At 36.5% G+C, this 1,153,433-nt stretch overlaps 5 protein-coding genes, 3 long non-coding RNA genes, 2 other non-coding genes and 1 pseudogene across 23 annotated transcripts; 4 read left to right on the top strand and 7 right to left on the bottom strand.

Annotated features, from left to right (window-relative positions):
* Positions 1–22,986: 22,986 nt before the first annotated feature.
* On the top strand, positions 22,987–138,612 carry GPR63 (G protein-coupled receptor 63). Of its 7 annotated transcripts, none has more exons than XM_064486833.1 (14): positions 22,987–23,221; positions 61,706–63,139; positions 66,330–66,950; positions 67,711–67,777; positions 70,150–70,340; positions 70,478–70,572; positions 71,400–71,468; positions 81,362–81,490; positions 114,040–114,142; positions 130,719–130,805; positions 133,392–133,529; positions 133,619–133,724; positions 136,440–136,568; positions 137,417–138,612. In XM_064486833.1, exon 2 carries the CDS (start codon positions 61,855–61,857, stop codon positions 63,112–63,114), a length of 1,260 nt encoding a protein of 419 aa, XP_064342903.1. In that variant the 5' UTR covers positions 22,987–23,221; positions 61,706–61,854; the 3' UTR covers positions 63,115–63,139; positions 66,330–66,950; positions 67,711–67,777; positions 70,150–70,340; positions 70,478–70,572; positions 71,400–71,468; positions 81,362–81,490; positions 114,040–114,142; positions 130,719–130,805; positions 133,392–133,529; positions 133,619–133,724; positions 136,440–136,568; positions 137,417–138,612. The 7 variants fall into 7 exon arrangements, with proteins under 7 accessions (XP_064342903.1, XP_064342905.1, XP_064342906.1 ...); XM_064486835.1 differs by having other exon boundaries at positions 133,619–133,705; XM_064486836.1 differs by lacking the exon at positions 133,392–133,529.
* Positions 138,613–171,864: 33,252 nt separating this feature from the next.
* Positions 171,865–208,807, bottom strand: FHL5 (four and a half LIM domains 5). The gene is made up of 6 exons (XM_010983920.3): positions 208,613–208,807; positions 185,065–185,235; positions 183,807–183,981; positions 181,842–182,011; positions 178,208–178,394; positions 171,865–174,155 (listed from the first exon to the last, which is right to left on the bottom strand). The coding sequence occupies exons 2-6, from the start codon at positions 185,221–185,223 to the stop codon at positions 173,992–173,994; spliced, it is 855 nt and encodes a 284-aa protein (XP_010982222.2). The 5' UTR covers positions 185,224–185,235; positions 208,613–208,807; the 3' UTR covers positions 171,865–173,991.
* On the bottom strand, positions 181,216–181,289 carry TRNAT-AGU (transfer RNA threonine (anticodon AGU)). The gene has a single exon. It is a non-coding gene; the product is annotated as a tRNA-Thr (tRNA).
* Positions 208,808–216,229: 7,422 nt separating the features above from the next.
* Positions 216,230–249,823, bottom strand: UFL1 (UFM1 specific ligase 1). Its single transcript, XM_031456055.2, has 19 exons — positions 249,667–249,823; positions 248,326–248,471; positions 247,229–247,257; positions 246,481–246,578; positions 245,821–245,935; positions 240,935–241,065; positions 235,916–235,974; positions 233,805–233,951; positions 232,340–232,515; positions 230,922–231,101; positions 229,089–229,209; positions 226,635–226,751; positions 223,479–223,596; positions 222,167–222,330; positions 221,953–222,083; positions 219,848–219,928; positions 219,456–219,541; positions 218,718–218,898; positions 216,230–218,124 (listed from the first exon to the last, which is right to left on the bottom strand). The coding sequence occupies exons 1-19, from the start codon at positions 249,741–249,743 to the stop codon at positions 217,906–217,908; spliced, it is 2,376 nt and encodes a 791-aa protein (XP_031311915.2). The 5' UTR covers positions 249,744–249,823; the 3' UTR covers positions 216,230–217,905.
* A 107-nt stretch (positions 249,824–249,930) lies between these two features.
* On the top strand, positions 249,931–480,965 carry LOC105092261 (uncharacterized). 4 transcript variants are annotated; one of them, XR_010381303.1, is made up of 8 exons: positions 249,931–250,018; positions 250,093–250,253; positions 260,049–260,162; positions 322,645–322,704; positions 386,576–386,629; positions 451,637–451,771; positions 455,531–455,629; positions 457,379–458,318. It is a non-coding gene; the product is annotated as an uncharacterized LOC105092261 (long non-coding RNA). The 4 variants fall into 4 exon arrangements; XR_010381304.1 differs by lacking the exons at positions 250,093–250,253; positions 457,379–458,318 and adding an exon at positions 480,264–480,965; XR_004138182.2 differs by lacking the exon at positions 250,093–250,253.
* FUT9 (fucosyltransferase 9) lies at positions 431,651–593,601 on the bottom strand. 3 transcript variants are annotated; one of them, XM_064486841.1, is made up of 3 exons: positions 593,560–593,601; positions 509,384–509,470; positions 431,651–432,749 (listed from the first exon to the last, which is right to left on the bottom strand). In XM_064486841.1, the coding sequence occupies exon 3, from the start codon at positions 432,739–432,741 to the stop codon at positions 431,662–431,664; it is 1,080 nt and encodes a 359-aa protein (XP_064342911.1). In that variant the 5' UTR covers positions 432,742–432,749; positions 509,384–509,470; positions 593,560–593,601; the 3' UTR covers positions 431,651–431,661. The 3 variants fall into 3 exon arrangements, 2 of the variants coding, with proteins under 2 accessions (XP_064342911.1, XP_064342910.1); XM_064486840.1 differs by lacking the exons at positions 509,384–509,470; positions 593,560–593,601 and adding exons at positions 451,219–451,287; positions 451,608–451,740; XR_010381302.1 differs by lacking the exons at positions 431,651–432,749; positions 509,384–509,470; positions 593,560–593,601 and adding exons at positions 442,281–442,380; positions 451,219–451,573.
* LOC135321591 (uncharacterized) lies at positions 543,289–549,425 on the top strand. Its single transcript, XR_010381459.1, has 3 exons — positions 543,289–543,315; positions 547,502–547,578; positions 549,322–549,425. It is a non-coding gene; the product is annotated as an uncharacterized LOC135321591 (long non-coding RNA).
* A 343-nt stretch (positions 593,602–593,944) lies between the features above and the next one.
* Positions 593,945–927,169, top strand: LOC105092262 (uncharacterized). 3 transcript variants are annotated; one of them, XR_010381308.1, is made up of 8 exons: positions 593,945–594,504; positions 609,722–609,840; positions 669,602–669,749; positions 716,504–716,601; positions 736,032–736,098; positions 771,564–771,706; positions 772,025–772,139; positions 925,522–927,169. It is a non-coding gene; the product is annotated as an uncharacterized LOC105092262 (long non-coding RNA). The 3 variants fall into 3 exon arrangements; XR_010381306.1 differs by lacking the exon at positions 669,602–669,749; XR_010381307.1 differs by lacking the exons at positions 669,602–669,749; positions 925,522–927,169 and adding an exon at positions 772,549–772,666.
* Positions 605,000–608,279, bottom strand: LOC116154255 (ferritin light chain-like; annotated as a pseudogene).
* Positions 817,431–817,536, bottom strand: LOC116154523 (U6 spliceosomal RNA). The gene has a single exon (XR_004138498.1). It is a non-coding gene; the product is annotated as a U6 spliceosomal RNA (small nuclear RNA).
* Positions 870,382–930,484, bottom strand: MANEA (mannosidase endo-alpha). The gene is made up of 5 exons (XM_010983923.3): positions 930,389–930,484; positions 920,477–921,058; positions 903,009–903,118; positions 875,373–875,449; positions 870,382–874,679 (listed from the first exon to the last, which is right to left on the bottom strand). Exons 2-5 carry the CDS (start codon positions 921,018–921,020, stop codon positions 874,022–874,024), a joined length of 1,389 nt encoding a protein of 462 aa, XP_010982225.1. The 5' UTR covers positions 921,021–921,058; positions 930,389–930,484; the 3' UTR covers positions 870,382–874,021.
* Between the last annotated feature and the right edge of the window lie 222,949 nt (positions 930,485–1,153,433).

The following is a 1,153,433-nucleotide window of genomic DNA, read 5'->3' on the forward strand; positions in this document are numbered from 1 at the left end:
CAGCCAGACTGAACTATTCACCCCAGCCCCTTTCATTTACCTCACAACCTGCTTTTGCTCTCCCAAACAAGGAGTTATTTGTGAGATTTTTCTTCCACCTAATTTTCTGAGAGATCAGGCTTCTTCCTTAAGTGTGATGAATTGCACAGCCAGACTCCGTGCTATTCTTCAATCTGGAACCCGTCTGCACTGCATCCAATAGGTATCTCCTGAAATTTCTGGTATTTCAGTGGTTCATTCCCAGTGCTGAGGTGTCCTCTGTCTCTGTTTCCACGCTTCCTTAATTGTTTTGGTCTGCGACAGAAAGGGGGAGTTGTCTGTCTCTACATACTGTCCGTCTCTACACGGAATTCACAGAGCCAATAGCAATGAAACCAGACCCCGGAGGGTGTAGCACAAGCAAAGGGACAGGATGAGAACAGGGTACGCTGAGGAAACTGCAGGTAATTAGGCATAGCTTGAAGATGTTCCAGGAATATAAAGTATGTGCCCTTAAGCTCTAGTTGCACCTCCGTCTACTACACACACAGCCAACTCATGCTTGTGGCAGACATCACTGATAAATTAGGGAGATGACCGCATAATCCCTCTCCACAGACTCCTCCACCAGCCGTCATCTGTGGGTATTAGTTTAGAAGAGGAAACTCAGTTTCCATCTCAGCTATAAAGACTTCCCTGAGGTCCCAGGTAGAGTTGGCCACTACCTTTGTAGTGTGACCCCGATCTATTGCAGGCATGACAGTACCATGCTGACAATATTCAATGGGTGACATTCACTCTAATTTATTTAGTAAGCAAATATCTTCACTAATCATCCTATACATCCTTGGCAGGAAAATGGCTGTCCAAGGAAATGAAGATTGCTTGAGATTCTGGAAAAGATCATTTCTATGTGGTTGAGAAAGAAGTTCAGGGCTGAAAGTTTTGTTTCAACTTAAGAGGGAGAGGTAGAGCCACTTTTCTCTGCTGATGTATAATTTATCTCTTTCGTTTCCCACATTTTCCATTGGATCAGTATTTCTTTTTTTTTTTGTATATATTTTTTTAATTGAAGTATAGTCAGTTTACAATGTGTCAGTTTCTGGTGTACAGCATGATGGTTCAGTCACACATGAACATGTGGATCAGTATTTCTTAAGTTTACGGTTTTGTATTTAAGTATTGTATTTATTGTCAACATTTATTTGCTGACAAGATCAACTTTAAAGACATGGAAATATAGGGCATTTAAAAATGGATGTTTTAGTGTTAGAAACTATTAAGTTAGGAACCCAAGATGTTTATTTATAAAGTTATTTTTATTTCCAAAGCAATTAATATGCACATCTACATTTGACAGTCTACTTTTTCTCTTGAATAAATAGACTCCTGGAGGTACTTACAGCCTATAAAGCCGCTGGAATTATGGGCTGAATTTAACTCTGAACCCTTCCGCACTATTTCACGTTCTCAGTTCTGTTTTCAATTAAAAGAGCTTTTAATGATCATCATTAAAATGTTTACAGTTAAATTTAAATTTAATTCTTTTTAATGAAATACCTTAAGCAACATTTGAATTAATAAAGAGAAAACAATATTTTCCTATAATTTTTATGTTTTTAAAATTTATTGTCCATGAGGGAAGGGTATAGCTCAAGTTGTAGAGTGCATACTCAGCACCCAAGAGGTCAGGGGTTCGATTCCCAGTACCTCCTCCAAGCGGAAATCAGTAAAGGAACCTAATTACCTCCCCCTCATAAAACAAACAATACAAGCTAAAATTTATTGTCCAAACCACATAAAACCAAAATAAAGGGAAAAAAGTACCCTCTCACAATCTTATCCTCCATCATCTCCATCTGTTTTCATTTTTGTCTGTTCTCTTTAAGTTCTTGTCTCTATATAACAGAAAACTTAAAATTTCACTGTAATGGAAATACAAAGTTTATTTCTATTACAATAGGAATTACATTTTACATTTCATGACCAAGGTACAAATCTTTAACTATTAGCTTTTTTTCTGGTGTCATGTTTTTCATACTGAGATTTCTTGGATTCTCGCCAGACTCCTTTTGTGGTGTGTTCTCTTCCTGAATTCACATGTCATGTGGCCTCATCACTTAGGAGATTATTTCCTTATTCATTCCATAAAGTAAAAGGCAAGAGAGCTCTCCAATTTTGAGTCTGTTGGCTTTTTGGAATAACCAAGGGTAGTTCAATCTTCCTCTTTTCTAATACTGTAATTTAATATTTCCTGAATTTCTGTTTTTAAAACATGTCATTTATATTTTGATAAGCCTAAAATATTTAATACTGGATGAAACTGGAATTTTTTAGGCCATCCACTCAGCCGATCCATCTTGGCTGAGAAAAAGAGGAAAAAAGTAATAGGTTTGTGCCCTGTAGATGGCTTAGCTGTAGAACTAGGCTCTGAGGCCAGTAACCCAGGATGGCTTGGTGAGGAGGATACTTCATCCCATCCTTCATGGGTACAGGAAACTGTGGCCACAGAAGGGCCTGAAGCCAAGATGTTTGTTTCCCTAAAATACAATGACCTTGAAAGCAGGGTAAGAGTTAGTTTTATTCATGATGGCCCTGAATGTAATTCAGGTATCAACTCTTACCAGATTTGTGCCACAGAGCAACTTGTGAAAGGTTATTTTTAGTTTTATTTTTTTTTAACATTTTTTATTGATTTATAATCATTTTACAATGTTGTATCAAATTCCAGTGTTCAGCACAATTTTTCAGTTATTCATGGACATATACACACTCATTGTCACATTTTTTTCTCTGTGAGTTATCATAACATTTTGTGTATATTTCCCTGTGCTATACAGTGTAGTCTATTCTACAATTTTGAAATCCCAGTCTATCCCTTCCCACCCTCCACCCCCCTGGTAACCACAAGTCTGTATTCTCTGTCTGTGAGTCTATTTCTGTCCTTTATTTACGCTTTGTTTTTGTTTTTGTTTTTTAGATTCCACATATGAGCGATCTCATATGGTATTTTTCTTTCTCTTTCTGGCTTACTTCACTTAGAATGACATTCTCCAGGAGCATCCATGTTGCTGCAAATGGCATTATGTTGTCGGTTTTTATGGCTGAGTAGTATTCCATTGTGTAAATATACCACATCTTCTTTATCCAGTCACCTGTTGATGGACATTTAGGCTGTTTCCATGTTTTGGCTATTGTAAATAGTGCTGCTATGAACATTGGGGTGCAGGTGTCATCCTGAAGTAGATTTCCTTCTGGATACAAGCCCAGGAGTGGGATTCCTGGGTCATATGGTAAGTCTATTCCTAGTCTTTTGAGGAATCTCCACACTGTTTTCCATAGTGGCTGCACCAAACTGCATTCCCACCAGCAGTGTAGGAGGGTTCCCCTTTCTCCACAGCCTCTCCAGCATTTGTCATTTGTGGATTTTTGAATGACGGCCGTTCTGACTGGTGTGAGGTGATACCTCATTGTAGTTTTGATTTGCATTTCTCTGATAATTAGTGATATTGAGCATTTTTTCATGTGCCTTTTGATCATTTGTATGTCTTCCTTGGAGAATTGCTTGTTTAGGTCTTCTGCCCATTTTTGGATTGGGTTGTTTATTTTTTTCTTATTGAGTCGTATGAGCTGCTTATATATTCTGGAGATCAAGCCTTTGTCGGTTTCACTTGCAAAAATTTTCTCCCATTCCGTAGGTTTTCTTCTTGTTTTACTTCTGGTTTCCTTTGCTGTGCAGAAGCTTGTAAGTTTCATTAGGTCCCATTTGTTTATTCTTGCTTTCATTTCTTCTAGGAGAAAATTTTTGAGATGTATGTCAGATAATGTTTTGCCTATGTTTTCCTCTAGGAGGTTTATTGTACCTTGTCTTATGTTTAAGTCTTTAATCCATTTTGAGTTGATTTTTGTATATGGTGTAAGGGAGTGTTCTAGCTTCATTGTTTTACATGCTGCTGTCCAGTTTTCCCAACACCATTTGCTGAAGAGACTGTCTTTGTTCCATTGTATATTCTTGCCTCCTTTGTCAAAGATGAGTTGACCAAAAGTTTGTGGGTTCATTTCTGGGCTCTCTATTCTGTTCCATTGGTCTATATGTCTGTTTTGGTACCAATACCATGCTGTCTTGATGACTGTAGCTCTATAGTATTGTCTGAAGTCTGGGAGAGTTATTCCTCCAGCCTCTTTCTCTCTCTTCAGTTATTTTTAGTTTTAAAATCAAGATTTACAATTTCTTCTATATTACCCAGACTTTAAATTTTCTTAATATATGTGAAAAATCCCATTGATTTCTATAAGATTTATTAAAGTTTTGTAAAAGATTTATTTTTATAGGATCTTTTTAAATAAGATGTATAAAAATTTATAAGTTATAGCAGTATCTAAAATCAGGAAGGGTTTATAACCTGTTAGGCACTTGTCTAACAATTTTTTTTAATCCCTTTGATCCTCCTGGGAATTAGGCAGTGTTTTGTGTTGTTGTCCCCACTTTGATGATGACATGACTATTGCACAGAAAGTTTAGGTGGAGGGGCCAGAGGATGAACCAGGTGGCCTGGATCCTGAGCCTACAAACCTACCCACCAGCTGCAGCAGCCTCCCAGCATACAGCAAGGCACAGAGCAGGAGACTCGTTTGCAAGTTGAGGAGTCTGTGAAAACTTGTTAAGGAGGCCATGGCTGCATGAATAGGAAATGAGCATTGATGAGATGATTGAAACATCACACCCGTATTAATCTTGAATATACCAGAGAAGGTATTTGAGTTTCAAATTATTTGTGGAATGTAGCAAAGCCGCCCCTATTTTTTAACCTTGCATAAGATGCAAAGGAACTGCTTGGTTGCGATACTTCAGCAGACGGGGGGACGCCTTCCAGAGTTTCAGTGGAAGCCCTTTCAGGCGCATTTTAACCTCAAGTTCCAGATACGTCTCTGTCTCTTCACACCATTGCACCACCCAGACCCTCTTCCCTAGTCTTCGCTGTCAACATACAGCCTCCTACCTAATGTTCTCCTCCAGTTAATGGTCATGAGATAATGTGCGTCGTCATCATCACTCTAAGCATCAATGCTTACGATCCAGCGGGCTGGCTCAAGCTAGGTCCAAGAAGAGTTTGTTAGGATATTTGGGGTAAACTGAAATTTCAGGCCTCTAAACAAATTCCAGATCAGAGGTGATTGTGTCGAAAGAAAAGAGAGGCTGGGAACAAGTAGCTAGATGTGAGGGAGAAAAATAATCCTCCCTAAGATTTTGCCCCGAGCCCATCAGGCTGATACATTCTGCTCCATACCTCCTTCCTCCTCCTCCTCCTCCTCTTCCCCACTTGGGTACAGCTGGTGGGGAGGAGGCTTGCTTTTAATGGAGAGTCAACTATTTAGATTCTTTGAACTAAATCAGAGGTGTCAATCAGAGTTACACTCCATCCTATCTAGTTAGGATCATTTCACTTCTTTGGTTTTTTGGGGTTTTTTTTCTGTTTTTTACCTGGGAGGGGATTAGGGTTATCTATCTATCTATCTGTCTGTCTGTCTATCCATCTATCTATCTACCTATCTACCTATCTATCTATTTTAACCGAGGTACTGGGGATTGAACCCAGGACCTCATGCATGTTAAACATGCACTCTACCACTGAGCTATACCTGCCCCCCATTCACTTCTTTATGCCCCATGATAATGGTGAAATAAGTCATCTCTAAACCACTGGAGTGGGCCTGCGCAATCCTTTGTCATTGGTTTAAAGCTCAGTACAGTGGGAAGAAGCAAGCTCAAGCCTATTGCTGCTGCATTTTTAGGGTTTGTTTAGGTTTTTTAATTTTTATTTTTAAAAAACCTTAATAGGTGAAAAATAGGTGAAAGATAAAAAATCTTAAAGATGAAACTATTTAAGATTCCAAATTTGAACTTTACTTGGTTTAATAAACCAAATGCTCCCATGTGGAATTTAAACAAGAATTTAAAAAAATAACCAACTCGATGCTGCTAGTGAGAACAATACCACAGCAAAAACAGGAAACTCTTCTTTCCCGTAAACAAAGGCTGCTGAGTGGAAAAGTGAAAAACCCAGGCTGCACCAAGAGAGAAGTCAGCTGGTACACGGACACAGCTGAGAAGCGAAAAAGAGAGACTCATGGGTGCTTGCTGATGCTTGGCTTCTGTCCTGCCCTTGGGTAGGTTTCTGTTACTTGCAGCTAGAATTACCTTTACTATGATAATAAGTAATATCAAAAGCTAGGAAGTCTTAAAAATGTAATTCATGACATACCTTTTGCTGAAAGGAGCATGTTGGAAACACTCAGATGCTGAGATTTGTTTACCTTTCAAGGTTGAACGTGAGTGTCCTCATGACAGAATACTAGGGCTTTTCAGGAAGGGCTTGGGAGTCAGAGTCTGACAGGGAGACGCCGTCAATACCAGATCTCTTATCTTGACAGCACTTCTGCATCCCATAAGATACTCAAAGAAACCAGAAGTAGAGACTGGAAAGAGAAATTGAGAATTGAGCATAACTTGAGAAGACATAAGTAGATTTATATGGGTGAAATACGAAAGAGTATCTCATCTTGAAATTGCTTTAACTGGTAGACGGAGAATAGATATGAAGGTGGGTGGATTTTCAGGCACCTGAAAATTGTTTGAGGAAGGAAAACGAATGGGTGGATGAAGATAATGTGGAACTAGTGTGATTGTGAGGCACATAAAAATATATGACTTGAGACAATAAACATGGAGAGGGCAGGATGTGAATGTTCAGACTTGTTCAATTTAAATACTTCATAAATTTTGTTTTGTTTTCTCTTCCATGCCCTAGAAATGTAAATGGAGATATTTCCTCACCATCCAGAAGTTTGAAGAGACAACCCTTCCTACCCTTGAAGAAAGAGAAAATAGTTTTAAGATTTAGGCTCTGGGTATAATGGGCCTTCACAGCTCATTGCGAAAGAACAAGAGGGATTAGAGTGTTTGTAAAAAACAGAATAGCGTGGAGTAGCTGAGGCAGAAGGGGGCTTCCTCCACCAGAAATGAGGTTCCCTAGGAGTAGGGAGTAGTGGGGCGCAGAGCACGAGGAATCTGTAGTTCCAGGAATGGCTGCAAGGTGAGCCTGTGGAGGTGAGATCCGAAGTACCAGGGTTGCCGTTCTCTTGGAAGATGCCCATGTCCTGATCAGGGCACGTGAGCAACAAGTTTAAGAGACTTTGTCAGGCTCGATTAACAAGGATGCCTGCAGCAAGCCCAGCAAAAGGGATGCTAGAGGTCTTCTTTCTTCAGAATCCCAGAGGGACTTCTGGTTTCTGACGAAGCCCTGAGATGGGATTAGGGGGCCTAATAATGACCCAAATAGAATTGATCTCCCCTGAGATAGGCTCAGAGGTGGAACTTGGATTGAATTCATGAAAATTAGATAATTTTTCCTTTATCTTAGAGGTTACGGACTGAGTTTCTTACTAGTGGCATAGTTTTACCCAGTGTTGGCCTCTGTCCAGACACTAACAGTACATCTGCTCTTGTTTTCTGTGAAGGTAATTTAGATGCACCCTTTCCTAGGAAGTCTGTATTGTTTTCCTTTTGGAACCCAACACCTGGCCATCTCGCTCTTTTTTTTTTTTTTTTTTTTTGTCTTATAGAATCTAACAGAAATACTGAGAGTGAATATAATTACCCTTGATTTATAGGATTACTCAAATATATGGACGTATTCCCTACCCATCATTTCTTTAATTCTGGTTTAAAAGGATTCAGTGTTAATGCACATAATGAGGGTTTATTTGATAGAGTCAGGCTTAACTGCATTTTGTCACTAATTTCAGGTGTCCCATCTTCTAAGCAGACTGGACACAGGGAATTCAGATTTATACACGCAACTGATCTGTTTTGCATAATTGGAAGCCTAGAATTTAAGTAAACATGTTTTTGGCTGAGGTCATTCCTGATTATAAAGTGATATCAAGGTCCCACTTTGTCTTTTTTGTGTTAATTCTCAGATAAAAGGCCTAGGGTGTGGAGTAGTAAAGTTTTATATCTCTGATGACAACTCAGTGGTCTTGCCCTGAGAGACATTTCTGTGATGTAGAAGCAGCAGGGGGCAGATTTGTATTTGATTTGGGCAAATGCTACGAACAAAATGCTGAAAGCTTTGCAAAGGAAACATGAACTCCAGGGTGGAGCCAGCACTGTTGTAGATGTGGTTGTGTTTATAAAATGTGTTGGGTCAGATGTGGAAGAGGGAAGGAAGGAAAGATACTAAATTTGTTTGAAGAGTTATTGTTTCCTAATGATAAAAGTATTCCATGCTCAATTGAGGAAAATGTAGACAAATATAGAGAAGAAAACAAATCTAGTTTCATCCAGACATAGCTATTATAAACATTCTGGTGCATTTCTATGCAGTATTTCTCTTTCCCTCTAGATATATATAGAAATACCTGCATACATTTACATTTATACTGATATTCCATCAGAAACAAATAGTGTAACTTACTTACCCAGTATGCAGCTTTAGGGGTAGCTTTATGGTGAAAATCATTACACATAAACCTTAGACATACTTTGATTATTTCTTATGACAGTTTAGTAGATGTGGAATTACTTGGGGAGACTGAATATATGAACTTTTCATGGGCTTTTAATTTATACTATGAAACTGTTTTCATAATAGTTATAATTTATATTATGAAACTGTTTTCTAGAAGGTTGTACCAGTTTATGCAAGAGTGCGCATTTTATTATACCTTGAAGGTCCAGAACAGTATCTTCTGAAACTTTGCAGTTCAAGCTGCTTAAATAATTGCAATTGTTTGAATTTGCATTTCTTTGATTGCGAGCTTGAACACATTTCATGGTTTACAAGTCACATACATTTCCTCTTCTGTAAATGTATCTTTTCCTTGCTTTTCTGTTGGGGGTTTTAGTGTGTTTCTTAACACATCTATTGCTATATACTGAAGACAGTAATCCTTTGCTATATTTATATGGTATGAATTGCATGGTATGTGTGTGCTTCTGAACTAAGACTATACAACTCTTTGTCTTTCTGGAATTTATTTTTGTCTCGTGTACATTGCCTCTGCTGAAGTTCTTATCAGTTCTTCAAGGGCCAAGTCAAATCTTACATCCTTCTCAAAGCCTTCCAAGATCCTTGAGGAGAAATGCAGCTCCTCCTCTTCCACACCACCATGATACGTGGTTTCATGACTCTATTCCACTTGTTTCCAACCGCTTTGGAAGAAAGCTTCCCCCCCTTTGCAAATAGCCATTGTGCTTTACTTAGTTTGATATCCCTTGCAGTCCTTTGGACAGAACAATTGTCCAATATATGCTTCTTGTGTTAAATGAAGTGACATCAAAGCCATTACAGCTTAACTTTCAAAAAATAATAGATACTTATCATCTTGCAACTGCATGTGCATTAGACTTGACAAAATCAAGTGACCGAAAAAAAAAAAAAAAACTCACCATGAATTTTTCTCTCATAATCCAAGAACCGGCTGTGGAACTTACGACTCTATCATAGTTTGGCTGAAGTTAGTCACTTGTATGAGCTTTTTCTGAACTATAATCTTGAGCCCATATAATTAAATTTCACTGGGAAAATATATCATAAAACCCACTCTAAGTAACACAGTTATAAAAAAGAGAAATAGAAGCCAGGCAGGCACACTTAAGCAGAACTTCTAACGAGGTTAGAAATATGAGAACAACAACCCAAACAACGAAACATCCAGGGATTAAATTTGCTGAGTTAAAATTGTCAGGAGTGACTGTCTGTGAGTAGTATAATCTTGTGTTATTGGTACCCAGGGCCTTTAAGGATACAGAATAGAGTGATAAACATAACCAATAAATAGGACAGTACTGGTGTAGTGACAGCCTCTTCACCAGGAATGCGGACATAAACGGCTTTGACTGCTCAATTGTAAAACTCAGGGCCTCAGTTTTCTTCAAGAAGCAAGAATTGTCTTTTTTTTTTTAAAGGAAAATTTATATGGATATAGACCTAAAAGATGGTCCACAAGTGGAGCCCAAGAGTACTGTTAAGATGTCAATGAATAGCAGAATCACTTGTGCCCAGTCTCTTTGGCTCAGAAAGAGGAAGATTCACCTGGTGTCTGGGTGTGCTCACTCCTCCAGGTTGACAGAAGCTATCCCCTGAGTTGGAGACCACTGTTCTTAGCGGAAAATGATTTCAGAGTAAGTGCATCCTCTAGAACTTGGAAATTGAAAAAGAAGGAAACCCTTAATGGGAGACTTGCTATTTTCTTGAGCTTTGATGTTCTAAGTGTACAGTCTATGTGTGAAGCACAAGACGTCTGGGACAGGCACATCAATTGTTCTGCCAACAAGATGAAAGTGTTCTAGTATGGAGCTACAGAGATGGAAGAGAAGTAAAGTTATGTGTAGCACTCTGCCTCTCCAGCCCTCCTTCCTTTTTGCCTTCACTTCCTCTCCCAACAGCACACTTTTTTATTTGATGGGGGAATACAGTAGAGAACACAAGAGGAGCTATCCCCCACTAGTTTTGAAAGATCCCAAAGTAACGAGAACTTTTTCTCGGCAAATTTTCCCAGGCCATCAGCCATGGGAAGTCTAAGAAATGGTGGTGAAGGGATAGTGGCCCCATGTAAGTGTTCACCTAAAAGATAATAGTATTATGATCAAAATTTAAATGCTACACTGGCATAGTGGTAGAAGAATTTTAGAACTGGAATGCACTTCAGTGATGACCTATTCACACTCTCACATTGTATATTGTAGGGATGAGATGGTCTGACCAAAAAGATTAATTATGTACCAAAGCAACCCAGCTCATTGGTGGCACAGTCCAGATTAGAACCGAAGCCTTCCATTGCCCAGGTGTCCATGCTCTCCAGGGCCCCAACTCCCCATCCTCCCAGGGTTTTTCAACTCTTAGCCCAAACATTTCTTGTATAGTTTTGCATTTTAGAATTTTTACATAATTAATAATATTTTATTAAGGTACATATATAAACAAAGTTATTTTTAAAAAGAAAACCAAAACCCACAGAAGGACTAGGAAGAAAAATAACAAGCCTGGCTCTAAGTTTCTTCTGTTCTACTCTACAAATGCAACTATGTTAACTGTTTTTTCCATTGTTCTTCTGATAAACCTTTTGGCCTTTATCTAGAAATAATATACTGATATGTTTATTGCTTAACTTTTCAATTTCAGATTTTGCTTATAATTTTATAGAAGAAAATGTAGTTCATTACACCCACCTTCCTGTCTTTCTTCTACAACCCACATAATCCATCACCATTTATTACCACTGACTCTCCTTACCTTTCCGTGCAGAGCATTGTGTATGTGGCTCATTCTCTTTATCACAGACCCTTGTGGAACATTGTTGTAAATCTTTTTCCTTTGTTTTTTTTTCTTTATTGTTTTTTAAATACATTATTTGATATGTAATTATATGTGGATTATAGACTTAGTACAGTTTTAACATATAGATATCTGATGCTTAAAAATACATGGCTCAGTTTTACTTGTTTTTGAGCTACAGTAGCATAGTGTAAGTAGTCTTCGTGGACTTGCTTTCTTCACTCAATATTATGTTTCCAAGAGTAATCAGTTGTGTTGCATTTTTTTTTTTGAGTTCATTGTAACATCTGTATGATATTCCATTATGTGAATGCACTACAATATATTCATCCATTCTCCTGCCGTCTCTATGGACATTTTCTTTTTTTTCCTTTTCTTCCCCTTCCTATTAGGAGCATTGAGATGAGGAGCATTTCTGGGTCTCTGGTGTGCCCCTGCCCAGACTTTCTCTTGGGTGCATAGTTAGGAGTGAGGCTGCTGGGTCACCCACTATAAGTAGGTTTAACTTTGAGAGAGACCACCAAATTGGTCTTCCCTCTCGGCAGTGATGTAAATGTTTCCATTGATCCAACAGCTCTGCACAACCACTGTGAAATGATATGCTAATGAGGTTGAACTATTTTTTAGGTTTTATATGTGGAGTGGCCATTAATTTTCCTCTTCTATGAAAAGCCTACTTACATCTTTTGTTGATTTTTTTTTATTAGATTGTCTTTTTCATATTGATTTTAGTAATCATTTATGTATTATGAATACAAATCTTATGTTTGTTGTGTGGTATAATCAGTAAGGGTCCCGTCAGGAAGAGATACCTCACCAATTATTTGAACAGGGAAAATTTAATATGAAGAATTATTAAGTTGCAGAAGGTAGTTACCTACAAAAGGGGTGAAAGATGAAGTTAACAGGTCTAGAAGGAGCATGCTTATAGCCCCCCAGCTGCCCACTAGTGATTCGGACATCTTTGAAGAGAGAAAGTTCTCTTCCAGGGCCTGCTAGTGATGAAGAATGTTTTGAGAGGGTGCAGCTGCAGCTTGTCTGTTAGAAACGATCATCAGTTCCGAAGGTATTGGTGAGCTGAGTGTGGTCTCTAGAAGTGACTCACCATTGCTGGAGGGCAGAGGTGACAAGGGGACCTTAAGGCCTCTTGGAGGGGTGAAGTTAGGAGGAGGCTGAGAATATTGCATATACTAGAAGCATTCTAACAGTTCCATTTCCCTGAGTTTTCAGATATCTTCCTCTATAGCTCTGGTTCTCAAAGTGTGAGTCTAGTACCAGCAACATCCACATTACCTGGGCACTTGTTAGAAATTCAGCTTTTTGGACACCAACCTGACCTACTGAATCAGAAAGTCTGGGGTGAATCCCCAAAATCTGTTTTTTTCAAAAAAATCCCTCCTGAGATTCTGTTGCATGCCAAAGGTTGAGAACTGGTGCTATGCATCTGTGAAAGCACACTATCTAAGCAGTCCAGCCATCCCGAGGCCACCACACTGGAAAGGTTGTGCAGAGAGACTGCAGAGGAAGATGCCCGGGGACCCCCAGCTGACCCAGCCCCTGGCTGTTTAGTATTCACTTCTAATGTTTTTTAATGTATCTTTGGGTAGATATATGACTTTGAGAAGCATGTAGTGTCATTTGTATGTATATGTTTTTCATTTACATAGAGTATTATTGCCTTGTATTGTTTCTTACATTTTTCACTTAACAGTATGTTTTCGTACATTTCTCACTGCTACATTACGTGGTAATTCATCATATATACCTACTACATTTAACATTCATCCTCCAAATGAAGGGCATCCAGGTTGCCTTCAACTCCCTGCTGCCACAAACCATGATCAGCATCCTCATGCATGCCCTGCCCCACTTCATGAACCTGTGAACATTTCTACAAAGAAACTTTTGGTAGAGAAAGACTTAAATTCCCATTTTTAATTAGAAATAATTCTATTAGAGAACAAGGCTTTTCTGTCGGAAATTTTAAAAGACTGGGTGGGAGATAGTCAATACAAAGAGCCTTGGATGTTTTCCTAGTTGATATATATATAATATATATCACATCCACACACACAAACATAACTCCATAGTCCATATTCTTGGGTTTCGGGTGGAAAACAAAAAAGTCATCCAAGTGACATGTTGTTAATAGCTATGATATTTTCTACTGAAGTCTATTCTAACTGATGCTTTTCTTGCAAACTATGTACACGTGAAACCAGCTGAGGAGTGGTGTTCCCTATGGGAATGTGAATTCCCTAGAGGGTCGGCAATAGCATAGTCTTAGTAAATATATAACCCGTTGTCAGTGAAGGAGCCGTGGGCTAGCACGAAGTGCTGTAAGACTATTCACGGAGTTATCTACTAATGTAATAGCAGGTCATTCTTCAGGACTGATATTGGTATCTGTTACTTTTGTGAACTTTTTAACTATTAGAAATGAATGTTGTAATGTCCTCAGAAGTAAAACCAGTCTATATCCTCCATAGGCCTCTTGAACACACTTCTAGTTTATTATGTATTATTTAAATGTGGGTATCTTGTACAAATCAGTTAACTCTCTATTTCCCATGCCTGAAGGAGAAGAATGAAAAATGACTGTTGTCAGCATAGAGTTTCCTCAGATTCCGCCACTCTGTGTCTTTTCTGTGAGACTCCCTGCAGGTCTCTTTATCTCCATGTAGAAGAGGCTGTCACTGCCCTGCTCCGTCCCCTTGGTGTGTAATACTTCGATGAAAGCCAGCTACACGTCTTTTTTTTTTCCCCTAATATATTTTTATTGAAGTACAGGCAGTTAACAATGCTGTGTCAATATCTGGTGTACAGCACAATACTTCAGTCACAAAGGAACATAGCATACATCCGTTTTCATGTTCTTCTTCACCACAGGTTACTACAAGATATTGAATATAGTTCCCTGCGCTATACAGTATAAACTTGTTGTTTATCTATTTTATATATATTCAGTATCTGCAAATCTCAAAGGGGAGAAATTGGGAGTTCGAGATTTGAGCTACACTTCTGATTGTCAGAATCTGCACTTCTGCCCGAGGGCTCTTTCTCACCTCTGGAGTCAGTTCTGTCCCAGCACTGGACAGGGCGGAAGTTCTAGAGAAGGACCACTCCCTCCTTAACCAGTGATTGGCAGGGAGCTAAATATCCTAGCTCCCTCACCCTTGGGAGCATTAACTCTGAAGTGCCTGCTCTGCCCTGGCCCCCAGAGCTTCTCAACAGTATTCAATTCTGGTTGCACCCAGGGGAAACGTGCTTGAAAACACACCCTTTAGTGAGTTTCTTCCCTTCCTGTCTCGTTTTCCCACCTCTGCAATTAACTTCTTGCACTCAAGCATCCTTGTCAGGATATGCTTCTAAAGGAACTAAGACTCTTTATGTGCCTCGAGTTCCTTAGCTGTAAAAAGTGAAGACATTGGATGAGGTGAATTCAAGAATTCTGTAATTCTACTGAATGATAGTAAGTGCAACCAGACATCAAATGGAACCTTCTTGGCCCTTAGGAACCGAATAAAATGAGCTCAACACCATCAGCCCCAAATTCATGGCCATGGAAGTCCAAAGCCTTCTCAAGAGTTCTGAGAATTCCTGAAGGACTTACGCTGTAATGCTCACGTCTGCTTTTTAAGATACTCTAGTGTGTACCATGTAAACCTAGGTGGGGACTTCAATTATGAATTATCTTAAAGCAAACAAACAACAACAACATAACCATGTCCTACAAGCATGTGTAGCTTAGTCAGAGTTTAAAAATGAATTTCTGGAGAGAAGATGGAGGAGTGGTTTGGGTCTGGAAACAAATAAAATAGTTACAAGCAGAACAGCTGTCGTCACAATCTTAAAAGGTCCTTTCAGAACCTACTGCTGGAAAGGTTCCCTGATCCTTCCTCACCTAGTTTTAGGCTTTCTCCCTTTCTTCCTTCTCTTTGGCTCTTCAGTGTCTCTCTCCCTGTTACTTCAGGAGCGACAACACCTGACCCCCTGTCCATGCAGTCCAGCTTCTCCCTTCTGGAGTAGTCTGGCATGTTTGTCATCTCAGCCTTAACAGCCTTGCTTATATCAACTGGCCTCATCAGTTTACTCTCCCAAACACACTTCTCCTTACGGAGACTTCCAGTTCAGTGAACCATCCCTTCCCTTTCCCCCAATCCCTTCTTGTAGAAGTTAAGACAGTTCTTTTCTTTCTCTTCCTCTAGTGGGCACTGCTGTTATCTCTTTGAATTACCAAACCAGGACTCAAACATTAGTTTTTACTTTTTCTGTTTCATATTCTTCTTTTAAAAAAAATTGATGTTCTAATTGGTTTACAATATTATATTAGTTTCAGGTGTACAACATAGTGATTTGATATTTTAAAATATTGTGCTCCACTAAAAGTTATTACAAGAGAATGGTTGCAATTCCCTATGCTATATGATATATCCTTGTTGCTTATCTATTTTATATATAGAAGTTTGTGTCTGTTAATCCTATACTCCTAATTTGTCCCTCCACCTTCCCTCTCCCCATTTGTAACTGCTAGTTTGTTTTCTGTATCTGTTTTATTTTTTAGATTCCAGATATAAGTTATATCATGCAATATTTGTCTTTCTATGACTCATTTCGCTAAGCATAATATTCTCTAGGTCTGTCTATGTTGCTGCATGCAAATGGCAGAATTTCATTCTTTTTTATGGCTGAGTAATATTCCTATGTATATAGGAATATTATATCTATTATATATATATCATATCTTTTTTATCCATTCAGGTTTGTTGAATGACACCTGGGTTGCTTCCATATCTTGACTATTGTAAGTAGTGCTGCTATGAATATTAGGGTGCATGTATTTTTTCCAATTAGTGTTTTTATTTTTTTCTGGATATATACCCAGGAGTGGAATTGATGGGTCATATAGTAGTTCTATTTTTAGTTTTTTGAGGAAGCTCTTTGTTGTTTTCCATAATGGCTGCATCAATTTACATCCCACCAACAGTGAACAAGGGTTCCCTTTTCTCCACATCCTCTCCAGCATTTGTTATTCGTAGACTTTTTGATGATAAACATTCTGACAGATATGATGTGATATATTCATTGTTGTTTTGATTTGCATTTTTCTAATAATTTGCAACATTGAACATCTTTTCATGTGCCTATTAGCCATCTATATGTATTCTTTGGAAAAACATCTATTTAGATCTTCTACCCATTTTTTATTGTGTTTTTTTTTTTTGATATTGTATGAGCTATTTATGTTTTGGATAGTAACCCCTTTTTTGGTCATATCATTTGCAAATATTTTCTCCCATTCCATAAGTTGTCTTTTTTGTTTTGTCAATGGTTTCTTTCCTTTGCTGTCCAAAAGTTTTAAATTTAATTAGGTCCCATTTGTTTATTTTTGCTTTTCTTTCTTTTTCCTTTAGGAGGTAGATCCCAAAAAATAACGCTGCAATTTATGTCAAAGAGTGTTCTGCCTATGTTTTCCTCTAGAAGTTTTATAGTATCTCATCTGACATTTGGGTCTTTTATATGTTTTGAGTTTACTTTTGTATATGGTGTTAGAGAATGTTCTCATGTCATTCTTTTACATGTAGTTGTCCAGTTTCCCCAGCACCACTTATTGAAGAGACTGTCTTTTCTCCATTATATTTTCTTGCCTCCTTTGTTGTAGATTAATTGACCTAAGTATGTGGACTTATTTCTGGGCTCTCTATTCTGATGCATTGATGTTGGCCAGTCTCATGCTGGCCAACATTACTATAGTTTTGTATATAGTCTGAAGTCTGAGAGGGTTATGCCTCCAGGTTTGTTCTTTTTTCTCAAGATTGCTTTGGCAATTTGGGATCTTCAGTGGTTCCATATAAATTTTAGGCTTATTTGTTCTAGTACTGTAAAAAATGACATGGGTATTTTGATAAGGATTGCATTAAGTCTGCAGATTGCTTTGGGTTGTATGGCCACTTTTAACTACATTAATTCTTCCAATCCAGGAGCATGGGATATCTTTCCATTTCTTTGTATTCATAGTCTCTTCTTTCTTTCTCCATACGGCTAATATCTTTAGTCCTCTTTTCCAGGCAGTTCTTAATGCTGGTCTCTGCCTGATTGTAACCACGTCAACTTTTTTAAAAGTTGCAGATGGCTTCTCACTATTTCACAAATAATGTACATGATGGTCCTTCAAGGAAGTCTTGAGTATTAAGAAAAAGAAGTAGGCACTAATTCCTTGTGTCCCTAGGCTAGCTATGCTACAACTTCCCCACACTTTGTTATTAAATCCTAATTATGCTCTTATCAGTTTCCTAAGTGCCAGCTTCATGTTACCTGAGTTTTTTGTCTTTGCCCAGCAAGAAGCAGGCACCAACGTAAGTTTTGACATTTATGGTGGAAATGTTAGGGAGAGATAAAGAAGAGGAAGGAGGAAAGAGGGAGAGACTTTAGAGCTTTGTCTTCACTGTGCAGTGAGCTGAACAGTGTCTTGAATGTGCCCAGTAAATACTGGCCATGAGATTTATAATAAAAGACTTCTGAGCCTAGAACTTCATTTCTAAAGATACTCAAGATGCAGCAAGGCCCACACTTACATATATTTATCACTGTCCTATTGGCAAAACCAAGAGAAAGAGTTTAATAAGAGGTTAACTCAACATCAAATACATCAAACAGAAAGTTTATTTTTAAAAATAACTTTATTAGGGGACTTTCCAAACATACGCAATAATAGGAAGTATGAGACAATAAACCTCCCTGTATCCATCTCCCAGCTTCAAAAATTGTTAATCATTTCTCATCTATTCCTCCTTCTGTCTTTTTGCAGATGATAAAACTCTTCAGTATTTACCACTGATGACAGTTCTGTTTTATACATAACTGTCATGCCATGATCACATCTAATAAAATTAACAAAAATTCATTTATAGTACCTAATACTTAGTCTATAATCTGATTTTTATGACTGTCCCAAGGGTTCTTTTCAGAGGTGGTTTGGTCAAAACAGAACTCAAAGTCCATATACTGCATTTCATGTTACGAATTTAAATCTCTTTTACCCTTTTATAATTGGCTCCCTGTTTTTTCATGCCATTGATTTGGTAAAGAAACCAGGTCATTTTTCCTTTATTGACTGTTCAACATTCTAGATTTGACTGATTGCTTCCTTGAGGTTGTTTTAAAATTTGACCCTCTGCCCTTGTATTTCCTTTTAGGTCTAGAGGCTTGATTAGATTCAGATTCAGTTTCTCAGGCAAGAAGACCTTAGAGTGGTTCTGGGTACTGATTTTTGTCATCTGATGGCCATATTGTCTGGTTGTTGGATTTCTTAGTTTTAGGTTTTGTTTCTTGTTTCTTCTTTTTCTTTCTTACTTAGTTGATCTGTTTCTTTGGTAAGATTCAAAATGATGCTACACTTACTATCTTTGCCTAACCAAATTAAAAAAAAAGTTGAGATTTACATAGACAAAATGACTAGGCAAAATACCAGTGGTTCTGAGTCTCTCAGCCAATTTGTATTTGAAGAAAGTTTCTGCTTCATACCCAAAGGGATTGACTGTACGAAAGGAAAATTTATAAGATAGGAACACTTAAGAGATTGCTGAATGAAAAATTATGAAAAGCACATCACTAATTACTGTATTTAGAAGTGAAACTATTAAAAGTCAGGATGAAAATAGCTGTAATGTAATGAGTCATTTGCCAATTATTGAGCTTATGGATTTCCAATGCCACTTGCTTCAAGCCCTTTTCCTCTTCCTTAGGTAATTTTTGGTGGCATTTTAGTGTTTTCTTTTTTTTTTTTTTAACACCTCCAGAAATTGCTGTGTGCTGATAACTGACCATAAATTGTACATGTGGAGAGACACATAAGAGATTATGACTCAGGATCCATGCTGTGTTATTGACTGAGATACACCATGAGCGGATTGCACCACAGCTGAAGATTTTCAGAGCAGAAAGTAGTTAGAATTCTGCTGACTACCTACTATGCTATCTAGTGCTTGGTAAAGAAATAGAAACATAAATCATGAAGGTCAGTGTGCTCACTGGAGAAGAACAGTGCATCACCCTGCTTCTCAGGTGCTAGGTGTGTTTGGTTATCGGTCTAGGCCATGGGTTTGCAGCCATGATTGCACCTGGGCAGCTTTTAAACCTGCTGATTCCCAAACTCTACCCCAGAACTGAGTCTAGGTCTCTGAGGCTGGGTCATAGGCACTGGTATTTTGAAAAAGCTCTTTAGGTGGTTCTAATATTGAGCCAGGGCTGAAATTTAGCCAGCAAATAAAAGGTGCCATTTATGGGTCTTACTCTGTGCAAAAGACTATATCGGAAATCTCTTGCATATAAAGAAATTGATGTTTGAAAAGATGTTATTAGCTCACTGTCTTGCTACGAAGAATTTCACATCTGTTCAGTCTGGATTCAGAACTAGGGATTTTGAAACTTTGTGACCCAAAGTAAGACAGGAAATTTACATCATAAGCTAGAACACTCAATGTAATGAAACACAAGTTTAACAAATAATCTTATTTAGTATGAATGCTCACTGATCTTTTCTGTTTTATTTAATTTAAAAGTTACTGTTCAAAACCCACTAAAATGATTTCATGACTTGCAGTTTGAGACACTCTTCTAAACCATGACATTGCAGATTTCCTGTTTCAAACACATTGCAAGATCTTTTCCCCATCAATGCCTTCTCATATTTTGTCTTCTCATCTGGAAAGCCCATTATTTTATTCTCTGCATTTTTTAAAGGTCATTAAGTTGATTCCTGACTGAAAAGCATTTCCCAGACTACTCCAGTTTATTGTGTTTCTTATTCCAGTGCCTACAGTTATCACACGGAGCTCATCACACATTTGTTTACACTAAATTATATAACATATCGGGATGCTCTGTAATTGTCTTCTGTCTTAGATGGCTTTGTCTCCTTGACTAAATTTAACCTTTCTGAGGGCAGTGATCAGATTGTATGCTTTTGCTTCTGTACTTTTCGACATGTCAAGCACAGAGCAGGGAACATGGCAAATGCTAAAATCAGCCCTGTGACCCTAGACAAGTCAATCTCTGAGCTTTTATTTCTTCCTCCTTGAAATGAAGGAGGCTGTTTTAGGTTAATGCTAAAGTCTCCCCCAGGTTTTTAAGTTTATTTGTCTATAGTATCTATGAACGTCTTCTATAAATACAGGAATGAAGGGAAAAATATTAAACATTTTTATGAGCAATCAAAGAAAAGTTCTTGTGTGGAAAGAAAAAAGGCTGAAACTATTTGGCATTTTTGATAGGCAAAATATAAACTCCTCCATGCTAGCTCTGAAAAGATAAAGAACTTATTGGAGTTTGGAAATGGAGTTGGGCCTTGTGTCATTTGGATACTGAAATGTGATTATTCACAGGCTGCTCTTCTTTTTCAAGTTGAATGAATAGAGAGGTAGCAAGAAATATCCACAGACTCTTATCAAGCCAAACTGATTACATAATAACACAAGGTTTAACAATGAATGTAGGGTTGGGCTGTGTGGAAACAAAGGCAGCATGATTTAGAAGAATATTGAATACAATTACATTTTAGATATTATTTGTTTTCAAGTGGTAAGTTAACATCACTGAGGACCTGCCCAGTGGTTTCTGAGGCCAAAGGATGTGGCTAGCTGGTTCAGTTACTTGCATTCTTCTGAACTGGAGGCTGCTGGCAGGGGAGTCAGAGAGGTAGTTGCCGTGTATGTGTGTTAGGGAGTGGGAGGTGTGGTGAATAGATCATCTGTGGTCTTTACCTGCTTAACATTCATTTCTTCTTTGTTAACAACACTCCTTGTCCTTTGAGGAACCTCCTCTCTCCTGCTCAGTCCATGTGGTTTGGATGTGTACTGGGGGTGGGCAAGCTGTCTCCCTTGACTTTTTTCAGACAGAGGCACATGACGCAACCTGGCAGTGCATATTACAACCATGGTTATAATGGTTAGTTCAGAGATGGGCACAGGATCTAAGTGAGTCCAACAAGACTCATTCTTTGACCTGCTTTCTTGTTAACAGGACCAATTGCTAAGGAGGTTGGGGGAGGATGAAAGCCTTGGGCTGTAGGTCTTGGCCCTTATTAGAGAAAACAAAAGCAGTGCAATGAAACCATAACCATGATATGAAAAGAAATTGAGTCCTAACACTCTTTGAGCACTTGAAGAAAAAAAAAGAATTTTAAAAAGCATTTTTTTGGCCAGTCCTACTCTTGGGATTTATAAGCACCTGAGCCAATACATTCCAACCTCCTTCACTGTAGGGTTTCATAAGTCAGTTTGAGTTGGGTACCTATTACTTACAACTATCCTGACTATACAGGAGTTGATTCATAAAACCAGGATATCTTCACTCTTGCTCACTGCTAACCTCTCTCATCTTATCGTTTGGTCAGAGAGTACCATGTCTTCTGCTTTTATAAAGCCCAACACTTATTTCTTCTCCATCTGAGAACAGAAGTTTCTCCAACCTTTTGCATCTTGTCTCCCTGCCCTCTTCCTCCACAAGTCAGCATGTGTCTCACAGTTGCAGGTGGCAGGAGAGGAAGAAATGAGGTCCAGTCTCAGGCCATGATGCCAGTTCCTTTGTGTGGATTAGAAAACACCTCTCCCTCAGAGGCTCCCTCCACCCTTCTTTGGAGACCAGGCTGGATCTTAACCCTGAATTGCTTGCCACACCTCTTCCTCAGCCAGAGCACACTGCAGGGTACAAATGACACAACACTGTGCTGAGGCCCCACAGTACTAAGAAGCAAGAGGTAGAGCCAAGAAGTAGAAAAACAAGCCCTCTGCTGCCCACACCCACTATTATCTTCCTGCAGGTGTTGACAGCTGTAGACTCTGTGTCCCTAGGCATCCCCACACTGAGCGTCCCCCACCGTGGTCTCAGTAATGATCACAAATGCTGATGATAGCTGGAAAAACAGTATCACTTGTCACTTGAAAGCAGCGTTTCCCAGTATCATTTTGGTCTTAAAGTGGTATCTTTTCTGGAGGGCCTTCCTGAATTCAGTTTGGCGATCTTTACAGCCAGTCTTTAATGACGAAAGTCAATAGTTCAAGAAGTCCAGTGGGAGGTCACTTGGCCACTGACCACTGGAAGAGAACAGAGCACATGGTAAAACAGAGCATTTGGCAAGTCTCCGACAGCACATACCAGTGACACCTTCAGGAGTCATTCTAGGGGTCCTAGCTAGTCTTTAGTTATTTCAGTTTCCTGCGGTCCTGAGGGAAACCCTCATCACTGTGTTGGAGATAGTGGAGGAAAAAGCAGGAAACACGGGAGGAAACGGAATTTCACTGGGCAATCTCCAGTGGCGCGCGGGTGACACCGCAGTGCAGGCGGGAAGACAAGACCCTAAAGGGGATAAGGGCGGTTGGGAAAAGGGGCGAAGTTCCAAGGATCGTCATGGGGCGCAAGCCAGGTCCCAGCACTTTAACTATTTTTATCCAGGCAGAGGGGCGACTACACTCGGCGGAGAGGAAAGGCAGCCCGGATGGTGGTCCCTGGAATCGCTCCCTCCCTGCCGGCCCCCTCCCCCCTTCCTTGCAGCCTCCCCTTCCCTCCTCTCCACCCCTCCCCGCCCGTACTAAAACAAGGCGGGCGCCTTTAAGAGGGAGCTCGGTTACCCTGGGGGCGGGAACCCCTCGGCAGATCGGGAGGCGGCGGCGCTCGTCCGCGATGCTCCTCACTTTGTGCCCCAGCTCCCGCCACCGCCGCCGCCGCTGCCGCCTGGATCGCCACCGCCACCTCCTCCTCTCCCTCCTCCTCCTCCTCTGCCTCGAAGCGTCGTTTTCTGCAGCTGAGGAGAGAAGTGCTATGTCAGGAAAGTTCCGGCAGGGACTGAATGGGGCCATGCTCCCTAGGCTCTCCTGCGGGCGCCCGCGCGCAGCCCTTTGTATGAGGTGAGACTGGGGGTCCCCGGCCCCCGGGACAGGTAGCCGCCCGGGGGAAGCGCTCTGGTGTGCCGCGGTGCGCAGGGTGTGCGGTTGGGTGGAGTGTGCGGCGGAGGAGGAGGCTTGTTAGACCGAAGTTGTGCCGGAGAAGCTCGGGTTTTCGGGAAGATTTTTGCAGCTGGACTGGAGGGATTTCAGCGGCCAGCGCCACACGGTGGGGCCCGGCCGAGACTCGGTGTCCGCGGGTGCCGCCTCGCCTCGCCTCCCGACACCCCTGCCCCGTCCCCTCCCCTCCCCAGCGGTGAGGCCTTCGAGGAAACCGGTCGGCTGCAGGTTGGCACCCACTGCCGGGCTCTCTCCTCGAGATGCTGAGCGCTGGGAGTGAGAGGAAGGGGACGGAATCCTCCTGAACTTTTACACTCTGGGTTCCGTCACTCTTTAGGGGCGAAATTCACCTCGTTTGCCCAAGTCGGCAGGCTCCTTCCGCGCTCCAGCAGTTCTGAGAGGTCGCCGCTTACTTGCGGGTGAGCTTTCGGCGCTGTGAATCTCAGCCTTGGTCGGTGTTCAGCGTTGCACTGATTTTAGTCCTACCTCCTCCGCCGCCCCTTTTGGGAAACATCTTTTTTTTTTTTTTTTAAAGAAAAAAATTTCCTGGAGGATTAGGATGCTAAAACAAACAAACAAGCAAACAAACAATAAAACCCAGCAAGGTATCTTTGTGAAATTTACTCCTAGGGCTGATCTAAATGTTCAAAGTGATCATTTAGTCCCCATGAAATATTTAGACTTGGTCTTAACACTTAATGAAATGCAGGTATCCCTGTAGTAGGATGCAGGGTTTTTTTTTTCCCCAGTGAGCTAAGAAGAGGTTTTAACCACGTTTTTTAAAAAACAAGATTTTCTCTTTGTTTATTGGTGAATTTGGTTTTCTTAGGTTAAGAAGGCTCCAACTAATTTTTAGGAGTAGTAATTCTAAGAATAGTAAATAAAACCTGACGTTTCTTGCATAATCCTACATTGCTTAAGATAGTTTTACTCTTGAATGAGCTATGTAATGTGTATAATTATTTCATGAAACCCAATATATAAATACATTTGTTGCACAATGGGTAAATTATCTTTTTTCATGTATCCTGTGGGTGAAGGAAGCCCATTTTCTCACACCTCCAGGTCTCTACCACACCTGTCTATTCCTGTTTCTGTCTTCTCCATTCACATTGTATATGTCTAATGTCAGCTACAAATCAGAGGTGCTGATGACAAGTCCCTGTATTTTCTGAAATGTTGCATAGCCAAAATTTTAGTGATGTCATCGATTATATCATCCAGATTATTTTGAAAAATAAAAATAGAATGTGGCAGCTTGTTTAAAGAGAAAAATGTCATGAAGTATTTAAATTCTTAGTTATATTCATTACATATAATTTGTATGTGGAAAAATGTTACCAAAATAGAGACTATGGCATAAGACAACTTATTTGAGGAAATTCTGAAAGAAAGTCATTCCAGAATAAACATTAATATCACAACATTTTGTTTGGGATATAGGTTTTCATCTCTGAGCATAGATTTGTCCCTTTGCTGTCAAATATACCAGAACTGAAACTTTAAAAAAAGATCTCACCATCTCAAGCATTTTCTGAAAATTTGCAGCAAACTGAACATTCTTGGAAAAAAATTTACTTAGAGACAGTCCTTTGCTTAAAACCCTAACTGCAGTTACTATTTTACCTTAAGCTGGCTGGGTTCCAGGCAAGAATGTACTGCATTCAGTAAGGATTTGGGGTTCTAAAGTGGATGTGACTGAGTTCTTAGAATTGTGTTGGTTAATATGAGTACCTTGAGATTTGGTATGTGATTTATTTGATTTGAGATGATTATTGTGTGAATGATTCTTTTTGAAAATAAATATATACATTCACATATACATCATATATAATACATATCACAAGTATATATCACAAAACCCATATCTATGTATAGATATGGGTATACATATACTTATGTGCATCTGTATATCTATAAAAGGGAAAGCTGTTCAGGGACTCGGTAATACTCTTGCACTAAGAACAGCAGGTCTGAAAGATCAGAATCTAAAAATAGTTCATGATAGGACTTGTCATTTCTTCAGCATTTTCATCAATATCAGTTAAATTAAAGAATACTGTGTTTTCCAGTTTTTCTTGTTTTCTCACAAGGCTTGGACCAGGGACCCAAATGCCGGTGATACACATATTTATTAAAATGGACTGAATTATCCCACCAGTGGATGATTGATCAGTCATTTCCTAAGCTTCAATAAAGTATCTTCAGTAGCTTGTCAATATAGTGTTTTCTTTTAATACTTCAAAAATGGCCTTCAGGGCATTCCCCATGGGTCTGGGCTTAGAGAGGAGACCTCAAAGGCATGGGAGGCAAATCTCAAGGAAGTTTTGGTACTCCAATGTGTGAAATGACGTCCTGAGTATTTGATTTGAGGGAGGTACCCAGTGTTGCTTGGGAAAATAGTACCTGTGATAGGATGCTCCAATCACACAAGCAATGCTTTGGATATTTCTTATCATATTCCACAGCTGAAGCTGCTACATTTCAGCATAGGTATGAAAATTTTAAATGAAATGATTTTTTAGACTGACTTTTTCTTTAATTTGCTAGGCATTTACCAAAAATGTATTCTTATTTGCTACAAATGCCCTTTACTTTGTTGCATGTAGCAATTTTTCCTTTTTCTTCTCTTTTTTTTGAAACTATGACATTTGTATGTTTAGAGTGAGTTCTTAGTGTTTGCTTGAAACAGGCAGTACCATATTTCATGGAGTTGGTGTTGTGTCTCTTCGGCTTAAAAAAAATAACATTTGAAATGTTTGAGCCTGAGATCACAGACTTTCAGAACTGATGGGATCTTGGTCAATTATAGTTTCAGTTTCCTGGGAATTTTCTGTTTAAGGCCAGATGTGGCCCTGATTTGAACTGGATGATCCACAAAATAGGTGCTTTTGCAACCACAAAACATGGAGAACATTCCAAATAATTCTGCAGTGTGGGCAGCCCAACATGCTTTAGTGTTTAGTTGGCTTGAGGCAGTATGCCATGCTTGTAAAAAATGGTTTTTGAAGCTGACAGCAAGCTGTTTCAGGCTTTGAGTTTGACACATAGGATAAAGTGCCTTTTCACCTCTATGCCAGTGAATATGGACAGGATTGGTAAAAGTAATTTGTTCCCATTTCTGCATGACAGAAGATTAAGGAAATTCAAGCATGAAACTAGCTTAATATACTGGAAAGCTCATTCATGTTCATTAAAAATGTAAGGAAGAGTTGAGAAGGTAGGATTTTAACACAGCTTTCAGGTCTTGGGCAAAAGAGTGTATTTGCAATTAAGGTAATTTAGTGGTCACCTATTGAAATGAATAATAACAGTGTTATGAACAGTATTTCATTTGAGTGATAATCTTTCCAGGTCCAAGTTTGATTAAAAAACATCCCCAGCCAGATACTGTACCAATCACCTAGCGTGTATGTTCATTGATTCTTAAATAATTTTCAGTTGAAACTCGTGCGTGTCATAGGCATAAGCGTTATGTACCTTTGGGGTTTTCGACCAAAGCATCTTGGTTGACTTCTTTTCTGTAAGTTGATGAAACCGAACCTATATCATTGAAGTATTTAAAAAATATTTTAGGCAACTTTTTTAATGTGGAAATTTCTAAGGATTTGCCTTGGGTAGGAGGTACAGACGGGACAGGATTCTTTATTGTAGCTGTTATCTCCCAAAGGAAGGTGCCTTCACTTCTTATCTTTTTTGGAACAAAAACAAATGCATAGGTAATTTAAGAGAAAGAGCATTTGCAGGCATTTAAAGATGCTTAAAGTTTGGGTTTCATCTCAAAGTTACCTAAGAATCAGTTAACATCTATGCCAGGTGTTCAGTACACTTTCCGGCTGAGGGGGCCTTCTGCTGATCTAAGGTGGTCCTGGGAGGATGTAGATTCACAGGGAGTTGGACTACAGTATAGCACAGGGACTACTGTATATTCAGTGATGTGAAGTAATCTGTAATGAAAAAGAATATGAGAGAATACGTATATATTTATATGTATAACTGAATCAGTATGCTCTACACCAGAAACTAATGCAACATTGTAAATCAACTATACTTCAATAAAATAAAGTGGGAAAGAAAAAAAAAGGAGTTAGAGTGGAAAGGAGCTAATTCCAGGCATAGATTCATTGCCTCCCAGAGGGAAAATGTTTGCCTAAGTGTGTACTTCTAATAAAATCCACTTTTCACCACTTTAGTTTATTTTTTCCATTTCCTTCAGGCTGTATATGAAGTATGGTTCCTGCTCCATTTTGATTAACCTTGCACAAACCATGATGACTTCTAAAGTTTCACAATGTTCAGCACTAGCAGAAATTCTGTTCTTTAAGCCTTTCAATTTTTTTCCCAGCAATGCTTTTCAAATGTTTTCCTTTCTTTTAAATTATTGAGTTCTTTAATGATACATTATGAGTTTTGAATTTAAGTTTCTGCCATTTTCCATAATAAACCTTGATTAAATGTGCTACAACTTAAAGGAGCAATGATGTTGGGAACTTCACATTTTTGTGCCTATATTTCATGCATAGTTGCTCAGGTTTCAAATCTTTAGTCTTTATTTGTATGTATAGAAAATTTAGAAAATCCAGACAAGCCAAAAATCAAAAAACCAAAACCAAAACCAAAAACACACACAAACCCCCACCCCCAATAAAAAGGAAAAGGATAATTATGCCTAGAGGCAACTGTTGTTAACATTTTGGTATATATTTTTATATACATATTAGAAAAATCCCATATTTCATTTTCTGAAAATGATACTTCTTATATGTATTTCTTTAAATTTTCATAGAAAGATGAATTACATTCCATATCATCTATGTCTTTTGTAAATAGCTGGATCTTTGCTTTTGACTGGAGAGTTTAGTCTTTCTGTGTTTAGAATAAAGACTGAAATACTCAGATTTATTTATTATCACATTATGATGTGTGTTCTAGTCTGCTTTTTCTCTTTCTAGTTTCCTTTGTTGCCTTCTTTTGGGTAGGTTGATTCCCTCCCCCTCCTTTTTTTTTTTTTTTTTTTTACTTTTTTTTTGTATTTTGAGGGTTAGGGGACTGGCTATAAGCTCCATGTCTATTGTTTTAGTGGATGCTCAGGCAGTTTTACTATGTATACTCATTTTAATCTAGTCTAAAGTTAATCGTATCTTTGCCTTCTGCTGTAGACTGAATTGTGTCCCTCCAAATTCATGTGCTGAAGCCCTGACCCCCAGTGTGATTGTATTTGGAGATGGAGCTTCTAAGGAGATAATTCAGGTTAAATGAGCTTGAATGGGTGAGGGCCTAATCTAGTAAGACTGGTATCCATACAAGAAGAGGAGGAGACACCAGAAGCATCTTTCTTCCTTGTGCATGTGCACAGAGGAAAGGCCATGTAAGGACACAGTGAGAAGGTGGCTGCTCTTAATCACTCATGTTGCCTTTATCATTTTAAGGTTTTGTGATTTTTGACTATGAGCTGCTCACTTTCCTTAGAACTTTATTGGTGGTAATTCTTTCAGGCCTGGGTTGAAGGTGAGTTCCTCCAGAGGGGAAATATATTTAGCTTCTGCTACTAGATTGGACACTCTGTTGACCCAGGTGCATTTTAAATCAGGTTTCTGCTTGAGGGCTTTTTTTGGTTTGTTTTTTGTTTTTAATCTCAGGGATAGTTTGTAGTTACACATCCTTAGGGGAGATCATTTTCCTTCATTAGTCTAGATTTGAGAACTGCAATTTTCTATGTTGTCTCTTTTGGCCTGAAGGACTTTATTTTTTGTACACATTTCACATAGTGAATTAGCCCTTTGAAGTCCTGGTTGCTGTTTGGGATCTTCTAACAAATGTAATTCTGTAGTCACAACTCAAATGATTTAAATTTGACTTTATTAAACAACTGTTTTGTTTCTGAGATTATGGGCATGTACAAAATAGGATATCTTTGTTATTTAGGTTAATATGCAAACCTTAACTAACCACTATAGGGTGTTTGCTTTTGAAAAGAAAAAGCAGGTACTAATGTGTTAAGGTACGATGGCAAAATGCTTACTTTTCTTTTTTCCTTTTGACTCCAGTTTTATAACTTATCGTTGTCCTCTGCTATACATTTTGAATTTCTGCATAGGATATTGATATCAGCCTCTTCTCTTCCTAAATCCTAACCTTCACCTTATGTACAGTCATTTAGTATTTAGTTTATATTTTGTTCTTTGGGAAGTTAGTGCGGGCAGTTTTAAACTATTTGGTTACATCTGTTTACATCTTCAAGCTTGAAAGATACAGAAGCCAACAGGACTAACAGCAAAACCTTACTGAATAGCAGCATCATTGGGGCACTATCAATGGAGAACCCAGTAGCAAACAAACACCACAGCCTCACCCCGGATTCTTTCTCCCTTGTGATTTTGTGATGCATGATGAGAAATTGTTCTTTGGTGTTTAGAATACAACCATTTTATCACCTTGATTTATTTTTCATTTCTAAAGGTTCAGAGTGAATAGTCCAGACTTTCTTTAAAAAATTTCTTTGCTAAGACATGATTTTTTGATGGGCAGCGCATAGGGTAGTTGTTGGGAGATGATATACAGAACTTTGAGTTTAGAATGACAATTGCATAATGATTTTTACTTAGCGCATCCTTCCCATTATTGGATGTTCAGCAAACTTGATTGAAAATTAAAATTTAGAAATAATAGAAATGGAAATAAGATTGTGTTAAAGGAGATAATCATTTTTATTCATGAACTCTGCTTTATGGCAGAATTTAGTAGAGAGTCCATCTAGTGAGGTTTCAAGAAACATTTTCTTGAATTTAAAATTGTTTGTCAACAACTTGGTTTTAGACTTTTTTAAGGACCACATGCATTTTGTAAAATTTTATTTATTCTTGCAATGAAAGATTCCTGCTTTTAGTCTTCATTTATTTGTTTTATTTTACCTCTTACTTCTTATGACCTACTTTCTCCCATCCTTCTCCCATCAAAAAATAAATTAAAAAGAATACAAAATAAACTGTAACTTCAAATCTAAAATGTATAGGCATACTTATTGCAGGTTTGGTTCTAGACCACTGCAATAAAGTGAATATTGCAATAAGTCGGGTCATGGATTTTTTTTGTTTCCCAGTGCATGTATAAGTTATGTTTACATATACTGTACTCTATTAAGTGTGCAATAGCAATATGTATAAAAAAATGTATATCCCTTAATGAAAAAAATACTTCATTGCTAAAAAATACTAACCATCATCTGAGTCTTCAGCGAGTCACAGTAGTAACATCAAAGATTATTGACCATTGATCACAGGTTACCATAACAAATATAATGTATAATAATAATAATATAATATAATTATATAATATATAATGTAATATGATCATTAAAAAGTTTGAAATATTGTGAAAATTACCAAAATGTGGTACAGAGACATGAAGCGAGCACATGCTGTTGGAAAAATGGAGCCAAAAGACTTGCTAGACGCAGGGTTGCCACAAACCTTCAATTTGTAAAATGAAATAGCTGCGAAACACAATAAAGCAAAGCATGATCAAATGCCTGTACTAATCTTCAGCCTAGCACATTTGGATATTTCTTAGTGGATAATATCTTTGAGTGTGGCATAGAGAATGTTGTGAGAAAATATGGACAAATAAATGAGGAATTATGTTTCCTCTATTTTCTACTCGTGGGGCATCCTGAGTTTTTCTTCACAGCACACACAATATGATGTAATCTAGTGGTTACTTTGTGTTTATATGTGTGTTTGGTATGAGTCAGGGTTCTCCAGAGAAACAGAACCAATAAGAGATACATGTGATTTATTATGAGGGATTGGCTCTTACGTTTATGGAGGCTGAGGAGTCCCATAGTCAGCCATCTGCAAGCTGGAGACCCAAGAAAGCTGATGGTATAGTTCTGTGAACTGGAGGGCTGTTTGTGTAAGTACCAGTTAAGGGTAGAGGAGTGAGGTCCCAGCTCAAACAGGCAGAGTTCAGATTCCGCCTTCCTCCCTCTGTTTAATTTATTCAGGCCTTCAATGGATTGGATGGGCACTTGGGGGAGGGCAGTCTGCTTTACTCAGTCTACTAATTCAAATGCCAATCACATCTAGAAACAGCATCACAGACACGCCCATAAATAATGTTTAATCCCCAGGCACCCTGTGTCCCAGTCAGGTTGACATGTAAAATTAACCATCACAGTGAGTCTTCCCACTAGACTTGAAAGTTACATAAGATCAGGAGATACACCTGTTTTGTTCAGTGTGTGCTGTGTTTAGTCAGAACTTGGTTTAGAGCAGATGCTTAATAACTTTGTTAAAGGAAGGGAATGAACATAAAGACGTGTGTAAGTTAAGTTGAAAAGCATCTGTCAAAGATTTGTATAGCATACGTGGACACCGTGGTGGAAGACTGAGTATCAGGGCGAGATATGCAAGTGAGGGTAATTGTAGTCAGCACAGGACGATTGTGTTGACATCTCCTTTGTCTTTATTTGGTGGCCGCTTTGAATATTAAAACTAAAGCCTTCGTAGATTTATGAGTTCTGAGTATTTTAAGTGTGACCTTTAGATTTTTCAGAATCTTCCCAAGTTAAACAGAATTATTTGGATCATGGCCGTGAATCAAGGTCAAAACAGACTTGCCATTACTTATAAGGATGAGTCAGCTCTGCTCTTCAGCAATCCTGTTTTGAAATGACATGCCAGGAGCAGAACGTTCTTTAATTCTGTGCTGTTTCTCTTGCATTATTTTCTAGCTTCCTGCTTAGGAAAATGTTTAGTAATTGCATATTTTCTTTTGTGTTCATTATTGGAATTTGCTATGGTAATGAATTACATTCACAGGACCAAGGGACCGAGGATTTTAGCATTTTTAAAAAGGTATATATATATTATGTATATAAAAGATATGTGTGTGTGTGTATATATATATACACTTATATATATATATATATATATATATATATATATATATATATATATATATATATTTGACTATTGTATATACTAATACACACTCAAGAGGTTATTTGAGGTATCTGGTGATATCTTTAAGATCTCCCAAGTCCACATTCTGTAACATTTCTATTATACCATGGAAGATGTGTCCAGTTGGTGCTGGTGGGGTAGGATAGGAAAGTGGTAGGGGTAGAGAAACTTACAGACTGTCTTATCCAAGAAAGGATGCTTGAGTCACCTCAGGCAGGGTCATTGCCCAGATGTGTAGGAAGAAAGAGGAAACCATGGTATAAGCATATATGTCCCCCATTTGTTAGACTGATAGCATGTCACATGAATCTCCAGCAGCTAGCACAGTACCAGGCACATGGTTGATGCCTTAAACATTTTTGTTGAATTGACTTGGCTGGAGCTCTCAGGGGCAGTCATAGTCAGCAACAAAAAGTGTTGTTCTGAAAAACAAGTAAGCTACACTTCAGTTGCACCCACAGGTAGAGGAATAAACTGGGCATGGTTTAGGGGTTTGTTTCTAGGTCTAGGAAGGAGTATATACACTTCCACCAGGTTTGGAGCAATGACAGAACAAGAGAAGCTGCATCTCTTCGGTCCTGCAAAGAGACTATTGAAAGTCGTTTTTCTGAAATAAAGGGGGCAGAAACTGGAGTGGAGACGATCAGAGGAAGGAAAACAGAGGTATCATGTCAAAATCACAGTGTAGAATCTTGAAGTAAGAAACAGGTTTAAATTCAGTTTGGGTGAGACATGGAAAATAGTCATTTGCAAGGGTGACGGCGTAGAACACTAACTGGAGTACTCGTGTTGGGGAGAACGTGGTTTTCTTTTCTGGCCTACATAGAACTTCTAGCTCATAAGTATTGGGCACTGACTATGTGCCAGTGCCTTACATGTGCTGTTTCATCTAACACGGCCCCACAACAGCTTCATGAACTACATGAAGCTAACTAGCTACATGATCGCGCACCACGATCATCTCCATTTTTCTAAAAAAGAACCTAAAGAAACGAAAGATTAAGTAACTTAACCAATGACACATAGTTCATGAACAGTTACCAGGTGCTCTGACCCCTGCTGAGGTGGACACATTGGGCATCTGGAGGAAGAGCATGAAAGTGCTCAATAAAAAGCTTATTTTGGTCCTGACTGACTTGACTCCCTCCAAAGGACATGCCCAAATCATTTGTAGTTAAGAGGCAGTGGAGAAGAGAGGAGCAGCATTTTTAGAAGAAATACCTGTAGAATGGTGGAAACTTTTAGTTTGATTAGATAAAGTTATTTTAAGGCCTTGGAAATTTTCATGGTGCTAACTTTGTGTCTATTAAAGAAAAATTAAATATCTAATCTTCACATAGATAGGTGTATGGGGTCAGATGGGTTACAGAGTTGCTTAAGGAAACAGTGATAAAAAGTGGACAGGCAGGGAGAGGGTATAGCTCAGTGGTAGAGGGCATGGTTAGCATGCACCACGTCCTGGGTATAACCAACCAACCTAATTACTCACCCCTCAAAACACACACACACACACAAATGTAATTTAAAAAGTGAAAATGAAATAAAAAAAAAGTGGAGGGGTAAGCTGAGCTGTACCCAGAAATTCAGATGACTCTGAAGCTGGATTTAAAAATAATTTGCAGAATAGCATGAAAGCAAACAAAAATAAGCAGGTTTTTAAACATTGTCTTCAAAATTGCATTGATTCCCAGGGAATGTTGGTGGGAACCAGAAAGGTGATCTGATGTGAAAAGGTAGGCACTGTTGTTGTAGATTAGTAGGTAAATAACTAGTGGAAATATGGGATACTTTAAAAAGTAGTGACTGGAAATTTACCATATTTAAACTTTGTGCTCTGGGGGATGACAAAATTCTATTCTACTCATAAGTCTGTTATGCCCTTTACTGATGAAAGAACCTTCCTTGTATGACAATAGTAACACTTGCCTAAAGGATAAGGGACATTTGTGTAACCCTGCTTGTCATTGTTTTCCAAATTTTTAAACATTGTCTTCTGTTCTATTCATGGACAATACGCGTGTTGAGATAGTCAGGAGAATGCTTATTTTGCTTTCTTATTGTCTCCTAAGAAGTAGAGTTGCTTTTTTTTTTAAGGCATATGTCTTATCATTGAAAAGAAATATTAATGTATATGTTATAACACATGAAAATGTTCTTTAAGAATAATTCTTTCTTGAATATAAGAAAACTATTGATTTTATAAGATTTGGAAAATACAGAAATGTGAGAAAAAATGTATCACTGATAATCCTACTGGTCAGAAACATCTGTTAATATTTTGATGTGTTCCAATCCCTTTTAGGATCTTGGAAAAACATGTCAAAAGAGTACTGTATCTGCGGCTTTGTAGTCTGTTTTCTTCACTTAACATGCTCACATAATATTTTCTGTGTCTTTGTTAAATACTCTTCAGATACAGTTTTAATGGCTACATACCATTCTATCATATAAATCACACAGTTAACTTAATCTATTTCTTTAATGTGAACCTTTAGGTTAGTTCCATTGTCTTGTTATCATGTACATGAATTTTTTAAACAGCTTTATTAAGAGGTTTATTTACCGTATTATAAAATTCAGCCATTTCGAGCACACAGTTTACTGGTGTTTGGTAATTTTACCAAGTGGCACAACCATCACCATCATCAGTTCTAGAACATTTTTTCTCCTCCCCAGTAAGATCCCTCGTGCCCAGTTATAGTTAATTCCCTTTCGTCTTGAGTCCCTGGCAACCAATAATCTCCCTTCTGTCCCTCTATGATTTCCTCTTCTGAACATTTCATCTAAGTGGAGTTACGTAATATGTGGTTTCTTGTGACTGGTTTCTTTTGCTTACCATGGTATTTTTGAGGCTCATCCATGACATAGCATGTATCAGTATGTCATCACTTTTTATTGCTAAGCAGTAATTCATTGCAGGGGTATAGGGACATACCTTATTTTATTGCACTTCACTTTATTGAGCCTCTCAAAAATTGTGTTCTTTACAAATTGAAAGTTTATGGCAACCCTGCATTGTCAGATGATGGTTAGCGTTTTTTAGCAGTATTTTTTAGTTAAGATATGTACATTGATTTTTTAGACATAATGCTGTTGCACACTTGGTAGACTACAGTATAGTGTAAACGTAACTTTTATATGCACTGGGATACCAGAAAGTTTGTATAACTCTCTTTACTGTATTTGCTAACATTTATTGTGATGGTCTGGAACCAAACCCGTAATATCTCCAAGGTATGCCTGAAATACATTTTGTCTATTCATTCACCAGTTGATGGACATTTAGGTTGTTTCCAGCTTTGTGCTGGAATAAAGAATAACATTGCTATGAACATTAAGTTCATACTTAACATCGACATGCAAGTCTTTTGTATAGACATATGTTTTCGTTTCTCTTGGGTCAATACCTAAAAGTAGAATTGCTGAGTTCTGTAGCTGCCAAACTGTTTTCCAAAGTGGTTATACCATTTTACATTCCCATCAGCAATATATGAGGGTTCCTATTTCTCCATATCTTCACCAACATTTTTTATTGTCTGTCTTATTTATTATAGCCATTCTCGTGGGTGTGAAATATCTTATTATGGTTTTAATATGCATTTCCCTAGTGGCAATGATGCTGAACATCTCTTCATGTGCTTATTAGACATTTTTATGTGTTCTTTGTTGAAACGTCTACTCATATCTTTTGTCCATTTTTCGATTTGATTTGAATGTTATTAAGTTATAAGTGTTTTTTGCAAATTCTGGGTACAGGTCTTTGATATGTGTTTTGCAAATACTTTGAGCCTGTTGCTTGGCTTTTAATTTTCTTAATTATGTCATCTGAAGTGCAAAAATTTGAATTTTGATGAAGTCTAGGTTGTTAATTTTTTCTTTTATGGACTTTTTAAAAAAAGAAGTACAATCATTATGGACTTTTTTTTTTTTTTTTGGTGTCATGTCTGTTGATTCTCTGCATAACCCAAGGTCTGGAAAATTTTATATTTATCTTTATTACTTGAATTTTTAAAGGACATTTAAAAATATTTCTAAATGATGGATCCTGAGAAGTGAAAGTTCTAGAAACTTGTAACAGAGTCAACCTTTCGTATCCGTGAGTTCTGCATCTATGGATTGAACCCACTGGGGGTCAAAAATATTTGAAAAAAAAATTCCAGGAAGTTTCAAAATGCAAAACTTGAATTTACCATGCCCCAGCAACTGTTTATATAGAATTTACATTGTATTAGGCATTATAAGTAATCTAGAAATGATTTAAAGTATACAGGAGGGTATGTATATCTTATATGCAAATACTATGTCATTTTATATAAAGGACTTGAGCATTCATAGATTTTGATACCCATGGGGGGTCTTGGAACCAGTCCCCCACAGATACCAAGGAATGACTATATATTTTTAATGAAGTTTTTTTTGAAATGTTACTTACAACTGGAAGATGTACAAATCATAAGGGCAAAGCTCTATGAAATTTGAAAAAAAAAATTGAACACATGTATAACTACCACACAGATCAAAGAGAATGTTACGAGCACCCCAGAAACCCCTGAGAACCTCCCAGAAGCCCCTTACGAATCATCACTCCTACTCTTCCCCAAAGTTAATCGATAATTACTAACACCAGAAGTTTATTTTGCCTGTTTTTGAGTTTTATATAATAGGAATAATACTATACATACATTTTTATGTCTGTGTCTGTTGCTCAGTATTTTAAGAGATTCATCCACGTGATGTGTTGCAGTAGTTTGTTCATTTTCATGGTTGTATAGTATTTAATTTTGTGATTACATCCCATATATTTATCAATTCTACTATTGATGGATATTTTTGCTGTTTCATTTTTGGGTTTTTTAATAGTGCTGCTAGCAGAATACTTGTACCTGATTTTTGGTGTACAAATGTGAGCATTTCTGTTCACTGTATACTCAAGAATGGGATTGCTAAATCATAGAGCAGGCATAACTACATATTTACCATAAATGGCAAAACTGTTTTCCATAGCCAGTTATCAATGTCCACTCCCAGCAGCAGATTATGAAAGTTTCATTTGTGCCACATCCTGACCAACACACGATGATTTTTTTATCTTTTTAATTTTAGCTATTCTGATGGATTTGTGTCTGACTGGTTTTTATTTGCATTTTCCTGATGAGTAATGAGGGAGAGCATCTTTACTTTTGTGTGGTGTGTGTGGGGTGTGTATGTGCGTGGTTGTGTGTGTGGCTATTTGGATATCTTCTTTTGTGAAGTTTTTGTTCAATTCCTTTGCTCCTCTTTCAGCTGAATTTACATTTTATAGGTAAATTTATCAGCATATATGTGTATGTATGTGTGTGTGTGTGTGTGTATATATATATTCATATATATATATGTATATATATATATATATATATATATATATATATATATTCAGGGTATGAGTCCTTTGTCCATTATACAGTTGCAATTGTCTTCTATTGTTTGGCTTGCCTTTTTTTATAATGATGCCTTTTGGTCAACTCTTCAGCCTTTCATTTACAGCTAGTGCTTTTGATGTCTTATTTGTGTCTTAAAAATAAACTTAATTTGGAGACTTCATTAAAATTAAGAAACTTGAACTTGAGCTAATTGGAGGCTGGTGTTTGGTTGTTATGAGGGCTCTCCAGTTTCCCGTCCATGCCTGTTCCAAGGGTGAAGTCCTCCAGAGGTCGTTTCCCTCACCCTCCCGTGGCCCCGAACACGGCAGCTGGCCTCTTGAGACCAGGTACAGGGTCTGCTCTGCTCAGCTTCTCAGCCTCCCAGCTGTCTCTGCGACTCAACTTTAAGCTTCTCAGCTGCTTTCAGCTGCCACTTTTCAGGCTGTCAGCCTCTCTGCTGCCTTGAGAAAACCTCTGGCCCAGGCCTCCAGGGGAAAAGAAATAGCATCGAATTCTGAGCTGCCTCACTTTTCTGTATTTGCTGCTCTCTGAGATCCTGACCTTTCCAGTTCTCCCTGCTCTGGTAGCTCTTAGATGCTTTCAAAGAGGTTTTTAAAAATCATTTAGAGTTTTTTGGTTGTTCTTGGTTGGCGCATAGGTCTGCCACGGATTGTCTTTCTTTTCCAGGAGAGGAAGCCCCTAGGAATGTTTTTTTAAGGCTGTTGATAAAGCTTGTTGAATTATTGTCAGGTTGCATTTCCACTGATGGAGTATTCGTTTGCCAGAATTATTTTCATCTTCTTTAACCTTTGAAAATTTGCCAAGCAAAAAATAACTTTGTATTTTTGTTTTAATTTTCCTTTTTATTCTGGTGAGACTGAACACTGTTTCAAACAATGGTTGGTCTTCTGCATCTTCCATTTATGATTTACCTATTAATCTCCATGAATTTTTATTGATTTTTAAGAACTATGTAACATTGCTTGTATTAATAAGTAAGAATTTGAGCATCTGAAGATAAAGGATTATTACCTTAATGAACTTATAAATAATTGTCATTTCCATTGATCTTTACAATGTTTCAAGACTTTTGAAGTCAAGGTTTGTACCACCTTTTTTGTGTGTGTTCCTTTCTCGGTGTCTGGTGAACGGTATAGTCCAGGTTACCATGAAGGAGGTTGCATTAAAAAATAATGCAGAGGTAGGATGAGGAAGCTCTTAAAGACTGTTTCCTATGTCCACTGTGAAAATTTCCTTTAGTTACTGATTTATATGATTTCATTTAGGAGCATGGCCTCAAGTTTAGTTCCATTTTTGGATCATTCTCTTCTTTCTCACATCCATCCAAATCACTAATACAGGATCAAACTCTCCTTTGTGATGTACCCCACTTGTTGGGCGTATCTGCTTCATAAATCCCTGCAAATGTAAAAAGGGAATTATATGTCTTACCTTCCTCACATGAAGTTGAATTACTGTCATCCCTAGAAGCATCATATAAATGCTGAATGGCAACCTTGCTGGCTGTGTTTTGAAGGGGGTTGAGGTTGAGACAGTTTGAGACTGACTTCAGAGTTCTAAAGCATGCGTGTAAAATTTTTAAACATCAAAAGCGCTCTTCATCCACTTCATTCACACTCTGACCAAGTGTTTGCATTTCAAGAAATTATCTAGACAGTGTAATTTTTTGTCACATTATGAAGACAGGGTCTGAGGATGAGGGGTTGTGGAATTCGCCTTATCATCTGAGGCATGCTTTGCCTCTTTTAATTGTGGAAATATAATTTTACTCCCCAAAATGTCCTTGTTTTAGTCACTGCCCTATCTTTTTTTTTTTTTTTTTTTTTTTTTTGGTCGTATCATCAACTCTGCGTAAAATATAATAATTGCTCTCCGGCTCCTGCCTCTGGCCCTCAGGGAATGGTGTTCTATGGGGAAGGCTGGTCTAAAAATAAAATCCTCTAGGTGTCAGACCAAGGATGTGGGCCAGATCTAGGGACAGCATTTGTAACACTGCAGATTGCTATAGTAAATAGAATAAAGAGGTTTTCTCTTTCTTGGTGATGAAGGAGGCAACAGAGCATTTTGGAAAGAGCAGGGACTTTGGATCCTGGCTGCCCTGGTTTCCAGGTCCAGCTCTCCCACCGGTTGTGTGATTAGAGGCATGTTGTGCTCTGAGCCTTGGTTTACTTGCCTTCAAAATGAGAAAATAACTTCTTTCTTTGGGGTGGCTTGTCAGGAATAGCAATCATATATGTGAACGTCTGGCACATGGTGGGTGTTTAAGAAATTGTAGCTATAATTGCATGTCTTAAATTTTCTCTCTTATTCTGGCATAAGACTTTTTTCTTCTCTGACGTTGTAATGATTCACGGACTAGAGCCAGGTTACCTAGGTGCTAATGCTAGCTCTGCTGTTTATTCGCTGTGCGACCTTCGGCAAGTTACCTACTTTCTTTGTAGCTCAGCTTCCTCATCTATAAATAAGGATAGTTATGATGCCCACCTTCTAAAGTTGTTGCAAATATTAATATTTGCAAAGTACTGGAGTAGTTTCAGGCTAATATGTAAGCATTAGGTAAGTATTTGATGTATAAAAGTAAATGCTCAAAGACAACATTAATTGGTTATTGTTATGAATAGAGGTAGTAACATCAGAGATCGGACTAGAGGCAGTATCGCTGTGTGACTGGTGATGGCCCGGGGGTAAGAGAAATAGGCCTGAAGAAGTTTAGTGAGATAAAAACTGGCAGTTCAGCAGCTGTCACAAATTTAGATGGCTGCTGTTGGTCTGTAGGAACTTCAGAGTGGTGGGGATGCTTACTCTTAACTCATTCTTATCAGAATATTCTCACCAGAGTGGTTTCTGCTGCGTTCTCCACTGTCAGAGAGAGACCTAAAGGAAAAGGAAGGAAAAGGAATATGACTTGGGCAGAAAATACTTTGACACAACGCTCAGCTGACACTGGTCCTCCACAATCCCCATACATTGTCTCCATACATGCATACATATATATATGTGTGTGTGTACAAATAGTGTACTTCACATATAAAGTTGGAAGTTGAACATGTCTGTGGATTATTTCCTGAGAATCATTGGAATGTAAGGATGAATAAAATGTTTTTTTTTTAAATTTTTTTCATTTGCTCTGAATTAACATAAATAATACCAGAGCTGTCTTCTTTTTTGTTGAACTTTTATAATAATTTTCTTCTATAGATTACATTTCAAGTAATGCCAATCTTCACCCAAGGCTTTGCTTTGTTTTTAAGCTTTTTTGGGGGGAGATAATTGGATGGATGGATTTGTTTTATTTATTTGTTTGTTTGTTTGTTTGTTTATTTATTTTTTATAATGAAGGTATTGGGGATTGAACGAAGCTATACCACTGAGCTATGCCTTACCCCTAAGCTTTTGTCTTAATATGAATAGAATGTCTGGTAGACTCACACAGGTGTTTATATGTTACCATCCTTCACAGCTCAACCTTATGTTAAAAAAAAAGCCATAGCTACTGCTCAGAAATAAGTCAAAGAATAGCGACATCTTAAAGGTAAAACAGACTTGTAAGAGATACCCAAAAATATGTCTATAAAATGAGAAATGAAATGCTGTTTATGGCAGAGTGACTTTCTTTCTGTCTCAAATATTAATTATTTCTTTTTAAAAGAGAGAGAATAAAAGCAGATGGGCTCAATAATCTCTTAGCGTGAGCACTGAGAATACTTTTACGACTAGGAATTTTGGGGAAGTTCACAACATCTTGTTTTCTGCAGGCTGACATTGGCCAGAGTAGGTATTTTAAGAGTAAAGATTCACAAAGTTGTCTAACTGCAGTAAGTGGATGAGGGAGAATGAACAGCTAAGCTGTGCCCCACACTTGCACTGTTTTTCCTCTGCCTGCAGCCCTATCCTGTAGGATAGAGCAGCATTTTATCCCTGAGTTGAAAACGAGAGACTTCTTCAGAAATCAAAGGAGCTGCCTAGGAGAGAATTGGGGCTGATAAGGGGAGTGCATATGCCCCAGTAATGCCCTTGGGTTTTTCCTGTTTGATCCCCTGCTCACCCTAGATAAAGACTGTCTTTTGATGATTCCAACATTTCCTTACACAGAACTCCCTGCCAGCTGCCTTATCATAGGACAGACTCAGAAAAGCAGAGGAAACCTGCATCAACCACAGAGGGGAAAGGCATTCTCTCTTTTATTCAGAAATATCCATCAGATATATGGCAAGAAACAAAAGAATGATAGAACAGAACAAACATCCCTGGAAGAACTAGGTTAATTAAGGAAGAGAATATAAATGAAAACTTTAGGGACGTTCCAAGAAGAAGACATCTGGAAAACAACAGGATGCAATAAAATAGGAACATCAAAGAATAAGCAAGAACTGTTAAAAATTAGGCGTTTGCTGAAATTAAAATAACTTAATGGAAAATTTGAAAGACAACTGTAAGGATTCTCCTAGAACACAGTGTAAAAAGAGAGGCAGAAAACTTAAAAGAAAGGCAAAGAGACAGGCTCAGTCAAGTTGGTCTGTTATCTAAATACTTGGAATTCCAGAAGATGCAACAGAGTAAATGAAGAGTTGAATATATCAAACAAATAATAGAGGCTCCTCTTTTGCTCTGGGAATGAATCCAGATATCCAGGCTGACAGGTTCTGAGGGCCCAGCAAAATGGAGGAAGGCAACTTCAAATTCAGACTAATTTCTTGTGAAATTTGAGAGTGCTAAGTATAGAGAAAGGATCCTAAAATCTTCTGGAGGGAAAAGTGAGGTTGTCAAGTCTTCATTAGTCTTTGAGCACTTCTTTGCTTTCTGGTACAATGAGGTAAGTTCAGCCTCAGCCCGTAACTTTCCTGCCCCAGACCTGGAGTCAGCCATGTTTCTCAGGAGCTTTGGTTTCTTTTAATGGTGAGTGTGTTTAGAAACCAAGACACCCTGGGAGTTCATTATATCTGAAGTATTGGTGGTTTCTGGTCCCTTTCAGTGGGTAGAACTGGGTGGGGAGGGGGTAAATGTATGTATGCTTTAGCCTGTGGTACATACGAAATAGTTTTACCAAATATCAGTATCATTGCTAACAACAAATAAGCTAACCAAAGTTCAGAGTTTCTTTGCAAGTTTTTTTTTTGTCCTTAGAATGTAGGGTGTTCTAAGGGCATACAATCAGAGTGCTATGCTTCAGTGTGATTATCAATTTAATAATAGGTTGAGGTTCATTTATTTTTTATTGGTTAAATTTTGAAGGCTTACATTTTTATCCCTTTAATATTAGTATTTGCACATGTAATATATTTAAATGGTTCAAATATCAAACCTATAATAAAAATATACTCAGAAGTGCCTTGTTAATATCTCTATCTTTTCCATTCAAATACTCCCTCACTCCCTATTTTTCAAAAATAAGTGAATACATGTATATATTTTTTCAAAAATAAGTAAATACATGTATATATTTATGTTTGCCCTTTATTTCTAAAGATAGCACATTAAATATTCTCTTACACTTTGCTTTAATTCACTTTATGATATATCTGGAAATTTACTGAATTCTTGAATCTTTTTGACAACTCCATAGTATTCCATTATGTGGATGAGTAAAATTTATTCGCCCAGTCTCCTACATGAGCAATTAGATTGTTTTCAGTATTTTGCTTTTACAATCACTATTGCAATGAGTAATTTTGTGCATATGTTGTTTTGTACTTGTGGAGGTATTTCTTTAGGGTAAATTCTTGAAACTGAGCTTGCTGGGGCAAAGGGTAAATGCATATATGGGTTTGTTTGCTAAATTCCCCTTCAAACGGGTTATATCATTTTGCACTCCCACCAGCAATATGTGGAGTTGACTAACAGATTTACTAATATCAGGCATGTAAAAATTTTTTGCCAGCCTTCCATGTGAGTAATAGTATCTCTGAGAGTTTATTATTTGCCTTTTTTTTTTTTTGTGAGAGTGAAGTTGAGCATCTTTTCATACATTTGTGGGCCATTTGTGTCTTTTTTTGTGAACTGTCCATGTCTTTTGCCCATCTTTTCTTTTTTTTGGCTTATGAAGATATTCCTTTTATAAACTTTCTTTTTGTTGTGTAACATGCTCATATAATAAAATACACAAATAGTAAGTGTCTACCTCAAAACATTTTTAATTTGTAACCACTAGCAGATCAAGATAGTTGTTGTTTTAACTCTCATTTCCCTAAATGAATAGTAACACTGATAACTTTTTCATAAGCTAACTGTATATTTGTATATCCCATTTTATGAAGAACCTATGAAATATTTTGGTCACTAAAAAAAAAAAACCTGGGGTGTCTTGTTTTTTATTTACTGATTCTGTAAGTTTTGTATGAATTCTGGATGAGTCCTTTATAAATATTTCTCCCTGTTTGTGGCTTGCCTTTTCACTCCCAGTGATGATTTTTGGTGACCAGAGGTTGTTGATTTTAATGAAATATTATTTAACCCTATTTTCCTTGAAGGTAGTATCTCTTGTGTCTCTTTGACACAATTTTTCTCCAAAATTACCTTCTAGACCTTTCATATCTAGGTCTAAGGTTCCATCTGGATATGATTTGTGCGTGCAGTGTGAGTTAGGAGTCAAGGCTTATTTCTTTCTTTATAGATATCAGTTGATTCAGCACCATATACTGAAACACTCATCCTTCCCCCATTGAATTGCAGTGACATCTTTGTACATACAGTGTATGAATGCGTCTGTCTCTGGACTGTCTGTTCTCTTCAGTTACTCTTTTTAATGTTAGATATGATGGAAAGTTTCAGGGGCCTGTTAAACTTGTACAATAAACTGTGATATTGACAGATAGCAAATAAATGAGTCAAAGCCATATTCTTCTTTGAGCAAAACCCTTGTGTAATTATTCTGGTTCTCCCAAGTGTTCTAGGAATATGGAGTTCATTTCCAAAGAAAGCCTTGGACATTTCAAAAATGTCTTAAATAAGGGGAATCAGTAAGTAAATTAGCAAATATTCACTGAGCAGTCACTGTGCTGTGTGCCTGTCCCTGCACTGGGGTCTGGAACACAGTACCTGTTTTGTTTTGTTTTTTGCTTCTAACTGACCACAAAGTAGCATTTTATAAAGAGTGGAAAGTGTCTAGAAGTTCATTTCTTTCCATCAGTAGGGAAGAGCCCCATCCTTTCCAGGTCCTCTTGGACATAGCATAGCAAACAAGCAGAGGAAGGACATATAGGAAAAGTGGGAAGAAGGCACATTGCCTAGGACCCTTGGGACTTGAGGAACAAAATAGCCACGAGTTCCCTGTGTGTCCTTACTGCCTCTGATGTATCTGGGACAGGGTGCTGCAACCTGGGAATGGATGGGGAAAAAAAGCCCACTTCCCTTAGCCAGAGGATGGGGAAAAGAATGGTTGTAAACAGGAACCCTTTTTGTCAGAAACCTCTTTGCTCCCTTCTTTTTGCAGACATAGCCAAGTTATTCTAAAATCTAGACGGAAAAGCTCTCAAATAGTTAAAACAGTCTCGAAAAAGAAGTGGGAGGAGTCTCTCTACCCAACACTTTATTGCTAAATTATCAAGGTAGTGTGTTTGTGGAAGAATGAACATATAGAACAATGGGACAGAATAGAACCCAGGAGTAAACCCACAAAATGTGCTCAGCTGATTTTTGACAAAGGTGCAAAAGCGATTCGGTGGGGAAAGGTTTGCTTTTCAACAAATGGTGCTGAATCCATTGGCCATGCATAGGCAGAAAATGAACCTCAACCTTAACCTCATACCTTATTTAAAAATGAACTTAAGTGGACCATGGACTCGAATGTAAAGTATAAACCTATAAACCTTTTAGGGGAGAAAATAGAAGGAAATCTTTAGGATCTAGGGCTAGGGAAAGATTTGTTAAACTTGACACCAAAAGTACCACCCATAAAAAGAAAAACTGATAAATTGGATCACATCAAAATTAAAACTCTGTGTATTGCCCAAGACTGTTAAGAGGATGACCAGATAGATTGGAAGAAAATAGTTGCAAACTGCGTATCCCACTAGACAGTATGTAGATATATACAGAACTCTGAAAACAGTAATAAAGCAATTCAGTTAGAAAATGGGCAAAAGACATGAAAAGACGTTTCACTGAAAATGATGTACAGATAGAGAACGAGCCCATGAAAAGATTTACGCACCATTAGCCATTAGGGAAATGCAGACTAAAACTACAGTGAGAGATTACTACGCATTTACTAGAATGACTAAAATAAAAAAGTGACAACACTAAATGCTAGTGAGGATGCAGAGAAACTGGATCACATGTACATTGCTGGTGGGCATGTGAAATGGTGCAGCCACTTTGGAAAACTGGCATTTTTTTTTAATTAAACATGTAAACATGCAACCATATGACCCAGTAATTGTATTCTTGGATATTTAAGCTAGAGAAATGAAAACTTATATTCACACAAAACCTGTGTTACACATGTTCAAAGAAACTTTGTATGTTATATAGAATATCTGGAAACAGCCGCCATACCCTTCAGAGGGTGAGGGGTTAAACAGACGTGGAGATTGGGGTATCATTCAGCAAGAGATAAGAGCAAACTCTCTGTCCATGAAACGACTTGGATGGATCTCCAGAGAGTTATGCTGAGTGAAAAAAGCCAGTCCCCAGAGATGACATACTGTATGATCCTATTCATGGAACATCTTTGAAATTGTGTCATTATAGACATAAAGAATAGATTAATGGTTGCCAAGGGCAGGGATGACAGTGGGAGTGTGGGAGGGAGGGAGTATGACTATAAAAGGGCAACGAGGATCTCTCTTCCTTGGTGGTGATGGGACTGTTCTGTATCTTGACTCTGTCTTTATCAGTATCTTGTTTATGATATTATACCAGAGTTTTTCAAGAAACTCAGGGAAACTGAATAAATAGGATCACTGTGTTACTTCTTACTACTCTGTGTGAATCTAGTTATGTCAAAATAAAAAAAATTTAATTACAAAATTAAATGTTACTTAGTTTAGTGTTGGGTTAAGATTCTGATATAAATATAGATGTGAGTCTAAAGGAAAGGATTTTTTTAAAAATTGGAAGAAAAAAATTCCATAATCGATTTAAAAATTAATGTGTTCACTGTAAATGTTTGATTATGTGAGGAATCAATTCATACAAAAACAGGAACTGGAGGCCTTTTGCATTTTCTCAGTGTTTACCTCTTCTAGAAACTAGTGAGGCCGTGAACAAATCAGTGAGAAAGTTTTTTTTTCTCTCCTTTCCATTTAGTTTCTCCAGTTTCTGAAGATTTGATTTATATATTTAAGTACTTCAGAAATACAGGAACGTAGTGCAGAATTTAGTTTTTATGGATTTTGGAAAACGTGCTGAAGCAGCTAGCATTTTAGGAATTGGTGACTAATATTTTATTTTTCCAGAAGTCCAGGCCAGTACCGAGTTGAGCTTATTTAGCCTCACTTGAAACCTCAGCAGCCCCTGGAGAAGGCCCTGTTCCCAGAGCACAGATGGGGACAGTCTGCATGTCCTCACAGCTCCATCCCCAGTGCTAGCTGCGAGTAATGAGCGTGCTTCCTGATTTACCGGTGAAGTGAAGACCAGGCATAATCGCTCCATGTTTCCTAATGTTAGAACAAATTTAAGTGTGTCAGTAGAGTTACCAAGGTTTGGCAACTGAAACAACCTAGCCAAGGACCCCTAAATAAATACTTCTGTCTCACATGCCTGGGCATCACCCCCGGATCTTTTTAAAATGCAGGTTCTGATCCAGCAGCTCTGGAGCCTGATATTCTGCCTTTCTAACAAGCCCCCGGGGAGGCAGATGCTGCTGGTCCACAGCCCAACTGCCCTTGGAGCAGCAGATTTCTAGATGAATTTGCAAATTTTCTACTTTTTCATTTGATATTCCAAAGCCAACATGATAGCAATTGCCTTGTATTAAAAGTGTATCCCTTGATGCAAATCAAAAAGTATGAGTGAAATGCTAGGAGATAGAAGACATAGGAAAAGAAGGAGGAAAGAGGGGCAGACAACCAGGGCCATGGAGAAGTTCTTCCGAGAGCATCAGCAGGCAGCCTGCACCACAGGAAGCAGGAGCGCTAATGAGGGTGGAGACTGAAGATACTTAGACAAGAGGAGCAGTCAAAAGTAGATGTGGGTACCCAGTAATCCTGCTCCTGGGCATATATCCAGAAGTAACACTACTTCAAAATGACACCTGCACCCCAATGTTCATAGTAGCACTATTTACAATAGCCAAGACATGGAAACAGCCTAAATGTCCATCAACAGATGACTGGAGTAAGAAGATGTGATATATTTATACAATGGAATAGTATACAGCCATAAAACGACAACATAATGCCATTTGCAGCAACATGGATGTTCCTGGAGGACATCATTCTTAGTGAAGTAAGCCAGAAAGAGAAAGAAAAATACCATATGAGATCTGTCATATGTGGAATCTAAAAAAAAAAAAAAAGAACATAAATACAAAACAGAAACAGACTCATAGACACAGAATACAAACTTGTAGTTGCCAAGAGGGCTGGGGTGGGTACAGACAGACTGGGATTTCAAAATGTAGAATAGATAAACAAGATTGTACTGTATAGCACAGGGAAACATATACAAGATCTTGTGGTAGCTCACAGCAAAAAAAAAAAAAAAAAAGTGACAACGAATATGTGTATGCTCATGTATAACTAAAAAATTGTGCTCTACACTGGAATTTGACACAACATTGTAAAATGACTGTAACTCAATAAAAAAATGTTAAAGAAAAAAAAAGTAGATGTGGCAATAGCTCTGCTGGGGTGATGGTGGAAGGTAGGGCAGAACATCTCCTGCTCTTCTCTGCTTGAGCTGAAAACACACATTGGGAACCTCCTTGAAATGTGTGCCCCAGTCTGGCCTTCCATGCAGTTAGTTCAGTCACCCTCAGGAACAACCATGTGTCACACTAAGGAAAGCCACCACTCAGAAGCTCTTTCTGCAGAGTTTTGGGAACTCTAAAGACATCCAGCAGGAGACCAGCTGTGACACTGAGCCCTGTGTCCTGCACATATGATCTATATCTTTAACGACATCCCAACATAGTTAGACAGGCTAGGAAAGTGACTAGTGCTTGTCAAAACATATCTGTCATCAAGGTGGTGAAGCTCATTCACTCCACTCAGTGTTAACTGGATCATCTGGCTATAATGAATTCTTACAGACTTAGGTTTTACTCTAATAGAGTGTTAGTGAGGCATGGCTTTATGCTTTCTTTCAAATGCATTGAAAATATTCTTTGGGATTCACATTATTTTTATTCTCTCATAAAAATAATAAAAACACATTAAAACGTAGAAAGAAAAGGAAAAACCCACATTCCTACCACCATTAACATATTACTTTCAGCATTTGGGTGATTATTTCCTTTTATGCTTCTATGTGTGTGTGTGTGTAAAATAGTTATATGTTATAAAAATGAAATACTCCATCCTGTTTTTTATGACTACATTTAAAGCATTTCCCCATGTTTTTACAGTCTTAAGAAACAAAGTGGCTGAATAATGTCTTACTGAGTTAACTATGTCTCTAAATATTGGTCATTTAGGTTGAAAGATCCTTAAAGAGCTGTCAGCATTTGGAATATATGTAGGGGCATGAGAACTAAAGGCAGATAATTAGGAAAAGGAAATATTCTTTCTTTTTGGTAGCTTTTTTTTTTTAAGTTTAAAATTATCTCTGAATCTTAAAGTGTGAGACAGTCCTGTTACTTTATTACAGGGATTCGCAGAGATGGGTATTTTACTTGGTGGGTAGTTACATTTAACAGACTGTATTTAATACAAGGGAATCCCAGATTACTTTTTAGAAATCAGCCTTCTCTCACCCCCTGGCTTAGTGAAGACTTAATAAAAATTTCCTAAAAGATACCTTGTTCCTAGGGAGAGAATGTTACTGTAACACCGTGCTAACGTGGGGGTGTGCAGAGAGTACACTTGGAATGCAGAGACAAGATGCTTAGTCCAATTTGCAGCCTTGAGAAGGATTTCTGGAGAGATTGAGATCTTAGAGGAAGTGTAAGAGTGTGTAAGAGTGACCGGAGATAGAAATGTGGAAGGTCCTTTAGGGAGAGGGACCAGCAGGTGCCATGGGCCTGTCCGTCCCCAGACCTGTCATTGCATGGAGATGAAGTACTTGGAAGTCACGTGGCTATTTCCATGGCCCAGGGGCCCTGTTCTTCCTGGGTGATGGGAGAAAGGACACTAAGAAAACAACAAAACAACAACAGCAACAAAACCCACTTAGGCATATTATCATCTGGGAGAGCAGACAGAAGGGAAGCTTTTTCCAAGTACACATGTGTCTTTCGGAAACTCCCATACGTGTTTTTTGGGTGCCAATCCTTCCATATCACCCTCTGTCCCTGAATTCTTATCAATTTATGAATATGTTGGATCCCTCAGGTTTGTTGAGGAGGAAAAAAAATTGCTGTAGTGAATGGAAATCTATTCAGTGTTTACGTGATTAGGCTTGTGATTTTTATAAAAAGTTCTCCTGACTACAGTTTGGTGGGTGGACTTAAAAGGGGAAGGCAAGACTAAGGAGGACCTCTATTCAGGAGGTTCCTACCCAGACAAGGTCATAGGGGTGTAGAGGAGGGGAAACAGAGACCTACTTAGGAGGTAAAATTGGCAGGCTGAGGCGACTGGTTTGGTGCTGGTGAAGGGGCGAGAAGAAACCATGTCTGACTCCCAGGTTTTGGGTTAAAGTAAATGGATGATGAGGTCATTAACTGCAGTTTGGGTATAGAAGAAAAAGAATAGTAGTAATAGTATCATTTTAAATTAGGACCTCTTTTTTCTTTTTCCTTTAGTTCTTTTTTTTTAATTGAAATATAGTCACTTTACAATGTTGTGTCAGTTTCTGGTGTACAGCACAATTCTTCAGTCATACATATACATACATATATTCTTTTTCATATTTGTTTTTTTTAACATTTTTTATTGATTTATAATCATTTTACAATGTTGTGTCAAATTCCAGTGTTCAGCACAATCATATTTGTTTTCATAGTAGGTTACTGCAAGATATTGAATATAGTTCCCTGTGCTTACAGTACAAACTTGTTTATTTTATGTATAGTAGTTAGTATCTGCAAATCTCAAACTCCCAATTTATCCCTTCTCATCCCTTCCTCCCACCCCCACCAGGAACCATGTTTGTCTTCTATGTCTGTGAGTCTGTTTCTGTTTTGTAAATAAGTTTGTCTTTTTTTTTTTTTTTTTTTAGATTCCACATATAAGTGATATCATATGGTGTTTTTCTTTCTCTTTCTGGCTTACTTCACTTAGAATGACAATCTCCAGGTCCATCCATGTTGCTGCAAATGGCATTATTTTATTCTTTTTTATGGCTGAGTAGTATTTCATTGTATAAATATACCACAACTTCTTTATCCAGCCATCTGTCAATGGACATTTAGGTTATTTCCATGTCTTGGCTATTGTAAATAGTGCTACTATGAACATTGGGGATTAGAATCTCTTTTTCAGTGCTTTTATTTTTCTTAGGTGGAGTTTCCTAGAAACCATAGCCTGAGGCAAAGCTAACCTAATGGAAGGGCTGTGCAATCCCAGGGTAGCAAGAGTGAGGGGAAAAGAGAAGTGAGGCAGGGAGGGAGGAAAAGCAAATGCAAAGTGGTATGTTACTGATCTGGCCACAGCTTCATCAGCTGAGTTGCCTTCTAGACAGGTTTTTAAGGAACCCTGCATGGGCCTGGTGGTTAGTCAGGGATGTAAGGAAGAGACATCCTTTTTGTCTTGTATGCCTCCTGGGCCAAAATTCACCCCAGAGTAGTTCGACCTCCACTCTTGAAGGAGCCACTCTGGGCAGCCAGTGGAAAGCCAATCCCAGGCCTACCAGTGTGGTGAGTAATATGAGCTGAGAAGTGGATGGAGGAGCTGGAACCTTTGTGGGTTGTATGGAGTCAGATTTGGGCAGGCAGCTAACGTCCAGGGGATTTAGGGAGGCTCAGGTGGCAGGTGGGGCTGAGTGAACAGATAGGCTTGTAAACAGAGTCAGAGCACTTCCCAGCTTCTCTCTCCCTGTTCTCATGTCCTAGTTTCCCATTCATAGTCTGTAAGAGTTGCATACTGCTCTGATTTTTATTATTCTTTTATATTTATATTTTTAGTACTGCTCAGGCTTTAATCCTAGATTCATATTCCCCTAGTTTCTGTGAATCTGCTGCTTCCATTCACATAATTTCTAGACCGTAGATTTTCACATACTTGTGTTCCTCTGCTTAGTCTGTTCCAGCTGCTGTAACAAAATACCACAGATTGAGTGACTTATAAACGAGGGAATTTGTTCTTCCCAGTGCTGGAGGCTGGAAGTCTGAGATCAGGGTGCTAGCATGGCAGTATGGTACTCTGAGGGCCCCTCTCCAGGCTGCAGACTGCTGACTTCTTGCTGTGTCCCCACATGGCACAAGGGCCAAGGGAGCTTTCTCAGGCCTCTATTTTCAAAGCAATAATCCCGTTCATGCGTATTTTGCCCTTCCAACCTAATCAGTTCCCAAAGGCCCCACCCCCTAATACTATCACATTGGCCCATTAGGTTTTCAACTTATGGATTTTATTGGAGTGGGGTGGGACATAAACAATCATACTACAGCAACTCACTGGCTCATTACTTAGAGAGCAGAACACTGCCCTGAGACTCAGATCCCACCAGGAACTTGATTGCATCCTTTCCCTGTGTATTACTATGCTAATCTCTGCAGCTTGCTTCCAAATAGACAAGATGCACCAAACGTTTTAATAAAGAAGTATAAAGGTACTGTTGTAAACTCTTTTTGAAGGGTTTCAAAAACAGAGAATAAAAGGAGGTACTGAGTTATAAATGTGATGGCAGAATTTTTAGAAGTAATGACTCACTAGCTTTTTATTGAGTGTATGCTATATTGCCAGGCTGCTATCTGGGTTTAAGGATACAGTGCTGAGCAAGAACAGTCACACCTCTGCCTTCCTGGGTTTTTCTCTCTAGTCAGGGCAGGAACAGAGCAGGCCTGGGCACAGGTATGGATCTAGGGATGCTGTGGGTAACTGTGAAATGATTGCTGATAGAGTGTTATCACAGAGAAGTACACGTGGAAATGAGACAGTAGGGTGGGGGTAGGGGTTGGCTTGGTCTTGGCCAGAGAAGATTCCCACAGTGATGGAAGAGTAGGCATTCAGAAAGTGAACAGGAATTGGGGCTGGGTGAATAGTCAGCAGCAGGCTGTAATTCACTTAGCAAATGTTTACCAAACATGGACTGTGTGGCAGGCACGGTTGTAGCTGTTGGGAATCAGTAGCAAATAACGCAGGCAAAAATTCCTGCCTCATGAATCTTGCTGGTAGTTTTGAGTTTGGACCAGGATGATGGAGAGGGATTGGAGAGAAGTAGCCTGATAGAAATAATATTTAGGAGTTAAAGTTGACAGTTCTTGGAGGAGGGAATGAATCATGGCTGAGGCAGGAAGCTGTCAAGGTGACTCTTCAGTTTCTGGCTTGTACAGCCGGATGGGTGGCACTCCAGTCACTGAACACAGGAACTCTGGTGTGGGGTCACTTTGAGGGGGCAGGAACCATCCCCCTAAGTTTAACTTGGGCATTTAGGGTTTGAGGTGCCTTTGAGATATCCAGTGCAGATGGTAAAGGAGCAGTTGGGTACTGAGCCTGGAATTCAGAAGTAAGGTTTGTGCTATTGAAACACATTTGTCAGGTATCTGCATACAGGCAGTAATTGAAGAGTGGGCAGGGAGGAGATTGCTTGTGGCATGAGAAGAAAAGAACCAACCTTTTAAAACTTTTTTTTTCTTTTTTATGTGTGTTTCTCAAAGTCAGACTAAATTACATTGGTTTTAATTAGTATGTGGATTTCAGTCTGAGTACCTGTGTACTCCCTTTGGTGTGAAAAACAAAACAAAATGTGTGGTCTATACAAGTAGTTTAGAGGTGGTAAAAGGAGATATTCAAGTTTTGACATAGCAGTTATAGATCTAGGCAGAGCTATGATTTAAGATTCCAGGCTCATTACCTAATGAGACTCGGTATTTCCTTCCAATTGTTGAATTTACTGTCAAGCACCACTGTGAGAAACATCAGTGGCAGGTAAGTAATGTATCTGTGAACTGTTCAAAAAGTCTGATGGAATTAAATTGGCCTGCATTTTCCTCTGTAATAGGCAGATGAAAATTCTTAGCAGAACAACGGCTTAATGAATGTGAGCCAAAGAATAAGAATTAGGAACAAGGGACAAAGGGAAGATGAACAAACGCTGTCACCCATGGGGCTCATCATTTCTGTTGCTTTTTGTATTTCTAGAAAATGTTCCAGAAGGTTAATTCCATGAGCTACTTAAAAAAAATACATTTTTCTAGTTTTTAATGACAATTAATTTACTTTTTCTGTTAAATGCTGACCTTTCTGGCCACTTGAGTTTCCCTTTTAATTGTCATCAAAAGTCACTTAGAATAGTTTCCTCTGAAACAGAGCCCTTACTGACACTTAGTTTAACTTCTCCATGGTGATTGTGGGGAAAAGTAACTCAAATGCAAATAAATCCTCATGTTTAATAATCTAATTTTAAAAATGTCTATGGGAGAATGAAATGTTCCTTTGAACGTTCATGAGAAAAACTTTTTGTGGCGAATATTCTGGTTGGAATCAGAAATATATTAGGAATGGAACAGTGTTATAAATAGAACATTGCTTGTGGCTCATACTTAAAATGTGCACATAGCATTTTTTTCCCTTTACCTTCATTGCATATAGGTTTTAAGTTAGATATACCTTGAAAATAAGAGAAATTTTGATGAAGTCATGAATTTCTCATTATAAAAATGACTTCAAATAAGCCCTCCCCTACCCCATCCACTTTACTTGATTGTTAAATATTCTCTTTTGATTAGTTTGTTCAAAGTTTCCTTTTACTCTACCTACAGATAAACCAAAAAATAACAATTGAGCCAAAAAAAAAAAAGGTAGACATTGCTATAGTGATATACATTTATTTGTAGACTTTTTTTTTTTTTAAATTTTAAGGCAGGATGCCCAACGTATGTGATTGCTTTTTTTTCTTATGAAATGAAGTTGAAATTTGGGCTACCTCTGAGGTGAAATGCCTGGTTCTTTACTTCTGGTTATGTCTACCTATACGAGAACTCAGGAGTAGACTCAGGATATTTGCATCCATCCTGGTGTGTCTTTGTCTACCATTCCCCTTTTCCTGTTAAACTCTCTAGACGAGTAGTAAGGAGTGGATTTATGTGTGATACATGGTCTCTTTCCTCTTAGCTTTCAATTTATTTCTTTCTTGAATGAGAGGAAGGACAGGGGTGGAGGGAGGAAGCCTTTGGGAAATTCTTGGCTGAGAGTGTGGTGAGTATCAGAGGAGGCCAGCGGTGTGGCCTTTTCTCCTCCAGCATCGCCTCTGGCCCAGAGTGGGAGAGAGATGCTCTGTAACCCAGGACAAAAGTGCTCCTTTCTCTTAGGCATTTTCCTTTCTTTTAGATTTTCACTATGTTCAAGACAAAAGCAGACAGTCTGAGTAAGGCCAGTATTTCAAATTCTTACCTGTTTCTATTCTGCTGTGACAGTTATGAATTTGCTAGGACACCTGGGTAATCCTATTAGTCCTCTGGTCTTTACATGCAGCCAAATATGTGTTTAGTTCGCTCCTTAAGGGACGGAAGAGTTCTAGAGCAGCAGCAATTATCTCAAAATGGTGTTGCTCAGCCCTTCCCAGTAGCCTGGGCTCAGTGGACTCAAAGCCAACTTTAGAGCGGATCCAGTGAGCAAGGCCCTGGGGTGCTGGGAGCCCTGAGAAGCCTGAACCCAGGGCCTTCACTGAGCCCAGTCATCAAGGATCCACAAGCTAGATGGCTTGCTTCTCTTGTCCGTGGTTAAAGGGTGCTTTAAATGGTTATTGCATTTTTTAGCATCACTGGTGTACAGAGCTTTGTGTTAGGCTGACAGGTTACAAAGAAGATAGGCTGCCGCCTGCGTCCTGTTTTATTTAGGAAACAGTAAAGAAAAGCTCGACAGAAAAATAAAGATCAGTACTTGCTTACTGTGAAGAGAAATTTTACAAAGCCAGAAGTAAATAAGGAAAATATATTTTGCACCCTTATTTTCACACTAGAGAGGAAATCCTTTTCATCAGTTGAGTATATGTTCTTCTATTTGTCTGTCTAAACATACGCATATACATGTACATACACATGTGCATACACACACGTGTACACACATCTACATACCTGTACAACAATGGGACTATGTTGTGTGTCAATCTGCAGGTTGATTTTTTTCGCTCAGTGTATGATAAATATTCTTTGGTGTCACTGTTGTAGATTAGCTTCTTATATGTGGTAGGTCCATGTTCTTTCTCGAGCGTGTGTGTACTATAATTCATCTAACTATTATTGTTGAGCATTTCGAAGACGGTCTAGTTTTTCACTCTTGAATAATATCTGTAATAAATATCCTTATGTGCATGTTTTTACTATTATTTCTAGAATACAGAATTCCAGATAATATTTAAATTATTTATTTTTAATGTAGAATAATACTTCCTATTTAACCACCAGAAAGTTGAACCAGTTTATACTTCTGCCAATGGTGTACAATAAATATATTGATTGCATAAAATAATTGAAGTGCCATAGAAAGATCATGGTTATAATACATTTTTTTAATGGTACTTTGTATTTTATAATCCACTTTCACCTATATGTTTTTTAATTTTATTTTTAATTGAAGTATAGTTGATTTACAATGTTAATTTCTGGGGTACAGCATAGTGATTCAGTTATATATAAATATATATTCCTTTTCATATTCTTTTTCATTATAGGCTATTAGAAGATTGAATACAGTTCCCTGTGCTATACATAGGACCTTGTTGTTTGTCTATTTTATATATAGTAGTTAGTATCTACAAATCCCAAACTCCCAATTTATAGAATTCACCAGTGAAGCCATCTGGTACTGGTTGGGACATTTTAAATTACTGATTCAATCTCCCTGCTCATTATTCGTCTTTTCAGAATTTCTGGGACTGTATTAAATCATTAAGTCTTGGTAAATTGTATGTTTCTAGGAATTTACCCATTTCTTCTAAATTATCTAGTCTGGTGGCATATAATTGTTCAGCTTCCTCATACTTAAAATGGGGATTATAGTAATAATAATCTTGCAGAGTTGCTGTGGAATTTTTTAGAAAGCTTATATTAAAAAAGCTTAAGACATTCTTTGACATTACCCTTTTTAGCAAAACTCAGGAGACACTAAGTTACTCTCTTTAAGAATAGAAATTCTCTTTTTGAGTACTGAGTAAATATCTTGATATGCTTCTAAGTACTTAAAAAACAAAATTCTAATTGTTTCAGTTTTGAATTTCCACTGCTTTTATTCCAAAAGCATAACTATATAGGTAGAAATTTTTAGCTTTCTGATTCATTTTCTCTGACACATATAGGATATTCTGTGAAAGAAAGGAAGTATATATGCTAAACATACTGATCTTGTGATTGACAGTTTAATTTGATAAAATTATCCAGGATATGAGTATATTCCAATAAGAACAAAGTCTTCCATGATGGAAGTAGTCCATGTAATCAACCTGCTACCAGATGGCTGGCCAGTGCCCCAGGGAATGATGCCATATTCAGTAAGTCCAATTTTGGTCTCTATGTTCTCAGTTGAGTACTCAGTGGCTGTAGCCAGATTAGTTTTGGTAATTGAAAATCCCATGTTGCTGAGCCCATGTACAATCTCCAGCTCTACTTCCATGGTTACTTTGTTCATAATCCCTTTGGGGAAGAACAAGAGTAGAAAAAGAAGTTGGTTAACTTCTGTAGAATGTGTCATCTTGTCTAACAGATTGTTTAGCTCCTTAGTTTTCAAGTTGCTATCTGGTGAGTATTTACATGGCCAGCTGGCCAGATCATTAGCTACTGTCCATGGATAAGTATAGATCTGTACCTCTGACATGTTTCCTTCAAAATGGAACAACCAGGTACAGTCAGCCCTCCATATTGACGGGTTCTGCTTCTGCAGCTACAACCAACCACCAATCAAAAATGTTTGAAAAAAAACCCAGGATGTTCCAGAAAGCAAAACTCGAGTTTGCTATACACCAGCAAACACTTACATAGTATTTTCATTCTGCTAGATGTTATAAGTAATCTAGAGATGATTTAAAGTATACAAGAGGATGTGTGTAGTTTATATGCAAATACTACACCATTTTATATAAAGGACTTGAGCATCTTGGATTTTGATATCCACGGAGGCCCTGGAACCAATCCCCTGGGGATTCCAAGGAGTTCCTGTATACTGTTCAAAGTTTTGCCCACTGGGAGGTTTTCCCTTTGCCATGTTCTTAAGGGCTCCTGAGTGGGGCTGTAGTGTTACAGCTCTTCACTCTTGGGTGGCACCAACATGCTGTATAGAACCATTTCTAAGTCACACCTCAATTTTTCTTCTTTAATTAACTGGTCGTAAGGAACTCCTCTTGATGAGGCCACAGGAGAAGTTTGAAGAGAGGATCAATGTAGCAAGAATAAGAGCTATGGGAATATGAGCCATTTGCTTATATTACCTAACTATGCCCACAGCACCCATGAGATCTGACTTCACATATACCACTTCTGTTTAAGGTGAAGAGCTCTGTGCACACCTGACTTCATGGCTTCAGGTCAGACAACACCAAGTTCATGTGGAATGCTCATGCTGTGTGGCTTTGTTCCAAAATCCTAAAGGTCTCTGTTCACCTATAAAGGTTGTAATTCACCGATAGGGGGCCCACCCCATGCCATGCAGAATGCCTGTCTGCCACGGACACTTAAAACACCAGTGAATCTGCTGGGCTACGTAGCCCAAGTGGTGGAGCAGCTGTCATGGCACTCTGGACCTGTTGCTGAATCTTCTCTTATTAAATGTCCCACTCAAACCTGGCAGCTTTGCAAGATAAATGGGTCAGAATAACATACCCAAATAAGTATACGATGCCTTCCAAGTCCAAAAGAGCCTACTAAGTGCTGTGCCTATATTTTAGTGGAAGGAAGAGCCCACTATCACCTTGGAAGAGCTATCTCGACATGCTACAAGATCCCCAGAAAATTTACAAAGATGGCAGGCCTTTGAATTTTTGGAATAATCTTATCCTGCCCTTTGGGACACCTGGCTTTACCAAGTATAGAGTAGTAACTGCTTACTGCTCAGTCAGCATATTGTGGAAAGCATGCCATTCTATGGAACGGAGAGGCAGTCAACGTCCCTGTGGGCTGTGTTGTGAGAGGGTGCTGGAGAGCTGATAGAGCCCTGGGGTTGGATAGTGGGGTGCCAACTGGAGCCAAACTGCCCAGGTGTACTTTGCTAACACATATAAGGAAAAAAATAATAATTTCCCCAATTAATAGCTATGTACCAGGGAATGTGCTGATTTACTCCAGCAATGAAATCACCGCTGGTACAGCATCTGCACTGCGCATGATTTATCTGTTTTCGGCGGGTGTGTTAGGGATAATCACCGTCATCCTTTAGGTCCTTGGTGGTGACACTATTCTACTCTGTTCAGTTACCACTCCACCATCTGCCTTTTTCCTTAAAACGTTAAAAAAAAGCCCTCTTATCTAATGACGTATTTTTCATACTTCTTGTCCTTTGGAGTTGTACACTTTATTTAAAAAATCTTTACATTACTGTCATTTCAGTGTAATTTTGAGATTCAGGGTCTATAGTTGGTCTGTCCTGCTAAATAAAGGTTTGATGAATGAGTAATTGAATGAATTGAGTTAGAGATTTTTATGGTAATGGCAGAAAAATGTTATGACTATATATGTACATATATCAACCTAAAAAGCATCTTTTAAATTATGGTTTTGTTTTGGCTCCATTACAGCCTTTGTTTTTGTTCCTCAACACAGTCAGGGAAACTAAGTGTTTAGAAGTGCGTACTGCTTCAGGATGGATGTGTTTGTTTCCTTGATCAAGCACAGTTACAGCTGTGACCTTAGGCTTAAGCCACACATTTACAATTTTTCTCTAGAGATAGCATGGTATTGAGACCGATTTATGTAGTGAGCACAGTCTTTATTCTTATTTGTATGTATATGTAGGTAGTTACAAAGAGACTTACGGTGGTGATCACGGTGTAAAGCCCCCAGTGCCCCTTTCCCCACTGGCCCTTTGGGTAAATAAAATTTGAGAGCCACTGGGCATTAGTAGGGCAGCTTATTCAGTTAAGTTTTGCATTTCAAAGTGAATATGTGAGGATGGATAATACCTAGCAGGGACAGAGAAATTAAGTCATAAAAGTGAAAGTACATGGTAAAACTACTATTTTGAACAAACAAGTATTCTCCTTATTCCTAAAGGCAGCCCTGGACAGCAACGGGGACTGTAGAGGGATCTGAGTATGGTAGAGAGCCCATGGTTTGGCTTCAGTGCTGGATCCTGGGTCTCGTGAATGGGATCCTTCTACCCTGTATGTGACAGGAAATGAGTAAATGAACTTTTGGCATTTACCGCTAAAATCAGTGACTAATTATAAGTTCAGATAATGAGAAAATTGCGGCATTGTCTTAAATGTCTGCAATTCCCCCCCCCCACCACCAATCTTTTGTATTATTAAAGGAATCTACCTGGAAATCCAAAGGGTGTTCTTTCCAATGAAAGAGATTAAAGTTACCTTTCTAGTAAAGAAGGTAGAAACCACATCAGAAAAGTGGGATAGTAAGATAGTAGATTAAGAAAGTTCCTTAAAAAAAAAAAAGAAAAAAAAAGTTCTCTACAGAAAATTCAAGGGTTTCAGAAATTAAGAAGTTCGGAGTAAGGATAAGAGAAAGATGATAACAAACTTTTTGGAGCAAGATAACTAAATATCTTTATAAATTTTCTGGAACTCATTTTCCATACCTGAATTGTCATTAGAATCCCCATTTTTCTTACTTGGTTGACATCTTCTATCAAGTTGCTGACATACAATAATGTCAGTCTTGGAAAAAATTGAGGAGACAGAAGTATTTGTATCAGAAAATAAAGGATGGAAATGGGTGGGCATGGCAAAGAAGAGAGAATATGAGAAGCAAAGAAACTTCAGAAAAGGAAAAGAAGTCTTGAAAATGTGACCAAGACGTTTTGCAGATAAATTTTCTACTCTTCTTGAATAACTTCTCCAATAGAGTTGTGTTGGGATTTATGGGAAGAAACACTTAGAAAAAAAAAAAAAATAGAAAGCCTTGGAACTTTCAGATCCTTCATTGAAAATAACCTAGTGCCTACTTGTGAAAGTGTTAAAGCAAAAGTGTGTGATTATCATGTGTTAAATAGGAAACTGATTTCAGGGTTCTTTGCCAACTAGTTCTGTGCTAATGTAAAAATGGAATACGAACCTGTACCAAAGAGCTATCAAGAAAAGCGCTAGTACTCTCAGGAGAACTAGATCATAGAATCTGTATTAATAGTGACTATGGAAAGGCTACGCTGCTTCTGGAAATTTAAAGAAAAATTAACTGTAAAGTTATACTTTTTGCCATTGAGACAGTAATACATTTTGATTCTTTTCCCTTTCACTTTATATATGAATGTCATGAAAGTTCCACTCTGGTTGACTAAAAATAAAAACAACAATATTTTAGTGCTGACTAGACTAGAGAACTATATATAAAATAGATAAACAACAAGTTTCTACTGTATAGCACAGGGAACTATATTCAATATCTTGTAGTAACCTATAATGAAAAAGAATACGAAAAGGAATCTATGTATGTATATGTATGACGGAAACATTATGCCGTACACCAGAAACTGACACAACATTGTAAACTGACTATACTTCAATCAAATATATATATATATATTTTTTTAAACAGTCAAAAAGAAAGCAACACTGGTCCTTCCTGATGAAAGGTAAGAAGTCAAATGTTACTTACAAAGCTCATTTCCCATTTTTGTGTGTGTGTGTGTGTGTTTTGGGCTTGTTTTCAGGCAAAAAGACTCCTGTGGAAGATGGAACTCTTGGTCCGTTTTCCGGAGTGTGTTTCCAAGCCCATCAATGAAACTTGATACTGCTGCTCTGTGTTGAAGTGCTTGAAGAACATCACCTCTCCGCCGACGCCCTCCATCCTGCTGAAACCATGGTCTTCTCTGCAGTGTTGACTGCGTCCCATACGGGAGCATCCAACACAACGTTCGTAGTTTATGAAAACACCTACATGAATATTACGGTCCCTCCACCCTTCCAGCATCCCGGCATTGGTCCACTGCTTAGATACAGTCTTGAAACCATGGCTCCCACTGGGATGAGTTTGTTGACAGTGAATGGCACAGCCGTGCCCCCAACACCAGCAGTTTTTAAGGGCCTAAACTTGCCTCTGCAAATCATCCTTTCTGCTATAATGATATTTATTCTGTTTGTGTCTTTTCTTGGGAACTTGGTTGTTTGCCTCATGGTTTACCAAAAAGCAGCCATGCGATCTGCCATTAACATCCTCCTGGCCAGCCTGGCTTTTGCAGACATGTTGCTTGCAGTGCTGAACATGCCCTTTGCCTTGGTCACTATTCTCACTACCAGATGGATTTTCGGCAAATTCTTCTGTAGGGTATCTGCCATGTTTTTCTGGTTGTTTGTGATAGAGGGAGTCGCCATCCTGCTCATCATTAGCATTGACAGGTTTCTTATTATAGTCCAGAGGCAGGATAAGCTAAATCCGTATAGGGCTAAGGTTCTCATCGCAGTTTCTTGGGCAACTTCTTTTTGTGTAGCTCTTCCTTTGGCAGTAGGAAACCCTGACCTGCAGATACCTTCCCGAGCCCCCCAGTGTGTGTTTGGGTACACGACCAGTCCGGGTTACCAAGCTTATGTGATTTTGATTTCTCTCATTTCTTTCTTCATCCCCTTCCTGGTGATCCTGTATTCGTTTATGGGCATACTCAACACCCTTCGGCACAATGCCTTGAGGATCCATAGCTACCCTGAAGGTATATGCCTCAGCCAGGCCAGCAAACTGGGCCTCATGAGTCTACAGAGACCCTTCCAGATGAGCATTGACATGGGCTTTAAAACACGTGCCTTCACAACCATTTTGATTCTCTTTGCTGTCTTCATTGTCTGCTGGGCCCCGTTCACCACTTACAGCCTTGTGGCCACGTTCAGCAAGCACTTTTACTATCAGCACAACTTTTTTGAGATTAGTACCTGGCTACTTTGGCTCTGCTACCTCAAGTCTGCATTGAACCCACTAATCTACTACTGGAGGATTAAGAAATTCCATGACGCCTGCCTGGACATGATGCCCAAGTCCTTCAAGTTTTTGCCGCGGCTCCCTGGTCACACGAGGCGACGGATACGCCCCAGTGCTGTCTACGTGTGTGGGGAACATCGGACGGTGGTGTGAATGTGGGAACTGCCTGACATTTGGGGTGATGGATCTTCTTTATCTGACTTCGAATTTCCTTTCTCATGGCTTCTTCACTTAAAATATATTGTTTTTCATAGGGTGTGTGTATGTGTGTGTGCAGTGTAAAGACAGAATGGTGATTAGTTACAATTCTGTTACCAAGGATACACAGTAGGGATGTGATCACAAGTGTTACCTCCAGGGTTCAAGAGAAATCCTTGATTTAGGGTGGAGAGATGGTTTTCTATTCCTTCGATCGATTTTGTTTTTGTGGTGGGAATCAGGATTGTGCTTTACTGAGCCTGCAGTTACACTGAATTGTAGGCATTTTGTATGCTGCTAAGAATATGCTTAGTTGAGTTTATCAGTTCTTTTATTTTTTCTGGAAGACACTGCTGCTTTTTGTCATCACATTGGAGCCAAAAACCACATACATCTCAGTAGATAAATATTTAGTTTTATTTTAAAAAGTAACCCATGGGGGTTAGTGACATTTTAAAGGTCATTAATATTTACTTTGGTGCACTTTAAGAAACAATGTATAAACTAATTCAGTCATGTTTTTCAGAATTGTTTTTATACATGACGTGCTTTAGGAAACATCGCATTATTTCTAGTAAGATAGTTTTTTTTTTTAATGTTTTATTTGCATATACAGTCTTAAAGGGGAGAACATAAAAATGTAGAACTTTTTTCCTAAGCACAATAGCTTTAGAGCAATAGGGCAGAGTCAAGGAGACAGCAGCACCCTTGCAAATTTAAAAGGGATGCAGTGAGGGGGTGGCTGGTGCAGGCTATGATGATTCCATTTACTCGAGGATTCTCTGAGTCCAGTGCAGAGAAGGGGCACCATTTATTAGACGTCTGCCATGTGCCAGGCACTGTGCATCACTTTATCCTCACAGTGTCCTGTGAGGGAGGGATTATTTCTGCCTTTTTACAGATGAAGAAGGCAAGTTTCAGAGAGACTAAGCCCTGCCCAAGGTTCTCTAGACCTGGGATCCAAAAATCTAGAGTCCTGGGTCTTTGCAGTTCCACACACTGTACCACACAGACACCTCCTTCAGGTTTGGACGTTTCATAGTCAAGAGGAAACTATGTGTATCCTTTCATTTTTTTTTAAGACTAAAACTTTTTTGAAAATAGCTTCATTTTTTTGTTGTTGTTGTTTTACTAAAAGAAATGTGAAGCCATTACAGAAAGTCTGGAAAATAGAAAAAAAAATCACTCATAACCACCTTTTTAAAGTGGAACTTAAAAATCTTGACTAAATAAGGCTATAAGGAAATAAGGCGCTTTTTTGGTTTGCAGAACGAGTGACAATTATTGAGAACTTAAATACAGCTGTATATAGGTCTTAGCCTTGTGGATCTGGATGTTTTCAGTTGTCCAGCTGTATTTCTCAGTGTTCTGGGCAGAAAGGCGTTGTCACCCCCAGTGCTTGCCCGGAGCAGAGCTGGCCTTTGTGAATGTCCTCAGAGGCGTGTCTCTAAAAAGAGGTGAAGATAAGCAGTGGTGCGAGCCTAGAGCAAGTTTTCAGCAGGTCTGGGATTTGGAATGACCTTTCTCTTGCTCAAGATCTGCCCCTGCCCTGCCCTGCCCCAGGTGCATCCTGAGCCTTAGGTGCCCTTCTCTCTCCAGCCACTGGAACACTTTGTGAAACAGCCCTCAGGGATGGGGCTTCAGACCGAGGCCGTAAGTGCTGAAGTGTAGCCTCGTGGCTACATTATGGGCTTTATAAATCGGCAGGTTAACCAGGAACACTTTTTGGATGTATAGTATCTTTTCAGAATTTTAGTGCTTTGTGACCAGTAGAAAGCGAGCCTTCGTTTCTTCAGTTGTACAACCAGAGAGTTGGATTCTCTGAACCTTTAAGGTCTTGTCCAACTCTGATGTGAAAGTAGAGATTTTGAAGAGCCCAGCTGACGTCAGCATTGCTCTTTGGTCTCCAGTATTATTTCTTTACATTTCACTTCAGTAGATGTTTCTTAAAATTGAACGTCTGAAGAGCACATGGCACCATATTAGGAGTTAGGACTTTGCAAGGTGGATGACATCCTGAAGGACCTGGGAAACCCTGCTCTTGGGCAATGGTCATGGTATGAGAACCCGTTTTCCAGTAAACTTCCTTTTTGGGATTCAAGCACATTATTCAACATGTTGCTTGGGGGTCATCTTCTGATGATAGTCGCCTACCTCTTTGGTTTCTCATTCGTATTACTCACAGGTAAAATTGCTTTTATCCATAGGGATCTTATAGGGCATAAACACTGTAGTAGATATTAGTAGCACTTTGAAGTGTATCATGCTTTTCATTTTCAATATAAACTAGATTTCAAGGAGATGTTAATAAGTATATTTGAAATCAGACTTTCTCTGGAGGAAAGTCAGCATGATTTGCATTCATCTTACGTACTGGCAGTGGGTCTTGAGACTCCTTTTGTGGTTGGAGTTGAAACTGAGCTTCGTTGTCTTTGTCCTGTCTTTATGAGCAATCCTTGGGTAGTTTTGTGCTGCCTGGCAGGCGGTGCATCGTCTGGTGAGAGCTCGGGAGTGCCTGCTAAGAGGCTCGGTGTTTGTGAAAGAAGGCCACCAAGGGCCTTTGGAGAATTCAGGCATAACCCCGGACAGCAGCTCTCTTTACACTGGATCGTCTCGATCTGAGGACAGTTTACAAACCATTTTGAACGTTTTTATTATGTGTACATTTGGAAAGCTTTAAAACAAAGTACTGTGGTGTACCTTTGAAAAATTTAGGTGCAGAATCATATGCTGCCTATTCTTCTATATTTTCTTGAGGGAAATAAAGTACCACTACTGTTATCACCACAGGCTGAATAATCAGAAATGTTTTTGCTTTTGTTTTTGTTTCTGGCTAGTAAGTAAGAAGCATGAAAGAGAATGAAATATCTGTGGTCAGAAGAAAGAGTCAAAAGAAACCCCCAATAGTCTGGAATAGTGATACTCAGACTTTAATCTGAATTTGTGTCTAAGCGTTCCCATGGGGGGCTTGTGAACAGTTCAGATCCCCAGGGCCCCTGGAGGGTCTGCAATTGGGCTCAGGAATGCAGACTTTTATTTTGTTGGGTGTTTGGCCTGATTTTGGTTCAGGTGGTCTCTGGGGCATATTCTAAGAAACACTTTCCTGTGGAAAATATATCCCCTTAAATATTGTCTGTTTTATTCAAAAAATGTCTCTTTTGTGTTGGAAGCCATTATCTCCTAGTCCGTGGGTAACCCGCATCAAGAGGAACATCTGTGTATCTACCATTTGCCACCTCGTGTGTCTGCGCCGGGTCTCACCAGCATCGGCTTCACCGTCTTTCAACTGGCAAAATTCTGATAAACCGTATAGTTTCACAGTAGAACAAAAAAAGTGACTTAATATTTGAAAGTCTCTCAGGAGTCTGATTCCTCTAATATTTCTTTTTTCATGAGATGGAAAGAGGTCCTTACTGTGTGTAACTTCCTGAAGGGGATGAGAGGAGTGCAAAGATTCACGTGATTCCTGCTGCTCTGCTTACGCCAGTCCTGTTCAATGGAAGCATGAAGAAAATAAAATGACCATTTTAATCTACATATTTCGGTTGCTGACAAGGATATTTAACTTAATTTTTTCTTGATCTTTGCTTTTGTTTACATGAAAATATTTATGTATAGATCACAGGAAAAAAAAATGTTCACTGGCTTGACATTTTTATTCTTCCATGATTTTTAGTTTAAGTTTAAAGAACTGCTTAATTCCAATTTATTTTCACAACCATAGTCTTCATTGAAAACTCAATTTTTATAATAATAAATGAAGACATCAAAGCACATGTTTGTTATTACAGGTAAATGGTAATACATTTCTTAGGTATATATTGGTACTAGTCCTTTGTAATTAAAATTAATTTATTTTACAATAGTACTGACCTATATGAAAAAAACCACTTTGAATTTTGGGTTGGTTGTAACATTAAGAAATCAAAAATTATGATTATTTGTGTATATTCTTATTACAGCCAGGAAAAGAGCTCCCAATAAGAAGATGAATAAATGTTTACCATTTCTAAAAGTTGAGTTTTTTTTTTAAAGGACTACTTCATTTATCTTAGAAAAATTTGTCATGAATAATACTTTCTGTTAAATTAAAATCTGAGTTTAGTTTCAAATCTTGCCTCCTTTGAATTTTTACTTTCAAATTAGCTCTCAAAGCCTGTGTGTGTATAACTATATTCTAGTTTTAGAAGTTCTCAGAGTAATTAAGGGTGAAATGAAACTTGGCAAAAGATCATTGGTATTAAGAGACAGTTTTAAGAAATTCTGCCTTAGAAGAGTTATAAAACTTTTCCTGCTAAGTCATTTGAAACTGGATTGTCACTAGCAAAGCAATGACAATGTTTGCTTCTATTTTGATGAAACAATTTCATCCTGCACTTCCTTTTCTAAAATCTAAGGCCTTTCTAAAACCTACTTTTAAATCTTGAGGAAGTATCATTTATTTGTATATGAGTTTTAAGTTTTGTCATTTAGACCTGAGGGCTTTATTTTGTCTTTTTTTTTCACTCATATGCAATAGCTAAATATATTTCTTATTTTTGAATTCCAAAGGAAGGTTGGTTTACAAAAGAAGGTTGTCATTGAATCTACATCTGATAGTTCCTCCTGAAATGGAAAGGTAAGAAAGATACAGCAAAATAGAGGAACACGTCAAAATAAAAGCATTTTCATTCCTACCATGGAAATAATTAGCCCCACTCAACCCATTCATAATAAAGAGAACCTTTAGAAGTGTCTAACTTCTACATCAAGGTGCAATCAATTAATTTAATGGAAAAGAAAAAAAATTCATGGCTGTATCAGCCAGCATTTAACCCAGGGAAGCAGAACTAGTAGCAGATGTTTATTAAGAGAATTATTGCAAGAACTGGCTTACATGATTGTGGGGCTGGCTAGGCAAATCTGAAATCCAAAGGACAGGCTGTCATGTAGGACAGGCTGGAAATTACAGGCACAAACTGCAGTCCACAGGTGGAATTTCTTCTTCCTCAGAAGTCCCTCAGTTCTGCTTTTGGCCTTTCAAGTGGTTGAATCAGACCCAGCCAGATTATCTAGGATAATCTGCCCTAGTTAATGTGGACTGATTACAGACGTTAATCACAGCTACAAAATACCTTCACGGCAACACCTAAAAATATAACAACACCCTTCTATGATGCCATAGCGGTGGTAGAAAAAGCTCAGTCACGTCGGTCTCAATGTGGAGATTAATGTAATAACCAAGACAAGTTCGTTGAAGAGGCTGGGAGACGTTTTCTGACTGCATTATATTCAAATGGACATAATCACAGGGCACAATATTTATCTCTGGATTTCACTATTCTGAAACTTCTCCAAAGGGAGTAATCAATTGATCAGATGATTATGTAAATTAACTTCCTTTCTGTGTAAGCTTTAATTCTTTGTGACACTTGCCAAGGATGATGCCTTCTAAAATTTTAAAGCATATATAATTTAAACAGTACTAACTCAGGATAAAAATATGCTAATAGTAATAATGATGGGTGCCATTTTTGGGGCTACTTATTGTAGTCAAAATATACTTTATTTTAATCTACAGTATTTTCCTCTTTTTTCCAGTTGAGGAAACTGTTCCCAAGAGATTAAGTAACTGTTTCAGGCAATACCTTGGATTCAAATCGAGGCCTAATGCCTAAGTTTTATTTCTCTAAACCACCTTGCCCATCTTATTCCCTGATAACAGAGCTGAGTTTCTAGTGAGACAAGCTTACTAAGCATCATACTAGATGTTTACCCTCTCTCTATGCATGAGATAAATACTCTTAGCAGAAGAACCCATACGCAAAGTTGTGGACATCAGAACAAAACCTAGGCTGGATTGTTGTTGATTTTACATCATTAACTACATTTGGCTAAATCAGAATTGAGACTCTCAAGCTGACTGGGCTCTGGTGGGGTACACCATCAGAGATGTCTCAGGACCTTGCTGACTGGCAGAAACTTGGGGGAACACTTCCATACCCACTTCCCTTAGATTGCATAGGTCCCACAACGCCTTTTGGAAAAAGTTTCACGCTGGTGCACAGTTGGGGTTCAGTTATGTACCCGATTTGTCTGAAGTACTGGGGTTTATAGTAGCCAAGACCAGGGCAGCAGAGGTGGTGAAATCAGGAGTCCTGAGGTCTTCCTGCCGGTTTGTCACTCCTGCTGTGTCACCAACCCGGACTCCTTTAGCCTGACCTGAAATGGCAGTGTTTTAAGATACTGATTAATTCATGATTACTATAGTAATTTGAATTGCTTAGTTGATTGAATCATTTGTACGAAAATAACCCCCTCAAAAAACTCTGTAACTATAGTTACATATTTTTGCAAATGATGAAAAAATTTAATTGTGTAATTTATCTTATTGACCTGTGTTCCGTGACAGTACCTCTGTTAAGAAGTTTTCTAATGCATTACAGCTGATCCTTGAACAACAGGGTTTTGAACTGCACAGGTCCACTGAAATGTGAAATTTTTCAATAGTAAATACTGCAAAGCTACAGGACCTGTGATTGGTTGAAGCCCGGGGCAGAACCCTGCAGCCGGCAGGACCGCCAGCCAGAGGGGCGAGGAGCTGGCTGTAGATTCTACGTAGATTTGCCACTTCCTGCAGGGTGGACGCCCCAAGCCCCGCGCCGTTCAAGGATCAGCTGTATTCCCTAATAAGCAGATGAAGAAACAGTTTTAGAACAATTAAAAGACGTTCCCAACTTCTCGCGGCAGTTAGGAGGTAGATCTGGGATTCAAACTCAGCTCGACAGCTCTCAGCTTGAGAGCTCTTCACCGTTTCACTTCAAGTCGGCGGGACTTTACCGTCAGAGAGCAAAAGGCTGCGAAGTGAGGTTGTGAGGTTTTGAAAAAACAGTAATCAAGTAAGCAGAGTTCAGATAAATAAATTGAGTAGGTGCATTTTCGTTAGTTGAAAGAAGACTAATAGAATGTTTACATTTTTAAGGAAATAACAGGTTTTCTTTCTTTTTTAAGTTCATCACCCAAGCTTTACCACTAAAAAAAACAACTGAGCTTGTGGACAAAGGACCTCACACAGGCAGGTCAGTGTGAGGAGGCCAGGAGCAGCTGCTCCCCAGTGTGGGGGCAGGCGGTCTGTTGTCTGCAGTCTGGACATAAACCTCCGAGGGCATCTGAGCTGGGTCTCCATACCCACAGCTTGTCTGGTGAGTATTGCTGTTGCTGTCACTTTGGCGTTTCTGGACTTAGGCTGGAAGAGCTTTTTCTTCAGGGATGCCAGGGACTCCTTGGGAAAACTGTCAGTACCCAGGGAATGTCTTTCTGCTCTCACCTCCTCTTCCAGGATTCATCTGATGAACAAAGTAGCTGCAAATGCACAGAAGACGTTTCTCTCTGATGGGAAGAAAGATGGAGTTTTCTTGGATGACTTCCCCAAAGGTATTTATAGTCTCAAATGCTATGATTAACTCACAATATTTTATGTTCATCTGTGTGAAGGCTACCATTGCCAAGCAACAGGTTCTGTTAGATCTCTCTCCAGGGCAAAAGGCTTCTCATGAAAACAAATTTACAGCATAATAAGATGACACTGATGGGAAATAGAGAAATATAATCTGACAGAGACACAATGACAACCAAAAAAAAAAAAAAATCCAACACCAAGAAACACCCAGACATCAGCTCAGTCTTGATGTCTTGATTTTTAGCCCTACCTTTCCCCCTGGAGTTCTCACGTTTCTTTCCCACTAGGCACTAAGCTCCCTGAGGACAGGGCACTGTGCTTGTTTACTTTTTCTCCAGCACCCAGCCTGGTGACTCACAGAAAAGGCTGGTTCTCAAAAGTCTGGAAATGGACCTTTTGATAATAGAATCTTGGTGTTTAAAATCATCCTGGACTGCTCAAACCAAACAGGTTCTGAGTAGCAAGAACTAAGATCAGCACACAGGGCTTCAGTCTCCAAGCCCAGTGACCTGCCCACTATATAAACCTGCATCCTTGATTTAGGGGAGAAAGTAATCAGAGGGTTTCTGCTATTGTGTTTAGGGAAGTTTGGGAGATGAGTGTGTGGAGTGGATAGGGCTGCTAAATTTTTATCTGCTAAACCTGGCAACCCTGAGAGTCATGCACATATGTATCTAATTTTCTGACCCTATGATGTGCAAGTCACGGCATGGAAGAGGTCCTCTCTTCCTCATATTTGTGAAGCTAATCTGTGACTACGTCTATGATCTTAACTAAATGTGCTGGCGTTTGGGCTTTAAAGGGTGGAGGAGGACATGACTCATGGTGCATTGAGGAGCAGACACAGATGGACTGATAACAGAAGTAAAAGGTATGTTTTGTAACTGTTTTGGGTAATCTCAGTTTGTTGGTAAACGAATGATGATGGTGATAGTGACAAGATGTATTCAATAACCACCTCCATCAGGGAGATTTTGGTTGGGAAAAGTTTTCTTTTGCTAGAATTAGACATCCGTATGTTGCATGCCATTTGAACACTTGCAACAGAAATTCAGAGTTTAAATCACTTTCACCATAGTTTTGGCAGGACTAGGAACACTTTTTTTTTTTTTTTTTCAGCTGTTCTTCCTGATGGGAGCTATAAATAGCTTTGGGGAAGTATGTAATTATCTCAAAGTAGAAGCTAAAGATAAAAAGCTGCTTGAGATTTTAAAGGAACATTTAATAGTTATTATTATGTAACATTTATTAAGTATGCTCACTGTTCTCATTGTCTTTGCCAGAAAGAAAGTCGGAATAAAAAGTCAGTCCAAGATGTGACATGTATAAATAGACCAAAAGGTATATTAACATGGTGCCAGAACAAAGGGTGGGTTTAATAAAAATGAAAATTCAGGGGAACAAAAAAGGCAGCCAAATCAGAGCAGTGTTGTGTAGAAGTGAGGAAAACTTATATTTAGTAACATATCTTAAAGCACTAGCAGTTTGAAACAAAGATGCATAGCCACATAAAAACAGGTAACATTATGGCACATGCATGGGTAATACTGTGTTTTTGGCAGCTGGCTTAGCCTTTCATATATAAAAGGAGTTTACTTACTCTGATCAATGAATGGATACTGAAAGATTTAAGTACTAAATAAAAATTCTTTGTTGGCTGAAGCAAGGTAAGTGTTATAATGATTCCAGTCATTGGCTCCTGGCTAAGACTTATTGCTGTTTAAAGCCTATAGAAAGTCCACAACCAAGTAGTGCATCACTGGTATCCACCCTTTATCCTGCTAAATGATGCAAGTACTGTAACTATATAAACATAAAATCTCTAATCTTATAATACTTCCAGGAGGTAGATGTTCAAATCCCTCAAGGTTCTCAGTAGTTAAACGAATTCCAAGAGGCCACAGGACTTAGGAAGTAGAGAGAGGAGAATTTAGTCCCACATCTGCGTGAACACCAAAACTTAGGCTTTTTTTTTTCACATTGTAACACCATCTATTCAACCTCTTACCTATGCTTTCTTGTTTCCTTCACCTTATCTTTCTTTTGCTTATGAAGGATTTTCCTTTAGAATCTGATTGTCCTTCTCAACCGATTTTGGACTTCATGATTCACCCTGTTGGCTCTGGTCTTGCCGTTGGCTTGTCCTCAACTCTTCTATGATCTTCTGGCCCTAAGCTGTGGTGATCTGTCTACATTTTTCATCACGTCTTCCTTTTGGTATATACTAGGTTCATTTCTCAGTACTGATCATTTGCATAGATGCTACCCCACAAGGTGAATATCCTTATTATGGTTTGAAGGCATGTGTTTCTCATTTGCAAACAAGAAGCATGGAAACCCAAAGATCCTTATGAAGCATTATTGGCACTTATGTCCTCAGAGAACCTCCTAATATAGGGTAGAAATCCAGGCAGACACACAGCTCCTGGAGGCCAGGGCTAATGGAAGACTTATGAGATCTAAATAATTCAAACAGTAAACAAACAGTAACTCTTGGTGTTGGGGTTTTTCCTTGGAAGAGGAAGCACCCAGATGAGCACCCAGGCTGCCGAAGAGGGCAAATGCCCATGAAACCCTGCTTCTGAGACATCAGGAGCCCGTGACAAGAGCCACAGGCCCCTAGACATTCCATGATCTCTTGGCCAAGCTAACATTCCTGAGGAAGAAAGTATCTGTATTTGGGTTAAAAGTCTGAGTAGGAACTTCACCAGCCTGACCTCCTCCCCACGGTCAAATCCTGCCTGCCTTTCTGGTGGTCACCATGTCTGATTTTTATGGGCCAAGCCTGGAGGTGCCATTCATCACTTCTCTTCCATATTCCATTGGATACAGTTCACCCACATAGGTATACCTTCCTGCAGTAGAGACTAAGAAATGGGGTCTAGTTGCGCACCCCTGATGAAGAAGAAATGACTTTTGGTGAAAACAGAGCATTTTATGCCACAGTAGAACTAGCAGCAACCTCTTTGTTTCTGGCCAGAGCGTCCCAAAGAGGAGAAACTACGTGAGACCTTGAGCTCCCCTCACTGGTGGTGGCCCAGGAGAGCTACCCCACATGCAGGCCAGCTTGTCTTTGACACTCTCAGCAAAAAGACTTCCCCTGACACAGTCCAGCACCTCAGTTTCCTTATGCTGTTGATGCACTCTGTATCCTAGACTGTGAAATTCCTGGGTGAGTCAGAAAGAGCGACAGTCTTGATATCACGGCTGAGAAGAGAGACAAACAGGTGAGCAATCCCACACTCATGACCAGCCAGACACCTGAAGCACCGTGCAGGATTTCTGGAAGTATTTCAGGCCATGTCAGGTCATCTGACCTGGCAGCTAATGCCTCCATCATCTATCACCTCTCTGGGGGCATCAGACAATGTGTTGCCATGTATAGGAGTTCTGGTTGTGGGTGTACTTCTTATTCGAGAGCAAGGAAAACCTGAGTGTGTCAGGAAGGCTTTCTGGACACTTACATGACTTATTAGTCTAGGCCACAAAGTCAGTTGTCTATGCATGGAAAGTCAGCGGGCAAGCCAGCTGTGTAATCTCATTGGCTGAGGACTGGAGATGGGCTCTGTGAGTGGAGGAAGCACAAAAGTGCAGCCAGTGGGTATGTTTACAGTTGTACCTCAGAGGAACCAGCTACTTCTGTAAACATTCCCCTCTGCTTATTCGGGGTACCCTTTACTCAGTGATGGGAAGTATGCATCCTGCTCTAGTAAGTGCAGCTGCTGGTTTTTCTTTTCTCTCCTCCTCTAGCTCGTTATTCTCTTCTTTCTTTTTCCCTGTTCTGTTTATTTTTATAAACCAGTGGACTCTGGGTGCTCATGGGACTGAGATGGGGTGGGCACAAACTCACAGAGTGGTAGCTGGAAAATACCCTGTTTTCTGGACCCTGCTGCATAGGCCCAGCTGCTGGGCTGCCCCAACTTTGTGCAAGTCTGCGTAAACACCACTGATTCCCAATGATGGGTGGACACTGGGGGACAGCTCATGACCCGTGAATGTCTGGGTGGAAGATCACGTGGAATCCCTGGTGCTGGATGTCAACCATATGACACAGCCATTCCCCATGAAAGCAGAGCCCTATCTGTCTGCGACCCTCACATGTGTGATAGCTCATGAGTAAGATTCTCCTACCTTCTGATCACATTTCTCAATTCTTCCGTTTCTGAATTCACTGTACTTTTAGGATCTGGTGCTTGGCTATAAGTTCCTGTTGTGTCTCCTTGGTGATAATTCATTTTATGCCCCTAGAATCATGGCTGTAGGCTTCCTTGGGACAATACTTCACCTGGTCCGAGATTTCCCCCAGATTGCTGCAGATCACCTAAGCCTTAATCTGCAGCTGTCCTGCTGGGGCTTCCTGGGCCTCAGGAACTGGAGATGGGCAGAAGAGACCACTTGAACAGATAGGACAAACCCTCAGTGAAGGTCAGCGCCCTAAGTTGCCTTTAGCTCAGATTCTTTTGCCCCTGAAATACTATATCCCAAATATTGGTGTGTACATGGGTTAAGCCCATTTAGCTTATTAAAAGTACAGAGCTCTGCCAAGACCTACTGAATCCGAGTATTTAATACACAGTTTGGTCCCTAGTCTGTTTTCCAGGCGAGAATAGAAAACAGTCTCTCGTCCATTACTTTCCATGACTACCTATTAGATGGGTGTTGGGGAGAATGAGCTGTCTATCAGTGCCATCTTGGAGCATTCTGCTTTGGGTTAGGAAAGGTTCAGCGTCCTAGGAGTTGATTTAGAGTTCAAGCAAAGCAACTTCCTTTACACCTTAGTGAGACTCCCTCTCACTCCCTGGAGTCCATGGGCTGGCAACCCAAAGTCAGACATCGTGTCAAGGCATAGTTTTTGAAATACGAAACTGGGCTTGGGAATTTCAGTCTCTCAGCAGCTGGTCTCGCCTTAGTCTCAGATGTTGGCTTATGCACTTGACTCTCAACTAAATGGCCTTCATGTTGGTCTCTGCCTAGTGATAGCATTAAACAATAGCTGTGGTATGAGTCACTAGTCATTTTTCTCTCACTGCTAGGCTCCATCCCAGCTTCTTTGCAATTAGCTTAGTTGTTCCCTTTGTCAGTCACTGCTAGAGTGGGTGACAGATAGTTCAGTGGGAACATATCCCAATTTTGTCTCTTGGAATGACTCCTCCCTGCATGAGCCTTAACTGACAGCCAAGCATTCCATCTTTTCCCACCCCTAGTTTCATTTCATTGGATTTTTAGCCAACTCAGATTGCAGGTCACAGGTAGAAATGGCTTCCATCAGCATATTCATAATTTTTTTTTCCTTTCTGCTTTCAGACAGGCCAATTTCAGCCTAATCAAATCTTTTCATTGTAGGACCTTACAGAAAGCTACAATAAATAACAATCTTTGAACTCTTAACTATTTTCTTATCAAGTCTTTCATTGGGAAGATTCAAGAGGCACATGGTCTGAGCCCCAAGATACAAGGTTAAATATTTTAGTACTTTTCATCAGGGATTATCATCTTTCCTGCCCAAGATGAAAAGTCTTCTTTCTACTGGAACTTTGCCTCTTCCATCTTTTTTTTTTTTTTTCTATTACTTGCACTATGTTACTTCCAGTTCCATTTAAAAAAAAATTCATTGAGGACTCTTTCCGTTGTAAGTGACAGAAAACTGAATAGTCTGGCTTCGGCCCAGGGAAGATGCTATACTCTGGAGCCCAGAAGTGTATGGGCTAAAAGCGAGGAAGGAGTGGGTGGTTCTCTAGAGAGAAGTTGGGATACAATGATTAAAATGATGGTCTGTGAATATTGGGTGGTCAGAAATCAACAAATTTCTATTACATTTGATTTCTCAGCTGAGCTGCTGAATGCTGCTGGAGAATATCACTATCACATAACGATAAAGACTGGTGACATTTCAAGTTCATGTTCTCCAACTTTATTTTGACTTCAGCAGTCCTCAGCAAACTTTTCACATTGCCCTGGTCATGTCTTTTATAGGTTCCAAAAATCACTATTCCTAACTTCACCCTTCTTTCTTAAGCTCAACTCCCCATTCAGCTTTAGCAGATAACCTTGCTGTTTACTTCCTACAAAAAACTGTGGATAAAAGGTGAGACCTCCCTCAACTTCCTGTTTCTACATACACAGATTTGTCTGTATTGAAACCAATGTTACCGCCTTTCCTGCTCCCGAGTCCTACACGTCATCCTTCCGTCCTATAAAGGAAGCCCCCAGTTTGTGCCCTCTCTGTGAGATTTGCAAAGTCTTCCTTTCTACCTGCAGTTCTCTCACAGCCACAGCTGTTATCACTTGCTTATTCTTGCCCATAAGGCTTATCATGGACTAGGTGTACCTTGATGTCAAACATTTAAAAAATATCAATCCTTTTATATAGTCACTGGAATATGTTGTTCTCCAATAAATATTGACTCAATTACTGCATGTGGAAATACAGTCACTGGAAAATGTTAATAATGAGGGTTATTGGTGTAAGTAAATGTCCTGTGGGGCGGCAGATTTGTGTAGAAGAAGGAACACGAGCTTTGACCTGAAGCAGATCTGGGTTCACATCTTGACCAGTTGTTTAACTTCTGAGGCTTTGTTTTCTGCTCTGAGAAGGAGAGAAAAGAAAACCTATGCTTCACTGTTCTTGAGAAATTTGGAAGTAAAATAATGCTTGTTAGGCACCTGGCCTACAAAGTATGTTCCATTAATGGTAGTGAGAATGAATAATAATGGGGATGAACTTGCATCCCACGTGGGAGTTAATTGTCCATCCTTTCAGCAGTTGCTGCAGTAGAACCAAAGATTGTTGTCCCTAATTCTCTCCCACATCTCACCAATTTAATTACAAAGTAAATATTTGCTTTAAAGGAGAAATTGCAGGATACAGACATCTTATCCCTTTATTATATGACAGACATATCCTCTTTTCTTCTGGACATGTGACATGTAGAAATCTGATTCTTTCTATCAGCTGAGGACAAAGTCAATGCACAGAGGAAGGGAAAGCCAAGAGAATCTCAGTGAAATGGAGCTGGAGTCCGTAGATCATGTCACTCCTGAAACTCACATCCCTGCTGGACTTCTGGTTATGTGTGCCAATAAATGTCTTTATTTAAGCCAGTTTGAGTTGGGTTTTCTACTGCTTGTAGCCAAATGTACTGTATCTACTCTATGTGACCAGTTCCTAGTACTCAGCGAATACTGACTGAATTGAACAGAAAATTCTCTCCCACAGATACATTTATCTTTCTTGGTATATAGTTGTTTTTATCTTTTTACATTTTTTGTTTTGTTTAATTATAAGATGGTAAATATTCATTTTTTGATAATCAAAGCAATATAGACATATGGAAAAGAAAACTTTAATCTCTACTTTCTTCTTTCTAATCACACTTTCCTGAGGTAACCAACTTAACCATTGGCTATATATACTTATATATTTTCCTCTATGCTTGAAAACTTATAAATATCTATCATGTTCAGTTTTCTTTGTTTAGATTCATTTTACAAAAAATGTGGTCATACTGTATACCTTATTCTACAGTATCTTTGCTTTTTAATTAATAGATCATAGCTATTTTTACAGGTCAGGCTACATAGATATAACTCATTCTTCTTAAAAACTGCATAAAATGGCTATATCTCTTCGCATCTTTGCTCTGCTTAAATGTTTTTCATAGAGTTTTATTCAAATTATTTTCTTTAACTGTAAGTCTGAGCCTTTAACTATTTCCTCTTTTATTTAATTATGTCTCTGAATTTGGAGCATTAGAAGAAAACAGTGGTTGATGGAGTCAGTTAGGTATTGGGAAGGGTATGTAAACCCAAAAGGTATGTGATCATTAAGGCATCTAGTCTACCATTTTGAAATTTTATTCATTTGTTTGTTTATTTATTTGTTTGTTTGTTTTTTCATTTGTTTAAAGCAGGCTGTCTTTCCTTCTGCTTGTCATAATTAGAATTTTTTTCCTCTGTGCCGTTTATAAGAAACCACACCTGAGGAATAGTCCCAGAGAGACTTTTCAGCTGCCAGCGATAAAGTAATAGTTTCCAAAGGATCCAGAAATTAGATGAAAACAAGAAAGAGCTTAGATTTTAACCCTAACCCAGCAATTAAGGACTGTGTTCTTCTTTAGAATTGAAAATTTAACTCTTAGGTCTATTAATTTACTTATTACCATTAGGGGACAAATATACATTTTATTTTTTAATATAAATTCTTACTGATTGGGGATAGTTTAATTTCTTGTTAGTAGCTATGCTGTAGTTGAAAATGTGAGTAGTAGATGACTTTATGATGTCAACTATGTGTCAGTTCTCCCCACCTCCCTTGGAAGGTGGAAGAAGATATGGAAAAAGAGAAAACAGTGATTTTTAAACCAAGGGAAAACTAAAATGACCTGGTGCACTTATGCTCTAGGTGACATATGATCAGGGTTTTTCCTGGTTTCCCTAAGGAACAATTCATTCTTGACAACAGCAAAACCTAATGTCAGAGAGAGAAAAAAAGAGAGAGAGAAGGGAGAGGTAGGATGATATGAAGCAAATTGGACAACATAATAAGGGCAAGACACAGGTAGTCACAATATTTCCAAGCAGTTTTTAGCAGCTAAACACCAAGGAGGACCAAACAGAACACCCTGTGGTAAATTAACCTATGAGCCAGATAGATAAAGGCAGCTGCGGTTTCTGTGTAAGTTCAAAGCACAGATGAAAATTAGCTCCTCTGGGTCTAGTCATTTTAGACTCTAGAAACACGGGTAATTTTCTGAGGTTAGAAATATTGCAAAAGTCTAAAGCTTGATTTTTCCTGAAATAACTGGACTCGGCTTGTCTAAGATGAGCCAAGGCTTAATAAGAATAAATCCTGAGTTGTTCATGAAGTCATTGAAAATGAAAACAAACAAAACAATGACCAAGTAGATGAACAAAGGAAGACCCAAAGTCCTTTTACTTTTATTCCTAGGAGAGATATAAACATATTTGGGTTTTCTTCGTTTTGATTTTTTATCACAATGAGTGGAGGTTTTATTTTGTGAAGTCCACCTTTTCCCGGGTAGAGTATACTGATAGTCTTCTGTGGGTGGAGTGACACAGAGAGAAGTTTGAGAACAGAGGGTCATTCTCTCCACTGTACAATAGTCTGGAATTTGCAATTCACTGAAGGTTAATGGACACAGTTTACTAAGTAAGTACTCTAAGGCACATTGGATGTAATGGTAGTTTTCTCTTCTGTAGCCAGTGGTATTTTGAAATGATATTCCAGGTAATGTTAGTTTGCTCTTTGAGTGACTGTATTGTAGCATATTGGGGCGTATATCTAGGAAGATTACATTTTGAGCACCTATACCTACTTAAATTTCAAGGCTCCATGTTTGTTGGCTTCAAAGCAGTTATCAGCAGATAACTTAACTTTAATAACTTAAGCTTGATTTAACCAAGTAGTAAGTAGTTAGCAAGCCAATTGCCAGTCTGAAAAGAATTCTGATGTGCCTTGACTCTTGTCCTACACAAATTATCACAAGTTTCTGGTCAAGTTTTATAGGTCAGCACGTAGTGAGAAGAGTTTAGTGAAATTCTGGTGCAGATGGAGTAATCTTTCTTTACTTATTCATTTAATTTGAGTCATAAATTAGATTCAGTGGAGTTCAAATCCTGGTGTTTTTGCAACGTTTAAAAGAATGAAAATTGAAGTAAAAATGTATTTTAAGATGTATTTAGATGACAATACAATCGACACAATTCAATAAGATAAATTAATTTAAGGAAGTATAGGGATAAGAAGAGCAAGGTTGTAAGAGAGTTGGGAGTAAAGTGAGCATACGATGTGCATGTATGTGGCACAAACTCTAACCTGAGCTTCCTTACAACCAATTCAAAGAGGGAAATGTGATCATTCAGAAGAGTCAGAGTCCACAAGGTAAGCAAAATTCAGTCTCATTAGGAATAAAACTATTCTTGACACTGAGACCAGAAATCACTTTGAGTTTTCTTTTGAAGAAGACACTAGGGATCATGTTGAATAGCGTTCTTAGTATCACCCTAACAGAAAACATAGTTTTCTAGAAATGTCCAGAGCTTTTCCACTATAGACTAAGAGCATCACTTAAGATCAAATTTCGGTAAGAACAATTGCCCAGGAGGGAGAACCATAAAGCAGGATGGGTACTTTCTGCCCTGTCGGTCTGGCTTATACTGGAGCTAGATCTTACTAAGAGGGGTTGATAAAGTGCTGACCCTTCAGGAAGTCCTCCCTAAAGAGTGCTCCTCTCCAAAGAGCTTTTGAACGTGATGAATTTGAGATAATATAATATCAACTTCATAGAGGTGTTGCGAGGATAAAAATATAGTTAATGTAAAGTGTTAGATATTACTGCTTTTCTTATTTTTTATTTTTGTGGCAAGCGAGCAGTGTGGTATAATGAATATTGCATCATCTTCAAAGTCAGATTTATCGTTGGGTTTGTGTGTTCTTATACAATTTACTTAATATACTTATAGCTCAGTGTCCTTTTCTCTAAAAATGGGAGTAATTTGGCTACTAGCTAGGATTGTGTAAAGTTTGAAAAGGACAATATAATCATATATAACACATCTGTGTACCTTCCCTAATATGTAAAGAGTCCTTAAAATTCTAAAGACCCACAGAAAAATTAAAAGGCAGGAGCAGATAGATAACAGAAAATAATAGGAATGCCATAAGCATGTGAAAAAGTGTTCAACCACACTCATAACATGAGAAATAAAAATGAAATATGTAATATACCGTTTCTCATCTACCAGACTGGCAGAAATCTACAGCTTTGACAACACTGTGTATCCGTTAAGTCATACACCGCTGATGGTGGCCAGTGTAGCACAATGCTGCAGCACCTGTGGAAGATCATCTAGCAATCACTACCAAAATTATAGGTACGTTATACTCTTTGCCCCAGAAAGCTCACTTCTGGGAATCTGTTCTATAGACACATGTGCACAAACACAGAATGGCACAGGTATAAACCTGGTCATTGCGGCTTCATCTCCAGTAGCAAACGACCGGCAATGTGATTTTTGAAGTGTATTAATACTGAAATTATTGAATGAACATCTGTAACCGTCCTTGATCTACAATGCAGGTTGGTGCTCTGTGTGAATAAGCTTTCTCAAGAAACCTGGGAATTAACCTAAGTGTATATAATCCTCCTTTACAATCAACCAGCAGCTGCTTAAGCATACAGTGTGTTAAACATGAAAAGAGGGATTTTTCGGACTCATGAGAAGACTCGTGATCTCATAACTTATCCAAACATGTGTACTGTTTTATAACATTTTTAACCTTCATCTAAAAACTATTTTAAGGTTAGCTCATTGACTGGTAACTATAACTTGGAGTGTCTTTGCTTTTTACCGAGCTCCCAGAATGCTTTCAAGCAAAGCAGATTTTATCATATTTAAATCATTGACTGGTAACTTCCTTAGTTAAATTCAAAAGGTGTGTTGTAGAAATGAGAGGAGAGCATCTCATTGAGGCGGCAATAAACCAGGTGAAGAGCAAAGTCTATCTTTAAACCACGGACGGATTAAATGAAACACTAAGGAGAAAAACCCTTGGGCGGTTAAAAATCGTTGCTCAAGAACACCACTGTGTCGAAGCTCTTTTGATCCCTCTTGCTCAGTTAAATGTCTTTAAAACATTTGATTCATTTTCAGAAGTGAATGTGAGATGTTTAAAAATATTTCCTTTTAAAATTGCTTTCCAAATTCCCAAATAAATTGAACATAATTACTACTGTGATTATATTATGAATATAATCACTGTAATTTTATTCTTATTCATGTATTTATTCTTTGAGACATAGTTGCACCAGAGTTAAAGAATTGTGGTTAATATTAATATATAAGAAATGAGGCTGTGGTTATTTAATCAAAAGGTGGTATTTTGTAGCTGTGTAAAAGGCAATTCCTCCCACTCAGTCATTTTGTTTTTTTCCAAGGTTAGTCAGTCTTTATAATTGAGACATTGGATATTCAGAGTGTGGATTAAAGATCTTTGTATTGCTTGTCCCCTTCTGTCTCTTGACTGGTGACATTTGAGTGCTGGTCCAGCATTGTCCATATATGTTAACCTAGAAATTGTACCTGTGCCATGCTGTATGTTATGCTCAACATTTTTATCTAATAGATTAAATAACTGTAACTGGTATGGGGCTGCACCCCACAGGCCAGCAAGCCCTGTCCTTGCCCAGCCTCAAGACTGAAGAAAGAGCCCAGAGTCAGTGACAGAGACGTCAGCGGTTTAATGGACGGGGGATCTCACACATCCGAAGCAAGGGTCCTGGAATGGCACCCCCATGTGCAGCAGAGGGTAGGCAGGATGTGGGATCAGTCTTCCTTGGAGGGGGGTGTTACCATTTATGGGGGGGATTGATGTCAGGTTGGCTCATCAGTCACCAGGGAAACCAGAAAAGGAGCACGCCCCTCACCACCCCTTTGATAAGCTGTCATGGTAGAAATGTTCTGATTTAAAGATTGGAACAATCACTAGCTGGGGCAGGCAGGTCTGTAGGCATTACTGATTAGGTCTGTGCGTAAGAGGAAAGGTCAGTCACGCGAGTAGGTGTGGGTGAAGCAGGCACTGGCTGAGCAGGGGATGTGCAGAGAGCAGGAGAACAGCCATCTTGGGTGGCCCGATTGTACACTGCTGTTTTCTTAAAGCATTTAATGAGAATTTATATTACATAACATATTTTGTATCAAACATTTCGAATAAAATTATTTCATTAAATTTTTACAATACACTTGTGAGTTAAACAGAGGGAGTGTTCACATTTGTGAGCTAGTGTAGAATGTCTTCTGGGCTAGCTGAATTTACAGACAGCCTATTTTGTTTATCCAAGTGTGTTTCAACAAATTATACTCTGAACACAAACCCCAAGAGAGAAAAAAAAAAAAGACCGCACCTGCTAGCTCCTCGTGCTGGAGGCTTTTTTTGATCTGGACCCTGTTGCCCTGGGTGGACAATGCTGGAGGTGGGCAGGACACTGATGGCTCCTGCAGAACACTGCTTGCTTTCTTGGACCCCCAAGTGCAGTTAATTAGTGTACCCTTAGGGCAGTTGTCAACTGCGTGTCAAAGTTCTGCCTTCTGGCAGAGGCCTCCACTGAGCAGCTGTTCCTCTGAGCATTTATACAAGAAGAGAGCAATATATGAGGATATATGAGCAGTGAGTGATTACTCTTTATTGATTTTATTTCCTCCTCCACTTCCAACTGGAGGAATGAGGGTTCAGTGATGTTTGGCTCCACTATGTCAATCTAATCTAGAGGTAAGGTTAGCAATGGTAAACGCAAACATTTCTTTGCCAGGCCATTTTTAATAGTTTGAAAATAGTCCCTGATTCATGACAATTTTGAACCAAAATGTGTTCTTGTACCCTGAATCTTAGTAGGGCTTGGGCTTCTAGTTTTCAGAGGGAAGGGAAATGAAGTTTCTGTGAAGGAAAAACCGTATTACACAGGCTGATACCAGTTTTGCCCTTTGATCCCAACTAAGGTAAGATAATCACAAGCATGGGAAATAGCTAGAATCAAAACAAAACCTGACCGGATCCATCAAGGTCGAGTGCTCACGCTGCTAACCCAACCAGTGCCTCGTGCCTCCCGAGAAGATGCTGACCAGTAGCTACTGCTGAGCGGTGGGGGTGGGAGTGTGCGGCTAGGATGTAATGTGATATTCTAGCTAAGATAGAATTCCACCAGAATATACTCTCCATGTGGGCGAGAAATTTGCTTCATTTAGTGATATATTCCCAGTGCCTAGGTCTTCAATAATATTTGTTGAATGAATAAATGACTCTAAAGGTATGTAATTTGCATTCAGACAAACCACATATTAGCTATGGCAAAGTATTTTGATTTCTACGGATCTCAATGTCCCTGCCCTTTAAGATGAGGATAATCATGTCTACCTTATAAGGCTGTGGTGAAGACGAATTTCAGAAACAAGTGTTTATTATAGGTAGAGAGGGATCAGTCTTAGATTTAATTTGAAAGATAGATTTCTCAGAAGCAGGGCTTCCAATCTTAGGTTCTGCGTGAAGTTCCCCGACGAGCCACGAAGCTCTATGAAGTCGTACCTGTCACACTTTGACACCATGAAGAGACGATGTCCAGTCAAAAGCACCAGTTTTTTGCCTTCACCTGAGTATGGCAGTTGCCATGATTGCATTGGCTATGCAGTATGTATCAGATAATGGCAAGCGAACATGTCTTTGATTAATACATGGGGTAAAAAGTAAAATGATAGAAGTTCAATTTGGGGAGGGGCAGGAGAGACACTGATAGAAAAAAAAATAAAAGAATGAGAAAGAGAAAGGATCTTAGGTTCAGCTTTGCTAGGTTGTCCCCAAATCCATTCCAATTATCTAAAATTCACTTCTTACGATTTTCAAAGTCAGCTGGTGGAAGTCACCCATGAGGAGATTAACTGTAACACTATCTCATTTCACCTCAAAAAAACAACAACAACAAAAAAACCACCACCCGCATAGACTGCTTCATTGTTAGAGAATGTCATCTAAAACACTATCTTTTATTGAAGTTTAAAACATTTTAGTCTCCCTGCCTCTCAATAGTATTATTTCTGAGTTTTTTTAAACCCGTGAAATTTCCTTCAGAATCTTTCTTTGATCTCTGCATTCTGCCGCCAGTGCTAACTTGAGTGCCACCTATTCAGGAATACAGTCCCTATGCTCCTGTACTTTCTAAAATGAGGGTAGCAACCCTCCCATCCAAGGTGATGGCCTCACCTTCCCAACCGCTCTTTGCAGCATTTCTTCAAGCCCAACAGAAACCCAGAACTTGCATCAATCTGTGCTGTCTCCATTTCCCTGCTGTTGAATTCTTTAGTTCTTCAGGTTTATAACCCTTGCTTTCCTGAACAGCGGTGCCTCTTGTTTCCTCATATGTATCCAATTTCTATTTCTGGATACATTTTTAAACTGGAGCTCCAACTATGGTGCTGTGTCTCCAGCCGGCACCCTGAGGGACCCTCTGCTGTGTGCTATGTCTCCCCCAGACCTGGTCTTTCCTCTGCTTTTGAATTCCCTTGCTTTTGAATAAGTGTCCTAACTTTGATGGCAGCACTAAAATGACTTCCTGTCGTCCCTTCTCTCCGGATTTCAGCTGGGAAATGGGACAAAAGGGAAGCTGATGCTGGGGCATCAGCGATGTAGAAGCCGGTACACCGAAGCTCCTGTGTTAGGCTTGCCCTGGCCACAGAGACAAGTGGCAGTCCCGCAGACCTGCAGCTATTCTTGCTGTCTCTGTCCCTGCCGACACTGCCAGCATGTATGTACGCAGGTCAAAATCTCCTCCCAGTTGTGGGAGCTCTACTCTCTCCACGTGGGACTTTGCCTCCAAGAAAGCCAGCTCTTTCTGCAGGTTCATGTTACTGAGTGATCCAGACCCCAACTCACCTGCATGTACCTGAGTCTGCCTGCTAACCTGAACCATGCAAAATGGTCATTTTTTGTCGGTCAAAAATGGGCAAAAAACCAAAGACCTTCGGTATAGCACAGGGAACTACATTCAATGTCTTGTAATAACCTATAATGGAAAAGAATCTGAAAAAGAATAGATACGTGTATACATATATACGTGTAACTGAATCAGTGCTGCACACCTGAAACTAACATTGTAAATCAACTATACTTCAGTTAAAGAAAAAAAGAAAAAATAATGCTGCAATGAGAAAAATGGTCAAATAACTTCAATTTTATGATTCAACATAACATATGCACTGTTTGTAAAGTGAAATGTGTGACTCTTTGTGGGGGCCGTGAGATCTTGTGCTGCCTAGAAAAAGAAAGGTTGAAAGAAGGCTGAGTGGCTTCTGTGTCCTCTGTAACCCACCTTGGTTCTGGCTTGAGCTTCTAAAGCAGGCAGGAAATAGTGGGTAGACCTCCTTCAAAACGTACCTGACATTAAATATAGGAACAGGTTATGGCTTCAGAAACATGGCTACAGGACCCTGGACTAACAATCAAGAAAAAGACTGGTAGATTTAGCTACTTAAATATTTGAAACCTCTTGTGATCAAATGCAGCAGAATCAAAATAAGCAAAATTGGAAAACATACAAAGATTCTATATATATATATATTTGAAGTGTAGTCAGTTTACAATGTTGTGTCAATTTACAAAGATTTAATGTTAATATATAAAGATAATACACAAGTCTGCAATAAAAAGCACAATTACCTAATGGCCAATAAGCACCTAGAATACATCTAACTTCTCTAATAACCCAAGAAATATAGAACCAAACAATTTTTTTGGCCTTGCCTTTTTTTGAGTCCTTTTCTATTTTTCCAGCCGTATTTTGTATAAATGACATATCACAAGCTGCAGGTATTTGAAGTATATAATTGGTGAGCTTTGACATGTATACTCCTGGGAAACAACATTATGATCAAGAAAATGAACACATCCATCATCCCCAAACTCTCTTCTTTGCAATTCCTCCCTAAACTTTAAAAAATAAAACCAGTGTGGGAAAAATTAATAATACCAATAAAAACCAGGGTTGGTGAGAATGTCAGGAAAAAGGCCATTTTGTACACTATTTTAATGAGACTATAGACTGATATAAACTTTTGGAGAAAAATCTGGACGTATTTAACAAAAGCTTTTAAATTACACATCCCGTTTGACCCAGCAATTCCAATGTAGAAATGTATGAAGTAAATAAAGCACATAAAAGTATAATAAGAATGTTTATTAAAGTATTTCTTATAATAATCAAAAAAGAAATGTGAAAACTAAGTGAACTTTAAAAGTGAATTGGTTAAATAAATAAGGAAAATATATACTGAAGAAATTTACATTAAAGAAGATAAAATGTGTGTATAGACACCGAAGTATTTTAGTAGTATAATTAAATGAAACAAGATGAGGCATGTTGTTTAAAAATGATTGTTTTTGTAAAGATATCTCTATAGATAGTAGAAAAATCTGGAAGATATCAAGGAAAATATTAGTGCTTATTTCTAGGTGAAGACATTAAGACCAATTTTATTTTTTAGTAGATTTTTGAATTGCATGGAAATTATTTAAATTGAACATTTATTATTTTATAATCTGAAAAGACATAAAGTTATTTTTGTTTTGAATGAGATAATTATCTTAATAGCCAGCTTAGGGATTTTGAAGAACCATTACGATCTGTGAATTGTTATTTTAGCATATTTGCATGGACTTATATTCATTTGATTTCATTGCTTAATAGTTCTGTTTGTGAATAACATGGTGTTGGTGGATTGTTTTTTCTCAAGACACAGATCTAATTACAAAGTTACTGACGACACAGCTATAGCAAGCAGCCCATTTAGGCTAGGCAATTATACAATTAAAATAATTAGTTGCAATTATACCTAAATTTACAATTTAAGGATTAATTTCCCTGTGATGTGTAGAATCAGTACATCTTAATATTTAACTTTAAGAAGCTCAACTAAAGAATCTATGGTATCTAAGAATACCTACTTTACTTAGCTTCCAGTCAATGAATTAAGCACATTTAAGTTGAATTTACCATTCTTTTAAATGGAAGAATAAAGCATTCTCCTTTGAGAATTTCTTCTAAGTTTCTTCTGCTGAAAATTTTTATGAATATGATGAATAAAATAATTCAGTGAATGGCTGAAATATGCCTCATTTCTCTAGGCTGAGCTGTTAGGAAAATAGCTGCTAAAGACATTTGAATGATTTTGAAATGCAGTGATCTATACATATTTCTTCTCATCTTTATATTAAAAACAGAGGTGAAATATTGCATTAATTTAAAAAAAAAGATTTCTCAGTAGAAACTATATCCACATGTGATTTTTTTTTTTTTTGAGACTGTTATTCCCTTTTTTTCTTTAAGCGAGGTGGAAAGCTGAAGATACGCTGTTAAGAGCAGGTTGCAGTCTACCTTTAAACGGATATGATCAGAAATAGTAGCACTGGACCAATCAGACACGGTACAGCAGTTGGAGAAAGAGACCTGAGAGGCAGCAGCCTCAAGGGGATATAGTCAATTGTTAAAGCTTGCGTTTCCTGTCTGCTGCTGATGGAAAGATGTTAGAGCCTTCCTGTAATTGTATTATAGTGTGACTTTGGGAAGTGTCGATCATTGCAGGTGTTGACTAAAATCAAACGCACAACCTAAAAGTTGAGAATTCAGTTTTGTTCTATGGACTTTCTGAGGACTCTAGCCCAGGAGGCAGCCCCTCAGATTGCTCTCAGAGACTGTTCCACCCAGGCAAGGGAGAAGCCAGGATGTATAGGAATTTTTGCAACAAAGACCAGGTAGTCAGAACATCAAAAGATTACCATTAATTAAAGAAAACCAGATATCTCAAGTTAAAGGAATTAGTTCTTTTCTATGTATGGAAAGGGGCCAAAGTCTGGGCTCATTGAGATCATTCCTTTGTTATGCACCTGGCTCTCTAAGGGCCAGTATCCTGTTCTTCTACATTCTGAGTTCCCTCAGGGGGCACAGTTGTGGGTGGCAGCAGAGGCTCGGCTGCCTGCTTATCTGCATCCTGAGTTCCCTCCACTCACTGACGAGGGTGGCGGTGGCTGATGATGACGTGATGGCCACAGCATCCTTTGTTTATTGACATGGCTGGCAATATTTTTCATCCACACAGATAACATAATTAGTTCTCTCTACATCTGTTATTCAATTAGACTGTGAGCTCCTTGAGGGGAAAGACTCGTCATTTTTTACTTTGTTATCCCCGGCACCTGGTGGAGGACCCAGGTATTATAAGCAAACAATAAAAACTGGTTGAATAAAGGATGAAAGAATATGGAAAAATCATAATCAGTAACTTGTCTTCTCTTTGTGCTAAGTAATTCTTTGAACTTTTCCTGAAGGCTTAGCAGTTGAATCTGAATTTGGAAAATGAATAAAGGAGCACTTTGTCTGACATTGTTAAGGAAATGAGATATGAATAAAGGCATTTTCCAGATAATGAAAGTTTTTCCCTATGAAGCCTAACTATTTCAGTGGAAATCTAGCCCACAATTCCCTATTTTAGCAAAAATAATTTTGGAGAATTGAAAGATTTTTAAATCAGAAGGTCATCATTTAAAATCCATCATTGTGTTGTACCTTTAGGTTGTTACACTTACAGGTGATAATTCTTATTTTTCTTTTGAGTCTCAGTTTAGACTTCTCTACCTCTGGAAACCTTTCCTAACAGCCCACATATGGACCTCAGGCAACAGCCATAGCACCCTCTTCTTCTCATTTCATACCTTATCCATCCTGATGATAATCATCTGTTTACTTGTGTGATTTTCCTAGTACACCGTAATTTCCGTGACAATAGGGATCTCCACGGCCTTGTTTACAGGGAACAGTGACTGATGTGTATGTAATAGACAATAGGTAAATGTGGCAAGTTGAATACTCCACATTTAGTGTAAGAATGTCACATTTTACTAAAAAAATTTACTAAAATATTTACTAAAAAAATATTTACTAAAATATTTACTAAAAAAAATTCTTAAAAAAATAATTTAATTCTGCTTTGAGTTCCTTTCTTCTCATCCCTGGCTCACAAGAAATTCAATCTGAGTTCTGAATGAAAATGTTCCTCCTTTTATCCAGGATCTTGCAATGATCGTAAGAATCTCAAATTATGACAGACATTTAGGAAAGAGAACAGTGGTCTCCAGCCTTCACTGGTCACCTTTAATGTGCACATTTTTCCAAGCTCACAAAATCCTTCAAAGGCAGGAGAGTCCACTGCTTCTTTGCCAAGCTTGGCCATAAGGCTCTTTGTGAAATCACAGGCCCAGCCTCCCTAGATGTGCTATACAGCCCGTCCCTCCAGTGTCTTCACCTTCCTTCAAAAGGTTAAATGCTAAATAAGCCTCTTGCTAGTCTGGCAATTTAAGAATGTTCCTTCAAGGACCTGAAAGCCATCTCTCCAGAATGTATTACTGAAGAAACTACTGCCCACTACCCGACCTCCCAGTCTCCTGGGAGACTGGGAGCCTAACTTCAGTTGTCACCTCCAGATTGTAAACTTTACCTCCGGTCATAAGGATAAGAGAAAATTAGTAATTTTATATTGAGAACATGATTGTCCTGGGTTGTATCCACTTAGCTATATAAAAGCATAAAAGACTAAGATTTTTTTTTCTATTTTTGCATTCTCTTTTGCCTGTGATTTGCATTGCATGCATCCTGGTTAAAGCTTATTCAATAATTGCTTTCTTTCTGTTCAGTCTTTGTGGAGAGATTTTCTGGGTTGGGAAGAGATTTTGTTTTTAATTTTATTTCCCCAACACTTGGAACACTCTACAGACTCTTGTTCCAGCTACATGTGGGACACTCCAACAGCCAATCATTTGCCCAGTCTCTGAGTAAGTGACTACATTATCCTTCTTCATACTGGAAACTGCCAACGGCCAACTGCTGCGTTTGGCCAGCAGCATGAAACCCCCAAGGCAAGCGAACATTGCAAAGGTGTGAGTGGGAAGGGCTGAAGACATGTGACTTAGAGAACAAAATTCAGATCCATATGATAGTAAGAAGATACTGGATGAAACTGGAGTTTGTGGTGAGAATTACTCTTTCAAGGACAAATAAAAATTGAAAATAAGAAGCTTAATTTTATTGAAAGTAAGAGAAGAAACTTCTCCCTCCTACTTTTTCCTAGAGCATTTACTTTGGAAAACTGTGAGTACTTCCTCCTCTCTTTGAAAAGTATGTATATCTTTTTGGAGACTAGATAGGCTTTTTCATTAAATTTATGATATTTATGACCCAAGAACGTCCTTTTCAAGGTTTGGGGAGCCGTCTCTCTGAAATGTAAACATCAAGCAGATGGCTTCTCCCCGGTTTCTGAGGGAGGGTAAGAGCCCAGCTTCAGTGGACACCTTGCTCCAAGTTGCAAAGCTACCTCCTGTCATAAAAATAGGAGAAATTTGTTTCTTCTCTGGATAAAGTGTATTCTTTCTCTGCTACCTTTGTGAAGAGGATTTCTGGGCTGGGAAAAATTCGATTTTTAATTATACTTCCTCAACACTCTCAAATACAGCCTAGTTACCCACATATGGTGGACCCTGAGCAAATATTTTGGTTTTTATTTTTTTAATTGTCAACTGTAGTCTTCCTTCCAAGCATCCTCACTGGTGATTCTGACACTTCGTAGACATCTGGGTTGCCTGCTTTCTAACCAACCATTTGTCTTATTCTGTCAAGTAATTAGGCCGCTGCTAATAATCAACCCAAGATCAGACAGTTGTATAGAAAATTCTTATGTTATTGATGCCATCTGTTTGTTCTGATCAGTGGGTTTGTCTACTCCAAAGATGTTGTAGACGTGTGAATTCAAATGGAATTTTCAGAATGAGGACAGTGGCAATGGTGAGAATGTAAACGGCTCTTGACTACTTAGGAAGCATATCAATTGCAGAGTAAGAAATGGATCTTAGCTTGTTTACGTCCGGTGAAGACTTAGAGCACCCCAGCCCAGTGATTTACCTGTAAATATACTCCAAATATTATTTTATAAGTAGATGATCTTTAAAAAGCCAATGGGAGTTGATTTGCATAAGTAATTACATTATTTAACTCCTCTCCCCTCTACCCAAGATAAATTATTGAGAGCCTGAGTTTGTTACAGGAGGAGGGAGGGGGAGTTGTGTGATGATGCAAGGTTGATAATAATGAGTAATCTTCCCTAGTAGCTGCTGTGGTCAGAGCAGCAGTAACTGTTCTCTAGACGCGCTTCTGTTTGTTCTTAGAAAGCTAACTTTGACTAAGCATAGTTCCTATGTCTTCTTTGCTATTCCCAAGCTTTTAGAGATATTGTAAAACTTCTGATAGAACCTGGGGAAAATGTCAAAGGAAACAGATGAAATACCTGAGTAAATCAGAGTTTGATCTATGTGTATATGTATATGTGTGTATGTATAAACATATGTATGTATGTGTATGTGTATATATGTACATACACACATACACATACACATCGAGAGAGAGACAGAGATAGAGAAAACCACTCTCAACTTTTGTGTTTGAGACTCAGTGGTTTCAGCATGGCCTCAGGAGCTTTCAAAGATCAACAGGAAGAAACTAAGTCTCATTCTTTCACAGGCCATATCGAGAGCATGGTAGAGGCCAGTCCTCTCTCCCTTTATGTGTTATTTGGATTCCTGATCATGTCTCGCTTATTACTGGACTCTCCTCTTTTGGACGGCACAGAGTGGTGATCACATCCTCCTGCTGCAGAGTCCTAACTGACTGTTCTTATTTGAGAACCTGTGTGAACCAGGACAGTCTATGTATAAGTGGGCTCCAAGACACCTTTATTATTACTGTGACCAAACACTCTAAAACTTCTGAGTGAATAGTAGTCACTGGAACAGCAAGTAACCACTAAGAAAATGTGAGAATCTGATCTTGAACTGTGTTCCTGTTGTAAGGCTCAGAATCTTATAGGGTGATGGCCAGTAGAATTCCAATTATCTGAATATTTCATCTGCATTTCTTACTCAGAGAAAGGCATCACTGTGCAGACAAATGGGGAAGGGGTGGGGAGGAATAGAAGGCAGAAATAAAAATGAAGTCTGGTCTGATAGATGAGGGTTAAAAGAGGAACGTACTTGTGATTTCTATTTCTTTTTCCCCAGAGTCTTGAAGCACAGACTCTCTGTCATTTTAAACGAATTCTGACTGCTGCAGAAAATAGTTTGGCAAATCTAATTTATAGCCTCTTCCTATTGTTTTCATTAATATTGGAATAAAAGGTGGACTTATCAGGGCCTTCTGACGTGCATGAACATAGCATTGGAACAGATTCCGTGATGAAAGGGGCTTGTTGTAATTGTCTTCAGCGAAGTGTTACAGCAACAGCTCTTTATCACTTTTTTCACAGCATCTGCCGAGGAGCTCATTTCCTGGCACTCTGACATCATTTCTTGGCCTGCTGACACCACGCGCAGTTGCAGGTGGGCAGCATGAAATGCAACCAGGCAACAAGAACACGGTTCTTAGAAAGCCACTTAGCCTTGTTCACGCTCTCTTTACAGGTGCTTTTGTTTCTGAAAAAGACTTTGTTTATATAGTGAAGAAAGAAGTCACGGAAATTTTGACATGTCTACTAGCCTTATTTAAGTAATAATCTACTGATTAATGCTTATGACTATCATTTAAAGTTGGAGACACCTAGCTCTTGTATTTCTGAATAAAAGCAAAATGTTCCATCAATGACTCAGACTATAATGCTGAATGAGGAAAATATTTTCTAACTGTATAAAAGGAGAAATATGACTAAGTAGTAATGACAATCATAGTAGTTGTTGGAAATAGAGTTTTTCCAGGAAAGCCATCAGAATTTTGCTGTCATACCTGTTAATGAGGAAATGAGCATTTCTTCAGAACCAAATCTTCTTAGTGCATTTGACTTGGTTTCTGAAACCTGCTGATTACCTTTGTTCCATATTTATTATCCACCTTTATTTGCCTTCCCCCATCTCTCCATGTTTGTTTTTTAAATGTAAATAAGGCCTCTTCTAGAAATTCAATTCCCTTTTCTCATCACTAGAATTAAACAAACAAACAAGCAAAGCAAAATAAATGAACCAGACACAAAAAACTTCGTTGTAATTTCTTCTTTGTCTCTCATTCACGTAAGATTAGCTCCTGTAAGGGAGTGTTGTCTGCCATGAAAGCTAACCGATGTAAGGAGCAGGAAGAATTCTTAGCATTTCTATTCTCAGTGGTTCAGGGGACATTGGTGGTCTTAGGAAGTCTTCACAGAGAGATATTTCATTCTCTTATCTATGAGTGGCCATAATATGCATTTTCCCCACTCAACACAGGTTAAGTGTTTCTTATGACAGTTTCACCATTACACCATTCTCCCTAATCTCAGAGAGGGTATTTGTTTGGCTGGTTTGTTGTTTTTGATATAGATGAGGTAGAATAATGGAGTTAAGTCTTAGATGAGGTTTCAGATGAAAAGTCATGGGACTCTCAGAAGACATCACGGGAAGCTGCTGGTCTGGGCTCCTCTCACGACTATTTCTTTGATGAACTTATCAGAAAGTGGCCTCGGTCTTTTTAAAGGATTAGAAACCTGACTTGTCAGTACCCCCTAGAATAGGTTCGTTTTTTAAGGATGAGTGTGTAGTAACCAAGCTCTAAGAGTGATATATAACCAGTAATTCCAGTTTATTGGGTTGTATAATGAATGGTAGGCACCACATACCGTAGAATATTCCTGTACATTCTCTCATATACTTGAAGCAACTAGAGGTCAGTACTGGTGTCTAGCAAAGATATGTTCAGCAGGAAAGGGCTGCTCTGTTTTTGTTTTTGTACTCACCATGGTCTGTCTCTAGCTCTCAGGAGTAAGTCAGAGAAGAGTGTTTCTGTAGGGGGAAATGGGTGTCTTCGCTGACCCCTGCAGCAGAACCTAGTGCAGGGCAGGAGAACTTCCTCAGTACATGCTCATGCCAAGCCTGGATAAAAATCTGGATCAGGCTCATCTGTACATTCTGCCTCAGATTAAAAAGACGTAGCAATGGGTATCTCGTTGACTTCAGCTCTTGTTTGTCTCTCAAGTCACACCTAGTCACAGCTGAGATGCTAAGGTCTTCCTTTACTACCTTCCTTGTGCTTCCCTTCACTGTTCTCCTGTATTATAGCTCCTGGTTCCTGCGTCCCATGTCTTCTTCTCTCTTGGCTTTTCTTTCTCATTGTGGTGAAGTACGTCCTTAAGGGACTTCTTAAGAATGGGGTCATGGGTGACAAATACTTTGATACCAAGAAAGTACTAAAAATGTTTTTATTCTACCCTCATATATGATTGGCAACTTGGTGGTATAGCATTCTAGGTTGGAAATTATTTGCCTTCAAAACTTTGACGGTGCTGATCTATTGCTATTGGTGTTGCTGCTGAGAACTTCAAAGCCACTTGATTCCTCATCTTTTAACATGATCCTTGTTTTCCTTCCTGCCTCCGTGGAAAGTTATACAATCTTCTGTCTTCATTTTTTTTCCTTCTAACTTTTTTGTTGAAGAATAGTTGATTTATCATATTATGTAACTTTTAGGTATATGACATAGTGATTCAGTATATATACAGATTATACTCCATTAAAAGTTATCACAAGATAATGGCTGTAATTCCCCTGTGCTGTACAATATATCCTTGCTGCTTATCTATTTTGTACATAGTAGTTTGCATCTCTCAATCCTACTCCTATCTTGCCTTTTCCCTCTCCCCTTGCCCCACTGGTAACCACTAGTTTGTTTTCTGTATCTGTGTGTCTGTTTCTGTTTGCTATATATTCATTTGTTTTATTATTTAGATTCCACTTAGAAGTAATATCATACAGTAAGTCTTTCTCTGTTTGACTCATTTCACTAAGCATAATATTCTCTAGCCCCATCGACATTGCTGCAAATGGCAAATTTTTTTCATTCTTTTTTGTGACTGAGTAATATTCCAGTGTGTGTGTGCCTGTGTGTGTGTATACCACATATTCTTGATTCATTTATCTGTTGATGGACACTAGGATTGCTTCCGTATTGTAAATAGTGCTGCATGTATATAGTGTATACATGCATTGGGATGCATGTATCTTTTTGAATTAGTGTTTTCCTTTTTCCACATATATACCCAGGTGTGGAATTGATAGATCATATGGTAGTTTTATGTTTAGTATTTTGAGGAAACTCTATACTGTTTTCCATAGTGGCTGCCCCAACTTACTTTCCCACCAATAGTGTAAAAGGGTTCTCTTTTCTCCACATTCTCACCAACATTTGTTATTTGTAGATTTTTTTGATGATAGTCATTCTGACAGGTTTGAAGTGATGTATTTCATTGCTATTTTGATTTGTATTTCTCTAATAATTAGTGATGGTGAGCATCTTTTCATATGCCTATTAGCCATCCATATGTCTTTGGGAAAATGTCTATTCAGGTTTTCTGCTCATCTTTTGATTGTATTGTTTGGTTGTTTTTTTGTTTGTTTGTTTGTTTTGTTTTGTTTTGTTTTGATATTGAGCTGTATGAGCTATTTATGATTTTGATAGTGACCTCTTATTGGTCAAACCATTTGCAAACATTTTCTTCTATTCCATAGATTGTCTTTTTATTTTGTTGATGGTTTCCTTTGCTGTGTAAAAGCTTTTAAGCTTAATTAGTTCTCATTAGTTTATTTTTGCTTTTCTCTTTTTTGCCTTAGGAGACAGATCCAAAAAAATATATTGGTGCAATTTATGTCAAAGAGTGTTTTGCCTATGTTCCCTTCTAGGAGTTTTATGGTTTCAGATCTTACATTTGGGTCTTTAATGCATTTTGAGTTTGATTTATGTTTATTTTTATGTTTTGTGTGACAGAAGTTCAAATTTCATTCTTTTACACATGGCCGTCCAGTTTTCCCAGCATCGCTTACTGAAGAGACTGTCTTTTCTCCATTGTATATTACCTCCTTTGTTGTAGATTAATTGAGCATACATGTGTGGGTTTATTTCTGGGCTCCCTATTCTACTCCATTGAACTACATGTCTGTTTTTGGCTAGTCCGATGCTGTATTAATTATTGTATCTTTGCAATATAGTCTGAAGTCTGGGAGGGTGGTGCCTCCAGTTTTGTTCTTTTTTTCTCAAGATTGCTTTGGCAATTTGGAGTCTTTTCTGGTTCTATATAAATTTTAGGGTTATTTGTCCTAGTACTGTGAAAAATGTCATGGGTTAGTTTTGATAGGTATTGCATAAATCTGTAGATTGTTTTGGGTAGTATGGCTATCTTAGCAATATTAATTCTTCCAGTCCAAGAGCAAGGATACCTTTCTATTCATCTGCATCATCTTCAGTTTCCTCCATCAGTGTTTTAGTTTTCAGAGTATAGGCCTTTCACCTACTTGGTTAAGTTTTTTATTCCTAGGTATTTTTATTCTTTTTAATACAATTTTAAACAAGATTATTTTTTGCTTTCTCTTTCTGTTTCATTATTAGTGTGTAGACAAACAACAGATTTCTGTGTATTGATCTTGGATCCTGCAACTTTCCTGAATTTATTTATTAGTTCTCATTTTTTTTGGTGGAAGCTTTATGGTTTTCTATATATGGTATCATGTCATCTGCAAATGTTGACAGTTTTACTTCCTCCCTTTCAATTGGATGCCTTTTGTTTCTTTCTTTTTTTTTTCTTCTGATTGCTGTGGGTAGGACTTCCAATACTATGTTAAATAGAAGTGGCAAAGGTGAATTTAGAGGAGAGGCTTTCAGCTTTTCACCGTTGAGTATGGTGTCCACTGTGGGTTTGCCGTAAGTGACCTTTATTATGTTGAGATATGGTCCCTCTATACCAACTCTGATGAGAGTTTTTATCATGATTGGATGTTGAATTTTGTCAAATGCTTTTTCTGCAACTATTGAGATGATCATGGGTGATTTTTAGCCATCCTTTTGTTAACGTGGTGTATCTCATTGATTGATTTGCAAATATTGAACCATCCTTGTGTCCCTGGAATAAAGCCCACTTGATCAAAGTTAATATTTACTTTTCTTATTTTTTTCTTTCTTATTTTTCATTATTTTGTCTTTTTGCTCTACTTTGGGGTATTTACTCAAAATATCTTGTAAGGTTTCAACAGTAGTTTAAAAAATTCTGCTAGAATATTTTTAAATTTGAAGTTTTTTCCTTTTCATTTTAAATGTCCTCCTGTTCTTGTTTCATGAATGCAGCATTTTGTCTTATGTCTCTGAGATTATCCATAATGGTTGCCTAGATTGTGTTTCCTCATAGTTGTTCTTGACAGGTTGTTTGTTTTGATCTCTTCTATCCTTGTTTGAGACTTTGCTTAGATACTTAGTAGTCCTTAATTGTCTACTCATGATTTACAGTGAAGGAATAAAAGATGATTAGGGATTTTAAATGCATGAATGCCATTTTCATATTTGAATTTCAAATTTGACCCTGAGTGAGTCTGTTGTCAGGGAACTCTCTAAGGTGTTTCCTTTGAGAAAGTCAGCTTCCTACAATGAGTGCCCAGCTGCTGGGATCTTTGGGGGCTGAGTGTAATCAGAGAAAATGTGGGGTCTGCAGTCAACTTTCAGTGGGTTCAAAGAAGTTACTTCATCTGCCTATAGTTGGCGCTCTTCACTCTGCCTCATGTCTGCAGCCTCCTTTACTTTAAACATTTACTGTAGTTTTAATGAAGTTTGGAGAAGTGAAATAAGATATAAGTGTTCAATCAGCTGTCCTAACAGGGAACATAGGGGAAGGTTTTCAGGCCATCTCTATCACAAGAAGGCCTACTTTAAAACTGCATTTAACTGACATTTAAAGAAGATAGAGGTATTTGGCATAACATTCTAGTTTTATAGATTAGGTAACTGAGGTAAAGAAACTTTATCATTTGCTGGGTTGAGAGTAACCCAGGCTCGGGAAGAGAATTCTAGCATATTTGTTTTATCTTTTTGAATGACAAATAGGGATGTCGCCAAGAGGAAGTATGAAATACCAAAATAAAATGAGGTATAAAGGATATAAATTTCAGGTATGTTATGTTCAAGGTTTTTACCATGACCTTCATCTTTTATAGTCAAGAAAATTCCTGCTCATTTGAGGCCTTTAAACCCTGATTGATATAAAATAATTTTATTAAAATCCTGTATCTAAGAGTAAATTTAAATATAATATAGCAGTGGAATACCTTGTGCAGTTTTTTTTCCATACACATTTACACTGGTTTTAAAATTATTTTGCTTTGTAGGTCCATGCCATTGAGCTGTTTTTGTGTGAAGTTTTCTGGGTTTATAAGCAGGAAAAAAAGTGTGGCAATAAAAAGGAGTGTGGGGAAAACTGGCAACATACAGCCTTTGTGGGTGGTCATATTTTTAAAACAGATGGAAAACTAAATATTTAAAGCCATGTTTTCTAGTGACAAATAAACATTTGAGTAAGACAATTACATTTTGAAAATTATGATGAAAACCTTTTTTGTCTAAGGACTTGAATTGCTCTTAAGCTGAATATGATTTTTGAAAACCTTCTAAAAATGTTGTACAGTACAGGACATTTTGTCATTTTGATATTTCAATTATAGCTTTCCTGGGAGACAGAGTTCTTTGTGCTTTTCTAAATATACAAACATCTTGCTGACATACACAATCAGGTTCGGGGCTCTGGACATCAACACCACTGAATAAATATTGCCCAATTGACAGAGAAAATGGAGGATGCGATGTAGAGATATTTGAAAAGAATTTTTTTAATAGCAAGCTTTTGAGAAAATTAACATAGAGAGTTCTTAAGTAAAAGTAGAAATTAGGCCTTAGTTATATAAAGATTTTTTGTTTTTGTTTTGCTGTTTTTCCATGTTAATTGCATCATGTCTATAGGAATACTTTCACCAAACATATTTAGGGAGTTTTTCATCTCAATGCTAAGATTACTCTGAGTCTGCTGTCACAGCTAAATAAATATAGTAAGAAGACATTTATTCACAATATGCCTGTGCAAACGACTGCCAGCAGTCTCAGTGACCAAGAATGCATGTGTTTAGAATTGTCTCAAACAAGGAAATGAGTTCTCTCTGTGTAGTTGTTAGCTGTAGCCAAGTTCACTTAAAACCTTTTAGTGTTACCAGTTTGCAGGCAGAAAGTGCTATCTTCTGTTTCATCTAGCATTCATTTGAAAAATGTCTGATTTATATGGCATAACAAATGATAGCCCCATGAAGACGCTCTGGATGTACATTAAAGGATTTCAGGAGAGCTGGCACCGAGCCAGTCAGCTGGCTGACTCATGCTTATACCTGTGGGGGGACATTCAGAACAGTCACTGCTCTTCAGCAGGATGCGGGCTTTCATTCTCTACGTTCTAATCATTCCTTTGGTCTTTCCAACACCTAACTTGATTTTCCCAGCGTGTGATTTCTTCGAAAAGGATTATCTAACTGTAATAATAGTTCCTCTACTTTGTTCCAACCCGGGCTCTGTAGACAGCACATGTGTCCAGAGAGATGTTAATAGGTATTCTTGGGGAGTAAAGAGTTTTAGCTGGAATCAGCTGGGGCATACCGCTGGCTGAGTCCTGGCTTGGAGGGTCTCGGTATCCGGGCCTCTTTGCCACTCGAGCCCCTGCTGGGGCAGCCAGCTTCATAGGCTTCACCCAACAGAGGCATCCGGTCTCTCTCCAGATGCTCCCACATGCAGTCTGGCAAGTCCATGGGGTTAACCCCTTACAGGGCCAACAGGCAATAGGACCCAGTGGGTAAAGTCTCCCTTCTCCACCTCTCAGCTGCTGAGGGCATTCTGTGGCTTCCCTTCCAGAGAGATCTAGCCCAGTTTCCCACTGCTTACTGAAGTCTCCTGAGAGCTCCTGCATGAAAAATAAATAAATAAACAAATAAGCACACACACAAAACAAAGTCAAAGACTTGATCAGCATGATTTCCCAATTTATAGCTGAGGAATAAAAAAAATTTTTTTTTGACTTCTCTTGTTACTGAACACAGGACAGCTTCAAAACCGGGGCCAGGGTTGGCTTCATGGGTATATCCTATGTGGTAACATCGGGCCCTGCTCTTAGAAGGGCCTTGAGTTTGGTTTAAATCTCTGCTGCCAACTTTTTGAAGTTCCTCATAATTTATGAAAAAAGGACTTCACATTTTTTATTTTATTTTACTTTGCACTAGGGCTTGCAAATTACATAGCTGGTTCCGGGCTGAGCTAAGTTGAAAGAGATTCAGACCATGGACTGTGCTCAGGAAACCTTTTGCAATCCTGTCAATCCTTGTAGTTGAAAGATCCCCGCATGAAAGCCTGGATCTGCAATCCTTTCTTTGCTGCTTTGTATCTTATGCAGGTGGGTTAGTGAGTGAGCCTGCCTGGGCTTCAGTTTGGCTGCTAATGACTGGTGGAGAAGACCGCGGCTCTCAGTCCCGACAGCCCATTAAACCGTCTGAGGAGCTTTGAGAAATATCAAGCCGGGATGGGGCTTTCAAGCAGCAGTATTTTAAAGCTTGCTCCGGTGGTTTGGATACTCAGCCAGGGTTGAGAACCCAGGGTAGAATGATGCCCAAGCTCTGGTTCTGTGTGTATGATGTTACTTGCAGGCTCAGGCTAGACAAGCTTTCATAGTTCTCATTTTATAACAGAGTAAATTATCAAGAGATCATTGAAAGCTGTTCGAGGGACTGTAGGGTTTAGGGAGACAAGTTTAAATTTTCATAGGGTCTTATTGTTAGACAGTATATTGGAAGTTTGTAGCCCATTCTTACACCTGATATGAACAGTATTTATAATACTTCAGCTGTACACACAGATGCAATAAAAAGAGTTGTAGGAAAGAGAAGCAAAGTTCAAAAGAAAGGGGAAATCCAGTTGGCTTTAGTGTGAAAACCGACTTCAACATGTTATGAAAACAAACAAACAAGCAAGGAAGGAAGTGAAGAAACAAAACCACGTGTTGGATCACCCTTCGTTTCAAGGACAAAAACATAGCTCCAGATAGAAGCATCACCAGGACCATCTGGAGGTTTGCAGAACTTTGGGGGAATAGAATGCTCTTATCTGGGGGAGAGGATAACTGAACCAAAGAGAAGGCTGAAGGAAAAAGGAAAACAATCATGGGAAAAGATGAATTAATTAGCTGCCTTCATCCAGAATGTGGCAAAGCTCTCATTGATACACAAAGTAAATTCATGAATAGTATTTGATGGATAGAAAACATACATCTGAATTCTTTCCCAGATTTTTCTCTGATAATATAGAGGAAAATCATTAATAATTTGCTGTCTGATGGAAGCTGGAGTCATTTTAGAACCTAACTTTTACATTATTAACACATGCTTCATTGTGTTTTCCCCCCATACCAATTATTTTTCTGGGAAGGAGGAAGTTATTTGTTTGCCATTCTTCTAATAAAATATGTTGCTGTTTTCTCCCCCTGGGACCTCTGGACCCTTGATGAGAAGAAAAGTACTTTTATTTTTCATCACCCACAAATGTTTATCTACTTCAGTTCAGAGTGCATCAGTGAGAGGTCCATAAACGTAAATCTCTGTTTTAGTTTCTTTTAAAAAACAACTGTGTAAGACCAAACTCTGTGCCTGCCTTCCCCTGCTGGTCTCTGCACTGACTGTGGTTCTGCAGGGTGTGCGTGTCACTGTGCAGAAGACCCTTACTCAGAGCACTGCATGTGCTCGTCAGCTGTCAAGGACACCTGAGATGCTTGTTCTGTTTTCTCAGTCTTTTTCAACTTCGGAAATTTTAGTCCTCTTAAAGCATCATCAGGTCCACGAATTAGATGATATCAGCGGCAAATCTTGTGTCCTTTTTCTGTCTGCCAGGTTGGTAACAAGGTCCTCCTCTGTGCTTCCTCTGTGATTCTGTCTCTGGAGAACGTGTCAAGCGTTGGATGAGTCCACACACCCTCAGATATACTTTCAATTCAAAACCTAATTTTTGTTTGTTGCTGTGAAGGCTCAGGTGGGCTTTATTCAGTTTTGGAAAAAGAAATGAAACTAACAGTCCTAGCTGTCCTGTGGATCAGGAGGATAGGCTTTTATTCAGAAGTTAACGAAATGAAAAAAGAACAGGTCACAGCTTCAATTTTCATTTTTGTAGAATCCCAACACGGGAACTTCATTGATATTCTGGTTATTCAGATATTCAGAGCATATGTCAATGGAATGACATGCTGAAGTGATTACACTGTGGGGAGAGAAAATTATTCTGAAGGAATCGAGGAATGTTTTCTGATTCTTCACTCCATGACTTAGCTAGATTTCATGTCTTATACTTAGGGAAACCAACAATAAAAGGGTAGCGTATTACCACCTAAGATTAATGTGCTATATCTTGCTCTAGCGTATGTGTTATGCCCATAATTTTATAAATATTTATAGTATTCATATGTATTTCATAGATGGAGAAACTGGGGTTCAGAAAGCTTAAATATCTTGCCTGTAGTTGCTTCATCTAGAGCTCATAAGTCTTTTTATGTAAGTATTTGCGAGGTTGATCTCTCTGCTTTTCAGATAGTTTTATGGTCTGAGCCATTTTATTCTATATGTATTATATATATATTTATATTTTATTTTGTATATATAATTCCAGAGATACTTTTTCTCTTTTATATCTATTATATTAGAAAAGTATAATCTGCCTACCTTACTGAGTATATTTTTATGGTGAAATGCTTAACTGAAACATTGTAATTATTAGTGACTTTTATAGTGACCAGTAAAGTAACTCAAGTATAAACTTCAATTCTTTGAGTATGTTGAAGTGGGCTTTATATATGTGTGGTGTATAATTTACCTTCTCATTAGTTCCCTTTGGCATTGATAGAGTGTTTTTATAGCATAGACCTTGATTTGAATTCCCAAATTGACATATTCCCATCTTAAAACTTAGCAATTCTTGATACAACAAAAGTGTTCTTTCTTATATTTCACAGTTTCAGTAGAACGATAAGAATTTCTTCCAGCCTTGGAATTTTATAGTAAGGCCTAAGAAGACTATCTTCTGAAATCACAATAACTTTGGTGTGTTTTAAATGGAGAATTATGTAACATGCAGAAGACAGTGATTGAGAGTGAATTTTACGCATATAAAAAGGATATACTTTAGGAGGGTGGCCGTGTATCAGCTTGGTTATCTAGGGATAAACATGAAATGAATAATGAGTGATATTTACATAGGGATAATGAAAATAAATATCTGGTCTTTCTATATATATACACACACATATATAAATATACATGTATTTACCATCTATGGTTTATTTCTGTTTTTGGCATAGGAATAGACTAAGAAGACAATATTTTACCAGGAAGTCCTGGTTGGGATAATCTCTGGATTCTAATCCACATCTGACCTCTCACCCACACCTGTCAAATGTTAGCAGTTACCTTGCATTTGTCAGAACCTGGGACCCCATTTGGGGCTCCATTTTCCTCGATCTCTTTAATTTTTTGTTTTCCACTCCTCTCCTCCCTGGGAAAGGTTCTCTTTCTCTTGGACGTGGGGTCTCTGAGAGCTTGGTTCTCCTCCTGTCTCCATCTCTGCTTTTTCAGCCGAGGCTCTTTCCTCTCTCTCTCCTGCTCCTGCTCAGCTCTTTATTTTTTCTTTTTTACAGCCCTTTGGCTCTCATCCATGCACTTGTCTTCACCTTTCTCTGCTGCCTCCCTAGACAAATAAGGCTTTTGAAATGGCTTCCGATGGATTGTCCTCTCTCAAATATTTCTTTTTCATTCCCTGTGATCCAGTCTTACAAAGGCTAAGTCAGAGACCAAGGATTATTGCTCCAAGGAAGGAAGGAAGAGATACTGTCTACAAGCAAGAAGTCATTACTCACCTTTGAATTTCAAATCTGACATTTTTAAAGCTATAGAGAGGCAATAGGTTTAAAAGCTAAGGGGCTGTTTTTAAACACTCAGATAAATTTGGAGGATTCAGGACTTTCAAAGGTATAGCCTGAGGGAGCCTGTGTGACTCTCAGGGAAGTCCATATTGAATGTTACCCTGCTCACCAAGATATGGGAATGGTTAGGTAACAAAGAGGAGGGCAGGTGTCCCAGGCAGTTGGGCTTGATAACAACTTCCCTGGATGGAGCACACATCGGAATGATGCAGAGAAAGCAACTGAGAATTCCAAAGTCCCTAAGAGGCAGTGGACATGGAGGTGCTGAGAGGAATGCAAGAGGCCTTTGATAAAGATGAGGTAGTTGCAACCACCTGGCAGCTGAAAGCTGTGAATAAAGGTAACATCATGATTCATCTTCAACATGTGAATTTACTTCCATCCCTATCTTAGAAGCATCAATGCATGCAGAGGACATTCCTGATTATTTAGTACGGCTGTCAAGTTTCCTGATACCTTATTAGTAAGGTTACACATTTCCACAGGTAGAATGGCTTAAGACAGCACACATTTAATCTCTTCCAGTTCTGAAGGTCAAAAGTCTCAAATCAAGGGGTTGGCAGAGCTGTGTTCCTTTCAGGGAGAATATTCCCTTGTCTTTGCAGATTCTAGAGGTCACCTGCATTCCCTGGCTCATGGCCCCTTCCTCGAATCATTACAACTTCTTGCTTTTATTATTAGCATCTCTTTCCACTCACTCTGATCTCCTTATGTCCCTTTTTAAGGACCCTTATGATTACACTGTCCCCTTTTGGGTAATCCAGGATAATCTCCTCCCCTCAAAATCCTTAATCACTTCTGCAAAGTCCCTTTGCTACATAAGGTAACATTCATGGATTTCAGGGATTGGGCATGGATGTCTTTGGGGGCCCTTACTTTGTCTGTCACACCCACTAACCGTTCTAGGCTGTCTCCCACTGTATCCACCTCTGCTGTAGCCAGAATCTTCCAGTTGCTGCCCCATGAATGCACCCTGTGCTTTTTCATATCAACACCTTTGCTCTTGACTTTTCCCACACTTGGAAAGCTGTTACTTATGGACACCAGTGGCTGAAATTCTGCTCACTCTTTCATTCTCAGCTTTCTTTCCTCACTACTCCAGCCCACAATGCTTTTCTTCTTTTCGACCTTTTCTAATCACTATTTTACATATATCATGTGAGAAAGATGATATTTACTATATTGTATTTTGCATTGTTATTATAAGTATCATGAAAAAATTTTAATCAGGGTCTACTATGGGTAAAACATCACTTTTAAATATTAAGGGGAGTACAGACATGTAAAGGTGATTCTTGACCTGACAGAATTTACAGTCTGATAAGAAGTGAAAAAAAAAAATTATTATTAGGTCAATGTGATCTGTTGGGAAAAAATATAGATTTTTTTTTCATCATAACACCCTGTATTGAATTAAAGCTCTAACTTGGGGGCAAATTACTTATCTCCACTGAAATTCAAGTCTTTTCATCTATGAAATAGAGATTTTTCACTATATGATTCAAAGTGCAAAGAAGTGATAGTTTGCAAAGTCTGGTTCATAATGTAAACTCAGTAAAGTTTCCTACATGATTTTTAACATTAAAGAAAAAGTCGGTGGGTGTTCAGAGGACAGAGCGAACATCAAGTGGAGTAAGTGGGATTTGGGTTAGGCTTTGAAATCTGGACATAATTTACTTCTTGGAGATATAAAACAGGATCCTGGACATGGGAACTTGGTTCCAAATGATATACACAGGCAGCTGGTGGGGGGGGGGGGGGGCGGAGGGTGGGAAGCACAGTGCACTCCTACAAGGAAGGCTTAAGCACAGGCTGAAGAATTTGAAGGATGGGCTAAGGGTTCAACCTGTTGTCAAAAGAGGGTGATTTGTTCATGGTCCTTTGCTTAGGGCTTCATCAGTTCTTACCTGTGATATTAAAAGCTCTGTAACAATAGGAACTGCATCTGTTTTGCTCATTGCTGTATCCCTAGCATCAGGACAGGGCACATATTAAGCACTCAGGAAATGTCTGCTGAATAAATAAATGGAGAATCACAAGGAGATAAACATTACGTATAATTATTATTATTTTTTTCCTTTGATGCAGAACAAAATGATCTGAAGACATAGACATCTTGTACACCTTTTCCAAGTTTTAACTCTTCTTGAAAATTGATAGTGAGGACTATAAATATGAGTAGATAAGTTATCTGCTGTGTTGGAAGCTGGGAATACCGACAAACATTTGAGTGCTTTTAAAAATACAATAAACAAAAGTATGTTGCCTTTTAAGTCTCAAAATCATTTCTATGAAAAACTATTAGTTATTAATCTTATTTCTCTGATTCTGAAACTTTGATTTGATAATTTATGGTGATAGTTTTGTATGTAGACTCAGGAGGATGGGTTTCATAAATAATTGAAAAGAATAAACAGATTCAATTTGCTGATACTTTATGGCTTTTAAACAAATGTATATTTTTGCATAATTTATACACCAAGTTTCTCTCTTCCCTGGAAGTTATAATAACTGTATGATGCATAAAATGCTTATCCCTTTGAAGCCTGATTGCTGGAGTTGGTGAGGGAGAAAAATACACACACACACACCATGGACATGAGAGAAAAATCTGTTGAATATCAGAGTCTAAACTGGTTTCTAACATCCAAACTTTTGTTTGAGAACTTTGGGTCTTACAATCTGCTAATAAACTTAAGCCTCTTTTCTGCTTTTAAACTATACTTTCTAAGGTGCATAAGGAAGCGAGTTTAATCATTAATAGGTAGGTAACCATGGCAACACCATAGTTACACTGCTATAATCAGCATCATTTTCTATCTGAGCTAAGAATAGCATAACATGTTGAGAGTTTTGCTTTAAATATGATTTCTAAGACTGGAGGTTGGTAGATGAGAAGGTTTAAATGCCACATTATAATTGTTCAGACCAATATTTCCATTTTTTCAAAGATAATGGGAACACGGTATTGAGATGTCAGTGAGATCTACATCAAAAGTTAGTTGGTGTATTTCTACCACCTTGGGCTACATCTTAAAAGAATGTGTAAGATTTTTAATTAATAATATTTTTTCTACTCAGGATTAGGGAAGTAGCCACTCAGAAAGTGAAAAAGAAATGAAAAAGCTCACAAACTTGGGGCAATATGGAAGCCTATTTTTTTATGTACATGGCAGAGTCTGCATCAAGGTGGTTACCATGAGACTAGTTCTTGCCAGTGAAACATGCAAAGTTCTAAGTGTCAACATCCAAGCTTAGATGACCAGACCAGGTGTCCCTTTCTTTTATCACTTGTCAGCTGTCCAGATGCAGAGGATCTAACAAAGGAAAGAAGGTGGAGTCACTAGATAGGAGGGTCTGTGGTCCTGGAATCATTACATAAAGCAGAGCCCACTGCCCACCCTCACTGCACCGTTACAGGGATTATCCTGAAACAAGGGATGGAAGACTGAAAGTCAAGGCAATCTTGTCTTCTTCTGATGGCTCAGACTCATGAAATGATGTTGGCATGTGCATCAAAATATGTTCACAGGAATTCATCACTTTTTTCTTCATCCAGTGAACCATGGCAGAGGCTGTGGCTAGTCTGACCCACCCTGTCTCTTTGCTATGTTTCTGAGGTGCCTGTTCCCAACCAACAAAGGCCACACCACATGCCCTGCCTTGAATGCATGATGTAGAACTGAGCATGGTGGAAGTGAATTGTCAAAACCATTACAAGTGGACAAATCAAGAAGTTTAGCTAAGCTGCTACTTAAAATCCATTAGCACTGCTTTTTTTTTTTTTTTTTGCTAGTAACTATAAAACCAGTGAACATAGCTTCATTTCTTTTCTTATTTATGACTGTTTGAATCTCTGTATCTAATTTTGTTTTTTATACAGTGCAGAGATAGTGATAAAATCTTTTATGAAATGTGGATTATTTTATATAACATCCTTTAATAGTATACCTAATCTCCAAGGAGGAAAGCAATTGACAACTTTTAATTTAGTGTGCAAATTTTTTGGCGTTTGGTAGTTGTGAGTAAACCTTAGGAATATTTATTCCCATGTATGAATTTTTTAATTAGCCCAAAGTTCTTTGCTTTACTTTTTAAATATTTCTTCAAGAAATGTAAAATGGGAAAGTCATATAATCATCTGGCTCTTGGACTTAAATCTGAAAAGAAAATATACTTTCAGCTCTCTCTTAAAAAGTCATCTATGAAGGTGTTGCTGAGAATATTTGTAAGAAAGTGACCCAAGGGAAGATGACATAGAGGATGATGTAAAAGTAGCCTTTCTACATAAAGTCCATTCCATGCCCACTACCCCAGTTTTGGGATTTGTGGCTTCCATCTGCTTGGTTCATAGTAAGAAGGATCTACAGCTTCAAATCCAGGCGTCAGTCATGTGTGCATCCTGTCTCTTGCAGAACTGAGAGTGACAGATGATCTTTGATCAAGGCTCTGAGAGGCAGAAAAGGGCAGGGAAAAGGCAGACAGAAAGAAGTGAGAGTGTATGGGTGCTGCCTTCCAACTTTTAGTGGTTTAAATAACATGATCTTTTAACTTAACCTTTGGGTATCATTGCAAGCCCATCATGTCCAGTTTGGGCAAATGTATCCTTAAGAATTAGTTATATAATTTGCTAAGGAATGATTGTTCTTAAGACCCCTGGAAAGTTTCTCTTAAGAATAACAACTGCAAAAGGGTTGTAGAGAAAACTTAGCAAAAACAGTATTTTGCTTTCTTTTGTCTTCAGAAAGAAAGAGACAGATCATGACTGTGTGCATGCCTGAGTGTGTGCAGCTTGGGTACGAGGCACATGTAAATAAATAGTGTTTTACTGCCCCAGAGGATTGGGGATTATTTTAGTTGTCTGTGTAAGGAAGCACCTTTCTCCTCCAATTTAGTGGGATAAAACAACCATTTTGTTAACCTTATACTTTCTAAAGGTCAGGAATTCACACAGGGCATTGTCTTCGCTTCCCCAAAGGTTGGGGCCTCAGCTGAGACAACTCAAATGGCTGGGGCTGGGATCATGTATCTGGTTCCTTACCTGCAATGGCTCTAGGGCTGTGTCTGTTGACCTGCGCCCCTACACGTAGCCTCCTCATGGCATCCTCAGGGTAGCTGGACTTCTTATCTGGTAGATTAGGGCTCCCAAGGAAGGTTTCAAGCAAATCAGGTGGAAGTGCCAGGCTTTTTATGATTTATTCTCAAAAGCCACCTTGTGTGTCTTCCTACATAACTCTATTTGTCAAAGAAGCCACAGCCTACCACATTTAAGGAGAGAAGACATAGACCTCACTTCTTGATGGGAGGAGGATGGAAGAATTTACGGCCTTGTTTTAACATTGGCCACAGAAGGAATAGATGCAAATGAAACTTAAAATCCAACAGATTATTTATCTAGGTCTCTCAGTATTCTGAAGACCAGGTGTTTGGATATTAACTTTTCTCCTTTGGTCCACTCCTATCTTCCATTCCCCTACGTTTTGGCTTCCTGAGAATGCTAATTTAATTTTTTCTTTTTGTTTCTGAGCTTTAGCAAATATCCAAGAAGTAATGTTAAGCGTTGTTTGCTTTGTATATAACTGGTAACGAGTATCCTTACCAAGACTAGAGAAAGTCTTGCCTAGGGAGTTGGACACTGATACAGTGTTATAAATCCCCTGGAAGGAAAGGAACCACTATTGATCTTACGGTGGGGGAGGGTACACCTCAGTGTGTGATGGGCTCCCCTCCACCAGCTTACCCACAGAGTGGATTGTTTGCTTCCTCAGGGTTTCTTTCATAGGGTTGCTTCTCCTATATGAGAAGAGTAATGCAGACTGAATGGTGGCATCCAGCTGCCTCAGCCTTCAAGGCATGGACTTGATGTGCCTTTCCATTTATCCCTGCCTTTGTCTTCTTTTGATTATATACCGCCTGGTTTCTGTCTGGTCTTCTAGAAATATTCCACGAGCCTGATCACTGGATACATCATTCAAAGCCTTCAGATCTGCTCCCTTTGTCTGACTGTCTTGTTCTTACAACTCTCCTTGTGTATGTGACAAGCTGGCCAACTCCTGAATCCTGGTGTTTCTCTGTTCTCTTGTCAGAAACTGTAACTTCTCCCTGCCTGATGCCACAGAGGCTCACCCTACCCACAGTCCAGCATGACAGTAAAGAACAGAAGGCTAACCTATGGAGAAAATGTTCCTACATGAGTCCTGGCCAGATGCTAGGACTCATGTGGGAAGGTTTTTTTTTTTTTAACAAATTGCAATCATCAGTGTTAGTTAGTGTTTTTACATTTTAATTCTAGTGTGTGATAGGACCACACACACAGTCCCATGAGGTAACTACTACCTTTCTAAAGAAAAATGTCCAGTCCTACGCTTTTTATTTGCTTGTGAAACAATCAGGGGGGTTGTTTATTTGTTTGTTTGTTGTTGTTGTTGTTAGTTATCAAATGGTTTAAATCAATTGTACTTGTTATCATAATGGTTTCACATAATTAAATAATATGTAAGTGAATGAAATATGATTGCAAAAAGAGAGCTGTAGCTTCTTGGGAAAACATATTAAATGCATTAATTGCTTTATTACATGATTTATTGAGCAAAATTGTTGTAAAATTAAGTGAGAGAGAGATAAGTATAAAAGGTAGTAAAATAATTGTTAAAATGTAGAAGGTCTTGCACTAATTTGTTACCTCATCTGAGATTTATTGTATCCTCAATAAATGATAGCTATTATGTATTGTATTTAAGGATAAATAACCAGGTGGGCAAAGTTAGTACATATTCGATTCCTTTTCTTTTGTTGTTGGACTGACACTTGAAAAAAAAAAGTGTCTCTACCTAGCATCTTCTAATTACCTTCTCAGGAGGCTGTGTTGATTCTTCCAAGCTTCGATGGGCATCAACTGTCAGATGGTGATAAATCATATATCTGTTCAAATAATGTGTCATGGATCCAAGTTCTCATAACAAGGAATTTTTGTAACCTAAAATTGAACAACAAAAAGGTTTCACATGATGCAGCCTCATTTCTGTGGGTAAAATGTTCACCTCTAGCAGAGCCGTGTGATTAAATGTGCGTGCAGTGACGAGAAGTGCACAGAACAGTGAGGTTGTGCCTAACCTTCCTATGTAAAATTTCAGCCCTCACCCCGTCCCTCATCCATGGTTCTCCCTACCCTCTTTCCTGCTCTTGTTTTTCCCCCATAACAATGATCACCTTCTTATATACCGTACAGTGTCCTTATTTATTTTATTGCTTCTCTTCCCCCACAGCCTAGATTGTAAGTTCACAGAAACAGAGATTTTTCATCTGTTTAACTCATAGCTATACTATAGCATTAAGAAATATGTGACTCCATATGGTAAATGCATGCTTATGCCCATGTGCACACACACAAATTTATAAGTGAATTTATGAGTGAATAATAAATGTGAATTAATTAGTAATTAATAGAATTTTCCTACCACATAATAAAGCTTGCCTTGAAGTTACCCCAGGATTATTAGATTATCTAGATGAAGTTAGAGTATAGACACAGACATAGGCACACAAAATCAGGAAGCAGCCGATGATAAACGTTTAGGTCCGTTAGGGTAACTTTGAAGGTAATGTCTAGAAACAGATTCTAGAAACAGAAACCCATCTCAAAATGGCTTAAACAATAAGAATGCTTATTGCTTTATGTGACAAGAAGTTCCAGAAGCAGTGCTGCTCCACACCGTCTAATACAGGAGTCCAAAGAAGACATCATGGACCCAGTTTCTCTGAGTCTTTCTGTGCTTCCCCTCTTAAAAGTTTCAGATTTGTTCTCAGGCTTCAAAGTGTCTGCAGCAATCTAGGCATTACCACCAAACACAACAATGTTCAGGAGAACAACAGACTATTTGCTTCTACACATTTCCTTTTAAAAATTCAGAAATATTTCCTGGGAGCCTTTCAGCAAAGTTACCCTCATGTCTTATTGGTCAGAATTGTATCACATGCCTACAGTACTAACCAATCATTGGTGAGGAGAATGGGATCCCCATGTTGGACCAATTAAGAGTCACCCTCTGGCACCCGACCCATCCTGAAACACATGGCCAAGAGAAGGCAGAAACTAGAACAAATAGATTTTGAGGGGGCAGGGATGGAGGGGACAGGAATAGATGCTTGATAAATGTTTGCTATAACACTAAATCACCAAATGCATTTGTATGTGGAGTTAAGGCTAAATATTATAGGATTATCTGAAGTATGTAGTTTAAAACAATGTAATAAAACCAATCTCTTTAATGGTTTTTATATATTTTTTATACTTAACCAACGAATTCTCTTTGTCAGAAGAGACGTTTGTCTGATTTCATAAATTCTTCAATTTTATTTTAGTTTTAAAAATTACCCTATTATTTAAATTCAAGTAAAATTAGATTTCTTACAGAAAATGTTACATATATTAAAAAGTTATGTATATATACATCCATCTGTCTCTATTATTTTCTGTATATTTATGCATAAGTAAATATCTGGAATGAAGCTCATTTAATGTTAATGAGAGTTATTTTTAGTTGTTTGTATTTCATATGTATTTTTTGCTACATTTTTTGTACTTTTTTGGAGAGCTTAAATATTTTGGAATGAGGCTATTTCATTCTTATGAAAATGATCATGACATTGTTCTAAAAGTAAAAAAAAGATAACTAGGTATGTAATATTGTAAAAGTATCTCCATATTGTTAAGTCCAATAAGCAAATTATTTTTAAATGGGTAGTATAACCCCATTTCATGAATGAATGAATAAATAAATAAATAAGGAAAATTGTTATTAGAGAAATAGAAAAATTCTAGACATTTACGTCTAAAACAGATAAAAATGCTTGTCTCTGAGAATGATGCTGGTTACTGAGGACTTGCACTTTTCACAGTTTCTATGTTGTGTGACTGAGTCTTCAATGATTGTATAATACTTTTATAAGTATTAAATATAGTCAGTATAAATGTATGAATAATAATAATCAGTCCTTTTTGTTGGGTTACTGTCCCACAGCTGCTACTTCCTGCTGCCTCTGCAAAGGCCATCCTCAGCCTGTCATTTTCTGCGGCTCCACACAGCCCCTGACGGTAGAACGGCTGTCCCCAAGGTTACGGAGGTGAGTGACAGGTGCCTTCCCGCTTGCGGTAAATACTGATGTTCTTTGCTGCTGCTGAGGCCAGTTCAATGGGAGGCCAATGGTGCGGCTCTGGCCTTTGCACTTAGACTCCCCACTCTGCCCTCCCCGAGTTCTGACGGGTGGTGACCTGGCCAGAGCATATGGTGAGTGCACACTGAGTGGTGGCTCCCTTCCCTTCTAGTGTCTCAGGGCCATCCTGGGCCAGGCCAGCACTGTGCAGGCAGTTGGAATTGCTTTACAGCTGAGCATTTCAGACTCAGATAGGTTGGTTTTTAGGCATCTATTTCCTGAAGTAAGTGTTGGAGTTTGAGCCCAGTCCTCCCCAGCACTGTCAACTTTACTTCTCCTTTTTTGGTCTGAAAGATTAACTTTTCAGCAGAAAATCTTTCTGAATGCTTAATATATTAGATTTGAGAATTACAGAGTGTCAGCTTTAGAAGCACCAGGCACGCATTTCTAACTTCCCACTGAAATAGCAACAGATACGTGCACAAAGACGGAATAAAGCATATACCACCTCTAAGACAGTTTCGGACAAGTTATTGCTAAATTTGGGTGACATTTCGTTAAGGAAAAAAAATGAGGGAACTGCATTGAGAACTACTGGCCCTCGTGAATCAGAGCATTAAAAAACTTGTGGGTGAAAATAGGGATTGCTCCTACCTGAGTAAACATAACAGGCTGCCGTAACAAAATACCAGAAGCTGGGTGGCTTGATACAACAAAAGTGTATTTTTTCATGACTCTGGAGGATAGAAGCCTGCAGTCATGGTGTTGGCAAGGCCATTCTCCCTCTGAAGTTTCTGGGGAGAATTCCACTTTGCCTCTTCCTAGCTTCTGTTGCCTTCCGACCATCCTTGCTGTCCTTGGTTTGTAAATGGATCACTCCAGTCTCTGCTCATGGCCTTCACCTGGCCTTCTTCTGTCTTCACACGGCCTTCTTCCCTGCATGCATATCTCTGCGTGTTCTTCCCTTCTGCTCATAAGGACAGCAGTCATTGACTTTAGGGCCAACACTTATCCATTGTGACCTCATCTTAACTTCTGCGAGAACCCTATTTCTGAATATGTTGACATTCACAGGCATTGGGGGTTAAGACTTAAACTTATCTTTTGGTGGGGGGGACACAATTCAACCCACTATATTACCTGAGGCCAAGAGGGCTACACCAGATCCTATGTAGTCAGAGTTCAGTCACAAAGGCAGCGGTGGTGAGACAGCGCTGAAACCTGGGACATAGAATAATAAAGATTTATTTGTGGCTTAAATTGAATGTCATCTATGGGTCTGCAAGGCTTTCCTTCACATATCTTCTTCATCCTTGGATTCAGGATGAGAAAGCAGTTGTGATGTGGGACACTATTACAGGATGAATTGTGTTTCCCCCCCCTCGTAAATTCGTATTTTGAAAACTTAACCCCCAGTGCTTCAGAATGTGACCTTATTTGGAAACAGGGTCATTGCAAATGTAATTAGGTAAGATGAGGCCATTAGAGTGGGCCCTAATCCAATATGACTGTGTCCCTTATAAAAATGGGGAATTTGGACACAGACACACGCAGAGAAAAGACACTATGAAGACACGGGGAGAAGATGGCCACGTACAAACCACCTGGAACAGACATCTCTCTCACACCCTCGGGAGGAACCAACCCCGATGAGATCTTGACTTGGACGTCTAGAGGACTATCAGACAATAAATCCCTGTTGCTTAAGCCCCCAGTTTGTGGCACTTTGTTACAAGACCCCTAGGAATCTAATGCCAGTCTCCTGGCAGAGGGGAAAGTATGTATGAGGAAGCTTGCAGTGACTTTTGAAGCTTCTGCTCAGAACCACTTACATAAATTCCTCTCATGTCACTTTGGTCAAACCTGCCAGTGGGGTGACTTGAGTTGGAATGTGGAGGAATGGGGAACACACGGGTCTGCTGAGTGCTGGGCCACCAGGCACGATGGGGCCTGGGCTGAAAAGTAACACGAAATTTCCCACAGTCTTTTTAGTAGACAAAGCCCTGCTGGAGGAGCAGGCCTGTCAAAAACACAGGCTCAGCCTCCAACAGTTGACACTAAGGTGAGCTGAGTCTTATCTAAACTGTGTCCATCTCGAGTCCGCTCCGCTCTTGGCTAGAGCCCGGTGATCAGCCTCTCACTTTACTTGCCAGTCAGAGGAAAGGCAAGTCTTCTCTGAAGAGTGTAGGGCGGGGATAATATGCACTTCGGTTTCTACTATCCTCTTATACACAAATATCTGGAATAAAAAAAGACAGGGAAAGACACGCCATGAAGCAGGAAAATGTAATTAATCAGGTATTGAGTTTGGTAACAGGCAGAGGTTTTTCCCCTGTTGTGTTTTAGGCAGAAACTTTTAGGCATCTGTGTCAACTCAGCGTCCCTGCAGACTACTGTGTTTGTGATCCATCTCTCTGCTTAGGACATGAGGCCAATATACAGTAGGACAAGGGAAATAATACATATTTAAAGTTTCGAGAATAATTGTGCTTCTAATCATATACTTTGAAATTATCAGAACCAAAAGAAAATTAAAGCAAACTCTCTAGTATCATCCATACTCATTAATTTATTTATTTGTTCAACACACATATGCCAGGCACTGTGCTAAGTGTTAGAAATCTGGGAATGAACAAGACAGACCCAAAATGTGTCCCAGTGGAGTTTAGACAAGGACAGGCAAAACCATTGACTAAGTAATGAAATTGAAGGCTAAAGGCTGTTAGGGTTAAAAAAAAATACAGGGCTCTATCCCCCAAAATGGGGTTTCTGGATCCCAATGCCTTAAGGAGGGTGGGGTCTGTCTCTCTCTTGTGAGTGGGCATTTCAGGGGCTGTGGCCCCAGCCTCTTCTTATGAAATTTCTTTCCCTTATGAAAACTGATTCTGGGGAAGGATTTGTCCCTCAAACTCGTAATTGTTTCAGCTGGAGAATCCCCTCAGAAGATTTCTGCATAGGAACTTGCTTCAAGAGCCCGCGTGTAGATCCATGCCCGGGTCTGTTCTCCGCAGCTGTAGGACGTCAGAGGCCTTGCTTGACTAGCGTTTTTACCCTTTATTGTTTTCAGCCAAAGTGAGATATGTTTCTATTAACTTGTCTTCCTTTTCTTTTCTGCCCCTGCTATTTTTTTTTTTAAATAATGTGAGAGAGGTAACTTTTAGATCTATTTATTTTTTAATGTTTTAAAACAAAAGTACTAGGAATTGAACCCAGGACCTTGTGCATGCACTCTACCACTGAGCTATTCCCTCCCCTCGGCTCCTGCTTTTTTAGGAAGTCTCTGTGGTGTCTAACAGTTTATTCTGCTTGTTATGTTAGTATCTTTACTTCTGTCAACAATAAGGATAGTAACAATAGATAACAGTGAAATATTCCATATGCCACTGCCGCTTTAAAGACTCCCCCTACATTAACTCATTTTATCCTCATACCACCTGAGAATAATGCTTCTTTATTATTAGTTTATTGTCATAAACTGTTATTGTTTATTGTTATACTCTCCTCATTATTGATTTATTCTGGACCTCAGAATCTCATGCCTCCTTTAATATCCACATCTGTCTCCTCAGATCGTAACCTTTCTCCCGAGGAGAGTTCTTTCTTCCTCCAGTTTCATGTCTGTCTTCCTTGATTTGTTTTCATTCTTCCACAGCCCTTTGTCTAATACTGAATCAACTTCTTTTCTTTTTTTTCTTTAAATGACTCTCAATTTCTCCTTGATTCCTGAGCAAACTTGATTTCTAGAGGCAGAAAGTTCCAAGCACAGACTTTATAAATCACTGTCTTTGTTTCTGCAGTATTTCTTTGAGCCCAAGAAGGTAGCATTTGTCTCTGACTTAAAGGCCCTGTTTGTTTTTATTTATTAATGAAATATACCAGTCTCCTATGAATTTAGCCACAATTTGAGGCTTGCATAATTTTTAAGCCTTTTAAGAACTTAAATGATTAACAATGCAGAGCCAGCTTGAGGCCATCCTGGGGGGAGATTTGTAAGGCCCTGTGGACAAGCCGCGTGTATCCAAGCTAAGCTTCTCCACCACTTCCACGTTTTCATGAGTGAAGTTCAGAATGGCATAACATATTTCAGAATTCAGAGAAGTCTATCTCGTTGCCAACCTAGGCCTCAAATGAACAATTTAAAGCTAAAAATTCACACCCTATTTTTCTGTAGTTCCTGTAGAACGTAGTTATAATTTATGATTTGATCTTGTTAGTAAAACAAAACAAAAAACAAGTAAATAATAACCTAAGCAAAAGCATCAAATAATTTACATGACCCCCCAAATATCTAAGAAGCCTGACGTAGAAGGGCTTTTTCTCTGTAGTCGAATCTGCTCACTGTGGTCCCCAGCGCCCACGTACATGTGCTGAGGTCCCAGCTGCCCCTTTTTGTGGGTCCTGGCATTTGTGCAGGTTTGTGGTTAAGCTACAGCGGCACCCAGCCGGAGTCTGAGTCTACGACAGCCTGGGAATCAGACCTGTGCTAAGAGCAAGGCACCCTGTGCTTTTGCTGAGGCAGGCTTGAATTTTCCTAATGCCAGTGAGATGTACAAGATAGCTATTTGCCTTTGAACAAAGTTTCCAGAAGTTTCTGTGGCACGTCAGGGAAAAACAAATTTGTGCAGCTTTAATTGCTCCCTTTCCCACCCGCTCCTCCACGCCTCAACTCTTTCACTGTTATTTGTCCCCCGAAGTTCAGCTTCTTATCTTTTTCTGAAGTTTCAAACAGATTTTGGGGTTTGCTGAATCCCAGTGAATGATTCCCTTGCCTTCTCTACCCAAGATTGGACCAGTTCAGAGAGACAAAAAAAGGCAGATAGAGAGCAAAATATTACCTGCATCACTGATAAAGGGTTTCGGGTGGCCTACGTGAGTGGCAACAGTGGCTTTCTAACTTGGAATTAGGCAGACCTCCACACGGGGTCCCAGGCAATGCTGGGAAGCCCCAGGCCTCTCCAATCGAGCTGCTTCTTTAAAACTTACAGCAAAGAGGGCCAGATAAGACAAGTGCTTCCCACGGTTTCTATTATGAAGGGCCAGGGATGTTGGAGGAAGAGTGAAGCAATACTTGCCCAGTTCCTTATCCCAAACTCACTAATCAGCCATTCTTCATCCCTAGGGGTAGAGGGAGCATGTGTGGAGGGGAGTCGGGTAGAGAAGGGGGTTGAGGGACCAGAAGTGTAGGGGCTCCATCCACATAGATTTGGTTTGGCCTAAATATTTGTGTCCCCAGAAATCCCAAGGCCCAGGATAATGTACTGGGAGGTGGGCTTTGGGGAGGTGACGGGGTCATGACGGTGGAGACCTCATGAATGGGACTAGTGCTCTTACCAGGGGAGCCCATGGAGCTCTCCAGCCCCTTGCACCAAGTAAGGATACAAGGAGAAATCTGTAACTGGCCCGCACCCAACCATGCTCTGCTGGCACCCTCATAATGGACTTCCAGCCCCCAGTCTGTGGTGTTTTATTCCAGCAGCCCTAATGGACTAAGACAGACGGAAACAACAAGGGTGGGAAGGTACCCTCCTCTATGTATATGTCAGTAAAGAAAACACTAACAATGGTGCTCACTGGGCAAAGGAGAACAGAAAAAGAAAATTTTCTATAGGAAATTAGGCAAAATACATAGACAATTAACAGAATAAATTTAAAGTATAAATAAGTAGCTTAAAAATTGTCCAATTCTCTTTGTTGTCAAATAATTGAAATTTAAAATAATGATGAGTTACTTTTTTCCACCAGAGGTTAAAAAAACCAGAATTTCTAGAAAATATTTTAATCAAGATCTTACTGTATTTTGATGAAAAAACTTTGGTTTTTGAAATATAGGCCAAGTAAATAAGGATAATATAGACAAGTATTTAAGCACAAAAATGTTTCTTTTAGTGTAATTTATATTAGCCAAAAAATGGGCTAACATCTCAACATTCCAGTGAGGGAAATTGGTGAATTAACTAGGGCATGGTGGAATATTATGTATCAATTAACACCAATTTTCAATAAAATTTAACAAATTGAAGAAATGCTCATGATTAAAGTTTAAAACAATCAAGAAGCAAATCTATCTATCTATAAAATGATGACAATTTCATTGAATGTCAGAATGTACAGAAAATATACTTGGAAGAAATTTAGGAAAATAAGTCCTAGTTTATTTTTCTCTCTACACTTTTATGTTTCCAATTATATAATCTTAGTGAGTATTCCTTTGATTCCTAGTGTCCTGCCCACACTGTCCTCAGAGCCTCTCTTGAACTAACTCGTTAAGTCCTCACAACAGCTCTATGAGGGATGTACTATTATTATTCTTATCTCGTGGTTGATAAAAAGACTGAAGCAGAGAGAGATTAGTTGACTGTCTGAGTTCAGAGGATAGGATCTGATTAAGGACCATCAGATCCTAGAGTCCATACTTTTAATCTTGATGTTCCACTGCCTCTATCCTGGTTGTTCGCCTGTATTATGGTCCAGGAAGGGACTTTTAAAACAGCAGGTTCTCTTTTAGGTGCTTTCCCTATACCAGTTCCTTTATTGCCATATTAACTAAGTGGCTCCAGAAGTTTGGCAGGGGTCAACTCCAGGATCTTGGAATCCAGATTTCATGTTCTTCCTACTTTACCATGCAGAATGCCAGGAAAGCTATTTCTTGTTATTGTAAGAATTAATTTTCTTATAAGAAGACTAGTTACACTAAGAGGCCACCTTTGCTCTGTCGTGGGTAGCATCTTCGTACACACACTGCTGATTATTAAAGACAGTATTTTGAGTCATTGTGAACCATTTCTGTTTTAATTTTCAGGTGGATTAAGAGAATGCTGTAAACTAATTAGAAGGCCAGATTGCATTACTTTAAATATTAGTATTTAGCTAGATTGTGAACATTGATTAAAGGGAGTAGGACATAAGAAAATCAACTTCCAAAGTTGAAGAAACACATATCCCTACCTAGCTTACAACTAACAGTAAATTAGCCATCAAATTTTGGAAGTAACATCTATGGATTAAAGTATCACAGTGAAAAAAATTGTGAACTCTTTCAGTCTCCTGAGCTTTCACATCCCCCTTACTAAAGGTGCCTAAATATGCCAGTTAACTGTGGTCTGAAAATAAATGATCTTTCCTTTCATTGTGTCATAGTAGGAATTCGCTTTGAGAACCCCTGAAAACACTGTCAGTACAGAATGATTTGAGAATAATTTAAAAAGCAAAATAAATGACAGCCCATTACTCTTCCTAGTTAAAACAAATTAATTACAGAAACTTGCTGTCAAAGTGCTATACAAGGCAGGTGAATATACTCTAAATAGTTCATTGATTGCAAAAGAAATTCAGATCATATGGTTTCATTCAACAGCACTAGGTACTTAAAATCTTTGTTACAACTGACAGTTTCATACTGTGTTCTCATAGGATTTCATATTTTTTTCAAAATATTTTGCTTTAGTGAAAATTACAGTGTTATAAATGCAATCCATGGACCAATTCTTGTGTTGTATGACTCCCCCTCCCCACATCTTTATTCATGGTATCAATTCTCAGCCATTCAAAGAGAGAAAATTATTTTCATAATGCCTTAGATGGTTTTCTTTTTTCCTGTTCTAGCGAGGTAGCCTGTTATTGAATAAGCTTGTTCTTGATAAAATTTTTATTTTGATATTATCTTAGGCAACTTGCAAATGGGAATGAGGAAGGATTATAGCAGTGAAATGGATGGATTTGATTAAAGATCAGCCTTGAATAAATCTTTTCTGCCAAATCCCAATATGGAGAGATGATTATATCGAGGACTGGCTGATCCTACCCAATGCCTCCCTCTCACTCCTCTCACTCCACACCCCATCAGAACAGGGATGCAACTCCCGGGAAACTGACTGAGATTAAATTTCTACTACTTGGAGGCCTAGAAGCTAAAAATAATAAAGTTTCAGAAAAAATGAAATTTACATAATTTTTTTTTGGTATGCAAGTTTGCAGACCAGTGAGAGAGGAAGAAAAAAAAAAAAAAAAGACTGAACTGTATATCTTTCAAAAAGCAGGAACTAGGACTGACCTAAACAGTGCCTCTGTTTTGGCAAACATGCAATAATATTGTACGTGGTGTGATCCATTGGTGTGATCCATCCAAAACATTTTTCTCTTCATTTCAAAAAATAACTAAAAATACAATCATGACCAGGAACTTATCAAGGAAAACTAGTATAAATTTTGGACAAATTTAAATGGATGAACTTGTCCATTGCAGTAGTATTTATAATTATGACCATCATGCACTGGGATTTGGGCTCTGTGGTAAGAACCTTGCAAGTGTTATCCCTAGTGTGTGCCAGGTAGGCACGATGTTATTCTCCTTTTGTAGGTAAGGGAACTAAGGATTGGAGAGGTTATTAGTCATGGTTCTCCAGAACCAATAGGATGTGTGTGTGTGTGTGTGTGTGTACATATATATAAAACATTATACTTTTTTATTTTGATTTGCATTTATTTGCATTAATGAGATTGATCCTTATTGATGACTTTTCTAACTATATATTTTTAATTGAATTATCTATTGGTTTGGGGCATTTTTACTTGGTGAAGTTCTAGTATTTTATATATATAAGATCTGTATCTATATCTGTATCTCTCTCTCTGTTTCTGTCTGTCTATCTATCTATCTACCTGTCTATCAAGATTTATTTTTGGAAATTGGCTCATGTGATTGTGGAGGCTTGGCAAATCCAAAAGCTGCAGGATAGGCCAGCAGGCTGGAGACCCAGGGAAGAGTTGCCCTTCAAGTCTGAAAGCAGGCTGCTGGCAGAATTCCCCCTGTGTTTGTGTCCTAGTCTCTTCTTATAAGTACATCAGTCATATTGCATTAGGACCCACTGCAGTAATCTCATTTAATCTTAATTATCTCTTTTAAGATCCTGTCTTCAAGTACAGTCACATTCTGAAATACTGGGGGTTAGGATTTCAACATACAGATTTGAGGTCAACCCTGTTGAGTTCCTAGCAGAGATTCATTCATTTGTTTAATGAACATTGATGGAGAGCTTACTATGTGTCTCTCTGTGTGAGATTCTGGAGAAAGAGTCAGTGGCATGTTTAAGAACAGGCAGGCGATTACTACAGAAACACTGTTTGATATCAAAGATGTGTTCCTAACCACTTTACTGTCTTGTAATGGGGAAAATCAGAAAATGAATTAAGTATAGTATTTTATAACCTTTTGTTGGAATACAATACAACTTAAAAAGGTTGATTATGAAGGTAAGACATATGGGAAACTGCTTTTGGCATAAATAGAAGGTCTGGTTATCTATCTATATGTATGGTTATTAGGACTACGTCTGTGCACAACTGCATAGGAAAAAAAAAGCCTCAAAAGCAAGACATCAAAATATTAATAGTTTTTTTTTTTTTTGAGCAATAAATACTCTCGGTGTTTTTGTTTTACTTTCAAATTTTTTGTAATACAATTTTCTGAAATCTTCTAAGAGATTAACTAACAAAAGGTTATTACTTTTGTTACTTATAAGACTCAAAAGTCTGAATAATTTTGACATAGAAAAATCTCTTTTGGGACATTGGTTAATCAAGGAACCATGAGTATTAGAACTGGAATATGAATCCAAGGACAGTTAGTAAGTTAATGATGCTAACTAACTACTGCCTGTTTTATGAGCTAATAAGACTCATTGTCATCAGTATCTAAGTGATCTAATGATGCTGTTGACCAAAAATGCATTATTTAATTCTTCAGCTCTGTTTACTTTAAACACATGTTACTGCTTGAATGCATCTGGAAAATCTATGGTATTTGAAAAAAATATTATTTGTATTTCTTTCACTTCTAATCATGGAAACTTAATGAAGTCTTTGAGAGTTTATGAAATGGTTAAATGGCAAAAGATGGATGTATTTTTATGACTCCCATAAATTTGTTCATCTTACTCTTCTGTAATGGCTAATTAATCTTACTTTGGTAGCCTAGTTACAAAGCATGTACCTTTCCAAACATTAACTATCCTCAACGTCCTTCTCCAGGGTTTTTCAGATTAAATTAGTATCTGTTACAGTAAAGTAAAAAAAAAAAAGGATGGCACAAATCATTTACTATTCAGTAAGCACATACAATGTTCTGACCACTGCATATTTTCCATGGCAAGTTAGCCAGTGCACTGGGCTAAACTTCAGCATTCCAGCTAATAACAAAGGCTGGTCCTTTTCCTATAGTCATTCACCAGTCTTTACCCACACACTTAACTCAACTGAGGGCTGGTTTTAAGTAGTCACCTTAAATAAGGATATTATATTGTGGGGCACTATAGAATACAACAAAGAGAAAGAAATACAAATATTTTTCAAGTGAGTGAATGCTTGTGTGGCAAACCACGGGGAACAACAAAAGTGCTTATTACCTCCAGCAAAAATTCCCCTCAGTGAAACCTTAAATCTTTCTATTAATGATTATTAAATAATCCTTTGGTACTTGAAAGTAGTCACAGTTAGGATTCTATGACCTTGGTGTCAAAAAATTGTTAAAAGCCTTTTGTGTGACCCCAAAGTAGAAGGCAACATCCATGCCCAGGCAAGAGGAGCTGACTGGAGAGAGTGGATGGGCTGCTGAATGAGGAAGACTGATGATGAGGAGGGCAAAGACAAATGACCCTGTGATGGTCTGAATGTTTGCGAGCTCCCAAATTCATATGTTGAAATCCTAACCCCCCAGTGTAGTGGCATTAGGAAATGGGGCCTTTGGGAGGTAATTATGTCATGAGGATGGAGCCCTCATGAATGGGATTTGTGCCCTTTCAGAAGAGATCCCAGAGAGCTCCATAGCTCTCTCCTCACCATGTGAGGATACAGGGAGAAGACAGCAGTGTAGAACCAGGAAGAGGACCCTCACCAGAACCTGGCCATGCTGGCACCTGAGTTTCAGCCTCTAGAACCATGAGAAATAAATCTGTGTTGTTTATAAGCCACCTACTCCAAGGTTTTCTGTTATAGCAGCCCAAACTGACTAGAACAGATCCTGACCTCTTGAGAGCACCTGGTGGTGAGTCTTGTCCCACCCAGCAAAAGTAGATTTGGAGAAGGAGTGAGAGAGGAGGTGGGTGGGAGAGACTTAGACCTTAGCACGTATCTCTGGATGCCAAATGGAAAGAATTACGAATAATGTGGCAACCTCAATGCATGGGCTAAAATCAATTTCTCTTATTCTAAAGTGAGGCCTATTGGGACGTAGGTCTGGTGTCTGTGAAGGGTGGAGGTAATGTGATGGAAGAAACTGACCCTCTAGGCTTGGATCATGTCAGTGACCCACACCGTGCCCCTTGGGCCAGTGGTCTTATAAAATCCATAGGTCTTGACCTCAGTGCCCTCTTGATTCACTTTTCATTTTTGATCCTCGTTCATTCCATCCATTCTGTTTATGATGTAACTACAATAGCTACGGGGACTTTGTTATGTCTCCCACAGAAGGAGGGTGAATTTGTACATGAGAACTTAAGAAAGGGGAAGCCATCAAAAATTGATCATCAAATCTGAATGGGGGCAGGGAGGGGAGAAAAGCAGAGAAAACGGTGGCTATTGCATGAATGGAAACACAAGTTTTCCTTCTCTCTACTCAAATCCAGGGTATGTTGTCTAGTGAATTTTAGTGCATTTGAAGGGTCAGAACATGATGGCAACAACCAGGCCAGTGTGTGACTCTGTTCTGCCTAGGTGACTTGGGGGCAATTACTTAACCTACCAGCTTCCTTTCAGTGTCATTATCCACTTCCTGCTTGGGAACTGAATGGATGATGTGGGAAGTACATTTTGCCCAGCACCAGACATGTAGGGCTCAAGTCGGGGCTCACGTAAATGTTTACTGACTTCAGTATTTAGAGGAAAGTCCCCCTGGACATATTTGCCTGAAGAACTGGTGTGGCAGGCAAAATAATGCCCCCATCCCCACTCAAGAAATCCATGTCTGAATCCCCAGAATGTAGGAATATGTTACCTTCTATGGCAAAAGAGATTTTGCAGATGGAATTAAGAATAAACTCCTCGAGATAGGGAGAGTATTCCCAATTAGCCAGAAGGGCCCAATGTAAATACATGGTCAGAGAGAGAGGTGACTATGGAAGAAGGGTGAAAGAGAGATTTGACATTGCTGCCTTTTGAAGATGGAGGAATATGGCCACGAGCCAAGGAATGTGGGTGGACTCTAGAAACTGAAAAAAGCAAGAAGATGTGTGCTTCTTTAGAACCTCCGAAATGGACCTCAGCCCTCCTGACACTTCTTGAGCCCAGTGAGAGCTGGAGTTCTTACCTACCTGGAAGAGAACAAGAACAGAAGTAATAACCCACATCCACACTGTGCTGGGAGAGACATGGACCTTTATCCACTGGCCAAGTGCAGTTACTTAAGCCAAGTGCCATAGGGGCACAGAAGAAGTGGAGATGGCTGGGGACTTATGGAAGGGTTTTGGACAAGTAATGGAAAGGTAAATGACACAGATTTGACATATTTCAGCAGATGTAGAAGTGAGATGAAAATTAGTCGGAGGAGCAGCACAGTGGACGTTTGAGAGGGTCGTGCACGTTCCCCGGCTGGAGTGCTTGCCCCAGAGGACTGGAACTTGGGGTGGGAGGAGAGAAGAGTAGAAAGTGGGGCATCTGTGAAGCCTGGATGGAGAGGCAGCTTTGTCCACAAGAAAGCGCACAGCTCTGGGGGCAAAAGACCATGGTTGAAGTCCTGGGGTTGAGCTCTCAAAAAGATAACCAGAGGGAGCAGCTGCAACCCTGCTCCACCTAAGTGCACCTCTGCAATCTGAGCAGGGCACTTACTGAAGTGCATTCTGGCACTAATGGCCTCAGAGGATTCATTCCAAGCTCTCCTATAAGTGACTCACTGCATGTGGGCACTTTGAGAAAACACAGCAGGAAAACACCGACTTGATTATTTCTCTAAAAGAGCCTTGGAAGTAAGCTTTAGTCCATTTTTCTTTATGTTATTTCCTACCCAAACCTCCAAACTTTGTACTTCCGAGGATATATTTATAAAGCCCATCAAAATTAGAGACCTCCTTTCTTTACCCCTTGCTTGACACATTTTCCTCGTATGAGTCAGATGTACTTACCTTCCTTCTCAGTGCGGCGCCACCAACTGGGGCTGGGAGGACAGTTTGCAAGCCGTGCAGAGTGAGAAAATGTGCAGCATGGCAAGTCGACCCCCAGACTAATGCAATGTCCTGTGAGATCCAGGCTCCCATTAGGCAGCTCAGACCTTTCTATTTTTATTCTCGTGCTATTCCCTCGTGAAACCTGCAAAGCTGAGCCATCCATGCAAACTAGGGATACAGATCCAGTCAATGAGCCTAGAGACTGAAGGAAAAAATGGAAATGGAGTCTCGGGTTGACAACAGCTATGAACAGCCTTATATGTGAGCTCTCCTAAGCTGTTTTGTCGAGCAAGATGAGTACTTTGCTCTGGCCTGGTCTGTGCCATGAAAGCTGTAAATGTAGATGCCAGTCACTGGAAATAGTTGGAAAAAGAGACAAACTGTTTGAATAATTGAAGTGATTACTCGCACTTTGGATGCAAATTTACAGGGCTTGCTGCATCGCAGGATTCCCAGACAAACATTCTCCAACCGAGTCTGTGAAATTCCTCTCCTAGTCTTTCCCTGGGTCTCCCAGTCTCATCATAACCAACACCTCTTGGCGGAGACAGCCTGATGTCTACATTTACTCCGTCGTGAATCCACGCAGTGGACTCTGTAGGAGGCAGATACAACTAGGGGGTCTAGGTGGGATATAGTTGGCTATAATTCCTGGGACTTTATTAATAAATTTATTTTTTTAAAAAGCCACTTGCCCTTTTTCTAAAACAGAATTTCTAAAAATGTGGTCTTTCCCAGAACTGCATTAGCCTCTCCTAGGGAATGATTATTAAATACATATCCCTGGTCTTACCAGATACACTGCACTTCCGGGGGATGGAGATCTGGAACTGCATTTTTAGAAAGCACCTAGGCAATTTTGTTGGACACCAGTGCTTGAGAACCATTGTTAAGGCAAAGGAATAAAGCCACCCTTTTTTTCTCTCTCAGATTGCCTTACAGTGAACATTTTTTTCCCATCAAAGTTGCCTTTGAAGGTGTGTCTTAGTCATTTGGGCTGCTATAACAGAATATCATAGACTGGGTGCTTTATAAACTACAGAAATCTATTTCTCACAATTCTGGAGGCTGGGAAGTCCAAGATCAAGCCACAGGCAGATTCAGTGTCTAATGAGTACATGCTTCCTGGCTGATAGAAAGTGGTCTTCTCACTGTGCCCCACATGGGGGAAGGATGGACATGGGAGCTTTCTCGGGTCTCTTTTATAACGACCTCCACCCTCATGGCATAATCACCTCTCCAAAGGCCCCACCTTCAAATGCCATCATGCTGGGATTAGATTCTAATATATGAATTTGGAGGGGGCACACTGCCAGTCTGTAGCAATGTGGGTGTGAGGGTGGAGGAGATGGAGATAGTAGGTGGCAGGGAAGAAGCAAGGAAGTTTGATGAAAAGGGACAAAATTCAAGATTCCTTCCTAATCTTATCTTGACATCTGCAATCTTTCCCTAGGACTTCAAGCACATAGATTCTGCCTTAGATATTTTTAAAATGAATCTTTGCAGCTTTAATGCAGAATTATAGTTATCACATTTTGATGTCTCTGATTGCTGGAGATAAATTTATTGGAGGCTGATGATGAAGAGAGCAGGAAGAAAGCTATAGCCAACCAAAAAGCATTATATTTGTTTCAGGCCACATTTGGGACTTAGATGATTGATTGCATGTGTTGTGTATACTTCAGGGACTATCAGGATTCTCTGCATATTTACAGTATATTAATGCTCATCGTATTCATTTATGTATCAGTTCAGTACTTATCCCATTGTGAATAACAGGAGTTCAAGAAACCATTTAGTGAATGCACGTTCTTTGTTATGTTTGCCATTTACTTGGTGCTGAGCTGTTGATCATGAATATAATCTCAATTATGTTGCTGAAAAGATGGTGAGGTATAAGGGAAGGGGCTCAAACTTTGTCTACGAGGATCGTGGTTAACATGAAGTAGGAGAGCGTTTAAAACTGTGTAGCAGAGTTGCTGGGGACATAACCAATGACAACAGTTTGGGTCCTTTAGCTTTAATCTTAAAGCAAAATATGATCCCCATTATAACATCCTAAAAAGCGTCAGGTAGAAACAGAGAGTTTAGACAGACTGATGAGGTGATGAAAACCCCAGTGGCTAATAGGGCTGTACCGCTGGATAGAAGGCAGCGTGAGACGCAGTGACCTTTCTCAGCGAGTGCAAGAAAGGACGAAAGACAGCTCTGAGGAACCCAGTTTCCATCTCTCCTGGGTATATGCATGCAGATGACAAGCAGAATTAAACACACACATGTTGTACAAAGGATATACACTTTGGAGACTGTGCAGGTAATTTTTCTGTTAACTGTTCACTCCAGATAACAAACAGAACTTTACGCATCTTTCCTTTTCCACTGACTCTTGGATGAAAGCTAAAATATAAAAACTTTGTAGCAAAGTTACATGGGCAAACTAATAACCAGCATGTGAAAATAACACCAAAGTAAAATCATTAAGAAAAAGAGGACTAGTTATCTGCTTTTTGATAACTTACTTCACTCCCTTTTAAGACTTCTTTTATATATTTGTAAAAATGGGAATAATAATACCTAAAGAGATTTTGTAATTATTAAATAAAAAATGTATATAAAGTACTTAGCACAAAATAAATGCTCAACTAATAGGAGCTATTTCTATTACATGGGATAATATGGAATGACTAATAGTAATCAGAAATGTTATCAAAATATGGCTGTGAAAATAAGAATGGGGGGAGGTGTTGAGTTTAAAACTGGATTTATTTTGACAGCACTCTGTAGATATTTCCACTGCAGCATGTGCAACTGTCAATTGCCTTCTCTTCCCACTGACACACAGTATTTTCAGTGCAGAGGTAGGTTTTAAAAATGGCTCATGGAAGGTACTTGACTATCTTTCTGAAGTTACTGTAATAACACCCACAATCCCCTCAAGCCAGCGATGTTCTCTTATCTGAGTAAATTGATTTAGCGAGTCATATGCAGTTTCTCAACAGTAAACTGCACAGAAATTTTGATCAACATATTTTATGGTAAAAATTACACTTTTGGAAATGATTTTTTCCCCTCATAGATATATAACTTGCAGACTATGCTTAGAATTATGTGATTACTCTGAATCAGTTAAACCAGTAGAGATGAAGATGTGAATGGAGTTCATTTTTTGTTTCAAATCTTGTTGCTTTTTCAAATAAATACTTAAATTAAAGAGTTAGGGAAAATATTTTAAGGCTTCAGAAATTATTATATATCCTTATATGTGATGGTTTGGGTGGTTTTAATTCAGTTAAATGAACCCATGTGTTTATTGCATTGGCAAAGGTATGAGAATAAGACAAAAGTCCTTATCTAAAGGAAGAAAAATAATGATACAAATAATCCATTTCATTTAGTAAAAACCAGATGAGATGTGCAAAGTGGTACGAGTGAAGTACACAGCTGTAAGGTGCTGAAGGATGAGGAAATGCTTCACTCAGAAGGTACGTTGACCTGGGCATTAGAAGCTCAAAAGGATTGGTATTCTTGAAATGGGCATTGCACTTGTCAGAAAAGGCATCAGCAAAGCTACAGAGAGAAGAAAATACTTGTCAAACTAAGGGCATAAAAAGATAGCCAATTCTGGCTGGTGCGAGGGTCACTGGGAGTCATAGGTAATACGTCGTAATTGTAGGGTAATGCTATATGGAGTTTCGCATCCTCAGGAATTGTAGTCAAATGAATCGTTGTGCTGAGAGGTAGTTCTGATGGAAATTGTTCATTGAATAGTGTTGGGGACAGTAAACAGGTTGAGAACAACTGCTCTAGTCAATGGGAAATAGTTCTTTCGTTAACAGAAAAGCTTTCTTTTTTCCTCTCTTTTTTAATTGACATATAGTTGATTTACAATGTTGTGTTAGTTTCTGGTGTACAGCATAGTGATTCAGTTACGTGTATGTATCATCTTTTCCATATCTTTTTCATTATAGGCTATTACAAGATATTGAATATAGTTCCCTGTGCTATACAGTAGATCTTGTTGTTTATCTTTTTTTTATAGAGTAGTTAGTATCTGCAAATCCAAAATTCCTAATTTATCCCTCCCCTCTCCTTTCCCTTTTGGTAACCATAAGTTTGTTTTCTTTATCTGTGAGTCTCTTTCATTTCTAAACAGAGAAGTGACATGATCAAGGAATTAGGAGATTGTAGCAACGTACCAGACAAGAGGAAATAAAGGCCGATACTTAGTTAAGCATGCAAGTAGGATTGAACTTCAGCCCCTGCCCCAACCCACACTAAAATGACAGTGAAGAGATTTTTAGCTCTTCAACCTAAAAAAACAAAGGAAATGGAGAGGGGCCAATAGCAAAAATTTTGAAGCTGGCAAAGTAGATGGATGACCAAAGACTTAATTAGCAGACCTGAGAAATGTGAGGATCTGAAAAGTAACCCAAGTTCCACTACAGAATTCTCCATGGGTGAGGAATTGGTGGCCCTGTATGCCTCTGGGAGTGTAGGTGAATTTGAGACTATAAACAGAAGATTTAATTGAAAGCTTGTTTGGGTAGAAGATTGTCCTGTAGTGGGGGCAAAATTTTACCTCTACCATCTTAGGTTTTCAGCAGGAAATTTTTAACACTACAGATTAACAAGAGAAAAAACAACAGTTTATTAATGTGAACTATACATATCAGCAAGAAAAACCTAAACCCAAAGAAATCCAAAACAGCAGCTTAGAATCCCAGCCTATGCAGCATCTTCAACAAAGAGCAGTACCTTTGTAGAGAGAGGACATAGCAAAGGAAGGCAGTTTTAGGCTTCCAAGGGCATCAAACTGTGGGAAGGTAAATTTGTGGGAGGAAATTAAAGGAGTAAAGTTTGTTTGCAGATTCCTCTGGTGCCATCTCTGGGCTAAGAGTCTGTCTTTAGTAAAAGGAAATTTATATCCTGCCTTTAGGCAGGAAATGGGGAGCTTTTCCTGGGTTTTCTGCCTCTTGATTGCCCTCAGGTCAAAATAATTTTTATGTCAAAGAGGCCTATTTTGGGGCAACATACTCTGGTTTCCTTCACCCTCTCTCTTCATTCTTCTTCTATTGCATGAAGCCGAGACAATCCCCTCTTTTAACCAAGTAGACGATCAGAGATTTATTGTCTAAGGATTGTAAAATACAAGATCTTTGGACTTGGGAATACCAAGCAGATTTGAAGGCAAGATTATTGTATGAAAACAGGGGCATTAAGTGAAAAATTTACTCTGAATCTGACACCCTTTGCCTTCTTTTCCCTCTCACTTACCATTATGCTGGTAGCTAGGTTTATACCATCCAAGTAGACATTGCAGGCTTTTCCCTGAGGAATCTGATCAGCCAAGAAGAAAAGTTTTATAGAAATTAATGTTAGATATTTCTCCTCAAATCTGATCTGCCCCTTTGAGATTACCTTTTAGTCAAACTCCTCATTGAAAACCCCATCTATTCATTCATGGCTTTCAAATAGCCTTAGTGAGCCATCCTGAAATATAAGCAGACACCCCAGGATCATCACAAATTTAAATAAAACCTCTGATATGGAAGATAGAGAGCAAGACAAAACTTAGAGGAACAGACGATGCAGGGAGAAGAAAGCCTCAAAGAAATTAATCGTTAATATCCTCTGAGAGACAAAAAATAATTGCATCCATGAAACAGGATTGCAAAATGGAACAGAGAAAAAAAAGTATTACTGAAAATTTAAAATAGAAATGAAAAAAAAAAAAACCCACTAAGAGTGGCTGGAAGTAAAAGTTAAGAAAATCTCCCAGAATACAGAGCAACAAAAGAGAAATATTCAAGGCAGTTTAACATCAAAATATTAAGAAGTTCAAAAAGAAAAAAACAGAGAAAGTGAAGGGAATAATTTTTAATTATATATATTTCAATCATCTATAATAGTTTAATTATTTATATATGCAATATATAATCTGTACAAAGATATGTATATAATCACTATTAAAGGACATAAGTTTCCAATGAAAGGGCTCTCTGAATTGAGTGCTCAGCAAAATGGATAAAAATAGACCCATGCTAAAGAACATCTCTGTGAAATTTCAGAATACTGGAGATAAAGAAAGATCCTACAAGTTCCCAGAGAGACAGAAAAATAAACAGTAGGAGGAGGAGAGGGAGGTTCCTACAAAGAGGATCAAAAATAAAAATGTCACAGACAGAAGTAACACTGGAGACTAGAAGGTACTGTTTTCTAACCTCAAAAACAGTATCTATACATACTCTTAATCAAATGTGATTTTTAAAAGTCTCAAAAATTTACCTTTTTTCAGGATGCTGCGTCAGCAAAATGAGAAGTTATAGCTAGAAAGAAGACACGGTGTCCAGAGAACAGAGGTTCAACTCAAGAGTTGTGAGAAGTGAAGCATCAGGATGATGGTGAAGGGAGACCTTAATGTGGGGGGTGCAGCTGGCCTGGGGTGGGGGTGAGGGGTGGGGGACGGTCTTCATGGAGCACGTCTGAAGTTCCAGTGAGAGATGTCACTAAGATGAAACTGAAAGGATATCTGAGCTCTTTGAATATATTGAGAAGATGCTGACACAAGAGGGGAGAATTCGTGGTTGAATTCATGATAGAAAATCAGGCCAATGAAACTCTGGTGAAAATAAATTGTTCAATAGAGAAAGACATCATATTATGCTATTTGGATCAATAAAAGCATTTACTTGGCCATAAAAATATAAACATTGATCCAATCAAAATTATAATACGTTTGTATTTGAAGGATGAAGATTGCAAAGTGTGTGGTGGGAGCAGAGAAGAAGGAGAGCTAAATCTTCCTCTTCTCTTGTGAGAAATCAAGTCAACACCCAACATGGAGAACAGTAGCAGCAGACACGTGTCATTGGAAGTGAGGATGCACAGATGCCAAAAGAATCATTTAAAAGAGCAGAAAATAGTTGGTTCTGGGATGAGGAGAAGGAAGGAGGAGGTCTAAAAGTGGATGAGAGGGTGAGGTGAGGAAGGAGCAGTGGAGAAAAGAGACTTAGGACTGGATGAGAAGGATGTATAAATTTAAATCTGTAGGACTGGGCAACTAGTTGGATTAAGAAAAATAAAAGAGTAGGAGAAAGATGACCAGTGTTTCAGGTGGGGTAACTGAGAAGACAGTGAGGTTACTAACAGAATTAGGAAAGCCAGAGAAGACATGGGTTATAGTGGGAGCAGAGAGGGAGAGACAATGGAATATAATAGAAAATGTAATGGCTCAGAAATGTGAAGATCCAGATTCTGCCACTTCGTCTATGTGACCACGGGCAGACCACCTAATCTCCATGGATTACAGTGTCCTTACCTATGAAGTAGGAGATGGAGAAGAGCATAGTGATGAAGACCCCAAACTCTGGAACTGGATAGCCCAGGTTCAAATACCAGCAGACCCCATTCTTTTATCCCATTTACTATCCATGTGGTTTGGGCCATTTACTTAACTTCTGTGTGCCTCAGTTTCCTCATTTGTAAAATGGAGATAATAGTATCTGCATTATATATTTATTTGCAGAAGTAAATGGGTTAATACATGAAGCACTTAGAACAAAAAGTCCTATAAATGAATTTGTTATAAGTAAACTCTAAACTCTTTTTATTATAAGTAAACTCTAATGTCCATTCCACACTAAGTTTTTATGAATACATATTAGGACATGTTGTATTTGAAATTCCGGTGGAATATTCAGGGGAAGGAACAGGACAAGCAGTTATAAATATACTTCCAGAACTTGTGAGGGGAATCAGGATGATAAAAATTTGCAAGTTATTTGACTACAGTGATTGTTGATGCTGGGAGAGTGAATTAGATTGTTTAAGGATAAGAGAGAAAAAAACCTGATACTACAAAAGAAAAATACCCAATTGAACATAAAATATAAATGGACTAAATCTGAAAAATAGGAAGGAAACTGCAGAAGCATCAACAGATTTTCTCCCAGTAGACACCAGGTAGCACCAATAGATCGTAGCAAGAACTTGAGCCTTGGACCTGAACAGACCAGGGTTTGACTCTTGATTCTCAAGCCGTGTAAGCTGGGGAAAGTTATTCATCCTAGCTAAACACATTCTACCTCAGCTGGGAAACACATAAAAGTTTATATGAATTAAATTACATATTATGAGGAACGTGTCCAAAACTGTGCATATCACAGAATATACACTGGGATGTCCTACACATACAGTGTTGCACACATAGTAGGAGTTATTTACCCCCACGAGCCTGTGGATACCTGGGGCCGTCGATGTTTATGCCGTCTGGAAGTCAAGCTGTTTCCTTCCCTCTGTCCATCTCTTTCCTAGGTTTCTTCTCTCCTCATTCAGGCCTTCATTTCTCTTGGAGTCTCTGTGCAGCCATAACTTAAGAATAAGAGTCATGATTCTGTTGTCTGCTCCGTAAACAGTGTGAACAAATGCCCCAGTTCACAGAGCCACGACCAGGTGCAATGCAACATCTTCAAAGCAGGCGTAGTACTTTGCATCTGCATGCTGACTTCGTGCCTGATGTGCCAAAGAACTTTCAGAAGCACGGTTGGAGTTGAGAGTCCCCTGGTTTGATACAATAATGAAGGAAATTCAAACCCTGGAAAATGATAGGCTGACCTGACTAACATCCAGTGACAAAGGGTGCAGAAAACAGTTAGGTTTGATAGGTAGGATATGAAATCACTAGGGATTTTTTGCGAAAATGAAACAGTAAAAGCAGGAGTTCAATACATGCTTGTTTTATTGACTGCGCCGTCTCTCTACAATCCAAAGCGTTGATCTATGTGCTTGAGGAAAGCAGAAAAAAAATTTAAATTATAACGAAATAGAAACAGATAGAATATAGTTCTTGGGATAGATTGAAACAGGGATAACTAACTGCAAGTTAGGACTCACGATATAGATTTACACTAATTATTGTGGAATATATATGGTCACATCATAATATCTCAGCCTTTCCTTCCTATTTGAGCATTTTGTGCTTCTTCAAAAAATCTTATATTTTAGCATTTAAAAAAATGTATATCCAAGAAATCAAACACAACTCAAAGACTATCTATTACACCGTCCAAACTGTCTGTGTAATCATAACGCTGGGTTTTGAAATTGTGTCTTTGCAGAAGCAGAAAGGCAAAAGGGAAAATCCTTCATGCCCTACAAGATGCGTCCCATTAGGAGGACCAATCTTAGAGCAAGAGAGATGCAGGAAAGAGAAGCCAACGCAAGTTTGTCTCATTGCCCATCAAGAAGTGAGTTCTGCAGGTGTCTGCTTCCAGGAACCACAGCATCATACCAGTGGGTTTATGCTCACTTTATGCTCTAGGCTTAACCCTACTGGCAAGGATTCTGCTGCCAATCAGAGTTAAACCAGTACTCAGCACTAATGAATGATTCTGAAGGTTTTATGTGTGGAAGAGCTGTGGCCCAGCCCAAGCCAGTCAAGGGGGCCAGAGTGGCCTCCAGTGATTGACAATATTTTGGTTTTTATGCAAAGTTTCCTGCCGCGAATAATGAATTGCTTAGATCCAGCAAGACACATGCAGCTGGGAAGGGAGTTGGCTTTGGAGGTAGAGAATTCATGTGTGTTAGATGTCTTTGCCCAGTGCTTAAAACATTGGTTCTTTCATCTACAAAGTGAGGCCAATAATACTTTGCAGGGTTCTTATGAAGCCTAAATGATTAAACATAAAAAAGTGACCACCTCAGGGTCTGGCATATATTTAGAACTCCATAAATTTTAGGTATTTCGTTTGTTTCTCTCTGAGTGGAAAATGGTCTTAGATAAATGACTGCAAAGCTGACCTTTGTCTACCTGAAAGTAGAGACGGGCGTACCCTTGTAATCACATTAGCCCTTTTCCATTTTATTGTGGCCGGAGAGGTGGATGTCTGTTGGCCCTGCTGGCTTGAATCTGCATAACGTTTTGGTTTTTCAGTGAGGGAGCGCGGAGAAAGGCAGTCTTGGGGAAAATGCCAGACACTTGTGGCTGCTCAACTGATGTTAATTAACCCTCACTAGCAGCATTTTGGCAACAGACCTTGACTCCTGTGACCTTTCATGCTGGATTGAATTACTCTCCGATGTTTCCTTTTCTCAGCCAAACCCTTCAGAACCTCCTCCGGCTGTTGGCACAATTCCATGAGCACTACAGTTTCCTGAGAAGCCTGAAGCTGGCACCTTAAATGTGTTATTGCTAAATAAGTAGAATGTGAGACATTACATATCCAGTTTTGGTGATGGAAGATACCCAAGTAATCGTCATAAATATGCAAATATTCCCACCCTGAGCTCTGTGGAGGCTCAAGAGGATGGATTCAGGAGCGTCTTCTGCCTCCTGCCTGCAGTCCTTCATGAGCCTTGTGGGTACGGAGCAGGTCCACTCACCAGGACAAGGAACGTGGCTGGCAAAATGACTGCTTCTCTCAGAGGATCAGCAGCTTAAATTTGGTGCCTTGGGTAGCATCAGCTTTATATTAATTTTTAGTCCTCCTTCACTTTTTCTCCTGCTGTTTATGAAAAGGTGTTTTATTATGTGATTTGATTCTGTGTTTGAAATGAAGGCAGTAGGAGTCCCAGAGCTGAAACAAAATGCTGGCACTTGCAGCCCACCTGGGTCTCTTTCTGCCTGAGATGACAGTGCCCAGGCCCCAGCTATGACAAGGAAGGAACATGTCAGGTTCTGATCATCCTTTGCATCCCCACCACTGCATTTTCTTGTAGAACGTGTTTAGTGCAATTTAACATTCTACTGTAAAGACAATTTTCAATAATAGTTATTATTTTGTAATTGGAGGTTACTACTGTTACTCCTGTTAATGCATTTTCTTTCCTGGAAGGATACAGCACTGTCACAACATGTCGAAATGGTCAGTTTACTTTTCTCTCTCCTTCACCATATTTAATTTTTTCCCCATTGTTTCTGAATCACCTGGAACTGCGATGGGTACAGAGCAAACTGTTCAATAAATATTGGCTGGATAAGTGAATGATGAGGTCCTACGAAATTAGTGGGACACAGATGATAGCGTTGCAGCCAAATATTTACAGACTTAGTCTGGTGAAAAGTAGTATTATTTGCATGTGTTCTCCCCCACCTTCAACCTGCTCTTAGTTAACCGCATCATATCCTTTGGAGAAAATGAGTTTCTCAGGGAAGCCTTCTTTCATGCTATTTATCTTTTAAGCTTTATAAGTGCAGAGACCAAGGTGGTTTTTGCCCAACATTCTATTCCTGGCACTCAGTAGAGAGCCTGGCATATTACAGACACACAATAAATATTTGCTGAAAAATTACTCTACGCTCTGACTGCGCCTCTTTTCTCTACCTACTATCAAAGTGTCTAGACACTCATCACGTTTCGTTTAGAACACTTCCGTGATGTTCCTGCCGGACTTTCATCCAGCCAGTCCACACTAGAATTGGATGCACACAGCCGCCAAAGTAATTTTCACCAAGCTGTGTTCACGCCATAAACTTCCTCAAGTCACTTTCAAATTCCTCCTATTTATTAACTTGTAAACAGGGACATTAAAGTTTTACACCAGTTGGTCACCATTATCTTTTGAAATCTCATTTCTCCATAGAAGTTCTTTGCACCACTCAAGCCATTTTTGCTTTGTCTTTAAATGTGTGCCTGCTTCTCTCTGGTTATACCGACCATCTTGTCTTTCTCTCCATCATGAAGGTTCAGGTCTTCAGAGTCATGTTGTTTTGCATATCCCATGTGCCTTACAGATGTGGAAAAGACCCGGTACATGTTTTAGCTCTATGGAAGATGAGCCCTCAATATTAAACAGCAAATAACATGAGGAAATGAAGCACACAGAGAGAGACTTGAAGTTATCCAACAATCTCCATGAAACTATGAAATAAGCTGATCATAGGAATAAAGCCTTCCTTGACTCCAGCAGAGAAAAGGGGAGAAAAGGAGCAGAAAGCGGGGGTCCCCACAGTGCTGCATCACTGCTGCTGCACTGATGCTCTGAGCTGGAGGAGGGGGGGTGGAGGATGAGTCTTGGAAGTGAGTGGGGGCACCTGGGGGTAGTGGTGGTGGAAGATAAGTAAAGGCAGCTAAGGATGAGCTCAGCTATGTTCAATCGGCTGGTGGAAGTGAAGGGCCCGCAGCCTGGTGAGAATATCCAACTATTGTAGAAAGAAATCAGAAGTCTATCTTTGAAGTCTTGAGAAGTCCATCTTACTAAAACTAAATTGCCACTCAAGATGAGTGGTGATATCCATGGTCTATCCATCATAGTTTTTGCCTTTTTTAATATGATAGTTTGCCTCCAAAGACAGTTGGTTTTTTGAGACTATAAGATGATTTTACCCCTTTGTAGTCTTTGCCTTTAAGTGGTGTATTTAGATCATTCACGTTTAAAGTGATTATTGATACAGTTTGCTTCATACCTGGCATGTTTGTAACTGTTTTCTGTCAGTTGCTATGTGGTCAGGCCATTCAAGATGACTGTTCTCTTGCTCTCTGTACATCACCTGCTCAACCAGTGCCTGCCTCACCTACAGCTACTCACGCGACTGACCTTCCTACAGACTTGCCTCGGCCTCAGCTGGTAATTGTTCTAAGCTTTAGATTATAACATCTCTACCTATCAAAAGGGTGGTGAGGGGCGTGACCCTCTGCTAGTTTCCCTGGTAACCGATGAGCCAATCTGACATCAATTCCCCCTATAACTGGCAACCCTTCCCTCCTCTCTGGGAGCAAAGACTGCCGCCATGTCCTGCCTGCTGTCTGCCACACGTAGTGGGGTGTACTTCCAGGACCTTGCTTCAGACATGTAAGTTCCCCCTATCCATTAAACCACTGATTTCTCTGTTACTGACCCTGGGCTCTTTCTTCGGGCTTGAAGCTGGGCAAATGGAGGCCTTACAGGCCTGCTGGCTGCAGCCCAACAATTGGTGGAACCGCCAGGAAAGCTAGGAAACTCCTGTGAGCGCCAAAATGTCAGGAAACAAGGATGGGGAATGGAAAGTTGCAGGGGCCATCCACTAACATGTGTGGCCTGGAAGTTATGGGTGTAATTCTGAGGTGGCCATCCACTAACATGTGTGGCCCAAAAGTTCCAGCGGTAACCCCGAAAGTTTCAGGGGTCATCCTAGGGTGGCCATCCAGGAGTATGTGGGGCCCTGTGGTGGCTGTCCTTGGTGAGTGGGGGCCACCAAGAGAGTGCAAAGTCAGAGACTCCCCCTCACCAGGCTGTGGTGGAGATGTTGGCTGCCACTGCGGTGGGGAAAGAAGTTAGGCCGTGGGGCAGTGGCCGCAGCTGCAGGGGGCTGTTGCTTTCTGTATTAAGAAGGGCCACAGAGGCTGAGCTAACAGTCAAAGGGAAGGTTAACTTGAATGGTGATTCTTGTTCCTCTGAAAGTGAGGCATGTGCATGTGAGTGAATGATACGTATTATTGTCTATTACTGTTATTTGTTTAAACTGAATTGCTATTTAGAAACTGAAAAAAATTCTGGAAAATGGCCAAGATGGGACTCTTTTGACATTCTAAAACTGGTTTTTGCATATGCCTTTGAGGGAGTTAGCCTTCTGGGAAGAATTGTTGGTATTTTTCTTCCTGTGCCTTTGAGATGTAAATGACCTACCTAGGCTCTCGAGAACTTTAATCACTTGTGATCCCTGAGAGTGAAGAAAAAAAAAAAAGCATTATTAAACTCTAGCAGGAAAACAGATTTCTGTGTCTATGTAGATATATGGAGAGAATTCGTTGACTATCTGGGTCATTTCAAATAGGATAATAAAATATTGGAACATTAATTTTTAGGCAGGTCTAAGTTTGCCTACCTTTGCCTTCTTGGGAGAGGAAGACCAGAGTATAAGTTTTCCAATCAGGAAATGCTGGTATGACAAATAATTTACAGTTACCTGCTTCTTGGCTTTTGCCAAAGATTAAGATTTTTAAGGATTAAGATTATAATCAGTCATAATTTTAGCTATTGTAACCAAGTTCCTTTACCAATTACATGGTAATCAGCTGTTTAATCATGCCTTTTGAAGTCTTTTTTCATTTATGGACAGTTACTCTCGTACTCTGATACTGTTGCAAACGTGCTTCATCTTCAAGAAGATTCATAGGAAGGATCTTTTGGCAAGTATAGGTGTCCTATAAATTTCAGGTCATACCGCTGAACAGGGAAAGGAAGTTAAAGAATCCTAATGGAAAACGTGATGGTTTCATAAAAAGTTCACAAGAGGACTGGCTACTGAGTGAACTGGTGAATATGGTTATAACTTTTATGGTTCTTGTCTGGGATATTACTGGTTTTGATCTGTGTTTTTTAGATATAGGGAAGCCCCTCCCCTCAAGTTAGTTGTGACTTACAGCAATTTGGTAAACTGCACCTGTGGGTACAACTGAAGCATTTTCTTTTCTCTCTGTCTACTCCCTCCGGAAATTAGAGACTTTTGGGTTCCAAGCAATCTTTCCCGGTGAATGAAAAAGACTGTCTCCTAACGTGCAGGAATCTCAATATTTGGGGGATCTCTAGAGAGAAATCCACCAAAGCAGTGTGATGGGCAGGCCTTTGGCATGGCTTTCCTGGCCTTGAGAGGCCTTTTGGGAATTCAGTCCTTCTGAGAAATTCCACCACAGCCAGTTTGGAGCAGTCTATGTGGTTGATTGACCAGACTTATTTTGTAAACAAATCACTATTGATTTGGCTGAGTTTGGTGGAGATGAGGGTAATTTTAGGGAGAAAGAATTAGTATACTTCAGTGGATATTAAATTCTAGGTCTGCTAATGGAGGTCTGTATGTATGAAAGTTATTGTGTTAGCCAGACTTCTGCCCTGATGTTCAAGATGGAAAGAAAATTCTCTAAGTGAAGTTGAAACAGAGAATAACTACTCATGAAGTGTAACACTGCTTGCTTGAAATCTGCTGCTAAAAGCACATGTACAATGCTTGTGCAACAACTCAGTTTAATTGATAAAATATATAGCCTGTAAAATGTTTCCCCGTCAGCATACTTCTGAGCTTGCTCAGGGTGTGGTATTGTCTCAGGATGCAGTTACTGCTTATATTTGCTTAATTGTCCTGGTCTCCCCTGTGTTGCGCCTGTTAGATTAGATATCTTACGTTTTGTTCCGATCCTGAGTGGGGGAAATCTCTATGAGGACTAAGCAACGACAATAGCCTCATTGTGAAATGAGTCTAATTGCTGGTAAAAGGAGTCTACAGCGAGATGCCATGGTCTTCTTCAGAGTCCGTGAATAACTGACTGGCTGATGTGACTATGTGGGGAGGACTGACGGTGAGGGGGAAAGACTCTTACCATCTTCCTGTCCTGCAAGCCAATACGTCAGAAGGATCCTTGTTGATAAATGATACCGTATAACACGTCATACACTTTGCCAGGGTGACTGGCTATGAGCCCCTGTGGGCTATGCTGTGTGGAGTGGAACAGGCTGGCTTCTGAACACACAAGTCCCAACTAGCATGATTAACTATTTTTTTGTTTGGAAAGACCTAATTGGTCCACCCCTAATGGCGCCCAACATAACATGGGGTAGCAGACCTATATTGTGACTGCTGACTCCTGGCTCGGCCACCAGAATGTTTCTTTTAGAACCACCCATGGGGGTTGCTCTGGGTTTATGAAAACCAGGGTGGCCTTACCTTCCTTATAACTGGACAGGGTGCCACTGCCATTGACTCCCTCTCCATTGACCTGGTAGGTACTAATCTCCAAGATTTGCCCACATCCTGGAAAATGGCTGCTGTTAGCCTACAAGGTATCTTATTCTTGATACTCTTGGCTGCTGCTGTGTGTATTGTATTTGTGGTATCTGGTTGCAGTGCCCACCAACACACCTGACACATGGAAGAGGGATAGAGCAAGGTTGTAAGGGTTGTACAGGGAATGTACGGGTGGAGTGAATGATCAGGCCACTCAATATGGCTGTTCTCTTGCTCTCTGTGCACCCCCTGCTCGACCAGTGCCTGCTTCACCTACACCTGCTCACGTTACTGACCTTCCTACATACTTGCCTCTGGCCCTAGCTAGTCATTCTTCTGATCTAAAGATCAGATCAGGTCAGAGATCTTCTGATTTTCTAAAGATCAGAACATCTCCACCATGATAGCTTTTCCAAGGGGTGATGAGGGGTGTGCCCCTCTGGTAGTTTCCCTGGTAATTAATAAGCCAACCTGACATCAATTCCCCCATAAATGGTAAGATCCCCCCCCACACCAGTAGCAAAGACCATCACCATGTCCTGCCCACCGTCAACTGCACACGGCGGGGGGGGGTTGTCCCTCCAGGACCTTGCTTCAGACATACAAGCTCCTGCATCCATTAAACCACTGATGTCTGTGTTGCTGACTCCAGGCTCTTTCTTGGCCTTGGAGCTGGGCCCGTACAGGGCTTGCAGGCCCGCAGGGTGTAGCCCAACCGTTGCCCTTGCTCTTTGCTGTTTTTGGTCTTCCACTCTTCCTGCTTTCCCTAGTTTTATTTGAACATTTCATATAATTCTTTTTCCTTCTTAGCATATAAATTATATTTGTTTTAAATTTTTAGTCATTGCCCTAGAATTCGCAATATATATTTATAACTAATATAAATCTGCACTCATATAACACTATATTATGCTTTATGGGTAGTGTATGGCCCTTATAACAGAGTATTCCCAATTCCTCCCTCCCATTCCTTATAACAGAGCTGTCATTCATTTCACTTATCCACAAGCTGTATCACTGGACACATCATTGCTATCATTATTTTGAATAAACTTATTTATTGATCAATTAAAAATGAAAGATCTTACTTCACCTTTATTTATTCCTTATCTGATTCTGTTTCTTTCTTTATGCCAGTCTGAGTTTTGAACTGTATCATTTCCCTTCTCTTTGGAGAACTTGTTTTAATGTTTCTTGTAAGGCACCTCTACTGCCAACAAAGTAACAGAAAACAATAACTTTGCTTACCAGAGAAGTCTTTATTTCTCCTTCATTTCTGAAGGATAATTTTGCTGGATACAATTTTCTAGTTAGTGATTTTTTTCCCTCAACACTGTAAGTATGTCACTTCACTTTTTTCTTGCATGCATGGTTTCTGAAGAGAAATGTGATGAGATTCTTATCCTTGCTTCTCAATTTGTAGGAAGGGTTTTTTCCCGCTAAGATTTTCTAAACTTTCTCTTTGTCTTTGGTTTTCTATAGTCTGGATATGATGTGTGTAGGTGTAGATAATTTTTGTATTTATCCTGCTTGGTGTTCTCTGAGATTTCTGGGTCTGTAGTCTGCATCTGTCATTAATTTGGGGAAATTTTCAGCCATTATTATACCAGAGACTATCAGAGAGAAAATATCTTAAAACTTACTAGGGAAAGATGAACAGAGAATGACAATTAGATAGAAGCACATTTCTTATTTAGAAATAGGTACTTGAACACAGTAAAATTGTATCTTTAAAGTATTGATAGAAAAAACCACTTTTGATAACAATAAGCTATGATTTAAGAGTGAGGTCATATTAAAAATATTTTCAGAGAAAGACTTAGAGGGTCTACCAGTCCTTTCTAATTCTTTTAAAAAGAGCTACTAAAGCATATAGTTTAGTAAGAAAAAAAAAAAAAAAAAGAATCCAAAAGGAATTCTGGATTCTGCCAGAAGCAAATTGATAATTTATGTTTGTCAGTAGGAGTCACTACATATCCTGAAGAATATCCCTCAACAGAACACAGACATTCTAAACATATATGATAATTAATACATATTCACTTGAATGCATAGGTTAAAGTAAAAAAACTTAGCAGTTGAGATCATGGTTGTGAGTGATCACAGATGCTCTGACTGCCCTGAGAGTGTTTATTGAAATGAATTTGGGTTTAGTGGATTACTCAAATTAGACACAGGGCATAGGAGAGAGAGTTGGAAATGCCGTCCCTCTCCCCTCATATAGCTAAGAATCTTGTGGTATATGGCGTAATTTTTCCCAGTTTTTCATCCCTCCCTATATCCATACCCTTTGCCATGTTGAAACTGTGTGAGAGGCAATGCCCACTGAGGCAGGTTTTGGCTATGAAAATCAGGATCAGTTGATAAATCAAGTAATATTCTAGCCAACTGTCAATATATTTCATGTATTTCATATATAGTTCTCGGGGACACTCTGATCTACTAGGTCACCAAACATCCCTGAATCAAAATATTTTGACCACCACTAGGTGCCTAAGTCCTTTAAAAAAAAAAAAAATCCACCTTGTCTTTGGCAGCAAAGTGCTAAAATTTGGTCTCTGATATTTTGAAGTCTCCAATGTAATGAGGGAATCCATCTCAGTGTCAGTATCCAAAAGATCATTATTGTCTAGAAATGAAAACAAACACAGGTACTTCTAAGGATATCCTCATTAATATATATCCCAATGCCTAGTGAAGGGAGGGAAGGATATAGTTGGTATGTGTCTGTGTGCAGATTATTCAGGATAAATCCATTCTAACAGTCCTGTCTTCCTAAATCCTTATATTCCTTTCTCTACATTGTGCCAGGGAAAGATTGGCGTTTCAACTTCATTAAGCATAGGTTACCATTAAGTCCAAGTTTGTACACATTTATAACACATCCTAGCTGCACAAATGAACACGTTGATTTCAGCATCTCTAGTAAGTGCACCCACATTAAATAATTCAGCCTGGTATAGTGGTATAATCTGTCCTCCTTAAATAACCTTAAAAGCTGTTCACATACATATTCCCCAGGATTCTCCAGTGTACATTAGCAAAATACTGCAGTTCTTTTGGTGTTTAAACTACTTCCTCTTTGCTCATACTTATACTGGGTCCCCTGGAGCAAGTTTAGATTTGACTGTAGTTATGGCTCTGTTGGCAAAGGGGTGGTTGCAGTGCACTTTGAGCAGGACAGGCATCCCGGAGTAAAGCACCTCTCTGAGGTGAGGTTATTACAGGGTTTACAAGCAGAGGAAGGAGATTCTTACAAGGAGAGTAAGGGCGTTTTCTTCGGGAGGAAGGCTGAGATTGACTCAGGGTTTGAAGATTCTCAGTTTTGTCTAAGTCGAGCCAGATATTCATTGTCTCAGTTTCAAGGCTCCATTCCTTGCTAAACACTGCCCTAAATTTTACCTGAGAAACTTGGCAAGGCTTCACATTCAACCATCTTTGTACTTTTGCAAACCACCTATTAAATTTTGTATTCAATTTTAGTTAACAATTCCTTAAATTACATTTCTCCAGTTCAGATTACTAGCGTAATCTGTCTCCTGACCGGATCCTGACAGGTACCAAATGTGAATTGCAGAAATGTTTGCTAAAACATTGACTTAAAGATGATGTCAGCGTCCAGTGGCAATGATGACAAACAACACTGATGAAACAAAAGATTTTATTGAGTCCACTTGATTTTTTACATAAAGTAAGTGACAAGCTCAACTCAAGTATAGTCTGAGGACCAGAGAGTTAATTTCTGGAAATCATGGGACGATATTGCTGGAAAAAAATCTTTCTCCTCTAGTCTTCTCCCTCTAAAACCCACTTTTAGCAGAGCCTCACATCAAGCCAACTGGGAAAGAAGAAAAGTAGTTTGCAGAGTTCAGATCCAGCATCATAACACAGGGAAGAGGCAGGTGGGTTTGTCTCTGAGAGGCAATAAGATAAGGACCTAGGCAAACCTATAACTGGCACAGATAAGCAGCTTGAAAGTGAAATAAGTAAATCCAGTTCTCACTGAAAAAAAGCATAGATTCCTCTGTGATTCACAAGAAGGGCTTTAACTTTTGTATAGCAAGGGAGAAAAAAGAAATTCATGATTTAACCACTCCATTTTATAACCATTTTCTTATGTATAAAAATTCTGATAATGTAGAGCACCACTGAATGTAGAATTTCAGAGATGCAAAGTACTAAAAATTTTTTTTTAGTTTTCTAATGAATCTTCTTGTCTTTGGCATGTCTGGATTGCACGCTATGATTTAGCCCGCTGTATTCAAGCCAAAATTCTTAACCTAATGAGAGGTGAAATCAAGTCAGTTTTTACTAATAGTTGGTCAGTAGTTTGCTCTTATTTTTTTAATTGGGTAACTATATTGACTCCTTTGGCTCTTTGTTTCTTTACCTGTGAAATGAAAGTTTGGAGGTTTATCATGACTCCACACCTAGGAAAGTACCTCATAGGATGTCCCCGCTTTCCACTGGGATTAAAAGGGGTGTCTGTAAAAATAACAAGAGTCAGAATCACATTCCCAGTTACCTGTTTTGCCAGACAAGTGGTAAAGGGGAGGAAAAAAAAAACAAACCTTTTAAATGACCTCTGTCATAAACTTTTAATACTGAGAATGTACAGATGCACAAGTGTTTGTGGGTTTTATGATAATGGGTCAGGTTATCATGTGTTGGGATTTTTCAATGTACGAAAAATGTTACTGTAGCAGAATTAGAGAGTATTTAGTGCCTCAAAAGACAGAAGCGGCAAAATACTAAATTCCTTTTTTTAGGTTTCAGATTTAACTGTAGCACTCATGAATTTCTAAGGTTTCAAACTTGACTATGTTCACATCCATATTCATGATGCTGTTTTTGTCTGTAAGTGCTACCCACTAGGTTTATTTTAGATGATCTTGTTAACACCCTGACAAGCAGTGAACCTCTTGGCTTTAGGACTCAGAAATGTGAAACAAAGATTTGATGTGATGGGGAGGGTAATAAAAAGAAAGAGGATACAGGGAGGAAAAAAACCCTTCTATTCATGCTCAGATATCCACATGGAAAGATTTCGGTGGGCAGAAATGAGTCTGAAATTTAATAAAAATGTATACAATAGATTAAGATGTATATGTATAAAATAATCTAGTGATTTTGAGACTCAGAATATTTAATTCACTATATTAAATTAATTTAAGAGTAGAGGACTATTTTCAACTATATTAAGATGTAATTCTCAAAGATATTTTAAGTACTTTAAAGGAACGCATTTGACTATTTAAAAAGAAATAAAAATCTGAGATCACTGAAGGGTCAGTAATCATGCCTTTTGATCCATGACTTTAGTCTTGATTAGGATATTTTCTACCATTTGGTAAAAAGAAAAGCGTTTTTATATAATGATGAAAATATAATATACAAAGTAGATTTTACTGATTTTTAGGATAATCCTTCAGCCACAATAATAATTCAACCTTGAGGCAAACCTACTTCACATGTTAATTTAGTTTCTATTTCTGATGCCTATTTATTCATTGTTTTTCTTTTAAAATGCTGGAGTCTTTGGTAGATGTGTGTGTTGGTGTAAGAAAGAGAAGGAAAGAGAAAATTTATTTTAAAAAACTGATCATAAACTGTAAAATGATTAGTTTCTTTTTGCAATTTAATAACTTCAGTAACATACTTTTAAAAAAGTACAATCGAATATGTCTAACAGTAAAGATGTCGATTTGGGGTTATATCATCAAATTGCTCATTCAGCTGTGGAACTGAGTTTGGACCATTGGTCCACTTTATGTTTGACAGAATAAATGACACGTGTAACTTGTCTACATATAATGTGAACAGTGTTCAAGACCTGTTTTGCTGGACGGCCTGCAGAGGCATTGCTGAGCAATTCTGGTTCCTTTTTTTTTTTTTTTTTAATTTTTTTTTCTTTTTTCTTTTTTTAAAATTGAAGTAGTCAGTTTGCAATGTTGTGTCAATTTCCGGTGTACAGCATAATGTTCCAGTCATATATGTACACACATATATTCCTTTTCATGTTCTTTTCATTATAGGTCACTACAAGATACTGAACAGAGTTCCCTGAGACTGAAATTGTAGAGCTTTTGAGAAAGTACATTGAGGAGTGAAAAAGAAGAGTTGAGAATTCTCATTTTAGTATTTTTGTTGTTTAAGTATGCCTTATTCTTACCAGGGTGAAAAACAACTTTCCCACCTTTATCCTGCTGGTCATTTTCTCCCTGAGCCAAAAGAATCTCACAGAAATGGCGTTTTTATGGCGACCTCCAGAGGTGTGCAGTGACAGTGGTGTCTGGGTCCTAGATCAGAGTGTTCCCACCACTGGCAACATGAATTAGCATGACAGACTCAAATGGATCTTATTTCTACCCCCTCACCACCTGAGTACTTATCTCATTTTATTGTTATTGTTTAATTTTCTGCTTGACAGTGTAAGTGAAGTAAGGGCAGGATCCATATGCACTTTATTTTACACTGTTTTTACAGTACTTTTAGTACAAGGTCTGGCTCATGGTAAATTGCTAATAAGTATTTGTTGAATGTAAGTCTGAGGAATAAATAAATGAATAATGCTATGATCTCAGTTGCTAATGCAATGCTCTACTAAGTGGAGGGCAAAATTTTTATACAAGAGAATTAGAGTCTACAGTAAGAATAATCAAATGATCAATCCTTGACCAAGGGTGAATGGCTAAGCCAGTAATAGTCAACCTGCTGGGAAATTCTAAGGTTTAGTCATTTGTTAATCATCTTTTGAAAAGCACTTATTGAACACCTATTATGTACTAGTTCCTAGAATAGCCTCTAAGGCAGCAATTCCTGACAGTAGCAGTACTCAACTCCCACCTCCTTTCCTGGTGGCGTTTTGCAATTTGTGGGATTCTTTTTTGGTCACAAGCATGATATTTAGTGGTCAGGAGCCAATAATTCTAGACATCTTTCAATCTGTAGGACAGTCCTTCACGGTGAATTATTGTCCAAGGTCCCACAAGATTTTGAAATATTTGGCAATATATTCATATACCATATTTCAATTCGATATAAGATACCATTGATTTTTTAAGATATATCATTATTTTATGCATAACTGAGAAAGGAGAAATGCTGTAAGTTGTGACACATGCCTTTACACTAGTTCTATACGAGATATGGCTCAGTCTCCATAGCTCTTGTTCTCTTGCCTACTCTGAGGGACTTACAAATTCCCCTGCATTAAGTAGCATGTGTTGGGAATCTTGCACATATTTCATTAGGAGAACATAAGCCACCATCATTTTATGGTGTCTACCTTCCTTAAAGAAGCAATGTGCACTTCTTTCTTAAAGGAGGGAGCAATTTAGATGTTCCTTTGGAAAAAAAATATTGAATGCGATGGTCGTTCTTCAAATGATTAATATTTTAAAATTTCAAAATGATCCCCAGCTACACTGTTTCCATGCCTTTGAATAGCTATTTATCTCAAGGCTGAATCATAGCATGATCTTTTAAAATGACCCACAAAGCAGATAACGCAACTGAAGTGACAACACTATGATCAAGTTCGCTGATCTTGGATGCCACCTGGTTGAAAAAGACTGTAAGAAGCCATTGACTGTAAGATAAATTTCCTAATTTCAAAGAGATTAAAATGTGAGGGAAAAATGTACCCAGAGACAATAGGGAAAGATTTGTTTTCATACTTATCTGGGTCCAGAACCTATATTCATTTTATTTATGTATGCTGACTTTTCCAAGAATGCAAATCCCCTTGTAAATCACAGTGAGATTGTGTTCTGCTTTGTTCAGAACATGCTGTTTATCATTGTGGAAGGTCAAGTCACTGATAGAAAAGACATTTGTGGTATTAGTGTCTCTGACATCACGCATCTGTAAATGTTGGTATTAGGAGTGACTACATTTAATGTAATTCTTCATATAGTTGCAAATACCTGACTAATTCAGATTTTGTCCTATTCAAGGATTTATATATTGACATACAGCCTCCTTAATTATGAATAATTTTCCTTTATTACTCCCTTATAGTAAAGCAAGGGTATTTGTTTGGTTTCTTTTGAACACAGTTTGCTGCTTTATTATATGTATAACAATATAATTTCAAAGTTTCATGATTACGTTATATGTTATGATTGATACTTTTATATACAAAAATAGTGACAGTATTTAGATAATACTTGAAATTCACTGACATTCTTCATACAGATGCATCCACATGTTTTTCTAAGGTCTATAAACTTTTAAACTTTATTCATAATCTTAGAATTTTCACACATTCTTCAGGAGTTAACTAAGCTCGGGAATTTTTTTTCCTAAAAGAACTGACCTTTTTTATTAAAGCAATTACCCCCCACTCCCCACCAAAGCAGCTGCTCTTAGTGATACATAGTAACTCATAAGATACTGCTGGCTTTTACCTAGTTCCTTTCTTATTCAGAGCAAAAGCAAAAACTTCCAACTGGGCATCCAGACCACCTCCTAAAGACTGACCATATCTTTGACACAGAACTCATTCAAAGGCATTTCAGATGGCCATTTCCATTGCAATAGTCAGATGAGGATTGTAGCCTTCAATCTGAAAACCTTCAGTTTAGAGGTCATTAATCACAATTTTTTGAGGATTGTGAAGTTGGGGATAGGTCTAATTAACTTTCAATGGTTCGGTGTGATTTAAGTTGTTATGAGCCTTTCCAAACTTGCAACATCACTTGGCTTCAGATCTTTTGTGTGGAATCATGTAAGTGATGTTCAAAGAACCCTGGGGACCATGTCTCCTGTCACCTGGTGAAGTTCACTCTTCACCATAGAACTGGCAACTGGCATGACACAGAGTCAACAAAGGGAGTTTTTTTTTTTTTTTATTCTGAGTGCACCTAATGATTCTTTTGTCCTTGGGGTTGATCTTGATTATATCAGTAACCTCTGGCAGCTGGTCTACTTCTTTATCTGAATCGTCTAGTTCATCTCTTTGCGTTTCATCCCAGTGTCTCTACAGAAAAGCTTGTTCCTAATCTCCTTCTGGTGGGGAATCCCAGACTGTTCAAAGGGATTTTGGGGATTCATTGGTATAGTCAGATTTACTCTCTTGGAAGACAGTTCTTCAGCATGTGGTGATGCCTTGATGACCATAGTAAATCCTCCAAAACATCCTCTCAGAACTGGTTTGTCCATCCTGAAGCCACAGTGGGAATGTGCTCCATCTTTCCAAGGCACTGCCGCTGGCAGCAAGGGTGCGTCTCCGGCCCTGGCAGAGCCGGCCAGCAGGTGCCAGGAGTCTGCGCTCCCCTCCTGTGCAGCGGGCAGCCACCTCAGGCTGCTGCACATGCCGTTGGGCCTACTGATATTGTATTTATTTTATTATTTTTGTTTTTTATTGTGCTATAGTTGGTTTACAATGTTGTGTTAATTTCTGGTGCACAGCATAGTGATTCAGGTATACATACATACGTATATTCTTTTTCATATTCTTTTTCGTTATAGGATATTACAAGGTATTGGATATAATTCTCTGTGCCATGGTCATCTTTGGGGAGCAGGCCTGGAGCTGGGGTGGGACAAAGCAAGGAACTATAGTTTTAATTGCTGCTTTTGTGTACTAAAATTGGTTGAACATCAGCAATTTCATATAGCTCAATTTAATAGATATTTTCAAACCAGGTGCCTGTACTGGTATGATTAAAACATTTGTAACTGCAAAACAAAGAAAGATGAGACTGGGAAGGGAGACAGGTGTCATCTTGAAGGACCTTGTATATATATTGTGATAAGGAGTTTGTAGCTGGACTTGGTCAGATTGGGGTTATGGAGATAACTCTCACAGTAATGTGGAGAAGAGGGCTGAAAGGGTAAGAGTCGGCAGCTATACTAAACAAGAACTAGGCTTTTATGGTAATCAAGTGACAGATAATAAAGATTAAACCGAGGCTACTGAGGAGAGGATCAGGTCAGGAAATGCCGGAGAGCTGGAACCAACAGGGCTGCACTGCCAACCGCAAGAAGAGAGTGGGAGATGGAGGAGAGGCAGGACGGCTGAGTGGTTCAGGCCTGTCTCTGGAGTCCTTCCATCAGCGCCTGTCACTCCATGTTTGACTTTGACAAGACTCATAAGGATGCGCTGCTTCCCGTTCCTCCTCTGTAAAATGGATGCAACAGTAGTACCTCCTTCTTAGAGTCGTGGTGAATATTATGTGCAAGAGCCCATGTGAAACACTTAGCCGACTGCCCAGTGCAGACTGAGGGCTGAATGAACGCCAGCTCTTATTCTCTCTGCTGGGTGATCTGTTCATAGCGAGGAAGCACAGGAGCAGGCTCAGATGGGGAGTGGGAAGATCTTAGACTCTGTTCTGGAATGTGGAGTTTGTGGTCTGGCTATCCAAGTGGTTTGTCTGCTAAAGAGGAAGAACAGAAAAGTTGCACTACACAGAGGAGTCATTGGTATCCAGGTAGAATTTGAATCTACGGGAATGAATTAATTCTACATCTAAGAACAATGCAGAGTGAGGAGAATGATTTAAAAAAAAAGGGCAGGAAACCAATATTGAAGAGAAAGGGAGGCTTCGAAGAAATGAATGAGACATCAGCGATTCGGGAGGGGAATATAGGGAAGTAGCGCTTTCAAATAGTCTTTGTGTATGCTCGAACTTGGCAAGGTTGTTGGGCATGTCCGTTGGCTTTAGCGCCCAAGGGGTTGATGCCAACCTTGTGTGCCAAGGAGCACAGGAGCCAGGAGGCAGAAAGCAGGGGCGCTGCAACCTGAAGGAGGCAAACTGAGCCCTGGACTTAGACCACTCTTCCCAGAAGCTTGCCTGGGAATGAAAAAACCAGGAGAGACTTGAGAACACGCACACATGGAAATAAATGTCAGAAAAGAAGAAAGAAAATATAGGGAAAAAAGTACACATGAGAGAGCAGGGTCCCTGAGGATCTGTTCTCCTCTGATTCTTGTTTTGCTTTCCCAGATAAGTAGGATTTGAAAATCCCAAACAATGAATCATTATTCTTGGCACTTACTTACATAAGATCTGTCTTAAAGCCCTCATGGGAGCATGTGTTTTGTCCTGTTATAGATCCTTTTCCTGTATGTTTTCTTAAAATAAATAATAACATATTCAAAGGAGCAGTGAGAGAGAAAAATCAATCTGAAATGACATCACATGTCTAAGGATTATTTTCTAGCCTCAAAAAAAAAAAGCTCTTTCTGATAGCTTTTCCTACTAACATGCCACCTCTAGGAAGAACAGGAAAGTGCTGTGCCTCACAGTTAGAAAACTATTATCTATTTTAACTTCTCCAAAAAGGTAATAGACTGATTTCATCTGTCTATAAAGGTAGCAGGTGTATTTGTGTGTGTGTGTTGTGTGTGTGTGTGTGTGTTTCAGAGACTTGGGAGTTGAAATTAAAAGTCTTTATATAACTAAAGGAACATTTTTAACTGTCATTGAAAACAGTCATACATAAAGATATATTTGATCACAGGATGTGACAAAAGGCATTTCTTGTAACAAGCAGAATGCATGCAGCCTGCGAGGGGGCTGCTGTGCTGAGCTCTGCCCCTGCAGCTCTGGTGGGCAGCCACTATAAACAGAGACAGTGCACACAGGAGAACCCATATGCTTTTCTGCATCAGCATCTGACTGATCCCAGGAAATGAACTCCTGTTAAAGCTGACGACAAGAACTGGATGATGATTTTAACATTATTTTGAACAGGTTTTCAATGCAGATGCTACTTGACATGTAAGGCAAAGGTGATTGATGTACATGAAGAAAAGCTCAGTAAGAAATGGCCTTCATGACTACCAAGGACATGTCCTTCTAGGCAAAAATACCTCCTGTGTCCTTCTTGCTGAGGGTTGTCCAGCATAGACTTGTATGATTCCTGGTGATTCCCTGATTCCAAATCTTTTTGAAATCTTTTTGTAAATTTCCCATAGTTTCCTAAAATTTTGTTATTATTTGCTACTTTATTTCTTAATTACTATTTTTATATTATTTCAAACTCAGAAATATGAGAATAGTACAAAGAACTATGTCCATACCCTTAACCAGATACACCAATTGCTCACATTTTCCACATTTTCTTCATCATTTTCTCTCACTCTCTCTAAATGTTTACTTTTTTTCTGAAACACTTAAGAAGAAATCTCAGACATCATGCCCCTTTGTCATAAATACTTAAATGTATGTATCCTAAAAACTAAAGATAATCTACACAACCCACATATCCACAATTATAAAATCAGGAACTTAACATTGAAACATTACTATTATCTAATGGTCCTTATTCAAATGTCATCAATTGTCCCATTTATGTTCTTTATAGTTATTTCTTTTCCTCAGTCTAGGGTGGGTCCAGTCCAGAAGCAGACATGGTGTTTAGTTACCATATCTCTTTAATCTGGATCTGTTCTTCAGTCTATCTTTGTCATTTATGATTTTGACAATTTAGCTGTTTGATGGAATGTCTCTCAGTTTCGGTGTGTTTGATATTAACTCATAATTAGACATTGGATCATGTGTTGTTGGCAAGAATACCAAAGAAGAGATATCTCGTTCTTGGTGCTTCATAGCAGGTAGCACACGATTTGCTTAGTCCCATTGTTAATGACCTTGATTTTTACCACTCGGCTAACATGGTGTCTACCAAGCCTCTCCTCTGTAAAGTTATTGTTTTTCTCTTCATCATTAACAATTAGTGGGGCATCCATTGATGATTCTTGCCCAAATCAATTATTACTGTGACATTGCAAAATGGTGATTTTTCTAACTCTTTCCTTCTACAGTAAAGAACTTTTTCTCCCCGTTATGTATTTATTCACTTACTTATTTTATATCAGTTTGCACTCATGCATTTTATTTATTCAATAAGATACAATAATTCATTATCAAATGAGGTAATTGATGTGTTAATTAAGTTGATGGGGAGGAACCCCTTCACCATGTATATATAGTAAGTCATCACTTTATACTCTTTAAATATACTTTTTCTTCTCGATGATACTTCAATGAAGCTGAAAAAATACATTCTCATAGTATGAAATTTTATTCTATTTAATATATACAAAATCAATGATGCACATAGTCAATGATTTTGAAGAGTGATATCTTTGTTGGAGTTAGTGTATAACTTCTCAGACAATCTACTAATAGTTCTCTTTTTTAAGCTAGTGTAGTATAAAGTTCACTGTCAGTAGGGGGATTTTCTCTTGTAGATGTTAGGTTCTGGTAAATTCATATTAGTCACAATATTAGTCATACTTTATGTAAGATTTTTGTATTTTCTTTGCTCAGGCACCCTCCTAACCTCAAAGAAGGACAACTTGATAGGTCAGGAGTGGATTAAAATATATGTTGATAATAAATAGTTGCTTCTAATTGTTAATTATTGGTTCATTTCTCCATGTGGTTTAGTCCAGAAGCATTAAGCATTTGGATGCTTAGCAGTCTGTTTTGTTTTGGATGTTTTCTGGTCAATCTCTCTGAAAACCCTACAATGTAGAATTTTCACATTTGGATCTTATTTGCTTATGTAGAAATCTACAAACATATGACTGAAAGTGAAATGACGTAAACTTATGTGTGAACCTATTGATTACCGTTGCTTCTCATATTGTCACTGAACAAGAGTGGCTTTGAATAGTTTAATTGAAGTTGCACCAAGGAAACTCTATGTAGAATTGTTCAGAAGCTGAAGGACAAGGAATCTTATAACCGTGAAGCTTCCTGGAGAAAAATTACCTGGAAGAAAATTAGAGTTTGGAAGGATTTCAAATGTAGGTCAGAAGTATGGAAACATATGCAGCACCCTTTTGACTAGGCCTCTTCTTGGACTTAGAGAAATGGGGTAATTAGGAGTGAAGAAAGGAGTCTGCTGGTTGAGACATTGATACAGGACTGTGTCTTCCATTTAGCAGGTTACTTAGGGTTTGTATCAGTTTCGTGCCTCGCCCAAATGAGGCATTCTATTGCTTGGGGAAATATTTTCTCTACTGTAGATATTCTAAGCCTTTATTTTGTTCTGTAATAATTTTAGAAAATAGCCTTGGCTTTCCATTAGAGGGCGGTTTACTCAAGTGTGCAAGTTGTTATTTTAGACGGTGAAAGCCACAGGGATGTACAACGTCACTGTGTATGTGGTCTTAGGTAGAACTTAGTCTTCATCATATTTAGATACTTCTAACAGAAAAAGGTTTTCTTTGTTTTTAATTTTAGAAGAATGGTATTGGTTTGGCAGTGGCCTATCTGAAATGGTACTGGAGTTGGAGACAGCTGAATGTAGTGAATTCACGCTTATTTGCCAGAATGGCTGATGCAGAAGATTAAGTACGCCTGTGCTTCCTGCAGCAGTATATAGAAAATGAGCTCAGATGGCTTTCATCTGTCTCCAGGTGCTATGCTTCCGTTCTTCCCACACTGACACAAACAACCTAAAGAACAAGTCAAACCGTAGTCACTGAAAGCAGCTACTCTGGTCTGCGGGTGCACAATGGCTTCCTGTGCAGCCCTGCAAAGCTGCCAGCAGCGCAGTGATCACGCATCCGCTCCAAGGCAGAGAGCTTCAGTCTGAGCTTGATGAATCCACCCAAATTCAACAGTGCATTGCTCACACTCATTGTAATTGTTGCCTGTATACAACAGGCAACAGTTTCTTCTTCACAAGAATATAAGCATTTATTTACAGTTGTTTAGTCAGGAACAAAGCATCAGGTAAGTAGGGGACTGTCTTTACATTATAGACTGCAAGTCAATTATTTCCTCATTTTTATGACCAATTGATGATTAGTTTCAAGTTAGAAGCAAATGTTGGCTGATAATATCATATGTATTATATATATTACATATACCATTTTAAATATAATATGGGCCCAAAACATGAAATATTTCACTGAAGCGGATATACAGGTGGCAAATGAGCACACACATAAAACTATGTTCAACGTCATTAGCCATCAGGGCAATGCAAATTAAAACCGCACTGAGACACCACTACCTATTAAGATGGCTAAACAAAAAACTAGTGACAATACCCAGTGCTGGTGAGCATGTGCAGAAAATGGATCACTCACACCGCTGGTGGGAATGTCAAATAGCACGGCCACTCTGGAAAACAGTTTGATGGTTTCTCATGAAACTAAACATACAACTACCTTGTAAGCTGATAATCGCACTCCTGGGAATATATCCCAGAGAAAGGCAAACTTATATTCACATAAAAATCTGTACCTGAATGTTTATAGTGGTTTTGTTTAAAGTAGACAAAAGTGAGGAACATCCACTGAGTGAAAACTTAAACGAATGGTATGTCTATGCCAGGAAATACTACTCATCAGTAAAAAAAGAGTGAGTTATTGGTATAAGCAACAACCTGAAAGAATCTTCAGAGAGTTGTGCTGTGTGAAGAAAGCCAGAGCCAAAAGCTTACATAATACGTGATTTCATTTGTATGACATTCTGGAAATGACAAACATCATAGAAATGGAGAACAGATTGTAGTTGCCAGGGGTTCGAGAGGGGGAGGCAGTAGGTAGGAAGTGGGTGTGGCTATGAAGAGGACAGCATGAAGGGTCCTTGTGATGATGGAGATGTTCTGCATCCTGACTGCATCAGTGTCAACATCTGGTGTCATACTGTGCTACGGTTTATACGTTTGTTAACAAAATCCTGTAACAGTGCTATGAGGAATGTTGTATTATCATACTCAGCTTTATTTTTCTCATCTATAAAATGAGTGAGGTGAACAACTTTCCCAGTGTCACATAGCTTGGAAGAGAGGTCTTTCTGACACCAAAGTGTATGTTCTTTGCTGTTCTGCTCATGTGACTGAGGAGTTATGAGCAGAGCAGAGGTGATGCCGTGATTAATGACGTGTAGCACATCTTCAGACGAGTCCGTGGGGAGACAGGTGATGCCTGGGCAGCCCCTGGACCAGATTACAGTGGTCTGTAAAATGAGATGTGTGAGGCACCACAGACGCTTGGGTCATCACAAAGGAAATGTATACTGGATAGGAAGAATGAAAAATACTTTGTCAAAAAATTGAACATGGGAGAAAAGAACAAAGCATCTGAGGTTCTGTACTAAGGAAAAGTACATGGTGGTGCTTTTTATTAGTAAGAATTGGTAGTAGAGTTATCTTGGTTAATTAAAAAAAAAAAGGAAAGTAATGCTTTGTATTGTCTGGTTCTGCTAGATGTGTTTGGATGTTGTTCAGACAAGAAATGAGGGAGAGGACTGGCTCTCTGGCAGAAGGGGAGAGATTGGTGATGTGAGGGATGTGAGGAAGTCATGACTCAAGACAATTAGAACGGCTAAGCCTGTTTTGATAGCACATTTGGAGGGAGAAGGACAGTGTCAGAACAAAGATGAAGAAAACCAGGCTCCTAAGTTAGAGAGAAAGAGGGGGAATGAGAGACCACGAATCAGTGCAGTGATGGATTGATAGATGTGAAACATCTTTGACAGAAAATGTCAGATGTGTTTTGCATAACTGTTTAAGGTAGAACGTTTCACTGTGCCGAACGGCATCAGGGCATATTTTCCGATTAATTTTAGGCTGATGGAAATAGCATTTCTGTGGAGCCTGCTGTATCTCACTTCTCCTCGTGTTTGGATTTCTGCTGGCGAAAGTGCACTCTGGGGACCAGTGCCATAAACGAGTGCCAAGTCCCATTCTAACTCTAAAATGAACCACGATGGCCCTTTGGGAATGTCAAGGATAGAGAGACTTCAGTTTTAAATTGTCTTCTTTCCTTCCTGCACCTCTTCCCTTGGTGAGGCCAGAATTTCTGCCTGACTCTCTCAGATAAGTGTTGGGTGGCTGCCAGTCCCAGTGGGGACAATGGTTTGGAAAAAGCCTCTCTCACTGATTTCAGGGAGTTCGCACGTACCGTGGGAGAAATCCTCCCGGCTGTGGCCCAGCCCTCTGGAATTCGTGGACCAAGGGACTGCACATAAGGAAGCTCTGGCTGGGGAGACGGCCTCTGTGTTAGTCCAGTTATCTTCAGGAGAGAAAGTCTGAGCCCAAAGAACTGTTCCTAAGATTATCTCCTTGTTGAGGGGCCTTCCTTTAAAGCCAGCCTCCTTCCTTCACCCTGTCCAGATGCAGTGGAAGTTTCTCAACAGCTTAAAAATTACACCCAATCCACAGTTTAGGGGATGTACCGTAGACTTCTGTGGCTTGTTAAATTTCCATAGTCCAATATCTCACACAACATGTGCTATTGACATTTAGCCCAGAAGAAACAATTTTCTCTAAAAGTAAATGATTACTAAGGAGATGACAACTATTTGACAAAAACCAAACACAGTCTAATGTTTAGACAAGGTGCTGGGGGCAAAAGTAAACTGTGGTTTCGTACTGAGAACTTTATATTCCTCCTGATTAAAATTTGCCTGAGAAATTACTTTCTGGAAACAAAATTTAATTCCTCAGTGCTCACCTACAATTCTTAAGACCAGGGCATTCAGTAATGAATAGATAAAATGGGTTCTAAAAATGTAAGTTTTACTTTCTCAGATAAATGTTCCGTTTGCTTACAAAACAGCCTGTTGCTTTTAGAGATTCATACTAAAATATTTACAGATGAGATAATATAATGTGTGGGACTTGCTTCAAAATAATCCATGTGTGAAGGGAAGGGAATAGGTAGAGGTATAGAAAATAGGAGATTGGCCGAGAGTTAATAGTTAATTGAATTTGGGTGATGGGGATATGAATGTTTATTGTACTACTTACTGTACTTTTGCCTATGTTTTCCATCATAAAAAGTAAAAAAAAAAAAAAAAAAAAAATCACATAATGGCCACCCTTAGAGGCAGTTAGTTCTTGTGAATATGACTACTCTCCTCAAAGTCAGATCATCCAAAATTGCATAGCAACTGTACCTCATACTTACTACTTAGTTCTGCCCCCTAGGTCTTTGTTTAGCAAGAAATGTTGGCCAAAAGTATTGATATCTTTTCAAGGAGGAAGCTCCAAAGAATTCAGCTTGAGAAGCCGAATGTGGAAGAACCTGTATCACATCTACTGTGTTTCTAAAGAATTGCCCTGCGCTGGGTCAAGAGACCTATGTGCTTAGACGCCAGGAAAAAAAGTGAGGTTCTAAGAAGAGAAGACAGAGTGTGGATAGAATTCAGTTTTGATTTATCTCTATGAGCCTTGGAGTCAAATTCATGTCAGCGAATGTTTAGGTCTATTCAATTAGAATTTTCCTGAAAATTCTAGTAAGTGCATTTCAAATTCTCTTGCAAAATACCAGGGACTACTGAGTTCAATCACAGTTTCATCCAGAAAAACAACAACACTCCCAAAGTACTGATTTTTTTTTTTTAATAGTTGGCCTTTGCCAAAGCTCAGTTCCCAGACAGGTTATGCCAGTTTTCCAGCCAGATGGGCAGCTACGGCTTAAGTAACAGTATTGGAACCATGATTGTTAGTGTAGGTGCAATTTTAGATACAGGCAGAAAAACAGAGAGATGGATGTCGTTTGTTCATTAATCAACCAACCATTTATGAGGGAATGATGGCATAATGTTGTGTGCTCGGGCTCTGGAACCAGACTGCCGGGCAGCATCTCAGCTTTCCCTCTTACTGGGTGACCTTGGGCAAGTTACGAAACCTTTTTGTGTCTCATTTTTCCCCAACTCTTTCACAGTGCAGTGGATTAACTAAATGAATATTCGTAAAGGACCTAGAACAGAGTTGGCTCTTACAGTATAGTATAAGCTCATAAAGCTTATAGTAATAGATGTGCTGTTAGACATCAGCCCCAGGGTGTGGGAGCTTGAAAACAGACTAGAGTGTCTAGTCTAATCCTCTTATATTAGAGCTGAGGAGGCTTGAATGAATGCCGGTGTCCAGGCTCCACCATCAGAGAACTGGCATCTGGCTCAGGGCCCTCGAGCAAGTCTGGGGTGCAACCAGAGGTGAGAATGGTGACTTGAAAGTTACAGATAACTGTCCTACTAAGGCTTTTCTGCCTAACTCTACCATCTGGCATCTGGATGGAACATTCCGTGAGGGCTCTCGGCCTTTCACCCAACATATCTGTGCATCTGTTCCTATTATGTTAAAACAAAGCAACACAAACATCTAATGAGCATGCTCATACCTAATATTTACTACCGTGAAAACCTGATTTTTCCTTCCCACCTTAAAAATAGTCGTTTGCTTTAAAATGCCATGCGTGAAAAGATCAGCATTGCTAAGGGTAGAGGTGAAAGCAGTTTGCATAAATCTGAAGTTTAGCCAAGAGTCTGGGCTAATCCAGTAATGTTGCTTCTGACAGTAACAATATTCTGCCACCTAGTGGATAATTCAAAAAATAAACCATGTCTTTATTTGTTATTTTTTAAAAAATCAACATTATCACAAAGCTATGACTTCTAAGTGTCCTGCTACTGGACAGAAATGTTTTTGTGTTAGTAAGACAAATAGTTTTCCACAAGCTGTCTGAAATATAGTCTTGTATTTTTATTGATTTATTGACTTACTTTTTCAATGTAAAAAAATTCATTATGTGCCATCACTTCTCTTAATGTTACTAACAAAAAATTGTGGACACACAAAATATGAATCCAAATATGCTCAATTCCTAAAAGTTTGCATACTTCTAGGCCTGTGAGATAGATAAATGTGTTTATATTTGGCTCTTTAAAAAATTTATCCCTACTGGAAGAAGTTAAAATGTTGTCTACAGAAAAACTCTCAAGGAATCTATAAAAATAGTCTTGGGACCATTAAGTGGGTTTAGCAAAGTTACAGATACAGGGTCAACACACAAAAATCAACTGTATTCTTACAAACAAGTAATGTACAAGGGAGAATCAAAGTTTTAAAAAATACCATTTACAAAATCTCCAAAGTAACTGAAATTCTCAGGTATAAACCTAACAAAACGTGTATAGGATTCGTACACTTAAAATAACAATCAAACTACCACTGGCAGGCAAATAACTATTCTGCGACTCAGGCAATTATCTATCCACCAAAATATAAATAAGACTTGATAAAAGTTCAATGACAAAGTAACATCCAGAATAATAAACACATTACTTTACTTTAAAAAAAATTTCTCTTTTCCAGTGTTGGGGGCAGTAGTGTCCAAGCTTAAGAGCATGAACTTGAAACCCAAACCTCCTAGTTTAAAACTCAGGCTCTCCCTTGTACTAACTGTGGGAACTTGGAGAATATCACCTCCTTGTGCCTCAGTTTCCCCTTGTGATAAGGAAAGTACCTGCCTCCCAGGGCTGCTGAAAAGATGAAATCCACACAAAGTCCTTAGTGTTCAAGTTCATTATTATTTTTACTGTTGTTATTTCCATGTGTGTCAGTACTTACTGATTATGGGGAAGAAGTTCTTTTTTTTAATTTTTTTTATTTTTGGGGAAGAAGTTCTGAAGTGGATTGTAATGAGATCCAATTCAATTCGAAAAATTAACAAGCATTTATTTAGGCTTATTTTACACTCAACATTACAGGGAATACAAAGCTGAATAAGACACTGCCCTGTTTTTGAGTCAATGTTCTTGTAAATCAATGGGGGAGAATTAACTATAATTCAAAGCAAATACGTTGAGTGTGAGACTGGAGTTATCATAAAGTGCAGAGGTGAGGGAGGGTGTTTCTAGCTGGAGAAGTTGACTTATGAGCTGTAACTTAAATAATGGATAAATTTTAATTGAAATTAAATTGCTTAAGTGGAGACTGTAGGGAGGACTCCAGAGGTATATATTCTAAGCAAAGGAATCAAGTTGGGGGAAATCTAGGATTTACTTATTTTGGATGCAGTGAATAATAAGATCTGGCTAAAACATAAGATTTCTTCATTCTTTCACCCAACACTTATTTGAGCATCTCCTCTGTGACAGGCTCTGTTTGAGGTACATGTATGATGGTTTAATGGAAGAGACAAAGATTCTGTCCTCAAGGACAGAATTCCAATGAGGAAGGACTACTGAGAGAGAAGTCTGGAAAGAGAGGTGGGGCTAGATTTTGGAGGGGACCTAGTGAAGAGCCAGCAAAGGCTGCTGAGCAAGATGGAGCCATGATCAGGTGTTACCCAAGAAGGATTTATCTGGTGGAGGAAGTGTGTGTGACAGATGAAAGGATGAGGCCACAGAGTCACAGAAACATATTTCAGTAGGATACAATGTAAAGAGTCCAGGTAAGAGGTAATGAAGCTTGAACCACAGAAGTGAAAAGGAGAAAACAGACTTCAGAGACCCCCAACAGGTGGAGCGGGACTTGGGCCAGCAGGACGAGGGCATGTGAGGAACGAGGCAAGGTGATGCCAGGCGGCTCACTGCAGGGAAGAGGAGGCGGAGCCGTCCAGTGTATCGTCAGCATCACTGGCATCGCAAATGGGAGTCACACCCACCTGTATCGGAATGACTCAAGCCGATTATTTTCTCTCTTTAAACCTGTTTCCTCTTTAGCACAATGGGAATAATTAAGGCTACCACCTTATTAGATTGTTGTGGAAAGTAAAGACAAGTACTTCCTACATTACTGTAGACGAGGTGAGTACTCGGCCCCGGAGGCTGTTGTCAGGGGAGTGAAGGAGGCTAAGCAGAGTCACCTACCCCTGCCTGTACTTGGCATCAGATGTGTTTATAGGGGATGGTGCTCTCTCCGTAAGGTTGACAGTTGTTCACAAAGAGGCGAATTAGTCAAGAATTTTTCCCCCCAACAATTGTTCCACATTAGAAAATGAACCACAAATTAAAGGACCTTATTTTGCATTTGGGTATCAAAATAGTTGTGAGTTTTGGTACTGTTTTTCTCATAAACTGGCATAGGCTTCATTTCAGCAGCTAGAAACATACCTCTTATGAGGGTCAGAGTTCATGAAAAAACCTCAAGAGTGAGAACTGGACTAAAGTTTCAATACCCCCAATCTCAGGACCGGTCTCTGAACATTGGCCAGCTGTAGCCTTTGATTACTCCCATCTTTAGAAGCTACATAGAGAGTTTAATATCCTGCAGTAGAATTGGGGGTGGTCGTTAAGGACCAGGCAATGTGGATCAAGAAGTGTGCCTAGATGTCTATTTTCTGGCATTCCTTCCAAAGTAATTATGTGAATAGTCTGAGTCTATGTCCAGGGGGACTTCATGCACGTTAAGAGAAAGAGAACGCTGAAATAGGAGAGGTGAAGTTGTCAAGACAAGGGGAAACTTACTAAGGAGGAACAAGAAAAATGCTGTCCCCTGGGAGGGCTGAGGCAGCCCATTAATGCTGTTCTGTCTGGTATGATAAGGGAATTTAGGATGCCCAGAGCTACACATGCTCAGCAATAGGTTAAAGTAAAATTGTCTGCACTTTTGAGAGACACAGAGAATTCACTTTGCATTTTAAACATAGTAAACACAATTACATTTCTAACTGTCTGTAAGAACATGATACAAATCTTTTTGGACCAATTGACTCCAATTTGGCAGGCATATTTGGGATGGTCCGGCTTAACATAAAAGCAACTCTGCGTGCAAAATCTATGTTGAGGGCCCAAGAGGAAACTTCAAATGTAGGCAGTTATTCTCCAGAGCACCTGAAAACTAAGTGTCTCAAGACACCCATGTGAATGCTGGTTGAAAGAAGCCCACTCTACAGATCAGTAGTCTCTGGACAGAGGCAACGGCGCTATCAAATTTGAAAATTCAAAGCCGATGCTTGAAGTTGCAGGTGTTGATTTGCAATCTAGCTACATCTCACACGGACAACTTTATATATCATGATCAAGATGAGTAGCACAAAGGATTTACATATTTATCATGGTTACTAAGAACATAGAAAGAGTATTATTATAACAATAATAACAGTTTCACAACTAAAATTTAATTCAGTAAGTATTTATCGATTGTCTACCAAGTGCCAGACATCCTGCTAAGCACTGGGTTTGTAAAAGATGGATAAAAGCATGATCTAGGGGTGGAGTGAGGGTGGAAAGGAAGGTGAAGATAACTGATGTTTAATAACATTAATAAGTTAAATATGTTGGTAGATGTGAAACAGTTTGCATTTATTTCATTTAATGTTCGGAGCAGCTTTTTGAAGTTTATAATTAATATCCCCAATTAAAGATGGGAAAACCGAGGCTCAGAGAGTTCAGTAACTACTAAACGTCACACAGCAAGGAAGTGGCAAGGTCTGAAGCTAGTTTATCTGGCTCCAGAGACCATCAACTTTTAATTCGATTTTCTCCCATTTCTAACTGTACTATAAATCACGGAATTGTAAAAGATGTTGAGGCAAATGATTAATTTTTTCTAAGGCATATTAGTAAAGATTTCACATAGGAGGTAACTTTGACCTGGGCTTCAGAGGTTGATTAACATTTGGACAGGCAGGTAAGAGGAGGAGAATCCTAGGCACACAAAGTATAAAGGGATGAAATGTTGGGGAAACAGGGAAAGGCTTGCAAAGGAAAATATTTAACTAGTAGCTTTTCTTACAGGAATTAGATGTAAGACATTGGAGAGAGGGAAGATCTAAGATAGATTTTTAAAAAAATAGCTTTATTGAGATGTACTTTATCATACAGTTTACTCATTTCAAGTACAATCCAGTGATTTTTAGTTGTTTTACCAAGTGGTGCCACCATCACCATAAACCAGTTTTAGAATACTTTCATTCCCCTCAATAAAGGGCCCTCACATCCATTTACAATAAATCCCCATTCCCTCTCCCGCCCTAGGAAACCACCAATCTACTTTTTGTCTCTATAAATTTGCATGTTTGGACATTTCATATAAATGGAATCATACAATATGTGACCTTCTTTTGTCTGACTTCTTTCACTTAGCACAATGTTTTCAAAGTTCACCCATGTTGTGGCATGTTTCAGTACTTCATTCTTTTCTATGATTGACTAATATTCCATTGTGTACTATGTTTGTTTATCCATTCATCAATTGAAAACTTGGGTTGTTCCACTTTTTGGCTATTAGGAATAACACTGCTATGAACATTTATGTGGACATAGGTTTTCATTTCTCTCCGGTAGATACCAAGAAGTAGAATTGCTGGGTTGTCTGGTAGTTTTATAATTAACATTTTGAGAAACTGCCAAACTATTTGCCAAAGTGGCTGTATCATTTTACATTCCTGCCAGCAATGTATGAGGGTTCCTGTTTCTCTGCATCTTAACAGCACTTGTTATTGTCTGACTTATAAATCACAGCCATTCCAGTCTGTGTGAAATGGTATCTTACGGTTTCAATTTGCATTTTCCTAATGACTAATGGTGTTGAGCATCTTTTCATGTGCCCAAGACATAAAATCTAAAGGCTATTTGGATAATGCACTTAACTAAGATGCAGAACATAAGAAAATCAGTGGAAATTGCAGGAAGGATAATAAAGTTGTGAGCTGTCTGCATAATATTGAGTTGCAGATGTCCACAAGTCAGAGAGAAACTTGGATCTGGAACTCAGAAGAAAATTTAAGGCAGGACACAAAGATTTGGGCTCAGCTACATAGAAAAGGCACTTGAAATTAGAAACTGGATGAGTTCATTTACAGAGAAAATGTAGAGCAAGAAATTTGAGAATATTTAGGAACATCTGTTTTAAAGAAATAGATAAAGGATGGTGTACTAGCAGGGGAGACACAACTTTAGGAGCCATGAGAGACAGGTAGCGTGGAAGAAAAATTTTTAATTTTGCTAATGTTGATATTTTATTGTACTTCTTTGCAGTGTTTTTTTCACCCAAAAATTAATAAATTTAGTAACATTGGAACATAGCATGCATGTTGTTTTATAACATTTTATTTCCACTCAACCTTAGGTCGTGAACACTTTCTTCATGTCACTGAATCTTCAAATTATGGCTGCTTTTTAAGTATTTTGTTGTACCATAATTAATTTATTCTCTTATTTTGGACCTTTAAGTTGGTTTCTTGCTGGGGGCTTTTTAAGGAACACTGCAACAAACATTCCAGTACAATAAATCTGTGGGGCTCTCTCAGTATAAGTTCTTAGAAATCTGGATTTCTCGGTCAAAGCATATGAAAAAAAAATGCTTAAGGTCCTTTTGTTATACATTGCTAAATTTCCTTCCAAAAATACTTTTCTTTCCCCAGCAGTGTATGGAAATAATTGGCCAAATGTATTGGACATGAAAAACATATCTCACAAACGTAAGGAAATTATTTAATGTCACTATTATTTTAGAAGATCTGTTTCCAAGATCGCTTTGAGCACCTGTTGATGGGAACTGCCTGGAGAATTTTATAATTTTTTAAAGTTATTTCATTTAAGGTGTACAACATGATAATTTGATATATGTGTACACAGTGAAATGATGACTACAGTCAGATTTTGAAAGAACAAAGAAAGGCCAACAATAGCAAATACCTCACAACAACATAGGAAGGTGAAGATTATTGATGTTGGTGACTGTGTGCCTGTTGGTGGCATCTGAGAGAGTAATTTTTCCTTGAAAGGGAGAGACAGATACCAAATTGTAGTTCTCAAAGTCAAAAATTTTATCAAAATTTTTCTGTTCCTTTTATTTATTTTGCTTTCTTCAAATGCCTTGTGGTTTTGAAAAAGTTTTATGGGAAAAAAGCTTTAAAACTTCAATTTAATTATATATATTTTTAGGAAGTTTTTTTTTTTTTTTTTTAATCACCACTTTTTTTCTTCATTTCTTCTTTACCCACACTCATTCATTTCCTGTTTAAAACTTGGGTTTGAGATCTCAGATAAATAGCTTCGTAAATGATGCTACAGAGAAAAATCAAGGATAGGCTATCATTTGTAAGAAGAAAGAATAAGCTTTGAGGTTCAGTGTGTGGATTTCTATAAATGTCAAACTTAATTTTTGTTTTTGCGTGTGGTGGGAATAGCATTGAATGTCACTGTTTGAGTCACTGAGTGGATGTCTGTTGAGCTCATTAATGCTCCCCCTTTAGAGAACCCTTTATGGACATCTACTCCATAAGTTTATTACCATTCGTGGGAAAATATTTGACCCAAATACTCTTTGCCTCTCAGTGACATGGATCATGATTCTATCACAGTGAGCTGTTCGCTTTCTCAACCACAAAGATATACAATCCAGTCATTCCAAATACACAGGAACTCGGTTCTTTTATAGACTCACACTTGAGCATGATCTCTTCTGTTTCTTTCCCCTCCTTTTTGATTTTCAATTTGAGAAATGCCTCCTCCAACCCCATATTCAGCAGGGTATCTGGTCCTAAAGCTGGTCATCAGGGAAAATTCAGAATGTTCAAAATTTTGAACCAGAACTTCTCTAATTCTCTCTGGATGATGCATTTTTAGGACTATCTAGGAAGCCACATGGATGACTGAGTGGATGGACTCACTTCTAATTTCTCTTGAGTTTGATGACCCTTGGTATCTTTGTTCCTTGGTGTCCTTTTGTTAAGTGTTGGCATAACAAAATCCAGATACACTAACTTCTGAAAAGTTGTAAGGTCAAATCTATCTTAGGACATTGTCCCCAACTCTTACTAGGTCTCCTTTACCTCTCACTGGAAAGAGGGCCTCAGAGTTCCCCAAACATTTCTTTACATTTATCCCAGCTGACTCTTGGGAGTGGTTCTAGTAGAATAATGAAAAGCTAAAGAAGGTCTTATGCTTATGGGGTAAGAGGTTCAGGATGAAAGTAATATCCTAGCAAGTATAACTTCTAGTGATGTGCTGACTGTTTCATTGAAGAAACACCATTCTAAGGCAACAGTTAATCTTTTGAGTACCATAAGAATTTCATATTTCAGAGCCATGTGGTCTTTAAAAAATGACCTAGAAGTGTTTGGTGAGAAATGTTCTTCTGAATCTTTCTTGGTGGAATGCATTCTGACAGTAAATGAATAAATAATCTAATGTTAACTCTGGAGAGAACTTAACTGATGCTTATAGTGTGGATTAGCGAAAGTTTCATGAAGCCTGCATTACAGACCCAGAGTTTGCTTTAGATAAATAAGAGATTGAAACCACTGAGGGTTTTAACAATTTCTCTGATATACAAATAACAAGAAACTAGCAGAAGGCTACCTCAGTCAGAACAGGAAAATCCAACTGAAGTGGGATATTTCTGATGGAATATTTTTAGAATCACAGAAATAATAATTAAAATAATTCTTCTTCGCTTCGAATATTTAAAAATTTTATCACTCTTGAAAAAGAGCATCGATGTGGTGGCATTACTGTTTGGGTCAGACAGAATTGAATTATGCTATATTTGTATTAATACCCTGAAATGATGTTTGAACATACAGTTAACTTAGGTGTTGTAAAAATGATGTAAAAGTCAGGAAGATAAATGTCATTATGTCCCCTTTTGTAATAGAAGTAGAATTACTACTAAGTTATTCCATATCTATTTTGCTTACTGCACAATTAATGTAAAAAAAATGAATCTCTAAAAACAACTTGAGAAATGCGTACTATGTAAATTTATTCAGCATAAGAAACTTCTGAAAACCAGAATTTGTCAAACAAGTAAAAACTGTATTATCATCGTAATAAACATATTTGAGAATAATTTATGTGCTCAAGTGAATATATCTAAAGCATACTATAACAATCATTTTCTTATTTAAAATATGAGTTATTACCAATCCACCAAGCAGATTAAAAAGTACTTTTTTCCTTAAATTCAAAAATGGTGTAACTAACATCAGACCTGTTTTTAGGCTGACTTTTCATTTGTAGTGCTAAGTTTTGCAGTGACATTTAACCAAGGCCATTTGTGCCAGGGTTAGGCATTTTCACAAAGGTTGGCCAACCTTTCACTCCAGCGTACATACACCTTAATGTTTCTTTTGTTAAAGTTATAGTGACCATGTAGGTTCTGAACCCGTGATTGTAGCGCTATGACACTTCACTTAACCACTGGGCCCAGATCATCCCAATATGACATGTTTATGATTTTGTTAAGTGAAAACTGAACCCTTGAGCACCCTACCTGTTATCACGGAAGCAGAAATTCTCTTCTGTGTTTCTCTTTTTCATCTCTAACCCCAACATGACAAGGTAAAATATTTGACTCAGCGATTGTTTGCTCATCTGTATGGACAGATACAGCTCTTGGCCTGTGTGACCTACTGCGTCTCTTTCTTCACTCCCGTAGCCACTAACCAAAGTCTCACTGTGGTTGGAGGCCTAACCTTTGGAACCTCGCCCTCTTCAGCTCTAGGCCACACAGAATCCTTAGCACCCTGTTCCTTAAACACTGTTGTAATGTTTTTCTCCTCTATTTAAGAACAGTCAGTGACTTTCTGTTGGCTGTTCTATTAACTATAAAACTTTTATTTTAAGACTTCACATTCCCCCTTCATCTGACCCTTTCTTCTCTAGCAGTCTCATTTCTTCTTGCTCTTTGGCAGAGTTTCTCTATTTCCAAGCCATCTGGGCTGTTACTAGCTCACAGGATTTGCTTCTAACCACTTCCCTGCCTGTGCAGATGTTATGCCCTGAATCACTGGGAGCCCACAGCTTCCTAAGGCAGCCTGTTCCATCTCTGGGTAGGTCAGTTAGCTTTTCTCTTTACTGACCTAAATCAACCATAGTATACAGTGTATGATCTTTACTTTCATCTTTGTGTGTGTCCGTCTGATGGTGTCTCCTTTCTCAGTTGTTGTGTGTTTGTGTGTTACCTTGACAGTGGCACTTTGTGTAAGCTGTAGGGGAGGCTCTCTGCATCTCCCAGACTTCCATAGCCTGATCTACCCTCCCACCACCCCAGAACTACAGCAGCTCGAGCTCTAGTGTGCACAGCACATGTTTAATATAAATTTGATGACTAAGCTACCTTCTAACTGTGGAATTATTTATATGTGAAAGTATATATACGTAACTTTACTTATCAAAAGATCACAAAATCTCTGTCTTGCAAATGGTTCTGTGAATTTTAATTGGAAAGATTGAACACAAGCCTGATCACGTGCATACTTACACCAACCCCCGCAACCTCCCACAGCAAAATGCCTAAACGTTACCAATTGTTTAACTAAGAAAAACCATTACATTTTGTATGTTTGTTTATAATTGATTAACTGAGACAGTATTACATGTGGTATATCTATCCAGATTCAGAATGGCTTGGTTTTCTGTGTATATAATACATGGTTATTTTCTGGATCATAGAACAATTGGCATATTCAGTTCCACACGTGCAATTTCAAACAATGCAGGAAAAATATCGATACTTTTGCCTACATTTAATAATGTGAATATGAGGAAATATCTTGGCAAAAAAGACAATTATATTTTTCAAATAGCCTACGTACATCCTGACCTTTAATTAGTATCTCTAAATTGCTAGCATCTCGAAATGTCCTTGCATTTTAAACTGTTTCAAAACTTGTGCTTCCATAACCATTTAAATTGAATTTCCTGTGATACTATTTTAATCCTTGTAATCAGCCACAGCATATAATTAGATTTCAATCAGAACCTTTAAAGCTATGCAGTAATCTGAAAGTAAACACTTATAAAAATGTTAGGTCAATGTGAGTTTCTTCTCCTGACCTCTCTCTACTCCATCCAAGTGACACTCTAACCGAAGGTGATAACTGAGTGTGGAGAACAGAGCTTGCTTTCCATTTATTCCACATAATGTGGAAAATATTGTCCAGGGGCAGCCAGGTAGGGTCATCATCAATAGATGTCTGGTATAAACACATGGTGACGGGCTTTTCATTAAGGCTGTGACCAATAAACACTTGTTGTGACTTGTTTGTAAGCTGGCAACTGAGGGCTGAGTGTACCCCTCACAGTCATGCAAGGACTGAAGCTCTGGGACAGGGTTGTCGCGGGCATGGTGGCTGGCACGGGTGTGGCAGGCGGCACGGTTGTGGAGGAACATTGGCAGGGGCTCATCTACAGACTTTATTGCTGTATTGTGCTGCTTTGCGGGTCTTGAATTATCAGCAATTAATTATTCTTTTTCAGTTCTTATTATTACCAGATTTCTTTAAAGCCCACTTTTATGTCTTCCCATTAATCATCTTTGTAATTTTGGAAGGCAGAATGCATGAGGCTCAGAGCTAATTATGCATTCTGTTATGCCTTTAGTTATCTGGATGAAAGTCATGTTCCAACACTCAGTCCCTTCCCTAAAACTCATTTCCACAAGTGATGATTTAATGATCTATTTACTTTAAAGGTTTGCCTTTGGGGACAATGATTACCCTGGTTAGCTCCTTTGAAAGAATAGACTTTTCTTTCACAGAATCTGTAAGTATTTATGAAAAAAAAAAGCATTGTGGGCTTTGAAGATGCATTTAATATTAAAATGTGTTGAAACCTATGCTTTGACCATCCCTAGGTAAAAAGGACTCTTTTATATCTATGCAGAGAATGAGAGTCATAGTGTCCAGAATTCTCAGATTCCATTGATTAAATATGGTAACCAACCAGCTGTGGAAGCCGGGTGGATGAGGGCAAATGGCAGCTTTGTTTTGCAACTCCAAAGTCAGTGTGTGTGAACAATAAAAGAATGATAAAATGACAGAGTACTTAAATGTGATGATTACGAATCAGTTCCCCTGATTAGTTTTGTTCTTCTACAATTCATAGCAAATAGCTACAATTAGCTAGTTAGGAATGCAAATATTAATCTCACGTATGACTTTCAATTTGATCTCTTCATTTCCTTTTTACTCTGCAGTTTTGAGAAACATCAGTCTTCAGTATTAACATCCCTGACTCCTAGGTATAGGTCATACACTCGATTACAATAAAAAATATTTTCCTAAATTTCTAACAGCAGAGTGCAGTATATTGCAAGGAAAGGTGCCTATGTGATTTAGTATATATTCATATTTCTGTTAGGCTGTGCTTTTTTTGAACTCTTATAGTTCAATCAGAATGTGTGCAAAAACTCTCTCACTATAAACTCTACATTAATTTTTTTCTAAAAATTAAGTCAGAAAGACAACGCCAATCAAGTCCTGGATTTAGTGAGAACAAAAGCAAGGTGGATTTCAGTTGGGGAAGGACTGTCTCCTTCTAGATGTCAGTGTCTACCCCAGAGCCACATTTGCGGCAGAAGATTTCCTTGTTCTGGGTCAGGAAGCCTTCCCCCACCAAAGAGACTGAGCACTTGCCACAGTTAAAGCATTCGCTGTGCCACTGGCGGTCTTGAAAGCAGATAAACTTGGCACCTCTGAGACCTGTAAAGGAATTGGAAAAAAAAAAGGATAATCTATTCTTTCAACAAATAGATGGATCATTCTATCAGGGGCTCTTCTGGGAACTGCAGATACAGCAGTGAGCAAGACCATGTAGAGGCAAGTAACCTAAAAAGAATGCTGCCCCCAGTGGGGGCATTTGGTAATGTCACCATGGGCAAGGTCTTCCTGTGAGAGCCAGCCAGATTCCCGTTTTTCCATAATCTACAGAAGTAGGTAGAATCTGGTTATACAAAACACAATATTTTTGGAGACACTTAAGGATTACCTAGGACATAGAAAGTACAGGGTAGTGCAGTGGAAAGAGGGTGTATGTTTTGAAGTCAGACAAATTGAAGTACAATTTTTTTCCCCTCTTTTTGTGATCTGGTTTACTTAAGAAGCAAACTTAGGATAAAGTCAATGTCTACTTCCTAGCCTGGTGTCTGATGTTTTAATGACTTTTGGTTCTCTTCTCTTCCTTCTTTTTCCATGTTTAATTTTATTTAGGATAAAGTCCCATCCTCATGTTATGGCCTGGGACACAATTTCCAAAAGTCCCAAAGAGAGAATTTCATCCAAACTCTCCTGTAGCTAACCTTATGTGATGGCCTATGACCTCGCCCAGAGACGACTTCAGCTTAGGCTTGCAACAAAGATCTGTGAATCTGATCCCTCTGGCCGCTGAGGCCACGTACCCACTGGTTAGTTTCTAGGAGGCGCTGTCAGCCTCCGCCACTTCAACCTGAGCCTCACTTGAGCCGTAGGGTTTCTAAGAAAGGTAGTAGAATTTGAGTCTTCAGTGAGAGTGTATATCCCTGATACAAATCCATGGCACAGTTCAAGGAACTGCTTTTGAGGAACTGATAGAAAAGGAGACAAGGTCTAAGGATTTGGGATGCCCTAGGCTTGAGTCTTCATTTATTTGCCAAGTTTCCTCCAGGTGATCCTCATGCTGTGAACTTTCTATGACTTGCTTATCACCCAGAGAGTAAGGCTAAAATAGATCATGCGCTGATGCGTGTGTAATTTCCAAATATTCCATTTGGGATGTTGAAGCAAAAAGGGTAAGTCTTCTATTTCAGACACATCCTCCTTAAATATTATAATGAATGTTTGTTTCCATCCTTGAAACTTTTTTTTTTGATGTCTTCACATACAATTTACTAGTTCAGGGGTAAATTTACATCAAATTCTTGTGCTTTCCTTGATTAAATTTATAGCTTGCTTTTTTATGATGCTATTATCACTACTTTTTAATAAGAGTAAATCAATAATATACCAACTAATTCCCTTGATGTTATTCAAAACATGAATAAGCCGCAAGAATAATGTTCTATATATACATAAATCATCTCTGTTCATAATACTAATCATTATGCATCTAGCATTTTGATATGCATGAGATTGTCTTGTTTTTTTTTTTTGTTTGTTTGTTAAGCCTTGTACAGGTGGCAAATATACAACTAATTCTTCTAGAAATTTACAAAGAAGAAGAAAAAAAGAAGCATGTGGTAGCAGGAATGATAAGAAAGGCCTGACTCAACATGTGAGATGACTGTAAATTGTTTTGATTTTGGATATATTTACTCCCTCAGATCAGGAGGGTCATTTGCAGTAAGAAAGTCATCCAGGAAGCAGGTCTCTGGCACCTGTTTTATCTGGCTTCATTTATCCTGAAAATTTAATAGAACAAGAGCTAGCATTTGGGGAGCACTTGATGATGATCCAGTCACTATTCTAAGCCCTTTACTTCATATAACTCTCCCCTCACGGGGTAGACATTACCATCAACCCGAATTTGCTGACAAAAATTGATGACTAGAGAGGTTCAAGCACTTGGCCAAATCACCCAGCTGGTAAATGGCAGATCTGGGATGCAATTTGAGGCCATCTGGCTTCAGAGCCTATGCTCCTAACTTCACCAAATTAAGTCTGAATTTCCTTTTGTAAGGAACATAACCAGCAACCTTAAGCATCCCTTTCTGAAGAAATCAGCATTTGAAACTCCTTTTACAAATAGTAAGCAGAAAGGGAAGAAAGCTAATACGTGATCTTGTTCATTTTGCAAATAATGTGAATGAGGATCTCGGAGGTGACTTGAGTCCCCGTGGTCACACGGTAGTCAGGGTCGGAGGTGAGACCAAGGGCTTTTACTCCCTAGACCAGAGCTCTTCCCACTAGAGCACACTGCTTCATTTACCCCAGAAAGATTGAAAGGTAAATCCTATCTTAGAGAAGGAGAAAAATAATTGTAGTTATACCTTAAGTTTGCCCAAATGAATCAAATTCATTGTGATGGAATTTTAAAAAATTACACCTGGTGACTTATAGATTTAATTTAAAGTAGTGTGTTTAAAACATCGTAATGTAGTCTCTTAGGATAACACTGTTTGCATGAATGTACAACTTTCAGAAGACAGGTATATGGCAGTGTAGTTCCCTATGCTACGTTAGTTCAAGTGGCTCAGTCTTAAAGAAGCGCTACTTCAGGGCCTACGTATGTATTTAAGAGTCAGATCAAAACATATTAAAATGAGCTGCAAGGTTTTGCAAGGCCTCCTGCAGCCAAGAGAACAAGCCACCATCTCCACTAGTTTTAGTTAGAGATGGGACTCCCAGCAACGCAGCAATAACTACACCAGAAGTGTAGAAGCAGAAGAGCAGGGCGGTTAAGAGTGCAAGTTTGGAGAGCAACTCTGGGATTGCCAACATAACTCCCTGGAAAGGCTGGGAAGGTGACATAGCCGAGTGATGGAGACAAGGTGGGAGGAACAAAGAGGGCATGCCCTACACAATGGGCCAGCCGCTCGGCTCCAAATGACATCGACCTAGCCAGGAACATGAGGGCAGTCTACTCACCCCGGGGAAGGCTCTTTTTTTTTTTTACTCTTGGCTGCAAAGATGGATTGTACATTTGTTGTTTCCAAACATGGGCAGGCCAAACCAAACATGCAAACCGGTCAGATGTAGCCCACGGACCATTGTGTGATTCTGAAACACATGGTGCCTTGTGCAGACAAAGAGGACCGTGCTCTGTTTCTCCAGGAAACTCTCTCTCTCCCTTGCAAGTAAAACCTATCAAGCTGGGTTTACAGCAAAATTCTTTTCTTTATTTGGAGATGAGTAAAGATTTAGCTTTTACTTTGTGATAGATTTGGAGATTAAGGAGGAAGAAAGGGATACAATAATCTTTCATTCTACTTCACATAAACAGCACTGGGACTAAAGGCTAGGGGTACAGTTCTGCCAGGTCACCCAGTGACCATACATTGCCTAAAAGGATAGCTGTTGGGTTTCTCAGGTGTGATGTGGGCTTCAGTTCTTTTATACCCTGTGGGCTTAATGTTTTAGAAGTATCTCTGAGGAAAATATAATTTTTTTTTACCTTGAAAATCCATCTAACACCAATCAGTTTATCATTTGTGTCATTTTCAAACCATGTTACGTATGTTTTGTTTCTTCAATAGAATACTATCTTGTTTTATTTCATCTATCCATAATTGAAACTTGTTGTAAGTGAACAGAAGGAAAAGAGAATAATACATTGTTAGAAGCATCTTAAATTGAGGTTTAATTAATTCCTGACCTGTGCTATCCTAATTATTACAGCTTCAGGTTTTTGTACAATACTTGTATTTAATTAAAACTTTTTCTATGTTAAGGTCCCTTCACCCTTGTTTGGAATTCAGCAGGACTTTGATTTATAAGTATCCCTTCCCCCCACTCAACTCAAAGTTCTGCCTCAGATCAGGCCTTCTTTTGAGGAAGGTCTCTAACCACTCAGCTCCCTCTTCCCCAAATTACTACTTTACCTGGAGTCAGTACCATTAGGTTTAGTATGAATTACCCTCTGTAGAGCAAAGCTAACTTAATTATACTCTCTACCTGCCTTGAGGGTTCTGTGTCATACTTCTATTTATATATGGGTACCCATGTTTATTTCGTAAGAGAAAGATCAGCCTTTTAAAACTTGCATTTCCTAAATTAACTCTGTAGTGTTTACATAGTGAGACTTGTCTCATGGGAGGCCTGTGTGACCCCGAGGAACTCACCAGTAATGGGTCTGGTGCAGGCGGCACACTTTTTGGCATAAAGATGGTTGTAGCAGTCCAGGCAGAATGGATAGTCATCTTTGGACATAAACTCTTCTTCACAGAGCTCCTTCCGACAGCCGCTACACAGAAAACACTCTTTATGCCACGGCTGGTCACGAAACGTTATCCCACCTGAAGTGATCACCTGGCAAAGGATCACAAAACAAGGCCATGACCATGGAAACTCAGTTCAGACTTCTTGTGATTCTCTTCTGTGTCCAAGGGTGGTACTGCAGGCCACCCTATTACATTGTGTCAGGATGTCTTTTCCCTGTGATTAAAAAAAAATTAATCTGAGAAACAAAAGGTTATAGGTATTAAACAGAACTGGTGAGAAATAGCCTCATTTTTCTCCTACAATGGAACAGAAAAGAAGCAGGGCCAGAATGAACTCAGGAGGATGAAGAAGAAATAGGCCTTGATTCCTTTGCTTGTCTTTCTCTAAGTTTCTTGTTGGTCTTCAAAGATCTGCCATTAGAACTAAGATATTTTCTATGTTATGTTCTTACTTCCACATCTAACTCTTAAGGATCCTTTAAAAAAAAATAATTTTCCAAATGCTTTATTCTAGCAGCAGCAACCCTGAAAGAAATTGATAAAAACCATCACCTGCTAATAATGGCTGACATTTCTTAAGTGTTTTTTTTTTTTCCCCAGTCTTCAGTCCTGTGTGTAACCTTTTCTTAACATTGTCAACATCCTGACACAGTAGGGACTCTTACACACTTTAGAAATCGGCAACTAGTGAGGGTTAGTTACAGTGAAGTCACTTGCTAGGGTCATACTGAGCTAGCATCTAAATCTGCACAGTCTGATCCACATCCCGTGCACTTAATCATGAACACAGTACTGAGGCAAGACTGCTTTGCACTCATAAGTAGTTGACAAGTCTTTGCTGAATGAATGAACAAACATCAAGGGAGAAAAATCTTCAGAAAGCAATTCCAATCTTGTATCCAGCAACGATGGGGCTGCTGTAGGAAACTGCATGAGTTGTCAGCATTAGGGCAGGAAGTCATGAGTGTTGGTTGTACGTTGAACCTTAATGCGTGACGTGCTAGGGTTCTGCAGAGATGCTCATTACTCTTTCATAAGATTTTTTTTTTTCCTAAACCAGTTTAATCTATGATTTCTAATTTTTAAAAAGCTGAGATATCTTCATTAATAATCAGATGGAAAAATATTAGACAGATCTTTTTGTGTAGCAATTGTTAAGTCATAGTGTCTTTCAAATCCATGGCTATTGAGCTCCTGGAGGGGCTGCGGAACCTGGGATGTGTTCCTGGAAACATCTTAGAATGACTGAAGCAATGTGATGTCTGAGATGGTTCCTGTCATCTTTGTATTCAACATAATTAGCTATAGAAAATGTAGAATCTATTCTAAACCACCTTATTGTTGGCAAATTAAAAAATATTTGTCTAAGCTGTAAGCTTTTGAAAAGATTATTCTAAAAATATTTTAAAATATTACTGTGACTATCTTAAAAATTAAAGGTATTTGATAGAAGTGTTTTTTTTTTTTTTGTAAAGGAGAAAAAGTTTACTGTTCTAAATAAGTAAATGGGAAACATAAAACCTCTGAAAAAAATTCTGTGGGCCTGGTTGTCAAGCAGTTTTGCTTATTTTCTTTTGTTTTATATTTGGTCTTTGGCTTGGGTTGAAACAAATTGTTTTTCTTCAGTTGGATCATCTTAATCAAAAATATTTATATCCAGCTTTCCTTAAAGGACTTGTGGTTTTAAAAAATTAAATAGAAAATAATCTGGCATGTGGTGATCTATCTTCTACCCAATATAAACATTTTGTAAATTTTTTGGTGACTTCAAATCATGTCCTAAATATAGGGTAGGCTCCTGTAACCTGGGAAATGCCCAGTGCTTTGCCCCAGACAGAGCTCCACGCTGATGTACTAGAGAAGTTTCCTTGAATCTTTACAGCACTGGAAAAAACTTTATATTATATGCCCACCAAATGATTTTAAGATAATTTCCACAAGTCTCATTAATATTTTAACGTAAGTCCTTAGGAAACACAGCCTAAAAATGGCCAACTTAGTTGGCCCTCAAAACTCTGAGCTAAATCTTTCCATTTTATTTCCAGCCTCTGTTTCTAAACACGTGTCAGTGACTGATGATTTTTCAGAGGTTCATCTGTCCCAGGGTCATAGGCTTTGACTGTTTCTTGTAAAGTCTTTTTCTGAGTCAGTGTTTGTGACAGAGTAATGGAAGTCTCTGTGTACAAGATGATTTTCTGTCATGTTACTATCAATTGTAATTTTCAGCGGCCATTAGAGTGTAATTTCATAATCCCAACTTAGGAGTTTATTGATGTCGCCTCAAATGCAACACTAGTATTTTAAATATATGTAGAAAATTACTGTGCATGGGCATGTGTATGCACGTGTGCATGTGTGTTTGTAGACGCCTTTGTAGAAAGTGGTAGTGAGTCTTCCACCTGTCCAGATGCAAGTATACAAATCACCTTAAGTAGAAAGTAGCCCATAGATCAAAAATGTTTAGAAACCATTATCCTAATCCAATAGGTTTCCATGATTCAGCTTTTTCATCACAATTTATAGGGTTATTTAAACTTATGATGCCTCACAGGTCAAGGATTTTTTTGAGAATATCAGTATCTATTTTATGGACTGTAGGCAGGTTTTATCAAGGTGATAGAGATGAGTGACTTTTTCACATAAAAGCTTAGAGGATAAAAAGACTCGGACAAAGTTTACTTGAAAAAAAGGACTTTTTTCCTTTTGGAAAATAAGTTTTGAATGGGTATCACATTAAAGGCCCTCATGGCACTCTGGACCTGGAAGTGAAGGAGACCACTTGCAGCTCTACTTTCCATCTTTTTTTTTTTTTTTTTTTTTAATATTTTTCCTTTTTTTTAAGTTCTGTTTTTTTTTTTTTTAAGTTTTTTTGGGGGTGAGGGTAATTAGGTTTATTTATTTATTTTTAGAGGAGGTACTGGGGATTGAACCCAGGACCTCATGCATACTAAGCATGCACTCTACCATTTGAGCTATACCCTCCCCCCTACTTTCTGTCGTTCTAATGAAGTTTCTTAATGATCTTTTCACTCTCTTGGGCCTACCTGTCTTCTAGACTTTAGAAATATAAAAGCTTCAGGCCAAAAACACATTTGTGTTGCTGGGACATAATGTGAGAGGTAAATATCCTTTTAAAATTGGTTCCCTTAGTCATTCTGAGACAAATCCGTATTTCCCTGAAATTAAACAGATCAAAAATTATTTTCTAAGAAATATTCTGTATTCAAAGAGAGACGTGTGCCCTTTCCCAGAATACATGAAATCTTTCGTTAACAGCAGTGAATGGAACTGAAATATCAAATCACTTGATTTTGGAATATTAAGTTCATGTTCTGAGTGGAATTTTGTGTTGATAAAATAGATGGCTATCCTCACTTCGACAGGCAGGGCTTTTGAGCATGATGGAATTCAAAACTGACATGAATGTGTAAAGACAGGTATAGCACAATAGTATCAGTTCATTCCAAATACCTAGTGCAGCTAAAATGCAATGGTCTGGAAGGTTCTACAAGTTTTATCCTCTTTAGATAATTACCTTCTTACAAAAGCTGCAGTAGTGAGCAAACTTCCTCTCAAAACAAGGCACACAATAGTTGCCACTCTCTTTGGAAATCAAAGGTTTTGTTCCTATCGGCTGTCGGCAGTGCTCACACAAAAAGCAGGTTTCATGCCAGTAGTTCCCCTTAAATTCCATTTTGCGGGAACCTGTACCCCAAAAGTAAGAACCTGTTAGTCAAAATCAAACATAGTTATGTTTTCTCTTAAGCAAAAATGCATCAAGTCAGAGCACTTAAAATACATATTAAAGTTAAGGCGATTGACTAATTATTCTTACAGAAAAAGTGTTTTGTTTCCAAAACATTTATCTGGAAAAAAAAAAAAAAGAGGTAATTAGAGTTCAGCCATGATGATGGTGAATCATTCTTTCACCGAAAACTTTTGTGCTGTGTAAGCTACTGTTTTGAGATGTGAAAATGCAATAATGCTGCACGTGATTTAGGTAAATTGGGCCTTGCCAGCCATTACAGGGACATTAGGAAATCCCAGGACACAAACTCTGGAGACTGATGTTGTGCAGTTACGGTCTCCCAGAAAATCTTTGTGTCTCTAATAAGAAAATGAGAAAGAATTGTGTTCTTAGACTGCTGTCCTTAGACACTGAGAAAAAGATCAAAACAGAGAATTAGTACTCACCGAAAAGTGTAGAAATTTACATGGATTCTTGTCTTCACTAAGAGAAAATAAAGATGACTAACTCTCAGACCAGTTTGGGTCAAGCTACAGGATGATGGTTGGCCCCGTTCTCCTATGATGGATTATGCTTTCTGATGCCATTGGTTATGCCTCGGACAGGGTGTTTAATGCAGGGCTAGCGTTGTTGGTATAGATCGTATCTTTATTCCATGGCTCAGATTCTGGTTTTAAATGTTTCTATGAACTAGATTTATAAAAATACACAGAACCCAGTAATTTACTCGTTGAAGACATAAAGAATAATCTATTTATTTCTGAAGTATCCCAAATGAGATAAAGAGATAGCAAGAATGATGCCTTTCTCAGAAGCAGGGATTTGTACCCTAGTCCTCCTTTATCTGTGGAGGGGGGTACTTTCGAAGACCCCCAGTGGATGCGTGAAATCGCAGATAATACCAAACTCTGTATACACTGTTTTTTCTTATACATACAGACCTATGATAAAGGTTAATTTATAAATTAGGCATCATAAGAGATTAACAATAGTAATAATAAAATAGAACAACTGCAACAAAGTACTGTAATAAAGTTGTGTGAATGTGGTCTCTCTATCTCAAAATATCTTACTCTACAAATTTAATGCCTTCTTTTCCATGTTAACTAAGCACTTATCCTGCTCCGTGGCCGTAACTTTTGCAGTGTGAGGTGTGACAGCAAAACTGGCAGGAACTTCTTTTTCCTTCTTCACAATTTCATGGATGGAAAATTCATTCTTCCGTTAGATCTTAGCAACTTCAGCATACAATTTCTTTTCTTTCATTATTAAGTCGAGAATTTTCACTTCTTCATTTAAAAGAAGCACTTTACGGCTTTTCTTTGGCATATCTGAACTGCCAGCATGACCACTCTTCCTCTTTGGGGCCATTATTAAGTTAAATACAGCTTTCTAGAGCACAGGCACTGTGACAGCGCAACAGTCTGATCTGCTATCTGAGAGCGCTCCTAAGGGTCTGCCAGGCAGGATACTCTGGACAAAGGGATGATTCACGTCCCGGGTGGGACAGAGTGGGATGGTTTGAGATTTCATCACACTGCTCAGAACAGTGCACAAGTTAAAACTTATGAAATGTTTATTTCTGGAATTTTCCATGTAATATTTTCGGACTGAGGTTGACCTTGGGTAACTGCAACTGTGGAAAGTGAAACCACGGGTAAGGCGGACTATTGCACTACGCTCTTCATGTGCTTGGGTTTAATTCAAAGTACTGCAGCTTCAGCTCTAGATCAGAACTCCCTGTGACCTTACCAGGCATGATGGTCTTCTTGCAGTGGAAGCACTTGGAGGAGCACTCGTTAGAATAGCACTCCGAGCACAGCAGGCGCTCATCCTTGGCAACAAAAGGCTTTTCTACCAAAGAGTGATTGCATTTGGCACAGTTGAAGCATCCTTCATGCCAGTGACGGCCTTTGTAACAAAGATCCTTCGAGACAGTAAATAAAAGTTAATTAAAAGTATTTGCAACCAAACAGTCCATTTTATAAGACAAAACTCAACACTCCTGGGACTCTGGTGCCGGTAGTTTGTGTTGGTAGCTCGAGGGAATGTTGTTATTGATATTCTTGCCCAGAGAGAGAAGACGCTGGGGCAATTAAGAGCTAGAGCCTGGGGCTTCTCTGGTTGATCACCAAAGACAGATGGAAAATAAGTGGACCCTCCCCTATTTCTTCAAATTTCCTCTACTTTCCTTTTATAAATTATGAGAGATTATGGAATGATTTTTATTTTTAGGTTGTAATATCCTATTACTGTTTGAAATTTAACTAAACAAAATCTCAACACTACTTAACTAAAGCAAAGGCAAAAAGAAGAGGAAGGAGAAAGATACAATAATGTACACTGTGGGAGGAACAGGCTGTATGTGCGGGAGGGATCAGGGCGCACTGTGTTTAGTGGAGACGAGGCTGATTTGAAGTCAGAAAATAGAGATTTTTGAATCTTTATATCTCCAATTATTTAATTGTATTTATTCATTTGTGTTCTTGTCATTCCAGAAATCATTCAACATTTTTTTAATTCTTTTTTTTTTTATTGAATGTAGTCAGTTCACAATGTTAGCTTCAGGTGTACAGCAAAGTGATTCAATTATACGTATACATACATACGTATTTTTTTTTTTCAGTTTCTTTTCCATCGTGGCTCATTACAAGAAATTGAATATAGTTCCCTGGGCTATACAGTAGGTCCTTGTTGTTTATCTATTTTATATATAGTAATGAGAAATCACTCAACATTTTAACTGTGTAACTTTGGGCAAAAAGACTTAAACTCTTTAATCTTTAGCACCCTAAATTATCTCCTAAAATCATTGTGAGGGTTAAAGTATATCTTATATTTCACTGTACCTAAGCATACTGCCTGGAACTTGATTGATGGTGGCTTTGAAAATTCTTAAGTCCAATAGCAGAGCAATAGAGTATTAACAGTCAACACTAAAGAAAAAGCATTCCAAAGCATTTGTCTGCTATTCGTGTGCAATAATTCTGTGAATTGAGGTAACACCTACCTTGGAATCTGATTCAATTGGTTCTTTGCACTCCTCACAATAGTTAGAAAATACACGGTCATAACATGAAACACAGTATGGATTGTCATCCTTTAGTACATACTTCTTCCCAAGAAGTGATGCTGTGCAGTATTGACAATCAAATTGAGCAGTTGTCATTTTGGTTTAATCCTGTGGGTAAAAAAATGATTTCATGCATATAAAGGCAAAAATTTTTTGATAAGAAAAATTATAAAGTCTCAATACAATAGGAGTCAAGCCCCTGAATGGACTTAGTTTCTTATGTGAAAATCCACCGATTTGCGAAATAGGTTGTAGTCATGGTGATACTTGGAGCGATTTAGGAAAGGCTACTCTCTCATCTTGGCAATTCTGTGCATTTTGCTAACAGAATGCATCAAGCCCGCAGTCAGACTGTGAAAAACATGTTGTATTCATCATTCACTAATGTGGGATTCACTAAGAATGTGACGTGTTGTCATAGGATTGTTTCACCCCAACGACGTAAATATGAACTATTGACAGAGTTTTCACTGTCATCACTTACTATCTTGTTGAAGAGCTCTGAAGGTTGGATTTCTATGGAAATAACAGTCTTTGTTTTACTCTAACTAAAATAGAAATGAGTAAGAACATTGTCATTTTCTACGCCATTCTTCTATTTCCCAAGTTTTTATTGGGTACCTGATGAGGGTTCTGCACATTAGTCCTAAGGTCTTCCTGTACCAAAGACTCTCCCTTGGGTCATCCTCCTGGTTACCTGTGTTTTCCATCTCCCCAAATGTCCTGTTGACTCCAAAATCTCCAGCTTTAGCCTGTTCATCATTTGCCTCCTGGGCATCTCTATTTAAATGCCCTACACCTACCTGGTTAAATAAAATGCAGCAGGGAGGATTCAGTCAAAGTGCTCGGTCTTTGAGACTGCTGTTGAGCAATTATCCAGCTGTAGACTTGCAGTTAGAATCATCAATGGTAGGAAAGAGGGACAGGCTTCTTCAGGCTTTAGGGGTAAACTAATGTGTACACATAAGGAATAACAGCAGCAGCGTCTTACAGGATGAACAACTGATATGAGACATAAAGCCAAAGCCCATATAAGAATTCTAGTTATTTTATAAATTTAGAAAAACCATTAAGGGACACGTGGATTTCAAAAAGGTTTACTTAGGCATTGAACATGAGTTTTCATGGTCACCAAATCAGATTTTCTTGGAAAATAAATATATTAGGAGCTATGAATATTTTCCAATTGTCCATCTCAGAAATTTGTTTTTTTTTTAATTTTACCAAAATCAGAAAATCAATTATTGTAATGCTTTTTATAGCATTTTTAATGCTAGTTTTCATTTACTACGTTCAAATTGTATTTCTATGCATTTTGCCTTCTTTTATTTTAAACATGAAGTTTCCAGCTGAGTGTCTTGATGAATATACATTGTTATTAATTCTGTTTTAGTAGATCTTCACTAACAGAGAAAAGACTGAGGGTTTGGAACATGTGCATCTTTTCCCAGGAAAGATGAAAATTCAACTAGAAAGTTCCCAATGGAACATGCCAAAATTATTTGCCAGGAATACTGAATTCCCTATTTGATTAATTCCACAGAAATGTCCCTTTTTTAGTGAATACAAACACATGAAAAGTATTATTGAGGGCTTGGAAACAGGAGGAAAATAGATCTGATTCCCTTGCAAGATTTTAAAATGCAAGTTTTATTCATATTTACGGTGATTGTTTATCTCTTAAGAGTGAAATAGGGTATGTAATTTAACTTTCATCACTTAATATGGAAAATGCCATTTTCATTATTAACATTTACTTAGTTTTAGATGTATAAAATAGCACCATGAAACAACCTCCCAGGACTTAGGAACTCTTAGACTACTTCCATTTTGTGAGGCTTCTAGTATATTACAAAATGAAGAAATAGCCAAAGAGCTCACAAAATTGGTAGAATTTCAAGTGTTTATTTTAAACAACACTTTAAATGCAGTATTACAATATCTGTACCTCATTTGGTGATCAAGTTAGAAGTCTAAATATCTAAATATTTAAATATTTATTTTATAAATATATACTGATATCAAAATATAGATCAATGAATATATATACTCGTCTAAATGTCAATACAAGAAGAGACAGCCTTGCCTCATACCCATCCTAATCACACAATAGGCCTTGCTCCATGGAAAATTCTTAACAAAATGAACCATATTTCCTTCATTTTTAAAGGAGAAAGGTACTTCTTATTACATCTATTTGTTTTATTTAAAATTAAAAAAAATGTTTCATACATAGTTTTTTAAAACTTCTTTTTTTTTTTTAATGGGGTGTCCAGGGATTGGACCTAGGACCTCATGCATGCTAAGCATGCACTCTGCCACTGAGCTATTTCCCTCCCCTGCCTTTCTACAAATTATATAAAAATTTTTCATCTATTTTTTTTTTTTTTAAAAGCATCATCAGGGAGTTGGGGAGGGGAGAAAACAGTCAATTCAATATGTCAAAACTATGTGATTTTTACAGTTTATAGAACTATGCAGTGAGAGTAGGCGTTTCATCCAGGTCAACCTATATTAAATATCTGCTCAGTAATAGTTGAACTCCCTGCCCTTAAGAAGTCTAGATTCTCTTAGCTCTTCCCTTGGTAACAGTGAATATAATTTGAGGTAAGAGAACCAAATAAATGTTCACTCTCTTATTCTTGGTTGGGGAAAGTACACTAAGAGACTCAGTCCTCATTTTCATGAAGCCTATCATTTAACCATGGATAAATGACCACATCCAAATAGAGTTTCTTAAACAGAGGTGGCAGAACCACAAATATGATACACATTCCACTAAAACCGTATAGAATTCTTAGCAACTAATAGGAAGGAGTGAGGAGGAGAGGGAGTTCTCCTATACAGGATACACAATATGGGGAGACCTTTCTCAGAAGATTTTAAGGAAGTTGAGCTTTCAAAACATCTGTTGGGAAGGCAGGAAGGGAAGAAGGATCTTGGTTGAGCAGGGAAGGAAGGAGGAAAGACATGGGAGAATAGCACAGGATTACATCTAAAGTGGGATATGGTGAGTCTCTCACCAATAGATTTTCACCCAGGTACATTCAGAAAAAAAGGAAGACCTTGAAAGTACTTAAAGCTTTTTAAAGCTACTTGAACCTTTAATACAAGCAGTTTTAAGTAGGGTGGGGGCAGGCAAAAGAGTCAAGAGTATGAATTTTTCCTATCAGGTCACTTTTTACCACCTTTTCTCCTAAATATCATACTGTGCTTTTTCTTCTTCTTTATCCCTCACATTAATATTTTTGAATACTCAGGGAATAACTTGTGTCCACAAGAGCAGACCAAGTGGCCTGTTTTTAGTCATTCCCTGATAGGAAAAATTGTAGGAAAGGGGATGAGACTACGTGATTCTTATCTCGGGAGCCACAATCTGAGGGTTAATTTGACAAAGATATTGGAAAATTTTTGCTTTCCAATATTTAAAATCCTTGAACAAAGCTGATTTATAATTATGAGTCATAAGAAATCTTAACATTTACAGTATACTCTAATTGGATAGTGCTTAACTTTTCTAGGCATGAACTTAGAAATGCTAGTATTAATATCAATTAGACATTCTTGTCAAACTTTTCAAAGGGATTTTATATATCAGTTAGATATATTATTGTCAAACTTCTTTCAAAGTCATTCTGCAATTATAGAACAGTTTAAGCACAGATTTTTTTATCATTGCATACTGGGGTTTTAGAAGATTTAGAAGTACGTTGATATATCAAAGAACCTATGACAACAAGATAAGTAGCTCAGGAGTTCAATGTCATGAATGGACTTGGCTTTCTTTTTGCAGTTCCCTCCTTTAGATTTTAGATCTCTGCCTTAAAGGATGTGAGTTTATTAGTCAATGCTTCCATAGCTGAGGATGCTGTTTCTTAGATGTTATTTTTAAAACCAGGAATAATTTTATATCAAGTTATGTTATGTGGTGAGTTATTGATGAGAAGGCTAATGCTGAGAGCAGTATACTCACTTATATTTTCACTACGCTGAGCAGAATTAATAGATACACAAGAAATATACTTTAGAGAATGTTAAGCAGGAGAGAAACAAGGACTTGAGGGCTATGCATGGTGTCTTTAATATGATTTTGTTTGCAAGACATCACACACCATTCATTCATTCATTCATGCATTCGGTAAACAGGTAATTATTTTCTATTTGCAAAGTAATCTGCTAGAAGTTGTGAAAGATAGAAAAACTGACTAGACTCAAACCAGACAATTTAGTTTCCCCATTAAAAATAATTTCCTTCTTCCGTCTCTTGACTGGTGGTTTTTAATGATCACTGGACATTAGAACTTCTTGTGAGCTGAAAAACACTCATTCTCATTCTCTACCTCGAGAAATTCTGGTTTAATTGGTTTGAGATAGGGGTGCACTTTGGAAATTTTAAAAATTCTAACATGCATTGTGTTTAGAACCATTGCTCCAAATTGTTATAATCTTTCATTTATCCTTATCACTTCCAAACTTTCGTTTATTTACAGAATGTCCTTACTCTTCCTACTATATATTTTGATAATGAAGGTTAAAAAAAGAGATATTTCCAGACACTCAGAAACTGAATATATCAATAGCACACCATATTAAAATAAACACCAAACAGTGTTCTTCAGGCAAAAGGGCACTAATCTCAGATTGAAGCTCAGAGATACAGGGGTGAAAAAACAAGAAAAAATTATAAATATATAGATGAACCTGAATAAATATTAAGACAGAACAACACCTCTGGAGAATTTGAAAATTTAGACAAAAATGAGAAACTTCTAAGACGAGTAAAACATTAGAACTGACATGGGAAGAAATATAAAATTACAACTGGTTGGTAACTATTAGAGAAACTTGAATTTGAAACTAAAAGCCTGCATACAAAGTAAAATACAAACCCACATGCCTTCACTAGTGGATTTTACCTGGCTTTTAGGAAGAAATAACACCAGTCTTAACAAATTATACCAAATAATTAAAAATAAGAAACATGATCCAGTTAATTTTGAACCCATTAAAACTGATACCGGTATCTAAAAATATTATGAGAAAAAAATTATAGGCATACTCATAATAGTAAATTTTATAGTAAATACAAAAATTTTAGCACTAATAATAACTAATTGAATCCAGTCATGTATGAAAAAGTTAAAATCATAGTAAGTTGAATTTTTCCCAGGAATGCAATTTGGTTTAAAATTAAAAAGAGATTTGACACAACATTGTAAAATGATTATAAATCAATAAAAAATGTTAAAAAACAATTAAAAAGAGAATCACTCACATCTACCAAATAAAAGAGAAAGCCATATAATTATCTTAGCAGATGCAGAAAAGGCATTTAATAAAACTGTACTTCAATTCACGACTAAAAACTTAGCAAACTAAGAATAAAGAAACTTTCTCAATGTAACTAAAAAATATAGCAAACATTATTCTTAATGGTGAATGTCAGTAGCTTTTACTCTGAGGTCAGAAATAGGAAAAGAACGTCCATGATTATCACTTCTATTCAGTTTCATACTGAAAGTCATAGACTGTGCACTAATACAAGAAAAAAAACGTTTAAGAATTGAAAGGGGGCAAATAAACTCATTATTTGCTGATGACTGATTTTGTGTGAAGAAAATCCAAATAATTCTATAATAAATTATTAGAATTTATAAGTGAGCTATCGGAGTTGCTGGATAAAATGTCTATGTATAAAAATCTATTGTATTCTTATATAACAGCAACAAAGAGCAAATGAAATTTTTTTAAAAATACATAATATAAGATGACATTAAAAACCCCTCAAATACCTTGTAATAAATCTAGTAAGAATATGGAGACCTTTATGTGGAATACTTTGAAGGAACATAAAGAAAATCCAAATAAATAAGTGGAAAGGTATTGTACGTTAACAGACTTGAAAACTCATGTTGTGAGGTGTTATTTTTCTTTTAGCCCTTTCAGAATATAGGGAAATGTTTTCATTAACTTGTAATAGGGAAAGCTTTCTTAAACAAGGCAGAAAAAGCACTAGCCACATAGGGAGCATTTAACAAATTAGACTACATTAAAATTAAGAACCACTATTTTTCAGAAGACACAAATACAACACAATACAATAGCTATAGAGTCAGAGGAGGTATTACAACTCAAGAACTGACAAAGGATTCATATCCAGAACACACAAGGAGAGTCTACAAATCAACAAGAAAAAAACCAGATAATGTGATAATGGAGCAAGACTTGAATAGACACTACACCAAAGGGGATAATCAAATGACTGAAAGAGTTTAGTAAGTTCCTTGATACAAAATCAATGCCTATTCCCAGAAATACAGTGTTTTAAAAAAAATGTTGGAAAGCAATAAAAAATATACTTGTATTAAATGCAGCACAATATATCTAAAAACTTTATGATAGTAAGAGAGTTTGTCATATGAAACCCCGAAACTTAAGGTGATATAGTATTGGAACTGGATAAACCTAAAGACCAGTGAAATATAACAGAAAACCAGATCAGACACATATGTATATGTCTATCTATATGAATAATCTAATATTAAAAATAATATTTCAGTTTAGGAGAAAATTTATTCAATAAATGGTACTACAATAATTGGTTATTTATATGGCAAAAATCTAAATTGGTTTTAGTAATAGATCCTACCCTACATTATACACAAAATATATCATCAATATGAAAAGCAAAACTGAAAACATAGGAGGAAATTTCTATGATCTCAGGTTAGAGAAAGTTTTTTTTAAAGATACAAAAACAAACCATAAATAAAATGATTGATGATTTTTAAAAAATTTCTCATTGAAAGTTAAACTACTAACAATGAAAAGACAAGCCACAAAGTAACATATTAATAGATGACTTGCCATACATATAACTGATAAAAGATTCCAGTGCAGAATATAGAAAACATTCCATGAATCAACAGGAATGAAAAACTCACTCATGGAAATATAGACAAAAGATACAAGCAAAAATTTTTCTTTTTAAAATGACAAATATTTTAAAGAAGTCTCAATCGACTCAGTGAACTCTGAATTGATCTGTTTAACAAACCATGATGAAATCATTTATACTCACAAAGTCAGAAAAAAATCAACAAATCTGACAATAAGAAATGTTGGTGAAGATAAGGAGCAATGGAACTCACACTGAAATATGAATGAAAGATGGGTGGATAAAACAATTCTTCACTACATTCTAAAGTTGAACTTTTACCTTCCATATGACTTGGTAATTTCACCCCTTACTGTGTGACTCATAAAATCTTGCAAAGCTCAAAAAAAGAATGCTCTAAACTAAAAGAATGCTCATGGCAGCATAGTTTATAGCAGCTCTAACAGCAGGAAACTCTGAATGTCTATCAAAGGGAAATGGATAATTAAGTAGATGTTTGGTCATATAACATACTGCTATATGGCAATAAAAAAAATGAGTTACAGGGACCCTCCTCAACACAGATAAGCGTCACAGTGTTGAGTGAAATAAATAAGTTATAAAATAGTAAATACACTAGGATTGCATTTTAAATAAAGTTCAAGAACAGCCAAAATTGATTATTAGGAGTTATAACGAATATATTGACATGTTATTAAACATAATAAATATGTTATTAAAGCTATTTAAAAAAGCATGATGGTGTCAGACACAAAAATTGGGTTGTAATTTAAGGCTAACTCCTGGAGTAGATGGGGACTGAGAAGCTGCAAAGAGGGTTTCAGCTTTGTAGAAAATATTTGATTTCTTAAGCCAAATTATTTTTTATACTTCACATATATTAGAAATAGTCTTTTCTATATATGTAATGTTTAATTTTTAAAAGTTTTAAAAATGAGTGGATAATAAACAAATAGAAGTAGTATGTATTAAACCATTCTTTCCTTATGTTTGTCAACAGAGAAGTAATCTAGGTGGATGTAGCAATATCCAGAGAACATTTTTGTGTGCTGATGGTGGTCATGGAATTTGTTGTCCAAACAGGGAAGATGTAGAGATGACTGTGGGCTAAATCAAAGGGTCAACTGCTCAGGGTGATCATTTTAGATGTGAAAGAGAGAAGAGGGAGAAAAAGTTTTCTCGCTCTTTAAATATTCAGTTACCATGAAAGTGTGCAAAGCCAAGTGGTTCCAATATGCATGAACCTCATGCATGAGCACTGTGCAAATGAAGGACAACCTGTCTGTGTCTTATTACTTTCCTGCCAGAGATGACAGGTTTTAAAAGCAAGAGGGCTTTTACCTTTTATCGTGAAGTTGAAATGTACTAGGATATAATTTGGGCCTTCTGGTTTTCAATAATGTCTCTATTTTAGTGTCATTTTGAGGAATTTTATTTACTTGAGGGAGCTGAATTACCATATAGCCTTTATTCTAAATATCAAATATAATTTGTTACATTGATTTGATTATGGCTTTTTCCCCATGGAGGCAGGTAATAACTATATAAAATCATTGCATTGCTTACTTGCATTAAAATAGAGGATATACATTAAATAGTATTTAAGATTACTTCCATCTCTGTGCTACATGATCTGTAAGTTTTGCTAACTTGATGAAAATAATGCCACAACCCCTACTTTTGCATATATGTAATAGGGCACTGTTCTTTAATGCAAAGTTTGCCAGACTTTCTGGCTTAATTTTCATCTGGTTATTCAAAGCAGCTTCACTCAGCCTGTATAAATACATCTCTGCTCATCTGGGAGTGCTGCTCAACTATTTCAATTGCCCATTCAGGTCCCTCATTGATTCTGTAAACTAGATAAGTCTCTGCCTTTAAGAAAGAACTTGGAAGAATTTAAATGGCACGTGGAACATTAAAGTGCTCTTGGGAAATGTTAGCTCAAAACATTGAAGTCTTTGAAACTTGTGTGATTGATGTAGCGAACTTGGGTGAAGTTAGAAAGTGGATGAAGAATCTTAATTTGAACTATGTCTAAATTTTCCCATTTAGGATTTTAATTTGAATTGTTGCTCTGAGGGCAGATAGAATGGCCAGTTAAGAACATTTTGGAAGCCTCACTGAGCAAGGTATATTGCTCTATGCTCTATAAACAGTGATAGAAACCATCTACAGATTGACTAGATGTTCAGTCCACCTAATCTGCCAAGGCAGTCGTTTCAATCATTATCTCCTCCCTCCCTGCCTGTGTCCCCTACATATATTTATTGGGTACCACATCCTATTGACTCCATTTCAGAAGCATTTCTTAAATCTTTGTTTAGGCCCTCCTCATATCTCTGATAGACCATAGTGGATTACATCAATCTGAAGATATTGAAAGTTTCTCACTCTATTGGGTGGAACAAAACACATTTCTACAGCATGACTTTTGTCCTCCAATAATAAGCTCAGTTTCCCTGGGGAGTTCCAGAACATCCTCCACAATGGTTGAGAAAAATCTTTCTCAGATTCATATGCTCATCTTCTTTCCATGGAGAAAATCTCCAACAGCTCTTCTTTGACTAAAATATGAAGCCTAGACTCCATTACTTAGTATAGAGACCCTTTGCTACTTTGTTTACTTTTCTATCTCTCCATCCCTTTTCCAACCCGGTATCGTCTCTCTCTCTCTCTCTCACACACACACACACATCCCACCTACACTTTAGCCACTTCCCATGGCTCCCTATTCTTCAAATATACTATGTCTTTTACACCTTTGAGCCTTCACATGTGACTTCTATCTCTGATGACTTCCTCCTGGTCACCCAGCTACCTTGTGCACCTGATGATTCTTCTCATCGGTCAAGGACCAGTTAAAATCTTTCTCTCTGTAGCGTCTTCAGATCTCTCAGGACAGAGAAGTTGCTGTCATTAGTTCATATATATGTCTTTTCCTTTTGCCACATTGGGTAATAGCTGTTGGGTACTGCATCTATCTCTCTCACTTGTTAGCTCCTCAAGAGTAAGGATGTTGCTTGCTTCTGTGTATCTCAGGCCTGAGCATAGCAGGACCCCAGAACATACTTTATGGCTGAAGAAATAAATGAAGGGAAAACTTCCTGTTCCCCAAGAGCTTGGAATCCAAGACAAGTTCAAATGAAAACACATATACAAAGAAGATTCTATCAACAGGATGGAAGATAAAGGCTCAAGCATAGAAAAGTTAAGAATCTGTATGTGTTCACTTGAATAGTGAATTCATTCATGTCTTTTATATCTGTGGCAAATATGTCCAAGGGCTGAGACAAAGATTAGGGAACAGAAGGTGAAGCTCTAAGGATCTGGCCGTGTCAAGGAGAGTCCTTTCATTTTCCCTGGAGAAGACAGCTGCAGTTCCCTTTGAACTGAGGGAACTCTGGCTGAGGAAGATATCAAAGAAGCAGCAGAAGATGGTTAATCTGTTGGCATTATTAAAAGGTTTTTCTCTAAACTATGGGCACCAATAAACTTTCATTAACAGTTTTTGAACTATTTGATCAGATACTTCAGTTCTCTGTTGGAAGATGTACCAGCCTTTCTGGGGCTGTGAACATGATTTTTGGAGGCAAGTCATGTCTTTACCAAGATTGCAAGGTCATTGCCTCTAAGATTTATGATGTTAGCTGAAGTATTGTTTCACTGAAGTGTGAGTGAATTTGACAAAGTTTGGGTGGAGTTAAATGAAATGAGATATATATACAAAAAAATCCGCCAAAGTCTGTGTAAACTAGACCAGATGAGATAAATATATATTCTATAGTAGCAAAATTTAAATTTACATGTTTAAAATACCATGGAGTTAGAATAACTAGTAAAGTTCTACTCTTAGGTTTTTCCTCTGTTTCTTTTCCTAGTTCTGAGGGTGGAGTTGAGCAGACTGTGTATGCTTCCTTACCTGTTTTCTGCTTATGATCCAAAGCATAACATACTGAGAAAAGTATTGGGTTAGAAACCATAGATGGCTGCACTGGTTGCTGTAGCCCTAGCATGTAACTTATGCGTTGTTATGGAAACCATTTCACCTTCCTGGCCCTTACTTTCCTGAACTATGAAATGATAACATTATCAGCTACTTGTGATCCCACTCAAGGATCAAGTGAGATATAAGCACGGAAAAGCCATGAGTGAGCAGGTTGTATGTATATTCGACTTGATGGAAAATATGCAATTATAACTGTCATTTCCCATTTTGAAGAAGGAGGCTATTTTCTTGCCCCCTCAAATACAACTTTTTAAAACTCAACAAACAATTTTAAAAATAACTAAAGCCATAACTTCTGGTCATCAATCAAAAATAACCTAAAAAAAGCATCATAGAATTGTGGTGGAATGTTTGATATTAGTCCCTAGGGACATATTCAAAAGCCCAGTTTGTTGGAAGCTGAATGTCTTGTGTAGGGAGGTCGAATAAGAATTCTCCTGAGAGCTGATGCACTCCTCTCCCATGAAACAAAACAGCTGACGAGAGCTTTCCATCTGGTTAATTTGTTCTGTGGATGCTAATGAAGAAAAAAGTGCTTTGTAGGAGTTTTTTGGAGGGATTGCATTCAGAATCATGTAGTTATAGCAGCCATTACTGAAATAGAGGTAAAATATAGTTCATGGTAATACATAAGTATAACCATATTTTATCATTCTATCCTTTACAAAATAAAAAAGTAGGTTTAATACCATCCTTGATAGTTTTCCTTACTGTGGTATAAGAAAAATTTCAAGGCAAAAAGAATACCATCTTTTCAGGTGACACTGAATTATCTAGATCTCTGTCTATCCAGATATCAACTTCCTGCTTTTAAATCCAACATTAGGCTTACCTCAATTTTCATCCCAAAGGAGATGAAATTTCAATAGGTATAAGCTGAGTCTTTCCTTCTACCCCTGTAAACTCATAGTTATTTCTGTAAAAGCTTCTAGAAGAGCAAATTCAGTTCCTAGGTTGCCTAGGGATCTCCTCAAAGTCTTGTTTGGGGTTTTGATTTAGTGCCAAGGTTTGGTATTTACAAGGACTGAACTAAAAGAAATAATTTATCTAAATGGGGATTACCATTGCCGGGTCAGCACATAGTAGGGATAGTGAATGTGAATATATGACTCCCCCAAATCAACCCCATTTCCTAGAAATGGAGTCTACGAGGACATTACAGATCTAATGTGAATATTAGTACTTCCCTACTCCCTCTGTGCTTTTTAAAAACTTCAACAAGTACCCTATGGAATTCCTCAAGGGTGGTGCTTGTGTCAGTTTTGTTGTTGTTCTGTTTTGTTTTGCTTTGTTTTATTGGTCTACTTGAAGATCGCTCTCATCATGTTCATTAATTACTATCAAATATCTGAGCCCTGGTAGCTGTTTTCTCAGCAGTGGGGAGGAAGTGCCATTGACTCATCTACTTAATACTTCTTCTACCTGATTCCTCTCGCATCTAATGACAAACAAGCTTATTTAGCAAGAAGTGTGATCTGCCATTTGTAGAAACGAAGCATACTGTGGAAGGACTGAATCTCTAACACATATTAGTCAGCTGAATAAACCCCACAGGGCCAGGTATTTGAGTGCACAAGATCACATGAAAAAATTTGCTATGGTCTAGTGGAATATACTTCATCAGAGAGGAAATGTCTTCTGTGCCTTTTTTCCTTCACTTTTTTGAGTTCAGTATCATATGTTATAAGGACATTGTGACTTGATCACCGTAAACCAAGACACCTATTTTATTTCCTTGGATGTTTTAAAATAAACTCTAATTTCTTTCCATAATTAGTGATGAGGAAACCCTATCCTTACTCAATTCATCTTAAGAGGATGACAAACATATTCAATTTACACAATGGCTTGAGAGCAGGTTAGGTTAATAACCACGGATCCAGGAATTTAGACGAGCTGTGCTGGGTGCTCCAATCACCACAGTCCAGTCATTGCATCTTAACCTTATATCATCTTGAAAACCTAAAAGTGCATGCTCCTTATCACATAGAAGAACCAGCAAAAAATACTTTCTGTAATTTTCTTTTCAATAAATATATTTTTAAATATGAGAAATAAACCATTTCTATTCTGACAAAAGATCGTATTAGAAACTGTTCAATGAAATGAAGAGTGTGCTTTATTTGGAAGGTGGCCAATATACAATGATAGATATATTCTTTAATAGAGCCCACAAAGTAGTTTTCTAAATCCATGACTTAACTAAATGACAACTCCACTTAAGCAAATTAGGAAGAACATTTCACTCAGAGCACTAAATAAGATTTTACAATCAATCACATAATTCTTTCCTGAGACTAAGACAAGTCTAACCATATCATATATTGGCTTTCATGTATCCTGGCATTAATGTGTATTATAGATTCTGTTGGTTTATGACCTTCTTCAAATTCATAAAACACAATGATGAAAGAAGAGCTCATTTCTGGGCCTTCAGAAATAGGGAGAGTCTGTCAACAAGTTCTATTTCACCTCTGACTTAAAGCTGCAGGCATTTTTGATTTTAAGATATATGAGGGCACATTTATAAGTTGTATTATGATATGTTCTATGAAAGCCCTTTGTGTTTCTCTTAGATAATTTTTATATCCTGCCTTGTATTATAAATGGGGGGGGGGGGTGTTGTGTCCTTTTGACCGTAATGTGGGCTCACCGAGAGCAGCTATGGTGTCTTACCCATTCCTGTACTCCCAGTGGAGCCTAGCAGTGCCCAGCACTCACTGGCTGAGTGTTTACAATGTCTCAGATAGAACTTATGGCAGTTTTAAAAGGATTTCTACTTTATTGAAAGTCGTGATGGCTCAAGACCAGGAAAACAGGCTGAAACACCTCTTGTCTTGACTTTTCTGTTGGGAGACATCATTATGACTCCCCAGGGACGAGAAGTACACGAGGTAAGCGTTCTTTCCTTGATTTCTAGGCTTTGGATACTCTCCTCTTTTCCTCTGAACTGGTAGGGCCAGACCAAGGATAAAAAGGGTCTTCTCTCTTTGCAAGTCTACCAGTAATTTTATAGAGGAATGTAGGGGTGGAGTGGGTATCTCTTTGGACATTCTTATTCTGTTTTCAGAAACAGTAGTCTCTGCAGCTTTTAGACTCCTCCGGAGCCTGGAGCAGGAGCTCTCCCTGGCCCTTGTCAGACCGGGGGTGGCGATCCCAGCAGCCTGGCAGTGAGCGCTGGCCAGGAGGCGTATGTGCCGCCTGTCATCTGCACATCATTTCCAATTATTCTCCAAATTTTTAACTCTCAGTTGATCATTTTCATGATTTAGGGGGAGAGAGATCATAGTAACACTTTATAAAACTACTCCATTATCAGCATCCCATTTGGCATTTTGGCAGCATGTAAATACATATATGGCAAAAAAAAGACATTTATATTTTGCCTTATAAGGGAGAATATTGTAAATTATACCTATAGATGGTGCTTTAGGGCAAATGAGAAAATTTGTATCAAAATACCTTAAAAACTATTATGAGTTATGGAAAAAAACCCTTACTGAGGATATATAGGAATTAAAGAAATGGCAGATAGAACATTTTAGGAAGATATATGATTTGAAAGTACTGTAACTTTGGCACTGATCAAAACCAAATTTACCTTCTCATCAACTGATATTTAACTTAAAAATACCTAATCTCTTGAAGAAACCACAGAACAGTGATGAAGAGACAGGAAGGTAGTGAGATTTACTTTCCATTTGTATATAGCCTTTTGTAACTTTTGAATTTTGTACCAAATGTATGAGTGGCCTATTTTAGAAATTAAGTGAAATCTTAACACAAATCGAAAGGCTAAACTTAGTTCCCTTGAATCGCTTTTTCTTAACAATAAAACATAAGAACTAGAAGAGATAGCTCCTCATTTTACAGGGATAGAAACTAAATTCCAAAGAGGCTATTCATACAGCTGTGTTTCTTTCCAGAAAAAACAGGAAAAATGGAATATAGCTTCCAAATAAAATTTTGTAAATACTTAAAAAATACCCACATCACTAATCAAAATGAATTTTAACAAGCTTCTTTTTAGATTAGATTACTGGTTTGTAATGCGTGAACTATTTAGGATCAGATTGTTAAAATAGAAATGAGATTTTCTTTAAGATCGGCAAAATGGGATGCCAGTTTAGTGACCCATTTAAAGAATCTTATATTTACCCCCATTTTGGTAATTTTGCACAATTTGTTTCTCAGCTATGCTCTGTGTGACCTCGTTTTCTCAAGGAGAAAGGAAGAATTGAATTCCACTCTCCAATATATTAGTTGCACCACCAGTCTGTTCTGCAAGTTTACTAAAAAAAATTAAACCTCAGCCATTAGAATGAGGAGGAGGAGGAGAGTTAAAGAGAAAGTGGAAGGAGGGAGGATGGGGAAGCACAGAAGAGAAGTATAGAGAAATTCAGGACAAGGAATCTCCTCTAGCTACAATTAGATATTTAGAGAGAAGGTCTCTTAGTGGGGCAGTCATTTTTATATTTCTTTCTTCCCTGTAAAAATATGCTTCTGATCCAAGCCTACTTTTCACAGAAGCACCAAATCTAGAAGCTGAGGGATTTTTGAAATTCTTGATCTGTTCCTCTCACCTATCAAGTGAGAAAATCTGAAGTTCAGGAAGCAAACTGACTTTTTTTTTTTTTTTTTTTAAGCCAACAGAGTGGTTAGTGAAAAAGCCTCAACCAGAATTGAGATTTGCAGGCTTTTAATAGAAGCCATTTGTTGTTGCTGTTTTCAGACATAAATAGGCAAAAACTTTGCATGGCATCACAGCTTTGGTTACCAGTGCAATTCTTTTAAAAAAGGAAGACAAAAGCCCTCTCTTATTTGTATCTGGCACTCCAGCTTTTAACTGCTCACCAGGTAACAGACTCACATGCCCGAAGGGAGTTCACTCTCTGCCTGAAGCCAAGCTGCCACTGGCTGCACAGAACCGACCCGTTATCCTAAAAGCAGGTACACGTTCCCTCCAACATACAAGGCAACTCAATTTCTACTGTTTTATGTTTATGATCATTATTATTGGTTTACTGTGGAGTTGGGAAGAAATGCTCAAAACCACATTTTGCTTTATTTTCTGGATCATCAGCTGAAAAGATGAGGTAGTGATATGTGTGCATGTAGGGTATGTGTGCATTATGAGTCTGTGTGCTGTGAGGAAGGTGTTTGGGTTGGGGTTGGAGGGAGGATGGAAGGTGGTGTTAACTAGTTTTCCTAGTATTTATGCCTGAAGCAAAATAATTGCTTTCCTACCGGGATGTGATTTAAAAAGATAACAAGGAACAGCTACGTCCTGTACTTTGTTGATAACACGATTCAATAATTATAAGTTATTGTAAGTTTAAAGTCTGTCCGTGATGGAGGGGGTGGCCAATAAATGGTTGTATGGTGATATTTAATACCAGCTTTAGTTTAATTTTTATCTGTTCTCAGTCTCTGAGATTTAACCAAAGTTGGGTCTTGGCATCCGTGAAAGGAAAGTGACTGGGGCCAAAGTACTCAGAGCCTTCACTTGGCAGTTGTGGGTTTACAGCTTTGGAAACACAATGTGTGGCTCTCAGGTTGTTTATGCTAATTCTGTGTCTGAAGTAAAGGGAAAATCTGTTATCATTCCTTTGGAAACCAAATATTCACAGCGTTAGTTGACAGATATTGGTTACAGTTTCTTGTTACTTTTATTTTCACCCCAAGCCTCATTCAACGTGTGGATTTGTAAGACATGCCAGCGTGTCACACAAGCAGGAGCAGAGACCTTCCCTGCCTGGTTCAGGGCTGTGTCCCTGGCACCTGAAGCAGAGCCCAGCACAAGTGTATGTTGAATGAATGCAGGAAGAAGGTCAGATGTTTGGCCATGGAATCCTAATGGTTTAGCGCCAAACAGCCACTCCCCTCCTGTTTTATAAATGGAAACCAACCCAGAAAAATAGTGTAAGTGAAGTAGCAATATGTATTTTAATAATAATTTATGGTTTACAAAGTGCTTTCATGTATGTTATCTAGAATAGTAATTCTTAAACATTTTTAGTTTAGTTTAAATATATTCTTCTGAAGAATATATATATGCCTGTGTTCATATAACTTTCCTAAACCTGATGAAGCCAGGGTTCTTGGAATCAGGCTCTCAAGTGCAGGTTGTCAACTACAGCCCAAGGACCAAACTCTAGCCCCGGCCTGTGTTTGCATGGCCTGGGGCCTAAACATAGTTTTTACATGTCAAAAAAATATGAAAAGAAGGATAAAATTTTTTGACATATGAAATTACATTAATTCCAATTTCAATGTCTATAAATAAAGTTTTATTGAAACACGGCCACTGTCATTTACATCAGTCTGTGGCTGCTTTTGAACTATTACTGCAGAGTTGAGCTATTTTGAAGTCTAAAATATTTACTCTCTGACCCTTTACAGAAAACATAAAAAAAAAGTGTGCTATTAGTTATATTTTGCTGAGTATTATTTAAATTATACCTAAGTTTAGGGTTTGAAAAGAACTTCTGCATACCACTTAAAAATATAATTGTTTACTAAAACACTTTTAAAATAATACTATAAATCATTAATGTGGTGTTCAGAAAAGTACTTAATGACATGGCAAAATGCTTCTGATATTGCTTTAAGTGAAAAAAACCAGTATGCATTAAGTAATCAATGTGATCTCAACCACATAAATACTTCTAAAGAGTAGAAAACAAGTTTAGAAGAAAATATGCTCAAACGTTAAGTAAGACTCAATTAAAGTTATAGATTTCTTAAAACGATTTTTACTGTTCAGTACATTCTAAATTATAGAGTGCATAATGTACCATTTTAATAAGGAAAAATAAAATACTGAAAAAATTATAGTCGTTCAGTTTAAAAAAAAAAATCTCAAAGTGTAGACTCTTCTGTGATAGTATAACTGTAGAAATGTTCACAAGAACAAATGAATAGAAGGAAGGTAATTGCAAGACCAGAAAGCATTTTTCAATCTTGCTTCACTTAGGTTGCGTGGCACCGTGGTGTCAGGTGCTTTTTATTTTTTTCTGCATGCAAATTATACCCATGAATCTGCTAAAGATGGCAAATTTTATGTGAAGAATAAATTTTATACATAATCAAAGCATTATTAGTTCTATATTGAGAGGTCTTTGGTTATGATTTATGATAGGCCACCCCTTGTTCACAGAAGACCCATGAAATGGTCATCAGCACAGTGCAGAGATTCACAATGTAAGCAAAACTGAACACCTTGATCAATGTTTCTGTAGACACTGTGCTGACTTGATCTACTTGATGAATAAATAAGCAAATATATGAATGAATGAATAACCTGCATGTATGACTTTTTGGCTCTGTCAAAAAATGAGAGACAGCTTGATACCTTGACCAGGACAACTATGAGAAAGTCTTTTTAAAAGTATTAGGAATTAAATGATCATGACGTTACTTAAATTATCTTGTGAACAGTAAGAATCATTAAATATAAAAGATCATTAAAGAGAACAGATTTAAGCTTGACAAAAAGAACCCCAGAAGCCCATTTCCCCACCATCTGCAGTATGTACTATACTTGCAATTCAATTGAAAATAAAACCCAAATATGTTTTCTTAAATAATGTGAGCGGAGAACCTGATACATCAAAATGATCTACTGAAAAATATAACTCAAGACCCATTGATCATACTGCTCTGGCAAAATGAATAAGCAAAGGACTATCTCAGAGCTTTGCTAACAATCAAGTAAGATGGGTTTAAGGTCCAGTAGCAACAGAATTGTAACAGCAGAATTTGAGGAGAAATAAAAACATAAATGCCTACTGTTAACATTGCTCTAATACAAAACTCTACAAGATGGGTGTTTTTATCCCAGCTTTAAGGTAGTTAGGCAAACTAATTTGCCTGAGTTCCCAGGGAACTCAGCATGGACCAGACTTCAATGCTTTGACTCACTTCTCTGTATCACACAGTCGCTCTTGCACTGACTTTCTAGCCTTGCTTATTTATTTAATGAATTTAAAAAATGTTTTTCTTTTCCAGTGGGTTAACAATCCAACCCAGAGGCAGTATTGAAGAGAAGCTCATTCTATTATCTCCAATACTTCCCTTTTCTCAAATAAGATCTTAAAGCTTTCTATCTATTCCCTGACTCCATGTCTCATTTTACAAGTCTTTGGAAATGTGTCCATCAAATGCATTCATTCTTACTGATCACTTGAAATCTGCAAAAGAGTGTGTGGGATACTAGAAATTCAGTGGTGATTGCCACAGTTCCTTGCCCTAATGGAGTATATAGCCTTATAGAAGAAACAGATAAATAAATGAGATTATAATCTGAGCCCAAGAGGGCACATTGGTAGTATGGGAATACGCAGAAGTAATACCACATTTAAATTTGGGTGGAGGGTGCTCTGTAAGTTCTTTCCAGAGGAGAGGGCACCTGAAAGCGAGTAAGGTGAGTTGGGTCTGTTTGCAGAGTGCTCTGCAGAGAAGTGCCCATGGAGGCCCGGCAGAAAAGAGGCATTTGCTCAGTTCTTAATTTGCTGAAGGTCATTTGGCTTGATTGAGCAATAGAACGTGTGCGTGTGCACATCGATGCCATGGTAAAAATAGTTTTGGAGAAGAATGTAGAAGCTAAATTATTGAGAGTCTTGACTAATAATAATAATAACTAGCACTTAACACTTACTATGTGCCAGACACTGTTGCAAGTAATTCTAATATAACACATTTATTCCTCATTCCAAATCTAAGAAAAGTTATGCCATCATGATCCCCATTTCCTATACAAGGAAAATGACACACACAGAGGCTAGGTGACTTCTCTAAGTTCCCAAACCTAGTGAGAGAGACAACTGTGACTTGAGCTCCAGCCAGTCTGGCGTGAAAAGTGTTGTTCATGGACTAGTATTATCAGCATTGCCTGGGAGCTTGTTAGATGTGCAAAAACTCAGGCACCAACCCAGAACTATAGAATAAGAATCTGTATTTTTAACAAAGACCCAGAAGTCGTTCTTGGGCACCTTAAAGTTTGAGGACAGCTGCTGTAATCCACTAAAAGCTACTGCTTCTCTTTAAACTTGAGAAGGAAACTGGATTTTATCCTACAGCCAGTGGAGAGTCAGGAAAAGGTTTAAAATAAGAGACTGACAAAACCAAATCTGTTTTTAGACTGATGGTTTTAGGTCAGCCTTCATGCTGGCTTCAATATGGAGAATGCAGCAGGAGAAGGCAACTCTGGAGGCAGGGAAACCCGTGAAAGGGCTGCTGTTCACCAAGTAAAGGAGATGGCAGCCTGAAACAGGGTGATGGCGGTGACAAAGGAGAGAAGCAGCTGAATGTATGAGGGAGCACTGACAGAACTTGGCGATTCAATGAATTGAGGGAGAAGTGGAGTTAGTTCATCTCCACTTTTTGGCTGGAGCAAGTGGTTGCATCATGGTGTTATTTTCTGGACCAGAGTATACTTGGGGGAAATAGAGTGGAAAGTAGGAGATGGAAAAGAAGAATTTACTTTTAGATTAAAATAATATTTGAGAGGACTGTGGGACAGCCAAGAAGAGCTGTTCAGCCAGGACCAAAGAGGGCAGAGAAACCACATAAATTAATCGGACATTTTGGAAGGGGTCCCAGAGAAAATTCTGTGTCCAGATTTTTACCTTGCTTGCCTCTGATGTCCCTCCCCTTCCCTCACAGTATTTGCTGGAGTCCGAGTCTGCTCTGGCACTCCTGTATTCAGCAGACAATTGGACATAGAGGTTTGTAACTCAGAAAAGATATTTTAGCCGGAGATAAATATTTTGGATTCATAAGCATATAAAAGAAATGATAATCGAAGCAATGGCATTGCTCAGAAAGAGAAAAGGAGTCTAGGATATAGGGGAGAGGAAGAGGAATCTGTGAGACAGACAGAGAATAGTGGTCTTAGAGGTGGGAGGAAAACCAGGAGTTTGCTATCATGGAAGCCCTAGGTAAAGAGTGTTTCCAGGTAAGTGGAGAACAGGGTAAAATGCTTCTAAGACACCAAGAAGATAGAGGATAAAAAATGTCTGTTGGATTTAACAATACACTAGTGATTGATCACCTCAGAGAGAGCTGGGGAAAGCTGGTGAGGACCAAAGCCAGACTGCAATAGACTGGGAAGTGGGGGCTAAGGAAGTAGAGATTCTTAACAGAGTACAGACAGTACTTTCAGGAGACTGATCTATGAAGCTGAGGAATGAGGGTAATTGGAGGAGCTCAGTAACGAAGGAGAGGCTTTTCAAGATGAGGAATTTGAGCATGTTTAAATGGGTAATTGGAGGAGCCCATAAGGAAGGAAAGATTAGAGACGGGTTTGAGATAACAGGCACTTGATTAGATCTTCCCTTTTATATCCCAACCTCCCAATAGGTCAGTAAGGGGATTCCGAGAATGGCCAGAGAGACAGGAAAACCCCACTGCAGCCACCTGTTCCATATTCTGGGGTCTCCAGAGCCTCAGTCCTGCCATCTTTCCATTCTAAGCCTTACTCTCCACAGAAGGAACTGTTCTGTTGCCTCAATCTTCTGCTTTTATTTTCATGGACGCACTGCCCAGAACAAGTATGGCCACAAATTAGCTAAGCACCTGCTTTGAAAGTTAACCCTTAAACATCATCTTCAGCTAAAATTCTGGCCTTACCCTTACCTGTCCTCATGTGAGGACAGTTTAGAGATAGTTTAGGCATACCTTCACCTAAGCCTCTTAAAGATTTGGTGAACCCACCCACCCTAGGGTATGTCCGAAGCTGAGGTCTATGGCTTCATGGAAAACAGAGGTTCATAATCAGGACCCCCTAAGAATACTCAAGGACAGGTTTCAGGAATCTATCAACCCTAGAAATGTCATTGAAAAAATCTATTTGCAATGGGCTTTTTTTCCTGAGAAGAGGGTCCAGTGATTCTACCAGGTTCTTAAGGGAATCTGTGATCCCAGGGTGGTCTAGTGTGGAGAGAGATAAATGCTTAAGCTGATCATTTTGGAGGGATTTGAGGTGGAAGGGCAGGAAGGAATCCTCCTCCTCCTCCCCTTCCTTCTCTTCACAGCTCCTTCCAGGGAACCAAAAGTTAACCAAGAAAAATGATGACAATCAGGAGAAAGATAATTACAAGAACATGGAAATGTATGGTTGTTTAGCTGACATCTTACTCAGAACTTCACACGTGAACCCAAGTATTTGGTTTTCAATTCTGAAGAGGTTTCCTAGACTGAAAATATTAAAACATCCAAAAAACAAAGCTTCCCCCAAGTGTTCTAGATACACATTTTATTTTCAGTATTATAGTAGAAAGTGACTAGGCTTGCCTGAGGAACCCAAATTAATGCAGCTTTACTCAAAATGTTTTTGGCAAGTACGATAAGAATAAGAGGTATGCTTGTCAATGAGGTGATGTTACATTAAACACAAGCCTGCTGCTCTTGTTTAGGTAGAACCGTCCCAGAATTGGCAACTAGTGATAACATATGGGAATAAACAGAACCAGCGTAGAAAACAGACATCAGAGTTTACCCCATCAAGCAATTCGGATTATGGCTTTAGGCACATATCATAACAAACATGTTAAGAAATATCTTGTATGATACACACGTTTGCAATATTTGTGTTAAATTTTAATCCATATATTTTGCTAATAAAATCCATATATTTTGCTAATATTTTGCTAGAATTTTTACACGACAGTATTGTGATTGTGAAATGACAGCTGAAATGACATGAGGAATTTCTTACATCTTGTTTATAAGAATTACATGTTTTATTAATGATTCTTGTTAGTTCCCACATTTCTGAAACCCAAATTGACAAACTGAGGAATTGCATTTGGTTTTCAAATAGATGACAGACACCAAAGAAGATCTGATTAAAATAGTGAGGGGAAAAAGCATAAACACATAAGGAAAACATACTTTTCTTTACACAACACAATCTCAGTTTCAAGAAGCAATGCTTTAGATTCACGTAGTGTATTATGTATCTGTGTGGGCCAGACACACGCATTTTCTTTCAATCTTAGGAAGCCTAAGGTTAGGAATTGTCTGTATACCTGTTTATGGAACATAGGCAGATTTCTTTTCTTTTTTTGGGGGGGAAAACAGCAGGAATCTCACTAACACAGTTAAAATCTATAAATGACTTCAAATTGTCCTTTGAATATATAAATCCAATCATAAAATATCTTTAGCAATAAAGTTAGTCATTCAAATAAATTAAGCCAAATAAAACCTCGAATCCATCACCCTTTTTAAAAAAAGAATGCAATAAAGCTATGCCACCAATGTATAAAGCGATTTTCGGAACTTATGAGGCAACTCCAAAGAGTTATCTGGTCACTATGTTGCCTCCACACACATGGCATCCAAATGAGAAATCTGAGAAGCTCAGCTTATAAAATTTGATAACTGTTGGCTCAAATGACTCTTAAAAACTTTATAAGAAACTTAAAGATGTATACTACTTGCTAAGTAAAAGTTTTCTCTTAAGCAGCCACTCAAAAGTTTCTCAGAATCTCTTGTACTTAAAACATTAAAGAAACAAAAATACCACATAAAAAGCGCAAAGGAAACGTAAAGGAAAAGAAAACAAAACTTACTTTTTCTTAAAGCTGATTCTTCCAATGCTTTAAACAGTATGAAAGGAGAATATATGATGATTTTCCCCCCCTCCTCCAACACATTCATATGTCAGCTCCAGCAGGAACAGAATGGGCCACCAAAGCTATCGGAGGGTCCCTCCCAACTGCAGCTTTTTTAACTTTGTGGAAGAAAATAGGAGGGCGTGTGGGTGTCCTCAAAGTCCTGTGACGTGCACATAGCTGACTCCTACTGAGCTGGAAAAGCACTCCTTGTCAATTTTTATTTAAAATTATGAGTAACAAATTCCCTGCAGGATACCCTTAAAGGGAAATCTGCCGGAATTGGTATTTGAAATGTCTGGATGATCTCCAGGAAGTTTAACATATGAAGTGCCCATACAGACATTCACATCCACACTGAAGAAATTTCCACTGCCTAGGCTAAAGTAAGGGCATATTTAAATTCTAAAAAATTCCGTTAAGGATGATGTGTTTTCTGTTTCCTTGGTTAATCTGCTTTTTGTTTTACCTTCAGTGGCAAGCAGAATCCCTCTCATAGGTTAGGGATGGCTGAACTACACAGAGCTCAGAACTATCTGGAAAGAGATGAGGCCAGGCCCCATGTTCTCACCTGCAGAGTTTGGGGTAGCTTGAGAGATGAACGGTGGTTTTGTGACCTGTATCACTGCCTTCCTGGGAAATTTGTGAGCTTTGAACCTTGGATTTGACTACAGTAACTCAAAACAGGCGCCTGCTTCCTGCTTCTACACTGTGGGCCGAGCATCCCCGCTGCTGCCTGTTCCCCTGTGAGCTGGCACTGATTGTTATGTCACACCCGCGGCTGTGTGACTTCATTTAAGCACACATGCATGGCTAGAGCTTTCAAGAGTTGGAGCTAAAGAAATGTTTGAATATTGAACTAATCCACAACAGGAATTCTCAGTGGTTCGAACTGATTCATAAAGCAAGTGACATTTGCTATCATATATCTATCTATTTATTCATTCTTTCATTTATTTATATTTTTTAATTTTGTTTTAGAATGAAAAGTTGTCCTTATTTTCCTTTTTCTAAGGTACTGAAATTTATTTTCAAATTACTAGTGGAGTCACTGCTATATTTTACAAGTTGGAAACCTTGCAGAATCATAGGCTGTGAAATATTTTGTATATATTTTATTACTGTTGCAAATATAACATAGTAATTCTATCTCAACTTGACAAAAATTTATTTTTAAATTAATTTCAAATTTTATAAAAACTCTTTGCTAGACATCTCCATTGGTGTGGTGATGATGATAGTGATTTTTAAAAAATATTTTTATTGAAGTATAGTCAGTTTACAATGTTGTGTCAATTTCTGGTGTACAGCCTAATGCTTCAGTCATATAGGAATTTATATATATTCATTTTCATATTCTTTTTCACCATAAGTTACTACAAGATACTGAATATAGTTCCCTGTGCTGTACAGTATAAATTTGTTGTTTAGATTATGATGTTGATAACAAATGCTTATCGAGCCTTACTGTGACTTTGCTCTTAAGCTCTCCATTTGAGGTCGTTTCTTCAGTCTGGAAAGGTGGGTGAGGGAAGAAATGCTCTGCCTTAATTCCCTTTATTCCCAGACCAAACTTGAGCTGTCCTTGTTCTAAGTGCCAAAGGGATGGTATGTTAATATTTTCTGAGGTCAGATGCAGTTATATACAATCAATAAACTTGAGCTAGGGAAACACAAAGCCAATCAACCCTGTGCTTTGTTATTCACCTGACTTTGATGATGAAGATATTATGAAAATGAAAGCATGATTAGCAGCAACAAGTTGATTCAGTGAAAAGTATGCAAGTATGTTCGCTTGGTGATAGATTTTAATCCTCATGACCCAGCGGCTAGATGGGCATTCTTCTCCTTTTATAGGTGCGGAAGTGGAGTCTAGGAGATAAAGTTGCTGGGTCCCCATCTAGTTTTGGAGCTATCACCCTCTTTGTTACACCTGTGCTTCCTGAGAGGGTCATCTCCACCCACTGATCCAACCTCTGATCCTTCTGCTCCTTCCTCAGACTACTCCACTGGAGCTTCATTAATTTCATAAAAGATCTTAATTAGCACCCCAAAGAGTACTGTCTTTAATCTTACCTGAAATTTCTTATCTCTGCCTTGTCCATTTTTCTTTTGAAATCCTCTTGCTTTGGTTTCACTGTCACACTCTTGATTTTCTCCTGGCTCTTAGTTTTGAGCATCCTCAGCTTCCTCTTCCTTTATTCACCTCACCCTTCCCCAGAGCTTCATTCTCAGTGCAGAATGCAATGCTTCTCTTTACACCCTCCTGGGGTTCTTTAGGTAAACAATGAACAGTGATATATTATGACTCCCAAACCTGTATTCTTAACTAGTATCACCTTCGAAGGTTCCAGACCTGTATCTTGTTGTCTGTTGGCCATCTTTGTCCAGAGGTCTCCAGGCATCTCAAACTCAGCAGTCCTAAATAAACATCTTCATCTTCTCCCCACTCCCCATCATACAGATAATCTGCTGTATCTCCTACCTCAGGGCATGGCCCCGTCTTCCAACCCATTATAGCTTGGGCTCCTCCCCTTCCTCACTTATTCTCCAACATCCCCATCCTCAGCTTCTACTGGTTCTACTTTGTTAACTATTTCTCAAATTCATCATTATCCCTGCATTCCGGTCCAAGCATTTCTCACTTGGATTACTATTATCAGTCATAAAATAATTGGCATCTGCCTCAGTCTGAACCCCTTTCAATCATTTCTCTATATCACTATGAAACAATGTTTACTTAAAGATATCAGTTTATTGAATTTCTGCCTCTTGCAGAAAGTCTGGAATAAGAATGAAAAAAATTAAGTTCAGAATGACTTGCAAAGAGACAGTCACAACTCAAAACTTCACCCGCATCTCTTTAGAATATTAGGTATTTATATAAACATAATATACATATTTAGTATGCATACATATAGCTATAGAAAGAAATGTTTATGGAAATGTTTTCCTGTAGATGTTGATACAGCTATAGTTAAATATATTTAAATTAGAAAACCAAGACCACATTGTATATAGTATATCTTTTTTACCTAATATACTGTGAATGATTTTTCCAAATCAATTAAATATTTTTAAAGTGGGTGTGATAATGGCTGCAGTATAATGAAATGTATGATGGAACAGTGCTTCCTCTTCTCTCTGATTTGTTTTCTTCAACACCAAAACTTGCCCTGAGCATTTATAACGTATGAATTGCAGGACTTAGATTTAAGGTGGGAAAGAGGGAAGGAGGAAAATATAGACCTCTCAGTTTTTTATTTACATTTACTAGAGACTATTTAAACAACTATATATTCTGTACTAACTGTGTGTCATGCCTTCAAGCAATTATCCAACCTGTAAGTCTATATGATAGACGTTTTAGGTAAGGACAAGTTCAGTAGGAAAACAATTTGATAAAGTGCTTTTTCCTTCTTTACATTGAATAACAAGAAACATAAGTGAAAACCTGTGGGAATTTTGTCTTAGCTTGATTAATCAGAGAAAGGGTTTTTCTTCGGCAGGTTAGCATCTGAACAAAAATATTTCAGAACCAAGAAGATAGCCTCCTTTCTGTGTGAGACACATCATCCATGTACCTCTTCTACCAGAGGCTGGGAAAAAGATTTGCACACATTTTACTGCTCAGAAGGTGAGACATTGATTTCACAAATAATACATACATTTTAAAGAATTTTGGAAAACTGTCAAATTGCCTTTCAGAATGAATGATCTTTCTAAAAGACAAAGCTAGTCACCTTACTTCCCTGATTAATTTAATCTTTAAAAGCTACCCCTGTTTTTAGGAGGATGGGTACACTTCTCAGCTTAGCGTGTAAGGCATTTCACGTTCCCCCTCTGGTCTCTCCAGTTTCATCTTATACTGCTTCCTCATACCATTTTTCATATATCTCATACTTTAGGGATTCCCAAATGTCTCATTGTTTCATATTAATTCACCTTGGTACTCCTGAATCTCCTTTCCTCTGCCCAGAAATACCCATACCATGCTGGTCCTGCTTTTCCTTCAGGAATCAGTTCAGGGGATCACCTCCAGGCTGTTCAGTTCCCCTCCCCACTGTGCAGACAGTTTGACCTCCCATAGCATCCTCTGCTTGCTTCTCTCAAAACATTTTATTGAACCATGATCGTTGATTCTTGCCATCTCCTTGAAAGCAAAGCATGTTTTTAAGATTTACAATCATATTCTTTATACTTAGCTGTTTTACAGGATCCAGGAGATTGTGAGCCAAGGATTTAGATTCACCATGTCCTCCCTTTCTTCCATCATACCCCAAAATAATCCCTTCCTTCCTGCTCTTCACACATCCCGGTTAAGTCTTACTACTAATCACTGAAGAGGACCAGAAGTGGAAATACAGTCAAGCTTGATAAAACAAATGAAACACAACACTGGGACCGTAAAAACAATTTCATGCATGTTTAAAGTAGTTCCTTTTTTTGTGTGTGATGTAAGTGGAATAAACACTGTGTTTCTGAAGGCCCAAAAGTCAGGATTTCTTTCCTAGATGGTTTGGAACAAGTCTCTCCTGGGCTCTATTTTTTAGATTAATTTTTTATTAAGTATAGTTGATTTACAATGTTTCAGGAGTACAGCAAAGTGATTCAGATTATATATATAATATACATATTATATGTAATATGTCTATGTATGTATATATTCTTTTCAGGTTCTTTTCCATTATAGGTTATTACAATTTATTGAATATAGTTCACTATGCTATACAGTAGGTCCTTGTTGTTTATTTATAGTAGTGTGTATATGTTAATTCCAAATTCCCAATTTATCCCCTTCTCCTTTCCCCTTTGGTAATCATAGGTTTGTTTTCTATGTCTGTGAGTATATTTTCCTTTTGTAAATAAATTCATTTTATCACTTTTTTAGATTCTGCATATAAGTGGTATCATATATTTGACTTTTTCTGTCTGACTTACTTCATTTAGTATGATAATCTCTAGGTCTATCCATGTTGCTGCAAATGGCATTATTTCATTTTTATGGCTGAGTAATATTCCACTGTATAATATACACACCATTTCTTCTTTATCTGTTGATGGATATTTAGGTTGCTTCCTGGTCTTGGCTATTCTAAATAGTGCTGCTATGATCATTGGGGTGCATTTATCCTTTTGAATTAGTGTTTTCCTATTTTCTGGATATATGTCCAGGTGTGGGATTGCTGGATCATATGGTAACTCCATTTTTAGTTTTGAAGGAATGTCTATACTGTTCTCCATAGTAGCTATACTAATTTACAGTCCCACCAACAGTGTAGAAGGGTTCCCTTTTCTCCACACCCTCTCCAGTAATTTTAATGATGACCATTCTGACCGGTGTGAGGTGGTACCACATTGTACTTTTGATTTGCATTTCTCTAATATTAGTGATGTTGAGCACATTTTCATGTGCCTGTTAGCCATCTGTATGTCTTTGGAGAAATGTCTGTTTAGGTCTTCTCCCCAATTTTTGATTTTTTTTTTATATTAAGTTGTATGCGCTATTTATATATTTTGGAAATTAAGCCCTTGTTGGTCGCATTGTTTGCAAATATTTTCTCCCAGTCCTTAGGTTGTCTGTTTTGTTTCCTTTGATGTGCAAAAGCTTTTAAGTTTATTAGGTGCCATTTATTTATTTCTGCTTTTGTTGCCATTACTCTAGGAGACAGATCCAAAAAAATACTGCTGTGGTTTATGTAAGTGTTCTGCCTGTTTTCCTCTAGGAGTTTTATGGTTTCCAGTCTTACATTTAGGTCTTTAATCCATTGTGTATTTTTGCATATGGTGTTAGAGAATGTTCTAATTTCATCCTGTTACATGTAGCTGTCCAGTTTTTCCAGTGCCACTTATTGAAGAGAGTATCTTTTCTCCATTGTATATTCTTGCCTCCTTTGTTGTAGCTTGATAAGTGTGTGGGTTTATTTCTGGGTTTTCTGTCCTGTTCCATTGATCTATTGTGTGTTTGTGGCAGTACCATACTGTTTTGATTACTGTAGCTTTGTAGTAGTCTGAAGTCGGGGAGTGTGATTCCTCTATCCCCATTCTTCTTTTGTAAGATTGTTTTGGCTATTTGGGGTCTTTTATGTTTCCATACAAATTAAAAAAATTTTTTTGTTACAGTTGTGAAAGATGCCATTGGTAATTTGATAGGGATTGCATTGAACCTGTGGATTGCCTTGGGTAGTATGGTCATTTCAACAATATTGATTCTTCCAACCCAAGAACATGGTATATCTTTCCATCTGTTTGTATGGTCTTCAATTTCTTTCATCAGCATCTTATAGTTTTCAGAGTACAAATCTTTTACCTCTTTAGGTGGGGTTTATTTCTAGCTATTTTATTATTTTTGATGCAATGGTAAATGGGATTGTTTCCTTAATTTCTCTGGTACTTCATTGTGAGTGTAGAGAAATGGCATAGACTTCTGTATATTGATTTTTGTATCCTACAACTTTACTGAATTCACTGATGAGCTCTAGTAGTTTTCTGTCACCATTTTTAGGATTTTCTGTATGTAGTATCATGCTATCTGCAAGCAGTGGCAGTTTTGCTTCTTCCTTTCCACTCTGGATTCCTCTTCTTTTTCTTCTCTGACTGCTGTGGAGTCCTGGGTTCTCTTTATTCTTTTGTTTGCTGAGTATGGCCTTCAGGATGGAGCAACCTGTGTGAATATGTAGACCATTTTAATAGCCACTTTAATAGGACTCCCAGATTTTGTGAAAAATACACATCCCGAAGTTTATAAATGTGTTTTTATTTCATCTGCCATGTACACTGGGGCAAAGGCTTCATTAGTAATAAACAAAGAAAGCAAACCTTCCATTGTCCCCATCCTCTACCCAACTCATATAAGTTAGTTTTTGATAGAAAGAAATTCCATTTAGCTCTGGGTCAAGTGGCATTTTGGAGGAAGGAATGAATCGTTCCTTCTCAATCTATAGACACACTATACTTCAGATCACTTTGACCTCATCCTTGGTGCTTCACAATCTGACTAAAGTACATTCTCTAAAAAGTTCAAGATGGTTCTACATTCAGGTTACATTCTACATCCTACATTTATTGTTTTAATTTAGCATTAAGGTCTTTTCTGAAAATATACTCTGATTTTGGTAAGATATGTCACTCTACACTGAATTTTTCTGATGGTCAGAAGTGGGTTTGCTTTGATTGTTCAAAAACATACGGTCTGGAGATGGAACACATGAACATGAATACCTGAGCACATTGTTAAACTATCTCTACTGTTACCTGCAATGATAGGAATAATAGATAAGAGAGTTTAGCTACACATTTGCTGAAATGTAGCCAATGGAAATGATTTACTAAGGTGAAATGGTTCATGAATGGCAAACTTTCAAGGAAAGAAAGACACAGAGGACTATGGACCTATTTTTGTGTAAGAAAAATATAATAAAATCCTTTAAAAATGTTCAGAATAAGAATTTTAAATTGTAACTATATTATATATGTATCAATTAATCCTAGTAATTAAAATGGAAGCTTCAAAGTACCATATTTAATAGAAACAACAGGCCAGTTTATTTTAAATAACATTCTTAAATCTGTCCATTATCATAGAAGATAACAATTTTTATTAATGAAATTAGATTTTTACATACAAAATCAGCTATATAATTTTATTTACAAAAAACAATAAAAACTGCTCTTATTTACTGTGGAAAAATAACCATTTTGATAAATGAAAAAATTTTATGCAAACAAAATAAGAATGGCTTTATTTGCTTCATCATCTCTTCTATTTTTATTTTCACAAATTAAGAAAGAATGCTTTTATTTGCTTCACTGTCTATGATCTAGTTTGGATACAAACATGGATTACTTTGGTATCTCTTGAAACATAAATGGTAAGGTCCTTAAAGACAATAAAAAATTAGGTTGGGTGTTCAATATTTTGGAAGCTGAATCAACAAATAAAACTAATAGGAGTTTGTGGTCACAGAGGATTTGTCATTTTTCTTCCTTTGCTCTTATGAAAATACATTAATAGAAAATTACCAATGGAAGATATTTTAAAATTTATGTTATATTCCTATCTACTTTAATAAAAATGCTTAGCAAATTGTATTAATTTCTTTCAAGCAATAAATACTTTATTTAGAATTAGAGGTAGACCAATCTTTGTATCCAAACATTTTAAAACAGAGTTTTAAATGCCATATAAGGAATTATACAAAATAGTACTTTTTAATATTTGAGATTTAACTTCCTATTATATTTTAAATAAATTCTTTTTTGATATATAATAAATTGTTGCTTGAAACACATTTGGTTGAAATGATTACTCTAAGGAACTATTTTAGTTATTTTTAACTACTAATAATCTTTATAAAACAAGAATACATATTTTTTAATAAGGGTTCCCATTTTTTAAAAAAAAAAGTTCCAGCAATTTAAATGTACTTGGAGATCCCCTTACAACAAAGTATTAAGTGCTATAAAAAAATGAAATTTAGAAATGCAAACTGGGTTAAAAGAAACCATTTGTATTAAATTTTTAATTTACAATGTTAAAATGTGACTTTTATCTATCAGTAGTAAATTATATATTTTTCTTTCACTCTTGTTAGCATCTTGTTACAGATTAGAGCACAGCAATGCTTGGGCCCCTCTGGTGTTCTGCACCTGTAAGTATCCCTTAAGCCTCCAACCACATAAAAGTTCACTCCTGGTGAGGAGATGGGAGGCCCTCTATCTGACAGAAATAAAAGGGCTTAGTAATAAAAAACAAACAAACAAAAAAGCAAATTTCTGTACTTTAGGTTTGAAGCTTTCTCTAGAAATTTTAAAATAAAATACACTATTTTCATTTGACACCACAGGGTTTTTTTTTTTTTAAACATGACTACATTTTAAGTTTCTCCCCAATATATGTAAATATAATAATGTCACTTGAAATCCAATTAGATGACAAGTAAGTCCTCTCCTAGAGAAAATGATACCAGAAAATTTATTCTTCATTCAGCATCTAGAAAGAAAATAAACCTGAAATGTGTAATTTTTAGAATTACAATGTGAAAAAGAAATCTTCCATGGAGAACCCAATTTACAAAAATTCACATTTTTATAACATTTACAATGAATACAACACTACTGTTTTTAACTGAATTGTGACTATGGAAGGCCCTATCGGGGATTGTGAAATGAGTATTTTTTGGTAACCATTCACCTTTATCTTTGGGGAAAAAAATGTTTACTCTATGACAACACTAAGTAAATTAAAATCATTACTCTTCTGTCATTGATGATTTCCTGGATTTAAGGACAAGGTCTTTAATGGACGAAGAAAGTTCTTGAAGGTCTTTACGAGTAGTACTGGTGATATCTTCTTGTTCTTTGTCTAATTCATCACTCAAGGGATCTTCTCCCTGCCCAGTTTTTTTACTTTGACTCACTAAATGCTTTACAACCAAACCTTGATACTTTACCAAAAGAGTATGCTGATCCTGTGAAAAACAGAAAGAAGAAAAGTTAACAGATTTAATTTTCTGTGGAACAAAGTAGGATTTGTTCAACCAATACACACTGAAGGTTTTCAGCTTTACAAAGTACAGGACATAGATGTAGAAAGCTGAATCTAGTAAGGTCCTTGCTCTCAAGGAGTTTATTATTTGGAGGGGACAAAATATGAACACAGATCACTTTAATATAAGTTGACTGAGCTAGGTTCTATCACCAAAGATACAAAGTGATATGGAAGATCAAAGAAGCCAAATTACTTTTAGCTGAGGAGTTTCTCAGAAGAATTTGTGAAGCATAAGACTTTTTGAGCTGGTTTTTAAAGGACAGGTTAACCTGCATAAACTGAAATGGAAGACTGAACATTATTCCAAATTCAGAATATTCTTTACCATGGATCTTACAGGATCCTGAAAGATTCCTGAGCTATGGTGATAAAGTCAACCTCCTCATTCCCTGCTTGCATTCTTGGAAGCAGGAAGATGATGTTAATATGTTTTGTGTCTTAGTGTTCACAATGATTCAAAATATTCAAAACCTGAAAGCTTTAGAAGTTTCAAGTGCACTGAGAATGTAATACCTCTGGAATTTTACTGCTCAGAAAAGCTATGATCTGTGGGACACATCTTCCAGGAGCATGGAGCATGCTGTGGGTCGAGAACTGAAACAACAGGACCGATGTGAGATGCAGAATAAGAGCAGGGTCTTCTGTGACTTTCAGCTGTTCAGCCAGGGCTTGTCGATGTTGGAACAGTATCTGCCTAAACAAAATCACACAAACACATTACCATATTTTAACAAGTTCTCATCAATTTCAGTTCTTCCCTTCTGTATTCATTTTTAGCTTCTCTAGTTTAATTATCCAGTTCCATTAACATTTTAAGAGATCTTTAAAAAATATGGAATACAGACACATATAACCCTACATGGCATGGAAAAACTAGTATGTTAGAAAATGACAGAAAAAACTATACACACACACACCCCCTATACATATGGCAGGGATACTCAAAGTAAGTATGCTTTTTATTTGGACTAGGGACCAAACAGAAGTACACTGGTTTAAATAAGCTCTTCTGTGAAGATGGAAAGCTAACAGGAAGTTCCCATGCTTGATCAACTGTGGGATTAGGGAACTCTGCTATCTTACTCATTTGGGTCAGAGAGGGACAATGAAGACTGACTATGCTTAAAGGTCTACAGCTACTTAGATACAACAGTTCTCTATGAAGATTCAGATAGTCAAATTCCAATTTCAGACAAGAAATATCACACATCTAAGAATTAATATTAATAATACAGATTAATTCAATGTTACCTTTCCCTTTTTTTGTCTCCCCTTTTTACCATAATATCACAAGCTTCTGCTGCAGAATCCAGACAAGAAAGGAAGTCTTCTATGCTCTGAAAAAGGTATTTAATAACATGATTTACTTTTATAAACAGTTTGCCTACAGGAAAGCAGTTCATTTAATTCTGTTCTATAATTTTATAATTTTAAAAAGGTCATTTTTCCATTAAAATTTGAAATTATGATTTAGGACTAAAGAGGGTTAAATGCCACCAGCATGGTCTCCTCCTTCACCTCCAAAAGAGGTGTCTCAGTGCAGGATACTAATTTTAGATTTAGTTTACAATTACTCTGATAAAAATCTACTCAAAGACCACAAATTTTAACCCAGTATCTAAATAGAATAAAACTTTACTTACCTTTTCGTTCAGAGAGCTATGGAGTTTTGTGAGAGCTACTTTAGTTTCTTCTGATAATTTACTTAGAATTTTTTTTCTTACCTATAAGGCAAAAAAAATTCCTTTGAGGTTGTGCCTTTGACATGTATGAGTATAAGTTCAAATAAAACAAACAAAACAAAAAATGTTTATTTACTACTATAACAGAATGCAGAATGGAATTTATCTTTGTTCTTGAATTTTATACTACAAATTAGGGCTAGAAATATACTAAAACACTCTAAAATCAGACAGCTAGTCAACAGCCAGTCAGCCAAAGAGGTCAGATACAGCTCTCCTCCCTGCATCTGCTCCAGCGGTATAAGAGGAAGATGAGAGAGAAACAGAGAACACGCACCATTCATCTTGTTAGAAAAACGATTTGGGGTGAGAGGCTGCTCCCTCTCTTTTTCATTGTGGTGGGAACAGTGTTTTTCCCTAAGACCAGCTGAGGGGACCCCCACTTATAAAAATCATGGATGCCTGTAAGTGAGGGGATTTGTGCCGTGGATGGATGGATGCCTGTTATATTGTCTGGTGTGGGGAATGTTTTCAGCACCCTCTCTTCACATAGATGTGTTTTGTGAAGTTTGGTGGCATTCTTGACCAGAGTCTTATGGCTCCTCCTAGTGCAAAATTTCTGGAAGCCTTACTGGAATGGCTTGGTCAGCAGGCCCTGAAAATTACAGTATGTCTTGGAAGACTGGACCAACCCACTGACTCCTGCCCTATGCTACACCAATCCTTCTGTGGCCCTTGAAGGGTAGAGGACAGGACCCCATGTATTTCTCATAGCAGAGGCTGACACACAGGCAGGTATATGAACTGTCCAAGCAGTTGGGAATCACTGCTCAAGCCGAAGAATGGACAGGGAACAGTACCTTCATGGGGTAGGAGGAAGAGATAAATGGACCTCTGTTTGGAGGCTTAGAAAGAGTCTTTGCTATGAGAGGGAGTAACATGATATTAAAAACATCCCCCTCAAACCTATGTGACAATGGCCACATCATGAGAGGCCACAAGCATTAGACTGATTTCCTTTGACCCAGATCAATGCCAGTGATATGCAGTTAGTCGCATGAATGTACTTGTGCCTCTTTCATTTTCCCTAAATCTCCAACCTTAGTGGATCTAGGGTGAGGAAGAAGGAGAGGAGGAGTTCGAGGGACAGACCATACACTTCCTCCTCTGGGCAAGTGGGAGCCATAGTTCCATCTTACATTGCAAGAAGGCAAGAATGAGCTTTGAATTCGAGATTAGAATTTAAGAAAATGAACTGGAATTAGCCTAAATAAATGAGATGGTGTCACTAAATGAAAATGACTGCAGAGTTATAGAATCTGGTCAGAACATTGATAAGGGACTTATAACTCAGCAGGAAAAAGGGATGTAACACAATAATAATTAAGAGAAATTAAAACTGTTGATTCCAAAGTAATTAAGCATTATTACTTTTTTTTCCTCCTGTGTTCTGGGTGCTTCCTGGAATTCTAAACTGGTGTGCTAAGCCTAGACCTTTAAGGATTTGTTAAAACTTCAGCTGCTTTATTTCCTGCTTCTATGATGGACATCTCTTCTCTCTGAAGATCTGTGTAAAGTGAGTCAGTTCATTTGTCCTGTCTCTCCATCCTACCTCCTTAAATAGTCACCTTCACACTTTGGATTTAATTTCACCATGTGGCCTTGCAATCTGAGTCATCTGTTGAGCTAAAAAAAGATTCTGTAGACCACTGGATTTATTTATTTATTTATTTTTAGAGCTAATTCTAATGTTCTCCTGTTGCTTTCTACATGATAATAGGAAGCAGAAGGCCAAGCATGCATGCTGTGATTTTTTATTACAGGCATTTCCAGACACAGTGACTAGTGTTTCCTTACTTTTATTACTACTTTTAATAGACTGGTTATATCACCCATCCTGGTAGCAACTGTATATACACTATACTAAACTTGAACTAAAAATCTGACAGATTTTTCCCTAAAAACTCCTTCCTGAATTTTAGTTTCCTCTTAGGTGTGAGAAAATAAAACATGCTCAGATTTCAAATCAAAACACATCAACAGTGGCAAGAAAATCACTGACTTACTTCACTTGTAATGGTTGCAGGATCGTCTACTGCCATCATTAAATCCGAAGCTAAGAAGTTGAAAATGAGATTCGTGATATCTGTACACACTGTCTTCAGCAAGTGCCTGGTAAGAGCAGCCTGGGTATCATCTGGAAAATAAAGGTGCTTTACTAAAATAAATGTCCAAAAACAACTATGAGGACCAATGAGAAAACAATATTACGTATAATACCTGTAAAGAACTTCATCCCTTTTTCAAATAATCGAATATTATTGTAAAGGTTTGAAACCTCTTCTTGCAAGTCCTTTATTGTGCGCTTTCTGCCACTTCCAGAGGCAGAAGTTGAAGACATGAACACTGAACGTACCACCTCAAGGTAAGTTTTATTTAGAGGTCTGTGTGTGAGATAAATATATTTAGATTATTAAAATGTACTAGGTTTACACAGATAAGAAATTTTGCTTCTATGGAAATAAGGCTTTAAAAAATCTTTTTTTTTAAACTAGTAAGATTTATTTGGAGAATAGTTCACAATGATGTTTCCCTCAAATCCCAGAAATTAAAACTTAAATGAATTATTTTTCTCAGTTTTTAAGTACTTGGTTACTGCACTAAAGCCAACAAAAAAACAATAACAAAAGCTTCAGTTCAAATTCAATTCAAAGTGGCTTTTTAAAGTTACCTTGGAGAATAGTAGACTATAAATCTGACCTCTATCCTCAGGATTAAAAATTTACATTCTTAATTTCAAAAGTACTGTAATAGACAATGTATTTAAAAAAATTTTTTTCTGCCCAACAACTCAGAATAGATTATTTTAAAAAGTAATGGCAAATGATTAATAGTAACTTTCATCTTTTTAGATATGAAAAATATAATTATGTAACGTGTTCATGCACAAGAATGTTCACTTAAATTTAAAAAAAAACTCACTACAAAAAGCTGTATTTCTAAATTCAGAAAGTTAGATGCACTAGGATCCTGGATTACATTTAGAGAAGCTTACACACAGAGACTATTTTGAGAGAAAACCATGTTAGTTAGCAATGGTCAAGTTATACACAATTTTTTAAATTTCTGTATAAAAGGAAATTTAGCCTGGCTCATCTACAAGAAAGTAATTTCTAAATTTATCCTCTTTGAGGGTAGTTTGTTACTTCATTTTCTCCCTAAAAGTGCAGTTTAGTCTCTGTAAACTCTCTGTAAAGATGATCTTTCCTTCATTTCAGACGTTCCTTTTTGTGCAATGAAGAGACCAGCCCATGATCGGTGCTGGTGTTTTTCTCCCAACTAGGTCTGTAAGATGAGTAAGTGAGAATTGCCTCCACACTCCTGCCTTATATTTCTCATACTGCCTTGCCTAGAGCACTTAAATGTTTGTTGAATTCCTTCTGTAGGCAAACAAAATCTGGCATTTGGTGACTGGGTTAAATTCTAAGTTTTGAAAACACTTAAATTATGTTTTCTATGATCTTGATAAAAATTTTATTTAATAACTCACTAAATTTCTATCATAAAACAGAAAACACATTCTTACACTTACTTTATTAAGTACTCAGCAAGTTCAGGCATAAACTCATCAGGGGCATCTTGTAAATGTTTTCTTAAAAAATCTTCAATCTCATCCTGGAACATAAAAGTGATCTCTGGCTTCCTCTTTACTATAATAAAAATGAGCCATAGGGAAAAATAATAAAAACAAACAAGTAAGCAACCTACAAGCAAATAAGTTTCCATTCACATATTTAATAAGATGGTAATTCATTCATTGCTTACCATAAAGTCTGTTATTAATTTTTACCACCAAAATTGACAGTATCAAGTAGCAGTAACTAATGAAAACACTGTTAAAACAGGATATACAGTGGCATTCTTTTAAGTAATGATTTTCTAACTTCTCTACAAGTCAATCAAAAAATAATAGATGATTTTCCCCCCCCAATCTAACTTGGATGATGCAAATAGTTGGAAATAAAAACAAGTGGATAGAAAAACAACTTTTAGGATAGGAGAATTTCTTTTTGTTGAACAATGGATTCTGAGCAGAATTTCCTTCTTTATAAAAATAAATATTTACTAAAAATCAAATCATCTTTACAACTTATGTAAGTTTTTCAAGAAAAATCTTAATAATCAAGTGAGCCTAAACTCCAGTAGAATTAAGCTAAAAATTGTCTTTTGGAAAGGCATGGATGAAAAAAACAACTTAGAATTTTACACCCATAATTTATTTTTGCTCTCAAAAATGATTGTATACCAAGAAAAATTTGTATGCAGCTACTGTAATGGAAGTAATTGTTAACAGTGGAAATGTCATGCCTACTCACTTACTTGAAAAAGTATGAGTTGCAAAGAAAGCTAACAATATGTCCATTATTAATTGTAAAAATATAAAAAAGTGATTATTTCCAGTTAAATTAGGTTGCTGACTCTAAAAGTGAAACCTTAGAAATAAAAATAGAATAGCTCAAAAACCAATTTTCACGAAGCATCAAGATCTAAGTAGCTGAGATCACAGCTTTAGAACAGATGGAAAAGTGCTATCCTTTCTTTTGGAGATCTGCTATCCATTCCTGACCTTTCACTCCAGATAGTATCTGATTTCTCTGTTTGCGTCCTGAATGCATTTTACTAGTTATTAAACTGTGTTTCCTTCTAGTAATCTTTCACACTGAGTTGGTCATATATTTCAGCTGAGAACCTAACTGCATCCTCCATTTCTGAGATTACAACACAACCCTTTGTCAAAAGCACTGAAATTACCTTTTTTTTTTTTTAAGGTGGGATGGTTTTACTCTTTTATAGCCCCTCTCTCATACTATACACAAAAGGAGTATCACATGCCTATTTAACAATTATTTAAGGCTACAGGTTTTAGAGAAGTATTTTCTTAAATACCCCTTCACTCTCACTCCTTGTATTACATCTGGGGAATAGGAAAATCCATTTAGCAATGAAAAATAAAAACTCACATAGAACAGTCAATGCTAGTTAAAATAAGGATAGAGAGCCCATAGTTTCTAGGAAGCTACTTTCCCTTTAATTAATACTGTTTAATGTACACTGAGAACAGTAGCTATTTTTACCTGTCTTAGACTACTTTAGACAGATCTTAAGCAACTGTGCCGTTACAAGTAGTAGCACATTAACACCTGAAGCCTTGTCACTTGATATTTACATGTCCCAGCTCAAACCCACACATAATAAATTCTGTGGAAGAGGTAAAAGAAAATCTCAAATTATCATTTCAAATTGTCTTCTCTTTTTGTTGGGGAAAAAGAGATATCATAGTTTCATTAATTATTTTTAAACAGAAACATAAAAAAATCATAATTTTATTTAGAAAAACAAAGTAAGATGCCTCTTCCTACCTTAACCATAACAAACACTAACAAGTCGAGGAAAAGAAAGATTCATATACTTAATTCTCCTGCTTAGATAGAAGCAACCAACCAATTAGGTGTTACCATAAAAATTAAATGTGCATAAAAAATTAATGTTTCCTACTTAAATTTGTGGAGATTCATTTTTCATAATATATTTTAACTTGTTTTGCATGGAAGTTGGGAGACCATAAAAATGACTATGCAAGCTGAAACGGCAAAGTGTTCTTAATAAACAATGAGAAAATTTACGATTGTTCTGTAACCTTTTAAAAATGTTTGTTCTGAAAACATTCAGTGCTCTTATTGCTGGTTATAAATGTATAGAGAAATAAAACGTAAGAGTAATAGTTCTAATTTAGTACACTGTAATTTTGTGCATCAGAAACACTGAGAATGAAAATGTTTTCTTTGTTGGTAAAAAACCTACCGAGAATAGTTTGAACAGTGCTTGCCTTCTCATCCTGTAACTTAAAATACAGAGCAAGCATCTTTTCTATGCCTGGACAAGCTGTCATACTCCTTTTTTAACTCTGGATCAGCTTCCAACATTTTATCCTTTGCCCTTTCAGCATTGTGAAATATCTCTGAGAATTCCTTTAATGTGAAGCTTTTTGCCAACTTCACATCCTCTAAGACATTTTTATCCTTTTTATCATGACCATTTTCCTCATTTACGTCAATAAATGTGCCTTTACCAAGTCCCTCTGACTGCAGCACTAAAGTCTCCTGAGCAGAGGCAACGTCAACATTCCCACGATCGGTCAGGTGTTTCTTCTATAACTCCACTTATTCTTGATTCATGTTTTATTTCCAGTGTTACCACTTTTCCTTTCTTTGTTACACATTTGTCTTTGTTGGTTAACTCCCTCTTTTGATTATTCATTTTTGTAAAATGCCACACGATTTATCACTGGGGGACAAGGACGCAACACAACTACATGCTGTGTTTTCTGTGGATAAAGCGAGTAAGAGATGCACAGTGACCAATCTCCAATAAACTTTGAAATAAGTGATGGGATTGTCACAGATCATCATGCATATCTGTAATTTATGTGTTGATTTGTGGACTAAGGAGCCAGTAGCAAAATTTGCGCTTTATGCAATTGCTCAGAGTTAATATACACTGGTAACTGCAATAGGAATAGTGTTGTTGGGGGACTGATGTTATCTAACTGTGAAATCTGCACTCACTTAAACTATGCAAAGCAAGGACCTTCTGTATAAGCACAGACACCTAACCGTATGCATCTTAAGAAAATACGCTAAAAAAAAAATCATGCGCATTCAGAGAAGAGTGAAATAAAGCTACAAACCAGTGTGAGATGACTCATCATCACTATCGTCCTCTTTTTTTCCTTTCTTCTTGGTTTTTTTAATTTTGTACTCTCTGGCATTGCCGCCACCACCGCCTCTCACGCTTCCACTGCCCTCTGGTGGAAAGTGACATTCGTTAGTATTACCTAACTAAATTACCATTTTTAGAAAAAAATGACACTATATTGACATATTTAATCACTTGCCTTTTATTTGTCTACTGTAAAGTTAAACTTTTACTCACTTTTAAGGCTGTAGTTCCCTTATTAAAACAAGTTTTATGAATTCAATCAATAAAAATAAATAATAAGATATGAAATCTCTTGAATTTGAGCAACTCACTTAGATAGCCTACCTGCTCTGAATGCAGTCTCTTCCTCTTTCTCTAATGACACCATTTTCTGTAGCTTTAACTGACATTTTCTTGGCCAAACCCATTCCTTTACCTCCTCTTCTACCTTCCCCAAAAGTGCCTTAGTTTGTTCATCTGTTACCACAGCCTCACTACTATCCCCTATTATAGTACCTCACAAATTTACTAATACTTGGTTTTGTCTTCTTGATTGAAAAATTATTTATTACCGAGGTTTACAGGAGTCATGCTCTCCTGCCACCAAAAATGATAATGAACTTCTTGAAAGCAGGGAGCATGTCTCACTAATGTTTGTTTTCTTGGGGTTAAGGCAATGCTTATTTAACACATAACAGGGGCTCAGTAAATGTTGACCAAAAATATTAAACTGGTTAAGCAGAAAAATATAGTTAAGTTAAAAATATAGTTACACTGGCTAAATGAAGACTAAAAAAATATAAACTATGAAATAAACTAAAACACTAAAAAAATTAAAAATGTTATTGAAGTTTTTCTGTGCTATTAGATATTTCATTTAAAACATCTTTTAAATAAAATAGAATACTTATCTAATGTGACTAGCACTGAAAAATATTGAAAATATACTTCTTCATAAAAATTTTTTCAATAAAATAATTTATATAAAGATCTTTTTCTAAACTCTTAAGTAGAATTCCCTTAGAGTTCATCATATCCTATAATTATAAGTTCTTTTATTTTCCCTTGCTCTTATTATAGAAAAATACAACTTTCAAAAGCAAAAGTCTAAAGTGAATGTGTTTCTTACATTTGGTAATAAGTTTCTTATGGAGAAGATGTTCATGTCTGACATTATTCCATGAACTGTAATTAAGCTATTACAATACTGTAGCACTATCACTAAGAACAAAACACTGGATGACTGAATTTTTAGAAGAGTATAAAACAGACTTGTTATATTGACAATAAGTACAAAACCAATTGATGAAGGTGGATTTGTAACTATACATGCAAATAAAATAAAATATTCATGGTTATGAATACTACTATGATTTATGATTTATTGCAGTAATTTACTATGCAGTTTTTCTAGAATAGAGAAACATTTCAAAATACTACAGAAAGATTCTATAGAAAAGGGTTTTTGAAGAGGAAACAATCTCAAAGAAATAGGAGTGAATTCTCACAGCAAATAAATATTAAGTTTTTATAACACATATTCAATATAGCTATATTTATTAACGAGATATAGTAAATATCTAATTTCTTTAACCCTGATATAGCACTATTAAAATTTTTCCTATCATAGAAAGTACGGGACATATATGTTAATTTGCAAAGCAAGTTACTAGTATATCAGTGCTACCTAGGGTAATTTCTAGTAACTCTAAACTAAAAAAAGAAATTTAAAAAAAAATCTCCTTGGGAAATTCATTCACTCAATAAGTATTTATGGAGAACTTAAAAAATACCAAGGAATGCTTTAAGTACCAGGGAAACAATAAATGAGATGGAGAACAGTGATAAAAGTGATGTAAAAAAAACTGGGAAGATATTACGATGGAGAGTGACAGTGTGTGTCTACTATTCTATAGGGGGCTAGGGAGGCCTCCCTGAGGATCTGACATTTAAAGGTGAGCTCTTAATGAAGAGCTCAGTTCTTCTAAGAAGAAAACAGTTACTTGAAGTTCAGCAGAGAACTTTCCAGGTAGATGGAACAGCTTGTACAAAGGCCTTGAGATGAACACAAACTTGCAAAATTCCAGACTTAAAAAAAAAACCAAAAAAACCCCGCAAAACCAAACCAAACCAATAAAACTACTGGGAACATAAAGGCTGAAGAAAACAACAGAAAGTCATAAAATTAGCTTAGTTCTCACAAAATAAAACACTGAATAAGTAATCACCAATATTTCCATCTTCATAATCAAAAGTTAAGTCAGTAGTGAAAGATCTGGTTAATATTAGCAGTTAAAGGCAAATCAACCAAACAAAAGTCCTTTCAAAGGTCTGATAAATGCAAAGTTCACCACAACAAATAAAAAACTTTTCTTGAATCTTCTTTGTTAACAACAACAACAACAACAACAACAACAATAATAATAATAATTTTCTTTGTTACCTGTTGCTTTCCTCCTTCGCTCATCTTTCTTATCCTTTTTATTTGTATTAATGCTTTCTAAAATGGAGACTTGTTTCAGATCTTCTTCAGTGATTAAATGAACAGGATTAGTTTTCATTTCCTGAAATAAAGCATGCATTTTTTTTTGTAGGCAAAAATATATAACATTAAGAAAAACATAAAATAAAAGTTTATATATTCATATCCTAATTCTTGTTTGGTTTCATTGCTAAGAAACTATAGAGCTTTGTCTCAGCTGCCATGCTGAGACTTTCTCCCCGTAATCAGTCTCTTCCCTTGCTGTTCTTGGCTTTTTGTATCTATTACCAGCCAATGAGAAATCCATTTCAGTCACTGAACAACTGATCACACAGCATCAGATGCAATCCTCTTCAACCATTATTGACTGGTTTTATCACGGCTTAATGGGTGACACTTGCTCCCTTTCTTTTCAAGACTCCCAAGTCCAATGCCACTTGGAAATCTGAGATTACTAAAAAAAATAATGAAATCTTTATCCACATCCCACAATAATGATCATATGAGTGGCATACTTAGTCATGTAAACTTTTTTCCTCTTGATCTCTGCTTTTATAATATTATGTTAGAAACAATAAACTATTTTCAAGTTCAGAAACTGGTTCTTTATCATGGGAAAGAGTTCTAAATCTGTAGTGACAAATGTACATTTTCATGTGTTAAAAACAGTATTTCTTTTTTGGTTTTCCAAGGAAAAATATTTACAATGTTGAAAGTTCAAACAAAAGAATCACCTTTTTTTCTGAATTCATTTCTGTGCTTGGAGAAAGGAGCACAAGGAAAGAAAAAGACTGATGATTGTGTTTTCAGTTTAGCAAAAGATCACAAATAAAAATAATGATGTAGTCATTTAGTAACTGGTAGCTAACATACCAGATATTTTATTTACATTGCCCCTTTATTTACATTTATCCCTGGGGGAGCAGGCATCATGATCCTTTCTTTGGAGATGAAAAACTGGAGGTCTATTGTCCAAAGTCAAACAGAGAGTAAAGAAGTTGAAATTAGAACTCAGGTTTACTGGTATCAATCCTGTATACTTTTTACTCCTCTCTGCTGCTTTACAGGCCAAATGTAAAAAGATACCTCTTTTTTAGACTATTATTGGAGCTTAAAAGGAATAGGATAAATATAAATTATTTATATATATTTAATAACCCCTCATGAATTTACTAAAAGTCTAACCGAGATAAATTAGCTTGTGCTACCTATTTGTGAGCAGGCTTTATAAGTAGACGGTACTACTAAATAGAAACATGAATTAAACAGTCATTAAAGCAGACCTGGCATGACTTCTCAGCACTTCAATAGCAGGTTCTAAGGAACTGATCAATTTTGTTAATAATTTTTTTCCTCAGTAACTTATCCTGTTGGTATACCCCAAATAGATAAAATTAACGAGGCTCTGCTAGATTTAATAAATATGCTGTGTACCAATTAATAAATGTACTGTATATTTATGTATATAATCCATAGATACTATTTTTATGGATTTTAATGTTGGACCAATACCCTCAGGTGACTTAATTGTGAAATGTGTAATTTCATTTATGTGATTTCAAGTTATAAAATCAGCTCTCTTAAGTTCTAACTTTTATGTCCTGATGGGAATGAAGAAGGAGAAAAACAAATCCAGGAGAGGAAATAAAAAAGGAATGATGCATTGAAGGAAAATGACTTATGAAACACTGTTCATTTTTGGGTATTCTGCTAACCCCATTTTTCAAAAGTCGTAAGATGATTCTTATGTGATAACACGGTTGAAATTAGTAGGTGAAAGAAAATCTGGCATACCTTTTCAGCTTTTTGGTGCATCAGTTCACTGAATAGTTCCATACAGTCATTTAAATATTTTTCACTGACTACAATAGTATCGCTAAAGACCACAGCTGAAGCCTGTTTGCTGAGTGACCTCATCACGTGTTGAAGCAATATTGCAGCATCTTCAACTGATAAAGAACTGGGCAGCAGAGGCTAGAATTACAAGAAAAATGAAAACAAAGTATAAATGCAATATAATACAGATAAATCATTTGTTATATATATATATATATATATGCTCTCCCTAAGTGATCTCATTAAGTCCAATTGCTTTCATAACCATCTATATGCTGACAAACTCCCAAATTATATTTCTGCATTTATCATCACTCTGAACTCCGAAATCACATATCCTACTGTTTCCCTAACCTCCCCACTCATACTCCTCATAGGCATCTCAAATTTTAACACATCCTGTTGAAAACAATGTGGATTTGTGCCTCCTGCCCCGACTCCCAGCTCCCATATTCTCTTCCTCATCATTCTTCCATCTCAGTTAATGGAACCACTCTCCATTCAGCTGATCTGGTCCAAAACCTACAAGTCACACTTAGTTCCTCTCACAAACTCACAAGCAATCCAACTTCAAGTCCTGATAACTCTGCCTCCAAAATACATTTCTTCTTAGCTCTTTCTGCTATCCGAAATTATTATTTTCATTAACAACTGCTCCCCACCCTCATGAAAGCACCCCTCCTGAAAGCTGGAAATTTGTCTGGACAAAGCATTCCCAACAGGTAAAATGGTACCTAGCACACAGAAAGTACTTAATAAAATTTGAATGAATAAAGACACCTGGAATCTCTGGGAAACATGTCTCCAAAGCAAAGTACTTTCTGCTTTATAAAGAGAATCTGGACCCTGAGTAGTAAATAATGGATTGGCCTCCCACTTCTTTCTTATCACCTACATTTACCTTTTTGGCATAACAAAGACAGGTGAATACTGAACACTGAAGTAAAACACTTATCAGTGCTAAAGCAGCTTGTGTTAATTCATTAGCAGAGATTAATGGATAGGAAACAAACAAATGCTACATGATGCCTGATGCCAGTAAAGCTGTAAATGCTTGGATAAGACTGTGAGAAGTCTCATCAATTCCTGTATGGCAGGACTGATATGAGTGTTTTACTGTCTGCTTATTTATTTTGAGATTCACAGAATTCTGGATGTTGACTATCCATATGTAAAAGGTCCCTCTACTTCAAAAGCTAGAAAGTCTTTAAACATAAAATAATTAAGATTATTTCTGTCATAACAATGACTGCTAGAATTTAGCTCTAAAGCCATGATTACCTTTATGTATCCTAATTTTAAAATGGCTGCACGCCAGTGAAACATCAGTTGTCATCGGTTTAAAGGAAAATTAAGAAAAAGATTTTTAAACATACTGCAATATCAACCCATGTTCCAGAGCTGATGGCTTCCTCTACTGATGCTTCCACCTGATCCACAAGTCCTTGACCAACACAAGCTGCTTTCAAAAACAGGAGCTGGGTAGTCTTGTATCTTTTCTTTATGTAGCTCACAGCATCTGGGATTCCAAGTCTGGACAAAGCATCAAATTCTAGAAATATCACAAGGTTGGAATGGAACTGTCAATCATTCACACCTTTTAGAAATCATAGGAAAAGTTAAGTTCTACAAAATCTATTCTTCGTGAATGCATTGTATTCTAACATCTTTTTTTAAGAATAAAATATAGAAGTGTACCACAGCCTATTTCCTGGTTATTCTACCTTCTCAAATTTTTATTACTAAACATATATTTAGAACAATTGGTTGAAGTATTTCACTATGTCACTATGTCACTTTCTCTCCAATTGAGGAGTCAAAGGGAAACATGAGAACTAAAGAGCAATAAAACTAGAAATGGGGGTAAAAGAATAATGATTTAAGTAGAAAAACAAAAACTGGAATTTATTTTTCCTATTAAAGAATGGAATTTCAACTGTTTCATTAGACTACTGAGGACAAAGCAATTCTCTAGCCTAATTTAAACTAGTAAAAGACTTAGCATATAAAACAAAATTAAAAAGTTAAATTTGCAGCCATTAAAGCTATTGGAGATATCTACCATCTTCTCTCTGTCCCCAGATAATCATATTGAAGAAAATTAATTACAACAAAATTCTAATCCAAGTCCTTTGATGAAAAAACTGAAAAGGTACATTACAGAAAGTCAAGAAAACATAAGCCAAGCCCCATATTCATTCTAGCACACATTTAAACTGAACACTGATAACTTACACGTTTACTTATTTATAGCTAACTGATCTTACATAGTTTGACTTGGGCTATGAAATTGATCAAACTAAGTGGGTTACATATAAATATATATATTTGCTAATTGTTTTAATGATTAAATTCAATCAATCTACTTTATGTAAATGACAGAACCTCAGAAACAGAATTTAGAATAACTTCAATGTTTCTGAAGTACCAGATAACTAATAAAAATGAACATTGTAAAACAGTCAATGAAATATTTCTAAGATTATGCAACTAAAAACCAGCTAACTTCCTAAGTTATGAGATATAATAAATATAATTATTTTTTATGAATTAAAAAGTACTTGAAGTATTTTATATATAGTATCACATTACTAGAAGGCTGGTGACAATCGATACCAGCTTTTGGCTTTTCTACATTACAACTGTTCAATAATTACAGAATTAAACTCAGTTACATGATCCACAAAAACCTGCAGGTCCCTACTTTTATACTCAAAAAGAACCATTATAGTCTGCTGGACAATAGTAAAGTACATGTGTATTCCCAGGGCTAATAAAATCTTTCTAAGACTGTGTTTCATACTAGAAATGAGTTTTAGTTAAACAAATAAAGAAAGTTACCGAGATAGCCATTCTGCCTGAAAAAAGAATCCACCCAAGTACTTTGTGTCCTGGAGTAAATATCAGGGACAAACACCGCCTTATCCTGTCTCCCACCAACCACAGTGCCTCGTAAGCGTCCACTATTAACAAGTTCCTCAAGAACAGCTTAAAAGAAAACCAAACAAAGAGAAATAGAAATAAATCAGAGCAAGTAAAAAATCTCCAAAAGTAAAACACTTCACTATTTCACAATTTACTCATTCTTACCCTTTAAAAAAGCAATTTAAAGTTTAAATTCCATACTAAACACAATATTTTAGACAAAACTTACCTGCCATTTATGAGAATATTCAGGTCATAAATTCAGGAAATTTTGGCAACTAGCTAAATGTGCTGAACTTGTAATTCAAACTAGTTAATATTAATGTTGAGTTTTTCAGTCTGAGTAATTTTGGGGAAAAAACACAATATGCCATTATTATCTCATGATTAAAAGTAGATGAATAAATACTTTGAGAATAGGTAATATACAATCACTAGTGTTATCAAGTTCAATTTTCTCATAAAGAAAAATCAAGATACCCGGATCCTATGAGAATACACTGTGTGAAATAAAGCCATGAAAATTTGTCTAAATTATTACATTCCACTGATTAAACTGAAGCAACATATTTTAACCCTATCCATAACAGAAGTATAATGCCATGATTAAGAGGATGGATCTGGACCCAGACAGCTTAAGTTCAAAACTCCACTCTGCCACCTACTAGCTGACAAACACTGGGGCAAGTCATTTTACTGATGCCTTTATCTTCTCATCCTTAAAATGGGGATAATAATAATATTTATCTCACTGGGCTATTGTATTCAATTTAGTAAAGTGCTTAAAAGAGTATTTGGCATATAACAAGCACTCAATAAATATTAACTAAATAACATCACCACTACCATCAAAATCAAAAGACTGAAGTCAGTATGAAAACTGGATAGTGCTGCTATTAATACCAAATTTATGCTTTTTATTTAAACTGTAACATTTGACTATACACTTTGTTTTAAATATCAAAATTCCCTAATAAAAGACAAAGCAGATAGGAAGGAGTTATTTCTAAGTGAATCAACAAGAACATTCAAAAGATGTCTGGCATAAAAATGGTTTAGGAAAATTTGCCTTTAACAGAAATAAAAATGAATTTACACATGAATTTCAGAATTTCAATGCTGAGTAAATAGAGTATATCAGAAAAGTTTAGATTTCTCAATAGACTGCAATATATAATTTTAAACTTTGTGTGATTGTACAACACAAATCCAAGCTAAATTCAGACCAAAGTTATCAAGTTATCAGTTATTACTTCAAGAACTTTACATTATAATGAAATTCTACCAACCCCCGTTTATGTAGATTTCAAAATATGTCACAATTTAATTTTAAATTTGTCTTAAACAAAAAATTTAAATTTAACTCCATATTCTGAAAAATACAGCAAATAAAATTAATTTTTCATTCTGTACTTGAATTTCTTTTCCATTCTTCATTTTAATTCTTATATTTGCACAAATACCTGAGTTGAAAGATTAAGGCATTGCTTTTAAAAATTATTCCAGAAAAGCTTAAAAAAAACCCCAAAAACCATCAAAGCCTCGTAAGAGCTTCACAAACACACAAAATGGGCAACGGACCAAAATTATTTTGGAGATAATACTATACTATTCAAATGCTAAGAATTTATTTTTAATGCTATAAACTTTTTGCAAAATTTTTTTTAGCCAAACACTATTTACTTTCATAAGAAAATGTAGTAAAAATCTGTAAGAAATAAAGTGAAAATTATTCTCAATCCTAAAATTTTAAATCTCTGTCTCTCTACATAGGTATACACATAAGATTATGTGCACACACAATTTTTTTTAATTCCACTCCTCTTGAGGTACCCACCACTGAATATTTGGTGGGTTTAACAGATAGACATATATATGAAAATTGGAATAGAGAAACTTCACAACTTGAAATATTTTAGTTATGTAAGTTTTAAAATTAAAAGAGATAAAGACATTAAAATTAGTAAGTTTTCTGTTAAGTCTATTCAACAGCTAATTAAGTGATACATAACTTAAAGCAAACTCACAGTAAAGAAGCTGCTCCTGAAATCCATATTTTGAAATCAAAGAATTCACTGCTGTAGGCCTTTATGGAAAGGAAACAAACCAAAACAAAACAAAAACCTTTTTACTCATTATAGAGTTATACATTTATGAATGTAAAAAAAAACTAGAATGGTTTATGAAAAATACAAATTAATTCAGAAGAAAACAACGAAGGCAAAAATTACACCAAATTTTATGTCCTTATTCAGAATTATGCTACTGTGACACCAGGGGAATTGATCTGTCTTCCCAATCTGGGATCAATTTACTCTCCCAACAAATTTTCACCTAAAATTTAGTGATTCTTAATTGTCTGCCTTGCTCTTTATTGTACGTTTATTTTTCTTCATTCCATTCTTTCTGTCTGGAAGGCTCTTTCCCCATCTGGGAAGTCAGTGAATGTTATACAATTCTATTTTTGAAGAAAAATAAGGTCATATATACTGAAAGGAATCTGTAATGACGTACTCCAGTTGTACGCCTGGGGGAGATTCACTTTAAATGCTCTTTGGCTCATTAGTATTTTCTGTAATGATTACACATTTCTTTTTAAAAAAAAAAAAAACAGTTTTAGTGAGATATACATAATTTACATATCATAAATCTACCCAATTCTGAGTATACATTTTAATGATCTTTATTTATACAGTTGATCAACCAACACTACAATCTGGTTTTAGAACGTTTCCATTACCCAAAAAGTTCCTTCTAGATGTTTGCAGTTAAATTCTGTTGCCAACCCTGGACCTAGAGAACCATAATCTGCTTTCTGCCTCTACAAACGTGCCTTTCTAGAAATTTCTTATAGATGGAATCAGTATGTGGTCTCTTGTGCTCTTGTGGCCAGCTTCTTTCACTTAGCATGTTCTTGAGGTTCACACATGATGAAGCATGGATCAAATATTCCTTTTTATTGCTGAATAGCATTCTGGTTTATGGATACACCACATTTTGTTGTTTGTATCCATTCATCGTTGATGGACACCTGGATTATTTCCAGTTTGGGGCTATTATGAAAAATGCTGCTATAAGATTTGTTTTCATGTATTTGTGTGGAAATATATTTTCATTTCTTTTGGATAGATCCTTGTGAATGTTTTTCTTTTATAATAATTACAATTTCTTTTAAGTAAAAGGAACTATAAAAAAAGATCTAGACTTTTTTCTGGCTTCAATTTTTTCTTCCCTATTCATTTTAAGCCAACAATTATGCCAGATCTATGGTTTAGGGTATGATTTTATTCTTATGCATATAATTACAGATTTTTAAGTTTTTCCAATTACTTGATCCTCTCTTGCTATTTAAGATGTTATAAATTTTCTCTATGACAAACCTGGAAGGGCAGAAACAGCTGTCAATTCATATTTAGAATTGATATTAAAACTGCTGTGTTTGGGGATATTTGACTAAATTATTATTTTTACCAAATTCTTGTATAGATCAATTTGGTTTTTATTAAATTATTTTACCCCAAATTTTCAGCTAAATTATCTAGAGCTCCCAAACCAATTAGGTGAAGTTAGGTGCTCTGTGAAGTTTGCTCTCCTCTGTTTATAACAACCTTCTTATGTTTTGTTTTTTGTTTTCTGTTTCCTTCTACGTAAACACACTCCTACGAAAATACAGAGCTCCTTGAAGAATCTTAAAATTTCTGTGCGTAACTTATTGTGGGTGTTCAATAAAAGTTTAATTGAATTGCACAAAATGTCTAGCTTTTTTTGTACAATAAAACTTAGCTGCTGATTTTTTATTTCAATCTGCAATACAATGTAGTTTAGTATACCTATGTATCTCACTCTTCTCACTAATTACTCCTGCTCTTCTTCTGGCTACCTATAATAACAATAAATAGAAACTCTTTTTAATCAGAGATGCAGGTTTCTCTGAAAGCAGACCAGAAAAGTGAGTTAGTTTCCTATACTTAAGAGGCAAATGTGAAGATACATTACATTATGTGGAATTATCTGGAAGCTACACAGTCTAACAACCTCTTTTGAGGCTCAGAATTTATTTTGCTCTCATGGTTTGATAACATCTCCATATAGAAAAACACAGGGCTACTGAGTCAGTAAAATATTATTTGCCGAATCTGATGATAACTACACCCACCACAATAATTAGTCAAAGAAAAAGAATAAATATTTGTTAACAGGAAGAATATATTTTTAGTTTTTAACTAAGCAATCAACGTACAGGATCCAAAAAAGTTACAAAACTGAATCCCCTTCATTCCTATCACTCAGCTACTCAGTTCCTCTTCTGGAAGCAACTACTGTTACCAGTTTCTTCTGTCAGGACGGTGATCTGGTGTGTCTGTGTATCCCTTAGCTTGTCTGAGGGGAGGGCTTGAGAGCAGGAACAACTAAACAGCAATAAGCAATCTAGTGTCCGGAACTTGATTTCTAAATACAATACTCTACTAAAAGGAACCAGGCTCCTTGGAGAAATGGCTGATTACAAGATTGAGACAGGGAAAGTATAAATTGATCCTGGAACTTCTTGTTGTGCTAGAAAGAAGTGTTGGAAGAATGATGGGGACATGTCAAAAGGACACAGAAGCCAATCTGAAGGGCCTGCCACCAGCTAAAAAATCAGAGCCAATTTGAAAATCTAAATAATGATAACAAAACAGATTATAATCTAACGAATAACATAGGAAACCATAAGTCCACAGTAATTTAATAAATGAATAAACTGAAAATTTGATGAAAAACTGGGTAACTCACATGATCTCAAAATGCCCTCCTCACAAATACTTAATTATACACGGAAAATAAGTAGCTTTATGAGAAGCCTAGCAGATATCTCCTTACTAAGAAGTTACAGTGCATCTCATCAGTAACTGGAAAAATGTAAATGGTATGCCATCTGATAGGGCTCAATGACAAGAACACAGAATCACTTCTGTGATATTTCGGCCAAGGATGTATAACCTGAACATCAGCTTGAAAAAACAGCAGAAAGGAAAAATGTAATATTCTACAAAATAACTGGCCTGTGATCTTCAAAAGTGTCAAGGTCATGAAAGTCAAGGAAACACCAGGTAACTGTTCCAGATTGAAGGTGACTAAGGAGACATGACAATTAAGTGTGTGATTCTGGACTCGATCCTTTTTCTATAAAGCATATTACTGGAACAATTACTAAAATACGAACGGTGTCCAAGGACTGGATGGCAGTAATGTATCAATGTCAATTTTCTGATTTTGATGTTTGATTATAGTTCTATAGGACATTGCCCTTGTTTGTAGAAAATACAGACTAAAGTATTTGTGGTGATAGGACATTATGTTAGCCACTTTCTCTCAAATGGGACAGGAAAAAAAAAAGGTTCTCTTGCAACTTTTCTGTGTGAGATAAAAAAAGAAAGAAAGAAGAAAACTGTTGCAATAGATTGCAAGCTCTCTCTTCTAACCTAGTCTTTTGTTCCATCAGTGTCTTTCATATACTAGGTATTCAATAAGTGCTTTTGATTGGTTGAATGACAAAAATTAATTACTAAGGCTGTCATGTAAAAATTACCCTGAAGGGTAATAAGAGTAGAAGAAGGGAGACTTGTTAGAAAGGTGCTAAAACAGTCCATATAAAAAATGGACTGGAGTGATGAGAATGGTGATGTCAGAGAAGTAAAGATTACACAACTATTTAGAAGACAGAACTCAAAACATGTTGTGTTATGGAAAGGGCGGTGAGAGAAAGGATGGTATACAGGATGACTCCTAGTTCTCTGGCGAAACCAGCCTGATGATGATGTTTACTGGTAAAGGAAACACAAGTGGAAAAATAAATTTAGATGGGGTGGGGAGTGGGATAGCTCAGAGACAGTGAGTTATTTTAAATATGCTGAATTTGAGGCACTTGTAAGACACTTCAATAGACATGCCGTACAGGTGGTATGAGTCTGAAATTTAAAAGAAAGGTAAAAGCACCTAGGAAGACAGTGCAGGACTGGGAAGAAATGAAGGCATGAAACAAAACTTGAAAGGCTAGGGAAAGGAGGAAGAGCCAGAGTGACTTACAACGTACAGACAAAAGAGGTAAGCAGAAGCCAGTAAAGTAGGGTGTTAAAATGAAAACAAGGGATGAGAACATTTCAAGAAGGAAGGCGTAACTGGAGTTTAATGCTGCTGCAAAGTCAAGTAAAACAAGGAGAAAAAAATACCCATTAGATTTAACGATATTGACATCACTGCTAAGTAAGCGGCAGAAGCCAGATGGGTGAGCTGAGAAGTGACAGAAGATAAGAAAACTGAGACATTAATGTAGACATCAATTCAAGAAGGTTCACTTTAAGGAAAGGAATAAACAAGATGGTAGAGGGAGTACAAGATGAGGTTGAGAGAGGTTTGACTGTTAAAATGGGAGAAGTCTGGACATACTTCAACAATAATGGGACTCCAAAACCACTGAGATAAACTTAATGACACAAGAGAAAGGAGATAATTGAGAATGCAGGTTTTCTTAATTCCACACTGGAGTTTGTCATACAGGCCCCAAACTTTTCAAAAATTCTTACTTTAGAAAGGTTAAAGTGATTTTGAATGTAACACTGTTAGTCACTAGAATTCTAGAATGTTATTTAGTTAAAAAAAAAAAAAAAGAAGTTCTGAAGTCATCCAGCTCCATCTGAGTCCCAAAGAAGTTTGGTGACTGACTTACCCTCTTAAGGTCACATTGTTACCATGTGATACAGCTATGACTCAAGGACTTTTGACTTTAAACTGCATGCTCTTTCTTTTATCCCAGAGAGACTTTATATATGACCTGGATGTTTTCCCAAAGTGCATCTGGGGTCATGAGGGTGGTGAAGGTAGGGACAGAAAAGAGATGTGGGATGGAAAGAGTGTGGCTACATCTACGGCTCTGGAATCCCCATTCCTATTTCATAGAAGCTCCCCTTCTGTCTAATAAACTAGTCTTAAATCAGATTTTGCTTGAGGAAAAAAAACAAATCATGATCAAGAAGTGTAAAAATATACATATTTTAAAGCGTGCTTACCGGGTAATAGCACTGAACAGCCCACGGATGCGTGCTTTATGTCTAGCTACAAAAGCTTCAGTAAATATCACTCCTCTGTTATCAAGATCAATGTGTCCATTAATAATTCTACCTAGTCGATGAGTTAGTGCCTGAGGGTAAAGATGGATGAAAATTTTTATTAATTTGAAAGAAGAAAATTATACATTTACATTTGTACAGTCTTACTAAAGTCATGCTGCATGCTGATGCTGTATTAATCAAATGACAGAAATTTCAGCAAGCATGAATTAACAAGATATATAAGGTAAAATTAAGACTTAGGATCTAGGAAACTTCATAATCTTTCGGCAGAGTGGAGAACTGAATGAGTCAAATAGCTGATATGTTAAAAGGCTCAGCTACTTGCTAACAAGGCCTATCGCTATTGTAAAATAAACAAGATTGACTAATCAATTTTCTAGATAGTAGGCAGCTTAAACACAGAAAGGCACGGCATGTTCATAGGTCTTGGAGAAAATACTATATGGATCTTTTAACACTGATGGAGAGAAATAAATGTTATTCCAAGATTCTGTCACCTGGGATACATAAGACCTGAAAAGTTACCTCCTGTGATGCAAATATTAACAAACTATCTGTGTCCAGAAATCTAGACTGACAGACAACCTAATTTCTTGGTAACCTCAAGAGAGTATTCACAGCTACACTATTACCGGTATCAGGTATGTATGAAATAAGCCTAGACATATTTCACATTCTAGGACAAGTTAAATATATTCAAGTTGGACTGGCTGATACTTTAGAGTACAGAAAAATGCTTTTCAAACAAACTTAATGAGCTTTTACAATACTATGATACTTAGAAAAATTAAAACTGAAAACCTTAAGAAACCATATGTATTTCTAAAATGTTATCAGTAGCATAGTTTTATAAGAAATCATCTGACTCTATTCTGATACTTTTAAAAGTGTTTAAAAATACTTCTTTTCACTTTCTGTGATTTACATATATTTGCTCAGGAACTTAGGCTACTAAAATGCTTTGTAAATCAGAGCTGTACCCTAAATGGTATTTTAGACGTAATTAGGGGAAGTCACTCTCTTAAAATGGGTGAGTAAATCTATTTTATTATAAATTAACCTCATGCAATTATGATTTGGTACATTTTTGTAAGCTGGATTTCCTTACAGTGATAATATACCTAAAAAGAGATTTGGCTTTTCCCTTAGCTGTTCCAGTAAATACAAAACAAAACCATCATTTGTTGAGTACTTCCACTGTACCAGACATTTCACTAGATACATCATGTATATAAGCTCACTGAAGTCTATGAAAAAGACAATTATTCCCACTTTTAGATATGTAACTTGAAGCACAAAAGAGATCAAATAATTCCCCTAACACTGAATAACTAAGCAGTGCCATAGACAGAATTCAAATCAAGGTCTGTTTAATTCCAAAGCCCATGAACTTTCCACTGTATCAAATGGACTTGAAGAAATACAAAAAACCTTAAGACTATGAACAATTACATACCAACAAATTGGTCAACCTAGAAGAAATGGACAAGTTTCTGAAACATACAATGCCCACCAAAACTGAATCAAGAAGGAGTAGACTCTACAGAAATGAAATAGAATCTACAGTAAAAGAAATTTCCTGCAAACAAAAGTCCAGGGCCTGATGGCTTTACCAGGGAATTTTACCAAACATAGAAGGAAGAACTTACACTGATTTGTCTCAAACTATTCCAAAAGACTGACGAGGAGGGAACACTCCCAAAGTCATTCTATAAAGTCACCATTACTGTGATACCAAAATAAAAGATAATACCAAAAAAAAAAAAAAAATTACAGGCAATATCTTTGATGAATATAAATGCAAAAATTCTCAACAAAATATTAGCAAATGGAATCCAACACCACATAAAAAAGATCATATATCACTATCAAATTGGATTCATCCCAGGATCACAAGGATGGTTCAACGTACGCAAATAAATCAGTGTGATACACCACATCAACAAAAGACAAAAACTACATGATCATCTCAATAAATGCAGAAAAAGCATTTGATAAAATTCAAAATCCATTCACGATAAAAACTCTTGCCAAAATGGGTACAGAAGGAAGATATTTCAACATAATAAAAGGCATTTATGACAAACCCACAACCAACTTATACTAAACAATGAAAAGCCGAAAGTGTTCTCTCTAAAATCTAGAAGACAAGGATGCCCACTCTCACCATTTCTATTCTCAACATAGTACTGGAAGTCCTAGCCACAGCAATCAGACAAGAAAAAGAAATAAAAGTGATGAAAATTGGAAGGGAGGAGGTAAAACTGTCATTATATACAGATGACATGATACTATATATAGAAAACCCTAAAGACTACACACAAAAACTACTAGCGCTGATAAGTGAATTCAACAAGGTAGTAGGATACAAGCCTAACATACAGAAATTTGCTGCATTTCTTTATACTAACAATGAAATATCAGAAAGGGAAATTAAAAAAAACTCTCTTTTAAAATCACATTGAAAAATAAAATATTTAGGAATAAACCTAACTAAGGAGGTGAAAGACCTATACGCTGAGAAATATAAAACATGGATAAAGGAAATCGAAGCTAGTTCAAAGAAATGGAAAAACATCTCCCACGCTCTTGGATTGGATGAATTAACTTTGTTAAAATGGCCATGCTACCCAAAGCAATCTACAGATTTAATCTGATTTCTATCAAATTACCCAGGACATTTTTCAAAGAACTAGAATAAATAATTGTAAAATTTATCTGGAACCATAAAAGACCCAAAATTGCCAAAGCAATCCTGAGGAAAGTAGAACAAAGCTGGCAGCATAACTCTTTCAGACTTCAGACAATACCATAAAGCTACAGTAATCAAAACAGTTGGTACTGGCACAAAAACAGACATATGGATCAATGGAACAGAATAGAAAGGGCAGAAAAAAACCCCCACACCTCTATGGTCAATTAATTTTCAATAAAGGAGGCAAGAATATACAATGAAGAAAAGACAGTCTCTTCAGCAAGTGGTGTTGGGAAAGCTGGACAGTGGCATGGAAATCAATGAAGTTAGAACAGTTCCTCACATTGTACACAAAAATAAACTCAAAATGGCTTAAAGATTTAAATATAAGCCATGACAGCATAAAACTCCTAGAAGAGAACATAGGTAAAACATCCTCTGCATAGATTGTAGCAATGTTTTCTTAGGTCAGTTTTCCAAGGGAATAGAAATAAAAACAAAAATAAACATATGGGACCTAATCAAACTTACAAGCTTTTGCACAGTAAAGGAAATCATAAACAAAACAAAACAACTTAAGAGACTGGCTGAAAATATTTGCAAATGATGCAACCAACAGGGCTTAATTTCCAAAATATACAACTCAATAACAACAACCCAAACAAAAAATGGGCAGAAGACCTAAATAGACATTTTCCCAAAGACATACAGATAGCCAAAAGGCATATGAAAAGATGCTCAACATGGCTAATTATTAGAGAAATGCAAACCAAAACTATAATGAGGCATCACTTCACACTAGTCAGAATGGCCATCATTAAAAAGTACACAAATAATAAATGCTGGGAAGGGTGTGGAGAAAAAGAAACCCTCCTTACTGTTGGTGGGAATGTAAACTGGTGCAGCCACTATGGAAAACAGTTTGGTGGTGCCTTTAAAAATGGAGTTGCTGAATGACCCAGCAATCCCACTCCTGGGCATATGTCCGGAGAAAACTCTAATTCAAAAAGATACATGCAACACCAGTGTTCATAGTGGTACAATTTACAATAGCCAAGATGTGGAAGCAACATAAATGAATCGATAAAGAAGATATGGTGATATGGTGTATATATATAAAATGGAATACTACTCAGTCATAAAAATAATGAAATACTGCCATTTGCAGCAACATGGTAACATCTAGAGATTATCATACTAAGTGAAGTAAGTCAGAGAAAGACAAATACCATATGATATCACTTATATGTGGAATCTAAAATATGATATAAATGAACTTGTTTAAGAAACAGAAATATGACTCACAGACATAGAAAACAAATTTATGGTTACCAAAGGGGAGAAAGGGAGTGGGGAAGGGATAAACTAAGAGTTTGGGATTAGCAGATAGAAACTATGATATACAAACCACATAAACAACAAGGTTCTACTGTTTACCACAGGGAACTATATTCAATATCTTGTAATAAACCATAAGGAAAAAAACATGAAAAAGAAAAATGTTTGTATAACTGAATCACTTTGCTGTAAACCAGAAACCAACAACACTGTAAATCAACTATACTCTAATTTAAATAAAAATTTTAAAAAATAGAGGAGGAAGAAAGGTGACATCAAAAGATGTTGGTACTGTTGACACTGTAGGCAAGAAAACTGTTGCAGGGACACTCTGTGCACTGTAGGATGTTCAGCAGCATCCTTGACATTTATCCCACAAGATGCCAGCAGCAACCCCTCTAAATTATAACTGCCATCAGTTATTTCTTAAAATATAACCAGACAATCAGAACTGTAGATATCCTGGTTCAAGTTTCTGTATAACTGACATCAGAAGCATTAAATAATCCTATGCCCTTATGGTATACTTGCTATTGCATCAAAGCAGGCCTTGAACTTAAGTCTATCAAGTTTAGAGTGTCTCTGCCTTCAGGAAGACTATAACCATTTCTAAACAATCTCATTAGAGCCATCAATGTATAAATATCCCCTAAATATACTGCTATAAGACCAATAGTCAAACACTTGCAAAAGAGCAATTACTGGTAAGAAAGTCTCGTTTTTTCCCTCTCATTAAAATTCTTTGTTTATTTATCTAAAAAGACACATTACACTATTAAGAAAAAAATACCTGTGTCAGAAAGTTTCCAGGAAGATCATAGGTTTTACATAGGTCTGATATGGTTACCTGCCCACTTTCTTGTAATTTATCATTTACCTCTTCTGCTAAGTGATCCAAATAGTTCCTAGTAGTTAAAAAGAAAAAGAAAAAGAAAAAGGAATCAATCAATAAGGGATAATGATTTTCCTCTATCTTCTATGTTTGATTTCTGTTACAATAAGGTATGCCCCAAAAGTAATGAATATGGTGTGTTCAGGTGAACACCATTCATTTCTCAAATTCTGAAAATTATTTTCTTCTTATCAGTGTTAACTAAATATAAGGTTAATCAAATAATAAATGCTAGAATTGTTTTCAACAATTAAAATTCTGTAGTCATTTTCATTAATATTTTTGGAACAATTTTCCTTTCAGATTTACAATCATATAGGAAAGATGATAAAAATTATATTTTATGTTGCTTTAAAATAATAGAAAAAAATAGAAGTTTATATTATTTCCAAGTACTCCACACAATTAAGCACTTACTTTTTAAGTACAATGATCCTTATAATGAAAATCGTCACTAGAAGAGTTCTAAACAAAATGCCGAAGGGGCCACAATTGTTCTAAATTTAAATGTAGATTAACTTATAAAAAAAAAAAAGTGCTCTTAAATATTGTACGTACTCATCTATCAGTTGTCCCAACACTAGCTGAACATGTTTTTCTGATTTAACAATGTCACCAATTCTATTTTCAATATGAGTCAGATCCACATTAATTACCTGGAAAACAAGTACAAATTCTATTAGTGATAAGTTCATACTGTTTCTTAAGCCTGGAATTACATATTTACAACTCTCTTTTTAAAAACTTACTTACCCTTAGGTGAATTTCAAATTGATTTGAAATACTGTAAAAAGTCTAAAAAAATTAGAGGCTTATTGCTTATTTACTTTCATTTCTGAAAAATTACAATTTTACTTGTTAAGAAAGTCTGTATTAAGAAGTTATGCTTTCCTCTAACAGGCACCATTTCACACAAGATTTGCCAGTTTCTTGTATATGCTGTAGTATACCTTACTGATAACATGTACACTTATATTTTCTAAAAATATCTTCTTTTTTATATTTCTCTATTATTTACACATACTAAAAACAAGTAAACATGAAACTAGTGATTTTTCTCCCAAAGTTACATAAATCCTGTAATTATGTAAAATGACAACTATGAGTTTATTTTGTAAAGAATAAAGAATAAGCAAGTCAACCGCGAAAGAACTTATTAAACTGATTCAGTGTATCTGTGAGGGTTATATAATTATTTTACAAACATACAAAATATGATACCAGTATCAGTAAATACTTAAGGCATTGAAAAAATTAGTAGTATCAATAAATTGAGGAATCAAAAAGTTTTAGAGCTGAACTTTACCTGTTGCAGATCAACAATGTTTACTCGACCTTAAAAAAAAAAGACATGAATTTTAAGTTACATGTAAGTACATACCAGCCAAAAATCATAAATTTCAACAGATTTATGTTTTGGACCATCAGGGTCCTCTTTCTACAAAACATAGAGGCCAAGTAATTAATGTCTTCAAACACAAACCAAAAGCTGAATAATGGCTGAAGATACAGATGATAATTTATTTTCAAAGTTTCAAGTGTCACATCAGACCAATTATAAGCATCAACCGATACACGAGTTTGGCCAGACCAATGGGGGTTATTTATCTCACTTCACAATTTATTTATCATGACAAAGAGATTCTGACAACTAAATTCAGATAAACTTTTTTCAATTATTTGAAACTGGTAGATTTCCACTTATTAGCAAAAATGTATCTGTTAAGTATTCTAAATTATATCCAGTATTTTATTAGGCCTATGTAGGAAGATAAAAAATAAACACCAAGGGTAAGGGTATATCTAATTACATCTAATGAGTTGTTTTCACAGTTGCATGTACTTTAATCAAATAGTGTTCAAATCTGCTCAGCAATTAGCTCAAATTTTAAAAAGACAAAGGAAACAAAAACTTCTTTTGTATGCTTGTAATAGCATTTCCTACAATCTAACAGATGTAGCACCATATTAAACTGTTTCCTAATTTGCAAATATTAAAGTTTAAAAAAAAACCCAGCATGATAGGACAGCCTTGGTTTTTAATCCGTAATTAAAAATCTCTGTTCTCCCTTCACAATTATCACCTGGTAACAGGCAGTTAAGTATCCACCCCTGAGTCATGCAATAAATTCATGAACTATGAAAAGCAGATGATTAATTCACATATCGAACACATAACTCAAAATAATAAAAAATATTATTTTGTAAAGTGACAAGATTTGACTTCATTTAAATTATCTGATCATGTTTACACAAACCTTTTAAAAATATTAAGGCTGATTAGCATGTTAACAATCGAGAAGGGTGTCCTAAAACCTCCAAATCATTTATGATTTATGGTTTTAAGGTCCTCCCTATCCCCTTTTCAAAGAACCAGAAAAAAAATACTAAGGAATTACTTACCACCTCGAACATGTAGCTCATCTCTCATTTCTTTACTAATTTGGGCTGGAGTAACATATTCCTTCCCGTCAAGTGTGTGAACTACTTCTAGCTGTTTCTGAGAAATCAGTTTATTCACAATCTCAATGCAGTTCCGCTCTGACAACCTGAGGGAAAGAAAAATTAAGTTTAAAAAATGCATTTGATACATTCAGTGTTCAATAAATAACAAAAACCTATGAAAACAGGCTTTTAAAAAAGGTTTGGGTACAGAGTCTCTAGATTCTACATTACAAAATCTATAAACTTTATTAGTTAATTAATACTAATTCAGTAAGTTTAAAAAATTTCTCCAGAGTAAGCGGGTTTACATACACTTAAATCAAGTAGTTAATTGTTACAAATCTATTACAGATTTCAAGTTTGCTCTCTTTTAGGCCTGCTTCTCATCTTCAGATCTTAATAGAAAACCGAGGATATATAATTTAGATAAGGCAAAAAACCTGCCGTACTTTTATTTTAATTTTCACTTTAACTTCAGTTAAAAAAAAAAAACCCAAATTTTCTTTTAAATGAAATGTATAATTGCCTCACTCGTACAACTGCTCTGTAAGCAGGAGAGCTGGCCTAAGAAAACCATAACAGCAACTTATAGTTAACCAAAGCACTTAAGTGTCCTAGTTTGCTGGCAGTGTTACAAAATACAGCATCAAGGGATTAAGGTCTTCATCCCCAGAAGGAACAAGGCAAGAGATAATCAACGGATGAAAAAGGGTTCTACTAGCATTTGATGTGTTCTGTAATGGTGAAAAAGCAGAGTCAGGGTGCTTTTTAGGATACAACCCAAAAGGTTAGTGGGTTTGTAGGAAATGTCAGTGTCAGGAGTCCCTAAAAATGACAAGTGGGACCATGGCTCTGGCCTAGTATATCTGTTCTGGTAAACAAAAAGGCAGAATGTTTAAAGAGTCAACACAGTATTTGCAAAGTACTATATTTTGGGGTTTAGCCTCTCCCTTCAAGTTCTTTCTAGGTCAGTAAGCGCACAGCGGCTCACTGACAGGTAAGGATCAGAGGGACCCTCTAAAGACTGCTCGGGGTCACCAGCCCCAGCTATCGTGGGGGCGGGCCGCGGCTGCACCTGGCTGGGACTTGGGTGTGGGCGTAGGCGCAGTAGATTTTGGTCTTCTCGGACGAAACTATTCTGGGAACCGCAACCCAGGCTCAGGGAGGTGGGGGGAGGCGGGAACCGTGACAGGGGCTGGGAAAGTCCGGGCTCCAGGGCGGGGGTCTGCGGCCTCAGATCTCGGCGTGACCGCCCAAGGGCTAATTTGGACTCCACACGGGAGAGGGAGGGTCGGGCACCTCTGCGTGGCCTCTGCGAACTGCGCCCGCTGGAAGTCAGCCGCCAACCGCCTAATTTCTTCCCAGGCGTCCGCCATCACGGCCCTACTCGCCGAGCCGCCGACGTACAGCAGACACGTCAGCCCGAAGGCAGCGGGAGCCGAGGCGGAACGGGCCGCGCAGAGGGACAAGACTCCTCCCGCACGCAGCTCCGGAACGCGCGCGGCCGGCGCCGGCGGGGGCGGGCGGGAAGCGCCGAAGCCCCGCCCACCCCGCGCGGGAGGTTTGTGCTCGGCTGCGTGAGGCCGGCGGGCACTGCCGAGAGCCAAAGCGAGGTGTCTGACGGGCCGCGGATGGCATGCAGGCGAGCCAAGTTAGTAGTGTTACTTTAGGTTTTTGTTTGCGTTATTCCTAACGATTTGGCACAGTGATAATCAAATTAACCAGTTTTTTCTGCCCTCCCTTTGGTTTTCGGGGAGGGGGTGCGGCGGAGAGGAGATGAGCCTGTGCCTGCAGTTGGCATCCCCCCAGCTGTGACGAAGGGCAGCCCCGCTTGCATAGGAAATCATGCTGATTTCTGCTTGGGCTCAAAGCCTTGCCCCCTTTGGGTAATTACTTTATTTATTTATTTATTTATTTATTTATTTATTTATTTATTTATTTTCCACAAAGGAGAATAATTCGGGTACCGTAAATACTGGGAATTGCTTTCACGCATTCTAGAGCCTTTCCTGTTTTCTTACGGGAAAGATTAGTTCCATTAAATAATGAAGAAATATAAACCTAAGATAATAAGTGTGTATGGCCAAGGATGGAATGGAAGAAGCAAGGAGCACTTTTGTTTTACTTTCTCCTACACTGATACCAGTAGAAAGTAGATATTTACTCTGGTTACCTTTCTTCACTCTTCACTTTAAAAAAGTGTGTCTATTATACATACATAATTCCTTTTAACCACACACCCTATGGATTTGGTGAAGGGGAGTTATTTCAGTTACTTTCCCATCTCGGTATCTTATTCTGGGTGATTCAAAGCCAGTGTCACAAATGTTCTTGACTAGTAAAGTTCCTAGCTTTATTTAAAATGCAGAGAACACAGTAATAAAACTTGTCACTAAGGACTATCACCAAACAGGCAAACTGTTGGGCGATATGACTGCAAACGGAGAGATGGAACACCAGAAGTTAAAGGAGGTAACTTGGAACTGCATAGGTGGTGTGGTCCCAAAGGGCATCAAGCTTCAGAATAAACAAAAACATTCATTTGTGTAACAAATACTTACTGGTTACCAGATACCATGAAGTACAGGCTGGATAAGGCAGACATGATCTTGCCATAAACAACTTTTAAATCTAATGAAGCAGATTAAAAAAAAAGTATTTAGTATAAAGTATGGCATGTAAAAATAGGGGAGGTATAATGTACTATGTGACTAGTTCACATCCAAACTTCTTACTTACCATTAAAACTCTCACCATCAGTATGGAGTCTACTTGCCAAGGGCATCCTCTGCCCTGTGCATCACACGTGGATTAGCTTACTGTGTCCTAGATACACCAAGCCCTTTTTGGGCTTCACGTCTTTTCTGGAATGCAGGTCCTCTTCCTCACTCCTCCCTACCCCCATTTATTTTGTAATTTATTCTTCCATGATGTCCCAGTTTAACTAAAACTCTTTGATGAAATTTGTTAATTCGTGTGGTTATTCTATATGCTGTGTCCGCACAATTCTCTATTCAGTTGTCTTTAGCAGTAAGCAAAATTGTATTGTAATTTTTACTTACTACATTTCTCAATAGTCTGAACTCAGGGAACTCCTAAATGCTCTTTAGCATTTAGTATGACAACTGGTACATAGTGCCTTGTATTTTCCATAAATGGTAAGTGAATAAGTGAGTACAAATGTGTTGGTGCAACGTTATAGTTTGGTACAGTAGCAACATTTACATTTATTCTTAGAATAATTCCTAAAAAGGGAGGAATTCATGATTGTATTTGTAGAGACTAGGTTTGTGCTGTCTAAAACAATAGCTATTAGACATATAAAGCTATTTAAATTTAAATTAATTAAGGTTAAGATTATACCAGCAATGAACAAGTGGAACTGGAAATTGAAAACAATACCATTTTCATTAGTAACCCCCAAAATGAAATAGGTATGAATCAAACAATATATGCATGAGATCTACATGAGGAAAACTGTAAACTCTAATGAATGAAATCAAAGAAGAACTAAATAAATGGAGAGATAGTCCAAGTTCATGGAAAGATTCAATATTGTCAAGATGTCAGTTCCTCCCAACTTGATCTGTAGATTCAGTGCAATCTCGGTCAAAATCCCAGAAAATTATTTTGTGGATGTCAACAAGCTGTTTCTAAAGTTTATGTGGAGAGGCAAAAGGCCCAGAATAACCAACACAATATTGAATACTGAAGAAGAACAAAAGTGAAGGGCTGACACTACCTGAATTTAAGACTTACTACAAAGCTACAGTACAGACAGTGTGGTATTGGTGAAAGAGTAGACAAATAGATCAATGAAACAACAAAATCCCAGAAATAAACCCACATATATATTGTCAACTAATCTGTGACAGAGGAAAAAAAAATGCAGTTTAATGGAGCAAAGATATTCTTTTCGACAAATGGTACTGGAACAACTAGAAATTCACATGCAAAGAAATTCTAGACATAAACCTTACACTCTTCATAAAAATTAACTGAAAATGCATCACAGGCCTAAATGTAAAATGCAACTATAAAACTCCTAGGAGATTACAGGAGAAAGTTTAGATGACTTCCGCTACATCAATAACTTTCTAGATAGGACACGAAAGGCACAATACATAAAAGAAATAATTGATAAGCTAGACTTAATTAAAATTAAAAACTGCTTGGCAAAAGTCCACATCAAGAAAATAGAAGACAAGCCACAGAATGGAAGTAAATATTTGCAAAAACACTTCTGGTAAAGGACTGTTTTCCAAAATGAAGTCTTAACATGCAACAATAAGAAAATAAAAAGCCAGGTAAAAAAATGGACCAAGGACTTTAACAAAGTAGATACACAGATGGCGAAGCAGCATATGAAAAGATGCTCCACATCATATGTCATCAAAGAAATGCAAATTAAAACAATGAGATACCACTACACACATATTAGAATGGCCAAAATATGAAACACTGACAACATCAAATGCTGGTGAATATGTGAAGCAGTAGGAACCCTCATTCACTGGTGGGAATGCAAAATAGTACAGTACTTTCTTACAAGACTAAACACACTCTTAACATGTGATTCAGCAATCATGCTCCTTAGTATTTACCCAACGGAGTTGAAAACTTATGTTCACATAAAACCTGCTCACAGATCTTTATTCATAGTTGCCCAAACTTGGAAGCTACTAAGATTTCTTTTAAAAGGTGAATGAATAAATGAGCTTTAGTACATCCAGACAATGGAATATTATTCACCACTAAAATGAAATTAGCTAGCAAGTCATGAAAAGACATGGAGAAAACTTAAATGCATTTTACTAAGTGAAATCTGGAAAGGCTACATACAATATGATTCCAACAGCATGGAATTATGTAAAAGGCAAAACTGTGGGGACAATAAAAAAGATTAGTGGTTGCCAGGGGTTGGGAAGGGAGGAGGGATGAATAGGTGGAGCACAGAGGCTTTTTATGGCAGTGAAAATGTTCTATATACTACTATAATGGTGAACACTTGTCATTCATACTAGGTCACATCAATGGAAAATACAACACCAAGAGTGAGCCATTATGTAGACTATGGACTTTAGGTGATTCTGATGTGTTGATGTATAGTATCAATTGTAGCATATACTGCTCTGGTGGGGGAATGCTGATAATGGAGAAGTTATATGTGTATAGGGGCTGGGGTTATAAGGGAAATCTCTAGTTCCTCGAAATTTTGCTGTGAAGCTAAAACTGCTCTAAAAAAATAAAGTCTTAAAAAATAGATATATAAAATTTAATGTTAGTCTGCTAGTCACAATTCGCAGCTTTCAAGTGCTCAATAGCCACATGAGGTTCATGGCTATCTCATGGGACGGTATGAAAAAACAATTTTATCTTCCCTGAAAGTTCTGTTGGACAGCTCTGGTTTAGACCTTTGATAAGGATACATACACATATATTCAGACTCTGAGATCGTGAGACTCAAAGCAACCACCTCCACATAGTGACCACATAGCCCAACTACAGTTTCAGTTATTTTGAATGGGGGATAAGAATTTGGGGAGTATTTCATTGTTGGCCAACATCTGATACATTACCTGATAGAATAATGGTAAACAGCTCAAGTGGCTACTGAACATTTGAGAGATTTCTTTTAAGACCGAACTTTGTGTAGACTTGAAACACAGAGCTTCAATTTTCTAGAAAATTTTCTAACAGTTTTTGTGACTACAAACTTAAGTCAAATTTTGACATGTACATTATGTGGGAAGGACTCAAGGTCTTTTCAGCTACACTAGGTACGTGATTGTGACACTTAGATTCATCTTAATTTCAAAGGCTAATAAACTATTCTGACATCTGTAATGTGGATTGTTGGTTTCACTGATCTGATATGAGATGTGATCCTATAAAGTTCCTCCAAGATAAACTTCCTCCAACTTAACTACGAAAATAAAACTAAACAACTGCAAAATGGGTATTTTCAAGCAAATCAGTATTTACTATTTTCATTATAGAGAGATTTCGAAGACGTAGACAGTGTTACACAGCTGACATTATCTTGTTGTAGTTAGGGATTTAACAATCACCTTAATCCCACCACCAAAAGTGGCAGTATAATCCTATACGTAGAGAGCATCAATGCCTTAGGAAACTGCTATGATTCATGGGTGGAAGTAGAGAAAAAGATCAGTAGAAAAGAAGGTGAAATTGAAGAAACAGAAATAAGGGAAGCAATACATTATAGGGAATGGAATAGTTAATAATACCTTTTCACAATCCAAGAAAGTGTAAATAAATGCAAGCCCATTGGCTTTTAGAGCAAAGAAGTTGTGACTTTTAAGAGGGATTTTTTTTTTCCCCTGCGATGGTTGCAATGAAAGTCAGATTGTAGGCCTACCTCAAGAGCAAATGAGAGTGACGGGAGAAAGAACAAAGTGAACTTATCAGGTATTAAATGAAAAGAAGATAAATTAATGAAAAGAGAGATGATGATGTTGAAGAGGGGCAGCAAATCACTTGGGGGTCATAGAATCAGAGACTATCAGGGCAGGAAGGCTCTTCTGATCATCCATGCTAATACCCAGCCACAGTAAGGATTTTTCTGCAAGGCCCTGGCAGATTATGTACTTTTTGCTTGAACACTTAAAGTGATGAAGCGTTCCCTTCTTTGCAGGGTAGATTAATCCAGTCTGGGACAGATTTAACTGTTAGAAATACCTTTGTTATACTAAAGCATGATGTGTCTCCCTGGAGCTTCCATATTCTTTCCTTGGGTGATTCACAGAATGACTCATATATATCTTTCCCATGACAACTCTCCAAACATTCAAAGCATGTCCTTCCTGTTTTCTTTTTCCAAGTTAAACATCTCAAATCCTTTGATTATATCTCCTGACAAGATTTCCAGACTTCTAAACATCCTGGCCACCCTCTCTTGTTAAACTCCAGTTTGCCAATGTCAGCTTTAGGAAGTGATGCCCAGAAGGAATTTGGTATTTTACACATAGTCTGACTAGAGCAGATGACAGTGAGATTAATTTCCCTAGGTATTATACTTCTGTTAATTGGACTCTTGGCTTAAATTGAGCTGGTAATGAACTGTATCTAACTCATATTTATCTAAATTGCTATCAAACTAAAGTTAGTCTATTCTGTACCTGAACAAATTAACTTTATTTGATAAATTTCACCTTGTTAGTTTTGACCTATTCATTCATTCTTTCAACAAATAGTGTTTGAGGTCTAGTATATGCCGGGGTTTGTGGTGTACCTTGGAGATACCAAGCAGCACAAACTATTCTAACTGGATGAGATTATTTCAGAGATTGACTGTGTCAGTCAACGTTTGTATTTCTGCCATCATCTGTCATCTGTAAATTTGATAAATATGATTAAGTCTTTATGCAGCTGAATAACAAAATTGATTAAGAGAGAATCAATGACATATACCTGTGATAAGCAGTGACGTTCATACAATAGGATCCTAGATTTAAAAAATTTTAGAGCCAGAGGGGAATTTAGGAATATCTAACAGTGTGATTCATTTATTTTATAAAAGAATTAACATGTACCTTTGAGTATAATTATCTTAAATATCATATTTTCCTTTTGTTTAGAGGAAGATCATTGAATGACACTTTGTTTCTGGAATTTCAGAATTCAAATTTATTAATCTTAGGAGGGGTAAATTTTTCAAGATTTATTCTTAAGGGAACTCATACTGTTTTCTAACAATCACCTTTTTCTTTATTTAAATCCTACAAAGCCATCTATTTAATTATTTATTTTAGAATATGTCCTTCCTTAGTATATTTTTTCTTTTGTATTCTTATTCCAAAATGAAGCTTAACATCTCATTTTGATATTTGTAGTTTTTGTTGGGAGGTGAGGGAGCAAGTGTCTGCTCACTGTGACCTTTCAACTCATCAGTAAATCAATAACCAGCATTGCTTCTGGTTCACATCACTGTCTTTGGTACATAATCTCTGTAGTCTGACCTATGGATTAAAATACATGTAAATGCTTTTTAAACTATAAAATTCTCTCTATATAGTCATGCCCCCCAGTTTATTCCTCACTTGTGTTATTTGTGAGTATATTGTCAGAATTTCATTTTAGAGCCACACTTTTGTGAAAATTGTGCTGCAAATATATATATTTATTCTAAAAGCACTAAGCATTCTTTTGTTTCCAAGGGAACAAATTCTATATTAGTCTTTTCAGGTTTTGCTTTTTTTTTTTTCCCCAATTCTTTCACAGTGCTGTATTTAGAGCCAGATTTATTAGCTCGAGGCAGCACTTGCTTTCCTGTGTACACGTCTCCACAGTATAACTCCCAGGCAAAATGACAAAAAAGCAAAATCACAAGGAACAAGTTAGTGCTTTTGTCAGTGCTTGGGCTTTGTTCTCAATGGAGCTGAAAATTTTTATGTTTCACCAACAAAACACTATTTAAAGGAATATAGTGCCAGCTTGTATCAGTGCTAAGGTAGTGGTATACAGAGTTAATAGTCATAGGAACATTCTCTAAAGAAATATAGTGTCTGCTTCCTGCCAAGCAAGGGAAAAGTCAGACTGGCTCAGATCTCCAGGAAAAACTTAAGGCTTTCTCCTTCCCACCTTCCCCCACTACACCAACTCCCAACCCTTACCTCTCGGGCAACTGCCAGTCTATTCTCCGTATCTATGAGTTTTAAAAAAAATTTTTAGATTCCACGTATAAGTGATATCATACAGTAATTGTCTTTCTCTCTCTGGTTTCTTCTTTATCTCTTGCCCCTTCTCCTCTCTCAATTTCCTCCTCCTTCTTTCTCCATGTATTAATTATTAATTACACCAGCAAGATGACATGTTGTAAAGAAATCGAGGACTTGCAGCAGATGCCACACTATCGCAGCAGCAGTGACAACATCTGGAAGTTGTCAAGAGCCACAGCTGGCATCCCTAAAATTTACCTTCCTAAATTCCATTCTGAGGAGGATGTTTCTGAAAGTAACTTCTGGCCCAGCTCTTAAAGTGCCAAAATCAAGGGTAGTTGGCATCTATTCTAGTTTATATGAAAGGTAGAAATGTCTTCAGTATGTACATAAACAGGCTGTGTTATTGCAAAACTTCAATTCTCCTGCTCTTGTAAATTAGTTTCTTTGAATCTGAAAATTTATGCTTGTATTTTAAGCAGATGGAGCTTTTTTTATGAGGGAGATATTATTGCTGATATCTGTTATTATTATTCATCATAGTAACTATGTTTCTATGTAATTTTTGCACTGACTAAACATTTATTGTCTTGCTCTGCATCTGTTTGACCATAGTACTTCCAATTGATTTCATAGGGTCAGCAAATACATGGCACACAAGCTAACACTTCTTTCTAGCACCCAGGGAAGACCACTAATCAATGATGGCATTTGTCTTGCTAAGCCTGGAAATGCCTCCGATTTCTTCTCAAACAATGTTCCAGCCAACCACTAACAATATATCAGAGTTGGCACTTACTATGAAATATATTTACCATTTCTAGAGCAAGGCCATATCTCTGAGAAATAGCCTCATGTAAAATGCTCTGTGGGCAGTGGCATCAGAAATAAAAGTGTCGCCAATCTAGTATGTCAGAAATCTCTCTGAATGGGGCATTGTGCCAGGAGAATCAGATAGAGATCCTAATTTCTCAGGAGACAGGAATTCAGGGAAGGTAATTCTGGTTTAGACTTGGAGTAAATGTCAGATGGAAGTGAAAAGAGAAAACAAACTTTGGAGCTGTATCTCTAGACCTATATATTGTCTATCTGTGTACCCATTACTGAGATTCCTTTCATTCTACTGGGCATTTTTTTTGTGTTCCAAGGTGGTGCTAAATTGTGACATCATGAGTGTTCCCTGGGACTAGTGGTCCAAAGGAGTAGTGAAAGAGAGGACATTTGTTTTTGATTTTGTTTTCCTACTACGTAGAGGAAGGAGCTCCTTCTTTTAACCTAGTGGTTCTCACTTTTTGGTCTTAGGAAATGTTTGTGTTCTTAAACATTTTGAAGATCTCCCAAGGAGAGCTTCCATATATGGGTTACATCTAACAAGATCTACCATGTTAAAAATTAAAATGGAAATAAAATAAAATAGTTACTGAAAATGACTGCAGTAAATCCCTGTTAACATAAATAATATACTTGTTGTGAAATTATCCAGTCTCCTAGAACAGAAAAATTAATGAGAAGAGTGGCATTGTTTTATGTTTTTGCAAATCTTTTAAAATTGGCTTGTCAAAAGAAAATTCAGAGAACTTTACTCGATATAAATATTTTATTGAGTGAGAAGCAAACTATTTGTGAACAGGGAGACTTCAAAACTTAAAGTGGTAAAAGGTTGGCTTTATAAAGTTTATAAAGCATTGTTTCCTATTGGGATTGGTAACTAGAACCTTACATTTCTTTTAGGGTAATAGCACCGTATAAGGTGATTTGTATGTTTATATGTTCACTTGATTGGCTAGGAAGCTATAAGGTGATGCTGATTTGAGGAAAACTTAAGTTTTGTTTAAGGTCAGAGTCAGCATTTCAGGGAAATCAGAACAATTTTGAACTTTGGTTATATGACTGTAAGTTTTTGGCCTAGAGGTGTATTCAAACTTGCTCCTCATTTTGGTTTTTTGTTTTCTTTCTAACAGGCTTAATAGAAGGCAGCTAGCTTCTGCATTCAGCTTGTTATGCTATCACACATCATGTAGTCTCTGGAAAACTTTACTATACATTCATGAGAAAAAAAGTGTGAAAAACACAACTGTCTTAGTACTATTTGGGAAATAGTTTTGGCCTCACATTCCCCCCGAAAGATTTTGGGGATACTAGAGGTTTCTGACTGACGTTTTGAGACCTGCTACCTTAACCCATTCTGTGGTGACTGCTGATGATGTAAAAATGCATACGGACAGTCTCTTGCTAGGGCTGCTCCTAGCCCTTCACCATTCAAATCTTATCAGGTCGGTGGAAGCAATATTTATCAACTGAGATAATTTTTTTTCAATTAAATGTTTATTGAAGATATTTTTATAACTTCCACAACATCTGCATCATAATTTAGAGAAAGTACACTCCATAACTATTGATACAGAAAATTATTTCATCAAGGGTAAATAAAGAATAATCAGGTGCAGGGAAATACAAGTAAAAATAGAAACCCAAGATCGGAGTGAAAAAAATAACAATGCGGATAGCCAGGCCATATAACCCTGTAAAGCTGGCTTACTCATTTATTGAATAAATGTTTATTTAGCACCTGTACTAGGTATAGGGATGCATACATGACTAAGGCAGCTGTAGTTGTTACCTTCGTTGAGCTTACATTCTAGTTATGTAACTTGCATCCCAAATATGACTTTAAGCAAAACAAATACAAAACAAACCACCAAATATGTCAATTACAAGATTATCATTGATACAGATGGAAAGGGCCCCTCTCAGGAAGCGAAGACTTTTAGAGGTAGACTAAATAGTTTCCTTACGGTAAAATGTCCTAGTGGACTTCATAAAGCTATTTCTTGTAGCCTCCATTGATGAAAGTGGACAGCATGAGAACAAAATGCAGCTGAGAGTATCACAGAAACTGCTTTTTGTGAGACGAACATTATAATGCGTTTATTGCCAGTCTTGTGAGACTGTGATTCTAAAGTGAAATTACTTTTCTTTTTTATATTCACATTTTCATAGTACAAGCCCCAGCCAGTCCATTAGAACTGCATACTGCCTACTGAAAATTAGTCCCAAGGCTCCACCTTATAGCAAGAGGGCCAGGAAGTGTGGAGGAGCCCAGGATATTTGATGGTAAGTAAATGTCCGATACAGCCGGTGCCTTGAGGGAGTAGTTCTGTAGAAGGGAAGTTTTTGTTGTTACTGTTATTTTCCAGAATGGGAAAGAGTGGTCTGTGCTATGGGCTGAATTGTGTTCGCCCCAAATTTATAGGCTGAAGTCTTAACCTCAGAATGTGACTTTATTTGGAGATGGGCGTCTTAAAAGAGGTTATTATGTTACAATGAGGTTGTTAGGGTGGGCCTTTAATCCAATAGGACTGGTGTCCTTACAAGACGAGGAAATCAGGAGACAGAAATACACAGACTGAAGACCAGGTGAGGACAAAGAGAAGACAGACGTCTATTAGCCAAGGAGAGGGGCCTCAAAGGAATCAACCCTGACAACACCTTGCTTTCAGACTTTTAGCCTCCGGAACTGTGAGAAAATAAATTTCGGTTGTTTCAGCCACCCGGTCTGTGGGACTTTGTTATGGCGGCCCTAATAAATTAATCCAGTGCGATTCTGTGATGAGGGAGGAAGCCACTGAGGGGAAGGAGTCAAAGATCCACGCGAAAGGGAGGTGGCGGCGGAGGGGAAGGGTGGGAACCGGAGGGAGGAAATCTCAGCAGAGCAGAGAAGTGTGGGATGAAATCACAGGTCGATGGTGTGGTAGGCTGAAAAAGACGTCCACACCAATTCCCTGGAATCTGTGAGCACGCCTTTCTGTTGTGATACAGTTCAGGTGTGATAAAGTTAAGTCTCCTGAGAGGTTTACCTTGGATGATCCGGGTGGGCTCTCGAGACAATCATGTGTATCCTTATAAGAGAGAGGTTGAGAGAATTTCAAGACAGACACACAGAAGAAGAGAAGGTGAAGGGATGCAGCCTTCAGCGGGGAAACACGGGGAATCGCCAGAAGCTGGAAGCGGCAAGGAGAGAACACATTTCTCTTGTTTAAGTTTGTGGTAATGTGTTCCAGCAGCCACAGAACACTAAAAAAGAGGGACTAACCTTGGATGTCAGAGGGGAAGTTGTTTCCTTTTAGATGGGAGGTACAAAAGGAAGGGTGCTTCTACAGTGATTATCTTGGAGGTGATGGATATGTAATTGATTTTTTTTTTTGGATGTTGTGCTATTTATTACCAAAAATAAAAACGTTTAAAAGGCAACTACTGTTAATCAATAAATATCCCTCCTTTTCTGTACTAGATCTCTGGTTTTCTCCAGGCTTCTCTTGCCAGACTGTCCATTTTGTAGAGAATGAGTCTCAAGAATTTTTCTGATTTTTCACTAGGTAGAAAACCCAGAGTTTAGACAACCCTAAATATAATAGAAAGCATTAAGGTTTTTTTTTAAAACTTTTTATACCAACAGTAAAGCTTCTTATTTTGCTTCTTTAAGTCTTTAGTTATAAATAAAACATCAGACCAACAAAGGGTCAATAATGAAATACCCAGCTCCTCAAGGTATGTACGTTTCATAAGTTAGAAATTTTACTTTTCCTGAGGTTGGAACAACTTTCATAACAAGATTGCTTCTTTGAAATACTGTTAACAGTACAATGGTCTAGGTTGTGATATACTGCAATGTTATAAAATCTAATGGTTTTTCCTCATAAAAATCCATAATATTACTATGATTGAACACTGCTATAGAACTGGGTAAATACATTGTTTTTCTCAAATCTTGTATTTGTTATTATACTTATTCTGACAGGTGGGGGAACATTTGGGTGAATGCTTGTTGTTAACAGAAGGATGAATTAGTTCTGCAGCATGAGTTGGCATTCCGTAAAATCCATTCACAAAATAATTGCTTTCAGGAGTTTTTCATCATTATAGCTGCGAAAGAGAGGCACATCTGTGCTCCTTGCAGTATGAGACATTTATCTTTCAAGCAAACGATACATGCTAGAATAGATTGGGATACGGGAGAGAAAAAGATTCAGTTGTGCTAGTTGGGACTGATTCTAACCTTAGAGGCAGAATTGAGATTCAGCTCTACAGCTATACCACAAAAAGCCACAACAGCCATATGGAGGCTTCACACATTCTAATTCTGTCTATGATAGCTTTCTTTTGGGTAATTTGGTAGAGAAAGACAATATGAGGAAGAAACATGTTTAGAAGTCCATAAAGTATTACTCATTATTTATTGGCTTGGTTTTAGAAATTTGATGTGTTGCCATTTTCAATGAATAAGAAATGCTCTAGTTTAAACATACAGCGTGAAATTCTAACCCCAAATGTGTTTTCTCTTGCTGATGACATTTTTGCAACAACACACAAGCCAAACAATGGATAGGGACATTGTGTGTGTGTGTGTGTGTGTGCATGTGTGTGTTGGGGAGGGGCTAAGGAGGTGCAGGAAAACCAACTACTAGAAGCATTATCTGGCACTTTTTGAGCTCCAAAGATTCTTTGCCTCTAGTGTCTGACATCCTTCACTTCCTTTCAGTTCTCTCTACAACCACCAGCAACTTGCCTTTATAAATTCCCTGAATCTAGGGACAAAGTCATTCATTTTTCTTACTCAATAGATGGACATAACACAGTGCCTTGAGTTGAAATACTTAATTGTCACCTTATACTTGATTTTTACAATAGTTACTTAACTGTTTTGTTAATTTCACTTTCTATATCTACAGCATATTTATATTATATTTATATTTAAAAAATAATTGTGTTAAAGCATAGTTTAAGTCATACCACTTGTGCTTTTTAAAACAAAACATTTAATGGCTCTTCATTGGTCAAAGAAATGAGGTGTAGACTCCTAGAAATCTCCTGAAATAACCCTACACAATCTATCCCCTAAATCTTGCCCCAGCTGCAGCCTCGTCTGCCTCAGCACCATTCAGGAGGGCTGGGATCCAGTCATGTGCCACATTGTTGCCCTTTTCAAAACCTGCAGGATTCCTGCAGGGCTCTGCACATTTGTACATGACAGTTTACCTCTCTAAAATACCCTTTCCCTTCTTTTTCATCCCTGACAAAGTAAGTTTCCCCTTCATTTTTACTCTAATAGCCTTTATCAGCTCTCCTCTTGAATAATATAAGGATCTTGGAAATTTTTAATTTTTCTACTTACATGATTTTTAAATTCTATTCCACCATTTTTATTCTCCAAATTAGTCAAGGGTTTAACATTGTCTTTTCTCTGAGTTTAATGTTCCATCTACTTCTTTCCTGTTTCCAATTGCTTTATTACAAAGTAGATTTGTTAGTAGTACTTTCTGCAAAGAGCTATTAGTCATACTATTATAGTCTTTAAATGTTCATCAGTCAATCCCATCAGCTCTTCAAAATATCTGCAGAATGCAACCACTTTTCACAGCTTCTACCACTGTCATCCTGGTCCTCTTCACACAGGTGATGGGAACAGCTTGCCAGCTGATCATCCTGCTTCTGTTCTTCCTCTCAGTAAATACTGCTAGTTACTTACCAAAGATCTAGCCTTTCCTCTTCTGTTAACAAATTGTATCCTAACTATATTAAAGTGACAAAATAACTAGATAAAAAATTACAATTCCTCACATCTATTGCAATGAAGGGGTCGAGGAGGTGCCAGAGTTGTCTTTAGGGGAAGAAGCTCTTTGGAGGTGATACATCTGGGAAGAACATTTTTCTCTTGCCTCTTCCTGCATCTTAACGCCTGTAATGTGGATGTGTTAGCAAGAATTTCAGCAGCCACTGAGGCCACAAAGTAAATCCAGGAGAATTACTGAGACTTTGACACTGATATCTTTGAGCAGTGGAGTCTATACCAGCAATCTCCTAACTGATACAGTTTATCTAAGACTCTTGCCCACATACCAGCCAGAGAAATCTTTTGAAAATGTGGGTTTCTAAGGGAAAACATCAAAGAATGGTTACATAACTTTGAAGTAGGCAAAAATTGTTTATACATTACCTCCAAGAATATTAACCAAAAAGGAAGAAAAATGACAAATTGAAATACATTAAAATGAAGAACTTTCATCAAAAGATACCATTAGATATTGAAAAAGCAAGACCCAGCATGGGAGAAAATGTTTTCAATACATATATCTAACAAAGGGTTTATATGCAAAAAAATGTAAAGAACTTCTACAAATCAGTAAGGAAAATATTGCAACTCAATGGGAACATAAGCAAAAGACTTAATGGACACTTCACAAAAGAGAGTATCTAAATGGCCATTAAACATATGAAATAAGCTCAACCTTATTAATTTTTAGGGAAATGTAAATGAAAACTAACTTTAATAAAAGCTAAAATAATGAAACAATGAGATAGCAATATACACCCACCAGAATAGCTAAAACTAAGAAGACTGACAATATCGAGTGTTGATGTGTAAGTGACCCACTGTCGATGGAAGGGACAATGTAGAAACACTGCTTGGCATTGTCTAGTAATGCTGAACGTACTAAATATCTAATACTCCAACAATTTAACTCTGCAGTAAAATCCAATAAAAATGCATACAAACTGGGGTAGGCTTAGAATAGTGGCTCTTTGAAGATGTCCACCTCCTAATCCTCAGAACTGTGAGTGTTACCTTATGTGACAAAAGGGACTTGGGAGGTGTGATTAAGTTAAGGATATTGAGATGGAGAGTCTATCCTTGACTATCGGGGTGGGCCTGATGTAATCACAAGGGCCCTTATAAAAGGGACACTCTAGAAGTCAGAGTGAGGGGGGAACAGTGTGATGGCTGAGCAGAGTGGAGGGATGTGGCCGGAAGTCCGTGAATGCTGGCAGACTCTAGAAGCCAGAGGGGGCAAGAAACAGATTCCCCTGGAGAATTTAGAAGGAACCAGACCTGCTGACATCCTTCCTTTTGCCCCATGAACTTCACTTCACTTCAAGCTTCTGACCTCAGAACTCTGAGAGTGGGGGCTTTACTTGTTCTCATTAATACCATGTCCCTGTATCTAGACAGTGTAAGTGTCCCAATAACAGTTGTTGGAAAACAGTGTGTGAATGAATGAATGCAGTGTCTTTATTTCTCTCGTATTTGTTAGGTAAGTTGCCATGGTTTAAAATTCTAGGTTGGCAGTTTTTTTTTTTTCTTTTTCCCAGCACGCTATAGAGGCTTCTGGCTTCTCTCTTACCTCTCAAGTCTCTCCTTCCATAACTTCTACTGGATGTTCTACCCTCTGTGTCTCTAAACTTCTTCATTGTATCCATCTCTTTATTTCCTTTGTTGCTCTCTTGGTAGTTTATTCAAATCAACATCAAATTAATTAATCCTCTTTGTTCAATTTATCCACACAAAGTGCACATCATAAGACTAAATCTCATTGAATCATTTCAGAGTAAATTTACCTGTAACCATGACCTAGGTCAACAAATAGAATTTTGCCAGCACCCAAAAACCCCCTCATATCCCGTCCCAATCACTATGACTGTCTTCCTACCTAGAGGTAACCATTATTCCTTTAATATTTCCATTAGTGGAATCTGTTAAACAAGATCAGTGGGTCTACTGACAACAGATTCTCTTGTTTTAGTCTATGAATATCCTAATTCCTTAAAGATGTTAGCATTGATTATAGAATTTTAGGTTGACAGTTACTGTCTTCTGGCATTTTGAAAATGCAGTTCATTATCTTCTGGCTTCCATTACTTTTATTGAAAAGTCAATGGTGAGTCTTATTATGGATCCCATCAAGCTGGTCTGTTTGACTTCTCTATAACTGACTTTATGATTTTGCTATTTTTCTTCCTTTTTCATTGATTTCACTGTAATGTGCCTGCATGTAGCTTTCTTTGTATTTATCTCTTCTGGGTTTCCTAATGCTACCTGAACTTGTGGCTTGATCTCTTTTGACAGCTTTGAAAATTCCATAGCCACACTCTCTTCAACTATTTTTCTGCCCCATTTTTCTCTCCTCTCCTTCTGAGATGCCAATTACACATCTGTTCAAACTTTTCACTCGATTCCCTGTCAATCTCCTATGTAATTATCTCTATTTTTTCTTCCTTTTGTTTCTCTGTACTTTATTCTGTACGTTATTTTCTGACCTATTTTTCCAGGTGACTTACTCTTTTTTTCATCTGTGACTAATTTACTATAAACCTATATATTGAGTTATTAATATTTGATCATTACATTTTTCATATCTAGAATTTTTGTTTGATTCTTTTTAGTACAATTTTTAGTTGACTGACAGTATTTTTAATCTTATTTTTTATTTCCTTGAAAATATTAAAATGTATTTCTGGTAACTATTATTTCGATATTCTGTTTCTGTTATCTGTTTTTCTCTTGGTTGTGATCATGTTTTGTCTCCCTGTATCTTGTTTATTTTTTAATGTAAACTTCACATTTAACACAAAGTGATAGAGATAATTTAAGGGTATAATGATACTGTTTTCTATCAGAGAGGATTTACATTTTCTTCCAGTAGATGGCTAGAAATTCCAGATCATCTTAATTTAATGAAAGTTTGAGATGATTCTTATCTGGGCTTCAGTTCTTATAAAAGCCTGTCTTTTAATGATAGACCCTCATTCATAGGGTATATTTGTTTGTGGTCCCAAACCAATATCCAAGGTTTTTATCATTACCCCTGTCTTGGGCAGGTAGTGAACTCCAGTTTTTGTTCCCTTGGCACAATGAATCTGTTCAAAAATCTTGCTAAGTCCCTGATTCTCTCAGATGTTTCTTCTGGTATAAGCATGTACATCAAGGTAAAGTGACCCCAAATACAGATCTCTTCTTTTTTATTTCATCCCTTAGGTCTTATTCATTTAATTAATCCCTGCTTCTTTCATCCTCAAATGCAATCAATCAGATTTAATAATTTTTTTTGCCAATTTTAATAATTGTTCTTAGCATGAAGGTTGATCTGATTTACTTTGCTAATAATTACTAGAAATAAAAATCATGATCAATTTCTGGGTTTGTCATTTATATAAGTTCTGTTTTATTCTTTGGAAATTTTTTTCTGTTCTTTTCTGTAAAGTCTCCTTTTCATGTGTCAAACTCCTTTTATATGTCTTTCATGTTTATTCTAAAGATAATTATTTTATAGTGTCTACTCAATAACTACATTACTAGAAATTCTTGGAGGATATAATCTTGCTGCTTATTGTGGTTTTAAAAAGGGAGTTCTAGATTTATGTGTTAGATCCATCCCTTAATTGTGTGTGACCTTAGGCAGTTTGCTTAAATTTTTAAGGCTTAATTTTCTCCATCTCTTTGGAATGGAAATTATGTTGAATATAATTTCCAAATTTAGATGTGCAATGTAGATTTTTATTTTTACCTGTTCTATTAATATAAAGGTGAGGAAACCTGTGCTAATTTTTTGCTTTCTACCAGAAAATAAGTTGCAATACAAATGTCTTGCTCTGTAGGTATATAAAACTCAGTGTTTTGGAGCTCCCTGTAATCATAATGATTCAGTTTGCCATTACCGTGACAGACAGAACTCTCATCTTTACTGCTAGAGAAACGGGGATTTTTGCTTCCGGCAATATGGAGGGCTAGACCACCAACTACAAAATGAGCTGGATATAATGCAACAATTTTTAAAGTTCACAAGGGCACTCCTTGTTGTTCAAAAAGAAAGAAAAAGCAGGAATCTGGCATGATAAGCCAATACAGGATTTATGGTTGCATCAAGGTATTTTCTGAATCAAGGAGACTTGTGTTTTCGTGGCTCAATAATACCTTATACTTATGCAAAGTGATTCCTGTAGTCAGTTCTTTCAAAGGGGTATTTTATTAGTGAAAAGAAGCTAGGAGAATAAAGGCTTTCTACAGCAAAAATACATGACAAAGTCACTTCTTTGTCCTTGGTTCTGGCTACTAGGTAGGGCAAAGAATGTATTTCTTAAGAATTCCTAAATAAAACCCTGACTTAGTAGTTAGGTTTATATAATCCTAAACATAGAAATTAAAATAATATGGTTATGGGTATCTGGCAGAAACAAATAAAATTGCTCTCTAGAAAGACCCACACTGATTATTTCCATAGATTTGGATTAGCTGAGCTCAAAGTTCAAAATTATAAAACATTGAAGAGATAAGTCAGCATGAGTGAGAATCAATGTGAACAACAAACAGTGGAGGCTGTAATGTGGTACATCATCACTGGAAGTTTTTGTTTTGCTTTGTTTTGGTTTTTTTGTTTTTTAAGATGGAATAGACTTTGAGTGTATTTCTAGGTCAAGTGGAAAAACTGATTTAAGATGGAAGAGTCAGGGGAAATAATTGATGGAATTCCTGCCAGTACACCAGAAGAGAGAGAGAGAACAGAGGTTGAAGGGAGTGGGCCCTTTCATCCCCTGAGGAAGGGAAGCTGATGTTGAAACATTGAGTTAGGAATGGACCAATCCTTGACAGATTCATGGTTCAATTTTCTCAATGTTAATAGGAAGACCAAGGAGGTGAGGGTGGGTAATGGAATCGGAAACTTGAGGATATAGGTAAAATTTTAGATTCTGTGCAAATTAGGAGAGAAAGATGAACAAGAAAAAGAGAAAGGCAGCTGATCAGTGTTGACAGCCTGAGTGTGGACATGAAAATTTGAACTATATTCATATTGTGAGGTTGTGGCATTTTGTGAGGTTGAGCCATGGAAACATGGAGAAACTGTAAAGACCACAATGAACAATTAAAGGCATATTCAGAGCAAGAGCAAATGAGTAACGAGAATTCTTGCATCAAGAAAAAGTTGAAATTCTATTCAATGTTCAGATTTTAAGACAGAAAGAAATTGTGCACAGGAATTTTGAAAGCTTTCACTGAAGGTGAAATGATTATAAATTTAAATGTTTTTATGCTAGAAAGAGTAAAGATTAATTATCTAGACAATTGACTTACATGGACAAATACTGGACATATGAACTCTGAATTTCTTTACCTGATTAAACTGATTGCTGAAAATTTAAATGTTTTTTTCTCTTTCTCTAAATGTGTACAGCAAAACATGGGGAAAAATCAATCTTAACCTTCTTTCAAACAACATATTCAGAAAGTGGTTAGGTACTGTGCATGTTAAGTTTGAAATCTTGAGAGCCAAAGAATAAGTGCATGTATGAATTTTAAGTGGTTTCCTATATCATCACTTCAGCGCCACTGGAGTCATTCACTGTGTTAGGTGTTCTAATCATTTATTGATCTTCTGCTAACTATCATGGGAGCTGCAACAAAAGCCTTACCACATTTCTATCCAGAATTGCTGCTGCACGACAGCACCTGCTGTGAAGAAAATTAAGTATGGATGAGAGATCCTTGCTGATTTCACTCCCAGCAGGTTCCATATGGGAAAAAAATACTTTGGTTCAGGAAATCCTGAAGTAAGAGAGAAAATGAGAAGAAATGAGGGGGATCTGTAACAATAAAAGATAAAGTGAGTTGAGAAAGTAAACAAGGTACGACATCGTTTGAAAAAATTGTGAAATTCAGAGACTCTAAGAAGAAAGAGCATCTCCAATAATGGTTTGGTGGAGGAGCTCGATTTGGGAAGTGTCCAGAATTAAAGGAAGCAGGGAGTTGATCTGATTCCACTGCTCTTGGCATCTCACACAGCTCTTTGGCACAAAAGAATCCACTGGAGGCTGCTAACTGCTTAGTATCCCTCGAGGGGAGTTTATGAAGAACATTAGGTAATATACAGCCTTGTTTAACTTAGTTGCTACATTCAGTTTTGGTACTAAGGATTTCATTAGTTGCCAATATTTTCTTTTTGTTATGGTAACATTGTGATGCTTGTTTTGAAGGGCAGTGAGAATTACTTAGAATGTGGGATATTTTAAGCCTGACTGAAATATGATCAGGGCCAAGAAGCTTCTCACCAAAAATCTCTTAGGCTCATTGTTTTGACTCAAGAGAAGAAGTTTAAGGAAGCTCCTATTTCCAAACCACCCAGTTGTTACATGCTAATCCCTCGACAGTGTGCTTCCTCAGTTCGTCTGTGCCCTCCTTCAGCTTCTGCCTTAGGAAAAGGAATTACCTAGTGAGGGTTAACTGAAAATCAACAGAAGAACACTCACTGAAAATATGGTTAAAAGAGATAAGTTTTTATTTATGAATGTGGCAAAGCTGACTGCTTCTTACAAAATAATGGTGGTATACCATAAAAATAGAGCCTCTGAAGAGAAAGAAAAAAAAGCATCCCAGTGTTTAAACATCACATCATAAAGTTCATATGCTTTATTTTACAGGAAATCCCCTCAGATCCTCATCCAGAGGCTACTGAATATTGTATAACATTCTTGTATACCTGATTATCGACTGTTTCAGCTTACACATGATATGTGGAATAGATAAATCTTGATATTCATGTGAAATCCACTATCAAGCTCTATGAGGGTATAGGCCATATTTATCTAATTCCGTTTTGAATTTCTAGTACCCAGCATATGCCTACTACACACAGTAATGGCACAGGAAATATTTGTTTAATAAATGAATAGAATGAAAATTAATCAAGGTTATAAGGAAATCTAGATCTTTCCAATGAACCAGATGTGTGATGCATTCTGAGAGATCTGAAAAAAAAAAATCTAAGTTGTGATGCTAACAGTGTTGCCTTTTAGAAATAATTGGAATGGAAAATATTCACTATTTTTCCTGAGGTCTGTCGGCTCTGTCTTGAACGACCTAAACTGTGAAATTTGTAACTGAGAATGTTGGCAACTACTTAAATCAAAAACAAACTCAGTCATATTAAAAATTGTGACCTCTGAGTAGAAAATGGGTATCCTTTTATTATACTCTTAAGCCAGGCTTATTTTTATGTCCTTTATGTTTAAAACACAGCTCTTACCAAACTGAACTCTAAATTATGATGCATATGACCTAAATATTGTCTCAACCAAGAATCTTTTAACCAATCTGCTTGTTAGCTTAATTCAACATAAGAGAGCTGGTGTTTCTGAATCCCAGAGGGCAGTTCCATGAAAGCAGTAATCCTTGAGTAGTGTAGATTTTTTAGGCTTCTATTTCAAGAAAGCAAAAATGGAATGGAGTCATATCAATATTAATTCCATCAACACCTTGGTTGTATTCTCTGTCCAAACTGGGCAATTATTTTACTACTAGTCCTATCCCATGATGACTTCACGTGGGCCTGGAAGAGATTCAGTGCTGATTCCTCTTCCCCACCCCTCAACCCTACCACCTTCCCTTAAGATGGAGACCAAGCTCCTTGGTGTGATTCTTGGCTTAGACCAATGTACTCTATTTAAGTGGTCATACTCTTGAACAGAGCAGTCAGCCATTTAGCTGTCTACCTCTATTTTCTCCTCTACTGAGACCTGTTTTCCCTCTTGGGTGACAGTTTTGGACTGGATATATGACAATTCCCAAGCTTGTTCCCACTAATATGTGGCTGCATCTGTCTATAGAAAAAGACATGCATCTTTATGCAGACTAACCCTAAAGCAGTAGCATCTCTCTTTGTCACCACCAGAGCAATCTGCTGGCATGCTCTTGTCCTTCAGAGTCACTGGGCAGGTGTCAATCATTATTGGATCCCCTAACTCTGGGGAGCATATCAAGCCCTTTGAGGGTTCCTATTGAAGATCCTCTGGCTCCCTCTTGGCTCACGGCATCATAGGAACTCCCCCCTCCACCCAAGTCCTCCTCCCAAATCCTTTTTCCAGTCTCACTGTTAGAAGCAGACGGAACTTAGGATCTAACCCTTAAAAGAAGACACTCATATGCACAGGTGAGATGCACATTTATATGACTTTTTTTTAAACGCAAGTCACTCTGCCATCTGCATGGTAATAGAGCATCTAGACTTAAGCAGAAAACTGGGATACTATTGGCTTGAGAAATGAGAGGATGGAGTTCAAGGATGCCAGAATGACTGAAAATTTCAGAGGACAACCTGTAAAGGAGGAATTCATAGAGAGGGAAACTCAAAAATATGAAGCTGAACTCTCTTCAAGACCCTTTAAATTATTGAAATTAAAAAAAAAATCACCAATCTATGATTCTATATCTAGTGAAAATACTCTTCAAATATGAGGGCAAAATGTAGATGTTTTCAGATAAATGAAAGCTGAGAGAATTAGTTATCTTCAGGCCTATGCTTTCAAGAAATACTAAAGAATGTCCTTCAGGCCAGAGGGAAATAACACCTGAGGAAAACTGAACCTACTGCCAGGAAGATGAGAACAAGAAACGGCAAATATATACATAAATATGAAAGATGACTATTTCCTTCTTTTATTTCCTTTACAAGATAAATGAGTGAGGTTTGTAAAACATTTACAATACAAGTAAAATATAAGAAAACAATAGCACAAAATAGGGGAGAGTTAAGTGGAAGTTTATTCCTACAAGATTCTTAACTTTACATTAATTGACACACTAGTAAGTCTAGGTAGGCAGTGATAAATTAATCCCTAGAATAGCTACACCCAAGTAATACAGACAGGTAGGTCTATCTAGCTAAAAAGTCAATACACAGATTAAAATTTAATACTAAAAATCATTTGATTAACTCCTCCTCCCTCCCAAGAAAGGCAGGAAAGGAGGAACAGAGAATCAAAAAACAGGACAAACAGAAACCAAGTAGTAAAGTGGTATACTTAAATCCACCACATCAATAATTGAACTACACTTAAATGGTCTAGCAGATCAATCAAAAGGCAGAGTGGATGACAGTAGAGAAGAAATGAAAAGGATGAAACAGAGAGATGCACTGGGAGTAGGTGCTGGCTACTGTTGCTCAGTAGAAGGTGTATATTGTGAAAAGTGTCTGATATAACATGATATTGTTATATTGTCTATGTTAGAACTTTCACTGATTTGTCAGGCCTAACTTTAGAACAACGAGTAGAACTCACTGTTGTTACTGGCTTACTTCATTGCCTGCACACTGGGAATGAAAACACACATCCAGGTACTAAATTATCTTTCTCTTGGATGTTTACAGTCTGGAATGCATTGAAATAGCTAAAGAACAATGAAACAAGGGAACTGGGGCCAACACCCCTGGTTATTTCTTTCCTGAGTTATTGCTTTCCTTTATATCATCCAGCACAAAATAGTGTGTATCTATTTTTAATGACACCCGGGGGATAATATTCCTCTTGGCAACTTAGAGCAGTGCTTAGCAGGTTTCTCTGGAAAGGAATGCTTTATACATAGCACGAATCCGTTGTGTTGCTTTTTGAGTTTATTTTGAATGAATTAAGAATTCGTTGAACACCTGCTATGTGCAGTACATTGGGGAAGGGCAATTAAAGGCAAAAGTAATTTTAAAAGAGTGTCTCTATCCTTATTAAAGTCAAATATGTGTGGAGAGAGAGATGTAAATATTCAGGTAGTTAATTAAAAATACAAGGAGTATGATAAATATTAATTGGTTAGCAAAGACAGTAAATGCAATACAAGTCCCTAGTAAATATAGACAACTGTGAGATGAGCTGATTAGGGAGAGCTTCAGAAAGAACATGTGACTTTCCCTGAACCTGAAATCATGGATAGGATTCAGACTGGTAGAGAAAAGGATGAGAACTCATTCCAAGCAAAGAATATTGGGGAACAATGCTGTGCCATAATGAATCTACACATTGTGCTTGAAAACAAAGGGCAGGCAAGCCCAACCTGAACAGAGTGACCATCACCAGTGTCTGAGACAAGAAAGGCAGGTTAGGCAAAGCCTCTGGGAGGGATGGAAGGCAAGTTAAGCTGTTTTAGCTTTTACCAGAAAGTTACTGGACGTGGTTGAGGAGAAAAGTAACATGGCAGACATTGTCATGAAAATTAATTTGATTGTGAAGTGTTGTGTGGATTGGAGACTAGACGATTCCTCTTATTTTGCTTTTAGTATAGTCAGAGAAGGATTTGAATAAAAAAAATTGTATTTGAGAAAAGAATAAATACATTTACTATAGTCTACCTTTATAAAGCAGATAAGGAAATGCTAATGTTATTCATTGTAGAACTGCTTCAATGAGAATATTACACATTGTTGAGTATCTATGAATTTTTGATCAAGAAAATTTATGTGACCTTAGTTATGATCTATTAGTAATCATATAGTTATATCTTCTAATAGCCTGGAACTCATTTTGGATAAGCTGTATTGAGTCCCCAGGAGAAGGAGCTCAGAATTTAAAAGTCTATCATTGGCATGACTTTATTAGCTCTTCTTTGTTCATGGGAGATGGAAGCTTTCTATAAAAACTTAATTTTTTTATTAATAAAAATGAATTAATACTGCCTCCATAGAGGCTTCCATTCTGTGTTTCATTTTGGCTTTGGGCTTATTTCAACCTTCTTTGTGATAAAGTGGAGGCACATTTTTTGTCTTTACTTATTTGCTATGGAAGATTTATATACAGGTACCAAAATATCTAGAACACCTGCATGAGTCTGGAAACTTTATAGTGCTAATGGTAAGATGGTACATCTCCAGAGAAGCACTCAGGTGGGACTCTTAGAAAGAAACATCAAAAACTCTTCTTCAACTTCTCTTGGTAACAGTTTAATTTATTTATGAAATGTTGGGTATGGGGTTAGGGACTAAACTGGGAGGGAATTGGAGGAGATATTTTAATTTTTAAAAAATTTAGAGAAAAATTTAATCTTTTGGTCTTTGTTGTGATATTGTGTCATGCGGTTCCACGATGCTAGCGATCAGTGAAATTTCCTGTGAATTCTACTCTGCGTTGCTTATGTCACCCTGGTGTATCAAGGAAGCTCTGTCTATGAAAGGAAATCCTGGGAGCAGTATGGGTAGGACTTTGCAATTTGATGACGTAATGACACTACATATTAGATCATTTTAGGGAAAAGTTTGGTAATCATCAGGCTGATTATGATTTATTGTACTATTATGGATGAATATGCTAGGAAACCATTGAATTCTGATTTCTTTTCATTTTTAGCCTGTACATGCTATTTTGAATCACAGGTGTTATTAGGACTTGGTGAATGAAGAGATCACTTAATATTATGCAGAATTCTACAAACCCAGTACAGTTTGGATACATTGTAGATGGTCAGAATTACTGATCACTAAAAGAATGACTCATCCTATACATCAAAGTAATTTTATATGCAGAACAAAGCTTAGTAATTATAAGGCATAACTTTTCAATTATTTTTTGGCTCTTACATAAACCTAGCTTTAGAAGAACCATTAAGAGAAATTAGGGAAAATTCTTTTGCAAAAAGTAACCCGTTTGTTAGAATGTGGACAAATCCTTGGCTAGGCCATTCCCACCATAGATAAATTCTAAGATGGTTATTCTCAACTAGTCTTTAAGCATTGTAGAGAGAGTAGCCATTCAGAAAAGGAAAACATTTTATTCTGTCCTCCATCCTCTTTTTGTTCTGAGATTTCACATAAGTAAATTTTCAATTTCTATGAAATGGAAGCTTCCCACTTATAAATATGAGGGACAAACATGCAAGCATTCACATGTTGACTTTTATCTGCATTTCTCAGTGGTTTAGAGATGTCTTACTGTGTCATGACTGTCTATTTCTGATTATTTTCATTTGCATTTGTGAGTGTGTGTGTGTGTGTGTGTGTCTGGGTTTCTCATCTCAGGAGTGCTTTGCTGTACTTTTGTATTTTTTCTCCTTTTTGCAATTTCACATAGCTTATGAATCCTTTCCTCATATATTTTATCTACCTGTTTGAAGTAGAATATTAACAAAAGGCATTCAAAAGCACTACATAAAAGATATTATAAAATAGCTTCAAATACTCAGTGCAGTGTGGAGTTTGCAGAAGAGCTAGAACCTGATTTGCATTCTTTTCAAGGAAGTGAAATAGCCCCAAGTTTGACTGTAGCAGAGCAAAATAATAATAATAATAATAATAATAATAATAATAATAATAATGAAGAAGAAGAAGAAGAAGAAGAAGAAGAAGAAGAAGAAGAAGAGGAAGAAGAAGGAAGAAGAAGAGGAAGAGGAAGAGGAAGAAGAGGAAGAGGAAGAAGAAGAAGAAGGAAGAAGAAGAGGAAGAGGAAGAGGAAGAAGAGGAAGAGGAAGAAGAAGAAGAAGAAGAAAGAAGAAGAAAATTAGAGAAACCTCATCACTTACATTTTTCTTGTTCTTGATCCAACCTTCCAGAATAAATGTGATACACTATTACCTTTGTGATGCCTGTTTCTCATTGAAATCTGTAATTGTATTGTGGTCACATTTAGACATACGCACTCAAATCCTGTCCTGTTGTGAACATTGAGATCCAAGTTTATATCTCGTCTGTGAATGCATTATGTACTATACGAGAGTTCAGCCACTAACTGGGAGGGAGGATTGTAATGATCATACCACTTCTTGAGGTTAAGTAGGAAATTGGGTTGCCACTTGGCCCAGTGTCTGATGAAAGGCATGCAGATTTTCATTCCTTTCAGATACTTGGCCCAGTGTCTGATGAAAGACGTGCAGATTTTCATTCCTTTCAGATTTCCAAGTACCTGTTAGGCAGTATCTATTACACTGTTTGAGAGTTAAAATTTTTTGTATTTTTTCCTAAATGTAACACTTTTTCTGTTAAATGACCTAAAAATATCTCTGATATCTCCATGACTGTCTTAGTCTCTTCTCATTGTGGGCATGACAATCGCACATAGTATGGACTGAGTCTACTCCCGGAGTTTGTAGATAAATGCAAAGTGGACCAGAGCATAGGGAGGGATTAATGGTGAAAACAATGAAAAAATAAAGTTTGCTTCACAAGAATCAAAGATAGTAATCGTTTCCAAAATGACATGTCAGCAAGAGTGATTGGAAGGCTGGAAAGGAGGCACTGGTCACACAGTAATGGAAAATGGAAAACTTTGATGTATTTATGGTTGGCATTTTTCTCTTTGCATAATGGACAGTATTGGCAAAACATTCTTTCTTGTGGGATGGAAATAACAAATTAAAATTTTTTTTCTTCTGATATTCATGAAATCTCTAATGGTAACCAAAGAACTTATGTCCTGTCCTCCACCATGTAATTTCAATCCTTCAACACTAAAAATAGTTTACCTAGAGGTGTGCACTGAGAGAGACTTGAGAGAGGTTAGGAAAGCCTGTAGCTGAGGCTCTAGAAACTACCCCATGCATACACCATCTGCTCTCTGTTCACCTGAAGAAGTATGTGGTGTATCAGGGCACAGCAGCCGGTACTTTGACCCCCAGCCATGGGTGGCTGACTGGAAAGCAAGATGTTCTGACTCCTACGCATTCCCATTTTGTCCCGAGTGAAGGATGATTCCAGTCATGAAAACCAAAGCAGTACGTTGCCTGTGATAGACAACTGGTTTAAAAATACTCATTATGAAGGATGCTATTTATTTCTACTTTGAATTACTTTCACTTTTTTTTGCTTGATACTATTTATTTTACATGAAATAGGTAAATAACCAATTTATATTGCAGAATTTTAAAATGACATTCAGAATGCGTGTCCAAGTTGTATTTTAGTGGTCCTTCTTCATCATTCCTTTTGTAACAATTATGAAATAGTTGTCTCTAGGTGGCAGCATTTCAAGCCTTTATAACACATACTTAAGATACACAAAAAGAGGTGTTCCTGAATGTGGCTAGTGGTGATTTGGAGGAAGCTTGGTAAGACAGCCTAATTTGCTGAGAAAAATCAAGGGCTTGTTGAATTTTCATGTTATATTTGGCATTAACCAAAGCCAAACTGGCAGGAAAATAACTCCCCACGAAATAAAAAAAAGATTGTTTTTGTTCACAGCGGGGCTTCCCAAGGACCATCATTGTGATTCTCTATCCACTATGCTGGCTAGAGCTTGAGTGGAAAGAAAATCCTCTCCAGTCATCCTTCTCAAAGTGTGTGAGTGCAAAGAGCATTCTCTACTGTAGCATCTATGTGGCTTCTTAACTATTTTGGGAAAGGGGAGAAATTAGGACCTTGCCTGGGCTGCAAGCCCTCAACAAGACCAGATTGGATGCCTGTCATTACAGCTGTCATTTATTGACTGCTTATTATATGCCAACTTCAATCTATTTGCTTTACACATGGTATGGATTTATTTCTCACAATAACCTTGACAGGTTGGCACTGCTCTTCTCCAGTTTGCAAATGAAGTACTAAGGCACAGAGAGGGTAAGTGACCTTGCCCAAAGTAACACAGTTAGAAAAGTGGCAGAACTAGGATTTTAACTTGACCATCATGCTGCAGAGATTTTGCACTTATCTGACATGCTGTACTGTATAGCCTTAGCTGGGAAAGGCCTGGAGGGAAAAGTACAGCAGCAGGTGTCTGTAGCTTTATCGGGCTTAGGGGAGAAACATCACTTCTTTATGCTCGAGGCTCTGTAGAATATTCTTCTGAAGGTTTTGAGTCTACTCTCTGACCTGGTACTTAAATTCAGTTCAGCATACATTTATCAAGTGCCCCTTGTGATCCAGGAATTATGTAAGGCACTAGAGACAGCAAGATACAGATAAGACTATGCTAAATCTGAGAAAGACGTTCTTTATTTTATAAATGTCCTCAGATGGCATTCTTTGCTGATGCCCTTAAAGTAGCAGACTAACACAGTGAGAATGCAAAGTTCCAAATGCAGGCTTATTTCTTACTAGAGGTCAACCTCCCTTTTTGTTCACATCTCAGGTCATTCAGTGAAGTACAACTGGAGATACTCATACCAGATGAATCCAATTCCTAGTGTCCTCTCTGGCCATCAGCAGCAGCCATGGCTGCTTAAAGCTGCTTATTAACCTGCCAACCTATTGATGAGCTTCTTAGACCACAAAGATGCAATAACTTAAATGGAAGAAAAAGAGTTAACTTTCTTCTTCCATCCCTTTATTTTAGATCATTTGGTTTTGACTCTTGACTTTACCTGTTCTCTAAAAAAGCAAACAGCATGTAGCAAAAGCTATCATCTGATAAATAGTCACACAAAAAATACTGCCTCTCTAGCAATGAAAGCATCATCCAAAATAGTATTTGCTACCACCAAATTCCATGCACTACATAGAACACTAAATACATGGAAACCTCATCCTTTAGCTGTTTAGCCTCAACTGCTGTTCTTGATTCTGTGATTATTTTCAACAAGTGATTTTGAGCAATTGATGAGAAATTAGATGTGAAAGAAGACGCTTGAACTTCACAGATAATATGTTCACAAAAAGGACTTGGAAAGACTATTTCCAGGTCTCTAAAATCCATGGAAAGTGGCAACTTTATAGGTGGAGATAACTTGGGGCCATGCTGTTGGTGGCACTCCGAGTATTTCATGATAGTAACAACACCAACCAGCATTTATTGAGTCAGGCCCCAGGCTAAGTATTTAACATTTAGTCTCATTTAATCTCGCCAAGCACCTATTTTTCATACAAGGAGGCTCAAAGAAGTAATTTGTTTAAGGTTCCATTGCTAATGTGACAGTGGGACTCTCACACTGGGAGATTTGTCTAACCAGGCCATGCTCGTGGTTCTGTCCCAGGCACTGTAACCAAGTCATTCTTACTGACTCTAGTTAGAGGCCACCCATGGAGCAGAGCCCAACTGTAAGCCCTTCCTGACTCCCTGAATTTCTGTGGATTTATTATGAGAAATAAATTCACCCTCAATTACATACTCTCACTACTCCAGAGACCTTTTCATTTTACATTTTATTTCAGATTTATTTCTGTTGGGATTTCATTAGTGTCAGTTATCCATTGATGTAACAAATTACTCCAAAACTTTGGTAAAGCAAGGAGTTCCAGCTATAGACACTATTGACTGGCTGTCTTACATTCGTTCCTCCCACTTCATTGCAAACAAAACTGATGTAATTTAGGTATATGACTGAAATGTGAGCAGATAAAGGTGGAGTTCCACTCATGCCTCCTAGCTTCAGGGAATAAACCATGAAGTGAAGCCCACACTCTTCTTTCATCCCTTGGGAGGTGTAGTCTGAAAGTAAGAGGCTTGGAGGTGCTGCAGCCATTTTGTGACCATGATGGCAGAGCCAACAAAGTAGCAGGGAAGCCAACCCAGAGTCCTGACATTTTTGAGAAGCTAAAGTAACCAACTCTGGAACTTCTACTTCAAGAAGTCTTGATGAGTGAGTTACTAAAATATCCTTAATGTTCAAGCCGCTTTAATTCACCTGTTTTGTTAAGTGAAGCAGAACTCCTCCTAAATGACAATTCCTATGAAAACAACAAATCATATTTATTCCTCTTGGCAACAGAATAAAAGTATATAACTACTTGCTCTCATGAACAGCAGTAAAATGTGAATTAATCTTGAGACTGTTATAATTTATAGTTTTCCTTTTGGAAAGTCAGTGCCAATAACACTGTTTGGAACTTCTAGGTCCCTGAGGCCATAATGACTGTGTGTTAAAGGTACATTTAATCAAGATTAAATTAGAAATGGTTTTCCCAAGTTTTGAACTTAATGCTTTAAAATATTAGAGAATATAGGGAGAAAGCTCAGAAGATTTGAGCAAATGATTTAGAAAATAACAAGTTGGTAACTGGAAATGCTACAATATGTAAGAGGAGCATAGTCTGCTAGGCTGGGGGTCATTTTGTGCTACCGAATTGTGTGCAGGACTCCTGTGGAGTCAATCAGAGTCATATGCAAAAATAGATGTCAGCCTCTTTCCCTGAACCTGTAAATGAGGAAAGCAGAAAAACCTGAACTATTTCTTTATAAACGTGTGGGAACGCACCAGCTTTCAGCGAGGTCAGGTGTTTGATAGAAATGAATGTGCTTGAGACTCTAATATTGCTGGATAAATGAAAAGAAAGAGAATCTCATTCACTGTCTTTAAACTTGAAATGATTTTTTTTTTCAAAAAAGCCCTCAGAATTTCTTCAGTTATTAATTTTTCCAAACAGTTAAGTGTTTTAATGAATACTCTTTGAATAAATGGTATAAGATTAGACTTTTTTCTTTCCAATAATCCTAGGAAAAAGTTCCTTTCATTTTAGGCCTAAATTTAACCTGTGGGTCAGAGGTTAATCTCTGTGTGCTCTTGTTTCTGGAGTGGGAGGTATGAGTTTAATATGCATGGCACCAACCATTGTACTGTCCATCTCCTTGACTGTTGGAAAAGGGGTGAGGAAGAGGCAGTGGAATATTTGGCGATGTCGAGTGTCTGAAAACCATTTTTAAAGTTTTGCCATGGAGATTCAAGGGAAGAATTAAAAATCATCTTACAAATCCTGATATGGTTATACAATTTAAGCAGAAGTTGTGATGTATTAAAGAACAATGTTTTAATTGACTAGATATTTAAAGAGCCAGCACATAGAATCTTGCCTGAAGTCAGTGTTGATTAGAAGGCGTTCTTATCAGTTATATTTACAGAGGGAATTTTTTTAACCTTGATTTTTTAATCTTTAGTGATGAAAATTTTCTTAGGCGTTACCAGGCCAGGTCTGTAATTTATAAGCTCATCATTCATGGGGACAAGTGGTTATTGTATTTCTGTTGCTATTGCTTTCTTACGGGACACATTTCATCATTTTTATTAGAATTTTATCACTCTATAGTATTCATTAAATTGATACCAGAGATTTACACTATGCATCATTTTAGGGTCTGCTGTATGAGGTCTATGGCAATTTTGATAAAAGTCATAGTATTGATCTATTGATTGAAGGATCCGGTTTTTGTTGTTTATGTAAGAGATCAAAAGAAGTTCTTGGTAAGATCAGAGATATAGACAATCTAGTATTCGTAGACAGAGCCCTCAAGAAATTTGCAGAAAGTGAGATGTTTATAGAATAGTGTGGAATTTGGGCATTACAAATCATGTGTTCACCCCTTTATCTTACATTCGAGGAACTGGAGGATCCCCTAAAAGTTCCATTATCTTGTCAAAACCCATACAGTGGGTTAGTGCAATAGGAAGGGAGCCCACATCTTTTGAGTCCTGTCCAGAGGTCTTTAGACTATGTCATAATTTCAGTCTCAAATAGCACGAAATTCCCCTAATAATCTACTCCCCAGTAGATTATCATTTTATAGTTATCTAAACCCTTGTTTTTCAATGACATTTGTAGAGTTACATTCAATTAAATTAATATATTGGTACACAAAAGTTGCGTTCATTATTTTTGTCCTAGAACAATCTCTTTAACATTTCAAGCTTACTTCTGGTTCCAGTGTTTTAGGATTTAGAATATTACCACACGATCTACTTATACTCTATAACATAGCTTTTCTGGGTTTCAGTGGACTCATTATAAAATAAGAATGTTGCTGTAATTGAATTCTCTTAATCTGTATACAGTTTCCACTTATTCTTGCAATGAACTCTTCCTGGTATTAGTATTTCCTTGTGTTTCTCTCATTGGGGAATAAAGGCTTTCCTTGTGTATGTGAAAGAATTTTAGGCGTGAATGGTTAGAAATTTTTTTTTTTTGGCAAGTGTCCTCTTTATCTTTGAATTAAATTGGGCTTAAGACTGACCCTGAAGATAAAACGACTGTCGTCTTTTAGAATGCCCTAGAGTCTGGATTCCAAGTAAGGTCTCTGGGCCAGTCTCTGTCTTCTGCGTCTTTACTGCAAATCTTTCTTTCCTGACGTCTCAGTTCTTAAATTCTAGTGCCAGAGATGCAGAGCCATTACTCATTCTCCCTTCATCCACCACTCACACCTGTCTTACGTGTTGAACTAACACTCTGGATGAATCATGGCCTCATTCTCCAAAGTTCCTAGGGCCTCAAGTCGTCTGTTGCTCAGAGATCCTGTGTATGTCAGGGGTTGTCCCGATATTAGCTGCTCAAAGCCTTCTGATTGTGGTAACGGGCCTGGGAGAACACTGATGTACATGAGCTCATATAACATCAGCGCTCCGGCGTGAGGTGAAGTCAGTGGTACTGCACCTCCAGGGCCTGGTTTTTCTAATGTGTCAGCACAGTGTCAGGGTGAGGGTGATTATCCTGATGGTGAGGAGAACTAAACAGTAAATGCCACCAGAGAAAACTGGAAGTCTGTGTTCATAAGAGACAAAACATAAGGAAGAAAATTCAAAATTTAGCTTGGCTATTAAAAAGACACTAAGTATAGGACTTTTGTGACCTAATTTTAACTTAGGTTTATTTATTGAGCAGTAAAATAGCAATTAGGTATTATAAAGCTAAATATACCACGATACCACATGAATTCTTTGCTAAGTTTTATTGATTCCAATATTCAGATTTACTCAGTGCTCATCAATGTTCGTATAATCTAGTCCCTTACTCGTCCAATGGGATTATTGTTTCAGATCTTAAAAAAAATTAGATTGCATCCTGACCAAGGTAATTTTGAGCGTAAAGGATTTGTGTGAATGCTAATGAGTGCCACCTGAGACCTTTCGGTACCTACAAGCAGGTCTTGAGAATCGTTTAGGAACAGAGGGCTTTTAATCACACACAAATTCTTTGAACAGTTTTTAAAAATATTTTTTAACATTTTTATTGATTTATAATCATTTTACAATTTTGTGTCAAATTCCAGTGTACAGCACAATTTTTCAGTTATACATGATAAAATATTATTTCTTATTTTTTCCTATCTGTTACATGTTCATTCCACAAGTAATAGAAATTGAGAAAACTTAATAGATGAAATAATTACTTACCCTGTACCACAGGTAGATAAGCCCCAGTGATGTTTTGGTGTAAACTCTTTTTTTTTTATTAAAAAAAATTTTTTTAAGTGTGCAATCAGTGGTCTTGAGAGTGTTCACAAAGTTGTGTGCAAACATCACTGCTAATTCCAGAACATTTTCATCTCCTCCAGAAAAAACCCCATACCCATCAGCAGTCAGTCCCTATCCCTGCCTCCCTCCAACCCTAACATACACTAATCCACTTTGTCTTTATGAGGTCTGCCTTTTTTACACATCTCGTTAACGTGTGGTCTCTGTGACTAGCTGCTTTAACGTAGAATAAGGTTTTCAAAGCCCATCCGTGTTGTAACATGTTTCATGGCATTTTTATTGTCAAATAATAAGCCATTGTTCGGATGTACCATGTCTTGTTTGTCCACTCAGCAGTAAACTCATAAATTCTTTGATTCACACACATTTTTTTGGATGCAAAATTGCTCTCAGTCTATTTCTTTTATTTCTACTTTAAAATAGTAACTTTTCTGGGTTTCAGTAGACTCACCAGAAAATGAGGGTGTTACTGTAATTGATCTCTGAGGTCTAGCCCCTCTCCTGCCATCCTATGAATCTTTGTTAAAGTTTCGCTTATTCTTTGGATAAAAATTTTTGCACACCAATATAAAAATTCTTTTTAATTCACCATTTCATACCTAACAGTGCTTTATGAACATATTTATGGCATTGAATATTATTTGATATTATGATTTTTAATGACTTTATATTATTTTATTATACAATTATATCATAATGTTTTTACCAATCTTTTTTTTAAACATTAGAGTTTTTTTCTAATTTTCTTGTTATATTTTATGCTCAATTATTGTCTTTGTAAAGAAACTCCTATGCAAATGTCCGATGATTTGTGCATAATAAATTCCTAAGTGTATAATTCATGGGTCAAAAGATTCCCCAAATTTAGGTGTTTTATAAATATAGTGAACATTACTTCCAGAAATAATGTGCCAGTTATGTACTCCTGAATTTTAGCTTAGCATATTATTATTTAAAATACTTATTAATCAAGTTTAATATGATAGCACATTGTTTTATGTTTCTTTGTTTATTAAATTTTCCCATATATTTATCACTTGTGTCTCTTCACACATTTTTTTTGAGTATTCATCTACTTTATTGGTTCCTTCACGTATTAACATTTTGTCATAAGTTTGCAGCTATATTTTCCTGAGCAGATTCCTTGACATACTAGCTGTGTGATCTTGGGCAAGATGTTTGTCTTGCCTGTGCTGCAGTTTCTTTAAATTAAAGTTGGACTGATCTCGCTCATCTCTTCAGTTAATGTTTTCTGAATCTGGAAACGAGCTCAGCCTTTGGGACTGAGTAAGACTGTGACTTTTTACTGGAGGGACCACTCTCACCTTCCTGCTTGTCTGTTCTTGCCTTTTTACCTGGGTGGAGAGGTTAAGTAGCACCATCATTGGCTACACGTCTAGAGGGGCTAAGCTCTATTAACAATTCCTGACAGGTCAAAGCCCCTGGGTTGCCTCTCCTGCCTTGCCAGTTGTCCAGGTAATTGTGGCCCACTGACATCTGCTGCGAAGCACCACCCGCTGGACTCTCATCTCTGCAGATGGTAATAAACCCAACCCTGTGGCCACCTCTCCACAGGCAGCTCTGCCTTGCAGAGAAGGCCACCGTAGAACTATTTAGTGATGCTGGCAGCCCTCTTACCAATGCATTCCTCATGGCCTTGCTGAACAGTTCTTTAATCGGTGTCCCCTTCTTCCAGGGGAACATCATCCTCTGATGAGAGTTCTAGCCTTACGTCACTCCAGCACGCCGCTTCTCTCAGCCTCTTTATTCTTTACTCTGCCATCTGTTCAGCGTGGGCCATCACTTCCTCAGACTTGCAGGAGCCATTCTGGTAACAAATGCACCCACTCCCTGAGGTTCCTGCCAGGTTGTTAGATCACATGCCCTGTGAAAGTGCTCCAAATCAATAAATCCGAGTTTATCTGGTCTTATATTCCGGCCCTTCGGTTAAGCCCCCTCTAAATCCGATGCCTGGTGCACTCTCCTGGCTCCTGTTGGTGCTGCAGCTCTGCGGGTGTTTAGTCTCTTTCTGCCTTTGTTGCGCTCCGCTTGGCCCCGTGGAGGTGGTGCTGGGATTTAACCCTAGTCAGCAGACTGGCAACCAGGACAGGAGGTGTGGGCAGCTTCTGAGGGAGTACCTGTTGCTTCACGTGGGAGGGGCCTCTGTAGCATCTTGTAGCAAGAGACCTATGCATCAGGGTCTCTTGATTTTCCACCACAGACCTTCCTTGGACTGTTTAATCATCAGTGGAGCTCTGCAGCTTTAACTTTCAGAGCTGCAGTGTGCTTCTCAGTTGTGTCTCCTCTTCCACTTTGTAAGCTATTAAACAGGCCAGTGGCTTTCACACTTAGCCCTTCACTGCTTTTTAGCAATGCTCAGTTTCTTATTATTCCTTTGTAGTTAGCAATACAGTTTATGAGTAACCGACCAACTCTGCTGTCCTTGTAGGTATTATTCCTCTTTATCTTCCAAATGCCTTTTCAGTTTATCAGTGGAGACCTTTTGCAACTGGGCTGCCTTGTGCCAGGGACTGTCCCTGCCCCATATACCACTCAGGATGGCATCATCTTAGCCTGCTGGGCAGTGAGTGAACCAATCCCCAAAACTCATCTTATGGCCACGTTTCTTGGACTATGGATGGTACCATTTGTGTCAGTCAGGTCCTCAAAAGCAGGCACCGAGACAGAATTAGACAAGTATATTAGTTTTCTATGGCTGCTCTAAAAAATTACCATAAATTGAATAATTTCAGACAACACACACCCATTCTTCTGCAGCTCTGGAGGCCATAATTTCCAAAATCAGCTTTCCTGGGTTGAAATCAAGCTGTGGGCTGAACTGCACTTCCTCTGGAGGCTCTAAGGGAAAATCTGTTCTCTGCTTCTTCCAGCTTCTGGTGGCTGCTGGCATACCTTCCATTACCAGCGTCTTCAGATCTCTCTTGCCGTTGCCTTTCCTTCTGCTTGTGTTTATGTCAAATCTCACTTGGCCTCTCTCTTACAAGGGCATTCATGGTAGGGCCCACCTGGGTAATGCAGGATAATCTCCTCATGTCAGAATCCTTAACCAGCCACAGCTGCAAAGGAACCCTTTTCCAAATAAGGTACGGTTACAGATTTCAGGACTATGACCTGATATCTTTAAATATTAAAATATAGCCCCCACCACAACATGCAAGAGACTTATTGGGGGAATACTAGTGAAGAAAAAAAAAGGAAAGGAAATGCAGAGCCGGTGTGGAAATGCAGTTCTGGCATCTCAGAGAGAGTGAGAGGGAAGGCACAATGGGTATAAAGTGTCAGGCTGCACTGCAATTCCAGAAACTGCCCAGGCTGACAGGGAGTCCTTGAGCCAAAGTACTTCATGTATAAAGTCCTGTGTCTGCAGGAATGGGTCTGCATCCATAAGCCCATTGTGCAAAGGCACTGGCTCAGTGCAGCCTGGGGAAATGTGGCCTGGACAGGAATGTGGTGGTGGGTCCAGAAGAGCGGGCGCTCGGGCCATCAGTCAGTTACGCTCCATGGAGCTAGAGAGCTGAGCAGGGCATTTTTCATGGCCACCACGCCCATACATATACGTTTCCCTCAGATCTTATTGCCATCAATCTTCTCATTTCTCAAGGTCCCTGACTAGGCAGCCCATTAGCCATTAACCAATGATTAGTTTAGATTTGTACCCATCTACCTCTCCTTTTACAAAAAGTGGGGCACAGATTATTGCCTGAAGTTCTGCTCAGCGGGAGAATTTCCCTCTCCTGCTCTTGTTTAGGGATACCCTTGTCAGGGGCTGACATAAAGCAGCAGTCTATCCTTGGCTGGCGACATGATACCTTGTAGACTCACCTCTGAAAAAGGCCTGTGCATTTTCCTCCTGTGGGAACTAGCCATAAGGCAGTATTCTGAGTTCAGAGGTGGTGGTGAGGGAGAGGCATCAAGGCAGCAGTAGTAGGTGCCCTGGGGTCTGATTCACCAACTCATGTGACTTACTTGTGCTGTCTAGACCATCTTGAGCCTGGTCGTGAGTGTACCATTTCCATTTAAGTGTGGAATGTTGCTGCACATGTCCAACTTCAAAATTTGGCGCATCAAATAAGTCCTAGTTCATGATGGGCAGTCCTGGTCACATTGTCACACAGTGTCTTGTGTCTCTGCCGGACTCCGTTCAAAGCCTAGACCTGCTTTTCAAGTGAAGGAGACTTGTTGGAGGGAGATAGCATGTCCTTGTTCCCAAATCCTGAAGTCTGTGTTGTAATTCTTCTATTGAGCCTCTGTTTGCCAGAGACACTTCAAGTATCATTGAATGTCTTTGGTCATAAAGCCTAAATGACAGGACCACTTGCACCACAGCTTGTGCCCAGCATCCCCAACATCGAGTCTTCTCTTATTCTGGAACCCATGTAAAACTGGCAGCTTTATGTGTTACTTTGTAATTGGATTCAGTCACATCAAGATATGGTATATGTTCTCTAAAGTCTAAGAAGTTCTACCAACCACTGTGCCTCTTTCCTTGCAGGGGAGTGACAAGTGCAGCCAACTTTTCTCACTTTAGAGAGGCTCTCCTCACCTGCCACAGACCACTGCTCCTCTAAAAACTTATCTATGTGGCTGGTTTTGGAACTTTTGTGTTTTATGTCACTCTCTGGCATGCATGTGTCTTTCAGAAGTATCTCCTTTGCCTACTTCCTGATCACCAGGTCTGATTAGCATATTGCCATCAGTGTAATGAACCACCGTGATGCTCCGTGGAATAGCAAGTCAGTCAGCGTCCCTCTAGAATATAATAAGACTAAGAGCCAAGCTGGCATAGCCCTGAGGTGAAAGAGTGAGGGTGGATCACTTCTAATTTTCTTTATTCCCTGGTGTAGGAAATAAATATTTGCTAAGTCAATGCCTGCATTAAAAGTGCCAAGAGCTGTTATGATTTGCTCTGGTGATGATACCACATTGAGAAGAGCAGCTGCAATTGGTGTCACAACCTGGTTAATTTTATGATAACACATAGGTATTCCTGAACATATATCTGACTTTTGTACCAGCTAAATAGGGAAGTAAAATGAGGATATGATAGGAATCATTACCTCTGCATCTTTCATGTGTTTGATGGTGGCACTAATCTATGTGATCCCTAGGAATACAGTATTGCTTTCAATGATGGGAGGTGGGGGGCAAGGTAAAGGGGGCTTCTTACCATAATGGTGCTTACACTGTGGATTACAGAACCCCCAGTTCTGTTCTGGGGGTGCAGATAACCCCAGTTTTGGAGGGAAATGACCACAAAATGGGTCTGCAGTCCCTGTGATTCAACTATGAGATAGACTCAGGCCTAGACTCCATCTATCCCCTTACCTCCACAAGCTCCTCTGACTGCCTGACCCTGGTGGCATTTTGGGTCTCTGGGGTGAGCATCCGTTTAGAGTGCTATCTGATAACCTCTGAATGTCTGAGTATTTCTCTTTCTCCAGTACACAGTCATCCTGGTACATGGCCGCATGTCCCTCTGGGGAAGACTTCGAGGAAGAGTTTTAGTAAACATTCATGGCCATATGCAAAGTCTTCCTCTAATCAAGAGACTCTGGGTTCAAGAGCTGGCTTAAGTTTCAGAACCAGATAAGTGATCCTTTATCCCCACTACAGTGACTCACATCAGGTTTCTGTCACAGGACCTAGAATTTTTCCGTTTTTACATGTCGAGCAGTATTTTAATGGCTGCCCATCTATTTTATTCCTAGGGTTTTGTACTCAATTAGCTACCACCAGAGATCATTTTAGGTTAAGAGACTTTGATTACTTCTCCACCCCATGGCTTATTATGGTAATTGCACGCAGCAAGTTTCTAATAACAGTGCTACCTGGTTTCTATCCATCTGGAAATAAAACCAGGGAGCCTGATTTTATGATGGCATGTGCCACTATCATCTCTAGCCTATGGAGAACAGCTTCCGTAAAGCTTTTTGAGGATGTTGGTCTTCCCCACACCAATGCATTTCTTAATACCTTGGTGAAGGAGATGTCCTCTGGCCCTACCAAGAGATGTGGCTGGAGGTGGCTGAGCAGATTGCACATGGCAGTGTTATTCCAATACTCTCTCCCTGAGTCTTTATACTCCTTCCTCTGTTCTGTGCCAGAGTCTGGCGTCTTATCCTTGTTGTTGGGAGGCCACTAATGAGCTCATATTTTAAATTTTATCCATCATTTCCTAGGTGTTTTATATTTGGAATTATTTTCTGGTTATATAGTTTGTTTATATTAGTTAGAATCCTGTCTACATTTATTCATTATTTCTTATTTCTCTTGACTACAAGGACCTCATTGTACTTTAATTATGTGTTAAATATTCCTTACCATATTATTAATATTGTTTTAAAGTTTTGGAGTGTAGCCTTCTATTATCAACTCACAAATAATTTTTAATCTTGGTTTCTTTCATGTTTTCATAAATGTCTTTGATTCTGCTCTGCATTTTAGTGAGTTTCTTAATACTGCCTTCCTACTTATTAATTCTCAATTTGACTGTTTATCCCATACATTGGAATTTCTCATTCCAATTGCTATATTTTATATTTCCAACATCTTAATTTTAAAATTTAAATGTCTCTATGTTGTTTCTGTTTCCTTATCATTCTTTTTCTTTTCTTTTAAAGTGATACCTTTGTTTATCTCATTGGATACTTAAAATATATTTATTTTAAATTTTTGTTGGATTTTTAAAATGAGATATGGAGTGAATTCCTGTATCAGTTATTGATTTTGTTGGTTGACTATCCTAGCACTGGAATTTCTATTAGTCTTTTATTCTTATGTAACAAATCACTACAGACTTAGCAGCTTAAAACATCATTTATTTATAATCTCACACTTACACTTTCCATGTTTCAGAAGCCCAGGCACAACTTAGGAGAGAGCCTATGATCGGGGTACCAGATGAAGGCTCCTCTGAGGCTTAGAATCTTTTTTCAAGCTCAAGCAGTTGTTGGCTTAATTTATTTCCTTGCAGCTGTAGAACACATGGTGGCTTGCTTCTTAAAGGCCAACAGGAGAAAGCACCTCTGACTTTGCTTTAAAGAGCTCACATAATTATGTCAGGCCTATCTAGGATAATCTTGCTTTTGAGTGTCTCAAAATCAACTAATTAGGGACCTTAACTACATCTAAAAAATCCTTCCACCTTTGTCATATAATATAACCTAGTCACTAGAGTGACACTCATCATATTCTCAGGTTCTTCTGTCAGTCAAAGGGAGGGAATTACATGAGGTGTATACATCAGGAGATGGGAATCTTCAGGGTCATCTTAGAATTCTGCCCTTCTCACATATTTTAAAGACAACTTTTAAGGGGTGGATAAACTCATTTTCAGTGGGAGATTTTATCTCTTACTTGCTTTTTTTATCCGTCTTTGAGGAGTGGTTTTGCTGCTGCTCCCACTGATCCTATTTAACCCTAACCCAGAACCAGGTCTTATAGGTTTTTTTTGTTTTTTGTTTTTGTTTGTTTTTGTTTTTTTTAATGCTAGTTTCCTGAGATGATGTTGGGGATCCTGAATACAGTCAGAATGGTGGGGGAGAGGAAGATTGTTGGCCTTAGGTACTTATCAAGAGGCTCTTCTATGTCCTCTGCATCCCTAATTTGGACTATAATTCTAGGCAGCATTTTACAAGAGTTTTTTGTTTGTTTTATGTTTTTATTACTTATTAACTTTTAAGCTTTCTTTAGGACTTGGTGCAGCCAAAACCTAGACTCTGGTTTCAGAAAGTGAGGCTGGCACTGGTTTTATCTGGCACTCTTACAGTTTCCTTTATTCCCACCTTCAGCTTCTGGACCAAAGCCCAACCATTCTGTGAATTCACTTCCCACTGATCATTTTTCTTATCTGTCCATTTCTAGTACATCATGATATTTAACTGTTAAGTGTTTGATTTTCCCATTTTTTATTGGTCTTCAGTCATTTAAATATCAGAGACAGTTTTCAAAGTATGAACTCATTATGCCATTTTCATCCAGAAGTCCTTCTGTGTATGTGTGTGTGTTTCCTTATAAAATATATTTAGTTTGTCATTGTTTTTGGTCTCAAGCATTTTTGTGATTTAATGAGAAAATTTAACCCATTACATTTATCACTTTATAAACAGATTTGGTCTTTGTGTTGTGTTGGCCACGGCTCAGAGTCCTGTTAGTGGCCATGCAATGTGAAATGGCTACTGGAGATCTCATTCATGAATAGAGGTCTGGTGAATGGGTTCCATCCCTCTGGACTATTGTGTTAATTTTGCTCCTTAAGAATATTTGAACATAAAAAAATTTGTCACAGTCTCTGTTACTAGAAGAAAGTTAATTTGTTTAAAAACAGAACACTGTAAAATGTTGACGTAAGAGTTAGTGTAAACTAAGTCTTGATCTTCCTCAGAAGAAGTGCCAGTGCTGCTAGCTGCTCTTTCCTGCAGAGCCTTTTGGTGTATGCAAGGCAGCGGCTTATTTTAGCTGTTTTGTCTAATTGCTACCCAGGGCTCCAACTGCCTACTTCTTGAAGGCAACTTTACTTGGTAAGTAAAGAGATTTTTTTTAAAAATAAATGTTTAATTGGGAATAGTCTTAGATTTATAGAAAAGTTGAACACAAAGATAATGTAGAGAGTTCCTGTATACCCAAAATCCAGTTTCTCCTAAATCTTATACCTTTTATTACCATGGTACATCCAAACACAAATGCTGCTTTACTTTAATTGAATTTTAGACTTCATTCAGATTCCATCGACTTTTCTATTAAATGTCCTTTTTGTCTTTCAGGATCCAATCCAGAATACCAAATATTACATCATGATGAATAGATTTTAAAATCTAACATAGATTCAAAAGGTTTGATTTGACAACTCTAGTGCAAACTGTAGCTGTGCCTAGGACACATAAGTTGGAAGGTGTGATTCATAGGGACTACTGACGTTGCCTTCTGTGGAGAGGCTTACTATCAGGGCGATAGACAGCATCTTATATAAGGAAGCATTTCATTTCCTCTTGGTTGTCCTGATATTATGGAGTGCATTGAAAGTGGAGAAAACAAAGATACCAAGGCACTGGCATCATGTTTAGTGGTGCCTTCCGAGGATAAAGATTTGTCACTAACACAGAAAAGAAGTATCAGGAATTTAGCACAGGTCAAGCTGACCCAAAGGAGAGGCTCAAGATGGACAGCACACCATTTAACACCCCAGAGAGCTGGACTCTCTAAGCCGGTTTCCCTGGTTACTGGAAGACTCCCTACTCTGTGTAGTTGAATAACAAATTGTTGAACATTTGAATAAGTGGTCAGAGAATGTGCTATGTGGAAGTACTGGGGGTGCATAGTTACTAAGAAACCAACCTCTCTTCAGAGGCCTATAGGTAAATGAAAAAATATATTCTTCACAGAGATACAGTCTGGTTCATCAGGAAAATCTCCCCTTTGTGTAATTTTGAGATTTTTTTTTTTTTTTTTTTGCCCTTTCTAGTAGCTAGGAGGCATGGAACTTTTCAATATTAAAGGCCCTTACTCTTAGCTGACCAAGTGCTCACAGGATTCAGAGGAATGCATAAAATAGCCTGTTAGTCTTGAGATAGACACTCCAGCCCACACAGAATCCAGTAGAATTTAGGGGCGGCTTTCTCTGTTCCTATTCATCTCATGCATCCCACTTTTCAGGTTCAAGTTTTGAGCTGCCTTAAGCGGCTTCCCCTTTCACGGTTATTAGGAGATGCAAAACCTCTGTTCTTCTGATCTCTGCTTTCTCTTCACACCTCCCAGCTACCACTGGCCCGTTTTCTCCTCAGCCTCAGGGGAATTATTATGCAGTCCAATCTGTTTCTATTTTAGATAGGGTTGGGATTGTGTGTAGCCGGTGGGTGGCTGCATTTTGGATTCTGTGGGAGGGGAAGCGGCAAAGCAATGAGACTTATTACTCAGACACATTACAGTGCATATGTCCTGTGCACGGTTGTGCTAAGAGGACCCTATTTAGATGCAATACCAAATGTTGACTTTTCTCCTCGTTGCTTAGATATGTAACAAGAAGCAGGAAAGGAATTGGCATTTTCTAGAAATCAGGAGTGGAAGGTGGGGGAAGTGGGAGGAGGATCAGGAAGAGACTTCGTTCTGCTTTACTTGTTTTAGCTTTTGCGTTCTTCAGACTTGCCAGTTTCTTTCTTTTTCTTTCTTGGATTCCTATTTGGACTCAGTGTGTTGGCTTGTTTTCTTCCTCTGGGCAGTTGGGAAGTCTACATTTTATTTTTATTGTACTATTGGTTATTTTTTACTTTTTATACCACATTTAAAGCTCTTTCTCTCTATCAATCAGTGTCAAAAATGAGAGAATGTCCATTGCAGAGCTGAAATGCATACCTAAGCAGTTTCATTCCAGCACTGCTGTTCTTAATTATTAAGGTCTTAAACCTATACAATGATGTTTCAGTCATCTTATCCTTTAGCCTTTATTTTTAGCATTATTCCTAGCTTCTTTAACAGAAATTATTGAGAGCAAGGTTTCTTGAACTTAGATTACATACTCCTGAAGTGTTCCCTTATACATTTATTTTAGTCAGTGAAGGATGGTTTCTTTTACTGGAATGATGTTTATCTGAAGACTTGGGAAAGTATTGTTGGATCTTTGTTGCCATATGTATTTACAAGGGAATCAGCAGGATTCCAGGTCTGTATGTATTTATCTTTTGTATGCAGTGTATGTGTGTGTGTGTGTGAGACAGAGACTACCTAGAAGGAAGAAAATATGCAGAGTATATGGAAAACTTTGCACTTTATGTATTCCAGGAAACAAGTGGTATAGGGTTTCTATGTGGATGAAGGAAGGGGTGGTCTGCCATAGTGTTGAAAACATATGCTACTGTCATTCAGCCCCATGGTTTTTCCAAGGCTGTCAGACAGAGGAGGAGGGGTGTGTTAGTTTCCTAAGTCTGTGGGAGTCCATATAACTTTTTTAAAAATAAAATTTACCGCTTTATAAAACATTGCTTCTTTTCCCAACTTTAATTAATTACCAACCAACTGAAACTTATCAGTTGAATCAACTGAAATTTGTGCTGAAATTGTGCTTTATTCAGTGTTTGTTTATAAACATATGATTTTTCTTCTTTCCATTTCCAGCCAAAGTGAAGTCCCTTTTCACAAATGTCTTCAATTGTTATCTTTTATTATTTTGCTTGTCCTCCTTTATCTTACTTAAATGTCCTCATGTACCTTTTAAAATAAAAAATATATATATATTATCTTTGTTTGGAACTAGGATCTGTGATGCACAATCATGACTAGAAAGTACAAAGCATGATAAGGAAATTGAGAACAATATGAAATCATCATAGATTGTGGTAGATGAAGGCATTATCCCTAAGCTTCCCACACTGAACTTGACAACAAAGAAGATGATAGCTCTCCTCAACCACAACCACTAAATTGATGCCAAGCAGTAGTTATCAGTCGAAAGAAGCTTTCGATGCACTTCGATGCCAATTTAAAAGTATAGGCTTTTATTATTGTAGAGATGCAAATGAACCTAAAGTTTAGTGTCTTTTATGTAAGAAAACAATGAGTGATAACTTCATGAAATAATCATTCTTTCCACACCATTTACAAAAAACTGCATTTTCTCTCTTTGTGCATGTAAGGTTTTTCTTTTTTTCCAAACACCAAGTTCAGGATTTCATCAGAATACATCTAAATATACATTTTTCTCATTAATTATTCCTAAAACTCTGAACTTTTTAATCTTTGATTTGCAAACTCAGGTTTTTTTTTTTTCCAGTGAATAAAAATCTTTCCTTGATTAGCTTTTAGCTTTTTAATTGTTTCTTCTCTTCTGTTCATCTTATCTTGAAATTCCTATCATGTATAGGTTGAGTATTTTATATTTGTCTTCTAGGAATCATCATTTGTATCTCTTAAACTTCTCTTCCTCTTTAGGTGATGTTCCTAACTTTCTGTCTCCTATTTAACATATTTGGATCTTCCTAGACAACAGTTTCTGCTATTTTGGGGTTCAAAAACAAGTTTTTTCTTTATTTCTTTTAGCAATACGCTATTTGATAGAGTTCTGCTTCCAGAAATGGTGATCTAGCTTCTTTGGACAACTGAAGAACAAGTAAACAGGGTTGTAAAACAAGCAAAAGTGTTTTGTAGAAATATGAAACAAAAAAATCTGGTTGAAGGCATTACTTCAAAGGACAACAATGAGCTGACAATTGGCTTTGCAGAAGACAAGGGAATTATATCTTCAGAGTGCTGCAAGAAAATAATTACCAGCACAGAATTCTATACCCAATGGAAATATTCTTCAGAAGGAAAGACAAAGATATTTTAATATAAACAAAAAGTGAAAATTAATCAGCAATAAACCTATACAGTACAGGAAATTCTAAAGGGAGTTTATCAGGCAAAAAGTAATGATGATAGATGAAATTTTGGAGGGGAAGAAGGAAGGAGTGTATCAGAAAGGAGAAATTTCAGGTAAATGTAAATTATCTTTTAAACAACGATGATAGTCTTATGAGGCCTTAATATACATTCAGAAATACACACACACACACACACACACACACAAACATAAAAATGTTCACTCTCTGAGAAATGGTTAAAAAGAGATAAAACACGTAACTAAGTCTTTAATAAATCAAGTAGTCAGACTGTGATCACGGGTAACAGTTCACTAGTTCAATGAGGATGAAAGAAAATATATAAACTACACATAGGAGAAGAAAATGATTTAGAAATATTTAGTTGATCCAAAAGAAGATAAAAGAGAAAGACAAGTACAGAACAAATAGAATAGAGATATTAAGATGGTAGCTATGAACAACTACATGTCAGTAATGGTATTAAATCCAAATGTAACAAATACTTTAATAAAAGCAAAGACTACAAAACTGGATTAGGAAATAAATACACTATATTCTGCTTTTAAGGGACATTTAAAAAACACAAACATACAGGATGGTTGAAAGTAAAACTGTGGAAGAAAATACACAGTACAGTTTCTAAATAAAAGGAATCTGTTATAGTTATACCAGTATCTTCCGTAAGTAGAATATGACTAGATTTTATTCTTTTATGAGCAGCAGCTCCACTCATGGCCAGACTGTCAATGAGTGACCAGTTTCAATATCTCCTTTTAGGTTCTGCTTCCAAGGACCACTCCTGAGACCATCTGTCTTAGGTTGAGTCCCTGGGAAGGAGAATGGGGTGCAGAGGGTTTGGGGACATGCTCTTGGGCACAGCAGTAAGGGAATGTAGGAGCAGGACTGTACAGAGAGTGAAATTGAACTCAGATGGCGTCACAGCGGAGGTCTCAGCCAATCCCATGAGGATCTCTGAAACTGGGATGGTGTCCCAAACTGAGGCAGTGCCCCTGGCCTTTGAAGCCCCGTATCTACCAGTGTAGGATCCAGGCTCTCTTTGAGAGAGTAGTGTGCTGTTGGGCCACACAGCTGTCTTTACTGGAGGAAAATTTTGGCGGCAGGACTCAGCTGTGAGTTATCTGGGTGACCCAAGGCCAAGTTGGTTTCTTGGTTGGTACTTGAGTTTCCTTATCCATAAGTAACTATGATATTTCTCTCATAGGAGTGATATAAGAAATACATGAGATAGTAAAAGCAATGCTAGACAAATGATAAGGAGCCATCCAACATGAGGTATCTTTTAATAGGTCAGGTGGCTTTGGCTTTGTCAATTTGGAAGGAAATTTAGACATGCCATCTCTCTGTTTATTTTGGCTATAGGTTCTGGGAGGAATTCCTGCTGTTTTAATTTTTGGTTATTACAGATTGGCAGTGAGTGCAACTCCTGGGGAACCCTCATCACCCTGGCTCCCTGTCAGCTGGGTCTCTCTGCTCCGATGCTTGTTCTCAGTCCTCTAAGTCAGTGGTTGTTATGGGTGGTTTTTAAGGTCTATTTCATTTAATTCCTAGGTAAATAAAGCTTTCTACATCTTTCTTTTCTCTTTCTATCAGAAATTCCAATAAATATTGATAAATGGAGAACATCCCCCAGAATTTCTCCCATGTTTATACATTTAGCTTGTTCCATAGTAATATGGGAAAGGGGATTTAATTTCTGTGATGGCCTCTTACCTCTGGGTGTCCTGGAAGGTGACTATGGAACACACAGGGTCAAGAGGGTACAAAGAAGAAAAGACAGCTGCTTCTGACCTCTAGGAGCTTACAATAGTTGCCTCCTGAAATGATCCTTTACATAATTCTACCTGTAGAAGGGAGATTATTAATATTTGACAAATACTAATAGACTAGCATTTCTATGTCAGGAACTGGGCTTGGAGTAGGAGATACACGTGACAATCTACATTCTGCATTCTATCCCCTTCACCATTTAGATCTACTCCTGTTCCTTTAAGTTTCACTGTGTCCTGCCAGAGCTTCTTCAAGGTGGTGGACACTCAGAACTTCTGTCAGCAACGATTTACAATGGGAAGGCTGGTAGGATAAGCTACACTCTCTGGGGCTGCAGCTGATGCTGAGGCCACAAGTGATACTCATCATCCTTTTCATTTACCCCCCATTCTGTATATTCCTCACTCTCGGCCAGCATTTCTGTTGATCTACTCTGCTTGGCCAGTGAGGTAACTCAGATCTTTACTTCCGAGGGACCTGACATCCTGGTTTCTGCACCCTTGTTGGGGCAGTGGTTGCTCCAGTTGCCTCCTAAGTGTTGTCCCGCATGTGGAAGTATGCAGAGGTAGGCCAATGAATCTGCCAAGTCCCAGACATTCTGCCCGTGTGTCACAGCAACTCTGTCTTCTCAAGATAATCAAGCTTAATTACTCCTGGGATAGTATGTACACATATAGAAATTATTATTATTATTATTATTATTATTATTTTGCCTTCTGGCATGAGGAACTCAACAATTGCCAGGTGTAAAACATTTATTTAGATTTAGTGGACACCTTACTGTGCCCCTGGTAGAGGTAACCCCTTCTCCACTGCCAGGAACCATAATCTCTAGACAAGCAAAGCCAAAAATTGTGGGACCAGAAGTGACATTTAGGTAAGCCACTACTGTTTCTACCCTTTGGTTCCCAGACCTCACTAGCAGGGACATAACACTATAAACTAGCCATTGGTTTGATGTATATCAAACCTGAACTTTGCAGGACAGTGCTGCACGTGTAAAAGCTGGAATCTCAGTGTGTCATTACAGCATGAAATCAAGAAGTCAACTTTTGAGTAATAAGATGCGTGTATATGAACCAGAGGGTGTGTGTGTGTGTGCTCCTTATTGCACCACCTTTCCTGTGGGTCCCTTGGCCTGTGGTGGCGTTAGGAGGGGTGCCATGATGATAAATTGGACACCCTGTAAGCGCTCACACAGTGCTGCTATCAAGAGCCTGCACACAGGGACAAACCTGTACCCAGGATAGGTACTGATTCGGTAAAAGAAAGAATTGCTGCCCTTCTGGAGTAGAAAAGATTTGAAATAACCAATTTTCTATCACAGTGGCTGGTTGGTCTCCTAGGAGGGTGCTGTCATACTGAAGACTTGGTGTCAGGCTCTACGGCTGACCAGCTGGATTCACAGCCGTGGCAGCAGCCAGGTCAGCAGAGGTGAGAGGGAACCTGGGCTTTTAGACCCACGTGCAGGCTCTGGTACAGACTGAAACATGGTTTGACTGGCCTTTCTAGGCTGAGAAGGGCAACAGGAACTTCCTTTTAACAGCACAAGCTCAGATTGAATTCTTCTGGCCATTCCTCTGTAATTGAATATTAATCCTAGAACTGCACTCACATTCATACTCCCGGCGTTTATTTGAAGTGGATACATTTCAACCTGGGGTATATTGCTTGCTCTGTGTTTTCTATTTTTAGGTGCCCTATTTTCAGTCTGCATTTGTCTCATGAATTGTTCATTGTAAAATCCAAGAGGGCAAACGTTTTTTTCTTGGTAATTCCCTCTGAATAACATTTATTAAATATATTATAACAGCAATATGTCAGTAGCTATTGTTACTGAACAGTGGCAGGTGATATTCTTGAAATATAAGTTTCATAAGGGCAGTGATTTTTTTTTTTTTTTGCTGTGTTTATAATATAGTCCAAAACCTAGAGCAGTATCCAGCACATAGTACATGTCAAGAAACATTTATTGGCTAAATAGATTTTCCATAATACTTCTGTAGAGTATTATTATTCTTATCTTACTGTTGTAAAAGTTAAAGCTTGAAGCGTTTAAGTGACTTTCGAAAAGTAACACATCCAGTGAGTGACGGAGGGAACATTTGAACCTAATTCAATCTGACTTCAGAAGTCTCACTTTTCCCACCTCTCAACGGGGATTACAGGGTGACCCTGACTGTCAGACAATTCACCTGTGTTTCCCAATATATGGAAAACCCAATGAGGGCAGGACACATCAGATTTTGTAGCTCCAGAAGTTAGGAAGTGGCTTGACATAAAATAAGCCTTCCATAAATATTTGTTGAATAAATGGCTCTGATTTCCTCAAATAACTAAGGTGAATTTGCTGCCATGGTGGGTCTGACTGATTAATTTCGCTGTGTCTATTTAGTGATCATGACAGTGTTCTTTGTGTGTAATTATTTTGCCCAAGTTTTTGGTCCCTTCACACTGGTTTAAAGATGTAGTCTCAGACACAATGAATGGGAGGCTTATTTACCTACTGATCTTGGAAATGGGAAGGTATGGGGAGAAGAAGAGATAGGTTCACAGTCTTCTCCCAACATTATAGAACCATAGAAAAAATTCCTAAAAGCTTTGACACAAGTATAACCTATAATCCTTGGTTAAAAAATTATCACTAATCAGGTATTATTCTAGATTAACTTTTCTTTTCATGGTACTCATATGATCCCCAATGACTGGAGTTTTATCCCCTATAAATTAATTCACATGGAATTGGATTCACTGTAGAACTTAGAAATGGGAACAGAAAATTTCTCCTTGAACTTGGATTAAGTGACTAGACATTTCTAAACTAGCATATTCAGAGCAGAGAATCTTCTATGCTTGTATTTATTTTCTGTAGATCCTAAATCATTTGAGATTTTTTATTGTAATGTGGGAATTAGCATTTAGTTTCCAAGAGACATTACTGAAAACCTTTTTTAATTTTCACAGAATTCACAGGCATAGGTTTGTTTTGAAGTTTGAAAATAACTTATACAGATGTGACAAAAACGTAGGAAAAAAAAGAAATATTAACAAAATCAAGGTGTTTGTGGGATCAAGAAAAGTAAGGGATAGTAGTTCTAATCACAAAAGAGAAAAGAAATTAAGCAAAATTATCAATCAATTTCATGTTTTGATTCAGTAATTCAACATAAACTTATATTTTCCCTAATGAAAATATAACCAAAAATATTTATTTGATCAATCAACAGTAAGGCTCTCCCTATGATTATAAATAGAAGGAGGACTAAAACAGCGAGGAACAGCTTTTACTAGTAACAGTCAAACCAGCCTGACAGACAGACCACCTTGGAATACTGCCCCGCTGAGACAATGGGCGTTTAAAACATCTCCTTCAAATACCAGGAAAGAAGCAAGTAGAAATTTTACCTTATTTCTTTTACTTTGGGATTTTGACTGTCAAAAGTAAGATAAAAAGGAGAAAATACCACCAGGAAACTTAGATTGTTTTAGCAATGTAAAATTTCCTAGTTCCAAGAAGGAAAGAAGAAAATTGAGTTTCCTTGACAGTCAATTCTCTGATTTTACACTTGAGTGTAGGTCATCTAAATCCCTATTTTAATATTCTATCAGGTCTGGATAGTTACTCTATATGTGTGTGTGTGTGTGTGTGTGTGTGTGAGAGAGAGAGAGAGAGAGAGAGAAAGAGAGAGAGAGAGAGAGAGAGAGAAAGAGAAAGAGGGAGATGGAGAGAGAATGAGAAAGAAAGTTGGGTGTATTGCTGGTTAAATCTGTCACATGTCAATTCTGCTAGGATAAACTTTTGATAGATTTAGCCTGAGGAATATCACTAGCTATTATCGTCTTTTTCAACAGTACGGGCCAAAGTATGAATGCATAACATTAGACTGTATCCCAGTGGAAAAGAACTGAGAGATGTTTCTGAAGCAGAGTAGGGAAATTTGCACCGTTCTGTTATAATTAATGCCTTTCCCGGTCTCTGGATAAAGAGGCATTTATTGCCCTCTGCTCTAAGCTGGCATCCTCTATGATGAATTTGCTTTGAACTGTAAAACAAAGAAATTTTTCAAAGTATAGACTATAAAGAGAGGAAAGTTGCTAAGCGGGTGACCAGTATGATGAGAGAAATATTTCCATTCATCATGTAGGTTTATATTTTACTCTGTGGGATTAGAAAGAGAAAAGTACTCTTTTTGCAACAGGATCAGTGAAATAAATCTCAGTAATAAATGCAAAGTTGAACTTTATAATTCCAAGTTAATGAACAATGATGATAATAAAATGTAGCTCAAATTCAAATTGGTCAAACATTTAAAGCAATTTAAAACCGTACGTCACATTAATACCACCATATGAATATTGTCAGAATAATATAAGAGGCCCTGGTGGGCCAGGTGACAGGTAGATCAAGAAATCCACAAGGTATTTGTAAGAGATAACATCCTAATAGGAACCATGCCCAAGCACCCCTCATTATGGGGTTCCTCAATCTGATGGTTTCATCTACTCAGTTCCGGTATCTCTACTCACCAGCACCTGAAGAGATCCTTTTAACTTGGAACATTTAGAGAGGCAGAGTCCACAATATGGCATGAAATATATGGAGTTGACCAAAAATCAAATAAAACTTAAAATACGGCATGGTCAAGGGTCAGCTAGAAAACCCTTCATTACCCATCATGGCGTGAGGCATAAAACTTCTGAATTCATGAAAGTGGAGGAAAGACAGAGAAGCCAGGCAGCAAACAGGATGGAGTATTTGAGACCCAGGATATGCATGGGTGGAAAGGGGCCAAGACTGCATGCCAGGATTGAGCACTTAGTGGAGAGCTGAGCCAGGGCAGCACGTTTGCCAAAACAGAAACCTGGAAAGCAGGTGAGGTAGGGGAGGTAGAGACACTGGGTCATCTAAGTTAATTAGGTAAACTGCATTTCTCCCTGGCCTGGGGCTGTTTATAATAGGCTGGCTGGCTGCATGCTATGGTAAGGGGCTGACTAGTACTGAATGCTAGAATGCTGCTGAGACCATCGATAGGGTAATGCCAGTAATGCCGCCTCAGAGTCAACACTTTCTGTATGAATCGTTCTCTGCTACTGCCTCTACTTCTAAGGTCCATATGCCACGTTTGTCTGGCTGCTTCCTTATATCTGCATGAACTTTTTTTTTTTAAGTAGGGAATTTGAGGTTGACTCTAGAATAGACAAGTTTTGAAGGGAGTTCAAATTAAGGAGCTCAAGAAGAAACACCCAGAATATGAGGTCTTGTGGGAATAAGAGCGTTCTGGTTGAGTAAGGGCATAAAAACACAGGGATCCTGAAGCCTGGGTGGAGTGAGCACCAAGGAAAAGTCTCTGTTCCTTAGCTTTCCTCCGGACATCACTCACTGTGCAATACTCCTTGTAACCACATGGTTGAGTAGAAAAGTGTATCAAGGATGAATTATGGTTCAGTAATGTTTCCCATTGCTAGGGTCTATAGTTTATAATTTGGGGCTAGGAAATAGTAATTTTATTCATTAATAAGTTACTAAGAGTGAGGGAAGGGGAGAGAGACAGAGACAGAGTCAGACTTCAGAGATAACAATGATGGAAAACCAGGCTAGGGTGGAGGTTTTAGATGAAACTTCCAAAAAGTAGTGGTACTGGGTTGAGTTCTGACAGCTGAGGGGGAGTTATCCAGGGAGAAAAGGTGTGGGTGGGTAGAGATTTGGGCAGAGGGCTTTCCAAGTGGAGGGGAAAGCCTGGAGATGAAAGAGTGGGACACATTAGAGGGACTACAAGTAGTTTGATGTGGTGCAGTGAGAGGAGGAGGATGGAGAGAGGTGAAGTTGGAGGCATGAGAAAGATGAGAAGGGCATTGTTTGTTTGCTTGCTGTACTAGGGAACTTGGACTTCCCCCTCATGACTATGGGGAGCCCAAAAAGATTTTAAGTGGTAGAATGTCATGATCTGATTCCCATCTGATTCCCTGGTGGCACCAGGAAGGATTGATAAGATGTGGGTAGGACTGGAGAGAGGAAAGCCAGGAAGAGGCACCTGCAGAAGTCCAGGAGGGACTCAGTGGTGACTAATCTGTGGTATGAGAGTGGAACTCAGTATTCATAGGTGGGTTGGAGAGATTTTAAGGAAGAAGAATAGGCTTTTTGACTGCTCTGTTTATTTCTGTTTAAAAAAAATAGATTAAAATTTTTCCTGCTCTATGAAGTATAATTGACAAATAAAACGGTAATATTCTTTAAGTGCACAATGTGATAAATTGATACATATATACGTTGTAAAAAGATTTCTCCCATTGACCTAATGACACATCCATCACCTCACATATATACCTTTTTTTGGGTGAAAACAATTTAAGTTCTACCCTCTCAGCAAATTTTAATTATATAACACCGTGTTATCACCATGTTATACATTAGGTCCTCAGACCTTACTCATTTTATAACTGAAAGTGTGTAATCTTTTGTGAAACTCTCCCTATTTCCCCCACTCCCCAGCCCCTGGCAACCACTTTTCTACTCTCTGTTTCTACAAGTTTAACTTAAAAATTTTTTTTTTCAAATTCTATGTATAAGTGATACAATACAGTATTTGTCTTTCTCTGTTGGCTTATTTCACTTAGCATAACACCCTCCATCTTCATCCATGTTGTTGCAAATGGCAATATTTTCTTATTTTTTAAGGCTGAATAATATTTCACTAAATACATAAAATTATTTTTATCCATTTATTTGTTGATGTGGACTTACATTGTTTCCATCCTTGGCTATTGTGAATAATGCTGCAGTGAACATGGAAGTACAGGTATCTCTTCAAGATAATGGTTTCATTTCCCTTGGACATATACCCAGAAGTGGGATTGCTGGATCATATAGTAGTTCTGTTTTTAATTTCTTGAGGAACCTCCATACTGTTTTCCAAAGTGGCTGCACCAATTTATATTCCCACCAACAGTGCACAAGGGGTCTTTTTTCCACATTCTCGCCAGCATTTGTAGTCTTTTGTCTTTTTGATAACAGATACCCCAGCAGGAGTGAGGAGCATCTTATTAAGCTTTTGATTTGCATTTCACTGATGATTAGTGATGCTGAGCACATTTTCATATATGTGTTGGCCGTTTGTATGTCTTATTTCTTATCTATTTCCTACTATTTAGGTCTCTGTGATGCTGAATAAATAAGGATGTGGCTTTCTCTGCTTTCTCCTCAATATGAACACCTCTGCTAGTGCTTTCTGCAGAAGGCCTTCTATAGAACAATACCTTTTGTGACAAGATGGATGGATTTCATATACTTGTATGAATCTGAGTGGGAAAACTTTTTCAAAGACAATGTTCAGTAGAAGGATTCCATTATTTAGATGATTTTCTTTCGGTGCCTGCCTGTTATCTCACGCCATCAACTACTCTCTGGGTACTCCAAGTGAGTTTCAAGCTTTTTGCCTGCAGCATTATGGAGGTCATTTTGGCTGTTTGTTTCATGCTCAGTCATGCTGAAAAATACCCTCCCCAAGTCTAAACTAGTGTCTCTGATGACATTTCAACAAGATCAACAGTGAGCAAACTTTGGGTTCATAAGAATCCCCTGGGGAGCTTGTTAAATAAAGAGTCCTAGAAGCTACCTTCAGGTATTCCGACTTAGTAGTTGTGGGGTCAGAATCTCCATTTTTAATAAGTGCTCCAGGTGACTTGGGAACAAATTATTTGTAATCACATTACCCCCCCCCCCAAAAAAAAACCCCTACAACCTATTCTATAATTTGTTTATATTTTACCTGATTTCTGAAGTGGAACTTAAAATAAGTCTATTACAGTAAATAATGAATAAAAACATGACTTTGCATTATATTCATTTCACTATTCTTTTTATAAGCTATAATCAATTTAAAATAATGAAGGTCTGGAGCTTGTTAGGTGAATGGTGTGGTGTTGCAGGATGTTGAATGTGGCCTTGCACGACATTTACAAATTAGACTAGCCTGACGGTAGATAGGGCAAGGCACAGTTCTGTCTTGCATGTGTTAGAAGTGGAGGTGTATTCTGGGGCAGTGAGAAACAGGGGATGTGTTCCGTAGTTAGGTGGCATCCGCATTGCCTGGGAGGTTACTAGAAATGCAATTCTCAGCCCCACCCTGATGTACTGAGTCAGATCTTTTGGGGTGGGGTCCAGCAGGCTGTACTCTAGCAAGCCCTCCAGGTGATTCTGATGGACATGGACATTGTGATTAATGGGTCTAGTGCACTTACGCCTCTCCATGGAGACTTACCTGTTTCGATTTTGTAAGTTTAGTCGTATAATCTCAAACGGTGGAATTGTTGCCTGACTTGTTTCTCTAGAATAAATTCACATCTTAGAGAGTGATTTAATTGGGATTTGGTTCTATCTAAAAAGACAAGAAAACAAAACAAAACAACAGTGCATTTGAAAGGTAGAAACTACTTTCTCTCTTAAAGCACAAGTTAGATAGAGCAATCTAGGCCTATGTGACCCTCCATGACATTAGAGACCCAGGTTCCTTTCGTTTGGTTGCGCAGTCTTACAAGCACTGCATCCCCAGATTCATGCATTACCTCTGAAGGCTGCTGTGGCCAGAGCATGTACCTCTGTGTTCCAGCCAGCAGAGGGAAGAGAATGGACACATCACAGGAAATGCAGACCCCATTGCCACTTACAGTTCATTGGCTAGAACCGAGCTGTTGGTCGTTGTTAGCTTCCTAGGAGGTGGCAATATATAGTCTTAATTAAAAAAAAATGATATACCCAGCTAAAAATTCAAAGGTTTTATTATTGAGGAAGAAGAGGAAAAGAGGAATTGGGCAAGGAGTTGGGGGATGGATTGGTTGCTTCTGCCACGGTGGGAGTCAACATGTCAGGGAAATCTACATTTCTGATGTGTGCCTTTTCTTTCTTTCTTTTTAAGCTTTACTGTCCTTATGTGAAGCTTTTAATTCATATTTTCCATTTTCCACTTTGGATTTTAATCTAGTGCTTTAATCATTCTCAATGATTTGAGGAAAAGGTTGCTTAATCTCAGGGAAGTTATAATGATGAGACAATTCTATCTATCTGTCTACATATCTATCTATCTCTATAGCTGTCTGAATGTGTACATAATGTTTCCATGACAAACTATTGCTTCTTTGCTGGTGTATGTTATGTATGTGAATATATAAGGGAATTCCCATTTTAAAAATAATGCTTCTAATGGCCCACTTTCTCAGAGTTTATGAGTTATGCCATGTCAGAGAATGATTCTAGAACCTTTAGGGAAATATCAAATTTACATGATGATATCAGTGACTTATTTTAGACAGCTTTAAATAATTCGTTTCTCATTTTTTTCCAACTTAGTATTTCCTGACATTTGAACCAGACAATGGCTGAATACAAATGTTTTATGTGCTCTTTAGTGGAGACACCTACTGTAGAATGGTTATTGAAAAACCTATGAATCATCTCCTTCTCTAAAATATTCAGTTCTTTAAGGCTGATTGCTATTAGCGGATCATATTATTTTAATTAGAAGAAAACATGGCTGCTGAAAATCAGCCGAAGGTTCTATAAATAAAAGTATCCATCCTGCAGAGTCAAATTTTAATTAACCTTTTAGCATGCCAACCTTTCCACTAGAATTTTCGGGGCTTGCAGACATTCATTTTGTTCAAAAGCCATATGGGCTATTTTTCATCTCTATGTAATCCAAATCTGTGAGAGAGCGCTCATAGAATACAAACGCACTGTTCATCAGCTGTCACTTAAATACCTTTACCCAAATGGAAAGACACCCCAATCAATGCAGCATGGTGTGGTGGAGGGGGAAATACACAAGATGGAATAAAAGAACTATCTCTTCTTTTTCCCATTTATCTCCTCATTTGAGCCACCATTTGTATCCTGACCTGCTCTGGCCTTGTTAGTGTCTTAACGACAGGCTACTTACTGGTGATTAAAGCAACGTAAGGCTGTAATTACCGGGAATCAGACAGTCTACTTTTACTCTTAGTTATTATCTACATGAAAGGTGTTTTCATAAGCTATTTGTTGGAAAATCCATATTTGACATAAATAAGCATTTTCTGCGGATTGATTTTTATGTGTTACTGTGACTACGACTGTGAAAAAATGCCAGATCAAAGTACAAAAGGTGGCTGGACCTGAATTCACTTCAGTTCCTGGTTACCAGGAAAATCAGTTTTCAGGAAAAATGTTTCTAATTGTTATGCAGTCAATGAAAGCCATCAGACACAACCATAGCAACCACTGTCAGAACCTGACCTTAATAAGCAAAGAGGCCTGATAATTAATTCAGTTTCTATGGTTATATTCAAAATAAATGTGATATTTTCTTATTTAAAATTTACAACTTTCACAACCCTCTGTGTTTATTACAGTAATCAACTGTATCAAATTTACTAAACCTACTAAAAGCACCAAATGACAAAATTGCATTTTGCAAATAGTACCATAGATCTTCAGTGGTGAATTGGTGACTCTAATTTTAAGTGGAAAACACAAGGTTGACTGAATGTTTGAAATTACTCGTCACTATGATCCTGCATTATCTGGATGCTTCTAATTCTCTGACCATTGCTTTTCTGCCTTTTGGTTATATCTCTTCCTGAAACCTGATTCCTTACAGGAAAATGCTTTGTTATCTGTATGCACACCAAGATGTAAATGTTAGTTATTGCTCTTGGGCAAGACAGAAAATTAGACAATCAAGCAAATAGTTAAAACCAAGAATTTAGTGAGTATAGAACCTTATGGAAGGAACAAAGTGAGAGTCTAGGGTGTGGGATTGAAGGAGACAGAAAAGGACAGATGTGGGTTTATACTGCGAGCGGTAGAGCCAGGAAGGTAGGCAGCTCTGACAGGGTTCCCAACATTCAGCTCTCTCTCCTCCAATCTCTAAAAACACTTCCCCTCCCCCTCACCGTAAGCCTGCTTGGTAGGCAGTCTCTGAAATGAGCCTGGATGATCCCTACCTCTTGGTATTCACACCCTTGGGTAATTCCTTCTCTAAATGGATTTAGTGACTTGCATCTATCTGATGAATAGAATACAGCAAAATTAATTGGATATGTCTTTTGTAATCAAATTTCGTAATTTGATTACAAAAGACAGTGACTTCCATTTTGCTGGCCCTCTGTCTCCTACTGGCATGCTCTTGTGCAATGTAGCTCGTTTACCCATGGACAAGCTGCAACGTTGTGCTGTGAGATGCAATATGGAGAGGTCCACGTAGTGTGAACCGAGGGAGGCCGTCTGGCCAACAGCTCATGAGGATGTGAGGCCTCAGTCTAGCAGCTGCGAAGAACTGAGTCATTCCAACAGTACTGTAAGTGAGCTTTAGGAAGGATTCTTCTCAGCTGAACCTGGGAGTTAAGCCACACCTGCACTCCTGACCCACAGAAACTGTGAGATAATTGCTATTGTTATTTTAAGCTACCAAGTTAGGGATAACTTATCACCCAGCAATAGATAAATAATAGAGCTAGACTCTGGAACAGCTATACGATCCAGCTACGCAGAGAGAAAGCAAGGAAGGGTTGGTGTGTGGAACAGAAGGGTCCTCTCAGCATACAGGCAGGGATCAGTGTCTAGAGACACAGATCAGGAGGAGACAAAAGGAAAGAGGGTGAGGGAGAGAAAAAGAGAGAGAAGTATAAAGCATAATCTTACTCAGAGGTCAGGGTTTAAACTTGAAACAAGGACGACATGGACATAATCTGAAACCTGAGAAAAACTTGGCTCTTAAGATTGGAGCAGTTTGCAGGATCTCCTGCTCCTCCTCACAGGTTACTGCAGACTTGAGGAGTTACAATTAGAGAAATAAAATCTACCATGTTCGTGATAGATCTCTCCACAAGATCCTTGGTTTAAAAACTAACAATATCTATATTGTTGCAGGACAAACAGAACTCAGACCTATGAATCACAAGTTATGAATCTCATATTTCATGTCTTATAGTTCATATTTGATTATAAAATGTTCCTTCTCCTCCGATTCATGCAGACAGCACAGGATGATGTGGGTGGAGTGTGTGTAACATTGTCTGAGGAAAGTGCACTGTGATGTGCTATCTGAAGCCACTTCCTGCAGGCGTCCCCTCTGAGATGCCTCTCACTCACAAAGCTTGGTATTTGCAGGGTATGTCACTCACAGAAAAGCTTATTTCTGCAGACATCTGTGGCTTGGCTGATAATAGCAAAGAGCTTTCTGCAGTTGTCAGCCAACACGGGATCCAGAGAATTCTCACAATTCCATCAGGGACTGTTGAGGGAACTGTTTCAGGAATATGGTGAGTGGTAATCTTAGGTCTCAGATATAAAATTTCCCCTTAGGTCTTTTGAACTGGAGGTTTTTCCAGGAAGACTTGCTTCGCGGCCTGTGCCTAGGTCCACCAAGCAAGTAGCTTTATCTAACTGACTGGTGGGCTTTCAGCACACCCCACTTATTGTGTCTTCCAGATTTTCTAAGAGATTTGATGGCAGCATGGGTGGAAGTGACACCTGTAATCAGGGTCAGCCGTCCTTTGCCCCAGCTGGTGATTTGGGCTTCCTGAAGAGAAAGACATGGCTGGATATCCTTGCTGAGGATCCACTGGGCCTGCACACGGGGTGGAGCTGAACCACACTCAGTATCACGTGCTCTAAGTGTTAGCATTTTCTCAGTATTTACTCTAGTTCTGCTTTGCTCGCAAATCTCTATAGCCAGTGGGTGAACTGAATTCTCTTCCACATCCTGACCGAGATGGAGTCACCAGTGTTGGCAGGCAAGAAGCCTGGGGGTCTACTTCACGTACAGGCCTCCAATGCCTCTGGGCTCTTGCTCCCCATATTTAAGACATGGTGCTTAATGGACACACTCTGACAACTCAGTGTAATTTAAAACATCTCTCTTGATCTGCTCATCTTCTCTTAGAACTGGGCTTCCATGGGAAGATGGGAAATGGGCAGTGTCTCCAGGTATGTCATTAGAGATCCAATTCCCAATTATAGGCGTATAAAGGTATGTTTATAAACTATCTTTGAGTATCAATTTCAACATTATCTATGACCTTCTCTCTGAGTGACAAAATTTTATTTCACCTCTACCATCTTCCTCCTTTTTTCCCCTTTCCATATAGTTTTATCACTTTTTATTTTCTATCTTGATTACCTCATAATTTTAAATAATAATGCTTAAAATTTTGTTGATTTTTCATTTATAGATTGTCTCCCTTCTTTTCTATATAGATGAGCTATTATTTAAGTTATAAGGAAACAGTTTGTCAAATTCTGGCAGAAATGCCTGTGTATATGTATATTTTTCATTATACACTCCTTTCCAACAGCTGCCTAAGAAGCGAAGGAAAATTTTGTAAATCTTTGCATGTCTGAAAATATCTGTATTCTACTCTTATCCTTAAATGAAAAAAAATCTAGATTAAAAATTATTTTCTCTCTAAATCATTGGGTGATGATTTTGAAAAGTTTGAAATAATTGTGGTTTTCATTCTTTGAATGTAATCTCTTTTCACTATTATTGATTAGGATTATTTCTTTAACATAGTATTCTGAAATATCATGACAATATGCTTTGTTTTGGATATTTAAAAAATTAATTATACTGGTAATTTTTGGTTTTTTCAATTTGTAAATGTACACTCTTTAGTTTTGAAAAAGTCTGTTTTTAAATATTTTTATGCCCATGACCTTCCTTCTAGTCTCTTATGAAACTCGTATTAGTCGGTTATTTGAGCTCTTGATTTGATTCTCTTAGTTTTAGCTTTTCTCTTACATTTTTCATCTTCTTGCCATTTATTTGCTTCTGAGATTCTGTAGAAATTTTGGTTTCAACTATGCTAACTAAGAATTTTTCCTTCTAAATATCATCCATTTTTATTGATGCAAAATTTCAGTCCCTCTGATGTATTAATTTGCATTTTGTGTTTAATTTTGAAATGTTCTTGCATTTCCTGCATTATCTTTCCTCTGAATTTCTTTCCTGGGTTTGCTTATTGGCCTCCCTCTTATATGCTGGAGGCTTTCTGCATAAGTTCCATGATTCCTGGTGACTATTTTTATTTAACAACAACGCCCCCAAAGTTTGGCTGGAAGTTCTGTGATCTCTCTGCTTATAATGGGTAGTACACTCTTGTGAAACTGGCCCAATGATGGACAGACACTCAGGTCCCCAAATTTCAAGGCAGAGAGATATCTATCTCTGGAATCTTTTAGTATCTACAGGAAAAAAAAAAAAATCTCCAGTCTTCTGCCTGGGGCCTGACCAGTGGTTTTTAGTAATCTGCATAGGATGGGGCAGAGGTCTTGAAATCAGTCTGTCATGTATACAGTAGTTCAATAATTATTTTTAAGTATGTGCCTCATTCTTGGTCTACTATGTGCCTCATATTCCAGTGATTTTATCTTCATCTGTTACCAGTGATTAAACCTTCAGTTTCTGGCCCTTGGGGTTGGGATACTTGACGAGTTGTATTCCGTGTGTGGGAATTGGGGAGGAGAATTGAGGGGGCTGGACATAGACTTTCAAGCTACCTTCCATCTCCCTCCTCCACCCACTCCCCCACAGCCTGTTTTCTGTAATTTTCTGCCCTCTTCTATCAAATGCTTCTGAATCCTGTGCTTTGCTGCGGTACTGAAAGGGCTGGTAGTGAAAACCAGCTCATTTTTTTAATCAACATTCCCCTCTTCATGCCAGTAGCCTGAGACTCTAACTACCAATGTGTTTTTACTGCTCTATCTGCTAAAATTTTTCTGAGATCTCTTGTTTCTTGATCTTGGTGCTGATAAGCATGTGTTCAGTCTGGTATTCTCAACTTGAAGCTGTCTAATATGAAATAAACTACATATATGGATACCACTTATTAAGCACTTATGTGCCAGACATTGTACCAAGCACTTTATATGTTATTCCATTTAGCATTCATCATTTCCATTTTACACATGAGGAAACTGACAATCAGAGAGATAATAAAGGTTGATATAATTATAAGATGTCCAATACAAATTTTTATTCCAATGAAAATTAAGTGTTTTACCTCAGAAACATTTAATCAACTGTAAGAAAATTGACTTATATTAGTGAGAATGTCTTTCATCCCACGAGACTAGCCTGAGCTAATGACAAGACTATGTGAATGTCCACTTATGAAAAGTTTATATCTTAGGCATTTTATATCTAATGAATGACAGAAAGTGTCACTTCAAATATATATTGCACATCTGGAAAAGAATGGATAATTTATTATTATGGATTTTTTCAAAGGGTTACTGAGGGCTTATCTGAAAGATACATATTCTTTTCAGTGTCACTTCGTTATAAATACTACCTTCAAGAGTTGAATTCTAATCTTAGTTTATTAGTGAGTGTATTACTGAAAGACATGCTATAACTTACCACATAAAGGCTATAGACCACAAGATATAAATGAATAGAAGAGGAAATTTTCTAGCAAGGAAAAGGATGTAAGTGTCCTGGGACCCATTCCCAGCAAACTCAGTCCGTTTTCTTCTCAAACAAAAAGAATCTTGATCTCATTAAACAGAATGCTTAAACCTCACGCAGTTAGTGATAGACAGTGCCCGAACTGCTGTGTGCATTGCGAGTCTTCAGAATAGCTGTAGGCTTACAAATATCCAGCTACTTTAGAAAAAGTTTTCCTTATCATTTATAAAAAATGCATCAAAAATGTTTCACCAACAATAAAAGAATTTTTCTCCTAAGGTGAAAGAATAATCAGCTTGATTCTTGCTTCCTCACTCCTACTCTTGCAATCAAACAAGCTAGAACCAGACTTGAGATGACGGCGCGTATTACCTTCAGGGACTTTTCCTAGTGGAGCGAGAGAGGCGCTCTTTTCCGTCCTATGTTTAAGAACTAGCTTCCAAAGACCCTGGAGCTAGAAACACTGGAATTTGTACTGTTCTTTTTGACTCACTGATCTCCAGTGGACAGCTTTTTAGGGGGGATGGAGTGGGGATAGGGTCTAGCATATATTTATCTATTTGTTTGTTTGCAACTTTTTATTTTGATATGCTTTCAAACTTACAGAAAATTTTCAGGAATAGTACAAGGAGCTAGCAATACCCATGTAAGCTATACTCAGATTCATTTATTTACATTTTGTCCTATTGCTTACTCTCTATGTAGTTGCATATTATTATTATATTTTCTGAATCACGTGAAGGTAAATTAGGTAAATTTTTACCTATAAATAATTCACTGTGTTTCCTAAAAACGTTTATCATAGCTACTGACGATATAGTTATCAAGATGAAGACACTTTCTTAATTTTCCCCATTCAAGATCCAAACCAGTCTCATGGATTGCATTTGTTTTTCATGTCTCTTTGATGTCCTTTAGTTTGAAACAGATCTCAGCCATACTAAATGTTTTTGGCTTTAAATTCTTGAAGGGTACAGATCAGTTATTTTGCATAATATCTCTCAATTTGAATTTCTCTGATGTTTCATTATTGTTAGTTTCAGGTTATGCATTTTTGTCAGGAACTCCACTAAAGCGATAGTTTGGCTTTCTCAGTGAATCATGTTGGAGCACACAGGACGGTATAATATTATAACACACATTCTAAAAATTCTATCAGAAAGTAAAATGACACATTAAGAAAATACGTATTGGTTTTTCTGGCAAAAATAACTCAGCCTATATACATTTTTTCTATAAAGTAAATTGTGTGCACTTGGAGTTGTACAGTGGCAGTATAGGTGTTATGGTCCTCTGCTACCAAAGTCTAACCTGGCTGGATGCTAACAGTAAGAGCTACCATTTGCTTTACTGCCTACACTTCTACATAATTTAGAATGTTTTTGTTAACATTAATTGCCTCTTTAACTTTTTTTCGGACATTAATATTTAGATACAGCATTAGCATGTGACTAAAGAGAAGCAGGTGTTGGGCAAAAGCAATTAGGCATGAAGAACACTAAACACTGTGCTCTTTTTTTTTTTTCTGCAAACTGGCCTCCTAAAGTCCATCTCCCAGAAAATAAAACAGTTTTTAAACTTTTAAATCTAAATTAAATTAGTTTATGGACACATACTGATGCTGTTTCATACAGAATTGACTCAGATGGGAAATCAAGATTGGAGCCCAGAAGGCGAGGGGTTGCCAGTAGGAAATCTGTGTTTTTAAAGTTCCCCGGGTAATTTTAACATATAGCCAAGGTTAAAAACCTGTGTGCCAACCTCTGGCCTCAGGGTCTCACCTTCTACCTTAAACTGCTTTTCCCCAAAAGAATATATGGTACCAGATTTTCAAAATAAAGGAAAAAATCATCTTCCATTTTAACATTGTGAATTAAGATTATTTAAAAAAAGCTATTTAATAATAGATTATACAGAAACACTCTAGCTGTCGTGGAAAAGCAAATAATCTACGGAAATAATTACTTAAGAACCACCGGTTGACCAAATATTTCACATTTTGTCACATACTGCATTTTCTGGGACCTTTTACTTTTCAGATAAGATTAGACAAGTAATGTCAGTGAATGTCCCCAGAGCCATTCCTGAGACGGGGAAAGCCATACACTTTGGGCAGATGTATCTCCAACTTAGAGCAAAATTACTCTCCTGCTATCTACTTTAACTCAAGTCTGTAGTAATTGATTTGATCTCTGGCAGAAGTGTTAGGAGTGCATATCAGCTGTTCCCTGTTTCTTTTTAGCTACTTGACATCTCTTCACCGTCACTGACCAAAAGTCTTCTGGATGATTCTATAGCTACTGACTATCACAAAAGACTGCCTTGGGGAAGTCATGTGGAGAATAAAACTGTATTTTCTCTTCACTCTGGAGGTGGAGTAGGGAGGTGAATTATGTGATATATAGATACGTATATATATATAATACTTTTGGCTACAAATTGGTAGTTAAATTCTGAAAACAAGGAAGAATTCTTGTAGCTCTTTTAGCGATGACTTTCCGTGAACATCTCCCCATTTTTTCATTAGATTTGCTTTCTGATAACACCAGGACTAATAAAGTATATTCATGATTCATAATTAAGGAACAACTTTAGAAATAACTATTTTTACATCGAAGTGTGGTGGAAGAAAGAAAAACGTGGTTTCCCTTTCCTTGCATACAATGTCAGAACAGCAAGCTTGCAGGCTGCTCCATCCAGAATGGCACCCAGAGGAGAGGGAGGGGGAGAAAAAGCGCCCCTATTACTGAGGCATTAGAAATCCCCCTTCAAGTAACTCCTCAAACAAAGTGAAGCTAGAGAAAGGTTTCTGAAGCCTCTGTTTCTCGAGGGGGCCTTTGCACCTTTCGAGGTAACTCTTTCACTCTGATTTCCCTTTAACGAAGCAGGTGAAAGGCCATTTGGCACCGGCGGGTTTCTTTTACCCCAGCTGCCTGTGAAGAGCGCGGTTGCCAGGCAACCAAGTCTCCGGCTCTCTTTGTGCCTACATCAGGCTAGGAAATTTGGAGGGTTTTAAAGCTGTTGTCTTTTGCAGACAACTTACACTGAAATGCCTATAGGTTTTTAGGACTATTTTTTAATTCCTTACACTGAAACTACATTATCTCTTCTAATTTTCTCTCCTTTGTAGAAGAGACTATTTAGAGTGTATATGGCTATACTTCCACAGGAAAATATCAAGACCTTGATTTCAAAATCAGAGGTAATTTACATTTTAAAAGAAGAGCAAATGAGCATCACAGCTGCGTTTCGTATGTTCCTTCCTGTCAGCTTAATTTCTTCTCCCTTCTTTTACTTTTTAAATTTTTACTTGCTTTCTTCATTTTTCTTCATTTCACCCCATTTCAGCTGTTTCTTTTATCTCTTATTTTCTCCAGTGACTTGAACTCTGTGTTAATGTATTCATCTTTAATCAATTGCTTATCCAATGAATTCCAAGCGAATCAAGCTTTTTTTTTTTTTTACAACCCCACTGGTTTATATTTTCTTCTTACTTCTGAACTCCCTTTATTATGATTTTAAATCTGTTAAGGGTTTAAAGAGGGAGGGTTAAGGGGAAATAACTGACAAAATATTCTCAGGTGTTATGTGGACTTGCTCCTGACACAGAAACCTGCACCACTGCTCTCTGAGCTCCCAGCGTGGCCTCTCTGCTTGTCCTTTATGGTAGTCCTCTTGGCGCATTCCATTAACCTTGAACCCACAGAGTTCTCCAAGGTATTTTGGTCCTACATTAATGTAGGACATTGTCTTACATACTTAATATTAGGAAGATATTTCATTGAGTGCCATTCAGTTTTAAAAGACATGAAAAGGCTATGCTTCCTTTTGTTCTATATCTCTGAGTCTGGCAATGACTCATAAAGTAAATAAGAGCAAATTGGCCCAGCTATGCTTTTACTATCAGTGCTGACTCTGCTGCTGCAAGGGAGATAACACCTGGTAATGAGCTAAGAAACGAGATCAGAGTTCTCCTGAAAAGATGTACACTCAAGACAGTAATGCATTTCAAACTTGGACACCTTTGGTGATTCCCCCACCTCCCCAATCAAAACAACCCTCAAGCATCCTGATATTTATCACCGTGAGGTAACAAGTAGTTTAAGGATTTTGGTTTATTTGCTCACTGCAGACTCGTTATAATACAGTAGTGGACCTACTCAACGTCATTGCCTGAAAATCCACTCTTGCAGATAAATACGTCTGTTAGAATTGTTAAAATAAAATGAAAATTGGGCTTAATTGTTAACATACTTACTGTTGTGACTTTGAGTTAGTAGGCATGCAACCAGTCACATATATTTCTGGAACTTATAAGTACAAACTTCTCCCTCTGTGATTCAATATTATGGTCTTCCATATTTGCTGTGAAAAACATAATAGAAGTGTTATATCCTTCTCTGTATGGTAAAATCAGGGTACTGTATTATAGTATGCCAGAAGGCAGGAGGTATGAACTTTAATATGAGTTCGATGCCTAACTTGTGTTTTGACTTTGGGCAAGTCCTTTAATCTTGGTCTCAATTCCCTCTTCTGTAAAGTTGTAAGGTAGGGATAAATATTCTCTGAGATATATTCTGCTATTAAAATTCTATTATTGAATTTGAAAACCAATAACCTTTTCAGTGAGTCTGATTAAGTAAAGGGATGATATATATTTTTTTCAAACTAGTAAAGTTTTTAAGTGAAAAAAAAGTACTTAAACCTCCTTATATTTGTTAATTGAACTATTTTTTACTTAGACATGCAAGTTAAATTTTCGTAACTATTTTTGACTCTATAGCTAGAGGTTAAAAAGTACAGTTGCTGGAGACTGCCTGTGCTTCAACCTGCCATCATCATTTGCTAGTTATGGATCAGGGGCATGCTCCTTACTATTAGTCTTTGTGCTCAGTTTACTCATCTGTCAATTGGGAATAATAATAGTATCCGTAAAGGATATTGTGAGGATTAAATGAGATGACTCACTTAAGCTCTGGGCAAATGACTAGAGCATTAACATATTCTTGATATGTGACAGCTTTAACTATCACTGTGCTGTCACCAGCTATCCTACGCTATTATCTCTCCATACTTTATTGGTGTAATAATAGCCTCCCAATTTTAAAGTCTTTCTTAAAAACTATTCTATACATTCCTCCCAGCTGAGACTCCCCCAAACACAATTGTCATAATTTTACTCCCCTGCTAAAGACTGTAGCCACAGATGTCAGTGAACCTATACCCAGTAGAACTGAGTGTAAATTAACCTGGCATTTAAGGCTCCCACTAATATATTTGTTCAATTTATCTTCTCAGCCTCATTCTATTACTTTCTCACATATAAATGCTCTGCCTGAAGGGAACCTCCCAAATGTCCCCGAGAACAAGTGCTCTGCTCACTGTGTTAAGCAGTTCAGGGCAGAGGCTGTGAGAAGTCTTTATAGCCCGGCCCATCCAGGACCTGACACACAGCGGGCGTGCAGTATTTGCTGAACTGAACTGCTTCTTCTCGTGCTGTTTTCCTCCCGGGAGCCCTCTCCTGTCTTCACCTGTGTAACACCTATCCTCCCAGGTCCCATCTGAATGTTGGGAGTTACCACTGTCCATAAGCTACCTACTTCCTGTCATAGTACTGTCATGAATCTGTCTGGTAGTACTTACATTCTGCTGTGATTATAATGATTCTTGTCATGATCTTATGTCCTAATTTTTAAATGGGTTTGAGAGCAGTGTACTATGTCTTACTCAATTTTATTTCCTACAATGCCTAGCATTTTGCTTTGTTAACTACCAGTGGCTAGTTGTCAAGTGAATGAATGTGATGAACAGACTAATAAAATAATATTATCTATTGTTTTGTTGCCATTTTTAGAAAAGAATGATCATATTTCCATAGAAGCAAATCTGCATTCCCTACCAGGCTTCTCAGTCTCTACAAGTGTAATCACATTTTGCCTATTCAACGTGACTTTAGGTGGCTGCTGAAGTCATACTGGCTTTCTCATTATCCCATGGACATGCCATATTCAGTCTTAGCCCATCCTTTCCTGATGTTTTCTTTGCCTGAGTGCAATCCTGTCTTCTTTTCAGCAGCCAAGACCTTACTTTAGGTTCCATCTCATTTCCCAAATTCTCCATGGAGCACTCCATGATGACTTCAGCAATATTTCTTTTCTTTCATTACTGAAAAGAGAAATTAATGCACTTAATTTAGTACTTAATCATACAAAGAACCCCTACACTTCCCAGAACAGTGAAACTGGAAGAGAAATTATAAGTGTGGTACTATAGAGATTCTAATATGGAAACTTGAGAGGGGCTATTATCATATTTTTATTAACCATTTTTAAAATTTCAGTATAGTTAATTTATATTGTGTTAGCTTCAGGTGTACAGAAAAGTGATTCAGTTATACAGACCATATATACATATATTCTTTTTCAGATTCTTTTCCATCATAGGTTATTAAGAGGTATTAGATATAGTTCCCTGTGCTATACAGTAGGTCCTTGTTGTTTATCTATTTTATATGTAGTAGTGTGTATTTGTTAATCACAAATTCCTAATTTATCTCTTCCCCCTACCTAATTTCCTCTTTGGTAACCATAAATTTGTTTTCTGTCTGTGAGTCCATTTCTGTTTTGTAGATAAATTCATTTGTGTCACTTTTTTAGATTCTACATTAAAGTGATATCATATGATACTTGACTTTCTCTGTCTGATTTACTTCACTTAATATGATAATCTCTAAGGCTATTTCCATATTAATCCACTCTTGGAAATTCCTTTTTTCCTCCTCTTTGGGTTACCCATATATTATCTATACAGATTCATTCTTGGCTGTTTGTTTTTAAGACATTTAAGCAACTGAATCACCTCTAGTAAACAGTATGACTTTACATGTGATAAGTGCTGATTATATTTTAATTCAATAGAAAAATATGGTTTAAATTTTTGTCTCAATTTTTTATGTGTTTTAGTCTTTTAACACGATCAGATATTAGGTCCTTGGGGCAGAGATCAAATCTGGAACTTCCTTTAAATTTCTCGTATGAACAAACATAATACTAATCACATTGGAGATTTCCAGTGCATGAACAGTATTCACTGTTAGATGAGATCTACCTGCCAAAATGTCCCAGTTCATTTTAAATTTATTTCACAATAGGTGACACTCTAACTTCATTCTGTTTTTCCTGGTCTATTGGTTCTAAGCTACTGTCATACAGTTTTTTCCTGGTCTGTTGCCTTCTAATTTATTGTCATACCTACTGGACTTCTTGGTAACTAAGGCAACTAAAGCTGTATCTTTGTAGAAGACTTACACAGATACTTCTTGGGGGTAGGTACACAGGGTGGGATAGGATTTGATCTCTCTACTGTGTTCATACTGTTTTCACCTTCTGACTGAAGAAGAAAATGGGCTGCGTTATAAATATTTGCTGAGAGGCTTATATAAAGAGCAGTGTGTTAGACCCTTTATATACACTGTCTAATTTTACCTTCTCAACAAGCCTATGTGGTTGATATTAAGCTATATTTATAGACATGAAAGCTAAAGCTGAGGAAGAAGTAATTTACTCTGGTTTTTATCCTTAAACTTTATTTCAATCCTGTCTGATTCCAAGTTCCCTGCCAACAGAAGGGGATAAGACAATGGATCTCCAAATTCAGTGAGCAGAATAGTCACCCAAGGAACTCCTAAAAATACATATCACTGGGATCAATTCCAAATATTCTAATTTGTTAGGTTTGGGGTAAGGCCTAGGAATCTGTATTTTAAGAAACACAAAAAGGGATTCATTTGGAAAAATTTGGAGATAAGGAATAGTTAAGATAATAATTGCCATAGTAGTAGTGGCAGTAGTAATCATCATCATCATCATCATTCAACACACGGATCAATACCACTCTGTCTACCCGTTAATGCACTGCCTTACTATTTGTCAACCTTACTATTTGTATTGTTAAGCACTTATGGCATATTTTGTCATTTAATTCTCACAACCACCTAACAAAGTATATATAATTATCATCTCCCTTTTACGTGAGGAGGGAACTAGGGTCAGAGAGGTAACATAGTTGGTAAGTGGTGGGAAAAGCGCATGCATACCCACAGTTCTATGAAAGAGGCAGCCAAATAAAAGGAAAGCCAGGGAGGCTGCTGTCAGGGGGCCTGAAGGAAGAGAGCATCAAGAGCAGATGATGTCAACACCACAGACATAAGAATACATAACGGAAGTGTTCCCTTGTTCCCCGTATTTGTAAATGAAGAGGTCATTGCTGCTCTCTGCAGGATCGAATTGAGTAAGAAGATGGGAGTAGTAAGGCAGAATTATAGAGAGTTAAAGAATGAAGGGAAGATGTAAAAAATAGCTTACACCCTCACTTTCTGAATTTCCAACAGAAAGTAAGGAAATAAATGAGGGTTATTGTAGGGGATGATGCAAATTTGGTGAGAATTTTTTTTTAAATATGGGATAGTCATGAAAATATTAAGGGGAAGAAACAATGAAGAAAGGGAGGTGGATAAGGATGAAAGGAGGTACAATTAATGAGTCAGTCTCAGAGAAGATGGGATGGATCCATTATCTTTGTATAGAAGCACTTATTTGTCTGGGGTAGGCGAGGAGGGGGAGAGATGAGCACAGCTGTGGATACAGATATGGATATTTGACTAGAGATGCTGGCATTTATGTGCAGGGAGGTGGGAAGTTGTAGCACATATGTGATGGGTTTTATTTTTTGTGTTGGGAAAATTAGCAGGGTATTCAAGCAAACTGGTGAAGATGCAGAATAGCTGCTGTGAGGAAACAGGCAGGGTTGACTAGAACTGTATAAAAGGACTGCTGTGAGGTTAAAAGCCCAGCTGAAGGGTAAGATCATATATTGTAGTGGCAGTGATGTGTATGCTTGCGTGGTTTTTATTCAGTGCTGTTCTGTGGAAGCAGAGAAGTAGACACCAGGATTGGGTTCGTCTTAGCTGAGGGGTTTAGTAAAACAAGTGGTGTGGACCACAGTGACATGCACATGAGAATGTTGACAGTAGGCTTGGTGAAATAAAGGACTCTGGAACCGGAAGCTTAGGGAAGACAGTGAAGCTAATAGAGGCTTATAGATATGGAGAGCAGGACCAAGCAGTTGGGTTTGAAAGAGATGGTAAAGCAGTACACAGTGAAAGTAGTGAAAGAACTGGGGAAGCGGGCGGTTGTGGGTGAAAATGGGAATAAGTGGGACCTAATGTATTTTAGTTACATGGCAGCAGCCTGTAAGGAATGTGAAATTGTTTAGCTCCATGATCTAATCTATTTTCTTCTCTTACTTCTTAGGAAATCTGAGATCCTGACATCTAAGAAGAGACCTGATTTTGGCCTTGTGTTTCCTCTCAGGTACTGTGAGCTTTTCAATTAACTGGACCTTTATTCCTCGTGTCTCCGTCGCTATCAATTCGGCTCTCACTCTTTGTTAGTCAAATTAGGACAGAGAAGTATTTATTTCTTTAATTTCTAGAGTAATGACCACACTGTGTAGGGCCATGCATCAGGATCACCTGGAGAGCTTGTCAAAATTTTATATTTCTGGCCTTTACTCCAGACGTACTTAATCACAGAATCTCTGTGGGGGTAGATCTGTATTTTTAATAAGCTCCACTGGAGATTCTGACTCATGTGACTATGTTAGGAGATGACAGTTTCACTAAGGCAGAGTTTATTAGATTTTTCTCCTTTACCAATTCATACTCAGTACATTTTTGCTCTTGACTCCTATTTGTTGAACAATAATGCTGCTGGTGGGTTTTGATGTTGGGGTGGAGAGACAAGAAAGCAACAATTCCATCTTGAAATTGGTACATTTTCTAGATTTCTTTTATACACAGCACCTCACCCCCACTTATGTATACCATATGTCCATCCAGTGTTAACACTAACACTTAATGCATTTGGAAAAGCAAAACCAAATTAGAGATCAAACTGGAAAAGACTGATAGAATTATGAAACGTGACTCTCAAAAGCTCCAAACAGTAGAGATGATTACAAGTAAAAGGGGAACAGAGATTGGGTGGGTGTAAAGAATAGAGAAGCAAGTAAGAGTTTCAATTCAGAAAGAGGTAGAGTTGTGTTGATGGTGACTACAGATGTACTGTTCTGCTTTTGGTTGAAGTAGACGTGAGGTAGATGCCCACACATTTGAAACCTACTGCCCCAGTTACCTTTTGCTTTTTTTGATAGTTCCATGATCCATTAATAATCAATGAATTCTCTTGGCACTGAACTCTTATGTTGTTGGATTTCCCACACTGAAAAATTTCAGTTCACAAACAAAAAGAAATCTTGTTTTTGGTATCTTGGTACCTAGAAGTTAGTAGAGCATACATTATTTTCTTCAGGATCTGCTGACAGTTTTCAAGGAACAAAGGCACAGTGTTGCATCTGAAATCTCCCCTTAGTGACATAGAAGTCAGGCTTCTGTATGTTGGAGTTATGAATCACATTCATGATGAACTCACATTAACTCAAATGAACCCACTCACGGATGAAAGGAATCATCGCTTGATAATATTCTGCGTGATGATATCCTAATCCATAAGCAATGAAAATATTCCTAAAGTATCCTTTTGAGGAGGAACTATATCTCAGATATATTTTTATACTTGCAAATTATGCTTTTATTATATATTTATTAATGATTTCAGTTTAACCTAACACAAAACCTCTCTCTCTCTCTCTCCTTCCGCCTGTCCTCTCTTTCTCCTGTACTACCTCAACAATTTTTTTCTGTTTCTCTGTGTATGTAGGTTTATTAAGATCTTTATTCCTTCATGTTAGAAATCTTACTACAGGAAAAACTAGTATGAAAAAACTCAGAATCGCATAACCTGAATAAGATTTAGAACATAGATTATGCCTTTCTTTGATGAAAATTAAGTGAACAGATAGCAAAGATCACGCAAGTTATTCTTCACTTGATAAAGCTAAATGAATTAAGTTTTAACATGGAGCATGTGAGTTTCACCTCCCTGCAATGAATCACCATCATCTCATCCCTTTGCTTCGAGTCCTAGTGCCCACGTAGGGCACTGTGTGCAGGCAGTACTGCACTGCAACAACAAACATGATCATTCAATTACTTATTCAAGCATCATTTTAAATTGTTCTTACTCCTCAGTGAGAGAAGTATCTCTTAGGTTTGGGTTCAATTGAGTCATTTAATAAATTTTGTCCAATATTATATTTTTTAAATGAACTTGCAGCCTCTCTTTTGTAAAATCCACAATTGAGTTGCCCTTCTTACCTTGGACTCAGGCTAATGATGCTCGTATCCTGCCCCTGAGCTATGTCTCTTGGATCTGGTCCTATTTAGGAATCGTGCCGTCTCTGGAGTAACTAACCCTTGCCCTTGACCTTGTTTCCATTTTCAGATTCTGGGCCTTCTCACTTGTTCTTTCAGTACTCTGGCCCCAGTGTTCTCTGATCTGAATTCTGGGGCCTTGAATGAGACCAGCACTGTGCTGCTCTTTATTGTAGTCCCAAGACGTCTGACTTTGTACTCACTATGTAGTCCCTTCTCATACTATAGCCATCTACCTTCAGTTAGGTGCAATTACCTCATACCTTGATAATGCAAACATTCTCCTAAACTGCCTCTGCCGTACTCCTCTTAAATCCATTGCCTGTATTACTGCCAAATTAGTAGTCCTAAGTATATACTTTTACTGTAATACATTCCCTAGTGAAAAACTTCTGCGGCTCTGCAACGCTTACAAAATCAAATTGGCATTCCGTAGTGCATCATTTTATGTCTTCATCCACAATCCATTTCTTGCCTATTTTTTCCAGCCTTATCTTTAGTAATTTTCCTACATAGAGCTTTTACTATGACTTTCTTGATGTTGTTGGATTATACTTTTACTTTTTAATTTATTGTATTCTTTCTCCCTGAATTACCCTCCCTCTCTAATTCAGTTATGAAAATCCTACTCATTTTCTAAGTTTCAATTAAATTCTTTTTCTGTCATAAGATTTTCCATCATTTTTGTATAAAGTTATCACTTTTATCTGAATCCCTGTAGGTTTATGTTTTATTCATTTGATACTCACAGATATTACCGTAGCTATTTTGGAACGTAACATATCTACTCAACCAGATAGCAAACCCTGAACAAAGGAAACTTTTTTATATACCTTTGTATATCAAACAGAGGTTCGGGTCTAATAAGTACATGGAAAATATTTTTAATGAAAAGCAATGGTTAATACATCAAAATAAGATACCTTTATGAAATAGTAAATGTTAATTTTAGGATAATGATGATCATCCTTAATGCATGAAGGTTGAAATTTACTGGTCTATAAGAACATTTCCATGATGCCCATATAATTTCAGTAGTGTACATTTTGCTTTCAAAACTGTTTCCAACCAGCATACCGTAAGGTTTAATTAGAGTTTACAAAAGGGAGTACTTTCTTGGTTTATATAGAAAGAAATGCTAGAACACCCTGGGATTCATTACTTACTAGATGTCAACCTTAGCTTTATTGTTTGTAAGAAAAAAAGTGCCTCAAAAACAAATAAACACACTATATAACATTTGGTTTATGGATTCATTAATTTATTTTATCATTCATCTAAAAATGCTTGTTGAGAATTGACTATGTGAAAATCACTGAACTTGGAACTAGGGATATGATGGTAAACTGTTTCCTGGCCATGGTGAATTTGGGGAAAATTACAGCATTAAGGTATTATTATCATATGAAGGGAAAAGAAAATTTATCATATGAAGGGAAAAACAAGTTTATGTATTATAAAGATACACAAGAGAACATGGGTAATTTTGGGAAGATAAGTGACATCATCAAATTTTGTGAATTCCTCAAAAAAAAAAATTAAACACCTCCTATGTGCCATAGCTGTGCTACGCAGTGAGTGTAGGGCAGCTGTTGTGGTCTTTGTTATTGTTCAGCAGTTCATCCTCCCCTTCTCACTTGGGCCGAGTATGGCTCCCCATTCCATTGATTTCAATCTTGTTCATGTGATTGTTTTGACAAATGAGATGTGGGCAGAAGGGATAGGGTGACCATTCTTAAATGAGACTTGAGAATCATCATGAGTTTCTATTTCCTCTTGCACTGTTGCCATTTGCCATAAAACCATGCCCCATGTTGTCACTGTTCCTTTAGTTTTTGTTCCAGAATGAGAAATTTGTGGAGCAGATATGAACCCATCCAGTAGCCTAGAGTTATGCTTAGGCAAGCCCAGCTGAGGCCAGCTTGGCCAAGCTGTAGGCATCACACACATGAAGAAGAAACAGGTTTCTTGTTCTAAGACTCTAAACTTGGTTGTTAATGCAACAAAAACTAAATAAGGCAGCAGTGAGTGAGGCAGCATGTCTAGTAGAGAAGAAAGACATTATTCAATGGACAGTTATCAATGCCCTTTGTGTTTTGAGGAAATGGAGTGTTTCTAAAGGTACATACAGTGGGTGAACTTACATTATTCTGGGGGAAGAGGAAAACTTTGTGAAGTGGATAGTACTTATATATAAATCAATTTAATTTAGCTTCTAGTCATCACTTAGTATATCCCACATCAACTTCTATAGGGGAAGAGATGCACCTTTGAGAAACTATATCCCAGAAAAATCAGATGCTATATCCACAACAGAAAACAATTGCTGTTTTTACTTCATGTAGTTGTTCTGCAGAGTTATATATTATTTTAATGAAGGACTAAAGGATACAGTTCTGTATTTTCACTTAAGATCAATATTCTTGTAGCTTCTACATGAAAGGTAGCCACTGTAGGCACAAGCTTATTCTGTAGTAATAAAGAATATTTTTCTGAAAGATATAGGCCATAGGCTATTTAGATTGGTGCAGTCCTTGAGATGACCTGGCCAACAGCCTCATTTTGCAAGCCAAGCAGCTGGGGTCCACAGAAGCAAAGTTGCTTTTCTAAGGCTCCTCTGTTGGAGTTTGGAAAGGGTCAGATACGGAGGTCAAGTGTCCTGATATCCGGATCACAATGCCTATAACTTTGAAAAAAATGTTTACTTATGTAATTATCTTAAGATAAATTTTAAGGAAAGAATTGGTTATAAATATTACAGGTTCCTGGGGTGATTCAACTTACAGACAAGAGGTAAATTTTAGAGGCTGAACATTTATATTAACTGTAGGTCAAAAGAATCCTTAGGCTATCTACCAAGTTTTCCTATATTTTCCTGCCAACCCTGGTCATATTACACATTTTTATTTATAGTATTTTTCATGGTTTATTGTTACATAATTATTTGTATGATCACCCAATTAATACCTATCATGTGTATAATTTTTCTTCTAAGCTCCATTAAGGCAGAGACAATGTATCTCCAGTAACCAGCACAGTATTTGATACATGCTAAGTACTCGAACACTTTTGTGGGATTAATGAACAATTTTTCATTTATCTCATACAGGTAGAATGATTATGCTTCATCTTATGGTGTGAAGTATGTCCCATGGTAGATAATCTCTTGTCGCCAAATTGTCAGTAGAATATGTTTTTCATAAAGTCTGAGGGAAATGAACTAATAGGTTACTTTAGGCAATTTTTATTGACAGATCACATATGGAATATAACATTAAAATACAACATTATTAATAACAATAAAATATAAATTGGCACAAAAGGATCACATTAAAATTATTTCATTTAAGAAGAAAATAAGGGTGTACAGTGACTCATTAAATGAAGATCTACTCATGGAATTAATAGAATTACTAATAAAAGATTTCAAAATTATTTGAATGACTAATGCTTACGATATGGGAAACTAAAAAGGCAACAGTGTCCTAATTTACCATCTTGATATTTAGAAGAAATGACTGTTGGATTAAGGTAGCCTCATTGTTTAACTCTTAAATGGTGCATTACTGAGTCATGTAAAAAAATGAAGTTTTAAGGGGAATAATATAGATCCCAAAAACTTATTTTGCCAAAATTCTGGGGACTCTAGGGCTAAAAGAATAAGAGAAAAGGGAAAACCAACATACAGCTTCATAACTGCTTTCATAGCCCTGCTGTCCCTGAGTAACCAGCTCCCCAGATGATCTCCACTCTGCTTTCCTTGCTGTGAGGCCTGCTGCATTCCCTAAGAGATCACCATGGGCATTTAAGAATGGCGGGAGGATCCTTGGCATCCAAAATTATGACAACATAGAATAAAACTTGAACCAACCAGAAAACATTTATTATTAAGTAAAAGTTATACATATGTACGTATTATTGTAAAAGGACCAAGTCTTGCTGGAGTTTTTGAGGAGGATATTATTTATTAATGACATACATACATCTTTCTTACATGATTGCTGAATGATTTGAGAAATAAAACAAAAAATGAATAAAAATATGAGCCAAAGTGCCACGTTTATCACTGCAGGGGGCACGACCCCACTTTTGGCTTTAGGTACATTAGCCAAGTGGGTTTGGTACCTGAATCTCAGAATGAGGGACTTTCACCCATTTACAGAAAGCACTGGACTTGGGGAAGGTCTCCTCTCATCACACCTATCCCAGAGTTGGCTCCTGCTGGACTTCCAGCATGAAAGTGCAAAGGAAGACTGACAGTCTCTGGGGAGGCTGTCTTCAAGAGGAAACAGGAGGGTGAAGTGTGTCTAGTTATTCTTCCTATGTTCGCAGAAAAAAACACTTTATCTTTCTAAGAAGAAAATGACTAACAACAGCTACAAAAAATACCAAAAAATGCATTAGTTGAACTCTCTCAACACAAGGAATATTAAGAGTAGAGGGAAGTTTACCAAATTACCTATGATGAAGGTGCCTTTAGTGGCAATATACTAATGTTCTTGTTTCAAAAAAAGCAGGGACAAAATTGGATATCACATCTACTCTTTTCAAAAATAAAAAAGACCTCAGTTGAGAAATGAAAAGTAATAAAAATTTCTGGCAAGATATTTATTTTGATGTGGACTTTAGGACTAGGAAATTTTCTATTAAAAATTAACAAATGGGGCATAATTAAACTTAAAACTTCCGCAAGTGAAGGAAACCATCAATAGAACAAAAAGACAACCTACTGAATGGGAGAAAATACCTGTGAATGCTATAACCGATGAGAGGTTAATATACAAAATATATAAGCAACTCAGACACTCAACATCAAACAAACAAACAACCTGGTTTAAAAAATGGGTAGAAGAACTGAACAGACATTTTTCCAAAGAGGACATGCAGGTGGCCAACAGGCATGAGAAAAGATGCTTGATATCACTAATCATCAGGGAAATGCAGATCAAAACTGTAATGAGATATCACCTCACACCTGTCAGAATGGCTATCATCAAAAGAACACAAATAGCAGATGTTAGTGAGGATGTGGAGAAAAGGGGATCCTCGTTATGTGTTTTTTTACGTGGTTGTCTATATATTTTCACATTAGATCATGGGGACCCTGCAATTTTATGACAAAAGAAATTCACATGCATCTCAGTCTGGAAAAGGAATTTACTAACGTTTAAATGAAGAGACTTTCACAAAGGGACTCCAAACAGAAGTGTGGTTAGGATTAAGAAACAAAACAGGGGATATCGGGTCATCAGAGACTTGCAACAGAGGAAGCTTTAGGGCCCAATGGCCAGAATAAAGGCTTAGATTTCCCCACTTCTTTCTCCTCTCATTGCTATTACCCTATTCAAGCAGTCATCTCTTTTGCTGGATTAATGCAACAGACATTTTCAGTTCTCATCTGGTTTGATCTCTTAGTAGCCTGCTGTTAAATATCTATTAATTTATTTTTTTACATTTTAGTGACCATTTTTCTAGACTCTCCATTTGGTTTCTATTCAAAAACATCTGAGTATTTTTCCTCATAAAATCTTTATTCTTCACGGATTCTCTTGCTGCCTTGATCTCTCTGGATATTTTAAACATACTTGTTTTAAAACCTCTTGCTGATCCCTTTGATCTCTGTTTCCTTGGTATGAATGATCCCATTATGGCTTTTCCCAAGCTTGTGTCCAGTGGGAGTTTGTTTTTTTTTTTTTCTCTGAAAGACTTGGACATTCCTTGCATTTTGCAGGAGTCTCTATGTTGCAGTTTCAATGTTACCAGGACCTACTGGGTCACCACTTGAAGACTATGCTTTATGCTAGTTCTTGTGCAAAGTTTCTCTACCTCAGGGGGTTTTGTGAGTTTGGGTCTCATCCCCATGAAAGATAAAGGCCTTGGTTCTATTTTGTAGGGGCTTTTTTCTTCTACCTCCAAATCAATTTGGCGTTTTTGTAGTCCCTACAAGGACTCAGTTTTCAAATCAGTTGGATAAATTCCCTAAGAGAGTGATTAGAGTCATGTGATAAAATTTATTTTGTAAGAAACCTCCAAACTTCTTCCAAGTGTCTGCAGTATTTTGCATTCCCACCAGCAAAGAGTGAGTTCCTGTTGCTACACATCCTTGCCAGTAATTAGTATTTCAGGCTTTTTGGATTCTAGCTCTTCTAATATTAGCATCTTATTGTTGTTTTTATTTGCATTTCCTTAATGACATAGCATGTTGAGAATTTTTTCATATGCTTATATGCCACCTCTGTATCTTCTCTGGTAAGGTGTCTGTTCTTATTTTTTGACTTTTTTAAAGTTGGGTTGTTTATTTTCTTATTATTGAGTTTCAAGAACCCTTTGTACATTTTGGATACAAGTCCTTTATCAGATAATGTATTCTGCAAATATTTTCTCTGAGTCTTTGGCTTGTCTTTTTATTCTCTTTCACGGAACAGATGTGAAATTTTTAATTTTAAAAAAATTATTTAATTATTTTTAAAAATTATTTTTATCTTTTTAATTATTTTTGATTGTTGTAAAGTATAAATAACATAAAACTTATCATTTTAACCATTTTTAAGTGTGTAGTTCAGTAGCATTAAGTACATTCATATTGTACAACCATCACCAATATTTACCTTCAGAACTATTTTCATTTTGCAAAACTGAAATTGTGTCCCCAGTAAATCATACTTTCTATCCCCCTCTTTCCCTAACATCTGACAGCCACCATTCTATTCTCTATCTCTATGCTTTTGACTACATACTTCGTATAAGTGGAATCATAAAATATCTGTCCTGTGTGACTGGCTTATTTTGCTTAACATAATGTCCTCAAGATTCATCCATCTTACAGTATGTACCAGAATTGCCCTCCTTTTTAGGACTGAACAATATACCATTGTATGTATATACCACATTTTGTTTATTCATTCATTCATGGACATTTGGGTTGCTTCCATGTTTTAGTGATTGTGAATTATACTACTATGAATGTAGGTGTATAAATATCTCTTTGAGTTCCTGCTTTGAATTCTTTTGACTATATATCCAGAAGTAGAACAGCTGGGTCAAATGGTAATTCTATTTTTAATTTTAAGCGGAATCTCCATATTATTCTCCATAGAGGCTACACCATTTTGCATTTTCATAAGTTGTGCACAAATTTTCTAATTTCTCCACATCCTCAGTAACACTTGTTATTTTCTGTTTTTTGTCTTGTTTTGTTTTGTTTTTGATAGCAGCCATCATGATAGTTGTGAGGTGGTATCTCATTCTGGGGATTTGATTTGCATTTCCCTAATAATTAATGATGCTGAGCATTTTTTCATGTGCTTATTGGTCACGTGTATATCTTTGGAGGAATGTCTATTCAAGTCTTTCATGCACTTTTAAGTTGGGTTGTTTGTTTTCTGGTTGTTGGACTCCAGGAATTTGTTATATATTCTGGTTACTAATCCCTTATCAAATATATAATTTGCAAATATTTTCTCCCACTGCATGGGTTGCCTTTTTACTTTGTTTTTTTATGTCCTTTGATGTACAGAAATTTTAAATTTTATTAAAATCAATTTCTCAATTTTTCTTCTTTCATGGATGATGCTTTTAATATTTTGTATCTAAAAACTCATCACCAGACACAAGGTCCCATAGATTTTCTCCTATTTCCTCAAGAAGTTTTGCAGTTTTGCACTTTACTTTTAGATCTGTGATCTATTTTGAGTTAATTTTTGTGAAAGGTGAAAGGTCTATGTCTAGATTCACTGTTTTGCATATGAGCATCCAAATATTCTAGCACTATTTGTTTAAAAGACTATCCTTTCTCCACTGCATTGCCTATGCACCTTGTTGAAAATCAGTTTACTATATTTGTAGATCTATTTTTGTCACCCTATTCTATCCCACTGATCTATGTGCCTATTCTTTAGCAAATACTGTGTCTTCATTACTGTACATTTATAATAAACCTTGAAATGTGAGTTCTACAAATTATCTTCTGCTTCTTCAGTATTAGCTGTTAGCTATTCTAGGTCTTTGCCTTCCTATATGAACATTAGAATCAGATTCAGTTTGTATTTACAAAGTGTCTTGCTGGGGTTTTGGTTGGGATTACATTTACTCTATAGATCAAGTTGGAAAGACTTGACATGTTAACAATATTGAGCCTTCCAATTCATGAACACAGAATATTTCCCTTTCTGTTCCCTATACAAAGATAGAAAAGTTCTCATAGCTCTAAGCTTTTATTTTTTAATTCTAAAATGCCAGTTTCCAGTCCTTTTCTAGGTCTAGGCTTAAGACCTCAAGTCTAATCCATATGCTTGTAAAACTCCATGTCTCTAAGGTATATATCATGTCTTTCCCACTTTCTAAACCATATCTTCTTTCAACTAGAACTCATTGATACACCTCTGAATGCTTCAGCAGACTAGATTTATTTAATTTGATTGAAGTACTTTACAGACTTTTCCTGTGGGCTTTTAAAATGCTAATCATTTCCCCTAGGATCTCTGCCTTTTTCTGGACACTCATCTTTAAATATGAGTTTAGGCACCATATTCTCAGTGAGGTGTCTTCCAACTCCCTGATTAGGTTGAGGTCCCCCAGGTGTGCACTCCCTGGTCCTTGTATGTTCTAGTGCTTATCAACCAGGCAGGGGAACCTGAAGTAATTTGAAAAGAATACAGAAATCCTTGACTTGCATTTATCAAACATCTTGAAAGGCACACAAAATCATCAGCACAACCTCAGATTTTTTATATGCTTCTGTTCTCAAAACCATGAAAAAAACTCTTTTGACTCCCAGGAATTACTAGTTCCTGTAACCAACACCTCCCCTTTCCATACCTTTTGTGTTCTAGATGTTTAGGTTTTCCTTGGGTTTAGAAGCATATGTATAATTAAAATATTATAGTTCACTTGCACTAACTTAAGATACTTTTTGTTTTTTTGCTGCTGATCATTCTTGACTTTACTCAAATCTTATGCTTCAGTTGTTCAGAACTGATTTTACTCATACTGTTCTCCCTCTCTGGAATGCAAACTATATTGCTCAAATCTTCGCTGCTTCTACAAATATTGAATTTCCAAGGCACAATTTATGATTTCATCTCTGGTGATTTCATTGCATCTCACTCATACATTTAGAACCAGTTCTCCCACTGGATTGTAACCAGTTGTGTACGGTTTCTTCCTTCACTAGACTGAACACAGACAGAATGAGTATCACTGATAATCACACATAGTGGCAGAATATGAGAAATTTATCCTTATGCTATGACCTATTAAGTTGCACATGATTTTTATAATTCTACCAGAAGAGTCAGTCCTGGGGAATAGGATGCACTTTAGTCTGCTTAGAATATATGAGAAACAAATATTTATTAAGTCCTGTTATGTTCCAGCGAAACTCAAAATCACCTCTGACCCTAAAGGAGGCTGAGTGAAACAGCCAATTTGAAGATCCCAGCCACCCAATAACAACAAAGGAAACCTAAGTGATGAGATGCTCATGGGTGGGCTGTGCTGTAACCAGATTAACCATTCCAAGGAAGGAGAGTAATTTACTTTCAATTGCTGCATATAATTGCTTAAAGAATAGAATCCCAATTTCTATTTGCAAAATGAGCACTACCATTTAATTATTTTAATAGTTACTATATAAATACTAATTGTATAAATGTTAAAATACAGTTAAGTTATAAAATGAAAGATATTGCAGTAATACTGAGAATTATTAAGTGTCTTCCTGAAAAACAAGGCAAGACATACATTCATAAAGTTTGCTATCATCTAGCCTTCACTGGAAAGAGAGGAAAAAGTGAATCTCCTACAGATGACTGGGCAGTTTATAAAATGAGTAAAATGTAATGAAATACCTGTGCAGAGCTAAATACCTAGGAGGACGGAGGAGTGCATTAACATTAAATAGCAAGGAAAATTATATTTCGGGGAGTGTAAAAATAAGTAAGTTTCATAGTTAAGGAGAAGTTAGGAGAGGATGCATAATGTGAAATAGAAACAGAAAGAAAAATGTAAGGGTACATATTCTGAAGCGTCAAACTGTGAACTAGCTAGGTGACAATTCCTTTCCATTCTGCAGTGAAAATGACACAGCAGGAGATACGACTTTTCAGTTTCCCTAGGATTTTTGCCATTTAGGAAAGGGATATGTGAAGGAATTTATTCTACTTGAAACAAAAATGGAATTTTTAAATATGTCATCATGAAGCTAGATTTGAAATATTAATAACCTGATTTACAGTCTGCCTCTCTGGAAAAAATGTTAGCAACAGAATTGTCATGAAGCTCCAGGAATTTGAAATTAGCTTAAGGCATGGCACATTACTGCAAAATCTTTGAAGACTGTAAGCACCAAGATGGGAAGAAGAATGCTGTCTGATCTAAAAAGGAATAATGAAAAGAAATAGGGGGAAATTGAGCAAAGGCAACTTTATACTAACCGTCCAAAAAATTGATCAACAGTGACAGGGGAACAGAGCCTGAAAGAAGTGCTAAAAGGTTGATGACATGAATAATTATAACCAATAATTGCATTTCGTTGAATAGCATCTTTAAAAATCATGCAAAAAATACTGCCTAGGCTTGCTGAGAGAGGCACCATGTAGCCAGCATTATTTTTCTCTGATTTGTGGCGTCCATAATAGATCAGGTTCGCATATACTGTGCAGTTATTATTGTTGTATCTGGAAAATGTGAATGCTTGGCACATGGGGAAAAGCCAAAGAGAATCAATCATTTGAAAATTGGAGAGCTGGAGGAGTCTAAAAAGAAAACTTTATAACCCAACTTGTCACTTCAGATTAAACAACAACCCAACCAACTAGCCAACCAACCAAGCGAACAAAAAACAGAAAAAAATTCTGAAAACCTAATGTCTGAGAATAAGTGACTCTTTGAAGGTTGTAGAATTAGACTGTGGCAAAGCCAAGACTGTGACCCATATTTCCTGACAGAAAATCTAGTTCTCTTGCTAACTCTACTCTCTTGGCTAATTAAGCATTTCTGTCAACTGCTTAGTAACTGGATGCCAGGCACAGCTGAGGCTTCCTATATTCCTGAACTTTAATACAGCATGTCTCCATGGCCAGAGCTCCTTAGGATGGCTTAGAGCAGGAGCTGAAAACTCAGATGCTACTTAGACCATATAAATTAGCAAAGGGGATAGATACTCAATATCAAATAAAAATAAATAATTCTCATTTATCTCAAAGAGATATATACCTTGTTTTCTTAAAACATGTCACCATTATGACTGTATTTTGCTTTCCTACTTTTTATTATTCATTCAATTATTCAACAGATGTTTAAGTCAGAAATAAGTTTGATATGTTTGAATAACAGCAGAAGGCCAATGTGGCTAGAGTAGAATGATCAAGGCGAAGAGTAATGGGAGATGATGTCCAAGAGAATAGAGATGCAAGATCATGTAGTTGACCCAGTACATGTTAGGGGCTTTAATTTTATCTGATTTTATTTTATTCTGTACATAATAGGTAGTTTGCTCAGGATTGAAGGCATTCCTGGGACATGGGAATTTCATGTTAAATCTAAGAATGTCCCAGGCAAACTGAAATGATTTGGTCAAGCTAGTGATGGCAAACCATCTGGTGGTTTTAAGCAAGAGCCATAACATGGTATGATTTAACTTTTATAAAAGTCACCACGGTGGAGACCTGACTAGGAAGGCGAGACTAGAAGCAGGGAGACTTGTTAGGTAACAATTGCTATTGTCTAAGTGAAAGATGATGGTCATCTTTACTAAAGTTTTAGTGGTGATCCTTAGTGAGATGTGGACAGATTCAGACAAGTATCTTGAAAGGAGTGTGAGTAGACTTGTTGATAGATTATATACCAGGGATGAGGAGAAAAGAAAAGTCAAGAATGAACAACTGGATAATTGTGGTTCCTTTTACTGAGATGGTGAAAGCTAAGGCAAGAGTAGGTCTGAAGAAGAAATTCCAGAGTTTGGATTCAGACTTGTATGTTTGAGAGCCTAATCTGTATGCAAGTGCAGATGCTGAATTGAGTACAGAGTTCAGGGTAATGTTTGAAACTAGAGAATTCTTAGAGTCATCAGTGTATAGAGAAATGTTTAAAAGCCTATAGCATGAGTAAGGTTAGAGAAGAAGAGATATGAGGACTTAGACGTAGTGTGCTAAATGTGGATGGAAAATTAAGCAGTAAGATGCAGATACATTGAGGAGAACCCTCTGAAGAAGCCTGAAAAGGGTCAGTGAATTAGGAGGAAAACATGAAAGTGTGGTGCCATGGGAACCAACAGAAAAGTTTGTAAACAAGGATTACTGGAGAACTTTTCAAATGCTGATGAGATGTGTAGTTAAAGTAACAACAAAAATTGGTTTGGGAATTAAGCAAGATGGAGGCTATTGGTGACTTTGATAAGAGAGTGGTTTCAGTGGAGTGGAGGTAATAAACGCTTGACTAAAGTGGTTTTGACAGGAGATTAAGAGAGGGAGGAGAGACAGCTCACACATCAATTAGTTGAAATTTTGCTGTGAAAGAGAAATGAAGCAGTAGTTTGATGTGGGATGTGAAAAAAGTGGAGTGTTTTAAAGATAGAAGAGATTACTGCATGTTTGCATGCTGATAAGAATAAGCCAGTTGAGAGGGAAAAACGGATAGTGCAAGAAAGTGCAAAATCTTTGAGTATGCAAAAAGAAAATGGAATTCAAAACACAAGGCAAGGGTTGGTCGTAGATGGAAGCCTGACATTTTATCCATTTCAGCATTAAAGAAGGTGGGGGAAATGGGTACAGATAGGGGTAGATTGAATACAGAAAATATATCTGTATTAGAAGAGACAAAAGAACAGAGCCATAGATGTAAACCACTTGACCTTATGGTGGGATGTCCGTGCGCAGTGGAAGCACGGAGCAAAGTGAAAGCTCATGCCCTCTGCCCCGGGGCAGCTGCTGCTTGGCTCTACACAAGTGTTTTTTTTGTTTGTTTGTTGCCTGATCTTTGGATATTTCAAGAGAAATCTGGAATGTGGGTTATAATGGGAGATCTAATTTTTAAATGTTGACTTAAATTATGTAAAACAAAACAAAGAACAGCAGCAACAAAAGCACGATGCAGGACAGACACTTCTGATGTCTGAATCTAGCCTGGGGGCCATGAGTTCGGAGCTTCTGTTCTGCAGGCTTAAAACCTGGTTTCCCATCTACAAGGGCAATTGGCATTTGTTCATTGCTTCGGAGGAACGTGAAATCAGGCAAAAAACAGTACATACCAACCCTCACTCTTGCTTCCATTCTGAGAGGGAAAATTTCATTTCCTAGGGAGTCCCTAGTTTCCCCGGTACTTGCCTGAGCAGTCCAAGGGGGACCTGTGTGAAGCTGCAGGTTAGCCGCATGCCCGGACCATGCTCTCTAGAGAGATTTCTTTTTATTCATAAATGGGTAAATGGGAAAAATAGGTATAGGAACCAAGAGAGAATTAAATGATACAAAAAAAAAAAAAAAAAAGAAGCAGGATTCTGGGAACTCAGAAAAATAATGTTGTCCAGAAGAGCTATAACCTAGAAACCAAAGAATTTGTTTACATTTGCTTATAATCCCAATAAATATTAATAATTATAAAATGGTAATAGGAGGAGGATGAGTGGCTACTGCCGAAATTTATTGAACGTCAGTATAAGCCAGACACTGTTCTAAGTGCTGTGAACGAAAAATACTGCAAACCGTATCAGTAAACAAAGAATGCTGAAACCGTCAAGTCATCAGTGGCTGCCGCCACCCCTCAATGAGGACAGGCCTGCAGCCCAGCCTCTGCAGCCACTCACAGTGTTGCACTCTGAATAATAAAGGACAAGATACTGGCCCTAGATAGCTAGATGCTTGTCAAAGGAATGAATTCAATGAGCCCAAAGGTTTGCTTCCTCCCATACATAGAAAAGCACTAAATTCTTTAACTTGAGATGCCTGATTTTCTTTAGATAACCAGTAATCTTTTATTGTTCCAACTACCTGGTCTTTGTTGTAAAGCTCCTATATATCCTAGCTCCTCCCTACCTCTTCGGACAGTCCCTCAGAGCGATCTGAGAGGCTGTCATCCCGGCTCGAGTCCTCCTGCCAAATAAAACATAGCTCTCAACTTTTAGGCTGCGCATTTATTTCAGCTGAAAGTGCTTAACAAGTGTCAACTTATTTAAAACTCACATCAACCCTGCAAGGGAAGTACTGTCATTATTCCCATTTTATAAATGTAAACTGAGGCACAGAGAAGAAAAGTAAATATCTCTAGGATACAAAGAGTTAAATGTAAAATGAGCTAGCAAATACAATACATTGCCTTAATTTACTTTAAAATGTTACAGCATAAGAAGTGCTGTTTGTGTGCATTTTGGTTTATATGCACCCCTAGAATGGTTATCACGAGGTGGGAGGGTGGGTGAGAGAGTAATCAGAATTTGAAAGACTTCCTTTAAAGTCATTGTCCATGACTCCACAGGCAGCAGCTACAAGCAAATGGACCCTCTTTATCTCTGGTTAGAACTAGATAGTTTATTAATCAGTATAAAACCACATGAGAAATTATCTTCATTGATGAAATTACCGATGTTTAAGATTTGTAGGCTGGCCAGAGATATTAATCAAGTGCCAGCGCCTTTGCATAAATAAGGTTTAAAATCAAGATGCGCATTCTTTTGGAGGAGTAGCTGAAGGCCTAGATTCAAACTGGCCCTGAGATGATCCATGAAACAAAGGATCCGTCACCTGATGCTGATTAAAACCTGGCTGCATTCTGCCACTAGAAAACTGTCGCATCTGCCTCACGTGACTCTTCTTTATAAGGACATAGAGTGTTTCAAATGACAGGATGCTGGGACTTCATCAAGCTTCCTGGGAACAGGTTGTAGTCCCGTTCTTATGACACTTGGCTGTTAACCCGGGCAGATGCTGCAGGATTGAGATCAGTCCCCCTTCACTGCAATATCCAGCCTGTTTCTGGGTAGTGAGGTAGGGCGTGTAGTCCTCCCCAGTCTTGAAGTACTTCAGGCCTTCTGAAATACTGCCGACTGAAGAGTCTAGCAACCACTGGGGACCAAATTGATTTAGTTCGCAGTAAACACATCGATTGAGCAAAAGAGAAACCAACTGTCAGAATCAAAACAAAAATGTTCTCCCTCCAAATTCTATACTATATTGTATTGTTTGGAATATACTAAATAACATCTATTTATTCATTTATTTTATGAAATATTTATTGAATGTCTACTAGTTCTCAGATTTTGAAACTGGTCATGGAGATACGACACATCAGTAAGACAAACACAGTCCGTGTGCTTCTTTAAACTAGTAACTTTAAACTAGTAACTACACAGATAACTGCAGAAGTACAGTTCTGGTACTGAAAAGTGCGAAAGGATAAAAACAGAGTTCTGCGAACATGGAGGAACGTGGAGTATGTAACTCTGAGTGGCAGAGGACAGACGGATGATAAGTGAAACCTCCCCGGGGAGAGACTAGAGATTAGGTGGCTGATCTGATGTCCTCCAGGAAACACAGCTGTGGTGAACTTGGGAGGTGCCCCACCATATTATTAAGCAAGAATGTTTAACACAACTTAGAACGCTTTACTGTTAAACATATAAATTAGCAGGTGAAATTATTCATATCAATAGTGAATTCCTCACACCACAAAAATATCATAGGTTCCTTTAATACAGCACATGATCAAGTATTAGTTACAGATCATTAAATTCTCACAGAGAGAGACCCCCAAAGCTGAAGGTTTCCACAGCACCTGCTGCATAGGCATAAACCAGAAATTTAAATAAAATGAATCTCAGTGATCCTAAAAAGGGCTATCACTCATGAGGTGATTTTATTATTTTGTTCAGCTGACAAGAAGTTGAAATATTGAATACTGTGTTTCAATTCCAAATAGACTTGATATGTGTCAAATCCTTCAGAACAACCCAAAGAGATGTATACTATTACTCACCCATTCTTACTGTTGGGGAACCTCACACGTAAAGCAGTAAACTTACTTGCTAAATCTTACATGTTCAGTAAGTGGTAGAACTGGAATTCAATTCAAATCCAGAACTGGATTCAAACCCAGGTACTCTGACTCGAGTCGGCTCTTAACATCGAGCTACATTTAGTAGGCTGTGTTTTGTGCTAATATATTTAGAAACTATTCATATGCTTTTATACGCCTATGAAATACACATATATGTATATAGATTTCCAAAATATCCTTATGTAGAAAATAGAAAATAACAGGTAAAACTTGAGAAAGCCATCAAAAAATTCCACTGAATGCTCTGGAAGCAGAATGCCTAACTGGTAAATTCTTTTGAACTTTTGTGTCATAATTTGTATGTCATATCCAACACTACTAGTCTGTGTGTAGGTGGAGTATGGTCCCATCTTGTTTCACAGAGTTAACACAGCCTTGAAGCCCAAACTTTTAAAGATGACACAAAATAATAAGTCATCCCCACCTTACTTTTCAATATAGTTGTAAAAAAGTCAAAAAAATTTTAGGAAATTGTTTGAATATGTAAATATAATATATCACAGATACATATGATTTGCCCTAGATTGCATAGTTAAATACCATATTAATGAATGAATATATCAATATCATATAATTAAATTGGTAGTTAACTGAACACTGCTCAGATCCTTCCCCTACTTGCCTCATGGAGGCCATGGCTACCAGTGATATTTCCCAAGCTGGTCTTTCTCAGTACTCTGTTCCATACAGTGCTACGAGGCATTAATGAGTGTGCTGTGAAAGAGCAGTTTCGTGCTCTCTTGACACCCTGTTCTACTACTCACCCTGCAAGGTTTGGTTCAAATGCACTTCCGTCTGGGCTGTCTTCCCTGCCCCTGCTCCTCCCAAGCAGGAAGGAGACCCTGCAGCCCCATCCGCCTTCATGGGCACCTTCATGGGTGCTTTTAACTTTCGTCTTGTGTTAGAGTTATTTGAAGAAATGTGTTCCCTTTTCTTTTCGAGTCGAGGTTCTTTGCGTCCGTATCTCAGTACCCTCCACACACAGAATCAAGCACTAATTGTACCTCTCAATAGAAATCACATGGTTATCTGAAAGCTAGAAATGGAAGTCCGATAGTCATCTAATCCTATCCTGTTGTTACTTCTCCTTTCAGAACAAATCCAATCCAGAAGGAAGTTATAAAAGCCACTTAGATCTATGTGAATGCTTTTTAAAGATTATTATGTAAGTCTAGTTCAGGCATTGCCAATCTTGTGCAATACTTCTACTGATTGATTTTAATCCACTTAAAAAACCTGCCATGATACATAATGAATATGTTTTCTAATACACAAAACTAATGGTTTAGAACAAATTTTCTTTCCATAGAAATTACCCAGTGAAACAGAAAAATGAAGCTTTATAGAGACATAAAACAATAAGCATAAAATATTATAAATGAGGTGTCTGGGGTATAACCTACCATTAGCTTTCTATTAGCAAGGGTTAGAGAGAGTTCTGTTTGTTTTAGGAAGATGTGTTATATAAGGAACTGAAATCCTAGACACAGAAGGGAATGTACATTGATTTCCTTGGAAATGATTTATGATTTAGGCTCTGGTGGGAAAACTTTTTTTTTTTTTACATCTCACTTGAAAACATTCACCTAATTTAGTCCAAAATGTTCTTTTTCTTTCCTAAAACTGTTAAGTGAAAATTTTTAGAAAAATTTTACATTTTCTGTTTGTTTTAGAGTTCACAGTTTAAAAGAAATAACATGGACCTTGAGTCCCTCTGTAATTATATTAAGAACATAGATCAATTGTAGCTTAGTGACCAGCTTGATAATAGTCTATGTGCTGGGGGGATGAATTTAGTTCAAGCTGGTTTTGCTTATGGTCAGAAAGCTATTCTAAAGTAGTTCAATAAAAATATCTGATTTACCTGTATGGCTTATATGAAAAAGGATTTTGCTCTATAGATTTTAACAGTCTAACTAGTTGTTTTATTTAGAATCCTCTAAACTTCTTTGTTAATGGTATTTAATATTGTATCATTTTTACCATTTAATGATATTTAATTTTACATCATTATTTAATGATGTTTAATGGTATTTAATTTTACATCATTATTACTGATAAAGTACTGATATTTTGTGCATCTGATAGTAGAGAGAAGATATTTGAAACTTGCAAGCTTTCTTGAAAGTTTTAGGAAGCATATATAATTTCATGCCTATGAGTATGTCAAACCCATGTAGGTCAATAAATTAAAGTAAAATATTGGTGACTGAATATACAATTTGTTTTGCATGTGGTCAATTGAGACATTAAGATAGGTGTATAACTTTGATCTTGTTTAGTATCTTAACTAGGATTATTTCTAATTGATAGCAATCAGATTGATTGAGGATTGATTTTTTAAATATTTACAAGCTTGCATTAGAGTTTAGTTTCGATAGTTCAACTTTCCACAAACATGGAGTAATATTATAGAAGTCTTTAGTGTACAGAATTTCCCCATCCAAATACGTTAACTTTGGAACAAATTGGGAAATGAGACGCCTTTGCCTTTTTAGGGCTCCCTTAAAATAAAACAGAAAACAAAAAGTGAAATAGAGCCTTGGAAACTCCATTTGAATAATCTATTCTGTTTATGGTGATCTCAGCAACTTATGAGACCATTCTAGACTAATGTTTCTACAACGAAACTTAGCTTTCTCTGTCTTTCTCGAGATTTTTCAATACTGCAAAATGCCAGTTTTTTTCATTACACTTAGAGAACAAATACACCACTCTTCATTGAAATCATGGAAGCTTTAACTTGTGCTTTCTTTGTCTCCTGTGCCACTCTTAGTACTCCTTGGCACTTTGTGAAAACCGGCATAGTGAGTGAGCTCCATTAATATTATTTATTCACCACCTTGAGACCTCGAGTAGCTCATGAAGATACCCCTTTCAAGACCATGTACAAGGTCATAGTTTTTAATGACCAAGTCATGAAAGGAGTCACAGTACTGTGCAATAAAGATAACCTTTCCACAAATGTTTATTGTTTATAATAGAAAAATGCTATTAATATGTGTGCAGTCAGAATAATGTGCTGTCAAAACACTGCAATAGGTTTTTTTTAAATTCTTATTTTTTATTGAAGTGTAATCAGTTTACAATGTTAGTTTCAGGTGTACAGCAAAGCGATTCAGTTATATATACACTTAAAAATATATGTATATATTTTCAGATTCTTTTCCATTACAGCTCATTACAAGAAATTGAATATAGTTCCCTGTGCTATATAGTAGGTCCTTGTTTATTTTATATATAATGATAACACTGCAGTGCTTTTGATATATGAATTTTAAGCCTAAATGAGAATGTTTCTCTTTCCTAAATTAAATTAATCTTTTTTCCCTTAGTAATTCCCTTCTTTTATACCTCCCTTCCCCTTACATTTGCTTAAATATATTTCAAGAACTCTGCATTCTTGAATGCCAACTCCTCTCGACCTGCCAACCAAAATTCAAAATAAAAATTGCAAACTAAATTGTTAGATTTTGCTCTGTCTGTAGATTATAAATTAGATGTGAAGTTGGTTTTTAACCTCCAGAAATGTGAATTAAAACATGTTCCTTAGACTTCAACTACTATCTGGTATGGTTGATTTATTTAAATGACTGAAAAAAAAAACAAGTCATTAACAGTTAGTAGAAGATATCCAAAGGTTAAAAGAAAAATGTGGCTAATATAATTCATTATAAAATTTGGAATTTTTAAGCTTTTGGTTTCATTTAATGAATAGAAAGAAATCAGCGAGAATTCAGGGGAAGGAGTTATTGACTTCATTTATGTACCTTTTTACTAAGAAAACTGTTCACAGCCTACAGACTGATTCTACAGAGAACAGCTGAAGGAGTAAATTAGTATGCCGTAAGGGCTGGTTAAACTCTCAGCTTTACCACTAATGTATTTATAGGTGTGTTAAGGGAGGCATTCATCACACAGTTATGATTTAAAACTTTAAATTTTACATAATTATAGTTGGATGACAGTGCTAGAATTTCTCTTTGTTTGTTTCATCAGTCATGTTAACTGATACTTTAGCTTGGATGCTAATTTCTTAGTGCTCAAAAGACCGTTGTATGAATGTTATGGGTTAAAGGGAGACAATGCAACATCAATTTGATTAATATTTTGAGCTAAGGGGAAAAGAACGATTGATTTTAATCTCCTTCACTGAAACCACCATGCTGGTGCAATGCCCTGCAGAATCACCAGGAAGAGAGCTGCCATGGTGCTTCTAGAGGAGGCAGTGTTGCCACACAGGCCAAGAGCTCAGACCCTGCGGCCTGACACCTCATGTTCTGATGCTAGTTTGACATTTGCTAGTGCCTCAGTTTCCATATGGATTTATTAGAGATTAAATATGTTACCAATAAAGCACCTGAAATGACACTGGCACCACAGTGTTACACTGCTACAACAAACCCACTGGAATGACTAAAATGAAAAATTCAAATAGTGCTATGTGGGGGAAAACATGTGGAATACCTGGAACTCAGACGTTGCTGGATGCAGATAATAGAACCTCAGTAAATAATATGTGAAACAGAAAAATCCGTTGGCATTCACTACTCAAAAAGGTAAGTTGGTATTATCAGGGCATGTTTAAATTCACGTTAGAATAACTTATTTCCCTTTCAGTGCGGTGTTAATGCCGTCAGGGCAGTATATCTCACTATTGCTGGGAGATAACTTACTTCTAAGAAATTATTATTGCTTAGAATAAGTTTTCTGTATTAGATAAAGAAGATGAAAATTTGGAGCAAAGAATATTGCTTAAATATTTCTTTCACTTAATGAAGAGATGGGATATGTCAACAATGAAATGGTATAATTCAGGAAGGCCTGAGTTATATATGAGCATTATTCAATGCGACCTCTTCTCCCCTAAAAACCTTATATTTTTCATATGAATATTGTAACAACAATAAAGAGATTAGAAAAATTTTCTCTCTCTTGTTTCACCTGATTCAAAAAATTGCTTTTAATCTTGCCGTGTTTCCCTCTGTTGCTGGAATCTGTGTATGTATACATACACAGATATGTATATACACACATATATATGCATATATGCATGTGTATGCTGAGCTTAGATTATATTTTCTGTTCTTTATTTTTAACTTAAAATGATTTACTAAAGTGTCATTATTTTCAGAGTTTAAAATTGTTACAGAGCAGTTCATTGATCTATTTCATAATTTACTTCTCTGTCCTTATTTTTTACTGTTTAGAGTAGGTTTTTTTTTTTTGTTTGAATGACATCTAACCTAAATTTGTTTTTTGTTTGTTGTTTTTTTAAAATTGCAGTATAGTTGATGTATAATATATTAGTTTCAGGTGTACAACATAGTGCTTCTGTGTTTTTATAAATTATACTCCTTTAAACTTATTACAAAATGATGGTTGTATTTCTCTGTGCTGTATGATATATAGCCTTGCTGCTTATCTATTTTATACCTGGGAGTAATGGAGATACAACAATTAAGCCTTGCTTGTTTCTGTTTTGTTACATATAATTGTTTTAATTTTTAAATTCCACATATAAGTGTTATAGAGTGTGTGTGTATATATACATATACACACAAACACAATGGAATATTAGATCAAGTTCAGTCACATCCTAGTGATGAACTGACATCCTGGTCAGTGTGAAATACTATCACTAAAGAAATTACTTTCACCACTTTATCAGGTAATAAACACCGTATTTTAAGTTTAATTATTGTGGTCAATATGTGGTTATATATTTTCTCAAATATTTACTTAATAATTTGATTTTTTCTTTTGAATGACCTTTAATGTTCTTTGTCTATTTAGCTATTTGAATCCTGTCTGTTGTATGATTGTTATAATAATCTGTATAATGTTGGCATTAGTCCTTATCTGCCATTATCTGTGAGATTCTGTTTCATTTTATTTTTTTCATAATATTCAAAGTCATATATGTTTTCCTCCTTTGGTCAGTGTATTTTCACACCAACAATACAATTTTTTTCCTAATTTTTCCGCTCATTAGTGCCATTTTCTTTAGTTTACTTCAATTTTAATATTTTATACTTAACTCTTTAATTATCCTAAAGTTAAATGTCTCTTTAATTACCGTAAAGTTTTTGTATATCTCATCAGGTGTGACCTAAATAATTTTCCTAAACATTTTTATCTTCACTTCATATCACCAAAACAAACTAACTAAACCAAACTAAATTAAGCCTTGCCCAGATGTAGGGGTCACCCCTGATTTTGACAGGCACCAAATACAATGCGATAATAAAACTGAGAGGCAAGAATTCTCTGGTGTCAGGTTTATGTTTTTATATTTACACTTACGATTCATAAGTCAACTGGAGTCATGACATTTCTAGAAAATTAAATACAAATTGGGTTAAACTTCTACCACAAAAATGATGAGGCCAGTGTTTCTCTTAATGTGTCAAGACTGCTTGGAGGAGATGGGCTTGCGTAACTTCTCATCTTTTCCTGCTAAGCTTTAATTTCCATTAAATTCACAGTCTTATCTAGCTGCTATTTTTTAATGCTTTAATGCTTTCCTGCTAAGCTTTAATTTCCATTAAATTCACAGTCTTATCTAGCTGCTATTTTTTAATGCTTCATCGATAAATTATAAGCCCCATCACTTCTCTTTCTCATGATACCCATTTGCCCAGAAATTGTACGTGTACAGCAAATGTTGGTATTTTACCCCCAAATTTTAGGGTTTTTTTCCTTTTTGACTCAATAATGATTTCTCTTGTTAGCAAATAAAATAAATTATATTAAGCATTACTGTTCTCTAAAAGATTTTAGAGACTCCATCATCAACATTCTCATTTATCTCCACATTGTCCTAATATTCCTGCTATGCAATTTGAACTAATTTCTTCCTTATCCACAAGCTCTTCCCCCAATTCCAAATTTCTGTTAAATGTCTACATAGAACCCTAAATCAAGTTGTGTCTTGTTTGTTTGTTTGTTTGTTTTCACTCTGTTGTTTCCATAAAAAACATAACTTTCAGGCTTTGGTGTTTCCCTTCTCAGAGTTCTATTAAATTATTTCCTAAGCAAAGGCATTTATCTCTGGGAATCTGAAGCCAGCTGTTAAAATATGCCTTTATTTCTAGTTGCAAAACAAACTACTCCTTGTCTGGCCAAAATAGAATGATATAGCCCTCTTTGGTCCATTTGCTCACGGATGATGAAAGGAATTTAATTGCGTAGGATAAGGCAGGGTTTCAACTTTCAGAGTTTATTTTTTTATTCCCTAGATCTGACATCTGTTAAGATGAACAACGGGAAAGATACTGGTATTAGATACTTTTAGGAAAGATCACAAGTCACTGAACTAGTTTAAATTTCTACAGTAAGATAAAAATCACAGACTGGACTGGGAGACCCAAGACCTAAGTTCTGTTTCTTGGCATTCCACTCTTTGTAATTTGGGGGAAGTCATTTTGCCTTTCTAGTGTTAGTTTCTATTGGTAAAATGAAGAAATTTGACTAGTTTAAAGTGATAATTTTGGCCTATTTAGAATATCCTACTTTAAAACATTAACTTTTGCTTCCAAGCTTGTGACCTTTCTGGTTTACCTAAGATAGTATACTTCTCTACATATTCAGTAGTTTCTTGGCTATTTTTAAAATGACATTTTATTTTTTAAATTATAGAACAGTTAGGCTGTGTAGGAAGAAAATCTTTCTAACTATAGAATATAAATTTCTACCACAAAGAACCTAATCGTGGAACAACCAAATTTTTCTTAGTTTATTTAATTCGTGGATTCAATTTACATAACTTGGAAAGAACTGGAAAAATACCAAAAAAAAAAAAAAATTGTGGAGTGAAGATTACAGGTCACCATGGAGAGATAACATTGAAATATTACTACATAGTGTTAATACATTTTGTTCTGTTCTGAAATTTTTGTAAGGCATTGTTAACACAGTCGTCTGTTGGTTTACAATTAGGGAAAATGTGAAGTTTACTACTTAAAAGAAAATGTCCATCAGTATTTTCGATGACATTGCTCAAAGTCCTTATTTTTGGGTTTTTCAGACAGCAAGCTAAGCATGTTTAAGAAAAAGTGTTCTTTCTTTCTCGAGGAACTTTTTCAATTTTGTTTCTATACAACTAATGAGAATGTTGAAATGTTGAGAATGTTGAAAATATGCCAATACTCATGTCTGATAATCCTGCGTGCTCGTAGGGTGGGTAGTTTGGGGTGAGGTGACAAAGTGAGGAGGAGACAGCTCTGGTTGGTGAGTAGCATTTAGAATCTGGAGTGAGAAACCTGAGTTCCCTGAGAATAGTACTGCACATTTCACTGGGCTAGCTTTAGAAAAGATGAGGTCCTTACAAAGAACAATGTGCTGTAAATAGCATCAGTACGCGTGAATTGCTGTGATGGGCTTTTCTTGAAACATTTTGTTCCATAGGTCATTGTGTTTCCTCTTGGGGCTCTGGGTTTGCAGCTGCAAGGGTGAGGGAGCAAGCAGGTTCTTTCTTCCATTGAAATTATCACAGACACAAACACCAAGTACACGCTCCTGACTTCCCAGATGAGTGATGTACTCTGAACAAGGGGGTAATGCCACTCCAGTGTTACAAAGAATTAGACACATAGGGAGATGGCTTCTGGCAGACACAGGGGGCAAGGAGATTGCCTCATTTCAGGAACGGTTAAAATCCAAAATGCCTTTCAAGTCTTTGCTGAGGTCTGTGGCAGAGTAGGGGTGGGAGAAGGTAAAGCGGCTTTTATTCTGAAGTCTCTTTTGACTGATTCTTGCTTCCGGACAGAGTCCTTTATCTTTGCCCCGGGGTTGATCCAAATGTGGAAACAGCTACATTGGGATCATAACACTCCAAAGCACCACAGATAAAAAGAAATTGCGCGAAGCAGCTTTTTTACTAAAGCTTTACTAAAGGGTCAGCTTGCTCACCTCACAATGACGTAAAATCACAGTTTATTTCCCACTTCGAGCCCACTGTGGCTGTTCCTAGCCAGGTAGCATCTTGGTCGACTGCCAACTTTCTTGCTCTTCTCCTGACCTTTCTACCCCTTCTCCTCACCAACCTCTCACTATTATATAGAGCAATATTGACCTCTAGTTCCTGGCCCAAACCTGCAAATCTACACCCATAAAAATGCACAGAGTACAGATTAACAATATCCCTGCTCCTTGGAAGGTACTTGTATTTATATATAATAGTTATTTTTTCTGTGAGGCGTAGGTGGCATTTTCTATCTGTAAGTATTTTTGTAGTATTTTGCGTTGGCTTATACAAAGCTGAGATATAAACTACTATTGGGGTCACCTCATAAACATGGGTGTATCTGGACTTCCTGTGAAAGTGACAATTAGAGTGAGATTCCTTTCCAGCTGTGCCTTGAAGGGTGGTTTGGAGGTTGTGTGAACTCGTTTCACATTCTTCTGGGATTTCTTAGTCATTTTTATCCTGAGTGTCAAGCCCACATTCTGGATATTTTTCCTTGTCAACTTGTATGGTGATACCACTTGTAAATGCCATGCCTTAGTTTTTCTTTGTTGTGGAAGTGTTGATGTAAGTCTAAGAAATTCATTCCCTGTGTTGTTGACTTTTGTTATATAAAAGTACATTTTAGCATTAGAACAGCTAAGCCATTCACATTTGCAAAACATCTGTCATATCATTTGTGATTAAATTTTGATTTTTTTAGCATCCTATACACTGATATCATAGTTGTTGCCAATCTATATATTGGTAACATAAGGACTCACTCATTTCCATATCGGTGGCATCACTGCAAATCATGATGCTCTTTGAGCTGAGTAAAGACAGTCTAATCTTAGCAATATCCTTGAGTATATTTAAAGGATCTTCTAAAATGTCAGCTGAGAGCTCGAAGATGTAGAGAGCTGGAAAGGACATCACTCCCACCCTTATAACAAGAAAAAAGCTGGACAAACTGCAAATTAAAGAATTTTCAGAGCGAACAACTAACTCCAAAAAATGTGAGAGATGGAAAAACAGGACCCTGGAATTTGATTACTTGGGCAGAAGCTGCCAAAAACTATATTATCCAGTAAGAACATGCAGCGAAAATTCTTTTGAAGGCATTGTTAAAGGCCACATATGGGCCAGTGTGAGTGTGAAGCTTTTGGAGGCCACAGGCATAGGTAGTTTACCTCCTTATAGGCTCTTCCTCTATGACAGCCATCAAATGCTCACATGGAAGATTATGAAGAATCCTAAGAAATGTTCCCTGTAGTTCTGCCTGGGAGAGGGGAACAGCAGTCAATGCTGAAATGCTGAAATGCCACCCACATCCAGGTTCTCTATTTCACCTGTGGAGTAAAAGCCTTTGATATATACAGGGGAGAGCAGTAAAAAGTGTTGCATTGGAGCACTGGATTTTTGCAGAAGGGGGAAGAAAATGAGGAGAGGAATGAAGAAAGCTCCACCTCTGGAGAAGGGTCAGGAGTACATGCTAGACCCAGCATTACAGCCGGAGGAGGAGCAGAAATAAGGGTGAAAGCCACAATATCTAGACATAGATATTGCCTAAGAATGAGTTTGATCAGAACATCAGAGAAGGCCTTTCTTCCCAGACCACCACCCTTCAGGCTAACAAGCATCGATTAAAAACAAAAAGAGTGAAGTATATCTGAGACAGATTCTCTTGAGAACATGGCAGAGAGAACCAAAGCCAAATGGGGAGCAAACACTGAGGAAAACCATCTAACAACCAGCCCACACTCTAAACACAAAGTATCAGCAGAGGTATGTGAAGCCTCTCGTGTATTTTGGGTTACTGTAGCCACAACAAACTTCAAACACAGCCCCTCTGCTAACCAGATTAACAAAACCCTTCACTGATAGCCTAGCAGAAGAGAAGGTTTGTTCATCTCCAAGCATAAAATATATTACCACAGTATCGACAGGCCTGTACTTATGTATCACTTCAACGAAAGTTATGTAGTATATAAGAAGGTAAGAAAAAAAAAGTCTGAAATTACAAAGCAATCTTTAGAAGCAGATTCAGATATGACACAGATATGGTAATTACCAGAGAGGAAATTTAATTATTTATATGCTTAAGGTTATAATGCAGAGGATCTTTGAAAATATCAACCAAGTTGATCAGCCTCTAGCAAGACAGACCAAGAAAGGAAGAGACACATTTTAATAATATCAGGAATGAAAGATAGGGCATTATTACAAACCCACAGTAATTAAATGGATAGTAAGGGATTATTAAAAACATCTTGCTCATGGCATTAATGAAGTAAAGCTTGACATCTTAAAAAATAACAAACATTTTTTGTGCCTGTATATCCAACAACTAAGATAAAATAGACTAATTCCTTGAAAGACACGAACTACTAAAACTCACTGAAGAAGAAACAGAAAACCTGAGTAGTTTACTGCAAAAGAATAAATAAAACTATAGTTAATGCTTTCCAAAAAACAAAATTCCAGGCCTAGGTGATTTCACAGACAAATTTTATCAATAGAAAGAAAGAATACCAGTTCTGCACAATCTCTTCTAGAAGATAGAGGAGGAGGGAATGCTTCTAATTTTATAAGGCCAGTGTTACACTAGTACCAAAATGTGAGAAAGACATTACACTAAAATAAAAATACAGGTCAATATCCCACATGAACCTAGACATAAATATCCTCAGCAAATATATGTAAATCAAATCTTGCAATATATATAAAAGAACAGTATATAGTGATCTATTGAGCTTTATTCATAGAATAAAAGATTGCTTCAAAAATTTAGAAAGTCAGTGCAAGTCACCATATTAAAAGACTGAATAAGAAAAAAACATGATATCAATAGATGCAGAGAAGCTATTCAACAAAATTAAATTTCCCTTTATGATTAAAAAAAAATTCCCAGCAAGCTAGGAATAAAGGAAACTTCTTTTACCTTATAGAGGGCATCTGCAGAAAGCTTATAGCAAACATCATACTCAGTGTTGATAGTTTAAATGCTTTTTTTGTTAAGGTGTGAACAAGGCAAGGATGTTGTCTCTCACCAATTCTATTTAGCAATATACTGGGAGTCTTAGCCAGTGCAGTAAGACAAGAATAAGAGATAAAAGGCATGTGGATTGGATGAGGAAAATAAAATGATTTATATTTGCAGACAACAGGATTATTGGCCTAGAAAAATCCCATGGACTCTACAAAAGAAGTCCCAGAGTAGATAAGTGAGTTTAGCAAGTTTGCAGACTACATGGCCAATATCAAAAGTCAATCATTCCTATATACCAGAAATGTACAATTGGAATCAACTTTAAAGATACTATTCATGGGGGGCAGAGAAGAATAAATTAGGAGTATGAGATTAACAATACATACTACTATACATAAGGAAAAGCAAAGGAACTAGGATAGTCTGACCATTTTGGAAAAGGAAGTTAAATTTACAAGATTTACTATTTGATTTCAAGACTTAACTATAAAGTGGCAATAATAATTCAGTATAGTAATAATGAAAGAAGAGATAGATAGATAATTGAAACTTAATAGAGAGCAGAGAAATAGACTCACACAAATATAGACCACTATATTAGTCAGCTCATTTTGAAAAAGTTACAAAGGCATATCAATGGAGAAGGGATAATCTTTTCAAATAATGGTGCTAGAACATTTGGACAATCATACACAAACCAAAACAAAACAAAACAAAAACAATCTCAACACACACCTCAAACCATATGCAACACTAACTAAAAATAGATTATAGTCCTAAATATAAAATGCAAAGCTATAAAATTTCTAGAAAAATACAGAGGAGCAAATTTGACTCAACTTGGGTTTGACAATGAGTTTTTAGGTATCACGCTAGGAGCATGATCCATAATAGAAAAATTTATAAGTACTGTTTTATTATAATTAGAATTTTATTCTGTAAAAGACAATGTTAAGAAAATGAAAAAACAAAATACAGAATGAGAGAAGATATTTGCATATCATATATCCAATAAAGGAATCATTTTCACATTATAAAAAACTTAAAATTCAATAAGAAAAAAATAGACAATGAATCTGAATAGATAATTCACCAAAGAAAATATACAAATGGCAAATCAAGATATAAAAAATGCTCAGCAGCATGATTTATTAGGGAAATGCACATTTAAAACCACAATGTGGTATCACTTCATACCTGTTAGAATAACTATCATCAAAAAGACAAGAAATAACAAATGTTGGAGAGAATATGGAGAAAAGGGAACCCTCATACACTGTTGGTGGGACTGTAGGTTGTTGAAGCCACTATGGGAAACAGCATAGAGATTCCTCAAAAATTAAAAGTAGAACTACCATATGACAGAGATATTTCACTTCAGGGTATTTATCTGAAGAAAACAAAAACACTAATTTGGAAACATATATGCACCCATATGTTCATTGCAGCTTTATATACAATAGTCAAGATATGGAAATAATCGAAGTGTCTATTGATGAATGAATGGATAAAGAAATAGTGGCATGTATATACACAATGGAATGCTACTTAACCATTAGAAAGAATCAAATTCTGCCATTTGCGACAAAATTGATGGACCTTGAGGGTACTATACTGAATGAAGTAAGTCAGATGGAGAAAGACAAAAAAAAACCAAACATAATTTCACTCATATATGGAGTCTAAAAATAAATAAATAAACAAAATAAAACAAAAACAAACATAGATACAGAGAACAGATTAATGGTTGCCAGAGGGGAAATAGTTTGGAGGATTCTATTCATTTGTCAAAACCCACAGAACTGAAAACTACAAAGAGTGACTTTTATTATGTGCCAATAAAAAAAATTCAACAAAATTTGGGGCATCCCAGAATGGAATACAGACTAGGACAAAAAAATTCTAAATCTATTACAAATGCATGGCAGGGTCTCACTGAAGGCAGTGGGGAAGAAAAAGACAGCTAATTTTTTTGTTTGTTGGTTTCATCTAAATACTGTAAGACTAAAAGTATAAACTCTCCAAAAAAGCCCGTACTCTGTCTGGTAAATTTGTTTCTCACAAGGGTATGGTTTCACTGTCCTTAAGTTACTTTTCATGTAAACTAGGATTGAACAAATAAGTAAATATATTGCAGATATGGAGAGCCAAATTTCCAAATGCCCTGGAAAGAAGTTATAAATCAACAAGTTAGCTGGAGGCTAGAATGAATCCTGTGGTAAGGGATGAGAATTGGTGATATCAGGATGAACTAATGTCTGTTTTCGTATACATTCAGAAAGATACATACAGAAATAAATAATGGGATCACTAGATTTAGCAATTAAAAAATACAGGACATCCAGTTAAATGTGAATTTCAGATAAGTAAGAAATATATATATATCTTTTTTAAGTGTAAGTATGCCCCATGCAATATTTGGGACATACTTTTACTAAAAAATTCAGTGCTATTCTGAAATGTAAATTTAACTTAGGATTGTATTTTATTTAGCAACCCTAAATTATAGATATTGTGTACATATATGAATGAAGATACATATTTAAATTTCCTAGTTCTAGCCTCTGAGAGAGCCTGGAAGCATGATATCTCAGTAGCCACAATCACAACTAACACTCAGATTTTGGTTTCTAAGTATTATTCTCCAGTAAAATGATCAAAGGTTCCTTAAGGGAATGGCTGATTAAATATTTGGGTAATATAGAAATAGACATGAGATTGGGTTTTCTAGTTTTGTAGTTTTAGAAAGTTAGGAAGTGCTTAAAACAAAATGAAGAAGATGATAACAACGATGAAGACATGTTAAAATAAATTGGAGCCATTCTAAAAGAGGTCTTGGTAGCCCAAACTGTGCAATTAGAGCAGCAAACTAAATGATAGTATTGGATTATAAGTCATAAAGTAAAATAAATATCCTTGAGTATATACTTCAAAAATAAATGATTGAAGAAAGAGAGAGAAAAGAAAGGAGGAAGGAAGGAAAGAAAGAAGGAAGCAAGGAAGGAAAGTGAGAAAACAACAAACATTGCTTACAGAATAAATATACAAAGAATGAAGGAAAAATGATTCTTTTTGTACACCACTATAGTAATTGCAGATGAAACACTGATGAATGCTAAAGTTAGTGGACAAAATAATTAAGGATTAAGAGAATATTTGCATAGTCTCCACCAAAATATTTACTGATTACTATAGTGCTTTTAGCATGTATCTACCAATTCTCTGATAGTTGTCTTATTCTATAATGGCTGCTATACAAAATGCCATAGACAGGGCAGCTTATAAACAACAGAAATTTATATGTCACAGTTCTGGAGGCTGGGAATTCCAAGGCATTGGCAGATCCCATGGCTGGTGGGAGCCCACTTCCTGGTTCATAGAGGACTGCTTTCTTGCTGTGTCCTGACTTGGCAGAAGGGAGCTCTCTGGGATCCCTTTTATCAGATCACTAATCCCATTCATGAGGGCACCACCCTCAAGACCCGGTAACCTCTCAACAGCCCCACTTCCTAATACCTTCACACTGGGGATTAGGTTTTTAAACATGAATGTTATGAGGACACAGATACTCAGTCTGTAGCAATAGTTGTCCCTCCAAGATGTGGAGCTTAGTTTCGCCTCCTCTTGAGAGGCTAGACTAAGTGATTTGTTTGTAACAAATAGAGTCGGAAGGGAAAACAATAATTTTTACATTGGAGAAAACTGGCAGACACCACCTTGACCACTGGTCAAAGTTGACCTCACTGGTAATAAGTCAGGCTGATGTCATATACACCCAATGCGATGCCATGAGACGGGGATGTCACCTCTTTGTTACTCTTCCAAAAAATGTGTTACCTCAGTATAATCATTAGACAATGTAAAAAAAAAACAAAAACAACCTAAATTAAGGAACATTCTATAAAATGCCTGACACTTCTTCAGAAGTATCAAATTCATGAAGACAAGAAAACAACAACAAAAAACTACCACAGATTGGAGAAGACCAAGGAGATATGACCATGTGATATCCTGGGTTGGATCCTGGAGCAGAAAAAGGACATTAGTACAAAAATGGGAGTATCTGAGTAAAGTCTATAGTTTAGTTTAGGATTGACTGACTGAGAATGGTGGGCCAAATCTAGCCCATCACCAGTTTTTATAAAATTTTGTTAGAAAAGAGCTGTGTGCATCTGTGTTACCTATTGTCTATGTCTGCTTTTACAGTGGCAGCGTTGAGTAATTGTGACAGAGGCCATCTCACTCACAGAGCCTAAAATATTTATTATCTGCCCCTTTACAGAAACAGTTTACAGATTCCTAGTATATGACTATTTTTTTTGCACATAGTCTTCCATAGATCTAAAATAACTTCAATATAAATTTTTTAAAAATTGTATGATTTAAATCATCAATCCATTTTAAACTACCATTGTTTGAGAGCTTACTCTTCGTGAAACACTTTGCTAAATGTTTTTCGTGTAACTACCCTAATTAATCCTCTCAGCAGCCCTTTATAAGTTATCCTGTTATTATCTTTCTTTTACACCTGAGGAAAACCAAGGTTAATTAAGTCGAGTGACTTGCTGAAAGGCAGAGTTCACATGGTTGAAAATGCAAAACTAGAATTTGAACTGAAGCCTGCCTGAGACCAAAGTCCACACTATCTTATTCTGCCATCTGTATGCATGGGTCAGTGGCAGATACCCAGTGTCACCTTCATATCAAGTTCAGAATTCATTTATTCAACATGCTGAGCGCCTACCGTGTGCCAGCTACTCTGCATGTTTAAGGTCAACATGCCCAGTTTTCAGAGATCCATGGAATGACAATTCCATTACCCATAGCACCTCCTGAACTTGCCCTTGCTCTCTCAAAGCTCTGATTAGATTTACAATTATGGATATATCCCTCCCCTGAGCTAGTTTCCTCTCTTACCCTTCCAGTTACATTGACTCAAATAATAAAATGCATACCAAAGAATAAATCTACATCACCTTTCCCTTATCCTTTTTATATAGTTTTCTAGTTTAGTGGCCTTGATGTCCCTTGTTGTTGTCCTTGATAATCTTACTTTTTTGTTAATCAGTAAACAGATATATCCAGTCTTTACTTGAAAGTCATTTATAGTCCAGTTTTCTTGTAAAATCTTGAAATGACAGGTTAACTTTTTTTTAGTCCATTAAAACTTGTCTAAAACACCAGTTGGCTATTTGCATTTCCAGTAAGTGAGCATTTATTATACTTATTTTTTCTAATTATTAAATATTGCACATTAGTTGTAAATATATCCTTTGAAAACTAACCATGGAAAAACAAATCTATTAGATATCTACTCACACTGAAGAGAATTTGGTACTGCAATTTCCACTAGTTAAAAAAGGAAAGGAAACAATCTTTTTGATTTCTGTGGATACTTTATGGTTGGGGAAGGGGGCACGCCTGGAGGTTTGTAATTCATTTTAATGGAAGTCTACTTCTGGTTGACAGGATACTTTCAATGTGCAGATAAATGACTGACAAAACATTAAGCCCCATTGAGCACAGTTAAGTATTCTTGCTATCTGAGCCTTGGTTTGACATAAGCAGAGAATAATTTTATTTTAGCCACACTTAGAATTCATGACAAGTTCACTTTCAAACACTACAACTCTGATGGCATTGCTGTCTTTACATAATGCTTCAATTCCCTTTTAAGAGGTTACAGTACCTGTCTGGGTTTGACAAGTAAAGCTAAAGTTTTGGTAACTCCAAAGGTGTACCATCATTGGAAAGGAACTGATGAAAGGTTTAAAAGAATTATGTGAAAAGCGCCTTATTACTTTCTTATCAGAATGCAGTTAAATGAAAAGCAGACAATTTCATTACTGTCAAGAAGCACATGTTCAACTATACATTTCTATAGCAACATCTCTATCTATAGCAACACTTCACTGTTTAATTCAAGATACAGATCACATGAGGAACATGTTTCATTTGCTTATTCTGTAGGCAATTCCTAACCCTGCTTAGAAGTGATATCAACATACAGACATTGATGAGAAACTCAACATGACAGTTTGTTGGGTGGAGGAGAAAGAATCATGATTCAAAAATAGTAACATTATAGTTTACTACTAAGGAATAACGCTAAATCTGGTATTTAACGTCCTCCTCAAGGATGTCCACTCTTAAGCGATTTCACCAAGTTCCTTGGGCTACCTTGTCAGCATCTGTCTCATCCTCAGAATCCACCTTGCGCTCCTGAAGATCACAATGTCTTTATGAGCATTTTTGTGACTTCCTAGAGGGCATATGCTTTCTTTTTATTCTCTAGTTCTAGTTGCTGTTTTCTTTCTTTTTAAAGATTAATTTTCCATCTTTGTTGTGTGGTCCCTGGTTCATGCTATATTGATCTGAAAGTGAAACCCAATACCTTTTCTTAAATTTTGCCAAACAAACTACTCACACAAAGGCATTTGAGTAGATGGATTTGGCAAAGGTTTGAAAAAATGAAGGCACATGGCAGCAATAAGAACCATTTCAAAATCAAAAGTTAGACAGTCCTGGTTTTAAAAGTCTCTTGGCTATTTCAGTAATGAGGTGCCATCTGCCTGTTGTATTACTTCACCTTCTCTTTTCCTGCATCAGTATTTTTCCACTTTTCTAATTTCCCTTCCTTCTTCTTGAGCACCCCAGACCCACTTTAGCTCTCTCATCTACAGCCTCATTCCAGCTGAACCTCAGGTTCCATCTACTCCCTAAATGGTTCCTTAAGTTTTTTTTTTTTTTTTTTTTAATTTGAGTAAAGGTAGATTTATTTAGAGAGATACATCGAAAGACAAGAGAAAGGCCATCAGGTGTGCGGGTTGGGTGCTCAGATTAGAGTAAAAGTAGGTACACACTCCATAGACAGAGTGCAGGCTGTCTCTGGAGAAGGAGGGGAGACAGGCCGTGAGGGGCAGTGTTGCCTGTTTTTTATGGGCTTTGTTAGCTTCATATGCAAATAAGTGGAAGGACCAGGCTAACTAGCCTGGGGAAGGGGCTGGGATTCCCAGGAAGTTGGCCATTTCCCACTCATTGACCTTTTGTGGCTAGCCTTGGGACTGCCATGGTGCCTGTGGGCATGGTATTCACCCTGCTAATGTATTACAGTGGGGTGTAATGAAGCTCAAGATCTGCTAGAAGTCAAATCTCCCACCATCTTGAGCCTCAAGGCCTACTGGGGGTTGAATCTTTCACCATTTTGATGTTAATTGCTGTGGCATTCCTTGAATGGCTGTGCCCTGCCCCTTTCTTGTCTCATTCCCCTCTCAGAGATTTTACTCCTGTAATTTTATGGGGTTGCAGAGGGGCGAAGGTTCGTCTTCTGAAATTGCTTCCAGGCCAGGCTGAGTATTGATCCAGGCAGGTGTTGATCCTGCCTATCAGGGAGTAAAAATCTCTGAATGTCTAATCTAGGGGCCTCAAGGGCAGGACAGCCTTTTGTTTTTGCATCCGAGGTTTGAGGATGTGGGTTGGAGTCCTCACATAGCCATCGTCTGAGGTGGGACTGCTGTAACCCACTGCTTCCATTGACTTCTGATGAATGTTCTTAAAGATGAAGCCCCTTTGTAATAGCAGTTTGACAGTCTGTAATGAAAAAAAGACTTAAAAGACATGGTTAAACACCTGCAGTTGATAAAGAGACTTGTTTGTCATTACTAGAATTATGACTGATTATATTTAACTTAACATATTAAAAAAAAAATCTTAGTTAACTTAATATCTAAGATGCCTCAGGTTTCCTTTAAAGCATCTTAAAGTTAGCTGGGGCTACAAAGAACTTTAAGAATTTGTTAAATATTGAAAATCTTGATTATGAAATTTTTTAGTATTTCTTTTTTATGAAACTCTTTTACTGAAAACATGCATCTTACTCTTTCACTGTATATTCCCTTATTGGGAAGAACTTTAATGAGAGCTCTTAGGATACTTACCCCATCATACATGGATATCAGAACAATTTCATTCAAGGTCAGTGTGATCATCAGTGTTTTTGGCTTGATAATCATAAAGTCACTGGTAGCCTGGCTCAAATTCTAGATTGTCTATTCTCAGTGCCATTTCTGATCTGTTTTAAGTGGAAAATAACCTTCCTCATAATATGATTTTCAAAGTTAGTAAGTTCTCAATACATCCTAAGTTCCTTTCCACCCTTTGTCTATACATTTCATGGGTTCAAAATTGTATGATCAGAAAGTCATTTCCTCTGAGCCCATCCATCCCCTGGTGGTGTCCATGTGCTGATTACAGTCTTCCTGTCTATACTGGCACACCTGACGGGGGCAAGCTTTCTTCTTCCTCCCACTCATAGACTTGGTTTTGCCACTCTTTCTTGCATTTGGTTGGGGTTGAACACCTTACCTGCTTCGTGCTGAATTATTTATCTGTCATCATTTCTTTCTTAGCACTGTCAGAGCACTGTCAGGTTTGTGGACAGCTGAGGAGTTGGGCTGTATTGCTGGGATGGCAGGTGGTGTCTCAGTGGCCAGTGCTTGGATAGGCAAGGCACCAGTTACGCCCGCCTTGTGGGCCCTGATGAATGTAGCTTCCTGACTGCTCCAGCTGTGGCTGTTCTGCCTCACCTTACGCCTTCTTGAGTTCTCCCCTTCCCTGTTCCCAGCCTGTATGTCTACAGTAGTCTTCCCTGTCATAGGCTTGCTAACTCTAATTCCTGATTAACTGTTGTCATGAGTTTTCTTTTTAATCACTCTTTTACTGGTATCTCATGAAGTCATCTAACAAAATAATGCAGTACAATTAGGGTGTATTTGAGAATGATTTCAAAATCCGTTGAAGTTCTCAGAATTTACTGCAGGTATGTACTGTACATGTAGAGTGCTTAAACAGCAGATACTAGCACAGTGGAAACTAATTACATAGCTGGAGTAAGAAAACAGTGAAGTCCAAAGTTATAGGTTGTCACTTCGGTTTTTAGTGCCTTGTAATAGGAGGGGAAAGCTTTAGTGTGTGGAAAAGGTGCTTACAGTGACTTGTGTTAAAATTTAGATTCGTATATACAGAGAATAAACTGGTGTTTTGCCAGAGAGGAGGGAAGTGGGGGTTTGAGTGAAATAGGTGAAAGGGATTAAGAGGTGCAAACTTCCAGTTATAAAATAAGTGAGTCTTGGGGATGTAATGTAAAGCATAGGGAGTATGGTCAGTAATATCGTAATAACTTTGTATGGTGACAGACAGTGTTTAGATTTATCATGGTGATCAATTGGTAATGTATATAAATGTCAATCTGTATGTTATATACCTGAAATTAATGTAATATTGTATATCAACTATATTTCAATAAAAAAGAAAAAGAAAAAATTCTAACTTTAATAAATTAAATTTAAAACCAACTCTTTAAGCTTAACTTACAATTCTTATTTTTAAAATAAATCCATTTTTTTTTGCTTTAATTACTGTTCAATTAGCTTATAGATGTATCAGACTAAATTCCCTAGATTTTAATACAATTTAAATAGTTGATTAATGAATGCCTTTAGCTATCTCACATTAAAATCTTAAATCTTTTGTATTTGATTCTCTTAAGAAAATTAAATACAGAGTAAAACAGATCTGTAATTTGAACAAAAAGGACTTCATAAGCTCCTAAATGTGTCTTACGAACCTAAAAGTCTCTGTATATGGATTTAATAAATTATGTTTTCCTTAGCTGCTGTTTTAAACAAAAATTACATATATTTTGCATTAATATTGTAAGTGTAACTCATGTTATCTTAAAATTTTTTTTAAAAGTAAGTCTAATACTGTAACAGTCAAGACTCCATTTAGAAACTACAGCTACTGTGAGTATTTCACACGGAAACCTATTGAATATAGGGGAAGTCCTTGAAAGAGCTGGGAAGCAGGGCATAGCTAGAATTACTGAATTGGAAAACAAACCACAAAACCTGCTGTCCAAGGACCAGAGATTTCCTGTGTCCGTGGGCACCTCTGCTGCCCAAACTTTGTCTCAACATCCATAAAACTGAAGGCTAGACTCTGAATGCCAAGTTCAGGTACCACATCCTCCTTCCCTTTTGTTTCCACAATACTATTTGTTAGGTGGGTACAGTAGCAGAGGGTGTCCTCTGTTTCTCTTCTACCTTTCATGGCTCCTGAGTTTATATCTTACTGGCAGAAATGATTTCATACACAGAGTCTTAGCTGCCAGGGAGTCTGAGTGCTGTGATTTTTATTTCTTGGTTTTTAAGAATGGAGGCACATGGAAAGGTAGAACATAGCCTAGTGAACCACACAGCCTAGTGAACCAAAGACTAGAAGGGTGAGAATTCAAACATGTAAACAAACATAGAATGCAAATAACCTTTTTTTTTTTTTGAAATGGAGGTACTGGGGATTGAACCTAGGACCTCCTGCATGCTAAGCATGCACTCTACTACTGAGCTATTAACCTCCCCCACAGCAAGTAATCTTTTTATTGCCTGATGCAGAGAAATAATTCCACCAGTAGTGGAACTAAATTTGTGTTATAATGAAATATTTTTCAACATGGTTTTGCTGAATATTGTTCCTTCTATGTGTTTTGAGGTAGATATTCTCTTTAGGAAAGTGAGATTTAACTCTTGAAAATTACTCTTTCTGTTGAGATAATAGACTTGCAGATCTTCTTTATCTGGTCCATAATTGTGATGTGCATGTTTATCCTGGCAAGTTAATACTGGATTTTACAGACATGGTAGTATTAGATATCGGCTTAAGTAATAATTGCTCTCTTAGCAATGGGGTTTGTTCCTCTACTAAAATTACTGACCACTCTTAGGTTTTTTTAGTCAGCTGTTTATGTATATATTTACACCTCTACTGGACTCTAAGCTCCTTCAGGACAAAACCATCATTCTATATTCTTACAGTATCCAGCAGACGTGCGGTGCACATTGTAGATCAGTGCTTTTCAAACCTTTTAAAAAACTTACTCCATTTTCCCTCAACATAAACATCTTATTCTTTCTTTGAATGTTATTTAAAATTTCAAAATAAACTAAATGTATGACTCAAATCCAATTTTTAAAAATGCTAATTTCAGAGGAGAAACATTTTGATCTTAAAGGCTGTTTATCTCTTATTTTGCATAATATCAAGATGCTTATTGCACTGCCTGTTTTCAATCCACTTGATATCAAATGCTTATGTTGTACTTATTACATGTCAAATATTGTCTTAAATACTTTGGATGTGCTAATTAATTAGTTATCATGGCACTCCTATGAAGTTGGTACCTTCATCATCCTCATTTTACAGATGAGGAAACTGAGGCACTTAGACGTAAAGTCACGGGCTGAAGGTCACACAGCTGGAGAGTGATGGAGCTGGGATTCAAATCCAGGCAGTAGGACCCCAGACTCCACACGCTCATCCATCAGGCAATGTTGTCTCTGAGTCTTTAATCAGATCCTAGATGCTTTGAATGTACTTTCTAAAGGTACATACCTCTCCCCACAGAGAATCATCATGCTCAACAGAATAACAGAAGTGCTTAATAATGAGAATCAAAGACAAAGATTAAATTTACTATTTATTCAGTACTTTTTACTGAACACCAAAAATGTAACAATGTACATTATTATGCAGGTTGTGTACATTTTAATTTGTATTATTATTTTGTTACTCTTTTTATTTAAGTGATTTTTCTAATATATCTAAATTTTTAATTTCAATTTCTTTTTCCTCCATCAAAGAAAATGAAGGCGAAGGGAACTGACTTTTATTCCTGGCCCTTTCTTTGGTTATCTATCAATTCATTTTCACAGGGCAAGATCATAGTACCTAGTGATTGTTGGCCAACAGAGTTGTGTCTTGTTCTTCTTCCAAATATATGCATTTACATTTAGATTTGAATTGATCAGAGTAGACCACTGTCACATACCAATTTTTAAAAAACTTTTTCATAAACCTTTTATTTTATAATGGATTTAGATTTACATAAATGTTGCTAATATAGTGCTGAGAGTTCCAATACACACCATACTGTTTTTTCCTATTATTAACATCCTATATTAGGTATATTTGTCACAATTAACAAATCACTGTTGGTGACCTTATTATAAGCTAAAGTCCTTACATTACTCAGATTTCTTTAGTTTTTATCTAATGTCCCTCATCCATTCTAGGATCTTATCCATGATACCATATTAAGTTTAGTTATCATGTCTCCCTGGGCTCTTGTAGGCTGTGACAGTTTCTTAGATTTTCCTTGTTTTTGATGACCTTGACTGTTCTGAGGAGTACTGGTCAGATATTTTGTAGAATGTCATTCAATTGGGATTTTCCTGATGTTTTTCTCACGATTAGATTGTGGTTATGGATTTGAGGGAGGAAGGTCACACAGGTAAATACCATTCTCACCGAATTGTGTCAAGGGTACATACTATCAACATGATTCATCACTATTGATGTTAACCTTGATCATGGCCACGGAAGTGTTTGTCGGGTTTCTCCACCATAAAGTTACTCTTTAACCCTTTTTTTCCCAATGGTGTTACTGTGTGTAGCCACACTTGAGAAACTGGGAGTTATGCTTCATCTTTTTGACAGTGGAGTATATACATACGTTATTTGAATTCTGCACAAGGTAACTTGTGTATTCTCTTGTATCTATTTTTGTCTATTATTTATTTAATCACTTATTTATATGGGCATTATATTTATTTATATTTTAACTCATAGTTATTTTATAGGTTTGGTTATAATCCAATACTATTTTACTTAATTTCTTGTTCAAATTGTTCCATCTTTGGACATTTGGAGCTCTTCTAGTTGTCCCTTTGACATACTCCTTCATTGTGGATTTTTTTTGGGGGGGATCACTTCTGAACTTTCTGATACTACATAATGCTTTTCCAGGATCATTTTATATTTTCTGCCTCAGTCCTAGAACCAGCCATTTCTCCAAGGAGCCCTGTTCCCTTTAATCAGAGAACGATACTGGAAATCAAGATCCAGATGCTAGGTATGTTCCTTGCCACTGGAGTGTCATTGTTTTTAGGCCCTTTCAGATGACAGGGCAAGAAAATATGTGTGCACAGTAACTCATGTATGCACACATATCTGTGAGTACTTTCATACACACTTGTATTAGTTTCTTAGGGTTGCATTAACAAAATATCATCAACTAGGTGACTTAAAACATAGAAATTTATTTTTTCATCATTTTGGAGGTCAGAATCTTGAAATCAAAGCATCAGCAGAGCCATGCTCCTTCTGAAGGTTAGGGAAGGAACTTTTCAATGCCTTTCTCCTAGATTCTGCCGGCCTCAGGCATTCCGTGGCCTGTAGCTGCATCATGTCAATATTCCATCCTCATATAGCATTCTCTTTGTATGTCTTAACATCATCTTCCCTCTGTGTGTGTCTCTCTGTGTCCTTTTCCATTTTTCAAAAAGTATCCTGGTTGGATAGGATTAAGGCCCACCCTTAAGAGATACTAGGGGATAGGACACCCAAACGTATCTTTTAAGGGAGACAATTCATTTTGTAACAGTATCTACCTGCATTTATATTAAGCTAACTTAACATCTTTAACTCTGATTCATTACCATGTAGATAATGATAGTCTCCTCCCCTTGCTGGTCTGTCACTTCTCAATCCAACAATGAAAAAGCCGACTCCCACCTGCCACCATCCATTTACATAATTGTTCAATTCCAGTATGCAGGTATGGGGGTTTCAGAACTATTAACCCTTTCCCCAGTGAGAAACAACTTTACCAACTAGAGTCCAGTGCTTGGTTCTTCCTCTTCTTATAAGGACACCAGTCATATTGGATCAGAGGCCCACTCTAAGAGACAGCTTTTTAAACTTAATCATCTCTTTGAAGACCTTATCTCCAAATACAGTTACTTTTTGGGGTTGTTACAGGAAAAGGAAAATAAGAATTACCTCAGTTCTTAGTTACATGAAAAAAGATTTTTCACAAGAGGCAAAAAGCGTAATATAAGCAAGATTTTTATTAGTGAAGTAAAAAAATAGTGAAAGATAGTGCACTCCTGAGAATTGGGAGCAGGCCAATACAAGAGAGGAAACATGGCGCCGTTCCTTTGTTTTTCCTGTTTTTATATCCTGGTTTCATGATTGATTGATTGATTAATTGACTGATTGACAACTCAGGTTCCCTGCACTCTGGTTGACAGCTCAGGTTCCTTGTGTTTTGAATTGTTCTTTCCCCTTCCTCTTCCCCTGCCCAGTGCTCATTTCTGTCTAACTACCTAACAAGGTGATAGGGGTTGAGATTTCAGATATGGATTTTGGGGGATTACAATTCAGCTCAAGCAGTCCTTCAGCTACTCAACCCTCCTTTCACCTCCCAACGCTACCAATGACTGAACTCTTTAACATCCATTTAGTTTTGGCTTTTCCAGAATGTCATTTATGTGGATTCCTGTATTAGCAGCTTTCCAGACTGGCTCCTTTCACTTATAAATATTTATTTAAGAGACATTCATGTCTCTGCATAGCTTGATAGCTCATTCTTTCTGTTACTGATTAGTATTCAGTTTTATGGATGTATCATAGTTTGTAAATCCATTCACTTATGGCTTTTGGCAATTATGAATAAAGCTGCTATAAAATTTGTGTGCAGATTTTCGTGTGGACAAACAATTTCAAGTCATTTTAGCAAATACCTAGGAGCATGACTGGTAGATTATATGTTAAAACTGTATTTAGAGTGTGAGAAACTGCCCAACAGTTTTTAAAGTGGCTGCACCATTTTGTATTCTCACCAGCAATGAATGGGGGTTTCTGTTGCTCCAAATCCTTACCAGTAATTGGTATTGTCAACTTTTTGGGGTAACAAGCATTCCAAAAGATGTGTAATACTATCTCATTGCTGTTTTAATTTGCATTTGATTAAAGACTTATGATGTTGAGCAAATTAAAACAACAAGCAGAGTTCCAGTTTCTCTGCCAGCAACTGTTACTGTCAGTTACGAGGATATTAGCTATTCTAATAGGTGTGTAGTGGTTTCTTAGTGCCTAATGGCAAATGATCTTTTGTGGTGAGATATCTTCAGATCTGTAGCACATTTAAAAAATTGGGTTTGCTTTCATAGTGTTGAGATTTAAGCATCCTTTGTAGGTTTTGGATAAAAGTCCTTTATCAGATTTATGTTTTGCAAATATTTTCTCCCAGATTGAATTTGCTTATATTTTGTTGTGAATTACAAATGGCAAATGGACATACATACATGAGATTCTTAGTATTATCTGAATGAAAGAAATTTTTGAAAATGCAGATTTCCTAGAGAAGTTGTTGGCTAGAGCCAATTGAATTGGAGAATTATAGAAAAATGTGATTTCATTCTATGTTACTGATTACAAAACCTGTAAACTTGATTTCAGCCTCTTTCAATCTAATGAGGCTGGTATAATTTTTGTCATTTCTTAGTTTAGGAAGCTGACCATTCACAGTTTAAGAAGGGTGTAAGTAAATTGCTTAAGATCACCCAGCTGATAAGTGGTGGAACTCTGTTTTATGTCTGGATTTTTATGCCTTAAAAGTCCATGTTTTTCCCACCACAAATGGATAATCTTGCTAAGAGTAGGAGAGATGGCAAGTTGATATATTAAAAGCCATAAAGCCAATCAGGAGTAAAGTTTCAAAATGAAATATATTTATTAATGATATCTGTATTAAAACCATCTGTCTAAGGTATGTAGTCAATGCTACACATGTATATATATGTATAACTATTTTTTAATACTCAGCATATAAAATATATGTTATAAATGCTGAGTATTAAAAATACACAAAATATGTATATAACTTATGCAATATATAATATACCTTATATATTACTATAATTTATATTAATTATGCTATTACTAACATATAACATTAATACATTATATATTACATATGCTGAGTATTGAAAATAAACTTCCTAAGCCTCATTCTAGTGAAGAAGATTGGGGATGGCACGTGGTCATTTACTATGAGAAACTTATATAGAGTCTATACAACACAATACTATGCTTCTTTTAAAACTGAAAAAGTTTTTTGTTTCCCTGAACCTCAAACTCATTTTCTCGGACACAGTGTTCTCTTATTCAGCAGTGTCTTCTGTGGAAATTATCAATGCAACACTATTAATCATTTAGCAGCTGGGATAAGAGAGAGCTTTTAGGAGATCTGGGTTGATGTACAATTCAGAAATAATAATTTGCTCATTGTGCTGCATGAGATGCCTGACACTTCATTCAGTGAACCAGAGACACATCTTACATTTTTTTGCCCTTCTAATTTCTGAAATTGGAATGCTTAGTGTATGTTTCTTTAATAGGCCTTATCATATTTATAATTTAGTGCTATGAGAACAATATGTGACACTCTTTTGATGAAAGATTAAAGGTAAAATGAAAGAAAGTTAGCTTTCAACTCTGTTGAGGTGGTTCATTTTTTGTCAATTAATGCAAAATAGCAGGGAAATGTTTAACTAAGTTTTACAAAAGGAACTGGGCTTAAAAAAATGTCCCTTTAAACTAAAAAGTTTCGAATATGTAAGATGACTGTGAATTCATGAATATGGAATCAGCTTATTAAATTTTATTTTAATATCACGAGGTGCTGTGTTTATTGTATGGTCAAAGCTTATATGCTGAGACATTTAATATAACAATAAGACTATAATCTGGACACACTTTTTAAGAATTAGTTATATTACTAATGCTTGTATTTAGAAAAAAATGAGTTTATGTGAGATAAAAATACTTGGAAAGTTGTGGATGACATTCATTTAAGTAGAGGATGAACATTTGCGGTAATCTCATATTAATTGCCCAAAATAAATTTGTGTTTTGCTTATGAAAGTAAAATTATTGACTCAGTTCAGTTTTTTAAATATTGAACTTTAAAAAAATCAAAAATTTTTCTGGTAAAAAATCAGAAATTGTCCTTTTCCCAAGTGAGTCCTTCTTTCCATCAAGTCTTCTCACATGTGTAAAGCTCTTTAACAAGCAAGACAGGGCTCTGCCCTTTCAGTGATTCTCCCAGCAAACAGCCACAATCTTGAAGGATTACCTCAGCTGTTCAGGTAATCTAGAAGCTGCACCTGGTGGAGCCCCATGCAAGGAGGGCTAAAGTCAGACAAGTCAAGTCTCAGTGCCATCACATTAGTCTGTAGCTTGTCACAGTCTAAAACCACAGGGTCACTGAAGAGTGTAAGTCCTTGGAAAGAAGTGACACCAAGTAGTGGCTAGAAAGCCTGGAGTCAAACTATCTGAGCTGAAATTTTGGGCTCCATCATTCACCACTGGCTGACCTCAGGCAAGCTACTTAACATCTCTGTGCCTTACTCTCTTCATATCTGAGTGCAAATAAAAGTGGTACCTATCTCATAACATTTTGAGTTAAATGAGTTAGTCCACGTTGCTGTGTGGTAGGAGTAGTCCTGGAAGCACCGTATAAAGCGTACACTCACAATTTCTGTTGTTCACCTTCTTTCCACATTTCCTTTGCTGTGTCTCTGCCTGCTTCAGAAAATAGAAGATGATGGTTTGCTTGCGTAATATAAATTTGAAAATGTCTTGTGGTGTCATTTTCCAAGGGGAAAAATACTTTCTAAAATTCCAATTACAGTTGATCAATAAACCTTTATAACTAAATAAAATTTAGATATTCTCATTCACATTAATTATCTGCTAAGCTTGAAAAACAATGGGAAAGAGCTCCTGTGTGATGGAAAAATTATGAACTCATTAGATTTCATTTGCATTGTTGGGAGAAATTTTAAATCTCATATTTAATTGCATTTTATCTTTTGTAAGACAGAGCATTAGAATTAAACATCAAGTCCCGCTGCAGAATAAGAGGAGCTCTAAGAACTCTTATTTGATTAACAATAATTATTTGCTAATTATTAACGATGTATTGCTCCACCTATCAGTTATTTTAAACATTCCAAACATTCCATACTTAATTTGATTCATACAAAGTTCCTCACATCCAGCTCCTACCTAGCTTTTGACCCATATGAATCAAATTTGTTTCCATTTCCAGTTAAGACATACTTTGATTCGTGACTTCATCACTCATGAAGAGTTTAAGTTCCTCACAGGTGTTTTGACTGAGATGGAGGTAAAAGGTCATAAAGAGGTACAGTGTGGCACCTGTGTCATAGCCACAGCGAATGTTCTAAAGAGCAGATATATGTCATGGTTGTGGCTTGCCTGATACAGGTATTTTAGCACATATTCTCTTTGATAAACATAAATGTTTGTTCTAAAACACTTGAACATAAACATTAAATAATGGACAGATAATTCAAAAGAAAACCTTTAAAAAATATTTATATCATTTGAGAACATTAATTTTTAACAGTGATTCACCTTGATCTTGCCCAACCTTATTTGTAAGATCCCCAAAGAAAAGTTTGATTGCTTCTCTCTCATGTGATGTTAAAGCACCAGTTTTGTGACCTCTGTTTCCATCATCTCACGTCCTTCTGACTCTCCTGTCCTTGCCTCCCTCCCTCTCTCACTTATAAACATCATTGTGCTAATGTTGGGCCCACTTGGATAATCTAGGATAATCTCTGCATCTCAAGATCCTTAATTCAATCACATCTGCAAAGTCTCTTTTGCCATATAAGGTAACATTATTCATAGGTTCCAGGTATCAGGACGTCTTTGAGGGCACATCATTCTGCTCACCACAGGGAGCAATGCCAAGAGTGGGTACTGACACCTGCATCTGTGTCAGGGGCTGGTCCCCTACTCAGTTCTCGCTCCTTTTTTGTAAATACCAATTTTTATAGATTTGAAAAGTATCTATTCATGACTCAATAATTATGCATTAGATAAATTGCTATTTACCAGAATGACATTGTTAGTTACATAGAGGTCACCAAAAATATTGTACATAATTGTACAAAATTTTTATTCAAACTCATATCTTAATCAAGGGAGAGATGAATCCAAGTTAAAAATGGAATAATAAATAATTAAAAATCAGGCTGTAAATGTCAATATCAGTCATTTTAGGTAAATCTAAATTATTATTATAAATACTGTTTTTAAAATAAAATACAAGTCAGTATTTTTGAAAAAACAAAATGATGAAGCTCAGAGCAGAGCAATTAAGCTAAGACAGCCATGGGTTCAAATTTAAGCCATGCAATATAATAGTTGAAAATAATGTTCTCACATGGTTAAATCGTTGTTCACTGATGATGGCAATTTGAGAAATGAAATGTAAAAGCATATTTTAAAGAAGTTATGATAAACATTAAGACAATTAAATTCAAATTGTTAGCTTTGTGAAAATTTCTTGTGAATAATAAAAAAAAAATCCATGAAATGTTACAGAAATGTAGAAATTCACTTTTCTATAACGGCTCCACTTTTCTAACAGCTAGTATCAACTCTATACTTGAGCTTGTCTTATGCAACAGAGTGAAGCCACTTGGTTAATTTCATTGTAGTAAACTTGGTGCGATAATTTTAAAATCAGAGTTGGAGTCCTTATTGTCAAGTGTCCCAAGCTAGGTACCAACTGCTCGTGTCACTCCCTGACTGGTCTGTGGTGCAGGTGTACCCCAGAGTTGACTTTTGAAAGTGGCCCACTTGGGGACCAGCTGGGCATCTGCCCTCCTGCTTGCCCTGGGGCATTCTAGAGAAGCAGTCCAAAGAGCGTGACCCCCAAAGTCCTGCTGATACAGGCTTTATCTCTGCCAAGCTGTTCTTGAAAGCTGGCAAAGCCAGCCCCTTTCTTCTTCTGCGCCTTCTTTCTACCTTCCAAACTGGCTCAAGTCCTGTTCCCCTAAGAAAACATACGTATCCTCGCACTTTTGTGAAAATCTTTAAGCATCCTCTCCCTCTCTTAGTTGTAGCTCTATAGGTACGCTGTGTTGTGTTGTAGGGGTGTGTGTGTGTGTGTGTGTGTGTGTGTGTGTGTGTGTGTGTTACATACATGCTGGTACTTGCTCTTATATCATACTTGGGCTTATTTTTCTTTGGCACAAATTGGCTAAGCATCAGCCTCCATGATGGCTTTAGATGAGAAGTGATCATTACGCTTCTGTTCCAAACTGCAAGGGAAATTCTTGGGGTGGGGATGATCTGGGCCGAGGCACAAGTCACCTCTATATACAACAATTAAGCACGCTCCCCCCCACCCTCCCCTTTCCTGTGCCTGGCTGCGGGCCAAGATTTGCCTTCTTTCAGTTTTACTTATGGACTCACTTCAGGTGGTTGGGGGAAGACAAAACCAGTTCTTTGGTTTTCTTTACTGTTTTAGTTTTACATCTTGCAGGATAGTGTAGAGTTTAGTTATCTGTAATTTGGGACCTAACCTCCACAAATAGATGGGGATAGTTGCAAGGGAAGACAAGATGACCTAGGGCTGGTAGTTGATTTTTCTTGATGACAAGTTACCTACTAATGTCACTCCATTAGAGCTCTGGCGGTCAACAGTGTGGTACTGACAGAATAATTAATGTGCAGAAAATGGAAGGGTCTATGCATTGATGGCTCTGAATTAAGCATATACTAATGGAGGCCCACTATAAACCAGTGCTGAAGGGATGTCTTTGTTTAATTAACGCATGTAATGGGGAAAAGTTATTTAAAGATAGATTGAAGAATTAAATGGGAGAAAAGTATGAAGGAAAAGAACTCTGAAGGTCATCAGGTTTTTTTTTTTTTTTCCAAAAAAACAATATTTAGCAATGAAAGTGAAACATCTTTATTTTCTGAGGCTCAAAAAATTTACCACCCAAAGACTGCCTTTGAAATTACTCTTGGAGAAAGTCCTCTAGCAAAAAGAAGAATGAATATAGGAGGAAGAGACACTATAGGGTGATAGCCTCGCAAGTATTAGTATTGTCTTAATAAGAACAACAGTAAGCAAACAGACCCCACAGCAATCTAGAATTAAAATTCCAGGTGATCCTAATATGACTTGGGCTACAAGGGATGTTGGACATCAGCGGGGGCTGAGAATAGTTTAAAGAAAATACATAAACATTAATAAATTTAAGAAACTGCTGGTTAATAATAAATGCAAATTTAGACTTTAATTAGAAGTAATCACATAGAGACAAAAAATAGCGTGTCTGTTATTTTATGTAAAATTCAAGACACCATCAATTGGAAAATACACCATTATTTTATTTACCACTGTGAAAGGAAAAATGCCGTCAGCTATGAAAAAGGGCTGCCAATCAAGACACAATGCTTTCTTAGTTAGAATTTTTATTCATATTGAAAGCAGTCTTTTAGACATTATCATCCTTATAAAACTACAAAAATGAAAACCAAAATAAAACCAGTAAACGTGTTCCTAAAACTTTTTCACACTGAGTCCAACTCTTCTAAGTGACTTTTTAGAGCCATTAATGTTTGTGTTTTTCTGCACAATATAATCCTCTGTGCTATAAAGAGTGGTAATGAAATATTTTTTTAAAGGATTTATAGAAGTAAAACTATCATGCATGGCAGGTGGAACTGGCCTCCCTTAGACTTCTCCCGAGGAAAGCTGCTGAGTATGTCCAATTCATCACCCACGTCAACCTCTTTCCCCGTATCATTTGGTTCCTTTTCTCCACTGTTTTCTCTAGGATTTTCTTCCAAACTGCTGACACCAGTCTGCAGGTTATGATGCTGGCACTTTTGATATCCCTGCGTGCTCAGGGAATGACAGCTCTGTCACAGCTCCGGCCTGGCCAACAGTGATCCTAAAACACTAATGACTTCAGACCCCCCTGATTTTCAAGATATTACATTACAAAATACAAGCATTTTAAAACCATGAAATATAACTTTCAGCTAGCAAAATAATAAAAAAAACCCCCAAAACTCAACCTTTCTAAAATAAGATAGGAAAGTAAGGAAAAAATAAAGATAATATGGTCATATAGAACTCTAAGCATTGCAAAGAAGAAAACCCCATCATAAGAATAATTTCAATAAAAATGAGTTCAACTCAAAAATGTAAATTAGAGACACATAGATTGGATTTGGAATAAGATTTAGCAGTATGTGGCTGTATTAGTCAAGACCCCCGAAGAGAAAAAAAATTCCAAGTATTTAGAGAGGATTTAATACAGGGAATTGGTTATATAGATGCTGAATGAACAAAGTACATTAGATTAGCAGCAGAAGCAAAAAAGGAGGAGTGATACTCTGAGATCAGTTAAGTTTGCAGACGTTTCTACACTGAAGCCCCAGCGTCCACACTTGCTGATGAACTGCTGGAGATGCTGTCACATCCTGTTTAGGATCCATCGAGAGCTGCCCCTTTGGCAGGGTTGGAGCAGCGGCCTACATGTGGCTACCACCAGTGCTGTCGCCACTGTTGCTCTGTCACTCCTGCTGCTGCTGCCACCACCCAAGACGCTGCCAGAAATGGGAAGCTGGCTGAGAGACATGTTCCCCTCCTCCACCTAACAAATTCCTATCAGGACTCCTGTTAGCAGAACTTGACAGGAAGCCAGTTGGTAAGAGATCCTGGGAGATGTCGGTTGCAGACTCCCAGCCCGCTTTCACACACAGCAGAATACAGAAGAGGCCTCGGACAAACATGCAATTAACTGACACCATTATCTACAAGACATGCATTTAAAACAAAGGGATATGGAACTGTTTATTTAGTCATTCACTCAACGAATATTTATAGCATGCCTTCGAAGTGTCAGCTCCTTTTCCAGCGTTGTGATACAGCAGGGAGCCAAACAGAATACTTGTTGCCTCAGGGAAGCCAGAGAGCACACAAAATGAGTAGTTAAACCTGCAGTATTTGGGGACATGATAAACGCTATAGGAAAAGTAAAGCAAGGAGGAGGAGTAGGGAGGGCAGAGGATTGCAGTTTATTAAAACAAAAGCCTAGAAAGTCGTCGTTGAAAAGGTGACATTTGAGCAAAGATGAAGGAGGAGAAGAAAGAAGTCAGAATGAAATGAGTAATATTTATTTTAATAATACACTGGTAAGGATTAAGGTGAAAGTGCAATAGGAATAAAAAAGGATGTTGCTGGTTGGTAAGAGGAATCTTAGATCTGGAAGATACAGTAATGTGGTAAGGTACATAATGTGTAGAATGTCAGTGCAGCCCAGAAACATAAACAGCAACAATGGCCAGAATAAGGAGAAATGGGGATGCCAAAAATTGTGGTTTAAATTGAAGGATTTAGCAGACAAAAACCCTTATTATAGTAGATTTGGGCAACACGGTAAGAAAATGTTAGCTTTGTGTAAAAAAATCCTTTATATTTGGAACCTAAAATAAATATTGCTTCTATTAAAGAGAGATGCATGGGAAATTATGAAATGCTGAATGCAATAAAAAGTACTACATATCAATATTTGTGAGATTTAACCAGAGTAGAACTTAGAAATTTGTATCTTCCAGTACATTTAACCAACACCGAGAATATTGGAAAACAAAGACATTAGCTAACCTCAAGAATATAGAAAAAGAGAAATAGTAAATACAAAAACTTAAAAATAGACTAAACATCTCTGAAGTAAGGAACCGAAACAAAAAAGTGTTAACAAAATTTTAAAAAATATTTCAAAATAATGAGAAAAAAAATCTTTGGTAAGACTAATCTAAAAAAAGAGAAGATACAAATAAACTACAGAACAAATGGAAAGGAAATAACAATAATCATGAGAAATGTTAAAGTAAAAAGGGCCTCACTAATGAACACAAGTAAATTAGCAAAACTACAATTAAAGCTGTTGCATTGTACTTACCTTTCTCCCTTAGAGTTCGGCAGTGACCCTAAGCAGAACCACAGGGGCTGTACCTCAGTGTAGGACATTGGTAAGAGCTTGTTAAACCACTTTTTCTCCTGCTTAGCTCATTCTCAGGTCCAGACTTCATGGGGAATTCAGAGAGATGCAAAAGTAGAGAGCTGGAGAGAAAGGGTTTCTTTAAATAGAGAACTGATGGAGTGAGGTTGTATTTCTCCCTACTCCCAAACACATGGTGAGTTCTTTAAGACCACCTGGGGGATTTGATTTGCGTGTCTCTTGGAACTTGGGAGACATAGGGCTAGTATTTCACTTTGTCTTGGAAAAATATTTTGAAGGTGAGACTGTGATGAGAACAAACCTGTGGTGGTAGAACTAACATTACCTAACAGTCTTTATAGAGCTTGAGGGGGCACTGGAGTGAATATGTGCTTCCTCTAGGCTCCTTCATTCCAAGAGGAGACATGAAGGCGTGAGAAAGCCCCCAGTGGTGAGTTTGTGTGGGGTGCACACCGGAAACCAATAACTAAGGAACGAGTCATACATAACTTGCTGCCCAGAGACAGAATGTCCAATATCAGGGACCTGTAGGTGGTGGCTCCCCAGAAACAGATCCTGAGTGAACCCCCTAAGTAAGTGCTCCCAGAAATAGTCAATATTAGTCATGGGCCACGCTCAAAAGCCATCACTAGTAGATTACAAGGGTACTGGTCAAGGGAGATCTTTTTGCCTTTATCTCTCTTCTTCTGTCTTCTTCCCTTCACCTCTGGTGACGTTAGAGTCAGCATAGTAATGACTGGAGGGAAAAAAAGAAAGAAGAAAAGAAGAAAAAGTCTCTGAAGACGAAAGAGAAAAAACTAAATCAGGCTTGAACTAAGCGAGGAGTGGTTGTTGAAGACAGTGCGACATTAATGTTAGCTGAGCATTTAACTGAATAACTGGCATGAACTTCTTTTGAAAGTTGGGACTGATTTTGTCATCATATCGTTGTGGTATTACATACGGAAAGACACAAACAGTAGTTTTCAGTGTAGCATTATTTACAATAGTAATAAGGAAAAAAATTAAAACAACTCCAGGTATCCATCATCATGTGAATAGGGAAATAAATTTTTGAAGATTTAGACAAAGGAATATTATACAGCATGTAGAATAAACTAGAGCTAGAAATAGAAACTGAAAGACTAAAGCTTGAGTGCTGAGTGGAAGTCATTTTTATTGTAAGGCAGAACCCAGTCCAAAATAGTAGCTAAACTTTGTTGGATGGGGTTTGAAGGAGGAAAATGTGGTTAAGTCTTTAAAAACTGAAAAATCTCGAATCATCTCTGTCCTGTATTAAGAAAGCAAAATCTCATACATATAACCCAGGAATCCTGCTCCTGGGCATATATCCTGAAGGAGCCCTACTTCAAAAAGACACTTGCACCCCAATGCTCATGGCAGCACTATTTACAATAGCCAAGACATGGAAATAGCCTAAATGTCCATCAACAGATGACTGAATAAAGAAGCTGTGGTTTATTTATGTTATGGAATACTATTCAGCCATAAAAATGACAACATAACGCCATTTGCAGCAATATAGATTTTCCTGGAGAATGTCATTCTAAGTGAAGTAAGCCAGAAAGAAAGAAAAATACCATATGAGATCGCTCATATACATCTAAAAAAACAAAACAAAACAAAAAAACATAAATACAAAATAGAAACAGACTCACAGACATAGAAAACAAACTTGTGGTTACCAAGGGGGTGGGAGGTGGGAAGGACAGACTCGGATGTCAAAATGTAGAATAGATAAACAAGATTATACTGTATAGCACAGGGAAATATATACAAGATCTTGTGGTAGCTCACAGTGGAAAAAAAAATGTGACAATGAATATATGTATGTTCACGTCTAACTGAAAAATTGTGCTCTACACTGGAATTTGACACAACATTGTAAAATGACTGTAACTCAATAAAAAAAAATTAAAAAAAAAAAAAGAAAGCAAAGTCTCAGAGTGCAGCTGGTCAGCTGGCAAAATCTGCAGTGGCTGGGGAAGGTTTCCATGGCGCATCTCATTTTGAACTTTGGGATTTTGGGTGCCTGGTTACTGTTGTTGTGTAGATGACTTTCTTGGTTTGGAATTATGACATCCAATTATCTTTTAGTAAAATCAGATCTGCCTCACTTTCAGCAGGCTAAGTACCAACATGGGCAGATCTCAGGAACACAATATTGAATGCAAAAAGCATATTGCAGAATCATTGGGTGGTAGGAGTCTTTATGTAAATTATGTAAATTTAAGAACACATGCAAAAAACGTGGCATACTGTGTTATTTAGAGCATATTTAAGAAGAATATTCTAGGGATGGTTATTAGCCACTTGTAGATTGTGTTTGCTTAGTCCTCCTAGACACTGAAATCAGAAAAGAAACAGCTAGGCACATATGGCTGACTGGATTTGTCTACCATTCCATCAAAACAAAAATACACGAGTAGCTGCTTCTCTCTGACAACAGTTTAGAGCTAGCACCACCAGGCACAAGCGCCTTGGCTGATTTGGTGAGTCAGGGGTTGGAATTTCAGGCTAGCGCGAGGCTGTGCTTACATGCTCTATTCGGAGCTCGTGAATTGACAATGCAGGAATGATGGCCCTGTCCTCCCTTCAGTATTTCCACATTCTGCCTTCAGTGCTGAAAAATAGAGACATGAAGCTCTATGTTAGAGCCAGACAGACTTCTCTGGAGGAGCCACTGCCTTTCAGGGATTTCTGGGGAGAACTCTAGGCATCAATATTTCCTTTTCATCCAGTGGCAAAAATTCAAGGACCCGGGGAATCATTCAAATATTTATAGGAGCTACCTGCCCATACCAATGCCTAGGCTCTCATCAAACTTAAAGAAAGGCATAGACCTTGTCATCAAAGGCAGGTACTTTTAAAAGATAAACAGCATATACTCTCATATATCTTTAATGCAAAAACAAATCTTCATATTTCTGCTAAAGTGTTGGTGTCCGTGGGATAATGATCTGTTTTCCTAGCTCAGGAAATAAGGTTGAAATTTATTCTTCGATGGGAAATTTCTTCCCCTTCAGGAAGAATGACCGGAGCTTGACCAAGCTTCCCGTGAAATCCTTGTCTGTCCTCTCTAGTTAGTCTTTTTCAGTAAGCAAAGCCACCGGTCAAGGTCCCCAGATCCCCTGCTGCAGCTGCCTGAGCCTCCCTGGGTGGGCAGACCCAAGACCGTTCTTTTCCTTGCCCTAACCCCAACCCTGCAAACCACAGGCACAGCAATTCAACTGCAGAAAACGTGCCCCTTTGCTCTTTTGCAAGGATCCGCTCTTTGCCATTGGATAATGTAGGTTGTATTTTCCTATGTTATTTACTTTGTTTTTAGATTTAATCAGTATTGTCAGAGGTTTTTATTTTCACAGCCAGACCTTGTGTGTTCTGTGAAAGCCCCTCAATGGACCTTTACAGCTTATGTGACCTGCTTTCTTTTTTATTTTCATCTCTCTAACTTTAAAAAACTCAACCCATTTCCTCCTTTCAGCTGTTTTAGTGGTGCTATGTAGAACAGGATTCAATACTCTTCCTAACTGTTTGCTGGCAGCCTTTTAAACTGAGTGTTTTAAAACTTGCTTTTGAGCCAGAGTTTTACTAGAATATAGTAATTATTCTTTCATCCTTGCTGCATATTGTCAATGAAATAAACCAGTGATTGTACAGAATGTTTAATAGTGATATAATTATTTATGGCCAATATGTTAATTTACTTAGTAGATATCTAATCCATAGGTACATTCAATAAATACCAACTCTTAGATTAGTTGATTCTGACTATATTTGTGTGCACCCAGTTTGTTAAAAACTTTTCAAATCAATTTAATCAGTCAACCAATTAGATCAGTTGAGGCAATATTACCAACCTGATATGATTGCCTGTTTTGCCTGAATATATTGTCAAATTCAAGCTATTAAAACAATAGGCTTTTTAATCTTTTTGTTGTGGTCCCCACCATTCTAACGGCTTTACGTGTAACCTGGATCACAGCCAGAAGTCATCAGAGCTATTCTGCCTTCCTCCACACTGATTCTGAACAATGGAAAATCAGTCATTATACTTAATTCCTAATCCTGTTGTCAAGCCATTTCACCACCTCCCACTTCATCTATATTGTTTCTTTCTTAGTGCCAGTGTTTTTGTGTCTGCTTCATGGAGTTTAACATTTCTGTCTTGTGAGACAGGCCCCCAGCAATCTCATGCAGAGGACTTAGAGGACAAAAACATCAGGCTCTTAATTCAAGATAATTAAATTGTTATTAATTAAATTAAGTAATATTATAATTTAATGTGTATTGATTAAACATTAATTGGTGTTAATTCAATTCATTATTTTTGCTTCTCCCTCCAGTTTAGTTCTGAACTGCAGGACTGTAGTCCCCACAGAGAAGGGAGTGTGTTCGCTCTAGCTTTCCCTGCTTCATGGCCTGCTCCGACCTCTGCTGCTCCTGCTTCCTCTGGGTCTGGACCTTGGGAAATAGTGTTTAGAAGGAAAGGATAAAGGCCTGCCTGACTGCTTTGCACTGTACCTTTCCCTGATGCTGGGGTGTTTTAGCAAGCTCCTTTCAATATCATCCTAGCTCTGCTAACTTCTGAGTGTTCACTTGGTCCCCAGAAAAAGTTACTACCTCTCTCTGTCAAGCTCTGAATTTTTAGGCTTTTCTCAATTACGCTATCTCTGTTCAACTATCAAATGTGCTCCACCCAGCCTCTAATCTTCACATTCATCCTAACTGGTGACAAGCACCTGTTTCCTTTCACTCCCAAGCTTCAGAGACATCTCCAGTGGTCTGTTCTAATCTTACACGGGGGATATGGCTTTTTGCAGCTTATCCATCATCTAACAAGAAATAAGAGGCCAGTCTTGCATTCTGGAAGATGTTGCCCCAAATATTGTAGCAAGGCACTCATATTCCCCTTCTTACTTGACTAGGAGAATGGGATAGAATGGAGAAGAAACACCAAGGCATTCTCTACTCCTGTACATTTCTTTTGAAGAATCTTCTCTCCTTTTCAATAAATTCTCAGATGTGTGATGGGATCCTCTAAAGGTTACTTGGGCTTTTGTCATGTCTTAGCAAGCCATCAACCTCAGATTAATTTAAATAATTTTGTGTTATGATAAATAATGTATTTTGGCTGAAACTAAATTGCTGTAAGCAACACAAATATGGTAATGATGATTAAGACAGATTCTGTTTTTATTTTATCTATACTGTGTGGGAACTTATTTCCCCCATTTCCTTGCCCTGTTCAAACTGCTAGGCACCACGATGTTCTTGGCCACTAAACAGACTGACTCAGTTCTCTTAAGGGTTCAAAATTTTAGTTTTTGATCCTTACATGACTGTAAACAACTGTAATTTAAGATTTTCCAACTTCATAGCAGTTATAAGATGTTCATTCAGCTAGTTAAGAATATCTTTGTTTTTTAGATTATCGCTGGATTGCAGACTTGAAATATGTAGATGAGCCCTAATTGAAAAGCATTGACATGAATCAAATAATTTTGTGTTCTTTTCCAAATATAATCACTATAATTTTTACAACATAAAATATTCCCTTGCAATTAGTCCTTTATGTGTCTGAGGATACTCTGGTGTTGTCAAAATCAAACTTGACCTTTAAAAACACCTGACCTGTTTCCTTTTTATAGAAGGCCACCCCTTTCTAACATTTTTTTTCTTTATGAGAGATATGCAATATAAATTCCATAATCATATTAGAAACAGAAGATAAACTTAGTTCTCACGGGTATCTTATCCCAATGTCCAAGTGTTTTTAAAACATTTTTGAAATGTTTTCTTACCTTGTTAAAGTAATTAGGATGCCTGATTCTTTTTTTTAATTAAAAAATTTTTTAATTGAAGGATAGTCTGTTTACAATGTTGTGTTAATTTCTGATGTGCAGCATAGTGATTCAGTTATATGTATATATGTATATTCCTTTTCATATTCTTTTTCATTTTAGGCTATTACAAGGTATTGAATATAGTTCCATGTGCTACACAGTAGGATTTTGCTGTTTTTATTTTATATATAATAGAATCAATAAATCTCAAACTCCCAATTTATCCCTCTATCCCACTTTCCCCCTGGTAACCACAAGTTTGTTTTCTGTCTGTGAGTCTGTTTCTGTTTTGTAAATAAGTTCATTTGTGTCATTTTTTAAGATTCCACATATAAGTGATATCATATGCTATTTTTCTTTCTCATTCTGGCTTACTTCACTTAGTATGTCAATTTCCAGGTCTATCTTTGTTGCTATAAATGTCATTATCATTTGAAGTATATCCTTGTAACTCTCAGGTTTGGAGAAGCATTCAGGTGGAAGAACGGAAAAGAAAAAGACGGTAAAAACCACCTCCCTGTTCCTCGGTCATAGCTGCTTCATCAGATGTTGCTTTCAAATGTTTCAGCACCAGATGAAGATTTTACTGAGCACATTAAGGTTCCAAGAACCGTACTTTCCATTTCACTATATGCTTCACAGTTTTCATATGTAGATATGCATGTAGAAGTCACTCTCAGTAGACTCAGGATGTTCAGATAAATCTGAATATGGTTCAGCTAGTTGCTGATAGGCTTACAAGGAAATTTTCTGTGAAATCCCAGTTCAAATATTTTGTAATAAATAAACACAAAAGAATAATGAATGGTCTTAACTAAATTTTACTGTTTGTTTTTTCTGAGCTCCACATGGAAGAAGATTTTCCAGAATAGATCATTTTAAAACCTATAAAAAAAAAACCCAGTAGGAAATCACTGGTTTCCCTTCAAGCAGCATAACTCAGGGTGTAGAGTCTTCTGGTTTTAATCTCTTGTGCTCGGCTCCAAGATGCTCCCGCTTCTTATTTGCAGCCTGTGGTCTTGATTTCGACAGTCTATGATTTGTAAGCATGCAGTGCGGGACACAGTGACACTGTGTGCCTCTTATCAAGGGTGCAAATAGAGGAAAGTGATTGCTTCCCAATGGGTTGGTCTCAAGAATTTGCAAATGTTGTAGCAATAACACCACCAAAGTTCCCAGGAAGAGCCTTCTGTGTTTGCTGTCGTGTATTTCTTGTTTTTCCTAGCTGGAAATTTAGTAATGAGTTTTATCTGGAATAGATGGGTAGAACTTATTTTTATTTTCATCTGCCTATTTCTACTTAAAATTAAATTGTGTTTGTACTATTTTCAGTGAGGAAATTGTTTTACAGTTGTTTATTAAGGTTATCATTTTCAATTCCCCTTTACTTATATTTACACTAGAAAATAACCCAGAAATATTTAGCTACAGCTGGCAATAAAAATTTTACATAATAGCCAGGCCAATAAAACTCTTTAGCTCCCAAAATAATGTTCATGCTAGTTATATAAAAGCTAGGAACCATGTTTGACTTTTTAAAAAACTGTCCTTGTGATCAATAACTAGGCATTTTAAAGAATTAACTGATTTACAAATAAGGCATCATTATTTTATAGTTTGAGTTATCAGGTGTAATTTACTTACTATAAGGCAATTTTTGGCTGATTTGAGCTTGCTTATTTTATATACAAAATCAATATTCACTATCACATGAGTTTTTCAGTGTGTATTGTCAAGGTGTATATTATACACTACGTTCAAAGCACTATACACAAAAAGGAAAAAAATATAGTCCATGAGAATTACGTAAGTGAAGTGAGTATCTTTAAGCCAATAGCTCAAAATAAGTGAGTCGCATAAAGCGACTAATCAAAATCAAAGGAGAAAAACATTCTTAGCACCATTCTCATTTTCTCTTGATAATTGGTTTTCTTTCTTCATACCTTTGGAATTAGAGGAGACTTAACCGTGGAAGAAAAAAAGGCACACAGAGAAAATGAGAACTTGACAGACCCACAGGATTAACATCGGCTTTCTCTCCAGATTTGTTAATGACAGACTTGCTCATAATGCCCGTAACTTTAGGAAATCTCATTCATTGGCAAGCCACTTTCAGTGTTCTTTGTGTTTGCAGCAGATTGTGTATATTTGACTGCTTTTCTTCCTTGCATTTTCTTTTTTTAAATACTGGTCTGATATATTAGCTTTGGAATGTTGAAATAAAAATTGTCTCTCCCTGGATTAGCCTTTGAAAAACCAGAGAAACTTTAAAATGGGGGGAGAGTTGTGTCTTTCTTTAATACTCTGCTCTGTGTGTGTCTCTATTATTTCTTTGCAAGCAACAATGAACTGAGTGTTTCATAGTAGATATCAGTAGACCCCTTAAGAGATGAACCACCACCAAAGGAGAAGTTCGGAACTCAGGAGTAATGGAGCAGGAATATCTTTGTACGAGGAATCTGGTCTATTCCCTTGGCTCTAGTTTAAAACTATTCCTCAATTACTCCCAAAGGCTAGCAGCCAACCCTGTACCTATGAATCCCCAGAGGAAATGCCACAATTCTCTCAAACTTTATAATTAGGATTTCCCCCCTATTTCACTTCTTGAATTTAATCCTTGATGATTACTTTTGTTTTGTTACTATAAAACGTGATGAAAGTAATATATTTTTTGGAGAAAATGTGAAGAACAAAGAAAAATAGGGAGAGCAATTAATCTCATTCAAAGATGGGTCAGTGTTAATCATTCTGATATGTGTTTTGCAAGATTTATTTGTATGTATACATGCACTTACCACATATGTTAATATCTTGGGGGAGTAGAGCAGTACAGTATATGCTCATAAATGCTTGTTGAATGGTCCATTGAAAAGTAGAGATCGGTTCAGGGCAAGTAGGAGACCAAAACAGAGTGAACGTAAAAGGCACAGATCTCAGGAAAATGAATGAGCGACGTGAGGAACTATTATATTCACAAGACTTCCTTTTACCTTCCATGCTGAATTACCCAATTTTTAGCTTAGGGAGTGTAGACATTGAAATCCTGATCTAAAGCCTAATTTCTGGAAACGGGAAGCGTGTTGACTAGGGCCGTCCTTGCCAGGGGCTGTCTCATCTCCTTTGCACTGTGTCTCATTTTGTTTAAGGGCAAGATACCCACTTTCCCTGCATGCCCCAGATATACAGTCTCCTCTTATCCTGCTCTCTAAGCATCTGACTTGAAGGAGTTTGGGGTTGCTTCATACAATTCTGTCACTTTGAGGGACAACAGTAAAATATCTGAGGATAGTTGACAGAATCGGCGTCGATCAAAGCATGAATCAAAGCAAAACTCGAATAGAGATCCGAATTTGAGTAAGTTTTATGAAGGAAAACTTGTAAATCTTTTAAAGTATTTCTTAAACTTACTCTCAAGAGATTAATCTCATTTCATATTCTTCACTGAGCCACATAAATTTCCTCTGTACATAACAGGACCTTTACCAGAAGCACTCGTAACTGGGGCTCACTTTTTTCTCTTGGCCATATGTTTTCTTATCTCATAGGCTGTTCGCTCTATGCAGTGAATCAGGGAGAACACAGAGGTGCATTCAATTAATTTCTTAGCTCAAAGGCATCAATCTGCAGTTTCTTACATCCATTACATCTGTTGGCAGGGCTTTTTATGAAGACTGACTACCATTTCTGAGACAGCACAAATTTAACCTGAGCGCTTGGACAGGTTTTTTGATGACATGGTTGATTTCCAAAAGGATTTCATTTCACACAAGGACATGATTTTGAGAAATGGTAGAAAAGGTATTGTGGAGCAAACTTGCTTTGCAAACTCTTTTGAAATCCATTTTTATTAAAGTCTAAGTCTCAAAGCAAGTGACACAAGTTTACATGGTAAGTTTCACCAATATGGTGAAAAGTTTTGTGATTAATTTTTTAATAGGCTTTACTTTTTAGAGCAGTTTTATGTTCACAGCAAAACTGAACAGAATATACAGAAGTCTCCTTTATGCCTCATGCCTCGACACATGCATAGCCTTTTCCACCATCAACATCCCCCACCAGAGTAGTACATTTGTTACAACTGATAAATCTGTATCAGTGTCTCATCATTACTCAGAGTCCATGGTTTATATTAGGGTTCACTTTTGGTGTTGCACATTCTATGGGTTTGGACACATTTATAATAATTTTTTTAAAAATCCTGATTCATTCAGCATATGTTATTATTCTCATACTGCATGCCTGGTGCTATACTAGAAACTGAGGTTGCAAAATAAAAGACATTTTGTTTTGTTTTTGTTTTTGTTTTTCCTCAGAGGAGAAGACCATATGGTGGAGAGACTGACGTGAAACCACTCTAACAAAATAAGGTATATGTGTACATGTTGCAATAAGGATGCGTACAAAGAGCAGTGAAAAGAAAACAATTGAAGACATCTTAAATGTTGTGTTCTTTTGTTTTGGAAGAAGAAAAAAATAAGCAATGGCTAGGATTAGGGAGAAAACAGGAAACAATCATGCGATGGGACAGGTATCGCAGTTACACTGGAAGTTGAATGATATTTAGTATTTAATTTACAAAGTGACTAAGGGCACCTTCACAATGAATTATCTGCTTTCATTCCAAACCTACGTTACTTACATTTGGAAAAGGAAATAAGACTCTTGCAAAATGAAATTTCCCATCTTATTTGGCTGCTCCCTGTATTAACTGTTTTTATTTTTTGATAGTTAATCTATATCTGTTCTTTGAGTATATTGCTACTGATCAGCAACAAGAGGTTTTTTTTCATGCAAAGTAAAACTCTGCCTAAATTTGAAAATAAGGAGGAAACTGACTTCTGCCAGCATTATTGCCAGCATTTTTACAGGAAAGGAGGTTACAATTGAGGGGATAATCTAAAATTATTAGGATCCTGTGAGGAAAGAGTGATCACATCTGGCTTGGTTGCTCAGTGCTTGCATGTCTCCTCGGCAAACTGGAATCAGGATTTGACTCTTGACCAATCACTGGGAATGTGACCATAGGAAGGTTCTTTATGGTAATGATTGATGCTTTTGCTGTGTACACAGGGAGCCACAGACTGTGACATAACAGTATGTCCAGATTGCTTCACACAAACATCAAGATTGATGTGCACCTAATTTCATTGTTGGGATCCTGAGTTTTAATTGTCATGGTCAGTTACACAGTAGAGTGTCTATGTGACCAACTTCATCAAAACCTTGGACCCTGTGGCTCAAATAGAGCTTCCCTGGTTAAGAACATTCTGCACATGTCTCTAGTTTGATGCTAGAAAGAAAACATGTTCTGTGTGGCTCTGGATGGGGAAGAACTTGGAAGGCTGTGCCTGACCGCTCCCTCTGCTCAGGACATCTCTTCTATTGCTCTTACTGTACATCCCCTGATGTATTAAACCTTAGCCATGAGTATAACCTGCTGTTGAAACCTGTGAGTCCTTCTGGCAAATTGAGGGTCATCTTGGGACCACCCCCAAACAGATCAATCATAAACATTTAAATCTCTTATACATTTTACTGTAACTTATTATAGAACTCAGTTCAGGCGTTTTGTTAAGCAACACAGTACAAAGAATAAAAATGTTAATTCCATATTCTGTAGCGCTAGTTTTTTGTAAGTTTCATTGAGTGTACCGTAGATATAAAAAAGTGCACAAATTATGAGTATCCATTGAATGAGTTGTCACAAAGTGAACACACCTGTGAACAAGCCCCTAGATCAAGAAACAGATGTTACTAGAATCTCAGAAGCTCCCTTGGGCCCCCCTTCCAGGTATCGCCCCTCCCAAAGTTAACCACTATCCTGACTTTACTGTGATAGTTCAGCCAGTTGTGTTTCAGGAATGGATTACTACAGCTTGTACTGGGCTGTGATGCCTTCTTTTGATCAGCATCATGTCTGTGAAACTCATTCACGTTGCTGCGTGTAGTTGTGGTGGATTCACTCTCATTACTCTGCAGTTTTCTGTCATGTAAATATATACCACAGTCTACCCATTTTATTATAGATGGATATTTGTTTTTCCTTCTTCTTGGCAGTTGCAAATAGCACAGCTGTGAACATTCTTATGTATGCTACTTGGTAAACGTTTCTGTATATATATACATAGGAGTGGAATTGCTGAGTCATAAGGATTACATATGTCAAACTTTAGAAGACACTGATAAGCAGTTTTCCCCAGTGATTTTACTAATTAGCACTCTCACCAGCAGAAAGAGACTACCAGTTACTCCCACATCCTATCAGCACTTGATACTGTCTTGTTTTTTCTTTTTCTTAGTCATTTTGGGTAGTAGTTTAGAGAAGCATATATTTTGAAGGACTTAAAAAGTTAACTGTAGATGATTATTTCACAGTGTCTATGTGTATCAAAACATCGTCATACCATTGTGTGTAATTTTTATTTGTCAATTGTTTAAAAAAGTGGAAGAAATAAAAAGCTGACAATAGTGTGTATGATATTACGAGTCAAAAATTATATGGGTACTGAAATGTAGCTTTCCTCATTTTTTTGGCTGAGTTCTTACTTCTTTCAAGCTCCACTTCTACCAAGAGTACGGAAAGAGCTTAAACCTACTTATTGAAATTAACTTAGCCTCTATCATCTTAAACAGTCCTTTTCAGGTCAGTTTAAGATTTCAGTCCTTTTTAGGAATTTCTGAGCTCTCAAAATGTCTCCTGGTCCCATGATGGTGTCTGTGTAGAGGAATGTATCTCAGGATAGCAGTCAGTCCTCGCCTTGTCTCCTGGCCTGCGCCAGTCCTCTTGCTCCTGGATCTCTGGTTGAGGTGTGGTTCACCTTCCCTTGTCTTTGAAGCACCGCCACTTTTACAGTTGCACTCAAGGATCAAATGTCAGAGGTATTCTTTCTTTCTTTCTTTCTTTCTTTCTTTCTTTCTTTCTTTCTTTCTTTCTCTCTTCTATCTTTATATCATATTCCATCTGTCATATATGTCAAATTGTTTTTTCAAATGTTGTCATTTTTCCATCACTATTTATTAATTTTCTCCTTTGACTCAGTAATTCCACATTGACTAGTCTTCCTAACAGTGGAAAAAATGACATTCAACAAACATATATGCTATAGTGAAAAGCTGAAATAACATCATGGTTAAACAAAGTGAATGGTAAATACATTCTGGAACATCCTCATGTGCGAAATTATGTGGCAAGTAAAGATTATGTTTTCCCAAGAATATTTAAGGTTAAATATTCATGAAAAGAATTACATTAAAAAAGTTGGACACAAAATGATGCACAATATCTCTGTACCTATACTGTACACATACACACACACAATAATTTCCTTAACTCTTCTTCCAGATCACTCAGTAGCTATTTTTAAGACATATGCTGTTTGAATCTCCAAATGCTGTATTTTTTTTAACTTTACTATGCAGTAATTTTGCCTTTATGTACCATGGCTACTCTCTTTTTGCCACTGAATACTGTAAGGTTTGTTAAAACTCATATTGCTAGAGTAGAGAGTGAATAAACAGTCCATGGTCTTGCTCCTGTTCAAGAGTGGTGATTAAATCTTTTCCTCAGATTTACAAAGAACAGGTTAATTCGATGCACCCTTCCTAGTTCATATTCCAAAATCTACTCAGCACTCACAGGTGCACCTCTGCGCTTTTGCAGTTTATCATCCTCCTGCCTCTGTCTCTGGTTATCTGCTTTTCTCAGAAGTCACTAGAAAAACTGTACTATTCAATATGCACAGCTACCAGAGTTCTTCCTGTGTCTGCTTCCAAGATAGTAATTTTGTTTTCAGATTTATTATACTTGGGTCTTTGAGTTAGAAGAGAGATTTAAGAGGATGTAAGAAATATATTGCTGCAAGTAAGCACTTTCTTTCCAAAGAGACAGGACTGGGAACAGATGCACAGTTCCCTCACTATCTATCCCTGTTTCTTTAACTAAAACACATTACAGACTTAAAGAAGAGATGAGATCACTTGGGCTGCTAAGGAAGTCCTCATAGACTTGAGCGAATAGTGGGACTTGGTAAGTGGAGGACAATTCACACAAAAGAAGAACTGAGAGCCTGCTTAAGAGTATGATCCCAAATTATGCACAGTGTGTTCAGGAGACAATTGTCACTTGCTAGAATGGACGTGGAGTTGGGGACATTTATAAATAAGTGATGAGAGGAAATTTGGAGCCAGATTCTGGAAGACATTAAGTATTTTGTTTTTTTCTCATAATTGAAGCTAACATCGTATTTTATTTATTACCAGGACTAGAGAGGTTTGAGTTCTTTAAGAGACAGTCAGCATCTTTTCATTGCATTTCAAACTGTTGTCACAAATGGTGCATGAATTGGGATTTGTTAGCTTGTTCTTCAATAGATGCCGAGATCTGGCCACTTTTCATTACCCCCACCTCAACCAGTTAGCTGAACTCACCATCATGGTTCACTTTGATTATTACCTGGGAATTCTTTTAGCTGGTCTAACTGGATTTTGGGGTTCTCAGGCAGAAGCCTGAGCCAGCAGTTAGCTGGAGCTGAGCAGTATCCAGCTCTGTAAATGGGGCTCACTCCATTTAGTTTCATTTCCCAACTTGCTCTGCTGTCCTCCACCTGCTTGCTTCTCTCACTTTGTTACCTCCTCGGCCAGAAGGAATGTGTTGCAGCCATGCCTCTAAGCTGCACTTTTTTTTTTTTTTTTAATGCAGTGCTCTTACATGAATATTCTTTCAAAAAGCATCTATGAAAATTCACTTGACAATGTCATGTGCAATTTTGTAAATAAAGCTAAATGACTATGTAGCAACTTTTACGATTCATTGGAGGTTCCTGCTCAAAATAATATTGGGAAAGGACTATTTTTGTGAATTATTCTCTGTCCAAAAACTTCTCAACTGAAAGTGGGGAATGCATACTTTAATGAAAATAGTCTGACTTTTAACTGTCAAAATTCTGGGTTATGGCACTGTTAATATTTTATTAGTTATACTTTATCAAAGGCAGACACAGCCTCTTATGCTGTAACTTAATTTTTCTTTTTCGGAGATCCTACAGAGAAGTTGTTGAGAAATTTCCCCTTGTTTAGCATGGAGGGCACTCAACTGGTTTCTATCTAAGATCTATGGTGCCAGCTTCTTCAGGCTTTCCAACAATTCGATTGAATTGCAGCCTGTCTGTAGCCTTTGTAAAGGCTATTCAGCTGCAGGGACACAAGAGCATGCAGCATAAGGGCCTGCCTGCCTCTTTGATCTAATTGGGTAGAGCTGCAATTTTGTAAGCTGCCTGGCTATCTTTGCTAAAATGTGAAGACTTAAATGTGTGAAGTAAATTGTTTTGTTTATTCTGTTCACATAAGGTGAGCAATATGATGATGTGGCTGAATGAATGAGTAATTAGGCTCTTGCTTTTCAATAAGTGAATTTAAAAGCGAAAGAACTCCTAGCTGAACCTGAGTTAGCAGAAACACCTGTGCCAGTCTGGGAGCCAGCACTTTATCTGAGTGAGAAGCTTTATTTTAGGCACAATTAGACTAATTACACCGCCAGGTTTCCTAGAGGTGATAGACTTTTCTGTAGTAGTCACATAAGAACCTTTTGTAACATTGCATTTTCTGTATCAATTTACCAGGAGGTGGATGCGAATTTTAATATACTTTAGAAATATTTTCATGATATAATTGATATAGCAAATGTCATAAAGTTTCTTCTAGATCTGCAGAAGAAAGTTTTGTGTTTTTAAACCATTAAGTGTAGAAATGAAGTCTTGTCAACTACCACGACAAGGTAAAAAGTCACATTAAAGATGGTTGCCAGTCATACTTTAGTTTGGATGAGAGTCTGTTACTTTGACTAGAGAATAAAAGAAATGGCCAGCTATATCATTCAGTCATTTAAGGTGTTTCCTAATGTTAAAGAAAATGGGAGGAAAAATACAATAACAGTAGATGTCTGATGTGAAGATAATTTTCTTATTAATGTATATGATTCTGATACTGTTTCCTCCAAATCTGGAGCTCTCTCTCTTCTACGTAAGCTATCACTTATTAACAATTAAAATATAATGTGTATACTCTATTAAAAATATTGGATTTATGTTCATGTAATATATAATTTTAGCTTAGCATATTGCAAATCATCGAGTGACCAACTTAAAAGTACAATGATTCGATGTGTTTTTTAAAGGCACTGGGTCATAGTGAAATCTTGGCTGTTGGTGAACCATCTTAACATCTTTACAAATACAATCACTGTGATGGGATGGAATTCAAGGGGTCATTTATACCAGAGGTTTCCAATGTGAGGCAACTGAGCCTGTCTGTTAGGATATGCTAATATTTAATTTAAGGATAGATGCTGGCACCCTCAGCAGGCATGCATGCCATAACTAAGCTATCATGAGCTATCCTGAGGGAGGTTTAGGTGTCTTGAAACAAAGGTGTTGACACAAGCCTTCCGTGCATTCATTTGAGTTCTGCATATTGTGATTATTGCAATCTACTTGTGCTTGATGAGGTGGATTTGCAGATTATATTAATTAGTTTTGATGAAACTAAGCCTCTCAAAGTGAACAAATGGTTTAAAAAAGATCCCTGCAAAGAAATCATAGCTTGAGTATGTTACTAATAACACAGGTGCAAATAAATAAGAAAGTGGCAGAGCTCACACTTCTAAGACTGGCACTTCTTCGGCCACAGTTTGAGCTAAAAACAAAAACATCATAATAATACTTGAGATGTTGATAAAAATAATTTAAATTATCAAGGAGACTATTTGAAATTTATACATCCAGTGTCGTTAAGGCTTATTGTCCTGTTTATTTAGCCCTGAGTTACTAGCTAAGCACAGTGTTAAGCCATCACGAGTAGGAGGACATTGAAAAACTAAGCATTTGGAATAAGATGACCATTTCTTCAGTAATATTTAGGATCATAAGATAATCCAGCACTTTATAAAATTTAATCAAATATACTAAATATTTGGATGACAATTTTGAGGCTTCCTAATAGCAAAGAACAAAATGCCACATACCATTAGGAAAACATTTGTTCTTGCCCTGGTTAAAAAAAAATAGCTAAAATATTATACAGAAGTTAATATGAAGACAAAATGAAACCCATTATTTGTCAGAAAATTCTATTAGAACATGCATGGGAAATACTGATTAAAATAAAAACACTATATTAAATAAATATATTTCATAAATTTGTGGAAGTTCATTATATGGATGGATAAATGTAAAGCCTTTTCTAGCATTCAGACTACTTGTACTTTGTAGATTATATTTCTTTTGTGAGCAAAGGGAGATATCCCACAGAAGATATATTCTCAAAATAAATAACTAGATTAAAAAAAAAAACTAACTACAACTATTTGTTTTATGGACAAAGTCTGTACATATAACTACTGATAAAATTACTGATTTGTTTGGAATTATAAACAAGGTTCCTGGTTATGGTTATACAAATATTTTCACAACTGAAACCCATTCATTTATTATTTGTAGAGAAGACTTTAAAAATAAAATTGTACCATATTCTAATGTTATTAATATATTTAGGTTTATAAAAACAAGACTTTTGAACAGCAGAACTCTTCGTATTTTTTTTTTTTTAATACAATAGGAGTGACCATGAAAGTCTTTTTCAACTCAGCAATTTTCTGGTGGTCTAATGGCAAGTACTTAAAGGAGTTGACAACTTTAAAGAAAAAAAAGAGAGAGAGAGCGAAGGAAGTTTTTTTTTTAAAAGGACAAATGTTCCAAATTTACTGACCCTTTTAGGGTAGAGGAGGTATAACACTACCTGGAAGTTTTTTTTTTTTTTTTTAAAGAAATAAACACATAATCTGTCTCTCATGTTAAAGGTGACATTTTAACAAAGAGTGAGAAAATGCTTTTTCAAAGAACCTCATGTTATGACAAGAGAATTTTGAAAACAGGTACTTGGAAATGTTCTCATCGATATTATGTTCCTTTGTTGACAAATATAGTTGTAAACGTATCACCTATAAACTCTAAAGTCTGTATCTCTGAAAACAGAATTTTTTCATCTCTTTAAAATCTCCCCAAACCAAGAGCTTTTGTAGCTGCTATCTCTATGTTTTAAATAGAACATTATGTTTATTGTTTTGTAAGACCTGATCGATATCAGGGAAGGTAAAATTTACCAGCTCAATTTCATAATTGTCCTTTCTGCTGGACAAGGTAGAAAAAAGGTGTCATGGTTTAGTAGAAGCAGCCAGTGAAACAGTTTTTTCATTTGAATCTAAATGTCTGTGTGGGATGTCTTTTCCAAGTATATCCACCAAGTATCGAAACAAACTGAATTTATAAATCAGACCTCAGAATTAGTATATTGCAGAATTTAATGCAAATACTAATACAAGTAATTTCTAAATATTATACATTGCGGTATATGTTCACATTTTTTTCACCATTTGAGTTCAGGATGCAAATAGCCGGATACCACTGGTCTAGGCACGGCTGTCCCAGAACTGAGCTAACATCATGGATGAGACAGTCCCATGGGAGGTCCTTCCATTTTCCACAACAAGCTTCCTGCACAGTTCACTTCAAAACAAAATATAAGATATTTCTACTTGATTTTTTTTCTTTAGTCTAGGAGAAAGCATTATCCTTCATTAAAAGAGGTGGAAGAGTAGCATACTTAACCTTTGACGGTATTTTCTTCTCAAAGCTAAACTCTTCACCTATCCTCACCACACCCCTCTGCAGTTTCTCCCTTTCTGTTTCTCTCTGCCTTCAGGTCCTTTTCTTTTTTGTTTGAAAACAAACCTTGACCTATCTTGTACTATACTTCAGTTACCATTTGCTTTGAATTTCCATATTGCCAAAGCATCCAAAACTATGGAGTCTTTCTGTTCCAAAGTCTTCACTATTCCTTTTTCACATCCCCTGAAAATACACCCTCTGTTGTTTGTACTCAAAGATCTTCTGTTTTCTCTTAAAGGTCGCTAATGCCTGTTTGGTAATTAAATGCCCTTTTCTTTATTCTTTGTCTCTCTGGCCTCTTTGCAGCATTTCACCACTGACTGAAACCTTCCTCACTCCCTCTTTTCCCATCATTTCTGTGATGCCGTAACATCTTGTTTTTCTAAGTTCCTTACCCTTCTTTGTCTATGTCCCCAAGATCCCAAGTGTCAGTGTTCAATACTGTCTGGTTCCTGACCCTCTAGATCAAAGAGGAATCTTTTCTTTATATAAAACCTTTCCACGTCCTCCCCCTACCCCCATACAATATTTCCCATCATCTGATTTAGTCATGAAATATTCAGGAAACTAAATTTTTGCCCAGATTATTCAAATGAAGAGACTGAAATGAAAGGATTACAGAGGTGTTGTAAGAATTAAGGGCTCAAAAAAAGGATGGTGTGGTACTCAGAGAATAATGGTATTGGGAAATTTTCTCCACCTCAAGGGCTGATGGAAAAGGGGGAATCTAATTTATAGGAGCCTAGTGAGACCTGAAAACTGGCAGGAGGTCACTGCTAAGTGGGCACTATAATCATGGAGGGAACCAGTTACTGTCAGAAGCCAGACTTGGAAGCAAGGAAGAAATACCCTGACTCATTCCTGCTCGTACTGCCCTCTGTAATTCCCTGTCTATGCTTCCTATGGGATAAACTCAACCTGAAGCCACCTGGTAAGCAAGACTGGGCGTTCTACAGAGATCAGCTTCCTGACATGCAAGGTGGGCAGAGAAGAGCAGACAGACCAATGTCAGGAGGGGGCAAAGAGTTATCTCTGTGCCGATGACTACAAATATTTTTTTTTTCAATTGGATTGCTTACTTTAATCTAATTTCCAGGTCAGTTGACCACTTACACATGATTGTTTTTTGGTATCCCTTGAAACATGATATGTCTAAAAGCAAGCACCATTTCTTTTTGTAAACCTGTCGCTGAACTGGCCTTCATTTCAATTCGTGCTGTGCTTGCTTTAGAATTTTCTCTGACCTGAATCCAAGTTCCACTATTTTAATTCCAGGACCATATTCCATTCTAGTCCTACTGTAATCCTGAGATTCGATCTCTACTTTGAATTACACTTCTGGAAATGTAATGCCCTATGTTGTTTCCAATGCCCATCTCATCTTGCCTTTCCTATTACTCATGTCCTTGGGGACTGAAGTTCTGTCCTAGTGGCTGGAATGTGGCAACCAGCTGATGGTTATCTGAGTAGCTGTTGTCCATCTGGCCTGCTTGAGTCTCTGAAGAGCCACTATTCTAGGGGCACAGCTGTCCTTCCTGCTCCGCACATCTGTCAGGGCATCTTCAGGGTGGGCATCCCAATGTTGATGGCCTATCTGGGTGCCCTTTTTGTGGTTAGTGTTAGTCTCCAGATACACATAATGTCCCATTTGTGATTTTCTTTCTGAACTTCTATTCAAATCTGTACTCCCCAGGGCCTACCTTCTTCCTTCAGGCTAATCCAGTTCTGGGTATTAGTCCCTCCCACTGGGTTCTTTAAAGTCTTGGACTACCGGGATCTGTACTATGACTTCTTAACTCCAGTTTACTAAGCCAGACAATTTTTAACATTTATTTTTCTAATCTAAAAAAATGCAACCTAATTATAAAAATATAGGATGATACAAAAAAAATCAAATGCAATCCACCTATATTTATAATGCTGACATCCAGAAACAAAAACTAATAATTATATATACAAATTAATAATATATTAGATAAGTATAACATATTGTAATAGATATATCATTAAATATATGCATATATAGGCAAGTGTTTATATAATGTTTCATATCTCTTTAGAACGTACTATATTCATATATACAATGTATTCATGAACATATATAGATGAACATATATGAGGATATACTATATGTATAGCTATGTGGTATATATTGTTGAGTGCTTATATTGCTTCCAGCTTTTCCAATAGCATATGTCTTTGTGGAACATCAGATTTTTTTCCCCCTTTAGGACAGAGCCTTCAAAGTGGAATTACTGAGTCAAAGGCAAGTAAATTTGTGGAAAGGCTCTTAAGCATATTTCCAAGTTGCTGTCTTGACAAAATGGACCAACATGCTCCTCTTCTAGTAGTATGTATGCACACAGGTCCCAGCATTCCTCTCTTGCCACACCCTTTATTACAGCGAATATTTTTATGTTTACAAAGGTCCTCAAGTTGTGAGGCCAGAATTTCCTTATAGTTTCAGTGATGTTCCTCTTTGTTTCCTCATCATGAACAGGAAAGATTTTGAAGAAACTATGTCTCTTACTCTGTCTCACGGTCAGAGCAAAATGGAGGGCACCCTACCTTACCCATGTCCCCTCTCCAGCGTATTTTCCATGGAATGGGTTCTATCTGTTTACTTCACTAACAAGAAGCCAGGGGAGATTTGTACTTAACCGCTGAAGAAGATGGAAAATGATGAGAGTGAGCAGCTAAAAAAGAGTGGACACCATCACTGTAAAAACAACCCTGGGATCTTCCTGGACACATACACTCAGGAAGTTTGTGGAGTGTTCCACCATTAGAGGTCTCAACTGGGGGCCGTATCTGATGGAAGAATTTGGCTCACAGCCTGTGACACTAGCAAAAAACCCGTTAACCTCCTTTTGTTCTGTGATAAAACATGTAGAAGAACAGAAGGCCTTGTGCAGCCTTTTAAAAGCTATGTTGAGCCTCCCTCCCCGCCCCCACCCCCATTTGACAAATATGATCCTGGTTGATGGAAATATGAAGAAAATGCAGCACTAAAAAGTTCTGTGGTACTTTTCTTAATTTTGAGAATTGAAGTGTGACATTCTTCAAAGCGTGGCACTAAAGGTGATAATGCTGTCCTGTTTTGGGAATTAGCTCCGTAAACCTATTTCTAATGTTGCCCATAAAATAGCAAAGCCATTCTCTTCAGTTTGTTCCACGGAGCTTTACTTCCATTTATCAGCCATTCCCTCTACATGCAAAAGAGGATCTTGAAGATAAATATGAATGCATTGCTATCTCACTTTATTAAGGACAATGAATCCTTCATGTGAGAGTTGATAGTATGAGCTGTATTGTCTCTGTGACAAATGAAAGGTAAGACAATAGCAGTAAATATTTATCTTAGTCAAAATAAAAGCTCAGAAGTCCTCTTCTTGTGTTGTTAATTTCCACCTTTCCCTGTTGTTAGCTCTGTACTACTTCTTGTCAATTTCACACTGGGAAATAGTGCGAAACAAATGGAGACTAGTTTCTGGCATGCCCTCTCCCTTAAAAAAAAAAAAAGAGAGAGAAAAAAAGAAATCCCATCTGAAAGCAACACGTAAATCAAGCTTACGGTTGTACCTTTTGATATTAAAAAAATGTTTTCTGAGTTATAGACTGAAAACATAGATTTAATCAAAAGCTTCTTTTCTTATCAATTTCCATTTTCTTTTGGAAGCATTTGCTAATTTTCAAAGTGAGTTAGTAATTTCCCTGATTTGTGTTTTAAGGCTGAAAACTGTGTTATCTTGAAAAGGAACATTTTAGAAAGAAGCTATACATGCTACTTAAATCCTTTCCATCAGCCTTCTGTACCATATGTAGTGAATTATGTCCTTCTTGAATTCATAATTAGAGGAGGGAGCAGATGGCTGGGACTCATTGTAAAATCATGTACCATTAGATAGTAACTTACGCATTCCCAGTGACTACTTTCTGTAGTGGGGTGAGCCAGATATTTAAGGCGATTTATTTTTTTAAGATAAAACAAAATATATTTTCTCTTTTAGGTTAACTTGCTGTGTATATCAGAATTACTTCACAGTTAAGTTTCAAATTGCTGTACACTAAGTGTGCGGGATTTTTTGTTCCAATTCTTTTTCATAGATATTGTGACAGAGATACTTTTGGAATAAAAGTCCTTACAATACAACCAGCAATTTTATCCCTTTCCACTTATTTTCAAACCCTTCCTCTATGAAAATTATTTTCAAAGGCATTTGACCTACTTTGTAGAACCTTACTGTTTCTTCCAAAAAAGATACATTTGGGCAGGTGCCTCGTTAGGCTGTGGCTAGAGGCAGGTGAGCTAGCCCATCATTTTCTGACTTTGTTCTAATTCTACTCAGAGGAAGTGTTGAGGAGAAGTGCCAGGGGTGTGCCCCTGTCTCCTAGTGTCATCCACACATTCCCAGAGGCAGGTCAGAGTCACTCATTCTTGTGCAGAAATGCACACTTGTTGAACACTTGTGTTTAACAAGCACTTTTTACTTTCTCTCTGTGTGTATTTTGGGATTACCTTCTGCTGGCTGTAGGTGGACAAAGCATTCTGATCTGATAACAAATGAAGTCTGAGGATAGTCAAGTCTAATCCTTTGGAAGGCAGTTTTATTATACCTTTAACATTCAGCTTTCAGACTGCAGAATTGTCAGTATGGCTTTGGCACTGCAGTGGCTACATCTCTGGAAGGAAGTTCTACTTTTTCCACACACCCAGGCTTTTGTTGGTATTTTACCTCTGTTTTTTTTTTTTTTTTCTCTGCTTAGAATGTTGTTTCAGAGAAACTATGGAACCTTACCTAGTGACTTAGTAAGGCAAGAATTAAAAATCATGATTTCCATTTTTATCCCTGCTCTATGTTTTCATGTTAGTTAATATGTAATTGTTCAAGAGTCTTTGTCAAAAAGGAAGGGATATTTGTATTATATAACAACAATTTCATGGAAATTCTGGAAATCTCTGCTTTGGCATTTAGTGAAGTAAATATATAGCTGCATAATTTACAGTAAAATATGTCAACAAAAAGAGGTTGCTCAAAATGCTGATGGGCATAAAATTAATGTTTTCTTAACTGTGAAATCAGATACCCTGCAAAGATTTTTTAAAAAAAATTATTACATGTCTTTTGTTGAGAGAAAAATATTTCTGGGCTACTTTCATGCAAACAATGAAAGCAGCGCAAAGAGGGGAGTGATGTTGTATTTGCAATAAGGTCTAGCTGGGCCTCATTGGTATTCCTAGTTATAAAAATCCTTGCATTTTTTAGGACCAACTACTTAATGAATCAGCTCTGAAAGCAGAAAGCAGGTATTTCTGGAGGACCTCCAAAATGACCTCAGTCCAGACCTCATTATCGTCAAAGACTACACTGTTTAAAGAACAACAGAAGTTTAGGGGCTATGCATTCTAGGAGGATCAGGACTTTGCCATAGATTTCTTCTAGGCTCAGAATCTCAACTTTGGCCTAGAGCTTTCCTTCTGCAGTTCCAGAGATCTGCGTTGACCAGTCCATTCACCCAGGACTTGAATTGATCTAGGAAGCATGTTAAGATTTTAGATCAGAACTCTCTCCCCCCAGATTTCTGGGGGTATCCTTCTTTAAAGAATATGTAGATATGAGATTTTAGTGGAAATGATACATCCATTTGTTTCTTCTCCCAGTTGGTCACTGTTTTCATATGACATGTGCCCCTCTGACTGATACGGCTCTTGTGTTTGATACCTAGGACTTGGGCCATGAGTTTAAGGACTCCTTGGAAGGTGCTCAGCATGAATCCTGGGGGTGGCATCCTGTAGACTAGCAGCAGTAATTGGTGTCCAGGTAGACCTGTGACTCAGCAAAAAGAAGAGTCAGTTGTGATTGACATTAATTGCACTGGCTCTGTGAAGGCAAAAACTTTCAGTTAACTATTTTATTTTATTCATTATATATTATCTATGTGTATGAGACTATTGCATGTCTATATTATATATAAATATACATTATATATATAAACACATATATGTTGAATGGACACTTCCATTCTAATCACCCTCCCACTCATTCATTGCAAACAGAATATTATATGCTTTGTGATAATGTTTTGGACATTTTTAATTTGGCTTAACATTCTGTGATTTTTCTCTTTGGTTTCCATCTTTATTGTTCTTTTTCATATTTTATATATAAATATATATGCTTATACATATATGTATCATATATTTGTATAGTCATTTGTCTTTTTTTAACTCCAGAAATTTCTATTAGATAACTTGGAATTGACACAGGCACACCTTGTTTTATTGCACTTTGTTTTTCTGTGCTTCACATACACTGCTTTTTTTTTTTTTTTTTTTTAACGAAATTGAAGGTTTGTAGCAACCCTGCATCCAACAATTCTATAGGCTCCAGTTTTCTAACAGCATTTACTCATTTCATGTCTCTGTGTCACAGTTTGGTAACTCCTGCAATGTTTTAAACTTTTTAATCATGATATTTCTTATAGTGATCTGTGATCTGTGATCAGTAATGGCTGATGCCCTTACTGCAACAAGATGATAACTTGCTGACATCACAGAGGATGGTTGCCATTTTTTAGAGATAAAATATTTTAAAATTAGGGTATATACATTGTGTTTCTAGACATAATGCTATTGCACACTTAACAGACTACAGTACACTGTAAACACAGCTTTTATATGCACTGGGAAACCAACAAACTAGTGTGACTCTACTAATTGGGATATTTGCTTTATTGCATTGATTTTGGACTGAACCTTCAATATTTCTGAGGCATGCCTGTACTATCTTTTTCTCACATTTATTGCTTCCAGTAAACTATAACTATATACAGTAAATTAGCCAACATAAAATTAGCTTTTATCTTCCCTTTTTAATTTTTTAAAAATTGCTATGGAAATTCTAATCTAGGATAGACATTATGTGGAAAAAAATTATATTACTATGTTATTGTTTTTTTCTCTCAATATCTAAAAGATCAAATTCTTCTGGAATATTGTTCAGTACTGGAGGGAAATTTGATAACAGTTTCAGGGGAAGTAACTTGAAATTTAGACATAAACATAAACCACCTTCCATCCGAAGAAACTCAGAATGCTCAGCTAAAACAAAAAAGGAACTTTATCTAGAGACTAATTTATAAAATAGGAACATATGCATTATCACTTGTCAGTTCTACATCCTCTGTCTGAATACACATTATACAGTAGTCATTTCTGATAAATCTGTGATGTGTGCATGTGGCTGGAGATTTTCTAGTGCACTTCTGACTTTATATAGGTCAAGGTAAGGGGCTATTTATTTTTATAGTGCTGAAAATACGGATTTCTAGAATATATTCATTAAAAAAAAAACAATAGTCTCTCTTAGAAACAGACCACTAAAAATAACTGTCTAAACTAGGACTTGACTTTCTCTCTGGGAATTCCTGACTTGCTGGTTTTCCCAGAATTGCATTCTGGCTTTCCTCCTTGTGCTGGGCACCACAGCAGCAAATAACCTTCAGGAGCAGATCTTAGACATCCTCCCTCAGTGTTCAGATCCAAAAGCATGGGGCTCAAAGCCTGTTTTCTCACTCTGAGTTTGAGTTTCAGGACCTCTCTCTTTAGAAAATCAATGTTTGTTCAAGGGTTTTTATTCAAGGGTTGGTCAGTATCGGAGGTCTATGACACTATTAAAATTTGTTTTTAAAAAATTAGATACAAATAAAATCCAAAGGGTACTTTTATATGCATGCAAGTATTTAAAACCTCCATGATAAACACCTGTGTATCTGCCGCCCAACATGGAAAGAGCACCTTGAGGTCACAGGTGCTCCTCTCTGAGTCCTCGTTCCATTACCTTCACCCTCAGATGAAACCACTATCTTGAATTTTGGGTTTGTTATTTCCTTATTTTTCTATATAGCTTAATTTTTATGCTTAGATCCCAAACAATCTATTGTTTAGATTAGTACGTGTTTGAAGTTTATGTGACCCAGTTGAACCATACTGCTGTTTATTTTTCTACAATTTTTTTTTTGCCATTCAAAATTATTTTCTTAGGATCTCTTTATGTTGCTGTATTTAGCTGCAATTTATTTATTTTTTCTGCTGTTATCAGATTCCATTTGTAACCATTTGAAACCACTTATTTATAGATTCTACTGTTGATGGATGGATGCATGGCATTTTGACAAGATAATTTCTTTGTGTCCACTTTCAGACTCAGGACTTTTTTCATTTCCATTTATTTCATGTCCCAACACACAAAATCATTGCATTTGGAGCATTTTAAAATGGCTATTGATCGCCCTCTCTGATAGCACACCCTCCCCTGATTCCCTTCCATCCTGAGCATCCTTCCTTTCCAGGCATACATGTTATGTCACCTTACTGTGTATGCTGAGAGCCGTGATGTCTGAAAAGTTGAGGCTAAAGAAAAGGGTGTGTCAATAATTTGGGTAATCTGTTGATAATAATAACTTCTAAAAGAGTAAAGTTTCATCCCTATCAAAGTGTTCTTTTTCAGTGTCAGCAACTAGTATTTTTAAATAAATAAAATGTCTGGGTGAAAAGTCATGTCAAGTCACTGAGTCTGATGCCCTTTCCACATATAAACACACAAAGCTTAGATGTTAATGTATTATTTACTATATAATTTCCTGAGGGTTCATTTGCCTGGCTGGAAGGACCTGAATTTTGTTCTTTTTTTTTTTAACTTTTATTTTATGGGGAAAAATTGCTATTGCCACCAAAAGAGTAGGACAATCAACAGACTTTTCTTCTTTATTTTCAATGATTTTCTGAGAAGGGAGTTAATTCCCCTGGGATGATAATACTTTAAAAAAATGAGTAAGAGCTTATGGTGGATAAGGGAAATGTAGTGTTATCTTGGGGAGAAAGTGAATGAAATTTATAAGGGAGATTAGAAAAGGGGCTGAGATTTTAGCCAAAAAACAGAGGAAGTAATTAACTTCACAGAAGAGATAACATGGCTCATATCTTAAGTCCCTATTGAGAATTTATAATTTTTCTTTATTGGTTGATTTACTGCATTATATATGTCAGAAATAAATGCAATGAGGCTTAAAATGGAAATGCCTTACACTGCACATTGAGTAATTTTAAAGTGTACTTATGCGCTACTTATGTTTAAAAACCACAAGCAAAAGCTTGAGTTTGGGAGTGAAAGGCTGTCACCACCTGCTCTGTGAATCTGTAACACTGTCCTCTTGTACCACGCGGGTTTCATTCTGCAGATAGTCACATCCCATTGTAAGAAAATGAGCGAGGAAACATTCTAATGATTTTCAGGAGAAACAGCAGCTTTTTTCCTCTACCCACTACTGATATCTTCCTATGACAACATGACTCTTGTTAAATTGTAGCACCTTATACTGAAAAGCAAGAATTTTCATTTCCTGTCCTTATTTCTATGACATACCAGCAAGTTTCTCTTTCTTTGTTAAACACGCACACACACACACACACACACACACACACACACAGAATGGAATGTGATTTTGGGAAAGTATGGCCTTGAAAATACAGCTCATGTGTCAGTTTCTTATAAATGAAGGACTTGAAACTAATCACTATTCAGCCTGGAGTACAAATTGTATTAGTTTGTTAAACTTGCACAGAGGTGGGCAATGGGCTTAGTCACATTCTCAGGAGGGAGCTAACGCTGGAACAGGACAGGGACATTTGTTATGGCTGAAATGCCTTTGGCCAGGCCAGCAGGCCTGAGCGAGAGCGCAGAGGGACAGCATGATACAAACTGGACTGATAGATATGTGGTTGTGCAAATGGCCTGGCTCTACAGCTGGGCCACGTGAACCGCTGGGTTACATTGACCTTAGGTTAGTGATAACCTTTGCCTTCCATCTACTCATCTGAAAGTTGCTGGAAGCTATACCTGACCTATCTCTTTACAGGATTCTAATCATTGAATAGAAAAACATATGAAAGATTGATAAACTTTTAAATGTTATACATTCATTTAAAAAATAATAGCAGAATTGTTTATGTTCATTTGGTTTTCACAATGGTAGAAAGTATAGTCCAGGTGTTTTTTTAGTTGGAAATGAAGCTCACAGAGTCTATGACTTGTCAAATGTCACATATAATGACACTACTTATATGCTTGGGGTTTCATTCTAGGGTACTCCCTATGGCTTCTATTATATAAATGTTTCAAAATAGAGTAGATTTTGCTGAGGTGGGGAGTTGTTTGGTAATTATATATTAGGTAGAACACTATTTTAGCTGCCAGTGACAGAAACCCCAAATATGATAGCTTAGAAGAAAAAAATGGGCACTCATCCTTGAAGATGGCTTCAGTGACCCCCATTTCCTGCTCTTTGAAAGTCATGGGGTCCTCCCCTCCCACACTGGTGTCAGAGTCAGTCTGTGTGACCAACAGACAGCAGCAGTGATGATGTGCAACTTCTGAGGATAAATCATGAAGGACAAGGTAGTGTCTACCTTGCTGTCTCGTAAACTGCTCACTTCAAGGGAAGCTATCTGCCTTGTCATGAGGACACTGAAGCAGCTCTGTGGAGAAATCTGTGTGATGAAGCACTGAGGCCTCCAGCCAGAAGACGTGAGTGAGAAACGTTGTAAAGAATCCTCCAGCCCCAGGCAGGCCTTCAGATAATGCTCTCCCCAGATGACGTCTTATGTGCAACCTCATGAGAGACCCTAAGTCAGACCACCCATCTAATCCCCTGCTAGATTCCTGACTCTCAGAAACTATATTAAAGTCATTCATTTTTGCCATTTTAAGCTGCAGTGTTTTAGGCTAATTTATTAGAGGGAAAGACTCCTAATAACTGACAATTGCAACAGTAGGACTTGCTGAGGTACATATGGATTCTTATGTTCAAAGCTTTGTTCAGAGCTGTATTTGGCTTCAGCTCTTGGTTCTCCATTTCTCTGTGTTTCTTCTATTCTCAGACTGTCCCCTCCCTGTGGAAGAAATGATGAAAACTGGCAGATTCTGGCTTGCATTAAATTTAAGCTTTAATTCAAGACTTTAAAAAATCATATTCTCTTTTCCTACCCCTTTGATAACTATAATTTTATCCAGGACTGTTAATAGTGCTATTTGGGTCATATGCTACCCTTTAGCACACTTTGGGCAGATGAGTACCATTTTGGGAAGATGAGTACCGTTCTTGGCCAGACCTACATCATGGGTTCAGACCCACCACCACAGAGGAAAAGAGGTAAGTTAGAGACAGTCCTGCTAGAATCATACTAAGTAAAGGTGGGGAAGTTCCCCAAAGAAAGGGGAATCGGATAGTCAGACAGCACACATTCATCACAGGATAGGTGGTCATTTGATTCTCTTTATACTTTTATTAGGATACGGAAAAGTCTCAGACAAGACAGCTATCTGTCAGATTGCAGAGACAGACAGACATTTTCTCTAAAGGACTGCTCAGCATGTGCTACTGGGAAAGAAAAGACAACACTTTTTTTTTTTTTTTTTTTTGATAAAGGCATCTGTAATGCTTCTTTGGTTAGAATGTTAAAAATTAGTTTGCAGACAGAAGTTTCACAGGTTGCTTGTCAATTGAATCAACTCTATGTAGGGATGAAGCAGTGGAATTTCTTATTTGGATAAAAAGTTGGCCCAGGGAGTTCCCTGAGTGCCTTGTAGTACTCCCGTCCCTCTGAGCTCAACACAGTCCAGGGCAGTGTTTATCTGAGGTCCTGGAACTTCCTGTGCTCTGAATGACAATTCCTGTTCCCATGCTCTTCTCTGTATCTACCACAACATTGTCTGAATTATTTAACAAAATTGCTTTAGCAAATCCATCCCTCAAAGAAGAGGCTGGAACTGGCACTGGAACTGGGTATCTATTTGCCTTTAAAAGATCCTCAGAAAAAATGCCATCAGACCTGGCATCCTTGTTTACCTCCATTACTAACAGAAGTTTAATTCTCCCCGAGGTACCTCTGTACATAAGTTTCAGTACAACTTTTTTGTCAGGACTCCACACCCATCTGCCAACAAGACCTATTGGCCATACCTTAAAAATATACCCTTTATTCAACCACTTCTCACTACTGCTACCCAGCATTCTAGTCTAAGCCACAGTCATCTCTGTCCTGGACCTGATTGATAGGAACTTAATTGTCTGTTCTCTTACCTCCCTAATGTCAGAGCTTTACTTTGCAACTGAGCTGGATGAACCTTTAAACATGTAGATCGAATCATGTTGCTTCCCTCATCAAAATCCTTCTACTGCTTTGTATTATAATCTGAACAAAATGTAAAGTCTTCATCATGACCTTCGAAGCCTTACATGATCTGCCCATGAGTATGTCTCTAACCCTACACCCTACCACTTTCTACCTCCCCACCCCGTTAGCTGTGGTACCTTCTTGGCGTTCCTCAAATTCCCCATGGTAAAAATCTTCACCTCAAGTCCTCTGCACTTGCTGTTTTCCATGTTTGAAATGCTCTTTTCCCAGCGTTGCATAGTTCTTAATACCTTCCTTTATTTGAGTCTGTCCTCAAATATCATCTCAGTAGGACTTGCTTAGCCATCATAACTAAAAGAGCTTCCATACCCATTGTTCTGCTTATTCTATAAGGTCATTCAGTAGTTTTAATAAATAAAGCAAATTAAAGGGTAGTGATTATGCATCTCAATCTATAATATAAACTAGCATGAATGGCTAGCTTGAAAAATGTGTAGAGCTGAAGTTCATGTTAAAACACTGTAAAGGAAAATCCAATGGCTGAAGCAAGGCCATAGAGGTCACTCTGGGGACCTGAGAAGGTTGGTGGGTACATCTGAACAGGGGGCGAATATCTACAACATTAAAACTTTCCAGGGTCAAGTCCCAGGGAATTCTATTAGACCTTAAGTAAGTGTATTGATGTTTTATAAGTAGATTAGGGAAATACATATTCAATGCGATGAGACAGCAAAGTCCTTAAGAACATAAACAGAGAGAATTTGTACATACTATTCATCCTTCCTTGGTGCAAATATACACACATCTTGTAGGAAAAAAAAGGAACAATGATTTTGCCAAATTTACCTAGAACAATGGAGTTAGATAAAATGCTCTTCCCATAAGTAGGAAAAATTACTATATGGTGATAGGGAGTTCTATGCAAGGAATTTCAGACCCTAAGGAGAGATTTTTTTTTTTGATGATCCCTATTATAATAATTAGTTACTGTCCTATCATTGAAAAGTTTGCTTATTTTCTGTTTTTCACTATTAAAATAATTTTTCTTTTAGGGTCTTGGCTTTTATTGGCCCTTCCTTCTTCCACATACATATTAGAATCAGCTTGCTATATACCACAAAAAATTCTGTTGTTTGTTTTGTTTTGTTTCATAGAAATGGCATTGAATGTTTACTTACTCTCCACGGAATGGTATATTTCTCCCTTTAGGTCTTCTTTATTTTAACACATTTCATATTTTTTTTGATAAAATCTTATATATCTTTAGGTGGAGCTTATTCCTAGCAAATTGCAGTTTCTAATCCTTCCTCCTGGTTAATAAACTTTAACTGACTTTTTATGTAATCTTACATTCAGGAAATTTTACTACTCTCTTATTAAGTCCAGTAATATACCTTTAAATATTTTGAGGGTGTTCTACATAGAAAATCATATTATCTGAAAATAATGATAGATCTTTCTTTCCTATCTTTATTATTTTTTTTTCATAGTTGTATTAATTAACTATAATGGGAAACCATAGTTTATAATTGTGGGAGACCAAATTTTAAAGGAAATGCTTTCAGTTTTTAATTTTGGAATATGGTAGATAATCAGTCTTTTTTGTAGGTATCATTTATATTTAAGATGGATTTCTTCTTTGCATCTAAATTTTAAGATCCATTGACTTGAACTTACTCATAAGTGGGGGAGGGTGTAGCTCAAGTGGTAGACCACATGCTTAGCATGCGTGAGGTCCTGAATTTAATCCCCAGTACCTCCTCTAAAAATAAATAAGCCAATTACCCACCCCTCCCACCCACCAAAATAAAATAATTAAATAATACAATAATAAATAAAATATTTTAAAAAACTTATTCATAATACTCTTTTGTTGGTTTTAATCTCTTCTGCACATGTTTTGCTTTTTTTGTTTGTTTTATGATGGGGAGGTAATTAGGTTTATTTATTTATTTATATTTGGAGGAGGTATTAGGGATTGAACCCAGGGCCTCATGAACCCAGGACCTCATGAATGCTAAGCTCGTGCTCTACCACTTGAGCTATACCCTCCCCTCTCTCCCCTCCGCTCACCAGTTTTAATCTCTTCTGAATCTGAAAATGTTCCCCTTTTCAATATTCTTGAGTGAATAATTGGCGCTCTTCCCTTTTATTTTTTGATCAATATTGAAAAGGTTTGCCAATTTTACTAGTTTTACCAAAAGCCAAATTTGGCTTGATTATCCTTTGTAAGGTCATTTAAATTTTTTCTATTTCTTTTATTTCTTCTCCTAGGTATTAACTCTACATTATTCTTTTCAAATTTATATGCTTAATTAATCTTCAGCTTTATTTCTTTTCCAAAATTAATGTTTAAAGATAACATTTTCTTAAGTACTGATATGGCTGTGTCCCAATAAGTTAAAAGAAATATTTTCATTATTATACAGTTGTAATTATTTTCTCGCTTCTATTATAGTTTCTTCTTTTATTAACAATAAAGTTTAAAATTTTAAATATATTGTTTTTAACTTATTGTTATTAATTCTTAACTTAATTGCACAGTAGTCCATAAAACATGTGCTTTGTGATATAGATTCTATTAATGTGTTAAGATTTAGTATTTTTGGCCTAGTTAATTATCAGTTTTTGAAAATGTTCCATATGCTTAGAAATTAAAAAGAGTTTTCTCCAGTTGTTGGCTATAATAAGTCTATATACTAAGTCAAGTGAGTTGGATTGTAATTTTTAAAATCTCCAATCTTTAAATTTTGTCTACTTAAGCTATCAACTTGATATATTCCTCAATTTATTCTTGAAGTCTACACATTTTTGTTTTATGCATTCAGTCTTTATTATTACATTTACAAAGATTTAGACTTTTATCTTCATGTGAATCGAACTTTGTAGTTTCTGAGATTAACATTTTCCACATCCGCATATATTTTCCTTGTCCTTATATTTTATGTTTACACCTGTATTCTGATGACATTATAATTTTATAATGTATTCAGTGTTTATAGCTTTATTACCCAACTTACTATTTTTCTTTGTCTTTTTTCTTTTTTGCTTTTTTAAAACACCTTTTGTGGTATGGTTTCTGTACAGTAAACTACACAGACTTCAGATGTACACTTTGGTGAATCTTGATAGATACATACACCAATGAAACCACGACCACAATCAAGATAGCTAACATTTCCATCACTCCCCAAGCTATTTTTCTTTCCTTATCATTGTTTTTAATCCTTGACATTTTTTTCTCGATTATTCTTTCTTTCTTTCTTTCTTTCTTTCTTTCTTTCTTTCTTTCTTTCTTTCTTTCTTTCTTTCTTTCTTTCTTTCTTTCTTTCTTTCTTTCTTTCTTTCTTTCTTTCTTTCTTTCTTTCATAGATCCCTTAGGACTCCCTTTTGTTAACCAGTTATGGTAAACTCTCTTTTTGGGGTTCTGAAAATATCTACAGTTCAGTCTTACTTTTGAAAGATTGTTTACCAAATAAAGAATACTAGTTTGACAATTAATTTCATTCATATCTGAAAATAGCATTCTTCCATTTTTTATTATAGCTATTGAGAAATTAGCTATCAGTCTAATTATATTTACTTTGAATTAACGTTGTATATTATCTCTTAAAAAATCAATAGCTGTTTTTAATATCTTATTCTTGTCTTTTATGTCTTTTATTTTCAATATGATATGACTTGGTATGGATTTCTTTTTTACTTACTCTGCTCAGGTTTCATTCACATTTCAGAATCTGAAAATTGCACTGTCTTCAGTTTTGGAAAATTCTCAACTGCTATCTCTTTATATTCTCTCCACTTGATATTCCAATAAGTCTTATGTTACATCTTCTCATTCTTCCTTCATATTTCCTGTTTACCTTTGTGTTGCCATTTTGTAATCTTATTAGACCCATTTTTCAGTTTATTTCAACCTCTTTCTAGTCTGCAGTTAACCCATAATTTTACTCTTGTTTGTATATTTGTATCTCATAGTTCTATTTTATTTTGTTTTCAAATCTACCAGTCAAGTTTGATAGGTTCTTATTCTTCATCATGCATGTAATTCTTTCCTTTATTTATTTGTGCATGTTAAAAATATTTATTTTCTATTTGATACTGGAACATTCTAATATCACCTTTCTATTCTGGGCAGATTCTGTAGTTTGTTTTCGTTGCTGATCCTAATATCAGCTTGTCTCCTTATATCATTAGTAAGGTTTTAGTGTGAGAGCATATTCCTTGAAACTGTGGCAATTTTTTGAGTCCTATGTATTTCCATCTGTTTGCTCCCACCTGTGCATGGAAATAATAGAAACATGAGTGGAAAATTGTCAGCTTGGATTATTTCTGGGCTGTTTGGCTAGGATGAAATCAGAGGCAAACCTGTGTGAATGGGGACTTGTAATTTCAACGGGTAATTTTTTTCTTTGTTATCCCCAAACTCAGAGTCAAGTTCAAGTTTTGGTTTTGCCTCCACAGTCTCCCTCTTTGGGAATCTAGTTTACCCACTGAGTGATCTACGTTCCAGGGCCTCCAGTGTTATCAGTGATCGCTAATCAGGCTTCCCAGGTTTTTGTCTTTAAAGTCCTCAGTGAAGTCAGGTTGTTAAATCCCAGCCCTCATCTACCAGGATGGGGAGACAATTCTAGGATTAATGCAGTTCCAAAGTTCAGTAGATTCTTATTGTATCTGACCTTAGTGGATTTTGTTTACTTTGCCTCTAGCTTTAAAAAAAATACTGTCGTACTTGGATATATTTCTCTTTATATCTTTTCTGCTGTTATGTTAAAAACGGAAGATGTAGGTGTTCTTAAAACAAATCAGATCATGTTACTCTCCTACCGAAACACGCTGTTGTGACTCATCACATTTAGAATACAATTTAGAAATTTTTCATGGCTATACAACTTTATATAGATCAGTCTCTGGCTACTTCTCTCTCATTTCCTCATTTCCTATGACTGTTACTCTTGTTCTGTCTGCTTCAGCCTCAGGGAACTATTTGAGTTTCCCCTATTATACTGAGCTCACATCTGCACTGAGGCATTTTAACCTGCTTTTTCCTTGAGTTGGAATGTTCTTCACTCAAATCATAACTTGGCTCTTCAATTCATTCAGATGTATATTCAGTGTGCAGATGTCTCCTTATGTAATTTTTCCTTATCTATCCAATTGTCTTCTACCACTATTTCCATAACCTGCTTTATTTTCTTTATTGTGCTCATCACCTCCTGATATATATATATATATATATATATACACATACATACACACACACACACACACATATATATGGGAACTTTTTCTTTCATATTAGAATGTGAGTTTTGTGGAAACAATACTGAATCCCTAGCACCAGTTCCCGGCACAAAGTTGTCATTCAATAACTATTTGTTGAATTAACTATTTGATTCCTTTAATTCTGTCAGTTCTATTTTTTGTGGATTCTTTGTATCTCACGTTAATTTTATACAGTCTTCTATATTTTCCCCTATTTATTTTATCATTTTATTTAGCTACAATTTACTGAGTTTTTACTGTAAGTTAAACATACACATATATTATTTAATCTGAAAAACAACTTCACGTTGTGAATTATTTTACTTATTTCACACATGAGGGATCTAAAGCTCAGGAGAATGAATAAAACACCTAAGGTCATACACAACCAGTATATGCATTAAAACAAGAATTAGCACCAGTTCAAATTATAGTTGTATCACCTCAAATCTGTGCTCTTTACCAAACCAGTGCAGTTTATCCTCCCTCTGAAATTTACTATAGTGATCAATTTAAAGTCTGGGGTTTTGTTAATCAAAAAAAATCAACTACTGATAAAAGCAATGACATTGATGAATCCCAGATTACGCTAAGTGAAAAAAGTCAGGCATTTTTGTCTACATACCAAATAATGCCATTTACTTGAAGTTCTAAAATAAGCAAAACTATTCTACAAGAGAAAGCACATCAGTGGTTGTCTGGACCCAGCGAGTGGAGTGGAAATTGACTGAAGATAACCTGGAGGAAATGTTTTGGTGAGAGGAAAACGCTCTATATCTTTTTGTGGTGGTTACACAGCTGTCCACACTTTCAAAACTCAGAAACGTACAATTAAGGTAGATGCAAGTTATGGCACATTAATCACACCTCAGTAAAGCTGATTTAAAAGAAATATGCAAACCAAATAGTCTAGAATTGTGGAAGCATATTCTTGAGTTACTAAAGCCAGCATTTTACATTTTGTAAGTATCAGATCTTTGAGATCAGCAGGCTGGGAATATGGAGACCTGATTCCATCTCTGAATGTGCTCAGCAGTTCTCTTAGTTCCCCTGGATTCAATTTTGTCATCTACAAATCAAAGCGGTGCCTACAATTTCCAAGATTCTATCAGCTCTGCAGCAGTTAAATACAGCTCAGTTAGAAATAGCACTGCTTTGTCCTCCTCCACTTCTGGGAGACACAGTTAGACAAGCGGCGTGAGTCAGTTAGCTCCAGAGACAGGACAGAAGGAAGAACACGTGGGGCTGCCCGTAACCTAGGGAGCAGTCTCATTTGCCTATAGTGTTTGTTTTGCCTGTTTTTTTGTGTGTGGGAATATTCAGAATTTGGAGTAGGCTGAATACATAATGGCAGACATTATGTGAAGGCAATACAGAACTTGGCTCTCCCAATGATGACTGTATCGTAATTTTTATTATAGGACATGTTTCCACAAGTCAGGCACAGATGATAAATAGTTGTAAATAAGAAAACAAATGTGTGACTGTGTAGAATTAGATTCTTAAGGAGAGTCTGTAAGTCAACCAATACAGTCTTTGTGCACTGCCTTCTGATATGCACTGGGGAGGAGAGGGGAAGAAATGTATCATCATGACTTCCAGGAATTTGCCATGTAGTGAGCAGAGGAGACAGGGTACATTTCTAATATGTCACATTGGAACAGGTACGACAGTAGAGGACCATACCCATGGGAGCGTAGGGAGGAAAAAGTAATTCTGAGTAGGACAGCTGGCAAACTTGCTAAAATATTCATTATTTACACTGGACTTTGAAGAATGAGGAATGCTTTCGGAAATGACTATAGAAAGGAAGGTTATTTCAGCAAAGCTCTCTGGAGAGACTGGAAGGCCTGATGGATAGTCTCCAGAGGGACTCAAACAATGAGTCCGAGGCAGCTTAGGCCATGATCTCAACATTCCTGTGCTGTCTGTGCTTTGGAAGATGTTTGCACAAACAAGCGCAGGATTTCTGACAAGGAACCTTGTGTGAGTTTAGGATATGGGTCTTGTAGAAATACTTTTATTTTAGCTTTAGGACATACTGGGCATTTCTGTTAAACTGAGCCGCATTTCCTAATTCAAATGTCTCGGCAGTGCAAGGAGAAATGAATGCACTGTCTCGTGTGGAAACATTGGCAAATATTCAGCCTTCTTGCCACAATTGCTTTGTATGTGTTTAGCTTTCCGGTCTGCAGCCATCTGGGAGAAACCCAGTGAACCTGACAGCATTCCCTGAGACTGAGGTGATGAGAGTGCTTTCTTTCAAAGGTGTGTGTTGAGTTGGAGTTCAGAATGTAAAGAAAGGGAACAGTCAAGGGCTGATATTTTTGTAGTAATTCACATCCAAGCATTATTTCGTGTCAGTAGTAATTTTAAAAAAAATGATTTTTGCTTTTGGTGGATCCCTCATCCTTTGGTTCCTGGCAGTCCGAGAGGTTTTTCAATGGAGCTCTGTCTTAAGTGAGCAGTTCTTAATCAGTGTTCATCAGCTTGGAAGTTTTAGCGAATGGTCTCCTGCATGTGTTTGCTGAAGCAGCCTGCTGAGCGGGCAGTCCCCAGGCAGGGTCACGTGGTAACACGTGCTTGCTTTTAGGAGAGGCGCACCCAAATTCAACTTCTGTTTGCTGGCTCTGTGCCTGGGTAGTCGTATAATTTCCGTTTCCATGTGGATAAGATGAGGCTAATAATTCATCCCCTCTCCACACAGTTAATTGTGCAGGTCGATGTCAGCAGCCTAACAGGATTCCTCCTGTCGCAGTGTCCTGCGCTACCCCTGGTCACGTAGGAGCTTTTCCTCCGTCTCATCTTGCCCCAGGCTGGCTTTGGCTACTTTGCCTTTTTGTTTTCTCTTCTTTGAAAATGCCTTTTGCACCCGACCCCACTCCAAAGATGTTGCAAATACCTCTCTTTCTGAAACTCTGCTCTTCGTCATAACACTTGTCACTGTTGGCACTTTCTGCTCATTGGTGTGATTATGGGTTTGTAACCTGGGGGAGGGTAGGAGTCGGGTTTGTCTCCCTCTCCATTGCGTGGCAATTCTCTGCATCTTGTCTGGCACTTAGGAGTCTCAGAAAATACTTGTTGAATTGATAGCAGAGTGAAGTGAAAAAGCAGAGCTTTTGAATCTCAACATAAGGCACTTCAAAATCCTTGTGGAGAAGATCAGCATTTCTGAATAGATAGAATTTTGGAGTCAGATAAAGTTGAGTTCTGCTCTGCCAGGTAATTAGCCAGGTTATCTTTCGATAACTTAACCTCTTTCAAGCTCAGTTTCTACATCTGAAAAATGGGGCTATAATAGTCACCATATAAATTTTTTTGTAGTATTAAGTAGGATAATATCAATGAAAGGCCTGGCATAGTGTGTCATATGATATACACACTATAAATGATAGTTTTAAGTAAGGAAATAGTAATAATAGTATTAGTACTAAAACAAATATTCTAGATTGAGTTTAAAAGCTCCATTCTATGTTGAAGCTAATGAAAATTCCTAATAATCACTAAAATTTAATGTTGGGCAATGACATTTATCTGAAAAATTCAAGAAAATATAGCCAAGTGGTATGCTTTGAAGAAAGTTTCCAGTAGAATCAACACATTCGTCAGTAGCTGACAGAGCATAATATCTTAAACATTTTGGAGTTGAGAGTATTTGAAGAACAGAAGAGAGTTATTAATTTATGGTGAAAGACACTGCCATTCACTCCATTTTACTAAAGATGCCTCTGAGGAATGGAAAGTCAGGTTACAAACACATTTGCGAGTTGAAGACAGACCTGCTCATTCTCTATATGACCCTGCTTTTTGCAGGTTTATGAAGCTTCATGTGCTTAGAAAGGATTCATCTACTGGATACTTCTGTCTCTATATTGGAGTCTCTTGGATAAGAGGGAGCCATTGATCAATTTTCTCCTTCTGCCAACCTCTCTCATCATCTTGTCAGGTGTACTGATGTGCTGACAAAGAACCCCTTTGAGATGGCTCATGAATAAGCCCATCAGAATTTTTAATAACAGAAAGGCTTGCGGATGGGGCAAGATGTTACCTGCAGGAGGCATAACTAAATCTCTACATGGGAAATCTTTGGTCTCACTCTGGCATTGGGTTACTTATGCAAGAGGGAGAACACGCATGTGACTCAAGTTAGTTACTAACTCCCAAATGAGGACAAATACTCATTGCAGAGAATCTGTAGCTTCAAGAGCACTTCAATACTACTTGGTATGCAGAGTGCTTTACAGCCTTCCAATGGCAGAAGAGCCACTTTGGAATTTATTGTATACATTAATTTGATTGCACAGTGATATATCTGTTAGATAAATTACCACAGGTCTAATTAACAGGCAGTCTTAAAGCCACCTGATTACTGATTTACATTACATTTATTCGATTCCAATGTATTTGTAGAGATAAATTAGATGTAATTTCCATGTAATAAAACTTAAGTGGTGTAAAAATCTCAAGGTTATTAGATCAAAAATGAATGGAAAAACTCAGCCACGTCCTGAATAATGTGCACCATTGAATGAGGTTTTGTGTATCAGTACATAAGCAATGTATTTAGTCAAGAGATTGTTTTTAATCTCTTTTTTTGTCACTGACTTGCGGGGGGATCTGCACACATCCTTCAGTTAGGGACCTCAATTTCTTCATCTGAAAGTAAGTTGTTTGGGTTTACTCTCTAGGGTTGTTTTTAAGAAAACAAATAAGACACAGAAGTGCTCTGTATTCCCATGATCTGTAATGACAGAGTATGAAATCTTTTTCTTCTGATGAGTTTGTGTACCCTCGGCCATCTTGAGCCAAAGACGATTTGGTTTCCATATTCCAGAACAATCTGTGACTCCAGAATGTGTGTCTGGGTTGTTTATCCTGTCGCCGGACGTGAAGACAATCTATAAGTAGTTCATAAATTACAGTTTGCCATAATACTGGTAAACATCTGGACAAAATACATATTTTTAATTCTAGGCTAGTGACTAAATTAAGTGTAGAATAAAAATAACTCACTGTTTATATATCTGAAAATGTCAATTATTTTCCAATTATTCCAAATCCAGTAATTGTTGAGTTATAATATTAAATACTTATTTCTGAAGTTAGAAAGAAGTAAATTACTTGACCACATTACTAATGCCAACTAAAAATTGTCACTTGCGATCTGGTTGTACAAGAATGAAGTTACTAGCCACTGCAGTCACTGACCTTTAACACATCTTGAAAGGAGTTCAGGGTGGAGATCAGGAATGAGGCGTTCTGTGCTCTGGGAAAAACTGGCAGAACAGGTCTTCAGATAGTTGGATATTTTCAGGAGAAAATTTTATGAGCCCAATTCTTGCATCTTCTTATATCTAGAAAAGCACTAAAACCATTAACAGAGACATCTGCTCCTCATGACTAGCAGCAAACTTCTGCCAAAATGTGTGGTTGATTGCATTTACCCCCTTCACTAAAATCACATATATATATATACTGACCTTCACCCCTTCCTCTTCAGATTAGTTCCTCAGAGCTATCTGAGAGGCTGTCTCTCAGGCTATAGTCCTCATTTTGCCAGAAATAAAACTTAACCCACAACTCTCACATTGTGCTTTTTTTTTCCCAGTCAACCCCAAGCTAGAAGATATTAGAAAATTCAGAGCTCTTGGCCTTCTTTTCTTGTATGGGAGCACCTAGGGTATCATCTAGAAGCTTAGAGACTTGTCCAAGTTGAAGCCGGGTTGGTTAAGGAGCTCTGCCAAAGACTCTCTGATGGTCTCACCTTTGGTGTCCATTCTGAATACTGAACTTCTGAGTTCGTTCTTTGGTCCAGTCTCTTCTTGAGTCCCTGATGGCTTGTAAGTATTGTTTTCAAAGAATCCAAGTCTGGTCTTCACAAGTCTTCTCTCAGGCGAAAGGGACCCCAGCCATCCCTCCCTCCCTCACTCTCTTCTTCTAGACATCAGCTCCTGCCTTCTACACCACGTTCTGTCTCCCTGTTTGTGTAACCCGCTTCACATACAGAGATGTATTTGCTCCTCCCTTCTGCCCTATTCCAATCATTTGCCTGTCCCTGGACTATCCTTTGTTATCTGTTCCTTGAGCCTGTGGCAGTAACATGATGCTTTACTTACTGGAATAAACTTTATCATCTAAAACTTGGGTCTACCTCTCTAGTACTTGCACTGCATCATTGGCAGAACTTTCCAGGTTTTAGGTTCTCTCAGTTTGCCCTGTCTCATGACAGTTAACAAGATCATATCCAAAAGCTATCTGAGGCCTGAGATCATTAGGATGTGGTCAAAAAGGGAACAGGATCAAGAACTTTTCTTAATAGAACTTGTTGTTGTCAATGTGCTTTGTACTGAATTCAGAGTTAGTGTATTTTTTTCTCTCAACATTCACAAATCCCAAGATATAAGATGAACTCTTAATGTTCTTGGTCATTACATATAATATACTAGGAAAAGGGTTTTATCAGGTAGTCTAATGAGGGAACTGGATAGGGTCAGGCGTTTTGGAAAATAACTGGCGGAACTATGATTAAGAGTTTTAGTTAATCCCAATGGAGAGTCTGGACTGGAAATCCTAAAATAGAACAATATTCTGACTCTGCAGCTTGTTGATGTTTCTGCTAGAGAGGACTTTTGATTTCCAAGATGGGCATGGAAGGTGAATCTGAAGCCACTCTAGTTTTCTGGGTCCAGGCCAGGCAAAAGTGCATCACCATCTAATAGCAAAGGCAGGTGTCATGAAGCACTGGTCCGACTCAGAGGCCTTATGTATTGAATCCAGGTTGCATGAAAGCAAAAGCCAACTGATCTTAGAGCAGCATTTTGCAAAGAGTATTACTTCAACCACTACTTTTGGGGAGGTAAATTAGCATTATAGAAAATCAGAGTTTCTATGATTAAATATATTTGAAAAATGCTGGGTTAAATGAAAACTCCTTTATTGAAGGATATCTTAAAGACTAATATGTGAAAGTGACTTGCAAATCTCAAAAATAAAATTTCAGGGAGCATTTTTCAAATGTTTTTGACCACTGGCCCAATTTTTATTCAATGAGAGAATGAACCTTCCTAAAACTATACAGCTGAGAGTTGAACAGTGGCAGGGTAGAATGTAGGTTTTCAAGCCTTTATGAAGTTACTGCTTTAGTCCATGTAAGAAATGTTGAAGCCTCATTGTTTGGGGGCAATGGCAGTGAACTAGAAGAAAAGAGATATATTTAAGAGGTATTTTTGGTTAAGTGGACATATGGAAAAGGAAGAGAAAGAATCATGAGAAAGTTGATTTCTTGTTTCTTTCTAAGTTTTTGACTTAGGCAACATAATTTGTAACAGTGCCACTAAGTGAATGAAAGTTTGGAAGGGGATTAGATGTTGAAATCTCCTCACACCAATTTCCACCCCAAGTGCATCAAAACAATGCAAAATCAAGGAAACAAACTAGTGTAGAACTGTTCACATATGTACCGTGACTGTCATTTTTTCATTTGGTATTTGTAATAAGTGTATAATGTGCAAAATGTGTTTAGTTTTTAAATTTTAATTCATATATACAGGCGATCTGGATTTTCATGTAAGTGGAAATGAATCTCAAGTGAATGATTTTGATCATAAGCATTGTAAATAACCAGCACTAAGTATTGCACATTTAAACTGAATTCTTTTATTTTAAGTATTCACAGTACAGGAATTCATTAGGCCTGAATAGAACATCATTATTTACACATACAAGGAATAACTCCAGTGGTAAATCAATGAAGTACTTACACCGAACATCAGAAATGTGATTGAAGAGAATTTCTTCTTATATATACAGGCTCAAATCATTTGTACATTTATTTCTGCCGGGGATCTTAGTACAGATTGAAGTCACTATTAATTGCTGAACGAAATTTCACAAAATTACAACTATAGTAATCACACCATACGTTTACAAGCCCAGAAAGACATCGATGGGCAGGAACTCACATTGTAATGGCCTTTTAAAGGAAATTTTCAAATAACATCTCCAATTTAATTTGTGGAAAATACAAGTTCTCCAAGTAGCTGAATATACAGACCCTCAATGGCATTTTGCCTTTCATGGCTTATTAAAATATTTGCTTAGCTGCCATAATGCATCATGTTATTTACAAGTTGAATCAATGAAAGGAACAATATGGTAATAAACTAAGAGCCAAGATCGATGTTTGCTGAATGTCATAAACATACAACATCCTGGTTGGTGAACTTGGCCTCCGCACTGCTAGGACTGGCTACTCCTCATTTGGATTAATGCTTGACTCCGAGATGTAGCAAGACTCAGCTGCATGATTTTCACTTGGAATAGTAGCTAGAGTCACATTTTCTTACCCTTGTGCTAATTTCACTGAAGCTGTTCTTATAACCTGAATGAACCAAACTTCTGCAAATAAATAAATAAATACATGTATAAATAGGATCCCCACTGTTTTATAATAACATAGCAATGAAATAACCTTCCAACAGTGTAAGTGTTATATTGGTGTTTTAAGTCACCAAGTGCTAAGTTCTAGCCTTACTATATCATGATGAATAACTAATTTCATGGGGGTGGGGGATGGTCATTGGTCCACATATAATATCTGTTTGGAATTAAGCCCTTCCAAAAGCACAAATATATTTTCTGGAAAAGAACACAAAAACAAAAATAAGAACAAGACTTCACTGAATGGAGTAATTTCTGTCATGGACTACTGCAAATTATCAGTATATAGAGCTTTGGTCTCTGCGGCCAAAATTGTTATTTTCTATGCAATCATTTTTTTCCCTTAATTATCCAAGTTACTGAGAAAGATTGGGTTTATGGTTTTTCCTCCTACCAATTACACTGATTGGCTGTCCACACTTCCTGGATGTTCTACGTTCTTGCCCAATTTAGGGCTCTGCAGATCTGGCCTTAAGTTTTTTATTTTGCTGTTCATTTTTTTGTTCTTGTCGCCCCCCACCCCCGGCAGTAGTACTGATTTTTGGCAGTGTCAAAGAAAAAAAAAAAAGAGAGAGACAGACAGACATATCATTCTCGATTGTAGAAAAAGCTGCCAGAATATTGTGTTCATAGTATGGAATGGATTAAAATGATTTTTTTCACACCCTCATGCTTTATGATAATGTAAGTTGCTATACACTAAATTGTATCATTGGCCAACAAACTATTTTATTCGTTGTGTCTTATTGCCAACGAGAAATTCTAAGAAGAAAATTGCGGGGTGGGGTGGAATTTACCACAAGACGCTGCAAAGTTAGAAAATAAGCAAGGTGACTTTGTCTATGGGCTCATCAGCTCTAAGAGCAACATCTTCACTCAACTAAAGTCTAAAAAGGACTCTTGAAAGAAGGTGAATCATGCACACGGACTGAGATGATGCCTGTGGGTGAGTTAGCAGGGGAGTCCCCCCAAAGTTGCACGAGTCACCAATGGCATGCATTTTCTCACCTCATATAATGTAACTTTAATATTGTCGTAGAATTTCTAGCACATCTTATTTCAAACATGCACTGGCTACTAAAATAAGATTTTAAAGAAAAGCTGATGTTTGATATAAAATAATCATGTTTTTTCAAGTGTGGAAAAATACTCTACAAAAAAATAAGTAGAAAAGTGATTTCTGATCGATGTGTGATTTTTATCTATAAAAATTCAGATGACTAATTAGTGTGCTTACGACAACCCTACTGGGTCCGCATGGCAATAACACACATACAGAAAGTTAAGAGCATTAAACAACTATTAGCACAATGCAATTAAATCCTTATCGGAAATAACATGAACCTATAAACTGTACATTTGGCATTTAGGTTTCAGGGTGTTTCTAAGAGTCTGTTTAAATATGACAATACAATAGTGCAAAATCACATTACATGAATAAAACATACAGTTACCATCCAAATAGTGTATGGACTACTGACCCTTACAAGTCACACATTGGCTAGAATTGGCACATTTTGTTTCAGCATGATAGTTTTGACCGTCCTGACTTGAGTGTATGTCGTTCTATTCCAAGTTACACTTGAACTACATTAAAAAAAAAAAAAAAAAGATAGGCATGGTGTGTCTGGATGTGTGTCTTGAGGAAATGAGATCAGGGGAGCATGTGGAGTCTTTACTCTTTGTAATCCTCCATCGAGTGCATCTTGCTTTAGCAGCACTTTAATTAGAGCTCCTAAAGAAACTGCCTGTTGACTTCTTTCCCCCCTTTCTTATGGCTCACAGAGCATCCACATGACCACATGGAAGGGAGGAGGGAGGAAAGAAGAAAAATTCTAAGAGACTACATGACAGCTCATGCCCTGTGCCAGGCTAATTAAACCAGGATGTCGAGTCAACAAAGCAAAATTTGTAAAAGCTTGTCGGGTGATGATAATGTAAAGTCCACTGCACTCTGTTGGCAGACGAGAAATCTGTGGCCCAGAAAAGCTAGCGAATTATACAATAGATTGTGTAAATGAGAACTTGAGTTCTGATCCTTATTTATTGCTCCTTTCTGTGTCTCTTGTTTCCATTTTCCTCCTTTCTGCAGCTTTGTGGGCTTGAATCTACCTGCAGACTTGTTAGCTCTTTGCTTTTTCCCTCTAAAAACATCTATTATCCACATGTGCTTTTTTTTTTTTAGATTCAGAATAAACCTCAATATTCCAATGAAGATGATAAATCTCAATAACTTCATTCAAATAATTTTGACTGGTTGCATTTCCTCCCTCAAACATGACTTCTTACCTTCATCTTACACAGGATATATGGAAATGGTATTTCCCATATTGTCACGATTGCTCCACTAACCCTGACTCCTGCTAAACCCAGCCTTAAAAAAAAAGAGAAAAAAGACAAAAGAGAGGGGGAAAAAAGCACAGGAATAAATATATTGTTTGTGAAGACTGCCATCATGCTGATAGCTCTAGAGACTTAACCTTTTAAGAGTAAAAAAGGTGTCATTATTTTCGCAACCTTTTTTTTCTATCTCTATCTCCGATGCCACATTGCCTGTTAATCTTCCTGTGCAAAGAACTTTCATTAATTTGAGTGTAGAGCATCCATAAACTGAGTTTTTTGTTTTGTTTTTCCCTTCTAAGTAAAATTCTGGTCACAAGAAGGCAGTCTTTGTCCTTCGATTCATTATTTTAGAATAATGTGAAGTATTTGAGATAGGTCAGCTGTTATTTAAAAACTGCACTGCTCTCGGTTTCACACAACCAGCGATTCTTGATTTGCTCAAGGGCTCTTGAAAAAACCAGTATGTGAAAGGCCTGATCTCATTACAGTCCCTGGAAGCACACAGCCTGCCCTAGATGAAGGTGAGCTCTCTCCTGGCAACCTCGCCTTGGGTGAGGATGGCATCTTCAGGCCTGTCTCATCCGAGGGACCGAAGGTGGCTAATGAGGCCTGTCTGAGATCAGGGGATACACTGCTGTAACTCTAGCACGTATTTCTTGCATAATGAGTAGTACTGGGTTGTAATTTAGTCTGGGTACTGTTTCTGCCTAGCCTGCTTTTCCATCTCTTGCACTCTCGGTAATCAACATGGAATGTGGCCGATTGTGGCCACCAGTTTACATACCTCTCTGTAGAAATCACTCTTAAAATTTTTCAGCTCAAACTTGTATTTGTTTTTCACAATGAAAGTCCAGCAAGCTCTAATGCTAAATACTTCACATGTACAATTAATTCAATAACTTGGGTGCCAGAGAACTCAGAAAAAGGACTTGATTCACCTTTTTTAAGTTTTCTAATGTTGTACCTGAAATAATCAGTGTTTCTAATATTCTTTAAAGTGACACAATGAGGAACTGCTTAAAAATACTATTTTTGAATATCATTCATTTTGTATACATTAGAAGTAAAAATTTTCCTGAAGTCTACTTTTTGTTTTATTACAGTACAACTTAGAAATTGTGCACATGAGCAGCTGAGATTATTCATGTCAAAACTTTGCATTATGCAATTAGCAATTAGAGTAGTCTTAATCACAGGCTGGCTAAGAATTATTTTATTTCTGCACGACTAAACAGATACATTCCTGCTTTTGAATGTATACCCTAACATTAAAAAAGTAACTTTTGGCATCCTTTTTAAACTTTAGGAAAAGTAGTTGGAGACTTAATTCTGTCTCCTAACTTGTATCATTAACTGGGTCCGTGGTTAAACTACTGGACAGTTGAAATGAGGGATTAAGACAAGTAGTTCAAGTTGTTGAATATTTCTAGGCTTCTTTCCTGACCAGAAAATGATGTGAGAATCTTCCTGGTATTCCCTTCTGTGACTTGAGCTAGACCAACTGATAATAAGCTAAATTGACTATTAATTTACTGATTGCTCATTACAGGGGGAGGAAATGAGGCCTGCTTTGGGTTCCAATTATTTTAAGAAATGGTGTATATGTTTAGTAATGTACACAAAGCTTGTGCAATACAACTGCCAGCTTCCCACGCCACCCCCCATTACTTAGTGATTCCAGAAGATGTGAATGCATGCTTCTACACTATATTTATTTCCTCCTCCCCTCCTGAGGATTATTCCTTTGGCTTATTTAAGTTTGCAATGATTCTTGTAAACCTACTTAACGTTTTCAGAGTTTTAGAACTGAAATTGTGGAAATAATTTTGGATTCCACACAATGATCTTTCATAACAGTGAACCATACTAATTGAAATGAAACATCATTTCATTTGTCCTCACAAAAAACACATCAGGAATATGTTACCTCCACTTTTCAGATGCAAAATCTGAGGCTAAGAGATGTCATGTAACTTGCACACAGTGAGTGGCAGAGCTGGGATTCAGTTCTAAATCTGTGGTCATCAAAAATCCATGCACTGTACAATATATCCTTCTTGTTTATTGTAAATACAGAGAAATAGAGCCGTTATTTTGTAACTTTAAATAGAGTACAGTCTATAAAAATACTGAATCTCTGTGTTGTATACCTAATATAATACTGCAAATCAACTATACTTCAATTTAAAAAAAAATCCAAGTGCTACACCTTGTTGCTATAGCCCAGCTGCGAATTACTTTCTACTCATCAGGCAAGGACTTTGGAACCTGGTTAAGAGGTCCCTTAAACACATACAGCAGATAAGCAGATCACAGAAGCCTAAGATTTTATGGCTATGAAAGATGTTAGTAATTGGATAGTCCCATCTTTTTGCTGCAAAACACAAACATAAAGTTAGAACCGAGAAAGAGAATGAAGGATATCTTTTTCAAGGTATACAGTATTTTCTTGTCCTGCTAAGTCCTCCAGGCCAAGAACTGTTCATGCCTTTTGCGTAGACTGGTGGTTCCCAGAGGTGGCTGTCACCTCTGGTGGAGACTTTACAGCTGTTCACTTCTGGGTCCTATCTCTAACCAACTGGATCAGATCTCTTGGGTGGGGGTTGGGAGGGAAGCGACAATTTTAAGTCCTCTCCGGGTAACTTAGATGTGCATTCAGGCTGGAGAAATCCCGCTGCAAGCCACTCAAATCTTGAAAGAAGTTTGGAGACTGTAAATAACCTACTCCAAGTCAAGAGATTTGTTGGCCAGTACTAGGCTCCTGCATGAAATAATCAGGCATAGATAATGTTTTGGGTCTTGAAGTAAAGGAACACTTTACTGACAGGAAGATTCCAGATGAACAAAAGAAAGGTGATAGCTCATATCAATTGAGCAATAGAACATGTCCCATTTAACAGGTGGCTAAGACGCAGACCTCAAAACCGACTGCACATCAGAACTACCTGGGGGAGATTTTTAAAATATAGATTCCAGCTCCCATCTCAGACCCAGAGAATTAGAAGCTGTGTGATACTAACGCTTTTTCCAATGATTCTTACGCAGCTGGTCCAGGGAGTCCCAAAACATACGTGTATTTGAGAACCATTGGCTTAGGATGGTTCACAAACTATAGCATGGAACAGAATAACTTAGGAAAAGCATTAAAGGCACAGAGTTTTGGACTTATTTGAAGAGATTCCAATTATATGAGCAGGGCCCAGGAATCATATTGTTCATAAACACCTCTAGTGATTTTAGGTGAGGTGACCCAGGAACAAGGCTTTTCAATACTGTTGACAAAAGGCAGCTGATGTTGGAAAGGTTCTTTGTAAATTCTTCTTAAAATATTTTCAATGTAAATTAAATGCATAAATATATATATTGGCCATGAGCTAAAAGAGAACTAAATTGTCTGGATGTATTCAATCTGGCTCCAGTTCGCCTCCCTATTTTACTGTCATCTGGGGATTGATTTTGTGCCTCCACCACCTCCTTGAAATTTTTGCATCAATAAACGATTAAAGATTCTTGTAATAAGAATGTGGATGGTTTAGAAAAATCTAAAATATTTAAAAATAATGCCCAATATATAGTCATCCTTCTGCAGGCAATTAAGTTCTCAGTGAGTAGTGAGTCTAAGAGTTGCGAAGGATGTCAGTGGAGAACTAAAAGGAGGAAGGAGTTCAAGGAAGAGGCTTAGCTAATTGAGCACTTACTATATTTTATGCACTGGATTCATTTCTTTCCAAATACTAGTTTAAATAATCCGTTTTATACTTTAATTGTCTATTCAGGGAAATAAGAGGGAAATGTGTTGGAATATTTACCTTCAAAGTATTATTTTGCGATGGTCATTGGAATTGTATTTGCAAATAGACGCATATATTAATTTAGATCCTAAATGAGAGTGGATTAGTGCTAAAAGGAATGTTACAAACAACAAGGTCCAGAGAAGTTAAGTGGCTTTCTCAAAGTTACAGTTTTTTGAAGCAATAACCCAGCCTAGCATTACTCAGAGTTCTGGTTTAACAGGCTAGCTCTCATTTATGTTGGAAAATGCTCTATCTAATGCTTATGGATGTCGATGCATTCATTGTGAATTACTGAGAGGAAGATCACTTTTGGGAGGAGCAGAGCTTACCCATTTGCAAAATGCTACAAAATCTCTAGATGAGAGACATCCAGAAAAATACACTATCTTAACTGACTGATGTTTGTGATATAAAGGAGTGCAGTTAGCGAGGAGAGAAAAGATACTCTTCCCCATACAGAGTTTGGTAATAAATATGTACCCTTCACAGAGCTTGCACTTTATTTTCTCCTTAAATACTGATTGTTTTTCCTATTGGAAACAGTTGGTAGGTTAATATTTGAATAGAATGTTAACATGTTCCAAATCCTTTGTAATCTTTCTTGGGATGTTACTCCTTTTGGGGTCTTAGAATGCAGTAAGACTGGAAGGACATAAAATGCCTTCCTTTTGCATCCAGGCAGCAAACTGCCCAATGAAATAAATATAAGATATTGCTGGAGCTGCTATCACAGTAAAAAGAAATATTTTGCATGACCTCTAATGCAGTATGTTTATTCATTCAACAAATATCTATTGAGATCCTCCCCTGTATTAGGCACTAGATTTATCTTTTAAATTCTAAAATTTATTTTATTCAATAGCTTGATTATAATAAATTTATTAAGAAGTTCCCCAAATGAGATCAAAGTTTAAGAGAACTCAAGGATATGATCAAGCACAAAGTCATAATATAAAGATCTAAACCTTGTTTTGGTAACATTAATTCACGCAAAGACATTTTTTAGCCGATTACCTTAAGACTCATGGAATCTAGTTTGAAAATAGGGAGACAAAAAGATCTCAGTAGTATAGTTTCCTGCTCTTTCCATATTTGCCCTCCAGTTGGAGGCAAGAATTTAAAGTCTCACCAAATAATTTCTAAATATTTGGTCATTACACCTCAAATGCTCTGAGCTTTCTAAGCTCTCAGAACAGAAAACGTTTCTGCAAGTTCTGGATTATAAGGGTTTATGTAGTAAATATAGAAATTTTTAACTGATATTGGTTTCCCGCTTCGAAAATTTTTTTCAGCTTCTACTTCATATTGTCAAATTTATGGCTGTCATAAACTATGACTGTCATTTTTTTTTTTTTGGACATGACATACTGCTGGATATGGAGAATTCAGAATATATTCTTACTAATAAGGCCTATAATAATTAATATTTATATATTCTTACTAGTAAGACCTTCAATAAATAATATTTAAATATTTAGAACATTGAAAGTAATAGATTTTTGATATTTTTAAAAAGAAATTTTAAAATGCTCTATTTTTTATATTCACAATCTATCTCCTAGCAAAATTTGTCTTTATAACCAGCAGCAAGATAATTCTGTCACATCTTTATCTTTCACCATGAGATAGCTTTAAAAAGAATTGGAATCCACAGGATTTATTTAAAAAGTGACTGAGAAACAGTCACCATCTTGAGGGTTGCATTGCACTTAAAATGTCGTGAAAGCTCATTTCCTTCTGCTAAAGCTCAACTCCTAAAATATTTAAACCAGAAAGAAAGCTAACAAGTTCCATGTTTTATTTACCATATACTTTTTCAAAAGCCAAAGTGCTTCCACACAGAGCATAACATTCTATTGGCCCTAATAATACCAATAAGGCATTCACATTTTTAGCATTAAGACGTACTTCAATGATAAGATGAGAATATGATGAAAAAGAACATAGGATCGAGAGAGATCGTATCCTTAAATTCTAATCTTGGCCATGTCAGTAGCTCATGTATGTGTGTGTGCAGACATATGTCTTAACAAATATCTCTGGATCTAGCTACATCATAAGCAGGATGAAGAGACTCGTTTGTAAACATTACCATAATTTCTTCCAGCCCTAAAACTCACTGATCGGTGGACCCAGGACTAAAGCTGACTCATTCATTTTGGCACTTCAACTTCAGAAAACTTATTCTTCTGGGACTTGGTAATGGGTTTTTAATATACAGATGTGCTAGTTAGTCCCTTAGTATTGTTGCCTTAGCTTGAGTCATATTATCGGCATATAACCATAGTCTCAGACCAAATTCACAGTTGACAACAGAAGCAATGCCCTCAGGTTTCTCAGTTCTTTGAGATCACGAGCATCTACCATGGCAAAAGCTTTTTATTGAACATGTTTCTGCTTTTTAAGAAAGCAGGTTTTTCTAAACTTGTTAGCAATGAATCCTCTTCAGATCATTTTGTAGGCCAGAAAGCTAGCAAAGTAAACACAAATGTATGAATTTGACTTATTTTGACATGATGAAATAAATGTGGGTGGAGAACTTTCCTTATCCAGGAGGGCATCCATACAGACATTCCATTTCTGTATGGAGTGTGGTCAAAAGAGATAATACCGAGGGAATCTTCCATTAGGTCAAATGAGTGAACAAAGTTTGTGGCTCAGACACAGGTCAAGTAGCTAAGCAATTGGGGAAATTTGCTAACTTATGTTCAAGAAATCAGCAGTGACTCATATAAACTCCATTGAGAGTAGTATGTGTATAAACATAGACTTAAAGGATGCTTCCCTGTCCCTCGCCACTTAACTGTAAATTCCTTTAAGGCAGTGATGGTACCTCATTCATCTTTATCTCTGGTTAGGGCATTACTTGACACAGGGAGTCTGTTCAATCATGGATAAAGCAATGAACCGGAAAACAAATGGTCCTTCATCTCATGCAGGAGTCTTTCTTCGCTCAAATCCTTCTAATGGTCCCGAGAGCTCATTCCCTCAAGAGGCAGTCTGGATTGTTGGAATTAGCTCCTTCTTTCCTGAATTCAAACTTGCCTCTCTAACTTCCATTTGATGTTGAGAATTGTGGAGTTGAGGTCTACTGTCAACACATATAGGGCAATTAGAATAAGTCACAAATAGACCCAAATGGATGTCATCAGAACATTCTAACACTTCTGATGGGTTTTTGGTCTGCATGGAGTAGTCATTCAAGATTCTTTTGGGGACTGCTTTCCTTGAAGAATCTTTATCGTCCCATCTTTTCTCAAATACTGTTCTCTGCTTATATCCAGCACTTAACCTTATGAAGGAGAAACACTGTACAGCAACTGCAAGTTCAGGGATGAATTCTCCAAAAACTTGATAGAATGAAAGCTTATTTTGGTTCTGTAAAACCCTGAGGGCCATGGTCATATGTTCTATATTTGAATAATTACAAAATGGAAAATAAAATATCATCTCCAGTTAGTACTTCTAGGCTAGAACTGTCACTTTACTGGAACAAACAAAAACTTTATGATGACTTTCAATGCCATTCATTTATTCATTCAACAGACATGCACTGAGATCTGACTCTGTGTTTGCATGATGTGTTTCCTACAGACCCCTATTTTATTATGTGTAACATCTTATACTTAATACCTTGAGGATAATTTTATTTAGGTTCTTCTAAATGATGGGACAAACTATGTCTATTTATTTGTCCAAATGGTAAAATAAAATTGCTTTAAACATTAGGCATTCAGAAAAAATATTTTAAATTGATATATTCTTAAAATTATGCATAAATGTACCATTTATAAGTATGATTTGTATCTATACATATCCTTTCCCCTTGTCACTTGACGAGATGATTTGTTTTATTATAATAATAAGTGCTAAGATCAGGAAGAAAACCGTCTTAGATTTTCTTAAGTGTTACCAGGATTACTTCCCAGGTACTAAAAATCCCAACAAATTAGATATTTAAAAATACTTAATTTAACTTAAGAGCATGAGACCATGCGGCTGCATTTTCAAGTCAAATGAATGAAAATAAATGGGAAGTCTAATAGCCTTCCGAATAGGACCATTCTGCTTCACTATCTTGCTTATTCACAACATGAATAATTCTACATTCACAAATGTGGTGAACAGGTAAAAAGACAGGTCAAATAGAGAGTTACACACTTTGTTCAACTTTGAAGTCAAAGAGGTTAGAATTCAATGACAAATGCTTTTCCTTTGTTACATTATGCAAACCTGAAACTAGAGATGATAATATTTAATTAAAATAGTTCATATTTGAAGATGTGCATCTTCATTTACCAAATGGATTAAACAACTGATCGATGTAGGAACAACAGTCCTATCACAAAGTTACATTACAGACCACCACAAAAATATGAGAAAAAAAATGTGTACCAATGATAGAGAAGAATAAATTATTTTTCAGTGCACATAATTAGGTATATATAGGATAATTTAAAAACAAATGGAGTGATTGCTAATGCTGCACCCTTAAAAATCTCCATCAAAATATACATGTTACCCAAGAGAGAGTGATAAAAATAAATTGTGACACAAAAGCGAAATGTTGTCTCTCTTCTTATCCTCAAAACCCGGATAATAGCTCATCAAAATAATTTGCCAAGTGTGCAAATGATGGAAGACTAATTCCAAAACCATTTCTCTAAATTACCAACAGACTTATATTCTTGATGCCTTTTCACGTGATCACAGGCCAAGCATGCATGTGATTCCCAAAATCGTGGAAGATTTACTGTGAAATCTTTCCTCCAGTTAAAGTAACTAAGGTATAATTTATTGTTTTTGTCTACTTCCTTCAGATACTTTGCTAGCTCACTGGGAGAGTTATAATCTTCCACATGAATGAATGAATCTGCTGGAATATAATTCTCATAGTTTTCCCTAGATGGCCCCAAAACAACAGGCACAGAGCCAGCCAGAAAAGCGTTGTAGAGCTTTTCTGTGATGTAATCTTTGTGGATTGAGTTTTCAAAGGAAAGATAAAATTTGCAAGTAGATATTGTAGGAATCAAATTTTTATCATTCACATACTCTCCAAATGCTTGCCCATAGGTATGGATTTCAATGCTTTTGCTTAGCTCATTGTAATACTTGACCCTGGCATGCTCAGGGTTCCAGTTACTTACAACCCAGCACACTAACTTCTCTTTGCTTGGCACTTCAAACACGAAGGGGTTTGTGCTCACGGTCAAGAAGCCATAAGGCACTTGGATATCTGAGTCACGGCGATAAGTCAGAGTCAGATTGAACAGGTGCTCAATTCCACTCTTTTGGGGAGTGTGAGTTGGTGATTCCAAATTCATCCAAATCCATTTCTGGAAGGGTGGCCTCGCCTGCTGAGGTAAATTAGTCAGATCCCAACTGATGTCTCGGTGGTGGATCAGAACTGCGTGAGATTTGTTGTACAGAGAACGGTCCGTGGTGAGATGGCATCCTTGGATGTTGAACATTGCTTGGCAAGATGTCAGGTCAAAGGTCTGCCCGAATGGCCACACCCAAATCAGAATAGTCGTTTTATTGAAATAATTGGTTTTGGTGGAGAAGAAGTTTTTCATTTTCAGCACTGAGCTGGCTGACTCCATGGGACTGAAGACCCAGCTGTTGGTGGGCTTGATGTAAATGAGCAGACATGCCATGAAGCAGCCCAGGATAATGCAGACGATTAAAAATGGGCGGAGAATTCCTTTGGATGCTGAGGTCATAATTTTTCCTGTGAAACAGAAAGAGAAAGATAGAGGGGTAGGTAGCGGTAGAGATAAAGTGCTGATCAGAGATACAATTTGAGATAAACGGGTAGTACATCCTAAAATACACTTAATCGCAAAATCAATGGCATTTTCCTTTCCAGTGTTAGCAACAGAGCTTTCATTCAAGCCAAGAAACTGCTTTTAAAAGGAAGTTTCCCCTAAACTGTATAAATAATGAGTCAGAATGTGCTATAAATGTACCAGTATATCTTCAAGGTGAGTTACATTTTTTTCAATGCCATCCTTACCTGTTATATTTTTATTTGCTTGTAGAAAGTAACTGACATGACAAAGACTGTCATCACTGAAGCTATGACTAAAAGTTTTAGTATTTTGATATCACATCAGATTTGTAAACATTTCCCAGTTGATATAATCACTTATTTACTAGTGTACTTTTTGAGTGCACTTTGTGACTTTGCGACTCAGATGGAATTCAATAGAAAATTAAACTTTAAAAAGGAGACCGCTATGTTTTCATACTTGGTATAAGTTTATCTTCACAGTTAAAAATGCATCAGAATAGTCATCCTGTAACAAATGGCAACTCTTGATGTCTGTTTTTTGTTTTGTGTTGTTTTTTTAGTACACTCATGCAAAATTTGATAAATTAAAATCCCTTTCTTTTACTTTTTATTTTTTTCTTACAAATTTTTTTTGTTTGTTTACTTTTAATGCTCTGTGAGTACACTCAATGTCCACTAGGATGTGATAGTCAAATGCTCTATTGGCATTAAAACAACATTCTCACCTATGTGGTATTGGGGCATTCAAAAAGTTTTTCTTAGGATTAAAATGATATTAATATTATCAAAATAAAGATATATGCATTCTCAAAAGAAAACAATTTAATGTCATGGGGAATAATATTGATCTTGTGAATTTTAGCAGCTAAAATATTAGTCAAGGGTTAAAAAAATTTAATGTCTTCAATGTCTTTCCTCTTTGACTTTCATGCCTCCTTATGACTGTGAATACAAAGACAGAAATACATAGTATGTTTGCCAAACTGTCTCTTGACCAAATTACTTATCCTCTGAAATTCATTATTCCTCTCACCAAAATAATATGGTCTATCAATTTCAGATTCATTAAAGCATTTTGAAATTTTGATCTAAACTAGTGTAGAAACATTAGGTGTTTCCTTTCAGAAAAAGGGGGAAATTATCCTTCATTTTATTACCTAAATTTATTTGAATACTTAAAAAATCGTATTTTTTTATTATACAATTTTTCTTAGAGCATATGACACTGTGTAGATATTAAATGTTGATTTTGTAAGTCCAAAGATTGTGGAGCACTTCCTAGAACAGTTGTTGGAATCAAAGACTGAGGCTGGCCATCAAAGTTAGCTTCCGTGTTGCCCAATCAATAACACGAGGAGAAAATGTATATACTAAATACGTCCAGGAGCTGTTAATTAACCCTTGAGCTGCTGAGAACTCAGGAAGGAATGTGAAGGAAATCTCAACTCTTTAAAACTAAATGACATTGATGGTCCTACAGGTCAAATTTTGTGAAATATGGTTAAAACAGTAATTAGAAGGAAATTGACAAGTTTACACAATTTGGGGGAAATTAATGAACAAGTTGGCCAACTCAACCAGCTGGACAAAGAACAAGGGTCCAAGGCGGAAGAAATAAGAAGTTAAAAATTCAAGAAAGGTTATAGATCATTGAAATTGAGAGCAGTACAAAACCCCATAGTACAAAGTACAAAACCCCATAACTCATTATTAATAACGTCTGGATAAAATACATAAAACAAATTATAAACAGGGTCTTTCAAGAGTTTTTGGTATCAGCCTTTTACAAAAGATTTGCTCTATAAGCATTCTATACATAGAGGATTCTGTAGCAGGTATTTGCTGGTTTTTACTGGCAATCACTCTCCCTTCTTCTGATAATAACTCCCCAACTTCCTATCAGGATATTACCTCTCTTCCCCTGGGTACAATCTTTGGGACTGCAGAGAACAATACCTCCCTTTCTCCCCAACTAGTGTTGAGCAGGGGCGACAGATCATTCAAACTCTCTCTCTGGGACTTTAAAATTTGAGTCTAAGGGCCAAGAGGGGAAAATCTTGGAGCTGATGAGTCACAATAGGGTTCCCCGAGAAGACAATTATATGAACTCTGCTCTCTGCGTCCAAGAAGCACCTCAGGATCCCGCCTTCCTGGGCTTGGTACTTCAGGTATTCCTTCAGTCCCAAGAGCTACTCCACAAACCTGCAATCCTTTCCTTTTTGTTTACATTAGTTATAACTGGTTTTATTGCTTGAAACAGACAGATCCAAACAAACAGCAAAAACAAAACAAAACAAATTCTAACCAAGCCGCCCCCACCCGCAAAGTGAAAAACACGAAAACTCAATTCTCTCTCTTCCTCTTTTTCTTCCTGCAGTATATGAAGTATATAACTTGAATCTTTTAAAATATATCCACAATGATCTGGGTTTTTTAAAAACTACATATAAATTCTCAAAACAGCAAACAAATCTCTTCACTCCGCCTAGAGTTTAGTATTTGGTGGTGGGTGACGCCCGACGATGTAATCTGTTTAGGCAGGCTCAGAGGACAACTGTTCCCCATATAATCATTGTGGTGGTTAATGTCATGGTATTGAGTACCTGGGATTCTGCAAAAGTCTTCTGAATACTACGCCGAGTGTTCATAATTTAAATTGCCCTTTAAAAAATGTTTTGGGTGTCCTGTCGGAGAGTTTTGTGGAGCTCAGTGGAGCTGAGCATTGGGTGGGGGTGGAAACTGAGAGGAGGTTTGTTTTTGGTATTGCTTTACTTTGCTTTTACTCCTCCCTACGATTTTTGTGCTAGGATCCTTTATAAGAATAGAAATATAAGCCTTATACTTTCCACACTATACACTGAATTGTCTTCTTCCCTGAAGTACCATAAAACTTTATATATTTATCGCTTCACTTTCAAAGTTTCCCTTGACACCACACGTCCCACTAAACCTTTCTCTTGGGCAGTCTTGCGCTGGGTTCCAACAATTCTCCCCATTAGCTCCTGAGCCAAATGCCTCTTGCCTTTGGGAGAAATGCCATTTACTTTTTGGCAAGAAGATATTGGTTGATCTCTGGAATGCTATCAAATTTGTGTTTGTGAAACTTTCTCAAAGACTTTTGGATATATTCTCTGGTATTTCCAGGCGTAAGCCTCTGTTTTAATTCTTCCAAACACAAGAGAAGCTGCCACCAAAATATGCCAGCTTTGGTCACCAGTGCTTTTTCTGACTATTCCTCAGAACACATTCTGGCGTAACTAACAATTTCCTGACTTGCTCCTACTGTGGTTTCATCTTTAGGGATATTACCTCCAAAAGGCTCAAATCGCTCTCTTTTTTCACTTTCATTTTTGTCTCTGACATTTGTTTCCTTTGGCGTGTAAACTGCCAACTGTCACTTTCCTGCACTGGACACGTCTTTATCTTGGGCAGTTTCTATATTCAGTCTCTTTGAAATTTTCTTTTCAATTCAGGGGTTAACTTTTTTTAGTTTGATCTCTTATCTGCTCTCTTCTCTCTACTTACAAGCACTAGTTCTTAATCACTGCTTCGATTCACTTTCGCAGCTCTATTTACCAGCTCTGGCTGCAGCTGGAGCAATCAGATCTGACGCTGAGCCCAAGGGTAACTTGGCCCGTGTGCCACCTAGCCGTGGGGAGTCCCACAGACGGGGCCGGGGGTGTGTTTCTGGCTGCCCTTCACAGGCAGCCTTTCATAGTTTGGTTGTCGGCACCAGCGCTTTCTATGATTATTGTCAGGTTTGAGACCATAGCAGCCAGCCAATGAAGGTCAAGGAAGCCTGGAAAATTTTTTATTTTGGGTCAAAATATTACTATATTTTGTTTCTGACTCTGAAAATAAGAGTTTCTTCCTTTCCAATGACAAAGTAGAGCAATTAACCCACTGGATGCTCCTTGACATTTCCTTGTCCTTCAAATCCACATCCAACCTAGCACCAGGTCCTGCCAGTTTTGCCTCCTACATATTCCTCAGATCAGTTGACTTCTCCCCATTTCTTAGGTCAAATGTATAGCATCTCTTGTAGGGATTACTGACCCTGCTTTTTAAGTGGTCCACCTGGCACTCACTTCTGATCCTTTCAGTTCATTCACAATGCAGTTAGATCAGTGGTTCTCAGAGTGTGGTCCCCAGACTGGCAGCATCACTATTGGCATCTCCTGAAATGTTGTTAGAAATGCAAATCCTCCCACCCAAAGCCAGACATATGGAGTCAGAAATGCTGGGGTGAATTCTAGGGTGAGGCCCAGCAACCCATTTTAAAAAGTCCTCCATTTGATTCCAACAAACACTTTTCAAACCATAGATTGCATGTTATCCCTCTGTTTAAGGATATGAATTCCAGTGGCTTTTAAGATAAAGTCAAACACGTCTTAATGTGGCTTAAACAGCTTTGGATGATGGAGACCTTGCCTCTGTCTCCAGCCTCGTGCATGACAAGCTCCCTTTGGCATCCTCTGCAAGGTACTTGGCCCTCGTGCACAGGGTCACTGCCTGCAACAGTTTCCCTACTCTCTCTGCTGATTTGCTCCTTTGTACTTTTCAGGTCTCAGCTCCACTGGCAGTTGCTTATGGAAGGATCCCTGATAACCTCCCAACACCCTCCACTGCCCAATATACACACAGATCAAAGCAAAGGCCCCCAGTATGTGTCTCATGCTACCATGTGTCATTTTTGCATAGCACTTACTGCAGTGGCAAGTTCACCTATACTTGTGTGAGTGGTTAATATTACCTCTGTTCAACCACAGCTAGGCTTATAGGATAGATACTGGGGGTTTCTCCTCAGCATTTAACCCCTAGTGCCTCATCAGAGCTGGCCTATCCTTGATGTCAACAAATGTTTCTGGAATGACCAAATAACTAACAATTACCGAGCATTTGCAATGTTCCAGGCACCAGGCTAAGACTTTTATGTAGATTTTGTCATTTAATTCTCAAGAAAAATGTTTCTTTTTTTTCGTTTAACAAACAGGTAAGTATCACTTTCTATGTGACGTCATGGTTCTAAGCACTTAACAAATAGTGATTCCTTTAGCTCCATCATGACCAGACGAAATATACACTACAATAAAATTCATTTTTACACATGAGGAAATGGATCCCTATTTGTCTCATGTTACACAGAAAGCGGTCAGTCAAGATCTGAGCACGAGTGGCTTGACCCCAGTGCATTTTGCTGTAAAAATACATGTTAAGAATTGAGATTTCAGCTTACAATTGCAAAGACGTCTATGAATTGTAAGAATAAAATTTCACTTTATGACATATATTACTCTGGAGCCATTGTTCATTAGAACAAACGAGGTGCAGCAACACTTCTCTCTCTGCTCTTATTTTGGAAATCGGTCCAGAATACTGGAAGTTTTAGGTAACTCTTCTCCTGCCGCCAAGATTGTGTAGAGAGGTAAATCAAAGCAGGGACAAGCCTAGATTTTTATCATTATTATTATTGGGATGTTATAAAGCAATTCAAGGAACGCCAAGGGTTGTTGACACATTTAGAATAGCTAAATCGCTAACCCACGTCCTCTCAGGCAGTTATATCCCGCTAGCAATGTTCTCTTTCAGATGGATTCCTGACGTGCTGCTTTGCTGAGTCAGCTTTGAAAATCAGCTCACCTCAAAGATCTCGGTTGCCTAACAGAAAACAGACCCACAGACATAGAAAACAAACTTACGGTTACCAGGGAGGGGCGGGGGTGGGATGGGATAAGTTGGGAGTTCGAGATTTGCAGATACTAACTAATATCTATATAATAGATAAACAACAAGTTCATACTGTAGAGCACAGGGAACTATATTCAGTATCTTTTAGTAACTTATGGTGAAAAAGAATATGAAAATGAATAGATGCATGTTCACATATGACTGAAGCATTATGCTGCACACCAGAAACTGAACAACATAGTAAACTGACTATACTTCAATAAAAAAATATATTTATATATACAAAAAAATAAAAAGCTAGATTGCCTAAAAACAATAAAGAGACAAGGAATCATTTAGATACAATTTTCAGTTATACCCCAGAGTTTGCCCACATAATGTCATTGGTGAGTATTTTTTAATGGACTTGCAAGTATTTATTTTAATCATTACTTAAACCATAATAAATAATTCCTTCTCTATAAATTTCTATATTCCCTGGATCTCTCTAGATTACTGTAAAAGTTCATATGCTTTTGAGTCACCACTGTAGGACAGTTTGATCTCCATATGTCTCACTACCAGGAATGTCTCTTCTTCAAGGTGCCCCTCAATGGTTTCTGTGAAAGACACAAAAGATTCATGCAGACTCCAAATGGTCTGGCAGCAGCAGTCCCCATCCACCCTGTTTGTCCTTCCTCATGTGGCTCCACTAGTCCAAGAATCCGCTTGACGCAGCCTCATTTCTGCCCTAACCACTGATTGTGTGGACCTAGAAACCCAAACGCAGCTCTTCCCTGACCTCTAACCCTCTGGGTGCCAGGGTTCCTGGGTTCATGTTGCAGTTGGAAGACCAGCTCTCTAAATCAGACTTGGTCAATGACTCCAGCAGCTTTGTGCTGAGACACTCACAACATCTCTCCCAGAACGTTTCCCTTTATTTTTGATCCTCTATCTACTAATAGTAGAGGCTTTATTCTAATTTACAGGGCAAGGGAGTGAAGCCACAGGAAATAAACTGCTTTGTCTCCCTTTGCGCTTTCCTCCACCCCTGTCCTCTATGTTAAATTCTGGTTCTTCTAGCTACAAAAACAAAAATGAAAACAAAACACAAGATACCATCATGCATATCAAAGGATGGTAATAGATAACTAAGAAGGAGGCTGCTGGAGAGAGAATATCTACCTATAGAGAGAAACACTGAATTAGATGGGGCATTGCCATGACAACAGCTTCTGGATCAGACCAAGTTTTGCACGCTGATCATCTTTTGAGCTCATGTGAAACTAATTAGCACCAGCTTTACTAGGATTAAATAAAAACAGCCCACTGTCATTAATGAGGTGCTTCTGAAACTTCAGGTTAAATTTATAGTAAGAGAATAGGCCAGTAAGAGCTAAAATAGAAAGGATGAGCTGCAAGAAGTCAACCACCTAAAAGACAACACGGAAAAAGTGTGGTTAAGGAGACCGCAGGAAAAGAAGCAAGTTGCAAGTTTACAAGTTCAATTCACTTGCAACTGAGTCACCTGAAAATAAACTGATTGATGGACTAACAAACTTAACAGAAGACAATATTATTACAAAAAAAGTGGAATTTAGGAGTAAAAACATCCAAGAGTGAGAAACTTAATCTTACAGATACAAGTACTACAGCCCTTGGAGGGGAGGACTTCTATCATGGTAATTCAACTGGCCCCATTGGCTTCTTTCTCTATAGCCTGAAAGAAACATCCTCAAGGGTCATCTAACTTTCTGACTCTGGATTCTTCCCTAAGAAATAATATTTTGAATATTCAGTTTACCAAGTAGATGAATACTCAGAAGAAAGGGCCATATTTGGTGAACATACTAGAGAAAATGGAGGCGATCAAAAAAGAACATTCTTGTTTCTTCCCACCCCTCCACAGTGGAAAAGACCACTGTCCTCACATCTAAGGCTCATTCCTCCTCATAATTCTGGAATCTAAATGAGTAAAGTGACTTCATTTCAATTATTATCCCTGATTTTTCCTACATCTTCAACTTTGATATCTCTAATTGTTGTTTTCCCTTAGAATTTAAACACAATCACAGTCCCATCTTCTATTGAAGAACCTTTACCCTCCCCAACACTGCTCCTCTGTTTTCTCTATCTTTGCAGTCACATCATCCATACACCTGCCTGTCTCCAATGGAAATCATGATTTATTCCTTTGACTCCCTTAATCTGACATCTAGTCAATTATTACAATTAGTTAACTGAAATATTGTAGCATTTATTAAGTCTCATTCTTTTTCTCCATCCTTTTGTTACTTCATTGTTCGGGTCAGCATCGCTTACTTCGGGGATTGTTGTAATGAACCATTAACTATTATCACTGATACTGGTCTTGCTTTCCTTCAATCCATAGGAAACACTGTGACTTGAGTGTTCTTTTTTCGCCTTTCTTTCTATCTCTTTCAAACAGTTCTATTATAAAAGTTATGCTGGGGAAGGAGTTAAACCAGCTAGCCTGAGATCCCTCCTGATTACCCAGGAGATGGGGAGTGGGAGGGAAGGAGGCAGATGACCTAGTCCAATGTCCTTGCAAACATGGTAACTTGACCTCCGAGCTGACAGACTAATGATATTTGCTGGGAGGGAGAATTCTTATCTGTGAAATACTTTGAGGAAGATGTTTTTGGTTTAGAATTGCTCACCGTAAACAAATAAACACTTGTATGGCTTTATGAGGCATGGCTCCCTGGAGAATGTTACAGAAGCTTCACAACCGAGATGTTTTATAACTTAACTGCTCCCCACTGTGTGAGGTGACATTGAGGACTTCTACTGTTCTTGACCAGAGACTTTGGGTAATGTGAAAGGAGAGCCTGCGGGGAGGCCAGAACATTCCAGCCCTCTCCCTGACACTTGACCGACTGCATCCTTAAAATACTGGTAAAGTTTGACACTGGGCAGAATTTGAGATCGAAGTGAGTCTCAAATGACAATCTGATATTTGTATTAGCTTAATGCTTGCTGTATACATCTGGATTGCCCCATTATTTCCCAAATTGCTTTTACTATTTAACTTGCTATATTGAAGGAAATTTTTATCAGTTATACTTGTTAATAATAATATCCCTTCAATTTTATATTTGTTTCAAAGTTTTTAGTAGGCTGTCTTTGGATTTAATTTTGGCATTTTTTGGTACACAAAGCTATTAAATTGTCTGTAGTCGAATATGTGTTATCTCTTTCCCCTTTTCTTCTCGTTATGTTAGTACTTAGAAAGTATTTCATACCTGAAGATTAGTCAATATGTTATTCTAGGTTTTATTGTAATTTATTTTATATCAGGCATTCTAATTCTTTGGAATTATTTTTATACTTTACATATAGTAAGGAGTAACAATATATTTTTCAAATACCTAGCCAATTCTTCCCAACAATATTTATTGCATAATTTTTCCTTTGCACATTGTTTTATTTATCAAACACTTTCAGGTATATGTATGAGTTCATTTCAAGATTATCTATTCTATTCCATCGGTCTATCTGTTGATTATAGCAGGTTTTAAATTGTTTATATAACTTCCCTCCTCATAAATATTTTCTTTAATTGCATATAACCTATTTGTTCTTCAGATAACTTTAGAGTTATTTTCATCAAGTCCATCCTTGAAAAAAATCTTGTTAGTATTTAAGAAGTATTTCATTATGTCTATTGAAGTTATTTGCAAACTATGACATACCAAATGTAGTTGTTCTTTTCAATGAAAACACGCTGTGTCATTCTATTAAAATTGTTTCATATCTTGGAGTAAAGATTGGTGGCGTCTTATGTCTAGAATATTTTTCTGAGGCATTTCATCTGTTGTCCTTGTCGCTGTGAGGTAGAGCATCTTTTTTTTTTCCCCTTCACATCTCCTGATTATTTCTGAAATCGAGAAAAACTAACGATTTTGCATTTTATTGAAACACTTTACAGAACTATTAACTTTAAGAACTTTCTATTGGTTTTATTGAGTTTTTAAAATATATTTGCATAACCTATGTAAATAATATTTCTCCTTACAATTTCAATAGGTAAAATACATTGCTTGTGGCTTAGAATTTTTGAAATGACATTAAATAATAAAAATGATGGTTGGCTTCTTTGGCACATTTCTGCTTATAAGGACTGTGTCAGACAGAGTCTGCTTATAAGCCGTTGTGTGAGACAGAAATACTGTTTTCATGTTAAGGAAGGTGCTTTTTATTCCATGTTTAAATCAATTACTGATTCTATTTTTTTCATTTGTTTGTTTTACTTACGTCCTTTTTCTTCTACTAAAATTATCCTATGATTTTTCTTATTAGGTCTTTGATGTGTTATAATATTAACATGTTTCCTTATATAAATCTTCCTTAAATCATTGGTATAACACCATTTTTCTGTACTGTTCTTTTTAGTATGCATTTTTTGTTACAGGGCCTTCTTAAGTTTTGGTATTAAGGCTAGGCTATTTACATAACAAGTTAGATGAGATAATATCACCATTGCACTGTCCTTAACAAATTGTAAGCACAAAATAAATGTCAACTGTTATTATTAATATTTATTTTAGGCATCAGGAAGTATTATTGAGAAGATTTTGTAACATGAGGATTATTTTTCCTTGACAATGTGAAACCAGTTGGCCCTGATCCTCCTCTTTTTTTAGTTATCAGATAGCATTTCCAATTTCTTTTATTTATATATTTACTTATTTCTCTATTTTTTGAGTTAATTTTGATTATTTGCATTTTCCCAGAATTGTCCTTGGCAATTAAGGATTTTTGGATATATTAACTGCATAGAGTACTTTTTAAGAATAACAACATCAGAGCAACAACAGTAACTTCCTCTGATTTTTTCTTATGATCAAAATTTCCCCTGTGTCTACTTTTATTTATCCTTAAAGAAGTCAGATGGAGCATTAGCTCCTGTTACAGACTGAATGTTTATGTCCTCCTCAAATTCATATGTTTAAGCCTTAATTCCCAGTGTGGCTGTATTTGCAGATGGGGCCTCTAAGGAATTAATTACAATTAAATGAGGTTGTAAGGGTGGGACCCTGGACCAAAAGGATTAGTGTCCTTATAAAAAGAGACACCAGAAAGCTCTTGCTTTTCTCCCTGCCCCTGCAAACCCACAAAAAGGAGGTCACGTGAGCACACAGCTAGAAGGTGGCCTTCTGCAAGCCAAGCAGAGAGCTCTCACCACACACCTACCCTGCTGACAGCTTAATCTTGAATGTCTAGCTTCCAGAACTGTGAGAAAATACGTTTCTGTTGTATAAGCCTCCCAGTCTGTGGCGTTTTATTATGGCAGCCCTGGCAAACTAAGGCACCTCCTCATCCAAGGCTTTCACATTTTGACATCCCTTTTATCAGGAATGTCTGTCACAGCACTTACTTTATTGTATTGCTCAATAAATTTTTCTTTTATGAATGAGATCCACAAAAGGGTATATCCCTCCTCTCAAAGGAATAAACTCACTATTCAATGACCTGTGTGTATATGTTAATGTGACCGATCATCTCTAGGTGCGGTGACAGAGTCTTTTTTTTTCCTCCTGATCCTGGAAAGGAGAGAAACAAATCCTGAAAGTCTTCCCTCTGGTGTCTAAGTGCCAGGAGGTCTTCTCCAATGTCTTCTCTTTGTCTTTCTCTAACTTAAAAAGTAATAATCAAAGTGTAGTAGATACAAAGGTAACAAGTGATTCACTCACTATGTATTCATCTATGACTCAAACTTGTTTTTTTTTTACTTTCATGCTAAGTGAAATAAGTGGTAGATTGTATCTTTAAAAGATATGAAAAGGAAGACCACTCACTGGCTTGTGGGCTGGCATGTTCTGTGACTCAGAACATCTGCTCTGCACACAGTATGCCTGGTTTCAAATCCTGAATCTACCTCCAGCTCTCTATGAAGCTTTCCGGCACATCCTCAACCTTTCCATGTCTCAGTTATTCATCTGGGGGAAAAAAAAGGCTACCTACCTGCCTGATTTGTGCATACAAAATGAATTAATATATATAAATCACCTGGCACATAGAAGCACTCAGTAATTATGAACTATAACATTCGCTACACATACACGTGTAGGGCTTAAGATGTATGCTTTTTCATTACTGAACATGAAATTGCCACATATAGCAGTAGCAGTAATAAGCTTTGCACTTCCTCTGAAAGACGGGGTTACAGAAGATTTTACGTGGGGTAAACTAGTCACTTAACCACCGAGCAATAGGTCACATCTCACAAAAAAGAAAGTGGTATTTTGCAGCATAAATGTGTCACTACTTGTCATTGGCCACAATGCAAAAGGCAATTTGCTCCATTTTAATTTGATTTTGTTCCATCTTTTAGAGTAATTACTGGACAATTATTTTGTCATAAGCTGTATGCTTAAATGGCAAATCTGGTTCCATGAGATTAAGAAACTCATTTTCTCTGATGTGCTTTGCCCCTCTTTGACCTTCAATTTCTGAAAACATATTTTTAGGTGTTATCTTTAGAAGTGATTTTTCACTCATTTTCATTTTCTTAATTGTCATTGCTTTTCTGTACTGAAATTCCATTTTTTCCTTACAGCTAGCAAACTGACCCGAAGCTTTGCATATAGCAGATGCTCGTTAAATATTTTTTTAAGTTCCTGTGTTTATGTGACACAGTGTTATAAATGGATGGTACAATGAATGTTAAGTAAGCTGCTTTAAAGAATTCATAAGCCAAAAAAAAAAAAAGGTGGGAAAGTAAGATACAAGTCCTGTTGAATAATAAATATTTTCAAAGATTTTATCTTAATAAGAAAGACTTTCCTTCTCTGAGCTGTCACAGTTTCTGTGCATCTGTCCAACATGGCACTTCTGTCATCATGAGATCAAAGTCGATTTGCCAGTGTTCCTTCCCTGTTAGACCCTACAGTCCACGGACACATGAACCAAATTTATTTTGATTTTCTTTTCTAGCTACCTCACAGTTTCTGGTACATGGGAGGCATTTTTCTAAATGATTAAATGAATAAATAAATGCATGAATGAAATATCAAGCAAACATTCTGACTTCATGGATTTTTCCTTCCTTTGTTTGGAGTGGAGAGGACAAATTTTCTATGGTTATATGCAATATGGGATGAGGACACCCAAGCTCCCAATGTCTAGAAATTTCCAGCCATAAACATTTCAAAGATTTAAGAGAATGGGGTGTCTGCTCTTTGTGGTATGAAATACTCAGATCCTTTAGAAATCCCAAAGTTAGGGAAACTGCCCTTTTTAGTTGTTGTTAGATGGCAACTCTGTGAAAGCTAAATATAAGTGAGATCCTTAAAGCAAAAGAACTTAGCATTTATTTTCACCACGTGATTCCGTGAATTTCTAACAATAGATGCTGAAGTGAAGCAAACAGGCACAGTACAAAAGTCAACCACATGCAGCAGTGAGAACGTAGACTGATACTTTTTGACTGCTTATTATATTAAATGATTAGCATACTCTTATTAAGTATTGTAGTTCATATTCCTTCCATTTCTATTTCAGTGAAATAGTAAATCAATCTAGGAATTGAGATTTACAAATAGCTATTTCTAAAAATAATGGCATTATTCAAAGCCTACAGTTAGTCTCCTTCATTAATGACTGACAAGTGGTTGACAATAAAAATATTTGCAATTTTTGCATCAACTGAAAATGGAAAGATTTGTGAGCATTTGTATTGATGGTGATAGAAAATAATTCAGCAATAATTTTTAGCTGGAAAGTATCTTTTGTGATAATCTAAACTGACAGTCTCATTTTATAGCTTAATGAGAAAATAGACATGGAAAAGTTTATTTCTTACTAATGCCACATATTTAGTGACACAGTAGGAATTTCAAGCCACATATTTTGGCTTATGGTCAAATACTTTCCATAATACAATGCCTCTTTATGAAATTGAGAAGTAAGTAGTGATACTAACAATTCGAAATGAAAAAAGTCCAAATGCAACTTATTCAGTGGACTAGGATTACGATAAGTAAAACAGAAAAGTAACTGAGAAGAGAAGTCTTGCCTGGCTATTGAATCGACGTAGCATCTTGCCTTGGCCCTCCTGGTCTGCATACATCCCTTTACTTCCTCCTCCTTCAAGACAGTGTCTGTGTCCCAGGCCCCGGAACACAGGGATTTGGGGCAGTCCCAGGAGCCAAACAGAATGGTAGTTCAGTCAAATTTTGTTCTTAAGTCTGACACTCTTCTAGGCCTTTTAAAAGTGGTAGCAAACAAAGCCTGCCTGTCAAAAATTGTTCCTGCTCTGGGGAAACAGAGGTCTGTGTAAATGTTCTTAGTGGGCATGAATCTAATGGAAGAGGAATAATTTAAAAAATAACTAGTATTACTGAGCATTTACTATGTGGCAGACTCTGTTGAGGACTTTGTTACACACTGTGCATAGATAGCAATAATCGTAATACTATCTTATAGGGCTGTTTTGAGAGTTAAGTGAGATAATGAATCAAAGTGTTTGGAAATCGTCTGGCATGCAGACAGCACTTGGTGAAAGATAGCTGTTACTATCAGTGTCTCATTTAATCCCAAAGATCCTGTACAAAGGCTGACATGTCATGAATTTTACCAAGTGAGCAGAATTAATATTTGGTGGCTTTGGGGCCAGAACCCAGACCCACTCCCTTGACCCCACTAGTTAGCATCCTGCATCTTTTAGGAATTTTGGTTGAGTGAGAACGATGAACAAAGGCAGACTCTAAGGTGCATCTCCTGCTGTCTTACACAGCAGCTGAGCAAGCTGTAGCGTGTTCTCTGAGCCTTTGTATTTTTTAAACCGGAATAACACCACCTACCTAGAAGGGTGGTTGTGAAGAAATATAAGGCAACAAAAAAGAGTAATAGTTTGAAAACTCTGTACATACTTTCCTTTTTGAACTTTCTCAATGTTTGACCTTTATCTTAGCAGGTCTGTCTACCTAACCATCTATGGGGGAAGTTGGGTAGGTAAGTTAGGATTCATTTGAGAAGTAAAAAGAAAGGAGAATGTAATTTTCAGCTTCTGAGATGTAGTCTCAGATGCAAGCTCAGTTATTGTGAGACGAGATTTTTCAAATGCCTTTATTCTGTTTTTAACATATCAAGGGCTAAGGAAGCTCTCTGGGCTTTGGCCAAGTTGGGGGCGCTAAATAATTGAGGGTGATATTAAAAACAGGGAAGTGGCGTAGTCTCTTAAAAACCACAGGAGCTTTGAAGTCAACTTGAGCAGGGTCATCAGACACCTGAGATCTTGAGGGACAGCTTCCCCAAGCATCCCTTGGTTCATACGTGCTTTGGGTGGGCGAGGTGTGGCTGGGAGGCTTGCTAGAGGGGAATGCCATGATGTGGTGAGGTGGCCCAGCAGGGCTGCACAGCTGACTGCCTGGCCCAAGACTGGGTGGCAGCCACAGCCAGACCCCTGCTCATAGCACCAAAGAAGCAGAGGGGAACCCGTGGCAACCAGGCTGCTCCACTGTGTGTCCTTACTGGTGAAGAAATAAAAATTTTGTACTTGAAACAAGACAAGAAAAATGTAAACACTTTTATCTGCCTGTTTGGGCCTCCTCCCTCCATTCTAGAGTGCTGTGCGCCTCTGCACTATGTATTAACCAGACCTGCCGACGGGCAGAAACGCCTGCTCAGCCATAAAGATCAGCTTTTCTTCTGCCGGTGCCAGCCGTGCAACTCCTTAGAAGACAACACTTCTTTCTCAGTCCTGTAAGGGGCCATGAGGGCCCACCATTCGCCTTGTACCTGCACACATCTTCGGTGAATTTTATGTACAAGGCCGATAAATCATTTCCCCTTAAAGATCACGACTGGTGCAGAACAGACTGGTCAGATAGTCTGGAGAGATATGGGCTGCACCTAATAGAAGTTCTTAGCTTAAATACTTACTTATAACCTTATTAATGTTAGTTAACTACCTTGTATTTTGCCTATTTTACAAGATGGCTGGTTCTTGAATGACCAAACGTGTGCCTGAGCCTTGATTAAAATTAACGATGACTAGGTGACTTAAAAAGATTGGTCAGATATATAGTCCTATCAGATCAAGGCCTGAGAGAGTGTAACTCTAGATAATAGAAGAAACAGCAAGAGGGAACTACTCCAGGACCATGACAGACCCGTAATACGAGTGGCCCAGGGGTTTTTTTGGCTGTTGTAAATAGGTCCTAGTCCAGTAACAGCGCACTGCGTGGCCTAACAACAAAACCCGTGCCCAACAGGGGACTGAGCCTTCCTAGTGCCAAGGGACAAGCTGATCACGAAATGCCTCCTAAACTTTCATTGAAATTAAGGCTGAAAGGAAAAGAACTGTAAAATCAAGAATGTTACCCATCAGCCAGTTCTACAAGAACCAAGTCATTAGCCACAGGAGTCACTGACTTACAACACACCCTGGAAGGAATTCAGGGTGAAGATCAGGATGAGGCACTTTGTGCTACAGGAAAACTGCCAGAACTGGCCCTCAGGTGGTTAGATGTTTTCAGGAGAAAATTTTAAGAACCCAGTTTCTTACATCGTCATACTTAGAAAAGCACTAAAACCATTAGCTAAGATTTCTGTTCCTCTCAAAGAGTAGCGAGTTTCTATCAAGATGTGGGCATGACTGCAGGTACTCCCTTCACCAAAATCACACATACGCTGGCCTCTACCCTTCACATCTTTGGAACAGATGTCAGAGCTCTCTGAAAGACTGCCTCTCGGGTCATAATCTTCAGGTGGCCTCAAGTAGAATTTTCCATTTCTTTCTTAGATGACTATTCATTAATTTTTGTCGACACTGGGAAGTCCCAGGTCACAGTGATCCCAGCCTCAAACTTAAAACAGCAGGGCAAGCCAGAAGCAGGGAGACTGAAAGAAACCAGACAGGAAGATGCGTCCCCTCCTTTTCTTGCAAGGAGGTTTTATCTGAGGTTCTGAGAAAAGCAGGGGAAAAGAGACAATATCTGAGAGAATAAAAAATATATGACCACAATGGGCTTTTTCAATCAAGGGGCAGATAACTCTAGGCCTGGTGGCCAAATCTAGCCATTGCCTGTTTTGTAAATAAAGTTCTACTGAAAACAGCCATACCCATCCATTTATGTACTGTCCATGGCCACTTCTGTGTTATAGTGACAGACTTGAATACCTGCCACAGGGATCCTATGGCCCACAAGGCCTGAAACATTTACTGTCTGGTCGTCTGAGGAAAAGGTTTGCAACCCCTGGTCTAAAACATCAGGTAGAGTTTATTTTAGAATGTAATGTGATGTGCATTTATTTAGTTCGATATTTGGTGGCTCAAGTGGAATGCCAGAACTCAGCATTTCTCTTTACTACTAGTTTAATCTACATTAAACTAGGTGCCCACAATATCTGTATATAATTATCATTGCTAGCCACAGAGTAGATACCATATTTGATGACTGGATTTATATTAATTTGTCTCTGCATCTTTCAAAGTAACCTTATTTCTCATTTATTTCTTAGCAGATAACGTAGTACTGGAGATGTACTCTGTTGAGACAGAAGGTGGGAGTGGGGCAGGGAGAAAGTGAAAATAGAGTTCCTTGCCTTTATTCAATAAAGGCAGAGCTGAGTGTGCTAGCTGGGAAGGTGATGGGGCCATGCCCTCCACAAGCACCTTTATTTTTCTCTTTGATGAGCTCCAAGATGTATCTTTGAAACCATAGCCTTGGGGAAGTGGAAGCTGAAAGGGTATCCTTTTAGCTTTAAATAGTCCCTGTAAGAGTCTTGATATTTGTTGGGACATTTTCTCAGTGCAGCTTCAAGGACATGAAGTCCTGAAACCTAGCTGACTCCTAATTGTTAAGGTTGAAGTCATGATTGGCAGAGCAACACAATTAGTCCATGGCAATGCTTTGCATAAAATTCTGAAACATTTTGGAATCAAAATCTCCTTTGAATAAATGAAAACTTTTAGACCTCTATCATAAAAAAAAAGGAAGGGAAAAAATAAGTGTATGAAATAATTTGCATTTCATTTCAAGGAATTTTTTTGGGGAATGATTTCTAAATAATTTGTTCAGAAGTGGGCATGTATAGAAGTAATCCTTGGGTTTCCATTATTCACAGATCACTTCCTTAAGGTCTTCTTGTCTTCCCCATTTATTTCCATCTTCTTCAATCTCTCTAACCTAGTCATACTTTCTGGGGTCCCTTTATCATTTTTTTTTCCTGGTTCCAAATAAAAGCATAATGATGAAAGGAGAAAAATAAGATTATAATGTGTTTATTCTGTTACTATGGCAGTGTCCGTCTTTTTAATTTGGGGACCCCTGTGTCTGTTTTTAGCCAGGAGAAAAACCCTGGCAGATACTATGCTGTTAAACCTCTGACTCCAAGTAATTCAGTGAAAGATAATAGTTCCATTTCAACAGACTTCTACAGTGGAGAAGGTTTTCTTAGGTATAATTTACATCTTTCTCATTGTAATTTGCAACCATTTAATTTGATTCTCTCCATTTAGAGAGAAAACATCTAGCCGACCTTTTTACCGAGTTTTTAATATTTTTGAAAATAGCTATTGACAACCCTCAGCTATCCTTTCTTTAATAATAATCTAAGTTTCTCTAACATCTCTTCATACTGATGTGCCACTCTGTAAATACAAAGCTGTGGTTACTAGGACATGAATTTGAGTGTTTTACCAACTAAAGAATTTCACTTGCCATCTGGTTCTACGAGAATGAAGTCACTAGTCACTGTAGTCACTGACCTTTAACACACCCTGGAAGGAGTTCAGGGTGGTGATCAGGAATGAGGCACTCTGTGCTCTGCAAAAAAACTGGTAGAACAGGTCTTTAGATAATGAGACATTTTCAGGAGGAAATTTTATGAACCCAATTTCTTGTACCTTCTCATACCTAGAAAAGCACTAAACTCATTAATGGAGACATGTGCTCCTTGTGACTAACAGCGACCTTCTCGTGACTTAGCAGCAACCTTCTATCAAGATGTATGCTTGACTGCACAAACCCCTCCACCAAAGCCGTATATATACACCACCCTTCCCCACCACCTCCTCAGAGCAGTTCCTCAGAGCTGCCTGAGAGGCCGTCTCCCAGGCTATAGTCCTCAGTAAGCCCCAAATAAAACTGAACTCACAGCTCTGACGTTGTGTGTTTTTCCTCCAGTCGACAGTTTTGGCAACCAGGAAGGAAACCAGAGCAGACGTCTCTCCTTCGCCTGAGCTCTGAGGATCTGAGCCTTGGTACCAGCAGAGGCCTTGTGGGCCCATCCGCCTCCTCGGAGAGTCCAGAAGAATTTGGGTGAGTCTTTCCTGGTTCTCCAATCTCCTGATTGTTGGTTGATGATCCTGTGTTTTGTTTGGCAGTGTGTAACAGGTACCTGGCTCCCAGAGGTTGAAAGTTGAAAGATACTACAAGGTCCCCGCCAGGTGAAAGATACTGGGGGAACTCAGTTGAAAGACGCTTGGAAAAAGTGCCCCTTTGCTCAGTTGAGAAACAAAGAACAGTCTGCACTAGGTGATAGGTGAGGAGCTGGCCTATCATCTTTCCTAAATGAGAGTTACCAGAAAGCCAGCCTCCTACTAACACCCTAACAGGGTTTATGTATTTACATAGTTGCAAGAACTAACTTAATTGGGAATTAAAGAAAAATCTTGCGTTGAAAATGGCCAAAATGGGGCTCTTTTATTGCATATATAGTTAAGTTAGAGAAAGCCAGCTCAGTAAAACATATTTTCAGAATTCTTATCCTGAGAGAACAAGTCCTTCTAAGAGAAGCTTGCATTTCTCTCCTTGTGCCTTGAGATATAAATGTTCTACGAAGGCTTCCAGGAATACTTACCTAGAGCATCTCTAATTCTTGAGACTGAGGGGGAAAAAAGGGAAAAGAGGCCCTTTGAAACTTAGCTTATTACAACCATTATTATAAACTAGTGAGTTTTATATTATAATACTTGATTCATAACTAAGTTTAAAAAATGAAGCTATGAAATCTCTGGTTGTGTCTGTCTATAAGTCTATGTGTGCATTGTAAATATATCTCTTTAATTCCAGATAGTATTGCCAAAATTAATTTGTAAATGAATGCTATTTAATTGGCTTAAAGGAAATTAAGCACTTATATAAACTCTCAGAAATATTAAAGTAACTAAACCAAATGAATTTCAGGTTCAAGTGAACTGGGAAATATTCAGTATTCAATTAATATTTGGCATTGAAATTAATTTCTTTGTTGATTTAATTAATACAGACAAATAAAGTCATCAGCATTAAATATAACACTTTTATTGTATCTAGGTTTACTAGAAGTCAAGTAAGATCTTGTTATATCTGTTGTGAATTTGTCAGCAAGCAAAGTAACTCGGTATAATGAAAATTTTTATAAGCATATTAAATGTAAGTGAGATAAGAGCTTTTAGGTAAGCTCCTCAAGAATAATTATGTTTTAGGAATGTCTACTTAAAAATAGTCTCTCCAGATAATTGGTAACTTGAAACTTTAGCATTTTGCTAAATTAAGTTAAATGACAGAGGTTTATTGAATATCTAGGTCATTCCCAAATAAAATAAGACACTGAAACATTAATTACTGAACATTGGACTGTGTTAGGACTGTGAATAAATATATTTGGTGCCACACTGAGATATTTTCTATAAAAAAGCACATATTTTTAGAAATTAATGCTATTTTTAAGTTTGCTAATGTACAGACTGCTAATGTAAAAGACAATTCACAATTGCTTACTTCTTAGTTTTTACTAGAAATTAAGGTTTTGAAGAGTTGAAGATTCTAATTTCAATACATAATTTAAGCTACTAGAAATAATAAAGGAAACGTTTTGGTGCGCAGAGAAAGTAAGATTTTCAGTAAAAGAAGGGATGAGGAATGAAAAAGCAGTTTGTTAAGAGAAAAGAAAATAATTTGCCTTAAAGCTAGTTATTTCTAAATAGGAGAGAAAATAAGGGTCAAATTAATATGGATATAGAAAGTTATAGAAAGTCTGTGAGAAGAAAAATATCTTTAGAATGGGATTCTATGTATGGCCAGAACTGACTAGAATAATCTTAATTGAGTTTTAATATTAAAGGTAAAGTGGTACAAGTCTGAATTTGGTTTCTCTCTCTGTTAAGAGGACAAAATTTCTTAAAATATTGATCTGCTTTTGAAAACAGGTTGGAAAATTTCCTTACCTATAACTGGTAATCTGTTAAAACTTTCTGTATTTGCCTTTGAAATCTTTTACTGTCCTTTGGTTGAGTGAATACGTATTGTTTCACAGTGACCTGTGATACTATTTGACAAATGTATCAAACCATCTTGATGTTTTTACAAACTTCCACAAGTCAAATTCTAATAAAGTTCTTTTGACTGCGAGCTGACTCTGGGATGCTCCAAAGGTCCCCTGAAACATCCCAAAGATAGATGTTAAACTAATTAGGTTCATTTGATCTGTTAAATTACATGGGGAGTATTGTTAAATGAGTAATAAATCTTCTTATGTTATATTGTATGGGTAAATGTAATTACTCTAGACATTCTAGAAATTACATGGAATTCCTAAAAATCTGATATGTCCTGGAAAAATGTCATGAGTCATAATCCTAGTTATTACCTTAAGATGTTATATGTCACAACAGTAACCATGTTTCTCTCTCAATTGCATTTTAACCAGGTTTTTAAGCATGTCTTAAGTCTTTTGTTGTTCAGTTATTGCTTTACTCAGATGCCTTTGCAAATATGCTCCCTCTTCAAGAAGATTCATAGCAAGGAATTTTTTTTTATAAGTATAGATTTCTGATAATTTTCAAATCATACCACTGAACTGGGTAAGAAATTAAAAGAATTCTGACTGGAAACCTGATGGCTTTATAAAATGGTTAACTAAAAAAAGGATGAGACACAAAAGACTGCATGAACTGGTGAATGTGGTAATAATTTTTATGGTCTCTGTCTGAAACATTACTGGCTTTTAATCTGTGCTTCCAGATGTAAGAAAACCCTTCTCCTCAAGCTAATTACGGCTTATAGAAATTTGGTAAATTGTACCTTTGTAAACAGAAGTGAAACATTTGTTTTTTATCTCTACCTGATCCCTCTAGTGATTGAAAACTCTTAGGTTTCCAGCAGCCTTATCAGATAGTTACATATTTTTCAGGAGAGAATTTTATAAATCCAATTGCTTGCATCTTCTCATACCGAGAAAAGCACTAAAATCATCAACAGAGACAGCTGCTCCTTGTGAGTAGCAGCAGACTTCTCCCAAGATGTGTGCTTGATTGCACACACCCCCCTCACTGAAATCATGTATCTGCTGACTTCCCCTCACTTCTACAGAGCAGTTCCTCAGAGCTGTCTGAGAGGCTGTCTCCTGGGCTACAGTCTTCAGTAAGTCCCAAATAAAACTGAACTCACAGCTCTCACATTGTGTGTGCGTGTGTGCGTTTTTCTCAGTTGATATATTTCATACAGTGGTGAAGAGTTTCTATCCAATCTTATCTTTTTTACTTCAATCCCTAATGTGTTGTTTGTGCATCTTTAAAGTGGGACAAGTAGTAGCCTATGACTTCGAAAGAAAATGAGAGGTTTTTAGGCCATTAGATTCCATATTTCCTGTCTCAACCAGAAATTCCTCATTTTAGAAGTCCTATTAAACATTTATTGTATTTCTCTTAGTCTTGATTCACAGAATAAAATTCCACACTTCTCTTTAGAAAAGCTAAATAATGATTAACACAAATTATTAACTACTTGGTTATGAAAATGGATTTAAAAAATTTAATGACAACTGTGTGGCAATCATGTTTATTTAAGACCTTAAAACTCTTAGCAATGCTATAAGATGATAATGGATCTCATGAAATAGCAATAGAAAAAAATAATAGAAAATCTGTAGGATTTTTCTTTTAAATGTCCATAATATATGTTAAATTATCATACTGTAAACACAGAAGACTAGGTGTTCTATCTTGCCAAATGCATACCTTTATGAGACAGATGCAGAAATATTTTTATCTCTTAAAATATTCATCATTTTGTTCTGTTTTGTTTTTAATTGAATAGACTTTAAATGAAGCAAGGACATAGTCAAGAAAACCTCTAGTGAACACAAAGACTTTGAGAAAAAGATATACTCAAGTCCCACCTCCCACCAAGAAAGAGGTAAGGTCATGTGGTTATATGTGGTAGATTCATCAATTAATTCAATCCTTATGATTTTCCCCCAAGTTCATGTTGAACACTATTCAGGTTGCTGTTGATACAGCAGGTAAAGGGGATAGACAAGCTCTCTTCTCTCATGCTGATAACACTTTATTGGGGAATGGCAGACAGTACAATAAACACAAGTAAACAAGACAGTATCAGTTAAGGCAAGTTACTTGGAGAGAAAAAAAAAAAACCACTAGAGAGTGACTGGTGCCTACATAAATAATATTAGGGTATTTACCGGGAGACTTAAATGACAAGTGGGAGCCAGTCCTTCAAAGATCTGAAGAAAAAGCAGCAGAGAAGAACTAGAGGAAATGGAAAAATGCCATTGTGACCAGACAGGATGCTGTGTGCCTTATGGAACTGTATCATTCTTCACAAGGAATACATTTCTTGACCCTCTCCACCAGTCCAAATTCAAATCTCCCATTTTCTACAAATTCTTCCCTTTTGCCTCCAGTTCTTTCAAATGTTTTCCCTTAGAAATTTTTTTAAACTTATTTCAATAGTACAGGGAAACTTCACACCTAATTACATATTATAAAAATGCTTCTGCATGGCTCTCTTATGTCCTCAGAGTATATAACTATCTCTTCAGTAATGAGAATTGTGTCTCTTTATGTATTTTGTCCTCCATAGTGATAATTCTTATGGGCATATGATATTAACAAAATAAGAATCTTGAAGCTTGTTTAAGTTCTACCAGGACTTGCCATTGAACCTGGGTCTGTGACTTACTCATTAGATTTTCTACTTCTAGAATAATGTTTATAAAGAGAAAAGAGGAATGCCTTGGGGGTAATAACCTCAGTAACTTGCACAATAGTGACGGAAGTACGTTAAATAAGAGTAAAGTAGTTGAAGCCGCTCAGATTGGGCACAGTACCCAGTGTGTCCTCAAGACTTAATCCTTGGTTAAAGGACTTAGACTTGCTTCTTAGCTGCTAGCTGTCAGTTCTCAGGATTAGCCTTCAGTGACTGACCAGTGTTTTTCAATAACTTCCTTTTTTTTCTCGCTTGGATTTTGGCAGCAATTTATGCAGAAACTTACACTGCAGAGACTCCCATCTTCAAGAAAGGGGACAAAACATGACAGGACTTTGTAGTTAATAAATTGAACATGTCTCAGTGATGCAGTGTGGTTTTCCAAATATAGAGACTAAACAATTGAAATTGTATTCAGACCCATACACAATCATGAACAAGCAGGAACAAAATGCATATAGAAATGCATATGATGGTAAATGGCAGTGTCCCCAAGAAAAAAATTAAAGAAAATCTTTCATTCCAGTTGGTTTGCACTGATGATTTGAGGAGATAAGTTTTTACCTTGAGAACTGTCAAATGATAGTCAACCAAAAATGATCTTCAGTATTAAAAAAATATTCTGCTAGATGTTTCAAAACAGGATCTCAGGATGGTGTTTCAGGTCTCTTGATTGATTTAAGGGTTAGGATGAGGGGGTGGTGCCATATCTAAGTGGTAGAAAGAGAATCCCCAGTACCTTCATTAAAAAAAAAAAAAAGGGTTGGGGTGAATGAAGGAAAACCAATAATGGGTATTCATCAAGTTGATGGGAGCCCTTGAATAAGATAGAAGGATTCTATATTTTGCTGCATGGTCCCTCTTTAAAGCTGATACTGAGATTTTTAAAGTACTTAATGTTAAAGATATCTCTATTTTGTTTTTATCTGGTTCCAGAAAAATAAGGGTCAGGCATCTGAGATAAAATCACAATGGAATTCAGAGAATGACAAAAACAAAGTGTTTGGGATCCCTTGGTGTGGAGCTTAAAAAGAGTCTAGATTGTATGAAAGATGTGTGATGCAGACAACTCTTGCACCCCACTTCACCATGCTCTGAGCCCCACCTGGCACTCCAAACTCTGCTACAGTGAGGTGACCATCTCCATGCGACCCTCCATCGGCTGTGGCAGATGCAACCCAACAGTGCTTTTCCTTGGGTCACATAACTACCGCTTACTGCCTGGAGACTTCTCTGACACTTGAGCGTGGGATATTCTTGGAATCTTGCAAAATGTTCAGATGTGCCGGGAACTTAATATCTGAGGAGTCTGTCTGTCCAAACAGGGATGGGAACTGACAGATAAATGCTTTTATCTTTCATCCCCTAAGCAAACAGCTCTGACATATTTCATAAGGCTTCTCAGAATGTGTCACGGGCTTGAGTGCCAGTCACCTGTTTGGTGGCCAACTTGACAATATATCCTAGAACCAGCTTTTGTGTCTTTCCTCTTTCACATGTCCTGCTATGGGCTTCTATTCCTTAGAATCAGATGCTCCTCAAAATTATTGGCAATCCAGTCTCTGTCTCAGCTCTTTGGAAAAGACTAAAACAAAAACAGTGAGGATATAGAGGAAGAAAGAAGGAAAAAAAAAAAACCAGGAGTAAATAAATCATGTATTGTTCCTAAAAAAGTAGACAGTTAATTGATTTATGTCCTAAATCAAGGCTATGTTGTTATGAGTAACTTAGAGAAAGTGGGAGAGTTTTACAGGTAACTGGGATTTTCAAGTTCCTGATTGACTGAGAGCACAATCCCCAAATGTCCCATTCTCCAGGATTTTAAATGTGTTGTCTAAATGGAGATCTAGAAAAATATATTTCCTTCCAATCCCAAGGCTCTTTGTCATTATTACATACTTTATGAATTTCATTAATTTACAACAGAAACCATAGGAAAATCATTATCTTCAACCTATAAGGCAATGATTCTAAGTGACAGTAATATTATTTTAGTTTATTCCTACTCAACAGTATATATGTATGTGTGTGTGTGTGCAGGTATGTGTGAGAGAGACAGGAGAGAGAGAGAAGAAGAAAGAGATTTGAGTTTCAGTTTAACTGGTTTTAACTAGTTCATTGGCTATTTTTTTTTTTAAAGAAAAAAAGGACAGTTTGATTTTGATATAATGTAGGTTCTTGACCTCAACATATTAATGTGGGTTGTTTTTAGTTTATGATTGGTATAAATCCCTGCCACTAACATTAAACTTTATTTATGATCATCTATTTTAAACTTCTGCAAGAAGTAATCTTAGATTCTTGCCTTTATCAAATAAAGCATTTTACTCTAAGGATCACAGTATCAATTCGACCTACTGTGCATGTTGTCAAATACTTACACTCAATTCCTATGAAAATTAGCACGTCCATAAGATTTAGGTGGAAACTCAACTTTCCTTCATTATTGCCATCGACTTACAAATAAGAGAAATCTTAAAATGGCAAAGTGCATTTGAGCTTCTTCTTAGGATACCATCTATACACATATGTTCTTTGAATTATTTTATTTGTAATTTCATTAGACATTTCAAAACACATCAGAATGAAAACATTTTTCAGTATTTAATTTAGTTGGAACTGTAAATGAGTCTTATTTGTTTTCAGGGTTGGTTTTATTTCATTAAGTCAGAATTATTTGTTTTATAATTACACGTGGAAATAAATAGGCTTTTCACAGACTAATGAAAACACTCACTCACTCAGCTTTATCTCAGATTTATTTGGCTGGCAGAAAGAAAGTAATCTCTCACTCACCTTTACCATATGAAATTAATTTCTCTTTCTCAACACAATAAAAACTTTAATATGAATTCCTTCAAATGAGTCAATATCAGAAACAATTTTAAAGAGCAAAGGAGAAACATGTGGTAAACATATAGCATTAAGAAAGAAATTTGAACTTGAGAGAAAAAAGGTTTTATTTACAATGCCTTCTCACTTTAGAGTAGTTTTTCATTTTAAAAAAATCCAAAGAGAGAAATTGAATAAATAAATTTAAAATGATTGTGCACTTCTTCGATAAATAGAACTTTGTCTTGAGAGATTAAAGTCTAATCCTTACCTTAAATAGAAAAAAAGCAAAAGAAAGAAAAACAAAACAACAACAAAACCAAATCTCATACACATACATACACTTTTAGCAATAATAGAAAAAAGAAACTATGACTTTTTAAGAGCTATAATTTTGTTCCATTTATTTACCTTAGCTTGCATTTATCAAGTCCTTAGTCTTGTGCTGGCTCTACTGTGCTGAGTGTTTTATTTACACTATTTCATTGAATCTTCAAACAACTCTGTCCTCCACGATAATGGCATTATTTTACTATACTTAACTGGGGGTGAATTTAAAATGCAACTGAAACCATCAGCACAGCTTAATTTGAAATTAGAACTGGCATGATTATACTAGTTACACGTTCATCAGAATTTCCAGGGGCAGTAACACTAAACTGCGCAGCAGCAGATCAGGTATTCACCAGCATCATGCAGCAGTTTCAAACATCTTTATTCACTACTTGGTGGGTCACGGTGGGCCACGCCTCAGCTCCCTCCTCTAGGCCCTTGGTGTTCACTCATTTCCCACTTGCCGGGCCTGTTGGCTACCATCCGCTTGCAGTCGAGTCCCTCCATAGCTAAGCGCTTCTCCCCAAGTCGCTGCTATATCTGTGATCTTATCAAGGCAAGAGTACAAAGGACTGGCCCCCTTACTAACGCAGGCCCTCTTTGAAGGGCCGTCCCATCCCCAGGGCTGCAGCTAGCTTACCACCACGTCAGCAGGGCTGCTGTATAAAAGCAGTGGCTTGTAGCCAAAAGAGCTGCAGGATGCACGGTCCATCTAGGAAGAGTTATATGGGGACTAAGTTCTAAGAGAAAACATTCGAGAGAAAACAAAGCACAAAGACAACAGTGGAGGTAAAACAAGGACACTCGCAGAATGAAAGTCTCTGGAACGTACAACTACAGCAATTACTAAACAGTCCAACTCCAAGCCAGATGGACACGACACCTCACACTACAGGCCTGTTTACCTCAGTTCCTATCGACTTCTACGCTGTTTCTGGTGTTCAACAAAAAATTATAATTCATGCTAAAAGGCAACAAAAAACACATTCTGAGGAGAATAAAAACTAGCATCAGAACCAGATTCAGATATAGTGCAGGTTTTGGAATTATCAGATGGAATTTAAAATAGCAATGATTAATATGTTAAGGGCTCTATGGAAACAGCAAATGACTTGCAAACACAGATGGTTAATTTTGCCAGAAAAACAAAAGCTCTAAGAAAGAATTAAAAATTTCAAAACACTAAACAGAAATATGTCTTTGATGGACTTATCAGTAGACCAAACATGGCTGAAGAAAGAATCTGAGTTTGAAAATTTGTCAATAGAAACTTCCTAAACTGAAATACAAAAAAAAAAAAAAAAAAAAGAACAACAAAAACCAGGAGAGAACATCCAAGTACCACTGGACAATCTCAAAAGGAGTGACACACCCAAAATTAGAATATCAGATGAAGAGGTAAGAGAAAATAGAGCAGAATAATTAATTGAAACATTAATGGTTAAGAATTTTCCAAAATTAATGATGGAAGCCAAAACTACAGATCTTGAAAGTTCAGAGAACACCAAGTAGGATAAATAACAAAACATCTTACCCCTGGCGTATCATTTTCAAACTGCAGAAAACCAAAGGTAGAGACACAAATTTTGAAAGAAGCCAGAGGGGATAAAAAATACCTTACCTAAAAGGGAACAGGGACAAAAATTATAGTGGATTTTTAAAAACAAAAACCATGTAAACACAAAGAGAGTGGAGTGAAATACTGAGTACTGAAAAAAAAAAAATCCCACCATTCTAGAATTCTAAATACTGAGAAATTATTTTTTAAAGTGATGGAGAAACAAAGACTTTCTCAGACAAATTAAAACTAAGGGAATTCTTTGTCAGCAGAACTGCCCTCCAAGGAATGCAAAAAGAGTGCTTTCAGGGTTAAAGAAAATGATATGTTGGAAACCACATCTACATTAGGAAAGGAAGGAATAAATGAAGATAAAATCTTTTATTTTTCTTATTCTTAAGCTAAAAGATTACTGTTTAAAGTAATAATACTACAACATACTGGGTGATTTTAGTGAATGGATAAGTGCAATCAATGACAACTGTGTCATAATGGATGGCGGGGAGGAACTGGGAATCCTCTTATAAGTGATCTTCACTGCAAATGAAGTGGCATAGTGCTGTTTGAAAGTGGACTTAGATTACTTTAAAATGTATATTACAAACTCTAAGACAGTCACTAAATTTTTTTTTAAAGAAGTATAATTGACACGTTGAGAAAAGAGACAAAATAAAATCATGTGCAATTAAAACCACAGAAAGCAGAAAGAGAAGAAAAAGAAACAAAGAACAAATGCAATGAATAGAAAACAGTAACAAACATGGTAGATATTAATCCACCTATATCAATAATCACTTCAAATGGGAATGCTCTAAATGCACCAATTAAAAAAATAAGACTCAATATTATGAACGAAATCAATATTATGCAACAATTATCAGTAAACAAAGAATGCTGAAACCAAGTCATCAGCCTATGCCGCCACCCCCCCAGTGAGGACAGGCCTGCAGCCCAGCCTCTGCAGCCACTCACAATGGTGCACCCTGAGGGGACTCAGAATAATAAGGGACAAGATACTGGCCCTAGATAGCTAGATCCTTGTCAAAGGAATGAATTCAATGAGCCCAAATGTTTGCTTCCTCCCGTACATAGAAAAGCACTACATTCTTTAACTTGAGATGCCTAGTTTTCTTTAGTTTACAAGTAATCTTTTATTGTTCCAACTACCTGGTCTTTGTTGTAAAGCTCCTATATATCCTAGCTCCTCCCCTACCTCTTTGGAGCAGTTCCTGAGAGCTATGATCTGAGAGGCTGTCGATCTGTCGTCTGGAGTCCTCCCGCCAAATAAAACATAACTCTCAACTTTTAGGCTGCGTATTTATTTCTGTCAGCAATATTTTGCTTACAACAATCCTACTTTAAATGTGAAGACTCAGATAGTTTAAAAGTAAAGAGACGGAGAAAGATATACAATGCTAACAAGAATTAAAAGAAGGCTGAAGTAGCTATCTTAATTTCAAACACAGCACTTCACAATTAAAAACAATTATCATGGATAAAGACAGACACTATATAATGACAAAGCAGCCAATTAGCCAAGAAGTCATAACAATTCTAAACATGTATGCAGCTAACAACAAAGCATCAAAATACATGAGGCAATAACTGATAGAATTGCAGGGAAAAACACACCAATATATGTTTATTGTTGGGGACTTTAACATTTCTGCTTCAGTAACTGATAGATCAAGCAAGTAGGAAATTAGTAAGGTTATAGTTGATCTGAACAGCACCATAAACAGCCACGTGTGGCTAGTGGCTGTGGTATTGTACAGCAGAGCCCTAGTCTCCTGCTGCTCAAAAAGTGGTCTTTGGACAAGCAGCATTGCTTGCTTTGGAGCCTGTAGGAAATCTAAAATCTCCAGACCTACTGAATCAGAATTTTCATCTTTAGCAAAAACAAACAAACAAAAAAACCCCCAAAAAACAAACCCCAGGTGATTTGTATGTATATTAGTTTGAGAAGCACTGATTATGAGAAAACTGAAACATTCTCCGGGATTAGACTAGGACATCTGTTACTGCATATTGTTCAACTCTGATGACCATCTCCATCATCTCTGTCTATTGGTAATATCATTGGCTCAAATTTAGAGGTAAGAACTAGTGACAGCATGGCAGTCTTGTCATCTTCTGGAAGTTTGAAGCAATGCATTTTTACTTCTAAAAGCAATCATCTTTGCAAGCTCCCCAAAATACTTTCTACCCAATACTAGCTACAGCTGTGCCTATAGCAGATTATGCACAAACATTATATACATTCTTCATTCTCAAATCATAATATTTTATATGTGGTAATACCTCAGATATTTGAAGTGTTTATCTTCTGAATAATCGCACATATGCAAAGTAGCATCAGAGTCAGAGGAAGAGTCACAGGAGGTGGGGGAGTGATAAAAAACGGTCATTGGTTCATAAGAGATTATGCATATAATCAAGAAATATAAAAGAGTGGATGGCCCACATAATAGTCACAATGTGCTATCAATGGACAACTTTCCAAATAAAAAGAAAATGAGTATTTATAGTGAGTGCTTTTAGCTGAAACTAAGAGAGAATGGTGTCATCAGAGACAAGGAAAAAATAAAGAAATTGTGGCATCTGGCCCTGGCTAACAGATACAAACACGGGAAAGAAAGGGCAGCACACCCTCTGAAGAAGAGCTGGGAGGAGGCATGAAAACGTTTGCAGTCAAGCAATCTGCCCTGAAATCCCCAGCACCCTCAGGGGAATTGCAGGATCTTAAAGTTCTGCAGGACCTAAATGGTCCTGAAAATATTTAGAGACGTAAGCAAACTAATTTCTATTACGACTTGCTTCAGAGAACATCACTGCCTTCAGAAGGGGCGCGCTGAAGGCAGCGCTCAGGACAGACTCCCAGGCTGCGTGCACCACTGCTGTGCAGCCCCAGAGATGCTGGGGTTTATCAAGCACCCAACCTGCTCCCCTGCCAGCTAGGAGCCTGAACATGTAGCAAAGCCCAGCCAGGGATGCCACAGGTTTCCAACCTTTCCTTCCCAGTGAACAGATCAAAAGGTACCCTAATCTTTTGTAGTGTCACAATTTTAGCCAAAGATTTTAAATAACCAAGCAACAGTGAGCCTACTCTGCTAGGTCTTGATGGCTTTTGCATTTTACACTGAGACTTCTTTTAGATTGTTGGGCACACTTGCTAAGAACCCATCTGCAAACCTTGATACTACAGAAAGACATTAGGGCTTCTTAGAGCTCATTTCTAAGTACAGCCTCTGAATAGTTGGATAATGCCAGATAATCCAGTCTGGGGAAAAAAAAATCTTTAAACATTCTACCCAGCAAAGATTTGTAAATCAATTGTTGTAAGTTTAGGTGGAAAGAGTTGGTTGACTTCCTGATCATGTCAATATTTTTGTTTGCCTTCAAAATAAACCCCACATTTATTATTAGAAACATTTCATCATCCTGGATTTTTGGCATATTTTACCTGAGGTGTAGTGGATACAAGCAAATGCTTTGAAAGGTAAAGACATGGTTTTCTAATTGGTATTGCCAGTTATTCGTGATGCAAATAACAGATTCTGTCTGTAGAATGCCCTCACTATTTCAATTTGGCAAGTCCACTCTTTTGCTGTATCAACTGGTGAGCTTGCTCGGAGGAAACAGTGCTAGTATTTTGTGATATTTCACTATATTACTGTATGACCTTATTGTTCAGCCTGAGGATCTGGACGTTACTGAGAATATATAATTTTATTACAAAAGAGACTCAGTGAGAAATGTAACACATTATGCAGACAACATACAAAACTTTAGAACATTAAAGTCACAATCTTCAAATATTGCTTGTACCTGGGATTCTGTTTAAAGTCGAGTATTAAGAAAAGCTCAGAGAATCTTGTGATTCTATTGGGGGTCCAAAGGATGGTCATTTTTATGATTAATAAATGGACACACTGGATTAAAAGATGCAGAATTTCAATAACTGGCATGTATAAAAAACCATATGAACATTCTAGAACCGAAAATAGACTGAAATCAAAAATTCAATTGTTATGTTTAAGGTACACTGTAAGTAAGGAACTCAAAAATCCACTGGCACAAATTCTTGGAATGGTGAACTCCTCTCCTTTATGTGCCATGATAAAAGGCATAGAGGAGGGGGTGCATTTTCATAGTGATATCTGGCATTCACTGTATTAGTAATAAAGATGTTATAAGTACTGCATTTTCTTTTATCTATGCAATGTGGTTTTTATTGAACAGAAACTGAATTCATAGTATAGTTAAATGTGTAAAATTTGTCTCTAGATCTTGTAAGTATTTGTGTGGTCCATGAGTATTCATGTCCATATTCAGAAGGTCACCTCCAGTACTGAAACTATTTACTGTTTCCAAAAAAGTTAAACTCAATCTGTGCATGTTTATATCTAAAGCTTCTACATCTGTATCTATATTTGCATGTTCACATCCATGTCTATCCACAGTTACATAGTTACAGCTGTAAAACCTCTTCCTTGAGCTTGATCTTTCTTGTGCCAATTATGGTTTCCATTCTGGTGTCACAAAGTTAAACTAATCCAGATCTTCCTTTACTGAAGGGATATATCCCTCTTAATTTACCCTGTAGAAGTAGATGGTAGTTATCCAGTGATTATAATTTGCCTATCCACAGTTGTGATCTAGAACATTAATATTCAGTTTTTCCTTCCTTCCTTCCTCCCTCCCTCTTTACCCCCCTCCCTCCTTCTTTTCTTTCTTTCCTTCCTACCTTCTCTCTCTCTTGCTTTCTTTCACATACACAATCACATATTCATGATTATCATCACCTTATCATTATTATTTCTACCACATTAACTAAATAATAAGCAATACTAGAGAAAAATCTAAGTGTAATTTTTGCCATGGAAAAGGAAGATATTTGTAATACAAATGTATTTATAGACAGATCTGTGTTTTCATTTTCCCATGCCTCCACCAAAGCCCATTTCCATAAATAATTAAGAGTCAACTATCCATGATGGTGAAATTATTAAAAATCATCAATATACATTATTAGGCTGTCTTTCCCACATTTTTGACTGATTTGGGACTGTGAATCATCAAGCTGGAAAAATGTTTTATCATTATATATGAACAATCTAAAAAATTAATATCTTAAAAAGTTTATAGCATTTTATACATTTTGAAAGCTTTATTTTAGTAATACATTATTCCAACTACAGTGGCCAATTATTTCACTGGGTTGATCCAGTGACTATTATTCAAGTCAGTAAACAAAGCTTTTGTTGTTCAACTAGAAACACAGTCTGTGATGGAAATTAAAGCTCTTTATTCTGCAAACCTAGACAGCATAACTGTATATCTTTCATTAGACAAACAATTAGTTGCTGCAAGGATTGGGCAATTCAGAATCTTATTCAAAGTTCCCTCCCGCCTCCCACCCCGACTCTTCAGAGAGACACAATCTCATCATTGACACAAATTTCAGGATTCCCAATTTTAATCCAGTGCTGCCAAAACTAAATCAGTGCTGCCAACATCATTTTAAGCTTTGAGCCATCTTGTAAGATGGAGACACATTATGCTACTATTTTTAAAAGGATAAGTCAGAAAGCCTATATGTATAAAAAACTAAACAGACTTTTATCTCTAGGTAATGAAGAAGTGTCCCTGTGATTCTTCTTTCCTTCTTTAATTTTATCTGATGTTCAGCCTAATTCAATTTTGTCTTTTAAAAAATAATAAAAATTTAAACCTGTGAAAAAGTGTATCCAAGGAATAATCAGTGAATATAAAGTAGAACAGTAAAAAGTAGCCGAGGCAAAAACAAAAAGTATCTGTGTATGTTTGACTTTATCACTGAGTAAGCATCAGTTAGTGATGCAATGCACCAAGACTATACATCACTTCTTAAGCCAATGATAAATGTGTGTGGAATCCTATTGATAAAAGACACACTTATGAAACTGTAATGCTTGATTCATCCAGTCATTCATGCAACAGATACTGGCCTCCTCTTAAGCCCTAAATTAAAGTACTGTGTAGGGACTGAGATGCCAGAAGGATGACTGGAACTTGAATTCTGGCTCCAGCAGAAGACAGTGTAAAGCTCAAAAAGTAATCTGAAATACCGTAGGAAGACTTTATGTGAGTGAGAGAGAACAGGTCAAAAAGATTTAGTCAGTGCATTTAGCCTGGATATGAAAGCCTGTTTTGGGAGACATTTCTACAAATTATACGTATTTAAAACATTGCAAATACAAATAGTTCCACCAATGCATTTGGTCTTCTAGAACCCATCTTAATAATTTATACTCTAATTTCTCATGTCCTACTCCATTCTAAGATTTTGGGGAGGGGGTTCTAGAGGAGAATTGCTTTTAATGTTTTTTTTTTTTTTTTTCCTTTTGGCTCAACTTAATGGTTAGTACATCATCATTCAGAGTGGAAAGCAAAGGATGCAGCAGATAGTCTGTGAACAATTGCTTAAAAATAAATTTAACAAATGCTGCTAAAGTTCTGAGGATTCAAGGCTATGTAGGAATAAGGAGAGAGAACTTGAACTGTAGTCATTCAAGGTAGAATAAAGTCAAGGACACTTGGGGAGAGGAACCAGCAAATCTAATGTCATGGAAGCAGCGGACATGGTGAGAGATACTTTACGTCTCCCCAAAATATTTGATCTTCAAAAGAACTGAGCAAGTTCCTTGTCTGAGGGCTGGTTAATGAGTGTTCGGTCCTTACAGTCACAGAGGAGTGGTTAAGGAATTTGAGAACAATCTCTCTAGCTTTATTGCAAATGGTTTCTATCTGAGAGATGTCAATAACTCTCTTTGTCAGGTCATAAATTTAAATAGATTCATATTTGATATTTATAACACAGAAAGATTAATTTACATTGTATAGTGTTTACTGGTTTGATACCACACACTTTTTACAGTGGAGAAAATCCTCTCCAGCAAGTACATTATCACATGGGGATGATAAATGGCCATTAAGCTTTCACTCTGTTTTGAAAATATATATTAGAAATGGAGTCTTCAAGAGTGTGCCCATTTATTTACTTAGAAACATAAAGTAAGAAATATAAAGTTAAGGCAAAGAGCAATGTGAAAATTAAGGTGAACACTAGTCATATTTTCTTCTGAACAGCAGATTACAAAAGTACTATTTAAAAGTCATCATTAATGAGGTCATGTCTAATTATATTTTCTAATATTATTTATTCTATTAGTGATACTTAAAGACTGGATAATGTAATTGATATAAATGAAATTTCAGATTTGAAGAGGAAACTAAATAGCGGTGGATATCATGCTTGCTATAAATATATTCCTTTCATCTGCATCATGTCATTTTGGGAAAATCTCTATATTTCTTTAATGAGCTTGTCTCTAAAGAGAAGACAGTAGTAAATTTGAAGACAAACAATCTTTGGATTATCAAAAAAGCAAAAAATGCAGGGCAGGGTTGCCCTATATTAATACGGTATGACTCAAATTATAATTGCAAGACTGAGTAGTTCCCACTAAGAAGTGGATTCATTTCTTGTTTTGGAAAATATATATGTAAAAATAGGTTATATAATATTCTGAAATCAGTTGAATTTGCTATACAGTCATCAGTGGCATTTATGTGGTTTAGAAGTTTAAATCCTTACACATCCCTTTTGCTTCATTTAAATAGTTATTAAAATCTTGAGTGATTTTCAAATGTCATCATTCGTCTAGAATAAATTCTAAAGTAAATTTTTTTTAAACTAACATAAACGCATCCAAATCTAAGAATATTGTTCATTCTGATTCAGGGCACATTCCCCAAGTAGTTATTAGGCAATCCCTTCCAAAAAACACAAAAAGAAATTTATCAGAATAGAAAAATCATGAAAAGACCCAAACATCTTTGTATTTTACCTCATTTAACATCTATTTAACAAATTTTGAGGCACTCAAGGGCCTCCTCTGTGATATTTTCAGTGATTTTTGGGAACAGACAGTTGAGGTACTATGGACAGAAGAAGTATCACACACATTTCCCAATTCCATGCAGAAATGAAGGTGAAGGTATTGACACAGTTACATAGAATCAAAGAGCAGCGAGAAGTAATCAGAACTTGTTTAGCCTTAGCTAGTCACGTTTTCTCTAGGACTAGGTACTGTTAAATCAGTTCTTCTGGGGACAAGGTCCTAGGTGGAAGCTTTGCCTTTAATTTTTCTCTCTCTTTTCTTTCACAGCAAGCCAACCCAACTTAATGGGAACTGAGGGAAAAAAGAACATTTCAAACTCTCATTTCCTGCCCATAATTTTATTTAATGGTAACATACTTCAGTTCTTTAGATATAGGCAGTCACCATTTAAGATCCAAATCGTGGTGCACAGTAAAAAGAAGAGATTTCATTTCTATTTTATAAGAGCTGAGCTTATGGTGAGATGGGATGAAAAGACATAGTACAAAACAAAAAAACAAAACAAAACAAAAAAACCCCAAGACTGTTCTCCAAGGCCTCATGGAGAAAAGATGGGCTAACAACAACAAAAAAATTAGAAAGAGATCGTTGTGATAGGTGTGCTAACACATAGATCTGAGCCTCAAAGTATATACAGGTTGGAAGGAAAAATACCAGTCCTGCACCAGGGTGAAATTTTAAAAACTTTCTAGTAGTGTGAAGGAAAAGCTGGGCTGGGCTAACAAGATAACTCACAAGTCTAGGAATGTGAAGGAAAAGCTGGGCTGGGCTGGCAGGATAACTCACAAATCTAAGTATCAGAATACTGATCTGAGTTCTGCTGGATTAACTCGTAAATCTAAGTTAATTAGTGTTGGTTTGCTGTTCATGTTTTTTGCTAGCCAGCTGGATTTTCAAAGAGATATATCTGGCTTTGGAATGTTGGTTTGCTGCCTCCCTACCTCCACTTTTGTGATAATGATGCTGCTAAAGCTGTTCCATGCCTATTGGCTGAATACCCCAAGCTTGTACTTTACCCTATAAAACCTCATGCGCACGTCTTGGAGGTGCTCAGAGCTTTGGAGCAAAAGCCCCTCTGAGCCCGCCGGCATAATACATCTGAGTACTCCAACCCTCCAAGTGGTGCTTGTTTCTTGGCTGGCCTGTCGTTTCCGTAACAGTAGCATCCCATATGCCACTGGTGAAGAGAAACATGTCAGCCTCCCCAAGGATGAGAAGTATCCCTTGAACAGCAGCAGAGCAACTACTTCCTTCTGTGAAATTAGCTCCCCTGCCTGCAACCAAAACCCTAAATTAAAAGAAGGGGAGGGACAGCTTGGTTTTATAGTCTCCAGCTATATAAACAAGTACAGCCAGCTACAGGAGAAAGTCCTAGACCAGAAATGGTTACAATGCACCTAACAAAAGCATGTTAACCAATAAAACTGGACATTAATTACTTCTGTACTAATTACTTAGTACAGAAGACAAGCAACCCTTCCATATTAGTTTGCTAAGATTGCCACAACAAAATGCTATAGACTTGGTGGCTTAACCAACAGAAATTAATTTGCTCACAATTCTAGAGGCCAGAAGTCCAAGATCAAGGTGCCAGGAGGGTTGAGTTCTTCTGAAGACTCTATCCTAGGCTTGCAGATGGCCACTCTCTGCTGCCTTTTTACGTGGTTGTTCCTTTCTGGGTGCCTCTGATGTCTCTTTCTCTTCTTATAAGGACACTAATCGTGTTGGATTAGAGCCCCAACCTAATGACTTCATTTTTAACTTAATACCTCTTTAAAGGCCTTATTTCCAAATAAGATTATATAAGAAGTACTGAGGATTGGGACTTCAACTTATGAATTTGGGGTGGACACAATTCAGCCCATATAACAACTTCTCCCCATAAAAGACAAGAAAAACCTCTTAGAATAAATCATTTGACATTAAGTCTTTTTTTCCCCTCCTAACTTCCAATTTAGTAACTTTCTAGATTTCAAAAAAATCTAGAAATAAGGTTTTAAAATCTTTATAAGCTTGCTAAGGACATGCAAAAAAAGGCAGGTGCTACAGGAAGGTGAAACTCAACTGCTGTACAATTGAGAGAGCTTTTGCTCTGCTGATTGTGGGCCATTTTTCTATATAATAAAGAGAATGCTTTTGTGATTTAAAAAGAGCCTATAGACATATTAAGGAAGTGTGGTTAAGTACTGAGACTGTCATGGCCTTCACACTGCATTACACATAAGCATTTTGGAGGACTGACCTCAGCCCATGGGAGAATTTCCATGAGGTCTAATCCAATGCCAACTCTTGTCTTCCAATCTGTATATACAGTATAGACTTACTCATTTACAGCTATTGATTCAGAAATGGACACATGAGCTAATTTGGTCCAAGCAAGATTAAGCCCAGCATTTTTGGCTGCTGGAAAAAGAGAATTCTTTTCCTTTCTGAACAATGTGGTGGGCGGAAGTAAAGCTTGCAACTATTGCAGTAGCAGTGTGACCATGAGAAAAGCAAGTCTAAGAATGAAACTTTTAGCAGAGGAAAAAAGAGCCGATAGAATTGTAAAAAAAAGACAAAACAAAAAATGAGTTAGACTTAATCAGACTATACCCAAGCCCCCTACCTCCTGACTTTTAAATTATGTAAACTAATACTTTTACGTTTTAAGAGAGTTTAAGATATGCCTTCTGTGATTTGCAACCAAAACTATCTTTACTAATATACCTTATAACTTCCAACTAACAACCTAAGTGCTATTTGTTTTCTTTTTTATTCTTGTTGTAATACAAGAAAAGCTGTATTTTTTAAAAATAGAACTCGGTTACATAATTGTGGCTATATTCACTATTAAGAAAACCAGAACTGAAAACTCAGAACCGACCGCTGACCATCATTTGGGAAAATGATTTCACTACCCTGTGCCCTTGTACTTTTATTTTTGCTAATATCCACCTCCAAGAAGCATGATAGATATCATTAAAGCACTAACTATAAAGTACTTTAAGCTATTTAAAATTACGATTCAGAGAGTAATATAAAGTACATTAGTATATAGAAATAATAATGAGTCAAACAAGGTTAACCACTGGATCGAAAGTCTCTATTCCACTTTCTCCTACTATTCACACTGAAACTAGTCCTGAAATGAGGCTAATGAGGTACAAACGTAGAACTTGATAATCAAATCCAAAACCAAAATATAAAAGTAGTAGCTCCCTCTCCAGGAAAATTAAGAATTTAATCATTTTCTTTCCAGATTGAGATTGGATCCTGGCCCTTACTAGCAAAAGAAAGGTTTCTAAAAGAGGGATGAAACAAATTTTATAGCACATAGAAATAAAGACATTATATATATTATTTAAAATGACAAGAGTGATTCTCACATTCATAATTGAAAACTATAAGGAAACTCTGGGAAAATGAAATTCAAGACTTGGCAGTAAGTGGGAGACCTCAGGAGGTAGGCAGCATTTCTCATATTCTCATTGAGCAAGTGACTGTCTTGTCAGAGTGAAGACCTCTGTAGATATCTGTAATGTGATGGTCATTATCAGGATACAGACAACTTCCTAGTGACAATCACATGATTTGGTATTTTCTTAGCGTTATTCAGTCTGACTTTGCTGACTTTTCAGGATATTTCTCAATTTCATACTTAGGAAGATATTTGAAAAGTAGTCATCATTCTCTCTCACATTGTCTACTTATAGGAGTCAGACACACTTATAAAATATTGTACTATACCAGTTTTTCTAGTATCCCCAAGATATAGATGAGCACAAGGCACCAGTCAATGCTGAATGTCCTTTTGTGACTTCAGGGAGAGGGCGGTGAGGACTGCAGCAGTGTGCTCTGAGGGGACACAAAGTACACCCTGGATGAGCTGAGAAGAATCGAATCTCAGATGATCCGATCTGATGCTCTTCAAAAATTATTTACATGTATTTCTTTACAGAATTTGGATCTTCAGAATTTATCTGACCAATTACCTACCACACTTAAATATTTTTCCCGAGGTTTAATTGTCATATTATTCTATGTATGTTTAAGGTATACAACGTAATGATTTGATATATCTTTACGTGTATATTACAAAATGATTAAGGGCAAATAGGCTAGTTAACACATCCATCACCTCACACAGTCACAATTTTTTTTTTATTAGTGAGAACTTTTGAGATCTACTCTCTTAACAACTTTCAGATATACAATACAGTTAAATACTTTTGTGAATACCCCCGTTTGACATCCATGTAATAGATGGGAGAAAATGATGAGCTTGTTCTAATGCACTCTGTAAGTAAGAAGAACTAATGACCTCTCTATTATACGTAAGATTTCTGTGTTCATTTAGCGTTGTTCCTAATTAGATTTCTACAGTTGCCTCAGAAGGTACCCAAATGTATTTGCCTGCCCTCTGTGAGGCAAAGCTCAGCTTCCACTGAACCGTGCATGTGGGAATGAAAACACTTTTTACTATGCTCCTCAGGTATGGCTTTGAATGCATTTTTAGCAACATTCTTCTGAAAGGCAGTAATTCCCCATTTATAACTCTATCAATTGAATGGGCAGTCATATTCAATTATTTGCACTTGGCAGAATATTCATAGGCAAAGACACACAGCAAATCACAGTCCAAAGAAACCATACAGAGTGACTCAGAGTGCCGTGACCTTAAATAAACAGTCCCTTCATCTTAAATCGGCAGTGGCTGGAGAGTACACTGCTTCAAGACATCCAAGGATAAACAAAACAGATGTAGCCCCAGCCCTCCCAGAGCTCTGGTCTAGTGAGAGAGACAGACAATGAAGTAAGCACTTAGAAAGGAACACGAGGAGGACCAGGAGAGGAGACAGAGTGCTGTGGAAGACAGGGTGGGCTCCTGATGCCTGGAGGAGGGACATCCATGGGTATACCTAGATTACTATTCAATTCTGAACTTCAAGGATCAGATCTGATCTGAATTTATAGATGTGAGTGTCGCCAGCATATACAGTGTGTAATAGTTAAAACCATGACAGAGGAAGAGGATGACCCACTAAAGGGCCAGCATCCAAAGGAGAATCCTGGGTAACACCCAACTTTAAAATATAAGCTCTTTCCCCAGGGTTTCTCAAAACATTATACTGATCTCACCCTAAGTAAAGATGGGAACAGTTTCAGTGGCACTAAATATATTTAATAATTTTTCGACAGACCCTGGCATCAAGCGGACCTGTGAATAACAGTGCCCTCTGATCCTTTTCTGAATGCTTCTCAGCATCACCTCTAATTTATTCCTGATATTTCTTCAAGATTGTCATTGTTTTCTATCTCAAATTATGATGCTTGAGAGATCCTTTTGTTTTTCGATAAGAAGCAGACTCTGGTGATTAAAAATAGTTTCAAACCTCAGAGTTATGCCTCAATTATGTAACTCCTTTTATAGTAGATGGCTGCTTCTTGGAGAAAGAAAAAGGATAAATGATTCCTCAGGTCCAAAATATCCTAGTTGAGAACTCAAAGCTCATGATTGAGAGGGTGGTGAATCTGTATATAACACAGCTCCGCTCATTGCTTTGTGTAACAGATCTCTTGGGGATTGAGGGGAGTTTTGTTCTGTATGACTTTGTCAAGTGAACTAGCATATGGGTGTTCTCTGAGGCCATTTACAGTGCCCTGAAGCAAATAGGAAGGCAAGACTGATGTCTTTACCTGATAAAATCTTTAGGGAAGATTAGTCTCCTAAAAGTACGTCTGCATTTGATCTGATAACAGGCGAACAATTTCACTTCACCTTAGGCAGCAAAGACAAGAAAAGAAAGTACAATTTCTCCCGTTCTCTTTGATGGATTTTCTTTTCTCTCTGTTAAAATGAAATTATCTCCTTCAGACAGTCTAATATATTTCGGGGGGAAAAAGCCCCAGATTTCTATTATATATATGTATACTCTATGACTTGACCCATGAGGATGAGACTCACCTGCAGTAGAAGTTATCCCAAGGATAACTTGCTATCAACTTTATTCGAAGCAGCTGAGCCTCAAGGAAGCCAGGCTCTTCTCACTTTCCTTTGGAATCTAAATTTAACAGCTATTTTAGCCATCAAATGACTTTAGGTTAAGACATTTTCTTGCTGTTACCAAGTCTGCTGACTTTGAAAATCATATATCCAAAATATCAATTAGCATTTTCTAGGTGCTCTCTGCAAATCTAAATTATGGAATCAAACTTCTTTCTGTAGCCACGTTGATAATGATAAGCTGATTAGAAAGCTGGTATCAGTGGCACAGCTGAGATCTCAAGGTGAATTAAGTACGTACTATTACAGAACTTCAACATCTAAAACGGGAACAAAGTGGGAGTTGTTAGAATGTTATTTTGCCTTTGACACCAATCCTAGGGAATTATGTGCTCCACCAGCTCAGGCAGAGAAAGGTTTTAACTGTTCACGTACCTGGAGTCTTCTGGAAAGAGGTAGACGGTCTTTCTATCTTGTGCTCCAGGTGGAATGCAGGCTGATTTCCAGCAGCACATGGATTAGGTGCTACTGCCAAGCTGTTGAGCTGGTACCACCTCCTTCAGTCCATCCTACATGCTCCTGCCAGGACAACTCTCCTAAAGCACAGCTCTTGTTCCGTTTTCCTCCTTCTCAAAATCCCCGGGCCTGTCCAAGTCTGATGACCACAGGCTCTGACAGGTATCCACAGAACTCCACCAGCTGGTGCCTTATTGCTCACTGTCCTCTTTGGCATACTAGAGAGGCTTGGGTGAAACAAGCACTGTTTTCAGTACGTGCCCCACAGCTCCCTCACCCTGGCTTTTCCCCACATTGCTGTCTCTACTTGGAACGCTGGACCCAGCCCCCAGCCCCCAATTCCCACACTTTGATAGTCCAGGCCTATCAAAAATGGCACTTTCTTTACAATGATTTCTTGATCCCTGATCACTTTTTTTGAATTCTCATGGTGTTTTATTTGAAAGTTTCTAATTTGCACCATTTTTTTCTTTCTATATTTCAATTATTACTGGGTTTGTCTTATCCCTCCAAAAGAATCAAAGTCCAGGTGGGCATAGATTCTCTTTTACTCTAGAAGTACAATTAGTAAAGATTTAGGCAAAGAAAGATTTGCTTTTGATGGAACTCACAGCTGTATTTTTTTTTTCTAGCAATGTCCATATTTAAATAAGGTTTATTCTTGGCTCTACTGTGGATTGTGAATAATTGAGTTTTGCTTGATGTTGATAACATAGGCCTGATTTGAAGCTACTTAATTTCTGTGACTTAGTAAAATAAGAGTACTTTTTTAAGAGGGGGTATATTGAGAAGACATTTGTTTTAGGCATTAAAAAATCTGCCCATTTTGGGTTGTCAGGCATGGTGGGATAAATTTCAAGTCAATATCTCTATTTTATTCCCCAAATGTTCCATTGTGGTTTCCAATAGAGTCTTTTTTGTCTAGCTTAAACTTGGTTGCATGTTATCTAAATTAGTAATCATGTTGCTCATTAAAACAAATGTGCTCTGGTGGTGGTAGAAGAATTAAATTCAATTTAGCAAAAATGCATGGAGTACTGACTGTGTAAGATGACGTTAGGGAATTACATAATGAAAGCAGTCGATTTGCTCAAGTGGTTTGAAATCTAACAGCCCAAGTTTTAAGCCAGTTGCACCAAAGCAGTTGGAGAACATTTTGCCAGGAGTTGTGAACATGCACTAAGTCGGAATAAAGACATTAGATTTGTTTAAATTTCCATTTATTTATACCACTACACAAATAGTTATTTGATTTGTCTTATTTTAATGTCTTTTCAATCCTATTCTAAAACATACACCTGGAGCAATATATATTTGGACAATACAAAATTGTTACAGCCTAAGCTTCCCCGAGGGCACTCTGGGCTTTGGAATATTTTACTGTCCTCACAGGGTCAATGATAGTACCAGCAACCCAGGAACAAATAGCCTTCATAGAACACATAGCCTTCATAGCACATTTCCATAGCTCGACTGATTATGCCATGTAAGTTTTACTAAAAGCAAAACTGTCAAATTGGGAAATGCCAGCATTCTGTGTCTGTTTTTGATGCACTACAGAGCACTCATGCTTTATCCACCTTAATGATAGGACTTGTCTGATGAGGACCTACTCACGTTTTGATTATTTGGTTTTGAGTAGGGCTTCTATCCTCCAGACTCCCCAGAGCTCTATGGAGCTCTTAGAACCAAATAATTTTGGAGGTAGGAAGAACTTGGTGACCTATCTAACTTTAATTTCACATTTTCTAGGTAAGATTTTGAGATCCATATGGGTTAATTGCTCAAGGTCATTTTGTTAATTTACTGTGACTAGAACTCATCTTTTCATATTTCTAGCTCAGTGAACAATGAGTCTACTAGGGGAAGCAGTTACAAAGAATTCTAGTCACCATCAGCTTTGTGAGGTATTTGGTAGGTTAAAAATGGTTATTAATGAAGGACTGGCCCTCAGTTAACTTCCCATGTGCTGCACTGTTTCAGCACTTTTTTTTCCCCAACATAAATGTTTCTTTTGAAGGCTTCTCTTTGTAGTTTTCTCTAAAACTAATTTTCCCGTCAGTGCTCTTTATCCCATGTTCAGTGGTTCTTTTACCTTTATCTCTGATGTGAAACCTTATCAAAGGTACCTTTTTTTCCCCTAAAATATTAACTATATCTCAGCCATAGAGTATCTTTTATCTAGCACAGCTGTAATATCTTCAAAGTATTCCTGCAGATTAGTTATGCGAGAATCCATCATGGTTCGCCGTCTTCAAGTGATGCTGTAGCACTTTGTATAAGACGACTGTTTTTGGCCAACCCCCTGGTGTCTTCATTATTTCAATTAACACAGAATGATTAGAGAGAAGAAACCATCACTTGAGTTCTAGTGGTCAATGTTACTAGTGGTAGATGTTCAGATTGCCTTCAAATATAATAAGAACTCTTTTGTCTTAAGATCTACAATTATATGCTTCCTGAAAACTTAGTTTTTCTCAGAAAACACATCAATATCTTTAGTATTTCTATATCCTACATTTCCCTATCCTATTGTTTCACGTTAGTGTAAAGATGAGAATAACAGGTACAGAGAAAAGATTGTAGTACTGAGATACTGGATAAGAAAAAAAAAGAGGGGAGCATTGCTTTATCTCGTATGGGAGAGGGTAACTGTGTTTGTACGGATTGTTACTCTTTGGCCTGTGAATTCTTTCCTCTCTATTTAATTTCTGGAAGAGAGGCATTTGCTTGTAAGATATTTTATATTTCATTATGAAATAATAAGAGAGTGAAAGCAAGCTTGATTCAATTACAGCTCTCCAAAGATAGAGGATGTTCAAGTTCCAAATTTCGTGTCGTACAATAGAACTTGTCAATTAAAAGTAATAAAGCCATGGCTGGAGCAGACCCGTGAGCATTTTTAACTGGCTCTTGGACACATTCTTTGAAATAAATTTGAAATTCATTTTATCATAAAACAAAGCTTTCACCAAGCAGTAATGCTGTTTTATGGCAACATGGAACAGTATGAGAAAGTACATTTTAGATTTGTTGTGTAAAAGGTAATCAGAATTATTAGCAAGTACTTTGCAGTGTTGATTGCATACTAAATAATAAACTAGGTAAAAAGGTTCTTGAATTGCCTACAAACCAGCAGAGTGACAGGATACAAATAAAAAAGGAGTCTGGAGTTGTCTTTGGAATTACGATTTACTTAAAACATATTTCTGAGTTCTACATAAGAGGTACCATGTTAGATCATGTGGAGAAAGGTACAAGCTGCATGGTCCACAGTAGCCCCTGCCATTTAGAAGCTCACATCTAACAAAATAGGCAGGTCACTTCTCTTTTGCTCAAAATCAGCTAGTTTCCCATATCACTTTGATTAGAAATCAAATTTTTACTGTGACTTTGAGACCTACAAGGCTTAACAGAATAGGCACCCCCAAGCCTTATCCCATCCCTGCCATCTCTCTGATGTGCTCTTTCAACACAAGCTTTCCCACTTGTTGCCCCAACCAGAGAGGCACATGCCTGCCTCAGGGCCTTTGCACACCTGCATAAAAGTTTTCTTCAGATATCCACAAGGGAAACTCTTTCACTTCGTCCAAGTCTTCACTCAAAACTCTCCTCAGTAAGTTCTTTGACCACCATCTTCAAAATGAAAACCCATCCCCACACTTTACATTTTCCTACATATGTATCTTCCCTAGCATTTATCACACAATATACTATATATTTTATTGATTTGTTTTTGACATTGTCTTTTTTCAAATAGATTGCAAAATCTTTGATGGAAACTCTGCTGTTCACATTTTCTACTGTGTCCCCAGTGTCTGAAATGCTGCCTACTGCACAGTAGGTGCGCAGTAAATATCTGTTTAATGGATGAATAATAAGACCAAAAAGATGTGTTCACTAATAGCTATGACAGTAAAGTAATTATAAGTGTATAAGGAGAGAATGGATCTAGTCCTTGAGTTATGGGACTCTGTAGATCTGTGTTTTGGGATGGCCTTCAGCAAGTAGAATTTTTTCAGTCTCTGTTGTATTTTCTGTGAAATGGGCTTATACGGTTAATAAACTGCCTTCTGTCTCCCATAAATACTGATGACAGAGTGCTATTTTCTTTAGATCTTTTTTTTTTCCCATTTTAAAGAGAAGCTGGGAATATATCTATTCTTTTCTGAGAGTAATTATGAAAATGCATCTTCAATTGTTATGAATAATTCTACTTTAAAATATGAAATGTTTGATAATAGATCTTAAATATGAAATTAATTTCTTCTTTCCTTTTCTAATCAGCCTCCTCCTATTTGGAGTCTTAATAGCTGAAATAACAGAGATCCATTGTGTTTTTAATCAAATTAGCAAGCAGATTTCCTCCTTTATTGCCCTTCCATAAAAATCTATTTAGCATAAAATAAGGATGCTGTAACATTTCCAGGCAATATTTGATTATGTACAGACTTAAATGCTTCCAATTCTAACCAATTATTGGAGGGTGCATCTAATTATATCTTCACTGCTAATTCAGCAATCTGTTTTTCCAGTTGTTTCAATGTGGCATATCACTCTTATCTCCTTTCAGCAGAAAAGAAGTTATAATAGCCCTGCACAGCATTGATCAAGCAATTTCCCTAAATGAATAACTGGTGTTCTTTATAGGCAATAAGTGGAAGCGGCAAGAAAGTATCATCATTCGTTCAACTAATTGGAAAAACAATCACTAAGGAAGAAAGAGGATTAGAAACTAACTCCCTACGAAAGTAAAAGTCACAGATGATGTCATAAACATGTTCCATTACTGTGTGTGCCTGTGTGGCTAAAGACCCCATTTACGAAAACATATCCAGATGAGAGTATGGAGAGAGAGGCGGGCAATTAGGGTCTCCAGGTTGGAAAGGAAGAGCATACTGATTAAGAGAACATTTCACTGTTTATCTGGAAAGCCTCACCTTTTCACTGGCTAAATCAAGGCTTTCTGAGACAGGTGCATAACTAGAGTTAGCTATCTCTGAATGGCAAAAAGCAAAGCAGATGAGATGGGTAGCTGGGGGAGTCTGCTTATATTATTTAAATGATGTCTTTTCGTTATCCTCTGTCATTAGGCCCCTTCCTAGTTTCTAACAGGGAAGTGTGGTTCCCACTTATCTTCTTGGTTCAAAAAGACACATGAACAACCCAATCCAATAATGGGCAGAAGATCTACACAAGCGATTATCCAATGAAGACATACAAATGGCCAACAGGCACATGAAAAAATGTTCAATATTGCTAATTATCAGAGAAATGCAGAGCAAAGCTACAATGAGATATCATCTCACACCAATCAGAATGACCATCATTAAAAAGTACACAAATGATAAATGCTGGGGAGGCTGTGGAGAAAATGGAACCCTCCTACACTGCTGGTGGGAATGCAGTTTGGTGCAGACATTATGGAAAACAGTATGGAGATTCCTCAAAAGACTAAAAATAGACTTACCATATGATCCAGCAATCCCACTCCTGGGCATATATCTGGAGGGAACTCAAATTCAAAAAGATACATGCACCCCAATGTTCACAGAAGCACTATTTACAATAGCCAAGACATGGAAACAACCTAAATGTCCATCAACAGATGAACTGATAAAGAAGATGTGGTATATTATACAATGGAACACTACTTAGCCATAAAAAGAATAAAATAATGCCATTTGCTGAAATACAGATGGACTTGGAGATGGTCATTCTAAATGAAGTAAGCCAGAAAGAGAAGGAAAAATACCATGTGATATCATTTATATGTGGAATCTAAAAAAAAAAGGATGCAAATGAACTTACCTATGTAACAGAAACAGATTCACAGACATAAAACAAACTAATGGTTACCTGGGAGTAAAGGGGTTGGGAAGGGATAAACTGGGAATTAAAAAATTGCACCTCTTGGGGAGTGATGGAAATGCTATCTTGGTTGTGCTAGTGGTTTCATCTATCAAAATTCATCAGATTGTACATTTGAAATATGTGTAGTTTACTGCATAGGAACTATATCACAGTAAATGTGTTAAAAAAAAAAAAAAAAGAAAAGATAGGCGGGGTGTCTTTTACCCTCACCTACAAATCATACCCTATTAATTGATTCATTTTATTCAGTCAGTATATAATGAGTCCCTTCAAAAGTCATGAAATACAATGGTATGCAAAATAGACGTGGTTCTTGCTTTCATAAGCCTCGTAGCCAATAAAGGAGATATACTTCAATCAAAAAGAAATCTTAGAACTTTAACAAGGGTCATGTGATATAATCTATGTGAAAATACTTTTAATATGTTGCTATAATTTTCTTTATTATTATGATAAGAATTTAATGATCCTATATATTCTCCCCTATAGCTCTGCTCTTTCTTGGATAAAAATAGCATTAAGAAGAAGATAACAATAATAATGAGAAACCCACATGAGCACAACATACAGTGATAGAGTGTGCTGATGTAAACACTATTCCAGATACAAAGCATGTGCATTTTAATGAGATTTTTGAGAATGCATAAACAAAATAACTTACCATGATTCTTCTGGAAGCTAGTCCTTTCCATAAGATTTTCTAGATAAACTGCAATATTTATTCCATAATAGACCCAGAGAAGATGAACTATTCAAGTAGGGGTGGAACAAACACAAAAGAGTAAAAGGACAAACAGCCTCTAATCTCAGATCAGATTCATTTAGCTTAACTTTGCTCATTAATAATGAACTTCCACATAGCTCCTAATCTGAGTCTGTTTTGATTCTGATCATTTTCCACCCTTGCAGATCTTCTGGAATTTGGTCTTTTGTTCACTTTTGGCAAGGTGCAGCCAGCTTTTTCCCTCAGGGTCTGACTTAAGATGGAATACTGACATAGCTCAGCCCTTTTCTGGTCATTGACCTTATTTACAAATTAATCGTGTTTTTGTTTTCCTATTTATGGTAAGAAAGAAGATAATTTGATGACTTCTACAAACACAGATTAATGTTTCCTTTAGTATCACATACTAATATAAGAAAAAGCTGTACAGATGAACTTAGGAGCTAGAAACTTGCTTTAGAACTAGAAAATTCTAAAGGGATTGATTTTCTTTGCCATCTTCCTACACCTGGTTCCATCTCTGAAATGTCTCGTTTTCAAAAAGGATTTTACAGCTTGGTAGGCAAGTTTATGAGCAGAATACCCACGTGTGTAAGCTGCTGGCCTTACCCCTGACACTGCCATTGAAATATCCTTTCACAGATATGCATATATTGTTTAGATGTGTTTGGACAATCAATCCCTACAGAGGAGCTGGGATGTACAGTGGAGGGGGGAGAAGATTAAATTTGGGAGAGGGGAATCTAGCAGACAGGGAGAGGGAAGTTATGAACTGTAATAAAGAAAAGTAGCCAAGTCACAACCAGCTACGTCTTCAAGAAGACAATGAGAATCTGTAGAGGTAATGGTGTGCCATAAGTTGGATCCCAGCAAGGACTGGTCTACCACTGTCAAATGCCCCAAATTTCCTGGGTTCTCAGCTTGTAACGTAATTTGAGGGCTCTCTCTGAAATCTCGGAGCAGGTCAATTCACCATGCTTCTTACCCCTGCCATCGTGGATCACCACATACAACGCGAGCCTCTGTGAAAACCCACCCTTTCTTCTCCTTTCACCCCTGCGCTGCTCTGCTACTCTGCCCTCCTCTCCTTTGACTCAAACCCCTGCTTCTCCTCTGTGTCCTCTGGAACCTTTGTCTTAATTTCCTGGTTCTCACTTGAGGGTCGTCATTCTCCTCCACCCCACCAACCTTGGAATCCTTTCTCCTCCATACCCTTCTACTTTTTATCCACTACCTTTAGGTAAAAATCTTATGTATTTGATTCTCTGGCTATCTAGTTAGATTACTTTTTTCTTTTTTTTTCTTTGACTACCTACGTTTCTGCTTCCTATTTTTTTCCCAACAATCCCTGAATTCTTCGGAATCTGGCTCTCAGATTTTTTTTTTTCTTTCTTTATTGAAGTATAGTTGATTTACAACACTGTGTTAGTTTCAGGTGTACAGCAAAGTAATTAAGTTATATATATTTCCAGATTACTTTCCATTATAGGTTATTAGAAGATATTGAATATAGGTCCCTGAGCTATATAGCACTATTTACAATAGCCAAGATGAAAACAATTCAAGTGCCCACCAACAGATGACTGGTTTAAGAAAATGTTGTAAATATATATACAATGGAATATTAATCATAAAAATGAATGAAATATTATCATTTGCAGCCACATGGATGGACCTAGAGAAAATCATACTAAGTGAAGTAAGTCAGACAGAAAAAGGTAAATATCATATGCTATCACTTATATGTGGAATCTAAAAAATAATACAAATCAATCCATAAACAAAACAGAAACAGACTTAAGACATAGAAAACAAACTTATGGTTATCAAAGGGGAAAGGGGGACTGATAAACTAGCAGTATGAGATTAACAGATACAAACTACTGTAAATAAAGTAGATAAGCATCAGCTTTAAAAAAAAAATCCTGCTCAAATTGAGGGCAACTACTGTGTTTATGTAGATAACAAATCCAACATGATGGCCAATTGGTTGCTTAATTATATCATCTCCAATGACCTCCATTTGCAAGCTCCTTCAACCATCATCCTTACAGCCAATCACCGTGACCTATGGCTTTACTTCTGAAATCTAAACACTCAAATATCCTACAATGTCTTATACTCCCACCTTTCTCACTTCCTGGCTTCCACTGTATGTGCCATTGAATTTGCTTGAGCTGTGAACCTAATTTCCTTGTCATCCTCTCCCCATCTTTACTCCATTCCCTTCCTTAGACATTATCTCACCAAAACTCTCCACTCCTTGACATCTTGATCTTGGGTCAGTCCAACTGTTTTCTCATTTCCTGCACTCAGACCACTAGTCACTTACAGACAAAATCATGCAACCAAATAGTGTGGTGTCAATACAAATCCATTGTTCCTAACTCAGCTGGGTCTTCAGTAACCTGACCAAAAATTCCCTGATCACTCAGCCATTCCTCAGAGTGGCTCCTTCATAACCCTCAGAACTTTCCTAAAGGCTCTATGATTTAAACTTCTTTTCATTCTTAGCAGAAGAAACTGCTTCTACTTCAAAGAGAATATAAAATCCAATAGATGGAAGCTCCCCCAATATTACACATTTAAACTTAAGTCATCTGCATGTGTGTTTATCATTACCATTTTTCCTTTAGTCACAGTGAAAGGTGAATCCCTCCAGATCCCATCCCTTCCTGCTTCTTCATGAACCTGAGTTAATCAAAGATCCCTTTGCCTATAAACTTTCAGTATTTTTCCTCTTTATTGGACATCTCCCATCTTAAATATAAAAGTAAACAAGGAACAAAGTAATATTCTCTACTTGCGTCTCTGTTATTTACTATCTTGTCACTGTCCTTCCTATCTAAGTGAGTGCTTACATTTGCTCTCTCCACTTTCACACCTCCCACCTAATCTTTTATCTGGTTTTGCCTTGCTGTTTCACTGAAGTTGTGCTGGCCACAATCACTAGCAAGTGATTCATTACTAAATCCAATGCACATTGTTTCATATATCTCCTACCTGACCTTTCTGTCTTACTGATAATTACTCCATCTTTCTCGATACTCTCCCTACATTTAGGTGCTATGACCCTGCTCACTTATGTCTTTCCACCTGTGGAGTCTACTTGGTTATCTAATACTTATTTGTTGCTCTTGTGCTTTCTCTATTTCACATTCTGACTATTGTCTTTGCATGCCGTCATCCATTCCCATGACTCTACCATCTACTTGCTAGTACACATCTGTAGTCTAGGTCTTTCCTTGAATTCTTTGGTTCTATATCCAGCTATACACTAGATTTTTCTTGATTTTCTGCAGTTAACTCAAACTCAACATATATTAAAACAGGTTTTCCAATTTGTTCTGTCTGTTTCTGATGTTCCCTTTTATGTGCCCGATCTCAGTAAATGGCTGCAATCTCCACTAAGTACCAAAACCATAAACTTGATTCACTCTTGATTTTTAATCCCTAACATTTAATCCCGAACTCTTCAAATCTTGTTATTTCTTTCTAACATACTTTTAATCTTTCTACATCTTTTCAGTAAGATTGTTTAAGTATTTTTGCTCGTTTTTTTTAACTACTGAAAAAAGTCTCCTAAACAGATCTCTAATCCATCCTTCACATTGCTGCCAAAGTGGTCATTCTAAAAAGACATTTTGGAAAAGTTCCAACTTTTCAGAGAGGCATAAAAAGATCCTTCACAATTCGGATGCTATCTGCTTCTGCAGTCTTACTCCTACTGCCCTCATAATATTTTTGGCAGACATTCTTCCTATAGGACCTATTAAAATATTTCATGTGCCGATGGAAAGAAATTTAGATGAGACTATGATAGGCAACATTTCTGAAACTTATTTGATTATGGAACACTTTTTCTCCATAGAAAGGTAAGTAAAAACCTCTTAGAACTAGCAGTTTTCCAATATTTGCTAAAATGATCCACTAGCCTATATATTTTGTCTAGACTTTACCAACAGGATCAATATTGCTAAAACATGAAAACAAATAAGAAAAACATATTTCAGAAGAAACGTCACTAAAGCACAGTTTCCGTATTGTGTTATAGATAACCTGTCACAAACATATTAACTTCAAGATAATTTGAAAAATCTCCTTAATTTTAAACAAAGAAATAAAAATAAACCTTGGCATAGCAACAAAACAAAAAAATCCCACAAAAACCTAGATATAACAAAAGAAAGAAAGAAAGAAAGAAAGAAAGAAAGAAAGAAAGAAAGAAAGACAGAAAATATATTCTAAAAAAACTTCTCTTTGTTACCCAGAGATTGAAATTTTGATTTATTACCTGATTTTTAAGGTTAATTTAGGACATTTCTTTTATTATTCAAATGTAACTGCATTTCCATCAAGATTTTAGGTATACAATGCATGACGTAGCTTAGATATTTGAACACTAAAATAGAAGAATGTGAATATTCTCAAGGATGAAAGTAATTCATAAGGCAAAAGTCTTGCTGTCTAGCACATATAATGTTAATTTCTAGCCACTGGACAATTTTTTTGAAACATGGAGATTAAACTAAGGCTTGTATTTTCCACACTGAAGGCAGTCAATAACTGGTTAATGAATTTTTCTGGCAGGATGACCTCTGCTTTAATGGTGTCTAATTTGTGTGACACTTTTTCTCTGAAATTTTATCTGAATGCTACAAACTAAGATGAAATATTCCTGAAAGAGAAACTTCTACTTTAAAGGAGATTAATACATGATGCAGAAAGGATAGGCTTTCTTGATTAGTAGAATTCATTTGCAGACACCTAAAAATGTCTATGTATTATAGTGATAAGTGATATTAGAGGTAGACAGAAAGGAAGTGAATGGGTAGCCTATTACTGAAGCCGACTCTGTCCTGACTGCTGTTGCCAGAGCGTCAGAACTGCTGACATACTACACACTGATGTAAGATACAATTTCAGCCTGTTAATTGTGTCTTCAACCTTGTTGCTAACCATCTGTGCTAACAGTGTTTGTTCCCTCTCGCTCTCTCTTTTGCATTAGGAAGTGGTATTTCAGATTTCACTTTTTTGGGTAAAACTAAAGAGTTAAAAAAGAACATGGAGGTGCTTGAACTCTGTTACCCAAGAATAATTTTTCACATATCTTTCTTTGGAAGCTATCATTTTTCATTGTCAGCGTTCAGATCTATTTTTATAATGCAACAAAGGAAAAAATTAGAAGTGCATAAAAGAAAGAGTAAAGAATAAAAATCAAGCAAAACTCCACCTTTGCTAAGATTATGCTGCCTCTTTTATCTGAAGACTTAAAATGCCTCTTTCCTTCTCTGCAAAGTCATTTTCCACAAGGATACAGTAATATCCAGTTCTGTATTGGAAAACTATTGCTGCCCTATTTTTTTAATCAAGAGAGGGCTGAACTAATTCAAAATTGATAAGGTCTGTGCCTCTTAGTAGCTTATCAAGTATGTAGGATTTCCATTAACAGAGTAAACAAAGAACTGTCCAGCAGTGCAACAGATGAGCAGTTATGAACACAGAGATGCATTTTCCTTCTTTAAGGTGTCTCTGGGATGCTACATAGATCTTCTTAGATTATAGCTTCAGGTAGTCTATTATACATAATTTTTAAAATAAACTTTAAATTCAGGATGGTTTTACATTTACAGAAATGTTGCAAAGATAGCAGAGAGAATTTTTGTGTGTTCCCTTACCAGTTTCCCATACCGTTAATGTCTTACATTACTACGGTTCATTCGCCACAACTATTGAACCAATCCTGATACATCATTATTCACTAAACTCTATACTTTATTCAGATTTCCTTAGTTTTTACCTAATGTCCTTTTCTGTTCCAAGAGCCCATCCAGGATACCACATTGCATTTAGCCATCATGTTTCCATAAGCAATTCTTTGTTGCGGCAGTTTTCTCTGACTTTATTTTTAATGATCCTGAAGAGGGGTACTGGTCTGCTGTTTTGCAGAACATCCCTCAGTTTGGATTGTTGGCTATTATTCTCCTGGCTAGACTGAAGTTATGGAGTTTTGGGAGGAAGACCAAAGGGTAAAGTACCATTTTATCATCACGTCATTCCAAGGGTACATGCTATCAGCCTGACTTATCACTACTGCTCTTAACCTTTATCAGCTGGCTGAGGTAGGGCTTATCAGGTTTCAACACCATTAAGTTCCTTTGCCCCACCTCCATTCTGTAAGTTTGGGAGAAGGTTATTGCATATAGCTCACACCTAAGGGCTAGGAGTTACGCACTATCTCCTTGAGGGCGAAACATCTACATAAATTATTTAAAATTCTTCCAAACAGGAGACGTTGTTTCCCCTCATTTATTTATTTAATCATTTATTCATATAAGTATACATTCATGGATATTCATTTTGTACATTAGGTTATACTGTGATACTACAGTGTGTATTTTGTGGATAAACTTGCACCATTATACACTACTCTTTCACTGGCTTCTTTGTACCTTTGATAGATCGCCATTCTTTTTTTTTTTTTTTTAAACACTTTCTTGCTTTGATTGGAGAATATTAGAACTTCTTTGCATTTTAAATGAACAGGTATTGATCAGATGCTGGAGAATGAAAAGGAATCTGGGATTGGCTTGTGTTAAGGAATACAATTGACAAAAAACATGTCCTGGGACACATGGTCTGTTTGTTAAGGAAACCGACTACCACGGGATACTTTTAAGACTTCTGTACTCTCCCCAGTGAAAGCATATGTGAAAGGAAGAATTTAGGACATAAGCAAAAGGAAGACGCACTACCAAGTCTTTCTCTGAGGAAAGGACTCCTGTCTTAGGGTTTCTATCCCTACTCAGAATGTGCCTTGAATTAATAAGTTCTTGATAAATATTTGCTGATCAATCTAAGATGACCATGAATCTAAAACAGAAACAGGCTCATAGAATACAAATTTGTGGTTGCCAAGGGGGCAGGGGGGTGGGAAGGGACAGACTGGAATTTCAAAATGTAGAATAGATAAACAAGATTATACTGTATAGCACAGGGAAATATATACAAGATCTTGTGGTAGCTCACAGCGAAAAAAAAAATGTGACAATGAATATATGTATGTTCATGTATAACTGAAAAATTGTGCTCTACACTGGAATTTGACACAACATTGTAAAATGACTATTACTCAATAAAAAAATGTTAAGAAAAAAAAAGATGACGATGAATCTAAATATTGGCTTGATGCATACAGAAAATAAGAAAAGGTAAACGTCAAAGATTTATAAACTCTGTCTTAAGTTTCCATATTCTACTCTATTCTATTTTTCTAGTGTGTAGTCTGTATGCTGCAAAGATCAAGTCTGGTTCTTAAGTCATATTGAAAATTTATACTCATAAATTATTAAAAGTCATACTAAATTGTCTGCATCGATTCATTATAAATTGATTATTTGTGATATGTGAGAATAGCTTTTGGTTTGAGAGTACCACCACAATTATTTCTTTTCTCCTATTGCTTTAAAACTTCAAAATGTTCCCAAACCCCTACGCACAACTTTGTCACACTTAACTGATTCTTTACACTTTGGAATAATAACATTTGCTCCCTTCTGAATGTAAAAAGCATTAGGACAGCACACAAGAGCTATGAAGAAGATATTTCTGAGTATGACATCAATCTTTCAGCATCTGCAAACCAACTTAATGGATACTTAGTAGGCAAAAAGATTGCCAGTGTAAGATACAGTAAAATGGTTATCACTGTTAAAATACAAAGATAAAATATAATAACACATAATACAGTATTTCACAACTGCGACAAGGATGGTGCTATTTATTTCTGACTCAGGATAAATAGGTTCTAATGCATTCCGTTTCTTAGTATTAAATCTAAACTTTCAATTACATCTATTAAGATTTACAGCCAGCATTCAGAGGCTCTGTTAGATAGTTTTGAATATTGAGATCCAGCCTCCTGTGCTTCATCAGATATTAAGTCAACATATTATGCTCAAAGCTAAAAGGTTAAATGATTCAACTCATTCAACTATTAGGAAGTCAAGGGTAAATGAATTTCTAATTTATGCTTTAGTGGTATTTTACTCTGAAATTATTTCTTTATGATATAATGCAGCATGAGGATGTGGTTTTTAAATATATCCAGTGATATCCTATCCTTATATTCCTCAAATGATTAAAGAGATAAAGAAAGAAGATAGGAGACAGAGAAAATCACCAAGGAGCCAAAAAAAAGTCAATCTATAAGTGATCAGGTCTTTTGTATGATTTTCTTTTGGTGTCGTTAGGAGACCTTATTATCTTCATCTCAGAAAAGTCACTTGTTCTGGCAGTGAGTAATTGGCTTTGACTATGCGAGATACTGAATATATCATTAAGATATGCTGCTTGAGACGTCAGTTGAATCACAGAGATGGTAGTATTAGTCTTGGGAAGAAATGTTTGTTTCCTCTGCTTCCTTTCAAGAGTATTTGCCTTTCAACAACCAGCATACTGCAGAAGGGAAAACCAGAGTTTTCCATTTGCTGAGCATATCTTTAGACAGTGCACTTGGTGTCCATAATCTTATTATATTCCCAATGCTCATTATTATTGTTATTATTATTTGATGTTGAACCATAGTCAGGATTAATTAGATTGGCTGGTCAACTGGTCTCTGGCCCAAAGCAGTTTAAGTATTGGCATTAAGGTGCAACCCCTGGTATTTGCTTATTAATAGCCTTCCCTGGGGGACAATAACTGGTGCTTATTCATTTCTAAACCCAGTAGGATATTGTCTGAGGCTACAGTATTTTGAAAAGAATAATAAGCTGTGACTAAAGAAATATCTCTTCTCTACTAGCATACATTTTCAGTGAACAAAATGTCCCTCATGTGTATCAACCATACATATACTAACAATGGACTATACTATCCACATCTGAGCTTTCGTGTAACTGCAGAGGAAACAATCCACTAGCAAACAAACTCAAATGTAAGAGTTTCTCTTCAATCTTGTCTGCCATTCATATTATATGACACTCAATAAAGTCATTTTGCCAATAACTTGTCCTGCTTTCTTTCCAAGCACCATATAAGTTTTAACTTTGCAACTAGTTTTAAAAACTCCTCAGCAATTGTGTGATTTGTCTTTTTTTGCAAACGCCATGAAATTTGAATGTGTCATGTTGCTATTTCACGAGGTTCCATAACAGATCATGCACAGGAGACTAGAGACGAATTCTAGTTGTCCCTCAAAACAGAATTTAGATTATTCCTCAAAAATAATTAAATTTTCTGGAAACAAATTAATACATGTAATAAAAATTTAAGATGTACATATTATGAGAGAGAAGTAGTATGTGTATGATTACAACATTTTTTTTTAAATCAATCTGTATTGGTTATAATTCTAGCTTTGTGAGGACTTTTATTAAATTATTCAACTGTATTAATCCTCAGTTACCTTATTTGGTAAAATGGAGTTAATACTAGTATCTGACTCAGGGTTAATGTAATTAATAGCACATAACATGTTATACATATACATATTATATATATATTTGTTGTATTATAAAATGCTCTTAACACTGTGATTATCACATAGTTGTCATTCAATAATTAGTAACCTCATTTGGGAACTAGAGGAGAAATATTTGAAGTTCAAGTATAGAAGCATTATTTACAATCCCTAAATATTAGATATAAGGTAAATGTTCTTGAATAAGTAATTGATTAAAAATCATGATCCAAAGAATAGACTGCTATACAGTTCTTAAAACAATGCTACTGATTTGTATGTGTTGATATAGAAAACATCTAAGAAGTAGTAATGAGACAAAAAAAACCCCTTATAAAACTCTATATATGGCATGATCTCATATAAAATCTATTGTATATATGGACATAAAATACCTTTAAAGCCTATACACCAAGATACTAACATTTTTCTTTTCATTTTTTTGTATTAGCTGCATTTTTATAACAAATATGTTAATTTTATAATCTGAAAAATATTACACTTTAAAAATGCATTTTCTTTCTATCTGTTCACATCTCTATTTTTCTTTCAACGCTCTCCAAAATTTGTGTTTAATATATTTTTTAAACTTACCAATCTCATTTTTTGTGGCTTTCTCTATTTAGAAGTCATGAAAAACTTCTGTCTGAAATCATGTAAGAAAATCACGTCTATTTGGTCCAACTATTAAGTTTTTACAGTAAAAAGTTAAGCAAAGTGAAACTATTGCTATCCACATTGGACCATAGGGAACTTACACATTAATAACGTCTCTTCAAAGATCAAAAAGCAAAATTTATTTTTCACTTGGGAGACTGCTAATTTTGCAGATAATTTTAATAGCATGTAAACTATACAAACATACAAAACCAGGTAAAACAAAACAAAACAACCTATGGTCAGTCTGTAAATTAGTACTTTGTAATCCCTCCTGCAGAGATGTAGAAGTAACAGTTAATAGTTGTTGAAAATTTATTACCTGTGAGGCACGAAGTTCAGTACATGAATTACACAACTTAATTCTGTTAACCGCCTGAAGAGACAAGAGGTAGTTTAATCATCACTTCATAGATGAGAATGTGCGGTCTAGTGTGGTTAAGTAACTGTTCAGGGTTCCTGAGTCAGCAAGTTGCAGAGTTGAGGTCTGAACCCTACTCATCTGCTTTCACCATTTATTAACTGAATTTTAAGATATGTTTGTATTCTTAACAAAAGCTCAACTGACTACTCAAGTGTTTGCAATGATTTCATTACTGTTTTCCTTTTCTGAGTTTTACTTCATCCTGTATTCTTCTTTTAACTCCTTCATAGTTATTTAAGTAAAGTTGGAAGTGAAGACAGTATTTAAAGCAAAAGACTGACTTCTAGATTTCGGAAAAGTTTCTTAAGAGCTTTACTTTTTCAGTGCTATTTTTTGTGGGCAATGACATTTAAAGTTTTGACTATGACCCACAGTAAGGAACAAACTTTATATCATTACCCAGCATATGCACACACACCACACACAGACAAATGATCCATTCGGTACATAAATATGCAAGAATATTAAGAAGAAGAAAAATGAACCAAACAGAATTAAATGCTTCTTGCATATTTGCTTTGCATTTTTAGAATAAGAGTCTGCAAATAGGTCTTTGTTCAGGGTGATCATGTTTCATAAAATTTTTAAGAGAGCTTATCGGGACTGGTGCGTGTTTCTTACATTGTAGCACAAATTGTATTAAAATATCTCAAAACACATTATAAAGTTTTTCCTCACATCAAAAATGAATGTGTCCAGATCATCAAAAGCAGAGCATAACAAAACAAAGTTGATTAAGGATAAATGACCAACAAAAATGTCTAGCGGAGTGTTGACAAGACCCCAAACTGTCATTCAGCTCCATCCACCAGTCCAGGGATAATTTTCGGCTTTTTTGAGAAGATACTGAAGATACTGATATTCTCCCATATTATGTATTTTCTGCAGTCTAAATCATCTTCCTCTAATATGTGAACCATGGTTTTGCTGCAGAATGCACACCTACACACAATAACTAGACTGCAACGTGCAGGTGAAACCAGAGAAGGACATGTTTTATTTGGGGCAGAAGAACTGACATTTTGCTCATTTTCAGAAACAGCTTATAAATGTTCATTAGGAAAATAGCCGACATGTAAGATCTTGCAACCATTGTTTTTTGCTTAATTGCCTTGAATGATGTTGAGTATTTGAAAAAATGTTTAATGAAGAGGGAAAGAATTCCCACCCCAAGTAAATTATTTAAGCTTGCAGGAAAAAATGTAACAAAAAATAACACAAAAAGCAAAAGACTTTCATATTTCTTCCAATATTAAGTGATGCAAATATTAGGGTGGAAAAGCACAAGGCATTATAGGGAATTTGGTGATTTTGTAGGGAGGCAGAAAGGAAATACAATTAATTGATAAAAAGCATCACTTGCCTCTGCTCCATTTCATGCTGGGTCTTAGGCAAATCTTTAACCTCTCTGAGGCTTGTTTAGATGAGAAATGGAAATGATAATATCCTCTTCGTAGGACTATGGTGATAGTCAAAAATAATTATTGTAATTTATTGACATGCATTAGGCAATTAGGAAATTTTAGATCACCTCCCCTTATTCCTCTCCATATATTAGAGAAATAGTTTACTTCTTTGGGAACAGAAGAGAAATTTTGTGTCATAGGGTGAAGGAGAAAGATGACTTCTCTTGGTTTCTGTGATATCTGCAAACTAATAGGAAACCTTTTCTCAATCTTGATTTCTTTGGGGGATTTGTGGGAGTGACTCCCAGGGGATTCAGGGAATGAATGTGTGGAAGCTGCGGTGCCCTGAAGCAGCCTGAGGTTACCAAACAACCACATATCTCCCCTGGAGGTCAAGAAGCAGTAGAATGAGAAATAAGCTGTCTTAATAGAGCTTTTTCCTCAGAGATGGGAATTTGGAGCAAATGTCTGATTTCTTCTTTTGGTTAAAGATTTATGATTAAGCTCAACAATGATCTGAAACAAAGGGTGTGTGTGTGTGTGTGTGTGTGTGTGTGTGTGTGTGTGTGTGTGTGTGTGTGTGTGTGTGTGTGTGTGTGTGTGTGTGTGTGTGTGTGTGTGTGTCTGGGGAGTTTCACATCACCACAACTGTCGGCACAACTTTACTGGTTAGTGTTGGCAGCCACTTCAGACATAAATATGGCAGAAGAAGGAAAGAAAAGCCGAATGGAAAATGAGGACAATCAAGCCACCATTTCAGGTATTATTTGCACAATTCCGGATAGCTAAATTTGGGGAAATAGTCATTCACGGTATGTTCTACCCACTTATTTTTTCACTTTTCTTTATACAGGGGGTTGGTAGGCAATTGAAACAACATAAAATTTAAATTGGAAAAGAAGCAAAGTATAGAAGTTTGTAGTGACATTTTAGAATAAAAGGGGAATAGGAACTCATGGAAGGGAAACAACGCCAGCAGCTCGTTATTTATTGAGGACTTCATATAAGTCAGGTGGCGGGCTTCTATTAATATACCTCATCTCACCTAATTCTCAGATCAACACAGTGAAGTTGATACTATTATTAACTCAGTTTTACCAGCAGGGATAACCACTATGATATCCAGATTCCCTGAACAAAGGGTAAAAAAAAAAAAAAAAAAAAAATATTAAATTTTGAAGAGCTTCTAAAACAATGAGTCCAGAAATGCTGGAGAATAGCAGGCAACACGGTTGCACGATCAAGGGAGAAGGACAAAGTGCTGAGGGCTGCCTCTGACCCTGCACATGAGACAGCTTAAGAATGAGTCAGAAGGATAATGAACACCTGTTCTATCCTCACACCGAGTTTGAAAACTTGTATAAATAGCTCAATTAGAATCATATAGAAGAAAAAATATTTTAGTGCATGACCTCTGGGGAAAAAGAAGAATGATTTCTGTATCCTTTTAGGAGGAATATATAAAGACAGGTTGAATATTAATAATCATAGCAACAATCGAAAATTTGACTCAGGTTCATTAATTGCAGTGAAACTACAGCATTTCTTTAATGTCCAAGATCCAGGAAATCTCCATTTCTGCCTTTTTGAGAGTATTTTCACAAAAGAATAGAGGTCTATTAAGTTTTTCAAGCCATACATGGAGACTCCAAAATTGAGTTGTTGAGACGGTCCAAGTGGATGGTGGGGAAGACATATGACTAACGGTGCAGCCACACTCTTCTAATGAGACATTGCATTCACACAAGCCTTTGTTCTTCTTCCATCTTATTTAATACAAGTGCTGTAACCACGTGGCTACAGGTCAAGTTTCTTATGATATTTTATAAATGTACACAACAAGAAATTTCTCTCACAGCAGAGAAAATAAAATTTTAATTTCTTTCACTTTTTTTCAAATTAAAAAAAAATGATTTTTCAAACACAAAGAAATCAGCCTTCCAACAAACATGCTGATTAAGATTCTCATCACCTCTCTGAACCCTCAGTGTGGAACTATTGAGGAGGTCCTGATTTTCTTTTTCCAATTGATATCTAATTTACTCAAAAGATTTGATTCCAGTCAAAGCTAAGCCCTACCAGTATGATTTTTTAAAAAACACATAATAACAAAGGTTTCATTGTTTAACAAAATGTTCAAAAATTTCAACCAATTATTAATTAACAGATAATTCACCAATATATTTTCTCTGAAAACATTTTACTATGTAGTATCTCTATCTGACTGACTTATAAAAAGTACACAAGTAATATAATAACATATTTTATTATTAAAATTGAACTAATTCAGGAATATATGGAACAAACAGTTAATATCCAATTTTGTTTTTCTACTTTTTCAATCCACTCTCCTCCCCAATGGATAATCAGCTTTGTCTCAGTTCGGCATGCATCCTTCTAGAATTTTTTCACTAACTTTATATATATTGGTATTGGCCCAGGTATACTGATATATACATACATATATACAAATACAGTTTTTAGATAATTGAGCCTGTTATTCTAAGACTTGCTCTTCATGCTGAATAATCTGACTGTGATACTCTATTCGGTCATTATACATTCACCAAATTATTTTCAATGGTTGCTTAGCGTTGATTGGTAAGAATATATCATTATGGATTTTAGTCTCCCTCTATTAACTTGATTGTTTTTGAGCCTTTGTCATTCTAAATTTGCAACAAACACTCTTGTGCAGGTTTCTTCGTGGTGTGTACAAATGTTTTTGATAAATAAACTACTAGAAGTAGAATTACTGGGTCAAATGATATCCATTTTTTAAATTTTATAATTGCCACCATGATGATGTCCAAAAAGGCTCACCTCATTTCCACCTAGAACCAAATTTCTACCAACATTCGATAACAATGGATGTCATGAACTATTTAAAGTTATGCTAATGAAACATATCCCATGAAACCACAAAACTGCATTTTCCTGTTTGTTGTTTAAGAAGGTTGGGCATTATTCCCCTTTTTTGTGGGTCATTTTTATTTCCTCTTTTATGAAATGACTATTCATACTTTATTTGCTGCTTTTATTTTGTTTTCTCTTTTGGTAATTAAGTTGTAGACTCTCTTCACATTTCACAAAATTAAGTGGTTGTCTAATATCTTTTTGCAAATATAGTCACCCAAGTTTTCAAATTAAAAAAATATTTAATTTGTTTATAGTATCTGTTTTCTTATTCTGACATTTTTAATGATTATGTAGAGTCTGTTACTTTTAAAATTTGTCTCGAGAAGCTCTTTACAGTTATATAAAGAAAAAGTAGTTTCTAAAAAGAGAAATTATTACCTCTCAGGGCTACATAATAATCTGAAACTTCATAAAAACAATTTTTCATGAATTATTATTTAGGTTAATAAGTCTTGACCCTTAGATTTAAATTCCTTTCTCAATTATTTAATATTATTACAGATGGTTGTTCATTTCAGTTTTAATCATCAATTTATAATTTTCATTGTCTGCCTTGTCGTGCTCTCAGCCCTACAAGAAAATTAAAGAATGCAGAGATGGCACTGCCTCTGCCTTCCTGAAATTTACTTACATCAAATATTTAATTAAAATAGCAAATGACATGAATTCAAGTGTAGATTGAAATTATGAACCTATGCGTCTATGGACCACACTCATGGAACGTGGTACAGGCAGTGGCCAAGGATCGTATTTAGTGAAATGAAACTGACAATGCACCTGTGACAACGGCACTTGCACAGGCGTCTGAGGACAGGCACAGAAGTTCAGAGCACCTCAATTCTAGCTCTGTCCCCTCCTAGCTATGTCCTTTTGGCCCAACTACTTCATCTCTCTGAGCTGCAGTTTCCTTACAAACATGTTAGGAATAATATTAACTCTCTGGTAGATAATTGTAAAGATCAAGATCACATATGCTAAGTACCAACAGTGTCTTGCACTTAGATAATGCCAAACTAAAAAATGCCAACAGTTACCGTTATTATAAAAATTACAAGTACTTCTATAATCATTATCTCATTTCAATGTATCCTTCTCACAATGAGACTGATAGAAATTACTACTATTCCCAAATGAGTAAAATTAGATCAATTGACTTGCTTAACTTCCTGACAGGCAAAGACATCGGGCTTTTAACATTAGGTCTCATGGGTCCTTTGATTATGCAATTCTGAGAAAAAGTCAATTCCGAAAGTGATAATAACAAACATAAATAAGATAGATTGCTTATGTAGTTTCTCCTGCATAGAGAGAATGTGCTAGGCATTTCCTATACATAACTTGATTACATCTTCATAACTCTCCTGTGTACTAGAATTCATATTTTATAGTTAAGCATAGAGCTTAAATTACTCACCTGATATAAGGTCATACGAGCCAGTAGATGGATGAAATGGAATCATTTGCTATTCTACCTGATCCTAGAATACAAGCCCCTTTTAGCAGGTCAGGCTGGAATGGGTCCTCTGTTGATGGTCAAGAATGGGTTGTAGAAGAGTGACAGATGGAAGAAACAGGTATCATCTGCAATGAGTTAACCTGGACCTATCTTACTAACACACTTGTCAAAAAAAAAAAAGAGAGAGAGAGAGAAATAATAGATTGTTTGGAAGGCTTAACTAAAAGAAAAGAGTTAGTTATGCATGACAGATTAATAAAAGGGAAGGAAGTAGAAACAAAAGATGCCAATATTTCAGAACTGAATTTCATTTACAAAATAGAGAGGGAACATTCATAATTGTTGACTGTGGAGGAGGAGAACAAAATTCAGGAGGTAGAGAACCAAAAAAGGATTTTGAAACTGGTAGGGACAACTCCCTGGGAGAAGACTGGAAGCCATTCTAGAATGAAATACAAGCATGTAAGAACATGATTTATATTAAAGGTAAGGAGAGAGAAATGATGCAAAAAACAAAACCAAAAACCAAACAACAAATGTCATCAGACACTCTAGATAAGTATAAATTTAGAGAAAAACAGCTCTATAAACTGAAACGTTTAATAAAAAGACGGTATTTATGATTTCACCAAAATGTAAAATTTTATGATTTTTTGATAGTGAAGTAGGAAGTAAGTGTTCTTTGACAACTTTATTAATTTACATAAATGTACTTAGCTTTTTACCTGAGTTCCACTCTTCTTTCAATGGGTACTAACTTTCCACATTTATTTCACTGTGTGATGCTGATATAGTTAGTATTTGTCAACCAGATGACGATTGCATTAAAAGTGAACTTTTAGTTAGTTCCTGGTCTTCCTTACAAGAGCCCCTCATGTCATTCTCCATCATTTTCCCACTGGAACATTTTTTTCATATGGCTATTTGAAATATAACTTGAGAATAAACTGTTCCTACACTCCCAGGAAATGACTAACTTCTCTATAGTTGTGGTAGCCAAGTAGTCACCAGAACTGGATTTAAATCTGCTAACTCAATCAATGAAAATTCTAGAAATCATCAGAACTGATTTTACACAAACTTAATCAATTAATGGCAATGCACCTCAGTGAACATGCATTTGCAAACCCATTAGTAACAATTCTAAATTCTGAAAGTCAGTTGATCAGAAAAGGACTCACTCTAAAGAGCACAGTTCTAAAGGTTAATTAATCAGTGACAATCTCACCTGAGGAACCATGTTTCTACAAATGATATGAATATATTTTTTAATCTGAAAATCTGCCTATCACCAAATGCCACTCTGCCCACAAACTGTATAATATCAGCAATCTTCTCTGCTCCAAGAGTCCCTGTCTCACCAATATGGTTCCCCCTTCCTTAAGTTAGTAATACATTCAGCTTTGTGGGTTTTTTGTTCAAGATGTTAAAGTCTAGTTTTCATCGTTTTGGCAGCTAAATCCTCTGGAAATTAACAACTTGTGCAACAGTTTTGGAAAGAATATATATAGTCATATTCTTTGCCTTGATATCGAGTTTAATTTCTAGGAATTTGCCCAAATAGACACTCTGCATAATCTTGTATATTGTATATTTTTGCATTTAATCTTTTAACAATTCTACAATATAAATCCTATTTTTATTTCCATTTTTCATTTGATGAAAATAAGGCTTAGGAAATGTAAAGCTTTTCCACAGCCACATACCTGGTATACTCTGAATATCTAGAGGTTGACGCTAAAGCCAGAATTCTAATTCCTCTGCAAGGGAAAAAGATCCAAAATAAGGACAAAAATGTTTGATAAATATGGGTATTTAAACTGAAGTGTTGTTTATATATGTAAAACCTGACAACACTCAAATATCTAAGATAAGAGTTAAATATGTTAAAATGTTTATGACTTGGCATTGAGTACAAAATCAAAACATACAATTATAATTATACTATGTAAAATTGCATGTGCCTGTAGATTATAAATGAAAGAAAACAAAAAACTATGTGAATTTCTGGGGTGGTTGGATTCTGATTAAAATACATGTTTATGAGTTTTTGAATATTGCTTTAATGTTTGAGTAATAACACAAGTAAATAGTAGTCTCTGTATTTGAGGTTTCCGGTCAATTATTCCATGCTCTGTAAAAATTCCAATGTCCCAAAAGATTTCTGAGAATTCCAAAGGTCTAATGAACTCCTGATTACATAGTGCTCTGAATTTTTACACTGGAGATTTCCTAATTCCAGTCATGTCTTAACCATAAATGTTCCCTCCCCTCTGATTGCTTTGACTACGGAACCTGATCTCTTGATTTCCCCTGAAACTCTCAGTTAAGACATAGTTGGCAGGAATTTCTGAAGTTTTAGATGAAGACGTGTTTTATCACAGCAAAGCACACAAGTTAGTGTTGAACACAGACAACTACTTTCCTAAAATTCTTCTGGCTACCCAGCACATCACTCATTTTCTCCTCCCTGAAGATTTACGGATAAGTTCCCTTCACTTTATGATGTGAGACAGTTTTCCATCTTCAGTCTCGACTCTGAGCACAATAAAGATATGATATTGTGTATTCATAACACCGGAGGAGGGGCATATGCCAGACCCCACCCTTTAGCAATACAGAGATTTATTTTGAGATAGACTATGAAATTCCAAACATAAGAATGAAGAAATTGCTATATTCATTCTTTGGGTTTAAATGACATTAATTTAAATTTAATTAATGTCCTACAGTGTTTTGAGTACAAAAATAATATAAATTAAAAAGAAGTGGTGGCAAATATAGAAAACAAACTTGTGGTTACCAAAGGGGAGAGGCAAAAGGGAAAGGACAAATTAGGGATATGGGGATAACAGATATAAACTACTATGTATAAAACAGATAAGCAACAAGGATAAACTATATAGCACAGGGAATTATCTTGCATTATCTTGTAATAATCTATAATGGAGTATAATCTACAAGAATACAGAATCACTCTGTTGTACACCTGAAACTAATACAATATTGTAAATCAACTATACTTCAATAAAAAAAGAAGCGGTGGTGGGACATAAAAAAGTGAAAGGGGAGACTAATTAATTAATAGGAGCATAAAATGAAAAGGAAAGAGAACTAGAACAGAAATAGTTAAAAATAATTAAAATTAAACTTCAAAAATCTACAGAATAATCATTGTTTTATAAGGTTAGAAATTCCACAGGGCTAACATGCACGATTTTAAATAAAAGTTTAGGAAATGTTTATCTGCTTCGACTTATTCTAAATACCTAATAACATAAATATTCACATCACAGTGTTTTTCCTAGAGGAGCTGGTTCACAGTGAAGTGTTTTCTTGTTTCTTTATAATGTTAACTACAGGGATATCACAGTCTCTAAAAATAAAAATTTAAGACCAATTTGAACCTAATAAATTCAGATTTTCCAGAGATCTTTGTCAACTGGTTTTTTTCCCCTGAGCATATTATTTGAAACATACACTTAGGGCTGCTTATATCTGCACATTCAAAATAAAGATACATCATTAAGGAATAAGAACAGAAGAGAATGTAAAGTAGCCATTATCATAGGAACAGTCTTCTATTGGTGTTGATTTTGACGCTACTATCAAGGTAAAAATAAAGTGCTATTTTTGGGGTAACCAAAATAAACAGTAAGTTCTCCTGGGCACAGAGGGTAAAAGTACTGTATCCTCAATTTTCTCCCAAATTATCCAAGTTCCATAGGATTCTCTATCAACAAATGTGTTTCTCGATTTCTTCAAATAAACACATTTTCCATATTTGGATAAAACATTTTCTATGATATGGAAGATATTCAGAAGCTATACCATCAGAACAGGTCGTCTGTCTTCACATCCATCCAGGATTTGAGATACCTACTGCATACAGAATAGTCCCATTGCACACTGGGAGCCTGGAGGCTCTCACACTTCTGGCCTCACCCTTACTACCGTAATTACTCCTAATTACCTAAACTCTTAAGCCTAGTTTCCTTAACTCAGAAATGAGCTCAATGGCATTTTATTTAGAAATTCAATACCACAAATGTTTTGAAGTATCTGTTATTCATCAGGTAATACAGGAGGAAGGCTTAGCACAAAAAGAGACGGGTCTTATAGGAAGGAACTCTTCTGAATAATATCTTGAACAACAACAACAAAAAAAACCCAAACAAAAATGAAACAGCTTTTACTATGGTAAAAGGGGTTTAGATTAGAAGAAAGAAAATAGTGAGAACTCTTAGCATTCAAATATGGTAGAGAGGTAGATTTGGGGATCTCTTTTTCAATGCATATTTATACATTGTAACGCTTATCAAATTGTTAGAGCAGGAAGATAGCTAGATATGAGCAGAGAAAGAGGGAGGCGGGCCAAATGGCAGGAATTGGGCAGAAAGGAGGAGCATGGGCCAAATACAGGAAAGCATACATCCTGTAAGCACCAGGGATCCCTGGAAAGAGAAAGAAAAGCGGGAACCTCTGGGCTGATAAGTGTTCACACCTTTTGAGGTGACCAGCAGCCTCCAAAGGTGGGAAAAGGCAGGAATCTTCAGCATCAAGTGTAATATTTTGCGGTCTCATTTCAGTAAAACTAGCTTTGCAGATTAGAAGTACCCATCATACACCGACGCCATGACACTTCTAATCCAGACTAAATAAGAACAAAAATCCCTCCTCTAATCTGGGAGGTGGAGTTGGGATGAAAATTAGGGACTACGATCCCAAATCCTTCCGTCCCTAATAAATATTCCGCCCATTCATTTTTACAATCTGTGTAATCATCTTGCCAAAGAAAACTCAGGGCAGCTGCTCACCTGAGCCTGCTTGCTCTCCCCTTGAAAGTGTACTATCCATCCCTTAATAAATCCTCACTTTACTTCCTTAACCTCTGTGTCTTGTCTCTGAATTCTTGCTGGGATGTGACAAGAACCTGGATACCAGTTACATCTACTGACAACAAAATGAAATTGAAGCATAAGATGAAGCAAATCGATTTTGTGTTTGTCTTCTGTACCTACTGTACTATTATTTGAAGGTACAGACCATGTTTTTCTATTGGTGTATCTTCTTTTATTATTTATCATCCTCTCATATTCAAGACGCTTTTCAAATAGCCTAATAAAGCATTTTCAAATTACCTAATAAAGTAAGTTCCCCTAGAAGTCTGCATTGTGATTGGAAAGCAATAGGGAGAAAGCTTGATTTATTAAGTGAGAGGATGCTATAAATTTTCTCCACTTTAAAACTGCCTGTGGATTATGAGATCACTCTCACTTAGAGAAATTGCAGCAGATAGACATAGTGATGCAAGCACTGAAGAAAAGGATCACATTGTCCAAGGGTAGGTATGCTTTGCTTTATAAAATGAATCTATTTTTTCTTAAATACTATGTATAAATCTGATGAAATTGCACCAGAGAAGATTGTTATCTAAGAAAATACATGATAAGTGCTTTTGTGAGACAATCATTTTATAATAAAACAAAATCACTTCACAGATTATGTATTTTGTGACTTCTTTGATTCTCATATAATAGATTTCCTTAAAGTGAAAGCATACTTGTGTCTAATACAACACAAATAATTTAGCAACAGTGATTTCTAATCCAGTAGCCTAGATTTTAAAGTTCAACAGAAAGATTTTGGGCTTTACATGTGACTAATTTTTTTTAATGAAATAAAATGTTATAATTTCATTTAAAGTAAGGAAAAGGGCTTGGTCATCTCTGGAAGGTAAGAGAAACAAGAACAGACTTTAACCAGTAAGGATATTTCCATACAATGCGGACTTTACAAAAGCCAAAGGGTTAAGTTAAGCAAGGTGTATTCTATGTAGACACTCAGTCCTTACAAACTGCCTGCCTCTAGGCAAAGCACTTAACCTCTTGGAGACTTATTCTCTTATTTGTAAAGAAGGAATGTGACTTGAATTTCCTACTTTACCTGCTTACTCTAAGGATGTGTATAAAGAAATCTTTAAACTCTTAAAAAAGTGTAAAGGAATTTGAGCCTTATGATGTAATATTATTATTGTGTTAGATGAAGTACACACGTCCTTAATGGTCCTAATTTTAACAAGGCATTGGAGTTATTTTGGCCATTTATTGGTTTCTTTGGTATCGATCTGAACACACAGAGCTTTATGTAATAAAAACTGTTGCTGATATGATCAGCAAGACAGTATTACCAAGGATATGGAACCAAATGGCCATAAAAGAATGAAAACTGAATCATAATTTTGGATTTCAAACAGTATGAATTGTTAAAAATGTAAATACACGTTAAGAGATCTAATAATTCTCAAATTTTAAGTCATGATGAACATTTTTTATGGCATTTAAAGAGCAGAGTTTCTTAATGACTTAGAGTAAATAGAAAAAAAAAAAAAAAGCAAAATGGAGCTATCCTGGGGTGGAAAGGATAAGATTACATATAAGAGGTCTCTTTCTAAAAGTTGATTTATTGGCAACCAAGTATTATAATTCATTTGAAAGATTTCTTCATTTTATAGTAATTTACTATTTACAGAGAAGTTGCAAGGATACCCAGAGAGTTCCCTTCACTGTTAACATAACCACGGTGCAGTTGTCAAAACTAAGAACACTGGTACAATAATATTAACTAAACTACAGGCTTTATTTGGATTTCACCAGTTTCCCATTAATGCCCATTTCCTGTTTCAAGATCACATCCAGGAGACCATATTGCATTAAGTCATAATGTCTCATATCTCCTTGCTGTGTTTCTCAGTAGTTCCTTTCATGATCTTGAGACTTTTGAAGAGTAGTGTGAGGCATTTTGTAGTCTGTCCTTCTTTGTTCCATTTTTTCCCTCAAGATTAGTTTGGGGGAAGAATATCAGAGAAGTAAAGTATTCTCATATAATACCAGGGTGTCAACATGACTCATCTTGGAGATGATAACATTGATCACTCAATAAAGGTGGCTACGTTTCCCCACGGAAAAGTTACCTTTCTTCCCCATTTGCATACTCCGAGTAACGAAGTCTAGCCCACCCTCAAGGGGAGAGGAATTAAGCTTCAGTTCCTGTGAGGTGGGTGAACTGAAATTTTTCTGTAAGGAAGATTTTTTCTTCTCTCATTTATTTATCTATTCAATCATGTACTTATATCAGTGTGGATCATCAATATCTATTTTATCCCTGAGGTTATCATCTAATAGGATTTTTATTTCGTTGCTTGAAGTTCGGTCACTGGAATCTCTTTCTGGTTGGCTCCTGTGTTCTTGTGATATGCCTCGATAATTTTTGGCCACTATTTCAATTTCTGCCACTTCAAAGTGCTTCAAGTTCATCTTGTAATCTTCTAGTCCTCACGCTAGAATCAGCCATTTTTCCTGAGGGTCCTGGTTCCTTTTTTTATTGGAGAATGGTATTTAAACTAAAATCTGGGCATGAGGTGTACTCATTGCTACTGGTGTTACTACTTCTAGAATCTTTTCATAAGTAAAGCTAATAAATGTTGTGTATATATACCACGTATACACACATACCTATATTTGCTTTTGTATCCATCTGTATGTATATTAAAATAAAAATGAGTTCACATTGATCTCACTGTCTCTAATCTAGCACTACAAGGTTAATTTTAGCTACCTCCCCTTGCTTATGTGACAATAAGAAACCTAGCTTCCACTGTCAACAATTTATTTACCTATGTGTTCCACCTTAGTATACATGCAAAGTAGTCTCAGAATTCACCTGTACTCCTGTGAGGGAAAATAATTATCAAATAGAGTCTGTCCATGATGGTTATTTTTCTCTATAGCATTATTCTTTTTAGCCTTTGCCAAAACATCGTTTCTCAAAGTTACTTAGGGTAGATTCATTTCTCCCATGGCCTTCAGTGAAGTTATGTCTTCCATTTGTAATTTGGTTAGTTTCATTTGTCACAGTCTACTCTACCTTGGGATATTCCAGCATCCTATTTGTTTCCTTATTTTTAATTAGCATACTATGTAGCTCACTCTGTGTTGTACATTTCTGTGGGTTTTGATGAGTGCACAGTCATTTGTCCAGCAAAGCAGTACCACACAGAACAGTTCCATCACCCTCAAAATGCCCTCACCCTATCCACTTTGTGGTCAGTCTCCCTGCATTTCTAAACCACTGATCTGTTTCCTGCCTCTATATTTTGCCTTTTCTAGAATTTCATACATACAGAACCAGAAAATATTTAGTCATGTGGGTCTCTCTTCTTTCACTTAGCAAAACTCATTTAAGATTCATTCATGATAGTGCATGAATCAAAAATTTTTTCCTTTGTGTAGTTTAGTACTGTTCTATTGCATAGATACACTAGGGTTTGCTCATTCTAACCAGTTGAAGGATATTTTATTATTTTGACATTTTGACAATTATAGATAAAATTGTTGTAAAAAATTATACATAGGTTTTCATGTAATTTAAGTCTTAAATTCACTTGGGGAAATACCTAAGAGTGAGAATGCTGGGTCACATGGTAAGTATATGTTTAATTTTATAAGAAACTGACAAACAGTTTTCCAAAGTAGCGGTGCCATTTTGAATTTCCTTCATCAATAATTTAACATTTTTGTGGTTCTGCATGCTCATCAGCAGTCGCTATTGTCAGATTTTTAAAAAATATATCCATTTTGAAAGGTTTCTGTTGGTATCTCATTGTGGTCTTAAAATGTCTCTCCCTAATGACTAAACATGTTGAACATTTTCCCACATACTTATTAACCAAACATATATCTTCTTTGGTGAAGTTCAGATCCACTACCAATTTTTAAATTGGGTTGTTGGATTTTTTCAAAATTAGGTTTTAAGGGAGGGCTTTTTATATATTCTAGATACAAATCCTTTACCAGATATGTGATTTACAAGTCTGAGGCTTATATTTTCATCCTTTTAACAGTGTCTTTCAGAAAGCCATTTCTAAAAATTTTATTTTTTGGCTTTTGATTCAATCATTGTAATAGGAAGGGTTGTGATCAGCTAATTCCTTTAGTGACAAAAGAGCATACACACTGAAGCAAATAAAACAAACAAATTCCAAGGTATTACAGCTTGAGCGTTTAGACCTGCTATATTTTCTTATTCATAATTTCTCATAAATAGGTGATTCTACATAATTTCATTTTAAGTCAGAGGTGTAGGATTTGACATTTTTTTCTCGTTAAAATTTTAAAAGTAATATGCTCCTTTGGTGTGCTGAGATTGGCCTACAAAATCCATTAGGTAGCAGAATTATAGCATTGTATCAATAGTCCTCGGAAAGACAATTGTCCAATCATGTAGCTGCTATCCACATGGGATGGTTGAGTACTAGAAATGTGACTGGTGTGACTGAGGTTTCGACTTAATTCTGATGAATTTAAAATTAAAAGATGATACTCAATTTAGTTATTTTCAAGTATGTATGGGAAAACTTGGTTTTGTGAATCTGTTTTTTCAACTGCAAATTTTATGAAATCTAAATACAGGTGAAATGTATCAGTAAAAATTTAGTATCCAAATTGAGACGTGCTATAAGTACACACTGGATTTTAAAGACTTAATATGAAAAAGATGTAAAAAGTCTCATTAATATTTTTACATTGATCACGTTAAAATGTTTTTTGAATATATAAAGTTAAATAAAATATATTATTAAAACTCAGCATATTACCAGCTTCTTTTACTTTTGAAAATGTAGCTGCAAGAAAAATTAAATTACACATGTGCCTCACTTTATATTTTCTTTAGACAGCCCTGCTTTAGAACCACATATTGTATATTAAATTATATTTCATGTCCAAAAGCATTCAGTGTTCTGAAATGGCACGCTAATAACCTGTCCACCACTACTGCCAACTCCCATGAAATAATCAGACACCCTCACTCTCCTGCCTTCCTGGAGAAGGATCAAGGCTCTCCAAGTTCCAAGTCACTTGTGATGGATTTCATATCCTCAGGGGCATCGGCAAGGAAAAAGGCTGGAAGAATGGAGAGTATAAGGTGGGTGTTGTAGGCAGCATCAGGTGCTGTGAAGGAACAGCATCTCCTGATGCCCTAAACATGCTGTAAACTTGGGGAATACTTCCAAGTTACTGAGGGTCTCCAGTTCACGGCTCACTTTCTCCTGAGGAAAAGGGGTTGGGCTGCCTCCCTTCCTTCCCACTGCCATGAGTTAGTACGTTCTGCTTAGTACTTCTTAACTCAAAAACAAAGCACAGAACCCCAGCCTTTCACTCTGCTCCTTACTTTTCGGCAATGTGAAATTATAGTTAGAGGTTTCCTTACTAAGCAAAGGTGATTTTTCTTCTCTTTGTTTAGCTTATTAATGAAATTGTGCGCTCACAAAGACAGATACAGATAGATGATTTAGTGGTAGAGGTATTATCTTCCCAAAACTAAAACCAGTTTTCCAAGATAACTAATAAAGAAAGAAGTTGCCCTGAATTTGAAATGATATTACACATTATACTTTTAGAAAGACATTTCAAGAAATTTTAATACCTTAGCATAAAATTCCAAGGTACAACATTCAAAGTTTTTTTGAGAAAAATAAAGAATAGTATAGAAATCTTAAGGATATTAAGTATAATATTTATAAAAAATAAAACTAAGCATCATGGGCATTTTATTTTACCATGATGTAACCATATTAAGCTTTAGCTTTGATACAATGTTAAATCTAAATTCACAGAACATCTCTTCATATAAGATGAAATTCTAAAACGATTCTGTTCTTTGGATGAATTTTAGTTTATTTTAGTAACAATTTTAGAATTTTAGTAACAATATGTGTTACTTATAAGTTCTAATTGAACAATTTCTCTCACAATCAAGCCAGCTTGGGAAAGTAAATATATACTTACAATATAGAGAACATATCACGGGAAGCATAGACAGTTGTTGAGCTATTCCACGGTATTATAAAATTCTTGAATTATTACATTCTAAACCTGATGGGATAGAGAGAGAGAAAAAAAAAAAGTATGTTAGTTAAATGTGCTGGGTGCACTATATATGTCACTAAATAACGAAAAGAAAACAAAAGGAAATCATATCTTACAAACATAGATCTTTATGTATTATTGTGTCCTTTTCTTACATTAATTTATGATTTCTTTTAATTTTTTAGGAAAATGTTATTGAATTGTATAAGTCATTTCAATATACAGGCAGACCTCAGAGAAATTGCCAGTTATGCTCTGGACCTCTGTAATAAAGTGAAGGTTTCAATAGAGTGAATCACGAAAATTTTTTGGCTTCCCAGTGCATACAAAAGTTATGTTTACACTATACTTTAGACTATTAAGTGTGTAATGGCATTATATCTTAAAAACAATGTACATACCTTAATTTAAAAATACTTTATAGCTAAAAAATGTTAACAATTATCTGAGCCTTCAGTGAGTCACTCTTTTTGCAATGGTATCATCAGAGATCACTGATCACAGATCATTCTAACTAATATAATAATGAAAAAGCTTGAAATATTGGGAGAATAACCAAAATGTGACACAGACAATGAAATGAGCCAATACTGTTGGAAACATGGCGCTGACAATCTTGCTTGAGGCAGGGTTTCTACAAACCTTCAGTTTGTAAAAAATTCAGTATCTGCAAAGTGCAATAAAACGAAGTGAATAAAATGAGGTCCGCCTGTACAGTAAGAGAAATATTTTTTAAAGAATAAATGGTATAATTAAAACTCTAAGGACATGAATAAGATATCTTGTTATTAAATACTTTCCATGGTCTTTCTTTTTCATGTTTTCCACTTACATAAGTTGTGTCTGTAGCACACACACACAAAAAAAAACAAAAGCAAAAATAAAACAAATACATTTTTCCCTTTTGCATTCCTACATACTTATTTTTCTTCCTAAATCAGTCAAAGCATCTGCCTGACGTCGGGTAGAGGTGGAAATAGACACCCAGTTTCTGTTATTTAAAGCATTATTTTGATGTATGGCTTAAAGACAGGCAGTCTTGAGAAGCATTTCTAAATTCCTTTAGTTCCCTCTTACACATAAAGGCCAGGCTTGGTGGATTAGTCTATAATTTGGATGCTTTGCCAGGATCCAGGGGCTTAGTGAGGATGAAACATTGAGGTGAAACATGGAGATGATTCACTGTTTTACTTATTTATTTATTTTTTTACTTTTCATCTGGATGCTTGTCAGCAAGCATAAATGACTAGGTTTCCATGAGATTTTTCTATGAAGGAGTTTCAAATCATGTAGAAAGAGCTTTAGGGGCCTTCTTTGTCTCTTCTTGTGAGAAATGCCAGGCGAGGGGATAGAAAGAAGAGCACAGTGGGAGGGAACGTGGCTGCGCAGCCCTTGTGATCTCCCCCCAGCTGTTCCAGGCCAAACCTCTGGGGCACTTAGCTTTAGAAACTTCTAGTTAGGTTGGGAATTCCCAGCTACGGGGAGGGAGTTCTCAGGGGTTTTGCTTATGATTTGGGGACGAGCTTGCTGTGTTGTGCATCCCGTGCCAGCACTCGATGGTGACCTGGTAGCATCATGAGGGTCCCAGGGCAGGAAGAGGCCCGGTTCCCAATCCCAGGTCTCCCTAGGTTATTGGGTGGCATGGATAATGAATGGAGAAAAAGTGGGCCTCGGGGGAGCAAAGCGACTCAGCCACAGAGGTCTGTGAGGTTTTCAGCTTCAAGCAGGTGTCAGAAGAGGGAAGCAGCAATGTGTGTAGCGGCAGGGACTCTGATGGGCCTGAACGCCAGGATCCCGGGCCAACGGAATTAGCCGGGCCACCAGGCAGAGACAGAGCTGAGCAAGAATTGGGAGGTATCAGCAGAGAGTGGCCACAGCAACAGGACTGGAGAGTCACCCTGAACAGAGGCAGTCAGGAAAGGTGGGCCTCAGGGAGATCATGTTTGAACTGAAGATAGGAAATCAGCCTTATCTTCAGGACCGAGCATCACAAAGAGAGGGGACACAAGGTGCAAAGGGCCAGGACAGGAGCAAGCACAGCACACTCGAGGAGGTAGGGGAACAACTGTGGGCCTGTTGTGTAGTGACCCAGGCCCCAGTGGTGGGGGTGGGGTGGCGGAAGATGGCAGGAGGCGGGGTGGATAAGCAGGCAACGGCCAGGTGATGTTGGACCACATGGGCCACTGTAAAGGGTTCAGATTTTATTCATGATACAATGGAGACAGGAGGTTTTGACCAGGGGACCAACACGATCTGATTAAAATGTTAAAATATCCTGTCAAATGTCCTGTGAGTAGTAGAAGGCAAGTCCAGAAGCAATAGATTCCAAAGGGTACTGCAGTCACTGAGTTGAGATACGGCGGTGACTGTAAATTTGAGGGCAGTGACAATGAAGAGAAGTGTTTGGATTTCGGATATGTTTGAATAAAAGATAAAATCCTATTCATTAATTTCACCATTTCACAAACTCAAAGGCATTTTTGAGCCATCATGATAGAGCAGTTTTCTTTTTTTCTTTAGCAAAGGTTGAATTAGAAAAGTAAGAATTACACAGATATTTCACGTAGGGTACTTCAGTCAGGGTAAAATTCACCAAAGGGAAAGAAATATGGAGACATTTGTTTTATATAATATTTTTAAATTACTTGAATCAACTGATTAAAGATAGTTTAAACGATTAGGAAAAACACAATACAATTTTTATAAGTGAGAGAACAGGAAAATAGTCAAATGAAGCATTACTTTTCTTATAAAGAAAAAACTTTAAAGGTCTCTGAGTGATGTGGTTAGAACCATGTCAGCTATGCTTGAAACTGAATTCCACTAATAAGAGTAAGTTCCTTAATTCAATTCACCAGATGTGATTAAAGGACATTGAATTTTGAACAGAGACAATTACTTTATGCAGTTTATAGTATAAATGAAATCTGCTGCTGGTCATCGAGCCAATCCCCGTGGCTGCCCTTTAAACAGAATCTTACGGCTCCAGAATTACCAGACTGGGTCCTTACACCTTTTTAAATTCCACATAAATTTATTTCTAAATGTGTTCTATCTAACAGCTGCTAGGTGCTGTGGCTAGAAGGGTGACTACAATACTCTCCTGCCCTTGAAGGGTTCATAGTCAAGAGGAGGAAGGGAAGAAAGAGGAATGAAGAACTTGGCACAAAACGTCTGGCTAGGGGCACAAACGTAACGGCACTTGGCCTCACTTGGCTGAAGCTTAATAGAAAACAGGCTGTGCAAAGTGAACGTCGCAAGACGACGAGGCAGCGCAGCATGAGTAACGATAAGGAGGACAGGGATAATGCAGTTCATGTCTGGGACTGAAAAAGAACCTGGCTTTAGTGCAGCAGGGAGATAGGCAGTGTGATGAAGGCAGGAGACAGCCGCGGTGAGCAGGGGTCGGACACCGGAGGGCCCCTTGGTCAGGCTGAGAGCTTGAACCTCCTTCACGCTAAGAATAGTAATTAAAATAAAATAAAATAAAATAATAAAAAAAACTATATACAGGCACAGTTTTAAGGGTTTTATATGCCTGTTCTCATCAACAAGCCTACGAGCTATTATTCCAGTTTTAGAGGAAAGGAATATGAAGCACAGAGAGGTCAAGCAATTTGCCCAAAGTCACGAAGCTGGCAAATGGTGCAACGGTACTGGAACTCAAGTGGACTGATGTCAGAACTCCACACTTGGCCACACAGGTCTCTCTCATGCAATCAACATGGATGCTTTAGCTGTGACGGATTCCTTTTGCATAATCATGGAAAAGGAATAATTATTTTTCTCACAGTATAATACGTTGGTTTGCTCTTTATATTAGATACAAATGGAAATAAGAATCCTGAAACTAAAAGTACAAGGCCAAGTATGGAAGAAAGGGGAGAGGAAGGGGAATAATGAATGCTTTTGGACCATTTTCTGTGGGGCGAATTCTGGGCCAGATGGTTTAAAGGTCATCTCCCTGAATCCGCATCTTGGCCGAGGCTGGAAGGAAACATGGGCTGTGGGAGCAGAGTCTGACGTGCACTTGCTGCTACATAGCTCCTTGGTTATTTTCATTGTCTGAGTACATTCACAGGCTGAACTTTCCTCTTCTTCCCTTCCCTCTTAAGTAGCTGGCTTGGATGACTTGTCCTGATCCTTCTTCCTTGCAGGAATATGATACAGACCCTTGTGAACTTCAGAGAACAGACTCGGGGTGATGAAGAGAAACTCTTGGCCCTGACACATGCAGGCTCTCCTACTCACTGAGTTGCTGCAGGAGACGGAGTGAGGAGCACTCTAGACCACTAACAAACACCAAGGTCGTGAGGACTTAAAATACACTTATGCTTGGAATGCAGGTTAGTAATTGTTATACTAGAAGATATGATACGACATGATTTGAAATTGATATGTCCTTAGTTATACATATATTTTATCCATAGAAATACCTTTCAATGTGCAAGTTTTGAGGGATAGAGAGTTGTTTTGTTCTCTTAAAACCTGCAGAACCCTTCAGGGCAAACTACTGGGCTTCTCCCACCTGGGGCCTGAAGCAGCCCTGGAAAGCTCATTGTGCATTCTTCCTAGAGCATTTGTTTTATTCAAAGATTTGGGGAAATTTTTAAATTCCAAAATACAGATATATCATAAATATAAAGCAGAATGTACACACTTTTTAAAGATTTATTTATTTAACAAAATATTTATTGAGTTCCTACTATGACAGGTGCTATGCTGGTTATTGGGAATAAGAGCAGTTATTCCCACATATTTATGATTATCTTATGCTAAGTTAGTGAGAAAAGAATATAGTATGTTTTAACATGTATATGAGGAATCTTTTTTTCCGGCAGTTTTATTGAGAAATAATTGACATACATTAATGCATGAGTTTAAGGCATACATCATGATGGTTTGATTTATATATATTGTGAAATGATTACCACAATAGGTTTAACTAACAGCTGTCATCTCTTGTAGATAAAATAAAAAGAAAAGAAAAAAGAAAAAAAATCCCATTGTGGTAAGTACTTTTAGGATACACTTTCTTAACAACTTTCCTATATATCATACAGCAGTGTTAACCATAATCATCATGTTGTACATTACATCCCTAGTGTTATCTATCTTATAACTGGAAGTTTGCACCTTACGACTAAGTTCCTCCAATTCTCCCTCCCCCTCCCCTCCATCTCTGGTAACCATAAATCTGATCTCTTTTTCTGAGTTTGGTTTTTTGGGGTTTTTTTTTGTTTTGTTTTTTTTAGATTCCACATATAAGTGAGATCATACAGTATTTGTCCGTCTTTGGCATATGTCACGTAGCGTAATACCTTCAAGGTCCATCCATGTTATTGAAAATGGCAAGATTTCTTAATTTTTTAATGGATCAATAATATTCCATTATTTATATATATATATATATATATACATACACACATAGACATTACAAGTTCTTTATCTATTCATCCATCAGTAGACACTTATGTTGTTTCCACATCTTGGCTATTGTATATGATTCTGCTATGAATATGCAGGTGCAGATATCTTTTCCAGTTGGCATTTTCATTTCCTTTGGATGTAGAATTGCTGTTTTATTCTTCTTTCTTAGAATTTCTTTGCTTTTGGTGTGTTTTTTCTACTTCTGTAAGAAGTGCCATTTGAAATCTTGATAGGGATTGCACTGAATCTGTAAATAGCTTTTGGTAGTATGGTCATTTTAACAATATAATTCTTCCAATCTGTGAATACAAGATATATTTCCATTTATTTGTGTCTTCTTTGATTTCTTTCATTAATATCTTGTACTTTTCAAAGTAGATCTTTCATTTCCTCAGTTAAATTTGTTTCTAAGTATTTTATTGTTTTTGATGCTGTTGTAAACGGAATGAATATCCTTAATTCTTTTTCAGAAAACTTGTTGTTAGTGTATAGAAATGCTACTGATTTCTGTATGTTAATTTTTTATCTTTCAACTTTAATGAATGAGTTGCTTAAATCTAACAGTTCTTTGGCGTGGCCATTAGGATTTTCTGTATATAAAATCATGTTATCTGCAAATAGAGACACTTTTCCTTCTTCCTTTTCAATTCTGATACCTTTTATATCTTTTTCTTGTCTGATTGCTCTAGCTAGGACTTCCAGTACCGTGACTAATAGAAGTGGTGAGAGTGGTACTTTTGTCTTGTTCCCAATCTTAGAGGAATATCTTTCAGTATTTCACCATTGAATATGTTATCAGCTGTGAGCTAGTCATATATGGCTTTTATTATGTTGAGATATGTTCCTTCTATGTCTAATTTATTAAGAGGGTTTTTTTCATGTAGGATGTTGAATTTTGTTAAATGCTTTTTCTGTGTCTATTGAGATTATAATATTATTTTTTTCTTTCATTCTGTTAATGTGGTGTATCACACTGATTAATTTGTGGATGTCAAACCACTCTTACATCCCAAGGATAAATCTCACTTGATCACTGTGAATGATCCTTTAAATGTGCTGCTGAATCTGGTTTGCTAGTATCTTACTGAGAATTTTTGCATCCATATTCATCAGGGTTTTTGGTCTGTACTTTTCTTTCCTGGTAGTGTCCTTTTCTGATTTTGGTATTAGGATAATGCTGGCCTCTTGAAGTGGCTTTGGGAGTGTTTCCTTCTCTTCGATTTTTGAGGAAGAGCTTGAGAAGGATTGCTGTTTATTAGTCTTTAAATGTTTGGTAAAATTCACTAGTGAAGCCATCTGGTCCTGGGCTTTTCTTCATTGGGAGATTTTTTATTACTGTTTCTATCTCTTTACTAATACTAGTCCATCCAGGTTTTCTATTTCTATGTGGAATTTTATATGGAATTCAATTCATGAATATTTTGCCTTCAGAAACCAGAGAAAATAAGTCATGAATATTTTGATTTAGACCAGGGACTAGCAAACTGTACAGTAAAGAATCAGATGGTAAATATTTTTAGGCATTGCAGGCCAAGAGGTAATGTCAAGGATGTTCTATAGGTACTCATCTATTTTACAGTTCCTGTCACAACTCCTCAACACTGCTGCTGTAGTATGAAAGCAGACAAGTAATACATAAACACATGGCTATGGCCGTATTCCTTTAAGCCCGTATTTGCAAAAGCCAGCAGCAGGCCAGATTTGGCTCTTGACCATAGGTTGTGGCCTTCTGGTTTAGACCACAGTAACTTATTTTTTAAAAATTCCATTGAGATATAAGTCTAAAATGGTTTGATATTTCCTGTCTTTAAACTGAACCAATGAAGTTTAAGCACTTCATCTCATTTCTCTAGCTTTGGGGTAATAAATACAATGAATGATAAGCCCAGACTTGTGATTGATGGACTTGGGAGAGACAGGTCAGACAGTAGCCCAGGGGCTTTGATGGACAGGATGAGCACTGGGCTGAGCTCCAGTGGCTGCTCGCCTGAAGCCAGTATACTTCTTGCTTGATCACATGGTGTTTTGATCTCTGAAGGAGGACAGTTGGGAGGGCAAGAGGGAGGAAAGGGAAGTGGAGTCAGTGACTCTCTTGGGCTCTAAAAGTTCTGCCTGCTACCTTTGACCAGGCTCCCAGAACTCTGGGGGCATTGGGAGGTGGCTAGGCTTTCTATCTTCTTCTGCCCCTTGGATGACTTTCTCTGGAAGAAGTTGACAGTCACTGAACAGGTTCTCCCAGTGTACTGTAGAGCTTAGAGATCACTAGTGTGAAAAGTGGTTGAAAAGGTTAAGATCTACTAATCTGTCCTTTTAATACTGGATTCTCAAACACTAATAAGCATATGAATCATCGAGATGACTTATTAAAAGTAGGCTCATGAACTACATTTCCAGAGATGCCGATAAGTGGGTAGGAGGTAGGGTCCAGAATTTCCATATATAACAAACCCTCTACCCTCCAGTGGAACTTGTGACAGATGTTTAGGGTCCATGCTGTGAAAAATCACTGCTAGGTCAGTTCCAGAGTGTTCAAAACAGTTAAGACGATAAAAGGGACTATAGAAACTCAAGATTAGTTAAATAACCATTAAAGTTTTTCCTTAAGTGTAAACTAATTGCATGAAAAATAAATGTTTTACCATAAATTTTAATTACAAAACTTAATCTGTAGCTTTTAAATTCAGACTAAATTCTCTTGGGAAATCAATAATCAAAATAATAAAATTTAGCATGATGTTCTTTTAAATAATCAACAAAGAAGAAAAGCTAATCCTAACAAAAATGTAAATGGATATTTTATACCATGATAACTTAACTTAGAATAATGTATTTCTTCTTTTCTAAAGTTCAGATTGAGGAATGATTTTTAAAAATCAAAATTTCTTATCAAATTCTCATTCTCAAATAAATAATGTTCTGGTAAAGAAAAAGCATGTATTCCAATTTTAGCTAAATACAATGGTTTGAGCTGTGTATTGATAGCATATAATTTATGAATAAACCAAGTTATTAAAAAATAAAATTCATTATATTGTTCAGAACATAGGGCACTTTTATCAGAAAGCTGTATTCTGACTCATTGTATACAAGGAAACGTATTTTGTTTTAAAATACATTCATCACCTTTTGAATCATTTTAAAACTTGAACTCCAGGATTTTAATGGCCTCAATAAAGGTACCAACATCTTCTTCCTTACCCCATTCAGAGGTGAGTGTGCCATGATTATGAATGAAAATTGACTTTCTCAAGCAAGCACAGACGAGTCCAGATTACCTGATTTAAACTTTGTAAAGACGCTTTTACTTTGCTCCTATTCAGTCTTCTTACTCACACTTAGGAAGTATTTTGGAAGAAAAGAAATCCAGGCCTATCAAAACCGTTTATATTTGTGTCATTTTCTGTAGCCCAAATTTTTGCATGAATGTCCTTCATGTTTTCATATATGTTCCTTATATAGGGACCGTGCATGGGAAACAAGCATATCTAAATGCACATTATTATGGGAAAATGAAAATGAAGCACAAAGCCATTATTCATATAATTTGATCCAAGGAAAACATTTAAATATTTATCGTAAAAGTGGAAACATTACTAAAGGTAAAGAAATAAGATACACAACCTAAGTGTTCTTCATGAGTATCTCCTCTTCATTTTTGTAGCTGATCCACTCCAAGGAGTGGGTAGGGAGGGGAACACTGGGTCCTGGGTTTGCTGAAGCTGAGGAGCTGGAAGCTCTGGACAGAAAGCAGGTTCCAGGAATGCTCTGATCCCTACCTGTCTATTCAGTATTGATACATCTGTGTTACAAAGTCCTTGTTAAAAATTCAAATGAACCCTAGAGTAATTCTGACTTTGATATAAATTGATTTAATCAGGTGGTTTAGCCACCTAGTTGAGATTAGCCCCCTCACCCCACCCTCTACCCCCTAGCCCCAGGTAGATTGAATTATGTTCTCGAAAAGATTTGTTGAAGTCTTAACTCCCAGTAACTGTGAATGGTATTTTATTTGGAAATAGTCTTTGCAGACATAACGAAATTAAGATGAGGTTCACCTTGGATTAGGATGAACCCTAAATCCAGTGATTGGTGTTCGTATAAGGAGAAAAAAAATTGGAGACACAGGGACACACAAGAAAGAAGGCCATAGGAAGCCAGACACAGAGACTGGAGTTTAAGCGGCCACAAACCAAGGAACATCAGGATTTCTGGAAACCATCAGGAGCTGGAAGAGGCAGGGAAAAATTCTTCCTGGAGCCGTTGGAGGGAACCTGGTCCTGCCACTGCTTAGATTTTGGACTTCAAACTCCCAGAATTATGAGATAATTAATTTCTCTTCTTTCAAGCCACCCGTAGTTCATGGTAATTTGTTATGGCAGCCCTAGGAAATGAACATATTCCTCATAGATTTCATTTGGATTTGGGCAAGGAGGGTAGTTGGGTAACACTGTAGGGATGAGTCCTTGAATAACAAGAAGGCAGCAATAAGAATTCAGTTTACCTGGGAGACGGAAATTGAGGGCAGAGAGAAAGAAAGGAAGCATCAAAAAACATACATCTGCCCTGACTGAACTTAAAATCTTCCTAAATCATGCTGTTGCATGATAATATTTCTGAAATGCTCACTGGGCTCCTCCCCTACCCCCCATTCAAAGGTTTAGGCCATTCTTCGTTCACAGCCTTAGCTGCTATTGGAGGGCTGAAAGCAGGCTGAAAGTTATGTGTCTCCTTTTGACTTATTTTGAAACAGCCCAAGGCTTTAGGGGAACAAGAGGGAACCTAGATTCCTCTCACAACTCTCTTAGCCGCCTTCTTTTTGTTCTAGTCGCTCTGGTTTTTTGTCAGTTCCTCAAAATGCTTTCCCATCTTAACACAGGATGTCTATTGGCTTGTGTGGCATGTCACTTTTTTCCAGTGCAGCTGGATATGTGGGAATATAAGCTCAAGCTACTTTCTTTGATGTAACGTGAAGATGTTTTCCTTTCAAATTTGGTATCCTGGGGGAAACACACACAACTTCTAGGTACTGTCTGCAGTTCTTCATTGCCTGGAGGCTAATATCCAAATAGCTTGATTTGGAAAGGAAGGTCTTCACATTGTAGCCCCCTTCTTCATTTCTAGGCTCATCTGTATCACTCCTCACTGTATGCCAGTCACCCAGGGCTGCACTCCAGCTCCCAATTATTTTATATCTTTAGATATTTCCAGAGCCTTTGCCTGTAATTTTGTTTTTGCCTAGGATCTTCCTTAAAACTTGTAAAACTACTTGATACTCTAATGCTCAACTCAAATCTTTGCCACTTTACCAAATTTCATCATTGACTCCTCTGTGCTACAGCAGCATTGTTTCTGACCGATATCAAAGTGTTTCCCTCACTCTACCTTGTATTATGGGTAAGTTCTCAATATTCTGTTTCCCTGTTAGATTCTGACTTTTTGGGGGCATGGATTAAATTATTTATGATGTATTCTTGGACCCTATAAAGCCATCTTAAACATGGTTTTGTTCAATAAAAATATTTATAAATATGTATTAGTTTCTAATTCAAAATAATTTCTTTGCAGACATTATATGATAAGATGTTAAAAAATGGAAAACACACTAATCTCTAATGCACTCATTGCTATTAAAATTTTCCCCTGATTTTCCTTGGAAACATTATTTTCCATGTAATGTAAATGGTAAGATGGTGAAAAGAAGATCACTTTTGCCCCTTTAATACTGGATTACAAACAAATGAAATCAATTTTCACCCAACTCTGGCATTCACAGAATGAGCTAACAACTGCAAGAGGATTTACTGGCATTACAATGAACTTTCTGTTGCAGACTGCATAAAAATCTCAAGGGGTAGCTTAGAATTCAGTTAATAAAGATTGCACATCAGGTACAAGGTCACTTTGTGCTCCTTCCATTGAGTTTTTCAGTCTATAATAGATATTAATTACTCCACCTGTGTGCAGGAACACTGGATATTTCATCAGTGAGTATCTCCTTTAATGAATTGACTTTGGGAAAAAAAAAATGGATCTGTATTTGGCCATAAGAAGTAGGTATAGGATAATGGCATTTTATTCTCCAAATACATGAATAAATTTATAAGTATCGGGCAAAGAACAGAAAGTTCAATGTAAATTGTGTATACTAGAGGGCATAAATGTTCAGGAATGTTAAGATTTTATTGCATTTTATCATTTTCATATGATTTTGAAAGCGGGACTCCAAGTCTTAGGTGTATGAATGGAAACACTGGCACCTCTTCTCTGAAGAGGGTTAATGAGCTACTGTTTTTGACATTTAAAAAAAATACAAAAGGTGCAATATCAAAGAATGAAAAGAGAAATAACCACAACAGCATGGGCAATTTTAGCTTAAAAGGAGGAAATTATCTTTTTGTAATAAAACCAAGTCACACGCTCCATATGTGCGCGAATTTAAAATAGTAAGAATATTTTAAAAGAGGCACAAAGAGGTGAACTGGCTTGTCAAATCCCCTGAATTGTTGTGAGTTATTTTTAATGATTTATATCCTAGAATAAATCCAGAGAAAACTGCACATTTATATATACACAAGACTCCACATCTTAAGATGGCATATGAGAATCTATTATTTACTCATCAGTTTGACAAATATTTATTGAATAACGGTTGTGCACAGGGCTCTGAGAATGTAGAGGTAAAGAAAGCCTGGGCTCATTCTCCATAGGCCTCACAATACTTAGGAAGCCAGATATAAAAGAAACTTCGGTATATTGTGGTAAGGACTATGTTGGGGACTCGCACAAAATTTCATGGGAACATCAAGGAGGTATGTACATTTGAATCTTAGGGAAAAGTTTCACAGATGATGTGATGCCTCATCCGAACCACCTGGATTTCAGCAACACATCGGAAATAACTCCTAAGATACCCTTGTGGTTAAGATGAATGTATATGGGTGAGATTACTAGGCAGGTTGTTGAATCTTTTGCTGATACGCTCTTCCTACCAGACAATACTGGTTAAATGTCAAACTGCAGGAGGCCTCTGATTTATATTATTGGACCTTTCTTTATATCATTTTTAATCAACTACTTAATGACATGATATTATTTAAGACATTTAATGAATTGGGGGATGAATCTAAATGGGGAGTTCAAGCTATTATGTTACGTAATCTGCAGAGTTTCACAGACTGGAACAGTGGGTTGAAACTGATAATGGAATTAAACAGTAAAAATAGAGAGTTAGGTTTAAAACTCCACTGGGCAAATAGAAAATTGGAATGCCCTAGCTAAGTAGTCTTTCAGGTGGACAAGATCTAGCATTTTAGCTAAATGAAAGAACACTGTGGATTATGGGTGATAACAAAACTGCCTGGAAGGTGCATGGAATCCTGAACTGAAAGAACAATATATTCCAGGAAAAAAAGAGGGTGGACAATAAACCTTAATGTTCTCAATTACCAATCAAGAACATGGAGTTTGATGTTACAAATGGTCAAAAGTGGAGAATTCTTAGAGGAGGGTGATCTGAAAATGATAGGTTTTGAAAATCACACTTTAGAAGTAAATAGCTAACTAAATGGGAGTTGTTTTGAAAAAAAAAAAAGATCCAAGGGGTAGTAATAGGCATCTAAAGTGACTGACTGTTCATTCTGCCTCTTTACTCAGTTTACAAGTCTTACTTTTTTCCTTTGTTTCCTTTTTTTAAATGTCAATGTGTCTGACACTTGCTGGAAATAGAAAATGAATTAGACAGTCAGCTCCTGGGGTTCTCTCATTCTAGCACTGTATTCCTAGTCTTTAACCTGAGGCTTATGGAGGGTGCTTTGAAGGACTATGCTCCTCTGGAAATTGTATGCTCAGTTTTATACATTTTTATATTTTTATATGGAGGTGATTCTCTTAAAAGAAATGGTGGTTTAAAAATGTTTAGCATGCACTTACCTAATGGAAGAGTCAGATGCATTCACAGACATACAGTGATAAAGTACAGATTGAGAATACATTATGTGGGATAATACACTTGGAAAGAAACATGAATCTACTTTTTTTGTCCTAGAAAGAAGTAGAACTTTAGCTGATTTCTTTTGATTCTCTCTCTTTGGAAGTTTTTATTTTTGGTAATTTCTGGATATCCTCTTTTCAGGATTTTTTGTATAAAATTCCCTCATGGAGTAGGAAATTGAACTATGTTCTATCACAAGGATTTTATTTTTTAATGTGTTTGTTTTATTATGTTCATTGAAAGTTACCAATCACCAGCGTCCACCTTCTTTTCCCGTTCTCTGTATCACCAGTGTACTAAAAGATGTCTTGGCATAAAACCTCTCCCCTATATGTTTCACTCACCAATACATTCACTCATGCAGCATGTTTTAAAAGTATCTTTTACATAGTTGTACGCAGGTAAATATTTAACAACCAGCTCTCTGGGGGAAAAGTCTTGACTTGTAGTGTTTAGTGATTTCCATGGTATAAATACTTCCACTAAGGCCAATTCCAAGCTACCAATATATGTCACTGAGAGCAGAGTTGGAAGAGAGGCATGCCGTGGACTCTCTCGAGCTGGAGTTGCTGCCCCAGCACAACACTGCTTCTGTGATCCCAACACTGTGTTGGGTACCAAAGCTATAAAGATGTCTAAACCGGTTCCTGTGCTCAAGGAAGTCACCTTCTAGTGAGGAAAAGGAATATGGACGTGACTACTCAAATACTATTCTCTGTAAATTACATATTGGTTAACCATGTGCACTCTAGATACTGACCTGCATCCTCGAATTCTGTGGTCTGACCTTGGATGCCTCAAGCAAATTTTGTATGCTCAGAGCAAATCACTTATTTCTATGAGTCACTCTCTCTTCATCCATCATGTGCAGGAGAGTCACTTATTCTGAAACTATTTCTTAAGTGCCCATTTTGTGCATATATGCTGCTCAGTGCTGTGGATATGCAATAGACAAATGAAATAAAAATGCAACTCTTCAGTGAGTTTATAAACTAGAGGGAAAGTTGAACAATAAAGAAACAGATGCATGAAAGCTATAGTGTGCCAGATTGTCTTAAATTCTAGGGAAAAAAATTATGAAGAGAAAGACATCTGGGGTGGAGTGGTGTTGGCAGTTTTCAGTAAGGTAGTCAAAGAAGGCCTTGGGAAGGTGGACTTTGAGAAGATAATTGGAAGAGTGAAGGAGAGAGCCACACAGGTGCCTGAGAAAAGAAGAGTCCAGGTAGAAGGAATAGCAAGTGCAAAGACCCTGAGAGAAGAGCATGCCTGAGCTGCTGGAGGACCTAGGATGAGACAGGAGCAGTGAGGGTGGAATTAAAGAAGTGAAGATTGCAGATGAGATTAGAGAATTTCAGGGAGTGGGTGGGGCAGATTAGGAAAACTGTTATAAGCTTTGTAAGGACTCCAGATCTTAATTAGTAGGAAGTCACAGAAGTTTATGAGCAGAAGAGTGATATGATCTGATCAACATTTTAAAATAAGCCTTCTTCTATTTTGAATATATTCCATAGGAAAGCAAGGGCAGAAGCTGAGACAGAAATTAGGAAGCTGGCACAATATTTCAGGTGAGGGATCCCGGAACCTTGGACCAAGGGTTAGGATGGGTGCAGTAGGAAGTGGTAAGATTCGAGGTAACTTAAAGGTAGAGCAATCTAGGTTTGACGGATGAACAGATGATCTAAGAGAAAGAGAAACTCAAGGATGCCTGCAAGCCTTTTAGCCTTTGCCACTGGGTGTAGGCTTAAGGGTGATAAGAGTTTCTATTTTATACGTAATAAATTTGAGATGTATATTATACTTCTAAGTACAGACACTGTAGGTAGTTGGATATATGATTCACAAATTCATGGCAGAGGTCCAGGCTAGATATGTTTTATGAGTCATTAGAGTATAGTAGTAATATCAGCAAACACATATAATGTCAGGCATTATTTTAAGCACTTTTACAGATATTAATTCATTTAATGTTCCAACAATTCTCTGGTGTAGGTACTGTTAAGATCACAATTTTCATAGATGAGCTACCTGAAGTGAGAAGGGATAGACCATTAGCTCAAGGTTGCACATCTAACAAAGTAGTTGAGCAGCGATTCAAAGTCAGACAGTCTAGCCCAAGGCCTGTACTCTTAGCTACAATACTCAACATGAATTGTGATGAAATTACCAATGGTAGGACTGCTAAAGGCTGGGGTAGGTCAACATTTAGACTTTGTGGAAATGACAACAACCAGCAAAGTAGACCATGAAGGAGTTGTCACTAATATGCAAGGAAAACCAGAGAATCAGAGAAATGGTATGTGAGCTACAGGGAAACTGTGAGTATTAAATTACATTTGTGATGTGTTGAGCCAGGTTTTATAGTAAATGCTCATGAAATTTAATGGTCTTTAGTATGATTTCATTACTTTATAACTCTCAGTGCTTATTCTGTGTGTGCACGTGTGTGTACGTATGTATTGCACGTGTGTATGTCTGTGGGTGGAGGGTTAACAGAAGACTTCACAGATGATCTGACACTTGAACTAATGTATAGATGAGAATGCATCACGTATCACATAAAAGACATGGGTGTTTCAGGCAAAGAGCAGAAAAAAGAGGTGAGAAAGAACATGGAGCGCTCTACAAAAGTGCCTTTCTGAAACCCAGATCTGCTTTAGAAGAAAAAAAACAAACAAAAGAAGACTTTATAGCTCCTTTCTTGCCTGGAACAGTTTCCCAGGATATGTTACATAAAAATTTCCTGTTTAAGTACCTTTTAGGAAATGCTGAGTTAAGCAATGAAAAAGCTGTTTCTTTACAGAAAAACTTTCTCAGAGCCCTTAGAGTATACGACACGCAGCATTTCCCAAGCTAATTTGACCTTGGGATCTTTCCCAGCACAGCATCACATCTGAGAAACATTGGCTTAGAGGAGAATGATATATACTTTCCAGGATCATCAGACTCACCCAAAACTTTTATATACTTGGCTTGCAGTGCATCAGACTGGGGCATACAGATCTGGATTTCAATTCTGGCTCTGTCACTGTGCAATCATAGGGAAATTTCTTAAGTCCTCTATCCTTTAATTTATTCATTTGCAAATGCCAGAATGCTGATGTATATTTTCCTTTGAAGGATTATTATACAGATTAAGATAATATGTGTATGCTGGAGAGAGTGTGGAGAAAAGGGAACCCTCTTACCCTCTTGGTGGGAATGTAGTTTGGTGCAGCCATTATGGAAAACAGTATGGAGATTCCTCAAAAGATTAAAAATAGACCTACCATATGATCCAGCAATTTCATCCCTGGGCATATATATCCAGAGGAAACTTTAATTCGAAAAGATACATGCACCTCAATGTTCACAGCAGCACCATTTACAATAGCTAAGACATAGAAACAACCTAAATGTCCACTGACAGATGACTGGATAAAGAAGTTGTGGTATATTTATACAATGGAATACTACTCAGCCATAAAAAAGAATAAAATAATGCCATTTGCGGCAACATGGATGGACCTGGAGACTGTCAGTCTAAGTGAAGTAAGCCAGAAAGAGAAAGAAAAATAACATATGATATCACTTATATGTGGAATCTAAACAGTAAGAAAGAAAGAAAGAAAGAAAAGACAAATGAATATATTTACAAAACATAAACAGAGTCACAGACATAGAAAACAAACTTATGGTTACCAGGGGAGATAGGGGGTGGGAAGGGAAAAATTGAGAGTTCAAGATTTGCAGATACTAACTACTGTATATAAAATGGGTAAATAACAAGTTTATACTGCATAGCACAAGGAATCATATTTGATATCTTATAGTAACCCATAATGAAAAAGAATATGAAAATGAATGTACGTATGTATATATATATGACTGAGCTATTACACTGCACACCAGAAATTGACACAACATTGTAAACTGACTATACGTCAATTAAAAAAAGATAATATGTGTAAAGGGCCTGGTACAATTGCATAGGCTCAATCCATGGGAGGTAAAGTTATTAGCCTCTGCCATGCACTGTAGCTATGTCAGCAAAGCTCCTTTCTCCACATGGAAAACTCTCTGAAGACAGAGTTTCTTACTTATTTATCATGAGCTTCACAGCACAAGTTCTATGACTTACATACTCATGCTGCTCAATAAGTAGTTATTTTGAAAGGACAGAAATGCTGAAAAGAGCTACCATTATCTTTTTACTCACTCTCCATTAAACAGCTGCTAAAATTGTATTTTAAAAATTCACTTTTTGTGGATCATCCTTATTTACTTAATATCTTTGAAGCCATTTATACTCTTTCCTCAGGAAGAGTGTTGATTATATGTTCATAAATAGTGCAGACATGAAGAAAAGCATATTTCCGTTTTAGTTTTTGTTGAAGGTATCTCTTCTGTTATATATCCTAATTCATAATACAGCTTAATTTATTAGCTCTTCCATGCAATTTCCTAAATATATATATATAGACAGGATTTACATATCCCTCCCATTTGTCTGGGAAATACTCCATCCAAACCCCATAGTTCTAGATGGTGTTGTCAGTCATAGAACTCATGGCCCCTCATCGAGGGAGAGACATGCAAACTGTATCCAACTGCACTAGTCGCATTGGAAAGATAATGGAAAACACAGAAGAAGAATCCACAGAAAGAAAAACATTTCAAAGGGATTACAATCAAAGAAAATGAATCCTATGAAATGAAGGGACTTTGCCAATACATTCACCAACTAAATAAATATTTGATAAGCACCTTTAACATGTAAGAATTGTACTAGGTATTGGGGATACACTGGTTAGTAAACAGATGTGGTCTCTGATTTTATATGTGGGACATACAAACCTAATGGGAGAACAGATACTAATCATATAACCTCATGAATAAATGATAAACAACAACTTATATAGAGCCCCAGAGGGAAGGAATAGTATAGAATGTTTTAAGAGTAAAATGGAGGAATCTGATCTTGTGTCTCCTGAATAAGTAAGAAATGAGATGACAGCTGAAAAATAGAAATGAGGCAGCAGGAGGAGCAAGGCTAGACTATTTCATAAAGAGGAAATGACTTGCAAAGGCCCCTCAGTGAGCTGTGAAGTATGACACGTCAAGTGTGTGGATGAAACAAGGCAAGGCTGGAACCCGCAGAGCTAGGACAAGTGTAATATCTGACAATTCTAGAAATGTATCAGATCACGTAGAGCCTTAGAGTCTGTAGTAAAGATTTTGGTATTCATCACAGGAGTTTCAAAAAAGATTTAATGAAACTTGCTTGTAAAACCATCTGGTCTTGGTATTGTCCCTACTTACCAACCTTTTATTTGAAAATTCTCAAAGGGATAGAAAGATTGGGACATTCTTAAAAAGAGTTCCGCATACACTTCACTGGCTTTAATGACTGTTAACGGTTTGTCATATTTGTGTTCCCTCTCTTTCACTTAGGCTCTTTCATTCTTTCTCACTCTCTCTCATTCACTCTCTGCTTAACTACTTGAAGGCATATTTCTGATATCACATTTCTTAGCTAAATATTTCAGAATAAATATCTTAAGAAAAATAGCATTCCTTTGCACGACCAAAATGCCATTATTATACCTCAAGAAGACAATAATAATAACATGTCACATAATATGAATCTCATATATAATTCTTTTTCAACTGTGTGCAAAATGATTTTGAAACTGATTTCTTTTTGATATAATCAAGGTTCATGCATTGCTGTTGGCTTTTATGACTCTTTAAGTCATCTTTATCTAAAATGATACCACCGACTTTCTGGGTTGTTTATGTCTTTGCTTCTCATAAAATTGAATTTTTTAAAGATAGTGCCATAACATATTTCCTAAAATATCCCAAATTCTGAATTTGAATTTCTGATGGTTAAATTGAGGTTAAATATTTATGGCAAGATTACATAATGCTCCTATTGCATCATGTTGAGTTAATAACTTTCATAGGTATACAAAAATATTAAGCATTTGACGAAGTAAATACACAGCACATGGCATCTAATAAAAAATAACCAAGCATACAAGGAAGCAAGAAAACAAGATGGTCAATATGTTTAAGAAGGTAGAGGAAGAACTGAGCATGTTAGAAATATGGAAGATATTTTTTAAAGACTCATCTTTAACCTCTAGAGATAAAACTACAATTTCTGAGATGAAAAAAAAAATACAATGAATGGAATTAACCACATAGTAGATACTGCAGAAGACAGGTTAATGAAATTGAAGATATAGCAATAGAAACTATCCAATACGGAGCACAAAGAGAAAAAAAAAAAATGAATAGGGCACCAGATAACTCTTGAAAACTTTCAAGCTACCTAATATACATGTAATAGGAGTCCCTGAAGGAGGGGTAGATCAAACAATATTTGAAGGAAACATGATTGAACTTTCAAATTTGATGAAAAGTATAAATGTACAGAACCAAGATGTCTTGTACAGCAAGCACAAGAAACATGAAGGAAACTATATCAAGGTGCATCACAATGAAATTGCTTAAAAATGAAATGAGAAAATCTTAAGGGTAGTCAAAGAAAACAGACATCATTTACAGGGAGTAAAGATAAGAATACAGCAGGTTTCTTATCAGAAATAATGGCAGCCAAAAGACTGGGGAAATATCTTCAACATTCTAACACCAGAATTCTATACTCAGGGAAAATATCTTTGAAATATAAAGATAAAATAAAGAATTTCTCAGACATATGAAAGCTAAAAGCTTCAGGACCAGCATATTTTATTATTACAAGATATGTTAAAGGATGTCCTTTAGTAGAAAGAACATGATCCAAGATGAAAACCTGAATTTATACAAAAGTACAATGAGCACCATAAATGGTAAAAATATAGATAAATCAAGAATAATTTTTAAATTAATTTTAATATCTGTAAAATAAAATTTACTGTTTAAAAAAATAAAAACAAGATATTGTAGGGCTTGGAGCACATGGAGAAGTAAAATGCATAACAACAGTGCAAAGTTTTAGGGGAAAATAGAAGTTAACTATTGCAATGTCTCCTGCTGTATGTAAAGTGATAGAACATTACTTGCAGGTAGACTGTGGTAAGCTGAAAGTCTACACTATAAATCCTAAAGGAACAACAAAGAATTTTAGCTAACAGGCCAAGATAAAATAGATGACAAAAACTGTTGATATAATTCAAAAGAAGGCAAACCTTCAATTTTACTTTCTAAATCTGTGAGGGTAACATTTTTTCTCCATCTAAGAATGAGAGATGGATTTTCAAAAACTGGGTATTACAGGAAGAAAAAAAAGCTAAAAACTGATCTTCATCCAAATGAATAATTGTTTGGCTCCTTTTGGATACCCATGTGTTAAGATGGCATGTGTCCCTCTGCAAGTTATATTAGAGGCACAGGTGCTAACCCCAAATTGGCAGGCTGCACACTCCTGAAGTGCAGGAAACCTATATTCTGTGACAGCAGGGTCCTGCTGCCACCATGTGCCTTTAAATCCCAGAGTGTAGATAGTTTCTTTTAGTGTGAGGGCTAAACAGAGAGGCCAAGTGTAGGAAAACATTAACTAACTCAGAAAATACAAGAGTTTGGTAGATAAAGATTTCTTCATTGAGAGTAAGTGTTAGAAACAAAGTCAAGAACTCTGTAGTCAAAATCGGGTTTTTCATATAGAGAAAAAATAAAATTTGGTCTCTAGTTTATGCTAATTATAAATTAACATCCTAATTATGAAAGGCCAAACCATATAGCCAATGGAAGAAAATACAGAAGAATATCTTTATGACCCTAAGATGGAAATATTTCTTAAACAAATTACATGCAGCACAACTGAAAGGTAAAAGTCTAATTGATTCACTATATCAAAAATAAGGATTTATGTTCAAAGATAAAGTTAATGGATAGGTAATAAATTGAGGGAAAATAGTATCTAAGTTTAAATCTGACACCCACTGTGTATTTAGAGTAGAAAAAAAGAAAAGCTGTGAATCCAAAATTAAAAAGAAAGGGAAGACTATAGCTAATACATATGTGAAGATAAATGTAAATAAAAGGAACATTGAACGTGTCAAACTGACAAAAATTTTAAAATACCATGTGTTGACAAGGAAGAGTGAAGACAGGTACCTTTATGCTATCTGGAGGAGAGGCAGGTATATTAAGTGCATGCATGCACCTATGATTCAGAGGATTTTATAGCCCAGTTTGCCCAGGTTCTGGTTCACGCTGTTGTTCGGTATAACTGTTAATAATGCCCTCTCCCACTCTCAAAATTACTTTAGTGTGGATGAGAAGCTAAATGATTGCCCTACTGATGACCTAGCAATTCTACACCTGAGTTCCCCAGGGCACCTCACACAGGTCTACAAGAGAATGTGTATGAAATGTACATCACCGTGTTGTTTGAGGTAGCTGGAAACTGGAGGCAACCTGGATGTCCATCTCCAGGGGAATGATCAAATAACACTTAAAGATGCAAGCCATGAAATACTATCAAGCAATTAGAAACAATAAACTAAATATATATTGTGGAGGTAGAGTTGATTTATAACTGTGCTGAGAAACTCTATCTTTATTTCAGGGGCACCTGGGTGTCTGGTTTTCACTCTTGGCTGAGATAAGAGCAGGGGAATTTATGATGTGTTGGGGACCCACAGGGTCAGTTTCTCTACAGCAGTTGCAACTAGCCTACTGCGGTAAGCAGCCAGGCTTGCTGATGTGGCCGAAGCAACACGAGATGGCTTCCCTGGGACGTTTCCCTTTGAGTTTTCCTAATAATGGTTCCTTGCACATGGGATGTCTCCTGGACCTCTGATTCTCACTTGCACTCTCTTTATTTGGTTGTACTCGTCTGTCTGACATTTAACTACAAGCCTTAAGTAAATATGCTCTATGGAGTCTGGTGAGTCCTTCCAAATAGCCAAACTAGGGAAATCTTTACATAAATTTAGCTACCTGGATAGATGTTGTTTAATAAAACAAGAAACTGAACAAGATACCAGACTATGCATCATAATACCCTCTATGTAAGTTAGTAAAAAATAGGCACACACTAAACTGTATATTTCACAAGGACATATATATAACCAGGGATATATGGTATATATTAAACATTAGAGCGAATGCCTACAGGAAGTGGGAGAAAACAGATGGCGATCAATGATTAGAATCTTAGCGACACTGGGGACTTTGATGTGCTGATGACAATGAGTAATACAGCTCTCAGTATCTGGGGCTTCAAGGCAGTCTATGGTTTACAGCTCAGTATCTTTTTCCACTGGGTATATGATCATACTTTTTAAGATTCTTATTCTGCACGTCAGCTCAGTCCAATTTCAATGGGACATGTATGTGCATATGTTAAGTCTAATTTACTAACAGCTGAGCATTAGAGCAGGCAGTCCCAAATGGGTATGTGATTAAATTAACCTGGCATTCTGAAAAATATTATTCAACTTTAAAATCAGCTAAGGTCAAGCTTTGATAAGTTTAGTGATGAACTCTGGGAAATTTAGATAAGTATTTTCAATTCACAAGGATGACTGGGGGCAAACTTGAAGACTGAAATGTGGTACAGTTTTGGGTTTTAGTTCTTTACCCAAAGAAATAAACTTCTTGGTCAAAGGGTTAAGTCAGTCTACAGCTTAAAAAAAAAAAAAATACATGACACTTATGAAATATACCTGATGGTCTTTCCTGGAAATTTAGGATATTTTGACAGAATTCTTTGGGGAATTATCTCAAAATCATTTTGAACGTTAGAAGGAAATGGAAAGATGTGATCCTCTATACAGCTTGATTTTTGGTGTGATTAAACACTTTAGTCTCTCTTTTAAAAAACAGACTCCTTTAAAAAAAATGTTCAAGATTCCTACACACTTTTTGGTAAAAACAGTCCCATTTTTGTAGCTAGGATTAAGAAGCCCCAAGTCTCTATTAAATATCTCTTAAGTTGACAAGTACATCCTGAAAGGTTAAAGCTTAGTTTGGGGAGTTATCATATAATGACATTCAAGAAGAAATGTTTTCTCAAATTACTATTCATCTCTGCTATGTGTAGCACATGTTAGACACTCAAGAAATAGTCGCTGAAAGATTGCAAGTATGAAAGTAGAATGTTTAAGATTATAAGAGAAAAATTAATATGACTAATAGCTTACTTAAAATATTTGAAGAGCCATCAAGCTAAAAGAGGTTAAATTTGTTTTTTGAGGATCTGGTAGTCAGAGCTCAGATTGATGATGGTGATTCCAGAGAAGAAGGATTTAGTTCTGAATAAAGAGCTCTAATATATTTAGAGCTACTTGAGGATGGAATGGCAACCTGGGGAGAGAGTGTGCTGCCTGCTACAGAAGGGCTTCCAGTGGAAGTCCTGTAGCCACTCAGCAGAGATGCAATAGAGGGCTGGAACACTGGATGACAGATAGGATGAGGTGACTTGAGATTGATGGTATTAATCTACCCTATGTTCAGAGATAAATTGTAAGTGAATGCATACAGAGAACAGAAGAGAATAAACCAATTGTCATCCGTTCCTTTTATGTTACCTGTTATCCATAAATATTATCCTTTGATTTGCAATTGCACAATTTTGGCCTATGATGGTTAATTAATAGCCAAGACAATCTATTTATTTATGAAAAAAAAAAAGAAAACCCTTGTGTAGACTTATGCATTCTGAAATATTAACAATACATGGGACTCACTTATTAACTTATTTAACAATTTTTTGAGGGGCCCATTCTATTTAAGACACCAGTGATACAGTGTTGATAAGGAAAGACAATGTTTCTACTTTCGGGGAGCTGAGTTCTGGCCAGAGAAGACAGACATCAAACAATAAATAAGTAGAAAAATTTCAAAACTCACTGGTAAGTGAGGGTAATAGACTACAAGTAGACAAAAATAGAAGCAGAGAAACCAGTTAAAAGGCTATTGCAATATTACAGTTTAAAAAGTTTGGAAAAAACTGATTTCCAGCACACTGGCAGACCAGATAATCAGGAGGAAAAAAACCCTCTTGTTAACGCAACCAAAATATAAAGTATCTATAAACAAGTAAATAAATAGGTAACTAAAATATGTAAAAAACCCATTTGGAGAGAATTATAAAACTTTTTAAAAAGCCCTTAAAAAGGTTCTAAAGAACTGAAGAAGTATATGATATTTTTGATGGAAAGGCTGAGTATGTTAAAGATGAACTCTTCCCAAAACTGGCTTATAAATTTAATGCAGTTAAAAAAAAAACTGAAAGAATCTTTACAGAAAATTGAAAACTATTTAAAATGTATATAGAAGAATACAGGGACAATAATAGCCAAGATTCTCTAGAAGCAGATTTAGGTGAAGCTTGCTATACAAAACGTCAAGAAATTTTATTATAAAGCTATAGTTATATGATTAAGATAACACAGTACCTGGTATAGGAAATAGACAATGGAAGAAAATGGTCTAAAAGTAAATCCTCTCACAAAAAATAAATACATAAAAATAAAAATAGACTCTTACATGTAGGAGACTTGATTTGTTACACTACCAGTCACTAGAAATGAGTAAACACTTCAGGAATTGTGCTGGAATGTATATATTTGTTCAAAATGAATAATGAAATTAAATCCCTACAGATGCCATTCACAAAACTTGCTTTACAAAATGTTAAATATTTAAATGTAAAAGGCAAAACTTTAAAAGTTTTAAAGGACAATATAGGAGCATACCCTTGTGATTCATTGCTTGGAAAGATGCTCTTAAAAAAGACTCAAAAGGTCCAAACTCAAAATGAAAATATTCATAAATTCAACTTAATTAAAACATGTTTTTATCATCAGAAGATGCAAAAAAACTAGTAAAAGAACAAGATCTGAACTGAAATAAAGTATTTACAACATTATATCAAAGAGAAGATTATAATGTGGAAAATATAAAACTTCTACAAATAATTATAAGACAATCAATAAAAAGATGCTTAAATGCCCAAATATGCATTTCAGAGAAGAGGCAACATGAAGGGACATGAATATAGGAAAAGATGATTGACCACATTAGTAACCAGAAAAAAAGTAAATTTTGTATCACAAGAAGATGCGTCTTCCTTATATTCTTCAGATGGGCAAAAATTTAAAAATTAGATAGTAATTAGTATTGGTGAGGTAGTGAAGCAACAGTTACTCTCCTCTACTGTAGTGGGAATGTAAGTCAGCACAAACATGTAACAGTTTGGCAGAATACATTGCATTTGAATGTGTGAAAACCTCAGGACTTCGTTCTTACACTCTGCATACTTCGGGGAAACTCTAACACATTCACCATAGACTTATTCCAAGAATGTCTGTAGCAGCACTGTTTTTAATTCAAGATGAGAACAATAAAACATCAAGAAAAATTTGGAAGCCATCTAAATCTTCAAACAAATTATAATCAATATGTACAGTGTGAGATGGTAAAACGGTGCACAGCAGTAAAAGTGAATGAAGTACAAATTCACACTCTATCACACACAAATCTCACAAACAAGATACCGAGGAAGGATGCAGATTGCAGAAGAATATATACTGTACAACTCCACTTATGAAACGCTCAAAACCATCAAAACTAAACAATGTATTAAAATACATATAGAGAAGAAAACTTTTTAAAAAAGCAAGACATGATGAACATACGATTTAGGATACGGGTTACGTTTGGGAGAAGTGGAGGTCAATTTGCTTAGCAATGTATTCAAGGTACTCAAGTGATATTTTTCGGTTTCTGAAGCTGGATGTTAATTGAAAAATAATTTTTAAGCTTTACATATACATTTTATGCATTTCTCCTGTAAAATAGTCCATAGACATTGAAACAAACAAAAATAAATGACTGTAGTTTATAATGTTAGCAATGGCAATGGACAGGATGGACAGATTTGATGTATGGTGCTGTTGCAGATAAGATTTTATGAATGGGTTGCATGTGCAAAATGAGTTCAGAAGTGATAGAAAATGAATCCCAGGTTTTTGACTTGAAAAAACAGAGGATAGGTTGCCATTGATTATTCAAATGAGGAATGTGTTTACCCGAAATAAGATTTGTGATCTGCAGATGTCATTTTTTAGGTGTGTAATAGGCATCTCCAAGATGTTAAGTTGGCAGTTGGGTATATGAATTTTGAGATAAGGAGATATATCAGGGTCGGTGATGCAAATTTAGGAGTCAAGGGCAGATGGAGGGTGTTCATATGAAACCATGGGGCTAGTTGTAATCACTTCAGTAAAGTGAGACTGAAAGGGAAGAGGGTGTATTGTCAAGGTTCTCCAACTATTCAAGGATGATGTATGACATATGTTCATTTTAATGGTCCTTGGGATATTTTAATACCTTATTTTGGTCAATCATAATTTTCTTGATATGTGATTTATTTGAAATAACTTAAATTATGTTTTTGGAATAGGCAGACTATACATACGTTAAATAAACAGGCAAATCGGTTTTTTGTTTGTTGTTTTTTGCCTCACTTCAGTCCTTCATTCTGTCACTAAATTGCCTCAGGCATGGAAAAACGTACCTTAGAATTTTATTTTACTGATCTTTTCACTGCTTTTATGTAAGGTCTACTAAAACGAGTCCCAGATTCTAGATAGATATTAAAGAAGTTATCCATAACTACACTTATATATCCTCGTACAAATAACCATTTTTCAAAACTTATTGTCATTCTTTCTGGCTTTTGTTTTAGAAGAACAATGAAACTTTATTTGTGAGAACTACTGAGAAATAAATCTGAGCAACCAGCATAAATATAATGTCAGATATTTGTTCAACGAATTTTTCATTCATCATGGTTTGTTTAAATACAATTCTGAAAACAATTCAAAGACCTAAATACAGGCAGATTGTGTTTCTTCTGGTATTTATGGCTTTGCTTTATTCTACTTCCTAAAATACAGCAATGACATTGAAAGATACATGGTTGTAACGATGAGGGCTTTCCTTTCGGTGAGTATTGTTATTGTTTCTCCATTTTTTTAAAAGCTGGATTTATTTTTGTTTTCCCACAATAGCCTTTCATTTTCTAAGAGTTCATCAACTTTAGCAACTTGCTTTTCCTAAAATAGTCAAATTCATCACAGTCGTTCTCTCTATGCCAACAAACAGTAACTTCTTATTGCAGAACAGTTCTTAGTTCTTTTACATAGTTACAGACTAAAATTCCAATTCTGGTTTTCTTCCTTTTTCTGACTAAGGTCATATGTTTATAGTAGAAATAGACTGTAGGATGATAGGATTTGTCCTTCTAAATGTCCTCCACAACATTTGTCTGTATATTAGAAGGCAAATTGATGGTGCCAATATCTGGAAAATTAATAAAACTAATATTCTATTTAAAATGTGGATTGATCTCATGCATTTAATTTCTCTTCTTCCAATAACCTCACCAAAATGACTGCAAAGGAGTAAAACATTTTTAAACCCTCAAAGAGAATGGGAAACAGAGAAATAGCAGCAGCTGAGATTCAGGCAGAACAACTTCAGGGGGAGTCAGAAGGGAAATGGAAGAGTATTTCCTTCATGAAGGAAGCCTCCAGCTAAATGTCTGGACAGAGGGAGAACAAGACGCCAGTCAATACACGCACAGCATCCTAGAAAGCCCAGCAACTGGAGACAGCAGGTACTGTGGAAACTAGAAATTACTGAAAATGGAGGGTTGCTTAAAAGGATGCATACGGGATCTGTCCTCCTTCTCTACCTTCAAAAACAAGGAAAACAAATCACATGTATATTTTCAAGAAAAACTAACTCACAGTGACCCTGACTATGGGGACACTAAGAGCAGTGAAGCAATGAGGTGAGGACCAGAGCTCAATACAAGGATGCCAAGAGAGTCTGAAAACATAATGGTGGGACCGTGTGGTCCCAGACCTCCAGCCACAGGGATATGCTTCCTGGGAAGGAGGCTGAGGAGTCTTCTTTTCAGAAACTGAATGGCTGAGAGTGGGGAGCAGGAATCTCAATATCGATGTCTCCCAGTGGAAAACCCAACTCACTGATTAATCACTGTAAATGAAGCACGTCAAGCAAATTCTATCTATACACTAAGAGCTTCAATGACCTTTTTTGGTCTAACCTTCAAATATAAATGAATAACTAAGGATCAAAGGACACTTGATTAGTCTCATATGAAAGAAAGAGATCAAAGCAAGCACACTAGAAAAACAATGATGAGAGGAGAAGGACAGTGACTATCTCAGTTATAAAAGGACACGTTACACCTATGGAACAAGAGCAGAATGCCATGAAGACAGAGCAGCCAAAGAGCAAGGAAAAGCCCTTGGAAATATTAACCAAATTAAAATTCCAACAGAAAGTTTGGAAAACAAAGGCGAGGGAATCTCCCAGAATAAAGAATGAAAATGAAAGGCAAAACAGCTGGAGTAGAAAAAACAAAATAATCAGAGTTAACTCTGAAGGTCCAACATCTAATTCAATAGCATTTCAGAACATAACAGAAAGGAAGTGATTTAAAAATTATTTTTAAAAAACAGCAAGTACAACACCAACACCAACAGCAAGAAACTAAGACCATGATTGGAAGTGCTCATTGAATACCTAAGACAATTATTTTATAAATGCACACCATTTTGCATTGTCCTGAAATTTCAGTGCTCCAGATACAAGGAGTAAAGACTCATGATTCCAAGAGGGTGTGGGAATAGGTCACATAAAAGGGAACAGGAAAAAGGTCCAGCTTCTGAATTCTCAGCAGGAAACCCTAGATATCAAGCACACTAAAGTCTGAGGGGGAAGTGATTGTCAACAGGGAATTCTACAATCAACTGAATAGGTGAGTATGAGGAAAAAGAAAAGGTAGAGTGTTCCAGGAAGAAATTTTGCAAGGGGGGAAAAAAAGAAGCTGATAGATTATGTGATAATTTTTAAGTTTCATATTTAAAATTTATAATTTTATCAGTTTAAAAATTATATTAAAGGGTTTTGAAAGGTTTGATAAACTGGAAAAGTTAGGTTTAATTACATAAAAACCATGCATGTAAATAAAAAAAGAAATTATCAACTCCAGGAGTAATAAGAATCGTACAAGAAAGGATAGTAGATAATTAGATCAGGAATGAGAACATAATCATAAAAATATAAAAACTGACTTACAGATTAAAGGTTGTAATATGAGCAGTTTGAGCAGTTGGGTAAAAGGGACTTCGCGCGCTTGTGTGGGCGGATTGTATCATGATCTCATTTACCATAACACAAAGTCAAAAATAAACATAAACTTTAATTAATTCATAGCAACGTACGAAAATTACATCAGACCTATGTCTGGTATTATGTATTTGTCAGTATTGTGTCTCTGGGGTGACAACCTGGGGGAAGACGAAGCCTGAGGAGGGACAGCAGGGTTATTTTTTAATTAGACTTTTTGTACAGTTTAATGGTTTTGAATTATGTGAGCCTATTGCTTGGATCAAAATTTTACAAATTACTAAAAGAAAGAATGAAGAGAGCTTTCATGAGCTAATAATCAGGGTTCCCTTATTGCTGTCTCTGTGTTTCCGTGAATATAAACCGGCCAAAAATGTCCCAGTTTGCGAAGCAGCATCCGCGATATTTGCTCCTGAGCACTTCACGTGGCAGATCTGAAAACTAAATAGCTACCATTAGAAGTACTTCCACTGCCCCGGAGGAAGTAATAACAACACTAACACTAAACAATGTTGTAACATGCCCATTCTAAACTGCGATTTTATTGGGAATTAAATATTTATGTTTCTATATATCAAACGATATACTACATTGTCAGTAACGTCATTTTTTTATTCTTAGGAAGACAATGACAAATACACGTCCATCTCAGCAGCTCCCTCTTTGAATGAAAAAAACTGGGTCCCTTTGCCAGTTCTAGCTAATACAGTGAAATGCTAAATCCATCCTTCTAGTGGGCCTAACTAAAAAACAAATTTTAGGCTAACTCAAAAAATGATGTCCATATTTACCTCCTTGGATGAAGAAAGACTGGCATTTATACTCACAGATGAGGGTACATTAATTCAGCAGCTACTTGAAAGCCCTCAGGCTATTTCCAAATGACTAGTAAAATTGTTTACTACGTGAACCTGCCATCCTTGCCATTTTATAAAGGTATTTCAATAATCCGTATCAACTTTTCCTCCTTTGGACCCTCCCCCCAAAATGAGTTTTCTTATGTTTCCTGAAATTTCAACATCAACTAAAAAAATACCATTTGGTGTAGAAAATGCAAGCATTCTTTATTTAGTCTCTGCGCCTAATGAGAGGTAGTGAAAAATCTGGGCTATTTCTGAATCCCATGGAATTATTATCCATCTAGAAACTGACTGCCCTGAGTCACAGCTCAGTTCAGACCACTCACCCAGTCATTTCATTATTTATAGTAAATAATAGGCCAGTGACACAGTGTGAATAGCATAGCTTGTGAAAGTATCCTTTTTTGGTATGTTTTAAGAAGTAGATGAACAAAGGCCGTTCTAACAACAGGCTATTTGGGGCTATAAATATTTGTTAACACCTACTGCAAAACACGTAAAAGGAGAAAAGAAATGTCATTCCCTTAGTTAACTCAATGTGCATATTAAACTTTAGAATCCTATGGGACTTAAAATCAGGATCTTTTATCTGTAGTTCAAACTAGTGTTAAATCAGTCAGTGGACTTAAGTTAAAATGAAATTCAGGGAAGCAGTTAACTGATATTAATATTCAACTGATGAAGCTGCAGGCTGAATAAGATTGGCAGTTTGAAAAGTCTAAAGGTTTAAAATGTGTTTTAATTTCCATTAGATTCACTTACACGTTCATGTTACAAGAATATCCTAGTCTGGAAAATATTTGATCCATTAATTCTCCTTTCAAAATATAATGAAATGAATGAATTACTAAAAGTTAAGAAGTGAAAATTATATGTGACTTGAGTTTTTACATTTGCCAAACCAGCTTCTGCAAGAAAGAAAACTAGTAAACTTTTTTTTGGTCAGAAAAGTGAATTGATTCCTGGAGCAGAGGAATTCTATCATTTTCCTCCAGAAACTAAATATGAAATGGTAAAAAATGAAAATTTGGGAATTTCAAGGTCTCTCAAGCTTTCTTGGCATCAAATCCCAGTCAATAACTTTGTGTATTATATCTCTGGTGTATCCAAAAAGAATATGAAACCTCCTTTGTGCCCCCACTGTTTAAAATTTTCACCACCATTAGTTTCAAACGAGGCTCTCAAAACAACCAACTTTTTGTCGTGCTTCTGATTTATGTGACATCGTAGCTTTCTGATAGTAGCTGAGCCTTCTTTATAAGGTAGAAAAAATATATATATACATATGAAGTGTCTAAAAACTAAAACCTATTTACATTATATATAAAATATATATAATCAGTGCACTAAAACTAAAATCTAATTAATCTGTTGGCTCTTTACTGTAGTTATAATAATTGATTTTATTACAAGAGCATATTTTTAGTGGTGAAAATAATTCTTCTAAAAAATATGGTTATGTCAGTGACTACGTTATTTTTAAATGACCTTGGTTTTGACCTCCAGTGTTCGAAAGAACAAAGAGACTCTTTCCAAGATGTTCTTTAGGAAATATTCATGATGTACTAGGTAAGAGCAATTATACGATGCTATTCTTTTTACAAAGAAGGAAAGTGACATGCCAGAAGGCTAATTTTAGTTTCTTCCCAGAATCTTATAATTAAATGAAAATCTGACTTCTAACTAGATATTAATAAACTAGGCTTCTTTAGGAAATTCATGTTCCCAACTTACTCTTTCTTCCATGATGCCATTTGCCTTCCTAAGAAATGTCTCTGATTTTAAATGCTGTGTTTCATATTTTAACAAGCCAAAGAAAACAGATACCATTGTGTTTTATGTAAACTGTCGTGCTAATGGGCCACGTGCAGCTGCCAGGCAGGCTACAATCTCAGGGCTGGGGACAGTGTGAATATTGTGTGGTGCAGTATAAATTGTACGTGAAAAACCAACTAGTGCAAATATTCACTGAGATAATAGAATAATAAGTTTTCGGAGCTGTAACCATCTGGGCTCGTAACCATCTGGGCTAATGGGTTTGCCAAGTTTTCACCAGTAACAATTCTTTCATTATTTTAATTGCAGACCCTAGATTTTGAAGGATTTAAAACAAGTAGAGAAGCTGCAATTTATACTGTTATTCTCTAATACTGAAAATCACGTGGGGTTTTAATTTATGAAAAACTCTGTGTCACTAGATTTGAAGACTCAGGCTGGGAATTAATGAATTAGTCCCATTCCCTCACTCCATAGGTGACAAAAGTCATGCCAGTATCATATGAGGGCTGTTCCAGGTTGCACAGCTGAAGAAGTTGCACTGGAGACAGAACCAATAGAAAAGGGAAATTGGTTTGAGAAAGCACAATCTGACCTCTCCTTGGCACTTTTTCCTCAGCATCCCACCTTTAATGTTTGTGGTCACCCTTGTCCTTTCCAACCCCAGTTCTTCCAGGCTCCCTGTGCTGGGCAAAGGTTTTAATGAATTGCCAGATATTGAAGATGCTCAACCCAGTGCTCTCACTCTATCTCACTCTTGATATTCAGACCTATGTTTCCTGTTCTTTATTCAATACCACACACTCATAGACCTTTAGGTCTTCACTTGACCTACATGTTTATCAATAACACCATCCTTCCTCTTTTCAAGGCCTCTTCAAGGAGCAACTCAAATCTCATCTTCTGTGAAACATCTCTTGAGTTCCATCCCCAGTCACGTCCAGGTAGAAATTATGTGCTGTTTCCTGTGCTTATGTTACAAGTCATAGCAGGTGGCCTCTTTTCTGATTGGCTGTTCATGAGTGTCTGTCCAACTAGACTGAAAGAATCCCAAGGCTCAGAAAATTATCTGATTTCTCTTCGTAATTCCATTGGCTGCACAGGTCTGGCCTCCATGTGCCTGTCACACAAGGCTTTGTATGTGGTGTGTAATGATGACCTGCTCCAAATACTAAAAGCATCCATTACCCAATTTTATTCAGAGTCTACTATTCAAAGTAAGCATAAACTTTAGCTACATTTGTGCATTTCTTACAGCTAAATATTTTAATTAAAATATAGTACAAAATGGTAGCTTCAGAAAATCTTGTCTTTTGCTAGTAAATTAACTAGCAAACGTCATTATTCTGATGGAAAAATACAGTCCTTTTATGAAAAATTGTAGCAGACAAAGATACTATAAAAATAACATTGTTAATACAACACTGTTGTATATGTCAAACTTATAGCAAGTTGAAAATATAAAGCACTATGGATGACTGATTTTCAACATGATCTTTCTCATTATTGTTTCAAAGCCCGCATCCTATTGGGCACAAGGAGAGAAAAATTCAACAGAGATGTATCTGTAAAACAATCTACTAGATGCTGCAGAGAATACAGGAGTAGGACACAACTTCCTACACTGCCAAGTGAGTTTAATGAACATCTTACATGTTTGCAACAAGTTGTTAATATACTCTGGTTGCTTAGAAATGAGATATTGGCATAGATAGAGAGGAAGTACAGTGTAACAGTTCTAAGTCTGGGATTTGCTGTCCGTTGGGTCTGAATCTTTACTCTGCCAATTGCAGCTATGTGACCTTGGGCAAGTTAATTAACCTCTTTAAACTCCAATTTTCTCATTAAAAAATAGAGCTAATAATAGAACCTATTTTATAAAAGTCATTACAATGGTTACATAGAATAATACATAGACACTACTTGGTACCACTCTTAGGAAATAGTAATCATAAATGAAATTAACTGACACTGCTGTCATTGTGGAGTGGTTGTTACTGGAATTAAGGTCATAGAAATTTAAGAATAGAAGGGATCTTACTGATAATTTGAAAATAAATCCCTTATTTTACAGTTTAGGAAACTGAAATTTAGAACAACTGTGAGTCTTGCTCAAGTTTGTTTATGTAGTCATGGTTAAACTTGCATAGCTTCCACGTGTCCAGAATTGCAGCTCAGTGTTCTTTATATTCTTCACTGAAATGACGATTAAAATTATTTTCGACATAGTTGATTTGCCATACACAAAACCATTTTTTACTTCTAGAATTATTTTCTTTGTGATGGCTTACTTGGGTGAAGAAAAGTGGCAGAAAACTAACGACCATGATATTTGGGCAAATGTATGAAAATTGTTTGAAGTTCTTTAGTTCACATTATGTTTTTCATTGTCATTCTCCCTGTAATACCCACCTCCAAGAACATGTTATCTCTTGCCAAACAAGTAGAAAAACTCATCTGTGTCTGTAGTCATTTGCACTCAGAGATAGGTCCACATACATGTTTACTTAAGGATGCTGTTCTAGCCCCCACCCCTCCAGAACAGTCCCTAACCTGTAGTCAGTTTCAGCTGTAGGCACATCAGTGGCCAGAATTTGACCACTGGCTCTGATTCTGGAAAACTTTCAAATTTCTTATTTTAACTGATTGGTAAAATGCAAGATTAGATTTCAAAGAATTTTTTGCTATGTACATTAGCTACTTTAGTCAACCAACATTGTTTTAATATCTTTTTTGGTCAATTAATTTTAGAAAGTGCTCATATTTATTTTTGTCTGGGCAGTAATATTAAATATATGCACTGAATTTAAGTGTGCAGATGAGTGAAAATACTTTAATTATATGCACTTCAATTTTTCTATTCAGATTACAGTATTCTTAGCAAAGCAATGTATAATTCAGGTCCCAAGAGAAAAATGGTTGAAGAATATCTAGGATATGTTACAAATATTCTGGTTTAAATCAAATTGCATGTATATTTCTGCACCTAGCTTTTTACTCATTTATAAAAATGATTTCTCTGTAATTATAATTTTAATGTCTGCATAATGTTATAGAATATGGATTGCCATATTTCTTGTTTTTGTAGGATATTTAGGTTGCTTACAATATTTTACTGCTATAACTAATGTTTTAATAAGTATATTTAAATAAAAGTCTTTTTTATATTTCAATTTTTAAATAACATCATAAAAATATAATTACTAGGACAAAGAATATAAACATTTAAAGCTTATTATTTTTGTCAACTTGGATAGTGCTCCTGATTTAACAGCTGATCAAAAAAGTAAAATGCTGTTTCTCACTGTGCTTTTTACTTGCATATCTTTCATTATTAATAATGAAATATTATTTAAATATTATTTAAATATTCTGTATTTCATTAGTCATTGTTTGTAAATTAATGAATACTTTATAATTCATTCATGAACTATGCCCACTGAGATTTTTTATTTTTCTTTAACTTATTTTTCTATTATTTTGTTTTTTAAAACGTGCTTTAATAATTTGTTCTGTTTAGCTATTTACTCATCTTATGCCAAATTACCTTACCAAAAGTTGTTTGTTTATGTGAATTTTAGGATTCATTTTTAAATTTCCTAAAGAGATTTCCTATTGGGATTTTGGTTGAAATTAAGTTAAATATATAAACAAATCTGGAAGTAATTTTTTTTTCAATCTGCCCATTCAATAATTTGTTTACTCATCCCATTAACCCAAGCAAAATATTGTAGGTCTCAGTCATTTCTTGTTAAGGGGATTCTTAGTAATATTTCACATTTGTTCCTGTAAATAAAGTCATTTTTTCCACTATAATTTCAAATTGGATATTACATGTAAGGAAATCTTTGGATTTAGACTAGATTGTATTCACACAGTTTATTTGACTCAAAAACTCTATTTCTTTTTTTTTTTTCCAGTTTATTTTCTTAGGTTCTCCATCTACAAGTCCTTTCTTTCCTTAGCCCATGACAGACTTTGCACGCTCATCTGCTCTTTCAATGGTGCACGTATCAGTATGGTGAACAAACTGAGACGGACTCTAATTCATTTCAATAGAAAAATACATCTACAATGACATTTTTCCCAAAACATGCCTTTCCTCATTCCTCCATCAATAACTTAGTCCTCTGAAATCTGAGCTGCATCCTGCCTAACATTGCTTAAACTACTTTTTTCAGTCTCGTATTTATTTTCAGTATATTCACATGCTAATCAATGTTATAGGAACAGGATGAAAATAGCTTGCTATGTCACCAATGATTTCCCAATAATCAAGTTAGTTAATTATTTAATTCATAATAATCATTTGTTGAATTCCAACGAGCACTCTTAAGCCACACCATACTTTTAGAACTTAACGCAGTTTTCTTCATCTTCTTCATTACGGAGTTCTGTCTCTTTGGTCATCCCACTCGTTTCTACATTCTTCCGCTACACCTCTCAGTGAGCTTCAGGCAACTGGGATGGCTCATCTTCCGCCCACTGTTTAAATATTATGATTTCCATGAGGGTTAATTTGTTTCTCATTACTACCCCTTCTTTTTTTTTTTTTTTTTTTTGTACTTTCCTCTTGAGCAATCCAAACTGTTTCACAGTCTCCAATGTGATCCTTACATGACTGACTCCCAGAGTTACATATTAGCTCTCACCTCTTTCTAGAACTGCATTCCTAACTATGTACTTGTCACTTCTACCTAGATGTTCAGCAAAAATGTTTAATCAGTCCAAAATGAGATTTGTTTTCAGTTCCTCAAAATCATCTTCCTTGTTGATCATTCTTTATTTGGGGTAATGGCATCATGGTGATACTAGATACTAATGATATTTTATAATAATAATAGTGATATAACAATAACAACAAGAAACATTTTATTCAACACTTACTATATTCCAGGCACATGTTAAAGAACACTGCATATAATAATTTGTCAATCCTCTCACAATCTTACGAGGTAGAAACAGTTATTATTCCAGTTTACAAGTAAGAAAATTTAGGCACAAAGAGTTTGAGCAATTGCCCAAGGTCACATGGGTACATAAAAAGTGGTGAAAACAGTTTTATGGTCTCATCTCACTTCAAACTTTGTTGTTTGGGGTTTTATTTTTTTCTTTTCTTTTCTTTTCTTTTTTGAACCACAATCCTACTCTTCCTAGCTAAACACACCACAGTCATCCCTGATTCACTCTTTCCTCTTATATCACTAAATAATTTACCAAGGCCAGTCAGTTCTGTCTCTTATATATCCTCAGGCAATGTCCTTCTCATCACCTTTACTGTCCTTCTTTTTTTTCAAGCAACCACTAACTCTTAAAGCATACCATCTCCAATGTTTTATTGCCTCCATGATGCTTTTAATACAGTCAGGCATGATTCCATCATTGTTATGTTTAAAATCTCTCCATGACTTTTTGTTCTCTACAGGATAAAATTCAGAATCCTCAGCAAAATCCTTTTCTTTTCTAAAGTTGTCTTATGTTTCCAGACATTTCCCACTTGCTCCTCAACCTTACCCCAAATATATGCTCCTAGTCATACCAAACTACTTGTCCTCACCTTAAAAAAAAAAAAAAAAAAAAAAAAAAAAAATATATATATATATATACACACACATCTGTGTGTATGTGTTGTTTGTGTGTGTATTTGTGTATTTGTGTGTGTGTATATACATATGTACATATATACATATACACATGTATATGGATCTAATGAATGTATACATATATACACATGTATATCCATTGGGCTAAGATTGTGTCTTATTCATCTGTATTTTTTTTTTCTCTTAACAAAATACAATACCCCACACGTGGCAGCTGTTAAGTAAGTTTTGGCTGAACACATGAATGAATGAAGAAAACAATGAAGGAAGAAAGGAATTAAAAGCTTTCAGGTAAGCATATTTTATGACTCATGATATTCACTAATTTGGTGCAGCATCTCTCACAGCTGAAAGAGCAGGACTGTGTACGACTCAGGAGTCAGCCAGAATTCTGGAAGGGGTGCATTATACTCAGCTCCCTGAATATTCATGGAATAGAACGAGGAAAACCTTTAGCAAGTCCATACTCCAAGTAATGCCATTTTCAAGTGATTCTAGGAGTGAAGTATACATATTTATACTTCTGTCCGTTATACAGTGATTTCCCCATACTTTCTCAGCTCACTGAATTCCAGGGGCTTGCTCTCCCCTTGAGGCAGTTTGCATATGCTGGTCCCATTGTTTTAACAAGTTAAATGGATTCCAAATTCATCATCAGGGTTGGAACAGAGAAGAACATGTTACATTTGCAGAATGGTGGCCCCTTTTAACAGTAATTTGAGAGTGGTCATGGGGTACAAATCACCACATTTGACGAGAGAGCTGTCAGTGTCAAATGACAATATTAGACCTGTGGTTCAATGGGCCACACGTGTCAGGGAGTAAGCGGCGAAGAAGCAATCAATATGCCTGTTAGAATCACTTCACCAATACTAAAATAATTTTGAGTATAATTCACCTTAGTTCTAGTTTTTTATTTGAATTTCTAGCCTACTGATCTATTGAATATGCATTTTAATGTGAACCTTACTAAATCACACTTAGGAAATGAAGGCATATAAAAATTCTAAGTACAAAGAAAAAAGAAACTAAAAGTAAGCCAAATCAATTGACTTTCTTAATTATTTTCTTACTGCAAGATATTTTTTAGACTGAACAAAATCATCACTCAAAAAAAACAAGGTTTTCTGTATATAACTAAACAACGCAGCAGTGACTCAAGCCATTGAGCTGCACAAACATCTGTTGGGTAAAATGACAGCATCTAAATCATAGATCAGCTAGGACAAGAGAAATAAAACTTTTGGGCTAGATCAGTTGCTTGATAAATGTATCCTACTTTTCTTAAATGTTAACTTTTGATAAATGGCCAGGCTTTGCCATGACTTTGCTTTGACATTTATCTCACAGTGACCATTATCTTGTGACAATAATCTATTTCTTTCTGTTATCTTGCAGCTCATAATTGTTAAGTCTTCTTACTGAAGATTTCCTGTCAATTTTGTAATTTATGACACATAGGCCCAAACTCCCCAAAAAGTATTTTATGCATATGGCTTATAACTAAAATTTAAACAAAATAATAGACCTATAGCAGTTTTGTGGCTTTTTATGTACGTAACCTCTCTAGGAGAAATGTTACAGAAAGCAAAACAAATGCTAATGTTTTTTAAAAACTCAAACTTTATTAAACTGCATATAAATTCCTCAGAAAGTTCATGGACTTGCAGCTCAAAGGGACACAACAATATTTGGCACATTACCATATTGATCACACCCATTGTATTAGATGGAGTAGCTGCATTGCCAATTCCTTAGAAAACTGAGCAAGTTGCCAGGAATTTGTAACCATTGGTATTCCCCTTACTAAGCATATTTTTTTTCTTCCCTAAGTGCTACTGCTCTTGTGTCTACAGAGGCTTCCCAGAGCACACTAGAAACAGCGAAATTGCAGGGCAAATCTTCTAAGAGATTTAGATAGTTTAGACTGTTCTTTTTAAAACTTTGTTAAACTCAACAACCTGACAATGAATTGTACTACTAAGGCCTGCACTAGCCTCCATGACCATCCAATTTAATTGTTCTATTTTATAGATGAGGAAACTAAAGTCCAGAAATTTTTTACAACGTGCCCAAGGCTACTCAGATAGAGAAGAAGAACCTTCATGTGAAACTTACAACGATTCCAGAAATATCTAATTCAGCATTCTTTCTACTAACCAGTATTCTTAGAAGGCACACGGAACACTCGCTAAAAATATAGATTTCTTGATCCCTACTCCAAACTTGGGGTGACGGCCAAAGAATCTACATTTTTACAGTCTAGAAGATTCTGATGTCTAGAGGGTTGTGATGTAGCTGTTCTAAGAACATATTTTGAGAAGTACTGTTCTATACCAACTCTCATCATGAATATATGGTCATCTTCCTCATTGCTTTGGCTGGTACAGTAGATTTCTCATTAGTGGGATTTCCTAACCATTCAGCTTTAAAAATATCTAATGGAGACTGAAGTTGGAGTGGGTGGAGTGGGGTGTGTGTGTGTGTGTGTGTGTGTGCGTGTGTGTGTGTGTGTGCATGTGCGCCTGTGTGCATACATAAGCGGAGGTGAAAGCTAAAGATGAAGAATGGTTTTGGTAGAACTTTGGTCTCAAACAAGTCAAGAGCATCACAGAAAATAAATCAAATTGGTCTAAGACCCAGACATTTTTATACAATCCATCCTCTACATCCACAGATTCTGCATCCTTGGATTCAACCAACCATCAACCAAACTCCACAGATGCAGAACCCGGGGATATGGCGAGCATTCACGAATTTTTGTATCTGCCAGGGGTTCTGGCCCCAATTCCCTGCAGATAAGGAGGAACAACTGTATGTTAGAACTACTTTTACATATGTATTTTTTTTGGAATGTAGGTGAGTGGGTACGTTGGGAGCCAAAGAAAGATTATGTAAAAGTTGAGGCCACTGCCAACTTCTACCACAGAGAACAAGATGACTGCTAAAAGCCCCTTATTCTATTGATGCCATCTGCCCTCACTTTTTCATTGCCGCCCTTACCATTCACTGATACATCAGTCACGTCCTATTTGTACAGTACCTATGTGGTATGATCAACCCTCAGTATCACTTTCGACTTGATCCTGTCCTATGCTCCCTGTGACCTCCACTCAGCACTCATCCTCATCAGACATGCCCTGTTGAAAGAGCCAGCTCATAGATAACTTGTTTCCCAGAGAGTCATGAGATTATAGGTCAAATGCCATGATAATCACATTAAGAGTGAGGTGCAGAATGAGTTTCCTATCATAGACAGCTGGTATGGACAAGCAACTTCTCCACCAGGGGTTGGCTTGAGCTAACAAAAATATGGGACAACCGTTCCTCTTCAATGCTGGTATTTCTGGATCTCAAACCCCAACTCTCCTATGCACTTTGGCAGCAGTTGTGCCATTATAAGTTCTAAATGGATCTAAATATGTGGCAACCCTGAAACTGTAACCAAGAGTTTGTTGGTTCAGAAATTCAAGTCATCCCAACGTCTCATTGTGAGTCTTTTCCCGTGAATTTAAATAATAGAATCACTTAATTTTTTGCTTTAATTATATAAATTTTCCCCATGAGTTACTTATCAGCCTGAATGAACATTCACCTTTTTAATATACTATTCTTTTTTAAAAAATTAAAAAAAATTTTTTTTGGTAGGGAGCTAATTAGGTTTATTTATTTAATTTTTTTTAATGGAGGTACTGATGGTTGAACCCAGGACCCCATGCATGCTAAGCACACACTCTACCACTCCTTTATATCCTACTCTTGATGAAACTGGCTGAGGTACTTTGATGCATCTGCCTTTTGCAGAGTATTGATGGCATCTGCAGGATCCTTGCCTAAATTCTCTCTCCAAAGGTGAAATAGATGGCTCCTGACTTTGGATACCCACTGTAGCCATAACATTGTCCATCTGCAACCCTGGAATGCTTCTTTGCTTTTACTTGTCTAACACAGCAGTAGGGCATTCGGGATATGAAATATCTAAATTTGACACTCCAGATAGTCAACAAACTTCCAAACTTTCTCATGCTCCATAAATCCACAGATTCTGAGTTTATTTACAATAAGCAATCCTAAATCAGGAATATCTTGCTAATAGCATTCCATAGATAAGGTCTCCTCTCCCTGCAAATAGCACTAGTTTGTTAACCAGGAGGTCTGGTTTTCAGCAGTTTTCCAAGGATATTATACTGAATCACCTGCTTCTGGCCCCTCCCTACAACATCCTTCTTTCTGCTGCTTTACCATGGGTATGAATGGATCATAGGTCAGCTGCTTTAACTCCTTCCTTTCTAGTGCTAAGAAATAATTTAACTGAAAGCACTTTGAACACCATCATAACACTGTTAGAACTGTGACCCAGTTACAAATTAAATTATTAAATTAATTCAGTTATTCCATGGGAATGATTAAAATCAACTTGACATCCAGAGTATAGACCAAGTAAGACAACAATCTCTCTGCCTACTAGATAATCCACTGTGCTTCTGGTTTCTGTAACTCCATAGTTACATTGGTTCACTTCTTTTTAGTTTCCTGGAAAGAAATATTCTGAGAGAGTGCTTCTTAAAAAATAGAGGAGGCTAAGTGCTTTCTAAGTTTGCTGATGATTAAATGTAATTAGATCATCAGCTTCTGAGAGGAGAGGATTACAGATAAATAATAGTAACCATGTCAGAGTAGTTAGACACCGTTACAATGAGAAACAGAAACACAAGGCGTAGGTAGGCAACCACATGGCATGAGCATAAAAGATCTCAGAATCATACTGCAAGTCAGTTTCACAAAGTAAAATGAGGAAAAAAAAGAGAATATGAAAAAAGCATCCAAAAATTCCATGAGAGTTTGCCTAATTCTAAGATGATTAGAAGTGGTGATTCTAAGCAGATAAGCAGCAGATTCTTCTCTGGTGAAGATCGGTATAAAATGAGTAGCAATACCAACATTGACAAGGTGGTAAAATTAGATCCATGAGAAACTAGGAGTGCTAAAAATATCTAAAGAAAGGTTTAATGATTTCCAAGATAATAATATATGGTATGATTATTAGAATTTACCCATCTCCAGAGAGAATGGAGCTTACAAAGGGTCAGGAGACATTTAAAGAACAACTGGTGATGAATTCATTCTTAACAGGAAATGTGGTTATATACTAGAATGATCCACAGGAAGACCTCGGAGATACTGTGTGTTTGGTTCGAGACTACTGTAATAAAGCCAATGTCACAATAAAGCAGGGCATGCAAAATTTCTGGTTTCCCAGTGCATATAAAAGTTATGTTTATACTACACTGTAGTCTATTAAGTGAGCAACAGTATTATATCTAAAAAAAAATGTACATACATTAGTTAAAAAATACTTTATTACTAAAAAATGCTAATCATTATCTGAGCCTTCAGCAAGTTGTAATCTTTGTGCAATAGTAACATCAAAGATCACTGATCACAGAGCACCGTAATAAAATAAGAATGAAATAGTTTGAAATACTGCTAGAATTACCAAAACGTGGCAGACACAAAGTGAGCAAATGCTGTTGGAAAAATGGTCCCAATAAACTTGCTGGACTAAGAATTGCCACAAACCTTCAGTGTGCTAAAAGTCATTATCTGTGAAGCACAAAAAAGCAAAGCAGAATAAAATGAGGTATGCTTGTCCTAAAATCTGTTGTAGAATCTGCTTCAATGTCACCATTATAAAGTAGATTGACATTCATGTACCGTAGTAGGTAAATTATAAAACAAGAGAGAAAACCATACACCCCCCTATTCCTGTAACTCCATGATAAAATTCCGTGGGATTACTAGTGAATTTCAAGTTTAATGATCATTAAATATAAAATATATTGTAATTTGTACTCACACCCCTATGTTTGTGGCTATAGCACTTTTGCCAAAGCAAAGCAAAATAAAACAAAATGACAACACATCTACTTTCTTTAAACTCCCCGTTTCAATGTTATAAAAGGTCTTTCTTATTAATTGAATTCTGTGATTTAGGTGTCCAGCTAGTTCTCTGTAAATGCTGAATGTACTGCAAGTTCCAAATAACCTTTAATCAAAATAAAATGATAAGGGCTTCCTTAAATATTTAACTATTTTAGATGTATTAATACGTTAATGATGTTAGAAGCACTTAACAATTCAAAATAACCTTTGTGTATTTAATGGTTCTAAGTATTTTATGCTGTGCAATTAAATTTAAATTAACATGCAAATGTTATTGCTGGAATATTCTTTGGTACTTGAAATGAATTTAACTAGGTATTCGTATTCTGTGGAATATTCAGGGATTAGATAGTTACTGAATTAAAGAGTTTATTTCCAAGGGAAGGCCCTCAATAAGTGAGTTTGCATCTGTTCATTTTGACACTAAATGAGAGTTTTAATTCAGATCAGGATCATTCCTTGTGTATAGATAATTGAGTGAGAGCAAGATGAAATTTTGTTAGACTCTGCTTTCACAAAAATGAGATCTACTAATAAAGAAATTATGCTATTGTTCTATGCAAACAATAGACACAATGTGTTTCCATGTATCTCTTTTTTCTATTGAAGTTACTAAAGTTTAGTATTCAGTATGTGATTACAGAGATACGAAACTATAAAATGAGTGCTGAGTTGCCATTCGCAATATTCACCTCGAGAAGCCTACACCAACCACATTGCCATGCTGTGGAATATTTTGACAACTCCATTTTAGGAACTGTTTTTAGAGATCGGATATGACTCATAAAATCGGTCTCCTTGCTTTATTTTCACACTTCAAAAAAGAAAAAAAAGATGTTACATTTTTTCCATTCAGAGGAGGTATTGTGGAGCAGACTGGGAAATCATTCCACAGACTAAAGTCAAAACAAGGACTAGAAATTAGTGGTCTTCCAAGGTAACATGAGCCAGAACTGGGCCTCAGAGTGATGAAAGAGTAAAGATGAACAGTTGATTTAGATGATTTTTAAAATCCCTTCCAATCCAAAGATTCTATTATGATTATGATTATGATTATTATTTTCTGATTCATGATTCTGTCACTTCCACCATATTAAAGTTCTTCCTTCTCTTTAGTTAGACCCCGTGTGCTAGGTAGCTGTTATTCCCCTGCAGCATCTACATGGTCCAGAGGGGAATCATGGCTCCAAAGAAGACCGATATCAGCCTGCTGGTATGCACGTGTGCAGGCATGACGTGTGCAGTGTCCACATGTGCAGGTGGGGGGGCTGACACTCTTCCCTGACTTCCTGCTGATGGCGTTACTTCAGATCGTAATGGAGAAATGAGCCTAGAGAAAGCTGGCACAAAGAAACCATCGGGGTATTTAGGGAAGCTCACCGGCACCTGATTCCATCTCCTAAATATGTAACATCTTACAGCACATTTAGCAGAAAACATAATTCTCCTTCAGCGTGAGAAACACTCTTGAGGCTTTTTCCATTTTAGATCTCAACCTCCACTATCCTCTACACACATTTGTTTTTTATTAGAATTCTTCAAGTATCAATGACTTCTGTACCTTTTTAATAAAAAAATACATGTAGTAAGATATTAAAATCACATATTATGTGTCCTATTAAGAAAGCTAAAATCTATTTCTACATTTTCCATACAAATGCAACTGCCCCTACTGTATGTGTGTGTGTGTATATACATATCTCCTCATGTGTAAGACTGTATAATGTGTCATTGGTCCCAAAATGTAAGAGTGGAGAATTTTTGTAGTTAGTCTAATTATCTTATCTTTTTTTGGGTAGGTTCAAAACTCAGTTTGCAAGAGCACAAAATTCCACTGAGTAAGGACAATCATTACAGCAAATATCATCACCACGAATCAGACAAATCATTCAAGACACAAAATAACAAGAGGTAAAACTTTGCCGAGTTTTGCAGTTGTCTCCTCCAAGTAACAACATTGCTGATGCTAAACACACATTTACCAAAGGGGGCTACTGCTTGGGCTCACTACATTAAACATTTATAAATTCATTACTTAGTACTTCAAACATTCATTTACATTTTCTAACATGGAATTATTATGCATTTAGCTTTTATTCATTTAAAAAAGTTCCACTGCATTAGGTCTTCAAAGAGATTTCCAAAGTGTTCAATTACTTCTTCTAACTGCAGCTTTTTCTGTTTCTTGGAAAAAAGCCAGGTTCCCAGTCTTAGCACTTTTACTCTTACTCTCTTCATCCACTTGTTCCAGGGGTTGTGAAAAGAGGTTTTCTTTCATGACTGCCTCAACAGTGAGGGTTCCTTTCTAGCTTTAAAAAATTCAAGCTTAAAAAAAATTAAACTGGCATCTTTATAATGCCAGTAGCTTTTGCTCAGTGAGGAATCAAACCCTCTGAACAATGAATGCTTGTCTAAAGCAACTATTCACAGAAGGTACTGCCTTCTGGGGAATAGGAAAAGTTTTTACCTACTGACAAATGGGAGTAGCATAACAGAATAGAGCTGAACCCAAGGCGAAACGCCTCACGTTTCCAGAGCTGAAATGTGGCGATCAGTTACAGCCCCTCCGCCATTGACCTGATATAAACAGAAGAACACCGAAGAATACCAAACAAGATCAAGCAGCAGTCCAGATGAGATCATGCAAATTCCTTTTAAATGTCTTTAATTTACAGATTTTAAAAATGTTTGGAGAGGTTGGAGGCTTATCCCCATGTGTTAATTAAAACTTGATTTTGGAGCTCCAGTGAGAATCTGAGAGACAGGAAGAATAAATCTTGAGAAAATTGTCTGGTGTATATAAATAGCTTCAACAGTTACTTCAAAATTTAGTTTTATGTTGTATCATTTAGGTCTAAAGGCTTTCTCTGAAAGAAACACCAACCTCGTGAATACTGTCTGTGTCAAGGTCTCTGGCTGTTTATTGGCCCCGCACATTCTGTGAAGCACATGAACCAACTAGGAAGAAATAAAAAGTGTTCTGCTCTATCTTTCTCACCGGACTGAGCTATTGTGACTACTGGTTTGCATTTAGGTGAGAAAGTATTTCAATTTCTTCATCCTTTTCTTGATTCTTTCGGTGAAAAAAAGGCACAGAGAAGCAGACAGGGTTGGGTGCTTTTACTTTTGTGGGCATCTCACCTACTTCTCCCCTTCCCCATTTCAATTCCTTCCTTGTGCACAGGTGGGGTTTCACTGACCCTGGACTTACAAAGGAAGGAGGATCAAAAAAAAAAAAAAAAAAAAAAAGTAAAGGTATGGTGTAGCCACTACGGAAAACAGTATTGAGGTTCTTTAAAAAACTAAAAACAAAGTTACCATATGATCCCACAATCCCACTCCTGGATATATAACCAGAAAAGATGAAAACTCTAATTTGCAAAGATACATGCACCCCAGTGTTGACAGCAGCACTATTTACGATAGCCAAGACACAGAAGCGACCTAAGTGTCCATCAACAGATGAATGGGTAAAGAAGATGCAGTATAGATATACATATACAATGCAATATTACTCAGCCATTAAAAAGAATGAAACATTGCCATTTGCAGTAATATGGATGGACCTAGAGATTATCATACTGACTGAGGTGAATCAGACAGAGAAAGATATTAGATGATGTCACTTACATGTGGAATATAAAAAAATACTACAAATGAATTTATTTACAAAACAGAAACAGACTCACAGACATAAAAACAATAAATTTATGGTTACCAAAGGGGAGAGAAAGGGGATAAATAAGGAGAATGGAATTAATAGATAAACAAGGAGGACTTACTATGTACCACAGGGAACTATATTCAATATCTTTTAATAACTTATAATGGAAAAGAATCTGAAAAAAAATATATATATATAACTGAATCACTCTGCTGTGCTCCTGAAACTAACACAATATTGTAAATCAGCTATACTTCAATAAAATTTTTTTTAAATGCAAGGGAGGGAGGTGATAGCAGACATGAGACGAGAGCAGAACTGGAGCCAGTATCTGGAGAGACAAACAATCTTTCAGAGAAGAGACAGAAAGTTTGCAAATAAGCAGGGACTATACATTCCTTCTGGTGCTGCCTTGTCCAGGACCCTGCTGTTAGTAAGCAGTAGAGTCAACTCTAAGAAATCCTGGGGTCTTTTCTGTTACAGCATAAGCACATCAAGTTCTTGGCTATAACTTGAACAGAATCCCAGTGAACAAAGGAACACATTATTTTCTATGAACCTGAACCAAAAGAAGCTACTTTTTTTTTTTTTTGTCAGTTCTAGTCCTTGAAAAGGTGAAAACTATCTGAGGACCTCATATATGGCCACCTTAAGAACACATGCAGAAGGTGGGGAAGGTGAAACCTTTACTTTAGATATTTCCCATACTTTTGCTTATGTTTGATTATAAATATTTGTAGAAGTAGTTTTTGTCCCCCCCCCCCTTTTTTTTCTTTGCTAAATAATTTCTCTCCTTAAAGTCTAAAGCATGTACTCTCATTACGGCTTTCTTAGAGGCAGCATGGTATATGAGGGAGGCTAGGTTGTGCAGAGTCTTCCTCAGACTGCCTGACACACCTGCTTTATCCAGAGTGCTGCTGCTTCTTTTGGTGTCTCATTTCAGTTTTCTCCAACATCAGCCCTCCATGGATATATTACTTTCCATCCTGTGCTTACATTAATTTTGTATAGCAAAAAATGGTAGCAAAGAATTCCAATTTAGCATTTGGAAGCAAGAGGTTTCAACCAAGCTTTTGGGGTTTGAGAGAGAATAACTTAGAACTTTTCAAGTGTAAGTTCATAGTATCAGTGCTGTAAAATTTGCTCATTATTACTCTGATAATGTTGAGTGTCTAAGAGATAAGTAGCAATACGAGTGCTTTAGGAATTTAGTTTTTATTTTCCTTTCTGTTTATTATTCAGGGACTGTTGTGTGGAGAATGCAGGGTCTGTTGGGGCTTTATCCTCTCCTCTGCCTTCCAGAATGCTCTGCTTTACTGCTCTTTAGCACTTTCTAATGTTAGACAAAAAATTGAAAGAAGTGGACACAAGCAAAACAGCTTACAACTTTTCTAACTTGTTAAACGATAACAGATTGATACTAAGAATGAAATGCAGCTGTTTTCATCTATTCAAACTCTTTATCATCATTACTGTACATGATCAAGTAGCATGTGTACTGTAGCCGTGTGAGATGCGATCATCATCGTGTTAGATGACTAATCAGCAGACCTAAGGTTTTAGACATGATACCTATGCCAATATGTTGAGAATTTCACTCTTGCACCAAGGTTTTACTATAATCCAAGTCCCTAGTTCTCTCTTTCCTGCCAATGAAAATAGAGAGATGCTCAAATAATTCATAACCCAAAGGAAATAATAAAGATATGTGTAACTATTTCTTTTTAATTAAAAAAATGTTTTTTAAGTTTTTTAAAGTTTTCCAATTTGTATTTCTCCTTTGAGAACTTGAAAAAGTTGGGGCCAACAATCTGGTAGATCTTGTGTTTATTTTCACGGCTTCACAAATGGACAAGTACTAAAATCACCCCTCCTGTTCAGACCTACCAGTGACAGCTTCACTCGGATGCTGACTTTGAAACAGCTTGGCCTCTTATGAGACACAGGAGAAGTAAGAATGAATTGTTTACTGACTTAATAATAGGATTAAGTATAATTCCTTTATTAGAGATACATAAATAGTGCGCAAATAAGTGTTTTTATTATGTGACTTACATAATGTGAATTTCATCAGTGAGTAGAATGGGCTTTGGTATGTTGGTGATTGGCATCTCAGGAAACTGAATGTTACTAGCTTGTGTAATTCTTAGAAAGAGGCTACAGAAAAGCATCCTGGGAACTAGGAATTGCAGGGGATAGCACCAAGGCAGCCGGCTATACCCTCATGAAGAGATCATTTTCTGAGACTATATGTCCCCCTTGACTTCTTTTATCCATTATTTTCCAGCTTAAACCAACCAAACTTCTACTTCAAGAATATCATTTAAAACAAAACAAAACAAAACAAAAAATACCCTTTCCATAATTGCCCCCTTGCTTTTCCATAACTATAATTAGTAGTTATTAAAAAGCTACCAGGTGTCGGGAACTTTTCTAGGAAACTTACATTTATTAACTCACAACAAAACTATGAAGAAGACTCTTCTATTATTATGTCTGTTTTAGAGAATAGGAAACTGAAGCAGAGGAAGATTAAGTAATTTGCTGAAGGAGCCGTAGCAGGAGGTAGCAGAATCAGGATTCAGGTGCCGGGACTCTTCAGGGTCCCTGCTCTTTAGCATCTGGCTCTACTGCATCTGCACCACACTCACCAGAAAACCAGACTTTGGATCAGCTCCAATGTACTTTATTCAGTTTCCCTTTCTATTTCCCACACCAGGGACTCAGGAGGTGTTCAGAAATATTTGCTGAATGAGTGAGTATATGCTAATCAGAATTGCTAGTGCCTTTTTTTTTTCCTGAGCTTCAGTTCTATGGGAACATGCACCTCTTCACCTGGATGGAGCACAGTAGCACAGTAACCTTGAGTCAATGTAACGAAATAAACCCACCATTCATTATCTTCAATTCGTGCTCCTACCTTCACGCCTGGAATTGCCATTTACCCCTCTGCTCAAGTCTAAAATTTGAGAGTAGCTTTTTTCTTCTTCCTATCCCTCACCCCTTTTTTGTTAATCCTTTGAAAATATATTACGTAGCAAATCTTTCTTCTCAAATCAACGACACTTACACAGGGGTATTCGTCTTCTCTTTCTTGAATAACGATGGCAGCCACTTGGTGACTTCTAAGGTTATAAAACGCTGCCACATTCTTCCAGATCTGTCTTTCCAAAGCTCTGATGATTCCACTTACCCACTGTGGTAGGCAAAACAATGCCACCCCCACCCCCACAAAGATGTCTAGATGCTAATCCCTGAAACCCATGAATATGTTACCTCATTGGCAAGAGGCTCTGCAGATACAATGAAGTTAAAGACCTCAAGACGGAGTGATAACTTAGATTTTCCGGCAAGCCCAGCATATTCATATGGGTTTCTAAAAAAGGGAGAAACCTTCATTGTTGTGGTCAGAGGAAGACATCAATCAATGCAGAAGAAGAGTCAGAGATGCAATTCTGCTGATTTTGGCAATGGAGGAAGGAAGTCGGAGCCATGCGTCAAGGAATGCAGGCAGCCTCTGGAAGATGCAAAAGGCAAGGGAACAGATTCTCCCATGGAGGCTCCAGAGAGGAACACAGCCCTGTTGTCACCTTGACTTAAGCCTTAATTGAGACCTGGGCTGGACTTCTGACCTAGAGAACTATAATAAACTATGATAATAAATTGTCTTTGTTTTAAGCCACTAAATTTGTGGTATTTTTTTTACAGCAGCAACAGAAAACTCATACACCCTGTATAAATCATCCAGTGATTTGTTAGAGATTTTATGATTTGTTTCGTAATGTTGGTGTCTGTCTGGCTTGGGGCTGTTTGCATTGTCTCCACATTAGCACCTATGGTGTTTTTTTTTTAATCGTAGTCCTTTTTCAACTTTCATACTGGTGCGGGGGCTGGGAGGTGGCAGAAAGGGTCCTGCCCACCTATAAGTGAGAAACACATTTGCTTTCTGGAATTAACAACAACAGAATCCACACTTAGTGAATGTAATTTACTATCTCAGGGACTAAACCAAAATTGAAGTGGGTTTAAGAGTATGAAGAGTGATTTGGGAAACAGCCACAATTTTCATCTAAGTAATCTGTTACTAGTCTCAAGCAGGATGAAAGAAGATGTGACTGCAGTTCAGTAAACAGAAATCATATCAATTTTATTTTACTGTAGAAAAAAAGATTTTGTGACTAACTGTGCACCTAGAAGCAGAGGCAGACACAGTGTGAAGTGAATGAAGCTCACACATAGTCGGCTTCTCACTGTCACGTCCCTTCTAAGGTCCTGAAAGGGGTCTGGGAGGGTCATACATCCTAGGAAAACCTGCCTAAGTGAGATATTTCCACTACCATCAGTTAAGACCACCATTCTTACTATTTCCCTATCACATTTTACTGTCTGTTGGGTGGCAATGGAAGGACATACTGTATTTGTCATCTGGTAGTCTCAGTTTCAGGCCACGTAAAGCTTGGATCCTTCTCCACTTAGTGAAAAGTGAAGACCAAACAGAGTTTGGATTTGCCCTGAAAGCACTTAAGAGAAGAAAGTGCCCTGTTTCAGGGACAAGGTTTTCTAGTTACGAGGAGAGGTAAAGCATTATTAAAGAGATGTTCTTTCTGATGCCACTCAAGTCAGAATACAAGACTAATTTCCCCTCATTTTGATAATAAGCTGGTGTTTTATGTGGCATGCCCTGAGAGGGAGAGCACGGTGAGCTGCTGTAATGCTTTCCAGGCTGACCACGAATGGTATTTCTCATTGTGAAATAATCCTTGGGAATTTAGAACACGTGTACATATATGTTAGACAAGGCAAATATATTCAGCAGTCACTTGCCAGGATTTCTTCACTTCAGCAGTGAAGAAAAGAGGCTCTTCTCCCTTTCAGAGCTTGTATATTCACGCATGGGGAAGGGGTATAAAACAGACAAGTCAACAAATAAGTGAAGGAGATCATTGTCGATAAGAGTTGGGATGAAAGTCTTCTTTAGATTGGGTGATAAAAGTAGGCTTCTCTGAGGCTGTGACATTTGAGTAGAAATTAAAAAGGCAAGAAAGTGCCATTTCTGCAGAGATCTCTGGACAGGAAGTTTAAGGCTGAGGGAAAAAGCCTTATACCGAGTCAAGTTTACAAAGTTATAGAGCAAGGTTTTTCAAACTGTGGTTTGTGACTCATGTGTGGGTCTTGAAATCAATTCAGTGAGCTGCAACAGTTTTAATGAAATTGAACAGAATGAAACAAAAAAATCAGAATTCATTGCACTTATAAAGAACATAGTTTTCTGAAGGAACTACTGTATAGCACAGGGAACTATATTCAGTTTTTGTAATGAGCTGTAATGGAAAAGAATCTGAAAAAATGTATATGTATGTATATGCATAACTGGATCACATGAAACCAACATTGTAAATCGACCAGACTACACTTCAATAAAAAATAAGAATTAAAAAAAGAATAGTTTTCATAAAATGATTGCTTCTTCGGGGGGTGTGTGTGTGTATGGATCATGATATAAAGGGTACTCTGTTCTCCTTATGAGTCCCAGTAAAAAGTCTGAAAGATACTGTTGGGGAGCTAATCAAGGATCTGAACACTATTCCACATGTAATGAGATGCTGATAGAACGTTTTAAGCCACATGTGTACATACAAAGGAAGAATGTGAGCTGCTCAGAAGCTGGATCCATTGATACACTCTCATTTTTCTCTCGAGTTCATATGTATGTATCTGGAAAGTTGAAAATCAGACCCCCAGGTCATGGTGTTCTTATACCATTCAGACAGTCAACTAACCATCCTCCTCCTGAAGGCACCCACCCTGCATTAAGCTACCTTAGACAAACTACACAAGACGTGCCCCCTGGGAATGGACAAATGAGAAAGGGAGAAGTTTCCTCTAAGGTGCAGTGGCAGGGCAATAAACTCATCAGGGGGACCAGGCTGCACAGCTTGGCTTGTAGATTTCAGGCTGGATTTCAGCACACCCCCGTCCCCGTAGCCGAATACCCTCTACCCAGCAGGAACTACACAACCATATGCAGGATCCTCGGACATCCTCTGACTCTTTCTTGGCCTCATGCCTCACTAGTCAAATTCCAAATAGTAGTTGTTGTCTTGGATGGTCATTATTTACTTCTCATGCCTTGGGATTTTTTGGCAATATCAGTACTGAGTATAGTGTCTGGTTTAAAATTATGCTCAAACATGAGGCACTTAGTTGAAGAACTAACTATCCTGGAATCAATTAAGTGAATACATTAGACGATGATATCAGAAACCAGACGTAGGTTGCATATGAAACAACCTAAAATGAAAGACATCTGGAGCATCACCTGAGAGCCAGGTCAAGTTCCGTCTGGCACTCTGAAAAGTTCCTCTGAGCCCCACGTGCTTCAACTTACTCTTACTTCTTGATTTTTACTCTTGCATTCCATAATACCCACTTCTCTTGCTTCCAGTTTGACTGTCTCTGGCTGAGGAATCCCTGCTCTGGCATTTCCACTGGTGACTTTGTTCCAGCATCATTTGCCTTTGCTTTCTGATTTTCACCTCTTGGTTTGCCCCTTGATTATGACGGTTGATGGAACAATTTGGCCCATCTCATCCTGCTGAGGGATCCATCTGCCGTGTGTCTAACTCGCTGAGTCCCAAGATTCTCCCCGCCAGTGAGCCTGGCCCATCTCACCCCTTTCATGCATCCACTCTAGACTGACTTCCTGTACTGTGCCTTCCTTTATCAAATGAGATTGGTCACTGGGTCTATCAAGCATTCTGAAAGATTCACATGCGAGGCAGAACAGAAAGACTGTACATATCAGCAGACATTAATGTTAAAATAAACAGGGTGAATTGACTTATGCTAAGATTGTTACTATTTAACTAAAATGATTTATTTACACAGTATTTTCATAACTAGAATAACCAAAGTATAATTTAAAATTCATATTACTCATTAATATATGTTAGTCAAACAACTTTTTTAAAGTATTTCTACATGATATAATTTTTATCATGAAGACAGCACAGATTATCATTCCAAATAATGTGATTTTGAGTCAGGAAAAGAAAATGAACAAAATACTGAACTAATCCAAGAGTTTCCACTAGTTATTGTTTCCTAGTTCTGTGTCAGTGAAAATATCCAGCAATATAAGAAGAAAATATGTCAAATATTTGATTCAGCAGCACCGTTGGAAAATAAAGTTTGCTTCTTTATTTGTATGTGTGGTTTTTACTTTAGTTTATCAAGCATGATTCAGCTTTTCAAGAGAGATGGATTTTTGGAATATTTCCTTTCAAATCTAAGTCATTATAAATGCAAATGCGCCTGTTAAATAAGGTCTATTTCTCTGTGCCAACAAAAGTTAAATGACCAAATTCAGAAAATTCAATGAGGAATCAAAGTCAGGCTTAAGGACAATTATTTAGGTCATGCTGCCTTAACTTAGTCTTTGCTCAAGGACTCATTCCCTCAATTGAGAGGCAAATTGTAGATAACGGAAAAATCACCAAGAAGGAAGACTTTCATCTGTACACGTGTGCGTTAGTTTTTTCAATGTGGGACATGCACAAAAATTATGTAAGTTATAATGTCTCTGGTACTTTTGTTCCTCCCTCTTCCCCCATATCCATTTACCCACATAGTCATACAAACAGAATTACTATTTATTTATTAATTTTTTTAATATCACACATTACTTTCAAAAGCTACAGGTCAGAGCTAAAGTCAAATGGAGACAAGATCAAATGGAGTCAAAGACAAGATTACTCCAAGGTGCCTGAAACCTGAACCTGAATAGGCTGGCAACTCTTGATCAGATTACCAACAGGGTGTTAGGCTTTTTGTAATTATTTTTCTTTAATGATACTGACACCGCTACTCTTTGTCATTTAAAAATGTATTTGCAGCTTCTCTATCTCATGCTCTTGAAAAAAAAAATCCCTTGGATATAAAGGGGTTAAGTGTCAGAACAGGAACATTTGAGATATTTTGATTTGAGCCCTGGGACGCTATAAAAAGGCACAGGGGGAACATTTTTTCCAACCAACCATTAAAGGAGAATAAAGTATACTTTTCAAGCAAGATTAATCATTCATAGCAACTCTGCTCTTAAATAACTAATAGTTATAATTTTGTTAATTTTCTTGAATCTAAAAGTTAAATGTGTAAACTTATTAATTTAGTTCTGCTGAAAATCAAGGCTTACCAGATACTGGGATTTTATGGACCTGAAAAAGTTCACAGAAAATAATAGTGATATTTTCTTTCCAGTACACACACACACAAAAAAAACAATTAAACAGAAACAACTAACCATACAAAATAAACCTGCCATCTATTGTTATAATTTAATAAAAGCAATTTCATTTGTGATATCAAACAATTATGAAGTATAATGTTAGAATAAGCAAAAATCCTATGAACTGGCCCAAATAAAATTCTTGAAAACTCACTACTTCTTAAATATAATATATTTTTGCTACACCCACAAAAATACAGTCAAAAATCACAATGGTAGACTAATGTCTGATAACCATCTAAAACCATCTGAACCGTTTAGATGATAGACATCTAAAATGCTGAGGACATATTTTATTTGCACAAAAGGAACCTAATAAATTAAACCTTGATTTTTACATGTTCTAGGCTCTAATTTCCTTGTGTGTAAAATGAGAATAATAATAGGACTCTACCTCACTGAGATGTTGTGGGAATTCAATAGGTTAATATACATAAAATCTTTAAAACAGGGTCTGTGACACACAGTAAGTGCTCTGTAAATGTTAGCTATTGTTCTTATTGTCAAAGTAGGGCTTAGGGCCTAATTATTTCCAAGATTTGATTAATTTCTGAAATATCCATTGCTCAAATCTACATTAAATAACCCAAAACTGAAAAAAAGAAACATCAACAGACACTGAACTAATGATATGCATCATGCTAAAGTATACAGGTTAAGTGTACTGATGTCTCCAGTTTACTTTGCATCCAAAAAAAAAAAAAAAAAAAGATGAATTGACAAAGAGATAAACAGATGCATATCCAGGCACAAAACAAATGTAATATAATGCTAGTCGTGGGCATACATAAAGTTCTTACCAATTTTGGGGGGTTTTATATTTCTCATAATAAAATGGAAAAAAATTAAAAGATGTAAAATTTTAAAGAAACAATCTTCAACATTTTAGTACCTGTTAGTTAAAAATAAGAAGCTACCAGTTGCAGGCCTTGTTCCTGACATCTATCTGGGAGTTCCATAGTTATATTTAAGGGCAGGAATTCTGCTGCTTGCCTCCAGGTCCAAAATTGGTAACTGTGATGGTACCCCCATAGGCACAACCGTGTTTGCCCTGACTCCCACTTCAGCCATGTATCAGGCTGTGGGAGACCTATAAACACAACTTGGCATCCATTTCTAACTTGACTAGGTTGAACCTGGGGACTTATGGGGGTACGTGTGAGAGTGGTAAGTCAATCTCCAGTCTGGAGTCAAGTTCTTGAAAAGTACTATTAGTGCAATTTGATGATAATATCCAAAAAAAATACTGTATCAGTAGCAAAAATATGAAAGAAAATCAAAATATACTGACTACATAACTTGCCACAAAACACCTGGTATGGTACAGTTTTATTCCTTTGTTAAAGACAAAAACTCACATACGTGTGTGTATGTGTGTGTGTGTGTATCCAGACAAACATATACACACTGATGCCCTTAGAAATGTGCTACAGATATCCTTAGAAATGTGCCTTTATAAATGAGAAGACGAATGTCCAGGACAGTTAAAAGATGACCTCTCAAGGCCAGGTTGGTGGCAGAATCACTTGGCCCAGTGCTGTTTCTCCCACCCTAGGCTGCCAATAACACCACAGGGTTGCCATTATTTTATTATGCAGAAGCATGACTTTGGAAGGAAAACCGCATGGAAAGTCATTTATCTTAATATGGATACATGTCTGTTTATATTCAGGGACTAGTAACAAGATTATATTTAATTCTGAATTATTTATATAAAGCTTATGCAATTTACATATAGATTATAAATCATATATTCTACACAGCACAGCAGAGAAGAACTAAGCGTGGTGGAGAATCTGTTTCCCTGGTTTTTGTGGCTTGAGAACAGATGAATAAGAATTCAGTATATCAAATATTAATTTTGTAAGGCACTTTGGTGGCTGCTTCATGGTACACATAAACTCTGCACTCAAGAAGTTGGTAGTCTACTCGACAAGGAAGATACTGGTATAGATATGTCATTTACAAAGCTGTGTTTTGCAAGATTGATGAGTGAGGTGAAAACTCGAGAGGGGCATAGGCAGACATTATGATGCACACCAGCCAAGTATTAGAAAGAATCAGAAAGACTAAGGAAATGGGCTCTAGATGAGGGTGGGGGGAGTGGGCAATGAGAAGCAGGCAAAGAACAAACACTTCCACTCAAAACCTGAGAATTCCGGTGGATCAGTCTCTTCTTCTTCCACCCTCTTACTACATCTTCTATAGATTGAAAACAAACAAACCTGATACAGTTCAAGTACAGAGAAACTGCTGTAACATCAATCCCAACAAACTCCACCCTCTTCTGGTATCTTTTTGAATGCCACCACCAAGCGAAAACCAAGGAATAATCATAGATCGCTTTTTGACCTTCAACTCCATATTGCATCATTCAAGTTCCAATAATACTACCTCCAAAATAGGTATTCATTACATGGACTCCCCTCCATCCACATGCACCATTCTCACCCTCTTCTCTTTTCACTTGGAGTACTGTGTCTGGGTTTACCCTCTCTAACCCTCTACTCTGTTTCCCAGAATCCTACAAGAACAGGAATCATCACCTGCAAAATAAAATTTAAGCTCAACTGCCTGTCACTGAAGATATTTTGTGATCTGATTCTTATTTGTATCACCTTACCTCCCACCAATCCCTTTCTTTTTCTACTTTCGATTTTATTCTCCAAGAACACTGAATAACTTGTAGTTCCAGGAACAAGCCATGACTTTGCACTGCTGTGCCTTTTCACTTGTGGAATACCAGCTGGTAGGCAATGCTCTATTTAGACCACATGACTGCACTAGTGAGTTGATGGATAAATAAATGAATTTATTGTTGTCCTTCTTGGTTGGCATTTTTCAGAGTCTCAAATAGTATGCATTTTGTTCTCCTCAATGAACCTTAGATACATGGACCATTTAAACAAGTATGTACTGGCACTACGTTGTGCACTTGAATAATAAGGACAAATTATTTATAATCCCTGCCTAACAAGATGATATATGATATTCAGAACAAGTTAGAAATTTAAAATACCTTATGTAAGGTCATAGTATGATGAATTAGTTATTGGTAACTGGCTTGTAACATAAATGTGATCAATAATTGAAACTAAGAAGGAAAGAAAGCAGGAAAGCAAGAAAGAGAAGGAAAGGGACAGAGAAATACTTCGAATTCAAAAGTCCAAGAGGTATATGATCTCACGTACTTTTAATCCAAAATTCCTTCTGTAGACAATATTTTATAAGAAACTCAATATGTAAAGTAAATACATTATTCATTCCATTGGGTCTACACATACTTAATGATCACATGCTAGTGCTTGGACGGTGTTAGGTGATGGAGACACAGCAAAGAACAAGACCTCTGTCCTCCTGGAGCTTTACATTTAGCCATGAAGGTAGACAAGAGGAATTTTCAAATGGGGTAAATAATACGATTATGACAAAACAGGATATTGTGACTGAGACAGGCAGTTTGGCTACTTTTGATAAGGTGATTAAGACAGTCTGTGTGAGGAGGAAGTAATGCTTGAGGTGAGACCTGGGTAAGCGAAGAGGGACCTAGGCAGAGAGAACACGGCACGCACAGGCCCTGCAGTGAAAGCAACCTGTCAAGCTCAAGAAATGGAATGAAAAACAACGAGGGAGAGGACACGTGGTGTAAAATGAGAACCAGGTGACAGGCCCTTGATGAGAGGGACTTGAGGCATGTCCATGACTTGACGGGAGCTAATGGAGAGTAGGCAGTAAGCGTGGACTTGACTGTTGCTGAAGGAGAGGGTACCACATGCGCTCTGAGGACAGTGAAGTTCCTCCCATATTTCATGCCTACGATTCACATAATTGGCACTCGTGAACTCCCTTGCCTTGGTTCCCACCTGGCATACAAAATTGAGTGGTGCTTAGTGCAATTAAACAAACATTTCCTTTCCATGACATTGGTCTTGGCAATGATTTTTTGGATTTGACAACAAAAGCAAAAATGAACAAGTAGGATTACATCAAACTAAAAAGCTTCTTCACAACAAAGGAAACCATGGATAAAATGAAAAAACAACCCATGGAAAGGGAAAATATTTGCAAAATATCTGGTAAAATGCTAATATCTAAAATATATAAGAAACTCATACAACTCAATAACAACAACAAAAACCCAGCAAAGACAATAATCTGATTTTAAAAAGGGCAGATTCCCTAAACAGACATTTTTCCAAAGATGAAATATAAATGGCCAACAGGTACATGAAAAGGGGCTCAATATTACCAATCAAGAAATGCAAATCAAAGCCTCAGTAAGACATCACCTCACATCTGTTAAAATGGCTATCATCAAAAAGACAAGAGAGAAGTTGGGCAAAGACGTGGAGAAAGGGGAATCCTTGTGTGCTGTTGGTAATAACGTAAATTGGTACAGCCACAGTGGAAAAGAGCATGGAGATCCCTCACACACACACACACACACACACACACACACACACACACACACACACCCAGAGGAATATTATTCAGCCACGAGGGAGAAGAAAATTCTGCCATTTACAATAAAATGGATAAAACTTGAGGGCATTATGTTAAGCAATATAAGCCAGACAAAGACAAATACTGCATGGTTTGATTTATAAGATGCAGAGTCTTAAAAATATATATTAAAATTAAAACTCATAGAAACAGGGAGTAGAAAAATGGTTGCCAGGGACTAGGGCAATAGGGGAAGTAAGGAGAAGTTGGTGAAAGGTACAACTTTAAGCTATAAGAGGAATAAAGTCTGAGAACCTAATGCACAACATGGTGACTATAGTTGATAACACTGTATTACATAACCAAAATTTGGTAAGAGAGTAAAACTTAAATGTTCTCACAGAAAGAAAGAAAGAAAGAGAGAGAGAGAGATAAATACATGAGGTGATGGATACGTTAACTAACCATATGGTGGGAATTCTTTCACAATGTACAGGTATATCAAATCACCACAATGAACACTTTACATATCTTACAATTTTATTTGCCAAAAATATGAACCTGAAAACACAAACAAATATTTCCTGAGCACCTACCATGTGTCCATCACTGAACTTAGTGATAGGGATACAAAGATGAAAAACATGCTTCTTTGTCTTATTATACAATATAGAGGGAAAGACAGGCACACTAACACAATTTTAGAATAATACATTAACTGCTAAGGTAGAGATGTTGAAAGCCTGGGGTGAGGATCAATTATTCCAGGCTGATGGTTTGGGGAAGTTTCCTAGAAGAGGTGAAAACTGAGTTTTGAGTTAATTAACCAGGGCAAAAAGGGAGCTTCCTGTCCAAAGAGAGTACAAGCTAAAGAAAAGACACATTTTCATGTAGGTGGGTGCAGTGAAGGTCTTTCAAGTCAGTACTACCAAAGTTTAAATATGAACTGAGGACCAGTGGCAAATGAGACTTGGGACATCAAAAAGAAACAGATAAGGAAAGTTTTCAAGACCATTTCAAGTTGTTCAAACACTATCCTGAGGTCAATTAAAAGCCATTGCTGGATGCTGAAGGGTAGACTGGACCCAGTCAGATTTAAATGTATACAGATCTCTGGCAGCTGGTGGAGGACATCTTGGACATATTTATTCCTCAGCTGCTATTCTGGAAGAGAATGGCTTTTCTAGAAATGTCAAACCTTTTCTGAATCCTTTAAATAGCTTTTAAGCATGATAGAACAGTTTTAATGGAAGTTACCTAATATTTTCCTTACAGTCTCTAACATTTTTTTCCTTTTCCAAATTAACTTTATAGCTTAAGTGCATAATGGCTAAGAGGGAGAATAAAAAGCAGTTTGTGGTTTACCTTATTAGCCAGGCATTCTGCTAATAAGAATGAGATGTCCTCTTATTCAGGTCTTAGATTCCAGGATAGCAGTGAATGCATCTGACCCAGATATGACAGGGGATCTTCTCTGATGAATATTTGCAACTTTTTGCATCTTTACTCTGAAATTCTTGACTCCTCTTTTGATTTGATTTTAGATTTGGTAATTAAATGGAAAACCCTACCCTCTTAAAAATCTTAAGATAAATTTTGCATTTCTTTTATCTGAAGGTGTCCTTTATTATCTTTAATAGTCCATTGACCTTTGGGCAAGGCATGGAAGCATTGCTGTCTGTCTAAGGCAGCATCCAACTATGGTAGGGGCCTCAGGTGCAAGCTTCAAGTATCTGTATTAGGTCCTAATTAGCTATCCTAACAGGAAGACTCTAATACCTTCAAAATCATAGCTCAGCCTAAAGTCCCACTCACTGCACCCATCTCAGGTGTAATTCTTTTAAGAACCTGTAATTTTGCCATTCTGTATTCATAATTAAGCATAAGTGGCTATGAAAACATGGTAGAGTTTGTGAATACATTTCTCTGAAGATTCAAAGTTTTTTTTTCTTTTTCAATGTTTAATAATTGATTATTTTCACACTAGAGGCTAGTGATTGAGCATTTGCACAGATTTATCCAGATAGAGATAAAAATAAATTGAGGGATTAATCTCTAAGTTCCACCTTTGTTGCCTGTATACTCTCTTTCTAGTGTTTGCTACTCCCCAGCTTCTTCCATATCAAAGCCATTGAATATGACGGACACCACCAGTTTCTCCTGCAATCTAGGCCAAGGCTAAGTAGGCTTCCCTCGAAAAGAAAAAAATAAATATTTCAAAAAACCCACCCACTTCATTTGCACGAATGTGTTGATATTCACCTGTTTATTTGTTCCTTCCTTATTTCATTCACTTACTGAATTATTAAACCTTCATTCTCTCTAATCAGTACTTGAAAGACAATCTAGTACCATTAAAAGCCCTTGGGTTAGGCACCAGAGACTTGGATACAAGCAAGTTTTAGCTTTGTAATTAATTGTATGAGCCAGACAATTTAACTTCCTTAGACTTTAGTTTACTTATCTAAAAATGGAACAGATTAAATCAATAGCCACTTATCTTAATTAGGTCATAGGCCTCTTGCAGAATCTGATAACTATGAACTCACTCTCCAGAAAAGAAAAAACGTTCATGTCCACATTCATATAAAGTTTTGCATTTGATTTCTTGAGACTCAGGGAATTTTAAAACCTGTGTTATGAATACAGGCTCCTGGTTATGATGCATTGAAGCAGGTGATCTCTACCTTTAGCATTCCATAGAGCCTTTCTGTACAAAGTGTAGTCACAGAGGAGCAATTCACCTGGGAGTTCCCTAGACATCCCAGGTCCTGCCTCAGAACTACGGAATGAGAATTTGCATTTTAACAGTATCTTCAGGTGATTCATATGGACATTCAAGACTGGGAAGCACAGCTATCAAGTTTGGTTAAAACAAATGTTATGTAAGGCAGAAAGGAAGATAATGATGGTTGTGAGAATGGATTTGAGGTGATTTCTTTTCTCTGGTCCACTAGATGTCTCAAAATACAAACAAACCACAGCAAGGGTTCCTAATTGAAGTGAAGGAAAGGGGGCTGGGCACAACCACTGAAGGAATGACACAGCCACTGAGGACAGGACAAACTGGCTAGAACCAAGATGGCAGAAGATTCGACTTCCAGTAGACCTTGAGCCTCAGGGCACTCCCACAGGCGCCATGACAGTTCCTAGGCTGACCATAAAAAGGTGAAAAAGTGGGCGGGGGGGGCATTTCCTGGAAATCCTCATCCCTTCCTCAAAGTAGTTGGAATAATCCTCCTACTTGTTAGCATGTGAAATTACTGAGCCCATAAAACTCAACAACTCATGCACCTCGTGGTCGCTCTCTCTCCCTGTCCCTCTCCCTCTGTCGTGCTCACCTTCTGAGACAGCCCACACTCTGTCTACGGAGTGTGTATCTACTTTCACTTTAAACACCCCACACCTCTTGGCTTCTCTCCTCTCTCACCTTCCTGAGATGGCCCACATTTTGCCTATGGAGTGTGTATCTCCTAAGCCATTTTCCGTTCTGAGAGAGACAGACCACACTCTGTCCATGAAATGTGTGTCTCTCTGGATAAACTTACTTTCACTTTGCCATGCCTTGCTCTTGAATTCTATCCTGCTCGAGAGAAGAACCTATTCTCCCTCAAGATAATCATGGACTTGGATCCACTACAGATGAACTGAAGAGCCTTCCAATGAAAGAAACAAGATTCTGGATTTTGTTTATTCATGGAAGAAGTATTTATTTACATTATGATGTTTGTGTTAATGATAATAATGATTAAATACACATGGTGTTTGGGGAAGCTATGGTAGGGCCAACTAAACTCCAAGACCCCCATTCCTGGGCTCTCAGATGTCTGCCTGTGATCCCTCTACAGATAAAGTACATTCTTCACTGGGCTTGTTTCCCCTAACAAACTAATAGCCCCAGGTAATGCCTAATCTCACAATAGCTCAGACTGGCTTGTTTCAGCCCACCTCGTCAGAGTTGTAAACCCCACCACCTTTCATGGACCCTGAACTTCTTACCTCACCTACCACCAGAGACTTGTGCGCAAGCTGATCAGGCACCTTGTGACCCAACCTTATAAAAGACCCCACAACCGGCCCTCTGGGCTCACACAGGCACCTCTCATCTGTGTGGCCCGCTGTTGTTTATGGCAGCTCACCTAATAAACTCCTTTACTATTCCCTTCCTTCACCTCTGGTAAATTCTTTTACTAACCCATATCACTGGCCCACCTCTGCTTTGTGTCCCACACAGCTATCACCACTAATGGCCCCACTGACAAAATATGAAGAGAAAAACCAAAAAGTTAGTTTGGCTCTGTAAAAGTAATTCTTAATGATAGTCATTTATGTGAAAGACTTAACATTTATGCGAATGACTTAACATTTATGCTTCATAATTACGCAGTATAATAATGATTATGCAACCCATAGATAGATTCAATGTTTCAATTATCATTGCTGTAGGTTTTATTTAATTATAGTAGCAAATCTCAGATACATTTGGTCTTCATAATTTGTCATTCCTGTAGCATGGAAATCTACTCAGAATCTTTCTAAATTAGGATGAATATTGGTTAAAAAGGGCATTTGAAGATTATATAAAGCTATTTAGCATTTATATTAAGATTTTTATTCTGAAGTGTAAATGTTTAGGTTTAAAACATACAAAAGAATTTTAAAACGTAAGTATTCTTTTGCAGATGTTAGACTTGATTTTGATATTACATCTGTGAAAATTATGGTAACTTTTCAAGTGCTCCTGGGTAAATGCCACTTTGGTCTGCAAAACTGTGAGCTCCTGTATTTCCAAAATGCCTTCATAAAATGGAATAAACTAAATGCATTAGTGTTACTGAACACAAGTTCTTATGCCTGATGCACAGTGAGGTAAAACAAACCAAAATGTCGAAGTTTGGAGCAGAGAAAGGTTTATTGCAGGGCCAAGCAAGGAGAACCAGTGGCTCATGCTCGAAAAACCGAAACTGCCAGATGGTTTTCTGGGAGAAGTTTTTAAAGGCAAAATTTGGGATGAGGGCTGCATGGTGTGTGACTTTCTTCTGATTGGCTAATGATGAGGTAAAAGGCTTGTGTTCCTGGAACCTTTGTGCTCAGCCTGAAGTTACCATCCTCCACGTGGGTGGGGGCCTTAGTTCCTGCAGAAGAACTCAAAAATATTGTCATGCGCATTCCTTGAGGAGGAACAAGGACCCTGTCCCAAGGCTGCACTATTGTTTCTTGACTATCCCTCCCAGGTTTCTGCATTCTCTCTCTTCCCTGATTAGCAACTGTTTGAACCTGCCGTTTGGAACTCAGGGAAGGTCAAGGACACCGAATGAAGCCTATTTCCTACAAACAAGAAACCACACAACACAGAAAGGCTCTGTACCAGGGAAGACCCCACAGGATCCTGCCTTGTTTTCATCAGAAGCATGGGAGATATAAGGACTAGTGGGTAAGAGGAAACCAAGTAAGGTAAAGAGGAAATAAGGTTATGGGTGGCACAGGAGGTAGAGATGAAATTAACAAAGTAGGGATCGTCACGCATAAATGCAGTGACATTTACTGAGCCAATAAATAAAAAGACGTAGGGGAGGAAATAAGATGTTTGAATTGTTCATGCATCTTCTGTCATATGAATAACAGTCACTCAGTAATGCTCCATAATTAAATCTCTCTCACTCTCTCTCCCCCTCCCACCACCCCTTCTTCACTCCCCTCTCTCAAGGGTATAATGTGTTAGAGAAGATGGCTGTATCATTTTATTTCCGATAAATATTTCTTATCTTTACTAACTCCGTGACCACATGTGAGTTAACTGAGTTGACAGTTGTTCACCCCTGTCTGATCAGAGCTTTTAGAAAACTGTAGCTCATTTGCCTATGCCTTCTTATTTTCTTTTGCTTATCTCCTTTTATTTAAGCCACCAGTACTGTCTAATTTCCAATCCCTTATCTCATGCTTCTGCTTCGTAATGAAGGGGCAGTTGCTGCCAGAACAGATCTTTCCAAAAAGACTTAAAAGTTGGACAAGCAAGAAAAATAAGGCTAATTTCTCTTGCTTCACCTCAAGAGCTTTGATGACTTTCTTTGCACGTATTAAATAAACACAATAGGTTCAACACAAGGGCGAGGTTTGGGGTTCCAGGGAGGCAAGGGTAAAATGTTGTAGGTAATGGCTTCCTAATCACAGAATTAAATTGCCCTGTGAGTAGTAAGAATCTGATAAAGGATCATTCTGTTCTGTTGCATCTCAAATTGATTCATGCCAGTTTATTCATTTGCTAATCTAAAGCATTTATCTTGCGCTGAAACTTTCATATACTAGTTTAATAGATGTTTGCTGAATACAGACAATAATTCAAGCAAACGATGTAAGAACATGCACTGTTCCTCACTCTGAGTTATATTTTACAGTCTGTTTGGATATTGATTTATTACCTTTTCCACCTTTTTTGCTCTGTAGATTTGATTTCATGTTGGATATAATTTCCTAGATAAAGCAGGGACTGTCTAAGTGGGTAATAGGGCTTTATAGTGTCTAACCATAATGTCACGTACAATTATCTTTTAATAACAGCTGTAATGATGATGTACTCCTCTACTACTTTTAACAGGGATAATGATGATGTATTTCTGCCCCTTCCAAAGCAGTCACAGAGATTACCTCTGCTCCTCGGCCTGCCTCATCTGAGGGCAGATGTGCTAAAGGAAGGAGCAGAAGGAAAGAATGAATCCACAAGGATCAAGAACTAAGATGGAAATAAGAATGCTGAAAAATAAATTCTACCAACAAGAGTCAGATTTACCTTGTTCACCCAGTTTTGTATTGGGTTTACCTTCCCTGTCTTTGTGTTTGTCCTATTAAAAGTCCTTGCGTTTGTCTTGATGAAGAATTTAAGAATCGATATTTTCTGAATTTAAAATACTTAGGTAAGTTAGGCCTGCATATGTGTGTATCTATGTATCTGTGCACATATTTACTGACGTGCGTATTTACGTGTAAGGATATTTACAAGTGTATGGATGTGTACTGCATTTGCATATGAGTATATTTTTATATTTGGCAGTTTGTGTTTGTATGTACTTAAGTATGTATATGTGTGCGTGTATTTGAGTGTGTATACACGTATTTTTATATTTTGGTATATCAGAACATAGACAAATTTGAGAAAGTACATAGCTCATCTAAATAACTGGTTTGAGAAATGAACTTTCTAACACATTCTGGACTATTTATACCTGGTCTATGTCAATAAACTTTTTGTGGATGTCAGGAGAAGAATTTCGAGGCGAAGAGAAATTGATCTTGGACAGTTTTCTAAAGATTTAGACAATTCCCATGCTAGGTAATTAATTATGACTTGTATGTTTTCTGGACCCTGCTATTTCAACTGAATGAGAAGTCATTTCCTCTTATAAGCAATTTCTGTTTTATCTGTGGATTGCTACACATCATTTTAGAGGTGGCTCTGTCTCACCAGCCAGGAAAAATGCTCTTATTCAATAGACGTTCACTAACTGTTTGGCAGCTTTAATTAATGATCAAGAAATTCTCAGTGAGTCTTAAAGGTAAGGTCATGTAAGCTAAAAAATATTACAATTGCTTTTTCTTCCAGAGAATTCAACCCAATATTATTCACAATCTTAGAACAAAGCTGAACAATGGTAATGAAACTACTGATAATAAATGAGCTTTCAATATTTTTCATACTTTTACTAGCAGAGCAGTTTGCTTTTAAACTTTTCTTTTTATCTGCATAAAGTACAATTAGTTATACAGAATTTCAGCTTCCATTGTAGAGAGCTGAAAACCACATGTAATTGTTCTTAATAGGTTGGATTCTTTCCCTGGTTAGCCACATAGGAACTTCTTTCCAGAAACCACAAAATTGTCATGCCAAGTTGAACAGGATGCAAATCTGGCCTGAAGTTTTCTTACAATTGCTGTAATAATATGTACTGTTCATCTACTCCTCAGGTGGCCATTAGGAATAAAAGCATATTATCTCAATAGGACACTGTTATCTCTTTGGTTACAGGGTCTGCCTACAGATAGGGCTGAAATCAGGAACCTGAAACATTGTGAGACTGCCTGGACATGGAGATAATCATGAAGTGACGCCCAGTTTTCATACCTGGTTAAGGACCTGGAGGTTGTCATTCTAAGTGAAGTAAGCCAGAAAGAGAAAGAAAAATACCATATGATATCACTTAGATGTGGAATCTTAAAAAAAAAAGTACAAACAAACTTATTTACAAAACAGAAACAGACTCACAGACATAGAAAACAAACTTATAGTTACCAGGGTGGGGAGGGGGTGGGAAGGGATAAATTGGAAGTTTGAGATTTGCAGATACTAATTAATATATATAAAATGGATAAACATAAGCTTATACTGTATAGCACAGGGAATTATAGTCAATATCTTATAGTAACTTATGCTGAAAAAGAATATGAAAACGAATATATGTATGTTCCTATATGACTGAAGAATTGTGCTGTACACCAGAAGTTGACAAAGCATTGTAAACTGACAATGCTTCAATAAAAATATATTTTAAAAAAGGACAGATCTGAATGAGGGAAACGGGTAAATTTTACTGCCTACTTTTATATAGAATATTTACAGTAAATTTTTCCCCTATTACATTTATTTTTAACATCAAAATTTCCAACTTACTTTTTCGCAGATTCTTTTCAACTAGGTATCAAGGAGAGTACAACATAATGAAGAACTAACGTACTTTAGATTGATTCAGATATTTAATATACGACATACAAACATGTTTGAGTAGACGGTTCCTTCCTTCCCTACTACACATCATCTTTCTAGCTGCTCCTTACTTTGCTACAAATTTAAATGCATTAAGAGAAAAAAAAATTACTGATCGAATAGGGTAGGAGACATGAAATTAAACAAGATCATTCATACATTTATTTTAAAAAATTGGAAAATATATAACATAAGCCACTTTATAGTCATTAGGGACAGAAATTCGACTCTGAACTTCCTAGCAACCATTAAAAAAGAAAATTATTCATTCAATATAATTAGTAATAAAATCAGTATGGCTCCTCTGAAAACAAAGTGTGAGAAATATTTATCCTAGATCATCATAAAAGGATCCTGCATAATGGGGTAAGCTGGATTTCATAGGGCTCATTGTAGACTGAAAACATAATGGTAAAGCATAGTTCAGTGAAATCTGTTCTGGAAGAGGCAAGAACAATGTACCTATGGTGTAGAGGTCTCAAATTTAGAATATCTAAAAGCAAGATTGGAAGTTGGAAAGGCATTGGCCAAATTTGGCCACAGACCTGTTTCATTTATTTTATTTTTATTTACTTAGTTTGAATGTCTAGGGATCAGTGCTTCTCAAACTAATTGCAGTGAAGCACTAGTTTCATCTTTAAATTTCCTATCCATCATGAATTAATAGTTTTGTAAACTATAATAAGAAATAAATTACTAGAAAAAAAGAAACCCTTAAAATATAAGACAATATTTTCTATTATTTGATTTGACAGACATAAATTACTTCCAATTTGCTCTAAAATTGTCTAAATGCTTCCTCTAGTTTCTGCATTTATTATGGTCCAGGAAGAAACACTATGCAAACCAGCAGCCTGGGTTGCAAAACACACTTTGAGTGGCATCCTTGTCTTGGCGGGGCTAATCACTTCCGTTACTCACCTTCCCCAGACCCACTCACTCATTTACATTGTAGGCTAAGAATAACTAAATTTTGGACCAATTACTCTAGAGTAATAGTCAATTCTCCAAAAAAATGTTAATTCACACAACTAAACTTTAAATGAATACAAGATGGAATGGGGTCAAAGTTATACTTCCTTCCAAGTTACCAGGGAACAAATATTCCATAATATCAAATAGGCATACACTATGTGTTAAATAATTAGTGTGCAGTTGGTAGGGACAGATAATCTTTAAATAGGTCAAGTGTCTATACTGGGTTATAGTGTTAGGGGGCAGCTACTCTACATGGAGGTAAGCTGCTTCTGTATATGATTTCTAGTCTTGGCTCCAGCATATAATTACTCCAGCAAGCCATGTAACCTCTCTGAATTACCATTTTCTTATCCACTAAACATCTAAAAAGCCTATATCAGTAACTCCTCATTTGACTATAATAAAGATCAAATGAAATAATGTGTATCAACACTTTGGAATGATGCAAAATGTTATTTGCACAAATGAGGTTATTTTTTACAAATGTGTACAAGTGTTCAGCTGGTAAAGAAGCAAAATAAATAAAATAGTCATTTTTGTACTGTGTGTAACTTTTGAGGTATCATTGACATAAGCTTTCCTTTTACATATGTTAGAAACCCCCAATATATTGTTACTATTGTTGTTTTAGGCAATTAATTGTCTTTAAAAGGAATTAAAACTTTTTAAAATCTTTTATATTTACCTTAATTTTTACCATTATTAGAGTTCTTCATGTCTTTACATAGACCCATGTTTTCATCTGGTATCTTATTCCTACTACATGAAGAACCTTTTTTTAACATGTCTTGTAGTACAATTTTTCTGCTTTCTTTTCATCTCTGTTCTGTAGTTTGAATATGATATACAGACATGTGTATGTGTGTGTATATATGTGTGTGTAGTTTAATGGCTTATTTGTTTTATTATCTTGTTTGGAGTTCTCTTGACTTTTTAGATATGTGATTTGATGACTTTCATTAAGTTTACTTTATTTTTTTAGCTTTCATTATTTTAAAAAATTTTCAGGAAATATCTTGCCAATATTTGTTTCTGTAAGGAAAATTTCTTCTAACTCTTCAAATATTTTTCTGGCTTGGTTTCTCTCTCTCTTCTTTTGGAATTCCAAGTGCATGTGTAATAGACCCTTTGGCATTGTTCCAGAGATCTTGGATGCTCTGTTCTGATTTTTTTTTTTTTTCCCCTTGGTTTCTACTTGTCTCTGTTTTTTTGTTTGTTTCTTTGGCAAATATCTAATGACCTATCTTCAGGTTCGCAGATTCTTTTCTCAGAGATACTGTTTCTACTAATAAGCACATTGAAGGAATTTGTGATCTGTGATAACATTCCCTTTTATTTCTTTCATCTTCATTTGAATCTTTCATATAGTTTCCACTTTCCTGCTTACATTCTCCATCTCTCCATGCATATTGTTTACCTGCTCCACTAGGTCTTTTAACATACAATGATAGTTATATTAAAGTCCCTGTCAGATAACTCCAACTCTAATTCATCTCTGAGTCTGGTTTTCTCCACTGCTTTGACTCTTGACAGTGGCTGTTTTTTTCTTTGAATTTTTGTGAAGCTTGTCACTTTCTGTTAAACACCAAACATCAAATGTAGGACAATTGAGACAGATGAAAATTATTTGTCCTTGGAAATAGGACATGCCTCCCCTAGTCAAAGGCCATTAGTTTGGGGCATTGAGTAAACCTAGTTAGGAGCTGAGCTTCAGTGCACCAAAGACTTCAAATTCCTCTAGAATTGCCTCGTGCTTGGGTGGGGGCTGGCAGCTTGGAGGGAGCGGGCTTTTGTGCTCACCTACGGTGGTGGCCAGTCCTCTGCTCTGCACCTGCATTACTGACGGAAGCTCCCTCTTGTCTCCTACAGTGCTTCCACTATTTCTCATAAGCACCTGACAGAGGTTCACATAAAAGTACTGGTGAGTTCAAACTCCCCTTGCGTCAGGGTTACCAGAGGTTCCATACTATCATTCTAGCCTACTTACAGCTTTAGTAATTTGTTAAAATTTTAGCTCGTTTATTTTTAGCCTGTTGTATTATGGCCAGGTATTCTTTGGTTCTCTGCCACATATGACATCATCTCTATGACCAATTTCTCCACGGAGAGATCTCCCCAGGGGTTAGCAATTCATGCCCTGTGAACTTAGATTTCTGATGAGTTCAAAAAAAGTATGATTTTGTAGTGCTCTGGCTTTTTCTTATTGTTAGAATGGGATATGCACTCTTTACAGCTGTGTTTATCCTAGGTAGAACAAGAATCCTTCAGTCCATGAGTTTTAATTCTTGGGGAAAGTTTTGCATCTCATCAACCTAATAATAATTAAAGTACAGAATTTATTTCCCAAGTGTCTAATTTTGCATGGAAAGTATGATTCTAGTCAGTTCTTCAGTGTTCACTGTATGCTACTTCCTGCATTACTATAGCATAGTCAGAAAGTTCTCCTAGTGGTCTGGAAGAGTGACTATCACTTGCTAATTAGCCAACTGGAAAATATACTCATTTCATTTGTTATAAACTGAAATGATTATGTCTTTTCAAAATATTAAGTATGGAGAAAGCGTAACATTTATTGAATGAGAATTTATAGTGCCAGTCAGTGTTTTAAGGATTTCTACGTATTATCTAATTCCACATTCACAAAAATCATGCAAATTTTTTCCTTAATGGGAAAAGTGATCTTAGAGATACCAGAAATTTGACTTTGGTTTCTCAGCTAGTAAACAGTCTGGTGCGATATAAACCCAGTATTGTCTGATTACAGATTTGTACTTTTGTTCTATATAATGCAGTGTTTCCATGCAGCCCTATCATAACATGAGTTAATACTCATCTTTATCAGTCTACAAATTTGTTGCTTTGTCCCCTTTTTCTTGTATGTTATTTTTATGTTTTCCTCTTGTCCAAAAGCTTCATCTTTTCCTTTATTTGCACAAGGTTGCCACTGTCATGCTCCAAACAAGCCAAAGTCATTTCCTGACCTTCCACATTTCCCATAAAACCTTATCTATCTTGTATCTGACTTACTTTTTATTCTCCTAAATTACATCTTTATTTTATCAGTTTAAAAATATTCATTTGTTAATGTTGCTATTAATGTAACAAGGCAGTGTAGGGACAGAACAGTTACCAAAGACCTGTCTACTATGAAGAAAACAATAAAAATTCTGTTAGTCGAAATTCAATGATTCTTAACTTTCATAACTTTCCAATGTGGCTCTAAACAAAATCAGAAGAACACAGCCCTTGAATTGAAGTGGAGATGCAGCCAGCCCCTGAGCAACCAGCAAGCAAAACAAAAGCCACACAGCCCACCATTTCATATGATCCTTCAAGTTTACTGCATAGGAGGAAAGAGTGTCTCTTAGAGAAAGCCTTTGTTTATGTTTTGGCTGTTTTTATGATGTAAGTAAGCAATAGGAGGCAGAGAAATTGGAAACCTAAAAAAAAAAAAAAGGAAGCGGAGAGGTGCACCAGACTTAGGGTTGTCAGCATTGGTGGCACTGGCTGTAACAGCAATAATGATCGGGGTAGGTGGGTGATGGAAACTACAAAGGCAGGCAGGCATGAGCAGCAGACTTCTGAACATCAGAGGGAAAAACACTATGACAGAGAAACGAAGAAAGCACAACTGTGCGTCAGGGCAGAAGGTGAAGGTGGAGTATGCTCATCCTCAGTCTTTGGTAAAGAAGAAAAGTCAGAGGCTTTGAAATTTCTGACCTAGGATTAGAAGAGGAGTCCATCACGGATGATATAAATCAGTGACTCCCAAACTTCTGATGATTAAACAAAACCTCGCGTTAGATTTTGTGACCCTCCACTCAATGTCTAAGTGTATATAAGCTATATAAAATCTTGAAGTTTCACTATAAACATGAAATAATTTTAAATGCTTCAGGATGTCACAAAACTAGGAAGGAACATCAGAATTTGGACATTTACATGGCTATCACTAAACCAGTGGTCACTAAAAACTCTTAAAGAATATCCCAGCTCCAATATTCTACACATCTTCCATCAAGTTATTCCTCAGGGGACCTGAATTTCTAAAATATCTGATGGCAAGTTTAATGCCAATGGACATTGTTACTTCAGTTCACCTCTACATATTTATTGAATACACACCACGTATTAGTTGAGGAGCTAGGCACTAGGAGTATGAAGATTAATGAGCAACTATTTTCAGAGTAAGCCAGTGGGGGGAAACACATACAAACACATCAGAACAATGTGATGTTACAAGGTCACAGTACTGTTCAGATAAGCCTGCACATTACACCAACACAGAGAAAGGGTACGTGTCCCAGCCAGGGGTATAAGAGATGCCTATTAGAGGAAATGACAGCTACGCTCAGTCTTGAAGAAACAGTCTACAAGTCAGAAACATAAAACAGCAATGAACCTTTTTCCTTTGATTATGTGGAAAAGTTTATCCTTAAAAACTATAAAGTATTGAGAAATATTAAGGCCCTGGGGAAATAGGAATATACCCCATTTCTGTTTAATGATTTTTATTTAAAATCTACTATCATTACACAAAATAGAAAATTCTTATATTTTGTGGTTTAGGCTCAAATTTTTAATTTCCTGAAACATAGAAATTCTCAATTCCTTAATCTGCCTTAGCTAAACCTAGTCAGGAGTAACTAATTAAAAGTCTAATGTTACACTTTAAATGTTACACTTTTCCTTCTCGGTTTTTGTCTTAATGAGAGATTAACCAGTCTCAGGTCTCACATGTTTAAAATGTGCCATCATTAGGAAGTTGCAAGGATGAACATATATCATACCATTAATAAGGAGCCTACCAAAACAAGCATTTTTCAAAGGCTTTTGTCTCTGTTAGGATACAATTTCCCATGAGTTTTTTACATTTCTGCACATCTTAAGAAAGAAGCACTGGCTGCTTTTGTCCTGAACTATTTTTAAAAGATATTTGTAAAGCAAACAGCCTTGGAAGATAGAAATAGAGCACCTGCTAGAGCAAAAGGAAGCATACTTGCCATCCATTATAAAAGATTTGCATTTCTTAAGTTCAGGGTCCCTTTCTTGTAATGTTTAGGTATCACAGGTCTGCTGTGTGTTGCCTTTTGGAAACTGGGGCTTAAGAAGCCACTGCAAAAATGCTGATACACTTGCTACTGCTATTGCTGTGAAAAATTGTCTTTCATCTCTGATCCAGGAGTCTAATGTCTTCTAAAAGCATCCATGAATCTGTGGCAGGCTTTTATGTCAGCCTGCAAGCAGGGCAGCATCTCAGAGCCTTCAGAGTTTTTGATAATGTTGGTGATGAGGACAAGATGCTGACAGAAACATGGATTTCCTCCTGGAAAAGGAAGAATGAGTTTCTCCCAGGTTCATTAATGGGACTTGAAGACATTCTATGGGAATCTGTAGCAAATTATATGGCCAGATTGGCAATAAATGGTCCTCCACGCTTTTTGCCTGTTAATGAAAAGGAATGGAGGAGATTACTACAGGCTAAGTATAAGGAAGTAGGTAAAATACAGATGCCACAATGCTGCTCTGTTGCAAATTTTCCTCTAGGTGGAGGGACTACCTCGCCAAACTGGAGACCAGCCTCTGATCTGCAGCACTAGTTACAACTTAGTACTAAGATCTGTACCGGGTAAGCAGAAGGTTTCTCCCCTCTTCAGACAATAGCCAGATAGATGCTCACATACACTGAGTGTGAAAGGAGGAACTTCATGACCAGAAATCAGGTAAATCGTTAGAACTTTAACTGGATTATCTGGGAAGGAGGCATGGAGCACACTGCTTGCTAAAGAATAATGGCAAGTAGTAGGTTGTCTTATGGCTAGAACTTCTTCATTCTATCCTGGCAAAGTTAGATCCATTTGGAAATGACAGTGAAGTCTCTCAGTTCTTTACAGTGGGTCCTGGCTGCTCTAAAGGAGCTTTAACTCTCTTGGGGAGATTTTTCTGAGACCGAAAACCATAGATGAGGCCTAGACTAGTATCTGCCCTCTGACTGTCCTGGACTGAGTGTAGAATTCTGATGAAGTTGGTCCTCCAGAGAATGAGAAAGAGATCCGAAGAAATCTAGACAGATTCTTGAGGTCACCACCACCATGCAGGAAAACTTTCCCAGGCTTGATGTTGACACCATCAAGAACTTAAAGGATGCCCTCTAGACAATGGGACAGCTCATGCCCCAAATTAAGGTGGATTCCTTAAAGAAGGTCACCACTGCGTGAGCCAAGACTGAGTCAGACAGTGGTTGCAGACAGAGGTTTTGCCCTAGCTAAAAAGCAATGTGGCTATGGTTTCTGAGTCCAGGAATTCCCAGGGCTGAAATGGATGTTGTCAGCCATGAGGACCTTGCTCCCCCATATAGAGTATCAGATGGGTCAAAATTTGTGCAAAATTCATTTGGTTATTCCAGGGGCCATTGCCACGTCAGGAGAAACGGAAAGTGCACATGACGTCTCTCTCTTTCCCTTCTCCCTGATTGCTGTCTCCTCCTCTACCGTGACCAATGACTGAAAGAGAAACATGATCAGAGGCCAAGGTATCCCTATCCCAACAGGTATCAAAGGCCACATGTCCACACCTGAGCATTCTGGGGAATTTCAGGAGGAGAAGGGATCACACATGCATGGATGTGTTAGACATGTACACCCAAGTTGCTCTCCTACCTGGATGTACAGAAACCTCAGATTCAGCTAATGAGGTTTAGGATTCACAGTGGGAAAGACAAGCTAACACGATCTCGTGGATGGAGAATTTGGGCCAATTAAGTGTACCATTTTTGTTGTTTCTATAGCTGATAGTACAGCAGGAATTAATGTGCTATATGCTTATATTTTATCATCCATTAAGTGCCTGAAAAGATGATCACAACTGGGAAAGGCCACATGTAGAGAAGTGCTAATGGAACATGTAAATCACTTTCCAATCTTCTCTCTGTTTCTTCCCAGAAACAGTATAAAATTCTGAGAAGAGAGAAGGAAATCACAGCTCTGATTATGGACTTGAAGACAGCCTGGGTAGGAAGAGACACAAAATCTTAATACAATGGCCTGTACGGCCAGTGAAAAAGACTTAGAACTAGAAGCTCAGAAGGGATTATCACCAACTGCTTATGTAACTGAACCCACTGCGCAGAGGCGACATTTGCTATATTCTCTTGCACTGTGCCAAGGCCTTCTTTTCTATCCCATGGATTCCTGGGAACAAAGACCAACTCACACTCATGGGTCATGGCCGTCAATATACATTTGTAGTAACCTCTCAAGTTACTACAGGTTATACCCAGGGGTAACTAAATTCCTCTGCTATTTGCCATCCCTAAGCACATCACGTGGGTGCCTCTACCCTTCACCGTACAAAGTTTTAACTATATAATGATGTCCTGCTGATGACCAAGTCGGAGGCATCTGTGAGCAATGCCCTGACTGTGGTGTCATCACACTTGCACCGGATGCGTTAACTGATGAGCCCCGACAAAACGCCCAGCTCTGCTTGCCAAATAAAGCTTCGTGGGACTGTATCGGCAGAGTCACAATATTCAATGCCACTAGCAGTCCGAAAAAATGCCCTCTATTCAACTCCAATCAGGAAAAAAAAAAATGCCCGGCATCTTACTGGAAACTTTGAGTGCTGGAAACAGTTTCTGCCTCACCTGAACATGCTACTCGGAACTTTATATCGGCTAATCCAAACATTAGTAGCCATGAGGTGAGGCCCAAATGAATACACTGCACTGGAAGCTTTCCAGTCAGCTGTGGCAGGCTCTCTGTATTTGGAGCCCCACATCAGGAATAAACCTGTGAGATATAAGACTCTGAGGCCAATAATTGTATTGACTGGAGCCTCTGGAAAAAGGGAGGCAGCCTCCATTTGCAGGTCCTCTTTGGGGTTTTGGACTGGTCACCCTCTAATATACAAAGTACACCCCTCCCAGGCACACCTCTTTTGAAAAGCAGCCATTAGCTTGCTATTGAGCTCTTGTCAAAACCAAACTCCTGACCCATGGAGGTCTTATGACTGTCCAGCCTGCCATTTCCATTTTAGGTCCGGTCAGCTCAGACTCAATGACTCAGTTTGAGAAAAGTTCCTCCATACCTCAGGTACAGCCTCATCTGTAAATGGAAATGGTAGTTTCAAGCTCTCAGCTTGCCTGGCTCCAGTGGCATCTTAGTTTTACATGAAAATACAGCTCTCCCAAATTATGGCAAGGGTCCTAAATTTAACTCTGTACTGAATCTGCCATCCCTAGTTGGACAGCTCTGACCATGTTCTGATCTGTAGTTCCCTTAATCTCTGCAAGAAATGTACTAGAACTAGCAGGAGATGGCCCCAGCTTCTACACTTCCCTTGTGAAATACCTGTCAACACCTCTGGATGTCTTTTCTGCTCCCATTTCTGCAACTGCTTCTTCACCATTCAGTGGGGCAGAAAAATGCCACCAGGCTGCTGATGTGGACAGACGGTGCAAGTTAGATTAACTGCCCTCATGCAGCCACTCCAAAAGAAGGGCTCCAATCAATTATTCATGCTTGACTCAGAGGGTAAAATCTCAGACCCATCATGGGTCTTGAACATCAGCAGGAATTGGTTACTGAAATAGCCCAATTATCTCTTACAGGTCAAGGCAGTGATACATCATTAACAGCCCTACGTGTACCTATGTATCTTATAGTCATACTTAATAAATGTTCACCATCAGAGCAAATAGGGTACAGAGACTTTTAATTATCTGTTTCAATTTAAATATATTTTGTTAAAGCAGTTTGTAAACTCTTAATTATGGAATTGATATTATGTACATTGTCCACTGCCTTCCCTTCTTCCTTCTTCTGTACACGTCCCTTTGAATGTTCCTTGAGGATTTAGGTTTCTTAAAGGACAAACTTGATATTTCAAACTCATATTAAGATTGGATAATTAGTTATATTTCCATTAGAAAAATTACCCTAGGACTTAACAAGGAGTGAATCAACCATTATGTTCATTAGCATGAGACTATCTATGTCAATTGATCGTAGTAAGTTACTGCATTGTCATAAGAATCTTTGTCAGAGTTAGAATTAATATGGGAGCCAATGCAAACATATGCTTTAGGGACCTAGATTATTTTTTTGTTCCAAGACTTAGCCATGCCATTACCTCCATCCACTTTGGCATGGCATAACACGACTAAGTTGTACTTCTTCTGATTCCCTCTGGACACTTGCGATCAGTAACATGTTTGTTCTTATGTCTCCCCAGTTGTACTGTAAGCTGCCTGAGGTCAGAATGTATATTGCATTTGTCCTTGTGTCTGCAGTCACTTCAGTTCCTGCCGTGTAATAGGCCCTCAATAAGTGGGGACTGAATTACACTCCAAAGAAATTAGGTCATGGGAGTCTTAGAGAAGTAGTTCTCCTTTCAGTCAAATCTGCATCTTAATTGGTTTAAACAAGGCCAGTTCCTAAGACAAGGCTTCCTCCTCAGCTTCTGAACCAGTCACCCAGCAGTCCCACATGGCACATTCCCCTAACTTCCACCAACCCAAGCACCCTTAGGTAATGCAGTACTGTTCTAGATAACGTAATTGAAACATCAATCTATATCACCGTTTTACTCTTCCTAGACGACCCGACACTGATGGGCCACATCACCAAGAATACATTTGAACATTTGTTTTTTTTACCCAGTAATGATGACAGTTCTCCATTGATTTAGTCATTCACTTTCAATGATCCCTCTGGCCATCAGTGAAAAGAAAGCTAAAAGTGCCAAGATTTTCAACTGTGGACTTGAAACTTGGTGAAGCAAACTTCTCTTATCTGACCCACCTGAGCTATTCAGACTGTGGTGACAAAACTCCCAGAACACATGGGTGCACTGAATTTCCCTATGGTGGCAAAAATATCGAGTATGTACACAGATGGAACTATAAGAAACTATAAGTCTGTTTTCACTGTTTTACTTATAGAAGCAAAAACCTGTTTTAAGGTGTATTTGCCATTGAATCTTCTATTAAAAATGAGAATGGAAATGTCCATGACATACGATTACCATGAAAGAAATTAAATTTATACCAATATTAGTGAAGAATTTATAATGACAATTAAGCAAAAATATTAAAAGATTTTTCAGCAGACCAATTACAATTAAACTTTTTGAGTATTTAAAATATTTCCCAAGCTATAAACTAAATGTGGGAAAGAGTAATTTAAAAAATGTCTCTTTCAACTATAATGGTTATGAGACCTAGACATTTCTTGAGGAAACACGGACTTTTATTTCATTCCATTTTTTATTTTCTTTAAACTGATTTCTCCCTTATTAGTTTCCTAAAATAAAATAAGGGGAAAACTGATGTTTATCTTATAAAAAGATACACAGGATGAAGTCAGGAGATCTGGATTCTACTTCTGTGTCTATTAACTACTTAAGAACCTTGGGTAAGTTATTAGTAAAATGATGGGAATGAAATGCCCTCAGTATCTTCCACTCTTTACCAAAATCCTGTGAGTCTTTCTATTAAGAATGCTAAGCATTCCATTTACAGCTAAACAAATAAAAGTGAAATTCGCAGTCAGTCATATGTAAAACCACAGAATCTAAATGTTTCTTTTCTGGAGGAATTTTAACTGTACATTAGAGTTGATATTATGAGAGCACCACTTTGGTAGCATTGTTGTAAAACTTTGGTTGAATCATCATTCTAGTTTTGAAAATTCACTTTGCTTATTTGCTCTTTGAGAATGCTTTCTGTTAAATATTCCTTCCGCTACAGGATAAAGAGAGAAAACAGCCACCTGTAAACATTTGTGTAATCATTTGATACTTACAAGCACAATTTGGGGATTATTTTGAATTCATAAAATTTGCAGCATTTTATAATATAGAAACTCTTGTGAATTTGTAAATAAAAATGCAAATATCCAAAAATACTGAATAATACATCCACAAATGTAAATAAGAAAACATGAGAAATACATGTAAAGCTATGAAAATATTTTGTGTAGTTGCCTCTCAACTGAATCTTCTTGCCTTTATAAGACACTAAATCACTTGGCTCTTTATCTAATATTTTAATTTTAGGTGTGTGGGAGTATTAATGTCTTCCTTCTTTCCAAAAGATTTTGCTTTTAAATTTGTCTGGAATTTTATTTAGGTCAATTAGTTTACATAAAATAGTTTGCCTATAATCCCTGGGCTTTACTGAAGAAAGTAAATGAGCCACTTCATTAAAAAAATTGGTATTTTTATTGCTATAATTAAGGACACATTTCTTAAAATCCAAGTTGGAAAACAGCTATTATCCAATACACCAAAATAACAGAGCGTGTATTTAGTTAGCTTTCCTTGAGTAAAGAATTTCAGCAGGTGTCAAAAGGCCTGCACCTTTTCTCTGTCTCTCCTCCCTTCCTGCCTGCCTTCTCCTTCTAGGATCCCCTCTCTGTCTCTCCACAACATACAAGCCAGAATATGGTTTCACACGGAGCATTCAACTAACTGCAATCTACTGGTGAAATAATCTATATCATTTTCACAGGTCTTAACTTCTCTTTATCAATTTTTAATTTCTCTTTACCACTGCAAACATTTAATTTAGATCCAGCTCATCCTCTGGGTGATATACAAATACGAGAATTATAAGGTGCAACTTAAATATATCCAGAGATATGCCATCCAAATATTAGTATGCCGTTTCCCCATGTGCTGTATTTAACTGTTTTTGCATACCCTTAATAATGAAATGACATTAAATTTAGGCAGATCTTCCAGAGTTCCAGCTCACCAAGAGTTCTTAACAGAAATTCTGCCACTATCTATGGCAAACTGATTATTTGCATTTTCATAGGTAATTCGAAGGCCATTTTAATGTTGCACATTTTACAAGCATACATCTTTACAAAAGGTGTGCATTTCTGACATTGCTTAGAATTTAATGTTAATTAGAATTACATGAGCATATACTGCTTTGAACTTATCATTAACACAATTCTAGGCAATAATTGACCAAAGTCACTGTTGCAATGGCTTTCCCTTTCATTCAATCGAAATGTATCTCTTCCAGTAAAGATTCATTATTGTTGGACATATTGCATATAGTAAGCATTCCACTGTTACCCAAAAGATAAAAGTATTTAGAGAAAAAAATTAAATGATCTTTTGATTCAGCTCAAAACCTACCTACACTCTAACCACCAGATATGTCCATGTGTGCATATTTGCAGTGATTAAAGTTTAAATACTTAGTCTTGAATATTCTTCTTAGTCAAGCATTGAATTCAACCAACTAGAATTTCCGAATTTAGAAAACCAACAATAAAGTCATTATTCATAGCCTCTCCTGATCTTAGATGCAGCTCAAAAACAATCACTTAAAACCATCTCTGTCAGTGATTTACTCACTGCATTTCTGCCTATGTCTACACAAGAAAAGAGAAATAAATGCTCAAATACAGTTTGAGTTAAAACAAAATTTTAAAGTCTTGATGCTGCAGAAGGCAAGATTTTAAAACAATCTTCACAAAACAAATTCTCTAGATAATTGCTCAACTTTCCCTTTCTATTTCTTGTGTAGATAGAGACTTGCTGGTTTAAGGTGAGGAAGCATTCACTCTCCATCAACTGCAAGAGCAAGAACTCCAAGTTGATTCTTAATTCCCCCAAATTACTTAAAAGAATAAGAGTAGCATCACCAGGAAATTTATATTCACACACTACATACTCAAATGGGACACTTTTCAAAGTTTCTAACATCTATTTCTGAATACTCTTATCTGCATTGCTTAGAACTCAAGCCCCTTGGCCAACATGCCGAAATTCATACATTCTCATCACTTCCTTAAAAATTAAATCAAAAACTGTGGTGGGGGGGTAGTTTTGTTCTCAAGATTTCAATATGTGGGGAATCAGGGGCACAGTTTCTAATATTTAAATTGTCTCTTCCTGTGTCATTCATTCCCTCATCACCTTGCTCTTATTCATTCATTTAACACAACTCCCCTTTTCTCTCTCTAAACCAACTGGAAGTACTAAAATGTTGAATTTGGTTTCAGAAGAAAGGGCTGCTGCCCTCAGAAAACTTCTACAGAAAGACTGGATGCTAAGATACTAGACAACACCCGAAGCACCCCCATAGTGCTGAAGCTTTTCAATGCAGCGTTTTCTGATTCTCCGGTATCCCTCTCTTACCCACTGAATCTAAAGAAAAAATAAGGGCTTTAGCTTATTGCAAATTCAAAGAAGGTTTTAAAGGATGAGTTTGGTGCTACTCTCCTCTCCTTCAAGGAAAAGCTTCTTATTCCCAAGAGTTGCTCAGCTTTTGATAGTGTTGTGCCTAAAGCAGATTCATCAGACACTCAGGTGCACGGTTTTCAACCTGGAATTAAGACTGATTCCGAAGGAACAGGTAAAATAGGGGCATTCCCTGTACTCGGCTAAGACACCTCTAAATGAATACAAGGGATCTGAGCAACGTAAATAGTTGTGCTCTTTACAGCAACAATGACAAAAAGTTTAGTCGCAATAGGTTTGTTTTTTGTCTTTCGTTCTTCATGCTTGAGCATACCCTAAACAGCCCAGGTGCTGAAAAACCCAAAGTAACTGTACAGAAGCCACGATCACCGCGTGCCTGTGTCTGTTTTCTGGGGTGGCTGTCAGAAAAGCTGGGAAGGTCCCACCGTTTCGAGGGAATGAGGTCAGAATTCACAGGGAGAACCATTCGCCTTGACAAGGGACGCGGCGGGACAGTGGGGCTCCGGAGCCCGGCTTTGGAAAAGGAGGGAAGATGGGTCAGGGGCGGACTTGGTGGAGCAGGCTTTGTGAGCGCGAAGCCGGGTTAAGGGTGGCAGATGGGGGCGTTTGCGGGCTGGCATAAGCGGGACATCAGAAAGAGGAAACGCGGGTACGGTGAGGGCTGAGAGGACCCCGTTCGGGGTGACGGGAGGGTCAGGGCCATCCACTGCCGCTGGGAGCTCAAGGGGTTGGAAGGTGAGGCGGGACGGCGAGCTGCCCCTAGCTGTTCCCGGGCGGGAGCGGAGTCCAGGTTGCCAGCAGGTGGAGTTGAAAGCAAAAAGCCCCTTGGGGATCACGAAGCGGCGCCCTCCCGAGACCCCCTGCCTGAAGGTTGAGGAGTCACAGCAGGTGGTTTGGGGGTACCCACCCTAACGCAAAAGAGATTCTCTCCCCTCGCAGCCTGGGCGCCCGACCCTCTGCGCCCTCCAGGCTACTCACCGGTCCGGGGAGGAAAGCGCCATCCGAGCGCGCGCGAGGGCTGCGCGGCGCAGGCGGCGGGCCGGGCCGGGCCGGGCGGCGGCGGCGGCAGCGGTGCTGTCCTAGCAGCGGGACTGGAACCGGGGGACGCCGAGGCGGCGACAGCGGCGGCGGGGGCGCGGGGAGCTGAGGGCGGGGAGGGCAGTGGATCCGGAGCTGCTGCGCCGCGCGCGCTCTCTGCCCATCTCCGGCTCCGCTGAAGCGGCTATGCTGCTGCCGCTGGAAGGGAGGGAGGCGAGGGGGAGGGGAGGAGGCACGCGGCAGGGAGGGAGGGAAGAGCGGGGAGGTGGGGGAGAGCGAGGGGAGAGGGGAGAAGAACACCCGGAGTGGGGAGGCGCGAGGGAGGCGCGAGGGAGGCGCGCGCGAGCCCAGCGAAGGTTCCCACCGGAGGGGCTGGGGAGGAGACCTCGGCGAGGAGGAGTAGGGTCTCTCCCCCGCCCCCCACCTCCTCTCCCCTCCGTCCTCCTTCGCGCCCTTTCCTTGGGCTCTTCCTCCCCTGGCTCGGGTGGGGGTTGCCAGGCTCGGCGGCAGCCGCGGCTTGGGCGCGCTGGGAGAGTGCGGAGGCCAGGAGGCGGCCGCGCCAGCTCCCCGCGCCGCTGGCCTGAGGCACCTGTGCGCGCTCACACCGCCGCTTGCTCTGTTGCGGCGGCTTCCCGGCTGAGATCTGCCGGCGGTCGCCTTCCCTGTCTCTGCTTTCTGGTCAGATTATGATCATGCATATTCATCCATGACATCTGTGTAGTCCCCCTATTGCTGTCTGCTTCCCCGGGAGCTCTTTGGCACGGAGCGTCGGGCCAGAAGGCGTCGGCGGGGAGCTCGATGCAGGCGACCATCGCCAGCTCCTTGGAGCAGTTGCCTGGCAGGGGTGGCGGTGTTTGTTTGCCTCTTGGTTGACCAGCTAATGAGGTAAAAATAATAGTAGTAGTAGTAGTAGTAGTAGTAGTAGTAGTAGTAGTAGTAATCCTATGACCCGATTGCCTGGGACCATTCTCAGTGACCTAGGAAGGTTTAAGTGTGAAGGGCACAGGGGCAGTCTGTTAACCCTGTCTTAGCTCTCCACCTCCCTTTTCCCAACATCCTAACAAACCAGGACAAGATTTAAACAGTTTAATCGAAATTTTTCTTTGTTTCTTTGAATTGCAGAGCTTTTCGTTTTTATCCAAATTCTCCTAGGACTGGCCTCGCTTTCCTATTGTGGATTTGCTTTGCTTTATTAGACAGTGAATCAATCCTGTTTATTTGCAAATGACAAAGACTCTCTTGAAAATAGATACTGTATTCAGTGCCTGTACACTCATGAGATCGAGGGGGTGAAGCCACACATTTGATAAATATAAAAACTGGACGTTACTGACTGATTTCCATGAACCATGATTTTGTTTCATAATCTTCACATGGTAGTTGAGAGTAGTCAGGGAACAAGTGGATTATGTGTGTAAAAGATATGACTGGGGAGGAAAAAAAAAGTCCAGTAAAGCTCTTCTCAAATAATACAACATATAAAGTGACTGGAATTACTACTCCCTGTGAGTACCCTGGAGGGAAAAGTTTCTGATTTTGTTTGTATGTTATTTAAATTTTTAGGCTCTTAGTTACTTAAGTCATCTTTTAAATGCCAGAAGAATCTTATCCATTAGAATAAATGAAATAGGCATTTTATTTTACCTAAGTATGTCTTATGTAACAAATGTACTCATATTAATAGAGATGCACACTCAATAGTAAATGCAGTATGGAGAAACATCTTTCATGCACTAAGGTGTGCTCAGACATTGATGAAAAACCTCTAGCTCTTCCCACGTATATTCACACGACAACCAAAATGTTGATGATAAAGTAGTATTGGCTGGTCTAGGTATTCTCAACTTACTAGAATCTGTCCGGCAAAGTATATCTGCTAGTGAAAATATTTGCGTTCACATCTACCTGATAATCTGAATGAGAGGAGCACTTCCTCATTAAGGGAACAACAGATATCAAACTCTTCTAATACACCTCAGCTTTAAAAAGCACATATTACCATCACCAGATGTTCAGTATCACCATGCAAATTCACCAGATGCTATTCTTTCAAAGAAGACTACAGAAAGAAAATGGTTGGTGAAGACTTACAGCTCATTTGACTCTCTAAGTCTTCTCAGTTGTGTCTATATTACAGAAGTGAACAGTAAATTTTTCAAATACTAGTAGCTATTTGGGTAAAGAGTGGTTACCAAGGATTAAATAGCCATTTTCTCATCCTTATTGAGAATATCCCTCATCTGTCTTTGCTAAGGTAATTAGACTTTGAAGAATGTCTACTATTTTCCTCCTGTATTTGATTAAGAAAATGTAATAGCGGTATCTGTATAGGCTCATATTATGTTTGTAAAAGGTAAAGAAAAAATGCAAAGTAAAGTACCTTAAAGCCAAACAAAGAGAAGGGATGACACTTAGAGCACAGCAAGGAAAGATTCTGACTCCTTACTCCCCACCACTTGGCCCACTGGCAATAAAGAAAGGATGATAAATAATGGAATGGCACCCCCGTTCTACTGCTGGAGGGCTTGGATTTCAGTTTAGATTCTCAGGCTAGGTAAAATCTTTTCTGTCACCTCTACCACAGCATTCTTTCCACTTCATATTCTTTCCCCTTCTGTATCTTTATTAGTGTTGCACTGTGTTATTACATTACTTCACTGAATTAGGATTGTAGTACAACCTGGGAAGCCAAATAAGTAAATAAAACGCAAAGCTTCATTTTAAACACTGACTCTTCGTATTTACTTAGTTGAAAACAAATTCTCACATTGAAATTTTCTGAAATCAGAAAGATTGAAAACTCTGTCTTTGAACACATACCACACAGGTGTCAGAGATTAGTTAGCAAAGAAAATATAATTTATCTATTTATTGAACACACATGTATTTAATAAGCACCCCTTCTGGGCAGGCACATTAGGCTCCAGGGACAGCACAGTGAAGAAAATTAGTAACCTTGCCCTTATGAAGCTTCGAGTCTAAAGATCCAGTAAAAGTGTTTTATCACTCAGAAAGCTGTTATGATGATGATGATAAACTTCAAGCCCAAAGAAAAAAATATTAATTAAATTATAGACATTAACAAGATTAAGGGTAAAGGAACACAGACCCTTTGTAAATTCCAGATGTCTATTTTCCCCTCATTTTCCCAGAAAACTAGAGGAGAAAAATTTAACTTGGTTAACTATGAGTTATTTTTTAAAAAATGGGCACAGTATCAATACAAAAATTATATAGGAAAATAATTATAGAGGAGTATCAAAATGTACCAATTATTAAAGAACACACACCATAACAATGTTGCCATGGAGAAGTTGAAAATTTTGTCCTAACATTCTGCCATGAATTTTCATAAGGGTACAATGAAGGAATTGTTTCTGTGAATGAAAACCACAAGGCTTTTTGGAAAAACTTGGTTGGGCAGGGTTGAGGCCCCAACAGGAGATGTTGACCCAAATCTGGTAAAACTCAGAAAAGAAGTCGAATTAAAAATAAAGCTATCACAAATTAATAATTAATATGGAAGAATTACAAGGTAAAAGACACACTGAAGTGAATACAGTAAGGGAAAGAGAGCAAAAATGAGAAAGGGTAGCAAAATGGATTGGAAATATAAAGAGATCATCAGGATTAGAGAGAATATGAAAGATGGGGGAACACAGGCAAATGTAATCCAACACATACATAATTAGAGACCTTGAAGAAGAAAATATAAATAATGGAAAAGAATAAATATTTAATACAGTTAAAGAAAAAAATTCTTGAAATGAAAGAACTGAAATTTCATTTTTAAAGGACACAATGGTCACTAAATAAAACTGTCTCTACCAAGATGTATCCTAGTACAGTAACTAGAATTTAAATATAAAAAAAAAATATTTAGGGGCACAAAGGCAAAAACAATCAGTAACTTATAAAGGAAAATATTGGCATTGGCCTCAGGATTCTTCACTATAACTTTCATAGAAGAATAGAGTCATCCAGTATCAGTGGAGGAAAGCCCACAAGATACCAAAGCCCAACAGATACCAGTGTGAGAGTTTTTTATTCTATGTAGCCAAACAGTCCTTCAAATATAATAGGTGTGAACAAAGTTTTGAACATGCAAGAATTAAGGGAATATTATTCTTATGAACCTGTCTTCAGAATAGAGAATGGAATTTAGCTTTGTGAAAGGTAAATGAAAAAGATATCTTGGATCAAGGACTGATTGTGAGCATTGAATGTATTTAACAATTGACCCGAAATGTGAGAATGTAAGAATTGAAGCAAAGTAATAGAATATAAATCTCATAGACCCTGATAATATAATAATAACATATCTAAACAGAATTTGGATTAGAAGGGCAAAAAAATGGGATATAAAGGCATTGGTTGTCTAATGGCTGGGAAGCAAAGAAAATCATCTAACGGAACAAATAAGTAGTCTAACGTATTTAAAATACAAGGGTAAACTATAATTGAGATAATATTAAATACCAATTTTTATCATTACTTATTTTAGCAAACTAACAGCCTCTAATAATAGATAAATGCAGTTATTTTAAAGAAAGAAAAGTAACAACAAAATAAAAACTATAAATATTGATTGATAATACATCCATACATAAATTTTAAAAATTGACCACAGAATGAAGGAATTTTACAAATTTAAAAAGCAAAAACCTAGCATAAAATAATATGGCAGAGTAAACATATCCTTCTTATTAAATGTGCATAGGATTACTTCATTCTTTATGAAAAAGTAGAGATTTTTAGATTAGATCACAAAACAAAATTGAATTTTATATTTTATATCCACAATAAGAGAACTCAGAATACTTGAAAAAGAAAAAGATAGACAAGCATATAGCAGGCAAATGCACACAAAAAGTATCCAGGAATTGCAATCTGAGTTGTAGATGAGGTGTTACACAAACCAAAAACCTGTTAAACAAGATGAAGAAGGATATTTTATGATTATAGCAATGGGTACTTTCCTATGCATACAAAACAATTATGAATAGCTGTGTACCAAATAGTATAGCACCAACATAACTACATCAGAAATTATAATATATACAAAAAATAGCATTAGTAGGAGTCAATACTTTTAATTTATGAGAGTCCACATGTACAAACAATAAATAAATATATTAAAGATTAAATACCATATAGTCTTTCAAGACCAGCCTCACTTAGGACCATCATTGGAAAATCCCAGTTAAAATATTAACAAATAAAGCCTACTCATTAAATTAAAAGAATGTTAAAAGGACATGATGTCATCACCAAGTGTGTGTTTTCTTTTTCCCCAAGAATGTAAGAATGTTTCCATACCAGAAAAGCTATTAACATATTTCATCATTTCCCTCATCTATAAAGTGAAAATAAAATATCAGTGCCCACTTTATGGGAATTTTTACAATGATTTAAAGAGTTATTACACACAAAATCTTTAGTAAGATTGCCTGGAATATAGTTAGCCTTTCATAAATGCTATCTGTTGTGTTTATCAGCTTTGAAAAGATATTAAAAAATGACTATGCTTGTGATAGTAATATAAATCTTGTTTTCATTTTCTTGAATAATAAACTGGTATTGATTTATTAATGTTATGTTCTCATCTTTTGTCCCTTCTCCTCAGGGTTTTCATTATTAATTTTTAGGTCCTGTGTTCTTTTTGTATCATTATTAAAATACTGCTAAACATTAAAATCAATTTGCAAATTCTAAGTGCACTGCACACTATCCACTTAAAAATAATTTTGAATTATAGTGCTAATATATGAGTGCATTCTCTCTCTTTTTTAATAGACTTTATTTTTTAGAAAAGTTTTAGGTTCATGGCAAAATTGAGCAGAAGGTACAGAGGTCCCGTATACACGTGTTCCCCTATTACATACAACCGCTCTATGTACATTTGGCACCAGAGTGGTACATTTGTTCCAAATGATGAACCTATATTGAAGCAAAGTTATCCCAAGTCTATAGTTTACTTTAGGGCTTAGTCTTGGTGTAGCACATTCTGTGGGTTTGACAAATGTAATGATACCTGTTCATACAGAATAATTTGACTGTCCTAAAAATCCTATGCTATACCTATTTATCTCTCCCTTTCCCCTAACCCCTGGCAACCACTGACTTTTTTCACTTCCTCCATAGTTTTGCCTTTTCCACAGTGTCATAGAGTTGAAATCACACAGTATATGTGGCCTTTTCAGATTGGCTCCTTTCACTTAGTAATACGCATTTAAGATTCTTCTCTATCTTTTCATAGCTTTTTTCCCCCATTGAATTCTACTTTTTAAAATACTAAGATTGTTACTTGCTTTGTTCTTGCTTATTTTGGGCCAATATATCTTATTACGTATATATACACATATATGTATGTGAGTGTATGTGTGTGTATGTATATATATATAAAATTTTCTGAGATTTTGCTTCACATGTGTCTTACAGGAGACATATGTTTAGAATATCTTTTGAAAGATGCCGTGAAAGTTCTTTTTAGTAGGTGAGTTTAACTTTATTTTCATGAACTATATTTTCTATGGATCAATATAGTTCACTTTGCTTATATCTTTTTTCTATTTTTTTCCTTTTGAATTATTTGTTCCATTTTGATCCATTTTTAAAATTGTTTTGGCATTTACTTTTCTTTTCATCTTATATTTGTTTTTATTCCTATATTTATTTTAATTCTAGTAGTTATCCTCAAATTTCTGACATCAGTATCTTGCATGTGAAATTAATTATTATGTCAAACATAAAAATATCCTACCCCTGAAAAAGGAACCATGACTCTCCTCTTAACTACTTCAAGACCCTATTTTAATCTATCTCACTTCTTGGCCCCTCATAATTTCACACATGTTGTCTGTCTTGAAATTTAGTTATAAATTAGTATGAAATATTTTTAAGCATTACTCATCAAATTTCAGTGCTTTTACTCATTTCTTTTTTCAGTTTTTATTTATTATACTACTGTTTTCAAAGTCTTTGCTGAAGGAATTGGTGGGTACTAATTTCTAAATGTATATGTGTATATATATTCAATGACAAAGATAAAATTCTTTCAGATATACAAGGCTCATTGAAATATAGATAATGTAGTTTTGATATAATTGTAGACATTATATACAATAATATTTACATATATAAAAATATACATAATGGTTATATATTTTAATGTAATATATGCTATTTAGTGTTATATATAATATAAACTACATTATGTATTATATATACCATTTCTATGGGCCTTGTATATCTGAAAGGATACTTATTTTGTTTCTGCTCTTGGATTGTGGAAAAAGACGTTGTTATAATTTATAATTCTAAGTTCACTGCTATATTTCCTCAGAATGTTAATAATGATTTATTGATGTCTGCTTTCCGATATTGTTAATGTTATTCTAATCTTTCTTTGTCTTTAAGCAACCCCTCTTTTCTCATTGTTCACTTTTTGGAATATGTATTTGTTCTTCTCAGAAGTGTCACTTTAATATTTTATACTGTCTGACATTTGGTAGGCTTTTTCCATTTAAAGTAATTAAATCTTTGAGTCTAGGAGATTATGGGCAATAATTTTTTTAAACAACTCTTTTCTATCTATTGTTTCCATTTTCTGTGAAGAAAGAGTTAACAAATCATACCTGATTGCTCGATTCTTGCATGCTTCCATGTATACCTGGTTCCATGACTGACCCACAATTCCTTTGAATGTGACTCTTAGAAAGCTTTTTAAGTTAATGATTGAAGATATTCTTTTACATACCTAGAGGAATGGACTGTGATATTCTATCTTGTCAAGACTGTTTTGCACAAAAATCAAGATTGATTATATGCACCTGGTTTCATTATTGGGGTCCTGGATTTCAATTACCATGATTGGTTGCTTAGCAGGGTATGTCTATGTAACAGATCCCTAAAAAACCCTTAGACACCAAAGGCTTGATTGAATTTCCTTGAGCAGAAACATTTCACTCAGGTTACTATGGTTCACCACTAGAGTAAAAAGCACACCCTGAGCTGAGACATAGAAGGACTCAGTAGATTGTACCTGATTTCTCTGGACTCGATGCAATGTACATATTTTTCTCACTACTTCTACTCTGTATCCTTTTGCTGTGATAAGTCTTAGCCAAGAGTAAAACTTTTTTTGGAACTCTGAAGCAAAAGTGTATGGTATTGAGATCCCCAAAAAACAAATGTTGAAATACTTCTCTTCAGACTTCTTTCAGACTTTTAATCTATTTTATCCTTTCTGTCATTTGAAATTATTTCTTAATTTAATTTTCTAGTTAACCAGCTTTCCGTATAAATAAATTAGTCTTCTATTTATCCTATCTACTAAAAGATTTTGTTGTTGTTTATTTCAAAAATTATATTTTCCATTAACAAGAATTCGATTTTTTTTTTTTTGCAAAATTTCTAGTTCTTTTGCAAAATTGCGTCTTAATTTAAGGCACTTGTTCTTGTTACATAACTTACTATTCTTGCTTCATAGATATGATTGCATACTTTATCTCTGTGTAGACAATATATATGAATATTTAAAGTTTTTTTTTTTCAGATTATGATGTTACCATTTCCACAAGAATAAGTTCTTTTGTTGGGAATATTGTCTCTTTTCATGTGTAGGCCCTTATCTGATGTTTATGATATAATCTGCTGGAAAATTAATTAATATATGGTACAACTGTTGACAAGACAAGAAGTGATGGCTTTATGACATTGCAATCCCTAGCTACTTAGTGTGGTGTTGTTTCACTCTTGGCCTTGGAAGGGAGAAGTAGGGAGAAAATGGAAGGAATTATGCTTTCAGTTCCTGGGTTTGAATGGCATTAAACACCAATGCCATGAATTCAGTGACATCTTAGCCACCAGAAAAATCTGAACATAATTTGCCCTTGCTTATATCTGTATTTTCCTTAATATTTGTATTTTTCATTCATGTAAATTTTTTTCTGTTTTGTTTACATTATGTTTTACAAGAGACTATGTAGTATACATTAATTTGTGTTCATTCAGATCTTTCTTGATCCCCAGAAATATATTGAAGCTGTTCAAATATCCCTATGACATCTCATTTACCAGATCTCTGTTTTAATTTTTTGTCCAGTTTCTTGCTTGCCCCAAATTGTATCACTGCCTCAGACAATTATGATCTGGGCCAGTTACCACTGATTGTTTTCGACAAATACCCTGGGGAGAAGGTTCATTCTACTGTGCTAGTGTGAGCACTGAGTCGGGTCAAATAAAGAAAATCCCTGCGATCCGAACTTTTTGAGGTAGCGCCAGACAGATCAAATTGATAAAAATTCTCTGGGCATGGGATTCTTTGTGGATCCAACCTACCTCCTCTAGTGGCTGCTAGGCTGCTGGTTTTCACAACTAGTACTGTAACAAAGCTGTTGGTTTCAATACTGCTGCAAAGCTGGAGAAAGGAATTTTGGATTAGAAGTTAAAATGCGACAAAACTCTTCTTGTGTAGATTTCACCATTTTTGTTCTTTAATAACTACTCCTCAGATTGTTGCAAGCTTTTGATTAATTTCTAAAGTTTTGAAAAAGTTGACTTTCATGATTTCAGACTGTGCTTTCCTTGTTTTTTTTTTTTTTGCTTGATGAATGGGTCTAATGAGTGAGTGTTAGGTATTATTTGAAAAATAGGTTATCTAGTATATTTCAAATCATTTTGTCATGCTGACCGACCCCATAAATATAATTATAGTCAAATTTATTTATAAATATCATGTTTCTACTCCGAAAACAATTTCTAGTTTCTAACCAATAGCCAGCAAAAATCTCTACTTATAAGGGTTTGTTAATGTACATTTAGCTGTAATATTAAAATTAGACCATAAGCATCAGAGTGGTCTATTATACTACATCGTTACAATTTTGTTTGTTTATTATTTCTTGTGTGCACTTGTCTTACACCATCACAAGAGCATTAAGTCTGAGTCTTTTCTGGTATTTGAGAGAGAATGGGGTGTATACGTTCTAATAACGCACTTATTTATTCATTCTTGAAAGCAGTCATTAATTAAAAAATGGGCAGTGATGTAATTTTTTTAAACCCAAGACAACATATATATGTTCAAATGTATACTCAGAGATAACGAAAGTCTCTATTCTAATAATTAAAAAATGTAATGTTACTTGTTTGAAAAATTTACGTTTATTGTATGTAATAAATTTAGATAGGTTGCTTCTTATTATGGTTTCTTTACATATATATATATAGAGAGAGAGAGAGAGAGAGAGACAGATTTAAATATCAACCTGAGTTAAACAGTTGTAGAATTCTTGAAACAGCTTTACAAAATCTCAGGTTTCCAAGAAATACAACTAGAAGTCCTGAGACCATTTTTTCTTGTGAAGTCCTCAAAGTGAACACGTAGCTGTGGGTGTAAATGCGGAAACACCAGGAAAAATAAGTAGGGCAAAGTTCAAAGATGCTAAAATGAAAAGTAGACACTGGAAAGCAGCAACTGAAATGACCAGTTCAGATGGCATCTTTGAAATATTACCCAGTCCCCAAAGGCAGAGCTAATAGCTCTTTCCTCTGTGCGCCTAGACTCCTTTTTTTCACAGCTGTATCTCACTACTAATCACTGCCGTCCCTGTGGTGTAAATAAGTTGTTATCTCCCTTATGAGACTGTGAAGACTCCAGAGGAAAAAAAAAAACAATTCTTAGGGACATTTTAAATGCTCCATCTCTAATAAATAGCAGAAGAAATACTCCAGGAATATTTGTAGAATGAAACAATAAACGAATATGCCCTTGATAAAGGTAATCCAATAATTCTTTGCCAAAAATCAGGCAGTTTATATTTTAAAGACTGTTTTATAACTATGAAACTCATGCTCAAATTTTTAAATCATTTTTCCTATAAACAATTTACTTTTTCTGTATCAGTGAGAGTACTCCTATAGAAAAACATCGTCATTTATAAGCATGATGTTTGCGGGGTTGAGGGTTGGGTTGACAGGTGGAAGTGATAATGACCTCTTGTTAACTATAATTTCAAATTGATAGCCAAAAAATCTAGTTTGTGGTTTTGACAAGGCAAAATGAGATATTCACAGGGAAAATAAGTTCTTAATAAATATATATCTCGAGTCTGAAAAATAGTATCATTATAAAAGGAAAGTGTGTACAAATTGAAGAATATACAATAAAATTAAATTAAATTATCTGCTAGGCCAATACTAAACTATGAACATTTGTTTTATGTCTTCTATATTAAATGAAAACTAAGTCTTGCTTAAAATTTTATTTAGTGGTTTTTTTTGTTTTGCTTTGTTTTGTTTTGTTTTGTTTTTCACTGCTGCAAAAAGCTTTATTATTTCCATTTGGTCCAAGGCTTGGGAGAGGGCTGCTGGGCAGTTAAAAAGCTGCCCAGTGGCTGCAGAGAGAGGTTTCAGGCAGAAGCCCTGACACCAGAGGGGCTCCACCAAGGCCGCTGCGTTGCGGAGGCTCCTGGTCTTGCGTGAGGGTGAGCCTCTCGAAGAGATACTCTCCCAGCCCAGCCTGGGGATCAGCCAGCCTGCGGAGGTTAGTCAGGTGGTCGCCCATCTTCTTGATGAGTTTCACCTGCTCTGCCAGGAAGCAGCTCTCCCGGAAGTCACAGAGGTGGGGGTCTGGGCGGGCAGAACCCGGGGCGTGTGGGTCCGAAAGAGCGTGGTTCAGGTTCTTCTCCATGGGAATGGCCGTTTCCACAGCGTCCTGGGTTTCCTCCCACTCCTCTTGAGATGGCTTCTGAGGGTCCTGGAAGAGGGCGCGGCCGCCTGTGCTGGTTTTGCATTTTCAAGAAACGCCAGGTGCCCTCCGTGCTTCTCCCTGGCTCACTCGCAGAAAAAGTGGCCCAGCCCTCCAGAGCCATATCCTCGCCGTGGAAATTGAGGCCCAGAGAGAGGTAGGTGCAGGAGGCCCGCAGATGCACGTTAACCAGGCAGTTGACAGTGGCTTCCACCTCAGAGGAATAATTCTGACGAATCTGGGAGCTCGGGGTTAATTGGTAATAACGGGTTAAGCTAAAAAAAATGGTGTTGGCTGGTCACGGAGGCCGAGGGTAACAGAGTGGCTGGTTCTGGAGGTTGCAACTGGAAAAAAAGGTTGAAGGGTGGTCCGAGGCTGGAGCAGGGGGCGTCCCTGGGTCTGTTCCGTCCAAACACTGTTGAATTGAGAGACAGATCAGCAGGACCGCTGAGCACACTGCTTAGTAGAATATTTAAGTAGCTGAAATCTATAGGATGTGGGGAAGCAGGACACTGGAAGAGTGAATTATGTTCCCTTCTAGAAGATCAGAAATTGGCTAATTTAACAATGAAATTTAAAGCTATATGAAGCTGGGGATGGAGGTGGGATAGAGGGGTGGGGATGGATGGGGTGGAGGGACTATAACATGGCCTGTGTAGCTTGACAAAGTTGGATTTACTTCATTAGGGAAGCAACAGGCTCACTGTACATTAAGACAAATTCTTGACCAACTTCATTTCAGACTTGTCGGACTTTATTATAACAACACAGTAACAACAATTCACAATATACACAACTTCCTTTATATTACCAGTGCTCTGCTAAAGATTTACTACTATCCTCTTTAGTTCTTGCAAGTGTCCAGTGAAGCTGGCATTGGAGAGTTATTTCTGTCTTTCACTTGACAATTTTCCTCACAGCTGAGCAGCTACTCTTCCCAGGAGAGAACAGTATTGGAGGAAAAGTTGCTGGTCTCACTGCCATCCTGTCCTTTCATCGGCTTCTCCTCATGGGAAGAGAAATTCTATTTCTAAGTAGTGAAGCTAGTAGAACTCAGCACCTGTAGGATACAGTCTCTTCTGGGGGCTGCCTGCTTCTCCCGTGCTATGTGGAACATGCTGAAATTGTTCAACTGCTTTGTCTGGTTGTGGGGGGAATAAAAAAGGTGCCTAATTTTGACTTTATAATTTAATCAGTGCTTTCTGATCTAGAGTACCAAGATTAAAATGGATATTCTGAAGTCTAACTTACTCCTGGGTATATCTTTTACTTAGATCTAATATTAAATAATGAATATAAGTATCTACATTTTTGAATTAGAAAAACTAAGGTTCAGAAAGATTAAACCGTGCTTAAGAGCACGTAACTTGTAAGTAGTGAGTTGATGTTTAAAATACAGATCTTTCTGAACTTCTTGCTTTCAGATAGTCCGTAATCCTTCCATTTTCACAACCCCACCCCTCAGGCCAATCCCTCTAGAGAGAAAATTGAAGAATATGAACTGTGTAACATGTGCCTGTATATAATTGTACTGTAAAATTGCCATTTTCAGGATGTGTTGGCATAAAACTGTAATTATTGTAAAGAAAAAATTGACCAGACTAGAAAATAATTATATGAACATGGTGTCCTTTGTCCAGATGAACATGTATGTAGTTTAGTCAGTTTGGTGGCCTTTCATCGTGCTACAGAACGAAAGAATAAATACATGTTTTATGTGTAGACTAGACTGTCTGATTTTCAAGAAATAATCTGAATCTCATGATGTTGAGTTATATTTGCAGTTAAATAATTTAGCTGCAGCTCTTCTCAGTGGTTGAGGAAGACTAGAGTTGCAGCCCTAGTCCTTCTGTTTCTCACCCTGGGAATCAACCTAATGTCTCCACTGCAATCTCTAGGAACAGAGCAGATGGCATCTGGGTAAGGCTCAAAGCAGCAGAGGTTACAGTCTACAAGATCTAAGAAGGGACTAGGACTTGCTATCCTTGAGGTAGGGATAGTGTATGTCTGACCCGAGGAAGGGGCCAAGACCTTAGATGATGAGGACAAAGTTGAGAGTGGGGCATGAAAGGGAATATTGGAGGAGAGGGAGAGATTAGTGTAGCAAAGTCATTTATTAATAGATAAAGACTCTGCAGTCTTTAGTGCAAATTTAATTTCATTATTTTTTTCTCCACCTATAGAATCATTACAAAACTGGTAGCCCACTTTCCACCTTTCCTCCTACCTAACCAGGGAATTAAATGGCATTAAATGGAGGAGGCATGATGGGGGTAGTTCTCTGCTCTGGGTTTCAGAGCTACATCTATCACCACAACAATAATAAACTAACATTTACTGAGGACTTACCCTGTGCAAAATTCTGAGAACGTCTTCAACTTTATCCTGTTTTATCTTCATAAGAACCTTGAGATGGATTCTGTTTTTATACTAAGTTTATAGATGAGGAAATTGAGGTAAAGAAAGGTTAAATAATATGTCCAAGATCACATAGCCAATAAGTTACCTGGTGCCAGGATTCAAATCTTGGGGCATCCTGATTCCAAGTTCTATATTATTTACCATTATATATTTTGCCTCCCTGGGAAAAAGAAACCAGTGGAAGAAAACATGGATCTTTGTACTTGGAAGTCTTACACTTTCAGGTTGTACAAAGTTCTGGTGTGGAAGCAAGCTATGTCAAAGATGGAAGTGAGGAGTGACCTCTTTTTTGACACCACCAATTGAAGACAAGAGCTCTCCCCCATTTTCTGAGAACTTGCATGGCCCAAATCTAAAGGGTGGGAAACAACCGAGAAATATTACTGATATGGAATTTTTTTATTTGGTAAGTAAGGCTCAAATCATTTATAAAAATAATAAAGCAATGTGACATTTACGAAATACCAATTATTCGGGAGCAATTCATACCGATTATATTGGTAGTAAGGGACATGTAGTGGAAATTCCTCCAGTCTCCATACTGCTCTGCTTTTTAAAACGTAAGAGAATGAGTTCATTCTACTAGTGCACCATCTCCTAGGCTTCCCTTCTGCACCATATTGGCACATAGCTTTTACTTCTTCACTAAAAAAAGAACTTAAATTCCAATGGAATCTAGTAATGAAGAGAAATATGAGGAGCAAGTTAGAAAACAAAGTAACTATTTGTAAGATGATTATCTCAAAGGCCTAGACACGCCCCCTGGTTACTAGTTAGTTAAAAGTTCAAACCCAGGCTGATGTCCCTGCTCAATTTCTTTTCAGAGGATAGCTAGAAAATACTCTAATCATTAAACACAGGAGGTCTATCACAGGGCTTAAAGTTGGCATTACTGCAGTCTTCAATAATGAAGACACAGAGATTAGGTCCTTGAGCATGAGAAGAAGAAATCATATGATCTAGGTCATCCTTTATGCAATGAAAGAGGTAACACAGGAGTTCTGGTTGTTCAGCAGAGTGGTAGAAAACAGGGTGGAAGAGGCAGGCTGGGGCCAAAGCCTGGAGGACCTGGTAGGTCCTCATAAAGAATTTGGGTTTTATCTAAAGGGGATGTCAATGGAGAGTTTCAGTAGGATGGTGATGTTATGTATTTCATAATCATTTGGGGTACTATGTGAAAAATTTCTTGCAGGGGGAAAGATACAAGTGGAGTGACCAGTTGCAGCAGCCCTGGTGACTGGCAATCATAGCTTGATACAGGACCGTAGCAGTGGAGAGTAAGAAGTGGTGCAGTTCAGAATGCAGAGTGGTTGTACAGCACAGGGAACTATATTCAGTATCTTGTAGTAGCTTACAGTGAAAAAGAATAGGAAAACGAATATATGTATGTTTATGTGTGAGTGAAGTATTGTGCTGTACACCAGAAATTGACACAACATCATGAACTGACTATACTTCAATAAAAAAAAAAAAAAAAGAAGTCAGAGTGGTGAATGAATGAATGTAACTTTAGTGTCTGGGTCACAGCAGCTTACTACACTTAGGAACACCTCTGAGAAGCAATTGTTGTGGGTTCCTTGGGTGTTGGGATACCCAAGCAGTAGCAGTTTTATTTCTTGGAGTTCCATTTGGGCTGAGGAGTAAACTCTGCTTTTCGCTAAGTTTTCTTCAGGAAGCATGGACTAGGAAGAGAAACTTAAAATAAGAAAAGGTATCTTAAAGAAAACCATTGGAATTAGATAAGGAAAACATGGTGAAACCTTTAATATCCTGCATTCTAAATTTGTCAGTGGCCTCTTACTGTAAAGGTTTTCAGAAGGCATCTGTACAAAAGATCTTTTCACTGCTTCCCCGGGCACAGAAAGTAGGATAGCAATCTACAACACACACATAGATTGTCTACAGTATATGTTCTTTTTTTCCTTGCAGTAACAGAAACCTCCAAGTTTAAGTTCAGCTATCTCTATCCAGCCACAGACTGTATTTCCTGGCCTTCCTCAGAGCCAGCTTTAGCTGTGTGACTACATTCTGGCTCACGGAATGTGAAGGTAAGTTATGTTTGCGACCTTACAAGCATTCACAACTTTTACAAGGGAAATCTCTCACCATTCACTTATTTTTTCCACTCTTGGCTCAAATGGAAACATAGACGTTATGGCGTGTGTTTGCTGCAATGATGCAGATAAAAACACTAACTGAAGACATGACAGACAGCAGGTTAGAATCTGCATCCTTGCATGATTTCATAGAGCAGAACTCCTCTGATAGCCCCTACACCTGAGGCTGTTACATGAGAGAGAATAATAAGCTTCTGTTTTTGCTTGAAGCACTGTAATCTAAACTCTTTTAGTTAAAGGTAGCACAGACTGCTGTATCTAATACATGGTTATTATTTATTGCAAGACACATAATTCAAAATCTAGACAAATCATTGTATTGTATTTATATTATATGGTAATCATATGTAGCTTATATATTTCTACTTTTTTTGAGTTTATGAATCTTAGTTATAGGTGATTTTCAATGGTGAATTATTGATCACTTTCCCACATAGTATATTTGGTATTGAGGGCTAGATTTGTTGCAGCCCTAGAACTTGTTGTCAGTGTCAGAAAAGTGTGCCCTTCAAATTGCATGTAATTAGAATCAATAAGATATTGAAATTATTACCTTCAGAAGTAACATTCTAAAATATGATTTGTGGATGTATTGCTGATGAGAATTTCATTTCTTTGAAATCTTATTAAGAACACTAAAATGTAACTAGTGAATTTATGACCTAATTAATTGTTATGTGCCAAATAGAACTTTGGTGCTTAAAAGGGATGTAAATATTTTAATGAGAACAACAGCATGAATTTGTCTTTTAGAACTGTATAGTCTTACAAAGTGATAGGTAAAGGCAAATGTCACAGTCCTCAGGAGTGGGATTGCTGGATCATATGGTAAGTCTATTTTTAGTCTTTTGAATCTCCATACTGTTTTCCATAATGGCTACACCAAACTGCATTCCCACCAGCAGTGTAGGAAGGCTCCCTTTTCTCCACAGCCTCTCCAGCATTTATTGTTTGTGAACTTTTGAATGATGACCATTCTGACTGGTGTGAGGTGATACTTCTTTGTAGTTTTGATTTGCATTTCTCTGATAATTAGCAATACTGAGCATTTTTTTCATGTGCCTGTTGGCCATTTGTGTGTCTTCATTGGAGAATTGCTTGTTTAGATCTTCTGCCCATTTTTGGATGGCGTTGTTTGTTTTTTTCTTATTAAGTTGTATGAGCTGTTTATATATTCTGGAAATTAAGCCCTTGCCACTCTCATCTTTTCAAATATTTTCTCCTGTTCTGAAGGTTGTTTTTTGTTTTGTTTTGTTTTATTTTTCTTATGGTTTCCTTTGCTGTGCAAAAGCTTATAAGTTTAATTAGGTCCCATTTGTTTATTTTTGCTTTTGTTTCTATTGCTTGGGTAGACTGCCCTAGGAGAACATTGCTGAGATTTGTGTTGGATAATGCTTTGCCTGTTTTTTTTCTAAGAGGTTTATAGTGTCTTATCTTACGTTTAGATCTTTAAGCCATTTTGAGTTTATTTTTGTGTATGGTGTGAGGGGGTGTTCTAACTTCATTGATTTACATGCAGTTATCCAGTTTTCTAAAACCATTTGTTGAAGAGACTGTCTTTACTCCATTGTATGTTCTTGCCTCCTTTGTCAAAGATTAATTGACCAAAAGTTTGTGGGTTTATTTTCGGGCTATCTATGCTGTTTCATAAGAATCTTTTTTTTTAATTGGGGAAGATTCAGTGACATTGAACCAGGTGATGGTTCCAATAGTTAAATTCTCATTCTTAGACTGTATTAGGAGAAGCTTTAAAGACGTGATTATATTAAAGTGATAAGAGAGAAAGGAGCTTTGGAACCAATGGGAAAAAACTATAAAAATAATTGATATTTTTTATACTAAAATTTAAACCTATCTAACAGAGTAGTGGCATTCAAGAAAAAAAATGAACTCTAAGTAAGACTTCAGATATTTTCTATGCATATATAAGTGGCTGGAAAGTAGCCTGCAAAAGAGAAAAAGACGTCTATGCATGGATATCACACTTTCTTCAAAAGTAAAAAGCCATGCAGAAGCCCTTAGTCTATCAATGCAACGAAACTGGTTGGTCAAGGAATATGAACTGGCTGAAGCCTCAAACAGATAATTGAAAATTAAACTTTCACAGTTCAATTTTAACAATCCTGAATGTCGCCATTATTTGCAAGGAAGAACAATGAGAGGACTGCTTTGTCTCAGTGGTTTTTCTCCCTCTGTTCTGCTTGACTATCTCCATTACTTGATGGTCATGAAAAATGTATTGGCTTCATTTCAAAGAATTCTCTTGGAATCAAATATCAAACCAAATATATTGGATAATCATTCTTAATCTAATTTTGGAAAAGTAAAATGTTACTGATTGCCTGTTTATTTAGCATTCTGCCTTTATTTTTTATTTTTATATTTTTATCTTGTAAATCTTTGAGTATTCTGTCTTTATTATGGTTATATGAGTATGTGCTTAAAATATATTTTAAAAATTTGATAAGAATATTCATATTCCACCTCTGCAAATAAATTCTTAATTTATTTAATCAGTAATTCTTATATCTGTTTCAAAAACTTAACCCTGATATTTGGGGAAGAACTTTTAAAATTATAGTGTAGATACCTAAAACATGGTTATTTATTTCCACAAAGTCTAGAGGTTTGGTTTTTTTTTTCAGTATTACTAGTCAATGTTAGTAATATGATTATTTGAAATATTCTCAATTCTTGATTACATTAATGAACAGAAATAAATGTTTTAATCCAAGTTCGAAATGCCAAGGTTGTCCTGGGGATAAAATTAGATGCTATACCTTTTTTGACCATGCCACTGCTCATTAATTGCAGTTTTTCAGTTTTTTTATTATGGTAAAATATGTAATATTAAATTTGCCATTTTAACCATTTTTAAGTGTACATTTCAGTGGCACTAATAACATTCACAATGTTGTACAACCATTATCAATATCTATTTTCAAAACTTTTTTGTCAACTCAAATAAAAATTCTATAACCATTAAGGAGTAACTAACTCTTGTCTCCAACACCAATTCACTTCTAATCTTCTTTCTGTTTGTATTAAATTGCCTCTTCTAGATATTTCCTGTAGGTGGAATCATGCAATATTTGTCCTTTTTCATCTGGGTTATTTCATTTGGCATGAACTTTTCAAGTTTTGTGTAGGTTGTAGCATATATTAGAACATTATTTTTATGGATAAGTAATATTCCATTGTATATACACAGTACATTTAATTGCAATTTTTAAAGACAAAATCCTAGATTTGTGCAATATCGAAATTCCTTCTTTGGGGGAAAAGTTAGTGACAAGTAATAAAAATGTAAATGGTTTGCTCTCCTTTAAAAAAAAAACAAAAACCCTATGGTGGAAATTAGAGACTAACAAAGTCCAAATTATGAAATACCATTTCTGGATTTTCACCATTATTTTTAAAATGTGCTGCCTTTTCAGTGGTAGATGCTCTTGAAATATAAAACAAAATATAGTAACTCAGTGAGATCAGATAGAACAAGGAAAGTCATATACTTCCTGCCTAAGTTTAAGCTTTCTATGATATGACAAATTTTTGTGGAGTACACATCACTCTGATGCCTGACAACACTACATAACCTTCTGCTCAAGACAGATCATAAAATTTCAGAAAGATCTATCATTGTATATGGCTCAGTGTATCATCTAAATTGAGAGAACTGCAGAGGATACACTTCTAGGATTGATCATAGATTGTGCTATTGACAGTGCCAGTTGTTTTTAACTATAATAATTTGTTACTAAGGAAGTATTTCATTCCAAAAACACAGTTTCAGCCAGGTGTTTGAAGGTTAAATATATTTCCCAAAGACAGGACATCTGAAAAACTAGTTAGGCTCCCTATTAATCTCAAATCGATATATAGCTAAATCTAAAAACTCCAGATTTGGTGCCACCAAAACTGCTTTTCAGTTCCTAATTTTGGACAAAGTTAGAGAATTGAAGGTGAAAATTAGAAAGAGAGAGCATTCTCCAGATGCACACTGTCATGCCAGTGTCTGTGAGACCATGACAGGCCTGTGCACATGATTTTGATGAGAAATGAAAGCCAGATTGACAATGCCAGAAATTTTTGTCTGTATCTGAACTTGGGTTTAATTAAATTCAACACTATATGTGAACACGGAAATAGGTATCTACTTTAAAACACGTTACCCCCTTTTTCTCATTAAAAATTGCATAAGTAATTCATGTTTATTACAGAAAAATTAAAGACTAACTAATAGAAAAAAAGAAAAAAGAATTCCAAATCAATGGTTTAGTAAAATATGTCAGTGTAAGAAGAATCATGTAGTCTTCTTTCTTTAAATAATAGGAATGTCCATATAAAAATAAAACTATAAAAATAATTTATCAGCTTTGAAGCTGGGGGGAAAACACCAACTTTATTCTAAATTTGGACAGTTTCTGTTAGTTATGTTACAGATGAGACTTTTTAAAAGTCTCCAGGCACTGAAGGCAGATAGTTCTTTTGGAAAAGTAAATAAAAGGCATAGAGTAATACCACAAGTAATCTTGATTTGAAAAGATGAGGCTAGAGGGAAAGGTAGATGAGGTGAGAGATGGAGACTGCATTTGTGTTCAGTAGGCTGACTGAATAGACACCAAAATTTCCGTGCCTTAAAAAAAGTTTTTTTCTCATCTAATAAATCCTGGGCTATTATCTATATTGATAGCTAACCCTTCTCTATAGACATTCAGGGTGAATCATTGGCTACTCTATCACTTTTAATATGTCGATTCCAAGGTCATCAGGGCATTGCCATCAGCCAGAACAAGGGGGTTGGAGAGGGAGGGTTGATGGTGGGATGTTTGTATGGGCCAGTCTTGAAAATGGTCACATCACTTCTACTTATAGTCTTTCATTAAAATAATCATGTGTCCACACCCAACTGCAAGGAAGGCTGAGAACGGCAGTCTGGCTTTGTCTCCCAGAAGAGGCAACAGATGTGCTTTTATTTGCTTGTATGTTAGTTTGGAAGACAGCTAGCTATCTGCCACAGGGACTATTTTTCTTTTGGTATATTTACTGTTTAATTATGGCCATACTAAATGAGGACGTTATATTCTTTCTGCTTGACAAGTCTACTGATATTTTCTACTTTATACTGCATAATTACTTTGTAGGAAATGCACATTACTAGTACAATAAAAATTTAAAAATTAGTGAGGTGAAAATCACCCCAAATGTCATGCTCTAGAGTATACCCACTCTTGATATTTGTCTACTTGTATAGATATCATTTTAGATATGTTTATCTATTTATCTAACACTTCTCCCTTAAATTTGTCAAAAATATTAGATCTAGATGAAGATTTTAGTTGTCAACAATGGAATCAAATCTTATTTTAGATAAAAGTTGATTTATTGTAAGATATCAGAGAGCTCGCAGACTTACTGAGTGCATCAGATTGCCAGGTTTTGATGTTATGTTTGTTTCCTATTATGATGTGGGAAGCCCCATGAAAAAGGCCAGCAGGACCCCCAGGCAGGGCCACTACTCTCCTGCCAGCACCATCTGATTCTCTGGCCCAGTGGCATTACCTTGCTTTTTAAACTCTGAAACAGCTTACTTCTAGGAAAGCGGAACTTACCCCTAAGATTCTATTGGTTCCCTGAGCTAACTCCTGATTGATTCATTTGTAGTGCTTCATTTGCGTGGAGCCCACTCCTGATTGGACCATTTCCCTCACTCCTGATTGGTCCATTTCTACAAAGTTTGTTTCTAATTAGTCACCTTTGTTACACCTTATTTGCATATGATGTTACAAAATGTTGCAAAGTCTAGACTGGTAGCCTATAAAAGCCTGTGCAAACCTACAGAAGGGGTCCAGAGCTTGGAGTGTTAACTCCTCTGGGCCCGTTGGTGTAATAAACAGACCTGAGTTCTCCAACTCTCTGAGTGCTGCTTGTCTCTTGCTCGGATCCAGGTTGCTGTCACAACTGAGCTGTAACACTGAGGTGTAACACACTTTTCTACAACAGTTATTTCAAAAGCTATTTTTATTTTATTTATAGCTAGCCATCTAATGAACTATAAGTTCCAAGAGTTTTTCAGTTTATTTTTGTATGCTTTTCAGATAAGCAATCATATCTGCAATGATGATGATATTTATCTCTTCCTTTCTAATACTTATACGGTAACTTTTTTCATTTCTTTGTCAAATGCATTGAGTATCTTACCTAAATACTATATACATGCTTTTTTCAGGGCTTTCTAAATAAAACAAATAAATACATAATGACACTTGTAATAAGGCATGAAACTTATTTTAAGGAGATATTTTAATAATAGGAGAATATGATTGGCCATAAATATTTTGCTGTCTCTGTTTGCCTAGGGAGATATTTTTATGGTGCATGCAAGAGAGAATCAAATAAATGTTCTGCCAACTCATTTTTACACTCTGTGTAAACAGCTTGCCAAAGAAACCCAGGGCAGCTACTCATCTGAGTCTGTTCACTGTACCCTGGAGAGAATCTTATCATTTTATAAATCCTCACTTTACTTTCCTGAAAAAAAAAAAAAAAAAGAGAGAGGAAGAGAGAGAGTAAATCAGAGGTTCTAGGACTCCAGGATAAAACTACCATGTAATTAGACTGATAGTTTATGTAAAACTAGCTTCTATTATAACAAAGTTGTTTCAAATGCAGATTAAAAAAAGAGAAGATAAAATCACCACTGATTTCATTGTTCAGAATGATCTGATGATTATCTATGTTCATATTCACTTATATATACACACCTTTTATTAATTTTTTAATTGAAGTATAGTCAGTTTGTAATATTGTACCAATTTCTGTTGTACAGCATAAAGTTTCAGTCATACATATACATACATATATTTATTTTCATTATAGGTTACAAGATATTGAATATGGTTTCCTGTGCTGTACAGTGTAAACTTGTCACTTATCTATTTTCTATATAGTAGTTAGTATTTGCAAATCTCAAACTCCCAATTTATCCCTTCCTACTCCCTTCTCATTGTCAACCACAAGTTTGTTTTCTGTGTCTGTGAGTCTGTTTTTATTTTGTAAATAAGCTCATTTATGTCTGTTTTATAGATTCCATGTATAAGTGATATCATGTGGTATTTTCTTTCTCTTTCTGGCTTACTTCACTTAGAATGATGATGTCCAGGTCCATCCATATTGCAGAAAATGGCATTATTTTATTCTTTTTTATGGCTGAGTAGTATTCCATTATATATATATCTTACATTTATATATAAAATATATATATTACAACTTCTTTATCCAATCATCTGTCAATGGATGTTTAGGTTGTTTCCGTGTCTTGGCTACTGTATATAGTGCTGCTATGAACATTGGGGTGCATATATCTTTTCGAATTAGAGTTCCCTTTGAATATATGCCCAGGAGTGGGTATGTTGGATCATATGGTAACTCTATTTTTAGTTTTTTGAGAAATCTCCATAGTGTTTTCCATATTGGCTTCACCAAACCACATTCCCACTAATAGTGTAGGAGGGTTCCCTTTTCTCCACACCCTCTCCAGCATTTACTGTTTGTGGACTTTTAAATGATGGCCATTCTGACTGGTGTGAGGTGATACCTCATTGTAGTTTTGACTTGCATTTCTCTGATAATTAGCGATATTGAGTATTTTTCCATGTGCCTATTGGCCATTTGTATGTCTTCATTGGAGATATGCTTGTTTAGATGTTCTGCCCAATTTTGGATTGGGTTGATTGTTTTTTGTTATTAAGTTGTATGAGCAGTTTGTATATTCTGGAGATTAAACCCTTGTCTGTTGCATCATTAGCAAATATTTTTTCCCATTCCATAGGTTGTCTTTTTGTTTTGTTTAGAGTTTCCTTTGCTGTGCAAAACCCACACATTTTTTAAAAGTAGATCATATAATCATTTTGCATGTGGTAGTTAATAAATCAAAATTATATTCTTATGTCAATGAATCCTGGCATTCATTCCATTGCAAAAATTGCTATAATTTATTAATTTACTCTAAAAAGACTGTAACTCCAAAATATGAACGTATGGGGATGCCAAATTTCTTCACATGTAAGCTATCATTCTTTTTTGTAATTTGTTTAAGTCTGAATTTTTAAAAATTTAATAACCTTCTGACTTGAAGCCCTTTAAAAGCTGAAGTTCTATTTTATTTAGAGTATTACCAGGTATTTTTATGGCTCAAAAATATTATTTTAAATCAGAGTATGTTTATATTTGTCATGTAGACTTATTAGAAAGTAAGCACAATTTTTTTTCCTTTATTTTGAATTTTGTTGATTTACAAGTAATATAGTTAAACTGAGTAATCAATTTTAAGTTCATTCAGTCTCTAGAAGAGTAATGATACACAAAGGAAATATTAATCAAAATAAGAAGGTGTGCCATGAAAAATTATATTAAGCTCCCACAGCATATAATTACTACACAACTTTGTGAAAACTTTCTATTGTTATATTACATTTTTGTGATGTAACATATATTAATATCTGCTAGAGAATGTCAATTAACAATTGAAGTCTACCTTTGTTTTAAATTTTTTGGATAGTATTGAATTCTAGTTGGAATCCAAAGTTCTGATCAAATTGGGTAGTATAGGTTGGGTATACATGCTCATTGAAAGAACTTTCAGCAGCAGGGGTAGAAATTTTATATATATGTGTGTGTTGTGTGTATTAAATATATTAGAAATTGTGATGTATTTTGAACCAAAAGTTTCAACTATTCCTCTTCAGGGCCAGTGAAAATTCCTATTTGCATAAACTTTGACCTAAATATTCAGGGCAAACCAAATCAAACAGAACTTTAAAATTTTAGTTCTGTGTATAGTTTATATTAATATAAAACTTAAAAAACCAATGTTTTTTAAACATTTTTTATTGATTTACAATAATTTTACAATGTGTCAAATTCCAGTGTAGAGCATAATTTTTCAGTTATACATGAACATATATATATATTTATTGTCACATTTTTTTCTCTGTTAGCTACCATAAGATCTTGTATGTATTTCCCTGTGCTATACAGTATAATCTTGTTTATCTATTTTACATTTTGAAATCCCAGTCTATCCCTTCCCACCCCCTGCCCCCTTGGCAATTACAAGTTTGTATTCTATGTCTATGAGTCTGTTTCTGTTTTGTATTTATGTTTTGTTTTGTTTGTTTGTTTGTTTTTGGTTTTTTTTAGATTCCACATATGAGCTATCTCATATGATATTTTTCTTTCTCTTTCTGGCTTACTTCACTTAGAATGACATTCTCCAGGAGCATCCATGTTGCTGCAAATGGCTTTATATTGTCGGTTTTTACCAATGTTCTTTTTTAAAAATGCAATTGAATATTCTTAAAAAGTCCTGTCAATTGAGTTAAAAATTTCTTTTTTATTCTTATTTTTTATTGAAGTGTAGTCGATTTACGATGTTAGTTTCAGGTGTACAGCAAAGCGATTCAGTTATACATATACATATGTACGTATATAATTTCTTTTGGAGAGCCTTGTCTATATTGTTTTTTAATTATTGCTTACATCTTCCTCCTTCCCTGACTCATCACATGGTCTGAAGAATGCTGGAGCATATTTTCTACCAGCATTTCACATGCTAACCACCGTATGACACAGTATTTTTCTCCAGCATTTGATGGTATGTGGATAGAACCCATATTTCAACTGTGCAAATTTCTCTGACTCACATTTAAGATTATTACAAGTTGCATTTGTTCATTTGTAGGTTTGTGCTTGCTACTCAGATTTTTAAAACTAGATATTCATCCCTATATGGTAAAATCTATTTGGAAAAAGAGAATGATAAACACAGAAGTCATTCCAGAGGGTGAGAGTGATGTGATCTGACAGAGACACGCAACTTCTAAGGGACCAATAGTGTTCTATCTTTTGATCTTGTTGGTGAACACTGTGATATTCATTTATTTTATTTATATATATATAAAGATCTAGCTAGCTAGCTATCTCAGTTCAGGCTGCAAGAAACATACCATAGACTTGGTGGCTTAAACAACAAACGTTTATTTCTCACAGCTCTGGAAGCTGGAAAATCCAAGATCAAGGTGCTAGCAGATTTGATGATTGATGTCTGGTGAGGGCTGACTTCCTGATTAATAGACAGCTATTTTCTGATTGTATCCTCACATGGAAGAAAGCAGAGAGCTCTCTGGGGTCTCTTTTATAAGGGCACTATCCTATTTGTGATGGTTGCATCCTTATGACCTTAACTCCCAAAGCCATAATGCCATCACATTGAGGATTTCAACATACGAGTTTTGGAGGAATACATTTAATCCATAACAGTGATAGATTAAACAATAAAAATTTTTTCAAAAGAATTTAGCATTGGCAAATATGCAGAAATAGGCCTATTTGTAAATTATTGATGGAATATTATGTGAGTATAGTACTGCACAAAGACTCATTGTACAAAGGAGTTGTATTTAAGATAATTCACTGGACAGTGTGGGCATTGACCACTGAGAAGATCCTTGGGTATATACCTTAGAGAAACTTCATGTATGTGCACAAGGATATGCAGAAAGCTGTTTCCTACCGATTTATTTAAAATGGTGAAATTTGATATCTAAATATTTATCAGTGGGGAATGGATAAATAAAACATAGATATATTATTATGCTAATGTTAAAATGAATTGGCTAAATTATATGTCGTGTTACAAGAAGAAAGTTATAGAATCACTTGCCCAGCATGATGCTTTTTATACAGATCAGCACATAATCAACTAATATCAATGGCTTGTAGATAATATGTATGTACTAAAAGAGTTAAAAACATTGTCTGACAGAATAAATACACTCCAGGTTCATGATAGTGGTTGTCTGTGGAGGAGGAACAAGAAGAATAAGACCAAGAATTAGAATGTCGGGGAATTAAGTGTTATCTGTGTAGTTTGCTTCTTTTGTATTAAAAAATAGGGTAACTGTGCAAAGATATTAACCTTTGTTACAACTTGGAGGTTTACATCTGAAGTTGGCTGTATATATTTGATTACATTTTCAAAACATGCCAACTAATTAAGGAGGGCTCGATTAGGGGAAAATTGAACTTACAATGAGAAAAGCATGATTTCATGTTAGGCTAGAGGCTTTCAAATTAGACAAATTAATTTGAATTTAGCTCCAAAATTGTTGTGATCTTGGTCCAATTTCTTCATGTCCAAGACTCACTTATCTTGTATGTCACATGGGGGTATAATCATATTGCAGGTGTGTTTCTTTAGGTACGAGCAGAGAAAACGCTTAGAGTACAGTGAATTCTAAGGGCCCTGTTTCAAGTTCTGTAGTTTTCATTTATTGTTCAGCTAAAAACTACTGATTTTAATCCCTTCATCGTAAAATGCACATTACGTGAGTCACATTTGTAATGAGCTGTCCAATAATTATAAGGCATCTAGGAGACACTCCTTACTGAACAATTCAAATTTATTCTTCTTTTCTTCACAAATGGCTCAAAGTATCTAGCATGGCTTAACATAATAGCCCTTTGTTGAAGATTATCCATTTTTTCCCTGTGATATTGTATAGTTTGATGACACAATGCTTCAGGATGTCCACTATTGGTACCCTCCTAAAACAATAGTCCCATCTGTGGTCCCTTTTATTATCACACAGGCAAAGCAGTGTGCAACATTCAGTAACTGGCTGACGAGTCAGTCTCTGCAATGCGCTCATTCAGAGCTGCTAAAACTCACAGATGGACATGTTGCTGTGATGATGCTGGACTGTGCTTCTTCAGATGAGCTGGGAAGTTGCCTTACTCATTGGAACCCAGAGAGCCACTCACTGATCCCAAGTCTGCGCTATTAGCTCATGCTCCAGAACCAGCCTATGTTTTGGCCCGCAGTGTACAATAACTCATGTTTTAGACAACACAAGAGCATGCAGTCTCTTTATTGAACAAGGTGTAACAACAGAACAAGTATAGCCTATTGTAACTCCTTGTACCCAGCAGACTATGTTTATGACAGTAACAAGTGAGTTGCATTTTTAGCTCAACAGAAGTGATGACATAAATATAAATACAGGAAGCTGATTAGATTACTTACAGTTTAGGGAGCTATTTATATTAACTCAAAAAGACAACCAATAACAGCACTGCTGGACCACAAAATCCAATAGTGTATTTTATACAAAAGACGAATGCAGTCAGCATATTTACCACAGCGATGTGAATATAATTATAATATCATCTCACCTAACCATATGTTACAGTGAGAATCCATCTAAACAGAATTTTCTGATTTTGGTTAAACAAAAATTCTTTCATATGGTGCATGTTAATCTATTATGCCTCTTTAGTAAAATGCCGCTTTGGAACAGATGGGAATAGTGGTCATTTATTGCTTTCTTTTCTGAAATTGCAAATTCTGGAATATTGTCGAGGGGTGCTTTTCTTATGAAGTACACCAAATGGCAGCCTCCTCTCAGATAATAAAGCACAGTAACTCAGTCACAGTTCACTGAGACCAACTTACATGTGTTGAGAGATCATGTAATAAGGCAAAAATTATTCCAGAGCAGAGATTTTCAAATCATTCTCATCAGAGTCCTGGGAGCTGTTTGTCAGTGGATGGAGTGGGCAGCTTTAACCGTAGAAAGTCCAGACTAGAAGGACTGATATATTTGACTCTATTTTAAATTTCATATAAAGACAGGGCTCCATTGCCCAGTAATACCAAGCTACACAAAAGTATTTCAGGTATAATTAACCTAGTGCCCATTGCCCTGTCTAACAAAGTGTAAATACACAGTAATACTTATGGAAATTGGAACACTGGTGCAGAAGCTTACATGAAGCAAAAATTGCAAAAGAATAACCATATTTTTCAAAAATATATGTGAAGCCGGTGGGAAACAGTAATAGGCAGTGTTCATAGATACTGATCTAATAATTTCACATGGATTAATTCATTTATTTATACCAATGAATAATGCTATAATCCTAGTAGTCATATAATGATGAGAATAATCCTATACTCTTGAAAATTTTACAGATAAGGAATGGGAGGTACAGAAAGTTCAACTGACATGCTAGTGGCAGAAAGTGCTTTGGCCAGGACTGCCTCTAGAATCTGTGTTCTTAACAATTACACCACATGTACAAGGGAGGGCATTGTCCTGGCATATACTTTAATATTTAACCATAGAACTGAAATAGCACAGTATTATTTCAGAAATATATAGATGATATTGAATAAGGAGAACAGAGATGGGCCATATCTATGTGGTACTTTAATGTATGAGAAAAGGTTAAATTTCAAATTAGCAAGGAGAGTAAAATCAAGCATTAAATGAAAGAGGCATGGATACTGATTTGGAAACAAAATTTGAGTTCAATAGCTCCCCCATACTACACAACAATTACTAACAGTTTGAGATGTAAATTTTTCAAAGTAGCAGAAGAAAATGTAGAAGGATCTTTTTAGAATTTAGGGATAACAAAAACTTCCCTAAATAAGATGTCAAACTCAGAATACATAAAGAAAAATTAAAAGAATTCACTACACAAAACTTAAAATTCTTAATAGACATCATACATGAAGGCAAAGGACAAGCACAGGAAGGAAGATTTTTTTTTTTTTTGGTTTAAATGAAGCAAAGGGGTAATAACCATCATACACAGGAAACTTTATGATTTAATAAGAAAATGCAAAAAAGAGGAAAAAATGGGCAAGTGATAAGCATAGACATTTTACAGAAAATAAGCACAAATGACCAATGCAAGCATTTAAAAAAGTTTAACCTCCTCAGTAATCTGTAAAAGCCAAATCAAAGCAATAATGATACATATAAGCTGGATAAAATTTAAAAAAAAATTTTTTATATATAGGATTTTATTTTGTACTGCTATGACAATTTCATTATAAAGCAAGGGAGGATAAAAAAAGATAAAACCACCACACTGAGTAAATTACAAATGCTTTTCTACTTTTAACAGAATTTTCCATCTGGGAGATCTTTGTCGTATCCCCTTCTAAACAGGCAAGATGCTTAGCACATGTTAATGATTATCGGTTGTCACTGAAAGACAGATTTTACAGTCATTGTACCTCAAGGTTGAAAAACCGTCCTGCATAAAAAATATACTTAGAAATCATGTGAATAAAAGAAAAAGAAAACATTATTGTGTTTAAGGAAAGATTAAAGTTCTCATAATGCACCATCTAAATGTGGACATTCATTCTTCCTGGGGTCACTGAGGTGGAGGGAGTTCTGGTGTCTGCGCAGCTCACTCATTATATTCTGTTTTTACCCAACAGCATTCATTAAGGCAAAAATGGTTAATATACAGTTGTGAGGAGTCTGAAGGCAAATAGGCCACTCATACAGTGTCGAAGAGCATTCTAATTTTTGAAGGGTGTTTTGCTAGCATCTCCTAGGATGTAAATTGCTTATATCATTTGATCTAATAATTCTACTTCTAGAAACTGTTCCTGCAGAAATACTGGGACAGGCTTATAAAGATACAGGCATAACAAAGGTTAATAATATAATGGTTATAATATTGAAAAATCAAAACTACTTAAATAGTCATCAGTGCCTATAAAATATAATGACACTATTTTTTTTTCCTCATGGGCTTTCTTTATTGAGGTATATTTGACAAAAATAATATAAAATTCAGGTGTACAACATAATGATTTGATACTTATAATATATTGTACACTGATCACTGACAATGACACTATTAGAAAAATCAAATAAGAATATGTATCATTACACAGAAAGATCTCCGAGATACATTGTTAGGTGATAACACCCAGTTGCAGAACAGTGTATTTAATCTCATTTTTGTAAAACTTAAACTATGCATATTCATGTAAAATAAAAACATAAGCATATTTTTTGAACCATTCCAGAGCAAGTTAGAGACACCAGGCTCCTTTGCCCTTAAGTACTTCTGTAGAAGGGGAGGAATTTTACAGAACAAAAGCATGTTGTTTTATCATCTTACATCTCACATCTTGTTATGGTTAATGAGAGGAGCTTCTTAAGGGAGGGACTGTGACTTTTACATGTACTCAGCTCTGGGTCTAGCAGTCACACCGTACCTGTATTTAGCGGTTGCCATACTTGCTAAGAACTGTATTAGTCCTGGTGCTGAATCTTCTCTGGCCTAATTTTATAGCTGTGGTCTGTTTGAATCTGATCATCCCTGCTAGAAGTAAGGAGAACAAGTGCTGTCCCTGAAAATGTTAGGGATCTTAACTATTTTCAGATCGCCCATTTTCTAGCTGATACTAAAAGTGATTTATTCAGGCAGTATTTCTAATGGTACGTTAAAGCATGATATTTAATGTGATTAATCTACTTGTTGGTAATGGCTTCTCACCTGCTGGATGTGTCCCACTGCAGTCGATTATAAATGAACAAAATGAACTCGTGTCTGAAATGTGCCCTGGTGGCTCCAATTTCCTATAATTTATTGATTAATACTTATTTACCTTATGCCAAAATAAAAGGCCAATTTTGTCAAACCAGTGGGACCAAACAGATAATTAAACAAAAACAATAAATAAGTCATTTGGTATTTTTGTGAACAAAAACAGGCTGATTAATTTAAACATTTTGACACTATATTGATGCATTCATGATTATTATCTAGAGGTACTCTAAGCCTTTATAGGACTAGGGATCTTTTAGGTTTTTGGACTTTACTAAGAAAAGAAACTTGGTATTATCAAGTGAAAAAGTAGCTTACATTAAGTTTTATTCAAGAAGCTACTATCATCTTAAAGTACGGCTAATTTTGAATCAATTTCTATCAATGCTGTAGATGTAGCAAAGCCACTGTGGGATACTGGTGACTTGTTTTTCCTGTTTTTCTATCTCTTTACTTTCCTTTTTATGACCTTGGAAAGAACATGACTTATTGGTTAAGAGTTTTTACTTCAGAGAAAGACATAGTTTGATTTCTGGCTCTGCCCCCCACCAACTACATGCCATGGGTCAAGAAGTTTAATCTCTAAGATTTAATCTCCAAATGAGGAAATGTACCTAAGTCAGGATTATTGTGAGAGTCAAATAAGGTAATGCATTCAAAGCACCCAATTTAGTGCCTGTTATGTGGTAATTACTCAGTTAAATATACATGCTGCTTGTCTGTATCTTCTGCCCTGTGACTTATGACTATTTCTTAGATTAGCATGAAAATCAGGGAAAGGAGATTCTCTAAAGGGTAAAATGTCTTCATAATCTTTGAAAGTCGCTTGGTACATATGGCCCAGGGGCATGCTAGTACTTGCCTCAGCTGTGAAAATAGAGTAACAATCAAAGTGTTGGAGGAGGTCATCGTGAGGATGTGATCACCAGTTGACTCTGGAGCTGGACCTGGGCAATTGGAGGCTCCTTATCGCCTCCCTGTGTGTCTAGAATATACATGCAGAAATTTTCAAGGACTCAGCCTTCAGAGAGTAGGGTGTTGAGACCATCTGGACTGTATATGTGACTGAACCCAGTTAGAGCCTCTATATAGGTGTTAAAATTCTGGTGGGCTGGTGCAGAGATCTACTTATCTTGCAGTCGCCCAAGACAAGCCTTCAATGTAAGTTCCTTTGCTTATGGAACCTGCCACCTGCCAACCTGGAGTGGTCTGCTTCTTTCTTCAGTCTCTCTTGGATCTCTGTGTTTGGAGGCCAGTTTCAGATTTCACCTGGGGAACTCCTGTTTGTGAACTGATACGAATATAAGATATATAAATGCTTGTCCCATTCTCTAAGGCCAACAGGTGTCCAAATAAATAATCAGAGCTCGTTGGATACTCCTTCAAAATTTAATGCTTATGCCTTTAATAATGTATTTTCTCTTTTCCTTGAAATCCTTCTAACTAATAGAATTTTGCCCACCCTGGCAGGCCTCATGAAATACCTTCTCTTGACTGTTATTGAAAACAAGATGTAACTCTCTGATTTAGTAGGTGAAAGGCCAGTTCTACTCTAGGACATTGTGAAAAATTCTAAAGTCCTTTTCTGTCCTATTACTTCATAAGGAAAATAGTTATGAGAATAGAGAATACAGAAACACTTAGAAATTCTAACTTAGTAATTCTTTTCAAATAAACTTGGTTATCTAACTGAAGAGGGAGAACAAAGGAAAAACAAGAGATTTTTGAATAGAAGTTGCTACTCTGTAAGGCAATTTGTTAAACACAAAGATAACATTTATCAAGCACTAGATCTGCGTGAGGCACTGGACAAGTCATTGTAAGTATTTATTTTTTTATTCTATCTTCAGAGCAAACCTAAAAGTTATGTATAGTTATATATTTTTAGCTCTATTTCACAGATGAGAAAACCTAAAACCCAGGAAAAGTTATCTTCTGGTCCATGTTTACTAAATAGTAGGTCAATATTTTAGTGTAGATCTGGGATGCTAACACGCCCCCGACTCATTCCATCGTATCATTCAGGACCCAGAGAGTGACATTTCCTAAGGAACTGTGCAAATTATAAATCATAAGCCAATTAACTTTAAAAGTTTTATCCCCTCCAAAATAGAGATATGCATAATACAAAATTACTGATTATGATTAAGCCCATGAGAAGTGACTTCTACCACTTCCTCTGTCTAACTCAAACCCATGTATTATTTAGCTCTGTGCCACTTCCTGTGTCATGACTTACTGCTTAGTCACGTCTGTGGATTGAACATATGCAGCATAAAGAAAAATGCAGATATCCTTTGAGATGACACGACCACCAAGGGAACATAGATCCAGCCTATTTGCTGAGTTCTCCACCAAAACCAGTCCTCGGTGACTGAACTCTGAACAAACACATAGGTAAAGATTAAACTTCAGTTTTGCCAGCTTTGAAACAAGGAGCAGGCACAATGGTTAAAATGTTACCTACAGTTTTAAGAGGAAGAGATACAGAATGATTTTATTTACTATGTATTTTTTATAGTTGGTCATATATGACCATATGAAATTAATTATGTTTACTTCTTATTGTGGGTTTAACTGTTTTCTATAATTCCCTTTGATCCTGCATAAAATACCTAGTTAGAGGCCCCTGTAATTTCTTTGTAATTTTCTATAAAAATATTTGGTCGTGGTGAACTCTGTAAAGCTTTTGGAATCAAAGTATAGGCAGGTAGCATTAAATTCTTTAATTACTAATAGTGTTAACATTCTTTAACTATTAGTATAACATAGGCACCAGCCATTCAGAATGGATGCCTGTCCAATCATGTCAGATCCTGACCTTTCATATTAGTGATATTTATTGCTTATGATTGAGAATAACCATTTTTTAAAATTGAAGTATTGAGGGTTTACAATGTTGTGTTAATTTCTGGTGTAAAGCATAATGTTTCATATATATATATATATATACCCTTTCATATTCTTTTTTATTATAAGTTATTACAAGATATTGAATATAGTTTCCTGTGCTATATAGTAGGACCTTGTTTATCTGCAAATCTCAAACTCTCAGTTTATCCCTCCACCCTCTTCTTTCCCCCCGGTAATCATAAGTTTGTTTTCTATGTCTGTGAGTCTGTTTCTGTTTTGTAAATAAGTTCATTTGTATCATTTTTAAAGATTCCACATGTAAGTGATGTCATGTGGTATTTTTCTTTCTCTTTCTGGCTTACTTTATTCCAGATTGATCCATGTTACTGCAAATGGCATTCTTTTTATTCTTTTTCATGACTGAGTAGTATTCCATTGTGTGTGTGTGTGTGTGTGTGTGTGTGTGTGTACACAAGTAGTATATACATTGTGTATATATATGTGTGTGTGTGTGTGTGTGTATATGTATATATATGCCACAACTTCTTGTTTTTTCCTTTTTAAAAATGATTTACTTTTTTAAATTGAAATATAGTCAATTTAAAATGTGTCAATTTCTTGTGTACCACATAATGTTTCTGTCATACATATACATATATAGATTCATTTTCATATTCTTTTTCACTATAGGTTACTACAAGATATTGAATATAGTCCCCTGTGCTATACAGTAAACATACTGTTTATCTATTTTATATATAGTAGTTAGTATCTGCAAGCCTCAAACTTTCAATTTATCCCTTTCCACTCCCTTTCCCCACTGGTAACCGTAAGTTTATTTTCTATGTCTGTGAGTCTGTTTCTGCTTTATAAAAAAGTTTGTTTATGTCTCTTTTTTTTTTAGATTCCACATATGGGTGATATCAAATGGTATTTTTATTTCTCTTTCTGTCTTACTTCATTTAGAATGATGATCTCCAGGTGCATCCCTGTTGCTACAAATAGCATTATTTTATTAATTTATGGCCGAGTAGTATTCCATTGTATAAATATACCATGACTTCTTTATCCAGTCATCAGTCAATGGACATTTCGGCTGTTTCCATGTCTTGGCTATTGTAAATAGCGCTGCTATGAACATTGGGGTGCATGTATCTTTTTGAATTGTAGTTTTCTCCAGATATATGCCCAGGAGTGGGGTTGCTGGATCACATGGTGAGTCTATTTTTAGTTTTTTGAGGAATCCCTGTACTGTTTTCCATAATGTCTGTACCAAACCACATTCCTACCAAGAGTGTAGAAGCATTCCTTTTCTCCACACCCTCTCCTGCATTTATCATTTGTGGACTTTTAAATGATGGTCTTTCTGTCTGAGGTGATACCTCCTTGTAGTTTTGATTTGCATTTCTCTGATAATTAACGATATTGAGCATTTTTTCATGTGCCTAGTGACCACTTGTGTGTATTCATTGAGAAACACTTGTTTAGGTCTTCTGCGCACTTTTGGATTGGGTTGTTTGTTTTTTGTTATTCAGTTGTATAAGCTGTTTGTACATTCTGGAAGTTAAGCTCTTGGCATGTGCATCATTTGCAAATATTTTTTCCCATTGTGTAGGTTGTCTTTTTGTTTTGTTTATGGTTTCCTTTCCTGTGCAAAAGCTTGTAAGTTTTTTTTTCTTTTATTCTATTTTTGCTTTTATTCTATTACCTGGGTAGACTGCCCTAGGAGAACATTGCTAAGATTTATGTCAGATGATGTTTTGTCTGTGTTTTCTTCTAGTAGGTTTACAGTGTCTTCTAAGTCTTTAAGCCATTTTGAGTTTATTTTTTGTGTACAGTGTGAGAGAGTGTTCTAATGTCATTTATTTACATTGCTGAAGAGAGAATAAACGTTTTGATTGATATAATAGCATCACTGCTTTTCAGTACTAGAACATATGCAGTGCCAATATCTACTAAGTCCTTCACAGCAGGGTAAGAAACTATGGGAAGTATACATACCTGAGCAAAGTCTAATAAAGTTAATGCATTTTTGTGCCACTACATATATTCATATCTTTAATTTTCTTTCTGGATATTTGGGTCATGTAGAAAGCCCTGGGTTTTAAAAGAGAGGAATGTCTTTAAATATTTTTATGTTATGCTTTATCATTTTTATCAGGTTTGCTTTCTGCTGAAGGATAGACCTTCAAAATTAACTACCTTTGCCTATGGCTTACTTGAGGCAATTGAATCTGAATTAACGGATACTGTTCAGTAGTTTGGCCTGGGTACTTGACTCAGTTCACCCCTATCAATGAGCTAACATTAGACATTCTTTACTTGGAGATAATCTTAACTGCAAAATGCATTTGTCCTAAAAGAATTCGTTTCTTCTCTTCCTGTTCAGTTTACTCAAAATAAATAAATGGCCTCATTTTCACCCATTTGCTAAGGCAAAAATATTCAGTCATTCTGTACTCTTTTCTTTCCTTTACATGTCACATCCAATTCAACAAAATTTCCTTTTTTGTTCTAACCACATACCTGATTACATCTTACCCTCTCTGCTAATATAAAGCTGAGTACAAGCAAAACTATTTGTCAGTGGGACATAAACAGTAACTTATGTTTGGTCTTTCTACTTAAACTTTTGTCTTCTTTTGTCCAATCTCTATGTAGACTTCAATTTAATATTTTGTGAGCGTAAGTCATATCGTGCCACTCTGCTGTTTAGAAATGTTCAGTAGAGGATGTTCATGTTCCTCTAATCTTGAGAGAGTACTGGTTTGCTGTTATTAGTCTGGGATGATTATTAGTAGAGCCTCCTTTCACTCTCAAAAGTATCTTGGTTTAGATGACAAATTGTATAGTTACCTACTTCAGTGGTTTCCCATTGCAATTCAAGTCAAGTAAAATCCACCTCCCTCCGCTTCACCTAGAAGACTTGACCTGATTGATTTCTGCGTCCTTTACTAACTTCATCTCCAACCTTCCTTCCCCTCCGTTGGTAAATTCCAGGAATACTGATCTTTCCACATTTCAAACAAGATCAAGTTAGTCTGCACTTGAGGTCTTTGTGCTTGATTTTCTCTCTGCCTAGAATGCTTTTCCACCATATTCTCACATAGCTGTCTTCTCTTCAGAAAAGATCTTTTTAATCATTATCTTTTTAAACCATCAATCATTTTTTTCCCCATAGACTTGAAATATATCCTATTTATTTGCTTTTTAAAACTGAATATATCCTATTTATTTATATATAATTTTCATTTTTAATTGTACATATTTTATTTACTTTCTAGAAAGTTTATATCTCCCTATTTCAGTATAGTTTACTAGAATGTTGCTCGCAAGGGCAGTTGAAGCTTTCTCTCCAGGGCTTAAACTTAAAATAAGACTCAGCACGTAGCAGCTGCCCCATAAATATTTGTTGATTATGTGAGTTAGTTGTAGACACTCAGGAGTGTAAATATGCTGCCCTTTGTATAGAAAGTCACTGCAGACTACACTGCCACTTCAACTGAAGCAAATACCCCATGAATAATTCTATAGATCTTTAGGCCGAAAGAGAATATATTTGGAACTAAGTAATAACCTGATGAAACTTTGGTATATTCAGTAATTCATTTTCACAATGCCTTTTTTTAAGCTTAAATCTGTAGGCCTGTCATGACTGTATGTTCATCTAGTGTTCAAAATATGCTGGGATTGAATGAACCATACTTTTCACTATCTATTCTTTGATTCCTTTTTAAAAAAGTTTGTCAACACTCAGAGAAGGCAAAAGTCAAATTCTTATAAGTTGGGAATGCTACAACTTTACAAATAATCATTAAAATACACAGGATATGTTCATTTCTATTAACATAAAATTTTACTTTTCTACCCTCTAATGAAATCCAAAATGCTTATGGGAAACAGAGTTGCAGGCAAATTATGAGGTAGGGTGAACATGGGACCAAACCTTGAATCTGAAAAGAAACTGGTTTATCAAACCAGAGTTAATGCAACTTGGCTCTAATACATTAATGAAATCCATGAGATAGTTTTTTTTTTCCCCTGAACAAATGCAGCTTCATTCTATTTAAAATATCTACATAAAGTTGGTGACCTTTGTGGGATAACTTTTGTAAAGTGCTCACAAAGTGACTGGCCCAATTAATTTGAAGTTTTTAAAAATTCTTTCCCTTGTTCCCTTCAGTTAAATTCACTTCAACACACATTTATAGAGAATCTGTCATGCTTTGTTGCCTAGTGCTAGATAGTGGAGACTCCAAAATGAAGAGAATCTCATTCTAGTCCTGAGGAATGTCTGTTATTACAGACGTAACAATTCTATGGGATATAGATCTTATTGAAAATATGACTGAGCTCAGTGAATTCTGTTCCCAATCTCTAGCAGCGATAAATATAATGGAAAAAATCTAAATGTACTTCTTTTCTAAAGTTCCTTTTAGGTATGAACCATAAGGAAGTCTTAACATTCTTTTATTGATTGGTCCTTTATTATAACAAAGGACTAGGTCAGGAAGATTGGGAAGAAAGAGAATAAAAACTAAATTATTCATAGTAAGTGTGTTGTCTTAGTGGGAAGTCAACCATAAGCATTATTTTGAAGTAAAGAAATAATGGATTCTATGCAAAACAGCATCTTTTATTGCTTGAGAAGTGAGGATAATCTAATTTGCTTGATGGCTGAAGTTTTGTCTACAGAGCTCCAAATAATAGATTGAAAACACATGCAGTCATGCAGTTATTTCTTAAGGTAAATTTTAACATTGTGGAAAGCATCAATTTGGATACTTGACAAAACTGTAAAGGCTCTAAAATTAAAACTGGAAGCAGCTTTAGATATCTTTCAAGCTAAACAGTCACTTTGCCCCTACATAGCATAACCAAAATTTTCAAGATCCCATTCTTAGATAGTGACAGAGTTTTAGCTAGAACTCAAACACTGACTCACTGTTCACAATTTTAAGTATATTTATTTTACCCTTTTAAATTCACTTTTTATTTTCATCTGTATTTGTAATTTGTACTGTCAGATAGAACCTTCCTGTGGGAAAAATGCTGAAATTCTTGAAAGTCATCAACATTAATGAGATATGCTTTTGACAGATATTAGTAGATATTTAACGGATAGCTTTTTCTTTAAATCTCTTGTTTACTTCTAAATGTATTAGGTCCAAGCACCTTATAAGAAGCTGAAACATTTTGATTTCTTACAACATAATGAATGTATCAATAATGAGAATACATAGGAACAAAAGTACCGTATTTTCTCCAAATTGCTCTCTTTCTCTTTAAACTTCACAGTCAAATGTAGTTGTGTTTGTTGCTTTGTGTTTTTCCTGATGAACCAGAAAGAAATTTATGGCTAATTTTTGTCAGTCCTCTTGCGATAGGAAGGGAAAGACCAACGCTACTCTCCTTGCTTTCTCCAATACCAAAGCTGTTGTTTTTCTTTTTTAGTTCTGGATGCAATTCAGGAATCCAAGAAGTAGAGAAGGTATTACAGAACTATGATACTGCACAATTCAGGCCAAGGAGAGGGATACCTGTAGGTGGAGAATGAGGGTATTAGCATCATACATCTCAAATATGGATTCCCCTCATTAATCTTCCATAACTGGCTTCATAAATGAGGACAGAAAGCAAAGTAGGCTTGCCTAAGAACAGCATGGTCCACAAATCAAAGTCAGAGAGAGATGAGTCCATGGTTCCCTGATTTCAAATCAGTGATTCTTCCTTGAATGGGAATGAGAGAAAGTTTTCCTCAAGAGCTACAGTCAGGGGAGCATTCACTCTGGTGCACAACAAGCCATTGAGTCAGACATGGAGGAGCTGAGGTGGGAAGACAGAAATAGGAGGGGAGGTTTCTGCATCTCATAGCAGGGTCTCAGTCTAGTTCTCATCTTTTTAATTCATTTTCTTATATAGACTTCAGTCACCTGTGGATAAGAATTTCCACTGATTTCTACTTTCTTTTCCTTCCTACCTTTCCTCTGTGGGTTCTGTTCGTTGTGGGTTTTGTCCAGCAAACATCCCACTACAGAAGAACAAAATTACTCAAGACTTTATCAGGTCAAGATAGTGAGAGGGAGCCGGAGACTGACTCCCCGAGCTCCTCCAAAGCTCTTGTATTTATTGAGAAGAGTCAAACAAAGAGTCAAAGTGAAATAAGTCACAGAAATGAGTAAAGGGCATGGTATATGTGCAGGCATGCAGGTCAGCAGTTTCAGTTTGTGAAAAACAGAAACATTATAATCTGAATTTATACTTAGAGAGAAGGTTACAATATTGATAGTACAAACAATTATTTCAAGCCTCAAACAATCATGAGCAAGGTTACAGTTTCCGAATAACTGATCATGAAAACCCAGACCACCACAGAGTCTCTGTACTATGATTAGAAATTGTCCAAGCATGCGAAGCAGCCCAGCTGTTCCCAGCTAAGGGCTAAGTCGCAGTCTTCTGTGAGCAAGAGCAGCCTGCACTGTCCACCTACGCCTGGTAAGCAAAGCAAGTCCTGCCGGTTAGGGCAGGGGACGAGTTATGGTTTATAAGCACAAGCAGCCCTGAATCTATGACCTCGAACTAAGCAAAGCGAGCAAAGCATGTCTCTGCTTTTTACAGCAAGGAAACAGGTTGTTGCAGATTCCTGCTAGCAAAGCAGCTTCAAGGCAACTGAGCTAAGTTCCATAGATGAGGTGGTGACTGGTATTGAGAGTTTAGTCTTTTGTGCTTTTGGACATTGTGCTTTGAAGTAGCAGTATAATGACAAATATAGAAAGCACTGGTTTTGATTATATATTTCTTATGTGTTTACATAAAGGTGAGAATATGATTTGGTAAAAGCAATTATTACAATATCAAAGTTTGTTAACCCAAGTTTGTGCTCCCACATTCCTCCTTCCTTTCTTTCTGCTTTTAAAAAAATGTATTATTATTATTATATACATAACAAAATTTACCATTTTAGCCATTTTAATTGTACAGTTCTCTAACATTAAGTGCATTCACATTGTGTCACAACCATCACCACCATCAGTCTCCAGAACTTTTTCATTATTGCCCACCTGGAACTCTGTACCCATTTAACGCTAACCTCCCCATTCCCCAGCTTCTCCCAGCTCTTGGCAATGATCTTTCTACTTACCCTCATTTTCAACAACACTTGTTGTTATCAGCCTTCTTAATTCTTAAGCCTTGCCTATCTAGTTGGCGCTAAATATTATTTCACTGTTATCTTGTATTTCCTTTTTATGTGATTGAACAACATTTTATAAGTACATTGGCATTTGTTTTCCTTTTTGTGAAATAGCTAATTTAATATATCCAAATATATATATGCTTTATTGAGATATAATTCATGGATGATACAGGTCACCTATTCAAAGTGTACAATTCAATGATCATGATTATATTCATAGTTGTACAATCATTATTATAGTCAATTTTAGATCATTTTGACCACTCTAAAAGAAATTTATACTCATTAGCAATGACTCCACAGCTCCGCCCATTTCCCCAGCTCTAAGCAACCACTAATCTATATTGTCTCTGTAGAGTTTACTATTCTGAATATTTCACATTGATGCAGTCATAAAATACCTGGGTTTTTTTTTTGTGTGTGATTGGCTTCTTTCACTTAGAGTACTGTTTTCAAGGTCCATGTATGTAATGCTATATACTAGTACATCATTCTTTTTCTTGGCAGAATAATATTCTTTTGTAAGGATATACTGCATTTTATTGTCAACCGCATTTTATTGTTTACCATTGTTAATACTTACTAGTTGCCTTTTAAATTGTATCCAACAGTATCTCATTGTGGTTTTGATTTGAGTTGTCCTGATTACTAATAATGTTGAATTTTGAATAAAATTATTTTCTTTAGTAGATGATAGTGGCAAAAGTAAGAGACTTGGAAACGTAAGACAGAGACAGGAAGAAATCTAATGAAGGATTCATTAGAAGGGAGGTTGACATTGTGTGTAATTGTACTTACATTATTTTGTCATTAAGACTTATTTTTTTCTGATATTTTAACCCACGAATTAGACATCATCATCATCATCATCACATATAGACTTTTTATAGGTATTTGCCTACCTGACTATTGAATTTTGTTTGTTTTTCATGTTTAACCACCTCAGTCTTCTTTCTGGAATTGCTTTCATTCTCCCTAAATGGCAATCTTTAGAATTTCCTTTACTGGAAGATCCTTGGCAGCAAACATTTCAAGATTTATTCATCCAAAAATTCTTTATTTCATCTTTGTCCTTGATAGATTTCTTCCTGAGTACACAATTTTAGGTTGACAGTTCTTTTCTCATAGTAGTTCAAAAATATTTTACTATTTTCTGCCTTCCATTGTTGCTTTTGACAAGTCAGTTATCAATAGAATTGACTCTTTTATGGGTGATCTGTCTTTTCTTTACTGATATTTTTATGATCTTTTCTTCCTCTGCCTTTTCCTTCTACTCTCTTTGTCATTTGAAAAAAGAATAATACTTTAAATAACATTACTATTAATGAGCACCTACAGTGTACCAGGCACTATACTCACATATGTACTAATATATCATTAATTTTCATGACATTCTTATGAGTTACCACTAATAGGCTCATTCTGCAAATGAGGAGATGAGGCACAAAGTGTTAAATTCCCAAGGCCATGCAGCCATAATGTGTTAGAACAGGCAAGGGATCTGAGTCTTTCTGATTCCAGAAGCTGCACTCTTAGCAGATTTGTTCTTTTGTGAATTTTTACCTCTGCCCTCTCATGCACTCCTTTTGAACCTCACATGAGCTTAAAATAAGATATGTATTTCTGATGATAATTTACATGTGATTCAACCAATATCTCCCGCTAAACTAAAATGAGTCACTTTAAAAACCACAAACCGCACTTTTAGAAATAGATGGAGACTGTCATAGGATTATGTTGTAGAAAATCTACCACTAGGATTTTACAACTGTTTTAGCAATTTCATGTTTCAGAAAGTGGAGAATTTATTTCTAAAAGTTATTGCCATATATTTGCAAAGTTCTCTGCATGTATATGACTATATTTCTGCATTTACAAAGATATCCAAATGAAAATACTCATTTAAAAAAATTTTTTTGGCATGATTTGTCTTTACGTATTCAACTCATCACAATATTTTGTAGTATCATTTAAAATTATTTATGTGACTTTATTATCCAATTTTGTTCATTTTGTTTTTAAGTAATTTATAGAAATTCATTCCATTTATATATAATAGGCATATGATGGCTCTTAACCTTTAGATCAACAGAATAAGTTAAAACAGAGAAGATCACAAATTCTGTGCTTAAATTATTATTTCTGGCTTTGGTGACATAATACATATTTTTCCCCCACAAGAGGAGCTTCTTTGATTAGCTGGAAAAAATAAAGCATAAAATAAATGCAATAAGCTACATTCTTTACACACATAAGTTGTATAAAATTTATATTCTGTCTAATAAAAACAAAGAGTGTAGTCATCTTAGTAAAATAAAATATATAAATTGAGTTAGAACACTAGCCACCATAAAGTGTGATTAACCAAAGACTAGTTATTTTGTTTACATTGTTGAGACACTTGCTTCCTCCAGAACTCCTATGCCTATCCTGTATCTAAACTCCAAACATATTTCTTATGTAATTCCATTGTCGAAAACCATCTACCTTCTAATCCTTCAAATCTTGAAATTCAACTTCAATTCAACCAAGTCATATATTCTAGGATCTTTGAACTGATACAGTTTACTCTCTGGAGGCATCTATTATTGGTATCACTAATTATTCAGTGGTTACAGTTAATTAAATTATTATAGTAGCCACAACCCCATCCCTGGATATCTGCTCTACCTAAATGTGTTACAGTAACTGGGCGTTAATCATTCTGAGTTCTCTTCATCCCAAACACTGAAGTGCTGAAAATTCTCCTAGAAAGTGTCCTGAATTTTGCCTCTGTTGTCCATACTCATTGACTTCCTTGGTAAAGTCCCTTATTGTCTCTTGACTGAACTATTGCCACGGCTTCCTAATTAGTCTCCCTGAATGAGTCTTTCTACTACAACCCATCTACAATGCAGAATCCTAAACTATCTTCATAATAATCCTGTATTTAAAGACCTTTAATAGCTCCCTGTTGCCTCCTTGTTAAGGTTATAATCATATTGCCTTTGCAGTCTCACCTCAGTGTAACTCCCCATGGACCTCTGGCCCTTTTTATATATTCCTTTGAAGCATTCAGCAGTGAAAAGAAATTAAACATTTCCCATCTCCTGGATGTATCATGACACTAATGATAGATTATCTTTTCACATTCTGTCTCTTTTTGGAGCTTTCATCATTTTCTTTACTTGATCAATTTTTATATATCTCTCAAGAGCGAGCTCAGAGTTTATTCTCTCAGTGATACATTTATGGACATCCCAGATAGTTTGCCGTACTCTCTTCTGTGTTTATGAAGCAGTTGGCATAAAGATTCATGATAAACTGCCATATTTTGTTGCAATTACACTCTTATGTATCTATCTCTTCCACAAGGTTGTAAATTCTTTAAGGACACAAACCGTGTCCTATTTATCTTTGTATTCTTCATATTGAATACTTTAAATTAAATATTGAAGAATGATCAGAGTTTCTTTGTAATAGTTTTTGTTAGATAGAAACAGTAGCTACTCTGATCCTTTATGGCTAATAGTGACAACCTTTGGACACATCATCAGCATTAAAGCTCTATTTAGAGAAGTGTCAAAGCTATAGCCTGGCTTAGGGGTTCTCTACTCTATGATCTCATGACAAACTGACCTTCTCCTGCAACTACACATTTTTAACTTCATTGACTTTAAAAATGTTATTGTCTGTTTTCCTTTCTAGACTGTGAACTCTGTAAAAGCAGTTATCATGTCTCTCTAGCTCATCAAGGTATCTGTAGGACTTTGCACAGTACCTGATAATCAATGCCATTTAATTACCTTACTAATTAGTTAATGAGTGAACTCTGGATTATAAGTGTGGGTTCCATTTTCTTCTTTCTCACTTTCTAGTTCTTATGATGGCACTTCTAGAGTCTCCAAAATTCTATTGCCTCATGTGTAAAATGAGGCAAAATACCTGCCTACTTATATTACAAGGTCTAGAAAGATCAGGGGAGAAAAGATGTATAGACAACTTAAAAACTGGAAAAGATGAACATATATGAATTATTATTAGTCTTGCAAGGAACACATTGCCATGTAAGAGAGTTCAGCAAAAATTAGGCTGGTGCTTTTTGTGTAATTACAAAACATTCCTCTCTTTACAGCAGAACCTCTTGATTTACGAATTTTAGGAACAGAGTTTTAGGTGTGATAACTATTCATTCCTTTCTCTCCAATAAGATTTCTAGACAAATTGAAGAAACTGCAAAAGAACCAGATTGTTATGAATTGAACGTGTTCCCCTAAAATTTGTATGTGGAAATCCTAACCACCAATGTGATAGTATTAGGAGGTGGGATTTTTGGGAGATAATTAGGTCATGAGCATGAAGCTTCATGAATGGGGTTAGTGCCCTTACAAAATAGACCATAGGGAGTCCTCTCACCCCTTTTATCACGTGAAGACATAACAAGACGATAGTCTATGAACCAGGGAGCAAGCTATTACCAGACAACAAATCTACCTGTATCTTGATCTTAGGCCTCCCAGTCTCCAGATCTGTAACAAGTAAATGTTTGTTGTTTAAGCCACCCAGTCTATGATATTTTTGTTGTAGCAGCCTACGTGGGCTAAGACACACATAAACTGAGATATGAAAATGTGAGTTTTTTTTATTGATAAAGCTGAATTGGAAAAATGTGGCTTGGATATACAGCCAAAATTAGGCTTTCGTAACACTTAAATGATCATACTAATCTGCCTACAAGACGCTTTAATAAGTGCATCACACAGAAGCAGAAAAAGCATGGCTTCTGAGGCGAGGCTGCTTTAACAAGAGAGATCTCATATAAGACTCATCAACAGGCACTGAGTTCCTTCTCCCAATCTCACCTATCATCTCTTAGAGCAGGAAGTTTGGTTCAGAAAAGGTTAGACTTAAAAAAAATTCCTGTGTTTTCCTTCTGGGAGTGGAGAGAAAATTATTCCTCACATAGGGAAACATGAGAAATGAAAAACAAGGACTTCTCTCCTAATACTGCCGAGCCGTTTGCCCTCTTCAGTGGCTATCCTGCTCCCGCTTTCAGCAGCCCTCACATCCACCATCACTCACTGACCCTTGGCGTGTTTTCTAGGACCTATATTGAATAGTTCAGACTTCTAACACAAAATGCTTTGATATTGTTAACAAAAATGTATTAATTAAAATAAATACAAGTTCCCACTGTACCTCAGGTTGAAAATTTATCCTTTTCTAAATTTCATTTCAAATAATGCCTAGACCTATGGTTTATTATGGACTGAATGTTTGTGTCTCTCACAAATTCACGCGTTGAAATCCTGATGCTCAAAGAGACGGTATTTGGAGATAGGGCTTTGGGGAGGTTTTTGATGAGATCATGAAAGTGGAGCTGTAATGATGAGATTAGTTCCTTTATAAGAGACACCAGAGAGCTTGCTCTCATGCTCTCTGTGCCGTGTGAGATTACAATGAGAAAGGGTGGTGGTCCTCTGCAAGGGAGGAAGCCCTTTCTAGAACCTGACCACACTGGCATTCTGTTCTTGGACTTCCAGCATCCAAACTATTAACAAAATAAATTTCTCCTGTTTAATCCATGCAGTCCATAGTATTTTGCTGTGGCAACCATAGAAGACTAATCCATGGTCCAGGGCAGTTCCCCAAACATTTTATAAAGATCTCCTGATAACATTAGTTACCTCCATATTGAACCAATGTTTCATCAAATGATTCAAATTTAAACATTATAATGCCCTTCTCATAACCAAATATCCAGGCAGAAATTAAAATCCAAAAATGTAATCCTTTTATTATTGTCACTGTTCAAGATATTAGGTCTAATGATATTAAAACCTAAAGGAGGGTAAGAGCACAGTTTGTTCCTAACCAACCAACTTCTAGGAGTCTCAGTCAGATTCTTTGTGCAGGGCATGTGCAGATGCAACCAATCAATCCATTCAGGAGTCAGTCCATTCAGAAAATCTCTTGTATTTTACTTCTTCATAGAGCATGTAATACTATCAAAAAGCTGGTTCTGTAAATAGTAAAATTAGTAAAAGTTAATCTTAGCTCCCAGAGAAGTTATCACAGAGAAGATGATGTTCCCAGACTCTAGTTAAGATAAAAGCAGACTGTGAAGAAAGGAAGGTAGACAGACAAAAATATAGCTTTCAGCCTCATCACAATACTAGTTAATTTGCCCTAGGTTCATAGAATAAATGATCTGTGCCATCAAATCAGTTGGAAAGGATGACCACGTATTTGTGTGAGTTTCCTGTTGTTGCTGTAACAAATTTCCAAAAATTTCATGTCTTAAAACAATACAGATTTATTCTCATATACTTCTGGAGGTCAAATTCTACAGTGAGTCAGCCGGACTGCATTCCTTTTGGAAGTTCTAGGTGAGAACTTGTTCCTTGCCTTTGCCAACTTTGAGAGGCCTCTGCATTTCTTGACTTGACTGCATCTCTTCAATGTATGCTTTTCTCTCATTCTGAGTCTGCCCCTCTTACCTCCCTCTGATAAGGATCCTTGTAAGGATCCTGACACTGGGCCCACCCAGACACTGCCAGGAAGATTTTCCCATTTGCAGGTGCTTAACTTAATCACCATTTGCCATATAAAGTTATCTATTCTGAGATTTTGGAGATTAGGACATGGACCTCTTTGTGGAGCAACTATTCTGCTTACCATAGTGTTTATCATTTGAGAAGACAAAAAAAAAAAAAAAGGCTGCTGATGCATAATCATCTCTCATTAAGTGATATTTGAAACATACCAATCTTCAAAGAAACTAGAATATTGCCCTCATGGCATCTATTATTTTGAAGCCTTACTTAATACTCCCTCCTAAAATCATCCTCCAACTTCTTTTTCCACTTTAAGCTTTGTGTGTCTGATGCAGGGCAGTACTGAATAGAGCACGGGACATAGGAACACAGACTGCACCCTATCTCATCAGTACTACCCACCAGCAGAGTTTTACCCTTGCTTTCTCCAAATTCCCAACATCCTGCTTTGGTCTCTGCTTCAACTAGTTATAGAGGCACCTGCCAGCAGGTGACTCACAATTTGTACATTGGCATCATATTTAGGAATCATCGGCAAAATACTCTCGAGCCACAACTGCAGTTGATATACCTGAAGCGCGTGCTCACATGGCTAGTGAGGACCAGTGTCTCTGCATGTGTTCTTCACAGAACTTCTTCATTTACTTGTTACCTGTAATATTTTCTAGGTCTTAAATAGTTTTTATTATTTCAGTAGTAGAGCATTATGTCCATTTATTTCTACTGTATTCTTTTCTGCTGAACTGAACTATGACTCTGGTGAACATTTTCGATTTTGGTCTCCAGATCCTTTCAAGAAGACTCAACTGAAATTTTCAAGTGGTTTAGCCAGCTTCTCAACGCTCCAATAGGGTTAGAAATCTTTACTGAATTTAAGAGTCTTTTCCGCCTTTCTTCATCTTTATTTGTGAACCCAGACTTTTTTTTTCTCAAAAGTATTCCATTAGATTTTATGTTATGAAGTCTCCTGTAGTAATAGATAGGAAGGTAATGAATTCTAGTTCTCTGTAAAAGTTCAGTCCATTGAAATAAATCTTGTTCACCTTCACCTCCTTGAGACAAATAACGCTACCTAGAAGGGCTTTCTCATGATTTAAATATTGTAAGAAATCAATAAAATTTAAGCAAATTGTATTGCAATATTTGTATAGAAAATGTAAACCAACTTTCTCTCAGTATTTTAGACATTCATTTCAGTTGTTACCTTATATAACTGCACCATTTTAGGAAACCATCAAGTTAAACCCTTTACTGCAATTTATTAACCATGGTTCTCTGTGACAAAATGATCAATGTCTAGCTGTTTCATCAAAATCATTGGTTTAGCCTCTATGTGGGCTCTATGTCACAATCATGGCTAGCTGTTGTGAAAATATTTATTACTGACTATGAGGGGTCTTTGGAAAGTGAACAGAAAGGGATAAGTGCAATGACATCACTGCTATAGGAAAACAATAATTGAAAATGTATTTCACACTCCGAGTCTTCATTCCGTTATATTGGTTTATAAAAATAAAACAAAGTATCTATCTTATCAATGTTCCCCATTTATGATTCTATATAAATGATGCAAAGATCCATAATTAGGAACAAAGGTAAGGACATAAATTTTCCAGACAAACCTGACTAAAGTTATAGGAGAAATTTTTGGTTGATTATGTATTTCCCTAATATACATTTTCAATCATCATGAACATAATTATATTAATTTCGATAGCTGAAGTTAAAAACTTCAAAGACGTTCCAGTCAGTCAAGATGATTCTGGGAGTTCAAACATTAATCAACCACCTGCAACTTCCAAATAAACAGCAATGATGGAAATAAATATTTAAATGCCTTTAAAAGGCATAGCTGTGAGTAAAGGCAAGCTATCCATCTCCAAGGACAATGTATTAATATAAAATACAATTAACATAAAAAGGACAGTGGCTGACAGCTAACTGTGTATGCTTACCGGGCTCTCGGAAATGGACCTTGGAAAAGGTGGCCTGGAGTTTTCTTTTCTTTCTTTTTTTTTACTTCTGGGTAACTGAAATGGAAAATAGGCCGCATGTGTACGTATGTCAGGGGATAAGAGCCAGACTGAAGGTGGATCAGTGGCTTCCATTCTTCTAGCTCTCCAGGGACAGGGTGCTGAAAAGAGTTGAAATTGTTGCCCAGGTCTGAAGTTTGAACTTCTACTCGGAAAAACTGAAGCAAATAGAAAGAGTTACACAAACAGAACCTAAGCAAAGCTGGTAAATAGGCCATATTCGTTTCAATTCACACATAACTCTCAGGGGCTGAGAATCACAATAATAACTGTGTCTAAGGTGGTGCCTCCAGGAGGCTGGGTAGAGGCTCCCAAGCTGCTAGATGAGGAGGGAATACTATCACTCAAGATGAGATAAAAATTAAAGTTTTAAAGTACAAGAAGAAAAACAAACATAATATATGCAATAAAAGTTAGTCCCAAATTGAACAATTAGGAAAATTTATTCTTGAAGCCATATAAATAATAGAGCAATCTTAAAGGATTTAAAAATGAGTATTTCTTTATACAATCCTGATGAGGATGTAAAACGGTACCATTACCTTGAAAGACTGGCAGTCGCTAAGCTTAAGGAAATTAAACATCCATACCCTTGTGATCTGGAAATTCCACTGCTACATATTTATCCAATATAAATAAAAATATGTGTTCAAAAGAATCATATAAGAATATTCACAGATTTATTTATAATAGTCCCAAATTGGAAACAACCTACACAGGAAAGTGCAAAAAGCACACTGTGATTAACTCACACTATCAAATACTACTGTTTAGTTAAAAAAAGAACAAATTGCTGATAGATACCACAGCATAACTTACATAAAACAGTCAATACAGTTTGTTGAGCAAAAGATGCCAGAAACAAAAGACTACGTCCTGGAGGATTCCACTTATTTATCAAGAATGGACAAGAGTAACCTATGATGATACAAATCAAAGCAGTGGTTGCATCTGACTTGGGTGTGGAGTGAAGAGGATTCCCAGGCAAGGGACACAGTACGCGTTTGTGGTGGGCCTGACCCAACCAGGAGACTCCTTTGAACGCAGAGTTGTCATTCATTGGTCATAGAAGAGGAAATAAGAGAGATACACTCTAGTGGGCCTTAAGGAAACAAAAGATCCCTGTTGTGAACTGCCCGTCGGGGCCACGTGGCAAGGAGCTGTAGAGCTCTGGGAGCTGAGAGCGGCATAGGCAGTGCCTGGTAGGAAACTGGGGACTTCATTCCTACAGTCACAAAGGACTGAACACCACCAGAACCAGTCAGCTCAGAAAATGCCAGTCTTTCAGTGAGAACTACACCCCTGGCCCACAACTTGATATCAACCTAGTGAGACCCTGAGCAGAGGATCCAGTCACACTATGCTCTGTGCTCTGATATCTGACCTGCAGGAACTGTGAGCTAATAAATGTGTCCTGTTTTAAGCCACAGACTTTGTGATAATTAGTTACACAGCAGTATGAAATTAATACAGTGAGAAATCTTGAATGTGCTATTCTTTACTACACTGAAGATTCTAGCCTGGGACTGCCCAGTGAACTTCCAGTGATGATGGGAAATGTTCAATATGGTAGCCATATGGCTATGGGATACTTGAAATGTTGCTATAGCAATTGAGGAACTGAGCAGTTAGCTTTATTTAAATTTAACTAACTTAAATTTAAATGGCCAGACATGGCTGGTGGCTAAATATAGTGGACAGTGCACTTGTAGCCAATGCAATAAGTAAATAAAAATAACTCCCAGTCAAAATTGTTATTAATAACACATTTTCATAAAGACTGAACTACTTACATAGGCAAATATTAGAACCCCTCTAGGAGTTCTACATTTGATATGTATAAGATAGGAATGCAAAAAATCATTGGTGTTTCTATTCATCAGTGAAAGTCAAATAGAAATTGAAATTTTAAGGAGATCCAGTTAAAAATCACAATTAAAATTATAACCTATATATAAATCTAGTTAAATATAACAGGAGTCTTTTATGTGGGATACTGTAAAAAGTTTGTGATGAATATGAAGTCAGGACTAAATAAATGGTGAGGTATTATTTTTCATGAATGGGAAGACGATACCATGAATATGTCACATATCCCAAAATCAGTCCATAGATTTAACATAATCCAATCAAATTCCTAGCAAGCAAGATGTTAACAAGTGATAATCTTACCAATACTAATGATGTTATAAAAAATCATAATAATTGTGGTGCTAGTGCAAGGATAACAAATATGTCAGTGAAAGAAAAAAATCACCCACATGACAACTTTCTGTATGATAGAGAGAACAATAAAAGTAAGTGGAGAAATGATTGGCTGTTTAATAAATGGATAATTGATTATCCACATTGAAGAGCAGAAAAGTATATCCTTAACTCACACAACATGCTGTAAATTTCTGTTTAAGTCCCAAAATTTAGAAGAAAATTTAAAACAATGAAGTACAATAAACAAACAATAACCAGAAGCACTATTATTTCAAGCCGAAGATGAATCTCTTAGAAAGAAAGTACAAACCCTACAAGAACAAATTGATAAATTAGACATTACAGTTGAAAACTTCTGTATGACCAGAGATCCCATGAACAAAGTCAGCAAATCAGTCACAGTGAATGAATGAGAATGCATGGAACTTGTACAGGCATACTGCATTTTATTGTATTTCCCAGATACTGCCTTTTTTCCCCCCTACAAATTGAAGGTTTGTGGCAACCTTGCATTAAACAAGTCTATCAGTGCTATTTTTCCAACAGCATTTTCTCACTTTGTGTCTGTCACTTTTGGGGGATTCCCAATATTTCAACTTTTAAATAATATTTGTTAAAGTATATTTGTTATGGTCATCTGTGATCGGTGGTCTTTGGTGTCACTATTGTAATTGTTTTGGGGCATCAGGAACCACCCCCATAGAAGATGATGAAATACATTAATAAATGTCTGTGTTCTGACTCTTCCACCCACCAGCCATTACCCTGTTTATTTCCCTCTCTTCTAGCCTCTCTAGTCCCTAAGACAAAACAATATTGAAATTAGGACCATTAATAATCCTACAGTGGTGCCTAAGTGTTCATGTGAAATGAAGACTCACACATCTCTCACTTTAAATCAAAATCTAGAAATGATTAAGTTTCGTGAGGAAGGCATGTGGGAAGTAAATACAGGCAGAGAGCTAGGCCTCTTGCACCAAACAGCCAAGATGTGAATGCAAAGGAGACGTTCTTGAAGGAAATGGAAAGTGGTACTCCAGGGAATACACGAATGACAAGAAAGCAAAACAGCCTTATTGCTGATAGGAAGAAAGTTTTAGTCTGGATAGAAGATCAAACTAGCCACAGTCTTCCCTTAAGCCAAAGCCTAATCCAGAGCTATGCCCTCACTCTCTTCAATTCTGTGAAAACTGAGAGAATGAAGAAGTTGCAGAAGAAAAGTTTGAAGCTAGCAGAGGTTAGTTCATGGGCTTTAAGGAAAAATGTCTCCATCGCATCGAAGTGCAAGATGAAGCAGCGAGTGCTGTTGGAGAATCTGCAGCAAGCTCTCCAGAAGATCTAGCTCAGATAAATCATGAAGGTGACTACTGTAAACAACAGATTTTTCAACGCAGACCAAACACCTTCTGTTGAAAGAAGATGCCATTTGAACTTTCACGGCTGGAGAGGAGAAGTCGATACCTGGCTTCAAAGCTTCAAATGAGAGGCTGACTCTTTTGTTAGCGGCAAACGCAGCTGGTGACTTTAGCCTGAAACCAATGCTGTGAAAATGACAACAAGGGACTTAGAATATCACATAAACTTAGTTGATAAACCAGTGGTTACATTTGAGAGAATTGACTCCTGTTGTGAAAGAAGTTCTACTCTGGGTAAAATGGTATCAAACAGCATTGCATGCCACAGAGAAATCATTCATGAAATAGAGTCAATCAACGTGGCAGACTTCATTGTTGTCTTATTTTAAGAAATTTCCACAGCCACCCTAGCCTTCAGCAGCCACCACCCTGATCAGTCAGCAGCCACCTGCTGAAGCAAGATCCACCACCAGCAAAAAGATCACAACTTGCTGAAGGCTCAGATGATGGTGAGCATTTTTCAGCAATAAATTATTTTTTTGATTAAGGGATGTATATTGTGCTTTTAGACATAATGCTATTGAATACTTAATAGACTACAGCATAGTGTAAATATAATTTTTATATGCACTGGGAAACCAAAAAATGCATTTGACTCACATTTTATTGTGGTGGTCTGGAACTGAACCTGCGATACCGCCGACATATGCCTGTATTGCAAATATTTACATGGATAACCCCAAATGCTGAGTTTAAAAAAGCAAGCTGCAAAATGAAACATTTATATACATTTTAAACACCATAATCAATATTTTATAGAATCACACCGATTTAATAAAGGTATAAAAACATAGACTCTACACATGAATCTAATTTAATGCCTACCTTTGATCATAGGGAGAACTTAATGGAACGAAGGAAGTTCAGAGGCATCTGTATTATTTTATTTCTTTGAAAGAAAAGAATATAAACAAATATGGCAAAACTATAGCCTTTATCAAATCTGTATGCTTGAAATTAGTTTTAATATTAAAAACTCAGTGTTCTGTCTTTTCCCAACCATCTCCTCAGCCAATAAGACATCTTTCCTTGTTTCCTTCAATTATGATATTAATTGATGACTTGGGATCTCTAGTACTCTTTATTTTTATTGCTTTTCTCAATTTTCACATGTAAATCAGTTCTTACAGACTATGTCTGATCATTGTATTCCTTTCCCATAAGCTATACTAGTCCTTCTTCAAGTAATGCTGGAATATTATGAGTCTTCAAGTAGTTTTTTTGCCTTTAGTACATTCCTATGACGACTCAGGCTACATGTGGCTCCAAGAACATTTTTCCTTATATAGTATTTATTCCTCTTTAGTCACTTAAATAAACTTATGGTACTTCCCTTTGCCTATGGTCTTGAACTTAAAGTCAGGAATTTAGTCTATATTTTTCAGAAACTGCAAATTTAGTGAAACAAAATGACAACCTACAGAATGGGAAAAAATATTTGCAAATGATGAGACTGACAGAAGTGTAATTTCCAGATTATATAAACAGCTCATACAACTTAATAACAACAACAACAAACAACAACCCAATTCAAAAATGGGCAGAGGATCTAAACAAGCAATTCTCCATTGAAGAATACAAATGGCCAATAGACACATGAAAAAAATGCTCAATATTGCTAGTTATCAGAGAAATGCAAATCAAAACTACAAGGAGGTATCACCTAACACCAGTCAGAATGGCCATCATTCAAAAGTCCACAGATAATAAATGCTGGAAAGGGTGTGGAGAAAAGGGAACATTCCTACACTATTGATGGGAATGCAGTTTGGTGCAGCCATTATGGAAAACAGTATGGGGATTCCTCAAAAAACTAATAACAGACCTACCATATGATCCAGCAATCCCACTTCTGGGCATATATCTGGAGGGAACTCTAATTTGGAAAGATACATGCACCCCAATGTTCATAGCAGCACTGTATACAATAACCAAGACATGGAAACAACCTAAGTGTCTATCAACAGATGACTGGATAAAGAAGTTGTATTTTTATATAGTGGAATACTACTTAGCGATAAAAAAGAATAAAATAATGCCATTTGCATCAACATGGATGGACCTGGAGATTGTCATTCTAAGTGAAGTAAGCCAGAAAGAGAAAAATACCATATGATATCACTTATATGTGGAATCTAAAAAAAAGAAAGAAGAAGACACTAATGAACTAACCTATGAAACAGAAAGAGATTCATAGACATAGAAAACAAAGTTATGGTTACCCAGGGCGGGAGAGGGTAGGAAGGGATAAATTGGGAGTTCGAGATTTGCAAATATTAACTACTATATATATATACAGAGATAAAGAACAAGTTTCTTCTGTATAGCACAGAGAACTATATTCAATATCTTGTAGTGACCTATAATAAAAAAGAATATGAAAACAAATCTATGTATGTATATGGTTTACTAAACCATTATGTTGTATACCAGAAATTGACACATTGTAAACTGACTATACTTTAATTAAAAAATGCAAATTTAAATGCTATATATAATTTGCTCTTTATTTTATAATAGTTTCTCCCACATTGGATTTCTCTCATTCTTTTCTGCCAAATCATGCCTATTACCCCTTGAAGTATTGGCCAATAAGAATTTTACTCTAATTCAGCCTGTTTTGTGTTTCACCTTATTCAATGAATATTTGTAAGCACTGGAGTCATAGTATCCATAAGACGTGATCTTTGCCCTTAATAAGAAACTTATATTGTTATTTGTACAGAAGCACTTGGTTCCTGTAGGATGCTACTGTCTCGTGTGTGTGTGTCTTAGCTCTCGAATCAGAGTATTAGTTACTTTGAGATTGTAAGCAGGTTTTCTATCCTTTTCTCTAACCCCTCATCCTGTCACCCACTTTTTAAAAGCATATGTAAATAGCAAATAATTGCTAATTGCCTTAACAAATCTAATTCACCTCCTTGTGTGCCACATTACATGAGTTTTGGGAAGTATGTGCAGGGAAGTAAATCTATTGCATCATGACCTGTGTTCAGCCTTAAATTTCCTCTGGGCATCTATCTACCTAATATTTGCTGAAGTTGTGTGCTTGAAACAGGTTATAATATTAAAAATTCAATGTGTTGTCTCGTCCCTGGTCAATAACATGTCTTTCCTTGATACTTCCAATTATAATAATGGATGACTCCTTGGGATCTCTGATCTAGTACTATTTAATTTTCTCTTACTGTTTTTCTCCATCCTCACATGTAAATCATCTGGCTGTGAAACACCTGCTTCATGTGGTAGAGTAGATCTTAAGTGGGCTAGATGGAGCTAAAATTCTTTCTCTCAAGATCTATCTTTTAGGCTTCCATACTAGAATGCCATCATCATTATAGCCTATTCAATCACTTGGAATTTGCCTCAACTTGCATCTTACATAGGCACCAAGCTCTCCTGGTATTGTACTTAAAAAATGCTAGCATTGCCTCAGGAAAAAAATTGTCTTTGCTCCCTGTTAAGTTTGATTTATTATCTTCAGATCCCGTTTAGTTTCACTACTGACTAATCATAAAAACAAAACAAAACAAAACAAAAACACACACAGCAGGGTCTAAATGTTCTCAGACTCATTGTACAAAGCAGAAGACACAGCGAGAAGGTGCAGCTCTGGGCGGCAGCTGCAGAGCCGGCGTCTGGGCTTCATGATAATCACCTCTTGTGAATCACACCAGAGAAAGGGCAGAGTCACTGAAGGCAGTGAGCCTCAGATACCTCCATCTGTTTTTGAGGCTTCACTGTGTTTATCAGGGTTGCAATTTGTGACATCTGGCAGTTTTACTTATACGGGATGTATTTTTGAGAGAAGAAAAAGGAAAAGAGAGACAATAAGAAATGATGCCATTACTGGCCAGCAGCTGGAAGATATTTGTGATTAAATTGCTGTGTGCTTAAAGTCTTCAAATCATGTCTGTATGGCTGAAGGGCAAGAACTTGAAGGTGAAATGTTTACAAATAAATAGATTTGTTCATTACTCCTATGGAATATAAATGTGCCAAGTTGCTGTTATTGTCATTTTTTTAAGGCTCTTACAGATAGCAATTTTTTAAACATTTGCAACTACAAACATGCTTATACATCTCACAGTGTTCACAAACAGATGAAGGTAAATCTGAATGAAATTCTGATGAAGATGTCTTAACATGTCCCCATAAACTAGTAGGTTATCTAGATAAAATTCAGTAGTTTATGTCAATTTAAATCCTTTTCAAAAACTATTTATTTTATTATTTTTAGACTAGTCTGCTATTGACCTTATAATATGTTAGAGATGATAAAAGAAACCTCAACTGACAAATCTGGCTCAAAAAAGTCAATTCTTTCTGTGTTTAAGTGTGTAAACAAAAAGTATAACCACAGGGGACCATCAGAAATCTTTTACAATCAACAAGGAATAAGGCAAACTCATTTGTGCATTGAATATCTAGTTAAAATACAAACAAATTTTCATAGAAACATGAGTAGGAGTTTAGGATCCCATGGAGACTAAGGCTCTGCAGCTTCTCTATGTCCTTTTGAGCTCCCCTCTTGTTGAATTTCACACTGGGTCTGCATGGGTGTGCAAGAAGGAAATCATTCTGCTTGGGGAAACTGCTATAGTTTTCATACTAGAGCATTGAAGATGACATTGATACCTATGAGCCGTTGGCTCACATGGATTAACCAAGAGAAGGTCAAGAACCAGAAAGACTCTGAAATAGACAAATATTGAAACAGCGATCTTACTTTCTCTTCTAATAGCAAGGTACCAGTTACTGAAGTGTTTTTAAACTGAAAAGGAAGCAATTTCAAACGAGATGACTTGACATTACCAGAGAGTGTTTGATGAAATAATATTGTCAAATTTATAATTCCCAAATTTTATGTTTTAATCATTATTACTTATTCATTGATTATTTTAACATTTGTTCTCTTCATGTCAGTTGACTTGAACTTTTTAAAAATATTTTTATTGAAGAATAGTTAATTTACACTGTTGTGTTAGTTTCAGGTGGACAGCAAAGTGATTCAGTTTTATATATATATATATGTATATATATGTGTATATATATGTATATGTATATATGTATATATATATGTATTTTATATATATATGTATAGTCTTGGAATTTTTAAAGTAATTATTCTGTTTCTTTTCTTTTCTCCTACCCTTGTAACACACAGCATGCATGTTATTTTATTTATAATAAAGGATATCAAATAGAGTAAAAGAATATGACTGAAATCCTCCACCACTATCTTTTTGACTTTACAATGAGCAGCAACAAACTGTTTTAAGTGCTCTAAATACATTCACTAGGAGAAATGTTGATTGACCAGACTCACTGCCTTACTTGTATTCTGAGATGCACTCTTTCAGGTTTCCAAGCTCTGCTTTTCCAGGTAACTTATCAGGACACATCAATCACCAAAAACACCATGGTATGTTAGCATATTGTGTTTTCCTTACCACACTGGTGCTTTCCTTCTGTACCCTCCTGTTTGGAATTCTATTACCATTTCTAATAATTTTCCTCTATTTTCCTCATCTCTACCACCCTTCATTTCACTCCTATACATGCCCATTCAACATTATTGACAGGAGGGTGGGAATAGCTCAGTGGCAGATATGCAAGGTCTTAGGTTCAATACCCAGTACCTCCATTTAAATTAAAAAAAAAACATTAAAAAAATAAAATTATGGAGGAACTTGGAGCTCAGATTCTAGGGAAAATGCATAAATACATTCCACTCCACTTCTTCAACTGAATGCAGTTCTAAATCCTAGACAGAAAGCAGAGACCAGCAATCTGAGAGTCCTGAAAAGTACATGGTAGTAGGGAGGTTGGGAAAGGAGATGAGAATTTTAGAATTCAAAGTTCCACGGAACCAGTGGTGAGATTGCGTGTGTGTGTGTGTGTGTGTGTGTGTGTGTGTGTGTGTATGGTGGTATCACCCAATCTGGACAAAAGGCAGCTGCCAGTTTGTCAGTGCATACCTCCAGCAGACAGGAAGAGCTCCAGGAGAAACATGCTGATCTAAGGACAAGGAAGAAGCTGCTGAGTGTTGAAGAAAGTGGGAGAATGGACAGTTTTGTCTGTCTTTTTTCATCCTCTCCTGCTACAGCCCACAGGCAATGCTGTGGTAGTGGGTGGTGGGTGGTAGCTGCCCAGCAGTAGCAATGGCAACCAGGCTGGGCCCACAACTCTGAGAAGGAAATCCTCTAGATGAGAGGGACTGTGGTTCTAAGGGTATGAAGAAAATCCCCATTGCTCTCTTTCTGTGTCCTCCCATCATTTGATCCTAAATGCAAACACAGTTTCAGAAAGTGTCTGGAGGAGCAAGATTTTAGGTTTCTGACCCCAGAAAGCAGGAAAAAGAGGCCACAAGGAGGCAGAAAATTTTGGGGAGATCATGGAGAGGAGGGAATGGCCAGCAGTCCCCTAAATCCCACACCTGCTACTGTGCTTACCTCTAAACTGCACAGATCTCAGCTTAAACAGCATATCAAAGCTTTTGGGAACTGAACTATAGGGTAAAATTCCACCCATTCTGAGGTTGGCTGGTACACATGTGGGGTTAATCCAAATAACACAGCAAATGCTTTGAAAACTGAACTAACATTGCAATAAGAATCCACAGAAAGAGCTTGGAACTTGTGGCCTCAACCTAATCTGGCCAATTGCCTAGTAAAGAAATGGAAACAATCAATATCCTCCTTAGGATTTAAATAAGACCTGGAGTCCCATAACATCATGCTAACAAAGTCTACAATTCAATCCCTAATCAGTCTACAAAGAGCCAGGACTGTCAAATCATAAGGGAAAATACAGCCATAAGATGACTCGGATGTTGGGATTATCACACAGAGGCCATAAATTAGCTATTACAGACACGCTCTACCCAGCTAATAAGTGACAGAACCAAGACCCGAACTCAGTTCATGTCCTTACATACTATACCAATTATCTTCATTATTCCAAGTTCAAAATAAACCATCTCAGAAGTCCAGAATCTGTGTGAAAAGTTGAGCATGTAGCTAAAGTTTGAATTCTGTCCACTAAAGGAAGGGACTGAGCAACTAAAGGAAGTGGTCAGAGTCACACAGGCTTTGTCACAGGTACTTTTTGATATAGAGGTTCTGTACTGTTCTCTCAGTTTTGGGGACTTTGCAAACTAAAAAAGAATCGACTTACAGATTTATGGGTTAATCAAACTACAGAGTCTGTAGTCTTATTTGAAATGATGAGGCTTTGTTCAATATGAGTAGTTTTTTTTTTAATTGAAGTACAGTCAGTTAACAATGTGTTCACTTCCAGTGTACGATACAATGTCCCAGTCATGCATATACATACATATATTAATTTTCATATTCTTTTTCATTAAAGCTTATAAAATATTGAATATAGTTCCCTGTGCTATACAGAAAAAACTTGTTTTTTAATCTATTTTTATGTATAGTGGCTAAGATTTACAAATCTCAAACTCCCAAATTTATCCCTTCCCACCCCTTTTCCCCCGGTAACCATAAGTTTGTTTACTATGTCTATGAGTCTGTTTGTTTTGTAGATAAGTTCATTAGTGTCTTTTTTTTCCCCCTTTTTTATTTTTTTGTTTCCACATATGAGTGATATCCTATGGTATTTTTCTTTCTCTTTCTAGCTTTCCTCATTTAGAATGACAATCTCCAGGTCCAACCATGTTGCTGCAAATGGCATTATGTTCTTCTTTTTTTATAGCTGAGTAGTATTCCATTATATAAATACACCACAACTTCTTTATCCAGTCATATGTTGATGAACATTTAGGTTGTTTCCATGTCTTGGTTGTTGTATATAGTGCTGCTATGAACATAAGGGTGCATGTATCTTTTCAAACTAGAGTTCCTTCTGGATATATGCCCAGGAGTGGGATTGCTGGATCATATGGTAATTCTATTTTTAGCTTTTTGAGGAATCCCCATACCGTTTTCCATAATGGCTGCACCAAACTACTTTTCCACCAACAGTGTAGGAATGTTCCCTTTTCTCCACACCCTTTCCAGCATTTATTGTCTGTGGACTTTTGAATGATGGCCATTCTGACTGGTGTTAGGTGATACCTCCTTGTAGTTTTGATTTGCATTTCTCTGATAACTAGCAATATTGCGCATTTTTTCATGTGTCTATTGGCCATTTGTATGTCTTCAATGGAGAATTGCTTGTTTTGGTCTTCTGCCCATTTTTGGATTGGGTTATTTGTTTTTTTCTTATTAAGTTGTATGAGCTGATTATATATTCTGGAAACTCAACCTTTGTCAGTTGTGTCATTTTCAAATATTTTCTCCCATTTTGTAGACAGTTGTTTTGTTTTGCTTAGATTTTTATGAGTACTCTGTTGTATTTCCTTAAAGAAGGGGTTGGCAAATGACAGTTAAATGGGTTAAATCTGGTTAGTGCTCCATTTTTATGCAGTCTGAGAGCTAAGAATTTTTTCCCTGTATTTAAATAATTGTTAGAAAAATAATTTAAAAAGGAGAAAGAAAAGGAAGAGGTCAAGAAAGGAAAAAGAGGAAGCAACCACAGCGACTATAGGTGACCCACAAACTCTAAGGAATTTGGTATTTGGCCCTTGATGGAAAACATTTACCAACCCCAGGCCTAAAAAAATGAAAGTGTCTTGATAGAGACCATTTTGTGCATTTCTCTATTTCCTTCCACTGTTGTCAATTCATGTCACAAAGGAATCCTTAATAAGGACCTGACCCACAGTGGACGTTCAAGCAATGTGTGTTTAAATTAGTAGGTGGATGAATAGTTGCCTATCTACTAACAAGCAGAGTAAAATAAATCTGCTCCTTAGTTTCCTTCTCTGGTAGGTAATACTCTTAGTTTCCAAATATTCATCACCCACTTACTTACACCTGGCCCCACTCATGAGAGAAGTATAACTCCGTGCACCAATGATGTTGGGCTTTGACATGTGACTTGTTTTGGCCAATGGAATGTAAACAGACGTAACAGATGCTACATCTTACCAGAAGCTATTAGAAGTATTGCAAGTTTCTGTCAGTCTCCTTGAACTTCTGCCTTCTGCCATTACAACAATATGTTGTAGTAGTGTTTGATTTTTCACCCTGGGTCCTGTACTAAGAAACCACATGGAGCAAAGCCAAATATAGTAAGACCCCATGGCAGCCAACCAAATCCAGTAAAGCCTGGCCAAGAGAAGCCAACCCTCAGCATTTGTGTAAAATGAGTGAGAACTAAACGGTGTTGTAAACCTTTGAGATTTTAGGATTGTATCATGCTGAAGAAAAAGTTGATTGATGTAATTCTATAAACGGAAAAATTCAGAAGGATCCAATGGATCAATAGTTACTATATAAGAATCATTGAAAAACATAATGAATTCTTAAGTACATGGGCTTCTTGAAACCCTAATAAGGAGAGTATAAGACTCATATTTACAAGATGATTTTTATATTTTCTGTTCGTTTTCCATGAACAGAAATATGATAGTTTACAACACGGTGCTCTTTCATGTCCAACAAGAACTATTTCATCTCACTAATGCAGGGCAAAGGTGATGGAGATACGTTGCCACCAGAGTAAAAGGCACCTTACGCTTCAGAAAATTAACGTATTACTGTGACAACTTTGTTCTTTATTAAAAATGAATCATCTTTGAATCAGAATCTCTTTGCTTTGGCGGTTAGTGCCTCACCCCTAACATTAATTTAACTTTGTAGAAACATGACTAGAAATTGAATAGCACAAAAAGTAATGAGAAACAAATTGATACAGAAAAGATTTATAATTTATAATGAACAAGTATCACTCGTGTTCAGTTTAATGAAGATGAATGTGAAATCAATAAAATTGTAATCAAAGATAGTTCATTCTATAAAAATAAAAATAAATGGGAAAATACTGATTAGAAGAAAAAATTAAAATCCTCCAGAAATTGTTCATGAGGCTTATTTGAAATCACAAAGTGTAAAGAAAAAGTGTGCAATTTGAGGGGACAGAAATGGCCGTGGCACTGGTAGTTGACAACTGTTGGTTTTGCCTGCCCAGGTCTCCTCCTCACTTTTTGTTTAACAAGGAGACATTTCTCTGTTTCTCAGTTTTGGTAGCCTAGGTGCCGTGATGTCAGTCCTCTTTTAGATTTGGGCGATGTGAATCATCATGTCTCTAGCCGCCAGGATTTCTTCAGGATTAGTATCTGATCCAAAAGAGAATGATCAGAGGAGGCAGGAAACTGTCTCCAGCTACTAAAGTCTCAAGAGGCTAGGAAGGAGTTAGACTCCAGCTGCCGGCATAAGCCTGGTTAGCGTTAGCAGCGAGCCAGCTTGACGACGCTACCAGTACAAAGTGAAAATAAGTGATGGAGAGGGGAAGACCAAGTTCTGGTGATGTTGTGTGACTTCAGAATCCCATTATACCTGATTTTTGTCCTTTATTTTTGTTTCTCTTATAACTCCAATCCCTGATTGATGCAGTGCTCCTGAGCGAGGAGGTTGATGCATTTGGAGATGAGTATTTTGCAAACATACATTCTACTAACATTTATGTTTGAGTAAAACCATCAGGAAAATATTTCATAAATTGTTTAATTTTTGTGACATCTCTCAATTTAAATTTCAACTTTGCTACTGTATCCTCTACAGGGATTTCTGCAAATGGCAGGATGAATGGGAGGAGGTGGGGAAGCGTGTATGTTAGGATCATGTCAGAAAAATCTTCTTTGGATGTAGATAAACAATCAGATAAACACCAGATAAACAATCTCTCCCTGATTATATTTTAATTTCAAAAAATAGGTTATGTTTTCAAGTTAGTGATATCTTAAATAAGAGGTTTTGCTCTTTTTGTAAATTTCTATCTTTGACAAAAAAGTCAAACCTACAGAAAAATTGGAGAAATTTTACAATAGGTACATATGCAACTAGTATATAACTAGATTTACACATCAATATTTTTTCAAAATTGTTTTCTTCCTTTAAGTACATGGACATTTTTTCTTTTGCTAAACTATTTGAAAGTAATTTATAGACAGTCCATAATTTCTCCAATGCATATGTTGGCACAGAGCTCTTAAGAACAAAAGCATTCTTTCATATAATCACTCTACTGGTATCACTTAGTATTTTCAGAGTATTGTACTTAGCACTGGTAACATACTTGTGCACAAATAGATACAGTCTTTAATTTTTATGGTATTTGCAATGCAGTGAGGCAGACAAGGCACTTAAGAAATAATTGTACAAATAAATAAACATTTACAACGATTATCAGAGTCATCTGGTAAAATAACAGGTATTAGAAATACAATACGACTAATGGATTAAAGTAATGCTTCTATGAAGATGTGATGTGATATTAAACTGAGACTTAACTGTTGAAAAGGAAACATCCAGGGAAAGAATAGCGATCAGAGTATTGCTTGTAAGTAAAGGGAGCAGCCTGAGCAAAGGCTCCGATGTGGGGATGAGTGAGGTTCTTACACTTTGGAAGGCCAGTGTGCCAGGGGCATCACAATCAAGAAGGGGAGTAACATGAGATCCGGTAGGAGACAGTTAGTAATACTGAGCTGTATATTTGAAAGTTGCTAAGAGAGTAGATCTTAAAACTCATCATCACAAGGATGAAAAATGTGTAACTGTGGGGGGGGGATGTTAATCAGACTTATTGTGGTGATCATTTGCAATATATACCCCAATATCAAATTATGTTGCACACCCAAAACTAATATAATATGTTAATTATATCTAAATTAAAAAAACAGAGAGATGAGGTCAGGAGTCAAGTTATTCGGAATAAAAAATAACCAAATGAAAATTCTATTCTAATTTCAATGTTAAATCATGAATAGGTATTAAGCCTGCCTTTATAAACACTGAATAAGCTATTTCTCTGTAACACATTAGAAGCATAAAGGAGTCCTGATACGTAGTCCTGGGAGTAGGTACTGAAACAGATACCATCCCAAGATCATCTTCCCCATTTGGAATAGAGGAGAAACTGAAGAGGATACTACAGTTAGATGGATATTCGTACCTTGGCGATGGCTAACACAAGAGCCTCTGCGTGCACATTTGTCAGGATTATCAGCAGCACTGGGCATTTGATGCAGAGATCTGTGTTTTACTGGTCCCATTGTCATGACTTAGGCACCAGTCAGTTGTTACCCTGGCCCAGGAGGAGTCTTGAGTTAGAGAATATGTGGTGTTGCTGCACCAGCACAGTGACATAGCCTCACCTGGGAACTTCCAGAATTATTGCAAGAATTCTGAATGTTGGTATTCCACAGAGTGGGTGCCTATGGTGCAGAGGAATACTATTTTATAATTTTTAATTTGAGTCACTTTTTCTTACAAGAGAAAGAGAGAAAAATAGTATATAGGAATATCCTTGAAATAATACTAATGTATTAAAATTTTTTGCACAAATAAAAAAATTTAAAGACTCTTAGAAATAAATTACTTCCAACATGTTGCACTTACCGCAAAATCCTGGACACTTGGGATGGTGTCTTTAAGAATCATTGTTCTAGAGAACTGATTCTCCATTGTTCACACTTGGCTCTCAAATGCTTCACAAAGTGCCTCTCATGTAGAAGACTTAACAAATATTTTAAACATATTCTTTAGAACTGTTTTAGATGCAAGTCATTGAAAAATCAACTCAAACTGACTGAAGTAAAAAGAGAAACTCACTGGCTTTCAGAACTTAAGAGTCTAGGAGTAGCACTAGCTTCAGACAAAACCCTATCTGGCCTACTCAAGTGATATCATCTGTTCTCTCTGGTGTTTTTTTTTTTTTTGTTCTTTTCTCCATGTACTGGCAAGAAGATAGCCAGGAGGCTGTGATTTTCCCACAAACTTTTTACTTACTAATTCTAATCCTGAGAAATGCAGCATCAGCAGACCCTTGTCACATGCTCCTCACAGGGCAGAGAGTGGACTAAACAGAATTTTCACTGAATATTTGAGTGTAGGTTCCATAACATAAGTGACACCAACTGGAGATATGATCTTGACATTTAAAGGAGCAATAAAATTCTCTTGTGTTTTATCCTGGATTCATAAAGTCAGTGAAGACTTTTTAAAAAGTAATTGTCTTCATTAATGATAGTTCTGGATAAAAACCCCTAAAACCTAAAGAAGGAAATAGGAGAAGGCACTGAGCTATGCATTAGGGAAAGATCAAACGTATAAACTATTAAATATATTGTAGCTTTTGTATTATGAGTAGCCAGAATTACGACATGTAAAGTTTTGGGGGAAATTATTAATCTTTAATTCCCATGAAGAATTTTTAATCTATGTTTTAAATTTCAAGAAGGTGATAAGATTTTTGATATAAGAGATTTAGTCAAGAGTGTCTCAAGTCATTTCTCAATTTTAAAAGAATAGTGTTGAGGGGACAAGATTATTTTACCTCCTTTATTAACACATTTGATTTTCATTATTCTTCATAAAGCATATTAAAAGTGGAAGACAAAAAAAGATCTGTAGTCATATACTGAATTCAATATAGTAGTGTAATTGCAGATCAATCTTGCTCTTAATAGTAACATACGGCTCTCTCTAACACTATGAACTTTAGGCACTTTATTAGCATTCAAGTTTCAAATATAAATGACTATCAAGAATTTGGTCTCAGTTGAGGGAATCTAATCTGCAAGATTTTATTTATAAGATCTATCTTTACACCATTTATAACATAACTTTTTCCCATAAAACTATTAACCTGGGTTTGTTATATATTTTATCATTCTCTCTGCAAGGCATGATTTTATTCTAAATGGTATGTATACATATATCAATACCTGAAGTCATTAATTAGTTTACTTCAAGCAATTGTCAGAGTAAGTGCGGTCAAAGAAAAATCTATCGCTATCCATTAGTACGTAACTAAGTCTATTTTTAATGATAAAACCAAACTTATTTTTTACACTATCAATATTTTTTCTAATCTTTAGGGTCTCATACATGAAGATAGTTTATCTAAACTTCTTTCTCTACTACTGATTGATTACTTGCTTAAACCAGAGTCATGTTAAAAATGTTAATATTATATACTATGTCAGTCCTTATAGTTTTAAGAATGGTCTATAGATTCCTGGAATTCATAAGTGACCTCCATTTTAAAAAATGTACTAATCTCATCCTTAACCACTGGTAAACTTTCATATGCAGAATTTGCATGCAGGAACTCTGGTATCCTTGCTTCCCAGTTCGAGCCATCAACAATTTTAATTTTCCTAGAACTTCATGGCACGCGTGGACTTCTATGCCCTCAAAACACAACCTTGGCTCCTTTGCACTAAATGAGTAGCTCACTCCTCTCTCACATTTGGCATAGCCTATTCATGGATATAGATGAGAAAACCCTCAGTTTCATCTTACCTAACATACCATCTCTCTCCTCCTTCACCCCATCCCTTTGTCACTGCTGCCTATATTTTACTTTCCAATTTCTGAAACTTCTCACATCACAGGGCAGCCACTACTTGTTTAGCCTGTTTTCAAGTTTTGTCTACCCATTCTTAGATAGTCTTCCAATTACCTTAATTCCTTTCACTAACAGTTACAGTGTTGTTCCTCTTTCTTTAATACTTTGTTCAGCAGAAAGTGATTTTCTTCTCCTCTTTACAGTCAGTCTCCAAGGCTCTGATTTCAGTTCTCTGATAACTTAGTCCACTTTATGGGCATTTCAAGTTTTGGCTTATGATGAACCAATGAGTCAAGTGGCAGGATGACATTTGGTGTCAACTGCATATGTAAGAACTCGTGGAATGAATGGGATTTTAACAATATAGCCATCCACACATGTGGGTCCTTGGCACCTTCCTCTGCTAGGACAACTGTATTTTCAGATCTGAGCCTTTTGAAAGGAATGTGAAAGTTCTTAGATGGTTGGGAATATTTTTTGTTTGTTTTTATCGAAGTATAATGAGTTTACCATGTTGTGTTAATTTCTGGTGTATAACATAATGTTTCAGTCATACATATACATACATATATTCCTTTTCATATTCTTTTCCATTACAGGTTACTACAAGACATTGAATATAGTTTCCTGTGCTACACAGTAGAAACTTGTTCATCTATTTTATACATAATAGTATCTGTAAATCTCAAACTCCCAATTTATCCCTTCCCCCCTTCTTTCCCCCTGGTAACCATAAGTTTGTTTGCTGTGTCTGTTTCTGTTTTGTAAACAACTTCACTTGTGTCTTTTTCTTTTTTTTAGATTTCAGATAAAAGTGATGTCATATTGTATTTTTCTTTCTCTTTCTGGCTTACTTCACTTAGAATGATGATCTCCAGGTCCAACCACGTTGCTGCAAATAGCATTATTTTATTCTTTTTATGGCTTAGAGCTAAGTAGTATTGCATTTAGTATATATATATATACATATATTATGTATACATAATATGTATGTATATATATACACACGACAACTTCTTTAATGGATAAGAATATTTGGATGTTAATAATATATTATATTTGAGGGATTTGAGACTAAATTAACCTGAATCATATGCAATGATAATAGAAATCTCAACACTATTTTACTATTCCTATACTATGATGAGTTATTATATAATAGGAAATGTCTATGTCTTCTACAAAATTCCTGTTACAGGAAAGGCTTATCTCCCCAATGTCTTTTTCCCCTTAAGAATGATTCAGAAGTCCCAGAACTGTTCGGGTCAGGCCAGGCTCACTTATCAGATTGAAAAATACCAAATACACTAAGAGATTGGGTTGTAGTAAATAGCTTTTTTTTTTTTTTTAAAAAGTAATTAGTTATTTGATTTCTCTTGGGAAGAAAACTGGTTTCTTTCCAATTAATTAAAAAATATATGGAGGTAAAGAAGAAATTACCTTTAACTCAGAAACGATGACAATGGTCCTGATGCAGTTCACAAAGAGGAAAGAGCCTTACTGCTCTTGTACCTCCAGGAAGTTTCCATGTTTTCCTTCTTAAGTCACTTTCAGGAGAAAACACATTTCCCATTTGATTGAGGACAATACCAAATGCTGATGGAACTATAAATTTAAGTGGGTAAGATTACTGTGCTCAAAGGACAGTGCCCAAGTATTGCCTACTGTTGCTCATTCTTCATCAATGCAGTGAACAGAGCTAGACAAGACCTGCCATCAACATGGACCATGACTACAGCCCTCTTAATACAATTCTATCCTACCGTCTTCCAGGGAGGTAGCTTTTCAAGAAATTTCTATGTATATTAGTCATTTATATTTCTCATTTTCCCCACAAGTAAGCCCGATGGGTCCAATATTGAAATTTGAATAAAGGAATACACAGAAAGACTTACTTGACCCTTATCCATGAGTCACCTACACCTCCAACCTAGAAGTAGGCATTGAAGTTCTCAATACTTGAGTAGCTTTTGAATATAAGGCTTTGATTCCAATTCAGCAACTCTTCCTTGTAAATAGCTCCCTTAGATTCTTGCATTAAGGGAGGGGGCTGGAAGGAAGGTAGAGTAGTGGTTAAAGGTGATTGGCAGAGTAAGATTCAGGCATCACTTAGTTTTAGGCCAGAAAGCTATCATTTTGTCGTCAAAAACCCCACAGAGACATCCCTTATGCTGCATTGTCATCAAATGTTTCCCTAATAATCAGAATCCAATGCAGGTCTCAGGTCTTATTGCCTCAATTTTTTCTAATTTTTTTTTCTGTTGACATCCAAAGAGAACTGAGTTTGTAAAGGTGAGGTAAAGCAGAGGTGTTTTTTTTTTTCCTCCCTTTTTCAGTATCTTGACACTATCACTAGCCCAGTAATATTTAAAATGCCTTTTCTTATCTTCAGAGAGCCCTGGGTCTCAACAGAAGTAATTCCTTCAATACAAGCATCCTTAACATATGAAATGTGTCTACATATCTCTGAATTTTATATTACTTCATAATAGACATAGGAAAGCACCCCGACTGGCTCTCTGGTCAAATTAATTCTTAATTTGACCCTCTTTTTATTGACTAAAAAACAGTTGAGGATTTTAGTGCTATGAGCTAAATTACTTCTGGATTTCTCTCAAAATCCACAACGAAAGAATGAGTATTGATTGTTCTTCCCTTCATCTCTCTTCAGATCACAACTTTATCATCTTACACATGTGAAACTTTACTAGATGAGGACTTTACCAGCATTTAGCATCAATAGCTGTCTGCAGCCAATTTGAGTTTCCAATCTATCCAACTCTTTTGCAGAATATGAGTCTTAGTGAGTATTCTGATAAAGTTATTAGGTTCTGTGATTTTCTTTTCTTTTTTTTTTATTGAGTTATAGTCAGTTTATAATTTGTGTTGTGGTTTTCTCAATGCATCTATCAGCTAATTTTAATTCAGTTTGTCTTTGTTGTTCTGAATTATTCTTTTTATTTTTTTATTTTTTTTAACATTTTTTATTGATTTATAATCATTTTACAATGTTGTGTCAAATTCCAGTGTTCAGCACAATTTTTCAGTTATTCATGGACATATACACACTCATTGTCACATTTTTTTCTCTGTGAGTTATCATAACATTTTGTGTATATTTCCCTGTGCTAGTCTATTCTACAATTTTGAAATCCCAGTCGATCCCTTCCCACCCTCCACCCCCCTGGTAACCACAAGTCTGTATTCTCTGTCTGTGAGTCTATTTCTGTCCTGTATTTATGCTTTGTTTTTGTTTGTTTGTTTGTTTTTGTTTTTGTTTTTTAGATTCCACACATGAGCGATCTCATATGGTATTTTTCTTTCTCTTTCTGGCTTACTTCACTTAGAATGACATCCTCCAGGAGCATCCATGTTGCTGCAAATGGCATTATGTTGTCGGTTTTTATGGCTGAGTAGTATTCCATTGTATAAATATACCACCTCTTCTTTATCCAGTCACCTGTTGATGGACATTTAGGCTGTTTCCATGTTTTGGCTATTGTAAATAGTGCTGCTATGAACATTGGGGTGCAGGTGTCATCCTGAAGTAGATTTCCTTCTGGATACAAGCCCAGGAGTGGGATTCCTGGGTCATATGGTAAGTCTATTCCTAGTCTTTTGAGGAATCTCCACACTGTTTTCCATAGTGGCTGCACCAAACTGCATTCCCACCAGCAGTGTAGGAGGGTTCCCCTTTCTCCACAGCCTCTCCAGCATTTGTCATTTGTGGATTTTTGAATGACGGCCATTCTGACTGGTGTGAGGTGATACCTCATTGTAGTTTTGATTTGCATTTCTCTGATAATTAGTGATATTGAGCATTTTTTCATGTGCCTTTTGATCATTTGTATGTCTTCCTTGGAGAATTGCTTGTTTAGGTCTTCTGCCCATTTTTGGATAGGGTTGTTTATTTTTTTCTTATTGAGTCGTATGAGCTGCTTATATATTCTGGAGATCAAGCCTTTGTCGGTTTCACTTGCAAAAATTTTCTCCCATTCCGTAGGTTGTCTTTTTGTTTTACTTCTGGTTTCCTTTGCTGTGCAGAAGCTTGTAAGTTTCATTAGGTCCCATTTGTTTATTCTTGCTTTTATTTCTTCTAGGAGAAAATTTTTGAAATGTATGTCAGATAATGTTTTGCCTATGTTTTCCTCTAGGAGGTTTATTGTATCTTGTCTTATGTTTAAGTCTTTAATCCATTTTGAGTTGATTTTTGTATATGGTGTAAGGGAGTGTTCTAGCTTCATTGTTCTACATGCTGCTGTCCAGTTTTCCCAACACCATTTGCTGAAGAGACTGTCTTTATTCCAATGTATATTCTTGCCTCCTTTGTCAAAGATGAGTTGACCAAAAGTTTGTGGGTTCATTTCTGGGCTCTCTATTCTGTTCCATTGGTCTATATGTCTGTTTTGGTACCAATACCATGCTGTCTTGATGACTGTAGCTCTATAGTATTGTCTGAAGTCTGGGAGAGTTATTCCTCCAGCCTCTTTCTTTCTCTTCAGTAATGCTTTGGCAATTCTAGGTCTTTGATGGTTCCATATGAATTTTATTATGATTTTTTCTAGTTCTGTGAAATATGTCCTGGGTAATTGGATAGGGATTGCATTAAATCTGTAGATTGCCTTGGGCAGTGTGACTATTTTAACAATATTGATTCTTCCAATCCAAGAGCATGGAATATCTTTCCATTTTTTAAAGTCTTCTTTAATTTCCTTCATCAATGGTTTATAGTTTTCTGTGTATAATTCTTTCACATCCTTGGTTAGATTTATTCCCAGATACTTTATTACTTTGGGTGCTATTTTAAAGGGGATTGTTTCTTTACTTTCTTCTTCTGTTGATTTATCGTTAGTGTAAAGAAATGCAACTGATTTTTGAACATTAATTTTGTAACCTGCTACCTTGCTGAATTCTTCAATCAGCTCTAGTGGCTTTTGTGTGGACCTTTTAGGGTTTTCTATATATAGTAACATGTCATCAGCATATAATGACACTTTTACCTCTTCTTTTCCAATTTGGATCCCTTTTATTTCTTTCTCTTGCCTGACTGCTGTGGCTAGGACTTCCAGGACTATGTTGAATAGGAGTGGTGATAGTGGGCATCCTTGTCTTGTCCCAGATTTTAGTGGGAAGCTTTTGAGTTTTTCACCGTTGAGTACTATGCTGGCTGTAGGTTTGTCATATATAGCTTTTATTATGTTGAGATATGTTCCCTCTATACCCACTTTGGCGAGAGTTTTTATCATAAATGGGTGTTGAATTTTATCAAATGCTTTTTCTGCATCGATTGAGATGATCATGTGGTTTTTGTCCTTTCTCTTGTTGATGTGATGTATTATACTGATTGATTTGCATATGTTGAACCAGCCTTGTGTCCCTGGGATGAACCCCACTTGGTCATGATGTATAATCCTTTTTATGTGTTGTTGGATTCTATTTGCTAAAATTTTGGTGAGGATTTTGGCGTCTATGTTCATCAGTGATATTGGCCTATAATTCTCTTTTTTTGTAGTGTCTTTGCCTGGTTTTGGTATCAGGGTGATGGTGGCTTCATAGAATGAGTTTGGGAGTATTCCCTCCTTTTCAATCATCTGGAAGAGTTTGAGAAGGACTGGTATGAGTTCTTCTTTGTATGTTTGGTAGAATTCCCCGGTGAAGCCGTCCGGTCCTGGACTTTTATTTGTAGGGAGGTTTTTAATTGCTATTTCTATTTCCTTTCTAGTGATCGGATTGTTCAAGTGTTCAGATTCTTCTTGATTCAGTTTTGGTGGACAGTGTGTTTCCAGAAACTTGTCCATCTCCTCTAGGTTATCCAGTTTGGTTCCATATAGTTTTTCATAATATTCTCGTATGATATTCTGTATTTCTATTTTGTTTGTTGTAATTTCTCCATTTTCCTTTCTTATTTTGCTAATTTGTGCTCTCTCTTTTTTCTTCTTTGTGAGTTTGGCTAGAGGTTTGTCGATTTTATTTACTTTTTCAAAAAACCAGCTTTTGGTTTGGTTGATTTTTTCTATGGTCTTGTTAATCTCTATTGTATTTAATTCCTCTCTGATCTTTATTATTTCCTTCCTTCTGCTGCTTTTTGGGGCTTTTTGTTCTTCTTTTTCTAATTCATTCAGGTGGTGGGTTAAATTGTTTATTTGAGATTGTTCTTCTTTTTTGAGGAAGGCCTGTATCGCTATTAACTTCCCTCTTAGCACTGCCTTTGCTGTGTCCCATAGGTTTTGAGTGGTTGTGCTTTCATTATCATTTGTCTCAAGGTATTTTTTAATTTCAGCTTTGATTTCCTCATTGATCCATTGTTTTTTCAATAACATATTGTTTAATCTCCATGCTTTCCTTTTGTTCTCCTTTGTTTCTCTGTTGTTGATTTCCAGTTTCATGGCATTGTGGTCAGTAAAGATGCTTGAGATAATTTCTATCTTCTTAAAATTGTTGAGGTTTCTTTTGTGCCCAAGTACATGACCGATCCTGGAAAATGTTCCATGTGCACTTGAAAAGAATGTATATCCTATTTTTTGGGGGTGTAATGCTCTGAAAATATCCACCAAATCTAGTTTTTCTATTGTAGTATTTAATTTCTCTGTTGCCTTGTTTATTTTCTGTCTGGAAGATCTGTCTAGTGATGTTAATGCAGTGTTAAAATCTCCAACTATGATTGTATTCCCATCAATATCCCCCTTTATCTCTGTTAGTAATTCTTGTATGTACTTAGGTGCTCCTATATTGGGTGCATATATATTAACGAGTGTAATATCGTCATCTTGTATCACTCCTTTAATCATTATAAAATGTCCTTCTTGAATTATTCTTTTTAAAAGGTGTTTTAGAAAGCAAAGAAAGAGACAGACTTTAGAATTATTTACTATCATTAAATTACACTCATCTGTAAGATTATCTCTACAGAATGTTACATGTCTGGATAACAACAACAGCAAAAAAAGAAAATGAATTTGTTGTAACTTTGACTATTTAAATTTCTCTGCTTTGAACCTAAGCCATGGTGACCTGTCATTGCAAACCTAGAAGACATTTGGTGTTCATTTGTTGATCTAAAATGTATCATTTATATTAAACCTCAAAGTGAATGTGATTCCAAGAAAATCTTGTAAGGGTAAATTCTGACTATTTCCAAAAGATCAGTAAAGTCATTTCCATGGTACGCAATCTTTACAGGGTTCTTATACTATCTTCTTGTTTCAATTGAGAAAATTGGGGTTAATCTGATTTTATAAATTGCTTAAATGTATGGATTATAACAAAAATTATATTGAAAAATAAACCATCTTTGTAAGACATTGTAATTTAAAGTTGTAGAGAGAATATACTATTAAATATTTGGGGATTTGTCTGGAGAAAAATGTTGAAGATACCACTACCTACCTGTTAGAATGCCTACAATTAAAAAAAATATACTGGCTACCCCAGTATACTGATGAGAATATGGAGCACTTGGAACTCTCATACACTGTTAATGAAAATACAAAATGATCCAGTCACCTGAAAAAGAGCTCTCAATTTTATTATAAAGTTAAATATACACTTACTTCATGACCTAGCAATCTACGTCTGAGTATTTAATGAAATCTTACATTCACACAGAAACCTATACATGAATGTTTATAGAAGCTTGATTCATAATTGCCAAAGAACTGGAAACAACCCAAATGGTCTCCAACAGAGGACTGGAAGAGAGAAGATAAGGAAAAGCCGTCATTCTCTGTCATCAGGAGGAGGAAGACACATGGGGGTAAGGGATTTTCCTGAGAATCATCCTCACTTGGTACTTTAGATGCCTGTAACTAAATCAGCAGTAATTTTGTGCAATTCCTGACCTCAGTGGCAGTAGTGACATTCAGATTCTCTGAATGCTGGCCGTTTTCTTGGGAACTAGCAGCTTCCATAGTTTTTTAAGTACATCATTTACTAAAGTAAAGCCCATCCTCCTTGGAACATCTAGAGTGCTTACTGTTTTACTGACTAAATGCTGCTCTGATCAACCATATACTATCTTCATTTTACAAATGTAGATTCAGAGGCACTAGAAGTTTCAAAGTAGAAATGAAGACATGATAGGAATGTAAAGTCAGTCCTCAAGACCATTGTGTATCTCCAGAGTTTCTGCTGCTTTCTGCAGAGAAGCCCTGCTTTCTGATAAGCAGAAGGTGCCTGGGTCCTTAACCATAGCCCTTCAAGCACCATAATATGAGCACTGGGTGAATGTTGCAGGGAAGATACTTATTTACCTCGAGACAAATGGTACCAGACTATATTATGAAAATAAATAACAGACATGGGCTGTTTTAAGGTGAAATATTGAATGGGGTAATAAATTATTTCTTGCCCCAAACAGAGATGTCAATAAGAGTAATTTAGAAAAGATAAAAACTACCAGGAATTATAACCACCTTTGATAGTATCAAAGAGGGCTTGGGAACAAATGGTGTTTCAGGTGATTTTCTGGTGGTTAAGAAGTAAATAGATTATAAGCTAAGCAACAGTGATCTACATGGAGCTGGGAGCTACAGTGGGCAAATACGATAGAAAAGAGTTCAGCTGAGGCACTGAGGCAATGGATAATAGGGACGTTTGCAAAATTCAACACATACCATAGAGTGCCAGGGAAAGCAAGAGTTGCAGAAGGAAATGCTCTGCCAGGTGTCATATATCACTTTAATAACGAAGTAGAACCAAAAAAAGTGACAGACTATAAGAATATGTTTTGCAGATTGAGTTCCAAGGGAAATTGAATTTTTATATGCATTTTAGTATTTATTGTGTTTTATTTTGTTTCTCTGCTAAATTAGCATGTCAATAGCATATTGTGAGACGAGTGCTTGTCCCTTAGTCAGGTTTTCTCATGAATATACAAACTAAGGGAATTCCTTAAAAAAAAAAAAAAGCTTGAAATGGTATAAAGATTTCTGGAGAAATATATACTTTCCACTATGATTTTGTGAAATCATATTATATTCTCTTAGGGAAGAAACGTGAATTAAAAACATAAATTATTAAAACCCATTAGATTTACATTTTAGAAGCATTCATCATTAGTGACTTTTAATCTATGTACTTTTGTTTCTACACCTACCTTGATGAAGCTGAGTTTAATCGCATTTTATAAAAAGGAAAATAAAATTTTAAAGATTTTAGACATCTCGTCAACTTCTATAAGGCTAGTATAATCAATATGAAAATTATAAATTTTCCATTTTTGTATTTGTCTTGTTATATTTTCTAAAAGTTAAGTTCACTTTTTCATATCATCATTGAATGCACATATTAATAATATAAATATTTTAAAATTTCTTTATACTCAATACTTTTTAAAGATCTGTTTTTATAAAGTACTTGAGTATGAAGGTTTGAGAAAATAAATGGAAATACACTAATAGCAATCTGAAATAGCCTTATTTTAAGCCCTATTGCTATTTGTGGATAACAGATATTTTATTTTGTTTTCACTTTAAAACAAATGTTAGGAAATTCAGTTTAATACCTGTTTTTGAAATATGCTCACAGGCTGTTTTAAATTTTTGAAAGCATATGGCTTTGTCTGCAGATCTAGTTATTCTGGGTAAAAAATATGCAGTATGAGCAGCATGGTTTGGATGCACTCACATGTGAGGCTGTTAGAATACAGACTGTTCATGTTTACAGATTTCTTCACAGACCGCTTGATAGGTGATAACTCTATTAACAGATGAAAAGACCTACAACCAAAAATAACATTCCTTTAGAAATGGATATTTGATTTTACAGAATACAATACCTAGAATACAATGCAAATGGTGCCTCTGTCTCTGAGCTTAACAGCAAAACTGGAAATGAGTTAGAGTGAGAGACCAAAAAGTAAAATATTCCATATATTTAGAAATTTAAAATCATATTTATAAGAAATTCAGGAGTCAAAAAAAAAAGTAAAATTAGGACATACTTAATACTGAACAGCAATGAAAATACGAGGTAGTAAAACTTTCAGGATGAATCTAAATAGTAGTTTAAAGGACAATTTATAACCTTAAATGCAGGTATTTAAAAGAAAAATTTTTGAAAGATTGAAAATTATTGACATAATCATTTAATAAACAGATTTAAGAAACATACACAGAAAAATCATATAAAATAGAAGTAAAAGGCAAAAAAGAATAAAATTTTTAAAGTAGGAAATTTTTTGGAAAAGCTGATCGCGTAACTTTTGTCAAATTGAGCAAAAACAATAGAAATAAATAAGCTGAGAGAAAATGCACAGATAACAAAAACAGCTTGTATTTCACATGCACTGATTGACTCAAGAAACCTAACAGAGTAGAGAGTTATTATTCTCAATTTACAATTGCCTAAAGTCACAGGTCTGACCAAAGTCACAAGATGAGTCAGGAATTAATTTAGGGCAGTGTATTTCTAGGGCCCTTTTGCTTAACCGTTGTGTTGCACTTCATCACTAAATAAACTGCTTTTGTTTCCAGAAATTATATAAGGCAATAATAGGAACCAATTCATGCCAATGAATTCAAAATTTTGAACAAAATAGACTCTCATGGCTAGTGAATATAACTTGGCTAATTCTGACTTTTACGAAGAGACGTTTCTCAAAACTGTTCTGGTCTTTCCCTTTCCCTTTCATTCACTTTCTCTAGACAAGTAAGGACGATTTGATTGATAAATTTGGGCAGAATAAATGATATACTGTCAACTTGGTTCCTCCCGACTTCTGTGGGTAGTTGACCTGCCAAGAGAGCATGTGTCCCCTCTTCTTGGCCACATGGGTTCTTGCAGGGATCTGTCCACCCAACCCAGAAGGCTCAGCCTGAGTGGATGCACTGACCTTATTCTGAATTTCAATATTAGTAAGTCCGTTGTTTGTTCCCTCCTCAACTTAATCTTCAAAATCAGCTTCATCAGCAATAAAGGTGATGGTCAACTTTCCATCTGCCTTTATCTCCTGTTTTATTTGTTTAATTTCTTAAGCGCACGAAAGTGTGGAATAGGAAAGAGGAGTGTTATGTATTGTCCTCCTCAAATATCAATATTTGGTGCTTGGGAAGATAGCAGGCAGTGGAGTTTTGCAGAGGAGCAGTAACATGCAGAGATGAGGTTTCCGGTGGTCAGAACACGTGGCTTTAAGCGTTGGAAACATTGTTCTATTTAAGCCTTTTGACCTTGGCGCTTGCTATGGCCTATGTTGTAGAGTGTAAGGCTTTACCACGTGTGTGGGTGGATTTAAATCAAACCTTACGTCTTATTAGATTTTCACCCTGGGTCCACTGAAGCTTCTGGCGGATGGTAAATTATGATAAGAAACTAGATCTATCTCCCTCTTTCCTAAACACTTCTTTTTTAATGAGCGAAGCAGAGCTCTGTAGGTGTGTTCTGCTGCTTTCTACTGTGATGTAAAAGGAGTCTGCTCTTGAAAGAGAGGGCTGTGTTTCCCATCACCTCCTGTGACTGGCAGATAAATGTTTAACTGTGGCAGTTGTGATTATTAAGTCTTTTACCTGCAGTTATAAGCTGTGTCTTTTAAACTAAATTTTATTGATAAAAGAAAGATGATATTTTTAGCTTCTGTTTCTCCATTCATTTATTTGAGGTATCAGTTCATTCAGAACTCAGGTGTGGAAGAGAACTGATAAGTATTGATCACTTTGAACTCCAACATCTGGTGTATAAGCTGAACTCTTGCGATACAGACAAGGAGTAAAAATGGAAGTTTGTGAAAATATATGCAAACTGAAGCTTCTGACATGGCTGGGGCAGGAGACTTTAGGCTTTGGTGATAGATTTCTAAAGGTAGGACGGACGTGTGGAATTTCGATCCTGGTGAGACTGCAGTACATGGCAGTTTTGTCCCCTCCGGGATTTATATCTGGGTACCTCCCAGCAAAGGCACCAGCCTCATGAACAAGCAGGCTGTTTCGCTCTGCCCAGGCCTCAGGGCATAAGAAGATATAGCTTGACTGGGGCACAGCTTTTCCCAAGCAGAAAGGGCTGTGGTGAGCATTCCAGTATAAAGGAAAGATCATCTTTTGGACTGAGTAGAAGCTTGCTTTGAGACAAAAAGAGTCTCCAATAAAAATTCTTTTCCATTTTACTATATGACTTAGTCAAGTCTGCAAGGAATTGATTAGCGTCAGATGTCAGCAGGCATCTGCTGTAGATTGGCTGTCTGAAGTCCTTTCCCTATTCTGTTTGTCTTTAGGGTCTAATTCCCATATTTTGTCCACAGTCTCACATGTCACTTGCCACCACAAGATATAAAACTTGTTTTGGATTTGTTAAGTTATAAAAAGCTCTGAGTGTTTCAGAAATCCAATCTATAGCTTTACTCTTAAAAAACAGTAGATTTTATTAATAAGCAAATGAAAAAAGGAGAATGGGGCTCCTTATAGTGAAGAAAGTATGTAACTTATTGACATAATTAAATGATTGCAAACCCTAATGTAAAACAGTGAACAAGGCTTGTACATGAAACGGTCTGTCTCCTAGAATCACTCAGTGAGGTGCAGATACTTGGACACTGGATGCTTTTTGCCTCTCCCTGAGCTCAGTGGCTTCCTATCTCTCTTAGACAATCAATAAGACAAAATCTAGAGATGTATTAAAAAGTAAACATGTGGGTAATCCAGCAAAGGGGAAAAATAGAAAGAGCACTTATCCTGAAAACAGTGTTTGATAAAGTAACATTTTAAGAAGCAGATAAATGTAGAGGGTTAGAATGCTGGCTAAAGACATATCTCAATAGCACAGAAAAATATATGGCAGAAATGCAAAGTCTGGGGTAGTTGAAATCTGAAGAAAGACAATATCTTTAGTAGTACACAGCAGGTGTTGGTCCTCCTATGCTCTTGGGGCACTGGCTTCAGAAGCATCAAATGCTATTCTGTTTCAGGAATCTGGCAAAAGTGACTGTCCTACTGAAACATGTGGGGATGAAAGAGGAATCTTTTCTAGTAAGATGAGCAGGGCAAGAAGCATTATCAATAGAGGAAGGAAAACAACTTTGTCACTAGCTAGAGAGCAAAAGTTTTGAATATGATGAATTGAGAAGAAAGATACCTTGGGTGAAGCCTAGTGATGAGAGATGGCAATGATGCGCATTTCTACCGCTGCAGAAAGCAAGACCTCCGTTACCAGAGGCACAAAACCCAAGTTAATTTTCCCTGCAAATAGGGTAAATAAGCCACTTGGAAACATCTCTCCCAACTGAATTTAATATCTTAGTAAGTGGGTTCTGGAAGTTACACAGACTCTGAAAACCCTGTTGAAGCTGAAACTCAGGTCAAACTCCCTTCCCTCAGATACCATTGAGTTACTGCTATTACTTTAGGCGATGCTAAGAACTGGTTTCCAGGAACATAATCTTCCTGGAGTAATTGCTTTCAGGAACGTGTATTAATTGTTTTCTAAATTTGGTGATAGTGGTTTCAACGCTGTGATAATCTTGTGTGTCCTGTAAACCCTCTGTGCTCTCTGAAAGTGAGGTACCTCAGAAACTTGGAGTTAAACTAGTTGTCCTACTCAAGACCAGAAGGAATCTCATCCCTTCCCATGAAAGACAGCCCAGGCTGCAGCCTCTCAAGTATCTTCAACTCCAGTTATGTAATAAGAGTTCTTCTGGCTTGAGACCAGGCAGAGCAAACAACTGAAAGGATTTATAGATTTGTTTACACTCAAAAGCAAGTGAATTTGATCTTGAATTTTAATGACATTGAACTTGAATTTGTAAGGAATTTTAGAATTCGGACTTTAACTTTTCAAATGAAACTTTATAATTGGAAAAGGTATGTTTGTATCCAACTTTTTGACTCCTCTGTGTTTGACATTTTATTACTAGAATGTCTTTATATTATCGTTTGATTTCCTTGCAGAACCATAATTATATACATTGAAAACCATGACTGCACTTAATTTGGAATGGAGAACAGATTCAGTAGTAAATTTTCAGCTCTCTGTGCAGAGTAACCTTGAGGTTAACTTAAGTAATTTACTCATTTCAGTGACCCATATTTTACACTATACACTAATGGTTTCATGCAGATCACACAAGCTCAGCAGATTACACTGACAGAGTGGCCTCATGAAGGTGGATGTCAAAATTGCCCTTTGACTGGATTTTCAACCCTGAGGGGATGGCCATGCCCCAGGTTACCTGTAGACTTCATGGTTCAACGTATAGGCTTAAGCAAACAAGTTAAGGAAAACATTCAAAGGTTCTAGAATTTTTAGAGAAGTTTAAAAGACGTATTTCAGATTAGACTGTAATAAATCAAAGGTCCTTGCTGTAATATTTGGGAGTAGCCACTAAAAGAATATTGCAAAAGAATATATGTATGGCTAATGTGAAAGGAAAATCAATTCGAAATCGATATTGCTAAGAGCTCACTAAAAATGATCCAGGAGGCCACTGAGGGAGTAAGACTTATGTACGTCTCAGCCTGGGTGGAATCTGACCTTTTGACCATTTATCTTCTTAATGAAGATATCCAAAACACCTGCCAGAAACTCAAGACGCTTATTGGACCCCCACCCTAAAACAACCCATGACGGCCACTCCTTAAGGACCAATATTTCCTTATTGTGTCAGAGTACAGCCTCATGGCTTTTGCCTTTATAAGCCCCTGACTATTTCTCTTCCCCAAATCTGTGTCTCCCAAATGGCAATTCTTAGGACCCTAAATAAACTCTTTCCTTTTCTGTAGCCTTCTTCGTTTTTATTTTGATTGGCACAACAAGGTAATAGAAATCTGTATACAAAAGTACAAGAAATTGAAAAGAGGAACATTAAATAGATTGATCAAATAGAAACAAAAAGTAACATGGTGTGATAAAACAAAGTATATGAACAATAATATTACATGCAAAGGATTAAGTACAAGGAAAATACTAATATTATGACTTTGGTCACTCACTGGTGGTAAACCGTTTTTGCAATTTTATAGAAGTCTTCCCACCAATATTTATTCATAATTTGAGTCGTCTTAACTGAGCCATGGTAGATGAAGGAATGCAGAAACAGAAAGATGGGGTTTGCCAGGGAGCTGGGAAGAACCAAGCAGCCGTCATGGGGTTTCCCATAGCCCCAGCTGTTCTTTGATTTTACAGCCATTGTGTGTCCATCATGACTTTTCCAGTTCAAGAGCAAACAGTTGCCATGTTGCAAGGGCATCAGGATGGCAAAAGCCTGGAAACCACAGGTCATTTTTTGGAAAGGAGCAGAATGGACTTCATCCATTCGCACCACAAATTTTATAGATTCTGATGTTGCTGCCTCTGCATGAAAGTCAACAAGGGCGTTTGCCTGATGCTTAGGTTTATTCTTTGGCGTGAGCCTCAGTTTTGATGATAGCGATTTCAGAAAGTAAGAGAATAGCTGTAAGAAGTTCATTTACTTGTTGTCCATTTTTGATTGGCATCCCAGTGGACATAAGGAAGACCTTTGGTTTCCATAACATCTTAAAATTACAGGCAACCCCAAAGACATTCCAACTGTCAGTATAAATAGTAACAATTTGTCTTTCTGATAACTGTGATGCTCTGGTAAGAGCATTGATCTCTGCTTGTTGGGTTGCTTCAGCTAATGGGAGTTACTGTCTCAGGTAGTTCATGTTAGGTAGTAACAGCATAGCCAACTTGGAAATTCCTTTTTAAAATTTTTACAGTACAACCCATTAACAAACTAAAAGATTAATAAACAGGAAACGCAATTAAATAGAGCTGGGAGACCAGAAGGGGGAGCTCTCACACTCTGCAAAGCTAGCAAAGCCCCACAGGAAGGGCTCACTCCTCTTCTTTCCTGGCAGGGACTCAGCCAATAAAAAGCCAAGGATTCTGTTTAATAAGGCCCTTCCAACTTTCTTTTCCTCTGTATGAAAGTATTCTCTTTCCCTTGTTGTGTGAGGACTTGCATGTGGCTCACCATGGTCAAATAAAATCCACATATAGAAACATTCCCTTCCATGAAACTCTCGCTGACATGTTACCCCAGGTGATGAGGCAAGGGGCTAAAAACCGGGTCACTGGTCACAAGTCTGAATAGAGAAAGATAAATCCTCATACTCTTCTGTCCAGAAATCAGAGAACTGTCAGTGTGGCTGCTACACAGGCAGGGAATTGGAGTAAATTCCCTGAAAAAACTGAAATCCCCCATTAAAGAAAATCTATAATGTAGAGAATCCCCACAAAGACCCTCAATGACCTTACACTGACGATCGCAACCCCAGTCATGGAGTGGTAAGGATTTAAGCAGTCATCTCCGGGTGCTTGACGCTCAACCTTGTGTACAAAGCCTGTATCAGGAGAATGATGCTGAGAATAGCAATAAAAAGCAGAGGAGAGTTAAGGGCAACTTTGAGTCCTTGATCAATAGAGGCATCACATCTTACCAGAGTGAGTAAATTTTTGTATTCCTTTTTTCTTTCTTATTTTGTTTACAAATCACATCTTAAAATATATTTTGGGTCCACAACCTCATGAATGCCTCTTGAGTTCTGGGCTATTTTTTTCAATGAAGCATTATTGAAAAATGTGGCCATAATCATTTTGAGTCAGCCATTCATAGTTATGGTAAGCTATTAAGACAATGAATAATTTTTAAACTTTTAAATTACTCTGTGTCCTTCTTTATAAGATGGTGATAATAATGGCCCCTTGGCATTGTGATGATTCAGTGAAATGATTTATGGAAAGTGCCTAGTGTGCTGACACATACAAAGCACTCAGTGAAGGTCAGGCATTAATATCATTGCTTATTATTGGTGTTTTATATATTATTAATCATCCAGTTAATCAGGCAATTATTTCCTGAACTATTATGTTTGTCAGCTTAATTTAAATGTTGGAAATATACACTGTAATGTGAAGTGATAAATGGCAAATATCACCCTCTCAATCTTTTATATTTAAAATATTTGTTTTTCAGTAATAATATGTTACTGTTTATTTTGTACTATACTTTGTAAAGTGAGGGTGTTAGTGACTAATATCAACAACACAGCATTAATAAATAATGCTGTTGTGATATAAGGGTACTCTGGGGTTCATTGTTAAAGTAAAATAGAAATGTCCACAAACCTAAGCTCAGTCAATTTATGAACGCCCTTGTTTTACCGCATTATCTTTCTCATATCTAAGTCAACCCTTTCTTTTTTAGAAACCTTTTTGCTTTCTTGGTTCTGATAAATGAATTAGATTATTCTGACAGACTTGAATGTTACCCCTCGGTATCTCTACCATTATCTAAACACAGCTCTTTTCCTTAAAGATTTCTCTAAATAATTTCTGTTGACAACATATGCAAGTGCAATTTGAACTACAATCTTTTCACTGTTCTCTTAGTAAATGAACACTACCTTAGTTGAAAAAAGGTGGATAAAGCTCAGCAGTGAATAATATTTGTAGTTTGTGGAAATTATTAGGTTCTTGCATAAATCTTGGAGTTGTCTACATATAAACTTAAAGAGCCATCTGAAGACATCCGAAACAAACATCAGATAGAAGCATTCATTTTTTTAAAATGGCCATTCCCAAACATTTTGTTTTAACCAGCACATAAGTTTTGCTCTGTTTCCATTCTGGGATATTTATCCCTCTGGTGAATCTCAATATGACACAGAATGACAAGGATATGGTATTTCCATAATACCAAAATATCAATATTAAGACTAGTATTTGATTAAAAAGTACCCAGTATGTACAATTAAAATCAGCTAAAATAAATGCATAATATAATTTAAAGACCTGTATATAATATATAAAGCAAATATAAAATATAAATGTATACGATTATATAACCTACAATGCACAAATATAAATATAAAATACAGTATAAATCAAATACAGAAAGTTTAAATATGCTATAAAAATCAATTACCATATAAATTAACAAATATATGCAGTCAAAATATAACATTATTATAGCCTATTATAGCATTATTAGTAGCATGTACATTCCTAAAATAAGCAATGTAATGAAAAAATAATTTAACCTGTAAATTGAAAATGAAGTTATCATTTTTGAATAAGTGAATTAAAAAAAAAATAGTGCATTACAGTTGCCATGGTTGAGCTGGAGTATCTTCTTGAGTGTTTTTTTTTCCCCCCAGCTGGATAAAAAGTCTCTCAATGGCTCCACGGCATAATGTTGCTAAATTTAGTATGAGCACACTGCAGGCCAAAACCCTCGATCTCAGCAATCTTACAGTTTCTGTCTCCTGAGTAGCTAGCAGCGTAGGCATGTGACACTATATCCAGTCATTAACGGTACATGTGTAACGGGGGAAAATTTTCATTTACAACCACCACTGAATTTTAAGAGATGCTTCCTGATAGCCTCAGGCCCTTGTTTGCTGAGCACCATCTTCAACTCGGGCAAATAAGTTTGCAGGTGGAAGCTAGGGCAGCGCTGAATAGCTTTGCATGATAATTGGAGTGAGGAAAATTCAGATAGGAAGCCATGAGGTAACCCCTGTGGACAGAAGGCAGAATAGAGCAATGCCCGTTAGTGATGGTGGGGAAGAAGGAGATTGGGCAGAGCCGGTATGTGGGCTTAATGCTTTAAAGAAGTTTCCTTTGGTGTGTGCTCAGGGCACCAAGTGACCAGAGTCAAGAAACATGAGACGTGAATTACGTCGTCAAGTTCCAAGTTTTCAGTGTCAGAGTTGGATGGTCATGTCGATGCCGTGTTACGTGCTCATCAGTGGAGTATCTAGTCTGTGCTTTTCTCTATCAGGCATAGTATCGTGGAAAGCTCTTTGTAAATCAATTAAAATTATCTAGAATTTTATCTCAATTCTGGACATACTATTCTCTTGAAAATGTTTCCATAAAGATGGACTTTGAGGATAAAATTTCTTCATTCTCTTGGAGTCTGATTTTAGTATTTGGGTGCTGCCCTGAACCAAAATGTTTGATTTCAAGTTTTGAAATAAGTAGTTATATTATCAGCTTCTTAAATTTCAGGAAGTTATATGATTCAGATCAACACTCCCTTGAGTATACAACATGACTGAAGTAAAAAGAAATCAATTATTATACTGATGGTTCTCAAAGGGGTGATGTCTCCAGCAGTATCATTCTCCACATTTATTAGTTGTTGTTTTTGCTATTATTTTTTACAAGATGTTCCAGTTTCACATTTTATATTCCCTGCCCCAGACTGCAAAAGAAAAGCCCTTGATCTTGGCTCTTTTTAAGTTTGTTTAAAACAGATCTTTTCCAGTAAACATAATTTTCCAAGAATAAGTAAATATATAAATATAATAAGTCACTTTGCGATGGAAACATACCAGTAGATGGTATTTAAAAAGAAATTGAACCTCTTTCTTCTCCCTTTCCTTGCCTAAACATTGTAGGCCAAAGGCCACTAGGGGTGCTAAGCAAAATAGAGAGCCCATGCTCGAAGGGAAGAGTGAGGGAGTCTGACTGGGGAGAGGAGTGTGTTCCTGAGAGGTGATGGCATCTCCACAGGAGTGTCCTCTCAGAAAGGTGGCCCCCTGTGAGGTTTTGGAGCCTGAGGAGGGTTAGGAAGGCATCCTCTAGAGAGAGTGGGCTCATGTGTGGTTCTGAAACCCAACCGGTCAGAGTGCAGCCACGAAGGAATGGTCTGGCTCAGGGAGTCAGAGCCCCAGTAGAATGATGAACAGTCTAGGGGAGGTTTGAGAGCTCAAGCGGACCCAGAGAATGTCCACAAGGAGGGGTGGCTTGCTGGGAGGTAGGTGCAGGGATTTAAGCATCTGCCTAAGTAGGTGTCCCTGATGGTGTTGGACCAGAGCAGGGTGAAGAGGGCATTTCTTGCAGGTGGGTTGCCTGAAGCAAGGTGTTACAAGAAGGGCGTCCATCTACTCTACTGGGGTGGGAGGCAGCAGGACTGACCAGCACATTGGCTATGTCGAAGCTCTATACTTTTTTCCAAGGGACGATATGCACAGAAGGAGCTTCTCTAGTTTAGTATCCTGAATAAAGAAATAAAATAAATAAAAATACTGTTTATGATAAGCATACATTATTTGGGGGAGTGACTCATATTGTTTATTTACGTCAAGCATAAATACTCATTCTCTACCTTCAAATATATATGTACTGAAATACATACTTATCAGTCACCTTGTTTGTGGTACTTTTTATGGGATTGTTTCTTTTAATCATCACAACAATCTGTTTTTTAAATTCCTATTTTACAAATGACAAAAGGGAGATCTAGAGAGATGAAGACATGAACTCTGTTCTCAAAGAGATCCTTAACGGAGGGAGAGACACAGAATTCCGTACCATAGTTTTCAAAGTGTATTCAATCAACTTCCGCAGTGTCACGTGGAAGGCATATTCAACTCTGCAATGGTTTCAAACACATTTCTTTAAGCAATACAAGTTTTTTTTTTTCAGAAGTGTCTAGGTAAACACCATAAATAAATCAAATAAAAGCTCTGCTCTGGTTGAAGTCCAGAGATTCTCAATGCTGCTAATGTATTAGATTTATCTGGGAAGTTGTTAAATGCCTTGGCTCACCAACATCTGGGGGTGGAGCCCAGACATCAGAATATCATAAACATTCCCCAGATGATTTTAGTGTACAGCCAGGGCTGAGTTACATTGTAGTAGTTAAGGAGGGGGCACTGTGGGCCGACTGCTGTGTCAGGAGCATACAGGATGATTGAAGGAGCAACTCTCGGGGCGGAAAAACAGGTGACACTAGTGAAATAGTCCTAGACGTGGAGCCGATTTTAATAAAGTTCTCAAACAAATGTTTAATTTATGATACCCAAATATTTCCTATGTAACCCATAAACATATTGGGTATAATACAACTTTCTGGTGTACCAAAATCACAAATTCTAAGTGAGTGTGTCTAAGAATCTGGAAGTAAAAGACATCTTTGAATGTATAACAGTGCAGAGAAAATAAAGATCACCAGGTTAATTTAAATGCTTTTCCGGTACTAAATGAATCTAAGAAAACTGATAGGTAAATTGTCATGCACTATTATTTACTTTCTGTTTGAAAGCTCTGAATGGTTAATAGAATTCTCAGCCATGTCAAAGAATTTGAGTGTAGTTGCTTGTTAAATGTTTCCTAAACAGAAGTTAGATAAAGGAGGATAAATAATGAGTTAAGAGCCTGGCTTTTATAACAAATAATCAGAGTGTTGAATAAGATACAAATACTTTCCAGCAAGAGTTATAGTATTGAATTTGGGGGGATGGTAATCTAGGGAGGATATTTTTAGAAGTCTAGGGAACTATCATTTAGAAGTATGAACAATAAAAATGGCTATACCTGTATTATGCTCAATTAGTCTGTGTTTTATCAAACTTTGATTTTGTCTGTGGTTATATGTGTTAACTAACCATTTTACCACAAGATTATAAAAAATTATATCTACTAAATTGTGACACAGTAAAGGGTTAAAGGAATAAATTTTAGAGCAAAAGAAGCTTGGACTTGGATTGTGAACTGTGGCTCTGCCGTTTGAAAGTTGGGTACTTTTGAAATGGTGTTTGATATGACTAAGCACAGTTCTCTCATCTGTAAAATGGTGTTAAACACAGCACTTGGACCTTACAGGATTGTTGCACAGATGGAATTAGTTGACGTTTGTGAAGTGCTTACAATAGTGGCTAAATATAATCTCCCTCAATAAATGTTAGGGTATTAATATTGTGCTAATTGAACATATCAATAGCAGAATTTGAGAACAAGGAACTCCATGGGATAGAATATACTCTAAAACAGCTAGGATGTTCTAACAGAGTCAACAAAGTAGAACAAGTAGAAATCAGTGTTCTCTATTCAGGAATCATATAAGCTGTGGAGATAGAATTAATTCTCCTGATCTTTTATTTTACTTGAATCTTTAGAGAATTATAACATGTTCTTTATATGAAAGAACTATAAGTGATCACTATTGGGACAAAGTTAGAACCTATAAATTTTGAGGAATTTGGTCTCTAGCATGTAAAGCTGCAAACCTTCCAGGTGTTTTTGGGGAACTGAACTCCCATGAATTCTCACCAAATCCATGGTATACCAAATACATAGTTTTTTTTTTTGTCTGGCTACTTCTAATTTTGGTTTTTACATGTTGCCACTATAATTTTGTTTTGTTTGTGTACAATTAGCACTGTATTGGATATTGTTTAACATGGTAAAAAGATTAGATGTGGTCTTTTCCCTCGTGGGCTTAATAGTCTAATAAGTAAAATAAGCACTAAAAAAGAAAAAGCACTGGCTGACAGCAGGAAGTGTGGCTGACCTATCTCAGCCAGCCAACTGTTGGTTTGTCTTTTCCCTCTTGTCAGTTGCAAAGATTAAAAGCCCCGCGGAGGACCTTTATCGGTACAAAATATTCAAACTCATATTTTCATATGACACCAAGGATTCTGATCAATCATATTCTAGAAGGGAAGTCATGATTGAAAAGCTCACTCAAGGTCTGAAAAAAGCCACTGTCTTTTGTACAGCTCAGTCCCCGTTTAAATAAGTGCCACCACTGAACTTACGCAGATTGCATCTCATCAGTTTTGACGCATGGGTGGGGTAAACCTGCGTTTTGGTGAAGCATGCCAACGATTCAGTTAAACAAGAAAGAATCTCATGGATATTAAGGAGAGTGGTGGGAAAGAGATTAGAGACCAAGTAGTTTCTTTGTCAGAAAAGTTTAGGAAACAGACCACTCCTCAAATTCAGTTTGGAAGTTTAATGTCAAGGTGATATCAGAACAAAAATTATACTGGACAAAGTTAAACAGTCAAGGAAGACTTTATTCAAGCCTACTTCAGTAGGGTAGTGAGGCCAGAGCTTACTCTGAACTCAGATCTACTGAAACAAGAGTCCAATAGTTGGAGTGGGGGGGCTCCTAGGCACCTATGTTTGTGAATTGGCCTTACCTGAAGGAAAAGTAACCTTTCTTATTCTGCATAATAGGAGGTAGTTTTACATCATGGGGCAAGGTGCCCACTTAGGTTAAGATCCTACCCTTCCAGAAACTGGGAGAAGGAAGCTGAATGATTGCATTTCAAAAGTATTGACCCCAGGTACTTGAGAAAGACAGTCCTGTGTTGTAAAACTGGCCAGAGGAGTTTTAGAGGATTTATAATTCAAAAAAGTAGAGAAAGAATTTGCAATGACAGGTTTTCTAAAGTAAATGCTCTAAGAAAAGGGAGGTCAGGGGCCTGGAGGCAGGAAGGGACCTGGAGGCAAGAATCAGCCTGTCCAAAGTTTGGTTAAGCTGAGGGAAGCATGAAGGCCCTCTTGGTTAGCAGGCAATGCTGGAGCAAAACTTTTAATGGCGAAAGAATCTCCCTTTGAAGGGATCCTACAAGGAGACTATCTTAAGTCATAAAAGTAGAAATTTTGTGAAGTCAGAGATTTTGTGATTATGGTTTAGAACTTAATTAGGTCACCCTTAAAGAGTTTTAAACTATCAGAACTTTAAACTTCACTGTCTCACCTCAAAGACCAACTTTTTCCTCACAAACACAAAAAAAGGACATTCAAAATGACTTTCATTTCAATGAAAGGAATTCTAAAAAAATATGTCCTACTTAAAATCCCTATGTGAAGGTCTGAATTTAAAATAATGTATTATTTTATCATGTCACAGTACACTATATTTTTAAAAGGACTTTTTGTTTTTTATCCGACAATTTAACAGAGAATTTGCTGGGAAAATGTAAACTATGCAATTTAGGGATCAAAATTGAGCTCTGTAAGACCCTGTGCAAAGACTTCCAAAACGGTGAAATATACCCACAGAAATGATTCTTATTCCTAGATTTGCAATACAGTCACATTTGGAGGTTTTAGAAAGCACAAATGCTAGCCTGGCCTCACAGACCTTCAGTATGAAAATATCTAAAGGTGAGGTCTTTCGTTTTAAAAAATGCTTGCCACGTGTGCACTGCTGACCAGCAGCCAGTGGGAGTTTCTGAGAAACGCAGGATCTTGCATTTTGCCACATCTGCTGAATCGGAGTCTGTGTTTTGACAAAACTTGGTTGTTGATATGCATACAAAGTCTGAAAAGCACTGTTTACTGGAGGCTTTGCTGCCTGGGCAGGCTGAGAGCTGCTCCCCAGGTTAGGACAGACGAGCCTCCCTCCCGACGGCACTGTCAAATCAGCGTCTCCACGCACGTGGCTCATAAGTGTTCAGCTTTGCTTTCTATGTAAGACACAACTTGGGAGAAAACTTTTAGTCCAGGATTTTGGACCTATGAAAAAAAGGGGGCGGGAAATACAGAAAAAGATGGTGGGATAGTCACACTAGCCTCTGGCCCTTAATTTAAAAAGTCAAGTATCTTAAATAAGGCTTTCTGGGGAGAGAGGAAGCTGAAGGGGGAAATCCAGACTGGGGATAAGACTCTCCAACGACTCGTTGATTGACTTTGGATTGGCGTGGGTGAGCTGCCTCTTCAGTTTCTCCCAGTATACACTCAGATGGTAAGGGCTTTTATTGTTTCTTTTAACAGCTACTTAAAAACAAATTAGAAAACCTTAAAAGGACTTCTGCTCCTCTAGGGAGAAAAATTTTATTAAATTAGTGGTAGGTAGAAATAACATTTATTAATTCACCATATTTTTCGTAGGCAAACAATGACCCTTTTGTTTGTTCTCTTTCCCTGTTTATGTGCGTCTGTGTCTGTAGGTGTGCATAAATGTTTATGAAATTTAGGAACTTTATAATGTAAAGTAAAGTAAAAGAGACTATAAAAGAATCACTATGCTCCATTGTAATTATCTCAAAATTATTGTTATATTTCCCTTTCTGGGCCCTATTTCTTAACATCCCAACTGAAATGTTATGTTATTTGTCTGACTATATATTTATGGCAAGTCAATAGAACCATTTTTAAAGAAAGTAACAAAAATTTTAAAAATTCAAAGAACTGAGATTTCTTTTTGTTTGGTTTTGTTTTTTAAATTCAGAGATGTAGAGAGCTACAAAGAGTGATATTACCAATCTTAGAGTGAAAACATAAAGTCAAACAAATACCAAATTCATAATCTTTCTTGAATCCATTGGAGTGTTGACGTTGCACAGCAATCAACTGGCCCAAAATCTAAGGAGAAGCAGGCAGGAAGAGGAAAGCCTGGAGCACTAGCTTTCTTGGACAAGACAGAGCCAGACACTGCACAGTAGGAGTTCAGCGAGGGCACTTGGCACACAGATGGGTGTGCTGGTGAGAGAGGTGAACACCCGGGGGCTACAAATGTAAGGGGTATCCTCATCTTTTTCCAGACTTTTATTTCACAAACTTCGCTGGGGCTCTCACTCACACACACACACACAAACAAATAAACAAACAATGCAAAACAGGGAGACTTCTTAGAAAATCTCCCTCATGGTGCACAACAGGAGGAGGGTCAACAGCAGCTGGAAGTGAGGGTGGGGATGGGGAGAAACTGCTAAGATACTCAGCCCATCTCCCTTACTGAACAAAAGCTTAATCTGCTGGGAGGACAATAAACACTGTTGCCATGAGGGCACTGGTGGAAATTCCTGCAGGTGAGGGGAAAAAAGCCTCTATCCCTGGGGGGAAGTCAGCAGAGATACGGTGTCTGCCTGAGACTGAAGCTTTATTGGAACAAAGAATACTCCTACCCCAGCCCCGATCCAGACCAACAGGCATAGAATAAACAGAATCTTTCACGGGTGTCAGGAAGAATGAGTAGGAAGAGCACGGAAATTTTTAGGGAAGTGAAAATACTCTCTATGATGTTATAATAATGGATGTATGTCATTATATGCTTGTCCAAATCCGCAGAGTGTACAACATCAAGAGTGAATCCTAAGGTAACCTTTGAATTTTGAGTGATTATGATGTGTCAGTGTAGGTTTATCCTTGGTAACAAATGTACCATTCTGGGAAGTGATGTTGTTAGTGAGAAAGGCTATGCACGCATATGGGAAATATCTGTGCATTCTTCTCAATTGCTGTGAGCTTAAAACTGTTCTAACAAAATAAAGTCTTAAATTAAAAAAGGAATCTCTGAGATTTAGTACAAAGAAAAGACCTAAAACTAGCAGGGGAACAGACATTGAGAACAGAAACCAAAAGTAAAAACAAAAAACAAAACAGAACAAAATAAAAACCTCTGAAAAACTAACTGCTATTCTAAATACAAAGTAAGTATTTAGAGGAATTTAAAGAGTGTGCTGCACTAAGGGTAACCATAGCACCAACAAAACCCCAAACCCAGCCAACTCTTAACTAGAATCAATCAAATCTGTTCACTAAAGGTCTTGATGGAAGAATGATATGTCCATTTCCAGGTATAAAGCTACTTACCTCAGTCTTTGCGACACAAGAAGTCCAGCTTTCAACAAGAAGAAAAAACTGGGAAGCATATGAAAACGCAAACCAAAACACATCACAATCATGACACTAATGTTGCAACTATACAAAGAATTGGTCCATTTCATCTAGATTATCTAATTTTGGGCATACAGTTATTCGCAGTATTTCTTTATCATCCTTTTAATGTCAGTGGGGGTCTATTCGTTACTGATATTAGTAATTTGTGTCCTCTTTCTCTTTTTAATATTTAGCCTCACTTGAGGCTTATTGATTTTATTGATCTTTCCAGAGAACCAACTTTTCGTTTCATTGATTTTCCCTACTCATTTCTTGTTTTCTATTTTGTCGATTTCTGCTCTAATTCTTATAATGTTGTTGATGTTATGTGAAGCCAGGGTTCTCACTGAGGAAGAAGAAATATTACAGACATGGAAAAAGATAGGCAAGAGAAAATAACCCTGAGGAGGTGTACTGGAATTGAAGGTGTCAGCATGTATGACTCATAATTTCTAAAATACATATATGCATATGTGCATATATGTACACACACATATGTATGGGTGTATGTGCCTGTGTATATGCATATTAATTTTTCCTACTTCTAACCACTGAAAGAATTTAGAAGTAAAGACACCTCAGTTGCAATGAGCAGACCTAGCACCCTGGTCTTTGTCTCTACTACAATTTCCCATAACAGGGAACCAGGGATCTTTGGGAAAATGGCTGATTTCAGGGCTGGGGCAGGAAATATACAAGATGAGTGTGGAAATACCTTGTTATATGCTAGAAAGTAAGGCATAAACAATTTTTCCCCTCAACTGTCTGATAGTTGCATGGCATGGCGACTCTTTACATTAAGCTATATTTCTAATTGCCAAATATTTCATTGTTTATGAGACACTAAGATAAACCAAAGCAGACTTTCATTGTAATACCAGACTTTTATTTTTTTATAACTATGGGACAAATGTCCTGAGGTTATTCAGCCTGAGCCTCAGAAGATCAAAATATCTAACATTTTAATTAAATATGGTTTAGGATTCCTCTCCCCAACACTGTATATCACAGACTCAGGCAAAAACATTAATTTCTGTAATATTATTCCAAATTTACAGAGTAATTTCAACTGTAGACATTAAAAATTAAATTAAATGTGGGAAGAAACAGCAAATGGCTTTTGATGCATTACTGTGATGCAGCTTAGTGTGTGGGATTTTAATTTTGAAAATAGTGTAGGAGTGATTTGTAGGAGAATGAAAATCGTCTATTGCAGAAAGAACTCATCTCAAGATAGTGTCTATTTATATGATTCCTTTGTCAGAAACTGTAATTGACAATAATTTGCTTGCTAATCTAATTAAACTATGAACAAATTGTGCAAGAAATTGTTAAGAATTCTGGGTAAAGCCTTGGACCCTTCTCGATGGATATTACTGAAGGTACTAGGCACATTTTTCAGAGTCATTATTTTTCTGTATTGGATAGTGAAAGAGAATCAAAAAGTCATTTTTGAGGTAGTTCTGTGTTTAAACTCCCAAATAGCCTACTAGTGATTTAAAATAAGCAAGTGTTTAAGCTGTGATCATAGGAAAAAATAAAAACAGGAGGAGTTAGGTAGCTGGCTAACCAGCAGTGAATCTTGAACGATGTCCTCACTGACCCCTGCCTTCTGACTCTCAGGGCCGCCAGGTGGCTTACCTGTCTCCACCTGCAGACTCAAATCAGTCTTCTCTCTGAAGGACCAAATAGGTCCTGCCTCAGAAGCCAGGTGCCTAGAAGGCAGTTGCCTTGGCCTCTAGCTCATTTTTCCTCCCAACATGCTTAAAATGATAACATTTTTAAAACAAATCATCAACACATGTCTGGCAAGCAGAAGTGTCTGGGAGAACAGGACAAGCTATTTTAAATCAAAGCTGTTTCAGGAAAATCTTGGATTTTTGATCACTGTATTCATGATTTTTACTTAAATGTATGTAGATATGCCCCTCCCTTTCTAGCCCTTTTCACCCTCACCTCGTCTGTCTGTATATTGTTTCTGCCATTCATTCATAATGTATTTATTTAATCAATCATTCAAAAAATATATACTGAGGCCACGTGATCCACCACAGTTTTAGGTGTATTTGTAGTTTGCTGTATACCTGACGCACTCGTCCATTTTATCTTCCCCAATACTCTGCCAACTGCTTCCGCTTCTTGTGGCACTTCATATATGCCTTTATTAACATTTATTTCCATTTAATTATTTGTCTGTTGTCATGTAGATGTAAACTCCAGGAGAATGAATGTCATGTCCACTGATTGTCTAGCTTGCCCACTGCAGCCTCTGGGTTAAGTTAGAAGTTTGCAATAAACATTTATAGAATAAATTCTTCTGTAGCAAGACCTGTTTATATTTATCTTCTCCCCCACAAGTTTTAGTGTATAGGATTCTCAGTAAATGTTAAATGGATAAAGAATTAATTAATTAATATTGCCTAACCTCATTTTTTTTAACCAAAAATCTTTGAACTTTTTTTAAGCCTTATTTTGACCATCTGTTGAGTTTCTGCCACTTTGCTCCATAACCTCATACTTGTTTCGGATACACTTGCTTCCCAGACCTGCCTGCATCTCCCACCTGGATGCTGAGTCTCTGACCATCAGTCCTTCTTTCAGTAACCTGGGGTTCCTCTCCTAACAAGTCTAAGTTCCACAGCTAATGTTCCTGTTCTGCCTTGTCTTACTGCCAGCCCAGTCCTGGCTTAGTGGCCTCTGTTCAACGTGTGCTCAGACCTCCTAGCTCAGGAGGGGTGCCCTGTCCTGAATCTTGCTCCTGGGCCCCAAGTTTAAATGAGACGACAAGATAACATTTCCTGACGTGAGCTTTTGAGTTCGGTCAGTTCTCTATTCTGACTGTACTCAACATTTCCCTGAAAATCCCTTTACTTCATTTGTCTCACTTGGAATACTTATCTTTCCCATAAAGGTAAAAAGTCTGTGGAGACCAGTGAGTACGCTGTGCCTTTAATCTCCCAATTTTCTGTTACATCGCTGCCATCTTAGTATCTAGCTCAGTGCATTATTAATAGTAGTTGTACAATATATAGGTGAAATCAAAGCCAAATAATAGAATATAGTAATAAATTCAAGTAATAAAATGAAATAGAGAAAAATTTGGAAGATGATTGAAATATATTACGTAACTAAAGTTAAATATTATATTATATAACTTAACTACTCTCAAATATATGAATTATTTACAAATCCACATTATTAGCGTCTAGTACATTGTTAAGCTTCAGACAGGAAATTAGTCCCATATGAGCCTTCCAAAACAATTGGGCCTTTCAAGTTAACTATGCTTGCAATTTGAAATTTTGTATTATAAATTTCAAGACACAGTCTCAGTCAGGATGAAGTTATCTGGAGACCCTCAGCTATTATCGCTACATAAAGATGTACAAAACTCATATACAATGTAGCTGAAGCATAATATTGTTTTACGTTTGTAAAAATCTTAATAGTTTAACAATCGCCATCCTGTACATTTCTCATTTAATCCCTATGACAGTACTGTGAGACAAGCATACTTCCATTTTCAGGTATGAAGCTTGGAGATGTTAAGGTGACTTGCCCCAAAACAAAACTCAAGACTTCTGGTGTTAGCTTTTGTCCTTTTTTCAAAATAAATGCATTGTGCTGTGTTTTGAAGTTCAGTAGAATATGACTGGCTAACTCTTTGGGTTGTTTTTTAATTTAGAAGAACTCTTTATCTTTGGTAGGTGAAAGCATGATACTAATTTAGGTTTAATTTGTATTTATTTGAATCTTGATCTATTTTAATAACTTAAAAACTACTTTCTACAGTAATTTTCTGAATTATTTTAAACCCACAATGAAGATTATATAAAGATAACAACCTATCAAAACCACAGTAATTACTAGAGCTGGAAAGATCAGAGAGACCTCTAGACCAGCACTGTTAATGACTTAGCAACAGGCATTTGTTCATTAAAATTTGCAAATGCACCTTAATTAACATCTGATGCACTTCTCTACATGATGTTAGAAGTCATGGAAATATAAATAAATCTTAAACGCTCACTGTCCTGGATGCTCCATTCCCGCCTCCTCAGGTCAGGTTGTACTGGTCACACAATGTTCCCAACCACCCCTGCCAGCAGATGTCAGCACCACATGCATTTACTCACATTTGTATTAACCTAACAGATGCCCCAAATAAAGGCATTGCAAAAGGATGGGTAAAAGTCATGAGGTGACTCTGTTTTATTTCTAATGCATACAGTTAGCTTTACCAATTATGTAGATTTTCCAATTATGATTTTGATGATATACTTGTGTTCAAATTGTTATGTGCTTTATGACTTGCTTATTATGTTTGCATTTATGACTTGCTTATTATGTTTGTTTAACTCTCGGTGTGGAAATTTATGTTTATAAAGAAATAAATGGAAGAAAAAGAATAAAGTTATAGACAGTTGGATTGATCAGCAGTGTGTGAGGATATTGATATATACGTATATCTCCCATTAAAAAATGAAACATCACAAATAAGTCAATATTTGCCAACTTCATGTTGCAGTTTGACTTTTAAAATACTGTTTAATCTATAAATATTTTTCTTGTTCATTAAAAAGAGAATTATGAATCACAGTCTCATCAATTCGTATATTGTAGAGGTTTGACTAAATGAGGAAATGTACATGATACATAGTGATTTTCTTGTTTTAGCAATCTCAGGGTTTTACATGAAAGTTTTAACATAAAGAGGCTTTGTAAAGAAAAAAGCTCAAATAATTATATTTCTCCAGTGTCCCAGCTCATATGTAAATTTATACCTGAAAGTAAATTTAGAGAATTTTCTAGACCAAATTCATTTTATGTTAGGAAATGAAGACCTAAAAAATTTGAAAGACTTTATATGAATTTTGCAAATTCTGAGATCATGGTAGTTGGAGAAGGTAAAAATTTCTATCTATTTTTCCTAAGACCTACCCTGAGTCCCTCCTGGTACACTGAGAAGACTCAAGGTTAATAGTCTCATTGCTGTATTAATCACTCTATGTCATATTAAAGATAATTGCATAATCACTTCTTTTACAACAAAGTCTACTCTCAAAATCAAGAGTATAAATTCTATCCTATTAAACACTATTGAACAGCAAGTTATAGTGCCTATTATCTTCACACTTACATTATAGACACTATAACTTATAAATAAGTAAAATTATATAGAAATAAATGGGGGTGACTTTTCAATTAAGCAATCTGACCAATCAATTACTCATTAAATCTTTTCAAAATTACACCAGGTGTGGAAGATACAAGGTCCTAAATCCTTAAAGAAAATTTTTGATTTAGTTGGGGAGATAAAACAGACTTATAAAAATTCATTAACTATACAGAGCTTTGTGTCCAATGAATATAATTTGTGTTGGAGTTCATAAGATGTTGGGAAGCCCCTTGGCAGACCTAATCTGGGAAGACTGGGGAACTTTAATTAGGACTGAAAAAGATAACAAGCATTAAAGAGGTGAGACATGAAGATGTGTAGACAAATGATTGTGAGAAAATGGAGAAAAGTGAGCAGAATTCTTCAGTCTGAAGTACGTGTTTCAGGGTAATTAAAAATGAACATATTTGCATACCTTAAATTATTTTGTGTTGTGTTTCTTACATCATTCAAAGGCTAATGGTCCCTTTTTTTTGTTTTGTTTTGTTTTTTGAGGATGGGGAGGGAACTTGCCTAGAATTGTTATTTTAAATGATTTCAATAAATAAAAGTTGTATTAAAGAATTTGCCTGATGTCCTGAAGCAATAGCAATATCAACTATTTGAACCATCAAGTTTTTTTATCTCCTGTGAACTTCCTGCAAGACAAAAGAGCACTTAATCCAATAAATTCAAATTTCTAAGACCCATACATGGATGTGGGAAAATCCACACATAAGTGTAGGTGAGGGTGGTATTGATCAGTAACATGTGAAAAAGAACTGTGAGATAATAGTGCACTGTGGCTGTCAACAGAATAAACTCAGTGTAATTATCATATCTGGAAAAGTTAAAAATCATTTAAATCTTGTAGAAGAAACTTACACCATGTGATGCCCATCCTTAGGTATAATCTTAAAACTTTATCTATAAATAGATAATATTTACTTTGTTGATTTTAAGGACCAATTAGGATTTTTATCTGACTTCATTTTCTCCGCATTGCTATGTTGTTTATAAAGAAAATTCTTTGGTTTGAGAAAAAATTTGACATTAATTTTCAATAAAATTCTTGAAAATGTAATGAGATAAAGATGAGACATCCAGGGAGATACCATGAAATATTTCTTTTCCTAAAAACATTACTAGATTCAGAAATAAATTATGTTACATTCCTTAAACTTTGCTATCTACCAACACTTTTCAAAGGGAATTATAGAAACTAAACAGACTAGTGTGTGTGGGTGTCTTTCTCTATGTGGGTATAACTGGAAAGCATTTAAAACAACTTTGCATAAGTGATTTTAAAAAATGTAACACTTTTCAATTATTGCTAAAAACTAGAAGTACAGGAAAGAAAGGAAATCTTTGGGAGTGAAGATCTGAAGGCCAATTTTCTGATATTAAAGAAAAAAATGAACCAACTCAAATTTCATACAAAAATTTAATTGCATTGTAATTATTCTGCTTATTTACCAATCTTTCATAAACTAAAGAAAAATAATAAAATGAAATACTGATTTTATGGCAATACAGATTCTTAGTATGAACCACATGAATGACTCGTGCAACCCAATTTTGAGAGCATAGCAAGTATTCTAGTGTACAATACTACAGGAAATTTCTTATGGTTTTATCACTTGGAAGAAAAATTTACGATGACATGCTTTCAAGAAATAGACTACATTCAAAAGAAGAAATTGTCAGCAGGTGATGCACGTTAGAAACGATAGCAAAGAGTATTAAAGATGAAGTAAGAAAAAAATTGCTGTGAGTCACAATGGTATCGAGTAAGTTAACGAGACTGAATTGTAAAGACATAGGAAGTAGATCTGAAAGAGGTGTGGAGTTGAAAAAAAATAATGTTAATTGAGGGGACAAAACTATTTCATGAGAGAAACAGAGACATCAGGAAATCAAAACCCACGCCTGATCCACTTAAAGCATGATACCATAACACTCTAGCTTCCTTAATAATCAGTAAGCTTATTCAAGCAGCCAATACATTTTGCCTAAATGTAATCAATCAATTCACTGTTCAACTCTATTGAATAGTAGGCATGGAGACACAGCATTACCTAAACCATTAGAAAGGCATTTGCACTTTTATTTGGTCGTGAAAATGGAGATGCGTTAGAAAATGTATTGTCATAAGAGGAAAATAACTCATTAAGTTGGTGGACCTATGAAATGGAGAAAGTCATTATTGGACTTAATCGTTTTTAGAGAGAAATGACTGGAATTAAAAAAGGAGGAAATGAACACAGGAGGATATTTGCACTTCATTCTGTTTTCCTCTGTATTCCTCCATGTTAGTTACTTTTTTCCTTCTTTTTATTCTTTTCCCATTGCTTTTACACTGCTCACCTGAACAGATTCTCTGGATCCTACACTGTAGGGAGAAACTGATGTATGTATATGAGTGTGCAAGCATGCATTTGTGACATATGTGTCTTAAGAACTTGGAAATTTTTTAGATACAGTGTTTGCATTGCAGCATGGAGCCAAATCTTTATAAACAAAAAGAAAATGTCATCCCAAAAGCTTAATTCCACTTTTTTTGCCCTACAATCTGGAAAGTCTAAATTTTTTTTTTCCCCAGTTGAATGATCCTACTTTTCACATAGCAGTTTGCATTAACCTGCAATGGTGAAAAGATTTACTTTTCGTTGCACTAAAAAGCAAGCCATGTACATGAATCCATAAAGGATATCAGGAGACTTTCGCTTCTGGGACAAGATGGTGAAAAACTGTTTTTCGCTGCTTCTCCTCTCAAAATACAGTGAAATAACAGGGAAATAATTAAGGAGGTAATGAGAAAAGGATTCTGAAAGTTAGAAAGACAGGGGACTGACTAGACACCTCAGGACTTGAGCAACAACAGTCCAGTGAGTTTTCTGAGTTGTTTACCTCCTTTAATTCCCCTTGTATCCCGAGTTAGGCACCAGAAAGCCTTGCAGCCCAGAACCCCCACCACCTCCTTACCCTTGCTTGCAGCTGGTGATTTTGCCTCTGAATTCAGGGAGAATGTGGAAGCCACAGGATGCAAACTCTCTCATCTTTCCCGCTGCCTAAGTACAAGTCTGCAACTACGCTGCTCCCACTCTTCCTTCCTGTTACCCTGTAGGTCGTGTCCATAGGGGACAGGCCCTCGACCTGAGCCCCACAGCCAGTTCCTCTCACCTTCTCAAGGATGCCACAGTATACACTCCTCACGCCAAAATATACACTCCTCTCAGCATCATCCTTTTTGCCCTTATTTCTGCACCGTCAGCTTACAAAAACATGTTAGCATCTCTCACACACACAGAAAATTTAAAAAGGAGTCTCTTGACTCTAGCTCCTTCACATCTCTGATTATGTACTATCTGCTACTTTAATTTGGCTTAACGGCAAACAGAAAAATAAAGAAAAAAATTATTTATTACGCTCATGTCTTAATTATTCACTTACTACTTTTTCTTCATTTGTTTGTCTTTACTTACATTTGATCCCCTTTCAGTTTGTAATTTATACACTCTTGTGTCTGTTCTGTGGTTAATCTCACACTTCTATAGTATCTAAAGTTAGACAGGAAATCTTAAACCCACGCCTGGACAAGAGTCCATAGACTTCAGCTCTTATCACCCTTTTGTCAACTTATCTGCTACCAGTATCCTGTATTTTAGTTCTATCTTTTCTTATTCTCATAAATTATCTTTATTATTTTTAATATTATAACTGAAAGTGTTTCATTCTATTGATGAATATTTGCCACTTAATTTGCTCATCATTCCCTCTTGTATTCTACACCGTCTTTCTGCACTAATTTCTCTATTCCTTAAGTACAGCTTTTTGAATTTTTTATAACATTTATCATAACTGTACTAAAATAATTCTATCTGCTGATAGTTATTCAATGTCTGTTGTCCTTGCAAGACTTTTAAGCTCCATGAGGACAAGTGTGTATCTGTTTTTTTTTCCTAATTTCTGTTGCACATGGCACAGATCCTGGTAGTATATTACTTTTGATGTGAAATTTCGTAGAATAAACACATTTAAATAGAAATTCTTCTGATTTTACTCTTTTTTGGCAAAAGGTGATTTTTCTCTGATATTATAATGATTCCAGTCAGCCAGTATGAAAAATTCCCAACTCTAGCTTCAGCCAAAAAAACAGAAGGGATGGGGTCAGGAGGACAGAGGAAAGGACCTTAAAGAATAGAAGTGAGAGAACTATAAATTCATTTAGGTCTGGTAACAAATCCTTGTTTGTTCTTACCGTTGAAATGCCCAGTTTCTATGGTTATGGCTTGCCAATAGAATGTATTTAATTTATACTGCTTGAATGAAAAAGGAATGAAAGAATATAAATTCCAGTCTAAGAGCTTTTAATTACTTTGGAAATGACACAATGACTCTGATCTTGCATTCCAGGCAAAGACTGTGCCATAGTCTTTGTCGGACTGGTCTCGTTAGGAATGTGAAGCACAAAGGTCATCCAGAGATTGTGTAGGGAAATCTTACTGGAAAGCGGTTATGCAGAGTGCAATCTAGCTGTTGGAGAATTTATCAGTATTTACTGATTTCTTTCATCTGTGTTTCTTCATTAGAAAACAAAATTAATCTTTGACTTTTCCTCTTCTTTTTCACAACCTATAATTCATTGGGTGCTACTCTCCTGGTTCTGGCCTTGATCACCTCCTTTATCTGACAATGTATTGTTTACACTTACAACTGGAACATAATTCTATGTAATGTGTGATCCATTTGTGTATATTCTCAACTAGGTCATAAATTCCTTGAAATCTGATCTTACTGAACTCTCATCTTCAAATAGTATCCCACTCTTCTCACCTCAAGCAGTGTCTGGCACCTGGCACATGATTAACAATTTTGATGAATCTCAAATTCCATTGAATAAAGTCTCACTCTAATTCATTATCACCTCCCTGATTCCTAGTTGGACATTTGGTGCCAAACTTTTGTGTGGTACATTGGAGATATTCTCCCAGTGCTGGGTGAAGGATTGGATCAGGGGAAATGCAACACTTTACAGAGTAACTGGTTCCCCTTAAAGTCACAGATCTTACGACTCAAGAATTTTTTATAAGGGTTAAAATAATAAAATGAAATTTTCTGATCTCCTTTATAGTCTCATCTGGAAATATACTTGTCAGCTCATGGAATGTTGTTGTCCCCTGTTTAATGTCTTTGGTATTGTTTCATGTTGAGGAATAATGACTTATTTTAAAACTATTTGATAACTCACTGTTTCTTAAATCACACTTGAATGTAATCCTGACTCAGAAGCCTAAGATCACTTCACATTTTCATATTGACGCCTGTAAGTGATCTACTCCCATTGGTATTTTCATCCAATTTCGTACAACTCGAATGCTGCCAAACACGATTTTATCAACTGAACATCTTCAGATGCAGCTTTGACCAACAGAAACCCTCTGTAGTGTAGACCATACGATACTATTCATGGTCAAAGAAATTTGTTGAGCTACGCTTTCTACATTATCTCATTTCACTTGACAACAATTTGACCAGGTTTTTGTCAGGAGCACCCATTATCTCTGTTCTTTCTTTTCACTATACAAGCTGGAAACATTCCAGAACTTCATTTTTAAGAGTACATACACTATAGTTATATAAAAATTAACATTTGAATCAAATGTTGCCATGGTATGGTACAACGTTTATAACTGCTTTTGTTTATCACTGTATACTGAACTTCACCATATTTTCATCAGACCCTTTTTTTAGATCAGCATACAACTCAATCAAATGCCATATCTTCTAGGAATGATGGAAGGTAATCATACTTTACTGGGAAAATATTGGAAGAATTGATAGTTCTTTTATTTTTTAAATTTTGTATTTGAAAGTGGGTATGACTTTCACAAGCTGCAAATTTAATATATAAAGCCATAATTTGGCTTATTTTTCCATCCCTGAATAAAACTATCATCTTAAATCTGTAATAAGTCAGGTATTCAAAATTTAATCTAGGTAAATTTGGAGTAAATTAAGACATATCAAGTTGTTTCCTGATTTGATTCAGGGTTGTCTTAGTTAACCTCAGTCAATTTAGGGCTTGCTCCAGAATGTTTCTAGAGCTACCTCTCAGCTCTGAGGCATCCCTAGCAGGCTGGTCCAGCTGGCCCGTCCCTGGCGATCGTCTGCCCATACTAGCATCTACTGAGTTGTCTCCTGCTCTCTGTGATGTAGAGCACAGGTATCTGTCTGTCCCCTCAGCTTCTCCTTGGTTGACTACATCCCCATCAGGAGTCCAGTCAGAGATCCAAACACTCGGTGTCCATCCTGCACAGAATGTGAGGCTTCTTCCAGTTTTCCAGCCTTCTCTGTGCTGCTTTGGAGGGAACAGAATGCTTACAAATATGCTCCAGCATCATATTGGTGTTATAGGGACTTAGGGAAGCCCGTCCAGACCCTCTCTGCCACTGTGGATTTTTCCTATTGTGTTTCAGCTTGCTGTGGTGTGAAGGGATGCTGGGAAACTCAGACTCTCCATCAGGAGCCAAGCCGAAGGCCCCTCTGCTCTCTTACATCAATACATGTATGATGAGTCTATCAGCCCTGAGGAATCAAGGCCGAGGACAGCTTCTAAGTGGCCACAACCACAGCCACCCTCCCCACCCCACCCCAACTATTTCTTGATGCCATCTTCCCTACCACTTGAAATTTTTGGTCTGAGGTGGACTAGTCTGACTCTTAATTTGTTCTCCCCAACTCTATTCTTCGTAGCATATGACTCTTCAGCGCATAGGATCGAGAAACAAACAAACGAAAACAAATAAGAACCCCTATATACTTACGATTTAAACATCCTTTCTCCCTAAGCCTTGGATTCACAAATCAATTTATAAGCTTAAAAAGTAATTATTACCTTCTTTTCCTCAGCATCTCTGATGATTTTCTTCTCTGAGGCCATGAGGGGAACTGGCAAAGTTATCTAGGTTACAGGAAGAGCTCAAAGGTACACAGAAGTGTGGATGAGGCAATATACCATTTAATACAGCAAAAGAGATCTCTGGGACTGACATTGATGTCCACTGCAGTCATCAGTGCAGAACTAGGGATGTGACCAAGCTAGGAAGTTTTTTGTGGGTTTGTTTGTTTCAATTATTTGAGAAGATATAATTTTCTCTTAAGGATGGTTTATATATTTTTAAATTTTATTAATGTGTATTAGATGTCATTAGCATTGTAATTATTTGTTAAGTTTGATAAATTAAACATCAATTTTCTAACAAATTAAAGTTAAATAATTAAATCAAATATGAATGCATAACAAGTGTGAAGGCAAGCACATTGATCAAACTTTCTTTTTACACTTTACTTTTTAAATTATTATTATTATTATTATTATTATTATTATTATTATTATTATTATTATTAATTGTTGTTGTTGAGGGGGGAGGTAACTAGGTTTATTTATTTACTTTTAGAGGAGGTACTGGGGATTCAACCCAGAACCTCATGCATGCTAAGCATGCTCTCTATCACTTGAGCTATGCCCTCCCCCTGTTTTTACATTTTTAGAACAAATGAACTGGGTACCTTTATTACCATTTTATAGATGAAGAAATTGAAGGTCACAGAGGTTATGTGACTTGCTTGAAGTCACAGACAGCCTTAGACTCGAACCTCGAAGGTGTGTTCTTCACAGTCCATTACGCCTCTTCTTAGTGGCTTCATCAGACCCCAGAGCACGTGGGAGAGTGGGGAGGTAATAAACACTCAACCCTTGAAGTTGTTCTCGTATCATTGCTCAAAATACAAGTCTGTACGTTTAGTTCTGATTTGAGGCCTGCCCAGGGTGGAGACTTAGACACTATTAACCCAGGTTCTCAAAGAGAGTTTTGTATCAAATTTTTAATTTAGTAATTTTTAATAAATTGTTTGGCTCCGATCCAACCTGGCCAATTAAATGGGATTGTCTTTTAGGTCAGTAGAGACAATTTGCTGTGATAAAATAGTAAGTTATAAAATGGTTGCTCTGTGGCCATAAAGAACTGTTACCATTTCTAAAATATGTAAAGCATATTTTAGTCAGAAAGGTAAAAATTGTTATAAGTCAGTGAACAATGGCAGGCTTTTTTAAGACAAGATTTCATTGTTTTAGAAGTATATAATCTATTTATTCCATTTATTTTATTTTATTATTTTTATTTTTTAACATTTTTTTACTGAGTTATAGTCATTTTACTATGTTGTGTCAAATTCCAGTGTAGAGCACAATTTTTCAGTTATACATGAACACACATGTATTCATTGTCACATTTTTTTTTTTTTGCTGTATTTATTCCATTTAAAAACATGCTGTTTGCCATGACATATCTATGAGCACACAGTTATCCTAGAATTTTCTGGTTTTAGTATTTGTTTATCCAAGTAGTCAAGGTTTTGTGACAATCTAATCTTCCCTCTAAAGCAGTGGTTCTCAACTGGAAATGGCCTAGAGACATTGCCAAGAGTCTCTCCCCCCCGGGGCGGGGGGGGGGGCAAAATCACCCCTAGTTGAGAACCACTGCACTAAAGAAATATCCCTAAGAGCATCTGGTCAGCATTAATATTTCCAGACCTTCTCTAACATGAGAAAGAAGACTATTAATTGTATTGATAGTTGAGTACAAATGATTACAATTTAAGTTAGATACACAGATGTATGTATATTTTGTCATTGAAAACTAAATTACATGGGCTACTGTTCTGAGTCTGTGATACTGTTAGTGTCCAGACTACACTACAGAAGAAAGCAGGAAGTTTTTGAAGACATTAACTCTTTTACCACCTCCACTAAACATTCATAAGGGTACACGGGTGCCTCGTCTTGGCATTAATAAAAATGACAAGTAGATGGAGAAAATAGAATTGGAATGCCCAGTTCTCTAGCATGAGGAATATTTCTTCACCAAAGACATAAAAGATAAAATTGATTTTCAGCAACTATAAATGGTGTTTTTCTGAAGTTCATAAAGTACTGATTTTTCACAATTTACGTGTCCAAAAGATCATGATTTTAGGAACCTTTGTAGTCTCTTTTGGGAAAGAGTAATTTGTGTGAAGCTCATTTTAAATTATTTCTGGAAAATAAATATGCCAAATAAAATTTTTGGAAATCCCTTTCCCTCTTGGTGTTTTGAGTTAAAAATCTTATGAATTCTTAAGTATAAACAGATAAATCTGACCCTACCTTTTAAAATAAGCTGCATCCTTGCTTTTGCCCTTAAACATAAAGACCAGATATTTATAACCTTGTTTTTTTAATCAATGTTTTATTTCTGGTGATTGGGGAAAATGCTTCTTACTTGTAGACTCTCTTATAAATAGAGAAGGATAATATCTATAATCTTTACAAGCTCTCACTTCAAAGACCTTACAAATATGCAAATCTCATTTATTTTTCAGTTCTCTGTGCTGTGTGTAAAAATACCCTCCAGGCACAAGTACAATCAACTAGCAGGAGTTCAAAACAGTTTGTTTAAAAGAAGCACCAGCAAAAAAATTCAAACCCTAACAAACCAAATAATACAGCATAAAATGACAATTATAACCTTCCCAGCCCAGGGAGATAGGCTGTTAACAATAACAAAATTTGCCTAGTTGGACAAACAGCACTTTAAGAGATCATGCAACATCTGAACAGCAGGGAATGGACCTAGTTTAAAAACATACGTACATATTATCTTTACTTCGTTTTCCTGAGGGTTATCTTTGACTCTGTGGCCAACAGAAATAGCCTCCTTGTATGACATTTAATTCCAAGTGTTCTGAATCCCCTAAGAAATTCACACGTCGGTCTGTGCCGGAAAGGATGCATAAATCTGAAGACATCAGGCACTATGTATATTTGGAACCCTGGTTTATCCTTAGCCATCATCTCTTCCCTTTTTTCTGCAGAATATATTCAGTAACAACTGCTTGTATAAACCAGTATAACATCCCCATTCACACACTACCACCAGATTTAATTTCTTTTTATAATCAAGACTGTAGATTATTTTAAAAAGCAGTTAGTAGGGCCCAGTCTCTATAGTGAGTGTTTGGACTCACAAGGTAGCCCAGGTACTAGCTAGAACCTTGCTTTCCCTTTGTTGCTGACACAAAACGGATGTGTCTGTGAAGACTTCGCACTCCTAGTTTCAGATCTGCAGTTTTAAAACAACTCATTGGCATCTTCAGTATCTTTCTTTTTGCCAGCCTGTATCAGAAATGCAGAGAGGTGGGCTGGTCAGGGAAAGTGGGAGAATGCACAGACTAGACAAGGAAATGTTCAGGAAGGAGGAATGCAGCAGCGAAGCGGGGCTGGGGGATGGGTGGGGGAGCTTGGCTGTGCTGAGAGGTGACCATGGCAACAAGGGAACTGAGATGACGAGAGAAAAAACCTGCTCCAAGAATGTGAGCGCCTTCATCTTTCATCAGAGCACTTGATTGCTTTCAGAGTTGAGACAGCCGAGATCTTTATTGTGCTTTCTTCCTCTAGGAAGCCAATGAAGGTTTTGACAGGACCACAGTCAAAAAACACTAAGAAAGCAGTTAACAAAGTGCAGTGCTCTGTTTGGTGGCCTTGCTGGACTCCTTTTCATGGGTATTTTACTGAACTTATTTAAAATTACCATCAATATGGACATAATCTGGCAGCTAAGGGACACTCCAGTGCATCTGAAGCAGTGCCACTGGAAAGAGCAGGTGTCTCCGTCGGCATTAGTCTGTTTGCTGGAGGGATTGGAAGCAATCCTGCACAGCTGTTTCAGGGAATGGCGGATCCATTCCTTATTAATGACTTAGTCATCTTAACTGCCTCACTCGTTAGCTCCATTCTCTGAAGTATTCTGGAGAACCAAATGAGAAGTCTGGCATACTTTCCACTAAGGGGAAAAAAAAAGCAGCTTGGGCAACACTGATGTGGCTAAGGCCAATCTCTTGCTGTAATGAGAGTGCTTAGTATAGAAAAAATTTTACGTGTCTCAGTGTTAGTAATTGTTTAGAAGTGAGTGATACACACATATACCTGCATGCACACACTCACATATGCACCTACACATTTGGATTCCCTTCGGAATACTACAGAGAATTCATGGTGCAATAAGATAATTATATATTTAAATTGTGCTGGGGCTTTTGGCATTGTTTCCATATAGGTGATGAGACAGTGGATTCTGACTTCCCTATCACCACTATAATGTCATTGATTTTTTGTTAGAAGGGATAATTTTTTTCCTGTGGTGGTGATTGATATAATGATGTTTTTATTGTTGCATTTGTTTCAAAAATGTAATTCCTAGGTTGACAAATATTATCATAGGTGTACCAATGTTACAAGGAGCGCTTGTAGAAATATTGGAATAATGAAATTATTAAACTTTTTTTACTTTATTAGGTGAGCTGGCTCATTACCTTAGTTCTTCTAAGAGTTCATACCCATGAAAAAGTCATCTATTCTCTCTGCACTGTTTGTGAAATGATACCTATACCCGCCTTTGAGTCTCAGAAATGGTGCTAAACATTATTAATTTGATTCCTATGTGTTGTTTTCTCCTCTGTCTACATCACAGTTTCTATTATAGTTTCTGTGTCTTTTCATATTATGTACTTTTCCATAACCCATGACTTTTTGGGAGATAAAGTTTGTAACAGAAACTAAATGAAATGCTGGGGAAAAAATGAGCTCTAAGAAATTTTGCATTCCTCAGAAGTTTCTGCCTCTGAGGATGGATGCCTGATGTCAGTTTCACAGTCTTTAACCACCTTTTGGAGAAGAGTTTTCATTCCTCCTAAAATATAAGAATGTGATCTATTGGACCAAGCCAAGATTTCTATCCTGACTTCCTGTTCTGATTGTAAACGTGATTATGCAGTACTAGGTGTTTATGAAACATATTTCATCTAAGTAACTCAAAAGATTTTCCTTTCCCTCATCTCTGTTATTGCCTATGAAGTAATCACAGCTGTATGTAATTTTTCCATGCTGCAAATGGAGAAATGGAGACTAGAATGATAAAATGATTTATTCGTCATCATAGTGACAGCCTAGGCTTGAGCCTTGTTGTGAATCCCATGCTTTTCCTTTTATTAGGCAATCCTCTGTAGGAGAGCAAATAGAGGTGGGTGGGCTTGGGAGAAAAGCAGGGCCAGGAGAGTGGATGCAGCACGATCTATCGAATGATATTCTGATAGGCCTCCCAGAGTGCTTCCAGACAAACCCACCCAGATTCGGAAGGCTCCTAACCTGAAGTGATAAAAATCTGTTCTTAATATGAAGTCGATACACAGTTACTATTGTGAACCCACGTGCTAAGACTTCAGAAATCATGCCTTTGCATCTACCTTTCCAAAGTCTGTTTGGAAACTGACAACACTGATTTCCTCCAAAGAGGGGAACTCGGTGAGAGAAAGAATTTCCATTTCATATTGTTTTGTACCTTCTGAATCTTGAGCCCTGTGAATGAGTTCTCTATTTAAAGAAGTTGTTAGAAGTTTGTTTGTTTGTTTGTTTTTTAAGTCATGTTTGGTTATGGAACTTTTTAACTTCCCATAAAATCAAAATCTGTCCTGGATCACTGTAGAGCATCTCTAAAATCTGGGATCTTGTCTCTCTAAGTTTCTTTAACTTTACCTCCTATTTTCTCTCTCTCTTTTTTTATTGAAGTAGTTGATGTACAATACTTTATAAGTTTCTGGTGTGCTACATAGTGATTCACAATTTTTAAGGGTTATATTTCATTTATGATTATAAAATATTGGCTATATTCCCTGTGCTGTACAATACATCCTTGTAGCTTTATTTTATACATAGTAGTTTGTACCTCTTCATCCCCTTCTCCTCTCCGCCCCTCCCTTTCCCTCTCCCCAGTGGTAACCACTAGTTTGTTCTCTGTATCTGTGTAGCTCCTGTTTCCTAAACTTGAATTTCACTGAGGGATAGCGTAGAGAAAAGTTCAGGGGGATGGCAGCGCAAAGCTCATGGTGCAGGTTGGAGCTGTCTGTCAGACTCTGTCCCCACCACGGAACTCTGCCTGCTCTCCAGTCTCTTCCTTCCCCCAGTCCCTCCAGCCCTCACCCCACACCCCCCCCCCAACCCAGGGGAAGGGGCAACGCTGAGATATGATGCTAAGGAGGAGACTCCCTGCTGGTACGAGGGACTCCTCCTGGGAGTGCTCCACTCTAAGGAATGTGAAGATCCAGGCAAAGGAGACTTGCTCACATGGGTAAAAGAGGCCACACCGGAGCAGGGTTCACAAATGAAAGAGGAGAAGGAAAGAAGGAAAACCAAGGGAGAAAGAAAGTTCTGGATGCCCATTCAAGGTAAACTCAGGAGTGCCTGAAAAGTGACCTGCGGGCCACAGGGAAAACATTTTGCCCCATTCTCTGCACTCAGAGTACTTTCTCCTCACTGAGAGCTACACTGGCTCCCGGCGGGTCCCACTGCTGTTGTGGGGTGGAATGGCAGGATTATCCCTATGTTTTATTAACACTCTTGATTTTTTAAAATTAATGTTTACCATAGGGAATGGGAATTTATGCCTTTAATCTAATAGGTGAAATAGCAATCAGAAGCTTACAGGGACGACTTTTATTTATATGGGTTAATTATTTAACCATAGATTAGAATTGCAATGCTCGTTTCATTTCGAGTTCTCATTCTAACCAGAACTTTCCTTGCTATTTGCTGTGCAAGAGCCACCACTCCATTATGAGAAAGCATACGTTTCTTGATATATTTTTGTTTTGCTTAGTTTTGCTTTGCAGACTCCTTTAGAAATATGTTTTCCCCATGTTTATTGCCCGAGGAACCATCTGCCAAGATGTAAAGAGACTCACGATCCACATTGACAGAAGCTTGGTGTGTCAGCGGGAAATTAATAGTTGTTTTCTTTTGTTTTTATTGCAAATACAATTGATCGTATGAAACTATTTAATTATTTTTTGTTTACCTCCAAGTTTTTTCCACATTATTAACACGTTGGTTCTCGTTCCTCTTAATTACAAAAATAAATGAAATCTATAGTAATCATTTGCGTGGAACACTGCTTAATGTAGCGAGGCTGTATCAGGGCATTATTATTTGTCTCTCCCCTATGTCCGCACCATGAAAATACCTTTTAGTACATTTTTGTTTTTTGACCATATAATTCTATTTGTAAACTAGACCATAGGACACGTGAGAAGTATTAGAATCAGGAATAGATGTTATCAGTGAAACTCCAACACTTACAAAATATTGTCCAAACTGTCCTTTAGGACTCATTGGACATTGCCCTTTGCGAAAAGAAAGCAATTAGGTTTTGAGTATAAATTATCTAGTGAACAAAGCAAATGAACCATAGCAGAAAAAATTTTCCCCTATTTTTATGGTAGAAACTCTTAGCACACAAAGAATTTCTACCACCTCTCCACTTATTTTAAGGTTATTTCTTGGCTCGACTACTCCAGAAAAAGTTAACAAAGGCAGGACAACATAGTAATTGAAATCGTCTCTTCTCAACCCTTAAAAATTGGCAGAGTAGTCATTTTTTCCAGTGGTTACTGAGGTAATGATATTACTTGGTAGAGCCTTATCTAAAGATACTGATTCTTAGCTTGACTGTGAATAGGACTTCAAAAATTATTCAATTTTTCAACTTCCCAAAAGTAAGGAAAGGTTCCTCCTAAAACTCTCAAGCAACTTCTGATTAAAGATAGTTATGTAAGAACACTTTCAGTCCTCTGTTTTCATGAAGCCTACTGTCAAGAAAAAGGAGATAAACTTTCTCTTCAATGAAACAAGAAGGTAGCTACAGCTACAAAACGAACTCTGCAAGCCTGCTGCGAAATACAGTCATGCTTGAAGTAAGGGTAGTAGGACACAAAGAGTCAACAGACCTCCAATGTCATTTAGGTTTCTCCAAGAGCCAGTGGCACAGAGAGATCCAGGCCATGACCTGGCAATGGACAGAGTGATGAAAGTGTGGTGAAGGTACTGCTGAAGGGGGATGGCTGGAGGCAAAGAGGGAGGAAAGTAGAGGGACCATCAGTCTCTGCTAGAGCTGTGACTTAAAAGACACGCGGATCATATGGTAAGTCTATTTTTAGTCTTTTGAGATATCTCCATACTGTTTTCTGTAACAACTGCACCAAACTACATTCCCACCAGCAGTGTAGGAGGGTTCCCTTTTCTCCACACCCTCTCCAACATTTATTGTTTGTGAACTTTTCATGATGGCCATTCTGACTGGTGTGAGGTGGTACCTCATTGTACTTTTGATTTGCATTTCTCTGATAATTAGCGATATTGAGCATTTTTTTCATGTGCCTGTTGGCCATTTGATGTCTTCATTGGAGAATTGCTTGTTTAGGTCTTCTGCTCATTTTTGGATTGGGTTTTTTTTTTTCTTATTAAGTTGTATGAGCTGTTTGTATATTCTGGAAATTAAGCTCTTGTCATTCTCACCTTTTGCAAATATTTTCTCCCATTCTCTAGATTGTCTTTTTGTTTGCTTATGGTTTCCTTTTCTGTGCAAAAGCTTATAAATTTAATTAGGTCTCATTTATTTATTTTTGCTTTTATTGCTATTGCCCATATATTATATATATAATAATAAAAAATATTGCTAGAATGCCCTAGGAGAACATTGCTAAGATTTATGTCAGATAATGTTTTGTCTATGTTTTCTTCTAAGAGGTTTATAGTGTGTTTGTCATTCTAAGTGAAGTAAGCCAGAAAGAGAAAAAAAAAATACCATATATCACTTATAAGTGGAATCTAAAAAAAAAAACAAAAAACCCACAAATGACCTTATTTACAAAACAGAAACAGACTCACAAACATTGAAAACAAACTTATGGTTACCAGGGAGAAAGGGATGGGAAGGGATAAATTGGGAGTTCGAGATTTGCAGATACTAACTACTATATATAAAATAGATAAATGACAAATTTATGCTATATAGCACAGGGAATTATATTCAATATCTTGTAGTAACCTAAAATGAATATGAAAATGAATATATATGTATATGTATAACTGAACTGTTATGCTGTACACTAGAAATTGACACAACATTGTAAACTGACTATATTTCAATTAAAAAAAAAGAAATATGGACATTTTGAATGAAGGAAATCTAAAGGGCTATGTTCCTAGGTAAAAAGAAATAACAGGTTTAATGAGACAGTAATCCTAATAGTGTCTAACTTGAATCAAAGCCCCAAATTTCCTCTAGTTCATTCTTAAACTCCCCCACTGGTCTTCAATAAATGATTGTCTCCTAGTTTAATGACAGACAGTGTAATGGCCTTGGCCTTTTTAGAGTGCCTTCAGCAAAGGACAATCTTAAACAAAGACCGAAGAACATACATCATGAGAGGATTTACACAAGGCAGTAAGTGAAGAATTTAAAAATATGATTCTGTTTCTCACAGAATTTATAGTTGGCATAATCTCTCTTTCAAAAAAACCAAATAGATGACTAAAAGGCTTAAATGAGGTTATTAGGAGAAGCTGATAAATAAATATAAATACATATAATAAATAAAGGCAAAATGAACACTGAGCAATGATGCATATGATAAAAGAATAATATTCATCAGGAAAGTAGACTGTACATCTGAACATTCAAAGCTCCTTTCTGATTATGTTTGTAATAAAACCAGTCTGAGTGGAATAAGTAATTCCAGTGGATTGGTGGAATGTAATGGAGAATATGCTTCCACAAAATGCACAATTCCTGAAGCATTACATTTAAATCTAAGACATGTAAAGCTATACAAAAATATGTGAATTTTCCACAGTCAAAATACATTCTAAAATTTATAGGAAATTTTCCAGGAGTATTAACAAAAAAAATCATCTGTACAGATTAATTGCATTATTAAACTCACATTGCAAACGTTTCATAAAGTATTTCTAGTTAGTATGTGTAATTTGTACATTTGTAAAAATATAGTTAATATGTGTCTTCTCATTACACTTTTAAATGAAATGGAAGGAAAATTGCTGTATATATTTTTATTTTACCAAAGCAGCATCAGTTAACTATAAACTTGAGATTGTCAAAATGGAATTCACATTTTACAAGATTAAACTTTAGCAAGACCTGCATACTGAATAATGAAATATGTCAAAAATTTTCTTGATATAGTCTGCTTTGAATACTAAATAAACTAACTTTAAATTATCGAAAGCAAAAATTCAGCATGACATTATTTTTATTGAATTAATGGAAAATAGTCATTGAGTTTTAGTATTAAAAATCACATTCAAGTTTATTTAGGAACTTGATCTTTAATTACAAAGAAAAGAGGTGGGTGAAAGAGGAGCATTTGTTTCTCTTTACAGCATATTACATATTTGTTAAACATTTTTCTCAGCAGTTTAAATGAAACAATTACAAGGGAAACATTTGTGGATACTTGGATTAAAATAAATCTTTAAAGGCAAATAAAATAAAATGTGGAAAGCTTCACAAAGAAAAAACGAGGAGGCGTTTCAGGAACTCAGAAGGGTCTGAGATTTTTACTTTACTTGGAAACTCAAAAGTCAGCCTGCCATAGTTTCAAGGCAGAAGACATGGAGACTCCTGGGTCAGAGACAAAGGAGTTTGTTACTCAAGGTAATAACAGTAGCCAGAGTGTCAGCTTTTTTTGAAGTAATCTTCTATCCCTTAATTCCTACAGGGGGACATGAAAAGGGCCGAATGACACCTGCACATGTAATGGATTGCATTACAGAAAAGGAACTCTGACTTTACTGAACATGAATTTTTTTAATGGAGGTGTTGGGAATTGAACCTAGAACCTTGTGTATGCTAAGCATGCACTCTACCCTCCTCCCCTTGAATCTTTAATAATAGGCAGTAGCATGTCTTCTGTTTACACATGCCCCTATCTTCCAGGACTGTAAGCAAAGTTGTTTGCTCTACAAATACCTGTGAAAAATAGTCTAGAAGAAAGGCCAGTCAGTGTCTTGTTCAAAGATGGGCAAAAAAGCAAGAAACCCATAGAGAAATGATCCCAGAAATTATCCACCTCTTGTTTCTGTCTCTTGACTTGTAAAATTTCCCATGAGTACACGACCCTGTCAGCCACTCTATTCTGACTGATGAAGTGGGACCAAATTTGTTTGATTTGTCATTTAGGGTTTGTCACAAGTGGGACCCCCATCTATCAAGGGGTGCAATTTGACAGTGCCTCCAATATGATTTCTTGGCTCGCTAGTAAGCCTTGGGGTTCCCAATTCAGTTCAGATAATTATGTCTAGGCTTTGCTTTTGAAGGAACCATGTGACGGTGTGCATGTCGCCAGCCAGGTTGTGTCGATCTATGCCATGGAATGACTGAGCAACAGTTATAGACACGGGTGATGGAGAAGATATTCAGGTGTTTTGCACAGGGGATGTAAACATTGAGGCTATCCTCTGCTGTTTGTGATACATTTCTCAGAAAGTCTGAGAGTCGTGGCAGTCAAATTTTGGTCAGGGCTAAAATTGGCAGGGAATGGCAGGCCCAATAGTTTATTTTCTTTCTTTTTTATTAATTTTTTTAATTGAAGTATAGTCAGTTTACAATATTGTATTAGTTTCTGGTGTACATCATAGTGGTTCAGTTATACATATAGTGTAATTAAAGGTGTTTGCAATAGTTAGAGAGAGCCATGCCCCAGGCATTTCCTGAAAGATGAAAATTATGAATGTTCTTTCCTCCCTTCATAGGTGCCAGGGTCACTTTTGCCCATCCAGTGCCACAAAATAAGGGTGTCCCATTTCCCATTCTAGTAGATATGACTTCACCTTTCTTGCAAGCACCCCCTTCTTGTATCTATTGACTGGGAAGGTCAGGTGCAAGAGGAACAGAGACTTTTCTAAAGCTCACAGAAACCGTTATTTTCCTCACTTCAGCCTACATGAGCCACCGTAGGAGGGACTCAGCAAGAAGTGTACTCAGACAAGTGGTTTTATCCTTATGGTCAAGGACCACATCAGTTCAAACAGAGAATCCAGATGGCAGAACCAGAATTAAGCTTGAATCCTCTAAGCCCATTTTAAAGGAGTCTACCAAAATGCTGGCCTAAGCTTGCCGGGTTCTGGTGAGAGCTCCCCTCCTGGCCTGTAGCTGGCTTATTTCATGCTGTGCATTAACATGGCCTTTCCCCAGTGTCTGCTTTTGGGGGGGGGTGTCTTTCTTCTTTTCTAAAGCCACCAATTCTAATAGATTAGGGCCTTACCCTTGTGACCTCATTTATCCTTTGTTAGATCCTAAAAGCTCTATCTCCAAACACAGTCACATTGGGGACTTCAACATATGAATTTTTGGGGGGGAGGGCACCAGTTAGGCCATACCTGGGACTATATTTTTACTAGTCAGAATAATCTTAGTTGTGCTGTGTTAACAAATATGTCCTGAAACCTCAGTGAACTAGCACAAACTTTGTTTCTCTATCAGACAACACAGAGATCTGAGTTACTTCAATCCTGTGATTCATACATCTCAGACATGACTTTCAGGGACATCTCAGCAAGGAAAAGAGTGTGGAATTGGAAAACCAAATACTAAATACTTTCTTTACAACTATAAGATTATAAAACTGGAGGGGAACATGTAGATAATCTAATCCAATCCTCTTATTTTATAGGTGAGTAAAATGAGCATAAATAGAATAGATGAGCCACTTAAGATGGACTGGGGCTAGAAGTTAAATCTAGGTATCCTGGCTTGATATGAGTTAACCAGTAATATGGTTTCCCAGTGAATTTTCCAAATATTTCTTATATCAAAGGCTGTAAATCAGTCTCATCTGGTTGAAATATTAAGTCATGGAAATGAGAAAAACAATGTAAATATACTTTTAGTCTAACCCTAGCCTAAAAATATTACAGGAAAATTTACAGTAAAGGAATTTAATTACTTTACAAATATATTTATCCTTGACATAGTCTTGGTGATGATTTTTTTTTTTTGAGTCTGACACCAAAAGCAGAAACAACAAAAGCAAAAATAAACAAGTAGGACTACATCAAACTAAAAGGTTTTTGCATAGCAAAGGAAACCATCAACAAAATGAAAAAGTAACCTACTGAATGAAAGAAAATAGTTGCAAATCATGGGTTAATATCCAAAATATATAAAGAACTCATACAACCTAATAGCAATAAATAAATAAATAAATAAATAAATAAATAAATAAATAAATAAATAAATAAATAAATAAATAAATGAATGAATGAATTAATGAATGAATGAATAAAAATCTAACTAAAAATGGGCAGAAGACCTGAAGAGGTAATTTTCCAAAGAAGACATACAGATGGCCAGGAGGTACATGAAAAGATGCTCAACATCATTAATCATCAGGGAAATGCAAATCAAAATCACAATAAGTTGTCACCTCATATTTGTCAGAAAGGCTATTATCAATAAGGCAAGAAATAACAAGTGCTGGTGAGAATGTGGAGAAAAGGGAACCTTTGTGCACTGATGATGGGAATGTAAATTGGTGCAGCCATTATGAAAGACAGTATGGAGTTCCTCAAAAAGTTAAAAATAGAACTACTATATGACCCAGCAATTTCTTTTTTGGGTATTTATCTGAAGAAAATGAACACACTAACTCGAAAAGATACATGCACTCCCATGTTCATTGCAGCATTATTTACTGTACAAGATATGGAAACAACCTAAGTGTCCATCAGCAGATGAATACAGAAATTGCAGAATATATATTGCAAAAATATTATTCAGCCACAAAAAGAATGATATCTTGCCATCTGAGACAACATGGATGGACCTCAAGGGCATTTCACTAAGTAAAATAAAGAAAGAGAAACACTGTATAATCTCTTATATGTGGAGTCTGAAGAAAAACAAAGCTCATGGATACAGAGAACAGATTGGTGGTTGCCCTAGAAGTAGTGGGTCGGGGATGGAAGAAATGGGTGAACTGTTTTTTTTTTTTTTTTTAATTTAAATAAGTTGAATAACATTTAAAAAAACTATTTGTCCTAAAATTTTCATAAATTTAATAATTTATTTGGATCATACAAACAAAAACTTGCTGCATCGGTATGTTATTCTGTTTGGAAAAAAATTTGTGGGTCTTTTCTTTTTTCAATAGTCTGTTTTCTAATTCCTAGTTCCAGAATATATTTGACTACAGTTTGCTTTCTATCCTCTGTGTCTACAATATGCTCTGTAAGCAGAAACCTGACGCTGATAGAGCTTTCTGAAAACTTATAATGTACCATAATGGGAAAAATTCATTTCTAAGAAAAATCCTTCTAATAAAGGGAACTCAAGGTAATTCAATTACTTAGAATAAATGTTCATTATTCTAGTATGTATGGCATATTGAATTCTTTTTACATAAAAAAGGAAATGAAAGTCAAACCCACCAGACTCGCCTCTTGATTCTATATCTATTCAGCCATTTCTAATTGTCTTCCCCTGTGTGCCATTTTAATCACTAAAGAAATAATTCTAAGACTGAGGTATTATACATAAATATAAAACCCTATTTCAAAGACTTTTTGTTAGTATAATATAAAATTTATTTTACAATATTGCTGTCTTTGAGGTAGCAAGAAAGGAAACACTTGCCTTTTTGAATCACAGATATTTTGAATATTTTATAAACTGAGCATGGATTATCATTATACAGAGAAGTGAGTCATTTCTTCAGCATGACCTTGGAGCAAGAATATTACATGGATCTAAGTTCAATTCAACACCAGTGTTCCCAGTGTTTTTAGCTCTGTGGCTGTGTTAGTCTCCTAGGGCTGCCATAACAAAATAACATAGACTAGGTGGATTGAACAGCAGAAATTTGTTTCTCAAAGTTCTACAGACTAGAAGTTCAAGATCAAATTTGGGCGTAGGATTGGTTTCTCCTTAGGCCTCTCTTCTTGTCTTGCTGGTGGCCATCTTCTTGCTGTCTTCATATGGCCTTTTACAGAATAAAGATTTACATCTCTGCTGCCTTCTTCTCATAAGGACACTGGTCCCATTGGATTACAGTCCTACCCCATGACCTCATTAAATGCCTCTTTTTTTTTTAATTGAAATATAGTCAATTTATAATGTTATATAAATTTATGGAATATAGCATAGTGATTCAGCTCTCATATTCTTTTTCTATGTTGATTGTCTCCTTAAAGGCTCTATTTCCAAATATAGTCATATTGGGAATCAGGGCTTCCATATGTGTTTTGAGGTGACACAGTTCAATTTATAACAATGACCCTAGGCGAATAATTTACCTGTGAGCCTCTTGTAAAATGGAGATATTAATAATTACTTTGCAGAGCTATTCTGATTATTAAGTGACATATTATGCATCAACTTACGAATACAATACCCATGCTTAATAAATACTATGAATATGATGACTGCTATTCTAATTGTAAGTTTGCCACACCCACCCCTGACTTTCCATCACCCATTGGTTGTTGTATAGGTATCAAAGAAGCAAAAGACAACAAAGATACGGTTTTTGTCTTATAAAAAATATATAACTAATGACATTTGATTTAAGATGTAGTATATTTATGATAAAAGAGAGACAAAATATAAGTGTACAAGTGAGAGTTATACTAATTGGAGAATTAACAGGTCATGAGGCTGTAGCATTTGAACTAAAAATTAGAGGATGGATGGTATTTTGATATACTGAGATGTGGGAAAGCGGGTATATATTGGGAGAATGGAAGTGTACTCTAGAAATAGCTTTATCAAAGAAACAAATGTAAATAAAAGCAGAATATACTGGGAGTAGGGCAGCTCCAGGTATTGTGGGCATGAAACTTACATATTTTTTGATAATCTTTAAGAAGAGGAACACACAATTTGAGAATAAAAATTAGATGCAAAAGTGAATATTTATTAAAAATAAAAAGTAAAATCCAAGTTACTGGAAGCTTGTAGATTTATGACTTTCTTCTATGAGGTCTCTTTAGGCAGTTTATCAGAACTGCTTACACAGAAATGCCTCCTGATTGCAATTCTGACTTCCAGGTCCTCACTGAAACTCTACACAACTCCCAGCAACTTCTAGCAGTCAAGACGCCAGTGCAAGTGAGGGGCCCTGGCACAGCAAGTTCATCAAGATCAAGGTAAATCTAAGTGTGACTAGGAATGGTAAGGCTATGTGTGTAGAGGAACAGGAGGAAGGGCAGGAGGGGTGGGGAGGATGGGGTTATGTAAGATAAAGTTGAAATGGGGAAAAATGAGGGTAATCATGGGATGCCTTAAAAGCTTTCTAAGGTCTTTTGGCTTTATTCATTGAAAGAGCCTACAAGGAAGTTGGAGAAGTAATTCTTACACTTCAGAACTTATTTTCTTATAATAGAAAGCTCACAAAATGATCTGCAGATACATCATTTTTCCTAGAGTTAGAGTGGAATATGTATTCATACAGGAATTGATTTGACCTCTCCTCCAATCTAATGTGTGCTATATATAGTAAGATGACTTATGAGAGGATTGCAAAGTCTACCTCCTGTGCTCATAAAAATATATTTTTCATTTTCATGCCCTTAAAAATCCAAAGGTACTCAGCCAAAAGAAATTTGATAGAATTTTCATTATTTCCTTATTTTCTTTAAAAGTGATTTTATTTTCACTATATATTTAGAAAAACAATGGGAGAGGCAAGGGAATTTCATGGCATGCTACTTTGATGGAGACAGTTGTTTTCATTATTAAGCTCCCATACACAAAGGCAGGAAAACAGTAAAGGAAGGTGACACAGTAGCAGGAAGAATTTTCTTAATTAGGAATAAGAGTGCAATTGCATATTTGGGGAAAGTGAAAAATTAAAGCTAAAGCTAAGCAAGCTTAATGTTGTCTCTTTCCTCTCCTGTTGGAGTCCCCATTTGCCCTATAGGTCGCAGAGGTTTTAAGCCCCTGCGGGAAGACACTGAAAATGCTTATGTGTATCTGCCAAGTAAGGATTAGACATGAGGGTTCTGTGTTCACATTCTCCATAAATCTAGGACTCTTCTATTTAAGAGGGGTGAGTGTTTTGACAAGTAAAGTGAGACGGTTTCCTGTTTCCACAGTCGGCATCTGTTTTGTGCCTTCCTCTTGGGTAGCAAATATGCATCAGTTTCCCCCTCTCCCTTGGCTGCCCCCGGGCATCACAGCTTGTTCTCTTGCCCCCAGAGGTCTCTGCTCCTTCCGTGTGGGGCCTTCCTAGAACCCGGTGCTGTTTGCTTTTATTCCTGGAGTGTTATCTTCATACTTCCTGAGTCTGAGTGACAGAGAGAATCTGTCAAAATGTGGACTCTCTGGGCCCTGAGTCCAGAGTGGGTCTCGGAATCTACTTCTCACAAGCTCCTCAGAGGGTGCTTAGGAGCCTCAAGCTTGAAAGGCTCTGCTCATGACTAAAATGCAAAGCTGAAAATCAGAAGACTCAAATTCTGCCTCACCAATATTCAGCAAAGGTGTACATCACTTTGAGTTTGTATGCCTCATTTTCCTTGCTAGAGACAGGCTTATAAAATGATCCCTCTGAATTTTCTAACACTAATACTCTAGATGCTCAGTTAGGCTATGGAACACTCTCCTTTATCCCTTCCCCATTTCCCTTTCTATCCCACTCCCTAATCCAGTGGTTCTCAGTGTGTATCCTGGGACCAGCAACATCAGCATTATTTGAGGACTTATTAGAAATGCACATTTTTAGGTGGAGGGGGAGGTATAGCTCTGTGGTAGAGTGCATTCCTAGCATGTACAAGGCCCTGGGTTCAATCCCCAGTACCTCCGTTAAAATAAATAAATAAAAACCTAATCCCCCCCCCAAAATAAAAAATAAATAAAAATGTGAAATTGTAAACAAACAAACAAAAAACTCCAAAAAAAAGAATTAATTAAAAAAAGAAAGAAAGAAATGCAAAGTTTTAGGCCCCACTGGAATCTGGCTGGACCAGGAACTCTGGGAGTGTGGCTCATCCTCCTGATGACCTGGATGCACGCTAAAGTTGAAGAACCACTGATCTAGTCAATTCCTTTCTTTCCTTCCCAGTGCCTACTAATAGGGAAAAGATGGAATCTTAAAATAATTCACATTGAGTGTTAAAGATATTTGTATTTCAGTAGAAAGTCCTGATAAAAGAGTAAATGTTAAACCCACAGAAATAAAGTACTAATAGAAGAATTTGTGTTATTATAGCTCTTGGAAGGAAATTTGATGAGAGGTTGGTTGAGGGTCCCATCAAGCAATTATACACTTTATACTTAGTCTACACCTGAGGGTATCCTGTTTCCAAAGCCTACTCCTGTGTCGATCCATCAGAACATACCCAGCCTGTATCACCTCCCTTGTCCTGATCTCTGTAGGAAAACAACTAATGTATAAACTAATCCACGATGATGTGCAATTATCTTACTGGTCCCAAATAGCTTATAATTTCACAGGGGATTTCTGGAGGTATCTTAAATCCCATGTGTTGGAAAAATCTAGATAACATGGTAGATTGATGAGATAGAACAATTCCATGAAGTTTGCTCTGCATCCTCATGTCTCTGATCTTTTTTTTTTTCCCTTCAAGACAGAGTTTAGATTTGTGTCTGGGCTATTTACCCTATTAAAAAACAAAAGAGTGAAAGGAAATGTGATTGTTGTATTACCTTATTTGGAGGACAGTTGAGATGTTCTAAATTTACTCTGATATTTATAGTAATGCATATTTCTGCTCGGTATGAGGAAAACTTTTCTAAGAACCAAAGCTGTTCATCCTCAAAACTCAAGCAGCATAGAATAGGTATTGAGTGCATATTCTTTGAAAGCAAAGAGAACTGAGTTCATACCTTGTGACACTTATTAGTTCTTTGACCTTGAGCAAGTTAGTAAGTGTTCTAAACCTCAGTTGTCTAAAAAATGATAATAATGTCTTCTTCACAGGGTTATTATGAAGATGAAGAGGGGTAATTGTGAAGTGCTTAGCACAGTGACCAGCACAGTGAACACTTAATAGATGGCAGCTATTATTTTCACAGTTTCAAGTAGAAGCTGAATCACTACCTTGCAGAAATGCTGTAAAGGATGGGACGAAAGAGCTGCTATGTCTGTTTAAAATCTCTGAATCTTAGACCCTAGAAAGCCATACATTCTATAACTCCTTCATTTGGATGAAAATCATATTTGGGAAATAATTAAATAAGAAAAAACTAAATCTTCCTCAAAGAAAATTTAAGATGCATTTGGCTGGCTTATTTTTTTTTTTCCCCAGGGATCTGTCAAACAATCCTAAATTCTCCTCAGTGATTTTTTTTCCCACTGTGAGATATTTCCATATGTAAAGCACACTTGCTTTGATAATTTTTCCATCTCTCATAGCACAATTCTGATATGGTTGGGAAGCTTGTGGAACCCAGTCTGGGTTGGCCTCAAGTGCTACTTGGTTCCTGGAGGAGAGTGACCTTTTTCTTTTTCTAGTCTGTTTCAATATAGTTTTTGGGAATATCACTTTCTGCTTTTCCTGGGCTAGGTGATGGATAAAAGTTTTTTCACTCTGACAAGTTATTTCCTGCCATTATTCAAAGTATTTGACATTGGAGGGTTGTACTTTGTACATTCATTGACTGAGTTTGAAAAATATCCGGGAAGAATCAGCAGTGTTCTAAAAACCTTTAAAGAAGAAATTCTCTCTACTGTCCTTGGGAAATGTGATTTTAAATGAACAATGAACAAAGTATTTTCAAAAGGTGGGGAAAACACTTTCCTTTTTACCCCATAAACAAAGGCTTTATTTTCCACAGGAAAACAAATCTGAGACTTTAATCAAATTTTAAACTATTTTTTATTTTCAACTATGTTTACCTTTGTTTATAAATTTCATATCTTGCTATCCACTCTGTGGACTTTTTGGCAAAACTGGTTGTAGAATAAAAGTAGAAATGCAACTTAAAAAAAAGAACGAACCCTTTATATTTATGACTTGTGACAATCCTTCTTGACTTCATTCCCGGCCAAATAGATGCACTATTAATAATGTATTTATTCCTCTATTGACTGCATTTGCTTTCACACTCGATAAGGGCCCTTTGGGGACCTAGGATGCCAATAGAGTGGGTTCCAGCCAGAGATTTATGGAGTCAGCGATCCTGGGTCCACAGCAGCATTCTAACAAATGACTCAAGACAGAGGCTCATGGACATTCAGTCAATGTCAGTGACTCTAGAGGCAACAGATTTATGAGAATCAATGATCTTGACTGGGGCCTCTGACTTGGACTCCGCATAGCTTTATCATTAACCAACTCTGGTAAGAAAAAGAAGAGCTACTGCTTTATGTAATTATGTATCAGTATTATTAAGTCCTTACTTCACTTTACATAAAATTCCAAGGGGACTGTGGAGTCAGGGGAAAAAAATAACTTAAAACCAGAAATCCTGGGCAGAAATCCTCTTCTTCCAATTATTATCTGTATGGTTGTAGACAATCTTCTAAGAGTATTAGTTATAACTTATACTGGTCCTACTTTATAGCAGTAATGGTTCTAAAAGTTTTATATACAATATTTTAGAGAAACTGGTACTTCCATTGTCCTAGTCTTACAGAAAAGGGAACCAGAGCACGTAGAAGCTAAGTAACTTGTTCAAAGTCACACAGCTTGTATGTACTGGGGGGGCCAGCGTGGGGGCCAGCCAAGATTCAAACCAGGGAAATCTAGCTTCAGGGTCCATACTCTTAACAATTACACTTACTGCCTTAAGTTCTCACATTTACCAGTTACACAAAGAAAATGATAATATTTTTGATACCAACAGATTAACACTGTTGTTGGTGCTGAACATAATGACATGATAAGTGTTAGTATCATTAAATATTAAACATAAAATAACAAAATTATGTAAGAGACAGGGAATAAACTACTATTTACTATTGTTATTTCAGTACCAGATGTTCCAATTTAGTTGTTCCAGCATCTCTGTGCATTAAGATTTATAGCATCCATCCTTTTTCACAGGTGAAGGAAATAAAATTCTGAGAGGTAAAATGATTTGCCAAATTCCCCATAGTTAGGGAGTGGTAGAGCTGAGATTCAACTCCAAAGTCCAATGTATCTGATTCTATCATATTGACCTTAATGATCATAAATTTCTACTCATTAGAAGTTAACACTTTTAATCATTAAATGTACATATGTTTTTTTTAAAAAAGTAAACTCTTAAAGTATATTGATATAGATTGGTAGGGGATATTAAAACATCATTTTTCCCCTCTGTAAATACTGAAATTTCTTCAGAAATAGTAGAGTAATTGCCTATTTTAGGCATTATAAAATATATACTTTAATTCAACAGAAAGCTCAAATTGATTTTTTGGCAATCAGTGAAAATAATATGATATATATATGAAATGTCCTCTCCATAAAGCAGGCAATTGGCTTCTGCAATTGTAAATATTGGTTGGATAACAAAACTTTTATTGGCTACATTAAGTCATCTTGAAAGTTTTACATTATCGATGCCCCTTGGACAAAAGAGCACTCTCTTGGTAATTGTAAATATGTGTGGAGGTAGAAACTCTCTTATAGGCAGAGAGGAGAAAAATCCAGATCTGCTACAGAATCCAAATCCTATTTATTGACTAAAAGCAAATGAAGCCTGGTTCTTTGTGGGACTCTAGCTTCAAACCACGTTGAAAGAGTTTGAGGTAATGGATATTTGATGTGCATACATACTGCAGTCATTATATTTTTATAAGATCAGTTGGAGTCATGTGGGTAGTTTAACACAGTTAAGTTCCTTTACTCTGTCAAATAACTACTTGGCTTAAAAATCCTCAAATCAAGCCTTAAATCAAAGGACCATTTAAAAACTACAGATGTCCAGGGGCAAAAGCCCTGAGAATCTGCTTTACCTATTTTATTTCACCAGATTAATTCTAACAAACTGGGACTTGGACTGAATTAGAGATTACAGGATAAGACCAACTAGGGTAGACAAAACCAGTATTTCAGCTGTGTAATTTGTAAAGCTGCGGCAGCTGTCAGCATCGAATCCAGGAACATCAGGGCAGAACATATTAAGGTCAGTTTAAATTGACATTAGAACCAAGACCTAAAAATAACCCAGGATTTGTCATTCATCCCCATAGGTTCCTGAGAGAAAGGTATGCCCAGAAAAAGAAAAATTACCATTTTACAGTGAGTAGACTTCCACCTTGGATCCTGTGACTCTCTGATGGGCTAAACTGAGACAATGAAGATTATCCCTAAACCAGGAAAGTCCAAATGGGCTGAAACCAAAGCAGGCTGAAAGATCTGTTCAGCTCACACCCTCCCCCAATCCCGAGCCCAGTTTCAAACTCTAATTCTAAATAAGGCTGAATCGTATGTACCCACTTACAAAGCATGAAGAAGTAAGTTTGCTCTAATGCCTATGGTGGAGCTGGCCTAGGTTCTCTGGCTTAGACTTCTTTCAAGTGTCTTCTGAAAGGTCTCCCTTAGGTATGTGGGAGAAGAGAGCATTTAAAGAATGACATAAAGGAAAAACCAAGCTCGCAGATACAGAGAACAGATCGGTTGTTTCCAGGGTTGGGCAAAATGGGTGATGGGGTTCAAAAAGCACAGATTTCCAGTTATAAAATAAATCATTGGTCATGGGGATGTAATGCAAAGCATGGCAGCTATAGTTAACAATGCTGTATTGCAAACTAGAAAATTCCTGATAGCAAATCTTAAAAGTTCTTTTTTTTTTTAAAAAGTTCTTATCACAAGAAAAAACAGTTCTGTAAGTGTATATGTTGATGGATATTAACTAGAGTTATTATGATCATTTTGCAACATAAACAGATTATTATATTGCATATCTGAAGCTAATACATGTCAAGTTATACTTCAATAAAAATAAAACGCCACCCTGACCTTCAACACTTCTGAAATATGATCCCTTTGAAGATAGATGCCCATTATAATATCATAAACCTGCAAAGCTTAGATTAAAACCCTCTTTCCAGAGGATGAAGCTGGGGCTGTGTGGCAAAAACAGGGAGCAGAGAGGAGCCTTGAATTTCCCCTTAATAATACCATATCTCTAATTTTTCCATGAATCTTTTACTAACCCTGGAGAATTAAAACCAAAGCCCATAAACACCCAAGTGTGTGAGGGTCCCCTTTGGAGGACGTGATCACAGATTATCAGAGAAGCCCCGACAGCTTCTCCAATCCTTGCCACTGATGGTTCTTTCTTAGGCTAATGAATTTGGGATTTCATACTCTTTCATTTTACTGCTAAGAGTTTTTAAAAATAGTTCAGGAAAGAATACTGTTTTTCAAAGTTTGCCTTAAGTGTAAAATAAAAAAGCCACCTAAATTTCACTTCGAAATTTTCAGTTATCCAATTAGGTTGCAAAACAAGATTTTCCAGGATGTTTCAGTTAACATCATAGCTTGAAAATGTCATTATGCCAAATATAGCAGCAGTGTTCTCTAACAGGTATCAGTGACAGCCTTCTGCCCATAGTTTCTTGTTCCCACAGAATAGTTTAAGTTTTCAATTTGAAATTTCTCCCTTAATTTTTCCCCAGAAAAATTTAACTCAGAAAAGAGCCCTTCCTCCCTGATTTCGTATTCTACCTAGCACCAGCCAGATGGGTTTAATCTACAGCAGCAGCCTGGCTCATCTGTCACCCAAACAGGTGGAGCTCCTTATGCACTTCCAGAGCTGTGCTGCACCACCAAAATGTTTATGCCTCCCACATTTGCAAAGATCCATATGGTTAATAAAGCCAATAAGATATCCAAATTCCAATGCTACATCAATACAATTTAGAAATCACAAGCATTGCCAAGCCATTATAGCAGTTTAAACTCAAGGCACTGACTTCAGTCTGCAATATTATTTTTTCCATTAAAAGTAATGTTCTCAGAACCCTAAAATATAGATCTGTATTGATTTGCTAGCCACAACCCATAGCAAAGAACTAGCTTGTGGGTAAAAGGAAGTAAAAAGGAAAGGCAAGCAAAATTGTCGAGAAGAAAGATAGGTTTCTTGGTTTTGTTTTCTGGTTTGTATTAATAGATGCCAGTGGTCAGAAATCCACAATTTGTAACCTTAAATTTCAATCACTTGTGACAATATGCTTACCATTTTCTGGAGGAAACAACCTCCATCCATAAAATGACTTTCTGTGTCAGAGATTGGAACCTCAAATACACCTGGTTTTGGCATATTGAGAAATTTGCAAAGCAGACCCCTAGACTTTTCTCTCAGTTCCCTTAGTGCCCACTCCTGTGGTATATTAATCTATTCAACCAACCCCTCGGTTTCTGTTTCTCCCCATGTTCTGAGTGGGATTCTCTCTATGAAGATACCGACCCAGTGTCAGACTGTCTCAGATCTACACTGTGTGACTTGAAGCAAATTGTGAAAATTCTCTCAGTGTCAGTTCCCTCATCTATTAAAGGGCATAATAATACACCCTACCTCATATGGTGGTGGTTGGGATTAAATGAGATAATGTTAGTAACACACTTAGCACGATACCTGGCACACCTTGGACGTGGGACGTGTTTTCAGTAGGCAGCAGTCCAAACAAATGCCCTGACCTGGAAGGTCTCCTGCTGTTCTTCCTTGTGTTTCTTCATCCTCAGCAAGATGTGATGGGGGCCTGGGGTTGGGGAAACAGCACAGATGACAGACCCAGAAGAGGGATGGGGTGAATTATGAAGACACCAGGGGTGTAGCACCACAAAGGAGATCCACAGGAGCTGTGACGTAGGTTTACACATCACTCAGACGTCTACTCCTAGTGAACATTCACACAATTCACACAACATCCTAGCGTCTGGTATTTCACTACACGCTGTCCTGGAAATGCTTGCACTTCTATATGTTTTACTTACCCTAATAAGTTTGGGAGCTATTTGAAATCAGGATTCTAGCATCTTAACTTCTTTTATACTGTCAGTACTTAATATAGTACAAGACATAGTTCACTTTCTTATTGGTTAACTAATGGAGAAAACACCTGATTTGAGAACATCTGAGATTTGATTGTGTTGTGTCTGTCAAAACAATGAAGATATATGTGAAATCTTGTGAGAAGGCAGACAAGGGAAGATATGATGGAAGAAATGAAATCAATGAAAAACATAATATAATTATGGACTTTGAATAATTCTAACATTATAACACTCTTCTCACACTTTTAACTTAGTTTGGGGTTTTTCTTTAGATACTATTATAATGTCATAATTTTATCTAAAGTAAAACTTCGAGAAATGGTTGTACATAGGGTATTTATGAACATGCTGAATAAAAAAGATAAACAAGTGCAGTTTCAAAGTCTTGAGCACAGGCAAGAGAAACAGAAATCCATGGTTAAGCAAAGTTTATGGAATCTGTGTTTATTATATTATATTGTTCTTACAGAACAAAGTATTTTCTGGTAAGTCAAGTGTGTTACAATGCTTAACAAATCAATGATTTTTTTTGCTGGTAACTTAGAGAGTTTATGAATGATACTTCTTCTATGATGATATTGTCTCTCATTAATCACAATGAAGGGAAAAATGGTTTTTTTATAGTATAACTGGAGCCCAAAACTTCAGTTTTGTTCCAGGTATTCAGTTCCTTTACTAAAGACTCTCTAATCACTTTTAGTGACTTCTCATCCCTGAGGAGAGTGGTTAGTGTGTCACACTATTTCCACATCTTCTTAGGCAAAGAGAACACAGTTCAGCTCCTATGCTAGTGGTTCACTGGTTTGGGGGAAAAATCAATTTGTGTTGGGTGAACTCTGCACATCTACCCAGCCCTGGAGAGATGAATGAATCAGATTTGATCTTCTTTCAGTAAGCAGTGGAGGAGATGGAGAGGGAATAAGACTTACAAAAGTCCAACTGATCTAATATCTGTACTTGCATATTTTAATATTATGCATAAATATTTATTAATGAGAGCAAGAAGATAATTATAAAAAAATTTTAGAAATAAGAAACACTCCACTTAAAACCTTGTTGACTGTAAATATAATTTAATATGGAGTCTTGGTGTTTAAATGCATTTTTTCTTCCACTGATAATTAATATCTACTTTATTAAAATGTAGCTTTTACTTATAGTTAATAAGATGTAATTATTTCTTTAATTAATATAAAACATTTCTATTAATCATTATCATAAAATATTAGAACAATTATAATGATATCTAAACTTTACAAAGCACTTTTTTATCTGCCAATCATTAGGCAAAGTGCTTTACAGTATTTTTTTGTTCATTCATGTATAAAATACATAATATAAAATATAAAATATTATTGAATACAGTGATAAAAATGGCTATGAAAATATTGAGCACAGAGTGGGCAAAGAGGTCTTTGAAGAACTAAAGATTTGGCAAAGATACAACAGGAGAGGAAATGATTTTTTTGGTTATCCCAGAAGAAAGCCAATGGCAGCATCCAGTAATGTTAAAAACATGCCCTTCCCTGCCAAGGGCCTGGAGAAATTTGATATTGTGCGTGTGGCTCCATTGGAGAGTGACCACTAGCTTCCAGGAAGGTGAGGGTTGGGGTGGGCTGCTTCATTCACAGCTCAAATGATGAAAACACGAGTAAGAGCTATCAAAGAGGAGAAATAGCTGTTGGACCAGAGGTAGAGCTAAGATGGTTTTTCCCTCTCTCTAGACTCTGCACACATATAGACATTGGGTAAAGCTGAGAGTTGATAAAAGTCAAATGCCCACCAAGTCTCTCCTGCCAGTCCAGAAAAAAGAACAAATGTCAGTGATGGCAGATGATATAAGTGCGTTTACAGACTGTTACCCAGGAATCCTCACTGTTTATATGCACTCTACACATTGAATTTTTAATATGAATAGGTAACCTGGATGTAGGTAATTCAATTTCTTTTTTTAAATGTGTGTGTGTGTGTGTGTGTGTGTGTGTGTGTGTATGTGTGTGTATATTTATGTACTGAAGTATAGTCAGTTTACAATTTTGTGTCAATAATTCAATTTCTTAATGCTGTATTATCATAATAGTGCTTGCACCATATTCCAGATATTCCCAGGAGTGCTGAGAAAGGAAAGTATACCTCCCAGCAAGACTGCATAAAACTAATTATCAGAGGAGAATTCATGAAAAATTGGCCAGGTTAAATTGCTATGTATACAATAAAAACATATATTTAGAAGATACTTGAATATAATCTACTCTTTGATAACCCAATTGACTTTTTTTAAAAACAGTTGAAGATAAAGACAAAACAAATCTTTCTAGTTGTATTATTTCCAGATTTTCATCTATATTCTCCTTAAAACTATCAATTTGATGCCTTCTGGAGATAAATTTACTGTCTTTTTTATAAGGCAGTCCTGGAATCAGAAAAATCTAAATTTATTATTTAATTAATCTCAATTGGACTCTCTGTAATAAACATAGATTATGAAATGTTCTAAGCACCTAATAATGATTTTCTAACATTATCTGAAATGATATGGTTGAAATGTACCATAAAATGTGCTGCTTTTATGAGAACAACTATAAACTCAGATCTTTTGCAATAAAAATAAGACAAGTATAAAAAATATTTTGAGGGGGGATTATCATATGTCCAAATGTAAAAATGAGTTTAGAAAGCTAATAAAGAAGTTTCCACTTTTGTAAAGTTAGAGTAGATGTATTCTTCCCTATTCTTCCCACTAAGTACACTTGAAATCCTTTGACATTATATATAATACAAATTTAGGAAGATACTGAAAGATGCAGAGAAGAAGGCAGACAGTCTAGGGATCTTGTAATTTTGGAATAGTACAGTGATGGATCCCTGGATTTTCTTTTTGCTTAACATATGGCAGATTTGGTTCTGGAGAAGCCAGGCATCCAGAAATACTAACACACATAGACAAAAATAACCCCCAAGTAAATTTAATTGAGTAAAATTTTAAGATATTATTGGCTTTATTCAACGGTTCATGAATTGGGCAGCATCCACTCTAACATATAGAAAGGAGCTCTGAAGAGCTGTACAAAATGAAAGACAAGGCAGACAGGAGCAGGGACAAAAAAAGTTATGCCAGACAAAAAAGCAAGTTGATTATTGGCAAGGTTACTCTCCTTTAGAGGATGGCAGGAGTCTAGCAGGCAGATGACCTAACTAGTGCTGATTAGGCAATTCCTGACTGACTGGTTTAAGATTCATTTCTGGGAGAGTTGGAATTGTAATTAAGTTAGGTCTTGATTTTGTGACAGGGGCTTAGCATAAGGGACTCCATTTGGGGCCTGTTGTCTTCTTTTCAACAAATCTACTCATTGCTTCGTTTAAATCTTCATGAAAAAATTTGTTCGATCATTTCACTTACTACTATTAAAATTAAAACAAGAAGAATAAATAAAAGCTCTTTACTGTGCACTGAATAAAACTGAAAACCCAGACTTTCAGTCTGGGTTTACAAAATCCGCATGAACCATCACCTGTCATCACTCCCTGCAATGTCAAGACTCCGGTCTGACAGCTCCTGCCGTTCATCAGGCTAAGCTCTTCTTCTGTGTTTTTGACTTAGGACATTTCCTCCACCTAGAATGCCTCTGCCTTCCTTTTCTTTTTCCTTTTCTCTGCCTGTGATAGCTCACATTTATTGAGTGTCCATTTATACTAGCAATACACAAAGACTTTTACTGTGTATTCTCATTTTAAATTTCACAACGATCCTCTTAATTTGGTCCATTTTACTAGTAAGGAGACTGAGGCACAGGGAGATTAGATAAGTTTTCCAAGGTCAAGCAGACAATATACTAGCAAAATAGAGAAATGGGGAAAATGTTCATATTATAGGTTGAATGAGTATATAAACTTCAACAGGAGACCAAAGGAAAGTCATCAGAGTGGTTTCTAAGATTATAGTAATATTATCTACTTTAAAAATAATTTAAATTTTACAAAGAACTTTTATATTCTTTGTTTCATTTTATTTTATTTTTCTTAATTCAATGTCAGCAGAATCTTAGGCTTGGGGAAAAATGTGTAATGGAATTAAGAGGATTCCATTTAAAACTTAATAATTACTTTCCAATTTGAACACAAAACTGAAAATAATATCATTTCAAATTACTTTTTGGTTGTAATGAAAATATTAAAGCACATTTTTAAAAGACTGTAAAGAATTGCAATAGAACATTGGCTTCCTTAAAGAAAGTATGGAAATCTTCATGTTTAAAAATTTTAAACATAAAATCATAAGTTTAGTTGAATATAATAAATTCCTCCACCTCAACACAAGGCCTGACTAACTGGAGGATAAGTTTGGTGTTATTAAAGCTTATCTCTCTCTCTCTCTCTATATATATGTATGTGTATATATATACACATATTAATTTTGAGTCTTCCATCAGTTGACTAGGGTAGGCTTTCAAAAGATTTAAGAGGCCTTTGTTTGTTGAACAAATACTTTATATTCACCATTGGGAAATAGGTTAAGCCTGCTGTGTCTATTAGCTTAATTGATGAGAACTTCAGTTGGTCCTGGGGTGTGTTAATTTCCTGAGGTGAACCTATTGAGAGAACTACTTAGAGAAACTTTCACAGTTGGGAAGGCTTTCAAATGCACTTGACTTAATCTGAGATCCAGTTATCATACTTTCACACATATTAAATGCCCCAAATCCTTGCTTCAGCACCTTTGATGTCAAGACAGTCTTTGGTTCCCTTTTCCTGCAGTTTTCTTCATCTGCCTCCCACTTAGACAAGAAGGACACGATTTGTCCTGATTGTACCAAGGGGTAAAATTAAGACCAGTAGATTGACAATTACTATTTACTGTAAGAAAGAACATTCTCAAGGTTGACTGTATAATAGCATGTGTAGTTTGCAGGTGGATTATGAATGTATATATATTCGTGTGTGGGTGCATCCACATGGCTGTGGGGATCTTTTACTTATATAATGACACACCATCCTAGCAGACCTATAAGCTACTTATTCCATCTTACACATGGAATAACAAACCTTATCCAAGGTTGCATAGTAGAACCAGGGTTTAATTCCAACAACAAAATCTGAGCTCTTTTCCCTACATTACATGATCACATGAAAGGCAAGCAGGGCAACAGCTTGGAGGACACACACTACAAATGAATTCAAGCATTTGTTGAAGAGCTAGGGAGGTGTTGGGCTAAGATCTTGAACATATCTTAGAGTCACTTGACAGCAGTCTCTTTCTGAAGTATCTGAAAATTAATGAGATCTCTAAACATTTTTAGAGGCTCGCTCTCTCCCCACCTCCCCTCTATTTTGCATGATGGCCCATGCATAAGAAATGATGGAGACAATAACAAGCAAAATTTAGGCTTCTGTAGCCTAATCCTTTTTGGCGTTGGAGCTGATTACCAGGCTTCCTCCCAGCCATCCCTCATCCTTCCTACACAAGGCTGGTGATCGGTCTAAGGGTTTAACACCTTTGCCTCCTTGCTCACCAGCATTCACTTCTACAGAACTTTTATAATATTTTCACTTAATCAACAACCTGCTAATTACATTCAAACCTCTGCATCCATCCAATTGCCTGAAATTCTGATTCGCAAATTTCTGTCTTCATTGTAGACCAGTGTCCTCTCAAATATATCCATTTCCCTCATGGATCCCATTACCCGGATATATGATTCTTCCCATCTAAGATGTACAAAATATACACTATAATCAGTATCTTTACATTGATCTCCTCTTTGATTCTACTAAACCATAACCCCAGGAGTCTTTGAATTTGCCTTTGTCTCCTACTGTTTAGGAAACTACAGATCCAATTGGCCATAATTAGTTTAATTTAATGGGATTTAACACTTAAACATCCCTCACCTCATTGGTCTTTCTCCTTTTGCTCTGAGACCAGGCTCTCTTCCTTTCTGTTCTGATCTGGAATTGTCACCTTCAAGAGTTACTATTATAGAATAGATCCGATAAGGTCTCTTCCAGGCTACATTAGTATAAAATAAATATTATTTATATGTATTACTTTTCCTTTATTGAAATGTAAAAAGTATACAAGTGTCTTGCCGAAGGTCATGCCACCAGTTAATTGCAGAATTGAATATCAATCTTTTCTTACCTCAATCTCTTTCTATCACCCCAGGCTGAGTCCATCAAAAAGTACTCTTTATATGTAGGCTGAAATTCAAATTCCTTTAAAATGGCCCACTTTTAAAATTTCACCCTTCTTTACTCCCATGCAATTTATGCTTGTTTTAAAAACTGCTTATCATTTCTCTCACCGGACAGGTCTTCTTAAATTCATATATGGTCCATAGACTGTCATTAGAGAAGTCACGAGTGTCCAGTCTCTAGCAATGAGACTTCTCTGTAGGACTTGAATTCTCCATAAGCAGGGTTCAAGGGGCACTCCAGAACTCTTCAGTCCCCTAACACAGCTTTGTCCCCAGTATTTCTTCTTGAGACCATCAGGAATGATTACATTATGCTCTTTAATCCTTGATTCCCTTTCACGTCATTGCTATAGAAACCCTAGTCTACCGCAGTAACGCACATCCCTTAGACCTTTGCTTCTTTCACACTCTGCGCATTACCTTCTCTGGCCTCAACTCCCACCCCTCCCCCACTGAAGGGAGATCTTTTTTCCTCTTTTCCCCTAAATCTCTGAATCTTTTGTCACTATTCTATCACCACCTCTCCCAGTCAACTACCATTCCTTAGGGTCACGATTCTTCCTTCTTTGATGTTAGGGCTGGGTTCACTGTCCTTCAGTGCAACAGCATGGCTATCATAACTCTTTGAGATTTCTCTATCTGTGAAGATCTTTCTAATATTCAGATCTCTCAGCACCTTGATCTCTTCCACTCTACCACAGTCACACCTTCTCATGGTTATAGCCTAGTGCTTATGACCAATGACTGCCACCCATCCAAAATGTCCCACTTCCTCTCTTTCTGGCTCACTCCCTCTAGTACTCCAATTCTAACAAGCTTACAAAAGTAAAAACATATCTTATTTTATGACTTCTCAATATCTGTTAATCCCTTAAGTTCTCACTTCCTGCCCTACTTAGATTAAATTTCTAGTCAATTATTACAGTAGTTCTCATCCTTTCATGTACACTCAACCTCCTCGCCCTCCATGCAAATGAGTATGTCTGGAGAAAGACACACAGTCATGCTGACTGGACACTTTCTAATTATGATCATTAACCTCAAGTGATTTCCTAATGCTGCCCAGTAGTCATATTTCATTTTGCTATTACTAGTCACACTTCCACTCAACCAGAGCACTGTGTTGTAGCTTCTCTTTTCTTACATTTCCAAAATCTCCTCTCTCATCCTCATTCTCCACTGATGATGTACTTGCTATTTCAGAGTCAAAATACAAGGTAACAAAATAAAAATTCAAGGTCTCTAATTTAAAAAGCAGGAAAAAAGTGGCACTAAAGGTACTAATGTATAAAGATTTTCCCTTTCATGATCTTTCTCTCACAGTGTCATGGCATTTTTCACTTAGTATTTAATCTTGTCCTGAGAAAAAGTAAAAGTTTAATTTATTGTCATAAATTTTAACATTAATCTTTATATTTTGCAATGTAAGTTTTACATGGAAATATAAGAATATTTAACTCGCATGCAGAATCATCAAAATTTAAACATTTACATTTTGTGGTTCATATATGCATATGTATTTTATTCTTACCAGAACAGAGAAAATGTTACACCAAACTAACTGAATTGTTTCTTTTTCACTTCTTTCTGCGTGCATATTCTATCTAAACTCTCCACCTCAGCTTACTGCTGAGTAAGAAAAGCCTGAAAGAAAAAGAAGTATAGATTGCCCCGTGTTTCCCTTTTATGTCATCATTTTCAGCGTAAGTAGTCAGCTACAACAGGGAAGTAACTTGAATAAGAAAAGATATAACAGGTTCCTCAGTCTTTTGTGTTTCTTGAAACACTGTTGCCTTTTTTTCTGAGTTGGAAACAAGTTCTTATACACACTGACAGTGTGGCTTCTTGGGCTGTCAGTGTCCCAGGCTTACCCACTTACAGACTTACTTACATTGTACTTGCTTTGAGTCTTGCTGAACTCCCATGCACGGTGGGGCCCAGCAGTTCTGTGTTCATAGGGCATTACGAATGCTATATGTGAACAGAATACACATGTTTTGTGTTTCTCCTCTACTCACAGTCCTGCCCTTTCATCTCATTGGATTTTACAAAAGTTCAAAGATAAAATTTTTAAGAATTTCATTACATCAACAACAGAGATTTAAAACATGTGGGGCCCTTCTGAGCCCCAGGCCCTGTGCAGTTGCTTGGGTTATACAGCCCTGAAGCTGGCCCTGTCTTATGCCATGAAAAATAGAAATAATCAGAAGAGAATTTTGATAATCTCCTCTGCTGTACCATCACACCAACTTACCTCTATGCCCATAGCCTCAACTTCCTGCCTATTTGGTGAACAGTCTACATGCCTGTTTAATTTCAACCTTCCATGTCTAGCTAAATCTATCCCATTCCAACTATTCAAAATGTGGCATTTCTCCTTTTTCTCTCCTACATCTTTTCTGCTAGTTCATTCTTACCAGCAAACATATTATTTATCCCTTATGAAAAAAATGAAAGCTTCCCTTGACTCTGTCACACAGATAAGCTACCATGCCATTTATCATCTCCCCATCGTTAAAGCAAAACTTCTTCAAAGAACCATTTATTCTTACTGCATCCAATATCTCTCCTCTCATTCTCCTTTGAATGTACTCCAGTCAGCCACCACCGTCCAAACCACATGTGATCATTAGTGGCATTGTTTTGCTAATTCCAATGGTCAGTTTATGATCAAGTTCTCATTTATTTTATCTGTTGCAGCATGGTCTCATCTTTGAAACTCTCTTTTTAGTTAGTTTCTGTGATGGTTAATTTTATGTGTTAATTTGGCTAGGCTATGGCACCTAGATATTTGGTCAGATCCAGTTTGAATGCCTCTGTAAAGAGATATTTTTAGATGAAATTAGCATTTAAATCAATAGATTTGGAATAAAGCAGATTACCCTCTACAATAAGGGTGGGCCTCATCCAATCAGTTAAAGGCCTTAGAGAAAAAAGACAAAAGTTCCCTTAAGAAGAGGGAGTTCTGCATCTAAACCACCTTGGATTCAAGCTGCTGTTCTCTGGGTCTCCAGCCTGCTGTCCCACCCTGCAGATTTTGGATTTGCTGGCCTCCACAATTGTGTGAGAAAATTCATAGATAGATAAAGATTTAGATATGGATATAGATATCAATATAAATATTGATATTTCCCATTGGTTCTGTTTCTCTGGAAACTCTAATAAAGCTGCCAAGAATCCAAAATCATCCATCTAGTTTTGATCTTACATCTTAAGCTACTCCAACTTTTTTTTTTTCTTTTTTCATTTATCCCCATTTTCCCTAATCTCTGAACTTTGGAGTACTGAAGGGTTTGTCTTTGGCTTTATTCTCTTTGTTACTTCCATTCACTCTCTTGGTGATCTCATCCAAATACATGTTGTTAAATACCATCTAAATATTGCTTTCTCAAATTTTTTCTCCAGCCCAAAAGTCTCCTTTCAACTTCAGACTGATTTATTTTGCAACTCCTCAATGTCAAATGGGTACCTCAAATTTAAAATATCTTAGAAGGACGTCCTAACATGTGATCTCCCTTCCAAAAACATCCTATTCCTCTCTTTGATTTTCCCAGCTCAGTCAGTGAGAACTCTGTTATTCTATTTGCTCAGGTCAAAACTTTAGAGTTGTCCTTAATGCCTTTCTTTCTCTAACACTTTACATTTAAAATACAGCCAGATCCTAATCTTGTCTAAACATTTTCACTTTAACCTTCCTGGGCCACACCACCATTCTCTCTCTCCTGCATTATTGTAAAGCCCTGCTAATTGGTATTCCTGCTGCCATCATTATTTTCTACCCACCAACTCCCTACCTTCTCATTCCTCCTTCTGTCTAATTTCAATACAACAGCAAGAGTTATCCTCATTGGTCTTAAGTCAGAGCATATCATTTTTCTGCTCTAAACCCTCTATCTTCCCCAGAGTAAATTTCAGTCTTTGAAAAGCTCTGTGTCATATAAGACACAATTACCTCTATGACTTTATTCCCCTTGATGATTCTGCTTGTTTTCTTCAAAACCATGAGTAACATTGTCTCTTCAAGACTTCTGTACATATTCTTCCCTCAGACTGAAATGCTCTTCCCCCGAATACCTGCGTTACTCATTCACCTCCTTCAAGTCTTTGTTCAAATTTTGCCTCTTGGTGAGTCCTTTCTTAGCCAGCTCATCTATAATTGCAACTCTTCCCAGACACTCTCCTTATCATATGATTTATGTTTTCTCCTTGGCACTGATTACTAGCAAACATACGTTCTACTTATTATTCATTCTTACCGTTTTCTCTAGAATGTGAATTCTACAAAAGAAGAAGTTTCCATATGTTTGTTCACTGCCATATCCCTCGAGCCTAGAGCTGTGCTTGGCACCATAGCACTCATTTAACAAATATTTGCTGATTAGAAAATATAAATAACTGTTCTGTTTTTAATGCTTTACCTTCTCCTTTTTGTAGTTCCATCTGTTGAAACATCGTGCAAATTCAGACTATGACTCCAGAGCCAGTTGCCTTACCTGACAAGGTAAGTTAGACTCTGCCTTTCAATTTCCACAAGGAAATATGCATTTCCTTCTACTATTCTGAAGAACTTTGATCATTTATTTTTTACATTTATATCTCCTTTGAAATGTAACAGAGAATAAAGTCTGTTCATCTCTGTATTTCTAACATCTAAAACACTGTCTGATGCAGAGTAGAGGCCAGGACATATGTATCTGGGCAGGAAGGACCACAAAGATTTAAAGACCATCAAAAGTGGTAAGGATGCTTTTTATCCTTGATAAAGTGAGTGATATCAACAGGAGTTATCATGAATTTGTTGAGTAATTTGGGAGATGAGGAAAATATAAATTCCTTATAGTGAGATGACCATATAATTTTTCATCCAAGCTAGGACACTGTGAGAGTGAAAGAGAGTCAACTTGTAATTAGGCAAAGACAACAGGTATATAAATGGGGCTTTTGTGGCAAACCTGGCTTTATGTATAGTGATCCTACTAAAAGGAATCAGAATATGCCCCCCAGAATTTGTCTCTTCAGTGTAAGGATTATTTTCATCTGGTTATTTTTGAGAAACTGCAAGCATGGGAGAAGCTCTGAAAACACTATAGAAGGTCCTTTTTGTAAGGGAAATATATTTATTAAGGGAATCCTCATTTGTAAGGAAAGGGATCTCCCTCTCTGTGCCAGGAAGAGAAAGATGATTAGATGACCAGAAACTGTTATCAATGGAGAAGACAGGACTTAAATCTAACAAATCTTACCTGTGTTTGCTACAATTTTCCTGGTAATCTGTCATAATTGACCTTCCTACTTCCAATATTTTTTTTTTGGTCTCTAGCTGAAGGTAATATTTAAGGTGGTGGCTTGGGCCATCTCAGAGAGTTATGTTTCCCTGAGTATCTCCCATATATGCGTGAGGAATACATACAAACTAACTTCTGTTTATTTTTCTCTTGTTAATCTGTCTGTTAGATTAACAGAAGGTCTCAGACAATAACCTGGAAGGGTAGAGGGAAAATGTTTTTTTCTTCCCCTACACTACTTACAGTATAGTTAAGAGCTATAGGGGATACTTGAAGTAGACTCTTTAAAGGCAAAAAAAAAAAAATATATATATATATATATCTTTAAGTAAAGTTGATTTTAAATGTTTTACAAAATGTGATTAATGTTAACATGAGCATATTTAAAAGGTTTATTTCTGGATCAAGTTTCCAGACCATTGATAAGATAGTAGCAAAATGAAAAATAAAAGTAACAGAAAGGAACTATCAGTACATGAGGGAAATACATTTCTGGACATAGTCATTAAAAAAGTGTTGATAAGAAAGAAAAACAGGGTGGGAAAAAGCCTCATTTCAGACTGTGTACTGTAACAGGAAAGAAGAGGCAGCCCCAGATCAATATTGCCAAATAATATGAAGGATTGGTTTAAAAGGTGGAGATGGAAAGAGAGATTAATGCAGTTTGTAAATTAAATCGTCCCCCTCTCCCTTACATCAGTATATAAAACAGAAAGCAGCCTGATGTTACCTTTATGAAACAAACAAATAAAAACCAAATGTTTAAACAATCAAAGGATAGGCTGCTCTCTAAAAAATTTGTTCCACTCATATGGGGAAGGCTAAGGACTTTGGTTCTGTGTTGGTGCCCAGAGTAAATCTCTTCTCATTTAAGCACTTGGAATACTTTGCAAATTGATGGCCAGCTCACTCACTTGAAAGCAAAGTCCGTCTCTCAGCATGGCCCATTCATAGTCACAAAGCTCACAATATGACCTCCCAACAGTTGTCACACCATCAGACAAGACCCACATCAGATAGCTAAAAGAGCAAACTCATGCATCTGTATGAATGAATGATCAACCAAAATTACCAGGCATTCAAGGAACATGGGTAACATGAACTGGAAAGGCCAAGTAAACCAACGAAGAAATTGACTCTAGATGAACTGTAATTCAGAAAATGGAAGCAAATGTTTTAAAAGATCCAATTTGTGTAAAGGGATAACACATTTTAAACTATACTCTCATGTACAGAGAAATTGTGACTATCTTCTGTAAGTGAGATGTTATTCTTGAAGTATCTCCCACTTACTGAGAAGGGAAAAATCTTCATTGAGTAATGAAAACTTACATTTTATCATGTTAATAACCTCTTTTTAGTTTAAAAGTATCACTTTCAAGTTCATGCTACATCTGTTCCAGTTTCACCCTTTCTCCTTCATAGTCTCCAAGATGGTATCTGAGGATTTTACAGAGCATGAGGGGAGGTGCACCCTTACTACCTTCTGGGATCTTCTGCTGTCTCTGGGTTTCTCCTGGACTCAGGTTATGGTGGCTCTAATCCACTAAGTCATTCTCACTCACATACTTCCCTCGGAATTGGTGGCTGGGGAACTCATGGTCCGTTCTCTTTTAGCTCAGTCAAGTGTTGAGGTCCTCTCTACTGATCTGATCTTTGCAGTCATTTTGAATTTTGATTCTGTTCCCTTTTGACTTTTTATTTTGAAATAATTTCAGACTTACAAAAAGTTGCAAAAATTCTCACATATCAACACTCAATTTCCCTATATGTCAAAATTTTACCATATTTGCTTTGTCATTTCCTCTATGTATATATTAGGGAGAAGGGGTATAAGTAATTTTTGTACTATTTTATAATACATTGCATACATTACTCCCATTTCCCCAAAACAGTTCAGCGTGCATTTCCTAAGATGAAGGATAATCTCTTAAATAACCATAATATAATTATCAAAATAAGATTGATGTAATACCATTATTTAATGTAATAACTTTATTAAAATTTCATCAAATGTCCCACAAATGTCCTTTATAACAAAAACAAAATAAATTCTGGTTCAGGATCACATATCCCACTTACTTGTTAAGTCTTTTGAGTCTCCTTTAATATGGAACAATTCCTCAATCTTTCTTTGTCTTTTGTGACATTGATATTTGAAAAGTATAGAGCACTTATTTCATAAAATGCCTCTCAATTTGGGTTTGTCTGATGTTTCCACATGGTTATATTCAGGTTATGTATTTTTGGCAGGAGCACAATGAATGACTACTTTTTGATTTCTAGCCTGAGCTGTTTGCCCTTCAGCAAGTAACTTCAAAGTCACTTTGTGCCTAGAAAGGAAACTACTTGGCTTTCTAGCCGACATCAGCAGCAGCCTTTTCTGTTTTCCCACTATGCATGAAAGAATTCAGGAAAACTTCCATGTTTCCTATTAAAATTATGAGTCTCCATGGAGTGAAACTTCAGCTCTCCCACTGTCTAAACAGGGAAGGCACCTGCTTTTATCCTGAACTAGCCTTCCTCATAATTGGAAAATGGAGATTAAGATCCTTCCGTTCTCCATTTCTCTCTTTAACCTAACACTCTGCCTCAGATGGAACACAAGAGGAAGTTGCATCCACAAAACAAAAATAAAATACAATGATTAAAAGAGAGAACATGAAGGAATTCTTAGAAACTGAAAACATGGCTGCTCAATTTTTAAAAAATAGAATAAAAGAGGAAATCAAAGATAAAGTCCAAGGAATATTTCAGGAGATAGAATAAGGTGGAACATACGAAGATAATAAGAGACAATATAAAGGGCAAATCTAATTAATCAGTGAGATCCAAAAGAACAGAAAATTCTATTAATATACAGAGTGTCAATGAAGTGTGGGGGTGACATAAAGACATTCTCAGACATCAAATAAATTAGTTAATATCTCTTATACCTTGCCTCAAAATTTTACTTGAATATCTACATTTTTTTTTTTTTTACAAGTCACAACCCTGGTGAATTGCTAGACTCATAATTAGAGATCCTAGAACAATAAGAAAGGGCCAAGAATGGATACAAACGTCACATGCCTGACCAATTTTGAATGAGTGGTATCAATAACAGTTAAATGATTTCATAGGGAAATTTCAGAGCTGTAAAAATCCAATGCCCCTATCTTGGTATAGATATTAAAGAAACATTGTATCACTTATCTGTATCTGTTGTCATCTTTCTGTCCATCACTTCACCATCCTGGGTTGAGGCCCATATAAAGGCATAATTATCTTCTTAAATGGGCTGTATTGAAGCCTGTAGAAGGGCACAAGAAAACACCAAAGGCCAAAAGAAACTTTTGGGAAAATATGTCTTTAATAACTGTATGAAAATCATTTTTCAAAAATAAGGCAAGATATCACATGATGTTGAGAAACTGAGAGAACAAAAGAGAAGATTCTGATTGTTCTTGATGTCCCTGTGAACAATCATCATTGTATAGAACTGTCACATTCTGGAAATACAGTCATTGCAGATGTAATTAATTAAATGAGGATGAGATCATACTGGAGTAAGGTAGACCCTAATCCTGTATGACTGACGTCCTTATGAAATATGGAGTTTTGGACACAAAAACACACATAGGGAGAATATCTTGTGAAGATGAAGGCAGATATCAGGGTGATGCTTCCACAAACTAAAGATTGTCAACAATCCACCAGAAGCTGGGAGAGAAACAGAACAGATTCTCACCCATAAGCCTCAGAAGGAACCAATCCTGTTGATACATTGATCTCAGACTTCTAGACCCCGGAACTGTGAGACAATACATTCTGTTGTTCAAGCCACCCAGTTTGTGGCACTTTACTACAGCAGGCCTAGAAAATAATAAACTACCCAAACATTTCACCCTTAGGTATTTACTCGAGAGAAATAAAAATACATGTCCAAAACAGAATCCTACAGAGATATTCAACTCAGGTTCATTTATAATTGCCCCAAACTAGAAATAAATGTCCCTCAGCAGGTGAATAGGTAAATAAATGAGTTTTGGTATGTTTATATAATAAACTATTATGTAGTACTAAAAAAAACTATTGATGGACACCATATGGAAAAATACATTAAAAAAAAAAACCCAAAAAAACCTCTCCTGGGTGAAAAAAGTCAGGAACAAAAAATATATCCTTCTGCAATGATTCCACTTAAATGAAATTCTAGAAAATGCAGAACTAAGGTATATGGTCAGGAATCTCATCAGTAACTGGGAGGACAGCCGGTGAGGGGTTGACTGCGAAATCATAGCAAGAGACCATTTTGTGGTGATGAAACTATACTTTGTGGTGGTGCTTATATCTGTCAAAACTTACTGAAATCTAGACTTTAAAATGAGGACTTTTATTTTGGAAATTATACCTCAAAAATTTCGATTTTTAAAAATGTATTGTTAGTAAAAAATTAGTAAGTACTTAAGATGGAAAGAATATATATAGAAACAATAACAATTGCTTCTCTTGTTTTAATTCTTATGTTGTTCGTTTTCTTAAACAGCATAATAAAACCTCTAGGTATATAGTCATTATTTTGGACATATTCAGTATTTCTAGCATTGCCTCAAAGCTGTCACAGAGAAAGCTGTGTATTTTGGTAACAAGCTAGAAAACTGGAAATTAGGTTGGAAATAAACTCAGGTATAATTTTTAAAAAACATTGTTTGCTCTGGGGATTTGGATTATTGATAGGAAGGGTTGCTTTTTGCTTCAAATTTGTTAACAGTGCAGAGTGTTTGTTATTTTTATGTAATATTTTGCCTATCTAAACTTACACTTGAAATGGTAAATTTAGGTATGGCCTCTTATTTTCAAATTTCCATCCACTTGGCTATAATTGTTAATTTTTAGGAGAGGTGGTTACAGTAGATTATCTCAGAACAACTTTCTGATCAACAGGGCAATTAACAGGGTTGAAAGCCATCAAAAATTTAATTAGGTCTATATTCAGGTGCTCTCCGTTAGGACTTTGTATTCTCAAACTTGGCTACACATGCAACCACCTCAAAAATACTTACACTCAAATCTCCTACCTATTTAATTCTTTTTAATTGTCCAAGAAATGGAATTTTTAAAATAGTCCCAGTAGATTAACATGCAAAGCCTTAGTCTATAAATGCCCTGGGGTATTTTCCAGTGTTGCCATATGACTGATAACGTGTACTAGGTTAGTAGTAGTCCCGGGTTTCACGACTCTGGATGACTCTAGTCTTCATCTGTGAATCAGTTCTGTTTCTGCAGATGAAAGGCATCTTAATGAGTTTTTGCTATTTAAATTACCACCTTTACAAAGCGTTATCTAAAGCTTCCACTTTGAAGTTGTAGAAATGGTTGCTTTAGAGATAAACCATTATCAGTAAAATGTTTTGTAAAAAGTATTCCAGTACAGAGAATTTCTAAACTATATTCTTTTCAATATACACTCCTCTGGTTCAGCTTATCATAAAGGACTTAGAAATACCATGGCACAGGCATTCCATAGTGGTTTTTCTGTAATTTAAACAACAACTTTATACTCAAAATCAGTGAATAGAAAGAATGTGCAGCTTTAAAAGTTTTAGTTGTAGGTATGTATCCATTCCTAACTAATCACTTTCTAGATTAGTGTTGTGTTGGGCTGGATTGCATCCTTACCAAACTCATACACTGACGTCGTAACCCCCGCTACCTCAGAATGTAACTGTATTTGGAGGGAGGCTCTTTAAAGAGGTGAAGTGAGGTCATCAGGGTAGACTGTGCTCCAGGATGACTTATCTGCGTATAAGAAAAGGACATAGAGACACAGAGGGAGGACTGGATGAAGGCACAGGGAGGTGATTCTCTACCAGCCAAGGAGAGAAGCCTCAGGGGAAACCAACTGCTGACCTTCATCTCAGACTTCTAATGGTAAACACTTTGAGAACAGACATTTTTGTTTAAGACAACCAGCCCGTGGTACTTTGTTATGGCAGCCCTAGGAAGCTAATACAGTGGCTCTCAACATCAGCTGCTCAACAGAACCACTTGTAGCTACAATAAAAGTAAAATGATGCTCATACAAATTGAATCATAATGGGAGGGGAGGAACTGTGGGGTGAGGAGACGCTGACTTTTTTTTAGAAAGGTCTCCATGTGATTTTTTTTTTTTTTTTTTTTTTGGTCATTGAGTCAGGCTTACGCTTAACTGACTTCTTTCTGTTAACAGTCTGTTGCGAAGTTACCCAGTGAGAATAACTTGAAAACAGATAAACATGAGTTCTTTAAAAATCTCTTCAGATTCTATTTGTTATTTCGACAAGTATGTTCCTTAAATTATTCAGTGTCTATTCCTTGTGTGATAGAAAACACAACTAAATGGATTTAAATGTTCATTATCTACTAGTGAAATAAATCCCTTCTTGTGTGGCTGATACAGAGAGGCATTACTTATTCGATAGTAATTTTTCTGTTAAGAGACAGATCTCAATATGTTTCTGTTTTCTCAACATGATATCATAGCCCCATAGAAAATATAAATGCCAAGATTTTAAACCATTCAATGGGCATTTCTAGGGTTAACCCTAATTATTAATTTATGGTTTCTAAAATTCTTTGGTTTGATTTCTTCAAAGAGAAGGTGCTTTATTACAGGTAAAGAGAGGGAAAAAAAAAATCCTGAAAGAAGAAAGAATACAAATAAGAAGGCTGCAGCTGCAGCAACTAACCATGGCAGAAACTGTGTCTAGAAATGCCACTAAAAATTTAAAGTGGACTGTTTCCAAACAAGTTCTGCTGTTTGCCATGCTAAAATAGGTAAGACATGACATATTAATAATTATCTGTGTGGTGGGGATTCTCCAGGAACTGGCCTCTATAACTTGGAATAAAAATCACCTGAAGACCTCTGGTTGCTTCTGTTAATCAGTTCTGACACCAAGCAGGACATAGGGTTTAAGACCAGAAGATCAAATGCTAGAATAGATGGTCTGGACTGAAATCCTAGTTTTTCTCTTTCTTGGCTTTATGACCTTGGATAAATTATTCTTATTTAAAACAATTTAATCTCTGTGTGGCTTGTTTTGCCTCTGAGATTTTTTGTGGTAATTGATGTAAGGTGATAGTAAAAACTCAGTGTTAATTTATATCAGGCATCATCTGTGACAACTATGTAGCAAACCTTGCAACCTTCTCTACTTCCTTTATCACTTTGGTACTTGACCCACATTTTTCTTTTCTCTCCCATTTATTTCTCTCTTCTCACTGTCTCTCACACTGGTAATATTAGAAATTTATGTTCCATTTGCTGCCATTCTGTATCAACCACACAGCAGTATGGTTCTTAGTCTTCACTAGAATTACCCCATTGATAATATCTTAAAAAGAAGCTCTTGCTCTTGTCAATCACAATTACCATACTTGTCACTCCTTACATCACCTTAGATGGAGAAGTTAACTCTGAGATGGTTGGTAGTTAAGATAAAGGAGGAAAATTGAAAAGGGTAGTGTCAAAATATCTCAGTAAATCAGAGCAAAAAGTCCCCATTTACTAAAGAAACTGTCCCATTTTACCAACTTTACCCACTCAGGCAGCTCTCCCTAATAACCCTTCAATTTTTCACACTAGGTCATAACTTGATTCATCATCTCATGAACCAGCTACATCAAAACCCCACCCTAGACTAATACCAGGGTCAGCCGCTTCATTTCTAAAAATCCTGATCCCTCTCGACATTTTGATCCTCTGACTGTCTTGTTATTCCTGATTGCTTCTGAACTTTAATATTCCTGAGTTTCAGTTATGCTTTTTTAAATCTGTAACATATTTCACACTTGAGTCTGTTACATGTAGAACACAATGTTATATAGTCATTCTGTTTTACGTATAACTGCTGTTGTATATGTCTTTTATTCCTCAATTGGTTGTACTACTCATGAGAAAAGAGATTATATATTTCTTGTTGTCCCCAAGACTTATATGGATAAAGCCATCAGGTTTTAATAATGAAAAAGAAAAATATCCTCTGGGTCTTCAGGCAAAACATCTTACTTACAAAGGAAAGAAAGTTATTTCACCCTCTGATTTCTTGACAACGAAATCACTTTGACAGCAAGGAAATGATGGAAAAAATCTTAAGAAAGAAGAATTTTGTATTTAACCAAGCTGTCCTTCAAATACAAAAGCTATAAAAAAATCAAACTTGAAGAACTCAGAGAACAGTGAACTACAGAGACCTTTCTAAGGAGACAAGTTAGAAGACAAGCCCACAAAGAGATTATGTTAGCAAAGAATTGGTTGAGTTTAATATTGCAGATTTAACACTAAGATAGATGTGAGGTAAAGATAAAACAATGGTATTTAAATAGTTTGTGCTTTGATGTAGTTAAAAAAGAAACAGAACAAAATAAACGGCAAAAGAGTAAGAAATAGAAAATCTCACTTATTGCCACATAAGTAATAGGAGAAAGTCAAAGAATATTCTTTAAAGCCAACAAAGCAAGTGCACAAGTCTAAATGAAGAAATAGGGAACATGTTAATATAAAAGTACCACTAGAACAGAAACACAAGCCTTTCCATGTATCAAAAATATTTCAATATTTTAAAAATAAGAAATATACCACATAGTGGAAAATATAGTAAGTAGAAAATAAAATAATATGACAGAGCTCAAACCAAACAAATCAGATATATTACTAATTACAGATAGACTTAACCTGAACTCTTCTCTTTAAAGAAAAGTCTTTTCAGGTTGGTTCAGAAAGCAACATCCAACTGTGTGCTATGTAAAAAAAGATACCTTTAGAACAAAGTGATTCAGAAAGGTTAAAAACAAAAGATGAGTAAATGAATAGCAGACAGATACAAATAAAGTAAGCATTTGGATTTCAAATAACTTAGAATCTATAGGATACAATTAAATTAGTGATTAGAAGAAAATGTATATTCTTTATTTATATAAATAAAAATGAAATATGAAAATAACTGAATTAAGCTTACACTTTAAAAAGACAGAAAAAAAATCCAAAGTTAACTGAAGAAAAATAGAAAGAACGCTTTATTATAGATAAGAGTAGAAATTAATAAGTTGAAAGTGAAATAAAAAGTAGAACTGATAAGCAAACATAAATCTGGATCATGAAATAAACAACAAAATAAACAATCCCTTGGATTCTTAATCAACAAAAATGGAGAACACAACTACACAAAATTAATGACGATGGGCAAAATAGCCATTGGGAAAAAATAAAAGTAACCTCATAAGAGAAGACTTAGCAAATTAAGATAAAAAATAATGATGACTACTTCACACCTATTAGAATGGCCAAAATCCAGAACAATGACAAAACCAAATGCTGACCAGCATATGGAACAACAGGAACTCTCATTCTTTGTTGGTGGAATGCAAAATAGTACAGCTACCTTGTAAGACAATGTGACTCTTTCTTACAAAACTAAACATTCTCTCACTATGTGATCCAATGACACCCCTTGATATTCACCCATGATTTGAAAACTTATGTCCACACAGAAATCTACACGCACATGGATGTTTGTAACAGCTTGATTCTTAGTTGCTGAAACTTGGAAGCAACCAAGATGTCCTTCAATAAGTGAATGGATAAAGAAACTGTGATACATCCAGACAATGGAATATTATTCATCACTAAAAATAAATGAGCTATCAAGACCTGAAGAGATATGGAGGAATATTCAATGATTTTACTATATGAAAGACACCAGTCTGGAAAGGCTATGTACTGTGTGATTCCAACTATGTGATATCCTGGAAAAGGAAAAATTATTGAGACAATAAAAAGGTTGATGGTTGACAGGCGTTAGAGGGAAAGGAGAGATGAATACATAGAGCCCACAGGATTTTTAGGGCAGCAAAACTATTCTGCGTGGTACTATAATATGGATACATGTCAACACACATTTGGCAAAAACTCGTAGAACAAGTGGATGGGAACAGGGATATTAGGGAACTCTGCTTTCCACTTAAGTTTGCCATAAACTAAAACTGTTCAAAACATAGTCTATTTTTTTTTAAAAATCTTGGTGAAATGGATATTTAAATAACAAATTCTCACAGGAAAAATAGAAGATTCTCAAATAACACTTCTTCAACAAAGCACAGGCTCAGATAATTCATAGGGGAATTAATATTTAAACTTGATAACAATGCTACTAGATAATTGATGAACACTGATGCAAAAATCTTAAAGTATTAGCAAACAGTCCAATAGCGCCTTTGAAGATACATCAAGACCAAGTGGATTTTATTACAAAAATGCAGAGATGTTTTGGTACTAAAACAAAAATCCTATATATTAACCCAAAAATGAGATCTAGCAAAGGTTTAATAACAACCTGATTCTTGATGCGTGCATAGACATTCTCTATACTTAAATCTTCCAAATTCTATTTTATAGGACCAAGGACTTTATTTTGAAAGCAACTTGAATAGCCATTATCCATGAGAAAGGAAAAATGCAACGTTTTGCTTCTCAAGCAAGCTAGTAGTTAGCTAAGTATTTTTATATTACCTAAACTCTTTGTATTCCAGTAATTATTTATTTGAAAAATTAAAACCTTGCTCTTATGAACATTAAGAGTCTTAAAAATTGTTCATAACCTTTCAAGCTGTACAGGAACTTAATATTTTTGCTTGCTTGCTTTTTTTGTTGTTAAGTTAGCCAGGAAAATATTACAAAATACAGGAGTATTTTCAAATGTAATTTATATAATTTATCATACTAGAAAAGAAGAGGTGTGGAGGATATACCTCAAATGGTAGAGCACATGCCTAGCATGCACAAGGTCCTGGGTCCAATCTCCAGTACCTCCTCTAAAAATAAATAAATAAACCTAATTATCGCCACCCCCCCCAAAGAATGTAAACATATCACAATTAGCATACTAGAAAAGAAGAAAAATCACATCCATAGACATTGAAAGAGCATTTGACTGAATTCAATATCCATTTCTCATAATATTAATTAATAAATTTACATGTTAGGAAATAATGAGTCATAAGCATTGAAAAAGACTAAGTGATCTCCATTTGGAGAAGATATGATCATGTAGCTGGATGCTAAATTCTGAAAAAAGATTTTCAGAATATACTTTAAGTGAAATAAGTTTTGGTGCAGAGCAATTTACATTGTGTTATCTTGTGTATAAAAAAGTGGCAAAATGAGAATACATGTCCACATTTGCTTATTTCTGCAAAATGAAAGCAGGGGGCATTTACCAGAAAATAACCCAAATGAGTAAATATGGGGAAAGAGTAAAAGGCGTGGCAGGAATGGAATTAAAAGTGAGAATTGTTTGAAAAGCCTTTCAAAACTAGTTTTGGTTTTCAAACTATGTAAAATTTTTACATATTAAAAAAATAAAGAAAACCCCTCAAATTCTAAAACTGAAAACAAATGGAAACTAACCTATTTGAGCATTAAACTGTTATGATAATCAGAGAGAAAAGAATATTTCAAATGACTTCAACATATAATGACTGTACATACTTAACAGAATTATTCTAAAAAAACTACAAAAATCTTAAACTCAGGGGTTTTTTTTGTTAGGAGTAATACTGATATTGTAATTTTGAAAGTGTTTCACATATAGAACAGAGCTAATGACAAATGTGTAATCTCATAAACATATTGTGATTAGAAAATAAGATTTTTATGTAAGAAAAAATAAGAAATAGAAAACCAAAGAAAGTACAAATACTAATGTGAAATCAGAACTATAAATATTAATGGAAACTTGTGATTTCTAAAATATGTATTTGTTTTTCTGCTGCAAAAACCTAGAAACAATAATGCTTATTAATGAGTACAAGCAGCAGTCAGCTACTGATTTCTAGATACCATTCCACAGTAAAAGGTAGGGCAGGACTCTTTAGAGGAATGGTTGAGCCCAGACCTGGGGCAGAAAGAAAATGCAAGGCAAGCCTGGGATGTTTTGCTGTGAAAGAAAGCAAGGAAGAAAGTTGATAATTAAAGGTAAAGGGTCAGTGGAGGAGGGAGGGTAGAGCTAAGTGGGTAGAGCTTAGCATGCACGAGGTCCTGGATTCAGTCCCCAGCACCTCAGCCATGTTCAGTGATGCCTAATAAGATGGTCAGAAGCATTCTTCATTTCTACGGAAGGGTTTTGATTTTAACTTCTATTTTGGTTCTCTCAATTTCTTTCTCTTTGTTATGCCGCGCATCTGATCTTGCATAGTGTCTTTCTTTGTCCACTGAAACTCTTTGCATTTTAATCATAGTTGTTTTAAATTCCAGATTTGATAATTCCAACATTTCTGACATATCTGAGTCTTTTTCTGATACTTAACTCTGCCTCTTAAAACCATTTTGGGGGCCTTTCATATAACGATGTAATTTTTTTCTTGATATCTGGGCATAGTGAATTGGATAAGAGAAACTGCTATAAATAAGCCTTCAGTAATGTCCTGGTGAGCTGTGGGGAGGCGAGCATTCCATAGTCCTGTCTTCAGGTCTCAGTCTTTTAGTAAGCCTGTGCCTCTGGACTGGGAACTTCACAAGTGCTCGGTGCCCCCCTCTTAGATGGGACCAACAACAAAAGTGGGCTGGAGTCCTGTATTTTTCTCCTCCTTCAGGGAAGCCGGGAGGAGGCTGGCATTGGTTATTTCCTTTTCTCCACGCAGAAGGCTCCAGAGCCAGCTGGAGTCGGTGGTTTCCCTTCCCCAGGTTACTTAGGCGCTATTGAAACCCCAGCTGGTTGGGCTCTAGTTAACTAGTTTCCCCTGAGAGCAGGCCTTATTAAGAATCTCGGATTGCTCTGGCGCATTTTAAAATGGCTGCCTCCCCGTCATGTGGGAAGCACAAGGGGGTTTTTCTCTGGTATTCACTGTAAGAACCTGGCCAGACTCCAGGGGTGAAACTTACTAAGTGTGGGGACCTCCCTGGGAGTGGGTCGCCCTGAAGATTTTATTTCTCAGACTTTCTACACAGAGCCTCCAGCAATCCTTCAGCTGGAGTTAAGGTTTTCCTACCCCACGCTGTTCTCCGTGGAGGTTTCAGCTCACAGGTTTCTGTTCTGGTAAGTCGTGATTTTCCATATTTGTTATTTGGGGTCTCCAATTTGTGGGGCGTGGTTCTGTGACCTCACTTATTTCACTGTGTCTCAGGTGTACATGAATACAGTAATATTACACAGGTACAATTATGTGAACATTACTTGTTTCTCAGTGACTAATGTAAGTTTGATATCAGTAATACCTCACAAGTAACTATGTGTTTTTGGCCAGTTCTACCATGGCTTGAAATGTTTCATTTGTTCCGTGGATTCTGTGGGAAGGGATATGATAACAGGAAAAAGATGCAATAGAATTAGAACAATGGAAGAAACTGCAAAAGAACTTCACGTTAAGCAGTAAATAAGAATTACGGAAGATTAAGAGAGGGGAATGGGTGGAGGAGGGGAAGAGGTGGCACACCTGGGGAGACTGGATGTGCTGGTGACAGATCCAGGAATCAAGCGTTCTGAAACAATCTTGGTAAATATTGAGTAAAAATTGTGTCTGTTGATACAATTCCGCAGTCCCGCAACTGGGAGGTATGCAATACATAAGTAAGAAAGTTCCCCCAAGGAGAACTGGAGTGAGCACACCAGTCAGTATCCTTCTAAAGGAGTGGGAACTGGAAGCTGACAGTGGAAGGAAAAAATACAAAAACAGGACAAACTGAGGGGGTTTACAGAGACCTGACCCAATAAGAAGAAAAAGAGTGGGAATCTTTTCTGAAGGTAAAATTTTGGATTGAGGCCAGTAGGTTAAGACTAACTCACACATGCAAATGTAGCTCCCAAACTACGTAAAATAGGAAAAACTCCACCTCCACAGTTACCTTATGATCTTTGCAGAATTCCCAGGGCAACAATCCGTTGTGACTGCAACTCGTACCACATAGAAAATTAAACCATCAGGATGGGGCTGGAGAGCGTTGACCTTTAAACATAATCAGTGTTGGTGATCTCAATTCAGTTTTACGTTGCTCTTTTTGCACTACAGGATCACTATACAAATTTGTAGAAAGCCAGGAAATTCTATTCCCAGGGGTTTCATAGGTAGCTGATGTAACAACCACCTTGAGCCTAAAGGATTAAAGTAATTTAAAGTATATTAATCCCTCCTGGGCCAGACAACACTTTGATTAATCCCAGAACCACTAGAGCTTTCTTGATGCTTTCAGAATATGTAATGATAGTTGAATTTAGTCCCTCACCTTTTTGGGGAAGGGGTCAAGATTTCATAGAATGTTGAAATTAAAACATTGGCATCAATATTTACTATTTATGCTGTAATTGTAAAGTAGGATTATTTTCAAAGATTAGTAATTCCATTAGAAATAATCCTCCATCACCCACTTCTCTGTCTCCTCCAGCATCCACCCTGTGCACTACATAGCTTCAAAAGTAAAGGAAGAAATCACTCGAAGCAGAAATAAATCTCTTAACAGGTATAAGAAATGTGCAAAAATAAATCGTTTTATAAATATCAGAACTGCATCTCCTTAATTCAGGTGCAAAGGTTTGTTTTTTTTTAATAAAACCTGATAGTCTTGATATATAAGATTTGATTAGACAGTAATTCAAAATGGAAAGTAAAATGACTTTTTAAAATATATGTCCCTACATCAAAAACAAAAATGGATTTGTCTTAGTACTCACTGGAATTCTGTAGTTTTTGCTTTTTGAGCCCATGGCTATGGGCTTACTTAAGTTTCCAGAAAAATAAAAGATCACTCTTATCAGCAATTCCTAAGTCCTCTTGAACTGCTGTGTTTTGTGCAAAAACTACCTCTGCCCATACCCTGAAAAAAGAGAATATTAATGATACATCAAGCTGTTTGTTAGAAATCTTTTACCTGAGGCCTTCAGGATAGAAGTCTTTAATGAAATGTCAGAAAATGGCATGATTTTGCCAAATATTGTTTTAATTTTTGTTTTGTCCTATTTTTTACTACATGGGTATGCTAAGGCCAACAGATCAGAAGACAACTGCCTTTGAAAAGATAGTTTGTTACACTCTCAGATCCAGGAGAGAGAGAACACATCACATCAACAGGGGCCGTACTGGGAATCACCTGTGGTCAGTTGCAAGGCAGAGGCAGAGGGGAGAACCACTGGCAAGAGCCTTTATTGTGCTTTCCAATAGTAGGGAAAAAAGAACAGGCAAGGTGGGGTAAGCAGGCTTGTAGGTGGCTAAGTCTGGATAATTTTAGTGGCGCTGGGGTATAGGGCCTGTCCGTAGTTGCTTGGTACCTGGCCTTTGGGTAATTAGGTGGGTGGATCGTAGTCCAGGGTAAGATAAGAGCCCAACAGGGGCAGGGCCGTTGTGGGTATGGTCTTAACTGGCTTCTCAAGAAGGGGGCAGGACACAGCCATTAAAGGAATGACACAGCAGTTAGCACCAAGATGGCACAAAAGTCAACTCCCAATAGACCCTGAGGCCCCAGATGGTGGGAGATTCGACCTCCAGTGGACCTTGAGCTTCGTTATATACATTGTAAAGCATTAGCATGGTGAATGACACACCCATAGGTGCCATGACAGTTCCAAGCCTACCATAAAAGGTCAAAAAGAGGTCAGGGGCCCAGTTCCTGGGAATCCCTGCCCCTTCCCCAAAGTATTTGGGATAACCCTCCTGCTCATTAGCATATGATATTACCAAGCCCATAAAAGCTAACAACCCCTCACTTTGTGGTCACTCTTTCTTGCCTTCTGCACTCTGTCTATGGAGCGTGTATTTACTTTTACTTTAACCACATTGACTCACCCCCCCTCCGCCACCTTGTGGCCTTTATGGAGTGTGCATTTCTCTGAACAAATCTATTTTTACTCAAAAAAAAAAAAAAAAAAAAAAAAGTGGGGGGACTTGAGTAGCCTCTTGCCAGGGCCTCAAAACTCAATCGAGGAAGCATTTTAAAAACTGCAGGGGATGTCTTCAAAGAGTAAGACATAGTCACCCTAAATAGCTAGAAAACATTATTATGAGAGAAGAAGGGGGGACATAAATAGAAGTGTAAGGAGACCTTATAGACTGGCTCATACCAAGTTTCTCATTTACATGGCATTAGCCAAGAAAACAGACCTAAAACTTCTGTGGTGTCTGATAATATCCCCGTGGTATTGTAATATGTGTTAAATGTATTGAAACTGTGCCCTCTAGAGTTAAAAAACCCACCCTGAAACTGCCCCACACGGTTAACAGAAACTGGTGACTAACAGAAAATCTTGTGCTTACCTTGCTGCTTGTTAAAAACCCCTCTGCTTGTAGCCTACCTTCACTGAGCAAACTCACTTTAATTATTTTATTGCAAATTGCGTACCCTCCAAGCTTCACATAGCCTAAATAGTAATATGCTTGCCAGGGTTTTCCAGGAACTTGAGTCCGCTGTGTCTAGCCTGCTGGAGCTCAAACTGGATACAGCTGGAACCACTGACCCTGAAACTGGTCCTGCAAGGTGTTCAATGAATAACCTTTCGATGTTACAGGGCCAAAAACCCCACCTTAGATCATGCTAAGCCCCACCATTCTTGAACATACATCCTGTGAAGAAGCATGTAACTCAGACACAACTTGACAGATTACCTCACCTTTCTGCCACCTCCAATGACTTCTCCCCATGCCTTAGACAACCCTCCTTCTGTATCCCATAAGCATCATAAGCCCACACCTTCGGGGTGGGTACTCCCATCTCCTTGCTTGGCTGCCTTGTGAATAAACCCTTTCTTTGCTGCAAACTTTGATGTTTCAGAATTTTGGCTTCTGCACAGCAAGGCAAATGAACCTGATTAGGTAACAGTATGAATTACATATTTTTGACAATATTTTGGAGTTTTCCTCAGGTCAAGGCAGCAGGCATAGCAGTCATATTTGTTGGAGGGTATGAACTGAGAGGTCAAGTGTACTCCCTTAGGCACGGGGGTGTAGAGGTGTATGTATTGGCAAGAGCAAGAGTATACCAGGAACATGAGTTAGACAGCGAACTCCAAAACCAGAATCCCTAATGTTGAAGGAAGAAAAGCAATAAACGTTTTATGTACAATTTGTCAGCATCTTAGGAGAGGTAGCCTCTGGGTGTCAGTGGGGCAGAGGTTTTAGTATCTGGGGTGAAGACCTTGCAGGGGGCAAATGCTGTCTCCAGTGGTGAGCTTCTGAACCAGCACAATACTGTCTGAGATGTGGGACTGGGGACTCTTTTTAAGAGGATATCCATCGAAGTTGATGTGTATCTTGTGTTTGTGGCTCTATGACTTATGGCCAGTCATGACCACTTTTGTAATTGGAAGCCAACATTGTGGCTAAGAGCTTGATTTGTATATATCTTTTAAGAAGTCAAGGGCACGTGAGTGCACAGCTGGCAAGGGTGATGTTGACATTCAGGATACACCAGAACTAGGCTTCCACAATTAAACTTTTCATTAAGTTTTTTTTTCTAGGTTCCAGCCTTTTTTTTTTTTTTTTTTTTTTTTCTTCCCCAAATGGTTGTTCAGTAGTCAGTTGTGGTTTTGTTGTAGTTGTGAGGAGAGGTGAGCTCATGGTCCTACTACTCTGCCATTTGGAAACCAAAAGCTTCCATTAAGTTTTAAGGTCAAATCTAAGTTTCTAATAATTTAAGATTTTGCACAGAGGAGAGAGGAGAGGGATTATGTTGTAAATAGTTTTTAAATCATATGATCCAATTTGGGTATATGTTGTTAATAAGGTGTCAGCTTATTTCAAAAGCATGCAGGCACTACTTTTTGGGATTTCCCCAAAGAAAAGATTAATATTCAGGTCACAAGCCCTACACAGTCATGCAGAGCTTTCAATGAGCTATTTATAGTGTTATTCAAATAATCATACAGAGAAAGGTAAAAACAATAAAAAGCGGGGGTGGGGGGTAGGGGGGTGGGGGAGTTCTGCTTGAAGAAACAGATAAATGTAGCAGGAAAAAAAGCTTCCAAAACTACAAAATCTAGAATTAGTCCCACTTATTTTGAGATAAGTCCCACACACAAAATAAGAGAACAGAATGCTATGAAAAAGTAACATAAAACAAAGAAAATGCTTAGACATAAAAAGATAACCAAAAGGTTTAGAAAATATTGCTGTGATTTATGTCTTGAGAATGTTTTGCCTATGTTTTCTTCTAGGAGTTTTGCAATGCCGTGTCTTAAATTTAGGTTTTTAAACCATTTTGAGTTTATTTTTGTCTATGGTGTGAGGGTGTTCTAACTTCATTGATTTATATGCTGCTGTCCAGCCTCCCCAACACCGCTTGCTGAAGAGACTGTCTTTGTTCCATTGTATATTCTTGCCTCCTTTGTTATATCTTAATTGACCATAGATGTATGGGCTTATTTCTGGATTCTTTATTCTGTTCACTGATTTTTGCATTTGTTTTTGTGCCAATAACATTGTTTTGATTACCATAGTTTTGTAGTGTTGTCTGAAGTCTAGAAGGTTTATGCCTCCAGCTTTATTCTTTTTCCTCAGAATTGCTTTGGCAATTCAGGATCTTTAGTGGTTCCTTATAAATTTTAGGATTATTTGTTCTAGTTCTGTGAGAAAAGTCATGGATATTTTGATAGAGGTAACATGAAATCTGTAGATTACTTTGGGTAGCAAGGCTGTTTTAAAAATATTAATTTTTCAGGGGAAGGTACAGCTCAGTGGTAGAGTGCATGCTTTAGGTACTGGGGATTGAACCCATTTTTTAAAAATAAGTAAATAAACCTAATTACCTCCCACCCCTTCTGAAAAAAGAAAAAAAGTATTAAATTTTTCCAATCCAAGAGCATGGGATATCTTTCTGTTTGAGTCATTTTCAATTTCCTTTATTAATGTTTTATAGTTTTCAGCATACAAGTCTTTCACTTCCTCAGTTAATTTTATTCAGAGGTATTTTTTGATGCCATTGTATATGGATTTTTTTTTTTTACTTTCTCTGATATTTCAAATATAACAAATTTCTATATGTTCATCTTGTGTCCTGCTGCCTTACTGACTTCATGTATTAGTTCTAATAGTTTCTGTGTGGAGACTTTAGGGTTCTCCATATAGAGTATCGTGTCATCTGCAAATAGTGACAGTTTTTCCTCTTCCATTCTAATTTGGATAGATTATTTCACTTTCTTGTCTGACGTTGCTAGGAATTCCAATACCAAATTGAACAGAAGTGGTGAGAGTGAGCTTTCTTATCTTACTCCTGAATTTAGCAGGAAGGCATTCATCTTTTCACCATTGAGTATTATGCTGGCTGTGGGTTTGCCATAAATGGCTTTTATGTTGAGATACATTCCCTCTGTAATCACTTTGGCAAGAGTTTTTATCATGAATGGATGTTAAATTTTGTCAAATGCTTTTTCTGCATCCCTTGAGATGATCACCTGGTTTTTGTCTTTCCTTTCGTTAGTGTGATGTGTCATATTGATTGATTTATGTGTGTTAAACTATCCTTGAAACCCGGGAGTGAATCGAACTTGATCACAGTATATGATCCTTCTTGTGTATCGTTGGGTTCAGTTTGCTAATATTTTGTCGAGGACTTTTGCATTCATTCTTATCAAAGATATTGATCGGTGATTTTCTTTTCCAAACTCACTTTTTAAATAATGCTCTTCTGTTTGAACATGTCATTATAGCTTAGGTCGCAAGGTTTCGAAGATACCATCCTAACATAAGCCTAAGCTTAACCTGCAAAACAGCTGTTGGGCCCAGTCCACAGCTCTCTCATATAGAGCGCCTGGATTGCTTTCCATCTTGTCTGGACTTTTATCTTTGTCATCATCTGTGCAAATGCAAAATATAAGTCAGATCAGAAAAAAACTTAAATAATGAGATATTGTTCCTTAAAGGGAAACTGAAAACATCTACATCGACTTTTTCATTGTATAACCCAAGTTACAGCTCAAGGTAACTCAATCTGGGCAGTGTAGGAGCCTGTCCAAAGTCATATAATTTGATAGCGGGGACTAAGTAGAGATTCTCTGAATTTCTAATTAAGCCTTTCTTTTTTAATCCAAACTCATGTTAGCTGGTGTGGAAGGGTTAGAATAGCTAGATACCTACTGCATGCTTTCACAAGTGGATGCGCTGCTGTGAATGGAATATATTTTTTTCATGAATTTACCTAGCTGCAGCTGATCATGATAGAAAATGAAAAACCAGTTCGTAGTCACAGATACAGTTTGCAAATGGCAAAGGAGATTATCTCAAGCCTTCACTGTCTATAATGCCCATAGGAGAAGTATTGTGGAATAATACTGACTGAATATATATTTCACAGTGGTACTATTCGGTCTGTAAAGCTAGTCATCATCCCCACATCACAGCAATTTGTCTCATCCTCCTAAATTAATTAGAAATGCAGATTAAGCTGTTAGCATTGTCAGGTCCCTGCAAAGAACAAATTTTGTGAACTATGTTTTAGTGGTAAGACATCAAGGTCCAGTTATAGGTGGATCTAGACTGAATTCTGTTTATTAATAAATGAAAGACATCCCAGGATCATGTGTGAAAGTGACAGATTCCAGTAACACCCGAGAAACTATTTTCTCTAATCAACTCTTAAGCATGCATAAGCTTCCACTTGAACTCTAATAATTCAATCTACAGGCTCTAGTTCTTTTCAAGAATAAGCTTTGGGCATTACGAGCATTAACCAAATTTATCTCCCTTTCCACAAATAAAGACAATTTAGAGTAGAATGAGAATACTAGTATTATTGAAATTTTTACTAAAAATCTGTATGTGAAGTGGAATTCTTCTTAACCTTTGGGTAAGCCAGTCTCTGCATCTAGCCTGCCATCTTCTCACTCACCTAACTCTAGACTTTTTTGTCTAGGCAGAAATGCTTTTAAGCACAATCTACCTGAAAATATCTGTGTATACGTACAGATACAAAGTTTATGAATTCAGCTTGCAGTCCAGGTGTGCACATTATAAGAAAATGTTCTTGAATTTTTTGAAGTCTATTTTCCAACTGCTCTTTATGTACTGTAGGTCTTATCATCCTTGGCCAGATGCTAGTTTTCCAGATCAGTGGACCTGAGGTCAATGCTGGAAATATAAGTAGATCTAGTCTTCAATTTCTTTTTTTAATAATTTTTGTTGGGGTTTCTCTAAGAATGTCAAATATTACATTAACTGTTTTACTTTATGCCAGTTAACATATACTTATGCCTTTTCCTATATTCAGAACCTAACTCTTTTATTAAAGTTCCAAAACTGGTGAGGAGGAACACACATGAAACATTTCTTCATTGATTATTTGCCTGAGTTAAACATTAAAGTTGAAAGCTGAAGGCAACTTTCTTTGTGTCAGATATTTAAAAATTTGCCGATGAGTCAAATGAAAAAAGTATAATGAAACTTAGTCTTAGAGAACTTTAATGAAAAAAATATCATATATATGTTCAAAGTTTTTACTCTAATTCTACATAGTGAACACTGGAAGGTATGCATTTCTGATATTGAAAATTTTTGCTGAATATAATTTTTACTAAGGATAAAGTAGTGGAAAGCAAACTTAGTAGGAAAATGCATCAAACTTAGGAACTCTGGCAGATTCATATGAGTGCAGATGTGTATGTTTTTCTAAAGAAATCTTATTCTCTAAGAAAGAAGAGCTTAAATGGAATATGACCTTCAGAAAGCATCGTATCCAATTCCTCCATTTTTAAAGCCATAGGGATTCAGACTAAGGGAAAATATGCCGAGTGACATGAAAATAGAGTAGGTTTGATAGATTCATTGTTTTCAATATAAATACTCCATGGCTTTGAAATTGAGAACTCTTCCTAACTTTTCTCATTCATTTAGTATCTAATTTAGATAAATTTCAGAACTATAAGCTTGTTTTGTAAATAATACTCTCTAAAATGTATATTTAATCTGATTTTTATTTGGTCCCACTTAGGAAAAATGCACACAATACAGATATACACACATACACACAAATTTAAAGAGAAGACAACCTTTTGTTACTTAGGCATAAAATATATAAATTCTTATATTTAACATCAAGTGGGTATCATACTTAAGTTTTTTTTAAACTAACCAACCCATTCATGATTGTGAAAATCACTTTGGAGACATGTTTATAGCAAGTTCTAATCTTTTAAGAATCATATGTATGACATATATATATATATTTTTTTTAAAGATTGCTTTTTACTTGATGCAGCCACCGTGGAGGAAAGTATGGAGTTTCCTTAAACTAAAAATAGACTTACATATAATCCAGTAATCCCACTCCTGGGCATATATCCAGAGGGAATTCTAATTAAAAAGACACATGCACCCCAATTTTCGTAGCAGCACTATATACAATAGCCAAGACATGGAAGAAACCTAAATGTCCTTCAATAGATAACTGGATAAAGATGATGTGATATACAAATATATGATATATTTATATACAATAGAATATTTCTCAGCCATAAAAAAGAATGAAATCATGCCATTTGCAGCAACATGGATAGACTTGAATGGTAGTAAGCTAAGTGAAATAGACAGAGAAAGACAAATACTATATGATATCATTCATATGTGGAATCTAAAAAAATACAACAAACTAGTGAATATAACCAAAAAGAAAAGAAACAGACTCACAAATATAGAGAATAAATTAGTGGTTATCAGTGGGGAGAAAGAAGTGAGGAGAGGAAATACAGGGGTAGGGGATTAAGAAATACAAAATACTATGTATAAAATAAGCTACAGGGATACATTGTACAATGTGGAGAATATGGTCGATATTTTATAATAACAATAAATGGAGCATAACCATTAAAAATTGTGGCTCACTATATTGTATGCCTGTAACATATAATATTATATGTCAACTGTACTTCAAAAAATGGATATAAAAAGTAAAGTCCATGAAAGGTTTATAAAGTCACTACATATAATATTATATGTCAACTGTACTTCAAAAAATGGATATAAAAAGTAAAGTCCATGAAAGGTTTATAAAGTCACTAGTGCTTCATAATTAAGTAGAAGCTATAAACATGTCAATTGGTGCTTTGTTTCTATTTTTCCTGAATCAGTCTAATACATTCAACTTAAAAAATAGTGAAAAGTTAGGAGACCTATCGCAGGACCTGCAACATTAGCTAAATCCTTGTTGAATGAATAAATAGACTATTGTTTGAATGAGGGTGCTTCATTCATATCCTGACCCATATTTTGTAGAGCCCACTTAGAATTTTAGTAAATGCAAAAAAGCTGCATGTGTACATTAATAACTTTTATAGATAACATGACAATATAGTCCACAGTCTACACGTGTGAATAGCCTAAGTTCAACTATCTGATATCTGGAGTTCACAAGAGGAATTTTAAAAAAGAAATTTCAACAAAGGTGTATATCTTTTATTTCACAAAATTTTAATGACATTAAATGTTCATAATTATATGAAACAAAACTCACATTCCTATAGCAGAAAAAGTATAAAACATAAGAGAAATAAAATTCTAATCAGTCCAAGTTTTATTAAAATTTGAGGGCCAGGTTGATCAAAATTTTGCTGTATGGAGAGAACACTCTGATTTTTGATCCAGATGTCAGTGGATCAGTTTAGAGACATTGTGTTGATGTATGTTGTGTATCGTCTTAGTTCTGATGGATTCCAGATCTCTCTTATATTTCACTCCTGTTTTAAAGTAAGTTTTGCTCTCTTAATATTCTATTGTGTATCTTGTGATCCTGGGAGTGAAATTAACATCTCTGTTGTCCTACTTCACAACAAATATATTACTGAAAAGTAAGTGAAGTGTTTTTCACTCTCATTTTTATCAATGTGTACGTGTTGTCAATGGAATAAACTATTCGAGTTCTTTGAGTTGGATAACTGGGATTACAGTGAGAATGACTGTAATGACCCAAAACGTGTGTCATTAGGTCCCATTTAGGTCCCATTGATCTTATCATTTATGTAAAAAGAGTATTTTAATATATTACTTTTACTTTCTAAACTCAAGTTTCTTCTATAGTTTACTAGTTCTAATGGCAGTCAAAAAGCCATTGTTTTTAACAACAGATTTTTAATATAAAGAAACACTATATATTTACTCTTCTCTTTGAAAAGGACCAGCAGATCAGTGAATTCTGATGTCTGTCTTACATAAATGAAAGATTAGAGTTTGGAAATGATTTGTTACATGAGGTATGTGGTAGTGTTTAGGATTCAAAGGATTATTAAAAAAATACTTTTAAATAAATATCTCCAGCTGCTAACGGAACTAGAAAGCTCAAGAGTGAATTAAATTTTATAAATCTCTTCAATCTTCCAGAGACTCTGAGTTTATATATTTTCTGGTTTCATTTGGATGGTTGGTCTTTTCTAATAGAGTAAAATCCACAAGGAAGCATCTATATTTTAAATCCAGACAAAAATTTAAAGCACTGCCTGAGATGAACCAAGCATAGATTTTGTGACTTTTTTGTGTGACACAATGTGATATAGTCTACATACTTGTCATTGTCTCCATATATTACATTTATTTAAAAATGAATCATTCAAAAAATTAATAAAAGTGTGACTGCCTACATTGTTGCCACTGTATTATCATTCTCTAATTTTATTAATTATAAGCTACAATTTTATTTTTTTCAAACATGACTTATGCCTGCTCAAACTCCTTCTTATATTTCACCTAATAAACTTGTGTTCATTTTAAAGAAAAATCTTTTGAAGCAACTGAAATATTTATTTTTGAAAATGAGTAACAGTGGCAAGGATTTCATCACAGATTTGATTTCCTTTTGCAGTAATGCTTATCACTCTATTGGAATTCATCTGAAAAATTACAGTGAATACAAAAAAAGAGGACCTTACAGATTTTCAGTGTTGAAATGGAAATGTGTTAGTTAAGGTTTAAGATGACAATGGAGAACCTTAAAGTAATCTAGAAATGATTTTCTGGAATTATTCAGAATGATTAGGTAAAGTATTATAACTTCATTGACCTGATTTTCCTCTTTCTTTGGGTTATATTTCTCTGCAATTTGACACCCAATATTTATGGGCTTACTATACACACACACACACGTACACACATTCAAAGGAGACAAACTTCCCAACTTCATGTTTCATGGTATTCCTATATATTCTGAATTCTTTTTAATTAGTTATATTTTGTTTATAGCCCTTTCAAATTCTAGATTTGAATTTCAAAGTAATTGTAGGCATAAATGAAATAATGAAAGTGCTAGAAATACATAATCTCTCAAATGTTCAAAGCTGAAACAGTTTAGATCTCAAGAAAAAAATACTGTCTTAAGACTGCATAACTGAAGCAGGAGAAAGGTATGCACACACAGTGGATGCCAATGGATGAAGAGACAGCTCTCAGTTGAACTTTTGGCTCATTTGCCAAAGTCACAATAACGAGACCCTAGAACTCTGAGTTTCCTGTGAACTCACCGGGAGGTCTGGCTATGTACATAACTTAAAATGACATGAAAAAGTGAGTAATTCCATAATGTTCTGCCTTCTATAGCAATGCAGCTGCCAAAATGAATATTTTAGAATCTACAACACTGTTTCTTTATGCCAGAAGATGGTAGTTTAGAATTTGGAGAGAAAGACTGGAGGGCTGGTAAATTTTCTCAATGGTTACATCAGAATTCCTCTTCACTTAACCCCAAATAATCTAGGAATGTATTATGTTTTAAAAGAATTTGATACAAACATAAACATTACGGTTTGTTTTTCTTTTGTTTCCCTCAAATTGTGTGATATATGAAATCTTTAAAACATTGCTGGTTGAGTGGAAGACAATGAGTAAAATTAATTATAGACAAGGAAGATAATTTCTTTTTAAATAAAAGACTCACTTTTGACACTTTCAAAATTTGGGTTTTTTTTCCTTAGATTTTAATTCAGACTGATAGTTTCTGTCTCTTTCCCAAATCTCTGACATTAAATCAAACAAAGATATTTTTACCTCATCTTCTTGTAAAGAAATAAAATGTAAGAGTTAATAAAATTTAATTTATATTACATTTTGGAATAGTAAAATCCAGTTAATTATAGATTTGCAGTCTCTACTGAATATGGTCACTTCTCTCCACACCACTGCTACCATCATCCATTGCCTAGGCTATTTAAATTTCATGATAGCTGATCTCCAACACTGTAGCCATGGTGATCTTTCTTTGTTTATATAGAATTAGCTTAATTATACAAGAAATACATTACCATTTCATAGAAAATCTGTAAATACAGAGAAGAAAATATTATTAAATTTTAATAAACTCAGATTCACCCTAAGATATAATTCAATACTTTGGTATGTATCCATCCAGATTTTCTCCCAAACTTGGGTCTGCTCATCCCATGGGGAGCAAAACCAATCTATTGACACTGGGTTGTCGTGCAGGAAAGTACAGTTTTTATTGCAAGGCACCCAAGGTGGGGCCAAGCAAGGTGAATGAGCAGCTCATGCTCAAAAGACCAGAACTCCTTGGTGGCTTTCAGGGAAGGGTTTTTAAAAGCAATGTGAGGGAGAGGGTTGTAGGGTGTCTGATCACTCCCATTCTTCTGATTGGCTCGGTGAGGTCACCCAGTGTTATTTTGGGAGTCAATATCATCATCAACATCGGGTTCCAACTAGTCTGGGGTCTATGTGCTGGTGGTCAGCATGCAATTAATGTCTTTCACTTGGTGAAAGTTTCAGTATCTGCCAAACAATGAAAAGCTGTGGCTCAGGATATTACCTACAGCCCTCGAGCAGGAAAAATGGCTCTTGACTTTCTTTTAAGGCTAAAATACTACTATTTTGTCTTGCTTTGCTATTTTCCTGTGTTTCTGCATTTTCTCACTTCCCTGATTAAATTTTCTGTTTGGAAATTGGGAAAGGCCTAGGAGGCTAAAATTGTCCTACAAACAAGAGGCAGGTGGCAGAATGGGTTGAGGGGGTAGAGGGGTGTCTGTCTCTGGGAAGGCGCTGCAGGGTTCTGCTTGGTCTCAGTTTTACTCTACTTTCCCTCTTTTTATTGTATTATTTTCTTAATTCTTTCAGTCAGATGCTTATTCATTTATTTTCCTTTTTCATTTATACAATTATTTAAGACAGTACACTTTCTTCTGAACACTCTTTATGTTTTACTCCACAAATTTTCAAATATAATGTTTTTAATGTTGTTTTTGTGAAATCCTGCAAATTTGGTTTTTATTTCCATTTAGTTTTTCATTTCCTAGCTGATTTACTTTAAGTTTTTCAACTCGCAATGCAAAGTGATGTCTTTGCTATCCAGGATTTTTAAAATATTAATTTCCGTTCTTACTAACTGTGGTCAGAGAGTATTTTTTATTCTATTTTTATTTTTAGAGATTTATGAAGAATTTCTCTGTGGCAAGAAAATAATGAAATTTTATGAGTTTTTAATGAGCACTTGGAAATAAGTTGTATTCCCTATATGAGGTCCTGAATTAGTGAACATGCATCAGATATTTTTTGCTTGTGACATTTGAGCCTTTTATATCATTTCCTTGTCTTCAGTTTATTTTTCTTGGACTGAGAAAACTAAATTGAAGTTTCATGTGTCTCCTGTATATTTCTTTTTATGAAGGTTGCTAGCATGTTACATGACTTATGGATATTAAAAACCATTAAAAATTTCTGTGTAAATTGACTCTTTGGAGCTAAAGTATGGGTCTCTAACTTGTTTGCTGTTTTTGTTTGGAGTTTTACCTTATGTAATATTAAAATCATAAATTTCTGACGTCTTTTGTTTGCATTTGCCTAATAACACTTTTTCTTTGCTTGTTTTCTTTTTAACTATTTGGAATCTCTTTATTTACCTATGTCTCAAATATACCATCTGATTAAGTTTCTCATTTATAGAGGAAATAAGCCTGTTTATATTTAGTGATGTGACATTTTCTCCTAGTTCTGAGAATAACTTGTTATGCTATCTATGTGCATATACAAATATTTTTAAAGACTTTCATTAGGAAATCAGTTTCTTTTGTCTTAAAAAATATTATTTCTCAGATTCTGACTTCTTATAATGGCAGATTAGCTTGGAGGCCTGTGGAGAGCAGAGAAAAACCTTACAGATAATTATAAAAGCCATACAAAACATTAAAAAATATATTTGAAGGTACTGGAGAGTGATTACAAACAGAAACTACCCATACTATATGACTCAGAAATCAGTGTAGGGATTAGAGAGGAGCAATGGATACTGGGAGATAACTGTCAAATGTCCCCTAAGTGCTAATAGTTTTGTATTTCAGGTGTGTACTCAGACAGTGGACTTCAACTTTTAGAGCAGTTTTAGGCTCACAGCAAAACTGAGTGGAAAGTACAGACAGTTCCCATATACCCTCAACCCCCACAAACATACCACTTCTTCCGCTAATAGCTTGCACAACCGTGGTGTATTTGTTACAGTTCAATGAACCTATATTGCCACATTACTTGCACTCATAGTTTAGGGTTCATACTTGGCATTTATACTGTATGACGTTGGACAAGGGTATAATGCCATATATGCACTATAATGATCTTGTTTTCTCTGTAGTTTTGACTTTTCCAGAATGTCACAGAGTTGGTATCATACCGTATGTAGCCTTTTCAGATTGGCTTCTTTCGAATAGTAATGTATATTCAAGGCCCCTCCATGTCTTTTCAAGGCTTGATAGAACATTTCTCTTTAGTGATGAATAATATTTCATTGCTAGCTGTACTACAGTTGTTTATTCATTTACCTACCAAAAGCAGATAACATCATCAAAGTTTTGGCAATTATAAATAAAGCTGCTACGAACATCTCTGTGCAGGTTTTTTTGTGGACCTAAGTTTTGAACTGTGTTCTTGTAATTTCTTTGTCTGGTTTTGGTATTAGGGTAATGCTGGGCTCATGGAATGAATTAGGAAGTATTCTTTCTGCTTCTATCTTTCGGAAGACATTATAGAGAAGTGTATAATTTCTTCCTTAAATGTTTGGTAGAATTCCTCAGTGAATCCATGTGGACCTGGTGCTTTCTGTTTTGGATGGTTATTAATCATTGATTCAATTTCTTTAATAGTTACTAGCCTATTCAGACTGTCCATTTCATCTGTGTGAGTTTTGACTTATCAAATTTGTGGGCATAGAATGGTTCAGAGTATTCCTTTAATATACTGTTAAGTTTGTTGAATCCGCAGTGGTAACCCCTTTTCCATCTCTGATATTAGTATTTTGTGTCCTCTTTTTTTCAGTTAATTGATTTTGTTGATCTTTTCAAAGAGCCAGCTTTCAGTTTCATTGATTTTCTCTATTGATTTCCTGTTTTCAATTTTATTGATTTCTGCTAATTCTTACTTCTTTTCTGCTGCTTACTTTGAATTTAATTTGCTCTTTTTCTAGTTTCCTAAAGTAGAAGCTTAGATGATTGATTTGAGGGTTTTTTTTTTCCTAATGTATAATTCAATGTTATAAATTTCCTTCTAAGCCTGGCTTTTGCTGCATCCCACAAATTTTGATAAATTTTCTCTTTCATTGATTTCAAAATATAGTTTGACTTCTCTTGAGATTTTTTTCTTTGATCTATGTATTATTTAAAAGTTTGTTGTTTAATTTCCATGTGTTTGGGATTTTTTTAGCTATGTGTTATTGATTTCTAGTTTAATTCCATTGATGAATGAGAGCAGTCATTGTATGAAATTCATTCTTTTAAATTTGTGTTTTATGGTCCAGAAAATGGTCTACCTTGGTGAATACTCCATGTGAGCTTGAAAATAACATGTATTCTGCTGTTATTGAAGCAATCTCTATTTGTCCATTATATCCTGATGACTGATGGTGTTATTGAGCTCAATTATGTCCTTTCTGATTTTCTACCTGCTGGATCTCTCCATTTTTGATAGTGTTGAAAGCTTCAACTATAAAATGTGTTCATTTATTTCTCCTTGGAGTTATATCAGTTTTTGCCTCGTAGAATTTGACGCACTTTTTTTACGTACATCCACAATAAGAATTGTTATGTCTTCTAGGAGAATTGACCCCTTTACCATTATGTAATGCCCCTCTTTATTCCTGATACTTTCTTGTGTTGAAGTGTGCTCTGTCCGAAAAATCAATATAGCTATCTTTACTTTCTTTTGATTAGTGCCATCATAGTGTACCTTTTTCATCCATTTGCCTTTAACCTGTAAGTGTCTTTACTTAAAATATAGGCAACATATAGTTGTCTTATTTTTGATCCATTTTGACTTCTGTCTTTTAATTGGTAATTTAGACCATTGATATTCAAGGTGATTATTGATATATTTGTATTAATATCTACCATATCTATTAGTGTTTCCTATATGTTGCCTTTGATCCTTGTTCTTTTACCTTTCACTCTTTCTGGCTTTTGTGGGGTTTTTATTGTGTGTGTGTGTGTGTGTGTATATATATATATATATATATATATACACATACATATTTTATTGACATATAGTCAGTTTAGTCAGTTTCTGGTGTACAGCATAATGCTTCAGTCATACATGAACATACAATATTTTCATATTCTTTTTCACTCCAAGTTACTACAAGATATTGAATATAGTTCCCTGTGCTATACAGTATGAACTTGTTTATCTATTTTATGTATATATTAGTATCTGCAAATCTTGAATTCCTAATTATGGTTTTAATGGAGCATTTTATGATTCTGTTTTTTCTCCTCTCTTATCACATGAATTGTACTTTTTTTTTTTTTTTACCTTTTTAGAAGTCAGCCCTAGAGTTTGCAATACACATTTACATCTAATCCAAGTACACTTTCAAGTAAAACTCTACCACTTCCCAGGTAGTTTAAGTACCTTAAAATAACAAAATAATCTTAATTCCTCTATTTGGTTCTTTGTATCATTGCTGTTGTTCATCTTGTGCATATTCCTATGTATTGTTCCTATTATTATTTTGAAAAAATTATGTGCTACCTCAATCTAGAAAAACTAAAGTTTTTATCTTCACTTGTCCCTTCTCTGATATTCTTTATGTAGATTCAAGTTTTTTACCTTTGTAATTTCCTTCTCCCTAAAGAACTTCTTTTAACATCTTTTGCAAGGTGGTCTACTAGTAACCAATCCCTTAATTTTTGTTTGTCTGAGAAAGTCTTTATCTTTTCTGAAGGATTATTTTCAGGGCACAGAAAACTGGGTCAGTGAGGTTTATTTTCCCTCAACACTTTAAGTAGTTCACTGCACACTCATCTTCCTTGCATAACTTCTGATCAGAAGTCAGATTTAATTTATTTCTCTATGGTAAGTCCCTTCCCTCCCCAGCTTCTTTTCTTTCTGGATTTTTTTCTTTGTCCTTTCTCCTCTGTAATTTGAAAATAATATGTCTGGGTGAAGTGGTTTGTTTTGGTTTGTTTTATGGCATTTACCTTGTTTGGTATTCTCCAAGCTTCCTGGATCTGTGGTTTAGTGTTTGGGGTAATCGGTATTCATTATTGTTTCAAACATTGCTTCTGCTCTTTTCTCTCTTTTCCTTGTGATATTTCGATTATCCACATGTTACACTTTTTGTAGCTGTTCCACAGCTCTCGGGCATTTGTTTTCCTTAGTCTTCTTGCTGTTTGCTTTTTGCAGTTTAGGAGGAGGTTACTATTTAGATAGCCCCAAGCACAGAGATTCTTTCCTCAGCTGCATCCAGTCTGCTAATAAGCTCATCAAAGGTATTCTTCACATCTGTTAACAGTGTTTTTGCGCTCTAGCATTTCCTTCTGGGTCTTTCTTAGAATTTGTATCTCTCTTCTTATATTGCACATGTGTTCATGCATGCTGTCTAATTTATCCATTAGAGTCCTTAGCATATTTAACATAGTGGCTTTAAATTCCTAGTCTGATCATTCCAGTATCACTGTCATTTTGGGTTCTGGTTCTGATACATGCTCTGTTTCTTCCATCCGTATGTGACTTTGAGTATGTCTTATTTTTATTTTTGTTTGGTAGATGGACATGATGTACTGGATAAAAGAAACTGCCATGAGTAGGCTTTTAATAATGTAGTGGTAAGTTGTGGAGGGAGAGAAAACGTTGGCATAGTGCTATAATTAGACCTCAGTCTTTTAGTTGACTTATGCCTGTGAACTGTGAACTGTGAGCAGCACACAGTGCTTCTCATGCCCACCCTCCCTCAGGTGGGACAGAGGAGCTTCAGTGGGCTGGAGTTGGGTATTTTACTCTCTCCAAGCAGAAAATTAGAGCTCATGGGGTTACTTTTTTCCCAGGTCAATTAGGCTCTAATAAAACCCCAGCAGCTTAAATTCTGATTAACTAGTTTGTCCTGAGGGCAGGCCTTGTTAAGAACAAAACACTCTGGCGCCTTTTTCCTGCCAGATGCCTGAGGTTTTCTCTGATACTTACTAAGAGAACCTGGTCAGTCTCCTGGAGGTAACTCTCGCCAAATTGTGGAGGCCCCTCTATGACTGGGTTCGCTGCGTTTTTAACTCTCAAAGTTGTCCACAGTGGGCTTCCGTAAATCCGTCAATTACAGTTCAGGTTCTCCAGGTTTTCCTGCGTCCACGCTAGTTCTTGTGGAACCGTCTGTTCTTGCGGACGTTTCAGTGGCTTTCTGCTCAGGTAAGTTGTAATTTTTAGTATTTCTGTATTTCCAAATTTGCGAGCAGTGGTTTGTCTTGCAACCTCCTCGCTCTGAGGGATCTAAGAAGATTTGCTTTTTCAAGTTGTTCGGCTGTTTAAACGTTGTTAGGTTGTAGTGAAAGCTTGTAAGCTTCTTACACGCCAAGCAGAAACTGAGAGTCCTGTTAATAACCTTCCGATAATAATACCTGACGCAGAGAGCCCTTGCCAGCTACAGATTTATGAATTTAAATATAAGAGCCATCTTTCTTAGATTTTTGAAAAGTGTTATTTCACTTATTTTTATTTTTTCTGGTTCCAGAGCTATGTAAGCTTTTTTTGAAATTAACGTATAAATAATTTAGAATATTAATTTCAGGTGTACAGCATAGTGATTCAGTATATTTACAGATTATACTACATTAAAAGTTACTACTAGATAATGACTGTAGTTTCCTGGTCTATATAATATATCCTTGTTGATTACCTGCTCTCAGCTTGGGCTGGGGATTGGGGCAACTGCTAAAGCAGACTTCTTTCCATACTGTCTTGGGGTGTGTGTGTGTGTGTGTGTGTGTACACGCACACACGCTTCTCATGAGCAGAATTCAGGCTTCTTCAGCCTTTATATCTGTCCCGATGGTCCTCTGTTACTGGGAAGAGAGGAATATAAGTTAACTCAGTTCTTTGGTCACCCTAAAAAAATGAATTTTTAACCAGAAAACGTGATATGAACAAGATTTTATTAGTGAAGAAAAAAGGTAGTAAAATATGGTACACTCCCAAGAATTGGGAGCCGGCCAACCCAGGAGAGGAGAGATGGCGCCCTTCCCTTGGTTCTCCTGGCTTAAGGGCTTTTTTGTGTGTGATTGATTCACGGATCAGTTCCTGGTGCTCAGGCACGCCCAGCCTTTTTGCGCATATTCTTACCCATGACGCACACAGAAAAACCTACAGGAGGGGACTTAAACTGCAATGTTAATTACATTGTAACGAGCATTGGGTCAGGTTAAGCTACTGCACAGCAGCAGCATTCAGTCTCAGCCGGCATCTTTTGCTGGCCCTCATTTAGAGAAAGTAGAAATTTTGGATCCCCTTACCGAAGCACAGGTGTACTGCTATTTTCTGGATTGCTCCTTTCCCCATTCCCTCCCCCTGCCTGGTGCTCATTTCTGCCTAACAAGAGTCAAGTGTGCTTGTCTTTTCTGAGTAAGACCCCAGGACTGTGATGCCCAGTCCGTGACTCCACCCGCTCACTCCCCAGGGTGGTTGTGTGACCCTGCAGCCTGTCTCTTCTTCTGAGTTCCCTCCCAGGGGTACAGATCCTGGCTGGATCTCTTTGCTTCCCTTCCTAACGGATTACATGTGTATCTTTCTTACAGCCTTGGTTGTACAGGAGTCCTTCTGCTAGTTTCCCATTAGTTTGACGTGTTCCACATGTCGATGTATTTTTGATGTTTTCATGTGATAATGTGGGCTCCACGTTCTCTTACTCTACCATATTGATCTCTTCCTCTTCACTTACTCTGTTCTCTTCATGAGAACTACATATAATCTGTATTTTAAAGAATCCTATTGTCTTTCTTGGGTCTCTTAATGTCTTGAACAATTTTATTTTCTTTCCCTTAATATTCAGCCTCTCAAATATCCCCTCAAAATGATTTATTTTTATGAAATTTTAATCCTGTTTATTTCTAATGCCTTCAATTGTATGACTTCAGACTTTAAAAATTAATGTCAACTTATTTTTAATCTCAGATATAATTTTTTTTCATCTTTCTTTTTTTGTTACATTGTTTTGCTTTTGTTCCTTCAGATTGTAAACCACTTGGTGCCTAAAAATTACTTGTTTTGTATAGTAAATGTTCTTCTAAAGTGCATTCTTTATGTCTTGCAGATACCTTCTTGTACGTTGCAGAATACTTACATGGCATACATATTGTTTTTCTATTTGTCATTGAATGAATGCAAAGTATTCAAGACTCTTTCCCCTCGATTTCACCTAAAAATAAGTGGGATTTCTTTCCTACAGTTTTTATGTCTCTATTTGAGGCACTTCTATTAGAATCTTTAAATTTTTTTATTTTTATTTTATTTTTTTTAGTACTGAACCTGGAAGCGATATTGTTCATGTGATCTACAATCAGGCATTCAAAAGGATTAAGGAAAGGGGGCGACAGCTGAGACTAGAAGTCGTCTTAAAAAGCTTAAATCACTGCCAGAATGTGCTTCTTAAATGAATTTCTGGTGAGTCTGCTTTTTCTTCCAAGAAAATAATACTGCTGTGCCCAATACCTTTCATGGAACATCTGACTGAAAAATTGGCAGAATACACATTTCTCATTTAGGCAGAGAATCATTTTATTTTAGAGAAATTCTTTCATCTTCATTGAACCAGCTACATACTGCTAAGTGGTGTCAGAGATTGATTTTTGCTGGTTTTGCTCTGTGTATGCTGATGTATCTAATTGTTACTTGTTCTATATAATAAAAACCGCTTAAAGCAAAGTTATCTTTGTCACTTTTATGGAAAACTTTCATATCTACTCATTTCTTCAAATTTAGGTGCAGCTATTCTCCAGCTCTGGAAAATGTTCTCCACTTTGGAAAAGCCTCATGATACTTTGGAAACCTATGCCGAGTAAAAGTCTTATAAGCTTCAAGACTGATGCGGCCACTGGTGAGTTTTTTCAAATTTAATATAATGCTGTTTATTGGTGATTCCAAATGGTATTTCCAAATAATTGAGCCCACTTTATCTGGCATCACGGCACCTTCTACACTTTGATAAGAGGAGGTAAAATTTCCTGCATTTATTTCTCTCAAAAATGAAACTTTCTTGAGAATGGAGCTACAATTTAATTACTGGTGAGTATAAAATCTATTTCCTTTGTAATACATATAGCGTATTTGTGGTATTTGATGTTATATAGTATTTGGTTTGATATTCAGAAGTGTAAAATTGTCAAGGTTCAGTTTCAAAAAATGTGGACTTCTGTATTGTAAAAATATAACGTTTGGTTTACTGACAACCACTTTTAAGTATACACTTCATTAATGTTAATTATATTTACATTGTTGTGCAACAGATCTCTAGAACTTTTTCATCTTGAAAAACTGAAACTTGATACCCACTGAAGACTAACTCTCCCTCCCGCTACCACTGGTCCTTCACAGTTACCTTTCTGCTTTGTGTTTCTATGATTTTGATTACTTTAGATACTTTCTATGAGTAGAATCACATGGTATTTGTGCTTTCATGACTGGCTTGTTTTGCTTAGCATAATGACCTTGAGGTTCATACATGTTTTAGCATGTGACAGGATTTCATTTTATTTGAAGGCTATATAACATTCCATTATATGTGTTTACTGCATTTTATTTGTTCATTCATATATTGATGGATATTTGGGTAGCTTTTACCTCTTTGCTCTTATAAATAATGCTGCACTGAACAGGAGTGTTCAGATAGCTCTTATAGACCCTGCTTTGAGTTATTTTGGATATAAACCCAGAAGTAAAATTGCTAGGTGGCAGTTCTACTTTTAATTTTTTGAGGAACTTCTACACTATTTTCCATACTGGCTGCACCATTACATCCCCACCAACAGAGCACAAGGTTCCAATTTCTCCACATTTGTGTCAACACTCATTTCCTGCACTTTTGATAGTGGCTATCCTAATGGCTTTGAGATGCTATTTCATTGTGGTTGTGATTTGGATTTGTCTTATGACTAGTGATGATTATCTTTTCAAATTCTCTTAGCTGTTTATATTATCTCTAGAGAATCGTTTATTCATGCTATTTGCCCATTTTAATCAAGTTATCTGGTTTTGGTTGTTTTATAGATGGGTCTTATATATTTTGGATGAATAAGAATATTTTAGATGTTTTAAACACAAAAAATGGCTTTAAAAATTTTTGGTTAGGTTTAAGAAAAATATATTTAGGTTGAGTTTTCAAAACTTCAGTGTAGAACAGAGTCACAGTGGGAGCTAATGCTCTTCTTTGATTAAGAAAACTAGAAACCTGCCACTTCAAATGCCAGCTCTAGAGCCATGCTGTGCCATACCACAGGAAGCCACAGCAAGATCAGAAAACTTAAAAGCCTATTCTCAGAAAACCCCCATGATCAGGAAGCCACTGTTTCAAATGCAGCTTGCAGAAACACCTGCAAAAAAATCACTACACAATTCTCATTAATACTCATGGATCAAGTGACCACACATTAATATCTTTGTAATGTTGCCACAGAAAACCAGACACCCCTGTGATGGTCTTTGCTAGCAGAAACAAAAGAAACAGCAAAAATAACCCACACATCCCATTAGTCATGCCAGTGTTTTGGCAGTGTATCTGACTGGCAGAACCAAAATTACATCCAGAGCTGTAGCTGCAAGAGTTTCTGGAAAATGCAGAATTCTAGCCTCTGCAATATATGAAAACACTCCAGAAGTAAATTGAAATGGCTATTGAGCTCCAATCCCTTATATCTACCTCCAACTAAAATAATGGATTTTTTTTCTTTTTCCCCTTTGTTATTTTGGTAAGAGTGAGAGGATATGTTAAAAGCCTTTATTTATTAAAAATAATTCCAGCCCAATTTTCCTGAAATTCAAATCTGATTATGTCATTCTTATGCTCAGAACATTAGGACAGGTTAGTACAAAATAGGAATTATTTATTATAATTATGTTTTGTTTATTCTTTATTTGACACTTCACAGATATTCCTACTTGCTGGCTTTCATATTGGGCCTTTGGCAATGAAACAAGGGTGACTTTTGTGACCCTATTCTAAGTGATTTTAGCATATAAGTATATGCCAGCTGCAGGCAACTGTACTTTCATCATGAACCATGATAAAGTTAATCCAGGTTACAGGTGTTAGTCTGAGTATAGCATGAGGATATACTGGTAGAAGAATTACTTGCAGTATAAAAGAAGGAAGGAATTGGAGGTAGAAGTAGCTGGCTCCTGGGAACACTGAACTGTACAGTAAAATAAGAGCTGTTTTATACATGAATGAAGAGATAAGATAGCCTGACTATTAATTGTCCAGAAATCAAATATACAAAACCAATTTTAGTCTGTATGTAATATGTAGACATTTGTTAAAAAATTGTTTTCTCAAAAGGTGATATATTGGAATTGATACATTTCTTATCAATGAAAATGTTTGTTACACATTAGTGAAAATGTCACTCCATCTTAATCCTAAAATCCAGACTCTTTTGTCCAGGTAATTTAGTCAAATTTTAAAAAGTCAAATTTAAAGGTAGAAATACTGTTGGGGTAAGCTTAGGAACCAAGTTTTCACTTTAAATAAAATGAAAACTTAAAAACAATTATAATCCTGTTGTAAACTGTTAAAGAGAATTTCTTTTAAAATATCTCATGACAGGACTATTGAAGTTATTACAGTCTGATTATTAATCTGATTTGAGATGCTATTACAGATTAAAATCTGAGAGAAAAGCAGTTTTCAAGAGGAATTTCAATGTGTTCCAACATGCCCTTAGGAGTCATAAAAATATATCACATGAAAAGCATATCACACTTTTCTTTTTGAGGAACTATAGATTTTAATCAATCCCCAGTTACTAGTGAAGGTTATTCATTCATTGATTTACATATATTTGCTTAATGCCTACTGTGAGCCAGGCATGTAGTTGGAAGCATTCATTTGTAAAAAGAACTAAACAAGCAAAAAAAATCTTTCCACTGATGCTTGTATTCTAGTGGATGCAGATAGACAATAAACAAAATAAATAAGCATAATAAAATAATATATCACACTGTAAAAGTCAGTGTGCTTGGAGGAAATAATGGGGAGATCAGAGAGGAAAGGGAGGATAAAATCAAGTAGAGCCTTGTAAGCTGTCATAAGGATCTACTTATTCTTTTAAGTCTTTGGGTGCTCTAAAGAAAAAAAAAATAACATGATCTGGGAGATTATAAGGGACAAGAGTAAGAGTGGAGGGACAGGTTCAGATGCTTTTATAATAACCTTAGTGAGAAGTGGTATGGTGCCAGAACATGGAGGTGAAAAGAAGTAGAAGAATGGTGAGAGCTGTGCTTTTAAATACTCAAGAAGGGGGTGAGAATTAATGCACATGGTTTCAGCTAGAGGCAGGGATGTTTCATCTATAATAAAAGGAGAGAAGAGAGAGTATATATAGTTAGGTGATGCTGGGACTTATAGATGTTCTATTCTTAGGATTTTTTTTTTCTCAAAATGGTAGCAGACTCACCAGCTGTGAATGAGGAAAGTGAATATATCAGGGAAATACTATATGACTGCCATGCAATTCTACAGATTGTGTACTTGACATTGATAGTAATGCACTTAAAATGCAAAGAGGGAGCATACTTGTGTTATTCTCTGGCCATATTTAGTTATATACGTGTAGAATCAAGGGAGGCAGAGATTTGGATTTAACTAGGGTTGGTGTTTTGCCAAAGTGAGTACAAAATATAAAATGGTGACAAGAGAGAATATAGAGTATGGGGAAGGGAATATGGAAGGGAATAATTTTATTGATGGAATATGGAATCAAAACTTGGGCAGGAAATAATGATCATATAAGTTTGGTGAGGTATGGTAAAAATGGTAGTCAGATGAATAGATTGTAGGTCCTAGTAGGTGTGAAGGAATTATTGGGGTTCCAGTACTAAAGGGAGTGAGCTAAAGTTACAGTAACTAATAGGAAGTGGTATGCATGAAACTGATATTAGGAAGGAGTTGTGTTTGTTTATAATGACCAGATGCAGAGCACAAGCATGGAAGTGAAAGGCAGATACAGGGTGGAGGAAAAGTTCATAGGAGGAGGAGCTGAGAGGAGCCTAGAGAATGGGTTGTAAAAGGATACTATTTATAGATAATGAAATGACTAAGAAACATAATAAGGGTAGTGATGGAAGACATGGCAGTAAAGAGTAACTTAAATCTTTAAAAAATAGAAGTCACCTCTACGGGCAATGACTACAATTTTTCAATTGCCTGTGATTCAAAGATAAATGATTTTAAGTAAGGGAAGTAAGAAAGTGTCCCGGAAGAATGACACAGAAAAAAGAGGACACCAAAAACGGTACTGAGAGTGTGAGAGGGAAAAAAGGCATTACCACTGAACACCCTGCTAGGCAAGCAGCCACTCTTTTTTTCTTCTGTGAAGATGGACATACCCATGGGGATTGGCCGCCTCTATGCTAATGACTTTGAAGATAATTTGTATAATTTTTCCTCTGCTTGCATGGTTAAAGAAATGCGCTGGGCAGGAATAGATACTGGTGGGGTTTTAACATTTAGGATAGTTCTAATGCACCTCCCTCAAATTAACTCTATAAATAAGTTCTGAGCCACCTAGTTATTATCTGAAATTAAACATGTGGAGAATTATATTAAAGGTTCCTTCTTAGAAATGGCTTTCCTCACATGTTGTGCTAAGACTATAATATAACTTAATTAGAGAGCTTCACTACTGTCAGCAACTTTGTGTGTTGGAAACCAGCTATTTTAAACTCACAAATTTTCTCATTTAGCCATTGAATGGTCCTAGAGATAAGAAAGCTTTCTTTGCTACCATATTTCTCCCAAGCTGTCTTTGGAGATGGGATTGTTGCTCTCTTGGGAGAATGTTATACTTTAGCTCTGCTAATTACCAGGAAAGGGAATATTATATATGAGCAATCAATTTTCACTGAAGGCATAGATAAGGTAAAGGAGATTTGAGGTCATAAGAAGGTCTGTTTTCAAGTGCTTTATAATTTTTATACCCTTTTAAAATCTTAGTTATAGTCAGGCCATCTGCACTATGCTTAGAATGTTACCTTAACCATCTTTTTCTTTATAGTTACTTTATATGTAGCAGGAGTAGAAAAGTACTCGTTTTTTGAAGGTCAACATATAGCAAAAAATAAGAATTCACCTCATCAAAAAACAGGTTAGTAAAACTCCTCAGTTACATTGTCTATGTATTTTTTCATTTAGTTTTTCTGCAAAAGAAGGGTCTTAGTATTTTCATCACCTGAGTGGCCATAATATTTTATTAAAAAGACTTGTATTTCATTATCAAGAAGGATGCTAAAATTTTTTGAAGGTTTGGAATTCAAATTTCTAGGGCTACTTTAAAATTACCTTTTAAAACTCTATTCTTTCTCCTGAGTAAGTATAGTACCACTTCAAGTACATGCTAAAAAAATACAATGTATCAACCTTGAGAATAAACACTTCAAGTATATGCAGCTTCTCCTCAAAAGCAGCAATTTAGTGTCATGCAGGTCCATTTTATCCCTTTATTTATTTAGAGGTAAAAGTAAGAGTAGGAAAACACACTAGCTCTCTAGCAGTTCAAACTCTGGGATATTCAATTACTTGGTGGAAGCTGATCATTTGATTAGATACATCCTAGCACATCACAGAGGGTGGAAAGGTTCCTCCAGAGACAAAGGTGTTTTAGAGCAATTTCACTTCTAATTTTGTTTCCTGTAAGATTTTGTTTGTGTCTGACTTAAAATAGGATGTAATCTGCTAGAGAGAGAAAGAAATCAAAAGATTAACATCACCTTATTATCTCCTATGAAATGGGCCTGGGCTTAGGCTGATGTGATGAAAACTACTTATAGAATTTTTTTCTCTGTTATTTAAAAGGGAGATTGCCACTGGGTAGATAACGAGCAGATGTATTAATGTAGTGCGGTGTACCAGCATAACATCAGCTAATGTCTATAATACAAATGTTTAGCTTTATTGATATATACCTAAAGAAGATTCTAGAGTTTGTTCATTCTTGGATTGTGACCATTGTAAATTGTTTGATAACTGACATGCTAGGGCCTGCAATGAATGTTGGCCAAGTTTAACTGAATTATGAAAAAGAAAGATGTTTCTTTTACTTACTTCATCTTCAACATTAGAAAACAAAAAAAATGTAAATGCATTTTTGACTCACTGTAAAACTGATTCAGGTTATGTCCTTGTGGACTTACTTTTAGATATTGTTAATTTGAAAACCATATATTCTGACCTTTTTTGTGCCAATTAATTACAGATTTCTGTGGGGAAGTGCTTGGAAATAACCAGTATACTCCTGCATGGGTTATTGATGGTTATGTTTTTGAAGAGAAAGGGTCTTATTACTCTAAAAAATTGTTTAGGAACTAGAAAAATAGACAAATGAAATTTGTGGTACTCAATAATGTACAGCTTAATTCTTGTTTTCCATTTTGCCTTTAACATGTAGTCCGTGGGAAAGCATTTTTGTCTTGCTCTTGAACACAATCTCAGTCTTTGGCCTCAAAGTTTTAAAACTCACTTTTAGACAGTAATACATTCTGTAGTCATAGTCACTTAACAGAATCTTAATTTAAAAATTATAATTGCCAATCCTTTACAATAATCAAATTGCTTGCAATAGCCAGTTTTTCACTGCATTAGAAATATCTTCAAAATGTCAGTGACTGGCAAGGAAATTGGTTATTTCTTATTCTCGGATCTGTGGAGTAGATATAGTTCTGCTGAACTACTCTGGGTTCAACTGGTCTAAACTGTGTATGAGGCTCCAGCTCAGTTCAGATCTTTCTCACTAGTCTTCATCATTCTTCAACTAGCTACTACCAAAGCATTTTCTTCCCATGGTAAATAGAAGTACAAGAGATCAAAACAAACCCTGCAAACACATTATTTAAAGCCTCTGCTCTTTAATACTCACCAACATTTCATTGGCCACAGAAACTCACCTGGCCAAGCTCAACATCAGTGAGATGAAAAATTATACTCCTCCCAAAATGAGGTAGGTGTTGAGACATTGACAGAGTGGGAAAAAATAAATGTTGGAAAACTGTAATCTACCACAATGTCAAGTGTGATTTAACAGCAGTTCCTCTTCCATCCTCCAGCCTGGGTCATAGGCTGCAAGTTTACAGTGTGGATAGTAGATGTGGTCATTTTATTCTAATCTCTTTCCCACTCAACCCCACCCATCTCCAATAACCGTACTAACTCATTCATAGGTAGAGAGTGAGAGATCTTATGGGAAGGGGGACAGTTAAGGGAAGAGGTCAGTTAAATTTTTTACATGAATGATTATTGGCATAAGATGGCTTCTTGCTGTGTGTGCCTGGCTGATGTTTAGATGGAGGGAAATATTGTGGGATCTGTCCTTGGTACTGAACACATTCTCCTGGTGGTACTCTCCAGCTGATACTTTTGGAGCATAAGCAATACTTTTCCTTCAGATGATGGCTTCCCTATTCATCTCCTGTTTGTTTTTATGTTTTGTGTGTGCGTGTGTGAGAAACCCACTTCTCATAGTCTAGAGTCGTGGCACACTTTTTAGTCATTTCTCTTGGGCAGAGCTCTCTCCCGTGTGGAGTTTATTTGTTCTAAGGAAGCACTCATGCATATTTTGACATATCAGCGAAAGGTAGTCCAATTAATCCCTAAAGTAATCAATTACTTGTTTCTCTCCTGCCCGGGCAGCTCTCTAATCAATCTCTGTGACCTGCTTTTAATTCTTTATGAAAAGCAGAGGACATATTCCAAGCTTTCTGTAAAGAGCCTTAGAAAATTTGTCTTTCTGTAATTGATGTGAAAGAAGTAGTCTCCCTCTCCCATCCTTTTCCAAGAGATGAGGGAGGGTGATGGGACTCATAGAGGGCAGCAGTTGTCTTTCAAAAACTCTACTGACAAATTACTTCTTTTTTATTGTATAGTACTTTTTTTGTTGAAATACAGTTGATGTATAATATTATGTTAATTTCAGGTGTGCTACATAATGAGTTGACATTTGCATACATTATGAGACGATCATCACAATAAGTCTAGTAAGCATCTGACTCATATAAAGTTAATAGAATGTCATTATTGGCCTTATTCCTGATGCTGTGTATTACATCCTCATGACTTATTAATTACATCACTGGAGGTTTGTACCTCTTAATCCCCTACATCTATCGCACCGTCCCCTGCCTCCCTCCCTTCTGGCAACCACCTGTTTGTGCTCTGTATCCATGAGTCTGTTTCCATTGTGTTTTGATTGTTTGGCTTTTTAGATACCACATAAAAGTGAGATCATGTGGTATTTGTCTTTCTCTGACTTATCCCACTTTGCATGATTTCTCTAGTTCCATTCATGTTGTTGCAAATGGCAAGATTTCATTTTTGAGGGCTGAGTAGTACTTTATTATATATTATATACATCACATCTTCTTTATTCATTCATCTATCAATAGACAGGTTGCTTTCTTACCTTGGCTATTGAAAATAATGCTGCAATGGACATAGAGGAGTGTGTATCTTTTCAAATTAATGTTTTTGTTTTCGTTGAGTAAATACTTAGAAGTAAAATTTCTGGATCAAATGGAAGTTGTACTTTTAATTTTTTGAGAAACCTCCATACTGTTTTTCCATTGTGGCTGCACCAACTTACAATCCGACCGACAATTCATGAGGGTTTCATTTTCTCCACACCCTTGCCAACACTTGTTATTTGTTGTCTTTATGGTGATAGCCATTCTGACAGGTATGAGGTGATATCTCATTGTGGTTTTGATTTGCATTTCCCTGATGATTAGTGATGTTGAACATTTTTTTATGTGCCTGTTGGCTATTTGTGTGTCTTTTGGAAAAATGACTATTCATGCCCTCTGCTTTTTTAAAAACCGGGTTATTTGGGGTTTTATTGTTTTTTGATATTGATTTGTATGAGTTCTATCTATATTTTGAATATTAATCCTTTATTGTATATATCATTTATAAATACCTTCTCCCTTTTTGTTGGTGGCGCGTTCATTTTCTTGATAGTTTCCTTCATTGTGCGGAAGCTCTTTAGTTTGATGTAGTCCCATTTGTTTATTTTTGCTTTTGTTTTCCTTGCCTGAGAAAACATATTTTAAAATACTGCTAAGACCAATGTCAAAGAGTATACTGCCTTTGTTTTCCTCTAGGAGTTTTATGGATTCAAGTCTTACATTTGAATCTTTAATCCATGTTGAATTTATTTTTATATGGTGTGAGAAAGTAGTCTAGTTTGATTCTCTTTCATGTAGTTGCCCAGCTTTCCCAACACTATTTATTGAAAAGGCTGTTTGTTTTCCCCATTGTATACTCTTGCCTCCTTTGTCATAGATTAATTAACCATATAAGTGCATAAGTTTATTTCTGAGCTCTCTATTCTCTTTTGTTGATCTATGTGTCTTTGTGCCAAAACCATACTGTTTTGAATACTGGAGCTTTGTAGTTTGAAATCAGGGTGCATGATACTTCCATCTCTCTTCTTTCTTAAGATTATTTTGACAATTTGAGGTCTTTTGTGTTTCCATACAAATTTTAGGACATTTATTCTAGTTCTGTGAAAAATGCCATTGGTATTTTGATAGGGATTGCATTGAATCTATAGAATGCCTTGGGTAGTCATCTTAACAATATTAATTTTTCTAATCCATCAGCATGGTCTATCTTTCCATTGTGTTATCTTCAGTTTTTTTCATCAGTGTCTTATAGTTTTCAAGTACTGGTCTTTTACCTCCTAAGTTAGATTTTTTTCCTAGGTATTTTATTCTTTCTGATGCAATTGTAGATGAAACTGTTTTCTTAATTTCTCTTCCTGGTAGTTTGTTGTTAGTGTATAGAAACACAAAAGATTTCTGTATTTAATGTTGTAACCTGAAATATTAGTGAATTCATTTACTCTAAGTTTTTTGGTGGTGTGTATAGGATTTTCCATATAAATTATCATGTCATCTGCAAAAATTGACAGTGTTACTTCTTCTTTTCCAGTTTGGATTCCTTTTGTTTCTTTCTCTTGTTTTATTTATGTGACTAGAACTTTAAATACTATGTTGAGTAAAACTGGCAAGAGTGCACATTCTTATCTTGTTTCTAATCTTAGAGAAAATGCTTTTGGCTTTTCACCATTAAGCATGATGTGGTCTGAGGTTTGTCTTTTTTACGCCTTTATTATGTTGAGGTATCTTCCCTCTCTACCCACTTTGTTGACAGTTTTTAATATAAACAAATGTTGAATTTTGTCAAAAGCTTTTCTGTATCTATTGAGATGATTATATGATTTTTATTCTTCAATTTCTTAATGTGATGTATCGTGTTAACTGATGCTAACTGATTTGTAGATATTGAAACATCCTTTCATCCCTGGGATAAACCCCATTTGATCACTGCATATGATCCTTTTAATATACTGTTGAATTCAGTTCACTAACATTTTGTTGAGGGTTTGCATTTATGTTCTCAGTGATATTGGCTTGTAATTTTTGTTTTGTTTTGTCTTTGTCTCACTTTTGATATAAGGGTATTGGCTTCATAGTTTGAGTCCAGAAGTGTTCCATCCTATTCAACTTTTTGCAATAGTTTGTTGACAGCTTTTTTTTTTTTTTAAATTTACTGCTTCAGTTTTATTACTGGTAATTGATCTGTTCATATTTTATTTCTTCCTGATTCAGTCTTGGTTGTCCAATTTTTTGGCATGCAGTTGGTGGTAATCACTTAAGATCCTTTGTATTTCTGTGGTGTCGGTTGTAACTTCTCTTCCACTTCTGATTTTATATTTGAGTTCTTTCTTTTTTTTCTTGATGAGTCTGGCTAGGGCTTTGTCAATTTTGTTTAACTTTTCCAAGAATCAGCTCTTATCTCTATTGATATTTTCCACTTTTTGTCTCTATTTCGTTTATTTCTGCTCTGATCTTTATTTTCCTTTCCTTCTACTAAATTTAAATTTTCTTTTTCTTTTTCTAGTTCGTTTATGTATAAGTTTAGGGTATTTATTTGAGATTTTTCTTACTTCTTGAGGTAGCCTTGTAACACTATAAGCTATCCTCTGAGAATATATATCTGCATCTGTAGTATGTTTCTGTATCTGTTTCTCCACCAAACCTTGTTAAATCCTAGACTTTTTGGTTTTCCTCCAGACAGTGCAACAAAATGAATGTCTTTGCAAAGCCTAACAATGATTCTAAGTTCCCTATACTATGTTACAGCTGATCTTTAAGAGATTTAAATATCCTGTGAAAACATAAACTCTTCAAAAGCTTAAGTATTATCTCTTTTTGGTTCAATGTTTATTTTGTTTTTTAAATCAATTTTAAATATGCAAAAATTTTTAGTAGGTAAATGGCCAAAGGGCATAATTTAAAAAAAGGAATTCAAAGATTATGAAATAAATAGTAGTAGAATGTTTAATCTTACAATTTAAAAATACAAATCAAGATAAAAGATTTTTTTGTCAAATAACATTTTAAAAAATTTTTCATGAGAAAAGCAAAAGATTCACAGACACTAGTAAGAGAGAAACGTTCAAGTAATCACTCCTTCCTGGCATAAATTAAACCACAGTACCCTGCATTTTAACTATTTTTAAATTAGCCCCTGCTCTTTATTTTCTTATTTGCATGCCTAAAAGCTAAAGCACAATTGTTTCAATCTAATGATTTTAATAGTATTTTTACCTCACCATAAAACTTTGGCCTATATCAAGCATGAACATTTTTATTAAGGCTAACCCACTACTCCATATATCTACATGTGCTTAGAAAAAAAAAACAGCTAATCAACAAACCAGTCAACAACAACAAAATTCCATTATATTTTCATTTGCAGCGATTCCATTAACTATAGAAGATCCAAAAGTAATCAGACCCAGAAATGAATTTACAGTTAGTAAGAATAAGTTCATAGCTTGTGTATGGAAAGGTTTGGGATGAGGTGAAATTAAGTAAGATGGAATTGTGATACCTTACCTGAAGAAGATGTGTCCCAAGTCAAAAAGAACTGATTTAATTGTTGGTAATACAGGGGTCCAGTCTTCCTTCTGGCTTCTTTTAATTTTCTCCTCAGATTTAGCTGGTCTTTCAGTTTCCCATTGATGCTGCAATGTTCCTCATAAATCAGTTTTTCTTATGGCAGCCTGAATTAGCTCTGTGCTTCTATTACTGAGTCTCAGGAAATCACATGGTCTTATAGAGTCATAGAGTTAGTAAAGGGAAAGTTAAAAAAGTGGTATTCTAGTCTCAAACCACCCTCTATTTTTGATAAATATTTAATTCTCAACCATACAATAAAGAGTTGATCTCTTAGGTGAAGTAATTTCTACTTCTAAGACTGTATGGTTTTCTCAGTGTAGATTTCCTCAGTGGACAAATTAAACTCAATTTGAATAAAGCACATTATGATTATGCAATAATCTTCAATCTATCAAATACTTATTTGAGTATCTGATAGCCCAACCTGTTCCTAATACCTATATCTGTGTATAATACCTCTGTACTTTTCTGAAAAACATACTTTAGGTACAGCATTTTTAAAATATTTTTTCTATTTGATTTTATTCTCTTCCTGCATAATGAAAACTTCATTTTCATACTTTGAAAAGTAGCTTATGTGTTATGTAATTCAATTTCAGAACATTATTCACCATCATGTGACATAATCTATGGAGTGATTTTCTGAGGACAGCTCTCTGCTTGAATCTATCTGGTTGCCACATAATAAAAAATGCTGTTATTTTTCCTTTTGAATTTTGCAGCTCACATCTTCTCTCTGCACAATAATTCGTGGGTATATAAAAAAAAAAAACCTCCACACCTACAAAATAGCACAGCTTGGGCTGCTCTGAATTCATGATTGAACTGAAGAAACTGTGCTCTAAGAAATATATTTGTATACATTGTTATTAAGATTTGGGTTTTGAAATAATTTGCCAACTAATCTCAGACAGGATCCTATCATTGATTTTGCAAATGGTTCTGATCAAAAGTGCTGGGATTTATGAAAAATGCTTTTTTGGTGTTCTGTGTAAGTTCTTATGTATAAAAAGAACATACATATTTTCAAGAGAAACAAGCAAATCATTTGAGGCAAAATGATTTTTTTTCCAAGCAGAAAATTAAAAAGTTCAGAAAAGAACATGTTTTGTCAGAGCCCTTGAAAATAATGGTTGGTTTTTAAAATGTTGAGGTGGTAACATACATTGACCTAAATATAGCAATGTAATTAAGGGAAAGAATTATACATATAAATGTGGTGAATTAATAAGCAGAGAAGTGTTTAGACTATAAAATTTGTTCTTTTGCTTAAGATTGAATTTACCAGCATCATCATCCCACCATTGGTGAAGAACTTTTTTTTTTTTTTTGCATAGGAATCAGGATGCCAAATTATTACATCTAATGTATTACATAAGCTATCCTTGTGGTTGAATATTCATAATTCAGCTTATATATTTCTGGAAGAAGAGATCACAGTACAAAGACAGCTAAGTCCTACCTATTGACAGTCTAATGAATAAACACACATAAACACATACATGCACACGCACACACACATGCATTCACAAACTCAAAATTCAAATAGGAAAGAAAAACTCATGTAAGGTTTCATTGCATTTTTTAAAAATTCTGTGAAACAAATAAGCCAAACAATTGTATATAACAACTGCTTATACAAATATACATGTATGTACACACACACACACATACATACACATACACATATTCATGATAGAAGGGCATAAATACTTGAGGAAAATAATCAGGTCCATTGAATATAGATCATAAAGCCTGACTGAGGAACCAAAAGAAGAACTGAATGAAGAATGAGCGTTAAACAGACGTTGCCAGAAAGCCAAGGCTGAAATACCAGCTCTTAAAGGATGTGTTAAAATTTCATAACTAGAGGGCCTCATATTTGCAGATTTGGGTGACTGGAATCTAGAGGACTATAGGTTGAAACTCGTTCTTAAACTGCCACTGATTAGCTGTGTCATATTTGTAGTTATTTAGCTTGCATGGACCTCAATTTCCCCATCTGAAAATGAGACAATGTGAGTGGAGGATGTCTTAAATTCTTTCAATCCTAAATTGCAATAATTATTATATATCTAGGTTATGCATGATCTTTATCCCCTTTTCTTCTGTCTGTAAAATGATTTATTTTCATTTTTATTGTTGAAATCCTGCTGATTCTCAAGTGAGCTGTATGCCTTAGTATGTTCATTACAAGGGTATACATTTTAAGGAATAACTGAAAAGAAACTAAATAACCAATTAAAAAATAGCTAAATTTTGGTTAATCAACTCTGGAATATTATGCAGTCATTTAACTTAAAATTGTAAATAAAACTTTTAATAACCATGAAGTTTTTAAAAAGTAGAATAAAAAGTTGAATGTATATTTCAACTGCAGTTATATAAATGGTATAAACACATAAAGAGAGTAAAATGAAAAAAAGCCAAATTAATTTTTTTGAAGTACTAGGACTATAGGTGATTTTTATTTCTTTTGATATTTATTAATGCGATACTTAAGCAATAATGCTGGTAATGATGACAATTTAAAAGTGTTATCCATATCTTAAGACCTAGCTTAAATGCTTCCTCCTGAATAAAAATAAATTTTCTCATTTGTTTCTACTGCACACTCTACATCTTACAGTATTTATTAATTTAAACTTTATTATATATATTTTTTCTATATCAGTATCCCTTATAGATTATAGACTCTTTGAGGGAAAGAACATGTTGTCAACCTCTATAGTTGTCTGTAATCTATAACTCTATGCCTTGTAGATACTTTGTGCTCAGTAAGTTTGTTCAATTCAGTTCAATTTAATTAGCTAGACTGCACATCATGGAATAAAGCAGAGTTGAACTGATTAATATACTCAATATATATTTATTGAGAGTCAGGTTCTACTTGAGGAGCTGGGGATACCACAGTAAAAATATAAACAAAGTTTATGTAAAACTGTATAAAACATAACTTTTCAGTGTGTTACACCTAACAACGGGAAGGTTTTGTGGCTGCAGAAGAGAAAGAAACAGAGAGGTAGGACATAAGGTTTGAGGAGAGAGGCAAGGCCAGAGCATATAAGGCCTTCAATGTACCTGGGAAGGAGTCTGGATTTTTATTCTGGGTAACATGGGAGGCCGCTGGGAGATTTTAGGCAGGGAAGTGCCGTGAATTTACTGGAATTTAAAAAAAATTTGTTGTTGGGAGCTATGCTTAAACGGGACAACATTGAAAGAAGGAAGACGAGTTATAAGGTCGCAAGGGATTTGGACTGAACATGGTGGCATAAATTTTGATGGCAACTATGTTATAGATGGTCTCTGCCAGATAAGTCAGGTCTCTTCTTTAAGGTTGTATACACTGCTCATCTTGGTCACTCAGAGCCTTCATATCCAGTTAAGGTCCTAAAGTAGTCTGGTTGCTGTGTCTGTGTGTTACATTAATCTTAACCATTACTCAATCTCTGCTAAATCCCTATATAATCCCAATTCTTACTATGTCCAGAATTGGCTTTTTTCTTCTTTTTTTTTCAGATAAGACATAATTCCCACTTTAATTTTCTATGTACTAGTTCTTAGGGGAAACATGTATATAGTACAGGAATTGTTTCAATTTGCAAAAGAGTAACTGAATTAAAGAATTTAATTTACCAAACAGCACAAAAAGCGTAGGCAGAGAGAAGTGAAATATTTATTTTCCATCTACCATTGATACTATGCAGTATATAAGACAGTTGTATATTTACCACATTTAATCTGCACAAATCCCCCATGAGGTAATAGTTGTTTTCCTTAATTAACAGATGAAAAACAATAATTTAACTGATTTTCGATAATGCTCAGCTATTAAATTTTAGAGTGAGGATTTACACTCAGGTTAGTTTAATTTTTAAGCTTCAGCCTGCCATCAAAGCTACCTACTACAAATTCATCACTCAAATTTGGATGTTCTTTTAAATTTTGTAGTTTAAGATTTAGTCTTTTGCACTTTTTATAAACAAAATGCAACTTCTTTATGAGGATTCAAGTAGTGATTCTTTGGTTTCCTGTGAATTTGTAGGATTCAAATATTTTAGTACCCAAGTGCAAATTATTCCAAATCATAGAGGTGGAACATAAATGTAAATGTAACTTGTTACTTATATTTTTATGTGTTTGTGTGGTTTGTGTGCATGTGTGTGTGAAGGATATACTACAGTTAGTCTACGTCATTAACTGTTGAACTTTCATATAGTAATTTAGTTGGTGATTTTTTGTTTTGGCTGCTGGCATAGTGGGTCAACATAAATACAAACATTGATATGTGGAATAAATTGCTTGTCAGCTCTCCTGTGTTTGAATCGTCATAACTTACACACAATGGCTGTTAGCAAGATTGTTAATAATGTCTACAAACTTACTGTACTTTTTGGGCTTTCAGATTAGGTATCCTCTTAGAATCTGTAAGGACTGAAGAATGTATAGGTGTTCATACTCAGGTTTATTTATTCCAAAATGTATTTGAAAGTACATGGGTTAGAGAAAATCCATTTGGTAAATTTACCTTAATTCTCCATTTCCTAGCTATATTGATTTTTTTTTTCTCTCACACTTTTTGTCATTGACTATTTTCTAAAACTTAGGTAATGACAATATGCTGCTAATTTCCCAATTTTCCAACAACCACAGAATCAAATTAGAAGACCCATAAAAACTCTCCAAGCTATAATTGAACATTTGGAATTCATGAAATGAAATTCTGGATGTCTCAATAAATCTGGTGTACATGCAGTCTGCCTTTCAATGACTTTTAAAGTGAGTCTGGGCATTGTTCACATGATACAATATTGTTGTCAATAGGGCAGTATGGTTTCAAGACAAACAGATTAATGAATCAGACATCATCTTGTGCTTGTCCTCTATGTAGAAATTTTATGTAGGAATAACAAAATACTATTCCTGTGAAAATATTGTCAGTTTACTTAAAATCAAACAAATTTTCCTTCCTTAAAAGATTTAACGACCCAGAAATACGTAAAATCACAATTGTTCAATAATACATAGTATTTTAATTCTATTTTATGTGAAGGGTCTGATATATTTGTCTCTTGGAATTATTGAATAAAATGACATCTGTGTGATTATGTTTGAATCAACTATTACTATAGTATCTTCTATGAGGAAACCCAAGAAATGAGGCTCATAAATTATAAAATCAGTCTTAATAAGATGCTACAAGAATTTATGTGACTAAAATCTTTTGATCCAATGTTCTTCTTCATATGCTTACCAAAATTCCATAATATTTCAAGGAAGTATCTAATGAAAGACAAACACAGCATTTAAGACCACCTCCCTTTCACTGTATTTGTCAACTATGATGCTCATAGTTGATTCAAAGATGAACAGTCATCTGGATCAAGATGGCAAAGTAGAGGGATGTGGAGCTCATCTCCTCCCAAGTACATCAGAAATACGTCAACATGTGAAACAGTTCTCACAGAATACCTGCTAAAAGCTGGCAGGAGATCTCATAAAACCAAAATTACAAGAAAAATCTCCATATGACGAGGTAGGACAAAAGAGAAAAGAAGGGCTTAGGATGGACCTGCACCCCTGAGAGGGAGCTGTGAAAGAGGAAAGATTCTCTCATCCTAGGAAGCCCCTTCAGTGGGGAAATCAGCTAGGACAGAAAGGGAGCTTCACAGGCTCAGGAGAGTGCGGGAACCAGTATGTAGCAGGCAGAACAGAGAGAGGTCCGGGCCAACTTGCTGCATTGCCCAACCTGAGATGCTCATCTGCTAGTGTGAGCGGGGGCTGGGTGCTGAAACTCGGGCTTCAGAGGACAGATCGGGGAGAGGACAGGGGTTGGCTGTGTGGAGACAGCAGACTCCAGGATGCAACTGGGAGTATGCACAGGAAGGAGCCTTGATCTGCGTTGAAGCCCCATTGTTAACATACATACTTGAAGGGAGGGGTGAAGCCCACCCTAGCAGCTTCATTCTAGGCATGCTCACAGCAGGCTTCTATGAGTTCTGGGAGTGTGCAAGCACTGGCAGGTTGCCCTCAAGCAGAGGTGAAGCTGAAATCCAAGCCAGTCACCAGGGGCCTCGTGACTTTGGAAGCAGGGCTGAAATCTGAGTGTCCTAGCAGCTGTGCATTTCATGTATTTACCCGCTGCAGGCAGTGGGGCATCCTAGTGGCTTCCTGGTGCTTCCATGGCTGGGGCAGGTACAGTTGCCAGCTCTGCAGGCATGCACACACAGAGTGGGGCCGGGGTATGAGCTAACTCAGTAGCTACTACAGTGGGTTGAGTGCCTGACCTCAGTGATTCTGTGCCATCAGATCTGTGCTAATGGCTTTGTGAGCACAGTGACTGAAGGACATCCAGGTCGATTGCCTGAATTCCCACAGTTGAGATGGGGCTGAGGGCAGTACCAAAAATAAGGTACTTTGTGAGCCCACCCGGGGGGTGACAGGTGACACCATAGAGCACACTTTGCAGTGGATGGCTCCTGCACAGCTCTTCTCACAGTGGGAGGACTCTAGTCCCGCCCACCCCACATCACAGTTGAGAGACAGATGGGGGGGGGTGTTGACTCCAACAACTGGGAGCATACACTGCCCGCAACAGAGCTGTGACAACCACAGAGCAAAAAAAAGAGACCCTGCTCATCACCCAGTGCAGGCTCTGGTCATCACACCAATCACGTCCCCTACCATGGGGGTAATGGCCAGCACACACTGAGGAAAGAAGTTGCAGGCATCCACACTAACAACAAAAATATTACGCTCACAGAGGCTGCATAGGGACACTTCCACATAAAAATAGCTCTTCAAGACCACAGTAGATAACTGCTTTTACTAAACTCATAGAGTTAGAGAAATATAAGAAAATGAAAAAGCAGAGGAATTACTCCCAATTAAAAGATCAAGAGAATTTCCTTGAAGAAACAATGAACAGACAACTCCAGTCTACCAGAAAGCCCAGAAATAGACCCTTGCAAACCTATGGTCAATCAATCTTTGACAAAGGAGGCCAGCAAATATAATGGAGAAAAGACAATCTCTTCAGCAAGTGGTGCTGGGAAAGTTGGACAGCAGCATGTAAATCGGTGAAGTTAGAACATTCCCTCACACCGTACACAAAAATAAATTCAAAATCGCTTAAAGACTTAAATAGAAGACATAACACTATGAAACTCCTAGAAGAGAACGTAGGCAAAACATTCTTTGACATCGAGTTGTACCAGTGTTTTCTTAGGTCAGTCTCCCGAGACAATAAAAATAAAAGCAAAAATAAATGGGATCTAATCAAACTTATAAGCTTTTGTACAGCAAAGGATACCATGAACAAAATGCAAAGACAGCCTACAACCGAGAGAAAATACTTGCAAACAACGCAGCCAGCAAGGGCTTGATTTCCACCCAGACCACATGACTCCAGAGAAGTTAATCTTAGTCACAATGCCGTGGTACATTGGAAATGCATGTTTAGAAACAGACTGTATGGTTATGAAATCACAAGTATTTATTTCTAATGTATTTTCCTAAAGTCATTACTTTGTATGACTTTGTGACATATTTTCCTACTCTAGATCCCTTTTTCTAAGCTTCCGTGCATTTTCCTTCTTTTCTTATGTGTATAGCATTGTTTTTCTTCCATGATTATTAATTGCATATATCCTATACTGTACGCCATACTTTCTTATGTAGTTTTAAGACTTCCTACACCTAATGATGGTACTGTTTCTTTGCTCCTGATGCAAAGAAAATATATTCATTGATTTCCCCAAAAATATCACTACAGAATATTCTGTTTCAGGCACTGTGCAAGGCACTGTGGTCATAATAATGGGAAAAGAATTAGAGCCTTTGTATTTAGATAGGTTCCAGCTTATTTAAGGAGAAAGACATTAATGAAATCACTATTATATTGATGACTATGTAAGTACAACTGATCAGAGCTCCACAGATGAAGACTAAGTATGAAGACTGAGACAGCATACAGAAGAGGACCAAACCAATGTGTAAAAATGGAGGGGAGATGTAAAATGTTGAGAAAATATCTGGAGCAAAGTTTTCATGGGAGAAGGAAGAATGGCATGAAATGAGATCTGAGAGAAGGTTTGATAATGCGCCCAATGTCTTAGCTTAGTCAGAATGCCAAGACTCACTTCCACACTTCTAAATATTGTTGGGTCCGGTTATGGGTTGAGTTGTTTTATACACACACACATACATACATATAAAATTCCTAACCCCAGTACTTCAGAATGTGACCTTGTTTGGAAAGAGTTGTTGCAGATGTAATTAATTAAGTTAGATGCTGCCATCCTGGAGTGGGGAGGGCTCTTTACCCAGTGCCACTGTTGTCCTTATGAGGAGACAGCCATGTGAAGACACGGAGATTTAGGAAGAAGGCTACGTGATAAGACAGACAGAGACTGGAGGTATGCAGCGCTAAGCCAAAGAATATGAAAGATTGTCAGCAAAACATTAGACGCTTGGGAGAGGTAAAGAAGGATTTTTCTACAGGTTTCAGAGGAGTGTGACCCTACCGACATCTTGATTTCAGACTTCCAGCTCCAGAACTGTGAAACAATAAATTTCTGTTGTTTTAAGTTTAATTCAATTTTTGATGTTTTGTTCAGCAGCCCTAGGAAACTAATATATTCCCTTCAACTACAATCTAGAATATGAGCTTCTATTTTTTTCTAATAAAGTGTGATTAAGCTTAAACCCTAGGATTAAGTCTAAGGTATGAAAATTTTAGAACTTAGTATCAAATGGGGAAATGGAAGTTCCCTTTCTAAAAATGCAAATTGAAAAGGTGAAAGTGATAAATCAGAACAACAGTGTAAAAATTTGGAATTAGCATTTTTGTTTCTTTATGTGTATGTGTGCATGTGTGTGCTTGTGCGTGTGTGTATGCTCCATTAAATATGAAAGAGAAAAATATAGATAAATTCCTTCAAAGTATTGTTAGCACATCAAATTTCGTTGCATAATGGACATTGCTTGCAATAATTTTCATTTATCAAGTGAAACCCAGTGATTACAAAATCAATCATTTGAAAAACAGCATAAGCAGGAACAAGAAAATAAAGGAACCAACCACAAAGATAATTTTTAATTGTTCTCATTCAAAACTGCATGTACTTTTCAAAACATTGCTCTCATTTCTGGGAGACTAATTACAAATTGTATCAGAGTACATCTAACTGCAAGTTCCACTCCTCCTAGCAGATTGTTGTTGGTATGAGGACATCAGAGAGTGGGGGGGAAACTGCCTGCACCAATGACATAGTTTCTTTATAAGAGTCAAAGATAGAATCAGAGGATAGGTAATTTCTAGTGAATGTGATCATGCAGGGTGCACGTGGCCACATTATTTACACACACACACACCCCGTTTTCTTTTTTCTGTTAAGCACAGGGATCTTAACAAGAGAGTGATGCGCGTCAATATTTCCATATTACTTTAGAAAGTTATGTGTCATAACTTTTGGTAATTAAAATAATTTAGTGATGACCTTGTTATAGCAATTACTTAAAAAGATAAACTATAGATCCCACTTTTCTCCAATTCCCTCAAAACTTGTAACAAGAAAATTTCATATTGATTGTATAATAAAAATTATTTATAAAAACAAATTGCAAAATAGAAGTAAATATGTCATCTTACATTTAAAAATTTGGTCTTAGTATTCTGGATTACATGCCAACATTCTGAACAGTTTTTAAAAGTAACTTCAAAAATAAAAGATAAGTTTATTATTCATTCATTTAGTGCCAGGCACTGAGAATAGATTTTGTATTAGTATACTTTGTTTGATACATGAAGTTTCTTTTTAAAATTATTTTAAAGGTAAATATGCTTTGCTAAGTGGCTTTTGTCTTCCAGGCACATGCAGTCTCACTAGGCCTTTCTCTAAAGTGCCTGTAGACAGGAAAAAAAACAAAAAATATGCACATTATTGAAAATTAAGATTACCAGTTAACCCTACATCCTATTAGAAATATCCCTCTACTCTTAAATCAGTGGTGGTTCATTAAAAAAAACAAAAGTAATAAAACAACAAACAACTACCAGGCTTCAGTTTATATAGTCTGTGCCCTAGTCGTGAAATGGATATAACCTGTTAAAAATGTATTATCTCTCCCCTAAAAGTTGGGAAATCCTAAGCTAAGTCATACTCTAAAAGACTTCCAACAATGATTGAAAGTAAGGGAATGTGTTTGGGGAACACAGGAAAAACCAAAAGACAGTACAAGAATGTAATGGGGATGATTAAATTTTTTCTGATAGTACATCAATGCTCTTTCTGGTATCTGTTTTGTACTCCCAAGCTATTCTCTTTCCAGTATTTTCTGCGAAACAATTCACAATTCAAACACAATTTACCACAATGCAAACATTCCCAAGATTACATGAAATTAAAAGCTGATTGAAGAAGTATATCTAAAACTCAGAATTATGTGGGAAAATTTTCTGTCAAGGCAAAAGAAAAATTTCTCTTATTTTTAAACAAAATTGTCTACATTTAGGGTGTACAACATGACGATTTGATATATACACAGTGAAATGATTACTACAATCAAGCTAATTAACATATTTCCTCACAAGGCGACCACTTTGATTGTGAGATGAGTGCACCTGAAATCTGCTCTCAGCATTTTCCAGTGTTCAGTACACTATTAAGTATAGTCATCCCGTCTGCTGCATTCGATCTCTAGCCTCATCCATCTCACATAACTGGAAATTCTTACCCTTTGACTGACATCTCCCCTTGTCCTCTCACCTCCAGGCCCTGGTAAAGACCATTCTGTTCTCTACTTCTATGAGTTTGATTTTTTTTTATTTAAAGATTCCATTCATTAAAAGTGATATCATGCAGTATTTGTCTCCCTCTTTCTGGCTTATTTCATTTGCATAATGTCTTCTGGTTTCATCCATGTTGTTGCAAATGGCAGGATTTCATGGCAGAATATTTTACTGGGTGTATATATATATATATATATATATACACACGCATATATACCACATTTTATTTAACACATTTTCTTTATCCATTCATTGGTCAGTAGACAGGTTGTTTGCCTAACTTGGCTATTGAAAATAGACTGCGATGAACTTGGGAGTGCTAATATCTCTTCAAGATAGTGATTTTATTTCCTTTGGATAAATACCAAGAAGTAGAATTGCTGGATCACATGGTGATTCTACTTTTAATTTATTGAGGAACTTCCGTAGTGTTTTCCATAGTGGCTATACCAATTTAGATTCCCACCAAAAATGCACAAATGTTTTGATTAATATATCTTTGTAGTATATTTTCAAATCGGTAATGTGCTGTCTCGAACTTTGTGTGTGTGTTTTTCTCCTCAAGATTGCTTTTGCTATTTGTGGTTTTTCGAGGTTCCATTTGAATTTTAGGGTTGTTTATTCTGTTTCCGTGAAAAATGCCAGAATTTTGATAGGGATTGCATTTAATTCATATATTGCTTTGGGCAATATGGTCATTTTAACAATATTAATTCTTAAAATTCATGGGCACAGAGTGTCTTTCCATTTATCTGTAATCCCTTCGATTTTTTTTGTTAATGTTTTATCGTTTTCAATAGACAGTTTTCACCTCCTTGTTTAAATTTATTTCTAGATATTTTACTCTTTTTGATACAATTGTAAATGAGATTGTTTTTGTTAATTCTCTTTCTCATAGGTTATTATTAATGTATAGAAATGCATTAGATTTTTGTGTATTGATTTTGTAACCTGCAAATTTACTGGATCTGTTTATTAGTCCTAACAGTCTTATGATGATATCGTTAGGGTTTTCTATATATAATATTGCCATCTGCAAGTAGTGACAGGTTTGCTTCTTCCTTTCCAATTTGAATGACTTTTACTTGTTTTTCTTGCCTATATGCTCTGGCTGGGACTTTCAATACTATGTTGAATAAAAGTAGTGAGTGGGCATCCTTATTCCTGATATTAGAAGAAAAGCTTTAGAAGCTTAGAAGAAAATTTTTCACTATTATAAGGTTAGCTGTGGGCTTGTCATATATAGTCATTCTTATGTTGCGGTACATTACCTCTATGCCCACTTTATTGACAGTTTTTTATTATAAATGGATCTTGAATTTTGTCAGTTTTTTTCATCTATTGAGATGTTCATATAATTTTTATCTTTCATTTTTTAATGTGTATCACATTGATTTGTGGATATTGAATGATCCTTGCATCTCTGGAATAAATCCCACTTGATTATCGTGTATAAATCCTTTAGTGTATTGTTAATTCAATTTGCTAATATTTTGTTGATATTTTTTGCACCTGTGTTCATCTGGGATATTCATCTGTCATTTTCTTTTCTCGTGGCCTCCGTATCTCGTTTTGGTTATTGGGGTAATACTGGCCTTGTAAAATAAGTTTGGAATGTTCTCTCCTCTTACCCTTTTTGGAGGAGTTGGAGAAGCGTTGGTGTTAATTCTTTGAATTCTTGGTAGAATTCACCAATGAAATTATCTGGTCCTGGACTTTTATTTGTTCAAGGTTTTAGATTATTGATTCAGTCTCCTTGATAGTAATTGGTCTGTTCAGATTTAGTATTTCTTCATGATTCAGTCTGAAGATTGTATGTTTCTATGATTTATTCATTTATCAAGGTTGTCTAATTTGTTGGTATACAGTTATTCATAGTAGTCTCCTACAATTCTTTGTATTTCTGTGGCATCTGTTGTAACATTTTCTCTTTTATTTCTGATTTTATTTGAGTTCCCTCTCTTTTTTTCTTCATGAGTTTAGCTGAAGTTTTGTCAAAGTTGTTTACCTTTTTCAGAGAACCATCTCAGTTCTACTGGTCTTTTCTATTGCCTTTTTTAGCCTCTATTTCATTTATTTCTGCTCTCATATTTATTTCCTTCCTATTACTAGTTTTGGGCTTCATCTGTCCTTTTTCTAGTTTCTTGAGTATAAAGTTAGGGTTTTTATTTTAGAATTTTCTGATTTCCTGAGGTAGCATTTTTGCTATGAACTTCTCTCTTGGAACAACTTTTGCTTCATCCCATGAATTTTGCTATATTATATCTCCATTTTCAGTGTCTCAGTGTTCTTAATTTTTTTTGACCCATTAATTGCTTAATAGCATCTTGTTTAATCTACACATATTTATACATTTGGAACTTTTCTTCATGTAATTTCTGGTTTCATATCATTGTGGTTGGGAAGGATGCTTGATATGATTTCAGTTCTCTTAAATTTACTGACTTGTTTTGTGACCTAATATATGTCTTGGAAACTGCTCCATGTGTACTGGAGAAGAATGTGTATTTGGTTGCTTTGGGATGGAATGATCTGTAAATATGTGATAAGTCCATCTGGTCTAATGTGTTGTTGAAGGTCAATGTTTCCTTATTGATTTTCTGTCTGGATGGTCTACCACTGATACAAGTGGGATATTAAAATCCCCTATTACTATTGTATTGCTGTATATTTCTCCCTTCAGGTCTGTTAGTATTTGCTTTATATCTTTAGGCTCTCCTATCTTGTGTGCAAAAATATTTACAGATGTTTTATCTTCTTGTTAGATTGATCATCCTTATCATTATGTCATGTCTTTGTTTTAGTCTTTTTTGTGTGTGATTGATAGAAACAGAGCTACTCCAGCTTGCTTTTGGCTTCCATTTACATGGAATATCTTTTTCTATTCCTTCACTTTCAGTTTGTGTATGTCCTTACATCTAAAGTGAATCTCTCGTAGGAAACATACAGATCAGTTGTGTTTTTTGGTTTTTTGGTTTTATTTTTAATCCATTCAGCCACTCTCTTTCTTTTGATTTAGCCACTAAATGAAGAATTTAGTCCATTTTCATTTAAAGTAATCACTAACAGGTATGTGCTTAATGCTATTTTGTTCATTGTTTTCTGGCTATTTTTGTAGTTCTTTTTTCCGTGGTTCTTCTCTTGCTCTCTTCCTTTGGTTTGATGACACCGATGATAGTGATATGCTTATATTACTTCCCTTTATTTTTGTATTTACTATAGGTTTTCCTTTGTGATTACCATGAGGCTTATATGTAACAACCTATAACAGTATATTTTAAGTTGATAACAACTTAATTTTGATCCCTTTTAAAGCCCAACAACATTACCAACCCCACATTTTGTGTTCTTGATGTCACATTTTACATCTTTTTATCTTGTATATACTTTAACAATTTATTGTTATAATAATTATTTTTACCACTTTTAACCTTCATACTAGCTTCGTAAGTGATTCATACACTATCTACTATATATACTTCTGTGTAAAAAAGCTCTATGTTTAACTTCTCCTACATTTTTTGTTATTGTCATCACAATTCACATCTTTTCTATATGGTGTATCCATTTAACACATTATTGTAGCTATAGTTATTTTAATGTTTGTCTTTTAACTTTTATGCCAGAGTTAAAATTGATTTACATAGCACCATTACAGTATTAGGGTATTCTGAATTTGTCTATGTTCTTAGCTCTACAGTGAGTTTTTACCTCCATGTATTTTCATATTGTTAGTATCCTTTCATTCTAGCTTGAAATCATTTTAGTGCTTCTTGTAAGGCAGGACTAATGGTGATAAACTCCCAAAGCTTTTTTTTTTTTCATTTGGTCTGAGAAAATCTTTATCTCTTTCATTTCGAAAGGACAGTTTTACTCAGTTTACTCAGTAAAGTATTATTGTCTGGCAGTTGTTTCTTTCTGTATTTAGAGTGTATCATTCTGCTTTCTCCTGGTTTGCTAGATTTCTGCTGAGAATTCTGCTGTTAGTATTATGGAGTTTTCCTTGTATGTGAGAATTTCCTTTCTCTTACTGCTTTTAAAATGTATGCTTGTCTTTGATTTTAAACAGTTTTATTATAATGTATCTTAGAGAAGATCTTTCTGAGTTGAGACATTTTGGAGACCTATGACCTTCATGAGCTTGTATGTCTTAATTTCTCCCCCAATTTATGACGTTCTCATTCATTATTTATTTAAATAAGCTTTCTGTCCCCTCCTCTTTCTATTCTCCTTCTGGAATTTCAATAATACATAATTGTGTCTCTTAATGATATCTCAGAGTTCATACAGGCCTTTTTCATTCTGTATGTTGCCTTTTCATTTTGTTGATTGTGTCCTTTACTGTACAGAAGATTTTTTTGTTTGATGTAATCCTACTTTGTTTATTTTTGCTTTTGTTGTCTTTGCTTTCAGTGTCAAATCCAGAAAAAACTTTGAAGACTGTTGTCAAGGAGCTTACTGCCCATGGTTTTTTTTCTAGGAGTTTTACAGTTTTAAGTCTTAAATTTAAGGTTAAATACACTTAAGTTGATTTTTGTGCATGGTATAAGATATGGGTCCAGTTTCATTCTTTTGCATGTAGATATCCAGTTTTTCAACATGATTTATTATAAAAACTCACTTTTCTCAATTGTATATTTTTGGCTCCTTTCTTAATAGCAGGGGGTCTAAGAAATGGCCCACTTGGCTATAACAGTAGAAATGCTGTCAGTATGGTCAAGACAGTGACTTTTTAGCCACTGGTATCACTATTTTAACTACAAATGTAGCTGTCCTGGTGCATGTAAGGTGAATATGGCCTCTGCATAGGACTGCTGTATCTATTTGATGGGAAAGTCAGTGGTCCAAGATGTGGCAATAAAGGTCCCTTTTTTTTTCTCCTCCACTGAAAAGGATGACAACTTCCTAGGTTCCTCCACCTGCATGTGAAGGGAAGAGTTTAACAGAGTACCCATGTGTCTTCATTTGTTGAAGGCAGAGAGCAGAGCTAGATACACTAATGGATAAGAACACTTGCCCTTTGGGTATTTTAAACTTATAGATGATCAAACATAGTTCAGAGCATTGAGTTCTTCAGAAGTGTGCAGATACTCCAGTGCTCAAGAAGAGCCCTTAATCATGACAAGAGATCCCTTGGGGCTTCTTGAGGACAATGCCATCTAAGCCTGGTCTTAAAAATGAGATAGAATGAGTCATGCAATTAAGTGAGGGATAAAGGCTTGGCAGGAGGTGGTAGTTGAGGCAAGGACAAAGTCATAGAGTTGAAAATAGCAATGGAATGGTACAGTCTGGGAACAAGATGTTCAGAAAGCAGCAGCGTAGGATGAAAGGCAAGGAGCTCCAGATGAGTGTAACTAGGAAGATACATAGGGTGCAGACCATGAAGGCCTTTAAAAGTAGTTTTCAGTTCACCTTAAAAGAAATTGGAAGGGTTTGGAGGCAGGTAAGCAAGTGACCACATTTATAGTTTAAGAAGATCACTGGATGCAATGCCAAATCTAGATTGAAGGGAGAAAAGCTGGAGGCACAAGGACAGTTTAAAAGGCTGTAGGAGCAGTCTAGGCAAGAGATGCCCCAAGTGATAGAAAGGCTTTTTACTGGGCAAAACTTGTCTTCAAGGGATTTGAAGACAGACTGATGAGCCCTGATACTCAGTGTGGGGTGAGGAAGAAGGAGCAAAGATGACTTTGAAATTTCAGGCCCAGGTCACCATGTGGAAGCTACATATAATCAGTCTGAATCCTAGCTCTTTCCAAGGCTGGGTATCAGAGAGAACACAGGTTTGCTGGGACACTCAATGTATAATATGCCATTACACACGTGAGGACTGTTGGCCAACCACTGTTTTATCAGTGCAAACATGGTGTCTCATAGAAATGATCAAACCCTTGTGCTCACTCCCTAAAGACTTCTGTATTTAGCTGCTGGAAGAGTACTTTGAAAGGTCAGCATCGGGTTTGAATATTAAAACCCACTTCTCCACATCCCAGCAGAATATTTGATGCACGGATAAGAGTAATTGAATGTAGGTTAAAAAAAATTCATAAGTAATCTTTGTGCTTAACAACTTAAACTGCTTTATCCAAGACTTCACAGTTTTCTCCCACTGATAACCACAGAAGGCTTTCAAGATAGAGGCTTTTAAAACAGAAATTATAAAAAGAAAAAAATCTTTAGTTTGTCACTGAAAATGGGAAAGACCCATGAAAGACCAAAAAAGAAAATAGTAATTTTTGGTTTTCTTTCCAAAGGGCTTTATGTGTTGTGTTTTGATCATATTTTGTCTTGTTTTACTTTGTTTTTTCACCTGAACATCTTGATGTGCTGTCAGATCTCAATATCACAAAACAGTAATACACTCTTGCATGGTTTAGTATTACAGTAAGACATACACATCACACACACGTACCCTCTTAACATACTTTTAAAACCACTCAGAAAGATATAAACTCAACCCTCCTATCTTCTCTGATCACTTTTTCTTACTTTTGACAACATAGAATGCTCCAGTGGAAGAGAAGATATTGTTGACACTGTACAAAACATTCAGACTATTTCTATATATTGAGGGCTGTGAAGATATATGCTACAATCATAATTGTACAGCAAAACAAAAGCTGCAGCTAATTATATCTTGGGTGTGCTCCAGTGCTCTTCTTTTCCGTTAGAAAGTTCTACTCAAGATAACCCAATTAAATAATGTTATGAAGCCTCTGCTGCAGTGTTTCAGATTACTTCTGAGACAGGGAAGAGCAGCTCATAAATGGTGCACTTCAACCACGGTTCCTGACCTCAATATATGGATTACCAATGCACACAAATCAGATCTAATTTTATCATGTTCATGGCGGGGTTCTTTTCCTCCTTGTCTGAAACCCTGAATCATGATTCCTCTGAAGGACCAGTCTGCTTCCATGACTGACATCTGGATCCTAGCTTTAAGCTGTATTTCATTCTATTTTATAATAAACATTAAATTTTTTTTAATGAAAAGGAGATGCTCATTTTTAGGAACCCTGACTGTGGCTATGTGACAGAACTCTTGTCTGTTGCAAATGCTTTTCCTACTTTGTAAAGTAAAATCTGAATTCAGACACACTGATGTGATAATGCTATATAACAACTGACCGAAATCGATAATACATCGCACAGACCAAAAAATACAGCCTAATTAAATGGGTTGCAAGGCCTGTTTAGTCTTAAATTTTAGTGTAGTTCTTTTCCTTAGTACACTCATGTTAATTGCAGTTCAAGCTACCAGAAGAAATGATCCAGAGAGAATATGTTAAGATGTCCATTAAGGTCCTGCATGACCTTGAAAACTATGCAGAATCAAAATGCTATACTTAGATCTCTGATTCAGGATACTTTTTTTTTTTCTTAAAAAGGGTAAATTTGTCAGAGTGAAATGAATTGACCAGTATAGGGATTTGGGTTTATTTTAATTACTTTAATTATAATTATTTTTAGAAATGATTTAGATGCTTTTTTTTTTAGCATTTTTTATTGAGTTTTAGTCATTTTACAATGTTGTGTCAAATTCCAATGTAGAGCACAATTTTTCAGTTACACATGAACATACATATATTCATTGTCACATTTTTTTTTGCTGTGAGCTACCACAAGATCTTGTATATATTTCCCTGTGCTATACAGTATAATCTTGTTTATCTAGATACTTGTTTTTTAACAACTCACAATTGATTCACCAAATACAATTGCTAGTACTTTTATTTTTGTTAATCTCCAGCTAGGAATTCTCAACTTGGAGAAATAGTCATTCAGTCAGTCAACAAACAAGCATTCTTAAACATTTATTATTTGTCAGGAACATAATAGATGCTAAATAATCCCTGTCAACAGAAAGATTTAACAAAATGGTGAAAAAAAGTGATGGCAAAAAGCGTACCCTCATGTATGATTCTACATGACTGGCATTATAAGAATCATGAATTAAAAGTCTATAGGAATTCAAAATAAAGATTCTCTTTTATCCCAGAAATGTTAAAGAAGATAAAAGACTTCATGGAGAAAATAATGTTTCTGTTCACCTTGAATAATTAGTGTGTTTCAGCAGACTGAGATTTTGTTAAGGCTAGCACAATCTATGGCTAGAAAAAAATCAGGAGGGAAGTGAGAGGGGTCATGTATGGTTGAAAAACACTCAGTGGGTCTACACTAGGTAGAGCACATAGAGTCATAGAAAATAAGGCTAGAAAGTTAGAGCAGAATCAGAATGAGCTGGATATTGAATGCCATGATAATTTGTGTGTTTATTTACTATTATGTTATTTTTGAAAACAAGCCACAAAATAATATATTTACTGTCACAGTTTTCTAAAATAATGAAAAGGTTTGTGTGCACAGAAAATGTACTAGAGACTCAAAATGGAATTCTTTTTTTTTAAAACATTTTTTATTGATTTATAATCATTTTACAATGTTGTGTCAAATTCCAGTGTTCAGCACAATTTTTCAGTCATTCATGGACATATACACACTCATTGTCACATTTTTTTCTCTGTGAGTTATCATAACATTTTGTGTATATTTCCCTGTGCTATACAGTGTAATCTTGTTTATCTATTCTACAATTTTGAAATCCCAGTCTATCCCTTCCCACCCTCCACCCCCCTGGTAACCACAAGTCTGTATTCTCTGTCTGTGAGTCTATTTCTGTCCTGTATTTATGCTTTGTTTTTGTTTGTTTGTTTGTTTTTGTTTTTGTTTTTTAGATTCCACACATGAGCGATCTCATATGGTATTTTTCTTTCTCTTTCTGGCTTACTTCACTTAGAATGACATCCTCCAGGAGCATCCATGTTGCTGCAAATGGCATTACGTTGTCGGTTTTTATGGCTGAGTAGTATTCCATTGTATAAATATACCACCTCTTCTTTATCCAGTCACCTGTTGATGGACATTTAGGCTGTTTCCATGTTTTGGCTATTGTAAATAGTGCTGCTATGAACATTGGGGTGCAGGTGTCATCCTGAAGTAGATTTCCTTCTGGATACAAGCCCAGGAGTGGGATTCCTGGGTCATATGGTAAGTCTATTCCTAGTCTTTTGAGGAATCTCCACACTGTTTTCCATAGTGGCTGCACCAAACTGCATTCCCACCAGCAGTGTAGGAGGGTTCCCCTTTCTCCACAGCCTCTCCAGCATTTGTCATTTGTGGATTTTTGAATGACGGCCATTCTGACTGGTGTGAGGTGATACCTCATTGTAGTTTTGATTTGCATTTCTCTGATAATTAGTGATATTGAGCATTTTTTCATGTGCCTTTTGATCATTTGTATGTCTTCCTTGGAGAATTGCTTGTTTAGGTCTTCTGCCCATTTTTGGATAGGGTTGTCTATTTTTATCTTATTGAGTCGTATGAGCTGCTTATATATTCTGGAGATCAAGCCTTTGTCGGTTTCATTTGCAAAAATTTTCTCCCATTCCGTAGGTTTTCTTCTTGTTTTACTTCTGGTTTCCTTTGCTGTGCAGAAGCTTGTAAGTTTCATTAGGTCCCATTTGTTTATTCTTGCTTTTATTTCTTCTAGGAGAAAATTTTTGAAATGTATGTCAGATAATGTTTTGCCTATGTTTTCCTCTAGGAGGTTTATTGTATCTTGTCTTATGTTTAAGTCTTTGATCCATTTTGAGTTGATTTTTGTATATGGTGTAAGGGAGTGTTCTAGCTTCATTGTTTTACATGCTGCTGTCCAGTTTTCCCAACACCATTTGCTGAAGAGACTGTCTTTATTCCATTGTATATTCTTGCCTCCTTGGTCGAAGATGAGTTGACCAAAAGTTTGTGGGTTCATTTCTGGGCTCTCTATTCTGTTCCATTGGTCTATATGTCTGTTTTTGTACCAATACCATGCTGTCTTGATGACTGTAGCTCTATAGTATTGTCTGAAGTCTGGGAGAGTTATTCCTCCAGTCTCTTTCTTTCTCTTCAGTAATGCTTTGACAATTCTAGGTCTTTGATGGTTCCATATGAATTTTATTATGATTTGTTCTAGTTCTGTGAATTATGTCCTGGGTAATTGGATAGGGATTGCATTAAATCTGTAGATTTCCTTGGGCAGTGTGACCATTTTAACAATATTGATTCTTCCAATCCAAGAGCATGGAATATCTTTCCATTTTTTAAGGTCTTCTTTAATTTCCTTCATCAGTGGTTTATAGTTTTCTGTGTATAATTCTTTCACCTCCTTGGTTAGATTTATTCCCAGATATTTTATTACTTTGGGTGCTATTTTAAAGGGGATTGTTTCTTTACTTTCTTCTTCTGTTGATTTATCGTTAGTGTAAAAAATGCAACTGATTTTTGAACATTAATTTTGTAACCTGCTACCTTGCTGAATTCTTGATTTTTCTTTATAAATTGTATGTACATTTTCACACATCAAAAATAATATGCATTGTATTAATGTATTGAATAAGTGTTTCTAATTATAAAATTAATATATGAGCAAAGAAGAAAACTATATTTTTCAGAACATGGGAAATTAAGTGCATGCACACACAGAATCCCTAATAATCCAACCATCTAAAGGTAATGTTCAATGTTTTATTTTATGCATTAAAAATAATTACAGATTACTTTTGAAAAATTACTACTTTCAATTTAAAAGTATGATAAATACGTCCCAATGTCTAGAAACATGCACAGATTCTTGTTAAATAAGATTATGATTAAGATCACCTGAAAAATCTCCAGGTTCAAATGGTAGAATAAAATGTAAGAAGATGCTTTAAAACACATGGCTCATCTTGCAGGAACAAAAAGGAAAGTCAGGCAACAAAGAGAACTCTACAAATGTTGGATTTCAGTAGTAGGTATAATAGATTTTAGTAAATTTCTATTTTGGACATCAGTGTCCAATTTTCTCACTATTGTAAATGAGCTGTAATTAAACTGCTTTTCATATATTTTACACATATCTGATTATTTCTTTTAGAAAAGTCCTAGGAGTGTTGGCTCAAAACACAGACATTAAATGCTTTAGATATGTATTGCTAAGTTCCTGTTCAAAAGGCTTAATCAATTTGCATTCTAGTAACGACAGCAACTCTTTATTGACACCATGTCAGGTAGATTACATATATTATCACATATAAATCTCCCAAAACTGAGGTTTTTATCATCTCCAGTTTCAGGAGTAAAAGCCAAAGATTACAAAATGAAAGTTACTTGCCAAATGTATAAAGTTAATAACTGGCAATATAGTAATTTCTATCCATGAATTACCTGATTTCAAAAACCAGTGATATGAATCACTGTACACCATTAATGCCACTCCGATGAAGGGTGCCAGTTTCTTTCTGTGTTTCCCCATGCTGGCCTTTACTGTTCATTTACATTTTGCCAATCTATAGGGGAAAATGATCTCTCATCTCATTTGCATTTCTTTCATAACTAGTACAGGGTAATCATTAATTTTTTAAGTTCATTTTTATTATGAATTTAATTGTTGAGAGGAGTTTTAGATCCACAGTAAAACTGAGGCGAAGGCACAGAGGCACCCCTTGCCCCACACGTGCAAGCCCTACCCCATTATCAACATCCATCTCCAGGGTGGTAACATTTGTTACCATTGATAAGCCTACACTGACATCATAATCACTCAAAGTCCATAGCTGATAATTACATTCACTCATAGTGTTGTACATTCTGTGGGTTTGGACAAATGTATAATAACATATAACCATCATTACGGTATCATACAGAGTATTTTCACTGCCCTAAAAATCCTCTCTGCTCTTCCTATTCATCCCATTCCCTCCCAATCTTTATCTCCTTTCCAGCAACCACTGAGTTTTTTTATTGTCTCTGTAGTTTTGCATTTCCCAGAATGCCATGGAGTTGTAATTATACAGTTCATCAGCTTATTTTCAGGTTGGCTTCTTTTACTTAGTAGTATACATTTAGGTTTTTTCCACATCTTTTTCATGGCTTGAGAGCTCATTTCATTTTATGAATAATATTCCATTGTCTGGAGGGACCACCGTTTATCCATTTACCTAGTGAAGGACATCTTGGTTGCTACTAAGCTTTGGCAATTATCAATAAAGCTGCTATAAACATCTGTGTGCAGGTTATTGTGTAGACCCATATCTTTCATTTTTATTTAGTTTTGTTTAAAAAAACCCCACAAAACCCCCCCAAAACTGCCAAACTGTTTTCCAAAGTGGCTGTACATTTTGCATTCTCACCAGCAGGAAAAGAAAATTCCTGTTGTTCCACATCCTCAGCATTTGGTGTTGTCAGTGCTCCAGATTTTGGCCATTCTAATAGGTGTGTAGTGGTGTCTCTGTTTAATTTGTATTTCCTTGCTGACATATGGTACATCTTTTCATATGTTTATTTGCCATCTGTGTATCTTCTTTGTGAAGTATCTGTTAGGATTGCTGGCCCATTTCTTAATAGGGTTGTTAGTTTTCTTACTGACTTTTAAGAGTTCTTTCCACATTTTGGTAAGACTCCGTTATTAGATGTGCCTTTTGCAAATACTTTCTGCCACTTTGTGACTTCTTATTCTCTTAAAATTGTCTTTCTCAGAACTGAAGTTTTTCATTTGAATCGAGTTCAGTTTATCAGTTATTTATTTCACTGATGGTATCTTTGATGTATCTAAGAAGGCATTATCATACCCAAAGTTATCTAGACTTTCTCCTACATTATCTTTTAGGAGGTTCAGAGTTTTGTGTTTTACATTTAGGTTTATGTTTCATTTTGAGTTAAATTATAACTCATTGATTGATGGTGTTATTGCATCAAACTGTCCTTTCAAGACTTTCTGCCTGCTGGATCTGTCCATTGATGGAGTGCTGAAGACTCCAGGTATGATTGTGAATTCATCTATTTCTCTTTGTAATTCTATTAGTTTTTGCCTCATATAGTTTAATGGGTTTTTTAGTCAGGTGCATACAAGTTAAGTATTGTAATGTCTTCTTTGAAAATTGACCTGTTTTTCATTAAATGATGCCCTTCTCTATTTCTGATACTGTCTGCTCTATCCAAAATTACTATAGCTAATCCTACTTTTTGGATTAGTTTTAGCATGGTATCCTTTTCTACATTACATTTACTTTCAATCTATATGTATTTATAATTAAGCAGGTTTTCTGTAGATGTATGTATTTGGATCTTTTTTCAATCCATTCTTACAATTTCTGTCCTTTAATGGGTACATTTAAACCATTGACATTGAAAGTGATTATTGATATATTTGGATTAATATCTACCACATTTGTTACTGTTTTTTATTTGTTGCCATTGTTCTTTTATTTCCTATTTTTATCTTTTACTCTTTTGCTGCCTTTTGTGGTTTTAATCGAGCATTTATATGATTCCATTTTTCCTCCTTTCTTGACATATCAGTTACACTTTTTTATTCTACCTTTTAAATGACTGCCCCAGAGTTTGATATACATTTCCAGCTAATCCAAGTCTTCTTTCAAATAAACTGTATCACTCACAGGTAATATGAGTTCCTTATAATAAAAAAAATCATAATTCCTCCCTTCTGTCCCTTTTATCATTGCTGTCATTCATTTCACTTATATAGAAGCATATATGTGTATATAAAATTGAACACATTGTTGCTATAAGTATTTTGTACAAACTGTTACCTATTAGATCAATTAGAATGAGAAAAAATAAACATTCTTATTTTACCTTATTCCTTCTTTGATTCTCTACCTTATTTCATGTAGAGCTGAGTTTTTGACCTGTATTACTTCTCTTCTCTCTAAAGGTAGATCTACTGACAACAAATTTCCTCACTTTTGTTTTTCTGAGAAAGACTTTATTTTTCCTTCACTTTTGAAGGATAATTTCACAAGGTATAGAATTCTAGGTTGGTGCAATTCCTCCCCTCAGTACTTTAAATATTTCACTTCATGTCCTTCTTGCTTGTGTGCTTTCCTAGAAGTTGGATATAATTCTTATATTTATGTCTCTGTAAGTAAGGTGTTTTTTAAACTTTATGTTTTTCAGATTATTTTTCTTTATCTTTTATCTTCTATAGTTTGAAAATGATTATCTTAGGTAGAGCATTTTAGGCATTTATCCTTCTTGGTATTATTTCAACTTCATGATCTGTTGACATTAATTGGGGGAAATTTTCAGTTATTGTTTCAATATTTCTCTGTTACTTTATCTCTTTTCCTTTGTTATTCTCATTAGGCATATGTTACACTTTTCATAGCTGTCCCACAGTCCTTGGGTGTTCTGTTCTAATTTTTAAAATTTTTTCCTGTTTTTCAGTTTTTGAAGATTTTATTGACATATCTTGTAGTTCAGAGATTCTTCCACAGCTATGTCTGGTCTACTAATAAACCAGTCAAAAGTATTCTTTATTTCTGTTACAGTGTTTTTATTGCTCGGATTTCTTTCTGGGTCTTTCTTAGGATTTCCATCTCTCTGTCTACATTGGCTATTTTTTCTTGCATGCTATCTACTTTATACGTTAGTGCCCTGAACATGTTAATCACAGGTGTTTTTAAGTTCTTGATCTGATTATTCCAGCATTTCTGCCATATCTAGTTCTGATGCTTGCTCTGTCTCTTCAGTATGTGTTTTTTGCCGTTTGGAATGCTTTGTAATTTTTTCTTATTAGCTGGACATGATGTACTGGGAAAAAGTAAGTGCTGTCAGTAGGCCTTTAGCCATGTGGTACTGAGGTGTGGGAGGAGGGGAAGCATTCTGTAGTCCTGTGGTTTAGTTCTCAGTCTTGCAGTGAGGCTGTGACTGGACCGTGAACTTCACAAGTGTTTCTCAGGTTTTTTCTCCCCCTCTTTGGTGGAACAGAGAATGGCTAGAACTAGCTGGGATTGGGTATTACCTGTCACTCAGGTTAGTTAGGCTCTGATAAAACCCCAGCAGGTTAGACTCTGGCTATCTAGTTTCCTCTGAGCACCGGCCTTGTTAAGAGAACTAGAGGGCTCTGGTGAGTTTCACGATAGTCCCTTTTCCACTCTCCCTGCTGGAGCATGTGGGATTTTTGTCCAGTATTTTCTGTGGGAACCTGGTTGGGCTCCTGGAGGTAAACTCACCAAATTGTTGTGGTTCCACTCTGAGTGAGTCTCCCGAGAATTTTCAACTCTCAGAGTAGTCCTCACTGAGCCTTCAGCAATTTGCCAATTACAGTTCAGGGTTTCCTTCCTGGGCACTGGTTTCCCCAGTGGTTTCTGCTCATGAGCCTCTGCTCTGGTAAGCTGTGACTCCCTGTATCTGTCTGTCTCTCAAATTTGAGTGCAGCAGTCTTCCCTGTGTCCTCCCTTTTTTAAGGATCTAATATAGGTTGATTTTTCAGTCTGTTCAGCTATTTACCTATTGTTAAGATGAAGTGGCAACTTCCAGGCTTTCTTACATGCAGAACTAGAAACCAGAAATCTCTAAACACTTATTTTAATGTTTATTGGCCATTTGCATTTATACTTTTGCAAACTGCTTATTTGAGTAGAGTACCTGTATTTTCCTTATTTATATGTAAAAGCTTTTAAGAATTATGGGTATCAATACTTTTATAACTGTATTAAGGGTATTTTCTCCAATAAGCTGTTAATTTTTGACCATAATTTTGTCATAAAAATGTTTTATTTTTTATGCTTTAAACTTTATCAATACCTATATATATATATTTTTTTTTTTCTGACTCTGGAACATATTCCTAAAAGGATGTTGGTTGTCCTTTGAATTTTATATAAATTTTAGATTCATGGTCTACTTTAAAAAACATGTATAGAAGAAAAGTCTGTAATAAGTATGATAGTCTAAGGTTATTTATGTGGTTTTCCTTTTAACCTTTGAAACTTTTCTTCATACCACATCCTCTTTGCCCAACTCTGTCCTTCTGCCTGAAGATTAGAACTTGTTATAGAAGGAATCCAAGAAAAAGATTCATTTTCTGACATTTAAAAATATTATTTGGAAGCAAGTTTTATAATAACCTTGAGAGCTAGGATATTGTCATGAGAAAAGATTGTCAAATTTCTTTCTCTCTCTCTTTAGCGTATCAAGAGCTAGGATATGTGGGTTAAACCATGCAAGCCCAAAAAGAAAAAGCAAACAGGGAAGTCACTTTTTTTCTGAACCTGGGGAAAGCAGAGAAGGAATGGATTAGAAGCGGAGGTTATGTACATGACTACAGTTGGGTGTCCTGGAAACAGACTCATTAAGGTAACCTTGGTGTTGCTGCTCTGTCTAGCAGGGGGAAGCAATTGCGTTTTATTTCCCCAGAGTAACCCTTGTCTCCCATATTATAGAAGCAGAAGGAAGAGAAAGGCTTGCTAGAATCTCTGTGGTTGTGCAGGGAGCATACAGAGGGACCACTCTGACTAAGATCAGTGGTGGTCACACTCAGATCTCTGATTAGTTCACAGACACATCCTTGGGCAGATCAGGCTCATCAGAGACTCCCTTTAGGACTGTTCTAGATCTGAGAGTTGAACAAAGGTTAATAGACATGGACTTAAGCATTAGAGGCCAGGGACATGTAAAGACAAAACAGACAGAAGATTTACTTCACAATCAGCTGATGCCAGTCAGTGTACAGCTCAGGACTAGCCAGGGGCCTGTCCCCTCAACATTGCAAGCCCACTCCCCCACTTTGGTGCTCGTTACGGTGAGGGGGTAGAGAAATTACCTGAGGGGTTATTTGAAAGATGCTTTAACCCTATGATTAGTTCAGGTTTTAAACTGGATCTGAGATTTAGTTAAGTTTTGGCTTTTTTTTTTTTTTAAACTAACCAGTGGGTGGTTTCTCATGAAAGAGATCAGAACAACCAATGAGATATAAAGGGCATATAAAATTTTTTTTCTTTGTCTCTATGTTATAAAAGGTTCACTTATAGTCCAAGTGAATTTCTTTCTAGAACTCAAATTGTTAGGTCATCAGACTGCAGAAAGAAGCTTTGAGAAAAATAGCTAAACCTAAAGATGAAGTAGAAATTCAGAACTTTCCAATTTTACTTTAGTGAAAATTTCTGTGGGAGAAGATGAATGACCAATCCACATTTTTTGCTTTGTCATCCCTTCCTTATAAAACATAGTCAGGCACAGAGGAAAAGAAGAGCTTGTGCTACTCAACTAACATGAATCCTTACTAATCTTAGTTGTCCTTATAGGGAACTCTCAAAGGCAAAAACTGACATGAGTTATAAGAGGGGGAAAGATCTGTGTATTCTCATCACATAGAATACACATATTTTAAGTAGATTTTTCTCTTATATTAATATTTCTCTGTAACTTAGGTCTTCCAATGAAGAAAAAGGATTTAGTTTCTGGGTAGGAAATGTAAAACACATACATATTTTAACACATAGAACCTAAGGTGTATGCACTTGTTTTGCATGCATGTAATATTTACTGAATCAAATAACTTGAAGTGATTCTGATATTGCCATTTATTTATTTATTTATTTTGCTTTTGGCCTTAAATGTCAAAAAAGTTGGTATTTAATTTTGTAATCACTGTACTATAAAAGACAGAATGATGAGAATCCAGAAAAAAGTCTATGAATAGATGGTCTATGATCTTTGGTTCTTTGATATACCTCTTACAACTCCATGAAGAAAAAGTGGTGCCTGTGAAATTGAAAAAAACATATTAAAGAATATAGGTCAAGATCTTGGCATTAAATATTTATTGAATAATGCAAATAGTCTCATTAATGCACTTTAAGTTGGTAGTTCTAATCATTCTTGTAGCATTTGCCGTCCTTCCTGGCTGTTCTAAGTGACTCACAAGGTGAGATTCTTTCATCTCTGCCAACACAAGCCTCACACTGGGACTCAAAGCACATAGGAGAAATAATGTGAGGGTTTAACTGACTCCAAATTGTTCCAAGATTATTTTTATGACTAGGGATAATAGCTTCACCTTTTTATTCAATTTAATGGTAGTAATTTTATATCCTTTGCTTTATTCTAGAAAGTCCTAAAGAATAGCATTGTCTTGCAGACCTGCAGAGCTTGTTTCCCACTCAGGGAAGGTGGCTGGGCTTATCAGCTCTTGGGCAACAACACAACCTCCAAGAAGGAGATGTGTTCATGGAAAGGGTAGTTTATTAGCCCTCTTATGTGAGGCTCTCTCAACAACTATGACAGGAGAGTTTCAAAGGTCAATAGCTACCATTTTATGCTGCCAAACGTGTAATATGACATATTTTGATTTTTCTCAGTTTTTTCTTTAATTTCTTGTACTATGGAAGAGATGGTAGTTAAAAAGGGAAGAACATTAAAAATAAAAAGGAACCTATGTAATATTAATATCTTTTCAAATAAGGCAGAATTGATATAAATTCAAATTCAATACTCACCCAGTTCAACTATCAGAGCTCAGTTTTCTGCCCTTAATTTGTTTCCATAACCTTCTGTGTTGTATTCATATCAGAAGTACTGAGTTTTCCTCCCTAGTTGTTCTAAAGCATAAATTCAGTGGATTGCTTTTGTCTCAAGTTTATCTAATTTACTTAGTAAAGTGACATTATTTCTGAATTACTGCTTTAGGAAGGTCAAGTACTATTTATTTTTAAAGCAATAAAAGAAAAGCTATTAGATATTTAGGCATAAACACTCAAATAGTGAAGTATTACTTAGTATTAATTGCTTTTAAGTCATCATAATTTTCACACAATATGCATGCCAATCACACACACATTTGATCAGCCATCCAAATGTTCATTTATTAACTAACTCACATTCTTTTAAAAAAGATGCTAACCACTGTATAGCAAAATATAGTTCCCTACTCTAAGATGCAAAGTTAATCAGTGTACTTTAGATTTTGAACTTTTAGATTGATTAATCATATTGTTTCCATTACTATTAAAAGAGCATATGAGATTGCTCATATGTGGAATCTAAAAAACAAAAACAAAAAAAACAAAGCATAAATACAAAACAGAAATAGACTCATAGACATAGAATACAAACTTGTGGTTGCCAAGGGGGTGGAGGGTGGGAAGGGATAGACGGGATTTTAAAATTGTAGAATAGATAAACAAGATTATACTGTATAGCACAGGGAAATACATACAAGATCTTATGGTAGCTCACAGAGAAAAAAGTGTGACAATGAATATATGTGTGTTCATGTATAGCTGAAAAATTGTGCTCTACACTGGAATTTGACACAACATTGTAAAATAACTATAAATCAATAAAAAATGTTAAAAAAAAAAGAGCATTAGTACTGCTGTTTTCCCACAAGCTGTTATTATTACAAATCAGCATAACTTTACTACTTTATTTAAAAATGGCAGAAAGCATAAACTAATAGATTTGTTGGTTTTTTTTTTTTTAAACAAAAATAGTTTTATTGTAACATGGTGAAGCTTTTTTGGTTTTGCTGCATTTAACAAGCTAAGAACAGAATGGTTTTAGTGAGAGAATAGTTTTTGTTGTGGGAACTATCTTGATAAGCCTCTAATGGAGGAAGAAGGAGAGGAGCCTAGGGAGGCGAGGAACTTAGGTCAGCACAAAGCAAGAAACGAAAGAGATGGTAGAACTTCCCTATGTGATGGCAAAACAGGAATTTGGGGAAAGGAGAAGAGAGAGGAAAAAAAGGGAGCAAGATGGTGGAAAGCTGAAACCCTGTGTAAATTCCCCATCTTCCAAAAACCTCATGTGAAGTTTCCAGTATACTTAAAATGCATGTAAATATAGCTTATTTGATGGGATTTGAGAAGGACCAGAGATCTGGATGGCATTAAGCCAGTGTAGGGAAACCAGGAGACAAATGGTATCATGATCCCTATCCTAAACTAAGCTAACTCTGTTTAGTTCTGTGCAGGATCCCCAAACCAGATGTGAGCTAAACTCTCACTGACTTTACACACACACACACACACACACACACACACACACACACACACACACACACACACACACACACACACACACACGCAGGCAGGCAGACATAAAAGTCTTTCTTAAAATGCCTATTCATATGTTAGTTCCAGCTTGGAAAAAAATTTTGCCGCCTTATTGTCAACTAAGGAAAAATATTATAAACTAGTAGAACCAAAGACCATGTAATAACTTATCACTGTATTTCATATTTTTATCATGTTAACCAGTGCACAAAAATGTGAATATATATATTATACATAATATTTATTACACATGTGCAATAAAAGTCATATATAAACAATTCTACATCATTTACAAACTATCCATTCTATAGATAGATTTGTTGTTAAAATCCCTAATCCCTTGTTTATTTCCCAACTGTCCAGATCCTTGCTTGCAGGTATAGGTAAAAGTAATGCAAGTCTGTTTAATTGTTACATAAGCAATCGTAATTAGCAATATAAATTTTATAATCTTTATAAAAGGTCATACTATTGATTCTAAACCTAGATAGAAATAATTTTGTGTTTGGAGTATCCCAAGGTGCCCTTTACAACTTACCTATTTCTACTGAGATTAAATATTTAAAAAACATGAACATTTTCTTTGATTTTTATTTTTTCAGCAAGAATTCACATGAAATCTTCTGAGGTCTAATATTTTTAATTCCTTCACACTTCTTAAGTAAGTATTCCCCATATGCTAAAAGGCAAAACTCAGAAGTTCAAAATAAACAGTTTTTTTTTTCATGATGAAAAATCCAAAGCTACTTATTGAATTTTCTCAATTTTAATCGCCTTGAAGCCTTGAAGAACTGCATCTGGCCAGAAATCACTCTCCATCTCCTATTTCTTCCAACCTTACCTTCAATTCTTCCCCGTTCCACTTTTGTGCAGACACATTAAGCATATACATGAGTATATATTCAGCATGTAGGGCGGTACTGTGTTACAGATGGAAAAAAAAAACCATATATTAACTCAGTGGAAAAGAAAGCACTTTGTACTTTCATTCAGTCTTTTGTTCTTCCGATGGACAGTGAGTTCCCATCTGCCAAGCACTGTGCTAGACACTGAAGACAAAGAAAAAGCAAGGCATGATCATAAGTGAATGATATGATGGGAATGCATTAGGAGCTAGGAGACGAAAGCACCTGAGTCTGTGTAGAGAGAATGGGGGAGCTCCGGTAATGGTTTCTTAAAATGACTTTAACGCTGAAAGCTGAAAGATAAATACAAATTAGCTCCACAAAGAGAAGAGTGGGAGGAAGAGCCGGTGGAGATGAGAAGTCCAGAGAGAGAGAATATGGCCCATTCAATGAATTTTTAAAAAGTCAGTAATACTGGAACACGGAACAAAAGGAGGTGGGGAAGAGGCAGCAGAAAGGCTTGAGAGGTAGTCAGGGGCCAGAGCCGGCAGGCTTGGTTTTCATCCTAATGGCAATGACAGGCCATTCAAGGGCTTAAATAAGAGAATCAATATAATAAAATATGCTTTAAAAGTATGATGGCTTATTTGTGAAGGATATATGAGGGAAAGCAGTGCTGAGCATCAGTGAAAGCAAAGCTGTTGTAGAAATTCAGGTTACGAGCTGCGGGTGGCTGCCCTGAGTTTGTGATTGAAGGTGAAGAGAAATGAAAACATCCAGTAGTTATTTAGAAGCTAGAATGGATAATAAATAGTGAGTTTCTGTATATGAGTATTGGGGGGAAATGTGGTGAAGGAAGGCTGCCAGAAGTTTAATGTGGATAACTATGGATATTGGGGTTTTTTTTTTTAATTGAAATTAGTTGATTTACAATGTTGTGTTAATTTCTTGTATACAGCATAATGATTCAGTTATACACACATATATATATATTCCTTTTCATATAATTTCTAGTATGCAGCATAGTGAGTTATACATATATATATTTAATTTTTTTCATATTCTTTTTCATTCTAGGCCATTAAAGGTATTGAATATAGTTCCCTGTGTTACACAGTAGGACTTCGTTGTTTAACTATTTTATATATAGTAGTCAGTATCTGCAAATCCCAAATTCCTAATTTATCCCTTCCCACACCTTTTCCCCTTGGTAACCATAAGTTTGTTTTCTATGTCTGTGAGTCTGTCTGTTTCATAAGTAAGTTCATTTGTATTTTTTTTCGTTAAGATTCCACATATAAGTGATATCATATGATATTTTTCTTTCTCTCTCTGGCTTACTTCACTTAGTATGATGATCTCCAGGTCCATCCATGTTCCTGCAAATGGCATTATTTTATTCTTTTTTATGGCTGAGTAGTATTCATATATATATATATATCTCACAACTTCTTTATCCAGTAGTCTGTGGATGGACATTTAAGTTGCCTCCATGTCTTGGCTATTGTAAATAGAGCTGCTATGAACATTGGGATGCATGTGTCTTTTCAAATTAGAGTTTCCTCCAAATATATGCCCAGGAGTGGGATTGATGGATCATAGGGTAAGTCTATTTTCAGTTTTTTAAGGCATCTCCACACAAAAACATGGAATGTTTACAAATTTGCATGTCATTCTTGCACAGAGGTTGTGCTAATCTTCTCTGTATCGTTTCAATTTTAGTATATAGGCTGCCAGAATGAGCACTGGATATTGGTTTTATTCTTTGAGAGTAAACATGAAGATGACAATAAAGAAGGGTGTGTGTGTGTTGTGATGGGTTCAATTTGAATTTGTTGATTTGAGGATTCAACAAGATACTTAGGCAGAAATATTTAAAAGGTAGTTGGACATTTGGGATAAGAGTTTTGGAAAATGGTAGGAGTAGGTCATTAGTACATGAGGGATAAGTGAAGATTTCAGAATAGACAAAACCACTTAGGCAATGTAGAGTGATAATAGAAGAAAGCTCAGTACAGATGCCAAAGGAACACCCACCTTCAAGGATTGATGTGTAGCAGTGGAAGAAGGGAATAGTGTGGTGTGGTGTCCTGTCACAGAGCCAAAGTGGAAGAATGCTTTCTGAAGAAAGGAAGTTAAAAAAAAATAAGCATTGTCGTTTGGATTTAGTAATGAGGAAGTCGCTAGTGCCTAATAGAATATTTATAACTATAATAGGAAAATGCTCAGCAACAGGGATGGTGTGAGTTGAGAAATAACAAGAATGATGAGAAAAGTAATGTCATCAACTGTGCCTGTAGTGAAAGTTTATAAAAATGGAACCATCTCCTAGGAAGTGCCAAAAGCGTCAGAAAGTGGAGAGAAGTGGAGAAAGTAGTGTTTACAGAGAAGAACTTCAGTAGTTGACAAACAGCACAGTTAGGCAGGGCCTTTGAGCACCTAGCTTGCAGTGACATTTACAGCCGTTAGTGTCTTTGGTGATCCTACATCCTCACAGTTGTTTGCTGTTACACGCTAGACAGTGTGAAACTCGGAGGAAGAGACTGGGCATGATGATTATGATAATAGCATGGCTGGAGTACTCCAAGGTGTATCTTAGAACTCCCTGTTGGGAATTCATATTAGGACAACCTCCTACCCTGAGGGAGGTGAAAAGCAATTGTAAATAAAATAAATGAGATGGAGAGCCAAATCTCAACTAGGCACATAACTAACAGAGGCCAAGGTCGGTAGGCTTAAATGCCAATAAAAATGTTATCACTGTCTACATGAGAGGTATGCGGGGGCACAAGTGCAGTTGGCAATCCTGATACTACGAGCATCACAGAGAATGCCTCTAGTTAGAATACAGGGTACCCACCCCAGAAAAAATGGACAGGAAAGCAGCCAAGGCCATTTGGAGTAATTAAGTGCAGCAGTCTGTGTCCTATGAATACGTATTTTAGTGTGTATGGCAAGTGAGTGAGGAGGTATTTTTACATGTGGGGGCTACAGATGGAGCATGTCTTTTAAATATGCAGTAATTCACATCATGGAATTTATATTAACTCATACCATGAAAGGTACTTCATCCTTCTTTATCTAATTGCTCTTGCTTGATTGCTTTACATAGATCCCAGCTTAAAACTGACCTTTAATGCCATATAGTGTTCCTATGTCCACAGGTGAATTGTACCTAATTTTCTCTGGATAATTTTATTATTTTGGTTGACAGTTACACTATATCACACAACACTGCTTTAATTTTTTTGGAGGAAAATGTAACTGGAGGCATAACAACCAAAGTTCTTGCTTTAATTTTTAAAAGCTTGTAAGGAGTATTATTTTAGGAAAAGCAGAAGAGTTACAAATAAATTTAAATCCGTTTTTCCTGGTCATATGAATTGTTCATTTTAACTTCAGTTGTGGTCATAAACAAGATTTTTTCAAAGCTACCTTTTTGAGCTGCTACATTTTTTAAATGATTGCAGGTTTTTCATAGCTGCATCTAGGCCACTGCAAAGCTCTGAAACACAGAGTTAGATGCTGCTTCGTCTAACTGACAATTTGGCCAGAAGGGAGAAGAATTTATAGCAAGGCCATGTTTAACACTGGCTTCTCAGCACCATGGTCAGCACACTCAAAACCCAAACTCACGCAGAGGGGTCATCACATCTGGAAGGAAGTTGGTTGGGGTGGCATTGGTAGCCCCTTCAGAGACCTGACCCTTCATCTAGGAACGTGACATTCTTTAGGAAACATGAAAAGGAAACATCTTGGTTTATCCACAGCACCACATTGTTACTAGCAACTCAGGTCTCATCTCCCTTCTCGCTTAACTTTTATACAACAGAACCCACCAAAACTTGAGAAGAACAGACAGTCACAAAAGGAATCAGATTTAGGGGGTGAAATCTGTTCTAGGTCTTTCCCACTATGTCAGCTCAGATGAAGTTTTCTGTGCTCTAGGTAAGTTCAAGGACAGAGTTTTGGGAGATAATTGCAGAAGAAAGAATCTATAGAAACGTGGAACAATTTTACTAAGACTTTAAAAAGTATTGAAGTTATTGGGTATAATGGAACTGGACTCAGAGTCAAGATTCCTAGGGACAAAGAGATGAGGCCTTTGTGTAACCTCTAGAAATTCATTTAATTTCCCAGATTTTAATTCCTTCAGGAGTAAAAGGTCTAGACTAGATGATAACAGTATCACATTGTTTTCAAAAGGACTTATATGTATGTATGTCATGATTCCATATCTACATAATTTTAGCATCCTGTTTACAGTATGTTTGTTGGATTCTGTTCTCCTTCAAGTGAGAAATTGCAGAGAAGGAAAAAAAATTATCCATATGAGGACAAAAACTGAGATGACAAGCAATTATACAATGGGAGCAATTAATTACACTAAAAATTAAAAGCTTGTACCTGCATATTTTAGGCCCTTAGACTGCATAACAATCTGTCATCTATTTGCATCTGTCTTATCATTTAGATATTGCAATATCCTTAGCATTTATCATATATTCTGGGAACAACATTTCACTGAAGAAAATTAAAAAATAATCTTTACCCTTCATCAAGCAGAAGGAGGTAATACCAGGCTGCCTGTAGTGTCTGAGGTGCTCGTGTAGGGGAATGTGAATGTTCATTTAGGACTCATTCCTGGCTGGAAGATTCCTGGTTCAAACTTGTCCCTGGAGGGGAAAAAACAAACAGAAACAAAGGATTTGGGATTGTGAAAAACCCTCAAGGTAAAAAGGCAATGAAGATAAAAAGGGAAAGAGGGTGGAAGAGATGTGCTTTAGGAATGAGATCTCCTAGACAAAATGTGGGGCGAAGAGAAGGAGTGGGAAGAGGCTTTGTTGGCAGCTACAAGCACTGGTGACTATGGTTTAGTGACAGCAAAGCAAGATCTCCAGTTTCTATGCCTGAATTTTTATGCTTTCACACTTTTGTTCTCACCCTTAGTAGCAAAGAAAACACACGTTCATTTCCCTAAACTCAGACTTACTGAATCAGGAATTACAGTCTTAATGCCCTAATAAAATTCCTTCAAAAATTAAACCTGATATAAAAGATAGGGAAAAATCAGTGTTCACAGTGCTGCTAGCAGCTACTCCAGCCAGAAATCTGAGAAATATTAGGCATGAATTGAAAGGGAAAAACAAAAACAAAAACAGAAAATCTCCTGAGAGACAGAGATCTGGAGGAGCTGTGATTGTTGTTGGCTTCCTACCTAAGTTTTTTCCTTCTAATCTTTGCTTACACTTTGAGACCTTTAAGGAGAAGATTCTCTTAGAAGTGAAAAGGGAGCAGAAGTTATTCAAGCAAGATGAATCAAGGTATTAAAAAGCTCAGGAATGTGAAAGTGGCTTGGCATAGATGAACTCTTTGGGAGATGGTTAAGATTCTTCAGGAAATATCGAAAGATGGAACATGGGAGTAAAATTGGGTAAGGCCATCTTGTAAAGGGACATTTACCACATTAAGGTGTGTAGCTTTCATTTGGGGACAATAAGGAGAAAGGTCAGTATTTCAAAAAGGTAGTCGCATTTGTTTTTGAAAGATAACTGGTATGAGCGTAGATGCTGGGTTGGAGTGGGGAAGGGGCAGAAGGGACGAGTTGAACCACTGGAATAATCCAGCCAAGAGGTGGAGGAAGGAAGCACTTAAGGCAGTTGTGACAGTAAAGACGAGGAGGGGACAAACTGGAGAGATATTTGAAGGGTAAATTTAATTGGGCTTAATAAAAGATTGCGTGAGTGGTGTAAAATTGCTAAGGACAACTCTAAACATAGGAGTTTGGAGAACTGGGTGACTGACAATTTTATCAGCTGGAGTAGGAAATGCAAGAACTAAGTCACTTGTAATTTTGGCCAGGCTGGGTCAGCCTGCAGGATATCCAGGTGGAAACACTCTTCCAGTAATCTTGGAGCCCACAAAAGAGTGAAAAAAAAAATGTGGGGTTTACCATAGATATCTAATACTACAAATGCACTACCATTGTACACCCATGTCTCCTTCCTCCATCCAGTTTCTTCACCATCCAAAATACCCCAAAACTCTCTGAGGTCGGATTTTTTAGTCTGTGAAATTTAGCTGGAAAAGGGCCTCCAGACAGAAAGTCTGTCAAAGCACCAGCTCAAACCTATAAGGACACATTGTATACTGGAAAAAATTAAGAAAACATAATAATCTCTCCAAAATGTAAGTTTTAGTAATCAAATGTATTAATATTATGTCAGGTCCCAGTAAGACTTATGGGAAGTACTTCCAATTTTTCCAAAGTCCTTATTTAAACAGTTTTTTGTCAAATACATTCAACTTGAAATTATTTTAGACATCTTTTATTCATACAGTTGATGCAATTTAAGGACCATGATGTATCCTCTCACTCCTTAATTTAAAAAACAAATAAATGTCTTCCATTTAAGGTGTGAGTTCAGCATGACAATTTGATGTCCTAGTCAGTTGTTATAAATGGTGTTTTATTTGTATTTGACTGTGTGTGTTGTTCACCAAAATAACATGTTCAAGACATGTTGCGCCTCTGCATAGCACTTTCTGTGATGATAATAGGTAATATTCTGAAATGAACAGATTTCTAGGCAGTTTTGCAAAATCATAAATACATTTTACACAAATTGCTGAACATTTTAAATGAGGCCAGTAGTGCTCATACATACCTTAAGCCATTTCTTAAATACACAGGGTTAAATATAAAGGTCTATTGACTTGGTTAATGAAATTAAAGAAGTGAAATTTAAATGTCATTTAATTACCTTTTTGGTGCAACTAAGAATTCTCAGAAGAAACCAAGAAACCACCAAAATCCTTTGATGAAATAGACTTACATTTATTTAAATAATGATTATTTCTGGGATTTTTTTACTTAATGATTTTCTTTTCCTCACTTGTTCCCTTCTAGTATTCCTTGGCAAAGTCAACAAAAACAGATTCTAAGTCCATCCTCTTTTCCCCTCTTCTCCAGATGCACCCTAGTTCGAGTAACAGTCATCTCTTGTCTGGGGCCTCAGACCGTTTCTCTATTCTTCCACTCTCATCCATCCCTTACATAGATCCTCCCTTCAGAACAACCTTTTAAAACAGAATATGCCATGTAATCACTTAAAACCTTCCAAAGGCCCCCATTACACATAAAACAAAAGCCAAAACTTAAACGTTACACTGTTTCAGTCCTTCGTCATCCTGTGCTTGTCTGTTTCCAACCAGAATTCGCACTGTCCTCTCTAGCCTAGTCTGTGCCCATCTTAAGGTCCTGGCACCAGATCTTTGTATTTTGAACACTGTTTCCTTCATTTTTGCTTAGCTGCTTCCTTTTTTGTGTCCCAGATCTCCCAGCTTAGACAGAAGAGCCTTCCTATCACCCAGCGTAAAGCAACTGCCTCATTATTGCAGCCAGCCAGCATGTTTTAACTCTCTTCTCAGCACTTGAATGCAGTCACATTTGCAAAGACCTCTCTTGCTTGTTTCTTTATGTGTTTGTTGTCCACCTTCCTCTATGTAATGTTAAATCCCAGGACTGTTCTGTGCACAAGAGAGATGATCACAGGGATGGGGAGCACAGTTATTGGCATCAATGGCCAAGGTTTGAAACTTTGGTTATAACTGTGCCATCTCTAGAAAGTTATTAAAACTAACTTTGCCTCAGTTTCTCACCTGTTAAATAGGGATAACATTAGTATTTACCTCATCAAGCTCTTGTGAATATTAAATGAGTTAAACAGGGACTGGTGCATTTTAAGCACCTGAGAAACAGCATCTATTATTCACCTCTGGATTTCAACAGCTAAAACAGTTCTGCGTACAAGTGGGAACTTAATAAATATTTTTTAAAAAAGAAAAGAAACCTATTATACCCGTATTTATATTGAAGTGTTTTTTGTCTCTTTTAGAAAAGATTTGTTATTTCCTTCATTTCAGCTGTAAGGTATAGGTTTATACCTGTACAAATTCCAAATGGGAATTTATTTTTTAATTTGTAATCCAGCTCCTCATAGATGTAAATATTAGGTTACTTTGGAGCTTCAGTGGTCTTTCTTATAAAATGAAACTAACCTTCCTTGACCTTTCGCACTCTACAGGCATGTAAGGCAGGACAGAACTGAAGAACAGCAGTAAGTTACCGGTTGCTTGTTAATTTAGCTGCTGCCTCTGTGTAACCCCACCGCTGCAATACAAGGCAGTTTCAGTTGTAAACTGGGAAGAATATAAATTGTGGCTAATTGAAAGTGCCAGGGAGACCTGAAAGATGACAGAATGCAATTACTCAAACTGGGTGTGGGCCAGGCCAGTACGGGGATGTCTGCTCTTAGAAATACTGGGGAGCTTTATGTGCCTAGAACAACTTGGTAAAATATGGCCGCTAGAACTAGCTCGCCCCTCGGCCTCCCCCAGTCTCCCCACAGCTCTGTGTTTCCAGAACTAAGTACTCCTGGGAAAAGAGTTTCTGGGAGCTTCTGTCTCACAAATGACCACATATTTGCATAGATGTAACTCTATTTTGCTTAAAGCCCAAGAGTGCCCCTGGTTTCCTGGTCAGGAATGTCTGGTGCCTTTTGGGGGTAATTTGTCTCAGAAACCAGAGGCTGTTCATTTGATTTTAGGTTGGAAACTGCTGCTTCCTCAGTCTTGGGAATAGAATAAAACACAATTTGGTTCTCCCCTTAGGCAAGAAGATGGAATTTAATATAATATTTTTCTTTTATGTATCTTGGGCTTTAATTCGTTGCCATATAAAGAATACTTGCAAGATTTCTTTTTTGTATTTTTATGAGGTTTGCTTTCACTCTGAACTGTGTATATATGAGTTCATTAATTTATTTCAAAGGTGGGAGAAAAGTACATTTCTTCCTTATACCCACTTGCCTTGTGGTGGTTTCATTATTCCCACTTATCACAGGGAGAAGCCTCGTGTTAGAGAGGTTACATGCCTTCGACACAACCACACAGCTTGTCCCTGACCAAGGAGGGGTTCCAGCTCAGGCCCAGGTGAGCCTTCAACACCCCACTGGTTTTCAAGGACAACTACATGCAAAACTGTAGAGAAGGTTGAAAAACTGGATCTCACATTATCCACGCACGACCTTAACAAATTTACCACCTGGTAATGGAAAATGTGGTATAAACATCTGTAAGTAGAGAGGACACTCCCCCTGCTGCCCCACCCTCCTCCTGGAGCCCGAGCTGTTTTTATTGCTGGGATTCATGCTGTGCCCTGGGAAGCGAACCCAAAGAAAGTCTACAGGAATGAGGGGCTGAGTGGCTAGAAGAGGAGTCACTGTTGGGGAAGGAACCACGCAGGACAATCTGGCCTCCAGGGAGCAGAGCTGATTTCAGCCTCTCCCACTACAAGTGTATCTCTGACTCCTCTGCTGCTAGAACACATTCCAATGATCAAACGCTTGCTGAGAGGCTGTTGCACTCTTGCATCAGCAGCATGTTGCACAGGGCTTGAAGCACGGCCTCAGTAACTGTTCACCAGCATGATAGCGAAGAGTACCAGCCGCGGGGCCGGACACCTGGATTCCAATCTCTGCTTCACCGCTTACTAATTGTGCGACTTTAGACAAATTAATTAATCTCTCAGTGCCTCAGGTTTCTCATCTGTAAACTAGAGATAATCATACCACCTGCCTAGGACCCCCACAGTATAAGGATTAGATGCATTAATATCTGAAATGCAAAGAACAGTCCATTTTTGATTGAATGAGCTTAAACATTCCCTCATATTTTTTTTTTAACAGAGACATTAATTTCTCTTTTTTTGTTTGTTTGGTTTTTTTTGTCATCAATTTTTATTTTTAAACATTCCCTCATCATGGTCGCGAACTTCTGTTCTGTAGCCTCATTGGGGACTGAAAACGGGTTTGGTCTGGTCTGCACAGTGTATAGAAGAAAACTGCATTGGAATATATTCAGCAAGGGCATGCACACCTCATTTTCACACAGCCCCGACCACTGCTTGTTTTTGTACATTCCGCACTCGACAATTTTGTGTCATCTGTCACACTGCTAGTAATTTGTTTTGAGACAGTGATAAAATTGTTAAGGAGGACAAAGACAAGGACATTAATCCATTAGGATGACACAGAAATTTACTTCAACATTTCTTAGATGCAACTGTTCAAACAACTCCAAATCCATGTCAAAGTAGATCATCTAGGCTACGTCTTTATTACACGAATCTATTTTTAAGCCCATCCTTTGCTTAAAATAGTCTTTGTGGAATAATCATTATCTTCTAATTCTCTATAAATATTCACACAACAGATTTCTATGTATTAATCTTGAATCCAGCAACTTTACTGAATTCATTTATTAGTTCCAGTAGTTTTTTTGGTGGAGACGTTAGGATTTTCGATATATAGTAACACTCATCTGCAAATAGTGACAACTTTACTGTTTCCCTTCCAATTTAGATGCCTTTTACTTCTTGTTTTCTGATTGATGTAGCTGAACTTCCAATTCCAATTTACAATTTTTTTGTCTTTTAATCTTCATTCTAGCTTATTTAAGTAGTTGATACACTGTCTACTATATATTTGCCTTTACTAGTGGGAGTTTTCTTTTACAGATTTTTACTTCTTGTTGTATCCTTTTCTTTTTCACTTAGAAAAGACTCTAACTTTTTTTTTTTTTAGTGTTTAATATTGATAGACTCTTAATTTTTGCTCTTCTGAGAAGTTATTTTTCCTTCAATTCTGAATGATTATCTTGCTGGGCAGAGTATCCCGGGTCATTGGTTTTTCCCTTTCAGCACTTTAAACGTATCATGCCACTCCCTTCTGGCCTGCAGCATTTCCACAGCAAAGTCATCTGACAGACTTATGGGGGTTCCCTTGTATGTGACTCTGTCTTTCTCTTGCTGCCTTTAGAATCCCCTCTTTGAATTTTGCCATTTCATTTATAATATGTTTTAATATGTATCTGTTTGGTTTCATCTTGTATGGGGGCTTTCTGTGCATACTGTACATGGATACCTGTTCCTTCTTCATGTTCCAAAAATTTTCAGCCATAATTTTGTCAAATGTATTTTCAACCTTTTTCTCTCTCTCTTTTCCTTCTGGGGCCCTTATAATGTGATGTGAATATGCTTGATGTTGGTCCCTTAAAGTGTTCTCTATTTTTTAATTTTTAATTTTTTTTTTTACTGTTCTGATTGGCTGATATCCATTATTTTATCTTTCAAATCACTTTCTGTTCTTCTTTACCACCTCATCTGTTGTTAATTCCATCTAGTATATTTTTTATTTCAGTTATTGTTTCTTCAGTTTTAACTGGTTCTTTTTTATATTTAGTATTTTCTTGTTAAAATTCTCACTATGTTTATCTATTTTTTCCTTAGTTTAATTGGCATTCTTACTGCTAGTGTTTTGAATTCTTTATCCATATTTTATTAGCTTTTTCTGTTATTAGTTTTGTTGTTGTTGTTCTTTCATTTGAAACAGATTTCTCTGTCTTCTCATTTGCTTGTCTGTATGAAATCAGGTGAAACAATTACCTATCCATCTTGAAGGGGTGTCCTTGTGTGGGACTGTCTGTACACAGTCTGCGTGTGACCAGTGGCTTTGGTGGGAGAGCTGGATATAAGGTGAGCATCATGTATCCCCCAGGGTGTGCTGGCAGCCATCACCTTGGTGGGAGGTGGGGCTGGAGATGGAGGGACGTTAGTGCCAGAGTCAGGTGTGGCACGGGGCTTCTCTTCTGCTCAGTGGCCAACACCATCCTTTTGGTCGCTGGAACAGGAACAGAAGCCCTGAAGGTTAGGTCTGAGCTGATTCCATTCCCTTTAAGTGTGTGTTCTCTCCCCACCCCCCCCCCCCCAGCATTGGTGCTTTCTCACCAGAGAGGAGCAGCACTGGAGCAAAAGGTCCTGGGGCATGTGCCTGCTATGGGCAGGGGCACATGCTGGGGCCATCTTGGCTTACCAGTCAGTTTCTGAGCTGCTCCCTATTTGCTGTCCCCATGGACACCAGTAATGGCTTTCCTTGCACAGTTTGGATGCCGCACTGGGTACAGGCTGGCTCTGTCCCCCATAACTGTGTGCTCTCCTCAGCACCAGCCTTTGCTCCAGTGTGGAGCTGGCACCACAGAGCAAGAGGGCAGAGCAGGTGCTCAGTGCAAGCGCACCGGGGTGGTTTCAGGAAATCGCCACAGTCCCAAGCAGTTTCAGTACGCTGCCTCTGCTTCGTTTCGGGGGTGAGCAAGTGTGTGCGTGCTCTTCATTAGTAGAATAGGTTTATTACAGCCTTGCTGTTGGTCCCACTGTGTTTTAAACCAGAGGACTGGTGTCAGACCCCAGGGCTAGGGCACTCACTATGTGATCTGAACTGCTCACTCCCCACGGAGGATCTCAGCCTGTGTAATCCTATTCCTCCTCCTCTTCTGTGCTCCCTCCTGAGTCCCGACCTGCTTCCTTCTGTTCACTTTCTTCCTGACTCCACGTGGGTCTTTCTTACAGTCTTGGTTGTATGAGCATCTTCCTGCCAGCTTCTGGTCTGTTTCAGTGAGAACTGTTCCACATGTAGAGATATTTTTGATGTGCTCATGGGAGTAAGGTGAGCTTTGCTCCTCACGCCACCATCTTGATCTCCTCCGTCACCCTTTAACCTTTAGAGCTACATTTTTAGACTGATCACTTTTGTATGATAAGTGTTCAAACACTTTCTTACAGATACTCAATTGACCCCCGCGCCATCTATTGAGAAGTCTGTCTTAACCCACTCTAACATAGTATCACCTTTCTCATAAATTCTAGGCAATTTTTAAAGTTGAAAGAACATTAAAAAAGGATATATTGTGTAATTGGTGCCCCTTATGAACATTCACATCTCAAATGGTTTTTTCTAGAGTTACTGACATACTTAAAAATATTAATTTATTTATTCTTATTTATTAATTTAGTTATTCAATTCAGTGAGAAGCAGTGTAATAAAATGGTTTCTGTCTCTGTTCCTCATCACTGTGCTTTGTGATAGTACCTCCTTGGTAACCTGCTGATTTTTATTAAGCTTTCTTGCCATGTACAGATGACAGACATACAAAATTAGATGTGAACTAAATGATGTGCTTCTGCTCATACCTATCTCTCCTCTCTGTAATTGTAATATACTCATCAGTAGACTTCATACATATGCAGAGAAGTTTCCATTTCCGAGTAACCTTAGAAATATATTTTACACAGAAGAAAATTGTAGTCCCAGAAAAATGAGGTGACTTGTCACCGTGCTAGTTAGACAGCCTAGAATTTAAGCCTAGAAATTCTGAGCCTTATGTCCTTGAAGATTCTTATTTTTTAACAACAACAAAAAAGAAAAATCTGAGTCACCTAATTATTTTGAAAATATGTCAATTCATCAAAAACATAGCTTCTTTTCTCTCAATAAGACTGGAGATCACTGGGTCTGTAAATTTTGACCTTGAGACAATGGAAGACCTGCTACCAGTCTCCTGAGGATACCTGCTCTGGTCTGAGTATTTGTGCCCCCTTAAATTCTTATGTTGAAGCCTCCAAAGATGATTATATTAGGGGGTGGGGGCTTGGGAGGTGCTTAAGACATGGGGTTGAGTCCTCATGAATGGGATTAGTGTTCTCATGAAAGAGAGGTCCCTAGTCACAGCAGAAAGACACTGGCTGTGAACCAGGGGGAGGGCCCTCACCAAAGCCAGGCCATGCTCACTCCTTGATCTCATTATTTCCAGCCTCCAGAACTGTGAGGAATAAATTCCTGTTGTTTATAAGCCACATAGTCTGTGGTATCTTGTTACAGCAGCTGAACAGACTAAGACAATACCTCACCTCCTGACTTGTCACCAAGGACCCAGGGAAGTAATAGAAAACAGTAGCAAGAGACCCCACCTGTGTGACACCCCGACTGTAGTGACTCTAAGCTACCATTCACTTCGCGGATTTTGAAAAATTATAAAAATCACTGGCGAGGATAAATGAATTTCTCTCTTAATGTATCTGTCTATATAGATGTATACATATGTTAATAATGCATTTCTAGTCTGTACACTTTATAGACTTCATATGTTTTTCTTCATCTTTTATTTGGACTTTATAAAAATTTTTTAAAAGTACAAATTCAGTCTAATTGATAGCCATTCCAGATTTTTTTAATCCAGAAATCAATATTTAATGCAGCCATACATTTACTTTTTTTGACATTGGAGACATTCGTTCTTTTCTGGGTGTCCCACACCTCCCCCTCCCTACATAATTAAAGTACTTCTGGCAGTGACGCTCAGATCGCATTTGTACATTTCTACAGCTTCCTAGAATATAAATCTTCAGAGTCTTGAGACTTGGATTAATTTAACTAGGGACTGCCTCAGACCATTTATGTACTATCTCAAGCAGTAACTTTTTTTTTTTTTAATACTGTTCTAGCTTTTTTTAGTTCGAAGGTCATCTTTCCCAGAAAAGATGGAATCTGAGGAATATTTGGTTATTCTTCCTTCTTTCATTTGTAAAAATGACATTTTAAGTAAGCAGTATGTCTGTTATTTTCTTCTTGTCTCTTTACAAATAACTTCTACTGAAATATGACACTTTAAGTGGAGTAAAGCAGACATGAATGTAAATTCTAATTTTATTTCATTCGTTGATTTGAGCAAGTTTCTTAAATTCTAGAAGCTTTCTTTTCTTTATTCCCAATTCTGAATAAATGAATATATCACACAAGATTTGTGATAAGCACTTAAAGGACATGAGGTATAAATATAAAATATTTAGTAGAGTGTTTGGCATATATATATATATATGTATAAACAAATTCTTAATTTCATTAAATTGAAAGTTTAACCTATACTGTGTTTTCAGATGGTCATTATCACAGAGTGATTGAGTGATTGTGTGTAAGTTGTGTCTCTGGGAGGCAGACTGAACTGGAGTTAGGAGTGTAAGATTTTTACTGGGGAGGAGAGCGGGAAAAGGCTTCAGACTCCAATACAGATCTGTCTTCTATGACAAGAAAAGAGAATCTCAAACTGAGATAGAGATCTGTCAAAATCTTCCCTGGCCAAAAGGGCTTTGGAGCAAAATTACCCACTAGAAGAGACTTAACAATGGGTAGAAATGCCAAACCCTGGTATCTCTGCCACACTCATCAGGCAGGAATTGGCAGAGACCCCAGGAAGAGTGTAGTGTTTGTTAAAAAAAAAAAAAATCAGACATTGTAGTTAGACACTGTCAGCCACCTGCACTTCTTGCAGCCAAATAGCAAACTTTATCTTGAAGGAGGATGCAATCAGTACCTCTCAGGTTGCCATGATGGGGTTGTGGAGCGACATTGCCTGTGTTCATTCAAACCTGTCTTACTAACTGGGTTGTGAGGAAAGTCCTTATTAACCTCTCTGAGTTGTCTCCCTCATCTGTAAAATGAGAAAAATAACAGTAGCTACCATAGGGCTTCTGTGCAAGTTAAATTAAACAATGTATATAAAGTATTTAGAATAGTATCTGAAACAGAGCAGAGACCAATAAATGTTTACTATTATTATTGGCATATTCTTACACATTTTGCCACTTCTTTGGGTATATTATTCTTGGCCATATAGCCCCTTACATCTTTTGTATATATTCTTTTCTAAAAAGCATATATTTTGGTGTGAACCTAAAACGGCTCTAAAAAATAGCCTTAAAAGCACTCTTCAAGGATCCTCCTGAGTAAATACTAATTGCTTCTATGCCTTTTCTTGCTCTTGCTTCTCCTCGTTCATTGTTGTCAGTGCAGGCAATTGCACTTATTAATATTTCATTCAATAGTCGCATTTAGTATAGGTAACAAGAGAGTCTACATGTGATTTTCAGGCCGAAACCTTGCAGAGTCGATGTACTGGTTCCACAATATGAACAAAATAAGCTGCTCTGAGGGCAAATCATAAGCACGACGTGCTGTATCATTCCCAGATAAAAGGGAGCTATTTTATACCCATCAGAGTTGAAATAAGGTTTAGTTTAGTGGACCAGAAAAATATTACCTGTTTTGACATAAATACAATGGAACAACTCCAAAGAAATCCAATTTTGAAGAGCACTGCGTGGAGGGATTAGAAAGTTTCAGAAGATTTGGGTGTTCTGAACGCTTTTTGTCGTTAGCGGTGCTCTCGTAAGATGAGCCGAGCATTAATATGACAAAGCGCCTTATCCTTGTGCTCTTTCAATTTCTTCAGAAATGAAAGTTTAATAACCATCCATTATATTCACAGTCTCACCCGTTCCAAGAATCTGAAGTTTTTCAGATGTATCATCGTTTTAAGAAGATACTCCTTTAGAGCCATCCCAGGAATAGCACTAGTATTTTCATGTGAAAAATAGAAACCATGAGCTACTAAACTGTGATTGTAGAGAAACATTGGATTATTTTGACCAACTTGACAATCATGTACTTCCTTTTCAAAGTGTCATTTCTTTTTCATCGTGTCATAATGACAGCTTGCCACATAGAGAATACAAGTCATGAGTCTGTGTTCCATTTTCATGATACTTCAATTGTCTTAATATGTTGCTGTAAGAATCATCTATTCGCTCAGTAAATGTTTACTGAGCAGCTGCTTTGTGGCTGGCTTACTTCTTGGTACAATGGTATAGAAGTGAATACCTGAAATAACATTCATTAATAACATTTATTTTCCAGCTTAAAATTATTCACTATAATGAGAAGAGAACTGTTACGTTGCCTACAGGTCCAAATTGGGACCTGAGCCTCTGCCTCTGTCAATGAGCTTAAGTTGTACAAGACCCTCTGAGCTCACCCTGCTGCAGGCACACTGTTCTACAGCCCTTCTCTTTGCTTCTGATTATCTCAAGCTTTCTCCTACCCTAGGACATTTGCACCAGCTGTTACCTCTGTATGAAAGGCCTTTCCTACAGATATTATGGTTTCTTCTCATTCAGATCTCACATCAAAGGGTGAGCTCACGGAGAAGTCTCTGGCCTCAAATAGCTCCCAACTCCACTCTCCAACACTATTTATCCTTTAATACTGTTTTATTTCTCATCCAAAATAATCACTATTGGAAACTATCATATTTGTTTTTAACTATTTATGACTTTTTTGAAGTGTTCATGATCTTATGACTCCATTTGACAGCCACCTCTCGCCCTTTTATGACCATCCGCAGGACCCCACCGTGTGTTTCTGGATGACTATTTTCTTAGTTGTAATGATCTTTGTATTTGACTTGCCCTAGCACTAACATGCAGGCTGCTTGAGGAGAGGGGGGACTACAGCTTCAGAGCCGTGCACAGTACATAGAGATGTCTCAAAACGTATTTATTGAGCAAATTAATGACTTAATTGACTTAGAATTTATGTAATATTTACCATGTAATTACTATGTGCTCTTTCAACTTCCACATAAATAAGGAAAAAAGATAGAAGCTTAACCTCCCTTCTCCCTTTTTAAAGAAGGGTTGCTTTCCTACTCTAAAACTATCAAAACCATATATTTTTATAGCCACTTGTGAGTTCTGGGGAATTGAATGCACTTCTCATTACAGGTCTATAAATAGGAAGCAAGCAGGAAGAATTAAGAACATTTGGGGTACTATCACTTGAAATTTATGTTCTAGGTCACCTCATTCCCCTAAATTAATTATAGAGAAAACTTCTGACATTTCATACACAGGAACTCATATACACACATATATATAAGAAGAATGGGTAAAGCTTTATGTACTGATTTTTAAATTATTATTTCTATGTCTGACATTTCTACAACCATTTAAATATACATGCCTTTTGTTAGCAAAGAGCAGGTTTAATTTCTTCCAAAAGTAACAACAGTATTAGAATTTCTTCCAACACCAATTACAGCTCTTCAAGATCATGAAACCTAATTATTTATTAAGTTTTCAAGGAGAAGATAAATGCTTGTTACTTATGGCACTGTAATAGGTAATTCCTCCTATTCAGATAGACTTACAGAGTAGATATTCGATAAGACAAACAGAATATATGAAGACCTAATTATATACAGAGAACAAAACATAAATGTGCTCTTTGATTGTGGCTGTTTTCATCAGAATTTTGTTGCAAAATGGAATATAAATCCTCAAAACCTTAGAGTAGATCAACTAATGCAGCTACAACCAGGGACACTGGAGTAGCTTCCTCAGGTATCATTAGGATTAGCGTGGGTAGAGGTACTGCTGCTGGACTCACAACCTTGACATTGTACAAAATAACAATAATTCAGCTTTTATATTTAAGTATTATTCTTCCATATGTGGTTTGAAATACATATCAGTAACAGGAACATCAGAAATTATATTAAACTGGGCCAAGTATTAAGCAAAGGCATTACATTCTCCGATAGAATTAGATCTAGGATCAATCATGTTTTTAAGAGATATTAAACTGATTCATCATAGAAGGACAGTTTTCTTTGTTTCAAAATGTCATTTTATACAGCATATTCTTTTCTCTAAAGTGATGCACTCACAAGTACAGTCATTTTCATGCTCTGGAAAGGGTATGAGTTGCCATTGTTTTCCACAGAAGCAGTCGAGGCAAGTTAAACTGAAATGAATGCAGGAGAGAAAAATCACCATCATTCAATGGAAATGTCTGTGCCCCACAGTCGGTGGTGTCTTTTGGAATAATCTAGGGGGAAATGGGCAGTGTTTCCTCTCTCAAATGTTCTTTCAGTGTTGTCCTTTGATAGTGTGTGAAAAGATGTACTCCAGTGATTGGCAGCCTGACTTGCCCAGGTATTCACAGTGGTGTCCCCTTGCATAGATTTATATGTCGAGGTTTTTTACACACTGAGGGAGAGATTTATGTCTACATTCCTCCAGTGCATAAAGTGATGTGCAAACCCCATGCCAATTGGTTATACAAAATGCCTCAACTTGGACAGGGCTGATTTAAAAGAAAGATGAACTCAGGAGCGTCCTGGAAAGAGGAGGAAGTGGACCTAGAAGAAGAAAAGAATAGGATAAGGGAAAGACAGGATGGATAAGGCTGTATAATACTGAAATGAGCAGAAGTAAAAAAAAAGTAAAAAAAAAAAAAAAAGGTAAAAAAATGGTGCACCAACTAGACTATTTCTCAAAGTCCAAAAACAAATTTAGGGTCATTTTCTTAATATCTTTCCCGTTCCTCCACACATTTATCTGTCATACTCAATCCGTAATGTTTTCCACATCATTTTATATTCTTAATCTCTTTAAGCTAGTGTAAGGATTAGTTCCAGGAAGAGGTTCTGTGGATTTTTTTGTCTTCACAGGAGCAAAGATAGTTCTTTAGCACTGCAAATAATGACCTCTGGCTTGTCTTGTATTGATAACCTTAAATTAGTCAAAAATTGGAGGAAATATTAATTTAGGGACAAGGGAGGGCATACAGTGAATGAGATAACAGTTGTGTTCTCCCTAGATACAAATGAAGCAAGTTGTCTTAAGGGCAGGTGGAGTGTGGACATGGTGAGGGCATTTGCCTCCCACAGTGCACCCTGGGAGATATGCTAGTTGTATAAACTCTCCAAAGGTTTATGACCATGAAGGGAGCTATGTTGGAAGAAAGTAAATAATTGGCCACACAGTAGCCATAATGCTTTTTCTGTCTCTTTTACATACTGAAGATGGTGTCCCTCTCTCTCTCTGTGACAAGTATATTTGCCCTGTGGTGAGCTCAGTTCAGCTGATGTGTCAGCTTATGGTCTAAGAATGCAAGTCTTATCGGATTCATGATTTACAGCCCTAATTACAGAAGCATGAGCGATGAAAACTGGCCTTGTACTAAATGGTTATTCACCCTTCTGCAATCCTATGCCCTAGACTTGAACATAATTTTAATAAGTAAAGACGCTGAGGTCAGATCATGAAACTAGTAAAGTGATGAAGCCAGAATTTGCATCTGCAGCTGTGACTCTCAAACTTGCACCCTTCCTGTCTTCCGGTGTTTTCCTGTTAGAATCAAGTGCTTAACCTTCTTTTGAGGACATGGACACCTGTAAGTAAGTGATAAAACTGCTCTTACTAGAATAATCCATGTGCTTTTGATTTATGAAAATATGCCATACAGTGCAGGGGATTCACAGCCCCCATCTTTTAAAGATGAGTATTTGATTCAGAATGAGACTTTCTCTGTCCCTGAGTCTATACCAGAGGGTAAAGGGAGGGAGGGGTTGATTAGGAGTTTGGGATTAACAGATACACATTCATATATATATATAATAGATAGATAGCAAGGACCTACTTATAGCACAGGGAACTGTATTCAATTTCTTATAATAACATATAATGGAAAAGAATCTGAAAAACATGTGTATATGTGTGAATTGCTTTGCTGTACATCTGAAGCTAACATTGTAAATCAACTACACTTAAGTAGAAAACAGAATTAAAAAACAAACACACAATTACAAAGAAAACCAAAAAATAAAAAATAAAAAAACCCAAAACCCAGAATGAGACTTTCTCATGAGAAATCAAAACAGAAGCTTTATTTCTCTTCTTTTCTGGAGTCCAAGTATTTTTTTTTTTTTTTAATAGTGTTGTGTTCAAAAAGGAAGTGAAAGATAAATAAGGTTGATTTTAAGGGACTAAATAGTGTTATAAACTCAAGATCAGCAACAACAGAATAACAGGAGCAATCATTGTGCTCTTTTGTGATTAGAACGGATTGTTCGTACACTTCCTCCCTTCAAAGACCCGCATTTTAAAGTAATCATCTCCTGTTCAGCTCACATGGTAAAATTTTACTTTTCTACTTGTGTTACTGACATTTTAATATTTATTTTTCTATTTCTCCTTTAGTAACCGTAACCTCAAAAGAATGATTTAAACATGGATGCATTTAGACAATACAATGTACGTGATTGAGAAAATTTTTAAAACCATAATTTATGACACATAGTTTCACCATGATTTTCATCTCAGTTACATCCTCCTGTTAGTACAGTTTAATCTAGATTTCTGAATCTAGGAAGCTCAACATGTCTGATTCTGTGTGCATAATCAGATCCAAAGCGTTAGATACTTTCCCACTTTATTTGATTTTTAGCTTTTGTTTGAATTCATCAATATGATTATTAAAACAATTGGGAAAAAGCACAATGAGCAAATTTTCAAAACATAGAATTCTGTGAGTCTCTAAAATTCGCCATGCCAATGACCAAATTTGAGAAGCTATCAAATAAACTTGGACCAGAACATTTTGATCTAGTTGATTTCTACCCTCGGAGAGATACAGAGCTACTTTTCTGCCAATGAGTAGTTTTTAAAACTCCCTTTTCAAAGTTAGATTATCCTCTCCCCATCTCACCTGCCGTGACTGAATTAAGTGTCACACTGGTGAGAGCGTGCGCACCTTCTCTTGGAAACATAGTAAAAGTTATAGCTTTCCCCCCAGCACAGGTAGAGCCATGGAGGTGATAATGAAAGTGAGGAAATTTGGAAGCCTTGTGAGGATCAATGAGAAATGAACATGAAATTGCTTTGTAAATTACAAATTACTATTTACATATAAAATATTGCCATTCTTATTTTTAGTATTGCTACTACTACCGCCATCACAGTTAATATTTGGATTTTATAGAGCCTGAAGGAATCTGAAAGTTCCTTTTGTCCATGAAGGGAGGATTGATAATAGGCCTTGTGCCACAGAGATCAATATCTGAATTCTGGCTCTCCATTCAACATCTGTGTAATTTGGGGCAATTTATTTTAATTATCTGTGCCTCAGGGTTTTCATCTGTAAAGTGGGAATACAAATTTTATCTGAGCAATTCCACTTCTGGTCATGATGGAGTAACTGATACTAGACTTTCCTGCCTATGTAAAGAACTAGATAAATAAGTATGAGCAACCTGTATGAGACAACTGTTTTTAGATATGAGGCAACAGCCAAAGTGGGATGGTTTGCCCTTAATGAAGGGAGAAACCATGCTGAGCCCTACAGTTGTTTCAGCTTTCTGCCTGAATGCATATTCCAGATGATGGAGCAGGGAGAGGGAATCTGTAAGGATGGCACTTTTGTCAGTCGAGGAATTTGCATGCGGAGATCACGGAAGCTGAGGGGGCTGGGATTTTCAGAGCAGAACTGTAGGAGAGGGAGCAACACGCACAAAAAAAATGAGCACCAGAATGTACATAGGGAACTCTGTTGAGTCTGTAATCATGAAACTGTCACATGTGGTAAGACTCCATGAGTTTATGCAAAGAACAAGCACAGGGACCAGGCACCTTCCAGATACTATTAGCTGAAAAATCACTGGGTGAAATTTTTAGAGGGATGAAACCTACTGAGTTCTGACCAACCAGAGTAGAGCTATGTTATTGAACATCTGAATAGGTTAACATTAAAGGAATTTACTACATAGTAACCCTTGAGCAGTCTGGTCCATTTCCCTCCCTTCTCACAGATCCCTTCTTGTTCCTATTTTGTTTTCTAAAGTTGGAAGTGGGGATGCGGATTAACTTTTCTAAAAGGAAAGTCTTTTTGTATGAGGCAAAAGACGAGTAGAGAGAGACAGAGAGAAGATAAAAAGAGGATACACCCTTTGCGCACACACACACCCACACCCAAAAGGAAAGGAACAAATTTCATAAAAGCAAGAGCTCTGAATCACTTTCATACTTACTACAGAAGCTCCTACCCCTCAGCACCATGGTCTATTAATGTTCTCAACTGTGACCCCCATCAGTGCTTCTTTTCCTTGGGGGTAGAATACAGAGGACTCGAATTCAGCTAAAGATCAAAGTTTTCTATTAATAGTCATGACCTGAACACCAGTGATGGCAACGTGGAAAAAGAAGGAAATGTAGTGAGAATTGCTGCAGAGGAATAAACTTAAGGCTGGAGTTTCAAGGATTAAGAAGAAAGAAAATGGTGGCATCATTAGTAGGACATGGAACATGGACATAGTAGGCATGCAAAAAGCATGCAATAATTTGAACATGTGGAGATGGGCCTAATTTTGGATTTGCTGAATTGGGATTGCTGGTGTACCAGTGAGGTGGAGCTGTGTGGCTGATAACAAAAAAGAGACATGTTTTATGTGAGCCATTGGAATTAAAAATAGAGATTTTAAAGTGATCTGTTTGGGGGGTGACTATAGACACTTTAGGCAGTAATTAGTGAATAGGTTAACATTAAAGGAAATTAAAAAGTTTAGGATAAAATGTGGAGGCATATCAGACATTCAGATGAGTGAAATGGGTGAAGAGCCAGTAAAAGCAGAAGAGTGCTGAGAGAGATGAGATTTCCAGGGTGCAGTGGGTATATTGATTTGCTAGGGCTGTGTGATACTGTGATTTTAATAAGAAATAGATAGACATTTAGTTCTTTATCCATTCCTAGAACAGAGCTGCAAAACCCCTGGGAATTTCCTAAGTGGTGATAGAGATCAAGGTGTCTTTTGTTATGTTAATGAGGAGGTGACTTTTAGACAACACCTAAGGGTGTGGATTGGTTGCCAGGAGAACCAACCAAGTGGTAAGAAGGTTGGAACTTTTAGTCCCACCCCCGACTTGGGGTGGGAGGGTGTATGGTTTGCTGCTGGATATTGAGCTCAAATATCAGAGGACAAGGATCTAATCAGTCTTGCTTATGAAATGAAGCCTCCATAAAGATCCAAAAGGAGAGGTCTTGGAGAGCTTCCAGGTTGGTGAACACGTGGAAACTGAGAGGGTGGAGCCCTCAGAAGGTATGACGCTTTCTACCCTTCTCTCATACCTTGCCCTGTGCATCTCTTCCATCTGGCTGATCGTGATTATCCTTTGATCATAAACTGATGATCTAGTAAGTAAAATTTTCTTCTGAGTTCTGTGGGCTACTCTAGCAAATTAATCAAACCTCAGGAGATCCTGGAAATCTCCAACTTGTAGGTGGATCAGAAGTAACAACCTGGGCTTGTGATTGGCATCTGGAGTGAGGTAGGAGGCAGTCTTGTAGGAATACGGTGGAATACTGTGCTGTCTCTGGGAAGGCAGTATCAGAACTGAGTTGAGTAGGATGCCCTGCTGGTGTCAGAGAACTGGTGATGTGAGTAAACACCTCCCCCACAGTTGCAATGGGTGCAGAACCCTTAGGTTGCCGTAACAAAATACATAGACTGAGTGGTTTTAACAACATAACCTTGTTTTCTCACCATTGTGGAGGCTGGAAGTCTAAGATCGAGATGTCAGCAGGTTTGAGTTCTTCTGAGGCCTCTCTCCTTGGTTTCCAGGTAGCTGCCTTTTCACTGTGTCACTCAATCTTTTCTCCGTGCACGAGGGTCCCTGGGGTCTCTTTGTATGTCCTCATATCCTCTTATAAGGACACCAGTCCAATTGGATTAGGACCACCCTAAGAGCATCACTTAATCACCTCTTTCAAGGTACCTATCTCCGATTACAGTCACATTGTGAGGTACTGGAGGGTAGGGCTCAACATATGACTTTTGAGAAGACACAATTTGACCCATAATAGTAGGGGAGAAAGAAAAGCATTTAAAGAAAAGTATAATGAAAAATATCTACAGTTAATTTTAGAGAAGTCAAGGAGAAATGGATTTAACAACATAAGCTGTGGAATTCTTAAAATGGTTTATTAGTGTGACGGGGTAGCAGGCAGGACGTGAAGAGTTTAGGATGGAGTGGTTGAACGGGAGATGCTGGCACGTGTGCAGTCCTTTGAGAGTGCAGCAAGACTGAAAGGACTTTTTTTTCTTTCTTTCTGACTAGAAAGGTCTGAGTGTTCTAAGTCAAGTGGGAGAAGCTGATAATGCACAGACAGAATAGATACGGCCGGTGGAAAAATCTGGGAAGGACGTTTTAAGGAAAAGGCTTAGGAAGAAAATGGGATAGGGAGACTTAGTGTGCAGGATTTAAAGTTTTTATTTTTCTTAAGTTGTAAGAGGGAGAAATTGAACGAGTTCATGCCAGTTGATCTCAACACTTTTAATAAAGTAGGTTGCTAGGCCATCTTCAAAAAATGAAAAGTTTGCCCTACTGTGACTGGCTTATCTCACTTAACAACTTACAGGAGGTGTCAAAAATGGTCAGACATGTGGAAGAGAATAGAATGGTGTTGTCAGGGGTTTGGGGAGAGTGGAACTGGCAGTGCTGTTCAATGGGTATAAAGTTTCAGTTTTGTGAGATGATCACGTCCTAGAGGTCTGCTGCACAGCACACTAGCCACAGTTACAACACACTATTACTGTGCTTCAGCACTTGTTAAGAGGGTAGATCTGGTGTTGAGTGTTCTTACCACAAAAAATAAGATAAGATTAAATTAAATTAAAAAGTGGTGCGGCTCCGGCTTACTGGTAAAGCAAATGAGTGAGAAGAGGAGTGATGAGGGAATAGAAAAGAAGTTAAAGTATTGATGATGTGGAGGTTTTAATAGGAAGGAATGAATGGGAGTTTGAAAACAGGAAAATTATATTCAGAGCAGTGTTTGGTAGAATGTGGAGAAATAATAAGGATTGAATGTTCTTGTGCTTTGGAAGAAATAATGCTAGTAACATTACGGATTTTAAGGATTTGGTAAATAAAGAAGAGTAGTTTAATTTTACTGAAGAATGAGTGGGAGAGGAACTCATATCAGGCAACTGACATTAACAGAAGCAATCACCTATTTTTTTTTTTTTCTGTCTCTTAGTGCCCTGGCTCACATAATAAACCATATTAGGAGCTAAAGGGTTCTTTTAATTCTGTAACAATGTCTCATCTTGGAATGATCTGTGTGGTTTTCATTATAAATTTTTGATGTAAATTTTAATAGGCTGAACCTACATAGCCTTAAGAAAGTTAATTTGTTTCTAAGGAATCCTTTAATAGCTATTACAGAAACCAAGAAAAAGAGACCTAAGAAAAAAAAGATTAAAGTTGATTTATCTAAGTCTCAGAAAATGCAAGCTAACTGAAAATACAAAATGCCTCAATGCATGGAAATTGTTGTCGTAAAAATAAATTATCTTAGTGGATATGTATTCAGAGATGGGTAAATAATGCTATTCACTCGTAAGAATACATTTACACTGGAAAAAAATAATAGACATCTCCCATTAAGAGAGAGAGTAATACAGACACACTAAATGGTATAAAATCACAGCACAGTCAGCAAGTCTGAAAACTGATGTGGTCACGTCTGCATAATGATAGTAGTAGGATCTAGGGTCAAAAATTTCACTGTGCCCGTGTTGCCTATTCTCGTTCTGTTATAAAATAATGTAACTAAAACAGATAAACAGATTTTATCTGTGGTTTCCTGGAATCAGAAACGCTTGATACATAATCACACTCACAAGGAGAGAAACTCAACAGAGACATGCATTCACTTCCACTGCAGTTCAGACATACAGAGCGTGTGGAGATGCTGTATTCTCTCTCTGATCTGTGGTTCCTCAGAGACCTCTGCTCCCACTGGGCAGCTGAAACTAAATTTACCTAATTCAGTAATCTTCGTTTGAGTTAATAATGTTAAACTGCTCTTTAAGTAATTCCATTTCTTTGGAATAAAAAATATTTTCTTCCAGATTTCTCTCTCTCCCCTTTTGAGAGAAGGCAATGACTGATGCAGTCTTGTGTTTGCAAAGGAGTCTCAGGCTGGGACTCACACGGTGTCCCATGTGTCCTCCAGGATCTTGGCTTTGGGGGGCCTTGGACTGGTCAGGCCCCTGGTCTAGGGAGGTGTGACTGACCGTGTTTCGCTCCATGTGTGTCGTGGGCTGGCAGCCACTGCTGGAGACCATGGCTACAGGTATTTGTCCTAGGTCGTAAAGTTCCTATCTGCAGTAGCTCCATCATGAAACTACAGATTTTACAGGCCACCTACTGTCCCTCTTAGGACATCTGCTTCCCCTCACAGGGTATGTGGGAACTCCCAGAGCCTCAGTACAAGAAAAAGCCTTCAGGAACATGGGTATCTCTTCAGGTCTATCAATCTACCTGCCTCTGGCCATCACTTCTGAGCCATGTTTATACCTCATTGGATCCAGAGCATTTTCCCAGGGGTTTGCAGCCTCATCACACAATTCCCATGGACTTATGCCTATTGCCACAATATTTCCCAACTCTAACCTTCAGGTATGGATGTTTCTCAAAAACTTCAGCTTAAGGTTTTGGTACTGAGTATCAAATATAGAAGAAAGGGGCTTTGAAACTACTTTTTCATACTTCCCTGAGGAGAGTAAAACTTATGAGCTAATCATCACAGGCAGATGGAATGTCTTCTCTGCACTATGAAAGAAAGTCTTTGGCTGGAGTCTCTCAGGTTTATTTCTTCTTATACTAAAAGAATTTAGAAAATTCATGTCTCTCTAAAAAAGCTTAGAAATCTAGATAATTGTTTTTCATCAAAATACTATTTTAAACATAAACTGAATACAGCATTGACTCTTTCATTCCCTTTGCATTTCTCCTGTACCAACTGTTTGTCTCCACATGTAAACCGAAAGTGATGCCTCGCTTCTGAAAGGCAAGTGAGATAATCATGAACCTATTACATAAAAAGAAAAAAGTGCCCTAATATATTTCCAAATATTGGATTTGTTGCACTGAAAAAGGAAATTGTAGAATTAGAATGGAATTGATTTGAAATTAGGATCTATTATCTACCAATTTCTTCTGGACTTTGCACTAACTTCTTTTGAATTAAGAAAACCAAGCAAGCAGGTCTCACATCTTATCACTTCCCTATTATCTGTGCATTCCTCAGATCAAATCTGGCATTGTGTCCCAACGTGTGAGTTATTCTCGAGAACATGTGACTCTGGGGTGATCTGCTAACTAGACAATGAAAAAGCAAAATTTGAACACTCAGTTTTTTGATGTGTGGTGGGATCCTATTAATGTCCATCTATTAATTCCTTTAATACTGTTCTTACAGAAGTCTGGTCTCCATTAGTCTCTCGAATATCTTTATTGTCTTTGTCCATCCCCTTCACTCTAAATTTGGCCCTTATAAACTATGCTGGGCAGACATTCTTTCAGTCTGTTTAGTATCATTTCTGTATTAGTTATCAATACCTCTGTCACTTTTACCATATTTTACTTGTCAGACACAAGTTGTTAAGTCTAGCCCACACCTACTGTGGAGGAGGACTAACCTCTACCTCTTGAAGGGAGGAGTATCAGATAATTTGTGGATATATTTTAAAACCTTCCTACACCTTCCTTCACCTTCTGCCATAATACTGTGTCTGACTTTCATAGTGCTGTTCTGGACCCAGGAGTTAGCATGTGTTCAGACCAAGCCAATGACTCTCATCCACTGGACAGTGATGGTCCATCCATTCCCGAGTCTACTGCTGAAGATCTTTCACTCTTAAACCCATGAGATATATCCACTCTTACCTGTCAAAATCTCTTTACAGATACACTTTGTGTGCTCCCGAATCTGTATACCATTTGTTCACCAGATTTTCTCTGCCTGAAATACATTTCTAAATAATTTTCCCACCTTACAACATCTTCTAAATCTTCATGTATAAAATCCTGATACATCTTGAGTCCTAGCTGAAATGCTACCTCACATTAAAGTGTTATGTTTTAAGAATGTCTTACCCCTTTTTTCTATCCTCTTACATTCTCTTAGCCTACCCTTTATTCAGCTGTTGCCTTAGCAACCAGCTTCACACAGGTACCACCTGACAGCACCTTCCCTTAGCTGTTATATTTTACTTTCTATCCCAAGCTTCCCTGACCCAGGACACCCATGGGAACCAATATGGACACTTACTCATGTGTAACCTGGAAGTATTAGGGAGTTAATGTCCTGAAGGGCAACTGTGATCAGTGGAGAGAGAATAGCTTTCATTAAGTCCTGATCTTTGTCTCTCAGACTGGCAGTTCTGGGATAACTCATGGCCCTACAGATGGTCCAGGCAGAATCAAACCAAGTTTTCACCGCTGGTGACCAACTCAAGAATGTGCTCTGGAGTTGGTGTTTTCCTCCTTAATTATTTCACTCTGCCTCATTTGCCACTCCTCTTCCCTGGGATTATTTCTGAAAGTAAACTACCTATCTACTTGAAACAGTCTCGGCCTCTGTTTCCAGGTGGACACCTCAAGTGCAACATTCTCCCTGACAATCAATGGGAAACTGTCACTTCCTTCTTCTCTATCACAGTAGGTCTTTGATACTGCTCTTATTATGCCTCCTTGTACTTGTCTGTAAGATTCTTTAAAGTGGAAACTATGTGCGATTCATCTTCATAGCCGTGATGCCCACCCCTGGGTTTTCCACATCATCAGTTTTCAAACATTTCTTGAATGAAGACATAAATTCCTTAAAAGTAGATGACATAGTAGCATACATATGCATGCTGCCTGCAAAACCAGATTAAGTACCTTCCTTAATGTGCAGTGTGCTTCTGAACGTTTGGTCAGCGATACAAATCAAATTCAGATTACTTAAAATTAAATTCTCAAAGGAGATGCAAACTCTGCCAATCTGAGTTATTGATGGCGTCTCTTCTGGAAAGTTATAGCCACAGATTTACGGGGGCCTTTCAGGGGATATACAGACTTCTGAAGCCCAAGCATCTTGGGGGATCACCTGAGGCTGTGTCTCTGTGACATCAGGAAAATAATAACTTAGAAGATAATCAGAAAAATATAAAAATGAAAAGCGTTAAGATAGAAGCCAGCACCATCATTTCCCTTTTCCCTCTCAACATTCTGCAGTAATGAGGGAGACTTCCTTGTAAAACATCCTGTTTATCTATTGGTTGACCAGTTTCCCAAATCTCCACACTGTGAACAGTTTTTATTTTAAAGAATATAAGGTATAACTGATCTCCCTGTTCTTATTTGACTTTCTTAAAATTAATTCCCCACACAGAGTAACCAAAATATTTTTAAAATGTACATCAGATCGTGTCATCACTCTCCTTAAAACAGGGGATATTAGAACAAATCCACCCCCTTACCCTGAACGACACAACTGCGTGATCTGACGCTGGCTTGTCTATCCCGCTTTCATACCACACTCAGCCTTGGTCACTGTGCTGATCACAAGCCCTGCGTTCTCTAACAGTCCACCTCTTTCTCATGGGTGGTCTCTACCCTACTTCCCTCTAATCTGGGGTGCTCTTCTACCTTTCTGCATGTCTGAGTCCTTATCACCCTTCAGTTTCAGCTCAGTGTTACTTCCTTAAGTGAATTCTTCCTTGACAACCATATCTAAAGAAACCATACTTAATCATTTTTTTCATAGCACCTTTTACATTCTGACTTTATACATTCATTTATTATCAGCTTTCCTTTTCTCTCTCTGCCCCCACCAAGTCCATGAGAGCAGGGACCTTGTCTTTTGCCTGCATTGCTATATCCCCAGTGATCTGTCCATAGCAGATGGTGTTTGATAAATCTCTTGAATGAATGAATGAGAAACAATATGGCGTGGTAGGAAAAGAATGTGCTTTAGAGTCAGACTGACTAATTTTGAATATCTGCCCCACTGCCCACCAGCTATCTACTATGGGCACCTTACTTGACCTGACTGTCCTCAGTAAAATGCAGATGACAAAAGGACCAATGTTATAACATTGTTGTAAAGATGAAATGCTTAGAACACAACCCAGCATAATAAGCACTCTGTAAGCATTAGTTATTATCAGGCAGAATGATTAAAAAAAAAAGAACAAAGAAAAAAAGGGCAACATAGTCTTATTTAAAGAGATGAGAGCTGCCTGTATCTCTACCACTCATTTTTAAAGTTAGGGATTCAAGTATTTGGAGGGGAGGGCAGGAGAGTTGTGGTGGATATTCTTTGCTCCCTTATGTAGAAAGGGAAAGTTTTCAACTTCTCCTTCAGCTTGGCCCCTGAAAAAAACTGGCCATGACCATATGGTGTCTTACAAATGGCTAAGAGAAATGTCTGGGAGGTGGTGACTGATCTTCATGAAATACACAGTGACATGAAAGGATCTCAGAAAAAGAGGGCCAGGTGGATAAATGGCAGAATTTCCTAAGATTAACATGAAAATATTGGGTAGTTTTCCAATAGAGGCTTTGAACAGATGAATAACACAATATTAAGCCAGAAGCAATGGCTAAATTAAATTTAAGTTTAAAGTTTCTTTTTTTTTTTTTTTCAGTCTTTTGAAATTAGGGTTGGACAGTGAGATGAAATCAGTACTAGAAAATAAGATTACAGATTCAATAAATCTGAGTTATAGTAAATATAGTTTGGAATTCCAGACACACACATAGTCACGCATTTAAAGTGATTTTGAATAGCATTTTAAAAAAGTGCTTGGGAGAAAAGCAACCAAGTTATGCCATGTCTGACGCCAGGGAAGAGGCCCTCAGCTTGAGTGGGTGAAAGAATCACATGGTGATATTACACAGTTACAGGTATTCAACCTTTAATGCCAAAGAGTCTGGGTCAGTAGGGTTGGGTGGGCCTAGAAATCTGCATTTTAAAATATTGCTAGATGATTAATTATATGCCAAGCTGTATGAGGACTAAATTTAAATAAAACTCTATGTCCTAAAGGTTTGTCTAACTTGTAGTTACGATAAATCAAGAGGGAACTTTCACAGGTCCACTCCACAGGAGGGTAAGATGCCTGAATTTTAGACTGTATGGAAACAAGGGAATAAATCAAGGAAAATACAAATGCCATTAGTTATGATCTGAAAACCTAAGAAGCAACGTTTATCCTATTAACTGTTAACCAGAGAAAGCTGAAATATTTTAGAGAATGTAAGCTCTGTATAATTAAAGAGGTTAGGGAAAAGAAATCTTACAAAGAAAAGAAGGCAGAGTTTTAAATATTTTATTCTTCCATTCTCCCTAATTAATTCATTTCCAAATAGCTTAAATTGTATCTGAAGTCAAACACCAGCCTGTACCAACTGCTGAGAAGCACCTTAATTTTACACCTATAAATGCACATCATCAAGGGAAATACATTCTTACAGGAGCCTCAAGTTACTTGAGCCAATTTGACATTAAAAAAAAAATTGTCTTCTCACTGTGATTCCATCTAACGTTAAGTTCAGTGACAAGCAAAGCTAATCTACATGTTAGAGCTCAGGGTTGTAGCTGCCCTTCGGGGAGGGGCGGCAGTACCTGAGGATGGGTGTCTGTAGAGGATGAAGGGGCTTTGGTGATACTGATAATGTTCTACTTTGTGATCTGGGAGCTGGATATACAAAAGTTTAAACACTTAGGACATGTACTTTTTAAAATAATTTTTTACAATTTTAGAACAGTTTTAGATTTACAGAAAGATTGTAAAGATAATACAGGGATTTCCCACATACTTCCCACCCAGTTTCCCCTGTTATTAACATCTTACATTTGCCACAATTGATTCAGATTTCCTTCGTTTTTACCTAGTGCTCTTTATCTGTTCCAGGATTCCACCTAGGAGTCCACACTGCATTTAGTTGTTGTGTCTCCTTAGCTGTGACTATTCCTCAGAGTTCTCTTAGTTTTGATGACCTTGACAATTTTAAAGAATACTGGTCAGGTGTTTGGGATAATGTGTATCAGTTAGGATTGGTCTGATATTTTTCTCCTGATTAGACTGGGGTCATGGGTTTTTGAGAGGAAGTGTCATCATCGCATCATACCAAGAGCACACACTGTCAACATGACTTGTCACTGGATGTTAACCTTCATCACCTGCCTAAGACAGTTACCGTTGGATTTCTCTTCTGTAAAGTTACTCTGGTTTCCCTCCGTTTCCATATTGTGCTCTAGGAAAGGAGGTCACTGTGTGCAGCCCCCCACTTCATGAGTGGGAAGTTACGCACTACACATTTGAGGTTGAAATGCCTACTACATAAATTATTTGGAATTCTTCTGCATGGGAGATCTGTCTGCTTTCCTCTGCATATTCTATCATGTAGTTATACCAGTGTGAACTCATAAATATATTACACTTTGATTTAAATCCCATATTACTTTATGTCTCATGTTGCTCAGATTGTTCCAGTTTCAGCCACTGGGAGCCATTTTATTTGGTTTATGTGCCTTTTTGACACACTCTCACATTGTGTCTTTTTGTGGTGTTGTTTTTGTTGCATTTGTTCATTTGCTTGTTTGTTTTGGTGTTTCCTTCCTTTCTGGCACTAGAAAATACTCGAGGCTCATCTTACCCTTTTATTTACTGCCCTGGACTAGAATCAGACATGTTGTTAAGGAGCAGCTGGTTCTTTTCATGGGACAATCGTTAAAACCAAGATCGGGTGCTATGATTACTGCTACGGGAATGTCATACAACTGGACCCATATGTATTGTAGACTTTTCAGACTGGCTTCTTTCCTTTAGCAATATGCATGTAAGATGCACCCATATGTTTGTGTGCCTCGATCCTTCACTCCTTTCTATTGCTGAATGATATTTCATTACATGAGTGTAAAACAGTGTGTTTATCCATTTACCTGTTGAGAGACATCTTGGTTACTTCCCAGTTTTTGATAGTTATGAGTGAAGCTGCTATAAAAATTTGCATGTGGGTGTTTGTGTGACATATGCTTTTAAGTCATTTGGGTAAATATCTAAGAACTTGCTTACTAAATCACATGTTGAGATTATCCTCAGCTTTGTAAGAAACTGCCAACTGTTCTCCAAAATAGCTGTATCATTTTGCAATTCCTCCAGTGATGAATAAGCGTACTTGTTGCTTTATATCCTCACCAGCATTTGGAAATGTCATTGTTCGGATTTTAGCAATTCTAATATGTGTATAGTGATATCTCATTATAGTCTTAGTTTGCATTTTCCTAATGACATAAGATGTTGAGCATCTTTTCTTATGCTTATTGGCTATCACTGTATCTTCTTTGATAAGGTATTTGTTCAGCTCTTGTGCCCATTATTTACTGGCTTAACTTATTTTTGTATTTCACCAGCTGTCTATATATTTTTGATATGTCCTTTACCATATATGTGTTTTTCTCCAGGTCTGTGGCTTGTCTTTCATTTTCTTAATAGTATCTTTTGCAGAAAAGTTTTCAATTTCATAAAAGACCAACTTACCAAATTTTTCTTTCATAAGTTGATTTTTTTTTTTTTTTGAGACTGCATAATGGAGAGCAGGGGCAGAAGGTGGGGGTAGGTTGTACATGGAACAAGCTGGAATCCTTAGGTACCATATTGTTTGAGGCTCAATCCTGCAACATGGGTTTTATGCTAAAAAAAAAGACAAAGTGACTTGATGTAAACTCAAGTTGCTTTGTTCTTGTGCAAATTGAACTTCAGCAATTGACACCAGAAAGCCAGATTGACAGACCGCTCCTTGGAAACCATAGCAGCATTACCAGAAATGCAGGTGGGGGGTGGGCATGACTGACATTTTAAAAACTAGATTCATTATATAGCTAATTCTGAGGTTGAAGTTAACTCTCCCTTGGGTTGGAATTCGGTTTTTTGTTAATTAAAATCACATTTATCTAAATGGTGTTAGGTTTCCCTCACATCAGAATTGTGAACACCTCCAAGTGATAGAGACGTCCTAAAGCCCAGGCTGCACAGGAACTGGCCAGTCATTTTTCATTGCCAGAAATGCCCTTGATCCAAATCTCTCTGAGGAAAGTCAGTACATAGTAGGGTAAAAAAATGAAGCCCAGTATTGTTCTCTGAGAGTATGGATACATTTTAGAGGCAATGAAATGTCACTCTATTGATAAGTCCTTACTATAAATTATTTTGCCATAGACATTTGGAAGCAGTAAAATAACACGATAAAAGAAAGCTCTGGTGCCCCAGCACATAGGCTTGTATTCCAGCTCCAGAACTGACTGGACAGTGATCTTGCCTGAGTTACTTAGTCTTAGTTTCCTGACACATACGTAGCCATAGTGGGTCCAATATTAACTACGCTCACAAGGAAATACCTCATTGATTTAACTTGGAAGAGCAGGTTCATGGGGAATTCATGATTGCCCGAGGTTCCATCTTGGAGGTCTCCCCAAACCACCCTGTCTCTCTTTGAGGTTTTAGACGTCATATCATTTTTTCCTCTCATTTCCATACGCCTTTTTTTTTTTTTTAATTTAAGGAAAGCTGGTCTCTGAAAAGAAAATCTTTTCCTCCTTAGTTTGGCTGTTTCGTTCAACTTTTCTTTTTCTTTAGTGTAAGATAGATACTGGGAAACTAGCCCATGGGATGTAAGTGTGAGAAACGAGGGACAGGGAATTAGAGACATTAACTAGATGAGTTAATACTTCCAGATATAATTCCACCATACAGATAATACCCTAAGCCCAGCGCCTGGCACTAGTAAGAGGGGAGTAACAGACTTATGTTCTTATCTAATTATAGTCACCACTATTAGGAGGAGTATCTTATTTCGAGGTTCTACAACCAAATACCACAAATTAGGTCACTTATAAAAAAGAAATTTATTTCTAGGGTTCTGGAAACTGAAAGTTGGAGATCAGGGTGCCAGCATGGTTGGGTGAGGGCCCTCTTCTGGGTCACAGACTTTCGACGTGTCCTCATGTGGCAGAAAAGGCCAGGGAGCTCCCTGAGGACTCTTACAAGAACACTGTCCCCTTCAGAAGGGCTCCATCTGCATGACCTAAGCACCTCCCAGAGGCTCCACCTCCTAATACCATCATCTTTGGGCATTAGGTTTTCAACATATGAATTTGGAGGGGGACACCAACATTCAGACCAAAGAAATAACCCAGAAAGTTTCCCTAATTTGGAGCTTGAAAAGGATTACAAATAAGAATTTCTGACTGGAGGGACAAGAGAAAAATAAAGAAGAAGGAAAACCATCCTGACCACTGGAAATAGCAACCAATAATAGAGAGCCAAAGAAAGAATTAACCAAGGGACAAAGGAAAGAAATCAAATTTTTTTCTGAATGCTTTCTTTGACTGGCTTGTATTTCTCACATAAGAACAGCACCTTGATTTCAGATACAGGAAAAACAAAATCAGTCCTGCTCAGGAACACACATGTATTTTGGCAAGTGCCAAGGCAGAGTTGTTTAATGAACAGCAAGACAGGTAACACACATCCCTCTTGCATCAGTCTTGATTCTGGGTGTTGGTCTCTCCTGAACCTCAGTGCTCCAGATGTGGCCACGACAAGGGCTACTACAGAACCTGGGCTGGGTGACCTTCAACGTATTTTTGTTTCTGTTCAGCACAAATGATTTCCAAGTCACTTGGGATAAACAAATTTAATACATTGGCCCCAAACTCTCACACACTATTAGCTAATGTTTATTAACAAGAAAAATAATGTAGTTAAGATACTGATCCCAATTTAGGATTTCATCAGTTTGAGAAGTCATTTTCTATTTCATAAGCCATACTTGGGTCAGTTTTACATGTTGTGTCCAGAAGCTAGAGTTACACCTTAATTAAAACAAGTCATCAAGCCCACTCCTTTTCCTTCCATTTCTTTGAAATTCGAGGATATTTTTTGAAGCTACTCTGAGGCTACAGTGACTTAATCATAATTTTTTGTTTTCACTAAACCTGCAGATTTTTAGCACTGACCCTTTGCTTGATTTTTACATAATAGTCTATTTGCATATACTTTACATGTTAATTATATACTGCTAATTTCTTTGCTATAAAGTTAACACTTCATTATAAAATCCTACTTTTTAAGTTTTATAGCATGACAGTAAATATACCCTGAAGCTAATACTAACCTACCCAATTATTTGCATTTACTTTTTATATATTGAGATATACATGTGTATGTTTTTCTCTGTATATGTGTGTGTGTGTGTGTGTGTGTGTGTGTGTGTGTATTTCCCTAAGCTTGGGAATGCTAGAAAGTTCAGAAAGTTCCGTATTTTGGTTTTGTTTGCATTTCTTAGCCTCAGGTTGACGTTTACTCCAGTTTTACCATGATTGACATTGTCATTAACAGTTGTTTTACATTGCTGCAAGTAGTTTGGTTTACATTTATCCAAAGCAACATTTTCTATATCAATACCTTTCATGTTAAATCACCTCTACTATCTTACGAGTTGTGTGAGAGGAGGGGCCAAGATGGCGGAGCAGAAGGACGCTCGTAGCTCACCCTCTCCCACAAATACACCAAGACTCACATCCACGGACCCACCCAGGCAACCAGAGCACCTGCGGAACTCTGACAGAACATCGCCCTCTTCAAAAGACAAAGACGCCACGAATCTTACTAGTTGTGTGAGTTCTGAATAATCCAGCTACTTCTGAGCAGTCTTCCTGAAGTGCAGACGGGCCTTACCAGAGCTTTGCTGAGGGCTGGCACTAGTATTGACTCACCTAGTTTTACTGAGTTTAGAGACCCAGGAACTCCAAAGCACAGATACCATTTATTATCCAAAACATAAACCATGTCTCTTTTCTCTTCTAAAATCCATCTTCACTAACTTTGAAGAAGCTATTCTAAAGAGCCATTGTGAAAATATGGATTGATTGTCAAGAGACTCGAGTTCTGTCTGGCAGTCTGACCAAGTATAAGTCTCAGCTCTTCTGGTGTTTAGTTCATAATATAAGGGTTTTGATACGATCACTCATAGGGGCTTATTTAAAAATCCTCAGCTTCTGATAGCTGAAATTTCAGTGTCAAAGGCCTGTGTCCAAATCCCAAACCTACTCAGACAAACTATCAGTTGGTCATGAACCTCTCTGGGGTTAGGTTTTTCATCTGTGAAGCAAGAGAGAGTATCTGATCTCCACAGGCCTTTCTAGGTATAACAATTAAGGATTATAGATTACTTGATTCATACATAGTAGCAGAAAGATAAAGAATAAAACCACAAGTGATGGCATGTTGAATATACGTATTATTTTCTACTCCGTCCTAAAATCCTGTTAAATGACACCAAAATCATGTTTATAATGGACAAAATGACAAAAACAATGAGAATGGGAGAAGACACAAGAGCAACAAAATTTGGAAGCTGGAAAACAGAGGCACAAGAAGCGACTGACTTGGTACACCCAAGGAAATGAAACTTAAGGCCAACAGTGGAAAAGCAGAGGAACAACTATATTTATACTGTGGAAACTTCAAAAGGCTCCAGAATTTACTTTAATAGTTAACTCTCGAAATGGGGTGGAAATAGGGCTATAAAAGGCTGACTGAAAATCTCTGAGGTACTGTAGACCCCATATACCTTCCCACTCTTGCAGCCAGTCAATGGCTCTTCCTCTATCCAGAGAGTGATTGAAGCAGCGAGGATTATGGCAGATCTGCCTGAGACAACAGGACAGTGACCGAATGGAGAGAAGAGACTCACTCCATGGACTGGGACCCCAGCGGGGGGCATCTGGCTGTGCTCATGAAAGGAAATTTCCGTGTACAGGGATCCATTTGTTTGATCCAGGAGACATCAGGAGCCAAGCCTCAGCTCATCATTTCCTGTCCTTCTTACAACACAGGGCCCTGCTCCGTGTGTGCAAGCCACAGGCCCAGCTGCCCACTTTTCTCTCTGCTTTGTCAGTGCCCGGGTTCCACATTTTAACCCAGGGCTGGGCCAGGTTCAGGGCCCCCAGCTGGGTGGGGAGGGGACGGGGGAGACTGTGCTGTGTGAAGCAGCCCCTCTGCTTTGGGAGGCAGATTCAAGAGCCAGTAGAAGTGGTGGGACAGAGCTGGTTCTATTTTGTAGAAAAGGAAATCAGTACGCTTCTCTGCCTCTGCAGTTTGATTAGTATGCAGGAAGGTGATTGTTCTTTCTTAAAACATTGCTGTTTAACTGATTGGATTTTACCCCACATTTTTGGGTGTGGAGATACTATATAATCATACAGTCATCCTTGATCTCTCTTCTTGTGCCAGTATTCCCTACTTACTTCGCCGGGGTGGAAGAGATTGTCACACTTCAGTGGCGGCTCCTTCATAAGCCGAAAGCGCTAGTGTGAGAAACCTGCCATTTGAGAAGCCATGCTGGGTTTCCATGGAAACTACTTGCAGTTTTAAGAAAAATTCTGAGAGCCAGGTTTTAATCTCAAATGCAAGAAGCACAGAACTACACACATTCTAAATGGAGAAGAGGAATGGAGAAAGGGAAGAAGTGCCAATTTGAAAGCACAGGGCGATTGTTTTCTGCAAATTTACAACTTTTTCCTAAAGTCATATTTGTTATATGAATATAGTTTCCTAGTAGTGTGTCCAAGTTTGATTTTGTCAGCAGTCCAGGCACATTGAATTTGAAGTGCTGTAAGTAAGAGACTCTCTTCATTTTTAGGGGGGATTTGAGAAAGCCATTTAAAAGCAAGAGTACTCTGAAGTACTCTTCTGTGCATTTTTGTGATTATGCACAATGGGGTTGTGAGAGGTGAGCCTGGACCCATCTCTGCAGAAACGTAACACCATTCGTAGGCACTAAACGACAAGTTGGTTGTGTGTTAAAACTTACCACGAGGAGGGGCAGGTGTGTGAGAAGTGTCATTAAACAAATACAGACGCAGAATAACTGAGTAGAGTTCTTTTGTAATACTTACAATGAGAAAGAAATGGGGGGGGGGGGCTCTGTGACAATTTCAAAAACATTCACAGGTCCGTTGGCACCTTCAAAGAGTAAGTTGGATGGAAGAAATATTGCCAGTCAGGACACAGAAAAGGTCTTTAAAAAGTTTTGAAAAATCTTTTTGATGTTTTTGCCATCTGGGAAAGATCAAAGCTAACTAGAGGATTAATGGTTAGGTAATGAATCTTACAAAATATTCTAACCAATTATCTTTCCTCAGTGAAAGTCTTGGAGCAGAAAAGGATCAATTGATGAGAATTCTTAAAAGCCTGGATAAATACCTCTATGAAAGTTAAATGAAAGCTTATTTTAAATAAATCATGGTGGTTGGGGACAGGGAGAATGGAGACAAAACTCCCTATTTCCCAGAAGATAAAAGGAACCAATTAGAAATGTGATGAGACCATCTCTACGTAAATAGCTACAAATAAACTGTAGCATACAGGTGACAGATCTATTGCATAACAGCAAATTCTTCATCAAGACACAAACATTTTAATGGAAAATGCCTTTTCTATAACTCCACAAATGGTGGTATTTTGGTATTCTCATTTTCATGGTTTGCTGCTTTACTCATGCCTCACCTACCCCCAAGAACTCGTCTGCACTGTGACACAGTAGAGAGTAAACGAAGGACCCACCAGGACATGGAACTTACATTCCAGAAAGGATGTCAGGCTCGAAAAACAGCAACAGAATATTGACTTTGGTAAAAAAAGCCTTGAAGAAAAATGAAGTAGCACAAAGTAATAGAGAATCATGGCTACTAGTTTGTTTATTTATTTTTATTTTATGTTTTTAATATATTTTTACTGAAGTATAGTCAGTTTACAGTGTGTCAGTTTCTTGTGTACAGCACAATACTTCAGTCATATAGGATCATACATATATTCCTTTTTATATCCTTTTCACCAAAGTTACTACAAGATATTGAATATGGTTCCTTGTGCTATACAGTGTAAACTTGTTTATCTATTTTATATATAATAGTTAGTGTCTGTAAATCTTGATAAATCCCAATTTATTCCTTCCCACCTCTTTGCCCACCAGTAACTGTAAGTTTGTTTTCTATGTCTGTGAGTCTGTTTCTGTTTTGTAAATAAGTTCATTTGTCTTTTTATTTTTCTAGATTCCACATATAAGTGATATCATATGATATGTTTCTTTCTCTTCCTGGCTTGCTTCACTTAGAATGACCTTCTCCAGGTTCCTCCATGTTGCTGCAAACAGCATTATTTTATTCTTCCTTTACGGCTGAGTAGTATTCCATTGTATAAATATGCCACTGCATCTTCATCCAGTCATCTGTTGATGGGCACTTAGGTTGCTTCCATGTCTTGGCTATTGTAAATAGTGCTTCTATGAACATTGGGGTGCATGGGTCTTTTAGAATTAAGGTTCCCTCTGGATATATGCCCAGGAGTGGGATTGCTAGATCACATGGTAAGTCTGTTTTTAGTTTTTTGAGGAATCTCCATACTGTTTTCCATAACAGCTGCACCAAACTACATTCCAACCAGCAGTGTAGGAGGGTCCCCTTTTCTGCACACCCTCTCCAGCATTTATCATTTGTGGACTTTTGAGTGATGGCTCTTCTGACTTTTGTGAGGTGATACCTCATTGTAGTTTGGATTTGCATTTCTCTGATAATTAGCAATATTGAGCCTTTTTTTATGTGCCTATTGGTCATTTGTATGTCTTCACTGGAGGATTGCTTGTTTAGGTCTTTGGCCCAATTTTGGATTTGGTTGTTTGTTTTTTTCTTATAAAGTTGTATGAGCTGTTTATATATTCTGGAGATTAAGGCCTTGTCAGTCTCATCTTTTGTAAATATTTTCTCCCATTCCGTAGGTTGTCTTTTTGTTTTGCTTATGGTTTCCTTTCCTGTGCAAAAGCTTATAAGTTTAATTAGGTCCCATTTGTTTATTTTTGCTTTTATTTCTATTGCTTGGGTAGACGGCCCTAGGAGAACATGGCTAAGATTTATGCAGGGTAATGTTTTGCCCGTGTTTTCTTCTAAGAAGTTTATAGTGTCTGGTCTTATGTTTAAGTCTTTAAGCCATTTTGAATTTGTTTCTGTGTATGGTGTAAGGGAGTGTTCTAACTTCACTGATTTACATGCAGCTGTCCAGTTTTCCCAACACCATTTGCTGAAGAGACTGTCTTTACTCCATTGTATATCCTTGCCTCCCTTGTCAAAGATTAATTGACCATAAGTCTGTAGGTTTATTTCTGGGCTCTCTGTTCTGTTCCATTGATCCATATGTCTGTTTTTGTACCAATACCATGCTACAGAGCTACAGTAGTATTGTGTGAAGTCTGGGAAGGTTATTCCTCCAGCTTGATTCTTTTTCGTCAGTAATGCTTTGGCAATTTTGGGTCTTTTGTAATTCCATATAAATTTTGGGATTATTGCTCTAATTCTGTGAAAAATGTCCTGGGTAATTTGAGAGGAATTGCATTAAATCTGTAGATTGCTTTGGGTAGTATGGCCATTTTAACAATATTAATTCTTCCAATCCAAGAACATGGGGTATCTTTCCATTTCTTTAAGTCATCTTTAATTTCCTTAGTGAATGTTTTGTAGTTCTCCACATATAAGTCTTTCACTTCCTTAGTCAGATTTATTCCTAAGTATTTTATTGTTTTGGATGCAGTTTTAAAAGGGATTGTTTCTTTACTTTCCTTTTCTGATATTCATTGTTAATGTAAAGAAATGCCACTGATTTCTGTATGTTAATCTTGTATCCTGCTACCTTGCCAAATTGTTTTATTAGCCTTAGTAGTTTTTGTGTGGAGCCTTTAGGGTTTTCTATATATAGTATCATATCTGTATACAATGACAATTTTACCTCTTCTCTTAAAATTTGGATCCCTTTTATTTCTTTTTCTAGTCTAATTGCTATGGCTAGGACTTCCATTACTATATTAAATAGAAGTGGTGAGAGTGGGCATCCTTGTCTTGTTCCAGATTTTAGTAGAAATGTTTTCAGCTTTTCACTGTTGAGTATCATGCTGGCTGTAGGTTTGTCATAAATAGCTTTTATTATTTTGAGATATGTTCCCTTTATACCCACTTTGGTAAGAGTTTTTTAATCATAAATGGATGTTGAATTTTTATCAAATGCTTTTTCTGCATCTATTGAGATGATCATGTGGTTTTTGTCCTTTCTCTCGTTGATGTGGTGTGTCATGTTGATTGATTTGTGTATGTTGAACCACCCTTGTGTCCCTGGGATGAATCCAACTTGATCATGGTATATGATCTTTTTTATATGTTGTTGGATTCTGTTTGCTACTATTTTGTTGAGGATTTTTGCTTCTATGTTCATCAACAGTATTGGCCTATAGCTTTCTTTTTTGGTAGTGTCTTTGTCTGGCTTTGGTATCAGGGTGATGGTGGCTTCATAGAGTTAGTTTGGGAGTATTCCCTCCTCTTCAGTCTTTTCAAAGAGTTTGAGAAGGCTTGGTATGAGTTCTTCCTTGTATGTTTGATAGAATTCCCCAGTGAAATGGCTACTAGTTTAGATAATATACTCAGGGGAGGAATTTTGAAACTTTTTGCCAGGGGCATTAATAAAATGAGGGTAGCAGTGAAGCTTGCAGATATCTTGGGGAATATCATTCTGAGAAGGGGAAACGGCAAAGACAATGGAAGGAAGACCCTGTGGAACGCACCTGCATAGAGTGTTCCAGAGACAGCAAGAGGTGTGTGTGGCTGGGGTGGAGTGTATGAGGGAAGAATGAAGGAAGGATGGTCAGGGTGGAAGCAAGGGTTAGATCATGCAGGTTTGGATACCTCCTGTACATACTTAGGATTTTATTCCTAGTGTTGAAGGGAGTCACTGGATAGTTTTAAGAAATAATATCGTGATATAACTTCGCATATTATAAAGGATCACTCAGTCAGCTACAAAGGAGTGGATAAACTGTAAGTTTCCAAAAACAAAAGCAAGATGAGGAGCTGCAGCCAGGGAAGAAAAGGTGGTGGCTGGAACCAAAGTGGTCTCAGTGAATAGAATGAGAAAGGTTCATATTTAGAACATATTTTGAAGATAGAACTGGCAGAGTCTCAGCAAAGGAATGGATGTGGGATGTGAAATAGAGAGAGGAATCAAGATTGATCCCAAGGATTTGGGCATGAGCAACAGAAAGTATGCTTATGCCACTTCCTGGGAAAGCAAATGTTTGTGGGAGGCAGGAAATGAAGAGTTCAATCTTTATAAAGTTAAATTTGAGTTATCTGTTAGAAACCCAAGTGCAGATTAGATATATGAACCTAGAGTTTGGATGAAAAGTCAGTGCTGTAGTTTTGGAGGTGATATGCATATCATTGAGCCTTAAAGCCATGGAACTAGACAAGATTGCCTAGGAGGGAAACGTGGATAGAGAAGAGATGTACAAGGACAAAGCCCAGAGCATTGTAACCTTCAGTGGTTACAATGCAGGTTAAGAAAGGCAGGAGGATACAGCAGAGTAGACTGAAAAGGAGCAGTCGGTATTGGAAGGAAAATCGGAAGTGGGGGTTGTTACTAAAACTAGGAGGAGAAAGTGCTTCAAGCAGGAGAAATAACCAACTGTAGCACTGCTGAGAGTCTGAATAAGACGGAGACTAGGAACTACCTCTTAAATTGATCAATTTGGAGGTTATTAGGGACCCCAATAAGAGCACTTTTAGTGGAGTGGTAAGAAAGAAAGGCTAATTGGATTCAAAACAGAATAGTAGGAGAAGTAGATAAGAGGGTATAAACAACTCCTCTGAAATACTTGCTGTATCAGGGAACAAGGGGTCTGTAACTGATGAAGCCCAGTTTTTGTTGTCATTTTATGATGGAGATAGTACATATGCTTCTGTCCAAATAAGAACTATTCAATAGAAAGGAAAAAATGATGATGGTAAAGGGAGAAAAAAATCACAGGAGCAAAATCTGAGATGGAGAGAGGGAACTGAATCAAATGCACAGTTCAGAAGATGGTGTTAGGAGCATGGAAAGTTCATCCGTTATACCGAGAGACAGTTGAATAATCAGGAAAAAAAAACATGTGGGTAGATTGAAATACTTGCTGATAGATGTAGAAATTCTCTTCTGAGGCCTCTACTTCCTCAGTGAGTTCCAGAGGGCACAGAGTGCTTTGGGGATTCAGGGGTGTATTAGTTGCATATTGCTGGGTGATATCACACATTTAGCAGCTTAAAACAATGAAGATTTATCATCTCTCAGTTTCTATGGGTCAGGAGTCTTCTAAGCATGGTTTACCTGGCCTCTGAAAGGCCAGTTTACCACCCAAAGCTGTGCTCTTAAGACTTGACTGGAGAAGTATTTCCTTCCAAACTCAAGTGGTTGTTGGCAGAATTTGAACTTACAGATGATTTCCTGCTGGCTATTGGCTAGAGGTCATCCTCAGTTCTTTGCCACATAGACCTTCCAAATGAGGCAGTTTGCTTCATCAAAACCAGTAAGGGAGAGTCTTCTAGCATAACAGACAGTCCAGCATTGTATATCATAATCACAGGTGTGATGTCTAAGTGCAGTCACTTACATGGTATTTTATTGGTTAGAATCAAGTCACAAGCCCCATTCACACTCAAGGGGAACAGATTACACAAGAACTTGAGTACCAGGAGGTTAGAATAATTGAATGTGTCTTAAGAGTCTGTCAGAAAAGACTGCGAGCTTGAGTAAGAAAAGTTCAGTGCCATATGGAGCTAAATTGAGAAAGGATATGGGGTTTGCACTTTCTGTCAGGGGGACTAAGATAAGCAGGAATATAGGACACAATGTTATATGACTGATGGTATCTTATGGAGAGATGGATGATTAAGCTGAAATGTAGACCCTTCTTGGATCTGGTTCAAGGTAAGGTACGATGATTGGAGCACGGGAAGTCACGGTCATAGTGAAAGTAAATCAAGCTCTGTCATCCTCCCCACAATCCAGCTGAGAGCAGTGTAGGAACTAGGGGAAGGTGTTCTTTCAGCAGCGGTTAGCTTTCAGTATGTCATTATAGCAAACTAAGCACACAAGGTCTAGAGTTACACGGGTCTGGGCTTAAATCCTGGCCCTGTCACTAGTTAGCTTTGTACCCCTAGGTGGGTTACTCTGCACCACTTACCTCAACTAATAACACATAACTCCAGAAGGTAAGTGCTACTATTTGCATTTTATGGATGAGGAAACTGAAAATGGAGCCAAAGACAGCTTACCTTTACCCTACAAGGGTGTTTTGAATGTTAATGAGACAACAAAGTTAAAGCAACGTCAGTAGATACTCAGAAGATATTAGCCAGAAATGTTATCCTCATCTGTGATGAATTAACATGCTCTAATCAAAATATATGCAGGAGTGATGCAATTTCAACTATTATCTTAGAGTTGTTTATGAAAATTTGGCATAGATCATCCAGAGCCCATAAAGTTCAAGGCTGATTAGAAAATGTAAAAATTATTTTGGTGTTTAGATTCAAGAATTGGAAACAGAATCTTACAAGATATGGCATCCTACTTTGGATCCTGTTATTTCTGTAGTTCTGCCTATAAAAAAAATCTGATCTCAAGAAATGTCATTTGTAACACTAAGCTTTTTTTGTTGTTTTTGCTTTTAAGAAAGAAAGGAAACTAGGAAGGCAGGAAATGAGATAGAAAGGAAAAAAACAGAAAGCAAGGAAGGAATGAAGAGAAAGAAAGTAAAAGATTAAAAACAGACTTTTAAAAGTTTGAAAATACATTTTAGCTTATTTCCAAAGTTCTTACCAATTTTTTAGTGAAAGTTCCACTAATGAGTTGTGAGCTCACTTGAAGCTAGTTAGGTAGGTAAAATAGGTTTCTCAAATTCATAGTTGAAAATATTTTATTTCCTAGAGCACAGTAATTCCCAATAAGAAGGCATGATGCTTCTAAATGGTGAATAAAAACACATTTTCTAGAGTTCTTGGAAATCTGTGCACAATAAAGAAGAAATATTTCAGCGTATGAATACTTGGATTTATGCCTACAAAAGTTAAAAATTCAAAAAGACAGAAAGGTTTCAGGGCATCCTTAAAGAAAATCAGTATTTTCTCAGCTATCTTAATAGTCTGATGGCACAATGAACAACAAAAGAACAGTGTCAGTCAGTGAGAGAAATCTTAATTAAAGTTTTCATTAATGATAAAGAGATGACTGAGATCAGTCTACATGGCACTATAATCATAATATCTGCAGAAAAGCAGATATTATTTGAATAAAATGAATGGTTTATTCTATAAGAGGGTGATTTGTGAGACGAAAAGTTTAAGAAGCTGTAGCATAGAGAAACATTCTTCTGTATCAGTTGGTGTCAGATGTTACAAGGTTTTGTGAGCAAATAAATCTGAAGTTCTCTCAAAACTGTCAGCTCTTACAGGACTATTCATGCATCCTCAAAAATATTTATCACTTTTCCTCATAGAAATTAACTTTTTTCTGTTAGTAAAACTAACATACTACTACTCAGAAATAAAGCATTTGAAAAGCAGCACATTAATGTGCCTCAAACATTTTTTTCTTTGCCTGACTAAGTTGCATTCGTAGAGTGAACACCCACTAACCCATCCACACAGTTGTCACCAGTACTGACTCAGTGTTTCAGCCACATTAGGGGAAATATTGATTCCCACAAGTTGGACGTAATTGTACACACTCAGCAGTAACTGCTCCACTCAGGAGTTAGCAGCCCACAGGTAGTAGACTTAGAGTCTTATAACAAATACTTTGTAAAAATGAACTTAGTTATTTTTCTCTTCTTAAGCCACATTTCTGTTTTACTCACTGGCCTTTTTCTTTCTTTCTTTTTTTTTAAGAGTATTTCTGAATAGTATTGAGAACATCCTGGTTTTTTTTGTGTATTTATATATTTTTGTTGAAGTACAGTCAGTTTATAATGTGTCAATTTCTGTTGTACAGCATAATGCTTCAGTCATACTTGAACACACATATGCATTTTCATATTCTTTTGGTCTTTAGTAAATTATCTTATTAGATAAATTAAAGTTAGATGGTTTCAGGCCTCAAATCATACTCCTTTGTAAGGAAATATAATCCACAACAAATAAATTGTGTATTAGTTTGAGTTCTCAGAATACATGGCAAACATTTCAAAACCTGCATATCAAAACTTATTTTCCTAAAAAACAAAAAGCATACTGTGGAATTCAGCTGATGAGGACTCAATTATCAGATGTAAACTTGGGCAAGTTAATGCTTTCTTTTTCAATTATGAAATGAGTGACAATAAAATCTATTTCATAATGCATGTAATGTACTTAAGATAGTGGCTGGCACATAGTAAGAACGCAGAAGTTCAGTAAGCCATTTCTCTTGTTTGTCCGTATGTTGAATTCATAGACCTCAAAACTTAGAGTAACTCCTCTGTGAATGTTTCCGTAGCCCTTCAGAGAGGATTGACTTTCCTCTTCTTAATGCCTTCGCCACATCTACCTCTATTTTGAGACTTATAACACTATGCGCAGCTGTATTAATCAGGACTCTCTCAGTTCCATGAAAGAAATCTAACCAAAATTAATCAAAAAGTTTTACTGGCTAATGGAATGGAGACAAAAGGTAGGTGTGATTCAGGGTAGGAACTGAGGGTTCAAAATATCTCATCAGGGGTCTGTTTCTCAGTCTCTTGCTTCTGTTTCCTTCTGTGTGTTGACTTTTTTCTCAGAAGCTTTACATGTCAGACAAAATATATCTATGGGGTGCTCCAAGCCTGAACCATTAGAGCTCAACAGAGCTTCGTTCACATGCCCAGCCCTGGGCAATCACTGTAGCAGAGGGAGAAAATTCATTTCTCAGTCTACACCATATGTCCAGACCCCAAATGCAGAGATTAATAACTCCACCAGGACCACAGAGAGTAGGGAAGGGTGGTTCCTTAAATATAAAGGACAGAATTTTTACCAGCAAGAGTTAAGGGACACTGGGCAATCAGAAACAACAGATACTTGCTGAAGAAACGATTCTTTTGCTTTTAACCTAATGAACTTCTTGGGCATAGACACACTGCATTCATTTTATTGCCTCATCATCTAAAAGTAAGCACACTATATGTTTGTTAAATGGAAATAGGGGCTGCAATCTAAAATAAAACAGTAGTCCAAGGAGGCCTCACTGGGAAGATGATATTTGGGCAAAGACTTGAAGAACGTGGGGAACCACCATTGTATATGTCAAAGCTGAGAAACTGATGTCCCTTAATGTCCTTTTACTGTTCTAGGTTCCAGTCCCAGATACCATTTGCAGTTTGTTTCTGTGTCATTTGGGTAAATAAATAAAAAAATAAGGATGTAGTAGTGAAAGAGTGAAAGGATGTAGGAGTGAAAGAGGACCATTGTCAGAATAATGCCTCTGAGCAAACAAGAGGAAATCAGGTTCAGATCCCAGAGGGAGAGATTAGCATTCGATGAAAACAAGCATAGTTTACCTATAGTTAAAAGAAGGGCCGACAGAGCACAGATGAAACATGCAAGGGTGTGTGGTGGTGGAAGGCTGGGTTTGTTTTGATTGTGTATTAGTTTTCTATTGCTGTGTAGTAAATTATCACAAATTTAGCAACTTAAGACAACATATATTTTATTATCTCACAGTTCCCCTAAGTCAGGCTATCTGGCATGGCTTAACCTGCCTCTCTGTTCAGGGTCTCTGTTATTACGGTGTCAGCTGGTGCGGAAGACATGTCAAGTTCAGAGTCCTCTTCCCAGCTTATGTGGTCATTGGGTAAATTCATTTCCTTGAAGGTGCAAGCTCGTGGTGGTTTGCTTCTCTAGGCCAGCAAGAGAGTCTAATGCCTTCTGTCTCCAACATCTGGACTTAAGTCACCTGATTAGGTCAGCCCACCAAGGATGAGCTGCCTTTTGATTAACTCAAAGTCAACTGATTAGGGTTCTCAATTATATCCTCAAAATCCCATCACTGTTGCCATTTAATAACTTCAGAAATGATAACCCACTAACTTTGCCTTTTTCTGTTAGAGGTAAATTCTGTTAGAGGTTGATTATGGGTTTTGCCCACTCACAAGGGAAGGGGATTTTCACAAGGGCATGGCTCACTGGGCTTCATCTTCAGTGGTTTCTACTTTCTAAGTAGGAAGCAAAACCAAAAATTGTTAGGACAGAGAAGGTAGCAGGGGTTTGAGGAAATGGGGAAGAGGATGAAATGTATCTAAGAATGGGTGTACCTTTTGGCTCTAAATAATCTCTTCAGGATTTACAGGGCTTCTCCAGCACGTGGTTTCCTAGGATAACTGCTGATCCAACCCAACCCTTACTAATTATTCTGAATGATATTTATGGGCCTTTGTCATAAATAGTAAGAATTAATTCTACTGTCCTTAAGATTTATTGATCTATGAGGAATTATGATTAATGGAGAAGTAAGGTTAATAGTCAACACACGGTCTTCTAAATCTTAATATTGACTGAAAGGCATGTCAGTATTTACTTTTTAAAAATTTGTGGTGCATGCTCTGTTTTAATAGCTGTGTTATATTTAGCAAAAATTTAGTGGAACGAGCACAGGGATTATGCAAATAACTCAGAAGCTATGACTATCTCAAACATTATACTGTTAGAGTAAATGACTAATTAAAAGTCTGTTTAACTGGGACACTTCTGCCACTATGTTAAATTGGCACAACAGCCTTACTTTTATGTAAGCAATGGAGCTTTTTTGTTTTGTTTGCTTTACAGAACTTCCCTAGATTGACTTTGTGTAAAAGTCTTATTAAAAAAGAATAACTTATGAAATAGAGCTAGTTTTATTTTTAATGCCTTAATGAACATACAGTGAAATTATATATGCTAATATTATTTAGCTACAACCATCAGATCATGGAACACATCTACAATCTTCTTGCGAGTAGCCCAAGAGGAACAGAAACCTCTGTGTAACACATCATTTTGTGTATGCAAAGCTTCATATGAATCTATCTTAAGTTCAACAGACTTTTAATTCACACCTACTCTGTGCCAGGCACTGGGAGTATAAAGGCAGAAAAGACACGCTCACTAATTAGGGCCAGACTTCAAAGCTACCGGGAATGCTGCATTTCATTAAATTTAATGTTGGATCTATGTATTTTTAAAAAACTTCTATATTTATTATGTTCTTTTTTTCTGTGTGTATATCATATTATTAAATGAAATCAAAGATATTCCCTACCCTCAAGGTACTTATAGTAGAAAGAAAGATACTCATGTGTGAAACTTCTCTCAGTACAAAGCAGTAGGTGCTACAAGTGTACTCTGAGTGCCGAACCTGGAAGTACCGGGAAAATGCTTCGTGTAGGGAAATATTATCAGATTAAGTTGACACTACAGTAGAATGACAGTTTGTTCAGCTCTGTCCCTACTCAACAGTGGGGATGTTGGCAACTTCCGTACTTACAGTTTTTTTGACTATAAAATAAGTAAAAGTTACCTTAGAGTGTTGGGTGAGTATTACAGGAAACAGCATGTACAACACTTATCACTGTGTTTGATACACATTAGCTACTTGTTAGAAGTATTTATTTCCTTTCTTCTTTTGTTTTTATGACCCATTCTCATGCTCCATCCAGCAGGAGTAAACTAAGTGAGAAACAATGGGAAAGACACCACCTGAAAAAAAAAAAAAAGCCCCCAAATCCTCATGAGATTGTATAATAACAAGTTTTGTTTGGTGACCCCTCTGAAGTATAATCTAAAGTATAATATTATTGTAGCAGAAATTTTGAGAAGAAAAGAACCAGGAGATAAGACTCACTGTAGGTTTAGGACAACTTATATATTTTGTGAAGAAGTTCATTCTGTAGGTAGGCAATTGGGAGTCACTTAAAGGATCTGAAGCAAGAGAATGACCTAGACTCTGAGTCTAGAGACTGATTTGAAATAGACAGTACTGTAGGTATATAAAGTAGTTAAGAAGCCATAATAGGCCAAGTGAAAAATGATTATGTCCTGGCTATGATCAGAAATAGTACACACAGAGAAGAGCAGAAGTATTTAGGAAATATATAGGGGAAAAAGGAAGTAGTACTTAACGGTTGATGGGATTTAGGACATGAGAAGGTGTGATAAGGCAAAGAATAACCCCAGCTTTCTGGTTGCATGGCCTGAATGACAGCGTCATGTTCTGAGAGAATGACGAGAAAAGATGAGAAATTCTACTAGTGAAAGTACATTTGTCAGTCATATGGTGAAGGTATGATTAACTTTATAAAAAACTGCCAAATGGTTTTTGAAAGGTGAAATATTTTATACTACCCCTAGAAAAGTATGAGAGTTTTAGCATTGTCGGTAATTGTAATTTTAGCCATTTGTGTGACTGTGTAGTAGTACCGATTGTGGGTTTTTAAAAAATACATAGAAAATTCATCTGTTCTTTGTGTGTGCGTGTTGGCGGGGGAGTTGTATGGCTCTGTCAATTTTGGCAGATGAGCAGACTCAGGTAATCACTACCTTAGTCAGGGCACAGAATAGTTCCCTCATCTTCCGAATTACCTTGTGCTGCTCCTTTGTAGTCAACCTCCGTGCCTCCAACTCCTAAACCGTGATGACTACTAATCTATTCTGGCTGGAGTTTTGTCTTTTCCAGAATGTAGTGTAAATAGAATCATAAAATACAAAATCCTTGGAGGCTGACTTCTGTTACATAACATAATGCATTTGAGATTCATCCATGTGGTTGTATGTAGCAGTGTTTAGTTACTTATCATTGCCAAGCAATATTCTATTGTATGAATGTACCAGAGTTCATTTATCCTTTTACCCACTGCAGGACGTTCGGGTTGTTCCCATTTTGTGTATAAAGTGACAGTAATGGCCAACGTTTGTTAAACATTACCATCTTCTAGGACTGTTGTAGGTACTTGCTTTGTATTAATATATTTAATATCCACAACAGTGTAATTTGAAAGGAAAAGACTTGAGTTATGAAACATTGAGTAGATGACAAATGTTAGTTTTAAGGTTGGTATGGTTTTATAGAATTCTTCCCCGCCCCCAGGCAGATTTTACATCTTAATTATAGAAATGCAGATGTTTCTTTCTCTTTTTTTGATGCTGTTGATAACATTAACAGATAAACATTAACAGATAAATAGTGCTGATTACCAGTCTTAGCCATCATCCAACCCAATCCCCTTATTTTAGATATGGAAACTGGGCAGATCAGTTTTTAGTAAACATTTTGGTTTATTTTTTATTAATGGTGAGTTATGGTTATTACCGATTCAGCAAATAGAAATCTTTATATAAAATTCTAAGCTATATAACTAATTTCATTTTTCTTCCTGGAACTAATATATATTTAACTGACTCAAGTCCCTTTCATTTTGATTACTTATGAGAAAGGCTCTGTCATGGGTATAGCTGATTAGATACAAGGAATCAAGAAGTATAAACTGCATCACCTAAAACTTAATGCTTTATCAGTTAAAAAGTAAGCATCTTGAAAGAAGAAAGCAACTTATTTAAGTGTATATCGCCTTCACCACTACATTATCTGGAAGAAAGTCAAGAAATATTTAATTAATGAATACCCAAAAAGAAATCAAGGGAGAACTGCTTGAGGGCCATCCTGCATATAGATGGACGGACAGATGGATAGATAGATGTATGACTGCTTTTAGTAAATGGTGCTTTGGCATGATTCTGTAATCACATACTATAAAGGTATTTATTAAAAAGTCTTATGAACTTTGATCTTGATGCATTATAGGGAAGGTGCTGATAAAGATATTGTTGTAGTATAGTATCCCCTTTATGAGAATCCTCAGAAGAAATTCCTCTTAACAGCAAAGCAGCTATCTTTTTCTTGAGAAATTTACTTGTGTCTTACACTATGGGCACTGCACAATGTGTACATGATTAGATGTCCTTTTTCACACTGGCTACTCAAAAGCTTAAATTTGTGGCCACCAGTATAGCAGTATATTTACCACATTATTCAGTTTTCATTTAGTGCTGGGCTCAGTAAGTGTATTTTTATTCCTGCTCTCCTTTTGAGACTGTATTGTCACATATTATGTATCCTAACAAATCATTAATATCCTTTTTGAAATAAAGCTGGTAAGAAGCCAGGTGAGTTGAGGCTCAGAAAGACAGGAAGGCTGAACAGCAGGTAGGTGGGCAGAGGCAGGCAGGAGGCAAAAGGACAGAAAACAGGTTGCAGAAGTGGACACCAGAATTAAATGCAATTACCTATAGTTTTTTCCTACCTACTTGCTAGGCTTCAACAATGTATCCGTATCTAAAAAGCAACAGAATAAAAGCATTTCAGGTCCTTCTCAATAAATATAAATGAACTCAAATCAGCTACTCAAAAGTAAATTCAGGAGGAATAATAGAGAAGACTGGCTAAGAGATATGCACCTAACTCACTTGTCTGGTGGTTTAATTTCTGATTGGACAAGACCTGGGGAAAGCTATCAGATAATCAGAGCCACATGGATTAACTTTTACTGACTTGTCTTTTACTGTTATATACTTGGAATATATCCAATAATAATCACAATAACTAGTCATCTGAAATCCCTGTGAATGTTATAAAATGTTGAGGACATTTTTCGTAATACAGTTTTACATTCTTTACATCAGAGGTCAAAAACTAGTGACCAATGAGCTGGATCCAGCAAGCAAATATTTAAAAACTCTTTTGCAACATTTGCCAACAAATTTTAATTAGAAAAATTTACACACACGCAGGCATACATACTTCCTCATTTTAGGGACCCATAGCTGCAAAGGGGGCAACACTGACAAGAGCTGTTAGCAACTACTCCTATTAGGTGACAGTCGTCCACAGTCTCTAGGACTCTACAGGGTTTAAACCTAATGCATTTATTAATGTTGCCTGACAGTTTTGACCTTAGGTATAGTGCCTGTTTAAGATATGTATTTTAAAATGTATCAACAAGGTGAAGTTTGCCTTGCATAGGAACGGAGGTGCTTCTTTTCTGACAAGAGCCATATAACACCTTGTGTTTCAGTTCAGTACCAATGCAGTCGTCAGCCATACATGCTAGTACCGTATATGTACATCCTTTGTTAAATTCCGTTCTTATTTATATATTCATTGTTAATTATTTCTTATAAAAATGTCAAATCTTTTTTGCAGAGTCAGAGTACACATATTGTAAGAGGAAACATTACCTAAATTTTATTTTAAAATAACTCAAGTAAAAAAAATGACATGAGAAACATGTGCACTAAGGAAATATTTTATTTGAGGATTAAATTAAGACTTCAGCTACAAACCCATAATACTCATATAAGGAAAAATAAAATAGAATTTGAACTCAACCACTGTTTATATGATTGTCACCAACTATTTTGCTTATAAAAACGCCTCAAAAGTCAAGAGCATAATTTTCAAGAATGCACATTAAAGTATAACAGCAAATTTTCAAGTAAGAATTTAGCAATCAGATTTGCTGTTGACTTTACAGGAGTCAGATTAGACTGCTTCATTTTAATAATGGCTTAGTCTGCCAAATGGATGTTTAGGTATTAAAAAATGATATATATAACGGCAGTACTCAATAAATATAAATTTAGTACATATAAACAAAAAAGTGGCTGCTAGTCATAAGTGACTGTGTTCAGAGATGTACATTTCTAAAATGTACTACATGTACTACAATTGAATTTCTTCTAAATATTTTTCTCTTTTTCATTTGATATTTTCAAGGTAAGGATAAAGTTTACATTGTTAGCCACTATAATCAAATTAACATGGTGCTATACAGTATTTTGAAAACTGCTTTTGTAAAACTGACTCAAAAATACTTTTGTGCACAGACATAATGTATTTTAGATGCCACTGAGTAGCTGAAGACTGCCCCTTTATTTTGTGTTGTTTAAAATGATTGTTTAGCTTTTTAACCTATTCTTTTAAAAAGTCAAATAAAAACACAAAAGCATGATGATATAATCATATACCATTAGCTGACTTGTTCACAGAATTATAGCTACCATGGTATATCATTCAGTATCATGAAATATTTCAGTGGAATAGACTCAAAGGCTTTTTAAATTTATATAAAAAATTAACCATAAACAGAGAAATTTGAAGTACAATACATAAGATGCTTTAAATGAAGCCTAGAACATATAAAAAGTGCCAGTATGTTTCAACTTTAAGCAAATAATCATAGATCTAAAATTTACTAATTAATCTTAAACTATTTTATCTTTTGATATTATAAATACTAATTTTATAATAACAAAAGCTAATCACACTGAAATGTGTTCCCCCCTTCATTGATACCTGGAATATAACAGCACTGCGACTACATTCTTTGATTTGACTTAGGATGAATGAGTCTCTGTATGTAAAGCAACGTAGTATACCTGAATTCTTAAGAATAATAATCATACATTCAGCATACAATAACATTTAGCCTTTATGTGGATATATAACAAAGTCAATATAAAATTTAAAGTATATTTAAAAAAAAAAAAGAATATCTATCTAAGCCAAAAAACTTTTTGGCTTGGTGTTTCATTTTGAAATTGTAAATGTTTATGACCAGTTAAATTTCAGTTATTTTTATAAAGTATTGCTTCTACGCAGTTGACATGAGACTGTTCAACCTTTATTTAAATCTCAAATTAAGACTTTTAAGGACTGTTTCTGTAGGCACTATATAAGGAGCAGTCACTGTGTTTAAACTGAGTAACTGATCAGTTTCAAGAAGTGTTTAGTTATGAACTTGGTAGGTTCTCTGGTGGCTTGTTACTTTTGTTTTAGGGGAAGATAAATTTCCTAAAGAATCTAAACTTTTTATGAGTCAAATGGTATAAGGCAGCTGTAATACATACCTGAGGAAGATTGTGGAAGCATTCCTCCCTATTCCTTCTAATAACTTTTATGATAGTCAAATAATTATAAATCAGTTAATTATCATGAGATGTGACTCCAAACATTCTTCCATTGAGAATAACTTTCCGAAATGAGAACCTATCTTATCTTTCTTAGAAATCTGGCTGTTTGGGGTAATGTGTTGGGAACTCCAGCAAAGCTCAGAGGCAAAGTTTGCTGTCACAGATGATCTATGTCTGCAGTGGGAGCTGGAGAGACAATGGTGTCCATATTGAGGATTTAGTTATCTTGTTTTTATGAAATAGTTCTAAGATTCAGAGAAAGTGAATAAAATTTACTGTCATGCTGGGCTCAAACATATGACATACGCAATGCCAAAAATTCCTGTGTGGTAGATATTTCTCTAACTAAACTTTAATAAAATATGGTATGTTATAAACAATTATTAGGTATGACATATTTAGAATTTATCCCTAAGATAATATATAGTGGCTCACTGGATGTAAGGAAAAAAAAATCCACAGGTTATAAATGTATGAGTGTTCCTATGAAAATGCTTGGTTATAACATTATAGTGATTTATTCTTATAATTTCCCATGGCCTGAGCATTCTGAGTAATGGCAAATTCTTAAGTTACAGATAAGTTTAACATTAATCATGCCTCTTTACAAAGCCATGATAGTGAAATCTATTTTTAAACAGTGCTTTTGAAATAAACTGATGAGTGTCTTTATACTCTGAACATTAATATATATATTGTTTAGTATTTCCCTATTGTTTACCTTTAGTGAATTAAATATCTAAATAATATTCATGTAATAGCATATTAGACTTTTTACTATAGTTCTAATTACAAATATTAACTATATGATACAGTGCTTTTTATTCTTTAGAAATTAAACATTCATTTTAGCATTCAGATGATTACTTCATCACATTATGACAACTGATCACAAATCTTTACCCTGATTGATAGGTAACATTACCATTTTTAGATGGGGATATTATTGTATATATTTCAAAGACAGTACTTTAAATTAAATTCAGGTATTATTTCCATCATTAGGTATTTAAACCCACTTAGTCAAACTTCAGGAATGAATTTAAGATGCAAAGGAATTTTCATTTCCATGTCTTTAAAATTGAAAATGCTTAGTAAGTTTTCTCCATTAATGTTAGTAAAAAATAGCTTAAAATCTTAAAAGGCAATCTAATGATAGTATCAACTTTTTCTTATCTAACAGTGGGGCTCTAATTAACATTAAATTTAAAAACATGCATAGTAACAAGTTAAAGATTGACTTTAAAAACAACATTTGGGGCATTATATTTTCATAATAACAACTGTGAAATTGAGAAGTAGCTGTAAATATTAGACATGCAAAACAGCATGCTATATAGCTCACCAAAAATGTGCAGATGATTAGGTATACTGTGCTGCAGAAAGCAGGTCTTCCTCACATAATATGGTTCACAGTAAGGCAAAAGGCATATGATTTTACTTTTCTTAAGAATTTTAAGAATTATCATTGGAGAGTTATCCAAAGTCTGAACACTAACAAATTTAACATAGTTGACTGGATCATTTGGAAAAAAAGAAAAAGAACATGTACATTATCTTTCAGGTCTTCTTTTTCTTCAACACACACCAAATATACACACGATCCTGTTTCTTTGGGCCCAGAACACAGTAGGATTTAACTGTGTGCTACTTTAGGGAACACAAGCAATTATCTAATGTGGAATAAAAAGAGCTATCAAAGCAGGATTTCAATTTCAGTCAGAAATTCAGCAAGTTATGCTACAAGGAATGTTATTTGCACAACTTTTCTCTCAGATATTTTCTCAGTGCAACACTGTGTAAGGTGGCAATCATATTACTATCTCTAATAAAAATAATCTGCACATTTTTAGAGGTGATAGTAGTAGCATATTGACAGTTTTCTTTCTGTAACTCAAAACAAAAGGAATGTCTTGAAATTAGGTGATTTCTATAGTTATTAAACTTTAATCAGTGCATTAAAAAAGAGGTAGCTGGGGATCTAATGCATAAGCTGCTCTTTCCTTCCTGTATTTTTCAGACCATTTACGAGTTAGCTCTAGATAAAGGCTTGGTTTATGAGGCCGGTAATCCAGGTATACAGTATTACTAGTTCTTTTGGGAACAGCCTTTTCAATCTGAGTTCCTTCATGCCACTCATTAAAAGAGGTGATGGAAATTATACTGGGTTGGGCTTGGAGTGCAGCACTCAGAGCGGTCTCGTAGTATTTCCCATTGATTCGGTTGCGAGTATTCTGAGTGTTCCATGGACGGATGCTGGTATCTATGTATCCTGGGCCCACACTTGGGATAAATATCAGGTTGTACTGATCACAAAAATATTTTAGCTTAGCCCAGTTCTCATATGATGAGCCATAAGTAAAGCCATTTGTGGCAAAATATGTGTAAATTCCATCAAAACCACCTCGAAGAATTTCATATCTATGTTTGCTCTCCACTAGAAGCGCAATAAATAATGCATCATAAGGAGAATTGCGAATGCTCCGAGACCCTGAGCTGGTTAACAAATTGGCCCATTTTTCAGGAGTTGTGATATAGGAATCATAGACATAAAACATTGGAAGAGCTTTGCCAGTCTCAGTCTTATACCTATAAAAGGCTGGGTGATTTCCATATCTAGAATACAAACATAGGTAAAAAGCAAAGTGAATATACGTAACTCATTTGCTATAGACAATTGTTTATGTATTGAAAATGAAGGTAATCAGTACAGTTTAAGCACTTTGTTCACCTTCTTTGATGAATTAGCTCTAAGTGTAACATTACAAATGCATTTTTAATTTTACACATTGGGAAATGAGATACTGGATACATTAAGACATTACCAAACAAGGAAGTAATTATCTTATGGTTTAGAAATGATGAGTAACAATAAAAAGCCTACTTTCTACATAAAAATACCACTTTTTTTGTATAAGTGATAAATGTCCCACTGTTGATGACATGTTTGTTTGTAAGAGTATGGCATCTGTCACAGACTATTAGTGAAACCGTAGTAATAAATTCTTTCCTTGTGATCATACTAAATATAAATGAAAACATTAGATGTGGGTGCACCACTATAAAAGCAGTTCACATTTCATACGCTGAACGTCCTTTTAAAAAGATAACTAGATACTCATAAGATTTACAGAATTTCAATTTAAAATGTCAGATAACAGAATCATAGTCTAATAAAACAATAAAAACAGCAACCTTTAACTGCATTATAAGGAAATTCAGAAACGTTCCTTAAAATGATTGCAATGTTCACTATCATTCAAATCTAAATATACTTGTAATAGTAATTATAGCATAAAAGGAACTCACTTATCTATAATGTATTTGACATTTGTGTACATGTTTTGCTCATCTCGATTCTTATATGGTTCAATGTGAAAAGTAACCTAAAACAAAAAAACACTGATTAGAGAAAAAATTATGGGATATGCTTTCATTTTTACATATTTTTAATAAACTGACCAATTTAATAACTTCAAGATGAATACGTACTGAACATAGAAGTTGCCAAAGAATTCTAATAGTAATAAGAAAGCTTTCTCTGTTAAATAATATCCTAAATATTTTATACTTTTTAACTTCAGTTAATTAACTTCAGTTAATTTTCTCAACTCTATAAGGTAGTTACTATTAGAATCTTCATTTTCTATATGAAGCAGTAACAGTTTAGGTTCGTGACCTGTCACCTAGCCAGCTGGAGGCAATATGAGCAATCTGAATTCAAAGCTCAAATGTTCAACCCGTGTGCAATAATACTTCTTCCTATGTGCTTATTCTTTTTAAAGAATAAATAGGGATATATTCTGTTTTTAGACATAACCTTCTTTAAGGCAAAACGAAACATGGTCTAGAAAAACCTGGATTCTTTTTTCAGCTGTGAACATTAAGTTTACATTTAGATGGAATCAATAGCAAATATCATGAAGTGACAAATTCCCCAGTACCATTAAAATAGCACTTTACAAAATAATCTGCATTTACTATATACTATTATTCAAACAATTTATAACCAAATTACTTAAAAAATCTAGTACTGTTAACAATCATTTTTAGACTGCTTGTTAGTGATGTGGTTTATATATCTCTACCATAATAGTAGAAAGCCGTAACCAAAAATATTTTAAAAATACTGTACACAGAAAATTCCATTTCTTAACATAAATTATATATCAAGAAAAACTGGCTAGCAAAACCATTTTGTCATTTCTAACTAGTGGGGTAGATTGTCGTTTAAGGGAAGTATCATATACACTAAGATCTGCAAAACAAATACAAGAAACCATTAAAAATCTTTATGGCAATCTAATAAACTTATTGATATTATTTTAATTTTAGAGTTTGGTTTCTATGAAGCATGTATGGAATTACAGACTCCTATGCTACTGCAATATAAAATGCCTTTGTTTTCAACCACCCAGTTAAAGTGAAATGTATTTTACATTAATCAGTGCTACTAGGCTTCACAGAATTAATTTTAAAGTCAGACAGCATTTAGTGAGACTATCATTCCATACTTTTAATAAAATGAGATTTCAGTAATATTATGCATGAAAAGTTTTAGTAATAACAAAGGTCAATTCCATTTCTGCAGTATATTGTACGTACTGCTAGGGCAGTTAGATTTTGCAGTAGCTCTAGCATTTGCTTTTTAACTTCAATTGAAAGAAAATTTGCAAGGGTATAGGTATTTTCATACTCTTACATAATCTTGGGTAATCTTTTAGATGCAACATTATATTTTCTAAGTACGTTTCCATTTTATATATAAAGGACACCATATTTAAGCAAATATCCTATGTTGAAATAAATTTACTTTTAAAGTTGCAGAGTATAAATGGCACCCTTTTGTAAAGTGCAGTGCAATATATTTATAATAATTCAAAAGCCATTATTGATAAATACATAACATTTAAAATATATAACATTTAAAAATTTCCCTCATATATTCCTAACTTCTTAATTGTAATATTTGTAGGCTTAATTAATATGATGTAGTCACCATTTCACTATTCCATTTGGAAAAATCTATTAGACCAATACTATGACTTTAAAAATGATAGAATACTATATATAAAATCAAATGTTTGCATTATCTTTAGATGCAGGAGAGTTATATAAATGTTCCCTCATTTCATGCTTCTAATTTTGACCATGACCGTCTCTTCTTTAACCTGCACCTAAAGTGAACTGTCTGAAGTGAAAACCTGATGATACCAGAGAGAGGTATCAGCAACATGATGGCCAAAAATGTTCCTCCTATTTATTCCTTTTTAAATCAATGAATTAGACACTCATCCATGAACAAAAGTACCTCTCCGGTGTTTTGGGACCTCATATCTTACTCCAAGGAACCCGGGAGTTGTCATATCCACCATGAAGCTGGTAAGAGACAAATAAACCTGTTCTAGCTGGGGTAAACAAAAGGGCCAGGCAAAAACTGGGTGAATGAACACCCAGGCAGGCACTCACACAAAAGACAGAGAACTTGCAGAAATCTAGTCTTCCCAAAGAGAGACTCCAGCACATAAGTGAAGACAGAAAAAGAAAAACATCAAGTTTGGTGGAGGCAGGGGCAGTAGGGAAACTTTCCTGGCACCATGCCTCTGCCCAAGGCAACACTTAAAAGGGAGGATTTACCTGGTGGAGGAGACCTGTCCTGCAGGGGAAAAGGAAAGCAGTGACTGCCCAGCTCTCCCAGCTGGAGGAAGGGGCTGGAGGTATCTGTTCTCTCCACTAGCACTTGGACTACTAAAATGGGAGTTTTAAAGCTGGGGGGGAAGGAGAATATTAGGAAACATGCAGGTGAGAACCTCGACTGGTGGTAAAGGGATTGTTTTTTGCAGATGACCACCAAGGAGCCACTGGGCTCACCCTACTGGATCTGTGGGCACCCCAACACACCCAGTGTTAAACCCAAACTTTCCCCCACTCTATGTGGGCCCCCAGCTGCCGCTGCAAAATGAAGCTCTAGTAGACTGACACCATACTCAGAAGCCTCTCTTTTGTCTTCCCAAAGGTTCAAAATTCACCCAACAGAGGGAGCAAGAAGCTGCAGCAGGTACAAATTCACAAAAACAGGGAAAAATCAGATAACATCAACATTATGGAATATAACATACCATCTGCTGAAGGCAATAAGAGTTAAGGTATCTACTTATCTTAAAAACAATGCACATCTAAAAAGAATATGAAAAATCATATCATGGAGACATGGCATCACATAAAAATTACGTATTTCTAGTAATCAAGTGCAAAGGCACAGAATACTGCAGTTTATCTGATAAAGAATTGAAAAGAGATGTTATGAAGAAACTCAACAGGTTACAAGAAAACTCAGAAAGACAATTCAATAAAGTCAGGACTAAAATATAGGAACACAATGATTCTCTATTAACAAGAAAGAAATGATAAAAAAGAACCAAATAAAAATTGTGGAGCTGGAGAGCATGCAATAGAGAGAATATGTAGCAGAGCATATGAGGTAAGAATAACCTACTTGGAGGCTAGAAATTTTTAAGTAACACAAAAGAGGAGGGGGAACTTAAAAAAAGAGCAAAGAGAGCCTATGTGATCTATGGATATCTATCAAAAGACAAATATCAGGATAATCAGGATTCCAGACAGAGAGGAGGGAGGGGCAAGGAGATAATTTAAACAAATAATAGCTGAGAACTTTCAAAACCTAAGGAACGACTTGGACATACAAGTCTATAAAGTTAATAGATCATCCTATTATCTCAATGCAAAAAGACATCTAAGACATTAAAGGCAGACACAGGAAAAAAAAAAAAAAAGAGGAATCTACAAAGGACCACCATTAGGCTATCAGCAGATTTCTCTACAGATTCAGGCCAGGGGACAGTAGAATGACATATGACATAAAGAGTTGAAAGATAGAAATGGCCAACCAAGAATACTCTATCTAGCAAAGTTATCCTTCAGATATGAAGGAGCTTTCCCAAACAAAATCTGAAGGAGTTAATCATGACTAGATCTATCTGTCTTGCAAGAAATGCTGAAAGTAGTTCAAGCTGAAATGAAAACAGGCTAATAAATCACATGAATACATACAAAATTAAACAATATGCTGGTAAAGATGAGAAATATGCAGTCAGAAAACTGTAACTCTGTAGTAGGATGGTGGTTTAACTATTTAATTATAGTATAAAGGTTAAATGAATGAGTAGGAAAAATACCTGGCTACTAAAATTTGTTAATATGCAATAAAAAAGAGGTAAATTGTGACATCAATATATGAAAGGGAAGAGCAAAATGGTGGAGACTTTAGGATTAAAGGTAAGTTTCTATCAGCCTAAAATGGATTGTTTAATCTGTAAGATGTTTTATGTAGCCCTCTTTGGTAACGACAAAGCAGAAACCTGTAGCAGATCTACAAAAGACAAAAAGAGGGAAAAAGAAATCATGGAAATACAAAATCAGAATACAGTTAATAAGATTACATGTTAATGATTACTCTGAATGTAAATGGACTGAATTCACCAGTCAAAAGGCACATGGCTGGATGGGTGGAAAAAAACAAGACCAAACTAAATGGTGTTATCAAGAGATTCAGTGAAGCTTTAAGGATGCACATATACTCAATGAGAAAGGATGGGAAAGATATTACATACAGATGGAAACTTCAATAGAACATAAATTTCAGATTAAATGAGAAGTTAATTTTTTTATGGAAATGTTTCCATGTGTATAGCGGTGATGCTGTATTTTAAAATTATTTTTGTGTTTCTTCTGGTTATTTTCTTCCATATCAACAGATCTTTATAATCATTGTACTTATGCTGATTACTGTTAATTTTCTTATTGTCTAAGTGATTGTCCAATATCTTTATTTCTCTGTAGTTTTATTTTATAATTTTGTTAAAATAAATCTCTCTCTTCTATTAGGAAAAATAAAATGGCTCTGGTTCAAGAGGGTGATGTAGGAAGATCTTGAACTTACCTCCTTCCCTAGACAACCAAATCTACAGCCATAAATGGAACAATTTCCTCTGAAAAGAAACTGGTAGAGTGACCCCATCATGTCTGGCAAACAAGAGGGAAACCACATCAAAATGAAAAAAGGCTGAGACAATCTTGCTATAAACCCCATCCCTACCAGTGACACATGATCAGGAGGGAGCTCAGAACCCAGAGTTTTCCCCCTGAAGAATAAAGGGTTTGTATCCCACATTTGGCATACCAGCTTCTAAAACCAGCACCTGAAAGATGAGTCCCCAACACACCTGGCTTTGCAGACACAAAGGGCTGTAGCTCTTAAAGGGCTTGCATGCAGACTCATCCATCCCAGGGACCAGTGCAGAAGCAGTCCTTTCAAAAGTACCCAAATTTTATGTAAAAGTCACTTGCTAATTTTAAAGTAGTGGTTGAGAGGCAAGGACCTGCTGGGATATTCCATGGGGAAGGAGACTGGAGGGCTCTATTTACTCATTCACCCTCTGCTTGCAGGTGTCATTTTTTAACTTTCTTCCTTTTTATCTTTTTTTTAAGCAGGTGCCATCTTTGCATCCCATCAGCCTCACTCTGGGCAATGGGTGTCATCTTCTAGCTCTCCCTCTGTCACGCTCAAGAGCACCAGTATTTCCCAAAGAGGAGCTTTTACATGTCTGGTGACCTAGATTTTGTGGCTGCCACAAAGGGACAATTGATCATGTGGCTCTGGAGGCCAAGGGAGCTTGTGTTCCTGGGTCCCATGGGACTGTAACAGAGAGACAGTTCATGGCAGACTGCCACTCCCATGGCACTGTACAGACATCTAACTGGAACATACCCACACTCTTTCTGAGAAAGACGTCTATTGGTGCTCTGGCCTGAGGGGCAGACTTCTGGTTTTGCATACTTATAGGAGCCTATGGAGGTCCCTGTGGGGAATGGAGGCAGTGGGCACAATCTGCACTCTCTCTGCCTCACTCCAGGTCAGTTATCTTCAGGAACGTAGACAAAGGAAACATAGCCTTAGATCCTTAGCTGGTGCTCTGCTTTTTTCAGCTTGCCAGCAGATACCTCTTTATCACTTGGCACTTGTGGCCAGGGGGGCTTCAGGTTTACCACAATTCTAGAGTCTACAGAGGTGCTCAGGGCACATAGGTCAGAGAATGCCATCTTTGTGCTCTCCCTCTACCTCACTACAGCTCACTGGTATCTACCAGAAAAGAACTTACACTCAACTGGAGCCCCCAGTTTTCACCACTGCCACCCAGCAAACACCTCCAGATCACCTGGCTCTGGTGGCCAGCAGGGCTTATACTGTAATCCTACAGGACGAAATATATTTGCACTTGCTAAAATCTGCTGCCTCAGGGTCTGACTTCATATCAGCCTGAATAGAGGTGCTACCTGAGATCCTCCCCTTAAAGACACTGACTGGTCTTGGCATACCTTCAACTACTATGAGGTAGTAAAAAAAAAAAAAAAAAAAAAATATAGGCTGTTTGGACAAACAGAGAGGTTTGAGACAACCAAGAGCTAGGGCAGGGTTGAATGACAAGGTTCATCTTATGCAGAAGGCCAGTGCTTCGAGACAGAAGTGTTTCATCAAATGCAAAGAAACCAAAAGAGTCAAACAAAATGAAAAAACAGAGGAATATGTTCCAAATGAAAGAAAAGATAGTATCTCAGGAAAAAAAAAAAACTTAACGAAACAGAGATAACTAACCTGATAGAGCTGAAAGTAATGGTAATAAAAATGCTAACCAAATTCAAGAAAAGAATGGTTGAACACAGAATGTCAACAAAGATAGAAAATACAAGAAGGAGGTCACAGAGCTAAATAATACAATAACTGTACTGGAAAATGCACTAGAAGGGTTCAAAGCATACTAGAAGCAGAAGAAAAGATCACTGAACTTGAAGACAGGGCAAGAGGCACTCACCCAATCAGAGAAGCAAAAATTGAAAAACAGTGAAGATAGGTTAAGGGACTTCTGGAACACTTATAATGTGAATGCTAGTTAGCTTGATGTTGTCCTCTAAGGAGCAGAGAAAGCGGCAGAAAACTTAATTGGAGACGTACTGACTAAAAAATTCCCTATCCTGGGGAAGAAAATACATTTCCAGAGAGTTCCAAATAAAATTAACCCAAAGAGACCCACACCAAGACACATTATGATTAAAATGTCACAATTAAACGTAAGAACCCAGACATACTCAAATAAATAGGTACAATAGGTAAAGGACAGCCTCTTCAATAAATGGTGTTAGGAAAAATGGACAGCCAAGATGCAAAATAATGAAACTGGATCACTATTTTACACCATAATTTAAACAAATTCTAAAAAATTTATCAAAGACTTGAATGTAAGACTGGAAACCATAAAACTTCTAGAAGAAAACATAGGTGGTAAGTTCACTGACACAGGTCTTGGCAATGATATTTTTGGATTTGACACCAAAATCAAAGGCAACAAAAGCAAAAATAAACAAGTGGGACTATATCAAACTGAAAAGCTCTGTACAGCAGAGCAAACCATCAACAAATAAAAAGGCAATGGAAGAAAACATTTGCATATCATATATCTGATAAGGGGCTAATATCCCAAGTGTATAAAGAACTCCTCCAATTAATTCAGTAGCAAAAAGGAAAAAAAAAAAATCCTACTAAAAGTGGGCAGAGGATCTGGGCAGTCTCTGAATAGACATTTTTTCCAAAGAATACAAAAAAAGGCCAACAGACACATGAAAAGTTGCTCAAAATCACTACTCATCAGCGAAATGCAAATTAAAACCACAATGAACTATCATTTCATGTATATCAGAATGACTATTATCAAAAAGATAAAAAATAAGAAGTGTTGCCATACATGTAGAGAAAAGGAAACACTTTTGCATTGTTGGTGGCAATGTTAACTGGTATGGCCACTATGTAAAACAACAGGAAGGACTATCATACAATCAGGCAATTCCACTACTGTCTGTCTATTTGAAGAAGACAAAAACAGTACTTCAAGAAAATACAAACATTCTAATGGTCAGTGCATCACTATTTACACAGCCAACACATGGAAACAACCCAATGTCCATCGGCACATGAATGGATTTAAAAAATGCATTGTATGTGTGTATCTATACAGTATATTCCACCATAAAAAATAATGAAATCTTGCCATTCGCAACAGCATGAATGGACGGACCTGAGGGCATTATGCTAACTGAAATAAGTCAGAAAGAAAAAAGACAAATACCATACCATCTCACTTACATGTGGAAAAGACAACAATAAAAAAAACAAGCTCTTAGAAATACACAACAAACTGGTGGTTGCCAGAAGCTGGGGGTGGGATGTGGGCAAAGGTGTTCAAAACATACAAATTTCCAGTTGTAAAATAAATATATCATGGAGGTACAATATCCATGGTGGTGTAGTTCATAATACTGCATTAGCATATTTGCAAATACTTGAGAGAACAGATCTTAAAAGTTCTTATCACAAGAAAAAAAATTCTGAAACTATGTATGGTGATGGGTGTTAAGATTTATCATGTTGGTCATTTCACAGTATACCTAAATGTCAAATCTTTACCTTATACACCTGAAACTAATATATTAGGTGTCAATTATACTTAAAAAGTATAAAATTAAGGAATATCTCAAGTGAAAAATGGAAACATAACATACACAATCATGGGATATTGCAAAAGCAGTACTGAGAGTATGAAATGCATATATTAAGAAATAAAGACTGCAAATATGTCCACCAAGACTGAATCAAGAAGAAACTGACCATTTGAACAAACTGATCACTAGAAATGAAATCGAATTAGCAATAAAAAACCTCCCTACAAATAAAAGTCCAGGACCGGGCGGCTTCACCAGGGAATTCTACCAATCATACAAAGAACTCATACCAGTCCTTCTCAAACTCTTCCAGAAATTTGAAAAGGAGGGAATACTCCCAAACTCATTCCATGAAGCCACCATCACCCTGATACCAAAACCAGGCAAAGACACTACCAAAAAAGAGAATTACAGGCCAATATCACTGATGAACATAGACGCCAAAATCCTCACCAAAATATTAGCAAATAGAATCCAACAGCACATAAAGATTATACATCATGACCGAGTGGGGTTCCTCCCAGGCACACAAGGGTGGTTTAACATACGCAAATCCATCAATGTAATACATCACGTCAACAAGAGAAAGGACAAAAACCACATGATCATCTTAATAGATGCAGAAAAAGCATTTGATAAAATTCAACACCCATTTATGATAAAAACTCTCACCAAAGTGGGTATAAAGGGAACATATCTCAACATAATAAAAGCTATATATGACACTCCTACAGCCAGCATAGTACTCAATGGTGAAAAACTCAAAAGCTTCCCACTAAAATCTGGGACAAGACAAGGATGCCCACTATCACCACTCCTATTCAACATAGTCTTGGAAGTCCTAGCCACAGCAATCAGGCAAGAGAGGAAATAAAAGGGATCCAAATTGGAAAAGAAGAGGTAAAGGTGTCACTATATGTCGACGATACATAGAAAACCCTAAAAGGTCCACCCAAAAACTACTAGAGCTGATTGAGGAATTCTGCAAGGTAGCAGGTTACAAGATAAAAGTTAAAAAATCAGTGGCATTTCTCTACACTAATGATGAATTAACAGAAAAAGAAAGTAAAGAAACAATCCCCTTTAAAATAGCACCCAAAGTAATAAAATACCTAGGAATAAATCTAACCAAGGAGGTGAAAGAATTATACACAGAAAACTATAAACCACTGATGAAGGAAATTAAAGAAGACTTTAAAAACTGGAAAGATATCCCATGCTCTTGGATTGGAAGAATCAATATTGTTAAAATGGTCACACTGCATGAGGCAATCTACAGATTTAATGCAATCCCTATCAAATTACCCAGGACATACTTCACAGAACTAGAGCAAATCATAATAAAATTTATATGGAACCATCAAAGACCTAGAATTGCCAAAGCATTACTGAAGAGAAAGAAAGAGGCTGGAGAAATAACTCTCCCAGACTTCAGACAATACTATAGAGCTACAGTCATCAAGACAGCATGGTATTGGTACAAAAACAGACATATAGACCAATGGAACAGAATAGAGAGCCCAGAAATGAACCCACAAACTTTTGGTCAAGTAATCTTTGACAAAGGAGGCAAGAATATACAATGGAACAAAGACAGTCTCTTCAGCAAATGGTGTTGGGAAAACTGGACAGCAGCATGTAAAACAATGAAGCTAGAACACTCCCTTACACCATACACAAAAATAAACTCAAGATGGATCAAAGACACAAACATAAGACAAGATACAATAAACCTCCTGGAGGACAATATAGGCAAAACATTTCTGACATACATCTCAAAAATGTTCTCCTAGAACAGTCCACTCAAGCAATAGAAATAAAAGCAAGAATAAACAAATAGGACATAATGAAACTTACAAGCTTCTGCACAGCAAAGGAAACCAGAAGTAAAACAAAAAGACAACCTACGGAATGGGAGAAAATTTTTGCAAATGAAACTGACAAAGGCTTGATCTCCAGAATATATATGCAGCTCATATGACTCAGTAAGAAAAAACTAAACAACCCAATCCAAAAATGGGCAGAAGACCTAAACAAGCAATTCTCCAAGGAAGACATACAAATGATCAAAAAGCACATGAAAAAATGCTCAATATCACTAATTATCAGAGAAATGCAAATCAAAACTACAATGAGGTATCACCTCACACCAGTCAGAATGGCCGTCATTCAAAAATCCACAAATGACAAATGCTGGAGAGGCTGTGGAGAAAGGGGAACCCTCCTACACTGCTGGTGGGAATGCAGTTTGGTGCAGCCACTGTGGAAAACAGTGTGGAGATTCCTCAAAAGACTAGGAATAGACTTACCATATGACCCAGGAATCCCACTCCTGGGCTTGTATCCAGAAGGAAATCTACTTCAGGATGACACCTGCACCCCAATGTTCATAGCAGCACTATTTACAATAGCCAAAACATGGAAACAGCCTAAATGTCCATCAACAGGTGACTGGATAAAGAAGTGGTATATTTATACAATGGAATACTACTCAGCCATAAAAACCGACAACATAACATCATTTGCGGCAACATGGATGCTCCTGAAGAATGTCATTCTAAGTGAAGTAAGCCAGAAAGAGAAAGAAAAATACCATATGAGATCACTCATATGTGGAATCTAAAAACAAACAAACAGACAAAGCATAAATACAAAACAGAAATAGACTCACAGACATAGAATATAAACTTGTGGTTGCCAAGGGGGTGGAGGGTGGGAAAGGATAGACTGGGATTTCAAAATTGTAGGATAGACAAGATTATACTGTATAGCACAGGGAAATAAATACAAGATCTTATGGTAGCTCACAGAGAAAAAAATTTGACAATGAATATCTATATGTTCACGTACAACTGAAAAATTGTGCTCTTCACTGGAATTTGACACAATATTATAAATCAATAAAACAATGTTAAAAGGATTCCAAATAAATAACCTAACTTTACACCTGAAGGGACTAGAAAACAAATTAAGCCCAAAGTTAGCAGAAGAAAGAAAATAAGATTCTAGCAGAAATAAATGAAATAGAGACTAGAAAAATAGAAAAGATCAATAAAGACATGTTTTTTTCAGAAAGCAAAAAAAAAAAAAAAAGGCACATCTCAAGCATAACTAAGAAAATAAGACAGAAGACTGAAATAAAGTCAGAAATGAAAGTCGAGAAAATACAACTGACAGTACAGAAATACATCTATGATAAGAGACTACTATAAATAATTATTAGCCAAAAAATTAGATAACCTGCAAGTGGATAATTTCTTATAATCATTTAACCCTCCAAGACTGAACCAGGAAATGGGAAGTATGAACAGATCAACAACATTTAAGGAGACTGAATCAGTAACCAAAACCTGAAAACCCCAGGACCAGATGGCTTCACTGATGAATTCTACCAAACATTTCAGGAAGAATTAATGCCAGTCTTTTTCACTTTTCTAAAAAACTGGATAGGGGGGAACATTTCCAAACTTATTCTATGCAGACAGCATTACCCTGCTACCAAAGCCAGAGGAAAGAACCCTACAAAAATAGAAAACTATAGACCATATCCCTAAGAACATAGGTGCAAAAATGCTCAATTCTAGCAAATCAAATTCAAGAATTCATTAAAAGGCTTATATACCAAATTGGATTTATTCCTGCAATTCATGGATGGTTGGACATATGCAAATCAATAAATGTGATATACCATATTACCATAATGAAAGATTAAAATCATATGATCATCTCAATAAGTACAGAAACATCATCTGAGAAAATACAGTGTTCTTTCATGAAAACAGGTTGTGTATAGAAGGGTCACACCTAATGATACTGAATGCAACTACTATACTCAGTGAAGAAAAAGAAAGCTTTTCCTCTAAGATCAGGAACAAGACAAGGGTGCTTTTTACCACTTATTCAGGCCAGAGAAGGAAATAAAAGGCAGCCAAATAGGAAAGGAAGAAGTAAAACTGTCACTATTAGCAGATGATATGATATTATATATTGAAAATCCCAAAGACATTACTATACTAGTAGTTGAATTTAGTAAAGTTGAAGGTCATAAAATCAGTACAGAGAAAACAGTTGCATTTCTATTACACTAACAGTGAAACATCTGAAAAAGTGAAAAACAAACAAACAAACAAAATCCCATTCACAGTAACTTCAAAAACAATAAAATACCTAGGAATAAATTTAACCAAGGGAGTGAAAGACCTGTATGAGAACTCTAAGACTTTGCTGAAAGAAATCAAAGATGCAATACAACGGAAAAAAATGCCATGTTCATGGATTAGAAGAGTTAATATTGTTAAAATGTCACTACTGCCCAAAGCCAATTATAGATTCAGCATAATCACTATCAAGATCCAATGGCATTTTCCACAGAAACAGACAAAAAAGATCATCAAATTCGTATGGAAACACAAAAGACCCTGCACAGCCAGAGTAATCCTAAGAAAAACAAAGCTGGAGTCATCACATTCTCTGTTTTCAAACTACATTGCAAAGCTATAGTAATCAAAACAGTAAGATATCGGCATTAAAAACAGAAACATAGATCAATGTAACAGAATAGAAAGCCCAGAAACAAACTCACACATAGACTGTCAATTATTCTATGACTAAGGAACCAACAATATACAATGAGCAAATGACAGTCTCTTCAATAAATGATATTGAGAAAACTGGATATCCACATGCAGAAAAAGAAAATTGGACCCCTATCTAACATCACTCACAAAATTTGCCTCGAAATGTATTAAAGACTATTTTATACTGTGTGTTGGATAAGGGAATAATATCCAAAATTTATAAAGAACTCATACAACTCAATTTTTAAAAATCTGGTTAAAATAGGGGCAGAGGACATTTAGAAACATTTTTTCCAATGAAGACACCACAATGGCCAATTGATACATGATAAGGTGTTCAATATCACTAATCATCAAGGAAATGCCAATCAAAACCAAAATGAGACAGCCATAGTAACAAATGTGAAGTGCTATCATCAAAAAGGTAAGAAACAAGAAGTGCTGGGTGAAGATATGGAGAAAAGGGAACCCTTTTTCTTGTCTTGGGAATTTCTTTGAAGGAAATCACCTGCACTCTGTTCTCTGCAGCATTATTTACAATAGACAATATGTAGAAACAATGTTAAGAGTCATCAATTGGTAAATGGATAAAGAAGATGTGGCACATATATACCATGAAAAGCTATTCAGTCATGAGGAAAAAGGATATGCTGCCTTTTATTGAAAATACATCGGACTTTTAAGGTCACTATGCCAAGTGAGATAGATTAGACAATGAAAGACAAATATTGTAGATCTTTTATAGTGAAATCCCAGTAAAATTAAGTTGAAAAACAGGACTGATGGTTACTAGAAGCTGGGGGTGGGAGGATGAAAAAGATGTTGTTTAAGGATATATACTTGCAACTAGCAGATAAACAATTGAGGTCCAACACACAATACAGTGATGATATACAACAAAACTGTATTACATTCAACTTGCTAAGAGACTAGATCTTAACTGTTCCCATCACTAGAAGAAATGGTAATTGGGTGACATGATAAAAAGTATTTGCTATCAATGGCAATGGTATTGCAATATAAATGTATCAAATCAATGCTATATACCTTAAACTTACACAATTTTATATGTCAATGATACCTCAATAAAATAAAAAATTTAGTGAAAATCTGCTCATGCTTTTCTTTTCAAACTCCTCCACTCCCTCCATCTTCCCCTACAATTAAAATGAGGCAGATCTTCCTACTCCTACGTGGTGACATCATACTCTTCCTGCAATTACTTGTGTTTGTCTCTGACCTCCAGTAGATCGCAAGGATTCAAGTACAAAGATAGTATCTTATCCTTCTTAGTACTATCAGCATCTCCAATAGTACCTACCACATAGAAGGCCCTGAATGAAGGAATACATGCATGAGTGAATGAATGATTTCCATGCAATAGATAACAGTCAAACTCTAGGTCTGCCATTTATATTCCTCATTTAGGTAAGCTTCACCAAGTTTTAACCACAAATTTGTATCATTAATTTAAGAACAACGCAAAAAGGGAAAAAGAGAAGTCATAGACAATATGTTTTTCAATGGAGCTGAAAAATCATTTGGATCTTTACCACAAGCAGGTTTCACATGGTCAAAAATCTGCAGAAGCCAAAGAAGCAGATACAGTGGTAACTCTAGAGCAATAGGCCAAATAAAAAAATGGATGCTGATAAATCAGTAGTATGGTAAATGTTATCTATATATAAAGTAGAAAAAAATATGCTCTTTTACAATATGATACAAAATTTATTAAAATGCAAGAATACCACCAGTGGCTGAGTGAGTTCTTTCCCCTACAATCCTGAGCAAAGAGAAAGAATCACTGTATCTGCCTGACTTTTTTTATCTAGATGGATGGTTTTATTCTGTCCGGTTTGATGGGATGATATTTTATAATAATGCAAAACTGAGTGGCTTTCAAAGGGGAACATTTGTTTATTTCACATAGGTCTATGGATTGGCTATGATGACTCTGCTCCAGACTGTGGATCAAGTTCAGTTCTGCTCCTTAGGTCTGTCATTCTGGGTCCTAGGCAGAAGGAGCACCTGGGGCATGCTGTTCTCATAGAAGAGGAACACAACCATGGAAGCACATATAATACTTCTGCTCAGACATGTAATGAAGTTTTCTTACATCTCATTAGACAAAGCAAGCCATCAGGCCAAGCCCAACATCAATGAGGCAGGAGGTGAACTTGCTTGTTCCATAGAGAGAAAGGAAAACAGGAATACTGGCTAAAAATAATACAATCTACCAAAACATCTCTATCATGTTTCATACACAAGATTATTTCACTGTGGTGTTCTTAATCGTGTAAGATGGGGAAGATATAGTGGTAAATATCCAGCTCTGATTTTTATATTCTCTACAAAACCAACCTACTCAATGACAGGTAAAAGTGCTACAGTGCTTGCTCCAGTGAATATGCAGACAAGTATATAAAAGAGCAGATACCTAAATCTCTTTGAAAAATCATGATTTACATTTTAGTTGTACTCAATTACTCTTCTAAAAAATAGTCTACATTTGCTAAAGATAATGTAAAACAAGTAACCAAAGAGTCAATTTTGTTATACTTATTTGTTTAAGACTTAAAAAGCACTCACCTAAATGACTTTTAGTTGAAGTTAATAAATCAAAACTGCAATTAAAACACATTTAGTGACTAATATTAGTTAAAACATTATGTAATCAAAACTAATGAGCTATGACAAAAGCTTAGCTGCAACAAATTAATTCCTTAAAAACTCTATTCCTGAACAACAAAGAAAACAAAGACAAACATTTTCAGCTCAAAAAATACAAGAGTAAAAACAAACTCAAGTAAAGAATGAAAAACACATTAATCAAGATTGAAGTAGGATTAACATCATTAGAGTACTTATTTAAAATAAAATAAAATTGAAGGGCTGTTTTTTGGGAAACGGACTAAGCAAATCTATACTGATCAAGTTGGGGAAAAGAGCAGATTATTTCCTTGCTTTGAAGATTAGCAAGCAAAAAGGTGTTAATATTGGGCCTACTTATTTTATATTTAAAGTTTCAGGTCTGGTCAGTTATGTGTATCGTAGACCCCAGTTTATCAGCATAGAACTCACAACATTATTATTCATCTATTTGTATCATAGTGCCTTAGAAGTATCAATAATTATAGTAAATTGTTATCATTAATTAAACATTAAGTTTTACTTGTATTAGGAAGCAAAGGAAAGTTTTCCATTATTTACAAAAACAATTTACTACACTTCATCTAATTATAAAAAATGTTGATGCTCAAAATCAATACAACAGAAATCACACAAGAATCCAATAAATAAAACCATCTTATGGCTTCATCCTGTCATTCTACAAATGAGGCAGGTAAGCCAAGAAGATGAAGTAACTAATGTAAGATTCCAGAATTGCTCAACTGAGACAAAACTCCAGACTCATGGTTCCTGGTCTAATTTTTTTCTTTCTTTCTTTTCTTTTCTTTTTTTTTTTTTTTTTTTTTTTTTTTTTGCACTGTATAGAGTTCATTCCAAGATACAAGGTCAAGAAATTGTTCTAAAAAATTTTGGAAAATATTTGGAATCAGACAGGGTAATTTTTCTGATCATGACATATGCAATTTGAAGAACAGAGAGTTCAAGCATGTTGGCAATTAGACCTTTCTGCCACATTCTCCTACACAGAAGCCTACACAGGAGAAAAACCAAACTGTCTTCATGCATCAGAACATTTCACTTTACCTTTTAGAAACCTCCTCAAAGTTCTAAAATTGCCAGCTCTCTTGAGTTGTGAAGGCCTCTTACTTCCCATCTCCCAGGATTACAGTAGGGCCTGGGGACAGAAGGGTGGCTTTTGGAACTGTTTTGTGGAAAATAAATCATATTTATCCAATCTCAGACCTGATGCCAGAACCAGCAGGTCTGTCTACCTGCAGATTTCAAGTACCAGTAAGAGCTCACTGAATGGAACTGAGGGACATGGCAGATGACAGCTCTTGCCAGTCAGCTAATTTAAGAGATGCTACCTTAGCTTCAGGATTGTAAAGTAGAAAGAGAAGGCTTCATTGACCAGAATTTAAAAAAAAAAAAAATCTTGCCTATTTAGCTATTCTCTTTCCCTAGAGTCCCATTTCTATTCCCCCAGTAACTACTGAATCTTTAAGCTGCAAAAGGAATATTAAGACAAACGAATTTTTCACATTTTTATGTGGAAATAAATATTTCAACTGTGATCCATATTATCTCTTAAAGAGCTTATTCAATTAGGTTACTGGACAAATCAGCCTGTGTTCCATTAGGCTATATAAACTGCAAGAAGCCTCAGAGCAAACGAAAATCTTCAGCAATTTTTAAGAGTGATAGCCACCTGAGAACTCAGGGTAAATAGTCTCTAGTTAAAAGATACTCTAATTCATGTTTTCAATAAAATTTGCAAACACTGCATTGAAAAAGAATAAACTTGAAGAAAATTGAATAATCTGAGAAGAAGCAGAATTATTAGACAAGAAAATTATTGCCCAAGGACTCAGAACAGCAGGGGGGATAATGCAAAAAACTAAACCAGTATCATGAAGCTAAGATCATTAATAAACAATTCTTTTACACTTGACTCTAAATGATTCTTGAATTACATATTAGATTCCCATATTAAGTGCCTTGTTTCTAGACTCTGTATTACATTTCACTGATCTCTGTATACTGATGCTAATGCCATACTCTTAATTTCTGCCATTTTAAAATACATTTTGGTATCTGGGAACACAAGTTTTCCCTCACTAGTAACCATTTTAAAGAAGTCTTATGTTTTTCCTAACACATTTATAAACTTTAGGATTAGCCTGTCAAATTCTTCATTTAAAATCTCATTGAAACTTTTAACTGGGATTATAGTAAATTTACAAATTATATTAAAAAATAAAATACAAATGTTAGAATGGCCACTTTTGCGATTCTGAATCTTCCCATAAAATTCATGTTTCTCCATTTATGCAAGTCGTTCATATCCTTCAAAAGGCCAGAGATAATTCTGTATATCATTGCTATGTTATATTCAATGTAGTTTTGCCCATATTTTCCCCTTTAATACAGGAATCCTATTGGCTTGTGAATTTTTTTGGTTCTAGTCACCTTACTGGACTCATTAACAGTTTTTAGATGATTTTCATGGGTTTTGTAGATATTTTCCACTTGCAAAAAATGACAATTTTACTTAGAATATGTTTTACTTTTGTATTTTTTAAATTAAACCACTTTGTTCAGAATCTCTATAATAGTATTCAACAATACTGACTATAGAGGGCATTCTTGACTGATATTGGTTTAATAAGCATACTACTGTTTCTCCATTAAGCATGGTATTTGATACAGTTTACTAAAAGATACCCTTTATCAAGTTAACTTCTGTTAAGTTTTATTAGTAATTAGTTTTATTCCTCTAAAGTTTAGTATCAAGAGATCATGTTTTCTCTCTTTTAAATAATCAATGAAGTTTTATTTACTTAACTCTTAACAGTGTTTACTATGTGCCAGACACTAAGTGTTTTACATGTATTACCTCATACAATCTGTATAACCATTTTGTAAAGTATATTTTGTTACTTTTTCCATTGAGAAATGAAGAAACTGAGGCATAAGAGTTAAATATGTAGCTAGTAAGTGGTTGACCCAGGACTGAATGTAGCAGATTTGGATTCAGATTTCATACTCTTGAACCCACTCTTAAATTCTTGCTAATAAATACTTCTAATGTAAGTTTTCTTCAGGAATTTTGCATTTATTTTCACTAATGAGATCAGTCTATAAATCTCTCTCTTGTATTATCCTTGTTCAGTTTTTGAATCAGAATTGTGCTATCATTATAGAGTAAACTTGCCAATCTTCCCTGGTAGCCAGTCTCCAAGATGGCCACCAATGCCCCCCCCATCTCCTGATATTCATAATCTGTGCAGTTGCCTCCCACATTATACCAGGGGTGGTTTATCAATAAACCAGTAAAATTGGGCATAAGTGATAGTCACTTCCTATATTAGGTCAAAAAAAGATTGTAGCTTCTATACTGAACTCTAATCATTCATTATGGGGAAGCCAGCTGCCATGTATTAAGGAGACTCAGGGAGTTCTGTGGCGAGGCTAACCAAGAACTAAGTCCTGTACACACTGAAACATAAATCAACTGTACTTCAGTTAAAACAGACATAGCTAGAACAAATAATCCTAAAATTTATATGAAATCACAAAAGACCCAGAATTTCCAAAGCAATACTGAAGAAAAAGAATGAAGCTAGAGGACTAACCCTCCCAGACCTCAGACAATACTACAGAGCTACAGTAATCAAAATAGCATGGTATTGCTATAAGAACAGACATATAGATCAAAGGAACAGAACAGAGAGCCCAGGAATAAACCCAGAAACTTTCTGTCAATTAATCTTTGACAAAGGAGGTAAGAACGTACAATGGAATAAAGACAGTCTATTCAGAAAATGGTGTTGGGAAAACTGGAAGCTGCATGTAAATCAGTGAAGTTAGAACACTACCTCACACCATAAACAAAGATAAACTCAAAATGGCTTAAAGACTTAAATATAAGACAAGACACTATAAACTTCTTAGAAGAAAGCATAGGCAAAACATTATCTGACATACATCTCAGCAATGTTCTCCTAGGGCTGTCTACCCAGGCAATAGAAATAAAAGCAAAAATAAACAAATGGGACCTAATTAAACTTATAAGCTTTTGCACAGGAAAGGAAACCATAAGCAAAACAAAATGACAACCTACAGAATGGGAGAAAATATTTGCAAAAGATGCAACTGACAAAGGCTTGATCTCCAGAATACATAAACAGCTCATATGACTTAACACAAAAACAACCCAATCCAAAAATGGGCAGAAGACTTTAACAAGAAATTCTCCAATGAAGACATGCAAATGATCAATAGGCACATGAAAAAATGCTCAATATCACTAATTATCAGAGAAATGCAAATCAAAACTACAATGAGGTATCACCTCACACCAGTCAGAATGGCCGTCATTCAAAAATCCACAAATGACAAATGCTGGAGAGGCTGTGGAGAAAAGGGAACCCTCCTACACTGCTGGTGGGAATGCAGTTTGGTGCAGCTGTTATGGAAAGCAGTATGGAGATTCCTCAAAAGACTAAAAACAGACTTACCATGTGATCTAGCAATCCCACTCCTGGGCATATATCCAGAGGGAACCTTAATTCAAAAAGATACACGCACCCCAATGTTCATAGCAGCACTGTTTACAATAGCCAAGACGTGGAAACAACCTAAATGTCCACTGACAGACGACTGGATAAAGAAGCGGTGGTATATTTATACAATGGAATACTACTCAGTCATAAAAAATGCCATTTGCAGCAACATGGATAGACCTGGAGACACTAATTCTAAGTGAAGTAAGCCAGAAAGAGAAAAAAATACCATATGATATCACTTATATGTGGAAAAAGAAAAGACAAACTTATTTACAAAACAGAAATAGACTCACAGACATAAAAAACAAACTTATGTTTACAAGGCAGCAGGGTGGAAGGGGGTGCGAAGGGATAAACTGGGAGTCTGAGATTTACAGATACTAATATACATATAATAGGTAAACAAGTTCATACTATATAGCACAGGGAACTATACTCAATATCTTGTAGTAACTTACGGTGAAAAATAATATGAAAACAAATATACATATGTTTATGTATGACTGAAGCATTATGCTGTACACCAGAAATTGACACAACATTGTGAACTGATTTTATATATATATTTTAAAAAGTCAGTATCTGGGTTGCAATATACACAACACACACAAAAGAACTAAGTCCCATTCCAATAGCTCAAAGAAACTGAGGACTGTCAACCACCACATAAGGCTTGGCAGTGGATCCTCTAGGCTTCAGATGACTATAGCACAAGCCAACAGCTTGACAGTAACCTTCTGAGAGGTCCTGAAACAGACCCACCAGGCTAAGCCACTTCCAGATTGCCGACCTTTAGAAATTGTGTGAGCTATCAAATGTTTGTTGTTTTAAACTGCCAAGTTTTGGGGTAGCAATAGATAATGAGTAAATTCTCCACTGTATTTAGCTGTCACAAGAATCAGCTGGTTCTTGAAGGCTGAATAGAACTGACAGGTAAGATGTGCTGCTCGGAGGAAGACATAGTTAATAAACTTGTAGAATTTTTTCTAGGATACAAGTCAGTTTAAATTTTTTAAACTTCTCTCTGCACACAAAAAAATTTTTTTTTGTATTTTCCAAGAATACGACCCATTTTTTATATATTACAAATATGGTGCTAAAAAATCTTAAGTCTCTTCTGTCCCTATAGATATATTTCCTTTCAATTTTTAGATATTCTGTTTTCTCTTTTCTTTTTTAATCTCACCAGTGGTTTGTCTATTGTTTTCTTACCCAAAGTGGAAAAATAATTAATTTATCCTGGCTACTGATTTTGGAGGTTTTGCATTTTATTTAATTGCTTACTTCATTCTTATTAATCCCTCCTTCTACTTTCAGTTTATTTCATTATCCATGTCCTACTAGTATTGATAATTTCAGTGCTGTTTATTTGTAAATCATCCTAAATTTTCACTTTTGATCTTTACTTTTAAAAGAAGTGTTATTTTTAGTTATAATGTTATAATTAAAATTGTAGATAACTTTGTACTTCTTAAATGTTTCTTTTGGTCTTATTTTTAATGTTCAGTGGTACTGAATATTATCAGAGAATGCAGACTGTACAGTTATATTTTTATGAATTTATTAAGATTAATGTTGCCAACTACTACATAACTGATTTTTGAAAAACATCCCAGGGTTTAAAAACAATTCTTATTCTTTTGCTATTCGTTATAAAATTTTCCTTTGTAGTCCTATTCAAAATTCTTTTAATCACTACTTCTATTTGTTTCCATGATTCATTAATTTCTGAAAGAAATACAATTTCAGACTGTGAGATATTTTTCTCATTTGTTAACATACCTTACTATCTGGGTAGAATGTACTTGGCCTTGCTTAATGCTGTCTTGAGACATTCATCTGCATTTTTTATGTACTTGGGGGTGTGTGTGTTTTATGAGGTTTAAATGAAAATCAAATTTTGACAGATTTTTGAGCAGCAGTTTGTTTTCTAACTACTTTAAAAATAAATTCACATGGTTAACAAAACTTGCTTTTAGTACATCTTTGACATTCAAGATACTTAGACATGTAAATCTCACTAATTACTGTATTATCTTCATAAAAGAACACTGCAATCCTCTTTCTTTTCTGCTAAAATAAACAATAAGTATATGAATATAAAACATACATAGAAAAATAGTAAGGAACTTTAGGTTGTAATCTAGATGACTCAGAGGGACTGTAATCTAGGGACTCAAATTTTTTAATGAAAAAATGTATTAAAAAAGATTCTAAGTCATTATTTTCACATCAAGATTTTAATTAAAATGACTACTCCAAAAATTGTTATTATTATTCTCATGTCCCAAAGAATCATTCATGAGTAGCTTGGTAATAAAATAAAATACCTTTAGAGATTTAGTTCAAGATGGCAACAATGTAGGAAGATCTTTAACTTACCTCCTCCCAGGGACACAACAAATCTACAACTATATAAAGAACAATTTTCTCTGAAAGAAATTCAAAACTTAGCTGAGCAATTCCTACATATTGGCTGAACAAAAAAACACCCATGCTGAAACGGGCAGGAGAGGCTGAGACACAATCTAACCACAAAGTCCACTCCTGGCATAGAGTTTCACAATCAGGAGGGAACCCACAACTAAGAGCTCCTTCCTGAGGTGCACAGAATTTTAACTCTACATCTGGCACCCCAACTTCTAAGACCTACACCTGAGACACTAGCATCCAAAACATTTAGCTTTGAAAGTTAACAGGGCTTATGTCCATGAGACCCACTAGGCTATAGTGAACGGAGAAACATTACTTAAAGGGCTCATGAGGACTTACTGTGTCTACCTCCCAGGGCCTAGTACAATGGCAGCCAAATAAAATGCCTAATCTTTCTGTAAAAGATACCTGTAAGTTTATCTTAAAGCTTCAGCCTAAGGGGCAGACATCTAATTTAAGGCATACCTACAGGCTTACTGAATACTCTCCAAAAACCAAGGAGGCTGGCAAGAGCCATCCTGGTATTCTCCCTCTGCCTCATCCCATGTCACCAGTATTTCCTGGAAAGAAGCTTGTGCACACATCTGGTGGCCCAGTTTTACGGCTGCTACTAAGGGGACACTGATTAACTGGCTCTAGTGGCCAGGGTGGTTGACATTTGTGGGTCCCACAGAACTGAAACAAATGGAGAAAGAATTCATAACCAGCAACAACTCACAGGACAAAGCAGAGAGGCAACAGACAAGTGCTCAACCTTTCTGTGAAAGAGAACTATTGTCCTATTTTCCTAGCTTTGGCCTAAGGGAAAGACGTCGAATTAAACACACACCTAGGGTCCAACTACAATCTTGTGCAGAGATCAGGGAAACCAGGGGGCACCACCTTCGCAAATACCCTCTGCCCAGCCCCAGGTAGCTGGCATCTCTGTGAAAAGAGCTTCTGCCCACATTTGGTGTACTTTTGTGGTTGCTGCCCAGAAGAAATATCCCTTGGTAGCCTGGCTCTGGTTGTTAGCAAGTCTTGTGTTCACAGATTTAATAGGAGGGCACAAAGGAAAAAAGAGTTCTTAACTATCATGCAGGGCTCAGTACAGTAGGAGCAAATAGAAATGTCTGTCTCACAGGCTTCCATGGAAAGAAGTATACATGTACAACTTAAAAGCTGCTCCCAGAAGTCTGGCTTCCAATCAGCCTGAATTTAGGCGTTGAGATCCTCCCCTTTACGACACTGACATATCTTGGCAAACTCTCAATTGCTGAGAGCCACTAAGAACCAAGTGGGCTGCTTGGACAATCACAAGGGTTTGAGAGACAACCAAGAACTAGGACACAGTCGAACATTAAGGTTCACGTCCTACACAAGGCAACACTTTCAAAACTGGGAGAAGAGGATATTGGTTGTTTTATCTAATGCATAGAAACCAACAAAGAGTGTCAGGGAAACTAAAGAAACAAAGGAATATGTTCTAAACAAAAGAATTTAACAAAAACTTCAGGAAAATACTTAATGAAAAAGAGAAACGATTTACATGACAAAAAGTTCAAAATAACTAATAAAGATGCTCAGCAAGGTCAGCCGAGAATTTCAACAAATAGAAAGTATAGAAAAGTATCCCACAGAAATGATGGCATTGAAGAATACAACAGCTGTACTGACAAATATAATAGAGGAGTGCAAAAGCAGATTAGAAGAAGCAGAAGAAAAGATCAATGAACTCGAAGACAGGGCAGCTGAACTCATCCAACTAGAGCAGCAAAAAGAAAAAAAAATTTAAATGAGTGAAGATAGTTTAAGGACTTTATGGGAAAACATAGAGGACCATTATTCACATTGAAGGGTCCCAGAATGAGAAGAGAGAGAAGAGAGGGCAGAAAATTTATGTGAAGAAATAATGGCTGAATACTATCCTCATCTGGGGAAGGAAACAGACATCCAGATCCAGAAAGCCCAGAAAGTTCTGAATAAGATGAACCCTAAAAGACCCACACCAATATATATTATAAATAACATGTCAAAAATTAAAGACAAGAAGGGAAACTTTAAAGAAGCAAGAGAAAGACACCTTCTTTCATATAAGGGAACCCCCATAAGACTATCAGCATATTTTCCAGCAGACAAGTTGTACAAGAGAGTGGCATGATAAATTTAAAGTAACAAAAATAATTAAACAGCCAATTACTCTACACGGCAAAGTTATCCTTCAGAACTGAAGGAGATACAGTTTTCCAGAAAAGTAAAACATAAGAGTAATGACCAACAGGCCAGCCCTACAAGAATGTTAAAGGGACTTTTTAAGCTGAAACAAAAGTGTGCTATTAGTAACAGGAAAAAAATTAGAAGTATAAATCTCACTGGTAAAAATAAACATATAGTAAAATTTATAAAAACATAACGTTGTAAAGATGATAGATTAATTACTTATATGAAGTGCTAGTATGAAGGTTAAAAAACAAATAGTAAAAATAACTATAACTATAATAATTTGTTAACGAATATGCAAGATTAAGATGATGTCAATGGTGACTTCAAAAATATCAACAGGGAAAAGTAAAAATGTAGAGCTTTTGACTGTTACCAACTTAGATTATTATAAATATAAATTGTTTTACATAAGAATTATGGTAACAATAGACCAAAAACCTAGAGTCGGTACACAAAAGATAAGGAGAAAGGAATCTTAGACTATCACTATAGAAAATCATCAAATCACAAAGTAAGAGAGCAAGAGAAGTAGAAAGGAAAAAAGAAATTATAAAACAGCTATAAAATAATAAATAAAATGGCAGTAACTCCATACCCATCAATAATTAAGTGTAAATCAATAAAAAGTATAAAATTCTGGAAAAATAAAAAAGGAAAAACCAGAGAGTGGCTAAATGGATTTAAAAAAAAAAAAGCCATCTATATCTTACCTACAAGAGTCTTCCTTAGATATACAAAGACACACAGTCTGAAAACAAAGGGATGGAAAAAGATGTTTCATGTTCATAGAAACCAAAAGAAAGCTGGGATGGCAATACTTACATAAAACAAAGCAGAACATAAAACAAAGATTATAATAAGAGATAAAGGACAAAGAAGGTTATTACATAATGATAAACAGATCAATACAGTAAGAGGATATATAACATTTTAAAATATTTATGCACCCAACATAGAAGCACCTAATATAAAAGCAAATATTAACAGACCTAAAGGGTGAAATAGCAATACAATTATAATAGGGGACTTTAATGCTCCACTGACATTGCAAATGGATATATTCCTAGAAAAATACAAACTAAATCATGAAGAAATTCTGAACAGACCAATTAATAGAAAGGAGATAATCAGCAATTAAAAACCTCCAACAAACAAAATCCTGGATCAGACAACTTCACTGGTAAATTCTACCAGTCAAAGAAGAGTATCTATCGTCTCAAATTCTTCCAAAAATTAGAAGAGGTGGGAACACTTCCAAACTCATTTTATGGGACAAGCATTATCCTGATACCAAAACCAGACAGGGTACCACAATAAAAGATAATTACAGGCCAATACACTGAAGAACAAAGATGCAAAAATCCTCAACAAAATTTTAATAAGCTGAATTCAACAATACAACAACAGGATCATACACCATAATCAAGCGGGATTTATTCCAGGGGTGCAAGGATGGTTTAATACCTGAAAACCAATCAATGTGATACACAACATTCACAAAATAAAGGATTTAAGTCACAATGTCATCTAAAAAATGCAAAAAATGCATTCAACAAAATTCAACACCCTCTCATGATACAAACTCTCAACGAAGTTGAGTGTAGAGAAAAAGTACTTCAAGAAAATAATGGCCATATATAACAAGACCCCAGCTAAAGTCATACTTAAAGGAGAACAGCTAAATGTTTTCCTTCATGATCAGCAACAACTCAAGGATATCTAATCTACTCTCACCACTTTTATTCAGTATGATATGGAACTTCTAGCCAGAACAATAATGCAACAACAAAAGAAAGGCATCCAAATCAGAAAGAAAGAGTAAAACTGTCTATGTTTGATGATGACATTATGTGACACACAGAAAACCCTAAACACCTCATCAAAAAACTGTTAGAATAAGCAAATTCAGTAAACTTGCAGGATACAAAATCAACATACAAGAATCACTTGCATTTCTATTCACTAATAATGAATTCACATGGGCAAATTAAGGAAACAATCCCATTGACAACTTCATCAAAAAGATTAAAATACCTAGAAATAAGCTTAACCAAGGAGGTGAAAGATCTGTACACTGAAATAAAGATGTTAATGAAAGGCATTTAGGAAACAGAAGTAAGTGTTAAGATATCCCATATTCAAGACTGGAAAAATTAATATTATTAAAATGTCCATACTACCCAAAGCAATCTATAGATTCAATGCAATCACAAAGGCATTTTTTCACAGAAATATAAGAAACAATCCTAAAATTTGTATGAAACCACAAAAGACCCTAAATAGCCAAAGCAATTTTGAGAAGAACACAGCTGAAGGCATCACATTCCCTGACTTCAAACTATATTACAAAGCTGTAGTAGTCAAATACTTTGGCACTGTCATAAAAAGACATACAGATCAATGTAACAGAATAGAGGGCCCAGAAATAAACCAAGCACCTACAATTAATTTACAACAAAGTAGCTAAGAATATACAATGAGGAAAGGATAGTCTCTTCAATAAACGTTGGAAAAACTGAGCAGCCACATGCTAAAGAATGAAACTGAACCACCATCTTTCACCGTAATAAGAAATTAACTAAAAATGGATTAAAGCTTTAAGCATACAACCTGAAACCATAAAACTCTTAGAAGAAAACAAAGGCAGTAGGCTCCCTGAAATTGATATTGGCAATGATTTTTTTTGGATTTGACACCAAAGCCTCTAGGATGTGAAGTACAACTTGGTAATTATAGTTAATAATACTGCATTGTATATTTAAAAGTTGCTAAAAGAATAGAACTTAAAAATTGTCATTACAAGAAAAAAAAACCATAACTATGTGTGGTGATGGAAGTTAGCTAGACTAAACTGTGATAATCATTTCACAATATATACATATATCAAATCATTATGTTGAACACCTTAAATCAATCTAATAGATGTCAATTACATCTTAATAAAAGTAAGTTAAATAAAATACCTTTAGATTATATTTATGAGCTTTATCCAAAATAGTTGGTACTAAGTCATCAGTAGGTTGTCCATTCTCATCATTTGAATTGGGTGGGTACCAAGATAGGGCTAGTACACCTAAAGCAATGACCAAAAAGAAGGGAACAGTAAGTGCAGGAACAGAAATGACTACAGGTATTGTTTTTTTTAAAAAAGGAAGAATACGGACTAAACTGTTAGCAACAAAAATAAATACATTCTCAAACAATGTTGTTTTGTTACTTTACTTACATACCACTTACGGTTATTTGATTACTTTGAATATTCAATACTTCAAAACTTTTTATTGGGCATCAGTATCTTTTAATTAATGAATATATTTTACTTCCTAGAATAAGTTTAGATTTACAGAAAAATTATACAGAAAGTACAATTCCTATTTATTCCTCTCCTTTTCACCATCCTCCCATGACACATAGTTTGTTAATATTAACATCTTGCATTAGCGTGGTAAATTAGAATTGATGACCCAATGTAGATACATCATTATTAACTAAAGACCACAGTTTACATTAGGGTTCAGTCTTTGTACTGTACAGTTCTATGGCTTTTGGCAAATGTACCATGTCATGTAACATGACCCCACCATTACAGTATCATACAGATTAGTTTTACTGTCCTCAAAATCCTTTGTACTCCACTTACTAATCCCTCCTCCACCCACTCCTCCTCAGTCCCCTAGAAAGTAACTGATCTTTCTACTGTCTCTATTTTGGCTTTTTCAGAATATTATGTAGGTGGAATAATAAAGTAACATTTTCAGAATGGCTTCTTACACTCAGAAATATGCATTTAAGTTTCATTCATGTCTTTTTATGGCTTGACGGCTCATTCTTTTTATGCTGAATAATGTTCCATTATATTGATGTACCACAGTTTATTTGTCCATTTATCTACTTAAGACATCTTGGTTTCTTACAATTTTTGCCAATTATAAAGAAAACTCATAAACAGTCATGTGCAGATTTTTGTGAGAATCAATACAACAGAAGATTCAAGAAAGTTTTTAAAATTAGTTTATCCCTGTACTACCTACTTAATTTGAACTGACAAACTACAAAAATAGTTTTAGAAACATAAGCCTGCAAAAATAAATTACTAACTGGAGAGGGAATCTTTGAAATCAACTAATTCAAAGCCTCATTACATACACAAAGAAGTGGAAGGCCACTGAAAGTATGGTCCTAATTTCTAAATCAAAGAACAGACTCTTTAAGACAGGGAGAAAAACACAATGTTACCAAAAGACAAGCATGTGGAAATACAGAAAATGCAAGGTTAGAAACTGGCAGAGAACTACACTGTAAGGCAAACTTTGTAGTCACCATGCCATGCATAGAGCAGTCCCATCTAGAGAAATAAAACAATTTCTAAGTAAGGTAACAGAAAAAAAATGTCTGTCCCCTATACACTCTGAAAATAAAAATAGTAACAAGAACACAAAGAAGTAGAAAAAAAGAATCTATAATACATAGGGCTTCAGGGAAGCTTTTGGCTAGCCAAGAGACCAGTCATATATAGGAAAAAAGATCGCTGATGAGTTAAGTGTTTGCAGACAACTGATCAAACATTCAAGCTGCCTACTTTCCCAGTTTATTGGAAGAACACCAATGAAGAGTGACAATAAAAATTTTCTCAACATGGGACCTATGAAAAAATCCTGAAAAAAAAAAAAAAAGAACGGAGAAAAAGAACGTGAGAAAAAAATTATAAAGGAGAAACATACAAAAGATTATTATGCCATAGCGCTCAGGAAAATTAAGAGCAGAGCAAGGGTCCATAAAATTAAAAACAAAACAAGATTCCTGTTTCTAACAGGAGATTAGGTTACTCAGACCAAAATTCTTAATGAAAACAAATTATAAAATATGGGAACAAAAAATTTCCAAAAGCCAAAGAGCTAAAAAGAGCAAAGAATTACCTATCTAAAATGAAATGAAAATGTGAAGGCAGAGCTGAACAACGAAGTCAGTTTGCCCTAAGCATAACTGGCAGAAGTAAACCAGCCCTCAAAATCAGTGCATTAAATCCCAGGTGGACAATGCTTGGAAAGTCCTTTAGCTTTAAAGTGAATTTCAAGTGGCTAGTATTTTCTGCTGTACTGCTAAGTGCAGATATAGAATATTTTCATTATCACAGAAAGTTCTATTGGACAGCCTTGCTAGAGTATTCTAATTCATCAAGCACCTTACCCACAAACTTGTTCTTGTCCAGTGATTTTCCTTCCTATCCTTGCTGAAGGTATACTATTAGGCTTGGGGAGAATATTCATTATTTGTCCTTATCCTATCATTGTGTTTCAGTTGCTTTATTGTATCAATTATCATTTATACATGTTGAAATATATCCCCATATTGTGATCCACAATCCAATTTATCTTTGTATAACATCTTTTGGACTGTGTCACTCATGAGTTCTGAATTAGTAACAGCCTGGGAACCAGGCTAACGATGCTCTTACTCCTGAGGAGGCTCGGTGCATTTAAAATGTTAATAAATCCTTCACAGTAACCAGAAAGGTCTTTCTAAAATATGTCAACCAAGTATCATTTATACATAAAATCTACTATTGTGTTGTTCTACCATTCTAATTGCTTAGTGAAAAGGGATACACTTTAAAGTTCATTCTTAGAGTATTAGCATATTAAATATAGATCATTTCATAACGATGTCATCTCTCCACAGTGCTTATCACAGGACTTTCAATATAACTAATACTCAATAATTTTCTGTTAAGTAATGCTTCTAAACAAGGCAATAGTTAAGGCACAAGGTATGAAATCAGACAGACTTGGAGAATCCAGTCCCAATTCTGTCACTGATACATGTTTATCTTTAGGTAAGTTATTTGTACTTAAATTTTCACTTGTAAAATGGGAATAAATTCAGTTCATAACCTAAAAGTCTGTCCTAAAAAGTACACACGAGGGAATGCATTATGCAGAGTAAAACCTCCCCACAAAAGTGATTATAAAAAACATATAATAACAAGAAGACAGTAAATAAGTACATTTGCATATGTTTGCCTCCACAGAGCTTGTGATAGGTTCCCATATATATGGGGAACTTACTTAGTGCTTCTTTCAAACATCTCAAATATTCTTTCAAACTAAGACTTAATAAAAAGAAGGCAAGCCCATTTCCAGGCATAAATACTAGACAGGATGACACAATTTGAAAAAATTACAAGGCATGTAAAAAGGCAAGAAAAATCATAATGCACTGCCAAAGCAATCAACAGACCCACACTCAGATCTGAAACAGACACTGAATCATTAAACAAGGAATTTTAAAATTACTACGATTAAATGTTAAAAGATCTAATGAGAAATATAGTTAACATGCAGGAAATACTAGCAGAAAGATGAAAACTAAAATAAACAGAAATGCTAGAAATGGAAAAAACATTAAAAGATATGAAGAGTGCCTTCAACAGACTCATGAACAAACTCAGCAGAGCTGAGCAAAGAGTCAGGTAATTAGGCAAGTACGAGAAATTACTGTAAAATAAATATAATAAGAAAAGAAGAAAACAACACATCCAATAGCTCTGGGATAAATATCAAAGTTCTAACATACATGTAATTGGAAAATCAGAAGTAAAAGGTACATGTAGAGAAATAATAGCTAAAAATTTTGCAAAGTTAATGAGAGATACAAAGAAATTAATTCAAGAAGCTTGGAGAACACAGAAAAGGATAAAAACCAAAAAAACACAACTAAACATATCATATTTAAACTGCTAAAAATAAAAAACCAAGAAAAAAAAAAACTGCATAGAAAGTTAGAGAAAAAAGACAGATACAGGAAAATCGAGATACAAAAAAGATTTTTAAAAATTACAGCATATTTCTTATCAGAAATCATGAAAGACAGAAGATAATGGAGCAACATTTTTAAAGTTCCAAAAGAAAACAAAACAAACCCCGAAAATCTGCTCAATGAGTATTCCATAGCAGATGAAACATCATTCAAAATAAAAGATACAAACAAAATGTAAAAACTTCATTGCAAGCAGATCAGTAATACAAGATATGTTAAAGTAAATTTCTGAGGCTGAATAAATGTGATAACAGAAATCCAAATGGATTTACTCTAAAAAAATGGGAAACATTGGAAATACAATAAATGAATGTAAAATTAATATCTTTAAAAAAAATAATTGTTTTATAAGATGGACCTACTATTTAAAGCTGTGGTCAGCAACATATTGCTCATGAACCAGCTCTTGACCACCACAAGACAAGTCTTCTACACTCTTGTTTATGGCTACCTTTACACTACTATGGTTGCTAAGAGAGTGTAGCACATAAAACTAAAAATATTTATTATTACCTGGTCGTTCACAGAAAATGCTTGCAAACTTCTGGTGTATAATAGTAGTAATATATAGAGCCTTTTCAGATGTAACAATTATAACGTTAGCAAACAGTATGGGAAGGAAAAATCGGGATTATACTGTCGTGAGGTCCTTACGCTACATATGAAGTATATATTATTTGCAAGTAGACTCATTACATAAAGGTATATTTGGTAAACCTTAGGTTATCAACTAAAAAAGGAAACAAATACTAAGCAATAGTAGACACTAAAGGTAATCATATATAAACTGTTCAACTAATCTGCCCAAAATACAGGAAAAAATATGAAAAAGACAAGTAATAAATGGAAGAAACAGGAAGAGATGCACAAGATAGTAGATTTCAATCAATTCAACGATATAAATAAGTCACAATAGGTGCAAATAGTCTAATTACACTGATTTAAGACAGAATTTTCAGATTAGATTTTTAAAAAGCAAGACCAAACTATATGCTGTATGTAAGAAAACCATTTTAAGCATACAAAGATAAAAGTAAAAGAATAAAAAAGATATACGAGGCAAACATTAACCAAAGATTGAGCTGGAGTTGTTATATTAATATGAGGCAAAGTGACTTCAGAACAAAGAATATTACCAGCAATAAAGAGGGATTATTTCATAATAAAGGATTCGATTACCCCCAAAGATATAGTATTCTTAAATGTTTATGTTTAAAAAGACCTTCAAAATATATGAAGCAAAAACTGACAAACCTGAAAGGAGAAATAGACGAATCCATGTTTTTACTGGGAGACTTCAAAATTGCTTTATTAGTAATTGATAAAACAAGAAGAAAATTGGCAAGGATAAAGACAACCTGAACAATCCTATCAAGAACTTGAACTAACTGACAGTTTTAAGATACTCTATTCAAAAGCAGCAGAATACTTTTTTTCCAGACAATAAATGAAACCAAAAGTTGGTTCACTGAAAGACTCAACAATAATAATCAAACTCTAGAAGTACTGATCAAGAAAAAAAAAAAAAAAGAAACATTATCAAAAGCAGAAATGAAAAGAGGCAACATCTATAGACTCCACATACTTTAAAAGCCTAAAACACTATAAACCTCTTAGAAGAAAACATAGGCAAAACATTATTCATTATAAATTTCAGCAGTGTTCTCCTAGGGCCGTCTACCCAGGCAATAGAAATAAAAGCAAAAATAAACAAATGGGACCTAATTAAACTCATAAGCTTTTGCACAGGAAAGGAAACCATAAGCAAAACAAAATGACAACCTACAGAATGGGAGAAAATATTTACAAAAGATGAGACTGACAAGGCCTTAATCTCCAGAATATATAAACAGCTCAAGTAGCACAGGGAACTATATTCAATATCTTGTAATAACTCATGGTGAAAAAGAATATGAAAACCAATGTATGTATGTTAATGTATGACTGAAGCATTATGCTGTACACTGGAAACTGACAAAACATTGTAAACTGACTAAACTTTAACAAATATATATACATAAAGTAAAAATAGAAACTACATTTATGTAAACAGGAAAAAAGCATAAAAAAAAACACATATCTTTCTCCAAAAAAACCGACCAATTAGATTAAATGGACTAGTTTCTTAAAAGATAAAAAGTACCAAAACTCACTCTAGAATAGATAACATGAATTGCCTTATACCTGTTAATGAAATTTATTTTGTCATTAAAAACCAATAAAATCACCAAGCCAAGAAAATTTCATTGGTGAATTTTATCAAATAGATAAGAAAAACAAAAGCAAAAAACAAAAAACAACTCTACTCAATCTCATCCAGATATGAAAGAGAGAAGACTTAATTTTATAAGGTCATATCTAATCTAATAACAAAAGACAAAGGCATCAAAAATATAAAAACCAGACCAGTATCTTATATAAAAGGACTCAAACAAAATCCTTTAAAAAGATTAGCAAATAAGATTTAACAATAAATAAACAGGACACTAAATCATCACCAGACTGGGTTGATTGCAAGAATAAAGGATGAGATTCAACATTTGAAAAATCAATCCATGTAAGTAACTATATTAAAGATAAAACAATCAATTGACAAAAAAAAAAAAAATCACAACGGAAATTGGAAAACACTTAAGAGATGAATAAAACAAAAACAAGACATACCAAAACTTATGGGGATGTGGCCAAGGTGATGCTAAGGGGTAAACTAATAGCTCTAAATGCTTATATTTAAAATACAAGGAAAATCTCAAATACACAACTTAATTTTACAACTTAAGGAACCAGAACAAAAACAAATTCTAAAGCTAGCAGAAGAAAGGAGATAATAAAAGATTAGATCAGAGATAAATATATAATAGAAAAATAGAGAAACAGAAAACCAGAAAATCAAAAACCAATATTTGGTTCTTGGAAAGGATCACAAAATTAACAAAACTTTAGCTGGATTAACTAAGAGAAAAAGAGAGAAGACACAGATTACTAAAATCAAAGATGAAAGTGAGGGCATTGCTACTGATTCTACAGAAACAAAACGAATATTAAAGAGTACTATGAACAATTTTACACCAGCAAATTAGACAGCCTCAATGAAATGGACAAATTCATAGAAACACAAAACTTACCCAGACTGAATCATGAAGAAATAAATAATTTGAATAGACTTGGAACAATTAAGGAAACTGAATCAGTAAACAAAAATCTCCTGACAAAGAAGCCCTGTACCAGATGGCTTCACCAGGTGAATTCTACCAAATATTTAAAGAACTGAAACAATCCTTGGCAAATTGTTCAAAAACTGAAGAGGGGAGAACATTTCTTAGTGCTTTCTATGAGGTCTATATTACCAGGCAAAGCCAGATAAAGACACAGGAAAACCACAAACCACTATCCATTATGAACACTGATGCAAAAATCCTCAACAAAATATTAGCAAATTGAATTCAGCAGCATATTAAAAGAGTTATACAACATGATTAGGTAGGGTTTATTCCCAGAATGCCAGGATGGTACAACCAATCAATGTAATACATTGCATTAACAGAATGAAGGGAAAAACACTAAAAAAAAACTAGGAATAAAAAAAAAATACCACAACATAACACAAGCTTTATATGAAATAGCCACAGAGAACAGCATATTCAATTGTTAAAGACTAAAAGCTTTTCCTCTAAGATCAAGAACAAGGCAAAGATGTCTACTTTCACCAGTTCCATTTAACGTAGTACCAGAAGTTCTAGATGGCAATTAAGAAAGAAAAAGAAATAAAAGGCATCCAAATTGGAAAGAAGCAAAATTATCTGTTTGCAAATGACATGATCTTATGAACAAAACTCTAAATAGGCCACACACACAAAATAAATTTTAGAACTAATAAGTGAATTCATCAAAATTGCAAAATACAAAGTCAACACACAAAAATCAGTTGCATTTCTATACAATAACAAGCAATCTGAAAAGGAAGTTACAAAAACAATTCATAATAGCATCAAAAAGAATAAAATACTTAAGTAACTTAACCAAGGAGGTGAAAGATTTGTACAATGAAATCTACAAAACATTACTAAAAGAAATTAAAGACAACATGAAAAAAGCAAACATATCCCATGTTCATGGACTGAAATGATTAATTTTATTAAAATGTCAAAAATTATTCAATTATGTGATCTATAGAGTCAATCTAATCCCTGTCAAAATTCCAATAATGTGTTTTGCATAAACAGGAAAACTCATCCATCCTGAAACTCATATGGAATTTCATGTAATCCTGAAAAGCCAAAATAATCTTGAAAAAGAACAAAACTGTAGGGTTTATACTTCTTGATTTCAAAACTTATTACAAAGCAACAGTAATCAACACAGTGTGGTACTGACATAAAGACAGACATATAGACTAACGGAATATAATGAAGACCAGAAATACACCCACACATGTATGTTCAAATCTTTTTTGACAAAGATGCCAAGACTATTCAATGGAGCAAGGACAGTCTTTTTAACAAATGGTGTTGGGAAAACTGGATGGTCACAAGCAAAAGAATTAAGCTGGGTCCTTACATAACACCATATACAAAAGTTAACTTGAATTGGACCATAGATCTAAATGTAAGACCTAAGACAATAAAAACGCTTTGAAGAAAAGCCTTTAGGGTAAAAGCCTGATGACATCAGATTTGGTGAAGATGATTTAGATATGACACCAAAGGCACAGGTAACAAAATAAACAATTGGACTTAATAAATACTTTGTGCATCAAAAGACACTATCAAAAGAGTGAAAATGCAACCCACAGATTGGTAGAAAATATTTACAAATCATATCAGACACGGGATTAATAAATTCAGAGTATACACAGAACTCTTAAAACTGAACAACAGCAAAATAAACACACTAGACTAAAAACTGAGCAAAGGACTTAAATAGAAATTTCTCCAAAGAAAACATACAATGGCCAATGTGCACGTGAAAAGATGTTCAACATTACTAATCACTAAGGAAATGCAAATCTAAACTATAATGAAATACTACTTCACACCCATAAGGCTAGTAGCTCTTATCAAAAAAATCCAGAAAGCAATTGTTGGCAAGGATGTGGAAAGATTGAAATCCTTGTGCACTGTTAGTAGGTATGCAAAATGGTACAGTTGCCATGGAAAACAGTATGGCAGTTCCTCAAAATATTAAAAATACAATTACCACATAATCTAGCAATTTTAGTTCTGAGCATATAACTAAAAAAATAGAAGGCAGGTTTTTGAAGAGATATTTGTACACTCATGTTCATAGTAGCATTATTCACATACCTAAAATGTGAAAGTAACTTAAGTGTTCATCAATAGATGACTACATAAGCAAAATGTGGTGTCTACACACAGTGGAGTATTATTCAATCTTTAAAAAGAATGAAATGATGCAATATGCTACATGGGTGAACCCATATTATGCTAAGTGAGATAAACCAGTCACAAAAAGATACAGTGTACAATTCTACGTATATGAGGTGCTTAGATATAAAATCAGAGACAGAAAGTATAACAGTGGTTGCCAAAGGTGGGGTGGAGGGGGACAGAGAGTGTTTAATGGGTAAAGTTTCAGTTATGAAGATGGATTATGAAGATGATGGAGGTAATGATTACACAATGTTATGTATTTAATATCATTAAACTATATACTTCAATATGGTTAAAATAATAAATTTTACATGTATTTTACCTTAATAAAAATCTGAAAAGAAAAAGAACAAGCAAAAGATTGTCGAGCGATACAGAAAAAAAAGCATTTGAAAAAGCTTAGCATGAAAAAACTCTCAGGACTACTAATAGAAGTGTACTTCTTTGACTTGATAGATTACATTTACAAAAACCCTACAGCTCATACTTAAAACTTAATGAATAAAGACCTCTTTCTGCTAAGATCAAAAACAAGTCAAGGCTATCCTCTCACCACTTATATCCGCATTAACACTGGAAGTCCAAACCACTGCAATAAGGGGGTAAAAAAATGCATAAAGATAAGAAAGGACATAAACATGTCTTTATTTGCATTTGATTGTTTATAAAGACAAAGAATCCACAAAAATGCTCCTAGAGTTAATAAATTGAGCTTATCAAAATCACAAGATACATGATGGATGGATGGACTGATTGATCTACTTTTGATGGGCAAAAAATATAAATTTAAGAAATAGTATTATTTGCAATAGCACCCCCCAAAATACTTAGAAATAGATGTAAAAAAATATGTACAGGATCTGTACTGAAAATTATAAAAATCTAAGGAAATTTTTAAAAATGTAAGCCCTGTTTATGGAATAGAATATTCAATTTGTTATTGTTCAATACTGGAAACTTAATTTAATATTTTTAAAATGTCAACTTTCCCCAAGTTGACATATACATTCGTGGCAATCCCATTCTAAATTCCACCAGGGTATTTTGAAGACACAGACTAGCTGATACGGATAGGAAAAGGAATTAAATAGCCAAAGCAATTTTGATAGAGAACAAAGAGGAATGATAATACCTAACTTCGGGAAGCTAGAGCAATAAAGACAAGGTGGTACTGATGAAAGGACAGACATAAATCAACAGATCAGGATAGAGTCCTGAAATAAACCCAAACAAATATAGTAGAAGAATATGTCAATGGAGACAGTATGGTCTTCTTAATAAATTAAGTGAGAAATGCCCATATTACAGGCTTAGCAGAGAGGCACACCCATTTTCCAGAGATGAAGATTACTTGCCACAGTCTCTATGGGTCTACAAAAGATAACATGTTTTCAAGAAAAAAATCACAAGACATACCAAAAAAAAAAAAAAAAAAGGAAAAAAGGAAAAAACCCCCAGCACAATCCCAAAAGAAAAAGCAATGAGTAGAACTAAATTCTGGTATTTACAGCAATATAAAACTATCACCAATCTACATTTATAGATATGCATTTTAAACTTAACACAAACCTAATTATTCTAAAAGGAAAATTTATGACATTGTATAGGTGTTAATAGGTTCATTTAAACTTCAAAAGTCTAATTCATCTTATTCTAAATTCTATTTCTTCTAATTTTATGTACAAATTTTAAAGGCAGGAGATACAGAAATAAAAATTGTGGTCTTTCGAAAACAGATAATTTCGACCTTCAAAAAATATTCTAATGTTAGTTTCCACCTAGCACTTCTGAAGTACCAATGAAGAAAACAAGGGAAAATCCAATAGATGTGATTTATTCATTTTCTTGTCCCTAGAATCTAGCACAAAGTTGGGACACGGTAGAAACAGTAAACAGTTAGTGCTGAAAGGGAAAGGAAGATCATTTTAAATACACGGAGTGAATTATGTTTTGCTAGGTGTACTAGTTTTCTATTGCTGCCATAACAAATTAACACAAATTTAGTGGCTTAAACAATGTAAATTCATTATCTTGCAGCTTTATAAGTCAGAATTTGACATGGGTCTCACTAAGGTAATATCAAGGGATTGTACTGAACTACATATATTCCTTTCTAGAGGTGCAAAGGAATAAGTTGTTTCCTTGCTGTTTTGAGCTTTTGGAAGACACTGCATTCTTTGGCTTATAAACTGCTAGCCCCATTTTCAAAGGCAGGCATAGCAAGATGAATCCTTTTAAGAGCCCTTATCTCTGACTCTCTCTTTTCCCTCTTCTACTTTTAGGAACTGGAAATGATTAGATTAGCCCCACCCAAATAGCCCAGGATAACGCCATCTCAAGGTCAACTGATTAGCAACCTTAATTGTATCTGCAATATTAATTCCTTTTGCCTTGTAAGACAACATATTCAGAGATTCTGAGGATTAGAATGTGTATATCTTTGGGGTCATTATTCTGAATACCCCACTGAGTTTTCTGAAATTTTTATTTAAAAAAGAAAAGTTCTAATCTAGATCCTTTATAATTGTAAGATACCAATACAAAGGATGAAATATGTATAATATGTGATACTTTAAAGATTTGAAAAGGATACATATCTATCAGTGGCTTCTATCTGCTACCTGATAGATTATTGTAATAGCTGGAGTTTAAAAATAACATTAATAACTTCTTTTTAATTTCATCATTCTTTCTAGGAGAAACAAAGGTTAGATCATTAGGATTTATACACATAATACTTTAATTGTAAAGCAAATAGTTGACCAATTTGTACTCTGTGATATAAAAGTGCAATTATTTCACACAGCAATTCAATTAAAAATAAAAAACAAAGCCATTTATATCACAGGAAAAATATGGATGTTAAATCAAAGCACATTCAAACATACAGCAATTTAAATAGTCTTCATTTACTGTCTTCTTCAATTCAAAAGATGCCAGAATCAGCATGACATTTCCATGGACCAAAATAGTGTTTTGTATTCAGTATTTTTACAAAAATTCTTTACCTAATAATGGTAAGTATAACAGCAAGTGACATCAGCAACATGGTGGCATAAGATGTTCCTCCTTCATATCCCCCTTTTTAATCAGTGAATTAGATATCCTTACATAAGTCAGTCACCTATATGGGTATTTTGAGACCTAACACCTTACTTCAAGGGACCTGTGAATAATCTCCCCCAACAATGCAGCAAGTAAGAAACAGATTCAGCTCCCTAAGAGCTCCAGCACCAGCAGAGCCAGCAAATCTGCCTAGACCCCACTCACCACTATCAGGAAGAAATCCAATGAACACTATCCCTGGCAGGTACTCATGCATAAAAGAAAACTTGCACAAGTCCAGCCTTCACAAAAGGATCCTCCCTGAACACTACTGGAGGGAAAAAAAAGCTAAAAAAAGAAAGATCTGAATTTGGTCACACAGAAGGAAGTAAGGGAAACTTGCAGGGAGTAGGGGGTAGGGAGGGTATAGCTCAAGTGGTAGCTTGCATGCTTAGCATGCACAAGGTCCTGGGTTCAATCCCCAGTACTTAAACTAAAAATAAACAAATAAACCTAATTACCTCCCCTCTGCCAAACAAACATACAAAACCCAAAAAACTTCGAGGAAAAAAAAAAAAAAGAGGGGAAACTTTACTGGTGCTGCCCCTCCTCTGAGGAAACACTGGAAAAGGTTGATTTATCCAGTGGAGGCAACCACTCGCTCATGAGGAAAAAAAGCACTGTGTAATAGGGTACCCCATCCTGGCAGGATATGGCTGGAGAAACCCATTTGTCTTCATCAGCTCCTAGACTACTAAGGTGGGAGCTCTACAACTAAGGGCAGCGAGGAAGATGCAAAAGGGCAGAACAGAATTTCAAATAGCATTAAAGGGACAGTGCTGAGGAGGAAGTCCACCTATCAGCCTACTGGAACACCACCCATGGAGATCTCTCAACCAGGTCTGTGGGTACCCTCAAGGCACCTCAATGATAAAGCCCACATCTCCCCTGACTTTGCTGCTGGATCCTCATGCTTACTCCTGAGTGACCCTCTGAAAATGTGCTCTGGTAAACAAGGAGCCCACTAAGAAAATGAGCCACTATAGTCAGTGGGTAGGTGAGAATCCACAAACTTGATCTACAGTAGCCACTTTCTGGAAAACAAAAGAGGTTTCCAACAGTCAGCCTGGTGAAATATAAAAAGCCAAGGAGACATAAAAGCCTAAAAGTTTGCCCATAAGAGGTAAGAAGTACATTGGAGCAGGCACACATTCCCAGGGACAAAAACTCAAATATCAACAATATAAAGATATGTTGTATGCCGAAGATACGAGCAGAGTTAAGGAGGTATCTACTACTTCAAATATGACAGCACCAACATATATCCACAAAAACTATAAAAAATCGAGGAAATACGGCATCCCAAAAAGAAAATAGTACTTTTCAGCAATCAACTTAGAAGGTACAGAATATACAATGTAACTAATAAAGAATTCAGAGTAGCTGTTCTGAAGGAACTCAACAAGTTACAAGAAAACTCAAAAAAGCAATTCAATGAAATCAGGAATAAAATATATGAGCAAAATGATTCTTTAGTAAAGAGAAGGAAATTATTTTTAAAAGAACTAAACAAAAACTGGAGCTGAAAATTCAATGAATGACCAGAAATATGCAATAGAGACCATGTAGCAGGGTAGACTATGTGGAAGAAAAAAATAAGTAACTTGGAGGATAGGAATTTTGAAATAATAGAAGAAAAGAGGGAATACAAGTCTACAAAGTTAATAGAACATCCTATTATCTCAATGCAAAAAGACATTAAAGGTAGGCACAGGGTTTTAAAAAAAAAAAAAATGGAAGCTACAAGGGACCACTTATTAGGCTATCAGTAGATTTTTTTTGTAAAAACTTTTCAGGCCAGGAGACAGTAGAAAGACATATTTGAAGAGCTGAAAAATAAAAAATGGCCAGCCAAGAATACTTTATCTAGCAAAATTATACTTTAGATATGAAGGAGCAGTAAAGGCTTTCCCAGACAGACAAAATTTGAGGGAGTTCACCATTATACCTGCCTTGCAAGAAATGCTGAAAGGACTTCTTCAAGCTGCAATGAAAACAGGCTAATCAGCTGCATGAAAATATACAAAATTACAAAATATGCTGATAAAGATAAAAAATTTACAGTCAGACTTAGAAAACTATAACTCTGTAGTAGGATGTGTTAACTATTCAATTATAGTACAAAGGTTAAATGAAAGAGTAGAAAAAATAATTCTAGCTACTGTAAGTTGTTCATGAATATACAACTAGAGGTAAATTGTTATATCAGTAATACAACGGGAGGAACAAAATGGCAGATACTTGAGGAAGTTAAAAATAAGTTGCTATCAGCCTAAATTGGACTACTTTATTTGTAAGATGTTTTATGTAACTCCCCTCGGTAACCATAAAACAAAAATCTGGAGCAGATCCACAAAAGACAAAAAGGGGGAAAAAGAACATACCACCATGGAAAATAATTTATAAATGTAGGCAGAAGGAAAGAGAAAAGGAAATAATGGAAATACAAAATCAGAATACAATTAATAAGTTGGCATTAGTAAGTCTGTAAATCCTTGCATAGTAACAAAAACTCTAAATATAAATGGATTGAATTCACCAATCAAAAGGCATATAAATGGTTGGATGGACAAAAAAGTAAGACCCAACAGTATGGTGCCAACAAGAAAGCTTTAAGGATGTATATCCACTCAAAGTGAAGGGATGAAAGGATAGTCCATGCAAGTGGAAACCAAAAGGAAGCTGGAATAGCTATGCTTAAAACAATCAAAATACCTGGAATATCTACAAATACATCGAAACTAAACAAACTCCTGAACAACTAACGGGTCAAAGAAGACATCAAAATGGGAATCAAAGATTATCTTTAAACAAATGAAAATAAAAACACATTACACCAAAACCTTTGGAATGCTGCAAAAGCAGTTCTGGGAAGGATGTTTATAGTGATAAATGTGTATATTAGAAAATGGGAAAAAACTGCAAATAACCTAACTTTATACCCCAAGAAACTAGAACAACAACAAACTTAACCCAAAGTTAGTGAAAGGAAGGCAGGAATAAAGGTTAGAGCAGAAATAAATAAAATAGAGGCCAGAAAAGCAACAGAAAAATCAACAAAACTAACAGCTCATTTTCAGAAAGATAAATAAAACTGACAAATCTTTACCAAGACTACTAAGAAAACAAGAGATGACTCAATAAGTAAGAAATGAAAGAAGAGAAATTACATAGAAATAAAGAGAATCATAAGAGACTACTATAAACAAATAAATGCCAACAAAATAGACATCCTAGAAAGAGATACTTTCCTAGAATCATATAACCTTGTAAGAATGAACCAGGAAGAAATAGAAAGTCTGAACAGATCAATAACAAGCCAAGACAATGAACTAGTAAACAAAATCCTCCCAATCCAGAAAACCTCAGGATCAGATGGCTTCACTGCTGAATTTTACTATACATTTAAAGAAGAATTAATGCCAATCTTTCTCAAAATTTTCCAGAAAGTTGGACAGGAGGGAACACTTTCTACTTCATTCTTTGAGGCATTACCCTGATATCAAAACCAGATAAGGACCCCACAAGAATAGAACACTATAGAGCATGAATATGGATGTAAAAATTCTCAACAAAATATTAGCAAACTAAATTCAATAACTCATTAAAGGGATTATATACCATGACTAAGTGAGATTTATCCCTGGGATTCAAGGATGGTTCAACATTAATGGCAAATCAGTAAGTGTGACACACTACGTTAATAGAATGAAAGATAAAAACCATATGTTCATCTCCATAGATGCAGAAAAAGCATTTGAAAAAATACAGCATTCTTTGATGATAAAATTTCTCAATGGACTGTGTACAGAGAGAACATACCTCAACATAATAAAGGCAATATATGACAAACCCATAGCCAACATCATACTCAATGGAGAAAAATGGAATGTTTTTCCTCTAAGACAAGGAACAAGAGTGCTGTCACCACTCTTATTTAATCAACATAATACTGGAAGTCCTAGCTAGAACAATCAATACCAAAAAAAGGCAACCAAGTAGAAATGGAAGAAGTAAAACCATCACTATTTGTAGATAATATAACCTTATATGTTGAAAATCGCAAAGACTCAACTAAAACACAGTTGGGTTTAATCAATGAATTCAGTAAAGCTGCAGGATATAAAATCAATACATAGAAATCAGTTGCATTTCTATACAATAACAATGAAACATCTGAAAAGAAATTTTAGAAAACCTATTCATTCATAAGAGCATCAAAAATGATAAAATACCTAGGAATAAATTTAACCACGAAACTGAAATGATCTTTAAAATGAAAACTACAAAACTTTGCTGAAAGAAATGAAAAGACACAAATGCAATGACATCCCATGATATGGATTAGAAGAGTTAATATTGTTAATATGTCCATATTACCCATAACCATCTATAGATTCAATGCAACCCCTATCAGAATTCCAATACATCTTCACATTAATAGGAAATCAATCCTCAAATCTGTATGGAAGCACAAAAGACCCGTAACAGCCAATGCAATGATGAGAAAGAAAAAACTGGAGGCAGCGTACTGCCTGATTTCAAGCCTTATTATGAAGCCACAGTAATTAAAACGGAGTGGGAATGTCATAAAAACAGGCACTTAGACCAATGGAACAGAATAGAGGGCCCAGAAATAACCCCCCCCCCCATATACAGTCAACTGATACATGACAAGGGAACCAAGAACCACCTACGGGGAAAGGACAGTCTCTTCAACAAATGGTGCTGGGAAAACTGAATAACCATTTGTGGAAAAAGAAAGTTGGACCTATCCTACCCTACTCACAAAAGTCACCTTGAAATCTTGAGAGGGATCAAAGACTTAAACATAAGACTTGGCATAAAAACTCCCTAAAGTATACATAGGAAGGCAGATCTTTGACACTGGTCTTGGCAATAGTATTTTGCATATGACACCAAAAGCACAAATAATAAAAGAAAAAATTAACATTAGTGTTAAAAGATGCTTAACAAGTTTAAAATTATAATTAAAACAATGAAGACTAAATAGTAACTAATGTTCTACAAAAAATTATTTATACATCTACTCACACACATATACATACACACTCGCATACATGCACACACATATCTAAACGCACATATAAAATAGTTACCAATTGAAGCTGAGTACATTTGTTTCATGTGAGTTTCAATGACAGAAGGATCCCGAGAGCTGTAACTTCCCAATTCAGGGTAAAAGCTAGAGCCAATGTCATCTGGGGGGTTGTGTTTCCCTTGGGAGTAATTCTTGGTTAATCTAAGGTCCCAGTGCTTCAGGATTGGATGGTTCCAATGTATGTATTTACCATCAAATTGTGGATTTCCATACCAACTATAATAAAATACATGTAAAAAATAATTCAGAGGTGGCTTTTCTTCCATGTTAGGTTCAGAGGCTTTGGAAAGTTTCACAGTGATTTCATCACTTTTTAAATTCTTGAAGTTTGTTTCACTGTTGATTGTGTCACTCTTTTGGGAATCAAAAGTTTTCACCAAATGAGGAGTTTCTTGACGAATTTCTGGGAGAAGGTCAAGTCCGAAAGGAACTCTAAAAGTAGCTTTATTTGGTCTCAGCATTTTTAAACCCATCATCAGAGAGAAAATAAATAGAATAAAGAGTGACAAAATGATGCAAGTCCTTCTTCGAAACTTTGCCATGATGTCATACTTTAAACTCCAAAATGGTAAATGTTTAGCTGCAATTTATTGAAAAATAGTAATTAGTAAGTGGCATTAACAATATTTTCCAGTGTATTCAAAATGAAAAGTAAAATCCAGTTTGTTACATTGAAAAATTTAAAAGTACATTCTATATATTTACTATATAACCAAATACAAATATCTACAAAAGAATCTATATATGTCTAGATTGAACAGCAGTATTTTTTTGGAAATATCACAACTACATTTTGTCAGATAAAGAATTTAGGAATTTTCTTTAAGAAAATGAATATACTTTTCATAATTTGGACAGATTTTGCATATACTGAATACAGAAAGAGAATATTACATACAGGGAGACTAAAATTTTCTAAATATAAAATTAAACCTTCATGTTTAATAAGGAAATACTTGAGTATATTAAAAGCCTAGTCATTAAATGATTTTCAACAAACTCATTCTTTGACTGCCTCACTTCTTTCTGTTCTTCCACCCCACTTCACCAATCAAGTGTCATACTTATAGTCTTGATCTTATTAGTGAGCTGTCCCATCAGCTTATCTTTTGGGGTCTGTGGGGATAAATGTCACTTCAGTTTTCTTGCATATCTTTGTTTTGGTTTTATTCTTTAAATGATTTCTTTTTGTGATTTCAGGAAGATTTAAACACTATACTAATGCTGTTGTGATCCCTGAACTTCTTTATGCCTTCCTAAAAATGTAGTTAATATTATAACTTTACCTCTAAATACATCTTTAGCAGTATCCCATGAGTTTTTCACTTCTGTATTTTCATGACCAGTTAGTTCAAAATGTTCTAATTTTCATTATGATTTCTCCTTCAATGAATTATTTTATAATTAAATTTATAAAAATAAATGGGAAAATATGGGGAAATCTCCCATAAATTGGGAGATTTTCTCGTTATCTTTTTGTTACTGATTTCCAGTGTAAATCAACTGAAAATATCCCCTGTGTGATTTCAATCCTTTGAAATATGTTGAGACTTGCTTTAAGGCTCAGCCTACAAACAATTCTGTTAAGTATCCCATATGCACCTGAACTGAATATATATTCTGCAGTTTGTCATTACTGAGTTCTACATATGCCTATCAAACCAAATATGTTTAGCAAGTTGGTTGTATCTTTAAATATCCTCACTTATCTTTCTTCTACTTGTGTTAAAAATCCCTATCATTATGGCATGTCTATAACTGCTTATATTATATAATTTTCATTGAGTTAGTATGTGGAGACAGATTTAGGAATGTTGTATTTTCCTAAGTATTAAATCTTGTTTTATAGTGAAATGTTCCTTTCCTTCTCTACTAATGGGTTTTGACTTAAACTCCGCTCTAATTAATATTAATAAAGCTGTAACAGATTTTGTTTGGTTCATGTTGACATAGGACATAATTTTTATCACTTCATTGTCACCCTAAATGGCTAGTTTTTTTTGAAATATGACATTGCTTTATTGTTATTATTGGTTTTAATCTAAGCTGATAGTCTTTGTCCAATAATTATGGTATTGAGCACATTTACAATTCTACAAACACAGGTATTATAGCTTTAAATCTACTTCTTACTCTTACCGTTGAATCTACCCTTATCCTTCTACTTGCTTTCCTTTTGGTTTCCTTCTTACAGGCTCTATTTTCTCTCTTTGTGTTTCATTCTTCCCGATTTCATTATTAATCATACATTCTCTTTGCTATTAATTTAGTTAGTTATCTTAGTGATTACAGGATGCACTTGTCAAAATCTAGTATGAACTAGAACTTTACCATTTATTAAATAGTGAAAGTACACTTAGAATACTTTGATTCCTTTAACCCTACCCCAACTTTTGAGCTTCTGGTTTGGTATATTTTATTTTTTTATTATCTTAAACCCCTCCAGACACTATACTGTTTTGTATAATTTTGTTAGATCAATGTTCATTATATTTACACTTTCCTTTGCCCTTCACTTCTTCCTCCATCTCCGTATTTTCTTTCAAAACAATCTCCCTTAGGGCGAAGAAATAATTGCATTTGATAGGGCCTTTAGTGCTGGTCTGCTGACAATACTCTTCTCATATTCGTTTGTTTGAAAATACATTTATTTTGCCTTCACTTTGACTTATATGTATATACTTTTATATTGGTAATTATTTTCTTTCAGCATATCACCCATTATCTTCTGCCTTTGATTATTTATGATGAAAATTCAACTATCTTTTTTTACTTGATTCCTTAACGATTCTAAAAATAATGTACTTTTTCTCTGGATACTTTTAATATTTTTCTCTTCTTTAGTTTTCAGATGTTTTCCTATGAAATATATAGGAGTATGGTTCTCTTAATATTTATCCTGCTTTAGGTTCAAAGTGCCTCTTCAATCTGTGGGTTGGTATCTTTCCTTAGCTTTATTAAAAATTCTTGATTATCTCTTCAAATACTGCTTCTGCTCAATTACTGCTCTCTTGCTCTCTCATCACATAATACATTACACATGTCATAATTTTGTGTCCCATGTGTTGCTTAAACATTTAAAAAATTTCCCTCCTTTTGTCTCTCCATGCTTATCTGAAGACACACTTCTGAACTATCTTTCAAATTTCTAATTCTCTTCAGCTGTGACTTATTAATTTCAGTTATAATTTTAGTCTTAGAATGTCCATTTGATTCTTCTCAAAGATATCAGTTCTCTGATAAAATCTTCCATCTTCCAATTACCTGAATTTTTTATTCCCATTTGTTTAAAGTCCACCTCTAATAACCTGAATTTGGATCTTAGAAATTCTGTTTCTATTGCCTGTTTGGTTTTTGCCTTTTAATATCTGGACAATCACAATCTTTTTTCGTACATTAGTTTTTCTGTTCTTTTACTGAGTGCCAGAAATCATGTATGAAAATTTGCAGAGACAATGTGAGGCTCTATATACTATTTTCTTTCAGAGAAGGCTTATTTTTGCTTTGTGAAGACTATCTTAATATAATCACAGATTGAAATCTTTAAAACTGGGTTTAAGTCCTTGTGAATACTTGGCCTATTTCTGATTCATCTTTACTCCTTTTTACCCATGAGTTCTAAAATCAAAGCCACAGATATTTATCAAGTTCCCTCCTCTAGGATAGGACTTGGAAGGGCCCTGAATTTTGGTCCCCATGGAGCCATGAAACTACAAAAAGCTGTTTATTTTCTTCCCTACTACTTTCTACTTATATTCTAGGCTTCTCTGCTGCTACTTTTCAGTCAGGGGTTTTAAATAACTCCCCTATTACCTACCCTAAACTCTTAAAGAATAATGTAAATTGTAGGGCTCAGAATCATTCAAATACTTATATAATCCCACCTGAATTGCCTTATACTCTTAATGTAGCAAAAGGCTTTCTATACCTATGACTCAAAATTCAGAAGCAGTAAATAAAAAGACTAATTTAGAAAAAAATATATATCAAAAAACACTATATGATAAAGTAAAAGGACAACTGAAAAACTGAATGAAAATATTTGCAAGATTTTCTGTCACTCAAAATTAGAAAAATGTAAATTAAAACCACACAAAGATATCATTTCTTACCTATGAGATAGGCAAAAAATAAAAAGTATGAAAATACATCCTGTTGGCAAGACAGTGAAAAAACAAGCACTACCATACACTACTAGTGAATGCAAATTTGTACAATCTTTTTGAGAATTTGGCAGTATCTAACAAAATTATACATCCATTTACCTTTTGACTCAGAAATCCTACTTCATGAAATTTACCTTGAAAATACACAACCAATAGTAAGTACGTAAATTTACATATAGCATTGTTTATAATTGTAAAATGTTGAGTATCCTGTTGAAAAATAAGGAAGAGCTCTTTGAGATGACAAAGTGATTTTCTAGATACTCTGCTAAGTGAAAAAAGCAAAATACAAATAAGAAAAAATACATTTTCTCAAGTGAGTAAAAGAAACACAGAAAACAAGAATCTAATAAGATTCATTATCTACAGGGGGTAAAGAGAAATTGGGAGGAAAACATGGGGAGATGAAAATGGGACAGAAGGATAGGGAAGCAACTGAGTATACCTTTTTATGTAGTTTTGTCTTTTGGAGCCATGTTATATTTCACATAGTTAAAAATAGTTAAATTTCAGTAAATAAGTAATTATTTTTTGCAATGATACAGGTTAGCAATTTTTTAAATTTAATGTATACTGTAAAAACAAGCAATATATGCTGGGAAGTAAGGCCCAGGTTTTTCACTGACCCAAAAAAGAGCGAGTTACAAATGTAGAAAGTGGGAAGCTAAAATGAAACTTGGGTTGTCAGGTTATAATTGGCAGAATCAGTATGGATGTATGGCTTTTAAAAGATCAATAAACAGGTGTGTTGGGGGAGTGGGTGTATGTATATATAAATATATTCCAATTATTTCCCAGCTCTGTCCACTGAGATTCTAGAACCAAAGAAACATATCTGATGCAAAGATTTTTATTTTTATGTACCCTTCTCTACCAGATTCCTTGGAGAAATGCTGATTCCAAAAATGTGGCTGGGAAAGTACAAGATAAGCCTGGGACATCTTGCCTGAAATCAGAAGGACTCAAAAAATGTAGAGACATGTTCTTAAGACACAGGAGCCAGCTTGAGGGGGCAACAACTGACTAAATCTGGAATAATTTGTCATCAAAATAACAAATAAGAATAAATGACAGACATTAAAATAAAAATTCATAAATCTATATTGATTTTTTTAATGTAAAAATAAATGGAATAAAGAAAACTCAGAATGCCAACTAATAAGTGTAGATGGAATGATGGAATTAGATGATCACAATTTTGTTACCATCACAGTAACTATATCAAGCAAGAATCATTAATGGATATTAAATTAGGGATTAAAAGTTTATGAGAAACAGGATATCTACATATTGACAAAGTATCTTGCCAAAAGATAACCAATTAACTACAAAGGGAGACAACAGTGCAGAACCTAACAGACATCACCTTTAACAAGTAACCAAAATTACTTTGTCCGTTAATTTTGAGTAAGTAGATATCATGTGTCTACAGAGAGGATGCCCTAAGAAGAAAACAGAATCACTGCTATGGCATTTCTGTCAAAATTAATCTGGATCTCATCATGAGGAAACATCAGACAATATATTAAGATACATATATACGTACATATGTACACATATTACAATATGTATGTAAAATCATACACAATGTAACATATAAGAGAGTGTGTGTGTGTAATGATAAAGCAAATGTGGCAAAATATTACCATTTCGTGAATCTGTAGGAAAAATATACAGGGAGTTGTTAAGTTGTATTATTTTTGAAACTTTTAAGTCTTAAATTATTTGAAAATTGAAAGAAAAAATTAAAAAAAGACTATCACCAGCAAACTGGAAGATATGAACTGTCTTCTGAGAAGTTTATTCCCAGGAAGAGCCAACTCATACAGTCCTTTAAACTCTGCACTGCAGGGCTCCAGGGACTGATATTCCTGTGTATGGAATGTGACAGTCCTGTGCACAGGAGTAAAGGGATGATATAACCATTTCAGCCTGCCTCTATGATTTATTGTCCCAAAATTTTCAAGTTGTCAAGATAAAAATAAATCCTTCCCTTTCCCTAAAGAAAGTGAGAATTTTGACAAGCCATGAAGTAGGGGGAAAAAAAAAAACCTATGGACGTAATATGATCTCAACTATATTAAAGATATATACAGAAGAAGAAAGAGTACTGAAACATGTATGATTTCCTCTGGGCAATCATTTACTTAGTGATATTTTCTTATGCTGCCTTCTAAAATTAGAACAGAGTATTTCACAAGGAAGAAAAGTTTGTTTGGGGTAGGTATTTTATAATCAATGGTACTGAATATTGACAAATCACAGAGAATGGAATAAACAACTACTGGATTTAGAAATTTGTAAGACACTGATTTTTGTAATGTTGATCAGCTGAATGGCGTGAAATGCATGGAGGAGTCGGGATATATAATAGGAAAAATACTGATCTTGGAATTGGAAGATCTAAGTTCAAATCAGCTATTCTGACCTACTTGTGTGACATCATCTTAAAAAAATTAATTCTTCTATTTTTGGACAAAGTTGATCTGTAAATCATGCAAGATACGTATACGAAATAAAATGTAAAAGAGCAATGTTTTAATCAAATGTAAATACTAATTGGATTTTAAAAAAAGAAAAGTGAAGAAATATATGAAGCAAAGAGTGGAGACTTTTTATATTTGTTAAATTCATTTCTCAGAGCTATAGATGAACACAAAATACACAGTATTTATGAAAGCTGCCCTTTGTTCCCCCTCTTGCCTGTAAATCTAATTTCTTAAGCTGGTGTCTCTTTTCCTTTCACATTACTTATTCAATTCATTCACTTAAAATGTTTATCACCTAATTATAGGTGATCCACTGGCTCTATCCCAACCTCCTGATCTCAATGAACAATAAGTCATCTCAACCTAAATAAAGGCAGTAGACCATTGTGATTAGAAGTATGGGTTCTGCAGCTCAAATGCTTGAGATCAAATTCTAGCTGGGACATTTTTTAGCTAGTTCACCTACGCAGGTGACATGATCTTTCCCTGCTTCTTTTTCTCATCTTTACAATGAGTTACTATTACCTCACTCACAGGATTTTTGTGAGAATGAAGTAAGTTAATATTATAAAACTCACAGAATCATTTCAGACTTAGTGTAACACTGAATAAATATGAACAATTACTTATTCTGATGATGATTATTAGTAAAGATGGGTGTCTGGCAAGCAATCAATGACCAACACATAGTGTTCTCTCTCTACATACCTATTCCCCATACGGCTAACTTTTGAAATACTACTCTCATCCTTCAGGACAAAGCTGAAATGCTCCCTCTTCTTCACACCTCTAATGAATGATTCCAGAGTGCAAAGTGCTCACTTTCCCATACAGTCCATTGTTACAGCATTACCTACTTTTTTAAACTGACATTTCTTTATGCATTGCATCATGCTATTTATTTACATGTATTATATCCTCTACTAGATTGCTCATAAGGTCCAGAAATGGAGTCCTTACCTTTATATTCTAGTAGAACCCAACAAATCTTATATTTAGTCAAGGAACATTAAATGTTCAGCTTAAAAAAATTTAATTTCAGGCCCTTTTTTTGACATTGGTATCTGATCGGGCAGTATGTGTATAAATAGATTCTACTCACTATACATACATTTGACATGTCTGTAGTTTATACTGAACACATTATATACGAAGAATCATAAATAGATAATTCAATAATTTAAAAAATCCATTTAAATAAAATTTATCATGTCCAACTTAGCAAAACAATGAAACTTGAGAATCCTAACAGGTCTAATGATGTTCAGGAAAGGAGTAGAGAATACTTATTCAGTTTCAACAAAATGAAGTTTCAGAAGTCACCTGAGAGAAAAAAATTCCAAAAAAACAATCTGGTATCTTTAAAGTGAAGTTTGAATGGGATAATAATACACAGAAGTAATACACAGTAGGTTCTTTTGAAACTAGTTTTGTGTTTTATGACTTGAAGGTCTTCTAATCTTTGAAATGTTTGTTTTTGACATGAAGGTCTAGTGAGGTACAAGAGCTCTAGAATCAGTACGGTATCAATTATTATCTCAGAAAGTATTTGCTGAGATCCTGTTACTCAGAAAAGCCAGAAAGATTTCCCTTTTTAATTATTTATTGTTATATTCTATAGATTTCTGGTGCTTTTTTCTTCTTCTAGCTCTTTTCCTAGTATTTTCTAAGAAGCCACTGAAGATAAACATAACTAGTACTAGAAGACACACCTGGAACTTTCAAAATCAGTTTCTGTTCCAAAGGTTCCTTGCCCAGGTCAGCATTAATGTAAACACCTGTACCCTTTCGTTAACAGAAATTCAGTTAATTCTCATCATTCCATTTTCAATCTTTGCATCAACCTATGAAGTAGAAATTCTCTTTAACACCATTTTACAGATGATGGAACTAAGGCACAGAGCAGTTGGTAACTTTTTCCAAGCCTCTGGGCTAATAAATGGCTAAGTAACCTGTCTGAGGTTAAGCAACGAGCCAGGAGCAGAGCAGAGGTCGAGCGCTTGCCCTCACGTTACTCTACCTTCCGCAACATTTTAAGACAAACCAAGTTCACACAACAGAAGATCGCAAATTTTGTGACACATGAAAATTGCTGACATATGGTCATGTTTTCATTTAAAGACTAAGAATTTAGAAACAATGACTATCTACTACCTACCCATAAACTGTAGTCCAAATTTAATCTGAAGAAAGCTTACTTTCTTACCATACGCTTACTACTCATGAGTAACAGCAACAACTCTGGTGATGTTTCACGCAGAGTCTGAAAATCCACAAGATTCACTGAATAACTATTTTTTCAAGGTTTACGTACAGCTAAATATTGAATGAAGTAACACTGTTATGAAAAGCTGTGCAAAGAATGTGACTTAATATTACCAATACCTAGATTTTATTTGTTTATATTTTTCTTCAAACGGTTGTCTAAATACTGTACCATAAACAACCCATTCCAGTACTATTTACCTTTTTTTTAAAAGTCATATAATTAACAGTATCCTCCCTTGTTTTACCCTTTTTAAGCACTTCCACGTTTTCCCTTAACTCTTACCCATAGGGTCTTGCAATAATGAAATGAAAACAAACTATCCTAACTGCCTAAATTTCAATTTGCTCCTTTGGTAATGGGGAAAGATACTACTGCAGCCTGGTTGCATCCTGAGACTTAGCAAAGGCTAACAGTCCAGAATGATGGAGCCAAAAGTGTTAACAGGTGAACATGAAGACAGGTGAAAGTAATTTCTCTGCGAGGCCTCGCCATCCTCGCTCTCCTCTCCCGACGCCCGGGCGTCCGCAGACCGGCGACCGCTACCTTCCTGCTGCAGCCCCAGCCCGGAAGGCCACCACCTTCCCACTCGCCCCGAAGGTTCAAGGCCGAGTTTGAGGACAAAAGTGCAGGGCGCTGAAAGGCTCCCGTCACTCCCCGAAATTCCCAACTTGCTGGGGAAAGGAAAACTGACGCGACCGGGAGTTCTGCTCCAAAGAAGCGGCGGAGACAAGGCCAGCAAGGAGGGGATACAGCAGGACAGAGCGCAGCAAAGCTAACCAGGGCAAAATAAGGTGCAAGAGTGTCAACGTGGGGCGTCCCGAGGCCCCAAGGCTAGCAGCTCGACGCCACCGGCCGCCGGGGCGCAGGGCCAAAGGCCCTCGGGCAGGCGAGCAGATTGACTGGCAGGTGAGCGCTCAGGCGCTGAGGATGGGCCCCGAGCCGGCCGCAACCGCGTCTGGAGAGCCCTGAATCCTCCAGCTACTCACCAGAGTCTGGGAATCCAGCCACCAACAGCACAAACTCGGCCGCCGGAGATGTTGACGCCGGGAGGAGAGGGCGCCCACGGCCGCAACGCTTCGAGCTCAAACAGCCCCGCCTCCCAAGGGCGCGCGCAAAGCGTCCCGGGAGCCCCGGGGGGGGGGGGCTGGGCGGAGCGAAGGTCTTGAGTGGGCGGGGCTATGGCCTCCCGTGGCAGCCTCCTCCTTGCCGGTGAGGGACGGGAGGGGTGTGGGTGAAAGAGGGGGCAGCTTTTTTTTTCTGGGCGTCCAGTTAAGAGAGGAGCAAAGGGGCGAAGTAGAATTGCGCTGGATTCCCATCCTCTTTCCCCAACTGGGGAGGGCCCTTTCCTCTCTTAGAAACTGGTCTTTAAGATCCGCTGGGATGGGAAGCTTTCACTAAGAGGACAGCTGTTTTTGATGTGAAGCGTTCAAAAGTTGCTTTTAACTCGAGTACACTGGCAGTTTTCAAACTTTTAAAATTATGGAACTGTTTGCCTATTTTAAAAAAAATGCAACTTTACTTGGAAGCTAAAAGTATACAAAGATGACATTTTAAATTTGCAAATTTATAAAATCACATTCCTGTTGAAGTACTTATAGAAATAATTGAGAACAATGAGGCAGCTGTGAAGAACAAGAACTTTTGAGATAGAGGTTACAGCTGAAGACTTTCACCTTACATCAGCCTCAGGGCCAAGAGAATTCTCTATTTTGTTGGTTACATAGTAACAAGGAAATCTTGACTCACAGCCTAGAAGTTGCTTTTGTGAACAAGAGTGATGGGCTCTCCTTAAAAATCTCACTGGGTTTCTTAAACAAATTTTAATTGTGAAATATACATATATGAATGTATCCCAGATGTGCACATTTTAAAGGATAATGGTAAAAAGAATACCAAGTACCCACTACAAAGCTGAAGACACCAAAAAATAGCATTATTGAAGCCTTCTAAGAAGACCTCTTTTAAAATGTTTCCCTCGCAGTCACAGATAATCATGCTAAATTTTATATTACTCATTTCCTTGCTTTTTTGAAAATAGCTATATATATGTACAATTCCCTAAAACATAGTTATCCTGTTATTGTATTTTATATAATGAGTTATACTGAATTTTTTCCTCTTAACTTCTTTTTCACTACACATTCACATTTTGAGATTCCTCTATATACAAATTATTTCATATGGATTAGGCTGGCACATCATTATAACACTCGTTAGATTTTTAAATGTTTGCGTGGTGGTAGCATCTGATTGCTGTTTCAATTTGCATCCCCTCCCTACCTCGCTAATAGAGTTGTGCATCTTTATATGCTTAGTGGCTATTAAGGTTTCTGTGGGATGTCTGTTCTTAGTTTTGGCTTATTTTTTATTGGCTTGATCATTCCTGAAAATTAATTTGTAGATAATCTTGTCTATATATATATTTAGAATTTTATTTTTTTACTTTTTTTTAGAATTTTATTTTTTAAATCTTTATATATTTTAGAGTTCAAATACTTTTCTCTTGTCATTCATATGGGTTATAAATGACTTCTCTTAGTTTGTCAATTGTCTTTTTACATTTTATAGTGTCTTTTGATGACCAAAAGCTATATATTTTAAAGTACCATTAGTTGAATTTAATATATTTTTTAGATTATAAATTTGTGCTTTTTTCTTTCTTATTTACAAGTCTTCCCAACCAGAGACTATAAGCTATTCTATTTTCTTCTAAAAGTTTTAAAGTTTAATTTTGACGTGTTTTAGATGCAGAAAAGTACAGATAATAACATAGTAACATAATGAACACCCGTGCACTCAACTCTATGTATCCAAACATTATGCAAGCCCCTTTTCACGATGATTCTTCTCTAAATTGCCTTAGCTATTCTTGGCTCTTTGCTTTTTCATGTAAACTTTAATATGAGCCAGCTAAGATCCATTAAAAAAAAAAAAAACCTATTTGGATTTAATTGGAATGGAATTGACAGAGGTCTGCTGAGGCCTATGTAGATACTGACTGGAATGTGTCACCAGATTCTCCCAGAGTTCTTAGTTTAGAGAGGCTAGTGAGGGTTGGTTCTGCCCAGTGCTTCCCATCCTTGTTCACATTTTGTCAAACAATAATATTTTCATAAAAGATTGAAGCAAACATCCTACTTGCAGTGAACATGATGGATCTGTGGCTCTGACTATCCCAGACCCTACATGGTAAATCCTAGGATTAAGGAGATTGATAGCTTGGCATACCTGTAGCACATTAGTGGCACCCTGGATGAGAAGCTCTTCCCTAGCTAATTGATTTCACTTCACCACAACACACTATTATACAAAGGGTCTTCAGGAAACTGGGTTTCCAGCAGTTATCCTGGGAGGTGACTGAAGACCACAGCATATGCCACTATGGCTTGTGGATAGATTGGGAAACTGCCCATCTGTGACATCCACCTATGAGTTGAGGACTAGGTTTGGACAATCTCATCAGTGGTCTATATAAATAAGCCCTTGTGAATCTTCCATGCACTGGTGTTCTCACCCAGCTCTGCGTCTTGTAATTTTGTTTTATAGCCTAGTGCATATCTTTCTAGTTCTTTTCTTCTCTTGCAGTAATGGGAGATTTGGAAAAAGGTGGAGACATCACTGTCCTTTTGTCATGAGAGATAGAATTTTAACCCAGGCCTGTGTATTCCAGGAAGAAGGGTTTTCTGAGACTACAAGTTGATACTTGCCTAGGGGCAGCTGAGTCAAGCAATTGTTGGCAATGATAAAACAATAAAAAACTAGGAGGTTACTTAGTTATTGTTATTTAACCCTACTTCCTGAAACGTACTGTTTGTTCTAGTCCTAGAACTGTCCTTACTGTCTGTCTCCTGAATACAGTTGTCCCTGGGTATCTGCAGGAGATTGGTTCCAGCCCCCCACCCCTCACCAAAATCCATGGATGATCAAGTCCTTTATATAAAATGCCATAGTATCATTTGCAAATAATTCATGAACACCATCCCTTATACTTTAAATCATGTCTGGATTACTTATACTTAATTCAATGTAAATGTTGTATAAATAGTTGCAAATACAATGTAAGTGCTATGAAAATAGTTGCCAGAGTGTGGCAAATTCAAGTTTTGCTTTCTAGAACTTTCTAGAATTTTAATTATTTTTAAAAAATATTTTCCACCGAGGTTGGTTGAATTTGCCATGTGGAACCTGAAGATACAGAGGACTAGCTGTATTTCAAGTCTTTTTTCCCCCCTGCAGTCCTGGACATTTTATTAGAGTCTTCTAGATAAATCATGCCATTGTATCTCCACTCATCTGAGGTCTCTTCTCAGTTCCTGTCCACATCCTCTTCACTCCCATTAGTCAGTTATTTTTTTTTTTAACAGAAATAGAAACTGAATATGGCAAACTAAAACACAGATAGACTTTCTGTGAAAAGGTATAGAGAAAAGCACAAAGGTGAAGGCTAGTCCTTTAGGAAGTGGCAATGGACAGGAACCCAGAAGGGCTGGGCATTGGGAACACAGCCTCATACAACAGTCCAGATTAGGGTACTGTTCCTTTCAGGTATGTACTGAACTCTCAAAGTTGTTGATACTACCAGAATTTCTCAATTCTGTTTGCATTGTTTGCCTCATTTCTTCAAGATTCAAATTTTGGGCTGAAGTAATCTGCTTAGCTATGCCTAGGTTATATGTTTGTATCTTCTTAGCTTCCTTGAAGTGGAAATCAGTCCCTTTAGCTTTCTTAATGGGAAGTGGTGCACAAGACACTCACTATGGTGTTCCTCCAAAACCAGAAGGGTTTTCAGATTCTAAATAGCTAAAAGAAACAAATAAAATAAATCCCAGAACAAAAGTTCAATTACCCACTACACTATGCTTTAATGTCCCATGTCAAGTCTACCTTCTTTATGGCTATTGTATTACATCCTGATTGCTCCAGTCTTTGGATCCCTCGTACATTTATAGGCAGTAATATAAAATGCAGCAATAATTTCTTCATTAAGTAAATTGTCATTCCATTCACAATATTGTATCTGGCTTTACGGAGTTTAACTGGTATACCTCTTGACACATTTTTGAGATGCAGAGAATGTAACTCCAAGTGCCCTGCGTAGAACACCAAAGCTTCCACCAGCTGATAGCAGACAATTGAGATACAAACTCTTACCTGTTTCCCTAATGTTCTAATCCTTTCACCATTTAAGTACCCAGAGACCCCGAGTACCTACCAGCGTTGTGACAGCAAAGAATCCAATCTAACATAAACTCATGAATTGTGACACAGGTCAAAGAAGAAGCTGGCCTTGGCAGATCACGTATCAAACCGAGCTGTGTAAATTCCCTGGCCTTGCAGTGGCCACAGGGACTAGAGTGCATTCTTTAACCACTAGTAGAGGCTCTTCCGGGATTGACTCACAGCCCAGAATTAAACTCAGTGTTGGTAATTCTCAATTGCTATGCTCTCAACGTTTGTATCCCTCTAAAAGTCATATGAAGAAATAACCCCTCCACCCACCACTCTAGGTGTTAGCATTAGAAGGTGGGCCTTTGGGAAGTTATTAGGTAATGCGACCAGAGCCCTTATGAATGGAATTAATGCCCTTATAAAAGAGGGTTCAGATAGATCCCTTGTTTCCCTTTCTGCCATGTGAGGATGAAACAAGGTCTATGACCCAGAAAAGAGCTCATACCAGACCATACTGGAACTCTAATCTTGGACTTTCAGCCTCTAGAACTGAGAAATAAATGAAATTTATAAGCCATCTAGTCTATGCTATGTGGTTATAGCACCCCTGAACAAATTAAGATACCAACTAAAGGGGCCAAATCCCTTGACAAAAGCTCTTTCATTCTCTGATTCAAGCACTTGCCCAGGTCATAGCACTCTTGAGTGATGGAGATGGGAGAGCGTTTCAGTGTCACTAGCTTCCCTTACAGAGGTGGCAGGAAGTTTACCTCTGGTTGGTTGGTGCTGTGAGATGTGAATGCGCCAATGACTGAGTGTGGGCCATCTCTCCTGAGGGAGACCCTGTTCTGTTCACAGGCATGGTGGTAGTTGAGACAGACGCATGCCTTTAGTTGAAAGCTGGACCAACAAGGAGATGCAACACTTCCTGAGTGAGGAAACTACTCCACAGGTTGATTCAGAGCCTCTTGGTGATTTGAGGGAAGGAATTTTCAGGTATTGTGACAGTACATTAGTTTCATACCCTAATCAGCCATGCCCCAAATGTTACCTCACTTAAAGTTCAGGTTTGACAGAATCATTTCCAAAGGCATTAGGGTCTGGGTTTCTTCCTTTCCAGGATGCCTTAGGTTCCTTTACCAAATTGACCTAATCTTTCTTCTGCCATAAACCACCCTCTCCTGACATAAAAAAGGAATAGTTTGCAAAGTCACTAAAAGAAAAAAAGGCTTGCTACTTCCTAAGCTAGGTGAGCCCACTCATTCTCTATTTATATACAAGTAATTCTTCTCAACAGTATTGGCTACAAAGTGATTTTCTGTGCTGGCTCGTTCTAAAAAGTAACTGGTAATTTCTCACTAAAAGAGAAAAAGGAAAACATGCATTTATTCTTTGAGACAACATTTCTTCTGTTAGAGAACCCAATCAAAAAGGAAATCTGTGCCTTGTACATCTTTTCTACCTTCCATAATTTTGAGCTCCATGGGTACAGATACAGAGAAGTCTGATTCGCAGCTGCATCTCCTATATCCAGCACATAGTAAGTGCTTGTGGTAGGCTCGATAATGGCCCCCAAAGATATCTAAGTCCTAATCCTCTGAACCTGTGAAATGTTGCTTTACAAGGCAAAGGAGACTTTGCAGATGTGATGAAGGATTACCCGGGTGAGTCCTGTCATCACAACTGTCCTTACAAAAGGCAGACAGAGAGAAATTTGATAGAGCAAAAGGCAGTCTGATCACTGAATCAAAATGCTATACTGATGACTTTTAAGATTGGGGAAGGGGCCACAAGTAAAGAAATGCAAGGAATGCTGCTCTGGACACTGGAAAAGGCAAGAAAACAGATTCTCCCCTAAGCCTCCGAAGGCAGTGACCATGCCAGCACCTTGATTTCAGCCCAGTGAAATTGACTTCAGACTTCTAAGTTCCAGAACTGCAAGAAAATAAAGGTATGTTTTTTAAGCTACCACGTTTGTAATTTGTTCCAGCAGCCATAGGAAACTAATGTAATGTTTAATAAATGTGTTAGCTGAATGAAGCAATGAACAGTAGGGGTTCAGTAATGACAACATTAATTACAAGATGCCAGGTTTGTCTAAAAATTGCATGTGAAGAGACAGTAGATGTACTGTATGTTTTTTTTTTTTTTAATAGACCTGGAAAGTTTCTTGGGGTGTGAGAGAAACACCATCCTTCCAATATATCCATGGTGTTAAAACTAATTACATTGACTTAACCTGGGGTTTTTATTTATTCAATCTTTTTTAAATTTATTTTTATTTTTATTTGGAGTGGGTAATTTGATTTATTATAATTTTAATGGAGGTACTGGGGATTGAACCCAGGACCCCATACATGTTGAAGGATGCACTCTACCACTGAGCTATATCCTCCCCTCATTTATTTACCAAATCTTGTTCTGGTTGTTTTAGTTGGTTTTGGTTTGTTGAGATTGTTCAGTATGTTAGTTTTATGATAATTGGTTTTATTTGATTATGCATTTATTTACAATTTGAAGGCAGGGTTGCCTACTGTCAAAATACTTCAGTTCAATAAGAAATCTCTGCCTTCTAGGAGCTTGCCATCTACCAAGGGATACAGAGATATACACTGTAAATGATTATGTTAATTATCTACCTACCACTGGGTTACTTCAATAATATTTTATGGTCTATATCTTCAAGAGTTTGTGCTCCTGTAAAGGGAGGCTTTTTTTCCCACTCACTTGTGTACTTTTATATCAACTAGCTTAATACATTTCATGTACCAAGTCCTCAAATATGTTTAATTAATTAAATATATCTATTGGCCAAAAATTCATACTTTATTGACTGAATAAGAAACAAAACACTGTGTGTGTCTGTGTGTGTGTTTATTCATGTGTGTGATGCCTTTGTGGTAACATACTTCTATTACTGCTTCTTTCAGAATAAATTCTCTCAGTATGATTTTAATCATCTTTTCAAATAAAGAAAGTACAATAGTAAAGGCAGAACTTACCAAATTACCATTTATGATTTCACAGCAGAGAAAAGAAATACATATATATTCTGTAAATCACTCTTTCAATATTTTATAAATCATTAGAAAAATATGTGCACCCCAAAAGATGTAATAAAAATACTGTTTTATACACACATTTTAACTGCTTTTGTAGGTTTAGAATTTCTTGCAGGATATGAAATATTTTCAATCTGCAACATTAACTTTTACATTTTGTACAACTTGTTCAGGAAAAGTATAAAGAGAAACATCCAAATAAGAAAACACTGACTTCAAAATTATTTTTCAGGTGAGTACCAATGATATTATTCCATTAAAAAAGCAAGATGAGGAAACTTTAGATTGAGTTTGCCAAGGAATAGAAGATTTTGGCTTCTCCCAAACTTTTCTACAAAGTTCCTTTTGATTTTGATTTCTTCTTACACATATTCAAAGGCCCCACACAATTTTTGTCTTCATAGCTCTCTCTGTGGTTATCGTTACCCCCAGACCTGAGATTTTTTTTCCCTCCAGTTCTTACTGTGGTCAGCTCAGTGATAGCTCCTACCTACAAGCACCTGCAAGTCAAATCCTGACTGGAGGTACCTGGCTTAGGCACATTAACTCCCCCTTGATTGCATCAGGCTTGGATCTGCTGGGACTTTGTTGGAGTTATGGCCACTCATAGGATTTAAGGTGTTCAGATGGTCATTTCTCTTAGCAGAACAACACTTCTTCCAAACAGGTGGTTGCCATACTTTCCTCTGAAACATCCAAGAGTAGGCAAATGGATCTGACAAGTCAGGACAAATTGCTGCAAAATTTTCCTCAAGCTGCAACAAATGAGTTTCTCTACCCCTTCCACACACTGGTCCTAGCAATTCGTGGAGCTACAGAAAGCACTATAATCCCTCTCCTGCAAGAAAGCCCTAAAAATAAAGGAATACGTTTCTGATTTTCTTTCCAAGTTTTTAGAAAGGAGTATTTTGACCTATTTAAAAAGTCTCTGTGTGACTTTGCAGCCAGAATAAAGGACTGAGTTGCCAGTGCAGAATACACTCTGTTTTGGAAAGCGTTCTTCTGTCAATGCAGCCTGACATGCCAGTATCAGGAGGAAAGGAAAAGCACCAATTCTTCACATCAACCTTACTTTAAATTTCAAGTGAAAACTTCTAGTGAATGTAACACGGGGTGAACTAACTGATGTGGATAGCCCCTCTTCCCACCCACCTAAAAATGCTGAATAAAATGTACTTGCAGACAGTTTGGTTTCAATATGTGACAGAGTTGGAAGAAAGAAAGAACTTTAAGTGTCAAAACCAGATAATTTAAAGCTAAACCACAAAGGCAACAATATAAATAATAATAGTAACAACCTGTTAAGTGCAGGCAGTTTTAGAAGTGGTACTAAAAAATATTCACATAAACAAGAAAAAAATTCTCCGGCAAATTTGACTACATTTTAACTGGACTGTGGGTATATGTATTTCCTATTTTTCAAGAATATTTCAAAAGTAAAATTTAAAGTAGATTTCAAAATATTTCATGGTTTAAAAAAAACTAAGAATCTAGGAGAAATTTGGGGACACTTGGTAAGCAAGTATAATTTTAAATAAAGTCTTCTCTGATAAAGTTTATCTCTTCTTTGTGTAAGCTATTCTGTTTTTGTGTGAGTCCCCTACTGATTGAGGACTTCCCTTAATTCACTGCAATATTAGTTGTTACGTGTTCATAAAATACCCCAAGACCACTCTTATGTTTTTATTTAGGTTACTTAAGAACTAATTCTTTTGGAACTTGGGGTGGGAAGGGTAGCGATAGTAGGAAGAGACTGGAGAGTGGCAGAGGAATCAGGGTAAGTGTAGGCGACATCATCAACTGTGGTACACGATGTAGCCAACAGAGTGTGGACAGTCAGCTGTCCCATCAGTTGAGTCCAAGCACAAAGCTATGGGACTCAGAATATGGACCTTTTATTCAAAATTATCCTTCAATATTTTCTGAGTTAATAACTAATATTATCCTGCTAATTCATCACAGACACTAAGAAAATCTACTAGGTGAAGAGGATATTCTCATAAAATCATGTGTAGCCCTCTAATGTGTCACACTAGACATGTGAGATTCAGACAAAGAAGGAACAATGGCACTGTGTAGTCATAAAAGCAATTTTGATTCCTGGAAGAGGTAAATGCCATGGCATTCAAATGACTGAGCACATCCAGTTTGGTCTAAGATGTGGATTATGGACACTCTCATGTATTACTTGTGGAAATAATAGTTGAAAGAAACTTTTTGAAGGGTAAATTGGCTACATCTGATAAAGTGATATACCTATTCTTTGTGCGACCTACTCTATGTTTAGCAATTTATTCTACAGAATTACACCCATAATGTGCAAAGCTGTGCACATAAATGAGCCCTCTTTGTAAATGACATGAAAAGGTGTCCATGTATATTTTAATGTATATATATTATTTTTAATATATATATTATATTTGGAAATATAAAGAGAAAAATATAACTCAAAAAGACACACATATCCCAATGTTCATAGCAGCACAGTTTACAATAGCCAAGACATGGAAACAACCCAAATGTCTTTAACAGATGACTGGATAAAGAAGACGTGGTATATACGTGTGTGTGTATATATATATGTATATACATATACACTTATATACATATACATATATATACACACACACACACAGACATATATATATACACACACATACACATACACACATACATACATACATACAGATGACTGGATAAAGAAGATGTGGTATATATATATACCCACACATGCACACAATGGAATGCTACTCAGCCATTAAAAAGAATAAAATAATGCCAAATGATGCCATTTGAAGCAACATGGATGGACCTGGAGATCATCATTCTAAGTGAAGTTAGCCAGGAAGAGAAAAAAAATGCCATATGATATCGCTTATATTGGAATCTTAAAAAAAGGACACAAACTTATCTGCAAAACAGAAACAGAATCACAGACACAGAGAACAAACTTTTGGTTACCAGGGATTAAAGGGAGTGGGAAGAGATAAATTGGGAATTTGAAAATTGCACCTCTTGAGGAATGATGTAAATGTTAGCTATCTTGATTGTGGTAGTGGTTTCACTGGTGTATATACATCTATCTAAACTCACTAAAGTGTACATCTGAAATATGTGTAGTTCATTGTACAGGCACCATACCATAATAAAAGTGCTTTAAAAAGGAAAAATTAAGTAGCAAAACCATGTAGATAACTATAAAAATATACTTATATCTGTATGTCCTCTATTAAATTATCCTGTCAAATTATCACAAATCTATTGTCTTAAGCAACACAACTCTATTATCTGACAGTTCTGTAGGAGGCATTCTCGGGTCTCCATAGACTAGAGTTAAGGTGTCAGCAGAGCTGCCTTCCTTACTGGAGGCTCTGGGTTGGGTGGGGAGGTATTCCGTTTCCCTGCTTACTCAGTTTGTTGGCAGAATTCAGGGCCTCACAATTGCATGACTGAGATCTGCATTTTCCTGCTGGATGTAACCTGAGCGCAGGCTCCAATTTCTAGAGCCCATGGCATCATTGATTCATGGCCCCCTCCTTTGTTGCTGAAGCCAGCATGACATGTCAAATCCTTCTCATGTCATATTTATCTAACCCACTTTCTAAAAAAATTGAAGTATAGTTGATTTATAATATGGTGTTAGTTTCAGATGTTCAGCAAAGTGATTCAGTTACATTTTTTCAGATTTTTTCCATATAGTTTATTACAAGATATTTAATATAGTTCCCTGTGCTATATGATAAATCCTTGTTGTTTATCTATTTTATATATAGTAGTGTGTGTATCTGCTATTCCCATACTTCTAATTTATCCCTCCCTTCTTTCCCCTTTGGTAACCAAAAGTTTGTTTTCATCTGTGAGTCTGTTTCTGTTTTGTAAATAAATTCATTTTTATTACTTTTTAGATTCTACAAGACCCACTTTTCTGCTTTCCTCTTCCACTTTTAAAGACTCATGAGATTGTATTAGGCCCAAGGAAATAATTGAGGATAATCTCCCATCTCAAGATCCTTAAACTTAATTGCATGTGCAAAGTTCCTTATGTCATGTAAGGTATCATAGTCACAGGTTCTGGAAAATATGGTGTGGACATCACTGGGGACTCATTATTCTACCAACCACAATATATATATGTACATTTAATGTATATATATACATATAAATACACATATGTAGTGTGTATATACATGCACACATACACATATAGACACAACCACAGGGGTGAGGAAAGAGAGAGATGGAGAAAAGCATTGACAATAATACAAAACAAATATGTGTGCATGAGAACAAATGTTTAGAAATAAACATTCCAAACACTTTAAACAGTGGTTATTTCTAGGAATTGGGGTTTCAGTTTTTACATATATAGTTAAGAATGGTTTGTACAATAAGCACACATTAATTTTGCACTTAAGAAAGTAAAAGAACAATAAATTGATGAATGAGGCTCAAGATACTTGATCTAAATCACTGGTTAGGTCTCAATATAAACACCTAAGAAAAGAAATGGTCTCTGAGTGAAATATATGTTTCTTGAATTATTCATCAAAATAAATTGGCAGACATTTAATCACAGGTGTTATACACTCTGAATTGAAGAAATTAACCTTTAAACTAATAACTGACTGAATTGCTGCATATCTAAACAGACTAGCAATTTTTAGCATCGAATAATCACATTAGTATCACTACTATAATAATAACATGAATAACATTATTACACTGTGATGGTAATAACAGTGTAAATAATAAATTGTTTTCTATCTTAGTGTATGCTACCATTTTCAAAGCATTTCAAAAACACTCCTTTTTTAAAATTCAGAAAACCATTCTATAATATTAAGTAGGCAGAACAGATAATATTATCATCACTTTTTGGAAGGAGTAACATTCAGAATAACTAGATAGGAGTTGCCCAAGGTCTAAGAGTTCAAAATCATACAGAAACAAAATAAATACTCCCATGTTCTGTTTTAGGAACTATTTACAATATAAAAACAAATATGAGTTTTGCGCTAATGAAGTTAACAGTGTAGAAAGGGAGATGAGACTTGAATATGGGTGGTCATACTCAAGGCAGAAAGTTATAATTATAAAGAGTATAAAAAGGGTACCAATAAAGTGTTATAAGAGTTTAGAGAAAAGTAGATTGCTTGAGTATGAAATTATTGAGAGACTTAATAAAATAAGCCACACTGGAACTGGGCATTAAGTAACAGGTATAGCATGATTTTCCCTAAATAGGAACTGGAGTAGAAGTATGGAAGTATGATCCCAGGATCGAACAAGAGTGGCCCCTTCGAGGCAATGATAAGAAGAAGCCAGAGAGAAGAAACAGTCATTTTGCAATCAGAATTAACATCAGAAGACAAATGAAAGAAACAAATCAAAGACAACTCCAAGTTTTCACTTCTGGATACATGGAATAGTGGAATGCCTAGCAAAAGTCACGAGAAACATTTCCCTGCCTTCCATTACTTCCTAGACCTACTGTAGGATGGCTACCATTTCCCATACCCCTCAGAAATTGCTTTTCTCAAGTTTTCCAGTGGCTTCCTTACACTAAATACAATAAACACATTTCAGTCTCTACCATATTTAACATCTTGGCTGCATTCAGCTCTATAGTTGGTTCCATCTGTCTTGAACACTTTCTTCCTCCAACTTTTTTGATTCCACAATCTTTGGTTTTACATAAACCAATCCACTCAAAGTGCATACTACACTCAATGCTCAGTACACACACATGCCCACAATATATTAGCTCAGTGCTGTGATTCTTCCAATTACTTTTCTGATAACTCCTTTGTAGTCTTCTCTTTCTTGGTTGGACCCTTAAATAGACATCTGGGTCCTCTCACCTCTCGTGCAATGTGCTCACTGTTCGCAGACTCCATCCGGCATTATGGTTTCAATAACCATTAGTGTTTTAAGGATCAATAAGGTAAAATTTCCAGTTCAGATTTTTCTCTTAAACTCCAGACCCATTAACTTTCTACTTATTATTTATGCTTATAAATACTTTAGGCAACTCAAATGCAACATGTCCAAGATTGAACTCCAAGTTTTCTCCCTAACCTACTCCTCTTCTTCTATTCCATTTCTCAGTAGAAGGCTGTAGTATAACTAAAAATAAATGTTTGGTCTTTGTTCCCCATTCCTGACATACAGCCCCTAAAATCCTTGAAATTTCTTGAGGGATAAGGGTTATATGAGCATTTTTATTCTAATGAAGTGATGCTGATGAAACCTCCATAAAACCCACAGGATTTGGAGAGCTACTGGGATGGTGAACATGTTGAGGTGCTGGAGGGTGGCATGGAAGTTCTGTGTCCCTTTCCCTATTCCTTGCCTTATGCATTTCTTCCATTGGCTATTCCTGAGTTGTATCCTTTATAATAAAGCAGTCATAAAATCATAATAAAATTTATATGGAACCATCAAAGACCTAGAATTGCCAAAGCATTACTGAAGAGAAAGAGGCTGGAGGAATAACTCTCCCAGACTTCAGACAATACTATAGAGTTACAGTCATCAAGACAGCATGGTATTGGTACAAAAACAGACATATAGACCAATGGAACAGAATAGAGAGCCCAGAAATGAACTCACAAACTTTTGGTCAACTAATCTTCAACAAAGGAGGCAAGAATATACAATGGAATAAAGACAGTCTCTTCAGCAAATGGTGTTGGGAAAACTGGACAGCAGCATGTAAAACAATGAAGCTAGAACACTCCCTTACACCATACACAAAAATAAACTCAAAATGGATCAAAGACTTAAACATAAGACAAAATAAACCTCCTAGAAGAAAATACAGGCAAAACATTATCTGACATACATCTCAAAAATGTTCTCCTAGAACAGTCCACTTAAGCAATACAAATAAAAGCAAGAATCAACAAATGGGACCTAATGAAACTTACAAGCTTCTGCACAGCAAAGGAAACCATAAGTAAAACAAAAAGACAACCTACGGAATGGGAGAAAATTTTTGCAAATTAAACCAACAAAGGCTTGATCTCCGGAATATATAAGCAGCTCATACAACTTAATAAGAAACAACCAAACAACCCAATCCAAAAATGGGCAAGATACCTAAACAAGCAATTCTCCAAGGAAGACATACAAATGATCAATAGGCACATGAAAAAAATGCTCAATATCACTAATTTGGATGACACTTGCACCCCAATGTTCATAGCAGCATTATTTACAATAGCCAAGACATAGAGACAGCCTAAATGTCCATCAACAGACGACTGGATAAAGATGACATGGTATATTTATACAATGGAATACTAGTCAGCCATAAAAACTGACAATGTAATGCCATTTGCAGCAACATGGATGCTCCTGGAGAATGTCATTCTAAGTGAAGTAAGCCAGAAAGAGAAAGAAAAATACCATATGAGATCGCTCATATGTGGAATCTAAAAAACAAAAACAAAAACAAAACCCCCAAAACAAAAAAACAACAAAGCGTAAATACAAAACAGAAATAGACTCATAGACATAGAATACAAACTTGTGGTTGCCAAGGGGGTGGAGGGTGGGAAGGGATAGACGGGATTTCAAAATTGTAGAATAGATAAACAAGATTATACTGCATAGCACAGGGAAATACACACAAGATCTTATCGTAGCTCACAAAGAAAAAAATGTGACAATGAATATATATATGTTCATGTATGACTGAAAAATTGTGCTGAACACTGGAATTTGACACAACATTGTAAAATGATTATAATTCAATAAAAAATTAAAAAAATAAAGCAGTCATAGTATGTAAAGTGTTTTCTCATCCATATGAGTCATTCTAGCCAATTATTGAGCCTGGAAAATGAGGGGAGGGGAGTGTTGTGGAAACTCCCAATATTCTAGCTTAGTGGGACAGAATTGCAGATAACCTGGTGACTCAGTTCTTACAATTGGCATCTGAAGTGAGGGCAGTCTTGTGGACTGAGCCCTTAAACCGGTGGAGTCTGATGTTAACTTGAGGGTAGTTAGAGTCAGAACTTAGCTGAATTGTAGGACATTCAGTGGTGTCAGAGTTGGTTGGTGTTAAAAGAAAGACACACATCAAGATACCCTTATACATCACATTACTCGAGCCAGAAGTCTTTGTTTTTTATTTGCTAAGGCCTCAAAGAAGTTACCAAGTATTTCAAAATAAATTTTAAGATTCTTAGCTTTTCTCTGTCTCTAATGTCATACTTCAATCAAAGATTTCATCACCTCTCATTTGATTCCAATTGTTCTTCCCCCTGCCTTTGGCCTCTCAATATAACTTTCATCCTGCAGTTGAAATGATATGTCTGAATTCAATTGAACATGTCATTCCCTTCCTTATAATCCTCCAATATTTTCTGTCCCTCAGGATAAAGTGCAAATTCTTTAAAACAACTTAAAAAGCTCTTAAGGATTTGGCTGTTAACTACCTCTGCAGTGTGAAAGCTCACTACTTCATACCTCCTTCTCTCTAGCTATAATGAACTATTTTCTATTCCTAGGTTTGCTGGTGTGCCATCTTTCTTACTTCCATGTTTACTGTCTACCTGGAACAAGCTCTCCTTCTCCCCTTTACATGGATAAACTACTACACAAGTCTTCACACACAACTTAGAGGTTACTTCCTTTAAGAAGTTTTTCCTTCATCCAAGTCAGGATTCCATGCCCTCTTTGTTCTTTCATCCAAACTCATCACTACTTGGCACTTATTATGCCATCACACACTTGCCTGCTAACTTGTGTATATGCATCTCTCAAATTCTGTGCAAACCCTTTCAAAGGAGTGACCTTGTCCACTATTTTCACTAATATACAACCAGCAACAAGACCTGGTAGAAAGTATTCAATAAATACAATGATAAATGAATATATAAACAAACAGATGGATGAACGAGTAGATAAATAGATCTGGGAAGGCAGAAGATTATGAGCTTCAGTGCGGGACATGTTGCTGTGACTTAAAGGCATCCTCAAAACATCCAAGGCAGGAGCAGACATTCATCTGAATGCTTGAACCAGAGTCTATGGGAAATGCAAAAGGAGGTAGTAAGTTCTGGGAGTTATCCAAAAAGAAGAGATGATTGAAGCCAGAAAACTGGATGAAACTGTATATAGAAAATATAAAGAAAAAGAGAGGAGAACGGAAAATACAACAGTAGGGAATACCTATGTCTCTTTTAGGTGGAAGCATGGCGCACCTGAAATCAGGTGAGTAAAGACTCCATTAAGGACTTCAGACATATAAAAATTGATGAGGGTTTGTGTTTGTGAATGAGAAGCTATTGATGATGACTTCCATTAAGTAAATGACTCAAGTACTGGTATACCTAGCTCCTGTGCCAACCCAACATTCTCAATCAGCTAGTAATTAATAACGAAATGCCCAAAGAACACAAAATGGTGAAAAGCCTACATAGTATTAGGTATCATTACTAATCAGTGTATTTCAAACTGAGTTAATTTACTTGGGAACAAATCAAGGAAAGACTCATTGCTTCTTACTGAGATTGTAGTGTGACATTATAGAAAAGAAATCTAGGAGATTCTGGCACTTTAGAATTTTCAGCAGAGAGAGAGATACTGGCAGTGCCATGGCATGGGATAAGCTGGAGGCACCTCTCTTGAATTCCTTTTTCCTCTCCTTGCTCTGATCAGCAGCATTCTGAATTATCTGCCCTGGGAGACATATAAGAATGTAAGCTGCTCAAGGAGGATGCCAGCAGGTCATGTTTTCTCCCTGATCCGCTAAAATTTTTCTCAGTGGTTTGGACAGTAACACAGGAGAGGCAGCATGCATGGTACCTATCGACTGAAGATGACCAAATGGAAAATGAGACACACAGAGCTGGTCCTTGGAATAGAAGCCTCCTAAATTAGAGAAGAAATTATGCACAGATTAAATCATCCCACCAGGCCTGCCCCTACCTTAGTCTCTTTCTACTTTTTAGAATGCTGAATTACTAAATTTATGCTAACTGACTTTTTAGTGTAAATCATTAAAGAAATATTCCAAAAAATACATTCAGGTGTATAATGAAGACATCAAAAATGTACCTTCCCATGTGCTTCTTGGACAAATACCAAGTCATACATGACCTTTCCACATTCAAGAATGAGGAAACAAAGCAAAGACTAAAACAAGGAATAGTTTGCTCTAATAAAAGGAATAGAACACAACTCTCTAAAGGTTGTTCTTGAAAGAAAGCTTCCCTGAGAAATAAAAATTGTTTTAAAAGTGTCTGTCTCAGAAAAAGATAAATACCATAGGATCTGACTTAAATGTGGAATGTAAAAACACACAAAAAAAACAGAAAACCCCCTGAGCTCTTGAGACATGGACTGGTGGCTGCCTGAGGAAGAGGATGAGGTGGGCAAAAGTAACGAAGGAGGTCAAAAGGTACAAACTTCCAGTTATAAAATGAATGAATGAAGGGGATGTAATACACAACATGGTGACTATAGTTAATAATACTGTATTGCATATTTGAAAGTAGCGAGGAGAGAGGGTCTTGGACGTTCTCACCACAAGAAGAAGAAATTCTGTTTAATGTTTTTAGCTGGTGACAGATGTTAACTGGACTGACTGTGGTGATCACTTTGCAATATATACAAGTAGCAAATCATGATGTTATGCAGCTGGAACTGATATAATACATCACTTTACCTCAGTAAAATAAATAGCTACATAAATAGATAAATAAATATAAATACATTCATGACTAGAACCCAGTGATACATTAAAAAATAATATACCACAACACATTTAGACTCATCTTCACAGTGGAATAACAGTTTGATATTAGAGAATTAATTAAAATAGTATGCCCAACTAAGTGGTCAAATGAGATTAAAAAAAATAACAAAGTGTCTGTCTTATGCTGTCAAAACAACTCAGATGGACTCCTGAAGTAGAAAAATATAAAACAAAATGATAGTCTACTAACTTCCAATCCTATAATCCTTTATTTACTATCTCTTAGTTTCAATCATTTCCAATGCAGACGTGTGTGAGAACTGAGGCCTCACCCCCTGCCACAGGTCAACAGTAAGAGAGCACTGACTGTAGACAGTTAAGAGGAGCTACATAGGCAAGTACCCAGAGGGACACTGTCATGCTTCTCTGACCTGGCAGTTGGCCAGCAGCAAGGCGCGTCATTAGAAGAGGGCTGTGTAAAGCCTGGGTGCAAGAGTACACCCAAATGCTTAGACCAGAGTCTGTAACTGGAGGCCTATTGGTAAAAAGGTTCCAGTGCAGAGAAAACACGCATCTATGCAAAGCCAGCATAGAGGCTGCTTTTTTAAAAAAAATCTTTCCAAAATTCTTACCAATGTGGCAAGTTCACAGCATAACGGAAGAGCAATCTATATTACACGTTTCTGCGATAGGTGGTGGATACAGTACAGATGAAATAATTTTTAAAATAAAATTCCTAGGCTCTGGTGATCTGAAAGGGTAATTCTCACTCCCCTCTCTTCAGGCAGTTAAATGATTGAACAGGTAATAAAACCTTGCACTCCATCAATTCCTTAAACTTAAGTTCTAAGCCAATGATCAAACGGGGCCCACTAAATAGAATAAGACTTAAGGAGAATTCAACCAAATTCTTGCAGCAGAGAAGCCACTTAGCTGCAAATGTAAATGACATTCTCTCTGGGCTGACAAAGTTCTTAAAGCTATCCTTTCCTTACAAACTCAGCTGAATACAAGGGAACCTGATTGATTCAGTCCACAGTGGACTTTCCCCTTCAGCACAGTGTGGAGAAAGGTGAAAAACAGACCTCCAGGAGCAAACACCATGGTGGCCACTAACAAAATTATTATACCAGATAATCAGCTTTTTGTTTTCCTTTAAAAAGATTAAATCTAAATGCAGAATAAACTTTAAAATGTGCAGGGCCTATAAGAAGAGAGAGGTTATTTTACTGAGGTACATGAATAAAGTCTTGGATAAATGCAGGGTCATATCTTGTCTTCATGAATGCTAAAACACAATGACTTCTTCAGTTGGATCACCATATTCATTGTTTTGCCATCAAAACCCCAAGGGTTCCACTTCCCAACTTGATAAAACAACAACAACAAAAAAAAACAGTTAGAAAATTAACTAGTAAGAACATAACAGAAAATTTTTGAAGGAAGAAGAATGAAAAGAATCATAAAGTTACAGTAATTAAAATAGTGTGGTTTGGTGGAAAGAGCAGTCAGATCAACGAAACCAAAGAGAAAATCTAGAAATTTGTTTCTACATTCCTGTTGGCACATGAAAAATGTGGCCTAATTACTGGGGAAAATATCAATGACAAGATAAATGACATCGCAATTGAACAACCAGTTTGATGAAAAGAAAATAAAGATCTGAACTGAAGTAAACAACAGTATAAGAAGATTAAATATTTAAATGTAATTTAAGCATAAATTTAAAAATCACAGATATACAAGAAAAATTAGACAACACTTCAATAATTTGGGTATGAGTCTATCTAAAAAGTGCTTATAAATTAATAAAAAAGATTAAAATTTTTAAAACTGGGTGAAAACCACATAAACAGTAGTCAGAAATTAAATTAACAAGGCTAATGTGCATTTAAAAAGCTAAGCCTGGGGCCAGATTTATGAGTGTGAAACTTTTAGAGTCATACGGAGCCCCAAGCTTATAAAGACCCCATGTTTAGTATAACAGTCTGTGTCAAAGTCTTGAAATTTTTAATATTTCTTGAACAAAGGCCCTGGACTTTCATGTTGCCCTAGGTCCTGCACATTATGTAGCCAGTCCTGATGAATCTTCATATACAGTCCATAAAATACATATCAAACCCTGAATTTTAAAATTGTTCTCAGATTGAAAAAGATTAAAAAATTTGTATCATATGATATCCATAGTGTAGATAAAGCACTCATACATTTTTTGTTCAACCATTTGCAAACATTCTAGAACCATATACTAAAATTTAAAATGAATACTCTCGATCCAATTTTTTTCCAGAATTAGATCTACAGGAATTAATTGGACCAATATGTAAAAACAAGAATATTTATCAAGGTATTATTTATAATAGCAAAAATCATCAAGAAATTTAAATGTCCATAAAATTATTGCTTGCAAATAGAAAGGTGCATTTAAATAGTTGCATATTAGGTTTTAGCGTGAAATGTTATATATATTGTATATACACATAAAGACATTCATATATAATGATATGGAAAGATATCTATGATCCATTGCTAAGTGAAAAGCAGCCTATGTAACAACAAAGAGAGTGAAATGCTATAGGTACCTGCAGAAAACTTTTTTACATATATATATATATATATATATATATATATATATATATATATAAAGTCTGAAAAGACAAACACAAAGATTCTTTTTCTTTGGATTACAGAAGATTTTCATTTTGTTGTTGAATTTTTTGCTTTTTTAAACAATGAAATTTTCTTTCTATTAAAATCAAGAAAAAACATTTTATTTTAAATGAATAAGAATTAGGCCATTTAACTGTGTCTGTGATCATTAAATACTTAAATATATAATGGCAAAAATAATTCCAGTTTGCTATAAAAAAAGGAAAATAACATTAAATGTTCTGAAAGAAAAGATAAACAATGTTTAAAAGTTACAGTAACTTGTTTCAAACATGCAGATTATACAATTAAAAATTAGAAGGTGACACCAAAAGTATACTGATTTCCTCATCTTAAAAGGAGGTAAATAAATATATATCACTTCAGTTTTGACATAGATAATTAAATTAAAGAAAGATAGCTTTAATTTTGTTTTCACAAAGCATAAAGGTAGTAGAATTTATGTTTCTTTAGAAGTATGAAAAATTGTACCAGACAGTGCACGATTATGAGATAGAACATAAGACTGTACGTCTCGAGTTGGAGTAAAGCATAGTACTTAATGTGAAAAATAATTGATTCTGATTCAGATTTAATTAAAAAGAGAAGAAACTGTACCATACTTAATGAACTGGAGAAAATTTCAGTCTTTCTTCTAAGAAGAAAACACACAGAATGTAGCTGAATCTAGATGATGTATTACAGTCTTACAGTCATTGAGTTAATTCATTATGTTGATTAAAATAAAGACATAATCTCCAACAAATTGCTTCCTGACATTCCTTTAAGTTGTTTTGCCTAAAAGAGATTTCAAATGGAGAAAAGTAGCAGACATCTAAAGTAAATTTTGGACCACCTGCAGTTTGACTCTTACAAGTCTGATGAGTAAATATATTTTAGTCAAGTGTCTGTGTAAAACCACATTTCTATTATCATTTTTGACTGAAAAGGAGATTCTTGGAGGGAATTCAGCACAATATGGTCATGAAACTATAAGATAACACCAATTTTATCTGTATATTTGAGCTGTTAAAACAACTTTAAAGAACAAATTAATGGACACGTACTAATGATTTTAAATGAATCCTTGCCAAATTCATGTAAAGTTTATTAAGTCATGTTTTCTTTTCATTCTTTGGAAACATTTTAACCAGAAGTTACTAGTTCCCCAGAAGTTAAAGTTCTCCAGAAGTAATACTAAATTAATGAATGTAACTTTGTGGAAAACATTGTTTCTTTTAAATAAGACTGACCCTATACAGAGGCAACTACTTCAATGACAAAAGTAAGTGACCTTAGGCCAGAAAATGCTTGTGCCAACTTCAGACAATAGATGACCAGAGGAAAAGCAATGAAAGTAGCTGACGACTTTTCAGTGTGTTTCCTGTAGACCACCATCAGCATAAGCAGGGCTTGTTGTGCTTTTTTAAGAATTCAGATGTTCAGGCCCTGGTTCAGAATGACCAAATCCAAATTGCTGAGGTAAGACCCAGAAATTTGCATTTTTGGTCCCAAACTTTACCAACACAACATCTTCAAGGAGTCTCCAAACCACTGCTTACAGGATGAGAGGCAAGAATCTCCAGGAGGGGAAAAGTAAAAGCACAGGAAACTAAACATGGGTCACTGGTTGGTTCTCTGAGAGCAGCTGCCTTCACAGGTCTCATGTGCCGTTAGGCAAAGCCCATAGATTCTTCAGGAACTGCACGAGGAAGACAGGTGTCAGGAGAGTCAGGGTGAGGTGAACAGGGTGAGGGTGGAGGGTGTGGGAACCTGCTTTGTCACCAGTTTTGCAGTTAAGACAAAACTTAGGACTATAAGTTAAGAAATGTACTTATCTTCCTACATGCTATATGAATTTTAGAAAAAAAATTATGTTTTTATATCTATTTCACCATCAAGTATAAAGGAATAAAAATAATGTTTGTACCCTTCCAACCACAGATAAACATTTATATGAACAATTAAATATTTCAAGGAGCTTTAATTATGTCTAAGAACTGATCCCGTCTTAACTCGGCCCACTACTTGTCATTAAATCCTTTCACTAAACTACAATTGTTTCCTTTTGCTAAACTACTTCCCACCCCCTATACGCTCCTGCTTTTTTTTCTGTGAAGAAAAAAATATGAAGAGGATATTGATAGACTTGGGGACTAACATTTTAACACAATATCTAGCATTGTCACTAAGTATATAATTTATCAATGAGAAATAGTTAATGTTATTGGTAAATTGCTAACATTTCCTTTATGTTTCATGTTTACCTATTTTTCCTCATTCATTGATCAAACATGTTTTGAGTCTCTTCTTGTACAAGACAATGCTAGGCCCCAGTCAGGAAGTGATGGACCAAATAGACACCATCATGAAGTTTACAGGATAATGAAGGAGCCAAGTATTAGACAAGTATTCAAATGAATACATTTCTTTTTAAAGTTAGAAATGCTACCAACAAAAAAGCACAAGGTGCTCACAAAGAATATACCAGCAATCTAACAGGGAGGTTAGCAAGGATGTGCCAGGGGGTGTCCTATTTGTGGAGGTGCTGGTGCCTAAAGGGAAAATTCATTACCATTTGAACATTAGAGTGAAGGTGAAAGGGTTGCAGACAGAGGAGAATATAAACCTGCCTTCAAAATCCAGAAAGCAGCGCAGGATGGCTGGAACTTAATGAGAGAGGGAGAGTCTGCTGGGAGAGAGGCTGAAGCTGAAGTCATGAGTCAAAGCAAAGGCTGAAAAGCCTCTGCGGTAACATTGGGAAACCCTTGAAGGGTCTGAAGTAGGGGAGTGACTGGATCCTCTTGGCTTCTCCATAGAGAAGAGATAGCGGTACAGATATTAGTAAACTTGGGGAGCACATTGGAGGCTATTTAATTCTAGGTAAAAGATAATGGTGACTTGATTTAAAGTCTTCTACTGAAATCACACATTTTGGATGTGCGACCACGTAAATCGGGCATGGGTCAGCTGTGGAGCTGGCTGGGTGAGACAGGAGGAACCAGCAAGCACAACCCAGGGATAAGAATGTCTTGCTTATGTGACATGTTCTCATTTTTCAGTATGACCAAGTATGGCCCAGGAAATAGATTTGGATGATCCTGGAGAAATCTTGACCTCGACCCTGGTCTAATCATAATTTTGAAATAGAGCTTGCTGCCAGGAGTTAGGAAAAGTACATTTTGGGAAGCAGAGTACACTGTGGAAAAGAAATCATAATAGGCGGTAGCTTTATGACACGATGGAGTCAGAGGAAGCCTACTGAGAGGGTCAGGGTTAGAAATCCCAGCAGGAAGGCAGAGGCCAAGAGGCAGCCAGGCAGCTGCTAAAGTGTCCTCCTCAGACCGAGAAGCAGCCTTTGAACAAGGCAGGATTACAGTCCCTCCCTTTGTTTCAGGAGACAAGAAAGCCCAGAGGATTTAAAGTACTGGGTACGTAACCAAGAGAGGGATTTGAACCCACAGAGGAAAAGGCAGAGCCCAGTTGTCATAACTCACATGTGAGAATGAAACCAAGGCAAAATTCTCAAAACTATACCAAGACTGGAGGCACAGGTGACAATGCTTAGTGTCAGAAGGTAGGTTAGAAGTTGTTAGATAGGGCTCGTCCTAGAATCTGCGGTGCTGTGGGCGGGGGTTAGGAAACATCAGCTGTGGGACGACAGGGAACAGAGGCTGGCAGGCACCTAGAGCTAGAAAGTACATTCTGTTTTAAGCCAGGGAATGATGCTAGTGCAATGTGAGTTACAGAATAAATGTTACCACAAAAGCTAAACTGTGCTGAGGATTTGCACTGCACATTTAAAGTGATGGGTACAAGCATCAGAATCGCGTCTATCAGCAGTGTTTAGTCAAGTCTTCCCAACTTCCAAGTACAATACCTATAAAAATATAAATATATGAACATTCACAACCCCCCAATCAAGACAATCAGTATTATCTACACAAATTACAAGTTTCTTTGAACTGAAAGAAGCACAATTAACAAGTAGTATGTTGCCTTTTGAAGGAAATATTCTCCAGGAAACAGAACCAATAGGTTAGAAGCTGATAGCCATAGATAAAGGTACATATACAGACACAGATTTATAGATTTATTGTAAGGGATTGGCTTGTGACATAACGAAGGCTGAGAAATCTCACAATCTGCCGTCTACAAGGTGGATACCCAGGAAAGTAAGTTGTGTAATTCAGTCGAAGTCTGAAGTCTTGAGGCCCAAGGGAAGCTGGTGATGTAAATCCCTGTCCCAGAGTAGCAGAAGATGAGATGAGGTGTCCCAGTGCGAGCACTGAGGTGGAAAAGAAGGGGCACATTTCTCTTTTCTCTTTTATGTTCTAGTCAGGCCTTCGATGGCCTGGCTGATGCTCACCCACTTTGGGAAGTCCATCTGCTCTACTGAGTTCACAGATTCAAACGCTAATCACTTCCGCAAACCACCTCACTAACACACTCCAAAATAAATGGGTATCCCCTGATCCAGGCAGGTTGACGCATGTGATTAATGATCACAAGGGGTAACCAATGTGTCAGCCTGAAGGTCATTAGCCTTCACTGTCTGCCACAGATAGCCTCTTGGCCTCAAGGCCCAATGTCTGTACCAAATACAACACTAAACTTCTTTTCCTCCAATGTGAAGGAATCAGCTTTGCTCTCTAAAACATACAAGACCATTCAGTCCTCTAATGGCTCCTATTTTCTCTCGGTTCATTCTGGGAACAGCATTATCGTTACTCTGTGTCAGCCAGGGGCAGACACGGAAGGTGCCGGTGCTCCTCAGGGATGTGGAAGGACCCGGGCCGAGGGACTGCGACCGGAAGCCGCGGAGCACTGGCTGTTGTGTGGGGCTGCTGCTGCTGTTTCCACTGTGTCTAGCGAGGGAGCACCGAAAGAATATTTTCAATTATCAAGGTATAAAATGATCCTTTTTGAAAGACAACCAGATAGCCACAAAAGATAAACATCTTCTGGACGTAAGGAATTTTGACAGAGGCTCTGCACATTCATAAATCCTCTGCCTCAAAATCCATCTGAGGGAAGATTGTAATAGAGTCGGATGGTTCATAAATTTACCCACAATGTGGACAAACATCGTGTTTGGATACATTTTCCTTATCAGAATAAGCAGATGTTAAAGATAGGTGGGTTTTGGAACAAATGCTGCATAAAAGACCAATAACAGTATTTAAGCTTCAAGGACATATTTTTGGAAAAAGATTGTCAGAAATTTAAAGCACCTTTTTTTTTTAAGCATTTGCTTTGTGCCCTTAATGCGACTTAAGAGAAATATTGACTTTGGTGCAAAAGAAAAAACATGAGGTGAAAATTGAACAGATTGACAAGGAAAAGACACTAATTGAGAGGCAGGTAGAAATTAAAACAAAAAAATGCAATATCAATGACTCTCCATGAAAAAAAGTTACTCATTAAAAATACTGAATCGCTATGCTATACACCTGAAACTAATATGATATTGTAAATCAACTATACTTCAATTAAAAATATAAATAAATAAAGTAAAATGGAAAAAAAAAGTTACTCAAAATATGTATCAATCCAGCTAAGAGATGAATTCAAATAAAAGACTAAAGAATACCTGGTATGAAGCATTAAAACCAGTGATACAGAATAAGTTGAATTAAATGTTATAAATAGATTATGAGACAAAATACAAAAGTAATTGTTGAAATAAAATATATAACATGGTAAAAAAAAAATAACATTCTGGGCCTAAAATTCCAGATGATAACAATCCCCTGTTTTCCAACTGAGAAGTGAATGGGGGATGAAGGAAGCAAAGTAAAGTACACTAAGATCCAGAATTACGCTGTGCGGTATCAAAACACAACTGAAATTGATAACTGGAATTTACTTTTTTGACTTGTATGTATCTGTTCAATTTTAAAATAAGATGTGCACTTTGTAGAACACTAGTAAAAAGGGTTATAAAATTATAGTCAGTGAAGAATCAGAGAGAGAGAAAAAAGAAAAAGAACTAATTGAAACTGAAAGAGCACATGGACAAGCTTTTCAGGCAAAATTGGCTTAAAAGTTTTTAAGTTGGTGGGTTAACCTCTCCTATTAAAGACAAAGTCAAAAGTCCAATTATATGTTATTTCCCAAAGACATACCTCAGGGAATATGACTTAGGAAAGTAAAAACAGTAATAATTAATAAAAGACAAGAACTGAGGGGAAAAATGCATGCCAATGATATATTGTATTAAGGCAAACAAAGAGTATAATGGTAAAATCAGTTATATTAGATTTTGAGGCAAATAAATCATCAGAGAATCAGAAAAAAATGACTGTCATTTTATATTGGAAAATGATACATTCACCACGAAGATATTAGAGGCATAAACCTTTATACGACAAATAACATAGCTACAAAATATTTAAAATAAAAATTATGCTATAAAACTTTACAAGAGAAAATTGGAAAAGAAAAAAATAATGCAGCTTTGGAGATATATCTTCCAGGTTTTGAACAACCATGTAGAAAACGAAAAATATAAAGGCTATATAATACTTTAATTTATAATTTATTTAAAAGACAGACAGAGTATGCTCCAAATAAGCAGCATTACACTTTCTTCTAAAAGCTAATGGATCATTTACAAAAACTGCACATAGAATAGGACACAAAATAGTTAAATAAGTTGCAGAAAAGCTGAACTTGTGCATGTTATGATATTAAATCACAATATAATAATACCCATTAATAAGAAATGTTGAAAATTAATTATTTGGAAATAAACAAAGCATGGCTCATTAACATGGATCAAGGGGGACTACTGATTATTTAGAAAGCAATAAAAATAAGAAAATGTTTTTAAATGCTTGATGGAAGCTCTATGCCCATCAACACTTCGGCTGAAAATCAGAAGATGGGATGTTGCTAATACAGTCAGTCACACTCAGGCAATTTACCTATAATGTTTGTGGCTAAATATCAGATGTGAATACATTTCTATTATGGACAAAAAGCACATTTTAAAAGACAAAAACGTGCATGAGTGTATTTAAAAAGTGTTACACTGAGTCTATAGCCAAAGCCAAGTTATTTTATAAATGCTTTCAATACAAATAATAATAAAAAAAAATAAGCCCAAAAAACTGAATAAAATACATCATCATTCTTACCATCTGCTTGTTTTAAAATGTAGGGTTTATTCTTTAGTTATGGTGGGGCCAACAGAAAAGGAGATGATTAACATGGAAAAGATGATTTGTTACTCACAAGAGGTGGGTGCATGCCATGATGTACATGGGGAAGCACCAGGGAGCGTTGGTCTGGAAGCAGAGGTTACATGGGGAAAAACTTGGCAAGAGCCTTTACTGTAGTGTCTGTGGGAAGGAGTGGGTGTGGCAGAGTAAGGAGGTTTAGGATTGGCTAGTTTGAATAATTTCAGCAGGCCAGGGTTTAGGGGCTATCTAAAACTGTCGGTACCTAACTCTGGGGAGATTAGGGTAGGGAATAGTGGTCCTGAGAGAGGAGGTGGTGAGGTGTGAGAGCTCTGGATGGGTCGGTTTGCATATGAAAGGTGCACTCCTGGACTAATTATTTACTGTCTCTAGGAATTGGCTAGCACCTGCAAAGTGCAATCTCTCCAGGGTCAGCAAGACTCTAAGATGTCAAAGTGTTGGAACTACAGAAAATAGGCAGGCATGATTAATACCCTGTCGACCCCAGCAGGTGGTCAACAGCAGGCTTCCTTATCTCTCTTCCCTAGCCATGGCAGATGCTGCAATGCACTGCTGTGTTCCTAGCTAGAAATAAACGACTTATTCCAGCTGCTGAAAGTACTGTCAACAGACACCTCTTAGCTGACGGGTTTTCTCACCTGCATCACCCTCGACTTATAAGCAGGCCCACATCCGATCACTGATCTGTGCTCTAAGATAGGTTTTTTTTGTGTGTTTTTTTTTTAACCAAGGTATGTGTTAATGACATTTTGGACAGGATAATTCTTTGTCGCAGTCTGTTTTGCACACTGTAGGATGTTAGTAGCATCCCTGATCTCTGCCCACTAGTCACCCAGTAGTACCCACCTTAAGTCATGGCAATCAAAAATCTCTCCAGATACTGCCAAATGTCCTGGGAGAGGGTAGGGAGGGAAAATCTCCTCGGGCTAAGGACCACTGGCCTAAGAGTATAAAGGCTCATGCACTCATCCTAATTCTGGACAGCTCTAACATGTCACTCTTTCTTCCTCATATCCTACTGAGCTCCGTACAAAGCCCATAACAGTGGTCACCCCACCCACTCCTCTGGGGTTAACTCATCCATGTCCATGCATTCATGGGCATGGATATACTGACAGCTTTCATATTCATATTTCCAGCCCAGATCTCTTGCCTATGCATCAGATCTGTATAATTAACTGCCTATTGGCTGTATCTTTTTATCAGGAGACATTATTTTTCTGTGCTCAAGAACATGAGCTCCGGAAGCAGCTGCTTATATAAGTATTTTGACTCACTGAGTCTCTCCCTTTGCTTAAGTTTTCTCATTGATATAATGGATACAAGAATAAGATCTACTTCATAGGTTTGTGTCAGAATCAAATGAGTTACTGCATGTAGAGAATTTAGAACAGTGCCTGGCGTACTGTAAATTCTCAATAAATGTTAGCTGTTACAGTTAGTCACTAGGTTATCTTGCCTGCACCAAAGGGAGTAGTTCAAGTCCAGACTACATGGTGCTATCACTGATTTTTCCATCTCCTACAGTGACTACTTCAAATTAATCACCAAGTCATAGTGAATCTCTGTTCTTAGAATTGGTTGAATGTGCCTAATTTGTTCATCTCAGTTGCTACTACCTGAGTTTAATCCCATATCTCTTATTACAAGATCCTAGTTAAGAAATAAAGAACATAAATTATGGGATCCCAGAGAGCTGGGCTGAAGCTCAATTCTCCCAGTTGAATATTATTGGGTAAATTACATTTCCTCTTTCCACTTTTTGATCATGCTTAGAGGATTGCAAAGAATATTACAAGAGAATCATTGTTTGTATTTTACCCTCAACTTAAAATAATACAAATGATCATTCATAAGAGTTTGAATTAAGTAAATTGTAATAGTTCCACATAACAGAATACTATATAGCAATGAAAATAAACTATCACTGTATACTTCAGCCTGATTGAATCTTAGAAAGATAATATGGAGCTCCTTCACAAAAAAAAGGCAAGACATAACATACATATAGTATTTATATATTTATATTAAAGTTAAAACAGGAAAATGTTTATTGTCTAGTGGTGCTATACCTAGTGGTAAAATTGTAGGAAAACACATGGTTATAATTTTTATGAGATCAAACACAGGAATGAGGGGGCCAGGAAATACTAAGAAGGGTGGTTCGGGAAGTGATGATTTAGAGGCTTTTGAGGTGCTGACAATGTTTGTTTTCTCAGTCTAGCAGGTGGTTGCATGGGTTTTAGATATAAATACTATTTATTATACTATGGATCATTATTTTATGTATTTTTGTGTGATAGTTATATTTTACAAATTAGGAAAGTTTAAGTAAAAGGAATGTAATAGATGAAAACTAAATATAGGCATGGAAATAAGAAAATGTGAATAATACATTGATAATATATTATATATGTGTATTATATATATGTACATATATATATATATAATTTTGTGAATAAAGGCATACTGGCAGGCCTGTTTCAGAAGGTCTCTGATTCTCATAGCACTGTTTCCTTGGAAACAATAGCATTAAGATTAATGAGGAATATTTAGCCTGCCTCATTTGCTGTGTGGAACACACATCTGCCTCGGGCTAGGGAGGCTGTGAGTCAGCACAGGGCCTATGTGATAACCATGACCTACAGCTTGGTGGGAATAGAGGCTGAGGTTTCCACGTGTCAAGGTGACCCACATGTACCTTGTTTCTCATCTGTGGCAGCCATGTGTGTCCATGTTGTTGAGGCTGCAAATGAAAGCTCTTCCTGTGTATACTTGAGTAGCGGCTGAGATGAGGATGAGAAAAAGATGATGACCTTACGGCAGCTGCATGGTGCTATGTCATATCCTCCCTGTGTCTCTTGAGTCCGGTTGCCAACTCATCCCCACAACCATAACTGTGGTGCTAGAGTGGTGTCAGAAGTAGGCTTGGCTTTCAGTTCCTTGAGTCAAAACCCTGTGGTGCAGGAAACAGAACTGGACAGGGGTAGGGAACAGATTCTGTTGAGAATTTGATGCTGAGGTAGCTGCATTATATAGATTTATCTCCTGGATGCCTTGTGAAAAAGTGAAGGAAAGGCAAAGTGGGACAGGTGAGGAGAGTGACAGCTAAAGAATTAAAGAAAGGATGAATTGGACAGACCTATTATTAGGTGGCAGGTAGGAGAAGGGATAAAAAGGGAAGAAATGTAATGAATTCTTTCAAAAGATTTACTAGCTCATTAACAGGAGTTGGAAAGAAGAAGATCTGCTCTATATCTGGCAGCTGCCTTCCTTAATAAATCCCACGAGATCTGCTCCCCTTTACTCAGCCTGGATATATTTAAATTCAATAATACTGTTAGGGAACAATGCCAAAAGGTGTTGACTCAGGCTGCTAAATGGTACTCTGAAGGCTAAGGCAGTAAAAACCAAAGAGGACTGATTTGAAGCCTAGGATAGTTTGCCCTACCCCCAGGGGAATTTCCAAGGCCATGTGCTTTGGTTTAAATAGAAGAGCCTAGGGTTGGTAAAACTTTTTGAGATGAGTGGTATTGACATGTAATATTCTATAAATCTCCAGGGAGCAAGATGACAATATCGAGGCCCGAAAAGAAACCAAGTGGGGATAGAGATGCTGTGACAGGAGGTACCATGGTCCCAGTAAGATTCCAGATAGGAACATGATAAAGGAATAGATATCCAGTAGTGCTGTCCCCTTTGCTTAAATGTATAAATGGAAAGGATGTGATACAGGAACAGAGGTCTTGCACTTACTGGTCTGTAGGTGAATGTTTGGGATGTCTTCCCTTTGCCAGGTTTTAACTGGATCCACTAAATGGGAATCCTTACAATTTCCCTAACTTTCTTTTGTAGTAAAGACTAAACTCTCCCACCTTCCAGGAGGGCAAGAGGAAATCTCGGTCCTGGTTAAAGAAGTCTCAGAATCAAGTGTCCTGATTGAACACCAGTTCTCTCCATCTTAGTCCTATCTGGCCTGTGAGAAAATCCAGAAATAAACAAAACAATTTTCCCCAAAGCTTCTACCGTGCCAGACATGGTAAAAATGATCAGGAGGTTAAACAGGCCAATGTTGATGGCACGTGGTCATAGACTCATTATCTCCAAAAAATGTCAAGCACTGTGTGTATCTACACCAGAGAGCTTCCATTGCATAGATTTTTACTGTCTTCCTTTAAGGTTACTCACATTCTGCAGGATTCAGTTACTGCCCTGTCTATTGACTCATGAAGCTGATAATATAATATTCTTTCCTTCTCAGAAAGGAAGCTGGGACTAGAGGGAGGGTAATTTAAAAGCCGTCATTGCACTAAGACAAGCCAAGGATGACTGAATAATCTGGCTAATATTCAAGGCCCTGCCCAGTCAGCCCTTTTTCCATGAATAATCTGGACTAGAACTACCAGAGCCATTTAATAAACAGTAAAGGGCAAACTGCTATCCTTCCTGGTCAATATTAGTAAGAGACAGTTGCACAAAGACTCAAAGGGCTGTTTGAGTTCTGGAGGTCACATATACCATATCTGAGCATCCTCTTGGCCCTCATATACAAAGAGACTAGTAAAAGAAATGTGAAAAGGGTGTGAATGTGGTCCAGAGCAGCGGGTCACCCCAAGCTGCCCCTCTGGGATTTATAATCGTGACATGGGTGCTTTTAGAGATGTCCACTACTAAGAGACACATAGACACGAGTTCCTGGCCAGAGACTCGGAATGCTGCTTGAAGGTGATCGCTAGACTTCTGGACTGAAAAACTCCCTGATCCTATGCTGAAGAACAGCTCATGTGAGAGACAGTTATTGGCACACTCTTTGGCTCTAGTAGAGATAGCCCTGATATCTGAACAGCATCAGATTATATTGAGGCTTGAGTTATCCCTGATGTCATGAGTGATATCAGAAAGAGATTCCAATAAGGAAAGAGTTATACAAGTCGTCTGATAAGATATAAGTGGTATACTTGGGAACATGCTAGAGACCAGCTCTGAGGGAGTGTGTCACATCCGCACATCCACCCCCAGGCCTGTCTAACTTAGACCTCAGCTCATAAGAGGGACAGATCATCTTTTTCTTTGTTTATTTGAGTAAAAGTTGATTTACTTAGAGATACATCAAGAGGCAAGGGAAAGGCCATGATGTGTGTGAGCTGGGTGCTCAGATTAGAGTAAAAGTAGGTACAAACTCCATAGTCAGAGTGTGGGCTGTCTCTGAAGAGGGAGAGAGAGGGGGCGGTGGCCGTGAAGCGCTGTGTTGCAACTTTTTATGGGCTCGGAAGCTTTATATATTAATAAGTGGAAGGATCAGTCTAACTAGCCTGGGGAAGGGGCCAGGATTCCCAGGAAACTGGCCATTTCCCACTCTTTGACCTTTTGTGGCTAGCCTTGGGACTGCCATGGTGCCTGTGGGTGTGTTATTCACCATGCTAATATATTACAATGGGCGTATAATGAAGCCCACGGTCTGCTAGAAGTCTGAGTTACATTGAGTTGCTTTTTTTGCTGACAAATTTGTAAAAGATATAATTGTAACAGAAGTATTCTACTTAACATTGATGTCTCTAAAGACATGTTTATATTAAATAAACCAACGCACTTAAGCTAGCTTCAATACCAATACCAGTACTGAACACTTTTTAGACAACTGAACCTGAAATTTATTTTGGCCAGTTTTCTCTCTGTTTGAGTATTTATATAAGTACTTAATTTCCTTTCAGCCAATTAAAGAGCTCTTTTATCATTTAATTATGCCACTACCATACATCTATGATATACAAACAAGACACCTTATAGTTTTTATTTTAAAATTTTAGTCATGAATCATATATAACAAAGTAAAACCCACTGGCTAAAAAAGAGGTTGGATATTAAACTGGGGTTTTTAGCAGATAGAACAAATCAAAGTTGCCTATCTAGGTGGTTAAGCCTTTTTACTAATATTTATGAAAAAGAGATAAAATTTTTTACTTGTCCTTAGCAAATTATGGTCCAAATTATTTAACCCCCAACTTTTTTTTTTTTTTTGAGATTTGCATTTTAAAAAGATGGTGAGATCAGAGTTCCCAAGAAGACAAGGTAGAATTTTGTATCTCAAAGGCATAGGAAGGCAAGTTTCTCCTAGAAAGACTTTGTTTTTTAAGGCCAGGAAAAGGGTCTTTTTTTTTTTTTAAAAAACTTGTCTCTTAAGATAAATAAATAGGGGAGGTTTGGGGAGTGGTAGAAAGATTGGTGGGCTTTGTATCATTTTTGGAGCCACACCTCTGGTCCTGTAAAGACTAGATTTGTAAAGCAAAGACAGTTTTGTCTTTTCTCATTTAGCTTAGGGGAGACTTTTTCAAAAAATTTTTATTAGGCTCCGAATATCAACTATGGTCAGTTTAGTCCAACCAGTGGCCTCCCATTTGGCCATCTATGTAGGAACACTTTTGAGGAGCCTTCCTGGGTTTGAGAATTTTTTAATTAAGGCTCTTGGTTTGGCCTTTGATCTGAAGAGGCTTGCCTGTAGCCTCACGTGGTCCCATTTCTGATGATAACCTGACAATAGGTACTATTGTACCTCTGTCAGGGACCTTAGTTTCCCAGACAGCAGGGTTTACTTGAGAAACAATATGGGGTGGAAGGGAGACCTCTTCTGGCCTGGAACTGAGGCAGGCTTCCAAAGCCCAGAGCAGACACTTTTTTTGGTGTGTGTCTTTCATGTAAACGTCTTTGAATTGGATTATTTACTGGGATTTACTGAGCAAGTAGGTCCCTTCCCAACAGGGGGATGGGGCACTCAGTCACCAGCAAAAACTCATGTGTAAAAGTAAATTTTTAGTAAGCACCTTGTTTGGGGCCTTCTGTTGATCCCTGTTGTTACACAGGATTGGGAGGGCAAGGGTCCAGGGAAAGCAGTCAGCACAGAGTAGGTGGCTCCCTTACCTAATAAGAAGACAACTTTTCTACCTGCCACATCAAGGGTTCCCCAAGGCTCCTCCAGAGAAATGACCAGGTGTCCTGTGGGAGCCAGGAAGGGTCCCAGGCCCCATCAGTCTTTAGTCATCTCAGCCATCATTGGTTTGGGAGCCCCAAGCCCCCTTTGGTACAGGGGGCAGTCCCACTTCCAGTGGCCTTTTCGTTTGCATAGGGGGCAGGGTCCCAGTGAACTTTCCCCATACATGGGGCGTTTGTTTTTCTAGTGGCCCTCCTAGCTGTACTTAAAACAGATCCCTTTTCAGTGAGACAGTGGCCCTGAACCAAGCATCCTGGATCTTGTCCTCGTCACGGGTCTTTGTGGAGGATAACGCTGAGGTGATGCAGGGATTAAGTCTGCCGCTAAGAACTGTGCCTTTTGCTGTTGTCCCTGAATCTTTTTTCCCTCTTTAGCCCTGTCTCTATTGTTAAACACTTTAAATGCCAGATCCATGAGCTGATTCATGGGGGTCTGGGGTCCCTAGCTGCCCAGAAGGGGCCTTAGGGGTAGCTGATTGGGAAGACTATCCCCCCTCAGAGTTGAAGGAGTTAAAAGTTCCTGGCTGTGGACCTTGGGGAGGTGGACCCATAAAGAGTCATCTAAAACATTGAGCTCCTGTTGGGGGAGATGCTTTGAAGGGCACATGAGCCAAGCATACCTGGTAGGAGTTCCCTAGACCTGGGTCTTGGGATAGGGTCAGAAACATTTGGAAGTATAGGACTCCCCACTGCTTACCTCCTCTTTTACAAAACAGGTCTAGCTGTAAGATGGTATTGTAATTTAATGACTGATTCTTTGGTCAGACCTCTTGGTCCCCTAGTTTGTATAGGGGCCATGCAGTATTACAAAGGAAAATTAACTCCTTTTTCCTCAAATTATCCTGTTTAACTTTTCCCAGTTTATGAATGTGTCCTAATGGGGAGTTCTTTGAAATATTTGTTGTCCCATCTTGGTTAGGATATCCTGCCTGTGAACCTGAGATGGCTCCTTTGGAGTAAGGGCCAGTGGGAGAAAAGGTGACTAGAGTCTAGGGTCTAAATCCCTTAGAGGGAAGGAGAAGACCTAGGTCCTGAGTCAGTTAAGCCAATTACCTTCTTCAAAAGGGGAAACAAAATAGCTTCGAAAGGTAGAAATCTAGGATGAAACAGGAATGCTACAGCCACAATGCTTCGTAGAATAGAGATCCTCAGCCCACTGAAGGAGTGCCCACCTGCGATGCCCACTCAGCGGTGTAACAAAACCATGACCCCAGCAGGGGTGCCAAAACCATGTCCCATGAAGGGAGTGTCCGCCTGCGACTCCCACTCAGGGGTACTAAAGCCTGCGACCCCACCAAGGGGTGCTAGCAACTGCGATCCGCAAGGGGAGTGCCTGCCTGCGATTCCCGCCTACAGATGCAATGAGGCTGTGCGCTCCGAGGGCACTCTGGGAGGGCCACACTGCAAATTTTTAAGGGGGAGCTCCCGGAGTCTCCTAATTTGGGCCCCCTTTCACAGTTCCATCATCCTGGAACCGGACCAAGACTGTATAGAGAAGAGGAATTGGACTCAAGGAACCACGGAAGGGAATCTCACCCAGTCAGGTTGCCAATTACTTGCTACATGGTCTTAGTTTGGATGTCGGAGTGGTCTCCTTGGTGGATCTTCTCAAGTCCGAACAGATAGAGCGATAGAGGAGAGACTGAGAAAAGATCGAGGGGAGAAAAGCCTTGGGCTCCGTGGGCTCCTTCATGGCTAGAGAGCTGGTCTCTACCAGATCCTGCAGGCAGCGTCAGCCACCACCTAAAGGGCTACTTGAATCTGCACGACATGGGAGAAACCCCCTGCCGCCCTCCGAAGAGCAGGGAGCCACAGCCCAATAGGCAGGTTGAGATTATGCCCTTTGAGCCCTGTTTCTTTATGTAAATGCCCCACATTGGGCGCCAAAGATATGATGCTGGGAAAACGGATGTGGGGCTTGAGGACGGCCATGTCCCAGGCCTCGGCTGAGTCCCTGGGATGTGCCCCGCCAAGTGTGGGTCCTTGGCTTTGTGCAGGAAAGAATTCAAGAGTGAGCCACAGTTGAGTAAAGGCAGATTTATTTAGATACATCAAGAGGCAAGAGAAAGGCCACGAGGTATGGGGGTTGGATGCTCAGATTAGAGTTAAAAGTAGGTATAGACAGAATGAGGGCCGTCTCCAAAGAGGGAAAGAGAAGGGGCGGTGGCCACAGATCATCTCAAAGGATAAATTTCTTACCCAATCTGCTCCTGATAGTAGACAAAACTCCAAAAGGCAACCCAGGAACCCAGAGTAACCCTTGATAAATGCTAACCATTGCTGCCACAAGTTGTTTTTTTGGTTGGTTTCTTTTTAAAATTGAGGTCAGGTACAAGAGGCCAAGGCTCAAAAGAAGGAAAGAAGAGGCCAGGCATTCCCAATGATTACAGCCCTTCAGGGGCAGCCACCATCCCTCAATCCTCCACCCCCAGCAGCCTGAGACAAATCTGATGATAAATACAACATCTGCTGCTGACCTGATCAATGGGCCAAGAAATGTCCCCATCAGGACAAACATTCAAGATCTGCCTGTTTTGGGTATAACAAGCAAGGTCACTGGGTGGCCTGTGGGGGAGAACCGGCCTGTGACCTGCAAATGGTTGTCCAGGACTAAAGAAGCCCCCTCCAGTCAGCCCCAGTGCAAGAGACCTTCATCACTGGGCTGGAGCCACGGGTACAAATGGATGTTTCAGGTAGGACAGTAACTTTTTTGGGGGTACCGGGACCACCTACTCTGTCCTAACTTCCTTCTCCGGACCCTTCTCCTCTAGATTCTGTACCGTCATGGGAGTCACAGGCAAACTGACCTTAAGGTTCTTTACTCACCCCCTCTGTTGTTTATGGGATGAACGCTCATTGGCACATTCTTTCTTATGCATGTCAGAATGTCCTAGTCCCATTAAGGCCAAGATCTTCTTTACCAGTTGGGAACCCGAGTTATCCTGGGAGAAAATCCCCAAACTTTCACCTTTTTACAACTCTTACTGCTCTCTGGGGAAGGAGAAAAACCTCTGGACCCAGAGGCCTGGGAGAATAAAATTAATCCTGCTGTCCGGGATCAAGGCATCCCAGGGCGAGCAAAGACGGCTGCTCCGGTTGTCATCTCCCTCAGAGATCCTACCTGGTTCCCTAATCGAAACAATATATGACTTACTTATCTACTTCCTTACTCGAGAACAGGCCATCCAACATGTAATCCAAACTCTTCACTTCTTGGCAGAGCGGGGATATAAAGCTTCCAGATCCAAGACCAAAATGGTCAAACGAGAGGTAACTTATCTAGGACTTGTTCTGACTCCTGGAAACCGTAGCCTTTCCCCTGAATGAATTCAGGGAATCTTACAACTCCCTAATCCCACTACTCAAAAACAGCTCAGAGCATTTCTCAGACTAACAGGTTACTGTAGGCTATGGATCCCCCACTACGGGTCTACAGCCCAACCTCTATATGATAGCTTAAAGGGTAAGGATGACTCAGTACCTCTCCAGTGGGGTCCTTCCCAACAGGAAGCAATGGAAGAATGAAAAGAAAATCTCCTGGTAAGATCCCTGGCCTTGGAGCTTCCAGATCCCACAAGGCTCTTCCTGAGAGAGGAGGAATTGCCTTGGGGGTCCTCACCCAGTGGCTGGGTCCTACCCTACAGCCCAGGGGATACCTCTCCACGTGGCTAGATCCCATTGCTCGAGGCTGGCCTTCCTGCCTAAGAGTGTTGGGAGTCCTCTCCACTCTCCTGGAGGAAGATTTAAGCTAACTCTGGGGGCCCCTATACAAGCATACGCTAACCATCATGTTTCCGGTCTTTTAAAAGGCAAAGGACATTTCTGGCTCTCAGATGCTGGGCTTCTTAAATATCAGGCATTATTATTGGAAAACCTAGATGTCACTATCTCCGTTTGTGGGGCACTCAATCTTGCTACACTATTACCATCACCAGACAAGTCTCTTCCCTTTCACCTATGTCATGAGACCCTATCCATTTCTCTAGGAGCTAGAACAGATCTCACCAACCAACCCCTGGAAAACCCTGTTGAGATCTGGTTCACCGATGGGAGCCACATATTCTTGTGAACCTCTTAGCGATCTGCAACTGCTTTTCAAGCAACACTCCGGTGAGACTGTCCCATCGCCCTAGGGGCCTAGGGATCCCTGTTAGATAAACCTTTTCTTAAATATCTCCTGGCTCAAATCTTTACTCTTTTAGGGCCCCCACCAAGCTGTTTTAATACTAATTTAAAATGTCTCTGACATTAGGGTCCCTCTTTTTACTTCTCCTTTAGTTCACCTGGACTAACACTCCAACATCTGCTTTCTAAAACCTAAACCAACAGAAAGCACAGAAATCAAATTTTTTTAAGACCTTTGTTTGCCCCCTTCTATCCCTTGGCTAGGATTAGCTCTATATATTTGACCTCTATCTTTTCAACCTTCTTATGAAGTGTATTTTTTCTCATCTAGAGATGAACTTCAAATGGCTATACAACAAGGTAATCAACCAATCAGCCAAGACCACTAATAAACAAGCCTCTTGATGGACACTGATCCTTTGCTCACATTCCGCCCAGTGACAGCCAGCTAGCCTGGGACCCTAATGAGCTCCATGGTCACCCCAGATCAGCAAGAAGTAGCTAGAGTGGTTGTCGCCCTCTACGTCCCAAAGATTTGTGGTCCTATGACTAGAGGGGGGAATGTTAGGTGATTTAGATAGAAATGAACACTGGGCAGGGGGAGAGGAAGGGGAAAGGAAAAACCCAGAACACAAGGAACCTGAGAGGTCAATCAACCAGATCTCAGGGAATCTGAGTTGTCAATCAATCAATCAATCAACTCCCAGGTCTGAGGGTGGAGGCGCACCCTGTGTCATGTGTCACGTGTCTATGAGACAGGGTGCCCCGCCACCCCCAGGCTTGGGGGTGGAGGCACACACCGTGTCATGTGTCTACGCCTCTACCATGGAGTGCCTGAAGATCTACCCACTTTTATTGTCAGAGGCCCAGAAACCTGCTGAGGCAAGACACCTGCCAGATTCACCAATGGGAGTGTTCCTTTGGAAGGGTGGGACTTAGTATGGGAGGCTGCTGCTGGCTGAGACTGGTCTGTAAAAGTCCCAGCAGCAGAAGGCAGTAAGTATGCATAGCAGGCTGAACTGAGATCAGTACATGTGACAGCACAGGAAAAACTTCACGGAAATGTCTGAATATACAGAGGCTGCTGGAGCATGCCCAGAGCCAGGCTGCATGAACAGACAGGCATTAAATGGTTCCTTGATGAACACGTACATAAGCACAGCCTGGTGTGAAAGGGCGAAAGTGTGGAATTCCCTACAGAAATTCCTAGCGGAAACTGCATTGTACATGCCCACCAAGAGAACCCTCTTAGGGCCCAGAGGGTCACTGGAAAGCCAAGGCAGGTGCCCTTGTCTGCCCCTGGAGAAAAACAGTTCGGTACATGAGGTGAGCTGGCACCATAGAGCGCAAGCCATTCCATTGTGGATGAAACAATGGCATATACCAGTGTCTCCCAGAAATGCCACTAGTTTGGTGACCGACTATTCTAAATGCTATTAAGAGGGAAAAAATGCCCCAGAATGGCATTGGGAGAATTCCATGGGGTCAAGGACCAGCATATCACTGAACAGATGGGTTACACAGAACACTGCTTGTGGCTCCTGAAGTATCCCAATGGGTTTCTTTTAGAAATAGGTAAGTGTCTGGGGTCCCCTTCGTGTGTCTCAGAGGGAAGACATCTCACCATAGCCAGTTTAGCAAAATGGGACAAAAAGCACATTATACAATAGACATGTGTTCCTACCAGTTACACAGAAGTAGCTGCACTGAAAACTGGAATGGGTGATTGAAACCTTCAGTTTTGAATTCCAGAGGGTACAAAGGATGAGAAGGATGAGAAAGCCTGCCTGGCAGCTCAGTGGGTGTGTGTGTCACCTGAAGGTGAGCAGTGCTGAGGGAGGAACAGCCTCAGGGAAGGTCTCCCTGTCCTGGGAGTAAGTGGGTGGGAAATGAAGCTGTGGCCCTGAGCTGTGTCTTTTACAACTCACAAGGCTCCTCTTTCTTTTGGGTTAGTGGTTTAGATTAGGATTACATCTGCCCCTCTTTCAGCTGAAGAGAGCATTACTCTCTAAGATTGTATTTCTTTGAATTTGATGATGTTTATTGCTGAGGTAATCCTAGATGAGATGGTCACTGGGCCTAATGTGACCAAGGTAAGACACCCTATGTAGCCTTATCACTGGTCGAGACTGACCTGTGATCTTTTATGCCTGCAATTCTCCCATCTATTTCTAGGAATGAGGAAAGAAGGACCTGGTGAGGCTCTGTGGTTACTTAGAGGGAAGGAGAAGCCACTTGGGACTTTATGCCCTGCGACCACTCTGGAAAGGGGCTGTATCTTCAACTGGGAAGGGTTCTCTACTGGGCTTGATTGCTACTGTGTTTAACGCACAATGCTGGGCTGTCTTAGAGCCCAAGCCAGAGAGCTGCACCTATGGAAATGCTAAGGACCATCGAAATTACAGCAGGATGTCATGGGAACTCGTGCTCATTATCATTCCCTTATTGCAAGTGCGCCAGGACTTTAAAAGGTTGTGCCATTTCTTTCTCTAGAGTTGGTGGGTACTGAGCAAAGACCAAAACTGTGTTCTCTCTACAGCGTAAATGAGTTGTACTCTACATTAATATGTGGGAACCAGTGTCAATAAAACTTCTTCCTTCATAGCTGAGTAGGACTGGGCCTCCAGGTCAGAAGGAATCCTGAATTTATTGAATACTCTAATGACCATCCCTGTCACTGAAAATATATCATCTATCGGTAAGAGATGATTCTGCTGGGAAGGCTGGGGAAATTACACTGCAATACAAACAAACGCTTTTTGTGCTCAATATTACTGTAATATCCTATCTACTGCTATTTGGTGTAATATGAACAAGTGTGTGCACTAAGCATTACTTTAATGTTTCGTCTGCTGCTCTTTGGCATAATGAAGTATGTTATGGGCTTACATAAGGAAATTAAATAAAATGAAATATACACTAATGATGGCCCCCAGAGTGAAAAGATATTTTGGGAAACTGATTTAAACCTTCCAATTGACAAGACCTTCTTGGAAGCTGATTGTCCAGACACAATGGGAAATTAAGCCTTAGAGAAACTAAATACACATATAAATGTCTCTAACAATTTTGAAAGATACAAGTGACAGTGAATGAGAGAGAGACATGCAAGTGCCAAGAAAGCATCAAAAGATTTATGAAGCACATTGCTCAAGGTCAACCTGTTTTAGGAAAATGATACCTACACTTTATTGGGTGGCACAAACCTTGGTGGTTACAGATGTGCTAACTGGCTTTTTCCTGCCTATAAAATATTAGATGTGCCTGTCAGAAAAAAATATCACAGAACATTTAAGGAATATGTTTTGTGAAAATATTGACTTGAGGTCACAGGGGGGAAACTGTGCGAAACAACTGAACATCAGCCTGGTCTGATGCAGCCTCTCAGAGAATGACCTCAGCTTCCCACAGCACTCTTTTCTTGGAAGGAGTGGAGCTATGAAAAATGAGAACTGGTGTTGTTGTGTGAACTCTGCACTGGCAAGCAGGTTTGGGGCCTATGAATTAAATAGTATAAGGAATTAGCAGAAAATACAGCTTGTACCTTTTGTGCGACAAGGTGACTACCACACACCCTGGCTCTCATTCACGGAACCCAAACATCTTGTGGTGAGATAGACAAAACCACATATGATCTTGGAGTTGCTGAGAGAAAAGAAGATGAACTGAAGATGCTACAGCTCTGTTTCCTGGCCTGTATTCTGTCATAAAGCTAAATAAATGTAAAACCTATTGATGTTTTCAGGAAAACATCTGGACTCCTTAGTAAGACATCCATTTATTACCTGACCCTGCTTTATCCTCTCCCAGAATTCTCCCTCCTAATCTCTGTATACCTATTGGTTAACCATAGATAGACAGATATTTTAAAATACTTGTACTTTCAAGAAATAATTTTCTCTTATCCCTGACCACTTGCCACACTTTCCCCTTTGTTTACAGTTACCCACTTGCTCCATAAACCTGACCCTACCCCGGCTCACCTCAGCCTTAAAGGATGTGCTTCATTATAAGGCAATGATAATTATTTAGGTTCTATCATGGCATCCCAAGACCCTTTATTGTTCTGGGGACTAGGCTAGTATATTAGTGTCCATGTATTAACATTTCAAGTTAAAACATCAGTGTTTTGTGACTTTATTAATGTCAGTCGGTACCTGAGAACCTTATAAATATGGAAGAACTGAGAAATTCAAGTTTTTTTAATCCATAAATCTAAGGACTATGCCACCAACACTAAAGCACTGCAGGTAGTGAGGTTGCCTTTCCGGTGCTATCTCCCTTTAACTGCAATTGTTAACATATCTCCCATAATCACAATAATCTTTTCTATAAAACCAAATTAATAATATTTTATCCAATTAACCTAGGTCAAAGTAAACTTTGTAAGTTGGTATACATAACTTGATGCTAAATATGTAATTACTCAAGGGAATGAGAAGGTAAGTCACAGATGGGGAGAAAACATTTGCAAAAACATATCTGATAAAGGACCGTCAGCCAAAATATACAAAGAATTCTAACACTCATGAACAGGAAGACAAACAGCACCATTAAAAAATACACCCAAAGACCTTAACAAAGAAGAATATATAGAGATGGCAAATAAGCATACGGAAAGTTGCTTCCCGTTGTAGTCATCAGGGAAATGCAAACGGATACAATGAGATACCATGGCACATCACATGATTTCGACCAAAATCCAGAACACTGACAACACCAAATGCTGATGAGGATGTGGAGCAACAAGAACTCTCATACATTGTTGGTGGGAATGCAAATGGTACAGCCAATAATTGCCAAACCTTGGAAGCAACCAAGGTCCTTCAACTCATGAATGAATAAATAAATTGTGGTATACCCAGACAATGGAATATTGTTCAGCACTAAAATGAAATGAGTTATCAAGACATGAAAAGACATGGGGGAAACTTAAATGCATATTGTTAAATGAAAAAAGCTCATTTGAAAAGACTAAATGCTGTATGATTCCGACTATATGACATTCTGGAAAAAGAGACATGGAGACAATAAAAAGATCAAAGTTTGCCAGGGCTTAGGGGGAGGGAAGGATGAATAAGAGGACCAGAGAGGATTTTTAAGATTGTGAAGCTATGTATGATACTAATGGTGGATACACTTTATTACGTTTGTCCAAACCTATAGAATGTCCAATGCCAAGAGTAAACTGAGGTAAACTATGGACTTTAATTAGGACAAGCCAATGTGAGTTTATCAGTTGTAACAAATGTACCACTCTTGCTGGGGGTGTTGATAATGGAGGAGTGTATGCATTGGTAGGGGCAGAAGGGTGCATTGTAAAACTCTGTACTTTCCCTTCAATTTTCTTGTGAACCTAAAACTAAATATTCTTTAAAAATAAACACACATAAACACAAACATCAATTATTGCTCCTACATGGAAGTGCTGTAGTGTAGCTGTTAAAACTACAGACTCTGGAGTCATAAAAATCTAACTTCGTATCTTAGATCCACCTTAATACCCATGTGACCTGGCACACATGAATCTGTGTTCCACTTGCCTTCACTGATACTTCACTGGAGGGTAGGGGTAGAAACTCAGTATAATAGCGAAAGTTAAATGTTGAAAAGTGTGCCTGGATCATAAAAAGCACCCAATATATACTAGCCATAACATGTTTTGAACTCTTTCTTTTCATATAGGACTCAGGTTACTAACAGCACAAAATAGTCTTGTAAAAAAGGTCCTCAATGGGAAGGGAAGATTCAGTGCTTCAGTGATCAGGAATTGTGCTCAGAAAATGAAAAGATTTTATGAGTCATACATGTTAAGGAAATACTTCTGATACTGACTTTCATTAGGCTGATCAGTCAAGGTTAATTAGCAGAATATTAGCTTTCTTTGTACAATAAGTTAAAGATGTTCTGTGACGTCAACCAAGCATTTTAAACATATCCTTTTGCTGGGGCACGCAACAAGAATGTTGCTGTGTGTCAGAGCATTGCTTTGTGTAAGGCTGTAAATGATTTTGTTTAAATCTCTATCAGAGAATGAAATATAAATTTAAAACTTTTTTTTTAAAATGTGACTCAAAGAACAGCTAAGCAGTAGTTAATATAATTTAATAATCCCAAGAGTGTTGCCGAAGACTTCCAGCATTTCAAAGGAACAAGGAAGCAAAAAGCCACTTGTCAAAGTAAGAGCAGTTGTTCCCTTAGTTCCGGATTCCTTCCTTCACTAGACCTCTCATTGTCTCTTACTTGTCTGACTACAATATCACAATTGTCTCTGTGCCTCTAAAATGCCAGCTCTCTGATGTGCACTTCCCACTGCGACCTGAATAATCTTCCCCAAATACAAGTTTGCCCATTTTGTTCCCCTTCTGAAAATTCTCCTGGTTGTCTCTGTTTCTCATAAAATAAAGTTACAAGCCATCGTGGCAATGGCTTAAACTTTCTTGGCTCTTGGAACCCTTCATATCAGTTATTTTCTTCAAAACACCCTTCAAGTAAAATAAACCTCCAACAGTTTGATTTATTACATAGTTAGTTCTGACAACTTAATCGTGGTAATGTATATGGTATGACACAGATACTGCAGCGTTTCCTTCTAAAACTGAAAGCATCCCATGGCATTCCTTTGAGTTCTCCATGGCCCCCTGGGATGCACTGCCGCACAGTTTGGGTACTATGACACAATGGTATATTTTTTTCCTTGCTCATCTACTTCTATTTGCTTAACTTAAAAACTGTCTCCCATCCCTTTGAGTCTCCATCCCATTCAGGGACTCTGTTCTTCCACGTTCATTTCTCAGATATGTTGGAGAATTTTATGTCTCTGCACTTTTTCTCATTCTGATTCGTCTACATGCACTACTTCTTCTGTTCCTGTCTGCCTGAAGAGCATCTTCCTCATCATCAGTGTTCACCTCTAATATCATCTCTTTTATTAAGAGTCATTGTCCAGGCAGAGTTGACTTCTCACTCTTCACATCTGCAGTATGCCTTGTACACACTCCTATCATAGCAGCTACAGTAGTTTAACTATTTCTCTGTGGCTTTACTTTCCTTCCGACTGTAGGCTCCTTGATCAAGAAGCAAAACCATATCTAAAAGCTCAAGGCTGCATCCATACAGTGACTCTAATCGTCCTTAAGGTGCCTGCCTGAGAAAAGTCAAGGTTGCCAAAATAATTTAACTGTTTCAGCCAACCTCTGAAGATGGGGCTCCTATCTCCCAATCTCTGAGGGGATGTTAGGAGCCCAACTTCAGTAAACATCAGCTAGAAAACCCAGAGAGGTTTCATGTGAGCCAATACCCCCTTGTTTTTCATTTACCTAACTCTGCTGAGTTTCTGTTCAAGCCCTTTCCTATCCTCCCTTTAGAACATCCTGTACAAACAGTAGTTGAATCCAGTTCCTGTTGTACACTTTTCCCCACTGAAGTAGTTATTACTCATTAAAATCTGTCCTTATCATTTTTAACTAATATCCAGCTTTTTAAAAATTTACAACACCATGAAGAATTTTTAAGGATCATTTGTAATTAATGCATTCAGTATTTCCACTAAAACCCGCTATAAAGATAATAAACTTCATTCTCTTTCCAGTAAGTATTGATCTTATTTAAAACATTAATTTTCATATCAAAACTTGTTGTATCCTAGACGAAAAGTTCATCTCTTCACAAGCTGAAATTTTACAGCTTACAAAAGGAAGCTTGTAAATGTTGGAAAGCTTGTGTTCAATATTCATTTGACCACATGTATATTTTAAAACATTTATTGATTACATAAGTTATCAATGTATAAAATATGCATGCAACAAATGAATTAGGATGTGGGCAAAGAGCTTGAGTTTCCAAACACCAAATTCAATGCTTTTTAAAAATATATACTTTGACAGTGTATTGCTCAAAAAAGGCAATGTCTTGGCTATGTCCCAGTGAAGAGCTTGTCTCTTATAGACATGGCCAAAAGCATGAGATCATATCTAGATTCCTTTGCAGGGTTATAGGTGTTCTTCTAAGGTGCAGTATCAGAGCTTCTTTCTCTCTAGGGATACTCAGTTTTCTCAATAATTTTTTTTCAATTTCACAGGTAATTCAATTGCCATTACACAGTTTATTCTGGCCAAGAGTCTCAAGGGAGTCTTTGCTTCCTAAAGCTACTGACTCTTACAACATCACAGACTATTAATTATCAACAATTCATCACATATTAAATAACAGTACTTTCATTTCGTGTGCTTTAAAAAGGTTCTTTTTTTTTTTTTTTTTTTCAGGAACGCTAAAAGCACCCTTGTGAAGGAGAGATGTTTTCCAATATTATATCTAATTGACAAACGGAGGAGCTCTGGCCTGGAGGTTCAATTAAGGTCACATTTACAACTGTTTTCTGTGTACTAAGCGGAGTGAACTGGTATTTGGTGGCAGCTTCCATGTGCTTGTCACTGTGTTAGGCATTTTACAATAGTATCCTGTCAGATCTAGCTAAAGGCCATGTAAGGTGGCTGTTACCATCTCTACTGTACGAGAGAGAACTAAGTCATTCACTTAAGGTCACATAGCTATTAAAAGTCAGATCTGGTCACAAGCAGCCTGAGCTTCAAAGCCCACGAATCCCTTATCTGAAGATCCTCATTTGAATATTTCTACATAAGAGTTGAGAAGTGTATAGAATTACCAGATGTATCTAATTTTGAGGTTATATACCATAACTTAAAATTATAGTTATAGAATATTAAATATAGAATTACTTTTAAATAATAAGCTCAATTAAAGTGCTTAATCTGATCCACATTACAGTTGATCAAGACAGTCTTAATATTTCTCTCAGTTTGATTTAAGTTTAGACAGGGTTCTAACTGACTATACAGTCCTGACCCCCTTTTCCTTAGAGCAATGACTTCAGAAAACTTGCAACTGTAAATTCTTTCTCTGCCCTTTTGAAATGTATATAAATCTTCTCCCAGACTCTTGCCAGTTTTATAACTCAGAAACCTCTTCCTCAAGGACCTAGGAGCCATTCCTTTGAAATGTAATCATCAAGGAAGAGAGAGCCCCTATCTCCCAGCCTCTGTGAAAAAAAAGGAACCTAACTTCCATGAACACCAATTAGCAAACACAAATGGCCTAACCCTCTCCGCTCAACATTTGTAAACTTGAGAATAACTCAATGCACTCATTATATCCTATTTATCAGCCTCCCATCTAACAACCTCTGCTCTCTAGCACTTTTCTACTGGCTCACTCCAAAGCTCAGAAACCCTCCAGGCCTTTGTCTCAGGATGAATCTGGCTATCCAGGCTTGATCTATGTACTCTCTCCTCTTGTTGTCAATGTAGCAAATAAAATCAGATTCTGTCTGCATGTCTTGTTCAGTGTGATTTTGTTTTCTTTAATCAAACACTTCCAATTTTAGGCAATTTTTGAGAAATTTGCCTTTGATGAAAACTCATATTAAATAACATAAAATTATATTTTGCTTTTTTATGCCTATTAATCATTTGTAAAGAAATTGTATCTATCTATTTCTATGAAAATGCCATTCCATAGGTTTAAAAAATGTACTATTTAAGAAAGATTGTTCATAATTCTCTGGTAGTAATTTCAAATGCTTAACACCTGCTGAGTATAAGATGATTACCTAGTTTAGGATCACCTAAATTAAATGGGTATGTCTTAAAAATATGCATACAAAATATGTATGAAGGTAATGCTTTCAATGACTTTGCCTTTTTCTTTTCTTTTTTTCCTTTCCTCTCCTTTCCTTTCCTTTTCTGTCTTTTCCTTTCTATTCCTTTTCCTTTCCTTCCTTCCTTCTTCTTCCTTCCTTCTTTCCAACTTAATTACCTTTTCAAGACTATTGCCAAAAACAATTACATTTTATGGTAGTAGGGGTCAATATATGGATTTTGGAGGATACATTCAGCCCATAACACTTCTGATTCCCTAAATTCTGTCTATTTCACTTACCTCTGGCTAGCCTACAGTTCTTGGTCTTGAAAAATGCTACCTTAAGACTTTTGCTGTTTCTCTTCTTGCAAGGAATGCTATTCGCCCAGACTGGCCTAATATACACTATTACTTCAATCAGAAATGTCTTCCCTGACATCCAAGCTGAAGCAACCCTCCTTATGTGAACACAGATTGCTTCATCACATATACACTCTCAAGCTTTCTTCATAGCAGGTATCACCACCTGACACACTGTCGTATATGTGTTAGTTTGTTACTTGTTTGCCCACCTTGCTTTACCACCTTAGAATGTAACATTCATGATATCCCTATTGGTGACATTTACTGCTAGCATGCCTTGTATCTGTTAGGTACTAACTATATGAACCAGGGTTCTCCAGAGAAACAGAAGCAACAGGAGATATAGAGACAGAGATGAAGATAGAGATAGATACAGATTTATTATGAGAGATTGGCTCACATAATTACAGAAAGCTGAGACTACATGGGCTGAGAAGCCCCATGGTCTGTCATCCAGAAGCTGGGGGCCCAGGAAAACTGGTGACGTTGTTTCAGCTGAAACCCAAAGGCCTGAGAGCCAGGGGAGCCAATGTTGTAAGTCTCTGTCTGAGTCTGAAGGCCCAGGAACCAGGAATGTTGATGTCTGAGGCGGGAGAAGATGGATGGCCCAGCTCAAGCCAAGAGAGCAAGCTCATCCATACTTCTCTTTTTGTTCTATTCAAGCTCTCAACAGATTGGGTGAGGCCAGATCACATTGGTGAGGTTGATCTTTCTTTCTTAGTTTACCTATTCAAATGCTAATCTCTTCTGAGAAACACCTGCACAGATCAGAAATAATGTTTTATCAGCTATCTGGACATTACTTAACCCCATCAAGTTGACACATACAATTAACCATCACAGGTGGTTACTTTTGTTGTTGTTGTTGAAAGAATGGATTTCTTCTAAGAGTGCATGAAATTATGGATAAAGATGAAACCACCTAAGAATGTAGACACAGAAGAAAGGGTGAGTCCTGGATAGACTGGATATAGAACACTCAATTAAAGTCTAGTTATTAACAAGCTGAATTTATCATCATTTAAAGATCCATGAAATATACCTATCATGACTCCTTAAGAATTATGAGTCCCAAAGCTTACTTTGGTGAGAAGTACCAATATCAAGACAGCTGTACATTCTTCTGACTGTAAAATCCAGCAAAGTACACACATCTCTGTACTTTTAAAACTCTAGGTCAGATCATAAATAATTATATGTTTTTTTTTTATTTTGGCAAAGATTCAGAATATATCTATTTAAGAAAAAAGAGTTATATACAATCTTTTGAAAATATTACAATCCTATATTGGTTTTCTCCTTTAATTGATTTGATTTCTAAAAGTTGTAAAGTGCAGTTAAATTTGGGAGCCCAGTTATGAATAATTAGAGATTGATTTACTTTTGACAAAGAGTTTAAAATGATTGATTTAATTAGTATGAAATCCAGGATTTTATGTAGTAATTTCATAAAATTTAGGATATGGAATGACAGATTTAGAGAAGTCAAACTGTCTCCTCACCAAAGTACTTATCTTAGTTCAACATATTTTCTGCCTACTGCTTCTATTAGGTGGATTTGAACCGAGTCTCAAAAAACTATAGACCATGATTCATATTTTTAAATCATGAACTATATTTTCTTTACTTTAGAATGAGGTTTTACTACAGATAAGAAGTTGTATTTTTTCCTAATAGAAGTATATAATCGCTGCTTGATAAGATTATCAACACACTAAAAAATAAGATCTATTTAGTGTAACAGAGGAAAGATAACATCATAATAACTTCTTTGTCAGAGCAGCTATTTCCAAGTACACTGACAATTGGATGGGAAGGTTGTATGTGAAATGAGATAACTGAGAACATGAGATTTTTTTTTGGAGACTTCTACATATATGATATCAAAAAAATTATCTGAGAAGTATGGTCCTACAGGCCAATTATAAAATGTTAACAATCTCCATTAAAACACATTTTTAAAGTACCTCATGTCTTAGTATAATAAAGTTACTTTAATATGATCAGAAGACAAAGTTTTATGTAAAGATTGCCTACATGTACCCACAAAAATGTTCTTTGGTTTCAAATAAAAGACCAACAAACTTGGATAAAGCTGTTTAGGATCAATCTGAGCAGATGTTTCACCGGTGGGCGATTTTAGCATTAGCTTCTCAGGAAACAAGCTAGAGTAAAATGAGTAGTTTTAATGTTGCCTTGACTTTGCTTCCAAGGCTGAGATTTTCCTGTTTACAAAACTTTAGGGATGACTTAATATTCAGTGCTCTCATCATGTTGTTTTTTCAAACAGCATTTTTCAGATACAATTCACAGACCATACAATTCACCCATTTACAGTGTACAATTCAATGGATTTTAGTACATTCACAGATAGGTGCAACCATCACCACAGTCAATTTTAGAACAGTTTCATCATCTCAAAACGGAACCTGATGGGTTTTAATGTGTTTTAATGGTTAATTTAACTCAAGTAATTTTTGATTATACATTACGTATAATAAATACATTATTAATAACTTATTTAATTAATGATTCACTAATACAAAAATTATTAATTTTATGTGTTCTAATGATACTGCAGCCTTTCTCCTGCAACTACCTTAAAAATGGATAAAGGAGGAATCTTTGTGGTTTGATATGTCCCCTATTCCAGTGATTTACCTCCTCCTCAATCTGAGATAAAGTGGGTTTGTAATTGAGACAAAAACAAAAAGATAAGACTAACTCTAGGTCATTATCACAATGTGAAAGCATGACTGCCAATTAATGAGTCTGGACTCATGAACAAGTTGAGAATCAGTCTTTTCACATTCACTCCAGAACACATGATTCTTCGCATCTATTTAAATATGAAATAACTTACATATTCTCTCCTGGAGGAGACTAAATTATGGTAAATTTTATATATCTTGGTGCTAAAGAAATATCAAGTCATTTTCATTATAGTACATTGACATCCTTAGTGAAAGTCAATTATTTTCTACCTTATGAAGGAATCAAAATAATTGATATGTCAGGATCAGGAAAATATATGTCATCCTTTACCTAGCTCATATATGTATATGAATATATTTTACATTCTATCTCTTGCACACCTATGTACACACACATAATACATACACACACGCACACACACACACACACATATATACAGAAAATAGTGCAAGTTAACATCCTATCACTTGGTATGTTTTTTCAGCTGTTTCCAGAATTAAGATTATATTCAGGGGCTATTTTAGTATTAATTAACATTTTAAAAGTTAAAATTATTAATATTTTATTTTTAATATTTTCTATTAAAATTAGTAATAAAGGCTTATTTTTATTTATTGCTTTTGGAACTGAGCAGAACCCTGTGTGCTCCCCCCCAAGTACAAAGGCCCTCTAAGTCCCCTGCCTCTTGTTTGTAGAAAAGCTGGTCTCCCAGGCCTCCCCAAAGTCCCAGAAGAGCAGGCTTAAGCAGCTAATGACGAGGACAATAAAGTCACAGACTCAATGTCTGATGCGCAGTCTTGAGTTGTTTTATAGATACTAAAACTGCCACCAGAGGGAAAAGGCTAACTGTGTGATGACCTGACTGCAGCCACGACACACATGGGCTGACCCATCCTGAGCAGCACTGAATCTACGGCCAGCACAGTTCCAAGAGCTGGCCTTGAGAGAATGAGATTAACACTACTGTCCATAATAATCTGTATCTATGTGGGCATCAAATTAACTGCAGCTTGTTCTGCCCATGTATATAAGTGGGCAACAAATTGGCAGCAAAGAGAAATTTCAAATCCACGTCGATATCTTTCATCTTAAAATCTCCATGCCCTTTCTTAGCATGAAGCAGTTACAGAAGACGGACTTTCGTCCTTAATCCCACAGAAATGGAGTATTTTAAGAGGGTAGGAGGGAATCTGTAAATTGTTCTTTTCAGGAAACCATCCTCAGCAGGAAACCCCCTTTGCCTTGTCACTAATTTAGCAAAGTTACATTCTAATTAATTTTTAATTCAGAAGCCCTTGTGCTCTACTCACAATTCTGGCCCAAGCACATTTTTCAAATCTTCCGATCACACAATATCTTGCCTAACCTGTTGGTTCTCTCTGCAGATCAAAGAAGTAGAAATGAAGAATAAGTAATTAACAGATGACCAGATCTCCTCCCTAGCTTCCCCTTCAGTAATCTTGCAAACAAACTGTGTGAACAATAGCATCTAAAGAAAAACCATGAAGAGGGGACAAGCCTGCATGCAGTGGGAGATGGCTATGAATTTGATCCCTTATCTCAATGATTAACTGAGATTACTTCCCCTTTCCCCTTTAAACACTTTCATGGCTGAGCAGAATCTTTGGAGTTGGTTTTTTGGGGACACAAGCTCGTCTTCTCCCCATATTGCCTACATTCTGATTTAAAGCAACTTTCCTTTCTACCAATTGCCTCTTGGTAATGATTTCTGAGCAGCAAGCAGCCAGACCTGAGTTCAGTAACACCTTCACATGAGGTTTTTGTAAACACACTACAGAAGGTCCAAAAAACAGAAAAAAACCCCATTATTTTGCCATCAAAATAACATTCCTGTTTTACCTTTAACAGCTCTTTCCAACTCCTTACCATCCCTTCTTCCAATGTAAAATGAATTATAAGCAATTTCCACAGAATTAGTTACTCTTCATACACATCATCTTTTAATGCCCTAAGGATAAGGTTTTTGAGGAAATGTCTCTCTTGGGAACTTACAGTGCATATTAGCATTTAATGTTTGAGAAGGTTTAGAATGAAGATTCCCATTTAAAAGAATCTGTTAAATATTCTTAGTCACAGAACCCTTTATTCAAATAACATTAATTAACATACTATGGAATACACTTTGGGATGAGATTAGCTAATTGTTTTCTTATTGATGGTCTCTATATTGTTTGGGGGATGAATATACTTGGGAATGCAGCTTTTTCATGTTATTCTTAAGATAGGATATTCTTAAGGTAGATTTCTTACAATGGGAGTAATGGGTTGAAATTATAGACATTTTTAAAGGATCTGTGTAGGAGTTGTTCACTTGCTTCCAAAAAGGCTTTTGCTGGTTATAGTATACTTGAGTATGTTTCTTTCCTTGAACATATGTCTGCATTTGTATTATCATATTTTAAATCTTTGCTAACGTAATAGGAAAAAAGGGCATTTTACTTGATTTAATTCATTCTATGAAATATCTAAGTTTCGACATCTGTGAGATGTTTGAAAAGCCCATATATTCATATCTTCTATTAATCCTAACATTTTAATATTTTCAATTCAACTTGAAAACAAATGTACTATCTGTTTAAGTTTTAGTTACTGTGGCCTAACAAATGTTAATACAGTCAATCCTTGGAATCTGTGGGGGACTGATTATAGGATTCCTAAGGATACCAGAACCCAAGGATGCTGAAGTCTCTCACAGAAAATGACACAGTATTTGCATATAACCTACACACATTCTCCCATGTACTTTAAATTATCTCTAGATTACTTATAATACCTAATACAACATAAAGGCTATTAAATAGTTGCTGGCACATGGCAAGTTCAACTTTTGCCTTTTGAAATTTCTTGGATTTTTTTCCCCAAATATTTTTGATCTGTGTGTGGTTGGTTGAATTTGCAAATGCAGAACCTGTGGATGTGGAGGCCTGATTGTACTGAGTTGTGCAACATTAAAGATGATAAATCATGCTATTTCCCTTTTTGGTTACTAATAAATTTTAAAGCCATTATTAAGGTAAAAAAACCATTCAACTGAGAATTCTATTTTAGCAGTTATTCTTTGGTTCCAAGGAACAAAAGCTGATATGAGTTATCTTAAGAAAAAACAGGAATTTCATAGAAAAAAAGGATGTTTATAATTTGATTGTTTAGTAGAGAATCTCTCAGAATTCAGTGTTTTGGACAACAACCTCAAGACATTGAGACTTGCCATTCTGAAAGTAAGCCAAAACTTTAATGAGACTTTGCCTCAACCACCTTGTGGCTCATGGCTGATTCCAATTTTCAGATTCCCAGAAGAGATGTAGTATTAGTGAGACTTTTTGGACCATAAGTTGTTGGGTTCCCCAGGAAAACTCCTGGCCCTAGAAAGGTCAAAGGATCAGATCTCAGGTCATCAGAAAAAGTGGAAAGAAGTGACATGCCAACTACAGCAGCACTGCCTTGTGTTGGAGGCCCATCTTCTTATGGTTTCATTTCCCATCCCTGCACACACTGAGGCTTTTATCAGAAGTTAGAGCCTGGTCCATAGATTGGATCCCCATTTCCCTCGAGGGAGAATATTCATAAGCTCAAGATTGTTATATCAGAGTTAGGAGCTAATTCTGAACTAATTTAACTGTTTCATTAGTGATCTGATAATATGAGGGAATCAATTTTTATAAACACTTATTGAATTCTTTAAAAGAAGCAGATTTTCTATAAAGAAAATGCTTCATATATTTGGTATGTGCCAATTTGGTTCCTTATGTCCTCATTACTCATTCTGTTTAATTTTCCACAGACAATTATGCTAAATCTTCTAGATTGTTGTATGCTAAATCTTTTAGAACAATTCTCTAAAAAGAACAGACCCTAGACCAAATCCAGCAGCAGATGTTTTGTTAGGTACACATAGCTTTTTCTGTGTGGTAAAATACACAAAACAACATAGAGTTTACCATTTAAATCAATTTAAAAAGTACAATTCACTGGTATTAAGTACATTCACACTTTTGTGCAACCATCACCACTATCCATCTCCAAAACTTTTTCATTTTCCCATACTGAAAGTCTACCCATTAAACAGTAATTCCACATTATGCCATTAGAGCCCCTGAAGAGACCGTTCTACTTTCTGTCTCTACAGAATCTGAATACTCTAGGCACCTCGTGTAAGTAGAATCCTATAATATTTGTCCTTTTGTATTTGGAGTATTTCATTAAGCATATATAACGTTTTCAAGGTTCATCCATATAGTAGCATGTATCAGAATTTCATTCCTATTTAAGGCTGAATAATATTCCATTGTATGTATATACCACTTGTTATTTTCTGCAATTTTTTTTATAACAGACATCCTAATGAGTGTGAAGTTGTATCTAATCGTCGTTTTGACTTGCATTCCCATAAAATGTTTTGAAACATTTTAAAAAGTAGCCAATAATGAAAAAGCTAATAATTTTACATAGAAACCTAGACTTGTAACTTCTTTTGAAAAACTAGGTGTGATAATACACAGTTTTTCCTGGCAGCTATGAGCTGGAGCTGAGACATGGTGACCCCTTTAGATAGGACATATGCTTTCCTACATCAAGTAGACCACTTTTTCCCAGGCCACCCCACATGGCCCAATAATTTATAATATTTGCACAGCCTCTATAAACAGTTAAGTTTCCTTCCTTGTCATCAAGTTGTACTAGATAACGTATGCTTTCATCTGGATTTAGTCCATAAAATTCTGATGTTCAATTGCCACTGGGTTCAGATGACAATAATTGACATAGGACATAAAGAGAAATTTAGTAGGCTGAGTGAAATGACTATATTTCAGTTGTTATGACCATCTTAGATCTATAAACATGGAGTTTGTGGGCAGCTTTTAATTCAGAATGTGTACTAAATTGAAATTATCTCCACGTATGTTGCTATTTGGAGTGTTTTAAAAATCTAATTAAATTCAAGAAAGATTTGGAAATTGCCTTAAGGTACTTATGAAAGCAGTGTTTGTAAAAACAAGAAAAAGTAAATAGCTATTTTAATCGGAAAAACATTCAGCCATGAAGACTATTTTTCTAATTTTTGATTGTAACGGCATGTTTGGCTGGGGTCTATTCACATCTACTACAGTCAACACCTCCAGCATCAGCACCTTTACCCTCCTCATGGTGTCTGCCTGAATCCATTGCAACTTTTCCCTTTTAATAGGGAAGGCAGAGGGGTGAGAGCATGACAGCAGTGGCGTGATGCATGTGATGCATTCTGTTTCCCTACATGGCCAACTTTCCAGCCCTGACTGAGGGAGGAGTTAAAGGAAGAAACATGTAGAACAATTTTGGGCAAAAGCAGAACTACATGGGAAAAAGGAAACCGAGTATGATACAGAATTGAAGAGGAGAATGATTTTTTTTTGCATCTCTGCACAGAAAGCATCATGCAGCTGGAGGACTGAAAACTTTGGCAATGTTCAGTGATTGCAAGCTTTGTGTGAATATTGATGATTTCCTGATGGGCACCATCAATGCTAATGCTTCTGTGTGTAGCTTAGCAGGAAGAGGAGTTGGGCAAGCAGAACAAGGAGCAGAAGAATTCTGAGCAGAGGCTGTGCAGTGACAGTAGTTGAAAGAATGATGTGTTACTTCATCATGCAAGAGACTGACTTGGGCACAAAGAGAAAGAAATAGGGAGACTTTGAAAAGTTCTAAATTTTCAAAAATCAGGTTCCTGGGGATTCTTCCTATGTTGATTTGGCTAAGAATGAAAAACCCTGCACATTTACTATATAGATTTAGAATTATTGGGTTATTCTTTTGTATCAGTTAAAATGCCCTCCACTGCTTGTAAAAGATGAAAATCACATTTCCAAAATGATCTCAAGAGTGAGAAGGATGGTCTTTTGTATAGCAGCAGTCCAGAGGAAGTGTGGTAGCCAAGCATGGCGGTTTCCATTTCTGTAGTCCTTTTGGTCCTGCTCTTCACCAGAGGGTGGCTGTTCTCAGGCTGTATTAGGGAACTTGCAGCCCTTGCATGTTCCATATTCAGATATGTGTCCAGAGAGAAAAATAGCAGGAACTATTCCCAGAGTTCCTCATTGACTGGACTTTGCATGCCATTGGCCAGAATTTGGTAAAATATCCAACTGTAAGAATACAGTGGTTAAGGAAATGAGATGTTTAGGATTAGCTTTGATTTCTGAGAAAAAGCTCCTTGAGGTTAGGAATGGAGACCACTTTCCCCTTAAGTCTTATGGGGTAGAGATTTAACTTAAAATAGAAAAAGGATTGCAAATGTGTCAGAGGAAGGATGAAACAGAGCTTATGTAGATAATCAAGAGTGTCTGTCTTTTGAGTCTATCTCTGAAACATTCAAGTTGACAGCTGAGGCAGTGCATGCTCTGTCTGTCTCCCACAGGAAACCTGTGTTTGATCTCAAAGCAAGCTTGTCTTGTTTCCTGAATGATGAGCCACACACAAAGGAAAGATGAAACCATGGGGACAATGTAAAGAGAATAATTCCCTGAATGAATGTGTAAACAGAATTAGCTTCCACAAGAAAACTTACCTGAACAACCTCATCTCTAGACCAGGGAAGAGCAATGGAGAAACACTAGCAAGAACGAAAGGAGAAGAAAGCAAATTTTGAGAGCTCAAAAGGGGCTCATTATGGCTGCAGATTAATTTTTTTAAATGTCTTTTCTTGTTTCAATATTATGTTTTTTCTCACACCTTTTCCATTCCATCTCTCCCATTCCTTGTACATTTTATCCATTTTGGGGGGTATATTAACTTTTGTAAGCTCTATTTACCACTGCTTGGTATTAAAAAATATGCTGAGGACACATATGCCAAACAAAACAGAAAAAGTATGAATGCAAGAAGAGTTTGGGAGGGTAGAAGAGAATTCTATGACTTTGCTGGAATACATTAAAAATTTATACAATTATGCCATGAAATACTACTCTAGATATTGAATTGGATCAAGTGGAAAAATCAAATAACTGTCAGTACTTCCATTCTTTATTTTTTCAGTTCAATGCATCCACATGTATAGCACTACTAATCTTTTAAAAACAGATTATATAGCACCTAGCTTTCTTTTGTATCACTTCTGACATGATAAATTTGATACAAATTCACATTTAATGATTGTTAATGTCATTTAGAGGGAGCATCATTTTCTGAAATTTACCTTAAACATACATGTACATGCACTATATATTTATGCTAACTTTCTGTGCTCCATTATTGAAAGAATGAATCTACATTTATTAGAGAAGTTTACAAAAGATAGTAAGATGTAACATCTGCACTCTAATCTGAAATAATTGGCTCAACCTAGATGCAAATAGAATTGAGAGCATATGTAAATAAGATGATTTTTTTAAACTTTCTACCACAATTTATTTCAACAAATATTTGGAATGTCCACAAAGTAATACAGTTTAAGTAGTAAATGCTACCAGAGGAAACAGATTCTGAGATTCAAAACAAAGAACATGTCAGGACTTAGGTTAAAAGCAATGTGGAAAGAAGGCCTCCAAAGGTAGAAAATGACCTGCAATTATATGAAGGCAAAGGCAACTGATATTTACTGTCAAGAGGAATGCAGGAAAATTTATTTGATGCATTATAGAAATAGTGGTTTTTGAGATGATAAGAAAGGGCACTTCGAAGAAACACTGTATTGAATGCCTCAGAATCCTAGGGGCAAACGTGGCCACTTAGCTCATTTGCTTGACAACAGCAATTCTTTGGGGGAAATGTACAAAATGCTATTCTATTAACTTTAATCGCTATAGAAAATCTGCAGAAAGTAACGAGTATCTGTGTTAACTGTGAGTGTTTGGATAAAAGCACAGACTTAAGAATTTTACAGGTAATTTGAGATATTGTAGGTGATGCCTTAGTTCTGAGGAGGCTTGACTGCACTTTATTGGAGAACTTGCAAAAAAAAGTTTTCTGCAAATTATTTAAATTACATAGTTTAGCATTTTCAATTAACTAGGCTTTATTGATTTATAAGCTTCTTCAAATCAGTGACACACGTTTTTATAACTTTATTTTTACACTAACCATATTTCTTATTAGCTTATAGACCCATATAATTTCTTGAAAACACGATAAACTCCTTTCAAATCCTAAAGGTACATTCAACTAAATCTTTATTAGGACTGACAAGCTGCAATTCTATCTGACAATGATATTTTAAATGTTACATGAAAATAAACTAATTATCTTTTCCTCAAAAAGATTTAAAATGGTCATTAATTTGTACACTTGATTTTTTTTTCATCATCTCTCATTATTCCGTCAAGGAAGGAAATACACATTTACAATTCTCTCTGGGTAGAATGAGCCCCTAAGTTTGCAATACTTGGATTTGAAATTTGAATTCCAAGTGACACAACTCTCATTAGAAATATTTGTAGAACTTGCATCTCATTTAAAAATTCCATAAGTTTAAAATGTGCTTAGCCAGAAAGATATGATCATTGGGAGAAATTTTCTACAGAGATGTAAGTGTCCTACAAATGCCTCCACATCTTCCATGCTAATGTGGGTGCTGCTATAAAAATGGAAAGTACACTGCAGTGATTTTTATCCAATTTTCAGTCCTCTGCCTGGAACACTGGTTAATACATTGAATGCACATAAGGCTTGCCTTGCTCATCTTATTAAAACATCCCCATATCTAGGTCCCAAACTGTTCAATTCAAATGTGTGCCCTAGCAGTTTATAGTAAAGTTGTTTCTTAGATCATAGAGGCATAGAAGAGAATAGAAAACTGCTTAGTTTTTTAACTCATAATCAACTTTACATATTTCAAATTTATTTATTATTAATCCAACAAACATTTATTTCCTTTTCACTATATGACAGATACTCTTCTGTCTGGTTGAAAAGATGAAAAAGACATGAATCCTACAATTAAGTTTGCATATGGGAGAAAGAAATGTGCCTTGTGGCTTTTCCTAATTTCTGTAATACTTTGGTTAATGATTTTACTCTCTAGCTGCATGAAAATTATTTTTGGAAATATTTTTTTGCGTCTGGAAGTTGCCAGCAATATGATGGTCTCTGTGATAGATTATGATGACCGCAGTATTTTGTAGTTTGTCCCATCAAGAGATAGAATCTAAATATATATATTGAGAGAGAGAGAGAGAGAGAGAGAGAGAGAGAGAGGGAGGGAGGGAGAGGGAGAGAGGGAGTGTGCGCAAGTGAGAGCAAAAGAGATGGAATCTATTCTCCCACGCACTGAATTTCAGTTGGCCTTAGGGACTTCATTTAACCAACAGTACGTGGCAAAAGTGAAAGTTGCATGAGTTCTGGAGCTTAGCCCTTAGGACACTTTGCAGTTTCTGCATTTGCCCTTTTGAAACATTGTCCTAAAAATGCCATGTCAGAAATTCAATTTGGCTTACATCAGGCCAAGGGGACAGTAAGAGGAAAACTGAAGTACACAAGCTTTGAGCACACACTGTCAGAAACGTGAGTGAGGCCATGTTGCTTCATCTGCTTCAAAGTGGGGCCGTCAGATAACTGTAGCCACATCAGTGATCCTAGCCAGGATCAGAACAGAAAGCCACCTGAGCCCAGATCAAGTTGTTATTTTATAGGCTCTCCAGCTAATAGATGGTTTGTTTTAATCCATCAAGTTTTGAAGTGGCTGATCTTTAAAATTCTGCCTCTTTTGTTCACTTAAAAGTATTGTTATATTATTCAATTTATTAAAATTAGCTAGCCTGTTACTACAAATTAAATGGGTTAAACACGTATTACTTAATAATTTTCATACTCTAGAAAGTGTTAAGGATAGCTGAATTTATATTTTTATAATAATTACTTTGCAAATCTTAATACAAAGCACACATGTAGCCCTTTAAGATTGTAAAGGCTCTGAATGGGCAAGTCAGTTGAGGATGATGAGAATGGTGGACTGGTGGAGCCATACTTTCGGTAGAAACAAACAAAAATCTATGTGTGATGCACTTTACTGTTAAATGTTCTTGGAAAAATAGTTCACTTCAACAACGTATTTTCAAGTCCCTGGCTTTAGCCCTTTCAAATGTTAAGAGTTAGCTCACATTTGAAACTTTAAAAGAAAATAAAAACAAAAAAGAAAAAATCCAAAATGGTAGAAGGTAAAAGGGGGAAATAAGAGGAAAAGCAGAATGAAAAGAATAGAAAAATGCCTTATCTCTTTCTAGTATTGCAGTACGATACGCACTTTAGTGTGGGAATATTGTGGACTACGACGCATTTTAGAAGAAAAAATAGATCCTAAGTACCAGTGTTAAAATGAATTCAAGGTACATGTATGCAATTCAGCAATTCACATGACTAAAAGCAAGAGATTTGATATGAGAAACAGTACTTATTTCCGAAAAGTTTAATTAGTGAAAGGAGAATAGAACCCCTGGGGAAATTCAATGACATTGTCACTTAACAGGAAAAGGCTTAAGTATTAATTGCTTAACTTTAAATAAATGAAATGCTGTATACAAAAGACATCTTGACAATGATTGTGATACTTTTTTTTCCTAGAAAAAGTTGCATCTGAGTTGTTTTTATACTCAAGCATGAAATTAGACAATGATAAGGAAAAGTTGAATTTGTACACCATCTTACCTTAGCATAATGGGCCACGAGGAAAGTGTTTTAAGTATAGCAAAATAACACTGCAATGCCTCCTACAAAAATAGGATCCCTGTAATATTCTTTTTAAATGTTTTTTTTAAAATTAATTAATTTTACTTGTCGGGGAGGGAGGTAATTAGGTTCATTTACTTATTCATTTTTAGAGGAGGTACTGGGAATTGAATCCAGGACCTTGTGCGTGCCAAGCATGCACTCTACCACTTGAGCTATACCCTCCCCCTTGCAATATTCTTACAAGGAAAGAAAGGCCTATATTTTAAGCCAAGCATGTGTCATAAAATAAATAATCTTAAAGGGCTGGGTAACTTCTGGCACACCAAATTTAAAAAAGAATAAAATAATTTATTTGGCTAAATCTTGTGGATTTTTCATAAAAGCTATTTCTCAGTATCCTACTTATTAACTCCCTAAGAAGAGGGAAAAGGTAAAAAGAAATCTTGGAGAAAAATGAGCAAGAATGAGGGTATAATTCAGAATTTAGATAGGAGAGGCGGGGGGAACTGAAGTAGCAACAAATTACTCAAAATTGTAGCAAGGAACAGAGGAAAGTTTTTCCTGCTGAGACGCTTAAGTAAGACGGCTTAGTTCTTCGCAAATGTCTTGCCAGATGTCTTGTTACGAGTCCCTCACAATGCTTCCAAATTTAAGATGCCTAAAACCAACTCAGCACCATTCTACCTAAATTAGCTCCTGGTTTAGAACTGGAATTTTATTTTTGTCAGCAGTGACATCAATGTCCAGTTATTTATAAATTACAGAAAGAGGTGATGTGGTTTTGGACAAGGATGATAGCTGCAGAGCTGGTAAGAAATAGTCAGAATTTGAAGATACACACAGACATACACTATATTTTAGATTTAGTAAAATTTGCTCTTCTTAGTATAAACTTCTAAGAGTTTTGACCAATATATTACAGTCTTGTAACTAACCTGCACAAAGAGGGTGTCCACTACTCCTCCCACCTCAAAATTTTCTTATATCCCGTTGTAGTCAAGGCTGAGTCTACTGACAAGCCTGCCAAAGACATTATTCATTTATGTCAGTGTTTCTACAATGATTATTTCTACCACTTCCATTCGACTCCTTTTTATAATTCAATACCAGGATAAAATTAAAAGAAGGAAGAAACACGATGGCAAATGTCCTAGCTCAAGAAGTAAACAGCAGGGTCATAAGACGAATTTTATAGGACTTCTCCATTCTTGGGTTATCCCAGGTTTAACCTGAATTTGTCCTTAGGCCAACCACGTGCACTCCTTACATAGTACTTCATTTCCTAATCACCAAATCTAGACTACTAGTCATATTAATATAACTGTTAATTGAATGCAACTTCCTGTATTCAGCTCTCTTTCTCTTACTGAGTCTATGACCATCCAGGATACAAAACTAGGTAGGTTACTTTCTAAATGCCAGAAGAACACACTTAAGGTATATTAACTAGAAGATAAAAATACAGGAAAATGTATTTAATTATTTTTAGAATATAAGGGCTCTCTATCTCTCAGCAAGCACCTCTCAGCAAAGATCCCTAAACTGACAGAGGAATAAAACAAGAGTGTAGAAAAGAGGAAGCAAAATATTCAAATATGTTTTTGAACAATCAGTTTATGTGACTGTACTCTAGAACAGTTTCAGGGAATTTTTTTTTTTTTCTATTCCTTGGTGAATAGTAAAGAACATTTACTTTTCTTAATTCAATGTTTACAATCCATAGCTTTAATCTCAACTTGTCACATGCATTTTCAGTAACAATAAAGAGAATATAAAATTCCAGTGATTTAAATACTTTTATAATATTATTGAGAGGAAGAATGACCAGCAGATATTTCCTATTTCTAAAGAACTTATAAACCCACTAAAATCTGGGACAAGACAAGGATGCCCACTATCACCACTCCTATTCAACATATTCCTGGAAGTCCTAGCCACAGCAGACAGGCAAGAGAAAGAAATAAAAGGGATCCAAATTGGAAAAGAAGAGGTAAAAGTGTCATTATATGCTGATGACATGTTACTATATATAGAAAACCCTAAAAGGTCCTCACAAAAGCTACTAGAGCTGATTGAAGAATTCAGCAAGGTAGCAGGTTACAAAATTAACGTTCAAAAATCAGTTGCATTTCTTTACACTAATTATAAATCAACAGAAAAAGAAAGTAAAGAAACAATCTCCTTTAAAATAGCACCCAAAGTAATAAAATATCTGGGAATAAATCTAACCAAGGAGGTGAAAGAATTATACATAGAAAACTATAAACCATTGATGAAGTAAATTAAAGAAGACTTTAAAAAGTGGAAAGATATTCCATGCTCTTGGATTGGAAGAATCAATATTGTTAAAATGGTCACAATGCCCAAGGCAATCTACAGATTTAATGCAATCCCTATCAAATTACCAGGACATATTTCACAGAACTAGAACAAATCATAATAAAATTCATATGGAACCATCAAAGACCTAGAATTGCCAAAGCATTACTGAAGAGAAAGAAAGAGACTGGAGGAATAACTCTCCCAGACTTCAAACAATACTATAGAGCTACAGTCATCAAGACAGTATGGTATTGGTACCAAAACAGACATATAGACCAATGGAACAGAATAGAGAGCCCAGCAATGAACCCACAAACTTTTGGTCAACTCATCTTCGACAAAGGAGGCAAGAATATACAATGAAACAAAGACAGTCTCTTCAGCAAATGGTGTTGGGAAAACTGGACAGCAGCATGTAAAACAATGAAGCTAGAACACTCCCTTACACCATATACAAAAATCAACTCAAAATGGATTAAAGACTTAAACATAAGACAAGATACAATAAACCTCCTAGAGGAAAACATAGGCAAAACATTATCTGACATACATTTCAAAAATTTTCTCCTAGAAGAAATAAAAGCAAGAAAAAACAAATGGGACCTAATGAAACTTACAAGCTTCTGCACAGCAAAGGAAACCAGAAGTAAAACAAGAAGACAACCTACGGAATGGGAGAAAATTTTTGCAAGTGAAACTGACAAAGGCTTGATCTCCCGAATATATAAGCAGCTCATATGACTCAGTAAGAAAAAACTAAACAACCCAATCCAAAAATGGGCAGAAGACCTAAACAAGCAATTCTCCAAGGAAGACATACAAATAATCAAAAAGCACATGAAAAAATGCTCAATATCACTAATTATCAGAGAAATGCAAATCAAAACTACAATGAGGTATCACCTCACACCAGTCAGAATGGCCGTCATTCAAAAATCCACAAATGACAAATGCTGGAGAGGCTGTGGAGAAAGGGGAACCCTCCTACACTGCTGGTGGGAATGCAGTTTGGTGCAGCCACTATGGAAAACAGTGTGGAGCCTCAAAAGACGAGGAATAGACTTACCATATGACCCAGGAATCCCACTCCTGGGCTTGTATCCAGAAGGAAATCTACTTCAGGATGACACCTGCACCCCAAAGTTCATAGCAGCACTATTTACAATAGCCAAAACATGGAAACAGCCTAAATGTCCATCAACAGGTGACTGGATAAAGAAGAGGTGGTATATTTATACAATGGAATACTACCCCGCCGTAAAAACCGACAACATAATGCCATTTGCAGCAACATGGATGCTCCTGGAGAATGTCATTCTAAGTGAAGTAAGCCAGAAAGAGAAAGAAAAATACCATATGAGATCGCTCATAAGTGGAATCTAAAAAACAAAAACAAAAACAAACAAACAAACAAAAACAAAGCGTAAATAAAGGACAGAAATAGACTCACAGACAGAGAATACAGACTTGTGGTTACCAGGGGGGTGGAGGGTGGGAAGGGATAGACTGGGATTTCAAAATTGTAGAAAAGATAAACAAGATTACACTGTATAGCACAGGGAAATATACACAAAATGTTATAATAACTCACAGAGAAAAAAATGTGACAATGAGTGTGTATATGTCCATGAATGACTGAAAAATTGTGCTGAACACTGGAATTTGACACAACATTGTAAAATGATTATAAATCAATAAAAAATGTTAAAAAAAAAAGAACTGATAAAATACAATAAACAATTCAAAGAACTATCACAAGTGGAAATTTCTTCTCATATGGTACGGTCTTATTGGTACACAAATTATATCATATTTCCCATCTATGCATTTTCAACACATTGTCATATTTTGACAAAGTGTAGGTAGTCACTTTATGATTGCTGTTCTAAATATCACTATACCCTTTTAAGCAAATATGAACTTTCCTAATTGAGGTTTTTGAATTGAATAATAATTATGAAATAAAACAAATGAGAGAATAAATTTTAAATAAACTTGGACAAGAAACCAAACTTCAACTCAACTGTGTAACTACTGAATATATCAAAATGCTGCCATAACTACCTGACCAGGGAAAAAGAGAAAAAGCCCACTGTGTGGTCAGATCTACTGAGACAAATTTCTTAGGTAACTTGGAGAGAAGCAGACAATTTTCATCCAATTTGAAAAGCAAAATGTCATAGGAAAAACGAGAAAAGTGCCCAAATATGTATCAGAAGGAAAATGGCTAGATGTATTGCACATTAATCATCTATTAGTCATCTACCACAAAGCAGTCAGAATTATTGAGCCAGATCTTCAGGTTTAGTTAATAGACATGGATAAAGATTAAACAAAATGTTAAGTGAAAAAAGCAAGTTGTAGAAAAACGTATCATATGATAGGTTATGCAGTTTATAGATAAACATGTGCAATTATACATATTATGCATATAAATACATATATGTTCTCTCTATATATATAGATATATAATGTATTGTGTGTGTGCATGTGTGTTTGTGTGTCTGTCTACACACCTATATAGTAAAATTATAAAAACATGCTTCGGGATAATACACAAAAAATTTAAGATAGCTGTCACTTTAAAGTAAGGAAACAAGACTGAAGATGCTAGCAGGATGGATTTAATATGTATCTGTAATATCATATTCTTATTATTTTTAGTAATCTAAATTTAAGACCCAAACATAGTAAGAATTAACAAAACTGAAGGGAAGAAATATAACTTCTTGTTATAGCATTCTCTGTATTCATTTAGACCTGAAATAAATACTAATTTAAAAAAATAAAGAAGGGATCACTGAACACACCCTTAAATCCTTTGGTATTTTCCTTGCATTCTAACAATGCTCCTGTGTGCCCCTGTTATCACCTTTATGGCTTAGCAATTGTGTGTTGTCTCCCAAGCTAACCTGAAAACCCTCTAACTCAGGCACAGTGTCAAAGAAGTTTTGTATCCTAAATGAGGTAATAAAAATTTGGGGAGAAATGTACTGCTTTCTTAGCAGCCATAATTTGGGTTGTCCAACTACTGAACTGCACCTTCTTGGACAACAAGCAAAAATAAAAAAAAATACATCATAATCATAAAAGAACTGAGACACGTGAAAATATTTGTTACTGAGCCAAACACATTTTGCATGTATTTATCACACAGCATTTTTAGAAGAGTAAGGATCATTTTAAGAACAATTCTCCCTTGTAGATTTGTAGAATGGGTGCCAACCATCTGTATAAAATGTGTTTAAAAATTTAGTCTCTTGCAGACTTTTCTTTTTATTTTAGTAAGGTGGAATCAAAAACACATCTATAAATATGGCATCCATTTAGAAACAAAAACTAGATCATTCTTTCTGTGATCTGGGAGACAGACCTCTGTAAGTGGAACTTAAAGTGAGAAAAAGGAAAAATGATGGCTGAAGCCATTAAGGGAACTGCCTTATATATGAACCAGAGGAAACACTCTGGGAAATGTGAAGTGTCAACTGAAAGAAACACATGATGTGAGAGCTGTGAGTTCAGTTTTCTTTGGGGACTTACTGAGGACGATAGCCTGGGAGATAGCCTGTCAGCTCAGAGGAATTACTTTGAAGAGGTAGCAGGGAAGGTCAGTATATATATATATATGATTTGGCAAAGAGGGTACATGCAATCAAACTCCTTTTGGTAGAAGGTTACTGTTAGTCCTGGGGAGCAGATATCTCCATTAATGATTTTAGTGCTTTTCTAGGTACGAAAAGATGCAAGAAGTTGGGTTCACAAAATTTTCTCCTGAAAGTATCTATCTGAAGGCCTGTTCTGCCAGTTTTTCCCAGAGCACAGAGTGCCTCATTCCTGATCACCACCCTGAACTTCTTTCACAATGTGCTGGAGGTCAGCAAGTGCAATGGCTAGTGACGTAATCCTTGCAGAGTCAGATGGTGAGTGACATTCTTTAGTTGTCAGAAGCATATGGAATAGAAATACGGTATCAAAGGCTATTAATCAGTTTCTCTTTCTTTTGTCTCCATTTGTTAATAGTGCTCCCTTACTCAGCCAGGGAACTTCAAGGTGTAAATTGTCTTCATATTAAAGAGAAATAGTCCACTGATTAGATCAAGTCCATATTCCTCTGGGTACTATTTACTTCTCCCTTGCTTATGAAGTTTCGTTTGCCTCCCGGAGAATTTTAACATTCTGGTAATATCTTTTGCTATGTTCCTTTTGGAATTATTAAATAAAAGCACTTTTTCCTCTTCTTTCCCTTTAATCACATTTATCTCTGAGTTTAATTGTCTCCTGCCTTGGACCTTCCAGAGTGTTGATGATTGTAAATCAAAAGATAGTAGCTATTCAGAAACACAACTTTAAATGAGCTTAGAATCTTAAGGGAATCACATATTTTTTTCTGTTTTACTAACAATAAAAGTATATTATTTCAAGTTTACACCTTGAAATATGCCTAATTGAGATCTTCAAACTTTTAAAACATACCTCACCAATGGGAAAATGCTTTCATATGTATTTTCATAGTAATGCTTTTATGAGGCTTATATGTTATTCCTGAACTTTGAAAATTCATTTCAAAAATATGCTGAAAACTGTGTTTTTCTTTAACTAAATTAAAATATTTATCTTTGGGGTTTCTTTATGCAGAATAGAATTTCAATGCAAATTCTAATATATTAACTTTATTTCACATACTTGAATATCCTCAAAACTAAGTATTATTATTATACTTGAGAAATAATAGAAGTCTTTAAAAATTTCCTATTACTCGAGAAAAACAATTTGTGCTATCTGTGATTGTTGTGTAATTCAACACATTTTACAATGATTTTTAAATAGGATAATTTCATGTTTGAGAATTACATCTGAGTGTAAATGTAAATTGGTCTTATTCAAACAATAAGCCCTTCAAAAGTAACACAAATTAATTGTATGTATGTATTAGGATGATTCAGTGCTAATTAACTGAAAATGCTAATGCAAACCAGCTTAAACAGTATTTTCTTGATAAAGTATAAATCCAAAGATAGGGTAAGTTCCAGGGATGGTATGAACATATTCCGAACATTCCTTCAAGAGTTTAGGTCCCTTCCATATCTACTTGGCCAGCATCAATTTTACCCTGGCCAGTTTCTCCATGGTTGCAAATTCTGTTCACATTGTCATGAAAAAGGTAGAGAGAATTTTTTCCAATGAATGTAAAGTAATACTTCTCTTCACTCTGTTTGCTCAGCTCAGACAGTAGACTGTCTGCCCAAACCTGGGCCAGATACAATCACCAGAAACAGAGTTGGGTTTAATGTCAAGATAATGAACTGATAGGCCCATCAATTGTATAACCCTCTTCTAAGGCCCAGAGAGAGACTCTAGCAATGTGTTCATATGTTCATATTGTCTTTTTTTAAAATTTGAGAAATAAAATCATTTAATATAAATTAGTTAAGGCAGCTGTGTCTGAATTTTGACTTACTCTCTATCACACGACCCTTCATTTCAGGTGATGTTCAAGTTTTGAATATTTAGGGAGATCCTGCTGAGGAGAATTTGAGTGGGAGTTCACTTATTTTAGGGTTAATGGTATGTATTCTTGTGGTTTGTAATCACCTTTATCTTTAGTTGGTATAGTTAACATTTTGCCAGCCTTCCAGTTTAACTGCCCATTGTGCTTAGGTCAAATTGTAATATAAATGTATTTTAGGGTACCTGGTGCAGGAAGGGTGTGAATAACAGTGAGGAAAAAATAATTTAAAATGTTGAAAACAAGAAATAGTCGGTGAAATATTAGTAGAGTAAAATTAGAAGAGTAAAAGAGTAAAATTGTTAGCTGAGGAATCAATTCTCTTTAATTTACTAACATGGAGGATTGTTCTTATCTGGAATATATTTCATATTGTAGAACATACAAATATAAATAATATACTTTTTCCTTATTTGATGGAAACTACATGAAATGCAATTTATCAGAATTTCTTTATTTGTAGGGCACATGCCAGTAGCAAAACTAAAAACAGCAAATGATTATCAGTAGTAAAATGAAAGTTGTTTGATTTTAACATTTCTGGATGAAAGTCTGAAGTCTATTTTTATTCTCACTACAGAAAATGAAACTAAAAAATTATTTCATAGGAAGTGGAGATCAAGGGCTATGCATTTTGAAAAGGAAGGAAAATGTATTGTAGAGATGTCAAGTAGGTCATTAAAATTATATTATTTTTCTGCTTTAAATTTTAGCTAGCTTTAAATTTTTAAATTGGTCATTAATTTTCTTATTTTTAACAGATATTAAATCATTCATATTTTTATATTTTTAATTAGTATTTTTTTTTCAGTTTCAGAGTGCAAAAAAATCTTGATCCTCCTGACCAAAGAGTGCTGTCTAGACCAATCAGGATTCCACTTTGGAGTAAAAAATAAGGTTAATGACTGGATATGATTTGAGTTTTTCTAGGACAGTGAAGACAGAGATTGGAGAAGCCAAGTCAAGACAAATGATGTAATATAGATTAATGTAAAAGTTAATTTGTAGTTTAAGAAAATATTGGTAAATATTAAGAAGAATCACCTGTGTATGCAACATATATTTTTTTCTCCAGATAAACATACTATAAGTCTGAATTTATAAATAAAGGAAAGCATTAGTTACTCATCTAAATATTTTGCTTTAAAAAGAATGCATATCAAGATAGTTGATAAAGATATCTCTTTCTGTATCAATCTCATCTTGATAGAAAATATGTAACCCACTGAAAACAGGATAATTTTGATGTGTTTATTGACATAGATAAAGGAGTGGGTCTAGGATGATCAAAAGGACTATTGCAATGAAGTGGCTTTGGCAGCAGATGAGCTGGTACCACTTTGGGTCTAAGGAGATCAAGAGAGGTAATTGGAACCCAGAGGGAGAGAGTAAGGTGTTACCTGCTGCCTAGAGTCTTTTGAGTGATGCTGGTTCAGGGATTAGCAGTTCAAGGTCACTTTGAAAGTGGAGGGAGAACCCAGGAAAATAAATACCCTTATCTCACTCTTCTCTCCCTTCAAACTATTGCTAGATTTCTCCACTGGCTGAACCTAACTGGAAGTCAGAAAAATGAGAAACAATAGCTGTGATTCACACAGGTCAACCTTCTTGGGTTAGAAAGCAGGATACAGAATAGACATGGAGGAGCAAAATGGTACTAGATGCTGATGAATAAATGATGTCAGAACAAAGTCAATCTAACTTAATTTGTGTGTCCTTGAACTGACTGGCTATTTAGTGACATGGATAATAGACAGTTAACCATTTTATACATACATGTGTATAAACATATATATATGGGATAGAATATCCATCATGCATGCATCATGCATGTCTATATATACATATATTTAGTTACTCATGGAATAGAATTTTTTTTCTGTGTTAGGCCACTCACTCCTAAGAAATATCTATCATTATTCAGCTTTGTCTCCTATTCATAATTTGTGACATAATTATTTTTTCCCATTGACACTTTCAATCTCCTAAATAATTATATTTGAAGAGTCTAAATAATTCATTTTACAATTGCACTCATAACAAAATAATAAATAGAAGAAAAGTACTTTGAAGAGAAAAGGTTGAGTTCTGTTATTTCTAATAGATTTTTCCTGCTCAGCTTTTGGAAGAGATCATGAAAGTGTACACTGAAATTTGAATACATAGTGTTATTGCAAAGAATTTACTATAAAATTATTCCATTCACCAATGTTACAGAACATAGACTTTTTCTGGGGAAATTTTCATCTGTTTGAATTTCTCAAAATGAAAAGCTCAGTATGAATCCCAAGGTGAGACTTCATATTCCCCCCAATAAGAGAAATCTCCCTTGGGCTTCACTTCATTTCATCCAATTATTGAGTGATAGATTGTATGATAAATGGGATTTGGTTTTAACCCTCAGTTTTCACATATATATATAAAATGTATATAATATACATATAATTATGTGTGTGTGTGTGTGTGTATATATATATATATAAAACATATAACATATAAATAATAGGTATAGTCACATCTGAAAGATTAAGATGATCTGCTTTCTGTTTCTTTACTAGTATTCATTGGAAAAAAAGCTTTCTCAAAAGAAACAAAGATAATACTGCCAATGTGCTGATTAATTATCACTGTATTGCTTCTGCATATAGCTTTTTTTCCCACATTATTTCAGAGAGATTAAATTTTTTAAGGATATTTTCACCTTCAGGCTTGAAAATACTCTGGCAAACAAAGTAAGCCAATACAAGAAATTTCTTTTCCTAGCTTTGCCTTGAAAAAAAGATGCAATGCTAAATTCAGGTAGGTGTAAGGGAAGATGCTTGAACGGACCTTATGGACTAACATAAAGATGTTCCCTAACTTTGTGCCACAACTGAGTCTGGGATCTCATGACACCTTGTTTTCGAGAATTCTGGCAGCTTTGCCATCTTTGAAGTAAAGGAGTTACTACTTCTCCATCTTCCTGACTCCATTCCTATTCTCCCTTCCCTCACTACTTTTCCTTAACAAATATTTACTGAGCACTGACCCAGGGATGTCTCTGGCAGTGTGATTATAAACAATATGTGAATTATATTTTGCTTCAAATAATTTCTAAATAAAATTAATAAATTATAATAAAATTATAACTTTCATTTTATATGTATTTTGTACATGAAGAAACTGAGATCCAAGAAGTTAACCACCTCACTTAAATTCAAATTTAGGCTGCAAATGCAGGCAGCCTGACTCTAGGATTTGTACCCTTAACCATGTACTACATTGTCTCTCAGAGGGGAAACAGGGAGAGTAAGTGATTCTGATGACAATCAAAATTGCAATCACGATACAGATAAATAATTTTTAGATTATGATTCCTGAGAGTTGTTTATTAAGCCTGAGGAATAACTAAAACACTAATTTACCTTCCATGTATCAGTATCATTTGATTGGATACTGACATTGTATTTTTTATTTGTATCTTTTGAAATGGGAAATGGAAGTCTTTGGAAATGTAGGTCTTTCCTTTGTCTTATTATCAAAAGAGTTTTGGGCATAGGCGACTCCAGCTTTAAAGTATTCAAGAAGCTTGAGTAGCATCATAAATATAATCATCTAATAAATAATATTCTGGAATCCATTTATGGAATCAATTTAGAGCTGTGAACACTATAATTTTGAAGTGTTTTCATTTCTGGAAAATGATGATTTTATTTTGGATATTTATGCATGAAATACTTTATGACTGTATAGCTCTATTAGTAAATGTACTCCTTCTATCTTGCCAACATTTATCACAGATAAAGGTGCTTATCATTTTGGCATTTCTTGTTACTCAATATTTATTATGATTATTGCTATTGATTTTATTAATGTAGCAGCATTCTCTTTTAATACAATTTTTGAAACATATTCAGAAATGTTGTTTAAAATATAAATGAACAAAATGCACAAATCCCTTTAAGTGTTTCATTTGCTACAGCAATATACTTTTACTGAGACTTTTTTTTTGGTAGATAATGCATTTGGTGCTTTGGAGATAATTAGAGTAAGAAAAATTATTTCAGGCATAAGCAGAACTTGACTTTATTATTCTCATATTTAATTTTTAAGGCTTTCATATTGCCCTTTCTAAAGCCAATTATTGATCTGTTGATTTTTGGCATCCAGCACTACATCTATAAGGTTGACTCTCCTTTTCTGCTTAAGAGAATTCCTTCTCTTCTGCTTTTATTATATTAGCTCTTCTCTTTTATTTCTTACCAGCTACTTTTCATATCAGAAAATTTCAGATATATAAATTGCTAATGGTTTAATGAGTTATATGCCACTACACCTTGTAAGGTGCTTCTGCTCTTTAACACAGAGCTTTTGGAAATGGAAATATTATTTTTTTTCTAATTTATAAGAACAAATATGTAAATGTGCTTTATGGCTAATATCAGAAGTGTGGCATAACAGTGGCTACCGATGTTTCTGTAGCATCTTCTTATATAATTATTCACAGTTATATGATTTTCATTATCCCTAAATAAGGATATCATGTGATCAAGAGCTTAGAGAATTATCTCAAGCAAGACTGGAGCAAGGTTGAGGCAAGTGAGGCACTTGACTTGGGCACAATATTTAAAGGGACACCAAAATATTCATTAATACAGATAAAAAAATTTCAAAGTAATTTTTAATCAATATTAATGCAAGAACATCCATGATGAATAAAATATATAATACAACTTTAAGAGGATAGAAATTACGTCAAGGGGTATAAAGCTAGAAATCAGCTACAGAAGGACAGATGAGAAAAGCACAAAAACACGGAGACTAAAAAACCTGCTACTAAAATACCAATTAGGTCAATGAAGAAATCAAAGTGGCAATAAGGAAAGATCTTGAGACAAATGAAAATAAAAACACAACTTTTGAAAATTTATGGGGTGTAATATGGCAGTTCTAAGAGGGAAGTTCAGAGTGATACAGGCTTTCCTCAAGAAACAAGAAAAATCTCAAATAAACAACCTAATCTATCACCTAAAAATTTTTGAAAAAGAAAGAAAAACAAAGCCCAAAGTCAGCAGAAGGAAGGAAATAATAAAGATCAGAGAGGAAGTAAATGAAATACAGAACTAAAAATAGTAGAAAATATCAATGAAACCAAGAGCTATTTTTTAAAAGATAAACAAAATTGATAAGTCTATAGCCAGGCTCACTAAGAGAAAAAGAGAGAGAACCCAAATAAACAAAATTAGAAATGAAAGAGGAGAACTTAAAACTAGTATCAGAGAGATACAAAAAATCATGAGAATACCATGAACAGAAATATACCAACAAATTAGACAGCTTAGAAGAAATAGATAAATTCCTAGAAACATACAATCTTCTAAGACTGAATTAGGAACAAATATATAATCTGAACAGACCAATCTTTGTAGTGAAATTGAATCAATAATCAAAAAACTCCAATCAAACAGAAGTCCAGGACCTGACAGCTTTACAAGGGAATTCTACCAAATGTGAAAAGGAGGACTAATACCTATCCTTCTCAGACTATTCCAAAAACTGAAGAGGAGGTAATCAAATTCATTCTGTGAAGCTACAATTACCCTGATACCAAAACCAGACAAAAGCCACTACATAAAAGAAGAATAACAGGCCAATATCTCTGATGAATATAGATGCAAACATCCTCAACAAAATATTAGCAAATCAAATTCAATGACATAGGAAAAGGTTTTATACCATGATCACTTGGGATTTATCCCAGGGATGTAAGAATGGTTCAATACCTGCAAATCAAACAATGTGGTACAGCACATTAACAAAAGGACAGATAAAAAAATCACATGATTATCTGAATAAACACAGAAAGAGTATTTGAAAAAATTTAACATTCATTCATGATACAAATTCATCAAAGTTGTTATAGAGGAAATTTACTAAAACATAATAAAGGCCATACATGGCACACCCACAGCTAACATGATACTCAATGGCGAAATGCTGAGAACTTTTCGTCTAGAATCAGGAACAAGACACAGATGCCTACTCTTGCCATTTCCATTTAACACAGTATTTGAAGTTCTAACCATAGCAATTAGACAAGCAAAAGAAATAAAATTCATCCAAATTGGTAGGGAAGAAATAAAACTCTTTGTTTCAGATGACATGATATTATATATAGAAAACCCTAAAGTCTCCACCAAAAAAAATATTAAGACTAATAAATGAATTCAGCAAAATTATATGACACAAGATTAATACACTGAAATCTGTTGCATTTATATACAGTGATAACGAATTATTAGAAAGAGAAAACAAGAAAACAATCCTGTTTAAAATTGCATCAAAAAGAATAAAATACCTAGGTGTAAACATAACCAGGGATGTAAAGACCTATACTCTGAAATATTATTTAGCCATAAAAAAGAATGAAATTTTGCCATTTGTAACAACAGGGATGTACCTGGAGGGTACTATGCTTATTGATATAAGTCAGACAGAGAAAGACAAATACTGTATGTAATCACTTATATGTGGAAGCTAAAAAAATAAAACAAATGAGTAGATATAACAAAACAAAACAGGCTCACAGATATAGATAACAGACTAGTGGTTACCACTGGGAAGAGGTATGGGAGGAGGGGGAGGCTATTAAAAAGCATAAACTATTATGTATGAAATAAATAAGATACCAGATACTATATAACATAGGAAATGTAGCCAATATTTTATAATAACTTTACCTTTAAATTGAGTATAATCTATAAAATATTTAATCACTGTGTTGTACACCTGAAACTAACATTATGTAAATCAACTATACTTTATAAAAAAATGAGAACACTGTATTGTCTTTCAAATCAAAATGGCAGATTAAGCACACGCTACTTCCTAGGGCTGTTGTACCACATTGAAATGGAGCAGATGAATTAGAACAGTACAGTACAGGTTAATCAGAGGAGAGCACTTCTCCAGAGGGAGAAGGCTGATGGAAATGTGCGACAGGTATTGAAATGGGGTGGAGGAAACAAGTATGAGGATGCTCTAGGGGATCCCAGAAACTGGAAATTGGATTCAGAGTAGCTTAGGACAAAAAGAAAGGCCAAAAGCAAATGTATGTGGGGCATCTTTGGATATTTTGCAACCCAACGATGCTCATCATAGTCCTATACAGGTGTATACAGAAAGGCAGCCGGGCATTTATTCCAAGACCCAAAAACCCAAGGCACGTCTCCAAAGAGATTAATTCTAGTATACAAGATTCTGTTTCTAAATTTTGGCATGTGGGGACCTAAAGCCTCATGGACTCTTCTGCTCAGCAATAGGAAGCTATTCCTAAATTAATGCTGCTTACACAGACAGACCAACTAGTGGTTAAGGGTCTGGATTCTGCAGCCAGAGTGCCTGAAGTTCAATGGCGTTGATAAGAGTAAGACTACATTTAAAGTTCTAAAAAGTTCTCAATGATAAGTGTGCAATTAAATTAGCTGCTGATATTGTTATAAATTCCCACTCAGGATATGTCTAAAGGAAATTAGCCCTAACTGTACAACCACAGAGGAAGCACAATAGCTTTCTAGATCAAGGTTCAGCAAACTCTTTCTGTAAAGAGTCACATGGCAAATATTTGTGGCTTTGTGGGTCATAAGGTCTTTGTTGCAGTTGCTCAACTCTGTCTATGGCAAAAAAGAAGCCATAGTCAATACAAAAATAAATGGGCGTGGTTTTGTGAATACATCTTTATTAGATTAAAAAAATTCTCTGGTCATTTACTGAATTTACTTAATTCCTATGATTTACAAATTTATTGCCAAGTTACATATATATGATTCCTCCCAAAATCAAGTTCTAAGAAAACTTGGCACTATGTTCAGAGAATTTCATTGCACTAAAGTATTATCTGCTACCTAAGTGTTTTCTCAAATGCAAGCAAATACAAAGCATTTTAAATGTGGTTAACAAAGGTCAGGCCAGATTTGGCTTTGCGTTGTAGTTTGATGACACCAGTTGTAAAATCAATGACTTGGATTTAAATATAAGAGTAAAACAAAGGCTCACTAGATACATGAGATGTGGAGGACACTGTGAAGAACCTCCCAGACATTCCTCCTTCAATGAAGGACTCGTGGATTCAGATGCTGGGAGGGTTGTAGGCAGATGGACTTTAGCTGCCAGACTCTCCAGTGATTGTCTCAGCTGCAGAGTGTCTCTCCTGGGATGATCCAAATCCAGGAACTGTGGATGTGAGAGTATGTATGTCTGACCATCTTCAACTCTCTGGGTGTATTCAAAACTGTCATTCAATTCCAGAACTGTTCTTAGGGCAGTGGAGGCTGTCTTTGAGTCTGCACTGCAGATCAACTTCCTCCTTTGCTCAACCCTACTTTCTTCCCCTCTCTTCCGCTGGTGTTGATCCCAAAGGCACTTGTTAAGTTTGCAAACTAAATTCAGCCTCATGGTCTGCTTTACTAGGAAACTATGATTTGAGGAAAACAGGTATTCTGAAAGAGAAAGACCCACAGACAATCTGCCCTTGCAAGAAAGAGAGAATTGAGAGAAAAGAATGGAAAATAAAAGAAATGTAATAAATATGAAAGCAATGTATACAGGTTAAAGAAAGTATTACAGCTATAAAATCATGAGATCCAAAAATAAATTGAATAAACTGTATAGAATAAAGACATAAAAGAATTGAACATAAAACATCTAGGATATAGAGGAAGTCAGAGAGGACCTATCTAAGCAAGGATAATTTTTTTGCAATGGAAGTTTTGAAAAAGAAAAGAGAAAATAGAGGGAACTAAAATATTAAATAAATATTACCATGTCCATAAAATGAATCCCCAAACTAAACTGTGGAAGATATTTAATTTTCAACAACAACTTAACTTTCCTTTCAAGCTTCATTTTGTGGAAAAACTTAATGGGGTATGAAATGGAAAATTCTTGTGGTTTTAATTAGCATTTCCTAATTACTGATGAGATAGAGTCCCTTGTCATATGGTTATTGGCCATTTAGAAATCTTCCATTGTAGACTGTCAGTTTGAATTTCCTGTCCGTTTTTTTGTTACCTGTCTTCTATTGATTTAAGTGCTGTTTATTTATCTCGTATATAACTTCTTTGTTGGTTATGTATATTGCAAATGGCTTATATCATTCTGTGATTTACCTTTCCATTCCTTAGTGGTTTATTTTGATGAATAATCCAATTTATCCATCTTTTTCTTTATGCTTAATGCTACTGTGTGTGCAATATTTAAGAAATTTTGCTTACCCAAAGTCTTGAAAATATTATTATTATGTTTTCTTTTAGAAGCTTTATTATTTTATTTTTTATATTCCCATCTAGAATTGGTTTTATACGTTATGAGAAATTATATGGGTATGTAAATGACCCAAAGCTATTTATTTATTTATAAGTCCGTTTATTCTCCCATTGTTCTCTAGTGCCACTTTTGTCATAAATCAAGTGTTCAAACACATGTTAGTTTCTTTTTGGACCTCCTATTTTATTATGTGCAATTAGAGTAATTACCCATCATGCCTATGACATACTGCTCATGTCCTTTGAATTTCTTTCTCTTCCTCAAGATTGTCTCAGTTATTCTTAACCTTTGGAATAAGCTTGTAAATTTGCGCACGCACACACACACACAAAACTACAGGAATTTTTATTGATATTTCTTTAATCTATAGGTCACTTCAAAAAGAGTTGTCATCTTTATATTTATAAACTAAGGTACATTTACAACTAAGGTACATCCCTCTATTTAATTTATCTCACTAATGTTTTGCTTTTGTTTTTATCTGCAGGGATAGTTAATGTTTCTTGATACTGATACAAGTGATACATTTTAGAGTGCATTTTCTAATTTCAATCGCTAATATATTGAGCTATATTTTATCTTTTTTTAAAGAATACAGTGACCTTGCTAAATCCATAACTGTATTCTTCTGTACATTTTTTGCATTTCTGTGTACAAAATTATGACTTTTATGATTAATTTTAGTTTTTTTCTCTTTCTTTACAATAATTATGCCTTTCACTCCCGTGTCTTCTTATGCTTAAAGTGATCCTCAGAACAATATTAAATAGAAGGGGAAAATCATCTTTATTTCATTCTTCATTTCAGGGGAAAATTGTTCAGTATTTCACCATTTCATTGTCTATCATGATGTTAGCTGATTTAGCTGAATTCTGGGTTGGTTTTTTTTTTTTTTTTTGTCTAGGTATTCTTTATCTGATTAAGAAATTTTATTTATTTCATAGTTTATTATCAAATGGCTTTTTTGCATTCACTGAAATCATATTTTCCCAGCATTCTTTCTCTATATTGAATTCTATTGATTTTTAAATATTAAATGCCCTTGACTATCTAAATTCCATTTTTTATATATTATCTTTTGTCTTTACTGATGATTTAGTTTGCTAGTTTTTTTTTTTTTTTGATTTTCATACTATATCCAGGTAAGGGGTAAGTTATTTTCATTTAACTTCATTTCCTATTAGAATTTTGCATTCTGTAATATTTGGGCTTTGATCTTTGATTTCTATCCTGCTGTTATTAATATTTGTTTCCCTAATACTTGGTTCATTTTTATTCTTTTGCATGTCTGATGCCAGACACTGTTTATGAAAACTTTCAGAAAAAAATTGAAGCACTGGATTATATAATTTTCTTCCAGAAAAGAAATATGCTTTACTTCATGAAACTAGTTAGGTTAAGGCCAGGTTACTTTTATTCCATCATGAGCTGAGCTTCTTTAATTGAGATTTAGTTCTGTGAGAGCTGGTTTGATTCTTTTATTCTTACTCTGATCATGTAGCCCTTTTCTAAGCCTAGCCTGTTTACCAGACACTTTCCTCAGACATGCAATTTGATCTTTGATTTCTAGCCTGTTGCTCCCATAAAAGAGGTGTGAATATTTGAGAAGACAGAAGATAAAATGGTGTGGATAGTGCGTGAGGGTGTGTTTAAGACAAGCAATAGGACTGTTGATCTTTGAAGGCTCATTTAAAATCTGTGGTCATGGCTCTGGTGGGTGACCAGTCAGGACATTTGTGAGTCTTCTCTAGCCGTTGCCAGATGCTCAGTTGCATCTGGCTAGCACAGTGTAGATGGAGAGTTGGATTTAACTATGGATGTGGTTGTAACCAATATGAAACAAAAGAGAGAAGGCCACAAGATGAGAAGAGGAGGAAAGAGTGGTCTGAGAGGGAAGCTTTTGGAATAAAAAGAAATGTTACAACATAGCCTGATTGTAAAGGTAGATAAATATGAAAATATGATAAACATATTTATCTTTTCCCCATAGACATATGCTATATAAATAAAATAATTAGAAACTCCAAGGAAAATAAAATCTGACACAAAACCAAGAAGAAAAAGATATAATTAAGAAAACTATGTTCTACATATGGAGCAACTTAAGGCGTTTCATCATTTTAAACAATTGATGGAATGTTACAAATGGGAGTTGCAGTGATCTTGATGCTAGGAATATGCCCTTAGCATATACCAGTGTTATGATATTGGAACGCTGACAGATCATCTGACTTGATAATAATCAACAGCTACATGGTTTTACTCATATATTGTTGTTCATAGGTTTTCAACTTTAAGAATCAAGAGGAAGGACATTATGAACTCCTAAGGACACTATGAACTCTATAAAACAAAAACAGACTCACAGACATAGTAAACAATCTTATGGTTCCTGGGGAAAGGGAGTGGGAAGGGATAAATTTGGGAGTTTGAGATTTACAAATGTGAGCCACTATATATAAAAATAAATTTAAAAATTTCTTCTGTACAGCACAGGGAACTATGTTCAATATCTTGTAACAAACTTTAATGAAAGAATATGAAAATGAATACATGTATGTATATGCATGACTAGGACATTGTGCTGTGCACCAGAAACTGACACATTGTAATTGACGGTACCTCAATTAAAAAAAAAAGGAAACAAAACTTCATTGTGATTTCCTATTTAAATGTATTATTATCTTTAAAGAAATTCATCATTGAATAAGGTTCAAGGTGGAAGGGAAGGTGAAAGGGCTGAGTCAAGATGCTGAATGAAGAGATTTCATGAATAAATAGAAACGTATTAGTGAGTGTTAAACAGGTCATCAACAGTGTAAATAGATATTGTCCAGTGATGTGGTAGAGCAGCCTGAAAGGGATTGCTAGAGCTAACTGCTAAATTTTCAGGACCTTTTCAAGTCAAGTCTCTGAAATCAGCAAAGGCTACAAATTGGGGCCCCTTTCTCCTCAGTAAACCCATTGTTAAAATTTTACCAGCACATCACTGGTTATAACCTTAGAGAAGGTTAGAGAAAATTGACTTAAGATTTTTTAAGTAAGATGAATCTCTCACTTTCAGCTTTTGTGGGGGGAGTAATTACATATCATTTGAAATTGATAAATCAGGAAATACAGTCTTAAGCTATTAGAAAACAGAAAAGAAATTAAAACAGAAATGTTCAAAAGAAATTGATTCAGGAGATTATAATTGAGATTAGGAAGACTAGGGTGAGAGATTACTTTTTTCGTAAGACATTTTCTGTTCTATACACTTACTAACTATAATACACTGAAATTCCTTTTAATAATTTAAATATGTTTATTATGTAAAATATATACATTTATGAATTAAATTTAAAGCTATGGTCCTAGAGAGAGATGAAGCAACTCATCCTTCTGATTTCATTTTCCTATTACTACTAGCAGTTGTAATTTAGACACAAAAATTGAGAAATGCATGTAAATATGGAATATAATTAAGAGTAGTGCCTACACTGCTCGAAGTTACCTAAATCATTTCAATGGTTAAGTGCTTTCAGTTCACTCGATTGCCACTTATCAGGCATAAGCATGACGTTCCTGACATTCCTTGGGGGATGCTAACCTCCTCTGCTCCCTGTGGAAGTTCCATTTGTCTTCCTAAATGCAAAAGGTGAGCTGTGGTTGAAGTGCTGCAGCCTCGAGGTGAGCAGAACAAAACACACAGCAAAGGAATCACAACCTTACTGCAGATGTGTTTCTGGAGGGGAAAAGGCACATCTTGACGTTCCAGCTGAAAGTTAGTTTAGAATAGTATGAGAACTGAATTATGTTTTCTTTTCTCCATTCTGGATTATTATTTTATTGCTTCCTTTACAATTTACCTGGTCTTTTTTTCTTATTGTAATTTTTATTGCTATGAGACTATAGAACCTGTTTTTTGTAAGGTACGTTCCAGGAAGAAATTTATTTGCATGTGTTTCTCATTTTCAGGTTGATTTCTATGCATGTTTCAGTGTAAACTTGAGAACACAGCAGAATTTTGGAGATGAATTCTTGCCGGGAAAGAAAAAAAAATTGGTTCAGATATGAGTCATGGTGTGTCAAAATCACATGAAAAGGGGAAAACATATTTTTGGCTTGTCTTTGATAGTTATAAAAATTGTAATGTGCAATCAATTTTGCTTATGAATGTGACTTAGAAGAAATGTTGGTGCCTGAAAAAGGAATAATTGTAGGGAATATTTTTAAGTGGACTTAAAACTTTAACTTTTGGAGGAAGAAAAATCTTTATATTTAAATATACATTGTTAAAAACTTGAAAATTACCTATTTGTTTTCCAAAAGAGAAATAAAAATGTCTTCACTTACTTTTCAAGTCTGTATCACAAGGAGATAATTTCAAATCTGTGTTCACAGTAAACAGAAAACTGTCACGTGCAGTAGAATAATTAGATTTTATATTTGGTTGTCAAAATAGATAAGTGGCAACTCTGAGGCAAGATTACATTTTATCTTTCCCTGGTGTACAATAATGTAGCAAAAATTTATAGGCTAGGACTATGGTGGAGGTACAACTCATCAATTTTGAGAGTTTAAAATATGACTGTATAACTGCATCAGAATATTAAAGATAGGAGGCCTCTTAATCACCATTTAATTGCTTGCCTCCAATTTACATGTAAGGAAATTGACAAGAACTCACAATTACAACATGTGATGAGTTCTGTACTGTGGCACTGTAGACACAGAAGAGAGAAGCAGCTAACTTAAGCTGAGATGGTTTGAAGAAAAGCATCTCAAATGTGTTAGCTCTGGTAGTCATTGAGATAAAGAATGAAGGAAATACATTGCAGGCAGAAGAAAAAAATACATGAATAGTTATTGAAGGGAAAGAGTTTGTAACACTTACATAATCAGCAACAGAAATCCAAAAAGCAACTGGCTTTCACAACAAAGCCATAATTTATGTCAACTAACAGAACGTGAAAAAATAGTGGCCTCCATTTGTGGTAAGAATTAGTCTCTGGCTCTGTTCCTTATTTATTTTTCTTAGTGTGTTGTATGTTTTCTTAGCTGTGTGTGTGTGTGTGTGTGTGTGTGTGTGTGTGTGTGTGTGGTTTTCTTTCTTTAACTGACAAGAGGGCTGCCCACAGCAGCTGGAAAATATGTTTCTATGCTGAAGTCTAATAATAATGGAAGAATACTTCTCACAAAATATTGGAATGTAAATCCTTCAGATTGATTGGGCCATGTGCCCAAACTTGGATGCATCATAGTTACCAGGGGAATTTTATGAGTTAATTGGATTTAGCTTTGGATCCATTGGCAAGGGGTTTGGGATTTTGATGACTAACCAAGACAAATAAATGTCCCCTTGAATCTAAGCAAGGGGGTTATCTTCCCATGAATCAGAGACATTTAATGGAAAAGGGTGGATACCTTGGTACTACAGGTACCATAGGCAGTTTCTACACCTATACATTACTCTTCCCATCCCCCTCTTCTCTGTTTTATTTTGTTCTTATATCACTATTTATGAGACCTTATATATTATTTAATTTTTCCACTTGTTTTCATCTTTCCACGATGAAATATAAACTCCCTAAAACAGAGACATTTGTCAGGTTTTTAAATTGATAAATTCCAAGTTGATAGTCAATAAATACGACTTGACTAAATCTAAGAAGACATATAAGGAGAAGAGAGAAATCTAGGGTTGCTTCCAAAACATGTGTGATTGTGTGAATTTGGTGACCTCTAAAGACTAAGGAATTAGGCTGAAGATAATACAATCAAGAATGGACATGTCAAGAGTTAACCAGCTGTCCCCAGAAAACCAAAATGACTGGTCACCCTAGCATCAAAGTGCCTGGAAGATATATGTCCAAAGAATTAATAGGCCACTGGGTTGTAGAGTTTAAAAGAAAGTGTAGAGTTTAAAGGAATATATGTGTGTGAGAGTGGAATATATATATTTCAGTGTCACACACACATTTTTTTGAGTCATAAACATTTAAGTACTAAGTGATTTTAAGAGAGTTGATGAGTTTTCTCAAGATTATGCAGATGTTGAAGAGACAATTATCTTTCTGTCTAATGTCCAGAGTGTAGGCTTGCTGTGCATTTAGCTTTGCAGGTGGGGTATGAGCTCTTAAAGAATGGTCTGAAGATTCCACAGATCTGACTCTGGCCTTAGTTTAAGGGTAAGAATTAAACAGGGTGTTTAAAGTGTCTACCCTTTCAAGATCAGCTAACTAAGAAAGATTCCAGAAAGAAGCCTCAGTCTAAAAAGGAACCAAATATCATGGAAGGAGTATCTTAGGACCCAAAAGAAGCAGTTAAGAAGCAAATTTTGGTTTTCTGGGGGAGGTTAACAAACTTTTTGAGATAAAGAAAACCCTAAGTTGTTTATTTCAAAACTGACAATGAGCCACATGAAAATATTGTCTCCTTTACACTGCTGGCAGCAGAGCTAGCTGGAGTTGATCCCCAGGTATACAAGCTGCATTATAAGTTTGCAAATAATGAAAGTGTTTAATACTAGAGTTTGAGATATGGGGATTTATGAAATAGCATCAGTGACACTGAAAGACCAGTAGAAATATGGATCTCAATTATATCATAAAACACAGCCTGGTTCTCTGTTGGAAAGCATTAGTGTTGGAAAGTACTATTATATTTTTGAAAATTTGTCCTTTTCTACCTTTAAGTATTTCTGAAAATACTTGATAAGTCTTGTATATGTTTCCATAAAATCTTGTTAGATATTGCACTCTTAAAATATATCAGATTTGGTCTTTCTTAGATGTATTTTTTTCTTCCAGTTTTAGCACTAGAAATTTTTTTTTTCCCACAGACACAATATATGAGAGTTAGGAAAATAACTCGAAACCTCAATGGATTTTTTTTTTTCCAGAGACACAGAGGGAGTAAGAATTAAAGTGGAACAGGCTGTGATCCCTGGGAGTGCTTACATCTCTACCTCTCTTCAGAGAAACTAGTTTTTTCTTTCTAATCTGTGCTGTCCAACTTGGCAGCCATGAGCTACAGGTGGTTACAGAGCACTAGCAACGTGGCTAGCTCAAACTGATGTGGTCTCTCAGTTTAAAATATACTTTGCGTTTTGAGGACTTAGTATGAAACAAAAAAATACAAAATGTCTCATTATTTATTTTATTTATTTATTTATTTATTTATTATTGGTTTTATTTACTATTCATTTGATTTAATAAATTAAAAATTAATTAGTGTAATACATCTATTACTTACTGAATTAGATAAATATTGTGATATTTATTAAATTTGATTAAATACTGAAACAACATTTTGTATCGATTGTTAAAACAACACTAAAATGATTTCACAAGTTTTTCTTCCCTATTTAATGTGTCTACTAGAAAAATTTTTAAAAATATGATTTGCATTTGTGGCTCACATGTAACTTCTATTGGATGATCTCCTTCTACACATCACTCATTTATTTCTTTAATTTTTGGTGGGGAAGGGGGGTAATTAGGTTTATTTATTTTTGGAGGAGATACTGGGAGTAGAACCCAGGACCTCCTGCATGCTGAGCATGTGCTCTACCACTTGAGCTATACCCTCCCCTTATACTTCATTTATTAATCTCTGTCAACTCAACTACAAATACAAAATGAGAAAATACACTGTATGAGTGTGTGTGTGTTGGCATGGTTGGAATTATCAACAAGCTAGTAATCATGTTCCCCTCATCCATCTAGAGCTTTTGTCTGACACTAAATTTAAAATACTAAACACAAACACACACAAAATAAAATGCTAAATACCAGTGACATATCATGAAAATACTTTTTAGCATCTTTGAACACACAAAACAGACATTAAGTAGAGGACATTATGGAGTGGAATTGCTATTTTATCTCTAAAAAGAGAAAATGTTTTATAGAAGTATAGAATAAATCTTGGAATATTTTCCCCTAACCTTTAAACAGCACTCTCTTAAGAAGAGAGAGCAATTTAAGCATACATTGCAGATATTACAAGTATTATTTTAATGACAGTTTCCAAATTTTGATACCATTTATCATGTAAAATCTTTTGAACTGTAAGATAATGTAAATTCCATAAAATATATTTTTATAGTGTTCAAATTTGGTAATGTGGTACTTGCTGAATTTTGCACATAATTCTAAGTTAGGTAATATAAATACAGATTGTCTTCAATATTATCATCACAAGATTTACATCATTCTTTGCGTGAAAGGGATCCTTTGAAATGATTATTAAATGCTTATTATGTACCAAGTACTTGTCTAAGTTGAATTCAAAAACAAAACTATAAATTACTTACTATACTCTTTTTTACAGACCAGGCAACTGATACACAAAGAGGTTGACTAACTTGTCACAAGGTCTCCCACCTAGTCAGAGTGGATTGAAGATTCAGACCTAGAAGTCTGGTACCAAAGCCTCTTTCTAATCATCATGATATACTGTCTTTCCTAGCAATGATATTGTGATAATATTTCATATCTGAAATATTCTGACGTTCAAAAAATATAGCTCATTATAATTAAGTTAAACTTTCTGCACATATTTTTTAACAACTTTAAGCAGGCTAACATTTACCAAGCACTGACTAGGTACCAGAGACAAGAAGAAGAACTTTACTTTTATTAAATGTTAAATCTCACAATTGCGATCCTTATTTTAAGGATGAGGAAATTGACAGCTCCAGAGGTTGACACTTGTACCCCAATGTTCACAGCAGCACTATATACAATAGCCAAGACATGGAAACAATGTAAATGTCCATTGACAGATGACTGGATAAAGAAGTTGTGGTATATTTATACAATGGAATACTATTCAGCCATAAAAATGACAACATAATGCCATTTGCAGCAACATGGATGTCCCTGGAGAATGTCATTCTAAGTGAAGTAAGCCAGAGAGAGAAAGAAAAATACCATATGATATCACCCATATATGGAATCTCAAAAAAAAAAAAAAAAAGAAGACAAATGAACTTAAATATAAAACAGAAACAGACTCACAGATATAGAATACAAACTTGTGGTTGCCGGGGGGAGAGGGGTGGGAAGGGATAGACTGGGAGTTCAAGATCTGTAGATACTGACAGGTATATATGGAATAGATAAACAAGTTTATACTGTATAGCACAGGGGAAATATATACAAGATCTTGTAGTAGCTCATGGTGAAAAAGAATATGTAAATGAATATATGTATATTCATGTATGACTGAAAAATTATGCTGTACACCAGAAACTGACACAACATTGTAAGCTGACTATAACTCAAAAAAAAAAAAAATCTTGGATGCTTAGAGACAACCAAGTATGGAGGTTATGTGAAGTGAAAATACAGGACTTGCTGCAAAATTTAATATGAAGTAAATAAAAGACAAACCCCTGGGCATAAGAAGAGAATTCAATGGAAAAAAAATAGTGAAAATGTGCAAATAGAAGATAAGCTACTTTAAAAAAAAATTGGTTCTTTCATTTAACCACATAAGTAGGAAAAAAAGAGTTCCAAGAGAATCACATGGTAAAGATACAGCAATATAGGTAAAATTCTTACATATTACAGCATATATTCCTTTGAAGTTACTCAGTTTAGAGTATCTTTATAGTGATTATCCTTTAAATCTTTATACGAGTTTGAGATGTTCATGTTTGTTTTAACTAGATCACCCTCAGTGCATTCTTGAGTAGAAACTGGTTTTGCTTCTTAGAAATATGTGCTCTGAGGCCCTAAGGCAGATTTTCAGAACAAACAGGAATTATAATGCTCTTGTTACTATTTGCTACTTTCCTGTGGGTTTCACTTTAAGGTTGGTTGAGCCAAACTATCCATAACATCCCTATTCTAGAAAAAGACTCAGTTCATTTGGTAATTAGTAAGATAGGGACTTTGGAGGTTAGTAGAGCAGGTAGTGGAGATATCTGTGGATCATACAATATCAGAGGTTATAAAACCACAAGATCAGACCTCTCTACTTGGCCCTTTTTGCCTGTGGTCTTTAGGACATTGTAAGGGAACTAACTGCTCTTTGCAGCAGAGAGCGCACACTCCGAGTATGAGCAGTGGGCAGCAGGCATGTGCTGCTACGTGTACACTTACTCAGAGGTCAATAATGGCAGAGAAAGGAAACACACGTTATTTATGAGGGCCTTGTGTTTAGATGCTGACTGGGTTATTACATGGTGTTCTCACAATAACTCTGTAAAATAGGTTTTATTATCTTTTTACACTTGGGAAACTAAGGCACAGGGAGGTTATATAACTTGTCAAATATCATACAGCAAATAATTGATGTGATTGGGGCTCAAACTCGAGTCTTTCTAGTTCTGAAACACAACTGTTGTGTATCAGCGATTCCCCAGGGGAGCTCAATTTAGTTGCAGAATTACAGATTCTCATCCATATATTCTTCAGCCTTTCAGAAAATACATATGGTTTATGACCAGCTCCATACTTGACACATAGTAGATTGAAAGCTGATGGTTTGGGGCCTCATTTTCAGAAACACCATTATCTTAACCAAAAAAGTATTTATTCAGACTTTGACTAACCAATGAAATTATCACATACATCGAACATGAACAGCACGGTGGCAGACACAGGCCACACAGCCCAGTGTTTTGTGCTACATTTTCTGATAACGCTGTCCTGCCTTTACACTTTCAGCAGCTGTCAGGAGGAAAGCTTCTCCAACTCCAGCTGCTGGTATTTTTCCAGTGGAATTTTACAACAGCATCACACTCCTTCTGTGGCATCTGCCCACTCACTCTGCCCGTGGGGCCTAGGGAGGAGTGACAAATGGGTGGTGAATTTGAGAAGAGCTATCTGTGCTTGGCATGGACTGTCCTCCTTTCCTCTTGGGGAGCCAGTCAGCCTGCAGAAAGCACACTCCTGCTTCTTCCCAGGAGACTGGCCTCTACCCTGAGCCAACACTGCAGTGACTGGAGGCAAATGCCTGTCCATTTCTGGGCTCAGGTACCACATGCATATCCATCTCACATGAAGCTCCATCTCCCAAACTAAGGTGGATCAGCAATCAAGGTGATATTTTAGCCCCTATATTATAGTACTTTTTCTTTTCCTCTCTTGGTTCAGAAATTGTAAGAGTAATATAGGTGGTATTTCTCTTATGGCTCAAAGCCCCCAACATATGGTGTATTTTCTGAGAAAACCAATGCACGAAGAGGCAGTAGAATTTAGAGACTTAGCATGTGAAGAGGTTTTGTTGGGTGTGGCTTTGGACTTCCCTGTGTGGAAAGCAAACTGTGATTTTAACAGCTTGTCAATACTGATCATAGGCTAGGCAGGATTTTATAGCTGTGAGGTTTAAGACGGCCACTGACATTTAATCTTGGTGGGTGATTCTACTTATACTGACTCTGTCCACAGCCCACGGCTATTTCTACAGGGGCCTCCATGCTCATAAAACAAGTACAGGACTCCTCATCTCATTCCCTGACAGCAAAAGTTGAAGGACACACAATCTGTCTAACCTAAAGATGGAGTGAGGGTGAGAGTCCTGAACAAGATTTCTGCCTGGCTGTGCCTCAGATTGCGGTCTGAGAAGCAACACAGCTTTTCTAAGAACCACTGACATAAACTAAGGCTGGACTAGGGGCGAAACACTTTAGGATCAACATGAGGGGGCTTTTAATGAGTTCCTTAGATAGGTCTACGAGTGGGGGATTTAAATGGCCGAGGGCCGTGTTCCCACTTACTACAAAGCAGTGAGGCTCTAGCTTTACTCTGTAAGTCCTAAGCTTAGCCTAGCTTTGTAAAATTAGGGGCCCTGATTTTCTGTCCTGCGTTCACTTCAAGGAAGTGGACTTTAGAGAGACCAATTTTTAATTTAAGGAGATGCAAGTATCGTCTGCTTCCTGAAATAACATGACTAAGAATTAAAAAAAAAAAAATTCAACACAGAATTAAAGACCATGACCCACAGAGCACACAGCAGGCTCTCTGGTTCTCACAGGATCTATAAAGATATACATTCCAGATTAAGACAAGGAGAAGGCTCTCCCTAGGAAGCATATAATTTAAGCTTAAATAATGCCCTAACAAGAGACAATCACAGACGTTTTTGCTAAATTTTTTTTTTCACAAGGTATTTTAGGGGCCCTGTTACGAGACAGAGCAATCTGCAATGCAGATTGACAATCATGAACCCATAGTTCCCAGGAGGTGGTTGAAAACACTGAATTTAAATTTGTTTCCTATGGATGCTATAACCAATTACCGTACAACTAGTGGCTTAAAACAACACAAACTTATTACCTTATAGTTCAAGAGGTCAAAATTCTGAAATGAGTCTAATGGGCTAAAATCAAGGTGTTGGCACAGCTGTGTTTCTCTTGGAGGCTCTAGGGCAGGATTTGTTTCCTTGCCTTTTCCAGATTCTAAAGGTTGCCTGCATTTCTTGGCTCGTGGACCCTTCCTTCATCTTTAGAAGGCATCACTCTGATCTCTACTTCCATCACCACATCTTTCTACTTTGAACCTCCTGCCTCCTTCTTGTAAGAACACTTGGAATTACACTTGGTCCCTGAATAATCCAGGATAATCTCCACATCTTAAAACTCTTAATTTAGTAAAATCTGTAAAGTCCCTTTTTGCCATATAAGTAATACATTTATAGGTCCAGAAATTAAAACGTGGTTAGTTTTTGGGGTCATTATGTAGCCTACCACAAGAACCAAAGGTGACTCAAAATCTTGGGATTAGTGTGCCATGTCTACAAGCCACTGTTTGTGAGGAGATGAATGTCTTCATGCATTTTGTGATTGGAGTATTGTCACTAAATCTAATTGAAGGGACTCTGAGATATTAGTGAATATACATGGAAAATAGAATAAGAAAATATTTTTCATCTCTGAGTCAATAATGGCCTTGTGTTTAAAGTGCTACCCTGAGTCATTTCTGAAGTTTGGACATCAACAGAAAAACAGGCACATGTGGAGACAGGAAGGTCCCCAAGGAAGCAGCGACCACATGGATAATGTAGTATGGGTTCTTACCCCTAGGGGGTCTGAGTACACAAGGATGATTTAAGAGTAAGGATTAGCTCAATAGGTTAAGGGAGCTAAAAGCTGGAGGATAGTATGAATGCTTTCTTCCTTAGTTCTGTTACTTCCTTCTCTGTTTAAGAGCCCAGTTAGCACAGCCATGGGCTTTCTCCACCTGTTTGCCCAATCCTCCTCCTCTGTAAAGGTGGGGTGATTTATCTAGACGGTATATTTTGGAAGAGTAACTGGGAGGGTTTGATTCAATTTCAGTCTTCTGAACTCTTTGGAAGCCCACCTGCTCACAGAGAGCCGTGGTCTTCATTTTTGTCCCAGGGCCACTTCTCTCCATATGGTGAGCGGCCTGCCTTAGTCCAGCACTACTGTAATTTGTCTGATTAATTCTAGAATTCAGTTAGCATACTCACTTGTCTTATTTCTCAGTTTATCAAACAACCAGTGGGAATGGAGGATGCTATTGATTTGGGCATCTTAGAGATCACAGAAATAGAACAAAACGGAGGTTTAGCCCAGTATTTCCTAAACTATGTTCTATGCAGCATCTGTGTTTTAGCAAACACTTTTCTGAGATGTTTCTCGGGAAAGTTGTTTTACATTCAAATATTTTTGGAAAACATTGGGTTAAATAAAGTTAAACAAGAGTTTTATTTTATTTTATTCTTTAACTTGCAATAGGAATTAAAGTCTTTGATAAGCTAATATGTATTATGACTCTCTGAAGCATATGGAGTTTTTGAAATTTATTTGTTTTTCCATAGATAATTTTTTGTTTTACCAAAGATCATTTTTTCTCCCTCAGGGTTTAAAAAATTACATACAATATTTGAAACCTTGACTATTGAGTTAAACAATGTTTTCCAAATACATTTGATCTTAATTTATATTCAAATGAAACTTCTTTAGTGACCTTGGAAAAGTCACACCAAATTTCAATCCCATATCCTGAGGAATTTTTTTTAATGTACAGGTATAAAGAATGACTATAATAACTAATGAAGACTATCATTATAAAAAAAATAGAGCTATATTTTCTGCATTAGTGAAAATACTAAAAACAGTTTAAAAACTGTGTATTAAGTTTATAAAATATGATGAAAACTTGGTTAATAAACTACCCAGTACATTTAATCTCACACGTCACAAAACTCCAAATGAGAAAATGCACACTACATTTAACCTCATGAGCTAAAAAACTCCAAATGAGTTTCTGTGCATTGGCAATGACACAAGGAAAAAATGCTTTGTTGTGCATTTGCTAACTGTGGGATGTTACTTCTTGTTTCATAATGAAGGTAGTTGATGCTGTCTTTTCTCCTTTGCATTTTGAGTTTCTTAAAAAAGTGTCAACTTAAGAAATTGACAAAAGCAAATCTTGGATGAACTTAAAGAAGAAATCATCAACAAAATAAAGATAATAATGAAAATTAGTATAACAAAGATTATCAAAAAGACAAGAGCATCAAATAGATAAGATTATCATATTAATACCTGATTCTTTAAAAGACTAAGAAAATAAACAAGCTAAATTCCATATTAATTAAGAGAGAAGTCACAAAGAAATAATAAAGATAATTTAAAGACAAAACTATATGAGAAGTAAAACTAAAAATTACAAGTGATTACAACAACAACTTTGTGTCATGAAGACTGAAAGATAAGTGAAAAGATTTCTTTGAAATGTAATCTAAAAATCCTGTTTTAAAAGAAAATTTTCAAATGTGCAAAGGCATTCCTGAGTTAAAATTTGCCCTACCCAAAACTCCAAGCACAGTTTTTATAGGCAAGTTCATATCAAAAAAGATATGAGTCCCAACTTTTATAAGCTCTCTAGATAATAAAGTAGAAGATTCACAAACTCATTTACTTGATGTAATATAATTTTAAAACAAGAAAGAGATCAAACTGTGAAAAGAAAATAATAGAAAATATCACTCTGGATATAAATGCATAAGCATATTGACAAAAGGAATTCAGAAATGCTCAAAAAAGAAAAAGATTCATGATTAGAGTTACTTGAAGCAATAGAAAATGCATTAATGTAAATCTCAACATTAAAGGAAAAAAAAATCATATAATTGATTTGACTGCAATGATTTGATAGTTGCCAAAAACAGTTGTTGTATTCAACCCTCACTTGCGATTGATAAACTAAAAAGCAAAATTTTTGTAAACTAGAATGTAAGGCTTAAGACCCTTAACCTGTCAAAGTAAAGCAACCTCTCTTTCTCTCTCTCCCCTACCATTCATTCTCTTTATTTCTATAGCTCTTTCAACTTACTGGAAGAAACTGATATTTGAAGCAATGATTTAACTGTATAACATGGCAGGAATTCCTGTTAATAATACTTTTTCCAGCATTGTACTGGAGGTAGTCAGTGAAATCAACCAATAAATAAAGTATATAACTGAATAAAACCCAAAACTTAAGATAAATAATTGAAGAACATATACTGCCACACTTCACTACCTAATAAAGATATTCAGAAGTTTGATGGATGAAAGATCTGTAGTTAAAAATCAATTCTATTTCTTAAATTGGGAGTAAGTTGTTAGAATGTGAAGATTTTAAAAGACAAAATTCATAACAGTAAAATATCTATTATCTGGAAATATTGTTATAATACTGTAAAACTTTAAGTGGCAAAAATCTATTTTTTTGTTTGTTTCTATATAATTAATCAGTTTTTGCACCTTTTATTCAGCAATAAATGCTATTGCTCACAGATGCTTATATACGCAATAAAAATATAAAAACTCATTCTGAAATGGTATTTATGAAGTGCAGAACAGTGGTTACTTCCAGAGAAGTAGCATACAGGATAGACGTAGCGCTTTAGGTGACAATGTAAATTTTAAAAACATTGTAAACAGATCGAATTTATTTTTAAAAAGAATTTTTAAAGAGATATTTTGAAGAAATCTGTACTTCCTTATGGCACTGGGAGCAACTGTATCTAACTTTTAAATCTGTTTATAATCTCTTCTGTAAAGCATCTCTTTATCATATAAAGAATAGCACATAGTATTTTTCTTTTTTTAATGTATTATTCAATTTTTGATTTGTACATTTTTTTTTTATTCAAGTACAGTCAGTTGCAATGTGTCAATTTCTGGTGTCAGCACAATGTCCCAGTCATGCATATAAGTATACATATTCATTTTCATATTCTTTTTCATTAAAGGCTATTATAAGATATTGAATGCAGCTCCCTGTGCTATGTGTGCCCATTAGCAGGGCACACCTGTGGACAATTTTTTTCACCCAGAAATTTAAGTAATCAAACTTCACAATCTCTTTAATCTCCTTTTTAGCTAGAATTGATCAAGGTGCAATTTGTAATTGTAACAGATAAAATAGCTAATCTGCTTAATTTGGGGTCAGTTCATTGATCTTGGTGTCAGTGGGATAACATTCAGATCAATAGGAACAGCAGACTTTGATTCTGAAATAGTCCTTTCTTCTATAACCTAGGTTCCCAAATGTACATTTAGAATATTTTACAAATAATATAAGGCCTCAAATATTTACCCTCAGTTAACCATTTGTCAATGAGTTAACTATTTGTCAAGAGTTAACCATTTGTCAAGGGTTAGTTCATTTGTGGATACCGTGACCTCTGTTGCCTAAATGTGCTTCACAACAGAAGAACTGTACATTTCCTGTGGGGCATGATCTCAATTAAATTCTCACAGGAACTGTGGGAAGCTTCTTTCCATTTTACAGTTAAGGAACAATCAGTTTAATAAAGGTTAAGTTACTTCTGTGAATGTGCATGGGCAGTTTTTTGTTTTTTTTTTTTAATGGCTCATAAATTGTAGCAGGGAGTTAAATCCAGATTTATCTGACCCTAAATTCTGGACTGGTTCTGCTAAACACTAAAAGACACCAGTGTTAGGTTATGATGTCTTAGGTGGGATTTTGACCTGCTTTGGAGGGTTATTATGGAGAACAAAGTGTATTTCAACTTATGCTGGGAAGTTGCCATAGTCTTTTTCAGCTTTATCTCCTGCTCACTGCCTTTGAATCATCACATTCCGCTGGAGAGATGACTCAGCAGTAAAACCCGTGATGGACAGCTGGGGCTGATGCCCTCTGACCTGTGATGCTGGGAGGTACTGCTGCACACTGGGGGCTCTAAATACCGCAGTGCTCCCTCCCCCTCACGTTATCTTCTTTAGTTGGAAGGCAGTCCCAGATTTGCTTGGTCTCTCGGTGTCTCTAGCTCTAGCTTTCACTTTTCCCTTCTTTCTCATACACATTCCACGACACAGGTCCTCCCTGATGATACATTTTGATGGAATATACATTTTTGTAATAGACTTGTCAGAAAAACACACCTTCTAAAATTCAACTACCTGACATGATACTTTAAACATTTCAAAATTGTCAGGATTAGGAGGTCTCAGTATTTTTTAGTATTATTTTTAAAACTTAATGTTCAGATTTTTAAAAAATTATGGCTTAGTTTGATTTTTACTGAATTAGTTTGATTTGTGGCTTCAGAATCATCACAGGTTTGACTGATATAACTTCCATTTAAGATTATGGACATGGCATTATCAAAATTAAGGTCTTATTTTCAGAAGACTTTATATTATAATGAAATCTTTTGTATAATATTTCTCTCCAAATTTTATGTATTAGACACTAAATATTAAGAGGTTCTCAAAGCAAATAAAAATAATTAAGACGAAGAATAAAGCACTTTAAGTTTTGCTGCCTTCTCTATATTTCTAAAAGATTGTCAGTCATGCTGATGAAAAATACTTGAGGATGTCATGGGTCCAGTACTCAGGGAAACTATGACATCGCCATGTCTTCCCCTTTGTTACCAAACCCTCTTACTACACTTCATATTTTTTAATAGAAGAAAGGGTACAATTAAAAATTTACTCAATACTAGTTAATTTTTTATCTTCTTTCTTTTTTTAAAAGCAGAATCACTTGTCTTGAGAAAAAGTAAAAAGAAATTAAAATGGAATTAATAAACTGTATATACTTTAATTTTACATATGGGAGACTGGTATAATACAGGCAAGGGATCGTATTCAATGGAAGTAATGGGGATTCCTTAGGGTGGACTTCCTATGTGAATAGGGCTGTCATTTAATCTCAAGCAATCTTTGCAGCAAACCCAGTCTTCACACTTCTGTATTACTGTCATTGCTATTTTCCGAGAAACTATACAGATGTCATTGCCCAATGTTAGGTAGCTAGTAAATGTGCAGTCAAGATATAGACCCACCATATTCGACTACAGAGCCTACACTTGCTATTATGCTATGACGCCACCATGAGTTTTAGAAAGCCATTTGCTAAGTTGGATTATCATTTTATATATATCACGAGCCCTGTTTTTCAGTTTGTAAGACATGTGAGACAATCAGATAGAAGCCACGGGGTCTTGATATCTGCATGAAAAGTAAGTTACAAGGTAATTGAGAGACACGTGGTTATTTGCCATTTTGATTTAAACACAAAAATAATGAAATGCTATGATGTGAATAACATCTAACAGTACAGATGAAATTATTATTAAATCAGCATGCATGTGGTTTGTACGTGGAACTGGTAGAGAAAACTATGTTAACATTTGCATTCTTCTAAGAAGCATACTTTTCATATTTAATTGTATGTAATGTCTATTATTTTATTAGTGTTATTAAAACATTATTCCAAAAGCTGACATTTTCACGAAAATTATCCTAGTTGTCAAAAACCAACTTTTTAATATGGAAGAAAAATATAAATGATCTGGCATGATTTCTCATGGACTTACAGCTGTGGGTTCAAAATCATCTCAGACCCAGAAATATGGTAGCTATGAGTCAAAAGTGTGGATATAATCACCTAGGCATTTAAAAGGTTAAACTGTCTTATTATACAGAGCCCTTCTTTTTCATTAAGACAGCAACTATGAAAGAGACAGTAATTTACATTCCAAATGGAAGGAAAATAGAGGTCATAGACCTATTTAAATGAAAGAAAAGCCTGGAATAGGAGGTAACAATTTCATTTGCAAGTTTCTGAATTTTTCTTTAAGGTAAAGACAGTTGAGAAACTTAGTCCTAGTTAGGGAGCTGACCAAGCAGGCTGGTGTCAGTTCAGATCCTGAGGTCCTCAGGGGTGGAATGAGTGCAAAAGGATGTACACAAATGGGTAACAGTCATGGAGTGAGGAGCTGGGCAGAACTGAATGGAAGAAGGCTTGGCTCAATAGTGAGTTTTGTCTGTAGCTCAAGGGTGGTGTACTCTGACTTTAAAAAAGAAAAATCACAGTACGTAGGAAGGTATGCTAGCAAGTGAAGTGTGAAGAAATTAATTATTTCTAAGTAATAAAGTAAAAATAAGTATAACAAAGCAGTAAGACTGTTAAAATAGGATTCCAGACTTTAAAATTGGACAGAGTTTTAAAAAATGTATTCACTGAATTCTTGGATTCATCCATCCGTATATCTATGCATGTATCCATTCACTTAACAAAAATTCTTTGTGAGATGCTAAGATGCTAGGGATTCTGTGTGAATAAAACAGGTATGGTCCCTGTCATCATTAATCTTACATTATTTAGAGGAATAAATTAAACAAATAATCTCTTGTAACTTAATAGTTATAACTGAAAAACATGCTATAAGTGCCAAGGACAGGATACTGTGAGAAAGAATTAGCAATGAAATATACTGAAGTTTAGGAGATCAGTGAATATCTCTTTGAGCAAATGTCACTTAACCTGAAAGAGAAGAAGGAGGTAATCAGGAATGGGACATAGGAAGTGAGCTTTCTATGCAAAGGCCCTGATTATCTGAAGAAGAGAGAGATCATTATGGCTGAAGTAGCTACAGAGGGAGTAGAGGGGCATAAAATAATTCTGAAAAGATAAGCAGTGATCAGATCATTCAGATAATTCTAGGACCTTTTTTTAGAGTTATTAAACTCTGCCAAAAAACTTCCTAGTACGAAGATGGACCCCAATCTATGTAAGAAAAGATAATATGTTGTTTCAGGAAAATAATATTCAAAGTGCTCGACTTTAACAAATATTCTGGCAAAATGAATGAGTATCAAGATAGAAAAAAAAAAATCTAAAAACTTTTAGGTAGAAAAGGAGTTCCCTCTAACTAAATTGGGCACAACCAACCTGGCTTTAGACTTCCCCCAGCAACGCTCAGTGCCAGAAGGCAAAGTGGCAATATGCTCATAGCTCCAAACCACAGGAGGTATTAGCAAGGAATGTTAACCCTACCTCAAAGTAATTGAAGGATAAAGAAGAAGAAGATATTTTCAAACACCAAAGTGGTTAAGGTTGAATCCATGAGTGCTTCTTAAAAAAGTTCACTGGATAAGGAAATGTACTCAATTCAGTACTACACTGAAAGGCATTTGGGTTGCTTCCCATTTGTTTCTATTACCAAAAGTGCCACAAACATAATTTTGCAGGTCCACAAATATATCTGTAGGGTGAATCCTTCAGGGTGGAATTAGTCCAGCATATTTTAAGTTTTAAATTTAATGTCTACATTTTGAGCTTTGTATAATTTTTAGCATCAAGGGGAACTTCATTAGCCCAATAGGTTTTTAAAAAATAATTCCAAACTTGTCTCATGTATATGATAAAATCTGCTTTCTTTTCGCTTACATCTGAGTTTTTGTTTTACAGAGAAGAATAAAATATGATAGTCAACAGCAGAATATCTGGAGCCAGATTGCCTGGGTTCAGAATACAGTTCTAATCCTTTCTGTGTGATTTTGAGCAAGATACATATCTCTTTGCTTTTCAGTTTATTTTTGAAATGTGGATAAATAATACTTACTTCACAGGTCAGGGGACGATTAAAAATACACTTTGTATCAAGTGATTAAAATCGTAGGTGGCAGTTAGATTTAGATATTTTTATTTTAATAGGTAAATCCTATATACAATACATATTACTTCCTAATCTCTTGAAGTCTTTGGTTGCAAACTTTTTTCCCCTCAAAGTGAAAGAGAAAAAACTCTTCAATACATGTATCTTTGACTTTTAGATTAGGGAACAAACACATCTTTATGAGAGAAAAACATCTTAGATAACACTACTCTATATTATGCATTAGTTGAAGCTTTATGACATTGCTAGTATCGGATCATTTCATACCTACAAAAATATCAACTGAATATGGTTCATACTAGAGAAAGAAGGATCTTTTGTAACAAGTTTAACTATTTTTCAACATAGGAGTTATTAAATATTTCCAAAATCAGTCATCCCTCAAGATGAGCTCTAAGGTAATCTCTTTCTGAAGGATTTCTCACCTGATACAAAAAGATTTGTCATTTGCACAAATGGAATTTCATGCTATTTAAGTATGTTTGTACTGTCTGTTGTTTTTATGTTTTTGTTTTGCAAATATTTCTCTCTTCAGTTGCAATTTTTACCATTTTACATTTTTATTATCAGCACTTAGTTTTCTATTTCTCATAGAGTAGATACTACATACATATATGAAATAAACAGATGTACTGATGGATGTGTGGACGAGGGTATCAATAGAACTAGCTTTTTATGCTATTCTACATAAACAATATCTTATCGAAATATTTCTTGCCCCTTCAAAGAATTTTTTTTCAAGATTTTATTTTTCAGAGAAGTTTTAGGTTTATAATAAACTTGAGAAGAAAGTCCAGAGGTTTCCTGTATACTCTGTCCCTCATACATGCATAGCCTACTCAGTATCAACACCCCTCATTAGAATGCTACTTTTTTTTTTTTAACCAAGGATGAACCTATATTAACACATCATAATCACCCAAGTCCATAGTTTCCCTTAGGGTTCACTTTTTGTGTTGTATATTCCCTTCAAAGAATTTCTACATCTGATTTACTAATTTACAAATGAAACTATTAGAATGTCTGTCCTTTGGTTTAAACCAACAAATTGTTTGAGCAAATGCAGTAATAAATCAATATTTTTCTTTCAGTAGCTGGCATGAATTGATTTTGTTCAGCCTTTAAGAGCAGATTTCAATTTGTATATGAAAGTATTAGTTTGGTGGTACATTTAATAATATTAGAAATAGGAGTCTAATGGATAATGAACAAATGATGAAAAATTCTATCTACTTGTTAGATTTGCTTCTGGTAGGTCATGGAAGTAGGGATAGGTAGGACCTCAGATAAGTAAACCAGAGAGCTGCAGTAGTGATGCCAAACAATAATCAAAATAGCCAGCCCTTCTTAACTGTCTACTGTGTGACAACTATGTCCTAAATGTTTTGTATATGTTCCCTCATTTGTTCCTTATATAGTCTCAGAAATAATTCATGTCACTACCTGCTCTTATGAATAGGGTAACTGAGACACAAAGTGGTTAGGACATTTCTCCAAGGTCATGTAAGGTGTGGAAGAGCTAAAGTTCAACCCTAGACATCGACTCCAGAGCAGCCTGTACACCACCATGCAGAGCTGCTCTTGTGGGATACGTATCTTCTGTTTGCCTTCTAGATCCACTTTTTACTCTTCTCCATTTTGACTAAATCAATCATTCATTATCAACAGGCTCACTTCTCCCAGAAGCTGACTAAATAGATGGTAATCAACAGGCTCACTTGTCCTTGTGCCCCCTCCAGGGCTTGGCCAATAGGGGGCACCATCAAGAGGTGAGAGAGTGAGGACTGAGTGAGGTCCGGGCTCAAAGGAAGCCACGAAATTTTATCTTGAATGTGAACATTAACTTTTAAAAAATAGCCATACTGAAACCTACATTAATCTCCCAATCTTGAAAAGTTTCGATATGCTTGAAGTTTGACTGTAGACAGCTGAATTCTAGGTGTATTTTTTCTGAAAAATTAATTATAAACTTGACTACCTTGGTTCCCACCTTACCATGTTATTGTGAATTGACTGTGTCTTTCTACAAAGACCAGAGTTTCTTTAGGTGACCTCTTCATATTGTCACCTGGTCTGTGTTCCAGTAACCATTTCCTTACCTGTCCCTTTAGGTTTAGGGATGGTGAACTCTTAAATGTTACTAGCATCTGGGGCCCTACACTATCTTTTTGGCTTACATGAACTCTTGTGTAATTTGTAAGTAATCTTTTTATTCAACTCTTATCAAATTATCCAGTTTGGTGTTACCCAGTTTGGTGTTCTATCTCTCTCTTACCAGAATCGTAACTGAAAAATCCTCTAATAAAACATTCAATTATATTTTAGGAAAGATTATGCCATCATGTCAAATGGTTATGCCTTATTTTTCCAAATACACAGCAAGCACATTAATGCCTAGCACATAGTGAAGTGCTTAATTAGTTAAGTGCTTATTGACTATCTGTGGAACTTCGAGGCTTTTAATTTAATTAAGATGTTAAAATAATATGTGATTATAGTTAGAGTTTATCATTTTATTTCGATGATGCTGGATGAAAAATGATGAATCTTTCAAAAGGCATGCTGGAAAACCCATTCTTTAACATTAGCATAGTTAATCACTGTGACCTCATTTCATAAAGTCTGATATCCATAAGGGTCTAAAGTCAAAATAGCCTAAAAGAAAGAGGTGTTCATATTTGCCCAAAAATACTGAAAGATACTACAGCTGACCCTTGAACAATGTGGGGGTTAGGGACGCCACTCTCCCATGCGGTCAAAAATCCTGGTATAACTTTACAGCTGGCCCTCCATATCTGCAGATCCTGCATCCATGGAGTCAACTAACTTCAGATCGTGAAGTAAGGACTGTAGTACATATTTAGTGAAAAAAATCTGTGTGTAAGTGTACCCATGTGGTTCAAACATGTGTTGTTCAAGGGTTACCTGTATTATCAGTAATTGCTTCTAGCAATTGATTACCTTCACCTCTGATTCTGGAAGACCCTAATATAACTCTATGATGGAGAACTCCACGTTGCGGAAAAAATAAATGCTCTTCTAAGAAGGGACTGGAGGAATTAGATATATTTACTTAGAGATTGCTTAATCCTAAACTATTATTAAACATCACAGGTTTGAACTGACTCCATGGATGCAGGATCTGCAGATATGCAGGGACTTGCTTGATTTAAGATCAGAACATAAGTATCAGTTGCATTTCTATATTACAGCAATAAACAGAATGTTTGTTACTTTACCAAAAGCAGTGGCATACAGGTTTAAATTTAACAAAAAGAATAACAGAAGGAATGCATTTATCAAAGGTATGTAAGAACTTTATGTTGAAAAAAATATACTGAAAGGATTTAAAATACCCTAAAAAATGGAGAGCCATGCAGTGCTTATGGATAAAATAACTCAGTATCCTAAAAATGTAATTTGATTCCAAATTGATCTCTAGATTCACTGCATTTTCAATAAAATATTAATATGGTTTTAGTGGGTTTTGTCAAGCTGTTCTCAAATTTATGATAAAGATCAAAAGCCAAAAATTGTCAATATTCCTTAAAAAAAAAACTTTCAACTTGTGGAGGGAGAGAGGTATGCCCAACCAGTTATTAAGATTTATAAATTGATAACAATTAAGAAAATTTGTCAAAAGTATTGGCACACGGGTATGGAATTAAGCTAATAAAGCAGAAAAGAGAGCCCAGAAACATGCTATGACACAGCCAACTTTGCTGATCTGTGGGGGAAATTCACTATTGCATATTTGTACTAGATCATTTGGTTATCTATGTAGAAAAAATAAAATGTGATCTCTTCATATTCAAAGGGTGAAAATCATAAAGAAAGATATCAAAATATTTGATAATATTAAAATTAAAACTCCTATTGATCAAAATACATTGTAAAAATGTGAAAAGATAAGACATAATCTGGGGTGGGGGAGTTGGCATCTGTAATACGAATAACTCTAAATAGAATAGCACACAGAATTTTTAGAAAACTCCTAATTGTTTTTTGAGAACTCCTTATTTTTTAAACCTAATGATTTCATAGAAAGATGAGCAAAAGTCATGAAGAGATATTTAACAGGAAAGGAAACATGAATGAATGGGTAATTAAAGTATGAAAAGATATTCAACCATATCAACACTTAGAGAAATGCAAATTAAAATTACAATGAAATACTTAATATCCAACAGATCTGCAAAAATGTAGAAAGTCTGACAACACTAAATGTTAGCAATGATGTGGAACAACAGGAATTATAAGACACTGTTGCTGAGTGTAAATTGATCCAACCATGGTGAAAAACATCTTCACATTACCCAGTAAAGTTTAATATAGATACTTAATGACCTTGAAGTTCACTTTTATGTGCAAACTCTAGAAAACAGATAGTCTTGTCTATGAACATGAGACACACACAAGAATATCCCCCATAATATTATCAGTAGTAGCAAAAAAAAAAAAAAAAAAAAAAAGAAAACTGGGAACAACTTAAACCTTTATGAATAGTAGAATAAAAAAAGTTTAAGATACCAAACAAATGGAATACTATAGAGCAATGAAATGGAATGAATTACCTATAAATGCAACCACTCAACTTCAACTTCAAAACTCAACTTCAGAATTTTACATTGAGAGAGCATGCAAGTAATAGAGAAACATATGGATGATATGATTCCATTTATAAATGCACCTAGTATAAGAAGAAATGCTTTTAGGGAAAATATACATTTTTGGTAAAACTTTAAAGGAATAGTGTGGATTATACCCAAATTTAAAAAAAAATGGCTTTCTATAGGGTTAGATAGGGACGCAGCACAGGGGGGCTTCAAAGCGCCGGGTCTGTTACATTTCTTACACACTATGTATACAGATATTCCTTCTATTTATTATTATACAAACATCCGATATATGTATATAAGTGCATACATATAATTAACATTTCTACCATATGGTCTTAACAATTAAATGTGTAATCTTGTGTGAATAATCATTCTCAATTAAAAAGTGAAGAGAAAAAGGATGAGAAATACATTATAAACTACTGTTTTCCAAGTTCAGAGAGAGAGCGACAGTGCTGCTGATAGTTTTTACAGGGGTGAGATAATTGAGTTTGTTTATGGACTGAAAGGGAGGGACAGATAGAAAATATAAACCAAAATGAAAGTATGGATGAAGAGGGGCTTCTGTAGAAGTGAAATGGAAGAAACCCCAGTGCAGGGAGGGGAATATACTTCCTCAGAAGCGTCACCTCTGTTTCCAAGATGAAAGCAGGGAAAGGTGAGCGCAGTCACAGGCAATTTAGTTATTCTGGCATTAGGTACTTGAGGGAACTTCACACTTTTTAGTTTTAATTCTTGTCTGTGATAAAGAGTCAAGCCCTTTGGCTCAGGGATGTGAGAGGGCAGTGAGGGGAGAAACCTGCATGGCGGGCAGGGGGCTGTCCTTCCACAGCGGTTGTCTTCATCTCACGGGCACTACGAAGGTGAAAATCCCTGTCCTCCTGGGGCTCAGTGGAACCAAGTGGCTCATTCTGGTCAATGACCGTTGAGTGGAAATGTGTTCACCTCGGAGCTGGAGCACTGTGCTTGAATCTGCCTGTACTTTGCCTGTCCTCAGTGGCTGTGGAAGAACATGTCCCAATGGAGACACAGCAGCCTTGACCCCCAAGAGACCAAGAGGAGCACAGGCCCCGCTAATCTGCTCTGGGCACATAGTGAAAAATAAATATCTGGCTTTCTGCACCAAGGGCATTTAAGGATTGTTATCTCCTATGATCTATTTGATATGACGTGGCTTTTTGTTTTTGTTTTTGTTTTTTTAATAGAGAATGAGAAAGGAGTCTTATTAGGGAGAAATAACTTACGGGCTCTTGGGATCTAAGTCTGGTTTCTGCAAAATAGATTATTCGAGGCTTTTTTAAAAAATGTGTTTTTAGTTTTCACTGCTTGCTGCCACCCAGTGAATTAATTGTAGAAAAGATGAATTATATGATCAGCTTGGTGATAGGAGGAATCGTCCTCAAATTTACCATTTCACTATTTATAAAACTCACAAGAGTGTGCCATGAGAACCTATTCTTGGGGCTGGGAAACATTTGATTTAATCTCAGTGGGCTTTTTGGTTTGTTTGTTTTTTTCCTTTTTTTTCAAATTTTAAATATCTTTATTGCCAATGTTTTTAAAAAATTACCAAAGGAACCTATTATTTAAGAATAAAATTTATATAAATATAGATTATTCAAATAAAGAAATAACACATACAGTCATCACGTAGAGAAAAACTGCCAAGTTTGTTGTTTTTTCATATACATGGCAGACTTTAAGAATGAGATGATGTAACACTATTTACTTTTCATATATCTATATCTGTCTATCTATCTATCTATCTGTCTATCTATCTATCTATGTTGTCACTGTTATTACCAAAGGCTGCATGCCACTTGGTTATTAACCAGGGCTATGTTGGTGACACCTAGACTATTTTGGTATTTCCAGCATTTTTGATTCATGTTCAGTCTATTGGCTTCACTGAAGCCCCTCTTCTCTTTGGTCAGTTGCATGAATACTCTTCACCCAATCACTGACATAAGATTATGGTGATTGGCTTGAACTAAGAAATATTTCTAGTAGGCTTCTATACCTAATTTCCCCCCACTCTCTTAAAATGTCTTTTGTTTAATTATGGAGATATAAAAGCTGAGACTCAGAAGTAAGCAACATGCCTAAGCCACAAAGCTTATCAATGACAAAGTCCAAAACAAAATCTCCCAAACTCTCACTTTTAATTTAGCGTTCTTTGCCTACTTCAAGATCTATCCATAGGGACAATCTGTGACTTCATTCTGTGCTGTCTTATGGTAGGTTCTTACTATGCATTGTTTCGTTGTAAAGATGGATGCTGACAGCCCTGATTTTTTACAGCATGGAGTTTCACCAATTTTTTTTCCATAAAAATATGTCCAGTGAGGGCCATATCTTTGGGATAGAAATTAATATGGGAGTAAATTATGTTTCTCTCTGCAGTTGTAAACACCAAAAAATTAATTTCTCTAAATTATACCACATTTTTATTGCTTATAGCTCCATATAACAGAACAGAGAGACAAGACCAGAAAGATAACCTACACTGGAATTTGGGCCAAGACAGGATGAAAACTGCCCACAGGAAATGATTTATTGTCTACATCCCTGCTTCTCGATAAAAGTTTAAATCTGAATCAGAACTACTACTAGTAATTGACGTTAGGAAAATGGCTGGGAAGATGACAATCCAAATCCACAATCCCTCCTCCACTACTGGATTTTCCTAGAGCACTTTTTTTTTTAATAGAGAGGAATAAACGAAGGCTTCATGGAAGGAAAGAAACCATCATATAATAAAAACTAGCAATGGCCAGGAGTTTCTATATTGGCTGCTGTGTGGAATATTTCAGTAACTTAAGAAGCTGGCATAAGCTACTGTCTTGTAACATAAGGGAAAAAAAAATGATTAACCAGAATTTCTAAGCACTGACATTTCAAAAGTCACCCAGTTAGGATAAAGGCCTCTTGTCAATTCTTAGCTATCCTGCCCATGCATTTTGATGAATGTTTGAAGTCCCATTGGCTGCAGCAAGAAGTACAAAACTCCATGAGTTCTAGGAGAGATTGCCTGGTTAAGGGCTGAGATCTGATTGGTGATGTCAGAGGTTATACTGTGTGTGGAGAGACTGGAATGCTGGATTAGCAATAGCATAGAGACCATGCTGCAAGTTTTGAGCATGCAGTTAAGGCCCTGGTAATGCCAAAGCTTCGGATTATGGACCCTGTCCTAAAGGAAGTCTCACCAACAAAAATTAAGTTCCAAACCCAAATGAACTCATCCCATCAAAGAATAAAATGAAATCTCACAGGAATTAAAAGGATCTAACCGAAATCTAAGTGTTTGACAGAACAAAACATAACACCTTTACAGGTAAGACTGCATAACCAGGCACCCCAGTGTATGTTGTCTGCAATGTTGAACCTCCACCCCCAAATTCAGTGACCCACTAGGAGGATTAAAAAAAAAGGAAAAACCCTAAGTATACAATATTCAATCTGAAGAAAAACAAGGAAAAACACAAATTCTGAATGCAGCCAAGAAAACAATGGATTGCATACTGAGAAAACATTATGCATTTTATACCTGACCTCTCATTAGGAACAGTGGTGGCCAGAAGACACAAAATAGCATCTTTAAACTAGTATAATAAAAAGCAAATGTGAAACAAGAATAATTCTACATCTGTCCAGAAGCATACATTTTAAAAAACAGGGTAAATTAAGGGCACTTTCAAACAAATAAGTCTCTTGTTTCTTTTGATTTTACTTTAAGCACCCTGAATTCTCCAAGATCTTTAAGTATTCTAGGATGTAGTTTTTCTTATGTCAGCATCTTCAGAAGCAAAGCCTGAGATGAGGATTCAGATGAAAATGATTTATATACCAGCATCAACATATATACCAGCATCAACAGCATGAGTGGGAGAGTGGGCCAGGCAAGGGAAGGATTTTCCTAAAGAAATCTATACCACTGAGACAATAATAAGGAGTATCATTCACAAATAAGTCAAAGAAGGCAGTCACCACTGACGTAATTCACTTTTGTATTTTAGAGAGCTCGTGTGCACTTAAATTCAGAGCATCCAAAACATGTACATGATTTCTTAGTCACACAAAGATGACAAGATCATTCTAGCTTTGAGAAACTGTTGACCTGTCAAGAGTCTTTAAAAAGGTAAACAAACCAATATTCATTCAAGACTAATTTTCACCAAATATAGTCAACATTTTTTCATGCCAAAAACTTTTAACCAAGTGAGAAATGCATCCTCAAATAAGAAAATAAATGTTCTTATAAAAGCTCTCAATTAATTCCAGTATATAGTTTTTGAAATTTTCATTTCATGATTTATAACCTATACTTTAATAAAGTGATGCAACATTATTAGATATTCAAAATTAAATGTGCTACTCTTTTATGTTTAATTATAAACAGGTATAAAATTCAAATGAAATAAAATGGGATATTATTCTCTAGAATACTCAGTTTCTTAACCTTATTTTGTACTATAGACATCTTTACATCAGTTAGGCCAATGAATCCCATATCAGAATCATCTTTTATTGTATAAAACAGAATATATAGGATTACCAAATAAAGTAATAATAATAAAATATAGTATGCTTTTGAACATAGCCATTTAAGGGATGATCTAATGGGTCTAGTTTAAGAATCTGGAAAATGTATCTGTTACTATAATGATTATCACATGTATATCAACATATTTGAAAATATGTTTTAATGCTTTATATGTATGAATAGTACTAGTTCTGATTATATAAGCAATATAAGTTCACTGTAAATAAACTGGAAAAATATAGAAAAACTTAAAGGGAGCTAAGTGATTAATAATCCCAACATGCAGAGATGGGTCTTATACACATTTCGTGTATATACTTCGAGAATTTTGGAATATAATCTACTTAATTTTTAAAATTGAGATAAAACTAAATACATTCTTCTATAAATTTAGTTTGTCTTAATATGTTATATTAGTACTTTTCATCGCATTTAATGATCGTTTGGTATTTTATCTTTGGATAACAAAATATAGTTGATATGTTGTTGACTTTAGGTTTTCTAATTTTTCCCATAATAAACAATCTGCAATGAGTATCTTTAGAGATGTTATCTGATCATATTCTTATTAGTGTATTTTATACAAATAAATTTATTTTTTTTAAAATTATAGATAAGACAGCAAAATTTTAAGTGGTCTATTCTTGGTGTACAGAGCAGTCTGTTGTCACTGGCTCTGTGTGCAGTCAACCATGGTTTTCATTTTCCTGGTGAGTGCTGCCTCATTGTGGACAGATTAGGAATCACTGAAGTTTGACAAGGGATTAGCTTTGGCAAATATGCTTCATCAAACTTTACATACAGATTTTTTTTCTCACATATATATAACATGAAGAAATAACCACCCATTTTACAAGAAATGTTGTAAAAGGTGGTCTCTTCTCCTGGAAGAGCTATTTAATTACAACTAGTAAATAAGCCTTTCCAATTTACAATATCTTACGGATTTTGTTTTACAAGATGTTTCTTAGGTAGCAAGAAAGAATAGTGGAAAGATGAAGTCATTTACAAAATCACCTCTCCTCTACTAAATGTAAATTTAGTACATTTAATCTCTAATCCTTCCAATTCAGGATGTTGCCTACTGTTATCACGAAGGCATCTTCGCATTCAATTTTGTTTTTTACATTATCTTGATTGATTATCTCATTGAACCTAGCGAAGATGACAAATTAAATTACATTATCATGGCTGATTTCATCAGAGTGATTCCACAAAAAGTTGACATTAGTAATAGAAATGTTGAAGATAATTCAATCAGTGGCAATGAGGCCATTATCTATTTCCCTTTTTATTTTAGTACATCTGTATGTTCATTCATAGCATTGAAATAATTCTCTTCAGACTATAAAAGCATGTTGCAAGTAGACTAAATCACTTTCTTTTGAACATCTGAACCTTGTCGTAGAATCACGGGTTTCAATAACATTCTTAACAATCCACTCTTCAACAATCCTTATTACAGACGTAGAAATTCTCCTTATTTTCGTGCTCTTTTTATTCTATAGATTTATAGGTCATGGGGTTCTTATATAGTGCCTCATGTTGGAAGTAAGGCTGGGTAGGAAATCAGAAAACTAGAACCTTGTCCCACAGGGGCCACTGATTAGATGCGTAGGCTCTTGAGTTTCATTTTGACGTACATCGAGTTCACCTTTCATCAGAGGACATTACATTAGGCTATTTTCCAGACTCCTTTTAAAATTATCTAAAATAGAAATAGTTTCTTCAGCAGTTGAGACTCTGTTTAATTTGATTCAAATCAACTCAGTTCACATCCATTCAATTCAACTGTGTTTGAACCAGAGAATTTTCCATTGCTTCCCACTTGCCCAGGCCTGCGGTGAGCAATGGGCCGTCAGGGGCCAGCTGTGAGGAGGAAGGATGAGATTTATAAGGACCGATTTGTGACCTCAAAGTTGGGTCACCTGTCTTCCACTAAATGTTATCCTCAGTACTGAAGTGGATCCTAAGAAACCATGACATCAGAAAGGGTGAGCTTTGGCATGTCTTTCTGCTCCTCACCAGGTCCCCTGATAGCTAACTATGCCCTCAGCCTGCACCTGCGGGCCTCCCAGATCCCATATTTTCTATGCAATGTGCCCCAATGCATGTCTTTCTTCACATTTTCTCTAATATGTCAGGCATATTTTTTTTTCCATTTTTTTCCTGTGTTGTGCCTTGTTCTCAACTACCTATTTATTTTTTCAATTGAAGCACAGTCAATTACAATGTGTCAATTTCTGGTGTACAGCACAATGTTCCAGTCATGCATATATATACATATTCATTTTCATATTTTTTTCATTGAAGGTTATTACAAGATATTGAACATAGTTCCCTGTGTTATACAGAAGAATTTTTTTTAATCTGTTTATATATATAGTGGCTAACATTTATAAATCTCAAACTCTCAAATTTATCCCTTCCCACCTCCTTTTCCTGGTAACCATAAGATTGTTTACTAAGTCTGTGGGTCTGTTTCTGTTTTGTAGATAAGTTTACAGTGTCCTTTTTTTTTTTTTTAAGATTCCACGTAAGAGTAATAGCATATCGTATTTTTCTTTCTCTTTCTAGCTTACTTCACTTAGAATGACATCTCTAGGTCCATCCATGTTGCTGCAAATGGCATTATTTTATTCTTTTTTATGGCTGAGTAGTATTCCAGTGTATAAATATACCACAACTTCTTTATCCAGTCATCTGTCAACGGACATTTAGGTTGCTTCCATGTTTTGGCTATTGTATATAGTGCTTCTATGAACATTGGGGGTGCATGTTATGTTTTCACATTAGAGTTTCCTCTGGATATATACACAGAAGTGGGACTGCTGGATCATATGGTAGGTCTATTTTTAGTTTTTTAAAAGACTCTCTATACTGTTTTCTATAATGGCTGCACCAAACTACATTCCCACCAGCAGTGTAGAAGGGTTCCCTTTTCTCCACACCATCTCCAGCATTCAATTACCTTTGTTGTTGGATGTGGACTAGTAAAATTCTAAATGAATTCCAGTTAAAACATAATATCTTGATATCTCTTATTTACATTTTGGATCCTACTTTCAGTTAAACTGGATTAGAATCTCAACTCCTCCACCAGAAGGCTGGGTTTCCTCCCCGGTAAAAGGAGGATAGTTGTGTCCACCTAACAGTTTTGTAGCAGCGACTAAATGGTCAAAGGAAGTAATTTGCAAAATGCCTGGCATTTAACATTATCACCCAATAAATATAGTGATTAGAATTATTACTATTATTTTAGATGAGGCCATCTGAGAGGTAAGAAAGACTGAGTTTTAGTGGCTTCTAAGTAACTCTCAAGGCATGCCCCTCAGACATGTATTCCTCCACATTTTACACTTTTCATTGTCCACACAAATATATATTTCAACTCTGAAGATTACCGTGCTTCAACACCAGTCCCATGAGAGCCTAATCTGACACAAGAGAAAAAGACATTAGACTAAGTTTGGGAAAATATTGTGTTGAATAGGCTCATCTTGAAGGTTCAGTGTCTCATTAGCAGGTTAAAGACACTTAGAAAACCTTGAGTAAAGAAACTATACAAATACTAGTATATAACAACTCTCAACACTATGTTACAGTAAACATGTTTTGGGAGAAGCTGGTATATAAATTATATAAAGATCATTGTTAAGTCACTATCTCTACTTGGAACCATTAAATGAATAAACATTTATGTTATTAATTATTGTAGACTGCAGTCTTATAGAAAAGAAGCCTATATTTCTTTCATAAAGTTATGCAATGTTTATTTTGAAATATTCACTTACTAACCAGAGACTCATTGATTGCATTGATAGTGATTTTGAAATTAAGTAGCTCCTATGATTTTGTGGTGAAGTATTTTAAATATGACTACATATAATAAGAGTAGTAAAAACATGACTTTGTAGAGATTTCTTGAGTTTGTGATATTTTATAAATAAGAAATAGAAATTCAGTTTGATTTAGTTTTCACTCACTGCTGGAATATTTGTGGAACTTGAGGATCAACAAAGAGTTGAACACCTAGATTTTAAAAAAAGCAAGGAGAATATTGGATCCACGCATGCCTGAGTTAGGAGCCTTCATGCCAAGGTGACTTTCCTGTCCCTTTTTCCTGCTTTTTTCAATACATGGATTTCATTTTATTTCAGTGTGGAGTATCTTGCTCTGTGGGCCAGAACATGCCTCCCTGGGAGCTCTTCAGTTCAGCAGTTTACAATTTTAGCCAAGAAGACAGACTCACAAATTCAGTCCTAGAAACCTTGGGGAAAGGCTCTCAAGTTTAAAGTTCAATCTGTGCCCAACAGTAGGCCAGAACTGAGAGGGCAGATTGACTCTGTGCTAATGTGGTTACGTCCAAAAAACCCAGCATGAATGGGGCCCAGAAGAAAAGTGATGGAGAGAGAATTCATAGATGTTGACTGTACCAGGATTAGGTATCACCATTCACTGAGCAGAACGGCACTAACTCTTTCAGTGAACTTTCTTAAAGGTCAGTATCAGCTAGGTATCCTCTCCTTGGAAATGCAGATCTCTTTAGAGGAATGTGCTTTTTTTGTTTTTTGCTTTTTTTTTTTTTTTTTTTTTTTTGGTTGATCAAAATCCAGAGGCTCTCCATAAATTCTCTGAGTTCCTGGCAGCTTATACACCCCTGCTTCTCTCTACCCCTGCCTTTGCGCTTTCTTACCCATCCACCCTTGACAGTCTGCACAGGAAGCCCAGACTCTTCACTTTTACGAGGAGGATAGGGTTGGTTGGCACAGAGCTGTGTGTGTGTCGGGGGCAGTGGGGACTGAGGTTTTACAAACACTTATAGTGCGGGTGGCTCAAACTGCTGAGTGCAAGCACACTGCCCCTGTGTCAACACCCCCTAACAATCTCCTCTCTCACCCCAAATCACTTCTGAGGAAACTACCTCCTGTTCACATGTGGAACATTCCTCTGTGTTCAACAACCTCCTCCGACTGATACTCAGGGTCTCATTTTCTACCACGGGTATTTATTTATTTATTTTCTCAAAACTCATTTCTTTTTCCAAAAAGAGATTCTGATTGCTAAAGTGTACTCACTATCTTATTCCATTATAATCATCTATTTAACAGTTTCTGTTGTGTTGCTTTAGTAATCTGGGCTCCAAGCTGAAGTTTCCAATACATTTCACCAAAATATACATATATATATACACACACAAATACACACATATCACTATTATATACATTTTCTATGTAAATATATACACATATATATGTTTTATATAGAACTATATATGTTACATTATGCGTGTATATGCATATACATACATGTATAACATGTACTGTGATCTACTGTGAATAAAGCCCTGTGAGAGCTGTTATAAAAGTAGTGGAGATGAGGATAATGGAGCTTTATCAAGAAATGATACAATAATTTTACCAATAGTGACAATAGCTGGCATTTACATAGCCCTCGCTATTGGCTAGGCACTGTTCTGAGTGCTTTATTACATGAATTATCCTAATTCCTGCAAGCACCCTTTAAGTAGCTACTAGTATTTATTTCTACTTCACAGATGGGGGGACTGAAAAACAGAAAGGTTAAAGAATTTGTTCAGGCCACACAGCTTATAATTGGGATTTAAACCTAGGCAATCTGGCTCTGTGCCTCTGCTCTTAGAGAAACATTAGCATGAATATAAAAAAGATGCAGAACCATGCTAATCACTGGAGTATTTAGAGAGATGATATGACAGGTGACCTGGCAAGGCTGCTCACTGCAAGTGAAGATGCCACCCCAGGAGACTGGGCTGCATGCCCTAGAGTAGTGGCTATGGTGGAGAAGGTCCGATCGCAGGACTTGGGATTTGGGGAAGGGGCACAGAGCACAGTGGGCAGATGAAAATGAGGAAGGACCCTGAGTAGTGCAAGATGGGTCTTCCCCCCAGTCTTTGGTGTTTCACTACAAATATGAAAGACACATCTCTAAAAGAGTAATTAGTAATTTGTGGAAAATAGCAAAGTGGCCATGATTAACATAATGGCCAGTGTGGGACCAAAAGATAGAACTCACTTGAATTAGTTGTGGGCCCAGAGGAAACCATGGTGAAATAAATACAGGAACTCACAGAAATTTTTAGATATTTGAATATATGGAAAGCATAATTTGGAACAGATATCAGTAAGAAGGGCAACGTATTTCAATGTATATGTTAAACAATGAGAATTTTGTTCAAGAAGCCATGCCAGAAAATCCTATAAAGCAGTTTGTACATCAAGTCTAGAGGAGCAGATAAATACACAATGGAATTATTTGCAGAAACGGACAAGAAAGCCTTAAACTTCATGAAGGACCAGAGGATCCCTTTGAATTCATGCTGATAGTGCAACTCACTGGAAATGAGAGAAGTGGAGGAGAGGACCAGACAGCATATGGAGGAATCTGTTTGCATTTGGGAAGCTGGATATGCCATGGGTACGACTTAGCATTCAGAAATGAAATCTTGATGAGTAAGGGTCATGAGTGTGGTGATAAGCAGGTCATTCCTCTTTGGTCAGAGGTCCCACTAAAATAAGCCACGGCTCTGAGGAGAGACCTTGATTCGCCTCTACCTGGTGAGACTTGACATGTGTAATGACCTGCAAGGTCCAAGTAATAGCTGGTTACACAGCTGTAGCTCGACTTATGAAGTATTATGGAATTCACGGGAAGAAGAGGTATTGCCCAAAAGTCAAAGAAGAATTCGTAGAAGAAGGGGCGTTTCACTTGAGTTTTAAAAAATGGGTGTGATTCCAACAGATAGGGAGGCAAGGGTTTTTCCATTCAAAGGAAAAACCAGAAATAAAACAAGAAGGAAAGGAAATTTTGCAGGGAACAGTGAAGTACTGAATTTAGCTAAAACATGGGCTGCAAGTTAGGAAGGATGAGGTGGGTAATACAGAGGAAAAGATATGTCCAGGTGAGATTAAAGAGAATTTAAATATCACGGTATTAAAAAATGTTGATATCTTTTAAATTATGTATGAAGTAGTAACTAAGCATTCTGGACAGGGGAATGGCATGACTGCAATGAAACAGACTCTTTCAAATTCAGCTTGTTCCTAAAATGGTTCATTAAATGCTGAAAATAATATAGTTATAAAATATTTTAAGAATTCACAGCATGGCTTAAGAATCAGCTGAGTAAGTGTATTTTTTAAAATCCTCCTATTTCATTGAATAAAAGACATTCTATTAGAACAGAAAGTTGAAGCATCAAAAATGCTGTGTGTATAATAACATATATAATGATATTTTATAATAATCACATCCATCCTTTTAATTAATATTTTCACTTGCTTGATTATTAAGTATTATATATTGGGATTATTAAGTCTGTATTCTGAACATTATATATGTTTTCCTCATGAGTTTATGCTTTACAATTCAAATTGCCAGCAATTCTACATTTTCTCTCATAAGCACAAAGGAACTTCATTATACATGTACACTTACATAATAGCACAAATGTATCAGCCTGCTGATAAAATTTTACGTGATTAATTTTGATACAATTTTTATCATTTCATAAGATACATATAGAATAAGATACCTATGTAGAAAGATACCTAGTTTATTATGGCATAAATTACCTGAAGTACCTATAGTTACACATACATGAAGTATACAGCTCAGTGATTTTTTTGCAAAGAGAATACAGCTGTGTAACCACTACCCAGAACAAGCAGCAGAAGTCACTGGAACCCCAGATGCCTCCTTGTTCCTTTCCCCAGTGGTTAACTTTGTCCCACAAGTGTAACTGTTATTCTTACTTTATCATCATAGATTTTTTTTCCGTTTTTGAGCTGCATATATACAGGGAACACATAGTATTTATTTTCTGTTTGATGTTTTTCATTCAACATAACCCTGTAAGTTTCATCCAAGTTGTTGCATGTAGCAATAGTTCATTTTGTTCCTTTTTGTTCTTTTTTTTCCTGTATGTTATGACATTGTATGAATATACCAATGTCTACTTAAACGTGCTGCTTTTGATTGTCTTTATGTTGTTGCTAGATTTTTACTGTTATACATACAGCTGCTGAGAGCAGTCTCGGATATGTCCCTTCATGTACAGGTGTGCTCTTTGTGTTTAGTATATCAGAGAATGGAATTCTCTGATACTGGAACATAGGGCATGCATATATTCAGCCTTAGTTTAATTTAAATCTTTTCATCTAACCTGTCCAGGGGTCATTAGAAGATGCAATTGTCACTGTTCTGGTAGAACAAAGAAGGCTCTTTTGTGGTTACTCTGGCAACATCACTGCTACTGTTGTATTTAGTGCTTCTTTTTAGGGCACTACAGCAATTTCATACAGAAACACGGAAGTAAAGCCAGCAAAGTATAATGATTTCATTAAAGTCACGTATAAGGTAAGTAAGAGACCTGGAAATATAACTCAGAATATGCAAACTCTCCTGTTATAAATTCCCACTTAAAACTGAATCAAAAGGTAAAATGTTCTGGGGGAATGAGCATGAATTAGGAGTCAGAGGAACTAGCTGGGTTCCTCGATGAGCCACTTAGGACCAGAAACACTGCAGGGGCTGAGACTTTATCTTACTTGTATACTAACAATTTAGCCTGACCAGTAGATGCTGGTAGAAGCAGAGACAAAGGGCAGTTTATGACTTAACAGTCGTAACATTCGCCAGAGAATAGTCATCCTTCAGAAACCAGGAGGAATTGGTTGCAGAACCCCTGCATATACCAAAATCTGTGGATGCTCAAGTCCCTTATATAAGATGATGTATTTGCATATAACCTATGCACATTCTCCTGTATACTTTAAACATCTCTAGACTAATTATGATACCTAATACAACGTAAATGCTATGTAAGTAGTTACCAGAGTATGACAAATTCAAGTTTTGCTTTTTGGAACTTTCTGGATTTTTTTTTCTAAATATTTTTGATTCATGATTGGTTGAATCCTTCATGTGGAAGCCATGGATATGAAGGGCTGATTGTGTAAGCATATTTGGGCTAGTTCCCTAAGCCTTGATCCCCGGAGAGTGACATGAAGAGGGCAAGGTGACACCTGCACACTCAGCTGGGCTGATTTCTCAGAGTTTAAAGAATCCATCTTTCAGAATGGGCAATAAGCACATCTTCCCTTTGCCCAGATGGTTACAGTACCTCCTATCCTCCATGGCTGTGAGCAAACCTGCCTTCTGCTTTAGAGGGAGACACTATCTCTAACTTCTAGGACTGTTACCTATACTAATGTCCTAGAAAATGTAATTTGGAAAAAAAGATTAGTACTTTACAAGACAGGCAAAAACGCAAGAGACATAGGGAGAATCATCTCCCAATAATAAAGAATCTGACTTTATACCATCTTGGCTTCTGGCAAATTTTTTCACATATACACTACTCTGCTGGCCAATCTGATTTATCTTACTGGTGGGAGTTGTGACAAAACACGTTAAATTAATCTTCTATAGTATTTCCATAAGGCTGTAAGCAATAGGACACTAAGCATCAGAAAGAGGCCAACTTGTAGAATTGACTTTAACTGTGCCCTGCCACCCCGGATCCTAGACCCAACCAGGTCCAACCAGGCTGGCCTACAATTGCCATTAGAAGATAGAAATGAGCATTAGGATTGTAAAAAAAAAAAAAAAAAAAAAAAAAAAAAAATGTAAAAGAGCTTATTTCAAAACAGAAACAGACCCACAGACATAAAAAACAAACTTATGGTTACCAGGGGGTAAAGGGGGTAGTAAGGGATAAATTGGGAGTTCGAGATTTGCAGATACTAACTACTATATATAAAATAGATAAACAACAAGTTTCTACTGCATGGCACAGGGAACTATATTCAATATCTTGTAGTAACGGAGGATGAAAAAATATGAAAACAAATATATGTATGTATATGTATGACTGACACATTATGCTGTACACTAGAAATTGATACAACATTGTAAACCGACTATATCTCAATTTAAAAAAAAAGAATTATGCCCAGAAACAGTCAAGGTAGAATCCCAAATTTTCTAAGTGGATCTATATAACCCTCCATTCCTTTTGTCTTAATGATTACTCACTCAGCCAAGACAAAATAATCTCTTCTGTGAATAGTCACATTTAATGATCAGCTACCTTACCAAGGGCTGTGGACCAAGGAGTGATAAGGAAGGTGGAGTCGGAACTCTTTTGTGTCTACTCTGAGGAAGCTGTTCCAAAGCTCAGCAATACCAGATCCCTGTGATGTTAGGGAGCATGGAAGGTCCCTTGAAATCCTTGATTATCATCCCACTGTTGAGTGGAGTTTGCAATAAAAGGCACATCTTTGTGAGTCTACAAAAGGTTTTAAAAGCTGAAAATATGACAGATAATTTTAAAGGCCATGATGACATGGCCAGGGCCAGCTGCTCCAACTGGAACAGGAGCACTTTAACTTGAAAAAGTGTTAACTGTGACTTAGTTACCACTTGATCTCCCTGAGTGGGGTGGGTGTGGGAGGTGGGGTCAAAGGTCAAATAAAGGAAGTCTTTTCAGGAGTGAGTGGGAACAATGCACTATGCAGTGCAGCCTCTCTCATTACCAGACAAATGGATAAGCTTTTGGTAGGAGTCCTATGTCTGGCATACAATAATAGACTGCTCAGAAACAGAGTTATTTGCTTTGTGTCCAGGCTATGATGGTGGATGTGTTGCCATTTCTAGTACAATGATGGATGCAGGCAGTGATGGTGGAAATCTGGATAGTGTAAACTCATTCAGCAGCTTGATGCTAATTAGTCCCATCAGAAAATGGGCCCTTGCTGTGAGCATCTACATGAATTGTCTAGATGGTTTAATCAGAAGCAGCAATTTGTTTCTATATTTTCCAGCCAAGTAGAGGTTGTCTTTAATCTTCCAGTAGTTTTTTAACTGGGAGGAAAAAATAACTTGGTCATTGGCAATAATAGCCCAAGAGCCAGGAAAAAAAAATACAGATATAAATAAATAAATAAATACACACACAAACACACACACACAAACACACATATATAAAACAAGGTTTATCTTTGGGAGTATTGGCCAGAACTAGGAGAAAAGCATTGAGTTTCATTCACTGAGCATGTCCAGTTTCATGGGGCAGGCTCAGCCCAGGCAGCCCACTTTCAGATTTGAGCATAGCTAATCATCAATGAATCAGGCCCAGACATTTATTGAAGCCATTACTATCTGTGCTTCAGATAGTGGAGTGGGGAATAAATTTTCCCCCCAAGACATAGCTACTAAGCTGACATTTCACATGCAGCTAAGAGCCACTGGGACCAGGTCAGCTGCATTCTTGAATATATTATTCAGTTTGACACAATGAGCTGGTTGGGTCTTTCCTACATTGTTAGTGATTGAGTCTGAGTTGAATCACCCAAAATGGGGACATCAAGCTGGAGCGTCACAAGGGTCACAGGGTCACTCGGTTTTGACAAGAACTCAGTAGCAAGGTGTAGTAGTAGGTGTTTTCCTAAAGCATTGCCCCTGATCACTGTGTGTGGGTGGTGACAAGCCCAGGACTCAGAGGGGCACTTCTGGATGGGGATTTCCTCTTTTTGCTAGAGGCGTCAATCACCACAATCATCAATCACAGAGACTTGTAGCTCAAAGGGGTCATTAGGGTTGAGAGGCCTCCATGGCAGAAAAAATACCAGTTTGCTGAACAGCTTTTGACTCAGACCAGCTCAAAGATGCTGGTTTTCAAGTTGGCTGATATAAAAGCCCAAGCAGAATTCCTCAGTGAGGCACACTCCATCTCCAGTAACTGCGGAGCAATCAGGTACTCAGCCTTCTTTTTCTTGGTTGGAGATTAAACAGACAGCAGTTTTTTGCTGACTGCAGAAACATGAGATCCATGGAGAATTGTCTCCCTATATCTTCGGTTATAAAATTTAAGAAAGTTTCCATGTATTTCTGGCTTTCAACTTCCTTGTACAGAAAATAGTGATAGTCTAAAATTTAGGGCAGATGTGTATAAAATGCTTACCATATAGTAGATTTTCAGTAAGTTGATCAGAAAAAATTGTCCAGAAAAGAGAAATTCATGTGGATACATACAGTAATAAAAATCAACATATGGATTAAATGTTAAATATTCTATCAGTTAGAATTCAATATTGCTATTAAAGCCACTGATCACATTATTCCTAGCAATGTGAATCATTCATGACTTGGTGCTGATTATGAAGATGTCTTTTGATTAAGTCCCAAATCTCAAGATCTTCTCTTAAATAATAATACATATTGGCCTGCTTGTATGTGGTCCTTGGTATAAACGTACATACATGTACATCCACATTTCAGTAAAACTAAGCAGCATTCAGGATGACTAAAACAAAAACAAAAACAAAAACAAAAGGCCAAAAAAACCCCCCAAAGATTGGTGTTTTCTGAGTTCATAAGTTGTGCTAATAAATATTATATATGCCTGTGTGTTTATTAAAATTAATATGCTACTTGGAAATAATTCTGTAGGTGTTTTTTTGACTGTTAGGCTGTTATGGCCTCTTTATATTCATTTATGCAATTCATTCATTCATGCATTTGCCAAGGATACTGAGGCATCACTTCTCAACCACTTCTGGGTACCATCCACTCTACCAGAAGCTTGAAGGGATAATAGGAGATATATGGGATGCTTTCTGCTGACCAGCTATTAGTGATATAATTGTGGAGACCAATCCATGGTGATGCAAATAAAAAGGTAAAGTGCAAAATAATTTTAAAGAGAAGAAGGATGAGTTAATGTGAACTAGAGAAGTTAGAGATGCTACAAAGATCAGGTAAAATTTAAAGGAATAAAACTTACAAAGGACAGAGAAATGGAATTTGCAAAGCATTCCAAGTAAAGGAAAACACACTAGAATTCAGAGGGTGTGTAAAATGAAAAGTATTGTGATCTGTGACAAGAATGGACTGGCTTTAGGAAAGTTGCTGCTATAACACTGGCCTAGCTTTTGCATCCTTGGGTCACTGGAAAGACCATGTAGCTGATCCAGCTACATATTTAGGGAAGATTACAGAAGATATATTTAATAAATATTAAATGTTCCTTATAAAGCTGATTGCTGGGTGTGGCAGTAATTACTGTCTAATATTTGTACTCCCCTTCATTAAATAGTTTAGCTCTAGGAAGTGGTTTGCTATTTCTCAGTGCCCATTACCACACTCTTACCTCTAAGTGGGGATGTATGATTAGTTCTAGCCAGTGGAAGGGGAGGGGTACCCATGTATATCATTTTCAGACCATCCAGAAATGGTTAAGAAGTTAATATGCTTGTGTAAGTTTCCCATAATCTCTTTCCCCAACTATTGGCTGAACAGAGGATTTCAAGGCTCTAGAAAAAGGCAGAGGCACAAGAAGGAAACCCTGAATGATCATATGGAGGGATCATGTCAGAAAGAAAAAAATACTGTTGGGTTAAGCCAGTGAGATTTTGGAGCTTACCTTAAATCACCTAGCTAATACATCAGTGTATTTGTCTCAATTTACCAGACAATTACATTTTAATCATAGTAATATCAGAGCACCATATTTTTATTCTCCTCTAGAAAGAGAGCAACCTGAATTTGATTTAATGTGACTCAGTATACAGAATTCCTTTTAATATTCTATTCTCTGAAAGTCAATGTTCTAAAGCATTATAAATAACTTTTTAGAAATAATTTGATGTACAGAGGTTAAAAAAAAAAACCCACAGAAAACCAAAACAACAACAACAAAAACAAGTAGCCTAGGAAAGTCAAATACTAGCATTAGGATCTAAAGGATGGTGTGCTGAAAATTGTAGAGGTTGACAATGCAGGTGAACTTTGTAAAAAAAAAAATGTTTATTTCCACCTCTACCGCAAGGTGATTTAGGATGCATTTCCTTTTTATAGCCTCATTTTAGGCAGTGCCCAGTGTCTTTTAGCAGACAATTTAGCTGCTTCAGTAGATTTTATTGCTTCCTTCTAAATTTGTCAAGTTGTCCTTTGCCTATAGTATCAACTAGAATGGATGGCAGGAGAATTGCCTCCAGTTGTGACTGCTCTGTTTCCCTATGACACCTGGAGCCCTGCATGCTAAGGCTTTTCCCAAGTGCTGTACCAACACTCAGATTCAAAGAAAACTCTGTTTTGCCGTTACTTGGTGGCATATCATACTCCAAGCTCATTTTTTCAGGCAGTTTATCCTTTGTTATAGTGTCCTTATGTCCTAAATCCTCAGCGCATCATTTATATCACTAGCAAATAGAGCTGATTTTAAAATTTGGGGCTCTATTTTATTCTACTCTCACTTTTTTTTTTTTTTTGCCACTTAATTAGTGATAGGCACAACTTTTTAGTGTCTGAAAAAGTCTGAATATTTTTAGCTTAATCTGGCACATTAGATGTAGATTTATAAATTTAAGATCTGCAATATTTTCTTCAATTTGGAAATGTAATACATGTGTTTAAAACTAAATTTATGTTTCCCCTAGGTACCAAACATTAAATATATTCCAATCTAGTGCACAGGTGTGAAGAGAAGGTTAAAAAATGCCTGACTGCTTATAGGTATCTTGAGAATAATAGACCACTAACTGATTAAGAAAAACAATCTAGGCTTGGCTACATTAAATTACTAACTGACCTTGTATAAAACTATTGAAAGTTATTGTATCCTTGCTATAAAATCTTTTTAAATAGCAAACACGTATGTAGGATTTTACAAGCATTTATTATTTTGTCTGTGTGTATATTATGCCCCTTTTATATAAAATTTGAGGAAACTTTCTTTTAAAAAGACCTGTCTAACAAATTTAACTAAACGGAGACATAAAGGGAAATGAAGATCAAGGAAAAGAGGCAAGTATTCCAACTATGGCTAATTCTAAAGTTACAAGGATGAGAGAACAGTGTGTGTCTGGGCTTCCACAAAGCCAAGCCAAACTCAGCCGTGGTGTCCCAGAAGCAGCAGTCTGAGAATCAGCTCGTGTTCACGTTCTTGCTCTGCAGGTTGGCAAGTTTGGGCAAATCACATTCCTTTCTCAAGCCTCAGTTCCCTCATATGGAAAAGGATGGATTAAAGCTAGGTCATTTCTCAAGTATCTTCTAGATAGAACACCAGTCACTGTATTTGCTAACAGAAGCTCATACCCTTTGTGGAAATTAATTCCTGAGAATGCTAAATCGGGTATTTGCTATTTGTTTTCCTAGCTGTTATGCTTATGTCCCTAGGATTTCCTCTCTCCACCCACCTAACAGTGCAAATTGTAGCATGTCTCAGAATGTTGAAACTTACTATGGAAAGGAGTTTTGTTTTAACTGACTTCTTTTCTATGAATATGGCCTATTTGAGTGAGCTTAAAAAAAAACCAGATTTTTTGAATTGGCAGTGGAGGCAAATAAGGACTAGTCCTATATATGGTTAATTAAAAACACAAAGATTCTTGTGAATATAGAAGGAAATCTCATTTATTGTCATGAAAATAACACTGGATGTACTAGGTATTAAAATGCAGGAAGACTTGCGTTTCTAAAATCGCACTTGCCCTGTCTTACTCTCCACATTTTACTCTGTTATTCTAAATCTCTAAGTCATAGGGATTTCAGGTCTAAATTGAACAATTTAGATCCTTAATATGACTTAAGACCTATCATATCCAGCATTTTACTGAATTCTAATTACAGGTGTTAATGAAAAGAAATAGTGGCACATTGATATGAGTAACCAAATATCTTTCTTCATTGTTTTTAGTGTGTGTGTATGTGTGTGTGTTTCTTTAAATGTGTTTGCATAGGAACATTTCAGTGGCTGTGTCTGATGTTCTGGGAAGTTGTCATATCTTGAATAAGATCATTAAACCCCACGTGGTGCTGATTTTTTCAGACGGATCCAGAAACTACTAGTTTTCTTCACTCTCTCTCTTAGTTATGGTGCCAAACTACTCAATCTATGCTGTGATGGGCCAGCATTGACTTTCAGTAACAATTTAAACCCTTTCTCTTAGAGAAATCTGCCCTTTCCTTGTAGATTCCCAATTGTACTTCCACACTCCTCACTTCGGATGAAGCCAGCTCTCCTGGTTAGCAGGAAAACAATTTAACTGTAAGCTATTACAGTTCCTCCAGCCCTAACCCAGTTTATATAAGGATCAGGGGAGTGAGCCTCAACTGTGCTCAGTCATGGATTTTTTTTTTTTCAGGTGGTAGATAGAATGAGCAAGACAACCTCGATATGCAAATCTATGTTTTACTATCTACACTAACGTGAACTATTCAGCAGGAGAAATGGCACATATATGGAACCCAAACGTTCTTTGAATTTAAAGGTTTGAATCAATTATTTTAAATTCCATTAAAATTTCATATCTTCTGCCCTTGTTTTTTTTAGGATGCCACAATCTCCTTCCAGCCTTCTCCCTAGGTTGCCCCAAGGTGAAGCTAGCTGGACACAGGAAGGCTCAGTTTCCAACTAATGTTTACTTCATTTCCATGTTTTCTTTTATTAAAGTATTATTATCATAGTGCTGTCAGCACAGGGAGGAGAATGATTTCTGTTAAGTAGCTAGGGTAGTCATGTGAACAATATGTCTTTCCTGGAAATTAATAATACTTTATTAAACTCCCTCATTGCCTGGTCAAAACTGTGAAAGATGTCACAGTTCTGACTTCTTTTTCTCCATGATTTTTCTCACTCTTTATTCATTTTTTCCTCATCAACTAACATTGGTGCTTTTTCCTCCCCCTGTGTGATAGACTCCTCAATTTCCCTCTGATTCTTAACTCTTTAGAAATTAGGTTGAATATATACTTCCTTATATGTAAAAGCAACCTGCTAGTGATGTGAAGGCAAGTTATTAAGGCTTACTAAGTTTTATACTCATTTATTCTCATTAGTGCCTGCATCTCCTGAGATCTATAAATCACTATCGTATCATGCAGCCTGACTGTAAGACAACACTATAAAACTTCTATTGCTTTCTGCACATAGAGTAGATTCAGAATGCCCAGGATTTAAGGGGAAAGTGTGTTTTGTCATTACTGCATTAATTGTGTGCCTCAAGCCGGATGATTTACAACTGCTGCTCTTCCTGCTTTTAAATTATGGGGTGCTGTAATTTTTCACTTCATCTTTATTGATTTAGTTAGTTTTGGATTATTTAGTGAACTCTCCAATTTGTAGTGAATATATGAAGTCTGATTTATAATTTTTTAACTAATAGACTTTAAGATGTGAGTATTGAAATTCAAAGATGAATTATGCATACTCATATTACTAAAGCAGATAAAATACCTATTCTCCAACATATTGACAGCTTTGTTGGTTATCTGCCACCTATGCATTTATGCTATTTAAATAATTTGTAATATATTATTAAATAAATGTAATAAAATTACTAGATTAGTTAATGTCATAGTATATTACTTTTTATACACATACATAACATCTAAATAAACACCCATTCTCACATTGCCCTCATAATCTATCATATGTGTGTATATGTGTATACATTTATGCATATGTAGATATATATATTTGTACGTATGTGCATCATGTAAGCATTCTGCATTGTCTATGTATTTTATCACTCTTAGCTTTGTTCTGCTTGTAGATTGTTGTAGACTGGAGAGAGCAAGCTGTTGACAGCAGTATTTCTTTTAGCCTTAGGCATGGCTTCAAATTGGGCAAAATTTGTATCCAGTTTGATCCCTTTTTCCTGATCTGTAGTACTTCATTTCTTTTGGTATTTCCTTTTAACATATCTGGGACAGACATTTTAAAATACTATCACAGGAGAAAGTAGATTATTAAACTTGTTTACCATGAGCCAGGGAGAGAGACTAATAAGGGTATTAAATCAAAACATAAAGACTAAGTCTCTGATGATTGGATTTTAAATTAAGAAGAGAATAAAGACTGAATTCACCAGCCTCCTCAAAACCTACCTCATCTTGGTGTCTAATATCTCCATCTATTTATGAGTCTCATCCAAAAGAGGATAGATGTATTAAACTTTAAAAGATCAATTAATGCTTAAAAATAGCCATCCTTTATAAATTTTAAATATTTGGTGTAGGAGATACTTCATGTGTTGTTAAAGAAGAAATACATGTGCATTTGCTGAAATTACATTAGCAGCAACTAGTGAAATAATTCGTATTTCCTCTCATTAGCTGGCAATTCCCTAGACCCTTTAACATTTGAGCATGGACAGACAATGTTTCTGGTATGGAGAAGACTGTTAGTCCATATAAACTCTGCTAGGTTTACCTACTATACCTTAAAACGCAATCCCGCACTCAGAATTTCTAGATTCTCTGGAGTTCTTTGATAATTCAGAATGTATTCATTTATCACCTAAGGCCTGACAGACCTGGATTTTTATCAAGTTCATCCGTCTCAGCCCCTCTTCTAATGATATTACATGGTGAATAGCAGTGCTGGGTCATATACAATACACTTCGAATGTCTAAGAATGTCTGAGTAACTCTAAAAGGGAATTGCCAACATAGACAACCATTAGAGTGTCATTTCATGCACACTAAATTCTCAGAACACACCTTTAAGTGTTGATTGCAGTTTGGTATTAGGCCATGAATTAGTAGTTACCTAACATTTTGGAAAATCACTGGATTGCTGTGGTCAAAATGCTGTAATTGGATAAAGTAAAAACTGCAAGTGTTGTTTGTGTTTGTGTGTATGTTTGTGTGTATGTGCAAGCCATGTGTGATAAGGTCTTAATTCCTTGGGAACTATAAATCGTTTTATTTAAGAAAACCCATTATTACACTATGTATGCGTTCATTATTTGTTATTATACTAGGCTCTCCACTTTGCAGGGGGCTAGATAAGATAGTTTTTTTTTCCTATTTGTATTTTCGTATTTTAGTCAAACTCGTAAAATTTGCTTAGTAGTCATGTTAACATTCTTAATCCCCTTCCCCATTTGTATGTTTGTCAAATTTCAAAAGTATGTCCTCTCACTTCCAGAAGAAAGGGAGTTTGTTCCAGTCCAACCAGGACCATTTAACCTTTATGTCCCAAAAGGCACCTGGCTGCTTTCTGGCCAAAGAGAAAAGAACATTTAAAATTTCAAACAGCTAAGTACCAAATAATTAAATGTCTCTTAAATATTAATTTGCTTTTGACAAGCAATTTGCCCTTTACTTCTACAAGTGAACAAGTACTTCACGCAGAGAACTGTAAAGTCAAAGCGATGCTACTGACTGGCCTTTCTCCTTTCACAATCTAACCAAGGAAAATGAAGCCACAAGAACAATTCCTGGCTTTTGCTGTCAAGTTGTAAAGGAAGAAACAAGAAATGCCCTGGATCTTTATTTCTGTCCTTTGAATAGAAATTTTTAAAAAAATTATAATGTGGGATGAAGAACCCTGTAGAGATCCCAGTTTTCATTTTTAGATGGTTTTCTTCACACAATATTTGTATTACTTTCCATGAGAACAGGTACAATGTTGGAGATATTCTTAGTTCTTACCACAGTAAAACAAACAAACAAAACAAAACAAAAAAATCTACTTTTTTTCCTTGATGTCTTTTTGGACAGTCCTCATTCATTTTACAAGCTGGCAGGAGTAGCGCTCCTCAGCTCAGTTGTGGAGGAGTCTGTTCCTTAGCACTGCAGTGAGAAGCGTAGAAAGCACATGTCTTTGTGTAACACGGGGGTGGAAGAGAATTAGTCACAGCAGGAGAAGAGTGAGTTAATGAAGATGCCAGGGTTCTTTTGAAGCATGAGCTGAGGTGATAGCTTTAGCGGGGAAGCAGGTGTAATTCCTGCTCTTTTCTGCAGTTCATGGGTGCAACTGATGTGAAACTTTCTGTTTATAATATCACCTATTCAAGGTACAGGCTTAACTATGTACACCACTATTTCCTCTCATAAGCATTTAGAATCAGTGCATTTAAAAAATTCTCACTTTTGAAATAGATTCTAGATTAAGGTTAATGTTTAGATCAGGAACTCTTAATCACCTGATAAAGGTTATTTTCTGTCTCCCTAGAAAAATGTGGATATGTACCCACATTTTTACCCACAGTTTTTCAAGTGTTTACTGAATCCATACAGCTCATGGACTGCAGGTGACAGGCCGCTATCTGAGATTACAAAATGTGAACTTTGATTTAAGCATTAAGCAGTTAAGATTAAGTAACCATAATCTTGTATGTAGTAAAAACAATACATTTCAATAGGCTAGCATTTTCAAAGTATGTTCTACAGATTAATAGTTTTGTTAAATATTAAAATATGTTACATTAAAAGTATTTCCTTGGCTCCCTAGGCAGATAAGCTTTTAAGAAGTGCTGAGTTAAACAAAAGTTACCAATTATTAACAGCTTCCCCTCGAAACGGGATTTCTCAAAGCTTTTAATATTCTGATCTATGTTCTGATTCTCCAAGAAGGGAAATAAGCCCAGAGAGTTTGCAGAATATGTGTAAACATTGAACATTTTTTATCTCGTGGAGCATCTCACAGGAATGATGTTTCTCTGAATCTCAAGAATCTGGGAAATGATGCAATGACCTTTTTCAAATCAGGTAATGAAGATTTCCTTTGGAAATACAACTTCTTTGGGCATCTCTTGAAAGTTGTTTGAACATAAGTGAATCACTCTGATTCAGGCATATTGATCCATCTTGAAGCTCTCACAAGTGAGTTCACTTGATAGTTCAAATTTTAACTGGCACTGCTATGCAAACTGATCAGTAGAGCATTTCTCTAATAACCATAATCACATTGCATTTAAGGGAACATAGGAACCTAAAATAAATGAGTGTGAATAACTTCTGAACGCATTCAATGAATAAGTCCATTTAATAAGTGAAACTGCAATTTGATTTCTTAAGAAACAGAGCCAGTATTATGTCTAGCATCTTGAATGAAAAGTCCTGTAGTCAGAGGATTCAGAACCATTTCCAACCACACCCTGATTCTGATACTGAACTTAATTAAAACCTGACTATTCTGTGTGTCAGATTAGAGTCAATTCTACTTCTTTGGTTTTCTTGGAGTTGTAAGACATGCATATGGAAAGACAAAAGATCCCTGAATCTCAGACAGTTATCTAAAGATGCTAGACCATTAGTCCTATTCAGCATCCAAAACAGTAAATATTTTTTATAATTTAGACCTAGATGAGTGTGTTACACTATAAACTGATTCAATGTTAAAAGGACTGAGCCAATTTTGCTTAAGTATATAAGGTTCTTACATGGAATGACTTGATTGCTTTTGAAACAATTACTTTATGACATGTAAATTCATTACTTCAGTGACGTGATCAATGTAATGATGCTTCCAAAGTACTTGAGATATCTTCATTTAACAGCTCAGCAGGAGAATTCAGGCCAGAGTATGTGGAAGTATTCAGGAACCTCTGAATACAAGTTGCTCTACCTCCATCTTGATCTCTATTTCTGCCTCTGTCCCACCTACCTCTGTATCCACAGCTAAGCTATGTGTATGTCAACATATAACATCCCTCTCTCCCAGCCAGGATCTTGGAAAATGTAGTTACTTTCCTCTTATAGATTTCTGTCTTTTTGCTAATAACTCATTCCTATTTATAAAACACGTTTTCAAAGAGGAATTATTTCTAATATCTAACTTAAACATGTGATTTTAATATCTTGGTTCCCTTATTTCCCAGGAGATGACATCCCAGCATAGATTAGGTACAAGCATATTATGTTAGGACTCGTAATTAGAAGTGAAATTGCTCCAGAACAGTTTTGTCTGTGGTGGAATCATTTTACCTTTAGTTACGCGCATGAACGGACATAGCCTAACTATCAGCTCTCAACTGGAAATGAGTGTCCCAAGCTCCGGCTGCTATAAGCCTTCATTTCTTGTGTTTTATTTTTCTCATCAGTGAGGCAAGTGTAGCATCAATCTGTGATACACAAAACTGAGACTGGAGATTCAACACTTTCTATGTCAAATGTTAAGCAGAATGTTGTAAAAGCAAACATATTGTCGTCTGCAAAGGTAAGGGAACAGAGTTCATAAAAATCCCCTATTCTGGTCGAGAGAGTCACTGTATCACACTGGTATAAAATTATACATTCCCAAAGGTTTAGAATGTCATTAAAAAAAAAAAACAACACAGCTCTAAATGTACAACAATGATGATTTGACTTTTCTTTGATAAATAAATGGAAATCTCTAGGTCTTAGAGTTATTATTAATAACTACAATCATTGTAGGAATAAATACAAAGTGCTAATAATTAGACCTTTTAATATTTTGAATTAATATAAAAGTTTAATATATTTTATTTATGTATCAATAAAATGTGCTCTGCAAAACACAGTTAACTTAGTTTGGATTAAAGGACATAGTCTAAAAGTGAAGAGATGGAAAATAATATTCTATGTAAATAATATTATTTAAAATCTCCTGGAATGTATGAATTTGGCTGGGAAAATATATGTATAAATGTTCCCAATTTCCATGCCCTTCCATTAATTGGCTGATATAGAAGGGGTAAATAATCACCTTTGCTTGGGTTTCTGTACACAGGTTTATGCCTTATCTCTCAAAGGTCGAGGTTCTAAAATTCTAGCTATGTTAAACTGAATGAGAACTGTGCTCTGAGTATTCACAGAGAAAGAGCATTGAGCCTAGGAATTTTGTTATATTTATTATAGAAATTCTATTATATGTGTTCATGACGTTTTCCTCCTTGCAAGAGTCACCACGGAATGTTTTGAGCAGGGAAAACAGAAAGTCTGTCTAGTTCTGACTTTGTGAACTGAGTTTTTCTGATTGTTGTACATGCAATTTATATATACCAGATAACTCCTTAATCTCATTATTGCTCTGCGTTGACTTAATTTGAAAAACAAAAGCAAGTGTTTAGATGGTGGTATAGAGTTTCAGTAATACCACTTTAAAGCTTTCACAGAGCAGAAACCAAACATTCATTTCAGCTGCTTCCTTTATTTCTGTATGAATTTACTACAGATTCTCTCTAATCAATTTTCTTTCAGCAAGTTATTGATTAGATTTGTAACCTTTTGGAACTAGGTTCCTGTTTTAACATAATATATCTCAGCTGAGCTATATATTAATGTCATCACTGATCATCTATAAAGTCCTCCATGGAGAATTTACATTTACGCTGGATGTGTTGGTAATTTATGGGAAAGAAAATCCATAATATAATTATGAAACAACACGGGTGACCTATTTTTCTCTATTGATTCCAGTTCAATGTATCTTTGTTTTGTTGGTTATACTTCAAGGTGGCTCTCTATCTGCTTCCACTGCAAGGATAATAAAAAATTACCAGCATGAAATAAGAGAGAAAAGCACTTTTGAATATATTTTATCCTAGAGGTTGATTTAGGTTTGGGGGGAGATGGGGATGCTCGTATTTGTCATGCAGTGGTAAGCTAGACCGCTGAGGATAATTTTCTCAAAGCACTCATTCAGTTGTACAAACAGGACATAATTTCTAATTAAACAGAGTAAAGTTAATGTAATTAAAATTTAGGCTCAAAGAGAGGTGACGTGTGTATCTACTCCTCTAATTAAAATGTATATTATTATATATCTGGGAAGTAGGAAGGTCTCTCTCAATCACCAGAGCCAATCATTATAGGCTGAATATTTTTAGACCAGCAGTGCCTAAGATTGGTAAGAACCATTTTAAGATAAAACTGTTTTCTAATTCTTGTTGAAAATAAATTGGAATAAACTGGAAGCATCATGCTGTTTCAATTCAAATTAATTTGTAAAGTGAATATTTACTGAGTGCTTATAATTTGGAACAGCCAAGTGCTAGGTGATAGGTAAGGTTATCCTGAACTGACCCTTCTCCTATTGGTGAAAATGAATCTTTATGCCATTTTATTCTGGTTATATTAAACAGCAACTAAAAATAATGACAGAATTGCAACATGGATTATAGTAGGTAAATGAGACATCTAAATGAGAGCCATTTCAGAGAACCCCAGGGACACCGATTGAGCTCCTGACCGCTCTTTCCCTCAGGGTGTGCTAATTATTTCAGCCTTGCAAATTGACTGTGAATGAAAATAATCTTAACAGGAGATGGAAACTGGATGATAGGTGTATTGGAAACGAGGATCTCTGAATTAAGAAGACACTGCCTAGAAACTCTGTTAAGGGGAAAACAGAACAGCTAGTCTTCTGATGGGCTTACACAGCCATTAGTACGGGAAGATGGAAAATCTTAGATGTAAAAATGCCAATATCCACTGAAAGCTAACAGTGTGTGAAAACTAAAATGTAAAGGAAACACAAACCATGAATAGGAGAAAAGTATGACTTACAGAGTTTAAAGCTAGCTGTCTTCCCAACAGTGTGATGAAGGCTACAGCAGACCAATGAAAGCAGGACCGAGACAGAGTGGGGCTCAGATCATAGGACATTAGGGGGTGGGCAAAGGGAGGGGGTAATAGACTCCAGGTGCTAGGAGAGAGGCCTCAAAGGGACACAAGTGAGATTTCTGAACACTGAGTACAAAGTACCCTCAACTGTAGGAATAAATCCAGTGGACAGAATATTCTTCATTCAAGAAGATGAGGTAACAGGAAAGGGGTCAAGACCTAAGAAAACATGGGAAATTGCTATAAGCAAGGGCTGATGCTCATGCCAGATTCACAAATGGAAATGTATTCCCAGTTAGACTGTAAGTCATCTAATTGTTTTCCTGCATCGTGTAATGAGGCTTCTGGATATGATCTGGTAAAGAAATCAGGTACTCCAGATGGGAGATTATACCAAGAATTTTATGAGACTTCCTGATCCATTGTAAATTCCCTACTTCATTATTCTTGTTTTTCTTCATTACTTCAGGTTGAGGATCTTCAAAACTATGAAAATCCAAAAGACCTGAAGATGATTTGTTGGCTGGAAAGGACACATTTAGACTCTTTTTCCAAAGTCAATCCATGGAACAGAGTGACATTCCAAAATGGCAAAGAAAGCACATATTGTAAAATGGAAAGAGAAGTAGGCTGAAAGTTTCAGAGTCAGTGAGATGAAAAGGACGGCCCCACAGGAAACAGGCTTGGAAATCTCTGGTACTTGGTCTTAGGGACACTGACATTTTTGGAGGACATGCCCCTAGAGTGATCATTTGCTCTGCGTATCAGAGGCAGTTGGACGGAGCAGGTGTGGGGCCACACGGTAGGGAAAACGGTGTACAGTAAAGCCTGTGGTTGCTGCGAAGAGCAGAACCGGTATGTATGTTCTCCCGGCCACATGCTGTCATTTGCATTGATGTGCTTTTAGTTTGTAAAACTCAGAAAGAAGTGTTGAGGGTGCTCCCCTGGTGATGCTTTCTGCTGTTGGACCCACTCTGGGAAACCTTACTGGGGGGTTGAAAGCAGCCACTCTCAGGGGGAAACCTGGACATGCTGTGACCCTGGTTTTCCTCTTTAACTACCATTATATCTTTTTCTCTCAAGTAAACCATATGCTGTGAAGACTTTTGGAGTTGTGTTTTTGCCTTGCCACATTTGATTTATTTTGAAATTACTTTTGGTTGAATGGATTATTTCTGGAAACCAACCAAGATGCCACTCCAGGCTAAACATAAAGGCTCTCTGAGTCCTGAATAAGGCTGTGAAGTCAAGGGAGTGCCGGGCTATGGAATGTGGACTTCATTCTGCATCTGAGAGACCACTTAGTGAGATGATAAAAGCATGAGATTTGGGGTTACATATATCTGTGTTTAAAATATTTCTATTAAAGGTTATTACAAGATATTAAATACATTTCCCTGTGCTATACCAAAAATTGACACATTGTAACTGTACTTCAATAAAAAATTGTTATATTAAAAAAATATTTTTAGCTACAGGGTTACGCGCACTGCTTAGGGTCTCTACGAGAGGAAAATACATACTAACTCACTTAGAATTAGGGTCAAGAGGGATAACACACAGAGGACAGTGTAATATCTGGCATCCAGGTGTAATATTTATTGGGACTGAAATGTGAGCCTAGAGGTGAGGAAGAATTCAGCACTACAGATAAATAGTTGAAGAAATGATGATTAAAGCTAAGAACTAGAACAGGGATCCGCCAACTGCAACCGTTTGTCTCCTATTTTTATAAATAAAATTTTATTGGAACACAGCTACCCCTATTCCTTTAAGTATTGTTAGCACTGTTGTCACACTACAATGGCAGAGCTGAACAGCTGTGATAGAGGCCATATGGCTCAGGAAATCTATAATCGCTGTTATTTGGCCATTTATAGAAAAAGTCTTCTGATGTCTGAACTAGATGAGTTGGATAAGAAAATAAGAAAAAAAAAAAAAAAAAAGAGGAGTCCCAAGCCTGTGTGTAAGGACTGTCTATGTACACGGATTTTCCCTTTCATTTTGGGGATCTCAATAGCACTTCCACATACACAGAGAGAGGGTGTCAGGATCATCAAAACAGTCTATTAAAAGAATAGTAGAGACAAATCAAAGTGTACTCTTTTACCAAATCCTGTTCCTTGTGCATCAAGGAAAGATAAGCAGAGGCAGGATATCCAGCCTGTTTTCAGCACTCAGCTTGCTAAGGAGGCTGCGCATTCTCTAGCTATAGGAAGAACTTCACAAAGGCGAAGTTCCAGGGATTTCCTGCAACTGAGGCTATAGCTAAATCAGTAAAAGTTTATTAGTTAAAAATATGTGGACCAAACTGTCACAATGCATCCATTGTCCTAATGAAAAATATATAAAAGGACAGGTAGGTGATAGACAGTTTAACACTCCGCTGTATATCTTAAGCTTCATGGACAAAGTGAAATGACAAACACTGATTGGGGTGATAATGTTTTCAATCCACCGCTCCATTTGGGACCCAGCTTAATCATATTATCTCCAACTTGGAAGACAGAAGCTTAAATTATAGAATTAAATTTGCAAAATTTCAAGCAGTTGAACCAACTATTCCACACATGGATGGCCCCTCAATGACTCTACATCTAAGACTGTCCTTATAACTTTTCCATTAAATTAAATGTATTTGTTCTCTAGAGGACACCCTTGATGTTGGCGTTTTGACTTCTAGGCCCTGTAGATCTAATGTTTGTGAACTAACTTTAGATTTCATTGGCACACCTGACTGAGAATGTTGCCCCTGAATAATGCTTATTCATTGGGATAGCTGCTCCTATACAAATATTACTCTGATTAAAAAAAAATCAGAGCATATTTAATAACCAATTATCTTACAGTCTAAGTGCCAGGTAAGAAAGTCAACTTCAAGAAAGAAAATTAGTATCTGGTGATATTTTTACCCAATTAGTTTCATTACCATCTCATAGTCAGTTTTTATTTGGAAGTGTTTTCATTTGAAAGATGTTTATTTGAAAGCCCAATATACTTGAAAGAAAACAAGTTAGAAATACTTTATTCACTTTATTAATATGGAAAAAGCTAGCGTAACTTGAGCAAGTGATTTCTGTTTTTATTGTCCTAAAATCTTAAAATTGTTTTTCCTAAATATTCAATCATTTTGCTTTTATCTGTGCATCTTGATATGTTCAACATAAATGTTTCTTTTGAGTTTTGACTACTTGCTTAAGACCACAGATGAAGGTAAAAAAATTATGCGTCCCTAAGAGCTTTATAGGAATAAGTTAATGAATATTTTCCATGCAGTTCATTCTTGATTTTTCTGAAGGCCATAGTAGTTAAGTTTCAAGATGAATTCTAGTTGAAGTTAAAAAACATACGAAAATCAAAAAATTCAATAAATCTTGCTTAAGTCGTAAAGGAAGAACATTCATCATGCTGTTCTTACTCTCTGATCATCACATTCAGAATCTCTAAGCAATAATGTGAACTAACCATCTTCATTTGATTAAACAAAAATTACCTATTAACATGTCAAGACCAACTAAATGAAAGTTGCATTTTCCAAAATGACTCTGTCTTAGTAAGGACTTGTATGGATTCTAAAACAAAATTGATTCTGTTACATTGATAGGAGAAAATTGCTACCAATTTGAATACCAAATAGAAAAACTGGCCTTGTTATTTCACATCTTAAACGGGGGGGGGGGGGGGGTCAGAATATACTAAAAAGACGTAAAAACAAACAGATACTTTCAAAAATGTGTGAACTGTCTAGTTTCAGTTTCACAGGACACTGTTCAGCCATCCTCCCACTGTTTTTCCTTTATTGATTAGGAATGGCCACGACTATTTAATATGAAGTGTCCAAAGACATAGTTGGCAGGCTGAGCACACCACACTGTGCAGTAGCAACATGATAGAAAGGTATTTCAGACCCGACATAAGTAGTTTAGTTGATCCTATTTTTATTTGCCTATGTAGACCAGCTGCTGCAGCTTACATTTCTCTAAGGAGAGCATGAAGTGAAAAATTTAATTTAAAAATGTAAGCCGTGAGCAGTTGAGGCTTAATTCTGGAATTTATAGACTCACCACTGGCAATGAGCTCTAAGGAGCACATCTAATATACTGCATTATGGCAGCATCAGTCAGTGTACCGTACTCAAGGCTCGTCAGCATTTCTATTTTAAACTCCTTTCTTCTGGCGTTTATGATTTGACCATTAAGCATTGCTGGGGCTTGATAAAAAAAAAAAAACAGTTTTTGAAGATTGAGTTCGGCAGCAAATTGTATCATTTTCATTTTTGACCAACAGAATGAACAGCATAGTTGTATAAAAGAGTCAAATCAGGTCAATTAAGTTGAGACCTCACCTTGTAAAAGGAGAGGAGGGAGAAATCTCTTACGTGGATGGTACACTAGATGTTCCAAAAACCTAGCTGTAAATGGTAGAATATAACAAGAAACTGAGTTTAGGATTAAGAGGAAAAGCCAACTGAAAATGAAGAAAATCATCCTTCTTTAAAGCCTTGCTGTTACATGTGATACACATTTAATAAGATATCCCTTATTTAATAGGAAAAGGCTATCATGTGAAGTGTTAAGCTTTTGGGAAATGAGTTCTATGAAATTGAGATATATTAATATCTGGCATATTTAGGAATAAGGAGCTTTGTTTGGTTTACAAGCCATCTGAGCTTATGTTCCAGCAGTAAACCAGAGAAACACACAAAATAAAAACTTTTGAGTATCTTTGTTTCTTTGACTAGAACAACAAGAGAGGAAAGTTGCAGAGTGGGCTCAGACGTGAGAGCCAACAATTAGATATCACAGTATAGAAAAAGACAGAAGAACGATTCCCTGACAACGTAGTACCACCGTCCATTGCTCCCAGAGACTGTTTTTATCCAATTGTAACAGATACCAACTGGGTTGGATGCACTTTCCCCCTTTTCAGGAAAGTGCCATGATACCAACTCCTTAAATATCCAGTGTCTGTTCATAAATTGTGGTTCCACTCCATGGTATCAGTTAACTGGTTCAGACTGAGCCTCAGGACTGAGCCAGATCAACCAGAATCACCTTCCCAAGGACTTAGATTTAGGAAAAAAATGAGAGGGGCAAAGGATGCTATTTTGCAGAGTTAAAGAGAGGAAGGGAGAAGACATACACAGAGATGTAAGGATAACAGAGCAGAATCCTCATGGGTTCCTGGTTGTGGTTTGTTCCCAAGGCCCAGCTGCATATCTGTTCTGGAATTCTCTTGATACTCCAGGGTCCATTAAACTAATCCTCTTCTTGTGTTAAACTTCCTAGTGCCCGTTACTTAAATCAGATCCTAACAAACGCACAGGGTAATAAAACCACATTGATGCACCAACACAACTGGCAGCTAATTCCATTTCCTTAAAATTTAAAAACTTGATTCATTATCCTGATTTCTCAAATTTAAACTTCTGTACGCTGGAGATCCAACCAATGAACTGTTTTTGATTTTGACAGCTCGTTCGAAGAGAGTCTAGATTTGCTGAAGCCTATTTATGTCACAGCTTTTCTCATTTCCCTCCTCTGATTGTCTGTTGCTTTATTATTTTCTCCTCCTTGGTATCTTTTCCTCTGAGATCTGAACCCTAAAGACATTATTTATGGGAGGTATCGAAGCTCCAGACTGATCCTAGTCTTTGGTTTTGGATTCTTTGGATGGTAAAAGACAAAAGTTACATAGAAATAATAGAAACCTCAAATAGTATTAAATAATAAGGGATATTTTTCAAACCTAGGTGAAAAAATATAGGTCATACGTCTAAGGAAATCAGATCTAGTTACCTTTTGAGTTCCCCTCTTTGGTAGCCCCCAATAGCTCAATTTTTTTTTTTAAATGAGTTTACAAACTGCAGCAAATCCAGCCTTTCTACAACACATTACATCATCCCAAGGACATTTCCCAGTAGCTCCCCCAAAAGGCAGAGTATTTCTTTTAATGTAGTACCCCCTAGGTTGGGTGACTACCTGAGGCCAAAGGGAATGAGATGTGAAAAATTGGCTTAAGCCAGTAAAAGTCCACTCTTAAATCCAGGAAAAGGGAGAACCCCACCCCAGATTCACTGCTGATAATGGGAGAGAGAGAACTTCTCAGAGAATAATCATAATATGCCTGGTGATATAAGGAGGGAAAAGATGTCAGGAAGGCAACCAGGGTATTTCTGCGGTACCATCTATCTGCATCCTTCCCCAGAAGTGAGGTTACTCTAGAGGGCTTAGATCAGATGATATGAAATCTCCATCTGTGTGAGAAGACAAAGTAAGGACGGGCCACAGAAGGAGAAAGATGCAGGATATAGGAGCTCCTGTGGCAACACAGGTGGTGTTTATACAGGCAGATAACAGTGAGAGCGCAGACCACTAGAATCCGGCAGGAAGGGCATATCCCTGCTAAAGCAGAACACAGCAGCAGCGACAGATCTGGGAGCACGCGAGCATCCCAAGCCTGGCTCTGAGCTCCCCTGACCTCAGGGGAATGAAAGAATCAATGCCCCAAGGGGAGAGACTCTGAGCAGCTTTCGCTCATACACAGAACGTTTTAATTCACTAACAGAGAAAAGGATTACTACATACTTAAGAATACAAGTTGAATTATACCAGATGACAGTAGTCTTGATTCAGCTCTCCAGTCACTCATTTCACACGTTTCTATTGCATATCTATTAACTCCTGTGTACAGGTCTCATGCTGGCTCCAGAACACACAGATATAAAACAGACAGGACTCTGACCTCATGATGCTTATAGTCTTGGGAACTTACAATTTTATTACTAAAATACCCTAATAAATGTCTACCCAGGTTGCTCTGGGAGCAAATAAGAAGGGCAGCTAATTCATCCTGGAGAAGATGTTGGAAGGCCATTGACAGCAGGGATGCTGAGCAGAATCCTGAGCAATTAGTAAGAGATAGTTAGATATGGTAAGTTGGCCAAAGTGTTCCAGACAGGGGTGGGGAGGTGCTTTTGTGCAGACCCCGATATTAAAAAAAAAAAAAAAAAAAAAAGTCAATCATCTTCAGAAAATAACCATGTGTATTCAGAACATTTTAGAAAAAGAAACAGATCTGATCTTCCTGAGCTGGGGTCTGAGAATTCATAAATATCCTACAACGATCCTCAAGGGGTCTGTGAACCACCCCTAAATTATATCCAGAATATATTTGTGTACAGGAACCTTTATCTGAACAAAAACTTTAACCCAATTATCCTATCTGCAAAGGGTTTATACACACAAAAAAAAGTTTAAGAAGACAGAAAACTTCAAAAAACAGTAGAGAATCTCTAACTGATAGGTTTTCCAGAGGAAGACAAGAGAAGGTGATTAGAGTTTCTAAAGACACTCCCTGTTTCTGAAGGCCCTCCTAGAGTAGCTAATATAATCCACCCAGGTGGTCTCAGCTTTCACCCTTCAGATGTTACTTCATTCTTTACACCCTTTAAAAGCTTCACTTCTGCTCTCAGAACACAGCTTTCTGTAAACTGCTTGCATGCTCCCCATCCACTTCCCCAGGTTGTACTGTCTCTTTGGGACGAGCTTCTCTGGTGGTTTGTTGGTAGAGAAAATTACAAACATCTCTTTTCAGTTGACTTTAATTCCTGTTGTAGTTCACTTTGTTTGCCCATGAAATGGAGACAGCTCCAACGTGCTCCCTGATGGGTAGCTTGTTCCCATGCAATTCTCCTAGGTGCCCTGAGGAGACGGGCTACCCCTCCACACAGAACCCCCAGCAGTGGCATCACAACACCTCTTATGACTTATATATCTCCTTGTTTTCCATGCAGTTTGGCCTCTGCACTTCATTTCTTCTATCCTCCATAGAGACATGATGGACGCACATTTCATATACCCGGGCAGCTGAGAGCTGGGAGTGTAGGAGTGTGGTCCTGACTCTCTTTCCATCGGGCAGTTTCCCACCAGACCAGCTGAGTCCAGTTCTCTTTTCCTCTGTGCTAAATGTGGCGCAGAGAATTTAGCAACTCTGCTGCCTAAGGAGACTTCCCAAGAGGAAGTAAAATTCTCATCCTTCCCTCTTGAAAAAACTCCAAATACATATGACTATTTTTTTCTTCAAGTCACATTCCAACTTCTCTTTAAATAGGAGAAGAAGACTATTCTTTCTCCTGCCCTCTCATAGAAAAAAGAAAACAACTCTTGTCCACAAATAATGCCACAATGTCACAAGATTGGGATGATGATCTAGCATACGTTAATTCTGAGGTCTCTCAACAGACCCAGTGGAGGTTGCTGGTTTCAGCTGCTGGTGACTCCTTTAGGAAATGACAGGCTTCGCTATTTTTCAACATACACTTAACCTACCTCACCCTCTGCAGTGCTCACAGCTGGACCCACTGTTTATCCTACCTGCCAATTCAGCCTTGCTCAAATTCACTGGACAATCCAGAAGGAGAAACAAAATAGTACATTTAGGCATGATGGGATGGGGCATTTAAAAACTAACTCTTTTTGAAGGCAGATATAAAGCCTTAGCACAGATCCATGTGCCATTATTTCTGAGATGCAGACTTTTCCCCTTGTGATAACAGAGCTCTGAAGCAGGGAGGAATAAAGCTCTGATGTTGCACCTACATTGCCTTTGGAGCCATGGGCTACAGAGGTCCTTATGAGCCAAGAGTGAGGGGTGGGTGGATGGGTGGGGAACATATTTCTGTCCCAAAGGATGGGAGACAAAGTAGAAAACATTGAATCTCTCCTGAGCTGTCACAGGGAATTGGATAAGCCAAACATCCTATTTCGACCCTGGTCTATTTTTCTACTTACCTGAGCAGATTGCTGAATATCAGGAGGCAAACACTGTATTCAGCAACTACTTTGAGTATAACTACCAAATTTGTAGAATGCACATTACTAGGTTTTTGATTTGTCCTTTCAGAGAGACTGAAATCCTGGCTTAACTCTCTTTAGTTCATCCCTGAATAGTCATGATTTGCTGAGAAATCACAGACCAAAGGCAGACTGCTGCTTGTTTTCCCTTCAACATGGCTGTTTCCAATAATCTGTAAATGATGACATTTTAGACTAGAGGAAAACTACCATTTAGTATTTGCTATCTATAATCTGCTCCCCGTTTCCCATTTTGGTTGTGGGAGAAATCTCCCATTCCGTAGGCTGTTTGTTTTGCTTGTGGTTTCCTTTGCTGTGCAAAAGCTTATAAGTTTAATTAGGTTCCACTTGTTTATTTTTGCTTTCATTTCTATTGCTTGGGTAGACTGCCCTAGGAGAACACTGCCAAGATTTATGTCAGATCATGTTTTGCCTGTGTCTTCTTCTAAAAGGTTTATAGCATCTTGTCTTATGATCAAGTTGGGTTCATCCCAGGGACACAAGGATGGTTCAATATACACAAATCACTCAATGTGATACACCACATCAACAAGAGAAAGGACAAAAATCACATGATTATCTCAATCGATGCAGAAAAAGCATTTGATAAAATTCAACACCCATTTATGATGAAAACTCTAACCAAAGTGGGTATAGCGGGAACATATCTCAACATAAAAGCTATGACAAACCTATAGCCAACATAATACTCAACAGTGAAAAACTAAAAGCCTTCCTACTAAAATCTGGAACAAGATAAGGATGCCCACTCTCACCACTTCTATTTAATATAGTATTGGAAGTCCTAGCCACAGCACTGGGACAAGAAAAAGGGGAAAAAGGGATCCAAATTGGAAGAGAAGAAGTAAAATTGTCATTATATGTGGATAACACGACACCATATATAGAAAACCCTAAAGGCGCCACACAAAAACTACTAGAGCTAATAAAAGAATTTGGCAAGGTAGCAGGATACAAGATTAACATACAGAAATCAGTTGCATTTCTTTACACTAACAACGAAATATCAGAAAAGGAAAGTAAAGAAATAATCTCTTTTAAAGTTGCATCCAAAAAATAAAATACTTAGGAATAAATCTGACCAAGGAAATACAAGACTTGTATGCAGAGAACTACAAGACATTCACTAAGGAAATTAAAGATGACTTAAAGAAATGGAAAGATATCCCATGTTCTTGGATTGGAAATGATAGAAATAGAAGATAGAAAAAATACCATTAATATAGTAATAGTTATTAGCTGGACACTTCTTTTAAAGAAATATTTTAGAAATCTGATTGTACTTACAGATATTAAGGGTGTATTATAGTATTTGTGGAGATTATCTTACAGGTATATACATATGTCAAAATGTATACAATGATACATTAAATATGTGTACTCTATTATATGCTAATCATCCATAAATAAAGCTGTTATTATTTGATAGCATGCAAATGATTCTTTATTAGTAAAATTAATAATTAATCTTTGTAAGTATTTATTCTATGAAAATCATGCAAAGAAAATACTTACAAAAGAGTTTGAAAAAGCATACCAGATAACTGAAAGCTGTTAAGTGATGATTGTGACGACATTTTTAATTACTCAAACATATCACTTGGAGAATTAAAGTCTTCACAACGAAGCAATATTTTCTGAGAAAAGCAAAAGCAGACCCTGCTAAAAGGGACCTGCATGGCACTCACAGATGGGCTCTGATGTTTTCTTGTTTAACATTAATAAATTTCACAAAGAAAATCACCATATTACCATGACAGATGAAGGCAATCACATGATCGATGTGTAATTGTATACGAACACAAACAAAAATCCAAACGCTATCCAAGCCATAAAAAAAACTGAAGGTCTCCCTGTCCTAGCTAAGCTGAGTAACTTCTGTCTCTTTACCAGTCACAGTGTAAGCGTCACTCTATTTTTCCCCACTTCCAGAAAAGAATTATCACCTCTGCTTCCTGACAGCATCCGTTCCAGAGCAAAGCCCCACTCCTACATGACCCCACTCCCGAATCACCTTACATGAGCCCTAATCCTATAGCAAGTCCTTCTGACACCCTCTTATTGAGACACCCCACAGCTCCCATAGTGTGCTTCTCTGTCATTGTAAAGAGTCAATCAGTACACATTTGTTCAATTACAGGTATGCTTCTGGTAGTCTTTGGTTGAAAGGCATTGCCAGTTCAAATGTAAATTGTGCTTAAAGTACACATTGGCCCAAAAGCATACCTGTGATTACCACTAATGCTTACTTTTCCCAGGCATTTTCCTATCAAAATATTACGTGCAATGAGTAATATGCTCCATTAAATTTTCTCAAAATTAGAAACCTTAACATTATATAAGTAGGTAATTTTTTTACTGGTCCATCAGAAATCAGGATGTAAAAAAATCCCACATTTTACAAAGGGCTTTTTGTAACAGATACATTTTTCTCTCCTGCCCTAGTGTTCCCATGTTAATTTCAGAACCATAAAAGCAAATTATGCTTGTCAGGAGGCCCCTGCTTTCCTGTTGCTTGAATGTCATATTGCTATTTAGATTTAACTTTATGTGTGATTTTCCAGTTGCAAAGGAAACCCAGACTATTTTTCTTTTACATCCAAAAAGTTGCAGTTGAATCTTTTGGTCTGAAAAGAATCTTATTTAAACAAAAGATAAGCTTGTATTTCTACTACAGGGAATCTAAAGAAAAGAACTCTGCTGTCCTAACCCAATTAAATTTGCTGAAGTTTGCACTGATGCTACTCTAATTGTGAGATCTTTCTGGTCTGGAATGTAAATTGATAGCAATTATTTTCTTTGATAATCTTTAAAAATCAACATCCAGGTGGGAATAAATACAGATTTCTCACTGAAGGTAAATTTTAAGCTGAAGAAATATGCTTTCATCAATAATCTTGCCAGCCACTAACAACTTTGCACCAATCCTAATGCATTTTACAGAACCACAGAGTAGAAGGCCTCTGACAGAAAATAAGGTGGGGGGTGTCAGTAGTCATGCCTCAAACAGAGTGACTTACGATGCTCAACAGAAAAAAAAAAACAAAACATTTTTTATTTAGTTTTGTTATAGTCAAAGATGGATGTTGGGAACTTATAATATGAGGTCTTTAAAATACAAATTTGCAAGTGAATTCAGATAGAGAATTGGAAATTCATTAGATTTTTAAAGAAATTGTTTTCTAAATGTATGTATGACATGTATCTCCGCACATAAAGCTGAAAGTGCTTTTAAAAATCAGAAAAAAAATCTGAATGTTAGTCTATGCTGAGAGAGAATGCTATTTAAATAATCCAGGTCTATTAAATGCTTTGATTCTTAGCAAATACAATTTTTCCATAGTTAATACTCAAAGAGAGAAAGAAAGACATAAAATTTTTTGAACAAGAAATGTCAAAGGGTCACTACTTAGTGGTACAAATGGCTTGATCATTAAAAGCTTCCATTAGTGACTTAAAGTAACTCAGCTCCTGATTCATAAATCTTAATGCGCATCAATTAATATTTTCTTCTCTATAAATATTACATTAATAGTTTAACTCACAATACATCTGAACAGGAGCTAGCAAAAGAGTTTTTGTATTGGCTGGTAAAGCTATCTTAAAAAAAAAAAACTTTGTAAATGAAGATTGATATCTATCTAAAACGCTTCTTTTCAGTTTAAGACTGCTTATCTGATTCTGCGCACCTTGCAGCCCTTCTGATCCCCAGGGCACGGACACACCAGGTCTCAGGCTTCTCATACATCTCCATTCAAAGTGAGACTTTCTATTTTTGTTTGTTTTTCCTCTCTGTGTTCCATCAACTATAAGGCACCCTCTGACCTCTACCTTTTCCACCCAGTCTCTGTCTGCTCTTTGGCTGATATCCATCCTACTTAAATAAAATTCATCAGCATTCTCTGACATCTAGTAATGGGTTGGAAAGGTATTTACTAGTGTGATATGGGTTCTTTTGGAGCATATGCAGATGAAATTAGATTTACGTGGCTGCCATTATGATAGCAGAATCATGAGGCTTACAAATTGAATTTTTGGAGATAAATTGTTAAATTCTTTTGAACCATAACTTAAGGACTGAGTTAATAAAGAAAAGGAGAAAAAGATAAACCAAAATGCAAGCAATTTAATGTTTATTCTCCTATCAGCAGATGTTTTTCAAGAGTAATGTCTACTATAAAGTAAAGGGTCAATAAATAAATATTTATTGACTGTTGAATGAATGTTAAAGGACAAAGGACTTATCTGATTTATATTGTTGTTTTTATATTACATGACATTTATTGCTTATGTATACAAGGCATGTGATATTTGAGGGAAATATAAATATCACACTGGAGGATAAAATTCCCAGGGTTCCCTCTGTCCTTCCAAAAAAGACTAGAGTGAGAGTCTTAAAAGGGAACATATATGTTATCAGTTTTTGCAACCTGAACATCAGTTGATACCTATAATAGGACATAGGACTTTACAGTTAGCTGTTTCCCTTTATATCCCTTAAAAGGAATATATTATTTCAGATATGTACTGATTTTTATGATACAAATAATTTGTTCTCATAAAAAAATCCCTTTAAGTCTTTTAGACCCTTTTATGAAAGTACTGCTATACTGGGAAGATGAATTAATTCTAGTGAGTCAATTTTTGTTTTATTTTAATCCAGATCCCTTTTGAAGAGACTTCGAATCATCACCATAAAAACTGCTAATACAAAAAGAAAAACGTATTTTGTATTGATGAAATAATCATGAAATTTATACAGAAAAATACTCTGAGCAATTACAGTTAATCAATGTAATCAGATATCAGTTTGTCTAGTCTGCTCTCAGGAATAGAAACTAATACTGTTGATGTTTTAAAGAAGAACCTTGACAGTAATAAATAACCAATGATCTTGTCTAATTTACCCTGAAACATCTATCATTTATGAGGTTGGGGGTACAGACATCTTTAAGTCAGAGTTTCACCAAAGACAGTTGGCTTATCTGTGTTTTCTCTAAGCCCCTTAGGGTATTATTTCCTAATTTGGAAACACTGTTTATTGCATTCATGTTGCTTCAGTTAATCTAAAATAATGATTATAGCCAAGCATACTCAATCATTTTAAAACTACAACAGCTTAATCATAGATTATTTTTTTCTGTGTTCGTTCGCTTCTACCTTTTTCATTGACCTACAACTTGACCACTTTCTCAAGTTACTAGTCTTATCTCAAGATTAAAAAGGGAAAAAACAACAAGAATTCTCTGTAACTGGTGAAAATTGAGGTAGTGCATCTCTTCCAAGATATCAGGTACCTGAATGCATGTAATGCTACGAACAAATTTATGCTCTGAATAAAAATATTTTGGTGTGCCAGATTGTTTTTCTGTTAAACTTCTGATGTATTTCTGTTAAATTTCTGATGTATTTCACAGCCTTACTATGAGTAACAAAATTTAACTTTTTACCTCTTGAAAACTTCTTCAAGTAAAAATTTATGCATTATCTTTAAAGAATGACTTGTCTATTCATGTAGCTATGGGAGACAGAGATTTCATTTATTTACAATACTTATGTTTTTAGTGAAAAATTATTGAACAATTACAAAAATGTACAATCAAATGTCATAATAAGTTAATTTATTCATGTGTATCAAAGATGGCTAATTTAATGCATAAAAAAGGAATCAAAATCTAAAAATAACACAGTAACATAGCTGGTACAGCATTATTCTAATTATGTCATTAATTACCATGAAAATAAAAATTCAACCCTTTTTTAAAAAAACTATATCAAATATTTTATCAAAAAATAGACAGAAGTGGCCATAGACAGTGTTAGGTTTGGGGAAGATAACTATCACTGAAAGTAGAAGTCTGAGCTATTCCTGTTTACTTCCGCCCTGGGGGCAAGCCTGGTTTGGGGCAGGCTGAGAATAAACCCAACCACAGCTGTCCTCTGATACCTCTACCTGAGAATCCCTAGGTCAGAAAAGAAAGAAAGAAAGAAAGAAAGAAAGAAAGGATTTTCTAGGAAATTATTAAATGTCACAAGCATCCTTAAAATGTAAGATACCTTTAAAAGCTTCTTCCTCTTTTTTAGGATGATTATGGCAATAGAAATGATTGTATTAAACGTAATTTTTAAAGAAGTCCTACCAAGTTCTTTGTATCTCTCTCAAACAGATAAATTTCATACCACAGTACAAGAGAAACTTGTAATGTTTATCAGTACTGAGAAAAATCTCTTTAGTATTGGTCTTTGAAATTTAATGTTACAACTAAATAAGAGAGAACTGCGCATTGAACCTGACCAAACTACATTAAGACACCTATGACTGTAGATCATGACTGTCAACCATGTCTTTGCCAAAGAGTTATAAAAGGGCCAAGCACATCTACTTCCCTTGAAATAACACCTAATTATAGGTAAAACAGTTGGCATTTTCTTTAAAAATGTAAGTGGATTTTCATTAGGTTTAAGTCTATGAAGAAAAGACTAAATTTTATAAAAGATTCGAAACTAGTGTGGTGGTATCTAAAGTATTATAATACTGTCTTTGGTGGAGAATACAGGTAAGAAGAATGTCACTTTGGTTAGTTTCTAGAGCATATTTTGACCTGGTATATTTGCCTTGTTGTTTATTTGAAAACAACTGATTCTTACACTTGGGCTGGAGAAAGAAGTCATCACTGACATTCAGCAAGTGATAAATAAAAGAGGCTGAGAGTGTCTGCTGTTGGGTTAAGAGGAACACCACGACATGATAGAGAATGTAAGTCATCGTAGAGACGGAAAGCAGGGAGGGTAAGTCTGGGTGTCCCAAAAGTAGATGAGAAAAATAGAAGAGCAAAGACACCAAGAGTTTTATATACGTAATGAAGGGTTGGAACTGAAGATTAGAGACAAGTTCAAAACGCTTTTCTCACTGGGCTATAATCTGACCATTTCCACAAGTTGGCAATGTTATGTATAAAACTGGCCAAAATACATTTCTCTGTGATTATCTCAGTACACAGTCAAAAACTGATGACGCATTCAGTTTCTTTAAAAAGATTCTAAAACCCAAATAATGAACTTCACAGTAAAATATAGCTGTTATCAATGAAAAGCTATTCTCCTGGTGAATCATTTTTATTTATTTGTTTACAACGTAATTTCATGTAGAAAGAGTTCGATCTGATATTTCTTTTATTTGTGAATTGGCATGTTTTGCTGAGCAATTGTGGAAGCTTATAACCAATATTTTCATGATGTTTAGAGGCTAAAGTAATCTCCAAGGCACATGGATATAGACCAGAGGCATAGCAGACAGACTGTATTCTTGATTTGTTGAGGGATGGTGCAGGGAGGAAGTTTTAATGTTCAATCAGACTTAACTTTTCTGGGCAGGAAGCTTGCAGATGTGTGTTTGGGCAATACATACATAGTGATACTAATCAATGACACTGTTATGGAGTAAACTGTATCCACTCAAAGTCATATGTTGAAGCCCTAATCCCCAGCGTGAATGTAATTGGAGACGGGGCCTTAAAAAGGTAAATAAGGTAAAATGATGTCATAAGGGTAGAGCCCTGATCCGATAGGGCTGGTGTTCTTACAAGAAGAGGAGGAGCCACCAGAGAACTTTCTCTCTGTACCTGCACAGAGAAGAGGCCTTATAAAGATACAGTGAAAAGGAAGCTGTCTACAAGCCAGGAAGAGATGCCTTACCAGAAACCAGCCCTCACAGAACCTTGACCTTGGACTAGCAGCCTCCAGAACTGCAAGAAAATAAATTTCTGTTGTTTAAGCCACCTAGTCTGTAGCTTTTTTTTTTTTTTAAGGCAACACAAGTAGACTAACACAGACGCAGCATTGCAGGAGAGATAACTAGACTCAGAAATGACATTTGGGATCACGGAAGGATTATAGAACTATGGCCCATTTAAGGAGGAAACACCATAGTTTGGGATTTATTAGCACCATATTATAATTAGTTAAACCCATAACTATTTGGCATTATGCAAGGCTCTTTATACACAGACATTGTTTTATTTAATCCCATTCATAATTGTATGAGGTATGCATTCTTAACCTTATCAAAGAACAAGACCCAGGAAGAAAGGTAAATTAGCTTGGTCATGTTTCACTGGCAATGATTCAGAGACTCTAATTTTAAATCAGTCTTCATAACCTGCGTGCTCTATGACTAGGCTTTTTGCTGCTCTGCTAACCAGTCACAGCTCACAGCCACGTCAACACAATGTCAGCAGTTCCCAAAGCCAACTGTGTGGAAGAACAGGTGCATCTGGAGAGCTTTCTAAAATTCAATTTCCAGGTTCGACAAATGCAGATCTTTAATTTAGTAGGTCTGGGATACATCCCTAAAAGCAATTAGGATAGTCCCCAATTCTTTTTCAATTCCCTTATTTACAGAGAGATGTCAATTTTTTTTCTTTTTCACTACTTCTCCTTAGAGCTGGGATGTCCAATGTGGTAGCTACTGAGCACTTAGCCCTGGCTAGTCGGAACTGAGATATAAAATAAATGTGAAATAAACACTAGATTTTAAAGATTTAGTATAAAAAGAATAAAAATAACAAATTTTTGTTGGTTACCTTTTGAAATAATTTTTCAATGCATTGTGTTAAATAAAATATAGTATTAAAATTAATTCTGTATATTTTTACTTTTTCCTCTTAAAAGCATTGTGTTAGATGATTAATTAAATATCAGTATAAAAGCTAAGTGTTTCTTTAGAAGATACATTTATTAAAGAGGGAAGTACTTTGTGAAAAGATAAGAAAAATGCAATTAGTTGTATTTTGCAATGCCCATTTATGAAATGTAATCATTTCAATTAGTAGGTCATATATATTCAACAGCAAAAACTAGATAAAATTTTCCCTAGTGGTGCTCTACAGTATACTTTAGTATTTCTCTTTTCATGCTTGGAATTAGTCTGTCTGATGAAAATAGCTTTAGAAAAGACTTGAAAGAAACCCTCAGCCCACAAGTCCTTAGCGAAGATATTAAAATCAAAATTTTTTTGTTATAACATTGATTTTTTCTACCACTCAATACTGTTTATAAAGACATTCAAAGCAAAGAGGACACAGTATTTTTCTGTTTCTGCTGTTGCATGATAATTACATTATTTCTGACAGAGGTAGGCATCATCTGAAAACACATTCTGCTGAAGCACAGAATTTCATATAAATCTCTTAGGTCTCAGGTTTAATATAATACTGCACACTGTAAAAAAAATCTTAGTTTTATGATATAAAAGTTATATAATTACATTTTTCTTACTAGTATGATTTAGAGGGTTACAAACTTTGTTATTAAGAAGACTCACACCTAGTTCTAAGACCTCTCATTTTTAGCTAGAGAACTTACATGTATTTGTATTTTGGGGTTTTTTTTTTTAATGCAACATTAAGATTATTTACTACATACGGTTGTTCAGGAGTTCAATGAGATAGAGTGCACAGTCTGAAAAGCATTTGACAAAGAGAAATGCTGGTGATAAAGCTTGTTCTCTTCTTTCTCCTTCTCTTCCTCATTTGTCTGTTTTGCAAACATTTCATCAGTATTTAGTTCCAAACATATGCCTCACCTTTAAAAATAGTTGGGATGTTTTTACAGGTAGAAAACAAAATCTCTACTTCAAAGAGCATGACTGTTTAGCAAGGAGGTAATAAAACACTCAAGCTTAGAATTCAGATGCAAACAACAACTCCTTATTTAACTCATGAGTCTACAGGCTATGCTCTAGGCCGATGTGATGTGCTAGTTCCTTACTGCTGCTGGAACAAATTACCACAAATTTAATGGCTTGAAACAAAACAGATTTATTATTTTCTGGTTTTGGTGGCCAAAAGTCTGAAATGGGTAACAGGGCTAAAATGAAGGTGTCGGAGCTGTCTTCCTCCAGGAAACTCTAGGGAAGCACCGTTTCCTTCCCTTCTCCAGTTCCTAGAGGCCATCTGCGTTCATGGGGTGGGTTCTTCCTTATACCTTCAGAGCACCAGGACAGTATCACCAAAGCTCTCTTTCTCTCTCATCTTCTCCCCTCACCTTCCTACCTCTTTCTTCTAAGAACCCTTATGATTACATTAGACCTATCCAGATAATCCAGAAAAATCTCCCCATTTCAAGATTTTTAATTTAATTACATCTGCCATGTCCCTTTTGTTATTTAGCTGCCATTTACCTATTTGCAGGTTCTAGGAATTACAACAAGGATATCTTTCGGGGAGTCTTTTTTCTGCCTACTAGCTGGGCACAGCTAGATGCCCTCAGGGTTCTATACTGGATAGACCACCAGTTAGGCAGGTCTGGGGGGCTTGTCGCTAGCTCTCTCCCAAATGTCTCATCCCACATGAGTCTGTCACAAACTGATATGCACAAAGGCCAGCCCCGCCATGCTCACAGGGCACAAGCACAGTCAAACTGCCAGTGAAATACACTCAGGGAAGCCTAATAACTGGGACCATCAACACAATGCAATTAGTCTACCACAGTGGGTTACTAGTATTCAAGTTTAATGCAAAGAAAATATAATTATTTACACAAAATCAGTGGACAATCTTGAATTTGTAGCCATTTCATTTATCTAGCTCATGCAGTACAATTCCATTAAAAAAATTAAAAGATACTTGAGCTTAGGTAGGCATATCTGGTATCTCTCAAGTTATCAAGGGGGTTATAGGTTCAAATTGTGACCTGATTATAGCTGGGAGACTGCTTAGTCTGAGGTCATCCCTCTTCAGACTACAATCTAATGATTCAAATACCGCACATTTCTTCATTAGTTATTTGGACCTTGGACATTTATTTTAAAAATACATATTTTTTTAGAAAGGTGGCAGTTATCAGTAGTAGACATCTAAGCTCGAGTAATTGCTTTTGAGCAAATTGTGTAATTTAAACTGTTAAGTGCTCAATGACTGTTCCCGATGATCAAATGTAGTACATGCAATGCGACTGTCTGGTGATCCGTTTCTCCTGAGCAGCAGAGCACGCCCAAGGAACTGAGACGGAACTGCAGGATATATGCTAATAGAAAAGGTTGGTATACAGGTGTACTTGTGCAAAGATTGTTTTGACTGTTAATTCAGCTCACTACAAGATTTTCATAGTGAAATAGGAGTATCATGCCATATAATACACACACACACACACACACACACACACATTTTATGACATGACCCATGAATGAACTGTCATTTTCAAAGTTATCTGATGACCGAGGAACTCTGTGCCATACATGGGGATTTTGACTTAACCCCAGCTGCTAAAATTTCAGGCTGAATTCCTTCTGCCTTCTCCAGGGCATAGGACCAAAGGAGCATGAAGATTAATTCAATCACTTATGTATTTGTGTACTGAATATACTTTTGTGAAGATATAGAATTGCATGTGATTTATCTAATACTAATTCTAAAATCAATTGTCACTCCAGATATTTGAAAAAATTACCGCACTTGAGTAGCTAAAGTAAGGAATATTTATCAAATATGATTTTAGCTTATTTACCCCTCAAAGAAAAAGAAGTTAGTTATGCTGTGGAAGATTTCTACTCTTAAAACAGTAATTTTTAAACATTGTAAATGTGTATGTTTACAATGGATGTGAAAGTGAATTCTTGTTTCATTATAATGTAAAGTTCGCCCCCTAGTGGTACCGCTAGTTATAAATTCAGGGAAAACAATTTAATGGAAGATTTTAATACTCAACAGTGGTTTATCATTTTATTTTCTTTTAAAAGTAGCATCCTAAAAATATAAATACTATAACTAAAATAATCAGCTCCTCTGAAATGTATATTAGCAAAGTATCTCTACTGCAAATGTCACTAATTTTTTTAAAAACAAATGTATTTTAAATGACACAGAATATTATTACAGAAGATTAAAACAAAATTTGGGGTTTCATTTCCCGTTTTACTTGTAACATTTCCCATTTTACTTATCCCAGTTTACTACTTATTATGATGACTGACAGTGAATAGGAAGTCATCTTTGGTGGCACATGTGACCTATTGTTGGGTCAAATGGACAAAGAAACCTGTATTAATAAACTTCAGTCTATTTTACTGACTTGCTTTGGCCTACATCACCAGATTTTTTTTAAATTGCTTACATAATAGTAATTAAGCATCTAATGGATAGATAAAAATCTGGCTGAAAGATATTTGTTTATAAAAATAAAAGAACACAAGAAAATACTTGATGTAACATATTAGGCCCTTAACAGTGTTAACTGTAGAGGATCGAGCCTAATTAAACCAGATAATTCTTGAACAACTTCAAAAGGCACATGGGGAAAAGAGGTCTCATCTCCCTGCTAATTTTACCATAGAGATTTTAAAAGCAAAGTGGTAGTTTGAGGCTTTAAGATACATTAAACTTATTGATTTATTATCCATATTTGTTTCTGTTGAACATACGGGCTTAGTTTATTTGCAAGATTGTTTTCATAGGAGTTTTGCAAAAATTTTATGTTCCTTTCCCTTGTTGAAGTACATATCAAAAGATTTTTAAGGACGAAGCAATCATTTCTCTGATCCTGTGCTTAGAAAAATGATCTATTAATAAACCCATATGTTCCTCAGAGTCACACGACCAATCTAACAAAAAATAAATAAAGCCTAGGCCCATTAGGAGTGAGACAGGAAGGGGGCAGGGCACAGCCATTCAAGGAATGCCACAGCAATTAACATCAAAATGGTGAAAGATTCAACCTCCAGTAGGCCTTGAGGCTCAAGATGGTGGGAGATTTGACTTTTAGCAGAACTTGAGCTTCACTATATGCTCGATGTATTATTATGGTGAATAACACACCCACAGGCACCATGGCAGTCCCAAGGCTAGCCACAAAAGTCAAAGAGTGGGAAATGGCCAACTTCCTGGGAATCCCAGCCCCTTCCCCAGGCTAGTTAGACTGGTCCTTCCACTTATTAGCATATGAAGCCATAAAAACTGGCAAAGGGTGCCTCGGGCCACCGCGCCCTCTCTCTCTCTCACTCTTTGGAGATGGCCCATGCTCTGTCTATGAAGTGTGTACCTACTTTTAATCTGAGCACCCAACCCCCACACCTCGTGGCTTTTCTCTTGCCTTTCAATGTATCTTTCTGAATAAATCTACCTTTACTCAACTGTGGCTCGCTCCTGAATTCTTTCCTGCGCGAAGCCAAGGACCACACTTAGTGGGGCACAACCAAAGTCTGGGACACGGCCCTCCTCACGTCCCACATCCGTTTTCCCTGCATCAGGAGGTTTCTAAAAGATTCTTAGAACAGAAGCTAAACAAATTAACTATATTCAGTCTGCAGGAAATATTGATAAGGAAAAGCCGGGCTGGGCTAACAAGGTAACTCACAAATCTAAGTGTAACAAGTGTCGGATTACTGATCTGAGTTCTGCTGGGCTAACTCATAAATCTAAGTTAATTAGTGTTGGTTTGCTGATTCCCTGTTCATGTTTTTTGCTAGCCAGCTGGATTTTCAAAGAGACCTGTATCTGGCCTTGAAATGGTTTGCTGCCTCCCTGCCTCTACTTTCGTGATAATGATGCTGCTAAAGCTGTTCCATGCCTATTGGCTGAATACCCCAAGCTTGTAACTAACCCTATAAAACCCCATGCACACGTCTTGGAGGTGCTCAGAACTTTGGAGCAGAAGCCCCGCTGAGCCCACCGGTGTAATACATCTGAGTACTCCAACCCTCCGAGTGGTGCTTGTTTCTTGCTGGCCTGTCATTTCCGTAACAATATTACATGTGATTTTTGTCTGTTTCTTTTATGTTTTCTTATCAAATTCAGAGACAAATACTGCACCCATTTAAAGAGAAAAATTTGATGCATTTTTTACGGATGCATGTATGTGTGACTGAAGGAGGATTAATAGAATGGCCACATTTAGGCTAACAGATTGCTTATTCTTATGCTTGCCCTTACAACAGTCAACTGACCTGACTGTCCGATTGCTGCTCACAGTTTCAGGCCCATTGTTAAAACTAAAGCTATTGATCTTAACGGTTTTCTACTTTATTCCAGTAACTGAAAGTAATAATCATGCTTGGTCTCTGAGTTCTTCTCCAAGGAGAAGGTCACAGGACTGTAACCTCACAAAATAGCCTGAATTACCAAGAAGACCAAACCTTGAGTGCTTATGAGATAAAGAGATCTAACAGCCAGCTTCTATAGAACTGGTTGCCTGGAGGCATCATGACACCATTCTGTCTTCTGATGAGAAAATGATTCTGTTGATTGTTATTGACGCTGTATTGTTTGAGCTATGGCTATATAACCATCCCACCCCACCCCCAAGGGGGGTTCACAGTTTTGAAGGCAGTAGCCTACTGTGAGTCCCCTTTGCCTGGCAAAGTAATAAAATTGCCTCTTTTCTTCTAAGTTCCAAGACCTTGCCTCTGGGTTATTTGGCTTGTCAGGGACGGGGGCTGATCTTTTGGCAACATGACTACTGAAATTTATGCTTGATTTGTTTAGTGGTCAAAAATAATGGGACAAAATTTTCCTTAGATGCCTAGATAAAACAATTTCCATTTTCTTTGCTGAGAAACTGTGTGTGTGTATGTGTGTGTGTGTGTGGCTTTATAGCAATGCTGTGATGAGCAGGATACCATTGTGCATTAGACTTCACTTCCTGCTTAAATGGAATCTCAAGGGCAGTCAGAGGTGAGAGACTAGGACCCTCTCAGTTCTCTCCAGGGCAAAGCCCTGATAATGTGTTTTTAGATTTCTGGAATATATCTTAGCTTTTCAAAGCTCCTAATAAATATCTTAGTGCCCAATTTTTCAAGTTTTTTGGTCAGCCTCTTGTTAATCTCAATAAATTATGCAACCTGAGGCCTATGTAAATTTAAACAAAAGTGCTATTGTTTTTGACAAATGCCCTGAGGATAGGGTTCCTCACTCAAAGTGAGACTTTGACCAAGGCCAAATAAAGACAAACCCTGAGAATGGTGCTTTTCAGCCAGCTATTGGATAGGTAAATTAGTGACAAATCTCTGCGGATGAGACTTTTGCTGAACTCCTAAATCATCTGCTCCAAACTGCTGGTTTTAACAGCTAATGTATTTGTAAGACATCATTTTTAAGGTTATAACAGAGCTGAGAACAGGGGAATCAGATAAGGACAAGTTAAAATTCCAGAAATCACATTCTTCTTACAGACATTCAATTGATTTTTTTTTTTTTTTTGTATAAACACTTCTCATATTGCTCAATGCTTTAGTTAATGTCCTGAGAACAGAAAAAGTTGATTTCAACATTTTTGCCAGAATTCTGGTTGCTTTCATGGAGAAGTGGATTTTTAGAGGTCCTCACTCTGTAATTCTGGAAGTCAAATTCCTTCAAGTTTTAAAAGTACCATTGGTCCTTTTCTGGCATTAACCTAAACCCATAAATTAATGTAAGAATTTAAATTTGTAAAATTCTCTTTTCCAATCCAAGTATGTAATGGTGCTTCATCTTCATTTTTCTGTCCATTTATTAAACATCTCAGTTAAGTTTTGTTGAACTGCATTTTCCTGTTATATTATCCAACTGCTTTGTACTGATCTGAAGAAAAGCTGTTAATTTCTGTATTTTTCACATGAGCACCACACTGCACCCTCTTAATAATTCTAATAGCTTTCAGTTTACTCTCTTGGGTGTCTAGTGGGATTCTTAATTTCCATATGTGATCTTATACTTAGTGTTTGCTTTGTATACATATTTTCTTGTTAATTAAAGCCAGGCTTGAAACAGATTTCTTCAAGAATTACTACGATATTTAATTCTGAAACACTTGCCAATGATCTGGAGGGCCTGTCCTCCCACGTCTTTGCGAAGCATGAGTCCAAATTTTGTGCTGAGGGCAGAAAATACCATGGTCAGTAAGACAGTTCTAGTTTTGCTGGGGGGAGTGTGCCAACTAAGTACAGGGATGTAGGAGGTATTTCTTACATTTATCTGTTCTCTTGTATTAGCGCTTGTATGAAACAGGGCTGGGTTGACGGTGAGGAAAATGGGGTATCTGCCTCAGGAACACAATTTAAGGGATTATCAAAAAAAAAAAAACAAAAACAAAACTCAGTAACCAAGATAAATAATATTTAATAAAACATTTTTAAAATAAAAAAAATGTAAAAAATGCATGCTGAGCAAAATATCTAAATTTTAAATGAAGATAGGCTTCATGCCAAGCCATATTGGAGCCTGAGATGAAAGGAAATATCAATAACTGCCTGAATCACTTCATCTTAGTCCAACCCTTGAAATAATAGTTATATTAGTAATTCTAGTGTTTAATTTTATACAAATTTGGTTATATTTTTGAATAAGAATAAATTCAGTATCAAGAATAAATGTAGCCCATTATATCAAAAATACTCTGATATATAGTACTTTCATAGGCTACAACTTCATTGTTGTAGAAATAGCCATATAGGAAATACAACGGCACTCAGTTTGGGATAGAAATTCTTCAAGCCTTTTAGAAACACAAAAGTGAAAGGGATCACCAGGTGTTGCTGGTCCAAATCAGGAATACTGTATCATTTCCTTATATGTGGTCTCTCTAAAAGATTGAACAGATTACAATGAATAGTATCTAAAACCTTGTGATTAAAGACAACGCATAGAAAAAAGTTTTGAATAATAACTTTATATTCTTTGTTAATTCAAAAAATATTAACAGATCTCTAAAGATTCAAGCAATGTTTGAACACTGGGTATACAGTATTGGAGCACATACTCAAAAATTTCTGCTTTCAAGGATCTTATATTCCTGTGGAGGAGCCGGACATAAATAACATAAGTGAAATATCTAGTAAATTAATGGTAATAACTGCCAAAGAGAAAACATCAAGTGAGAATGTTGTGTGTGAGAGGGGTTCATGTTTCTAATAAGAAGACTGGGGAAGGTGATACTGGGAAATGACATTTGTGTAGGAAGTAAGGGAGAAGATCACGGAGCAAGAGGAATATTCCCAAAGGGAGAAGACCTAGTGCAGAAGTACAAGGAACAGTCATGCCTGGCAAATTCATATAAAAGCAATGTGAGTAAATGAGAGTGAGCAAAGTGGAGAGAAGCTGGACATGAGGTTAGAGAGAGACCGGGATGCATGTGGAGGACCATGGCATATGGACAGTAAGAACTTTACCTTTTATTAAAATTGAGAGGTGAACACACTTGAGAGTTTTGAGTAGAAAAGCAACATGACTTGGTATCAGACTATATTCATTCTGCCTATTGTGTTGAGACAGATTTCAAGGTCCCAGAAGTGAAACTACTGCTATAATACAGATAGGAAAGGTGGCATGGTCTCAATTAGTGACACTGAGGTGGAAAGATGTGACTGGATTCTGCATTTAGTGGGGTAGAGCACATGCTTAGCATGCCTGAGGTCCTGGACTCAATACCTAGTACCTCCATTAAAAGAGAGAGAGTGAGAGAGAGAGAGAGAGAGAACTCTGAATTTTGAACACAGAACCAATAGGATTTAGTTATTGAAAAACTGGATTTGGGATCTTTGGAGAAATGGATAAATCAATGTGATACCAAGCATTTTGACCAAAGCAATGTTAATAACAGAGTTTCCATTAACAGAGGAGGAGCTGGTTTGTGGGAGAATTTGAGAAGTTCAATTAAGTCTATTTTATGTTTGAGAGGATATTCAAATAGAGGCTTTAGTAGGCAGCTGGATATTATGAAAGGCTGAATAACAACACTCCAAAGAGGTTCATGTCCTAATCCTTAGAAACTGTGGACATTCTCTTATGTGGCAAAAAGGACTTCACAAAACTGATTAAGAATCTCAAGTTGGAGGGATGACGCTGGATTTCCTGTGAGCCCAATGTAAGCACAAGGGCCCTTATAAGATGGAAACAGGAGATCAGATTCAGAAGTAGGAGACGCGATGATGGAAACAAAACGTTGGAGGAACACAAAGACGTGGCCCTGATTTAAGGAATGTAGGCAAACTCTAGAAGCTGAAAAGGCAAAGAGAAAATGGATTATTTCCTAAAGTCTTGAGAAGAAAAGCAGGTCTACTGACACCATAATGTTAGATTAGAGACCTGCAGAACTATAAAAGAGTAAGTTTGTATTGTTTTAAACCTGTTTGTGGTAATTTGTTACAGCAGCAAAAGGAAGCTAATACAGAGATATTTGTCTAGTGTTCAGGAGAAAGATCTGGTTGGAAATATAAATCTGGGCATATAGATATCACATGGAAATGAGAGCATCTGAAGAGGGATGAGAGATTCATTAGATTAGAGAATTTCTCCAAGGAATGAGCTGTGGGACATACCAACACTTAAGAGGCTGGAGACATGGCAAGAAAGACCTGCAAAAGACTGAGGAGGAGTGTCCAGAAGACTTAACAAAGAGACAGTCATTGGTGCTGTTAATAAGAGAGTTGTGGAGGATGGTGAGATAACATCCTAAAACAGTGGGTTTATGAGACAATGGAAAAGGAGAAATTAAGGGTTTCAGGTATAGAGAAACGTATCCAGAAATTATGCTGTAATGGGAGGAGAGGAGCTATCCTGAAAGGAAAAGTAAGGCCAGGAGATAATTTATTTTTTACTATGTGAGAAATATCAGCATATTTTTGTGCTGATAACATCATTAACTATAAATGGAAAAAATGACAGTCGGGGGAATGAGGAGAGAATTGCTGAAATGGTGTTGTTCTGTAGGCAAGAAGACATGGAGCTACTGCATAAGTGAAGAAATAACCTTGGCCAGGGGTGTATTCAGCTCATCCTTAGAAATAAGGAGGAAGGCAGAGTGTGTGTACACAGATATAGAAAGATGGTAGATACCATAGTGGGTCTCTATAAAAGTTTTTCTGTGATTGCTTCAATTTTCTTGATGAAGAAATGAAGTCAACAGACGAGAGTCAGGAGTAGAGATGTTAAAAGGATGAGGGCTCTGGATTATTCTCTTGATTCTATTTTCAGAGATTTTGTCAAAGGTGTATTAAGGCAGATTTTGCACAATGAAATTGTAAGAAAATAAAATAACATAATTACAAGTTTTCAAAAAAATATGTATTCGGTATAAACTGTGCCCCACTAGGATACCAAATGGAGATATAATTATTTTTATTTTTTTGGCACATCTAGCACTGTTTTAATCTCTATAAATATTAATACTACAGAGGTGATAGATCTCAGATTTATGCTATTCCAAAAACAGAAATTTTCATTCTGAAAACTGTATTTACCTTGGTGAAGATTTAAAAAGGTATTAAATTTTTGAAGTGCATTCTCATTTAGATTGTCTACAGAAGAGAAGAGCCACGCATTTATTAAAAATGCATTATTAGAATCAAATGTAACTAGTCCTCATATTTATGATTTTACATACATATTGACCAGGAAGAATTTAGATCAATTACATCAATAAATGCAAATGGCACGGATCAAGGGAACTGGTTCAAGTGTGATGCAGTGTTAACTGGCCCTGATTTTGGACTGTGAGGAGCATTTACTCCTCACATAAAATGAATACTATATCTATGTGAGCTTCTGTGTTCTAGTTAACCTTAACTATAACCAAGGGGCATTTGGTTAGCATTTGCACTATCTGCATCGGGATACTACACTTCAGAGTGCTTAAGTACTTCAATATTTTTCTTGAAATATATACGGGCAGGGGTTAATAACTGTCATTAAGGATGCTTGAAATTTTTTTTTCACTGATAATTTGAGTGGTGTTAAAAGACATGGTTTGGCTAGAAAGATTTTACCAGTTCTCCGCTAGCAAGTCTAACATTCTCACACACAAGGATGCCCCACTAAATGGAGATTTTCCCAGCCAATTTGACTAGAGGTTTTTGGCTGATTCTACTATCAGAATTTTGTTACCTCACCTCAGAGTGAAACTTCCCATCAAGGTGCTCCCTGAAATGTGTCAGGACAGAGTGAGATCTTCACTAAGTCTATATGAACAGATTGCTTGGCTGTTTTGTGTTGGCATTCTAGTCAATGTTTGTATCTTTATCAGATTTTGGAATAAGACTTGCAGTTATTGTAACATACCAGCTGGTATTGAGATCGTGGGAGAGAAGATGCATCGCTCCTACCTACCTCTCACTGCCAGAGGCTACCAATATTTACCCAAAGTACTCAACAATCGCTGAACAGCCAAAGTGGCTTGGATCCATTCAACGCAATCTGATAAGAAGAAAATCTTGAAGGTGTACACAAATCACTAAAATTTAAGAAGCACAGACAACTTTTCTAGAAAATCTTTCGTAGCAATTTCCTTTGGGGATAATCTCATGAGCATGAATCTTAACTGTATTTAGATGAGAGAAGAGATCAACCAAGAACTACAATGGAATATATTAAAAATTACTGAAGAATTTCTAATCACATGTTTGATTTAGGCTAGAACTCAATGGAGGTTAGATAGAGCCAAAATATTTACCACAGTCTCATGCAATGTTCCAGCTAGAGGGACAGAGTGTTTTAAGTGAAGTCCTTAAGATCACACATGTGGAGAGGCCATGGTTCTAGAGAGAGACATGTCAAAAAAGGCACTGATCCTGGCCTCCTTTTTATTCCTAATCTCAGACAAGTCCTTCCTGCAACCCAGTGATCATACCTCGCTTCACAATCCACAATTCCTTGTGACTAGTTCATACCATCCCCTCTCTTCAACTACCAACTTCCATTCCTACCCTACTCACTGATAAAATGGATGCAACTGGAAGAGAACCTCCACGTGATCCCATCACATCTAAAATCTACCTGCATCTGTGCAGATTCTCTCTCTCTTCTCTTGTTCCACTGGTTAATCTCTGTGATCTTCACCAAGGTAATACCCTCTACTTGTGCACTAGAATTCATCTTATTTTACATAATTCCATCATTCCAGCAATTTTCTCCTCTTCTTTCAAAATCATAATTTTTTCATTCTATTGGATTCTTCACATCCACTCTTATTTCTCTAATTCTAAAAGCAAGCTTCTCTTGATTCTGGTATTTAATGCAATAGTCAAATCTCAGTCTTCATTTATTTGACCCTTTAGCAACACTTAATACAATTGTTTACTTTCTCTTTCTTGGAACAAGTCTTTCACCTGGCTTGTAGGAAACCAAATTGCTCTTTCCCCCCTTTTCCTTATCTTGCAGGTCTCTAGTTCTCAAGACATTTCAATCAATATCTTAAAATTAACAAGTCTAATACAGAACTCCTGCTTTCCACTTCTAAACCTGCTCTCCCCTCAACCTTTCCCATCTAATCTGTGGCAACTTCATTCTTCCAATTACATAAGCAAATCTTAATGTTATCTTTGATTCTTTTTCTTTCATACAGTATAATTAATTTGCCAGTAAATTCTGTTCAAATTCTACCTTCAAACTATACCAAAAATGTGACTACAGTATCAAGAAATACCACCTCCCTGGAAAAAGCCATCATGATGTCTTACCTTATTACTGCACACATTTTTTCTAATTTTCACACTTCCTATGTGTTTTGTATAATCTATTTACAGCATAGCAGCCAGCTGCAATCCTCCATAGGATTGTATAGGATTTTGTATTTCACTGACTTTCTACTTCATATGTTAACAGCTAAAGTCTTCCTAGTGGTCTACAGACCCTCCACAATCTGGTCACCCAATTTTTCTCTGCCTGCATCTCCTACTGCTCTTCTAGCCACCCATTCTGTCTGAGTCTCATAGGTCTCCTGATGCTTTCTTGGTAAGTCCAGGCATGCACCTGACTTAGGAATTGCTCACTTGCGGTTCCCTTCAATTAGAACACTATTTCCCCTATTTAAACACATGGCTCCTTTCCTTGACACTTTCAAGTGTTTGCTTAAGTATCATCCTCTCTGTAAGACCCCTCTCTGGACAATCTTTTAAAACCTGCAAACACGCCCAAGACCTCCAAAATGATCTGTCCCTCTCCCTTTCTCAAATTTTACCCCTAGCATTTACACCTTCTCACATACTGAGTACTTTGCTTATTTATTTTAACCCAGAATGTGAGACCTATGAAAAGAGGTTTTCTTTTCCCTTTGTTCTCTCTCTCTTTCTTTCCTTCCTCCGTCCCTCTTTCTTCTTTAAGTGCACTCATTTAATCTCCATATCTGTCTTGTGATATAGATACATATCCTCTCCATTTTCTTGATAAGAAACTGAAGCACTGTGAGGTTAACTCAATTACTCCAGACCCTAGGGCTGATAAGGTGTGGAGCTAAGAGTCAAGCCTAGGCGGACTGCAACTACAGTCCATGCTCATAGTTTCTACTACTTAATTTTGTTCTCTGATGCAGAGTGACCTGACAGGTGTTCAAACATTTGTTAAGTGGATTATCCTGCATCATCTGGGTTGTGTGTCCTGAATTGTCTGGAGGTATAAGCTGTTCTCATAGTGTCTTCCTCTGTGTATAATGTGATTCCCTGCTTGGACTCTACAAGGTAGTGGTCACTGGAAAGGGAAAACTACTGCACTTTAGGCATTTCAGAAATCTTTCACTGAATTCAGAAGATCTAGATCTATATGTCAGTAGAGAAGCCACTAACCCCATGTGGCTACTGAGGACTTGAAATGTGGCTGATTTGAATTGAGATGTGGATAAATGTAAACTACTCACTGGATTTCAAAACCTAGCATTAAAAAAGGAATGGAAATTATCTCAATGCTTTTCATATTGATTATGTGTTGAAATGATAATATTTGGGATTCATTGGGTCAAATAAATGTATATTATTCAAATTAAATTTACCTCCTATTTCTTTTACTTTTTTTTTTTGCTTAAAAATTATGTATGTTATTCACATATTTCATTTGAATAGTGCCAATCTAGACAATAACTGGGAGGAAAAGGCTGCCTGTAAATTCAGTGGTGTGATCTGTCAAGGCTTAGTCTGTCAGCAAAGATGATGACTGAGCTTTTACAACATGACCAAGATGATTAGCTCATACTCAATGACATTTTTAAGACAACAGTTCCTCCAGTTCACCTCTACCTTTTGCTCACATGCCCTAGAAAGCATCTCTTTGCTACTTATATTGTCTCTGTCTATGCAAATGCAGTTTAAGGAAACAGTTAATACACCATTGAAACAGTTCTCTAGTAATAGAGTGCACTTTGGTATTTCATCCAACATAAAGCTGAATTGTGTTATCTGACTAAAACTTAGTAATGTTGGTATTTAAATTGTTAATATCTCTGCACAGAGAAGGTAGACTTGATCTCTGAACTGCAAATAAATTAATTATAGCCTGTGTGTGTTTTTAGTGAAGTACACAGTGATCACTTCACACAAACTCTCTCCAGTATTAGAGAATAAATATTAACATCACATCTGGAAAAATATATTGAGAAATTCTGCCAGGCCGTGTTTAGTTTGTTTTCCAGAAACATATACGACAAGAAGCAATATCTAATTGATTTACAAAAACTAAGGAAACTTTTAAAAAGTGAGACATTTTTTCCTGACTTATAAGTATCTGTCTATTGTCTGACAATCATATATGTCATATTATTTCAAATGAATTTTGTACAATCTGAGAGAAATCAGATTCCTCTTCTGTGGCATCTTTAAAACTTTAGACTACATGTTATTTCCTCACTGAAAAAACTCAAATGACATTAGACCATATTGAGTGCAAACTGTTATACTGAGATTGTGACAACAGAGGACAGTAAAGCACTAGGCTTTGTAATTTCACAAGAAGACATCTCTGTAGTGGGAAGAAAAAACCCAGCACTGCAAACATATATGCCTTAATCAACTCTAGTTATATATCAAAATACTTTATTTTCATACAGAAGAGAAAATTAAAGAGCTTTTTTTAGGAAAGGAGGCATTGGCACAAAAATGGAAGATCACATGTGAGTTTTAAGCATATGGTTAAAATTTAAACTTTGTTGTTAGTGAAAGTTTTTACTGTTTTATAATAGAGACTTTGGGGATTATATGTACTTTTTAATTTATCTCCAATTTTTTTTGCTATGACCTTTGAACACTAATAATGAGAAATCTAGGCATCACCATGAATCCCATTTACAGAAATACAATGAAGTGTGTGCAGTTCATTTGCTGTACATATTTTATGAGCCTGAGTGTAATCAATTAAAAGGAGGAGCACATTCTGAGTTCATGAAAACTTCTTTTTTCTAGTTCACAGATCTGCCTCTCACAGTAAAATTTTAATTGAATTTCGTTGGTGTTTTAGAAGGGTGAAGAGTGGATTTTTAAAAACCATTAGCTTGTTATAGACTTTTCTCAACATAATTCATAACAGCGTAATACAGACTTATTTACTTTTGCCAAGGTAAATGTTGGCCAAAAAATATTGAATCCTGGCTAATTAGATTAGCTTTAAAAAAATATGAGTCTATATTCATCTCAAAAGTTTTACACAGGTCAATGAAACACCCTTCAAAGTATAACAGCTGAAAAAAAAAGATTTTTAGGTAAAAAACGTAAAAATCTGTTCAACACATGGCAGATCTAACTGCATGGGTAATGAGAAAATGGCTTTTTTCTTTAATTTGGGATTTTTTTATGCCTTCCTAATTTCAATAGTGATACAGTCTGGAATCACAAATGCTAGAGAATTTAAGTTCTCTATCTTCCAGCCAAATCTAACCCAGTTATTTTATTTACTTAAACCTTGTTTGACTCAGGTTATTTCATATTGGAGTAGGAATTAGGGAATGCCTTAGTCACAGGCTCATAGTAAACTGTATGACACTTTTCTGGTGTTTGAAATAACAAGTTGTGATATTTTGTAATGTGTCTTTTTGCTTCTATAAAACATTAGGGCCTTATGCCGTTCAAACTCTTTGTTCTTAAATCATAGTAAACAGAGGAGATCATATGGAAGGATGAGCTCACATTTACATTAGAAAGAAAACAAAGCAAAATTCAGTTAATTTCAATATGAATGAATTGGTAACCATTTGACTGAATAACAAATGATTCAAAATATTTTATTAAATATCTATTTGCCTAGAATAGTAAAACAGTAGGACCTGTGACTGCCCTAATCACATATAATGCAAACATTATCACGGTGTGTATTCCTCCTTGGTGCACACTTTTCTAAATCACTGCTGTTTACATTCAGCCCATTTGCTCTTGATCCTCTTACTTCCTACGGAAATTTCAGAAAATTATTCGGCTAGAAATAAGACATTAAAATAATCATTCATGGTACTGACTTTATGTTAGTGATTTCAGGCATTTTCGGGAAATAGCTAGAATATTATGTGTTTCTTACGATAGTGATGTGTCAAATAGAAGCCTCAGCTGTGCAAGAATGCGTGCACTACAGTTAAGATGTATTTGAATCAGAACCAGGTGAATCTGTGTATCAGGTGGCCCGACAATAAACTCGTTGTGTACAAATTAGCATGACTTCATTTCAATCACATGGAGAAAAGATGTACATATTTCATAACAGAAATTATGATTTAAATAGGTCTTCACTGGGGCTAGAATAAAAACATTCAAAATCTCTAGATCAAAAGCTGAGAGCCAATTCAGAAAGTCATTTATTTATTTGTGAAATAAACTAGCCTCATGGTAGTGAATTAGGAGTTGGGGCTTTTCCACAGTAAACTTTACATTCATTCAAATTTCTATTTCAATATCCTATTCCTGAGTTTCCCTCACTCTGTATGTATGCCTATATATTTTAAATATTTTAAAGACCAATTAATGACCAGTAGCATATTTATAACATAGAACATAGAAGTAAATATTTAAAAAGTTAAGGAAGAATTTAAATAAAAGATCCTTTATCTTCTAGGTAGGCTAGTTCTGCTATTTCTTCTTTCACCCTGGAGCTCAAGAACAAGGACATCTGAACTGGGAATAAGCTTATTCACCTGAAAATGCCAGTAGGGTGAATAGTTCAACAAAACTATAATACAGCATTTTGATGAATTTGGAACCAAAATCAATAAAGAACTTTTTAAGTGTTTCACTAGAGGCATTAATGAGGCTGTTATCATTGAGCAGTTTCTCTTGCTAACTCCCAAAGTGCTAATAACATAATATTATAGAATGAAATCCTAATAGAATAATAATTTCAGCCAGCAACCCAGAATAGAAAGTAACTTTTATTATGAGGGCTGTGGGTCATTTGTGTAAATGTTCCAAAGAAATCAAGCAGTTGTTTGCATTAGTGTTACCAGAATTCCAGGAGCTTTCAAAAAGAAAGCAATATGTCAATTTATTAAAAACAGTTTCCGCTATATATCCACTTGACTAACCCCTTCACCTTGCCCATAGTTTTGCTCAAATCTCACCCTCTCATTAAGTCCTAGCTGAGAAATGTATTTACTACCATGCCCTCTACCCTTCCTGTCTCCATAGCCCCTTAAATTCTGATTCCCATTTTCTTGCTCTATTTTTTCCCTTTTTATTTTCCATCCCACTACAAGACTAGGATTTCCAGAAAATTATGACTTCTGTTAAATGTTGAATCCTTCAGTGTAATAACTGTGGTACTAGAACATATTAATAAGATGACTATTTTCCAGGCTGGAACTGAGATATCTCTAACAAGTGCTTCACCTAATTCAACCTTCTCCCTATTCACACTCTAATGTGTTCTTCTAACATCATTGTTGATTTTCTTTCTCTTTCCATGATTGTAATATAGCTGAGAAACCAGTTACATTTTTAGTAGCCACACTGGAAATATATGTTACAAAATATGTATTTATTAAAGAGCTTTCTAAATACAGAAAAACCAACTAGTGGAAAAAAAATTCCCCTGTTCTCCCATGACCTAAAGTCATTCATCATAAACCTCGTGTGTGTCTCCTTCCACTAGCTGTTCTGTTCTGGTTATCCTTTGATAGTTGATTTTATGTTGTGATTTCTTAATATCATAGCACAAGTACTTCCTAAATTATCAGAAGGTCTTCAACGTCTTCATTTTTAATGGCTGCATATCACTGCATAAAATCTATGTGCTCTACTTTTATTCCTTATTTCCTTATTTTGGTTTCGTAGTTTGCCTGCAAGATCTTTAGTTCTATTCCTAGGGTTATCATCATTCTTCTGAGAATTTTTGTAACTTGCAAAGATCAGGCATTTAAAGCCAAGGGGGGTAAAAAGGTATTTATGTTTACTCCCTGCCTATTGGAGAAATCTATGCTTTAATTTCTTGCCAGAGTTGATAGATGTGTCATTTATCTTATCCTCTTGTAGATTCATTTTTGAGAAATTTCAAAACTTTTGACAGGAATTCAGATAGGGCATATTCTACACTGTCATCTCATTGCATTTTAAAGATAATAAATCTTTTAGATTTTCTATTTAAAAGGTTTTTATATTATTATTCATAATTGCTTTCCCTTTCTCTGTAGTGCAAATCAACATTGTCTCACGCCACCCTTGTTGAAATATATCCCATAATCATTACAATCCCTAGTGATCTTTCAAAAATCTCTCTCTATAGCCACTGATTTACGTGAAATCTTTCATTAACTTGTTATATAACTAAATATAACTCACATCTTATTGTGTTAGTAGTATATCTCATATCTTATAAAACTATTAATGCGACAGGATAAATATTTTATGGGACTCAAGATAATACATTTAAACTCAGCAAACCTTCCTCTGTCCCCTTTTAGTTTTATAGGATAATAAGTCCTACATTTTTAGTGTAACATAAAAATTTACAAAGCTCATTGTATTTTCCCTCAGAGAGCTCATAATAAGATGCATTCAGGTAAAACTATTTGGAAGATCCTTCCAAAAAAATGGTTAACATGGCCCAGTTAAGAAGGACCCATTCCATTTGTGCATGACCTGTTTATTCAACAGTGTCATATTAACAATGCAATTACGTCGGCCTAGATGATTCATGGGACAAATTAAAGCATTGAATAAAGTGTTACTGTAGTCACTACCCTTCATTGTAAGTGAGCATTTTCACCGCATTATATAAGTACCATGCAACATAAAGTTAATAGGGAAACTGTATTAACTATGTTTCTGCTTTGTTACTATTTATATGTACAGGTTTCCTTTGGTGTTTTGAGTGGTGAAAAGAGTATAATGTATTATGGAAACCATTACTAGAGAGTAATAATTTCTCATACTGTGTTCAGGATTCATGCCCAATCCTCCAGGCCACTAATTTAGAATGACTGCATTTGCTGGCATGTTCCAACTATAATCCGCCCAGTCCTTTTAGAATAAACATTACATGCAAGGGGTAGCGTTTTGATCAGTTGTGTTATTAACAGAATAGCTCTTAATTATTAGACAATATATACCTATGGTAGATATAAGTCTATATGACAGTCATCCTGCCTACTTCCTGTTTACTGTCCAGTCACTGACCACCACAGCTCTGACATCCCTGGGTTACATCTTGACTGACCTCAATCAAAGACACTTGGTGATTGATCATAAGGTGATTAGACTGACAAGAATGGCAGGAAATAAAGTTTACTACTTTGAAGATAACAATACATCTCCGATTTTCTGAATCCTGGTTAAAATATTTGTTAGCAGTAATAACTGTACTGAAACTATCTTAAGATTTATTAAATTTTTAATAAATATATATACCAGAAAAAATAATTATGAATCTTTAGTGATCTAGGTAAGAAACTGCCAAAGATGCTAATAGGTAAAGAGTAATGCCTGATCACACCAAGCAGCTCTCCTCTTCTTTCACTTGTGCTTTTCATGAGTTGAGGTTGTGTATTATTCTGTTCCCCAGCTTTCTCACCTGAATACCACTCCTAATAGAAATGAGGCTGGCTGGTCACCTAACACTCTGTCTAGCAATAAGAAGGCAGAAATAAGCCTCATCCTCTTGATTTTTCAGAGCTGAACCAGAAGAGCTAAGATGGCCAAGTTAAAGGTTTGTTTTTTTATTTTTGAAAGCTGTTTGCATGAAATACATAGTTAAGTTAAATCAAAGAATAGTTTGAGAGAACATAAGGTTACTAGATAAATGCATTGGTGGTAAAGTGTAGTACTTATTTCAAATACTGAAGTTGAATATCTTTATATATGCAATTATAATTATACTTAGTGCATACTTACATGATATAGTCAAAATGCATGAGATGTTCAATTACACACTTATTTGTTTGGTTTTGCTTTTAATCTCACAGAGGCAATCTGCAGTTCTTTGAGAGACAGGCTACGTGGCTGTGAGCTAGATCAGACGGTAGCTCTCTGAATGCCATCAGACAAAAGAAGCATTAATTCCGTCTTCTCTCCCTCAACAACTTAAAGTTTCAGTTTTTAAGTAAAAGAATATATATATATATATGTGTGTGTGTGTCTTGCTTTACAGATATTGTGTTTTTTACAAATTGAAGATTTAAAGAAAGCCTGCATTAAGTAAGTCTATTGGCACCAATTTTTCTAACAGCATTTGCTTACTTCCTGTCTCCGTGTCACATTTTGGTAATTCTTGCAAGATTTCAAACTTTCTCATCACCATTATATTTGTTATGGTGATTTGTGAATAGTGATCTTTGCTGTTACTGTTGTCTTTGTTTTAGGACATCATGAACCACAATCATATAAGACTAAATTTAATTGGTACATATTGTGTGTGTTCTGACTGCTACTGACTGATCATTCCCCCAACTCTCTCCCTTTCCTAGAGGCCTCCATATTTTCCAAGACACAACAATATTAAAATTAGGCCCATTAATAAACCTACAATGGCCTCGAAATGTCCAAGAAAAAGTAGGGGGGTGGTCACACATCTTTCACTTTAAACCAAAAGCTAGAAATGACTAACGTTAGTAAGGAAAGCATGTCAAAAGTCAAGGCAGCTGAAAGCTAGGCCGCTACCGAACAGTCAAGTTGTGAATGTAAAGGAAAAGTTCTTGAAGGGAATTTAAAGGGCCATTCCTGGGAACACATGGATGATAAGACAGTGAAACGGCCGTCTTGCTAACATGGAGAGTTTTAGTCTGGGTAGAAGATCAAACCAGCCACATTTCCTTAAGCCAAAGCCCAAACCAGAGCTAGGCCCTGACACTCTTCAGTTCTATGAAGGCTGAGAGAGGTGAGGGAGCCACAGAGGAGAAGTCTGAAGCTAGAAGAGGTTCAATCATAAAGTTTCAGGAAAGAACCTATCTCTATAACATAAAAGTCCAAGGTGAAGCAGCAAGTGCTGATGTAAAAGCTGAAGCAAGTTATCCAGAAGATTTAGCTCAGATCATTCATGAAGGTGGCTACACCAAACGACAGATTTTTAAAGTAGACAACATAGCCTCCTATTTGAAGAATATGCCATCCAGGACTTTTATAGCTAGAGAGAAGTCAATGGATTCAAAGCTTCAAAGGACAGACTGACTCTCTTTTTAGGGGCTAATGCAGCTACTCTAGGTGATTTTAAGTTGAAGCCCTTGCACATTTACCATTCTAAAAATTCTAGGGCCCATAAGAATTATGCTAAATCTACTCTGCCTGTGCCTATAAATGGAACAAGACAGCCTGGATGATAGCACATCAGTTTACAACATGGTTTACTGAATATTTCCACCTCCCTGTTGAGATTTACTGCTCAGAAAAAAAGATTTCTTTCACAATATTACTGCTCATCCACAATGCACTTGGTCACCCAAGAGCCCTGATAGAGATGTATGAGATTAATCTTGTTTTCACGCCTGCTAAAGCAATATTCATCCTTTGGATCATAGATCAAGGAGTAATCTCGACATTCAAGTTTTATTATTTAAGAAATACATTTTGTAAGTCTGTATCTACCATAGATAGTGATCCCTCTGATAGATCCAGACAATGTCAATGGAAAATTTTCTGGAAAGAATTCACAATTATAGACACCACTAAGAACAGCCCTGTTCATGGTAACAGGTAAAAATATGAGTATCAACAAGAGTTTGGAAGAAATGTATTCTAACTCTCATGGATGACTTACAGGGGTTCAAGGTTTCAGTGGAGGAAGTAACCGAAGATGGGGTAGAAACAGCAAGAGAACTAGGATCAGAAGTGGAGCCTGAAGATGTGTCTGAAGTGTTGCCATCTCACGGCAAAAGCTGAACATAGGAGGACTTGCTTCTTACAGGTGAACAAAGGAAGTCGTTTCTTGAGATCAAACTGTTCCAGGTGAAGATGCTATGGTGATTGTTGAAATGACAACAAAGGATTTAGAAGAGTACAGAAGCTTAGGTGATGAGTCAGTGGCAGGGTTCGAGAGGACTGACTCCAGTTTTGAAAGAAGTTCTAGTGTGGCTAAAATGCTATCAAACCACATCAGAAGCTACAGAGAAATCATTCCTGAAGGGAAGAGTCCACTGGTGTGGCAAACTTCTTTGTCATCTTAGTCTAAGGAATTCCCACAGCCACCCCAAACTCAGCAACCACTACCATGATTAGGCAGCAGCCATCAACACTGAGGCAAAAAGACTATAACTCACTGAAGGCTCATGTGATGGCTAGCATTTTTCTTTACCAATAAAGTATTTTTAAATTAAGGAATGTATATTGTTTCTTAAGACACATGCTATTGCACACTTAATAGACTACAGTTTAGTGTAAATAAAACTTTTATATGCATTGGGAAACTAAAGAAATAGTGTGACTCACTTTATTGCTATAGATGCTTTATTGGAGGTATGCCTGTAATGATCAATTGCATTTTAGATAATATTCTGAATTGATTCCTTTTTTGAAGTAGTTTTTTAATTGAAATATGATACACAGATGAGTGTACAGATCATATATATATATAACCATAAATATACATAAATACAGATGCATATATATGAATATATAACAATATACAATATAATTTGGATGTTAATTCTTCATCAGAAAGATGGTTGCAAATATTTTCTCCCAGTCTGTACTTTGCCTTTTCAATTTACTGATTGTTTCTTTTGCTGTGCAAAAGCTTTTGAGTTTGATGTAGCCACATGTCTTAATTTTAGCTATAAATGCCAGTGCTCTTGGTGTCTTATCCAAAAAAATCATTGCCAAGAGCAACGTCAATGAGTTTTCCCTATGTTTTCTTCCAAGAGTTTCAGGACTTACATTTAAGTAAAACTTTAACCCATTTTGTGGGTTTTTCTGTGTGCGTGTGTGTGTGAGTGGTGTAAGATAGGGGTACAATTTTATTCTTTTCCATGTGAAAGTAAAGTTTTCCGACCACCATTTATTGGAGAGATTATTCTTTCCTTACTGTATATCTTTGGCACCCTCGTCAAAGATGAGTTGATAGTATGTGCGTGGGTTTATTGGTGGGTGGGTGGGGGGGTCTCTATTGTATTCCACTGGTCTATGTGCCTATTTTGATGCCAGTGCCATTCTGTTTTGATTACTATTGCTTTATAATAGTTTGAAACAATTAAGTATGATGCTTCCAGCTTTGTTCTTTTTCTTAAGATTGCTTTATGTATTTAGGGTCTTTTATTGTTTCACATAAATTTTAGGATTTTTATTCTATTTCTTTAAAAATGCCATTGACATTTCAATAGGGATTACATTGAATCTGCATATTGCTTTGGGTAGTTTGCACATTTTAACCATATTAATTTTTCTGATCCATGAGCATGGGATATCTTTCCATTTATTTGTGTTTTTAGTCTCTTTTATCAATGTCTTATAGTTTTCAGTGTGCAGGTTGTTCATGTCTTTGGTTAGAGACATTCTTAAGTATTTTTTGTTTGTTTCGGATACTATTGTAAATGGGACTGACTGCATTCTTAATTTCTCTTTCAAATAGTTTGTTGACAGTGCTTAGAAATGCAACTAATTTTTGCGTGTTGATTTTGTATCTTGCAACTTTAATTAATTCATTGGTTCTAACTATTTTTGTTGAAATCTTTAGAGTTTTCTATATATAAAATCATGCCACTTGCAGCTCAATAGCAGAAAAGCAAATCAATCCAATTTAAAAATGGGCAAAGGATCTGAATAGCTATTTCTCCAAAGAAGACCTAACAAATGGCCAATAGGTACAGGTCTCAACCTCGCTAATCATCAGAGAAATGCAAGTCAAAACTGCAAGGAGATTTAACCTCACACCTGTTATGATGGCTATTATCAAAAACACAATAGTTAACACACATTGGTGAAGATATAGAATAAAGAGAGCACTTATACACTACTGATAGGAATAGGAATTGGTACAGCCGTTATATAAAATAGTACACTTGTTCCTCATAAAATTAAAAAGCAAAATACCATATGATCCAGCAATCCAAATCCTGGGTATATATCCAAAGGAAATGAAATCAGTATCTCAAAGAGATAGTTGCATCCCCATTTTCACTGCAGCATTATTCACAATAGCCAAGATATGAAAACAATTTAAATGTCCTTCAATGGATGGATGGATAAAGAAACTATGATACATGCACACACACACAGAAATATTACTTAGCCATAAAAAGAAGGAAATATTGATATTTGCCACAACATGGATAAACCTGGGGGCATTACAATAAATGTAATAAGCCAGACAAAGACAAATACTATTAAGTATTACTTGTATGTAAAATCTAAAACAAACAAATAATTTCATAGACACAGATAACAGAATGCTGGTTGCCAGGGGCTGGGAGTAGGGTCCAAAGGGTATACACTTTTGGTTATAAAACTAATAATTTCTGGAGATCTAAAGTTCAGTATCACAACTAGAGTTAATAATACGGCATTATAGACTTGAAATTTGCTTAGGGTAGATCTTAAGCAGTCTCACTACAAACAGAAAAAAGAATTAATGATGTGAGTTGATAGAGGTGCTAATTATCTTGATCTTGGTAATCATTCCCCAATATATGTATATCAAGTCTTCACACTGTACACTTTAATATATACAATTGTATTTGTCAACGTTATTCCTCAATAACGTTGAAAAAATATAAACATGTAAATACATACATATAATAAATACATATTTATTTTCTATTTATGCATTTATTAATAGATATATACTCATATATTTTGGTATATATATGCTTATGTGTATATATTATATATGTTATATGTACTTATTATATATATATCTCATATATACAAAAATATACATAAGCACATTTAATATGTATAATATATTCTTCAGAAGAGGAGAGATTTTTACAGGAAAGCAGACATGCACTTCAGAAGCACTTGCTTCTGCCATGAAGCCTTTAAGATTTGTTCAAGGTAGTAGCTGTTTTGGACTCCTTCCTAGTGGTAGATCAGAGAGGAGGAATGACTGAAGTCTGTCTGAGGCATCATACTGAGATGCCCTGTCTGTTTCTTTGTTTTTGGCTCTTTTCTTTTTCCACTCGGCAATTCTTTCCCTGGAACTTTCCATTAGTGTTTGCTTAGGAACAATAATAGCTACCCTCAGGGGAGGAGTTGCCATAATGCCTTTTGCTAAAGTTGGGGCATGTTTGTGTTTTTCTTCACTTAACAGGACCTCACTCTAGGCACCGCTATACTGGCACCAACACGACAGGGTAACATTATCATTCTGATTTCACTTTTTAACTGGGATACAGAGCTTCCTTGTGAATAAAGACACGCATTTAGGATGGACTTCTCCCTTTATGTCAAGGCTTTGGTGCTTTGATTTTATATATATTAAAAATATTTATAAAAGCCTGATGAACTTTAAAAAAAGATAAAAATATAGGAAAATCCTGTGTTCTTTTAACATTGAGAAGCTATTAGATTTATGTACTTTAACAAAACTCTGAGATAAAATGTATTTTCCTTGGGATAACAACATTTCTTAATTTGATATTTTACAATAAAAATAATAAGAATTATAAAACCATGTCAAATTAGTGTAACAAATTCTTCTGACTTCTAGTTTTAAGATACCAACTGTTTCATTTCTTTACTTCCCATGACTTTTAAAATCCCACTGAAACAAACAAAAGAATATTAAAACATTAAAAATATTATTAATGTTCACTGTGTGTAAAGGTGTGACTATACGCTTCCTTGAAAACAATGTCGGTGGAAATGTAACTTATGTCCATTTAAAAGAACAACTTAATAATATGTGTAAAAAATGAAAAGGCAATAAAAATGTGAAAATGTGTATGTCCAAAGATATTTTTACATAATGGTTCACAACAATAAAAAGATTACAGGCAGGAAAAAAAGCTCATCAGGTTCCTCAAATAATCTGTACCTTAAATGTACATTAAATTGCCTAAAAAAGTACAACAAATGAAGACAATAGTAAGCTATTCAGCAATTTAAACACTTTAAGTGAATGTATTCAGTTAAATAAGCACCTGAATATATGTACTGTTCATGTATGTGTGTGTATCTAAGTCCAAAAGTATGTGCTAAAATTAATTTGTTTTAGTAGTTAAAAAGACAAATTATGAGTAGATTTATAAGTAGTTTTAAACTTTCTAAACTTGTTTTCAATAAATAAACGCATTACTTTTATAAGAAGCTAAAAGAAATGAATTTCCATTTAAAAATATAGATACATAAGTCATTTAAAATTGTTAGATATTATGCATTTATCCATTTAATTTATTCATGTTTATTACAGACCTCCCTTGTCTGTTTGAGGCCAGACCAGGGAAGGTCACAGGATCAAGAAGTAAGACAAGGCTAAGGATGAATTAGAGGACTAGGGGTTGGGTGAGGTCACCATGCAAGGGAGATTTGTGGAGATTAGTTATGGTCATAAAGAGCAAAGATGGGGCTTATTGTTTTCTATAAATATTTTTGAGAAATTATTTTATTGATTTATTCTTTAGCCCTTTGTGGATTCTTTAGCCTTATCAGAGGTACTTAAGTTTAGTGTTGAAACAGACTGAAGGCATGGGTTATTCACAAGGTTGCAGGGTTCTGATCTACCAGGTAAGGGAGGGTGGAAGGGCAGACAAAGTTCATTTTATGGTTGGTTTCCCAGGAGGGGAGCTGCTCTGATGAAGTATTTGGTTTCCAGATCTTTAGGACGAATTCCTTAATGGTTCTCTGAGTATCGAAGAGCCCTTCCTGATGTATATAGCAAGCAAATTCTCTAGTGGCTCTAACAAGGTACTTTTGTAACTATATACACATGAGAACTCAGGGTAATCCTTTTCCCTGAATCTTCCAACAGGACAATTAAAAGGCCAGCTAACCTTGTCATCTGACATTTTATCATCTGTAGTAGAAAAGAATACAACTCTTAATAGATAGTCGGAATTTGAGCACTGATTCTACCACTTTCTTGTTCTGAATCCTTGAAAGCATTACGTTTCTGAACCTCTCATTCCTTCTCTATAAAATGCCGATAACAATAGTCTTTACCTCACTGGAGTTTTGTGAGGATTAAAATAAGGTAATATATGTAGAGAACTTAGAACCATGACTGGTATCTAGTACATGCTCAATAAAATGGTCACTGTCCTAGATTCTTTAAAAGTCTGAAAGAAACAAAGCATTTATTTAAATGATATTTTCATATATTTTTAAATAGTATAGAGCAATACCAAAACAATCATTGTGTTTTTAAATGCAAATAGACTCTCAGTAAAAGTTCTCTTATGCCAACTACTCTTTGGAGTAATTTGTCCTAATAAATATCAAGGGTCAGGATCATGAAGATGTGATTTTTAAGGGAAAATGATTGAACATTCTTAATTGCTTGCTTTTGTTTTTAATTGTGTAATGCTATTATTCAGGTTATTATTTAGACTGTACAAGAAAATACAGATTATTTTATGTGAGTCAGTATATTACTGTCAGGAAGTGTTTTAATCGTGTAATTAAACTAAAACTAAATTTGCTTAAACAGCTATACAATATTGGACAGTACTGCCATTAGAGAAATTCATCATGGAAACCACTCCTTGAGAAATATAGTGAATGCATATGTAATGAAACAGAGCTGTTGCCATAAAGATGTATTAGGAAAACACATCCGAATGAATCACACAGAAGCTATTATTCCAAAATGCAAATTAAGCAGGCAATGCCTGTTGTCCTTCTTCTGTCCTACTGTGCCTGATATGTTGACCAAGTTTCTGTATTTTTTCAGTGTTGTTTATGACACTATACGACATTTGCTCTTTTCTTATTTTTACAATCCCTCTTTTTCACTCATTCTTTTTCTTTCCTCTCCCCTTTGCAAATTATGTTCTCCTCAATGCTGACTCCTTGTAATTTTGTTGTTTTCCTTCTACTTTCTTCCCTTGTGAAATGATCATGTTTTTGAGATGCTAGGCTTATGCTTCTCCTATCATTTTCTCTTGTCTAATTCTGGATCCCAATTTTTACACCACTTTCTTTACCATATATTTGCACTACCAACTCATTTTGTCTTAATCCAAATCCTTCACCCATTCTTGCAAATTAGTTCCCACCTTCCGCGAGTTTCCCTAATTTTGCCAATGATACATTCTAATCCAGTCTAGCCCTTGCACTAAAAGCTGCTCAGGGAACACGGAGGCTGAAGCTGTGACTAATGACTCCTCTCACAGGTATTTGCTCAGACTTTGCTCCTGCTCTTTCCCTTAGCTAGTTACTGCCTTTCATCATCTCTTTCTCTGTTTCCCTGTGTAAGTATTGGAATTGTTGGCGGGGTGCAGGCTTACTCTAATTTGGTAAATGATATAAATGATGTGCATGACACACATGTGCTCAATACACGTCAGATGTTATGACTTTCTTTGCAGCTCTTATCTCATGTTCTAACTCTCACTTCACCTCTCACTCGTCTCTCCCAGCTTTTTCTGCAGTCATCTATTTCACGTGTTCCTTCTGTTTTGCAACACCTTCCCCTCAAGGCAGTGTTCAGTTTCGTTGTCAACTTTATCTCCCTGCAACCTGTATTATTTGAAGTAGTAACAAACAGATAACCTTGGCTTTCCAAGTTTCTATATCTTGAAAATTGGAGAATGTTTCCCTTCATCCAGTAAGTTACCATTAAGTAAATACTTATACTTAAGTTTATCCTCTCTGACTGCATAAAATTCTAAGGAATCACCTTTCAAAGAAAGAACTTACTCAGCATTATTATTGCTTTTGATGGATATAAAGAATACTGCATACTGCAGGAACAGAGTGTGAAATTGGAATTGCTGCAAGTGAACATATAATCCAATAAAGAGGACACAGATGTGACTACATCTCCTCAAGTTATGGGACCCCAGTGGCTACATCAGCTTTCTTGTATTGCCAACTGGGCTAATTCTAGACAGTGATGAGTAGAACTAAAAAAAATTAATTAGATGGGGAATATGAATGGAATACACAGAATTCTGCCCTAGGACTTTTCATTGATTTTTAACAAAAGACATTTAAGGTTAGCTACCTTGTTATTAAATTCTTGGAAAATCCCAGTCATATATATGTATTTATTAAGTTGAAATGAAATTGATACCAACTAGAAACATACTGGTTTGCACTTTTGGAAATCACATAGGGGATTATTTGAGGAGGCAGAATACATATTTTAGAGTCTAGTATTCATACACCTGTGCAGTAGTCCCCTCCCATTGCGTCTCAGCTGGCTCTTGACCTGCTTTAACTAAGAGAATGCAGAAGACTGAAGGTATGTCTGTTGAAGATCGAAGCCTTGAAAAGGCCTGGCACTTTTTGCTTCTGTGCTCTGGGGAACACCGGCCAACGTGTAAGAAGCCCGACTCCCCTAAAGTCCCCTCCTCCATCCTGTGAGGAAGTCAACCCATCCAACTGAATAAACCACGAAAAGAATAACCAAAGACCATGTATGCAGCCTCAGCTGAGTTTCCAGTGGGCAGCCTGCACTATCTTTCCAGAAATGTGAGAGAGGCCATCTCAGAAGTGGATTGTTCAGCCCCAGGAAACCCACCCTGCTGGTGTCACAGGAAACACACCTGAGCTATCACTGCTTAAACTGCAGAATTGCAAGCAAATAAAGGCTGTTGTTTCGTCATTAAGTTTTGAGGATATTTGCTCTGCAGCCTTAGATAACAGAAACATTTTTCTTTATGTACTGAGGGACTTAAATTTATTAAGCTATGACTGCTAGAGTTACTGTATTGAAATGTATTTTAAAAGTACATTTGTGAAGTTTTCAATTAGTGAGGCAATTTATATTTTGCTCTTACACCTCACTGTGAGATTTATGGCTAATCACAATTTTAGATGTATGGAGTAATTTATAGCTGTATGAATAGGACACTAAAGTAGGAGCTTGCCTATTTAACTATTAGTTTGATATAAAGCATAATTAACTGAGAACAATAAAATTACATAGGCATGCAATAATTTGTGTTCATGCACTGTGTCCAATTTTTCCTATGCTAACCTTTAACCTGCATATTATCAGCCACATTATAGAATTTGTACAAACAGATGTTCATTTTATTTTATTTTTAATTACCTGAGGAATCTGGCAGGATTATTTATGCAACTGTATTAATAAGATACAGCTTCAGAACACTGTTACCAAAGAAAGAACAAAACAGCCACTCAAACTGCTTTAATATAACAAAGATTGATACTTCAAAATCAATATGTCAAAATAGACTACTAAATGGTAGCAGTATTTAAAAGTGAATCATAAAGTATAGAGAAACAAACGGGATAGGAAGAAGCAGATTACTTGGTAACACTTATGTAACTGCTTGAAGATCACTGTATCTGTGTAGGGTGATACAGGAGATGTTGTCATTAGCCAATGTTCCCTAATGTCCAATCTGTTCTTTTTTGAATGTGGAAGTAGTGATGAGTACATGATCAGATCATGTCAATGATCAGATCATGTCAATTATTCACTTCCTTTAGAATTTAAAAGACAGAATTTATAAAGATGGAAGGATGTGTTGAACATGAGAACATGATTTTTCTAATCTGTAATACATCATTTTTTATTAACGTCTATTCATATAATAGTGAAGTAAAATGTATGCAACTGAGGCAAAAAATAAGCTAACCTCATTTTAAGCTTTATATATATATATATATAAATACATATATAAATATATATATATACATATTTTAAATCCTGTCTTCTAAAGTGGGTAACTTTTTCTTTATTCACATAGGTCAATAGTTTAACATTTACTAGGCTTCTTCTCTTTCTGAAAATGGTCCAATTCTTTGTGCAAAATAGCTTGTTTAGTAATCCAGAAGTTTTGTTTCAATATTTAGATGAGTTCATGCTTATGTAAACAGGTATATTCACGTAAACCATTTGACTTCTCCTTTAATTCATTTTATTTTTACTTAAAGAATATTTCCCAAACATAAATGAGGCAGAGCTAACAGAGGCTGAAAATGTTACATTACAGTAATAATCATATATATCAGATTTGTGTGCTCTCACTATATTAACATTCCTTCCTTTCCCCCAAAGTGACAAAGCATTTGCTTTATATTTCATTTCTTTTGCTCATGACTCCTTAACTTGTAGTCCTTAGTACTCCATTGAAAGAAACTAGTACTAATAGTAATTTTGATTCATATTACAAATAAATTTCTAGTGATTGTAATTAAGAAACTACCCTGATTCTTCCTTGACATAGCTCTATGGAGATTTTGTTGATTGTGGCAAAAATAACTTTTTTTCAATTTCCTTAATTTCTTGTGGTTTCTATTTAGAGAATGATACTCTTAAAAACTGCCACTAAGGCTCTATTATGGTTCTGCTGGGGGTTTAACTTATTAGATTTGGACCTAACCTTATCAAACGAGCTTCTAACTAATGATTATACTCTAAAGACCACTTCTGCACTAATTGGCTTTCCCTGTTTAATTGTTTTACAAAATTGATAATTTAGTAGAAATATAATAAGCCTTTAATATTTTAGATAATTTGGCCCCTCTGTGGTCTTTAGGGGGTTCTCACTTAATAGAAAATTGGAATGCACAATGTGAAATTTAGGTCTTGCTTTTAGCACGTGATTTGTAAAGGCTACAGCATGGCATAAAGAAGGTTTTGATAACACTGTGATATTGTCACAGATGTTAAATGGTTATACTGAATATTACATATTTTATTTTAAATTTTGAACTGTATAAAAACATTAATTCAAAACTATTTTGGAGGTGATTTTAAGTAATAATGCAATTTTCAGGAGGACTTTTTATAAATTCCTATCTTAGAATCAAGGCAAAAATCTGTGTCACTTAAAATTAAATTTTAATGTCATTATTTACCCAATTTTACTTTATGTAACTATAACAGAACATCTTTCCAGATTTCCAGAACACTGAATTCTACTGGCATATAGTAAAAGAATAACCTGAAGATTCTTGAGGTACTTTAAACCATTTGTTGATTCTACTCATTTCTGAGCCTCAGATGAAGAGTTGCTCTGAACATTCTAACACTTGCTAAAGAAGTTGTAGGATCTGCTAGAAAAGTACTAACTGCATTGTTTCGTAATGGTTTTCACGTCCTTATCCACCTTAGAATACGAGCTCCAGAAGGACAAAACCCTGTACTAGTTTAGCAGAAAGTGCTGAGTGGCTCTCAGCCAACCTTCTATCCCAATGAGGCAATCTGTTTTCCCAGGAGTAGACTGAGAATGGGAAACCAAAAATAGATCAACTCAACAACAGTTAGTATGGTAAATATGCCATGACTATGTCTCTCTTTTGAAAGCATAAAATACAGAGGATTTTTCATTAGGATAGAAAATAAAAACAAAAAATGGCCATCCTGCCATCTTACGGAGTGACCCACCACAAGATTGCCATGCTATGTTTATGAGATACACGTTATTTGTTAAATGGGTAACAGAATGCAAGAACTTAAGGGTTCACTCTTTTCTGTTTTCATGGGTTAAGTGTGGAAAATAGTCTTTGTTTTTGAGGGGTGTAAGAGAGGTTGCTGGATTGATTTTTCTTATAGTTTCATGCATGCATATGAAGCTAAATTTTAATGATAAAATGAAATAGCTCTTACAACCATAATTTTATTTTAAGCATTTAAAAAGAGTAAAATAGCATTGAATGCTTCTAAAAGAATAGCCATACTTCAAAAAGAAAAGAAAACAAATAAACCAGTGATTAAATGTAATGGCAATTTTAAGAAGAAAATTGTGCTGTGTCATCCTAAGGTCAATTTTTGTTCTTTACAGAGTTACTCTCTAATTTAGACATGCATTTTCTTCCTTTAGACACTAATTCCATCTACATGCTCCATTCTGAATAGCAAACTTAGTCTCCAAATACTTTAAAATAGCCCCAAATTTCAGAAAACCACCATCTAGAATCGTGACAAACCCATCTGTAGGTATGATTTAGATGTAATTTAGATTCTTGCACAGCATGGTCCGTAGGGTGCATCCCCCAGATACACCATCTAATCTCAGAACCTAGCAAATGCCATCAATAAAGCAGGAAATGAAGTTAATTACAGCCTCCCATTCAGTGTCCCCTTGCCACTGGTGGCCCATTATAATGAATCATTCTTCAAATTGAGAAGAGATTGACAGAAATTTTATAAACTTTTCACTCCCCATGTCTTTCCAGTGTAATAAGTGCCTGCTGTACACTGGGAAAGTGATTAAATATCAATTTCACGGAAACCTGGGAATAATATTTAAAAGACTAATGAGACACTATTTTTACTGCTTAGGTACTGTGACTCCCCCATGAGTAAGAAGAATGCCTGTCATTCTAATTAGTCATCATTTGGCCAGGTTTTTCTTTCTTTCTTTCTTTCTTTTTTTTTTTCTTCTTTCTCTCTTCAAGGTCCCTAATTGAGTTATTTAAGAACTTAAAATTTAGTTCCTCAGTGGGAGGAATGTTCTTATAAGATCAATATGATTGCCATGTTATAACTCTTTTATTCTCTTTTTTACACTGAAGGTAAGCACCAATTTTATTTGAAAAATATCATTTGTAAAAAATCCATTTCCAACTGACCTTATGGCCAACATGAAAACTTGTTTTATTAAAAACTAGATTTTTAAAAATATCTGAAAGTAGTTTCTAGTACCAAACTTATGACTATACCTTTCTATTAGATAGTCATTTAAAATTATTATTCCAATTATCCTGTCTATTTGAGCAAAAGGAGCACAATACATTTCCTTTAATAGTATCTGAAGGAGAACCAGTTCCTACAAGAGGAAAAGCAGACATATCCTTTTTCTGACAGTAAAATGAACTGACTACTTGCAACAGAGGAAGTGTTCTAATTTCAGGAGAACTTGAAGAGCTATTTCTTTTTCTGGAGCTGAGTTATGTCATGATCATTCTGAAGATGGTCAAGAAACCAAAGAGTAATCATTTCATGGACATCAGAACTCATTCACCCAGATGCTCAGAGAGGTAAAAAAGTTTTACTCACAAATGCTTTCCAAACAATTCCCAAATTTATATGGCATAATAAATATATAATACAATTATTTAACGTCAGAGGTAGAGGAAACCTGAGAAGTAATTTTCTTCATACTTTCATCCAAATCTTTGTATCTCCTCTCTGATGACCTCACAAGGTTAGAATTACACTTCCCCTTTCCTCCAGTTTTTCAGTGGATTTTGAAACCTAAGTAGGAATTGATGTTTATCTTTATTAAAGTTCTTTTTGTTAGATATGGACCACTAGTTGAACTTGTTAAATATTTTTTGCATAGTTATGCTACCTGAACCTCAGCTATGCCTTCTAACTTTGTTCCAGCCTGAACATACTTAAGGATGTTAGTGTCTCAGTCAAGTCCTGGATAAAAATTTTGAGGAAGATAGTGATTTCTCTCCAAAATGACACTGACCCATTCATAGGGCAGGATTTTCAATCAATTATTAATCTAATTAAGAATATTTTCTTCTAACTCCCATTCTCCATTTTTTCCACATATTATGAAAGGCCCTGAGAAGTGTTTTCCAAAAAAAATCTCGAAATGCCTATAAATGGCCACTCATAATCTAGTAACTCCATTAATAGGCAAATAAAATATGATACCTGTGATTTCTTGTGAATTTTTTTTTAATTGATACATTTCCTTATTTCCAACATTCTGGCTTCTTTCCCATTCTTCAAGTATATTCAACATAGGCATAGGTTAGGGTTGGGGTTAGGTTACAGAATTATCTGTAATTTTCTCTGTACTCTCTTAAGTAAATCATTCAGGAAAAGGGATATGAGTTCATTCATAGGAGCTAAATTCTCTTGCAATTACCTCAGTACTAACAATTGCCAGAATGTTACCTTCTTTCAAAGTTAAATCTATACTCTAAAAAAATCCAGAAAATAAAAATAAGTGAGTCAAGCTTGCCTTTTTATACAGTATAAAACTAAATACTCTTTGAAGGTAGTATAATAAATAAAAATAAAAGGAAAACTGAACTAAAAAAAATGCAGAACACCACTTATTGCTATCTATTTAAAATTTTCAGGTTTTTGGAGTTACAATATTTCAAGTAAAGCTATCAATAATTGATATATAAGGAATAAATTAAAATGACAGGAAAAGATCAGGTCATCTTCAAAAAATAACAAAATTATATATATCCTAGACACTGTAAATAGACTGGATCATATATTAGGTATCTTATCAACTGTGCTTTGTGTTATAGAACATACCAATTTTGTTATAAAATGCTCTGGTGAAGATATTACATTAGACACAGTAATCCATTTTGGATTTTTCTCTCTTGGTTACTGCTAATTACTGACAAATTCTCTGAATTGGACCATTTGGGGAAATGTATGCAAAACACACATTTTACCAACCCACCTGATTTGGTACAGCTGCTATGTTTTCTTAAATGTACTTCATGAGAATCATCAGTTGAAATAAGATGTTCTATAATGATTTTTTTTACTGTAAGATGCCTTTTTCTTTGTTTCATATCATCTATGTGCTGGAATAACCTACTAAACTATGCTGTATTTTGAGATGCAGGACTGGATTTCGCCAACCAAATCACTTCTTCACGTGAACAATCAGATATTACAATTATATAAAACCTAGACAAATGTTTCACACATCTGAGATGGTCAGAATTATTGAAAGACCTATTTTATGAGTCTGAGAAGCTGAAGTACAACATGTTTTTGGCAAACATTTCCCAGTTGTGCATTTTATTGGTTTTGGCCCCTAAGTATGTGATTATCATCTAAAAAAAATCTTATTTCTAGCACTTTGTTTTAATAAAGTAACTGGCTCTTTGTCTGAATTAAACTCAAAATGAATATATGAAACACATTTTCAAAGATAACATAGAAAATCAAACAATAGTGACCTAAGTATGACTGTGATACTTGGAAAAACTGATCTTGTTATCTCTCCTGTACCTATAATTTTAACCATTTTTTCCTTACAGAATGAAACTATGTTATGAAATTTTCAGGATATTCAGGTTTTTACAGATTTTCCTTACATATAGACTCAATTAACTGAGTCAAATTTGGTTACTCAGGTACTGCCTAAGGGAGGAATTGAATTCTATTGTTCTGAATCTGTATTACTGGTAATTTAGAGAGTTTAATAAGGGGGCTATGTTTCAATAGTTAAAAAGTTACTTCTTCTCCTTTTGCTTGTCATGCTTATTATAGAGCCTGTTTGGAGATTTCTTAATAGAATATGTGAATTTGAATGCAGTATTTAATTTTGTATTTTATTATTTTCATGCATTGAGAGATAAAGGTCATATGCAACACAGTATAAACTATATAAATCTATTTACAATTTTTTTTTAAACAGGCAAAACTAAATATGGTATTAGAATTCAGGATAGTATTTCCCCTTGGAGTGGGGAGTTTATCTGGAAGAGTACATGAAGGGGTTTCATGAAGTACATGCTGATAATGTTCTGTTTCTTGACCTAAATACTGGTTACATGGTGCATTTAATTTGGGAAAATTCACAAGGTTATATTTAAATTCATAAGATTATATTTAAACATGATTTTTATACTTTTCTATGTGCATTCCTTTAAGAATGTAGTAAACCTAAACCTTTTATCAGATTATCAAAAAAAAAATTGGTAGTTAAAACCTTTTTTTTTTCTCTTTAAGTTTTCAATGCAGTATTTACAGATACAAGGTCATTGGTTAGGAAGAAGTCAGAAAGAATTTGGTAAGTGACCAGATATAAACTAATGGATAAAGAGGAATATTTAGATGGAAGATCAATTTCACAAAGCAATCAATTCCATAGGCCCTATAAGGTTACACTAATTGTATTCATGATTTCATAATTTCAGTGGTATAGAGAAACAATTCAGACAAAATGGTCATGAAAATTAAAATACTGTAAAGAACAGATATAATTTTGTGTATGTGAAAGTTATTTTTCTTCTTTATAACCACTTCCTTAGTTATTCGTTTATGTGAGGGATGAAGTCACATGCTTTTCATGAAGTAATGGGTGAGTTATATTTGTGTGAAAATTTCCAACACCTGATAGATGAGAGTGGAGGGGGACCATGGGGGTAGATATTCGGATGGTGGCTGAGTCTTGATTCTTTGCCTGCTTAGTACTCCAATGTGACATCTCTTTCTGTCTGCATACTATTGGAAAACACAATCAAGATGTTCTAATCGCCTTAGCATTCTTAGGCTTACTAGCAAGTGCACAATATATTATGAACAGATGTTCAGCTTAGCGGGAAGTCTCACTAAAGACCTGAAACCCTGATCCTTTCCAGAAAATGTATAGCATCTGGTATGTTTGAAATAGAACTGCTCTCATTTATTCATCCATGGAATGATACTCCTGTGTGTTTAGATACTATGACTCACTTTTCTAAGGATGACTTAACTCAATTTTTCTCATAAGAAATAACTTAGAAGAACTGTCAGGAAAAATACATGAAATAAGAAAACAGCACCATGTGTTAAGACCACGCTGGCAACAGTACTCCCCGTATTTTGATTTTGGGTTGATACTGTCATTATCAGGATACCATATTTTATTTCAGGCCTGTTCCACATATAAGCTATGGAACAAGTTAAATTTCAAAGAACTGGCCATTTTATTGATGTTCTTATCTTCCCTAGGCCTTTATCCCTTTTTAGGAAACACTAAAAATTGCTTTAATTTTTCTTTTTAAAATATCACTCAGGTACATATTCATAGAACTGTGTATTTTATAACTTTTTTCTTTCTAAACCAGACTCAGATATTTTAAAAGTTTCAGACTCTGCTGCAACAGCCTGCTTCTATTTGTACATTTTCATTCCGTTGACCTTTGATTCGGTTGCATATAATAAGTAAATTGTTTTATAGAATATATCATCTAATATTTAACAACGATTAAAAATCATTAGATTTTCTTTTAATGGAGAAGCAGCATCACTAGGATTTGAAAAAGCAGAATGGGGTGTTTTAAAGAAGTATCCCTCATGCCTTTTATAGCCTCTTAAAATATTTTAGATGTACAAATGTCCAGCACATTCAATTTTGGGGGAAAAATAAATGTAGGAGAGGAAGAGAAAGAGAGATAGAAAGATAGACAGAGAGAGAGTCAGAGTGTCTTAGTCAAGATCTGAGTTTCAATCTGGAAAAACTGATTGAAGGTGCTGAGATGTGATTGGTATTTTCATCAAATGAAAAAAAAAAGTTAACACCTCTAACTGCACAGGAACAGTGTCCACAAAAACAAAGAAATATGGAAGCTGAAGGAAAGGAGAAATAAGTAGAATGAAAGTAAAGAGACAAGAGAAGAAGCCATTAATGTGACTGGAGATAAATAACTTGATTAGAAATACTGGAAGCAGAACATAGAGGAGCATCTTTAGGAAACAAGGGTGCTGAGAGTGGATAAAGTCTTCAGTGGGGAAGGGAGTCAAAAAGGACTTTGAAGGTACCTAATGTCATCAAATAAAATACCCTAACAGTCTATAGAGCATTTACATGTTCCGTTTTTCCTATAGAAGCGCCAAGGACTAAACATCAAGTGTTTATCAATTATCTTTATTTTATGGTCTACCTCCTAAACAGAAATAGTAGACAGAGCTATCTACAGCACAGGATACACTCGAAAACACTTGTTTAGGATTAGATGTAACTGCCAGTGAAAGGAACTCCGGTTTAGTCAAGATGAAAATTTATTTCCTTCTCACACAGAGGACCATGATGGCATTCCAAGACTGGTATGATCTGCACTACTATCAGATGGATATTTTTTATCTAACTTTTCCTTTATCATACTCAGAACTTGGATAGTAAGTGGCTTTTCAGTTCCAGTCAACATGTCTGTAATTGCAACCAACAGGAAGGGGAAATGTGAAGGGAGTTGGATACACTCACTTCTTTCCAAGATGTTTCGACAAGTTGCATATGTCATTTGTTTTCACAACCCGTTGGCAAAAATTTGGTTATTTACATAGCCCATAGCTGCAATGAAGATTGGACATCATAGCGTTTTTCTCCAGGTGGTCAAACTCCCAGCTAACACCCAGGAGGTGAACTACCACAGAAAAAGAGACCAGCACATAGAAGACAAACAGCAGCCTCTATGATACATACATTTCAAAAATATCTGCCAATAATGAGTAAAAAGAAGTTAGGGGGGTAAAGGCATAAGCTTTAGAGTGCTACTGGAGATAATCACACATGGATTGAAATTTGTGAAAATAAGATTATTAATGATTATCATATTAATTTTTCCATAAGTGCAAAACACAGAATATCAAAAATGTCATCTTCTAAAAATATTCTGAAGCATTGAAAATTGCCAATGAAAGTTATACTCTGTGTATGACTCATCTGTTATACTTTTATAAAACTGGTTTTAGGATGGAGATTAGAAATTGACATCTCGGTCCCATCTTAAATGGAATTTTCAAGTATTTTTATGAGCAAATGTAATTGAATAAGCCATGATTTTTCCCACACACAATTTTGTGGCTTTAAATACAGACACAACATTACAAAGCTACTATAGTCCATCCAAAAGAATGAATAAACCATGAAGCTGCAATATAATTTTGTGCCCTTTTCAGAAAATTCATTTCTATATGCAATCTAGACCCTGAAGAGTTTTACAATGCCAGTGAGATTGGTCTATTTATGATACTTACCATTTTCTAACTTAGGATTTTTTCATGAATTGTCTTCCTAATTTTCAAGGGAATAGGTTCAGTTTGACTACTCTTACATGCAGTATTCCATCAGACAAAATCCTGACTTTTGTAAATGCAGGTGATCTTAACAGTAGTTATTCTCAACAGTGAAGACAAAAGGGAATACCTCCAGAACCACCTGAGGAGAGGTTTAGACTCTATACTTTCTCTCTCTGCTTAGATTCTGATAATATCTCCCACCAATTTCTGTTTGTGTGTGTGTGTGTGTGTGTCTGTTGGGGTGGGGGGGCAGGGTGGTACAGAGAGTAATTTAAATTATTTAAATTTTCCTTATTTAATAACATTCAGCCACTTTAAAATATGATTTGTCTTACTCTGCTCAATAGTCACTTAACTATCATATCCATATCTTTATCTACATAGCTATGTATCTATGTATCTATCATCTTTCTATCATCTGCATTTATATCTCTATCATTCTATCCCAAAATAGTTATCACTTAAAACATCTGCTCCTAGCTCCTCCTCAAATCTCCTGTCTGCATTTATCTCAAATAAACCTCACTCCTATCCAGCCCCACTGTTACTCAAGTAGATTATCATTATACCAGGCAATCCATGGGATCCTTATATCCTTACCCACCATCTCTCAGATAGTCTCATCTGTAACAAGGTCACTGTCACTTGGTCTGCCTAATGCTGCATCTGCCTCTTCTTCTCTGAAGGTTCCTCCACTTGGGTACATGGTTCTGTGTGTTTTCTGGTTCTCCTTCACTTTCTGTCTATAATTCACAGGTAACTAGGTTGAAATGAGCTTCAAAGAGTGTAGCAGACTGAAGAGAAAATCAATAGTGGGAAGATGGCAAGAGTCAGGACAGATGGGAAACTGAAACCAAACTATCAAAGACAGAATAGAAAATTTAAGAAATTTAAGAATATATATCAGGGAAGAGAAATATTATTTCTCTCTCACTCTGTTTTTCTTTCTCTCACTCTTTCTTTCACACACTTTCATTTAATTTAAAGTTCAAGAAACTGATAAGAAAGATAAAATAAAAAGCCATGAGCTAATAAGGTCATCACAGTCCAGATTTTGTTACTGTTATATATTCAGGGTAATTTATACTTTCTATGTATTTGTTAAACATATTACTTTGTATATTGTATACCTTTTCATCTTTTTGAGTTAATTCTATTAAATGTTAAAAGTTAAGAATTATCACTTAGTAAGGTTTCTAGAACTATCTAGGAATAATGTGGCCAAGGAAAAATTTTTATTTCTTGAAACACCTGAAAATAAAATAGTTTAAATTATGAGGTGAAGGGGAACAGTGCATATTCAGTAGCAGATATTGTACTGGGATTAAAGACAGTATGACAATGCACAAAACAGGTGTGTATCATTTAGAAGGGCAGGCTGGGTAAGGCAGATGGTTTTGTCAGGGGAGCTCAGATGTAGCAGAATCCTCAGCATAAACTGAATTAAAAAAAAAAAAAAGAAAAACACTTCAGACACCCTTTCCCAGCAGGTAATCTGTCCCTATGATCCTACCTTGTTCTATTCTGTGAGCCTGAACTGAGGTTCTCATCCTAATCTCGGTCTTTCAACAAGCTTCCATGTTTCCTAATCTTAACAAATTTACTGGATACTCATTATTTTATCATAGAGACAATTTTTCTAGCCTAGTTCCGACATCTTGTATCCTGGTAGCTCTACTGACATCTCTCCATCTCTTTGTTACAATCAGCACCTGATAACTCAACCCAGATACCTGATTATCTCCCTGTTGGATTGTTTGACACACCCGATCCTGCCACTCTGATTAACCCTGCCATTGGGATCAGCTCTGCAGAAAGGGTCTCACCCCCTCCCATTGACATTGTGCTAGTGATGCAGAAATAATGGATAATGTTTTAAATGCTGCTGACAAGGCAAAGGACACTGATAATGAGAGTAGAGAAGTTAACTTTCTGAAGAGCAAGAAAATTACTTGGAAGAAGGCTGATTCAGCCTTTGATTCACTAATTAATTTCTGAAAAAGACAGAAGTGTCACTGAGCCCAGGAGGTCATGGAGCTGAACATTCTTCATTTTAGTTCAATAAGAAAGAGGTAAATGGAAACAAAAACTTGATATCAGAGACTTTCACAATAAAGTAAGCTATACCTACCTCCTGGAGCTTGTCCTTAGTAAGCCCTAAGTTCAATATAAAAATAACCAGCATTGTTGAACAAAAATTGGTACTTATTAGGATGCCCTTCGGCTAAAGTGTGTTGTGTTTACTAAGGTAGACAAGCTGACATAATATTTTTGAATTAAATTTTCTCTCAAGGAAAGTTTTTACATTAACAGCATAAAGATTCAACCGCTTCAGTTTTCTCTTATTATCCACTTAGAACCTCCAAGGTTGATAGAAAATATTTATTAATGTTTAAATCAAAGACATTTTAATATTCACATTCCAAAAAATATTTCTATGAATGAATAATTGACATTTGCTTTAATTTTATAAGTCTGTTATTACCATGACTATTAGAAATTATATGTATATTTTACTGATATGTAGAATCAAATTTTTATTTATAAACTACTCTAAAATTTAAGTAATTAATTGAATATTATCTAAAATTTATTGTTTTTATATTTAATTTTAGATTAAACAATAGGTTTATCAAATACATTACAAAGTTGTTACACTTTCAGTTTTTTAGCTAAATGATTTAAGTATTCTCTCAGTCCTCAAAAGTTGCAGTCAAAATTTTAACTTAATATTATGACTGATAAAGTCTAATTTTATCTTTTCTTACTTGATGGGATATTGTTATTCGCTAATAAAATTTTTGCTTTAATCTAGTAGAGGTGATTTTCAACCTGATTTTAGAGTGGTAGCTAAAATATTAAAAATGCAGAATGAGATTCTGTTACAGTTAATGCTTAAGAAGAAAGAAAACAGTTTGTGTTTGAATAGAGTCCATTAAACTGTTTAGGAGGAAAGAACGCAGAACAAAACAGTACCTTTTAATGGTTACTGTATTGGGAAAACTTGGTATTGGTAAGTATAAAAATGCAGTTTTATCATTGTCCTTGTTAAAGATACTTCTGGTTTGTAAAATGATAAAAGCATATCACTGATTATAGCCAGAAAAAAAAAAAAAGGTTCATTGAAGTTTCATGAGAAATAATGGAATATGTGTCTCTTTGAAATTTTTATTGAAAATTCATGTTCATGTAGAATAAAACATGGAATAAAATAAAAAACAAAAACAAAAATCAAGCAATAAAAGCAACATTGCTCATTCCTATAGCCACCACCCAGGAGAAACTGTTGAGGGCAAGGCCAAGACCCAAGTAACAGAATTTGGAATTCATTGAATGCTGATTAATCCAGACCCTCTACTAATGTCTGTCTTTTATTGTCAATTGCTCACTGCATTTCTACGAGGAGGTTGATTTATCCACATCTTATAAATTAGGAAACTGAGGGTTTAAGATAGTAACACACCCAAAGAGCTCACTAAGTCTTAGCAGAGACAGGACAAAACTCTATTCCTTTTTTATTGCCAAGCTTCTGTTATTAATCCATATAATAAAGAACTTCAGCTATGCTACACTGCCTCCTTGCCTTAGGGTTTCCACCCGCAGTCAGTGAAGGAGCATTAATGGACTATGGATATTGTGTTGAATATAACTCTACCTAAGTCAACTGTGTCATAAAGTATAAATAATCCTTATTGCATAACGTGAGTTCAATCATTTTCAATCAATACTTCCATAAAACCTAAAATTAGAACACCCTTATAGGCGTTGTTAATAGATGGACTATCTTGCCTGGGTCTACTCAAAATAAAAGTCAAGATTCTGATTCTAGGATAAGCAGACCTGGAAACAGGTGATTATGACAGAATGTTACCTGATTAAGGCCTATTTCTAAACTTAAATTAAATCAATTAAACTTAATTGAGGCATATAGTGACTTTCTACAGACTTTTCCTGAAGATAACCCACTTTACTATAGAACCAAAGTTGAGTATGATACTAAAGAGAATAATAATAATAAAAATGAAGCACAATGCAAGTCTAGAAATGGCCTGGAATTGCTATTTACCAAAGAGATTGGAAGTAGCAGAGAAAACTGTGTTATGAATAGATAACAAAAGTATGTAACTGATAGAGGAAAGTCCAAGCTATCTCCATAACTGGGTAGCACAGGGCAAAGAATGAGTGATCACTCTACCAGATTCCAAAGGCTATCTCTGATGATTAAAGCACAAGATGATTGGCGAAAAGAAAAAGAAAAAGAAGATTCAAGATTGCAGGATCATATTTTTTCCTTGTGTAACTTTGAAACCGAGGAAACTCTCTATTAGAATTAATCAAATCATATTTAAAGACCTGTGTTTCACTAGAGGAATATTTATATAAGAATTTTATCTTTTATTTAATACTTGCAAGCTTAAGCATTCCATTTATGGATATGATTTTTTATGTGTAAGATGCATTTATGCATTAAACTTATATTCATTATTCACTAAACATTTCAGTTGATAAATGCACTTATAACAATTACATTTGCTTTTATAATGTCCTTATGCAATACATAGGAGATGAACTAATCAAATGGTGTTGCCCTGCTCTGGTCACCACCACCACCATGTTCATGTTTTGATAACCTTGCCACTGTTTACACCATGACCTCTCCTAACTATAATTACTAGTATCTTTACTAGAGTTAAGTTGGAGGCATCCATATGATAAACACTGGAATTTAAATCAATTTTCACCTAGGAATAGGTGAGAATTCCATTTTCTCAATTTAATGTCCTCAATTATTTCTTTCTTTATGGTAACCAGGGTAAACTAACATTAGTACATAAGTCAGTAAACACAGCCACATAAATCCAAAATTCACCCATTGTTTTCTAAAACCTGGCTACAATTAGTAACCTATGATAATGGCTAACATTTAATACCAACCATGCCAGCCACATGGAAAAATAGCTTTTCTCAGGAACTATTCACAGCCACCCTGAGAAGTATGTTCAGTGACTGTCATTCCCACTTTACAGATGTGGAAACTGAGGCTCAGAGGTGTAAAAATAATCTACCTAATTCACACAGCCAAAAGGTGGGGGAACCAGGATTGAAAGCCTGGCTGAATTTAGCTTCCAGAGTTCTGTGCCCAGCATTAGGAGATTTCAGCATTGGCAGGAAAAATGGGAGGGGGTCAGTTTAACAATTTGCTCTTTATTTTCAGTAATAAATTTTTAAAGTAGTTGCTTGATTTCCATAGAAATATAATCATGAGTAGCATCATGTGGTGGTTGAGAGGTCAAATTCTAGTGCTAAACTACCTGGATTCCAATCCTGGCTTAACAAGCGACCTTATTAATTATATTATTTAACCTCTCTGTGCCTCAGTTTCCTCATCTATAAAATGATGATTAAATAGTTCCTATTTCACAGGGTTGTTATAAGGATTAAAGAAATAGTTCACGTAAAGTACTTAGTGCTTGGCACAGGGTAAGTTGGTCACCTAGGATATTATTATTATCACAAGTTGAATTTTTAACATTAAACCGGTATTGATACAAAATGGAATACATTGTTAAATGGTCATAGCTGCTGTAGACTTAACAGATTTATATAACTTTATATGCAGAAGTAGAAATTTCAAAGGAGTGGGATTATTAAAAAAAGAAATCTGTAATCACAGATCTTTGCATACAGAGCAGAAATACAATATTTTCCTAAGAGGGTTCGAAGTAAGAAATTTAACGGTAGAATCACATAAAAGTAAGCCAAGTACTCTTACTTTCAAGAATCAATGAATATTCAAATATAAAGGATATGCAGTGAAATGACAAACAGAATGGCAAAATTTAATGTAATATATAAAAATTTACAAATAAACTTATGAAATACACGCTTGTATTTAATGCAGTTTGTGATGAAGAGTGATTTGCTCAGAGCTGTTGTGTAATAATCTGAATCTGTTCCTGTCTTTACTGCTATAAACTTTTTTAAACTTTAAATAGAGTTTGTAAATAGATATGCTTTCCCTGTTTGGCCTGTCTATTATCTATCAAATTAAGGGGTACGAGGTGCACAATAACAAAGTAAAAATGATTATTTGAGGCTAGCGTCTCCCCAGAACATAATCGTTCACAACTATTCATGCTTATTTCCTCTTCACAAAGGATCACTGCACATGTATTAAAACATCCCGAAGATGCTTTCTATTTAGAACAAAACCAGAATAAAGCTTTATGTAGTAGAAAGCAGCTGTCGGTGGCAATAATCTAGGACTACTTTCTTCCTGACATGGAACATCAAATCACTCTTGGATAAGATTTAAATTTCTAGACTCCACTGATGATGAACCTATTTGCTTCTCGATAATTCACAAAACTCCTAAAAGGATCACGAGTAAAGAGCCAAAGCTTTAACCTGGTCACAGGATATAATTGATGGATAAAGTACATGTCCCATGTTCAGATTTCTTTATCAAAATTAGCATATCTGGCTTACAGTAATAATCATAAGTTTTCCCTTATTGTGCTGGGAAATACTCCGATTTTTTTACACCTTACAACCAGGTATTTGCATTTTTTCCTGTAAGTTCCCATTTACTTACACATTATTAAATTTTGTTCAATACTACAGTTCTTATTTTCTCTTCATATTTTACTGGTCCCTCAGCTCACTCTCTGAGTTTTTGTTATCGAAAGGTTTAAATAAAAATAATCAACAGATAGTCAGCTAAGTGATAAAAGAATGTGGTGCTCAAAATTCAGTTCAAAAGTTTGAGTCTAATTTCTTCATCAAAATTTAAGAGTTTGAGTGAAGGAGAAAATTCTCAGAGATGCCTCACTTACCTTTCCTTTATGTCCAGGGGAAGGTAGTACAGTGCTTGTATAGTGCTTCATGGTCTCAAATTGCACCCAAAGCACATCCTCCTAATTCTGCACACACAGAAAGACTAAGAGCTAGTAGTGACTCACCTGGTGCTTAGCACACACTGGCAGGCTCCTGCAGGCTGGCAGAGTGATGTCAGTGCAGGCTGGTGGGCTGCTAGCTGTGCTGTTCAGGGATGGTTTTGCTCAGGCCCATGGATACAGGATGATTCTAGGCTGCAGCTCTTCCTTCAAAGAAAAGATGCAAGTGCTTTAGGCCATCAGAAAACAGAGGTTGGGTCTGAAAGCAAAGTAGGAATCAAGCTTGAGTTCAAGAGCTTGATTCACACCTGAAACAAGGAAGCCCTGCAAGCATTCAGAAGGGGTGCCCTGGGATCCAAGTGCAACATGAGACATTTTATAACTCAAAGTGGACCATGTTGGGGTCCATTTAAACTGATGCCCTTAATCTCTGTCCTTTGACTGCAACATTCTTTTCAGCATTATCCTCTTCACAGTCAGTATTGGCTATTTTTCATCTCCTTGGCACTCTGCTGTTTCGAGCTAACTGTCCTTGCTCACATGTCTTCTCTCTGGCTGGAATTCCAGTTCCCAGCCACACTGTTGTCCTTATAGTGTGAAACCTGTATCTGGAGAAATCCTACTTTTTCCTTCCAAGAGGTCATATTCTTCTGCCCTGAACAATCACAACTCAGTGGATATTTAGGTACACAGTTACTATATCCCAATTTTTTTTATTAAAAACTAAATCTTGAAGATATTATTTTTACATTTTTATTATGCTCCACAGTATATAGTAAATGCAGTATCTATGGGGAAAAAAGCTTTTAGAAGCATACAGTTTCAAGTTCATCCAGGTTCTGTCGCTTACTAGCTACATGACCTTAAGTAAGTATAAAAACTTTGACTAAAATTAATTTTCTCTCAAAATTGTGAATTATAATACCTATCTTGAAGGGTTGTTGAAAATTGTGTAAGACAATGTTTGCAAATATATATATATTTACCTAGAACTGAGTCTTCCCATTTATTCCCTTCTACCTCTATTTTTTTCCTTACTTTTCTACAAATTAAATAATTACTTACACAATTAGCCTAGGATTATCAAGTATAACATAGAAGCTGCCCTCTTAAGCTATAAGCAACTGCTTGAAGGCTGACCCATTTTAGTTATCCCAATTAGAGTGAACACATTGCCCATACCTTCCAATAAGAAAACTAAAGTTGATTTTCCATTTGGGGCTATTTAACTTTTAAATTGATAGATTTCAGATTGACTTTGATTTATCCACGACTTCTGTTCGTATGACTCATACGCAAGTCACAGAAACGTAGTGACAGAGGCTGAACAGCTTTGAATAAAACTTAAATGAAAACTTTGCTTCGGTTTACTTACCGAAGCAAACCTTTAGGCGCTCATTCTAAAGGTGCACTCGTGCTGGGACAGCTTCTACTCTCGGTTTTGCTAAGCAGCATATCAGAAGCTCTGCAGTTTGCTTTCTAGGTCTATGCAGCCTACATAATGACCGCACATAGCTGCGTGTCATCTAAATGTGTTGTTTCTCAAGGGCTTTACTTTAGGGACGGTTTGATTACCAAAACTGAACTTTGTTACTGTGTAAGTATCATACATTCTAGCTGAAGAACCTTAGGAAGTTGTTTTAAAGTGTCTGTACACAACCTACCGGCAAAAAAGTAGTCAAAGGATCTTGCATTTAATGTCCTTTTCTCCCTTACCTGTATTAGGTCACAAGAATAACATCTAATGAAACAGAGACTGGAGTTTTCAAGAGCAATGGAGGAACTTGATGATGAATGTTTACTTTTAAATTTGATACAAACCTTTTAACTGAAAGCTCCCATAAATACCGCTCTCTTTTACCCAAGTAAATAACCCAAATATAAATATTTATTTCTTCAAAAAATAAAAGTAAAAACCTAAAATGCATCAATTTATATTTTACTATTAATTTTAAAGTAAGAACTTGCATAATCATAGCACCTCCTCACCAGCTTATGACAGGGGCCGTGGGACGTGAATACGAATATCACAATAATCAAGAGAAGAGTGGGAAATGTGAAAATTACAAGCAAGGGTTGCTGATCTTATGTTCCTGAATTTTTATTTGCTTCTACACCTGAGGTTAGATAAATTATCCTATAATGAAGTGTTTCTCCCTCATTAGGAAAGAAGCCTCATTCAGCCAACACACGTCAGTGTTTAATCCATCACAGGCATTACGTGCAAAAACATGAACATGTGTCCTGCTCTTAGGTTCTAGTGGGGAAGACAGATGTGTAAACGCATTATTACAATTCATTTGGTTTAAACAGTCAAAGAGAAGTAGGAGTCTAGAATGTTGGAGCACCATGAAGAGCTAGAAGAAATTCTTAAAGTTAAAGGAAACTCAGCCTAGCATAGAACATTGTAATTTGTAAATGTGCAGCTGTAATGGATAAATTTATGCAGTAACAGTCACATAGAAAATCAAAGTGAAATTCCTGGGTCATATGGTAGTTCCATTTTTAGTCTTTTGAGAAACTTCCATACTGTTTTTCCACAGTGACTGCACCAATTTACATTCCTATCAACAGTGCACAAGGGTTCCCTTTTCTCCACATCCTCACCGGCATTTGTTATTTGTGTTCTTTGTGATGATAGCCATTCTGACAGGTGTGAGGTGATACTGCATAGTGGTTTTGATTTGCATTCTCCTGATGATTAGTGACATTGAGCATCTCTTCCTGTTCTTGTTGACTGTCTGCATTTCCTCTTTGCAAAAATGCCTATTCAGTTCTTCTGCCCATTTTTTAATCAGGTTGTTTGTTTTTTGGATGTTGAGTTGTATGAGCTGTTTATATATGTTGGACATTAACCCCTTATTGGTCATATCATTTGCAAATATTTTCTTTCATTCATTAAGTTGTCTTTTCATTTTGTCGACCATTTCCTTTGCTAAGCAAAAGCTTTTAATTAGACCCCATTTGTTTATTTTTGCTTTTATTTCCTTTGCTTTAGGAGACAAATCTAAAAATTCTGCTATGATTTATGTCAGAGTATTCTGTCTATTTTCTTCTAGGAATTTTATGGTTTCTGGTCTAATATTTAGGCCTTTAATCCATTTTGAGTTTACTTTTGTATATGGTGTTAGACAAAGAATGTTCTACCATATGACCCAGAAATTCTACTCCTGGGTACACATCTGAAAAATATAAAAACACTAATTTGAAAAGATACATGCACCCCAATGTTCACAGCAGCATTATCTACAATGGCCAAGATACGGAAGCAAACTAAGTGTCAATCAATAGATGACTAGATAAAAAAGAAGACTACTTGCCATAAAAAAAGATGAAATTTTGCCTTTGTGGGAACATAGATTTGGAGAGTATTATGCTAAGTGAAATAAGTCAGAGAAAGAGAAATACTGTATGATATCACTTATATGTGGAATCTAAAAAATACAACAAACTTGTGAATATAACAAAAAAGAAGCAGACTCAGATACAGAGAACAAATAAGGGGTTACCAGTTGGGAGAGGGGAGACAGGTGTGCAAGATATGGGTAGGGGATTAAGAGGTACAAAGTATTATGTACAAAATAAGCTACAAGGACATATTGTACAGCATGAGGAATATAGTCAATATTTTATAATAACTGTAAATGGAATATAACCTTTACAATTATTAATCACTATATTTTTACATCTGTAACTTATATAATATTTTATATCAACTATACTTCAACAGAACATTTTAAAAAATCAGTGATGCAGATTTCTTTCTTAATAATTAAAGTTAGCTTCAATTTTCTGCTTTTGCCTAAGTTGATCCAATTCTTTTAGTTTCAGTTATTTTTTTTTTACTTAGTTCAACTGTAAAAGGAGATATTAAAATTTCTATTATAACATCTATACATTAATTTTATATTCAAAAATTAGCATTTAATTATTAGTTAATAAAATGACACTTCTCTGCAAAGCATTGTGCTAAGCACTGAGTTGTAAAGGTATGAAGGACAGAGTATCCCTGGTCTAAAAGAGCTCAATTAACCTAAATTTCAACATGATGTTACTGTATCTACTCATCATAGGAAATTAAATGAATGTGACAGCATAGTAGCTTATGGAATTTATAAAACAAAATTCTTTATTTTGGGGTATTTGTATTTGGGTGTCTGTGTGATTCCTGGGCTATTACAGACATCTGGGCATGTAACCAGATTTCTTCATTTGCTGGTTATGTTGGTATATCTCCCTCCCTTAAAATTTCCTATGATCTTATTGCAAACAAGGTACTCCTACATCACCTTCAGAAGATAATAATATAGTCTCCCTTGTGCTTTTTTTTAAATAAATAGACTTAAAAAATAAAGTCTCTTTACAGAGTTTTATTAGGATGCAATACTTCTTTTGCATTTCCAATTTATATTTCTTCTATACTAAACTTCTATTGGATTAACATGTCATTTGGTAGAATAGTTTCCTTCCTTTCAAAAGCAATGTTTATGACTCTACTAAATATTAGTATGTCTTTCAAAGTGTGCCTAGGTGTTCCCTTGAATTTTTAATGTTAAAATGGTAATGCTTCTTTTTTGTTATTTTATAACTTTTCTGTTAATGCATCTTCTCTACAGAATAATCTTTTGTCTTCTTTACTGTTCTAGATTTTGCCATCTGTTCATATGAAGTGAGGATGTTAAACATAAACAAAATATTTAAGGTGATTACATTCTTGAATGTATATAAAATTGTTGAGTGGTGGAGGAGGGAAGAGTTTATGTAATTAGATCTAAAGTCACACTTTTAATCTGCTTATTTGTAGACGATTAAATGATGCGTGAGTATATATAATTTCTAAACCCCAAGAATTTACAAAAAAGAAAAAAGAGAGAAAGAAGTATCAAATCGTCAACGTATATAATAGATCCGATCTATTACTCATCAAACACCATCACATTGAATTATATATAGAACAAGTCATTACAATACATGAGCTAGACAAAATCTCATTGAGATGGAGATCAATCACACTTTCTTTAGAATCTGACAATTATAATTGGCAACATTATAAATTAGGATACAGAGAAAATACATCAAAGATAAGCAATAAGACTAATTTTATGTTCATGGCTAATGTTACAGAGAGAGAGATGGAGAAACAGAAAGAAAGAGAGAAAGAAAGAGAGAAAGGAAGGAAAGGAAGGAAAGGAAGGAAGAAAGGAAGGAAGAAAAAGGAAGGGAAGGGAAGGGAAGGGAATGAGCAAGGGAGCACGCAGGCAAGAATTTAGCGGGGAGGATCTGGCTTTAGAGTTCAGGGCCAAGTTGATCTAGATCTCCAAAAAGTAGGGAAGGATGAGTTATTATTTAGACTATATATGCTACTAAAAGAACAAATACAGATTTCCTAAAGTAAGTTCCCAGAAAATTAGCAATGGTGTTAGGAGTCTGAGCCCAGCCAATGAAACAAAACTCATGCTAGGTAGTTCAGTACCGAGGTATTAGTATGGGGGACTAATTACAAATTGAAATGTAAAAAACTCAGACAGAATATAATGAAACAACTCAAATGGAAGATTTGTGTTATCAGAGTTTGGAAGGCCCCTTGGAAGGGGCTGGGGCAGTAGGTAGTGGGAACACAGAAGCGAGTCTGACCAGGGAAAGCTGAATCCAAACAGGAGACATGAAGGCTGCTCCTAATACTGCCCCACCAGTCAGGGAAAGGGGGAAGAAATGACTGGTCGCTCTCTTCTCACTCTCTAATCTTCCACCAGAGCCTCCCATTGGTCGACTCCAGCCAGCATCTAATTCATGAATGAACATCTAGTTTGCTGGGTTAGTCCCCTGTGATTTGGAGCAAGGTAGGGGGTGTGCAGGGAATGGGTCCTAAAAATAGTTGAGTGACAAGCATCTAATGTTACCTATTTATTGGAGAAGCTTATAATTTTACTTTCATTTTCTCTCCTTTGTACTCAAAGAGAAATGGATAACACATATGTTTTTATTATTAAACAAAATGATTGATAACCTGTAACATCACCAAGTCTTCTTTAGGGAAAAAAACAAAATTATTCCATTTTGGAGGAAAACATATGCAAGAATTCCTAATGGTACTTTGTGCTGAACAAGCAAGATTTGTGACATAATTAATCTTAATACATTTATATCTGACCTTCCTTTAGATGATATTCCACTGGGGTAATTACATCCAGAAAGAGAACTAAGACAGATGCCATGTTTTTCTTCTCATTGGTGAAATGAAAGTTCCACATTTGCTTTAAATAAACACGCTCACCCCTCAATTCAGGAATTTAGAATAACCAATCCCCATATAGTAATTGAAACATCAAATCTGGCCTAGAATTAAGTCTTCTACCTTTTCCCAGCTCAGACCTGCTTCAGGCTGGGAGGCTGCCTGCAGCCTGGCTCTTCTGCTCATTATGCTTTGTTTTCCAGGTTCACTTCTACCCCCACCAGCTACCTATTTTTCTCTCCTCTGAAAAATAGAAGGAAAACAACTGGGAAAGGATGGAGAATGGGTCTGGTCATCTTTGATTTCACTTCCTGGCTTCCTGTCTCTGAGCCCTTATAGATCCTGAAATTGGTTTCTTCCCTTCTGTCAGCTATTCAGTTTCCCTAATAAACCCATAACCCTTCCATTTCCCCTGACCTGAGCAAGTACTTTTCTACTTCCAAGTAATGTACCTGTGACTCTTTCCTCAACTTCCAAGCACATGAAGACAATTTTAGCCTCTTCCTGCTGGTAGCTTCTCACTCTCAAGGACCCACTGAACAGTACCTAAAATGAGCTAAAGCAGGCTCTGTCTTTAAGTCATACATCTTATGCTCACAGGAGACCTAGGAGGGCATGGCAATCCCAAATCAGGAAAATTATGCAAAATTTCTAACTTTAATATCAGGCAAATCAAGAACCAAGCTTGGGATCAGGTAGCATAGGAAGCTCTTAAGAGGAGAATTCAATTGTGTCACCTACATTGCACCATTAAAAAGAATGAACTATAATCATTTTGTATCCCTTGAGTCACACGATTTAAATTAGAAAGAGATTATTTGCTAAACTTAGTTCCTGTGCCTGATCTTTGGCTTTACTCAGTCGCAAAGAGGAAGACTTATACAAAAGAATACTACAGGAACCCTTCTGCTTATACAAGCATTTAAATTTACTATCGCACAAAAACTGAACGTAATGTAGACCTTGATCAATGGTAGCAAAAGAGAAAGCCTTGCTGTGTAAGCACTTATTAAGGTTCTGTTTAAGTCCTGTCCCCTAATGTTGCATTAAGGGAAGCAGGTCCCTGGGCCAAACCCAGATGGATGGGATTGAGAAACACACTCCATTTCTTGCTGAGAGAGGCTTCGAAACACAAAGCAAAGGGGATATGAATAATTTATGGCTTTCTTTTGCAACCTATCACATGCATGTCAAACAACTGTTCTGTGATCCACATTCATTCTTTCGCTAGAAGTTCACCAACACTTATTTTGTATTAAGCATTATCCTGGACATTGGAGATTTAATTATAAATACGGAAAAACACTTTGTCTTAGGAACCATCTATTCTGAAGTGATAAATACAGGCCAAATGGGGTGATTGGAATACTATATGCTATGGCAAGAATATGCATGGTGCTGTTATAAAAATTGAAGATAACACTGAAGGATGAATCAAAGTGAACTCAATATTTTAGTAGAGGAGTAAACAAAAGTTAGGCTCTCTGGAGAAGGTGCTATATAGAGTTTAGGTCAGAAGAAAAACAGGACCTATTATTATTCTACAGAAATTTCTAGTCAATTTTTAAGTACAAAATAGAAAAAAGAGGCATAAGGCCTGAAAATGAAAAAGTAGAGCCATTCTGACTTGAAGATGATAAAACTGTGAGTGTAGAAAATTCAAAAAAAAAAAAAACCCTACCAATTAACTATTAAATTAGTTTGAATTTAACAAACTGGTAGACACAATTTCATTATACAGAATTCAGATGAGTTTTCGCTCTAGCAAGAATTATTTGGCAAGTAATATTTTGAAGAAATACCATTTAAAATCATATCAGAAGACATCAAACACCTAGGTATAAGTCTGATGATAGATGTGTAAGAATTCAAAGCTAAAAACCGCCAAACAATAAGATACTAATTTTTACAACAATCTAATGATACGTTAAGAGATGAGCGAGAGACAGTTAATAACTTGTCTAAGATTTTTAAAAAAAGGTTCTTGGTTATTCAAAACAAGTTGTATTGAGGGGAGGGTATAGCTCAGTGGTAGAAAGCCTGCTTAGCATGCACGAGGTCCTAGGTTCAATCCCTGGTACCTCCACTAAGAAATAATAAAATAAATAAACCTAATTATTTCCCCCAACAAAAAAATTTAAAAAAGAACCAGCTGTATCTCTTATCTACAAGCTTTCTCTTGCCCCAAACAGCATCTCAGCATTTCTCTCCACTCTAGCCTCTCCACCTCGTCCAAGATCAGACATTCATACATTCTTCTGTGAACTACTGCAAGTGCTCTCTTGTTGCCTTTTCAGTTCTGATTTCATACATGTCAAATACAATCCTATCTGAAGGTGTAACTATTCTCAGTCAAAATTTGTTGGTGGATTTCTATGACTACATCGCCAAATTCTGAATTCCTTAGCATAGCAGGCGTTAACATTACCTCTAACCCATTCACACCTTCCCCTACAGTTGGCCTTTAGCCCATCTCCTCTCCGTCCATCTCCCTCTCCTTTTCCTTCTCCTCTTTACAATCCCTTGATATCAAAGAAAATTCTTGCTAATCTTTGAAGTTACCACTCAAATTCTCCTTTCCAAATTTTCCTCCAGTCCTCCTCTTAACCTTCTCTAGTAAACTCTCGTATCATTTATTCTGTTCTTCAAATATGCTGTTATTTTATTGGAAGATGATAATATTTCATTGGTTTATATACATCTATCTCTTCATTGCATTATGAACCACTTTAATGAAAATACTAAGCTTCTACAGCACCTGGTAGAGTAAGAGATTTAATAAGTATGTAAAAACCAAAATTAATGAAATATTTTACTCAAAATATTTTGATTAATTTGTTAAGGCAGGGAAATAAAAGCACAAAATCTGATAACTTTTAAAGTTCATTCTAGATAACTAATAGATGAAAGTTTCTATTCCATCATCAGAAACTAGTATTTACTCTTAGCTGACTAACTAAATGATTTTTTAAAATCCATATTGTTTATCTTTTAAAAATGGAATTACGATTTGTATATCACAAACTATTCTCTCTGGTCCATATGGGATTTGAATTTAATGTTCCCTCAGCTATCAGACTTATTACGCAGACATTACTTTGTATTAAGATTCACACTATCATATGGCTTCTGTCACAAAAAGGCTATAGACATAAATCAAAATGTGAAATTATGATTTTATTTAAATGAGAGATGATATATAAATTGCCCAAACTATGTCTAAAGTATATTCTAAAAAAACATTTTTGTTCTATTTTTTATACATAAATGACAACAAAATGAAAGGCCCATTAAGTTAATGTACATTAAATAAAACAATGTAAATATTTCCAAAACAGTAACACTTACAAATACATTGCTTTTCTTTATTATTTAAATTATAATAAAAAAGGAAATAAGGCGAAACTTTACATTTGTAGCTACAATGTTTATGCCTTAGGCTTCTGTTGCAATATACCTGCAGTTAATGGAACACTTTTTTAAACTTAGGATGGTAGTACAATTTATTTGGGGGGTTGAATTTAATTATAGAATTTTATTTTGAAAGATGAAATAAAATTAAAAAACTTTTCTTTCTACGTACTATTTTCTTGAAGTACAAAATGAAGGAAATTTTCAACTTGTAAACACTGCCTATTTCTATATAAATCTGTTTACTGACTTTGGTGCTATGTTTTTAATCACTAATACTTGTACACTTTACCTTAAAATCTAACTTTGGAATATTTCATATTATATATAAATCAGCTATATTCTTCTCTAATTTTATCCTAATTTTGAGGGCACAGTGTGTACATCAATTATTAGAAATAATAGGGAATGCATTTGGGTTATTAGGCTAAGAAATAAGGCATATCTGCCAATACTTCCTCCTATTAAAAAGGGAATAAACACAAATGAAAATGGTAACCTCTACTTGCTAGCTCCACTTGACTTCTGCTGGGAAACCAATAGTGGAATCAACTGAACTAGATGAGAGTCTGGCCTGCTACAGAAGTTGAAACAAAAAAACAACCCTAAATTTGAATCTTTTGTTTTGTTTTGTTTGTTTGATTTTTATTGACGTATAGTCAGTTTACAATGTTGTGTCAATTTCTGGTGTACAGCATAATGTTTTAGTCATATATATATATATATACACACACACATATACATATATTTATTTTCATATACTTTTTAATCATAGGTTGCTACAAAATGTTGAATATAGTACCCTGTGCTATACAGAAAAAACCTGTTGTATATCTATTTTATATATAGTAGTTAGTATCTGCAAATTTTGAACTCTCAATTTATCCCTTCCTACCCTCTTTTCACCCTGGTAACCATAAGTTTATTTTCTGTATCTGTTTCTGCTCTGTAAATAAGTACATTTGTGCCTTTTTCTAAACTAAATCTTAAAGTGAGAACTTTCTTCTTCATCTAAAAAAAATGACAGGAATAGCCATTAGATTTTAGAATTCTTACATATCATACTTTGAAAATATTAAATAAGTTATCTTTTAAATTAAGAAGTTTCTATGCTAAATAATGACATAGATGAGAAGATTCCTGATTTCTGTTTATAAGTATTTGCTGTTTATAAGTTTTGATGACAGAGTCTAGATCCCAATTAATACTAAATTAGAAATAAATATTAGAAAGCATTCTAATGCTTTTACTTAATTTTTCATTTACTGGGGATATTTTTATGTACTGTCAACAAAATTGTATCAGAGGAATGTAATTTACACATGTGGTCAAAATCTAAGTGGTTTTCCATAATTATCAATTTCAATGTTCCTCATTATCTTGTCATATTTCTGTATCAGGGTGTTTTAGGCCTCCTGCTTTGATTAATAGTCCATTGTGGGTATAAAGTAACTAAAGTGTGAATAAGAATTAAAAAAAAAAAAACTTTAAGACTATTTAATGATTATCACTACGACAGTGGTTAGTGAAACTGAGTTGATAATTAATAGATTGTGCCTAGAATTACCTATCTGATCTTCATAAACCTGGAGTTATCACTCAATATAATTTCAAGAATTCTTGAAACATTTCATTTTTAAGAAAAATACTATTAAATAATGATTATCTATTACCTGAGACAAAGGAACCGAAGTATGTATCTTTTTTTATGTGATAATGATGATGTGCACTCACTAGATGTGAAATCTCTCAAAACCCACAAAAGCAAATACTGAAACATTTGCAAAAACATACCTTCAGCAAAATACTAAGATATGTTCTGTAGCAGGTACATCCATCTGACAAACAAGATCCTTAACCTAAGGTGTTACGTTGCACTGGTTTACTAAGAAACCAGCAGAGGAAAGCTAAAAATTGACAATCCACACTGCACTCATTGAAGAATGATTCTTACCCGAAATTATTTCTAATGCCATCTTTAGGAAGAAAACATTATTCTGAAAAAGCACATATATATATATATATATATATATATGCACATATATATAATAAAAGCACATATTATATATATAATGCATATAAAAACATCTGCATATATAACATGCAATAAATTATAATTTAATATCATATATTGATATATAAATATTAAAAGGAGGCTAGACAGAACCTTTGTACCTCAATATTGGTTAAAATACAAATATAATAGCTATCTGACAGAAAACTATGTGAGAAAGTCTTTACATATAGAATTTACAAAGGAAATGACAAAAATGGGGTTCATTATTTGTAGACCATTTATACATGATCTAAGTTACAAGAGTAGATATGAGTGATGAGTAGAGAGAATTTGGGAGGGATTTTTGGAGACAGCAGGCTATGAATTTTCAAGAAGAGGAAGGGGCTCCATCTCCTTTGCCTCAGGTTGGCAATGCAACGGGACCACTCAGATTTCTGAAATATGTTTCTTGAAGTGAGGCAACACAGAAGACAAGCACCTGACTTCCACAGAGATCTAGAGAAAAGAAGACGGATTGACTACTCTGAAAGTGGAGAGATCCCTTCCTTTGGGATCACTTTGAGATGGCTACAGTACTGACTTGGGCTTGTAATCGCAGACTCAACGCAAAGGATGTGAAATCTTTTCTGTGTAGTAGGTACAGGGTGTGTGTGGGAGAGGACAAGCAGGGTTCCTATTAAATCCTGCCTAATAACATCAGCTGGAGGAGTGGAATCATGCAATAGCAAGAAGCTAAAGGTGAACACAGATCCCTAGAGGCTGAGGGAAGAGTTGAAAGCAACTACCGGAAAGGGATTCATACCCCAGGTCAAAAGATCCATAGGATGAAGTTCCCAACGAATGATTCTAAAGAATCCACAAGAGAAGGAGTCATCTGGCACACCTAAGACTGTGAAGACAGCTCATAACGCAGCAAGTTCACGTAAGATCTTCTCCACTCTAACCTCTGCTCATCCTGCCTCATACATTTCCCATCGTGCCTCTCAAGTCCACCCCTGGTCTCAAATAGAAATTGTTTAAAAAAAAAAAGGAAAGACAATTAGAGAAATCAGACTTGCCTTTTCTTGTCGGTGGTGGTGGTGAGCATTCAGATGAAAGTAGGCTCAAAATAAGGAAAAAGGAAATAAAACGGTTTAAATCAAATTTGCATTGAGTACATTATGTACCAGACATTGAAAGGTCTTAGTCAAGTTTGTGCTTGTCAGTTAACAGGACAGAAGCATCACGTATTAGTGGGCAGAAAAGCCTTGGGTGTTTGCGAGTAATGACTGTAGAATCAGCCCCAGATCAGAGCTCTCAGACGACATCTTATAAGAGCATGTTATCTATTGCATAAAATTGTCATAAAATTAAATATACAAATACTTGTAAGGAGCTTGGAAATACGCTTGGCATACAGTACATCCTCAAAAATGTGAGTTGTTTTTATTAAGCAATAAACTTCTACATTAATTTCATACAGGCCAAATCTTTCTTTTGATAAAAATGACCAAATAGTCATTTTCATATCCTAAAATAGGCTTATCTGCAATGTTTTAAATATTAGTTTCTTGTATAATAGTGAGATGTGAGGACATGTAGAATGTTTAATATAAATCTTAAGAGATATGTAGTGTCTTAGAAACACATTCAGTTATTGCCTCAGTAACAACACCTCAGATATCAATCTCAGAAAAATTTTATTTAATTTTCTCTTAAATTACAATACTATGGGTGGTTTTATCTGTTATTTAACATACATTTCTATATGTTCTGCTTGATCATAATATAGACTAGTCATTCCTTTAACTCTGAATATTATTATAATTGGCATTGTTGTCTTCCCTTATCTAATTTTTTAGTGTTATATAAAAATGGCTTTAGTATGTTTTGTTATTCTTTAAACTATTAGATGCAGGTCATTGACTATGAAAATACATTTTGGTTAGATGTGCCTAAAACATTATTTTTCTTGGTTGACTCACAGTGATATAATTTAAACTATTCTAATTTCTGTGGTTATAGCACACTCTTTATGCTGTAGAAATTTAATATTATCAGATCCTTGAATATTGAAGAGACACGAATGATACAATTTTTCGTTGGATTCTGAGGTGAATATTTTAAACTTCATTACCTGTATTAGTTTAAGTACTCACCTATCCAATTAGCACAAAGACTCTTAACTTCCAGAAATTGGAAATGAGAAACACCATTTGCACTTGATTTCAGAATGTATGCTAAAAATAATTAGCTTCTGAAACAGAGAATGACTCTGAATTTATTGTAAGCCATGACTATAGCATAGAAAAGTACTGCCAAAGCAAAAGGAATTCTAATGTTTCAAGGACATCAAGTTTTGATTCAGCTCTCAAAAATCAAGTCAGGTTATGACTGAGACCATATTAGAATCTGGAGATTTAATATGGGCTTAGACATTCTGTAGTATAGAAGTCAATCAGAAAATTCACCCAGCAACACCATCACCTTTCAGATGTGGGAGCAACTCTGTACACCAAAGTTTGAATGAGGTGTAAAAGCAATTTTCAAAGAGAGAGGCACATGATCTCCGACTATCTTTAATCTTCACCATCTCCGTTTTACTCGTCACTGATGGTCATCCTTGTCTACTTTTGAATGAGGTCCCTATACAGTTTTGAAAACTGGGGACTATCCATTACTATGTATACTCACACTTACATTCGTTGCCTGTTCCTAAAATTTATTTACTTCATTATTTTATGTGTATTTATATTTGTTTTCTCAAGTTACTTTAAGTTCCTTTGAGGAAACTTATTCATATGTGCATTTGCTCTGAGAAACTCAGAGTCTCTAGTAATATGGTAGGCATTGACCAGGGTACTAAACCAGAGGAAAAAAATTTCCAAAGATATGTTATATGCTCTCCCATTGAGAGGCAGGAGCATTGAGGGAGGGAGTTCACTGTTGGGGGTCTTCTAGGAAATTCAAGATAGTTCTGATGTCGCTTAGCATATCCAGTGTCCTCAAGCAGCAGTCATTCAGAACCTGAGCTGGTCAACCATTTGCCTACATTATTTAGGTCAGATCTGGGCATTAGCAGCAGGTTTTTTTGTTTGTTTGTTTGTTTGTTGGAATTTGTAACATAATAGTATCTACTAAAATACTGTTTATTTTTAAAATTTTCTGCATTTTGTATTTTATAAATGTATTTATTACCTGTATTTCTCAGTGAATCCAGAATCAGGGCAACTTCTAATTCAGTACATTTAATAAACCTAAGAGATATTGACCCACTGATGCACAAATATTTAGCAAAATGTATTATGTGTTTATATTCATAAGACCACAACGTAGTAATTGCTTCAGCAATATTTTTAATGCTAGGCTAAGATCTTTCTCTTGTACCAAAGTGTACATGATAGGGCAAGAACCTAGAAGGCAGTAATGTTAGACAGAATGTGAGAAATGCTGGGTTAGGAGTCCAAAACGTTCTCATGATGTTAAGAGACACAAGGGACATCATTTATTTTGGGATATTTTAGGATATCAGGGAAAACTGCATGAAAGTTGTATCACATGCAAGCTTTTGAAAGCTTTGTTAGCTGGTGGTATAGAAATGGAGTTATACATTTGAGATTTGCACATGATAACCACTATATATAAAAATAGACTAAAAAAAATTTCTTTTGTATAGCACAGGGAACTATATTCAATATCTTGTAATAACCTTTAATGAAAAAAGAATATGAAAATGAATATGTGTGTGTATATATACACACACACACACATATATATATATATGTATACACACACACACACGACTGGGACATTATGCTGTACACCAGAAATTGACACAGTGTAACTGACTATAATTCAATCACACACAAAAACAGAAAGAAACAGAATTATACAAATGGATTTCATCCCAAACAAGTGCCTGAGTAAATGGCTGGAGGCAAAAACATGAAGATGTATAAAGGAAATAGCAAACAATCCAGCTATGATGGAGGGTAGAATTTGTGTATGCTGGAAAATATTAAAGTTCATCTTAAAAAGTGGAAATGCTCTAGGAGTTCACTTACATTTCTTTTTAGATTGGAATTGACATAGTATACTGTACCATTTAAATGTTAGTATGTTCATAGCATATAAGCCATGCTAATTTTTGACAGAGAGCCACAGCAAGAAATATATTTACCTCACCACCTGCCATATATATATATATATATATATACATATACATATCTCATAAAAATGTTTCATAAAATTACATATACATACTTATGACAGTTGTATTTTCACTTGTGCTATGATATTTTGTTCTGTATTTTCTTCATTTTATTCAATCTCATTTTTAAATGATGTTTGTGATCCACTAGCTTCATTGTAAGGATCAGAATTAGGTCATAATTAACAGTTTGAAAGCCAATGATTTGGGGGCATATAAATATTAGACTGGGTAAGTTTTTAGAAAGGAGGGCTAGATAGGAAATAACTATATTACTTCTTCAAAAAAGAATGGATCTAAGCATGGATGGTAAAATTAAAGAATGCGTGCAAATATCCAGAGATACATGGGATGGAGTATCCATGAATCTTGCATATGCAGGAGATTTGTGAGGACAGGGGAAATGATGACAAAGGGAATAATCCCAAAATTTCAAAGACAGGTGATCAGCAAGTTCAGGGAGGATAGCCAGTTGAATGAGATACGAAATATGGAGGGTGTATGATCATGAAAGTGCTTAGATGTTGAATTTTCTTTTGGATACTTGATCTAAAATGTTTTCTGGTCACTCAGATTAAATTAAAACAGAGAAATGCAAGGAGAGAATAAATGTGTTAGATAAAAGGAATAATGCTAGATTCTATTCTAAAGGAAACCCTTCATTTTCAGTGACCTCATATACTCATGCTCACTCTTGCTTATGTCAGTCTACAGTAGTAGTCTGGTCAGGCTGCCCTTCTACAGAGAATAGAACCTAAGGACTAAGGCTTCTTTCATCTTGTAGCTCCTCCATCTTCAATATACAGTTTTGTTGTCCTAGAGGTGTTCCCCATTCCAACTAGCCAGAAAGGGAAAAGAACAGGGCAGATCACAAGAGGACATGTCTGTGGACCAGAGCTGAAAAAGATATTGATTGCTTCCACTTAAATTCTGTTGACCAGAACAGTCACTTAAGTATGAGGTTGGCTGGAAACCTCACCTAGATGTGAACCCAAGAGGAAGAGGAAAACAAATTCGGTGACTATGTACTAGTGTTTGAGACACTGTATTAGTTTGCTAGGGCTACAGTAACCACATGCTGCAAAAAGAGTGGCTTACACGGCAGCAAGGTATTGTCTCAGGGCTCAGGAGGCTGGAAGTCCAAGATCATGGTCTCAGTAGGGTGGGTTCCATCAGAAGGCTGTGAGAGAGAATCTGCCCCATGCCTCTTGCCTAGCTCCTGGTAGTGTCCTGGGAATCTGAGGCATTCTTTGACTTGCAGGATCACCCCCCTCATCTCTGTCTTCACCTTCACATGGCATTCTCACTTGTCTGTCCAAATTTCTTTTTTATAGAGACAGCAGTCATATTGAATTAGTAGCCCACCCTTCTCCAGTATGACTGCATCTTGACCAATTCTATTTGTAACAACGCTATTCCCAAATAAGGTCACGTTCTGAGCCACTGGAGGGTAGGACTTCAACCTACAAATCTGGAGGGAGACATAATTCAACCCACAATACATATAAAGAGATACTAAAGTTTGAAGTACTAAACACACAGACTTGGAACAACCTGAATGTATATGATGGATCAATTTCATCAAAGAAGCCTTTGTGGCAGAGAGACTAGAGAAGAATGTTGTGAGTGGAGTTTTTGGAAGTGCTTATAGTAGAAGGGCAGGCAGGAAAAGAATTTTGAGAAGCGAGCAGACTTCTTCAGGAGTGCCAGAGGTGAGGGTCAGATGAGGATACTCCAAATGAGGATGACACAGAGTCACAGAATCACAGGAGGAGAATGTTGTGTCTGAGGAGACTGTCTCCTGAAGGAAGGAGTCATCAGTGCCAACGGTTGCAGCTGCCTGGTGCCTCTTCGCCAGGTTTGTGTTCAGGATTCTCTTTGCATAATGAGGACATTCTCATACAGAGAACAATAGCTTGCCCGACATCTTTAACGAGCTGCTGTCAGAATGGGGATTGGCAATGAGAGCTCACAAGTCAGAAATAAGCCAAATTCCTGGCTTTCTAGTCTATATATACCACCTGTCTGTTTTCACTGGGAGAAAGAGTGAGAGAACACACATTTGTCTCTATAGGATTTTAACTTGTGAAATGTTTTGGATTGCTTATTCAATCTTTCTGTTATATTTTGGGGCCAAAAAGTTTTCTGGATCTATTTCACGGCAAATCAGGATGTACAAATTCATGTGGTATGATCCTGTCCCGACACCAGCATCTAGGGAATTAGTATGGCATGTGGAGAGCCTGCCAGGCTGGACAATACATGTCCCAGGCTCTAATTCTCACCATAAGTGTGTGAACCTGAACAGCCATTGAGCCCTCTGAATTTCAGACTCTTCCTGGACAAAACTCATAGTGGAGTAAAAAAATACTTCAGAGCTAGGACCATCCTTGCTATAATATCCCATCCTTGTATTTTCTACCTGGATTAAGTAAACAGGGACTGAAAAATTGGCTCTATTTTAGGCATTCTCACATACATTAATTAATTAATGTCTGTTTAATTTGGTTCAGTTTTGAGAAGTTATCCTCTATCATGTGGAGCACAATTTAAAATTGAGAGACTGCTGTGCACTTTAATCAAAATATTTTTCTGAGTCATCCCACCAAGTGTCACAAGCAGAGTGCACAACAAAGACAAAGAGAAACAAACCTTATTAAGCTAGTGTTCAGCAAGAAGTTTAAGACCTGCATAACTTTCCCCCACACTTGGCACTAGAAATCTACAGAAAATGCAGGTTTCTTCATACAGCAACCCTGGAAGGATTTGTTACCTAAGGGCTTGAAGCAAATGTCCAAATAGTCTCTGAAGGATAGTTGTAACTGTACTCTTAAATGAGAAATATATACATATATATATATAATTTAATACATATTGATTTAAGATATGTATGTGTGTTTATATATATTTATATTGGTATGTGTGAACATGTGTGTATTTTCCACATTATATATATCCAAAAGTAAGAATAACATCCATAAATGCTAAGAAATAAGTTTTTATGTAAACATTGTGACAGGACAATGAGGTTAACCAAATATGAATTTGTATTTTGAGTAGTCAAATTTACTTTAAGAAAAATATAATTCATAAGAATAGCCTGTATTGCAACTTCAATATCCAGTCACTTCCAATAATTTCTAATGTATAATTTTATTTACTCTTAAGAAGTATAATCCAATTTGTATCAGCTCTTGTTCTAAACAGAGAGAGAATTTTGGTGGCACAGAGTGGAAGGAGAGTAGATGAACGTTTTTGAAGAAAAGGAGACAGAGACACATTCCCAGAGCCTAGGAAGGGGACAAAAGCTTATGGGCCACAAAGCAACAGGCATGGTTGCCCTGTCTCCTGGCAGTGCCCCAAGGGGGACAGCCAAGCACAAGGGAAATGGCTTTATGATGCACACTGAGTATTGGGTACTGGGGGTTCTAGCCACAACAAACACTTTTATGTCCTAAAGATGGGACAAATGCAACAGATTCCTAGATTAAAGGGACCATGAGACCTTGATAATGGGTACCTTGAGGGTAGCTAGTGTAGACTGAGGACTGATGATTGAAAGGGCCTCTTAAGTACCTGAGCATTAAGTCATATTTCTGGGCCTTTGCACAACTCTTGGGCATAGAGTCTCAAGAATAACGTGCACAATAGATTAAGGTTTTGGATTTATGTTGATGGAAATTTATCTATCTATCTATCTATCTATCTATCTATCTATCTATCTATCTATCTATCTATCTATCTATCTTACTCATTTTTGAATTGGAAGAAATCACCTCCAGGGACCAAGGGAATAATCTGAGTTTTTCATTTTCGGTCTAAATTCCTCCTCTTACAGCTCATACTGATCCTCTTCTGTTTATCTTGTAGCATTACTGTTTAATTATGTCTGTGTAAGAACTGTTTACTTCCTTTATTTTATGTGCTTTACTGCTATTTTCAGAAAGTTCTCACTATTTACATCCGCAAATGCTCATATGTCACTTTAAACGCTCAGCTGCTGACAACTGCTTTCCAGAGCAGCTTGATTTCCCCGACATTCTCTGTGGAGCGAGGGTGTCTCGATCGGCTTGTGAACACTGGGGCGACTTTCACGAGTCTGGCTGGGTCTGCTGCTCTTTCTATCACTTGAGTAGAGGGGTCAAAGTTTACTCACACTCTAGATTGATGTGTGAAAAAAAAAAAAAAACCCACTGATTTTTAAATTCACTATAACTGGTCTAATTTTCCTCCTGCCTCCAAACCAGCCATCTTGTTCATGTAGGGGGAAAATATTAATCTCATACTTGCCAAGTGAATGTATTATTGGCCCTTACAGTGTAAGTAAGTTTTGGGTTATTCAGGTTTAGTCTTTTGATTCTTTTCCTAGTTACCAAAGCCAGTTTCTCTCAAACCCCTTACCTGGGTTTAAAAAAAAAAAAAAACCTGTAAAAGATAAATTATACCAGACAACTCTTAAAAAATGGCTGGGAAAAATTTGTTCAGGACTATTTCAACAGGGGAGAGAGACTGAACTCAACTCTGCTTAAACAAAAGGCAGAAGGATTTTTAAATGCTGGAGCAAGTTGAGAGCAGGTTACTGGAGGACACTATGGGAAGGTTAGTTAATGTGATTAGGCCAGCTGGTAAATGAAATGATGCAAAGATATTTAGAGATGAACAGCAAGATAAAAATTAAATAATAATCTTGTCTTTCTTTTATATTAGGAAAAAAAAGAGAATATGATCTGATAGTAAACATTTTTAGAAGCGATTCTTTTTTTCTTATCTTTTTAAATGTGTTCTTTAGAACAGATTAGACTCTTTGCATTTGAATAAATGTAATTCTGAAAACACCAGACTTTTGAAGATGCCAGTTCTTCATCTCGTTTTTTTTGGGGGGGTGGGAGGGAATACATATGTAGGAGTTGAAAACAGGTGCATAGATAAAACAAAGGGAAAAAATCCATTGGAAATGCAAAACACTTTACAAATTTTGGCATGAATTTTTATGTAACACTTGGAAAGAATGTCAGTAAAAATTCTAGACATTTTTTGAGTACTGTATAGTATCTCCTTAATTAGAATTTACCAGTCAAGTTTTAGTTATTTTGAAACAGGTGCTATTTTAACATTATTTCAGTAGAACCACTTTTCCATTGCAAAGCACATCAACAAAAATTTAGGAGCCACTTCTTAAGAATCGTCTACTGCCCTCATAAAAAGAACTTATACTGGTCATTATTTTAATTATTTAAAATCAGAAAATATTTTGGACATTATTGTAATGCTCTCATTTTTCATCTTTTCTTATTAATAATAATACATGATTTATAATTTTTCAATTATGCATGTATATAGAAGGAACTCAAAGTAATATGTCAAGTATTTTTGCAGGTATTAATACATAAGGGAGGTAAAGTGCCTGCTTCTTTGAGACAGAAAAAAAACAAAAGCAAGAAAAGCAGAACATATGTACAAAATAAAACGTGCAGAGGAAGAAGGGTGAAGCCTGTTTTAGAATGAATGTCTGAAAAGGCTCTGCTAATGACATACCAGTTAAGAACAGTTGGATGATAAGTAATCAAGGGAAGATGTGTGGGATGTGTGTTCCAAGCAGATGAACTAAGGCAAATGGACTCAGGAAAAAGAAAGACTTTAACAGTGTTTAAGGAAGAGAATTGAGTCTGAGTCAAAGAACTGAGATCAGGAATGTTAGGAGATAAATTCAACATTCAAAGGGGTTTATTTCTTATGGCCATTTACTCTGGTGCTGAGAGGTTAGCTAAGGGACTCCATAATATCATTGCTGCCTTGATATCTATTTTGTGTAGCCAGGCAGCCTGCAGGGGCCTTGAACCAACACCAGCCTCCTCCTTGGAACTCCTGCCTAGGTCACGGCCTGCAGAGTCACAAGTAAATATAAATTCCTGATATGACGTCCCCAACAACCCTATGAAAAGCACGCTTCTCAGCCGCCCAGGGCCTTCCCCTAATGTGGCCCTTAGAAAAGACTTCCCCTGCTTGAAATTTATCAAGGACACCCCCCTCCCCTTGGACTCTAATAAAGGCATGTGCTCCAGGTCCTGTCCCTGCCCTGCTCTCTCTACCTGTACCCTGCTTTGCCTTGTCCTTGTGGCCCCTGGAGGTCCTGTGTACCTCTTTCAGGACCTGTAAGTAATAAATGTCTCCATTTCACGTTAGTAATAATCTTCTCCATGTCACTTTCCCCTGCAATCTGATCCTCTCTTGAACTGTGGCTCACCATTCGTACCCTGGGGCTCTGCTAAACAAATGTGAATTTAACGAAGTCACAACCAATGGGGTCTAGGAGAGAGTCCTAGGAATGCCACTGGGGCTGTAGGATCTAGTAAACAAGGTTATTTCAGCCTTACAGGCATAGAGTTATGAGATATTACGCACCCTCAAAAAGGTGAGTGGGCATCATAGGGTAAATACATGAGAGAGAAGGCCCACACCATGCTGGCTGCCTGTACTCCGCCGCCTCCTTGGGTGGTCTTCTCCCACTTCCTGTTGCAGTGTTAGGGGAACTTGACTATGAGGGAAGGTGTGAAGAGTTGCTGTGGAGACAAGCCTTGCAATGGATGAAATGTTTATTTCTGCTCAGAATTTCAAAATTCATATGTTTAAGTCCTAATCCCAATGCGATGTTATTTTTGAGGTGAATTTCATGTGTGTGTGTGTGTGTATGCACCTTTCAGAGGTGATTAGGTTTTGAGGGTGGAGCCCTCATGAATGGGAGTAGCGCTTTTATCAGAAGAGTCCAGAGAGCTAGCTAGCTCCCTCTCTGCCACGTGAAAATAGGAGCCTGCCCTTTGCAACCCCGAAGCGGCTCTCACCAGAATCTGACTGCTCTGACACCGTGATCTCAGACTTCAGCTTCCAGAGCTGTGAGAAATAAATGTTTGCTGATTACGCCTCACAGTCTATGGTAATTTGTTACAGCAGCATGAACTACGACAAGGCTTTTTTCTATTTTACATGTGCTAATCAAGATTATTTTATAGTGAGGCTGACAAGTGTTCTTGCAAAAAAATCTGCTCAGATTCATTCAGACATTTGGTATTTTTTCCCTAAGCTGCTCAGTTTTCATGAAGTGCTACAGGTTGGTCGTATAAAGGGAATTGTGACACCGGGACCACTATTCAGCCTACTTGTGCTTAAAGGAATGTACTAACCAATAAGTAGTAATTAGGCATCTACTCTATGTCAGAGATTCTATTAGAAGCAACATAGAATGACATAGTCCCTATTTTGCAGGAAATTATCTTCTACTTGAGGAGAAGTGATATAGGCCAATGGAAAATATAATTAACGACATGACTCAATACAACATCATTATAATCATCATCCACTCTTCATAATAACAGCAAAGAAGTTTACTGAGCACTTATAATGTTCAGACATGCTTCTAAGCACAGACCCTGTCATCTGATCTTCACATTAATTCTATGGAATACACTGCTGTCATTATACCTGTTTTACAAATAAGGAAACACAGAGCTAAAAAGACCACAAAACTGAAGAACCAATAAAAATAAGGGTAACAGGAATTCGCACAGGAGAGAGCTCTTTCAGTCTGGGGAGAGGTGGAAGAAGGTTTGATCCGGGGTGCCAGGTGCAGGTGGGTTTCTAAAAGGGTGGTGGGAGAGGGGAAGGGGAGAGGGGAGGGGAAGGGAGTGCATTCTAGGCAGGAGGAGCTTGGGAAGTTGGAGAAATCAGAAAGCTCAAGGTGATTTCAATGTTGAGTATGCCCAAACAACTATAGAGGGGGGGTCTGGGAGGGTAGTGCGTTGAGAGATACTGAGTATTCATCTTTGCAGTTTATTTTATGGGATTGTGGTGGAAAGTTAAAGAGTTAGGAAATTATTATGGGGTTTAGGTGTCAGATGATAAAGGCGGAATTAGTGTGGAGCTACTGGGTCTGGAAATGAGGCAGCAGATGTGAGGGAGCTTTGCAGGGAATAATTAATAGGCTTTCAAAACTAATTAGCTGGGAGAGCTGTGCTGTCTGGTTGTGGAGGACTGAATTGCTTAAGGAGTGGCCACAGGATGGCTCTCTATTAACAAGCGTGGAATCACTACCCGGGTTGTTTAGTCAGAGGAACTACAGATAAAACACAGGGAAGAATCCCACAGAGGCCTACGAAAATAAGGCCCTTTACCAGCCATAAATAAGAAATAATAAAAAATAGACTTAAAGCAAATACAAATGTCTACATTACCATTCCCAAAGCACATCTCCTGAAGCAAATTAAGTATTCAAATAGAAACATATTTGCACTTGGACTAATGGTCAGCAAACACCATAGACAGACAGATAGATAGACTGATGGATAGACAGATATATAGATAAATTAATATAACTTGATCTGACAATTTTTATTTAGGAATTTATCATAAATATCAGTGATAACCACAACTTCCTCTGTGTGTGTGTGTGTGTGTGTGTGTGTGTGTGTGTGTATGCACATTTATTTGATACATGTCCTTTGTAGCACTGCTTTAATGTAAAAACAGCATACAGACAGGGACCTAAATTACCAACAATATAAAACTAGTTAAATTCTTTAGAAAAAATATCATATGATAATTAAAATCATGTTATCAAGAATATTTAATGACACATCTCATTATCTGTTAGATATTATTCAATGG

This window comes from Camelus dromedarius, chromosome 6, assembly GCF_036321535.1.
Source record: "Camelus dromedarius isolate mCamDro1 chromosome 6, mCamDro1.pat, whole genome shotgun sequence".
NCBI classification, from domain to species: Eukaryota; Metazoa; Chordata; class Mammalia; order Artiodactyla; family Camelidae; genus Camelus; species Camelus dromedarius.

Bases quoted from the DNA above. Each gene is read 5' to 3' on its own strand.
- GPR63 (XM_064486833.1), top strand. From the start codon at position 61,855: ATGGTCTTCTCTGCAGTGTTGACTGCGTCCCATACGGGAGCATCCAAC.
- FHL5 (XM_010983920.3), bottom strand. From the start codon at position 185,223: ATGACAACTGCTCAATTTGATTGTCAATACTGCACAGCATCACTTCTT. The intron at 183,982-185,064 runs GTAGGTGTTACC...ACTGTCTCGAAG, and splicing joins CAATTGAATCAGATTCCAAG to GATCTTTGTTACAAAGGCCG. The intron at 178,395-181,841 runs GTAATTATCTAA...ATCCTTTGCCAG, and splicing joins ACTGCAGCTTTTGTAAGAAG to GTGATCACTTCAGGTGGGAT.
- UFL1 (XM_031456055.2), bottom strand. From the start codon at position 249,743: ATGGCGGACGCCTGGGAAGAAATTAGGCGGTTGGCGGCTGACTTCCAG. The intron at 241,066-245,820 runs GTATTTTTTTCT...CTTTACCCTCAG, and splicing joins CTGGAAACTTTCTGACACAG to GCACTAACTCATCGACTAGG. The intron at 226,752-229,088 runs GTAACAAAGAAA...ACTTTCCACCAG, and splicing joins GCGAAGGAGGAAAGCAACAG to AGGGCAGTGGAAGCGTGAGA.
- FUT9 (XM_064486840.1), bottom strand. From the start codon at position 451,740: ATGGGCCCACAAGGCCTCTGCTGGTACCAAGGCTCAGATCCTCAGAGC. The intron at 451,288-451,607 runs GTGAGTTCAGTT...CTGTTCTACCAG, and splicing joins AAACACACAACGTCAGAGCT to TTTTTTTGCAGAGCACAGAG. The intron at 432,750-451,218 runs GTCAGTGACTAC...TCTGTTTCACAG, and splicing joins CCTTCCAGGGTGTGTTAAAG to GAAAAATTATGACCTCAGCA.
- MANEA (XM_010983923.3), bottom strand. From the start codon at position 921,020: ATGGCAAAGTTTCGAAGAAGGACTTGCATCATTTTGTCACTCTTTATT. The intron at 903,119-920,476 runs GTAACTATTTTA...TCATTGCTTTAG, and splicing joins AATGTACTCAGCTTCAATTG to GTGTACTAGCCCTATCTTGG. The intron at 874,680-875,372 runs GTGAGTTCCTTT...TTTGTATTCTAG, and splicing joins GTCAAATACATTATAGATAA to ATATGGAAATCACCCAGCCT.